This window comes from Pan troglodytes, chromosome 6 (genome assembly GCF_028858775.2).
Source record: "Pan troglodytes isolate AG18354 chromosome 6, NHGRI_mPanTro3-v2.0_pri, whole genome shotgun sequence".
Lineage (NCBI taxonomy): Eukaryota > Metazoa > Chordata > Mammalia > Primates > Hominidae > Pan > Pan troglodytes.
In genome coordinates, this window is record NC_072404.2 from 44,416,530 (window position 1) to 45,569,962 (window position 1,153,433).

General features: G+C 40.7%; 10 protein-coding genes, 3 long non-coding RNA genes, 1 other non-coding gene and 2 pseudogenes across 40 annotated transcripts; 8 read left to right on the forward strand and 8 right to left on the reverse strand.

The window, feature by feature from the left end:
- The first annotated feature begins 21,943 nt into the window (after positions 1–21,943).
- On the forward strand, positions 21,944–23,353 carry LOC100610911 (keratin, type II cytoskeletal 8-like; annotated as a pseudogene).
- Positions 23,354–52,077: 28,724 nt separating this feature from the next.
- On the reverse strand, positions 52,078–52,882 carry LOC747868 (protein CFAP144P1). Its single transcript, XM_001170697.5, has one exon. It carries the CDS (start codon positions 52,738–52,740, stop codon positions 52,333–52,335), a length of 408 nt encoding a protein of 135 aa, XP_001170697.1. The 5' UTR covers positions 52,741–52,882; the 3' UTR covers positions 52,078–52,332.
- A 39,045-nt stretch (positions 52,883–91,927) lies between these two features.
- VPS41 (VPS41 subunit of HOPS complex) lies at positions 91,928–273,590 on the reverse strand. 3 transcript variants are annotated; one of them, XM_063815336.1, is made up of 30 exons: positions 273,510–273,561; positions 272,228–272,294; positions 262,444–262,482; positions 233,491–233,598; positions 226,889–226,966; positions 194,680–194,754; positions 185,606–185,668; positions 182,221–182,286; positions 161,147–161,266; positions 159,870–160,016; positions 154,212–154,278; positions 141,093–141,190; positions 138,525–138,654; positions 136,932–137,047; positions 135,607–135,663; positions 131,939–132,000; positions 129,973–130,054; positions 127,854–127,946; positions 122,768–122,895; positions 121,265–121,409; positions 119,330–119,371; positions 119,137–119,187; positions 116,614–116,751; positions 110,023–110,077; positions 107,863–108,003; positions 106,446–106,582; positions 95,065–95,164; positions 94,915–94,959; positions 93,281–93,360; positions 91,928–92,698 (listed from the first exon to the last, which is right to left on the reverse strand). In XM_063815336.1, exons 4-30 carry the CDS (start codon positions 233,506–233,508, stop codon positions 92,618–92,620), a joined length of 2,415 nt encoding a protein of 804 aa, XP_063671406.1. In that variant the 5' UTR covers positions 233,509–233,598; positions 262,444–262,482; positions 272,228–272,294; positions 273,510–273,561; the 3' UTR covers positions 91,928–92,617. The 3 variants fall into 3 exon arrangements, with proteins under 3 accessions (XP_063671406.1, XP_519057.3, XP_009451196.1); XM_519057.8 differs by lacking the exon at positions 272,228–272,294 and having other exon boundaries at positions 273,510–273,590; XM_009452921.5 differs by lacking the exons at positions 262,444–262,482; positions 272,228–272,294 and having other exon boundaries at positions 273,510–273,566.
- A 69,850-nt stretch (positions 273,591–343,440) lies between these two features.
- POU6F2 (POU class 6 homeobox 2) lies at positions 343,441–834,847 on the forward strand. 9 transcript variants are annotated; one of them, XM_016957297.4, is made up of 11 exons: positions 344,291–344,376; positions 451,726–451,897; positions 569,921–570,012; positions 573,090–573,318; positions 705,321–705,691; positions 772,754–772,894; positions 798,967–799,173; positions 809,437–809,586; positions 817,776–817,944; positions 826,784–826,952; positions 830,417–833,728. In XM_016957297.4, the coding sequence occupies exons 2-11, from the start codon at positions 451,732–451,734 to the stop codon at positions 830,919–830,921; spliced, it is 2,199 nt and encodes a 732-aa protein (XP_016812786.1). In that variant the 5' UTR covers positions 344,291–344,376; positions 451,726–451,731; the 3' UTR covers positions 830,922–833,728. The 9 variants fall into 9 exon arrangements, with proteins under 9 accessions (XP_054543464.1, XP_016812786.1, XP_016812789.1 ...); XM_054687486.2 differs by lacking the exon at positions 344,291–344,376 and adding an exon at positions 372,535–372,628; XM_016957298.4 differs by lacking the exon at positions 344,291–344,376 and adding an exon at positions 372,535–372,628 and having other exon boundaries at positions 830,525–833,728.
- On the reverse strand, positions 658,463–658,926 carry LOC107975770 (uncharacterized). Its single transcript, XR_001719206.3, has 2 exons — positions 658,696–658,926; positions 658,463–658,586 (listed from the first exon to the last, which is right to left on the reverse strand). It is a non-coding gene; the product is annotated as an uncharacterized LOC107975770 (long non-coding RNA).
- Positions 694,671–694,802, reverse strand: LOC112209907 (small nucleolar RNA SNORA20). Its single transcript, XR_002944896.1, has one exon. It is a non-coding gene; the product is annotated as a small nucleolar RNA SNORA20 (small nucleolar RNA).
- LOC104005023 (uncharacterized) lies at positions 770,758–771,164 on the reverse strand. Its single transcript, XR_678161.2, has 2 exons — positions 771,086–771,164; positions 770,758–770,943 (listed from the first exon to the last, which is right to left on the reverse strand). It is a non-coding gene; the product is annotated as an uncharacterized LOC104005023 (long non-coding RNA).
- A 105,928-nt stretch (positions 834,848–940,775) lies between the features above and the next one.
- Positions 940,776–942,080, forward strand: LOC112207421 (akirin-1-like; annotated as a pseudogene).
- Positions 942,081–950,005: 7,925 nt separating this feature from the next.
- Positions 950,006–990,238, forward strand: LOC129144550 (DNA-directed RNA polymerase II subunit RPB11-a-like). 2 transcript variants are annotated; one of them, XM_063814171.1, is made up of 6 exons: positions 950,006–955,574; positions 968,013–968,134; positions 982,379–982,468; positions 984,119–984,293; positions 985,244–985,290; positions 990,058–990,238. In XM_063814171.1, exons 2-6 carry the CDS (start codon positions 968,061–968,063, stop codon positions 990,101–990,103), a joined length of 432 nt encoding a protein of 143 aa, XP_063670241.1. In that variant the 5' UTR covers positions 950,006–955,574; positions 968,013–968,060; the 3' UTR covers positions 990,104–990,238. The 2 variants fall into 2 exon arrangements, with proteins under 2 accessions (XP_063670241.1, XP_054543467.1); XM_054687492.2 differs by lacking the exons at positions 950,006–955,574; positions 968,013–968,134; positions 985,244–985,290; positions 990,058–990,238 and adding an exon at positions 979,028–979,840 and having other exon boundaries at positions 984,119–984,677.
- Positions 968,142–970,032, forward strand: LOC134810423 (uncharacterized). The gene is made up of 2 exons (XR_010158434.1): positions 968,142–969,349; positions 969,461–970,032. It is a non-coding gene; the product is annotated as an uncharacterized LOC134810423 (long non-coding RNA).
- Positions 990,173–1,000,211, reverse strand: LOC735664 (putative speedy protein E21). Of its 2 annotated transcripts, XM_054687498.2 has the most exons (8): positions 998,843–1,000,211; positions 997,664–997,882; positions 996,104–996,334; positions 995,012–995,070; positions 993,703–993,788; positions 991,342–991,660; positions 991,115–991,219; positions 990,173–990,260 (listed from the first exon to the last, which is right to left on the reverse strand). In XM_054687498.2, the coding sequence occupies exons 1-7, from the start codon at positions 999,000–999,002 to the stop codon at positions 991,160–991,162; spliced, it is 1,134 nt and encodes a 377-aa protein (XP_054543473.1). In that variant the 5' UTR covers positions 999,003–1,000,211; the 3' UTR covers positions 990,173–990,260; positions 991,115–991,159. The 2 variants fall into 2 exon arrangements, with proteins under 2 accessions (XP_054543473.1, XP_063670240.1); XM_063814170.1 differs by lacking the exon at positions 990,173–990,260 and having other exon boundaries at positions 991,120–991,660.
- An 8,102-nt stretch (positions 1,000,212–1,008,313) lies between these two features.
- LOC107975771 (ras GTPase-activating protein 4-like) lies at positions 1,008,314–1,040,507 on the forward strand. Of its 4 annotated transcripts, none has more exons than XR_002944615.3 (7): positions 1,008,314–1,008,453; positions 1,015,001–1,015,132; positions 1,015,435–1,015,529; positions 1,019,315–1,019,432; positions 1,019,660–1,019,810; positions 1,035,081–1,035,271; positions 1,036,453–1,040,507. XR_002944615.3 is itself a non-coding variant. In XM_063814172.1 (7 exons), exons 2-6 carry the CDS (start codon positions 1,015,067–1,015,069, stop codon positions 1,035,101–1,035,103), a joined length of 453 nt encoding a protein of 150 aa, XP_063670242.1. In that variant the 5' UTR covers positions 1,008,314–1,008,453; positions 1,015,001–1,015,066; the 3' UTR covers positions 1,035,104–1,035,130; positions 1,036,453–1,040,507. The 4 variants fall into 4 exon arrangements, 2 of the variants coding, with proteins under 2 accessions (XP_063670242.1, XP_063670243.1); XM_063814172.1 differs by having other exon boundaries at positions 1,035,081–1,035,130; XR_002944616.3 differs by having other exon boundaries at positions 1,008,354–1,008,453; positions 1,014,854–1,015,132.
- Positions 1,027,824–1,054,934, reverse strand: UBE2D4 (ubiquitin conjugating enzyme E2 D4 (putative)). Of its 5 annotated transcripts, none has more exons than XM_016957309.4 (8): positions 1,054,808–1,054,934; positions 1,042,919–1,042,982; positions 1,038,544–1,038,575; positions 1,038,370–1,038,447; positions 1,032,665–1,032,770; positions 1,030,710–1,030,803; positions 1,028,706–1,028,747; positions 1,027,824–1,028,292 (listed from the first exon to the last, which is right to left on the reverse strand). In XM_016957309.4, exons 1-8 carry the CDS (start codon positions 1,054,829–1,054,831, stop codon positions 1,028,217–1,028,219), a joined length of 516 nt encoding a protein of 171 aa, XP_016812798.1. In that variant the 5' UTR covers positions 1,054,832–1,054,934; the 3' UTR covers positions 1,027,824–1,028,216. The 5 variants fall into 5 exon arrangements, with proteins under 5 accessions (XP_016812798.1, XP_054543469.1, XP_016812799.1 ...); XM_054687494.2 differs by lacking the exon at positions 1,054,808–1,054,934 and adding an exon at positions 1,054,289–1,054,309; XM_016957310.4 differs by lacking the exon at positions 1,028,706–1,028,747.
- Positions 1,054,935–1,054,955: 21 nt separating this feature from the next.
- Positions 1,054,956–1,105,469, forward strand: URGCP (upregulator of cell proliferation). 8 transcript variants are annotated; one of them, XM_063814168.1, is made up of 7 exons: positions 1,054,989–1,055,224; positions 1,070,531–1,070,648; positions 1,093,566–1,093,592; positions 1,093,897–1,093,967; positions 1,099,417–1,099,467; positions 1,099,677–1,099,715; positions 1,102,120–1,105,469. In XM_063814168.1, the coding sequence occupies exons 5-7, from the start codon at positions 1,099,434–1,099,436 to the stop codon at positions 1,104,711–1,104,713; spliced, it is 2,667 nt and encodes an 888-aa protein (XP_063670238.1). In that variant the 5' UTR covers positions 1,054,989–1,055,224; positions 1,070,531–1,070,648; positions 1,093,566–1,093,592; positions 1,093,897–1,093,967; positions 1,099,417–1,099,433; the 3' UTR covers positions 1,104,714–1,105,469. The 8 variants fall into 8 exon arrangements, with proteins under 8 accessions (XP_016812793.1, XP_016812796.1, XP_063670238.1 ...); XM_063814167.1 differs by lacking the exons at positions 1,054,989–1,055,224; positions 1,070,531–1,070,648 and adding exons at positions 1,074,776–1,074,804; positions 1,076,981–1,077,239; XM_016957304.4 differs by lacking the exon at positions 1,070,531–1,070,648 and having other exon boundaries at positions 1,054,956–1,055,224.
- On the reverse strand, positions 1,061,118–1,062,671 carry LOC472356 (tubulin gamma-1 chain-like). The gene is given in 2 exon segments (XM_054687490.2): positions 1,061,118–1,062,650; positions 1,062,653–1,062,671. Coding segments are annotated over 2 exon segments (1,356 nt in total). The 3' UTR covers positions 1,061,118–1,061,313.
- A 6,376-nt stretch (positions 1,105,470–1,111,845) lies between the features above and the next one.
- MRPS24 (mitochondrial ribosomal protein S24) lies at positions 1,111,846–1,114,830 on the forward strand. Its single transcript, XM_001135905.6, has 4 exons — positions 1,111,846–1,111,952; positions 1,112,033–1,112,101; positions 1,112,327–1,112,438; positions 1,114,406–1,114,830. Exons 1-4 carry the CDS (start codon positions 1,111,914–1,111,916, stop codon positions 1,114,687–1,114,689), a joined length of 504 nt encoding a protein of 167 aa, XP_001135905.1. The 5' UTR covers positions 1,111,846–1,111,913; the 3' UTR covers positions 1,114,690–1,114,830.
- Positions 1,114,831–1,153,433: the final 38,603 nt, after the last annotated feature.

Consider the following 1,153,433-nt stretch of genomic DNA (forward strand, 5'->3'; position numbering starts at 1 on the left):
ATAGCACTCCAAGTAAACAGAGGTTTATTTCAGAGAGATTAAAAAAAAATCCACCACTTGGTCAACATTCAATGAAAAAGGCTATGCTCAGAAACCAGGAATTTGAGTCACCTCCCTCAAACAGGGGCCTTTGGGGCTGTAATGGTTATACTGAGTGTCAACTTGATTGAATTGAAGGATACAAAGTATTGATCCTGGGTATGTCTATGAGGGTGTTGCCGAAGGAGATTAACATTTGAGTCAGTGGGCTTAGAAAGGCAGACCCACCCTTAATCTGGGTGGGCACCATCTAATCAGCTGCCAGCGTGCCTAGAATATAACCAGGCAGAAAAATGTGAAAAGAGAGACTGGCCTGGCCTCCCAGCCTACATCTTTCTCCCGTGCTAGATGCTTCCTGCCCTCGAACATCAGACTTGAATTTCTTGAGTTTTGGAGTTTTGGAACTCGGACTGGCTCTCCTTGCTTCTCAGCCTGCAGACAGCCTATCGTGGGACCTTGTAATCGTGTGAGTTAATACTTAAAAACACACACATATATATGTGTTCCATCAGTTCTGTCCTTCTAGAGAACACTGACTAATACAGGGTTCAGAATCTCAGCTCTACCTTGGGATCTTGACTATGAGGATACAAGTCTCAGAATGCTGGAATACACCAGAAGTGTTCTAGAGAATATCAATCCATAGTCACTCTTGCACTGTGAGCCCCAGAGCCACCTACACTGGTTTTAGATACAGCTCCCTCTGCAGACATCACTGCCCTCCCTCTGTCAGGCAAGGGACAGGAGTTCCAAGTACCAGATTTACTTTTTCTCTGCTTCCTTAGAGCTCAAGCCCTCAGTCCCCAAAGTACCAGCTTCTGTCTGTCCCGTAATTATTCCCACCCCACCCAACCACATTTTTGGAACTCAATAAATATATTTTAAAATAAAATTGCAAATTATTAATTTTTCTTATTATTCAGATGCCCAAATCTAGTTCTGTAACGTAGGTGGAAAAGGGAGCCTTGTCATTTCTTAATAATTCTATTTGGAGTACATGCTGAGCATATTAAAAAGTTGTTACATGCAAACTGTTATCAAAACATTTCACTCCAACAGAAAGGTAAATCGGTGTCCACTTTCAGGTTGCCAGGTGGCTCATTCTAGCCATTCTGGAATATTGACTAAGCACTTTAGCTGGTATTTAGTAGCTGTTCTGTAAATATTTGTTGGAAAATGCATGTATGCATGAGACTAGCTCATGAGCATCCATCATGCAAGATACGATGATGCCTGGCATGCTAGAGGGGGGAGGTACCCACTCCTTAAGAACCCTGAGCTAGGATTCATGAATTCTTCCCCAATGTATCTTTAGAAACCTAAACCTGGTATGTTGGATTTGCACAGATGCTCACAGAGTGGATGAATCTAGTTTGCCAAACCTGATAATGCAGGTAAAAGAGACCCCTGAAACATGTGCCAATGTGTAGCTTTGTAGATCTTTATTTATTTCCATTCTTTAACAATGTTGCTGCAACAGAGGTTGTGGGGGAGTGAAGGTCCCAACTACAATGACTTTAAACATTGTTATTCCATACAGCAGAGTTTTTCTTCACACAAAATGTTATGTAAAACCCAAATATATTAATCAGATGGGCCTCTCTGGTTGCAGAAAGTGTTGGGTTCCCAGAGCCCCACCCATTAGGCCACTGTTTACTCCCCACGCTCTCTAAGGGCCCTCTGCAGAACTGCAACACTACGCTGCCAAAGGAGGGGGGTCTACAGGACAAGATGATCTCAGCAGGATCATTCAACTCCAAAGTGGTAGGGCCATGCTTTCATGCATACTTCCTTCATTCTCCAACCATAGGACATGTCCACAATTTCTTGATAGCTTGTACCTCTTCCTAGTATTGGCTATCCATTTTTCTCCCCCTTCAGTCAAGGAAAAATACGATCCATCCAATCCCTATAGATTTACTGTTAATGAAAAGTAACCACAATTCTTTCTAATTTCTGGGACATGCTTAGACATCAAATTATATTCAATCTTTATTTAGGTAGGCTTCACAAAAAGTATCACAACACCAACTCCAGATTTTCATCCATACAAGGCAGAATTCCTGAGTCAATTTTCACTTCTGATTCACCTTCCTTCCAAGTTGCACTTCAAATTGGCTGATAAGTCAAAATGTGCAAAATGTGAATTATGACAGATATTGATAATGGATGGAATAGCCCCAAAATTACCACTGTATTATCACAGAACTCATTTTCCACATGTTTTAATGGCACAGAAGTTTATCTCTCTTATCTTTAAATCTTGGCAGTCCTATTTAGAGCCTTAGAGAATTCTAGGACTTTGCTAACACTCATAAGAATTATAATATAACACCATATATAATGTGATTTATATGCTAAAACATATTCCAATTAGCTACAAGTTTTTTCTAATTATTGGTTTCTTTGTGTCATTATATAGATAATTGAAGAGACATTCCATTTAAACATTTGCAGGACCTAATTGAAATTGGGGTCTCAATCAAATTATGACTACTTGCTATACTTAGCTTTTTGTTCAAAGAATCAAATAACTTTTATTTTCTCTCACAAATGTCACTTGAAAATGGTAGTGTAAGTAGGATGTTTTTCAAAAATATATATTGACTGAGTATCTTCTGCATTTCAGGTGAAAACCATCAAATATAGACTCAGTCATGCTTCAAATTAGGCCAAGTACATACATTTTAGCTCCACATATATTTTTAGTAAATTGTGCCTGCATGAATACCCTCTTTCTTTCCCAATTTTACCAAATAGGTTTGTTTGTCTAAAAATAACAACTTCCTAATACATTAATAATGCATCACTAATGTATCCTGAAATGCTAAATAGGAAGCAAGAGCTTTGTTTTACACAGAGTCATTGGCCACTAAAGAAAACAATGACACTGTCTTAAATTGCCTAATAACTTTAACATATTTGAATACCATCTTTGATGCTTTTATGCAAAGTAGATGCAAAACGACTCCTATACCCCAAACAAATTGCTTGTGCATCACTTAATAGCTTACAAGCCAATTGAGAGGTCAGGGAGCAAAATAAAACAGAAATTCTAATTAGCCACAACTCTTTCTGAAGAAAGAGACAAGTTCCTGCAAATATTTGATGCTATTTTCCATCCACAAATAAGCTATAAAAATTCCATGTACAATGCGAGAATCAGCACATTTGTGCTACTGAGAGCACCTTTGTAATTGCTTTTATAGCTCCAGCTTGGACAAACCCCAGCTTTGTAACAGTGAGCTACTTCAAAACCTTTTAACAAATGCTTAACTTTATCATATATTGGCAGAGACTTCTTTGGTTCAGGGAACCTATTTTTAGTTAACTTGATCCACATTTATAGTTTTGTATGAATATGGCTTTCTAGATGTGTCCACCTTTGCATGGCAGCACCTGTGCCCTCACCCGGCTGTTTTCTGCCTCCCGCCCTCCTTGAACACAAGGACTCTCCCAAAGCTGCTCCTGGAGCTGTGGCCACCAGCACAGTAGAGGGATTACCTTGCACCATGGGATCCCCCACTACAATGTGCCACCACTCAGAGCCCTTACTTCAGCAAAAGCCCCTGGGTAATGGCGAAGCCAACTCACTGCTCACCCTCATCGGGATTATGGGTATGACTCCATATGCAGGAAGCCTGGATTAATTATGGTGCTCTCCCTTGTGGTAAACAGATCCCAACTTGCTTGCAGTAGAGCCTCTTCCCTCTCCAGAGGCCACACAACCTTCTGGCTGGTCTTACATTGACACTTTCCTCACTTTCTTTACTTCTTTTCTCTAAAGGCCCCGAACACGCTGCTGCTGGGAGCCGCCTCCAGGGAGATCAGGGAATTAGGTAGTGACGGAGGTAGGAGTTCCTATTTCTGTTACTTTCAGTGTAACTGCTACAGTTCAGCATTAAAGCTCAGGCCTAAAGAGGCTTCAGTGGGCTAATCTAGGAGGAAATCTGTTGTGGATGGAATCGCGTCCCTTAAAAAGATATGTTGAAGTCCTAACCCCAGGTACCCGTGAATATGACCTTATTTGGAAACACGGTCTTTACAAATACAAGACGTAAGTTAAGAGGAAGCCATACTGGAGTAGGGTAGTCCCTTAATCCAATACGATTGATGTCCTTAGAAGAGAAGAAACATGGATACAGACACACAGAGCAGAGAACACCATGTGTAGACAGACATAGCAGGAAGGAGGCCATGGGATGACAGAAGCAGAGATTGGCATTATAAAGTTGCTCGCCAAGGAACACCACGGATTGCCGTCAGCCATAGGAGCGAGGAAAAAGGGCATGGCAGTGCTGACTCTTTGATCTTGGACTTCTGGCCTCCAGAGCTGTGAATAAATAAATGTCTGTTGTTTCAAGCCAACCATTTTGTTACAGCAGGCCTGTATTAGAGAACTAATATGGAATCCAACCTGTTTCTTCTCAAAACAGGGCATCTCGGAAAATTCATCCCCCAATCCAAATGACTGACACAGATCTCCAAAAACAAGATCTTCATTAGTTGGAACAGCCTGTGTTCATCTCTTGCTCTCTTTTGAAACAATGTATTTTTTAAGTGTATTATTTGTCCATATTTTCCTTCTTAATTTAGTGGAGAAATCAGTAGCTTTCCAATAAGCCTGTTTCCAGTTGGATTCTTGGGAAGCAGAGGCTGAGATGGAGTTTGGGTACACATTGATTACAGATCAACGAGCCTGTGACAGGAAGTGGGGGAAGCAGGACTGGCAGAGGAAGAAGTCCAGTCCAGCAAGGGCTCCATCCTGAGCATTGCCAAGAGTGTCCCCATCTGGCTGATGTGGCTGAGCCTTTACACCCTGCCCACCAATCACCCCAATGCATGTGGCCCAAGGAGAAGCGTGAGCACAGCTGCTGGAGCCAACCCGGAAGGCGCAGGCAGGTGGAGGTGGAGGCTGCTGCTGGCTGTTGAAGTGGCATCAGGGCAGCGGGCTAGTCCCCTACTCTCTGTGGATCCAGTGTAGAGCTCTGAGCCCATAGTAGGCATGTGTTCCTCAGTTCTCCTCCCCAAAATAGCATCTTCTGTTTCTTCGCCCTCCCATATTTTCATGCCTTGTACCTACACTGAGGTGTTTCTGAAGATATCTTAATACTGACTCAGCCATACTCTCAAAGCCCAGACTTTTACATTTGAATATGGGCCATTTGCCTCTAACTGATGAAGTTAATTATAGACACCTGTATTGTCAAGCTTCTCCACTCTACAGCTGCCTGCTTCCCAATTATAAAAAATAAGAAAGAAACTTGTAAGGAGATACTTTGAGACTATGCCAATATCTTGTCTCTTGTCACACTCTCCCTCTCCCACTTGAGCATGCATCATGATTCTTGCCTAAATCTCTTTTCACTATGATGGCTTATAATCGGCGATTTTCTAAATCCATCATTGCTACTGTATTGATTAGTCAGCATTCTACTCTATGAAGAGCATTCCCCTTCTTGTCATTCATTTATAAACTTATTATTTATTATCTGGACTCACAGATTCTTATTTTATTGTTGTCTATTATTTATTTACCTTGATATTCCAATTATCCCAGATTTGGCCAGTGAAATCCCCTTAAATTTTTTTTATATATCTTCATCATTTTTGAATACTTTCTTATTTTCTTCTGGTACAATGAGATGTTCCAGGTACATCTTGTATTTTCTCTGCCCCAGCCCTTGAATAAGCACTCTTTCATGGACCCCTGGTTCCTTTGAGTAGTGAATGGTATTTAGAAACCAAGATCTGGTCTCTCAGTTTGCTTATTGCTACAGTGTGTCATTGTTTCTAGGTTTTTCAGTGGACAACATATATATATACAAATGTGTGTATGTGTAAGTGTGTGTAAAATATGTTTATACTGATGCCTCTACTTTGAATTTGTCCAAGGTTGTTGTTTACCTTCCCCCATTATGTATTTATTTCTATCTCCCATCTTCTGTGTTGCTCTGGCCCCAACAACCTCACTATATTCACTCATTCGCTCAGTTCTACAATACCCACAAAATAGTTTCAGAATATTCATACCACTACAACAAACAAGCCTGTTAATAGTTCAAGATTTGATTACAGGTATTTCTTCAGACCAAAGCCAAAGTACTGTGCTCTAAACTTATTTGGAATATTGGCATAAAATCAGACATATAAACCAATGGAATAGAATAAAGACCCCAGAAATAAACCTTTATATATATGGTCAATTGATTTTCCACAAAAGTGCCAAGATCATTCAATGGGGAAAGGACAATCTTTTCAACAAACAGTGTTGGTAAAATGATATATCCACAAGCAAATAAATGAAGTTGGGCACTTATGTTATTCCATATTCAAAAATTAACTCAAAATAGATCAGAGTCCTAAACATAAGACCAAAAACTATAAAAGTCTTAGAAGAAAATGTACGGGAAGAGCCTCATGACATTGGATTTGGCAATTATTCCTTGGATATGACACTAAAAGCACAGACAAAAGAAAAAATAGATAAATTGTACAACATCAAATTTAAATACTTTTGTGCACCAAAGGACACTATCAACAGAATGAAAATGCAAACCATGTAATCAGAAAAAATATTTGCTTATCACATATCTGATAAAGGATTAATGTCCAGAATATTTTTCAAAAAAACCCTTACAATTCAGCAACAAAAAAACCAACAACCCATTTAAAAAATGGACAAAGGACTTGAATAGACATTTCTCCAAGGAAGATATGCAAATGGCCAATAAGCACATGTAAAGATGCTCAACATCACTAATCTTTAGAAAATACAGACCAAAACCTCAGTGAGATATCTCCTCACATCCATTAGGATGGCTACTATTAAAAAAAAAAAAAAAAGAAATATAGCAAGCATTGATGAAGATATGGAGAAAGTAGAATCCTTGTTCACTGTTGGTGGGACTATAACATGGTGCAGCTGCTATAGAAAACAGTATGGCAGTTCCTCAAAATATTAAAAATAGAATTACCATATGATCCAGTAGTTTCACTTCTGAGTATATACCCAAAAGAATTTACAGTAGGGTCTCAAAGTGATATTTGTACACCCATTTTCATAGCAGCATTATTCACAATACCCAAAAGGTGGAAGCAACTCTAGTGTCCATAAACTAATGAATGGGTAAACAAAATGCATAATATACATGCAATGTATTTGTGTCCCCTTTACAAAGGAATGACATTCAGGTACATGCTACAATATGGATGAACCTTGAAGATATTGTGCTAAGTGAAATAAGCCTCTCATAAAAGGACAGATGCTGTATGATTCCACCCATCTAAGGTGCCTAGAATAGTCAAATTCATAGAGATAGAAAGTAGAATGGTGGTTGCCAGGTGCTGGAAGCAATGAGGAGTTGTTGTTTAATGGGTGTAGAGTTTCAGTTTTGCGAGATGAAAAGTATTTCAGACATGGATAGTTGTGATGGCCTCAGAACAATGTGGATGTACTTAGTGCCACAGCACTGTACACTTAAAAATGGTTAAAATAGATGAGCCAGGCATGGTGGTGCACACCTGTAGCCCCAGCTTCTCAGGAGGATTGCTTGAGTCCAGGAGTTTGAGACTACCCTGGATGACATAGTGAGTCCCTGTCTCTTAAAAAAGAAAAATATTTTAATAGATACAGATTTAAAATGGTTACAATGATAAGTTTTATGTTATGCATATTTTACCACAATAAAAAGAATTTTTAACTTCATCAGGGAAGTTCCTTTACTAATTGAAAGCCATTAAGTTCACTTGTTACTGTTTGCATTTAGTTTGGGTTTTCCCCCACCATTGAAATTTTATTTCATTTTATTGGATATGTAAAGCATGAACATACAATTAAAAGTCAAAATTGTATAGAAAGTTATACTCAGAGAAACATCATTTCTTCCCCTCCCCTGCAACCCTACCTGCTCATCTCCTTCCCTAATTAGTAACCAGTTTCATTCATTTTTGTATTATCAGTCTTCTGTATCTTTTTACAAAATTATACAGATATGTGTATATTTTCTTGTTTTCTGTTCTTTTTTTTTCACAAAAGATAGCATATTGCATATGTTCTCTTTTTTCATTTTTAAATAAATTCTGGAAACTTCTCCCTTTCAGTTCATGGAGATGTTTCTCATTTTTTAAAACAGTTAATAGTACCCCATAGTATGCATGTACCATAGTTTATTCAACCAACTATTATTTTTCTTATCTACCTTAATGCTTAAATTATCTCAGACCTGGCCAGTAAAAACAATCTTCTTTATTCTATACTTTAGGTGGTTTACAGTATTTTACAATGACAATACTGCAATGAATAGCTTTTGCATATGCTTTTTCACATTGTTAAACATGTGTCTTCAGGGTATGTTCTTAGATGTGAAATCCACAGGTCAAAAAAAAATACATGCATTCGTAGTTTAGCTCAGTATTGCCAAATTCTCCTCCATGGGTTAATAGCATTTTATATTTCAACCAGCGATATATGAAAGTGCCTGTTTCCCTACAATCTTGCCAATTTTGTCAAGATTTTGGATTTTTTGTCAGTATGATACGGAAAAAAAACTGAGGGAATTACAAGCTTCAAATAAATAAGAGATTATTCCCTAAATATCTAAGTTAAGAAAAGAGACTCTGAAAGTTCATGACTTAATTTCAAAGTCTGTGTCATCTGCATCTGTAGGTCTGCTGCTATGAATGCTTTTTTAAACTAAATTACGAATAACATTTTCCTGCTTCTTCACATATTTTATACTTTTTAAATTTTATGATACATATATCATGGACAAAAGAGAAGAGACTGAATCAAATAACATTTTTCCCAAAAACAGTACACCTTTTTTTGTCAGATAGCTAAAGTAAAGGGATGATCTCTTCTATCTCACTAAGAGTTAAGCTGGGTAGGGGATCAGTAGCAGTTTTGGCTAGTTCCAGCTCAGAAATTGTTATCTTGAGAGTGAGGTCAGGCCCATTCCTCCATCAGGGCTCTGCAAATGTTTCACCAGGATACTAAAGACTATAAGATTTCTTTCTCCTTTCCAGGTTCTCCAGGAGTTCATCTCTTTGATCTCTTCAGGATGTCATCTGGGTGGCATCTGGGGTTCTGATTTAATTAATTTGAGTTATCTTTCAGTTTCAAGTGTTTTGGAGGTGATGTCTTACTTCCCCAGACCATGATGCAGGCACAGTGAGACTAAGGGATAGCTCTAGCCACCACTAACTCAGAAAAAGTAGGAAAGAATTGTTGAATCTGGAGGGGCTAGCTTTACATATGGGGCTACAGTAGTTCAGACATTTTCCCTCAGTTGGCAGAGGGAAGTGAGGAGGTGTAGGCCATCATTTTGTCCATGCTTCTAGGAGTCCTTGCAGGGTAGTAAATTCTATATCTTGGAAGAGTGCAAATATATTATAGACTCTCCCTTACCCAGTCTTATGCTCAGAGCTCCCCTTGTCAAGCACTCAGAATCCAGCCCCACACATGCGCCCCTGGCTCCTGCCAGAAGTTCTGTCTGGGAATGGCAATCCTTTGTGGTATAGGCGTTTTCCTCGATTTTCAGGCCTTATATTGTCTGCATTTTCAGGCTGAGACATCCTGTGACCTCTCCCTAGTGACAGGCCTAATGACAAGGGAGGAGGGAGGGAGCAGATCCTGAGTCACATCCCCACCTCACAAGGGAGAGGCCTTTGGATTGTCTTCAAGGGTCTCTTGATGGGGAAGGATGGACTCCTGAAGGCTCAGAACTTTCAGGGAAATGTATATATTTAAGGTTTTCAGGGTTCAGGGATTTCAATGTAGATGTCTCATCCCACGTGTCAGTGTCTCTTTCTTCTGACCTTGGCATTGCAGGCCTGCATAGCTAGAAGTTTAACCTTAGGTGCTCTGCTTCTCTGATGATTAAGTCCTGGGCCCCATCTTCAGCTTTCTCTGCACTTTCACTGCAGGCCACTGCAGAGCCTCCTTGCTTCCTACAATGAAAAAATATCCTGATGTTTACATGGATCTTTCAATTGCCAGTTAACTGCTTTTAGTCTTTCCTTATCTTTTTCTAAAGTGTCAAATGAGTTTAGCAACAGGCATCTAATCCTACTGTCTTTTTTTTTTTTAAGACGGAGTTTCACTCTTGTTGCCTAGGCTGGAGTGCAGTGGGGTGATCTCAGCTCACTGCAACATCCACCTCCTGGGTTCAAGCCATTCTCTTGCCTCAGCCTCCCGAGTAGCTGGGATAACAGGTGCCCACCACTATGCCTGGCTAATTTTTTTTTTTTTTGGTGGTATTTTTAGTAGAGACGGGGTTTCACCATGTTGGCCAGGCTGGTCTCGAACTCCTGACCACAGGTGATCCACCCACCTCGGCCTCCCAACCATTGTCTTTTTAGTTACTATTTCTCTAGGACTTCAAAGGCTGGCTGATGCGTTTCACCAGCTAGGACTTCCCCTTCTGTGTGTACCATCAGCATTTATCACTAGTGAAAGTTTTCACAACTGGACTGTCACCTTGTGCCACAAGTTACGTGGCACTTATCACCAAGGATATAGGGTCCTCACTGCCAGCTGGGAAGAAGGCAATTGAGCTCCAAAACCCGACTTGAATATTCGCTTTGTTGGACACGCCAGGCATTAACTGCCATGGGTGAAGTTCCCCAGGCAGCAATCTCTGAGACAGAGTCTAATGGATGGAAAGCTTATTAGAAACCAACATCCGTGGAAGGGAGAGGGAAAAAGCAGATTTAGGCAGAAAGGGAAGTCAACCTGCAATGCAGACCCAATAGCCTCAACCAACCCCACAAAGAGTTCTAGAATAAAATGGCCAGTCACAATTTTCCTGGGTTGGGCCAAAATGCCTCAGTCATTGGACATGGACTGCCCCAAGAAAAGCATGACTTTGGGTGAGTTGGCTTTCTGCAGCTGAAGCAACCCCTGAAAGGATTAATAGCCCAAATCTGTCATCTGACAGCATTCCCAACCGCTGCACTAACAGGTCTTCCTTCAAGGGTTTTTTGAGGGGCACATGCATGCCAGCAGACAAGACAACTACTCCCTCACATGGAAATGGCTGCTGGGCATTCCTCACTCGGAAAGAGCTTGCCCTTCTCTGCAACGTCGATCATTTAGACCTCAATGTGTTCACAGCCCTTCAATGTCATTAAAGAAGAGGAATTTTTAGTTTATCTAACATCATTGTTTGGGCAGAAACAATGATGTTTCACAATTTCAACAGCCTAATCGGTAGTGAAACTCCTTCAGCCTATGAATTTTTAATTTCAGTTTTTCTATCTTTCTGTTCTATAATCCCATTTAATTCTTCTTTTTTAAGTTTATTTTTCCGTGAGTTACTAGGGTACAGGTGGCATTTGGTTACAGGAGTAAGTTCCTTAGTGAAGATTTGTGAGATCCTGGTGCACCCATCACCCAAGCAGTATACACTGCACCATATTTGTTGTCTTTTATCCCTCACCCTCCTCCCACTCTCCCCCTCAAGTCCCCAAAGTCCATTGTATCATTCTTATGCCTTTGCGTCCTCATATCTCAGCTCCCACATATCAGTGAGAACATACGATGTTTGGTTTTCCATTCCTAAGTTACTTCACTTAGAATAATAGTCTCTAATCTCATCAGGGTCATTACAAATGCTGTTAACTCATTCCTTTTTATGGCTGAGTAGTATATCATCATATAGATATGCCACAGTTTCTTTATCCACTCGTTGATTGATGGGCATTTGGGTTGGTTCCACAATTTTGCAACTGTGAATTGTGCTGCTACAAACATGTGTGTGTATCTTTTTCGAATAATGACTTCTTCTCCTCTGGGTAGAACTTCCAGTCTGTGCTGATAGTCACCATTTTGTCATTTAATTTCTTGATTGCTTTAATCATTATTTTAACATTCTTGTCTGATCACTCTAATATTTGGATTTCCCATGCAAATATTTTCTTGTCTTTTTCCTCTTCTTTTTCCTCTTCCTTTTCTTCTCCTTTTCTTTCCTTTCCCTCCCTCCCTCCTTTTCTTCCTTTTACCCTTTTTTCTTTTCTTCCTTCCTTTTTTCTCTTTTTTTTGCATGCCAGGTTATTTTGGATTGAATATCAGACATTGCATGCAATATATTGTCAAGATGAATTGAAGCTCTAAACAATGATGTCTTACTCTGATTAAGATTTAGTGAGCAGATAGAGGAATAAAGATCTTCTTAATCCCAATAGAGATTGAGCTCATTCAAACTTTTTTTATTTTTATTTTTGTAAAGGCTGGGCAATTTATGATTTATCATCACTTAGAGTATCTATGCTTTTGGTGATCCCAGCTGAATGCTCAAGGTGTTTCTTACCAGGTTTCTTCCTCTTCTGCGGGTCTGAAGTTTGATTGTTATATCCCAGCCCCATGAGACTTACAGAAGTTCTGCTTAGCCTTTTTCTCCCTAAGCTTTAGATTTATCCTCAACTTCCTAGCCTTGCCATCACCTCTTAACCAAAAAGCTTGGAGGGGAAATAATGGTGCCAAATGTCAGCCTCAGCTACCTCTCTTCTCTGCCTTCTCAAGTACTCACTGCCTTGGTAGCTCTCTGATGCCTTTGGATGGGTGTGTGTGTGTGCTTGTGTGTGTGTGTGTGTGTATGCATGCATGTTAATCTGCTCTGCTAGTCTACACATTCTCAGCAGGAGAATTGGTCTACTACAAAATAGTCCATCATTGCCAGAAGCATGATTCCAAACTCTTGTTTTATTGAATTCATGTTTTTAATAACTTGTTTTACAGCAAGAAGAAGCTCTGAGGAATTTCCTTCTGTTCTCTGAGTTATATTTTTATCTATATGGTGTTCTGTTTGTCTTTTGCATGAACAATTTCTTACATTAACTTATTTTTTCTCGGTATGTTTACAGGTTACTGTTCTGTTTCTTTTCATCTTAATTATGCTTCCCTGGTCCCACCCTGGCATTCTCTTTTTTCTGATATAATGTAAGTGATTTCTTGACTTTCTTCCCTTTGTATCTAGGACTAAGCTTGTTTTCTTTCCCCCAAGTCCAATTTGAGGACCGAGCAATTCATGTTCTGCCTGCTTTTTTTAATGCTGGAAAAGTGGCAGAGGGTGGGAGAAAGTTTAGGGGAGGCTCCGTGCAGTCTTCGTTTAAATGCCTCCACTTTTCACTTATTCATTCAACAAATATTTTTTCAGTGTCTACTATGTACCAGGCACTTATCTAAGTACTTGAGATCCATCGAGGAACAAAACACATGAAATCCTGGTATTTGTGCCTTATATTCTAGTGAAGGAAACAGACAATACGTACGAAAACATTAGAAAAGTGCCTTTGAAGGCGATGAGTGCTATAGATGCATCACAGAGAATAAAAAGGATGAAAAGTGCGGGGGAAGGAGACACTGGCAGTGGCCATTTTAATTGGATAGATAGTGTGAGTCTCACTCAAAGGTGAAATTTGACCACAGATTTGAAGGAGGAGCCACACGGATAAATAGAGGGAAAATATTCTAAGCAGTGGGAATGGTCACCACAAAAGCCCTCAATCGGGGGATGCCTGGTGTGCTCCAGGCAGAGCATGGTGGCCTCTGGGGCTTGAGTGGAGCAACCAAGAGAGAGAATAGGACAGGGATGAATCAAGGAAACAGGGCACTTCACATAGGCTGCTAGGCCATGGTGAGAACTGTGACTTTTACTATGAATGAGATGAGAAGCCCGCCTTTTCCCTCTCCTCTCTCCTCTCCTCTCCTCTCCCCTCCCTCCCCTCCTTTCTCTCTTTCTCACTTTGTTTCTCTTTCTTTGTTTCTTGCTTTTTACATTGAGGTATAACATTCATACAGTAAAGTCCACAGATCTTAAGTGTATACAGCTCAATGGATATTACTGATGTCAACAAATATATAGTCACCACACAAAAGTTATTGAGTGTCAGCAGCACCCCAGGAGTCTCCTCATTGTTTCCTCCTGGTCAATACCTTCCCAAAGGAAATGGCTCTTCTGACTATCATGTTCAAAGATTAGATTTCTTTCTTCTGTTTTTGAACTTAATATAAATGGGACCATTCAGTATGGATTCCTTTGTGCTTCTTCCACTGAGCATCATGGCTGTGAAATGCATAATGTTTTGTGGAGCAATAGTTCTTTTTTATTAGATGAATAGCTATTCCAGAGGCTGAGACACGAGAATCGCTTGAACCCAGGAGGTGGAGGTTGCAGTGAGCTGAGCTCACACCATTGCACTCCAGCCTGGGTAAGGGCAAAACTGTCTCAATAAAATAAAATAATAAAAATTTAAAAATGAATATTGTATGAATATATAATAATTTATCTCATCTGTTGATGAACATTTAGACTTGTTTGGAGTTGGGGCTATTAAGAATAAAAGCTGCCAGTGACACTTATATGTGTCTTTTGGCACACACGTGTGCCCACTTATGTTGGATATCTGCCAGGAGTGGAATCAAAGCTTTTCTTGAACAGAGTAGTGACATTATCTGATTTAATTTTAAAGGGATCATTTTGTTGAGCATAGACTGTAGGTAGCAAGAGTGTAAACCGGGAAGCCAATTAGGCGTCATGATAGTGATGCAGGTGGCATGATAGTGATGATGGTGGCTTGGGCCAGGTGGCAGCACCAGGGGGTTACAAGTGAGGTCTTGGGCAAAAGTGAAAAGAAAGCAAAGATAAGGCTATTCACTCAGGCTGCTTCTCTCTGGGTGGAGAACATTAGTTAAAATCCACATGGTTTTGTTGATTTACCAATATGAATTTTGTGTATGGGGACAGAGGTGGAAGTAAGAGCTCAGCCTGGTGTGCTCAAGAATTTTTTGTTTCTTTCTTTGGACATTAATTTTTGAAATTTATTGAATTAGCTTATAGTCCTTTCCTGGTTTGATTACAATTGGCATTGTTTTTCTGGTTTTAACTATTTTTGCACACTCTCTTAGATATTGAGAGAAAAGAAAATGTTTAGACAAGTTTCAATTCACCATTTAAGGCTAGAACTCATCTTTTTGTTTTTTTTTTTTGTTTGTTTTTTAAAAAAGAATATTTTTACATCCATTAAGATGGCTATAATTTAAAAGTCAGATTACAAGTATTGGCAAGAATGTGGAAAAATTAGAACCCTCATATACTGCCAGTGGGAATGTAAAATGCTGCAGCCACTTTGGAAAAGAGTCTGGCAGTTTCTCAAAGAGTTCAACACAGATTTACCATACGGCCCAGTAATTACACTTCTAGGTACATACCCAAGAGAAATGAAAACATATGACCACATGAAGACTTGGGCAGAAATAATCATAACAGCCTTATTCATAATAGCATAAATGTGGAAATAATCCAAATATTCATCAACTGATTATTGGATAAAAAAAATATGGCATATCTATGAAATGGAACATTATTCTGCCATAAAAAGGAATCAAGTACCGATTCATGCTACAACATGGATGAAGCTTGAAAGCATTAGCTAAGTGAAAGGAGCCAGACATGAAAGGCCACATATTGTATGAATCCATTGATGTGAAATGTCCACAATAGATAAAGTTAAAGAAACAAAGATTAGTGGTTGCTTAGGACTGGGGAAGCCACGAAGGGATAAGTGGAAGATAGCTAAGAGCCTTTCGGAGGGGATGAAAGTATCCTAAAATTCATGACGGTCATAGTTACACAACTTTGTGAATATACCAGTGATTTCTACACTTTAAATGGGTAAGCTGTATGGTGTGTAAATTATATCTCACTAAAGCTGTTAACAAAAGCAAAAAAAAAAAACATTTGTGACATATTTAATAAAGAGAAATAAAAATATAAAATGGCCTATAATCTTATCATCCATAGTTCTTTATGACATTTTAAAAAATGAAATAATAAATATACAATCATGTCATCTGCAAACAGAGACAATTTGGCTTCCTCTCTTCCTATTTGAATACCCCATATTTCTTTTTCTTGCCTGATTGTCCTGGCCAGAACTTCCAATACTTGTTGAATAGGAGTGGTGAGAGAGGGCATCCCTGTCTTGTGCCGGATATCAAAGGGAATGCTTCCAGCTTTTGCCAATTCAGTATGATATTGGCTGTGGGTTTGTCATAAATAGCTCTTATTATTTTGAGGTATGTCCCATCAATACCTAGTTTATTGAGAGTTTTTAGCATGAAGGGGGGTTGAATTTTATCAAAGGCCTTTTTTGCATCTACTGCAATAATCATATGGTTTTTGTCCTTCGTTCCATTTACGTGATGGATTACGTTTATTGATTTGCATATGTTGAACCAGCCTTGCATCCCAGGGATGAAGGCAAACAGAGAGCCAAACCATGAATGAACTCCCATTCACAATTACTACAAAGAGAATAAAATACCTAGGACTACAACTTACAAGGGATGTGAAGGACCTCCTCAAGGAGAACTACAAACCACTGCTCAAGGAAATAAGAGAGGACACAAACAGATGGAAAAACATTCCATGCTCATGGATAAGAAGAATTGATATTGTGAAAATGGCCTTACTTCCCAAAGTAATTTATGATTCAATGCTAACCCCATCAAGCTACTATTGACTTTCTTCACAGAACTAGAAAAAACTACTTTAAATTTCATATGGAACCAAAAAAGAGCCAGTATAGCCAAGACAATCCTAAGCAAAAAGGTCAAAGCTGGAGGCATCATGCTACCTAACTTTAAACTATACTACAAGACTACAATAACCAAAACAGCATGGTACTGGTACCAAAACAGATATATAGACCAATGGAACAGAACAGAGGCCCCAGAAATAATGCCACACATCTAAGACCATCAGATCTTGGACAAACCTGACAGAAACAAGAAATGGGGAAAGGATTCCCTATTTAATAAATGGTGTTGGGAAAACTGGCTAGCCATATGCAGAAAGCTGAAACTGGACCCCTTCCTTACACCTTATACAAAAAGTAACTCAAGATGGATCAAAGAGTTAAATGTAAAACTTAAAACTTAAAACCGTAAAAACCCTAGAAGAAAACCTAGGCAATACCATTCAGGACACAGGCATGGGCAAAGACTTCATAACTAAAACACCAAAAGCAATGAAACAAAAATCAAAATTGACAAATGGGATCTAATTAAACTAAAGAGCTTCAGCACAGCAAAAGAAACTACCATCAGAGTGAACAAGCAACCTGCAGAATGGGAGGCTTTTTTTGCAATCTATCCATCTGACAAAGGGCTAATATCCAGAATCTACAAGGTACTTAAACAAATTTACAAGAAAAAAACAAACAACCCAATCAAAAAGTGGACAAAAGATATGAACAAATATTTGTCAAAAGAAGACATCTATGTGGCCAAAAAAATATGAAGAAAAAGCTCATCATCACTGGTCATTAAGAAATGCAAATCAAAACCACAGTGAGATACCATCCCATGCCAGTTAGAATGGTGATCATTAAAAAGTCAGGAAACAACAGATGCTGGAGGGGATGTGGAGAAATGGGAATGCTTTTACACTGTTGGTGGGAATGTAAATTAGTTCAACCATTGTGGAAGACAGTGTGATGATTCCTCAAGGATCTAGAACCAGAAATATCATTTGACCCAGCAATCTCACTACTGGGTATATACCCAAAGGATAATAAATCATTCTACTATAAAGACACATGCACACATATATTTATTGCAGCACAGTTCACAATAGCAAAGACTTGGAATCAACCCAAATGCCCATCAATGATATAGACTGGATAAAGAAAATGTGGCACACATATACCGTGGAATACTATGCAGCCATAAAAAAGGATACGTTCATGTCCTTTCCAGGGACATGGATGAAGCTGGAAACCATTATTCTCAGCCAACTAACACAGGAACAGAAAACCAAGCACCACATATTCTCACTCATAAGTGGGAGTTGAACAATGAGAACGCACGGATACAGGGAGGGGAACATCACACACTCAGGCCTGTCAGGGGGGTGGGGGGCTAGGGGAGAGATAACATTAGGAGAAATACCTAATGTAGATGATGGGTTGATGGGTGCAGTAAATCACCATGGCACGTGTATATGTATGTAACAAACCTGCACATTCTGCACATGTATCCCAGAACTTAAAGTATAATAACAAATTAATAAATAAAAATTTAAAAAGAAATTAAAAAATGAAATAATGTATTTATGTAATTAGAACAGTCCACAAATAGAGAAAGCCACAATATAGTGAGAACTTTATATTCCTTTCCTCTCCCCTCAAAGTCTTTAGAAGTAACTACTACTAAGATCTGTTTTACTTTTCTTTCAGAAGGCATTTTATATGTATGCCAGCATATACCCAGTGCACATCACCTTCATCTTCATTTACACAAAGGCTCATACTATCCACATGGCTTTGCACCCGACATGTGCCAGTTATTATTCTTTAGAGACCTTTCCATAGAGGTCCACATGCAGCTTTCTCTTTTTTTCCCTTCCCACCTTCCCAGCTGGCCTCCCTCCCTCTCTTCTATCCTTTCTTATTTTCCTCCCAGAAAGAAAACTTCTGGGTTTTTACTCTTACTTTATAGAAAGTTAAGGGGAAAAGTTTTGTTTTTAATTGTATGCTTTTTTAAATCAGAAAATTCTACTAAAACAATACCCAAGTCTGTTTCTTTAAAGTCATTTACATTTTTTGTTTTTCTTTTCTTTTCTTGTTTTTTTTTTTTGTCCGTGTTTGTGTTTTTTTTTGGTTTGTTTTTTGTTTTTGTTTTTGAGACGGAGTTTCACTCTTTTCCCCAGGCTGGAGTGAAGTGGCGTGATCTCAGCTCACTGCAACCTCCACCCACCCGGGGTTCAAGTGATTCTTGCCTCAGCCTCCCAAGTAGCTGGGATTATAGGCACCCACCACCACAGCCGGCTAATTTTTGTATTTTTAGTAGAGACGGGGTTTCGCTATTTTGACCAGGCTGGTCTCGAACTCCTGACCTCAGGTGATCCACCCTCCTGGGCCTCCCAAAGTGCTGGGATTACAGTCGTGAGCCACCATGCCTGGCATTTTTTGTTTTTTCTGATTATATAAATAATACCTTCTGGTTACAGCAAAATTAAGCAATGTGTGAACATTTAATTAACAAAGACTTATACAGTACTTACTGTGTGCCAGGCCCTCATCTAGGTCCTTTAAATATTGACTCATTTAATTAAATACTCATAACAAGCCTATGAGTTAGGTCTTATAAATTTGTTTTACTAGTGGGGAAACTGAGACATGAAGAGATTAAGTAAATTTCATAGTTAAAAGGCAGCTGAGTTAGACTTCAATTCCAGCCTATCTGACTCCAGAGCTCACTCTGCTCCATGGCCTGTCTCCAGACTCAAAAGACACTAGAGACACAGAAAACTCATGTCCTGCAGTAACCACCATTGACTTTATGGTGACAATTCTTTCATAATATTTTTGTGTATATTTATGAACAAACACATATTTTTATAAAATTAAAACATACAGCTATACAACATACATACACACATATATGTAAAACCAAGGGGCTTTTTTTGGTCATAAATTTCACAAAAATGAGATTATCTTATATATACGTACTCCTCTGCATCTTGCATTTCTAGTTTAACAGTTTCATAAAATTCCTCCAAGTCAATTAGTGTAGCTCTAGTGATGGTCTAGTACCTGCATGATATTCCTTGGTCCAATATACCTCAATTTCTTTAACCATTTCCCTGCTAATGTGTACTTACCTTGTTTCCAGGATTTGGGGGTACCACAATTACGCTGAAATAAACATCTGAGTGCATACTTCTTTTTGTATTGGTAATTTTATATCTAGGGATTAGATTTCCAGGTGTTAGTTTCCTTTTTAAAAAAAAACAGATTTTGCCAGATTGCCTTCAAAAAAATTGAACAATTCACATATTCATCAACAGTGAATGAGGATCCCATTTTCCTGACAGTCTTACCAGCAATAGGTGAAAGTCCTTTGTAATTTTTGCTGATATCATTGGTGCACAGTGGCAATTCATTGTTAGTTTAATGTATTTTCTCCCTGACTACTAGGAAGCTGAAAGACTTGTTGTTGTTGTTGTTCTGCCAGGACATTTGGATTTGCTGTTCTGTGCTTGCCTGCTTATATCTCTGCGCATTTTTCTATTAATCATCTTTTTTCAGTTATAATTAATATAGTTCTTTGTACTTAATATATCCTTCAGCTATTAGATCCATTACACACTTTCCCCAATCCATTATTTGTACTTTACTTTTGTATGTCTTATATTTCACCTTTTAAAATGTCTTAATATTTATAAAAATCAAATCTGACTAATTTTTATAATAGCTTATAGGTTTCCTGCTTCATCAATCTCCAACTTGTACTTATGGTCTCCTACATTTTCTTCTAAAGTTCCATCCTTTTATTCTTTACCTTTAAGATTTTGATCCACCTGAAGTTTATTTGTGTGTAAAATGAGAGGCAGGAACCAAAATTATTCTTTCCCAATACGTAGCTGATTTTGCCTATATTATTTATTAAATAAACCACTGTTCTGTGATAAATTAATATATATTTATTATCTATTAAATTCTCAAAGGCTGCAGAATCTATTTTTGGGACCTGTATTCTATACAGTTCCACTTATCTTTTTGCTTACTTCTATGATAATATTATGCTGTTTTTATTACAGAGACTTCACTTCATTTTAATGTTTTCTAAGGTCCTTTTTTTCACATTTTCTTGACTATTCTTGAACATTTACTCTTCCATGTGAACTTTAAGTCTATTTAATCCAATTTAAGCACACACGTCAGTGTCCTCATTTAGATAGCATTCAATTTTTACTTAATGGGAAAATTCATATTTTCATAATATTAAATTTTCTCATTCAGGAATGTAGTGTATCTTTCTGTTTATGCATGGTTTATTTTATGTCCTCATATAGAACTGACCTCCATACACCCTTATCTGGAGCCATGAAGGGTAGGCTTGCCAGAACTTTTTCACCTAAGTCAACTCTGCAATAGGAGGACATCTCAGAGCACCTTTTGCATCTCCACGTGTTGCCCCTAATGGTAACTTGATCTTATCCCACACTTTCTTGCCTCTTAGAAGACACTTTTATCTATTCTCATCTTTCATTGTTTCTTTGATCATGTCTGCCTTTCTTGCACCAGCTCTTAATCTTCAGAATTCACTCAAATCTCTTCTTTTCATAAGGTCACCACCTTCCACTCCTCCCCAGCTCTCTCCAGTGTGTGCTGCAAGACCTGTGTGCTGCAGTTGCTCACACATCCAACTCTCCCTGGGGAGTGAATCAGCAGCCCAAGCATTGTCCTAGTGAACTGCTTCCAATGGTCCCTGACCTAGAATCACAAGAGGCTTGGGGAGTGGGGTGGCTCCGACACTGCAGGCCTCCAGAAGGACCCCTCACCGACACGTTGTTCCTGCCACTGTCCTCCAGTGTTCTCATGTGGGGTTCTAATGTGGGTCTCTGGGCCGCTGTTTCCTGGGCTGCCCTAGAGCCTTACAGCTGCCATTTACTGCTTTCAGGATCTTGAACATTTGTCTCCCAACTTTTCTGACACTAAGTGCATCTTCTGAGTATATTCCTATTGTCACTAACATTCAGAACTTTGGCTCTTGTCAAATTGCTTCAATTTTGGATATCTGTGTTACTGGAGAAGTGAATCAAGCTAAATGAAGAATGCCCTTATTTTTTCTTCTGTGTTCTCTCTCTGCAAAGAGGAGAATGATCTTCCCCAGTATTGTGCTTTCTGAGACACACCTAGTGGATGATCCAAATGGTCCTTGATTCCAAGTAAAATGGCACAGATCCACATGTAGCTGGATCCCACCTGTGATCACAATCTTTCTACGCTCTCAGATTCCACCTTACCTCAATGTTTGAAAAGAAAAAATTTCAGACCAAGAAGCAGCTTCTCCACTCCTGGAATCTCTGCCTTGTTCAGCCTGTCTGCCTCCACCATGTCCATCAGGGTGACCCAGAAGTCCTACAAGGTGTCCATCTCTGGCCTCCGGGCCTTCAGCAGCTGCTCTCACATGAGTGGGCCCGGTGCCCACATCAGCTCCTTGAGCTTCTCCCGAGTGGGCAGCACCAGCTTCCGGGCTGGCCTGGGCAGAGGCTATGGTGGGGCCAGCAGCATGGGAGGCATCACTGCTGTCATGGTCAACCAGAACCTGCTGAGCCCCCTGAACCTGGAGGTGGACCCCAACATCCAGGCCATGCGCACCCAGGAGAAGGAGCAGATCAAGACCCTCAACAACAAGTTTCCCTCCTTCATTGACAAGGTACAGTTCCTGGAGCAGCAGAACAAGATGCTGGAGACCAAGGGGAGCCTCCTGCAGCAGCAGAAGATGGCTTGGAGCAACATGGACATGTTCGAGAGCTACATCAACAACTTTGTGCAGCAGCTGCAGACTCTGAGCCAGGAGAAGCCGAAGCTGGAGGCAGAGCTCGGCAACATGCAGAGGCTGGTGGAGGACTTCAAGAAAAAATATGAGGATGAAATCAATAAGCGTACAGAGATGGAGAATGAATTTCTCCTCAGATGTGGGTGAAGCTTACATGAACAAGGTAGAGCTGGAGTCTCGCCTGGAAGGGCTGACTGAAGAGATCAACTTCCTCAGGCAGCTGTATGAAGAAGAGATCCAGGAGCTGCAGTCCTAGATCTCGGACACGTCTGTGGTGCTGTCCATGGACAACAGCTGCTCCCTGGACACGGACAGCATCATCGCTGAGGTCAAGGCTCAGTACAAGGTGATCGCCAACCGCAGCCTGACTGAGGCTGAGAGCACGGACCAGATGAAGTATGAGGAACTGCAGATGCTGGCTGGGAAGCGCTGGGATGACCTGGGGCGTACAAAGACTGAGATCTCCGAGATGAACCGGAACATCAGCTGGCTCCAGGCTGAGATTGAGGGCCTCAAAGGCCAGAGGGCTTCCCTAGAGGCCGCCGTCACAGACGCAGAGCAGCCCGGGGAGCTGGCCGTGAAGGGTGCCAAAGCCAAGCTGTCTGAGCTGGAGGCTGCCCTGCAGCTAGCCAAGCAGGACATGGCGCAGCAGCTGCGTGAGTACCAGGAGCTGGCCCTGGACGCCTACAGGAAGCTGCTGGAGGGCGAGGAGAGCTGGCTGGAGTCTGGGATGCAGAACATGAGTATCCATACGAAGACCACCTGTGGCTATGCAGGTGGTCTGAGCTCTCCTACCGGCGCCTCACAAGCCCCGGCCTCAGCTACGGCCTGGGCTCCAGCTTTGGCTCTGGCGCGGGCTCCAGCTCCTTCAGCCACACCAGCTCCACCAGGGCCGTGGCTGTGAAGATCAAGACCCGCGATGGGAAACTGGCGTCCGAGTCCTCTGACATTCTGCCCAAGTGAACAGCTGCGACAGCCCCTCCCAGCCTGCCCCTCCTGTGGCTGCCCCAGAGCCGGAGAGGGAGGCCGCTGTGCAGGGGAGCAAAGGGAACAGGAGACCCACCTGAGGCTCACCCCTAGCTCTCAGCCCACCCACAGGGGAGTTTACTGCCTGGGGACACCCCTTGCCCATGCCTCCAGCTACAAAACAATTCAATTGCTTTTTTTTTTTTTTTTTTTTTGTCCAAAATAAAACCTCAGCTAGCTCTTTCAAAAAAAAAAAAAAATCAGTCCCACAAGGTCCCATCAGTCTCATTCTGCAGGCCAATGAGGATTTTCTTCATATTTTCAATGTGTTGAGAAGAATCTGCAGAATGTTAGGACATATATAGACAGATGAAAATACTCACACAAGGAGTAAGAAAACCTTCAGAGGAGGCAAATTTGCAAAGCAAGAACTGTGCCCCTCCCCAGTTCTAAGTCAACAACCACCCCATTAAGAGTCTATCTTAATTCTGGGGCTGTCAGCAGGTTTCCTTTCGCCTGCTCTTGTTTGTTCATTTTATGGAACACAGTAGTCTGCCTTTTTTTTCATGTCTAAACTCATTTCCTGTTGAGAAAGTTCATAACCATGGCACAAGAGTAATCATCTTGCATAAGTTACTCCAGCTCCTTTCTGCTCTTGTTTCCTCATCTCCAAAATAAGAATAAAAATAGTACTTCTTTTATAAGGTTGTGTTGAGGATCAAAAATAGCTAATATATGTTAAACCCTTGGAATAGTTCCCGGACTATAATCACTGCTATATAAATGTTTGCCATCATCCTTCTTGGATGGTTTCAGTGCCCCTCGGTTACCTTTGCCATGACTCTTATTTATTTATTTATTTTTTTTTTTGAGATGGAGTCTTGCTCTGTTGCCAGGCTGGAGTGCAGTGGTGGGATCTCAGCTCACTGCAACCTCCGCCTCCCGGGTTCAAGCAATTCCCCTGCCTCAGCCTCCCGAGTAGCTGGGACTACAGGCATGTGCCACCACACCCAGCTAATTTTTTGTATTTTAGTAGAGATGGGTTTTCACCATGTTGGCCAGGATGGTCTCAATCTCCTGACCTCATGATCTGCCCACCTTCTGCTCCCAAAGTACTGGAATTACAGGCGTGAGACAGTGCACCCAGCCCCCAGGACTCATATTCTCTAAATCCTATTAGAACATCTTTTTCTTTTTTTTAAAGTCAGGATCTCACTCTGTCATCCAGGCTGGAGGGTGGTAGCACAATCATAGCTCACTGTCACCTGCAACTCCTGGGCTCTAGTGATCCTCCCACCTCAGCCCCACTGAGTAGCTGAGACTACAGGTGCATGCCACTACATGGGGCTAATGTATTAATTTTTTTTTGTAGAGATGGAATCTTGCTATGTTGCCCAGGCTGGTCTTGAACTCCTGGCTTCAAGAGATCATCCCATATCAGCCTCCCAAAGTGTTGGGATTTCAGGTGTGAGCCACTGCACCAGCCCTATTAGAACAAATTTCTAAATTATATGGGAATGTACAAAAACAAAAGATAAATCTGCCTGTAGAACCTTAAAACAGTTTCATGGTCCTCATAAGGTTCTTCATATTCAGGAGAGCGGGCATTGCAACATGTAAAGCCTATCTCGAAGAAAGAGACTTTTGCCCAAAGTCTATATAGACTAAGCCTCTGTCTACATTATGTCTTCTTCTCAAATCACCTCCTTGACTTCACATTACCATAATAATCCACATCCCATTACAAACTTTTAGCTTTTAGCCAGATAGGCTGTTTTGCAAAAGAGGAAGGCAATGGGGGGCTTTTGATGTTCCTTTTCAGGAATAGTTTTCCTTACCTTCTTCCTGTTGGGCCTCTGGGATCTTATCTGCCTTTAAGTGTTATAATAATTCCAGGTGCATTAGAGTATCCAATATGCCACTGAAATCTACATCTCCCCTGATATTAACCATACACCAAATAAAAGCAGCACATAATAAAATCATCCACATCCCAAAATAGAAAAAGCACCCAAATTGTTTAAATTTTACATAGGGAGTAAGTTGTATCACACTCTATGCTAACCATGTTTATAACCATTTATGCTTGCACATATGTAATTTAAACAGCTATTATTGAGCATCCGCTCCACGTATGTCGGGCACTAGACTGGGCACTGGCAACATACTGGAACAATAACAGGGGTGGTTCTGTTGGGGAGGCAGCTAAGACAGACCAAAGAGTGGGAGCCCCAGAGGTTTACTCAATAATCATGCTAATTAATACAAGCAAACCTTCCAACTGAGTTCAGTGTTCCAGGTAAAAAGGAATGTAATACAAAAAGCTGACCTGGGCTTGTGGGTCATGGAAAATTTCTCTGAGGAAGAGACATATGACAAATAAAGAATTGTGAAGTTACCCAAGGTGAGAGAAGAAAGAACATATCATGAAGCTAGATCAGGAAGTACAAAGGCCCTATGGTGGGAAAGAAGATGGCCAGTAAAAGATGCGTGAGTCATTCATGAGACAGGAACCACTGGCAGAAGACAGGATTTGTGGGGGAAGATCCTCAGTTCAGTCTGGGACATGAGGTGTCTGAAATACCTTTGAGACATATCAAGGGAAAATATGAAATAGGTGGTTGGATATATACATCTGGAACTCAAAGGAAATGTCTGAGCCAAAGACATAACTAGATATAAATAGCTTACAGATAGTAGTTAAAATTAATGATCTTGGATACAGTTGCCTGGAAAGAAAGCATATAATGAAAAAAGACCGCCTTGACAGACTTCACTTTTAATGGCTGAGTAGCAGATAAGCCCACCAACTAGGTTAAGAAGGAGCATCAGAGAGGTAGAACGGACACCAGGAGAATGTGGTAGCACCCAAGGCAAGGGGAGGAAGAGCTGCAAGAAGGTGGAAGTTGTTAATAGTATTTAAGAACATTGCTGAATCATGTAGTAAAATAAGGTCTGAACATCATTGGATGTATTTGAGGACAGGGAGATCACTGTTGACTTTATCAGAGCTGGTTCAGGGCAGTGATTGTGGGAATGGGAGAGTGATGGGCCATGACATTCAGCCTTAAATAGGTTGAGGAAAGATTGGGAGTTAAGAAAGTGGAGACAAAAATTTTAGGCATCTCTTTCAAGAAATCTGGTTGTGAAGGAGAAAAGAGATATGCAGTGGTGGGATAAAAAGTGATTTGAGTAGCTGTTTGCCTGGATTGGCAACCTGAGCTGCCCCACCCTTCCCGTGCAGCGATCTGGGTGCAGAGGGGCCCTCTCCACTCCATGCCAGACAGATCTCCAGGCATTCAGACACCTGCTCACTGGAACAGCAGTCTGAGTTACCCCAATCTTCCTGTGTGGAGATCCTGGTGCAGGAGGCCCTCTCCACTCTACACCCAGGCAGAATCTCCATGCGTCTGAAGCACCTACCCTCCTGGGTTAGAAGTTTAGGCTGCCCCCAATCTCCAGGCAGAGAACTCAGGGCTGAGGAGGTCTTGCAGCTCCATGCCGAGGCACACCTCTGGGTGCGAGGTGGCCATCCACTGGATTCTCCCTCAGTGCAGGTACTTGTGCCTGCCATCAGGGGACCTACAGGTGGACCTGCCTGGTCTGGCCCTGCCCATCTTGCTTCCTCCCCTCCACTGGGGCTGAGGAGGGAGCTCAGACCACCGTGCACTCCATGAATCAACCCATTTCCTGAGGCAAGCGAGAGCCTCTTCCAGTAAAAAAAAAAAAAAATGTTATGTGGATGGGATCACATATATTCCCATCCACATAGCATTTTTTTTGAGACAGGTTTTCACTCTGTCACCCTGAGTGTAGTGGTGTGATCATGGCTTACTGCAGCCTTGACCTCCCGGGCTCAAGCAATCATCCCACCTCACTGTCCCAAGTAGCTGGGACCCACAGGCACATGCCACCATGACCAGCAATTTTTTTCATTTTTTGTAGAGACAGGGTCTCGCTATGTTGCCCAGGCTGTTCTTGAACTCCTGGACTGAAGGGATCCTACTTCCTCTGGCTCCCAAAATGCTGAGATTACAGACACGAGCCACCATGCCAGGCCACACAGCCAGCTCTTACCCATAAGCGCCATCTATTGGCTTGTAGGTCAAATTGCACAGCCCAATATAAAACCTGGTGACAGAAGAGCATAGGGCTACGCAAGCAAAGCCAAAAGACCCTACCCAGCATTCTCTACAGTCACACACCCTGGGGTGGGAAGGAAGGAAAGGGAAAGAAGAAAAAAAAATAATATTATTGGAAAAAAAAGAAAGAAAAAGAAAAAATTCTACCTGCATGAAAATAGTTACTAAAATTAGAAGGGCAAGCATCTCTAGATGAAAAGGAACTAGTGCAAGAAACCTGGCAAAATCTGAATGTAGTGACAGTACCAAACGATCACACTAGCTCCCCAGCAATAGTCCCTAACTAAAATGGAAACTCAGAAATGATAGCTAGATAGATAAATAATTCAAGGCATGGATTGCAAGTAAGCAGCAATGAGATCCAAGACAAGGTTGAAAATCAACAAAAAGACATTTCTAAAGCAATCCAGGAAAGGAAGGAATAGATAAACATCTTCAAAAGAAATCAACCAGAACTTCTGGAATTGAAAAACTCACCTAAGGAATTTCAAACTACAATTGAAATCTTTATGAACAGACTGCACCAAGCAGAAGAAAGAATTTCAAAGCTTGAAGACTGATTTTTTGAACTACCCAGTTAGATAAAAATAAAGAGATGAGAATTTTAAAAAATGAACACAGTTTTCAAGAAATATTGGATTATGTGAAGTGACCAAAATTATGAATTACTGGACATTAACAATAGATACAGAAGAGAAGAAAACAACCATGAAAACATTTGAGGCAATAATTCAAGAAAAGTTCCTAATCTTGCTAGAGAGATAGATATCCAGATACAAGAAATCTAGAGAACACATGTGAGATAGTGTACAAACTAAACATCATCAATGCATATAGTCACCAGACTGCCCAAAGTCAGTGCTAAAGAAAAAAATCTTAAAGGCAGCAAAAGAAAAAGGTCAGATCACATACAAAAAGAACCCATCAGGCTAACAGTAGACTTCTCAGAAGAAACCTTAGAAGCTAGGAGAGATTGGAGGCCTATTTTCAGTATTCTTAAAGAAAAGAAATTCCAACCAAGAATTTCATATCCTGCCAAACTAAGCTCTATAAGCAAAGGAGAAATAAAATCTTTTCCAGACAAGCAAGTACTAACGGAATTCATTACCACTAGACCTTCCTTACAAGAGATCCTTCAGGGATTTCTCAACATGAGAACAAAATAATGATACCTACTACCACAAAAACACACATAGCCCACAGACCCTATAAAGCACCACACTATAGAAACTACAAGGCCACCAGTTAACAACTTCATAACAAGATCAAAACTTCACATATCAATATTAATCTTGAATGTAAATGGTCTCAATGCCCCACTTAAAAGGCACAGAGTGGCAAACTGGATTTAAAAAAATAAGACCCATTCATCTTCTGTTTTCAAGAGGCCTATCTCACATGAAATGACGCTCATAGGCTCAAAGTAAAGAGTTGGAGAAAAAAATCTGTCATGCAAATGGAACACAGAAAAGAGCAGGGGTCGCTATTCTTATATCAAATAAAACAGATTTTAAACCAACAACAGTAAAAAATGAGAAAGAAGGACATTGCATAATGATAAAAGATTCAATTTACAGAGGACTTAACTATCCTTAATATATATGCACCCAATATTGGAGCACGCAGATTCACAAAACAAGTACTTCTAGACCTATAAAAAGACTTGGACAGTCACACAACAATAGTGGGGGACTATCAACACCCCACTGACAGCATTGACAGACTATCAAGGCAGAAAACCAACAAAGAAACTCTGGACTTAAATTCAACACTTGACTGATTGGATCTAATAGACATCCACAGAAAACTCCACCCAACAACCTCGGAATATATATTCTTTTTATTTGCACATGGAACATACTCCAAAATCAACCACATGGTAGGTCATAAAGCAAGTCCTAATAAATTCAAATAAATCAAAATAATTCCAAATGTCCTCTCTGATCACAGTGGAATAAAACCAGAAATTAATACCAAGAAGTCTTTCAAAACCACGCAATTACATGGAAATTAAACAATTTGCTCCTAAATGACTTTGGGATAAACAAATAAAGCAGAAATAAAAAATTCTTTGAAATAAATGAAAACAGAGACACAACATACCAAAATCTCTGGGACACAACAAAATCAGCATTAAGACAAAAGTTTATAGTGCTAAAGACCTACCTCAAAAAGTTAGAAAGATCTCAAATTAACACTCTAACATTACACCCAAAGGAACTAGAAAAACAAGGACAAACTAACCCTTACGCAAGCAGAAGAAAAGACATAACTAAAACCAGAACAGAAGTGAACAACATTGAGACCCCGAAATCCATGCACATAATCACATAACCAAATGTTTGTTCATTGAAAGGATAGATAAGATCAGTTGCTGCTAGCTAGATTAGTGTAGAAATAGAGAGACGATCCAAATAAGCACAATCAGAAAGACAAAGGTGGCATACAACCAATCCCACAGAAATATAAAAGATCCTCAGAGACTATTATGAACCTGGAGAAAATGGATAAATTCCTGGAAACACACAGTCTGCCAATATTGAATCAGGAAGAAATTGAAACCCTGAATAAACCAATATTGAGTTCCAAAATTGAATCAGTAATTAAAAAAAAAAAACAAAACAAAACCTACCTACCCAAAAAGCCCTGGATCAGGTGGATTCACAGCCGAATTCTATCAGACATTCAAAGAGGAGTTAGTACCAATCCTACTGAAAGTATTTCAAAAAATCAAGGCGGAGAGACTTCTCCCTAACTCCTTCTATGAAGCCAGCATCACTCTGATACTAAAACCTGGCAAAGACACAACAAGAAAAGAAAACTACAGGTCAATATCCCTGATGAACATAGATGGAAAAAATCCTCAAAAAATTACTAGCAAAGCAAATCTAGCAACACATCAAAAAATTAATTCTCTATGATCAAGTAGGCTTCATTCCTGAGATGCAAAGTTGGTGCAACATATACAAATCAATAAATGTGATTCATCACATAAACAGAACTAAAAACAAAAACCATATGATCATCACAATGTGGAAAATGTTTTTTAATAAAATTCAACATCTCTCCATGATTAAAACCCTCAAGAAACTATGCTTAGAAGCAACATATGTCAAACTAATAAGAGCTGTCTATGCAAACCCACAGCCAACATCATACTGAATGAGCAAAAACTCAGACCATTTCCCCTGAGAACCAGACAAGGATGCCCCCTCTCACCACTCTTATTCAACATAGTACTAGAAGTCCTTGCCAGAGCAATGAGGCAAGAGAAAAAAATAAAAGGCATCCAAATAGGAAAAAAGTCAAACTACCTCTCTTTTCTGATGATATGGTTATATACCTGGAAAACCCTAAAGACTCTACCAAAAGTCTCCTGGAACTGATAAATGACTTAGTAAAGTTTCAGGATACAAAATCAGTGTACAAAAATCAATAGCATTTCTACATATCAATAACCTTTAAGCTGAGAGCCAAATCGGGAATGCAATCCCATTTACAATAGCTGCCGAGAGAAGGAAGGGAAGGGAAAAGAAGGGCAGGGCAGGGCAGGGCAGGGCAGGGCAGGGCCTAGGAATACATCTAACCAAGGAGATGAACTACAAGTTCTACAAGGAGAACTACAAAACACTGCTGAAAGAATCATAGATGACACAAACGAATGGAAAAACTTTCCCTGCTCATGGTTTGGGAGAATCAATATGATTAAAATGGCCATGCTGCCCAAAGCAATCTACAGATTCAATATTACTGCTATCAAGCTACCAATGTCATTTTTCACGGAGCTGGAAAAAACTATTCTAAAATTCATATGGAACCAAAAAAGAGCCAAAATAGACAAAGCAACCCTAAGCGAAAAGAACAAAGCAGTAGACATTACATTACTTGACTTCAAACTACACTGTAAGTTAACAATCATCAAAACAGCATGGTACTTGTACGAAGACAGAAAGATAGGCCAATGGAACAGAATAGAGAACCCAGAAATAAAGCCACATACCTACAGCCATCTGATCCTTGACAAAGTCGACAAAAATAAGTAATGGGGAAAGCACTCCCTATTCAATAAATAGTGCTGGGATAGCTGGCTAGCCTTATGCAAAAGAAAGAAACTGCCCCCCTCTCTTTCACCAAATACAAAAACGAATTCAAGATTATTTAAAGACTTAAATGTAAGACTTCAAACTATAAGAATCCTAGAACAAAACCTAGGAAACACCTTTCTGGACATTGGTCTTGGAAAAGAATTTATAACTAGGTCCTCAAAACGACAACAAAACCAAAAATTAACAAGTAGGACGTAATTAAACTAAAGAGCTTCTAGACAGCAAAACAATCAATACAGTAAACAGACAACATATAGAATGGGAGAAAATATTCACAAGCTCTGCGTGTGACAAAGGTCTAATATCCAGAATCTATAAAGAACTTACGCAATCGAACAAGCAAAACCAAATAACCCTATTTAAAATGGACAAAAGACATGAACAGATATTCTCAAAAGAAAAAAAAAAAAAAAAGCAGCCGGCTGGGCATGGTGGCTCACGCCTGTAATCCCAGGACTTTGAGAGGCCGAGGTGGGCGGATCACCTGAGGTCGGGAGTTTGAGACAAGCCTGACCAACACGGGGAAACCCTGTCTCTACTAAAAATACAAAATTAGCTGGATGTAGTGGCGTATGCCTGTAATCCCAGCTGCTTGGGAGGCTGAGGCAGCAGAATCGCTTGAACCTGGAAGGCGGAGGTTGCAGCGAGCGGAGATCACGCCATTGCACTCCAGCCTGGGCAACAAGAGCGAAACTCCATCCAAAAAAAAAAAAAAGAAAGAAAGAAAACAGAAAAAAAGGAAAGAAAAGCAGCCAACAAACATGAAAAAATTCTCTTCACTACTCTTCAGGGAGCTGCAAATCAATACCACAACACACCAGTCAGAATGGCTATTACTAAAAAGTTAAAAAAAACAATAGATGCTGGCAAGACTGTGGAGAAAACAGAATACTTACACACTGTTGGTGGGAATGTACAATTAGTTCAGCCACAGTGTAAAGCATTGTGGGGATTTCTCAAAGAAAAAAGAACTACCATTCAACCCAGCAATCCCATTGCTGTGTATATAGCTGAGAGAAAAGAAATCATTCAACCAAAAAGACACATTCACTTCTATGTTCATCACAGCAATCTTCGCAATAGCAAAGTCATGGAGTCAACCTAGGTGCCCATCAACAGTGGATTGGTTAAAGCCAATATGGTGCATATACGCCGTGGAATACTATGCAGCCATAAAAAGGAATGAAATCACTTCCTTTGCAGAAATATGTATGCAGCTGGAAGCCATTATCCTAAGTGAATTAACATAGGAACAGAAAACCCAGTGTTGCATGTTCTCACTTATAAGTGGGAGCTAAAAAATGGGTACTCATGGACACAAAGCACAGAATAATAGACACTGGGGACTACTATAGGGGACGGGGAGGGAGTGGGGCAAGGGCTGAAAAAAAACTACCTGCTGGACACTGCTCAGTACCTGGGTGATGGGATCAATTGTACCCCAAACCTCAGCATTATGCAGTATGTCCAGCTTGCACATGTAACGCCTTAATTTAAAATGTGAGTTGAAATTATTTTTAAAAACTAATTTGAGATTGAGAGAAGGCTTTGTTTTACCTTTTTAATTATGAAAATAATTATATATGAAATAGCATATACAATATGTATATATATGTATGTGTATAGATAGGTGTGTGTGTGTGTGCAGTTTAAAGAATAAAAATAAATATCCATGGCTTCACATTCACCTTCAGGAAAAGGACATTACCAGAACTTTAGAATTTCTTGTGGTCCCTCGCTAATCGTATCAAGCTGAAGGGAAATTATTTTTAAGATAAAAGAGATTCGAGCACATTTATATGGTAATGGGAAGCATCTAGTTGAGAAGAACTGGCTGAATATGCAGTAGATTAAAGAAAAGGATATTTGATAGTGAGGCATTATTGCAATAGCAAGAGTGAATAGGCTCTAAGGCACAGTAGGAGGTGTGACCATGTATTAGAAGAGGTGCAGCTCTGATGAGGGGAAATTAGATAGGTTTGGTGTTAGAAAGTTCAGGAAGTTCCTTTTTGATGCTTCACAACTCTCAGTAAAATAGGAAATGGGCTCATCTGCTGAAAACAAAAAATCTTCAAGGAAAGATGGGGCGTGATTTGAAGTAGTCATTGTTGAGAGTTGGAGGATGAGTTGCTCAGAGAAGTTTAATAGTTCTGCTGACCAGTGTTGAGGGCCTATTTGAGGCTGATCATGTATTTTTTTTTATTATACTTTAAGTTCTAGGATACATGTGCACAACGTGCAGGTTTGTTACATAGGTATACATGTGCCATGTTGGTTGTTGGTTTGCTGCACCCATCAACTAGTCATTTACATTAGGTATTTCTCCTAATGCTGTCCCTCCCCCAGCCCCCCACCCCCCAACAGGCCAGGGTGTGTGATGCTCCCTGCCCTGTTTTGGTTACTGTTTTGGTTACTGTAGTCTTGTAGTCAGGTAGCGTGATGCCTCCAGCTTTGTTCTTTTGGCTTAGGATTGTCTTGGCTATACTGGCTCTTTTTTGGTTCTATACGAACTTTAAAGTAGTTTTTTCCAATTCTGTGAAGAAAGTCATTGGTAGCTTGATGGGGATGGCATTGAATCTATAAATTACCTTGGGCAGTATGGCCATTTTCACGATATTGATTCTTCCTATCCATGAGCATGGAATGTTCTTACATTTGTTTGTATCCTCTTTTATTTTGTTGAGCACTGGTTTGTAGTTCTTCTTAAAGAGGTCCTTCACATCCCTTGTAAGTTGGATTCCTAGGTATTCTGCTCTCTTTGTAGCAATTGTGAATGGGAGTTCACTCATGATTTGGCTCCCTGTTTGTCTGTCCTTGGTGTATAGGAGTGCTTGTGATTTTTGCTCACTGATTTTGTATCCTGAGACTTTGCTGAAGTTGCTTATCAGCTTAAGGAGATTTTGGGTTGAGACAATGGGGCTTTCTAAATATACAATCATGTCATCTGCCAACAGGGACAATTTGACTTCCTCTTTTCCTAATTGAATACCCTTTATTTCTTTCTCTTTCCTGATTGCCCTGGCCAGAACTTCCAACACTATGTTGAATAGGAGTGGTGAGAGAGGGCATTCTTGTCTTGTGCCAGTTTTCAAAGGGAATGCTTCCAGTTTTTGCCCATTCAGTATGATATTGGCTGTGGGTTTGTCATAAATAGCTCTTATTATTTTGATATACATCCCTTCAATACCAAATTTATTGAGAGTTTTTAGCATGAAGGGCTGTTGAATTTTGTTGAAGGCCTTTCCTGCATCTATTGATATAATCATGTGGTTTTTGTTGTTGGTTTTGTTTATGTGATGGATTACGTTTATTGATTTGCGTATGTTAAACCAACCTTGCATCCCAGGGGTGAAGCTGACTTGATCATGGTGGATAAGCTTTTTGATGTGCTGCTGGATTCAGTTTGCCGGTATTTTATTGAGGATTTTTGCATCAATGTTCATCAGGGATATTGGTCTAAAATTCTCTTTTTTTGTTGTGTCTCTGCCAGGCTTTGGTATCAGGATGATGCTGGCCTAATAAATGAGTTAGGGAGGATTCCTTCTTTTTCTTTTGATTGGAATAGTTTCAGAAGGAATGGTACCAGCTCCTCTTTGTACCTCTGGTAGAATTCGGCTGTGAATCCATCTGGTCCTGGACTTTTTTTGGTTGTTAGGCTATTAATTATTGCCTCCATTTCAGAGCCTGTTATTGGTCTATTCAGAGATTCAACTTCTTCCTGGTTTAGTTTTTGTCCAGGAATTTATCCATCTTCTTCTAGATTTTCTAGTTTATTTGCATAGAGGTGTTTATAGTATTCTCTGATGGTAGTGTGTATTTCTGTGGGATCGATGGTGATATCCCCTTTATCATTTTTTATTGCACCTATTTGATTCTTCTCTCTTTTATTCTTTATTAGTCTTGCTAGCGGTCTATCAATTTTGTTGATCTTTTCAAAAAACCAGCCCCTGGATTCATTGATTTTTTGAAGGGTGTTTTGTGTCTCTATCTCCTTTAGTTCTGTATTTTAAGTGACATCAATCTGCTCTGTTGTGTGTCTTTCTCTTTCTTTCTCCAGGAATATTTGGTGATATGGTTTGGCTGTGTCCCCACCCAAATATCATCTTGAATTATAGTTCCTATAATCCCCATGTGTCATGGGAGGGACCCGGTGGGAGGTTATTGAATTATAGGGGCAGGTACCCTCTTGCTGCTGTTCTTGTAATAGTGAGTGAGTTCTCACGAGATTTTCTCCCCTTTTTGCTCGGCACTTCTTCTTCCTGCCATCAAGTAAAGAAGGATGTGTTTGTTTCCCCTTCAGCCATGATCATAATTTTCCTGAGGCCTCCCCAGCCATGTGGAACTGTGAGTCAATAAAACCTCTTTCCTTTATAAATTACCCAGTCTTTGGCAGTCCTTTATAGCAGCGTGAGAACAGACTGATACATTTGGCCCTTTAAATGTAAGTGTAGAAAAAAGGAAACTTGGAGAGTTGCAGTTCTGCTGGACACATGAAGAAAATACTGAGGATCAAAGTAGTAGAGAATATTAGCAAGAGCTTAAAAAGAAATCCACATTATGATAGAAGGGAGAGGAACAAAAGAGAGTCACAAGACCAGAATTTCCAGTGAGGATGGAGGGTGGTCAGCCAGGAGTAGGAGGCTTGAATGAATGATTTGGAGGTAACAGAAGTTTGGATGATAGCACAGCCCAAGCTGCAGTGGGAAGGATCACTCATCCTCCACTCCTGGCACTGCCTTTATTTGGAGTGGTTCTCTTTGTCCTTCATTCACCTCTACTCTGTGAAATGAAGAGCTTCTCTGATTGGTAAGCTAAGAGAAGAAGTTATTCATGAGTACCCAGTTATGTTCTCCCTTGCACTGCCCCAAGGAACGCATTCTGATCTGCTTTGCTGACTTTCTCCTGGAGAAGCCTGTACCCATTCAGCCAGGCAAATGCATTTAATTCTAGGGCCCACTATCGGGAATCTTATTGTTGGCTGCATGGCTAATTCAGCATCTGTAATAATGATGAGAAATTCATTTCCATCTATCTTGCTCTTTCTTTATCTTATAATTCGTTCAGAACTTAATTAGAAAAGAGGAGTGTAATTATTTATGGCCCATCTTCAATCCAACACCATAATTTTTAGAGATGGAAGCTTGGGAACTGTGGAGGGGAAGGCCATTAGAAACGGAGTGATCAAAGAACAGAGAGACTGAAGTGTTAGATGAGTTGTTCCAATAGATGTTGGAGTCACTCAGGATGTGGGACTTGGGACAGAGAGGAGGGTTAGCAACCAGGTTTCACAATATTTAATCAATGGGGAGGACTGAGCATGAGATCAGGTCAAGGGTATGGTGTGAGCCAACAAAGAGCTGAATTTTGTTTTGTTTTATTTTTTAAAACTGCCCATGTCTAATGTTTGGAAATGGCAATGGGAACAAACAGGAAACCAGCTCCATGACCTATAAATGGGTCAACAGCAAAGTCATGTGGAGCATGACAGAGATGATGGCATAGTGAGATTAACAGCCACGGGAACTCAGGCTTTGGAACTGAAGGAACAACAGCAGGGCTTCCAGGCAGGGATGATTTAGTCTAAACAGTCTGAGTAGTCAGGAGTTCGCTTCCTCAGCCTGGAAACAGAAGATGAAAGGACTGATTCCCAGCAATTGCAGTCCCTACTCACATGGACCAGGATGGGGACCAACCCAAAAGCTGATAGTTTTTGTGTTCATGCACAGCTGACCCTAGAGGTTTCAGGCCTCATTCATGTGACTTAGGGAGTTGGTCCCACAGCCTAGTGGATTGAGGTGAGCCCTGTGGCTGAAAGCTCACGACGCAGGCTATAGGCACCCCCTCCACCGCTACAGCCATCCTTACCTGTGTACCCATGCACCTAGCTAAAACAGAGTGCTGAACACCTCCAGATGCACTCTCCTTTACTAGGAAATTAAAAGAAACTTGTGGACAAGAAGACTTACCCATAAATCTTCTTAGTACCCATTACTTTTTGGTGCGCTTTCGAGAAGGCTTTGCAGCCCACCACAACAGGGCTTCTATCATAAGGACTTCTAACTGAAGTTACAAAGGGAGCTGAGGAAGGCAGGCCGGTTGCAAGGTTAGTATCTTCTACCCTTTAAACAGAGAGTGAGAGTAGTATCAGGTGTGTGACAAAACAGATGTATGCAAATAAATAAAATGAATTTTTAAAAGCAAATCTTGTTTCCCTTTATGCATACCCATTCCTTCTCAGCCATGGATAACTGGATATTGATCTTGTCTTTTTCTGCTATTCTATTCTCTCCTGTTTTAAAACTTCATCTCATTGAGGTAAATATTCCATTGAAGTGAACTATTACCTCCGTGGAAGCTCCTAGCTTCCTCACTGAAACTCCTTCCCATCCTAAGGTCTTCGCTCACCTCTTATTGACCCCACTTCTATTTCCACAGGCACTGGTGTTCCAATCTTTGGGCAGCATCAGGGAGAAGTGCCTGCTTCCATGCACTGACACACTTGGGTGGAAATGTGAGGGAGTCACACACATCTCCATTTCCATCCACATCGGCTTGGCCTTGGCACTCAACTGCAGCAGTTTCCCTCAGCTCCTTCACCCTAAATGTGCCCAGCGTTGTTTTTTTTGTGTGTGGCAGTTAGACTACTTTCAGGTACCTAGGTGGGCCCTCCTCCAGCCTCATCATTGGGTGACCCTCTGGAAACATAACCACTTCCTCCTGCATTCCAGCGCCTGGTGCACCCTACAGCTTGAGATCACTTTGTCCGAGCAGCACGGGCTGCTGCAGATTCCATCTCTCACAAAACAAACCCCATCAAGAAGCAAATCCTCGATTGTCTTCAGACAGATTCCTCAAAAGAACACTCGGAGATGAAGAATTGGGTGCACATGATTTATTAAGAAAATGCTTTCAGAAATAAAAAGGAAATAAACCAGTAGGGGAGTGAGGGTGGGGAATGGGAGGCAAAGGGGAAGAAGGCAAGCCAGGGTGAGCTTTCGGGCAGATTCGTGGGGAGGATGGCTGCAGCCTGACCCCTCAGGTGAACTCTGGAGTATAAATGAGCCTCAGAGATGCCTGGACCTGAGGCAGGGAGCAGGCAGTCTTCTTCCCAACTCCACACCCACACCCACTAGTCATTGGTAAAGGGCCATCAGGTGGGGGCACCAGCTCCCAGCCACCTGGAACTCTGAGCTCCTGCAGAGAAGGCAACTCTGAGAGCATGGGGAAGTCCCCTGCAAGACGTGCAGGTGCAGACCTTTGAAAGCAGAAGAATCCTTCCAACAATCCCAGGGGACCGACAGGGGACAGGGCAAGGGGGCAGGGCATGATGCTCTTCCCTGCCTCCAAAATCCTGTTCCCCAAACATTTCCTCATCTTCCAACTCTTCCAGCATAGCCCCATATCTTTACCTTGACGGGCCAGCCAGCAGCTCTTCTGGTGCGTTTACCCTCCCCAGGTCCTTTCATCTCAAAACCAACCTGCTCACCATTGCCAGCTTTGTCATGTTTGTCACGTCAGTCCTTGGTTTTGTGTGTCTCGTGTGTGTCCAGGTGTGGCCATGTGCACACACGTATATGTATGAAAGCATTAGTCACAGGGGAAGAGAAAGCAGAACTCACCATTTTTTGTTTCAAATTATCAGCAATTCACATCTTCCCACAAAGCAGGAGCATTGCCTTTTTTGAAGCCCATCTATCACTCCCACTTCTTCATTGGGTGCCAGCTCATCTTAACCCACGTTGCTGGGCAGGGCCTCAGATAGAACTCACACACTCCCTTTAGGCTGCTCAAGCTTTTCTTCTGCTGTCTGCGCATCCTATCACGCCTACCACAAACTGTCCCGAACAGTTCTCAGTTTATTCCAGCCACACCCTGGATCTCCCTAGTGATGTGCTCATTTCTTTGAAAGTTGCCTTTAAGACACACCCATCACCCTGCTCACCCCTCGAATCCTGTCATTGGTTGAGGTTGATTCAATTGCAGTCGTGCACTGCAAAACAACATTTCAGTCAACAATGGACTGCATCTAGGACAGTGGTCCCATAAGATTATAATGGAGCTGAAAACTTCCTGTTACCTAGTGATGTATTGATCCTCACCCTGGGTAGGCCTAGGCTAATGTGTGTGGACCTTCATACTTAATTTTAAAAGTTTACAAGGTAAAAATATTTTAATAGAAAAAAGCTTAAAGAATAGTTATAAAGAAAATATTTTTGTAGAGCTTTACAATGTGTTTGTGTTTTAAGCTACATGTTATTACAAGAGTCAAGAATCAAAAAGTTAAAGTTGGCCTGGTGCGGTGGCTCACCCTGTAATCCCAGCACTTCGGGAGGCTGACGCGGGTGGATCACGAGGTCAAGAGATTGAGACCAACCTGGCCAACATGGTGAAACCCCCTCTCTACTAAAAATATCAAAATTAGCTGGGCATGGTGGCAGGTGCCTGTATCCCAGCTACTGGGGAGGCTGAGGTAGCAGAATCACTTGAACCCGGGAGGCAGAGGTTGCAGTGAGCCGAGATTGCACCACTGCACTCCAGCCTAGTGACAGAGCGAGACTCCATCTCAAAAAAAAAATAAATAAATAAAGTTTATAAAGTAAGAAAGTTACAGTAAGTTAAGGTTAATTTATTAGTGAAGAAAGATAAATATATTTTTATCAATTTAGTGTAGCCTAAATGCACAGTGTTTACAATTTGCAATTATAAATTGCAGTAATGTCCTAGGCCTTCACATGCTCTCACCACTCACTCACTGACTCCCCAGAGCAACTTCCAGTCCTGCAAGCTCCATTCGTGGTAAGTGCCCTATACAGGCGTACCATTTTTATCCTTTGTGCTTAATTTTTACTGCACTTTTTCTATGTTTAGATATGCTTAGATACACAAATGCTATTGTGTTAACAGTTGCCTACGATATTCAGTACAGTAATATATTGTGCAGGTTTGTAGCCTAGGAGCAATAGGCCATACCATGTACCCAGGTGTGTAGTAGGTTACACCATCTAGGTCTGTGTAAGTGCACTCTAGGATGCTTGCACAATGACCAAAATTGCCTAACAACACATTTCTCAGAACGTATTCCTGTTGTTCAGCAACACGTGACTGCAAATGTCCATTCTGAGTTAAAGGATCAGCCATAGGATTTCCCAAATCTGCCCTATTAGTCACATCCTCTCTTTCCCTATACAAACACCATGTGCCAAAATCATATCCACAAGGGAGAGTAGCAGAACAGAAATTGAAGTGCCACTTTTGCTAATAGAGATGAGGAGGGCCAGTGTCATAAAGCATCAGCTAAAGTGTTTCTTGTGTTTCCCTTTACTCCTTATCCTTACCCATTTGGGCCACACTGAGACCTCCATTACTCCAGGGGGAGTCCTGATGTCAGAAACAGCAAAACAAGGCATCAGATTCTTAAATAATTCTAATTTTGGAATATCTTGTGTGCCTTCTGCAGCAGGAGAAAGCTGTCTTTCTGACAACTCCTTTCTTATGATATTGGGATGTGTTTCTAGAGCCCAGATTCCTTCTGTTGTTTCTTGCTCTCTTCAAGCAGTCCCAGCTGAGTTTAAAAATTGGCCAGCTTGTCAGCTGGTCCTACTTTCTTTCTAGCAAATGTAAGGCTAACACTGGATACTGGACCAGACTGCTCTCTACTTCTTTTATTTTTGCTTTTGGAATTAAACATTTCTTTTCTTAACATAATCATCCATAATTTACCTTCTGGGGTTCTCCCCAGTATGAAATATACACGTAGAACAAGTTCTCAGTCCATTTGAGAACATCTATTTCACAAACAAATTCTAACCACTTCTGCACTTCTTCATATCTAAATGAGGTAATTTTATCTAGGAAACATCTTCCCATTACCCCATCATCTGACCCAGGCTGGGACTACATTGTTGTGCTTCACCCTGGCTTGACTTTAATTGTGCTTTTTCTCCTCTTCCCTGCCTCTCTGAGCAGCCCTGATTCCCATAAGCAAAGTGTCCAGGCACACCTACATTTTGCTTCTAGACTTTGAGTTTATAATAATTACACATGAGTCAGGATAGGCTAAGCTACACAGCACATCTTAGGGACTTGCAAGATAAAGGTTATTTTTCACTCACATTGTATGTCTTTTGTGAGTTGCTTCTGTTGCATGCCATCTTCATTTTTGAACCAGCTAGTGAAGCAGCCTCTACCTGAAATATTGCCAGTTGCTGGGGCAGAGAGAAATGAGACATGGAGAATCACGTGCTGACTCTGAAAGCTCCTCTGCGAGTAACATGCATTGCATCTGCCCTTATTTCATTGGTTAGTGAAAGTCACAGGACCACTTCTGAGTTCAACTGTGTAAGACTACAACGCTCCCACAGAAGCACCTAAGGACGAAAGTTAAAATATTTAACCTACGAGAATACAATTGATCAGAATGCACCTTGACTCAGAATGACATAGTCCTTGTATAATAAGTCCCTAGGCACCTTCATCTATTTCTTGATAAAATAAATTCCATCACCCATGGTGACTGAAACCACAGTTTGAGTCATGAAATTTTGAACACACTAAAGGGTTAAATAATCAGCAACCCCAAGTCAAGTGGATACATGAAGAGAAGGAGGAGGTAAATCCAAGACTGCACAAGCCAAATGAAGCCAAGAAGTGAGTCTCCCCACGGCTCCTTTCTTGGCTCTGCAGACACAATCTGGGGATACAGATCCAGGGCCACCTGCCTCTGTGCAACACTAATGAGCCGAAAGCCCTGAATGTCACACACTTGAGCTCCAAGGCGGATGTGTATTGTAGCTGCTTTTTGTAGTTTAATGTCCCTGTGTGCTCTCCTGGCTGAGAAACAGATTAAAGGGGAAAACAAGCTGTGATAGCAAAACAACATTCTCCCCACGGCCGCCTGAAGGCCTGTTGGAAGCTCTGCCTTGTTTTGAAGGCATTCTTAAGTGGAACTAAGAGAATCTCATTTCCCAATAATCTCATCACAGCCGCAGCCACCCATCAGCCTCCACCACTCACTGCACAGTGAGAAGTGGGCCTCCCCTGAAGTATGCTGATCCTCAAGTGCTGGTTTTTGCCGGTGTCCTCACTTGGCCAGGCACCATCAAGGCAGAATTCACAACCCACTCCTCATCCTTTCTTTCTCCAGCATTCCCTCTGGAGGGGCCAAGGATCAATAACCAAACAAGGAGCATGCCAATGTCATAAACAGCTAAGCCTATCATTTATCATCTAAACAAGAATGCTTTTGAGACCAAAGAAGTTTGCTAAATTAAATGGGGTATATAAATTGAAATATTCACTGACCCTCAAATAGTTTTATGATGATAAGTTTATAAAATAGTTCTCTGAAACCTATTTTTAAAAATAAATTAATTTCTAACAAATAAAAATAACATAGTCTCATGTACATGAAATAAAATTTTTTGAAAACTTTTATATTGTTTGAGCATTTAAAATAATGTAAGCAAAATGATGATTGTTAGTACATATTCACTTACTGTAATCTGCTTCTCAGCCACATCTGTTCTCTGCCACTGATATTTTTCTAAAAAACTTATCCTTTAAAATGATTTGATTTTTTTCCAAAACTTGTTTAAGTGTGCCTTTTATGGTTAGTAAATTTAAAATTCTTCATGTGTTCACTTGACTCTTCTCTGTACACCATGATGTATATTTAAATTGAGAAAATGCTGTCTTTATAGGCACTAAAGTGCATCATTTAATGTGCTTATTGGACATTTGTATGTCTTTTGAAGAAATGTCTACTCAATTTGCCCCATTTTTCAATTGAGTTTTTGTTGTGATTGTTGTTGAATTGTAGAAGTTCTTTATGTATTCTGGATATTAACCCCTAATTGGAAATATAATTTGTGAATATTTTCTCCCATTCTGTGGGTTGCCTTTTTACTCTGTTGTGTCCTTTGATGCATAAAGATTCTTAAATTTGATGTAGTTTAATTTAGTTTTTCCTTTTGTTATCTGTTAAAATTAATTTTAAAAGATAAACTCTTTAAATAATATGTATCTATGATTCTTTTAAAAGAAATTCAAATTTAGATGATATAAAATTAGTAGATTTTACCTACAAAGAAAGGTATTGCAAAATATAATAATAGAATTTCAAAATGAAATGTTACACTCCTTTTGAGCTCCCATTGTTTAGTTTTTTCAGTTTCTCTATTGCTTTATTAAGGAAACATTTCAACAGTTTTTTGTCTGCAAATATTGTTTTCAAACTGCAGTTTTTTAAAAAAAACTTCAAATGCTGAGATTTGGGGGGGCTACATTTGTTAAATATTTGGAACAAAATGCAGACAGATTTTAGATTACTTAATCACACAAACGTTCAATACCATTTGCAAGACACTACTTAATTTGATGTACAAAGTAATTCTTCAAAGGCCCAAACATTTCTAAACTTCAGTTGATGATGGGCAGCAAAGGAAAAAAATCCATATTGCCTTTTCATTAGTGTTTTTAGTTTTCACTCTCAGCTTACATACACACATACAATGCAGTTCAATTGTACTGGTATATACAAACATTTTCATAAGTAGAGATGTTATTTTGATTGCAACATGTTTGAATGCAATTGTGAATTACGTTTTTCTTAATTTAGTAAGAATTTTTTTTTACCATGAGTGCACTGCATAAAAATTTGCATTTATATTAGTATAGCAAAAGACAAATAACTTATCCCTTTCTTAGTTGAATTTCCTTGAGAAACAGACACCGAGGCTAGGATTGAGTGCACATAGTTCATTCAGAGGTTCAGGAAACCATCAGGAGAGTGGGAAGATGACATTAGAAGTGAAGGCAGCCAGTAACAGGCTGTTCCTAACCTAGCTAATATGGTGGGCTTAGCCTTGTAGGAAGCTCTGGGTATCCCTGTAAAACACACTATCCCAGGCAAGGGGCCAGGGAGCTGGGGCATTGATACCCCTCTTTCCTTTTAATTATTGGCTAAGAAATGCTCCTGAGGGTAGTGCCCTAACTACTGCTGGCCTTATAAGTGTGGCAAAGTGAGTTAGAACAGCTGTGAATAGCAGTCTACTGACAAATACACATGTACCAGCTAGCACATAAACTGAAAAGGTTTGAGCAGGGCATTCACCGACCAATTCTGCTTCAATTTTTGTTGTTGAATTTGTATCAGTCTAGATCAATCAGGAAGCAAAAAACACCCAGTAGCTTAAATAAAAGGAGTTTTATACAAGGGTCAGCAAACTGTCCACAGGCCAAAATTGGACCTGCTTTTATAAATAAAGTGTGATTGCAACACAGCCACACCCATTCATTTGCATATTGTCTATGGCTGTTTTTGTGTTACAACAGCAGCGGTGAGTAGTCATGACACAGATGTATGGCCCATGGAGTCCAAAATATTTACTATTTGGCCCTTTACAGAAAAAGTTTGCCTACTCATAATTTAATACAAAGAATGAATAAGCTATGGTAGGACAATAACTATGAAGATTCAAAGAGAAATCTAAAGTGCAGAGGGAAATATATAAAAAAGAACAACTTTGGGGGGCCCCTCCCCAACGGTAGGTTCAGAATTCATTGAAGAGGGTGTGGACAGTGGAGAGGTTGCTAGGTTGCCCAGGCCAGAGCTGGCCCACAGTGGCCAGGCAAGCAAGAACAAACGTTTATGTGCAGATGAGCCAAGGCTGGTGGGCCAGTGGGCAGAGTCTGGGTGCCACCACAGGAGCGAGGCCTGGGGCATGTCGTGTTTCAATGTGGGGGGCGCACAGAGTCAACCCTCCGGGCCAAAGGTGAGCCAAGGCTGATGGGGGGCACACAGAGGGAATCAGGCACCCTGAGGGAAGCAGGGCACTGCTGAAGTTGCTGCTGGAACTGGGAGCTGAAGTGACCACCTTGTGTGGGAATCTACTGCACTATGTGTAAGGCTTGAGTTGGGCTCCATGGCTGGCTGGATGGGATAAAGGTCAGGCAGGCAGCTCACTAGATGACCATCCCCATGTGACCACACATGTGCACATGGTTGGGGCTTAGGAAGGAGTGCAGGGAGCAGCGAGCTGGGTAGGCCACACTCTCAGTGGCTCCTGACTGCAGTGCCACTGCTTGAATTGAGGGTTGCAGAAAGCTCCTGGCAAATGCAAGAGAAAGCTGTACCTGTAGGAACCTAGCAGTGAAGAAACAGAAAAAAAAGTGCCCCATCCAGAAGTGGGTGAGTCACACTGGAACCAGGAAGGAAACCCCTTCCTCCTGCAATGTCTCTCCAGTGGTCTTTACTTACAAAGCTTAACATTGTGCCAGCCAGCAAAGGAAAACATATACAAGGCCCAGATCTATTATCAGTGAGCAGGCAAAAATATGAATCTGGAGCTTAGAGGCAAGAAATTGACAAGAAGCAAAAAGTTGACTCTTCTTCAGTAGCTGAAAATTTAGTACTTAATTTTTCATTAAATATGTACCTTCAATATTTTAAGCAACTGATACAAATGTTTTAAATTAAACAAATATTATTAAATAATAAAATAAAAATAAAATCACTGTGCCAAAACCACACAGACTTTATTCTATGTGTTCTCTAGCAAGACAACTCAACCTCTATTTCCTCTGCATATGTTCCACATCGCCTATTTATTTTGATGACTAGTCACCTGGAAGCCTTTGTGCATTCTGTACCCCAAAACGTGGGCCAAGGCACAGCCCACTGGCACACGGACATCCACATAAAATACTTCTCCACCACTGCAGAGAGGGGAGGAGGAAGTTGTCATTGGCTGCTTGTAGCTGAGAACACTTTGTTTTATCTGAAAGCAGTATGTGTCGTCATGAAAAAGGAGATGTAAATAATGTTGTGTCTGTATACATATGGGGAAAGAGTAGTAAGTTATCTCTGATTATTTTCACTTGTTAATATGAAAACTATGCTCACTGCACAGGCAAATCACCCATGCCTAGCTGAGATCATGGCAGCAGACAGAAATACAAAGTGCAGGTCTACCAAACCCATCCCAGCTTATTTTAATGTAACTACTAATAGCAAGACTTTAAAACAGATATATTTAGGACAAAAGATAGCCTGGTCATGTTTTAGCCAGGTCTTTCCCAGGCAAATTTGGATGAAAAGTTACCCTACTGATTCCACACTTCAAATGCTGAACAGCTGACATGGAGATTGTAGTTTAGACCTGGATGACCACACAAGACCTCATCCACCTGTTCTCCTCCCTTGAATCTCAGAGACCCTTTTATCCAGTCCACAGAGAAAAGGGCAGGTCTGTGTTATTCACCCAGGCACAGTGTATCAGAGAAGATGCGGCAGAGCTGCAGCGCTGTTCAATGCAAGAACCTAACCCAGTAGTGAAGCTTGGTCCAAAGAGTGGCTGCTTAGGTCTGATTAGATGAGATCAGCCACTCTTTCTTCCATGAGGATGAGTGAGTGGAGGGATGGAGAGAGATGCAGAATTATGGGACAAAATATCCTGACATGGCACCACCTACCTCCACTCATTCACGTCTGCCTCATCCTCCTTCAGCACCCACATGCCTTACTACACATCTGGCGACAGTGCTATCTCTCCTTCCTCAAAAACGTACCTAGACTCTATTCCCATTCTTTCCATCTCTTTCCAACTGCTGTGGTTTTGCCTTTCATTTTCTCCAGCCTGAACTCCTACAACAGTTTCCTCACTTGCCACCACACTGACCACATCTGCATCCCTCTACAGATGTGGTCAGCTCCCTCTGATGACCTTGTGTTGTGGATGAGATGAAGCTCAAACTCCTTAGCCTGAAAGATAGTGGTTCCCGAAGCTGCATGTACATCCCAGTTATCTGGAGGTTGTCTTTAAAACTAAAACATGGTGGTCTCCATCTCAGGCTTCCTGAATCCCTGGAGGTACAGGAATTTAATAATGCTGTCCCTACAAGGCCCTTCACAACACAGCACCAATCTCCTTTCATCACCTCCTGCAACCCTCCATACCCTGAAGCCACATAGATTATTTTCCATTTTCCTACTGTGACATGTACTTTCATGCAGTGAGTTTTCCTATTCTTTTCTGGAGTATTTTTTTTTTGCCCTCGTTGCCTTTATACTTCCAGATGCTTCAACATTTAGCCCCAATAACATCCGCTCTGTGAGGTCCTTACTCATCCACTGTGAAGAGGTGGGCTCTCCTTAGTGTCTTACAGCGCCTATACTTAGCACAAATTGTATTTTTTCTTGGAGTTTTAAGGGGCCCAGAAAGTAACGTCACTCTTCCTTGCTTAGTTCAAAGAGAGACACATTACTGAATTCCTGTACCTCCAGAGATTCAGTGAGCCTGAGGTGAAGACCACTATTTGTTAGTTTTAAAGATAATTCCAGATAACTTGAATGTACATTCAGCGACATCAGATGGAAATGAAAATATCAGCTTCATTACTGATAGACTGCACTCTGGAAGGTCAGATTTGTGTGTGGGCATGGGGGCTTAGTACCACACTTTTCTGTCTGAATTACACTCCCTTTAGACGGGCAGAACCTGCCTTGCTATGCTGCTTACCTGGAAGTAGAGTAGCAGAGAGCTTAACAGTAGGAATGGAGTGAGGGGAGAGAAAGAGAGGCAAAGAAGCAAGTCCATTTTTCTCTTCCAAACTCTTCATCAGATAATCCACTGTGACTGACCCCCAGTGAAGGACTGAGGAGAGGAGAGAGGTGGAGAAAAGCCTAGCGTGGTCTGGTGGAAGTCCCTCATGGAAACATAAGAATTTTAGAATAAATGCCCCCTAAGAGTACTGTAATTATTTTTATATGATCATCTTACTCTATTTTCTAGACTTCTAGAATCCCAAAGATGGGATTTTTTCATTTCTTCTGCCTGGTACTAAATTCAATACATGTTTGTTAAATGAATGCTTAATCCTGAAGTGTTATTTAACACATTAGATTTTAAAGACAGTGATACCTCAAATTTTAAAATCAAACAGCTTCTAGTCATTTCAAATTCCCAGCAGTCTCTCTAATGTAATTACATGGTTTATTGGTTATGTTTGGACATTGTCTACAAGTGTTATTTGTGGTAGACTTTATCCCCCAGATAGCTGAGTCTTCCATCTATTTTTAGTTGCTTTCTTAATTTAAATTCAAATAGGACAAAAGCCAGGACCTGATGTCCTGCTGCTGTGTACATAGCTTAAGAATGATTTCTAAATATTTGCTACCTTTTGTAAGAGAAACAGACCTTGTGAGGCATCACATATCTAGATGGATTGGAACCAGATGAGAAGCATATGGTCCTTATTTCCAAAATCCTTGTTTGCATTGGAGAGGGGTTGGCAGTTGAAAGCTGAAACCTCTCCTTCTGAATAACCAGATAAAGTGTCTGCCTACTCAAGTTGTGGAATAGCTTGGAAATCAGTAATGAAGAGAGGCCAAAACAGACCTCGGCTATTGGAGAGTAAAGTGGACAGAAAAAAGGCATTGAAACCAGAGACCTTTGGCTTGGAATGTCAGCAGGTCACTTACATCTCAGTACCACTTTCTTCATCTTGAAGGGGAGTTAATATCACTTTTGCAAAGTTGGCTGTGATAACTGAGTGAGGCCAGGTGTGGTACCTGGCCTAGCAGACACCAGTCTCTCTGTCACTTATCCATTGGACTAATAGCACACCAGCATCATGGACTTGCTTCTCTGTCAATGTTTGTGGAGACAGGGGTGGAGATGTTTTCTGAGCAAATTTATTTTTCAAGAACTCCTTCAGAGGCATTGCCCATATGTCCTATGGTTGATATTTTTTCATTTGTGAAAATGTAAACACACGCTTGGGCACTTTCACCATGTTACCATTGCTATACTGTTTACCTTTTTTACTTGAATGCAAGCTGTGAGTTTCAATGCTCATCTGGTCTACTTGGCTAGGATGACATTTATGCTACTTAGGAATGGTTGACATTTAGATCTTAGCAGTAACTGTTGGAACACTTCCAGGTTAATCTTGGATAATTGGTTTAAATCCAATTCTTTTTGTTTTTCCCTGAGAGGAATGATAAGAAACTATTAACAGTGATTCCTTTTGGGTGAAAGACCCATGGCGGGAGAGGAGGCAGCCTCTAAGATGGCCCCCAAAGACCCCCACCTCCTAGTGTTCACCTCATTGTGCAATCCCCTCGTATCCAGTGTAGACTGGACTTACTAACTTGCCTCTAATGAACAGAATTCAGCAGAAGCAATGGATGTCACTTCCAAGATGAGGTTTTAGAAAGACTGTGACTTCCAACTTGGGTGTTTTTTTTCTTGCCTTTTCTCTCCTCTGCTCACTCAGAGGGCCTCTGATTCCCGTATTGTGAGCTACCCTATGCAAGACTCCTGTGGCAAGGAACCGGGGGAGGCCTGCAGGAAACCGTCTATGAGCAACCCAGGCCCTTAATCCATTGCCTGTGATGGACTAAATTCTGCCAAAAACCAAATGAGTGAGCTTGAAAGAAGACCTTCCCTTAGTCAAGCGTTTAGGTGAGACTGAAGCTCCAGTCAACAGCTTGACTGAAACCTCTGAGAGACCTCGTGCCAGAGACAACCAACTAAGCAGCAGCTAGACTTCTGACCCCGAGAACTGTGACACAATGGTGCTTTGTTATATTAAGCTGCTAAATTTGGGGGTAATTTATTGCACAGCAATAGATAACTAATAAAGGAAGAGATGATGAAAAGGGTAATAAAAAGCAGCTTTTACCTTTTATTTTATGCATGTTTTACTGTATAAATTTTCTCATTTTATATATGTACAATATTTACTTTTTAAAATATTGTCAACAGGTGTTATTTAGGCCAGCAGATTATGGAAAATCCTGCAAATTGGCTCACTCAGTGCAAACTCCAACAGCTTCTATTGCCTTCCCGTACTACAGAAGCTAGCAAACTAACAAACAAACAAACAAACAAACAAACAAAAAACCCTGCATTTCCTAGACTCTCTTGAAACTGAGAACCCATATGTGACCTAGTTTTTATCAAGCAAACATACTGCTTAGGTAAAACTTAGAAAAAAATTAGCACTTAGGGATGATGGGATGTTCTAGCCAATCTGTGGGTAGAGCTATTCTGCAGTAACTGTAGTGGAGGTTCTATGGTCTAGGTATAAACTAGACTGTAGTCCTCAAAATCAAAAGTGTCAAGGGATAGTGTGAAGTGGCCATGGAGTTTCCATAAGAGCAGTTTCATAGAACTGTGTTCTATGGGGTGCCATTGTTCCTGTTTGGGCAACATCCAAGATAAGAACTTAACTCACTTAACACTTCTCCCTCCTGCTTTTCTCCTCCTTCCCAAATTTTATTTTATTTATTTTTTTGAGAGAGTCTCACTCTGTTGCCCAGGCTGGAGGGCAGTGGCATGATCTCAGCTCACTGCAACCTCCACCTCCCGGGTTCAAGCGATTCTCCTGCCTCAGCCTCCTGAGTAGCTCGGATTACAGGTGCACGCCACCACGCCCGGCTAATTTTTGTATTTTTAGTAGAGGCAGGGTTTCACCATGTTGGCCAGGCTGGTCTCCAACTCCTGACCTCACGATCCGCCCACCTCAGCCTCCCAAAGTGCTGGGGTCACAGGCGTGAGCCACTGCGCCTGGCCCCCACATTTTAAATAATTAGCATTAATTATTTATATTACTTATTATATAATTATTATAATAATTAGCATTAATTATTTAAAATGTTAAGTTAAATTTCTTTTGGTGGCTTCAAAACCGACAGTATAATGGTTACTATTTTTGTTCAACTAACTTTATCTTAACTTTCCTTAACTTCCTGTAAAACTCTACCCTTTCCTCCAACTTTCTTCAGCCTTGCTTCCACCAAGACTTTTGAGAGTGAAAGAAGGCACTATTTGTAATTACACTGGGACAAGAGGCATAATCAAATCTTATATGTTCATGCCATATAAGTAGGATCATATTCCTGTCAGTTCTCTCCACCTGTCTGAAAATACATGCTTACAATCTTTTATTAATCAAAACGTAAGATCAATAAGTTCAAATATACAGAAAAATATAGAAGTATGCAAAAATGTCGGCATATTTAGATTCACCATATAAGTGAGATCATGTGGTATTTGTCTTTCTGTGCCTGGCTTATTTCACTTAACATAATGTCCTTCAAGTTCATCCATGTTGCTGTAAATGATGGGATTTCTTTCTTTTTTAAGGCTGAATTGTATTCCATTAAGTAAATATACCACATTTTCTAAATCTAAAAAAGTCGAACTCATAGAAGTAGAGATTAGAATGGTGATTACCAGGGGTTAGGGGTAGGAATTGGGGCGATGTTGGCTAAAGGATACAAAATTTCAGTTAGGAGGAATAAGTTCAAGAGAGCTGTCATACACTGTAGTGACTACAGTTAATAACAATGTATTGTATTCTTGAAAATCGCTAAGAGAATAGATTTTAAGTCCTCTCACCACAAAATAAGTATGTGAGATACTCGATTTAACCATTCCACAATGTATACGTATTTCAAAACATCACATTGTACACAATAAATATATGCAATTTATTATTAATTTTAAAAACAAATGGTTTAAAATGCTAACATTAGTCACTTCCATATGGTGAGATAATGGGCAATTTTTATTTCCTTCTTCCGCATATTTTTTATGCTTCCTAATTTTTGCCACTATCCATGAATTATGGACAGGGGACGGGGGGTTAAAATAATGTTTAGTCTTCTAGGCAGTGGATATTTAGGGCATTAAATCCAGGGCCTGACTCCACAGCTGAGATGCTACTTGTGGCGATCATCTTCTCCCAAGCTCCACATTTTAGCTTTGTACAGAGTGATGTCATTGTAGACCCTGAAGTGGTTCATCCTGTGGTCACGGCGTTCTGGGTCGACCAAGGCTTCTGAGTCCCACCCAATTTCCTGGTTTTCAGTCTGTGCCTCTGGGTACTTCTTCGTTGGCCCCTGGGCAGCATGGTGAATGAGATTCAGAAACCTGGCGTCTGCGGGTTCCTCCAGGTTATCATGCCAAGACATAGGCTTCCTCGTAATCCTGTGAACCTTGCGCAGGGGATTCACGTGGTACTGCGTGTAGAGTTTCTGGGTTCGTAACTCTTTGAGGTACAGCTCCCGCAAGATCTGGTTCTGATGGACCTCATCTGTGACCACCCTCTCTTTCGGGTGTCCCGCCATAGCCTTGGGGCTGCTCCGTGGGTCCAGGGCTCTCTCGGCGTCCTCTTACCACTCGCTTGGCTGCGGGCCTTCTGCAGTCTCTAGGCAACGGCACCCCACTCCGTCTCCAGGCAACAGCGTTCGTATGATACCGCTCTGGCCTCTCGGAATCCAGCCTCTTTACTAGAACCGCCTCTGGATACTGCCAGGAAAAAGGCTTGCCATCAACTGGCAAACCCAGGAGATAATGAACATAAAACTAGACCTCACGTTGTCCAACCACCTCCCTCCTTGAGAACAGATTCGATGCTTTTCACTCCCCTACCTTCTCTGCCCCTGGTCCTGCAGTTTGCCCCGTGGTTACAAACCAAGTTCCACGGAGAAGCCAGTTCAAATGCAGAGGCTTGTGCAGTCTGGCTGCCCAGGCAGGAGAGGAAAGGCGCAGGCCAGGCCGAATGTTCGCTTGCCATGGTCTTGGATTCCCCGTGTCTGCCAGGTCGCTGCTGGGAATCCACAGTCCTGGCAATTCTGGACCGCCTGGGAACTGCCCCAGTAGGAGGGAAACCATTTCTCCAGGGTGAGATTTGCAAGCCGTCAGGTCTGGTTGGGGGTGGCTGGATAGGGAGTGGGGACTAGAGTACAGGGGACTAGAAAGAAGGGCTATGAGGAGGGTGAGGGGGTAAGATAGGGGGGCACCGGGAAAGGGGTGCCTGACGAACAGGGCGGCGGCACACGGACGCCCTGGTAGTAACAGAGGAAGGGCCGGGCAGGAAGTTCCTTGAGGTAGGGCACTGGGAAGGGGCGACATTAGTCAGCTTGGGCAAACGGGTAGGGCAGAAAATCGAACAACTTGGACGGCTCTGGAGAGGAGGCTGAGGGCAGGAAGTTTGAGGAGTAACGGGGGGAAGGAGGGCTGGAAGACGAGAGCGGGAAGGAACAGAAAGAAAATGAGGCTGGGGTTGAGGCCGAGAAATTGGAGGTAGCTTTCTAGTCATTTTTCCAAATCAGCGCTGTAGTAACTCACTTGTCCAAAAGAGTCAAAATGAGTAACTGAGATGTGCTGAGACCGACTCCAGCTTTTATCCCCTCAGGACATTCCATTACAGAATGCCTATTATGAAATGTACATTTTTCTCCTTAGGTCATTTCATCACAGAATCCCTATTATGAAACGTACATTCTCCCCTTTGTTCTAGTGAGGAGGCCCCACCAATCAGAGAAAAGATCTGTTTCTTGATTTAAGAGTGATCATGGGAAATAGCAAAGAAAAGAAATGGGACTGTAATATTAGTCCCTGTTCTTGGGATATTACGTAGTTTTGCCCCTGGACAGGCAAAGATTGATCAAGGGGCTAACAGAGGTAGGGGCTTGGGGCCTAGGAGAGCAGTTCTGAAGCAAGAATTGGGAAAATGGGAAGTCAGTATCCTAGTCTCTTTCCCTTACTACATTGTTCAAAGCCCTTTCACATTATCTACCTCACTGCGTGAATATGCATGATTAGAGATGTTATGTTCATTTTACCAGTGAGGACACTAAAGACCAGAGAGGGAAGGACCATAGGCAGGCAGTGGGTGGGTAAGCAGGCGGGACAAGAACTTGGGCCAAAAAGAGGGGGCAGGTAGGAGAGGCCACAAAATGGCACAAAGCGCTGACCAGCACCATTGCCTCCTCCTGTGTCTCTGGACAGGATCTTGGAGGGGATGTCTCAGAGAAGAGCTGTAGTTTTTGTAGCTTACCTCTTGGTCCCTGTGCTCCCTTGGTTTGATGACTTAATCTTCACTGGAAACAGACACACAGGGTCCAAGCTGGCAGGATGACTGCCCACTCCTGAGCACCTAGTGACTAGATTTGGACTTCCTTGCTCACTACCTGAGATGCCTAACTCCATCAGATGATGAAGGAAGCTGCTGCCCTCCCCTCTCTTTTGTCTGAAGTAGCAACCCTCTCTGCTGAACATTCCTGGTTTCTTTGAATGCCATTCAAATCATAGTCTCCGTTGGTCACCTATTCTCTCCTGTGCTTGTATCATCACAAGATTCTGAATTTTCTCCCTTGGCCCAACACCCTTTTCCTCCCATGCTGCATAAAACTTCCAGTTATGCTTTGGAAGTCCAGCTACATGATTTTTAGCAAACTTCCCTTTTTCCATAGACTGCTTCTTTATTGACAGTTCCTTGCCTCTCCTTGCTTTAATTGTAACTTGGATTTCTCTTAAGGACATTGCTTCCTTTTTATCTCAAGTAGAAACTACTTATTCTCTCAAACTGTAAAGTACTTCAGAGTAAGAATGTGGTTTATAGAGTCTCCTCGCTCCTTCCGACTCCTTGAAAACTGCTCTGCATTATTCCTGTCTTCATACTGGAAAATCTCTTGCTCCTTATGAGTTATCTTTAAACTAGGAAAGAAAACTTACTGGGAAATAAAAAAGTAACACCTTCCTTATAATGACCTAAATGAACAAAAATGTTAATTCATAGTTCAGAAAACTTTGTCTATTCAGAAAACAAGTATGTTCTCTATTCTCTGTTCTCATGCCGCTAATAAAGATATACCTGAGACTGCGTAATTTACAAAGAAAAAGAGGTTTAACAAACTCACAGTTCCATGTGGCTGGAGAGGCCTCATAATCATGGCAAAAGGCAAAGGAGGAGCAAAGGCACATCTTACATGGTGGCAGGCAAGAGTGCATTTGCAGGGGAACTCCCCTTTATAAAACTATCAGATCTTATGAGACTTACTACCATGAGAACAGCAAAGGAAAGACCCACCCCCATGATTCAATTACCTCCCACCAGGTCCCTCCCATGACATGTGGGAATTGTGGGAGCTACAATTTAAGATAAGATTTGGGTGGGACACAGCCAAACCATATCACACTGATTGTAAACAACAGCCAATAGATTGTTTACTTTTGACCAGGTTGAAGGAAGAGTCAACATATAGTTCCATAGAGCATGTTGCAGGCAGTGAGGGAAGAGAAAGCACAGGAATTTTTGAAGATCTTTCTAAGATCCCTTCAATTTGGAGGATAGCACTTAAGAATCTGGGAAAGCCAAGAAAAGAAAGGAGCTCAGTTCCTCACCACAGAATGACACTGGTGGCAGGATCAAGAAATAGCAGGTGCCTACATGGACTTTCCATTATGGAGACCCAGGTCCTGCAAGCAGCCTGACCCATGGCTGGCTGAGTTACTTTCCACTAAGTAGACCACAGATCTGAAAGAAATATATGTGAGGATAAAGTTACCAGAGTGCCTAGTTTTCTTCCCAATCCATCAATTATTTGAAGAACTGGGCTCAGCAGGGCTTCTCCCAAGGTGCATGAAACCTGGGAGAACCACCATGCAGGGAGCCACAGTAGAGGCCAACATGTGGATAGTTTGGTGGCTCTGCCTCAAACAGAGGACAGAACAAATGAAACAGAAACAAATATATTCTTAAAAATATTTTAGAAGAAATTTTCTCTAAAATGAAGGAAGGTAGCGATCATCTGATCAAGAAGAAAATTTACAATGGCTGGCTAATGCCACAACATTCTGGAAAATTTGCTGAACTACCAGGTTAAAGTTAGCCTTATGAATGCTCCTGTCACCTGTTAAGCTTAAAAACTGAGGCTGAACTCACACATCTTCTAAGTAGCATTAAATGCTGGCAGATAATGGAGCAAGTTTCAGAGGAATGCCACTTGGATGTGGTCTGCAGGCTGGCAGCTTCAGCATCACTTGGGATCTTGTTAGAATGCCAAATCCTGGACCACTATCCCGGACATACTAATTTGAATTCTCTGGAGGTGGAACTCAGAAATCAGTGTCTTAATATGCCCTCCAGGTGATTCAGATGCATGGCTAACGTATGAGAGGCACTGCTCCAAACTTTAGTAAAACAAACACACGCAGCTCATGAATTTTACATCATGCTAGGTTGTCATTTGCATATGAAGGTAACAGACAGCCATCTCTTCTTTGTATAAAATCAGGAAGTATATTTCTCATGAGTATTTGAAACAGGAGGAAGTGAATAAAGGAATTCAGTTTCACTGTTGATGTAAGAGCTAAGATAACAAATGACATTAAGACACTTTAAGATTAGCCCAACAGCCAGTCCCTGGGCTGTCTGGACAAAGGAGTCAGGCCAGGGGCCAGAGTTGCCTGAAGGAATCTGGAATCCTGGCAGGCCTGTCCAGTGGGGATGGAGATAGTGCTTTAGACAACGGGGAGCTGGTGCCTGAGATGCTGACTGAGATGGATTGGGAGAAAAAGACTCTGCTTCACCTTCCTCCATCCTTCCAGTTTCTTGCAGACATTCCTGTTGGCGAAATCTAGCTGAAAAATCAGCTGAGTCAAGAACCTATGGCTCAGGGCACAGCAGGGGAAGGGCAAGGAAGGACTCTGAGGGCCAGCAGGGCAGGGACTGGTGCAAAGTCTATACCCAGTCTACCAAATGATAAATCAAACTAAGTCACAAATGGGGAAGGGCGTGAAAAGACTGGCAGCAGTGCCGTCTTCCCAGGCTTAGGATGTGGTTGTAGAGGGCCTTGTGCTGAAACAGGCCTCAAGTGGCTTAATGCTCAGCTGTTGTCATCTGAAAATTCTTAATAATTTTTGAGGAAAGTCTCTACATTTTCATTTTGAACTGGGCCTTAAAAATTCGGTGGCCACCCCTGACTGAGACTAAACAGTAAATTATTTAAAAATAGAAAAATAATGTTCATAGTACAGAATGTAGATGTTATACCTATTTATCGAAAAGCTACATAATGTTAAAAATAACAATAACAGACAAATAAAAATCCTAATATGTTCTGACACAATCTTAAAGCTTATAGAAGGAAGTCTAAGTGGGTGAGCGCTGTCATCTTCCACAGGGAGAAGTAGATTTTATTTTGCTTTATGAGGTTGAATGAAGATGACTTGGAATGTTCACTTTTAAGTATGTTACTTAAAGTTGAAACAAGATCAGTCTTAATAATTTTCAAATTACCACAGGGAGAAGAGTGAGATGACCTAAAAAAAAATATATAGGCCATGTAGCAAAGATACAAACTAAGAAAGCACACTTAAACAAAATGAGAATGAAACTGTCTCTGGTAATACCTGCAAATGGTATTTACTCATGTATTGAATCACAAAATTAAACCCAATGAGTTAATGTCTGTATGAGATACAATTAAAACAGTGCATCTTGTCGACACTAATATTAGTGTCGACAAGATATACTCCTAAAGCAAGTGCAATCGAAATTTTAAATAAACAGATGGGCAAAATATGACAGGGGAAACTTGCCAAAGAGTGTTACTTTGTTGATGAAAAGTGTCAAACTCTGTAAAATATTTGAAAAGATTTACTCTGAGCCAAATATGAGTAACCATAGCCTGTGACACAGCCCTCAGGAGATTCTGAGAACGTGTGCCCAAGGTGGTTGAGGTGGAGCTTGGTTTTATATATTTTAGGGAGGCATGACACATCAACCAAATACATTTAAGATATGCATTGGTTCGGTCCAGAAAGGTATAACAACTTGAAGGCAGTGTCATTAGGGGCGTCGAATATCCAAATACAGACAGTGAATCCATACAGGTCTGCAGTAACCTTAATTCTTGCCTCCTCAGAAGAAAGAATTTGACTGACAGCTTAAGGCAGAAAAAGAGACAGAGGCAAGTTTCAGAGCAGGAGTGGAAGGGGTTTTTTGTTTGTTTGTTTGTTTGCTTTTTGAGACGAGTCTCGCTCTTTCGTCCAGGCTGTTGTGAAGTGGTGCGATCTCGGCTCACTGCAACCTCCGCCCGCCCTGGGTTGAAGTGATTCTCCTGCCTCAGCCTCCTGAGTAGCTGGGATTACAGGTGCCCACCACCAAGCCCTGCTAATTTTTGTATTTTTAGTAGAGACAGGGTTTTGCCATGTTGGCCAGGCTGGTCTTGAACTCCTGATCTCAGGTGATCCACCAGCCTCAGCCTCCCAAAGTTCTGGGATTAGAGACGTGAGCCACCATGCCCAGCCTGGAAGTTTATTAAAAAGATGTAGAGCACGAAAGAAAGCAAAGTACACTTAGAAGGACAAGTGAGGCATTTGACCTTTGGACTTGGGGTTTTACATGCCGGCATATTTCCCGAGTCTTGTGTCCCTTTTCCCATGATTCTTCCCTTAGGGTGGGCCACCACATGTGCGGTGCCCTCCTTGTGCTCGGGAGGTGAGCACGCACAGTGTGTTTAAGAAGCTGTACAAATGCCTGCCTGAGGCTTTCTTCCCTTTTCCGGTGGAATGCCCCTGGAAGGTCATATTCCACCTTTTGTCTCTTAATTTGCACGCCCCAGCTGACTCGCCCAACTCCTGAAAGCTGCCGATTACCAGTCACAGGTGTTTCCTATCAACATAGGGAGATTGCCTTTCCCTGGTGCTGGCTGCGACCAATTACTATTTTCCAGTGACAGTTAACAACCACCTGACCATCACCTGATGGTCACCTGACTTTCCTGGTAGGGGTGTGGGGGAAGCCCTCTCCTGCCCGACCCATGCCTGGCTAGCTATCTCCTGTAACGAGGGGCTTCCAGGTTATACAGGTAGATTTTAAATTTTTCTGATTGGCGGCCGGGCGCGGTGGCTCACGCCTGTAATCCCAGCACTTTGGGAGGCCGAGATGGGCGGATCACGAGGTCAGGAGATCGAGACCATCCTGGCTAACACGGTGAAACCCCGTCTCAGTATACTAAAAACAAAAAAAAATTAGCCGGACGTGGTGGCGGGCGCCTGTAGTCCCAGCTACTCGGGAGGCTGAGGCAGGAGAATGGCGTGAACCCAGGAGGCGGAGCTTGCAGTGAGCCGAAATCCTGTCACTGCACTCCAGCCTGGGCAACAAAGCGAGATTCCATCTCAAAAAAAAAAAAAAAAAAGTCTGATTGGCAATTGCTTGAAAGCGTTATTATCCATAGAAAGGAATGTCTGGCTTATGATAAGAGGTGGAGATCAAAATTGTATCATGTAGATGAGGCCTCCACGTAGCAGGCTTCACAGACAGTGGATTGTAAATGTTTCTTATCAGACTTAGGATGTGTGTTACTGTTAATGCTGGAAGGTATAACGAGGCATGACCAACCCCAACTTCCCATCACGGCCTGAACCAATCCTTCAGGTTAACTTGTAGACTGCCCTGGCCTAGAAGGAAGTCCATTCAAATGGTTGGGGGCCCTTAGAATTTTATTTTTGGTTTACAACTTTATGTGGTTGAAGAGTCAAGTTCATAAGAGATTCCTAATTGTCATGAAGCCATAGCATCAGAACATCATGTGAGCAATTCTTTTCATTTATAAGCTATCCTTGAAAAAGTTTATGAAAATGTAATATGCCAAAGCTGATAAACCCTTTAAGTTACAAAGTGAATTTCATTCCAAGAGAGCTACTGTGTGGCAATATTTCTAACTACACCTTAACCTTCTGGGTCTGCACCCTCCATTACAACAGCTGCTGGCCATACTTGAGCACTGCAGAGTGTCTGAGAGCATGGCCTGTCTGAAGTGAGACACGCTGTAAACGTAAAATAAGTACCAGCTTTTTAAGGCTTAATATGAAAAAAATGTAAATTGCCTTATTAGTAATTTTTTATACCTATTTTATGCTGAAATGATAATGTTTCTGGATACATTGTATTAAATAAAATATATCGCAAATTTAATTTCATGTGTGTCTTTTTAATTTTTTCTTTTTTTTTTTTTTTGAGATGGAGTCTCGCTCTGCCACCCAGGCTGGAGTGCAGTGGTGTGATCTCGGCTCACTGCAGCCTCCGCCTCCCAGGTTCAAGCGATTCTCCTGCCTCAGCCTCCTGAGTAGCTGGGATTACAGGCATGTGCCACCACACCTGGCCAATTTTTGTACTTTTAGTAGAGACAGGGTTTCACCATATTGCCCAGGCTGGTCTTGAACCCCTGACCTCGTGATCTGCCTGCCTCGGTCTCCCAAAGTGCTGGGATTACAGGCGTGAACCACTGTGCCCAACCATCTTTTTAATATTTTAATGTGGCCTCTGGAAAATTTAAAATTACCTGTGTGGCTTGTATTATATTCCACCAGACACTGATGTTCCAGTGTCTGGAACTATATTTATTAATATAGTTTCAATGTAGTTCATGTAGTTTCATTAATTTTGCTTTACTTTCATAATAAATGCCTGAAGGAAACTGAGGATTTGCTACTTGGTTACCTCTGATAAATTCCATCTTTATTGCATTAGAATTAATCTTATGAAAAAGCTACAATTCTTACCATCAGCATCAACCCCTTTATGTTTAGAGGTTATGATCATTTTTATAAAATAATAAAGGTGAGATCAAATTAATATTCAGATAATTTCATAAGACAAGAGAGTAATAGTATCAGAAATGAACTCTTAGCCAGGCATGGTGGCTCACATCTGTAATCTCAGCACTTTGGGAGGCAAAGGCAGGAAGACTGCTTGAGGCCAGGAGTTTGAGACCAGCCTGGGCAACACGGCGAAACCATCTCTGCTGAAAGGAAAAAAAAAAAAAGGAAGTGGACCATTGGCTGGCTGATAGGCACCCCCACCATGAAAAACAACTCAGAGAGTTTTGAGGTCAGTTCGTGTAGGAAAGTCTGAATTCAGCACATCAGAGCTGATGTAGAGGAATCAAAAGTCATTTAACAAAGTTTAACTTTTATGAAAATCAGATGTAAAGAAGTCAAGGATTATCTATAAGAATCCTGCTGAAAATATAGAATGTGACAATAATACAAGCATAGTAACATAAATCTCTTCCAGTCATTGACAGATTACACAGTAAAAAATTGTTACAGCTGAATAATGCTATATTATATATACTTACATATATAGTATTATTCATATATGTATAAATAGATACAGATAAATAGATATAAACCTATAAACATCCTATCCCTTTCTTTGAAAATATACCTCCTTTAAGAAAAATATAAACATATCTTCTGATTGGGCCCAAAGATTCAATAATGTGGAGGTGTTCCATTGTATTAGACCATTTTCACACTGCTGATAAAGACATACCCAAAACTGGGTAATTTATAAAGAAAAAGAAGGTTAATGGACTCACAGTTCCATGTGTCTGGGGAGGCTTCACAATCATGGCAGAAGGCAAAAGGCATGTCTTACATGGTGGCAGGCAAAGAGAGAATCAGAGCCAAGTGAAAGGGGTTTCCTCTTATAAAACCATCAGATCTCATGAGACTTATTCACTAAGATGAGAACAGTATCAGGGAAACCGCCCCCATGATTCAATTACATCCCACTGGGTCCCTCCCACGACACATAGGAATTATGGGAGCTACAATTCAAGATGAGATTTGGGTGGGGACACAGCCAAGCCATATTACCCATCTCCTCAAATCTACAAACAAATTAAATGCAGTTGCAAACAAAAATACGTACTTTTGTGATTTGATCAAATAGTTTAAAAGGTCATGTAAAATAATGTATAACTGAGAAGTGCCAGAAGACATTCTAAAAATAAAAAATAATGAGATAGGTTTGTCCTTTGCACATAGAAACACATGAAATCATAGCAATTAAAATAGTACAGGGAAAGGATTAGACAATGAATGAATCACAGAAAATTGGTATATGATAAAGGATCACTTAGAATAGGTGTGGGAATTCAGTCAATAGCAAACTACTTCAGAAAAATAACGGTTAATTCCTATCTCACTTCTTAAATCCAACAAAAATACAAAATGGATCAAAGTTTGTAACATAAAAAAGAAAATCATATATATATTCATCTACATTACCTTGGCTTACTACTACGGTTTGCATTTTGTGGCTTGTTTACGCTTATGAGTTTAATCCATCTAGTGATATCTATTTTTGTTCTTCTAGTTCTAAAATGCTTTTAATTTCTGCTATTCTCATTACTGTCTTTTTCAAACATTTCTCAACATTCTCACAGGTTTTCTTTCTAATCACTCACAGGTTTATTCTCATATATTGACTTAGAACTTGTAGAAAGCTGAAACTGGATCCCTTCCTTACACCTTATACAAAAATCAATTCAAGATGGATTAAAGACTTAAACGTTAGACCTAAAACCATAAAAACCCTAGAAGAAAACCTAGGCATTACCATTCAGGACATAGGCATGGGCAAGGACTTCATGTCTAAAACACCAAAAGCAATGGCAACAAAAGCCAAAATTGACAAATGGGATCTAATTAAACTAAAGAGCTTCTGCACAGAAAAAGAAACTACCATCAGAGTGAACAGGCAACCCACAAAATGGGAGAAAATTTTCACAACCTACTCATCTGACAAAGGGCTAATATCCAGAATCTACAATGAACTCAAACAAATTTACAAGAAAAAAAACAAACAACCCCATCAAAAAGTGGGTGAAGGACATGAACAGACACTTCTCAAAAGAAGACATTTATGCAGCCAAAAAACACATGAAAAAATGCTCACCATCACTCGCCATCAGAGAAATGCAAATCAAAACCACAATGAGATACCATCTCACACCAGTTAGAATGGCAATCATTAAAAAGTCAGGAAATAACAGGTGCTGGAGAGGATGTGGAGAAACAGGAACACTTTTACACTGTTGGTGGGACTGTAAACTAGTTCAACCATCGTGGAAGTCAGTGTGGTGATTCCTCAGGGATCTAGAACTAGAAATACCATTTGACCCAGCCATCCCATTACTGGGTATATACCCAAAGAATTATAAATCATGCTGCTATAAAGACACATACACACGTACGTTTATTGCGGCATCACTCACAATAGCAAAGACTTGGAACATTTATTGCGGCATTATTCACAATAGCAAAGACTTGGAACCAACCCAAATGTCCAACAATGATAGACTAGATTAAGAAAATGTGGCACATATACACCATGGAATACTATGCAGCCATAAAAAATGATGAGTTCATGTCCTTTGCAGGGACATGGATGAAATTGGAAATCATCATTCTCAGTAAACTACTGCAAGAACAAAAAACCAAACACCGCATATTCTCACTCATAGGTGGGAATTGAGCAATGAGAACACATGGACACAGGAAAGGGAACATCACACTCTGGGGACTGTTGTGGGGTGGGGGCAGGGGGGAGGGATAGCATTGGGAGATATACCTAATGCTAGATGACGAGTTAGTGGGTGCAGCGCACCAGCATGGCACATGTATACATATGTAACTAACCTGCACATTGTGCACATGTACCCTAAAACTTAAAGTATAATAATAATAAAAAATAAAAATTAAAATTAAAAAAAGAACTTGTTTTTATTATGTTTTAAAAGCAGTCTTTAGGGATTTTGATTGGAGTTGTGTAAAATACACAGATGAATGTGGGAAAAATTGGTACCTTTATAATTTGTCTTTCCAACCAGAAATCAGAAATATCGCTTAATTTCATTGATTCAATTATACAAGTATCTCCGTAACTTTAGTTGTTTTCTTCAATATTCGCCTTTCACATTTCTTTTTCTTTTCTTTTCTTTTTTTTTTTTTTTTTTTTTGAGACATTGTCTTACTCTGTCACCCAGGCTGAAATGTAGTGGTGCATTCATATCTCAATTTTTTAGAGATGGGGGCTTGATATGTTACCTAGGCTGGTCTGGAATTCCCGGCCTCAAGCAATCCTCCCGCCTCAACCACCCAAAGTGCTGGGATTTAGAGGCATGAGCCATCACACCCAGCCTCTCATTTCTTTTTTAATTCGCTTCTAGGTGTCTTACAATATAGGTTTCTATCATATTTTCTTTCTTCCTTGGAGTTTGCTTGCAAAGTTTCGACTTAATCGTGCTCCTCAGTTTTATGGTCGGATGGCTTGTCATTTTTGTGGGTTTGTCTATCCATTAGTTATTAGTTGTTGTGCCATTGGGGGTGCGTACGTAGGCAGTGATCTCTTGAATGGCTGCATCAGTCTTAGTCTTCCTGGTTTCTCACTTGCAACATGCACCTTCAGGTACTCTCAAATGTCTCAGTGGTGAATTCCATGCAGACTAGGGAACTCCTTCCTCTGCAAATTCCCCTCACTTCAGGAACTTGGCTCCTTAATTCCTAGCTGCCTTTGTAGCCCTGAACAATTTGGGCCTGCCTAAGCTGGTGAGACCGTATCAGCCTCTGGTTCATTTTGGACTCTGTTGGGCCTCTATGCCTGCAGTGTGGATTGGCAAATGCTCTGCAGGTACAAAGCTTTGGAGGAGGCCCAGCTCACCTCTGTGTTTCCTTTCTCTCTCCTAAGCCCTGACTACCTTGCTTGCCCTCTGATATCTCCAAACAGTTTTGTTTTGTTTTTTCATGGGAGTCCTGGAGGTGGCATTTTTTTTCCAGCTTTTAGAGTTGAGTAAGTCAGATTATCAGCCACTCTGTCAAAGCCAAACACAAGCCCATCCGACCAGCTTCTAATTGGTTAAACTACACTGCATCCGTTCACTTCAGTTCTCAACTGTGATCACATTTTTATCAAGCGGGAAATGAAAGTTAAGGAAATAAATGGTTCTAAACAGGAAACTTGGATAATGTAGTGAAGATCACATGACAAGGCAGACATCTGTTTTCAGAATTTAAGGTTTTGAAGAATATTTCCTAATTGAAAATCTAGCTTGGTAAGGTGAGTCTCTGCCCTCATGTCCCCACCAAATCCACTTTGTTCCATGATCCTGCAGGTACCAAGACTAGGATAACAGAAAGGGGCCTCTGATAGTGAAGAAAGGGACAATCACTCTATCACATGGTAGCACACAGAAGATATGCCTAAGGCTGGTTGCAGGTGTGAAGGACCTCTGTCTATTGGGTAACCAGCTCCCTTCACTTCTCTGGATCATTCTGACTGAACCAAGTGGAGCTGACAGAAGCTGTCCTCGAGTCCCCGGGGCATGGGTGGCAGCCGGTGGGCTCCAATGAGGCCATTTGGGGGAGAGGAAGAAAGAATTGGAATGGGTTTCCCTGCTGAGTGTGATGGGGAGGCCATGTGTGATTGAAGGGATTAGTTTTATTTGGAGCTTTAGCTATTATACCTGACTGGCTTTGAGTGTGACCAGGTGGCTTCAAATAGGAACACCCTGTGTTCCGAATCAAGCCAACTCATGGGTGCATCTGATTGGCAGGCTATAATTTCCTTGAAGTCTATCTCAGAAAGGTAGGCTTTCCACAGTGGGGAACTAGTCAAACGTAGAAAGGGCATTCAAAAGATTTGGAGCACTTGTGAATGATAGGACTCCCCAAGAGATAGAGATCCCAGGGACAGAAAGCATCAAAAAATGACTGTTTCTGATTAAAATACAAAGGAAGACAAAGAAATCTTAAACACTTCCAGAAACAGATGAGGCAATGACGTTTATGACTCATTAAGGGATTATTCTGGGCCAAGCTGTTTAAATCCTTACCACAAGTCTTGGAGGCAGGCATTGTTATCCCCATTTTATAGGGAGAAACTGAGGTGTCGAGGTGAAGTGAACCGTCCCAGACCCCACAGGTTATACATGACAGGGCCAGTATAACACAAATGTCTCCGTCTGAAACCTGAGCCACTCACTGCCACTCCATACTGTCTCTCCCTTTGGGGTAGATCTCAGTGGTGGGAGAGTCTCTCTGTTCAACGTTGGTGTTGACAATCACAACAAAGTTAAGTGAGGTTTGGCAAGTGGATGTCCCGTATGTAGAAAGATTTCACTGGACATACTCTTTTTTAAAATTTTTATGACTCCAAGGGAAAATACAAATTACTTTTTAAAAGTTCAGGTATGTGGATAACTTCATTTTTGTGACAAGTGAAAGAATGCCCTGAAATTGTATATGAATGCAAATCAGTGTGGTATTTTATATCAATTACATGACAGACATGACTCACATAAATATGGAAGAAGGAGTGACCATTTAGTAGCATCCTTGGAAAATAGAAAGCGGTGTCCCTTGAACAAAATTTCATTTTACCTGGACTGCGTTTAACTAACAGCCAGCATAGCAATCACCTGGCAACGAGCCTGGGCTCTTGAGATCGCAGCACTGGAACGACAGGAAGTTTCTGAAGCTCTGTGGAAAAATCTGCCTGGTAAGAGCTAAAAACGTCCCATTGGTCCAATTTTAGAACTTTCCCTCTGAGTCTTTTAGAAGTAACAGAAACCCAGAGGGGAAAGCAGGGAGAAATGGAAAGAGCTGTGACCCAGAAGTGGAGAGGGGCTCCGTCAAGCCTGGGTCTGGTACTCCTTAGCTTCAGCAAGTCACGTCACCTTTCCAGCCTGTTTCCCTCTTCTGTAAAATACAAGTTAATATGACAATATAATTAATATATTAAAATATATAAAATCCCAGATTTTAATAATATGCTATTCAAATATACTAATATGCTTTTTAAATATACTAATATGCTTGTAGTGTTTCTCAAGTTCATCTCACCACATGTCCCTTGTTTTCTGAGCTTGCTGGGGGATTGATGCTCCACGGAGCGCTGCTGGGAAACGCTGGACCAGAGCCAGTTCCAAAGACTTCCTTCTGAAAATCCTAGGTTTGTTCTGCAGGTGTGGCCTAACAGCGCCGTCTTTTTGTGTTCAGAAACATTCATCCTGTGCTATCACATGCGGCATCGCCTCAGGTAAGACAAGCAGAACAGGGAGCAAAGGAAAACTTTCATTCATTAACTCAACACACATTGAGTGCCCACTAGGGTCAAGTATGAGGCCCCATCTTGGCAATGGATTTTAGAGACGACAGACAAGCAAGGGTCTGTGGAGAAGTCTTTCCATCTGCAGTTTCCAAGGAGTCCTGAGACTTGGAATCCACTGCTGTGTTTGAAGGGTTTGCGCTGGGTTGAGGAGGAGAGTTTACCTGGACTATGCTTGTACGGAGGTGTATGGCAACAACATAATATCGAGACAAAAGAAGAGCCAGAATTGCTAACCACAGGCCAAGAAAACCAATGACATATCTAGGGGAAACTGGAAATATTTACTCCAAAGTATTAACAGCGATTACCATGAAGTGTTGTAATTAGGAGCAGCTTTAAATTTTTTTTTTTTTTTTACTTTTTTTTTTGGTGACAGAGTCTCGCCCTGTCATGCAGGCGGGAGTGCAATGGCGTGATCTCGGCCCACTGCAACCTCCGCCTCCCGGGTTCAAATGATCCTCTTGCCTCAGCCTCCCGAGTAGCTGGGATTACAGGCACGTGCCACCACGCCAGCTATTTTTTGTGTGTTTTTAGTAGCGACGGGGTTTCACCATGTTGGCCAGGCTGGTCTGGAACTCCTGACCTTGTGATCCATCTGCCTCAGCCTCCCAAAGTGCTGGGATTACAGACGTGAGCCACCACGCCCGGCCACTTAATTTTTTTTTTTAATGAACATGTGTAGCTTTTGTGATCAGAGGAAGATAAAACAGCTATGTTTTATCAGTACCTCTATGCTTATTAAATACCTCAATGTTCGATTTTTTTAAAAATGATGGTCAAGACACTGGTCTAAGTGACAAAATCATTTCAGCCTCAGGAAGCTTCCAGGGAAAATAGGAAATAGACAAATGATTTGATATTTAGTTTTTAAATAGTATAAAAAGAGACTACAGATGAAAGATTTGGAGCTCTCACCTGAAATCCTACGGGAGTGATTATACATGGCGATGCCAAAGGGCAGGCTGCCACGGTGGACACTTAAAATGGTTTTCTCTCCAACACTGGGCATGTGCCCTAACGCGACACACGAGCTTATAAATATCTACGTTTGCATTTACAAGCTAGACAACTTTAATTACTTTTTTCAGTTATAGCTCTTTCTGTGAAGTCTTACTTCAGTTGACAGCTGAAGTCACCTCAAGTGGGAGGTGTGGCCTCATGTGCCCACTCATGGGCCACACATGCTTGGCCTTCTGACTCCGCACTAGTGTAAACCATCTACACCCTTACATTGGATCCAAGAGCCAACACTGCTCTGTTAACAGCCCACCTCTCCCAGTCTTTGGCCAATAAGCACCAGAGAGAAAGTCACAGTCTCAGAGATGGACGGGCACTGACTTGTTCTCTGACCTCATCAGGCTCCTCACACAGCCTTGCATGACAGCTTATCCTCCATTCCTTGGCAGCAGCCTGAAACCCTCAAACTTGAATACAGCGCCCAGCTCTCCTTTTCCTACTCTGTTTTTAACAAACCGCATCTTCTTCTTTTTCTCGAAGAAACGAGCAGTCTTTGGGCAGAACTCACTCACCTTCCTGCATCCCCCTCTATCAATTGGTCTGTGTCCCCCCACTCTCCCCACCGGGGAAAGGACGTCTCAGCACCTCCTGTGCCTGTCCCCTGGGCCACTCCCTCTCACTCCCATCTCTGCAGGCCCTCACTGCATCTCTTCGCTCTGTGTCTCCAGCCACTCCCTCTACTTGCCTCTTTCCTGCAAGCATTAAAGGTGCTCAAGCCTCCTCCATCTGAAACAAACTCTCCTTCAAGTCCGTGTCCTCCCCTGGTCCTTTCTTCCTTTGCCCTATTCTTTCTGTTTGAGACCTGGTGAGTTTGAAGTGACTGGGAAGGGTCACAGTGGATATATCTAGTAGGATTTGGATATGCGAGTCTGAAGTTTTGGAAGGCTACCTGGGCTAACGGCATGGAATTAGGCGTGGAATTAGGGCATGGAATTAACTAGCAAACAAAAGATGATCATCAAAAATGCAAGAGTGAAGGTGATGGCCCAGGGATGCGGTTTAGAGACCAGAGGTCTAAGGTAGTGAAACCCCTCAGGTGCCACAACTTTATGAAGCTTGAAGCCACCTACACCAGAACTTTCTTAAATCTTTAAAAATTATAACAACATATATTGAGCAATAAATATGTACCAGTCATTGTTCTAAATGCTTCATTATTTTCACAAACAACAGGTATATATTATCAATGACTTCACTTTACTGAAGAGGAAAATGTGGCTCATAAACGTTGTGTAACTTTGGAAGAGTTGCAGCTAAGCAAATAATGAAACCTGGCCAGGCATGGTGGCTCATGCCTGTAATCCCAGCACTTTCGGAGGCTAAGGCGGGCAGATCACTTGAGCTTAGGAGTTAGAGACCATCCTGGGCAACATGGTGAAATCCTGTCTCTACAAAAAAAAGCAAAAAACAAAAATTAGCCAGGCGTGGTGGTGTGTGCCTGTAGTCCTAGCTACCTGGGACTATAGGCGCCTCCCTGAGCCTGGGAGGCGGAGGTTGCAGTGAGCCGAGCCACGGCACTCCAGCCTGGGTGACACAGTGTCAAAATAATATTAATAATAATAATAATGTCTCAAAATAATAATAATAATGAAACCCATGTCATGGCATTCTAAAATCGGCTTGTGTTCCATATTCTATAAAATAACTTCTTGACAGGGAGCAGATTAGATGATATGAGAGATCAAGAGAGTTTTTACTTAATTTGTGTGTACACATACAGAGTTAATGATAAAAAATGCTTTATAAATAATTGCTTATAAGGATTAATTTGCCCAAGAACTTCATCAATATACAAACTATAAAGGATCATGAAATTATTTTAAAAATTATTTACAAATTTATTTAGCAACTATTTATTTAGTGTTTTCATAAGTCAGGTCTGATGCTGAATAGCACAAATATAAAGATGGGCTAGAGGCAGCCCCAGATCTCTGGGGGCTCCCTGTCTTGTGAGGGATACAGCTGTGCACATACTGACTGCAATGAGGAAAAAGCCACGAAAGAAGTCACTAGAAGACAAGCAGCCTCGTGCTTGGGCTCCAGAGTCAGGCGGATTGAGCCTTTGTTGTTTTATTCCAACAGAAAAGGAACACTAAGTCTCATTGCATTGTTGCAGAGATTACAGGGGATGGTATGCACAGACTCCCAAAGGCAATCCATGAATGGCAGTGGACGCTTTAGGATGATCATGAAAATAATGGTTAGTATTATTAAGTCAGTGTAAACACAATTGTGGTTTTTGCCATTGAAAGTAATGGCAAAAACCACAATTACGTTTGCACCAACCTAATATTTACCAACTCTTCCTAGAGAGAGAGTTAAGTAAGCCTTCTTGGAAAAGGTAATGTTTAGATTGAGGCTAAAAAGTTAGAAGGAAGTTTGCCAAGCAAACTAGGAGGCTAGTTCATCCCAGACAGCAAAGACAAAATGTACAGGATGGCAAAAATGAGAAAGAACATTCCACGTACAGGGACCTCAGGCAGTCCAACTTGCTCAGAGTGCAGGGAGTTGCAGAGGGGTTGGGGAAATGGACTGACCATGAAGAAAATTGCTTAGGAATTTGGATTTTTATCCTTTAAATCAGTGAACTTCAAAGTAAAGTGCATGCCCTCCTAAAAGTTAACAAAATGATTCACTGGTTTACTGAAAGTAAGATTAGAACTTCTGTGAGTACTTTAACAAATTTTTACCTTTTTAATGTTTACATTTTGCCTGTTTTAAGATGAACACACTGATTTTGCATAGCAGTACATTTATGCAATTTATAAATAAATATGCATATTTTGGGGTGAATTCTAAAAACTTTTATGCAGATAAGGGTGTGTGAACAAAAATGTAGAAAGCCACTGAGGAGTTCCAAGTGGGAAAATGATGTGAACAGTTTTGGGCTCATGGTGAATCTCTCTGAGAGTAGGGAGGAACACAGACAGAATGTGGCAGAAAACAAAGGCAAGGCCAGCCAGGAAGTGGCTGCAATAGGCCAAGCAGTGTTTCCAAATTCCCAATAGATTAGTCTTTGGGATTTGTGAACAAAACTGGAACTCCCTGGAATTGTCATGAATTCCTCAAATCACAAGCTATTCTGTCATTTTCAAAACATTTTATTTACCTGTTTTTAAATAATAATGAGTAAGCATAATAATATAGGTAAATTATTTTTTCTGGGATGGGTTATACACTAAGTATTTTAATTTTCTGCTAAAAACAGATATAATAATAAACAGCTTTAAAAATTGGACCAATATATTGTGACAAGATTATATATTTCAATAATATGTAAAAATGTTCTCTATCTGATAATAAAACATTATAAGCTGAGAATATTAACATGCAACAAATCGCTGTTAAAATCACCTAAAATTTTTAAAATACTGGCTGGGCGCAGTGGCTCATAATCCCAGTACTTTGGGAGGCTGAGGCGGCTGGATTACCTGAGGTCAGGAGTTTGAAACCACCCTGGCAAACACGGTGAAACCCGTCTCTACTAAAAAAATACAAAAATTAGCCAGGCATGGTGGCGCACACCTGTAATCCCAGCTACTCAGGAGGCTGAGGCAGGAGAATCGCTTGAACCTGGGAGGTGGAGATTGCAGTGAGCCGAGATCATGCCACTGCACTCCAACCTGAGCAACAGAGTAAGACTCCATATCCCCACCAAAAAAAAATTTTTAAATACCATATTTAATATTTAAGTTATTAATTCTTAAAATGGAAATGTTAAATATACCAAACACCAATTGTCCTACTTAATAGCCTCAGTTTTTTTTTTCATGACAAACATTCCAAATGTAGAAAAAATTTCTTTCATTTCACATTGACATTGGTTAATTAAGAATGCACCAAACAGCATCTTGAAGTTGGATATTAGGGCAGTTGCTGCTTCATTTAAGTTTAATCTTTTTTAATCCAACAAAAGGATTTTTTTCATTGCAATGAAAATATTTTGTTTACTTGCCCTGATTTTGGTTTTGTTATTGAAATTTATAATTTATATTGCTTTGCTAATTCAGATTTTTTATCCATTTCTAATTTCCCAATGAAGCATTCCAAAACAATATTCATAGCTTCTTTTCTTCGCATTTCTTCTGTTAAAGTATTTATAAACAACTATAGCTTACAGCAAACGTTCAAACACTGGAAAACATCAGGAAATACAAGTGAGTAGTATTCAAATAACCTAACATTTGGATCTCCTAGCAAGGTTAACACTACTAGACAGAATCAAGTTTCAAAATTGCCAATTTAAAGACTTATTCTACATTCATAATGTATTATTTCTTGGAATCCCCCTCACAAGGTTTATGTAAAATGAACCATAGGTATACATTTCTTAATATTTCTTATGATTTGCAAGAATCCTTGCTTGCAGCAGATAGGACCATAGTACACTCTTGGAACACAGCAACTGCTACGAGCCAGACTGTTGGATTAGATGAGGATGACGTCCCTCCTCCACACTCCCATTCCCATTTCCCAAAATGTTGACCTTAACCTTTGACTCTCTTGTAGGTGTTTCCTGCTCTTAATGTCAATGGATTCCCTTGAAACAGTAATGATCTCTTTGTTGATTGTTAAGCTTCAATCATCACAGAATTATAATACTTTTTTCCATTGTCTCAATTTCTTCACTGATTTTTCTCAAGATTTGCAAAAACCAATTTTGCAGTCAATCCTGAGAAAGAATTACTTCATGGGTATACTAAATCCAAGTGTAAAGTCACAAAGAACTAAGCTAGAGCAGCAGTAGTGGGTTACAGAGGAGGGGTGGATTGGGGTGTTCTTCTGAAAGTAGAGACAAGAGCCTGTAGTATCTCCTAAGGGATGTGAAGAGTGAGAGACAGAGGAGATTGTTCTAGAATGACTAAAAAAAAAAAAAAAGATTTCTGGCTGGGTGTGGTGGCTCACACCTGTAATCCAGCACTTTGGGAGGCCGAGACGGGTGGATCACTTGAGGCCAGGAGTTTGAGACCAGCCTGGCCAACATGGCAAAACCCTGTCTCTATTAAAAATACAAAAATTAGTTGGGAGTGGTGGTGTATGCCTGTAATCCCAGCTACTTGGGAGGCTGAGGCATAAGAATCACTTTAGCCTGGGAGACGGAGGTTGCAGTAAGCCAAGACAGTGGCACTGCACTCCAGCCTGGGTGACAGGGCGAGACTCTGTCTCTAAATAAATAAATAAATAAACAATTTCTGTACAGACAGGCCTGTCTATCGTAGGCAGTGCTAAAGGGAAATGTGATTAATTCATGTTCAGGTTTTCTATTGGCTAGGTAACCAACCATCCAAAAACTTAGTGTCTTTCATTAGGAAAATGCAAATCAAAACCACAGTGAAATACCAAATGATACCCGTTAGGATTGCTATTTATAAAACAAAACAAAAAAAAAACCAAAAACACCCTCAGACAATAACAAGTGTTGACAAGGATGTGGAGCAATTGGAACACTTATGCATTGCTATGAGAATGTAAAATGGTGCAGGCAATTCCTCAAAAATTTCAAAGTAGAATTACTATAGGATGCAGTAATTCTGCTCCGGGATATACCCAAAAGAATCTAAAGCAGAGTCTTGAACAGATATTTATACACTAATGTTCACAGCAGCATTATTTATAACAGCCTAAAGATGGAAGCAACCATCAATAAATGAACGGTAAGCCAGTCACAAAAGGACAAATATTGTATGATTCCACGTACATGAGATACCTGGAGTAATCAAATTCACAGAAAGTAGAATGGTGGTTGCCAGGGACTGGAGGGAGGAGGGAATGGGGAGTTAGTGTTTAATGAGTACAGTTTCTCAATTTAGGATGAGGAAAGGGGTCGAGATGGATGATGGTGATAATTGCACAACAGTGCAAATGAACTCAAGGCGACAGAATTGTACACTTAAAAATAGTTTTGCCCACGATGATCCTGAGTGATGAGCAGGAATTTAACGATGCTGCTTCTGTTCCCAGTATAGAGTCTTCCCAGAGTGACAGCAGGAATGCCAAGCATGGGTCTTGTCCAGGTCTGTCCTGCTCTGGCTATGCAAGGTGGGCGAGCCACTTCCCCACTCTGGCCTTAGTTTCCTCTTCTGGTGAACAAAGGGAGAAGAGTGGAGGGTTCCCCAGGTTCCCTCAGCACTCATTTTTCTGCCTTTCCATGGGACAGGCTACTATGAGGCTCCTGACTCACCTGGATTTGAACCCCAGACCTGCTGGCTCCCAGCTGGTGATTTTGGGAGTCACTCTCATGTGTGGTGGTTGATGCTGGCTGTCTGCTAGGGTCTTTGCTGGGGCTGTCATCTGCTCCACCTATGCAGAGCCTCCTTGGATGCAGGACCTGGGCTGTCTTAGAGCTTGAGCATCCTGGTAGAACAAGATGGAAGTGCATGATGCTTTTATGACCTAGCCTTGGTCACCTCTGCCATGTTCCAGTGGTCAAGGCAGTTATATTGTAAGAAAAACATGTGGGATATATTCTAGTAGGCCATTTACAAGTCATTCTTTTCTCTTCTATTTTCTTTAAGTTCTGTTATCCATGAAGGGCTTGAAGAAGTCAGAGAGAATCTGAGTCTTTCCCAGATCATAAGTTATCACAAGTGTAACACTGGAGACCATTCCTATTTTGTATGTATTTCAGTGTGCCTGTTTTATTTAAACAGCTGCTGCTGGTGGTAACATGTACATAAGACTGAAACACAGCAAAAGGACAAAGCAGCTTAGAACTTCCACAGTTGGAACAGACAAAAGACATTTGACACATCCACATCATTCCATATGCTGAGACCCAAGACCTGCTGTCAGTAATCTCAAAATCATTGCAAAATGCTCTCTCATCCTACACCCATATCTGTGATCAGGATTCTGGAATGGACATTTTCTCCTCCCTCTTTTATTTTTATCTAACCATTTTTATAGATCTTCAGTAAATTTCCTTCAGGAAAATAAGATCACTGTTAAAATCATGATTTTGGCTGGCTGATGAAATTTTCCAGATTATCTTCTTTAAAAGACTACAGAAACATGATTTTACTTTCTCTTTTCATTTAGCTTAAAATTAAAAGTCAATTTTTTAAAATCATCGATCCTAACTACTTTTCCAGCATCCTAACACTGGTCACAAGATGCACAGATTGAGAAAATAAAATCACGCCTTCCAAAAGAAAGCCAGCCAAGTTTTGCCGCCTTCTTTAAAAAAGTACATCACCCACGAGCCTGATGAGATGGCAAATGCACAGCTTGAGTTGGTTCTAAGAAAAATGCCTCAGAAGATTCGTTCTAAAAGTGTACTCTGACCTTACTAAGCAAGACTACAAAGTCACAGTGATACCTAAAGACATCAAAATAGTAGCTGATATGAATATCTTCCTTTGATGTAATTAAGAAATACACCAACCAGTGACACTCAACACAGAGTTCTTTCCAGGTTAGGGTGAACTTGGAATTAAACTGTTGTTAGAAGAACTGTCAAGACAGTTTCATTTCTTACTCAAGTAAAACACTGAGGGAACAACTACAAATTAGAAGATACAAAGCCGTAAGGAATATTTGCTTCCAAGGAGAGAGTCAAAGAGATACAATCTCCTTACTAACAGAAGGAAACTGATAACTGCAACTATAAACTATAACTGCTGATGATCCTTTTAACACTTCTTATACATTTTTTTAGTCATTCAAGTAATGTATAAATATATTCTTATAAAAAAGTATTAGTTGAGCCCAGAGGTTCAAGACCAGCATGGGCATCATGATGAGACTTTGTCTCTACAAAAACTTAAAAAATTAGCCAGGTATGGTTGCACACACCTATAGTCCCAGCTACTTGAGAGGCTGAGGTGGGAGGATCACTTGAGCCCAGGAGGCTGAAGTTGCAGTGAACCACGATTGTACCACTGCACGATCACCCTGGGCTACAGAGTGAGACCCTGACTTACAAACAAACAAACAAACAAAGTATAAAGCCAAAGAAAACCTCTCTTTCCCGGTTCTTCCATCAATGCTCACCCCACTCCAGGTAACTTACTGCTGTTATTTCTACGCATTGTACACACATACCTATGCATTTACTTGATTGTATACATACCTAAAGAACATGATTGCTTTGTTTTATTGTCCATAAGTGGAACCAGCTTGCTTCCTTACACTTTACAATGTCTTGGTCCATTTTAGTACTTGCTAGAATTTCATAGCATGAATCATAGTTTATGTGGGCCTTACTGACTGATATTTACAGTATCATTGGTCATGGTTTTTTGTTTTTGTTTTTTGTTTTTGAGATGGCGTCTAGCTCCATCACCCAGTCTGGAGTGCAGTGACACGATCACGTCTCACTGCTGCCTCAACCTCCCGGGCTCAAGTGATCCTCCCATCTCAGCCTCCTGAGTAGCTGGGACTACAGGTGCATGTCACCATGCCTGGCTATTTTTTTTTTTAATTTTTGTAGAGATAGGGTCTGTGTTGTCCAGGCTGGTCTTGAACTCCTGGGTTCAAGTGATCCACCTGCCTCAGCCTCTCAAGGTGCTGGGATTACAGGTGTGAGCCACTGTGCCCGGCTGTCATGCTTTTTGTGTACAAGTGTGAGAACTTCTCTAGGATACATAGTTACAAGTTGAATTACTGGAATGAGGCTATCTATATTTTTAATTTTAATTAATGTTGTCAAGTTACCTTCCAAAAAAAAAACTGTGATCAATTTACACCTCCAACCTACAGTATAGAAATGTATCTGTTCCCTGTCCCCCTGCCAACAGCCTGGCAGATTTTACATTTCCCTAAGTATTAGTGAGGTTGAGCTTTTTCTATCTCTTGTTTTGCCATTTGTTTTTGCTGTACAGTGAATCGCTTCTTCCTATCTTTTGCTGATTTCTTACTTGGGTTATTTGACCCTTCTTTTCATTTTAAAAATTGATCCTAGTTGCTCAAGATATTTAGAGGAATTTCTAAAATTCTGGAAGGCAGGAAATCATATCTTCATCCTTTTGTATTCCTTTGGACTTACAACTGTGCTAACTTATTTTTGTAACATTTACAAAATTAAAGATGGGTTTTGCTTAAGCCACAACTACATACAAGATTGCAAAGTGGCAAATACACACAAAATAGGCATAGTAACTACACTAAAAGTTGATGTCTTGCAAGGACTAGTCTAGCAATGTGTAGAAATATCTGGTCAGGGAATAAAAAAGATTTGGATACATTTTTATTAAGAAATTGGCATATCCTTTTTCATTAGAAATTCAAGCAGGAACAAGAAAAAAAAAACTGAAAGAATCTGTGTTCAAGGACAGACTCACAGATTGATTTGCACCATCAGGAAGCTCCTGGGTGAATGGACTTGAGCCCACTGGAAGGGTTTTAATTCTTGGTTGTCAAGACAACTCTATTCCAACAGACTGTGTCAGCAGAATTCTTCAACAATCCTCACCTTCCCGCTGCTTACAAAGGTCTGTTAATGTCTCCTTACTCAATAGACCAAGCTTTTGCATTGCCGTCTGATTAGGAGGCGAGAAACAGGACTCTGTTCTGAGAACAACCCCTCCATCTCCCAGAGTCACCTTCCTGCACTCCTGACGTGCCTCACTCAGCCTCCCTTCCTGCTCATTGCCCCCAATGCCCTCTTCCTCCTGCTCTGGCATCTCTACATTCCAAAAGCCTTCCTTGACCTTTCCAACCCAATCAATTTTCTATTCCAGCCCCACTAATCATTGAAGATTATGTTCATGCTCTGAAGCACTGCTGGCGAGAGGACCGATTGGTAGAGTCGTTCTGGAAGGCATGTCCCCTTCTCCGGAGTAATTTGGCAAAATGTTTCAAAACTCTTATGGGTATATCATTTGAGCTGTGAAGTTACTGTAAGGACATAATGCACTAAGATATATATAACCAAAAAGAGAATATGGGAAAAGGGGGTGGGGTAAGACGACAACGAGAGGTCTCGCCACAAGATGGTGTCTTAGTTTTTCTCTGTTTAACTTTTACCTTGAACCAGGGCAGGAAGGAAATAATACCAAAATGTTGATAATCTTGGATATTGGGATTTGGGGTGATTTTTAGAACAATTACACTGTGCATTTTCATGTTTTCCAAATTTTCTTCAATGAAAATATAAAAATATAAATTGCTTTATGATCAGAAAACATATTAAAAACCACCAACAAATAAATTCAAACAGGAAAAAAAGAGGAGGAGGAAACGTATAGATGAAAAGAGAGTTAAGAAATATATCAACGTGACTTACTTGGCTCCAGACTTGAACAAATTAACTATAGAAAACACTTGTAAGATAATTAGGTTAATGTGACCATTGACTGGATACTTGATGACATGAAGAAATTATTGTTTAGTTATGATAATCAGATTATAGTTTTAATATTAAAAAAGAGTTCTTATCCTTTCATGACATATACCTAAATATTTGCAAATGAAATAATACTATGTGTAAGATTTGCTTCAAAATGATCTGGTGGCGTAGGGGGAGGTAGGTGAGTATAGAGGAAACAAGATTGACTACTCAAGTAGGATGGTGAGTACATGAGGATTCATGATAATATTCTATTTTTGTATATGTTGGAAATTTTCAGTAACAAAACGTTTTAAAAGATAGTAACAGTGAATAGCATACAGCCCCATGAAGCATAGCAGGAATAGGTAAGGGTGGCATTGAGGCAGGAGGCTGCGCTTGGAAATTAATTCCCCAAAAGTCAATTTATTCATATATTTCTTTGCCTCTGGCTTCTGACTGTCACTCTCCAACTTCTGGTGCCTCTCATGCTTTGCACCTCAAATTTGAAGCAATTTCATCCCCTGATTCTCAACCCTCTTGCTTCTGTCAAAGGCTTATAAATGATTTTTCTGTCTTGGCTAAGAGCCCCTTGGCTTGATGATCTGGAAAAATATTCCCCTTGGCAGGGCCTGGGGATCCCCATCCTCCCATCCTTCTCTAACTTCAGAAGAAACCCTTTCTAGACATAGTCAAGACCCACAGGATCTGCTCCCTCAGTGCTAAAAGGGTGAAATCAATGTCTCTTGTCCAGGACTTCTGGCAGTGGAATGTTTGTCCCAGCGGCTTCTCAATTCTCTTGCTATGTTGGTGTTATGGTTAATACATATCTGTGTTACCATCCAAAGGAGAATGTCCACCTTTTAAAGGTAGGTGTTAGTTCTTCAAATATAAATATTGTGTCCAGGAATTCTTGGGCTTACCCGATGGTCTTAGTACAAGCGTAGCCATACACTGGGTACATGTTGTTCCATCATCCAGCCTAAATGACCCAAAGTTCTCATATTAATTTGCACTGATAACAGAAGTAAGCAATATGTTTCCCTTATATACATTTTTTTTAGTGTTTCATTCCTTTAAAAAATAATTACAAATCACAGATGGGATAGGAGTGAGAGCAAGATCTTTGCATCTCACTTCCTGGGCTTTGATAAATATGCTATATTACCAGCAATGTTAATCTTTAAATTGTTCATAAAGACCCATGTTTCTTGCTAAATATATTGAATTCTCCATTTATAAATATTTTTACGTGTGACTTTTTCAAAATATCTGCAGTATCAGTTTGAGTTGGACTATAGTTCTACACGTGGAGCCAAACTCCTATGGAAGATGGGCGGCCTCTTCCACAGGGCACTGTGATCAACACCAGGAAGGTCCAGGTCCCAAGGGCCTGTCTCATGCCTGGATTACCACTGACTTCATGGTCAGTGGTCTAGTCCCTCCTAAAATATTTTCCGCAGTAGCAGCCCGAATGATCTCTGCAGAATATAGGGGTTGGTAAACAGGTCTATACCGGTTAAGTGTATTAAAAAATATATTCACCGTAACTTTTCCTCCTATTCCCAGCCTCCTCTCCCCTCTCAATCTATATAGTTTGGATAGGACTGACTCCCATTTAGTGGCTTCAAGTGTCCACATGCAAACCAAGCTGGGCCAATCACAGTTAATAGAGAAAATTTTCTGGGACCATTGGAAAAGGGGCTCTTTTTCTTGTGAACTGTGCCTCAGATGGACTGTAAATGCAGTTTTAGGAAAAATCTTAGCTCAAGTCTCTTAAGGCCAATATGTCTTTTCCATTCAGGAACCTCACTATTTGTTACTGGAAAAAAATGAGATTTCCATTATTTTTGTGGCCACAAAGAAAAATTATAATCATAAAATTTCAGCTGTGGCTACTGCCAGTGACCAGGCTGCTGAGGTTATTAAAGCCATTTTTCTATCTTAAATGAATACAAGAAATTGTAGGCAGTTTGGGAAGAAAACTACAATCTAATATGTTTCCAGGGATCTTGAAGGAGCATCCTAACTATGTATTAAGGATGCACAGCCTTGAATACAGGGTCATCTAAAGGTTATGTGGCAGGGAACAAAGATATTTCAGACAGGACTGAGGTTGCTACTGAGGTGCAAGGAGGAACATAAGCTAAAAAAGCAAGCAACAATTTAGTTTCTCTGTTGGTCTTCCATACTGGGCATCAAACAAAATGGTACCCCTTGGGAAACTGCCAATTTCATGAACACTTTTTGGATGACCATGAGGCCGAATCATTCTTCACTGTCTGGCTCTGCTTCTGGATTTGGTTAGCAAAATGATAAGATTAGAATGGGCCAGCCCTTACTTAGCAAAGTTGTGTCATCTCCCTTTGGGAGCATTTCAATCAAGAGATACATATTGATAACCCACTGTGTGCAAAGTACTTTGTTTTCCTGCTGCTTCTTTCTCCCTCTTTCCCTGTCTGCTCCCTCTTCCTCCTCCTCCACCTCCTTCTTTTTTAATATCCTTATAGCATAGGAAGGATCATGCCAGACTCTTGGGACCACCTCAGAGCCACAATGGTGACAGCACTATTCTTGGCACTTGAACAGAGAAGGGAGACTGAATGCAAATTGATTCCAAATTAGGCTTCTGTAGTGACTAAATATACTTCTCTGTCTTAGGTACTAGATTTGGGTCTGAGTTGCCTGGGGCTGATGCAGTTAACTCCACTGTTATCCTGCTAGTCAGTTGTCCTATTCTGTTTTGTGCTTCTATAACAGAATATCTGAAGCTGGGTAACTTATTTTAAAAGGAGGTTTATTTGGCTCACAATTCTGGTGGCTGGGAAGTTCAAGATAGGGGCAGCTGCAGCTGGTGAGGGCCTCAGGCTGCTTCAACTCATGGCAGAAAGTGGAAAGGGAGCTGGCATGTGCAAAGTAATCACATGGGGAGAGAGGAAGCAAAAGAGAGAAACTGAGGGAGCCAGACTCTTGTTAACAATCCATTCTCAAGGGAACTAATCACTTACCCATGTCGGGGGGCATTTATCTATTCATGAGGGATCTGCTCCCATCACCCAAACACCTCACACTAGGCCCCAACTCCCAACATTACCACCTGGGGGATCAAATTTCAACATGAGTTTGGGTGGGGACAAACCATATCCAAACCAATCCACAACATCAGTGAACAGATATTTGAGTGTCTTTTACATATATCCAACCCCAGACACTTAACAGAGGCACTGGGGATAGACAAATAATGGCACTCCTTACTCTTTAGGAAATAATAGTCTAATGGGAACAAAATGAATCATTAAATTATTCCAAGGGCTCAAATATCTTTGGATAACTCCAGGTTGCTATGGAGGCACTTAACAGGGAAGGTAGCCTTATCTGGAAAGGCAAAGAAGGCAATTCTGGGGAAGCAATGTTTAAACTGAAGGATGTGTAGGAATTAGCCAGAAGGCATCTAGCGGAGTGCCCTCCTTTCTTACTTGCCATCACTTTCTCCCCTAATATTAAGTTAATACCCTGTCCCTATTTATTGACGAGTATGGCCCTGACTCTAGCTGACACTATTCACAATGGAGAAGCAATATGTGAGAATGCAGCTCAAAGTCCTGGCTTAAATACTGACAAACTGCCCATCCTTGTGGTAAAACTCCTCTGGGCAACCAGTGGTTCTCCGAGGCTCCTCAGTTTGTTTATCTGGATTGTGCATGGATGGCAGGTTGTGGGTGACAACTCAACTCCAGTAAGTCAATCTTGCTTCCTCAGGCTGCATAAGGATCTCCTTTGCAGATCAAGCCCTGGCATCACCAGAGTTCAGGAGGCCCAGGCACAACTCCATCCTTCTTGCAATTCCACTTTGACCAAATTTAGTTTGAGTTGTGTTTCTGTCGCTTGCAACCAAGAGTCCTAATGCAATCATGTTACTGAAAGTTTGTATATCCAATATATATATATTTTGTAGAGTATATGTTTTGAATCTAAATTTTAGGCTGTTTTTTAATTGAAATAAAAATAAATCTTAAAGAAGCTACCTACGTAAAAATGAACTTCCAATCATGGTAATATCATTTACAAATATTTTATTAAAGCTCTTAAGAGCAGCTTTTCTAAATTTTTGGAATTAGAAATGTATGTTCTTGAGCCTTTTCACATTGTTTATAAGTAGGCAATTCTCAGTTATACATTTTGGTGCAGCCTGGCATCAAAGCATAGGAGAGAAAGCGTGGAAAGTCATACCTGGAGAAATGATAAAGACACATGGCATTTTTGGATAGAGATCCAATGTGTGAGTGGGCTCAGGTGGGCCCCCTTGTGTTTATCAGAAGTTCAGGCAGTAGCCCTTAGGACGGAAGTGGAATTCTGTTCCTATTGCGGAGACAGAGGCCAACAGCAGAATAAGGAATTATGTTGTATTAGTTTGCTAGGGCTGCCCTAAGAGAAGACCACAGACTGGGTCGTTTAAACAACCGAAATGTATATTCTTAGAGTTCTGGAGGCCAGAAGTCCAAGATCCAGGTTTGGGCAGGTTTGGCTTCTTCTGAGGGCTGTCTCCTTGGCTTGTAGAGGGCCATCTTCTTGCTGTGTTCTCACATGGTCTTTCCTTTGTGAATGTGCATGTCTGTGTCCAAATTTCCTTTTCTTTTTTTTTTTTTTTTTTTATTTTATGGAGATGGAGTCTCGCTCTGTCTCCCAGGCTGGAGTGCAGTGGCCTGATCTTGGCTCACTGCAACCTCCGCCTCCTGGGTTCAAGCAATTCTCCTACCTTAGCCTCCCGAGTAGCTGGGACTACAGGTGCACGCTGCCACGCCTGGCTAATTTTTTGTATTTTTAGTAGAGACGGGTTTTCACCATGTTGCCCAGGCTGGTCTGGAACTCCTGAGCTCAGGCAATCCACCCACCTCGGCCTCCCAAGGTACTAGGATTACAAGCATGAGCCATCACGCCCGGCCAAATTTCCTTTTCTTATAAGGGCACTAATCATGTTGGATTAGGGCCTACTCATATGACCTCATTTTACCATACTTACCTCTTTACAGGTCCTATCTCTAAATAGTCATCTTCTAAGGTAATGGAGTTAGGACTTCAAAATATGAATTTGGGGAGGGCATAATTCAGCCCATAACACTTGTGGTAACATACTCTTATTAATTTTCCTTTTAGAAAAGAACTAGCTTGTGAGACTAGTAATATTATCGTTGAAGAATGCATTATCAAGCAAAATAGAGAAGAAAGCTGCAAAATAGATGGGAGACACAAGTCGATCCTGCCTTGCGGGGAGGATAGAAGAAAGGACCCTGTAGTGACACTGAATTAATAAGCTAGCCAAAGATGTGGGTATTCAGACACACAACAGATGGGCATAGGATCTGCGCATAAAAATAACAGAGTGTGAGAGTAACTGATAAACCTGCTGTTTCTAGGGGGATTTAGATATGCTTACAGTGGAAAGAGGCCTTAGAGAACAACTTGGCAGCTCAGAGTTCTGTCTGCAGCAACCTGACACATGGTCACCAGCCTTGGCTCAGAGCAGGGCTCCAGGGGGCACACCCATCTGTAGATGGACATCTCCAAATGTTAGAAAGTTTTTTTTTTCTGAGATGGACTTTTGCTTTGTCACCCAGGCTGGAGTGCAGTGGCTCAATCATGACTCACTGCAACCTCTGCCTCCCAGGTTCAAGTGATTCTCCTGCCTCAACCTCCTGAGTAGGTGGGATTACAGGCACATGCCACCATGCCCAGCTAATTTTTTGTATTTTTAGTAGAGACGGAGTTTCACCATGTTGGCCAGGCTGGTTTCGAACTCCTGACCTCAGGTGATCTGCCCGCCTCAGCCTCCCAAAGCACTGGGATTACAGGCATGAGCCTCTGCACCTGGCTGATTTTAGGAAGTTGTTTTATGTTAAACCTTTGTTGCTACAACTTTCACTGATTAACCTCAGCAACTGGACTTCTGAAACTATGTGAAAAAATGCTATCTTCACTTTCCCCTTTGCATGCGACAAACTTCTAACCCTTGCACATTTAATGTCCTCAGTTTTCATGTTTTTGAAATCATGTACTATCCAATTCCTCCACTAGTTTCTTAAATTTTAAGATTTCAAATTCGATCACTCTCCTAACGACTCCTGTCTGCTTTGTCAAAATCCTTGTTTTAAAAAAATGCCCTAAGCAAAGTGTTCTCAGATGCAGAATGGAGAATGCTACTTTCTGTGAATAGGACGAATAGCCCATTAAAATGCTGCATTCAATTTTCATTTTTAGGAATCACTGACGGTCCATATTTGTAGTCAAGTAACAGAAACCAGGCTGATTATTAATGGATTGCTGTATTAGTTACCTACTGCTGCATAACAAATTGTGCCCCCCAACTCCCAAATTTAGCAACTTCAAACATTTATCTCACACAGTTCAGAAGAAGATCAGAAATCCAGGAATGGAGTAGGTGGGTGGTTCTAGCTCACAGCCTATCATGAGGTTATAGTCAAGGTTTTGGCTGGGATTCCTGACTCTGAGGATTTGACTGTAACAGGAGGATCACTTCCAGGTTCACTCATATGGCTCTTGGCAGGGTGCTTCCATTCTTCACCAAATGGGTCTCTTCATTCACAACATGGCTTCTTTCAGACGGCATGATATCAAGCTGCTGTCTCATTAACTAATCTTGGAAGGGATGTTCTGTCCATTCTGCCATATTCTTTTGGTCACACAAACCAACCCTGGTAGAGGTGGGGATCAGGGGACCATCTTGGATGCTGACATTTGTGAAGCATTTGCTATGTGCTAGTTACTCTTCCTGTGCTAGCACTAGCTAAGCATTTTACACGCATCATCTCACCTAATGCTGTTAACATCCTCCCAAGTAGATGTTATTATCATCACCCCATTTTACATGAGGCAAGCAAAGCTTAGAAATGTTAAGTAAATTGTTGTTTAGTAAGTGATAGAGCAGAGATTAAAACTTAGATCTAACTTCAGAGGAAAATGCTCCAGTTTTCTTACCCAAGGCCTCTTTTCATTTGGACTACTAACCGAGTCTCTCCTGACTCATCCTTGTATGAATAATTTTTTGAGTATAATTGCAGAATTTTGCATTTCATCTCTATTAATTGTGCCATAATTATTAAAAAATTACACGGTAATTTTCATTCTTGAGTCTGTCATTTGTGAGTTCCTTTCACCCTTATTTGTCTCATCTACAAAGTCTCTTATTTTCACACAGAACACGATGTAAATGGATCATAAAGAAACCAGGAGGCATAGATGTGTCTATAAAACCCAATACACACTAAGATTAGAATAAAATCCTAGTGACAAAATGTATGCAGTTTCTAAACTGAAATGATTTGCCCTCTTTAGCCAAATTTTGTCAATAGAGATAGAAATGTGTAATTTGATGTAGCTGAGTTCACTCAGTCTTTTGAATCCATCTAAAACGGGCTCAATGCCTTTCTCCACTGGTCTTTGGGAAGACTAGTCTCTTGACATTTCTGCAAATTTTAGGGTTTTTACATTCTTCTTGTCTCTTGTGGGCCTAAATTCCTGTTTCCATTTGACTCCAGATCCTGCCTCCTGCTGTTCACTTCTTTCTACTCCTCAGGGTCCCAGATGTGGGACACAGCTAATCAGTTTTCCCTAAAAACTACTCAGAGATGACATTGTTTTTATACCAAACTTTACTGAACATTTGGGGAAGATAGAAGGGTTTAGCAGCAATGCAACATAAAATGGAATATTAGCCTTTCCTTTCTTAAAATGCCCTTTGATTGCTCAGGTTGCTTGATTGACTCTTTCCCTAAAACCCTCACCTCTCAATTCTCCTCACTTTAGAAAGCTTCACTCTTAATCCTCTATGGAACTCTAGGCTAATTCCTGCCTATCTAAAGATTCAATAATTTGCTCTGCTTAGGAGCAAGGAATTTGAGGAGGCTTTGAGGTTTTAGTGTTTCCTCTTCCTCTTCAGCCTCCATTCTGTTGAGCCACCAGTCTTTATAAGTGGAAGTGTGTAGTATAAATATTTCTTTTTTCCTCTGATATGACTTACATAATTTCCCCGAGAAGGCAGAACCAGTTTGGCTTTAAGTAACATTATTTTCCTCATTCTGTTACATGCAGTATTGCATCAATAGAACTACGCAGTGGAGACTAGATGAGATACTTCTTAGGTTGCCAGGAACAGTCATGGTTTCACTAGTTTGCTTGGAGTCATTTATTTTTATTTTATATATATATATACATATATATATACACACATATATATACATATATATATACACACATATATATACATATATATATACATATATATATACACACATATATATACATATATATATATATATATATATACACATTTAAACAGAGATGGGGTTTCTCCATGTTGCCCAAGCTGGTTTCAAACTCCTGAGTTCAAGCAATCCTCTCACCCCAGCCTCCCAAAGTGCTGGGACTACAGGCATGAGCCATCGCACCAGGCCTGGAGTCATTTTTAATAATGCCCTTTATACTCTCAAAGTACTCTGATTTGGATCACAAATTATATAATCACTCTAGTCAAAGAGGAGTTGATGGAATTTTGAAAATACGTCACTGACATGTCAACATCAAAGCAAAAAAGATTGAGGCTATCTGGAATAATTGGGGCAAAAAGATTAATTTTGGAAAAAAGTGTTTTAACTTGTATTAGTCCATTCTCACACGGCTGATAAAAACATACCCAAGACCGGGCAATTTACAAAAAAAAAAAAAAAGAGGTTTAATGGACTCTTGGGCATGGTGAGGAAGCAATAAAGATCAACTTGCGTGGCAAAGTCTGCATTTTCCACCATCAGAGCCATGAGGTAGTTCATCAAGTTTTCCCAGCCCAGACAGAGGTGTGGCAGGGGCTTGTCAGAAGCAGCAGGGTTACCGCAAGGACTGATGACCACAGCCGGCTGGGACTGAAGACATCCTAGAAATGATGGCAGCAGATGAAGATGCTGGCAAAGGCCGGTGGGATGATGGCATTCCAGCCAATGCCGGCCTGGACAGAGCTCCACTGAGGACCACCTGCCTCCTTCTAATTGATTCTGGGGCACAAGGAGACCATTCCTGCCACAACACCCAAACTTCAAGGCAACCTAGAAGAGAAGAGGGTGCCTAAACTAATCAAGAAAAGTCTCATTTAGCTGAGTTTACTATGAACTAAATTAAGTTTATGCCACTAGGTAGAATGTGAACTCAAGAGAAAACTTAAAAACCTATTCATTTGTAGACCTGAGTTTGTGGACTAAGATTATACTTGCTTCACAGACAACTGCAATGCAGTGTGACGAGGCAGATTGGTCCCTAGGTACTATATGAGGACAAGTGAGAGGTCTCCTACCCAGTCTGAGGATGTCAGGGTGAGCAAGGAGTCCCGTCTGAGCAGAGTATTGGAGGATGAAGGATAGCTGCAGTACAGGGGTGAAGGGAACCACAAGTATACTCACAATGGCCAGAGTTCAGGGAGAGAAAAAGGGAGGCTGCGAAGTTAAATGCAATGGGTTGCTTAAGCCAAGCCAAAGACTGCAAGCCCTTTCACACACGGGGCACAAAGACTCCCATGGGACTGGAGAAGGGGAATGGCATGACTTTGTTTTCATTAAGAACCACGATTCTGGGTAAACGTAAAGAAAGGTCTGGAGAGTGGCCAACTCTGGAGACCTGCTTTTGCAGGCTGAGTTTCTCATTCTCGCTCCTGTCTTACTTATCTTTACTATGAATGTTGCATTGATCCTAATGACTCCAAAACCTGTGCTGCATGAGAAAAGAAGGAACTTCATTCCAGATTTCATAAATCAGCATTTAGCTAAGAGCGCCAGGAATGGGTTACAGTTTAGTACCAAAATTGGTGGTTTTAGTAGCCTGTGTCCTGATAATAGAAACCAGAATGAACCGATGTAGTATTTAGCACATAGAAATGTCTCCCACACACATATGTATACACACAATTTAATGTTACTGAGAAAGGGCTTTAGGAGAAACTGAGTAACGTGTACACTTTTATTTACCAATGTTTACTTAAAAGTGACAACTGACACTGCTATGTGCAGCCCATGATCTGATGGTGGTGGGGCAGTGATTCCCTGGGCAGCCCAGTTCTGTGGGGTGGCTTTGTGAATTGCTTGAAAGCTCCCTTATTGTTTCTTTGATTCCCATCAATGATTTTGTAAGCCATTTAACACTTTGTAATAAATCCCTTTCTATTCTAAGAGTGGATTTTGCTTTCTATCCACTGACCAAAACAGCTCAAATAAGTATGTTTTAACAACAAAAAAATCAAATACGCACCAGTTAAGATCAGGCACTCTGAAGGCAACTGCATGGGTTTGAATTTCAGCTAGGTGTTCCACTATCAGCTACCTGACCCTGGACAAGTTACTTAACCTTTATGTGCTTCAGTTTCTTCATCCATAAAATGACGATGATGGTAATAACACCAATTTCATAGGGATACATTAATATAATTAAATAGTATAAGCAAAGTGCTTCTAATAATTCCTAACACATAGTAATTACTCAATGCATGTTTGGTTTTTAATATTAAAATACAGTAGAACCTTGAACAATGTGGGGGATGAGGTGCTGACACCCCATGCAGTCAAAAATCCACGTATAATTCCCCCAAAACCTAACTACTAATAGACTACTGTGGACTGGAAGCCTTACTGGTGACATAAATAGACCATTAACGCATATTTTATATTTATATTATATGCTATATTCTTATAATAAAGCAAGCTAAAGAAAATAGTAAGAAAATCATAAGGAAAAGAAAATATATTTACTGCTCATTAAGTAGAAGTGGATCATCATAAGTGTTTCATCTCTGTCGTCTTCATACTGAGTAGGCTGAGAAGGAGGAGGAAGGGGAGGGCCTGGTCTTGCTGTCTCAAGGGTGGCAGAGGCAGAAGAAAATCCATGTATAAGTGGATCCCTGCAGTTCCAACCTGTGTTGTTCAAGGGTCAACTATATATAGCTTTACATTGTAACAACAGCAAAATGAACTACAAATCTGTTGGAAACTTCTCAAAAATTCTCAAGGATGAACATAATTAAACCAGTATGAAATCCCTTTGGCTAAAAACAAAAGCAAACTAAAGTACTCCAAAATAATTTTGAACCTGGCTGTTTTACACTTCAAGAATAGCTTTCTTGGCCGGGCGTGGTGACTCACGCCTCTAATCCTAACACTTCGGAAGGCCGTGGTGGGCGGATTACCTGAGCTCAGGAGTTCGAGACCAGCTTGGGCAACATGGTGAAACCTCATCTCTACCAAAGTACAAAAAATTAGCTGGGCATGGTGGTGCGTGCCTGTACTCCCACCTACTCCGGAAGCTGAGACGGGAGAATCACTTGAACCTGGGAGGCGGAGGTTGCAGTGAGCCAAGATCATGCCACTGCACTCCAGCCAAGGCAACAGAACGAGACTCCATCTCAAAAAAAAAAAAAAAAAAAAAAGAATAGCTTATGAAGTGTGTACTTTGCAACTATGTTCTTCCCCAAAACGAGGGGAATGGGTTTCCTTTTTACCTATATTTTAAATTGGGCTAGTCACACATGAAAAATAATTGACTAACACTTGGATTATTTTGCCATATTTAAGCCCTTATAGGTTGATGAAAAGTAAAAAGGATTGAATATCCTTTAATAAATCACCCAATATTGTTTATTCAAAAGAAAAGTCATTCTAAGGAAGGAAAGCTAGTGTTTTTTATTAACGATAAAATCTATATTGTTCAGGAATTTTCCAGTGTGTTACAGCAATTTCTGAAATGATAAACGAACATATTTTATTATTTTCCTTTTAAATCAGTTACTTAAAAATGAAGACTGTCTAATTATTTTCTCCTTTTCTATAAGTAGGATTTTCTTTATGTCCAAATGGGACTTGGTAACTAGGATAATTTACCCCTGAAGCAAAATGACTTCACTGAAATTAGCAAATCCTATTGATGATCTTAAAGTAAACTTTTCTGGAAATGAGCTTGCTCAAATCATAAGTGGGGATTAATGTAAATGTAATAAACTGAATCTTTAAATTGGTAATGTTGAAAAGAAAAAACAATTGGGTAAGAACAAAACTCAAAACTGAAAACTAGAAGTGTAGCAGAAAGCACACTAGTCTTGGGATAAGGAAATGCTGAGAAGGCTGAGGGGTACATTCAATAATAACAAAGAGCCTTCCAGTTCTAAGTATTTGTGACTAACAACAACAAAAAAATCTGTTGTTTGCTAGAGAATTCTTAACTCTAATGTGAAGATACGTTCTGTGCATTTCCTTTGAACTTGGCCCTATGATTTCTTTTCTTTTCTTTTTTTTTCTTTTGAGACGGAGTTTTGCTCTGTTGCCCAGGCTGGAGTGCAATGGCGCGATCTCAGCTCACCACAACCTACGTCTCCTGGGTTCAAGTGATTCTCCTGCCTCAGCCTCCTGAGTAGCTGGGATTAGAGGCATGTGCCACCATGCCTGGCTAATTTGTGTTTTTAGTAGAGATGGGGTTTCTCCATGTTGGTCAGGCTGGTCTCGAACGTGCGATCTCAGGTGATCCACCTGCCAAGGCCTCCCAAAGCCCTGGGATTACGGACGTGAGCCACCATGCCCGGCTGGCCCTGTAATTTCTTAAAGGGATCAGGAGCCCTGCTCTGAAGTTAGGCAGTCACCTCTGTGACCTCAACAACATCTCTACATTTTGCTTTCTTCATCTGTAAACCTAGGTGTATCAGATCTTCTTCCTGGCGACGCTGTGACAATTAAATGAACTGCTGCTCATGGGAATGGCTGGGTGACTTTGGTAGCTGGCATGCTGTCAGTACTCACTAGCACCCTGTCCTTTCCCCAAAAAGAAAGAAGCAGAAAGCTGTATTTGTTCCCATTTATGGGACTAAGAGATCAAGAACAATAAGGATTTTTTTTACGCACTTTTACACTCATTAGAGGATGACCATATATCCCAAGGAAGATGAAGCCAATAACTGTAAGACACAATTACAAGTTTGACTTTTCTCCCTCTATGATATGCTGTTCCATGAGGGCAATGGAGGCACCAGAGAAGGCAAGAGGACATCATTAGTCCGTCCTTCAGCATCAGGTGGTCCCACTGCTCCTGAGGCACCCTCAGTTTTCAGGGTCACTGGTTTCCTCCCTCCTAGCAAACCCTAGCCACAAGCGCTCAGACTCGAAGGTGTTGAGCTCTCTTTTCTTCCTTACAAGGGTGCCAGAATTCTTAACGGCATTTGTTTATCCCAGTAAAAGTGAGTCCTTCACAATGAGAAGAGCTAACATTTATTCAATCAACAAATGCTGAGTGTCCGCCATGGCCAGATACTCTGACAGTCGTCACAGCACACAGAACATGTGATTAGTAAACATAATGGTGCAGGACATCAGCCTGCTAATGTTATGCCCAGATGTCATCAAATGAGTGACAATTTGCACAATCTTTCATTAAATGCCTATTTAGAGGATAACCATAGTTGATGACACAGAAAAAAGCCAAACCCAGAATGCAAGAATGGTAGCCAGCAGAGCACGTGGAAACAACGTCCAAGTTGCAGGTAGCAGCTTGCAGGATAACCACAGTTGGCGACGCTTTCAGGCAGCTGTGAGAATTCTCAGTTGTCCATTTTATGGTTAAACGGTTTTACTAAGGTCTAAAAAATTCATTTCTAACTCCTAGACTTATGTTTCTATTACTATATAAAGAATGAGCCAAACAAATAAATAACAAAATATTCACTATGGACCCCAAAATTTCAAGGCATGAAGAGAGCCCCAAATTCTCTGTGAACTGCAAAGAGAAACCATTAGTACAGGAATAGATGAAGAAATTGTTTTTGAGTATAATATAAACATAAACAAATCTCTTAACAGCACGAGTGTCAACAAATGCTTTTGTTGTTGCAAAAACAGTCTCAAAAAGAGTGGTGACAAGGAGACTGACAAGGAGAAATGAGCTATTTTTTCATCTCCAAAATGGCACTTCCTGGTCCACGGTTCTTAGCACTGCAGATGTTGCAGAACTGTGCAGCAGAGTTCTAAAAATGCAATTTAAAAACACAGATTTAAAAAATGATCTTCTTTTTCTACTCTCATATTCAGAAACACTAAGGTAGCATTAGTCAGGGGGTGGAGAGGAAGTAATAGGATGTCACTCCTTTCTCTGGAGTTTATTTCTGGTTAACATAGGATTTAGTCTAGATCAGCTGTTACTCTGTGACTCAAAGGACACCCAACAGCAGAATGCGTCTAATGTGACCTGGAGGAATATGACACTAAAAAAATGATAGCATCATGGAACACAAATCAGGCTGAGAAACACATAAGATACACAATGGCTCTCTACTGTTGTTGCTCATCTCTACAGCACGACAGCTGTCAACTGGGCCTGAATGAATTCCTTCAAATGGGTATGCTTTTATGTTTACTATAGTACATAGAACATTTCTAAATATTTTTACATTTGAAAACTAGATTAATTTTTGTTATGTGATATAAATCCACATTGTAATTTTTTTTTAACCCATACAGCCATAAGGATGAAGGGTTACAGTTTAAAGCACATTCCTCTAAGTGTGTTAATTTCCCTCTAGTTGATAGATGCCAAGCTGCCAACTCACCATGCTGGGCATGGGCAGACACTCCTTGTGGAACATGTGCCGGCAATGGAAGACCACCACGCTGAAGGGCTTAGCTGCATCTGGCGAGGAGGGCAGAGAAAGGAGGAGAACTTAATGCAACAAGCAAGATCATTTTAAACCAATCCCGACTGAAAGTCGAGTTACGGTTTAATTTTCAGCAATAAGATGCCTTTAGAGAATGGCTTATTTACAAAAGCATTCCTGAGGGGTGGTATGATCAGACACAAAACAGGTATTATAATCATGTTGCTATGCGATTCACAGGTTACTTGCTTAGCCTCTGTGTCACTTACCCAGACTACATTGAGGACAACTGTAGGAAAACCAGCATGTGTATGTGCCAGTGTGCCCCTAACCCCTATAATCATTATACACCACAGCTGAAGTTGAGTCTGTGGCTTCATAAAAATGCTTTGCCAGTCCACCTGCTACCTTTGCCAAGACCACACACTGACTCAGAGGCGGACCTGGGTTACAAGCCCAGGCTGTGGTGACCTTGCATTTTACTGCACTTGTGCTTGGGCAGATCCCCTCATCTGTTCCTGCTCTGTGTGGCCAGCTTATTTTTGGTAAGATTTAGTGTCATCAGCAGAGTAAATTTGGAGTTAAATCTAACTGTAGAGTGGGAATGTATGTGGTTCCTTTTTGCTGCAACACTGTCTGAAATGCTATGGAAGCTCACTTCTTCACCTGAGCCCATGCAGTTTTCAACAGAAGCACTTAAACATCCAAATCTAATTCCTCTAGAAAAGAACCTAAGTAGAACAACTTCTCATGCACTGCCCCATGAAATAATCCTTTAATCCTAAGTAAACATGAGGTCAACTAGGTCTTTTAGTACTTTGCTATGCTGAACTTATATTTGAAAAGCATTTGTTAGCATCCTAATGATGCTTTGTTAGTTTCCGCTTTTGAATTATGCAAATTTCTTCTGTCATAATGAACCTTAAGAAGGTGCTTTTCATTACAGATGAAGACATATATATATCTGCCAAGAACTAGAAATAAACAAATGCTTATGTCTTTTAAAGACTCACAGTTCCAATTAGATGGCAGGTATTATGTATGTTTCCACTGAAATGTGAGATGACTTGGGCATGTAGAACCATATATCAGAGAAAAATACTAAAGAAAAGGGAATGCTACCTATAAATTTTTTTTTCCCAGACATGTATATGGTTCTTCTACCTTGAAATTTAAATGCTGATGGTTAGTTTTCATTTTGTTTTTACCCTAGACTAGCAGTTCTAAAAGAAGGGCCCCTGAACAAGTGGCATCAACATTACCTGGGAACTTGTTAGAAATATACATTCTCAGTTCCTGCCCTGGAAGTTTGGAACCAGAGACTCTAGGGAGTCTGACTGGGCCAGCGATCTGGGTTCCAACAAGCCTGCCAGGTGACGAGGACTCGCCCTAGAGCTTGAGAACCTCAGCTCTAAGCAATGGCAGCACCAGCATTCCACTGAGCAGGATGCAAGCCACAACACTTCTCTCCAGTGGGTTATTCTGAAAGTTATATAGTTTTATAAACGGTAGTTGGCTAATTCCAAAATTTCGATTCCACTCATCATTAAAATACATGTTTGGGATTTTTTTGGGGAAAACCTTCTTACCTGATGGAAGAATAGGGGAAAGGCACGACTCACAGATGTTCTCCTCTGTAAGAAAACACACATACTTTGGATTATGCCCTGTTTATACCTGCTTGGCCATTTCTGAAAGCAGGGCACGTGGTTCCATATGATTATTTCAATTTTACCCACCATCAACAAGAACACCTTTCATTTGAGTTCGGTGCATTTTCTTCAGTAAGGACAAAGAGTCAGCTACGAGAATCTTCTTGCAGCCTTCACGAAGCAGAATCTAATGCATACATTTTAAAAGAAAAGCCATCTTAAGTAGACTCAAATCTGAGGGATGAAGGGACACTGTACTGGGGATTCCAAAAGCTGGCATGCTTGAAATACTCAAAAGGGGCACTCACTGATTCTCTTGCCCTCAGTACCCTCTTCCTGCCAAACCACTGCCAGGCTGACCTGGCCAGCCAGGATCCACTCATTACTCTGTGCATCATTTCATCATTTCTTCCAACCATACACTGGCTCCTGTAGCATTTGTATAATCAAACATAAATTCCAAAGTCTGGCAAAGAAGGCCCTATATTAACTAACCCTATTGTTACTTTAGAGGGCTTCCTTATACAGATTCTCTTGGGCAGACTTTGGCTCCTACATCATGTGTTCATTCCATTCTTCAGATCTTTACCCAGAATGAAAACCTGCTATTCCAAAATCATCAATTTATTTCATAAATTCATCTATTTACTGCACAAATAAGTACTGGGTCCCTATCACGTACAGGGTACTGGGTATAGATAATAAACTAAACAGATACAATCTCGGTCTTAAATCCCCTCGAGGCTGCAACCTATCTTTTTCTTTCCAAATCCAATCCAAACCATTCAGCATAGTGCTATGAATGTGGTGTGTGTGTGTGTGTGTGTGGTATTAACTGACTATAATAACCTTCAAATTTGGTGACTCCTGGGAGGGGGTGACAATTGAAAAATGACCATGAATACAAATATTCTGTCATAAGAGTCCTTTTCTTTATTCTTCATCCCAGCATTATAGCTTTTGTTTCTTTACACATTTTTCTTATTCCCCTGCAGGCTTTTTACTATTTCCTCCCTTCCTGCCTGGAGAATGACAAGAGACATCACAATGCTTTGGCAGCCTCAGAAGTCAGAAGCACACAGTGGAGGATGATGCCCATTTCTGGCTGGTACCAATGTTGTATTTCAGAACTGGAGGCACGATGGGGTCCAAGATCCTCCCCTGCTTTTAGGTGGGGACACAGCAGGGACAGGCGACACTTTACCTTTCATGTCCATTCTGTGGGGCACAGTGTGAGCTCCCACTCTTTGCTGGGTTTTCTTAGGTATTAGTAGGAAACTGAGAGGCTCCAGGAGGTGCGCATAAGCCAGATGTCATTTCATTTATTATTATTATTATTTTTTAACCAGAACTTGTTGCTGCTTTTTCAGAGGGAGAAACTCAAGGCCTGAAGGACAGAGATGCTCTGGGGCTATGCCTGTGGCTTCTCCCTTTGGGCCCTATGTGTCTTATCATACGTAGTTATGTGCAGTTACACATGTCACATCATAGAAGTTCACATTAACAGACAGCGCTGTCTCACCACAGCCCAGCTCTGAGGCTGAGAAGCATGTGTCTTTCACGGGCAAGTGCCTCTGTTTAGAGGGGGCACTTTGGCTTTCTTCATACTGAAGTCACTCTCGACTTGACAAGCTAGATGGGCATTTTGCTTTCATAAGTTTTAAATTCATGCCACTGGGGAAGAAAAGTAAGGGAGCAGCCAACTGCAGCCCTCTATCCTCAGTGGTCCACGTGTTCCTCTGAAAATCCCAAAGAGCACTGGCTTTGGGTGAATCCAGCCAAAAGCCTTTTTCCCCTAATTATACAAAGACAAATTAATATTCAGGAAAACAGAACTAATGTCTAGATTAAAATTCTATGCCTGCCATTTCTACTATTGATGAACAGGAAATTACATGATTTTAGTATTCCTACATTAATTGAGAAACTGCCTATGAAGTTTTATTCTTTAAAATTCTACCAGGAATCAATTTTTTTGGATTTTTTAAAAAATACATTAAAATTTTAACAGACTGCATTAAAACATACAGGTAGAAGAGAAAAATAACAAATACAGTAAGAAAGATAGCTAAGAAATATTGATGTCAGGAAACTTTAAATAAATTTAAAAGCAAACATATAAAGCTGCTTAGCCTCCAAGACAAAAATAAAAAACTTAAGAGTAATGGTTTCAACCACAACATCTCAGATAAAACAATTAAAAAAAATGGCTCTGACTCTCGTGGGTGCTCCAGGCCCATGGCATGAATTATATAAGAGAAAGGCAGGGCCAGCAGTCTAGACAGAGGCCACTGTGTCTACAAGCTAAAAAAGACAACAGCAAAATATGCAAACCAGGAAGGAACCATATCCTCAGCAGGATTACATTTTTCTAAACAGGTACAATCTGTCCGCCTGCAGAAAGCATTTTCTAGGAAAATTCATTATTCAGAGGCAAACAGCCAGGAGAGGGGAAAGTACACAAATACAGCTTACTGCTATTTCCTACTTCATTTGGTCAAAATTCAAGGCTCCCAATCAGAAAAACAGGAAAACGTTTTAAGTTTCATTTATATGATCCCAGGCAGGTATTTCAAAATATGAGACTATCCTCTATAGAATGTAATCATTTATTCTATAACATCTGTAATAATTTGTAGGCAATTAAAGGTGATAAGTGAAGGAAGACAGTACAAGATTATAATGTACTACAATCTACAGGTATTGCTTTCAACATCAGACGTATGACAAGGCATTATGTTGACTATGGATTCCTAGTAGCAACTCCATCAGTGACTCATGAAAAATGTGCTGTTGTTGACATTCATTTCACCCTCAAAAATTCGTATTTGGAATTTCCCATGAGTGTCTTTTTTATAAAGACACTGATGGCCAAAAGTCAGATGCCACAGCAGTTGGCGTAAGCAGGTCATCCTCACCTCTTTTTGACCTTCACACTCATGATTTTGGATGACTGCTATGTTTCAAGGTCATCTTACCCAACCTATCTTCGCAACCACAGACTATCATCACCTTCCCCATCTCCCTTCTAACTTGCAAATGTGATGTTCTTTACATACTTAGGGCACATGCACACTCTTCTGTTACTCAGGTTTCGATGACCAGAATGGCACTGATCACTGCTGCTCTTGATCTGAGCACTATCTTTCATTACTTTGTGCTATTTTTCTTTTTAAAATATGAAATATTAAAAAAAAACTGAAAACAAAAAAAGACCCAGTCCCTACCACCTAGATTTAACAAATCTGTTAATATTTTCCCACGTGCTTCAGATCTCATTCCAGAAAATAAAGTATTACAGACACAGCTGACACCTTCTTGCCCTCTATCATTCCTGCTCCTTCTTTTCAAACACAACTCCAATTTCATTTAGTGTGTGTCCAGCTGAAATATACAGCTGGCTGGGGCTCATGTAACATAGATCTGGTCAACAAGATAAACATCAAGCCTGGGAAAGCAGCCCTTTCAAATCAAAAAGCAAAGCCTCATTAGGAAAAAACCCCTTGCTTCCTGCATGTGCCATATGAAGTGTGGATGTAAAGCCTAGTGATACGGCATCTACTTTGTCACCAAGAGGCAACAACCCTGAGGTACACTCTCCTGTTAATGCATGCTGAGGTTATGTCCAGTTTAGGGCTACTAAGGAAATCCAAAGGACATTCTTGTACAGATCTTTTTATGGAACTGATTTTCATCTCTTGAGTAAATACCTAGGAGTGAAATTCCTGGGTCATGGAGTAGGTGTATGTTTAATTTTTCAAGTAAATGACAAACAGTTTTCCAAAGTGGTTATATACCATTTTATACTCCCACATATTAAGTTGGATATCTAATAAAAATATCTTCCCTCTTGAATAATAATCTTACTCTTAATTTTTATGTTAACAGTTAGGACCAGCTTATTAATTTCCATGAAAAATTCTTTGGAAATTTTGATTAAAATTTTATTGAACATACAGATGATTATTTTAGGGAGAACTAATAACATTTATGATATGGATGTACTTTTAACAATTAAATAAATGGTCAAGTTCAATTTGCTATTGATTTATGTATTATTTTTGCATTTGTGTTTTTAAAAAAAAGATAGGGCTATAATTTTCTCATACTGCCCTCACGTAATGCTGGTATTAGGGTTAAACTAGCATTCCATAAGGAACTGAGGAACTTTTCCACTCAATTATCTGGAAAAGTAAATGTAAAACAGAAGCTGCTTTTTATTTAGTTTTATTATTTTTAATTAATTTTTTTTTACAAGGTCTTGCTCTGCCACCCAGGCTGGAGTACAGTAGCATGATCAGAACTCACTGCAGCCTTGACCTCCTGCACTTAAGTGATCCTCCTGCCTCAGCCTCCCATGTAGCTGGGACCACAGGCATGAGCCATCACGCCCAGCTAATTTATGTATTTTTAGTACAGACAGGTTTTCACCATGTTTCTCAGGCTTATCTCAAACTGCTGAGCTCAAGCCATCCGTTCACCTCAGCCTCCCAAAGTGACGAGATTACAGGCATGAACCACCGTATCCAGCCAGCTATTTTTTAAAAGGATAAAACTTGTCTCTAAAACTGTCTATGGAATAAGTGCCTTTATTGTAGCTATACATTTTGACTACTAATGTAATTTAGTTAATGATTATAGGTCTATTCTATTTGCTTGAGTAAACTTTTACAACTTATTATTTTCCTAGAAAATTGTACAGTTCTTCTGAGTTTTCGAAGATATTGATATAAACTCGTATTCTTTGTTTATTTCAGGTGTTGAAAACTTAGTCTGCAAAGACTTTGTTTTTTACGGTTATGCTGGTTGTTTCCCCGTGGCTTTTTCTCAAACTTTATGGAATTTGCAAATACGTTTTGTGATGTTTCCTGAATGTTTATAGACTACAGAAGCTTATAAGCAGGCAGTTTTGAAGATGATGTCCTCCCTCACACCAAAAGTAGTTTTTGTTTTCCAAAGTATGTCTAACTGGCCTTTCAAAGATCAATCATTTTTAACCCACTAAAAACTTTCTCACCTGTTTCCTCCTGTTTTACCCTGGCTTCTTATTCTCTGTGTTGGACAGCCTCTGATATCACTTTCAGAACTTAAAACTAGTTTGAAACATCTTCTCTATGAAATATCTCTACTTGGTAAGTTAAACAGCACCATTATTAACCTTTGCTTTGTAACCTATGTCTCTTATTAGAGTATCACTGACAATCGGATGGTTGTGGTAGCTCACACTTATAATCCCAGCACTTTGAGAGGCTGTGATAGGAGGATCTCTTGAGCCCAGGAGTTCAAGCCCAGCCTGGGCAACATAGTGAGACCCTGTCTCAACAAAGAATTAAAATAAAAAAAATTAGCCAGGCATAGTGGCGCATGCCTGTAGTTCCAACTACTCCAGAGGCTGAAGTGAAAGGATCGCTTGAGCCCGGGAGGTCAAGGCTACAGTGAGCTGTGACTGCACCACTGCCATGCTCCAGCCTGGGCAACAAAGTAAGGCCCTGTCTCAAAACAAAACAAAAAGAATTTCACTGAGGATAAACCAGTCTTTTCTTTCCTCAACTTCATAATGGTATTAATTTTCATCTCAAGAAATACTTGTAGGCATAGCTTAGAAAGTACAATATTATCTTTCAGAGATTTATTTTCCTTACAGGACTTTCCTATATTTTTCCAAGATTATTCAAATCTAGGGGTCAATTTCTTCTTACATCCTACTCCAGGATTCTTGTTTTCTTGATATTACTTTGTTTCCTTCCATAGTTCTAAGTTTTTCTAAATTACATATTTTATCAACGTGACCTTTACTCTTCCCTTTTCGTCATTTTGAAGTCAACCAGCTATGGCTTCTATAAACAATCTGTTACATATTATATTTTGTGCTACTGTAAATTTAAATAAGAATGAATTTACAATACGACCGTTGAAAATCAACATGAGAACTTAGATTTGCCTTATCTTCCCCTTCTCCTTATTTCTCTGCAGTTCATCATCATTGATAATAATCCCAACCAAAAGCAAAACACCAGACCCATAGAGATTTTATAAAGCAATAAAAGAACTGTATATTAGCAAAGTTATTATGGTTCATTAGAAACAGCAGCCATGGGAAAAATGCCATCCAAAGTTGCCAAGTTTCTGAAATTTTTATTTTAAAAGATTCTTCGAACACTAAACATTTTGCTGACATTGCCTTGTTCATACTGCAATGCTTATCATTAGAACTGCAAATGACAGACAGCTACCTGGTTTTAAAAGCCCCCAATATGACACAGGGTAGACTGAGAAACTTTTCCCCTCATTTCTAATCCTTCCTTTAGGTCACAATGCTATGGGACTTGAATTCTTCTTGAAAAAGCTTTGCTTTCGGCTGGGATTCTTATAAAAATGATGAACTGCAGAGAAACACGAAGGGAAAGAGATCCTAAGGTCTTATGTTGGAGTTCAGAAACAATCTTATAAACACAATTGTATTTAAATTTCTAATAGCACAAAGTATGGATGTACCAAATTAATTTTAAAAGCTACAGCTGGTTGTCACAGGCCACCTATATCACCTAAAAGCTGTGATAAGGCAAAACTGAAATAATTTCAAAAGGAAAACAACAAATCTCATTTGGTCTTAAAAGTTTATTTCATGAACATATAAATTCAAAAACTCTCTCTTAGAAGAAAATTAGGAACTTATATACTGAGAGTCAAAAAGAAACCCATGTAGGCCCAAAAAAAGGTTAGTAAGAAAGAAGCCATTATTTCCTCTTATCCCATTTGGATTGCAAAATAGAGATATGGGAAATAAAGGACTATGGGGACTGCAGCAAATGCAAATTTGGGAAAATAACTTTGGAAGGCATGGAGATGTCTGAAATCAGTTTACCAGTTTGGATGAGGTATGTGTGTGTACATGTGTGTGTCTCTGTGTGTGTACATGTGTATATGTGTATGTGTGTGTGTCTGTGTGTATGGTGTGCGTAGTTTAACAAAATGGAAGTGTTAAGGCATTTTACTTCTCCCAGAAACATCAATTTAGATCATGAGCTGCATGAACAAAGGGCTGTGTCTCGCTCATCCCCAGGTCTATGAGACCAAATGGAGGCCCTGTTAGCACAGAACATACTGTCTGACACAGGAGGTACTCATATATTTGAATAAATGTGTTTATAAGTCATCAAGTATATGGCACTTTGAAAACAACTATTCCATGAGACATTAAGGCCTCTGACAGCCCCTCTGTTAAGAAGACACCCATCAGTGTTGCTGACTTCATCTGAGAAGGGCTGTCCTGCTACCTAGCCCCAGCCAGGGTTCAATCCAAGGGGCAGTTGGGAGGAACAGGGCAGGGGAGGGAAGGGAGTCAAGGGATGGACAATTTGTCATTTTTTTTCTTTAAATAAATGTCATTTTTGAGGCAAAAGAAAAAACCGTGAAAAATAAACCCCAATTATACCTAAAAATCTAAGCTGCTTTATTAGATCCCAAAATAAATATTAAGGCTTACATTAAAATATTAAGTTAACATTAAATATGCAGCTGTATTCAATATGTAAAGAGATATTTATAAAACGCCTCTGTTAAGAACTTTAGAAACAAAAGATATTTTAGAGATCATCTAATCTCAAGGTTCTCAAATTTCAATACATAGACTAGTGCCAGACTAGGTGTGTAAGAAATATCAAGGTGGTTTAAGGACATGCTCCCTAGTCCTTCCCAAGAGAGTCTCATTCAGCAGATCTGGGCTGGGTGCCTGAAACTATGTAACGTATACAAGAATCCAGATGATACTGGTGTGCAGCCAGACTTCACAAACACTGGCTTAATCTAACTGGGAAACCAAGCTCCAGAAAGCTGAAGTGCCTTACCAAAGTCTCAATAGGCTTGTTAATGGCAAAGCCAGAACAGGAGCCCACGTCTGCAAATACCATGTCCACCGCTCTTTAAAAGACAACAGTTGCCTATTTGTCTTCCATGCCAATTCTGTATGTGACTCTGGTATAAACTGCCAGTACAATGAATGCATCTCCAGAGACCAAATGGGCCCAGCAGTGAGAGATACACAGGATATGATGTGGAAGACCACACAACAGCACTATGTAGATAGTCCCTTTTTATCCAGAGATAACATAAATGAAGTACCTCAAGGCACTTCACAGACACTGCTAGAATAGAAAGGAGGATGAGAATCATAATTGTAAAACTGAAAGCATGAGCACCAAAAAGTTTTGGCACATATTTGTCTTATAAATGGATTAAAAACAGAAGCATTCACAAATAGTTAAACCTAATTATAGGGAGTGGCAAATCTCATCTACAAAGCTTCTATCTCAAGAAAAAGAACAGTACAGGGTGGATTTTCCCTCCCTCATCAGGTGAGTTGACCTTATTTTCAATATGCAGAGATTCCACATTCGCACCACTTTTGAAAGTTGGTGGAAAAGGAAGTTGGGCAACGCCTCCCTAAAAGCAACTAAAAGCAGAAGAGTTACTCATTTCAAGTTTTTCCCACAACATTCTCTAATCCGCTTTTCCAATTAACAACTGGCTAATGAATGATCTCCCAAAGCAGTGCCCAAGTTTTAAATGCTGTATACTCTATTGTCAATCTCCCTTTAGAGATTCCCAATGCATACCAGCAAGGAAAGGTGCTGAGAAGCCCTGTGAGAACATTTCCCCAACATCTGACCATAGATCCCTACATTACTGAATGGTTCTTGATAGCCCCTGGGGTTACTGTCCCACCCAGCCCCATCACACACACAGTCACTTCCAGATTCCTGGAAATTGATGAACATGCAAAATTTCTCCCAAATTTTCAGATTGAATAGGGTTGCTAATTTTTTACTTTGCTAGGTGAGAGTATGTGAAAAACAACATAGTTTTATAAAATACAAAATAAAAAAAGAATAAAATAAAAACATGCAAGTGAAATCCTTCTGGAAATTGCAAAATGCTCTCTGGATAGATTTATTTTTACAGTGAACCCTAATAGGTTGCTTAGAGAAAGGAAACACATTAAGCGGTCATTAATACATTACGTAAAAAGAGCAGAAAAATATTTTAAACTCTTTATCTATGAGTGAAAAATAACGCCTGGAATTCTTTGAACCACCTGCCCCCGGAGAGCATTTTCTGTCTGCATTCTCCAACAAGATGCCTGAGCTCCAGTAGGGACTCCAGATGCAACAGTTTCCACAGGCTCTGCTGCCTTCCCTGTTCATCTCTCCCTCACCCTCTGAGAAGCCACTCCTTGGTTGGGGGATTCACAGGCAACCACAGCTTTTTGCACCCACTGGCTAAATAATTCTGAACCTCCTTAACACATTACCGAACTACATACTTACATATCTTAAGGAAAAGCTCTAATTAAGAAAAAATATTTAGTAGCTTCTTTAGTAGATATTTTTATGTTAGACATTCATTTTGCATCTAATAATAATTTCATTTTTATTACCAGCTGACTCAGAATGATGCAAATTTATTTATTAAAAATGAATGAACACTGAGATCACAGTGGTGCCCATGAGCTTGGTTCTCTGGAAGAATGACCTAGTCATAGTGATGCACTATGTGGTTTTGCAGTCATTGCGGAGGCTGGCGAAAAAGAAAGGCACAACTTTTAACCTAGTGCAAGCTTCTTGCACTACAGCTGAAAGGCAGAGGGATAATTATTTACTACTTCCCTCGGGGGAGGGTTGTTCAGAGACACCTAAATGACTTCTCATCAAATGTGGATTTGAAACCTAGAGCATATCCTGGCATGCCTGGGGTTGGTAAGGGTCAATGAAGTAAAGGTCATTATCAAGCTCACTCACACTCAGAGGCTTATGAGTTCTGACACTGAAAACACTTTCACCAAAGCCCAATTCTGACCTTCAAAATTAGTGACTTCCCCAGGCAGGGACGTCACCTTTCTGGATTCCTAGGGCGCGGCGTGAAAGGCCAGCTCCTCACCTCACCTCTCTTTGCCTATTAACCCATTCCCATATTTTTATTTCCTTCTTGACTTTCTCATTCTCCTTCCAATAACCTTTCTCCTGGGTCATCTGCAAACCTCCAAATCCCACTGGAAATATATGCCTGTATATCGTTAAGCTTTTTGCGGAACAGGTAATCTACTTCTTTGGCTTAACGAATACCAATTTCTCTCCCATGAACCCAATTTCCCACAAAGCTCTCCGGAGTGAAGGCTGCATGATCTCTCACACCCCCACCCCCATCTTTAGACTTCTTCACTTTTAAAGTCGTGTTGTCCAGTTAATACCACTGTCCCCTGTGGAGAAGCTGGAGCCTGGCTTAGAGCACCTTGTTTCTTCCTCCTGGCCTTCATGTCCATTAGGATGACTCAGAAAGGCTGTGGCCTCAGTTTCTCTACTAATTCTACACAAATGACCTTTACCATCATCCCACTTTTTGAACACGTATACACCATGACTCCGCTTCAGAAACATTAATGACATCACACTCTCTGGCACAACCTCTTGTCCCTGGAGCTCTGCCATCCCTTTCATCTCTTACATCTGTTTTTGAAGCCACCAATGTTCCTGCAATATCTTCTCCTTTCCACCCTGCCTCTTACCTAAGGCTGTCACCCTGAGTGCAGGCAGGCCTCTACTTTGCAACCTGCATGGTGAATCCTGGCCCACTGGATCTCACATCATAGTGCTCCTCAGCTAATAGCCTTTTCTTTTGGCTTTACCTGCAAAAATTGTTTCTAGGAAAGTAATTTCATCCATTATTAACAAAACCTCATTTTCAAGTGAATTAGAGGAAGAACAACAGTCTGAATTTTTAAGGAAATGTTTTAATTCAAGTTCTATAGAAGCTACCAGCATCCTGAAAAATAGTAATTGCTAGAGTCTTTTTAAGGAAAAGATTAAGATGCTTTGTAATTAGTATAATAATTTATATGAAAATAATGAGTTCCACTGTTCTTATGACAAATTCTGATTTAACAAGGATAATAAAGTTGCACTATTCTAGAAAACAGACAAAAGGTTAAATAAAATCCTATATTTTAACAGCTTTCAGGCAACAGACTACTGAATGGCTTCAAGAAAAATTATTACCTTACTGAAAAACATTTTTGTTAATTCCCTCAAACGGATACAATACTTATTCTCCCTAAAAATGTTGGGGTGGCCCGATCTAATGGCCACTATAACTGCTTTCATACTCGCCTCAATTCCATGTTATATTAACCATACAAATGTAAGAATGTCTGCTCAAAAACAAGTGAAAATTGGAGATGGCTAAAGAATCAAATAGCCTTCTTAAGGCCTTTAAGGTATTACTGGACAACACAATTTTAAAGGTGATGTTTCTAATTACTCTATTTGAACAGTTTTCTAAATATCTGGGCCTAAATAAAATGTAACCATAAAATCGAAAGTTTTTAACTGATACCTAACATAAACCCTAGAAATATTTATCCAGTACTAAGTCAACTAATTCAGATGCTCATTTGTCCAAGAAAGGATACTTACTTGCAAATTGTAGTCTTGCAGAATTTTAACCAAGGAATCTCTCAAATTGGGGATCTCCATTCCTTCCTTAATACGGTGAATCAGTAGAATTGGGTCAACATGTGTGCCAATGTTGTTTAACAAGCCAGTAATAAATGCTACAAAATACCACATAAAACAATGAACATATAAGCAACATTATAATGCAATTTTATTTGCACATAATTTGCATATAATGCAATTTTAGATCAAAAGTAACTCAAAGAAAAAATTATTTCCTTCAAAGTAAGTGTTAAAACCATTTGAATTTCTAAACTCTTAAGAATTAATCTTCTAAACTTCCAAGAACTAACGCTCCTTAAGACATGAAGGAGAAAGTAAGTAAGAACTGTTTTAAAACAGTTGAACAAATGATTACTTGCCTTCAAAATACAGTTTTTAGCATCAAATGGGTGCAAATAATATTTATTGACAACTGACTATGGCTCAGGTATTATATACACTTTCCTCAAATACTGTGCAAGGTAGGAATGCTGTGTCCCCATTTTACAGACAAGGGAAATGGAGTGTTTAATTTTTCCAGGGTCACACGGCTAATAAGCAATGTGCCCAAATTCACTCAGGCCAGCCTCAAGTTTATGATATGTTCTGCCACATCACTTTGCCTCTTGAGATCCTTAAACTATTACTTTATCTTGCTAGTTACAAGTGAGATTCCTTATATTGTCAAGAGGATAGTTATTAAAGTCAATTTCAGATTAAGGTAGTTACATGAACACATAGACTTCCTACAAAACTTAAAAAAAAAAAAAAAGGAAAGAGGAAATTTCAAATCACTACTGCTAGTTATTTTCAAAAGAGTTGGGTTTCTGTTAGGTGACTGTTTTTGTTTTTTCCTTTCCAAAATGGGAGACCCAATGCAAACAGTCAAGCTGAGGACCAGCAAATACAAACTCTGGGTGCTGTACTGATAAAAATAGTGCAGGAAAAAGGCTAAATACTACAACACAAACATCCAAATATCATCAATGTCCAGAACAGTTACATGTTTCCAAAAAAGACTGGTAAGGTCTATACACTTAAACTATAAACACTCCCGTATACAAGCTAAAAACAAAAAAAAAAACACCAACACAACCCAGATGACATTTATTCAATTTGCTTGCAGCAGGTAAAAATATGCCTCATGGGGACACAATTAATAAACTGTGTAGCCACCTGTTCTTCATCACATGCAGGTAATGCAAAGTGATGAGGCTCCAGGTTTTCCAGCACAGGAGGAGTATTGGAAATCATTACAACACACCTGGCCTATTTTTATTGTAGGTACGCTGCCATTTTTTTAACCCAATGTATCTTGAAATAGTTTTTAATCTAGACATAACTGGTTACACTGAGAGAAAAAAAAGTTATAAGCACAGATGGCTTTTATGCTTACGTGGTTTGTCAATGGAATATAAAATCAAATCTTCCCACAGCTCTCCATCATCTTGCTCCTTGGCAAATTCGATTGCTTTATCAACATCATGTAATTCCTCCATAATCATCTTCAGGGCACTTCGGCTATTACCCATTCGGCCTTGGTGGGGTGAAGACAGGAGAAAGAGTTCATTTAAGGTATTTTAATAATTTTTTAAAAGAAATTGCATATCTCTTAATTTGTTTACATAGTTGGAAAGCTAAGACAAGGCTATTTTCTCATGTGACACCAACATTTACTGTCTATAACATAGCAAAAGAAGTATCTCCTATTTACTGGATATTTACTCTGTGCTGAGTACTCATTTAAGTGCATCATATAAATGACATAATTTAACCATCACTACAACCCTATGAGGCATGTTCTACTAATATTCCTCTTTTATAGAAGAGGAAATAGAAATGTTAGTAGCTTGCTAAGATCATACAGCTACTAAATAGTACACCGTGAATTTGAAGCCAGGTCTGTCATACTCTGACTTACTTTTGATAGACTTATATATATTCTGGAGGTCAATACCTTCACATGCAGATACACTTAAGATGTTTAAAGGCCCTAAAGTCATTCTGCCTCATGAGGTAGCTGTGCATACTGCTTTTCTGATACACTTTGTGCCAATTGCAAACTCAATTATCAGAGGGCTTCCTCATTTTCTTCTCTCCCACGTTCAGGGGAAGGCCTTTCAATAACCCTCATGAGATGAAAGTATTTATCAACCATGCCTTCTATTGGCTAATTGTCTTTACATACTTTGCTCATTGATCTATGGCATTTTAATAGTTTCAAATTTTCCATGAGTTTTTAATATAGTACATGTAAGAAAGCCTTACTCAGTGGAGGGACAACAACTGCCTGGTTGTAGGTTGTCACCCTTACCACTGTCTCTGGGCTTGCAGGAACTAGTAAAGGATCTTGAATCCTTCCCCCTGCACACGGCCATTATCAACTGATAAAAGCTGGCTTGTGAATGAAATGATATCCTATTTGATACCCCTTCCACAGCATTTTGTGTTTCTTACAAATATTATTTCCACAGTTTATGTCTCTAAAAATGGTTAGTTATTTAAAATGTTTACAGGATTATCAAGTTTTTATAAAATCAGACTATATGTCCCTGTAAGTCCTCTACTGCTTCTAAGACAATATGACAAAAATTTATTCCACCAAAATATTTCTTGGGGAGAACACTGTTTGGAATTAGTGAATTGATGAGCTACTTAAAATTGTGATTAGAACCCCAGGAACATGCTGAAGTAACAAAATGCAGCCCCAAAAGCACTTCTCCTAAGAAGGGCAGGTGCTATAACTGGACAGTTCTGGGTTTGTGGCTGAGCACCCATGAATCTACATACACATAGAAGGGAATAGAGGATTTGGATTATTTTTCAACAGAGGCAAAGAGGCCAATGAGAGTGAGTGCTGTATAAGGGAAAGGCGTAAAGCGGAAAAACCCTACTGAGGTCAGCAGGGAAGTGACAATGGAGAAACACCAAATATGAATGTTATGTTATATGCTACATTATGCAATCCTCAGTACAACCCACATTGTTGTCATGCACGTGGCTCATTTTGGAAGAATGTGAAAAGATGACAAGTTTTGTTTCTTGGTATGCATGGTACAAAAATTGTGACTCATGTGGAGGTAGGAGCCAGAAGACCAGGAACACTGACACCTAGATTATATTAAAAAGCTCTCCTCTTTCTCCAAAACTACGGTATTCAATTGCATTTCCTCTAGTTATTTAGGGTGTGATTTCTAAAAGTGATTATTTATTTTCTACCAATATGATGGTAATATAAGCTGATTATAATTTTTTAAAAAATGAAAAAACTTGTCAACTCATCTACAATTTATTTTAATCTATGTTGTGAGGTATAAACTGATAAATTTTTATATGTTGATTATACATTGCCAATATGTTATTTCAACATTTATGAAACAACTCTTCCTTCTTTACTGTGCTGTGAAGTCTGTTTCATATATTAAATTATTGTAAAAATAGGCTCATATTCTGTGTTACATTGGTCTAAAACCTATGTCCTTTCTTACACAATTTACTTCATGTTGTCATCCCATTTCTTAGTTTATGGGGACCAAAATGAATAAAAGCTACTTACTCAGAAGATAAACTGTCTCTTCTACAAAGTTTCTCTGTTGACAGATCTCAAGAGCCTTCAATTAAAGCAGGGTAAAAATGTTACTATAGGCGACCAAATAAGAACAAATAGTAATAAAGTCATTTAAACTTACACTTGAAAGAATTTTTCCACAGCTTCTTTAAAAATAAAACAAAGCAAACAAATAAAGAACACATCTCCCTAGACTGGCTGCACTCAGTTACCTCTCAGAGGTACTGGACTCTACACAATTCAATTTAAAACATATTTGAAGCTACTCAGAACATTTCATGAGCAAGAGTAGAAAACAAGACACCACATAAAAAGAAAGGGCCTTTCCCACTAAGCTTTCTCTCTTTACACTACTTCAGGTTTCTTTACAGCACTGCTTCCTTCCAAATCTGTAGTCATTTGTTTAAGCTCTGTTTCCCTCCATTAAGATGTAAGGAATGTTGCTCATGGTTGAACTTTTCCTAGTATTGTGCATACCATAAGCTCAGGAAATATGAATTCATGCTGCATGAATGAACGAATGAACGATTGAATTTACTAGGAATATTTGTACTGCCAGATCACAGGGGCTGAAAGAGAACTCTGCTCAAGGATCTGTCAAAGGTGAGAAGGAAAAAACACTTTTGATGATCAAGAAGGATCCAAAAAGGAGCAACTATGCAGATGAGAGCATTTCCATTAGTCTTAAAAAAAAAAAAAAGACCTACTATATATTGATAAATTACTTACTAATTCTAAATTAATCAGGATACATTTACTATATGCTCTGTGCTGGGTGCTAGAGGGTCAGGTTAGATAGAGATGCAAAGATGACAATAATAAAAATGTTAGTGATGATTATAGGTAAGAGGAAAACAAAGAAGAGAATAATGGAGGAGGCTTAGTAGGAGCATTAGCAGCATGAGTCCACCCCCGGGAGCTCAGGGTCCAGGAAGTGACAGAGATGTGACAACGCATTATTCCACGATTAGAGTAACATGAACAAAGGGCCATGTGTACAGAGGAGGGACACTGAAACTGTGTGGTCCTCTTGTGAGAAGCTTCAAGGGGAAGTGGCATCTGAACCGGGTGCAGTATGATGAATGAGTGCACCTGGGAAACCTTATCTCATACCCTGCCTACAAAACTTTCTATTGCATTGCTCCACTCAGACTTAAAGCTGAGACTCTCTACCACGACTTACAAGGCATCCACAACCTAGCCCTTAATTTCTGTGCAGCTTCACCTGCCTCTGCTCCCCTCTCCATTGTGTCCCCTTGCCTGAAACGCTTCCCTTACCCTGACTCTCCACTACTGGATGGCACTACCTTATGTCATGAGGTCAAGGTCACCCAAGGTGGATGAACAAGAGGAAGGAGCCCTGGTCTCTGACCCCGCGGCATGGTGCTCTCAGCAGGGCCACTCCACCAACACTTCCACGTGACAGAAAAAGAAACTGTTGCTCTGTTAAGCCACAATTATTTTGGGATTTTTATCACTCACAGTTGAATCTAATCCTAGCTAATACCGAGAAAATCTTCCTTTGTTTTGATTAAAAATATGGTTTACCTATTCCTATATGGTCTTGCCTGTCAATCACCATTGTAAATGATGAAACTTTCTTACCAACTCTTCACTCTCCTGCAGTGATACTACTGCAGAGACAAAAAACATAAGTAAGAAGTTAAATAATAAAGCAAAATAGTGCAAATAAATCAGAGGACATGGGATTCAAACAAAAAATCACTGAGAAGCCAACTGAGTGCCTAGATTTGTTCTGGGTGTTAAGATACAGATAGTTTATAGTTGAGTGGGACTGCCATTCACAGATAAACAGAACACTGTAATACAACTGAATAAGGAGAATGTTTAGAGAAAGATAGTCTGACTAATGATAAGCATTTATGCTGCTTAAAATAATTTATTATTAAAAGGTATCCATGAATCAATTCTGTACTTGGAAATTCACTTACACACTTTAAAATACCATTCAAGATTTCAAACAGAACCATTACCCATTTTCTTCTGCACATGAGAATGCTTAAGAACATGCTAGTCTCAAACCACAAAAGAGTTTGCAGTTTGAAGCCTCATCTGAGTTATCCAAGACAGCAGCCACTTGCTCTATGTGTCTATTTAAGTTTAAATTGATTAAAATTAAATTAAATTGAAATTCAGTTCCTTGGTAGCAATAGCCAGATTTCAAATACTCAATTGTGACATGTGGTTGGTGGCTACTATGTTGGACAGAGTAGATTATAAAACATTTCCATTGCTGTAGAATATGCCATAGAATAGCAAGGCTATAAGATCCTGTATATACTTTCAAAAAGGAAGCCATGTGGGAAGAAATGTCTGAAGGCAAGCTGAAGTTAGGAATGACACGGAATGCAAGCAGATGAGTATCACCAAGTTCAAAGATAATTTGAGTCTCTGAAATTTCAATTTCACATAATTTTAGATGTTTCATGATGAGTTTCTAACAGTATCTTAAATTATCCTCTTCTCACAAATGAGAAAATGGACTTTAGAAATCTCTAGAAATTTTGAGTAAAGTATAAAAAGAAAGGATTTAGATTCTTGAATGTTCCTGGACCATGGTGCTCCCTCTAGAGGAAAGAGCAGGGAAACTAAGATTTTTAAAGTAGACACACAACACATGCGCGCGGACAATGCAGTGAAAATAGAAGTGAAAAATCAGAATAATAATAGAACTTGAGTAAAAAATGATGCAAAAATAATGTTTTAATTCTCCTCTTTCTGATTTAGTATGAAGGTAAAGAATGAAGTTAGAAAACTGAGGGTAACTAATAAGAACCTTATCAAATGTAAATTAAATAATTATTTCTACCTATCCTTGATCTCGTCATCTTTTATCCAATCTTCTCTTTAAATTTCTTTAATGAAAATCTGCAAACTTGGCATCTCTCAGCTTTATTCTTCCGAATTCAGAAATACTGCCACCTTGTGAATACTATTAGATATGAGAGCGATCACAAATTCCGGTATAAATCTGCCGAACTATAAAACTGATGATCTGCTCTTAACCACTCTAGGCACAAGCAAATCAGATTTGCAAAATGAAAACCAGTGCCTGATGACCACATCTGTAAATTACAGGACAGTTTAACAGTTAAAAAAAAAAATCTTTCATGATTCTTGCAATACTAGGAAATATCTTATTTCCATTAACTTTTTAAACCTGAAAATGATTCCCCAACATAGTGGAAAAAATACAGAGCCTAAAATTAAGTCATCCAGGTTCTAAGTCTTGGTCCCTCAACTTATTAGCTGTAGACTTTAGGCTTTTTTCCAGCTCCCTAAGACTTGGCTTGTCATGTATAAAATGACTCTATCCACCTAACTGCACTTTTGTAGAGATTAAATAAAACAATATACATGAAAGCACAGCATACATTATAAAGCACAAAAGAAATACAAATAATTTTTATTATCTTTAAAAATTGCTGTAGATGTTATAAATTCCCACAAACTCTGTATTTCCTTTAGAACAAACAATTTCATAAAAGTTTATGATTAATTTTTGAATTTCAGAGTCATGGTGATTTTAAATCCTGAACTCTGGCCTTTGATAACTATAACTAGGGCTTTTGATGTGATGTCAGGATCTTTCCAAAGTTTTGGGCCAAATACTATTGATTGTGGGATTTCAATTAATTCAAAATAAGGTTAACCTAGATTCTTGAAGATTTCAATCAGTTGCCAATCTGAAATCACCTCCTCTCAACAATTAGCCAATTGTTGGCAAAGGAAGACAACCAAAGGAAAGACAACCAAAATTAGAAAGATATAGTGTCTTCCCAGCAAAGGAAGACAACCAAAATTAGAAAGATATAGTGTTCTGCCAGAGGTAAATTATAAACAACAGTGGATCAATGGGTTCTGAATATGCCTTTGAAAGCTTAAACACTTCTCATTTAAAGTAGAAACAAAGAACAAAAAATCCTCTTGTACCAATAGGACTCAACAATCTCTAAATTCTAAGGAAGCAGACAGAAATTTCTTTGGGGAAAGGGAGGCATTATAATTTCAAAGTTCTCAATTTCATATTCAGGAGAAAAAGAGATCACATTTTCTATGAGTCGCTCTTTACACAAAACAGGCAGACAGGTATTCCGTGCCCTTTACTAGCAAGCTTGGGATGCGTTTAATTGGAGAAATCCACTTTGTCATTCGCATATTGGTACATACCATAGCTTTTCATGTCACATGTAAACATAAAAGGGATTTGTTTCTAAGATGACTGAGTATATACAGAATTCTTTCTTATTATTCTTATTTATTTAAAGAGAGTTTTGCTTTCTCGCCTAGGCCGGAGTGCACTGGTGCAATCATAGCTTACTGTAACCTCAAACTCTTGGGCCCAAGACATCCTCCTCCCTCAGCTTCCTGAGTAGCTATGAATACTGACTGGCATGTACCACTACACTGGACTAATGTTTTTATTTTTGTAGAGACAGAGTCTTGCTATGTTCACCAGGCTGGTCTCAAACTCCTGGCCCAAAACTATTTTCCCACCCTCAGCTTCCCAAAGTGCTGGGATTAGAGATGTGGGCTACCACACCCAACCAGAACTTATTTTAAGGAAAAAGGAGTAAGAATCTTGAGTTAGTAATACTGTCACGAACCTCTCCTTTAAGACAGCTTTGGGTACCTGATAGGGTAGAGTGCTATGTTTTCTACAAATATACAGATTTCCCACAATAGATCCTGACAAACAGATAATCTCTTATGAAGAAGTCTCAATAACCTGAAACACGAAAACCCATTTAGGGAGTCCTAAAAATATGGATTACTACTTGATTATCTTATAATGGTCTGTTTCCACCATTACCACCTCTAATCCATGCTCAAAATTCTCTTTCAGTGGGACACATGAGATAAATTTTTAAAAATAACTGTGTCTAAAACATAATTGGTTTTACTATGCTTGTGCTGAGTTCTTTTACATTCAATATGTTGTTTCCAGTGGACCAGAGAGAAAAATTCTACAAGGTCTACACAAATGCTCTAAGCAAGCCATATGTGTAGGAAGCATCACATGCAGGTCTGCAACATTCTGCTGCTCCCTACTGGGTGAAGCAGGGTGTCTTCCACTGAGTACTACTAGACCCGAAAACTTTAAACCAGGTGGGCATAAAGTGTGTGAGAGATATAGAGATACTGGAACCTGGGTGGCGCCTCTGCATCTTGTGCTTAGGGAATGGGAAGGGCTGTTAATCACCCACATGTGACCTCTCTGTCTCAGAGGTCAATGGGAGACTTCAGGAGACTGCCACATCCTCTCTGAAATATACAATGTTTTCTGGAAAAGTGAGAAACAAATGAAGGAGCACTGTTCAAAGAATAAGATTCTCACTCTATTGCCAGGTTATAAAGTCCTATGGTGAGAGAAGAGGGTAGTATCTGTTTTTACTTTTAGAGTAAGATAATGAATTTCCAAATTAAGTCCTCAGAAAATGTCTAAGGCCCCAAATATAAAATGCTAATGTTGTTTTATAAGTTAACAGGCAGGCAAGATTTTTTTCAATAATTGTGGACTTTAAAAATCCATTGAGCTAAATTGGTTCACAGTACTCCAATGCATTTAATAATCGTGGGCTAAGGAAGCATACATGGAAGTTGTAAGTGTACATAAACTGTGTTATCATCCAGCTTCTTTGCACATATCTCTAATGGGTCAAATATGTTTTTTATTTTGTTCGTCCACACAGCTGACTTTCAAAAGTATCTGGCCATCCAAATTTAGTCAGACATTTGTAGATGTTAGTGGTAGATGGTATTGAGAACTGTAGGACATAATACTGTTGGCTTTTAGGTTGCCCAGTTGTTAGCACATATATAGTTAAGTACTTCAGTTTATTTTGAAACAGCAGTCTCATAAAACTTACTAGTCCTTATTTAGCCCGAACTAGGACCTTGCATGTATATAATTTATTCATTCATTCTCTCACTCATGATGCAACACACATTTAGTAAATGTCTAATGTGTGGTGGGTACTAGATTTACCAAAATGAGTAAGACAAATTCCTTGTCTTTGAAGAATTTCCAGGAGACAGAGACTAGTAAGCAGATAATTATAGTGGAATGTAGGATGTAGGAGAAACAAAGAAAAACTAGGGTAGACACTTAAAGAAGATAGGATGCAGGACCTAAGCTATGACCTTGGTTTATCAAACCTGATTCCTGACTGGAGCAACTGCTTCTGGCTTAGGACAGTCTGTGTCTCCCTCCCAGGCTCTGACTCTGAGGTGTCACTCTGATCCTGGGAGATGGATTGAGACTTCTAATATATCATTTTTGCCTGATGGTTGATTAAGTCCTAGACCCTGGATTAAGCTGTTCTTCCAATTAAACCTGTCACAGAAATGCTTCAGCTCTTCACCAAAGTCTAATCCAATGAGATCTCCTTTTCTTGACAGAATGTCCCAGCCAAAAACCTACTTCTTTGAGAGCAACAGTCTTCCCCCTGGAAAGGGACAGATGAACAGAGACAGGAAGAGAAGAAAGACAAACAACTTACCATCAATGACAACCTCTTCATCCAAAGTGTACAAGTTGGGGAGTCTGTGCCTTACCTTTTCAAGTGGGCAATGGGTACTGTCTCGGAGAAAGGGAAGTAAGTTTGGTCGATCATATTCAGCATAAAGACTGATCTGTTTTTCATGGTAACGCTGCCCCTTATGGTGGTCTCGCTTGAAAAGCTTATGCAAATACTAAAAGGAACAAAAGATAAGCCGTGACCCATTAAAATAAGAAAAGCAATACCTGGCTAACATTGCTATTTTTAGCTCTAAACACCTCCCATGGACAGGTTAGGGGAGAAGCAGTCTTCAGGGAAAACCTCTAGGTGATGGAGAAGTGGAAAGGAAAACCCTTTGGGAGAGCAAAGGATTCCGATACTTTCTCTAGAAGGGCCCCAAAACCTGACTCTGCCACGTACCAACTGTGACCTTAGGCAAGTCACTAATCTCTCTGAGACTCAGTTTATCTACAAAAATTTTATTGAGTTACTGTGACAATTAAACGAGTTGCCATTACGAAATCACTCAGAACCAATGAACTTAGCATACACTAAGAACTACAGAAATGTTAATGACAGTAGTTGTCAATATCATCATTGGTATCTGCTTTGGATCAGAAATAAAAAGATGAGTGGTCTTCCCAGATCATAAAAATTATTTTACACAAAAGAGGGCAGAGTCCTGGGACAAGCACATATTCTTAAAAACTCAAGTAGCGGGCACTAAACTCATTTCCATACATTCTGCATCTCCTCTTTGTTGACTCTTCAAATGAAATGCTGCCTAAACTGGTAACATCAAAAACAAAAATACAAAGTAAAAATCAAGAAGAATGCAGGTGTTCTGGAACAGTTTTCAAAACTGATTCCTTACCTTAGCTGTCTGAAAAAAAGTTAATCAACTTCACAGGAAATCAGTAATTCACTTTCTCCTCACAGGCAAGATTAAGTCTATCAATATAGTACTCAGAAGTCAGAAAACAATTCAATGTTTAGTTAATATTAAATGTAAACAAAAACCCCACAATCTACTGAAGACAGGAAGACTTAATCACCAATCCCACAAGCATTAACATCTTGGGTGGCTGTTTCCAAGTGGATTGGTTTATAACAGACATAGAGCACCATCCGCCCTGCAGCTGAGACTGTAAATGCGCTGATGTTTGTTATTGCTGTTGAATCTAGTCACAATGACGCCTAACCATGGACACATGCACCTTAAGAAACCAATCTTCAGGCTTCCTGTTCACTTCTTCCTAAGGCAAAACGGAGCAGTACAAGCAGTAGACTGAACTCATGTGCCAGGCAGAGGTCTGATGAACACCACCGCCAGTCCACTGGGACTGGGGTCAGTGTGTTAGTGGGGTGCTGTTTCCCAGAGTGCAAAAAGGACAGGGAGGCCCTGTCACATGAATGCTGAGTCAAATTTATATATATAGAAACAAGACATTGCCTGGCAGGGAAGATGAGCCATGTTAGTGTGGGCTGTGCCACCACTTCACCATTGCACTGATTACGTTGTCGCACAGACAGCTACTGCCCATAATCCTGTCTCGTGGCTTAAGTAGGTCAGAAATCACTGCTTTATAAATGAATTCCTAAGGTGGTTAGCAATGTGGAGCCTTGCTTGGGAAGCAGATAATCTTGAGATTTCCAATCATGAACAATGCAGCAGTAGCATCTGAGCAAAAGAGAAAAAAAGGTGCCTCTCATTCCCTTCCTGCAGTCTTCAAAAGCTTCAAAGCAGAAAACTGACTTTTGAAAAAAATGCTCTATTCCCTAAGCCTCCTCCTAGGGTGCAATGAGATGGGCAAAGATACAAGTGCACTTATTGTATCTGATACCCATAGTCCTACTGATATAATCCCTATGTGTGCTGAAGTTTTCTCTTGTATAAGTTTTAAAGGACATAGAAAACAACTATTCCTGCTTTACTATCATGATGATGCAATGCAGAGAACTGAAGTAGCCCCCCAAAGAAATCTAGAATAACAGGCCTTAATTACACAACCACCAATAGCACACAAGAAATATGGAATTAGCTATTGTCATGGTGAGGGACAAAAGAAATGAGACTCTGCCCTTTTATCGCTCTATGGTCTGGATATGGAATGGTTGTCTGACATTTCCTTAGCAGGAGAACTTGGTACAGTATCTGCAGTGCCATATTGGCCTTTACTGTGATGTATGTCATGGTTATATTTAATGGCAACTACAGAGGGAGAGTGCTTATTCCTAGACACAACGTAACACAAAAACATTCATTATAGTTAAATATATAGTTATGTTACATATATTTATATTATAGTAATATAATAGATAGATCGGTAACTTTTTTCCATCACAATTCAATTGTGGGTCAAAATTCAACTGCCTGATCTACAATTAATCCCTGACCTTGAATTCACAGCATATGCTGCATTTTGGTAATTACAGAACATTGTTTGTGGTGAAACCTCCAACTGGAATATTAACCTCCTTGAAGAATTCACTCCAGTATCCTCCTCGCACCAATACTGAAAGGTGATTCACCCACTGGTCAATCAAAAGGGCAAAAGGAGGAGACTGCCATGCTCACCACATGCTGCAGCTCTGGTCTGTCTTCCAATTCTTCCACTACCTTTTTAATCTAGATAAAAAAGAAAAGTTTCAAGGTGGAGTCATGAGGACAGAAAGACAGCTGCAAAATTATCTGATAAATTCTCTTCTTCACAGCTATAGGAGTCCCAGGCGTTCATCTGGTAACACATATAAAAACAAATGACACTCACTGAAATTTTATCTTCATTGTCCAAAAGCATGTCAACAGCTTTCTGAAACATATAAAAAAAAAGCCACAGTCAATGAAATCCATTATTTAAGAAGAGAAGACTAAACACAATGCAGTGTACCTACCACAGTTCACAGGTGGAAGGCTTATTTTGTATACTTAAGGAGGCCCTTAGCTTTACAATGGCTCTTATGGAAAATGATATTTGTGAAGAACTGCATTTTCAAATGCATCTCAATCTGAAGCCGATGTGTTTTGCATACTACTAAAATGGTGCTTTGCTATAACTTACCAAATACAAAACATCTTGACTGCCCATATCCTAGCCCCCCGCCCCCCGATGTCTCGGATACCTTCACACCTTCTCATAAGACTCTCAGTAGTTATGGAGAGCATCTCTTTACCAGTATATCAAGAAAATGAGCTTTTCTTCCGGCTACTTCAACCTTGACCTAGTCTCCCTATGAGACTCCACAGACAGAAGGAGCTGGTTTTATGAGGAGAAGCGAATAAGAGTCAGAAAGAGAATGAGATACCTGAAGTTTCATAATGACATAAAGCTTTTGGACTTTCAGAATTTACTTTAGCCACTTTTATCATTCGGGAAACACAAACTAGACAGTTTATGTCAAGAGGAAGAGGGAAAGCAGCACACCAGACTGAGCCTCACACGGAACACCTGGGGGCCCTGTTCTAGACTCTGCTACGACCTAGCTGTCTGCTCCAAATGTTACTTTTCTCCTCTGAAATACGAGGGTGTTGGAGTAGATTATCCCTAAGGTCTCTTCTAACCAGAAGACTCTGATTCCTTACACCTGGATCACATTCTAGAATAGCAATTAGTTTCAGCTCATTCATCTTTTTTCCACAGGAACATATGCAAAACGAGGCTCTGGAGAACAATGGAAGGGGGTGCATGAGGTGAGACTAGATATGAGGAAAATGTAATTAATTTTTACATAAGCATCTCATCCTCTGCCAGACAAGCAGAGCCTCTCTACCTGAACTTCCTTGGAGCTACATAATTCTTCGTAAATCTGTAGTCCCTAAAGACTTGACTCAGTATTTTAAAAAGGGCTAAAGCATCTTTGAGAAAAAGAGGTAGCTCTAGCTCCTATCTAAATTAAGTTTAAGTTGGTGGAGATTAATATAGCACACAATATCTCTAAATACATTACAATATAATTGAAAAATGCATTAATCCTTTTGGAGCCTTTAGGGTTCTACTTTTAGGTTTATCTAAAATTTCAATTTTTTGAATAAGAACACTGTTTTATAAACCTCATTATTTCTGTCATGAGCACTTGTAATTAGATTTCTTTTACACACACACACACACACACACGCAGCTTGCATCACTTTGCAAGAGCCAATGTGAGCTGTGGCTGGGTCCACTCATTAGGGTGCTTAAATTTATTATTAGGTTATTCAAATTTGTCACACAATAAAATAACATATTCCACATGTCCTGGACATGAGCATCACCTCAAACCAGGGGAAACCCCACATGCTGGATACGTGAACACCAAGAAATAAAATAGTAATAAGTCGGTCAAGATGGAAGTTCACTTAATTTTAAAATTCTGGAAAACAGGTTAGGAGGGATAAATGAGTCAAAGTATATATGTGGTTTGTTTCTATAAATTATATGAATTGTTTTAGCAAGAAATTACTTTATATGCACACACACACAACTTTAAAAGTTCTCTATCAAATTGAATTGCTTTCACAGAATAACTACATTATGAAAAGGATTCCTGAATGCCAAACAACTAAAATAACAACATCTAGCGAGGGTCAGAGTGTTCTAAAAATTGTCGGCATACAGTCAAGTTATGTGATTCATTCACCAATCCAGCATTTGGATAGATATCTAAGTATTAAATATTTGGAATAGTAAAAATAACTGACAGTACTAAAATAAAAAGCACATTACCTCTGAATCAAAATCCATTAATAAAACAATTTTATCCTTGATAGAACTGAAAAGATTATGCTTGTGGATCAACTGAAAAACGTCTTTATGTCTTAATGTTAAGTATATTTCCAGAGCGTTGCCATAGTTCTTGTCATAGGTGTACCTGGTAATACAAATTTTTTACATTCATCAACAGTTCTAATTAAAACACACACAGAGAGATCATGGTTCACAATATTAAAAATGGAAACACTCCTTTAGAGAGAAAAGTTAACTTTATTTCAAAAAATATTCCTTGGGATTTAACTATACATGACCAATAAGTATTTCTTTCTCAGAACTTTGCCTCTCATGTTGCCAAAATTTAAGAAAATTCACAATATTCAAGTAATAAAAATGGTCTTTATTGGGGGTCTCAGTCTCAAAAGTTTTACAAACATCCATACAGCAAAGAAACTAGGATCCAGGATGAAGTTCTCATTTTAGTAACAGAAACATCCGTTCCAATTCTTACAAGCAGTATTCAGCTGACAAATGGCTAATATTCCAAAAGCTGATTTTAAGGGGGCTGTGTCTAACTGAAATGTGTTTTTCCATTGAAACAATGTTTTTCACATTAAGTCCCTAAGTCAGCTCTTGAGAGCTCACTGAACTGAAGCTGTACTGTTGGTCCATTACGAACAGTGCTGCAGACTCTAAGGGGCATCTAACAGGACAACGTTTCCAAGAGAAAATGATTAGCATTTCAACTTAGAATGCCATAAACACAACCTCCTCTTGTGGAAAATCCAACACGTCCAGAGTTCTAGGTCATTTTGGTATACCTTTTTTGGTTTTGGGCAAAAGAAGAAAAAACAAGGGAGAGGAGTGGCCTGAGGTGATGGGGGCACTGAGGAGAGGTGGATGCAGGGATGGTCGTCTTGGCTAGACCTGCAGTATACTTCTTGTTTCCCTAGATCGAAGGTACTTGAGAGCATATCTTATCTATCTCTGTATCATAAGCGTCTCGCACAAAGCCTGCATCACTGAATGTGCCCAAGAAATATGAAAAATATTAACCAAGCTGCCATTTTCTGAGCCCTGACTCAGGGTCAGGGAGTCCTCTATTATGACATCTCTTTTAAAGTTTAAAATTATCCCATAAGGAATTGACATTTGAGAGATTAAATTAACTGACTTGAAGACCCTAGAAGAACAGAATCCAGAGCCTTGCTCATTGGGAAACTGTTATGCTTGAGTGATCTAAAACTTGGCACCCTTTTGTTTCCTAACCACTGCCTCTCCCAAGCGCTGTGCATTAGGGTTTCTCTTCTCTGGGAAACAGATTACATTGCAATTGTACAGTTTCACACATGTCCTTATCGCCTACTCATTTGAGGTTTATGAAAGGTTTTTACTAAGAAGGAATGTAGGAAAATGGTATAAAATACATCTTCTCCACTTGGCGTTTGCCAAATCTAAAGTATGAAAAACTTTTCAACACAGACTGATATGGAAAAAGAAACACTTAAGTATACTCACAATTCTGCCAGGGTTTTAAGTAAAGTCTTGTTCTGACTATCTTTCTTCAAATGATCCCGAACTGCTTGAACTATGACTGAATTATTATACAGATCTCCAGGCCATTCTCGGATCAATGTGGCAAAACCCTAACCAAAGGTGAAAAACAGAAAAAGAACACTCATTCAACAGAATAATAGTGATATTGTGAAATATACATTTGGTCCTCCTTCTGTTTCCTGGCATATAACTCTCAAAATCCTTAGACTCTCTAAAATGATGTGTCTTCTTGTATGCTAATGAGCTGACTGGTGGCTAGCAGCCCCTAGGTAACTTAAGGATGGGGTTGGGCACAGGATAGACTGAGACAGGATTAAAGGGTTGGAACTTTTCAGCCCTACCCCCACCCCTGCCCCACAACCTCCAAGGAGGGGAGAGGGGCTGAAGGTTACACCGATCACCAATGGCCCAGTGTTTAAATCAATCATGTCTAAGTAATGAAGCTTTCATTAAAACCCAAAAGGAGTGGCTTTGGAGGGCTCCCCAAGAGCTGAACACCTGGAGGTTCCTGGAGGGTGGTGCACCCAAAGAGGGCCTGGAAGCTTCATGCCTCTTCCCACATACCTTGCCCTCTGCATCTAATCCATTTGGCTGTTCATCTGTATCCTTTGCAATATTCTTTATAATAAACCAGTAAATGTAAGTAAAGTGTTCCCCTGAGTTCTATGAGCTGCTCTAGCAAATGAGTCAAATCTAAGGAGGTGGTAGTGGGAATTCCAGTTTATAGTTGACCAGTCGGAAGTACAGGTGACAGCCTATAACTTGTGATTGGTATGTCTGAAGTGGGGGCAGTCTTGTGGGCCTGAGCCCTCAGCCTGCAGGATCTGATGCTATCTTCATGTAGACAGTGTCAGAATGAACTGAAATAGTGGACACCCAGCTGGTGTCCACTGCAGAACTAATTGCTTTCTTGGTGTGTAGCGGAAAAACCCAGATATTTGGTCACAGAAGTGTTGTGTTGTGAGAGTATAGCATGAGAAACTGAGTTTGGTTTCTCCTAAATTCTCAAAACAAACCAAACAATTTAAACCATCCCTAAAAGTATTCACTTTTAGTCACATAACAGACCAAACAATTATATGATTAAAAGTTTGTTCAATAAATATTTCATCAATTTTCAGACTACGGGTCTGGGTGTGGTTAAGAGTTGCAGGGAATATTATTGTACAATAAATCTCCATTTAGCATTCCTGGGAGGCAGGTCGTGCCATCTACTTCTGTCCTTAGTTTTACGAAATGTACAACTAAGAAAGCTATCTTGTTCCTTCTATAAAGTGCACGGACAAGAGTTTAGGTTGGACTTGCTCCATCCCCATTCTGGACTAACTGTAACATTTGGATGACAGCTTTAACATCTTACAGATATTACCCAAGTCAGCTACTTTCCCCACCACCAAGAGTCCTCTAATGCACTTAGGCCTGGGCTGCTGGGTGCAACTGGTTATGCAGTTGTGCACTGTATAGCCAGCACAACTGACCGTGGCAGTCTGCTTGGGACAGGGCTGCTCCCACAGTGAAACTGTCCAGCATTCTATATCTTTAACAAGTCACCATCTTGGTCCTCCTTCCACTTTGGCTTCTAATGCCAGTTTTATGTTGGAATTTGAGACTTTGGCTCAAGTCTTATCCCCTGGCTCTTATCCTGGCTATCTCTAGATCTCAAATTTTGTGGTTCCCTGATTTGATCCTGGTTCCGTCCCACAGCTGATTCTGGGCCAGTATCTTGCTCAGTCTCTACTCCCTGATTCCCGACTTTAGACTTCATGTTTTATAACTCAAAGTATGATAGAGCAGTTTACTTACTGATCCTTGACAATGTTTAGAACAAAAACATGTTCATAAGACAGTAAAGAGAATTAAAAACATCCACGTTATTAAATGTGAAAGGAAAATAAATTCTCAGGACCTCCAATTCACTAGGCCAAAGGGAAAGTTAAGGGAACTGAGTCATGCAAAAATTGCCTTCCTTTTGTTCCCAAACAGAGAGCTGTCATTTCACATGCTTCCTTTAGCTCATGTCAAAGCTAGATCTACTGAGCAAGAGATAAATGCATAATTGACTTTTTCCCCACTTCTCTCTTTTTACATGTAAAACGTAGATTTCCTGAGCTAGTCAGAGCATCACTGGAATGTGACCAAGTGCCTCATTGCTTACTCTTCCCCTACTTATTTATTTATTTATTTTTAAAATTTGCTCCTTTGCCTCCTGCTTGCTCTTTCCCCTTTAAATTTTGAAGTCCTCAACAATCTCTTTGGAAAAAGCACAGGACACAGACCCTGTTTCTTTTCCCCAAGTATGTCCCTAACCTTGGCAAAATAAACCTTTAAGTCGATTGAGATCTGTCTCAGTCACTTTTTGGTTTATATAAAAAATAGTACATTATTACTATTAAATAACTCCATTAATACTTTAATGAACTACTGTGAATTTGTTTAAATAATACTTAGAAATGAAAACAATGTGATAGAAGCTGCTTCTGTAATGCACCAGGATTTGGTAAGAAAAGCGCAAAAGAATCAGTAATATAGTTTTCATTAAAGTTCCACCCGATTTCTACCAAAGTAGCCCCTGGAAGGATGGCAAGAGACCAGAACAAAAGACCACATATTTTCCATTTAGATTACAAACTTCTTATATATTAATATGATTGAAATTTTACTTCAGAAATTTGGGAATGGATTCAATCAGAACATTAAAATGTTTGTAGAACCAAAATAATATTTCAGATCAAGTTTCTTTCTTTTCTTCCTTCCCTGTTTCCCTTTCCTTGTCTTTCCTTCCTTGTCCTTCCTTTCTTCCCTCCCTCCCTTCCTTTTCTTTCTCTCTCTCTCCCTCTTTCTTTGTTTTTCTCTCTCTCTCTCTTCCTCTCTCTCTTTTTTTTTTTTTTTTTTTTTCAGGTGGTGTTTCGCTCTGTCGCCCAGGCTGGAGTTCAGTGGCACTATCTTGGCTCACTGCAACCTCCGCCTCCTAGGCTCAAGCAAGTCTCTCGCTTCAGCCTCCCAAATAGCTGGGACTACAGGTGCATGCCACCATGGCTGGCTAATTTTTGTATTTTTTTTTTTTTAGTAGAGACGGGGTTTAACCATGTTGGCCAGGATGGTCTCCATCTCCTGACCTTGTGATCCGCCCGCCTCAGTCTCCCACAGCCTCCCAAAGTGCTGGGATTACAGGGGTGAGCCACCACACACAGCCTCTTTCTTTCTTTTTGTGAGAAAGGGTCCCACTCCGTCACCTAAGCTGGAGTGCAGTAGCATGATCACAGCTCACTGCAGCCTCAGCCTCTAGGCTCAAGTGATCCTCCCACCTCAGCCTCCTGAATAGCTGAGAGTACAGGCATATGTCACAGCACTCAGCTAATTTTTAGTTTTTTTATAGACAGGTCTCACTATGTTACCCAGGCTGGTTTTGAACTCCTGGGCTCAAGCAATCCTTCCACCTTGGCCTCTCAAAGTGCTGGGATTACAGATGTGAGCCACTGTGACGGCCCTGTTTTCTTAAGACTATATAAGATAAAATAGTCTGTAAAGATTTCTACCCCAATACCAGCAGCTCACAGTAGCCCCTAGACCATTAATAATAATGCTCAGGGAAAGAAGAAAGTTTGGCCTCATTTTTTTCTTTTCCCTATCATGCAACAGCCTCATGGTACTGCCAACTTCGAACACAAAATAAAGACAAAATAACCAGTCATCTTGTATGATAAAAGCATGATGACCCCACCATAAACTGAAATAAACATCCATAATATTTCATGTTAGGTTTCTCTCTGTTCAGCTGGCTTTGTGTACCCTTGAATAAATGTGCTACCCAAGAAATATTTATAAAATCTATCTGTGGCCATTATTACTAATTAGAGGACACAGGAACAAGGGACCTGTTATGATTGAATGAGCAAAGTTATAGAAAACCTCAGTACCTATCATAATAAGTAAAAGTCTAGAAAGTACTCATGAAATGAAATGCCACAGAAATCATCCAATTTTTAACATGCTTATATGTTTGTCGTTAATATTAAACAAAGCTTAACTGTTTAACTCTGCTGGGTCATAAATTAATAGGCAAAGCTACAGGCATATGACTAGAAACCCCATACAAAGAGGTCATGAAGCATCTTTACCTCCAATATTACTTCATATCTTTTTAGGGAGAAAAAAATTGACAAGTCAATATTCCAGAGAAGTACAGTTTGTTTTTTGTAATCTGACCTTCAGTGCTCTGTTTAGCAACACAAAATGTCTCTCCACATAATATGTGATCAAAAGTGTTGTTAGGGAACACACCTATTTGACTGATTATGTGACAATTTAATTCAAAATTAAATAATTAAGCTGAGAATAAGGGAAGGTAAAACATGAACTATTTATAAGAGCTTATGAAAATAAAAACAAATTATTTACAACCTCCTTAACAGTACTGACCAGACATCCTAAAACATTCAGGAGAAAACATCTACAATCTCTAAGGTTAAGTCATGCTTCTTTCCATCTCAGTAAGAAGTGTTCCAGATATGAAATCAACAGGGTAACTTTGATGATAAAGGATTTTTAAAAGTTTCATGAAAAAATAAGAGTTCAATCATGTGCAATAACTGTAACAGAATCATAAAAACAATAAATTTTTTAAATGCTTAAATTACATTACTTTAAAAATAGGAAAATTATACTTCAGCATTTGTAAAGGAAGTTTGTACTCTTCTCCATCATTTTCACAGAACGCTCATAATTCTCTTTCTTCTGGGATGATATCAAAGATGGAATAGCAGCTGCTATTGTATTTATGAAATCTACAAAATAGCACTTAGCTCTTTTTCTTTAGTTCTAGAAAGAAGGTAACTTTAAGGAATTCCTTAAAATGCACACGGACTAAGTGTTTTCACTGTCTACATAAACATGAGTTATACTGGAGTTTCTCTAGCTCAGTTTCACCTGCCACATGCAAACTACAAATCTGTTTCCTTTACAGGCATTGCTCCATTGTATTCCTTTCTAGATTTCCTAACACCTCCCATCGAGAACAAGTAAATATGACCACATCAGAACACCATACCTCATAATCACTCTCCAAAAATTCATGTAAGATCATTTCATAGATGAGTGGTTTCAGAACTGGATCACCTCTTGGCAAATAAGGACTAATAGCCTAGGTAAGGAAAAGGAAAAAAAAAGTCCATTAAAAAATGAAAAAACAAAACTGCATTCCAATTATGCAGAAAACATAAAGTATATTTTTACTTTAAAAATGTGAGGCAATACAGTACTCTGAAAAAAATGTTTTGAACAGGATTTAAATGAAAACTACTTTCTAACAATAAATTATATTTTCAAAAGTATATACATGTATGAATGAATTTAAAAATTGCCTAGGTTAATCTTTATCTCTCTGTTCTTCCTGATGAGTTAATAGAAATCTAAATAATAGGAGGGAGAAAGTCACAGAGATGAAAAAAGTCGACTTCTTAAGTAATCGAGGAGTACAGGTAATCCATTCATCTTTCCTTCCTTCAACTGGAGTTTACCAACCTTCACCAACTCATAATCATCTTTTGAAATTAGGAAAAACACATCTTGTGTTCTTCAGATATTTTCAGTACTGTGTTAAAAGTCAAATTTACAAATACTGTTCAATGACCCTATAATGCCCTACAATCCAATCACCACACTTTTTACTGGGGACAGACAGAGAAGGTCACCATCCCCAAGGAGCTCACAAGTCCTAGAAGAAAGATATGCAGACAATTAAACAGATAATAACTGTATTGTGTGGTAAGTGTTATAACAGAGGGGTCAGCACAGTGCTGCAGCAGCAGAGGAGAACCATGCCTACTAAAGCCCTGGGTTTCTCAGGAAAAAATAAGAGAGGGGCAGGACATCTGGCAGGGGGAATAGCATGAGCAAAGGCGTGGAGCCATGAACATGCATCTGTGTGCAGGGAGGTCAGAGGAGCCCAGAGATGCGAGATGGTGTCACTGAAGGGAGGTGAGGCTGGAGAGGAAGGGGAGGTGGGGTCTTGAGAGGAATTCTGATTTTATTCTATAGGCAGGAGGGAAGCAACAGGTATTAGGGAAGTGAGAGTCCAGACTTATTTTTTATGCAGATAACTCTGGGCTAGGGCTGCCCACAGATCTATCAGAAGGCATTTGCTATGGCTCAGGCAAAAGTTAAGGCAATGGTACCACAGGGGAAGAGAAGAGCCCCGATTGGTATTGACATGAAAAAAATGACAAGAAGTGGAGATTAAACAGAATGAGGAGGGGTGTAACATGTTCTAATCAAGAACAGTGGCTTTGAGCTAATACACTCTGGGGAATGGGTATATTGTGTATCACAAACACAGACTCAATGGAAAAGGACTGAATTTGGGAAGGAATGGATCTATATTAACTTGAATTATCATCATCAGCAGTATATACAAGGAGAAACGGCCATCACATGATATTCAAAAAAAAGGTCCAAGTTACACAGCCATTAAAGTAAACAGGGAGGCACGACTGGATAAAATTCTCCAGAAACCATCCAATAAACCCAATGAGAAGTGTAACATTTACAGGGCAGACAGGAGGAGTCACACGGTTGACAAGATGAGTAACTGGGAATTTTTAAAGCATATTTATAACTCGAAGAGAGCATTCAAAAGGTCCACAAATACTGAAAAAATTTTAAATGTTTAAAACAAATATAGGAATACTTTATTGATTGATTAGGATGTTGTGCACTAAGTTGAAAGATTTAAAAAAAGAAACATCAAAATTATTCATTAGAGCTAGGTGGTCAATTTTTTCCATCTGTCTTTCAGCAGGTAAAATATTACTTGAAAAATACAATATTATTCAGTAAATCTAAAAAAAGTCTCATGCTTTATAACCTACTGGATGAGATTACACCTATTTTCAAAAGTCATTAAAAAGAGCATGAAAACTTCATCTAAACACAGAGAGAATTGGAAAGAGATAAGTGAACACATTGTATATGTAATAAATATATAATCTTATATATTTTTTTTACACGAGGCTTATATTTTGAAACTGTCTCTAAAAGTTTGATTTTTCTTTCCATCTGAGATAATAATCACGTCCTAAAAAAGAGCTGAGTACTATTATCTTTGTTTCCACTGCAATATTAATATACTACTTGCAGAAACTGAGAGTTAAAAATAAGGCTTTGCTTACCTTAAGCTGTCCAATTTCTTTAAATTTATAAACTTCATATTCCCAGAGTGCTGCATTTTTCCCAAGAATTTTCTGGCATTTGCTGGCAGTAAAAACATCCCAGGCAGAAGGAAAGTATAAATTAAAAAAACAAAAAACAAACAGAGACAGAATAAGTAGACATTTTCCCCAGAGGTTTAGAGAAATCTCTCTTCTCAGAGTTTTGATGAATTTCTATCTCAAGTACCAACGAACATAAAGATATTACTGTTACTCATTTGGTTGCATACATAAATTAACACAACTTATAAAAGTTAATATAAAATGATTATAAATAAAGATGAATCACTTCAGAAGACTACAACTAGGGGCTTTCCCAACTATCTGCCTGTTCTAAGTTTCCCATTTACCCAGAGGAGCACTGCTGGTTTCGGGAGACCTTTCTTGCCTTGAAGAAAACTCGTCATACCCCAAAGTGCCAGATCCTTTCTAAATGGCTTTAAATTATGCACTACAAAATCAGACTTCAGAAAACTAGAATCCTATCCTACTATATAACCTGGAGGACTGCTTATGTATGAATGAAACCTTACTTTACACATCAAAGAAACACATTTTCTTAAATAACCTCAGGAGACGAGAAGCAGGTTTGAGGGCACTCTTCCAGGACTGCCATGCAGTCATGCAGCGGGCACTGCCCAGTTCCAGTGGGAACCCCTCACACAGACTTGCACACCACTACATAACATTTATGTGTTCTGCCCACCACAGACCTCTGCAACCCAGGATCCTGGGGTCTAGTCACTTCTATTTAACTGCCATCCTTAGGTTGGGAAAATTCTCTTTGAATCATAAGCAGAGGCACTTTCTTCTGGACTATCTTCCAAGGATGCTTATAAAGCAAACAGCTCTAGAAATGAGATGACACAAATAGTGTCTCCCTCCTGAGGAAAGGGAAGGTTTCTTACTGCCCAGTACAATAAAGGTAAAATGACGCCTTTAGGACAAAAGGCGGACAAAAGGCAGACAAGGTGATAGGGTTTGGCTGTGTCCCCACCCAAATCTCATCTTGAATTGTAGTTAACATTAATCCCCACATCATGGGAGTGACCAGGTGGAGATAATTGAATCATGGGGATGGTTTCCCTCAACCTGTTTTCATGATAGTGAGTTAGTTCTCACGAGCTCTGATGGTATTATGAGGAGCTTCCCCCTTCATTGGGCTCTTGTTCTCCTTCCTGCCTGCCTTGTGAAGAACGACACGTTTGCTTCCCCTTCTGCCATGACTGTAAGTTTTCTGAGGCCTCCTCAGCCATGCTGAACTGTGAGTCAACTAAACCTCTTTCCTTTATAAATTATCCAGTATCGAGTACATCTTTATTAGCAGTGTGAGAATGGACTAATACATGGGGTTCTTGGTCACTAGAAAAGATTTAGATACCCTAAGCTCAGGGGTCCTCTTCCGTATCACAACCCACTGCATGGGCAGGATCTCCATGCCCACCCTCTGTTGCATTGTGGGAATTGAGGTTTGGGGATCAGGGCAAATGTTGACACTCTAGTTGACTACTATTGTTGTAGCAGTACCTTGGCTGGTACTATTGCTCAGAGAGTCCTTTAGCTCTGACCTGGGAGTCTCTTGTCTTCTGCCAGCAACCAGGGAAATGACAGGCTAACTTGTTAGACTGTAAATAGGTAAAGTCTGAGATCCTTCATGGTTCTTGATACCTTTCTCATTAATAATGAGAAAAACAATTCTCCTTCGGTAAAAATGAAATAGTTGGGAAAATAATAAACATTAAACTGATTCTGTGCTTGGAATCATTAATATTCAAAAATTATAATTTAAAAATAACATTCAAAAATTACCCTCGTTAGAAAGATGTACAAAAATAAAATGTCAACTGCAAAGAATGGCTTATTTTTACTGTTAGCAATGCTCAATTCTATTTATATTAACAAATAATTGTGAAAATGTCATCATTACCGTGCTGCTATGTCATAGTCTCCTCTCTCCACCAGGTGATTTATATATGCCAAGCCAATATCCTAGAGAAAGCCAAATGAAGAAATGTCAAAATTTAACTGAAACAACTGAAAAGTTGAGTCTCGGTTTCTGCACAGGGCATAACATTAGGGTCCTATTAGCTCTACTGACTATAACCTGTTTATACTCTTAGCTTGCTTTATGTAATTACACTTGCTTCTTAAGCATATTCATATTTAAATGTATTTATATTTTCATACATTTTAGAATTCACAGGTCAGGTCATTAAAAAAAGTAAATAATGTTAGTATTTTAAAGGCTCCTAATCTGCCCCCTTTAAGACATTTTTTCATAAAGGAGGTATTCGATATTAGAAACATGATCGAACAATTCCACACTGTTAATGTATATAAAATTGTTTCCTGTGCCTTCATCTGTAGAATGCAAGGTACCTACTTCTTCTACCCCAAGTCTGAAGAGAAGTTATAAGAAAAATGAAATAATGACTATCACACTAAAGGAAATAGGGAATATTAAAGTTGATATGAGCTCAGAAAAACCTGTGATTCAAACTCATCAGTTTACAGAAGAAATTGGGCTGAAAGCAGGGAAGTGACTGGCTTCAGAGTATTCATGTTTATTCGCTTATTCTACCTGGGTTCTGAAAGGATTTGGGGTGGCCAACATCACCAGAGGCATGGGAGGACAACTCTTGCTTGATCTCCCCATGACTCATCTTCTCATATACTATTTGCACCTAAAAGTATTTTCACCAGAAGCTTAAGCTTGATATATATAAGAAAAGTTGGGTGTTAATTTCTACTTTATGTACAAAAAGGTGCATAAGAAATACCTTCTTGGATGGCAAAAAAAAAAAAATGGCAGGAGCCCATTTCTTCTCTGCATGTTTGGTATGAAATTACATCATGCTAAGAGAAAAAAAATCTATTCATAACTAATGTATAGGACTAATGTACAGGACATGCCCATTTCAAGAGTGAAGCAAAATACCCATCATTTTTAGTATATTAAATTTTTACTTTAATAACTACTATGTGAGAAATCATATTTCAAGTCTATAGGAACAGAAGTGAAGAAAGAGTGTCTAACTTCCTTATTTTTCTGGAAACAGATCACACGTAACATTTCTACACAGGTTCTTTCCATCAAGGTTCAGAGAAAGAATGTCTCCTTTTCAGAGTCAATCCTTCCAACCTTTCTCCTCACGTCCATGCTTCTCCACTGTGGAGCTTATCCTGCACTCCTCCTCTTCCTTTTATATCACCCTTTTATGTCAACTCTATTTTACCTCTTTTCCCTCAGCATAAGCATGTTTAAGTGCCTCTCTTACACAAAATACCCAAAAACTACCATCATCCCAGGATGCCATAGCCCCAGCTACAGCCTCAGCTACAGCCTTCACTCTCTTCCCCTTCACAGCTAACCTGATAGTCTATACTCAGAACCGTACTTTATAATCTCCTGTTCACTTTTCACTCCCTACAACATGTTCAGAATAAATAATACACATACAGAAAATTCACTACTTTCATATCACCAAATCCAGTGTACAACTGACCAGCTGACCTCGTCTTACCCTTCTGACCTGCTTACCTCCACTACTCAAGCATTTAATTCTCTTTACCCTGGAATTCTCTCTCTCAGCTCCCATGAAATGACCTTGCTCTGGCTGTTCCAAATCTACTATGTATGCATCATCCCTTGAATGACAGCATTCCTGATGGTTCCATTCATGGTCCTCTGTTCATGACACTCACTCTAAAATGTATGAAAATATAACTACATTTAAATATGAATATGCTTAAGAAGCAAGCATAATTACATAAAGCAAACTAAGAGTATAAACAGGTTACAGTCAGTAGTGCTAATAGGACCCTAATGTGTCCTGTGCAGAAACTGAGACTCAACTTTTCAGTCCAAATTTCTTTCCTGGGCTCCAGTATGATGTCCCACAGATTCCTAAAACTAATGTGTTTAAAATAGGATTCATCATTTCTCCCAATCCTGCTCCTCCTTCCACAGGGTATCTCTATCAATCAGTAAATGGCAGCACCAAACCAGAGGCCCAAGCCCAAAGCCTGGGAGTCAGCCTAGATTTTTACTCTTATTCTTTCATCCACACAGAGTCAGTTACCACATCCCAAAGATTAAAAGTTTACTGTATCTTCCACCTATCTTCACCTCTCCAATCCTACTGATTCTGTGTAAGTCTCATGACTTTCCACCTGGATTAGGAAGCCTCCTGATTGATCTCCATCTCAGCTGGCCCTCCTCTGGCCCCATCTCCATCAGAGAATCTTTCTAACAGGGAAATCTGATGTCTGAAAGCTTAAATTGACTTCTAGATGTTCCAAGAGAGAACCAAGCTCTTAATTACGAACGGCACTTCAGGATCTGGCCTTTGCTAGCTGTGTAGTAAACCCCTCAACTGCTTTGTGCAGTGGCTCATGTCTATAATAGCAGCACTTTGGGAGGCCGAGGCGAGCAGATCACCTGAGGTCGGGAGTTCAAGACCAGCCTGACCAACATGGAGAAACCCCGTCTCTACTAAAAATACAAAATTAGCCAGGTGTGGTGGTGCATGCCTGTAGTCCCAGCTACTCGGGAGGCTGAGGCAGGAGAATCGCTTGAACCCAGGAGGCAGAGGTTGCGGTGAACCAAGATTGTGCCATTGCACTCCAGCCTGGGCAACGAGAGCGAAACTCCGTCTCAAAAAAAAAAAAAAAAAAAGCCTTCAACTGCCCACATAACCAAGCAGGCCAAGCTGTGGCACCTCTCTGCATCTTCACATATGTTAACTACTCTAAGGGCCGGAATGCATTCTCTTCCATTTCTAGAGAATCCTTGCTTATTCTCCACAATTTTGGCTGGATTTTTTTTTTTTTTTTTTAAAGATGCTCTGGTTTTCTATTCTCCTGTTATTCCTAAATTATTTTGCTTCTGCACTCTTTGACAATTCAGGCTTTCATGTGGAGTTTTACAGAGAAATTTACGGTAGGGAAAATGTAGGCAGAAAGAATTTGTACTGAAACCCAAATAGGCATAAAAGACTGAGCTTCCAGTTTTCACCTGTAAAAAAGGGAACTAGGCTAGATGGTCTCCAAGGACCCTTCACATGTGCAGGATATGAGTTCCTCTGCTCTCCATCTGCACATTCACTGTCACAGTTAGCAAAGAAAGGGGCTTTCAGTCATTCTATTTTTCCTGAGTCCAAAATGTAATAAAAATGTATTTGATGCTCTAGATTAGTTTCCATAACAAAATCAATTGAGTCTGTTATTATGGAAACACCAAAGCAATGCAGTTTTAGGAAACCTCTCTTTTTTTGATAAATTTTGTGATAATGTGATTTTTACCTACGATTTAGGGAAACTTTCGTACACATAACTAGAAAGCTCTGTATTTAAAGTGTTTTCCACAGATACAGTTTCCAAATTACCTAAAACTGCCTCCTAGCAGGTGTTCAAGTCTCTTGTTTACAAGCAGAAACTGATTTGATAAAATATTTTGATCTCATAGGTTAGGGAATTAGTTTAAAATAAATTCTCAAAAGACAGGAAAAACCTGTTCTTTTCAAATTATTTTCAGTCTCACTATAACTTATTGAAAGATAAAATTATGTTTCAAATAACAAATTGCACACTTACCAGAATCTTATGTCTTTTAATATTTTTTTGGCTAATTTCAGCTGCCATCAATGCTTCCTTTATTCCAAACATAAGGATGATTTAAAAAAAAAAAAAAAAAGCAGAAAAGGAGGGAGGGAAAATGGGAGAAGGTGGGAGAGAAAGATATTGAGGTTATAAACACTATAGTTATTATGGTTTAGCATTCTGCACTACACGAATAAAGCTCCATTTTCCCATGGCTTTTGCTTGAAGCATTGGAATTGTTAATGCTATGGTTGAATGAACCTCACTGAATTCAAACTCAAAGGCAGTCAACCAAAATGAAGACTTCTCCCACTTCCATTTGAATTCATTTCCTCATTAGGACAATGGAATCACATTTCAGACACAAATCAAAATACAACAAAGTCTCCTAGTCTCCATACAAAAAAAGGCAGCTGTCTTCTAAATCTTTATGACATATTGATAAAGGAGCATTTTCCCTTATGTTTCAATAAAAAAGTGAACTATACGCATGTTTATGTATATCTAAAATTAAGTCTTTGAAAAATCTCTGATTTTGTTTTTATTTTGGAAAGTTTACAAATACTACTTTAACATAAATATTTAAAACATACAATTATTTCTTTGAGAAACTACTGGATTTAAAGTAACATGGTAATTACTGGGTTATGAACTAGGTACTGATACCTGGACTTTAAATAGTTTATAAATGAAAAAAAAATTTTTTTTCCAAATCCTTTCAGATGGTGACAAACTTAGTACAACAAATACGTAGACTATTTGTTGTGGATGTTGTTTTAAATTAGTATATAAGCCCATCTACAGAACGTAACTTTGTAGCCATTAAAGTTGAAAAATGGTTTTTTTCTTTTTTTTTAAGCGATATTGGGCATTATCTATTCAAATTAATCTAAGCCAAACCTCAATGAAGTGGACAACATCATTCTATCCAAACTGATAGTTCAAACCATCCTAAGTGAGTACAAATGTGATAAGTATAAAATAAACGATTTCATTAAATCTAAATAGACACTTCTGAAATACTATCTCTAATTTCTTTGAACAAAATCAAAAAAATGAAACTTCCAACAGTCTAGATCTAACTCACCTCCTCCCTCCACTCCCAACTCCTCCCCCACTTAACAGGAAAGCCAGTCAATCCATTGCAATCTTTTGGTTCCCTAATTTCTGAAGGGGGTACTAGAAAGTTATTAACTTCCTACATATTTTTGGCTTGGGAAACTCTACTTTGACTACATAAAAGATTTATTACAAAAACATTTTATCCTCTCTATGCTGTAGATGAGTCAATAGTTTCAAAGAAGTAAAATCAAGGGTACTTCATATTTCTTCTTTTCAAGGAGCCAGTCAATGTGATCATCTTGGTCTCGTTCCTTGGCCACTACGACATCTCTCGGACTCACGATGTAAAAAAGTGATTCCCCTTCAGAGTATTCTGTAGGTGAGAAAAGAGAGGAACGACTTGGTGACTGAACAGCAGAAAACTTGGCAACGGTTTCAGAGGACCTGGTTAGGTTACCCAACCCAAGAGCGAACAGAAAATGTGTCTATCTTTGTTGTGTGTTTGGCTCTGCTGGAAGGTAAGTGTGGGAGACAGGGTAAAGAATGACAGAAGCGTATTTCAGTGCTTTTAAAAATATTTAAGTGTAAAAATACTTGACAAAAAAGCAAGAGAGGGAAGGAGAAGGACAGAAAGGGAGGGAATGACATACTAAAAAACTTGAAAAAAAAATAAGGTGAGTTTAAAATTCTACGTTTAATACATCAACACTCTGACTTCAGCTGAAAAAGTGTTAAAAATTCTCTATGTCTATTGCATATTAGAATTCATCTACTGTATATAAATTTTATTTATGGCCATTTACAGCATTGTTCTACTTTTACAGAACAATTACACCCCATGGTCAGCGATAAATGTTTCCTCCTCATCAAGGTCAAGGCCACCTAAGGCATAAATGACAGATGCCCAAGCCCTAGGGACATAATCTATCATTTCAGCATGTTGTGCACAATGCCAATCTGAGGGTTTCCTGCAGAATTCAATTATAAAACCTGTTCTGAAGGGTTTCTAAGTGTGCAGGAGAGTTTGCTCTGAGCCAAATACCTAGATTGGACACTTTCAGTTGTGAATCACAGTTGCTTTTTGCCAAGTCTAGAATATACTCTTACGTTTTTCAATGGATTAGGGTCTTCATATAAGAAAGTTTAAACATATATAGAATATTTCTTCATTTCCTTTGGCCACAATGAGAACTGAAAATATTCTCAACAAACGTCAATTGTGTTTAAAGTAGTACAGCATTCCTACAAAGCTGAACTGTTCTATTTTCATTAATATATTTTACAAGGGTATGATAACAGCCAAACACAGATGTCTCTGGTATGACTAAATATTAATGGTTCTCCCTGTATTTATGAGCAGTGACTAAGTGTATTTCTCTGTCCACTCAACAAATATTCACTGAACACCTAGAATGTGCCAGAAGTCTTTCAGGCTCTGAGCACTCAGTTACAAATAAGAAAGACAACTTCTCTGCCACCCCAGAGTGAACTTTCCTGACACATAAAATGGGAGTGATATGACAACCACGGAGCCATGCAGCCTGACATTAAATTATGTGTCACATTAAATAGTTAGGATAATAGAAAAAATACAAGAACAAAAAACAAGGAGCCCAATCCTCCCCCGGGTCCTGGTCTGAACTCTAGCCTTCCCTTTTACTATAGGAGCTTATGCAAGTTTTGCAACATCTCTGCATCCACATGTCCTTGTTTTCAGCATACACGGTCTACCCAGGTATTCTCTTAAGATTCTTTCAGCACCTTAATTTAAATTCCATTTATTGCAAGTAGGAAGGGGGAAAAAAAAAACATAAAAAAAGCATATCAGCCAGATCTTTCATATCTCTTACCTAAATGATAATCTCTACATTCATTCTCCTGAAAGCCTCTGACTGTCAAAGCATCAGAAGAGATCTCTTCACAAGTCTCAGAAAGTGGCTGGATGATGTCCAGTCTAGGCCTGGCACAGTATTCTCTTTCCTAGTGGGGGAAAAGAGAGAAACATTAATTTAAATTACATTTCTATATATCATACAAATTAATTCTAGTTAGCCATACATATTAGTTTCTTCTCACACTCCTATGAAGAAATACCCAAGACTGGGTAATTTATAAAGGAAAGAGGTTTAACTGACTCACAGTTCTGCATGGTGGGAAAGGCCTCAGGAAACTTACAATCAGAAAACATTCCAAAAATAAAATAGCAACTATAAAAGATCAACTAGTGAAGAAAAATCTATCAGATCTGTGGAGAAATTACAAATTGCTAAACTTTGAAACAACTGAAAAAAAATGGAGAAAACTGAAATATATTTAAAAATTGACCACTGTAACAATAAAAATATCAAAATCAGAATAGCAAAATAAAAAAATATTTTGAACAAAATAAAAAGAAAGTCGCTTCACTAGACCATAGAAAAGGCTCTTTTATATGTATAAGAAAAGCATCAGCAATGTGAATCTCATTTTATACTTTCATTCCCTGGCCAAACAGCCCTTGCCTGTGAACTCCCTAAGAGCAGAAATCTGGTTTTGTTGATCTTGGATCTCCAGTGCCCAGCACAATTTCTAACACACATGTGCTTTATCAATGAATGAAAGAAAAGTAAAATACTAGGAGAACACCTTAATAAATTAAAGTGTACCAAGCAGATGGAATAGTACACAACCACTAAACACAATGATGGTGGAGAGTACACAGACTTACGCAGGGAAAATGGAATAATGCCCATGGAAACAGGGCAATGCAGAGTAGCATGTGACTATCCCTGCAACTATGTGAAAACATGCATGTACGTGAAAGGTATCACGTGGATATCTGGGGGCTATTTGGGGGATAATACTGAATGATATAAAACAAATTGTATTCAATGTCACTAAACCACCTTTTCAGTATGAAAAAATAAAGGGGGAAGGGAGCTTACCTCTTTGTTCCTTTTGCCTTAATTTTATGAGTTTATTCTGTGTTTAAGGATTTAAGGTGTACTTTAATGTTCTATAAAATGAGTATCTACATACACTGGCACAAACATGTTCCAGTCATCTCCAAAACCCTCGCTTCTTCTTCTGGAAAAAGTCCATTTTCTACGTGCTCTATGAGGTTGGCCTATCTTTGGCATTTATTCCCTTCAAATACTCTTTTATTAACAAAGGTTTCCTTTCTTTCTTTGCTCAGTTGTTTATTAGGCTTCTCCTTTTTCGTTTTACTGCTTCTTTATTTCTTCCAATCACATTCTCAATCTTTCCTGCATTCCTCCTCAAAAAGCATTCTATTTACTCCCCCAGGAGCCACTGCTTTTCTTTATTTTCAAAAAATAAATAAAATAATAGCAAACTGATGTCCTGCAATAGGGCTAGAAGCCAACCCTATTGATTTTAGTAGGTCTGAGTGTTCACTTAAGTCTATAGCATTTCATTGCCTAGCAACATGGGCACCCAGAGCTTCAGGTTACTATAGTGATGGCTTCCTAATGCAAGTGCTTGCTCAAAGAAACGCTCAAGAGCAGCTACCACTTCAAAACCAGGGCTCCCAGGGTTTTTCTCCCCCATTTTATTTCTTGCCATTTAAAAAAAAAAAAAAGGATACAAACAAGGATAGCCCACTTGCCTACTTACTGTAAAGGACTAGAGAATCAATTACAATTTCTTCTATATAAAGATCCAAAAGAAAATCCTTTACAGTATGCTTTCCTTGTTTATGCCTTGAAGCCACCCCTATTCTTGTGCTGGCAGGACCCCTGGACTCTCATAATAAAGACAAGCTGGGAATGGGGCCGTCCTCAGCTTCAAAGGGAGACTGGGTGTGGATACCCATCCACTGGGCAATATATAAGCTTCTTCCAAAGACACACACAACAAAATTTAGATCATCTGCTGCTTTTTATTAGCCACAGATTTTGATGTACCATTATTTGCATTGATAACTGAGATTTCACAACAATCCATTTCAAAGCCATAATCAAGCTACTTAGAATCACCAGCCCACTAGGAAGTAAACAAATATGTCTGGACCAAAGAAAATAATGAAATGCCCTTTCTGTAATTCCCTCTGACCACAGGGACCCCTGTTGTTGCTGCCGATCAACTTCATTGCTGTCATTTCTGCTAATGCACAGTGTCAGCTTAGTTTCTTCCCCTTTCAGCAAGAGGAATCCTTCATTCCTTTTGACTAATATACCAAGAGAGGTCGAAAAAAAAGACTCTTTTTTGGCTCAGCAATAGGAACAAAGGCAGGCAATGAGTAGAGTTTCCGGAAAGTAAATATGTCAGGTCTAAAGGGTAATCTCTGCCAACCTTATTTTATAGGTCAGAAAGTTCTGCTCAGATTATAGCGTATGCTACTGATGAACAACCTGATCTGGGTGTAATGCTAAAAGTGAACCCCCACATGCCTTTGTATCTGGGGAGAAAATAATTACCGTTTTTTCTGAAATCTCCTTTACATACGAAAGTACAACAAGCTGATCACAGAGAGGTGCAAGTCCACTGATGTAGAATTCAGTTTCAAACTGAGACACTGCAAACAAAAGGGATACAGGAGTCATCATTAACAGGGGCAAACAGCAGCACACATCTGGAGGGACACAATGACTGTGAATGCTAGTGGACCCCTTTTTAAAAGCTAACATAAAGGGGACACCATTGAACATACTTTCATAACTCAGCACTGCAAGTGCTTCACAATGATCAATCCTGGAAACGAATATGTGGGAAAGTAGACTTGCAAATTCCCATCACAAACAAAAATGAATCCAACAATAATAGCAGCATGAATGATCAAGGGTGACACTGTGCTTAGGTAGTTTAAAATGACATAGACTACATGAAGATGCTTTGAAACCCATAAAAAGAAATGTAAACCATTATTAGTAACAGCAATAATTTTTTAAATTCCTGAGTTCGTTTTTCTCAATTGGGGCATTATAGTAGTACAAAGGTCACAAAGAATGTTATCTGTAATTATGAAACACTATTTTGGAGAAGAGGGATATTATTTAAAGAACTTGAAGTTAAAAAAAGATGCATAAATACAGATTACTTTATGATGAAACATCAGTATTTCTTAAGTGAAATAAAGGCTAGAGAAAAATAATAAATTTCTCTTTCCTTTAAAAAAAAATCCATTTAAAATCGAGAAGACATATTGCATCACTTAAGAAGTATGTGACTTTAATTGCACTGGACCCCAAAGATCTGACAGAAAGCTCAGAAGTACACATATTATTATTATATGATTCTAATTATTAGCTGCTATAAAATATAAAAGATCATTGTTTTAAGAGACTGAGATTGGGAGTGGCTTGTTTCAGAGCAGAAGCTAACTGATACAGTAGTGGTATTACAGAGATCCTTCCAGAAATCATACTCTACACTTCACAGATTCATTTGGGAGTAAACTCTTGTTCTGACCCACCACATTTTCTAAGTTTCTTCATTCAGATCATCTCCACGGTTCTGTGGTATTAGCTGCAGATTTAGTTAACTTCCACACTCTTTTCCCAATGAGGGGACCTCAATGTATCATACTGGAACCAAAACTGAATGCTGAGTAAGGAAATTTGGGTTATAACTTCCACTAAATTGAACTTGAACAAGTCATTTTAACATTTCCCAACTATAAGAGAAAGCAATGACAGTAGAAATAAAATTCATAATACAGATGAAATACTGAATTTTCCTTTGTCCCCCTCTTTCTTTCCCTTGCAGATTACTTAGTGTTCCTTGTCTTTGCTGACCTTTAATGATCCTCCTTACGCAGCTGTTATCACAATTTAATTTTCGCACCAAAATAAAATTGTGGATGACCAAAAAGATGTAATAGTTAGCAACATAAACTTATAAAAAGATAATATTTCATCTGCTTTGTCCTCAATTAAAGTACCATACAATGGAAGTCCAAGGGCAAGTGCTCTGGTCCCAGTTCTGCCAGGAACACATTTTTTCCTTAATCTCTGTGGGCTTGAACCAAACGTGTTTATCCAGATACTTAAGAATAGTTTTGGTAAAGTGGTAATTGTGATAAATGTTCACAAAAGAGCTTATATGGAGAACCACCTCAACCTCCACCACATGTGCAGAGACAGTGTTTCTAGCGTAACCAGGCTGTGGAAGGTTCTAGAGAAGCTCACAGTGCTGTGCATGCACGTGGGCGGTGAAGCAGGGAGCAGGGGAGAGCCGGAATGTACAGATGATATTAAACAGTATGGGGCCACAAAGGACCCAGTGATGAAAGAGATGGCAGTTTCACATTTTAGAAGACATATTAACAAGAGGTTTTGGTTGTCATCACTCCTGAGGTTACTAATCTCTGATTGGTAGAAATGGACTTGCATTCTGTTTTACTAAATCACATTCCATTTTTGAAATGCTACACATACAGTTCCCTTACCAGCAACTTGGGTGAAGAGCAGAGAATCAGAGATTCTCACAGAAATCACAGGCTTTGCTGTGCTTGTCTGCCACAGACACCTAAGGGAAAACGTCTCCTAATCACAAAAGAAGGGGTGGGAGAAGGAGGTATTCTCCCCACTTGGGATGCCAAACAGGCTGCCTAGTCTCACTGACAGACACTGTCAGCGTTTCTCCTAAAGGTAACCAAATATACATCAAAGGCCTTGGTTTTTGAGAATGAGCTCCAAGATACAGAACAGAGAAACTACGAAATAATCCTACCCAAATCTTTCCTCCTCTACATGCCAACTCCCCAGTCCACAATAGCTTGTATGAATAAGACAGAAAATTTCCTGTTCTCTAATTAAGAACATGATAGAAACTCCAATGTGTTCTAAAACAAAACAAAGAAAAATTGCAGGTGCACATATCTATTTCACTTCTCAATTCCAGATGTTGTAATAAACACTTACTTGTTAAGTACTAAATCTTGCCAAATTTTGCTAATTGAGAATTAATAATTTGGACACGGACTATATGCAGTGGCTAAATCACAAGCTGACAAAAATGTTATTCATAAAGAAAAGATGTGGTACATGAAAATAATATTGTCAAGACTTCCAGACGCACAGGTAAGCAAGTAATCAACATTTGGATAAAATTGAAACTAAATTATATCTTTCTTTTTGTTAAAGTAATTCCCTTATACCAACAAAAATCTCTTATAGAAAACAAAATTGCAATTATAGTAATACTCAGCATGATTCTCAAATTAAGAATTCCAAAATAATGGCCATTTATCTGGTTTCGAGTACTCTCCCACTCAGCAATTCGTCTCCATTAATACCCACTGGTAATGATATCATGCAAAAAAGAACTCACTTCTAATGTGAGTTGCTGATTTAGGGAAGTGTCTGCAGCCATTCTGCCACAAAGTAAGACATTTTAGAATAAATGGTGGTGTCTTGTTTTTCCATTAGTCTTTACTAATGCAGCGAAACATAATTGCTTTTAGATTTAACAAGATTCTGTTTATCTTTTATATCAATGCTGAGTCCCAGAAGGGCTGGCTGCAGACAGTGGTGTCAAAATGAACATGAAGGTATAAGGAATATTCTTCATATAGATTTAGAGAAAGAAATGTTGAATGACAATATATATTCTTGTAAAAAATGCACATAAAATATATAAAAGCTTATGGACTGACTTTGTAAAATATATTCAAGTAATTACAGACTTTATATTTCAAATTTTCAGTGGACGAATGGAAGTTTCAGTTTATTTACTTTCACTAAAATTCTATTCTATTCCACATAAAAATGACTCTATTAATTTAAATAAAATATTTTGTTCTCCTAAAGGAGACACAGTTTGAATACAGGTGGCTGTCAGTTCTAATACTACAGAAGCTCATTTTCAACCTGATTATCTGGAAAAGATAAATCACAAAGAAAATAAACATAAATTCTGCTAGAGAGGAAATACATGAAAACAGGGAGCAAAAGCTGGACAGGGTGTTTTTTTTTTGGTTTTTGTTTTTTTTTTTTTTTGAGTGAAAAATGCAGGCAGAGTTCCTAAAGGTAGCCATAAAAGACAGTGGCTTTACTTCAGATCAAGGTCATCTAGAAAGCCAGCTGAGGCTCAGGTCGCGGGCCCTGCAGGGAGTGTGCTATGTTCACCTAGATGATGGCCTTATACTATGGTGGGCATTACAGCTGAGGCACAGCCTTCCTCCTCCTGATGGAGGTGGAAGGACTTCTGCATTCTGCTTTATTCAGGAGGATAAAGCATTCCTAGACATGCTAGAAATAACTCAAGAAAAAAGACAGAGATTCTAGCAGAGTAAGAAAGAGAGGTTCAAAAGGACTATATTCACAGGAAAATTCTATTCAGCAAGGTCTTCTAGATCCAGAATGAGGACGAGATGAATACGATTCTGTACACGGTCCTCATCCAAAAGGGAGGCTAGAGGCCCCTTGATTAGCTGCCCCATGGAAATATAATGTGGGCCAAAACACAAATGACATATGTAATTTAAAATTTCCCAGTAGCCACGTGCTATAGCTTGGATGTGTGGCCCTGCCCAAATCTCATGTTGAACTGTAATCCCCAGTGTTGGAGGAGGGGCCTGGTGGGAAATGATTAGATCATGGGAACGGATTTCTCATGAATGGTCATTTCTCATGACTGTTTTAGCACAATCCTCTTGGTACTGTCCTCACGACAGTGAGTTCTCACAAGATCTGGTGGTTTAGAAGTGTGTGGCATCTACCCCTGCCTCTTGCTCCTGCCCTGGCCATGTGAGGTGCCTTCTCCCACTTCGTCTTCCACCATGATTTAAGTTTCCTGAGGCCTCCCCAGAAGTCAAGCAGATGCCAGCATCATGCTTACTGTATAGCCTGCAGGACCGTGAGAATTAAACCTCTTTTCTTTATAAATTATCCAGTCTCAGGAATTTCTTTATAGGAATGCAAGAATGGACTACACCACGATAAAGAGTTCAAAAAAAGAGGTGAAATTTTAATAATACATAACATACCTAAAATATTATTTCAACATGTAATAATATAAAAAGTGATTAATGAGATATTTTACCTTTTATTTCTAGACTGTCTTTGGAATTCTGTATGTAGCACAAATCCACACTAGCCATACCACAAAGACTTAACAGCTACAGTGGCTAATGGTTACCACGTTTGACAGTGCAGGTCTAGATGCCCAAGTTTTTCGCTTTGTATTTAAAGTCCAGTAATTTCATTAGAACATATCTTGGTGTTGCTCATTATGGGTCACTATTTTCAGATACACAGTGTGCTATTTTAATTTATAATTTCAACTTCTGTTTCTCTGCATTTTCATGAAATTTTTCTTGACATTGTCTATAGTATTTGTCCCATTCTCTAGTTTTATTTTTTCCTCAGGGACTCTTTATTGGTAGACTGAATTATCTTTGCCTGTCTTCAGTATTTATCACTTAACCTTAATCTTTTTGTTCTTATTGCTTTGTGATTTTTACAATTTTCCTCCTGCTCCCCTTCTATTCCTCTTACCAACATTATCTTTGCATCTATTTGTTCTTGTCTTCCTTCAGGTTCAGTCTTCAATTCTGAAATGAGCTTTTATTTATTAATTCTTCCTGAAGCCTGTCACCTAATTTGAGATTTTCAAATTCTGATTTCTTACATCACTTTTTAAAGATGTCTTATAGCTCCTCTGAAACTGGAAATTACAGTTGTAATCTATTGCGTAGGTGTGTCTTTCTGGTATGTCTGCTTCTTACTCACTTTTTCTTAAAACTTATTATGGATTTAACGTTGTTTGCTTTTTAGGTGAAATGACCATTATTGAACTCTTAGAGCTCCCTCTTCTGCTGTTTCCATTTGATATGAAAAATATGGCAGCTTGCTTTCTGAGATTTCCTGGCTCAGCTCCTCCCTGGTGTTATCTGGACCTGTTTCTTTTGTTTCTGTTGTCCCTGTCTCATTCAGGCTTTCTTCTGCTCCCAGCAGTGTCTCCTCAGTGGAGAGAGGAGGCCTGGCTGCTCCACAGTGTGAGTTGCCAGGGGTAGCTGGGCTGCCCAGCCTCTCACACCTAACTGCAGGTCCTGGGCCCAGTTCTCAGAGCAGCCTGTTGGCCTTTCCAGTGAATGCCAACCGGCTATCTTGGAGTTCCCCTGGCCTCAAGTCTGCTAGATGACCACTTGCTCCCCTCTGCTTTCTCTCACACAGATGCTGATATCACCCTGCGGCGATCAGTGTTTTATTTTCCCATTAATTTGTGTCTTGGGGCTCTTAGGACTACCTTTGTCACTAAGTTTTGTTGTAAATGTTGTCTGGGTTTTTGGTTTTGTGACCTAGTTGTTCTGCTTTTATGGGAGGACTAGGTAGGTTGAAAAATTATGCTGCCACTGCCACTACATTCCCAGAATCTTCTAACCACAAAATTTTCACATATTGCTGTTATACATGTTTTATACATCAACCTTACATTGCCCAGGGCAATGGGGTCAGGGTTAGAGTCACAAATAGATCAACAGTGTCTGGCCCTCGATAGCATACACACCATCAGTTTCATAATGAATGCCATATGATTGGTATAAAAATTAACAAGAAAGAACTTTCTCATACCTTGGGTCTCATAATCTCTGAGGGTTACGACTTAATTCAATGAAGAGTGACTGAGGCTGGGTGCGGTGGCTCACGCCTTTAATCACAGCAATTTGGGAGGCCGAGGTGGACGGATCACTTGAGGTCAGGAGTTCGAGACCAGCCTGGCCACCATGGTAAAACCCCGCCTCTATTAAACATATAAAAATTAGCTGGCAGTGGTGACAACGTGCCTGTAGCCCCAGCTACTTGGGAGGCTGAGGCAGGAGAATCGCTTGAACCCGCGAGCACCCAGGAGGCAGAGGCTGTAGTAAGCTGAGATCCTGCCACTGCACACCAGCCTGGGTGACAGAGCGAGACTCTGCCTCAAAAAAAAAGAAAAAAGAGTAACTGAGTATCAATTACACGAGACAGTCTTCTAGATGCATCAAGATGACTAAGACCTGACCCTAACTTAAAGGAGATTGTGAGTCTGCATATTTAAAGAAATAATTAGGCCAGGTGTGGTGGCTCACGCTTGTAATCCCAGCACTTTGGGAGGCCAAGGCAGGTGGATCACGAGGTCGGAGCTCAAGACCAGCCTGGCCAAGAAGGTGAAACCCCATCTCTACTAAAAATACGAAAATTAGCCAAGCGTGGTGGCAGGCGCCTGTAATCCCAGCTACTTGGGAGGCTGAGGCAGAGAATTGCTTGAACCTGGGAGGCAGCGATTACAGTGAGCCGAGATTGTGCCACTGTACTCCAGCCTAGGCAACAGAGCTAAACTCTGTCTCAAAAAAAAAAAAGAGATAATTAAAATACCACATATGTGCAAAAACAGGAACAGGTGTAAAACAAAAAATAGCACAGCGCAAGAAAATTTAGCTTCTGAGGACGTACAGATGAGGGTGGAAACAGCAGCAATAATCATGACCATAAGCCCCTTAAGCCAGAAATGGTGTGGATAACATGAGAGAAAACAACCTCTTCGTTTCATTAAAAAAAAAACCTGTTTAAAACCCTAATGGATATTAGATTACAAAGGATAAAAATCAAAATTTGTTTAAAGTAAAAAACCATCCTCCAATAATTCCCAACTAGGTTATCTCACTTCTTATCTGTGTATTCAGACCTATGAGACAACATTAAATCAATATTTTTATTACTTGTACCTCTGTCATATATGTTTATAGATACATTTTATTGAGAAATGCAATTATAAAACGTTATCAATCTCCTCGGAATCATTCAGTAAGCCCTTATTTATATCTTCCCCAAATTTTCTTTAAATTACAAATTTTATAAAACACAATTTTCAGGTCTTCTGATTTTAAAAGAAACCACTATTTTTCTCTCTCACTGTAACTAAATATAATACTAATATTAATAATAGCTCCCATTTAATGAACATTACTATGCTGTGAGGCAGTATGCTAAATATTTACATACAATATTGCTTTTCACCACAACCACCCTATGGTTATTTTAGAGAGGGAAGGAGGCTCAGAGGGGTTAAGTAACTTGACTAAAGTCACTTAAGTGGAAGATAAGAGAAGTAGGAATCTGAAGTCCTATTTTTCCCAACCATAAGTCACTCTAGAAAATGTAAGTCAGGGCCGGGTATGGTGGCTCACGCCTGTAATCCCAGCATGTTGGGAGGCCAAGGTGGGAGGATTTCTTGAGCCCAGTTTGATACCAGCCTGGGCAACAAAGGGAGACCATATCTTTACAAAAAATTAAAAAATTAGCCAGGCGTGGTGGTGCACGCCTGTAGTCCCAGCTACTTAGAAGGCTGAGGTGGGAGGATCGCTTTGGCCCAGGAGGCTGAGGTTGCAGTAAGGTGTGATTATGCCACTGCACTAAAGCCTGGGCAAAGAGCAAGACCCTGTATCAAAAGAAGGAGGCGGGGAGTTAGGGGGAAGGAGGAGGGGAAGGGGAAGAATATAAGAATACAGAGATGCTTAGATTCAAAGCACACTGCAGTTGGCAAGAACAGAAGTGAGGGCTCTCTGGTGATTCTGCTGCACGCAGTCAGGGTGCCCCAGCCCCTCTCTTGAATTTGCAGTGCTACTGCAAGGACTAAAGCGCTGCAGTACACAGAACTTGCACTGCCTTTTTTCCCCCATTTCTTATTCCCTTATTGGTCCCCAAATGTCCATTAGCTAAATGCTACCCAGATTTCTTTATTGAAGTTAAAGAAGGTGACATCCCATAGATCTTAGCTTCTATGATTCTTAAAGAAACAAACAAAAATGTGTGTCAAGCAATTTACAAATAAGAACAATTACCCTTCATTGTCTTATATTCATTTATGAAAATGCATTGAGGGCCCTTTATGATAGATAGTGTCTTATTCTCAAGAGATTCTGGCCCCTTAGTCACCAGATATTAGTATTTTATAATCAACTGGGTGTAATGCCCACAGACTTTTCAATAAGTTTAGACATTCTGTCAGCATGACCACTTATCACTGAAAATACATTTGGAAATAACAGCACTTCAACAGCTTCAGGCTGCGCTAAGAAGCAGACACATTAAAGTAAAACTGACTTCACAATGCTTTACATCAGCAAATTATGGAAAGATCTGATACATGAAGTGAAATTGAAAAGAATGGCTAATGGACAAAATAACAAAAACATTCAAATCAGACAGGAGCCGAACAGTACACACAGATAAAAAACTGCTGAAAACAAATTTAGTTTGCAATTTAATTCCGTATTTTATAATCAATATTCAGCAAACTATTGTCAATTAAATGACAACACTAAGCTGATAGGATTATCTCATCTACCAAATTTTAGCCTCCTGAAACAGCACTGATGAGGAATATTTAGTGAGTATATTACAGCACATTGCTTAGACAAAAGAAAAGGAAAGGCATTGCCAATGACCTGCTAATCACAAGGTTCAAACCAAACGTTACACTTTATTTTATAAATATAAAACTACCTTGTTGCATCAACTAAACTTAAGCTAAACACTAAAAAATAGCAAACAAGGGCTTTTCTTCTTTTTAAAAGGGCTGAAAGAAGCATAATCTAAGTTTGGTTCCCTTTCCTTAGAAACAATTCCAAAGGTCACCCAAGGCAATCAGGTTCTATAAATTATCTAAAAATGTGGAGGAGAAGCAATGAAGAAAAGCTCTCAATCTCAGGATAAAGCAAGTGAAAATATAACTTCTAAGTCTCCAAATGAGATATTTCTCTGAACCAAAATAAAAAAACAAATCTACTGCATTTCCATTTCATCTGGCAGTTCCTAGAAAAGGTGAGCAGCTATCATCACTGATATAGAAAAAGGGTCTTCAGATTCTAGAGCATTTCTGCAGTGGTCTGTATCTGAATGTCTGGAACAAGACTCTGTAAACAAAGGCCAGGGGCTGGGTAGAGGAAACATGGGAAGCACTGTGTGACACCATGATTACAAGCAACAACTTTATGGCTAGGCACACCTAAGTGCAAAAACTGCCTTCTTTGTTTATGAATAATCTTGAGCAGGTTACCTAACCCTTCTGAACATCAGCTTCTTCACTTACACCATGGGGATAGTAGCCGCTACCCACTTGCATACTGGGAAGATTAGATGACCTTCTGTTTGCAATGTATTCAGCACTGTGCTTGGTGGTGGTTGTTATATAAGGAACAATATATATTTGTTACTTCAGGTGCTTCAGATTTCTTACCATTACTTATTATGGAGAAACTTCATTAATTCCACTCCTAACAACAAAAACCTGAGTCTACAGTACTGAGCGGGGAAAGAGTTGTTACATCCCTCCCAAAAGGAGGAATGAATAGATGAACAGATACGTAATAAAGCAAATATAGTAAAATCTTAACTGCAGAATCTTGGAGGTTCTATTCACTACAAAGTTCTTTTCTTTAATGAAAATTTCATAACAAAATGTTAGAAAAAAAATTCAATGCAGAACAGATTATTACAGAAATTTATACTGAACTATCTATAACAGAACAGAAAACCATACATACCTAGATCCTCAAGTAAAAACACCTTGAAGAATGCCAGCTGTCATCATTTCTATTGAGACTCAGACTAAGAGATGAAACCACATCACTCCTGGGCACACACACACAAAGATCCCACTACTGTAACCCATATAGCTGAATCAAAATGGTAACAGGTGGATAAAGAGAGATACTTAGATCTAGGAAAGAATTATCTCACAACTCTCCTCCACTATGAAAACAGATCACCAATTTTCAGGTCACTGTTTTTTCAGTCAATTAAAAGACTGAAAAAAGAATGATGTGCTAAATTCTAAGACCACAGTATATGATCAATGAAGATACAGACAATACTGAAAGTAAAAAAGATTTCCCTTCTTTTCTCTTCCCTTTCTTCCTGACTTGTCATTCTATATAGATTCTCATATAGTTGTTTAATCTCAATTAAACAAAATTCCATATGAAATTAAGACCAAGAAGTCAATCATTAATTCCTTGCATGTAAGTCAACTACCCCTGGCAGAAAACTCCCAGAAAATGACACACAAACATTGGTTTCATTTCCCAACATCATGATGTCAGCTCTCCAACTACCATACCACAGAGATCATGGAAGACTTTGGTGAAAAGTACCAGAGGCTCAGGGAGTCCTGTGAGAATACAAGAGATGCAAGTGAAGTTAAAACATGGATGCTAGGCACAAACCATAATCTATTTTTAACAATGCAATTTGAAAGAAAACATGATGTCCCAAAAGCCCTATGTATAGAGAATCTCTTCATGTGTTGGTGATTGGCCAAGAAGCTTAATCTTCATTATATTATTATTATTTTTCTTTTAACAGAATAAATCAACAGCCTATGTGATAGGAACAACTTTTGTGCTATTTTTGAGAGTCTGAGTTGTAACAGAAAGAGTTATAAACAATTGGCTTCTAAGAAATGTACAGCCATACGTATTTCATTAATCTTAATGCCATTTTCACCTCATTTACCAAAGAACAGTGGCTCACACTATTTAGGGCTAAAGGAAATTGTAATCCAGACCTCCTAATATTTCCCTTTCTGTTATCCTACTTAAGGACTCTTATCCAAACTATTTTGCCTCCTGCTGTGGAAATGGCTTATATTCTTAAAGGTTTACTCTTAAGAGGGGAAAAAATGGTACTTAACCATTAACCATAGTAGTAAAATGTCAGTAATGTGATACTGTTAGTATCCACATATGGTCTATTTCACGTAAATTACAGTACAGATGAACCACACTGCAATAATGTGATCCCAGGGTTCTAGGCTAATAGGGCCACCACTGAGCCAGCTATCAGAAGTCACAGAGTTGGGATGAAAGTCTGCATAGTGATAATAACCATCATGGTTTAGTGAGCATCTACTGTGTGCCAAGTACCATGTTAGGCACATTTCTTATGCCATGTCTAATTCCCACACCCATCCTAAAAGATAGATATTATCACCTCCATTTAACAGGTGAGAAAAGGATAGTCAAGAAGGTTAAGTAACCTCATCAAGATCACACACTTCAGCAAACTTCCTTGCCTCCCTGGAAGCTTTCTGGTGGTTCTGTAGAGTTAGATTCTATCCATTTTTAACGCTATAGTAGTAAGATCCTGGACAAGTCATTTACCTCCTAAGCCTCAATTTCTTCATCTATAGAATAAAAAGCAAACTACCTGCACTTAAAGAGTTCCTGTGAGGATAAAGTGAGTTACTGCAGTTTATGTAAGCAGCACAATGCCCTCCACCTAGTACATGATCAATAAGTATCAGCTAAGGAAAGAAGATGACAATTGCTACATTTTTATACCTCTCTGGCAATTAAAAATATCCAAATACTAATCTCTCAGGACACTGCATTGAGATGTTGAGAGGCTTTTGTTTTTCTTTTTATTTTCTAGTAGGCAAGGAAAGAAGAAAAAGATATTGAAACAATTATCTATATAATCTAGTCATAAATCTTGTCTCTTATCTTGGTCCTCAGTTTTTCTCAGCACTGCTACATTCTTCATATACCTACTGTCCATACACTAAGCAATCTGAACTATGTAGTTATCCTCCTAAAGTTAAAAAAAAAGATTAAAACTCTACCACCAACTTCTGACTTCAAGTACAAAATATCCCAGATTTAAATGTTATAACCATATTAGCCATGTGGGTAATGTATGTCTTTCTATTTACAGAAATACAGTCATGTGCAAATAATTTATTTCAACTTCACCTTGGCAGAATAACCCATCAAATTGATATTACCCATCCACCAAGCAAATGGGCAAATGAACTTTTCAGCTGACTCATAATATGGCAATTTTTTTTCTCAGAATAATTTTTTCAAACTAAATTATAAAAGTCATGGTACATCATCCAGGGCATACTTCTCCTGAACAGCTGTTTCCCAGAGTCACTGATTCATTCAACTCAATATTAAGCACCTTCTATGTGCAAGTATTGTGCCAGGTCCTCAAGATACAAATGGTGAGCAAAAACAGACCCTGTGTGTGCTCAAAAGGAGGTGACAGTCAGGTAGAAAAGACAGAAATGCATCAAATAATCACAGGATCACTGGAACCCGTGACAAGTGCTAGAAAGGGGAGGAGGCCTGCAGTGTTGTAGTGCCTAAAATGGGAAGACCTGACTCAGTCAGGGAGGTCCAGTGGCTTTCCCAGTGCTTTCCCTGGAAAGCAACACTCTAGCCAAATACTGTCCTAGACAAGGGGAAAGAGAGGCATGGACAGGTAAAAGGTCAGTGTGGCTGCAGCACAGAGACCAAGGAGAAGCTTGGCATAAGCTACAGCTGGAGAGGTGGGTAGGGGCCAACACAGATCCCCGTGATCCACTGAGGAGTTCCATCTGCACTCTGAGAACGATGTGGAGGAACTGAAGGATGATGACAAGATCTGATCTGTATTTTGACAGCAATGGGGACAGTAGATGAGAGTAATTCACAGTGGAAGAAGATAAACCAGTTAGGAGGCTGCTGCAGGGATCCAGGCAAAAGACTATGGCAGTCTGGGTGAGATTAATGAAGATGAAAATTTTGAATGAAGTTTCACATCCACAGAAGGCAAGTGTTGGAGCCATACCTATTTCAACATATCGACTTGGCAAATCCCTCATTTCACTGGCATGCCGTTCCTTCACTGAGCATACCTGGAAAATAAGTTCGCAGGTTATTTTATTCATTTGATGGAAAATTCTTCATAACATTTTATTCAGTACATGGTATCTTTGTTAAATTAACCTTGTAGCACTGCAGATGGAGTACAATCTACCTTATGACTTAAATGACAGAAATTAATGTAAATGACATATAGCAATCACTATTTATATTCACCAACATTATTCCTCAATAAAGCCTGATTCACATAAGTTCAGCTTTCCTGGTGAGACTGAACCTGAAGTCAAGTACTAATCCAAGTACAACTTCTGTCAGTGATCAGGGATTTTTCCTTTTTCTTTTACATAGTGTTCTTTTATAGCTGCTACCATTAACTGTAACTATGGTATGGAAAATTCTAAAATATAGAAAAACTCAAAGGGGAAAACAAGCATTAGTCATTGTTCCAGCACAAAGAGAACACCATTAATAATCTTCTTTTTTATGAAAGCTACTTTTATTAACCTAACAATTTAATACAAGTAATTCAATATGTTATTTAAAGATTCTTCTACAACATAATTCTGTAAAGTTGTTATAATACAGTGAGCCCTCCATATCCATGGGTTTTGCATCCATGAATTCTACATTCATGGATTTAACCAAACAAGGATCAGAAATATTCAGGAAAAAAAAAATTCGACAAAATTCCAAAAAGCAAAACTTGACCTTGCTGTACACCAACTACTTCATTAAGTCTATGCAAATGCAGTGATGTGTAGGCATTGTATCAGGTGTTATAAGTAATCTACAGATGATTTAAAGTATACAGGAGGATGTGCATAGGTTATATGCAAATACCGCATCATTTTATATATGCAAATGTTACATCATTTATATAAGCATCAGAGGAGCCCAGGATCCACAGGGGTCCTGGAACCAATTCCCCACAGGCACTGAGGGATGACTGCCTTTTATTACATGAATGTACTATACTTAACCCCCTTTGGGGGCATATTTTTTTGTTTTTATATCTATTGTAAGCAATAGTGCAATCAACATACTTATATATAAAACTTTAGGACTTTTGTTTACTTAGGATAAATTCCTAGAAGTAGAATTGATACCAATGGGTACATAAACTTTTGTAAGGTTTTGTTTTTCAATATATGTAGTATACTGAGTTGCTGCCCAGCAACACTGCAGCGACTCAGTGAATGCAGAGTGCCCACTTTCCCTCATGCGGGGCTTGAACCCATGGCTGCAGAGGTAGAAGCCTCCACATAGAAGTGACCAGCTGTCTTCTTCCTTGATTGCTTTTTGCCATTTGTCTCTTGTCCGTTTCATATAACTGCCTGTCCACTTCTCCAATTTCCTTCCCTTCTGGTAGACTTTTGAGCTTATAAGTTATCCACTCTTCTTCCCACACTTACTAGGGAAACTACTAAATCATCTAATGGCACATTCCACAATGCCAAATGGACAACTGTTTTAATGTGCTGATATAAGTACATGAGGAACAGTCTTTCAAATGGTTTGAAGTATAATAAAAAAGCAAATGTAACGGCAATATTAGTGAACACTTTTTTGGGCAGTTACTGGCACTGCTCCTGAGTTAAGGCCTTTGTGAAATAGATATCATTATTTTCTTAAGATTATGGTGCAGTGGGGGAGACACAAAAATAAGGCACTTTACTGAAGTGCGACAGGGAAGTACAGAGCAGGGGCATCTCCTGCTAGGGCAGGAAGACTTCCTGGAAGAAGTGACATGTAAGTTGAAGCAGGAGAGACAACACAGGAGAACACGGTGATATGACAGCATAGGGCCTTCAACTGGAAGCTCAATCGGACAGAAATGAAGGGCATGGGGGAAGAAGGGGACAGAGTTGAGGCTGGAGAGTAACGGAGAGGCAGATTACAAAGAACCTTGGAAGTCATGTTTATGATCAGTTATCCTATGGGCAAGGAGGGGACTGACCTCATCTGACCTGCACTTAGATTATTCTAGCTATACTGTTTAGGATAGGTTTAGGGGGGGTAAAACCAGCACCAAAAAGACTTGACAGGAAGATGAAGTGCAGAGATTTGAGAGACATTGACAGAACTTGAGGGCTGACAGTCTTCCAACACTCAGACACCCCTGAAAGACAATGTTATTATGTTTAATCCAGAGATGAGGACACTGAAGCTCTGTGAGTGATGCCGGACTGCCTGACCAGAGCTGGAATTCACACCAAGGCCTGACTGGTATCTCGCTGGTCATGCCACAGCTTGAGAACAAGGATGCATTGCACTACTGGTAGCTGGGCATGGCTCTACTGCACTCCTCAGCTCTGTGGTCTGGGCTCACCCAGCACCTGTCTCATAGGTAGGAAGTGGCAGGTAAAGGTGGGTGAATAGGTAAGTGCTACCCTAAGCTCATGTCTTGCATAAGCACAAATTAATGACTGTAAGAGCCCTTTACCACTGATAGGTGGGTTCTTGCCCATGAACTCTAATCTGCTTCCTCCACTTCTCCACATGGGTGGATAACAGGCATCTCTCAAGTAGACACACCTAAAACCAACTCTTGCCTTTTTCACTCTAAACATGCTTTATCAACAGTCTTTCCCATTTCAGCAAAAGGTAGTTTCACCTTCCAGTATGTTAGGTGACTGTGATCTTACACCCCACATCCAACTGTCAACAAATACTGCAGAGTCTACCATCAAAATATATCCAGGATCTGGTCATTTCTCACCAGCTGCATTACACTGACCTGAGACAACCTTATTTTTTATGGAGATGACTGCAGTAGCCTAATTGGTCTCCCCTCTTGACTGCCCCTTTGCCGTTTAGCTCCACACAGCAACCAGAGATCCTTCCAAAATACAAGTTAGATCACTTAACTGACTCCACAACAGCTCAAAGCCCTGTGCTGGCTTCCTACCTCACTCAAATTAAGAGCCAAAGACTTCTCAAGGGCCCCTGGGCTCCAACATCATCTGCTCCTCCACCACACCCTCCCCAACCCCCACTTACATCTCTCTCCTCCACATCTGCTCCACTCACTCTGACACAAACAGCTTCGTTGCTGTTCCTCAAAAGCACACCAATCACACTCCTGCTTCAAGAATTTTTGCACTCCTGCTCCTTCTGCTAACACCTCCTACCCCAGGCCCCCATAGAGCTGCATAACTTTTCTCTCCAGATCTCTGACCAAACAACATATTAGTTATTGGACAGGCCATCCCTGGACCACCCTATATTAAATGGTACCTACCCCAATCCCTTTTCCTATTATCCTGTTAAAATGTTCTCCTTTTTATTTGCCACCTTCAACATGCTATACTTACTTGTTTTTGTCCACCTTCCTCACTAGAACATAAATTTCCCAAGGGAAGGAACTCATTCATTTGTATATTTGTGTTCTGCAACACTAGAACACTGCCTGGCACACTGCAGGCACCTGGTAAACGTTTGTTGGGCAAATGAATGAATGAAGTAAATGGTAAGGTCCAATTGCACACTTTATTTTACTGTTTCTGGTTGCTTCTCCCCAACAAGATTGCTGTCTCTCTGAAGAAAGACCACGTCCTTATCTCCTCTTCCTTCAACAGAACTCACTGAGAGTCTACACTGAGAAGTGCTCAACATATAGAACTGAGTTTGAAGAAAAGGAACCTCCAATAAAATAAAATATTTGACATAAAAATTGTATAGAAGCTGGATCTTAACTTGGGCATAAAGAAAGGGTATATGTTTCCCATGGCTGCTATAACAGACTGCCACACTTGGTGGTTTAAAACAACAGAGATGTTGTTTTAAACATCTCTTACAGTTCCGCAGGCTACAAGTCTGAAATTGGGTTCACTGGGCTAAAATCAAGGTGTTGGCAGGGCTGTACTTCCTCTGGAGGCTCTAGGGGACAATCTGCTGTCTCCTCCAGCTTTCTGGTGGCTGCCACCATTCACTGACCACCTCACTCCAATTTCTGCCTCCACAGTGGTACTGCCTTCTCCTCCTCTCTTCCATGTTAGCATCTCCCTCTGCCTCCCTCTCATAAAGATAAACGTGATTGCATTTAGGGCCCACCCAGATAATGTAGGTTAATCCCCCATCTCAAGATCCTTAACTTAATCATATCTTTTGCTAAATAAAGTAATATTTACCTTTTTGTCATATAAAGAAACATTTATAGGTTCTAGGAATTAGGGCTTGCTATCCTTGGGGCCATTATTCAGCATACCAGAGAAAGAATTTCTGGGAGTAATGAGTAAACTTGTTACATATTTCTACAGGCTAATTTTCCTTGTCTTTCACCATAAGAAAAGAAAATCAGAACTTTAAAACTAACAAGCAACCTGGTCCATTTAAGGGATTTTTAAAATACTAAGAATATAAATTTATTGGATGAGTAACCACACACGTGGGACAGGGAGCCCAGGGAATCCCTTTTTCCATCCTACGATATAGGCACAGTTTCCTTCCTGTTACCCTAAATATAAATCAGGTTGTGTTCATGTAACACATGAAGAAAAAAGAACCTGAATGATAACAACATGAGGGCTGGGAGGGCCTGAAGTGTAACAATGTTTGTTTTGCTAATAACAATCATTACATTAATAATTTTCCACTTTCCCTTTCCAGAGAAGAGTACATTTTAAATAGCCACATCCCCTTCATGACATTGCTAGAACTTTATATAATAATGACAGCTAACATTTATTAAGCAATTACATCAGATTCTATGCAAAACTCTTTACATGCATTGGCTCATTTATTTCTCCCCAAAACTTGTGATGTGAGAACAATTAGCACTACCACTTTGCAGATGAGGACAGTAAGGCTCACAGAGGATCCCAAAGGAAAATGGAGAAGCTGGACTTGATCCCAGGTCTGTCTGGCCTCAAAGCCTGAGTTCTTCCATGAGACTACTGCTGGGATACTCTCTCATGCCATTTTTATACTTCCACTAATTTTTAGTTTATTTTGTTCAAATTAAGCTATTTTTTAAAGGGAAACAACTTTTGGCTCTGAAGTATCTAATATAACAGCAGCACTAGTAGGCATAAAATAAATGTGAATGAGCCTTAGGCCCCCTTTCATAGAACAGCTAAATTTCATTTACCCAGGCGCATAAGGGTCAGATAATTAAACTTCAGAAAATATGCCCAAATCTTATTATTGATGATAAGTCTGGGTCTCTACTCCATCAAATTATTACCAAGCAGCAGGATGATTTAATTTTAACCTTCTCTCTCCACTATCAATAACTCTAATGAAGAAGTGAAGGGTCAAAGCTAAGGGAAAATGAAAAGAATAATAAAGAGAAGAAAACCTGACTAAACAACAAAACTAACCCCATGTTCTGTAAATAGCTAAGGCCAGCTGGGATGTGAGAAATTAAAAGAAGATTGAAAAAGACAGCACCATTCTCAACATGAAAAAGTTCACAAATAGTTTTACATGCCATGGAAAAGAAAGAATATATCTTAAAACTTATGCACAGGAAATAATTTGAGCATTAAATGGTAATCACGTCACAATAACATCCAGGTGAAAAGATTTGGGTCCTAGGAGCCAATCAAGACTCACAGTCCTTTGGACCACCCTCAATGGATCTATAACAACACGGACTTATTATAAAGACAAGCAAAACCACCTTGACAGAAGTCCCCCAGCCAATAATCAGTGTCACATTGTCCTTCCAGCAGAGGCTGCAGGGATACATGTCTGGGCGAAGACTTATATCATCCCGGGGCACATTGGTGATTCTTTGCTTTGAGATGATGTCAAAAATCTTCACACCCTGGAAAATAATACAGCAGTAAGCATCCTCTACTCAGGAGGAAAGTAACAGAAAACTTATTAACAGCCCCTGCTACATACTACCAATAACCAGCACGGAGAAATATTAGCAGTGTTTACTGAGCATGCAAGGAAAATGCTCCTGCTCCACACAAACCCTGTGGGAACTAAAACCACAAGGAAACCTCCACCCTTCTTTCTGGACAAAGGAGATTTTCTTAGATGGCATGGGTGACTCAAACCCAACAGAAACATGAAATGTACAAACATCAATAGCTGCATTTCCAAACTGACAGTCAAGTAACATTTCTAATTTTATCATTCCACCACGAAAAATGAAGTTTGTTTTTTAGAAAGGCTTTGAGTCTGAAAAGCCACCTATATAAAGAAAACTACATCTGACATTTTAAAGTTCTCAAATGAAAACATCAGGCAAGCAGCTAACTAAAAATGAACCAAGAGACCACAGCTTTGTTTTACCTTCATTGTGACCCAGAAGTAAGAAAAGTCCAGAATAAAAAGGTAGAGTCTAGGCAGATTTCTACCATTTAAAACTGAATAGAACCGATTTACTAAATTATATCTTGATGTTTCAAAAGATATGCCAGATGTCAAAAAGACCATTTTTAAAACTTCCTACTAGCCCCAATTCATAGCAAGTAAACTTTAAGTTAAAATGCAGCACTGAAAATTACGATCCACTTTCTTGCAGGCAGGTCTATACTTCTGCCTATGATTATACTGGGAGTAAAAGAGAAATCAGCAATATTCTGCACTTGTTTCATATCAACTCTTACTTGCCTTTGGCCAACAGGCAAATGATATTTTCAAGACCCATTCCCAATGCAGTCCTTCAATTATTAAGATAGCTTTTCATTTTCTTGGCTACTCTCCATGCCTCAGGTTTCTTACTCTAAAATAGATTCCAGAATATGTTGGGAATTACTATATTATGAAAGCCAAAAGCAATCTAATTTCTTTAACCTCCTAGGTATGATACCAATCGTCCTTTCACCCTTTAGAAATCACCACCACAGCAAGTGGCATCTTTTCCCTTCATTACAGCCCTATCAAGTTGGCCATTCTTCTGCCACTGAACAAGCATTAGGAAGACAGAGGCGTATTTTTTACCATATTATTGGCCCAAGCAATCAGATGGCCTCTCCACTTCACACTCCTTATGTTCCCTTCCCCTTCATGCAGAACAGCAGACTTCCATCTGTTCATCCAAGACCGTTCAAACAGTAGCAGCTAGGGACAAAAAGCATAAACAAAGAATCTTAGAAACTGAAAATAATGTATCAGGTTCTTTACTTACTAGTTTTACCTATCCTCGTGACCAAACAACAAACAAGTCACTCTCGACGTCTTTAATGTAGACTTACAGTAGTATGTTATTTGTACCTTGGAAAGAATTCCTAGCACATCATATTCTCCCCAGGAAGTTGTTTAAAATGGATGAGTGTTGAAGTTACTACAAGGCCAAGCCACAAGGTGGCACCAAAACACCAAGATTCATGGAAAATAATGCACATTAGTTAATCAAAAGATTTGTATCGCAAAACTTCTTCAAATGATTGTCCGGGAACTAATTTATTTTGTAAATTGGGAAATCAAAACCTCTTTTAAGTTTTTCACTGAAAATAAGATATTAGTCACAGATTAAACTGTAATAGAAGCAGTCTATGTTTTTCATTTGACTCAAATAATTGAACAATGACTTTTGAACAGTAATTCATGCCACAAAATAAAAAAAATTGGAATTAAGCTTCTTTAGAAATTTCATAGTATCTAGGGTCTTTATTTTAACGGGAAGATTCTATCATTCAAAAAACCTGCTGGATAAATTTTAACATAAAATATAACTGGTCAAAAACCTCTACGATTAATAAAGATGTAATTCTAGGAAGTCATACATTATTAAGAACACAATAAATATTTTTCTTGATATATTCCATTTAAATCCTTTAAGAAAAGACATTTATACAGTATGTAACTTAAGGTATGCAATCCTGAAACACATGTTTATCCTTTCAAAGCAAATGCTGACAACAGATTCCATAACAGAATTACTAAAATTCCTACCACTACAAGCAATTTCAGTCTACCTTAGTATATTTTATGTCCTCTACCCACCCCAAAAGAGGCAGGGGAAACAGGTTAACAGGGGAAAGAGAGTAAATTCACATTTTATTTGTATTTCCTGTATATCTTTCTCAATAGACTAATACAGGCAGAGGAAGCACAAAATAAAATCCCTAAAATTAAATATGATGTCCATCATCACAAGTAAGCAAAGTACAGTTACTTTAAAATGCTATGACAGTTTGAAGTTGTGTGACTTCACAACTTCCACAGGGAGACTGGAGGCAGGGATTCTTCTGACCATACTTAGCCCCATCTTCCCATCAGATATATTCTCAGAGACCTTCTAACCCACCCTGTCCTCTCCTATCCCAGGTTCCAATTCAGAAGTCACTACTACCATGCCTTCCTACCCCCACAGTTAGAGGCCTTCGGGAGTGTCCCCAGACTGTGATTCAGCCTCTTCCTCCCATTTGCAGAAAACAGAGAACAGACCCCAGAAATGTAGGAAAGGGGGAGAAAGGCTGAGCATACAGTTCGTGCTACAGAGAAGATTATGCCCCACTAAAGATAGGCAGCTAAAAACAATTATTTTTATTTATTTATTTTTGAGATGGAGTCTCACTCTGTTACCCAGGCTGGAGTGCAGTGGCACCATCTCAGCTCACTGCAACCTCCACCTCCTGGGTTCTAGTGATTCTCCTGCTTCAGCCTCCCAAGTAGCTGGGATTACAGGCATGCACCACCATGTCTGGCTAATTTTTGTACTTTTAGTAGAGATGGGGTTTCACCATGTTGGCCAGACTGGTCTCGAACTCCTGACCTCAGGTGATCCACCGGTCTTGGCCTCCCGAAGTGCTGGGATTACAGGTGTGAGCAACCATGCCTGGCCACAACAATTAAACATGATGAATTGATAAGATCAAAATGTCTATCTTCTATCTGTGGCCTGGATCTGATGGAGGTGATCGTACGAAATGGGTGAAGCACAGTGAGTGCTCAATAATCACCTGCTGGAATGAAGGGTTGGCTGGATGGCCGGGAGAACAGCAGGGTGGGACACAGCATCGAATTCCTTTCCCTCACCAATTCCCACCTAGAAATGACCAATGTAGTACTAAGAGGAGAACAGTCTGCACCTGTGTTGAAAAAGTTAAATATGCTCCAAATTTTAAGCTAAAAATTATGTAAAATATGCTAATAATAAGACTCCAGTGAAGGCCATGATTTAACTCATTCCCCCAGAAAAAGCCTGCCTGGGAAGTCAGGCAGGTACTAGAATGCCACAACACCCCCTACACTCAGTGTAATGGGGCAGGAACGAAGGGGAGTGGCCAGTCTTACTCTGAAACACAAAGGGTTGGGTCCCCAAGCATGTAGCCAGCACTGTAGCTGTCCCAGGTAGGAAGGAAAGCAGGCACTCTGACAAAAGGCAGGCACCTATGGAAAAATCCTGCATTTAAAAGAATACAAATTATCCAGGGAGTAATCCCCAACTTGTGACTCCATATGAATACCAAGACATTCAAAAAAAACAAAAGAACTTAAAAGTAAAATCTAATTCTTATCATCATAATTCTCATGTAACAACAAAATTAAGAAATTAATAACAAAGAATGAGAGAAAGAACAATACAAAACAAAAATGATACAAAAAACATTCTCAATCTTTGGGTAAAAGAGGAATTCATATGGTAACCAGAGTACTTTGAAAATGAGAAAATACTATAAACCTAAACTTTATGGGATACAATCAAAGTTGTAAAAAAAAGGAAAATCTAGATTTAAAAGTTAATAATGAACATGACATGTCGCTACACAACAAAACAAAAACATTTCATTGAGGGATACGAAAGGAGAACTCAATAAACAGAAAGGCACATTATTCATGGATAGTAAGACTCCAATTCTCACTAAAGAGCTTAAGTCTCATTAAATTAACCTATAATTTTAATGCAAGTCCAAAAAAATCCCAAAGGGATTATTTCTAGAAATTCAAAAAATGCTAAAAATTCATTTTAAAAAATGAGAGAATAACAGGAATTTTTAAAAAATTAAGTAATTTAGGGGGAGGAATGGATTCATCCAGACAGATAGTAAAACATTTTATAAAATCAACACTCAACACAATACAGCAATGTTTCTAGAATTGATAGATGAAGGAAAAAGAATGAACTGATAAAGATGAATCAAAATGATATGATCAGGCATGGGTATGTGGGGTGGGGGGTACAGTGGAGTATGTGCAGAGAAAGAGGTATCTTCAAACTACTGAACTGCGGTCTTGGACACCATCTTTCTGGAGGATCATTTGGCATCATGGACTCAAAGCTTTTAAAAAAAATGACACCAGGAAGTTGCTACCTAGAAACTTACGCTAAGAAATGATCAGACAAGTTAGTAAAGATGCATGTAAAGCTATTTATAACAGCCAGAAATGGACTAACAACTGAGGAATGACGGAGCATAATACGATGGAGCACACACAATGAGTATGTATCCATTATTATTTTATGCATGTATCTTCATTAACAGAAAAAGCTATGAGGGCATATTAAATAAAAAAGCAGATGACAAAATAGTATTCAATACAATGTCCCTAAAATAAAATGTGAATGTGTATTCACATATATTATAAAATCTAAAAGATACATGACAAAGTAATCCTAATTCGATAAATGAGTGCTGAAATTTTATATTATTTTTATTTTATAATTATCCTGCACTAAATATATGAATTTTTTATGTTGATACATTAATGGGAATGAAAATCCATTCTCTTATTTTTACAATCAGGAAAACTTAGGGGAATAGTTAAAATGAAACAACAAAGTAATATCAAAAATTCACTGGAGATTGGGTGCAGCGGCTCATGCCTGTAATCCCAGCACTTTGGGAGGCCGAGGTGGGTGGATCACCTGAGGTCGGGAGTTTGAGACCAGCCTGGCCAACACGGTGAAACCCCGTCTCTACTAAAAATACAAAAAAATTAGCCAAGCATGGTGGCCGGCACCTGTAATCCCAGCTACTCCGGGGGGTGAGGCAGGAGAATCGCTTGAACCTAGGAGGAGGAGTTTGCAGTGAGCCAAGATTGTGCCATTGCACTCCAGCCTGGGCAACAAGAGCAAAACTCTGTCTCAAAATAAATAAATAAATAAATAAAAATTCACTGGAACTTAAAGAAGTAATGTTTGAGGCATATTGAACATGTATTAGAATGAATTTACATAAACTGTATATACTTTTCAAATAAAACATTAACTTCTTCAGAAAACTGTTAATTAAATCTTGTTGCAGTTCCTACCAAAATGCAAGCTCACTCCAATGGACCCTTTCTGTTACACTCGGTGTGCTCCGAGCTATGGGAGGAAGCAGAGGTGGCAGAACTCTGGCCTCCTTTTGCCTCCTACTCTACCTCCCAAAACAAGAAACTAAAAACTTCCAGCAGAGGGGAGGAGGCAAAGGAAGGACAGACGAATTCTGAATCCAGGCCATCTCAGGATTGAGTCCCAAAAACCTTGCGGACCCTGCTCTGACATGTAATTAAAAGAGCAAAGAAGCTTCTCCCAATGACATTTCTACAATGCAGACAGGCACATGCCATTCTATGCAACTGATGTGTGCTCAAAAATGGAGGGGGGCTAAAAATTAACCTCTGTAAATGAAACAAATTTTAACTAATTAATATTACAAGTTTTGACAGGATTCACGTTATTTTCTTTGTTTTTCAAATAGCCTAAGTCCCTATCACTTTATATTTTGTGGATGAAAAATAAGAAAATATCTGTAAATAAAGTAGGTCATCATAAACATACTAAGGAAAGTCATCATTTAAGAGAATTCTTTTGTAAGTCAAATAATTTTCCCCCAATTTATTGGTTCTGTATATGTTTTATGGTCACACTGGTTTTCTCACTGCACAACTAACTATTAAATCTTGTTCACTGAGATTGGTGTGTTTACCTTGCATTTCCCCAACCAGTGCATTGGGGAAAAGGATCATATCTTATACTTTGCTAGACACATAGGCATAATAAATATTAAATACTAAGTAGGCTATCCGAGTCTACTAGTCTTAATTCTTTCCTTCTCTGACCATACACACAAGGCGTTTGCTACAGGAGGAGCTACACGATTTCCCAAAACGTTTCAGTTACTCAGCCTATCTTTACAGTTAGTAATACTCCTAAAATATTTTGAACACAATGGAATCTACTCCAATCTCAAAAATTTAAAGAACCCAATGACTAATTCACACAATCAACACAGCCTTGCTTTTAGAAAGGGTTCACTTCTATGGATCCCATATCCAGGCATGTAATGTCAGTCTATTTCCCTTTGCTGAAGGCCAGCAGATAGAATTTGTGCACAACTTGCCAAAAATTTGAAAGCTGCTTTTAAGGTTAGCCTTCCTCTATTAGGTTTAAGTAATTGCAGCTCTTTTATTTCAGAGACACGAACTGGCCACACGTTTGGCCTGAACGGTAATTTCTGAAATGTGTCTGCAGGCCTGCAGAAGGCTCTCTGGATTGCCACAGCACCTACTTCTCCAGGCTCTCTCGCATCTGGCCTGCTTCTCTCCTTGATGTTACCTGCCTGGCCCCGTCGAACATTTATTTTTGCCTTTCCTCTCCACCCTACTTTATTCTTCACTCATGAGTCCACTTTTCCTATCCTACATAGTATAAAACCTTAAATGCCTGCTAGTAATTATGGAGTCATTTCTATATCTCTGAAACTCTCATGCAGGATTTGCTTTGATTTGACATAGAGTTTCATACAGAAGGGAGAATGGCCAAATGATCCACTCTCCATTGGCTTTTTTTTCCTAATCTCTGTGAATTTCAAGCAGAAACATATTTTCTGACAAGAATGCCAAGGAAAGCTTTGCTTTGGTGATTTAAGAAAACATGAATTCCTTTTCTTACAAACATTCTATACTAATTTAACTACCTCAAAACTACCTGCCTGTACTTCACTGACATTTAATAATATCCATTTTTTCCTTCCAGTCATAAAACTGCCCACAGACCTACTGAGCACGAATGTTCTACAAAGCATTTTATGGAGTAAGCCATTGAAAAAAACTACGCTTAAAAGCAGCTGGTTAATTTATTTGGTTCATCTTCCATACCCTGTAATATTGAATTGTCATTATCACAATACTAAGAGCAATTTAAGCTCAATGGGAGCTAAGTACATAGAGAGGAAAAGCTGTTTCCAAGAGGTCTATTTTTTTGTTGGAAAAAGTATTTTAGGGCTTTATTTCCCATAAATCCACATTCTGGCAGTCAGCACTCTCAATACTTATATTTCAATATGAGCCCTCACATCCTCAGCAATATACTTTATTCTCCTCTGTTTTGTGCTGATAAATCTATCTAGTGCTTTCCTACTCTACAGAGTGGTATAAGGACACGGAGCCCAGGATCTCCCACATGTGTGGCAAGATTCCTATCAGGCTGTAATGAAGTCCCCAATTCTGGTCACCTAATGCCCATCATTACTTGTCACTCACTCTTCCCTGATGGAGTTGAAAAGAGTATCATTGGCCCTGTTTTAATCACCTTGTGATCTTTCAAGTTGATAAATCACTTGGCTCCTTCAAGCTTCCTAAATAACTGACCACACTGCTAGCTTTGAGGCAGACAAGAAAGTGGGCAAGATTCAGCAGGGGCTTCAGCCGAGGGTCAAGGCTTAGATACCATGTGTGTTCCCACGGGGAGAACCAAGGGGCTTGAAGAAAACAAATATTTCACAAAGGAGGACCTGTGCTACGTCAGGAAGGTGCAGAAGATCCAGGTAATAAAATAGAGAAATAGAGAAAAGTAAAACCCAGCAAATAAAACTGTCTCAATAAAAATAAACAAAGGGGATAACAATGGGAAAGTCTTGTTACAAAAGGATTTAAATATTCAAGATTAGAAAAGATCACGAGCAAAATTTTAAAAGTCAAGAAGGCAAGTGAGAAAAATATGAGTGAGTGTGGAGAAGACCTAGGATGGTGGCTGGCTACTGACGGCAAATGGGGTCTTGAATCCTGAAGGAGGCAGGAATGACCAGGAACCCATATGGAGCAGGTAAGTGTCTTTGTTTTGCTTCGTGCTTAGGCTTAGTGCCAAAGTTTCAAACACGCAGCTTTTCTAAACACCACCAACAGCTCTACTGTGTCCATCAAGATAGAATATAAACATGTGGGAAGAAAAAGAGAACTTCCCAAATATATTATTTCCTTAAATTCAGTGGTTATTTTCTGAACAAGTTATAATGCTTCAATCTCCTTTATCTGAATTTAACATGTTTAAAACCAGTTCAGTATAGACAAAATGTTGGTACCATGGAAAACCTCTGTGCACAAGGGTTCCTAGAGCCCACTCAAATGCCACTTGCTTACAAACAATATTTTAGTAAACACCATTCCTATGCAACACAGACTTTTTTTTTTTAACTTGTATTTTAATTTCAGGGGTTTATGTGCAGGTTTGTTATGTAGGTAAACTCGTGCCACAGGGGTTTGTTGTACAGATTATTTTGTCACCCAGGTATTAAGCCTACTATCCATTAGTTATTTTTTCTGATCCTCTCCCTTCTCCCATCCTCCATCCTCCAATAGGCCCCAGTGTGTGTTGTTCCCCTCTATGTATCCATGTGTTCTCATCATTTAGCTCCCACTTACAAATGAGAACATGTGGTATTTGGTTTTCCGTTCCTGCATTAGCAACACAGACTTTGGACAGGCCCTTGCAGTTAATTCTGCGAAACCTATATAGACAGACCAATGCTTTGAAATTTAAAAAACACTGTATCAACATAAGGTAACGATCAATTCAGCAACCAAGAAATCCAAGCAAAGCTTCCATGAAAACAAAATAAGTTAAACAACGGATGTGCCATTTAGGAGCAGCTTTCTTTGCATTAAAAAACTAGAGATGACAGCTAGATAAAGATCTACCTACCCACCTATGCAGTATCTACCTACACACCTATGTGGGCTTGGCAATCAAGCCAGCATGTGAGGTAGTCCCCTATTTAGACTACTAATCTGCAGTTGCTGCAAATGCAAGCACATAATTACAAGTGCGATTTCAGAAATGACTAGGACACTTTCTAAGTAATTTTACCACTTTAAAAAAATCTTCCATATGGATCCCACAGATTTAATAGAGCTGGCTGTTCATACCAAACACGTTGAGTCTGTTTTTCAGTTTGCAGCTATATGAGGATACATTTTCCGGGCTGGGCCCAAGGTCAAACACCCTCAGCATCAGGGTAGAGATAACAGAAAAGTCATCCACTGGGTGATTAAACTTGAATTAATGTTCTCTGCAATGAACAAATATCTCTAACTTTAACTACATATAATCTCAATCACTGATGACTGGTGAAAATCCTTGCACAGTGAGTATATCAAAAAGAAATGCAAAATTGCTAAGTCTTGAATAATGCAGACAGTTACCTGAAAACACGGGTTTATGTATTTGAACAAGCCCTTCACACAATTCAAAGTAAAACAGGCCAGGCGCAGTGGCTCACGCCTGTAATCCCAGCACTTCAGGAGGCCGAGGTGGGTGGATCACAAGGTCAAGAAATGGAGATCATCCTGGCCAACATGGTCAAGCTCCGTCTCTACTAAAAATACAAAAATTAGCTGGGCGTGGTGGTGCACGCCTGTAGTCCCAGCTACTCGGGAGGCTGAGGCAGAAGAATCACTTGAACCTGGGAAGCAGAGATTGCAGTGAGCCGAGATCGCGCCACTGCACTCCAGCCTGGCAACAGAGTGAGAGTCTGTCCCAAAAAAACAAAAACAAAAACAAAGTAAAGCCCAAAAGTTGAAAAAAAAAAAAAATCAGGAGACTATCTGCAGAAGAAAATGAGTCAAATGAACCCAATTTCAAGCATTATAATCCACTTTCTTACCATCTCTATGAAAAACTGGCATTAACTGGACACACTGGTCAGCATTGATAGCTTTCATGGAAGTGGCAGAACTGATGGTTTTGGGGCAGACTCACATCTACACGGTAACATATGTTCATCCTCTCTACACACTTCAGGGTCTACTCTAAAGCCTCATTTAGACTCCTATATAATGCCTCCCTGGGAACAACAATAATTATTCCAGATTTGGCCAAAATTGGAGAAAAGGCTGCAGGCTATTCAGTAAGCAGCAATAATTTGTGCTCAAACTGACAGTAAATATCAAGTGGACAGCCTTCATTGTCCTGGCTTCTATGGTAATATTAAAAGCTGCCCTGAGCAAGGAATACAATCAGACAAATCACAAAAGAAGCTACAGAACTAGCTAATAAATAAAAATGTTCAAAATCACTAAAAATTCAAATATACTATAAAATAGAAAAATGGAGTATCTTTATATATCAGATTGGCAATGAGCATGTGGTAAAATAGGTACTCACACATAGCTGATGTAAACTGGTGTAAGTTTTCTGGAATACAATTTTACTTGGCAACACATATTAAATGCCTAAAAAATTATCATAACCTTTGATTCAGTAATTCCAATCCTAAGAATCAATGGTAGGAAAACATTCAGAGGAATAGATGAAAGGCCAAAGATTTCAAGCTTCACCACATCATGATTTATGACAGCCAAACACTGGATATAACCTAAAGGTCCAAAGACAGAAGAATGGTTAAGAAAATCAAATAGATCCATAAGATAGAATATTATGCAACTATTCAATAACACTGAGCTAAGAATAGACATCAATAATGTAGGGAATTTCATATGATGTACAGTGATAAGTTAAAACAAGATCTAAAATAATTGAGATTACTCTAAACATTCCTTTACTTTTTATTATTATAAAAATAATGCATGCTTACTACAAAAAAGTAAATAAAAGCCAATGAAGGTCAGAAAGAACATTCATAATCCGGCCCAGACACAAATATTGTTAATAATTTGGTGTACAGCCTTCCATGAATACATCTACATACATAATTTTATTTCTACAGAAAAGGATAATCAGACCATACATATATTTTAGAAAAGTACCTCAACAGAAGCAATCTATCAAATGTTGAGAATTTTATTTATTCCAACTGAGAAAGAGAAAAGCTGACAACCAGAAGCTAGCCTGGCACCCACAGCAGGGCTCTGATGTTCTCTTGATGAATATAAACAATTTCACAGAAAACCAACATCAGCCGAGGCCACTCCATGACCATGAAGGACCAGGACAGAAGCAAGACCACTCCATAATCATGTCTGAATGCAAACAAGACATGAACATTTTCCAAGTCGTGGCAATGACCAAATACCTCCCACTTTGGCTAAAATGACAGACTGCTGCTTCTTTACCAGTTATGACTTTGGCTTTGGCTTAGGCTTTTCTCCTTCTAGATAAGATTTATCAAAATGCCCAGCTGTAGAATTACTCATGCTTCATGACAGCATCCAATCTAGAGCAAAGCCCTGATGCCTTAAACCTCCCCGAAATCACCTCACACCAGCCTAAATCCTACAATTCTTCTAACATCTTCCTAAAACCATATGGGGTACTCCTGGTGATCTTTGGTCGCAGGGCACTGACACAGCTAATTCACTATTGTTAGACAGCTTGTACCAATTTACACTGTTACAAATATCAAGAAAATTGGCTGAAATTGAGCTAGAAAATTAAAAGGAAAACAAACAAACCATACAGGTCGAGGGGGATCCAAAAGGCTTAAAGACAAGTAAAGGACTGTAAATTTACCCCATAGTGTTGTATGTGAATATACAAATACACTCATTTTCCTGTCAAGTCACTATTCTGACTAATGGTCTTATTAACTATATTCTACCTACACCATCCTATCTATATGCTTTTGGAAGCCTACCACCATTTCTGAAATCAAGATCCTGTGTACACACAGCACCTAACATGAAGCATGACACAAAGTTGTATTCAGGAAGCAGATTCAAACCACATACTCCTGTGAAATGACTGTGATTTAGTTTGTACCACGACACCAACTAACAATGACTGCAATTGTGACCCCTTGCTTTATACAGCCTTCTCTTAAAGCAAAAGAGAGAAAGAGAACCTCTGTGTTAATGAATCAGCTGACGTTAAATCCCACAAGAATATCTAATGAACACCTCTGAACTGGCAATGACACTTGCGGTCCTTGCTCAAAATACTTAAGAATAAGCACAGGACTCTCCATATGCAAAAGAAGATATTATCAGCAAGGAGCAAAAGATGGTTATAAGGAAGAGAGATGGTAGTTTTAACAACAGAGTTCAGGGGAAAGCTACAATCAGTATGGAAGTGTATGAAAAAGTTAGCTGAACTCATTAAAGAAAAAAGTATATTGTTTAACAGGCATTTGATGGATATGAGACAATGGGAATCATAAAGGAAAATGAAGTTGCTATGGACCCAACTCTCCCACCCCGACCGCTGTAGATACCATTCAAATACTCTGGGAGTCCTACATATTGACATCAAAAAAGCAATCAGCAATGAAGAACACCTGTTTTTCCGACTGAAAATGATTTTTATTTAAGCATTATATTTCTATTTTTAGCCTCAGATAGCTTAGTATACACAGGAAAACTCACCGAAAAATACTTTAAACAGTAGAGCTATTTTATTGCTTGGTTTTTCATATCTAAAAAAAATGCTTGTGAAGGTTACATTTGTGTTTTACTTCCTACTAATCAATGGTTTTTAATCAATTTTGGTACATTGATGACAGCATGAAATACATTTCTAGGAATGAGACCACAATTTACAACACAGTACCTAGAATAAATAAAGGTATGTATTTACAATGCCTCAACGTGCAACCGTTAGATTGGTGGCTGCCTGTGGTGTAACTGTGAATTAACTAGGGAGCCTTAATTTTAATTATTAAAAATGTTCAGACGATTCACTTGAAAACTACAATGGTAAGTAATGTGGGAAGAAGTTTCAGGTAGAAGGCTACAATCAAGCATCTGAAAACTTGCGGAAATACTATCCTAGAGATCCAAACACTGGACAGGAGACAGAGAGGAACTGCTAATGTCAAAACCCTTCTAGCCACCAAAACCCCAGCTCCAATCTGACCCAAAGATGAACAAACACACGAGGAAGCACTCCTACACTTCATGTTTAGGGATGGCAGTGGTAAGAAAAGGCTCACCGGATTATCTAGATTCTAAAAAGATTTGTAGCCAGGGGACTGGGAGCTATGGGCAGATGCTGGCCAAAAGGGCACAGACTTTCAGTTCTAAGATGAATAAATTCGGGGATCTAATGTACGCTATGGTTACTATATTTAATAATGCCATATTAAATACTTAAAATTTACCAATGGATTTTAAGTATTCTCATCCCCAAAAAAATGGTAACTATGTGAGGCAACTGATAATGTTAATTAGCTTGAACGTGGCAATCACTTCACAATAAATACTAAATACATTTGGTATATATCAAATTATCATTGTATAACTTAAATATGTATAATTTGGCTGGGCATGGTGGCTGACGCCTGTAATCCTAGCTCTTTGGGAGGCCGAGGCAGGCGGATCACGAGGTCAGGAGTTTGAGACCAGCCTGGCCAACATAGTGAAACCCCGTCTCTACTAAAAATACAAAAATATATATATATATATTTTATATATATATAAAATATAAAATTTTAATTTGTCAATTATACCTCAATAAAGCTAGAAAAAAATAAAAATGATGTTGATAACATGGGCAAAAGAAATAAAATTTAAAAACAATCTTAATAATAATTTTTAAAATATTTACAGTTTTATAAAAAGCTTCCCATATTGAATCCTCCTTCAAAAAGGATTCAAAATCCAATTTATTATTTGCAGACCACTGCTGGAAGCTTATAGAAGCTGGTTGACACTACCATCTCTGTCCTTCAGGTAAAATTTGCCATTTCAAATTTTCCTCATTTCATTCACTCCAGTCCTTTCCTTGTTTGCTGACTGACATTTTCCAGCTTACAAAGCAACTTGCCCCTGCGGCCAGGTCCCCTCATTCTATCCCACCGTAACGCCAAACAGCTGACTATCTGATTTCTAAAAATGAACTCCACTGCAAACAGCATCGCGACAATTTAATGATTTGTCAAAGTAGTAGAACCAGTTATTATAAAGTGTATTTCAGTGTTCAAAGGTAAAGGTCCTATGAAGCTAAAGCTTACCTGCTGACAGGGAAAGCTGGACAATTAAAAAAAAAAATCCAGACAAGATTCACTTATTTCTAAAATAGAAACTTCATTTGCCATGCTCCTGTATTAAAATTCTTGCTACACAAGAAGGTTACACTTACAAAAAAAATTCATTGGTTCACGTGTTTGAAAGCTCTCTCCAATGGCACTTTTAAGAGATGTGCTTTCTCTTTTCTTTTTTTTTTTCAAGATGGAAACAAAACAGAATATGGAATAAGCTTTTTATGCTCATGTGTCAAGCACTGGAGTCCATAAATCCAGCTACGGCATTCAACTACTAAGAAGATACCTTGAAAACCTAAAATAAAAGTTTATGCCAGACAGAACTATAGCCTCCTAGTCCTAGTCCCTGGTGGATAAAGAGCTATCTCTGAACACCTAAGAAGCCAGAACTTTAAAAAGGAAATAGCTGTCACACTACAGTTTCAGGGTTTCTTCTGCTACATTGCTATGTTCTGCAATGTATGTTGCATACTTTGAAAAGTATGTTCTAATTACTTTAATAATTTTTATAGGAATCAAAAATTGTAATAAGATTAAACAACTATTAAATATTAATAGACATCTCTCTCAAATTTTCTTATGACTTCACGAATATCTCATAGTGGTCCTCTACTTTTCTACTTAGTTCCTCTAGTCTCTGTTCCACTTTAACCCATTGTTTGTAGAAGGTGGCATATAATTCCAACGATTTATTTGGCTGTCAGTCTAGAGATCACTGTTCTTAAGGGTTAAGAACGTCTTTATTCCACATTACACCTTCATTTGGCTAGTCTTTGCTCCAATTTTTTGAAGATTAAATTATTTCTTAAAGGCGGAAAGTCATAACCTCTCAGTTATCTGACATATGTCTTTATTCTCTTTTCCCCCATGTGATCTGCCACCTGTTCTCAACAGAGGAGGGATCTTGATATCTATAACATGATTATTGCAAGGTTATAACCATTTGCTAAATGTTGGGCTTTTCAAAATTGTTCTGCCTAGTTTATGCTGCTAGTTTAAAATTGCAGCTGAAAGGATTGAAGTAGCTACTGAGCCAATGTAGTTATCTCATTTTTCAAAGATATAAACCTCTATAACTCAGTTACAAAAAGAGCAGCTCCTCCTAAAAATTTGCGAACACTTTCAAAATGAAAGTGATCATTTCACAATAGTCCTCCTTTCTTAATATAACCTTCTAAATGCCTTTAGTTTTTAACATCAGATATATTTCTTAATGAAATTAGAAAAATACATCCTAAAATACCTCAACTAAATAAATCTATTTCAAAACAAACAAAACACGCTAATGTCAAAAACATGAAGCATAAATAATCTTTACAAGTACATACCACACAACATGTAGAAAAAGGAAATTCTCTGGAGATCTCTGCAAACCACACCAAGCTGATACACATTTTGAAAATCTCCATTTAACCATATGCAAACAGATCATTATAGTTTATCAAGAAAATGGTACTTCTTAGTACTTAGTAAATACATATTTACATGATAAAATTTAATGGATCCAAATAAATCAAAGTTTGTATGCTACAAGTCATTAAATTGTGGACACAGTTACATGTTTCTAAAGCCTTTAACATAAGTAAAATAAATTATAATGGCTTTTTTTAATAAATTATTCTAAATCACAAACTATTATCACACTTTTAAAAGACTTGTTTTGTCATACACACACACACACACACACACCCCTCCATATATACAGATAGATAGATATATCTCATTCATATATATATATATATATATATATATATATATATATATATCTTCTTTAGTAAGTGGAAATAATTTGCTTGTATTACCCTAGGGTGCTTTGATTGTACTGGGAATAAAAACAGGTTTTCCTTAAAGAATGATGATATATAATGGCTTTTTAAAGGGAAAGAACCCCAAACCAAAGTGTTAAGAGTAGATAGTCTTTGACTTATGATTATTTGACTTAATGATTTTTCAACTTTATGATGGTACCTATACAATGATTAAATTTTTCACTTTCAGTCTTCAATAAATTACATTATATATTCAATGCTTTATTATAAAATAGGCTTTGTGTTAAATGATTTTGCCTAACTGTAGAGTTCTGACTACAATTAAGGTAGGCCAGGCTAAGATGTGATGTTCAGTAGGTTAAGTATATTAAATGCATTTTTGACTTAACAATATTTTTAACTTACAATAGGTTTATCAGGACAACCTCAACTGTAAATTGAGGAGCATTTGTAGTTCATCTGCCATCCCATAACTAATTACAGAAAAATTAGTGGCTTTGAAACCTAAAAGGGGTACTGGCATAAAGATAGCTATATAGATTGGTAGAATTCAGAATCCAGAAATAAACCCTAACATTTATGGTTAACCAATTTTCCACAAAGGGCCCACACAATGGGAAAGGAATAGTCTTTGCAACAGTGATGCTGGGCCAACTGGATATTCACATGCAAAAGAATAAATTTGGACTCCTGTCTTACATCATACACAACGAACTCAAAATATATTGTACACCTAATTTAAGAGTAAAAAATACAAAAGTCTTAAAAGAAACAAGCATTAATCTTCATGACCTTGGAAGAGGCAACAGGCAGTGATCTCTTAGATACAACACCAATAGCACAAGTATCAAAAAAATTAAGATAAATGTGACTTTATTAAAGTTACAAACTTCTGTGCCTCAAAGGATACCATCAATAAAGTGAAAAGACAACTCATAGGCTGGGAAAAAATATTCGCGAATCATGTATCTGATAAGGAATATCTACCCAGAATTTATTTTTGAAGTTTATAACTCTGTAATTTAAAAAACCCAATTAAAAAATAGGCGAAGAATCTGAATAAACATTTCTCCAAAGAAGATATGCAAATGGCCAATAAGCACAGGAAAACATGGTCAACATCATCAGTCATTAGAAGAAAGTCAAAACCACAATGAGATATCACTTAACACATACCAGAGTGATTATAATCAAAAAGAGAAAATAAAATGAACATTGGTGAGAATGTAGACAATTAAAACCCTCATATATTTCTGATGAGAATGTAAAATGGAACAATCACTTTGGGAAACGGTTTGGCAATTCTTCAAAATGTCCAACATAGAGTTACTATATGATTCAACAATTCCATACTCAAGAGAAATGAAAACACACAGCCACAAAAAGCTGTACAAAAATGTTCATAGCAGCATTATTCATAATAGCCAAAAAGTAGAAACAATCCAAATGTCAATCAAGCGACAAACGGATGAATAAAACATGATAGATCTATACAATGAAATATTATTTGGACATAAAAAGGAATGAAATATGGATACATGCCACAACATTGATGTACCTAGAAAAATAAGGAAAGAAGTTAGACACAAAGGCCATATATTACATGATTCCATTTATATGAAATATCCAGAATAGGAAAACTTATAGAGAAAGAAAATAGATTAGTGGTTGCCTAGGGATGAGAGAAGGGGAGGAAGGAAGATGGGGAGTGACTGCTAATAGGTACAAGGTTTCTTTTTGGGGTGATGGAAGTGTTCTAAAATTAGCTTATATTGATGGTTACACAGCACTGTAAATACATTAAAAACCACTAAACAGCACACTATCATCTGGTGAACCTCATGGTATGCAAATTATGTATCAATAAAACTATTTTAAAACAGCTAAAAAAATAATGACTTAATACCAATTACTTACACTGACATGGGTAATCACGGGATTCCTCACTTTAAAATATCATACACGTGCTTTTCTCATGCCCCATATACTAAGCCTTACATGCAATACACTAAGCTCTTCAGTGTATGTTTTCTTTTAAATTATTTTAGTCCCAAATGTCTAAGTTAATAATAAAATCATTTTTAATTCAATTTTTCACCAGATGACCTCAACTGTTTTTATTTTACTCTCATGTTATATACATATAAACTTTTTTTCTGTATGCTTGGAACGAGATGTCAACAGATGCATTTTTGGAGAACTGAATAGGAAAAAAAAAATTACTCTCTCATAGAAGACTGAACATAGAACAGCTTGTCAAGTAGTCAGTGACAACCAAAGAGACAAACCAAACCCCTGATGTTCTGCCTGTTCAGCATTTTTTAAATTCTACTTATCTTATTGCTTATCACAATGTCCAACTTTCTATAAATTCCAAGCTCTTCCCATGTTATCTTACCAACAATTAGATGCTAGATTACTCTGTTGTTCCTGCACTGCTCATGGATCTACTCAATGGACTCTGACCCAGACTGCTGCATGCACACTGTCCTTTCTATGGATGTCTGCAAATGATATCAAATGCTAAGTAAAAGGATGAAGAATATGTTACTGACAGTTAACCCAGACATCCTACAGGGAGACAAGACACTCATGCAGCAGAATTAATGTGGCAAACTTGATAAGACTACAGGTATCTCTTGCAGCAGAAAAGCAATTATTAAACTTCACGAATACACTGATTATTAAAGAACACAGGCCGGGCGTGGTGGCTCACGCCTGTAAGCCCAGCACTTTGGAAGGCCGAGCGGATGGATCACAAGGTCAGGAGATCAAGACCATCCTGGCTAACACAGTGAAACCCCGTCTCTACTAAAAATACAAAAAATTAGCCAGGCATGGTGGCAGGCGCCTGTAGTCCCAGCTACTCGGGAGGCTGAGGGAGGAGAATGGCGTGAACCCGGCAGGCAGAGCTTGCAGTGAGCCGAGATCGCACCACTGCACTCTAGCCTGGGCGACAGAGCAAAACTCTGTCTCAAAAAAAACAAAAACAAAAACAAAAACATAAACCAACACAGCAAAATCTCTCCTCCAAATCTTCAGTCCTACCACATGGACATCAACACTCATATTATCTCTGGTATGTTCTTTTATTCTAATACCTTCAAGAAATAGGGGACAACTGTAAAATCTCTAACTCTTGAAATTGGAAATTGAAAATCAAAACTGCATCCATTACATGCTAGGGAAATATTTAAACCAAAATGATTTATCAATATTTTAAGTGTATAGCAGATTATTAAGAAGGCAGCAGACATCTTAGAACCTGACCTTCCAGCCCCGGTCAAGCAGCTCCAACCAATATCCCAATTGTACCCTCATGAGCAACCTTCAGCCAGGGCCTAACAGCTAAGCCACTCTTGAATTTTCTAAGTATGAGATAATAAATGTTTGTTGTTTTAAGTCATTTAAAACAAAAAGCAGTGACCATTCCCAGTGAGAATTAAATAAAATGTAATTCTTTATTCAGCCAGGCATGGTGGCTCATGCCTGTAATACCAACACTGGGAGGCCAAGGTGGGCTGATCACCTAAAGTCAGGAGTTTGAGACCAGCCTGGCCAACATGGTAAAACCCCATCTCTACTAACAATACAAAAATCAGCTGGGTAGGGTGGTGGGCATCTGTAGTCCCAGCTACTCAGGAGGCTGAGGCAGGAGAATTCCTTGAACTCGGGAGGTGGAGGTTGCAGTGAGCCGAGATCATGCCACTGCACCCCAACTTGGGCAACAGAGCAAGACTGTCTCAAAAAAGAAAAAAAAGAAAAATTATTTATTCTTACTGAGTTTTTAATAAGAACACCTGGGTTTAAATTTCAGCTATGTGAACTTATGCTATTATCACTGTGATGGTTAATAACAAGTGTCAACTTGATTGGATTAAAGGATGCAGAGTGTTGCTCCTGGGTGTGTCTGAGGGTGCTGCCCAAAGGAGATTAACATTTGAGTTGGTGGACTGGGAGAGGCAGACCCACCCTCAATCTGCATGGGCACAATCTAATCTAATCAGCTAATCTGGCCAGGATGGCCAGAATAAAAGCAGGCAGAAGAACGTGAAAAGACTAGACTGGCTTAGCCTCCCAGCCTACATCTTTCTCTCTTGCTGGATGTTTCCTGCCCTTGAACATCAGACTCCAAGTTCTTCAGCTTAGGACTCAGACTGGCTTCCTTGCTTCTCCGCTTGCAGAGATGGCCTATTGCGGGACCTCATTTTGTGATCTTGTGAGTTAATACTCCCCAATAAACTACTATGTCTATGTATATATATATATATATATATATATATATATACACACACACACACATACACACATCTATCCTATTAATTCTCTCCCTCTAGAGAACCCTAATACAATCATACACAAAATTTCTTAACCCAAAAAGTGTTTAGTGAAGAAATACGAGAGGAATGTTAATGCTACTCTTTCCTGAGGCTGACAAAGACAAAGACAAGTAAGGTAGTTATTTTTTCAGGAGTGGATCAGCTGCAGACCTAAGCTAGAGAATGTGAGATTAGGTCTGTAATTCCCACTAATTAGTCCCCTGGACATTTTAACATAAGGTGAATGCAACTACAGCCTAAGAATAACAATGGGCTGTGAGATGGGGGAAGAAGGGGCTCTCTAACAGAAATCAGAACTGGCGTGATCTTGGCTTTATGTTGTGGAATGGAATCAGGATCTACCAGCCTGCCACTCATTACAACGAGTCATGTAATGACCAGAAGGTTTTCCCGCCCTATCATTCTATTAACTATTGAACCAAGGGAAAATGACAGATAAGTATCATAAAACATTTAAAAGCATTCAGTAGCTGGGCCTCAAAGCAGCCATTCCATAGCTCTATACTACTACAGAAATAGCTACAGACTACTTCCTTTTCACTGGCTCCAAACCGAATAGTAAATAATATTCGGAGTTCCAGTATGGTGATAGCATTTAGTATAAAAATAGTCTTTAAAATATCTCTAAGTAATAAAAACAGAAAAAAAACTAATTTGACTTATTCTATAAGCAGACAGATTCTTTAATTTGAGAATTTACTACATCTATAAACAGAAAAATGTTAATATATGAAAGTTGTTCTCTCTTATCTCTCTTTACATTTTTTAAGAGACAGGGTCTTGCTCTTTCACCCAGGCTGGAGTGCAATGGCACAATTATAGCTCACTGCAACCTCAAACTCCTAGGTTCAAGTGATCCTCCCACCTCAGCCTCTTCATTAGCTAGGACTAGAGGCATACCACCACACGCAGCTAATTTCTTCATTTTTTTGTAGAGTCGGTCTCACTCGTTGCCCAGGCTGGTTTCAAACTCCCAGCCTCAAGTGATCCTCCCACCTTGGCCTCCCAAAGTGTTGGAATCATAGGAGTGAGCCACCATTATGCCCAGTCCAATCTCTTATTTTTTAAATAGCACTGAGATAATAAAATGTGCCATGAACATGTCAGCGAAGAGTAGCCATAACTGCTCTAAAAGTTTATCAAGGCCCGCAAGAGATTTTCTACAAGGAAAAAAAAAATCGGAAAAAAAAAAATCAGTAGTTTAAGTGTGCTTTTGTTATTTTTAAATGCTGCCTCTTTTTTGTGGGAGGGGCAATGTTTCAAAGCTCTAGATGTAACAGCTCTCTTATTTTCTTGTCCTATATCTACTTCAAAGAAATGTAGCAAGAGGCTGGGCGCAGTGGCTCACGCCTGTCATCCCACGGCTTTGGGAGGCCGAGGAGAGCAGATCACCTGAGGTCAAGAGTTCGAGACCAGCCAGGCCATGTCTTTAGTAGAGACATGGCAAAACCCCAACTCTACTAAAAATACAAAAATTAGCCAGGCATGATAGGGGGCATCCGTAATCCCAGCTACTCGTGAGGCTGATGCAGGAGAACCACTTGAACTCAGGAGGCGGAGGCTGCAGTGAGCCAAGATCACGCCACTGCACTCCATCCTGGGCGACAGAGCGAGACTCCGTCTCAACAAAAAAAGCAATGTAGTGAGAAACACTGAAGCCACAACTCCCCCAAGAGATGATGATCATCAGATTTCATTACATTTGTCTTTCTCGAATTTCTCCTAATGAATAGCCAGACATTAAAACATTAAGGATAAATTACAGAGTAAACACACAACACCCCTCAAGGCTACATATCAAGGTACAGACACACAGCACTTACCTTCTTCCCTCCGGTCACAAACTGCTTGCAACTGGATCTCACGAAATGTGGGTGCACAGCAATAATCTACAAGAGAAACAGAACCCAACTCTGGTTTAGGAGTCTTGGCCAATGCACAGAATGAAAACCCCTGACACAGTTCAAGCAGTATGATCTAAAAATTATCCTGAAACCTTGGTAGGAAGTAATATATTCAAATCATATTTTACAACAACTGATGACATCTGAGTTTTCTTTTTACGTGAAAAGATTTCTTCTCTGAAGCCAGGTCAAAGCTCAAAGAGTAGGATAAGTCAGTTCTAGTTTCTGGCTGAGGACCCCTATAAGTGGATGTCCCCTGTATAGAGGCAGCAAGGGAGGTCAAGGGAGGTTGGTCAAGGCAGCAAGATGTCACAACTGTTTCTAACTGGATACAATTTACAGAAAACAAAACAAAACAAAAAAAACAGAAAGAAGCCAACTAACTCCTTGTCCAAGATGACTCTCAGTGATAGATGGCACCAAGTGGCAACGCAGCCTCCCAGACGTTTAGCCCACTTACACCAAGACCCCATCAATGGAGAGAGAACAGAGCTACAGGCCCAAAGAGCTAACCGTTCAGGACTTAGCTTTTTACATACAACCTGTTCCCCTGATTCTCATCTGCTTCCCACTCATCCAATCTTTCTCCAGCCCCTTGCTACCCAGGTTTCTCTTAAGGTTGCTCCACCAGCCTTGTTACTGTTTCCTTCATTTGCAAGGGCTTTATGATTACATAACATCATTAACATCTTGGGGAGGGGATGAAAACAAAAGCCCTCGCGGCTCCACTCAGTGCACCTCCATCTTTGGAGCTCATCTGTTGTGGCTGTAAGCTTGCATAGACTCCACCTCCTTCTCTCTTTATCCCCAAACCACCCATGAAATCACCAACTTAACTAATTTTGTGTTTTTCTAATTTAACATAGAGAATTTTTTTTAGGTAAACACACACACAAAATCTCACACAATTATACTTCTATATACCTTCAATTAAACATATTTTATACTTGTATTAATTGACACATTTCCCTCCTACAATGGAATAGATTCCTCTTCCTACAATGTCATTTTTAAGGATTAGCATATGATCCTTCATTGCTCGAAACACTCCTACCTCCCAGGTTAGCCCTTCTTCCCTTCAACACTTTCCTAATCCATCCTCAATACCAGTACTGAAGAATTCACACATTCTATTGTTTCACATTCTTAAACTCTCCCCCTAGCTCTCTCGTAATGCATAACTGTAGATCAGTGACTGATTCCAAACATCTCCACTGCTCCTCAAACACATTATGTTACCCTTTTCTTCCCTTCAGATGTAAGAAAATAAAGCCAACAGGGTCATTGCCCACAAGTGCTCCTCCTTCACTGTCTAACTTGCAATAGCTAGGCTCAGTCCACTTCCTTCATGCCTGTTTCACAGGCAGAGGGTCTAGGACTCTTCCAAGATTATCTTCCCTACCTAAGCTGTTGATCTCATTGCTTAGTGCTGCTCCAAGAAGCATTCTCTTTTATTTTTAATCTTTTCCTCTTTACTGGTTTTTGCCATGAACCAAAACATGGTAGGCAAAAACCTTCCCAGGACACGGCCCCTCTCTCTACCAGATGATCTCTCTTCTTTATTACCAAATTTCTTTAAAGAAGAGTCTCTGCTGATTGTTTCTACTTCCTCATCTCCAATTTATTCCTTCATGTATAGTGACCCTCCTGCTCTAAAAAGAGTCCTCAGCAAGATCACCAGTAACTTCAAAATCACCACATAGAATGCCCTTGTTTCAGTCCTTCCCCCTATTTAATCTCCACACTGCATTCGACACTGCTGACCACTTCCTCCTTGTAGAAACCCTCTCTCCCCTGGCTTCTCTGACACCACTCTTCGGGATTCCTTACGGTCCCTCCAACTGCTTCTTCTTAGACTCCTTTGCTGTTTTTTCTTCCACAGCCGAGTATTCAAGTTAGAGTGTTCCAGAATTTCACCATCAGTCTTCTCTTCTCACTCTACAGCTCTAAATTGGATAATATCTTTAAAAATAGCTTCACCTTATTCAACCATGGTTATCACGTTTGTGTTTAAGGGCCAATCTCCATCCTGAGGCCCATATTCATGTTTCTAAAACCTCCGTAACATCCCCACCTGATGTACTACACTTATCTAAACTCAGGACCAAACTAGCCATGTCCTTACTCAAACATACCCTACTGCAACTGATGGCATCCCACACCCCATCCCCAAAGCGAGAACCTGAACTGACCCCGAGCTCTTCCGTCTTTCATCACCCTCATCCAAGCCATCACTAAGGCTCGCTAAGTCTATTTAGCACAGGCTGTCCAAATAAATTTCATCCTTTCCATCTTGAACACTCACTATCATTCTTTTCATTGAGATCCTGTAATGCCCTGCCTAGAGTATTATACTAGACTTCTAAATTGTCTTTTGTCCCCAGTCACTCTCCTGTTTAAATCACCCTCCACTCTGGCAAATTCAACTTTTTAAAACATACATCAGACCCTATCTCTCCTTTACCTGCTGGTCAATAAATGTTTGAATAAACAGGTGAAAAAAATAAATGACCTCTTCCTTCAACAACTATAATAGACACCTCAACTACCATAATTTTTATCTAAAACTAGTCCTCTTGACTCTTATCTGTCCTTCAATCAATACTGTATACAGTCACCATATTAATTTTCTTAAAGCTTAGCTCAGTTTATTTACTTTGTTCTTAAATATTCAGTAATTTCTAGTTATCTACCAAATGGAGTCCAAATTCTTCAGCCTGAATGTAAAGCCAGCCCAATCTTCCTCCACATTCTCTTGTGAAATCAGTCTTTTATGTACCAAATAAATTGGACAATTTGCCATTTCCTGAACACAAGGTGAACTTTCTAGCCTCTCCATTTCTATTATGTTGTTCTTCCACATGGAAAGCCAGCTTCTCTCATCAGTCCTTCTCCATTTATTAAAGCCAAGTTAAACATCACTCCACCAATGAAGCCATCACTGACAAGAACAGCTAAAAGTGATTCCTTTCAGCTTTGGAACGCTTAATATTATTCCTACCTCTTTGAGTCTTTTATCACAGATCGTGTGTGTGTGTGCGTGTGCTTGTGTGTGTGTGTGTGTGAGTGTGAGTGATCTCACTCACTATAATAAAATACCCCTGAAGACAGACTGAGATCACAGTCACAAAATACACATTCTGTCTTCTTTCACAGCATCTAAATAGTATCCAGTACATCTGAAGTGTTGAACAGACACTTACTGACAAAATTAATACAGAAGTGGTAATGTTCAAATTACTGTAATCCATATTGCCTTACTTGAGAAAACCCTTAGAAAAAGTAAAACTTGCTGAATACTTACCTTAATGGGACAGTCAAAAGTCTCGTGAAATTCTTCTCCAGAATACAGTCCAAATACCTGCACCTACAAAGAAAATGGATTGTATCAGCTCACCATGACAGCAATAGAGAAGGCTGCTGAGTCAGTATGAACACATACTATCAATAAGAAAAGTAGAATATTTAATAATTTTAAGGCCCCATGACCTCTATTAAATATCTAATGAAAACAATCCCATCAGCCAGGTACGGTGGCTCACGCCTGTAATCCCAGCACTTTGAGAGGCAGAGGCCGAGGTGGGTGGATCACCTAAGGTCAGGAGTTCAAGACCACCCTGACCAATATGGTGAAACCCCATCTCTACTAAAAATATGAAAATTAGCCAGGCATGGTGGCGTGCATCTGTAGTCCCAGCTACTCAGGAGGATGACAGGAGAATTGCTTGAACCTGGGAGGCAGAGGTTGCAGAGAGCCGAGATTGCGCCACTGCACTCCAGCATCGGTGACAGAGTGAGACTCCGTCTCAAAAAAAAAAAAAAAAAAAGAAAAAGAAAAAGAAAAAAGAAAAAAGAAAATCCCATCAGGTTGAGGGTACTTTGCTGCAATTAAGCTTTCATAAGCATTCCATGGATAGAGTTCCCTTCAATCACCACAAATTGTATTAAATGCATGCCATTAAAACAATGAAACAGATTTGAACAAGTTATTACTATTCTTTTATAAACTTCCATAAGCTGTCCCTAAAGGAACTATTTTTTCATCCCTTAAAGGAAAGGGGAGATTTTTTTTTAGTGTCTCTCATATATATAAAATAAACCAACCATGTAGATCAGTGTGGTAAGAGATTAGGTGAACCACACTTCACTCACAACTTATGCTAAATCTACTGAGAATACAGAAATGAAAGATTTAAGTTCCTGCTTATCAGTGTCTCCCTTAAAGTTGTTCCAGGCTACTTTATTCATACTTAGTATATTTTCTGAGTGCTTTACTTAACAACAACAAAACAAAAACAAAACTGAAATATAAAACACATGCTATAAAAAATACAAATCATAAATTTATAGTTTGATGAATTTTTATGACACGAACATATCCCTGTAACCATCACTCTGATCAAGAAATAGAAGCCAATAAGCTCCTTTGTTTCCCTTTCCAGTAAATAACACCCTCCAACTAATCACTACCCTCAAAGCTAGTGGCATGGATAAGTTGTGCTGGTGTTAGAATTTTGTAAGTAAGGAATCATATTCTATTTCACTGATTTATTTCATTCATTATTTAACATTTTCTTTGTGAGATTTAGCCACACTGTTGCATAAAGTAGAGGTTGGTTCTTTGCCACTGCTGGGTATTATTTCATGTATGAATATATCACAATTCACATATCCATCTTCCATTGATGACCACTTAGGTTGTTTCCAGATTGGGGCTATCATGAATACTGCTGCTAAGAACATGCTTTGCAAATCTTTTGGTGGACTTATATACATATTTATGAAGGGTGTATAACTTGGAATGGAATTGCTGAGTCATAGGTTATGTGCATGTTCACATTTAATAGGCAAACCATTTCACAAAGTGGTTTCAAATTAATTATGCTCTCACCATGAGAAAGTTTGAATGTTTGTGTTCCCCCAAATTCATTACGTTGAAACCTAACCTCCAATGTGATGGTTATTTATACTCTCAGCATGAGAATTCCATGAGATCTCAAATGCTTGGAGCTAACAAATAGTACTAGAGCCAATGAGAACTATTTCCCAACATTGGAATGTGTTCACTGTCTTTCTAGTCTCTTGTATAGTGGTATTATTCTTCTTTAACTTTTGTAGGAATTCACTGGTGAAGCCATCTAGGTCTCATGGCTTTGCTATGGTCTGAATGTATGTGTTCTCCCCAAATTCACTGTGTTGAAACCTAACCTCCAAGGTGATGGTATTAAGAAGTAGGGCCTTTAGTGAGTGATTAAATTATGAAGGTGGAGCCCTCATAGGTGAGATTGGTGCCCTTATAAGAAAGCTTGGGGTAACTAGCTATAGCTTGAGGTAACTAGCTAGCCCTTTTGCTCTTCTGCCTTCTGCCACACAGGGACACATAATTCATCCCTTCTGCCATGTGAAGTTACAATAACAAGGCGCCATCTTGGAAGCAAGGAGAGCAGCCCTCACCAGATGCCAAATGCTGGCACCTTGAAATTAGACTTCCCAGCCTTCAGAACTGTGAGAAATAAATTTCTGTTATTTATAAACTACCCAGTCTAAGGTATTTTGTTATGGCAACACAAATGGACTAAGATAGTTTCTTTGTGAAAAGGTTTCCAATTATAAATTCTATTTGAAAAATAAATATAGGACTACTTAAACTTTCAATTTCTTCTTATTTTAATCTTGGTAAGTTCTGAGTGGTTCATTCTTTCAAGCCCCAAGCAGGAAATTCACTTATGTTATAATTTTGGGAAATAGATTCATGCATTAAAAGTTAAAGTTTTGGGGACCATCCACTCATTTTGTAACTACTGTTTTCATATACTTGTGCCAAGTTTGTTATTTGGGTTCTACAAACAGGAGATAATATAATGTAAAACAGAAGGAATTTCATTTTTCCTGAGGCTGGCCTTGAAATGTATTCTTCACATGGCAAATACACATATGTCCCCCCCATCACCTGCTTCTCATTGTTCAGAGGGTATAAAGTCATTACTTTTATGGAAATATATAGGCATAGGATAATATAACAAACATCTTATAAAATAATGGCTAAAAAGCAGAAAAGGAAAGCACTGCATTCAGGGTTTCACTTTACCTGGGGAAGTTTAACTTGATGGACCCCAACAAATCTAAGAAAATCAGGTGAAAAGAAAGAGGTTCCTGAATCATGGGAATCTTAATGGAGTGAATCAACGAATGGCCACCTTGATGAAGCTACCTCAGTATGAATACCTGCTCAACTAGCAAGCTGAACTTCTCCTAACTTAATCTATTTCTTTTCAGTACAATAAGGTCATGTACTGCATGGTCTTGTGCTAAATCTCATACTACTGCTACTAACTCACATCCCTAAATGTGTCAACATGCTTTACCTTAGTGGTTCTCAAACACACCTGTACAGTTAAAATTCCTGGAAACTAATGGCCAAATCCCACCCTGAACAAACAAACTCAAACTTTCTGGTGAGGCGAAATGATATTTTTGAAGTCTGCACAATTGGCAATGTTTTGCTGTTCCTCATTTGGTCCTCATAGCAAAACTGCTAGGTCTAAGAGCAAATACCATTATGTCTGTTGAACTGATGATTCTATAGAAAAATGACTTGCCTAAGGTCATAAAAATCACAAGCAGAAGAGTTAGAACCAGAACCCGGATTTTCTAAATCCTATTCTTCTACATGCTATCTTTATATAGGATAAACTGAAATTTGCAAAAAAGAAAGATATCTTTTTACCTAAAGTGTAAGAAGAGTAGAATGGAACAACAACAAAAAAACATTCAAAAGCCTTAAATATGTGCCAAACTGAAAAGAACATGAATATCAGACTTTGAATTAAGGGCACTCTATGACAGAAATTGAAATTAAATGAAGCTGATTATTCATTCAAATGGATAAACTTCCTTCTGCCTTATAGATGGAATAAAGAAATTTTAGAAAAAAAGTGATTTCTATTATGCAGAAAAGTATATGAGATGTAAACAAATGATGCATAAGCCTGTAGAAAAAGACTGACAGATCAGTAAATGTGTGGATAAATACTGGGACTGTGGATGTAATGCTAAAAATTAAATTAGGAATTGCTGAGGATAAATGTCCCTTTAAAAATTAAAAATGCATATTGAAGGCATAAGAGTATAGTGATAAAGAGGAATAAACAAAAAAGAGAACAAAATCAAACAAGTTCATAGTAAACAGGCACCGATACACATCACTATCCTTAAGAATTCGCCAGAAGCAAAAATGTCACTGTCATACCCACAGTAGGGGCTGGAGGAGTAACTGCTGAAGGTGGCAAATCAAGAATAGAACTCTCGGGTCAGTTTCTATTACTATGTTTAACTGAGCAACATTTTCCTCAACTGTTCTTATATTCTATTTCAATATAAAAAACATATAACTTCACGAGACAAATCTCATAAGCTTTGTCAGTATCAGCACAAGGGTGATTTGTAAAATCTTCAATGTTTTGGTTCATTTCACTACTATGACATGCCAAACTAGCTGCTCACACGTTATACTACTAAAGCTAATAAAATCCAAAACAATTCTCATTTATTTCCCCTCTCTCTCCCTCTTTATTTATTTTCCCATTTTGTCCGTGAAAATCACACTTATCTGTAAAGGGAATCCCTCGGCTTTTGGGAAGAGCTCATCTGAGATAAGAATCACATAATTAAAGGTTACGAGAGAGGACCCTTTTGAAAATGGTATCTCCTGTAGTAGCCCTAACAACTACCCTGAACCTGCTAAAAAAAATACCTAATGAAGAAAAAGAGAAAATTCCTAACAATGAGCCATAGAACCAAGCTCCCGCAAAGTCCTGGGGGAATTCTCATTAGCTACAAACCAGAGAGCCATGTGAGTACCTTAGAAGTATGTGGTACATGTTTTGTTACCCGAAATAGAGGAAACCTACCCTCATGAAACAGTAAGGGATGTAATCATTCTCCACTTTAGCATGAAACTCTATGTATTTGCCAACCAGAACACTGGGCAACAGCCCTGATGCAGAGAAATGAGGACGGAGGTGGCCAGAGTACTATATGACCTTCCCAGTTAGACTTCCCTTGTAACAGCCTCTCTCAAACTTCTGCTTCCAAACAACACATTAAAAATCAGAATAAGGTGGACATGTGAACTGTCATTATACCTCCAGTGGTAGCTAAAGGGACTCTGGCAGTCAAGATTGCTGGTTTTCATACTCTCCACCCAGGTTGACTATCAGAGACCAGAGAGTGATGACAAAAGCCTCTAGCTCCCCCCAGGGAGCTGCCTTCATTTAGTTACGGGAAACTGAGCTCATTTTAGGGTCCTTGTTGCTGAACTAAGGGGATTCTAAAATACCCAAAACAGTAACAAGGGCAAGTTAGACATTGAATCTGTTTGCTAACCCAGGTTGAGGAAGAGATCTGCCTGTTCTGGAATGGATAAACAAATCAAACAAAAACATAGCCAAGGTCTATTAAAAAAGTCCTGCAGAACATTCCAAAGATTCAAAGGGAGAAAAACCATGCTTTAAGAAATATCTTAATATTAACCAGAAACCAAAGAAAAAACTAGAAAACTGTTTGGCAACCACAACAAGAAGATCAGACCTCTAAGAACCTGGAGCAGAAAAACAGGAAGATGACGACAATGATTATAATAATAGCTCACAATTACTAAGTGATTTTTCTGTTCTAGGTTCTATTCCAAGTAATTTACATATATTAACTCATTTAATCCTCCTAATAATTAAGTAGGTACTGTTATTATCCCCATTTTACAGGGGAGGAAATGGGCTGAGGTAGAGAGAGGTATAAATAACTTAGCAGACATCACACAGCTAAGAAGTGACAGGATAATTCCACTGCTAACCACTAGACAACACCCATCTGACACTCTATGGCATATAAAAAGTAGTAATTTTTGTTTATTTATTTATTTATATTTTTATTTTCTTTTTTTGAGATGGAGTCTCACTCTGTCACCCAGGCTGGAGTGCAGTGGCGTGATCTCGGCTCACTGCAAGCTCTGCCTCCCGGATTCACACCATTCTCCTGCCTCAGCCTCCCAAGTAGCTGGGACTACAGGCGCCCGCTGCCACACCCGGCTAATTTTTTGTATTTTTAGTAGAGATGGGGTTTCACCGTGTTAGTCAGGATGCTCTCGATTTCCTGACCCCGTGATCTGCCCGCTTCGGCCTCCCAAAGTGCTGGGATTACAGGCGTGAGCCACTGCACTGGCCAAAAAGTTCTAATTTTTAAAAAATTAAATATATATCAGGCTGATATGAAAACAGAATTGGGAAAGATTTCAGACAAATTAAAAATACAAAATGCAATAAAAATCTACTCCAGGAAGCAGTAAGACACAAAACTGACTTTGGAAGAAAAGTGAATCAGCGAAGGGAATAAACAAGTAGAGGAACTCTCCCTGACTACACAGAAATAAAAGGCTAAAAATGAGAAAGCAAAGTATATGTGTGAGACGTCACACAATATGAATGAACAATTTTCTATACAACCTATGTATTGCCAAAAGGAGGAGAAGGGTAAATAGTGCTTAATCATTCACCCTCTTGCCTTGAAAAGTTCAGGTACAAGAATGGGAGACAGGAAGAGGCCAGACTGCAATGGATTAAAAATGAATGGTTAGCAATAAAAACAATTAATACATAACTGACAGCTTACCATATCCCCTGCACCTCACAACACTCCTCAGGGGCCTCCCACTGCCAAGATGAGGAGAGGGAGGCACTGCCAGGCCCAGCAACATGCCCAACTTCACACACCAAGTGGGAATGCCAGCCCAGGCAGCTGGAATACAGAGCTATGCTCCTAGCCTCTAAGCGATATTGCCTTCAGCTTTATATTACTGAATTTCTTTGAAGAAATGAAAACAAATGCAACTGAGGCAACCATCAAAATTATAACCGAACTAAACTTTTCTGAAATGAAAACAATACTTCAGTGTATGGATCAAAAGGACTGACAGTGCTCCAGAAAAAATTAATGAAAAGAGACCAGAACTAGACATAACTTAGCAAACTGAATTACACAGACCATTTATTACTGTTGTTGTTCTTGTCGTAATTATTATTATTAGTCCAAGTTCCAAGGCAGGACCAAAAAAAAAATTGTAAAGGTTTTAGAAAAGAACAAAAGTAGGCTGGTTTCAGACATGTCTACACAAATAAATGTCAGAAAAAAGGGAGCAACATCTCCAAAATTTTGAGAGAAAATATTCCAACCCAGAATTTTATACTATAGTTTACATATGAAAGCAACATATGCAAGAAATCCCAAAATAAACCTTGTATGTACTTATCCTAAAAGTTTTCTAGAAACATATGCCAGTAAACTGAAACTGAACACACACACACAGACACACACACACACACACACACACGCACACATACGATATGTGTGTCTCAAAATGTAGAACTGCAGAAAAGTCATGACAAAAAAAGATTGAAAATGAGCACCAGCTGAATAAACGGTGTAAATTTTAAACAACTGCTGGAATTATGACTTGAAAACTGAATGCAAATATCAAAGGTTATCCTTGAAATAACCTAATAAATAATTATTTATCTAGGAACCTTAACACACTGAAGAAAGGAAAAAATACCCACAAAACCTATTTAAAGATGCATTAGATTTAGATATCTGGAATGTGTTTGTGTAATGTCTTTATATTTTTATCATCACCAACCACTTTACCAGATCATTCTATACTAGCTTCTCAATTTTCACAATACTGACTAACCCATGGTAAGGGGGTAGCTTACATGTAATTATGTGTACTAAAAGATTTATTTTCAATTCTATCAATGTTAATAAAAATACGGGAAAATTATTTCCAAAAATATATCATGGTTCCACACTAAAATAGGCAGCTATAAATTTTACCAAAATAGGAAACCAAAGGTGTTTGACAAGAAGGGTACCATGAGATAATCTGAGGTTCATCTTATCCACCAGATGGAGTAGCTAACATATTCCACTTTGGTGCATTAAATAACAATTCTTCAACATTTAAAGCTCTGAAAATTCCTAGATGAAGTATTTAGTAAAAATTCATTTCCAATTTTTAATAAAAATGAGTACTATCTTTCAACAAATTAGTTCGGTTAAATTGATTACAGCCCAAAAAGGAATTTCTCACCTTTAAGAAAACAAAATGAAGATTATCTTTCTTTACAAATACATGAACACAAAAAATGTTTCAGCGGTGTGGATAATTCTTCTCCATTTCTGCACAAACCAACTCCTCCTTCATCTTTCTCTGATAATCATGACAATCTCAGAATTTCTGAAAGTACTGTAAAATTTGACAGTGCTTTTTGAAAAGCACTAGTGTTCCAATTACTGTTTCAAAAGACTCTTTGGGCAACATTAGGCTTAGATATATAAAATGCATTCTTGTATGTCAAGAGACTTCATGTTGCTTTTTGTTAACAGATTAAATGGGTATATCTCTTTTACACTGGGTATACTGTTTTTAATTTACCCATCTTAATGGCCCACTGAATTTAGGGCACATAAAAAATACAAAATTAGATTAGGAAATCTGCTTTACTCAGTAAGGAATATGTAAAGATCTATAATGATTCTTAATGCACTCTCTCAAACTGTTATTTTAGAAAAGTAGCTTAAATACACTGTGCATTAGGATTTTATCATTGCAAACCAACATTAGAAAAGATTTCCATCGACTTAAAAACAAAAAAGACATTCTTATAAGTGGAAAATCAATCACCACAACCATTAAATGTCACAGCTCAACATCAGCAAGAAGCACTGATAATTGTTAGTTATACACTGCACAAATGATGTATGTCCTTGGTCGAGGAAGTAGGCGCCAGGTTTTTAGAAAACTGTACATATATTGATTTTACATTTATTTAATGTGGCCATTGTAAGACACTTTATTCTTCTGATAAACTATGATTGCTTATCAAAAGATTCTATAATTCAAGAGAAACATTCATAACTTGTGTGTGAAAATGAAAACCACTGGCCCACAGAAATCATGCCCACAAAATCCAATTTTGTGGATTTATGGCAGAAAGACATTAAACTACTGTCTTGCAGGAACTGCAGACTAGTCACTGAAGTAGAAGTGGCACGGTAGTAATGATTAAGGTGACACGTCACCCTGCCACAGCTGTTAATCAGCTTAATACTAGTTACATTATTGACATTCTTGTAATTACTTTTCCTAAGGCACATTTGTGCAAAATATATTTTACTTTAATTATGACCAATCAGAAGCAAGTTCAATACTCAGAAAGAATAATCAAGATTGTCTTAATGCAGGTATATAGTAAGCAAGGTGCTGTTCCGATCACCTGGGGCTGGCGCCACAGAACTCTCCGCATGACCACATCTTTGCCATACCTTGCCATCCTCTGAACACACACCCATGTGCTCTCCACTTTCATCCAAGCTAATCTGATTTATCTTCACAGGACTCTAAAAAGAAAAAGACAAAAAGATGTGTTAAACTTCAGGAAAATATATATCAACAATCAAATGTCTTTGTCTTTGTAAAATAGTAAGCTCTTTGTTTTCTTCTTAAATAACGACAGTTTCCAACTATCTTACACAAAGCGCAGTAGAAACTATGAGAAGAAAAGTAAGCCTACAGCAGCTACAACATGAGCTTGCAGAGTAGTTTTTAAAAAATATTTAGCCTTAAAATGGTTTGGCTTGATGATAAAATAAATGGAAATATGCGAAGTTGAATGTGGGATCTTCAACTGAAAAATATCTCAGATCAAGTAGGCAAAGGTCAGGGCAGACCAAGGCTCCCAGACCTCAAAAAGGCCACCCACTGATTGATGCTATGGAAAGACATTTCGACGTGGAGGATGAGACTCCTGGCTACAAAATCCTTTCTCATCTTCATCCCTAAATCACCACACGAGCGACACCCCTGAAATGCAGTCCTTGAAAAATCAGCTAGCTCCTTAAAGTTCCTTGAATGTTAGAAGAGTAAAGGTTTCTTGAAGATAGATATTTGATCCATTTTGTAGAAGAATAAACTGAAGCTCATAGCAGGGAATCAAAACAGAGAAAAGAGAGGAGCCAGGGCTACAACCTGGGAGGAGTGAAGAATACTGCACTGGCAGCAAGGAATCTACAAAGAAAGCAAAAGCTGATCTGGGAAAGCACCTAGGCCAGCATGTCTGGACTTCCGGCTGAGAAGTCTAAATGTTCAACTTCTATAGTCTTTGAATAAATTCCTTCCTCAAATTGAATATCTTCTGTTAATAGTTTACTTATTCAGATCTTGAGTTCATCAAACTACATTTTTTTAAATATCGATTTTAGTCTTGGCAAATATAAACTGCACCTACCTCTGATTGTAATTTCTTTGGCATCTGGTTGTAAGCTGCCTCAAATTATAATTTAGTAAGTGTGTGCAGCCTAGGTTTCCTGTCCAATATGGTACTGTCCACATGCAGCCTTTAAAACTGAAAGTTAAATTAAAATTCGATAAATCAGATCCTCTGCTGCACTAACACATGCCAAGTGTTCAACAACTACATGTGACTAGTACTGGAAAGCATACAGATCACAGAACATCATCACTGCAGTAAGTTCTACTGGACAGCGTTGTTCTGTGCTCAGAAAACTGAGATCCAATAATGAAAGTAACTAAGACATCAAGCCTTCTTTACAAAGCTCTTCTTTACTGCAAGTTACACTTAGTAGATTTTCCTTCTATATACACGTTTATGTAATTTGTTCTTGGACTCTGGTATTGAAAAGCTCATGGCCTATCCTAATATTCTGTAAATCACATTATATCATTTGCAAAGACCTGGCATACACAAGATCTGTTATTCAACCCCAGAGGAAAGCAGTCAGCTAAGGCTGGTTATCTCCATCTCACAATGAGGAAAATGAGGCTTCAAGAATTTATGTGAGTGGTCTAAAGCCACAGTGCTACTAAGGGCTATGTATGCCACACAATAGCATTCCAAGTGCAAATAAACAAAGTTTCCATTACAACATGTTTCTCACTGAATGGAAACCATTTGTGCCATCACATTAGCAACATTATGGGGGGAAAAAATCATACCTCTAAGGTAAGAGAATCCTTTTTCCCACGTACCTCTATTAGCAATAGAAGGGTTTTTTTTCACTTTTTTTTCTGCCAACAATCAATATTCATTGATTCATTTCCCTGACTACTAATAAACTTAACCATTTTTCTTAAGTCTATTGACCAATTAATTTGATCTTCTGTAAACTGCTTGTTCACTTCTCTTACTCATTTTTTTCTATTAACATGTTTGTTGTTTTGTCAATCTATAAGAGCTCTTTTCTATTTTTAGGGTATGAGGTATATTTATCCAGACATTGTATATACAGTCTCCTATTTTTTTGCATGATGGTTATTACTTTATTTCTTATATTTAAGTCTTTTACATTTCAGAATTCATTTTCTTTCTTTCTTTTTTTTTTTTTTTGAGACAGATTCTAGCTCTGTCACCAGGCTACAGTGCAGCGGCACGATCTCAGCTCACTGCAACCTCTGCCTCCCGGGTTCAAGTGATTTTCCTGCCTCAGCCTCCCGAGTAGCTGGGATTACAGGCACGTGCCACCACGTCCAGCTAATTTTCACATAACATTCTGAGTTTTCAGTTGTGGTCTCTTTGTCCATTTCTGTATCAATTCAGCATTGATTTAATTATAGAGGGTGTACATAGTATGTTCTGATATCTAGTAAGTCTCAGTCACAACTTTTCACATTTTCTTTGGCTTTTCTCAAGTATTTATTCTTGTAAATTTTGAGATCAAATGACCCCAATGTTGCTAAACATAATGGTCCTTGTTCAATCCTAACTTACTTCACCTAATTGGAGCACGTAGCACCACTGGTAATTCCTGACTTCCATATCTCATGGTTCAGTCCTTGCACCTCTTCTTTTTTACATCTATACTCAAAACATAGTATTTTCTCCAGGCCATGGAATGACTCCTACATTTTTATCTCCAGGCAGGGCCTCTCCCTATTGCAGACCAGTATCTAAGATGGTTTCTTTTATATCTGTACTTGGATGCCTAATATGCACCTCATCTAAAACATATCCAAAACCAAGATCCCAATATTCCCTCTGGAAAGGGCTCTTCCTGATGGTTTCCCCACCTCAGTTAATGCCTTCTGCTTACCTTTTTCTAGTTGATCTGGGTAAAAACTTTCAAGCTACTTTTGATTCCTGTCTTTATGTCCACTCTATATCTAATCTTTCACAACTCCTATCACCTCTTCTGATGAAATTTATTCAGACTCGGACCACATTTCACCACCCCTACAGCTGCTATCCTGGTCCATCATTCTCATATGGATTACCCTAATGGTCTCCTAACTAGGTGACTTTCTCCTGCCCTAACTCTACTAGAAATCTATTCTCAGCAAGCCTGCACAGTGACACTATGTTAACAGGTTGATAAGACACATTCCTTTGCTTAAAACCCTCCAATGGCCTCCTATCTCAAGAAATAAGCCAAAATTCTTACTACGACCTGACAGTCCTAAATTATCTGGCCTTTGCCCTCCCTCCAACTTCTGACCTCATCCCCTCTTCCCCTGGTTCTCTCTACTCCAGTCCTGATGACCTTTTGCTGCTTTTCCAGCCTTAAGGCCTTTGCATTTGTCCACCCTGTACCTGGAATGCTTTTCTGCCTACTCTGTGCTGGTAATCATCTTCTCAGTGAGATCTGGCCAACCAATCTAAAAAGTCAACATTTTACCCAAACATTTCATAACTCCTCATTGCTTTTGTTTTGTCTCCTTAGCACTTGCCACTATCTTAGTATATCTTTTACTTATCTATTTTCAAACTCACTCACTAGAATATTAACTTCATGAGAGAATGTTCAAAGAATAAAAAATTCCAATTCAACATAAATTCTTGCAGAGAAAAAAAATAAAAAGGAAATGCTCCTCAACCCATTTTACCAGACCAGGATAACCTTATAATAATAAAACTCAGTAAGAATATTAGGAGAAAGAAAAAGTACAAGTAAATCTTACCCACAAACATAAATGAAAAAATCCTAAAGAAACAATTAACAAAGCCAGCCTATAGAGAAAATCCAAGTTTATTCCAAAAATACAAAGCTGATTTAACCTATAAACGCTAATTTTCTATATTGATAAAAGAGAAAAATCATAGAATTATCTCAAGGGCTACAAAAAGTTTTTGATGAAACTCAACATCCATTCATGGTATTTAAAAAAAAAAAAAACTTTTTTAGCACACAAGGAGAAAAATTCCTCAGTCTCTTAAAGAATATCTTCTGAATGGTTAGGAAAATATTGCACTTAATGGTAAGATGTTGAGAGCTCTCCCTTTGTTATCTTTGTAATATTGAATCTTTTAATCTGCAAACATGGAACATTTCTCCATTTATTTAGGTCTTCTTCAGTATCTCTAAATAAAGTTTTATATGTTTCCCCTGAGAGGTCTTAATATTCCTTTGACAGTTTTATTCAAGGAGCAGCAATCACAGAAAGCATCCTTTCCTCATTCCTGACAAGTATTGTGTGATTCCATTTACACAACACACAAAAATAGGCAAAACCAGAGTGTGTAGGGGGAGCACACACAGGTTGTAAAATAAAACGGAGAAGTCAGAGAGTTATTACTATAAAGTTCAGTATAGTGGTTACCTCTGAGGGGAAGAGAGAACACTGTGATCAGGAAGAGTCACATGGTTTACTCTCAACAGAGTGGTAGTTTTGTGACTGTTAGCATGGTGATGATCTGTTTTACTACACGTTTTATGTAAAGTTACATTTCACAAATAAACATTAAAAATTTAAGAAGATCAAAAAGAACTGGCCCAGGAAAATGTCTGAGATCGACATCTTTAATGGGTTATTTCTTAAATTTTGAGATTTTTTTTTCATTTTTTTTCCACTTTAATTGTCAAGCTACTCAAATGTTCTCATTCTAATCTGGTCATTCATATTTTCCAAGAAAAAAAAATAGCACATTTTAAATTCATCAGTGATGAAAATATCTTTTATTTTACTTTTTGTTCTTTAACTGTTTTAATAATACTGATGATATTAATACTACTAAGAATAAATAGTAAAACTATTACTACTAAGTTAATATTTACTATACGGTCATTATACATCAGGCTCTATTCTATGAGTTTTATACATACATCATTTAATACATCAATTCTATAAGGTAGGTACTATTACTTTTCCTATTTCATATTTGCAAATATACAGATATCTTACAGGTATAAGTACTTGTGTTTCCTTTTTTTCTTTGATTATCATTATCAGGTGTTTATCAGCTGTACTAGCCTCTTTGCAGAAACTCATCAATTCGCTTTATTTTAAAATTTTTCTATTTTATTAATTTCTTACTATTATTCCTTAATTTTTTCCCTTTTTACTTTAGAACAATTTTGTTCACCATCTTGTAATTTCCAGACATTAATATACTGCCTAATAATTATAATGACTCATTTGTCAGTCATATAATAAAATGCTTTTGATTTATCATTGGTCAAAAACCAAAGGACAAAAGTTAATGTGTAATTACAGTAATTATTTCCTTTTTGAGAAAAGTAACATTTTGTTTCATTTCCAAGGATGGTGATGTTGTATTTGCCCACTAATCTAGTTATTAATAAAGTCTAGTGTGGATGCATTGTGGTCTGAGAATGTGGTTTGTATAATATCTATTTTTAGAAATTTAATAATTTGTCTTTGTAAACCTAAGACATAATTTCAAAATAATTCATATTCTCTATTTTAGGCTCAAAATATGTATTTTAAAATCATGCTATTTAATTTCTCTATATATTTACTGTTTTCTTTTTCATCTATCAAAGACTGATTAAAAACAAGTTTTAAAAACTTCATACTCCAATTGTAGTTTTGTTCATTTATCCTTGAATTTCAAATGAATTTTGGTCCAGATACTAGATGCCCTATAATTTGGCATATCAAAGGGTATAATGATTATACTCAATCTTCCTTTTAACTTGTAAATGTAATCAATATACTATGCCTTCTGCTGGTTAATGATCTTTTGCCCTAAATTCTAGTTTTTATCACATTTCTACTGCCAACACGCTTGATTTCTGTTTGGCTTTTTACTGTGTATTTTGCTCACATTTTTATTTTTCACTTTCATCATTTTGTAAAATATGTGTCCTTCAAAGCTAAGGTTATTTTTCTTTAATCAATATAACAATATCTGATCCATTTAGCATTGGCTTAGTTACATTATTTTATAGTTTTTATGTTTCCCTATTTCATTTTTTATTATTTGCTATATTACTCAAATTCTTTTTCTTTTCTATCCAAGAATTAGATGCTGTTGATCTACTTTTATCTTATTCGCAATTACCTTTAAATTATTATAAATTATACTTGATTTATGCCTCCCCCAAATCAATGCAATCACATTATTTAGTACTTAATTATTTACTACAGTCTTCCCTTCTCTGTTTCAAAGTGAAAGTATAAATATTTCCCATTTCTTGGGTCACTTTAAAGAGAATTGGAGAGAAAAGCTAGTTAATACATCAGTAAAAACTGCAGTCTTAAGCTATATTAGTTCTAAGAATGAATCCAGGAGCAGAAACTATTTTACTTTTGAGATGTCCATAATTTTTAAACTGATTTATAAGAAGTAATTATAAGTTAAGGATATTTACCCCATGTCATGCAGACTGCAAACATCTTTGTACCTTATTACACATTTTAAATTTTTATTTGGAGTGATTTTTGAAGAAATTTGAATTTTTTAGTCACCAAAATCAAACCAAGTAAACAGTCAATGTGCATAAATTGTAGGTAAACAAGAACAAGAGTCAATTTAACAAAATAAAATGAAAACCAAAACAATAACATATTTTACCTTTGGAAACAGCAAACTTTTTAAAATAGTAGTTTTGGCAAAGAAGCACAAAAAAGGATACTCTACTCATCTTACACTGCTGATAATAATTCAAATTTGGAAAATGTTTCTGAAGGGTATTTGAAAATGTGTATCAAAATTACTTAAAATATACATTATCTATTATGACCAAAGAGAAGCAAAAAGATTACTATTTCACAAAGGTCTTTTCACAACAAGTTTCTTTTGTAAGATAATAAGAAATAGAAATTATCTAAATTTCTAAAAGCAAAGCATCTAAATGATAATTCTTAAAAATTAACTTAACAAAAAGGTATTATGTAGTAAGGTATTTGGCTTTGTCCAGTGAGAAGTCCAGCCCTTGCCCTTGGCTTCTGTGTAATAGACAGGAACATCTTAGGTTAAAGGCAGGGGGCTGGCCAGACCAGACATTAGGGTAGGCCTGCCATACCCAATTGTATTAGCATGGGAGCTGGACAAAGCAAAAAGACCAATCATTTAGTGGGTGGGGGCTTTGGGTCAGAGTGGTATTAGTCAACCTGGCAGCTGAGATTAACCACATGAATAACCCTCAGTTGATCATGCCTGTGTAATAGAGTCTACATAAAAATCCTGAACACTGAGGCTCAGGTGAGCTTCTCTGGTTAGCACACATCTATACCAGGAGGGTAGCACATCCTGAGGACAATGAAAGCTTTACATTTGAAACCATCCCATGCTGTAGCCTGTATGTTCTCTCTTCCTTTGGCTGATTTTTGACCTGTATCCTTTCCCTGTAATAAAGCACCATGAATATAACAGCTTTCAGTGAGTTCTGTGAGTCTCCTACCCATCAAACATGAGGGTGGTTTTGGGAATCCCCACAACTTGCAGTGTATGTCAGAAGTCTTGGGTAGATTTGGCTGTCGGGAGAACTGTGCTCTCAAATCTTGAAGTTTGGTTAACTCCAGGTTAGCCGAATATTACTATACTTACAGTATTTGTATATCACCTATGTGACTGGAAGCAGATACTCCCAAATATTAGCATTGGTTATATCTGAGTGCTAAGTTATTAATGTTTGGGTTACTCCTTTCTATGCTTTACTAGATTTCTACAAAAAAAATATTTATTTTGTTTCTAATCAGAAGATAGTTTTAATATATGGCAAGGTAGGAAATTCATTAATCTAAAAACAAAAAGAAACCAGATATCAAATATAATATTTAAAACCATGATTGCAGGAACTTACATGCATATTTTTGAGTGATAACTGAGTATCATCACTATGCACATTCCATTTCCATAACAGTTCCATAACATTTAATAAAGAACAAATAAACAAGAGGATTTCAATATTACAACTGTCAATGTTGCATGCAACTAGCCTGGCATCCATAATCCTATAAAAGAAACAAATGCCTTATGTACATCTACCATTTCTATACACTGAAAACAAAGAAACAAACAGCAACAACAGGAAAAAAAACAAACAAAAAAAAAAATGGAAAGAGAGAAAGGTCAGGATATTCCCAAACATAGAGGGAAACCTTCTAGTACAGGATTCTGCATAGCTAAAATGACTGATTTTCCTAAACCTTTTACCATAACAGCAATGAGCAGAAACCATCACATCTAAACATAAAATTTGGGGTGTGTGTTTGCAAAGATGTAATACTGGCATAAATGTGGGAAAGTGAAAGAGATGAGAGAAAAGAAGACCAGAGAAAAATGGCCTCAGCTGTATTTTCCATTAGCTACAATTTTATTACTAATGGAGACATGTTTGGAATTCTGGACAATATAAGTGAGTTTGTTCAAAAATCAATAATGTCAAGCTGACACTATAGAACATACAAAAATGTTTCCTTAATGGAATAAAAAAAGAAGTCCGAGTAAGCAGGAGGGGGCAAGGACCAGCACATACCTTCTAAATCTAAGTCCACTACAGGTGGTCTCAAGTTCTTAAATTTAAAGAAAAGGTAAAATTACCAACATGTACACCTCATGTGATAATCAATTACCTAATGTAAGATGCTTGAAATAAATACACTTAGTATGGATTATGTCAGCTCTTCAATTAGGAATAAATTCACGGTCATTTCGAAAGCTGCTTTTAATGGTGTTCTTTGTGGCAACTTCTTTTCCCCTGATACTCCTCATCATCCCACCTTAAGCTATCAGTCCCCCAACAGTGAACCCAAGAAATCAATCTCCTAATGTATAATTTGTAAGGCTCCTCTGACTAACAAATGGATAATTGATTCCTTCAAAAATGCTGCATCCCCACGGACACAGAGAGGAATGAATAAGAAATAGAAGCCAGGATTTCATTTTTGTTCTCTCAGAGACCCACTAGTTAGCAATCTCAACATCCACATGGTTGCCTATGCAACTTCATGCTCTTTAGTCACAGTTAGCAAGTACGCCACACTTACACTCCATGTGTGAAGAGCAAACGTCTGTTCTTTCATACTTGGGAAAAGCTCATTTTACTGCTTATTTTACTCTCCACTGATGATACACCCAGGAGGGAAGCAAGACCTCCATCTGGACTTAAGAAGCCTATGAAAAACACACCTAATCACAGGTTTTCTATACATCTACAAAACAAAACAAAACAAAAACAAGTACAAATACTTGTTTTCTCACTGACTTATTTTAAAACCAGAACAGTATATTCTTTTTTTCTTTGAAACAGAGTCTCGCTCTGTCGCACAGGCTGGAGTGCAGTGGTGTGATCTCGGCTCACTGCAACCTCTGCCTGCTAACCAGCAGAAGAAGGGATTCTTCTGCCTCAGCCTCCTGAGTAGCTGGGACTACAGGCATGCACCACCACGTCCAGCTAATTTTTTTGTATTTTTAGTAGAGATGGGGTTTCACCATGTTAGCCAGGCTGGTCTGGAACTCCTGACCTCACGTGATCCTCCTGCCTCGGCCTCCCAAAGTGCTGGGATTACAGGTGTGAGCCACTGTACAGGTGTGAGCCACCGTTCTGCCTGGCCAGAACAGTATATTCTTTAACTATAAACTCTCCAATCTTTTCAGTTGCTCTAAGATTTCCTCTCCAGCACTAAACCCTTCTTTGATTCAAGATGGAGAATATATTAATCAAACAAGCAATCCTGAAGTTGGAGAACTTTCATGAAGCTCTCTTGAAAGTCTCACAATACAGGTTCAGTAAACGCAAAAGGGAAGATGGAAGGGCTCTAGCCAGTTCCCCAGGACAGCCATTCACTCAGTGCTCCGGGGCCTCCCATCACTGTCACTCCTGAGTACCATGGCAGCTGGCTGCTGTCCACCCTTCCATCGCCAACTGCTCTCCCTAAGGTTGCCAAGAACTTCAGAGGCTGAAGCAAACGGGGAATTCTTTCAGCCTTCCCATCCTTGACTGCTTTGTGACAACTGACGCTGCTGACCACTGCTTCCTTCCAACTTTCTTTTCCCTCAGCATTGACAACAACGAGCTATATAAACACTGTTGAGTAAAAAAAAGTAAACTATTGTTATGTTTTTATTTTTTGTTATATTTTTGTTATTTATGGGCCCAACGACAAAAGCGAAATCCATCATTCTTACCTAGCACATCAGTACTCCTTCCCACCAAAAAATAGGCTATAAAAACATGAACCCATTGAACACTGTTTATGGGGAAATTATTTAATGACAGTTACTACAATATGCTTCCCCTTAGGAAAATGGGGGAGAAGACTGTAGCTCTCAAGTGAACAATCATCGCAAATATTAGGAAAGAGACTGAACAAAAATCCTACAAGAAAAAATAATGAATACACGCCTAGTCTGACTTCACAGCAATATTAAATTCTGGATATGTTATAAATGTTAAGTAAATGAAGATTTTTAAATGTTCAACATAAAAAACAGAAACAATGATTACTAAACATATAATGAAAAACTAGTTCAGAATTAAAACAAAGTAATGCAAAATAAACATTAAATGTAAAATAAAAGAAACAAAAATTAAGACGCTGAAAATTTCAGTCCCCATTAGCAAATGGAAATATCATATTAATTACCAGACAGGCTGCTGGCTTTTGCTTAAAAGTGAGAAGAGAGGACTTCCTTCATTGAAACAGTAAAACCATTTAATGTTTTCATACCGGGAACAGATAGTGAAAAGGACCAGACCCACCCACTCTCTAGTCCAGTTCACCACTCCTGTACTTGAAGTACACAAGTTTCTCAGCTAGCTCTCCTGCCCCAGAACAGCTGAGAGTTGCCACTGTGTTGGCAGCAACTCATCTTCCTTCCCCCTTTTGTTCTCATTTAAAACCAAGTTAAAATATTTACAGTTTGAGGGTTGTAGATTTTTTAATAACTACACATAGAATTGAGTAAGTACCTAGGAAGAATCCAGAACCAGACTACAAAATAAAAAAGAAAGAATTTTTGGGTTACAAATACCATTTAAACTGCATCACAGTCATTCAACCAACAAAGAAGCCTGGCTGGCCAGCCTCAGATGTACTTCATTCCTCACAAGCGTGGATGTGGAAAATATATATACACATGACTCACTATTCTCTTGCTCAAGTTACCATTCTTGCCAATTGATGAGAAAAGATACTTCCAAGGAACCAATCATCCAAGGTATACAAAGGAATGGCTGCCTATTTCCTTTCATTCCCTATGTCCATTTACTAGTAGACAAGAAATGGGTCTTCTACCTGAATGACACCACCAAAATGGCTGGGGGAAGGGTCACCAAAGCTTTCTTAGCTTCAAAGTCAGTGGATGCCCTTCAGTCCCCATGGCTTTCTGGCACCTGAAACTCTACTCCACTGGCTTCCATTACACCCACTTCTCTTCATTTCCTTCCTGCCTTTTTACTCACAACTTTTGTTGTTGTTGTTGTTGTTTTGCTCTTGTTGCCCAGGCTGGAGTGCAATGGCGCAATCTTGGCCTACTGCAACCTCAATCTCCTGTGTTCAAGCAATTCTCCTGCCTCAGCCTCCCAAGTAGCTGGGATTAGAGGCATGCGCCACCACACCCAGCTAATTGTTGTATTTTTAGTAGAGATAGGGTTTCACCATGTTGGTCAGGCTGGTCTCAAACTCGTAACCTCAGGTGATCCACCCACCTTGGCCTCCCAAAGTGCTGGGATTACAGGCGTGAGCCACTGCACCCAGCCTCTACTCACTCACAACTTCTCAGTCACCCTTTCAGGTTGTAGATCCTCAGCCTGCCTCTTAAACAGCGGTATTTTCAATCCAGCTCAGGCCTCTCTTTAGAGCTGCATATTCACATTCAACAACTACTCTACAGCTCTGTGTCAAATTGTCAATTCCAGAACCAGTGCCTTCTTCTGTATTCTCAATTTCACCTAATGACTCTCAGTCCACTTAGCTATCTAAGCCAGAGTACTAAGAGTCATCCCAGAGAAATTTTTCTCCCTCATACCCCACACAAGCAATCAAAAGTCACTAAGTCCTATCCTTCTATCTCTCTTAATACCTCTCAAATCCATCCTTTTCCCACTGCTGTAGCAAATGATCTCTTAATTGACACCACTTCCCCAAACAAGCCGCACAAGCACATCCCCCGACACACGCTCGTCTTCTCCAACACCCCATTTTCCACACTGCTAATCCCAAAGTCAGTCTTCTAAAAGCAAATTACACATGTTGCTACCCTGTTTAAAGTAAATTCCTTAATATGGCTTTTAAACAGAACAACCATACATCCCAGTTTGCCCTTGTGTCTATCACTGCTGTCCAGGTATAATTATTAAGAGCTGCCCTTTCATCCTCATTCGAATAGTAAAATATATAGTCGTCCTACTGATAAAGCCATTTTTCACTGCGTGGCTCCACCTATCTCTTCAGGCTCATTTCCAGCCAGACCCAAAAGATTCACAAGATTCTAAACATCCTGGTTTTTTGAAATGTTTTCTTTAACTCTATATATTTGGCTTAGTATAGGCCATGCATAGCCTCTGTCGCCCACCACTTGGCAAATTCCAGCTCTTTCTAAAAGATTCAATGCAAGCATCACCTCCTATGGGAAGGCCCCTAACTTCCTTTCTGCAGGATGGCATACCCCTCTTGTGTGTTCCCACATCAGTCTCTATCCAAGCATTCCTGTTTCAGAACAATAACTCACTTTGCTGCCTGTCTCTGGCACTTAATTGTGAGCCCATGAGAGCAGAAATCTACTTTAAACTCAGCATTTGGCATAGAAAAGCTCGATGAAGCTCCCAAGGGAACAAGAACCACAATCATTCAGAGTCTGAAGCACATCTCATGCAATGAGAAAACAGGTAAATACATAAATAAACAAAAGCTCTATAAAAAGACAACTAAAGAGCAGAATAAAAACAGAGGTAGAGTTTTGTTAAAATGTTATTTTCTTAAAAATAAGAAAAAATTTAAAGGATGATAAAGCCTCAATTAAGTTCAACGGAAAGAGTTAACTTCTGACATGCCCCTGTTCTTTTGGGACCCAAGGTTTTCAATACTCAACTGAAAAGATTTGATCAGATTCGAGTAGCTGATGAAGAGCTGACAGTCCAGATGCGGCAATCATGTCCCCGTGACACTAATTATATTTCAGAATTAACATGAGTATGCAAAAAATGTCTTCTTATGACGTTTTAAAGATGACTCTATGCCTTTAAAACTGAATGACTGGCCGGGCGCGGTGGCTCATGCCTGTAATCCCAGCACTTTGGGAGGCCGAAGCAGGCGGATCACGAGGTCAGAAGATCGAGACCATCTTGGCTAACATGGTGAAACCCTGTTTCTACTAAAAATACAAAAAATTAGGCGGGCGCTGTGCGGGGCGCCTGTAATCCCGGCTACTCAGGAGGCTGAGGCAGGAGAATGGCACGAACCCGGGAGGCGGAGCTTTTAGTGAGCCAAGATAGCACCACTGCAGTCCGGCCTGGGTGAAAGAGTGAGACTCCGTCTCAAAAAAAAAAAAAAAAAAACTGAATGACTATATTAAATTGAAGCTCTTTCAAGACAATCCAGATCTTTACAGAAGCTGCTGTTTCTACAGATAAGAAAATAATTGCCTTATCAGTAACAATTCATTCCAACTTGAGAAATAATTAGGAAATTCAAAAGGCAGCGATTTATAAGCAGAAGGGGTAAGTGATAAAAAGTGGCATGGCCGGGTTATGTTACATTTAATATACTGCATGAAAATGTGGTTGAAATATCCTTTTATTCCAAAAACAACTACTGATTATCTACTATATATTTATACTTTTAAAAGTTCACCTCTATTTATATGTATAAGCAATGCTGCTTTCTAAGCGAAAGGTATTTATTTAAGTTACATAGTAGCTAAAAATTAGTCATACCAATATTGCTATTTTAATAATATAAAACAATTACATGTCTACTATTTGAGATGATGACTGTTATACTCCTAATACAAGAGTGCACAAATGCTCCCCAAATATCACAGTCTATTGAACTGCAGATGATTCCTTCCCAGTGATTTCAAACTAGCTGCAGTGCTTCAAGTAGCTTTATGGTTCATCAGGGCTGTGCCCTGATGCTACAAAATTAAAGTGAATAATATAAAATCATTACTTTAAGATATACAGACTGCATCATTTATATGTATCTCCGTAGAGCCCTAATATTCTCTAACTTCTAACATAGACTGAAAAAACTAAATTTGTTAGGAAACTTGTTAGGAAACTTTAGCCACTTAAACTTCCATTTTAATGACCTAAAAACAAATTACTCTATTAGAATATAAACGTCCTTGATTAAACTTTAACATCTTGGAAATAATCTAAAAAAAATAAAAATCATCTGAGATTGTGAAGAACGGAAAGAAATTTTGAGGAAGAGTCATCTTGTTTGGAAAGAAAATAATTTTGCCCATCCATGTCATCCCTGTTTAACAATGGAGCTTAAATTTTCTGTATTTATGAGAATGCTTAGAAATCAGTCTCTGCTTATTCATTAAAATATCCCTTCTTTTTTCCTTAACTTTTCCTCTAATCAAGAGTTTTTAACCATCTCCCCCATAAGAGCATTTATATGCTGTAAACTTATGAGACCATAGGCAATGACCATTTGCAACTTCATTTGACCCCTAAAACCCTAGGCTGCTGTGCCTACTCTGTGCCTGAGACCAACAGCCCCGTGTGCATGGCTGACAGGTAAAAGGCTCAGATATTCACCCCGCTGTTGCACCCACCAGGACGGTAGAACCTCAACAGAGGCAGGGGCACGGAACGGCCTTTCCGCCTACAGAAGACTTATTAGATAGATGTTGGTTTTCTAAATCCTAACAACCTTTAAAAGCACAGGGAGGATTTGAAGGGTTTGCCTCCTAAGAGGCTGGCATACTGCTGATTCCTTGAGCTGTTTTCCTTTTGTTAAACTTCATCTTCTGCCTGTGCCTGCCACAAGCCCACGGACAATGGTAGAAGCCTGGCTCACACACAGCACCAGACAGTGACTATGTACTCAAGACAGTTATTCACAATCTGGGAAATGTTCAAAACATTACTTCAATACTTTTATTCTCATGCCAGAGACTGTGCTGGATAGCAGATACACAGTGGTACACAAAACAAATGTGATCCTTGCACTTATTGAGCTTACAAATCACTGAAATACCGTTCAAGTTTAAGATAGTCACCTTCCGGGATGCTACAAATCCTGCAGTTGTCCTGTAGGGTGAGGTGGATGAACAGCAAATCTAGAGTTGGAGCTCATTTTCCCCAGAGCTTGCAATGCCCACATCCTACTGCCACTAAGAGAAAGTTAAATTTCTCTTAACAGTTCAGATCAACACCTTGGACAAGTTGCACTGTGGTCTCCCCAAGATGTCTTGAATGGTTGTTTACAATACTAAATTTGGCAGGTAAGACAGAAAACTAATGGGACCTTTTATATAAATCAAAACCAGTCTGAGCAATGGCATAAGGAGCCAACAAAGTTTCTCTTTCTAGTATTCACACTATCAATGAAGAATTGCCAAGCACCTGCTATACACCAAACACTGCATTTGGTTCTGATACCCCTGTGAAACAATCCACTTTACTGGAATACCATTGTTAAAGAGAATAAACTTTTCTTTCTGTATATAAGTAATCTGAAATGAAAGACAACTAAATGTTCAAAATGGTGACATATAATGTGTGAAATATGATTTAAAAATTATTTGTTCTTATACCAAGTAAATATTTTCCTTGCTTATACATATATCCAACAAAGATACAAAAGAAAGAGTGATAGAGAAAGAAAAGCAGAATGACCAAGTCACTGGATTATTGCAAGGGAATAATGCAGAACAATTCAATAACTGCACTTAACAAAAAAGAAACTAATAGTACCACACACCCAACATGATATAAAGAGAATTAAAAAAAATGGCCTGAATACAAGGTGTTTGTGTAGAGTCTGTGACCCCAGTACTTTGAACACAACTCTATTTTATACTTCAACACATTACATTACAAACCATTGTTTATATGGCAAGTTCCACAAGTGACTTGACTTAAGAGCAGGGTCTGTATTTCATTAATGTAATATCCCTAGCACATCCTTTGAGATTGTTTGCTGAAGGAGTAAGAAGCAATTACTAAATGAATACCAAACACATACTCTTCTGCATGGAGTCATCAAGGGCCATGTCACAGAGAAGATGACACCGATAATTTGCGTACACAAAGACAAGAAAGTGCATTCCAACGAGAGCCAAAGAATGAAGTCTGGATACAGTGTAGGCGCAATGCAGGGGACCACTGTTACGACAGAAAGCAGAAGTCCTGAGTGCTGCCTAGAAGAGCTGTTTTATTCCACAGGCATCAAGGAGTCAGTCGAGTGTTTTCAGGGAGGGGGATAACAAAATCCTAGCACTGCTTTGGGAAGATTACTTGGGCAGCTGTGTGAAAAAGGGATTAGGGGAGACACAAGGCAGGGAGATCAGTTGGGTTTTACTGCAATAACCCAGGTGAGATTCAATAAAGACATGAATAAGGATGATGGCAATATAAAGAACCAGCAAAGGAAAGAACGAGCTAAAAGAAGCATCAAGAGGATATACGGGGAATAATGGAGGCAGATGATGGAGGATAAAACGTCACAGAGATGGAAGAAAACACTGAGGGTAGAAGAGAACAGGCCTTCTGAAGAGATAATATTCATCAGGAGTCTGGAAACACAGTCTTTGCAACTAGGCAAAGTATGACTTTTTCTTGGGCCCAATATTTAGATTAAAAAAGAGTAGGAGACTTCACCGTGTCTGGCCCAGTAGACCACACCAAAAAAGAAACAAGGACTTAAAAAGATAAGCTGTCAAATAATCAAAAGGGCTGTCCCACTGGCAGGACTTGGCTGGGAACAGTTCAGTGCTGTCTGTGGAGCCAGAACTCTGTGGAGAAGGGACAATCCCTTCCATTCACAAAACAGACATTTTCAAACATCATACAACCAAAATGATCTGAACTATTTTAAATGATAATTTAGCCTAGAAATAAACACTGATGTTTTAGTATCCAAATGGGTTTGGTAAAAAAAAATACAGCATCCTCTAGTAGTTGGCCATACCCTTAAGATTCCTAGTCCACAGGGCATCTATCACTACAGTTCCAGAAAACAAAATTCTTCCTTTTTTCCCAGAGAACATTCCCTAGAGAGTGTAATGAATTTTTTTTCTCTAACAGTAAGGCAACAGAAATGGGGTTGTCATCACTGAGACTATATAACTAAAAAGGAAATTATAAGTATGTTAATATTCTGTAAAATTAAGTCTTAGATCCTTAGGCTCAGATCCTTAGGCTACCCTAATCCTAAGGATCTGCTATGCCACACCTTTGAGGACAAACTCCACTAATAAAAGCAGCGAAAGAAAGCCAAACATAGAGCAGAACCATGAAGGCTGCAGAGCTTTTTGAACATCTCAGCAGGGCCCATAAATATCCCTGTTTAAGTTCTCAATATACAAGTAAATGATACCATCAATGATAAAGGAAAAATCTGTTAGGAGTAAAGGTGTGTTCTTATTTTTCTCACTTTTATTTTTGATTTAATGATAGCTGCAGCAATGCTAATGCATTCTATTTATCTAAAATCTAAACCTTTGAGAGAGTAAAGCCCTTGTTTTCCACATTAGTAAAGTCACTTACCTAAAAAGGGTGGGTAGTACAAATAATTTAAATAACTGAGACCAAGTTATTAACCAAAGAGAAAATGCCTAATTTATTTTTCCAACATATGATGAAGAAAGACTACTTAACACTGCACAAATTTGACTCTACTTCCACCACAGAAATTATTGTTATAATGCTCTCCAGTGTAAAAACACTGCTTTATCAATCCCCATTAAATCATTTTCCAAGCAGTCTCTCAAAACTTTTCAAAAGAAGCATCTTACAAGCCATGTTGCAATGTTGCTATGTCGAAAAGACATTTCTGAAGTCAACTCACTAGACCTGCACTGGGATCGACTTCACACACCTAATTACTCAAGCTTAATAATGTTCTTAAAATACTATTTGTGTAATGTGATAAAAGATACCCACTCCTCCCAAATAAACACAGGAGCTGAGGGATAGGGAGGCAGCAAAATGGGTGTAAGAATGGGTGTGTCGCAGAAGCTTCTCTTTTTTTCCCCTTCGTTTTTCTTTCTTTCTTCCCTACCTCCCTTTCAGTTTGCCTACCCCATATACAATTGAACATTATTAAAGCCAAACATATGAATAAATTCAAAAATAATAGTTCTTCAGGAAGTGTAGTAAACATGTTCAGTTGGACTCTTAGCTTGATCCACCTTCTGATAAAGACTAATGTTTACTAAGCCTTATGTTACATATTTTACATGTATTCGTTCATATAATTCTCAAAACCATCATCGAAATCAGGTGTGATTATGATCCACACTTTACAGATGAAGAAAGTGTGGTAACACACCAAACTAATGAACGTGTGGCAGGGCTGGCTGGCTGGCGTCTGACCCCAAGCCTGGCCTGCGTGCAGTGCTGCCACCTCCAGAACCCGTCAACCATCCTTCTGCTGGACATTACCGCCCCGCCAGAGTTTCTTCTCTAATCATTACATCACCACTGCTCTTTCTATATCCAATCTGGGATAGTAGATTCCACTAATGCAACGGGGTCAAGGGCTGGACAGGAGCTAAGGAAAGAAAATGGGAAATCAGTAGGTTCAAGGGACTCATTTTCATGTAATTTTTTTTCTGGCAAGGTAAGAACTTCAGTATCTGTCACAATATCAAGGAATAAATTCTTCTCACAGTCCAGTGAGAATTTTTTTTTCTTGAGGAAAAGTGAAGACAATGTAAAAAGCAAAACTTTAAAACTTTAGAAGGACATACAAAGAATATTGAAACAGGAAAAGTTCCCTCATCTCCTTCACAGGGCATGTGATGGGAGTGTGGCTCACTTCTTCGGTGCCCCGCTGCTCAAACCCCTAGGAGGAACATGCAGATGGGCGGGCTGTGGTGCTCCTGACCCCACGGCAGCATCTAGGGGTGAATGTTTAAGCTTCTGAAGCCCCAGTGGGGGTGTGTTACAGGATGCTCTTTTAGTTTAGCCTTCTGTAGGTGGCTTGTGTTAGTCAGCTCAATCAGACCCCCTGCTTTACAGCAAGGACAAAGGGCTTTCTGTATCCTAGGGTTTCTTGCCTTGAATCAGATCACACCTGGGCTTGGAGAATTACTGCAAGGTTTTATTGAGTGGTAGCTCTCAGCAGATGGGGGAGCCCGAAAGGAGACAGTTTTCCCCTGAAGTCTGGCCGCTCAGTAGCCCGGCCTCTCCTCCAACCTCCCAGGCCAAACTCTGTGTTGTTCTACCAGTTGATGGCCTACCAGCATGCCGGTGTCTGCCGGTGCCTGTTGGCATGCTCTTCAACCAATGTGCTCCTCTCAACATCCCGCTTGTGTGTTCTTCTGCTGATGTGCTCCTCTGGACGTCCAGCTGCTTGTGTCTCTGCCCACTAGGGCCTCAGGGGTTTTATAGGCACAGGATGGGGTGTGGCAGGACAGGGTGGTCTTGGGAAATGCAACATTTGGGCAGTAAAACAGGAATTCCTGTCCTCACCTGGGTCCTTGGGTATAGGCCCAGGGGTGGAGCCCTAGCCAGAGACACACCCTTCCCTTCCCAGCACTTCCTTGCCCCCCTTCCATATCATATCTTTACAACTTTGTAGGAGCAAAATACAATTTTCCCTTAGAAGACACAAAACACACAAACTGTAAATGAGAAGACTGATACATATTTACTGCATTAAAATAAAAAATTTCTGAACCTAAAACACCATAAATGGGAAACTGAAAGATAAGCCCACAGACTAGCAGACATTTGTCACTCTTCAAATAAGAAGTTGTGTCCAAACTTTCTATGCCTTCCACCCTGGAGGACAGCTCCCTATTCCCTGTCCCAGCACCAGGATCTGGTATTGATCAGACTTTTAAATGCTTTGCCAACTTGATGGTTATAAAATGGTACCATATTGTCTTACTTCACATTTCCCTTATTATTCTGTGTTACTAAAGAAATCAAGGGTCTTTTCACATGGCTACTGGGCATTTGATGTTCTTCTGAGAAGCACCTGTTCATGTCATTTGCCCAATTTCATTCTGAGTTGTTTGGGTTTTCCTTATGGATCTGTAAGAGTTCCTTATGTAGGTAACATTTTAATAAAAATATATATACTCTTAAAACTTGGTACAAACACCTTCTAATTAAGCTTTTAAATAACTTAAAGATCAAAACGAGTGCACAAGCAAATGAAAAAAATTTCAGATTTAAAATATTAATTGAGTGTGAAAGTGAATGTCTCCCTAAAAGCAAATCGTAGTATTTCATTTAATAATAGGAAGACTGGTAAGTGTTAAATTTGACTTGGTAGCGACTTAATTCTTCTGATTTTGAGCCATCACATGAGCCACCCCTGATCAATGTTATTTCTGCTTGTAAACAATGAATTTTTTAATTACAAATCAATTTAGAACTTTACACATATACTGGCAAAGTATATAAACTAACAATTCTCAAGAGTAAACAGCCTCATTAGTAACCAGAAAAATACAAACTAAATTGATAAATTCCCATTTTCTAGAAATCTAAGTGGCAATGAATTTTCAAATAACAACAGCCAACATTGGTGATGCGATATAATGATAAACTCTCAGACTGCTGGCAGGAACATATTTTGGTATAACCTAACTGCAGGGAAATGTAGCAATCTGCAATAGAACCCTAAAAATGTTTACAGCATCTGTCCAGGTGATTTCACCTCATAGAACTTATTCAAAGGACAGAGTCAGTAACAAGATCCCCACCCCACCCAAAGATTTCACATCACTCACTATGTGTACACGACACTGAAAAGTTGGTTCCTGGGCAACTTAAAGCAGTAACAAACCTGCTATTTTCTGTAAGAAACTCCTTCTATATAATTAGGGTAGAACTCACACACATGTCTGCCACTGAGCAATGAAAAGTGCCCTGAGTAATATATTAATTTTTTTCCACATCAGTAAAGTGAAATCAGATTTTTAGATTACCCCATAGGGCATTTAATTCTTTTCCTCTGAGATGAAACTCCAGGCAACCACTGATCTGCTTTCTTTGACTACAGATTTGTTTGCATTTTCTAGAATGTTATATAAATGCAAATGTTATAATATGTAGCCTTTTGAATCTGCCTTCTTTTACTTAACACAATAGAGCTGAGATTCATCCATGCTTAGCACAGATCAATAGTTCATTCCTTTTTATTTTGAGTTGAATGACCATTGTTTAGATATACCACATTTTGTCTCTCCATTCACCTGCAAATGGACGTATAGATTGTTTCCAGTTTGGGACTATTACAAATAAAACTGATATGCATATTCATGTAGAAATCTTTGTAGGAGTATATTTTTTCATTCTCTAAGTTTAGAAAGGCTGGACTGTATGATAGGTGTATGTTTCATGTTTTAAAATTTTGCCAAACTGTTTTCCAAAGTTGTTATACTATCATACATCCACCAGCAGTGTATGAGAGTTCTAGTTCCTCCACATCCTAACCAATACTTGGTATGATTAGTCTTTGTAATTTTAGCCATTCTAAAGGTCTATTTAGTGGTATGCATTATTCCATTTTAATTAGTTTTAATATGATTTTTTCCTTGCTATAAATTAAACTTAAAAAAAGCTAAAGTGTTAACATTTAATAGCTGCCCATGGAAATAATGAAATTCATCTTAATAGAAGTATAAAATAAAGACTGGGCAACCAAATGACAAGAATGTTGTGGAAGTATAGCCACACCAGAACAACATGGTTCAACTTCTGGGTGACAAAGTTGTGCGTTTTCAGTTGCCATGGACCCTCAGCTCATGTAACCTGAGCATGCGCAGATGAACCAAGCATGCAACCACAGGGGGAATCTAAGAGCAGGATGAATTAAGAAGCGAACACCACCTAACAGGATCCAGGATCCAATCAGATGGAGCTCTAGCATCACCCTAAGTCAGGATCCAGTAAGATCAGACCTCCCAGCATCACCTCATTGCAAGATCCAGTCAGATCACACCTCATTATCATATGCTTATAAAACCTGACCCAGTCCCCAGCTCCGGGAGACACTGCTTTGAGAACTATCCCTGGTGTTCTCCCTACTTGTTACAAGCAATAAAATCCCTTTACTAAATACTAAATCTTACTAAATCTCCTTGGTTGTGGTCATTGGGTTGATACCTAGCCCAACAATCAAACCAACCTCTTGTGTGGGTAACAAGAAGTTCATGTCTTGAGTGGATAGATGAAAAATATCCATTAAGTATTCAACTATCCTAATATATCATGATCCTATTAAATGAAAAACATTAGAAATTATAGCCAAATAAATAAGTTCTAGAGCAGGTGAATAAAACAAAGCTACTCAAACAGAAAAACAGAGCTTGTTTAACAAAGAAGTATACACTACCATTTTGAAGTATACCCTGTCATGGTTCCCAGAGACTAAGAAGTCTATTATTAACAAAACAAACTCAAGCTTAAAATTATTTATTGTTAAACCATATGCACAGACACTCATACCTTATCCACATATCTGGTCCATGACATCCGATTTACCATCATCCTTCTGGTTCATTTAGTTCCCTAAATACTCTGAACTCCAAAGTCAGTCACCACAAAGACACTCCCTTGAAAACACTCCATTCTTTTTCCTTTGGTCCTTTGGCTAAACCTGCCAAATAATTTGCTCCTATTGCATCTCACCATCCATTCTTTCCTCTCCACTCCCCTATTCCCAAGATACTACTAGATAATTAACACAATATACATGAAGACAAGAAGTCCATGGTAAATGTTCCTCACCCTTTGGTGATTCCCTGTTTCATAAGAAGAATGTGGCCGGGTGCGGTGGCTCACGCCTGTAATCCCAGCACTTTGGGAAGCCGAGATGGGTGGATCACAAGATCAGGAGATCGAGACCATCCTGGCTAACACAGTGACACCCCGTCTCTACTAAAAATACAAAAAATTAGCTGGGCATGGTGGCTGGCACCTGTAGTCCCAGCTACTTGGGAGGCTGAGGCAAGAGAACGGCATCAACCTGGGAGGCGGAGCTTGCAGTGAGCTGAGATTGCGCCACTGCACTCCAGCCTGGGTGACAGAGCGAGACTCCGTTTCAAAAAAAAAAGAAGAAAAAAAAAGTATCACTGTCTTAACTCCACTCTAACAACCTGGAAAATACACATTCACCTTTCCAGATTCACCTCAAATTTCACTTTCTACAGGTTCCCTGTCTCCCAACTGCAAAGGTGGAGATTCCTCCCCTAGGTCTACACCTTATTCATAATCCTTTTAAAGCTCTTACTTTGCAATAATGGCCTTGAACCCCAAAGAAAGAACCACCAGAACTGAGAGTACCCTGTACTGAAGAATGAAATCCAAAGGCTTCAGACAACTAAGCCCCAGTCTACTACCCAATTCAGAGTCATGTTCCACAAAGTTAAAATTACTTCAACCCTGACTTTGAAATATGTGAAATACCAGGGTAATTTCATTCAGTGAAGGAATATTTTCAGTTTTGGCTATTTAAGGGATATTTGCCTAAATGTAGTTACCACTAAAGGGTCAGATGTTAAAACATTCAGTAAGTATGACACTTTACTCTAAAAGAGAGAAGCATCCTTAATTCTGACCATGTTTTCTTAGCCACTTTGGTGCGTAGAAGCCATCAAAATTATCAAGTTATCTATAAATACTTAACCCACAAACTTGAGATTATTTTTTAATGCAGACAACTGGAAATATGACTTGCCTTGGCATCATTTATCAGAAGTTAGAATGATTTCCATTTAAGTGATTTTCAATTCCTTTGACACATCTCTTATCACTCAAAATACGGAGTTCAAATATAGAAAACAAGTTCTTTAAACACACAAGAATCTGAGACCTGTCAATCAGTCTTAAACAAGTATTACAGGCACTGGCACACTTGAACCAACAATGAACCACTTTGATCATATCAAAAAGATACATGCCCTGCTTGCCAATTAATGATGCCACATCTAGAACAGCATACTACAGATGGTATTTGCTTCAGGTCGATAAGTGAGTACCATTAGACCAAGAGTAGAGCAGGGTTCTTTGTTCAAGGATACATAGCTTAAGTTTATAGATCTGCTCCAAAGATTCTTTCAATGAACAGTCACCCAACATCACACTGGCCACATTATGAATAAGCCCAAAAGAGTTAGGCTGTTTAGGCGAATAATGAATGTATGGCATCTGTATTAACTGTCAAAGAGATGGTCATGGCCATACAATTTCCTATAATGTACACACAATAATCCTGATATGGGAGAGGAAGGTATGAAAAAAACCTTGATTATCTGGAAAATAGTCTAAATATGTGAAACTGCAGATTTGGAACTATGGATTAGTTCAGCGAACTTCTATCAATTTCTTATTTCTATCAGTTCACCAGCTTTTATGTTGAGCACTGATGATGCAGAGATAAATTACACGAACTGTCCTCAGGAAATTAGCATTCTATGGGGAAAATGACATTGAGGCATATAATTGTGACAAAAGTACCGTACGTTCAAGAAGTGGAAGAAAAAAAAAAAAGCAAAGTGGAGGTAACACAAAGAAGGAGATGGTTAAGCCATGTAAAGGATAAAAAAAAAAGTGGGCCAGGCGTGGTGGCTCACACCTGTAATCCCAGCACTTTGGCAGGCCGAGGTGGGCGGATCATGAGGTCAAGAGATCGAGACCATCCTAGCCAACATGATGAAACCCTGTCTCTACTAAAAATATGAAAACTAGCTGGGCATAGTGGCACATGCCTGTAGTCCCAGCTACTTGGGAAGGCTGAAACAGGAGAATCACTTGAACCTGGGCGGCGGAGGTTGCAGTGAGCTGAGATTGCGCCACTGCACTCCAGCCTGCTGACAGAGTGAGACTCCGTCTCAGAAAAAAAAAAAAAAAAGGTGTTTGTGAATACTAAAAATGAAATTTAAGCAGCTTAAAGGAACACTGAATCTTCACGAAGATACTGTCAAAGAGAGAGGAGAGAAGGAAAATGATCATTTCTTTTGCTGAAACATGAAAAAAGAGATGGGTGATCCTCCAGACACTCATACATCAATCCAAAGCAAAGAGAAAAGAGGAGCTGATTTATATTAGAAATAAATTCTTCGCAGCCAAAGAAAGCAACAAAAGGTCAGCAATACAGTCCAAAAGATGGTCGAGTCCCAAAGTCCAGGGAGAAAAATGAAACCATCATCACTCACAGATGAGGAACCAGTCACAAAAACATGTTTTGAAACTCAGGTTAGGGAAGTGCCCTAATAAGAATGTTTCGCTACATAAGGGAGGTCTTGAATGTACAAGGAGATAAGGGTGGAAGAGTAGTGGGCATGGAATACATAACCAGAACAGCTTGAGCCCAATTTACCACACTCCCTTCCCTGATACTTTTTGCATCTGGAATGATTTTTAAAGTCTCTTTAGCTTCTAAACTTTGATGACTTTATACATTACCCATAGCAACTAGAAAATGTATGAGTATATATTAAAAACTTAAATACTGCTGAACATAAGGGTTACTTTCCAAAAGTAAGATTTAAGACTCTGATCTTATATTAGTCAGCTTGAACTGCCATAACAAAATATCATACAGTGGCTTAAACAACAGAAATTCTCCTAGTTTTGAAGACTGGATGTCCTCAATCTGGCAGTATGGTCACATTCTGGTGAGGGTTCTCTTCCTGGTTTGCAGACAGCCTTCCAGCTGTGTCCTTACATGGCCGGCAGGAAGGGAAGGTCTCTCCTGTCTCTTCTTATGTGGGCACTAATCTCATCTTGAGGACTCTACCCTCATGACCTCACCTAAATTGTTTTTAACTTGTTTTTGTTTTTAAGAGACACGGTCTTGCTCTGTCAACCAGGCTAGAGAGTGCAGTGGTGCAATTATAACTCACTGCAGCCTGGAACTCCTGGGCTCAAGTGATCCTCCTGCCGTAGCCTCCTGAGTTTACACCATGCCTGGCCCTCATCTAAATTTAATTACCCCCCAAGTCCCCAATTCTAAATACCATCACATTGAGGGTTAGGACCTCAACATATGAATTAGGAGGTGGGGAAGAATTCAGTCTATAGTAGCTCTCAGTATAAAATTTCTAATTATACATCCAATGGACAAGTGAAGGTAGAATAATACACAGGAGAACAGAGAACCAGCTCCCAGAGGCCTCCTGAAAGGTAGTAACAGAAAATCACCAGTTCCATGGTTATGTTTCAAAACAATATTATCAGCCAATATATACTTACTGGATACCAAACGGCAGCAGAGAAAAGAAAAAGGGTGGGGAAGAGGAGAGAAGTATACCAGGAGACATGGCAACTATCCTCCAAGACGTTAAATAGGAATGTGAGGCTGGTACTGACACTATGAGGGGCCACACTACAAGTGAAATAGTAATAATATAGGAGTTTACAGGAAGGAAACACCTCAGGGCTACAATCCAGGGGAAGTACCTTGCACAAAGAATGGAGATTCACAGAAGTGTATTCTAGAGAGAAAAGAAGTCATCAAAAGCTTAGAAACAGGCAAGCCCATGGCAATATTTAGAAGGTAGTGAGCAGATAAAAATTACTAGAGAGGGAAGAAATTAAAACTAAGATTAGAAAGGTGGGTTTCACCAAATGATCAGGGTCTGGAATGCTTAGCTAGATAGTTAGGACTTGATGTGGGAAGTAACAAAGAACTATGAAATGTTCTCAGAGACACAATGGTTAGATGGACAGAGGTCTGGGTTTTTATCAGCACATGAACACGAAAGGTATCAGCAACTAAGGAATACAGTCCATTAGTTTAATCTCAAATCAAAAACAGGAATAGAAATACCAATAGATTCTGCTACCTGACAAGGAGAATCATCAACCCACCTCTGCCTCAAGAGTTTAATTTCAAAAATTTGATGTTTATCTTAACACAAAATGGCCACTAAGCTCCTGTTTTGTTTTAATCTCCTTTTTTTGTAATCATCCATTTTATAAATATTTATATAATGTCTCTTACTATAGTGCCTTACAGCAAAACCTCATCATTTTCTATTTCTAGCAAAGAAAGAAAAACACATAAAGGTGAACAGTAGAAATTTATGTTTGATCAGCAAGTTCTTTGCTCTCTCACTAGCACACTTAAAGGAATAAATATTTAAAACACATGACATAATGCTCCTAAATATTTAACAGAGACATGGCACAATAATTTGATCACTGCTTCAACATAAGTACCCTTAATTAACAAGTTTTAAATTAAAATGCTTAAATAAATTGGAGGCTATTAAAGAAAAAGTAACTACAGTCATGCACTACATAACAACATTTTGGTCAACAAGAGACCACGTATACCCACTGTTGACTAAAAAGCCAAATTGTAAAATACTCGAAGAGATTTATTCTGAGCCAAATGTAAGGACCATGACCCATGACAAAGCCTCAAGGGGTCCTCAGAACATGTGCCCAAGGTGGTTGGGTTACAGCTTGATTTTACGTTTTAGGGTGACATAAGACATCAATCAATACATGTGAGGTATATATTGGTTTGGTCCAGAAAGGTGGGACAACTCAAAGAGGAGATGAGAGGAAAGAGGGATGGTTTACAGGTCATAGGTAGATTCAAAGATTTTCTGACTGGCAACTGGTTGAAAGAGTTAAGTTATCAGCAGAAAGAATCAGCAGAAAGGAGTACCTGGGTTACGATAAGGAGTTGTGAAGACCAAGGTTCTTACTATGTAGAAGAAGTCTTATAGGTGGCACCCTTAGAGGTAATATATGGCAAACGTTTCCTATTCAGACCTTTAAGCTACTCTCTTCAGGATCAGAAAAAGACCTGAAAAGGGAAGGGGATTCTCTACAGAATGTAAATTTTCCCCAAAAGAGACAGCTTTGCACAGCTATTTCAAAATATGTCAAAGAAATATATATTAGGGTAAAATACTTTGACTTCTTTCAGGGCTTGCTATCTGTCATGTGATGCTATATTAGAGTCAGTTTGGAATCTGGTATCTTATTTCCTTTCACACTACAAAGAGTCTGTTTTGTCAGTCTTAAGATCTGTATCTTAATGTTAATGCCGGTCAGTTGTGCCTGAATTCCAAAAAGAAGAGAATATAATGAGGCATGTCTGACTCCCCCTTCCCGTCATGGCCTGAACTAGTTTTTCACGAATCCTAAGAGGAGTCCATTCAGTAGACTGAGGAGCTCAGAACTTTATTTTTGGTTTATACCATAGACTACAGTGGTCCTATAAGACTGTAATGCTTTACAAGCTATCTTTTTCTAAACATTTAAATAAAAAAAGATTATAATGGAGCTGGAAAATTCCTAACACTCTGTGTCACTGCAGCCTAGTAACAGCACAGCACAACATGTTACTCACGTGTCTGTGATGATGCTAGTGTAAACAAACCTAGTCAGCTGCCACTCATATAAAGTCTAGCACACACAATTATGTACTACATAATACGTGATAATGACAATAAATGACTATGTTGCTGGCTTATGTATTTACTATACTATATTTCTTATTGGTATTTAGAATATATTCCTCCTACTTATAAAAAAAGAAGTTACCCATAAAACAGCCTCAGGCAGGTCCTTCTGGAGGTATCAAGAAGAAGGCATTGTTATCACAGGAGATGACAGCTCCATGTGCGTTACTACCCCTGAAGGCCTTCCAGCAGGACAAAATGTGGAGGTGGAAGACAGTGATATTGATGATCCTGGCCCTGGGTAGGCCTAGGCTAATGTGTGTGTTTGTATCTTCATTTTTAACAAAAAGTTTTAGAAGTAAAAAAGAAAAAAAAAACTAAACAGAAAAGAGCTTATAGAATAAATACATAAAGAAATATTTTGTACATCTGTACAATGTGCTTGCTTTAAGGTGTGCTATTATAAAGTCAAAAGTTTTAAAATTAAAAAGTTTATAAAGTAAAAAAGTTACAGTAAGCTAAGGCTAATATATTAGTGGAGAAAGAAAATGTTTAAATAAATTGAGTTTAGCCTAAGTGTACAGGGTTTATAATGTCTACAGTAGTGTACACTACTGTCCTAAGCCTTCACATTCACTCACTGCTCATTCACTGACCCACCCAGAACAACTTCCAGTCCTGTAAGTTCCATTCATGATAAGTCTCCTGTACAGATGTATCATTTGTCATCTTTTATACCATATTTTTATGGTATCATTTCTATATTTAGGTATGTTTAAATGCACAAATACTTGCCATTGTGTTCCAATTGCCTATGGTATTCAGGACAATAATATGCTGTACAGGTTTGTAGTCTAGAAGCAACAGGCTATACCATACAGCCTAAGTGTACAGTAGGCTGTACCACCTAGGTCTGTGTAAGTAGAGGCTATGATGTCTGCACAATGACAAAATTGCCTAACGCCACATTTCTCAGAATGCATCCCACTGTTAAACGACGCATGATTATACTATGATTAATGTGGTTATATGGGCATAAATATCGTGGGAATTTAAAAGGAATCTAAGATTTTATAAGAATTCTGAAGTCACGTTATTTTACTCTGAGTTAAGTAAAATTGCTTTAGCAATTAAGTTTTGAGTTAACATAAAGCTATATCTAGAAATAATCTCAAAAAACCATTTATGGTCAAAGTATTTGAATTAACATATGCTGAATATTCTTTCAAATATTCTGAAATCTGAGTATTAATATACATAATAAAGTATCACTCTAGCAGTTGTCATTCTTCAGCAACAAAAGATGGCCGTATAAAACAGAATCCTGTCAACCTTCTTATGTAACTGTAGAATATACAGCCATGGGAATAACCTCAGTGTCACGATTCATTTACAAAATGATCTCTGAACAGGATGTCAACCTAGGCAATTAGGTATTATTCAATATTGAGTAGCAGAAAGGGGTTGCTTCAACAAACAAGGAAAATTTGAGCACTGCTCAAGCTCAACCAAAGACATGTACACATGTATAGGTGCTTGTGCAAGTATGTGTGTGTTACTGAGGTACAACTTATATAGAATAAAGTACAAAGATCTCAAATGATAGCTTAGTGATTTTTACATATGTAGATCATGAGAAAACCACCAAGACAGTATTTTCAGCACTCCAGAAGACTCTTCTGTGCTCCCTCCCAGGTCAAACCATTATTTGAACTCTATTGCTATAGTTTAGTTTTGCTTTTTCTTGACCACCATATAGAAGCTATCAAACAACATGAACACATTTGGGTCTGGCTTCTTTGGCTCAACATTAAGTCTATAAAATTAATCTATCAATAGCCTGTTCTTTTTAATTTGCTAAGAATGCACCACAATTATCCATTCTACTATTGACGGACATTTGAGTTAGAGGCTATTACGAATTAAGCTATTATTAACAATCTGTTTGTGTGTGTGTGTGTGTGTGTGGACATACGCATCGCAAGCATTTTTGTTGAATATGTACTTAGGAGTGCAAACTGCCAGGTCGTTAGGCAGACATACGCTTGGCTTCAGTAGATTCTGCCAATGATCACGAAAAAGCCATGGCCTAAAGAGAACTTTCAAAAACAGACTATCAACTTCTTGAGTAAGGTAAACAAACACACAAAAATAGCACCAAACTATCTTCCTCCCTTGCCAAAAAAAGGTGCAAAGCTATAGAGAGCTTAATTTTCAAAGATGTCATATAGTCAGGACTGAAAAAAGAACTGAAGAAAGATTTAGACAAATTTATGGATGATACTATAAATTACCTGAAAGAGGATGGATGTAGGATATACTCGACATAAAACAGACATGAAAGAAGATATAACTGAAGGTTTATACTGAATAGATACAAGGACTGACTTTTGGCAATGGAACCAATGGTATATGTCCATGAACCTTAGCAAGCAAACACTGCAATTTCTATTCAATATCAAAAAGACAGAAGCAGAGTGTCAGGGACTCATTTAATGGGAGTAGGAAATGTAAGAAACCACACAGCCAATCTTTTTTAAAGGTGAGGGGGCACGCACAACACCACAAAAACGACACCTGGCCCAGTACCACGTACACATTTTAATGGATGGCAACTGAAATACCAAATGTTTTGGTCATCAAGATGCATGTCCAGTGTCCAGTGGGTAGAAGAGGGAAGGTCAAAAGTATATTCCTCTTGCCTCAAAGGGATTTGCCTGATGCATGAGTATGATTAGAGCACATAATTCCCTGTCTGTGATGCTCCAAAGATTGTCCTCGTTCCAGGGTTCCATTTCTTTTCAGCAAAACAAGGCATCCCTTTTTCTTTCCCATACAACGTGTCAGCTTTAGAAACTGTAATCTCCTTTCTAAACTATATCAATAGATGGATATTTTGACAAGTGCTGATGCTTTCTTCAAAAAAGTAGTATTTGTCCCCTGAAATGATCACCTTTTTCATACCAAGTGGTTGTGTCATATTTACACAACCATGGAAGTTCTTGACACCTTTAAGGTACACCTTACACACCAAAATCAAGCTTCAAATTCAATAGTACCTTCATCCTCAATGATTCCAAATCACAATTAAAAAAGAAAGCCTGGTTCTTTGCTTTCAATCAATATAATCCCCTAACAGTCCAAGCAGCAAAACAGTCACATAAAATATTTTAGCTTTGTATATTTAGAAGAGATAAACTGATCCAGCAAGGTGATCAATCAATTTTCAATTACATTTGGCATCTCAACAAGAAGACAGGGCATGTACTTACAACTGAAATTAGTCACTAAATGAGGGAGTTCATACTTAAAGGATTCCACAAACTTCCAGAGTATGTAAATTTGCACTATTATTCACTAAGAAAGCAGCATTTTTTTCTTTTAACTACAATTCACCTAGACATTCTACATTGTCACAATTTTAAAAGAATACAGGAGTATTCTAAATGCCCGAAATTAAAGCCAAATAGATGACTATAATTAAGTAAAGAATTTGCAATTAAATAGATGTATAGATTTTTACATGGAGTTTGCATATAAAAGATACCCAGTCAAAATATATAATGCATGTATCTAGACCCCTTTCTTTATAAGTTCACCTTTAAGTTTTCAGAATATATTATAAAGTTCAAATTTATACTTTTAGCACTCTGATTGAATTAATAAAGATCCTCTTTATGCTATTAAAACAAACTGGTAAACCAATATTCTAAAACACAAATACTTAACATGAAGTTTAGCTCATACATTATTTTATACAGAATACTTACTACATCAAACTTCTGAGTGATGTTCCCTTGGACATCAAGTAAATAAACCTTGCCATAATGTGTGCCCAATGCCAAAAACTGTAAGAAGAACAAAGAGGCCAGTTAATTAATTAATAATACTATTAATACACAAGTAGTAACAAAACCATTTTTAAAGACAAGATGCTTAATGCATAAATGATCTGCAACGTCTCAAAAGATATGCATGCCTTGGAGAAGGCTTGTTTCCAGCTTCTGGGAAATAACAGAACAGGGCCTATTTTATTGTGATAGTGCAAGCCAGCTGTCAGAATGACTCATGAGGACCCTCATCTACTGACAACTAATGGTGTGTATGCAGTCTATACACAATGCCTGATGGACTGAGGCAGTAAATTAAATGCAGCGGTGAAAACACGACCAACCTACAGTTGAACTCAAAGTGAGAAAAGAATGATTCAGAAACTCCCCCTAATTTATGGCAAATGTGTAAATCAGTGCTATCGCTTAAGCTGCACACATACACAAACAACAAATTATTTTTTCGAATGGAAAATCCATGCCATATTGAGAGACCGAAAATCTCAGGTGTACTTATACCATCAGTTAGCTTTAGGATGCTTCTATAAAAGTTAATATATAATGTTGAGTGTTAATGTTTATATTATCATGCAAAATAAAAACCCTTTTGTGTCATAAAATAACTGTCAAAAAATACTCATTTTATGTCGTAACTCCTACTGTTTCTTTAATTCTCTGAACTAACCTTAAATAAACCAGAAGAAACTTTAGGACTCCCTGAAATATGACATGAGAGTTTTCTTCCTTTTTATTTATTTCAGCGTTACTCAAATAGTCCAAAATTCTCTGTATTTCATTGCATGTGAGCATGCTTCATTGCAACCCATAATGAAATGCTCAAATTTACAGGCACTACTAAGTGTTTCAGTCAAGCAGCACAATCTTTAAAAAATAACCTTACAGAAAGTCAAGATTTAAAAGGATTTATCAAAATGGAATTGCTTAAAATGAAATTTCAGTTCAGGCACTTAAAATATGAAGCTACATTAAAGAGGAGTCACAAAAAGGGAAAGAAGGAGTTCATTAGAAATTCATCCCCTGCAATGCCTTTCACTCCTGCAAGGTTGCCTTTTTTCAGGAAGAAAAAAGTCCCCAGGGTAAAAAAAATCAATACTGGTTAATAAAACATCAGGTGTGCAGACATAACTAGGTATGATGATTCCGCTGCACAGGCCTGCCTGAATGCACCAGGTGCCATGACGATTAGTCATCCAGGGCAGACAGCAAGCCTGGTGAAAACACAATGCTTGGGCGCTGGAAGGGAAAGGGGAAACAGGTAATTCTGGGGGGAAATTAGTCTGAATAGTTAAACCAAACAGGAATGTTTCCTCCAAAGCAAAAGAATGTTCTAATCAGAAACAGAGAACTCAAATGATTGTAATTTTACCTCTACAGTGACACTGACAATATTTAAATAGAAAAACACCACATACGATAAGAATTGAAAACAAACAATACTCCATTCTGAGGCTATCTGTGGTAAAAGAATGGGTCTTAAAAGCTCACTGCAACCCAAGTATTTCACAATATTGATTCTCCTCATAAATACCGTATTTAGTTTGTTACGAAACTAAGGGAGAAGGGAGCTTGGATCTTTAAAACACTTTAATGCTGCCATTCTCTGACACCTCTGTAAAGGCCACTTTTGAACTTCTAATTACATTTTATTTTATGGAAGTCAGAAGTTTTATGTAATTTACCCAAGTTTTAATTCCTTCCCTTCTTTTGTCTAAATTTCTCATTTCATTCATTTAATCTTTAAAATAGAAAGAAAACATAAAATAATTATTTTGACTTTACAGTCTCATCCTAAAACTAAAACTATGTTAGAACATTTTGGAAAAAAAAGATTCAGTGATTTTTATGACAAGCTATCTTGTGTTTAGGAAAACATTTCATTATCAGATTAGATAAATTAGTGTTATCCACTTTTAGAAATATATACTCTTCAAAAAAAGTTTACTAAGCCAATTATAGTTATTTAACTACCAATATTATGGATGAGTCATATTTTCATCATTTGCTAATACTTTCCACTACTTAAAATATAACAAAAAATGCAAAATGGCCACAAATGTGACAACATAAATACAAATTCTCAAATTTTACCCACCTTCCAGCCATTAAAAGCCTTGAACTTTTGTAATTATTGAGTTTTGTTTCTTTTTTTTTTTCACCTGAATGTACTTAAAATTCAAGATGGGCAAAGAATAAATATAATTTCACTAGACTCTTTCATGTTTAATTACAGAAACTTGACTCATTTTCTATACTACCAGATTGGGCATCATCCACTAAGCACAACTGCTTTTACCTTAAACTTTATGTAAGTAACTTAAGTAACTGATAAAAGTACATCCATAAAGATTGGACTTTATGTAAGGAAACAAGCAGAAAAGGTGATAAGCAGTCCTTTGGACAATGCAAAGGAAACAAGAGTAGTCCATTTTAAATCTGGTCAACTGTCTAATATCATCTACCTTCACATAGTGTTTTATAGTATTCAAAGCATTACAGCAGGGAGTGCCTTCAATTACACATGAGGAAATAAGTTCAGAAAGTTGATGAGACTTCCCTGGAAACAGTCGATGAGTAGCAGAATTAGGATCAGAATTAAAAGCTAAAACACTCAACTGGATCAGAATCCTCTTAAATAGAAACATGGACTTCAGATAAAGAGTGCATGTTCTAAAAGTTAGCATTGATTACAGTTCCCAAACATCAGGCTCTTTGGCAAAGTTGGTTTACGTACAATGTTAATAAAGTTTGACCTCTAGGCAGGCAAACTTTGTTCTCCATTTCATTCATTCACTGGTTCATTCAACAAACACACAAAAAAAAACACTCTATAATACGCTTAGACAATGACCAAGTGTGACTTAAAAGGGTTATGGTATAATGAGGGAAACAGACATAAAAATGGATTAATTACAATTAAATTTAAAGAGAATGCTTAAAATGGAAGTATCTCTAAGACCCTATGAAACATAGTAGATGACAGCTGTGCTGAACTTTAAAAAAGAAATTAGAAAATAGACACCAAGGCAGACAGGGTAGGCTTGTAGTAAAAACCATTTTAGGCAGAGTGGATACAACTTGCTCAAAGGCACAGAGACACACAAAATGCAGGACAAAGTCAAGAAATTATGGATGACACATCTAATTCATGCCCAGGGGAAGAGACAGGTGATAAGGTTGGAAAGGTCAGCTAATAAGAGGCATTCAAATATTTATGGAGCGATGAAAGGCAGGAAAGTAGAGGAAATCAGGGTGGGAAGGCCCAAATCATTAAGTCATCAAGAAGCCAATAAAGAATTCTAAGAAGGAGGATTACATGACCAGGTTGAGGTTTCTGGAAGATTACTTTAGTAGAATGTTATGAACAGACTAGAGTGAAAGCAAATCTGAAGGAAAATAGACAAGTTCACAGTATGTGCATTAGTTCCCAGGAAAAATAAAGAATACCTGAACAAAGAAAAGAGCTCCAGATGTGTGTGGATCAAGCAGAATGTGGTGTTGTGAATAGAAACAGCCAAGTATTGTGGCCAGAGCACCACACTTATGGCAGAAAGTGGTTAAGACAGAAGCCAATAATAGACAGGGAGCAAGATCTTAGAGAGCCTTAGATACAACATTAACGAGCTCAGGTCTTACTTCGTAGTTGATGAAAAATCATACAAGAGTTTTAATATCTGTATTTTCAGCAGATTATTCTGGCAACCAGGTGGCAGATGGGTTTAAAGTAGAAAAATTAGAGGCACAAGAGATTCTTTTATTTACTCTGTGGAGGCAGTAGAAGATAAGAGCCTAAGCCAGAGCAAGAGTAGTAAGAAAATCACCAGGACTTAGGAAATGGCTGGGTGAAAGCAGAGGATTCATCCGTGGCTTAGGTGACAAAGGAGGTGGTGATGCCACCAAATGGGATAAAGAACAAAGATAGATCCAAGTTTAGAGGGAAATGAAAATGAACTCATTATGGACATGCTGAGGTTCAGGTAAAAAGACAACAGCAGATAAAGATGTTTAAGAGGCAACTAAGTAAATATGCATGCTATTCCAGTGAAGGTCAGTGTGCAGGTGGTCACAGAAATCCTGAGATTTAAAACCAAGATAAAGTATAAATTAAAAAGAAATGTGGATAATGGACCAAATCCTAGGAAAGCCAACACGTAAAGGAAAAGTGGAGGCAAACAAAGGAAAGTGAAAGAAACAGAAAGGAATGTCACAAATGATCAACAGGAAAAGAATGGTGTCACGATAAAGAAGTTTTGAGAAGAAAGGTGAGATCCAGAATTTAGAATCAGCAAAATGTCCATCAGCTGATGAATGGATAGACAAAACATGGCATACCTATACAATGGAATACTGTTCAGCAAAAAAAAGGAATGAAGTACTGATACATGCTACATCATGAATGAACCTCAAAATCATTACATTAAGTGAAAGAAACCAAACACAAGAGATCAAATAATGTTGACTGCATTTACATGAAATACACCAAAATAGGCAAATCTATATAGATACAAGGTAGATTTCTGGTTACTTGGAGGTAGCATTAGGTATGTTCCAATATATAGTATGAATCTCTGGGAAACAAGGGAGGAAATGTGATGAAGTGAAGAGCAAAAGATTCATGAATAGGAGAAAGAAAATCTGTGGGTGGCCAGGTGTGGTGGCTCACGCCTGTAATCTCAGCACTTTGGGAGGCTGAGGCGGGTGGATCACCTGAGGTCAGAAGTTAGAGACCAGCCTGGCCAATAGGTGAAACCCTGTCTCTACTAAAAATATAAAAATTTGCCAGTTGTGGTGGCAGGTGTCTGTAATCCCAGCTACTTAGGAGGCTGAGTCAGGAGAATTGCTTGAACCTGGGAGGTGGAGGTTGCAGTGAGCCGAGATTGCGCCATTGCACTCCAGCCTGGGCAACAAGAGTGAGACTCCATCTCAAAAAAAATAAATAAATAAATAAAAGAAAGAAAGAAAATCTCCTGTGGGTAAGAATGGGTGTGAAAAAGAGGTCAGGAATTGAGGCTGTTCATACCTGACAATTTCAATCTTCTTACATAGAAACGACATCATCCTCTAAGAAAGAAGGGACAGTGGTTCAGAAGAGGGACTGAGGACTAAAGAAACTGACAAAGGACAAATAATGCAGAACAATTTTTAGTGACAACTTTACCTAGGTGTGTGAGTCTATACCAGCACATGGCTGCACTTGTCATGAAAGCACTAATTCAGGGTTGAGAGTATGGCTGAGGGGCACAACGGGAAGACAGGGATGTATGAGAACTGAAGATGTTGGTAAGATAGAGTTAGGATAATCAATCATTTCATAGACACAGAAAAATAAAAGAAAAAGAATGAAAGGATTAGAGATCAGGACTCCATAAAGTCATATAGCTTGTGGGAAAATGAGCATGAAAGCTTGAAGTATAACAAGGGTCAACAGAGAGTGTCAGAGGCTAAGATCCTCAAGTTCCAGTGCTGACACCATTCAAAGTGTGGCCTTATCAATGGGGAGATGAAACAGAGAAGAGGTAAGGGTCACTGGAATGAAATTTGGTTGAAGAACTACAAGGCCAATATTCAATGAGTGAAGAAAAGGGACCAGAAGTTGGAGAATGGCAGCAATGAAAAGGGGTCGATGGCATTGCAGCCAAATGGCTGGCACCTCAAAGGAGAAGGTTGCTGGTAAAACATGAGAAAGAAGGCATACATTCTAATAAAGTGTTGGGGGTACAGGACTCTATTTACAATGTAACAAAATTTGAAGTAAAAAGGAACTGGGTGGGAAGCAAGCGGGAGGATGAGGCCACACTGCTAGTAACATAGGATAAAGCCAGGAGATGGATCAGACAAGAGCAGTTTGCTTTTTGTGGAAGGAGTAAAACTTACAAGGTCACAGGGAAGAAGAGAGCAATGGGTGAAGCTCCCTGCCCCCCAATATTCTGACTATGACACAAACTGTTTTGGTCCAAGAATAGGCTAACGGTGCTATCTAGTACTTACCCTGGACTCAGAAAGTTGGTGAGAGCTTTGTTACAGCAAGGACCCAGATGTGGAATAAATTCATTCATTCATATAAGTAATAATTTGGGGCATTTCTACTATTCATAACACCGACAATGTAATCCCTTATACTTTCCAATAATAACTTAATAAAAGAATAACTTAATAAAAGAATAACTTAAAAGCACTGAGCTTCCCATTATTTCTAATCTTAACAGGTTCCTAATTGAATCCTTATAATTTGAGGAATTAAGTGAGCGACAGAGTTGCCAAAACCCGTTTCATATAAACCTTTGACTTTGATCACTGTCTACATTCTACTTAATACAGTCTTGGAGTGTGTTGTATGTATGTGAATGGGTGCGTACACACATATAAAATATTTGGGGTTTTTTGTTGGCAAGGAGGAAGAGAGTAGTGGCAAGGAGACAGAATCACTGTAAAAAGCCACCACCAAAAACATCAGGACTCCAAAGCACAAGCAAATTTACAATGGAAACAATTTACAGAAGAATCCTCTGAAAGTGCTACCTTACCTTGTCATGGACTGTCATGCAGCTAGCTGCATCCTTCTGAAGTATTTCAGTTACCCCATTGGAAAGCCTTTCATACTTCAGCTTGGGTTCCTCTTCGCTCTCTTCTTCCTGCACAAACGGCAAAGAAAAATGACACCCGTCAGAGATTTATTTGTTTTGAAAACCTCAAAACACACTTCTTACGAGAGAACCAGAGATGGTTCCTTCAATGATGTTAATAATTCCAACTACAGCTAAAGGTTAAAATCTTCATATTTCATCTTGCCTAGGTATATCAATTGCTATAACTTCACTGGTAAAATAAATTCAAAAGTTGAAAACAAGAGTATACAGACTTGGTGTTATATTGTCACTAACTTTACATGTTCAACCTTACTATTTGGTACGGCTTCATAAACTATTCTTAATCCTCACAGTTATGGAATAAAGTTAGTAATCAATATTTACTATAATGGCCTTGAATTAATAAATCAAGGAGAGTTGTAAAAATTATTATAATAATGATTCAGAGTAAGATTTTATTTTACTTCAATAAGTAATAAGAAACAAAAAGTTTACATATGGAGAACTGTGATGGCATAAAGCTAGCCAAAACAGAAGTTCATAAAAATAATCTACTCATTGACATTAGCTAGAGGGTGAAGACTATGGAATTACCGTGGTTTGTAGAGTCAAAAAACCATTCAAACCACCATAATTGCATAGTCTTCACCCTCCAGCTAATATTAGAGTAGCTTGAGGACATCAGTGCTCCCACCACAAATAACCAGAAAGTCTTGATGGGATATATAACAACATCTATCCAAGGCATCAAAGGGCTGCTGAGGCAACCTCAACTAGAAGGATCAAGATTCCAGGGCAGCAGAGAATTGAGCTGGCATTCTACAGCCACTTTCTTCCTGGAGGCATTTACTAATTCTGGGTGTAGGACAAGAGGCTGAGAACCCAAGCTCTGCCTGGGAAGACAGCCACTGCCGGGGGTAGGGAAAGCAGCACACCTTCTGGCACTTGCGGGGATGGAGTGACAAAACCGGAGAGAGACCTGCGGGGCTAAGATATCACTGGAAAAGAGGCAGAGACATGAGCTTGTTACACAGCTACTTTTCCCTGTAAGACAACTGTCAATTTCTAAAGCTGCAAAGGATGAAGCTAAAAAGCTGAACAGAAAGAAAAATGCAAACCAGCTGCCTTGATGTGTTAAAAAGATAAGAATAAGAGTTCAAGAGGCATCGGGAAATTGGATCCTGGTGAATATCACAGTCTTAGTTGGAACCCCTGGTCCCCAGAGGACACAAAAACTTAACTCCCTTAGAGTTCTGACTCAGCTCAATCTTTGATTGGAGTAAGGTATATAATCCCCAACATAACTGTCTAGTGAAGGAAAGGGTGACTCCTCTTCGGAGAAAGAAAACTACTGGGGCCTCTACAATTTTTCATGTACAGTACTAAGGATTCAATAAAATATTACCAGGTATGCCATAAGACGGGACCAAATGACCAAAAATCAGGATGAAAAAAGACCATAAAAATAAACAAATGGGTGACCTAGACATTGAAGTTAGCAGGGCTTTAAAATAACTATGACTACATGTTCAAAAAAAAAAAAAAAAAAAACAGAAAAAGACAGAAAGCTGATGAAAAGATAGAAATTTTCAACAGAATTCTAATCTGTAAAAAAAAAAAATCAAATGAAATTTTTTACACTGAAAATGTTAACTGAATTAAGAAGTCAATAGATGGTTTAATATAAGATTAGCAAAACAGAAGACAAAATAAGTGAAATGAGTAAAAAAAAATATCCAAAGGGAACTCCAGAGAAGAATAAATGGAAGGAAAATATGTAAAGGAATCTATGAGGCATGTAGAACACAGTGAAAAGCTCTAACATACTTTTCATTACAGTCCCAGAAGGATAAGGAAAAATGGAAAGGAACAAGAGCAACATTTAAAGAGATAACAATAGAATTTTCCAAAACTGATAAGACATCAACCTACAAACTCAAGAAGCTCTGCAATAAGCAGGATAAATATAAAGTCACACCTAAGGTGCATCATAGTAAAAAGAAAATTAGGCAAAAGAAAAACGACTTGTAGAGTAATAAGTGCTCTGCCTATGGAAGATTATAAGACTGATGAGACACACTAGGCAGAGACTGCAAACTCAAATTCTTACAGAAGTCTTCACCTGTGGGGCAAGGGATTGCATCTTCACATGGAAAGGGGTTAATCTGTGGATTAATGGAAATGATGGAGTACATCAAGCATCATGCTAGAGACTTAATATCAGATATCTCATTTCATCCTGACTTAAAAGAAAAAACAAACCCTACTGAGAGTTAAGTATAATTATCCTGTTTTACAGATTTTCAGCAAAAACCGATGATCAGAGATTTTAAGTAATTTCCTCAAGACATACAGTGGGTAGAGGAGAAGCTAAAGTTCAAATTCAGCTATGAGTGCTCTAAAGTCAATACCTTCTATAACACACTCCAAAATCTCCAAAGAAAATGATGCTACAAATCACAACAGAAGCCTATTCTAAACCTAGAAATAATTATAAACTCTGTGATCATTAGAAAATGTTTTAAAATATGTTTATTTAACAGGTGCATTAGCTAGCTATTGTTGTGTAACAAATTATGCCAACACTTGCTGATTTACTTACTTTATTATTATTTTCTATAAAGATAGAGACTCATTATGTTGCCCAGGCTGGACTCAAACTCATAGGTTCAAGAAATCTTCTCGCCTCAGCCTTCCAAGTAGCTAAGACTACAAGCATGTGTCACACTCCTGGCCACCAAAATGTACTGATTTAAAACAACAATAAATATGTATTCGTTTACAGTTTCTAAGGGTAGGCAATTCAGAAGTGGCTTAGCTGAGTGGTTCACTGAGGACTTCTCACGGCGTTGCAGACAAGATGTCAGCTAGGGCTGTAACTATCAGAAGGCCTGACTGGGTTTAGAGGATCTGCTTCCAAGATGGCTCAATCAAATGGCTGGCAAGTTGGTCCTCACTGTTGGCAGAAGTTGCCAACACTCTTGGATCACTCACTCCGGAGGAAGCCACTTGCCATGTTCTGATCAAGCAGCCCTGTGGAGGGGTCCATGAAGCAAGAGTGATCCAAGAGGAAACAAAGTGGAAGCCCCATCCATGTTTCATATGGCCTCAGATGGAACACTGTCATTTCTACAATATCCTTTCAGTCATACGGGTCAGTCATGATTCAGTGTGGGAGGTGCAGGCACAGAGCATGAATAATAGGAGGTAAGGATCACTGGAGGCCATCATGCAGGCTATTTCGTGTCTACTGATAAGCTGTCTTAAATTTAATTCCCTTGTTATACATAAGCTATTAGCTGTTTATTTCGGATGCAAGTATTAAAAACAAAGATGATATACCTATTATTAACTTTCCAAGAATAACTTTAAGAACTAATAGCAACAAAATGGAAGTATATGCACAGTTATCCATAGGGCCTACACATTTCTATGAAAAGGTAGTGATAATCTACCCAACCCAAGGAGCTGTTACACCTCAAAACTGACCTGTTTTTAACAGAAAATATAAAATAGCTAATTAGCCAAGTCTAAAAAATGTGAAAAAAGAAAACTGCAAAAAACAACAGACACTTCTACTTATGTATCTACAAGCAAGAAAGAGAAATCATTACAAAGTTAATATTAAATGTAGCACAGATGATGTGTGCATTCTGAAGTAAACATGTTAAATACAAATTGAATCCTGAGTGTTAGTCTTTATAATAAGATGCCACATGTTGCTCAAGTCTGGACATCAAATGTGCATCCAATGTGAAAAGTTAATTCTAGCCTCTTGACTATTTTGCATAAAAGCACTCATCCACGGACCATTAGATAAAGTTACTGTAAATAAGGTTTTCCTGTCTTACTTATAAGTGAAAACTAAATAATTTCTCACACATAAATATACAAAAATAAATGTTTTCACAACACAGCTCAGTGAAGCATCCTTACTGGGTTTCAAAAACCATAAATAAAATGAAAACTCCAATATTAGGCATTTGATGTATCATTTCACGCTTTTCTGACAGGTATCTTTTATGTTAAGTTAAAAGCAGGGTAAAGGTGAATTTTTTAAGGTTTTTTTTTTCCTTCTTGCTGTAAACAAAGAAAATAGAAAGTGATTCAAAAATACGATTCATGGAGGTTATTCTGCTGCTGCTGACTCTATATCACACTTTAAATAAAAAACATTTAAAAATCTAGTAGATTATAGAGTTTCTCTTTAACTAAAAAAATAATAATAATAGAAAAAAGGTTTTCATGCAGTTTGGACTTCCATGGTAAACAACCCAGCGTTAATAAAAAGCAAATCAATAATTTTTGTTAAATTTTAATAATCCTACAAACCTACAAATAAAACCATCAACAGTCTGAGTTGAGATGACAGTTAACTGCGTTTCTATGACAACCTAGTGGAATAGTACAAGTCCTGACTTGCAGCTAAGCGAAGATATGAACAGAGTGACATTTACCCATACAAGAAAAATGTGCGGCTTTCTTTTAAAAAGAATCAATTCCTCAACTCACATAGATTTTTACTAAGTGTAGAGCACTTTTAATTAAAGACAAGTCCTTTATACCATCCTACAGAATTCTAAACACTATCTGAAAATAAATGTCACATCATGGTCAATCTTACTGAGTTTTGGACTTAGGAGGAGGGAAATTACTTTTAAGGATAACAAATCAAAGCATTTAAAGACTTCTCCCTGAAAAACTGTTTAGTGATGTTGTTACAGTGTTACCATGGGGTAAATTTTCATGGAGGAAGTCCTGTTTACCTAACTTGGTCTTGTATACCAAGAAGAATATTTTACATTTCTTTTCACCTAATAATTTAAAATTTGTATACAAGAAATTGATTTTTTCAGTGTTTACAACCAAAAATAATTGTGCAGAATGGGTTCTACATTTTTCATCTTGTTTAAACATATCTTTCACATATATTGGTACATTTTATATGGCATCACTGTTACAGGCCAAATGAAGACTTGAATTTTATGTGTGTCACATGAATTCTAGGGGTTAAGAGAAAGATCATTACATTTTCTACTGTTACTACTTATACAGAACTTAAAATGTCACCTCTGGATACCATTTCTTTATTAAAATCCGTTTTGTTTTGTTTTTACAAAATAAAATGATACTCAGTATACTGATTGGGGAAAGGTGAGATATCTTATAAAGCCCAAATTAGGCTGGTAGAAACCACCACCAGTGGAGCACTCCTCAACTATTCACATCTCACTCTGTGGAGATGACCTTCATCCTCTCCAGCTTCACCTGAGAAAGACCTCAGCTGAACCTCCAGGAATTTTAATAAGATGAATGGTTTAGTTGGTTTCATGTCATCAACTACATCTGACTAGGGGCAAATCCTTTTAATAAATATCCAATGTTTTAAAGCTAGATACAATAGGGAAACACTAATATCCTCAAAAGAAATTCACACACAAACACACACAAAAAAAACCTTTCATGCAGTTTGAACTTCCACAGTAAAAAACCAACTATTAATAAAAAGAAAATCGATAACCAACCCTGGGGATGAAGCTATAAAATACAGGTTTTCTTCCTCTAGAACATTCTTTCTAGAACTCTAATTACCTATGGGGAATTGAAATATCCAAAATTAGTAGTGGACCTTACAAGCTTAACATATAAAAAACAGCTATCAAAATCCTGTATCAGAACATTTGAATTTTAGGAAATTTGCATTTTAAAAAATTCTCTCTTTACAAATAATTCAATTTGTAGAAGCCCTATGACTAAAATATTTCTTTGCTATTACTATTAAGAGGAGAGAATAGAAAGATAAAACACAGTTGGTACCAAATACAAATAAATTTTTAAGAGCATAATTAAAATTAATACAATCAATCAAAACACATCTTGAGTTTCAAAAACATATAACAATATTTTAAGGAATAGTTCCAGTCACTATCACAGGATATTAACATATTAACAACACGCACAAAAGGCAACATACACAGGAGCTACATATTATTGGATATTCACATTTATTTGAAACTATAACATTATCACTAAAAGTACATGAATAATATAGAACATCTCCAAATTTGTCACATTCGTATTAAAGTTTTCCATAAAGTGTAGAAAAGATCCAAGATGAGAAAAAAGAATGTCTAAAAAAGAACCTGAAGGTAAAGTTCAAAATGAATCAAAAAGTCTTCAATCAGCTTTGTATCGCCCACCGCACCTCATCCCAAGAAAGAATGCTACTTCCTTAAAAAGACAACTGTAACTATTAATACTGTATGCTATAGTTCTATTAAAGAAAGATCATTTTATTTACACACAAAGATGACTATCTGGTAGGAAAGATGGCTTTATAGATCCTTCTAAAGTGTCAAAACGTATCAAGAAAACTACATAAACAAGCTGAAAGAGTAACTTCTGGTTTCCATTAATAACACAAGGTATTATAGCTGCCTCAATGACCAAACTTTTTAAGAAAGTGACATGAAGATAATGGAATTCATCTACAATAAAACAACTGTGGTCAAAGCTCCCAGCATGCCTTTCCATCAGACTGCTGAGAGATAGGCAATTACATTCTTATATGAATGCAAAAAATGTTGTTAAATTTTCAACTTACAAGCAATATTGCTATTAAGGAAAAAATATATTAATTTTTAAAGTAGCTGAAATTAGGAGCTGATAAATGTAATCTGGATGGCATGGGTCTACTTTTTCAAACAGAAAATTCAGCATGAGTTTACTATACCCACATATTATTATTTAAAGCATAAAATACATACGGTTAAATGAGTAGTTCTCAGCCAGAGGTGATTTTTGTCCCCCAGGGACATTTATTTGGCAATGTCTAGAGTCATTTTCGTTGTCACAGTTGGGTGGGGGAAAGGTGCTACTGACATCTAGCAGGTAGAGGCCAGGGATTATGCTAAACAATTTACAATGCACAAGACACTCTCCCAGAACAAAAAATTATCCAGCCCAAAGTGCCAGTAGCCCCAAGGTTGAAAAATTCTGGATTAAATAAATTTCACAAGATAAAATATTGCATTTACATTAAAATCTTTTTTCAAAGACAATTTAATAACAAAAAGAAACGTTCTCACAATGTCTTTCTAAGTGAAAGAATAGGTCATAAAACCTGCTTTGTATGATCCAAATTTTATTTAAGAAATGTATATGCATATATGGGGGGAAGATGAGAAGAATAAACACCAATATAGTAATTTCCCTAAGGTCGGTTTCTTCCTCTGTAGAATGGGGATGATAATAGAAATCACATCACCGGGTTGCTGTAACTATTAAAGATAGCAAATGAAAAAAATCACTGTTGTGAGCTATTGCCAATATTTTGTAAATTTTCTAAAACAAACATATTTATTATAAAAATGGTTCAACATCCTCTTCAACACTTTGTATCTACTGAGCTAAGATTTTTATCTCTCAAAGCTGCTTTCCTTTACCGTAACACACTAACCAGAAAACTGAGAAGAAGTTGAGCCCCTAATAATTGACGAGCTCTACTTAAGATTCACAAGATATGCAGTCTTCATAAACCCTGGTCTCTCCTGTGCCCTGTAGTATTAGAATTTCATGTTCAATTCAAGGAGGAAAAAATAAGGTGAAGGTTCCCATGCCCTAAGCCACATACCATAAACAGGATCAACTCCCATCATTTAGTTTATATTGGGAAAGCGATAAGAATATATAGAAGAGGGGAAAAAATGAGAAAAGCAAATAAGCTTTTCATTTCCTTCTAGCCATATGGAATAACCTCACCAATCTTCAAGCTATGCCATTCAGGTGGACAATTTCCGCCACTAAAGCCAACATAACCCTCTTTTCCTTTCTTGCCAATATCCCTTGGTGATCACAAGATCCTCAGAAGCAGAGTTTATGCCTTTTCATTGTTCTGAACGTCACCTAACAGAACTGTGGGTACCTAATAAAGACCAGTGAAAACAAACGTATGTAGTAACAGCAGACCAGGTTTGGTAAGCAGCTTTTCTAAGACATTCTCATTTAGATTTCCACACAGGAAAATCCAAATCATAGAATATTAACCAAAGGAACCTCAGAGATCATCTAAACTATGTGTTACTTCGCAGACACAGAGAAGGAGGGGTAAAAGGGGGAGCAGGGAGGTAGAGGCACCAAACAGAAGGAAAGGGCTGGCAATTTTGAAATACTGTAAACTAGAATTATAGATAAATTTATAGAAGTGGAACTATATCATCTTCTAGCAGTAGAAGCAAATAGAGGTCCTGCAAACTCAGTTGTCAGAAAAACTTACATTTATTTCTAATAAATCTATGTTGTTATACGAAAAAGGAAAATGCTGAAGCTCTTCAAATTATTTTGTTTGAGAGGAGATTAAATGCCTCTCGAGCATTTCCAATTGCACATTCCATAAGCCAAGTGCAAAGAAGCAACTTGCTAACCACCCCCACCAAAGCCTCTACCAGTTTCTCAATAATTTCCAAGAAAAATTAGATAAAGATAAAAACTCACTATAGCAGTAAGCATTAAAATGATTACCAAAATCAAGGAGAAACTGACACATTTGTTGAATCTAAATTCCTGACATATTCTGATTTGTTTCAAGAAACATAACCCACCTGAACAAAAGGTATTCAGATGATTTCTAGCTCTCCCACCAACCCTCTGTGCCCAAGACTGGGGCTGAGCTTGCCCCAGCCTCACAGAGCCAACCCCTGCCCTACCCCTTAGCTACTCTTTTCCAGAAGGAGAACTATGCTTGCAGCCTCTGCCCACTGTATCTCCAATCCTCACACATTTTAGCCCTGACCACCATCTTTCTACATCTTTCTTCCACAGGCTGAGACTCTAAACCTCTATCACCTGGGCAGTGCCCTCCATGGTCTGGGAGTCCAGCCTTAAGCAGTGCAGGACCAAAGGACCTCTAATAGCAGGAAGGTGGGCACTGCAGGGACCAGAGAAAACTAACAAAAGTAAAGCTAAAATGAATTAATAAACCAGAAAAAAAAATAGTAAGTCCAAGCATTAATACCTTTTACAGACAAATTGAATATGAGACACACAAAAAAACAGTGAGAAAATAAAAGCCATTAAAGTACTATCTATCTCATGCAGAAAGGTACATGGCTCAGGCTGTTTTAGTGGCAAGTTCTATTAAAAACCTTCAAAGAATGGAAAATTCCCAACTTATTTAAGCTGCCCCATAAGAGGCAAATATAAAAACTTCCAAATTCATTTTGATAACCACGATATCAAAACTCCCAAACAGTACACCAAAAACAACAAAAAATATACATAAAATTCTGTCATCTCATGTAGAAATTTAAATGTAGAAAGTCTAAATATCATAAATCAAACCCAGCATATATTAAGAAAAAACATGTAAGATCAAATATTGCAAAAACACAAAGACTGAGTATTAGGAAATCTGACGTCATTTGATAAGTCAGAGGAAAAAGAAAATGCAGGGCCATCTTGACAGACACTGCAGACAGCATTTATAAAGTTCAACACTTGTTTCTGATCTTAAAAAAGCTTTCAGTAAATAAAAAGGTTTCTTTACCGAAGAGCTAAGAATGAAGAGCCACGAATGACCATTTGAAATCAGAAGTCAACATGATATGGAGCAATGAAATAAGAGAAACATTCCCATCATCAGCAGGAAACAACACACAGGTGCCAACAATCACTTCTGCTTTTTTCAAAACCAACTTAGAAGTTTTAGCCAAGGCAAAAGACAAGAAAATGGAAAACGTAATAAATTGATCCTAGTTGGTATGGTCTTATTTGAAGACAGTATGACTAGAAAGAACAAAACATGGCTTCTGCCAAGACAGAGAGCTGACCTGTGCTGCTGGCCTTCTACCCCCAACTCAGCCCTGAAGACATGCTAAAAATGAGAGGAAAGAGGGATTCCAGAAATTAACATGCCCAAGTAAGAAACTATGGAGGCACTGAAACGACCCACAGTGGGGAGCCAGGGGCAACAGTAAGGATGACGGTCAAGGAAAGCTGGTAGATCCAGCGTTGACCTCTCCCCCGGGTGCCTCGTTTTGCTTCCCCATTCACTACAGAAATGGGCAGCAACAGCCCAGCCTCACAGGGGTGAGGACTGGCCGGCTGCATTCACTCCTCCATTTTCTCCCTTCCTCCTAACAAGTAGAGATGCTTGTTAGGGGCTGCTTCCTCTGTGGATTAACTCAAAGTGCACTTCATGAAGGCTCAGAAGAGTCACCTCACAAATTCCCACACTGAATCGTATTTTTGGAGGAAGTATTCAAATAACAGGAAAAAAAAAATCCAGAAGCTGCTGTAAGACAGTGGTCCCCAACCTTTTTGGCACCAGGGACTGGTTTTGTGGAAGACAATTTTTCCACCAGGGTGAGGGTGGTGGTGATGGTCTCGGTTTGGGGATGAAATTGTTCCACCTCAGATCATCAGGCATTAGATCCTCATAAGGAGTGCAACCTAGATCCTTCGCATGCACAGATCACAGTAGGGTTCATGCTTGTATGAGAATCTAATGCTGTGGCTGATCTAACAGGAGGTGGACCGCAGGCGGTAATGCTCACTCCCCCACTGCGCACACGGACCGGTGGGTTGGAGACCCCTGCTGAAATAGGTATGAGATGTAAGGACAATCAAGTATCTTAATAAAGGTCACTAATGTCATTTCTTTAAAAAAAAAAAAAAAAGAAAGAAAGAAAATTATCCAAAATCCTACTGAAATTCACAATCAAGAGCCAGTCACAAAACAAACTAAAATTTTTCTTTTGCCATTTCTACCATATGCAGCGCGTATACACTGTACTAGTTACTTAAAACCTTGGTTACCTTGCCTTTTGTGAAAAGGAAATGATAACCTGCACCTCAGAGGATTTTTGTAAGAATTAAATGCAATAAATGTACGTAAAGCACAAAGCTTAGTATCTGGTAATACCCAGTGAATGTCAAATACTAAAAATACAGCCATGATGTGTATTACAACCCCAACTTCACACTGCAGAACTCATGGCCTCCCTTCTAAGTTACTTCCTATCACATGACCAGACCATAAAACCAAATAGTAACACTTCTTATCTAATTACCTCATTGTTTTAAGCTATTAAAAGATGCAGATACATTACTTTTTATTTTACCACATCATTTAAAAAAATTTTTTTTCACACACATTTAAGTGTGAATCTTGTTATTAGGAATGTAAAAGGAAATGCTACCCTCTCCTATTTTAGCCAAGAACCTCTCCTGGATGCCTGTAAAGACTAAAAGTAGCCCATGACAGCCCAAATCCCTCACAACTGCCCAATCACTGGTGATGGAAATGATGACAACAGACTAAACCCTTAAGCTCTCTCAGAGGTTTCCCCACTCCCATCCCTCCCTGATGCGATTCTGAGAGACGTATTTAATCTACTCAGGTCTTTGGGGAAAACAGTCATATTCTAAAGTAAAGAACTGTGATGACATGGATGCCTGTGAATCTCTGTATTTAAAAACGGCTGCACTGAAACTGCAATAGCTCATGGATGAAAGAAACCTTTGTGCTATTTAGATTTGTTATAGCATTTCTTGAGCCTGCAGAGACAGGAATGCCTTAAAGCCTTGACAGCATAGAATCAGGCCCTAATTGTCAAGTGAAATGATCGTTTAAACACACTCTTGAACAATCATCAGAAAAGACACATTTTTATAAATACAGCTCCCCACAGTATTAGCAGTTTTGTCACAATCATTTTCTGTATGTTTTCCTTGCTGGATGTATTTGACTTCCAAAACTCTGAAATGCAGCCTAATGAAAAGTGTTAAGGAGACAAGGTCATTCAATCAAATTATTTACTGTATTAGTTTCCTATAACTGCTGTAAAAAAAATGTGACAAACTTAGTAGTGTGAAGCAACACAAATTTGTTGTCGTACAGTGCTGTAGATTAGAAGTCCGACACAGATCTCACTGGGCTAAAATCAGGGTGTCAGTAGTGCTGCCCTCCCCTGGAAGCTGGGGGGAGAATCCCTTTCCTCTCCTTTTCCAGCTTCTGAAAGCGCCGGCATTCCTTGGCTGTGGGCCCTTCTTCCCTCTTCAAAGCTAGCAAAGGCAGGTTGAATTGTTCCCACATCACAGCCTTTTCTCCTGCCTCCCTCTTCCATTTACAAAGACCCTTAGGATTATACTGGCCCTGTCCAGATAATCTCACTCTCCTACTGTCAGCTGATTAGCAACCTTAATTTTCCCTTGCTGTGTAACATGACATATTCACAGGTTCCAGGGATTAGGATGTAGACATCTTTGGGGAACCATTATTCTGCCTGCTACAGAGAATAATATAAGGATCAGAGAGGATAAAAATGATGGTGAGCAAAAGAGTTGGAAGCTCTGAGCCGAACTCAAAGCTAAATAAAAAAACTTCTCATTTGTTTGCTCCTAAATTAAATATTGATCCCTGTGAGGACACGGCATGGGATAAAACAATTCTCCGGTTGAGTCAGGAGGCGAGGAGTGGTCCTTGTTTCTGTTTGACAAAGGCCTCCTCAAAGCCCTAGTTTCACCATTTCCAAAATGAGGACACAACACCAGCTTGACATAATTGTTGAGACGATTAATAAAATCAATTCATTCATTCACTGACGAGCAGCTCTACTAGATACTGGGGCCAGGGTGCCTATCCTCACGAAAGTGCCTTGCATACATATGGACAAAAAATAATAAAATAGCAGCAGCAGCATGCTTTCTGAATACCTTTTAATGCCAGGCAAGGTGCCAAACACACATTATCTTCTTTAACAGTCACTCAACAAAAGTGTCCCATACAAGCATTCTAGATTGCACCATTTTGTAATACACAGTACAAGAATTTCTCAGGGCATCTCAAAGATATTTTGCCAACTCAATCTCTCCTGAGCTCCTTCCAGTCAAGCCCCACCACCACAAGTCACCACAAGTCACCACAAGTGCTCTTAGAATCACCGGTGGCCTCACTTTTGCAGATCCAAGAGTGAATCCCTAGACCTCATCTCATTCCTCCTCTCAGCAGCATTTGACACAATGATGGTGTCCTTCATCCAGAGATGGGATCCTCCCTTGGTTTCTGGGGCACCACTCTCTCCTGGTTCTTTTCCTACCTCACTGGTTACCCTTTCTCTGTTTCCTTTGCTGATTTCCCTTCATCTACCAGATCTCTAAAATGTGGTAGCACCCCTCAGGGTCCAGGAATCAGGCCTCTTTATCTGTCCTCATGCCCTAAATGATCTCATCCAGTTTCATGGTTTTGAACACCATCTAAATGCTGAGTCACAAATTCTTACCTCCAGTCCAGACTTGAACTACTCTTCTTCAGGTCTACTAGACAATTCCACTTGGATGTCTAATTGACATCTCCAACTTAAAATATGCAAAGTAGAACTTCCAACCTACCCACCACCACTATTTTCACCCTGAGCACCAAAACTAACTCTAGCCAGAGTCCTCCCCTACCTTAGTTACAGCAACCCCATCATTCCAGTTGCTCATCCTTGACTGTTCCCTTTCACTTACATGCCCACATTTTAGTCAGGAAATCTGTTGGCTATACTTTAAAAAACAAAAAGCAACTACAGCCTTCATCGCCTCTAGCCCAGAGTTTTAACAAAGCCTCCCCACTGGTCTCCCCTATTCCTACTTATCCTCCTTAGACATTTTTTAAAACAGCATCCAGAGTGATTCTACTAAAACAAAGACTCTCCAATGCTTTCCAGCTTACAGTAAAAAATAAAGACAAGGGCCAGGCACAGTGGCTCATGCCTATAATCCCAGCACTTTGGGAGGCCGAGGCAGATGGATTACTTGAGGTCAGGAGTTTGAGACCAGCCTGGCCAACATGGTGAAACTCCATCTCTACTAAAAATACAAACATTAGCTGGGCATGGTGGCATGCACCTGTACTCCTAGCTATTCGAGAGGCTGAGGCAGGAGAATCACTTGAACCCGGGAGGCGGAGGTTGCAGTGAGCCGAGATCGGCCGCTGCGCTCCAGCCTGGGTGACAGAGTGAGACTCCTCAAAAACAAACAAAAAACAAAAAATAAAACAACAAAGACAAGAAATTGACCTGTAGGGTCAACATTCTTAGCTGCCCATTACTTCTTGGACACCATTTCCCACCACTCTGCTCCAGCCACACTCACATCCTAGAAGACATCCAGCATGACCCTACCTCTGGGCACAGTGTTTGCTCTTCCTTTTACCTATGAGACTTTTTCCTCAAATATTTACTCAAATGTCACCTGAACAGACAGGCCTTCCCTAACCACCCAGGATAAAACAGCAACTCCTCAGACCACTCCATAGTCCCCTTAACTAGTGTTATTTCACTTGGTTTATTATATATTTAAGTTTTTTTGTTTACTGTCTCCCTCATGAAATACTTGTGTATCCTAGCATCTAGGATATAAAAGTCATCAATAAATATTTTTTGAATGAATAAAATGATCAACCAGTCAATCTTGGACTGCCTAAAATAATTTTTCTTCTAGGTAGTGAAATTATAAATTCTGCTCAAATATATATCATACCAGGGGAGTTGTTTTCATCTCTTCAATCTCTAAGAAAGGGGCGTAATAGAGATTCAAAAATCTTGCCCCCAGAAAGTTTCTACTAAGTTTCCAAACATATAATTTTTATAATATATGCTTCAAAGGGAATGTTTATCCATGCCTGAATGATGCAATAATCAGCAGAACCTGTTAATATTAATAGCTCATTAAATGAAAGAGCAAGTTTGTAAGCCAAGTGCTATGTGGAAGCTATGTGGACACTATAACCCTATGCTCCATTTTTCTCAGCAATCAATCTCATAACAGGGCACATTACCATTTTTGTTATTAGTTGCCATAAATATGTTTATTAAAATTAATACATGTAAAGAATCAATTTAATTTTCAATAAATGATTCATAATGTTCTACCCACCAAGTGAGATAAATAAATGACTTTTGTGTGATGCATTTCCTGATTTAAAAAGCTATCTCCTGATTTCTCACAATGACTGGTTTTTATTTTAACAAAACTGAAAAAGAACTCTCTTTGTGGCTGATGCACCTAGAAATTGCATTTCATTTTAAAATTAATTTCTCATTCAACTAAATAGCATACAGGTTTATTTTAAATAATTTCAAGTATTTGTCAGTCCACTTGGTTTTATTAAAATTTACACATCTAACATATTTAAGAACTCCTAACTGGTATTTGGAAGAACTAAACCAGAACTAAATGCACATCTGTTTAGGAGGCATGCTTATTTAATAATGGTAACAAAAATTGTAAAGACAGAGGTAACACAATTTTTTTTTATTTGCTTTTTTTGTAGAGAGGAAGGATCACTATGTTACCCAGGCTGGTCTTGAACTCGTGACCTCAAGCAATCCTCCCACCTCGGCTTCCCAATGTGCTGTGATTACAAGTGTGAGCCACTGCGCCTGGCCTACACCAATTAACTGTTCTGTAACTACCTGCCTTGGCCTGGGCTCTGAGTAATACAATGCGCACACAGTCTTTGCTTCAACGGAACAAACTATAGGCAGAATAAGCCTAGTTCAGCTATTTAGTTGCGTTCACAAATCAAAGGTCTCTGGAACCCTCATCTGGTACAAAGCAGACCTCAAAACACTTCACTTGCTATTTGGTGCTCTTCTCTTTCCTTAACACTCCTCTTTAGCCTGTTTTTTCCCTTCTTATTATTCTCTCTGCTGTTCAACTGTAATCTTGAAATGTTAGGCTAATAATTTGATGCTTATATTGCAAAGTTCTTTGTACTATCCTCTAAACTCTTCTGAGAAAGGTGGGATATACTTCTAAATATATAATACACCAAGAACCTATTCAGAGCGCAGGATTTTATTTTTTATTTATTTATTTTTTTGAGACGGAGTCTCACTCTGTCACCCAGGCTGGAGTGCAGTGGCACAATCTCGGCTCACGGCAGCCTCCACCTCCCAGGTTCAGGCAATTCCCCTGCCTCAGCCTCCCAAGTAGCTGGAATTACAGGCACATGCCACTATGCCCGGCTAATTTTTTGTATTTTTAGTAGAGACGGGGTTTCACCGTATTAGCCAGGACCGTCTCGATCTCCCCACCTCATAATCCACTGAGATGCAGGATTTTTTTTTAAAAATACTTATCTCCATGAAGCAGAGCTGCTTTAGTCTCCAGTTCTATCACCAATGTATTCCATAGCACATTGTTTATGTTCCATAAATAGAAAAAACCCTACAGAAAATGATCACATTTCTGTATTATTAATCGCTTAATTTCCTCTTCCTGCACTACTAATTCTACTCAGAAATAAATGTTGTGTTAAGATACTACAATTTTGGAACTGTTTGTTACTTCAGCATAACCAGCCTCTCCCACCAAATATACTACCTGATAGGACTGTGGTCCATATTAAATGAGATAATCCACATAAAGGACTCAGCATAACATGAGGCATATAGGAAATATTGAAGCAATTGATTCTTCATGATTTAAATATTGTCTTGCATTAAAATGTTTATCGTGAGATGAATCCAGTGTTGGAAATATCAAAGTAGCCATTAGAAAAATGTTTCAACAAGTAACTATAAATTCTCTTGAAGCAAGTGAAACAATAGGACATCTCAGAAAATAAACAGAATTTTTTTAAAAAAAGGAAAATTTTAGAACTAGAAAATACAATAACCAAAAGACATAACTCACTGGATGGGCTCAATAACAGTGTGGAGATGACACAAGACAGAACCACTGAATCTGAGGATAGATCAAGAGAATGTATACCCTCTGAATGAGAGAGAGAAAACCAGCTTTTTAAAATGAAGAGTCGTCACTTCCAAGATGGCCAAACAGGAATAGCTCCGGTCTACAGCTCCCAGAGAGATTGATGCAGAAGATGGGTGATTTCTGCATTTCCAACTGAGGTACCTGGTTCATCTCATTGGGACTGGTTGGACAGTGGGTGTAGCCCAAGGAGGGCAAGCAGAAGCAGGGCAGAGCATCACCTCACCCTCACAAAAGGGGTTGGGGGATTTCCCTTTCCTAGTCAATGGAAGCCATAAGTGACTGTACCTGGAGGAACGGTATACTCCTGCCCAAATACTGTGCTTTTCCCACGGTCTTTGCAACCAGCAGACCAGGAGATCCTCTCCCGTGCCTGGCTCGGCAGGTACCATGCCCATGGAGCCTTACTCGCTGCTAACGCAGCAGTCTAAGATTGACCTGGGATGCCGGAGCTTGGCGGGGGGGGGGAGGTGTCTGCCGTTACTGAGGCTTGAGTAGGCGGTTCAATGCTCACAGTGTAAACAAAGTGGCAGGGAAGCTCAAACTGGGCAGAGCCCACCACAGTTCAGCAAGGCCTACTGCCTTTCTAGGTTCCACCTCTGGGGGCAAGGTATATCTGAACAAAAGGCAGCAGACAGCTTCTCCAGACTTAAATGTCCCTGCCTCACAGCTCTGAAGGGAGCAGTGGTTCTCCCAGCATGGCATTCGAGCTCCAATAACGGACAGACTGCCTCCTCAAGTGGGTCACTGACCCCTGGGTAGCCTGACTGGGAGACACCTTCCAGTAGGGGCCAACAGACACCTCATACGGGCAGGTGCCCCTCTGGGACGAAGCTTCCAGAGGAAGGATCAGGCAGCAATATTTGCTGTTCTGCAGCCTCCGCTGGTGACACCTAGGCAAACAGCATCTGGAATGGACCTCTAGCAAACTGCAACAGACCTGCAGCTGAGGGGCCTGTCTGTTAGAAGGAAAACTAACAAACAGAAAAGAATAGCATCAACATAAACAAAAAGGACATCAACACCAAAATCCCATACATAGGTCACCAACATCAAAGACCAAAGGTGGATAAAACCACAAAGATGGGGAGAAACCAGAGCAGAAAGGCAGAAAATTCTAAAAACCAAAACACCTCTTCTCCTCCAAAGGAACACAACTCCTCGCCAGCAAGGGAACAAAACTGGATGGATAACGAGTTTGACAAGTTGACCGAAGTAGGCTTCAAAGGCCGGTAATAACAAACTTCTCCAAACTAAAGCAGCACGTTCTAACCCACCACGAGGAAGCTAAAAACCTTGAAAAAAGGTTAGACGAATGGCTAACTAGAATAAACAGTGTAGAGAAGAGCTTAAATGACCTAATGGAGCTGAAAACCACAATACAAGAACTTCATAAAGCATACACAAGCTTCAATAGCCAATTCGATCAGCTGGAAGAAAGGATATCAGTGATTGAAGATCGAATTAGTGAAACAAAGCAAGAAGACAAGATTAGAGAAAAAAGAGTGAAAAGAAACAAACAACACCTCCAAGAAATATGGGACTATGTGAAAAGACCAAATCTACGTCTGATTGGTGTACCTGAAAGTGGCGGGGATAATGGAACCAAGTTGGAAAACACTCTTCAGGGTATTATCCAGGAGAACTTCCCCAACCTAGCAAGACAGGCCAACATTCACATTCAGGAAATACAGAGAACACCACAAAGATACTCCTTGAGAAGAGCAACCCCAAGACACATAATTGTCAGATTCACCAAGGTTGAAATGAAGGAAAAAATGTTAAGGGCAGCCAGAGGGAAAGGTCAGGTCACCCACAAAGGGAGGCCCATCAGACTGACAGCAGGTCTCTCTGCAGAAACCCTACAAGCCAGAAGAGAGTGGGGGCCAATATTCAACATTCTTAAAGAAAAGAATTTTCAACCCAGAATTTCATATCCAGTCAAACTAAGCTTCATAAGTAAAGGAGAAATAAAATTCTTTACAGACAAGAAAATGCTGAGAGATTTCGTCACCATCAGGCCTGCGTTACAAGAGCTCCTGAAGGAAGCACTAGACGTGGATAGGAACAACTGGTACCAGCCACTGCAAAAACATGCCAAATTGTAAAGACCATCGATGCTATGAAAAAACTGTATCAATTAACGGGGGAAATAACCAGCTAGCATCATCATGACAGGATCAAATTCACACATAACAATATTAACCTTAAATGTAAATGGGCTAAATGCCCCAATTAAAAGACACAGACGCAAACTGGATAGAGTCAAGACCCATTGGTGTGCAGTATTCAGGAGACCTATCTCATGTGCAAAGACACACATAGGCTCAAAATAAAGGGATGGTGGAAGATGTAGAAAGCAAATGAAAAGTGAAAAAAAAGCAGGGGTTGCAATCCTGGACTCTGATAAAACAGACTTTAAACCAACAAAGATCAAAAGAGACAAAGCAGGGTATTACATAATGGTAAAGGTATCAATTCAACAAGAAGAGCTAACTATCCTAAATATACATGTACCCAATACAGGAGCACCCAGATTCATAAAGCAAGTTCTTAGAGACCTACAAAGAGACTTAGACTCCCACACAGTAATAATGGGAGACTTTAACACCCCACTGTTAATATCAGACACATCAACAAGACAGAAAATTAACAAGGATATCCAGGACTTGAACTCAGCTCTGGAGCAAGCAGACCTAATAGACATCTACAGAACTCCCCACCCCAAATCAACAGAATATACATTCTTCTCAGCACCACATTGCACTTATTCTAAAATTGACCACATAAGTGGAAATAAAACACTCCTCAGCAAATGTAAAAGAACAGAAATCACAACAAACTCTCTCAGACCACAAAGCAATCAAATTAGAACTCAGGATTAAGAACCTCACTCAAAACCACACAACTACATGGAAACTGAACAACCTGTTCCTGAATGACTACTGGGGAACATCACACACTGGGGCCTGTGGGGGGTGGGGGGCTAGGGGAGGGAAATCATTAGGAGAAATACCTAATGTAGGTGACAGGTTGATGGGTGCAGAAAACCACCATGGCACTTGTATACCTATGTAACAAAATTGCATGTTCTGCACATGTAACCCAGAACTTAAAGTATAATTTAAAAAAAAAAAATGAAGAGTCTCAGGGACCTGTGAAAAAAATAATAAAAGGGCCAACATTCATGTTATTACAGTTCCACAGGGAAAGAGAGTGGGATTGAAAAAGTATTTGGAGAAAAAATGGTTGAAAACTTTCACAATTTGGTGAAAGGCATAAACCTACAGATCCCAGAAGCTGAGCAAACCCCAAATAAGATAAATAAAAGAAATTCATGCCCAAAGACCTTATAATTAAACTTGTAAACACTAAAGTTAAAAAAAAAAAATCTTGAAAACAGCTAGGGAAACAGCACATTTCTTACCGGAAGCACCAATTCAAATGAAAATGGGTTTCTCATATGAAATGATAGAAGCCAGAGGGAAGTGACACAATATATCTTATGTCCTCAAAGAAAAGAATTGCCAACCACAAATGCTGTATCTGGTTAAAAAAACAAAACAAAACAAAACAAAAAACACCTTAAAACTGAAGGGAAGATAAAGATACTCTCATATTAAAAAATTTTTAAATGTAAAATAACTAAGAATTTGTCACTTGCAAGCCTATCCTTAAAGAGTGGCTAATAGGAGTTCTCCATACAGAAAGGAACAGTAGAAGATAGAAGATAACAGAAAAAAAGGCTTAGAACTTCAAAAAGGAGAAGAGAACACAGAGATGAGTGAAAACAGGGGTAAATATAATAGATTATTCTTATCATGAGTTTCTTAAATGACATTTGATAGTTGAAGCCAAAAAATACAATACCAACTGATGTGGTGCTCAAAGTACATAAAGTAAATATTTAAACAATTGCACTTAAAAAGCAAGATATTTAAACAATTGCACTTAAAAAGCAAGGAGGGTAAAGGAACTAAATGGAAGTAAGGTTTCTACACTTCACTAGAAGTGGCAAACTGTTGTGGACACCAGTAAACTGTGATAAGTTATGTATATATATTTCAATACCTAGAGCAACCACTAGGAAATTATACAAAGGAACTAAAAAATATTATAAATTAAGATGGAATCCTAAAACATGTTCAAGTAACGCACAGGAAAGAAAGGAAAGAGAAACAAGAGAAATGAAAAACAGAGGACACAAACAGAAAACCAAAAAATGGCAGACTTAAGCCTTAACATATCATTACTTTAAATGTGAGTGGTCTACCTACAACTAGTTAAAAGACTGGCAGAGCACCAAAAAAAGCCCATTTCCAAATGTTACGCTCTATATGGTTCTATGCATATAGTATGTATAAAATGACAAAATTATACAGATGGAGAACAGATTAGTAGTTGCCAGGAGTTGGATGTGCGGCAAGGAGTGGCTGTGACCAAAAAAAGATAGCACAGGGAACCTTGTGATGAAACTGTCCTGTATTTTCACTGCAGTGGAGTGGTGGTTACATGAATCTTCACATGATAAAACTGCACAGAACTAAGTACACACAAACTCATGCACACACAGAAATGAATGCATGTAATATGGGTGAAATCCAAATAAGGTCTGTGCCTTGTATCAATATCAATTTCCTGGCGTGATATTGTACTAGAGTTACGTAAGATGTTACCCTTTGGAAAGCGGGTGAAGGATATTCAGAATATCTTTGCGTTTTTCCTCTTTTTTTTTCTTTTAGAGATAGGGTCTTGCTCTGCTGTCCAGTCTGGAGTGCAGTGGCATAATCATGGCTCAATGCAGCCTCAACCTCCTGGGCTGAAGTGATCCTCCCACCTCAGCCTCCCAAGTAACCATGTCTACAGGCAAGCTCCATCATGCCTAGTCAATTTTTAAATTTTTTGTAGAGACGGGGTCTCACTGTGTTGCCCCAGCTGGTCTCAAACTCCTGGCCTCAAGTGATCCTCCCGCCTTGACCTCCCACCTCTGTGTTATTTCTTAACTACATGTGAATATACGGTTATTTCAAAATGACCTTTTTTAAAATTTAATATCTCAAGGAAAAAAAGTGTAGTAGAATAAAAAACAATTTTGGCTTTATATTAACAGAAAATCTTGAATACAATAAAATTGGCTAAGAAATAAACCAAATCTTTCCCCTAACTCCCTTGTTAGAGAGTTTGAGATGGGGAAGGAAAGACATACCATTTCATTCTGGGTTCCATAGCTCTGCAACCCAAACATCAATACAGAAGACACCTATAATATGTATAAAGATGAATATGTTTTGCTAAAAAAAAGTTATTTTGCTAAGTATATAAGTTATGCATATTATAGAAAATTTAGAAAATGAAGGCAGATAATGATAGTAAATAAAATTAAAAAGCACATGTCCCAGTGATAATATGGCCTTGTATGCTTTTCCTTTGTTTATATATGGATTTTGTGGGGTAGAGAGAAACCAGTATATATCCTAAATCGGGAATCAGCAAACTACAACCTGCAGACCAAATCCAGCCAGGCATCTGTTTTTGTACAGCCCATAAACTAAGCATGATGTTTACACTTTTACACAGTTACATACATGGCAGATACACACATAATATCTGCCATATTGCCTCTGTCTGCAAAGCTTTTAAATATTTACTACCTAGAACTTTACAGAAAACGCCTGTCGACTCCTCTTAATGGCATTTTTATAAAAAGCTTTTTAAATATAAAGATAACATGAAAAAGGACATATGAATATTTTCTTTACTTAAAAATTAATGCCATTAATCAAGTTAGTGGCAGAATAACAATCCATTATATGGGTTATATGACTAAACCTTTATTAATCAATTCATTTCTGGATATTTAGCCTGTTTCCAAATTTTTGTATTATACAAAGCAAATGAATGCTCTCATAGCTAAATTTCTAAATATAGAAATGAGTATTTTTAAGGAGGTCTCATAGCTAACATTATTTCATAAATATTTTTATAATTGTTTTGTAAATAAACAGCATTATATATTTTGAGGTATAACAGGAACTTTATTAAACAATTAATATTATATATAAATTAACTATTCTCTATTCTCTAGAATAGAAAGCAATTCTGAAATTGGTATATTTTCCTACAAGTTGAACAAATCGAAATCTGTAATATTACCCAAAAATCTCATTATTATACATAGAGAAAATTCCAAAGATTTTTTTTTTTAATCCTGTCAAATTCTATAAAGGTACATAGAGGAAGAGTTTGGCCTAAAATCAGAGAGTCACAAGGAAGTTAAAGGCAGTATAACTAGAGGTTGGAGCCTCGGAGTCAAACTACGGGATCCAAATGCATTTACCAACTGGGTAGCCTTGCAAAGTTACCGAAAACTTGAAGTCTGTGTTTTTATCTGTAAACCGGAAGTGATCATCATGGCCAAGTCACAGGGCAGATTAAGATACCTAAAGAGCATACCAAAGTGCCCAGCACTGTTTTCTATACTAAATAACTGTTCATTTTTGTAATGATCATCATTATCAGGGTAGACTTCTCACACGATACTTGTTCCATTACATCTTTGCTCCAAAGGGGGCTCAGACCTGCCTCTAACAAGCAGTAACTTGTAGGACTTAAAAAATAAAATTCCAGAAATTAATTTGATTATTTGCTTTTGTTTGAAAATATATTTAATACGGAAGCATATTATTTGTTTCAGCTTGAACAAGGCCATATAAAAGAGGTCACCAATGGATTACAAAGTACCACTTTAAAGAAAAGAATAATCTAAACATAAAAAATCAATCTTTAGGTTCAGAATTCAGGATTAGAACATCTTTTTCCTCTCACTGTTTATACTGGACTCATTTTACTGTAACAAAGTTGAACTAGACACTGGAATCTTCCTGACTCCCCATCTGGCTCGTCTCTTCCACACTATCCTATATTTCCTATTGACTGGACTCAAGAAGCATTTCCTTGGAGTCAGTTCCTCTTTGTCTTCCGCTACTGCCTTGCCCAGGCCTCTACACTCCTCCTATCTCTTATGGGGACTTCCATGAGAACCACGCAAATGGTCTTCCTGCTATCCTCTCTCCTTCCAGTTCATCTGTCACCAACCCCTTCCCTACTCTCAACAATCAAACTTTTGGGTGGCTCCCCGATGGCCGCAGAATCAAGTCCACACTTCCTGGTTTAATACATTAGGAGCTTCACAACCGCACCAATTTCCTTCACCAGCCTCACTGCCCCACCCTTCTACACTACAGCCACATTGAGTGCCTCATGGGTGGCTAAACACACATACATACTCTTGCATGACTCAGTCTCTGCACATACATTCCCTCCTTCCCAAAGACTCCCAGCTTCGCTGCCCAGACTCACCTCCCAAGATTCTAGGCAGACTCACTCTTGAAGACTCCAACTGAAGCCATTCCTGACCATTCATCCACTCCTCTGTGCTCCCACCTCACTCTGCTACCATTTACACAAGAGCAATCATCCCTAAGTATTGAAAAGATCTTAGTGCTTCAAAATACGAGTGAAATCCTTTTGAAGATAATGTACTTCTTTGTTATGCTCTTCAAAAATAAAACACCATCTAAGAAGTAGTCTGGCTCATAATATCAAGATGAAATAAACAGTACACTGCATATTTTTCAAAACATCCAAGCTGGAAGGACCAGTTTAGTTAGTCTCAAAATTTTGCCACAACCAATTATTACTGTAAATGCAGGACCCTTAACTATGTAGCCTATTAAATGACATACTTAACTATCTTGGTTGTAACATGATTTTGCATTTCTACTTTAACTGCAAAATATATTAAAATTCTTAAAGTTTTAAATATTGACATGTACACCACTTTCCTTTACATTAATAATACTAACTGAACAATTTCATTTCATTTGGTTGTAGTTTTCAAGAGTAATGAAAAACATATGGCCAGTTTTTGGTAGACAATATTCTTTTCCCAAACATATATTAAAATAAGACCTTCAGATAAATTTAAAAGTCTTACTGATATAATATAAAAGCACAGTTTACATGAAATGCAACATTTCATAAAATGATATATAAATTGTTATATGGTTGAAAACACTACACATTATTCTTTATGGAAATGGAAATTATCCTAGCACTTGAATAAGGAAAAGGTAGAAATATATAAGGAAAATGCCTGTCCTTCAAAAAAAGTTTAACAGTTACAAAACACGAGAAGAGATGATAGAGAACAAAGAGAAATGGATGAAGGAGGAATCTCTGGCGGACTGAGTGGTGTCTCAAAATATCGCTCCTGGAACTGGAAAGTGATTCAAACTGAGTAAAAAAACTCCAAAGTCTTCAAAGGCTCAACTGCAAATAGGCTTACTATACTTACAAGGCCTAAACCTGGTCTATCAACATCCTGACTACTTTGCTGGTCCATAAACTCAGTAGAATCAGTAATATCTAGCAGAGTAACTGTTTTCATAGAGCTAGAGGCGGTGGGGGGCACGGAGGCCAGGGTTGGGGGGAAGTGGGGGAGGAATCTCTCTAAGCCCTCAGGTTGAAGCACCAAGCTGGCAAATGAGCCACCATGACAATATCTAAAATATAAACTGAAGGTCATTAATATTTAGCAAGTGCTTCCCATGTGCTAGGCTCTATACAAGATGCTTTATGAACATTAATCGTATCTAATCTTCACAGCAACCATACAAGGCAAGCAACAAGACCCATTTTTCACAAAAGGAAACTGAAGAATACAGGAGGTAAGTGCTATGCCCAGGTCATACAAAAAGCACAAGGTATGGCCATGATACAAATGAGGGTCCACCTCCAGTTCTTTAGCACTATCCCAAGCAGTAGGCACTGGAGGCTAGACAGCAAGAAAATGGAAAGAGCCCAGAGTTGGAACCCCTTTCTCCTACTCATCAGCTGTAGGACATTAGACAATCAAGCCACATTTGGGTCTCACTTTCCTCAATCTTAAAATAACTACCTTTTCCTTCCATTTCTCTCCTCAGTTTGGCCAAGTCTCATTCCCTAACTTCCTAGTTTCTTTGTCCATTTCTAATATAGTTTTTAAATATCTGATTTAAGGTACTTTACTGTGGCCAGGCACGGTGGCTCACGCCTATAATCCCAACACTTTGGGAGGCTGAGGCAGGCAGATCACTTGAGGCCAGGAGTTTGACACCTGCTTGGCCAACATGGCAAAACCCCGTCTCTACTAAAAATACAAAAGTGAACTGGGCGTGTTGGTGCACACCTGTAAGCACAGCTACTCAGGAGCCTGAAGCATGAGAATCGCTTGAACCTGGGAGGTGGAGGTTGCAGTGAGCCGAGATCGTGCCACTGCACTCCAGCCTGGGTGACAAAGCAAGACTTTGTCTAAAAAAAAATAAAAATAAAAAAATAAAAAAAAACAAACCACGTTAAGGTAGTTTATTGTATCTGCAAATGCTTGTTTATAGACATTCAACTCATGATGGAGTGTTATGTTATTGTTTTCTGCTACTGAAACCTCTGATTCTGACTTTCTATTTTCTTCCTATAGTAGCTTTTTATGGATGTTACTTGTCATTTCAATTCATTTTTAAATGTCTTGGATTTTCCTGGATAGCAGTAATAGATGCTACTAGGGAAGAAGGGGTGAAGCATCTGTGTGGTTTACCAGGTTTCTGCATTTTCTTTTCTAGGAGGCATCTTTTTTTGGTGAGTAGGTAAGTCTCCTGATCTGATGATGTTCTTTGTTTCTGGGCACCCTTAATTTCCTCTGCTTTGTCCTTTTCTTTCACTGCCAAGCCGCTAAGGACGCCTCCCCCATCTCTGCCAAAAGCAGCACCATCCAACTCTTGTCACCTAAAGCCCTACATACTTTCAAGCTCCTTTCTTTAAATTCTCGAAATCCACCAAGTCTCACATCTGTTCTCAGATTTCCCCACTAAGAATGGGGCCCCCTTCTCACTAAGATGATTTTTATGTGCATTCTGCCTCGGCTGGGTCTCAGCTGTACTCTCTTTATTTCTACCCAGTCTCCATCTGATGACTGTCAGCTCCAGCGTCAACTCCAGAGCCGACTCTGCTGGCTTTGGATGTTTATTTTCCCACTTGCACTGAAGTTTGTATTACTCCCCATTTGCTAATTATACTAGAGGCCTAGATTGTGTGTGCTTTTATTTACTCTTTGTTGAGCTGTTTAGTATTTGGAGCATGTGTGGAAAGATTTAGATTTAGGTGGCTGCCAACACCCTCCTCACCTGTAAAATGAAATTCCTGAACAGAGTTCCAGCACTGTCTGATTCTGTACCAATGATTCTAAGAACACTGGAATCTTAGTTAACTAGAGATTTCCAAAATAAGGTAACCTAAAATGCTTTTCAATACTGTATGAGAAATTAACAAATATACCCTATCTATAAGCAAACTCAGAAATGCCTTACCAGAAGCCCCACAGTAATGGAAATCCTTATTAATGAAAATGTTAGAAACCATGACTACACAATGACATAATACATAACAAGCTTGTCCAACCCATGGCCCGCAGGCCACATATGGCCTAGGATGGCTTTGAATGCAGCCCAACACAAATTCATAAACTTTCTTAAAACACTGTTTGATTTTCTGCTGCAATTTTTTTTAGCTCATCAGCTATTGTTAGTGTATTTTATGTGTGGCCCAAGACAATTCTTCTTCCAATGTGACCCGGGGAGCCAAAAGATTGGACATCCCTGATATATAAGCTGTTCTCTAGAGAAATATGCATAAGTCCAACTTTTCCCTGGAAAAGCAACAAAATTCACATAAGCTTATGCAGTATCAACCCAAATGTAATAGATTATCATGGCTAGAGTCATATCAGTGTGTATTTCCAGCAGGTTATCACAGATACATTTTCATTCCTCTGAGCGAAATGAAATATTAAAAGGAAAAATGTACTTCTTATGAGTCCATCTATAAAACTGATAAGCCAATTACATTATGCTTAGGCCGGGTGCAGTGACTCATGCCTATAATCCCAGCACTTTGGGAGGCCAAGGCAGGCGGATCACCTGAGGTCAAGAGTTTGAGAGCAGCCTGGCCAACATGGTGAAACCCTGTCTCTACTAAAAGTACAAAAATTATCTGGGCGTGGTGGTGGGTGCCTGTAATCCCAGCTACTCGGGAGGCTGAGGCTGGAGAATCACTTGAACCCAGGAGATAGAGGTTATAGTGAGCCCAGATTGCACCATTGCACTCTAGCCTAGGTGACAAGAGTGAAACTCTGTCTCAAAAAAAAAAAAAATTTATATTATGCTTAAACATTTCTTATGCAGACTTGAAAATAAATTTTTTAAAAACTCCTTCCTTATATATTATTCTCCTTAAGAAACTATCTTTATCACAATACCCTAACAACTTTTAAGGTAGCTCCCTTTTTAAGAAGAAAACTCCAGGCCAGGCGCAGTGGCTCACGCCTGTAATCCCAGCACTTTGGGAGGCAGAGGCGGGTGGATCACAAGGTCAGGAGATCAAGACCATCCTGGCTAACACGGTGAAACCCTGCCTCTACTAAAAATACAAAAAATTAGCCGGGCGTGGTGGCGGGCGCCTGCAGTCCCAGCTACTCAGGAGGCTGAGGCAGGAGAATGGTGTGAACCTGGGAGGCGGAGCCTGCAGTGAGCCGAGATGGAGCTACTACACTCCAGCCTGGGCAACAGAGCGAGACTCTGTCTCAAAAAAAAAAAAAAAAAAGCAGCAGCAAACTCCAATTTCAATGATTCAAAAATTATACCAATAAACATGTCACATTCATTAAAAGAACAAATAAAGAATAAACATCATAAAACCTACAGTGGCTATTTTTAAAAAGCAGGTGAGGGGGATGTTAAAGTGTTGAGATAAATTTCTAAAACTTTGTATCAATTTTCCAACTGCCAACATGTTTCAAGTTAAAATATTGTTTCAGATGAAAACTTTTTGTTCCTTTTCTTGTTTATTTTTTAAGCTAATCCATTTAATCTTTTTTAAGATATCTGGCATATTAAAAGCTCTTCCCCAAGGCCTAGTTACCTATCGCCCTGCTTTACACCCTCAGCCCCTGGGAATGTTGCATTTAGCAAAGAAGCGCAACTCAAGAGAACAACGTGGTGAGCTACAAATCCGAGGGCTCCTGAGTCACCACCTTACCTCAGACTCATCTGTAGATTCTTCAAGGGACCCAGTTTCCTATAAAGCATACAAAAAGAAAATGGTCAGAAGAGATGATAAAAGAATAATCATTTGCAAGGGGAAAGAGTCCTCATGTTCCTACCACCACACATCTGCCCTTTTTGGAAGAGAATCTACAACTATACTTTAGAGGACCACATGCTCTGACTTTCACATGTCTCCTGCAACTTCTCCACACCCTGGCAGGCAGATCCTGCTGCTCTCCCTCAAAGAGTTAACAGGTAAACAAATTACCCCAGGAACTTGTCATCTGAGGGCCTGGAAGACTCTCTCCCTTGTTAATAATGGAAACCCATCTGGCAAAGCAGCCCACTAATCTCGGAAGGGAAGAGGAAACTGCCATCTCATGTTATCTACAAGCCAATTTTTATACTGAAAAGTTCTTGTGCTATTAATTATCATGCTATTAATCTGGTTGAGTTAAAATGACTGTCTTGCTAAAATAGCTTTTTAAAAGAATCTCCTACAGTGGTACCTATCAGACCCTGTGTAAACAAGCTGTATAATTTACATGCACTCTTTAAACCATTACCACTAAGACAAATTCTGCCATTTAACACAGTTTCCCTCTCGCTAGACAATGAATCTTGCTGCTCTGAAGGAAACAAAGCAAAAAGGGAAAAATTGACTTGATCCTGCTAATCTCTCACCTGTCCAGTGAAAGAGAGAATCTGCTGATGCCATGCATCCTCAAAGAGGTCAGCAAAATGAAGATTTACTTAACGTACTTATAGATATCAATAGCAATAAAAGGTTACAACTAATATGCTGACACTGAATGTAAGCACTTTACAACAATCCATGAGATAAACAAAGAACAAGAAAAAATGGGGCAAGGACATTTTAGATATAACTAATATATTTTCAAGAAAAAAATGAACATTTTAAGGAAGATCAATGCATATATTACTCAATACAAGTTGGACAGCAGGATAAATGTAAATCTAGTGTTTAAAATCATTTTAATTTCATTCATCAAAAATTAGCAAGAGCCTGACAGGTGGCAGGCACCTTCCAAAGTACAGCCTGGAGGACAACACAGTCCTTGCCTTCAAAGGCCATGGGTAAAATGGGGATATGTTCCTTGTAATTAAGAATTTTATTATACTTGTATCATTAACCACAATGAATATTAGAATCTCCTCTGTAACTCAATGCAGCCTGTTTAGCTTAATGTCAATCCAAGTCTCATAAAGTTCTTATTCATTTGAAGCTACAATAATCCACAGTAACATTTTTGTTCTTAGCACTACATAAAAAAACCAATTATTCCACTACATGATAGCTGTCCAGAGAGTTAATGACATGTATCATGTTCCATCTTCTAAAATGTTTCTCCTCTGTACTCACCATCACAGTTCCTGGTTTTAGTCCTCTTACTGTACTGATCCTTCTCTTGTGGACATAGTCCACTTTAACATTAACAATCACTATTCTGACTTCTTTACTGAACATCTATTATAAACTGCTCATTATGTTCCATTCACCACCCACAACATTATAAACTTTCCTAACACCACTGGGGTTGGAAGAGTGAGGCTTGGAGGTTGAGTTTAATGACTTCTAACATCCTTTCCATCTCTGTGAGTCGCTGAATATTATGTTATTAGCATCAGCAATACAAGGCTTTGGTAACTATGCCAATAAACCACACTTAAGATTCCTATTTCCTGTAGGTACAATTCTAAAAAGACACTTGAGTACTCTCTCAGGAAAATCACATTAAACCTAAGGAAATTTTTTTTCCTCATATAGAATCCACTCAAGTATGCACATGAGGTAAATGGGTGAATACCCCATTTATGTTCTTCATTAAAACAAAAACATTTGGGCTGGGCACAGTGGCTCACGCCCGTAATCCCAGCATTTTGGGAGGCCGAGGCAGGTGGATCACCTGAGGTAAGGAGTTCAAGACCAGACTGGCCAACATGGTGAAACCTCATCTCTAGAAAAAATGAAAAGAAAATTAGCTAGGTGTGGTGGCATGACCTGTAGTCCCAGCTACTTGGGAGGACCACTTGAACCGGGAAGAATCACTTGAGCCCAGCAGGTCAAGGCTGCAGTGAGCTGTGATCGCGTCACTGCGTTCCAGCCGGAGGAACAGAGTAAGACACTGTCTCGATTAAAACAAAACAAAACAAAACAAAACAAAACAAAATTATCTTAAGTGAAACAACTCAGAAACAGTCAAATATGCATGTTCTTACTTATAAGTAGAAGCTAAATAATGTGTACACGTGGACAAAGAGTAGAGAATGGCAGACCACGGAGACTGGGAAGGGTAGATGATGAGAAAATTATTTAATGGATACAATATATATTATTCAGGTCATAGTGACACTAAAATCCCAGAGTTCACCACTATGCAATATATGTAACAAAATTGCACCTGTACCCCTTAAATGTATGTAAATTAAAAAAGAAAAAACAGAAGTCTCCAACCAGCAATTTCAATCCAAAAACTCAAAATCAAATTACACTCTTTCTCCACACCAGAAAGCATGCAGTGCCAGAATTTGACACCGTGAGGCAGGAAGATCTGAGACCTGAATCTTCAGGGAAAACTGGGCTCTGAGAGTAGCTTCTTTGGCTATGGAATTGATGGAGAACATTTACTCTAGGAAACTCTGAGACTTGCCTTCAGCACCACTACGAACATCTCACACAGACAGATCTCAAAAAAAACTTGTTTCCACAATCCTACCAAAGCAATGCATAAGTGATGTCAAGACTTAGGCTGGTCTGTTATTTCTTAGCTTCATTCATTCATCAAGCCCTCTAATTAATATGCTAGAGAGAGAAAGGCAAAGAAGACATAAAGTAAATGTCCTCATTAAGAAATCCAAGAAGGCTGAACTTTGAGAAAGGTAACAATTTGAGAATGAGTCAGTGGTTTTCAAACTTTTTTTTAGCTTCACACTCTCATTTAAAGAATCTAACTTCAAATCCTGAAATGTAAGTTATAAATTATGCTGTTTTCAAAGTGAAATAAGCAAGACACAAAAGGACAAATATTGCACGATTCCACTTATATAACACAGAAGTAAAACAGAGGTTACCAAAGGCAGAGGGAGGATGTAGTGGCGAGTTACTGTTAAATGGGTACAGAGTTTCAGTTTGTGATGATTAAAAGTTCTAGAGAGGCACAGTGGTTGTCTTAGTACATTTGTGTTGCTCTAAAGGAATACCTAACTAAGGCTGGTTAATTTATAAAGAAAAGAGCGTTATTTGGCTCACGGTTCTGCAGTCTGTACCAGAAGCACGGCACCAGCATCTGCTTCTGATGAGGGCCTCAGGCTGCTTCTACTCATGGCAGTAGGTTGAAGGGTAGCTGGCATATGCAGAGATCACATGGCAAGACAGGAAGCAAAAGAGGGCAATGGGGAGGTGCCAGGCTCTTTTTAACAACCAGCTCTCGTGGGAACTAATAGAAAGAGAACTCACTATTTCAAGGATGGGACCAAGCCATCGTGAGAAATCTGCCCCCATGACCCAAACACCTCCCACCTCTAATACTGGGGGACATGAGATTTTAGGTGGACAAACATCACAACTACAGCAGTGGTGATGGTTGCACAACAATGTGAGTGTATTTAATGCCACTGAATCATACACTTAAAAATGGTTAAGGTGGGGGTGGCTCACACCTGTAATCCCAGCACTTTGGGAGGCTAAGGCAAGAGGATTGCTTAAGGCCAGGGAATTTGAGACCAGTGTGGGCAACACAGAAAGATCCTGTCTCTACAAAAAAAAATGTTTTCAACTTTTTTAATGGTTAAAATTGTAATTTTATGCTATGTGTATTTTACTATAATAAAGTGCTGTTGATCAAAGCAAAAGTGATAGGCTGGAAGATACCCAGTGACACAAATGTCTATCTGAGCCAATTCTGGGTAACGGATTGACAGCTAAACTCAGAAACATTTCATTTTACCTTTCTTTTGCAAACCAATCCCTTAAGCCCAATCACCTACCCAAACAGCTTTACTGTGTGATTTCTGTGCCTTGACATGTGGCCTCTCTAATATACTCATCACCTGCCATCAGGATTATCTTCCCAAAGCACAGACCAGACGGCCACTGCCCTCCTCAAACAACTCTCAGTAGTGCCCCAGCCTGAAGAATAGCTTTCAGATTCCCCAGCAAAGTAGTCAAAGTCCTTCCCAGTCTGGCCCCCAACAGACCTTTAGCCTCACTCCCCACTCTCTCCACAAACCTGTGACCCTCCAGCCACACTGGAGGACCCCTCGCCGAGATATTGCTTCTATCTCTGTGCCACAAGTGGCAAATCAGTGGCCTGGGGTCTGGATATGGCCTGCAGGTGTTTTGTTTGGCCTAGGTGGTGTTTTTAAAAAAGCTTCCATATAAAAACCTGTACTCCTGACTGTATGTCTACATAAGATCCACACTTCCACATACCATCAGTTGCAGCTGAGCGGTTACACCCAGGACAGAATGTACTCCACCACCCCTACCACTCCCAATTTCTGACACCAAGGCACGCCTGCTCATGTGCACCACCCCCTGCCTGCCTGAGTTCGTGCTGCCTGCTCTGCACTTTCCTCATGTCACTCCCTCCATTTAGAAGGCCCCTGGCCCCATCCTGCACTCATCCTGATGGAATGCTCTACAGGCTCAGTGGGTCTCTCAGGGATACCCCAGGGAGAGGTTGCCAGGCACTCAGCCTGAGGACTTTCACTCTCTCTTCAATATCAGAGCTTGGTTTTTACGTTTCTTCCCATACCCCTCAGCTAGCACCTAATATTAACTGCCTTGTCCTACAAGTTCTCATTTTAAATATGCTGTGGATAAACCCAAAGGCTTTGCCTTCTTTGTCTCCCAGTATCCTACTGGAAAAACATGTTGCTGGTGATGATGATGAGACAAGCTGCCAATCTAAAACAAGATTCTTCCTCCTCCATATGTTGCCTTTCCCTTATGAGCAATACCAAGCATATTTTCTCCAGACTCATGTCTGAATTATTAGCTTATGAACTGTAGGACAGTTACAGAAAGGGAACTGCAGGAAGGTAGCACCTTCCAACAAATGCAGCAATTCCAACAATTCCCTGGGCTCCTAGAAGACTTCTCTCATACAGGCTTTCAACCAGCCCCCATCCCTAATCCTCCCATCAGCACAGAACCCTATGACAATGGCCTGGGAGAAGGCTGGGCCCAGCTGGCCTCAGAGGTCAGGAGTGGTGAAAAGGAAGACTGTCAGCCCAGGACAGAGAGGATCCAGGACTTGCCTGGGTTGTGAAGTCCTCAGAATTGTAAGTGCCCACATACTGTTGGGGAAGAAAAACAGAATTTGGGGGAGAAATGGTAGCCTGGGGCCTAAGGAAGGCCACTCCAAACTTTGCAGGAGGGCTCACCTGGCTCTGTGTTGCAGGAAAAAAAAGAGCAGAGACCAGGCTCCAAGAAATCATCTATCTCCATCTATGCCTGGAGGTACATGTGAACACTCACTGAGGTACTGCCACCTTCTCTGTCTTCCCAACAAACTATGCGCCCTAGCTGAGCATAATGAGAAAGAGAGTTCTGATATAGGCACTGTCTGATATAGGCACAGGAAGGAGGAAATATTTTGTGTGGTATGTATGTGATATCCCTGTTGTCACAGAGCTTCAATTTCAAAAACCTCAAAGGAGTTGTGGCCAGCTTTAGACACTCAGGGACTAGGCTGGTTGAGTAGTAAAGATGAGGACTCAGGTTACCAAGCCCATTCAGCCTACTGGGCTCGGCTACTGCACTCATCTTATTCTGCAAATGAAGAAAAATCTTGACGTGTGCCCCAGCGTGGAAAAGAGGGCAAACTTGGTAACCCGGTGACCCAGTCCCAAATCTGCCTTTGCATGAGAATCATCAAAACTCAGTTTGGGGAATTAGCTAATACCCACTAACACACTCCATCTGCACAGATTCTGATTCAGTAGGTTTAAAATAAGAGCCTGGAATCACAAGCGGTTTTTAACAAAAACAAAAACAAAAAAACCATAAGGAGGCCCAGGCATCAAGAAGAAACAAAGGCAACAGGGGACTGCACAGCCATGAATGGGAAGTAGCATGAGACACAGAAGCCCCTGATCTGATGAGTGTCCTCTCTCCAAGGTGTTAATGTGGGCGCGGCGGAGGCTACTAATAATCAGCTAGTGAAGTGGCCTCTAGCCGACCAATTCAGGTGAAGATAAGTGGAAAAACTAACAAAGCAATCCGCTAGTCCAGCAAAACTAATTTGTGACTACATTTTAGTTACATGATGGGAAAGAGTGCACCCTCTAAAATCTGTCTGATTCTATACTTTTAAAACTTCTTGTTTGGGTTTTGTTTTTCCTTTAGTTAGTAGTAACGCTGCCTTTAAAATATCTATCTTAGCCAAACTGTAAGAAGAGAGAATTGTGCATACGTAAGCCAAGTCCAGGTTTCGATGATTAACCTCTGTCTTATTTATACGACCATTTCAACCTAGCCACTTTAACATACTTTATATTCACAAAAGTTTTAACATACTTCATACTCACTAAAGTTTTAGAGAGTAAAATTCCCAGTTATAGGCAGGAAAATCGAAGCACTCAAATTTGTATTGATTTGATTTTTATTGTAACATAATCACATGGGGATATACATGACAAATATGACATCTAATAATCCGTAAGTGATCTACAATAAGGACAGAATTCCCCTAATTTCTAAAATGCAGAAGGAGAATTCAAAGTAGAAACTCTCCTACTTGATTAAGAAATAGATGGTCTAATCATGGAAATACTTTAATGGTCCAGGGTCCAGGTTGGTTGACTAGGAAGATCAAAGGGTACCTGGGGAGCAGGCAAGAGTAAAGAAAGTATAGAATGTAACCTACATTATAGTATAGATGTAATCCACATTACATTTGAATTAATAACTTAAAAAAGGTGCAAGTAAAATAATTTCACGCAAATCCTACTAGTTTACAATTTGACAATTTGAAATGCTATTTTCCCCCTAATAAATTCATTTAAACACTTTACTAAACACTTAGTACCTATAAAGCACTAGTCCTGTGGAAGATACAGACATGAGTAAGTTCTTGTTCTTATTCTTGAGGACTCAGCAATCTCTAGGAGAGATAAGACAAATATACAAACAACCAGACTTCAAGCAGAATGTTATTCATAAGAAAGATATGGACAAATACTCTTGGGCATCTGTGAATATGAAGGTCAACTATAAATCGTTTTGGAGCTAAGCAAAACTGCTGGTTAGAAGATTTCCAGGCAGAATGCAGGGTATTCGTTTTTTCTGTAAACTATAAAATATATATGTAGTTACTTTTGACAACTACCTTTACCATATTAGGCAAAAGCAAGAATTTCCCAATGACTTATAAAAAAATTTTCATTCATACCTAAAAAGTGGTTTTAGTTTCAGATCCTCTGAGCTGTTTTATACCACAATAACTCAGTGCAGATGTCACTATTTTGGTTCTTCTGAAAATAAATGGGGAGGGGAGCAATCACCAAAGAAACAACACTCACGAAAGATAACGTGGAGACGTTTAGTTTTGTGTTGCTAATCCTGGAGATTACTGGCATTTATGATACATGATATCAAGAAAAAAATGTATGCCAAGTTTTCTAAAAAGTTCAATAGAACAGTTATTTTATCCATTTTTGGGGTTTTTTTTGTTGTTGTTGTTTGTTTTTGAGATGGAGTCTCCCTCTTGTCACCCAGGCTGGAGTGCAATGGCACAATCTCGGCTCACTGCAACCTCTGCCTCCTGGGTTCAAGTGATTCTCCTGCCTCAGCCTCCCGAGTAGCTGGGATTACAGGCGCCCACCACCATGCCTGACTAATTTTTTTGTATTTTTAGTAGTGACGGGGTTTCACCATGTTGGCCCGTCTGGTCTCGAACTCCTGACCTCAGGTGATCCACCCGCCTCAGCCTCCCGAAGTGCTGGGATTACAGGCATGAGCCACCGCACGCAGCCCTATTTTCTCCATTTTTATACACTTTTAGCTTTAAAAAAATGGTATAATAAAGCCCTACTACCGTCATCAGATTTCAATGGCTTCCTACTGTGAAATGCAAAAACCAATCAGAGAAAAGCCTAACCATTTTTAATCTATAAAGGATAAGATTAGGTACAATTACTTACTTTCTTTTAAAAAAAAGAACTGAACAATTTGTGAATGTTTGTGTCTTTCAGCCATTTACAACAGACTGCTGGGGTTTTTTTGTTTGTTTTTCATTTTTTTTTTAAACAGGGTCTTGCTCTGTTGCCCAGACTGAAGTGCAGTGGCACAATCATGGCTCACTGCTGCCCCGACCCTCTTGACTCAAGCAATCCTCCCACCTCAGCCTCCCGAGTAGCTGGGACTACACACCACCATGCCTGGCTAATTTTTGTAATTTTTGTAGAGATAGGGTTTTGCTATGTTGCCCAGGCTCGTCTCGAACTCCTGGGCTCAAACAATCGCCCCACCTTGGCCTCCCAAAGTGCTGGGATTACAGGTATGGGCCATTGTGCCTGGTCCACGACTAGTCTTTTTAAGATACTGACACCATTGGACAGGAGAATGCTCACTCCAACTACATATTGGCTGTTAAAGCATCAAAGTGGAATGGTGGCTTGAGGGAAAATCATTAAAATGAAAAGGGCTAATTCTACTTCATAAAGTAAAAAAACTATTTAGATTTAGGTTCTTACATATATTTTTAAAAGGTAGGGTATTCTAGTGAAAAGTCATGAGCTACGGAGACAGAGGACTGGAGATTTATTATATTATAGATATAAGCCTGAGCACGTTACTCAAGTTGCCTGAATTTCAATTTGTTTATCAGTAAAAGTCAATCATTTAACACAAATTTATTAAGTAACGAGCAATATTCTAGGTATTGGACATACAGCAGTGAACAAATCCTTGTCATGATGTTCCAAGCTCTGTGGTAAGAGGTACACAGAAATACACAGGGAAAAAAAAACAAATTTTATAATACAGTATGTCAAACAGTGATGCACATTATAGAAAAAAATAATGCAGGAAGGTTTCAAAGCATGGTCAGGGAAGGTCACAATGAAAAAGAACACTTGGACAAAGACATGAAGGAAATGAGGAAGCCTGTAAATATCAGGGTTCCTCAAAAAGGAACAGCATGAGCAAAGAGGCCCTGAGATAGGAACCTGCCTGGCTTTTTGAAGACTAAGAGAGTCAGTACAGCTGATGCAGAGTCACAGAAGGGAAGGAGAGTAGTTGGAAAAACGAGGTCAAGAAAAGGTGGCTAAGGGCAGCTGGGTCAAGGTCCTGTGGGACAACCAGGCTACCGTAATGGCTGTGGCTTTTCCTCTGAATAAGATTAGAAGCCCCTGGAAAGTCTAGAATATCAGAGGTGTTTCACCCATGTATGAGAGTAAACATTTACCTCACAGAATTCTTTTGGGAAGACCAAATGCAATATGGAAGGGTTTTTTAAACTAGAAAATAATGTACAAATGTGAAACATTATTATATCCCTAATTTTGTATGTGTCATTTTTATATCAGACAACTTTGTCAAATTCTTCTTCTGCACTAAACAGTGGTAAATATTTCATAGGTTTTTTTCAAGGGGAGGAAAAACAATGGTTTTTCTAGGAGCAACTCTCTCCATTTCTATTCCACTATATCTAAGAACATATGAAACTCAGTTTTTTGCTTTCAAATCAAACCATAAAACAAACATTTCAACATGAAATAAAGATGCACAATGTGAAAAACAATCTCACCCTTATTCAAAGGAGCGATGGCAGTCATGAAATGATATGTTCTTAATGAGTGTTTTCCTTTGAACTGCTGGAATGGAAATGGGAGGCTCTAGTGTTAGATAAGAGACTTTGTTATCTTGTTATCACAAGGACCAGCCAAACCAAATGTCTACCTAGTCAAACGTCTCAATTATTGGCATATATAAAATATATACAGAACAAATTTTCACTATGAAGTAAAAACAAATGAAGTATGTTGAAAATAGTAAAAATTATTGAACTAGGTAAATGTCTCTTACGATACTAAACAGCCCATGATCAAGTCACTGTTTAGAGACAATGACTGCAACTGACAGCCCTGTTAACTTGTGAGGAAAAACAGTATCCAACTGAAATAACACTGGAAATGGAAACTTAAGTTATCTCCCCCAAGTTCTAGCCTCTTTTTTGGTCTGCTTCTCTTTTTTGTCTTTTTTATTTTACTTCGTCATTTCATAAAATGTGTGATTACCACTACTGCTATATGAAAATAATTCATATTCCCATCACTAATTTCTACCCTAAACTTCAGTGCCACGTTGCCAGTTGTTGACTGGATACTACCAGCAACAAATAATCCCATTTAATTTTTACTAAGCCCAACAGTTTTAAGCACTCTAACTTTGTGTATAAACTCCTCTCTCCATCTTAAACCACCCTCTGAGGACGGCCTTATTATTACCCCCATCTCACACTGGAAAGTTAAATAAGTAGCTCAAAGTAGCACATTGAGTAAGAAAAGGAACCAGCACTTGGACCCCAGGCATTTTTGCTCCAGAACGGATGCATTTAATCCCTGCTGCACCGCAACAGTGCTCCAGTTCTGTACCTAACTCCAATAGATACAAAACAAAACTCATCGTCTACTCTCTCCTAGTTCTTATTGTCCTACTTCAAGTGGAAAGCAACTTAAATTTCAGTCACCCGGCCTCTCTTCCTCCTCCCACAGGCAGTCAGTCCCTGGGGTAGCCGGGCCTGCCTTCATGCCAAAATTTCCCTGGGCAAAGGCCACAGGGATGGGGCCCGAGGAAAGGCAGCCCGAACGCGGGGGTGTGTCAGAGCGCTTTCCCTAGGTGCCCTCCCGGGGCTGGCATCCTCTCTGCTCTCCGAAACCAACTTTCGCCATCCCACCCCGCCCTGCCGCGGACCTGCCTTGCGCTCTTCCAGCAGCTCCGCACCTCCACCCACTCCACTCCACCCTCCCCAAACAGCCCACCCTAGTCTCTATATCCCTGTGCCCTCAACTACCAACTGCACCCTTTACCTGCTCCTCTGCTTCCGCCATGGCGCCACGGGAGAGTCACCTGACAGACCCGGAAATGAGAGGAAACCACACACTTGGCCCAGGGCCTTCTGGGAAATGTAGTTTTAGCTTCATCTGAGCCTGGAAATCTCTTCTAGGGGACGGACCTGCTAGGGTTCATTTCTGCTGCCAATTCTCCAAACTCAATGGAATTCTGCTTTGAAGGATGTGAACATAACCATTGCTAATACTATAGCTTATTTTATTGTTGTTCTTGTTTCTCTAGTTATTCTAGTGTTTATTAAGCACTTACTATTTCATGCCCTGGGTTTATAGCTTTGCGTAAATTATCTCATTTAATCCTCACAGCAATTCCTACTATCATCCCCATTTATAGGGGAGAATACCGTAGCTCAGAGGTCATGCAGCTAGTAAGAGGCAGAACTAGTAATAGAATTCAGCCCTGCCTGATGCCAAAGTCTCTGTGATTGCCAAATGCTGCTTACTCTAAAAGTGTTCTTTTCCTTTTTTCTCTCTCTTTTTTAAGTATATTCAGTGAATATAAAGCAGTCTTTGCAGTGGAGAGTCAGAGGAAATTTATACGCCAACAAATAATATCATTATTTTTGCTTGCTACTTTGTCTTCTCCTGTCATATGAACATTGATTTTTAAAAAATCTCTGTTGTTTAATAAATTAATTGTTAAACTTTTGTTGAGGATATTCAATAGGTAAATGTTCAAGTGAAGACACAATATGAAGTTGTCCTTGGTCAAAATCTGCACAACTACTGTATTACTTCCAGCCTTCAGAATGACTGATTCCTTCTCCATGTTTCTGAACATTATGAATTCTGTTTCCTAATCCTCAGGAATCTGCAGCACCTTGTCCAAAGACAGACATTTTAAAATTTCCATTCACTGGAGTAGCTGGTGACCAGCAGAGGGCATCGCAAATGGCAGCATGTGGTGATTGCCTCAGTACCTTTTTTGACTCCCTGTGCCTCATTGACTCTGACCCAGTAGGAAGTCATGGACTCAGTACTCTGTCTGTAGCTTGCTCAACTCATGATTCCTCAATGGCCCAGAAGCCAAGGTGACATCATCTCTGAGACACCTGTCTTCTCCCCAGGGCCTAAACAGCCTTACCTCCATCTTCTTCCTCCAAGCCTTGCTGGGGTTCCTCTTCCAGTGGGCTAATCACTCAGCCGACAGGATAGACCACCCTGAGGCATTTAAATGTCTATAAGCAGCCAGGTGCAGTGGCTTTCACCTGTAATCCCAGCACTTTGGGAGGCCAAGGCAGTCAGATTTCATGAGCTCAAGAGTTTGAGACCATCCTGGACAACATGGCAAAACCCTGTCTCTACAAAAAGTACCAAAAATTGGCTGGGCATAATGGTGTGCGCCTGTAGTTCCAGCTACTCAGGAGGCTGAGGTGGGGGTTAAGGCTGCAGTGAGCATTGATGGTGCCACTGCACTCCAGCCTGGGCAACAGAGTGAGACCCTATCTGAAAAAAAAGAAAAAAGAAAAAAGAAATCCATAAGCAAGCACCCAATGCCCTAAGTATAAACCTAGGGCAAGTATAAACCTAACCCAAGAGTTTCTAAAATCTCTTGCAAAGCAGCCCAGGGCCAAACATTGCTCATGATGAACTCCAGATCCCAGAAAAACTTTAATACAGACCAAAGAGACTGTGGAAGCCCTCAGTCGAGTATCCACGGGAAAGAGAAATAAAATGAGCTCTTCTACTTTTCTGACTTTCCTCACAAACTCCAATTTTCTCTTTTCCGTTATGAGTGACAGCCACCCATAAACCTCTAGGACTACAGCCTCTCCAACTGGGCAATCTCCTCTTCTATGCTGAATGGATAAGATTGGGATGAAGGAGGAAAATAAGGGATTATTACTACTGTCTTAACCACAAGGTCATTTTTGTTTTATGGTTCCATTTTATTTTGGTGAGAAGTCAAGCAGCCCAAGCAAGCAAAGCTGAAGGCCATCCACTCTGGGCCTTCCTGGCCTTTCTACTTTTCTGGAATGAGAATGTTTATTCTCTTTCTCAAGAAGGGTGTTATGGGTCTTATTAAAGATATAGCCAGACTTTATAGATTTTTCTCTGCTCATTTAACCGTAGAAACTCTAAATTCCCCAAGTTTGTTCCGCATTCAGTATACTCTCTTGATTACAATAAAGTATTATGAGCCTCTTTCCTTGTGGAGAGACTGGAAAAGTGAAGAGACACAGGTATGGAAAGGTGAATTAGAGGAAGAAACCTACTATGAACTAGCAGGTTCGTGCTGGGACAGTGGACAGGATGAAATTCACATGTGACCTCCAAATCCCATTTGCTCATGTGAAGTGAGAGTTTGAGGCTCTCTTATCTAGGTGGTCTTGTATTCTCCAACTACTCTAAGTGTAGTCCAGAGACTACCTGGGAGCTTGTTAAAAATGAAGAATTTGGGGCCCTTTGAGAGATGTATTTAACCACAATCTGGATTTTAATAGTATCCCTCAGTCATATGCATATACTTTAAAGTTTGAGGAGTAGTCAGCCTAACAGTCACTGATTCTGTGTCAAATCACCTGCTTTTTTTCTTGCACATGATCAGTCCACCCTCTCCCAACTTCAAGATACGGAGGTAAAGGGCTGGGCGCAGTGACTCATGCCTGTAATCCCAGCACTTTGGGAGGCCAAGGCGGGCGGATCCCCTGAGGTCAAGAGATCGAGACCATCCTGGTCAACATAGTGAAGCCCCGTCTCTACTAAAAATACAAAAATTAGCCAGGCATGGTGGTGTGCACCTGTAATCCCAGCTACTCGGGAGGCTGAGGCAGGAGAATCGCTTGAACTCAGGAGGCAGAGGTTGCAGTGAGCCAAGATCACAACACTACACTCCAGCCTGGTGACAGAACAAGACTCTGTCTCAAAAAACAAAAACAAAAACTAAAACTAAAACTAAAACAAAAATGCATATGGAGGTAAAGGTAAGATTCAGCTTCTCATTCTCAGTCTATAGGACCTAAAATTGTTAATAGACTTCAGAAAACAGACCTAAGACCGTATATTTGTAGAGTGGCTCACTGGTTTCAAGGATCTGTCTCATACGTTTGTTTCGTAGGTCTGAAACAGTTTACTAACTCAAATTATAGCCATTTTATTCATGACAATAGCATTATTTCATTGCTTAAACAATATGAATGGCTTTAATATTTTCCATTATTAAATAGCATTTATAAATTCAGGAAACTTGAAAAATCAGCAAAGTGGAAAGACAAAGTTAAAATAATTCACTCTTATGCCCTTGCTAATTAGGGGATGTGTTGTAGATTCTTTTCCCAATCTTCAGCTTCCATTCCTTCTTAGATTGCTACCTTTCTCAATCTACAGGTGTGACAGCTAATGACAAGCAAATTTACACCACATTACACTACTAACTCCAAGCTACTATCTTAGCCTTTATTTAATTAACTGTAAAAAATAGCTAAAAGAATATTGATGTTATCTTTAGCAAATCTGGCCAGCCTCAGCTTATTTTGCAGTTTAGTTTTTCCAAAACTGTACCCACTGAAACCTGTTACCTTCTAGTATTCTAAATGTCATTTTAAGATATAACTTATTGGAAATTTCTCTGAGCAACCACATTAGATTTTCTTAATAACATTTTTCTAATTACAAAAGTACTATGTGTTCATAATAGATAACTGGAAAAATACAATAAATTATAAAATAAAATTCTAAAACCACTCATGATTTCTCCACTTAGATTATGATTGTTGGATATATGCCTTTCTTTTTTCTTCTCTTTTTCCTCTCTCTCTTCCTCCTTTCCCCTCTCTGTCTCTCTGTATTTATTTAAAAACTTGTCCAACAAAGATCATATTACCAAGTTTTGTCATTTTTTTTTACTTAGTCATATTTCAAGATTGTTTCCCAATAACATTGTAAAATATTCTTCTAAAACATGATTTTAATAAAACATGATTTCACATTATAATTCCATCGTATGAAAAGTAATGTATATAATCATTCTATTTTGTTGTATACTTTAAGTACATCTAATTAACATCCCTGTGCATAATTTTGGAAAATGCTGTAATGCAAGGTGGTATCAACTGTAGGAATAAAGATCATCCAAATGAGAAATGCCATTGAGGAGTTATTCAGAGCTTGCTCTAGAAAGGGAGTCAGCCACCAGCACTTGCGCTGTGGCAGAGACTCAAACACAGGCACAAGAGTGGGAAGGTGGGAAAAGGGAAGGCTTCAGGTAGGCCCTGGTTGGAGGCTGCTGGCATGAGAAAGCTGCAGGTGGGGTAACCAGAAGTGGGGCAACCTGTGTGATTGGTTAGGGGTGGATATTTGGTTTTCTCTGGTTGGTCTTAGTTGGAAGTAGGAGTAAAACTTAAGGAAGTTGTCAACTACAAATAAAGTCCTGGTCATTTTAGGCTGATTGTTTCAGAGGTTATAGTTAAGGTTCCTGGATTGTTACTAGAGATGGCAGTTTTGACTGTCAGGCTAGATTCCTGGGTTTTCTATTGTGGACAATGGCTTGGTTTCCTGGGCAATTGCTGCAGCTTGCTTCAGACTGTGGGTCAGAGTTCTATTTTAATATCTGGTCTGGCCATTGCCCCTGTATATATTCAATCTCTCACAATTTATTCTACTGTGAGCTATATATGAGAGCTCTAAACCCTCCTAGCATCAAACATTAGATATTATCATTTTTTACACATTTCGTTAATTTAGCTTGGGGAAAATAGTATTAATATTTTAATTTTTGTTTTAACTTGTATGTCTTTGATTTCTGATGAGGGGATGTTTTTCATAAATTTACTGGCCATTTTCAACTTTGTTCTGTCCTTTCTACTCTTGCTCTTTACCCATCTTTTGTGGGAAAGTTGATCTTTTCCCTATTTGGCTTGTAAAAGAAATGTTCAGTAGATATTTGGTTATTTGGTTTGAAGCTAAGAGGAGTCTGGTGCTGGAGGTAAATAATCTGAGGTCTTCAACATATATTAGGTTGGTGCAAAAGTAATTGCACTTTTTGCCATTACTTTTAATTGATATTTGAGGTATAGTATTGTGTAGTATTACAACCTAAGAGAGAATCTTTGGAAATATATAGATTTGAGGGAACTTTGAAGGGGTAAAGTTTAGACTCACTGTGGTGGTTCTCTTGCTAGATTCTTGTGAAATTAGTGTGCCTTGATTTGCACCAAGGGGTTTTATTGGTAAAATCAAATAGTCACTTTATTTTCTCAATTCACAGAAAGAAATCAATTGATTAATGGGTAAAATATTTTATTTAGGGTTTTCACATATGCTTTCTTGAAATCTTTGATTTTTTGCTATTGCTTAGCTATAAACAAGCACTGAGACATAAAAATACATAAAAATAGTAAATAAATCCCAACCAAAAAAATCAGAAAGAAACTATAAAGCTTGCTTTGACAACTTCTTACTTTTAAACATGTACCAGGCACCTAGCACAGTGTATGTGCATAATAGGGTCACTATAAATATTTGTTGACTGAATCAATTAATTAATTGAACATCTTTCCATTCATGGTGCTTTCTCAAACTAGACTATTTGGTGCCCTGCCACCTGAGTACGTTTCAGACCTGTTCTATGAGAAAATAAAAAGATATTGAAGATTTAGAGCAGTGAAATGACACAAAGAAAGTGGTATCTGGAACGTTTAAGTCAGCCATTGTGTGAGAGTTTGAAGGTGGGAGTGATCAAATCAGTTGGGAAGATCAGACCTGACTTCAAGCAGCACATCAAGTGTTCCTTAAAGGATAGGTAAGAGGCTGATGGTAAGAGGAAAGGGAAAATATTCCAGGTAAAGGGAACAGTATAAGAAGAGACATAAAGATAGGCCAGGGGCAGTGGCTCACGCCTGTAATCCCAACACTTTGGGAGGCCGAGGCGGGCAGATCACGAGGTCAGGAGATGGAGACCATCGTGGCTAACACGGTGAAACCCCGTCTCTACTACAAAAATACAAAAAATTAGCTGGGCGTGGTGGCGGGTGCCTGTAGCCCCAGCTACTCCGGAGGCTGAGGCAGAATGGCATGAGCCTGGGAGGTGGAGCTTGCAATGAGCCAAGATGGCTGCCACTGCACTCCAGCCTGGGTGACAGAGCAAGACTCCGTCTCAGAAAAAAAAAAAAAAAAAAGGAAGAGACATAAAGATGTGGAATAGCATCCAAAGAGTCAGATACAATACCAATTAGGTAGGATGGTGCTAGAGTCTGTCAATATAAATTTGTGTATAATTCCACAGGCAGTTGTAGCAGAGACTGCTAAATGCCTGCCTAATATCCATTCACTTCTACTTTATTGGTAAAAGAACTCCTAAAATATTAGGGGCAGCAATATGTTTAAATAAAAGACATTTCCTGGTCTCCATCACAGTTAGGCATGGCTAGGTAATTAAGTTCTGGTCAATGACATACAAGTGGAAATGTTATGTGTGCCTTTCAGGGAAGTCTATTAAAGGGGAACAGACATCTGGGGATACCTCTTTCACCATTTCTGCCATTAGATTCTCCAGCAACCACACAGGTCCCACAAGTGACCTTGAGGATGAAAACCAAATTCTAAGGATGAAGCAGAAAGATAGGAGAAGCCTGGGTCCCTGATGACTGAAGCCAATGCACTCCTCTAAACTGCCTGCCTCCAAACTAATGTTTTGTTTTTTTTCAAACAGGGTTTTACTCTTGTCACCAGGGCTGGAGTCCAGTGGCAGGATCTTGGCTCACTGCAACCTCCGCCTACCCGCTCAAGTGATTCTCCTGCCTTAGCCTCCTGAGTAGCTGGGACTACAGGTGTACACCACCACACCTGGCTAATTTTTGTATTTTTAGCAGAGACGGGGTTTCACCATGTTGCTCAGGCTGGTCTCGAACTCCTGAGCTCAGGTGATCCACCCACCTCGGCCTCCCAGAATGCTGAGATTACAGGCGTGAGCCACTAAGCCCAGCCTCCAAACTCATTTTGAATAAAATAATAATCCCTTGTGTTATTGTAGCTTGCCTATCACAAGCAGACAGACTTAATACTAACTGATACAGTGGTAGGGAGCCATTGAGGAGTTTTGAGAATAGAAATGACTCAGCCAAAAGACATCACCTACTGCACCTGAGGAAATTATTATTCTTCTACTTGCCCACCTGACACAGGAGAAAGGGAGCAATCACACGCTCGTGTGTGAGAAGAACAAATTTTCAGATTATAAAAGTTTTGGAATCTTGGGACATAGGACAAGAACATTACTGCCAGGGTACCAATTTGCATTTTTTTTTGCAGTTCATTGTGATATTTAAGAGCTTGAGAATCAGATCAGGATTCAAATTTTGTGTGTGCCATTTATAATAAATCTAGGACAAGTTAACTTTTCCAAAGTCCAGTATTCTTAGCTGTTAAATGGGCTAAAAGTACCTTCCAATCAGGGTTGTTGCAAAAAACAAATGAGAAAATGTAGGTCAAGTTCCTTGCCAAAGGCTGGGGCCTAGTTGTATTTATCACTGTTGTACTGCTATTTTGTTTCCTGCACTTCAGTATACACATAACGAACACTGCAGTCTCCTCTTCAGGTTCCATTTTTCATGATCCTCATTTAGAGGCACAGGACCACTCTCAAGACTTACTTGTTTTCATAAAAAGAAGAAAAGAAATTTGGGGGAATGTGCAGAGTCGCCCTTTACTCAGTCTCTCAAAAGAGACTGTGCGGTGATTATCAGAAATCTCTTATACATAAAGAAAGAGTATGGCCCAAAAGTGTTAGTTTCTGTACAATTACAGAGAACGTGGAGCTGTATCTTACTCATAGTGAGGTTAGAAAATGCTACCAGTTACCCTTTTCTATGCAATTTCCCATAAGTGATCGTCCTTCTAGATATGTGTGCTATCATAAGCAATATATTTGGTCTTTATCTCTGGTTCCTGGCACAGAGCACTTAAAACCTTTAGAATTTCCCAAGTGATAGGAGTATATTTTGTTATTGAATCCCTTTTTATTACACTTGAGTTTATACTAATGAGATGACTTAGGGTGGGGCTCCTATATAGCAGCAAGATGGGACTGGTCACCAGAAAGATCAATTGATTATAGGGCTGGAACTTTCAGCCACCCAGGGAGGGGCGGGGAAGACTGGAGATTAAGTTCTATAAAAACTCTTGAAATGAGATTTGATGAGTTTCCAATTTGGTGAACACGTCCACGCAGTGGGAGCATGGAGTACCCCATGGGGACGGAAGCTGCTGTGCTCCGTACCTTTCCAGACCTTGCCCTGTGTACCTCTTCATCTGGATGTTCATTTGTATCCTTTATAATAAACTGGTAAATGTAAGTAAAGTGTCTTCCTGAGTTCTGTGAGTCATTCTAACAAGTTATGGAACCTTAGAAGGGGTTCATAGGAAGCTCCTATTTATATCTGGTTGGCCAGAAGCACAGGAGGCCCAGGACTTGCAACTGACATTTGAAGTGGGGGGCAGTTTTGTGGGACTGAGCTCTTAAGCTATAGGGTCTGTGCTAACCCCGGGTGGTTAGTATCAGAATTGAGTTAAGTTGTTGAACACCCAGCTGGTGTCCAGTGAGTCCAAGAGTTGATTGTAGGTATTGGAAAACACTCCAGAGTATGTTAATACTTCACATTTATGGATGTCTAGATGGGAAGTATTAGAAATTAATGGAGAAGGTTAATGTCTTTTTAAAAAGAAAAAGGCAATGTATAAATGGTCTGTCTGATATCACTCAGTAATGAACAAGAGTGAGAAGAGACCCTAGGAGGAATTTTGTCTTTATATTCATTGCAGTATTTTGAGGGATATTTTTCCAGATTTTTTTTCCCACAGATATGTATACAAGGGCTTCCTTTATGTGTTTTAAACATAATTTGAATCACACTCTAGAGTTCTGTGGCATTTTTTAAAAACTTATTGCCTGGGCGCGGTGGCTCACACCTGTAATCCCAGCACTTTGGAAGGCTGAGGTGGGTGGATGACGAGGTCAGGAGATTGAGACCATCCTGGCTAGCATGGTGAAACCCCATCTCTACTAAAAATACAAAAAAACTAGCCGGGTGCGGTGGTGGGCGCCTGTAGTCCCAGCTACTTGGCAGGCTGAGGTAGGAAAATGGCATGAACCCGGGAGACGGAGCTTGTAGTGAGCTGAGATCGCGCCACTGCACTCCAGCCTGGGTGACAGAGCGAGACTCCATCTCAAAAAAAAAAAACCAACCAACCGAACAAATAAAAAAAACTTATTAATACATCAACAATGTAATTTCACATAATATAGAGCTACATAAGTACTTACGTTTATATAGTCTTCCATGGAGTTGATTTCTGTGATTTATGTAACCAATCCTCCTCCACTTTTCAATATTTAGGTTGCTTTCAAGTTTTCACTATTATAAACTATACTGTGATGAACAGTGCATCTTGTGCATATCTCCAAATTATAAATATTTTCTTGGAAAAATGTATAGAAATGGAATAGCTTGGTCACTGAAACATTTGAAGTTCTCTTAAAAATTCTTTAAAAATATCAGGAAATACGTTAAAAAAAAAAAAAAAACCTTCAGGGCTGGGCGTGGTGGCTCACGCCTATAATCCCAGCACTTGGGAAGGCAGAAGTGGGTGGATCCCCCGAGCTCAGGAGTTCGAGACCAAGGCAACATGATGAAACCCCATCTCTACTACAATACAAAAAATTAGCCAGGCATGGTGGTGCGCACCTGTAATCCCAGCTACTTGGGAGGCTGAGGCAGGAGAATCGCTTGAACCCAGGAGGCAGAGATTGCAGTAAGCTGAGATTGCCCCACTGCACTCCAGCCTAGGCGACAGAGTGAGCCCCTATCTCAAAAACAAAAACAAAAACATAAAACTTCTTTAATACTCGAATGTGGTGATTTTGAATAATGTGGGAAATATTTTATTCATCCTTTGGATTCCTATTATATGTTTACTAAAAGAATATTTCAAAGACCATCTGTTTGAGTTTTCCCCAGACATAGAATGCTTATGTGCAATCCACTTACTGAACTTCTTTCATATTTTTGACAGAAAAGCACAAAACTAATTTTTAACTTAAAGCATGAATTCAGTCTACTCAGAATCCAGATGTTTAGCTGTGCCAGAAAAATGTATTATTTCATAGAAAATCTTTCATTTTCAATCAAAATTTTGAAACAAAATACTTAAACACATCCTGCCATTGGATCCAAATATCATTTGTGAAACAAGGTCCATTTTTCAGCAAGAGTCCAATTTCAAAGTACGTTTGTGGCGTTAAGAGCCTTCTTCTAACATAAAGACATGAAAAAATTGAAAAAGAAGAAGAGCAGAAGAAAAGAGGAAGAAGAGGAAGGGTTTGCTGCACTAAGTGAAAGCAATGGCAGTCACCAATTGTGTTCCAAAATTTAACACAACCAGTATGTTAATTGATTAAATCTTAATACTTAATTTTTTACAGAAACAGTAAATTGCACCTTATTTCTGAGCCAGAAAGCTTTTACATCTATAATACAGTTGAATCTATACACGATATGGAAAATAGTACAAACTATTGCCATTGCAGTACCAGTAATAAAATAAAATATATACCCTACAATGACCATTTCATAGTTTTGTACTTACCTGAACATTAGTTAATCACCAAACTTAATCACCATAGAGTTTTATGTTTTATATTTTATTGTGTTTCTCCTGTACTGCATTCATTTATATAAGCTAGGTTGGAATGTGACAACCTGGGGGCTTATCCACCATTGATGGCATTATTATCATAGAAAAACAACCTTAGTTACGAGCCCCTGACCCAGAAATTACGTTTTGGCTTTTTTGTGTGTGTGTGCCTAGAACTGCATGCAATGCCAAGGTTATGGCCTTTTGATTGTTGCCTTAAAGAGAAAATGGCTTTAATCATTAATAGGGAAGACTTTTCCCCCTAAGAAGGGAGCATACCCAGAAGAACCCAAGAAAGAAGAGCATCATTGTTAGACTCCTGGGTAATATTTCTAACTGGTTTGACAACTGCTGGAGAAAAATACTTACGTGGCAGTACCAGAACCCAAGGCCTAACATCTCCAGCTGATGTATCATGAACTTCTTCTCTGACACATAAACGACTGGAAATTACTGGAGAAACTCCCCCCACCTTTACCCCAATGCCCACTCCCTCCCAAGGCCATCAGAAATGCTCTTCCTTTGATTTCTTTCCCTCACATTGCTTCCTGTAGATCCTGTGTTCTACTCCTGCTGTTCTCACAAGCTCATTCCTACTCCTTCTCCATTACCCCGCTCTAAAGACACCCTCCCACCTTTTCATTGTGCTTCAGTGCCTGTCATTCTGTGCAGATAAGTGAAAAGAAGGATGGGGAAAGGCCTTTTTGATAGGATTGGGCATGGAGTAACAAAACCGTGGGCTTTCATCAGCTGATATAAATGATGGACCTCTCTTTTCTCCTGTTTTTCTCCATCCTGGGTCTGTTTATTGCAGCTGAGAAGGCCTACTAGTGCAGAAGGCCTGTTCTAATCATTTATGACACATTGTAATGACCGTCTATTGGATTGTCTGCACAGCACCCATTTTTTAGGACTTGTCTCCCTACCACCCTATGCCCCCAGCCCACCACATACAAGGTACCTGCAAAGTCTTTCCACTTCCTAGATACAGTTTATTGATCTTCATCCCTTCTCTGAGATTTTTGGAATTAAGACTGAAAAAGATCAAACTGTTTCCTGATGCTTGGACTCTATAAGCTATCCCAGGAAACTTTTTGTTCAAACAAGTTCAGATTCGTTTTCTGATGCTGTCAGAGCCTTAACTGACGTGTTCACACACACATACACATGCACACACATACAAGTTGGCTTTCTTCTCCAAGCAATTTTTATATCGTCTCTTCCCTGCCCTTTGCTTTAGTTAAGTGGGCTTCAGTAACCAGGGAAACAGTCTTGGTTTCCAGCCCTCAGAGATTAAGGAAAGGTGTCTTAGAAAAGACAGAAACAGGCTGGGTGCGGTGGCTCATGACTGTAATCCTAGCACCTTGGGAGACTGAGACAGGCAGATCACTTGCGCTCAGGAGTTTGAGACTAGCCTGAGCACCATGGTGAAACTGAATCTCTACAAAAAATAAAAAACAAAATTAGCTGGGTGTGGTGGTGCATGCCTGTAGTCCCAGCTACTTGTTGGGGGAAGCTGAGGCAGGAGGATCAATTACTTGAATCCAGGAGGTCGAGGCTGCAGTGAGTTGAGAGCATGCCATTGCCCTCCAACCTGGGTGACAAAGTGAGACTGTGTCTTAAAAAAAAAAAAAAAAAAAAAACAGACAGCAGCAGGGCTGAATTCCTTGCTCATTGGATGATGCGTAGAATTGCCACTCCCATCTTCCCTTGCCACATTTCTTCAGTTGCATGTGGCACTGACAAAGGCTAGGACTTTGCCATTCTTCCAATGCTAGCTGAATTCCAGCCAGCAACTGACTTTACAATGCCTTCTTTGCAAGATTTGGATGGGCAATCACAGATCAGCCAGATTCAGGGTCAGGAGCCATTTTGAAGTTCAGTTTCAAGTTAGGAAAAACTGTAATACTGAACCCCTCAAAGATACTGGCTCAAGTATCTAGTTTAAGGAGTAGGTCAGTAGAGGACTGGCCTTGGGTTCCCACTCCTTGTTGGAGGTGGGATCACTATGAAGCGGAGAGTGTTGAGAAAAACCCTGAGGCCAACCAGCCAGCCAACAAAAACCCTACCTGCAATACCCTGGGAGTATTCCTAATATAATAAGTATTATTCGAGTTAAAAGTAATACATCTCCCCATGTTTAAGTGGCATGTGGTTGGAAGATAAGGTTCTTGCTTTTTAATAGAAAGGAATAAAACACTGAAAAACCAAGACTTGAAGATGACTTTTTGCAATACAACCTTTCCGAAATAAGGCACAGTCTATTCTCAGAGCATTAAATTTCTTCTTCCTTTGAGTTCCCATTTTGTAATGGTTGGTCCTTTTCTACTAACAAACAAATGCATTACAGACTTTTCTCTTTCTAGTGATCTAAAATGTTGCTAAGTTTGCACTGTGGTCCACAATTTACAAATACTATGTAAGACTCTTATGCTAAACTGCAGGATTGAAGAAAATACTCAGACTTAAATAGTGATACTCTTTGCAGACTTAAATAGTGATACTCTTTGCAGACTTGGTGTAATTTCAGTGTAATTTTATATCTGGGAAAGGATTTATTGGTAACAAGTTACAAGCTGTGCTCCAAATGCCACATTGCTGGAAATGGCTGGAAGATCAATGCCTTTAGAGCATCTACAAACCCAAAAAGTCTTTTCATCCTACAATAATGGCTCTTTTCTGTGTTTGCACACACTAAATTCTACGAATTAAGCTAGCCTCATCGAACCTCTTAGAAATCATGTCAGAGGCTGAGCGTGGTGGCTCATGCCTGTAATCCTAGCACTTTGGGAGGTCAAGGCGGGCGGATCACAAGGTCAAGAGATTGAGACCAGCCTGGCCAACACGGTGAATCCCTGTCTCTAATAAAAATACAAAAATTAGCTGGGTGTGGTGATGCACGCCTGTAGTCCCAGCTACTCGGGAGGCTGAGGCAGGAGAACCCAGGAGGCGGAGGTTGCAATGAGCAGAGATCATGCCACTGCACTCCAGCCTGGCAATAGAGTGAGTCAATAAAAAAAAATTATGTCAGAGTGACTCCCAATTCCACTGTCAAGATCTTTGCTATCTTGTGGATATCATGTATTTCAACCAGAAAGTCTTCTCTCAACTTTAAATAGGATGAGGATTCTTTGCAAAGCAAAGAATCTTTGGCTCCCTGCTTGACATTGCCCCCACTTAGGTGTCAGGAAGCTATCCTTTACTCTGAGCATTCATGTGTACTAAAGCTGGAGGCATGTAGTTAATATTGCCATTATAAAGTCCGTTTAAATGTTTTTTCTTACTGGCTATAGCAGGAAGGCTTCTGGGAAGACTTATTTCACCTATGCAAAAGATTATCTGGGGCAGCTATTTTTCCTGGAGGTTCCATGATTTAATTTTTGGGCCCTTTACTGGATTCTTTCATCTATGAAATGTGTCCAACATCCTAATTTACCTTTCAGAAATACTAATAATACATTATTACTATGCAATTTATTTTGAAGATTTTTCAAAAGGCATGTTTTCTCCTACTCATTTACACAGATGGTATTCATTTATTTAACAATTAGCATCTACTAAGAGTAAACACATGAATGCAAAGATTGAGAGACAGTTCAACTAAACATACAGTGTAAGAATACTCACTAAATTCACAGAGACTCAAATTGATTGCTGCCATTGATTATTGTATATTTTTCTCTTTTATTCTCTCCTTTTTGAGGATAGATCCCAAACTGAATTAATTATCCATTCTTTAAAATCTTCTCTTGAGTTTCTTTTCTTCTTGATTGGCAGCACCTACATGCCCAAGTCAGAAAGCTGGGCGTCTTCTCAGATTTGTCTCCTTCATATATACTCCCAAATCCCAACATGTCCCCAAGTTCTGTTAATTTCACCTGTTAACTTCTTGCTCTGTACCCTTCCCTCCATTCTCACATCTTTCCTAGTTCAATGCACTATCGACCCTCATCTAGACTATTATAACAACCTCTTAACTGGTCTCTCCATCCCCATGCCTCTCCCTTGTTTATTCATGCTGCATCTAGAATGATATTTTAGAAAAGATATTTGATTGCAAACTTCTCTGCCTACAATCTTTCATTGATTCTTCATTGCTCTTAGGTTAAAATACAATTGATTTATATTCACTACCTCTCCAGCCCCATATGCCACCACACTTTCTGCCACTCTCTTCTCCAGCCACACAGAATCACTTGGCCTGCCCTAAAGGTCCAACTATCTCTAATATCTGAGGGTTTGCTTTATCTAAAAGAATCTCACTCTCCCCTCTCTGCCATCCCACTCCATACTTGATTGATAAAGCCTCAGGCTTCAGAACTGTCATCCATTATTGCCTTAACAATGGCAATAAAAATTACCTATTAAACCAAAACAAAAAGAGACAAATGAAACTACATCAAACTAAAAAGTTCCTGCATGACAAAGGAAACAGTCAACAGCTTGAAGATATAACCTGCAGAATGGGAGAAAATATTTGCAAACTATTCATCTGATAAGGGATTAATATCTAGAATATACAAGGAACTAAAATCACTCAACAGTAAAATAAATAATCCCACTAAAAAGTGGGCTAAGGACATGAATAGATACTTCTCTAAAGAAGACATATAAATGGGCAACAGGTATATGAAAAAATGCTCAATATTGCTAATCATCAGGAAAATGCAAATCAAAACTACAATGCAGTATTATCTCACCCCAGTTACAAATACTATTATCAAAAAGACAAAAAGTAAATGCTGGCAAGAATGCAGAGAAAATGGAACTCATACATTGTTGGTGGGAATGTAAATTAGTATAGCCATTATGGAAAACAGAATGGAAGTTTTTCAAAAAGCTGAAACTAGAACTACCATACAATTCAGCAACTCCACTACTGGATATTTATCCAAAGGAAAGAAAGTCAGTAATCAAAGGGATACCTGCACTCCCATGCAGCACTGTTCATAATTGCCAAGATAGGGAATCATTCACAGTTTGTGTATCTAAGTGTCCATTAATGGATGAATGGGTAATAAAATGTGATAGATATACTCAATGAAATGCCATTCAGTCATAAAAAATAAAATTCTGTCATTTGCAGCAACATGGATGGAACTGGAGGACATTATGTTAAGTGAAATAAGCCAGGCACAGAAAGACAAATGTCACAGGTTCTTACTCATGTGTGGGCACTAAAAAAGTTGATCTGATGAAGGTAGAGAGTAGAAATGATGGTTCTCAGAGTCTGGGATGAGTGTATGGTGGGGATGAAAAGAGTTTGCTTAATGGAGACAAACATACAGTTATATAGAAGGAGTAAGTTCCAGTGTTCAACAGCATAGTAGATGACTAGTTAACAATGATTTATTGTATTTTTCGAAAGAGCTAGAAGAGAAGAGTTGAAATGTTTCCAGTGCAAAGAAATGATAAATATTTGAGGTGATGGATATCCTAAATATCCTGATTTGAACACTACACATTGTATGCATGTATCAAAATATCACATGTACCTTACGAACATGTACAATTATTATGCATCAATAACGAATTGCCCATGAATCTCTTCTAAAGGAACTTTTCACTTTTGGTTTGTATTTGTAGTAAATTCCCTAAGATTTTAGGCAGTTCAAGCTGCCAGTGTATCTATACCTGGTGACAGTGAGACTATAACCTTTTTTTTGCAAACATAGGATGGTCCTTCTGTCTTTGGAAAGGAATCAGGACCCTGAGAAGCTAGAGCTCTTTTAAGCCACTGGGGTATTATTCCACAGACATGTGATGATTTAACTCTGAGTTAAGCCAGTTTCTTTCTGTGATTAATATTGCCTATAACAACTTTTCCTGCTTCCAGGCTATCATTTGACGATGAAAACAACTTAATATTTTACTATATATCTTCCATAAGTAAGTTGTAAGATAACTTAAAAAAATACAAGACAATTCTGACTCTTGGAACTAGTTTTCTTGAATCTTTGCAAATTGTTGACCTGCTTTGTGAAAGACATTCAACTCTGATGCTGCTTTCCCTACAGTTATTTTAAAGGGTTTTGTTGTTGTTGTTGTTGTTGTTTTTAGAGACAGGGTCTCACTATGTTGTCCAAGCTGGAGTCTAGTGGTGTGATCATAGCTCACTGCAGCCTTGAACTCCTGGGCTCAAGCCATCCTCCAGCATCAGCCTCCTAAGTAGCTATGACTATAGGCAGGCACCACTCTGCTCAGATTCTTACAGTCATTTGACAGAGTATGCTGCTTACATTGTTCTACAACCACTTATATGAACTGCCTTTGAGGTTCTATTTTCTGAATGGACAGTGCCAATCTCAGAACATTCAAACTATAGGCACTTATTGTTAGGTCCCTAGGACTTTTTGTTTTATTGTTTTCATGGCCAAACTCTTTACAAAACAAATTGGCAAAAAATCATTAAATATGCAGAGCAAATTTGGATTCTTAACAGAAAAGGTTAATCACTCCAAGTGCTAAGTAGAATCAATTTTATCCTCCAAAGAATTAAAAGTACTTGAAAGTCTTACTGATAGGTAGATCATCTCAGTGTATCTGAAAGGTTTTTGTTTGTTTGTTTTGTTTTTACTTACTGCACCCCACAGTAAGAAATTTGCTCTATATCATAACCTAGATATTGATATGTATATTGAAAGAGTATACACACACACACAGAGAGACATAATTGAAACAAAATATCCATGAAATAATACTTACCTTTAGTATAAGTGATGCAAACTGACATTGCTAATTTTTTTTATTCTATTCTATTCTATACTATACTACCCTACAACATTCTAGTCATTATTCATTAAGTTGATTTCATAATCTGCAATTGGGGAACAATCTGCAATTTGAAAAGCACTGGATCATGTTTTTTTAAAAAAAATACAAAAATAAGGCAAGAGAAGTAGAGTGGAGTAATTAGTTTTTTACTTTCTGGAACATTTTCATGACGTTGTAGCCTTTAATTTCTAGGTGTTGCTGGTTGGGCTCAATCACCAGGACTTCCTACCTTCAAGGTGAGCATGTGAGCAAGTTGAACCAATTATAATACATTTCCTTTGGACACAGTAATTCTTCTAAGGACTTTTTTCTTTTCTTTTCTTTTCTTTTTTGAGATGGATTCTCACTCTGTCACCCAGGCTGGAGTGCAATTGTGTGATTTCAGCTCACTGCAACCTCTGCCTCCCGGGTTCAAGCGATTCTCCTGCCTCAGCCTCCCGAGTAGCTGGGATTACAGGTGCATGCCACCAGGCCCAGCTAATTTTTGTATTTTTACTAGAGACGGGGTTTCACCATGTTGGTCAGGCTGGTCTCGAACTCCTGACCTCGTGATCCACCCACCTCAGCCTCCCAAAGTGCTCGGATTACAGGCATGAGCCACCGCGCCTGGCCCTAGGTAAGGACTTTTAACTCAAGGTGTGCTGATCAAAACTTCATCGCTGAAATGAGCATGGAAGAGAACCTCTTTCTTCTGGGCTCACCAACCTGAAAGAATGTGAGTCTGCGCTGTTTGCCGCCACCTTCATCTTGCTTTTGTGGGGAAAGCCTGACTGAATAATGAAGCCAATCGGGACTGCTCTGCTAAGGACTGGCAAGGGAGAGAGAGAGCCCTGGGATAAATGCTTGAGCAACTGGACCAAACTGAAAAGATTTCTAAATTCATCTTGTATTTACCAGGTACATGAGACGATCTAATTTTCTTTTCTTTTCTTTTCTTTTTATTTTATTTTATTTTATTTTTTGACAATGTCTTGCTCTGTCGCCTAGGCTAGAGTGCAATGGCTGGATCTCGGCTCACCGCAACCTCCACCTCCCAGGTTCAAGCAATTCTCCTGCCTCAGCCTCCGGAGTAGCTGGGGTTACAGGCATGCGCCACTGCGTCTGACTAATTTCAGTTTTCTCGCTTGCCAAGTGTAAGGGTCCTGATAATATGGTAACAGAGACGGACACAGAGGGCTTGATATTTGTGATGTAAGTGAGAAGACCACATAACTGTGTCTGTATTGAAAATATTAATAAAGACTATCTTCTGTCTCTCTTCTATCATCCCTGAGTAAATGGGCTGTTTAGTGACTTATACGACAGGATAGTATATTTTTAAAAATGTAAGTATTAATTTATATGTTCTTCCCTCCTCCTGCACCAGTTCTTTTACCCCTTGTCTTCTCCCGTGTTGTCAGCTTGGCATTCTTTACTCATTTCCTCAGGAAAGGAATGATACGGCAGAAATGCAAAGTCTTGTATTTTCATTTTCAATTGTGCAGGCGTCAGGAGAACATGAAAGAGATTTGATGAATAAAAATCTTTGTAACTCTAAGACCAGAAAGGAATCCCTAGGTTGAGGAGTATGAAGAATGGAGGGAACATGAAGTGGGAGAAAGCTGGGAGAAGCCAGAGGCAAAGCTTTCCTGTTCTGCTCCAGCTCCCGGTCCCATGAACAGAGTCCAATGCTAATGCCTAGGGACTTCCTGGCTCCATTCAGGTGAGGACCATACATCCCCTGTGCCGAGGAATTTTGTTAATTGTTTTTGCATTGAGGCTCAGTAAGAATTTTCTTGCAACAGCAGCTAGCACATCACTTGCTGAGTGTCTGGTGTCCCAGTATCTCCTCTAACCCTGGGTAGACAGCACCCACCAGGATGCACAAAAGCCCCTGGAAGTACAGTGTGAGGCCTTTGACGCACAGGAAGACATTAAAGTCCACTGCATACAGACTTAGATGAAACAAGCTATTACCAGCCAGAAATCGCTCTAGGCTACGTAGTCATAAAAAAACCCTACCTGACTTCTAACCCCATTCCCACCCCCAACACACACCATGACCACCACCACCACCTTTACTTGATTACTATACATTTTTCTAAATAGGGATTCAGTCCATTAGTACTACACTATTTTATACATTTTTGTTTCATGGCTTCTCAACAAACGTCAAACCAGTATTACTTAAGCCCAATGCTAAGCACCGATAATATAAAGGAGAAAGCCCAAGATTCCCTGTCCTCATGTGACTCTCACCATGCGTCAGGTGGTGCAGAAATGCATGTAGTTCATCCCATTATATATGGTAAGTACTGTCAGGTTCAAAGGGCTGATGGAATAGGGTTGGGCTAGGTGGCCTCCCAAGGCCCCTTCAATCATTGGATAATTTTTATTTGTTGTTTAATAACTATTACCCTGCATTATCATAACTTTCATTCTGGTTTAGCCATAAACGTTCAACCTGCAGAGTTCAGTGGAGTTTTCCTATACTGTTTTCTGAAGGGTAAAATTTGGCATTAATTACAGATAAAAACCAGGTGCAGTGGCTCACACCTGTAGTCCTAGCTACTGGGAAGACTGAGGTGGGAGGATTACTTGAGCCCAGGAATTCAAGGCTGCAGTGAGCTGTGATGGTGCCACTGCACTCCAGCCTGAGTAACAGAGCAAGACCCTGTTTCAAAAACAAAACAAAACAAACCCCTAGAGTGAATGATGCACGTAAGAGCCTCTGAAAGAGCACTCCCTTAAACCTCCCCCCGTCCCCATTGACAAAATCCAACAGAAGTGTGGCGCGGGTCCCATCTGCTGCAGGTGCTCTTCACGGGATCTGACCCCTTCAATCATGGCCTTGCCAACCAGATAGCCACTTCCTTCATTACAGTTTCCACTCCAGTGCTGGTATCAATCCTCTCCTTTTCATAGAAATAGGCTGCCCTTCCTATTTCCTCCCTTTCTCCCCAAACTCCTTCAATAATTGGCACTAACCCAGAGACCCGAGGCCCCATACTCACCCTTGGACAGCCCTTGATTATGGAGCTACAGAGTGACTACGTCAGACGTCAAATCCTAATCTCTTCAGTTCAGCTCCACGCCACTAAGTGGTGCTTGAAAGAGACTGTTTAAGTACATGGCTTTGTGGTGTTTTTTTTTTTCCCCTACTTCTTCTCAGTGAATCTTTCTAAAGAAATGCATTTTGAGCTAAGAGCCTCTTCCAAAGTGAAGGGTATATTTGTAGATTTCAAGGAATTAAAAACCAGGCCGCCACCTGCCAGGGTAGTTAAAATGGAGCCGAACAGCACTCCTGGGGGAGGGGCCTGTCCTGATTAGGGAAGTGACTCAGCTTCCTAATTCATTGGAGAAATGAATTTTTCAGAAAGGAAGACATACTATTTTGAAAAGATTATGTAACATTCCAAAGACATACACTTTGAAGTAGAGAATTCTAGTTGGGTGACTGCATTACAAAATGTTAATAATTGAAATGACCACATCTTAATAACAAGCAAAGCATTTCCCTGAACAATAGTTTTTCTACATTCTTTTCATTCTGTGGACTCAGAGAGGTCTTTTGATGGATCATAAGCCTTTTATAAACCCATGACCCAGATTTAGAAAAGCTGTAATCACCGCATGCTGACCTTTCATGATAAGCATGCTCTATCCTTCCACGCCCCCAGCCCCAGAATGAACTCTAAAGCAGAAAATTTAGATATCAGGAACTACATGCACTAGAATTTATAACCAAAGTTTCACATAACCCTGTTACATTTTGGCAATAAATTAACTGGTGAGATGCCATATTAAGTGGAACATATTCCTGTTGATTGTCAAGGACTAGATATTGAGCTTATTTGAGTGCCTTATTGATTTATATTTGCTTTATAGCAACACCGGATGGCTCCTCTCCTTTAAGACAACAAAATTAACCTTATTCTCTTCACATATCTGGCAGCAACTTTATCACCTTAATATGTTCCAAGGTTGGCACTGAAGAGAGAATATTTAAATGGGAAGGACTGGCTGTCCAGCCCTGCCTGCCTCCCTTGGCAGAGGCCATTTTTCCACATCAGTGTAGACAGTTGTCAAGCTTTCTTGGAATCCGGGTTAAAGGAAGAGATGAGTGAAAACAGGAAAGGCTGACCTGCAACCATTAATCAAGGCTCAGTTTCCAAGTTCTAATTTCCTATAGAGGAGTAGTCTTACTTTATTCCCATAGGACATTATATTAGAACACAAATGTCCAACATCAGAGTGAGAGATACAGTGTTTGGGTCTTTTCCCTGCATGATCACCGATGATAAATATAGCCATAAAAATTTCTACAAATGTATCACATTCACATATGGTTGCTTCTCAAATTCTCTTAACATCCTGTTGAGTTAGTCATGATCCTACCCCATTCCTACTTAAAATATTCTACTAACTCCCCTTCATCCACAAGATAAAATCTAAATTCTTTGGCATGTCATTGAGGTCCCTTCAAGAAGTACAATAAAAAAAATTCAGGAACCAAGTTGCTCAGTGCTGTAACTTTTCATTTGTGTTCATTTCCCTTCTAGAGGAGTGGTCCTTAAGGGCACGGTTGTAGTCCTGTCTTGTTTCTGCCATTTTTCATTCACATGACTTGGGAGAAACAACTCAATGTTTCCACATAAGGAAACCCAGTTTTAGAAACAATTAGTTTTCCAAGGTTACACAGATGGAAAAGAGCAGAGATGAGATTGAGGCCCAATCTGTTTGACACCAGAATCAAGCGCCTCTCTGTTCCTGAGTCAAGTCACTGAAATTTACAGAAATTAGGATCTAGCTTATTGTTAGTTTTATGAGTCCCTCTCCAAACACAGCCTCCAGAGTTAAGCATCTGTCAGTGCATTGCTACATAATTAGCATCCCCAAGTATCTTGATTAATGATCAAGTTAATGACTTTCATTTCTCAGATGAGAAAACTAAAATTCAGGGAAGTTACAAGGCCACACAGTTATAGGGATGAAATGCAGCAGAGCCAGGATTAGAACCCCAATCTTTTGATTCTTAGTCTAGTGTGCTGGCCATGCCATGCACTAATCATATACTTAAAATTTATAACTGGGGAGAGATATAATTGAGAATAAAAGCATGAATATTTAAATTTTCTAAAAGAAGTTGTTTTTGTTTTTTTTTTTTGAGACAGAATCTTGCTCTTATTGCTCTGGCTGGAGTGCAGTGGTGTGATCTCGGCTCACTGCAACCTCCACCTCCTGGGTTCAAGTGATTCTCATGCCTCAGCCTCCCAATTAGCTGGGATTCTTGTGCCTCAGCCTCCCAAGCAGCTGAAATTACAGGCACATGCCACCTCACCTGGCTAATTTTTGTAGTTTTAGCAGACATGGGGTTTCGCCATGATGACCAGGCTGGTCTCAAACTCCTGGCCTTAAGTGATCCACCCACCTCAGCCTCCCAAAGTGCTGGGATTACAGGCATGAGCCACCATGCCCTATCAGAGAAGAGATTTCTTGGAGAGAAATTCATCTTACTCCTCTATTGTCAGGATTGAAAAAATATCCATTATACTTTTAAACCCACTATCATACTTTTTAAACAGGATTTTTAAATAAAATCTATGCTTCCCTGTAGATTAGTAAAGCTAGATTTTAGCAGGTAAACTAGAAGGGGTTAGAATTTAAGACACTTAAGGTAAATATAAAGGAAATCTATGTTTATTGACTCAATCCTTAGGATATCAGAATGAAAATATATGTGTGTGCATGTTTGTGTATTATTCTCCTAGCCATTTTTCCTCCCTTCAATGCCCAGATCACCTACCTGAAAACATGGTGGAAAGTCCAGAATTTACAGTAGATTTCTTAGTGCTTGACTTAAGTAGAATAGAGGAAAGGCACAACCTAAAAAGCCAAGTGTGCCCTTAGCAAAAGCAAATGTATTTGTTTGGTTTTTCTGCCCACTATAATTTCAGGAACTCTTACTCATCTAACACTGAAAAAAAAAAATACAGCTTTAAGCTTAAAAAAAAAAAAAAGAAAGAAAGAGAAAAGAAAGAGAATTTTCTCCTCCCCAGTGCTTGTAATACCCCATTAAAAGCTTGGGAATAAAACTTCCTTCCCTATCAATGTTGTCCTTTTCCATTAAGCAAATATTGATTTCCTCTCCTTCCTTCGCCACCTCTACCCCCCTTAGATACGGGAGTCCAAATTACCATTGGCTCTTTTTGTTTACTTCTTTCTTTGTGTACTAACAAGGCTGAGTGTTTGTGTATTGCCTGCTGCTAGGCAGCCAACAGGGGGCGCTCACTTCATATTTTGATGAGGGGAAAAACGATTGGATTCAAAATAATCTTCAGTTTTCCTTGCACTTTCAATGCAAAAGTAAAGACTATAGTTCTCACACACAAAGGTTTTGCAAATGTGTTCAGAAGCAACGTGAGGAAATGTCTAGGTCAGGGAAGGAGGCCTTAGGGAGAGCCAGTATTTATACATGGAATGGGGATTTGAAGTTCCTAGGGACTTGGGTCCCTGAATGATTTGGGTCATTAATCATCAATTACACCTAAATTTTCTGGGCTATAATGACTAAATTTATTGGGCAATTTATCAACTTCTCACTTTGTGTACTTGGACACAGACTGAGTAGTCAGAAAATATGTTCTAATTTTGCTTTCCCCCCGTTACTCTGAAGCGTCTCTTAGCATTTAGTTTAGGCTGCTCCATGTATAGGATGCAGAATGGAATCCTGTATTCCCACCAACAGTTTCTCCTAAGAATAAACTTCTCGGTGTCAAAATGGCAAGCGAAAATAATAATGACACTTCGGGGTATATAAAATTTTAAGAACAGTCATACATTATAAGATCAAGGAAAAGCTGGGGAGGTGTTAGAATTTGAAAGTAACTCTTATCTACTTTGATTCAGATTCTATTTCAATTGAGAAAATTCCTAAAAATAAAACACCATGTAGCCTATTCAAATATTGTTTGATTTTCATGTTTAAAAGGTCAAGCTTTAAACTTGAAAGGAGTTTAAAAAGAAGTTGTTTGAGCTCCAAACAAATGCTAGCAGAAACAAGTTATTTTGAATTATTTGCTTCTAAAGACAGATAAAAAGAGATCAGACATAACAAGCTCTCATTAGAAGAAAATATAGTATATGGCAAGCCCTGTAAAATTTATCAGGATCTAACATTAAGAAATACCCAAATTCATGGGTATATATTGAGATTTTTAAAAATAGTTAATATTGCTTACTGTTGATCACACTAATAAATAAGGTTTCCTATAGAATTATTAAAGCCTTCCTTTTGATTTACACAGCAAAGACTTCAGTAACAGTGATGGCGTTGCTCATTATTCAACAAAAACCACAGGAAAAATGTGCATCTTAGAAACATATTTTGTTCTCTTTCTGAAGCCCAAACAACTTCCAGCTAAAAGACATATTTTGATTAAGATAATATTTTTCCCTAATCAATATTTTTTACCTCTGGGTTATTACTTCCTTGAAGGCTTCTCTGACTTTTTTTTTTCTTTCTAAATTAGTCCATGTAGTTTATGAGAAATCATCAGCACTGCCATACGCTGCCGTTTACATTAAATCTTTCCCTTCATATTTACTGCTGTGTGGCAGGGCTTGTCTCTAGCCTTTATGGTTTGGCATCAAATCTTGAAATGTGTATTTTATACTTAATTGGAGTGGGGATAGGAGCACAGGAGCAGAATTAACCATTAATGAAATAAGACTCCTCTCGACCAACATTCATGCTTCCAATTTGGTTGGCAACATGCCTGAACACTGCTTGGTGTGAAACCACAACCAGTGTGGCATGCTTGTTTCAAACATGGGCCTAGAATTGTGTGGTATTAGATCTGTGTCAAATTGCTGTAAAAGTGTCTAAAGGCTTACTCTGGATTTCTGTACTTATTGCCTTACATCCGGGTGGTAAGTACTTTGCAGACCAGCACTGGTCTGTGGACCACACTCGAGGAGCCCTGGAGTGCTCCAAAAGAGCAAAGGGAAAAGTGCTTGTCCTTTGGTTTTGTGGGTCCCGCCTACCCTGCAGTGTCCTTTGTTTCCCCAAACATTCAGTGGCGGCACATCTCTACACACCTCCACCTACCTCACCCCAGCACACGTGCACGCGTGCACACACACACACACACACGGTGGTGTAAAGACTAAAATTAAGGTTCAATGTTATGTACTGCCTTGATATCTGGTAAAACTGGAACAGCTTTGAATCACTTAACCGCAAGCTTCCCTCCCCACAGAGAAGATCCCCTATTTGCCAGTAAGGTGAATCAGATGCAATTACAACACACGCACACGCGCGTACACACACACACACACAGCTCCTGGAAGAAAGGGGTTTAACCTAATCCTGCATTCTTAGGACAATGCCTTCAATCACAGTCCTGTCCATGGACTCTTGCTCTATATATGGGTATTTGCACTTTAAAATGGATCTCCAGGTTTAGAATCAGAAGATCTCAGATGAAAAGGCATAGCACCAAAAACGCCCTGGCATATTGTTAGCCTTCAAATAAATGTGCATTCTTTCCTGTTCCTGCAGCAGTATCATTGTGTGATCCAACATGATTTTGGATGTGTGTATTTTTGTAAAATGTTATATGTATATTTTTTAAAGGGAGGGTGGTTCTTAAAATTATGGTTAGCTAACAGTGACTGATTCATTCTGCCTCATTTTCCCACTGAAGTATCCATGAAATTAAACCAAACCAAACCAAACCAAACCAAACCAAACCAAACCAAACCAAAAAAACCCGAAGCACTGCAATTGCACTGTACGCAGGGAAAGGTTGGTGTCCCGGCAGGAGCAGAAGCAGAGATACTACGGGTGAGAAGAATCAGGCACATCTCTCCTGCCCTTTCATTCTACCCACCCTCATTTGTCTTCCATATATCCAATTTAAAAAAAATTGTTTAATTGTAAAATTAACCATCTTAATCACTTTTAAGAATACAATTCTGGGTAGTACACTCACATTGTGTAATCAATCTCCAGAACTCTTTATCTTGCAAAATGGAAACTCTGTACCCATTAGACAATGACTCCCCCATCCCCTCATCCTCGCCCCTGGCAAACACCATTCTATTTTTTGTCTCTATGAATTACACTATTCTAGGTACCTCATGTAAGTGGAATTGTACAGTATTTGTGTTTTTTTTTTTTTGGCCTGGTGTAGCATAACACCTTTATGGTTCATCCATGTTGTAGAATGTGTCATAATTTATTACCTTTGTGTGTCATAATTTCTTTCCCATTGTGTGTATATACCACACTTCATTCATTTGCCAGTGGACACGTGGCTAGCTTCCACCTTTTGGCTACTATGAATAATAATGCTTCTGTGAACATCAGTGTACAAACATCTCTTCAGATCCTGCGATCCTGCTCTCAATTCTTTTTTTTTTTTTTTTTTTTTTGAGTGTTGCTCTGTCACCCAGGCTGGAGTGCAGTGGCACGATCTCTACTCACTGCAACCTCTGCCTCCTGGGTTCCAGCAATTCTCCTGCCTCAGACTACCAAGTAGCTGGGATTACAGAGGCGTGCCACCATGTCCAGGTAATTTTTTGTAATTTTAGTAGAGACAGGGTTTCACCATGTTGGCCAAGCTGGTCTCGAACTTTTGACCTCAGGTTATCCACCCATCTCGGCCTCCCAAACTACTGGGATTACAGGCATGAGCCACTGAACCCAGCTGGATCCTGCTCTCAATTCTTTTGGGTATGCACCCAGAAGTGAAATTGGTAATGCTATTTAAAATTTTGCGAGGAACTGCCATGCTGTTTTTCATTGTCACTGCAAAATTTTACACTCCCACTAACCGTGCACAAAGATTCCAATTTATCCACATCCTCACCAACACCTGTTATCTTCTGGGTTTGTGTGTGTGTGTGTGTGTGTGTGTGTGATGACGGTAGCCATTCTAATGGGCGTGCGGTGGTATCTCCTCGTGATTTGATTTGCATTTCCCTAATGATGATGTTGGGCATTTTTTCATGTGGTCATTAGCCATTCGTATATCTTCCTTGGAGAAGTGTCTATTCAAGTCATCTGTCTATTTATAAATTTGATTAGCTGTTATTTTTTGTTGTTGAGTTGTAGTTCTTTGTATATCCTGGATATTAATCCCTCATCAGATAGATGATTTGCAAATATTTTCTCCCATTCCATGAGTTGTCTTTTGACTCTGTTGATTGTATCCTTTGATGCATGAATAAGTTTTAAATTTTGATGCAGTTCAATTTATCTATTCTATTTTCTTTGCTTGTCCATGCTTCTGGTATTATATCCAAGAAATCACTGCCAAATCTGATGTCATGAAGCTTTTCTCCTATGTTTTTATCTGATAGTTTCCTTGTTTTAGCTCTATGTTTATGCCATTCATTCCTATTGAGTTAATTTTTTATATGGTATAAGATTAAGTCCATGTTGAGTACGTTAACTATTTGGAAAATGGAGAACAAAGATCTTTATCTCTTATCTAGTACAACAAAATACAATACATTACAAGTGGAGTTAAATGAAATTTTTAACATTAAAAAATTAAATGCAATACTGTACAGGTAAATGCAATTAATTAATCTTAGTATGGAGAAGGACTTTCTGATTATATATGCACATAAAAAGAGATATGATAGATTTGATAAAAAATAAAAATTATGTGCATCCAAAACTCTTTTTAAAAAATCCCAGAGATCTATCAGAAAGTGTTAATCTTTAAAAAGATCACTCACGAATTAGTAGGAAACCATTCCAAAGGAAAGGGGGAAATTCACAAAAGAGAACTTGAAATTGCCATATAAACCTACAGGAAAAAAAATGTAACATTTTGTATTCACAGAAATGTAAAGTTAAAATAACAATAAAATTGTTATATTTTGCTTGTCATGTAGGAAACGGATTTTTATCATGTGAACACCCAACACCAGAATGAATTCAGGGAAAACCCTCTTGGGTATGGCTGAGGATTAAATATTGTATAGACTTAGTTTATACTCCCAGTAGGGAAGATCAGTGGCGGAACTGCATTTTAGGTGAGGAAACAAGATAGTTAAGAGTTTGCAAACACCAGCAAGGAGCAGGGCAGTAGCAAAGAACAATGTCAGGGCATGCATGGCTGGCAGGACATGCCTCACAGTCAGGAGTCTCAAAGCAGAGAACTGCTAACTCCTCTTCATAAAACAAATCTATTATATAATTTATTTATCTCAAACATGTGTGAGTTAGTCATAGACTCGTGTCTCAGATTATAATGATATGAATACCTGTCCATATGAAAAATGTCAGTGGTACTTAAAAAAAGTGATAATTCTTTGATCATGGGATGAGATTATAGGTGTGGGTTTTTGTTGTTGATGTTACCTCTGCCAGTACAGGCAATTCTCTTTGTAAAGTGCCTTGCACAGCATTGGATTTAATTAGATGCTAAATACGCTTTTTAGTGAAGAGAAAATTAATGATTCTACTTAGAAAAATACATGTCTTTTTGACTAGAATATATACACAAAGGTTTCAGAAAACTTGTATATGGCAATTTCTGCATTGTGTACCAGCTGCTTTAGGACTAAAATGTAGTATCTCATGTCTTTTGAAGTCAATTTTAAGATCAGTGGAACAATTTTGTATCATCTCAAAATAAAAATCAAAAACTCTTCTGTTCAGAGACTAAAAATGACATTAAAACAACAGTAGAATTACAGCTATGCCAGTCCTCTAACCACTGATTTTCCTGTTTCCATGACATAACTGTGATTCTGGCCCATTTGTTTTGTATTTAAGACTTGGCATTGGCATCTTCCTGCCTCCCTAAATAGGCATGCCTGTGAGTATAACAAATGTGACTATTTAGGACTTATATAGCTCTAATTTGTCTACCCGTGCTCATTTACATTGTCTTTACAGAAGCCTATCAGACCAGGCTCAGTTTCTGTGACAGGTATTTCAAGATAAATTATGCAAGCAAAACACATTGGCCCAAGAGCCTGTGTTTCTTCTCCATCCAAGGCTGATTCCTCACAGAGTTGGGAATTGTGTGAGATGGAAGGGACTTTCTGAGGACAGAGAGCCTTTTGGGAAACATGTAGTAAGGTCACCTCTTTTGTTGTTGTTGTTGCTTCCATAATTATTTACTCAGTAGAGTTATCTGAATGCAGTACTTGCAAACTCAAATACCCATAGGGGTCAGGCAGTGGACAAAAGTGAATGGTCTGTCTGGAGTCAGTCACAGTGAGAACTGGAGAGGGCTGGCCTCACTGGAAGGAGCAGTTGGTGATCAGCTTTCATCCTCAGATGCCACCCCCGCTGGAATGCAGACCCTGTGTGGCCACACAGCATTCTTATGAGAAATGTTCTGTTATTTAGACGTGAACGACTACAAAAGTAAACAACAGAAACAAAAATTGTGGGTCTTTTGTCATTAAGATGTAGCTGGTGGCTTTCCAGTGTGTGACCCTTGCTTAAAGTCATGTCAGGGTCCCTTGGCCTGAAAAGGACACAGCAGTCTGCTTAACTGTTTTCGAGAAACGATAGTACTTGATTTCTAGAGTTTTGTTCTAGGATTTGTAGCTGCAGGGAGTTTGTGTGTGCACTTTAGTCTCCTCAGTAAAATGGGGATGTTAATACCTTCCTCCCAAATTTTTGTGAGACCTCATTCAATCCATAATGTACAGACCCGACCTGTTATTTCTCTTCTCTCTTGGTGAGTAACTTAGTCACTTAGCTTCTGCCTCACTAATTGATCACATGTTCTCATTCTCTTCACTCACTGTGGTCATTCTAATCCTCTACCTTTCCTCTTGCTGTACCCCTAGTCTAGAATGTTCACCCCATCTCTTTTACTCATTGTAAATATCCAACGAGATAGAATTCACTTCCCTTTTTGCACGAAATCTCCTTGCCATATTCCCATGCTGATTTCTATAAACTTATTTCAGCATATCCCATACTGATTTGTATAAACTTATTTCATTAATTTTCCTTTTGTAATTTCAGTTCTGGGGATAAAGTAGCATTTATCGTAGCATTCATTCGATGAATAAAGCTTTTAAGCTCAAAACTAGACCATCTACCAACTTGACTATCTCAGAGGAACTCTTCTCTAGGTGTGCTGTGTGTCTGAATCAAATTTTTCTAACTAAATTTAAGACTTCTTATGAGTAGGGCTACAGTTTTGGTTCTTCTTTCAAATAGTCCATAAAGCTTAATGTTATGTTTTCATAATAATGAGCACTAAAAAATGTGGATGGAATAATTTAGATGTTTATATCTAAGGAGGAAAGGTCACTTAGAGCAGACCATCATCTGATATTTCTTCAAGCTTTATCATTCAGATCATCATGATTATCAAAAGTGTATACAAAGTAAAGCAGGCTGTTTGTGAAGGATCTTGTAATGAGTGTTTCCCTCCTTTGACAATCAAGGGTGATGTTTATCTGCCATTGTACCAAGATTAGGGGGTGCCAAATATGTGCTAAGTTTAGTATATCCTTAGAGTATGTATAAAAAAGTAATGCAAAATTTACCCAAACTGACAATGGATCCAGGCTCACAAAATTCAATGGTAACAAGATTTAAGGTATAGCTAGGTGTGGTGGCTCACGCCTATAATCCCAGAACTTTGGGAGGCTGAGCGGGGAGGAACACGTGAGCCCAGGAATTCAAGATCAGCCTGGGCAACATAGTGAGACCTCATCTCTACAAAAAATTTTAAAAATTAGCTGGTTATGGCGGTGCATGCCTGTAGTCCCAGCTACTCTGGAGGCTGAAGTGGAAGATTGCTTGAGCCCAGGAGGTCGAGACTGTAGTGAGCTGTGATCACGCCACTGCACTCCAGCCTGGGTGACAGAGTGAGACCCCATCTCAGAAAACAAAAACAAAAAACCCAAAAAGAAACAAAAAAAAAGGAGGGGAGAGAGGGAGCCTGGCCACCAACTTTGTGCTCTATTGTCAATATTGCATCTCTAATGTAGAGATAAATAAGACAAAATCATATAATGTTTGTTAAACATTTGACTTACTAGCTCATTTGCTTAACACCCATGTTTACCAGGTAACTCTTATTTTGACTTATCTGTCCATTAACGTCTTTTTTAGAGCTTCTTTGGCCACATTGATGCTAGAATTTTGGCTCATGTTATTTTTATTTCTCATTATAACGCAACAAATTGACAGTTCTGGTGCTTACCTCAGTTTTCAAACACTTCAGTTTTGCAAAATAGTTTCTTGGGCCCGATCACCACTGCTTGCTGATAACAGTGTATAATTCAGGTACTCCTCTGTGAGGCCCTGTCCTGAAATAGTCAGCCTGGCTGATTTCACTTTCATTGTGTCCATATCCAAATTTCTACATGACGCACCAAAATGATGAAATGAACAAGGACAACGCATCTTCTTTTTCATTCTTATCTCCTCAGTAACCTAGTTAGATATATGATGTGCCCTAGTTATTCATTCATTCTACATTTATTAAGCATGCATTATATGTCTAAACATGTAAAATGCGCTGCAGGAGCAGATGGTGACCCTACCACAGTCGAGCTCTGGCTACAAGAGAGTTTGGAACTCATCTGAATCACTTTAGTCATGTGCAACTATGAGGTTCTTTTTGGTAGATATTAGTATTCACTGAAATCAAAGCTCCTACAGAGCTTTAGCTGTTCCTCCATGATCTGTTTTATTTTATTTTTATTTGTTTTTTTAGAGACGGGGTCTCGCTGTGCTGACCAAGTTGGTCTTGAACTTCTGGCCTGAAGCAATCCTCCTTCCTCAACTTCCCAAAGTGCTAGGATTATGTGCATTAGCCACTGTGCCCAATTGGATTTTTTTTTTTTTTCCTTGAGACGGAGTCTCACTCAGTCACCCAGGCTGGAGGCAGTGGTGCGATCTTGGCTCAATGCAGCCTCCTCTGCCTCTCAGGTTCAAGCAATTCTCCTGCCTCAGCCTCCTGAGTAGCTGGGACTACAGGCACCCGGCACCATGTCTGGCTAATTTTTGTATCTGTAGTAGAGATGGGGTTTCACCATATTGGCCAGGCTGATCTGATACTCCTGTCCTTGTGATCTGCCTGCCTCAGCCTCCCAAAAGTGCTGGGATTACAGGCATGAGCCATCATGCCCGGCCCTGGATATGTTTTTAAAGAAATCAAGGTCTAAGAACAAATTCTGTTATGTACAATACATCTATTAGACAAACATTTTTAGCAAGCAGGCACATAAACCATCACACAACTCATTCTGTGAGTTCCAGAAAGGCCTAGGTCTCAGTTCTTTTGTGCAGCCTGCAAACATCTTGAATGGAGGGTTCACTGGAAGCAAGTATAGCAATAGTCCAAAAACAGAATTTAGTTTACCTAGTAATTGGCAACAGACAACCATTAGCCTTTAAAATTGGGACTGGAGTCATGTCCCAGGTGCCATCTCAAAGGCTTGCAGGTGCATGCAAGTGTGGCCTATATATCTAAAGTAATTTACTCAATCCACATATCTCTAGTGCCACTTGTTCAATTAATCTAACCATTTCTAACATTCTTTAGGCTAATTATCAAGTCAGTAATTTCATAAACACAAAGCCATTTCAATACTCAATATGTAAATTAGCAAAGTTTCTAGTTTTGATTGAAGATAAACATATGTAGCCCCTGGATAGCTGTGGCCTTTCTGATTAAATGCTAGCTGATCTCTCTCTCAGTATAAATTTCTAACTAGGATAAGTAACAGCCCTGAAGGTGTAGATTAAAATTAATACACACATTTATTTACATCATGCTGTCTGTGCTAAAGTATTTTTAAATGAATTATAGACATTATAACACAGAGCTGCAAAAAATACACAGATTTGTGGGGTTTAAAAAATTTTTTCTTTTTGTTTTAAGGTCCGGGGTACATGTGCAGGATGTGCAGATTTGTGATGTGGGTAAATGAATATCTACACAGTTTTAGTAACATTTCCGTTTCTCCAAATAGTATTCACGCAAAAAAAACCTTCAGAAGAATAGAGTTTTGGCCCTTTCTCTGGAATGATCTGTGTTAAATATACTCCTTAATGACAACACTAGTGGGAATGAGAAAAATGTTCTTGTAAACCTACTTATTTATTTATTTTGTTTTTTATTTTCAGTTTAAGCTGTCAGACCTTGTGGAAAGTCCACATTCCTCTTAGGGTAAAATTTTTGGTTTTGTATGGCAAATAACCTATTTGGCACTAAAAGTCGGTAGGGCATGGCCTGAAAAGTTAAGATCAAGGCCAATGAAGTTAATTATGTTGCTTTTCAAAGTAACTGGAATTTTTTCCTCTGGGTAAAAAGAGTTTTTGGGAGAATCTAAGCTGACAGTGGAAGTGGGAGGCAGAAAGGGAGGGATGGAAAAGACGTGTCATGGATGAGGGAGGGGACCCAGGAAGATGGAAGCAAGTGAAGTTTGGAGGGAAGGACCCACAAAAAATGATCTGCAGTAGAGATGACCTTCGGATCTCAGCACAGTGATATCTAATTCTCAATTTTATGTGGTTGCCAATTCTAATCTCTCTGTATGTAATTCACTTCTGTTAGCCTAAGCCTTCAATAAAATGTCTGCTACACAGAACAGCTGTGGTTAGTGGTCCTTTGAGAAAAAGAGGGAAGAGAGGTGGGGTCGGGCATGGGGTAAGGAAGTTCAGAGAGAGGACAGCAGCCCAGGTATTGACCAATAAGTACAGTGATTGAGAATCCAGAAGGAGCATAAATCCAGAATGGGAGGTGTGCATGAACTGGTAAGGTCCCTCTGGAAATGCCCTAAAATCTTGGGGAAGGCTTGAACTTCCTGCTGTGCATGTCAGATAGACTGGTGCCATCTTATTTCACATACTAAAGGAAAGAGTGGCCCCAGGAGACTGGAAGACTTGGGGACTTCTAGACCCAGAAGCTGGTATTAAATAAAAGCAGATCCAAACCTAGAATGCATCTCTTGACATCTAGTTGATCTGTTTGTCACATTTTGTCTTAGACAACTAAGCAACTTGAACTTATAGCAGAATACTGGGAAAAGTTTCATCCAACATTGACTGTACCCAAATTCAGGAAGTTTATTCAAGGAATTTTTGTTTATTTAACCAGGAAAGTAAATTGCGTTCTTACACTGGAGGTTTACTTTTTAAAAACAGGAGCGAAATTCTTCCCATAATTAAAAATATGCTATTATTTAAAAATATTTTGATGCTAAATTACCTGATGTTTAAAGCAAGATCATAACACAAATCATAGCTGCTGAGTCTTAATGTTCTGTCCAGGACCATGGGTATGGCACTGTGTTAAAGATATACAGAGAAAAGACAGTTGCTGCCAGGACCTCTTGCTGGCAGGAAGGTAAGTACTACTGATTTTCATGGAATCTGATTAGTCTTTATTTAATATGGGCATCCTTCCAAAAGTTAGTAAGATGGTTTCGAGATCATAAAATACATCTCCCTCTAACACGTATCTCAATAAACTTCTTTGCGCCGTGGATATTCTGGTAAGGTCCAATCTTAGATTTCAATTCTGAGGAGGCCATGTTTGCCTTATAAACAAAAGTTTATTCATAACCAACCATTTTTAGGCATCTACTCCAAGGTGCTATGATTGTTCTGTAGGTCATTGATCATTTCGGACTTTCCATTGATCTTAGTTGGGTTTTAACATGTCAAAAAACACTGCACTGGGGCCGGGCATGGTGGCTCACACCTGTAATCCCAGCACTTTAGGAGGCCGAGGCAGGTGGCAGGCGAATCATTTGAGGTCAGAAGTTCGAGACGAGCCTGGCCACCATGGTGAGACCCCGTCTCTACTAAAAATACAAACATTAGCTGAGAGTGGTGGCATGCCCCTGCAATCCCAGCTACTGAGGCAGGAGGCTGAGGGAGGAGAATCACTTGAACTCTGGAGACGGAGGCTGCAGTGAGCCGAGATCATGCCACTGTACTCCAGCTTGGGCAACAAAGTGGGAATCCATCTCAAAACAAAAACAAAAACACTACGCTGACTGTATTTGCTTATTTGTTTGTTTATAAAATTTGATTGTTTTTATCTTATAGGTACACTCAAGATTTGCTCCTACAAATTCAGCACCCACACAACATGAAAAAGGAGGAAACTGGGCCAGGTGCGGCAGCTCGCGCCTGTTATCCCAGCACTTTGGGAGGCTGAGGTGGGTGGATCACGAGGTCAGGAGATCAAGACCACCCTGGCTAACATGGTGAAACCCTGTCTCTACTAAAAGTACAAAAAATTAGCCAGGCATGGTGGTGGGCGCCTGTGGTCCCAGCTACTCAGGAGGCTGAGGTAAGAGAATGGCATGAACCCAGGAGGCGGAGCTGGCAGTGAGCTGAGATTGGGTCACTGCACTCCAGCCTGGGTGACAGAGCAAGATTCCATCTCAAAAAAAAAAAAAAAAAAAAAAAAAGGGAGGAAACTGGAGGCTTGGTTGAGTTTCCAGGATGTGAATGATATAATCCAAATAATGCCAGGGAAAGTTATGTCCAGTGTTGGGGTGTGATGCATGGGATATGTGTCAGTTACAAGGTGTAGGACAATTTAATACACTAAATCTGAGTAAACATTTAGTGTTGTGGCTTTTAGAACAGAAGTGGGAAGACTGGAAATTTTGAAACGATATTTGTGGATGAATATTTGAGTGGGTATGTTGAGGCAGAGGATGCAGGGGAAGGTCTGCAAAGATTTCTGGGTAAAAGTGTGAAGTAGATGATTCATATTCTATTGTTCACTTATGGTTTGTTGTCTACACCATTCTTTGATGGTAATATTCTTTCTGCACCATCTGACCACCCTGGATGAATACCATTGTAGTAACAAGTGGGTTTAAGAGTCAGATTTCAGATTCAAGATCCACTGCTTCCTATGTCATCTTTGTGAAAAACATGTTACCTCTTTTAGCCTCAATTCTTTTATCAGTAAAATTATCATATCAAATTGAAAATTTTGGTCAGAATTACTCTGCTTCACAGACTCTCAGATATGATTGATTATAAGACACCCATTATTTTATGTACAACTAAGGAAAAAAAAAAACACTGCCAGTTGAACTATAACACCATCAACTGTAAGATATATCCTGATTTCAGAGATGCTAAAATGTAAAATGTTTGAGTCAATGAGACACAACAAGTGAAATATTTAATGTCACTGTCTTGTAAGCCTTAAAGTACTATAGAAACATATTACTTATTATTATTTATGCATTGAAATGTATAATAAATGAACTCGATGGATACACAGAAATGATTGACTTTTGTCTAATTCTGACATATGAGAATGAGGAGCTATCCTTAGAAACTTGAGAGGGCAGTGACTTTAGGAAACATCACATTAAAATTTGCCTCATAAAATTGAAAATAGATTCAAAAGATAAACCTATTCCTACTGAGCCATTATAGTCCACAATGAAAATTATGTATGTTTTAGAACATAAATATCTGAGTCCTATTACTTATAAGATCGGGTCATTCTTTTATATCTCTCCCCTAGAGGAAATGGGTGAGATTCAGAGTGCCAGATTTTGCTATCTTCACCTTGAAAGTTCATCCTGAAATAAATGGTGAAATTAGTTAGCTAGCACTCAATCTTCAGGAGTGCAAAGTAAAATTCTATGTTATTTTTCATGTCCTGGACTACTGATACAGCTTCCTGTGAGAAATATTCCACATCATTTGTTTTGCTAAGAGAAAGGGAAAACAAACTTTGGCATAGAACTAGAGAGTGTAAGTGGTAAGTGACTTTAGGGCCATTTAAGAACTTTTACTGGTGGTTAACTTTCATGTAAGGACTTTTCTTAGTCAAAATGTGGAGAGGAAAATAGCATACACAGAATTTTTAAGAAGAGGTATTTAGAAAACAGAATACTCACTAAAGAGTCCCCTGATCCCTTAAATTTATGAGTACACGGCTACTTCTTAAGTATTGGAGACATACTGATTCCATTGATAGAGTATCCAAATCTAGAATATATTTACTAACAGAGTGTAATAGAATGATACAAAGTGGTTTTTAATTTTAAAACCTCATGTACATATGCCTCTCACATATGTCAGCCAGGATATTTCTTTTATTATTATTATTAATTTTTATTTTTATTTTAAGTTCCAGGGTACGTGTGTAGGATGTGCAGGTTTGTTACATAGGTAAATGTGTGCCACAGTGGTTTGCTCCACCTATCAACTCATCACCTAGGTGTTAAGCCCAGCATGAATTAGCTATTTTTCCTAAAGCTCTCCTTCCCCTGACCCAACTGCCCTACAGGCCCCAGTGTGTATTGTTCCCCTCCCCGCGTCCATGTGTTCTCATTGTTCAGCTCCCACTTATAAGTAAGGACAAGCGGTGTTTGGTTTTCTGCTCCTGCGTTAGTTTGGTCAGCCGGGATATTTCACTGGGCCTGCACATCACCAACAGCTAAAGCGTGTTCTGAAAACCAGTCACCACAAGATTGAGGAATTCTCTAGTTTCTTTTCTCTGACTTTAACTACTACAAAGCTCCCCTTTACAACCTGGTTCATGGTGGAGGGCATAGAAAATGATCACTTTGAACATCAGACCAAGATACACAGCTCAGTCTCAAACTTTCCCTGGGGTAAAACTATGGCTTGAAGGTGGGAGCTTAAGAAAGCTTTTTTAAGCCTGGATTTTTTCATCAAAATGTTAATAGCATTAGATGTGCGATGGATAAGTGGAGGAGGGTGAAGGTAGACAGGCTTTGCTATTTTGCTCTGTATTTAAAAAAAAAAATTCTTTACATTGAGAAATTACTGTTTATACAATTTCTTTAAAAATTAATCATTCCATGATGAGTTAAGTATGGAGAAAATTAGAGAAAAAATATGTGTTGATATAACAATAGTGGATGTGTATATACTTAATGGAATTTTAAAACGCACAAGAAAAAAACTTACATCATTGACAAATTCACAATTACTGATGGTAATTTAATAACCTTTTCATAAAAGCATAAGTACGTGACCATTACTACAGGACTGAGTGAAGGGGGACAAATGCAGAAATGAAAACAAAGGAAAAAGGATTCGTTTTTAAAAAAGGGGTTGGGGGCTCCTTGTTTCTAGTGAGCAAAGGCAGCCCTGAGCTTCTACAGCCCTTTGTATTTATTGGGTAGAAAGAGCAGGGAGGAGGAGGTAAGGATTGGTCAGCTGCTTGATTGATCACAGGTTCACATGATTGCTAACAAGCTTCAATTGTGCCTGTAGATAATCACAAGAAACACTGCCCCTGGGGGTTGACTGCCCTCAGCATTCCTTCTGGGTGGCAGAGGCAGTTTGTCAGTTTGCCAACAGCCTGCATTCATGAGAACAGTTTGCTGTTTGCTCATATAGCCTCCAGTGGTATACTGAGTCGGTCACGACCCTCACTCTTTCGGCCTCCAACATAAGTAGACAAAAAATTTAGGAAAGATATAAAAGATTTGAATGATACTATCAACCAACTTAACCTAATTGACATTTAAAGAACACTACACTCAACAATTGAAGAATACAATTGACCCTTGAACAACAGCGGTTTGAACTACTTGGTCCACTTATACACGGATTTTTTCAAGAAGAGTTACACTGAGTGTGCCTGCCTCTTCTGTCTCCCCTTTCACCTCTGAAACAGCAATCCCTCCTCTTCTTCTTCCTCCTCAGCTTACTCAACATGAAGTCAATGAGGATAAAGACCTTTACAATGATCCACTTCCACTTAATGAATAGTAAATACATTTTCTCTTCTTTATGATTGTCTTAATAGCATTTTCTTTCTGCTAGCATGCTTTATTGTAAGAATACAGTGTATAATACACATAACATACAAAATATGTGTAAGTTGACTATTTTATTGATAAGGCTTCTGGTCAACAGTTGACTATTAGTAGTTAAGTTTTTGGAAAGTCAAAAGTTATACACAGATTTTCAACTGTGTGAGGGATCTATGTCCCTAACCTCTGAATTATTCAAAGGTCAACTGTGCATATTACTTTCAAGTGTACATGGAATGTGTAGCAAGGTAGACTATATGCTGGACTATGAAACAAGTCTGAATACATTAAAAGACTGACATCATACAAGATATGTTCTTTAACCACAACAGAATCAAATTAGAACAGAAAAACAACCAGATATCTGAAAAATCTTTAAATATTTCGGAGTTAGGTAACATACTCCAAATACTCAATGGGTCAAGGAAGAAATGCAAGGGAAATTAGAAAACATTTTGTATGAAATTGAAAACATCAAATTTTGTGAGACGTGCAAAAAGCAGTCCTTAGAAAGTTTTTATCTCTAAATGTTTATATTGGAAAAGAAAGAAGGTTAATATCAATGATCTAAATTTCCATTTATTGAAGTTTCAAAAGAAAAGTAAAATCCAAAATAAGCAGAAAATGTGAAATAATAAAGATGATAATAATAGAATTTTTAATTAAATGGAAAATGAATAAACAATAGAAAATCTGTGAAACCAAAAGTAGGTTCTTTGAAAGGATCAAAACCCAATACATTTCTAAATAGACTCATAAAGAAAAAAAAAAAGAAAACACAAATTATCAATATCAAGAATGAAATAGAGACATGGCTACAGATCCTATAGACATTAAAAGGATCATAAGGAAATAGCATGAACATGTCAGTAAATTGGATAATTTAAATAAGTCCTTTAAAGACACAGAATACCAAAACTGACACAGGATAAAATTAATGCCGATACATTCAGTCACTCGAGAGATACAAATACTGTACTCAATATAATACCTTTACTTATTCTGCAGAACTCAGCTTAAATATCTCCTCAAGAGGTCTTATTACTCCCACAATTTTAATAAAAATATTGAATGCATAAAACATTTATAAACATGTTCATGTTTATGTTAGTCTGCTCAGGCTACCATCACAAATACCACAGACTAGATGGCTTAAACAACAGACATTTATTTTTCTCAGTTCCGGAGGATAAAGGTCCATGATCAAGATTCCTGCAAATTCTATTTCTGGCAAGCACTTTCTCTCTGGCTTGTAGACAGCCAACTTCTCATTGTGTACTAACTTGGCTTTTCCTCTGTGCCTGTGCAGAGAGAGAAAGACAGAGGCAGAGAGAGAGAGAGAGAGAGAAGAGAGAGAAAGAGAGAGAGAGAGAGAAACACATGTTCTGATGTCCCCTCATCTTCTTATAAGGACACCAGTTCTACAGGATTAGAGCCCCATGCTTATGACTTCATTTAACCTTAATTACCTCCATAAAGGTCTTATCTCCAAATAAAGTGACACTGGGATTGGGGCTTCAACATACGAATTTTGTGAGGACACAATTCTGTTTATAACAATAGGATATAAAGAAAAATAATATAATGAGCACCTGGAAACCACCACCAAGTTTAAGGAGGAAAGCATTACCTACCTTAACTTGAAAAACCTGCCCCTACCCTTTCAGAATCTCTTCCCTTTGTATCCCCACTCAGAGCTAGCCATTATCTTGAATTTTGAATTTATCATTGTCTTCCTTCTATGTACAATACTACCACGTTTGTGCACCTAAATAATAAGATACTATAATAAATTTTATGCAAATGGAGCCATACTGTAATTTTTCTGAGACATTTCTATTGTTCAACATTATGCTCCTGAGATGCATCATTTTGTTATGTGAAACTCTAGTTAACTCATATATTTTTATTCTGTGTAACAATTTACTATTGATGGACATTTGGGTTGCTTCCAGTTTCTTGTTAAAAATAGCGTTGCCATAAATATTTTTGTAAATGTCTTCTGGTGGACAAATGCAAGAATTTCTCTAGATCAAAGGTTGGCAACCTTTTTCTGTTACAGGCCAAATAGTAAATATTTTTGGCTTGAGAGCCATATGGTCTGTGTTGCAACTACTTGACTCTGCCTGTATACTGTGAAAGCAGCCGTAGACACTACATAAACAAATGGACATGTATATATTGCAATATAACAAGACTTGGGCTAGATTGAGCCCTCAGGGCACAGCTCATTGGCCCTCAGTCCAGATTATAAACCTAGGAGTAAAATGCTGAGTCATGTTTAGTGTATATCTACTTTCTACTTGAATAAATCATGCCAAGGGGTTTTCCAAAGTTGTATCAATTTATACTCCCATCTGCTTTTCAGAAGAGTTCTAGGTACCCTACATCCTTGCAAGACTTGAAAATGTTAACATTTTTCCTTTTTGCTAATCTAAAGATGTGAAATGGCATCTGTGATTTAAAATACATTTCCTTGATTACTAATGATATTAAGCATCTTTTTGTAAGTTTTCTCTTTTGTGAATTATTTGTTGAAATAATATCCCCATTTTCTAGTGGGCTGTTTTTCTCACTGTCATTAATTTGAAAAAGTTATTTATATATTACAGATTTAAATTCTCTTCCAGTTGTAGTTCTGAAAATATATTTTCCCATTTTGTGGCTTGTCATTTTACTTTCTTACTGGTGAAGTTTGAGAAATGGAAGGTCACAATTTTGATATAGAATTTATCACTCATAACGATTGTTTTTTCTTCTTTGTGTTTAAACTGTCTAGTCTGATAATTAATGGAGACACCTCAGTTTTCTTTTGTTTATAATTTGCATAGGTTATGTTTGTCTGTGTTTTTATTTTCAAACTTATGTTTCTTATACATAACACAGAGCTGGAATTTGATCTTTTTAGCTAATCTGAAAATATTGTCTACTTTCCTGGATCATTTAGTCTGTTTTGCAGTAATTACAGTTATTTACATATATGGATATATTTCTATCATCGAATTTTATGCCTAATTTGATATCCTACCTTTTGGAGAAGAAATATTTAAGCTGAGACCCCAAGAACAGTAAGGAATTAGTCAGGCAAAGCTGAGGAGACAGCGTTCCAGGAAGAGGACGTAGTGTTTACAAAGCTCTTGCAGAAAAGGTCTTGCACATTTTAGTAATTGAGCGGAAGCCTATTCAACTGGAGATTAGTGAGCAAGAGGGAGAGCTACGAGGGAAGAGTTTTCAAAACTAGTCAGGGAAAGTTTTTGAGTAGTGAACCGTATCCTTATAAGAAAAGGAAATGAGGGTGCAGACACAGAAGGGAAGACTATATGGAGACACAGAAGACGGCCACATGCAGGCCCTGAGAAGAAACTAAACCTGCCCACATTTTGATCTTGGATTTCCAGCCTTCAGAACTATGAAAAATAAATGTCTCTACCTAGCCTGTGGTACTTTGTTATGGCAATCCTAGCAAACTAATACAGAGATGTGACAAATTGTGATTTACTTTTTAAAATTTAACTTTTATTACCTTCAGGTAATCATACCAAGATTCAAATGTGTGTCAAGTAAACTTTCCAGGAGCTACACCATGTGGAGAAGTCACTGGCAGACAGTCCAAAGTGGCTTTTTAATTCTCAAATAGAGGAGTACCAGATGAGAACATTTCCCTTTGCCCTTAATCATGGATGAGCTTGGTAGGAAAAATACACCTCTATAGCATTTAACCTCCTATGCTCTGGACTATCGGTTTAAAGTACATTTCATGAAGCAACAGTAGTTAGTAAAGTTACAGGATCAAGTGTTATATTAGGTAGCTAAGTTCTAGTTGATAACTGCGGGCTGGCTTCTGTCTACAGTATTGACTTGCTCTCATATTTAAAAAGGCATCTGTGCATCACATTCTCTCTTTTGGAGGAATGGGGCTGGGTGGCATCACAGATTTCCTTTAAATTTAATTTTAGAGGATTCTCCTGCTTCTTTTTTTGTTTGTTTGTTTTGTTTTGTTTTGTTTTGTTTTGTTTTGTTTTGAGATGGAGATTCGCTCTTGTCGCCCAAGCTGGAGTGCAATGGCGCGATCTCGGCTCACTGTAACATCCGCCTCCCAGGTTCAAGTGATTCTCCTGCCTCAGCCTCCCAAGTAACTAGGATTACAGGAGCACACCACCACGCCCAGCTCATTTTTTGTTTGTTTTTCTTTTTTTTTTTTTTGAGACAGAGTCTTGCTCTATCACCCAGGCTGGTGTGCAATGGCGTGATCTCAGCTCACTGCAAGCTCCGCCGCCTGGGTTCACGCCATTCTCCTGCCTCAGCCTCCGGAGTAGCTGGGACCACAGGCACCCGCCACCATGCCCTGCTAATTTGTTATATTTCTAGTAGAGAGGGGGTTTCACCGTGTTAGCCAGGATGGTCTCGATCTCCTGACCTCGTGATCCGCCCACCTCGGCCTCATGTAATTTTAGTACAGGTGGGGTTTCACCAGGTTGGTCAGGCTGGTCTTGAACTCCTGACCTCAGATGATCCACCTGCCTCGGCCTCCCAAAGTGTTGGGATTACAGGCATGAGCCACCACGCCCTGCCGATTCTCCTGCTTCTTAATTTACTTTTTTACCATGCCCAACATTAAGGCTAAAAGGATTTTTGAAATTGCAAATATAAGAAATATTAACCTTCAGATACTTATACATAGTTATAGACAAATGCTATTGTCCCAGTTAGCTGTTGCAAAACTAAGATTTCTTGACATCCAATTCACTGTGTTGAACTGTTAAAATAGTCCTTCTCTTTGATGTAGTTTCAGCCTGCTGTTCACTGAGACATAATTGTGCCCATAGAGGAAGGCGCATTGGAAGTACTCATAGCAGGATATACTTAAAGGAACTCAAGTTGAATGCAATTACATTATTCAAACTGAAAATCCAGTGATAAATTGGTTTCAGGGTTCTTTAATAAGTTGGATGTCTCATTTGGAGGAAAATGTTAATGATTTGCCATGTGTCATGAACTGTGCCTTTAATATCAATAATTGAGTAAAGTAGCAAGACAAGTCTTGGATCAGAATTTTTCAGAATAGCATCAGCAACTTCAAACACAATGTTAATCATTTGCTCTGGTTGAAACACAAGAAATAATAAAATATCAAAGGTTTTATTTTGATATATGGGTTCCCTCTAGGTACTGAGAAAGCAGTAGATATTCAGGGTTCAGAAGTAGAGAGTCAAGGGATAAAGTTAAGAACGGGTAAACAGCATGAGTTTTGGAGAGTTCAGAAGAGTGTAATATATCCAAAAGCTAAAGATTTACATATCTCAAAAAAGATCCTGGTCATAACAAGAACCAAAAACAAAAGCTAACCAGCAATAAACTTAACAAAAGTTGTGAGGAAGTTAAAATAAGAAAATTACAACATTTAAAGGAAACTTAAAAAAAAAAAAGAAGTGAATTGTGTGTGGATCTTAGTGACTGAAAATGTAATAAAGGTGTCAATTATTTGAAAATTAATGTGATTCTAACAGAAATATTAGTGACAGGATTCTGATTATTTCTATTCCCTTGGTTGCGCTTTTCAGGAGATAATACATTTTTTAAAGTGAGCCTGAAAAGGGGATTAGAATTCTAATATGTTTATTTTAAGTGCTGAAATACCTTTATATGCTGAATAGCAGGATACACCTTGCGATCTGGGAGTCCATTGTCTTTGTTGGAGATTCCAGGGCCACTGTGATACACACTTCTGGAGCTCCATTCTTACAGTTTTGCGACTAACGCTCTCTGGAGTTGGACAGTGCACAACTTAAGCAGGGTGCTAGTTGGGGTGACTCTGCAGATTGAGAAATTTTTGTTCTTTTTTTTGTTTCCCAACTCCAAGGGAAGTCTCCTGTTCTTTTTCAAAAAACATATTTGTTTTGAACAACTAATGCCTTACCTGAGAGGTCACAACATATTAAAACTTACCGAGAAGTCAAATAATCAAGATATAGAAAATTCACCAGACCAAAAACAGTGTTGCCTTAAAGCTCTGAAGGTATTTCAAAGCTCTCCACTGCATTAAAGCAAAAACAGCGCAAGAAGTCAGGACGTTTCTGAACCCCAGCCAAAACTCTGTCTAAAGGGGAATTTGAGGTTGGTGTTATTGGAAAACCAGTCATTAGCTGCCCATCACTCAGCTGACTAGGAGTAACAATGATGCCAATATTGATTACAGATTGTGCTATCCAAAGGACAGATTTCGGTTTTTAAGAAACTCACCAAACCATTGACTTTTGTGAATGAACACTCCTTTACAAGAATATACAAATAGGTAATAAAGTACAAAATATGTAACATAAGATGTGTCTAAGTCTTTAGTATTGAAACATGTAAAGTGCAAAATATGTAATATTAAATATCTAAATATATAATTAATATGCAATAAAGTACAAAATTTTTGTTTTTATCTTATTAAGTTCTAAACAACATTTCATAATTCTTTCAAATAGCAACATCATTGCAACTCCTATCCACATTAAGCATACCACACAGAGTTCAATGGAGGACGGGCATGTTTTCTTTGATAGAATCAGAGTTTTAACTTAGTGAACACATTATTTCCTTGATTCTGCTGGAGGAACAGAAATGGTTAGGAAGCATGTATTACCCAGAAATATGTTTCAGTAATGTCATCATTAGAAAAATGAAAGCCTGAGTAAATGTTGTACATTAAAGGAAAAAAGAGATTTAAATCTCACATGTCAAACTTTCCTATCGAACATTTAGATTTTTAAAAAGATAAAATTATTTTTAAGAATAAGATGTTTTGGCTGATTAATTTACTAATGAAAATGATCAATTTTCAAATTATTTAAAAATCTGTATCACAAAAATATAAGTGTATAGTTAAACAGTCAATAGTAATGAGAAATAGCTCTTCCTTCCTGTCCTGCTCCCCAGAAGCAACAGATTTCAAACTCTTAGATTTTTCTCCTGCTATATCGCTTGTATTTTCTCTTACCATCCTAGAATAGTTACAAACCCTGATTTCTGGTTTAGCCAACCACAGAGTTTTATTATAATGACTGCATCGGTTAGGTTCCTCAGAAAAGCACCCACTTGGAGTATCTATGCACCCTGCCCCATGGAACAGCCACAGAGTCTTCTCGTTAGGTGGTCTATTCCAAGTAAGCAACTTTTCAGATCATCTAGTTAATGAGTTAGGGTAGCACATATCTAATACCTAAAGATGCCCATCAAGTATTTTGGCTCTTTTTATGAATAGGGGATGAAAGTGGCAGCAGTTTGTTCTTTACTTTGAAGGAAACATCTTGACATACCCCAGAATATTGAACACTCAAAAACTTCCGGTCACCTCTAAGATCATGTACTTCCTGAGATTTACCCACATGTGCCAGCATGCCTGTGCGTCACTGAGTCATCTAGGGTTCCTGATCCTTTCACCAACCCAAATCTTTTCAAAAAGATGTCATTAAGATAGTGGACCAGTCTGATGTCTTTGTGTGTGTGTGTATGCGTGTGTGAGAGAGAAAGAGAGAGGGTCTTGCTCCGTCACCCAGGCTGGAGTGCAGTGACACAATCATGCCTCACTGCATCCTCAACCCCCCAGGCTCAAGTGATCCTCCCAACTCAGCCTCCCAAGTAGTGGGACTACAAGCATGTGCTGCCACACCCAGTTAATTTTATTTATTTATTTATTTATTTTATTAATTTATTTATTTATTGTAGAGATGGGGCTCTTGCTATGTTGCCTAGGCTGGTCTCAAACTCCTGGGCTCAAGCAATCCTCAGTCTGATGCGTTGTCTTGCAGGATTAAACTTGTATTTCTCTATTAATGTGAAGCATGAAATAGCACCTATATACTGTGTAGGATGATACGTGTAATATGTTTTTACTTCTTCTAAGTCTGTTGTTTTTGTTAAAATAACCAAAACTTTAAAATCCATATTATGCTTATTTCTTATCTCGTAAGTAATTACTTTTGTCATCTGTATTAACAAGCTGCAATACCAGATGTCAACTGGGTTATCATTGTCCTTTAAGATTTTGTCAGAATCTCCTCTAATCTATAGAAACTCTACAGTTTTACCAAGATTTTAAAAAATCTTCAGCAGCGTGCATTCATCCAAATACCCATGGTTATGTCTTCTGCTGAATTTTCAAAATTCATTTTACATTTCTGTCCCAGTGTTTCCCAAACATACAAAAGACTGCTTCTCCTTAATTCACCCGGCCTTCAAAGTGCCACTCACTGAGGGAGGAGTAGGTGTCATGTTTCCCGAAGTCTTGGGAGTGTAAAATTGAAAGGTGGTGGTGGGGAGGTGGGAGGTAGTGTTGGGTCCATTTCAGTGTCATAGTGGAGAACTAAAAGCATGCGCTTAAATACATGTTCTTGTGACGCTTCAGTTCTACCAGCTCAGCTCCAACTTCTCAATGAGGTGCTCAGCCTTTTTTCTTCCCTTCCCTTCCCTCCTACTGCTCTGCTCCAGTCTTCATACTTAAATTTCTACTCACTGATAAATAACAATTGCTAATCATCATCAAGTACTAGCTATATGTTCACTTAGGGTTTTCACAACCTATGAGGTAGGTACTATTGACCCCATTTCACAAGTGAGAAAACAGAAGTAGAGAAACTGAGTAGGCCAGGCATAAAGGCTCATGCCTGTAATCCCAGCACTTTGAGAGTCTGGGGAGGGCAGATCACAAGGTCAGGAGTTCGAGACCAGCCTGAACAACATGGCGAAACCCCATCTTTACTAAAAATACAAAAATTAGTGCCCAGGCACAGTGACTCACGCCTGTAATCCCAGCACTTTGGGAGGCCAAGGTGGGCAGATCACAAGGTCAGGAGATCGAGACCATCCTGGCTAACACAGTGAAACCCCATCTCTACTAAAAATATAAAAAAGTAGCCAAGCGTAGTGGTGGGCACCTGTAGTCCCAGCTACTCGAGAGGCTGAGGCAGGAGAATGGCATGAACCCGGGAGGCTGAGCTGGCAGTGAGCAGAGATCGCGCCACTGCACTCCAGCCTGAGCGACAGAGGAAGACTCTGTCTCAAAAAAAAAAAAAAAATTATTAGCCAGTTGTGGTGGCATGTGCCTGTAGTCCTAGCTACTCAGGAGGATGAGGCAGGAGAATCACTTGAACCTGGGAGGCAGAGGCTGCAGTGAGCCGAGATCACACCACTGCACTCCAGCAGCCTGGGCGACAGAGTGCGACTCCGTCTCAAAATAAAAACAAAAGCAAAATAAAACACTGAGTAAATTGTCAAAAAAGATATGTTTTATAATTGTCTTTACTTTCCATCTGATACTGCTTATCAAAGCATTGTTCTAAACAAAAGTAGTTTCTACTTTAGGAGGACGTCTGGTGCTCGTTGGTAAAATATGACCGTTTAAATCATGCACCATGTCTATTTAGAAAGCTCCCATATTTAAGAGGTTCCACTGATCTCTACTTCTTCTTTCGCAGCTCTTGGTGCCAATGCTTGAATTTCCTATCTTGGTTACTTTCAGTGAGTTGTAGAACATTTCTTTGGGTCATTTTTTTTTTTTTTTAATTTATTTTTTTTATTATACTTTAAGTTTTAGGGTACATGTGCACATTGTGCAGGTTAGTTACATATGTATACATGTGCCATGCTGGTGCGCTGCACCCACTAACTCGTCATCTAGCATTAGGTATATCTCCCAATGCTATCCCTCCCCCCTCCCCCCTCCCCACCACAGTCCCCAGAGTATGGTATTCCCCTTCCTGTGTCCATGTGATCTCATTGTTCAATTCCCACCTATGAGTGAGAATATGCGGTGTTTGGTTTTTTGTTCTTGCGATAGTTTACTGAGAATGATGGTTTCCAATTTCATCCCTTCCTTACACCTTATACAAAAATCAATTCAAGATGGATTAAAGATTTAAACGTTAGACCTAAAACCATAAAAACCCTAGAAGAAAACCTAGGCATTACCATTCAGGACATAGGCGTGGGCAAGGACTTCATGTCCAAAACACCAAAAGCAATGGCAACAAAAGCCAAAATTGACAAATGGGATCTAATTAAACTCAAGAGCTTCTGTACAGCAAAAGAAACTACCATCAGAGTGAATAGGCAACCTACAACATGGGAGAAAATTTTCGCAACCTACTCATCTGACAAAGGGCTAATATCCAGAATCTACAGTGGACTCAAACAAATTTACAAGAAAAAAACAAACAAGCCCATCAAAAAGTGGGCGAAGGACATGAACAGGCACTTCTCAAAAGAAGACATTTATGCAGCCAAAAAACACATGAAAAAATGCTCATCATCACTGGCCATCAGAGAAATGCAAATCAAAACCACTATGAGATATCATCTCACACCAGTTAGAATGGCAATCATTCAAAAGTCAGGAAACAACAGGTGCTGGAGAGGATGTGGAGAAATAGGAACACTTTTACACTGTTGGTGGGACTGTAAACTAGTTCAACCATTGTGGAAGTCAGTGTGGCGATTCCTCAGGGATCTAGAACTAGAAATACCATTTGACCCAGCCATCCCATTACTGGGTATATACCCAAATGACTATAAATCATGCTGCTATAAAGACACATGCACACGTATGTTTATTGCGGCATTATTCACAATAGCAAAGACTTGGAACCAACCCAAATGTCCAACAATGATAGACTGGATTAAGAAAATGTGGCACATATACACCATGGAATACTATGCAGCCATAAAAAATGATGAGTTCATATCCTTTGTAGGGGTCATTTTTTTTTATCACGAATATAGTAATGAAATATATCCAGACACTTTACATGTCTGAGAATATCTCTCTGTTGTTCCCAGAGAAAAACACCATGTTGACTGAATGCAGAGATGCTGCAGGCATTACTCTAATATCTTTTTTCATTTTGAATAAAAATCCGATGCCAATCTGAATTTAAAATACTTCCAAATATCTCAAAATTACTAATAAAGAGATGGAAAAATGAGAAAGAAATCAGGTATGAAAAATTAAGGAAAGAAGTTACAAGTATCCTTGAGAAGAAAAGAAAGCAAATTGATAAGAATCAAAATGTATTAGGCTTATAAAAAAATTTAGATATAAAACTGACCTAAGATAAAAGATTAAGCACATAACCATATGCTTGGAAAAATTAGCTGGGGAGGAAAAGGAAACATCCAGCTTGGAGCCCATCATCTACCCAACTGTGGGAAAAGACCTAGAAGCCACACGCTATTTTTATTTTCAATTACTTGATGAACTTCCCAAGAGAATGGTGGCAGACTGAAGAGCTGGAGAAAAAGGAAACAGAAAGGCCACAATCGGTTTTATAGATACTGGATATAATCTCCTCAGCAAAGAAAACAACGCATTAAAGAAAAGGCTAAAATGCAGTAGATCAGAAATTCCACCTAGGGGGATTTGAGCTGTGGCTGTTTTAAGTCCCAATTCTCTCCCCATATAGCCACAAACAGGTAAGTGATTAAACTCAAACACCAATATCCAGCCCCCATACTACTTTTTTTTTTTTTTTTTTTTTGAGATGGAGACTCACTGTGTCACCCAGCCTGTAGTGCAATGCTGCAATCTTGGCTCACTGCAACCTCTGCATCCCGGGTTCAAGAGATTCTCCTGTCTCGGCCTCCTGAGAAGCTGGGATTATAGGTGCCCGCCACCATGCTCAGCTAATTTTTTTTTTTTTTGTATTTTTAGAGTAGAGATGGGGTATTTCACCATGTTGGTCAGTTTGGTCTCGAACTCCAGACCTCAGGTAATCCACCCATCTCGGCCTCCCAAAGTGCTGGGATTACATGCATGAGCCACCGCACCTGGCCCACACCACTCATTTTTAAAGGAAAAGATTCAATCGGTTTACAAGAAATGCAGTGTTAAAAGGGAAATTTATAGCACTAAACACACCATCAAAAAAATTAGAAAGATCAGAAATTAACAACCTAACATCACAATTTAAAAAACTAGAGAACCAAGAGCAAACCAACCCCAAAGGTAGCAGAAGACAAGAAATAACCAAAATCAGAGTGGAACTAAAGGAGATTGAGATACAAAAAACCACTAGAGCTGGAGCTCCTCCCCAATCATTTAACGAGGCCAGCATCATCCTGATAACAAAATCTGGCAGAGACACAATAAAAAAAAAGAAAACTTCAGGCCAATATCCTTGATGAACACTGATGCAAAATTCCTAAACAAAATACTTGCAAACTGAATCCAGCAGCAGTCTACAAAGCTAATCCACTATGACCAAGTAGATTTTATCCCTGGGATGCAAGGTTAGTTTGACACATGCAAATAAGTAAATGCGATTCATCACATAAGCAGAATTAAAGACAAAAATCATGTTATTATTTTAGTAGATGCAGAATAGGCTTTTGATAAAGTTCAACATGACTTCATGATAATCACTCTCAAAAAACTAGGTGTTGAAGGAATATACTTCAAAATAATAAAAGCCATCTATAACAAACCCACAGCCAACAATATACTGAATGGACAAAAGCTGGAAGCATTTCCCTTGAAAGCCAGCACAAGACAAGAATGCCCACTCTCACCACTTCTATTCAACATAGTATTGGAAGTCCTGGCCAGAGCAATCAGGCAAGAGAAAGAAATTAAGAGCATCCAAATAGGTAAAGAGGAAGTCAAACTATCCCTGTTTGTAGATGACATGAACCTATATTTTAAAAACCCCACAGTCTTGGCCCAAAAGCTCCTTTGGCTGATAAACAACTTCAGCAAAGTTTCAGGATACAAAAATAAACATACAAAAATCACTAGCATTCCTAGACACCAAAAACAGCCTAGCTGACAGCCAAATCAGGAATGCAGTCGCATTACAATTGCCGCAAAAAGAATAAAATACCTAGGAATACAGCTAATCAAGGAGGTGAAAGATTTCTATAATTAGAATAACAAAACACTGGTCAAAGAAATCAGAGATGGCAAAAACAAATGAAAAAACATTCCATGCTCATGGATAGGAAGAATCATTATCGTTAAAATGGCCATACTGCCCAAAGCAATTTACAGATTCTGTGCTATGCCTATCAAACTACCAATGACATTCTTCACAGAACTAGAAAAAAAAAACCTATCTTAAAATTCATATGGAACCAAAAAAGAGCCTGAATAGCCAAGGCAATCCTAAGCAAAAAGAACAAAGCTGGAGGCATCATGTTACCCGACTTCAAACTGTACTAAAGGGGTACAGTAACTAGAATAGCATGATACGGGTACAAAAAGACACATAGACCAATGGAACAGAATAGAGAACCCAGAAATAAGGCCACACATTACAACCATCTGATCTTCAACAAAGCTGACAAAAAGAAGCAATCGGAAAAGGACTCCCTATTCAATAAATGCTGCTGGGATAACTGGCTAACTATATGCAGAAGATTGAAGCTGGACCCATTCCTTATGTCATATACAAAAATCAACTCAGGATAGATAAAAGACCTAAATGTAAGCCCCCAGACTATAAAATCCCTGGAAGACAACCTAGGCAATACCATTCTGGATATAGGAACTGCAGAGATTTCAAGATGAAGACACCAAAAGCAATAGCAACCAAAGCAAAAATTGAGAAATGAATTCCAATTAAACTAAAGTGCTTCCGCACAGCAAAAGAAACTATCAACAGAGTATACAGGCAACCTACAAAATGGGGGAAAATTTTTGTAAACTATGCATCTGACAAAGGTCTAATATCAGCATCTATAAAAAACTTAAATTTACAAAAAATAACCCCATTAAGAAGTAGGCAAAGGACATGAACACTTTTCTAAAGAAGACATACATGTGACCAACAAACATATTAAAAAAGCTCAATATCACTGATCATTAGAGAAATACAAATCAAAACCACAGTGAAATAACATCTCACACCAGTCAGAATGGCTATTATTAAAAAGTGAAAAAATAACAGATGCTGGAGAGGTTGCAGAGGAAAGGGAATGCTTATGTATAAGCATTCTCATGCTGGTGGGAATGCAAATTACTTCAATCATTGTGGAAAGCAGAGTGGTGATTCCTTAAAGCGCTAGAAACAGGACTACCATTTAACCCAGCAATCCCATTACTGGGTGTACATCCAAAGGATTATAAGTCTTTCTACTGTAAAGACACATGCTCACATGTTTGTTGCAGAACTATTCACAATAGCAAACACATGGAATCAACCTAAATGCCCATCAGTGATAGACTTGATAAAGAAAATGTGATACATATATACCATGAAATACTATGCAGCATCAGTGGTAGACTTGATAAAGAAAATGTGGTACATATACACCATGAAATACTATGCAGCCAATAAAAAGAACAAGATCACATCCTTTGCAGAAACATGGATGGAGCTGGAGGCCATTATCCTTAGTAAACTAATGCAGGAACATAAAATCAAATACTTCATTTTTTCACTTAGAACACGTACACACAAAGAGGGGAACAACAGACACTGGGGCTTACTGGAGGGTGGATGGTGGGATGAGGGAGAGGATCAAAAAAAATCACTATTAGGTACTAGCCTTAGTACTTAGGTGATGTGATAATCTGTACAACAAACCCCTGTGAACTGAATTTACCTGTATAACAAGCCTGTGCATGTATCCTTGAACCTAAAATGAAAGTTAAAAAAAGAAAAATTTTTAAAAAAGAAATTAGAAAAGAGGCTGCAAAACATAGATTAAGAATATTTTTTGAAAAATAATTTTAGGCAGTACTAGTAACTTAAGGAATTTCAAAAGATATAAATTCCATGGAACAAAAATATCAAAGAATATGACAGAAAAGCAAGAAATGAAAATGGAACCATTAGACCTTTGAAAAATTGAAAAGAAAAATAAAATTCATTACATTTTTTGCTTCTAATGTATTTTGCACCAAAATAAATCGAACACTTTAAATACGGCTCAAACCACACCCATTCCTTTCCAATCCTTCCATACCCTAATATATCACACTATTTAATTTAATATATTTATTTTAATATATTTAATATATAATATAATATAAATTTTAATATATTTAATTTAATATATTTAATTTGATGTCATCAAATTAAATATATTTTGTTTATATTTTTAATATAATATATAAAAATATAACATATTATAATATATATAATAATATATAATAAATATATTTTGTTTATATTTTTATACAACAGCATTTTAAAGTTGTTTTCAAATTCACAGGCATAAGGTGTTATAAAGTGTTATGATTCTTGCATCTCTGACACTCTTCACATTTTTATCCCCGATATTATTTGTGCTTTCTCATTTTTTACATTATCATTATTGCCCAATATTGTCTATTTTATTAGTTTTGTCAAGACAACTAAGCAGCTCTTATATGCCAGGAGAGGGACATCTCTTCCTTAGAGAATAATTATAACTAATTATATATATAATAGTGATTATATTATATAATATTATATATAAAATAGTGATTATATTATATATAATATTAAAAGAATGATAGAAGAGAAAATTACTATTTGGCAAGCACCACAGTCATAAATTAAAGACAAGAATTAACTAATGCTAAAATCAAATGGATAAAAGTATAACAATAGAGTACTTGAATAGTCTTAGAGTCTCTCCCACAAGATAATTTTTAATTACAAGATAAAAATAGTAATTTTACATTAGAGAAACCTGGCAATTATCATTTTAACTGAGTAATTAAAATCAACATCACCAGTAATGAAATGTGTTGACATAATGTACTTGCCATTATGATCCCCTGAGAAAAGCATATTTTGTTTGTGGAATTTTTGCCAAAAATATATAACTAAACTGAGATATAAGAAATGTTAAATAAATTCAAATTGAGAAACATTTTACAATATAACCAATCAGTACTTTTCATAATTGTCAGGTTTATGAAAGACAAAGAATGACAAATGTTTCAGGTTGGAGAATGCCAAGGAAACGTAACAGTTAAATCAGATGTGGAATTCTGGGGCTAGAAATAAAAACAAGAATGAGACAATTGGCAAAGTTCCAATAATGCCTATAGGTAATAGTATTGTATCCATGTTAATTTCGAAGACAGACATGGTGGCCTGTACCTGTAATTCCAGCTACTTGGGAGGCTGAGGTGGGAGGATTGCTTTGGGGTGACTTTGAGATCAGCCTGAGCAACATAGTGCAACTGTCTCTAAAAAAATGATTTTTAAAAATCAGCTGGGCATGGTAGTGCATGCCTGTAGTCCCAGCAACTCAGGAGGCTGATGGGGGAGGATTGCTTGAACGCAGAAATTCCAGGCTGCAGTGAGCTATGATCACACCACTGTACTTTCAGCCTGGAGGACGGAATGAGACCCTGTCTCTAAATCTAAAAAAATAATAAATGAGATAAAAAGTTAGTTTTGTGGTTGCAATAATTATACTATAGTTATGTAAGATGTTAACATTAGGTGAAGCAGGTGAAGGATGCAGGGAAACTGTGATATTTTTGCAACCTTTCTGTGAGTCTGAAATTATTTCAAATAAAAACTTAAAAACACTCAAACCAAGTTATTTGATTTTGTTTCTCCCTTATGTCTGTCATTATCTTTATTATTTCCTTCCTTTTACTTTCTTTTGGTTTACTCTCTTCTTTCGTTTTCTTTTTGTTGTTGTTGTTGTTGTTTATAACTTCATCAGTTGGATATTTAGCTTATAATTTTTAATTATTTTGTTATTTCCTATAAATGCATTTGTGTTAGTTATCTATTGTTAGATAACAAATTACCCCAAACTTTATGGCTGAAAACGACATTTGGTAACCTCCCAGTTTCTGATTGTCAGGAATCTGGGCTCAGTTTAGCTGGTTTCTCAAGTTTTGTGGCTCTAAAAACCTGCAATCTGTGCCAGCCAGGGTTGCAGGCATCTCAAGTCTTGACAGGGGAAGGATCCACTTCTACACTCACTCATATGGTAATTGGGAGATTTCGGTTCTTCATGGGTTGTTGGAGTGAGGGCCTCAGCTTCTTGCTGGGTCTTTGTTGGAGGCTGTGCTCAATTCCTTACCACAGGGGCCTCTACATTGGGCAGCTCACCTCCTGGCAGCTTCAACAGAGTGGGCAAGGAAGAAGAGTTCGAGAGAGTACATGCAGGGTGGAAGTCAACATCTTTTATACCTTGGCCTCGGTGACATCTCATTATGTGCACCATATTCTATTAATTACAAAGAGGCCATCAGGTCCAGCTCACACTCAAGTGGAAGAGATTATGCAAGGACCCAAATATAAGGAGGTGGAATTCTGGGAAATCATTTTAGAAGTTGCTTACCATAATATTTAAGGTTATAAACGTTGACCTCTAAGCAATTTATATTAGTTGCATTTCACACATTGATCTTTCTCATGGTTAATGATCTCACTGTTAATTTTCAAACATTTTATAATTTCCAAAATAATTTTATCTTTGATTCATTCATACGTTATTTGATTTGTTTTAAATTTTCCAATATATGTTTATTTCTACTGTCAAACTTTCTGCTTTATGCTTACAATGCACTCCTTTCATTTTTTTTCCTTTCTTGCCTTCTATTAAATTATACTTTATTTCCTTTTATCTCTCTATTGACTCAAGAAGTTATACTATTTATTAGTGATTACCCATAAAAATGTAACATGCATACTAGATTTCTGGAGATTATTAATATTTAAACCTTCCTTCTGAATAATAAAAGACCTTTAAATATTTTAACCCCAATCTCCATCCCTCTCATTTTACAAATTGTTGTTATTTAGTTATTAATTCCACCTTAGTTTTATACCTCATTAATGATATCTTACTTTCTCCCTCCTCCAGCCCCTGCTTATTTAGATTTATAGACATATTTGTTAATAATATTGTTTCAGTTTAGGTTTTTAAAAATTGTTTTCTTTTGTTTTACTTATATTGGTTCTTGTATCCTTCAGTCTGGGTTCAACTTTCTTTTTCCTGAAGTACACCCTTTAGTAGCCCTTTCAGCAAGGCTTCTCATGTATTGGACATATGTTAGACCTCTTTTGCTATGCTCCATCTTTCTTAAACTCTTTATGTAATTTCCACCCCTCTGTCTCCTTGAGCTATTCTGGTTAAAGAGTCTGAGGCTTATCTTTCAGTTCACCCACCTCTCTGCACTTCACTTTCTTTGCATAAACCCTGCTATTTAGTGATACATTGAGTTTTTATTTTAGTTATATTTTTTATTACTAAAGGATCTATTTGATTCTTTGACATTGTTCTTTTTCACTGGCTTTCTTCTTTCTTTAAGGTTTAGTACCATTTTTCATTTGTTTAATTATCATTATTATCATACTCCTTTTACAATCTTTTTAAAATCTAAAAATGTGAAGATTCTGTTTATTGTTTCTGATGACTATTCTCGTTGGCAAATTATTTTATCATATTTTTTTAATTATAAGCTCTGAGAATTCCATAGGGCAAAAATTGCAATAGTTTGCATTTGCTTCTGTCAGATGCCCCAGTAAATCCTGAACTTGGATCAATTTTCATCATACAGTGTAATTGCAATGTAAACAAACAAAAAAGTAAATTCATACTTAAAACATATACTAGGAGTAGGTTTGGGTTCCAATCAATTGAGTATATGAGCAGTATAAAGGGACTTGATTCCAATTTATATCTATGAGGACCTGGAAGCCTCCATTCCTGTCTGTGCTGGGCATTAAAATCCCAGCCTCTCTTCATTACAGATTCCTAAAATCCCATCCCCAGTGTTTTTGTATTAACTTGAGTGCTTACTTTGTTGGCTTTTCTTTAAAAAAAAAAAAATTATGTTTCCCAAACATTCACCTTTCAAATCAGACCAGGTTTGCCTTTAATATGTATTGTCAAATAATGTTATATTCCATGTGATCATACTTTTCTATGGAGTTTGAAGTGGAAACCAGCTGTCAGAATTACCTATTCAATGAAAGACCCACACATTTGCTGGGACTGGTGCTTCTCCCTTTGGCAAAAGCAACTGCACAGGTACCCCCAAGTTTTTCAGATTCTGACACCTAACTGTATCTGTTAGGCACCAAAGCACCTTGTTTATCCTCAAACCCTATAAGATCATTTGTGTTTACATAAATAATAACCTTCACAATAGGAAAGAGCTCTGTCCTGAAACACAGCTCCATAAATTGTGGGCTGGACCAAATATGCAGAAAAGCATATAGAGGAAAAGGATTCATAGATTTAAAAGATTATATGGCCAGGCGCGGCATATCACGCCTGTAATCCTAGCACTTTGGGAGGCAGAAGCAGGCGGATTATGAGGTCAGGAGTTCGAGACCAGCCTGACCAATATGGTGAAACCCCGTCTCTACTGAAAATACAAAAACTAGACATGTGTGGTGGTGTGCACCTGTAATCCCAACTACTCAGGAGGCTGAGGCAGGAGAATCGCTTCAACCTGGGAGGCGGAAGTTGCAGTGAGCCGAGATGGTGCCATTGCACTCCAGCCTGAGAGACAGAGTGAGACTCTGTCTCGAAAAAAAAAAAAAGAAGAAAGAAAGAATGATTATATAATAGATGTTAAATATGTATAGAACAGAAAGAAGTTTCAAATAATACATATTTTAAATAAATGGAACAAAAAATACTCAAAGATGGAAAATGTAGCCTTCCAACAAATGAAACTTATCACAATGATTTTTATCTTGTTTTTGACTGATAAATAAGTAAAACCAAGAATGATGTTTCATTTTATGAACGATTAGATTTGTAATTCTAAGTTAAAACAAGCAAATAATCATATTAATTTTATCTTGAAATTAATTATTAATCATAGGAGAAAAGAGATACCAGAGATAGAAGTACAAAATAAAGAAGTCAAGGAAAATCTGTACTCTTACATTTTGAATTGGAAATATCAGTGTGAACTTGTGGTTTTTCCTTCCTTAAAATTTTTTTTTCTGGCTTTGACCACTGAAATGACATATTATCAGTGGTTCTAAATACCATTTTTCTCTAAAAAGAACCTAGGACTGGTATAGGAAATGAGCAGAAAGATTCTGGAACATCTTGTTGGCACAAAGAGCAAGGAAGTTATCAGAGGCTAATGGGATCATGTCAAAGTACACAAGCCAGCTTGATGGGCTCCCGTGGCAAAAGATGTGACAATCTGAGCATCAATGAGAATAATGATTGCAATTGTTTAAAACTCACTGAAAATATAAAAATCTATGAGTTATTAGTGATATTAAAAAAAGAATAAAAAAGAAATAAGACATAACTCATTGTTACAATATTGGAGGTTGCTAGGGCACAAACTCATTACTGTGAAAATTGATAATGAAAGGAAAAGAACTGAGCATTTATTCTGCCTTTGCAAGCACAAACTGTGTTTCACAGGAACAAATATCCTTAGTGAGTGGGTTTTCCTGTACAAAAATCGCTAATAAATGCAGAAGGAATTATGAAAAGTCACCATTTTGTAACTTATAAAAAAAATCACTTCAGACAGTGGTCATCAATGGGCTGTAAAACTATTAGATGAAATGTCAAGGGAAATGTTTGCAATGAAGAAACAGGTTGTCAGCGCCTGAACCCCGAACATTCTTACCTCTGTAAGTGAGAACACCAGGCTTCATGTGCTTCCTAAAGTAATGCAGTGGGAAAGTAAGGCATTACTTGAGATGAAATTTAAGCAAGCCTCTAGATCTAACTTCCAGTCTACAGAAATACAGGAGACAGAGAAACAAGTTAAATCGTACTAAGAGAAAACCATCAGCAAAAGTCAGAACACGGAGTGAACTTAGTCTCTTCAATATTTAAAGCATAAAAAACTAAATGAAGTGGGGATTTTTAATATTACTTTATAAGAAACAAGAGATATAGCCTGGGCATAGTGGCTCATGCCTGTAATCCCAGCACTCTGGGAGGCCAAGGTGAGAGGATCACTTGAGCCAGGAGTTCGAGACCAGCCTGGCCAACATGGTGAAACTTCGTCCCTATTAAAAAATAAATACAAAAATTAGCCGGGCATGATGGTAGGCACCTGTAGTCCTAGCTACTCAGGAGGCTGAGCTGGGAGGATTGCTTGAACCCAGGAGGTGGAGGCTGCACTGAGCCAAGATCGTGTCACTGTGCCGAGATTGTGCAACTGCACTCCAGCCTGGGGGACAGAGTGAGACCCTGTCAACAAAACAAAACAAAACAAAACACACACACACAAACAAGAAACAAAAGGTATAAGAAAATATAAACAATGAACCTTATTTAAATCTTAATTCAACCAAACAAACAGAAAAAGACATTTTGGATAATATATCAACTTTGAGAGTTTTAATGTGGAATGAATATTATGATACTGAATATTTGATGATATTAAAATTATTAAATGATTGCTAATATTAAGTAATAATAATTATTAATTTTTATAATGGTCTGTGGTCATGTAAGAAAATGTCCTTTATGTTTTGAAATTCATATTGAAATGTTTAGTGGTAAAAGAACATGACATCTGAGATTTATTAAAGAACAGCAGCCAGGAAAGCTAGTGGGGGTAATAAAAAAACAAGTATGATAGTGTGAATGTGGTTGAGGTTGGATGGTAATTATGCAGAGGTTCATTATATTCTCTACTTTTGTGTGTTTTTGGAACACTTCCTAACAAAAAATAACAAGAGAATGATTTATCTCATGGTAAAGTCACCAAATTTCAAAAATAAAGACTAAAACTTTTCAGATATTTTAGCATGTGAAGCAGTTTACCTGCAAAAGACTTTTCCTCTGAAACATGAAATGGCAGGAGATCATGAAGAAATGGCAGGAGATCATGAAGAAATGTCCACAAAGTTGAAGGAAACCTCATGTAACCCCCAAATACTTTACATAATCAGGAATAGCTCTATAGGTAAGGCAACAGAGAACACACTTTTAAATATACAGTAATTCTGAAACTGTAATAGCCTTAAACTCTTATTTGAAAACATAATCCTGCCTAATTGAAGATTAATCAGAATCAGGAATCCATGAATGGGGAATTTATGTTATTGAACTGCACAAAAACTGCTAATAAATGCATGGACAGCCTGTGTCCATTTAACCCTAGAATAATTCTAAATAATTGTGCTAATAATTTTTATAAAACAAAACATAATTTTTAAAATGAATGATAGAAAAGGCTAATATTCTCTCATATCTCCCTATTTTCCTGTATAGTATTTATTACAACTAATAATTTATATATTTATTTGCAGGCTTATTTGTTTAAGATCTGATTCCATCATGAGACTACAAGCTTGTTGACAGCAGAGACCATGTTTTTAAAAATGTGCTTAATCTTCATCACAGAATGGACTCAACATTTAAAGCTGCATTTAGACTAACCCCTATTTGTTAAGTGTGATTTTTGTGTCTTAAGGTACATTCTTGTTATCATCAGATTAATCTTCCCCTTCACTATGGGCCCGGATGAATGCCAATCTTTTTCAGTCCTGTTATTGCACTCTCTCGTCAGCATCCCTTCTTCGGATGAATCCCACCATGTCTGGCTCCTTAGTGTCCCTACCAACAGCATCCATAAATTTGAATGCATTCACTAATGCTATAAGTGAAACAAAACAAGGACTCTTCAGTATTTTATTTCTGTTCTTATCATCTCTATTTGTCATGAGGGCTTCAAATTTGTATATGCTGAAGTACGCACAACTACATAGCCATGTCTCTACCAAGATGGCCACCCATTTTTAAATGTTGTTTTATAATTTATAATCTTCTTTCTAATTTAAGAACACCGTGCTTCAAAATTCGGCACTATTGTTTAAACTTCAAATTATATATATTATATTCTGGAGAAAAAAAGAAGGAAAGTAGAAGAAGAAGGGAATTATGATGTGTACGGATCTACTGTTATTTCATGCGCTGTAATCAGTATTCATGAACATTTTCTCTTAATACTCAAAACAACTACCAGGTCATCAACCACCAGGTCAACCTATCCTTTGAGATTTAGTTAAAACTAACTAAAAACTCTTTTATTGTGCCTCTTGCATGGATTTGCAAAATGTCTGTGAATTCTCAGGGGTTGTCGTAGTAGACTTTCTTTCCACCCAGCATTCATTCTCCCTTTCCTAAAAGCCCCTGAACACTGCTTGTAGATTCATGTATTTCCAAGGGTCCTGCATCTGCCTCCAGCTCCTGCAGTATATTACACCGTGGAAGCTAAGCCATCCAGTGTATTCTATCCCCTTGAACACAGACCGGGAGGGTTAGGGGTGTGACCTAATCTGGTCTAAACAAAGAGAATCTTTGGATTTTGTCTGGATATTTGAAATAAAGGGCTCTCTCCTGTTTTAGATGGTATGGGTTGTGGTATGGTATAAGGCCTGGAGTTGCTGCAGCCTTTCACTACCACGAGGGGAGCCAAAACCAATGGATAGATTGAAACAGAGCAAAGGGATTCATGGAGAGATGTAGCTAGAACTCTATTTACATTATTATTATTACCATTATTATTATTATTTAAAGAGACAGGGACTTGCTCTGTCATCCAGGCTGAGTGTAGTGGCACAATTGTAGCTCACTGCAGCCTCTAACTCCTGGGCTCAAGTGAAGTGATCTTCTTGTGTTAGCCTCCCAAGCAGCTAGGACTACAGGTGTGCACCACCATGCCTGGCTATTTTTATTTTTATTTTTTGATAGAGACAGCATTCATTAGATGTTAAAAAAACCTCTAGATCAAGCCAGACCTGAGGCCCACTAACCTCTGCACTTTTTAGTTTTGTGAGCCAGGAAATTCCCTTTGTTGTCCAAGTAAGGCTGAGTTTGGTTTTGCATTCCTTGCATGATAACAGATACTATTTTATATTGTGTCACTTCTTCAGACTTCGCCAAATATTTGAACACATTACATCTCATTTTCCATAACTCTTCTCTCAGTTTGTTACTGTTGACCCAGATGTGGGATTCAGCCTTCCTTTCCCCGAAAAAATGTCCCTCACACAAGAATTTACATGTGTAGCCGATTTTGCTGAAGGTTTGGGATTCAAAGGGTATGTACAATGCAGGGAAAAATAAACAACAGTAATATATTCAATTAACATTATATATTAGCTATTCCCAGTTGTGAGACTCTCACTGCCCTCATGGGACATGGTGGGGAATTTCTCATCCACTCCTGCACGCTCAGGCTCCAGCTGCCTGGTCTGTCTTGCTTTTCCTCCTCCTCCTCCTTCTTTGTTCTCCTTGACCCATAATTTTATTTCATCTAGCTACGTCGTTATTACTTTGTCTTCTTCTACCTTCCCTTTGGACCTGCCTGGCTAAGCTGTGTATCAGATATTTTCTTGAAGAAATAAAATTCCCTTTGCAAGATGATAATCTTGAATGCCATGGCTAGGTAATTAAACAATTAATATAAACTCTGTTCTCTTTAACGAATATCTTTTTTTTGCCTAGTGCTTCAACTATAGTTTTACAGTGAAATGAATGCTTAAAAATTATATATTTTAATCTTCTATGTTCTGTATAGATCTGTTTTCCAACTAACGTGGGGATTTGGTAATTACAAAATATTGTAACTGGAAGGGCATTAAAAATCCAACACCTTCATTCAGGTCCGATAGGAGTGGGTGGTAGAGATGGGAGTAGAACCAGACAGCCTTTAATTCATTTGCCTCTACTTTGTGGTATGTGATAGGGACATTTGATTTACTGGGACATAGGTTTGATGTTGATCATAGATGAGTATCCTTTAAAAAACCTTTAAAAACTTCAACAAAGTGATTTTTTTCCAACTTCCATCCAGGAGGTGTTGCATATCTCAGCTGACTCTCATATAAAATTATTGTTTTGGACATTCATCTCTAAGAACCTTTGCATTTATAATATTCAATATAATATTGCCCTCAGTGTCCTCATCTATAAAATCAGGATAAAGAACACATACTTTCTAGGGCCAGGGTGAGGATTAAATGTGTTAGTATAAGGGAAGTGCTTAGAACAGTTGCATGGCAAATTGTAAATACTCTAGGATGTCTGCAACTCTCGAACTTTTTAGTCTTAGAGTTTCTTTACACTATTACAGAATTATTTAAGACCTCAAAAAGCCTTTGTGTTGTGGGTTATGTTTACTAATATTTACTATATTAGAAATTAAAACCAATAAATTAAAAGTTTACTTACTGATTTATTTTAAATAGCTACATAACATAAATAATTTGTTTTACGAAAAAAATTATGTTTACCACAAACAAAATATCTAGTAAAAAGAGTGGCTTTGTTTTAGATTTTTGCAAATCTCTAGTAAGTGTCTGACTTACTAGAAGATGATTGGAGTCTCATGTCTGCTTCTGCATTCAATCTGCTATGAAATTACATATCATGAAGCTTTGGGAAACGCTACTGTATGCTCTTCAGAAAATGAGAGTGAAAAAGGAAAAAATCTCATTTTAGTGTTATTTTGAAAAAGTTTTGTCCTTCCAGACCCCCTGAAAGGGCCTCATGAACCCTCAAGAGTACTCAAACTACATCTTGGGATCCTCTTCTATGTTTTCCATAATTATTATTGCTGTTATTGTTATTGATGATGATGATGATTACAAAGAAATCCAGAATAGATGTAGATATGGGTTTTCCAATATAAGAGCTGCAAGTTTTGAAGTTCTCTTGATGAATTTGGTTCTGTACAGTCATCCATTTAAAAACGTTTGTCTTTAAAATGGTGGAACTAGGTCTATGTGTCGTGAATCTATCAATATAAGGAATAAAAGGACAGTGGTATTTAGCTTTTTCAGGCATGTGAAGCTATAACCATGAAATAGAAAAAGTCCTCTAGTGTACTGTGGCTGTAAGGAAACAGAATGTGTGTCTCCACCATTGTGGAGAATTTTCATGAGAAGTTACGTGTTAACATTTGGGCTCAGACACAGAAACTACCCAAAGTACAGTAAAACCCAGGAGCATTTCAATGCCTTTTTCCAAGCATATTCAAGCAGAAGAAATATATTCTAGAAGATCTAGAAATGCATAACTATAGCCAAAACATTTCATGAAGAGGGCAAATGGAAATTAAGGAACTGGCTCCATGTGTTGGCTTTTTCTATTTTTATCCTGGGTAAAGTCCCCTGGTAGAAAGGATAACGAAGTTGGAGGTCTGATAATGCATTAGTATATTCACAGGTCTTCCTTGCCCAGAGTCAACAGGCTCTTGAACTTCTCAGCTGCTCATTTTAAAGGCAATATCTTGTCACTGTTTCTCAGGGGAAAACCAGTGCTCCCAAATTATGTTGTAGAAGAAAACTGTAAATCATAGGTCATCACGACTAACGGTGCCTTGGCTCAGCAAAGTCAAGCCCCTCTCAACTCTGTAGTCCCTGGGCTTGATGTGTGAGGTTTCCTCCCTTCTCCCCTTCTCTTTTAAAAATAATCAATCTGTTTTGGGTATTTTTCCTGTCCTCAACTTCCCTAGAAATATGAAAATAACAACAACAAAAGACCCCAGGGTATAGATCAGTTACACTGGTCAATGTCCTGTGGAATTAAGAGACCCCTAATGTTGCTTAAGGAAACTGATGGTGATTAAAAAGACCATTCCAGAGAAATGCTCTACAAAACTTGAAAGTAGACAAAAATGTAGTGTTGTGGGGGTGAAAATAGAAAAAGCAATGGATCATTCCAGAGGCTGATGGCAGCATATGAAATTCTAGGAAAAACTGACTTTGAAAAGAAGGGCAGAAGCAAAGCTAACTGAAGAAGGGAAAGGGCAGTCAATGAGGAGTCTTCATTGGGTATGTTGATTCTTGTCCCCCCGTCATCTGATTCCCATGTCAGCCTCAAAAATCACATGATGACACAGCTATGTGGTGAGTCATGCTGTAGAGAGTGCTCTGCCATGATGCTTAATGTAGGAAGAAGACTGGAGTCTAGTAAACTAGGGGTGGGAGATTTAAAATGAAAAATAAAACGAGTCAGAGGAATGGTAAGTTAGTCTTTTAAAAACCAGGAAAGGTATGTACGCAAAAGCAAGAAGTAACAGAGAAATGAAAAAAAAAAAAAAAGAGTAAAACCGTAAACAAAAAAGCAAACAACTACAACAAAAAGAACAGGTCTCAACAGAGAGAAAGGCATGTCATATCGATTTGTATTACATCTACATGTTATGATAGCGTAAGTAGAAATATACTAAGTCTAGTAAGAGTGTCTTGATGACTTTTTGAACCATCTGTTCACTTTTTTTTTTTTTTTTTTTTGCTTTTGGTCCTTGGATTAAAGAAGCCTCCAGGTATGTTAGCTCTTCTTATCCCTAAACATTGCAAAACATTCATCAAAACAAACGAAGACAGAGATGACCAACTTCTGCACTTTATCTTGATTCCCAGTCCTCCATTTATCTATCAGTGTCCTTTGTGGTTTAAGCAATCAAGGACATCGCTATCCTGAGAAGCTAGGGACTGGGATTTTGGGCAATGGTGGGACCTCTTTTGGTTTGACTTACGGTGACCTTTTGCCATCACTGCTGCCTTGCCTACAAGAGCATCTTGGAAAAGGACATATCTAGCTGCTTTGCGATCCAGGAGGGGGCTTTAGAGGGCCAGAAAATGCACAATATTATGGAAATTTGATGGGAGGTAAGAAAACAGAGAGATGATGGTAATGGTGAACATTTCACTCAAGGAGTCTCCTTTCCTAAATGCTACTGTGGGAATGGGAATCAACATTAGTTGGCATACCCCCATTCTCTCCCATTTGTTTTCCGTTTATCAAACCTTAGAAGTGTCTGCCACCCACACTGATGGAGAAACAGATGGTTTGCTCATGCTGTTCCCCTTGCCCTGAACAGGATCTGCCCTCTGTTTATATCACAACCCAAATCTTTTCACCATCTGCATAGAGGCTTCCTCCCTTCCCCAGGAGAATTAATCTTTCCTGCCCTCCATAGACCTCCCATATGGGAAAATAACTAACACTTGCTGGGCACTTACACAGTATAGCTCAATAAGCTTTCACAAAACATTATCTCCCCAAATCCTTACACTACCCTTGAGGGATTATTATCACTGGTATAAGACACGAAATCCATGACTCAGAGAAATGGCACTTTCTCAAGGCCACACTCTCTGAGAGGTCAGGGAAGGAGTCCATCCCAACCCGAGCCCGTGCATTATGGTGCCTAAAAAGTGTCAGCATGTTCCACCAGCTAGCATCAAACAATTCCCCCAGATAAATCTTTTAACCATTTGGTTTATTTTTATTATGTTTCTAAAGCAATCTGTGCTGTTTTGCGCTAACACCAATACAGTACTTGGCACCTAGTACAGGTTCCATAAATATGTGTGGAAGAGTGGGTGCTTCATGTATGATAGTCACTATTGTGAATGTTACTTGACTCTGTGGTTTCATATGAAGGGGCTCCAGTTTTGGATTCAGAGCAGGTTCAAATCATATTCCTATTAATCATGAGTTGTTACCTTTTTTTTTTTTTGAGCCTCATCTGCAAAATGGGAATAACCATCTCTGCCTCACTGAGTTGTTATTTCACATGTAACGTACTGTGAAGTGTCTGACACAGTGCCTGGCTCAGCCTCCCATCAATGCTGGCTAGTAATAATTATAATTCATATAGGCCAGATGGTCATGTAAACAACTGGAATATAAGCAAAGAGTGTTGTCCCTACGCCAATCGGAACCACCATAATTTGTGGGACAGAGCTTCAAAGGAGGTCTTCGGCCTCATACTGCAGCTTGGCCAGCCTCTCCCACCCACCTCCACCCACACCCCCAGCCCCCAGCCCCATAGGAAGGCGCTTAAGAAGCTTAGATCCCAGGGGAAGTTGAGCCTCCGATCGGGTGGCAGCGCGTGGGGAACCCAGGCTGCACTACAGAGGACGCGGGACGCCAAAACCACCCCCGGGCTCACGCCATCCGCGCACCGGCTCTGCTGCCTAAGTCCGAGGACGCAGGCGGAGGGCGCGGGGCTCCCGGGCGCCCAGGAGGGCGGTGCCGCCGGGGTGCGCCCCAGGCTTGGCTGCAAGCCCCCCAAGAATTAGAAAGCGGGGGCGGCTGTTCAGCGGCTGCTGCGGCCTGGGACTGCAGCTCGCCCCTCCTCCGCAACTTCCCACTGGTCCCGTCACCTGGCTTTCTGTCTAGTGTCCGCCCAGGCGGGGTCCCAAGAAGGCGATGCCAGGAGCAGTCGCGCCCCCTGCCCTCTGTGAGCCCGCAGGTTTCGGGCAAGTTTGGCTCAGTCCTTGTCGATGCTCCAGGCTCGGCTTCCCTGGCCTCCCCTTCCCTGGCCAAAGGAGATGATGGGACGCCTGAGGTTCTGATCTGGGATAACTGCAGAAACCCCCGGGTAGGACTTCAGCGCAGACGGGACATTTAATGATGTTGAGAAGGGCCTTTCCTCAGTTAGCCCTCAGCTCCCAGGAGGGCTACCCAGTTGGTGCACGGTCTCATTTTATTTGGGGATGCTGATTTAACTGTGTGTGTGTCTGTGTCTGTGTGTGTGTGTTTGTGTGTGTGTGCGCGCGCGCGCGCTTCGGCCCTTCATTCTTTGCTCCTAAAGATTTCTTTAACAATGTTGAAAATTGTTTTGTTTTGTTTTTTTCTTACTTGAAGTTCCTTTTGATTAATTTTCAAGCAGTGGATATTATGCAATAATATACATAATAGTATATATTCTGTATTAAATATTTCTCATTGCTCCCCGACCTGTCATCAGTTTAGAGCCTTGAAAAAAATCTCCATTTTAATATTAACACAAGGTTTTCCCATAAATTTGTTTTGAAAAGTTAGGGAGAGTATACTAACTAATGAACTTCAGTTAAAAAGTGGGCAAATGCGAATGTTCTTCACTGCCACAAAGCCACCAAGTTAACGGATGGTGTTTATGGGTTTGGGTTTTTGGAGAGCAACTTTACAATACCTGTAGGATTGTCTTGAAAGTCAGGTTCCGATCTTTAGCCTAAGAAGGTTAAAAAGCTGGTAAGTTATATTCTTGTCACCCTTAACAATAACTGACCCATAATGCATTAGCAATCTGTCCCTAGATTGTGAGGAATCAGATAGTTAAAATTAAATTTAGAAAGTTAAAATACTTGTCATCACATTAAAAACATATTACATCAGTTTAGACGAGCTGCAAGTAAATCATCCCCTTACCTTTCAGAAGATAAAAAGTTTAGTGACTACTATTTACACACTTTGAATATTTTATATTAGAGTGGTCATCATCATTTACACGGATTATTTTCTATGTCCACTTCCAATTCACAAATATCAGGGTGTTTGTTATGTAGCAGTTAACATTTCAAGCTTCTCTGAAAAGGCGTCCTTATATAAAACAACAGAGATAACTGCATATTATCAAAAGGTCATTTAGAGATTTTAAAAATAAAATCATTAGGGACCCCTTAAGAAAAGTAGAGCAATGAACTGTAATTTTAAAAATGTATATAATAGCACGAAAATCAAAGTCTTAATGGACACTCATTTGAGATAGTTCATTTTGTTTTTGTTTTGTTTTAAACATAGATTTCTAGAGCATTAAAAACAATCCTCATAGGTTTGTTAAACCTTTAGCGGAAGATTACAGCCCATGTTTTTGTCTTTGGTGAATAGCTGTTTGTCTCACTTTATTTACTTGGTATTGGATATTTGTCAATGTCATTTCATATCTACAGAAAATTCTTACGCTCTGTGGAGGTAGTGAATGTGTGTGTGCGTGTCTGCCGGAGGTCACATGACGGTTTCATCCTATTTGGTGGAGCAGCTTGACTTTTTTTCCCCTTGCTTTTGGTGATGGTTGTGAGTGCAGAAGTTGATTGACAGATGCATGCCAGAAACCCCCATTCTCCTTTTCAAAGACAACATATGATGGATTGCGATCTCTCAGCGCAGCAGGACACGGGGACCATGCAAGCTGTAATTGGTCAGGTATGGAGTCAGCCATTTCTCAACTCCCCTTTTTTCCACAAGGGTCTCACCATATGATTCACATAATTCATATTTACAGTACCATCTTTCTATCTGTATCTTCAGCTACCTGCCAGTGTAGTGCTGAAAGTGCGAAAGGCAAAAGGCACCCATTAAATCTGACCAGGGAAACCTCGGCTTAAAACTTCAATGCGATCCTTTTAAACAAAAACTAAAACAACAACAAAAACACTGAAGAATAAATCTAATTTATAATTTGGTCTGAATGTTTCTTAAAAATCTATTTTAGAAATTTGCTTTCTTTTTGGATTTTGATCTCTGAAAGAAAGAAAGTGCGAGAAGAGAATCAAGTGTGGTTTCCTAGGTAGTAGTTAAAATTTTTCTAATGCTGTTCAATATTTTTATTTTGACTGTGTTCTCTCCTTCTCTCTTTCTCTCCCTCTCTCCCTTTCTCCATATGGGAAATATAAATATATAAATACATGTGCCTTGACTTCTAACCCAGATAATGTGTGATTGAGCCCGGTAAATGTAGTAGTAGTCTTGGCTGCTGCAGAGGGGCAGGCTGCAAATTAAACACTGTCACAATCTGAAAGGTCCAGGTGGTCTGCTCGCGCTTCCTAATGCAATCCAGCACAGCAGCTTTAATAAACAGCTCTATTTAGTGCCTCCTCCTTGTATCTTGGGAGGTGAGCTGGTCTGGGGCTGCTGTGATGAAATGCCAGAAGAATATCTCTCAGAGGCCTCACAAGCTGATTTTTAGAGCTTTCCTGCTCTGTCGTCTTTGTCTTCCAAATGGGTCAGTGAGTCTTGCTCTTTCTGTTTGGTGCTTTCTGTGAAGTCAGTAGTTTATGTTTGTGTTAAAATGTTTGCGTTGTAAGCTAAATCAGAAGACAAAAAGGATCACTGTATTTTCATTTGCCTTCAGATAACTAAAGTGGTGGAAGGAAGGATAGTACCCTGCTGCAAAGGGAGGGTGATTTTTCTGACTATGATGGGGGTGGGGTAAGGAAAAAGGAAATATACATGGTTTCTTTTCTTTTTTGTAATGTATTTTTGACTAAATTTTTCTAAGTTATCTATGTTTACTTATGGATTGTTAACTCATAAACCAGACTATGGTCACGAATATTTATAAACTCCTAAAAGTTTTTTTTTGTACACTCTCCAATCAAGACAAGCTGGCAAGGCAATGACATAAAATTTGTTTGCTTTATGTTAATAGCATGGTGGAAAATATATCATCTTATTCTGTTTTCAACAAAATTATAGAAAAGCACTTCAGGGTTCTGAAAGCACATGGTTTATTAATACCAGCATGCTTGCTTCATAATGTATTTTTAGATGGAAAATGTCAAATACATAATACCATGTTTTCACAGGCTCACACTGTTTTAAAAGAAGTAGATATTTGCTTCGACAGAGAAATATTTTTTAAAACTTTCAAGTTAATTTTTGTTCTATAGGCATATATAAAGTGAAGTCTCTAGGCAGGAGAAAATATATAAACTGATTTTATATACTCTTAATACCTGTTTCAATGTAAGTATTCACTGACGAGCAAATATATCAAATATAGCTAAAATAATTGTGGTGTAGGGAATGAAATAAATATCTGTTACAATAGATGACTTTTGCATATTGAAATAAAACTTGAGCCCCTGATCACTGCCTTGTCCTGTTTAATAAAACTTTTCTTAGGTTGCAGGTCCTGTCTTCTGTATGGCATAGTTATGGTTCTTAATACCGTGCAAAATTACTGTACTTCAATCTCTAATAAGAATAGGATTTCCTTTTTCTATATATTTCTGGTGAAAAATCAGGAAAGTCACTTGTAGTTTGTTATTCAGTATTGTTTATTGGAAATCAATTGTAAAGGCATATACTTTTTAAAGGCTCAGGTATATACTTAAAAAAATGAATCAGGACATATTTTTACAGATAGTAGGCTTAACTTCTAATTTGTCAGGATTTAAAATTAGTTATTATTACATAGCTCTGTATTTTGTATGTACTCTTTAGTATAAGTTTTAAAGGTTCCACATGTCTAAGAACTCTACAGGTTAATGACTTCTTATGAATACATTGTAAATAGTTGCATCAAAGTAGTCACATGCTTTCTGAAGGTGTTATTTCTCATAATTTGTTAAAAACGCCTCAAAATGCCAAGTCAGTAAATTACAAAAGCAATTGTGCTGAAGGTTGTAAACATTTCTGTGCTAAAATTTACAAACTAGAATGCTTATTTTTTATTTGAAATTGAAACAGTAAGTATTTAAAAGGAAAGAAGAATAGAATATTGTCCTATATGTATACCATAAAAGTCAGAAAGTCTATATTGAAACCATATCTAGAAATATAAAAAAGAAAGGTGGTATACATATTTGAAGTGGATTCATTTTAATAGTTACAGCACAGATAAGTGTATTTACTCAAATGATTACTTCTAACAATAGGGAAAAGAATGTGAAAATAATTTTTATTGCTCTGCTGTCACTCAAAACCAGAAAGGGCTGGTTTATTTTTTAGCTCTTGTCTTAAATATCATCTTATATCTACTCAGCAGGTGTGAACAAGCCCATTTAATAATGCAAATGTTTGTGTTTGTTTCTGCTCAAATACGTTTTGGAATAATTATTATTTTTGTCTTTTTTTTTTTCCTGTTCTGAGTGCTGTTCCTAGATGGCTTTGGGTTGGAGGAGCAAATAACCAGTTTTCAGTCAGAATATTGAAAGATTCCCATGAAGTATGAGCTTTAGGTTTTTTCATTCACTCCTAGGATGAAATATCCACAGTTGCTTCCACTGTAGGGAAGAGTAGACTTTTCTGTTTCTGGCCATGATCCAGCTCAGGACACAGCGCTGGCTTCACAGAGTAGAAATTGCTCATATATGCCTTTCCCCTAGGATTTCTCCTCCCCCAAGCAAGCAATTAAGCAGTCTAGTACTTGGAAGAACAAACTCCCTGCCTAGTATATCAAGATGAAGAAACTTGGTTCATTCACACAATTTTTGGAAATCAAATCAGATTTCTGATAGCAATTACCTGTAGTTAGCTTCCTAACCCCTTGAAGGTAGGATGGATTGTTATTCATGGGATGATTTTCAATTCAATTCAATTACACAGTTAATCAGTTTCTGATCGTTGGTTTGATTATCATTTAGAAATGAAGACTTGCATTTCCATCTCTTATGGCCATGTTTAGTACTTCGTTTCTTTTTTTTGCAGACCTGAGCTTGTGAGTGACAGATTAGTTCATCAGTACTGCGGACCTCCTGTTTTTGTTTTTTCTCATCTCATACAGTCGGGTCACTGTGTCCAATACTCCTTCTGGCACTGCTGTCCCCAGAGGACCTAGGCAGCCCACCATCCTGATGCACAGGCCTGAGGGTCCCTGTTGGCTTCACGTCTATAGACTGACTTTTGCAAATATTGCAGAACAGAGGATATTAAATTAGTTGTTAATAAAAACAACAGATGAACCAAATTAGATGAAAATATTTATCAAGTATATCTAAGAGTTTGCTGGGAGTGAGAGAGAGACAGCTGGATAAAGTGATCATGGATGCACTTCCAGTTGACATTGCTAAAGTACTAGTAGAAGAGAGAAGAGACCACACATTCTATATTTTAATAGCATTAGAAGTGCAATAAAAAGCTGTTTACAATTTCCCTTACTGGTACAATGGGTCTTTTATTTTTCAAAGTACATTTCAACCATGTGAAGTGTTGTAAAGTTGTACATCAGAAAACTAATGCAAATGTCTCAGACAGTGCTCAGTATGTGTGCATGCATTTGGCTTAACAGTATCTCCATGTATGTTTTCTTATATGGAGATTTTAAAACACACAAATATTTCACCGTTATAGCATCAAAACAATTAATTTTACATGGAGGTTTGTTTATACCATCCCTTGTTCCAAAAAGTATTTAATGTAGATTTAATAATAATTTGCTTACCTAAAATATGCTCAAATTGATGTGTGATGCAAGTGGTCTGGGGAGAGGGGACATTGGCTCTCATAACACACCTGAAGATTGCCCTCTGTCAATTTAGACTGATATTCGTGCCTTATATATAAAAATGAAACACTGGGGCTAACCTAACCCTGTTTTACTCATGTGAAGCATAATTCCCATATACTCTTAAAAAAAGTCATTTTTGTGGGTGTGAATGCCTGTATTTTTGAAACTGACAGATTGCTTCAACAAATTTATGTATTTTGGGAGTGTGAAATTATTACTGCTTTAATTTTATTGAGAATACTTTTTCCCCAAGGTATTATGGATGAATGGTATACTAGAAAAAACACAGATTAATTAAGGATTATTCTTTCTTATACATACTGGTGCTAGTATTCTTTTGGTAAGTTCCGGACTGACCAAAATTGAATTTGTACTATGTATTGTTTATTGACCTAAAAAACTTAATATTTCATTCATACTTATAGGAAAGTCTTATGTTAACATTTTACATTTTACCAGATGGACTTAATTTTTATTATGTTTAGAATTTTTAAAAATTAAAGCAGACATTTAAATGATAAAGTCAATTTTGTCCATTTAAGTAAAATTTATCAATATAGTAATACTACTATACAATAATGTTAATACTAAACAACAATTAGATGAACTTGGGTCTTGAAACTAAATTTTCTTTTCTATCTCTAAGGTCAATTAATGAAACTCTCTGTACCATTCAATTATCATTTTCAATGCTTAAGAACTTAAAATTTTTTTATTCTTACCTCTAACATATGCAGAGAGGTGGCTGCAACTTTTAGAATACAAATGCTTACAAAATAAATTTGCATGTAATAAGTTTCCTGCGTGTAAAATCTATAATATTTGTTTCAGAGGTCAGTGAAGGATGTTTCTTCATTGACCTTTTCTTTGCTATGTAAACTGCATATTACCAGTTTCAAGTATTTTTCTCTTTATTGCTTACAAAAATTGGAATATAATTAACATGTCTGCAAATACTGAAAAACTTCACTTTGCAATTGCATTGTGATATTGTACAAGCTGTTACTCTTTTCTAACGCTTGATTGAGTAGAAAATAAAGTTGTGACATAAAGCGCAAACATGAAAGGATCAGACTTGAAGAAACAATGTGCAAAAAGATAAATATTGACTTTAATTTGAACGCTAAAAGAAAATCCAAATTACACAACTTCTAAATTAATTTGTAATTTATGGCCAAATCTTTACTTGGGAGATAATAGCTGCTCTATATATAATCTCAAACCTGGATTTATGTTCTTTTTCCCTTCCCTCCCTCCCTACATCCCTTTCTTCCTTTCTGCTTTTGTTCCTGCCTCCCTCCTTTTTTTTCTGTAGGTGAAATGTGTATCCAATAAAGTAAATTACCAACTCAAGTTTGCTCTGTTAGCCTATGTAAATTGCTCTGTTGAGCCATATTGTCTTAAACTGATCCAAAATTGTAATCAACATTTGTACCAGTTTTGCTTTTTACACATTTCTTCTGCATCTCAATTTGAAGAAGCGGTTGTGAGTGAAACACTATCACTACATTTCAGTAAAGATTTATTTTTCTTTTTATTATTTTCTTGTTCTTCCCAGTTCCACAATGTGAGCCATTTATGGTGAATATTGCTTAATTTTTACTGGAAAAATTCCTTCCTGGTTTTCTGTATGCTTGTGTTATTTTTCCACACCCCACTTATAAATGATCATATTATTGTTATTTCAGGGATAGCACTTCTCATAAATGTAAAACCATTGTATGTAAGTAACAGCAAAATAATTGAAAACATCTTTGATTATTTACATTAAAGGAAATTCTCTAGGTTTTAAAACACTTGTTTTTCAGGTTGGCTGGTCTTCAGAAAATAGCTTTTTGTTTTATCAGTAGCTTTAAAACCCCCATGGTATGAAAGATTCTTTCTTCAAAAGACAGACATTAGCTGTTGATACTTGGCACTGATTCTAGGTGAAATGCAACCCTATTCCTTTCAACAGCACTTTTTTAATTATAAGACAAAAAAAATTGAAGATCAACTGAGTATTCTCACTTTCACCTATTTTCAGCCTTCCCCTGACCCAGAAGGTACATTTTTCCCATGGGAAAAAGTACCCACATAATTTCCAGCACTTCCCTAGTCCTAGGGTCAAAGATGCAAATAAACGTGTTGACACCTTTAATGAAAAGGATATAGTCGCTCAAAAGTATTGCTCTGACATTTTGTTCTCCTTCTTCACTGCCATTTCTCCATCAGCTTTTCTTCTCTTTTCCACTGTGAACCAGAGTCAGTTTGATGAGTAATAAGTGAAAAGCGAAATCTTTGTGGGCTTCCCAGGCAGGAAAGGGCACTGGAAAGAGAGACAAGACCTCGAGCAAAACAAAGCAAAAAGGCAGCAGAAAACTCACCAATATACTTCCTTCTTTAGTTTATATTTCTAAGTTATTTTGTAAGCTTACCTCATCTCACCTAGCAATTCAAATCACACACAAAAAATACAGTGAAATAATACGTTAGCACAGGAAAACTAGAATTAAAAAACAAAATCTAAGAAAAGGCCTCACAGTGCTTGTGCTGTACACAAATTTCAATATTAAGGAAAACTTTTATTTAAATCTTTAGAGCTTTTTACAAGAGGTTAGCCAGTGCTCCGATGCTGTGAAATAGTACTTATTATTTCTGGAGTTTAATATGATGTTGACCCTGCATATTTTATGACTTTGGTTTTTGATGAATAATTTAAAACTATTTTTAGAAGAAAATATTTATCTCTAACACCTAAAAACTTAGAGAAACAGGTATATTTTTAAAAGAATACATACATGTTAAATGGTGTTTTTAGCATTGATCAGAACTCAGGCAAATTCCTGTTCAAAAGAACAAAGTACAACATTTATAGGGAGCTTAGTTTTCAGTGCAGAATTCATATACAGATTTTTTTAAAGGAAGCAGGTTTTTGTTGAGAGTAAAAGGTAAATATTGTACCAAGACAGAAGCAAGGATACCAGAAGCCGTAATTGATACTGAGGAAATATGAGAAAAGTAGATATTTCTTAATTCTTCAGTTCTTTTCCTCCAAATTGGAAGGGCAGAATGGGCAAGAATGGAGCTGGACACACAATAGTAGGGACTATGGCATGCCAAACTTGCTTCAGACACAGCTAGTTAATTTTGTAAGTCTTAAATAATACTAGAAAACAAGCCTCTTTCAACCTTTTCTCCAAAAGGTTGAGAGTTAGGACAAATGTAAAATGCTGCTTAATGGGCACAAATAAAACAAGAACATCAAACTCATTTCACTTAGTGTCAGTCCTGATGATTCATCATTATGGTCAGGGCGAACTCTGGTCTTTGGGCCGAAACAATTTTATCCATTAAAAAAAAATCCAGAATGTTCCAGCTTGAATCTTATATCCTTAGGGTTACAATATTGAATTCCGAATCGGGAAACTTAATCTTGCAGCCAGATTTGACAAGATGCTGGTTGAATGGTGGGCAGAAGTGATGATTGTGGGATGAAATGCCCTAGGTCAGAATTTGAGAAAAATAAGAGATTTTGTGAAAGTTTGGCTGTGATATAAGAATGCCAAGTTTGAAAATTTCTCTCTGTTCATATCAGCAGATGGTGTTCCAGGGTCTTAAAAGTAAATCTCTGCTGTATTCATTTTCTCTGTTTCAATATTTCTTGAACAAAGTGAGTCTTTACACATTCTTAGGTGCATTTCTTGGTGTATTTCTAGAACTGCTAATACAAGAGGTGTTTGTAGTAATATTCAGAAGGTTTCTGGGAACAAAGGCTAATATGGCTCAAATCCCAAACAGTCCTACATTGTTCCTAGGTAATATATTAATCCTCAATTCAAGAACTAAAGTTGTGATTTCTTTTCTGAAAACTTTTTTCATTTGTAAACAAACCTATATCTAGATTTCTAGTGATGAAAGAATTTAGAGTAAAAATGAAAATGAGGCAGTCTAGCAATCTAATTCATTAACACACATGCACACTCACAGACATACTTTAAACATTTTGGGAATACTTGACTATTTAACCTCTAATAATCTAAAAATACTTTGTCTCTGTTTTCAATCTTAGTACCTGAAAAAATTATGACAGATGTTTACTTAAAATACTCCTCTCAACTTGGTTGAGAATGGAAAAATACTTTGCAACTTTTTTGTTTTTGTTTTGAGATGAGGTCTTGCCATGTTGCTGAGGCTGGCTGTGAACTCCTGGGCTCAAGAGACCCTCCCACCTCAGCCTCCTGAGTAGTACTTTGCAGCTGTTAAACATCAAGTTTGTGGTAAGAATTCGAGTACATAGTCGATCGGAAAACTGCAAACGTATGAATATTGCGGTTATTTCCTTCCAAAAACAGGGGGGCTCTTTGGTTTGCAATGTACTGCCATTTGTACTAGTGCTGAAACCTATCAACTGCAATTGCTTTCTCCCTTTCTACCTTTATTTATCAAATAGAATTTAAACAGCTAGTTCAGGCAGAGAGTGGAACATCTGAGTAAAAGTGACAGTACATGAACACAATTCTTATATGCACGTGATTGAAGTGAGTTAGTTACATGGTAGACTCCTATGAGTATTTTTGAATTTTTTACTAAAAAATTATAACAGTAATGTCTGCATATGGCAAACCATTGCAATAGCACAGAATAATATAAAGTGGAAAGTAAAGTATCCTGATTCCACTCGCCACAAATAACCACTGTTAACTATTTCTTATATATCCTTCCAGAGATTTTCTATGCATGTATATGCAATCCTTACACAACCCAAGTAGAACTATACTATACATAGAGTTCTGCAACTTACTTTTACATATAAAAAATATTTTGAACCTCTTCTCATGTGACTATGAATAGATCTGCATCCTTCTCTGTAGTACTCCCTTTTATGGATATACAGTGATTTATTTAACCAGTTCTCTCTTGATCTAGCTTTTAAAAATAAGTTAGTCTCTGCAATCAGTCTAACAAGTAGAGAAGTTTCATTTCTCTTAACATAAAAGATTTCAGAATTTTCCAAATAGGATTTGTTTGAGCAGAAGAACTCATAAATAGTGTCTCCTGAGAGAAGGTTAAGTGTAATGTTAAAAGTGAAGAGTAGCTTTATGCCACAGGAAAAGATACTTATCATCTATATATTGAATACTCAAACCAATTAAAATAGCAATAAAGATCACAATATTTTATTTAGTAACAAAGAGGTAAGAATGACAGAGAATGGCGTAAGGAGCTGGTTCTCAGTCAGAAACACTGTGACTTGAAAACCTTTACGTTTGCTCCAAGCCACCAAACTCAACTGAACAAAATGCTTGTTATTTTCTTTCATGAGCATCAATGCTGTTTATTAAGATAATTGACATAGATGTATGTTTCCAATGCATGATTCAGTTAGTGTATCTAGATTAGTGAAAAAGAGACCAGAAGAAATTCATGGTAATTAATGTCAGTTAAATTTCTGTTTTCTGTATTTCATATTGTCAGACCAATCCTTCAACCCTGATTCATAAGTTAAATAATGCAGTCACAAGCAGGGCTAAATAAAAACATGTAATGAGACTTAGCTCTTGAATTCTACTAATTTAGGGTTCTGAGAAGGTAGACAAAGTGTACATTATTGAAATATTCCAGAGAATGTAAAAAGTTATGTTTTACGTTTCTTTTAGGATATGTCTCTGCTCGTTCTCTTTAATTACGTCACCTCACATATACTAAGAAGACAGTAACGTAGGTGGTAATGAAATCTTATATTTGAATAAAAGATGGGAGTGTGAGCTGACCATGCCATCTTTCCCCACACAGACTTCCAGAATTGAGCCTATGGAACTGTCCACTGGGTAGGTGTGTTCTTTTTCCCTCTTGTTTCTTCCTTCCAGATGCTAAGACAAGTATGCTTCATCTGTAGATTTAAAGGTAGCTGGCTTCTTTGCCTGGAGCTTAAAACGGGCTTTTAAGAACAAATTGCAGAGTATGGCTTTAATATTAATGATCTTCTTTGAACCCCACAGCTTTAGAAGTAAGTACAGATCATCATCCCCATTTTATAGAAGTGGAAGCTGGCTCAGAGAGGTTATGTGTCTTATTTGTAGCCATATTGCTAATGAGTGGAAGAAATGAGACTTGAACTCATATCATTTTCTAAAGTTTCACTGTTTCCCTCTGCCTGCCTTTTAGAACCACCAGGGGCAACCTTTAAAAATCTACTGATGTGAAGGACTCATTCTCAGAAATTCTGGTTCTATTTATCTGGGTGGAGCTTGGGTATTAGTATTTTTAAAAAGCTTTACAGGTGATTCTAGTGCACTCTATACACCTATGAAAATTGAACCATATAACCCCTCCTGCCCCCCGCCAATCATAAATCAACAGCAGAAGAGGAATGGAGGGAATGTAGTCTGGTATTCATTTCATGTATCCCTGTGTGTCTGTGTGTGTTTCAGTGGGGCTGTTGTAAACTTTCTTGAATGTCTAATGTTTAATACTATTTTTCATCCAGAAAAGGGCTAAATATTTACCCATCCAAAAAACAACAGTAGTAATAATCTACCAATAAGTGAGCACTTACTAGGTGCCAGGCACTTTGCTGGTATAATTTAATCCTCATGCCAGGTCTGTAAGGTAGGTACTGTTGTTATTTCCATTTTAGCAAGTAGAAAGCTGAGGCTAAGGACGTGGCGCAAGGCCCTGCAAGACAGTAAGTGGCAAAGTTGGAATTGGTCCGGAGAATGCTGGAGACCAGGTATAAATCCTTAATCATATGCAAAATCACACAATTGAAACATGGCCGTAACATTACCTGTGGAAAGTGTCATCTCTTTATGAAAGCTGATTTCATTACAGCAACATCCCATTTACTCCCTCCCTGACTTCCTCCTTCCTTTCCTCTTTTTCCTCCTCCTACTGTTGCCATCAATAACTGTTGTACTTGGGCTCCAAATGGTGTCCTGGAAGATGATCCTTTTGTAAAATGTAAAATGGTAGACCCGTTGGGGAGTGGAAGGGTGGAGGAGCAAATCGGTGCTCTTTGATAGCTTTCGTCAAAGAGCTGCTCCTAACTTTGAGGCTAGGAGCCACACTAGCCTCAAATAGTTGATGTCCCAATCCTCCATGAGCTATGCCTTTAGATGTGTCCAACTTTAAATACAGTGTCCCAAGTTATTTTCACAAATAAGTTTGTAAGTACCCCATGTCACAGTCAGATGCCTTTAGACTTATAAAGTAATCTGAGTACAGAGATGTATAAATTCTCTGAATAAATTATTTTTTGTTAAATAATAATTATTTAATTGTTTGATAATTAAAACTATTCTTTTATTAAAATTATCACCTTTAGTAAATAGGGCAGCCATAAAACAAATAAGATCAAAAGCTAAGATGGTTTCATAAGTGACATAATAGAATAGATATTTGGGATTATAAAATAGCATTTGAGAGAAATCACACCTTTTCATGATCAGTTTTAATAATTTTTGCAATTTGCTTCACTTTGTTTCTCAAAGCTGGAAGAAATTTTTTAGGGATAAATTATTTGAGTGACTTTAAGAAGTGATTTGGAAATATCTGTTAAAAGTATTCTTTAACTCTCATTTCTGCATATGAGAGTTTACCTATTAACGCATATAGAGGTTATACAAATAAAATATATCCTGAGAAGTAAGATATATATATATATAGAAAGAGAGACAGAGAGAGAGTAGTAGGATATAGGCACTGTTCTGTGTGTGTTTGTGTGTGTGTGTGTGTGTGTGTGGAAAATTCCCATGCGTAATTTCAGGAAAGGCTTGAAAACAGGTTCATATCTTTAAAATGCTGATGGAGTCTGAACTATTTGAGATTCATAGCCTCAGGAACTCTTTTATCTTTTGATAAATTAACATTCTGTCAATCATCTATCATCTGTATATCTATCATCTTTTTTTTTTTTTTTTTTTTTTTTTTTGAGACGGAGTCTCGCTCTGTCGCCCAGGCTGGAGTGTAGTGGCGCGATCTCGGCTCACTGCAAGCTCCGCCTCCCGGGTTCACGCCATTCTCCTGCCTCAGCCTCCTGAGTAGCTGGGACTACAGGCGCCCGCTACCACGCCCGGCTAATTTTTTGTATTTTTAGTAGAGACGGGGTTTCACCGTGTTAGCCAGGATGGTCTCGATCTCCTGACCTCGTGATCCGCCCGCCTCGGCCTCCCAAAGTGCTGGGATTACAGGCGTGAGCCACCGCGCCCGGCCATCTATCATCTTTTAACTGATTAAGATTCTTGCCTAAATTTGAAATCAAATTCCACTTATTTGCAAGATAAGTTTGTTTTCTCCATCCATTCTTCACAAAAACTCAACAAAATTCTGGCCAAATATATGTTGGCACTTCTAAATTCATTTTTATGAAATAATTGTATTGTATCATTAAGGATTATGGTGATATGAAGTCAGAGGATTCTACCAAAAAAAGTATATCTTAACTCAAATTTTGGAAAACTTAAAAAAAATCCTGTGGTATTTCTCATATTTTGAATTCAATAAAGGGCATCTTTTATCTGGCTGTTTTCAACTAACCTTTTTCCTGTCAAATGGCATTTTAAACATTGTGGCCCTGGAGATGGAGTGGGGCTGAAAAAGAGAACTTTCTTTCTACTTAGTAGTTTGAAATGTTCACAAAATGTTATCTTATTTACATTTATGTGTTATGAGTGTAAGGCCAAATAGAGTGTACTCCTAAATATCTCCTTTCGCTTTTACAAATGATTCAGCCATGCCAGACCTCATGGATATATGGTTAGAAAACAAAATGCTGATTTGGTGAAATAAATCAACATGATCTTCAACAAAGCACTTACTGCCTTGGAACATCAGAAGGGAACATAATGCTTGGTAGAGACAGCGTTGTTCTTTTTCTTTTTTTGTCTGGAGCCTGTAATATAATATATCTTATATCTTGTACCGCCACCTCTCCACACCTGCATCCCTCCTTTCAGTGATCACTCTGAATCACAGGGAGGGGACATGGTCATTGTTCAAACAGATAAGCTGAGCCTTGATACCATCTCCTGCAAGAGCCCAGCAATGCGGGAAATTGGGTTGAATCTTTTGAGAGGGAGTAAAAGAGAGACGTGTGCTAGAATCCAACACAGTAGACAAGGATACGAGTTGGAGATTTTGTGCATTAAGATCTTGGTAGGTTTTCTCATCTATTCACATCTCCCTTCCTTCAATATTTCTTGGTGGTTTTCTTTCTTTCTAGTTGGACCAAATCTTTATAAGAAATAGAGATTTGAAGGAAATATTGAAGACAAGAGACTATGCTGCCCCCTGGTTATTTGCTTAAAGTCAGCACATTAACTTGATACCATAGCACAAATTATGGGCTCAAATTATTAATATGTTTATGAACAAATGAGCAGAAGAGTATGTCCCTAACTTAACCAATTATTATTTATGTTTAGGAAGAATTGCCATTATACATTAATAAAAAGATAAATACATGCCTCATGCACTCATTTTATTCTATTAGAGTTTCAAGGGACAATAAATAAGACCCTTTCTTTAATTTCTTAGTTTGTTTTCATTTAATACTTATAAATCTCATTGAAAACCGTGGCTTTAGACCTGCAACCAAATTGGTTTGCTAGCATCTTGTGCCCTGCATTTTGATCTTGGTACAGTCTACCAGCGGAAAGTTTGGGTCTGAGGAAGAGACCCATTTACCCAGGGTTTCTGCTTCCTACTGGGAGTGGGACAAAGAGGGAAAAGATCAAATTCACATATAGGACTAGAGGCCATGAATGTCATACTCTTGTCATGCACCAATGTAATACAGAATTGCTCCTCGCATGGGTGAAAAGTATGTTCACATGAAAACCTGAGCCCAGGGGAACAGAGTGCCTCCTCCCACCCTTCTTTATCTGGACAATTCCTTCCAGCCAATTTTTTTCAGGAAAGAGTGATATTGGTGTATTATTGAGGCCATTGCCAGACTGAAAATCCAAGCAAAGGGGCTTGAATAGAATAGAATTAACGGCTCTTTGTATTTTCAGTTTAGACTGGTGCAGAGATGTTTCTTTTCCTTTCACTTCTCTCTCTCTCTCTCCCTCTCTCTCACATCTCTATCTTTATCTGTCTTTAACTGTATAACATTTTCTCTTCTGTCTCCATACCCCCTCCTTCCCTTCTCTACAATGGAATTGGCCCATAATCATCTCAGAACAGGTGAAGAGTTGAAAGCATTGCTAGAGACCACACAGGTTGTTGTTTTCTCTTCATACTCAGCATCTTACTCCTTCCCCTTATCTCCTACTTCCCATACAACTCCTAAGTCTCTCTAGAGGTATGTCCTGGCCTGTAGCGGGAGCTCAGTGGGCACTATGGAATGACTGCTTCGTTACGACTATCACTCTCCTAATTTATACCTCAGTAGAATGCTCGTCTCAAGTGGTTTTGAAGCCTCAAGTTGCCTTTGCTCCATTTGTTCCCTCTCAACATTCCTTGTCTGGGAATTTGTTTTTTGCGCTCTGCTCCTAGCTTCATTTCAGAGTGTATAAATGAGGCTATCCTTGAAAACAGTCATTTTCTATTTTCATATGATGTCTAAAAGGAAAGGGCTTCTCAGCCATGGTTCCTTATTCAAACTGCATAACACGTTTAATTTAAGCAGCCACCACCATGGTATCCAGCAGATGCTTATTTTTAGGAAGTCATAATGTTGAATCTTAAAATGTGAAGAGGGGACACGAGGTTCTTTGTAACAGATCTTAAAAGACAAAGGGGAGTGGAGAATGAGGACACAGAGTTTGTGTTTCAGGAGTTTACACTGACTAGATTTTAAGTTACATGGGGACCAGATAAACAAGGCATGACCAAAGGAGCATGACTGAAAAACAGCTTATAAAGCCAATATCATTGTCTTCAGGGATTTCATGAAAATATTCTTCTATTTTTTTGCGGCAAAAACAAATCTGAACTAACGCTTTGCCACCTTTAAAACATAGTCTCTGAAATATTACTCCGGGTGGAAATATTGTGTTACTATTCACTTTAGCAATGTTTTATGCAGTACAAGTGACTGTGAATAATTTTCATTTTTCTACAGTCTGGAAAATGGATTATTCAAATCATGTTTTAAAACTTTTAATACAAAAGGCCACAGAAGAGTATGTTAATTGGCAGCTTCATGCGTACTTACAAATTGACAAAGTTAATGAATAATAAAATATAATGAATAAAGAGATTATTTTGGTAGTACTTGGAAACAGTGACTTGAGGTTAGGATCTACTCTAGTTGGTTCTTGAATAATATTTTCTCAAAATAATGTCTAAGTAAAGTTATGTTAATGGACTATTTTTTATTTCTGTGTATAAAGATAAGCAAATAGTAATATTTGATCACTTGACATTTAATTTTTTCTTGGTTTTTCAGCTCAGTTTTCAACATAGTAGTGAAGCTTATTTATACATATACATATATTCCTATATATATTCTTTTTAATGAAATAAGTATTGCTCTTCCGTATAAGAAATTAAGGAAAAAGGAATATAGGCAAAGATAAAAAGAAAATAAGATTTTAGACTAGATCAGTAAAAAATGCAGTGTTGATTGGTTTCATTTATTTGAATGAGTGTCATGCATAACGGTTATAATTTTCAAGTTTTAAATTAGGATTGTGTAACATTATAAAGTATAAAATGGTATCTTAAAATGTCAGAAATAATGTCTGAGACTGAAATCGGGATTTCTCAGGGGTTGCAGGTTTAAGTTTATGATTCCAGAAATAACCTAAGGGAAAATCTGTCTAGCACTTGAAGTGACACTGATCAACACTGATATTTGAATTGCAGGATTTTAAACACACACACACACACACACACCAGTGGTTCATATTTGTTTTTTTAATAGTATATGGAAACCTTTTTTTTGGTCTTTTCACAAGAAGTCAAAACTTGTGAAATGTGTAAAGTACTCCAAGTTTAATGCATCAACATAGCATTCCGTGGAAGAAGAACATGCCTGGTGTTCTGAGTGCGTATTTCGGAGCACTGGCCTCTTGCTGGTCCAAAGGAGTAACATGTTCTCAGGGGCTTGAGTTTCTCCCTTTGGAGGCAAAATTTAGCTCAGTCATTCCTTAGTACCTTTCACAGCTGTGGGTAATATTCATTTTCTTATCTCTCCTAGAAGTGATTTTTCCACTTGGTTGAAAAAACCTTTTGTCCACCTAGAATTCAAAAAGTCTGAGGCTGATAAAAAGGCGAACCCGTCAATTTTGTTAGTGCCAACTCTTCTTTGTTATTCTCAATTTTCCTATATTCATTGAGCTTTGGATAAATATCATGTCATCTCTTTCTAAAAAACATGGGAACTCCAAGCTGCAAGAGTGCTACATGATGTGCCCGAGTGAATAAACAACCTGGAAATTGGAAACAGACAGCAGAGTGGGATGGGATGGGTGTGAGGAGTCACTCAGTTGGTCAGGAAAGCCAGGCAGAGGTTTTGCAAAACAGTGTTGTGTCATGGTGGTATAATGACTGGTACTCGGTGGGTTTCAGAGGAGGTAAGAGGAATAGGAGGGAGGCGGGAGAAACAGGGAATTGATTCTGCAGGTCCCAGAGGAGGAAGGGAAGGATAATTCTGCATGGAAGAACTAGGAAAATCCATTTGCCAGGACAAAGGTGCAAATGAGGCTTTGGGCACAGAAAAAAAGTGTCTGCCAGTTTGTTGAACCCAGGGCATGGGGGCAGAGTAGGACTAGAGGCTGACATACATGAATGCTCCTCACCATGCCCGTGACAGGGTTGGTGAGCAGAGCTGGGGACAGGGTTGAGTCTGGAGGTGCTAATCAGTGACCCTCTGAATAAAGAAGGGTTGTGTGGTCAGAGAATCCAGCTGGCTCTGTTTTGTTTTCCCCAATTCCCAGTTTTCTTTACCACTACTCTTCCCCTCCCTGGTTCCCTGGTTCAGTCCCTCCTCACTTCAGAGCTCTACTTTGCTCTCCCCACTCCTTCAGTTCCCATTCCAATTCACAATGCCCTCAATTCCAGATAAAACCTAAAAACCTGCCATTTTGTATCTTGTCATTCTGCTCACCCACCCACTAATGTGGTGAATTTAAACTCTCTACAACCTGCTGCCATCTTACTTCCCCAGTCCTTAACTTCCAAGAATCCCCATTGACAGACTGATCAACTCAGATCTTCTTATTGAAAGCTTTTCAAACATTTCCCCAGAAGAAATCCCTGGAAAGCCATGTATTGCAGAAATCCCTGGAAAGCCATGCATATTCATTATATTGACCATAGAATTTGAAACCCAATGCTTAATTTCAGAGGTGTCTTCTTCATAGCTCAATGTTCCTCCATTACTTGTGTTTTAAAAAGGGATCAAAAGTACTAAGTTGCTTTCCAGAGATTCCTTGGGAATTCATGAACATCTATCCATTCTGTGTCTTGGAGAATGATTAGAATTATACAAATCAGGACAACTTAATTAGAAAAGATATTGTTAAAGAAGCTGTCTTCCAAGAATTTGACCTCTGAAACTTGTCCTTCTCACTGGCCCACTCTCTGGCATTTGTTTCTCCTGCATCTTCAAGGCAATATTGCTAAGTGGTTAAGAGAGGACTGAAAATGACACATGTATACATATGTAACAAATCTGCACGTTGTGCACATGTACCCTAAAACTTAAAGTATAATACAAAAAATAAATAAAATAAAATTCCCTTTGCGATTAAAAAAAAAAGAGAGGACTAAAATATTTGTTTGGCTACAGAGGGAGAAATTCCCTCAGTCCTTGTAGAATTATAAGGTCCCAATGAATAATTTTTCATTAGCTACTTGAGGCAGGGGCCATATTTTCCCACAGTCTCTAGCAAAATTCTTTATGAGCATTTGAATACCAGGCCCATCACCTTTTATAGCTTTTATACCTTGCACAACTTAGCTCCTCTGTGTTTCGGTTCTTGAACAGTGAAGCAAGAGTTATAAAAATCACCACCTCAGAGGGTGGCTGTGAGAATTACACATAAGATAATTCATGTAGAGAATGAAGCACAGTGCTTGACTCACAGAAAACACTACATGTACATGAGTTAATCTGATTATTGCCACCCATTTACTTCTTGTATCTATCCTCACATTCTTGCTTCTTCAGTACTTAAACTTTCCTTGTAGAAGAAATGGAAGCGCTCATCCATCTTTGCCTTTTGTGCGAGATATTGCTGGTCATGCTTCTTGAAGCTCCTTAGTAAGGGGCTTGGCTTTTTTTTTTTTTTTTTTTTTTTTTTTAGACAGAGTTTTGCTCTTGTTGCCCAGGCTGGAGTGGAATGGCGCGATCTCGGCTCACTGCAACCTCCACCTCCCTGGTTCAAGCGATTCTCCTGTCTCAGCCTCCTGAGTAGCTAGGATTACAGGCGGCCGCCACTATGCCTGGCTAATTTTTGGTATTTTTAGTAAAGATGGGGTTTCACCATGTTGGCCAGGCTGGTCTCAAACTCCCGACTTCAGGTGATCTGCCTGCCTCGGCCTCCCAAAGTGCTGGGATTACAGATGTGAGCCACTGCACCCAGCTGGGGCTTGGCTTTTTTGACCCTAACCTTCTACTCCCAGTTTTCTTACCTCTCTTCTATTTATTTAACTTGCTATTGCATCCTCCTTCTCTCCAGAAAGAGTCATTCCCAAGGTTTGCTCACAGGTTCTTCTCTTTCTTCAGTATTCCCATCAGCTTTAGTAACTCCAACTATTATTTCTATCTATTCTTTCATCCACTTGCAGCCTTGACCACTTTTTTAGAGCATTATCTACCTAGAAAACATCCATGACTTTCCCTTCACAAGCATCATGTTGGATGCTAAAGGCATCTTTCCTACAAATCCACTCCACCTGAAAGAATAACAGCACTTACTTTTTACTTTTACTGTGTGCCAGACTGTTCTAACAACTCTGCTTGTGTATCTATTTCAACATGAAAAAGTGGCAAAGTTGAGGTTCAAGTTCAAGCAGGCTTACTCTATGTTTATACCTCTTGACTTGCTTATATCCGCAAAGGCTGACAGCCTTCCATTCACTGAATCTTGGGCCCTCAGTCACCTTGACTCCCCCCACCTTTAATGAATGGACAGAGCACATGGAATCTACCTGGGTTGAAAAATCTCTTTATCCAGTCTTGCTCCACCCTCCCTTCCAGACTTTTGTTCCTCTTGCCTGAATTATTGACATAATTCCTCTCTAGTCTTCCTGTTCCTATGTTTTCTGTACATCAGTGACCTTCACACATTTCTTTTTTTCAAACAAATTTAACTTCAGAAGCCCCAAATGTAGAGCAGAGAAAGGCAGTGGGGCTCTCACTGAAACTGGGAGAAGAACCCAGATTTCCACCTGCTCCGTGTTGACTTTGTTCACTATTGAGCCAGATTCTGGATAATTTCCTTTAGACATGGCTTGGAATGCATTCTTCCCTATTCTGAAACACAAGGTCATGCAAAGCCCCATCCTGTCTTTTCCTGGTTTGCTTTTTTTTCTTTCACTCCTCCAATTCAGACTCTAAACTCTAGTCTAATTGAACTAGACTACTCACTTTTCTCAAACATCTGCAGTTTCTTTCTTCCTTATCTCTGAACTTCCACAACAATTTCTGTTTACTTAAATCTTGTCCATCCTTCTGAAGCAATATCTCCTGCAGCAATCTTCTACCTGTCTGCCTGAACCAGCCTGGCCTCATCTGAATCCTTAGAGCACATCGTGCCTCTTTTTGGCATCCACATTCTGTTTTCTTTTAGGGGTATTATAAGCCTGTGTTCTATTTCCCCTTGATGATGACCTCTAGGGGATTACCCCCTATGTAGATATGTGTTCAGCACACAGCCTTGAACCTAGACCCACCAAACACAAACATTTGCAGATGGTGAAAAAAATTCATTCACCCCACAAATGCTTACTGAGTATTTGTTAAGCAAATTTCTTAGCCCTCCAGATACAACAAGGTCCCAGCTGTTATGGACTGATGGCACGTATGGGTATATGTAAACAAATGTGATAAGTTGCTCCTTCCCTGAAGAAGGATGAATTTCATATAGTTTTAGAATTTTTAGAGGAAAGAGATTATCAAGTCCAACTGACCCAAGACCCTTGTTTTAATTCAAAGAGATTAACTGATTTGTTCAAAGGCAGTGGCCAAACCTGGAAGAGTCCTGAGTCCTGTTCTCTGGGCACTTACGTCACAACTCTCAAGCCACTTCTGACTGGTCTCTAAGCATAAGATCTTGTTGGTTTAGAAAAATGGGAAAAACAGAGAATATTCTTTGCAAAATTCTCTTTATATGTACATTTATTTTCTCTGAAGAATTTTTAAATGATCAAGTCTTTTATCTTTCCCTCCTCTATTTATCTCTCCTCAAGCCCCTTTTCAACAGTCATGTGAACAATATATGCACTTAATTATTGCTTTACTCCTCGTTGCAGTTAATAAATTACCTGTGACATCTCCTAGACCTTGCAAGTTCCCAAGATTGGGGTGGTGGAGGGAATCTTCTCCCATGTTCTTTATCAGGTACATTCTAGTTTCAGCTGTCCTATGTGATTAAAGTGTACTTGAGTGAATTTTAACAAGTCAGGAAGATAGGGTTGCAGTGCTCAGGTCCCAGTGAAAGGAGTTTCCCAATGAGAGAAGTTTACATCACATACAATATGATCTCATTTTTAAAAATCATACCTATATGTAGACATACAAATATTTTGATATTTATTGAGATGTCATGGGATACATAAATGCCATTAGGAGATCTGAACAAATTTAAATAAGTATTGACATGTTCTGTAAAGTATTTTCAATGCAAGGAGAATTTTAGGAAAATTTAAGCAGTAAAGATATTCTTGGTGTTAACCACATTTTTTTTTTTTTTTTGAGACAGTATCTCACTCTGTCACCCAGGATGGAGTGCAGTGGCATGATCTCGGCTCACTGCAAGCTCCGCCTCCGAGTTCAAACAATTCTCCTGCCTCAGCCTCCCAAGTAGCTGGGACTACAGGTGCCTGCCACCACACCCGGCTAATTTTTTTTGTGTGTGTGTGTGTGTTTTTTCAGTAGAGACCAGGTTTCACCATGTTAGCGAGGATGGTCTTGATCTCCTGACTTCATGATCCGCCTGCCTCGGCCTCACAAAGTGCTGGGATTACAGGCGTGAGCCACTGCACCCAGCTGTTGTTAATCACGTTAGTTGATATAAGGGTGAGTTGGAAGAGGGCAAGGGAAGAAAGAGTAGACCAACAATTATGCTTAATGACTCAACAGTGGAGAACATAGCAATGGGCTATGTTCTTCAGGAGTCAGATGCTGGAGTTAAGTAGAAGGCATTTTGGGATAGATCCTAATAGCATCTCCCCTATAGAGGCTTCTTTACATGACATTTGAAAAATGTGGAATATACTGTTTGGCTACAGAGGGAGAAATTCCCTCAGTCCTTGTAAAATTGTAAGGTCCCAGTGGATATTTTTTTATTAGCTACTGGACGCAGGGGCCATATTTTCCCACAGCCTGTAGCACAATTCTTTACACATAGTAGGCACTCAATAAAGATTTGTCAAGTGTATGAATGCACAGGGTTTTCATAAAGGCATGATCCAAGGCTGTTCAGGTACTCCATTTTTATCGCCATTCAGAACTTACAGCTCCCATAGCAACAATAACTTGTACCCCTCAAGCATATGTAGTATTTAGTATTTCTGTATGTGGTGTCAACTTTCATGTCATAATATACTATATGTGTAACTGGTTAAGTTACTGTTGTTGTGGGAACCATAGGCTTTTTCCCACCTAAAATAAGCCCTTGCTAGCCATCCTTGTCTATGCAGAGGTGACAACTGTACAATCTTTCCATGCCTAACTCGTCTCTCTGACCCTAGGCCTCCTGTTTGGTCGACACATCCAATGACAGGTTTACGTGCTTTTTATAATGACAATGCTGTGCTTAATAGTCTTTTTTGCTAGTAACGCTGTGACATTAATATTTTGAAAGCCCACTTTTAGATTTATTATTGCTTTGTTGGGGTGTACCATTTAATTACATGTACATTTTGAAAAGGGGATCAATTCAATAATCAGTCTGGTTATGAGATGTTCCTAGGCACGATGGCACAGAACTAATATGTTGTCTTATCCTGTCTCATGCCACCAAAGATGAAATGTACTTGCTTTTTTCCCTTAAAGTAGGTACTAAAACTTTTTATTTTCTGTTCATAATGAGAGATTTTTTAGAGGGAGCTTCTTGAAACCTGGAAAAAATTACCAGCCCTCATTTTAGTTCATTTTGTAATTCATCTTTGTGAATGGCAAGATAAGGAAAGTGGACAGTGGACAGTCAGGGGTCAGTTAGGGTAACTCAAGTGGAGTTAAATGCTTCTCCTCTGCAGGTGCCAGCAAGCATGTTTGGGGGGACATTGGAGCACACTGTTTAAGCAGATTGGCCTTGAGCCAGCAGATTTCTGTTTGTGTTACTTGAAGCTTATAGATATACTCTTGGGAAAATCCTCAGAATATGTGTGCTTTTCTAAATGGGAAGCCTCTTACCGTTTAACACTGATTCACTTATAAGGCTTTTACTTCCAGCGATCACTTGGACTGTCTAGTGAAGCAAGTACAATATTTTTACCAATGTTTATTACACAACAGCCACTAATATCAGACTGCTCTCCACTGTCTATCTTCTGCTAAATGTTCTCTTCATTTCTTCTACATCTCCACCCTCTCCATTTTCTCAACATACACACACACACACACACACACACACCCTCCCAACTTACAATGAGATATTAATCTCTCATATGCATTCATAGCCCTGGCCTCAAGACCAATTTTTGCTTCTCCCAATGCTATAAATTGGGTCACTCAAACATATTTGTTGAAATGGAACAAAAACACTCTGACATTTTGTTTATAGAGTATCTAGAAAAGATCAGGGTCAACAGAGACTTGTCTTCCCACTCCTGTCCTTTTCGTGTCTTCTCTGCCCCATGCACAGGGTCTCCTGTGCACTGTTGGTCCTTCCTTATCAATCACGTGGCCTTTCCTTTTCCTTAGATCTCCCAACACCTTGGTCCTTGGCAAGCAAAAAATGACCTGCCCAGTGTTGTTTGTTCAAATAATCTGTAACTGAATTCATACCTAGGTATTAATATGTGAGTAAACGTGCAGTATTTATCGTTTAAAATGAGTTTCATGGCATTACAGTATATTATCCTTAAAGATAAATTTAATGGTGGAAATTTCATATTGGGAAGATGAGAGAGATGTTTTTGAGTGAATAGTTCCTTACCTCTTAACCTGTGTGACCTATCAGGTTACTTTTCTACCTTGATGTTCTTGATTGTGCCTGCATAGTTGGTAAATAGTTTAAAATGACTTATGGGTATAGCAGCATTAAATTTCCATAATGAGATGAAATATACTAGAAAGATCATTCTTTGACACAGGCCACTTTGATTTTTTTTTTTTTTGCATTGGGTTAGAGTTTATAAACAAAGAGTTGATAATAGGTGATATATTATTTAATTCATGTGATTTTTATCGAGTACTTGTTATGGGTCAGGCATCTATCCTGGGGATAGAAGATTACTAAGATAACTGTGGTCCCTGTTCTCACCTAGCTTGCATTGTAGACAAGCAAACAGATGAGAAACAAGTAAAAAATCAAAGGAGAATCTCAATTTGTGGTATGCACCAGAAAGGAAATGAAAATTATTACTAAGCTAGTGAATTATGATTGAGGATGGGAAATCTACTTTAGTTGAGGATATGTGGGAAGACCATGTCTGAGCTCTCTCCTAAAGGTTGCATGGTCAACCTGTTGACCACGGCTGGTGCTGCCATGGGAGAAATGGTGATAATGGTGGTGGTGATGGTGATGGTGATATGATGTTGATGGTGATGTGATGATGATATAATGGTGATGGTAATGGTGATGGTGATGTTGGTGATGGTGGTTATGTGATGGTGATAGTGATGGTGATGTAATGATGATGGTGATGGTAGTGATGTGATGATAGTCATGGTAATGTGATGATAGTCATGGTGATGTGATGATGCTGCTGATGGTGATGGGGATGATGATGTGAATGGTGATGACGATGTTGGTGATAGTGAAGATGTGGTGGTGATAGTCATGGTGATGTGATTTGTTGGTGATGTTGATGGTAATGTTGATTATAAGCCACAATGGGGTTTAAAACTAACCTGTGGTAAAAATAACAGGGCTATGTCAAATGGAACTCCTTGACATATTATCAAAGAAGACCTAGAAATAACAGACAGGATGATATTAAATAAGTTGTTTAGTCTTACCTTTGGCTTTAAACAATTTACTCTGGAATGTACACTTTGTGGCAAAGGAGCAAGCAATACTTCTAGAGTTTACACATTTTCTTTGATAGGTAATGAATTCTAGGAGAAACAAAGTGATTACTATTACTCTGCTCTTCCTTAGGCAAAATCCAGAGATTTTGAAACCAGTTTGTTAATATAAGGTTGATTTTGCCTTGAGGTTAGTGATTTACAAGTTTTGTTGTTGTTGTTGTTGTTGTTGTTTTCGAGACAGGGTCTCACTCTGTTGCCCAAGCTGGAGTGCAGTGGCACAATCTCAGTTCACTGCAATCTTTGCCTCTAGGGTTCAAGCAATTCTCGTGCCTCAGCCTCCCAAGGGGCTGGTACTACAGGCATGTGCCACTATGCCTGGCTAATTTTTATATTTTTAGTAGAGATGGGTTTCACCATGTTGGCCAGGCTGGTCTTGAATCTGTGGCTTCATGTGACCCACCCACCTCAGCCTCCCAAAGTGCTGGGATTATGGGTGTGAGCCACCACACCCGGCCAGTGATTTACAAAGTATTAAGGAGAAAAAAAACATTTTAGAGCAATAAACTGATTACTGACTTACTGCTTTGGTAATTTATTGATTTGATCAGTTTCTTCAAGTGACTACAAGTTGTTTTTCCCCTCCGGGGAATTTTTGAATTTTTTCTGATGCATATCTTCTTCTCGGCCTTGCCCTTTCCTCTCTTCCTTTTCCTCCCTCTCCTGCCAAAATGTCCTCTGCATAGAAATATGAAGGTTTCCTTTATGATTTAGTATTAATGTTAGACTATGAAAAGAGCGTTTAAAATTTTGCTGAGTTGCTATTAGTTATACTAAGACTCATTCATAATCTGTGGGACAGCACTTGTGGAAAGCCAACACGGTTTAGTTATCTTCGTTTCCAAATCTGGAAGACTTTAATGACATGGAAAGAATCTCAGTTATTTAGTTAACCAGACAAAGCAGATTGTAGTACATTTGTACTACATGCTTCTGTTTTATAAATAATACAGAAAGATGAGATGCATATCTAAATATTTATGGATGTGTACAAAAAGCCATCAAGGACATACTAAAATGTTAATCTCTTACTTGTAGGCTATTTTGAAAACATTTTCTTTTTTTTTCCTTTTTCTAACTTCAAAATTTAAATTCTAAAGTTCAAAGGCAAAAAGACGATTTTTGAAATAAACCACAAAAATAGTAAGTTGTTTTCACCTTTGATCTAGTAATTCTACTTTTAGGAAATACTCAGCGACCTGGATAAAGAAATTATATTAGCACTCACACATGAAAAGGAAGCATCTGATGTCTTAAAAGAAGGAAGTGATTGGGCTGGTCACGGTGGCTCATGCCTGTAATCCCAGCACTTTGGGACGCCGAGGCAGGCGATCGCGAGGTCAGGAGATCGAGACCATCGGGTCTAACATGGTGAAACCCCGTCTCTACTAAAAAAAAAAAAAAAAAAAAAAATTAGCTGGGCGTGGTGGCAGGCACCTGTAGTCCCAGCTACTCGGGAGGCTGAGGCAGGAGAATGGTGTGAACCTGGGAGGCAGAGCTTGCAGTGAGCCAAGATCGCGCCACTGAACTCCAGCCTGGGCGACAGAAGGAGACTCCGTTTCAAAAAAAAAAAAAAAAGAAGGGAGTGATTAAGCATATTAAATCCATAAATCATGTGACGTTACAATTGTTTTCAAAGAAATTGACCTGGGTATGTGCTTATGATATAATGTGTAATGTTAAGTGAAAAAAATAGCTTATGTAGTATGGTTCTAATTATGTAAATTTTAAAAGTGTAGGAAAAAAGACCATAAAGAAATAACCAAACTTTCGGCAGTGATAATTTTTAGGTTTGGGGAATCATGTTTTTTTTTAACTTTTCAATGAATAGACATTCCGTTTAAAATGAGATATACATATAAACGTTTATATATATTTTTCAAAGAATCAGAATAAAATCTCTGATAACAATTCATCTTGATGTTTTGGTAATAATAATTGGGAAGGCCTAGAACATATTCCTTTTCACTGTGTTCACCCAGTGCCTTAAGGAAACAAATAACAAATAAGAGCCTCCAATTTCTTGGACACTTCTTATATGCTGTTTAAACTTCACAGAAATATTTTTAAAAATCTCAGGCTTTAGGGAGTTGGATTATAAAAGCAGCCATAGCTTGGACATATTATTGTCAATATGAGTATTAGGCACATTTGATTATCAATACAGTCAACTCTACTCAGTTGGTCAGAACTGTTCAATCAGATTGATAGACAATAGAAGATTTTCCTGTTTCCTTGCATTCTGGACATTTTGAATGAGAATTTGTTCCACTAAATTGGTGCCTCTGTTAAGCTCCAGGACAAGCCCAGTGAATGAGCTGACTCAATTGTTTAGGCATCTTTGGACCTCTGAGTTAGAGGAAGAAAACTGTGGACTAGCAGTGCCTGTGCAGAGGAGGCCCTCAATAAATAAATGATGGGCACCTAAGGCACATTTAGTCTTGTCCGCACTTCATCCCACAGTTTAACCTGGAAAGTTGGTACTTTATATATGTATATTATTTACATGAATGATACTTGTCTGGGACTAAAAAGTAAAATAGGAGAAGTAGTTGTATTAACAGTAATAAAAATATACTGAAAATCAGGGCTGCCAATTATTGGTCCACCTGCTGTGCTCCGGGCCCTGCAAGAGATCCTGGCATTTGTCTTCTCGTTAATGTGATGCCGCCCTGATTTGCTATAGGACTTGCCCTTTCCTGAGGATTCTAACATGTGAAAAGACACAATGGCCAGGCTCTCAGCACATATGATGTCTAATGCCCTTCAACCCTTTCTTGTTTTTGGTCTGTGCCCTGATGGTTTTCCATCTCATCTGTGGCAGATGAGATTCAAGGTGAGAGAAAGAACAAACCCTATAAGGTAATTCTGTCACTCACCTCATCTTCATAATCTTCCCTGAGCTTCCTCTGCTGCTCACCCTGGTATTGATCGTGTCACTGGCTATAGCAGACCAAGGCAGGGGGCTGCAAACCTTTCCTCACAACCCTCGCCAGTGCGCCTGTTTCAGCTCCAAGAAGAAAAGCCTGCTGTGAAAACAATCAGTGCATTTGCTTTAGATCTAAGTGATTCCAACTAGGTCGATGCTTCATGCTGATGTGTTGAAAACATTTAAAAAATTTCTCAGAGTTTGATTTCCACGGGAACATTGTGGCATGTGTCTCAGTGTCTGCAGTTGTTATTTTTCACGAATGCAGCTGACAACTGCTTCCTGCCACAGCACACAAAAGCAGTAGGAAAACGGAGGCTTTTGTCTGGATGGATATTTACTATAAATGCTTTCTGGGGAAAGGGAGAAACCTCTGTGTGTGTGTGTGTTTGTGTTGTGTGTTGTGTGTTTGCGTGCGTGCGTGCAGGCACGTGTGCACGTGTATGTAGGTTGGGTTGATAGCCGCACGCTATCTTGACCTGCCGTCAAAGAGGTTTTTGTTTTAGTTTTTGTTTTTTTTCACTCCTGAAGTGAGTAAGATCCAATGTTGATAGGGTATAAATGCAAGAGAATGGACTACTGTCTGGTTTGGGTTTGAGTTTTGAGATTTCCTTTGTTTTGGCACTGACTTTCCCAGACAAATAATTCATAATAATGCCAAGAGTTGCTTTATCTTCTAAAGGATCTAACAGATCTCTGCAAGTTTATGTTTATATCCAGAAACAATTGGACCTTTTCATCATATTGTGACATGCAGCAGTAAAATGGACATTATGAAAGGGAGCTATCCTCACACAAATTCATATGTATTTAATCTCTGACAGAGATCCAGGATAATATTTAATTGTAGAATCTAAGCTAACAAGTTTTCCACCTGAAAAGTAATCTCTCTAAAGAAAAGGAATGCTGTGCCAGCATGTATGTGGTGTATTGTGGTATTGGGGGGACATGATAAGGGGTAAGGGGCCCAGTCTAAAAGTGTTGGAGTCAGGGGCATGGACAAGCATCTTACACCTGATCACATTTTTAAATCCCCATTCTAGTTAATAATACAGTTGGGCCGGGCGCGGTGGCTCACACCTGTAATCCCAGCACTTTGGGAGGCCGAGGCAGGCAGATCACCTGAGGTCAGGAGTTCGAGGCCAGCCTGGCCAACATGGTGACACCCCATCTCTTCTAAAAATACAAAAATTAGCCAGGTGTGGTGGCACACACCTGTAATCCCAGCTACTCAGGAGGGTGAGGCAGGAGAATTGCTTGAACCTGGGAGGCGGAGGTTGCAGTGAGCTGAGATTGTGCCACTGCATTCCAGCCTGGGTGACAGAGCAAGACTCAGTCTCAAAAAAATAAAAAAAAAAAGTAGAGCCTAGAATTTGTTTTAAAAATATAGAACAATGTACCTACAAGCCACACCTTCAAAATTACTCCTTTATTTAGAGATAAAGTCAGAGAGCTGACATTAGGGCTTCTTATTTTCCCATGTAGCTCCACGGAAGATCTGTGGCTAAGTCAGAGTCAGAACCTAGTTGTTTAGTGTTCTGTCTGCCAAGTCCTGTAAAAAGCATGTGTGTCATTTCAGCTGAGTTTTCTTTGCAATGTCATCATTTAAATAAAATGTTGGGGTTTTCTTCTAGGCATGAACTCTCTTGGGTTGTGTTACCCTGTTTGCTGTTTACTGTCAAGATGCTGAAAGAATGTTCTTATAATGATCCAAGAGGAAGTGGCAAATGAGTGCTCTTCTTCAGGTATTTTGTTGATTTTTCAGAATGCCTACCAATAGGAAATTTCCACAAAATTATAATCTGTGAGTTTATTGTATAAAATCGGAGGGAAATAATTGTCATGTTTCCTTGAGTCAAATGAGTGAGATTCCCTTTTGCTCTGATGTGCTGCTTCTCCAAAAGGTTAGATTTATTTTATGCCAGAATTATTCCTTAATTAATAAGCTGTATCCATGGGTGGCATTACAGTTTGTTTTACTGAACACCTACATTGACTATATATCTCTTTCCTTACTGTTTACGTACTTGACCATTAGAGTTTATATTCTAAATACAAGCTGCACATAATCTTTTATGGAATTTTATTTGCTATTTTTATATTTCATTTTAAAAATAAGGTAGATGTGGCTTTTATGGGAAAAGATACTCTAGATTTTTGAGTATTACTTTACACTTCTATTTCGAGTTATCTGCAATTAGGAGGCTTAAAGTATTTTGGGGGGATGTTGGGTCAGTAATACCCACAGTTTCCTTATGAAGAAAGTGGGAAGAAAATTTCAGTGGAATGTATTCTGTCTTGAAGGAACAGAAAACTTGAAAGGAGACCTAGGTCACTGATGATGGGTCTAGGAACAGAATTTATCTCCAGTTTTCTAATTGCTTCTTTTAAATTAGATATGTACTTTTATTATTATTATTATACTTTAAGTTTTAGAGTACATGTGCACAATGTGCAGGTTAGTTACATATGTATACATGTGCCATGCTGGTGCGCTGCACCCACTAACTCATCATCTAGCATTAGGTATATACCCCAATGCTATCCCTCCCCACTCCCCCCACCCCACCACAGTCCCCAGAGTGTGATGTTCCCCTTCCTGTGTCCATGTGATCTCATTGTTCAGTTCCCACCTATGAGTGAGAATATGCGGTGTTTGGTTTTTTGTTCTTGCGATAGTTTACTGAGAATGATGTTTTCCAATTTCATCCATGTGCCTACAAAGGACATGAACTCATCATTTTTTATGGCTGTGTAGTATTCCATCGTGTATATGTGCCACATTTTCTTAATCCAGTCTATCATTGTTGGACATTTGGGTTGGTTCCAAGTCTTTGCTATTGTGAATAATGCCGCAATAAACATACGTGTGCATGTGTCTTTATAGCAGCATGATTTATAGTCCTTTGGGTATATACCCAGTAATGGGATGGCTGGGTCAAATGGTATTTCTAGTTCTAGATCCCTGAGGAATCGCCACACTGACTTCCACATGGTTGAACTAGTTTACAGTCCCACCAACAGTGTAAAAGTGTTCCTGTTTCTCCACATCGTCTCCAGCACCTGTTGTTTCCTGACTTTTTAATGATTGCCATTCTAACTGGTGTGAGATGGTATCTCATTGTGGTTTTGATTTGCATTTCTCTGATGGTCAGTGATGATGAGCATTTTTTCATGTGTTTTTTGGCTGCATAAATATCTTCTTTTGAGAAGTGTCTGTTCATGTCCTTCGCCCACTTTTTGATGGGGTTGTTTTTTTCTTGTAAATTTGTTTGAGTTCATTGTAGATTCTGGATATTAGCCCTTTGTCAGATGAGTAGGTTGCAAAAATTTTCTCCCATTTTGTAGGTTGCCTGTTCACTCTGATGGTAGTTTCTTTTACTGTGCAGAAGCTCTTTAGTTTAATTAGATCCCATTTGTCAATTTTGTCTTCTGTTGCCATTGCTTTTGGTGTTTTAGACATGAAGCCCTTGCCCATGCCTATGTCCTGAATGGTAATGCCTAGGTTTTCTTCTAGGGTTTTTGTGGTTTTAGGTCTAACGTTTAAGTCTTTAATCCATCTTGAATTCATTTTTGTATAAGGTGTAAGGAAGGGATCCAGTTTCAGCTTTCTACATATGGCTAGCCAGTTTTCCCAGCACCATTTATTAAATAGGGAATCCTTTCCCCATTGCTTGTTTTTCTCAGGTTTGTCAAAGATCAGATAGTTGTAGATATGCGGCATTATTTCTGAGGGCTCTGTTCTGTTCCATTGATCTATATCTCTGTTTTGGTACCAGTACCATGCTGTTTTGGTTACTGTAGCCTTGTAGTATAGTTTGAAGTCAGGTAGTGTGATGCCTCCAGCTTTGTTCTTTTGGCATAGGATTGCCTTGGCGATGCGGGCTCTTTTTTTGTTCCATATGAACTTTAAAGTAGTTTTTTCTAATTCTGTGAAGAAAGTCATTGGTAGCTTGATGGGGATGGCATTGAACCTGTAAATTACCTTGGGCAGTATGGCCATTTTCACGATATTGATTCTTCCTACCCATGAGCATGGAATGTTCTTCCATTTGTTTGTATCCTCTTTTATTTCCTTGAGCAGCGGTTTATAGTTCTCCTTGAAGAGGTCCTTCACATCCCTTGTAAGTTGGATTCCTAAGTATTTTATTCTCTTTGAAGCAATTGTGAATGGGAGTTCACTCATGATTTGGCTCTCTGTTTGTCTGTTGTTGGTGTATAAGAATGCTTGTGATTTTTGTACATTGATTTTGTATCCTGAGACTTTGCTGAAGTTGCTTATCAGCTGAAGGAGATTTTGGGCTGAGACAATGGGGTTTTCTAGATATACAATCATGTCATCTGCAAACAGGGACAATTTGACTTCCTCTTTTCCTAATTGAATACCCTTTATTTCCTTCTCCTGCCTAATTGCCCTGGCCAGAACTTCCAACACTATGTCGAATAGGAGTGGTGAGAGAGGGCATCCCTGTCTTGTGCCAGTTTTCAAAGGGAATGCTTCCAGTTTTTGCCCATTCAGTATGATATTGGCTGTGGGTTTGTCATAGACAGCTCTTATTATTTTGAAATACGTCCCATCAATACCTAATTTATTGAGAGTTTTTAGCATGAAGGGTTGTTGAATTTTGTCAAAGGCTTTTTCTGCATCTATTGAGATAATCATGTGGTTTTTGTCTTTGGCTCTGTTTATATGCTGGATTACATTTATTGATTTGCGTATATTGAACCAGCCTTGCATCCCAGGGATGAAGCCCACTTGACCATGGTGGATAAGCTTTTTGATGTGCTGCTGGATTCGGTTTGCCAGTATTTTATTGAGGATTTTTGCATCAATGTTCATCAAGGATATTAGTCTAAAATTCTCTTTTCTGGTTGTGTCTCTGCCCGGCTTTGGTATCAGAATGATGCTGGCCTCATAAAATGAGTTAGGGAGGATTCCCTCTTTTTCTATTGATTGGAATAGTTTCAGAAGGAATGGTACCAGTTCCTCCTTGTACCTCTGGTAGAATTCGGCTGTGCACCCATCTGGTCCTGGACTCTTTTTGGTTGGTAAGCTATTGATTATTGCCACAATTTCAGCTCCTGTTATTGGTCTATTCAGAGATTCAACTTCTTCCTGGTTTAGTCTTGGGAGGGTGTATGTGTTGAGGAATGTATCCATTTCTTCTAGATTTTCTAGTTTATTTGCGTAGAGGTGTTTGTAGTATTCTCTGATGGTAGTTTGTATTTCTGTGGGATCGGTGGTGATATCCCCTTTATCATTTTTTATTGCATCTATTTGATTCTTCTCTGTTTTTTTCTTTATTAGTCTTGCTAGCGGTCTATGAATTTTGTTGATCCTTTCAAAAAACCAGCTCCTGGATTCATTAATCTTTTGAAGGGTTTTTTGTGTCTCTCTTTCAGTTCTGCTCTGATTTTAGTTATTTCTTGCCTTCTGCTAGCTTTTGAATGTGTTTGCTCTTGCTTCTCTAGTTCTTTTAATTGTGATGTTAGGGTGTCAATTTTGGATCTTTCCTGCTTTCTCTTGTGGGCATTTAGTGCTATAAATTTCCCTCTACACACTGCTTTGAATGCGTCCCAGAGATTCTGGTATGTTGTGTCTTTGTTCTCATTGGTTTCAAAGAACATCTTTATTTTTGCCTTCATTTCGTTATGTACCCAGTAGTCATTCAGGAGCAGGTTGTTCAGTTTCCATGTAGTTGAGCGGTTTTGAGTGAGATTCTTAATCCTGAGTTCTAGTTTGATTGCACTGTGGTCTGAGAGATAGTTTGTTATAATCTCTGTTCTTTTACATTTGCTGAGGAGATCTTTACTTCCCAGTATGTGGTCAATTTTGGAATAGGTGTGGTGTGGTGCTGAAAAAAATGTATATTCTGTTGATTTGGGGTTGAGAGTTCTGTAGATGTCTATTAGGTCCACTTGGTGCAGAGCTGAGTTCAATTCCTGGGTATCCTTGTTGACTTTCTGTCTCGTTGATCTGTCTAATGTTGACAGTGGGGTGTTAAAGTCTCCCATTATTAATGTGTGGGAGTCTAAGTCTCTGTGTAGGTCACTCAGGACTTGCTTTATGAATCTGGGTGCTCCTGTATTGGGTGCATATATATTTAGGATAGTTAGCTCTTCTTGTTGAATTGATCCCTTTACCATTATGTAATGGCCTTCTTTGTCTCTTTTGATCTTTGTTGGTTTAAAGCCTGTTTTATCAGAGACTAGGTTTGCAACCCCTGCCTTTTTTTGTTTTCCATTGGCTTGGTAGATCTTCCTCCATCCTTTTATTTTGAGCCTATGTGTATCTCTGCACGTGAGATGGGTTTCCTGAATACAGCACACTGATGGGTCTTGACTCTTTATCCAATTTGCCAGTCTGTGTCTTTTAATTGGAGCATTTAGTCCATTTATATTTAAAGTTAATATTGTTATGTGTGAATTCGATCCTGTCATTATGATGTTAGCTGGTGATTTTGCTCGTTAGTTGATGCAGTTTCTTCCTAGTCTTGATGGTCTTTACATTTTGGCATGATTTTGCAGCGGTTGGTACCGGTTGTTCCTTTCCATGTTTAGCGCTTCCTTCAGGAGCTCTTGTAGGGCAGGCCTGGTGGTGACAAAATCTCTCAGCATTTGCTTGTGTGTTAAGGATTTTATTTCTCCTTCACTTATGAAGCTTAGTTTGGCTGGATATGAAATTCTGGGTTGAAAATTCTTTCCTTTAAGAATGTTGAATATTGGCCCCCACTCTCTTCTGGCTTGTAGGGTTTCTGCCGAGAGATCCGCTGTTCGTCTGATGGGCTTCCCTTTGAGGGTAACCCGACCTTTCTCTCTGGCTGCCCTTAACATTTTTTCCTTCATTTCAACTTTGGTGAAACTGACAATTATGTGTCTTGGAGTTGCTCTTCTCAAGGAGTATCTTTGTGGTGTTCTCTGTATTCCCTGAATCTGAACGTTGGCCTGCCTTGCTAGATTGGGGAAGTTCTCCTGGATAATATCCTGCAGAGTGTTTTCCAACTTGGTTCCATTCTCCCCATCACTTTCAGGTACACCAATCAGACGTAGATTTGGTCTTTTCACATAGTCCCATATTTCTTGGAGGCTTTGCTCATTTCTTTTTATTCTTTTTTCTCTAGACTTCTCTTCTCACTTCATTTCATTCATTTCATCTTCCATTGCTGATACCCTTTCTTCCAGTTGATCGCATCGGCTCCTGAGGCTTCTGCATTTTTCCCGTAGTTCTTGAGCCTTGGTTTTCAGCTCCATCAGCTCCTTTAAGCACTTCTCTGTATTGATTATTCTAGTTATACATTCTTCTAAATTTTTTTCAAAGTTTTCAACTTCTTTGCCTTTGGTTTGAATGTCCTCCCGTAGCTCAGAGTAATTTGATCGTCTGAAGCCTTCTTCTCTCAGCTCATCAAAGTCATTCTCCATCCAGCTTTGTTCCGTTGCTGGTGAGGAACTGCGTTCCTTTGGAGGAGGACAGGCGCTCTGCATTTTAGAGTTTCCAGTTTTTCTGTTCTGTTTTTTCCCCACCTTTGTGGTTTTATCTACTTTTGGTCTTTGATGATGATGATGTACAGATGGGTTTTTGGTGTGGATGTCCTTTCTGTTTGTTAGTTTTCCTTCTAACAGACAGGACCCTCAGCTGCAGGTCTGTTGGAATACCCTGCCGTGTGAGGTGTCAGTGTGCCCCTGCTGGGGAGTGCCTCCCAGTTAGGCTGCTCGGGGGTCAGGGGTCAGGGACCCACTTGAGGAGGCAGTCTGCCCGTTCTCAGATCTCCAGCTGCGTGCTGGGAGAACCACTGCTCTCTTCAAAGCTGTCAGACAGGGACATTTAAGTCTGCAGAGGTTACTACTGCTATCTTTTTGTTTGTCTGTGCCCTGCCCCCAGAGGTGGAGCCTACAGAGGCAGGCAGGACTCCTTGAGCTGTGGTGGGCTCCACCCAGTTCGAGCTTCCCGGCTGCTTTGTTTACCTCAGCAAGCCTGGGCAATGGCGGGCGCCCCTCCCCCAGCCTCGCTGCCGCCTTGCAGTTTGATCTCAGACTGCTGTGCTAGCAATCAGCGAGACTCCGTGGGCGTAGGACCCTCCGAGCCAGGTGCGGGACATAATCTCGTGGTGCAACGTTTTTTAAGCCGGTCCGAAAAGCGCAATATTCGGGTGGGAGTGACCCGATTTTCCAGGTGCGTCCGTCACCCCTTTCTTTGACTCGGAAAGGGAACTCCCTGACCCCTTGCGCTTCCCAAGTGAGGCAATGCCTCGTCCTGCTTCGGCTGGCGCACGGTGCGCGCACCCACTGACCTGCGCCCGCTGTCTGGCACTCCCTAGTGAGGTGAACCCGGTACCTCAGATGGAAATGCAGAAATCACCTGTCTTCTGCGTCGCTCACGCTGGGAGCTGTGGACCGGAGCTGTTCCTATTCGGCCATCTTGGCTCCTCCCTAGGTAGGTACTTTTTAAAAATGGGGTGACTATTCAGAATGTCTTGTTCTGTAGAGTTTTAGACTTTTAGAATGTTGGGGATAATATAATCAATTGATTCCGGCATGATAATGATATTTTGCAGTGTTCCATAGCATAAAGAAGGCAGCATTTATGTTAAACATGGTCCCTTCCTTTCTGTTAACGGCATTTGTCTATAAACACCAAGGGAGGGGAGCTGCTGTAAGTCAATGAGTGGAGGAAATAGTTGTAATATGTCATCTTTCCAACATCGTTTCATTCATTTTAAAAATGAACTCCTTGGGTGTGCTGTAGAAACACTATTTTACTTTAAATATACTAGCAAGAGCCCTATTCGTAAAGAATTTATGCACTTAATTTATGTACTCAGCTTGTCAGGTTACTTTGTTTCCAGATTTTTTCCCTTCAGAGGAATGAGAGAGTCCTCATGAGTTGCAGAAAGAAAAACCATAGGCTTATAATAAGCTTTTACTGGCTCATGTGTGAAGCTTAGCCTACTATAGATTTTCCAGAAAATCAAATATGGATGTGGCGGAAATATCTTTTCTGGCTAGGAGAAGCGACTCATTATGAAACAATTAACTGTACATCTCTTGGGAGTGTCTTTAAGTAGTTACTTAAAAGCCAATGTTTAGCAGCAGAACCTTCAGAGAGGCATAACCCAATGCTGGCAGTGTAGGAAAGCAGCTTTAAATGAACATTTTCCACAGGAGATTGTTTCAGACAGGGTGTGGAAATGGCAGGTGAATGAAGGTCTCTTCCAGCTAACTGGAAAAGCATGTTTTCAGCAGAGCAGATGCTATAACTATAAAAATGAAGGTGAACATACTGAAAAAGAAGGGGATAAAATTAATTTTACAGAAATGATAACATGTTAGATGTTGTTTAGCAATTTTTAATGTTAAATCTTTCTCCTACGCCTTGGGTAATACAAAGACAACATTGTTGAGTTAGTTTTAAGAACGTCTATGTGCAAGGCAAGTCTTAATTCACCTGATAAATCCTTGTGAAATATGTGTGGAATCTTATGGATTCAGAAAAAGCTGAATTTTTTTTCATTCTTTGTCAATTTATCTTTTTTCTTTTGTCACCTCCACATGTTGCTATAGCTTAGACAGCTTAGACCTGGAAAGAAAATTGCAAGATTTTTCTTTTCCTGTTTTCTCCCCACCAGACTTCCTCCTAACGTCAAAGGTCCTGCAGATCATTCTCTCACAAATAATGGAGAGCTCTTTTTCACAGTTGACTATACAAATACATCCTTGGTGTAATAAATGATGGAGCCTCCTACTTCTTAGTTTCCTTTTGGCAAAAGTGGAACCGTTTCCATGAAGCTGTGGCTTCCTTCTTGCTACTGCTGTTGACTATTCTATTAGTTGGAGACAAGAGCCTTTGGGCAGAAGGATGGTACACCATAAATGATCGTCTTCCTCCTCGTGGTCTCCATCCAGATGACCACTGAGAATATTTATCATCTTGCTTATGTATTTAAAAAAATTATGTCAGTAACTCTGTTAGAATATTCTGTTTTGTTCGGGAGCAGAATTTTAAAAATATATCAATTCCTAACAATTTCTTATTCTTAGAATTTATTTCCTTTTTTAAAAAAATGATGGCTATTAATGGTATGTGTAGGTCTGATTTTATGTATATATTATATATCTGTATTATATATATCCATATTATATCTAGAGATATGATATCTATTATATAGAGATATATCTATAAATATCTCTATATAATAATAGATATAATATATATTATTATACATAATAATAGGTATAATATATATTATTATATATAATAATAGATATGATATATATTATATATAATAATAGATATATGTTATATATAATTAGATACAATATCTATTATTAGATATAATAATATATAATCTAATATATATTAGATATAATATCTATTATATCTAATAATATATAATCTAATATATATTATTGTATCTAATAATATATAATCTAATATCTATTATTATATCTAATAATATATAATCTAATATCTATTATTATATCTAATAATATATAATCTAATATCTATTATTATATCTAATAATATATAATCTAATATCTATTATTATATCTAATAATATATAATCTAATATCTATTATTATATCTAATAATATATAATCTAATATCTATTATTATATCTAATAATATATAATCTAATATCTATTATTATATCTAATAATATATAATCTAATATATATTATATATAATAATATATAATCTATTATATATTATTATATATAGATATATTATATCTATGTTTTATATAGATCTACATTATATATAGATATATTATATCTATGTTATATATAGATATATATTATATCTAGATATATAACATATAGATATATTATATCTATGTTATATAGAGATATATAATATATTATATATAGATATATTATATATTATATATAGGTATGTTATATATAGATATATTATATAGGTATATATTATGTATTATATATAGATATATAATATATATTATATATAGATATATTATATCTATATTATACATTATATATCTATATTATATATTATATCTATATTATACATTATATCTATATTATATATAGATATAATGTATGTAGATACATAATATCTATATTATATATAGATATAATATATAGATACATTATATCTATATTATATATAGATATAATATATAGATACATTATATCTATATTATATATAAATGTATATAAGATTACCTATATATAATGCAATATATACTGATTATCTATATAGAAAATACAGTATATACTATATAATAACAAATATTTATTGAATTTCCACTGTGAGCCAAGTAGGGTTCTAGTAATTTGGGATATGATATAGTAATTCCAATTCATTGGTTTAATATGTATTTATTAAGTACAGCATCCATGTGTTTGATCACTAAACTAGGACATGGGACAGAAAGGAAGACACAGTTTCTGCTCCAAAAAGCTCATAGTCCCATTAGAGAGAAAAAACAAGATGGTAAGATAAAAGCTGTAAAATCATATAAGCACAGGAGCATTTTAAAAGGTTAAAAACAATATAGCTCCCCCCCGCTTACAGTTCAGTAGAAAAGACTCTAGCTAACCAAAGTCAAATATTTATATTTACATAAATATGAAACAGTAGTAAGTGTTACCATGGGGAGATGAATGGTATGAAAGCTCATCACACGAGACTTTGACCCTATCAGGGAAATCATCAGTGAGTATATCAGGGAGGTGAGATTGAAGGAGGAGCTGGAGTTGTGTAGGTCAAGACGGCGCTAAGCGTGCTCTCTGCAGATGGAACAGCGCATGCATAGTCCCTGCAGCTGAAAGGAATGTGGCACGTCCAGTTTAAGGGACTTGAAGAAGGCCGACAGCCACTGTGGCAGAGCACAGAGAGCAAGAGGAGTGTAAAGGTGGCAGTAAGCCAGACTGTGGAGACCTTGCCGAAAATTTGGTTTGATCCAAGGAGCTCTAGGGAACCCGTGAATGTCATAAATGCCTTTGGGAGGGGAAGGCTGGAGGTGTTGCCCTCAGATGCTCCTGTATGTATAAGGTTTTACAACTTTTATTTTACCATGTTGTTTTTTCTCCCTTATGTAACTACGAGTTCCTTGGGGCAAGAACTGTGTCCTCTTCCCTATCCCATGGCCTAGCTTAGTGCCTAATAGGTGGATGCTGTACTCAATAAATACATATTAGGTCAATGATTTTATATCATTTACTTATTCTTCTTGACTTTTCTTTAGCTATTAGTAAATACAGTTTTACATAACAATGAGCAAAATATGTGCACTGGGCTGCGTGTGAACATGTTATGTAGATTTGTTAGTGATTTATGTAATCTATCTGGGATCTGTTTACTTTGTACTGCTAAATCTAATTCTACTGCTAAATCACCATCTTTAGTCGCTGTTATTGTTATGTGTATTATCACAATATTCTTCTAACTGTTCTCCTTTGTTTGCCCATGACCTATTGTCAACCCGGCAGCCGTCTTATGATAACCTAAAGCAGATTACTGTATCCCTGGCTGGAAAGCATCAGGAGGTCCCCATATCACCCAGAGTAGGACTCACTCCGTAGAGCTGCTTCTAAGTGATCTTCCCCACCTCTCTGCCTCTCCTACCTCATCTACTACAAGCCCCATTATCCACCCTGGGGTAGCCATACCGGGCGTTCCTGCAGTTCCTCAAACATTCCAAGCATGCTGTCATCTCAGAGGCTTTGAATTTTGTTTTCTAACCCAATTATTTGCATGACTCCTTTATATAAAACATTCCAAAATGTTTATTAAGCTCATTCCCAGATCGTGCATGCATGCGTGTGTGTGTGTGTGTGTGTGTGTGTGTGTGTGTGTGTGTGTGATTTGAGTGGATTTTTTTCAGAATTATCCTATTAGTTTTCTTAATTTATTGATTCTTCTGCATTTTCATCATATTATCTCCAAATAATGTTAATTTGTATTCTTTTCCTATTAGTTATACCTCATTTCTTTTTCCGGCCTTGCTGTATTGGCTAACATCCTCAAGTAAAATGTAGCAAACTTACGGTGATAGCAGGTATCTTTGTTTTCTTCCTAGCCTATTGAAAAGTCCTTGGGATTTGTGTTAAATATAGAATTTGTCTGAACTCTTTTAGTTGCAAATGACAGAAAGCCAGATCAATCAATGGTAATGGCTCACAGAAGTCTAGGGATAGAACTGTCTGCAGGCAGAGGTGATTTTTGATGTTCAAAACTTCTATCAGGGCCATGCCTCTCTGTCTCCATCTCTCACCATTATTTTCCTTTGTATACAATCATTCTCAGAAATGCTCTCTCCATGAAGTAGGAAGTAGGGAATGATTCTGATTGGTTTGCAGAGCATACAAGCCCACCCTCTAGTTACTGTGTCAGGTGTGAAGATTGGTTGTGCCGGAAGCCATGACCTGAACTTATTTGGTGACAAAACCTCACCTGAACTGACATGAAGTAAACCATTTACACTTTTTTTTTTTTTTTGGTGCAGAAATGTTAATCAGCTTAATAGTCCAGAATGTGCTGGGAGTGTTAGTTAATATGTAATCTAAGTACTGCATTATCATTGTAAAATTTATAAAATTCTGAGTTCTCATTTATGTCTTGCTCCAGTGGAATCACATAGGGGATTGTGAGCCTGTATAATTAAATTTTCCATATGTATCTGTAAATTGAATCTAAAAATTTTAAAAATCCAATGTTTCAAATAATCACTATAAAACAAAATAGAGTAACTCATAGGTTAAGACATATAACCTTGTATCATGAAAACAGTGCCACTAAAAGTAGAAATACAATGAGTAAAACTTGAAAGTGGGAGGGAATGGAGCAGAGCATTTTTCACTTTACATATTTTAATACAGTTTACCCTTTTCATGAAGAAGGTTCAGTTCTTTTACCTAGAAACTTACTACCTAGAATTCATTTGCTTCTTGGAAACACTCCTTCTGATTTCCCTGCCTCCTTCTTGTATTGCAGCCTTGGTTTTCCAGGACGATTGCATGACCAGCTTCTTGGAATTTCCTTTCATTTTGTAGCCTTATTTGGTCCATGGTTTCTTAAACCTTATATTTTCCTCATTCCTACATCCCATTTTTGTTATTGTTGTTATTTGGTGGCATCCTCAAGTAATTCTTTAAGAAAAAATCTGTAGATGGTAAATTTTATAAGCCCCCACATGCCTGAAAATGACTTTATTTTGTCTCTACTCTTCATTGATAGCTAGAATTTTAAGTTCAAAATAATTATCACTCAGAACTTTTGAAGGCACTGCTCTGATGTTTTCTGGCATCCAACATCACTTATGAAATGTCTGAAACCAATTTGGTCCTTCTTCCTTTGAAGATAAACATTGTAATCTCTTTGGAAGCTTTTAGGACCTTCTTTAGAATCCTTGTGTTCCGAAATTTTATAAGAATGTTCTTAGATTTTTTTTCCTCCATTTTTTTCTGCTCAACGCCATATGGAATCTTTCAAAATGAAGACTTACAGTATTCCATTTGTAGGCTTGTTTAAGCTTTGGGAAATTTCATTCACTACTCCTTTGATAAATTGCTCACATTCCTTTTCTTAGCTACCTCTTTCTAGAGCTACTAGGAGACAGATGTTGGCCTTCCTGGATTGATTGTGCTGAAATCTTTTGCATTTTCTTTCTTTTCTTTTCTTTTTTTTTTTTTAAGATTCTGGAACGTTTCCTTGACTTTTCCATGTAGTGTTTCATCAATCTTTCAAATGTCAACAATTACATTTTGAATTTTCAAAAACCTTTGCTTCTTTTATCACTGCAACCTGTTCTTGTTTTGCGGATAAAATATTTTGTCAAATCTTCTTCACATCACCAATTAAAATTATTTTATGATTCCCTTCTCTTCCCTGAATTATTTCTGTTTTCTCCAGCATCAGAGAATCAATATATTCCTTTTGATTCTTTTGGGGTTTTGTTACAATTTTTCTCAGAATCTGGTAACTGTTGGTTGTCCATTTATATGCATGAATGAAGAAGTAAGATAATTATTAAATGCAGCCATCATGGATTTCCTTCGCAGCTTGCATATGTCAGGCTTCATTCTAGGAAGTGTGGAACCAGGAGCAAGTGAGCAGGTTGGGTGCACCCTCCTAGACCCCCCAAAAAAGCTAGCTCCCAATCTGGGGTCTTATCCTTCATTCTAGAAGCCAGTGCCTTTGTAGTGAGAAAGTGTTGACAAGGATCAAAGACTTCCTCAGGCAGGCCCTGATAAAATAATGTCATCTCTTTATAATGCTGCATGATGAGCTATTTAGAATGGTCCAGGAAGGGATAAATCATTTTTATCTACTCAAGATACTCAAATATCTACTTCAAGATATTGTTATACAATAATTGTATCATTCATATTGCGTTCTCAGTCCACCACTGATGTGATTTCTTTCCTTTCCAAAGTTCATGCAGAAGTATTTATTTCCAGAATTACAGCATTGAGGACAAAGTGTGGGCTAACTGGTATTTCTTCTTTGGGGGATTTTTTGAGATGGTCATTGCATTGCAGTCTCATCCATGAGTCCTTTTCATTACTTTATGTGGAAATTTGAAAAGAATATGAATTTTACATCTGTAAGATACAATGTTTCCTCTTTTACTCTTTCTCCTCAATAAATCAAACTCCTTAATTGTGTTATTCAGCTACTGTCTATTTTTTATCTACTTGATCTGTCACACTCTGAAAGAGGTGTTATTGCTCTTAAGATTGCAGTTTCTGCCAATTTCTCATCGTATTTCTAAAAGTTCTTTGCCTAATGTATTTCTAGGTTAGATTTTTTTTTTAATGTACAGAGTTTTTGACATATCTGTTTGGCAGAATGTACCTTTTATAAAAATGAAATATCCCATTTAATGCATTTTGCTTAAGCTATACTTTGATAGTAATATTGCCACCTGCTTTCCTTCTGTTTCCATTTGCCTATTGTATCTTCAAGCATTTTCAATTTTTCCTTATCATTTTTTAAAAAATGTTCTTTTAAACAGTCTCTGGCTGGGTTTTGTTTTTCTTCTCTTAACTCAATTTTGGATCCATTGTCTTTTAATGGAGAAATGTAATTCCTTCTGTTAATTATGTTAAATGATTTGCTTGCTCTTGGTTTTATTTTTACCATTAAAAATTATATTTTAATTGATGAATAAATATTATATATTTATGGGGTACACTGTAATGTTTGGTATATGCTTACATTGTGGAATGATTAAAACCTTATCTATTTCAATTTATATTATGTGGTTATTTTCTTTCCTTTGCTATCTTTCTTTGGAATGATCAGTTTTTATTCTTACTGCTTTGAAAGTTTTACATGTTATTTCTTTCCTACTAGCAGATAATATTAATTTTTGTAGCAAACATACTTGGCCAATTTTTTTTCTAATGGCAAGATCGAAACTCTATTTATAGCCTTACTCCATAACCCCGGACTAAGATAAGCATTTAGTATTTATTTACTCCACCCCATTTGCCATATTTTATTGAAAGTATCTGAAATGTTAGTTCCATAATGTATTAAAAAATAAAATTATCTATTTTTTCTTTCAAGAATTCTTTCTTTGTAATTGATCTAAGTTATAAAACCATATTGTTAACAATTTCTTGAGCTTAATATTCATTTTACTATTTTTTTCCCAAAATGTTTACTACAAATTCCCTCTATTCTATTATAGTTATGTTGATTCACATCTTTCTTAAATAATTTTTACAAAAGGCACATAGATATCATATTAATTCAATCCTTTCATTTTAAAATGTATAAAAAAATGATGATTTACATGGGAATAAAATTTCAGGGAATTAGTTCATCTTGCTTAAGATTTCTAGCATTTGTACTTCATTCCTTAATGTTTGTTTAGAAACTCTTGTCTTTTGTGTTGGTTCCTAAAATCTAATTCTGCTAGCCCACAGTTTTAGCATTTTTCTTTGAAGATAATATTTCCTTCTTTTTTACTACACATATTTAGAATTTTATCTTTATTCTTGGAATCCAGAAATTTGTCAGGATATGTCAAGGGACAGGCCTTAAGAAATAATCTTATCTGGCTCTTAGGAAGACTTTAGGATACAGAGACTTGTGACTTTCTTTGGCTCAGGGAAAATATCTTTCATTATATCTCTGATTAATGCTTTCCTTCTTCTTCTCTTTTCTTTTATGATATTCACTATTTATTACTTTCTGCATTCTTCTCTCTGGCCTAGTTAACTAGTTTGTCTTATTTCTCATTTGTCAATTGTTCATTTTTCATACTTGGCATCTCTTTTTTTGGATAAAATGCCTTCTCAAAATTCACTAAAATGAAACATATATATATATGTATGCTTATTTAATTTTCTTCAGTTTCCTATATTTACTTTTATCTGTAGGTGTTATTAATTCTGATTGCTCAACCTGATTATCCCCCACCCATCATTTTCTGCAATAAAACACACAGATGTGCGCTTCAGTCAGTTTTGACACTTGTGTGCACCTGTGTAACAGCTACTCTAGCCAAGACTTGGGACACTCCTATGGGCACAGAAAGCTCCCTAGTGCCTCGGAGGCAATGACTTTTTAAATTTTGTCATCATAATTTATATTTTCCTGTTCTAAAGCTTCTTGTAAGTGGAATCATGCAATATATATTCTTTTATGTCTTCATTCTTCACTCAGTGTAACATCTGTGAAATTCATTGTTTTTACATGTATTGGGACTTTTTCCCCCCTTTTTCCATCTTTTTTCTTTTTTGCTGGAGAGATAAGCCACCATGTACATCCATTCATCTCTTGTACATTTGAGTTATTTCCAGTTATGAGCTATTATGAATAGGCTGCTATGAACATTCTTTTGCATGGACATATGGTTTCATTTCTTTGGGGTAAATACCAAGAGCAGAGTTGCTAAGTGGTAGAGTAAGTATACGTCTGACATTATAAGAAACTGTCAGTTTTCCAAGCAGTTGTACCATTTTACACACTCAACAGCAGTGTATGAGAGTCTACTTGCTCCATATCTTCACCAGCACTTAGTATGGTCAGTCTTTTTACCTTTAATCATTCTCATAGGTGGGTAGTGGTATTTCATTGTGGCTTTATGTTGCATTTCCTTGATGACTAATGATGTTGAGCACTTTTTCATATATTCATTGATACTTTGTATATCTGTGTTTTAAAAGTATTATTCAAGTTTTTTGCCTAGTTTTAAGATTAGTTTTTTAAAAATAATTGTTTTGCAGGAATTTAAAAATATGTATACTAGCCTTTATTGGATATATGTGTTGTGGATATTTTTTGCCAGTCTTTAGCTTGCCTTTCCATTTTCTACACAAAGGCTTTTAAAAGAAGAAATTTTAATTTTGATAACATTCATATGCTATATTTTTCTTTTGTTGTTTGTGCTTTCAGTATCTTGGCTAAGATGCTTCCCCGTTCCCTCAGTGAACATGTGGCAATGTCTGCAACGTCTAGAGACATTTTTGTTTGCCACAACTTGGAGAGAGAAGACTAGGACCTAGCAGGTAGAGGCCAAGAATACATCTAAGCATCCTATAATGTACAGGACAGTCTCCCTACAATGTAGAATTATCCAGCCCCAAATGTCAACAGAGTCATGGTTGAGAAATCTTGGTTTAGAGTGATACACAAAAGTCCAAATACATTTTCCATTTTTCTTGTTGAAGTGTTCTTATCAGAAAAGCATTTCCATCTAATTTATACATTTGTAAAATCTAATGTCCTCCTATGTCACATTATAGCTACTGCTTATTGAACACGTAACTATGATACAGGTTCCATTTTATATATTTTCTATATTATTCCACTTAAGCCTGAGAAGTAGGCATTCTCTGCACTTTACAAATGGAGAAACTGAAGCCAGAAAGGAAAAAGGCCCAATGGTTGGTGAAAGAGCCAGGATTCCTGTTTAGGTCAGTGTGATAGTTTACTAACACTAAAACTTCTTTTGAGTTTATTTTAATATAAAACCTTTGCTTAGGATTGACTTGGAGATGTGGGCTCTTTTTTGGTTCCATATGAACTTTAAAGTCGTTTTTTCCAATTCTGTGAAGAAAGTCATTGGTAGCTTGATGGGGATGGCATTGAATCTATAAATTACCTTGGGCAGTATGGCCATTTCCACGATATTGATTCTTCCTACCCATGAGCATGGAATGTTCCTCCATTTGTTTGTATCCTCTTTTATTTCATTGAGCAGTGGTTTGTAGTTCTCCTTGAAGAGGTCCTTCATGTCCCTTGTAAGTTGGATTCCTAAGTATTTTATTCTCTTTGAAGCAATTGTGAATGGGAGTTCACTCATGATTTGGCTCTCTGTTTGTCTGTTATTGGTGTATAAGAATGCTTGTGATTTTTGTACATTGATTTTGTATGCTGAGACTTTGCTGAAGTTGCTTATCAGCTTAAGGAGATTTTGGGCTGAGACGATGGGGTTTTCTAGATATACAATCATGTCATCTGCAAACAGGGACAATTTGACTTCCTCTTTTCCTAATTGAATACCCTTTATTTCCTTCTCCTGCCTAATTGCCCTGGCCAGAACTTCCAACACTATGTCGAATAGGAGTGGTGAGAGAGGGCATCCCTGTCTTGTGCCAGTTTTCAAAGGGAATGCTTCCAGTTTTTGCCCATTCAGTATGATATTGGCTGTGGGTTTGTCATAGATAGCTCTTATTATTTTGAGATACATCCCATCAATACCTAATTTATTGAGAGTTTTTAGCATGAAGGGTTGTTGAATTTTGTCAAAGGCCTTTTCTGCATCTATTGAGATAATCATGTGGTTTTTGTCTTTGGTTCTGTTTATATGCTGGATTACATTTATTGATTTGCTTATATTGAACCAGCCTTGCATCCCAGGGATGAAGCCCACTTGATCATGGTGGATAAGCTTTTTGATGTGCTGCTGGATTCGTTTTGCCAGTATTTTATTGAGGATTTTTGCATCAATGTTTATCAAGGATATTAGTCTAAAATTCTCTTTTTTGGTTGTGTCTCTGTCCAGCTTTGGTATCAGGATGATGCTGGCCTCATAAAATGAGTTAGGGAGGATTCCCTCTTTTTCTATTGATTGGAATACTTTCAGAAGGAATGGTACCAGTTCCTCCTTGTACCTCTGGTAGAATTTGGCTGTGAATACATCTGGTCCTGGACTCTTTTTGGTTGGTAAGCTATTGATTATTGCCACAATTTCAGCTCCTGTTATTGGTCTATTCAGAGATTCAACTTCTTCCTGGTTTAGTCTTGGGAGAGTGTATGTGTTGAGGAATTTATCCATTTCTTCTAGATTTTCTAGTTTATTTGCGTCAATCCTAAGCCAAAAGGACAAAGCTGGAGGCATCACGCTACCTGACTTCAGACTACACTACAAGGCTATAGTAACCAAAACAGCATGGTACTGGTACCAAAACAGAGATATAGATCAATGGAACAGAACAGAGCCCTCAGAAATAAAGCTGCATATCTACAACTATCTGTCTTTGACAAACCTGAGAAAAACAAGCAATGGGGAAAGGATTCCCTATTTAATAAATGGTGCTGGGAAAACTGGCTAGCCACATGCAGAAAGCTGAAACTGGATCCCTTCCTTACACCTTGTACAAAAATTAGTTCAAGATCGATTAAAGACTTAAATGTTAGACCTAAAACCATAAAAACCCTAAAAGAAAACCTAGGCATTACCATTCAGGACATAGGCATGGGCAAGGACTTCATGTCTAAAACACCAAAAGCAATGGCAACAAAAGCCAAAATTGACAAATGGGATCTAATTAAACTAAAGAGCTTCTGCACAGCAAAAGAAACTACCATCAGAGTGAACAGGCAACCTACAAAATGGGAGAAAATTTTCGCAACCTACTCATCTGGCAAAGGGCAAATATCCAGAATCTACAATGAACTCAAACAAATTTACAAGAAAAAAACAAACAACCCCATCAAACAGTGGGCAAAGGATATGAACAGACACTTCTCAAAAGAAGATATTTATGCAGCCAAAAGACACATGAAACAATGCTCGTCATCATTGGCCATCAGAGAAATGCAAATCAAAACCACAATGAGATACCATCTCACGCCAGTTAGAATGGCAATCATTAAAAAGTCAGGAAACAACAGGTGCCAGAGAGGATATGGAGAAATAGGAACACTTTTACACTGTTGGTGGGACTGTAAACTAGTTCAACCATTGTGGAAGTCAGTGTGGCGATTCCTCAGGGATCTAGAACTAGAAATACCATTTGACCCAGCCATCCCATTACTGGGTATATACCCAAAGGACTATAAATCATGCTGCTATAAAGACACATGCACACATATGTTTATTGCGGCACTATTCACAATAGCAAAGACTTGGAACCAACCCAAATGTCTAACAATGATAGACTGGATTAAGAAAATGTGGCACATATACACCATGGAATACTATGCAGCCATAAAAAATGATGAGTTCATGTACTTTGTAGGGACATGGATGAAATTGGAAATCATCATTCTCAGTAAACTATGGCAAGGACAAAAAACCAAACACTGCATGTTCTCAGTCATAGATGGGAATTGAACAATGAGAACACATGGACACAGGAAGGGGAACAACACACTCTGGGGACTGTTGTGGGGTGGGAGGAGTGGGGAGGGATAGCATTAGGAGATATACCTAATGCTAAATGACGAGTTAATGGGTGCAGCACACCAGCATGGCACATGTATACATATGTAACTAACCTGCACATTGTGCACATGTACCCTAAAACTTAAAGTATAATAATTTTTAAAAAAACTTTGCATTATCACTTAAATTACTTAATTTTACTTTTAACATAAAAATATTGATAGTCCCAGAAAAGATAGGCTCCATTTGTACTATGATGATGGAGTAACCTAGATTGGAATGCAGGGCAGTAAGAAGATGGATATTTTCATCTCCTCTTTAGAAATTGCCAAACTACATAGCAGAAGTCAAGTGTCTCCTCTGTTACTCAGGGATGAATTTAGGCAATTGACTGGTTTTCCCTCTGTTTTTATTTTTGTTTTCTATTTGACCATCCAACTTTCTGATGATTGAAAGTGGTATCAAGTAGGTTTTGCTTAGGATTAGTAAAAGACATAAGCAATTTTTCCTGACAGCACAGAAAACAATATAAGTAAACTACTTATGAAGATTATAGTGTACTCCCAGGGTGTTTTGAGCAATCTGAATGAGTAATAGGAAATATATTTGTATGCTTGAGACCTTTGAAGCTTCTTTCAAATACATTGGGTACCTTTGATATTGCAACTGGATATCCTTCTGGAAACCCTCACCATTACTGTACATCAAGCAGGTGTTCTTTAAAAACACTCACTAGGCTTATGCCATCATCCAATCACACTGATGTTATGTGGTGCTTCTATAATGCAGATTAGGTTGTGGCACTGCAGTGCTCAAAACCCTATTGCCCACAAGGGCTTTTAAAAACCTGTGTCCAAGCATTAGGAGCACTGTGGTATGTCCTCAGGGATCTCCATGGAAAGGGAGGAAGGGCTGTTCCCTTTTGGTCCAAGGTCCTCCAATTCCAATCAGAGCAGCTCTGCTTTTCTGTCTTTTTATATTTTTGACTTTCAATTTCAAGGAGTTCCGTGATTAAGAATTCTTGAAATATTTTGGCATGTGGGGCAATGTATAAACTTCTTAACATTGCAAAAACAACCCACTGTGAGTTGGCAGTTTGCCAATGTTGCTAATCAAATCTCCTTCTCTTCCCCCATAAACATATACCTTGTGCTCCATCTAGAAAAATGTGCAGTTCTCTGAAATATTCTGCAGGTGCATTATTATATTATACCTCCATTGCTTTGTACATTCTGGATTTTTTTAAATTTGTTTTTGCATTCCATGACATTCTTTTCTACCTGGGGTACAAGTATGCTCAAATTTAAAAGAAAATGCCAACTTGTATTTCAATTGCATATACCAATTTATATTCCTACAAAGCAATATTTAGGAATCTCCATTGATCCATATACTTTCCAAGACTTGGTATAACCCAATTCTTAATTTTTCCAAAACTAAGTAATGTAAAATTGTATCTCATAGTTCTCTAATGGGATTTCCCTAATTATTGAGGTTAATCATTTTTTTCATATATTTATTTGACATTCCTATTTTATCTCTGTGAAAAGCCTGTTCATGTCATATTTTCTATTGTTTTTGCATATTACATATTCATTGTATATTCTGAACACCAGTCTTTTGTCAGTTATGTTCATTCTAAAAATATTCTCCCTACTCATGCTTTATGTTTTTACTTTCTTTATGGTGTCTGTTGCTGGGCGGACATTTTTTAATTTTGATGCAGATGAAGTTAATTTTAAAACTATTTCATGTTTATTTCTCTTACTATCTTGCTTATGAAATCTTAACCCATTTCAACATTTAAAAGACATACTCTTTTATATTTTTTAAACATTTTAAAATATTGCTTTGCTGTCTTAATTACTACTGCCTCATAAAGGTCCTGATATCTGGTAGGACAAGTAACCTAAAAATCTAGTTGAAATTTTGTTTTGAATGTCCTTATAACTTTTAAAAATTATTTATTTACTTATATTTGTTGATATATATTAGATGTACCTTTATATCTTTTTAATAAATTTGGGAAGAATTAACACCTGTATGCTATTAAGCGTTCTAATCCATAATCATGATATATCTTCTCATTTTTACAGGTTTTCTTTAATATCTTTCCAAAATAGTTTATACATATACATAGAAAATTTGTATAGTTCTCTTTGTACAGATATTTTTCAGGCTTATTCCTATGTAACTTGGAATATTGTAAATTTTTTTCTTTTTTTTGAAACAGGGTCTTACTCTGCCACCCAGGCTGTAGTGTACTGGCACAATCACAATTCAATGCAGCCTCAACTCCCAGGCTCAAGCAATCCTCCCACCTCAGCCTCCTGAGTAGGGATATAGGCACTATACCTATAGCTGGGACTATAGGCACAAGCCACCAGGCCTGGCTATTAATAAATAAATGTGTAGAGTCTCACTATGTTGCCCAGGCTGTTCTGGAACTCCTGGGCTCAAAGGGTCTGCCTGCCTCTGCTCCCCAAAGTGCTGGGATTATAGGTATGAGCCACTGCAACTGGCTAGATTTTCTTTTTAACACAAATTTTTCAACTTTTCGTATTATTATTAAAATAGTTTTAAAAATTATCGTTGCTAGTACATAGAATTGATTTTTATATATTGATCATATACCAGTCATCTTGCCAAACTTTCTAATATTTTGTTTTATATTCTTTTGGTTTTTCTATGAAGATAATTATGTGATCTGAAAAATAACATTTTTTATTTTTCTTTCCTACTGTTGGTACTTTTACTTTTGTTTCCTATTACAGTGACTCAGATATTGAATCCAATATTTAATAAAAATAGTGATAGTGAGGTTAAGCATATTTGACTTGTTCCTCATTTTAAAGGTACTTGTCATTTTTCATTATCAAAAATAACATTTCTGGGAGGGGGGTGGATGATGAGAAATTATATAATGGATCCAATACCTGTTATTTGGGTGATGGATACCCTAAAAGCCCTGACTTCACAACACCATGCATTCTACCCGTGTAACAAAATTATACTTGTATCCTATAAAATGTATACAAATAAAAAGAAAGAACAATTATGTTTTATGTAAGTTCGTTATAGAATTCCTTTAAAATGGTAAGGATATTCTATTCCTAGTTTGTTGAAAATTTTATCTTATATTTTATAATTGTCATGAAATTATTATCAAATGCTTTTTCTGTATACATTAAAATGATCACATAATTGTTCATCTTTAAATTTAATATATTAAATGGCATTTATAGATTTGAAAATATTAAGCCACTCTTGTATTTCTGGGTTAAAAGTGACTTGGTCATGATGCATTATCATTTTTATATACACTACTAGATTCTGCTTGCTAATAGGACCTTTTGCATCTTTGCTCATGAATGACATTAGCCTAGAAGTATCTTTTGTCCTATGTCGTAGTCTGGTTTGATATGAAGGTTTTACTGTCTTCATAGCTTAGGGGAAGTATTTCTTCTTTATTCTTTAAAAGGCTTTTTAAAAATTAAAATTACTTTTTGAAAGTTTCACTTGTAGAATTATCTGAGTCAATGTATGGTGTGTGTGTTTGTATGTGAAGTCCTAAAATCATGAATTAAATGTATATAATAATGAAGAAAGATGTTCATGCATTCTATCCCTTTCTCTGTTTTTTGGGAAAGTTTTATTTTCTAGGAAATTGCCCATTTTGATCAATATTTTGCACTCAGTAGCAAACATTTTTCATTGAATTCTTTTATCTTTTCAGTATCTGTTTTATTTGTAGTTATATTTCCATTTCAGTTTTTAATATAGTTTACTTGGGCATCCTCTCTTTTTGTCTAGATCACTCTTGCCTGAGATCTGATTATTTATTAGCTTTTTCAAAGGAACAGTTTTTGCTAATCTCCTGTACTGAACTTTCAAAAAATACTATATATATATATATACATATATATATATGTATATATATACACATACATATATTCCATTGCCCGGATGTGTAACAGTTTAGCCATTCACCTACTGAAGGACAATTTGATACTTCCAAGTTCTTGCAATTATGAATAAAGCTGCAATAAACATTAGTTTTTGTGCTGGTTGTGTGGACATATATTTTCAACTCTTTGGGGAAATGCCAAGGAGTGTGACTGCTGGATCATATGAGAAGATTATGCTTAATTTTTAAAGAAATGTCAAACTGTCTTCCCAAAGGGACTGTACCATGTTGCATTCCCACCAATACATGAGAGCACTGTTGCTTCATATCCTCCTGCCCCCCCCCAAAAAAAATTGAACTAAACTTTATTTTTTAAAAAATATTTATTTATTTATTTAGTTTTTGAGACAGAGTCCCGCTCTGTCACCAGGCTGGAGTGCAGTGGTGTGATCTCGGCTCACCGCAACCTCCGCCTCCCGGGTTCAAGCGATTCTCCTGCCTCAGCCTCATGAGTAGCTGGGATTACAGGTGCCCACCACCACGTCTGTCTAATTTTTGTATTTTTAGTAGAAACGGGGTTTCACCATCTTGGCCAGGCTGGTCTCGAAATCCTGACCTCGTGATCCGCCCTCCTCGGCCTCCCAAAGTGCTGGGATTACAGGCGTGAGCCACCGCGCCTGGTCAACTTTATTTTTATTAGCTCTTTCCTACTGTATTTTAGTTCATTCTGTTGTTTTTATACTAACTGTAAAGATGGATGTTTAGCTCATTAATATACTGTTATATTGATTTTAGGAAAATTATCTGTAAGCCATTTTGTTGGAAGTTTAGTACAGGACAATTATTAGGATCAGAAAAATAAATTTTTGATACTAATGCTTTTCAAATTTAGAATCCAAATTAAAACAATGTCAGTGAATACATTTCATTTTAAGGTTCCATGTGAATGTGAATATGTAACAAAACACCTACTCTATATTTCTATCCATCAGTATTTTATTTACCCACCAGCCTTCATTTCTCTTTTGAAATGTGGCTGACTTAATTCCCTCCTATCATTTAGCTTTCTTAGCATTGCACTTGCCAGCTGGGCACAGTGGCTCACACCTGTAATCCCAGCACTTTGGGAGGCCAAAGTGGGCATATTATTTGACAAGGAGTTCGAGAGCAGCCTGGTCAACATGGCAAAACCCCGTCTCTAATAAAAATAAAAAAATTTGCCAGGCATGGTGGTGCACATCTGTAGTCCCAGCTACTTGGGAGGCTGAGGTGGGAGGATATCATGAACCCGGGAGGTGGAGGCTGCAGTGAGCTGAGATCATGCCACTGTACTCCAGGCTGGGCAACAGAGGGAGACTGCCTCAAAAAAAAAATTGCACGTGCCTTATAATGGGTAAGACTCAGAACTCCATGAGATTTACAAGCTCTGACTTGGAGAAATTTGCATTTTTGTATGTCAATAGTTGCGTCCCACTGAATCCAACTTATGAATCAGGAAGGATGCTACTCATTATTTCTAGATCAATGGTCTCCTTTGGATGCTTAAAGGATGGCACCTTTCTGCAAAATGTTTACAGATGCCCAGAGGTCTTGTTTCATTTGATACGACATAGACTTTCCTGTTGCATTTTGTTTACCAGTGGGCATTGGATGTTGGACTTTTTGTAGAAATTTGACCTTATTTCTTAGGATTCTTAACATTTTCTGGTCAGAAAACATCACAAAAACCAAATGGTGGGAGGGACTATAACCATAGTGAGTCCTTCTTCATGCCAAAAGAAATTACAGCCCACTCTCTTTTGTACCTGAATGAGTCCATTATTAGCATTATTCAATTAAAAAGAGGGAAAGGAGGCATTTTATAAAATTGTTGGCATGCAGCCGCCATCCCTGATAAGATACTAGTGGATATAATTCCTATATATGTAGACATTCAGTTGAATGAGGTTTGCACACATTGATCACACCTGTTTGCTACAATTTGCCATGCCAGTTATCTTGTTTCCCTTTTTTGTCCGAGGATGTTGTACATGAAAGTAGCGCATCCTGTGGAAGAGCTTTTTCTAACCAAAGGAGCTATCCTATTGTTAATTCTGACATAAACCTGCATAAGTAGAGAGAAATGCAGATTTCAGCCTGCCATGCTGAGAATTTGCTTTGTTTGATCTGGGTATTGCAGGACACATGATGTTCAGCATGCTCTGAGGCCCCTGAAATACCTCGCTACCACACAGGCCATATTTTTTAATAACCACTTTAACACAGAGCAGGGGAAATCTCAGCCACACACAGCTCAGGATGCTATAACCAGAGAGCCTCCTGGGAGCAGTCGGTCCACTCCTAGGCTTGTTTTCTAGTGGCACACATCTTCTGTCTGAATTCTTTAGCGAGGATTCTCAGGCCTCAGCGTGGTGAGGAGTATGGACTCCCTAGCTGTGAAACAAATGGCGAATGTGTTAGTGGCCAGGGCTGGTAGTTACTCCCGTTCAGTGTCATCGAGTGTATGTGATAAAACCGGTGTCTAAAGATTTCCTTGGTCTCTGCCCAGGGGCAAAAAGAAACTTTCCTTCAAGGACTATTAACGTCACACGATTCAAAGCATATCACACCCCAGGTGTTTTTAGGCATCAAGAGAATATACACTATACATCAATGATCAGTTGCCTAAAAACAACACATGTATATTAGGCTGAGGAATACCAACAACACATCTTGTGGCTACCCGGCGAACTGATGTAGTTAGGAACATATATGTGCGTTGGGCTATAATGACATTTCCTTGTATCACATCTATCAGGTTACAAGCGATAATAATTTTCTTTTGCTAGTCACAGCCAAACATTATAATGGCACATACCATAAATCAACATCAACACGGAACATTGCTTAGCAAATATAAATGTATGTGCATTGCAGAATGATCTGAGATTACAAAAATATATCAGAAGTCAAAAGTAGCTGGTGGAGAAACGCTATGTCTTTAGTTTATTGAGATTGTTTGGAGGATCCTAATGTACTGTCACTGAAAGAATAATTTTTCCTTTACAATCTACTTAGCAAAGATTTATCGATCCTTTCCCCCTTCATAGAGAATTACTGATCCATTTTAGAAAATCAGATTTTCACACCTTTCATGAGAATGTGCCCAGCGCAGTTCTCAGGGGACTGCCCGGGAAGTTGACTTTGACGTGCAGTCCCTTGAAACTTACACACCACAGCCTAGTGTCTCATCGCTGATTTGTTGCACCAGGCAGTAAAATACTTTCATACATTTATAGATAAATGATTGTACTGCAAGGACTTATTTTTCCGCTCTAGTGGATGTATTCAGGGTACTGTTATTTGTGTAAACAGCATTTTTCAGATGTGGTGCTTTTTCTTACTCTTTTCTTCCCTGTCTTCTCAGCTGTAACGTTATGAACAGTAAGGTAAGATAAAAGTTGCTGAAAATCGTGCTGCAAAGCCATGGGATGCCGTAGAATTTTTCAGTGTGCGTAAATAACTTTCTTCAAGCCGTACATGTCTGCCCTGCTCTCATTATGGGAGTAACCTAGGTAGCTAAGCAGCCGACATGTTATATTGAAGTATGCATCATAATGAAGGTGATTTATTATAATTAAAACTGTGTGGAGAGGAGCTTTGTGTTAGACCTATTGTTTCACAGAAGAGCTTCATAAAGAGCATTATGATTAGTTATGGATTTGGGTGAGGGATGTTGTTTACTGGGAGTTACGTGAGTATTAGTCAAAGTCTGAAGTTGCTTTTTGAGTTCTTCTGAACTGGGAAGGAAGAAACGTTCAGTAAAGGAAGAATTTTTATACTGGTAGGAGGAGAGTGTGTATGTGTTTGCATGCAAGAGTAGGAGAGAGAGGGGGGAGGCAGATAGAGAAGAAAATGACGTGCACCTGAAGTGTTCTCGGCAGGAGCAGTTCTAGAATACTTTATTACATATCTGTGGAGACAATGGCATGGACTGTAAGTAGCTCCTGTCTCTTGATATAATAATGCACATAAAGTCGGGGTCAGATTGGGTTCGCTCTGGGCTTTTATGCTGCAGAAGGTCACTAGGGGAATCGATGGACCAAAATGAGTCCTGAGTTTCATGCAATCAATGTGATTTTTCTATTTAAAGTGGACACTGCTGGGTGTGAATCTTGAGCTTCAAATGCGGGTTGGCTCAGCTTTTCAGGTCAAGAGTAGATTGCATTGCAAATAGGTTGTTTATGATCATAATTGAGGTGATGTGGTGAATGCACAATAGGAGAGGCAGTTTGCAAATGCTGCTTTCAAGTTTGGCGCCCTGTTATTTTGGCAGCCACATTCATAGCCATTTGGTTGTGAGGGGATGCCTAGTTCTCTGTTTATTTTGCTATTTTTAATGAATCAAAAGTAAGGAAACTCTTTTAAAAATAGTTATTAAAAATAGAATATTTTAAAATATTTTCTATATTCTGTCTGTTCATCCATCTATCCATCTTCAGGTCTTTCTGACTGGAAGGTAGACAGAAGGATTCTCTAATGTGTGTTTATATGCACAGACACACACATATGTATTATATATGTGTGTATATATATTTTTAATATTTTTAAATAATTATATTTTTTAAAGTTTGCTCTTGTTGGAAAGTGAATGGAAGATTTTTTATTATTTGCAAAGCTAGAAGAGTTCAGATTTTGTGTTGATATCTCAAGCTCTTACTCTGCAGGGGCAAGAAGATCCCTGTTTACAAGGACAAATTATAAATGCAGTTTCCCCTCCAGAATAAAAGTTCTGGAGTTGCTGAAGGATCTTTTATGAGTTTTTATTCATCATGTCACATTGCCACTGAGATATGTTGTATGTCATTTAGGGAAACATTACAGAGGGAAGGCACTGGCGTTTTCTGTTTGGAGGAGAAGGCGAGTGAAAAAAATGGGATTTATAAAAATATTCTGGGGAAGTCTATGAAGGACTCTTCTTTTGCTGTATCCCACAGGGGAACTGGCAGCGACAAAGACAAAAGTAACTGGCAGATTCTGCATTTTACTTAGGGAAAAACTTCACTTCTTCCTGCGAATCAGGTTTCTAACCTACAGGGGAAAATAGCTGAATGGGATTCCCAGTTATTAAAGGGCCAGGAAGCTGGAGAAATTAAGGAATATTAACCTTCCATTAAGTTGAAACACATTTGCCACTGAATTGCTACTTGGTGCTTTTTTTTTTTCTCCACTCTAAAAGATAACATTGCTCCCTAGCTTTTAATTTAAACTTAATTTAATTTGAACTTCAAGGGTTTTAATTTATTAAAAGAAGATGAGAGGAAATAAGTTGAAATCACCAGTGACCCATGGCAGAAGGCCAAGTTCACACTGTCCACCACAGGTCCTGGCAGCCTTTTGCATTCAAATAAACATTTTTTTTTTAAACAAAGAGCTAATTGAGTATATTTGTAATAACATAAGTCACAAGTACAGTTGTACAGAGATCTAAATTTATTTGCCCAAACTGGAAAAATGCCGCCCAAAGAATATGAGGCATGCGGGAGAGGAGAGGCGTGCTGAGAACAGGTGGAGCCTTTGCCTACAGGATACAGCTCATTTGCAAGGAGTACAGGCTGTCTCTCTGTCTGTGATGAAGGGTCTTTTTATGTAGGGCCCAGATGTAGCACTTTGGTTCACATTACCATCCTTATCCCTGAGTCTTCTTTTAATCATCTCTAGACTTTTGTGCAGCAGGAATGATTAGAGTTCTTAGCCAAACCATTTTGTGTTTGTTTATTTAATTGTAACAGTCCCCAAACAACTCAGAAATAAGCTACCGAAAATAGTCTTTTAGAATATGCTTCCATTGGGTAGCACCTTCAATCTCAGGAATCAGAAATACTACGTAAACACCTGCAAAGTATGGAAAGAATGATTTAATTATAATTAATTGTCATGAATGATGCCATTTACATTTATTCTACATAATACTAAATACAAAATTTAACTTTTAAGGCAGGATGTTTTTTTCTTTGCTTTACCAGTGACTCTATAAGACATATGCCATTTAAAAATAAGAGGAAGGGGAAGTTTCAAGTTTTTAGTTATGATTCTTAGTTTTCAGAATAAGTTTGTTTGTGAAAGGAATAGAATGCTTAAGTTTTATCTGACATAGATTTAAAAAAAAAAATCTTATGTCTTATACTCCAAGAAGGAATACCCAGCAAATGGAAAAATACATTTTATGCATATGAATTTATATGTCATTTTATATTTGACAATATTTCACATGAAATTTGAGCCTCTTATATTTATTATTCCATTTAATTCACAGTGTCCTAGTATTTTAACTTGTAGGTCCATGGTGAAATGAAAGAGTACCTGTTGTTATTATTATTATTATTATTATTATTATTATTTTAAACCTTTATTTTAGGTTCAAGGGTACATGTGCAGGTTTGTTATATAGGTAAATTTCGTGTCATGGGGGTTTTGTTTACAGACTATTTCATCGCCCTGATACGAAGCATACTCTTACTGATTATGATTTTGAAATCTTTCTTACATAATCCTCATTTGAAAAATGAATTTGAGAGACTCAGTTGCTGTTTAAAGACCCTGAGGCCTTTTGGGGAGGGTGAATTAAGACTTCCAGTGAGATGCTTCTTCCTACAAAATCACTTTTCCCTCAGATGAGGATACTGAGGTAATGGAAAAACCCTTAATCTCCAAAGCATCCCTGAATGTGCCACCCTGAAAATTAACCTCATTCATCCCTTTCCCCCACCTTCATTTATTTTCTTTTTTGAGACCTCAGAAAAATTGAGCACATAAATTAAAGTGTCCCCTTAGCTGCTCTAACTTATGCAACCAGCATTTACTCAGCAGCACCCTGGGTCTCGGAGACCTTGGTAACATCACAGGGGTCATATTTTTACCCAGACAAACTGCTCATGAGCCATTTTTTCAACATCTTAGACCCAAACTGGCTTTTCTTTGATTTCAGAGATGAAGGTTGTCTTCTTTTTTGTCTTAATTTTTTTTGAAAAGGCATTTATTGTGGCTATTCTGAGAAAAATCTCACTTTCTAGTAACATTTGCTTTCTCCTTTGTGTCTCCAGCAACGTATTTGGCAAATAAAGAGATACAGGATCTTACTCTGTATTTATGTTTTCATTTTTTTATTTGGAGGCACCATGTCCACGTTTCCAGTACCACAGACCAAATCATGTTTGTTGATATTTTTCAAAAACAGGTCTAGTTCTGAAGAGAGGTTTTGGTTGATTTGCTCTTGGGAGAGGTTCTTTGTGCCATCGGCCTGATTGTTTAGCACTACCATCAGTGGAGGTTAGGATACCTTTCTAGTTTTCTGAAGGTCAAGGGTCAATAAAACATCCCCCGACCATTTACCGCCCCATATTAGTTTAAGCAAGCAAGAGACATGCAATAAGCTATTTTCCAAAAATCTCTCCAAATTCAAATATATAGCAGGTTTATTTTGATGGTCTTAAAGAAAGGAGTTCTCACTGGAAACAGGTAATCCACTCAAGGGACCAGTTGAATGAATGTGTGTTGGTCACAGACCTGTTCAAGCTGTAGCTTAACTGAGCATTCAAAAATTAAGGAATAAAATGGTTTGCCAACTCTGGAGTTTCTCTCTTTTGTCATAGGATTGTTTCTTCCACTTGTAAGAACTGTCTGGAGGACTGACTCTGTCCCACCAAGATGAGGATACAAGATCACATTTTTTTTGACATACCCTTTTCTTTGGTATACTATACTTTTCCATCATTTATGTCACCTAGTTTTCATTGTATATTAAAATTTGCATTTGTTTCAGGGGAAAATTAAGCTGACTATTTCTAAGGAGTTTAAACACTCCTATGAACATTTAAGGCCTCTATTTTTAATATAAAATGGTAAATTTATTTTGCCTAAAATAAATGTATTTGAATCCCAAAAGGTTTAAGTTAGTTTTAGGAAGATAACTGATAGCAAAGACCATTTCCCAAGCACCCGCCACAACACACATACAAACAGCACTCAGATCTCTGAAAATTTAGCCTTAAGGCAATTTGAATCTTGGGGAAATATCTCCTCATTTTTCATTCTGGCTTGACTTTATTATAACCTTGGAATTAAGTGCGGTGTTTATTCTTTCTTGTGTATCCCTTTAAAAACCTCTTTAGTAATGCTGTTAAACTGCTGAAACCCTTGCCTTATCATCCATACCCACTGTAGTTCTTGCTGATATCTTAATTAACTCCTACATTCCTCTATTTAAATCTTGGCTAGTGTAGAATACGTCCCATTGGAAGTAACAGTACCTGGGCTGACTTTAGTTGTTTCTTTGTGATTTGTCTCAGGCATATGAGAGAGCTTCTTCTTACCCCAGTATCTCCTTCTGTCGACAGGGAATATTAGGTCACCACAGAGACAAAAGAAGGGGAAACTGTGGGTGTTTAATAATGAGGGAAGACAAAACTGCTTATGAAGTGCTCTTAGTTCCCAGGGAATAGGTGATATATAAATACATGGATTTAGGGCATGGATTCAAGCCAGTTTGAATTCACATAAGTTTTGTTGGACAATTGTATCACAATATTGACTCAAGTCCAGATTAGGGCCTCTAGGGTGTCCCTTTCTCTACTAATTTGTAGTTTATTGGTTCCAAGATTCCATTACTCTCTATCTGATTTTCTCGACATTTCTCTTGCTATTTTACCATGGTCAAAAGTTCTGTTTGGGAATGGCAGATACAAGAGGTTATAGAATGCTGGCTTCACATTTAATTTCCTTCATTCTTGGAGACTCACTGTGTTCTCTGTAATTTATTAAAAGAAAATGAATCAATGGTAAAAAGGGCTTATTAGTCAATTTCCATTGCAATCTGACTTTTTTTGTCATCTACATCCTCAGATGTCTACATCTTTAATTTTATGAAGTACAGGTGAGCTCCTTTATGGACGCATCAACTAATTGCATTCACTTAAAGAAAAAAAGAGACTATATTTTTTCTTCACTCTCTCACTATAGACAATCTCCATAATCGCAAAAAGAAAAGAAAGGTAAATAATGATGCCAAGTAATTCTAATTATTTCAATGGATATTGGAACTCTATCAATTACTTAAATAACTTAGGAATGGAGGTATGTTGGATTAAGAACCATCAGCATGTGAGTTGATAGTCGCAAATAAAACAAATGGTTTGAGACACACATAATATCCGGGACTCTGGTCCTGAGATACTTCTGAATCTAGTATCCCATGAAAGGTATGTCTACAAATTTGGATTTTCAGTTTTTGAGTAATGGGCAAAGGTTAGGTGGAGAGTGCATTTGGAAATCATACTGTGAAACCAGAAGTTTGATTGGGGCTCAACTTGGTGCGATATCGGATTAGGTATAGAGCTTGATGCAATGACTTCAAATCTCTGGTGAATGCAGGTGTCTGGAATCCTGGGCTTAAGTGGGTTGTACTAAATTCCCTCACCTGCTTTTTATCAGCAGCTGTATTGACAAGATTTTCATTACTTCCTAAATGTCTGCACTGGCTTGCTTTATTTTTCCTTTTAAAGTTTATATATATATATATATATGTATATAATATATATATTATGTGTGTGTGTGTGTGTATATATATATGTGTGTGTGTATATATATATATATATATATATATATATAAAATCCCAGATTGACTGAGTTAATCCAGATAACTGCACTTTACTTCTATAGCAAGCTTTACAGGGCCAATAATTTTCTTGCATGTAAAATAATGCATAGGTAGTAAAATGTACAAAAAAAATTAATTTCTTTATTTCTACTGCCATAAAAATCTATCTATATATTTTTAGAAAATCTGAGACATAAAATTTCATTACATAGAATTAACCTGAATTACATTTAATATAATGTAGTTATCCTATCTTTAAGACATATTTTGTGATCTTACCTTCAGCCAGTAATTAATGCCACTTCTAAGATAATAAACAACATTATTTCCTAAGGAAATAGTCAGAAATTGAATGAAAATTTTCTGTACAGTTAACAAATTACCCATAAAATGTAAACTTGGTTTTGAAAAAACCCAAAGCTATGTTTTCCAGAAGAAAACAACTGGAAAAAAATGTAGAAAATAGTAATTGTGGTTATTCTGAAATAGAATTCTGGGTAATTTTAATTTTCTCCCCTGTTCTTTTTTATATTTTGTATTTTTCCTATAGTAATCGTTTATTATTTTTCAGTGATAAAATATGTAAATCATAATTTAAGAAAACTATTCAAGCAATAATCTTCAATGAAACAAATTCAAATATTCAAGTATGTAAATTACAACATGGTACTTTGCCTCTTGTCCCACTATGATTCTGTTCTAATTTCTGTTTACCCTTCCTGACATCTTTTCTGTGCCTCTAAACTCACACAAATGCATACACTTTCACATACTTACATACTCAAACACATACAGACTTTTTTAAAAATGAAAATATACTCATACAGTGGTCTGTAGAATTTTTCAAGCCAATTATTAAAGGGTTGGTGCTTGAATCGAGCCATGGTTAGTGTTCACCTCATGGACATCAGCAAACACTACTCAAGGCTTCCTCCTTCAATGAGAGATGGATCCCAACACACCAGTGGTGTGTACTGTATGTTTTATTCAGCAGCTTGCTTTTCACTTAGTAATGTACCACAGGCCTTGTTCCAAGTCAGTACATATAGCTTTATCTGATTTTTTTTATGGTTGCGTGATCTTCTGTTGCATCGATGGAACCATCTCTCTATGGATAAACTTTTGTGCATTTTCCAATTTTTCACTTCACAAGTTATCCTGTAAAGAAGTATGATGCTTATATAATTGAGGTATTTGTGCAAGTCTTTCTGAAGTTCAGATTCTTAGAAGTGGAGGTTCATTGGTCAAAAGACATGTAAATTTAAAGTTTGACTACTATTGGTAGATTGCTCTCCAAAATCATTGTTCCAGTTTATACATCAACCAATTCTCCATCTTCTGGTGATCTTTTGATTGAAATCAATCTTCTAAATTTTCTAATTTTATAGGCAAAATGATAAGTATACTTTAATTATCTGTAAGGTTAACCACATTTTTATGTTTATTGGTCATTTGAATGTCTTTTTGATTTATTTATAGGTACCCTTTATATTATGGATACTACATTTTTGTTACATGTGTTGTAAATATTTTCTTCCAATATATTCTTTTTTATTTCCATCTTATTGATGGTTTCTTTTGTCTTATAAGAGATAAAATTTTGCCTTATGATATCTAGCTTTCATGCCAGACTTATAAAGTCTTCTCTAATCTAAGACTAGGACATTATTAGATGATATCTTTTCTTCCACATGTTTTCATGGAAAAGGAGGCTTCCATTCCCACCCAAAGACCCAAGGAGTATTGAAATGATCTCATCTGCTTCTTTACTTTTCACCATGCGAGGAGGATTGGCTAATTTGACTGGTAAGAATCACAGGCATTTATTGGGCTGGATTTACAAACGTATGGTCAGAGTGTTGAAACTGATAGTTTCCTATGACACAGCCTCTTGTCTTCTTGGATACATACTCTGAAGAATGGGCAGGAGAGCGTGTGGGAGGAACAGAGGGAAAGTTGTTTTCCATGCCTACATTTTTATAGAGGTTCCATTTCAATGCCCACTGAGACTATGTAAGTAAGACATCAAAGGAATCAGAGGAAAATGATCAATTAAAAATGTGAGTGGCCAAGCTGTAAAATAGAAAGAGCAAATTAAATGAATGGTGACTCCTGCAATGCTACTCCCCATTGTGGCATACATACTAGTGTTTACAGCTTCCTGGTTCATGGGAGGATTGTACTTCTCTGCCCTTTAGAAGTTAAGAGGAACCACTGAATGAGTTCTGGCCACTGGACTGTGGTGGAAAAGTGATGTATGTCACTGTATAGCCAGGACATTCAATTGGGACGGTGAGACTTTCTGCTGCAGTGATCATGGAAGGATGTGCTGAGATCCATGCCTCTGTCAGCAGGGTCTCTGAGTGACGAGAGTGAACAGAGCCCTGCTGCCAACCCATGTTTGACATGTAGCATGAACAAGAAAAAAATGCTGTTTTAAGATGCTGAGATTTTGAAGTGAAGTTGTTTGTTACTGCAGCCTGACCTAGCCTATGCTGACTGTCACATTCATCAACAAACAGTGTAGACCTCACCCCAGGTTTATTCCCTTTAATGTCAGCCTCTTTAGAGGGGCTTACCTTGCACTGTCAATCTCCAAGTGGTAAACGGATCTTATCAGAGCCTGCTGGAGACCCATCGAGATGCCTGTTCGTACTTTGTTTCAGCTTTTCAGTTCTATATGGCTGGCTAAGTCGTGCCTTCAGTGCACACTGACCTGTTTTTAATTGGGGCAGGGAGAATAGAAATCTTCTCCTTTGTCTCAGGCTGTCTCTTACACTGCATCCTCCAATCAGAGGCCTTGCCTTTGGAAGATTTGGAAACACCTGCCAGGACATGAATAACATTGGCAATTTGATCCTCACTGGGCAAGTGATTCTGGAGTGTGTGTATGTTCTCTGTAAGTTGGATCCCAGAAAGGATAATGGGGGAGTGTTAGGCTTCCTAACATCCCACAAAAGACATCCTCCTTAATTTTATTCTGGTAGAAGTTTTATATTTATATCATAGGAGTACAGTTTTAACACGCTATATTTTGCACATTATTGTGTTTAACATGACACATTTAATTCAAGCATGCAATTCTCAATTCCACCACCTTTTTATGTAAAAATGGTAAGAAAATACACTGGGAAAAAGAATGGAACTCTTAGAAATTTCACTATCTGACCTAGGAATGGACACCAATACTATAAAGTAGCAAAGACTATTTATGAGAGCAATTTTTGTGACATTATTCTCTGTCTATAAATATGTCCTCAATGCAAGAAGACCAAGGAGGGGGAAACTCCCCTGTAATACTCATTTAGGGAAGTGAAGGACTGCTTTCCAAACCAAGGCAAGTGCTGTTGCAGTAATGGGGCATCAAACAGGCAAAATTGCATGTGTTGTCAATGGCTACAATGTAATTTTATTGATTTACAATGTTTAAAGTGAAGACATGATTTCTGGCTTATATAAGGTGTCACACTGGAGTAATTGCACACCAACTGGATTTTATGACCAGTAAAGAACATGTAATGCCCACACAGATTCCTCAGGCTGTCTAGCATTTACGGTTGTTCAGTAATCAAGGAGTTATTATTAGCCGTTGTCTTGCTTGAATAGTCACAGAAAGAACAGATGTTACCTGGCATGGACTTGGTTTTAGCATACTTATTTAAATCCTCCAAAGGAAAACATCCTCAAGTTGCTAGCTTGGTGTAGTCTTGATCCATTCTGCCCCCTTGGTCCTCCGTTGTCCAGGTTTTCAGGAATCCCATAATGCTCTCTGTTGCATGAAGGCTGCCATACCCCAGGCTCAAGTACAAAATTACTGGGAAATACATCTGTCTTTAAGCAATTCACCAGAGTCCTCAGAGGCAGTGATTCTCATGCCCCTTCATCAGAATCACCAGGTTTCCAGGCCCTATCTCAGATGCATTGAAGTAGAATCTCCTGGGCGTAGGGACTTGAAGAGTGCATTTTGAACAAACACCCTAGGGGATTCTTTACGCACAAGAGAGTCTAGGAACCTGGAAGTGAAGAAAGAATGTACTTAAGCTGTGACCCATTAGAAAATTTTAAAGAACGTATGGGGCCGATTTTCATTATCATTTTGTTTTCCATTTATGAAATACCTTTATTCAGAGAAACTAAAAAATCCAAGTTTACATCCTTTTTCCAAATGATTTTCATGATGCTTTAAGACACATTACATTCAAGATTTGTTGTGCATAAGAATACATGTCCAGATATTTCTACTTCTACAGGGATTATAGATATATTTTATGTAAAGATTCTTTCTGGAGCTTACCCATTCCATTTTTGACAATAAAATGTTTTGAGATATTTTGAGACAATTGTGTTTAATGAAGGAGCAGATACTGTAGCATTTTGATTTAAAATTAAAAGACGTTGTTTTTCTGAGACTGATAGATTTATAAAGCGATTTTCAAAATATTGCTACCTCCGTCATGAAATAATAAATGTTTTCTGAGACTGACCAATACTGTGATGGGATTAAATTAGAAATCCACTTCTGTTCTTACAGGTTGTTGTGGTTAGCACAGGATGTCGTTTCTCACAGGCTAAAAATTGCTGACAGAGCCCATGAATAAGTTGATAAATATGAGCATTTTTTTGCAGAAAAAATATGTTCAAGTTAGCATACAGAAAGAAGAAAAGATATTTTTCCATATGATGTTTTATAAGAAGGCTGTGATTTTTTTTGTAACTGGTGATTGGCTTAGCTGGGAAACATATTAAAAGGGCAATTATCAGTCCTCTTTGAAGGCACAAAAGGTGATTCCTATCTGTGGTCATTCCAGGGGCATGGTTTGGTCCCTTTCTGAACCCTCACCAGATGCAAATCTTATTTGATCAATTTTGCAATGCTTCTTGTAAAAACAGACTGGCATAAGGAGTCTGTGGCCTTCTAGGTAGTGACTTCTCTGGGTACACAGGTATCCATCTCATTACAGTAATGTTCCTTAAGATTCTTTAAGGCTGTAAACCCTGTAGTTATGATGTAGTACACTCCTCTATCAGTTTCCATTCCTCAGAGCAATAAGCATCGCGAATTTGCATCCTGTACCTATAGCTCGAACTGAGAAATCAGCACCTTAGTCAGCTTCAGGACCCACTGGGTGGGATTTTCATTCCTACCTTTACATGCCCCAAAGCATGAGAGCTTCCTATACACAAGCCTGTGGCTAACCCAGCTTCAGTCATTCCAGAGGTGTGAGGGGAGGGGTTTCCAGCAAGTTATAGCTCTTTATGCTCTCTCCCTGCCAAGATTCTAGGCACATTGCCATTCGTAGACTTTATGGGATTTTCCAGTATCTGTTTGCCATAAACCTTCTTGATCTCTCTGACTTCCCTTCTAGTATTATTTGTATTCTCACATTGGGATGAGGCTCTTTAGCTTGTTTTTTTTTTTAATCTTTATTGAGGCATAATTTACATGCTGTACATTCACTCATTCAAAATGTACAATGTAATGATTTTTGTTAAATTTGTGAAGTTTCACAACCATCACTACAACCAGTTTTAGAACTCTGTCTTCATTCCAAAATGTTTCCTTATTCCCCTCTACAGCCAGTCTCCACTCCTACCCCTACCCCAGGCAACCAAAGGTCTGCTTTCTGTCACTACAAATTGGCCTTTTCCAGACATTTTACTTATCCATTTTTATTTTCCATTTTACTTTAATTTTATCACATTTTATTTACCCATTCATAGTTGACAGACACTTGGATTGTTTCCTGTCTTTTCCTATTAAGAGTAATGTGGCTATGACCAGGCAGATACAAGTATTTGTGTGGACATGTTTTCACTTTTCTTGGGTAGATTCTTAGAAGTGGAATTTGTGGGTCATATTGATATGTTTATGGTTCACTTTTTAGAAAACTGTTAAACAGTTTTCCAAATGGCTGTACCATTTTACATTAGCATCAGCAGGATATAACAGCTCAGGTTTCTCCACCTTCTTGCCAAAAATTGATATTGTCTATATTTTTTATTATAACTATTGTAATGGATTTATTGTGGTATCTCATTGTGGTTTAATTTGCATTTCTCAGATTACTAAAGAAGTGAGCATCCTTTCCTGTGTCTTTTAGCTATTTGTATATCTCATTTGGTGAAAGTATATTTAAATTTTTTTCTCATTTTTAAATTGAGTTGTTTGTCTTATTGAGCTGAAGAGTTTGTTATATATTCTGGATACAAGCACTTTGTCAGAAATCTGATTTTCAAATATTTTCCCCCAGTCTGTGGCTTGTCTTTTTATTTTCTTAATAGTTTAATTTGAAGTGCAAGAGTTATTCATCTTAATAATCTTTTTAAAAAATGGGTTGTGCTTTTATTGTCACATTAAGAATTCCTTATATAACCCAAGTCACAGAGCTTTTCTTCTAGATCAGGATTTTGCAATAACAGCATTCTTGCTATTTTCTTCTCGATCAGGATTTTGCAATAGCAGCATTCTTGATATTTTGAGCCAGATAATTCTTTGTCATGGGAGCCTGTCTTGTTCATTCCAGAATACATAGCAGCATCCATGGCTTTTATGCACTAGATCCATTAGCACTTGCCTGACCCCTTCTCACTGGTTATGACAACTGAAAATGTCTCGAGACATTATCAAATGTCCCTTGGCAAGCAAATTCATCCTGATTGAGAACCACTGTTCCAGAAGTTTTATAGTTTAAACTACTAGCATTTAGGGTTATGGTCTATTTTGAGTTTATTTGTGCATGTGGTATGAGATAAAGATCTAAGTTCTTTTTTTCTTTTATATGAATATCCACTTGTCCCAGCACCATTTGTTAACAGACTGTCATTTCCCCCATTAAATTGTCTCCACATTTTTGTCAAAAATTAATTGACCAAAATTGTAAACATTTAATTCTGGAATTTCATTTTGCTCCATTAACCTATATACGTACACTTACAGCAATGCCTCACTGCCTTGATTACTGTAGCTTTATAGTAAGTTTTGAAACCAGGTAGTTAGTGCAAATCTTCCAATTTTGTTCTTCTTTTTGGAAATTATTCAGGTTATTCCAGGCTCTCTGCATTTATGTATAAATTTTATATATTGATCAATTTGTCATTTTTCACAAAAAAGCCTGTTGAAATTTTGATAGGAATTGCCATGAATCTGTATAAATAAAATTGAGGAGAATTGCCATTTTAACACTATTAAGTTTTCCAATCCATGAAAAGGGAATATGTCTCCACTTATTTCTTTACCTCCCTTTATTTATTTCACTCAGCACTTGTAGTTTTCATTGTATAAATCTTACACTTTGTTAGATTCATCATTAGTATTTTGTTTTATGTTACTATTGTGAATGGAATTGTATTCTTGATTTGATTTTCAGATTGTTCGTTACTAGTATTTGCAACGACAATAGATTTTTTGTATATTGATCTTCTATCACGCAACCTTGTAGAAGGCGTGTGGTGTGTATGTGTATATTTCTAGAACTTTCTCCATACAAGATTATGTCATCTGCAAACAAAAAAATTGTTTTTGACCATTCTTCTTTCCCAGTGTAGATGCACTTAATATTTTTTCTGTAGACATTGAGGAAATTCTGTTTGATTCCATTTAAAATTTTTTAAAAATCATGAATGCATGTGGAATTTTGTCAGCTGCCTTTTCTTTTTCTACATCTGTAAAATGGTCATGTAAGGTAATTTTTAGGTGTTAAATCAACTTTGCATTCTTAGGTAAATCCCACTTGGTTGTGGTATAAAATATGTTTAAACTGCTGATTGGTTTGGTTTGCTAATTTTTTAAAAGAATTTTTGCATCTATATTCTCAGGGACATTAATCTGCAATTTTATTTTTTTATGATGTCTTTGGCTGGCTTTGTTAAATAGGCCTCATAGAATGATTTGGAAAGACTTTACTCTTTCTCTGTTTTCTAAAAGAGCAATTGAAGGATTGGTATTTCAATAGTTGATAGAATTCATCAGTGAAGCTATCTAGAACTAGGAGTTTCTTTGTGGTAAGAGTTTTAAATTACGAATTCCATTGCTTTATTGGTTGTAGGTCTATACAAATTTTCTCTCTTTTTTAAAGCTTTTATCTTAGTTTCAGGGGTATGTGTGCAGTTTTGTTACATAGCTAAATTGTATGTTGTGGGGTTTGGTGTTCAGATTATTTCATCACCCAGGTAATAAGCATATTACCTGATAGGTAGTTTTTTTTTTATCTTCACCCACCTCTCACCCTGCACCCTCAAGTAGGCCCCAGTGTCTGTTGTTCCCCTCTTTGTGTCTATGTGTTCTAAGTGAGAAAATGCATTATTTGGTTTTCTGTTACTGTGTTAGTGTCCTAAGGATAATGGCCTCCAGCTCCATATTGCTGCAATGGACATGATCTCATTCTTTTTTATGGCTGCCTAATATTCCACGGTGTATATGTACCGCGTTTTCTTTATCCAGTCTACTGTTGATGGGCATCTAGGTTGATTCCATATCGTTGTTATTGTGAATAGTGCTGCAATGAACATACAAGTGCATGTCTTTTTGATAGAAAAATTTATATTCCTTTGTGTATATACCCAATAATGGGATTGCTGGGTTTCATGGTAGTTCTAAGTTCTTTGGGAAATTACCAAACGCTTTCCACAGTGGTTGAACTAATTTACATTCCCACCAGCAGTGTATGAGCAGTCCCTTTTTTCCGCAACTTCCCAGCATCTATTTTTTTGACTTTTTAATAATAGCCATTCTGACTGGTGTGAGATGGTATCTCATATCTATACAGATTTCCTATGTCTTCTTGAGTCAGTTTGCTCATTTCTGTCTTTCTAGAAATTTGTCATTTCATCTAATTTGTCAAATTTTGGGGAAAAAGTTGTTAATGTCCCTTTAGAATCCTTTTAATTTCTGTAGGGTTGGTACTGATGTTACCTCTTTTGCTCTTTATTTTGGCAATTTGTGCTTCTTTCTTTTTATTCTTAGTTTGGCTGAAGATTTACCAATTTTGTTGATCTTTTTAAATAATCACCTTTTGGTTTCGTTATTTTCTATGTTTTTTTCTATTTCCTTGATGTTCATGTAAATCCATATTATTTCCTTTTTCTTTTTGTTTTTGGGTTTAGGTTGCTCTTATTTTTCTAGTTAGCTAAAGAGGAAGCTTGAATTATTGACTGGAGACTATTTTTCTTTTTGTAAACTATAAACTTCCTTTTAAGCACTGTTTTAAATGCATTATATACATATTTTGATTTTTTTGTTTTTAATTAAGCTCAAAATATTTTGCAATTTTCTCTCACTCATGGGTGTTAGAAGTGTGTTGTTTAATTTCCAAATATTTGGGGATTCATCAGATCTCTTTCTTTCATTGATTTCTCACTTAATTCTGTTGTAGTCATAGAACACACTTTATATTATTTCAATCCTTTAAATTTATTGAGGCTTGCTTTATAGCCTAGCACAGAGATCAGCAAATGATAGCTTGTGGTTATGCATCTTAAGTAATTACAATTTACTTTATCATAATACCAACTTAATTCTGCTCTATTATATCTGGCAGTGTGCCCCTGAAGTAGAATTTTTATTTTAGTTATTGTACTTTTATCACCAGAATTTCCATTTGGATTTTAAAAATAATTTCTATATCTTTACTGAGGTCCTTTATTTTTTGGACTATTGTCATAATAATTTCCCTTAATTATTTACTGTTAATTTCCTCTAGTTCTTTGAACATATATATAAAACTGAGTTGAAGTTGTTATCTGCTAAATTTGGCATCTGAAGACACTCAGAGAAATGTCTATTCACTGCTATTTTCCTTCTTTAATATGAGTAACACTTTCCTGTTTCTTTGCATGTCTCATAATTTTTATTGAATGTGGACTATTTTAAGATGCCATATTATGGCAGCTCTTGATTCCAATTTTTTTTGTTCTGGAGGTTATTACCAATATTATTTTAAAAATGTGTTTATATCTTTGTTTAGTAACTTGTTTGGACTAAATTTTTGAAGTTTTTTTCATCTATAGTGTGTGGACACTACTCTCTGCTTAGCACCACTTTTCCCCCAACCCCCTTGCCACAACCTTGTTCATATTTTTAAGGCTGACTTCTTAGGAGTCCTATTTCTGCATAACCTAATGGTCAGCCAATGATTAGTGAGAGATTGGGCCCAAACACTTCAAGCCAGCAAAATCTCCCGCTGAATTGATGGGTCTCTATGTGGATTCAGGAAAAAATTTATAGTTCAGACAGTTTTTAGTTCAGGCTGTTTTGCAGTTTCTGGTATCTCCTCTGCAAAACACAGAGGTTCCTGGTAAGACAGGGATATGTGAACAGCTTGGACTTCTTCCAGTCTCCCCTGTGTGTACACATCACCTCCAGTCAACCAAGGGTATCAAGTGTCTCTATGACTGTCTCATTTCCCATATTTTCCTGCTAAACTTCTGGTTGGCCCATTAGGACCTCAACCAGGATTCAACCTCAGGTATCAAAATTTGTTGTCCTAATTCCCTTGTCTTTGATATTGTTGCTTATTGTTGACATCTCTGCTGGGGATGGGATTGTCCAACTACTGCTCCAAATCAAGTTATTTTCCTCCTACACTTAAGCTGCTATTCACCATGTGCCCTACCATCTAAGAATTACCATGAAGAAAAATCTGGGGGACAAGAAGGGGAGCAGCCCAGGCAAAAATGCCATGGATTTCCACAGTTCTCATGAAAATTCGATAGTTTTTCTTTAATAAGTGCTTATCAGTTTGCTGTAAGTGTTTGGTCAATTTCCAGGACACTGTAATGGTTGTTTCTGATACATTTGTCTAGTTTTATCATTACTGTTTGGAGAAAATATTTGGTGACTTGCTCATTCCACCAATTCATTCGCCTCTTTTTTTGTTTCCCCATAAGCTGCAGCATCTTGAATTATTCACTTAGATCCCACAGGCCACCATGCCTAGCCTATGCTGCAGGACACCTCATATAGCCTAGCCCAGTGCTCTGCAATGGGCCTTAGACATCTAGGAGAAGACAGAATTAAATATTTTTATTATTTTGTATTTTCATGCAAATGAACCTTAGATCATTGCTTAGAGTGAGTCTCTGATAGGCAGAAGTTCTACAGGCAAAGGACACCAAGGGGCAAAGCTGATCCACAACAGTGACATCACTGAACACAACCCATATTCCATTTTTTGCTTAAGAGCAAGTAGTAGAGCTGGCTAGTTTTCATGTGTCTTTTATTTTACAGTATATGTTTGAGTAGGTTTGGGTAGAAATTGCTGGTGAGGGCTAATGCTCGAAAATCTACTTGTTACTTTCTATGTACATAATATTCAGGGCACTGAGGTATGTGATAGGAAAACATCAGGACACTTGAGGAATGATTACATTTCCCTACTTAAGCTTTTCACATATACTCTACAGAAATATTAATCTTGAGTATGAAAAGCCAAAGCTCTAGGTGTAGGAATTGAACAATGTTTGAATAAGGCATTTAGTAATATTCTTTGAGACTTTTAGAGAAGATGTTTTTTACTCAGGTGTAGCTATTCCTTTTATTTTGATTGCCATCCTCTCCTGAAAAAGATAGATTATTCTGTTAAAACAGTTACTAGAGCATGTTCTCAGAAGTAATATGGATCTAGTGGGTGGAGAAGTGGACAGGAAGTTTATGAAAAAGTGTTTGACTCTAGATCCTTATTCAAACATAGTGTATCCATGAGTGTTTATTTTTCTAGAATCCATTTATTCTCTGCTTACTGAAGCTGAGGGTGTCCTTGTCATGCACAATACTGTGTGGTTGGGAGGCGTGTAAAGTAACTATACTTACCATTTGTGTGGCGATTCACCTGTCACATACTCATGAACACTGAACTGGCTAGGCCCTCTTCTACCGATCACTGGCAGGTGTTGGGGGCTGACTGCTGATTATTTGGGTGTCAGTGCTGAAACACCTTCCTATCACATAGCCTATGCAACTTTGGAGAGCCTTGGAACAACAGCAGAGAATAAGCATCACATAGTGTGTCTTTCCAGTGTGACAGGAGCCATACCTAGCCAGTTTAACAACCATTATTCTTAATCTTCAGAACAACTCCATAAAGTAGATACTGCGACTGCAATATAAATATGAGAAAAACTTGGGCCCAGAGAAATGAAATGATAGTAAAATGTCATAAGGCCAGTGTATTAGTCCGTTCTCACATGGCTATGAAGAAATACATGAGACTGGGTAATTTATTAAGAATTGAAATTTAATTGACTCACAGCTCTGCATGGCTGGAGAGGCCTCAGGAAGCTTATGATCATGGCAGAAGACACCTCTTCACAGGGCAGCAGAAAAGAGAATGAATGCAAACAGGGGAAATACCAGACACTTATAAAACCATCGGATCTCATGAGAACTCACTCACTATCACAAGAACAGCATGGGGGAAACAGCCCCCATGATCCAATTACCTTCACCTGGTCCCACCTTTGACACATGGGGATTATGGGGATTACAGATTAAGGTGATATTTGGATGGGGACACAGAGCCAAACCGTATCAGCCAGTAAGTGGAGAAGAAAGGTCTGAAATTTGATATATCTAATGGCAAAGCCTATGTTTTGATCACTATGGTGCTCTTCTTCCTTGGGCCATTCACGGAAGAATTCAGATAAAAACACTGTTATTTATTCATCCACTTGTTAATTCAGTATTTATGGGGTGCTCAGTGTGTGCCAGAACCACACTGGACCTTAGCTTTGTCCATTCTCCTAGCTCTTTCAAATCATGATTCTACTTCTAAGGTTTTCTGTTCTTTCTATTGGCTTTCAGAATTTCCTGAAGGTCAGGATCCCCAGATTAGCAGCATCAGCATCACTTGGGAACTTACTAGAAAGCACATTATCAGGCCTGCCACAGATCTACTGAATTAGAAACTTGGGCAGGGGTGTGGGGTATATTGAAGAAGTAGAATACATTCCATTTTTTCAAAGGCCTTAGTAGAGCTAATCTATGATGAAAACCCCTTTAAGATGATGGAAGAAGAAGAACTTAGTGCTCCCTTTTCAGAAATGGTCCCAAAATGAAGAAGGGAAATCCAAGAAATTTTTGCATCACAGCTTTATCACATGGGCCATTTATGTTTGTTCCAGAAAGTAAGCATTCACTAGGAAAGTTACAGTGTATTCACTGTCAAATTGCCTTTTCTCATTGGATCCCTGGTAATTTTGCCCAATAAGGTACTTTCTAAAAGAGAATCCTGATAATTCTTGTGTTTTTCCTTCCTCCGTTCTTCTGTCTCTCTTTCCTTTTTGTTATCTTCTCCCTACTTTTCTCTTTTGTCATACATATATTAAATATGTATACACATTTGCCAACACCACCAACTTTTTCCCCCCAGAAGATCCCTGAGGTAAAGAGTGAGTTACTTAAAATATAAAATGTTCTTTTTTTCTGAACATATGAAATGAATATTTCATCTGTGTGTTCACATGCACATTGGCATGTATAATCTGCAAGCATATGTTACAGATAATTGCCCATTTTTTTTCTATTCTTTATCATCAGTTTTACCACTTTTCTGGGGGTTTTAGAAACTTTTCCTCAGGCTGTCACGCTGTAAAAAATAGCTTTGAAGTACTAACATGTCTCTGGCCTAAGAGAAATCAGTACTGGCAAATAGAACAACAAAATGAAATTTAAAAAAAAAGACCAGCCACGGTGGCTTATGGATGTAATCCGAGCACTTTGGGAGGCAAAGGCGGGCAGATCACTTGAGGTCAGGAGTTAGCGACCAGGCTGGTCAACATAGTGAAACCCTGTCTCTACTAAAAATACAAAAATTAGCCAGGCGTGGTGGCACGCGCCTGTAGTACTAGCTACTAGGGAGGCTGAGGCAGGAGAATTGCTTGAACCTGGAGGTGGAGGTTGCAGTGAGCCGAGATCATGCCTCTACACTCTAGCCTGGGAAACAGAGCAAGACTCCATCTCCAAAAAAAAGAAAAAAAGAAAAAAGAAATTTAAAAAAATATCTAGACACTTTAAAATGTTTATATATTTTTTAGTATCAAAACTACCACAAGGTACTTTCTGTGTCTTACATTCAGATATATGATTAGACCAATAACACCTTTTGAGAATAATAATTATTATTATCCTATTAATTAGTACGATCCAGTTCTTTATAAAAGGTTACAACATTTCTTATCAACCCTGATCCTCAAAACAGTCACGGGCAGCATAATTGCTCCTATTTTATAGATGAGATGAATAAGCCACAGGAAATTTAAGCAACTTACTCAAACCTCCCATACTAGGGTGACATTAAATAAAATGAAATAAGTGAAATCTAAAGGGGTTTGGCTTATCCTTGATCTTTTATGCCTTTAAAATAACCATGTTTTATTTCATTTTCTGGAATTGAGGGATGGAAAGTAAATATGAATGAATACAGGTAATGGCCCTCTAAGCATGAATACAGAGTTCGAAGAGACAAATATTAAGAGGAAGGAGTTACAATGGCTCAGAAAAGGCTTCTTTGAGGAAGGTTGCTTAAACAGACACACAAAATTTGAGTAGGAGAGAGCTGCAGCTGCAGTGGGGGTGGGGGAAGAAGGAGGAATGCTCCTACCACAGCACAGGGAAAAGATCAGAGCTTTTTGGAGAAACTTAAAAAAAAAAAAAAAGAGCAAGCAAACAAACAAAAAACCATGTGCTCACACACTTATTCAATGAGTATGAATACGTGTGTGAGCACATGAAAAAAGCTGCAGAAGTTGAGGATAACAGGTGGAAAAGGCCAGATCATGTAATGATTACCCATTACCCTCAAGATAAGAAAAAGCCACTGAAGAGTCGTAAGCAGGGTTGGAGTCTCCGGTGGGGGAGATAATTACAGGATCATGTTTGCTATTTAAAAAGATCACTTTGGGTGCAGAGAGAATAGATTGGAAAGGGGCAAAAGCTACTATCTGAAGGTGAGTTGGATTAGAAGTAGTGGATTGTAGGGACGAAGTAGACGTCAAAGTCAGAAGATAGATAGTGAGGAAAATAAATTGATTAGCCTTGGAGATTAAGTGCAGGTGGTGAGCAAGGGGAACTGGTATGTCAGTGTGTGACTCTTGATAAAGTAATAAAAGAGCTAAGCAATGCTATGATTTGTATGTCATCTTTTACAACTTTCTCTTTGGATATGAGAAAAGATGCAATGGTGGGATTTCTTCTTTCAGGGCAAGTAATTTATTATTGTAATTTAAGATAGCTCATCATTGTATTCCAGCAATCCACTAGATTAAGAACACTGCCAGACTTGATCTTATAAGTCCTGTTTGCCTGAATACTAATGGGCAGATTCCGCACTTTAAAAAATCTGCTTTTATGAGTGAGAATATTAAACAAATAATGTTAATCAGGTTACTTTAACTTCCTGTTAAAGATGTTTATCCTTAAGCTCTCCAATTAGAAGCAAATAGGAATATTTTCTTCCTTCCAATCATGACTTCTTTGTTCTTTTCATTCTTTTTTTGTCTAGTTTTTTTTCATTTTGTGATCAGAGTCCGTATGTTTGAGCAAGAACAAAAGTACAAAGCAGGTAAGTAATGTTCTAGACATTGGTAAAAGAAAATACTGAAACTGAAAATAGTAGATTCCTTCTAGATACTTGCAAACACAGCACAGAGAGTTTTCTTTTTTTCATCTGATAACATGACTGTGTCTTGATGTTGAGCATTCTGTTTCAATTTTTTCTGGGATGGGGTGAGGCTTTGAAACTCTAGATTCAAGTCTTATTTCTAGAAAATGTTATTAAAGCATACTTTATTATTTCCTAATTTTTTGTTCTTTTCATGTTGAATCTTTTTATTTTGGTCTAGATGCCTCATCTATCAATATCTCTTTAATCTTTAAAAAAAAAGCCATTTGGTATTTGCTTTGTTTTATTTGCATTTAAGTTTGCTTGATTTTCCTCAATCCAGTTCTCAATATTTTCAGCAATTTTTATTTTCCCATATAAAATATGAATACAGGGCTGTCATCTGTATAAATTTTTATTTACTCTCTATTTCTCAATTCCAGAAAGTGAGATAAAACATGGTTATTGTGAAGGCATCAGAGAGCCAGGATAGATGTTGTATGCTGTTTCAATTTTGTTTTTATTTTTGTGACAATTTTTTTACTTTTTTCCCTCTGTCAACTCCTATTTTATCTCTCTGGTCTTACTGTCTTCCATGAGCTATTGAATCTTTGCTTTGTATTCTTGTTTTATAGAGGTTATTCTTTCTTTCATTAAGTTTAAAAATGTATAACAATATATTCGAACATAATGCTTTAAATTGCCTTATGGCAAACATTTTCTGGTGAATGTTCTTTTCTTGATGCATTTTCTTTTATTGTCTCCTTCTCCATCTTTTTTATAATTTTTGTATGGATAAAGTGTTGACTTCTTTATAAAAATTATTACTCTAAAAACTCAGGACTTCCCAGAATTCAGGATTAGAACTCAACAGAAGCTCTCTCCTTGTTTCTCTCTCTTTCTCTTTTTCTCTCTCTGTCTCTGTGTGTGTGTGTGTGTGTGTGTGTGTGTGTGTGTGTGTGTGTGTAGGTGGTGGGGATGGGGTTGCCAATGCTATGTTCTATGCCAGTAGGACATTTTTTAATAATAGAATTGTGCGTATGTGGGTATTTATTTAGACTTTGCCACTCCCAAGTCAACTGAGATCAGCACTTCCAGGTTGCTCACAAGCTGACAACACAGAATTATCTTCTTTACTCTGTCTTATCAGTGGAATGCTCCCTGAAAACATAACTTGTCTGTATGACCCTTTCTTTTCTTCTCATTGGAATCAAACGAGATTCAGAAAATATTCATTTCTCTATGAGCTGCTGCCCTCAGTTCCATTGTTAAAAAATAATGATTGTTGGTTTTGACTTGAGAATGAGCCCTTCATCTTGGAGAAGGGTGTGTTGGTAGCATTTTCTGAGCTCTGAGGTTGTGGCTTCCTCTCTCTTAAGTCTTTCCTTATCACATTAAACTTTCATTGCTTTTATGGTTCAGGGCTTCAGATATCTTCTTGTTTTGTTGAAGATGAAATTTGTGCTTCTGTTTCTCATTCTCCTTACTACTTTTGCATGCTTTTAAAAATGGTAACTGGGAAAGGCCATTTTTATACCACCATTCTAAACCAAATATAACAATTTTTTAAAAAATTATCTCTAAAATTTGAAAAGAAAAAATGGTAGATCATCATTTTTTTCTGTTTAATTTACATTTCCTTTAATGCTAGTCAGTTTAGTTTTGAAATCTTTTTCTATTTCTTTTTATGTGTTTTGTTTCTCATCTTCACACACTTTTATTGAGTCTTTTTCAATTTGCAAAGGACATTAAATCATTGTATGTCTAGTTTGTTGCAGTTATTAGTGTCAGCTTTTCATTTACCTCCTAATTGTTTAAAACGTTTTCAACATGTAAAAGTTCAATAGTTTTGTATTATTAATATTTTCCTTTTTTATTTCTTCCACTGCTGTATGCTTAAAAACTACATTCCTATTCCAAGACTAGTTAATTTTCACATTTTAATTCTATTTTTGTAGTTTTACTTTTTGTGTTTACCTCTTTATTCTGACTGGATATATTTTAGTGTTTAATGTGAGGTAAGGCTTTTCACTTGACAGTTCTCCAAGTAATCATTTTCTCCTAACATCATTAATTGGAAAATCTCTTCTGTTTCCAGTGATTTGTGATATTTCTATAGTAAGTGGTTTCTACTCGTCTATTCTTCACAGAGTGAGGCCTCACATTGGGTGTTGGTTTATTCCTCCAGAAGGAGTTCAATACTGTCTCCTGCTCTCTTTCTGTCCACCAGGCTCCTGGATGACCAGAAATGTTAACAAATAGAACCTGTCCACCTCTGGGGCCCTGCAGGTACCCAGTCTGTTAAGGTCTGATAAACTCAAATTAATGTCTCTCCTGCTCCAGCTCTTAGACTTTCTCACCATTCCATAAAGCTAGAAACAGCATCTAATTCCTCCCCCCTTGTTTAAATGTACTATCTGAAAGCAGCATATTTCAGCTTGTATCCTCTTCTCCAAGTTATCTGTAGTTCTGTCATTGACTCAGTCTCCTGGGGAACAACACACTAACATCCTGGTGAGTTCTGTACTAGGAGCCAGTCAATGCCCCCGGATGAATTTGGAGAGTGAGAGGAACCCTGATGAGGGTTGGGGATGAGATTAGGAGGGAAGAAGGGAAAGATTCCAAATGATGAACCCCTGTATATCAGAAGTAGAGTTAGGTAGAGGTATGAACCAATCAGTCTCCTGCACAGTGCAGAGGGTCCCATTTTGGGAACACATTTCGATAGTGATCCTAATTCATTACCAGTCACTGATACTGCAATTGTTATACATTTCCCCTAGAATTTGGGAAATCATCTTTTTCCCTTACTCTGCATTCTTGTCTCTAGTGTCTAGTCATTTTCAATCTCTTAATGGTTATTTTCACTAGACATTGGAGATGAAGAATCTATCACCATGGAAACATGGAATTACAAGTAATAAATTTAGAAGATCCTAATATTTGCAAAGTATTAGGAGAATAAATTATTCTTTACATGACTAGATATGTAAATGGGTTTATTTATTTATCAGTTTTGTATTGGAAATGTTCATTAACATTTTTATGTAATACAAATGATGGAGGGAACATCTACAAAATCTAAATTGTGGGTGATTTACACAGGGGCAGGGAGTTTTATTAATTTGCATACTCACAGCTGCTGACTACAAATCAACACCCAGAATCTTCATTTAAAAAATAATATTTATGAAAACAACCTGGATTGTATGAAAATCAAGTGTTTAATTTCTCAACAAGGTAAGAAATAGTCTCAAAGCCTTGGGAAAATAAAAATGTAAAAAATAAACACCTTTTAGAAAGATGCTGTCATAGCAAATAAAGGTTCTTGGAATGCTTTTATACAATATCTTTTTGGAAAGCTGACAAAACAGCATGGAAATAATGAATCAGTATAATCATTTTTATAATGACTCCTCAGAGGTGTGCCCTATCAGCTCACGTGTTCATGTAGGAACTCAGTCGTAAGCTTCAAAGAAGAGAATTTTAAAATATTATGTTTAGAGATAAGATAATTAGGAAAGGAAAGTAATGTTGAGATCTTTTAAATTAAGTTCTTAGATAAATGTATATATACTTCTAGGAGACTCAAGAGAACAAAGAAAAGAATCAAGGGGAAAGGATTGATTGAAAAGCTTTAGAAACTTGCATGTGATATTTAAAGTGAGTGACCGGATCTCATTCACAAATGTAATACTTAAAACATGCTCAGTTTCCCAAAACCACAACGAGATACCACTTCATACCCACTAAGATGTCTGTAATTAAAAAAAAAAAAAAAGGAAAATAACAAGTGCTAGCAAGGATGCGGAGAAATTGAAACCCTCATACACTGCTAGTGGGAATGTAAAATGTTGCAGCTACTGTGGAAAACAGTTTGACAGTTCCTCAACACGTTAAACCTATAGTTACCATATGATCAAGAAATGATACTCCTAAATCTATTTCTAAGAGAAGTGAAAACATAGGTTTGTATAAAAACTTGTATATAAATCTTCACAGAAGCATTATTCGTAATAGCCAAACATGGAACTAACCCAAATACCCATCTATTGATGAACAGATAAAGAAAATGCGATATAATCATACAATGAAATATTATTTAGTCATAGGAAAGAATGAAGTATTTATACATGCTACAACAGGGATGAACCTTGAAAACATTGTGCTAAGTTAAAGAAGCCAGATAGGGGCCAGGCGCGGTGGCTCAGACCTATAATCCCAACACTTTGGGAGGCCAAGGTGGTGGATCACGAGGTTAGGAGTTTGAGACCAGCCTGGCCAAGATGGTGAAACCCCGTCTCTACTAAAAATACAAAAATTAGCCGGGCGCGGTGGCGGGCGCCTGTAATCCCAGCTACTCGAGAGGCTGAGGCAGGAGAATCGCTTGAACCCAGGAGGTGGAGGTGGCAATGAGCCAAGATTGTGCCACTGCACTCTCGCCTGGGCAACAGAGCAAAACTCCGTCTCAAAAAAAAAAAAGAAGCCAAACAGATAAACTCATATATATTATATGATTCCATTCATATGAGATGTCCAGAATAGGTAAACCTGTAGAGACAGAAAATTAGTAGTTTCTTAGGGCTGGGGTATGAGAAGATAATGGAGTTATAACTCAAGGTATTTTTAAGGTGTTGAAATGTCGATTCTGGTGATGGCTGCACACATTGTGAATATACTAAAAACAACTGAATTATACACTTTAAAATGGTGAATTTTGTGACGTAGTTAAAAGAAAAAAGTTCTCAATTTGCACTACAAAATATGAAGTAACTAAATATATGAAAATCTACAAAATCCCCAGATAGGTCTAACAGTCCACCTGTGTATTGTCCGAGTATGAGAGAAACGTTCACTACCTTCAAGACAGATAAAATGTGGATGAAAAATGCAGCTGGTAGTCCAACAATGCTATGTAGCTAGACACAGAAAGTAGAAAGTTGTCCCTTTCTGTTGCTGGTTCAGAAACTCAAAAAACTCTGCACGAATAGAATGATGGTTCTCAAAGTGTTTGATCTCAGGATTCCATTACATTCTTCAAACTTATTGAAGACTGTTGGGTATGGTGCCGCATGCCTGTAGCCCCAGTTGCTTTGGAGGCTGAGGCAGGAGGATCACTTGAACACAGGAGTTCAAGGCTGTAGGGTGCTATGATTGTGCCTGTGAATAGCCACTCCATTCCAGCCTGGGCAAAATAGACACCATCACTAAGCTTAAAAAAAAAAAAAAACTTATTGAAGACTGCAAAGAGCTTTCATTTACATGGGTAATATCTATTGATATATATTAAATTATAAATACAAAGAAATCTTACCATATTTGTATATTAGTGCATGTTAAAATAATAAACTCATGTGTTAACATAAATATTTTTATTAAAAATTATATTTTCCAAATACAATAATTTAGAAGACTGGTATTATTTTACATTTGACATGTAAAATAGAATGACATTTTAATAGGATTTCACAGGAGACAGTTGTGGTCTTATGTCTACTTCTTTGTTTATTCTATTATGATATGTTCATTTGGTTGAGTTTTATGAAGAAAGCAAGAAACATGCAGATATGTAGTTGGAAAAGGAAGGAGTATTTTGATAGCCTCTTAGGATAATCGTGGCTAGTCTTTGATACAGTATCAAAATCTGACTAGTGATAGTTTTTTCAAGCTTAGTTTCAAAGTAGAATTAAAAACCCATGTTAATAAACTGTTTGAACTCATTTACAATAACATCCATTGACCTACTTTGCACTTTAAATGAATCTTTTACCAATTCATAATTTTGCAATATCATGCAACTGGTCATTTGGAAATTATTGGTTCACTGTGTTTTATAGCACTTCCAAGTGTTGACATATTTTATTACACAATTTAAAAAATCTTGTTTGTTAATATCACCACTTATTTTAACAGAAAAGTCTTTTTGTATTGGGAAGTTGTTAAACTTTTGGTGGTGAATATAAGTTTTCCAAAATTCTAATTTTTTTCTTTCTGAAAGCTTAAATTTTATCATCAGCAACAAATACTTTTAGTTGTTTTCTTTGAAGTGACAGGCTCGCTTCATTCATTTTTCCCCAAAAAAGTCTGCCTGTCAAATACCAAAGACTGAAAAACCAGCTTGTTGCTCTTTTCTAAAGAATGCAGCTTAAACAATTACAAGGTGCCTTGCTTTGAAACAATCATTATATTTCAGTATGCAGCTGAGGTGCTTTTGTGCACTTTCCAGTTCATCACACAAAATATTAAGAAAAAGTACACAAGGGGTGCAATTTAAAAATTTTTTATAAATTAATATTTTCACCATTACATCAAGGACTTTTTAAAGTGAAACTGGTCTTCTCTTCTTCTTTTTAATCTTAGTGTGAGTTCATGGATACTACACATGTAGCTTGAAGCCATTATTAGGATTTATACCTAGATACCAGCAATTTGGTCCACCATTGTTTTGCATCCTGAATACAAATGTCAACACAGTGAAAAGGCAAATAATGTGTCAGTATTGTTAAAAAAATACTTATTATAATAATATTATATTACCATGAAAATAATTTTTATCCTGCAGACCTCCTCAGAGTATCTCAGAGATCTTAGAGATTTGCAAAATCATGCTTTGAGAACTGTTGAATGAGAAAATATGATACTCATGGGGTATCATATTAGGCAGTTTGAACACGATCTACCTTCCACCCACTTCTTACCTTTTATATACAGTTAGACTTTGTTATTGCCAAAAGTGACTACATAGAAAGTAGAGAGTAGAAGGCAATTGCCCATTCCATCCTGAGCTAGGAAGGTTGCCACAACAGCACCTCGTGGGCCTGGCTGCAAGTAGAGCCCTGGAATGCACACTAGTGATTGTACTTTGTCATGTGCAACATCAGAGCGTCAGGAAGAGGGGAGGAGAAGATCCAGTTTTAGTCCAGCAAAGCCATACTAGATAAAACCTTAAAAGATATATAATCATTAGTGTGACAGTGGTCATTGGAGGGAAACACTCATAGAAGGGACAAAGAAAAAATATTAGAAGATACTGGGGGGCTGGGTTCATTGACTCATGCCTGTAATCCCAGCACTTTGGGAGGCCGAGGAAGGAGGATCGCTTGAGCCCAGGAGTTTTTTGTTTGTTTGTTTGTTTGTTTTTTACCAAAAAAGAGATGGTGGAGGAGTGGGGAGAATAAGATCAGGAATTATTTTTAACAAACTCCTGTTCACTGTGGATCTGAGAAAGAGACATGGCGATCAGCTTCAGTGAGCTTCTGGAATGGGGTCAAAGTCACTTATTAGCTAAGTAAATGATAGTCTGGATAGCTTTCTTCTGGTGGACAGATACACAGAAAAAAATAATATTGGACTCATATAAAGGTGCTACAAGACAAAAAGAAACATTATTATGAATGCTCTATAATAGCAAGCCTGTAAATATGATTTACGGTAAAAATCAGAAGGTTTTAGAAAATTCTTTGGCATCCTTAAATGTGTATATAAGAACTTAACGGATGTGGCAGCTCATGCCTGTAATCCCACCACTTGGGAGGCCAAGGCAGGAGGATTACTTGAGCCTGAGAGTTCGAGATCAGCTTGGGCAACAATTATAGCAGAAAATAGGGCTAAGAGGAAAGACAGCAGAGTGAGATGCAAAAAAGGAGTTCCTTGAGGAAAGAAAGCATTTCAGTGACAAATCGAAATTCACATTAGAAGATGAAAGTATAGGCTTCCACTGGCAAATTAAACCAATGTGTAATGAAACACGTAAAACTCTTGCAAAACAGAGACAAAGCCACAGGAGCTTAAACGGATGAGAGAGACAATGGATATGAAGGACAGAGAATGAAGAACAATGCAAGACTTCTGGAAGACTAGAAGAAAAGAATTTAAAGCAATGTTAAATGGAGGTGGGGAATCCCTGAGAAATCAAGATTGAGAGGGTTCTCTCAGTTCTAAGAAAATCAATGAAAAGAGACCCACCCTAGAGATATCTTGGTCATTTTTTTTAAATAACAAAAAGAAACAATAATTTTATAAACATGAAGCATGGAACAAAAATATTATTTGTAAAAGAACAATCAGCAGATTAGTTTCAAAACATCCCCATTTGGAAATAAATTTCAGTAGACACTTAAATAATCTCAATAGAATTTTGAGCCAAAAGTAGCAATATAACAAATTTAGTTAGTGAAGACGCCTTTAATGTGTGAAGGCAACAGAAATACATTATCAGATAAACAAGGATTCAGCTGATACACCACCCACATAATCTCTTAAAAAATTGCTAAAAGACAGATGAGATGAATCAAAATGAACTAAGGGAAAGGAACATCGTGAAGTAAATGGATTGCTGCTGAACTTTGAAGCCAATTAGATATGAAGCAGACTGAATAACTTAGAAATTTAGTTAAGAAATTGAATACAAATACAAAATAATATTGAAAGAAAACATTTTAGAGTATAAAATATTTTTATAATAGTAAATTTGATATAAAATTCTGTATTAAAGACTTAGAATGAGATGTGTGTTGGTGGTTGTATAAAGCTACAGAAACCCATTTTCTTAACACATATTTCATTGAGAAAGGGTGCTTCAATGATATCATTATATTCTCAACTACGAGAGTTAAAAATGAAAAGCTAGTAAGTGTATTTAAAATAGTAGTTACCAGTTGAAGAGCTAAAAGCAGAATATAAAACTTTCAAATTTTTGGCAAAGATTAATACAAACATGCACAAATGAAACAAAAAAACAAATGAGACGCATAAAGAAACAAAAACTCCAAATGACAAATGAAGCAGAATGACAGAAAATAAAAATAAAAATTAAACTGAAAATAATAATAAAACTACAAAAACAACTGAGGTAATCAAAATAAGATCAAATATATTAATTATGGCAATAAACATGAATGTTTTAAATTTCTCTGTAAGATATGAATAGCAACTTTGCATTAAAAATATGACAGCAGACATCTTAGTTATAAGAGACACACCTAAAATAAGACATAAAACTGGTAAAAATCAGAGAAGAAGCAAATATTTGTCAGTAAAACTCAAACAAACAAAAAAACCCAAAGTAGAATTCAGGACAAAAAGTACTAAATGATAAAAATTCCATTTCTATTGATGGGAAGATGCAATTGACATCTAATTGAAACATTACACATCAAATAACAAGACTTAAAAATACATAAAGCAGAAATTCTTAGAAAGTCAATGCGAAGTTGATTAAAAACCAGCATTGTGAGAAATATTAACTCATCGGTCAACTTTAGCTAGACCAAGGAGACACAAAGTAAATAATAACTTAAAGAATTAAAACCATAATTTTAAATGTTTAATTTATATATTAGGCTCCCTTATAAGCATAGAAGATACTTTGATCTTACGTATCTGTAGATCATTTAAAAGCTGACCATAAAACAAGCCTTAATAAATTCTCCCAAAAAAGAATTCAAAAACACAGTCTCTTCCATAATCGGTTACAATTAAAAATTAATAATAGAGAACAAATTTGTAAAAACCCTCCACTAAATTTAAAACATCTCCAAAATAACTGTTGGGTCAAAGAATAAAATAACATCACAGGATGGGCTATTTATTAATTTTAAAAGTATTAAAACATGAATATGATAATTCACAAGATAGAACAAACTCATAACCTTACATTCTCTCATTATTTTTTAAACGGATAAATAAATTCACAAAAGTGTGAAAATCAAGAAGCTTAAAGACATTGGGTAGAAAGATAATGAAAATAAAAGAAGAAATCAAATTCTTTAAGTTGATCATTGTAACAGTTAGGTCTTTGAAAAAGAAAGCCAATAAAATAAATATTTGCTAAATCTAAACAACATAAAATAGGGGAAAAAAAGCATGAGTGAGATAGAAGATTTAACAATGAATATGAAGGATGTTAAAGTGATAAAATAATATAACATACAATTCCATTCGGATATACTTGAAAATCTTGTATATAGATGAATTTATAAGAAAAGATGAATGATCCAAATTGACCAATAAATAAGTAGGGTACTACTATAGTAAAATTATAAAATTATTTAAAAATCCCTCCAAGAGGAAAAAGAAAGAAAATATGTGGCTGCTAGTACAGATAATTTTACTAGTAAATAATCTCAAATTTTCAAAAGACACATATTCTTATGCTTCATAAATTATTCCAGAGATAAAAAAATATTGAAAAGGACTGGAATAATTTTATAAGCCAATTGTCTTGATATTAACCCACAACAGAGCAATTGAAAAAACTTGTAAACTAGTTTTATTTATAAAGGTATCAATGCAAAATACTCAATAAAATATTCTGAAACCCAAATTCGGCTTGACAGTTAACTCAGAATATTCCTGGATCCGAAGATGCTTTACTATTAGGAAACTTATCTGCACGATACTTTAGGTTAACTCGAAAGAAAAAAAGAAAACAACTGATAAAATACAACAGCCATTTCTGATTTAATTTTTTTGGATGAATTGGAAGTTTCTTACCTGACAAAGCTAATCTCTCTTAAACCAACACCAAATATGCTTCAAATATCTTACTTCAGTGAAATGCAAGAAGCATTCCAATTAAAATCAAGGCTAAGACAAGAATGCCTTATATCACTATTGTTAAGTATTATTTTGCTTAGTGTTATGAGATATGAAATAGCCATAAATAGTGAAAAGGGGACATCTATTTTAATTTGATAAAAATAGGAATATATATGTGTACAGTCCTAAGAGAATCAACTGAAAACTCAATAGCTTTTCTATATAAGAGCAATGACCACATATAACTTGATTATAGAAAAAGAAATTGATTTCATTCACAATATAAACAACACATAAAATATTTGGAAATTTTAAAACAAAAATGTCTGTAGTAGGTATGGAGGAAATGACAACATCTTCCTGATAATAATAAAATAAAATTTAAATAAATAGAAGAAGCAAGTGTTGATGGTAACACTGAATATTATAAAGATGACATTTATTCCCCCCCTTTTTATTTTAGAATTTGACAAAATGATTCTAAAGTTCATCTGGGAAATAAAGAGCTGAGAATATCTAAGACGTTTTTGACAAAGAAGAATAGCATATAGATGATTTTTGCCCTATTATATAGGTTATATAATATATGTAGCATATTATGCATTATATATAGTGTATTATATAATATATAATATCATATTATTATAACATTAATATAACATAATAGAAATATACCATTAAAATATATGCATTATACATCATCATATATATGCATTGTATATAATTCATATATTAATATACTTATTTATAAATCATATTTAGAAATATAAAATGTATAATGTATATGGCATATATATACACTTAACGTATACACACATATATATGGCATTATATATCATCACACTATATATGGTTCAAAAATAGACCTGGAATTTCATTAGAACTTACTTTGACTAAAAAAAAAAAAAAAAGCAAGCATAATATGCCAGTGGATTATTCAACTAATTATGCTCTAAAATTTGATTATTTGGGAAGATGTGAGATTTGCATTTAATGCCATATACCCATTCAAATTCCAGAGACTATAGAATTATTTTTAAACTAAAATAATAGGAAATTTAAAAATGGGTGTATATGCATGTCTTTTTGTGGACAGGGAAGTGATTTCTTTTCATAAAAGTAATAAAATAAAACATAAATGTTAAATATGACTGGATAAAAATTTTAAAATCTTTTTAAAAAACTAACATTAATAAAAATCAAACGGAAATAAATTCTAGAAAAAATATTTGGGATGCATGCAATTTGGAATCAGAATTACAGCTAAATTACATTTTATTTTTCACTAATCTCAACGTCATCATCAATAAAATGGGGAAAATAACAATACCAGTCTTTGTTGTTGCAAGGTGTCAAAATCAAGTATGTATTTATAGCCCAGGCAGTGTGCAACACAATAAATATCAGTTATTACATTTTTATAATTATTGCTTTTATAAATCTATATAAAGTTCAATGAGAAAAATACTTAGACCCCCAGTGGAAAGACAGGTAAAGGATGTGAGTAATTTATAAAAGAAGAAACTTAATTAGCTAATAAACTTGAAAAATTTAACCTTGGTAATGAGATGCAAATTAAAACATTAATAAAATGCCACTTTCCATCTAATAGGTTAGAAAAAAATTTTAAGGATAATACAAAAGAGAGGCTTTCTCATACACTGAGAACATAAATTTTCCACCACCTGATCTTGAAGGCAATTTGGCAATGGTCCACGTTCTTTTAACCCGTAATTTCACTCCTGAGAATGTATTTAAAACTGTCAAAATTTTATTTTTTGTGTGACTAATTGGACACATCTTAAATCAAGAGATTGCCTGGTTTTTTGATAGCCCAGCCTTATCAATGAAAATAATTTTTACCATGCACTCTTAATATATTGATATTTATCTATGTAGTTCTTTTTATAGCATACATTTTTGCCACTAAAAAACACACACAAAATAAAATTACAAGAAGTGAAATAAGAGGAGAAATTCTAATACTTTCTCACTGTACATCAATGCCCTGTCTCGCAACATCCCCTAACGTGCACAGGCCTCATTTTAAAGACCACTGTCCAAGACCTAGTTGAAAGCACATGTTAGGCCCTTAATAAATATTTATTGAATGAAAAAGTGAATTATAAAAGCAGGATGCTAACTTGTACATGCAGTCTGATTCTAAAAACACTAAGAAAGATAACAGAGATTATATATACACCTAGTACATGCATATATATATATATATATAATTTTCATAAATGTCTACAGTAAGTTCCATAATCCTAAACTAAAACTCAGGGAAAATATGGCTTTAAAAAATAAATGTAGACTGTCAAGTTGAAGAGCAATTTTGAAAGGTTAAATGATAGAGTCTGAAATATAAAGAATATGAAATAAATAGCTCAAGACTCCAAATTTTATAGCCCAGAGGACAGAATAACAGGAACTCATGAAAAGTTTTCTTCTATTTAGAAGTTACTACAAAGCTGTGTATTGCTGTGGCCTGCTTTCTTTGGAAATGCTGGGAAACTTGATAACTCTTCTTTTCTGATTCCTCAGAATATATCTTTAGGATAGGGGTTCCCACTCTTTAGCATTCATAAAAATTTTCCAAGGAACGTATTAAAAGCATAGATTGCTGAGCCCTGCCCTGTGAGATTCTTATTTAGCAGTTTGAGGAAGGATCCAGAAATCTATATTTAACCCCCTGACTCCCCTGGGGTTCTGATCCACAGGACCTGCGGATCACACATAAAAATTGTGGAGAATGGACCAAGCACCTGCCTTCTGTACAGAATATAGAACCTCTGCGACATTGCCCACTGTGGGTTTGAGTGGCTTAGAATAGTTGACAATGGGTGGGGAGGATTGAAGTTGAGACTTAAAAAGCACAAGCTCCTTGCCAGTGTCACCACAGAGCTAAAAGCTGCATTGAGACAAGGGCTCTTAGAAGCAGCGGTCCCTAAACTGAGGTCAGTACAAACCATTAGCAGCTGAAAAGGGGCTTTTTATCATGTGAGACTAGGTCAAAAAGCCCAGAATGCCAGGGACTGAGTGTTAGAGAAGAGACCTGCTTGGGAAGGTGGAGCAGAGGGCTTTTCCGGGCTGATGCCCAGGCTGTGAGGAAGGGCTTTCATGCCCGGAGAGTCCCGCAGGTGATATTCATTTTCTGACGAGCTCAAGACCGTGCATGGTTTTTAAGTCCCACTGGGAAGTGACAGATTTTATTTTAGCTGAAGGAAATAAAATTGACCCTTGAGCAGCACAGGGGTTGGGGCATCAATCTCCTTGCAGTGCAAAATCCACATGCAACTTTTGACTCCCCAAAAACGTAACTGCCAATAGCCTACTGTTGACCAAAAGCCTTACCAATAACATAAACATTCGATTAACACTTATTTAGTATGTTATATGTATTATATACTGGATTATTACAATAAAGTAAGCTAGAAAAGAAAAGGTTATTAAGAAAATCTTAAGGAAAAGAAAATATATTTGCTATTTATTAAGTACAGGTGGATTATCATAAAGGTATTCATCTTTGTCCTCTTCACTTTGAGTAGGTTGAGGAGGAGGAGGAAGGGTAGAAGCCAGTTTTGCTGTTTCAGGGGTGGCAGATGCAGGAGAAAATTCACGTATCAGTGGACCCTTGTGGTGCAGACCTGTGTAATTCAAGGGTCAGCTGTATTCAGATAAGTTAAAGTGGCTTTTTTAAGACTGCGCTGGGAGCTAGTCCAGAGTCAGGAAGAACAGACTTCAGTGATGTTAGGGACTCACTCCCTTCCTCACTGGCCGCACGTGCCCAGGGAGCTTTGGTAATAATCCAATTAAGCCTGACAGGCAAGAAAGAAGCAGCCAGTACTGGTTCTGCAAAGGCAGCTAAAGCTGAGAGATGATTTATTTGATTCTCAAAAGGAATTTGGTTGATATAAAGACGGTTGTGGTAAGATAGTAAGAAAAAAATGACTTAAATTTGAATTTTCGTAAGATATGGGTTATTGAATTTTTTCCCTAGTTCTATGAGAATAACAGCTTTTTTATGGCCCAGTAAACCTTTTAAAATCTTTTATTTTTAATTCAAAATGTGTCTAGTGCTTAAACTACCAGGCATCTCCCTCCACACTTCTGCTTTTGCCTCCACACTTCTGCTTTTGCCTCCCCACAAAGCAGCCTTTTGGAAGGCACATCAGACCTTGTCATGCCTTGCCCAAAACCCTCAAGTGGTTTTCTCTCATGATTAGAATTAAATTCCACGTCCTTGCAATGGCCAAAAAATGGCCCACTAGATCTGGCCATGGGCCACTTCTCTAGCACCCATGCCCACCCACTTCTCATCCCCACCAGCCTCCTCACCCCAAGAGGGCACTAAACAGGCCTCCAGCGCAGGGCCTTTCCCTCCACATGGCCTTGTGATGCTCACACGCCCTTCCCCTCAGGCACTGTGGCTGTGCCCACGGGTCCCTTCACTGTGAGACCTCTCTGATCGCCTTATGTAAGTTACATACCCACACCCCTCCAGGTCACCCTATGCCCTGCTTTGTTTTTGTTCATAATACTCGTTACTACTCAACATCGTATTTACTTATTTCGCTTTTGCCTGTCTCTCCCACTGTAATTTTAGCTGCAAGAGGGCCCTGGACTTGATCTGTCTTGTTCAATGAGGTGTTCCCATCACCTAGAGGAGTGGATGGTATATAGCAGTGGTCCCCGTTTTTGGCACGAGGGACTGGTTTCATGGAAGACAATTTTTCCATAGACTGAGGACAGTTTCAGGATGATTCAAGCACATTACATATATTGTGCACTTTATTTCTTGTATTATTATTACGTTGTAATATATAATGAAATAATTATATAACTCACCATAATATAGAATCAGTGGGAGCCCTGAGCTTGTTTTCCTGCAACTAGAAGGTCCCATCTTGGGGTGATGGAAGACAGTGACAGATCATCAGGCATTAGATTCTCACAAGGAATGGGCTACCGAGATCCCTCACACATGCAGTTCAAATAGGGTTTGTGCTCCTACGAGAATCTAATGCCACCAGTGATCCGACAGGAGGCAGAGCTCAGGTGGTAATGCGAGCTATGGGGAGTGGCTATAAATACAGATGAAGTTTCACTTGCTTGCCCACCGCTCTCCTCCTGCTGTGTGGCCCAGTTCCTAACAGGCCACAGACTGGTCTGTGGCCCAAGGGTTGGGGACCCTTGGCATATAGTACTCACTCAATAAGCATGTTGGATAAATAAATAACATTAAAAACACTACCAAAGCCAGGTATGGTGACTGACACCTGTAATCCCAGCACTTTGGGAAGCTGAGGTGGGAGGATCACTTGAACCCAGGAGTTCAAGACCAGCCCAGGCAACATGGTGAAACCCCATCTCTAAAGAAACACACACACACACACACACACACACACACACACACACACACAATATCAAAGTTAAATGAGAAAAAATTTCTAACAGTCTTTGTGCAACAACAAATCAAAATGTTTTCCACTGGATTTTAAAAATGTATTCAGGGTTTAAAAGTCTATTGAGGTTGACTATTTTTATATCAAAATTTGGGAATTTATTTCCTCGTTTATCTTAACACTAATTCGGATTTTTCTGCTTATTTTAATTCAAAAGATGATTTCTTGCTGATTTACTTTAACGAAGTATTCAGCAGGCTTGATTAGAGTTTTGCTTGGCATACTAAGGAAATAAGTACTCACAAGATTGGAACGCCAAGGGCAAGACTTGCAGACAGAGCTCAAATCTCACAGGGCATCAGGACAGGAACCAGCTGCATGGAGAAAGGTAGATACATGGGCCCTTGTAGTTGAGGTATGAGAGAAAGTAGGAGAACCCAGCAATATTTCATCTCTCATTTGTGTTGTGGGGAAACAGAAAACTTTTCAGGCAAAGTGCATGCCCCTGTGGAGTTATAGTGCAGAAGCTCAGTGGAGTAGCGTGAAAGAGGATTGATTGTGTAATGAGGCTAAATTCCAGCCATGGAGGATCAAGCTTTCTTGGGGCAGAGGTACATCAGTGTCATAGGAACAGACCTCGCTTACATATTAAAATTTGGGTAATTCAGTCAGCATTGAGTTGTTGTCTTTCTTCAATCTATGATGCATTTGTCCCTTAAACAATTTGTCTAAGCAAATTAATGTTAGCAAGTGGATATGGGATAAGCCCCTAAACCCACTTAACAGAGCCAATTGTTTATGAAGACTTCAGCTCACCTGTTTTTACATGCTTTTATGAAGGTGTCTTACTGACTTGTTAAAATGGGTCTGATTTTCCCCTTGACAACACGTTAGCCATTCTAGGTGCTTGAGGATATTAAGTCAGCAATTCTTTACAAATACGCAGGGAGAAACAGCAACTCAGATGCTTCATCTGTTCCATCCAGCAGTGCCAATCTTGAATGGCTGTGTGGAAACCTCGTTTCACTGTGTGAGCTTCAGAGTGTGAGATGGTGGGTTGTCAGTTGCCGATTATCTCCCTAAAATGAGAAACAAAGCCTAGAAAACCAGTCAAAACTCCCTGCGTGGAGCGACATGTTTATTTATTAGCAACCATAATGAGGTCAAGACAGTGCTTCCAAGAGAGGGCGTTGTGTTTGTGTGTGCACATGCCTAATCTACATACATAGAACACATTGCTTAAACATGATCAGGGTGCTAAGAAAATGTTATTACTGTGAAAGTAGACAGGCACAAGGAAGATGCCAAATACAATTACTCTCTTCCCTTTGCTGATGTCTACTAGATGGTGACTTTTTTTATGGTAGCTAATGTTTCTAGATCTTTACATTTCTCATTGTCCCTAGCACAACACCTGGTACTGATGAACTGTCAATAAGTATTTGTTGAATTGCATCAGTTTTGTCTTAAGTAGGCTCTGATTCAGAGCCATCCCCAATCCATGCAAACTAAAGAGGATGTAAGTAAATATTAATAAAGGCTGGCCTGGTTTTTTAATTGCCCTCAATTTCAAAGGCTAGAGATTTAAAGAAATATTTACTTAAGCCTCTGTTTATAGTTTGCATTGGAAACAAATCTGCAAAATATTTTTAATAGGGGCTAATACAGATAGCTGACGGAATGGGGAGAACCTATTAAAAAAAAAAAAGAAAAAACCTTCTAGTTCATGTTTTCGTGAGCAGCCAAATCCCCAGGAATGAGAAGATTTAGCTAATCTTTCCAATCACATTCTTCCTTCCTCCCCACCCCCATCTCCTTGGAATTATGTTATCTCTGCTCGTCTTAAAAGCTCAGAAGCCTTTTGAATTGGAGTGGCATTCAAAGGACAGTCAAGGGTCACCCTTGGAATATTAAAGGAGAGTGGATTACAAGAGAGGGAGGGACGGAGCAGCTGGCGCTGGGCGCAGCCATGTACAGACCCAAGGCAGAGAACGAGAGGAAAACTCCATAGTATCTGGTGCTGGCCAAGAGAAAGCTGCCCAGACTGCTGGGAAGCACAGGAAGCAACGCTGGAGCAACCAAGCCACATTAGCAGTTCCCAGCGTGTGCTACTGCAGCTTGGGAACAGAGGGAAGGAAAACACTTATTGGTGAAATCAATTAGGCAGTGGCCTCTTGAACAGAAGTGGACGGGCTTATTTAGAGAATGTGGAGTTGTGAACCTTGTAGAATTAAAAGCCAGATACTGTTTTAATTCAGAGAGAAAATTCTACAGAATTTACAGCCTCCTGATAGTTACTTATTTCTTAAAATCATAAGATGTTAGGATTTATAGAGTTTCCTTCTCAAAAGACTTCTGAGTAATTTTATTTTTAAAAATCTAAATTGGCCGGGCATGGTGGCTTACGCCTGTAATCCTAGAACTTTAAGAGCCCATGACTGGCAGATTGCCTGAGCTCCAGAGTTCGAGACCAGCCACGGCAACACAGTGAAGCCCCATCTCTACTAAAATACAAAAAATTAGCTGGGCGTAATGGCTCACACCTGTAATCCCAGCACTTTGGGAGGCTGAGGCGGGTGGATCACCTGAGGTCAGGAGTTCGAGACCTGTCTGGCCAACATAGTGACATCCCATCTCTACTAAAATACAAAAAATTAGCTGGGTGTGGTGGCAGGCATAGTCCCAGCTACTTGGGAGGCTGAGGCAGGAGAATTGCTTGAACACGGAAGGCAGAGGTTGCAGTGAGCCGAGATCACACCACTGCACTCCAGCCTGGACGACAGAGTGAGACTTGTCCCCCCACCCCAAAAAAAAAATCTAAATTTAAAAAATGTCTTTCTTCTTTTATCTTTTATAGATATCAATTCTTATTTTTGTTTTTCAAATGAAAGCAATAGATATTAATGAGAGTTTATTATGTGCCCAGCACTGTCCTAATATTTGAAGTGTGTGGATATAAAGATAGTGTATCCTTTTTAGCAGTGGTTTCTTGTTGAATTTTTTTGGTGGGATGTGGGGTGGGGAGCAGATCAGGCAGCAGATCATGAATCCCTTTAAAATCTGATGAAGGCTAAGGAGCTTCTCCACAATAAACTACACAAACAGTCGCACTTTGTCGGAAGGGTCGCAGACAGCAGGGAGCAAGCAATATCAAAATTTCTTATTATTACTAAGCAGTCGGCCTGCTATGAGCACTGTTTGTGAATTATTTATTTAATCTGCTAACCCATCCATCCCATGAGGCATATACTGTTATTACCCCATTTTCCTCTCGGGAAAATGAAGGCTCAGAGAACTGTGCCCTTCAGTGAGTAGAAGGTGAACCCAACTACAGGCTCTTGGGCTCCAGTTCCCAAGCACCCACTCTGGCACCGTGGGACTGGGGTGTGGGGCTGTTCGAGGTCGCAGGTGAGGCTGGCCACAGACTGTCTGTTATAGGTCAAAAGGCATCTTTTTGGAGCTAGACCAGGAAGCACCTGGACACTTAATTGCCACATGACAGAAAATTGTCTTAGCAATTTTACCATCATTATAATGTGAACAACACATTCCCTGGTGTTGCAGTGCCCGGTCCAATGTCACAGCCCAAGAAAGCTAGACCAGGCTCCAAATGGGGAGGGCCTGGCACGGTGGGTTGGAGTTCTGGCCCAACTCAGAAACTACTCTGGAAACAGTCAAGTTTTGAGCTGGATTTTTAGGAATATTAGTCTGTCAGCAGGGGGCAGGATGGATTTTTGTATTTATTTATGGAAATCTGAAACCATAAAGAGCTGGATGTTTTTTGAAGAAAAAGTTTTTCTTCTCAACTTTGTCATCAGAACGGAAGGACAGGATTAGATGTATACACATATTTCATGTAATATTCATTTAAATAAATCTCTTCTTCTTCTAAGAAAAATCCTACCAAGAGAACACTAGTAGTAAAATCACGCTTCTAATACGCTGTGTGTGTTTGATGATACTGCTCCTGAAGGCCACAGGCAGGCTGGGACCACAGTTAGTGCTGTAGTGGCACTGGCAGTGGCCGGCTTCCCTCAGTGACATGAAGATGCTTCCAGCTGAACGAGGAGACAGAGCCCAAAGGCTGAGCCCTTGGGGCGTGGTCTCTGTGCACACCTGGGTTCCCCTGGGGCTCTACTGCCTTTGCTTTGTTGGACTAATCCCTGGACTAGCTTGGTAGTAGCTCTTCTCCCATTCAACTTCAGTCCTGGGGGAAAATGAGACTTTCCTTTTCCTTTCCAGTGTAGCTATGACATTCTTCCATCTTGTCCTATGTTACAAGTAATGCAGTCACACAAGCTGAACTCATTTCTGTTTCTGGAAGCAGCATATGGGTCAGTATGTATGTGTGTGCAGAGTCAGAGAGGTAAGATAGCTGGGTGAGGCCTCGGCTTCATATTATGTAGTTTCAGACACAGCTGAATGTATGCTAAAAATATCAACCAAAGCTAATCTTTGCTCTGAACTTCCCTTTTTCCTTTCCTTTCTCCCTTTTCTCCCTTCCCTTCCCTTCTCTTCCTTTCCTTTCCTCTCTCCTTCCTTCCATTCCTTCCTTTTCCTCCCTTCCATTCCCTCTCCCTTCCTTCCTTCCTTCCTATCAATCAATCAGTCAAACACACTTACTGAGAGCCTATTTTGTATCAGACATAGTGCCCAGTACTGGGAATTTCAACACATGTCTGCCTGCCAGGGACTCAAACATCTCAGCTGTAGGGTCTAACACCTAAGTGTTTTGGAAAAGTAAATCATTGATAGGTGCAGCAAACCCTCGTGACACACGTTTACCTATGTAACAAATCTGCACGTCCTGCACATGTATCCTGGAACTTAAAATAAAAATAAATTATATTTTTAAAAAGAAAAAGAAAATGGTTAGCTAACAGACAAAGTATCATGATTGTTATTGCATCTGTGATGCATTGCCAATATGCAATATGGGCAGATCTGTGGAACCCTTTCCTCAAGTACACTAAAGACTCCATGTAAAATAGATGGGAGGAGCCAATATGGTCTCAAAAACTGGGAGTGGGCACTTAGGTCTTCCCCTATCTCCCTTTGAGGTCCTGGAGGCACCTCTCTAAAACCCTCAGGGCTTCTCAGAGCACAGTTTTAAAATGCTGGGACTAGAGAACAGGTCTTTCCATTCTGGAAACTATCTCACTTTTGCAAAAGGTTGCAAATGTTGAGATACACACACACACACACACACACACACACACACATTAATTAACAGTCTCTGCTAGAGTTTTTAAGATGCTAGAAAGTAAGCTCTTTTTAGGACAGAGACCAGATGTTCTCTCTTTGTAACTCCCAAGCAACTCTACATTCAAATTGCTAAATGTAAATTCACTTTAATCTGAGTTGTATTCTGATTAAATCCTGATAGCTATTTGAAGCTGTCAGATTATGAAGAGTGTATGAATATAGGGTATGCGTATGCAATGTCAATACTGTTGTATAACCCCATTACCAAAAGACCAGATCTAGATGAGCCTGGATTGAACTCGTATTGATGCTTTTTCACAAAGGCAGCAGAAATTGAATTGATGGTGCTATTAGGTTGTCAATACCAGTGTCTCCCTTTCTTCCCAGATAAGTAAACATGAAGCATGGTTCATACAGTCATTTTAACCTCCTAGGGGCAAAGGAGCTGTAGAGGTTCAAGGTGAGGATTCCGAGGAGGTGTGTCCAACTGTGTGCTAGATACTTTGTAGAAGTCCAGAACTGGCAAACTCGTGTCTGATTGATTGTTATGTTGTTATTTCAATCTACAGGTTTGCATTGATGAGCGGTTTGGCTTATTTGCTTGTCTGTGTTTAAATACAGCTGTATCTGTTTTCATTATCAATTGGAGTAGGCTCTAGAGTATAAGCATAGTTAAGAGGACGTGGCATTCATGGTGGGACTTGGAGAGGGATAGAGACCCTATGTGGATACTGACAGGAGAGGAGGACACTTATCTGAGGTTCAACAAAAAGACAAGAGACCCTTAAACTGCCCATATGTGCACACTCATTGTTAGTAATGAAATAGCATCCTGTTACACCGAAGGAAATCCTATATTTGCTGCATTATTTTTTTTCTTTCAAGATGATTCTGGACATTCACCTTAACCAAATATTCCCTAGATAAAGTGTTGGGGATTAGTGGGAATAGCAAATAGTATAATTTGCCTAGGACATCCTTTTAACAGAAGCTCTAGACCTTATTTTACCGTGTAACTAGCTTGCTTGCCTCTAATGCAGTGTTCATCTGACTAGGGGTCATCACCCGGTGCAGTGGGTTGTGTTGCAGATGGCCTGGGGCAACACTTGTATGCACAACTATTAGGTTATTTTTGGTAGATAATGGTAGGCCACCAAAACTACCATTATGGTTAGAGATGAGTGAGGGTTTGCTACATCGTCCTCAAAGCCTTGCATTCTGGTTATGATGAAAACAAGCTCTCAGACCAAGAGCTGCCACACATTCAGATATTTATTAAACACACTTTTATTGCCAATTATTTCCAAATAGTTTACTTGACTTGTCTGAAAGCTTAATGAAGTCATAGTTCTCTGTCATTTTAGATGAATCTAGCATACCTTGCATGAAGGTTCATTAAGGTAGATATGGCAAAGTTCTAGGAGCAAGATCTATAAGCACAGGCAAAAACACTTGCTAGGCCATTAATATTCTCTGCTTGCATACAAAGGTGGGGAAGGTCTCCAAAATATTTTAGCCAATACACATATTTTGAATATGACTAATTTAACCAAATGAGAACCCATTTCTAACCTCCATTAATGCTGGTCAGTAAGGTACTAATTCTACCCAAATTAATATAAATGATACTAAGCAGCAAAATGCAGGGTGAAGGAGTGGTGGTCAGTGAACAGTGTTTGTAGTGGCCATGCCTGGAATGTGGCTTTTCTGATTGAACGCTAGTATTGGAGCATGAATATCAATTAAGGCAACTGATCAAACCCGGGGCGGAGCTCACGGGTCAGCAAACTTTTTCTGTAAAGAGGTAAATGGTAAATATTTCAGGCTTTGCAGGCCATAAAGCAAAATCCAGGCTGCCCCAGAGGAACAGATATGACCTTGAGAGAGGCAGCTCCTTTCAGGCAGGAGCAATTCCTGAGAAAGGACTCCTCTGCTGTGAGCCATTGAGGAGCAACATGCCTGGCTACTGGAAAATGAGTGCCTTGGTTCTAAAGGCGCCATTGCACTCCAGCCTGGCGACAGAGCAAGACTCCGTCTCAAAAAATAAAAAATAAAGGGAGGATCTGGGCAGTACCCCACAGCATCCCCTACAGCATCTATTTGAGTCTTCAACTTCAATAATTTGGTGACTCGTGCTCCAAACTGAGAGTGTGGAGAGAAAAGTAACTCCCAGTCAGTTAGATACCTTACTGTGGGAAGCGGTATTGTAGAAAATAGTCTATTTGTGTAATAGTTTTATATCTTTCAAAACATATTCATACACATTATCTGTACATTATCACACTTGAGTCTCATAATATCTTTTTTTTTTTTTTTTTTTTTTTTCCCGAGACGGAGTCTCACCCTGTCACCCAGGCTGGAGTGCAGTGGTGCGATCTCGGCTCACTGCAACCTCCGCCTCCCAAGTTCAAGCGATTCTCCTGCCTTAGCCTCCCGAGTAGCTGGGATTACAGGCGCCCGCAACCACGCCCCACTAATTTTTTGTATGTTTAGTTCCACCATGTTGGCCAGACTGGTCTCGCAGTCCTGACCTTCTGATCCGCCCGCCTCTGCCTCCCAAAGTGCTGGGATTACAGGCGTAAGCCACCGTGCCCGGCCAAGTCTCACAATATCCTTCACGGGATATAGAAAGCCACATTGGTATGGGAACCAAGATGGAAGAGACAGCAATTCATGGTCCTGCCAGTAATTAGCGCTAAAATAGGCAATATCCATGGGGTCCCCTCTTTAGTACGCCACTGTTAAACGCAGCATTTATTTTTAATTTTGAATGTCCTGCTTGATTTTCACAGAATACGTATCTTATATATTTTGGGATAGGATTAAAGAAAATTTCAGCCACACTAACTGCAAAATGGAGAGACACGGGGAAAGAGATAGCAGTTGGGAATGTTGAGTTGAGGAAGGAAGTGCATGCTGGGATCAATATTTGGCTGTGAAAATCTACTGTGGAGCAATCAAAGGTATGCATGTATAAGCTTTATAGTGAAGTGCATTATAATGGAAATTTTTGGCTGTTGAATATTTGCTAGAAATGTGGGATTTTCCACTTTTTTTCCAAAACAATTTTTGTTTGCAGCCCAAAAAGTGAAATTTAAAATAAAATAATCCGTTGTGGGTGAATTTATAATACTTTTAGCATCCTTCTTTGATCTTCCCAAATTTTCAAAATGTTCTACAATAAAGACGTATACTTACGTCAATAAAAAACACTTATAAAAATAAAATATGGTCTTATTTCAGAAAGTCAAGTAGAAGTTCTTATTTTAAAAAACTCCTGAAAAGGTAACGAAATACTGAATGATGAAAAATTAGAAATGTTTTATAACTTTTGGGAGAAATACTCTTATATTAAATATCATATCAAGAGCTAAACTAATTAATAATATTTGGTAATTAATAAAAGAAAGTTTGTTTTTCTTCACGACTAAGGTAATGATATTCACACTTGAAGTTACCCTTTCCCCAAACCTACCAGCGCCTTGTTTCTTCCTCTTAATTCTGTTTGATTTCAATTTTTACCTCTTCTCCGTGGGAAAAACTAAACACAAAATATGACAGTGTGTTTGCATCTTAAATTGGATGTAGGTAATTTGTTTCTATCCTTTCTCCGAAGTTGAAATGTAGCATTTTGAGAGGAGGGAAAATCCAATACATTTTTTTCTTTATAATGAATGTAATTTTTCTATTGAATTCTGGGAATAAATGTGTTGTGTATTGTATAACTTTACCATACTCGAGTGCTTCACAACCAAATGAATTGTTTCCCTGGATTTTTGAAGCCTGCCTGTGTTATTTGCATTTTCCTCAAAGCTGTTCTGATGGACTGTTTCATCATTAGTTTGCATGTACGTAAAAATATGCTGGACCTCTTTCAAGCTCAGTGTAGAGAGATGTGGGTATTTCCATCATGTGGCTGCCACTGGACACGGATGCTTTGCTGAGTTAATTATCTCGCTATCTTTAGTTTCTCCGACTATAAAATGAGAATGAATATGTTTATCAAAACTCTGTTGGTTAAATTATTGAAGGTCTTTAGCCAAATTACATATTTGTTTATGTGGTATTATTTTTAGCAGCGTGGTTAAAAAAAACACAAAGCCCAAGTTGAATTCTCCTTCTTAATACAGTACCCCGTATCTACTCTTTAAAGGCTTTATGATAGAAGTACACTGGGACATCTCTATTTAAAAATTATATGAAAGTACATCAGAAGTTAGCATATAATGACAGTATATATGGTTAGTATATAGTAAATCAGATATCATATATGCTAACTACACATAAATAAACTAAGAAACATTAATTAGGTAAAAGTTGTTAGAATGTGAGAAGCACTACACAAATATGTACTTGTAGAAGTGGTTGAGTTTAGTATTATAGAATTATTAAAAATTAGTGCAGTAATTTACAGATAATCGAACCTTGCCCATTCCAGATCTATTAGATAATATAAGAGTTATAAGGCAAAGACCTCCCATGGTCAGATAATCTTGGGAAAGTGCTAGAATAAGAAAGTTAGATCGACTTCTTTCCTGGTAGACTTCCCTGCTGAGTTTTCCACATGGGTATGACTGCAGAACTCTTTCATTGTAGAGTATCTTTTGGGGCAAGTGTTTTGTGGAATGTACTTTGGGAAATATTGTTTTATTATAGCCTTTTCACTTTCTAGACAAGAAAACCAAGGCCAAAGGTGGTTAAGTGGCTTGCCATGTTTATCTAGAGGGTGAAGCTGAATGCAAGCCTGGGTATTGAACACTATCTGATGTCCTGTCTACTATACCATATTGCCCCATAGATTTCATTCAAGCAATGTCAGTCAGAGAGCTGTTTTGTTCCTACATTCTGTAGGGAAGATAATACTACACACAGTATGTCTGGGACTAGGTTATCCAGGCTTTAACACCCTTCACAGCCACTGGCTCTGGCTCATCATCCAAAATCTGGGATACCCCATGAATTACTAATTCCATAAGCCTTGAATTTTTCACTCAATGCCTACTGGGTAAAAAAGGTGCTGACTTTTGGAGATGAATTGGCCAGGGTTGAAAATGCAGCTTTACCACTTAGCTGCGTGCCTTTGGGGCAAGAAACTTAGCCCACTGAGCCTCCGTCTCTTACCCATACAATGGGGCTAATACCTTGCATAGCTGGGGTAACATTAGATCCATCTGAGGAGACTGTCTGGTAAAGACATTCAATAAGTGGGACCTATATTTATTCCTTCATAATGCTTGAAGGAGACAGATAATTACTGTGTAGTTTCTGATGGTGATTGCAATCCTCTCTTTGTAGGACAGGGTGAAAATTTTTGTTGCGATTTTGCTAATAGAAACTACTTCTGCTTCTCCTTTTTCCACCATCTGGTTCTTGGGTCTCTGATGGCCCCGTGAGTGTCCTGTATTGGCACATGCCACATCCTATTGCACACATGCAATACTGTTCCATGGTGGACTAGTCACTTTCTTCTGTCAGGGTTGATAAATGAATTGCAAAGAAGTCTCAACATCTTCTATTGTGATAGTAACAATTTCAGAGTTTCAAGTAAGAAACTTCATCAGCTCTATTTTACTTCTCACCTGCACTAGCTACTTCTGTTCCTGTTTACCGCTGCAGAGATCCTTGTACAGGTTGAAGTTGCAGGTCTCTTACATTTCTACAAGCACCTACGTAGATGCATGTTGGAAAATCCTCTCTTCACTCTGACAGAAAGGATTTCACAGACTGCTATGGCTCTTGGCAGAGAGAGAATGACTTCCAAACCGAGTGCTACTTGAAAGAGGCACTCCCCCATCACTTATAAGTCTGTACTCACTGGTTACTGCTTGTGACACATTTTCAAATGGACCCCCCAGTGGCTGCAGCTGTGATTAAAAGCTGTCTGCTCTCTGCCTCACTAGGGGTTTGCTGTTTAACCATGTCATGCACACACACACACACACACACACAAATATATATATGGGCTAGAGCTGCATTATGGAAAATGTAAAGTGTTTTGTAAGACAAAAAAAAATTAAATGAGTACTTGAATGACACACTCTTGGATTTTCAAAGCTCAAGTCGGTGAGAGGTACTAGTTGGGAACCTAGCCATGTATGAGGTACATAAAAGTAATTTAAAGAAGAAGAGCTAATGGTCAGTGAACATATACCATCTGCCAGTGCATGTTTTGCACACATCAGCCAGACAGAACATCTTAAAGATTTAAGTACACTTGAACTCAGCAGCTGCATTTCAGCTCGTCAGTGTGATTCGGGTTTCAGTTTGACCCTTCACAAATAAAGCAAGAGTAGAATATTCTTTCTTAAGTTTACCCAGATATTCACTGGCACATTAATAATCATGTCTGATTTATCATAAGACTGCTATTCTCAACATAAGTTTATCATTAACATTATCTTAAAAAATGCTCAGATGAGCAGTACAGCGACAGAGACTGGGTGTCTCAAAGGTATAGGTCACACCCCTTCCTTTAGATTAGAGAGATTGAGGATTCAACCTTTTAAAAAGTAAAAAGAGTAGACTAGAATGTAAGCCTGGGATCTTGACATCACATGACGAGTATACTTAGGAATGCCACGAGGTCAACCAACGAGCGTTGTTCCCTTCCCTACCCACCCACCCACCAACTGAATCAGAACTCGAACATGCATGCTTTCTTAGATATTTAGGAAAGAGATCCAGAGAAATCTTGAGAATTGTGTGTCTCTTTTCCCTTCTGCCTGCCTCCCCCATCTCCCCCAAGTTTCAAGCGCTCCAAATCCCAGCAACAAGACCCAGTAAACAAAATGCAAATCTATCACTAGCAAATTCAAGCTGACAATACTGTGAATCGACCACATTGATTACATTGATTATATTTCAAATATTTACAATATGGTGAGACAAGTCTAATTTCTTTTCTAAAGAGTTCAAGGTAGGTATCGCCATTTCTGAGGGGGGAAAACAATGGAGAAATGTTTGTGGTTGCTATCTGCAATAATCTGGTGCTGACAGAGAGTAGTATTTTATTTAGTAATTAACAGTGTAAAGGGGAAAGGAGCTGTCATGTTGGTTCTTAAGCTGGGGAATGTGATGAAAGATGATATCTGCGATCTCATCCTTTCCACTTGTTTAGGATTGTCAGGATGAGAAATGTCAGCATTATGAAAGCTCGGCTCTGCTCTTGATATGATAAAACCCTTCAAAAGCCAGTCTTTCTCTCTCCCTCATCCCCCTCCTTTCTCGCTCTCTCTCTCTGCACTTGCTTTTTTATTTATCCTGTTTTGTTAGATGGCAGAAATATAATTCTTTTCTTTCTTCCTATTATAAGCCACCATTTTTGTTTTATTATATGTTTCACAACCCCTAATGCCCCACTGAAAATTACCTTGTTAAATGACAGTGTTTCAAAGCCATGAATCCTTTCCACCATTCCCTCAGAGGTTTGAAACAGTCAACAGACTGTAAAGAATAAATAATAAAAAAGTATTGATTATTTTGATGACTGTGAGATTCAATTAAGTATTAATTTTGCCCTCCAGTGGACCTATCAAGGTATTCAAAAGGGAGGATTCGGCTCAGCTAAATGCGTGCTGAGTGCTTCAGCCTTAAATAGGGAGAAAATGTGTTTACCTACAGTATTTGAAGAAGTGCATTGATGCACAGAGTCCAATATTTAAGTGCTGTGCAAATTAAGCCCTGGTGACAGTGACATTGTTTTCAATGGTATGAGTATTGACTAAAGAAGTGCATTTGATGACAGCTTAAACTATTTGTATTGATTAACATTTTCATAGATTATCATGTGTCATATCAAATTCACTTTTCAAGCATGAATACATTAAAAAAAAAAAAAAAACAGGCATACCGCAACCAATGCAATGGTGGGACCCGGGAGCATGCCGCCCCACCTGCTTCTGTGCTGGTCACCTGTTTCCTGCTCAGGAACCATTTAGGCATGAACTTGGCAATAAATAGCTCCCAGATCTCACAAAAAGGGCACTTCTTGCTCTCCTTTCCTTCTGCATCCGATATTGTGCCAAAACAATATTATGCATCTCAGTTTGCAAATGGAATAAAAGACTACACTTGGAAAATATTTCTGATCCTAAAATGCCCTCCTTAATGAACTGAAGATAAAGCAGATCTAAATAATTAGGGGGTAAAGTTTGTCTTTTCTGAAGGCGATTTTTGTTTTCTTTTTCTTTAATGCTCTGGGTGTACGATGCTCTAGGTATCCGAATTATTGAACACAGTTTGTAAGTATTTTCCCAATTCCTTAAAAAAAATTTAAATCAATTTTCGTGTATTGTGTTGTGTATTATTTGCTTTAAAATGTTCATTTGATTTGGGGTCAGCTCCGGTTCCCAATCTGGGACCAGTGAAGCCAACTTCTAAGGGTGCTTATAGAATTTACATAAGAAATATCTTTTATTCCATTGAAAGCCTTTCGAGGTCTCTTTTCTCCCTATCTTTTTTTCTCTGCTCTTGGGATAGGGTTTAATTGCTTCTCCCCCGGGGAGAAGGCTTCTTAAAATAGCCCGTGGTTCCTCCATAGGGTGCTCTTCCTTTTTAGTATATTGCTGAAGTACAAGCCCAGCACTTTCTTTTTTCTTACTGCATTAAAGACAGAACAAGGTGTAAAAACATTCGCACAAAAGCATATCCCACAATTAAAGCTGTGTTGGTTAGGTTGCTTTCAAAGAAGTTTTTTTTTTTTTTTTTCCTCGGAAGCCTCCTGAATCTCTCACATGCTAGTTGAGCTTTAATAGGGTGGGGAGTAATGGAGAACTCATCGGATCTGTAATAGCTCTTCACTTGACTGCAGCCAGCAATAACAGCGGGAGCAGCCAGAGATAAGAGAGAGAGGAGAGAGGGAGAGTGTGTGTGGAAGAGAGAGAGAGAAGAGAGAGGGAGAGGGAGAGAGAGGACACGCACTCTAAAGCTGCCACTTTTTTTTTCCTCCCCTTCACTCTTTTCGCCCATCCTAGGATCCAATGATAGCTGGACAAGTCAGTAAGCCCTTGCTGTCAGTGCGGAGTGAAATGAATGCGGAGTTGAGAGGTGAGGACAAGGCTGCTACTTCAGACAGCGAGCTGAATGAGCCCCTGCTTGCGCCTGTGGAATCAAATGACAGCGAGGACACTCCCAGCAAGCTCTTCGGTAAGTCTGTCTAGGTATTTCATTTCAGTACTACCATGTTGTCCGGAAGAGCAATCCAACCCCCCCAACCCCCCCTTTTTTTCTGTTGTTCATTCAGTTTTCCCGTTAAGTACTAAAAAGGAGCATCTTGGACATGCTAAGCCACTGAAGCTGATTCCAGCCGGCTAGGAGGATGTCCTCCAAACTTTTACCAACAAGGAACTTATTCGCTGCCCATTTTGACTTGTCAAATATTGCTAGAGTCCCCAGGCTGGAAATTATTTGGAAAAAAATAGAAAGTGGTAATAATAATCAGGAAATCGGTTCCATTGTGAGAATTGGTTAACATTTATTGAGTAAATATCGACTCAGTTTCAGGTTGCTTCGCAGCCTTTTGTTAAGGGGAAGGTGAGTAAAGACATTATCTGTCGTCTAAAGATGGGAGAGGAGAACTGAAAAATATCAATACAAGTCGTGCTATGCCAGGTAAACAAAGGTGGACACAGGAATTGCTCTGAGAAATAACATTGTGTCATCACAATCAGAATGAATATTTCTTCTTTTTTTAAAAAGGTGATGAGGAAAGAAAACAGGTTCTCTGATTCCCTCCTCTATCCCTCTCCTTTTCCACATTGTGTTTATAGCATCATAACTAAAAGTAGAGGCAGCCCAAGACCTTTTAGGAATCTTTGTTTCATAAACAAAACAAGAACAAGCAGAGTGCCACTCCAGCAAAGACATCTGTCATTCAAACAGATGACACTCTGTAAGCCAACTCATGCAACTGTGATCTCTAATCAGAAAGGGGAGCGGGTTGTTGAGGCGCGTGCCTGAGTGATAGATGTTAATGGATGCCTCTGCTGGAGAAGCACTTTAGGGTACAGAGTGACGTTAGGTTTTCAGAACAATTGCTCCTGAAACGTTTGCTTTTAATTATTTTCAAGTGCGTGTGTGTGCACACACACATAGACATATATATACATACTAACCTGACATATATATATCAGGCAGAGTACTGCTTGGTCTCAGGTAAGAAACAGTCAAGCACCTGAACTTCAAAAAAAAAAATCATTACATAGACTACTACTTTGTTAAGAAAGTCAGCAATTTGGCTTGAAACACAGGCTTTATTTATTAATTAATTAATTTATTTATTTATTTATTTTAACCGACAGAAAGCAAGCTGCCCTGAGAGTTTGGCAACTCTAGGCTAGCTTGCTTCAACAGACAAGCTTTTCCCTAATTTTAAATGCTTAATCAAACATTGGAGAGATGTCACAGAGAAACTCTGCTTTTCAGATCTTCTCTGGGTACAATACTGTTTTATGCTTAACAATATACTAGATTCCAATTTCAAGAAATTTTGGTAGCATCCCTTCTTTGAAAAGCAGCAATGCCACCTCTGACATGAATTTCCAAACCTGTACATTAGAGTTTTAGCATTTTCACCCTAAAGAAATTTTTTTATAGTGTAAGTTTTTATCCATATAGGAAGAATTATGTACTAAAACCTTCACTTCAATTTTAGGAGGGTAGTGAGAAAAGTCAGATAAAATGATAAATTACAGAAAGGTAAAAGCCATGCCCATGCCCCTCTAATGTTGAGTATGCTAAGTAAGCACTTTGACTTTTAAAAAGTAATCAATTTTGAGTTCAACAAGCTACAGATAATACCTTTTTGTTCCTAAACTTTGCATGCATTTAAAGTAAAAGTAAATGGATTTTGTAGACTTGAGCTTGGACCTCCAACTTGTTTTCTTTCAAGTAGTCCAGAAGAGGAGTGATTGATTTTTTTCATTTGTTTGGGGTTCCCAGTGTTGAACACTGTTATAGATTTGTTATGCTACGTCTTACTGATTTGCATGTGTAGAGAAAAAAGCTTCAAAATTCCAAGAGGGTCAAAGAGATTTGAATTAAAAGTTTAATGGCATTTACTAAGGATTCGTAGTTTAATGTTAAAATCATAATGGATTTTAGAAGGAATCCACTTTTCATTTTGAAATTCTCAACTTCTGAGTTTGTGTGAGAGAACACAGCAAAACCTACATCTTACATTCCTTTTGAATTCACTTAATTGTCTTTGGTCTCTAGACTGTTTTTCAAACACAATGTGAGTATTTCCCAGTTTCCAATTAGATCAAGAAGAAATCAGTAGATTAACAGTTTTGAGAACTTGAGAAAAAATTGGAGACAATATGAGAAAGAAAGAATAGAAAGGATCAGGAGGAAGACACTCTAATATTCTCATAAGGTTTCCTTTGCGGGGGCCTGTTTTGCTCTTACTCTTTAATATTACTGGGACTTGGCCTTAGCAATTCTAGTTTACGTAACTGACTAAAACTTTCCAGAATAATTCTGTCCCAGAATTTTTAGCAACTTTGGCAACACAATTTAGGGAACTATTATTTTCTTTGATATGCATATGTTCAAGTCTGTTTTTTGTTTTTAGATGTAGTCCTGATTGTACCCTTTACTTGATAATGAAGAATTGCATTCTTCCTGAATAGTTGACAGCATCTATGTTTTTATCTAAACAATAATTTTCTAATATACTCTCTTTCTCAAACTGTCATTCTTCTATATATATACCGTATTATTGAAAATTGGGCTTCTCTAATGAGATGGCCAGATTATGACAAATCATGTGCATCTTGATATGTTTAGTTTCATGGAGAGACATTAACCAACAACAGGAGACAAGCAGAGCTCAGGGTTTTTTTATTGTACCTGAAATTTCAGTATAAATGGATTTCGTTGAAGCCTCTTCCCCCATCTGTGTACTGTTCAAATTAGCAGTCCAGAGGACAAGTCTGTTTCCCTCACAGTATGGTACCTTCAGCCCAAAACTGCAGGAGAAAGGCTAATACTGATGCCCTCTATGGATAAACAAAGGAAATTCCAGGAACCATTGGGCCTTTTATGCCTCTCCTTAAATTGCACCTCTGCACTTAACAGCATCCAAAGGGAAACATACTGTGCAGAATGTTTCAGTGCTCTGAGCAGCTCAGAATACCAGAAGGAGAAAGGAGAAGCCATATGCCAGCCTAAGTAGAAAGTTCAGAAAAGGGCCCTTGTGTTTTATAAAGTAATTACATCAGTGGTAACGTTTTGCTTAACTTGAACAGCCATGGAAACTAAAGTACACTTAGGAGAGATGAATCCACATTTCATTGAGAAACATGTGGTTAGGTAGTTCTCTGTGATATCATTAAGTGATGCATTATTTATTCTTCTAAAGCCTGTAGGATAACTATCTCCTTTTTCAGTTCATGACTGTATTATGCTAAGCTCTGAGCTGTAAGAAACAGTATAGAGGAGAACAGGCTTGCATGTGGTTGGGGGTGGGGGATTATCAGAGAATCTGGCGCTGTGTCTCACAGGGCTTTAGCTGTGTGATCAGATGAGTGATGCTACATAGAGCCAGTCATTTAATATGTGACTAGTGATGTACATATTGGAAACCATTCTCAAAACTGGCCTTTGGCAAACAATCTTAAAGGGAAGAGGTTGCTGTGTTTCTCTAGTGACATTTATAGTACTCGTGTCAGTGTGGTGCTTCACTTTTAGTTATGCCCATCAAGAATTCAGTGTTCCACATTCAGTCAAGTTGGATGCTAAAATTCAAATGGTAGCATCAACAACTTGGTTGGGAAAATGACCGCGGAAAGGATAAAAGTAATATATATCCTTGGAAAAAATATGTGTGCTAAAGTTTTCCCATGCACTCTCAGCCGAAGAAGTGAAATCTCATAAAACATGCCCTAAATATTTTCTCCCATATATATTTGAGATTTGAAAGATGATTTATTAACAGTGTTTCTCCTGGGAAAATGTTTATTGTTTGAAGTTAAACCTCATGATTTCTTTCCTTTAAGTCCCAGCTATCTTGGGTGGCTGTGTTAGTCTCGGTGGCCGGCTTCTCAGTTGTACTACACTGTGCGTGAATTGGGCACACAGCTAAGAACCTTGAGCTGAGATGGAACTACAAAACCATGTATAAGCATTGCATCCAAAGTAAAAAATTTGTGGTTGATTTTCTCTTCTGATATTGTGCTTTCCTAGGATAAAAGAAATTGCATGCAATGATACTTGTAAGAGTGGGTATTTTCAATGCCATTTATCTGTGAGCTGTTGAAAAAGGCCTTAAAGTTGGCTCAGGGATTCCTCCATGCTATAGAATGTACTATATTGTGTATTTCTTTTCCTTTCTGTGATCTTTCTCACAGAAACATGCATTATAAGATTTTTTTCTTTCAAATTGCCATCCAGTTTGACTTGATTAGAATTTATGGCAGTGGAGTCGCTTTCAATGACAAAAGGATAAAGGACTAAATTGTCTGTCACCCCTTGAGACAGTGGTCTCTGCAGGTCAGCGTGGAGGTCATTGCAGGGCATTATGGGGACTGCATTTGGGGGTGAGGCTGCCTCATGCCCGTGCATCAGTGGAGGCCTTCATTATGGGATCACTGTCTTCATTACTTTATTTAAACGTCTCTCTCCAGGCTTCAGTACCTTGGGTATTTATAATATTCTGATTAACTATTCTGGAGCCAGTAATCAGTACCAAGAGCTTAAACCCAAGAGGCATTTAGCTTGGAGGTGATGAGGTAAATTCCCTAGAGAAATGTATTTATTTAAAATATGTATCATGCTTCTATATTTTTTAAAGTTTCTATATTATATCAATTGAAAATTTATACCCCTTTTCACCAAAGAAAGTTTTGCTAAAGAAATATTAAAAGTGTATTTTTTAAATCAACTAAATAATTTGGTAATAGATTTATGCAAAAACAGTTATTTAAAAGAAATCTGTAGAAACCTGTATTTGTGGAAGTAAGTGAGATACATAAGGTATTTGTCAAAAATCATTTATGGTTTAATAGTCAAACAAGCCCTTGTCATGCTGCTGACTACTTGAGTGAAAAAAAAATGCACATTTGGATACAGTTCTTCCATTTAAGAAAGTCTAATGCACTGGGGTATTTTTTAAAAAATCAGTGAGAGGCTGTGTGCATTTGGACAATTTTAGTTTAGTAGATTCCCCGCCCCGCCCCAGAAAAACCACTGTAATGCTGCATTGATAAATAAATCCACTTTAAATAACATTCATTTGTAAGCTTTGAAATAAAAATAAATCCATAGAGAGAGGCACTGGTGTTCAAACTTTTCACCATATTTGTTTGTGGAGCTGCTCATTTCTAAGTGCACTTCAGTGGGGGACAGTGCACAATATGTGTCAGAATCGTCAGTGGGGACCTTCCCTTGTGCCTGCCTTTGCTAGCTCTTTGCTATGCCTGGGGTGCTCAGGCCAGGCCTCTGTTTAAAGCAGGAAGTTCAATATTGCAGTGTCCAAGGATACTCCATGGTAGCATATTAGCAAGTCAAAATACTGATATGGTTTTACTTTTTTCTCCCCTTTTATTTTGATTACTGTAATTCTTATATTTTGTTGTTGTCATTAAATGGTCCTAAAAACAACAGGAAATAAGGTATTAGAAATGACATTAATCTGTACATCATCCCTCCTTCAAATGATCCCATTTTAGTCTCTTGAATGTCTTGGATGTTTCTGACTTAAAGGTTACATGGTATTACAGTGTTTTTGTAGTTCACCCAGCCCAGTTTATGTCATAATTAATAAATAGAGGTGCATTCCAGATTCAAGCTCCCAAGTCTCAGCCCTTAAGAAGATTGCTTTCGCTCTTAATTACCTGCTTTAATTATACAGCTAGCATTCCCCTTCTCAAGAATTGACCAAATACGTTTTTCTCCCACTTCAACGTTGAGATTTCACTTGACCATTTCAAGTGGACCTTGTTTGTTATGAGACAGCCAACAGTTAATTTGTGAGAGAACTGGCACTTTCTTTGATTGACGACCTTGCTGGTTTATATTTGGGGATTAATAATACATCAGACATTCACACATTAAAAAGAAAGTAAATGTGAAGAGGAAGGGTAGAAGGTTCAGTTCTGCTACTGGGCTGCCCTGATTATTCAGGCCTTCCCTGGGAATGCAGAGGCAATCAGAGAAGCAGGCACATTTGCCCAAATATGCACCTGGCTCCATTTAACATGTTTCTTGATTTTTTATCCTAAAGAAAAAGATAGCAAAGTGTTTATACCAAACTGGCACCCTGTCAGGGGGCAATCTGTATAAAGTTTCCCGCTGTCAGGTTAATAAATTTTTAAAAAATATCCAAAGGCAGAGGTAGCTAGAGAAAGCTCATAGTAACAGTTGCCATTCTCCAGCGGATGGGTTTCTCTTTAATATCCAGCCTGGCTCTGGAATTTTCTTGTTTGTTGTCTTCCTGGGTTCTGTACTTAGCTGGCGTTTTTGTTCAGCTTTTCTTTTATTCATGCCATTTCAGTCTTACTTTTTAAATGTTTATCTTTTTAAATTTCAAATGTCTTTTCTTTGAGAAACAAGTAAGCATAATTTGTTTTAATTTTTTATATGGTATTTTGTAGTTGAACATATACTTTGTCATGCTATGACTCTGAATGAGCTTCTAAATCTATCAACACTGGGCTTTTCTTTGGGAATACCTTCAAGTAATATTTATTCATAAAGGAGTATCTGTGCTTTGACAATATGCGGGCTTCTGATGAAGTCGATTATTAAACATGTTGATCTGATTCTTAATCTTTTCAATGTAAACTTTCACCTCCTGATTGTCAAAGTCAGATTTCATAAAAATGAAACAAGGGTGGACTTGTTTGGAGACATCTCCTACTCTGTGCTGTGACACTTTATGAGCTATCAAAAATGGATTAAGCCCTTTTAGTGTGAATGCAGAGGTCAGAAAGAATAACATTAGATCTCTTGAGGCTAAAGAAAGTTTGTCATTCGCAGAGAAATGGAAATTAACTTTGTTTTATAAGTATTTCAGGATAGTTTTTTAAAACTACCTAACCAAGATGCATACCCCCGAGATCGCTTCTTAATAATTAGCTTCCACTTTAAAAAATTTCCTAGTATGTTATATGAATGTCTATATTTTATTTGAGGATGGAAAAGAAAATCCATGCCCAAACTTCTCTTATAGTTTTTCCTTCTTAAGTGATTTTAAGGTCTTATATGTAACAAGAATATATTGTGATTTTTTTTAAATTAAAAAATTAGCTACCTGGAACAATATAACTAATAGTCAAAGCAAGTCACTATTATTGGAGGACCACACTGCCATTAAAACTATTTGAAAATATAAGGGAAAAATGATCAGATTATAATTAGAGAAACTAAGTAATATAATTATACATGAACTAAATGCTTCAGAGATTTGCTATACAAAAGACCATTTGAAAATGGGACTGTATAATGAAATCTGCATTCATTAAGATGGTTGAAAATGTTCTTAGTAAATAACCAAAATAAAACCTGTTAGTTTAGCTCACGAATGAAGTAGAATATGAAGGTATTTTTAGGATACTTATGATGTCCCAATGATAGCCAACATGAAACAGTTTCACAATTTAATGAATACGTGTATCCTGCCATATATTGTTTGGCATTAAGTAGTTTTCTTAGTGTTTCATCTTTTCCTGTAAAATAATTAGTGTTTCTTGGGATTGACTGATGTACCTTCCAAATATTTTGTATTTCTTTAATTTCATCCTATTAATGAGAAAAAAAGCATAATTATGACAGAAGTTTGTGAAAGCCAAGAAATTCATATTTAAAGACTGATATTAACACAGTGTTTTAAAATAGCAATGCTAATTTATCCATTTCCTTACCACTTCCATACTTTATTTTTGTTTCCCTATATTTTCTTTCTTAGGCACTGTGAGTGCACAGTGAAAAAAGTGTAATGCTATCTGTATAAAATATTTGTGTGTGTCTATGGTCTGCTTTTCTCCATATTTTCTTCATGCACATATAATGCTTCAAATTGTCTTACTGAATCTGTGGTATGTATGTATTTTCTCTATTATAAAACTAACAAAGACTTATTTATAATAATAAGCTTTCTTTTAGTTCATGCTATCCATCCATCACTCAAATGTACTTCTCCTGTATATTTAAAAAATAGTTCCCTGATAAATTTATCAAAATTAATAGCCTACCAAAAAAGGGAAACTAATTATACTGTAGTATTGCTTCAGCTATACTTGGGCTAGAATCCAAGTTCCAGTGTCTTCTTCGATGCTGCTATTTACTGAGCACGGGAGACAAGAAGATTCCTCAGGATTTGCGCAGTTTAATTCAGTAAAGAAATCTGGGGTTTTTGGACAACTTGACTTATAGAAAATATATGTATTTTTAAAGCATACCAACTTACCCAAGCTAGGGAAGACTCTTGGGATCTAAATATTGGGAATCTAAATATTTGTCTATTTCTGGGATAGACATATATCACAATATGAATATTTATCCTTTTCTTTTTTTAAGTCAAAGGCATTTTATTCAATAGTTATTAAGCACAATTTTTTGTTACACATTCCTGTAAGGATTCTATGCACCTATATATCAAGGTAGAGTGAGTGATTGGTGTACAATAAAGAAATCATATTTTAAACATTTACTATTAATGTGGTATTATTAATCTCCTTTTGCAGTTCTTCATGACCACATATGTGGTGATTTGTCTTTTAATACCAATATGGCAAGATTTATTTTTACAAATTAATGATTTGGGGTGACTTCCTGCAGGAGGGAATCATCACTGTCAAAGCAGAAGAGAAGCTAAGGGGTTAATATGATTTAAAAATGCAAATATTTGAAGCTGTTTTAAAAGCATGAAAAATTATTATTGCACATGACTTTTTGCTCAAATTGACCCAGGGTAAAGGAGAATAAAAAGTCAAATGGAAACCCACATGTTCCTGTATTTAAAAATGTATACACATGGAAGTCATGTGGGGAGTGAAATGCACTTCATCAAAACTGGCATTGTTTTCAATATACCTACTTCATTTCCCAAAATATTGCAAAATAGAAATGTGTCAGAAAGGACGCTTGCTATTTGCAAAAGGAGAAGCATGCAAAAAATATTGCATGAAACTCCTATTTCAACAGATCCATTTAATTAAATCCATACACTATTCTATAATCTATGAATGGGTAAATATCCAGAACAAGGATCCTCTCAATTATGAGGGAAAACTTTCACAAACTTTTGGGAGGAACATATGTCACTGTTTTAAGTGTTGATTGGCTCATTTTATTCTGATTCCTAAGATGAAGGCAGGTTTTAGTCTTAAGCCTTACCCAAGAAATTGCTCCAATTTTCAGGTAGCCTAGTTGATTTCTTTGCTGTAGTTTGAATATTTACTTCTCACATTAATTATATCCTGTACTCCTAGTAATTTTCTAACAAGCCAACTGGAATCTGCAGGCCATCAGAAAAGTGTTAAAAATTATGCCTCGTGTTCTAAAAGGAATTAATGTCTACAGCTGTCTGCTTACAAAAAAAGAGCTGGTCACATTGGAGATTGCTGATGGCATCGAGGTGGTTGCAGTAGCCTAGAATGGTGGCTACACGTCTTGTCATCTGTAGTGTATCAATATGTTTTTATAATGATACAATAACCTGAACCCTGTAACGGTTTATGGTCCTTTTGAGAATTCTTATGGATTCTTAGAGTGACGGAGGTCTGAGAAAAGATCTTGAAAGCTTTCACAAAATCTGGCTGGGTGACAGAAAACTAGCAGGACTGTGATTTAGCTGCTAAGAAATCCTGTTGACCAGGAACATCATTAAACTTTTAAGTTAAAACAAGAACCACAAAACAAATGGTAGATGCAAAGGGTAAGGGGTACCCAAAGTGGCAGCAAAAATTAAAACGTGCCGAAGATTCTTAGATAAAAGGCAAAATGCAGCAAGCCCATTGTTGATCTTGATCTCCTACTTAGAAATAAGCATTTTTTAATATACCATTCTGAATATTGCAATGTGTGTTGGAAATCTGTATTCATGCATTTCCTTTATGGAATCTGTCAGAACTGATTGTTGCTCTTTCATTTTCTCTGGCTATTTTTAGTCAATGATAAATAAAGAACTTGAATTTTGAATCTGGCACCAGTGAGATATAGAACCAGAAACAGCAGGAAATAACCACGATGAGTAACTTCACATCAGTATCTGCACGGAGAGCTCAGTCCTCTTAACATTTGTAATACTGCTAATTTCTATGGGCTTTTTAAAATACTTCCACATGAGCTCTCAAAACCCATAAAAGTGTGGCATGTAAAGTAAATTGTTTGTCACTTGCCGACGACCTGCCATATTTATTGTCAGGAGAAATGGACATTAGTTGGAAAAGCAGTTGTTAAAGGCCAAACAATTTTTAAAGATGGCAAAGATGCACGAGGGTTTTCCTTTTTCTAACAATGAGCCACCCCTTCAGACATCAGAAGACAAGATAATAAGACACTTCAAGCACAATTCAAGATTATATTCAACATCTAAAGGCTCATCTCTTGTCAGTTTGCATTTACTCTCCCAGGGATGTGATGCTTCTATCATCTTTCTGTCAAGAGGAGTCTGGCAGAAGAAGCGAGGGCTCTTATTTCACACACTTAGGGTTTTTTATCAAATAGCCCACACTCGTTCTGATTCAGCCAAAATGGGGGGATAATTTGAAGAAGGTCATGCACAAGTACAAAAATCTCATATTGATTTGTGTGATTAGAAGGCATTAAAATTGCACGTTTATGTTAGTTGCTGAGATGTTTTGTCAGTTTATCTGGTAATACACTTTTGCAGCCTAGAAAAAAAAATGACTTAAAATTTAAAAATAGATGGCTGAAAGCCAAAATGGTTTGTTTTAATGTGGCTGTGTTTGAACGTTTAGCAAGTGAACATAAAAATGATGTAAAGCTTTTAGTTTAACAATATTTGAAATTATCTTATAATGAAATACTTCATGCAACATAAAAGCAAAATAGCACAACTGTGCATATCAGGTGAAACAAATATATATGTGAAATTATTTTTTAAATACTTTAAAAATTGATTTCATATCTTTAATATATAGATAAAAAGTGATGACATTTTCAATATAAATTTAATTATGAAGCTGTTTTACAATGGTTATCAAGTTTTTAACATTTTGCACTCTTTGAAATTACAGTGTCATTATATTTGTCATTTTATGCCATTCTTAGTATATATGCCCTTTTCCAGAGAGGGTACTAAAGAATAAATAAAAGGGTTTTTATTATTATTATTATTCTCTGTCAAAATTCATCACATTTCCTTCTTTGCTCTCTGACAGTCACAAAGCCATACAAAGAAACATTCTATTTTGGTGGGGGCATGTTTATAGAAGTTAGAAGAACAATCTTTTCCTCTCAAAATAAAACAATTGATGAAAATAAAACCATGATATCCTGGGATCATTTCTATATTGAATCTTTGAAATTACTTTTCCTAGGAATTTTCATCAACTCTCTGTTGTCTCCACTTCTTATGTTTTTCTCCTTGCTGTGAAGTGTTTTGAAACTGGATTTCTTACTTTTGTGCCACTTTCAAAACAAAGGAGAGGTACATATATACTGTGTAGTTACAGTGTAGAATAGAAGTGAAAACCCATAATTTGCCCTATTTATTAAATGAGTTTTTTCTATTCAATACAGTTTATGTGTTCAACATGGAACAGTGAATTGATCCATTCAATAAATGTTTGTTGAGCACCTGCTCTGTGGCGGGGGCTGTGCTGTGTCCTGAGGACTCAGTAGAGAAGACACCACATAGAATTGATCACCTAGCTCACCCACTGTGAGGTATACTGAAGATGCAAAACTGAACAAGACATGGGGACCCCACCCTGAAATAGCCCACAATCAGCATCATACATTGACATTCTATTTTACTTGATCATTTCTGGTAGCTTTTTAGGCAATTTTAAGTCTTCAAAACCATGCTTTTCAAGAGTTGTTTGTTGGTTAGAAACCTCATTTGAGAAAAAAACTATTATCTCCAAAAAGTAGGGAAGAAGAAAGGAGTATTAAGCAGTTTGTGACAGATGACATTAGCAAAGTTTTCCTCACAGGGTTTGGTGCATATGCCGTGGAACACAATTGCTCTTCTTTAGGGATTGTCTCTTAATCATGTCCAAAGGGAGGATGAATTAGATTATTTCTTCCTGCCTGTCTTTTCTGCCTTCATTCTCCTCCCAAAATTGTTTGTCTTATATATTTTTTATTTTTTAATTTTTATTTACTTACGTTTTTACATGTGTTCTTTCAGCAGCCAATACATTTTATTTATTTATTCATTTATTTATTTATTTTATTTTTATTATTTTTTTGAGACAAGGTCTTGCTCTATCACCCAGGCTGGAGTACGGTGGTATGATCATGGCTGCAGCCTCAACCTCCTGGGCTCAAGCGATCCTCCCACCTCAGCCTCCTGAGTAGCTGGTACTACAGGCGTGTACCATCACACTCAGCTAATTTTTTTTTTTAATTTGCAAGAGATGGGGGGGGGGTCTCACTTTGTTGCTTAGGCTGGTCTTGAACTCCTGGCCTCAAGCTATCCTCCTACCTTGGTCTCTCAAACTGTTGGGATTACAGGCATGAGCCACTGCACCTGGCCATTGTCTTATACTATAAAGTAGTGCTTCAAGGCTCTGGAGTCAGGTTGTGTGGGCTTGAGTCCGGCTCTACCACTTTTTCACTGGCTGGGTAAGGTAATAACATGTTGAAGCTTCAGCTTCCCCATCTCTGCATGGAGGTATTGCTGGTACGCCACAGGGCAATCTTGAGCTTGAAGTGAAATGACACATGTAAAAGCCTATAGAGTACCTGGAATGTAACCAGAGCTCAATGAATATCACACGTTGTTAAGAGTTGAAAATGTACTTGCTATGTTTAGAAAGAATCTGATTAATTTTGGGCAGCAGATACCATAAAACCAACAAAAATTGTGGCCTTTGGAAGTAACCATGCTTCTCCATAAGGAAACATGAGCCCCCAAGGGTCCTCCTGATCAAAGAAAGGTTCTGGGGATCTTTGCTTCCTAATGGCAACACCCCTTCTTCAGTCTTTGCTTTCTCTTCAAGTCCATTCAGGAAAGAATTCAGACTCATAAATGGATTGTAAGCAGGTTCTAGAGGGGACAATAGTTCACTCTCTTCATCTTATGGAGAGTACATAAGTGAGGTGGTGAGCAAGGATGGAACAGGGCAGTTACACATCTCACTCTTCTCTAAATTTAAAATGTTGGAAGGTGTGATTCTTTCAAATAATAGCGATTTTAAAAATAATGTTGGCCTTGAGAAGTGCTATGAAGCCAGATGTCTGTGGGCGGCAGCAAATGCCTTTCTCCCTGGTGGTGTGGTCAGATACCCTGGGGGCAGCCTGCCTTTGGGTGGAGTTCCTCCCAGGGGCATCCGCTGTCCCTCCCTCCCTCCAAGGGAATTTGCCAGCTCCAGGCCAAGCACTTCTATCTCTCTGCCTTGACCACACTGTTGCCCATGTTGGGAACAGAGCATTTGTCTCTAGTTAAATGTCCAGAGATCTTTCATAGGATGCTTTTGTGACCTAATCAGGGTAAACTACAGAAAATTTCAGAGACAGAGAAACATTCCATTGAAGTGTTATGACGATTTTAGAAAAATGGTGCTGCAGAACGATGGTAACCTGGATTTGAATCACCACCCTTGACCTAGGCACAAGGCTATGAGCTTATGCCTCCGTTTCCTCTTCTGAAACATGAGTGTTAAAATACCTATCTGATGGGATGTTGAAGATTATGTAAAGGAAGGCAAATAAGATGCCTGCACATGATGGTGTTTAATAATGAAAGCCCCTTCCCCTCACTTCTTAGCCCAATGCGTATTTTTCCAAGGTCTGAGAAGTGACTTATTCTGATGGGGGTTCTCTTGGGAGCGTGGATCAGAGATTAATGATCAGCAGGGGCTCTGAACGTTAAGATCTGTTTTCTCAACGTAGCTTTCTCCGTAAAAGCCAAAACTCAAGCTAGATGTAGAGAGCATAACCTTTGCTCTGGAAGCAAGGGATTTGACTAGATTGTGGGTCTTCTCTGTCCTAGCAGAGAGCTCTTTTCTGCCCCTAAATGGAAGTGCTTCTCTCAAAAAGTTAGTTATGTGTTAGGCATGGGAACATGCCTTCAACTAGAAATTCATGGAGTCCTCATTCCTTAAGGAATTTTCATAGCCAATGTTTAATTGGAATTTTCAAATCTTCAAGAATGAACCCTTTTCATATATTTTTCAAAAGGAACAAACCAAAAATAAGATGGCAACCTCAAAAAAATCTATCAGTGCCACACTTCCAAGGGTTTGAACATGCTGTGAATATTTAAGTAGCTTAAATTGACATTTGGAGCCATCATTGGGAGGAAACATGTTATAACCTTTGTTGGGAATATTTACACATTTTGGTTGAGATCCGTAAAACCTAGTTCCTCTTATATACACCAAAGTCATCAGGATCAGTAAAAGAACATCTTTCTGTTGTTGTTGTTGTTGCCGTGGCAACCCCACACATTTTTAATTACATATTCATGCCCTATGCTCATTTCTTAGAAATCATTGGCACTTCTAAAACCACTCATTTAACATGTGTCGATCAATGTCAATAAATATATTGTGATATTGAAAAATATTAAATCATGGTTTCAGATTGAATTAATGTACATGTTTGTGTTAATGTTAAGTAGAAGAGACAAACTCTCTTTTAAGCCAGTGGCAATGACCATCCCCTTCATATAATGTGACAGTTTTGACTTTCCTCACTGAATTTATAGCTGTATCGCCCCTTAGATGTCCCAGATGTTATTACTGTTCCCTCTGTGGTTTTGTCATTGGGTAACCAAACTTAAATCTGTCTCCACTTGGCTGCACCCCTGAGCAGTGTCAGTGTGGAAAGAATGATGTTGGGAAAACAAATACAAGGTTGGGCTACATTGTACACAGGAATGAAAATCCACATCTTCATTCTATGGCATGAATTGGGTCTAGCCTTCTTTACTGAGCCTGTCACCCAGCTCTGACCCGCCTTTCCACACCATTCATTTCCAACCACCATCTAGACCTTCCAATTTTTCATATTTTTATAAAAGTTAAGTGTATTCTTTTTTTTTTTTTTTTGAGATAGAGTTTTGCTCCTGTCACCCAGGCTGGAGTGCAATGGCGCGACCTTGGTTCACTGCAGCCTCCAACTCCTGGGTTCAAGCAATTCTCCTGCCTCAGCCTCCTGAGTAGCTGGGATTACAGCCGCCTGCCACCAAACCCAGCTAATTTTTGTATTTTTAGTAGAGACGGGGTTTCGCCATGTTGGCCAGGCTGGTCTCAAACTCCTGACCTCAGGTGATCTGTCCGCCTCAGCCTTCCCAAAGTGCTGGGATCATAAGTGTGAGCCACCATGCCAGGCTGTGTATTCTTTTCGTAATCAGTCCTGACTAAAAGTCAGCACTTAAGAGAATTGCTTTTTCTAGGCAAGATTTTTTTTTTTTTTTTTTGGTACAGATTTCTCTTATATGTTCCATGGTTGTTCAAACATCTTCCTTCCTTGGGGTCCTTGAAATTTTTGCGGTCTTTGACATCCCTGAGAATTTGCAGGCTGTGGGATTAGGGTGGGGAAAGGGGAGATGTTGGTCAAAGGGTGGAAAGTTTCAGTTAGGAGGAATATGTTTCAGGGACTATAGTTAATAATAGCATGGTAACTATAGATAATAATCATGTGTTGTATATTTCAAAATTCTCAAAAGAGTATATTTTAAATGTTTGCACCACAAAGAAATAAGTATGTGGTATGATGGATGTGTTCATTTGCTTGATTTAATCATTCCACAGTGTATACATATAACAAAACATCACACTGTATTCCATAAATATATATGGTTATTATTAGTCAATTAAAAAATTTAAAACAAAATTGTAGCTTACCTTTTTAATTAAAAATATTAAAATAGGCTTCCTCACTCTAAGGCTTTCTTTACAACAATTTGCTCATGAGAATGGCAATACTTTTACACTATCTTTTGGAAGGACACCTTATTTTTTGGTCTTCTGATCCTCCAGAGATGTATTTCTTTTTTCCTAACAGCTATCAGCCTTTATGAAAAAATCTACAGAATCATCAGAGCAGTACATTGTTAGCTGATAACACTTCAGTTTCAATTAGGTGAAAGGGCCAGGTGCAAATAACCATTTAATATCTTGACGTGCTGTCTAAGTCGCTTATAATGAATTTATTGAGAGGTTAATTTATTCAAAAATTAACACCTATTAAGTGTGTCCCCAGTTGCTCTTCCCCCTTTCTTGTGGTCAAAATATTCTGGCTAAGCTTTTTGATTTCCAACATTACAATGACTCTTGCCTTCTGCTGCTTTCCAACTACTTTCTCATTTTTTACAGCCTCTTTTGCAGCCATTTCCACTGTTTGCCTAGTATTATCATGACTCGTGCATTTGTCTGCCTCCTTGCTGGGTAGCTAGCCCCTAGAGGACAGACAATAGATCTTGCATATATTAAGTGCCAGATAAATGTTTTTTGAATTGAACTGCTTCTGAATTCGATGTTTCTGGACATCATCCACACTTGGCCAATATTTACTGAATATTAAGGGAAAATAGACTCTACCCACAGGAGTCTACTATCCTATCTAGGGACAGAGGTAAATATATACATATGTTTATATATGTATGCATGTGCATATATATACACACACACATACATACAGTGATGTGTCACTTAATGACAAGAATACGTTTTGAGAAATGTGTTGTTAGGCAATTTCATCATTGTGTGAATGTCATAGAGTGTACTTACATAAATCTAGATGGTGGAGCCTACTACACACTTAGGTTTGTATGGTACAGCCTGTTGCTCCTAGGCTACAAACCTGTATAGCATGTTACTGTACAAATACTGTAGCCAATTGTAACATGTTGGTATTTGTGTGTTTAAGCATAGAAAACGTACAATACAAAATAAGATATAATCTTATGGGACCACCATGATATGTGCAGTCTGTTGTTGACCAAAACTTTGTTCTGTGGTGTAAACTGTATATATCAACAAATAATAACAAAACAAAGATAAAGTGCTTTTTCACATATCCAACAAATATTTATTGAGCACCTTTGTGCTAAGTATTGGACTAGGTGCTGAGACTATGGTGAGAAGTTAGACAGAATTGGTCCCTCCTCTCGTGGACTTCATAGGAAACTCAAATCTTAAGCAATGATTATCCAGAAATTTAATAATTTGTCATTGTGAGAAGTGTTCTAAAAGAGAAGTGACAGAAGCTAGAGGGGTGAATAATGAGAGCTCATGACTTTGTTGGTAGCATCGCCTGTTGTAGTGGACACTGGGTGGACAATATGTAGATGTGACTTTGGCAAATGACTCCTCTCCCATTGGAGGGAGACGGAGTCTTGGTGGGACGATCAATCAAGACACTCCATCTTCCTCTAGACAAAGAGATGTTACATGGCCCAAAGTAGACAATAAAGTGCTTTTTCCTGGGAAGCTAATTCTTGAACTGAGTGATCCAAAGACTGAAAAGCCATGAGGCTGTGTCTAGCTGGTGTTCCCCTAGAAAATGTCCACTGGTTTCTACCACCTTGACTCCTGGAAGAGGAGTTTCTCTTCAGAGAAAACTAGATCTTTAGCTTTTTCCTTGAATTCTGTGATCCATCCTAAACCCTTACCACAAATTCTTTTCTCTCTGTTTCTAGTTTTTGCTTTAGTAAGCCAGGGTAGTTTTGTGTTACTTGGAGCTGGAGAACCCCTGTACTGGCAAACCCCTGTACTGGCGAACCCCTGTACTGGTATGTTCATGACCTCCAGGCTTCACTTAGATAAGACATTTTTCTAAAAGTGATATTTCAAGGCTAGAACAGAGAAGGCATCCCAGGTAGGGCAAACATCATGGACAAATATACGGAGTGAAAAGAGTTATGTCCAGCTATAATTACCTAAAGGGAAGTAAAGAATTAGGGCTTCCTTATGGGAAAAGGGGTAGGACCAGGAAGAGTGTTAATGACAAATACTGAGATCTACCTTCTGAATGAGCAAAACTGGGAAAGCTAGAGCAAAACTAGATAGGCTCGAAATTCTGGAGCTGCCGCTCATTCCCCCTGCTTAGCCTGAGACACGGTGGGAGCACCTACCACCAGCTCTATGCTCCTCTGCTAATGTGTTATTTGAAGTACAGCTGATTCTTAAAGTGCAGGTGCTCTAGTTACAATTATAGGGTTGCTCCCATTATTTATTGCTGCACTAAAACCCACTCCAGAACACAGAGGTTTACATGATGACAACATTCATTTTGCTTACAAATCTTCAATTTTGGCAAGCCTGGTAGAGATAGTGCATTTCTGTCTGACTTAGTGTTAGCTGTGGCAGGTTTTGGGTGGAGGGCTAGAATCATTTGAAGTCTTGTTCTCACACGAGTCTTGTGATTGATCTGCCCGGTGGCTGGAACCTTAGCTGGGCTTGGTGGCCAGAGTAGCTGTATGTGCTTCCTCACAATGTACCTGGGATTCTTCACAATATGGTGGCTGGGTTCCCAGGGCAAGCATGGAGAGACAGGGGAGGGGGAAGGGAAGAGGCACTACATTGACTCTGGCTTTCATAAACTAGACTTTTCTAACCTAGCCTTGGAAGTCAACAGCATCATTTCCACCACTGTCTACTTATTAGAGAGTCAAGTCATTAAGGCTGTTCCATATTTGAGAAGAGGGGAATTAAACTCTACTTTTGATAAGTACCAACAAATTAATGGACAGGTTTTATAATCACCACAAAAGTAATATTACTTCTACATATTTATTTCTTTTCTGTCTCATAAACTTAAAAAAAAGCACTTTGGAGACCATGTCTTCTTATTAGTGAAGAGATATTTGAATGGATAAGATCTTGTTTGAAGCAGAGTTAAATGGGAGATAATGTCTGCAACATTTAGTGAGCATAGCTCAATGTCTTATAGATATGTGCATGTTTAGTTCTCCTGAAGGTTACCTTTTTTATCACTTTTATTTTCCTCACAGACATTAAGAGGTTTAGTTTAAATTTTGGAATCTGGGTTTTTACTCAATAAGCATATAAAACATGAAGTCTATCTTAGGGCATCAAGAGCAGAGGGCAGATGGAATCTAGAAGTCCACCATGTCACACTTATGATAGACCTTTGGTTATAGCAGATGAAAATAGATTTCCCAAACCTAACATATTAAGCTCAATACATTTCTCTTTGGTAATAACAGACAGAAATTTCTGTTATAATAAACCATTTCCAACTCTTTATGTATACCACTAGACATTCTAAAAAACGATAGGCTGAGAAAAACAAGTTGGTGTGTTTGAAGATATTTCATGTAATTGTTATTTATAAGAAGATCATCTAAGTCATAATTTTCTATAAATATTTTTAAATTAAATAAGTTCTATGTTTTAGAATTTTTTTTAACCTCAGGTTTTTTTTTTTTCCTGGTTTTATCTAAGAGACTCGCTCTTCAAGTGTCTTGAATTCTTGTAGAAGTTGATGCCACATTTCCCCATGTGTGATAATATCTATCAAGAAGTCTCAGCACAGGCAAGAATAAGTATTCTTGGTGCTTTAGATAGAAGGATATACAAATAATTTCTGGCTCTGTTGATTAAAGTGGGGGGTGGTGCAAAAGATCCCATTAAGACTCAGAATTATCTGTAGTTATTCTAAGTATGGACTTGGTAAACTAAAATGTGCTTAATTGCTATGTGTTTTTCAAATAGTGGCCAGACTAAGAAGTTTTTATTAACAGAAAAAGTCATGAACTTAGTACTGAATTCTTTTCACTATTCTAAGAATTCTAGCCTGGAATCTTGTTTTCCTGAATCAATATCCTCCAGCCCTCCAGTACCCAGGGGATACATGGAAAGCCAAGATGGAACCTAGTTGGATGCCAGCCTTCACACACAGTACAGCCAGGGATGTTCCCAAGTGGGGAGGTGGGTAGGGTACCAGAACATGTTAAGCTCAGTGCTTGTAACCACTCTCTGTAGATCATGGTGTGTGGTGCAAAGATGCAATATGAAATGCCAGTCTGCAGAACTTTTCACAAAAGCTCTTCCTTAAATCCCAATTGTAAGAATTTCATAATAAAATAGATATCCAAGTGCATCTACACACTCGGCTTTACTGTTTCCAGATGTTTATAGTGATGATGATAATGATTGCATAGACTAGCATTTTTGAAGTTTTGTCATTTACAGAAACTCCATGAGGCAGATATTTACCAGGATCTGGCTATTAGACCTAATATAGAGTTGATACCATTATGACCATTGTTGCTCTCTACTACTTGGAGACTTATGGTGGTTTCCTGTTGAACTCAGAATAAATTTCAAACACCCACAACATCCCCTCCATGTTCCAGATGATGTGTAATAATCTACAACCTAATGCTATAACTGTGCTGTAATAATCTATAGTCATGCAGTAATAAAATGGGTTTGTAGTTTGCTTTTTTCATATTTAGTTTGTTTTTATTAAAACTATAGTATTGGACATTTTTTCTATGCAGACATATTTTGTAGCAATAGCTTAAATGATGTGAAGTATTTTGCTCATATGGGCATGCTATCATTTATTAAATTAAACTCCTATTATTGGACAGTTAGATTGTTTCCAATGTTTAAAATTGAACACTTTTGTAGATAAAACTATTTTTTCATCTTTAATCATTTTCTTAGGATAAATTAATAGAATTACTAAATCAGTAGGTATTCACATTTTAAGGCCCTTCAGAAAGGATATGCAAATTTATACAACTATGAACAGTGTTTCAAGCCTGAACAGTATTTGAGACTGTCCGTTTTTTGATTCCTTCACCAAATCTGATTTTTATCAGTATTTTTGGTGTTGGAAAATTTGGTACAGGAGAAATAGTATTTCTTTTACTTTGCCTGTCTTTGATTACTAATTAGGCTTGAATGCTCTTTTTGTGATTTTTGACCATTGGTAATTCTTCTGTGAATTGCCTATTTTTCACTTCTTTTGCTGGGAAATCCACCTTTTTTCTTTCTTTCTTTTTTTTTTTTTTTCTTTTTTTTCAAACAAGGCCTACTCTGTTGCCCAGGCTGGAGTGTAGTGTTGTGATCACAGCTCACTGCAGCCTTGACCTTCTGGGCCCAAGTAATTCTCACACCTTAGCTTCCCAAGTAGCTGGGACCACAGGCATGTGCCACTGTGCTTGGCTAATTTTTTAAATTTTTGTAGAGACAGAATCGCCCTGCATTGTCTAGGCTGGTCTCCAACTCCTGGGCTCAAATGATCCTCCCACCTCAGCCTCCCAAAGTATTGGAATTACAAGCATTAGCCACTGTGCCCACCTTCTTATTGTTTCATATGAGCTCTTCATATTAAAAAAGACACCAGTATTATTTTTTCCCATGTTTTTTCAACTTTTGTAGACTGTTAGATAAGAGCAAATAAAACATATTAACAAAAGTATGCTGAGAAAAATATTTTCTTTTGAATTGGCTAGTTATCTAAAGACCAACAATTTGTTTATACGTGGCAGAATATTATAGTATTTTTGTAGTCAGGATTCTGGCAGGAAAGAGATGGCATACTTAAACTGGGTAAATGGAAGAAAGTTTAATAATGGTACTATTTACAAAATTTTCAGTAGAATGTAGGGTAACACAAGGGATAGTGGAACCACCCCCCGCCCCCTACAACACACAAGCATAAGTAATGCAGTGTCCTTATTGCCCTTGGGCTCTTGTCCTCTCTCTTTACCCGAAAGGGACCAGGGAGAAGCAGACACCCAAACCCAGAAGGAGAGAGTCAGATGAAAAAGTTCACCTCTATTGTGGGATGCAGCCATCCCCAAGAAGACTCCACCAGAAAAGAGACAAAGGAATAAATGTTCCAATTTTATTCTCTCTCCCCTTCCTTTGACAAAACCCAAGTGGAAACAGCAGAGCAAGAAAAGCCTTTGATAGAGTCCATAGAGATCGGCCTCCCAGAACACAGAGCAAGGTGGAAAGGGTAGAGTGTAAATCTGTAGGAACAGATGGTTTCAACACAATGGGCTATAACTGTGATTCTGAAATTGCTCTCAATTCTCCAGCCTGGACATTAAACTGTTATTTAACATGGGATCCTCATCTGTAACATGAGGGCGACCATAGTAACCGCCTCATTTGGTTATGCTGATAATCAAAAGAGTGAAGGGACTTGCATAGTCTTGGCATGGAGTGTCTAGATGCAGTTGTTGGGAGGAGGGAGTGTAAGGAAGTTGAAATGTTTCCCTTCAATTATTTATTTTTTTTGCTCTTTCCCTTTTTTTCTCTCCTTTAATGATCCCAATTTCTATCCTAGCCTGGGTGCTGGTTGAGATTTAACTAGGTACCAGCAGTGTAAATTACCAGGGGTCAACCCTCTTTCTTTCCTTCGACCTCAGCTGGACTGCTCATGGCAATGGCTCCCACACAGCATCCAGACAGACCTGTGTCTCTCCCTAGGGGTCTACACCTCTGATCAGTGGCCCAGGGGAGGCTCTGGGGTACCCTGTGCCACATCCCCAGAAACTTGATCATGTTCCCCCAGCCTAGGCTGGTTGTGTACACCCAGGGAATATTTCCTAGAGATATCTTCATTTGCCCAGAGAAATTATGAGATACAGTGAATGCATTCCCCAAGAGGAAGTTTTTTTTTGTTATTACACTAACCATATGAGATGAGTCTTTAGTATCTATCTACAGATTCTAGTTTTAATGTTCTCTTTCTAGATAAAGATAAAACAATCATTAACCAATGAAATAAATATGTGGAGAAGTTCGTGTATGGAGTATGCAATAACAAACAGATTTATATGCACTCTTGAGATGTTTTTAGGTTATAGTTTGCAACACAAAGTATATCTTTTTATGAAACATTAGTAGAAGAATTTCCCAATCAAAACTAGAGGAAAAAGGTTAAGTATACAATTGTAAGCAAACAACAATAACAACAACAAAAACTTATTGGGAGTCTTTAGTTGTCTGTAAATTGGGTGCCCCAATTTTGCTGTTAATTATTAGTTTTTGGTTTTGCTTTTGTGTTTACTTTTTGAGACAGGGTCTCACTCTGTCACACAGGTTGGAGTGCAGTGGTGTGATCATGACTCACTGCAGCCTCAAACTGCTGGGCTCAAGTAATCCTCCTGTCTCAGCCTCCTGAGTAGCTGGGACTACAGACATGTGCTGCCACTGCATCTGGCTAATTTTTTGTAGAGACTTTGCTATGTTGCCCAGGCTGGTCTTGAACTCCTGGGCTCAAGCAAACTTCCAACCTCAGCCTCCTGAAGTGCTGGGATTATAGGTGTGAGTCACCACACTCAACCAGTTATTAATTTTGAATGAAGGAAGAATAATTCCATATACGATTATTACCATTTTAATACTCATATGAAAGCACCACAGTTGTATGTGCTGGGTATTAATCCAAGACACTGATGTCTCACCTGAGTTGGTCTTTGGAAAGGAATAAATTCTGCCTGATGAGTGGTAGCATAATGTGACCCTGCATCCAATGAGGCATCCTTCCATTTGCTTGATGGAGATTTTAGCTTATTCTCTTAAGTTAGTCCTGGTGTATGAGCTTATAATATTTTTATAGGATTGGTAAAAAGTATTGTTTAGTTTGATAGTATAATTTATACTGTAATTTATTGGTGGAATAAATATTAGAGCTGTATGTCTGGTATACTTATTACACAGTGGAAAATGTAAATCGTATAGGTAGCATTACTGATGAAGTTATATTGGCTTTAAATTTAGAGTGATAGTTCTGATTTGAATCAATGATTCCAGAGCTCAGAGAGGCATCTGGTAGATCGAAGTAGCTCTTGAAAAATTATGTATCTCTCTAATTCTACCATGAATGGTGTCCTGGAGCCAGCTCATGCTGGCTTGTGAGAGATAATTGCTATATTTTTAGGAATTTTGTGAGCTAATTGTTAAATATAGCTGCTATTAAGAATTAAATTATATAATTGGCTGGGCGCGGAGGCTCACGCCTGTAATCCCAGCACTTTGGGAGGCCGAGGAGGGCGGATCACCTGAGGTCAGGAGTTTGAGACCATCCTGGCCAACATGGCGAAACCCCGTCTCTACTAAAAATACAAAAATTAGCTGGGTTTGGTGGCGGGCGGCTGTAATCCCAGCTACTCAGGAGGCTGAGGCAGGAGAATCACTTGAACCTGGGAGGTGGAGGTTGCAGTGAGCTGAGATCGCATCACTGCACTCCAGCCTGGGACAGAGCGAAACTCCGTCTCAAAAAAAAAAAAAATGAATTAAATTATATAATCTTATAATTATATGAATTATATTAAAAACAAAGCTAAAAATATGAAAACTGATCATGTTCTAAGTATTTTACTTTATTTTATTGGTTTCTATCCTCTTGAGGTTACTCACATTTATTGCATCTGCATGGTAGGAATACTACATAATGATGTGCTATTATATGTCTTTTCCCATTCCTACATTAAATTATGTCACGTTGGTAGCTTGAAATTGGCCAGGGAGAGAGTATTTACACTATGGAAATAGGCAAATGCCTTATTTATTGTTTGGTTGATTGTCTAAACTTGAGAAAAGTGACAGAGGAAATACTAATAATATAGATGAAAGTTAAAAGTGTGTTGTCTCTATAGGTATTATACTATTAATAGCACAAAGAAATTAGAAAATACTTTTACAGTAATCAAAAGATATTATATAATTCTTCAAGGAAATCACTTACATCATTGATAAATGAGTGAAGCTCTAATATATATCTTTGTTATTTCACTTTTATCTTGTTGACATAAATGAAAATAGCAATCAACATTCACACAGAATGTTTGTCAATGGAGTGAATGACTTCTTGCTAAATCAGATAGCAATCAAACATTTATTTGAAGTCTGATTTTATAACACTATCATTGGTGATAGAATTATAAAAACTGATAGTGGATTTTGTAAGAAATAGTATGTCACAGAATTATATGTGTAAAAAATTTTAAATAAATTGTATATTTTGTTATTTTTGTAAATTGTGTTATACATTCTGTGTATCAATTTTTGATAAATGTGTATATGTGTATATATGTATACTTTTGTCCCCAGGAGGCTAGCTGTTAAAAAATTACCACCACACAATTGGTTGGATATTATTAATTCTAAAAACAATTCTGGGAATGTCTGCTACTTTGCTCCCAACATATCAGTTTTAGGTTTGTGAGGCCCCACAAGGAGGTGAAGTTTTACTAATAATTTTTTGACCTCAGAAACATCATGAAGACATTTAGGCAGGATTATCATGGTAGCATCTTAGCTCCAACACCAATTTCTTTTTTTTCTTGAGAGAAGTTGTTTATGAATTATTCTTAGTATTTAGATTTCTGTGGATGGTAAAACGAAAGTGAAGAGTTTTACCTTTACTCAGATTAAGAAAAATGTGACCTTTTAGTTATATGACCAAAATATGACCAACCATTTTGGGTTTTGTTCTTTTTGCTGCTGTTGTTAATGGTTCTCTGCATAATTCATTCAACAAATATTAAAATAATGAATTTTCATATTTTATAGCTGCATCATAATTGTAGATACTTAAATACATTAGATATAGGTACAGATAAAAAATAGATATAGAGATATAGGCAGACAGACAAAATGACATTGCATGGTCTTCAGAGTGAAGAGCGTTCAGTTTGGACAGTGGAGAACTATAGTACATTCAGATGACCCTTGGAAGATAAAGGGTTTCACAATTATATCACGCAAGGACTGAACAATGAAACAGTCAACCTGCAGGAATGAACACTTAGAAAGCCATGGGAGGTATTTCCAATATCTGCAAATATTGGCAGATTTTTTTTTTAATGTTGGAGAAAGACTGGACTTATTCTGGGTGGTTTCAGAGGGCTTACCAAACCCCAATGGGTGGAAGCTTTAGGGAATTGAATTTGTCATGCTGTAAGAAGAATTATAAAATAGCTAAAATCGTTCAAAACTAAATGTGGCCTGTTGAGAAGGTGGTGATTTCTTCATCGTTAGAAGTCCTCAGGCAGGGATGATAGTTGCTATAGACGGGATTCAGATGACCTCTGTTCTTACCCTTCCAGTTCTATAGTTCTGTAAGTACCTGACTTCTTACCTGTGTATTAAACCCAAAGCAGTAGCCAGCCCTTGTCAATGTGTCTGCACAGTTGAAAACTGGCTGAACATGTTGGTTCAGAAATTTAAGGACTGAAATTAGTCTTTTAAATATGATACAGGTAACTTAAAAGTACTACTTTTAAGTGAGCGAATTCAGGTAAAATCTCATTGGAACAAATACCCTTACAAAGAAGTGCTCGCTATAACAAAATGTTTCTGTATACTGGAAATAGCACGTAGCACAAAAGCTTTATGATCTATTAACAGTACATAATATATTATTGCATGCTTATACTATTGGTACTATTGCTTGATCACAGATACCCTGTTGTCCATTCTTTTTTCAATATGCTTATAACCAAAAATAAAAGCAGGGCAGAGAAGTAACATTCAAAACTGCTGTTTAAACTGAGTTGCCACTGGCAAGCTATTTCAGTTAATATCCACATGAAATTGCTTACAGCATAAGAATTGAGTGTTTTTTTTTCTTCTACTTTTTAAAATACATCATCCCCTCTAGGGGCCAATTATAGCCCCCCAATCAGTGTTTTACTTGAGAAAGTTCATAGATCAAATGAATAAAAATGAAACTTGACTGGCACTCTGGAATATTAATTAGGCTTGGCTACGTAGCTATATAATAACTGTGTGCCGAAAGGATTTGTGTTGATTAGCAATGCTAATCAGATTTCTAAAGTTTCTGTTCCCCAGAGAAAAGATACTGCCATCTTAAGCTATTATGGATTAGATGTTTATATTTTAACCCCCTAATTAACTATTCTTGATTTTTATAAGACAGCTGAAATTTTTGAATTTTAATTGCATTTTTACAAAAAAAAATTATTTCCAGAGACCAGAAAACTCACACGAATATCTTGATTTTATCCTTGAGTCAGCTTAGAATATAAATTCCAAAGAAACACAGTATATAAAAAGAAACATGAGAAAAACTTTTGAAGTATATCATTGTCTTGAATTTAAATTCCAAAACTATGCTCAAGGAAGGGCCTCTTGGTACCCACTTTATGAGAATGTATCACCATTGCCTGTGAAAGTCCAGGAGAAAGTGCTCTGTTTTTTTCGTTTTGTTTTGTTTTATTTTTTAAGCAACAGGAAAAGAAAAGAGAAATACTCTAAGTTAAATGAATGGATAAAATTTGCTAGAACCTTAAAACACCACTGTCAGACAATCTCATCCTGGGGTCCGGGTTACTGGCTCAGAGGTTCATGGCTACAGTAATGGGACTACTACTTGGAGCAGCTCACCAAGGGAAAAACAAACTTCATGTTTTCTCCCCAAATCAAAATTAAAAGACAGAAGAATATGCAAGGAAATGACATAGTCAAGGAATTAGAACATTCTCCCTCAAGTTGCATAGACGAAACAGGAGCTAAAACAAACAGAGATAAAATCAGGGCTTCTAAAGATCTGGCCAGCAACCTAGTCAACTCGAAACAATCTGGAAATTTGAAGAAGTCGTTGTGATATTATTACATCTGTCTTCTTAGGTTTGTTTCTTTTTATTGCAAATTGGCTGTTTAGGGACTGGGCCTCAGAAATAGTTTATCTTTAGTTTCTGCAAACTAGGAAAATGTCTCATTTCCACAAAATCTACCCTGGACCAAAATAATTTGTGAACACATGGAGTTGCTTATAATGGAGATTCACGAGAGCACATTTGTTTCCAACGTGGTGCATTGCTCTTGGTCACAAGGGCTGATGGGAGGTGAGTAAGGGTGGAGAAAAGAGCAAAAAGACATGGCCATTATTTGGGGGAAAATTCAAGGAATACCCTTCTGGCTAGGTCCATAGCATACTTTTTTAATATTTAGAAGTCAGCAGAGTGTATCTCTTAAGAAATGGTTTAACTGAATGCTAATTTGGGGCGCAGCAGGATCCTAGGCTATACGGTTTATAAAAACAAACCAACCAACCATGAATCCATGCATGTACCTATAGGTAAACATCCTGAATATTGACATGGAATTGCATAGTACTGAGATTACACACATATAAATAAACATTACAAAGGAAGATAATGGGTGAATCCAAATTTCTTTGTCATTTTTATCATTGTTAACAGCTATGTGATGGTGATGGTAGTCATGATCATCACTTTTCAACTGATAGTAAAAATCTTATCCATCTCACAGTAATTTAAATAAGAGGGAAGCTCATTCATCTCTTCTGCAGGGTTAGAGTGAGTATTTGACTGTGGGAATTTAGCATTTACCCTTCATGGGTCAATGGATAGGTGAGTCTTAAAACCTCTTTAGGTGAAGATTATTTTAATAGGAACTTCCTCCAGCCCCCTGCTTTTCAAAGGCCCAAAGCAATATTCCATATTTCTTAGAAGAAAATAAGGTCACATGTGGGGAAAGTACTGATAAACAATATCATTCACATGGAAATCACCACCTGAAGTTAATAAAAAGGTGATTTTTTTTTTTCTGGGTAAAAAAGAGATGAAACTGATTTTTGATGGTATTAAAGACCAGCAATTTTATTTTAAAAATTGCCATTGGTCAGGTGCTAAATTACAGTTTTTATACCATAAAAATGAAGTTGTTAAACCTTGCATGAAAAGAAGAGTATCATCTTTTAATGTTTAATAATAATTTTTGTATTGTGAGCGCTTTGCTGCTAATTGGAGAAATCATCACATGTATCTTAGCTGAAGGAGACTTTTAAATTTTATAAAAGATGCATAACATTAGTTACTCACATACACATGTGAGTACACATGCAGACAGATAGGTGAGTAGATAGACATGTGTGTGTTTGCATTATATAGGCCTATATTCCTTTGATTTACATAGGTATAAATCATAGTGGTTTAGGGAGCTAAAATGCCTATTACTAGTTAAAATATATATAATTAGCAATTTATATTCTCAGTTGTGTAAAGACAAAAGTGATCTCTCCAATGTCAGGTGGGTGTGGAAAGCAAACCTTTGAGGGTTTTGGCTTTGCCTTTCATTCAGCAGATGAGAAATAGGAGATCCAGATGGATGCCCATGATCATACAGCCAGAGAAGAGAGCCAGGCCCAGCCAGGGTCTTCTGTCCTCATCTCTCTTCCAGTGATTGTGTGGAGAGATGTCAGAGATGGGACATGTAACCATATCTTTTTTCTTAACAAACTTCCATTTCTTTTCACTCTCCCATTAAATCTCAGCTTTCTTTAAAACCTTCAAAACTTATTTATTTATTTATTTATTTTAGGTACCTTCTATTTCCATTGCTTCCTACTCCTTCTCTGCTACTTCTTTTCTGGTACTTTGGGCTCCAAACAAGGTTGACTTCTCTCAGGAGTCCCTTCTTGCTGTCCTGCCACTGTTCCCTGGGCCCAGTAGAGCCTGCTGGTCTCCTTCACATGAAGTTCCTTATGGCTTTAAAGCCAGCCCAGGTCTTGCCTACTCCATAAAGACTTCTAGGATTACATGAAAATCTTAGAAGTGAGAACAGAAACTGTATTTACTGACATATTACTGAGAGCAAAGTCAAAGAAACCCCTAACTTGGGCCAGTGTGTTGGTTTTGGGGAAAAGATGAGAATTGATCAAGTCAAAGCTTCCGGAGTTCAGTATCAGGCCTGGTATGTTTGTTTTTTGGATGCCACCATTTGAAACAGGTAGAAGAAGTACAGCATTTGGCAAAAATTAAGTGAAATAAAAATTTTTTTTTTAAAGACATGCTCTGTTTGTATAGTATACTTATGTAGCTCTGGCAACAGCTTCTCTTTCCTGGATTACAGAAATATTTATTTGATTATAGACTGAATTCAAATTTGAGTACTTTACTCTCATTTGCAGATTATAAAGTAAGAGATTGTTCAGAGGTTAAGTAACTCATTCACTGTCCTACAGAGGATTTGGGCAAAACCTACTCAGCAGACTCGCCTCTCCATCTGGACATTATCTTTTTATTCTCCTGCACTCAGGGCAAGCTCCAGTTAAAATTATGAAGCGAGCCGGGATGGTGGCTCACATCTGTAATTCCAGCACTTTGGGAGGCCAAGGTGGAAGGATCGCTTGAGCCCAGGAGTTCAAGACCACCCTAGGCAACATAGTGAGACTCTGTCTCTACAAAAAATTTAAAAATTATCTGGGCATGGTGGCGTGCACCTGTAGTCCCAACTGCTCAGGAAACTGAGGTGGGAGGATCTCTTGAGCCTAGGAGGTCGAGGCTGCAGTAAGCCGTGATCATGCCACTGTACTCCAGCCTGAGTGACAGAGTGAGACTGTGTCTCAAAGGAAAAAAAAATCATGAAGCAAGTTATCATTATCACTCATATAATTAACTGGTGTTTATTGAATGTTTACAAGATGCCAGGTACTTTGCTAAGCATTTTTCATATGTAACCTCATTTAATCCCTTTGAAATAAATATTATCATTCCTGTTTTATAGATAAGAAAATAAACAGGGAGGCTGTTTAATATTATGCAGCCAATAAATGGAAGTGAGTTTTGAACTCAGGTCTCTCTGGCCCCCAAAGCCTTTCTCTTAACCACTAAACTATTTATCTGTGTAACCAGTTGGCTTGGGTGTTTGATGTCTTCTAATCTACCAACCTCCTTCCTCTTCTCTATGACATTTTTCTCTCTCCTCCCTCCAGTGTTAGATATCCTGATGACCTCCCTCCTTCCAAATAAAAATCTTCAGATTTTTTTTATTTACACCAAGATTTTTATGTCTTTACACTTCCCAAGAGTAAAATTGCACATCACTTTTAAGCAAAAGAAATTTTAAAACTAAATATAGAATTTTAATCAATAAGTCAGACAGGCACTAGGAGGTTCAGGGGTGTATTAGGAGCCTATCCTGATTTCTCTGAAATGACATTATGTAGTGGCACCTTCTTGTTTGTACGGTGAGTCTGAGAGAGCTCCTTTTTTGAGGTGAATTATAGCCAGAGGGACCACCTATGCAGTTGCATTTTGATCTCATACATTTTGAAAGATAGGTATGTTTCAAATGAATTCAGCAATGCATACCCAGAAAATTACTTAATAGCAAATGAATTATTGCTTCACTTGTTACATAGTAAATCATTATGATAATAAATCTTTAGTGTGGTTGCTGAAAGCTTCAGCTTGGGGTGTCGAGCAAGGGAAGAATAAACAACCGTGCCTCACAAGGCAGTACAAACTGGAGTTACAAAATTATACTTCCTAGGGAAATCAAACCATCTCCCATATTGATACTACTAGGGGCTAGACAAAACAAATTAAAACCAAAAATGTTAGAGTGGACTCAGAGTTAAACATGGGTGATTGAAAACATGCATTTTTTTTCACTGTCTTCTGAAACCCAATAAACATAACCATAAAGGGATCTAAAAAGACATAAACCTACGAGGACAAAGAGGAGCAGGAAAGAGATGACCCTGAACAAGACAGGTCAGCAAACTTTTGGAAGAAGGAAAATGGATGAGTAATAACTGACTGGGCTGAGTAGAGAAAGGTGAGCCCTTACTGCAGGCAGGAGGAGAAGCCAACAAGAGGGAACGAGTCCTCACAGCAGAGCCACTGGTCCCCTCAGGAACTGAGGCACCTAGTACCTCTGCACAGGAAGTGTTCAGGTACAGCTGAAAGTAAGAGGACTGGTTGAAAACCTATAAAAAGCAGTCAGAGCACGAAGATCTCTCCTGCTTCTCTCTTAGAAGGTGAGCAACTCTCCCCCACCTATCGGAGACATGAGCCTTACTGTCTGGGGAAACTGAAACAGAGAGGTTCCAGTCTCAGGGACACCCAGCCTAGCATAGGAAACCCAAAGGGCCAAAAACAAAGGCTCTGAGTGAGAACTGGACCCTCACTTGGAGGGTTGGAGTTGTTGAACTCCAATGGAGTTCACCAATGGAGAAGTTGAACCCTCAGTTTCCTTCCCCTGCTCACCTTGTAGAATGCTGATAGCCATCCTTAGACTCTTATAATACCACCTTTCCCATGTCTCCAATTAGCAGAAAATTACAGGGTTCTTCTCTGGAGAAATGAGCTGGTCCACTAGAAAAGGCCTCCAGATTTTGACATTGAGTGTTCTCCAGCAAAATGACTCCTTCTCAGCCTAATAGATCCTAAGTCAATAAATCTCACCTATGCATACAGAGCATCCAGTCAGCTTTTTAGTGTCCTTCTTTTAAACAACAACTGATAGCCAAAGATTACCAGGTATTTGAGGAAAGCCTTCAATATGAAAGATAAATAATAAAGAAACAGGAATGGAAGGAGGAACTCTGGAAAAATAGAAGCAATGTATACAGCAACATAAAACTTGGAGGAAAAAAATCCCCTCAACAACATAAGATACTACAATTGTGCAGCAGGAAAAGGATGCCACAGAGAAGAGACAAAGACCAAGAAAGAGCTCTTGGAAATTAAAAAATATGATGACTGAAATTAAAAAATCAACAGAAGGTTTAGAAGAGATAGTTGAAATCTACCAGTTGTTTTCAGGCAGTACACAGAGATCAAACAGGATAGAAAAAATTAATGAGAAAATTAGAGGTAGAACCAGAAAATTCATTCTCTGGTTAACAGGAGTAACAGAAGAAGAACAGACAAATGAGAAAGGGAGGAATTATCAAATAAATAATACAAAAATAATTTCTCATAAACAAAGGCTATGAACTGCCAGATCAAAAGGGCTAAGTAACCCACACACAACGAACATAAAAAGATCACACCAAAGTAAATGACCATGACATTTTAGAAGATTCTAATCATTTTCAGAAACAAAAAAAGTGGAGTGACATCAGTTTTCTCAATAATAACTCAACAAGTTAGAAAATGATCAAGCCATGTGTCCAGCCAATCTATGCAGCAAGTCATAGTTTTCATTCACTCATGTTCAACTTTAAAAAACTGCATCTCCTATGTACTGCTTCTTGGGAAGCTCCTGGAGGATTTGCTCCAGCAAAATGAGAGGATAAACCAAGAAAGAAGGCCTGAGAGCCATACAATGAGATGGGACCCAGGAAAGAGGTGGAGGGAATTCCCAGCCACACAGGGGAGGCAAGATCTGGACAGCAACCAATCCTGTTACAAATAGAACACTGGGATGCCCCTGGGAAAAGGGCACAATTAGATGCCTGACATGTTCAACAACGTTGAGGGCAATTGGCAAAGAGTTTGAAAGAAGAAATAATGATTTACAGATAGAAAATTACTAAATAGACAATTATTAATTACCAACAAACTGTCAGAAATAATTAAATATCACTGTACACTGTGTCTTAATTGTAAAAAATAAATACATAATGGTAATATAAACATCACAAATTGATTTATTCAAAGATGGTGATATAATTTGCTTTGGGAGAGAGTCAAATGGAAGGATGGTTGGAAGAGGGGAGGGGAAACGGGGTAGAGAGAATTCAGTTCTCACCCTCCAAAAGAGAAAGCTATAAATAGTGGCTAAAATATTTAATCAAGGAATAGCATGGCAAGCCTGTTATTTAGAAATACAGGCATGGAGGGGAACTAAAGAGTGAGGAAGGATTGGGCAAGATAAACAGTTTTCTCTTTAAGCATTTTACTATTTGATTTTAAAAATGTGTTGTATTACTTTTGTAAATATTAAAAATGAATTTTAAAAACCAGACCTAAAGAATAGGTATTCTCATTTATGACCCAAAATAAATTAATAGTGGGTTTGGTTCCTTTTGCTATTTCTCCAGGTCAATAAGAATATATGTCATACCTGGTTCAAACATGAGACAATGCGTTAAAACAAAGGGCTTGCAATTCACAGAATTAGAAGGCACATATGATGAATTGATGTTCTTGGGGTTGGGGAACACAAGGCTCTCATTTGATGCTGTTTGAAATGAAATAAAATAAAATCCAAGCCAAGTCAAAGTGCCACAGGTAGGAAGTGATTATAAACCAGCACTTGTCTGTAAGAGTTTCGCAAATATCACATCACTTAATGACCAGAAGCCTGTTAATTCTCTGGGTACCAGAGTATTGTATCAAATAAATTCAGTTCTATATTATACTTCATATATCTGATTTAAAAACATTTTTTAATAGAGGTAGGGTCTCACTATGCTGCTCAGGCTGGTCTCAAACTCCTGGGCTCAAGCAGTCCTCTTGCTTTGGCCTCTGAAAGTGCTGGGATTATAGGTGTGAGCCACCATGTCCAGCCTGTATATCTGATTATAATGCTGTATATAACTAAAATAAAAAATAATTATTTAAAGCACAGGAATAGGGCACTAACCAATGCAATGAACTATTACCTCTCTCTTTCATGAAAAGTCATACCTTTAATTAAAAGTAACCCAATACTACACATAATATATTTATTGGGAATATGTCAACCTGTTGAGCAATGAAACATACTGATTTTCATAGCTAGTCTATAATAAAACAGCTTAAGAGAAAACATAAATTTTATAATTTATTGACAACTCAACAAGGTGATCTTTGTATTAAACATGTTTCTATTCCATTCTTCTCTATTTCATGTTTAAAATCTTGATTTCCATCCAATGTCATGAAATCAATGTAGTAGGTTAATAACAGCATTTATTTTTTAAAATGAAATAAAATACAATATTTCAGAATATTCTGGAATGAATAGAATAGAGTAGTTGTGGCTGTAATTGGAAAAACACTGCACAATTCAATATTGCTTTCTTACTAGAAACCCTGTCCTTTATACTTTTCAAAAGCCTTGATCCTCATTGGAATCTGATACAGGAGTGCCAGGACTGGTGAGAATCACATAAACTGGAGAAATTGGTAAGCCAGCAGTATTCTTGGTGGCTCTTTCTAGTCAATTTGCAGGATTCTGCTAGGCCACTAAGCTAGTTTTTCAATACTTAAAAAATGCTTTCACTGTGACCCACGGTGAAAAAAATGTCAGCATATATCACATGTAAGTAAGGGTGATTACTGTTTTGTGAAACTTCTATTTTAGTTCTATATAACTGAGAGACAAATTGAGAGAGAGAGAGATGTTGGTATAAGAAAAGTTTAAAAAGTCACAAAAATATCTGTTAAGACCATAATTTTGACACATGAATCTTAGTTGCAACAGTTACAAGCTGTGTAAACTCTGAAAAGTTGCTTACTCTTAGAATCTCCATTTCCTCATCCATTAAGTGGGAATGATAATATCTTCCTCAGATGATTCTTGCCAAGATGAAATGCAATAATAATCCATGTTACATTTTTCCCAGCTCACAGTAGAGAAGGCCCTTAGTAGATGCTGGCTTTCATTACCAAATGTATTCTCCCATCCATACTTATCACTTGCCAGAATCCTTTGCCAGGTGGCACAATTAAGAATGGCAGTTTAGGAATGATTTTCCCAACTGGTTAGAAAAGATTGGTCAACATTCTCTGTCAAAGTACGTATTTCTCGTTATTATTTCTCACTCATTATCTTGTAGTAGGTACATACTATATTTGCTGTTTTCTTTTTTAATTTATTCTTTGGCCAGCATAACTTTTTTCAGAAATTTGTATATCTACCTAGGAGAAAAAGATTAATGTGTACCAACTTAGTGTATATGAGGCCATATAGAGATACTAATTATTATTTATTTATTTAGAGATGGAGTCTCACTTTGTCACCCAGGCTGGAGTGCAGTGGTGTGATCCTGGCTCACTGCAACCTCCACCTCCCGGGTTCAAGCGATTCTCCTGCCTCAGCCTCTCTAGTAGCTGAGACTAGAGGCATGTGCCATCATGCCCAGCAAACTTTTGTATTTTTAGTAGAGATGGAGTTTCACCATGCTGGCCAGGCTGGTCTCGAACTCTTGACATCAAATGATCTGCCCGCATTAGCCTACTAAAGTTCTGGGATTATAGGCATGAGCCACCACACCCAGCCTACAGATAGTATTTAATAATCAGGTGTAGGTGATGATGGTGACCATTGATAATATACCCAGAGCAAGGGATGTGATGCCATTTCCATTCTCACACCTAATTTGTAATGTAATCTTAAACCTATCTTTTGGCAAATAAGCCATTTTATGAAATGTGTATATGTATTTTACAGAAGGATTCTGTACTTCCTGAAAGATGGACTACAGATTACCTTTAAGTCGTGAGCTTAACTTGTGCATTTAGAACATGGCTAATGTGTGAAATTAGCACAATTCACACACACAGTAAGAGGAGCAGCATGACTGAGTGGAAACAGCACATGCTCTTGTGCAGCCAGGCCAGCTCTCAAAAGCTAGCTTCACCGCTCTCTGTGAAACTTGGACAAGTTAATCTCTAAAGAAACTCAATTTTCCCATCAGCTGAATGGGCATGTTCATAGGCCACTGGTGCCAAGTAGTGTGTAAAGTATTTAGCACACAGCCTTATGCAGAATAAGCAAACACAAGTATTTTAAAAGACAGCATGAAGTGTGCATATAACAGCAGAGGGGAGGCAATCTAAGGAAGAAGGAATATTGCTTTTCCCTGATGCTCCATTTTCTGTTTTGTCTTTATTTTAGATTGACTGCTATCTTAACCTGCTTACCTGCTTGCTTATTGGGGTCCAATTTAGAGTTAAACTGGGGAGGTCATAAATATGCATGCCTATTTTTTTTTTTTTTTTTTTTGGAGATGGAATCTTGCTCTGTGGTCCAGGCTGGAGTACAGTAGCGTGATCTCAGCTCTCTGCAACCTCTGCCTCCCAGGTTCAAGTGATTCTCCTGCCTCAGTCTCCCGAGTAGCTGAGATTACAGGTGCATGCCACCATGCCCAGCTAATTTTTGTATTTTTAGTAGAGACGGGGTTTTGCCATGTTGACCAGGCTGGTCTCAAACTCCTGACCTCAGCTTCCCAAAGTGCTGGGATTACAGGCATAAGCCACCGCACCTGGTGATATGGTTGCCTCTTAACATGCCACCAGTTACACACTGTGTGGTTTGGGCAAGTTATTTAACTTCTCTGAGCCTCAGTTTCCTCATATATAACTACTGAACCTAAACTGTGTTATTGAGCAGACTAGAGCTGATGTGTGCAAATCAGCTGTCATGATGATTGACAAATACAGTAGATCCTCAATCAATGCTAAATTTATGCAAATGAATTTTCGAGGCCATGGAAGCCATTGTTTCATTGCACTGTATGTAGTGTGCACTTGCTCTGCCTTGATTATCTTATGTTCCTATGGCAGTGAATACACATTCTCCATCCCCTAGGGAAAACTGAAAGGTTGGTTGCTTCTTCAGAGAAGTAGGACAATCCAAAACACAGACAGGAGTTAATAACCAAGGAATCAAACATTCAGAAAGTTGGTGAGAAATAGAACATGTGTTTGATTAGATACTTGTGAAAATTATATCTTCAATTTTCTTTGGTTTGTGCCTGAATTAAAACATCCTTTCCTAAAATATACTTCCTTACAGTCAAGCATGATTTTCCCAGATATTAGAGCATCAGTTGCTTGCTAATTTGGGGCATTTTAGAAACTATTCTGGAGCCATCTCTATTGTCCTTTATGGCTTGGCCAGGATTTAAAATACACTAACAGCACTTCTATTATCTCTTGCTCATTTTCAGGATGTCTTGGGTATTTTTAAGGCTTCTATTATGACTGCACTGCCTCACAGCAATGACTCCTCAGTTTCTTGGAGAGTTTTACCTTCCCTTGATCTGATCTTTTGGTTTTTTTATTCTTTATTTTATTTACAGTTATCTTTTCTGACATTTCAACAAATTCACATATGTTAAGAAGAAAAATCAAGTAACTAGTAGTAAAATCTGTAAATTCATGATAACAAAAGTATTTGTATACATATATAGAATATAAATTGCATAGATGCAATATAAATTGCATACCACTGTGACTATACATGACTAAGAAACCAAATACGTGCTTCATTCCTACATACCCTTGTTCTACCTTACTTTCCTAATCCATAGACTGGGACTTTTTTTTTTTTTTTTTTGAGACAGAGTCTTGCTCTGTCACCCCAGCTGGAGTGCAATGGCACGATCTTGGCTCACTGCAACCTCCACCTCCCGGGTTCAAGTGATTCTCCTGCCTCAACCTCCCGAGTAGCTGGGATTACAGGCGTGCACCACCACACCTGGCTAATTTTTGTATTTTTAGTAGAAACGGGGTTTCACCATGTTGGTCAAGCTGGTCTCGAACTCCTGATCTCGTGATCCACCCGCCTTGGCCTCCCAAAGTGCTGGGATTACAGGCATAAGCCACCGCACCCAGCTGGCAATTCTATTTATCTGTGCACATCTTCAGAGATGAAATTGTCCTATGAAAAGTTGTATTTGGTGATCAACAACTATATTTTTATGAAATAGCCAAATTGTATTTTGAAATAAATAAGAATAACTTCCCAGACGGTGTGAAGACTTGCTATTGTCATTATAGCTGTTTTCGCTTAGGTGACGAGTAGTTTCTGAGATGTATGGAAGTATTGAAGAGTTTAATTATATTATTCTCCTCCTACCGGGGGCTTAAACACTCATACTGAGCCCTCCTTTCATAGAAGCAGATTCAATAACAGCAGCAATAACAACAAGCAAAACCCACCGGTGAAGACTGAGTCTTGCCACAAAACAACCACGTTTCAGGGACACAAATTATGTGCCCCACAGAACAACCCTGTTAGTGGAAGAGGTGCATCTTACAGGTTTTCCTATCTCTGTACAGCCAGCTTTTTCAGAAGTTGAGTTTGCCTTCATTTTGATTAGGACAGTTAGTTGAAGCACAGATAGATCCTTAAGCCTTTATTTTTCTCTTCTTCCGTTTTTTATATTTTCTTTGTATGTGCGTTTGTGTGTGGAGGAAGGCCAAGTTTATATTGCCTATAGGAACATTGATAAATTTGCCAAAATATGAGGCCCTTAATGTTAGACGTCCTTTAATATGTCTATGTATTATATAATTTATATAAAATATAAAATTACTACTTGGCCTTGATATAAAAATACCTACCACAATCCTTTTTTTCTTTTCCTTTTTTTAAATTGCACTTTAACTTGTATAGAAAATACTTTGATTCAGTTTGCAAATGAAACAATACGACACTGTTTGGCCTGAGATCACGGACTAGCCTGGTACTTCTCTTGAAACTTTGAACTGTGTGTGTGTGAGGTAAGCATTTATGTATCTGTGGCAGTGTGTTAGCAGAAAGATTCCTATACAGCTGGAATTCAATGTTAGATGGTATTTTTAAAGCTGAAATTAGATTCTCTGCTTTGATTATTCCATTGTGGGTCCCCAGTTATATTTTAGTGTCCTTCACCCTTTCCTCCTTTATTATTTATAACCTGTACTCTTTGAGCAATGACCAGTACTAATCTGTAACCTTCTGTCCTTCTGCCTGATTCGCTGCCTTTTTTGAAACTCCAAGATTGAAGCATATATTCTCAGAGTTTCTGTTAAAAAATATATTACATTTTTTTCATATTTCTGAGCCTGAAATAAGAGTCAGTCCTGGATTTTCTAGTCTCATTCATTTTCAGTAGGCCAGCTTCAAAAAAGAGAGCAAGAAAGAGAGAGGAGGAAGCATAAAGAAAGCTCATTTTTGTATTTTTTGTATTTATTATCTTATAATATCTCTCACATGAACACACAAATATACTTTTGCATATACATTTGTTAAAAAAACATATTGATTTCTAGATTAATGCACTGGGTCTTTCTCTCTTCCCTTGCCTTGCCTTTTCAAACCTCCACCTTCCATCCACAGTAGCTGGACCTAAATAATAATCAAAACACAGAATAGCAATTCATTTGTTCTTGAGGTGCACTAAAAAGAAGTGGGGCATAAAGCAGCATTAGCAGCAAATTCCCTAAGGACCAAAGACTCCCAGTGGTTCCAGTCTCCTGAATGGTGCCTGTCTCTCCCACGCAGCTAATGACTGAAATGGGATCCATTGCCACCGGGAGCTTTTAATTTCTTTACATTGTTCAGGTCCCTGTGATGCAACGCAAAGTGACAGCTTCCATTCCAGTCTTGCTCATTATCAGCTCTTACACGAGACAGCAAGGACAGATGTCTTTATCTGCATGTTAGACCTAACCTTCGTCACCATGTAAGCTGAATTCAGCCTTGGCTAAGGTATAAGGTATACAGCACTGTGGGCATGCTTATAAATCATCTCATATCCAGGGGGATAGGGAAAGGAAAAGGAAAGCGGAGGCAAACTTTGGTTTGGTTAAAAGCCACCACTTGGAGGGCAGGGAACTTCTGAGGAAGGTCCAACTGTGAGAAGGGCATGCAAATTTCAGGTGTGGATCGGGAAGTGAATGAGATGTGCCTTGGTTTGTTCTGATGTCTACTCCTGACTGTCATATTTGGCCATGAGCACTCCATCATTAAGTAGGATGTTGAGTCAGTCCCTGCTAGTTAAGTACGTGTCGTGAGTTTCTTTTACTTCTTCTAGAAATGGCTGCATGAACTACAGCAAAATTTGTAGATTTCTGCCATATTCAGTCTATGTTTAGAAATGAAAATAATTAAGACTGGCCTAAGATTTTCCTAAGCAGGCCTCAGCCAACAAAGATGGTCCAAATTCTTGGTATATTGATGATTCAGATCTATCTCCTGAAAGCTAACACTCTCTAATGCTGCATGTGAGAAAGCTAAAACCAATTGCGTATGTAATTTGTCTTAAATGCATACGGAAATCAGAGATACACATAGATATTTACAATCCATACCAACACATGCTTATCTGCAAGGTGGCTTATTGGAATCAAATGTAAGTGGAATAATTTATTAGACCAGTGGGCTAAAGAAATAGATTAAAGACTTTAAAAGCAGTGAAATATGGTTTTGACCATCACAGCCCAGTAGAAATTAAATGCAAGCCAAGTATGTAATTTTAAACTTTCTAGTAGCCACATTAAAAAAAATAACTAAATACAAACAAGGAATTAATTTTAACAATATATTTTATTTAACCTCATATATAAAAATGCTATCATTTGAAGATGTAAATTAAATGTATTCATTAGATAAAAATGTAAAGATTATTAGTGAGATATTTTACATTCTCTTTTGTACTTGGTCTTTGAAATCCAGTATGTACTTTACAATGATAGCATATCACACTTGAATTTGAGACGTTTTAAGTGCTCAGTAGCCACATGTGGCTTGTGGCTGCGATAATAACACAGCATAAGACAGACATGGTGACTCATAAGAAGCCATGTTTCCTTACCAAAAACGTGTCTATTTTAGAAATGATGAAGAGGATCTTGGTAGTATCTTGGCTTAGGTAGGGAATATTTATTCATTCATTTAGTCATTCAAGCAATATTCAAAGTGTATCATGTACTAGGCACTGGAGTAAAGAATGGGGACCACGTATAGAAACGAAAAAGACGAGCAAGATCTTTTCTACCAATGAGCTGACATCCTACTGGGGGAGACAGGAAGAAAGATATAACTAATATATAATCCATCAGATGGAGACAAGGGCTATGAAGAAAAATAAAGCAGTGTGAAGAACTGGAGCGTGATGGGGGTACCATGCTAGATTAGCGGAGGCTGACAAGGTGTCACATAAGGGGACATTTGAGCTGAGCCCTGAATGAAGGGAGAGATTGAGTCACGTGGAGATGTGGGGAAAGTTTGTTTCGGGAAGCAGCTGGAAAGGCTGTGAGGCAGAAAGGTGCATTTTATATGATCCTGTAGGCCATGATTAGGATTTAAATTTACTCTAAGTAAGATGAAAAGCCAGTGGAATTTTTTTTTTTTTTTTTTTTGAGACGGAGTCTTGCTCTGTCGCCCAGGCTGGAGTGCAGTGGTGCGATCTCTGCTCACTGCAAACTCCGCCTCCCGGGTTCACGGCATTCTCCTGCCTCAGCCTCCCAAGTAGCTGGGACCACAGGCGCCCACCACCATGCCCGGCTAATTTTTTGTGTTTTAGTAGAGATGGAGTTTCACCATGTTAGCCAGGATGGTCTCGATCCCCTGACCTCGTGATCCGCCCACCTCGGCCTCCCAAAGTGCTAGGATTACAGGTGTGAGCCACTGTGCCCGGCTGCCAGTGGAAAGTTTTGAGCTAATATGTGACAAGATCTGGATGCTTCATGGAGAAGAAGCAGCTTAGAAAATATCATGTATATGTATATGCATACTTTTATTTTTTAAAAATTTATTTCCCTTTTAACTACATCATTTCTATAAGATTAAATTCAATATTCAATTCAGTCACATTTCTGAACTCTACTAAAACAATGCTATTATTAACCAAAAAATTAATGGTGAAATCTGCCTCCCAAATATACAGGAGCTGAATCCTAGACATAAATTGCATGTTAGGGTTGTGCAGAGCTAGGCAGCTAGCCTGAGCATTAGCAAAATTTGGCACATGTGGATTATTACATATAAATGGGTTACCATAGATGCATATCTTAATTTGATGATTATCTGTGGGAAATATTCCTGCATAAGGATGTTTGGACTTTTTGGTGTGTAAATGCAGAATTCTAGTCTACTGTCAGTCTTTACAGAAAAGTCTGATTATTATCAGTGACGAATGTGCACAGGATGAAATTGGTGGTATTTTATTCTTATTCAATGTGTTTATTGCTAGGAAACAAGAAAGAAAACCAAAGATATCCAGTTGCTTGGATCTATGATCGCCATGTGTTCTCAGGCAGTCTGGCAGCCAGATAGAAACCATTTCTTATCTCCTATTAGAATCACAAGTTATTCCTGGTCTCCGATTTAAGTTTTCTGTAGAGTGAAGAAAGTACATTTACCTCTGAAAAGGAATTCAACTGAAATTCAGTGGGAGTATATTAGACTCTAAGAACAAATCTCTTGCTAGCATCCTTATTTAGTAAAAGACTCTCTTAATGCAGTTAGGATGAAATTCAGGATCAGGATAAGAGTGGATATTGCTTTTGGAATATCATGGTGAAAATAAACATACCTGAAACAACATGAATGCCCCTCAGGAGTTCAGACTGAGTAAACGGTGCTGGCAAAGGATTCAAAAGGGAGATTCTTTATCTTAGTAATTGGTCATTTCTTAGTGTGTTCAGAAAAACTGTCTTTTGAGTTGTGTCTGGCCATCATTTCTCTGCTTTCTTAGGAGAATGGCTTTCTCCTTGGGAATCTCAAGGTTAGCAACTCCAAAGATGTGAGTTCGAGTCCCAAGCTTCATGAGAATAGAAATTCTGCCTATCTTGTTCACTATTGCATTCTTATTGCCTAGAAAGGTGCTTAGCATATAGTAGATGCTCTATGAATATCAGATAAAGGAAATTTGACCTAAACTGATTTAAATATACACTGTTATGTAGGAAAACCTTAAGAAGTACAACTGATTCCTCTCTTCTCACACCCTCCCAAAGCTTTGCCCTCAGCTTAACTGACAATGGACTTTTACAATTTAATTTTGAGATGATGGGCATTCTTTGGCATTTAACCCCAATGCCTGTTTGTTAATTGTGATATTATACTCAAACTGGTAACAATTTTTTTTCATGTGTCCAGGTGGCTGAGAGACAATAGATATATAGATAGATAGATAGATAGATAGATAGATAGACTGATGGCTCCATACACATCATTTTTTAACACAATTTGAAGGATTTATCTTTCACTAGGCAACAGTTCAAACTTCAAAGGGCATTATTATAATTATTTAAAAAAATTTTTTCGGCCAGGCGCTGTGGCTCACGCCTGGGATCCCAGCACTTTGGGAGGCCGAGGCGGGCAGACCAAGAGGTCAGGAGATCGAAACCATCCTGGCTAACATGGTGTGAAATCCCGACTCTACTAAAAAATACAAAAAAATTAGCCGGGCGTGGTGGCAGGTGCCTGTAGTCCCAGCCACTTGGGAGGCTGAGGCAGGAGAATGGCATGAACCCGGGAGGTGGAGCTTGCAGCGAGCCGAGATCGTGCCACTGCACTCTAGCCTGGGCGACAGAGCGAGACTCCATCTCAAAAAAAAAAAAAAAAAAAAAAAAAAAAAATTTCACAGCATGCACTTAAGTAAAATACCATTTTTTTAAAAGTGAAACAAAATGAATGAAGGTAATGAAATTCATATAATTACCCACCACCCGGAAGGCAGGAGAACACTGCAGTTACAGAATTAGAGACTTGCATTTTTCCTTAAGGATTTCAACTCTTTAAATACAGGATGCCTGATTTAGACGCACATGGGCCATCCAAATGACTTAGTTGACAGTACATGGAACAGCATCATAGCTGCAAAAAATTCACTTGAGAGAAGCTACGTAAGCACAAGCAACCTGCTGAGCTAAGTGTGCTCTGGCTTGGACTTTTATCTCCCTACACAAAAGGAAAATGAAACTACATACAGCAAATAAGGGAATCCTTCATAGATTGTGTTTTTCTTGAAAAAGAAGTTCTGCAAATATATGTGGAAAACTCACTGAATCATAATAGAGTTTATTACTCAGAAGAACAACTTTTAAAAATCAGGGTTTTTTTTTTTCAAACAGGAGGAAAATAATTTGTTTAAAAAACATCTCTTCTGGGCCATGTCCTCAAATGTGCCTGCATTTTTGGATGCTAAGTAGAGTCTGGGTGGAATTGTCAGTCACCCCAAATGAACAAGTGGTATCTGAAAAGTCACTGTTTAATGAAAAGGGTACACTTGGGATTTGGCCGCCTTGGCTGGAGGAGGAATCCGGCCTTTCGGCGTTCCCACCTGCTGCCACGGGCGCCGGGAGCCTAGTTGCTGCGTCTCACGGATGCAGGTGAACCCAGCGCTGAACCACTTTCACAGTCCAGAAAGCATGACATTCCTTGTTACCAGTGGGAGGAAAGGCTAATTGAGAAGTGTGTATAAAGGCTGTAATGAGTAGCATTTACATGTATTGATTAGAAGTAGGGCCACCGTTTCTCATTTATCACCACCAGCAGCTGTGAAATTTTCCCCACGTCGATTGGCACGGCTCAGATTCCCGCTCCTCCGGTCCTTTATTGCTTTTTTCCCCTTCCCCTCCTGAACCAGAGTGGTGATCCACCAGCTGGAATGGCCTGGTAATTACTCCAGCTCCTCCACCAGCTGCCACAATTGCCAAACTGCTGGAGTGAAAAATTCCATCCCGCATTTCCGATTTTTTACATTACCATTGCATAATCATATTTGACGAATAATTAACCTGGGTTAATACTTCAGGGAGCCATTTGCAAGTAAATTGATAAGCTGAGTGCTGTAACGGCTCACAAGGGCCGAGGACTTTGGCGGTGGCACGCTGCTGCTGGTCCTCGCTGCCATCGAGGGAGTGTTCTTTTTGACTGCCTGAACTGACCGAGGCGGCCACCCTTTAAGAAGAGCCCTTGATTCGGTCGAGTCGTAGGAGAAAAGACCCTAAATCTACGGCCATCCTGAGTGGCTGGAATCTCCTCCTTCTTAAAGAGCTAGACCCATTTTCTATATCCTGGCTGTGAAATGGGTATTTCAAGTGCCATAGCCCATGTTGAGAAATTCACTAAGTCAGGAGGTTGTGAGTTGGTATTCAGGAAATTACAACCTTTATTTTGTCTTCTGATCTTTCTCCTGCACAGTGGAGAGGCTCCTTTGACTGGCTAGAGAGTGATTTGCTTCCCTTCCGATGAGAGGCATCTATTTTGTTTTGTTTTTTTTTAATGTTTTTAAATTTTTTAATGTTGTGGGTACATAGTAGGTGTGTATCTTTATGGGGTGCATAAGATGTTTTGATGCAGGCACACAATGCGTAATAATCACATCATGGAAGATGGGGTATCCATCCCCTCAAGCACTTATCCTTTGTGTTACAAACAATCCAATTATACTTTTTAGTCATTTTAAAATGTACAATTAAATTATTATTGACTATAGTCACCCTGTTATGCTATCAAATACTAGGCCATATGAGAGGCATCCGTTTTGGAAGCAAAGGAAGTGTGTGCCAGACAGAGGGAATGAGTGAAAGTAACGGATAATGACCATAGTTCCAGATCAAATGTAATTTGTCTGGTCATTTTGGAAAACTGTAAGACTACAGCAACAGAAGAGCATCACAGTTTAACCATCTGAATTCAAATTTGCTCATAATTCCATTTGTTGTGGCCAGTCAGAACACTGAATTTTTTTTCAGTTGCTTAGTTCTCATACCTTCTAATTTTTTATCTCTTCATCCATTCATTTCAGGCCATACTCTTGTTCAAGGCTAATCAGAGAGGCAAATGATGACCCTGCAATTTCAGAAATAATGTTTGCATCATTTGTGGTTGAGCTTTGGCATGTGAGCGAGTGTTCCTAAAGTGGAACCAGTGTGTACCAGCCCAGCACAAAGTCAGCACTCAGCATTTGTCATCGTGTGAGGTATGGCAAGGAAGAGCAGCTCCTTTCAGACTCAACTGTAGCTCTAAGTGAAATCAATGGCCGAACAATCTAACACAATTGGTCACATATTGATAGAATTAAACACCGCTGTTAACGTGGCTTGTCATTGATCTGACAAAAATGGAGTTCAGAGTAAAAGTAGCCTGAAGCCTTTGGACTCTGTGTTTATGGAGAAGAGGTGTGGGGTGAGGAAGGGGAAGGGGAAAAGAACATGAGAATTATTTTGCTCCGTCTACTTAAGATGGATTTTTTTTTCTTCAATTACCGTACTTCACTCTGGAACACATTTTCAGGACTGCCTTTTTTCCCCCTCATTAGTGACATGGAAATGGAGACTAGTTTAAAGTTAAGCTATGATGTCGAACTAACATCTGTCTCTATCAAGAACATCTCCTTGATGGTGTATGAGATTACCTCTTTGACAAAAGTCCTGTAGATTCTTGTGGACAATGAAACAAGTCAATCCCGCTCATAAAACATCACATTCTACTATGTCAGATAGTAAGTACTGCCTACAAGCAAGGACCTGCCTATCAAATATAAATTCTGAAAGTGTTTTCTGTCATTTGCACGCAATCAGATAATATTGCAAACTACCTGGGCCAGGAGAGCCTGGCCGTGTCATTCCTTGTGATGTCTCTGAGTGTTGTAGTCAGCTGTTGCTGGGGCTTCATCTGCCACAGGCATGCATGTGACTAATACAAGAATGTCCCTTTGTCAGAGAGAGGCAGCTTCTGCATGTATGTAGCCTGTGTGTTGTGGTGTGAGTCAAAAGCACCAACATCAATAGCTGTGATTTCTAAAGTGCTGTGTAAAAGAGAACAGGGCTGTGTCAGTGTCTTATCTGCAATGAGTAGTCAAGAGAAGAGATGTGTTTCAAAAGTTGGGTCTCCTTCTTTACTAGATTTCAAAATGATTATGGGTTCGTTGGTGAATGTACTCAAGAATTGGATAAGAAATGTTTTTCTGTACGATGTTGCCTGTTTAGTTTCTTTAAAGCATTCTCACAATCTATAATTATCTTCTGCATTTGTTTACCAGTTTAATGTGTGTTGCTCCCAGTAGAATGTAAACTCCATGAATACAATAACATTGTCTTGTTCTCCTTAGTGTCAACCTAACACCTACCCAGGGGCACAGCCACAGCCTATGGCTTGGTAGACTGTGCACTGTACAATTCACTGTACTATGTGATATTCACATAGATCACAATGTACAGCCTGTGTAAGCTCTACATGGCAGCCCTGAGGGGCTGGAACATAGTAGAAACTCAATAAATACCTTAGAAATAAATGCATAAATTTTTTTCTTTCTGTTTTTTTAGACCGTCTAGCCCCATTGCTCAGGCTGGAGTACAGTGGCATGATCGTGGCTCACTACAGCCTTGACCTCTTGGTCTCAAGGGATCCTCCCACCTCAGCCTCCTGAGTAGCTGGGACTACAGGCGTGTACCACCATGCCCGGCTAATTTTTTATTTTTTGTAGAGATAGAGTTTCACTATATTGCTCTCAGGCTGGTTTCAAACTCCTGGGCTCTAGCAATCCTCCTGCCTTTGTCGTCCAAAATGCTGGTATTACAGGCATGAGCCACCAAGCCCAGCCAGATTTTTTCTGATGTTATTTTTCTTATGGTACAGTGGACAGAAACTATCACTTACTTTATTGCCAAATGATGAATAACTATAAGGCAGTGGTTTTTAGCATATATGAGAATCACCTGGTAGGCTTTTAAAAGCAGGACTAGTTGTGCCCCGCCCTCAGGGGTCCCTGATTCAGTAGGTCTGGAGTGGGACCAGCAACCTTCTTAGGGGATGCTGGTGCTGCTCTTCTGGAGCCACACTTTCAGAACCATTGCTGTAAGATCCACAGATCATGATAATGATAATGCTGATGAGAGATCATGCCAGTGACAGTCTTTCTCTTCCCTTCTTCATTCTGTCTTTACATTGGAGCTCAGTTACTGTCTTGAAAGTGTGGTCTAAACTTTAATCCTGCTGCCAACTTTTGATGACTCCTTGTATCTATAGCTCAAAGTCCAAATTCTTTCATGTGGTGCTTGAAGCCATCTTCCACCTTTGGAAGGCACTAGTCATTCTCCAATACCCCACTCCAAACTGTGCGCAAGCTCCAGGCAGGCTTAGACCCACGTACCCCAACTCTGGCTATATATCAGAATCACCCAAGGAGCTCTCAAAAAGTACAGATGGCTAGTCTCTGTTTCGGAGATTCTGATTTGATAGGTCCCAAATGAGTCCTGTATTTTTTAAAAGCTTCGCAAGTGCATTAAACTACCAACTTATGAGATGTGGGCAAGATACAGTCAAAGGCAAGTTCATAATTTTGTAATATTTCTTAATAAAAGAAGAATGAATAAAAATAAATGAAATAGGCAATAACCTTAAAAAGTTATGAAGAGAACAATAAAAGAAAATGTATAGACTGAAATAAAAATGAAGACAAGAGTAAAATTCAGTAACTTAGAGAACTAAAAACAAATAGAAGGAAAAATTCAATCCAGGAAGCAGCTCTTAAACTAACAAGACATGAGCTTCTGATAAATATGTGAACAAAAATGTATGCCAAGACATCTGAAAATCTGGATGAAATAGACAATTTATGTGAAAGCAGTTATGAGCATTGACTCAAAAACTTCAGAAATATCAGATATATTCTATTAACTCAAATATTTATCAAGTACTTACTATATATCAGGCACTGACCTAGGCAGAGGGTCCAGCACTGGACAAATTAGGCAAAAATCTCAGCCATTGTGGCGTTTACTTTCTGTGAACCTAAGTCTGACAGCCCACATACAGAGGGCAATAACCCAATCACATATATTGGGTTGGAAAAATGTAAGCACAAGACCAGGAAACTATATTCAAAAGTACCTTAGAATGACTACTCATCCACACTCATTCCAGGGTTATGATAGTTTAATATTTTTAACAATGCATTAATACATCAAGTCAATAAGCCTACTAATTTTAAAAATGTTGATCTCGGTGGATATTCAATAAAATTGAATATCTATTCCTGATAAAAAACCTCTTGGAACACTAATAGGAGGATACATTCTCAACCTGATAAAGAAAATAGAAACTAAGGTCAACATCACATTTCAATGTGAAGGTATTTCCATTTAAAGCAGAGAAAAGAAATGAATTCTCACTGTCACCATTGTTATTTAGTATTGTCTGAAAGTTCCAGTAAATACAATAAACCATGAAAATAAGAATAACTATAGAAAAGGGAAATAAAATTATGGTTCTGTGATGACAGCATGATTAGACATACCTTGGCAATCCAGGAACACAGCTAAATAATGTTTTGAATTAATAAGCAAGTTCATCAAAAGTACAATGGCTGCAGGATAAATATACAAGAACCAATGACATTTCTATATAACAGCAATAAACATTGTAGAATATATAGTAGCAACTACAACTATGAATTACCAAAGAATGTGTGACACCTATGTGAAGAAAACCACAAAATTTTATTGAGCAATATAAAAGAATATTTGACTAAATGGAAATGTATATTGCATTCTTGAATGGGAGTACTGTAAAATAATATGATGTTACTTTTGCCCAAATTAACAATTTTCACATAATTCCAAGCAAAATATATAGGGGACTATCTGGTTGGCTTGACAAAACCTAAATAAAAAAATAAAAAAATTAAATACTGTAAAAAATTTGAAAAGTAAATTATTAGGGTGGAGGTGGAATAGAACTTACCCTACCAGATACCAAAATGTATTGTGGTGCTATAAACACTGGAACTGCAAGGTACTGTCTCAAGAACTAAACGTCAAATCAAAGAACAGTTACAGACACTTCTGAGATAGATCCTAGGATATGTGAATGTTCCAGGCAGTGTTATTAAAATAGTATGCACCAACGTCCTGGGGTAGAAAACAGTGGGAATGTTAAAGAACTGAAGGCTGATGTGGCTGGGGTGTAAATAAGTTTAGTACACATTTGTACAGGCTTTTAAGAAAGCAATTTTAATATGCTTGTAAAATAGGCAATTTTAAATATATGATAAAGAGTGCTTTTTGTCTCAATGATTGTTCCTTAAATAATCTTAGAAGGATGTAATCCATAGTGCAGATCAGCTATTAAGAATGGAGGTAGCTGGGCATGGTAGCTCACACCTGTAATCCCAGCACTTTGGGAGGCTGAGACGGGAGGATCACTTGAGCCCAAGAGTTCAAGGTCAGCCTGAGCAACATAGCAAGACCCCATCTTAAAAAAAAAAAAAATAGCCAGGTGTGGTGGTGTACGACTGTAGTCCTAGCTACTCAGGAGGCTGAGATGGGTCCCAGCTATGCAGGAGGCTGAGATGGGAGGATCACTTGAGCCCAGGAGGTCAAGGCTGCAGTCAGCTGCGATTGTGCCACTGCCCTCCAGCCTGGGTGACAGAGCGAGACCCTGTCAAAAAAAAAAAAAAAAAAAAAAGTGGAGATGTTCCTTACAACATTGTTAACAGAAGCACTAAAACTCAAAATAACTTAAATGTTAACTATAATTTATTGTATATTATCAGAAAGCTAAAAGAGGATTTTAAATGTTCACCAAGCAAAGAAATGATTAATGTTTGAAATGGTGGATATGCTAATTACCCTGATTTGATAATTACACACTGTATCAAAATATCACTCTGTATTTTATAAATAAGTACAATTATTATGAGTCAACTGAAAAGAAAAAAGGAAAGTTAAGAAGCCAGGTACACACACCAAGAAATGACTTAAATGGTAAGCAACAAGGGACATGTCAAATAAATTACAGCACCTCCATACATTGGGATATTTTGAAATTATTTAAAAAGTATGATTTGAATGACCCAAACATATTGTTAAGTGAAAGGGCAGGATTCAAAACTATATTTACTATACAATTCCATCTTCCAATCAATATACACACATGAAATATCATAGAGAGAAATATAACACGTTGTTAACAGTGATTACTTAGAGGATGGTGGCCTTACAGATTCTTTTATAGTTAAAGAGCTTTCAACTTTTCAAAAATTTTAATTGGTTGTCACAAAAATAAGCTTTAACAAAGACAACATACAGAAAAATAAACATTAAACACTCCTGATGTCATTTCATGCCCAGCTCAACTATCACCTCTTCTCTAAATTCTTCAGAGATTCCCCAGTAGCATTACTCTTTAGAAACCCTATGTGCCTCTTTATAATCCCATACTTTACATTCCTGGATGAGTTACAGTTCAACCTGTGCATATTGATCTTCCCACTTACTTCCAAGCTTCTCGGGGATGCAGGCCTTAACCAGGAAGTCCCTGTGAGAAATATCACAAAACCCTGCAGAGAGATTCCTATAAGCCTACAGTCCTGTGAAGAGGCCTACACCTAACTTGAGGACTAAGTAATGTGAGCACAAATCTGGTGGGTGTCATCATGTGTATTACAGGAATTGGGGGTCTGTAAGATTTTGCTATTAAATTAGGCAACAGTACTTTTCTGCATGCTTTTTGAATAAAAAGAAACAGTATTAAGTAATAATTAGAAGAAAAGCATTCAGACATTAGACCTTAGAAAAATTAACCTTTATAAACCTCTGTTTCCTTATGAAACTATAAAATGAGAAGAGCAATATTACTTATAGGTGGATGTTGGTGAGAAATAAATTAGGTGATGCAAATTTGTAGGCGAAGTGCCTGGCCCACAGTCAGTCTGTTATATAATACATATATCACCAAGAGAATTCTATTATTTAAATAGGGGTCCCCAACCCCTGGATCATGGATCAGTACTGGTCAGTAGCCTGTTAGCAACCAGGCCTCACAGCAGGAGGTAAGCAGTGGACAAGCAAGTGAAGCTTCATCTGTATTTATAGCAACTCTTCATCACTCATATTACCACTTGAGCTCCGCCTCCTGTCAGATCAGCGGCAGCATTAGATTCTCATAGGAGCACAATCCCCATTGTGAACTGTGTGTGTGAGGGATCTAGGTTGTGCACTTCTTATAAGAATCTAATGCCTGATGATCTGTCACTGTCTCCCGTCATCCCCAGATGGGACCATCTAGTTGAAGGAAAACAAGCTCAGGGCTCCCACTGATTCTACATTACGGTGAGTTGTATAATTATTTCATTATATGTTACGATGTAATAATAATAGAAATAAAGTGCACAATAAATGTAATGTGCTTAAATCATCCCCAAACCATCCCTGCCCCCCAGGTCCATGGAAGAAATGGTCTTCCACCAAACTGGTCCCTGGGATTGCTGATTTACAGTGATCTGATTGGCACAGCTCATCTTTCCCTTTCACATCATGGAGTCATAATTTGACTCTCCCCTCCTTCACCTCCTCTTGCTTGAACCTAGTAAATTAGAATTTATCACCTGTTGGGAGAGAGAGCTATCATTCATTGCAGGGTCAGCTTCATGGGCAAGAAACCTGTGCAGTCGCTTGGCTTGTGCACAGAGGGACCTGTGTGTGGTTGAATGCTCTGTTGTCACCCTCTTGAGCTTTTTAAGAATTTTTCAACCAGGGGCCCTGCAGTTTCATTTTGCACTGGGCACTGCAAATTATGTAGCCACTTCTGTTAAGTAAGCTATCCCATCTTACTGATCCCTAGCAGTTGCTGAAAGGTATGCTCACTGATAGAAATGTAATAGTTTCTAGATTATTGAGGCATTAGAGGTGTTTGACTTGTCTAACTTTGCTCATGTATAATTTGAGAAAACAGCCTTTGCCCCAGAGAGGCAGCATCTAGGGAGACTGGGCTTAGGAGATCATTTCAGCGCTGATGGGCTGATGTTTGCTGTTGATTTTATGAGTCCCAGTTTAGATTTCTTCTGCTCTGCCTGCCCTGTCTGTTACCTGAGTTATTTATAGAAACAACCATCACTCTTGCTACAAAAGCAAACTACTATTTGTTTTATCTTAGTTTTCTAAATAAATTGCTAAAAGCCACATTGCTCCTGGTTTTGGTGGCTTTTGCTGTTTTCCAATCCTAATACTCTGGATGCTGTTTTGCAAGATTGGAACCAACTCCGGCCACGATTTGTGCTAGATTCTCCTTCTCAAGTGATGTCTATTTCAGAAGCCAGGCTGGGAAGGATTTTTGCAGCTCTTTAATGTGCAAACGGAAGAGGATTTCTTTGAATCAGGGCAGATTTCTGGGTGGTTCCACATGGCCTCTGAATCCAGACAGCGTGGACATGAGGGATGTGGCCCACCTTCCTGACTTGGTCTGACTTCTTAATTTGCAAATTGATCCTCCTGGAAAGGTATTTGAGTCTTGTTTGCACTTAACGGCTATTCTGGCTCTAGGAAAGACTCAAGAACAATCAGTAGTAGCTAGATGATTTGGACTAGGGTTGAAAAGTAGATGTCAATGGCATTTTTATAGCATTGAAGAGGCAGGAATTCACATTAGAGACAGTTAGGAGACTAATAGCTTCATTAACCAGCTACCGTGAGATCCACTCTCTGAGCCTCAGTTTTTGTCATACATAAAGAGTGATCTTGTTACTTATCCCTCCCCACATCATAGGGTTGTTGTAAGGATCAAATGGGATGGGAAAGAGCTCTTTATTAACCCTGCAAATGTATCAGAGCTGTACTCTGTGATGCCTACTTTTATAAATCTAAGCACAGAATTAAAGTTTTTTTCCATTTTCCACCCTGGTGTCCCTCCACCTCCCAATTTTAAGTGGACAGGAGTCTCTTGGCAGAGTGAATAGCATATGCTAAGGGGTGGAGGCTAAAGTGGCACCATCTGTTTAGTTCCAAAATGGCTAGGGCATAGGGGAGTGCATTAGTTTTATCTAAGGACCACCTCAAACTGGATGGTTGAAAATAACAGAAATTTATTCTTTCACAGTTTAGAGGCGAGAAGTAGAAATCAAAGTGTCAGCAGAGTTGATTCCCTCTAGGGACTCTAGGGGACAATCTGTTCCTCTTTCAGTTTCTGGTGGCTGCTGGCAGCCATTGGCTTGTGGCCACATCATCCCCGTCTCTTTTTCCATGACCTATTTCCTCATCCTTTGTGTGTGGTCAAATCTCCCTATGCCTCCCTCTTTTTAGGACCTACCTAGATAATCCAGGATAATCTTCCTATCTCAAGAGTCTTAACTTTATCACATCTGCAAAGACCCTTTTTTGCCACAACATTCAGAAGTTGCAAGGATTCAGAAGTGGCCATCTCTGTGGGGCGCTATTCTGCCTGCCATGGAGAGGGAGATGGAAAGATCTCGAAAGATCATTTAAGCCTTGCTCAGGTATTTGGAATGTATCCTGAGTGCAGTGAGGAGTCACCAGGGGTTTTAAGAGTCTGTGGAGGTGGGCTCGAGGGTCAGGAGCAGAGGCAGGATGTCTGGTTAGGACACCACTGCAGCACAGGGGCCCATGCCTACAAGTAGGAGGAAGCCTTGCGCTCCCTTTTGGGATTGTGGAGAGGCTGCAGCTTGTGGCCAGTCTTAACGTCAGAAGTTATTCCGAGCACTCCCTGAGCCTCCTGGTGCTTTGACTTAACTCACACTAGGGCCTTTAAACCTCAGTGTCAAACATTCAGGGGGTTGTGTTCTGGCAAGAGGTGCAACTGTTTTCGTGTTCTCTTCCTTTTGCTTGGAAAAGAATGAGAGCGCATAAAAGCTCTCATTATTGATAATTATTGATTATCAATGCAAAATCTCACCTTTTTCAGGAGTATTTCTGATTGAATGAGTAACATAGTCTTAGGAAAGCATCTTGGTTGGGATTTCAGATATAAGGAAGCAGTTGGAGGGAGTTTGGGGGAAATAGATTTTCCTGCCCTCTGTGGGCAAAGTCTACCCTGTTCTTTGGAGTTCTCCAAATCCCAGCTCACACCCAGACATCTGAACCTACTCAGTTTGATGAGGAAAGATGAAGAGGCCAGCCTAAAGCTCTGATTTATATTTATTCTGCAAGATATCAATGGCCTCATTTTACTAAAGTCGATTGCATTCTTTGTATGTCTTAAACACAGTTCCACAGAATTTTAATGCTTTCCACTTCAACCCTTAAAACTTATCTATAGTTCCAAAAGTGTATATCTTAATACTGCTAGGAAGGATGAAATATCATGGTCTTAAATTTCTTTTTTCAGTCTCAAAATAAACTATCAATAATAACCATAATGAATATTTGTATTATTTTTAAAAAAGATATTTACAGATGGAAATTTAGGAATGCCACGAAAGAAGACTGAAAAAATTATTAAAAATATTGTCACACCAGACCGGGCACAGTGGCTCACGCCTGTAATCCCAGCACTTCGGGAGGCCGAGGTGGGCGGATCATGAGGTCAGGAGATCAAGACCAGCCTGGTCAATATGGTGAAACCCCGTCTCTACCAAAAATATGAAAAATTAGCCAGGTGGGGTGGCCCACACCTGTAGTCCCACCTACTCAGGAGGCTGAGGCAGAATAATCACTTGAACTCAGGAGATGGAGATGGCAGTGAGCGGAGATCGTGCCACTGTACTCCAGCCTAGGTGACAGAGCAAGACTCGGTCTAAAGAAAAACAACAACCAAAAAAAAACAATATTGTCACACCAAACCAAGCCTTGCTCTTCTAATAAAACTCCAAAATGTCTTCTAATGTAAGGTCATCTCTTTAACTCTTTTGTGAAGAGCAAATGGTACATGCTGAAGCGTGGAGGCCTGGCTTGTGGCTGGCAGCTGCACTGTGCCTTTGCAGGAATCTCTTGGTTATTGGTCTGCTCATTGTTCTCAGAACATTATATCGTGAGCCGTAGAAAAGAATGTTCATGTGATTTGTTGTACCATTGTGTTTATATTTTCTGTAGGGCAGGAGAGGTGGGTAATGAACTGCTGAAAATTGTTTACAAGCTTGTAGATGTCCCTGTGCATTTAGCTGCAAATCTGTATTAAAGGAAGAGAAAGAATTCACTTTGGTAACTAATGAAAAAGAAAAGAAAGGTAAGAGCTGCTTTTTGGGAACAAATAAAAATATTACCTAATAAAGTTCAGCACACAATGAAATTAGGTTTTCCATGAAACTTCATAAACCTTTGATTTTCTTTCCTTATTGATATTTGTTTGTTGAATTGTAAATTCTCTTGGCTTTCAGAAATACGTTGAGTCCTGGCCATGAAAGAACTTAGTATTTGTTAAAATTCCTTCTTATTTGAGCTTCTCTTTTGCTTTAATACAGTATAAAAGAAAAAAAGTTATAGCACCCTTACACCTCCTTTCCTGTAATTCATTCCCCTGAGTTAATGAATGTTAGCAGTTTTGTGTGTAATCTTCCACATGTCGTATGCTTTTGAAACATTAAAAAACATGTAAATGTATATGGATCTATAAAATCATATGTACATTTATTTATCTAACAGACAGTTAAAGCAATAATTTGCTAACTAAACAGTTTTTTATGAAATTGTTGTATGTATCATCTCTGTTCTAGATGCTGGAGATACAGCATGGAACAAAACTAGTATAAACCCCTGCCTTCATTTGCATTCTAGTGGATTGTTTTTTTCTGAAGAAAATCTCAAAATCAGAAGTAGCTGTGGCATAGAGAAGTACATGCAATGAGGATATTATGAATCAAAACCACTTTAGGAAGTTCTCTCGCCTTTGGTGGTCTCCAAGCTGGTCCTCATAGTGATCAAGTTTAGCATCAGAAGAGGCTGCCAAAGGACCTAGTGAACGATAAAATGAAATGATTACCTCATGTGTTAAGCACTATTCTCTTTGTGGGCAAGGCAAGAAACCAAGTTCTGTATACAGAGCTCACCTTCACAGGGTTTGGCCTAATTGAGGAGATAAAATGTTTACTATGGTTTCCTGAGAACTGCTGAAGGAGCATGCAGAAGAGATTGGCTGAAGCCAGGTCTAGTTGATCAGTGAAGCTGTGTGGGAAGCTCTCTGCTCATTAGAAACTTCAAAGATGATAGAGAATTCTAAATGTATTAAATAGCATTCTATGCAAAAGAGACAGCAATGTTTACCCAAACAGTGTGTGCTTTATAAGCAAGATGGCTTGACTGACCAGAGATGGACATTTGGGGAATAAGAGGCACTTAAGGAGTGAGGGAGCTGAAGGAGTGAAGACTCCCAGAGCTGAGGTTTTTGTATTAGTCTTTGAACCTCCAGGACCAACCTAGGGCAAGTTTGGGCCCATTGCAGTCACCCAGATAATTTTTAAAATAAAATAAATGGGCTGGGGTGAGGGTAAAAGGAGGAACTTTATTGAGGATCTGGACAGTTAGATTGAAGAGTTTAAACATTTATTATTTTATTCTATGTAGAAGGATTATTGAACTACATCAATTATTGAAGAAACTGAATTCCTGAGAAATCTTCAAAAGATTTCAAAAGTTGAATCAAGGAACTATGGACAAGGGAGCAAAAGAGGCTGACATATTTAGGAAGTCTAAAGAGGAGGATCACCACCACAAGCCAAATAGCACATCCCATCAAAATAGGTCTTCCTTCTTATTTCTCTTCCTCCCTCCCTTCCTTCTCTCTTTCCTTCCTTCTTCAAATATTTATAAAGTACCTATGAGGTGTCAGGCACTGAGAATACGAAATTGAACACAACTTGGGCTCTGCCTTTTAAGAATTTGCCTTTTAAAAAGAAAACTACTGTATCTCCTTGCGTCTGAATAAAGCCACAAGATAAATAATATAAAAAGCTCACTTATGATAAGAAGTATTGAGATCTTATCATCATATATAAGAAATAAAACCATGTTGGACTGGAAGAGTCTGTTATTTTAAAAAGTTTCTCATATTGCATAATTGGTTCTGAATAACTATGGATAAACCTAATAATTTCAAGGTAGTGTCCTATTTCCTATGATATGCATTATAATTTCTTTGGAGCTATATCTTAATTGTTGATGGCCTTTCAGTATGCTATAGTTTCTATCAGTTTCTTTTAGGTTTATTCTATCACAATTTTCATTCTCTATTAATCCCCTAAGTGTCTCTATAAGTAAATAACTAGATTATTTGGAAAGTTGCTGTTTAAAGAACTACTTGTAAGTTCAAGTGGCCTTTGGAGTGTGAATAAGTACCCATAATTCATCTATGATCAGGCAACACCTTTGTGAGTTTCTCTTATGGTTTGAATGGTGTTTTCTGCTTTCTAGTACCTCCACGGGAATCATCAACTATCTTTCTAAATGCTTACTTTTTACGTGAAAGATCTCAGGCAAAACTGTTATTTGGTGTAATTATTATAGCAAATCCTTTAGAATTGTCCAAGAGTATATTCTTCTTCCAGGGCGTTAGACACACTGCAGGAACACAGCTCTGGAGATTTGAAGGGTCCTCCTTGCTCCTCCTGGAGGAGTATTTGATCTATGGTAGCCTCCTTTCTCCACTGGAGTTCAAGTGGCCCAGGTCATTATTGACTCATGCGGAATTTACAATTTACAGGCAAGACATTGATGGCTTCTGCAATGAATGCTTTCATTCCTTCACATAGCAGCACATTTGGTCACTTAGAGTGGACATTTCATGCCAATTTTTTAGTGGCACCTTCTTCAGATTTCTCTCTCCACTTAAATCTGATATTTCAAGAGAAAATAAAAAAGTAAACTATTTTTTGCCACTCTAGAGTATCTCTAGTGTCTTTTTACAAAAATTCACTCAATATCAAAACAAAGAGTTTATTTCCTCCATAAGTTAAGAATTAATAAGTTCATTGAGAAATCTGCAGTGAGACAAGGTACTATGCTTACAAAAAAGTCTACTTTGAAAACAACTACATTGCCATTTTAGAACATACTTGGAATTGGTGAGCATATGATGTTTATGAGAGAGAACCAGATCACACAGTTTTGACCAGTGTATGCCATTTATTATAAGTAATCAAATAAAACCTGCCTGAGCAGAGAGAAGTAACTCCTTGGCACATTTGTTGAGCCTATTTGCAAATGTGTAGTGTTGACTGACCTGCATTGTAACCTTCTTACTTCTAACCGGCAATGGTTTTAACAGGTCCTAATGTAACTGGAATGACTCTTAAAGGGTTTTCCAAATGTTTTTATTTGCTCCGAAATATTCTCACCCTTTGACTGCAGTTAGGTATTTGGGTCTGGGGCATTTTGAGTTCCTTGGGCAATTTGTAGGGAAAGAACAGCTCCAGTGGAAAGGTTGGTACCCCAGACTTCTCACCCCTTTCTCAGAAGCTGCTTTGTACCGTTTTAAGGGTGTGGGGTTGTGGATGATTCTTATTGTATTATGTTTTCTTTAAGAGAGAGAAAGAATAACATAACCCATCCTCTATTCATTTTTACTTATTTGCTTTTCTCATCCTGGATCCAGAAAGGGCATGAGGAAGCTTACCTGCACAGAGATCACACAAGGAAAACTGCAATTTAAAATAGGTAGAGGAGGAAATTACAAAGAGAAAATGCACTCATTTTTAAAACAAATATCTATTGAGTGCCTGCTGTGTGCACAGAATTGAGCTGAGCATTAAAGCTTCAGGATGAGCTGAACACTTCTCTTGCATGGAGCTTACAGTCTAAGGGAGAAACAAATGCTTATCAAATAACCACATGTGCTAAATGTTATGGGAGGAAGAGCACTGGAAATGATGATCTAATTTACTTCAAAGGAGGGAGGAGGCATATGATTAACTTTCCCTGAAGGCTGAATAAGGATGAACTGCTTTTGGAGGGTGGGCATGGTAGTGGTGGGAGAATGTTAATGTGGCTGTAATGGAACCATGGATGCCAAGGCCTAGGGGACACAGGACTTGATGCTTTTGAGGAACCAAAGGGTGCCTGAGGGCAGGAAGGCAGAGGGAGGCAGGGTGAGGAACTAGGCCGGAGGGTAGGTGAGGCAGCTCAGGAAACCTCTTTGTAAGAGCCATCATGGGCCATTGGAGGCAACAGCAGGAGAGTGATATGATTAGATTTGGTTTTACAACGAAAACAGGAAAGATAAAATGAAGTTCTGGGTAAGGTGAGCACACCCAAATCTAAACTGTATAGTTTGATAGCCACGTTTGATAGCCGGGATCACAGTTTAGAGAGAGAAAAGCAGGAAAGTGCTTAGCAGTGGATGGGAAGAGATGTAGCTCAGCCTGAGTTAGGAGGCCCCTTCAAGGCCCCAGGGAGGGCTGGGCTTCAAGTTGTGGGTTTCTTCAGTGAAGGTGATGGTGGTGAGTTGATAGAAATTATTTTATTTCTGATTCTCATCGAGGCACAGGAAACTGAGACTCAGGAGTAGAATGAGTTGCCCAAGGTCACACTACATATTCAGCGCACAGTGGACTCTTCATCCCCAGGCAAGGGGTCTTTCCACCAGGCTGCTTTCTATGCTCCAAATAATTAGTTCATGCCATTTAAGTAATTTTATAGAGAATTTAATGGCTTGAATATTTTTAAAAATATATAATATTATCTGGAAAAATTAGGCTATAAAAATATAGGTACAAAAAAGAGCTTAACTGCATAAATACATTTCCATATATTTCTATGTGAATTTGCATATACACATAGAAAAAGTCGTAGAAGAATGTATATTAAAACATTATATTATCTGAGTGGTGGGACTACAGACAGGGTTTATCAAATTCTTTATTTTCTTTTATACTTTCTAAATGTTCTACAATAACAATGTTATTATTTAAAAAATTCTTAGGTTGTATATTCGGTTGGTACAAAAGTAATTGGGGTGTTTGCCACACTTTTAATGCCAAAAACCACAATTACTTTCTTACAAACCTAATGGATATTTTCTGTCTGATAAAATTTCCAGGAAAACTAAGTATAACATAATCAAGTGAATCCTACTGCAAGTATAGGGCATATTTATGTGTATTTACTTGTAGGAGACGTGTGAGCTGTTTGGACATGAGTGTACAGAACAAAAAGATTCTGGAAAAATACAAATTTAACCTATATGGGAGTTGAGGTCGCTTGTAAACTAATAAAGAATGAACAAGGAAACAGGTTTTCATTTGTAAACATTGATTTTTATGAGACATACTTTGAAAGGGATGGAGAAAGTCCCAGGCCAGGGTAGGTTCTCTCCAATCTCTTTCCCTTTTTTGTCTTCCATTGTAAAAACACTCCAGTGTTTTTGCATTTCTGTTCTTCTTCCAACTCTTCACATGGCAACTTAGAGAAGTGGGAAGGGTTGGATTATTGGAGGAACATGGGATGCTCTGGAAATTTCAGAGGAAATCAACTTCTCTCAAACCAGAGTACAAACAGGTAACCTTGGGATATAGCTTGTCTTAGATTGCCTGATTTGTGTCCTATACTTCATTTCAGGGAGACCTCCCTGCTGCAGGAGCCCCACACACCTAGAAGAGATGGAAATCTGCAGCCCATACTCACTTTTATGCAGTCTATGACCATACACACTCATGCACACTCTCCAAATCTTCTAAAGTAGTTTTTAAATACTTCAAATGTTTTCCAAAGGAGGCATCACTTCTTTCCACCCCTAGGCACTGCCCACAACCATGCCCTATTTAATTACTTTCACCATACATGAATATGGCAGAAGCCCTCTCAGGACAAGAGAAACCTTTTAACAACTAGGATGGGCCCTTCTGCCCATCAGCAGAAAAGCTGGCACAGAACAGAAAGGAATTTTCATCTTACCTAGGATATGGTTGACCTTTTTGCCAGTGGGCACTTTTCTGTAGACTGGTGGCTTTACAAGTTCAGGTTGGACCTTCTTGAGAATTGACAGGATTTGACCAGGGGCCAAACCTGTGACATCTAGGTTCAGAAACTAGTTCGCCTTCTGATCATGTTCTGAACTCTGGTTGCCTCTTATTTTCTACCCGCTTCTTGGGTTCAGAGTCCCACATTTTTCTTCTGAGTTTTGATACAATAATTTCTAGTTATCTCTGGCATAACCATGTGCTTGTCCCAGCATCTATTCCTTGGGTTGACACTGATTTTGGATATCCTCCCCAGGAATAGAGGAATAGTGTTAACTATGATGATAATGATGTTGATGATGATAATGATAATGGTGATGATGATAATGATAATGATGGTGATGATGATGATGATAATGATGGTGATGATGATGATGATGATTACCACTTCATGAATGCTGTCCATGGATATTGCTAAATGAGCTGATGTTCATGGCAACTGTATTAGAGAATATTGTTATCCTCCCATTTGCAAAAGAGAAACAATGAAAGAGGTTAAGTGACTTGTCTAAATTAACCTAGCTAGTGAAACACAGATCTGCCATTCCAAACATGTGTCTTACTCCAGAGATACTGCATTATCAAAATGGTTGTGGGAAACCTTGAGTGGCAGGAGTTGTGTAGTGATCACGAGATGATGTGGATCCTGTGGATACTGACATGTAAAAATTGTGTCAGTAAAGTGTGGAAGGACGGGGAGTTTCCTGGGAAGGATGAGGGCATACTTTTTGATAGTAGAACCTTGAGCATATTTATTTGCTGAGGAGAAAGCACTGATAGAGAAGTTGAAGATCCAGGAGGGGGGGGAAGGGGATTGTTGATGAGGGAGGACTCTGAGGAAGCAGCAGAGAAGGGGTCAAGGGGTTATCAGACTTGCTGAGGCTCTCCTGAGTTCTGGATGATGTGGTGCCTTAGTCTCACTCCATTCCTCATTGTCTCCCTCGGTACCTCAGGCAAGTCACCCCATCTCTAGACAAGATGTGGACTTTGCAATCTATTGTTGATTACGAACCTCCATTAATTAGCTTATGCAGAGGTTCAGTCTATATCCAGCCATGTACTTACTTGCAGGGAATATTATGGCAAAATCTCATCAGAATACTTCTATTTTCAAGCATAGATATCCAGTGTTTTTATTTATTTGTTAATTTTTAAAATAAAGTTTATTGTGTATAATCGAAGTTTACAACTTGATGTTATGCGATACATAAAGATAGTGAAATGGCTGCTGTAGTGAAGCAGACTAACATATCTGTCATCTCACATAATTACAATTTTTGTGATAAGAGCAGCTAAAATCTATTTATTTCACAAAAATGTTTAATACAGGACAACTTTATTAACTTTAGTCCTCATGTTGTACATCAGGTCTCTGAACTTGTTCATCCTACTTATTTGCTATTTTGTATCCTTTGAACCACATCTCCCCATTTCCTCACCCTCTACCTCCTGCCGATCGTAACCACTGTTTCATTCTCTGTGTATTTGAGCCCTTTATATATGTGTGTGTGTATATATATATATATATATATATATATATATATATGAGATCAAGCAAAATATTCCCCATATAAATGAGATCAAGCAAAACTTTTATGTTTCTGGCTTATTTCGCTTAGCATAATGCCTTTCAGTTTCATCCATTTTGTGGCAAATGGCAAGATTTCCTTTTTTTTTTTTTTTTTCTTGAGACGGAGTCTCGCTCTGTCGCCCAGGCTGGAGTGCAGTGGCACAATCTCGGCTCACTGCAAGCCCCGCCTCCCGGGTTCACGCCATTCTCCTGCCTCAGCCTCCCGAGTAGCTGGGACTACAGGGGCCCGCAACCACGCCCAGCTAATTTTTTTTATTTTTAGTAGAGACGGGGTTTCACCCTGTTAGCCAAGATGGTCTCAATCTCGGTCTCCTGACCTCGTGATCCGCCTGCCTCGGCCTCTTAAAGTGCTGAGATTACAGGCGTAAGCCACCGGACCCAGCCGCAAGATTTCCTTTTTTAAGGCTGAGTAATATGTCTGTGTGTGTGTGTGTGTGTGTGTGTGTGTGTGTGTGTGTGTGTGTGTGTGTGTAGCATCTAGGTTGTTTTCACCTATTGGCTATTGTGACTAATGCTGCAATGAACATAGGAGTGTAGATATCTTTACAAGGTGGTGATTTCATCTCCTTTGGGTAAACACCCAGAAGAAGGATTGCCAGGTCATATGATAGTTTTACTTTTATTTTCTTTGGGAACCTCCACACTGTTTTGTATAACAGCTGTACCAAGCTACATTTTTTTTTTTTTTTTTTTTTTTTTTTTTTTTGAGACAGAGTCTCACTCTGTTTCCCAGGCTGGACTGCAGTTGTGTGATCTCGGCTCACTACAACCTCTGCCTCCCAGGTTCCAGTGATTCTCCTGCCTCAGCCTCCTGAGTAGCTGGGATTACAGGCGCCCACCACCATGCCTGGCTTATTTTTTGTATTTTTAGTAGAGATGGGGTTTCGTCATGTTGGCCAGGCTGGTCTCAAACTCCTGACCTTAGGTGATCTGCCTGCCTCAGCCTCCCAAAGTGCTGGGATTACAGGTGTGAGCCACTGCGCCCAGCCCAATCTACATTTCTATCAACAGTGTACTGGGGTTCTCTTTTCTCCATACTGTCGCAAACATCTGTAATCTTTTGACTTTTTGATAATGGCTATCCTTATGGGTATGAGATGATATCTCATAGTGGTATTAATTTGCATTTACCTGATGATGAGTGATGTTGAGCGCCTTTATATGAGGTTATTTATAGAATTGAAGAAAGATTCCTCATTCTGAAAAAAAAATTCTTCTGATAATGCAATTTATTCTTGGTGAACTATGTGGAATTGACTTTTTTCACTTTTTTTTTTTCCATAGAACTCTTTCAACCTATGGGAGGTAGGGACTTCTGCCCTCCAAGTTTTCATCGTGATTCCAAATGCACTACTGAAGTGGCATTGCTTTCTTTGCTATTAAACATGGGTTTTCTGCTTCTTCTAGAGAGTTCTTTTCCTAATGGAGGTCAGCAAACTGCAAGGCCTAGCAATGATTGATCCCAGTCCCATACAGCATTTTACACAGCCAAAGTAACAGCAGCCTGAGCCATGGCACAGTAAAAGTGGTTTTACATTTCCAATGCCTGTCCTAAAGTAGTTTTAGAGGTCAGCATTGATCAATAAATCATTCTGATCACATGTATCCTCTCTGGGGGCCCATTAGCTAGTGGTGATGACTTAGGCATCTCACCATCAGCTTCATTAGTCCAGAAGTTGCTGGGACCACAAGTTCAAATCCCTGTTGAGCTGATGTAGCTCTTGGTCTTCCTGAAGTAGATAAATTGAGCTTCACGTAGTTTGTCGTGCAGAGATTTCTATGACACATCATCTGCTCTCCAGTGGCAGTACAAGATCTATGACCCCTTTTTTTAAAAGGAGACAATGCCTGATCCTACCCTAGTAACTTCTCTTTTCATCTAACTCAAATAAGGCAGATATATGGCTTCTGAAATGATTAGATTCATTAAATTCCTTAACATGCCATGTCAGGGCAATGATGCCCCTTTGCCAATAATCCCATGCCCTTAACTGTGTGAACATTCTGTGAGGGCTTGGTAGAGGGAGGCTTTCAAATCCAGTTCTTCCAAGACTCCAGCAGAGGACTGGAGTCTGGAAAAAGTAAGGAAGGGGACCGCTGGTAACCCTTTTGAATGACAGTAACAAAATGTCTGTATTTTTTCTGTTTGTGCCTTGTGACTGGTAAGATTATCAGGATGAGAGTAACATCAGCGTGGCTTATCTTCTTTCTGTAGCCAAGAGGGCTCACGATAGAGAAAAAGGTGATCTGCAGGCCAAGGACATTGTTCACACTGCATATTTATGCTTGTATTCTCATGCAGTGTTGGAAAATGCAGTGAACTGTGAGTTTTAGTTGGGTAGGGCTTTGTCTGAAACTGGAGTCCAAAAGTATCATGAAGATTCTTATCATTGAGATGCTCAGGGTCCTGTAAAAACTCCTCAATAGTCAGTACCTGATTAATCCTCCTCCAAGAGTTCCTGACAAATCAACCAAGAGGCCAAATTATCTTCCAGGCTGTGGGTGGATAAGTGACCCCCCAGCTGGTTGTTAGGGACTGGCTGTGGCAGTTATTTATTTTACTGGGCTGGAAAAAACATGAGGACCTTTCTGTCCCCAAAGGTTCCTGCTTCTCCTCCTGGCCACTGGAGAGAGATACGAAGGAAGGCTGGTATTAAAGTTCTCTACCCGATCCAAACCTCTCCTCCCTCGTCCCTGTATTAAGAGGTTTCCCATACCTGTTGGCAGACCCCCATAAAAGGTGGCAAATGGGCAAAGCAGTGAGGGGTGCCAGCCCAAGAAGTCTGGTCTTCTCCCTGTGGCTGGATCGGCTGAGATTCCCAAGGTCATTCAGTGATTTGCTGCCAGAGTGGAAATCACTCCCTAGGTCCCCTGACTTGGCATCCAGCTCTCCATCCATTAGACCGTGCAGCCTCTCACCACCAGCGAGACACGCTCAGGACACTTTAATTTCAGAGTTTGATTCTATGTCTATTTTTCAGCTATTTGCTGCAACATTCTGGGAAAGTAAGGTTTAAATTTCCTACAATCCAAATCATTTTCTAGTTTACTTATAAGTGATTCTGAAACAGTTGGCCCTGGAAAGCTGACAACTTGATAAAATGTATCTTTCAAATCAACCTAGTGCTGCCTTTATATATAGTTAAATCATCCAAATCCAGGGTGCCGAGTTAAGAAACGGAGATCTTCTGTTCCCAGGCTGCCTGTCACTTTGGGTAAGAAAACACACAGAGTTATGCTCGCTTATGCTTACTCAAGTGAGGTCTCTTGGGAAAGAAATAAGCACTGGCTTTTGGCAGGTTTATCTGCTTTTAGCCAATAAGAAATGGTTTCTGCGGTGATGTGCATTGGACAAAGGTGGTATGGGGAGACTTAGTGTCAAAACTAGCAGCCAATATAATGTTGATGGAGAAAAGATTTTATATATATATATTATTATGAAGGTTGGAGGGTTGAAGAGCAATACTGAGCATTCAACACCAATGATGGCAGTTTCTATTGCTTTAAAAAAATAGATTGATCTGTATTTGAACTGATGTGGCATTTATTCATGACAACAAGCTGGGATTGATGTGACATGCCTTGCATCTCTCTACACCAACCCAGGATCTCAGACATGGTGGCTTCTCTGATTTTGCTACACACTATGATTGCATCCCACCCTTTGGGGGAAAAATGGGGTCAAGGGCATGAAAAAACTAGGGAGTCATTTCAAAACATCTACATTTATATCCAGAGATTCTAGATGTCAACAGAAGGGTTTTGATGCCTTTTTATTTCAGGGTAAATCAGTGAAATGAAATCATTATCCTCATACTACTATTGTAGTTGACAATTAATTAAAAGATTAATTAAAATAAATGAACAGATACACTGATTAAGCTGATTTTCTTTTTTATTTCAACAGCCCAGATAAAGTCGTGGTGCTACTTATTCAGTTTTTTCCCTTCATCTCTGTATGATGCTTGTTTTTCTAAAGAGTAGGAATGTAAAAATCAGTACTGTAGTTGAGTCCCTTAACATCCAGGCCAAAGAGTGCAGTACCATGAGCAGCTTTGCGGGCAAAGGGGACGCACTTGGAAAAACAGCCAGGTTGCTGGGAGGGTGAGAGATCAGATGGGTACCCTTGCCACTGGTGTAAACATGGATGACAGCTAATTTAATAAACTCTGCCACCTATAATGTTCACAAGTAAGTGGTAGGGACACATAAACATTAATAGTATCTGTTAGAAATCTGGCTGTTCACAGTGATAATTAGCTTTACAAATGGAAGATGATTTAGATTTTGAGAAATACTGTTGTAAACACAATGAATAGCATACATTACTCATAGGTTTGTTAGTCAAACATTTCAAAGTACAAACATTAGTCTGGTTAAGTCATTTAAAATCAAGTTAAAGGGATGTGTTTCCTACTTTCCCCAGTCATTCCCACACTCTGTTGTCTGTCTCCTTGGCCAAGTAGCTGTGCTGGGCATCTAAGACAGTAGTTGCAGCATGGGCTTTGGAGTAAGGTAGACCTGGGTTTGCTTCCTGCTTCCACTTTGCTTTAGCACCCCGGTATATAAGCTCTCTTGGCCCCAGCGTGATAATGCCTGTATAAGGCATTTATAGAATTAAATGAGCAAATATACATATAGCTCTTTGCTTAGTTACTAGCACAGCAAGTGCTCCCTTAACAGCACTGTTACTGTTATGTGCTCATGTGTCTGAGCATTATGTCTAAGTTCATTCACATCTAAGATCCCTAAAGGCAAGGCTTATGCCTTGGTCTTCTCTATAGTACTTCCCACATTGCTAATAGTTGATCCATTTTATTGAAATTAATTGGATTAGAAATTGCAACCGCAGGTAGAACCACTTTCTAGGGTTGATAACCCTGAATGAAACATGAATTCATGCTCTTCTTTTGTATATAGGCTGTGTGGGTGAGGGTGGGGCCTCCTAGCGAAGTTGAAAAAAAGATGACAACTGGGGAAGAAAATATCACTACTGCAATGAATGTACCGATGACTGCCCTGGCTCAAGGCATAGTAATCTTTCCCTTTGTTTACTGTGAATCTAGGCAGAACCCCAGCAAAATGGAGAAGCTGGCTGTGTTTCTGTAGTAATCCCATGGCCCGGAAATAGTAAAATAGTTCAACATGTGCTGTTCAACTGATACTATGTGCTGATTCATGCTTTCAGGTTGTAGGACAGTTGGAAATTGTTCAAGAGGGGTGGACCTGTGGAATAAAATGATCCCGGTACACAGGTTCTCCCCCTCTCATCCATAAAAGAACCACACCTGAAAGTGAAAGTTGAGTAGTGACTTTCCTCAGTGACCAGTGTGGTGGAATGAGGGATAAAGCAATCTCATATCCAAGCAGGCAAAACAAGATCAGATTAAAGAAAAAGCATTTGGGGGTTCTGAAAGGAACTGATTAACTTTTAAAAAGAAATAATTTCAAATGAATATTTCTCTTGCTATTACTGAGTTTTTTTGGGGGGTGGGGGTTGGGGGGGAGTTCACTCCTAAAGCTTTTTTTTCTTAGTAATGAGATAGAGCAACCTTATATGAGAGGAAGGAGATGAAGAGGGTGAGATGGAAAGGGTATTAAAAATCTTTTTCACTATAGCCAGGATGCCTTGCTTTCCAAACTTGTGTGAAAATTGTGAAAAGTGGTTTTATTTTTGGGAAAAGAGGGAGGAGAATAAGAGAATGATTTGTTGGAGACCAATCTGGAGGAGTATAATTCCCATTTAGAAAAACTCAACTTGCAAATGATAAGCTCTGAAGTTGCAAATACCTTTGAAAAACTTTGCTAGCAAATCTACATCAAATGTATCCTGTAGTATTTGTCTTAAACCAGGTTCATGTGTATTGAAATGTTTTACTCTCAAGACAACTACATGTTGTGTCAGAGGCTGCATAAATAAAAGGCAAACATCCAATTTTATAATTTATATTATAATTCAGTCGTCTTAATTTTTGTTCCCCAAGCTTTCTGAAAGGAAGATAGACTTGAAAGAGAGAAATTTATTTTTAAAGTTTATCTGTTATTTTAGCATGAAAGTTTTATGTATATATTTTTATATGAAATGTGTAAATAGCCATATGACAAACACTATTCAATTAGCCACCCATATTAAACAATGTAATACTACCTATTGTTGAAGCCCCTGAGGATTCCTTCTTGAGAAAATTCCCCTTCCTACTCCCAAAATGTAACTCCTATCCTGAATTTGATGGGTCACATTATTTTTCATATTAAATAGCTGTTAGTTTCCAAAAAATACATATTAAATACACATTTTGGCTGATAGAGACATAATGACCTAAGAAAATGTCTATATCTCTCTCTAAATGACCAGGTAAAATCCAGATTGTGAGTTTCTTGCCTAACACAGGAATGTAGCACCAACAATGAAGGAATGTTTATGCTGTGTCTAAGATTAGTGGATTACAGTATGATCGTAAACATGTATTTTACAAAAGACCATATTGACTACAGACCCCCATTAGATCATTTAAGTTAGCTGAATGATCATGAAAGAATTGGGCAAGTGTTCATTGACGTTTGAGGCTTTTCCATTATTCAGTAGATATTTTGCAATTTCACGTTTTTTTCCCTTTTAACCCTGTCTCTAGTCTTCATTTCAGCTATGTAGTTTATGTCAGTACTGTGCTTTAGATTAATTGAGTTAATATATAAAAAGAGTTTAGGAAACTATACAGCATGAAATGAATGCTGTTATAATTGCTCCGTTACTGAGAAAGCCAGAAATTTGAGAGACACTGCTTAAAGGGTAATGAAAAAAATCTCAGAGTGGGATTTGCAAACTAACTTTAATACATGGAGGACTTCCTTCTAGATTTTTCGAGTTTTATAGCTGGATGGAATCTTCTAGACAGTCATTCATCTTGTTTATTTAAAGATACAAAATTAAGGTACAGAGAAGTTAAACAACTCAAAAGCATGCAAGATCATTCAGGAAGATTCAAGACGAAAATCAGTGTTCCCAACCCCTTATTCATTGCTCTTCCCTTCCCTGCTTACCTCTTCAGGAAAAGGAAGCTGGGGAGGAATGTCTAGATTTCAACCATGCACCACGTACATGCACAAATCTTCACCTAGCATCAAAGTAATGCTTTTGTGTCACTTGGCCTGGCAGGACTGAACAGAATGGTTTTCTTCATGGTCAAAACTTTAAGGGGAGTTTTCTTTTGTTTCTACTGCAAACTAAATAGTCTCTCTTTTCCTAGTGCCACCAGATATGTCTTTAGAACTTCTTTGTATTTATTGTAATCTCTGAATATTGTGTTTTACAGCCTGTAAATTAGATATAGAATTGAATACCAAGGCAGAGCACAGGCTGTTAAAATGTTCAATTCCGGCGGGGGAACCAGTGAGCGGTTAAGGCCTGGTGCATATAATGTTAATATTACATTAAGTACTATGTTATTGCATGAGATGCTTATTGTTAGTGTCTGTGGGGAGGATCCGTTCCAAAGATTTCAATTTCAATAAACAGATTACGCAGTTCCACCATACACAATTAGGGAGGTGGTAATGAAATGGTTATAAAGTCCCTTGTGGATCTGTCATCTTTTTTTTTAATTTTGTAAATAACATCAGAAGCATTCTAGAGGGAAGTGCTTATGCATTTATTTATTATCGATTTTTTAAAAATACATTTAACATTACTGGTTATTGCAAATCCAGTCTCAGTGAGTTAAAGAAGATAAGCTGTTTCTAGATTATTAAATGCTGAGTGTATAGGGAATTGTGAAGTGGCATCCTTCATATAAATATATTAAACATTAATGAACAGTGATTGTAAGGAATTAATTTACAGCTACATTTACTTGGCAAATAAAACCGTATTAAGGTTTTGCCCTTTTGTTGCATGCAATGCATGTTTTAAAGAAACCCCTTTGGCTAATGGTTTGGATGACTGCAAGTGATTCTGTCCTACAGCTGAAATCATGCACAACTGCAGAGAATCAAGTCGGGTTAAACATACATTCTTTCAACAGGCAACGAATTGTTGGAGGTGCAACTTCAATAAACTGACAAAGTTTTGAGGGATCCCTAAATGGTTAACTGTTATTCCTTCTGGGACCTATAATAAAGCAGTAAAAATGAATGCTGGATGGTTAGCAGCCGAAATATCTCCTTGGAGTAAGATGTTTAATATAGCAGATAAAAATTCAGGATGCTAGCCGTTCATTCAGGAAGCCATGCTACAGGCTGAAGAGCAGGGATCTGAAGCAGGCTGTCTGGATTTTTTTTCCAACTTCAGCAATTCATGTAATTTCTCTGCGCTTTAGTTTCTTCATCTGTAAAATGTGGATAACTATGTTCCATTCTTCCTAGAATGTTGTGATGGAGATTAAAGGAAACATATACAGTAAGCACAAAACATAGTATGTTGCTCATAGTACTCAATAATTATTAGTAATTTTTAAAAAGCATTCGTCATTCACTCCTGAATTCAGTAAGTGATTATTAAATATTCTAATTGGCAGGATTGAGGATACAGTGTTGAATCGCAGTCCTCAAGTTTCACAGATTTTGCAAAATTTCTAGACATGATTGGGAAATGCCAAGGAATTTAGATACAGTATTAGGTTTTTCAGAGGGACATAACCAATAGGATATAGAGAGAGATAGACATATGCGGGTGGATTTATTAGGGGGCTTGGATCATATGATTATGGAGGCTGAGAAGTCTCATTATGGGCCATCTGCAAGCGGGATAACCAGGAAGGCCAGTGGCATCACTCTCGGTCTGAGGCTGAAGGCCTGAGAACTGGGAATCAGCATGTGGAAATCCCAGAGTCCAAAGGCCAGAGAACCTGAAGTTCTCATGTCCAAGGGCAAGAGAAGGGTGCTCCAACTCCAGGAGAGGAAATTCGCCTTTCCTCTGTCTTTTTGTTCTATTCAGGCCCCCACCAATTGGATGGTGCCCACCCACATTGGATGAGGATGGATCTTCCTTACTCAGTTCACTGATTGAAATGCCGTCTTTTCTGGAAACACCCTCACAGACATCCCCAGAAATAATGCTTTACCAGCTATCTGGGTATTCCTTAATCTAGCCAAGTTGACATCAAAAAATTAACCGTTGCAGGCTGGGTGCAGTGGCTAACACCTGTAATCCCAGCACTTTGGGAGGCCAAGGCAGGTGGATCACTTGAGCTCAGGAGTTTGAGACCAGCCTTGCCAACATAATGAAACCCCGTCTATACTAAAAATTAAAAAAAAAAAAATTAGCCAGGTGTGGTGGTGCGTGCCTGTAATCCCAGCTACTCAAGAGGCTGAGGCAGGAGAATTGCTTGAACCTGGGAGGCGGAGGTTGTAGTGAGCCGAGATGGTGCCACTTCACTCCAGCCTAGGTGACAGAGCAAGATTCTGTCTCAAAAAATAAAAAATAAAAAAATAACCATTTCAGATGCCCTCCTCCAGTGTCACATTATTGTTTTTCTATAGGATTATGTTCTTGTCTATGTTCTATGTCTTATCTTTCATTGGCAGTTTATAATTACACAAAGATATATAACCGCTTTTTCTTTCTCTGTTTCTTCCCCAATCCATTCTTCAACGCTCATCCAAGAAGAGGTATTAGACAAAAGCTCCCCTGCATCTAAGCACTGTGGAGCACCTGAATATATAATTAACCCAGTCAGAAGTTATTGTCCAAAGACTTACACTTTTATAGCTTTGACTACCACATTTAATTTCTATGTAGTCTTTTTAAAGTGTTGAAACGTACACGCATTTCTGCTGGGTAAACACATAAGCATATCTATCTCAATCCAGATAATTATTGCATACCTGCTCTGTGCAAAGCACTGCAGGAGAAAATGCATAGAACATATATTAAAATGGGCATTATACTAGGTACTGTGGTGGGAAGAGGTAACAAAAAGATGATAATAGATAGTAACAGAAGGGATGAAAAGAGGGTAGGAAGGAAAAGAAAGAAGGGAAGGAAGAAGTAAATAGGCAAACTGTGTTCTTGAACCTAAGAATTTGTCAATGAAAGAGAAGAGAAGAGGAAGAAAAGAAAAAAAGGAGAAGGGGAGTGAGGCCAGAGAAGAGAAAAATATCTACCTAAACCCGTCAGAAAGGAGAAGGTAGACCTGTGACTGTCAACAAGAAAGACACGCCTTCCCAGAATCTTTGGATGGCATGGGCAATTTAAATAAGCCAATCCTGAGATTCTGACATAACATGAGAGGGCCGCTATCTTGATTCAGTGTCTCTGATGGTGTGGACAGAAGTGGAATTAGCAAGGGAGACTGGGAAGTACGAGTTGAAGAACTATCAGCAAACATAGGAGAGGACAGCGTCCCAAGTTGAGAGAGGGTTTCTGAAGGAGGCTGTGGCCAATATGGAGCATATGTTATAGAGCTCCTAGCACACAGTGAACACTTACTGAATGCTAGTTATTAAAATAATTTATTAATTCTGTATGGAGCATCCAGTAGAGGAAGACTGAGAACAGCCAAATGGATTTTATAATTTCAGTAAACCAGTGGCGGAAGGCTTATTTCAGAGCTCTGGTAGGAGCAGTTTACAAGAAGGGTCCCTCCAGTCCGTCTTGTACTTTTCCGTCCCACAGACACTCTTCTGGTTTCTTCTACTTTAATGTCTCCAATTAGCCTTTCTGATTGGAGCCTCTGTCCCAGTCCGCACCTGTGATTCTCCTTGTTGCCACTCATCTATGACAAACACCTCAGCTATCAACAAGAGAGGGCCATTCTGTGTGTCATGAGACACTACTTCTTTATTTGTAGCTGATATTCATCTAAAACTGACCTCCTGCTTTCCTGCTTCTGGACTTTTGCTCCAGCCCATTCTCATCTCCCTTGGTAGAAACCCTGCCTCTACCATCAGCCCTATTTAAAAATCAGCTTATTTCATGAAGACTTTGTTGATTAATTCTTTCGGATTAACTTGCCTCAATATTCTTAGCACTTATAATATTATATCTTGTATGATAGTTGTGAACTTGTAAATCTCCTTGCTAGATTTAGGACTCTTAAAGGAGTGCCCACGTGTTATAATGTCCAGAGGATAATTTTTGTCAGTGACTTGCTAAGTGAGAGCATTACCTTTTTTTGGGTGCCTCTTTCAGTGCCAAACACAGTGTTTTGCACATAATAGTTACTTGTTAAATAGATGTTGAATTGAGTTCATGGCAGCCATTGATATCTTTCATTAGCCTTTTAGTTCACATTTTGTGCACAAAGTAGTAGTACATTCTGATGAAAGTTCTGGGTCAGACTATCAGAACTGTGAGAGCCCAGGAGAAGCAAATGCACAAGGGTAAAGTACCAGAGAGATTTCCTGTTTCTTAGTTATCTATTCTAATCATCACCCACTCCAGGTACCATCTATTCCTAACTACAATCTCTTGCCTTCTCTCTTTTCTCCTGTTTGCCCTTTCTTTCCTCTGCTGAGATTCATCTTCACAAATCTTTTTATAGGGAGATGGTTTAATACCTTCCACTTCATGTAGTACTTTGTCTTTTCAGAAAAACATTCACATGCATCTCATTGAAACTGATACGCTACTTGAGTCACTTCCGTCTGCCTGAAGTATATTTCTTTGTTCTAACTTAGTCTCATTTCTGCAAAGGTCAGTAGAATTGTAGTACTAGAATTTAGTATTTCTCCAGTTTTCAATCTTCCAAAGACAGCTGTATGACAGATATGTTGGTGTAGGTATTAACCCTGCCAGGCAGATCCAGGCTGGTATCTTTGTTTTATAGATGAGAAAATAGGAGCCCAGAGAGGTCAAGTGATTTGCTCAAGGTAGCTGACTTCGGAACGGCCCATGTAAACTGATGAGGCATCTTTCAAATCCTCAGACCAAAGCCATATGAGTATTGCTTGGCTCATGGCTCTATTGGTCAGTGACAGGCACCTTGTCTCCCCACAATTTTATGATACAAAAGCGGTACTGTGCAAATCAGGGAAGAACATCCGGAGACAGAATAATGAAGAATAAGGGAAAAGAAAAATAGATTATGCAAAACAGGAGGTAGACTGCCCTGCATCTGTTTAAGTACATTTTGCCATGACATTTAGGGACCAAGAATTGGGTGTCTTCTCATGTGTCGTCATCTTACGTGGTATACTGGCCATCTTCTCCAATGTTTATTTCACCTGCATGGTAGAGTAACGCTGTCCTTGGATCAGAAAATAAGGCACTTGACCCACCATTCATCATAACACGTGCTTTGGATGTATTTTTCTATTTGTGGGGATGCCTTTCTGCTGATCCATTTATACCCTCTCATGGAGTTTCCATGGTGACCAGGAGGCATTTTTATAGGACATGTGGTCAGGGGCTGTGGATAAGTCTGTGTCTGTAGAACACAGAGAGCCTAAGTGTATGTAGCAGGAGAGAAAAAGAAACTTGGTAAATGAAGCCATGTGATAGAAAAAGAGCTCCAGAGGGAAGATAAGAAGTGTGCAAATAAGACTTAGTGAGGAATATTTACAGTAGTTAGGATATTTTAATTTGCATTTTAATTTCTAACAACAGATGCTCTGTAGAAGAGTGGTACATGTTCAGTAAGCAGGCTTGGTTGCAATGCCAACTTGAGAAGGTTTAACTGGTAGACCTAGTTACTCTACGCCAATAAATACAACAAAGTTTTACATCTTCCAAAACGGTCTATAGTTTCAACGGAATAGGCCTTAACTTAAATTTCATTCACACAGTGACGTTTTGTTGTACCTGAATTTTGCTTTTTCCAAGATCAGATAGTCTCCATTTAGCAAGTCAGATAAATCTCCATGATGCAAGTTTGATGTGAGTCCAATGGAGCCATATTCCCCAAAGTGTGTTCCTTGGTGGACCACTTCACCAGGGTGCTCATAAGTAACATGCCAAACTATAGTTCTGTGGACAAAGAAGTTTAGTATAAACAAAGTTAAACACTCTGGCTTTCTCAGAGCCATGATGCCATTGTGCTGGTAAATGTCTAAGTGGGGATAGTACTCAGTATTTCCCAGACATTTTAATAAATAAAACATTTCCTCTACTACCTTAGTATCATTCAGAAAACTGAGTAATTACTTGGGTAAATGCTGTTATAGAGCCTGGGTTTTCTAGGCATCTGTAACATGGTTTGTCATATCATTCTAGGGACGACTGGGGCATGAACAAAGTTAGAACATCTTAGCTGTGTGTCTCTACTATTACCCCACACTCTGGAGAATCTCTATCATTCATAGAAGCACCTTGTTTTGCTTTCTGATGTCTGGCTTTAACTCATACCAATATGAATTTAACCCCTTTCTCTTAATCAAAGACAATTTTAAATGCAATGTGTCAAAGAGTATATGATCAACTAGAATCTGACAGAGAATATCAAGCCCTGATCTACCTAAGGAAGTTTTCTGGACAATTAATTAGATAATTTCTAAAAATCAAGAAATCATATCTCCCAAGAATCATATCTAAGCCATTAGTATTGACTCAGAAAATCTGCTTTAATTCTCATGTTTGAATCTCTAGTGGAGATAAGAAGCTATCTATTGTAGCTATGAAAATTGTGGAGAAGTTTCTAGAAGTAGTTTCATGGAAGGAGTAACACAGAGAACACAGCATTATCAAGCATTATCTGTAGTGGGAAGTGTTCTGGATGGAGATTCAGAGACTTGGGGGCCTACTCCCTGCTTTGACACTTATGAGGTGATTTTGACCAAATCCCTTAAAACCTCTTTTGGGACAGCACATTTGGCATCCTGTGGATCTGTCTCTTGCGTCAATAGTGTTTGGACAGAACAGATCCAGAGACTCTCTTTCTATTAAAATAAAAAATAAATAAACCTCTCTTGGTTTCAGTTTCATCTTTAAAATTTAATGGTTAAAGCAATTTCACTACTGGATATATTTCCAGAGGAAATGAAATCAGTATGTTGAAGAGATGTCTGCACTCCCATGTTCATTGTAGCACTATTTACAATAGATCAGAAATGGAAACAACTAGGTGTCCATCAGTGGATGAATGGATAAAGAAAATGTGGTACAGATACACAACGGAATACTATTCAGCCTTAAAAAAGCAGGAAATCTTGTCATTTGTAACAGCATGCATGAACCAGAGGGACAATATGTTAAAAGAAATAAGCCAGGTGCAGGTTACCAGAGACTGGGAGAGGGATGAAGTCTGGGGAGAAGGGGAGATGTTGTTCAAAGGATACAAAATTCCAGTTAGGCAGGAGAAGTAAGTTCAAGAGATCTACTATAAAACATGGTGACCATAGTTAATAATGATGGATTGTATACTTGAAAATTGCTAAGAGGGTAAATTTTTAAGAGCTCTTACCACAAAAAAGGTAACTATAATGTGTACATTCATTATCTTGAATTAGCCATTCCGCAATGTATACATATTTCAAAACATGTTGTATATATTTATGATATCATAAATTTTGTCAATTTAAAAATAAATAAGTTTCAAACATAGCAGTTAAACCATTTTTTTTTCACCGTCTTTTCCTTCCTACATCCATGCTTTTCAAATGAAATCATTTCTATAAAGTAGATAAAAGCACTCCATAGAGTCCTGCTGGAAGGTCACAGGGAGGGACAGGGTGGCAGGGTAGGTGGAACTCTGAGCCCACTTCCATCCCAGAGTTCCACCTACTCTGCCACCCTGTCCCTCCCTGTGACCTTCCAGCAGGACTCTATGGAGCAGGGTAGGAACCCATTGTTCTGGAAGGTCCCCATTAGCAATAAGGCTCTGGGTGTGCTAAGTCACAATTTGTGCTGGGTGCAGTGTCAGATGGGAAGGGATGCTGTGGAAGCATTTGCCATCCAGAGCTGCTGGTGGTCCTTAGGGTGTGCACTGAAGCAGGGTGGAGTTCACAAAAAGAGTTGTGGCCAGCATGGGGGAAGCCAGGGATAGGGCATGCTGGCCTCACACATGTGAGCAAAGGAAGGGAATGAAGATGAGAAGGAGAAGCTAAAGTCTAATACTCCTGTAGTTAAAGGTGAATATCTGTTAAGAATTTTGTGTCTGAAAGTTATTTCTTTACGGCAGGCTTTACAAGGAGATACTGATCCTCTCCAGTAAGCCAGATAAGTCTTTTTTGCCCTCATTCACTCCATTCCCAAGTCTGCATTAGGTACATTAGATATGGTCCCACTTTTCCTATTCATTAATATTAGCATGGTGCCACCCATTATTTTTATTTCTTTGAAGTCATCCTTGGCCTATTTATTTAAATTATGCAAAGGGTTTGTATTTCCTAAGATTACAACTCCACTAGGATCAATGATTATGTCATGCTTCCCCGGGGATTACAGCCTGCCCTGACTGGCGGCGCACTCAGTGTTTTCATAGGACTTTTCCATCCTGGTGATAATCTAATGCCCTTGATTAAAAGGCAGCTACACTCCCCCCAGCCCCTCATAAAGTGGTGTCTCAGGTGGGACTAACCCCTCCTTCATTTGTTAACCCTTTTAAGCCAGGCTGTGGCTACCCAACATCGCTTACTCTTTGTCCTCAGTCTCAACTGAAGACCATGAATTTATTTCCACTAAAATTTGAAACGTTGAAACTAGACCAACTATGAAACTAATTGTCTAAGACAGTGATGCCTTACATGAGTCCCTGGACCCCTAGAGATTCTGAAGCCAATAGTGGCAGTTTCGTTAACTATTTTTATTGTTTCAAAAGTCGTCAAATAAGAATTTACTCATGATAAAAAAATTAACAGATCAAATTTCTTTCATTAGGCTGAAGTTATATTATTTTTGTGGCTTAATAGGCTGATCTGTAACCCTGAAGGATAGTCATATATGTTTCGATAAATTAAAAATGAGATCAGAATATTATCACCTTTAAAGAAGTTCAGTTTATTTGACATAAAAGTTTCCCAAGATCAAGATGCTTAAGATAAAACAGTAGTCAAGCTCTTGATGGAGGAAAAAACCTGGAAACTTAAGAAAAAGAAGAGGGGGGAAACAGGAGAGTTTTCTAAATAGAGGATCAAGGTGAATAAAAATCCAGAGGCAAAAAGTAATAATTAGCCAATAAATACAATAAAAATTAGGAACTGACCAGCCACACATGAGTAAAACTTTCTCAATCCCAAACTTTCCAAATCCATGTAGTACATTGCAGCTCCTAGGTGATCATTCTTGCTTTGTGGTAAGCAAATCACATCCTTCGGAGAACCTTTTCCATTCATTCCTTCTCCCTACTCTAGGACGTTTAACGTCATCCCTGTCATTGCACCTCACTACTCAGCAGCACAAATATCTATTCGTGTTCATCTTTTCCACCAGACTGTATCCTATGTCTTGACATTTTCTGTGTCCAGCATAATGTCCAACACAAACAAGATATTTCACCAATAGTGGTTGAATTAATAAATAAATGAATGAGTCTTGCTGCCAAAACCTAAGACATTTTATCACTTTTAGGTCTGGTTTTTCAAACGGATTCCACAGACAGTGTGGAAAACTTGGTTGGTTCCACAATTAAAAATAACTTTGGAAAATGCTATATCCTATAATCCCTTCTCATATTCACAGTCCATTTTACATATTAACGGGAGTTAGACTTTCTCTCCAAGTTCAATTTGGCTTGACCTCTAGTATCTCCCAACCTTATTTGATCACGTAAACTTTCTTCGCCCGCTAAATTATGGATACCAGAGAAGTAATGTTCTCTAAGACACTGATTGGGAAACAGTTCTTTGGAGAAGGAGGGTGTGTTTAGGAAGAGGTACAATGGGCATCATTTTGACAAAGCCCAAGTGTCAGCCTGACTGTTATCTGTGAAAGCCGGAGCCTGTCACTAGCCCTTAGGAAAGTCACACTTCCAAGGGACTGAGGGCTTGTCCCTACCTCTCTAACCCCTGGGGCTCTCTGGAGCTTTTTTGTTACCACTGTGATCCTTGTTTATCCTGTTTACCTTAATGGATCCTGTCCAACTGCTGAGCCTACCTGTGGAAGGTAATGCTGGAATGTTCACCTCGCCCTAGTAAGGCAGAAAGCCTCTTTCCAAGCAGGTGCACTTCTTGGGGGATAAAAGACACGTTTCATGACCAGTAGTGTCCCAAATTTGAGTGGGGTTTTCCCGTAGACTAATGTTAGCTCTGTAAGTTTTCTATATGGAAATAGACGAACTACATTTTGGGAAATTTTTGTGGGTTTGGCTATTAACTCATTTCAAAATAATACATATTCTTTGTAGCATATTCAAATAATATAGACATCTTTCCTCACACCTCACACCCCATTCTCCAGCAAACATTTAGAATAGTTTGATTTAAATTCTTTAGTACTTTGTGTATATCCAAACAAATTTAATATGCATAAAGACAGACAGATAATATGTTGTATATATAATATCTATAAGGTATATTATATAAACTCATATACCTACACTCATATGTATATGAACATAATTTTATTTGGCTAAAAAACATACTTGTCTTAGGCATGTTATTAAAAACTTTTCTTTTGTACTGCATAAAACATCATTAATATCTGCCTATAGCAGTGCTCACTGTTTAACAGCCACATAGTATCCTACATAGTACTAGTATCCTAGTATCCCATGTTAGCAATTATTCATAATTTAGTTAGTTTTCTATTGATTAATTTACCTTTGGGTCATTTGTAAAATATTTACAAATATTAATTTACCTGTACAATATTTCTATGAACATTGTATGGACATCTTTGCGTCAGGGTGACTATTACTACCAGAAGGTCATCCAGAAATGGAATTCCTGGGTATCATGCATGAAAATCTTTCACTTAAGTCGGTACTTCAAATTTTCCCTTCCCCATGACTGTAGCATTTTATACACTTCTTTAATTACTAGTGATATTAAATATCTTTTTCTTTATTAGCTACTTGTATTTCTTTTATGAATTGTTTATTCATATCTTTTACCAATTTTTTGTTAGGTTATCTTTGTATTGTTGGTGTACAGGCAATGTTATATTTTATGAATGTTAATGCTCTAAATATTATATATATAGATATATTTTATACCAATTCTTCATTGTCTTCAAAGTTCATTTGTGCCTCAGATAAGTTACATATTTTATATAGTCACATATGTTATACTTATTTTTGGCTTTTAGGTTTTGGCTTTTGTGTTATGTTAAGTAAGGCCTTTTCTAATTCAGGCCTGTAAAACTATTGCCATATTTTTTTGATACTTTCTCAAATTTATTATTTTTAAAAATAGATATTTAATCCAGCTGGAATTTATTTTTTTGTGGCTGGCATATCTAAGAATTTTCAAATTGAGAAGGATACCACAGAAAACATATCTACAATGGTAATACAATTTATTAGATCTTATAAGAGATTTTTTTGTCTTGGAGAAAACAAAATTAGGAATTTTGACCAAGCATCAATAATAGCCTATTTTTATTTCTCAAGAGCCTTCAGATGACAAAATGCGCTTTGTATTTGTGTAGCACCTTAAAATTGTCCGAACATTTTTGTATCTGGGTTCTCTATTTACAGCATCATGACAACCATATGAGGTACATGGAGCAGGGAGTATAATCTGTTTTAAGTGACTTGTCTAAGGTCTCTAATTAATGGCTGTGTTGATTCTGGAAAACAGCTCTGTTTACATTCCAGTATTCTTTCTACTAATGTAACAATCATAACCTTTCTACCAGGCGTTATTCCACACGCAGAGAAATCCCAGGGCAGAAAGTCTTGACTGTAATCAAAGTGAGAGGCTTAAATAAGTTAAGCAATACAGATTTGTTAAAATCATTGGTCACGAGCCCTTTCTCCCCACCTCTGGCCTGACATAATGGTTGTGACTGAGTTGGAAGCCTGCCGGAAAGAGTCTGGGGTGGTTGTCCGATACAGGCTTAACTGGAGTGGTGCAAATTGTGCCAGTATAATTCCTAATACAAGACAGTGGAAAATTGCTAGCACAATTGAGAGTTGTTAACACAAAAGAAAGGACGCTAAAGAAAAACCTGATGTGTCTCTCCTGCATGTTTTTTTGTCCCCACTGCCATTTTCTGAGGGGATAAAATGAGATGACATTGGGAAGAAAACTACCACACCAGAGCCAGCAGTGATTGCTGCTTTGAATGCTGCACAGCTGCGCCCATGTGGCCAGATTGATCCATTTCAAAGCAATGGTCATTAGATTGCGTTTTACTCTGAAAATGCAGTGCCTTTCTGTTTCCCAAGTTGACTGTTGTGATGGATGGTGGGATGTCCTACCTCAGTACATTATTTTATGTTTAACAATCTTGCATTGTGGAATTAACTGAGTTGTACATTTCGATAGTATTCTATGACAAATTCTGGACTATGAAGAGAATGTGAATTATGGAAGATGAACTTTGTACAGTAGGAAAGTTTTATTTTGTTCAAACAACTGTACTTTAGATCTGATTAGATCCAGCATCTAACTTTAACACCTTTATTTTAATGCCTGCTGATTTTTAGTCACAGAAGAAAATTCTTATTCTTTTAAAAAGTTGACTTGAAACTCCCTTTAATTTCTCTCCTTTACTACTTCACTATTTTAAAGCCATTATGCTTTGAGAATGAAAGTCTTTGGGAGAAGAACTGTTATGCTTGTTAAGCCTGTGCGTGAACTGCAACACGCCCATGAAGTGTCTGGGCCCCTCCAAAACAACAAAAACCAACAACCAACAACGAAAACCTGTTCAAAGGGAATAGAGTTAACCTGTACACACTCATTGCAGTGAAAAAAATTCATCAAGTCATACAATGTTTAAAACTCTCAATTGTAAAAATGTAATTTCTGCATTCTTTTGGGGCCTAACGTAGACACATGATCAGACTTTAACTAAATATACCTAGAACATTCACTGTCAGATTGTGATTAAATACACCTGGAACTTCCACTACACCATTTGAAAACTGATCTGTAGTAGCCCATAGAACAACGTCCAGGATGGTACAACAATTATTGGTTGAATGATTGGATAAATTAATAAAATAAGGGTTAGTACTCAGGATAAAATATTTATACTTTTTGTAATAAAATTATTTTTCATAATGTTATGTCACATTATGTAATTATAATGTGATTTATAATCACATTTGTGATTATAAAATTGAATTAAAAGGTAAGGCTGGGCGCGGTGGCTCATGCCTGTAATCCCAGCACTTTGGGAGGCCAAGATGGGCAGATCACTTGAGGTCAGGAGTTCAAGACCAGCCTGGCCAACATGGCGAAACCCTGTTTCTACTAGCCGGGCGTTGTGGCAGGCACCTGTAATCCCAGCTACTCAGGAAGCTGAGAGGGGAGAATCGCTTGAACCTGGGAGGTGGAGGTTGCAGTGAATCGAGACCGTGCCACTGCACTCCAGCCTGGGCAACAGAGTGAGATTCTGTCTCAAAAAATAATAATAATAAAAAAAATTGTATTCGTTGCTTTTGTTTAGTCTTTACATATTTCTATTGCTTACTATACTTTCTTAACTTTGCAGATTGGGGAGTTAGATTGGTAAAAATGCATATTCTTACATTTTGTCTTTTTTAAAGAGAAAAATAAAGTAAAAAGTTAGAAAATACCCAGAATCCTTTGCAAACTACATGCTGTATATTGGTTGCAATAATAATTTTATTAAAACCATTAGGTCTAGGTCTGTAGATGTATTCATATGGCTAGGACAACTAAAAATTTCCCAATTTCCCAACTTTGAACAACATAACCATGCAATATTGCAATATCATTATATATATTTAATCATAAACTAGGAACAATAGAGATATAATAGATGAAGACTCACCTAATCCTCATTTAACTAATCAAAGAAGCTGCATAATCCTATAAAATTATTAACCATTTAAAATGACTTTTAAGCAAATCTGGAACAAAAATCAGAATTAATTTTATAGTACAGTGGTAAATTATAGTTAATAATAATTTATTATATATTTCAAAGTAGCTAAAGGAGAAGAATTGTAGTGTTCCCAACGCAAAGAAAAGATAAATGTTTGAGGTGACAGGTATCCCAATTACCCTGATGTGATCATTACACATTGTATACATGTATCAAAATATCACATGTGGCCGTTCTGCCTATGAAGTAGCCATTCTTTTATTCCTTTACTTTCTTAATAAACTTGCTTTCACTTTACAAAAAAAAATCACATGTAACCCAATAATATGTGCAACTATATCAATAAAAATTAAATAACAATTTTTAAAGAATTAGAATTTAAATGTAGTTCACATATATCTTTTTTTTTTTTTTTACTTTAAGTTCTGGGATACATGTGCAGAACGTGCAGGTTTGTTACATAGGCATACATATGCCATGGTGGTTTGCTGCACCTATAAACCCATCATCTAGGTTTTAAGCCCTGCATGCATTAGGTATTTGTCCTAATGTTCTCCCTCCCCTTTACCCCATCCCCCAACAGGCCCTGGTGTATGATGTTCCCGTCCCTGTGTCCATAACTTCACATATATCTTATGTGTATTTTATAATATATATTTATCCTATAAGTTCTGCTATAAAATACTGCTGCAAGTTCTGCTATAAAATTATTAATTAGAAATTAAACAATTTTCCTTAGTCAAAATGTTTTAGTAGTTATACTTAAAGGTGGAATATCCAATTTTTAAGTGTCAGAGCTCATTTTAATCAGGGAAACAATCTGTAAATGATAAGAGGTCTCTTATTTAGATTTAGATTTTTCTTAGACATTGTTAGCAAGCATCTCTCAGTATTGTCTATCTTCCCAAAATATTGAGTCAAAAAGAGAGAAACAGAAGTGGTTGGATTAAAAAGAAAAAAAGATGTTCACCTATAAAACAAAAATAATCCCTCAATTAGTTAATGGCCATCCCTGATAGACTTGTGCAAGAAATCCAAATTTCAGGGCATTTAGCCATAGGACACCCATCACTGCTCCTTTTCCTGCAGTCTCAGGTAGGAAGGGATGCTACAGTGTCCTTTGCCCTGTGTAGACAGCAGCACCATCCACTCAATCTGCTCTTTGAAAATCACTTTGGTCTTGTAACACATCTAAGTGTTAAAAAACTTTTCAAGTCAAGAGAGACCTCTGTATATTTAACTTACATCTTTCGTGCTCAACAGTTTCATGACTGTTAAGGAGTAGGGCCATCGGGCAATTTTTGTGAATTGCTTTTTTGTTTATTTGTTCTTATTGGAGTGGGGGAGGAGAACAGAGAGTCTGCAAAATGAAAAGTGGTTCGCTTTGCCAAAGCATCATTTTTACAAAAGGAACACTTGCTCCTTTTATAGAAATCAGAAAAGTGTAAAAAGATTTGTTTTTTAAAATCATCTCAAACCTCATCTTCCCCAAGAGATAGTCATTACTAATATTTGATGTACTGTCTTCCAGTTTTTCTTTGCACATTTGTGTTCACATATTTAAGATAATATTATATATTTAACATTAGATCACAAACATTTTTTAGTATCGTTGTAAACTCTTTAGTCTTTTTAACATTTTACTTAACATTCCAGCTCACTTATATCCCATAATTTACATAACCATTTCCTCCTATGAGACACTGAGGCTGTTGCATCATCCAGGTAACATCATTTTGGACCTGAACTTCTACAGAGTAATTCCTTGGTCACATAGTGGCTTATTCTATAGGATTTATTGAATTACCCTATAGAACTTAACATAGTGAAGGTGATTCTTCACTAGAATCTTGTTATTTTCAAGACATCTGTAACCCAGGAATTGTAGGAAAATTATACTTGAGAATCAGTTACTACCCACCCCACCCCCACCTTCGTGTTTTAGAAAATTGAAGACAGAAATTATCAGAATTATCAGAGGCCTGACTCTTCAGGTCCCCCTCCTTTTTTTTTTTTTTTTTTTTTTTTTTTGAGGCAAAGATTCATGCTGTTGCCCAGACTGGAGTGCAGTGGTGTGACCTTGACTCACTGCAACCTCGACCTCCCCAGCTCAAGTGATCTTCCCACCTTAGTTTCCCAAGTAGCTGGGACTACAGGCACGTGCCACCATGCCTGGCTAATTTTTGTATTATTTGTAGAGACGGGGTTTCTCCATGTTGCCCAGGCTGGTCTTGAACTCCTGGGCTCAAATGATCCACCCGCCTCGGCCTCCCAAAGTGCTAGGATTACAGGCATGTGCCATCGTGCCTGGCCTCCAGGTCCCTTTTTTTTTTTAATACTTTAGAGAAGTACTGTCCAATAGAAATATGATGTGAACCACAAATGCAACCCTCAGATGTTACTTTTAAATGTTCTAGTAGCCATATGTAAAAAGTAAAAGAGGAAACTAATTTTAATAATGAGCTGAATGCAATATACCCAAAAGATTATCATTTCAATCTGCAATGATATAAAAATTACTAATGAGATATCTTATAAATCTTCTTGTAAGTGTTAGAAATGGACCTACGCATTCTATATTTAACACATATCTGTTTTCAGTCTAGCTACATTTTAAGGCTCAGTAGCTGTATGTAGCCAGCTGCTGCTACTACTTGGGATAGCACAGCTGTAGAGAGCTAGCTTAAGCGGTAGATAAGGTGGATTCCATCTGGAGTTTCAACTAGCTCTGTGCTTATTAGCTAACCTCAGGCAAGTTACTTAACTTTTCTATGCTTCAGTTTGTCTGTCTGTAAAACAGGAATAGTCATAGTAACTATTGGGTAGAGTTGCTGTAGAGTTTGATGAGATAATCCACGGAGACAGTGCTCAATAAAAGTCCTGTAAAGAAATGTTGAAAAAGTGTAGCTAGTGATCTACTCTAACTTAACCAATGACTTTCAGCATCCTATCATCTTCCCCTTTCATCTTGTCACTGTTTTTGGTAAGAATGAATTATTTGGAAGCTAATCACTGCTCTCATGCTCTGGAGAAAGGGACTAACATTTCACCCATAGCCTAGATGCCCAAAGCAATGTGGAATCAGGTACCTCTTTGTAATGTTTAATCTATGTTGATGACGGGGCTTCTCCAGGGCTCCTTTTGGTCCTCCTCTAATAGAGGCCTACACTATTTCCTCCAAGCCTGTCAGATAATATGTTCTGATCTCTTCCAAGTGGTGGATGGGAATGTAGAGGGAACCACAGGTTCTTAGCATGGCTACATACTCTGTGGCTGTCATGGTAGTTTGCATGGGTTACTTAGTGGAAATTTAGGCCTATTCTACCTGTCTTCTCAACTTCTAATATTCCAGCCTCAGCATGGAGCTGAAACAGAAATAACTGAAAAGGGAGTTTGGCAGAGATTTCTGAGCCAGAAAACTTGCTTCTCATGCTGATCCAGGTGTATGTGCCTCAGTGGTTCTGCCATAGGACCGGAAAGATCTACCAAGTGGGGGTGTGATGGAGAAGGCTCCCTTCAGTTCACCCTGGAGGTGGGTTGGATTTCTTTAAGCAGGAAGACACCGGCTGGAATCCCAAGTCTTTTGTACTTAGAAAATGTGACCGAATCTCACAGATAATGCTGTATGAAATGCAAATGCTCTTGCTGCTGACCAACAGGCAGGCTGTCTTCAGGCACATCACAGTTAGAAAACATACCTGGAACCTCTTGTTGAATTCTTGTTGGTTGCCACTTCTCTGTATTGACTTTTGTGTCCTGATCATTGAGTGTTAGCGCACAATATTTTTATATTGTGGGTGTGATCAGGACTGTTCTTAAGGGTGACTATAATTAGAGAACAGCCATCTATACCTGATTTTCATTGTATTCATATATTACTGTGATCTCTTTATTTTCATTTAGTGCTGAAAACACCTGCAAACTTATCTGCAGTCACGTGTGTCTTTTCCTCCTGTTCCAAGAGGTATCCTATCACGGCCAAAGCCCTCAATCCCATTCCTGCCCACCTCCTCCTTCCTTCACCCCATGGCTTGTCCCCTCTCTCCTCAGTCTTCACCTGATCACTCACCTGATCTCCTCAGTCCCCTCTCTCCTCAGTCTTCACCTGATCACCTCTCTTCTCAGTCTTCACCTGATCACTTGGCTCCTTCACATCTGTTCTTACAACCACTCAAGTCCTTTCTGTCTTCCTGGACTCCACATCCTCTCCAGTTGCCTGATCTCTCTCTTCTCTGTCATAGCCTGATACTTGCAAGAACTGGTCTCACTTGTGACATCCCTGCCCTGATCCCCATGTACTCCTCAAGCCCCTGTGATCTGGATTCCACCCACCATCGCAATGGCACTGTTCTCCCCAGGTCAGCCATGTGCTCCTTGTACTCTTTATTTCTCTTCTCCTGTGACCTCTCTCCAGTGTTTGATGCTGTTGTCTATTCCCTCCATCATCAAATTACTTTTTCCCTTTGGTTATGGTGCCACACTATCAGTGTATGTGTATGTGTGTGTGTGTGTTCACCTACCTCTTTGGTTTACTAGGTTCTCCTCCTCTATCCATCCCTTGAATGGGTGCCCTTTTCTGTCCTCTATTTTTCTTATACCTTCACTCCTTTGGCTTTAATGATATTAAACACTGATAACTCCACTCCATACTTTAACTCCAAGTCTTTCTTCTGACTTCCAACCCATACTTCCAGCTTTCTACTAGACACTTTCATTCAGACATCCCAGTAGGCACCTCAAACTAAGCATGTCCAAAATTTCGTGCATCAGTATAGGGTGACCATATATTTTGTTGTCCAAACTAGGTCAACTTTTGAGTGTGAAAAAGAAGTACTACTAGTAATTATGCCACAACAATAGGCATAGACAGATACTGTTCCAGGAAAATCAAGACAGGTGTCTAGGGCCTACTTGTCCCTTAGGCACAGCAAGCACAGTGCCCAGGCTATGGTTATGATACTTTTAGGGGCCCCTGAAAACATTTTAATTTTGTTTAAAATCAGAAAAAAAATTAATATACTACTAATAAAGTAATAATGAATCCAGCTCTGTCTTTATATCAATGCAGTCATAAAGTATAATTTTGAATTTTTTTAATGAAGAAAGGGGCCCACAAAGGCCAGTGTGCCAGAGAAACCATGAAAATCATCATGTGGCCTCATGTATGGCCACCCTTAACACCCACTTCTCCAGATGTGCTTCCTTTCTTGATTTATCTCACAGACTAGCATCCTCACATTCACTCAAAAGACCCCACTCCAAAAACCTGGATATCATCCTTGAGTCCCCTCCACCCATCCCTTCAGCACCCACTCCACTGAGCAGAAGGATTACCTGTGACTCAACAGTTCCCTAAGCTTCTCCTTCCATCTAGGAAGACTGTCCCATGGCTGCCTTTATCTTAGGTCAATCAGCAAATCAAAGAAGCAGACTTTGGCCAAATGTTTTCTCATTTTTCTTTTTGTTTTCTTCCTTGAGTGTATTCCCCTCTTCTTCCTTTGTAACTTTCAGGTGCTTTTGTTGGCCAGCAACAAAGTGCTTAACTCCACCAAATAACCACCCCTGGCCTGCAGGCTCTTCTCCATGCAGGACCCAGTCTCCTCTACCACCTGCTGTGAATTTGTTCTTGGGCTGTGAGGAGCATCTCTCAGCATTTCAAGATTCAGGTGACGGTGCTTCTCTCTTTGTCAGAGAGAATGAGCATGACTTAACTGGCAAAGCAGCCTCATGTTTTTCTACATTATCCTTAATGCTTAAATTCGAGGAAAAATTTCATCTGATGAATTCCCATTTGCTCCACAGGTTGGACCAATGAGACAACACTAGGGGAGAAGCGTGTCTTTTCCAGAAAGATAGGGAAAGCCTTTTTCTTTCCAAAATATGCTTCCTGGATCATCGCTGCTCTACAGGTCTAACTGATCATAACTTTTACATCATGGCCTTCAAATGTTGTTTTATTCACAAATGAGTATAGAACCAAAGAAAGGTCAAAAAGAAAATGCATGCATACAAACACATACCCCATATCTTGTGTTAGCAAGAAATAACACATTTTCCAAATTCCAGAATGTTGAAGTTTTCCAAATACCGTGAAAACATCATGCTAGAAGAGTCCATAACATTAAGCATGAGAAATAAATCACAGTAGCCTTAGTCTGTTAAAAACTAGAAACACGTTGATGCCTACCAAAATAAAAGTCAATGGGCATAATGAAACCATTGGAAGGAATGGACCTTATTTAGAAACTTGCCCGTAGAAAGTCACAGAATTCCTTTGCAGCTACATCTCATGACTTACTCTTCAACCAGCCTATTCCTTCTATGCTATGGCTCACTCAGTTTAAAATCTTTTTTCCACTCTTCAAACACAATGCATAGTTAACTGCATTTTCTTATAAAATAGTTTATTTTTAGAATGAAAATCAGGTCACTATAGGAGGATCCACATGCAAAACCCAGTGTCCATCATTCAATGTATTTGTCCCTAGGACACTGGCCTTTTGTCCCCTCCCCTTGCCTCCACCCTCCTTTTAAGGATTCAGAAGCTACAAGAATTTCCTTGGGACTTCCTGAGTTCTGCCTTCACACAGAGTTCAGGGCAGGGATGGAAAATCTCTTTCAACCTCCGTGCCAACTGTGATCAAGTGGGGGCACCTGTGTTAGAGGAATTCTGATGGGGCATCAGGATTCACTCCCAGTGTCTGCCATTGGCCATATGGGGGAGTGGAAGCTCAAACGCACTAAATTGCCATCTCTGGGATAAGAACACCTAGATGAGACAATCCAAGGATTAGGAAAGAAGCGAAAGAAAAATGCCTTCTGAGATGTAAAGTTTAAAATCAACACTATTTGTGTTGCATTTCATCTACATTGCCTCCTGGCTTAATCTGAAGCTGGCAGTGTCCTTCTAAGCACTTCACATGGAAGGGGCTGGTGTGGCCTGTGAACTTGGCCTGAAAGGTCCTATAGTTCTGAATGAGCTTGGACTCAGAGAGACTGATGCCACCAAATATGAAATTCCCAGTTGTTCTAAGATTTGTAACATTCTCAAGTTAGGAGGTGTCTCATAATCAGTTCTACTTTTGATACAGCATTTTAATCTAAGAAGTTATTATATTGATGCTACATTTTAAAATTAATGATTTCCCTGAATAGGAAAAGCCCAATAGGTACTCTACTCCTCTTGCTATAAATTCACAAGCATAAGTTTATAACTGTAACTTGTATTACATATAATTATATCTGTATCAGTCTTTTTTAAGCTTTAAAACTTTCTTCAGCCGGGCGTGGTGGATCACGCCTGTAATCACAGCACTTTGGGAGGCCGAGGTGGGTGGATCACAAGGTCAGGAGTTGAAGACCAGCCTGGCCAAGACGGTGAACCACCGTCTCTACTAAAAATACAAAAATTAGCCAGGCCCGGTGACAGACACCTGTAATCCCAGCTACTCGGGAGGCTGAGGCAGGAGAATTGCTTGAACTCAGGTGGCAGAGGTTGCAGTGAGCTGAGATCATGCCACTGCACTCCAGCCTGGGCAACAGAGGGAGACTCCATCAAAAACAAAAAAAACAAAAACTTTCTTCAGATATAAACATTTTACTATTCCCCATTTTTATATGCCTCAATCTTCCCTGAATATCCCACAAGAGTTTCTCTTCTATATGCCCCTATTGAATATAGAAAGTATTCATTGAGTTTTACATTCTATAATTTGATTATAAAAGTAGTCTTTATTTTCTAAGTATTATAATATTTTATAAGTATAATACAAATTATATTAAGAGTAATAACATTAAATATGCTTTTAAAACTACCCATGCAGAAACTCTCTCAATTGGGAAGCATAGCCTACCCGGAGAGGCTGTATTATTTTTAAATTTAATTTAACAACTTGTCATTTTGGTGTCTACAAACCTTGTGATCTTCATAAAGTTGAGTCTTTTCATGAAAAATATCTCCACCCTATGAACCAAGAGAATCATAGTAATCAAGTTCAGAGACAGCAAAGCCAAAAAACAGATCTTGGATCATGGTGGCCTCATAAAAGACAGGACCACTGAGAGGGCTGCCTGGCTCTCGTGTCCTCTGTTGACTGCCAGTTTACCTTCTACTTGTTGGCTCTGGTGGAAGAAGGCTAGTCCTTTTCCAGATAGTTCCATCCCATCAGGGCATTCCTTTCCGTACCTGAGGCAAGCTGATCAAGTGTTTGTTTGGGTACAGGGCATTCTCAGCTGTGTTTTATTAGGTGAATAAAAGCTGCTTTTTTCCTCATTAAAGGGATGAGACGTGACGGTTTTTTTAATCAGCTATAGGTTCTGCTCTGGAGCTCTTCTGGAAGCCTGTGTTTCAAGGATGCTGGCCTCCAGATACCTGGAGTTTGGATTCCATAAAGATAACATGATTGTATTCCACCTTATTATAGCATTATCAGTCAGTGAAGAAAATTTAAGTCACTGCTACTGTATCAAGACGATTGTCTTAAGTGCCGTGGAATGATCCCAAAAGACCAGAGAGGATGCTCCTTCATTCTTCCGGTGAGGTGGAACAGCATAATCCTTAAGAATGTGCATGTTGGTGCCACACTGCCTGGGTTCAAATCCAATTCTCCGACTTTTAGTGGCTTAGGCAAAGTTACTTTACCTCCCAGGGCCTTGCTTTTGTTGTTTGTAACATGCAGGTTGTAGTGGTATCCTCCTCTCTCCTAGCTAGGGTTGCCGTGGGGGTTAACTGGGTTAGAATACGTCAAGCATTTAGAAGAGTCTGGCACTTGCTAAGCCCAATTGAATCTTTGCTATTATTATGCATGGGACTGAGACCGCACGCGCGCACATGCGCACACACACACACACGCACACAGTCTACAGAACTGATCTTTGATATACATAGAAACCACCTGGGGATCTTAAAATGCAGATCTTGATCCACTGGATCTGGGGTGGTCTGAGGCTCTGCAGTTGCCGCCGGCTCATAGACCATGCTTTGAGTAGGAGAGATGGAGAGCAGATGTGTTTACAGAAAATATTAGCAAGAGTGACAAATCAATGTGGCTCTGGTTATAATCACTCCTTGTCTACTGGAAAGTTCCCAGAGCTGGTGGGGAGCTGGGAGGATGCGGTTCTGGCCCTGACTAGCTGCACGTTATATCACTTAAGGCCCACCACTTAAGCACGTTGTATTTCATTTCTCCCATCTTCCAAATGGGGATAATAATACTTGCTCTACCTACTTCATGGGATTGTTGTAAGGGTCAAATGAGAAAATGTATGTGAAAGCTCTTTGAAAAATTAAAAGTGCTGCCCAATAGAAAAGGGATCAATAGTAGCAGAAGGAGGGGTGGACTGGGGGACATTTGACTGGGAGTGGAGAGCTCCCCAGAAGAGTAAATTCTGAGCTGAGGTTTGAAGGAGGCTGGAGAGGCAAATTGGCTGTTATTCCAATGTAGCAGTAACTGCTAATGGAGGAAACAGCACAGAGACAGAAGCAAATACGCCCAGGTGTGTATCCATGCATTCAGAGAGCCAAAGCAAACTAGCATGCTTTCTCAGCGGAGGGTCTATTCCGAAGATTTAATGAGATATTAGATTTTTTTTAAGTAGCCAGAGAAAAAGAGCATAAAAGGGAAGGTAGAATATTCTATCTGAAATCTCAACTGAAGCCTTTTGAGTGAATGCAAAGACAATAGAGGAATTATTTTACACAGTATTTTCAATGCCACTCAATCAGCAAATGTGTCCCCCACCACTTCTTGGGCACACAGCACAGAAGAAGCCTCCCAACACCTGGCCACTAATTACTGCCTCCACCAGTCTTTGATGCTCCCAGGGATTAGCTTGTGTCTGCGCCAAAGACTTTATTCCAAAATTGTATGGGAAACTCCAGCCTCGTGTCTCCGCTATTCCCAGTCATTTGCCTTTTTGGGTCATGGCTGGCTTCATGGCTGTGTGATTCATGCAGGCGCTTAGGACCCCAAGCTCAGACGGGCTCTGTGTTTAGTTCAATGCTCTGCTGTCACTGTCCTGAAATGCTTGATATTTTTGAACAAGGGACCCAGCACATTTGTTTTTGCACTGGGCCCCATTACTGGCTTCAGTTTCCCTCTTCTCCCTACCAGCTGCCCACTGCTGACCCTCCTGCCAACCTTTTCCCTTTGCCTTCCAGAGCACCTTTCCATAAGAACCCCTCCCACCCATGGTTCTCATTGACTAAGCATCAGTGTCAACTAAGGCACTTTAAATAATACTAACGTCTAAGTCCTACCCCAGACAATTAGAGCAGAATTGCTGGGGCTGTGTATTTCTGTGATGATGTGCATGTGATTCTAATGTGCCCCCATTCAGGGTAGAGAAAAATAGTCCTGTTTGCAGAAAGCATCTTCTCTTCCTGGCTTTAAGCAAAACTTTGCTGTTCTCTGTGAACATGGCTCTCTGCAGTCCTTTCAGGAAGAGACTGTTCACTCGTGTCCACCCTACACATGATGGCATCAGGAGGAGGTTGGGATTGTCACATCCCCCAGATGCCACTAACACACCATAACTCCTCCACTGCGGTCCTTTGAGAACCTTGCTCCTCTCTGATATGCCACATCTCTTGCCTCATTTCTGTCACTGAAGGCAATGTTCTTTGGCCACCTCAACTCTGGTGGCCTTCACCTTCTCTGTGGATACGTACTCTCATTTCTAACTCTGTTATTACCCAGCACTCTTTACTCCAGAGACCATATGTGGAGCCCAGGCTTATTCTGCATCATCTCTCAGTGCTATCTTTGTTCCTACCATATCTATTCTCCCACCCCAAATAAAGGAACATTCACTTGCTTTGGCGAATAGGGAACAGATATATCTTTTGGGAGGCAATCATTCAACTCATTACACAACTTGCACAACTTTGCAGATTGGAGCCACAGAAAATCCATGGTCTCCAACCTCTTCAACTAGTCCTGTTACTTGCTCACAAAGAGCTCCTGTTCCAACTCCTTTCAATGACTGTCTAAAAGTCACAACCACCCCTCTCCAACTCAAGCCATCCCCACCTCTCTCACAGCAGATGAGCTGGTGTCCTTCATTCCTCAGAAAATTAAAGTCATTAGGTTGCTTTTCCATCACCTCCCTCCATCCACACTCATTCTCTTTTCTTCCAGCCCCAAAGATGATGTTTCCTTCCTCTTGTTCAAAACCAACTTATCATGTGAGCTCTCAGTTCATTTCCCACCTCTTTCAGAAGCTTATTCCATCAGGAACTTCTTACATATATTTTTAACCTTTCTCTCTTAACTACCTCCTCAGATTACAATCTCTACTCCTTAAAAAAAGAAAACAGAAACAAAAACAAAATATTATACTCCATATTATCCTTTTCTGCTTTATAAATCAGAAGATTTCAATTTTTTTACTTCATCTTAAAGCACATAAGACGTTTCACATTGCTTATAATATTGACATTGTAAATGTCACATTTTAAATAATACGAATGACACATTGCAAATAACATTTATCCTTAATATGTGCTAAGCACTCAGTTATTTCTGATTTTATTCCACTTCATTCTATTATATATTTTACTATTCTATGTTTTGTAAATGCTGGTTGCCACTCACAAACCTTTTTTCACATTCCTCAAATGGACTACAACCTATAGTTTGAAAATCATTGATCTAACCTGTTTTGCCTGTTTAAACACATTGTATATATGTCTTCACTTCCTATGCATCTCAGCCCTCACTGAAATGCAGTCTCAATTCTCATTATTCCAATGGAACTGCCCATGCTAGGGCTTATTCATACAAATAATATTTTAAGTACTTAGTACTTGTTAACATATTAACAAATCTAGTAGGCATCTTTCTCTTCTTTTTCTTGATCCCTTTAAAGCATTTGGGATGACCAGCTGCACTGTCCTCTTGCAAAATCTGTGCACTGTTAACTCTCTGGATTCTTATCTCATCAAATTGAATGTTTCTCCTCGGTTTAACTCCTGGGCTCTTTTCTGCTGCAATTGTAAACCATTGTATTCCCCAGAATTGCATCCTTAAGTCATTGTTTTCTAACCCACTCTTCCTGAGAGCTCATCCATTCTGTGGTTGAAGTATCACCTGTTTGTTGATTGTCCCTGAGTCTGTCTCTTTCTTGAGCATCTTGTAGTATCAACATCACCATCAGAGTCCGATAGGCACTTTACACTTAGTATGCCCAAACCTGAAATTTTTATTCCAGCAAAAATGCAGCAAGGAAAATCATGTTTTCTGGGAACCTTGCTTGGCAACAATTGACATATCCTTTAGACTAGGTGTCCCCAACTCCCAAGCTGCAGACTGGGACCGGTTCATGGCCTGTTAGGAACTGGGCTGCACAGCAGGAGGTGAGAGGCAGGCAAGTGAGCATTACTGCTTGAGCTCCACCTCCTGTCAGATCAGCAGCTGCATTAGATTCTCATAGGAGCATGAACCCTATTGTGAACTGTGCATGCAAGGGATCTAGGCTGTGCACTCCTTATGAGAATCTAATGCCTGATGATCTGAGGTGGGAGAGTGTCATCCCGAAACCATCCCCCACCTGCTGTATTAGTCTGTTCTCACACTGCTATAAAGAACTACCTGATACTGGGTAATTTGTAAAGGAAAGAGGTTTAATTGACTCACAGTTCCACAGATTACAAAGGAAGCATGGCTGCGGAGGCCTGAGGAAACTTACAATGGTGGCAGGAGGCAAAAGGAGAGCAGACTGTTCTTACGTAACAGGAGAAGGAGGAAGAGAGAGAGAAGGGGGAGGTGCTACACACTTTTATAAACAACCAGATCTCTTGAGAACTCACTCACCATTACAAGAATAGCAAGGGGGAAACCTGCCCCCATGATCCAATCACCTCCCACCAGGTCCCTCTTCCACATTGGGGATTATAATTAGACATGAGATTTGGGCAGGGATGCAGATGCTAACCAGATCACCACCCTCTTTGGTCTGTGGAAAAATTGTCTTCCACAAAACTGGTCCCTGGTAGCAAAGAGTTTGGGAACTGCTGCTCTAGACCAATAATTCTCACATTTCTTAGCCCTAATAATGCCAAGAGTTCATACAAACCACCTTTTTCTATAGCTTCCATTGCCAAAGAGTGAATTTTAAGTTTATGCAACTATTCGTTATCCACAATAACAAATATAATTCCTCATTATTATAACACAAAACACACTATGCAAATCTAGATTATTATATCATGCTCCAAGCCAAAGTACAAACATTTTCATATTTCCAACATAAAATCCACTCAGAGTCCAACATTCCAACCACCTGATTAAGGTCCGTAAGTCCAGGCTGACACCTGCATTCCCATTAAGTCTTGCAAATGCCAGGAGCCTCCCTTCCTAAGAGGCCCAGTTCTGTTTTGATAGATACTAAAGAGGGGCAAATTCATGTGTTTAGTCTATGGGAAAGGACAAGCTGGTCCATGCAAATAGGCCAATAAATTATGGATTTATTTGCACAGCAATAGAATCATCATAAAGATTACAGTGACCCAATCTGTTAATTTTTCTTTTTCTCTATTTTGGTTATCTTTCCCCCTTCAGGTGCAGGAAAAATTGAATCAGTGCCAATTTGTTTAATTGGATTTTTAAAATAACCACAAAAAATATCAAGTAGTCCTGTTAAGCTTTTTGAGTGAGCTCAACAAGGGCCAAATCAATTAAGCAAATTGCTTTAAAAAATAATCTACTAACTCCAAACAAACCTCTTCCCTATTTCAGAGATGGTATATGCCTAAATTTATGCCCAGCACATTTTTCCGGCTGAATTACCAGCTTCTCAACACTAGGGATTTAAAAGGGAAATGCTGACACAGTCTCAGCCATGGTAGCAAAATGGTGCAGCTTTAATCCAGCAGGGCTCTTTGGACAGCAACTGTGCGTCAAGGCAACAGTTTGCTGAAGCTTACTAAGCCCGTGGCTGTCACCTGATTTGTTTGTGGCTTGGGTGGGGCACTCATGCTCAAAATATCTGCACTCTGACTTACAAGACATTTTTCTCTCCTCTTTGGTTTTCTTACATAAATATATGTGAAATATGAAACACACCAAATGGGTGGGAGATTTAATGGTTTTCTTTTTCCCTTTGTCTGCCACCTCCCCCCTCACCTACAGTTTAATAAACAGTAGCATAAGAGCTGTATTTTCTTTTGAGCAGTAATATGTAACCAGAACAAACAGAGGACATAGGAAAGGTAGAGAAAAGTTAGATATATAAGCAAGAAAAAGTGAGTTATTGATTTTATTGACTGGTCTGTTAACTTCTGACATTGCAATAAAGTCTTATTTATTTGTATGCGGAAGACTCAATTACATAGATACATATCATTTTAACAACTGGGTTATTTACAGGAGAATTGCAGCTTCATAAATAATATAGACCTGGAATTTCTCAAGCTGATGTTTATCCATTGTTACCTAAAGAAGTTATGATGGCTGCAAGTACAATTCAGTGTAAAGTCATTAGAACAGCATTACAATAGGATGGGTGGCGGGATGGGGGAGGGGGGTGAAGGACAATAGTGTACTAAGGACAAGAATGCTCAGTCCAGTGAAGATATACAGCAAATACTCCTGGGCTAATCAGATCCAGGACAGCGCCACTGGATTGTCCTCCCTCCCGCCATAACATGACAACCAGGAAAATTGTCAATGGAGACAGTTGGGTTCAAGCAACCAGGTTTTTAAACTTCTGTTTTAACTGTTTTTACAAACCCTGAAATATAATGCTAATGACTTAAAACCGAAGTTTATGAAGGATATGTCTAAAAACAAAGCCTATGTCTCAAAGAAGGTTTTATAAAAATAGAACCAGGTATTCCCAAACATCTTCTCTTGATGGGGCAACTGGTAGACATGTAGGGGAATATTCTAGTGCTGCCGTGCGTTCCCTGGAATTTCCTAGATCCTCTTTCAGGTGATCTCCTGAAATAATTCCTCATTTAACCATTAGTTTAATGGTAGCTTCACTGCCAGGTTGTAGGCCCCAGAGGCTCAGGGAGCATATCTGGCCATCATTCAGTAAATATTTTTGGGAATGAGTAAATTAATTAAGTAATGAGAAGTATGACAACTTGCTATACATATATATATGTATATGTATATATGTATATATTTATATGTATATGTATATGTATATGTATATGTATATATTTGAGATGGAGTTTTGCTCTGTTGCCCAGGGTGGAGTGCAGCGGCACGATCTTGGCTCACTGCAATTTCCACCTCCCAGGTTCAAGGGATTCTCCCACCTCAGCCTCCCGAGTAGCTGGGATTACAGGCACTCACTACCACGCGTGGCTGGTATATTTTTTATGTATCCCTAGCATGTTGCAAAATATGTTCCACCTGGCAAGAACTTAATAAATATCATGTTGAATGAACAAATGAACAATTTTCAGATGAGGTGGCTAGAGCTCATAGTCAGTAGTGAACTTGGAACTCAGACCAGGGTCTTAGAACTGGGAATCCCCAAGCATAGCTCTCCTGCGGGGCAAGGACTGAGAGCTACTGGGAATGGAGTGCAGATAGATAAATGACAGCTGCAAGAAAATACCAGCAGAATCCAGCCTGGGCTCTGAGCAAGCGTTTGCTACTTGGTTAAGCATGCAGGCTGTCACTACCTCCCTGGTGGCTGTCTCCCTGGTCTTTGTTTATTTATATGGCCCCTATCATTACAGCCCACCTATATCTACATGTGTGCTTATGCTCCACTTAGGACCTGAGTTATTTTGGGGATGCACATTCAGACACCATCTCAGCCTTTGTATAGATTCCTCAGCACCAACCGAGCCATTTTTGCCCAAAACCATCCCTGCCAGACATTGCCCTGAAAATCATATCTTCCGCACCGGAAATATAATTCCTTTCATTCTTCTTCCACTACCGCTCATACAGGACTGCGTGGATTTCTGTCCTGAGCTCTATGTCCCTTGTGTCTGAGCCCTGAGTAGTGCCTGTCATCTCCCCTCCAGCAGATTCTTTGCAAATCACTGGGGGAGGTGCTGTCAGGGTCTGCTCCTTCCCCAGCTCTGTTTCTTCCCCTCCTGACACACCTGTGGGCTCTACCCTGCCCCCAGACATTGACAATGCTTGAGGCTAATGCTCAGAATCTCAGTATCTTGTCAGATCAAACAGCTGTGACCCGGTTTCCCAGGCCTGCCGCCTGCTCTGTGTTCTGGAGCCCTGCTGGGTGACATGCCTACTAATGTGATCGCCAAGGTGGTCTCTTGTCTCCCTTCAAATATAAGGTAACAATAAGAAAGCTTACATTTATTGTGTGTTTACTATGTGCCAGAAACTGCGATTATGCAATTTATTTATTTAGCACACTTCATCCTCACTCTATGAAGGAGGTAGCATTTTTATTTCAATTTTACAGATGACAAAACTGAGACAAGAAAGATTAAGCAGCTTGCTGGAGGTCCCATGTCCATTAAGTGGTGGAGACAGGCAATCCGCCCTCAGAGCCTGTGCTCCTCGTCCTAAGGCTCTTGCTAGATCTTGCACCTGCCTGGGGCTGGTGCTTAACCACTGACAGGCGTCCTGATGGAGGCTGTGTCTTTGCCTGCCTGTTCCACCCCAAACCCCAAACCCTGAATGCTCAATCTCCTGACTCAGCTGTCTGAGAGTAAGCACCAAAGTTGCAGGCATTGGCTAGGCTTCACTCTGTGGTGGCATTGACAAGTCTTTACTGCCATCAGAGGGTAGGGTGGACAAGAGACAGGACAGAGCAGAGGCATGCAGCTATGCTTGTGGTCTGCACGTCACAGAGGGCCGCTGAAGGGGCCGGGGGACAGCTACCAGCAACAGTTAGCATGCAGCATTTTGGATTTGAGAGCCGCTACTTCTGGGGGTGAGGCAGAGAAACCAGGCAAAGGTAACTGAGAGATGGGCTTTTTGAGCATATGTGGATTAGAAAGATGAACATGAATGGAAATGTGAAATTAGGAGGAACCAGAGCTTTTGAGAAGAAAATGCCGAGTTTTTTTGGACCTGTGGGAGATTACGCTGTTTCGGAACACTGGATACAAGCTCAGAGGAGTTTTTAGATGTGGCCATTTCAATTTGAAACCCCCTTGTCCTCTGGTCTTCCTACCTTTTTTTCCATATGCCTGAATTAATTCTTACATATTGGCCATATGAGTCTTTGATTTTACAGATTCCACTAAAGTGTCCCCTTGTTAGAAGGCATCCTCTGTGGCCACAGTGATTTCTTCAATGCTTCCTTCTTTCCTTCTTTATCATGATCATTTGTGATTGAACAATTGTATGTCAATATCACTTGTAAAAATAATTGATAATGACAGCCAACATTTGTTGAGTATTTATTATGTTCCAGGCACAGAGCTGGGCTCTTTTTATTCAGTAATCTCTTTAACTCTCATAATTATGATGCAGGTGCTGTTATTACCTCCATTTTAGAGTTGAAGAAACTAAAGATCAGGGAGGTTAAATAACTTATCAAAAATCACACAGGCAGTGCATGTGAAGCAAAAAGGAAAGCACAAGTCAGTCAGATTCTACATGGTGGTCAGAATCTTTTAATTTTTTTTGAGACAGAGTCTCGCTCTGTTGCCCAGGCTGGAGTGCAGTGGCATAATCTTGGCTCACTACAACTTCCGCCTCCTGGGCTCAAATAAGTCTTATGCCTCAGCTTCCCAAGTAGCTGGGATTGCAGGTGCACACCACCACCCCTGGCTAATTTTTGCATTTTTAGTAGAAACAGGGTTTCGCCATGTTGCCCAAGCTGGTCACAAACTCCTGGCCTCAAGTAATCCACCCATCTTGGCCCCCCAAAGTGCTGGGAGTACAGGCATGAGCCACCATGCCGGGCCAGAATCTGATTTTTAGAGACTCTTTTTATCTTCTAAGGGTTCTGGTTACGGGATTATGTGAATGATCTTCCTGAATTTTTCAGAATCTAATTTTCTAAAGTCTAGGCACATCTGCCTCTGCCTCGCATTCCCTTTCTTGATAAACAACCCATCTGAGGATATTCAGTCACATTATCCTAAGGATCCTATTACAGCAACGTGGCCCAGTTGTTCAGAATTAAGTCTAGACTGTGCTCCCTGAACTCTCCAGAGAGATGAAACTGTCAAACAGGTCAACCAGAAATTTATCAGATATTCTGCTTTCAGCTGACATTTCCAAGAGAAGCTCTTCATTACCAAATGTATCTCCCTGTACAAAAATTTTATAATTAGCATTAGATAGCATTATCCATACCTCCCACATGGTTTGGGGTCCATCATATACTCTCAAAATGAACCTTGTACTCTTTAACTGAGAAAGAGAAGAGCAGCCCTTAACACCTAGGACCTGGCCTGGTGCTCACAACTGAGGTCTTGGTATTGTCCCGCTGAGCACAATTTCATAGAACATCAACATCAGACGAGGCCACAACATCAGACAAGGCCACTCTGACCAGGATGGACCATGGCAAAACCAGGTGCACTCCATTATCATGTCTGAAGACAGACAAAAAACCAACATTGTCCAAACCACAAAATGACCAAATAGTCACTCATTCTGACTAATATGAGTGCAAACTGTTCTTTTATCAAATACAGTTTGTTTTTGTGGTATTTTTTGTTTGTTTGTTTGTTTGTTTGTTTGAGACGGAGTCTCGCTCCGCCGCCAGGCTGGAGTGCAGTTGCATAGGCTGGAGTGCAGTTGCATAATCTCTGCTCACTGCAACCTCAGCCTCCCAAGTTCAAACTATTCTCCTGCCTCAGCCTCCCGAGTAGCTGGGACTACAGGCACGTGCCACCACGCCCAGCTAATTTTTAAAAATATTTTTAGTAGAGACAGGGTTTCACCATGTGGCCAGGATGGTCTTGATCTCCTGACCTCATGATCTGCCCTCCTTGGGCTCGCAAAGTGCTGGGATTACAGGTGTGAACCACCATGCCCGGCCAAATAGTTTTAAATTGGCTTCATTTTTCCTACCTCCTGCAGAATAATTATTATTCAGTCATAACATTGTCCCACTTTCAGAAAGCATCATCCAATCCAGAGTGAAGCTCCACTTCCGTGAACTCTTTCCAAAATCACTGAATGCAAGCCCCAATCCTATCAATCATTCCTTCTACCCCCTTCCTACTGAGATGCCCCCATGGTGTATGTATGTCGACAGGGCCTCACACCCTCACCCAGGCTGGAGTGCAGTGGCACGATCATAGCTCACCAAAGCCCCGACCGCCCAAGCTCAGGTGATTCTCCCACCCCAGCCTCCCGAGTAGCTGGGACTACAGGCATGTGCCACCATGCCTGACTAATTTTTTTGTGTTTTTTGTAGAGATGGGGTTTTGCCATGTTGTCCAGGCTGGTCTCAATCTCCTGAGCTCAAGCGATCCTCCTGCCTTGACCTTCCAAAGTGCTGGGATTACAGGTGTGAGCCACTGCGCCTGACCCTTCCTTTCAGTGAATCTATAAATCAGAATGTGCTCCACCACCTGGTGGTCTGTGACTAAAGTACATTGACATACCTAAATACTCCTCATGATACACATTGATAGACTTGAATATAATACATAGATTTGTGTACAATGCAGCTTGGGGTTGAAAGAGCACAAAAACTTGACCAGCCTCAGGTTTGAATCCCAACTCTTCCTTTTCCTCCTCCTCCTTTTCTTAAAAAAAAAAAAAAAAGGTTTGAGTCAGTTACTTGAATTTTCTAACCCTTAATTCTAATATTCTAATATCATAGGTTTGTTATGAAGATTAAATGAGATCACAGATGCAGAATTTTCTAGATAGAATATTGCCAGATTCTAGGCTGATGCTCAAGGACTGGGTGTTTCTTTCCCTGATTCCTTCTTGTTTGAGTCAACTTCTTTTTTTTTTTTTTTTCTGATGGAGTCTCGCTCTGTCACCCAGGCTGGAGTGTAATAGCATGATCTCGGCTCACTGCAACCTCCAACTCCTGGGTTTAAGTGATCTTCCTGCCTCAGCCTCCTGAGTAGCTGGGATTACAGGCATGCACCACCATGCCTGGCTAATTTTTGTATTTTTAGCAGAGACGAGGTTTCACCATGTTGGTCAGGCTGGTCTCGAACTCCTGACCTCGTGATCTGCCTGCCTCAGCTCCCAAAGTGCTGGGATTACAGGCGTGAACCACCACGCCCAGCTGAGTCAACTTCTCCTAATAAGGCATTTTATCCAACTGCCATACTCCAGAAAGACATTTTAACCCACCAAACCTTGAGGATCTTTAGAAATTGTACGTCAAAATCTCCAGTTTGTTTGACTTCCTATTTTCTGTGCCATAACTCACTGATATATAAAGCCCATTGAGTAATGAGTACCAATGTATTTTATTCATTCTAAGATATACGGCCTTTTAACCAACATTTTAATAAGGCATCTTAAAAGGAAGATTTGGGGATGCAAATTGGGATGTGCCTTATAATTAGCGGCATGTCATGGTTTAACTGGCAGCTTTGTTTCTTTCCTTGTGGAACAAAATATTCATGAATTTTACATCAATAACATCTTGGATTTAATAAAATATGACATCTATTTTTAAACTATTGGATACTTTTTTTATTATTTCACCTTTTCACCATTGTATTTAGGGTCATTGTCTGTGTCTTATTTCAATTCTGACCCTAAAGTTCTAAAATCAAATGTAAACTCAAGAAGTAAATTTTTTAAGAATTTGGACTGAAAACCTGTAAGTTATAATCAGAGTCCAAGTCATGGTTAGTAGGGATATTTATATAAGATGAGCTCTGACACAGACCCAATAATAAGTTGATATAACAAATGGAAATTGCTACACAGTTGATACTATCATGTAATGGTGTTAAAATAATGATAAAAATAATCTGAACAAGTTCTGTGGAGCTTTTGTTCTATTTGACTTTAAGTGGAACATAATCTTCAGAACAAGAGGACAACAAAATAATGCTTTGCTAAAAGGATAAAAGAATATGACCTAAGTCTATTAGTAATATAACACTCTATGAATGCACTCAAGTTAATAGCATCTTTTAGCAATAGATACTTTTTCAATTATAGTAATGTGAAGAAATAGACTAAGTGAGGGAAAATGGTCAGAGACACATGAATTGGACTAATTGTTTGGCTGGTTGGTTTTTTACAACCAACTCTTGGGAAGGAAAAAAGTCTCCAACAATCTCTTGATGAGACATTAATTTGAGTTTTCATATTCTAGATCTACTTAATCTTCGTAGGAATGCAATATTTTGTTACCCCATCTTTGAAGAAGGTTTGAAACTCTTGGTAATTTGCTTGTAGTGAGTTGTGCGACATCTTTCTCTTCCTGATCAATTTTGTGGTGTTGTCTGTTATAGAAGCTCTATTACCATAAGGGTTTGCTAACTAGGTGTGATGCTACAATTTCATGCAATGTAATTCCTCTGGGGGTAGGTATTTCCTTCCTGTCCTTTACTGAGTTCTAAATGACCCTCCTTTCACCGATTTTGAGTTGCACACAAGAGTGGATTGCAAATACTACCCTTTTGGAGTATCTGTGTAGAAATGCTGTTTTATTTCTGCTTTAAGGGATTTAAAATTTTCATTCCCCTTATTTAAAGTGGTGCTTTGGCTACTTTTGTAAAGAATGTGGTGTTCTGAGAGCAAATAACTGAAATGGATAGGCCAGACTCTTATCTTCATGGACCCTCACAAATGGAAAAGTAAAGATATGGATATGGAAGGAGAAAGTGGTCAGGAAAATTGCCATAAATAACAGAGCAATGATATTGGGCTACATTTGGCACCAGTTTTGTTGTGTTTTAAAAAGGATAAATATGGTTCCCTTTAAGAGAATATGGGAGCAGCTCTTCCTGCTGTGAACCTCTTCCTTGGGCATCCTCCCAGCAGGTTGCATGGGGTGAGAAGTGGCCCAGGTTATTACTGTGATTGAGAGCATTCCTCCAGCACATTTTCTTTCTCCACATTCTCACGCCTCCCCCTTGACTTTTGTGGGATAGGATTTAAGAGTCTACTGCAAATGTCTGATACAAGTTAGGAGTTGTTGGTGCATTCCTGCTTTTAGTACTGCCCAAATAAAAAAGAAAGGGAGGAAGAAGGAAGGAATGAAAAAGAGAGAAAGGAAACAAGAAAGGGAGAAGTGAAGGAGAAAAGGATGGAGGAAGGAAGAGAGGAAGGAAAAGGAGAAAGGGAAAGAATTATAAACTCAAACCCAGTGCTTCTTGCACTTTACCGTGGGCATTGTGCATCACCTAGGGGCTTTGTTATAATGTAGATTCTGATTTGGCGGGTCTGAGACCTGGCTGGACTGGGACCTGAGCATCTGCCTTTCTCACAAGGTCCCAGGGGATGCCAATGCTGCTGGCCCAGGGGTCACACTTGACTATGGAGACCCTAAACTAAGAATGCAGCTGCACTTAGCTCATTATTAACATTATTTTAAAGACGATTGCGGGGGGTGCTTATTTCTTAGGAATTTGGTCAAGTTTTCCTGGGGAAAAAAATGGGGCACAGGAAAAGGATATCTCTGGTGGGACCCACTCTTCCCCTTCCCCCACTTCTCTGCCATTTCCCCTCCTCCACCCACCATACTGGGAACGTAGAGTGCTCTGGGGCCAGGTTCCATTAGATGCAGAGGAAAATATCTGAAAAATGCAATTTGTATCATGATATTGGTGATTTATTGTGGTCTGTCTTTTTGAAATATTTGCATTTTATGTATAATGTAGTGTAGTCTTGAAGTCAAATGGAATTGCATTCAGATCCCAACTCTATCACTCACTAACCGTGACCACACGTGAATTAGTTAACCTGTCTAAACCTTAGTTTCCACATCTGCAAAATGGGAATGATGGTCCTGATTACACAGACCTTCTGTGAAGATTTAATGAGAAAACAGATATAAAATGCTGAGTATAGTGGCTGGTACATGGTAAGTACTGAGTCGATGGCAGCTATCGTAAAATGTTTGAGCAGTAGAGAAACCTAATTGGATAAAGAAGTGATCCTGCCATCAATGAGAAAGCCCAGATACACTCATCTCTCTGCCGCTTCCTCATTGTGCCGAATAGGCAGTGAGTTAATTTCTGTCTATTTATTTAGACAGTTTATACGGTTTTGTTTCCTGTATAAATGAATGGAATAATCATAAACACTTAATAGGGTTATTGTAAGAGTTGATGAAATAATATATACAAAGTCATTAGTGTATGACCTGGCACATAGAAATATGTATATATGAAGGAAATTATATTTTTGTCTCTTAAAAATAAGGATTGAGGGAAGAAAGGAATTCTTTATTCAAAATTCTTTTGAATAAAGAGGAGTGTTGGCCACACATTCCTATGCCTAGAAGAATAAAAGCAGTGAGCATGCTGTGATTCCTCAAATCCTACCTTGCTCACATGAAACACATGAAACTCCCAAACACTCCAAACAGACCAGGGTCCATCTAAGATGACACAGTCACTGGTCAAAAGGAAAGTGAAAAAGAAAGCACGATGCTGTGAGTTTTTCATTAGGCTGAAATTCTTCATTTTAAAGGATTGTCGAGATCGAGAACACATCCTTGGGGTGGGAGAAGGGCATTAAAAATGTCTTGTTTGATCATGATAGTGAGAGGTGAAGCCAGCTGGGCTTCTAGGTCAGGTGGGGACTTGGAGAACTTTTCTGTCTAGCTAAAGGATTGTAAATGCACCAATCAGCGCTCTGTATCTAGCTAAAGGTTTGTAAACACACCAATCAGCACTCCATAAAAACGGACCAATCAGCACTCTGTAAAGTGGACCAATCAGCGCTCTGTAAAATGGACCAATCAGCGCTCTGTAAAATGGACCAATCAGCGCTCTGTAAAATGGACCAATCAGCAGGATACGGGCTGGGCCAAAGAAAGGAATAAAAGCTGGCCACCTGCGCTAGCAGTGGTAACCCACTCCGGTCCCTTTTGACGCTGTGGCAGATTGGTTCTTTCGCTCTTCACAGTAACTTTTGCTGGTGCTCACTCTTTGCTTCCGCACTACGTTTATGAGCTGTAACAGTCACCGCGAAGGTCTGCAGCTTCACTCCTTAAGTCAGCGAGACCACGAACCCCCCGGGAGGAAGAAGATTCTGGACATGCCACCTTGAAGAGCTTAACACTGTGAAGGTCTGCAGTTTCACTCCTCAAGCCGGCGAGACCAAGAACCCACCAGAAGGAGAAACTCCGGACACATCTGAAGGAACAAACTCCGCACACACCGTCTTTAAGAACTGTAACACTCACCATGAGGGTCCGCGGTTTCCTTCTTGAAGTCAGCCAGATCAAGAACCCAGCGGAAGGAACCAATTCTGGACACAGTAGCACATGACAATTAAAATTTTTTTCTTGGAAAAATTAAATTTCAAGATTCATATTCCTATTGTCCCAATTATTAATGTTCTCATTTAATTTGACTACACTGTGAAATCTCACGATCTGGGCAGGTCCACAGTCTGTGATCATCTAATCACCTGCCCTTTGCAGACACAAATGCAGCTACTGCCCAGGAAGAACCACTGTCTTCTGTGTTGAAGGTCTCTGAGGTCTGGTACCATGCATCTTAGCAGAAGTGACTGCACCCAGAGGCCATCATTTTCAATTGAAATAATGGCTTATTCTGTTGTAACTCATGCTTAAATCATATTCTGCATGACAGATTAGTACCTTCCTTGCTGCTGAAGGGTTGTGCAGCGTTCAGACTTCTGGAAGGCATCTGGGGTCTTGGAGGAGAAGAGGGGAATGAGATATCACTGTCATTCACACGATAATTTTGGTCTGAGCCAAGCGTGCGGATTCATGTCACCACAACACAGGGATCTCTGTTCGGTCCCCATCTCCTCTTTAGGCTTCGGTTTCCAGTATCCATGTGGGGCCACTTGGTTAACAGTCTCGGTGAGTAAAAACAGTTGAAAATCTCGTAAGAAGGTGTCAGATGGGGAAGTCCTGTAGGTCTGTAAGGCTGCAAAGAGAGCCTTGCAGATATTAGAACACAAATCAGAATGTTTTAGAAGTGGGCTGAAGGATGGGATCTTGCAAAAAGAACTACAGCGTTCTCTGGCCTTGCCATTTCCACATCACAGTACTGTAATGCAGGTATCAGGTAAGAAAACATGGACTAGCTCTCCTCACTTCGCCCACATCTCCTCACCTCCAAAACGCTCTTCTCTCTCTCTCTCTCCTCACCTAAGCTAGTCCCACAATTTCAAAGATTATTTAACAGCTTTGGCCATTTTTCAAAGCACATTTAAAGCCAGCTCTTGGTAATTCTTGCCTGTTTTACTATAGGTAGGTAAACTGAAAACAATTTAAAACTAGGCCAATCACACTGCCTTGAAGAATCTAGATCTTGTCTCCTTGTCAAGCTCCGCAGTGATTCGGCGGCCAGCCAGGAGATAAAAATCTGTGGTGGTGGTAGTGAAAGCGAAACACTGTTACAAAGGTAGATCTACAGTTGAAGAAAGGCAGGTGACACCTTTTGAATGCTTCCTTTTTTGAAGAATTCATACCTTGTCTCTCTATTAACAGCATAGATAATGAGTTAGAAAACAAAATCGTATTTTATCAATTTCCCACCAAATGATATGTTTAGGAGGTCATTCATAATGACCTGTAATAGACATGTTGATGATTTGTAGATTTGATTTCTTATTGGGGAAAAAAAGCCATGTTTAAATTCCTCTGTAGATATAGGCATACTTAAGAATTTGCACTAATTTGGGCCGGGCGCAGTGGCTCACGCCTGTAATCCCAGCACTTTTGAGAGTCTGAGGCAGGCAGATCACCTGAGGTTAGGAGTTCCAGACCAGCCTGGCCAACATGGAAAAACCCTGTCTCTACTAAAAATACAAACATTAGCCAGGTGTGGTGGTGTGTGCCTGTAATTCCAGCTACTCAGGAGGCTGAGACAGGAGAATCGCTTGAACCCAGGAGATGGAAGTTGCAGTGAGCAGAGATCAAGCCACTACACCCTAGCCTGGGCCACAGAGCGAGACTCCATCTCAAGAAAAAAAAAAGAAAAAAGAATTTGCACTGATTTAGAAAAGCAACTTTCTTGAAGCAGTTTCAAGTGCAGGGACAATTTTCAAAATTTGAGGATCCTTTCTGAGGTTTCTTGAAGGAAAACTAGTAACCCAAAATTGTATGGAAACTGAGTCAGTGGAATCGGCAGCGAGGTATGGGGAGGGCCCGTTTCACGAGCAGGTGACGGCTGCAGTCTCACAGAGCCCGGCAGCCCCCAGAACCCCATGGCTGGGATTTAATGCCCTGAGGTCACCATCCTGAATTTCTTTAGAATTTGTCTGTGAATTTGTGTTTTATGAGTAAAGTCCAATGGGACATCTGAGCGTGTAGGAGGATGGAGGGGGCTTAGAGTTTCCTCCACCTCCCCAGGACAGGACGGGCTCTGGCTGCCCACTCTCTGCCCCTGCCTGCCGCTGGAAGCCTCAGTGTGGCTGTCACGTGCTCCACTCTGCCCTTCTCAGGGGGCTTGGGCTCAGGTGAGGGGAAGGTCATATGCTCAGCATGCAACTCCTCAAGGGTCTTCCTGTCCAACCCGATCCAGGTCTCCAACACATCCCAGCCGGAAGGTTACAATCCCTTGGGTTCGCCCATGTGCGATAGGTTGGGGTGGTGCCTTGGGGAAGGAGGGATTGATTTACCAGCCGCAGGCCAGGACCTGCGTTTGTATTTTGCACTGATCCCCACAAATTATTTAACCCCATTGGCACAGGGTTGAGCAAGGACGAAGCAAGAGGGAGGCTGCTTAGATGGGCATGAAAGCCCAGAACATGTGTGGCTGCACCATCTGTGGATTCCAGAGCCCAGCTATCAGTTGTAAGGAGACTGTCCAGGGATGGAGCGCAGTGTTCAGGGTGCCTCCTAGCAATGACCTTGTCAGAGCAAGTGTGCATTTCCTGGGAGAACTGTGTTGAAATGAGCAAGGCTTCTTAGACTTAAAAAGGCATTTTAAAAATCAGACAAACTATTTTTGAATGCTCTAAAATCTGTGTCTGACTTCGTTCTGCTGATTCTGACACACACCTCCATCATTTTAAGAATTTGAACTCACTGTGATGTACCTCAACACCACCATACACACATACATATAGAGATACGTACATATGTATATTCTTACATATGAAGGCCTGGAGCTGGCCTGTGGGAGATACAAAATGAGTTAGAGACTTTTCCCTGAAAGAACTTACACTCTTGTAGAGATAGCAGTACTCAAGGAATAATCTCTACTCCGAAAGTTCTCTAACTGCCTAAAGTATGTCATGGAATTTTGCTAAAATACATTTGATGACTATCTCCTTTTTTCGTGTCTCTCTGAGAAAAAGTATTTACAGAAAATGAGACCTTTATTGGGCTGGATATCACAGGAGTTTAGCTCTGCTTTTATTAGATAGATGTGAAAACAAATGATAAAAAAATTATTGGAGGAAGACTGAGGGATGTTTAGTAAATTTTGAAGAAAAAAGTCATTAAAGTCTTCTATAGCACAGACTAAATCTACATATAAAAAATGAAGCAATTATTGAGGAATTTTGGCAGAAAGTACAAAAATATCTTCAGTTCAAATAAGAGATTTGTAGAATTTCTTTTTGTAGTTTATCTAACTGTCCCAAATCTCCCTTTGGCTTTTCATGTGTAGATGCAGCCTTACAATAAAGATTTAGAACCACTTAGGACCTAGACCCCTCACCCAAAGAAAGCTGGACTTCCTTCTGCTGGAGCCAGATAAGTCACTCACTGTAAGAATAAAGAAATGCATTTTTCATATTAATGTAATCAGACAGTCTTGGTTCTCCAGGCCTCAATAGGTGAATTTACAAGTACCTGACAATGTAATTTGCAAAAACGTACAAACCGTTTTGTGGATTAATGAATGTTTGATTTCCAAGCATGGCTTGTAGAATTAGCCTTAGAGTCTCAGATTCTACTAAGGGTCTGTACAGTGTTCTGTACATAAATACCTGTGTGACCAGTATCATAAAGAAATTCTAACTGGCAATAAAAAGTGGCAAACAGTGGCAGTAGGTCAGCAGAGATTTTTATAGACACCTCCACTCCCTCCTTGGCATTTAGTAATCTTGAAAAAATTGAAAGGAAAAAAGTTTAATTTAGAGGGGACTTTTGCTCTGCTTAGCTGGGATTCTCACACCCAACATGAAATAATAATGCATCCAACTGTCCATCTTAGAATAAGTAACCTTTGTGTCACCTCCTTCACTGGTGGAAACTGCAAACAGTCGGTGAGAAAGGTATGAATACCAGAGAAAGCTGAGGGATCTCTGTGACCTTCATGTGATTATGTTTGTGCTAATGCAGAGAGCACAGAAACCCAAACTCTCTATCCAAAGAACCCAATTCATAAAAAATGCATTAGTCATTAACCAGGGAATCTTAAGCACTGTACTTTGGAGGGATCGCTGACGCATGGGAGGAAGTGGAGTTGTTTTGCTTGGGATGAGCAATTCGTATTTGCAGTTCTGTTCCTTTCTCAATCTGCCCTGGCCGTCATATCCTCTTTGCAAAGGGTAAGGCTCCAGAAAGGAGTATATACTCTCGGGATTAAAAAGAGTATATTTGTTTCTTAAAATGACTTACTTGGAAGAGTCAACTCCAAAAAGAGGGAACAATTCAAAACTCTGTGCAAGAGTGAACATCTATTTTACTTTTAGTGTAGCTGAGAGATGCTGAGACTGGTTTCCCTTGGTGAATGAAAATCTGTTGTACCAATTTTTTTTTTTAAAGAATTGGAAAACAAAAATGAACTTGCTATGAGGAGTGCGGTGACAGTTATTGGTGACGGTTCTTCAGGGACTCAGCTTGAGCTGGGTGGAGAGAATGGAGTGTGGGAGGCTTGGTCCTCAGGAGGGCACTGAAGAAAGGAGTGTCGTGCTCAGGTGGTCACCCCCTCACCTCTGTGGGTCACAGTCCCTTCAGGTCCTCAGGAGGGCACTGAAGAAAGGAGTGTCGTGCTCAGGTGGTCACCCCCTCACCTCTGTGGGTCACAGTCCCTTCAGAGCAGAGGGATCCGCAGGCACCCTGTGGGTTTCAGATGTGAGATCAACCCTGGGACCAATGGTGTTGAGTGAACAAATGCCCTCTTGACAACCAGGTCTTATAACAATTAATAATAAGTTGTATCCAAGTGTACCATCCAAACTCCTAATCAGTATTTTGATGTCTTCACCATTTATGACCTATCATTTCCATAATAGATTCAAAACAGGGTTTCTTGTATTTGCAGAGAATTAACTTCTATTATGTAGCTATTTTAAATTTTATATTATGATCCCTTTAAAATCAGTTATTATATTTTTAAAATTACCTGTGAACAAATCATAATTACAAAACAGATGTATCTGAGATGATTCCTCCCTTGCTAAGCTAGAAGTCAATCAGGATTATGATAAAAGAATGGTGCAGATAAAGAAGCTTGGAAGGCCAAGGGGATTACACTAGCTGCAGACCCATCTGCCATTTAGAAAACGGATTGCATATGGCAGTCTCAGCGCAAAGGAGATTCAGCCTTGCCTGGGTAACATCTAAGCCACTGCTGGCTCCCTGTGGTCTTCAGTCACAGGTAGAGTTTCATAAAACATTCACATGAGCTACGCTTTAGATGCTCTGTCAGTAGCCTCATGAGGGATATCAACCTCTGTGTTCAGGAAGCTCCACAAATGATTCACAGGCCTGGGTGAGAACCACTTCTATAAGCCATGGTCTGTGTAAAAATTTGGAAACTTTGCCACTATCTTTGTGCCATATTTCCTGATTATGCTACCATGGACTAAAGGAAGCAACTATATATGTAAACATCTTGCTTTGTAGGCTCTTCAGGACCCAACTATTTAGTTGAGTTCCAAACGTTCATCCAGTGGTGCCAAGGACAGAGTTAGAGTCAGTGCACAGTGGCCACCTTTAGCCAGTGTGCAAGAGAATGTGAACTCCACACAAAGGGACAGAGGGGCAGGAATATGAATTGAGTTGACTTGGGGCAGGTCACTATTATAGACAAATAATATTAAATATTATTAGATTAAATACAATCTAGGCTGGGCATTGTGGCTCATGCCTAAAATCCCAGCACTTTGGGAGGCTAATGTGGGAGGATCACTTGAGGCCAGGAGTTCAAGACCAGTATGGGCAATGGAGTGAGATGATTTCTGTACCAAAAAGAAAAAAAAAAAAAAAAAGAAAAAATTAGCTGGGTGTAGTGGCTCGCTCCTGTAGTCTCAGCTACTCAGAAGGCTGAAGCAGGAGGATGGCTTGAGCCCAGGAGATCAAGGTTGCAGTGAGCAATGGTCACACCACTGCACTCTAGCCGGAGCAACAGAGTGAGATACTATCTCTCTCGAAAAAAAATACAAATTAAATATCTTTATTAAATAATAATAATCAAGAGAAATAGCACTTATATGGCAAGCATGCACTGTTTCAAGAAAGTTACATACATATTAGTTCATTTAATCGTCACAACAGCAATGCTGTGAGAGGGGTACTATTGTTATCCCTGACTTTTACAAGGTGATGCATGAAGTTGGAAAACAAGCCAGAGTTCACATTCTCAGTTAAGTGGTAGTGCTAAATTTAAACCCAGGCAGAGTTTAAATTTTTTTAGAGTTCTTGGTTTTAACTCTTACACCAAACGGCTTTTAATATCTAAATTGGAATCGAGGTAGAATTTGCCAATAAGCTAATAATTTAAAGATATTTCAAAGGTTTATGTTAAACAACAGTGAGTAGTCACGTGGATGCCAGTACCTATCTTAAAGGAATTATATCACTGCTGAATTAAAAGCCAGACCCCTATTTCTATTGAAAAAGAAATGTGAATGAAATGACAACATAAAGTGATGAACCAGCAGCACAGCCCCTGTCCCATAGAGCTCATAGTTGCTGCCTCAAAAGCATAGGCTGCTAACTTCAGAACAGACTTCAGAGAGCTTTCCTGGAATTCCTTGGTCTCAGATGTAACATGTTTCCTAGGCTCCTGGTCAGGAGGAACCCACCCAACCCATTCAAGTTTGTGTTTTCATATCTGTGCCCATGAAAATATCCAACGTCAAATACTCTGCAAACGTTCAGCTAAGTGTTGCTTCAAATCTCTCTGAAACCCTTAGCCAACGCCATTTATTCATTCTGACTTCCTGATTCCCCCTCTGGCTCTGAGAAGGCCCCTGATTCCAGAGCCGCCTTCCAACCAGACGGATTAGTTTATGGTCCTGCAAGGTTATGCGTGATACATCTGTTTGGGGAAAATGGGGATGCACACTAAGAAGAAACATTACTTTTGGATCCAGGCAGGAGAGCATACATAATCTCCTCTAGAGCCTGTGAAAGACTTCATTTTACACATGAAATTGTGTGGAATTGCCCTGGACTACACTGAACGTGGTTTTTGAGAATTAACCAGCCTCAGAACAAGCTACTGAGCACCAGCTAGGCCTCAAAGCAACAAAGAATAAATGTAAGCAAATGTAATCTGTGTAAAGTTGAGGGGAACAAATGCACAATCTTGTTGACACGATGCCTGTGTGAGACCAATCCTAAACATTACAATGGCATGCATTAGAAACAGAGTCAAAAAGTGGGCTTGGTATGCATGAAAGAAAGAAGAGACAGAAGGGCTTGGCATGGTATGGAAATTTTTTAGAATGCAGGTATTCATTTTCTAATTGCTTAAAAGGACTTTTCTATTTTTCTGTGCATTGTAAAAACACTCTTTTCATAGTCTGGTATAAAAACCCATGCCTGGCAAGTATGGGAAAACAACCAAATTTTTAAAAAATTGTGCATTTTTAGCCATTTGAGAATTTGCCTAATCTGAATATTTGACCAAAACATCACTTTGAAACCTCATAAGCTCTTTGAAGTACATAAATTTCTGCTGAGAATTTTAGGGCAAAATTGGACTTGGGTATATAAGAAAGAACAGAGACTTGCAAGGTTTGCACTGCACAAGCCATCTTCCAGCTTAAAATGCCGTGCTTTTAAGCATAATAGGTAAATCGCATCTAAAAAATTTAGAAGAAAGGTCTTCTGCACATTATGAGGAAATGGTTGGCATCTTATGATGGGTCATCTTACCCTTGTTATTAAATGACAGCAATCATTAAAATGCCAAACATATTTTGACAGAATTCACTTTATAAAATGTCAGCACGTCTGTGTTTTTATTAGTTTGTTCCAAATCAATTTAGATATTTCAATAGAATGCTTGTAAGTATTCCCCAAGCAATGTCCATTCCTGACTTTCTGCACAAAAAATATTACAAATTAATCAGATTTTCAGATTTCTGCATAATGGCTTTGCACATTTATTGCTTAATCCTATTATAAAATGCTGTTACGATTGACACATTGTGGTAGAGATAGAAGTCAATTGAATAATATGTAGCAGTCAATTTTATTTGTAGCTTAATGTGCTGAAGTATTTTCCCCTGTTTCCATTATTTATAAGTCTGTCCCTTTGGAGAATATATAGGAGAATTTGTTTTAAATGAGCCAATAATACCTTCTTTAAAATTTATAAGTGTGACAGAGTCATATCTTTTTTTCTGGGTTGTCCATGGCATGCCGGTAAACAGGGTTTGAATTGTCTTCCACTTGTTATTCATAGGACAAACATCAGGAAAGAGGATCTTGTTAAGGTTTGCTTGGAATTGGATTTCAACCACCCATTAGAAAACTCCAAGGAAACAAAGCTACCAAGTAGAAATTCTCAAAAATTGCCACTGGTTTTATTTGTTTTGTTTGTTTGTTTGTGTATCTATTGTTTCTACCACTATCTTACCTGCTACAGTTTGTCCTGAAACAAAGCACAGAAACACACGTAGAGAAATGACCATGTTAAAAGGGTTTGAAGGATTTGCTCTTTGGTGGAATTTCATTTTTTCTGCTTTGCTGTCCAATAGGATTCTGGTAAGGGAAGCAAGTTGTGTTCTGTGCTTAGCATGGCGGAGCTCCCTGGAGCTATTGCGGGATTCCTACTGTTTCAATTAGCACCTGGGGCACTTGCTTAGGGAGAGCCATATTCTTTTTAGAACATTATATAAGGTGATATGGAAAAAGGCTTTGTTTTCAGGAAAGCGATGTCATAAGATTCAGTGTTCAAAGAGTACGGAAGAAGAACTTGGGAGTATGAAGGAGATGGGGAAAGCCATATTAGGGAATATGAAGGAGATGGGGAAAGCCATATTAGGGGAAATATTGATGGACTTGGTCATATCTGAGATCACATTTTGTTTAATTTTAGGAAACTAGATTAGCTGTGGCTTGCCTGTACTTAAAGGGTGCAGCTTCCCACACATACGACACACTGGCATACTCTATGCAAACTGACTGTGCTACATTCCCTGCTGTTCTATTCTTCTACCTCTTGATGAACTTGGCCATCCTGAATGTCTCTTATCATTATTTATGCAGTTGATAAGTGATTTGAGCACTGGAGATATTGATAAACCATTCTGTCGTATCATCTATGCCTTAACGTTATGTGACATCAGTTCCCAAGCTGGATCATATATTAAGGGAGTATTTCTCTTTTGAATTCCAGGGGCCAGAGGAAACCCGGCACTATCAGACCCAGGCACTCCTGACCAACACCAGGCCAGTCAGACCCACCCCCCATTTCCAGTTGGGCCACAGGTCAGTATCTCTCAGCTGCTTTCCACCTGGCTGCATTTAGGATGGTTTAACCATATAAATCACCAAATAAATAATAATGAGTTAAATCCAATTAATTCCAACAGAGCAAAGATGGTAATAAGTTTTCATATGAAAAGCTGTATGACTACATTATTTATTAAATACCACCAAGAAAATATGTGTTTGCAAAACTCTTCTCTCTTCTTAAAGGAAAGCTTGGCTTTAATCATGTGGAAACACTTTTTTTTTTTTTTTTTTTTAACTTAAAACCCACTACAATTGTGCTGTTGGTTACCATGCAGTTTCCTGGAAAGTAAAACTTTAATGACTGGAGTGTGAAGAAAATTAAGTTATTTCAACCTTACTATAGCCATTTTTGAAATACAAGATGTGATTTAATATAAAAAAGTTAATGCAATTTTAATGCAAGTTCAGCTTATTGGGTTTGACAATACTGTACATCACACATAGCTCTTGCATTAATAAAGAAATACAGTCATTATTTTTTAAAGTCCAATATTTGTTTTTTGCAGCCTGGTGTGGGCTATATGGAGATGGAGAACACAATTATAAAAGGCTGGGCTTTTTTTTTTTTTTTTTTTTTCCTTTTTACCTCTATCATTTAGTGTGAAGCTTTCAGAGTTCATCCTGCTTTTTGGAAAGAGAAGCTGAGACTTGGGCCTTTCTCTCCCTTTTATTGTCATTATTGCTCCTGGAAGTTAATGACTTTAAGCACATTGAGGGCTCACCCAAGCTTAGAGTGAGGGTTGGCCTTGACATTCTTATTCCACTCGCCACCAAGACTCCCTATGGCCTCAGATCCCGTAGTCCATCTCGGAGCACAGATCACTCCGTGCCTGTGGACAGAAAGCCTGGGAAAATGTCTGCTGGCTTATGGAAGCCTAGAGAGTTTTCCTGGGACTCTCAGGAACAGGATTTTTGGTGTCATACGCTTTATAATTTTATGCTTGTAACATCGTGTGTGTGTTCATGTAATTATGTGTGTCTGTGTGTGTGTATGTCTGCACACCTTCCTGTGAACATACTGGGGGTAACACACTCTAATGCCTTCAGGTTGGGTAGGCAGCCCCACAGGCCCAGGTCAGTGAGGAGTGGTGGCCCTTTGACAAACTGGAGAGTGCATGCCCTGCCCTGAGCCCACAAATCCTATTTTTAAAATGCTGCAGGCCAAAACCCCCAAATCTATGACCCATATATGGTCTGAGAGCTATGCATTTGCCTTCCCTCTTACCATAATATCACTATTGGCAGTGATGTAACACCTGGAATCTGAGGGCCGGCATATAATTTTGTATACATTCCCGAAGTATATTTATTTTGCTCATTAGAATAACTGTATTTTTTTAAAAAGGGAAGCACAGTTACTTGGTGTGAATTTAGCAAAGTGCACAAAAACATTAGGAGCAAGGCCTGTGGGGTCTAAAGCAGCAGTTCTAAACTCAGCTGTGCAGAATCCTAGGGCTCTGCAGAGTCTCCCCTAAAGGGTCCTGAAAGGAACACTGCAGGGAATGGCCAAAGTGTGGGCTTAGCCCTCTCCACACCTCCCCTCATTCTTCAGATAAAGCAGCCCCACTTCTCTAAATCTGTTCTTTGTATTGGAGGGGATACAAGAAAGGGGTAAACGTGGGCTCTGGAGCAGCCTTCCTGGGCTTGAACTTGAACCCCCTCTCAACTAGACATGGGACTTGGGCAAGTTACTAACCTCTCTGTATCTCATTGGTAGAATAACTACAGCATTAGAATAGTGCCTGGCTATTATACATTGAGCTTAGTAGTATGCCTGTATTTAATTTCCTACCCTTCACATAAGAATTTTGCATTGGTTCTTGTAGAAGAACAACAGATATAGGATTATTATGTTCCACATGGCTCCCACAAGGCTGCAATGAAAGTCCTGAATCAAGGACTCTAAGATCAAATGACTCTTGTGGTCATCTGCCTTGACCAGGGCAGGAATCCTTCCCATGTCATCCTGGTGAAGAGCCCACGTGCTGCACTCAAAACATGCCCAGCAGTTGCCTTTCCCTACCAGAGAAGGGCTGTTCCATCCATAGTGGATGTAAACATGTGTTTGTATAATATCATTTTAATTGGGCAAATGATGTTAGAGTAATAACAAAAGAATTATTTTCAAAGATTTTAAGTTTTATCCACATCAAATGTTTTTATGTCTTACATTCTGTTTTAGATCTTGTCATTGTACATACATAATTCTACCATTTTAACAATAATCATTCAAGTTTACTAAAGAGTTATCCAGCTTACTTTCTATTGTATTCTCATATTACAAACATTTTCTATTTTTCTAAAGAGGTGTCATAATGATCCATTTTAATGACTATGCAATATTTCATCTAGTTTAGTACTGTAATAAACTATTTTCAATATTTATGTATTTTGAAACAATACATGTTTTTATGCAGTTATCTTATTTCCTTTTGAATAATATCTTCAAGCTATATCGTAGGAGTATATTCTGAGTTAAAGGGGGATAAATATTTTTGCAGCTCTTGATAATCTATTTCTAAATTGCTTTCCAAAAGGATTATGCTAGTGTACATGTCCCCCAGCCACAGATCTGCATAATGGTGTCAATACAGACTTTCCAGCATTGAGTAAATTTTCTACATTATTTTTGTTAATTTAAAAGTCAAAAGTAGTATTTCGTTGCTCTTTTTGAATCAAAAAATCCCACTGATCCCAATGAGTTCTTTCTGGAACAACAGAGAATAAATTAGCTGAGAGCTTCAAATATATGAAGATAGGATCAAATGGAAATTCAATGGAAGAGTAGCATATAAACGTAAGTTATTACTTGTAAAGATATTTGAGTTCCTCAGAAGAAGTCCAAACCAAATGAAATTTTCCAAAGAAATCAATGAAATGCAACTTTGAAAATTTTTTTCTACCAATCATTTTTTTTTTATGAGATAGAGCATGTTTTTTGGTACTTCTTCGGGAACTTTCTGACCCTACTTAAATGGAAAGAAGATGTTTTTAAAACCCATGCCTTGGTTCCACAGGAAAGTGAGCTAGCTGTATCTGTTTCCTTGCAGCCACTTCTGACGGCACAGCAGTTAGCTTCTGCTGTGGCCGGCGTGATGCCGGGAGGCCCCCCAGCCCTCAACCAGCCAATCCTCATTCCCTTCAACATGGCGGGACAGCTAGGAGGCCAGCAAGGACTGGTTCTCACACTGCCAACAGCGAATCTCACCAACATCCAAGGGCTGGTGGCAGCAGCTGCAGCCGGAGGCATTATGACTCTGCCATTGCAAAATCTACAAGGTAATCCATAGTGTCCATGCGCCACGTAAGGCTCTACCCATTGGCCGGTATTCTCTGAAGTGGGCAAAAAAAAGTGCCTAGAATGGTGAATGTGGTTCAGAGTTGCTTCTGCCCTAAATGATATGGAAGGCTTCCATAGGAAGCAAAATTTTCAGTTGTCTGTGAATCCTGAGCCTGCACAAGCCATTGGTTTTATCAATCCTCATTTCCTAACATTGGTATCAAAACTTTTCAGGTCTCCTGGAATCATTTATGAGTCATCATTGCATGACATATCAGAAACTTAAAAGTAAAATTCCTGTGTTGTTATTTGAAGACCTGAGTTATCATCTCACCAATTCTTCAATTTAGCCATGAGTAAAGAAAAGTTAGAGGTTGCTTTTTTGTGTTTGAAGTGATTGGAACATCTCAAATACAAGATATTATTTGGAATAATTTATTAATGATTATTTTGCTCTACAAAGTATGTTTTAGTTATAGTTATTAAACAAAAATTGTGTTACTTGAGCTCATATTTTGCAATGAGAAAAATAGACTTGTATGTTGAGCCTTTATACTACAGGGACGTATAACAAGTCAGACTCTAATTTTACTTAGGAAGGGTAGTTGTCTTGATATTATGAAGGTTTTGACTTTTCTTTAAAAGATTTGGTAGCATTGACTGATAGATTGATTTACAAAAGATTCTGTCAGAGGAATAATTATTTTGGTGGAAAATGACCTGAATATAAATAGGATGCCTGCTAAAGAGAAAATGAATTTATTTTGGACTAGTCAAAGATGTTTGTTTTCTTCATATATATATAAACATTAACAATTAAATTTTTTGCAGAATGAGGGCTTGTCTGGGTAAGTTATCAGAATAGCAATTTAAAATACTTTTTTAGCTGGTCAAATGTTAGGGCTTCATATAATTTATCGGAGAATCAGTCCACAAGACTAAGAAACAGACCAAGTAAGAACTGTTAACTCTTGACCCAAACTTCTTTCCGTTCTCTATGTTCTGTTACCCCACCCATTGTTGCCACTTCTTGACTTCCATTTTAATGTTTAAAACGAAGTCTCTCTTTTACCATTAAATTGTGCCAAGAAACCTGCCATTCATAAATCATGCATGCCCAGGATACGCTAATGCACAAACTTTGCTTGTTTCAAATTTGAGAGTGCCTGGGAAGCCAGATCTCAAGATTAAGCAAATAAAGCAGGAATACACAAGGTGAAAGCCGAAGCAACAAAGTGTAGGGAGAGGTGTTTTAATGTAGGTGGATGATGAAATCTTAATGAAGAAATGGGCATTATCAAAATGCAGCCTTCCGTTTGGAACATTTGTGCTTATGGGAATATTGAATATTATAAATAAACATAAGCTCGAAGAGCTCCTAGGCCACGAATTAATCCTGCTTGGTTAAGATGGATGCCAAAAATCAGAGTTTAAAAAAAAAGTAGGCTTGTTATTTCTTGATCATGGTTTGATATTCTTAAGATATTAGTACCTGTTTTTTTAAGGGTTCAAAATTAATGATTGGTCCAATGTGGACTTCTTCCACCAAGATTTTCCCTTTTGTTTTTGTTTGTTGTAAATATCAAAGTTCATCATTAGCTTATAGTTTGGAGTTTGGTTCTTTGAGTCACCTCTGGTTTCAGAAAAGGAATCCCAAGCTTTGTAGCCTGATTAAGTAGGGGAAACAAAAGCACTTGCTTTTCTTATCCCTGGGCACTTCTGACACAATTTCCCTCTCAGCATCATCTTCAGAAGTGGGTTGGAGTTGACGCCCAAGCTCTTGTCTGCTACACAAGCACAAGTGAACATTTCCCCCTTTGTCTTCCTCTTTGAAATTTGACTGACGTTGGAGGGAAGGTGATGAGGTTGTTAGAATAAATCACCTCCCAGTTGCAAATCAGCTGGTTATAGGAAAAGCTTTCTAATTAGTATAAGTCTCAGGTAACCCAGAAAGAGGTGGTCATCCTAACGAGAAGTTCAAGGGCAATAAGGATGGTAATCAGGAAAGTCTCATGCCTCAAAAGTGCCCAAGATAAATGTCCACCACCTAAAGGGCAAAGCCAGTGGTCACCTTGTAATCAATCCACCAGCAGCCATCCCAAAGCTGATTTTCCCACCTTTAGGCGACCTATTGCACAGCCCTTGATAATCCCTAGGCAGAATCAATGGCTTGTGGAGCTTTCCAGGTTATGTTGCAGAAGCAGTGGGACTCGGGATGGTGAGTGAATGTCTGACAGGCTGAAAGGTCATCTGCAGGGGTTCTGAGACTGAGCTAGTCTTCAGGATGACCTCAAATCTCATCCTCTCTCAAAGGTGAGAGTTAAGGGTGAGAGTCTTGTAAATGGACTATCAGTACCTTAGAAGGAATCCTTACATGCATTCATGCAGTCAACAGCGAGGGGAGAAGGATGTTTCCTTTCCCCCATCTCTTTCCTGTACAATAAATACAGTATTTATCAACCCAAGGCTTTTCAGAGTCTTTAAAAACAACTCTTAAGTCTGCTCGTCTATAATAAACACCCCACTTCTCCAGTGATTTTATAAAACAGATTTGGTGGGTCATTGTGAGGGGCAGGTTGCATACCTAGTCTGCACACCTAGTCTGAAGCACTGCCTGTTACCATGTAACATGCTTGGTCATGAATAGTGCCCTTTTCCTCATTGTGAAGTGTTAAGCTTTTATTCATGAAACAGTTCGGCCGACTGGAATTATCTCCAGCCTTCCTACCCAGCCCTCTAGCCTGTCTATTCTTCTAGCTCAAAAGTCACAAATTTGCTAGGATGAAAGGAAAAAAAAAAGTTGCTGACATCAGTCTCTTAATGGTTTGGAATTCAGGGATAAGTTTTCAAATATTTTCCTTTTTACTGAAGTGATTGAGAGCGTGTTCATTTACATCCCCTATCAAGTCACACAGAATAGCTCTCAGAGCCTTGGAGGCCATGATTTACACATGTATTTTAATGAGCACTCATGACATGCTGTTACACTGAGAGCAGCTCTTCTCGACTCTGACAGCGGGGGTCATATCACAATCTCCTCTTTAAAACATGGTCCCCAGACCAGCGGCATCAATGTCTCCTGGGAGCTTGCTGGAAATACAGGATCTCAGGCTCTACCCGAGATACCCGAGACTCTCGGAACAGAATCTGCATTTTTAAAAGATCCCCAGATAATCCCCATGCACATTAAAGTTTAAGAAATGCTGATCTAGGGAGATTATTCAAAGTTCATTAGGCAACTCCCTGCCTTAGTCTGTTTGGGCTGCTATAACATAAAAACCATAGGTAGGGTGGTTTATAAACAACAGATTGTATTCCTCACAGTGCTGCAGCCTGGGAAGTCCAGGATCAAGGCACAGGCAGATTTGGTTCTGGTGAAGGCCCACTTCCTGGTTCATAGATGTCTGTCTTTTTACTGTGTCCTCCCACCACAGAAGGTATGAGAGAACTCTCAGGGTTCCTTTTATAAAGGCACTAATTTCGTCATGAGGGCTCCACCCTTATGACCTAATCAACTCCCAGAGGCCTCACCTGCTGATACCATCACCTTGGGGGTTAGGATTTCAACATAAGAACTTGGTGGGGTGGGAGGAACAAACACCCAGTCCATGGCATCCCCCAATATCACCAGCAGCCAGAATCAGAGACTCTTATGACAATGGATGACCCACATGAAGGCAGTGAATGTCCTTATTAATGCTCCTGCTCTCACTCACCACCCCAGGCCTCCAGATGAGAATGACAGAAAGGAATAATGTGTGGGAACATTTTTGCTTCTGTTAGGAGTTTCATATCCTCAAGACCAAGGAAAGTTCTCTTACATAGTGGAAGCCCTCTTGAAGTCCTTGCTCTGAGATTTTATCCAATGAAAGTTTTGCTTTGCTGATAAAAAGACCTTATAACTCAGCAGAAAACCTGTATGTGTGGCCTGGGGATTATTTTGTCTTTCTCTCAGATCCTTCCCAGCAAGAAAGAGATTGATTCCTGTCTCATCAGTGATGAGTTCTTATTGTAAGAAGATACACAGTTGTAAGGAGTTAGACATCTTGCAGGATCCTAGGAACAGCCCTGTAACCCAGCCTCATTGGAACCTGGAATGAATTTGGGCATTAGAGCATCCAGCAAACCACAAGGCTGCAGGCTGTATCATCCTCTCCTCTGCAGGAGGCAGGCATCTAATCCCCACACCCAGAATGACTAATGACCCATCTCCCTGTCTTCTCCTGCGCCCTCCAGGACGTTTCTCTACTGCATTGGATGGCTTTTGGCTGAACCATAATTCTGGTTCACTCATGTTCCATTTTGTCTCCTCTAAGGTCAGGCATCTTTCCAATTCATGTACCTGTCAGGAACTCTCCATTTTTCTCTGTCTCCATCATCTTTATCCTTATCTCCATGTCTGTCTAAAATTCTGACTATCCAAGAGAGAAATTACCATGAGGCTGAGCCTTTTAATTTAAGCTATCTCATGTCACTGGCCAGACTGGAGATTGACTGCCCCCAGATTGAGATGTTCGTTTCTGTCCTCTTGGCTATGATGTGGGTGGGAAGTGGGAAGCCAGAATGATGTGGTATGGAACATGGACAAGCGAGCTTAAGAAACAAGCTGAGCCTCTCTCATCAGCAGAAGGGGTGGCAGGTAAGGCAGGCTGGACATTGGCCTTTCTCTTGGGAACAGTAAAAGCCAGTAGGGCCTCTTATGAGCAAGGACTGAAACAAATTCTGAGCTCAGGAGATGCCAATGGTGAGGTTTAGGTTCTGAGTGTTTTGAACGAAGACCTTGGAAGCTCTGGGTGGGATTCAGAAATGCTCTACTCAGAGCATTCAGATGAGATCTAGAAATGACCTACTCCTCAAAGCCCTGTGTCCATATGTGAAATAAGTGAGTTCTGTGCCCTCTCGTACCTTGCCTTGAGTGCCCCTTTCCCCTTCCAAGTACCATCCATCATCAGCTACACTGGGTCTCTCCATCCCTGCGTCCTTTATCCCATGTTTATTGGGCTTTGGCCTCTGATGACTGTAAGCAAGCACACACCTGTGAAATAAGATGAATAATAGCCATAAACTCCAAAGAAAGAAGATAATTAAGCTTGCTCTGTCACATATTCCATAAGCTCCTTGAAAAGTCAGTGTCTTCCCTTTTACTTATTACTTTGGAACACAGATAGCTGTACTAAAGATGTGCAGTCCTAGGGTAAAAACAGAAGTTGTTAGTTGATGTAGCAAAATAAAATCCCCTTTATGGAGCTCATGCAAATGTGTTGGATCTTTTGCTTTTTTGAAACATAGGCAGGAAATGAAGATATATACAGCCTCGATGTGAGTGACAACAGGCAGCAAAAGGGTTAATGGAACGGTAGAGCTGAGTCTACTTCTGGGACAGATGGTTCAGGTTAGTGACTTGTTCTCACAGCACAGGCCAGAATGACCTACTAATCACTGTAGGCAACATAAATGGAGAATATAAATGTGCTACATAGGAGATTTATGTCAAAGTGTGAACATTCCAGTTAAGTCAAGCATAACATTTAAATTAATGACCAAAAATACATTAAAGAGTGCTGCTAAACCTGAACATGGAAAAGCAATTAGGTTCAAGGCCAGTTGAAAAATCAAGGCCAAGGATGGTTTTTCTTCCCTTCACTCTAGCAGGAAACCTGCCCCGGTTTTCTCTGACTCCCCAAATTAAAGCCTGTGGATGCTGAAGTACCTGGGAATAGTTTGGGGATTAGGGATTTCATGTGCAAGTTACATTATATTCCATTTTGTTTGTATGATTGTTGTTTTCACTGAGGTATCCTTTACATACAAGAAAATGCATGGACCTTACTTGCTTAGTTAAATGAGTTTTGATAATTGCATCCACCCATGCAGGCTCCATCAATACAGAAAACATTTAATTATCTCTAAAAGATTCCTCTGTGTCCGTTTGCAGTCAGTCCCCTCCATCCAACCAGGTAATCTGTTTTTTCCTGTTCTAGAACTTCACATAAATGGATTCATATCATATGTATTCTTTTGTGTCTGGCTTTTCTCATTCGGCATAATGTTTTTGAGGTTCATCCATGTTGTCATGTATACAACAGTATAGTAGTTCCTTTCTGTTAATTTCCAAGCAGTGTTTCATCATAAAAATATCCTGCATTTTGTTTATCTATGACCATTCCAACATCCCAGTGGGCAGACATCATGGAGGTTCCTTGATTGGGTGTCTCTAGGGAAGCACCTTTGGCCACTGTTCTCTTTGGCCCTTGGCCACACCCCTGGGAGATTCTTTCCTGTCCGTTATCTTCCTTGGCCACATCTGATGAGGAAGTTGAGGAATATACCTTTCTTCGGGGAGTTTCTCAGTCCCTGTATAGCTTATAGATGCTGGAGATCTAATGGGCTGCTTGATGTTTCCAACAGATAGGGATGTGTAGCTCCTTTGAAAATGCAGTCCCTCAGAAAAGGGAATGCTTCTTTTCTTTCTGCTTCCAGTCAGTTCCCTGTGCCAAAGTTTTTTCCAAGACAGACATCTTGAATCTAATTTATTTTGCTTTCTTGTTCCCTACACCCTTCTCTTTCAATTAAATCAGCCTTGATGTGAGGGCATTCTGGCCTCCTTGGTGTTCTTTGCACGTACTCCTAGCCCAGGGCCTTTTGCACAGGCTGGTCCCTCTGCCTGAAGCACTCTGTTCCCACCCAGAAAGCATCAAGCCTTCCTTCCTCCTCCTCCCCTGCCCCAGCACTCCTGTCTCCCTTACTCGCTTTCTGCATTTTCTTTTTCCCTAACACTTAGGACCTTTTACAAAATCTCAAAAATGTTTGGTTTTCTTTATTTGGCCTTTCTGAGCATTTTGGGTGATGCCTACTGTAGCCATCGAGGGCAAGGTCAGCAGCATTCTGATGCTTGGGCCTGCTGCTGTAGAGGAGAATCTCTGTGTATGATGTATTGCTAATGTGCATCATTTATGTCTGACTCTGCCCCTAGAATGGAAGCCCTGTGACAGGCATCTTTATTTGGTTCAATAAAGTGGCCCAAGAATAGAGAAAGTGCCTAGGTTACTTGTAAAAGGTGCTCAAGTGTGAATGAGGGATTTTTAAAGACTTAGAGTCCAGTAAAGAGAAGTAAAGAGAGCATTCAGTGTAGAGAAGAAGGCATGAGGAGACCAGAGTCTACAGGTTCTATCAATAGCTCTGTCTGTTCAATGAAAATTGGGAATCCAAGGTGGCAAGAAATCAGACTATAGGAGCGGGAAGAAGGCAACACTGAGGACCTTGTATGCCTTGCCTGTGTGTGAGCGTGGCCATCATAGAGCCTGAAATGTTAGAGATGAACATACTTAAAAACAATGCAGTTATGCTGTAATTTTTCATGGATATATGTTTGCATTTACTTACTTATGCCTGGGTAATCTCAAGAATTTGAAGCAGCTTGTAATGTAAGAAGCAGGAAAGAGGCCGAAAGTGGTAGCTCATGCCTGTAATCCCAGCACTTTGGGAGGCTGAGGCAGGCCAATTACCTGAGGTCACAAGTTCAAGACCAGCCTGGCCAACATGGCAAAACCCCATCTCTACTAAAAATACAAAATTTAGCAGGACATCATGGTGGGCACCTATAGTCCCAGCTATTCAGGAGGCTGAGGCATGAGAATCGCTTGTACTTGGGAGGCGGAAGTTGCAGTGAGCTGAGATCACGCCACTGGACTCCAGCCTGGGCAACAGAGTGAGACTCCATCTCAAAAATAAATAAATAAATAAAAACAAGAAGCGAGAAAGAGCAAAATCTTTTTAATAGAAAAAGAAAAAACCTAGAGTAAGTTTTGGAACTAGAAGACAAATCAGAACTATATATCGAGTTATATAGTTTTAATTATCTGACAGTAAAAGACCACACCAGTTTGATAAGAAACAGACCTATTTATTTTTGTTTTTCTATTAAGGCAACATTTATTCATTTGTTCAATGAATATTTACTGAACTTTCAAAGCATTAGAGGTAGTGATCTGGACTTAGGACATAGCAATAAACAAAGAGTTCCTTAATGCACATATACGCTACTGGGGGAGTGAAGTAGATGGAGGTGGGGAAGCGTGGCAGGGATGGGGATGTGATGCATTTTATGCAAGGTCTTAAGTTGTGGTCTCTGCACTGCACAGAGACCCAATGGATGAGAGGGATTAAGCTGTCCAATATCTGAAGAAAGAGTGTCCCAGGGAGAAGTCCTAAGTGCTAAGCACAAAATCTCAAAATCTCCAACAGGAAGGTGTGTTTCTTTGTTGATTTCATATTACATATGGGTCATAGGTGTGCAGTGACTCTGCTGCACATCCTTCACCTTCTAGGATCCAGGCAGAAGAAGCAGCCCCTGTCTGGGATATGTTTTTTTCATTACAAAGGGAGCAGGGAATGCCAGAACTGCAGTGGCTCTTAAAGCTTCAGCTCAGGAGCTGCTCACATCACTTCCACTCACACGCTGTTGGCCTGACAAGTCACCTGGTCAAGTCAGCTGCCAGTGGTGTGGAGGAGGAAAATAAATAACCCTAAAGGAAGAGAGGAGGAGCACAAAATTGGAAACTATATGACAAGGCGCTGTGTCCAACAGTCATTGCATTAACGATACACTACAGAAGTATTTGACTTAGGTGATTCTTTCCAACACTGAGATTCTAGAATTCTATTAGGTGAACCCATTAGATCACATGGTCTATTCATGTGGTTTTTCAGAACACACACATTAACAATTTCTAACTATAGAATTCAAATGATAAATGTAAAACTGGGTAACGAGTATATGGGCCAATTGGAGACGGTTTAAAATAGCAAATTAGGGCATATGAAAGAATGAATTCATTAATGTAACATTCAGGACAAGGCAAAAGTAGAGGGATGACAAGCAGATCAGTGGTTGCTGAAGTGGGGGACAGGTGAATTTAAAGGAGTACAAGGGAATTTGGGGGCTGATGCAACTGTTCTCTGTCTAGATCGTGGTTATGGTTCACTATTTGTGTTTGTCAAATTTGTACAAAAAGGAGGAATTTTATGGTATGCAAAATATGTTTCAGTTTTTCCCCAAAAGGAGAAAATATAAGTGAATGCTCTAGGGCTTCACAAAATACCAACTTTCTTTAAAACATAAAAAAAGTTTAAATACAAAACTGCTAATGAAATTGAAACTAGGAAAATCTTTATGGAAATGGGAGACTCAGGTTCCCCATTAAACAGTGTTGTTTGCTCAGTTTCTCAGATACAGAAGCTGACAGTAAAATAATCAAGACTTCAGATGCCTGTAATTTGATCCCAATTGTTTAAAGGAAGCCCCCTCCCCACCCACACACACACCCACAGAGAGAGGGAGGGAATGATAAAAGATAAATACTGTATATAACAAAGTATTACTGGTAGGTGCCAGACAATGAGAAATTCTTATATTAATAGGTTTTATTTTGAAATCCGAATACTTTCTATTCATTAAGGTGGAAGGCCATATCCACAACATAATTACTAGTGTTGCCAAGGTTAGGTTTATGGGTCTGCTGTCTTGACCTTCTAACCACCTTCTTTAAAAAAGCAACTCTCAACACAAAGTGCATTAATTCTCAGATTAAAAAGAATACAACCACAAAGCAATTCTATGCATTCATTATGTATGAACAGTATTTAATATTAATAAAATTGTCTTTAAATGTGCTTGATTTTGTTGATCGAAGGAGAAATTGCTGGCAGGGAGTGGGTGGGTGGGGATGGAAATATGTGCTAAACCTTCTGGTACCATTCTTGAGGAAGACAAGTAGGTGGCCAGATGCACCACTTTTTCTTGTGATTTAATTTTGTGCTATTCTAGTGATGACCACACTCAGAAAGTTGCATCTCCACTGACATCATGAACTTGACAGCAGAGATCCATTACCACTCACAGAAAAGGGCCATGCAGTACCTGCCACAAAAATTAGAAAAAAGGACTTTGGTTCTTAGTATGCAATGATACGTGGCTTGCTGTCACAAAGCTCAATATTAAAAATACCTAGTGCATAAATTCATATTCACAGTGTTATTCAGAAGAGCTCCACAAGACACACCATACAATAATACCAAATCCACCATAAAGAAGTTATGAAAAATAGTTGCAATGTGTCTTACTTTGGCAGTTTTTCAAACCTCTGTATCTCTGAGGCTTTAGACTTTTTATTTAAAATACCTGGAGAGCCTGTTCTGTAGTACATTATCCTTGAAGCGGGTGTCACTGAGGCACTGGGGCATGGATTAAACTGGAAGCACATGAATGAGGAGTATGACTAGTATACTGCGTATTTAAGAGATACTGTCAATGGAATAAAGCATTGTCAAAGGATAATGGTTTCCAGCTGCCACATAAATGTCAAAGCAAAGCCAAAGCATTTATTTTCAAAGCAAAATGCAGGAAAGTAATGTGATCCCCAGTTTGCACATAGTAAGGCTGTAAATCAGGGCTTCTGATGGCATCTAGCAATGATTCTACACTAGGATGTGCAAACTAGATTAGATTCCAAGCCAGCCATCCGAGTTGGCAAAAGTAAGTAGCTCTTTTCCAAGATGGCTGCCACTAGAATGTCACTGATGCCTAAAAAAGGAAAAGACTGTGTTTGAAATTCACAATCTCACTCCATTACCATGGATGGAAGGGAAGCGGGTTTACTTGCTCACTTCTCTTCTGGAACCAAAATTCAGAGAATTTCTCCATCTGAGGGAAGTGTGGGGACAGAGAGTGGGGGGATTATTGAAAATAAGAAAATCGGAGACAGTTCCCAATTATTCTTGGCCCACTGTTTAGAGAATGGAGAGCTAATACTCTCCAAGAAAACCGTATCTTCTCTTACGTGTGTAATTCTTGCAGGGTAGATTCCTAGTGAGAGGTCACAGCTATTATTTCTCAGCTCCCTCTTGGGAAAAGCTAAACCTCATTTCCTTCTATGAATTGTGCCCAAAGATTGGTTGATCGATTTCACAAATACTTACTAAGCATCTGCTATTTGCCAGGCACTATAGTAGGCACTCCAATCTAGTTAGGAAACCATTGCAGGAATCCAGGGAGAAGAGGTCCTGGTGGCAATGATGGAGAGCAGGGGACTGATTTAGGAGGCGTTAACAAGGTGGGTTTGATAAAACTTGGTGATGGGTTAAATGTAGAGGGATAAGAGGAAAGAGAGAGGAGATCCCTACTTTAAGCTGACCATGATTCGTTCAAATTTCCTGTAGAATATTGAGATGGAGATACCACTAGCCAGTTAGTAATACCTAGATCTAGAACTCAGAAAAAGATTTATACTAGAGAAAAACAGTGACTGAAGAAACCGTGACTGAAGCTAGGGAGGGAAGATATTTCTGGGGGAGAAGAGGTTAGGGAAGGAGCACCATTCTTCAAGCCCTGGAAAAGAGGAAGGGACAGGCACAATGGAGGCTAAGGAAGCGTTTTCAACTTGTCTAATCGTTGTGCACCAGGTTATGTGGGGCTCCTGTAGATACCTCTTGTGTTTGAATTCTCTTTCATGGACATAATCTCCGCATTAATGTGGGTCTTTTTGATTGTTGCTTACCCCTTATTTAGCCGGAATGCAACAAGAAGGAGCCCCCCAAAAAAGTATGTCAGTTTGCTTTTTAATCTTCTAAGGATTTGCCAGGTTTCCATGTATAAAGAAGCTATTTTAAGAGCGTCTACATAAAAGTTTCAACAGTGTTTGCTCTTTTGCTGAAAAGTAACTCAACTGAATTAAATCTATTATTTAAAAAACGTAGTTGTAGCCTTAAAATCTGAAAATGAAAATGTTTGAGTCCTTTTTTCCCTTCCTTTCTTCTTTTTAAAGAACCTTTGTGTCATGCCTGCTGTCCTCATGTAGGGCAGTGGAAACGGCACCATTATGTTTAGATCTGGTGCTATAGGGAAGGATATTTGTGCTTGTAAAAACTGTGGTTTAAATAACACAGTTTTAATTTTCTGAAACGATTTCCCTTGAAGACTATATTTTATTAATATTGTAAGCAAACGTAATCTCTGAAAAATACTTGGCTCCACGTTAACCTTTTACTTTGGTTTAGTGTTATCTCCTCCCAACTGTGCTTATCAAGTTTATAGCCAAAACTAAAAAAATAAAAAAGAACACAGTATGTTTGTCATTTGTCACTGGATTAGGATTAGCGCAAATATACAGGTCCATTAACACATTTTTATGCATCCCAGTTCCCTTGTGTGGCATTATTTTAGAAATTCTTAGCAGAACATATATATATATACAACATTTGACGTAAGATAATTTGATTTTGCTGTGCTTGGAAAATAACTCACACGGGAGAAAGTTGCATTAAATAAATAATAGAGATAAAATTTATACTTCCATATATTTCAAAGTTAATGCTGCTAACTTGCAATAGAATGGTAACATGAAGACACAGTGCTATAATTTGATTGATTTGTTTTGACAGCAGCCAAATAATTGAGAGTGAAAGGTGTCAGCACAGATGAAATATTGTATAAGCCACATTCAGAAGGCAACCCCAGCAGCAGCCGCGACTGGAGTTTTATTTCCTTTGATTTGGTTCTGTTACTCACTTCCAGTTTATTGTGAAACCATGAAAGGTGTGCCACTTCCCCAACTAGGGAGACTTTTACGGAAAGAATAGAAATAGGAGTTTGTCAAATAGCTGAACAATGGATATAGACAAAAGAATCTAAGATGGCAGTAGCATACTAAGCTAAATTATATCAGTCTCTCCCTTTCTTTTGCAACTTGATGCCCTAGTACATTTTGTCTCATTGTGAAGTGATTCTGAGTCAAAGTATTTTCCAGCCCCTTGACAAGAGATGGGGGAAAAAGAGGGATGTACTTGGCACCATCTCTGGGACCAGATAAGGCATTTATGCAACCGAAAACCCGAGCATCTGGTAAGAATAAGATCTGAGATGTTTAGTTAATACAGAAGCTACATGGTCAGGAGAGGATCGGTTAGGACAAAGACTCTGCACTCAGGCAAACATGGATCATGGTAATTAATAGAGTAGCCTGTGAATCACACTGACCAGATTTACTTCCAGCCCTTCTGCTTGCTGGCTATGTAGCCTAGACACGGCACTCTGATTTCTGAGATTTGCTTTGCTTGTCTATTTTTTAGGGTGGTTTTAAAAGTTAAATGTGATACTATATGGAACATACCTAGCATGGTGCCTGATACTTAGTAAGTGCACAATGAATGATGGCTACTTTTGTTATTTAGAGTTGCAAAATCCAATATGGTAGCCATGAGCCACACATGGCTATTGGGCATTTAAAATGTGGATAATTGAAACTGAGATATGCTGTAAGTGTAAAATTCACACAAATGCAAAATATCTCATGAATATTTATATGTTGATAATGTGTTGAAATGATATTTTGGATATATTGAGTTAAATACAATATCTTATTAAAAATAATTTCAGCTTTAAATTTTTTTAAAATATGGACACCAGAAAATTTTAACTTGCATGGGTGGCTCACATTAGCAGCTTACATTATGTTTCTCTTGGGCAACACAGGCCTGGAGGATCTGCCTATACATATGGTGCTGGTTAAAAGCTATGTTCATTAAAAATAAAAATAACAGTGTACATGTAAATTGTGGACCTTCAAGCAGAAAATCACAAAGGATCCATTTTGGTAACACAAATTAGAGACAACACATTTTGTAGGCTCTCTGCTATAGTATAGGAACTACTTGGGATGCAGTTTTATGCGCAATTTCCATTGATCAGAATCTAAAATTCTCTCTCTCTCTCTTTTTTTTTTTTTTTTTTTTTTTTTTTGAGGCAGTGTCTCGCTCTGTCCTCCAGACTGGAGTGCGGTGGCATGATCTCAGCTCACTGCAACCTCCACTGCCCAGGTTCAAGCGATTCTCCTGCCTTAGCCTCCCCAGTAGCTAGGATTACAGGTGTGTGCCACCACACCTAATTTTTGTATTTTTAGTAGAGACCGGGGTTTCACCATGTTGGCCAGGCTGGTCTCGAACTCCTAACCTCAGTGATCCACTCACCTCAGCCTTCCAAAGTGCTGGGATTACAAGTGTGAGCCATCGCACCTGGCCTAAAAATGATCTTGTCTTTCTAAAAATTAGTACACTTTTTACTGTGAAATATAGAGAAATTTTGTGCTTCAACTGTATTTGTAATATTTTACAAAAACAATATAAAACAAGAAGGACAAAATGTTAGAATTTGTGAGAACAGTGTGATGAGTACACAGGCCCTCTGTATGTTATTCACTATAGTTGTCTTTATGGTTTAAATATTTTAAAATAAAAAACATTAAAACGTTTTAAAATGCTCCTTAAGAATTATCCTTCTATATCCTTAATAAATTAACAAATAAGCTATATTTTTTTCTGGGATTAAAAAAATGTCTTAACTCATTTGCAATCTCTGTTAGTTACTTATTTTCACCACCAAAAGTTAGCTGAATAAAAGCCTAGGCATCCACACAGAATTTGGTTTGTTTAAAAAGAACCATAGGCAATGCTGTCACTAAAGAATGTTTCAGAGGGAATGCTAGACCACAACATCGGACATATTTGCAAGGGGCCTGTTGCTTTCTTTTGCTAAAAGCTTCCAATAATTCCACAAAGGGTATTTGCAGATTTCTGAAAGTTCCAGAAAAAAAATTAAATGAACTGCCAAATTCAGTTGAATGCTTGAAAATTTTAGGAGTTATCTATTTGCTAAGGATCCATTATTCAGTCTGGTCTAGTTAGAGAAGTTGACAAAAGGAAGAGAAGAGACTTTCCATGGCAAAATTGGAGTAAAATATACCTAACATAAAATTTATCATCTTAACCATTTTTAAGTGTACAGTTCTGTGGCACCAAGTACATTCACATTTCTGTGCAATCATCATCACCATCCATCTCTCTAGAACTTTTTCATCCTCCCCAGCTGAAACTCTGTACCCATTAAAACACAACTCCCCATCCCCCTCCCCCAGTCCCTGGCAACCACCATTCTACTTTCTGTCTCTATGAATTTGACCACTCTGGGTGCCTCATAGAAGTGGAATCATATAGTATTCGTCCTTTTGTAACTGGCTTGTTTTGCTTAGCATAATGTTTTCAAGGTTCATTCATGTTGTAGCATATGTCAGAATTGTCTTCTTTTTGAAGACTAAATAATATTCCATTGTATGTATAGCTACTCATCTGTGGATGGACACTTGTGTTGTTTCCACTATTTGACTATTGTGGATGATGCTGCTACAAACATGGGTGTAGAAATATCTATTTGTATCAGCTTTCAATTGTTTGGGGTATATACCCAGAAGAGGAATGCTAGATCATACGGTAATTCTACATCTAATCATTTGGCGAGTTGCCATACTATTTTCCATAGCAGCTGTGCCATTTTACATTCCCACCAACAGTGCACAAGGATGCCAGTTTCTCCACATCCTTAACAACATTTACAATTTTCTGAAGTTTTTTGGTTTGTTTTGGAGGCTTCTTGTTTTGTTTTGTTTTGTTTTATAGTAGCTATCCTGTTGGGTGTGAAGTGATACCTCATTATGGTTGAAGGAGCATTTTTGAGAGAACAGTTACTTACTGACTTCTCCTAATATGGCTTAATCACATTCAAGTATGATATCAAATATTAAAATAACCTAAGGAGAAGGCACGCTTCAGAAGTTGTGTTACTTCTGCTTTGTGCCCTTCAAATTGTAAATATCATCATTACGGTATTTATATAATTGCAGTTGGATTTACACTTTAGGTATATACAACTGTGTTATATATGCAGGTGGATACTCATGTGAAAGAACATTTCTTTTTACCATGAAAGAAATTCTTGCAATGCAAATCCTCTTTTTCTACTGAACTCCAATACAGTTAAAGGCTACACTGGACAACAAATAAAATACTTAGAGATTGGAGGAAATTTTTCCTTAAAGATTTTCAAGTTGTGACTTGCTCAGTAAAATCCTGACTGTTGGAATTCAACAGAGGACCTAAACAATCATCCTGTTTTTCTTTGCAGCATTTTTCCACAACCTTGAAATCTTCCCTACCTTTGAGAGCTATCTAAATCCCTTCCTGAATCACAAGAATTTCTTCCATGCCAGAGTATTGCCTTATTTTCTGCTTTGAATGTCAAGAACGTGTCTGCCATATTCATGCTTTAGCCTAGTGGGAGCTACTCTCTCATCAGTTTGAAGTATAATACTTACTTTTCTAGTAAATTTTCTATTCTAACTCTTGTTTTACTCTAGCCTTAATTTTTGTAGTTAAAGCCTTCAAGTTATAGTAACAAAATTAAGTTGGTTCTTCACTTGAGCACTTCTATCCAATCCTATATATTTATTAGACATTTTTGGTGTATTTTGTGTTTAGAGTTTTCACATACAATAGATGATTTTGTTTAAGTCAAGTGTGATGTGCAGTTAGTAGAGCTGCACTTCACCAGCAAGCTTTTGACATTTATATCATCTGTACAGGCTGCCCCATACTCTAGCCACAAATAGAATGCAGGATAAGGTAGCCAGGTCACCTCAAAAGAAAAGAATCGGTGTACAAAAGCCCCTCAAAATCATAAAGTCACTGGTGCTCATAAAATGATATTGCATACTTTTTCAGGAGATTAATGAATGGGTCATAAAATAACATTAATTTTTTGGCCAACTTCCAGCCAGAAAGTTGTGTGTTTCCTAGGTAGTACTTTTCCAACTGCGAAAGCCTGGCTCTGAGAATATTTGCATTTCAAATCATTAATGCTCTTGCATTTCTTCACTTAAAACCAAAAAAAAAAAAAAAAAAAAAGGAAATAAAGCTATTGAAACCCCAAACTGCTCCAGCATTTCTGCCCAGGTTATGTCTTGGGCAGTTATGTCTTCTTAGCTAAATTCTCCAAGTCTTTGGAAATGAGGATGAGGCAGTTGGAGCAGAATGCTACTGAGAGTTCAGTGGGTCCACGTTCAGGGGTTCCACTCCCCCAACACACATCTTAGAACCACCAATGACTGCTTTACTTTACGCCAATTAGCAAACTTGAAAATTTATTTATTGGTCAAAAGGGTGATAATATTATGAAATACAGGCAGAAAAAAAGCAAAAACAATCACTGCTACTAGAAGAAAAACAATTACCCCACACCAGTTGATCAGCCTCATGAATGTCTGTAATGACTGACAGCACATTCATTCACACAGTGGATACAGAAAAAGGACATGCCTATTTCCCACCACAGCTTTTCCAAAATTCTGGAGGGCCCCTCAGCAGATGTGACTGAGTCTGTAAGTGAAAGTTTCTCACTGAAACCTGGGACAACCTTGTCAGTGCTTGCCTCCTGAATGTTCCAGAATATCATATGACCATGTGATTTACTGATTTGCAGCCAGCTGCCAACTGTTTTTTAAGATGGAGAACTCCAACCACTTCTCACTTGAAATATTTCAATATTGTGTTCACATAGAAATACCATTTATGAATGAACTAAAAAACAAAAACCTCAAACCACTTTGAATTTCATAGACTCTTGGGAGAAATCAGGAATGTTATCAAACATAAACATCTATTTAATTCAAAATAGCATTAAAATAGTAAACTTTCTCTTTTTTTGAGACAGTGTCTCACTCTGTCAACCAGGCTGGAGTGCAGTGGTGCCATCTTGGCTCACTGCAACCTCTGCCTCCCGGGTTCAAGTGTAAAATAATAAGCTTTTAATTAAGGAGCTAAAACTCGAAAAGAGGGCTGTTTTATAATACATTTTTTTTGGTTCCTAACTGCCCAACTTTCCCCTAACTTAAAGTTGTTTTAATCAGGCTATGTTGAATTCTCATAACAAAAGCACAAGATTACCTTTTCTGTCTGAATATTTCTGAAAAATTCTCAATGTACTGGGGTTGAATTTCTTCATCCCCTACCAAGGGGAAACCTGGATTTCAAAGCATGTTACCTTTTCTGTCTGAATATTTCTGAAGAATTCTCAATGTACTGGGGTTGAATTTCTTCACCCCCCACCAAAGGGAAACATGGATTTCAAAGCATGTTCCCATGAAGGGAAAAATTCCACATCCACGACATTCATAGAATTATCAGGTATAAAAGAGACTTTGTCTAAAATTTGATCAATAATTTTCTCTTAAAAACTAAATGATATAGCCACATGCTGTGTATGTAATAGATGTATGTGAATGTGCGTGTGTTCTTCAGCAAAACTGTTGTACTTCATGCAGGTATAAAATGTTGCCATATTCGTTAATTTTGTCATAACAAATGTTTGACCCCATGTGATTTCATGCCGTAAAAACACACCCACATTTTTGGGGGAAAATAGAATGCTTCAGGTCTCATGCCAGGTTTTAATGTAGAATTAATTCCTTTTAAAAAAAAAACCAACATTTTTCTAATGTACATTAAGGATGTTGGAGAATTCACTGAAGCATATGCTCTGAGCTTTCAGGAGCAATCTGTAGTCAGGCATTTTAAATGAAAATTGATTTGTGATTTACATGGTCAGTGGAAAGAAAATTAACTTATGGAAGGTTGTAATGAAATATTAGACAAGTAAAAAAGTAGATGGTGATCTAGTGGAACTAAAAGTCCCATCTGGAAGAATTCTGTGACATTTTCACATTTATCTGTGTTCTGCATGAGTTGTAATGTTAGTGGTAATTTTATGGGACTGAACTGAAATGAAAAGGGTGTTATCACAGATTGCCTACAATATAGGATTGTGTTCAGTGGAGAGGCCTGTATCCTTTTCTCCATTTTCCTATAATATGACTCATTGCACTTTTTTCAGCTACTGTTGTTGAATGCATTCAGCCTTTTACTTGAGGTTATTAGAGAAGAACATCAAATGCTCACAAATACAATCTAACCGCACATTTAAAAGCAACACAGAAGCTTCTCCTTAGTTCTTCATTGTTTAGGTAATGTCTAAGAAAGACCCTTTAAAATGTACATGAAAGAAGCAAGTGCATTGAATGTAAAGCTTTCACTTTAAACCATTTTTTGTTTGTTTCAAAAGTATGATTAACACCTCACCAAAAACCTAGAACATGTTAGCAGTATGGTAAATTTATATCTTCCTGAAAGTAGGTCATTCAGAAGTTGCCCATTTTTCTCCCTTTTTATTCCAATTTTGTAAAAGTACTCATAATTGTTTCCGTGATCAGAGAAGAGCGTTCTAGGAAACAAAGGCCAAGACTCTTCCTTTTCTGTTTGATAAAAAATAAATACCTATCATATTTCAATAGTAATGAGCTGATGTGAATTTTGAACAGGGGAATGAGTTGCGGGCTTAATTTCACATGCTATTCTTCTTCCCTTTACATTGACTATTTTTGACAGATGGTCATGACTTTTTGAAATATATCGTTTCTAAATTATTGTGCCTTAAATATTTGATAAAATTTAAATACTTTGACCTTGTACTAAAGCATAAGCTGTGAAATTATTTGCCTTCAAATTTCAAAATCCATTTTCTGTCTCTTTTCTTTTCCCTGCTTTCATCTCTTCCTCCATGAACCACAGCTGAATATAGGTAGAACTTCTAAAAATTCTAAATATTAAGGTCTTTGGCTAAATTGTTACTTGTACTATATTTAAATAAATCCACTAAATGTGAGAAATCTTACTTTTAGGATAGATTGTTTAGAACGTCCTCTTTTATTTTCCTTTTTTTTCCATCGAGTTTTGTTCTTTTGTGACGTTTTCTCGTCTTTATTTTTCTATTTTCTCTAATAAGAAAAGTGCTAGTCATTTCAGGAAGTTAAAATTGTATCATGTTGATTTCAACCAGAGTGGCAGCTTCCTAGCTCTGTAACTACAGCGGTGCTTCTCACGTGGGGCTGCCCATGTAGCATCACCCGGGCTTTGTAAAAAAGAGCAACTGCTAGGCCCCTTCATGGAGTTCTGATGTAATGAATCTAGGGTACCTCGTGACATTGGTACCTTTTTTTTTTTTTTTTTTTTGAGACGGAGTCTCGCTCTGTCACCCAGGCTGGAGTGCAGTGGCGCGATCTCAGCTCACTGCAACCTCTGCCACCCGGGTTCACGCCATTCTCCTGCCTCAGCCTCCCAAGTGGCTGGGACTACAGACGCCCACCACCACGCCTGGCTAATTTTGTTTTGTATTTTTAGTAGATACGGGGTTTCACTGTGTTAGCGAGGATGGTCTCGATCTTCTGACCTCGTGATCCGCCTGCCTTGGCCTCCCAAAGTGCTGGAATTACAGGCGTGAGCCACCGCGCCCGGCAACATTGGTACCTTTAAAAAACTCCCTGGTTGAGTGTCCTGTGCAGCCAGGGTTGAGACCACAGCTCTGTAAGAGCAGGTGGTAGGGAAACCCTTTGTGAAGTTGCTCTATTTTAGGTGAGGAAGGGAAGGAGAGAGGACGGGGTTGGTGGGCCTGGATTCATCCCTGCCTTACCAGAAGACACAACTCTACTCTTCCTCTATGCAGCTTTTACATTCTAGGAATAGTTGTTTGACTCACAATATCTGGATTTGTGTCTTTGACCTAAATACACATACACAAATAGGTTATAGGAGAATTATGCATTATTTATTTAATTGCATTTTCAAATCACCGGCTCAAAATATACTTTCAGTCCATTGTTTTTGTGTAGGTTTGATGACTTGAATTGAGATTTCTATCCCAATTTAATATAAAATATTTTAAAACTTTTTCCTGAGAGCTGGCTAGAAATGTCTGTTTTTGTAGGCAGAGGATGGCCTATTGACGCCATCCTTTTGACTTGGTTTTTTGTTGTTTTCTTGAAGTAGAAAGCACATAGCCCTCCCACCAAAACGTCCTCTAATGTCAAAACCCAAGGCTGTAGCTGTGGGTGCTGACGTAGCATTTAAGCAACCATTTGACATCCATCCCTCCTGTCATTTCTGCCACACATTCGGTTCATAACATTTCTAGGGAAAAGGTCACGGATCTGTCACCAGCAGTGTTTGTGGCACTCAGAAAATAAAGCGGGGTGGTTAATGATAGCTGGGACAGCCCATGTAATCACAGGATGCCGCCGAGGTCAATATTCCTTATTGGCTTTCCGTCCTGTCCATCTGAAACAATATACTGGAGTAAATGTAATCAGTAAGTAGTCGCAAATGAATCTTTTGGAGACATCAGCATTACAGAAACAAGAGATTCAAGAAGAGATGCTAAGTGGAACCTTTTGGGTTGTAATTGCAGCCCCGGGAATAATTACCTTAATTAATAGCTGCTAAACCTGGGACCCTTGCTCCCAGGCTCATGGATGAGTTTGCAATTGCTGTTCTGGGAATGTCTTTCGGGCTCTGCAGAAAGTGTCAATGGGGTAAACACACTCTGGGGACCAGGCTTAGGCACTGAGAGCCTCCTGGCCCCATTTTTTCCTCACCACAAGTACATCCCTGCTGATCAGATAGCCATCTCCATAGACCACAAAGTAGTGAGCGATGGTTGTGGAATTGGATGAGGAGATCCATTTCAGCACCAAGTTCCTGTTTAGTCAAGAGAGCCTTAAATGCATGCTGTTTCCAGTGGATTGATGGCTCTGGTTAGAAAACAGCAGCCCTCTTGACATTTGCCTGTGAATACATAAAGAGCTCAAGAAAGAGAAAACAATAGGGCAGCATTTGTTTGCGCATCCTCCAGCCCCACTTCAGTAGGCTGTCTTTAAGAGCTGGCAAACTTGTCTGAAGGATCAACCACAGGCAAAATTGTGGTTTGTTTCCCGACCTCGGACTTTCCTTTGCCCTCATTAGCGATGCTCCCTCTCTCCCCTTCTCATCTGGCATCAACTGTCTGGGCCATTCTGCCTTCTCTCCTTGGTCCAAACCTCCTCTAGAGAAAAGTCCCAATGCACTTGCTCATCCCGAGGTTTAATTTCCCAACAATGATTCCAGAAACATGTACAGGAAAGCAGCAGCTTGGGCCAGCCATCAGGTAACTGGATTTGGGAATTATTTAGGAAAAGAGAAAAACCTCCTCCCCCTCATACCCTTATCCTATAGCCTATATGACTTCACTAGTAAGATACTAGTTTGTGAGACACTGATGTTAAAGTTTTCTCAGTAATGATCCAAATATTACCTACACAAAAGATTCCATTCACATGGAAAGTGTGTTAAAGAAACAGGCAGGTATCTCTTAACAGCAATAAGTCTCTCCATTTACTTTGCAATCTTTGCCCTAAACAATGTGTGTAATCCTGGACATTGGGATTGGGAGACAAGGGGAGATACTAACTGACGTTTTGAGGATCTCAATATTCGTGTACGGACTCACGTGCAGCTCACGTTTATTGAGCACATACTAAATTCTGAGCACTCTCAAAACTCATCTCACTTACTTGCCACAGGCACCCTGTCCAGGCATTATCCTCCTCATTGTTCGTGGCAGTCAACCAAGGCACAGATGCGATTAAGAGATTTTTTCCAAAATAATAAAACTAGGAAGCAGTGGAGTCCAAGTTTGAACTTGGGCTGTCTGGCAGAGATGCCCTGTCCCTTCCATTGCTCCAGTAACCGGGAATCAGGTTTACCTCCTACTGGTTTGGAACATTTAAAGTGGCTCCCACAAGATCTACAAGAAGTTTGAGGTAGGCCGGGCATGGTGGCTCATGCCTGTAATCCCAGCATTTTGGGAGGCTGAGACAGGAGGATTCCTCGAGGCCAGAGTCCAAGACCAACCTGAGCAACATAGTGAGACCCTGTCTCTACCAAAAATTAAAAAAAAAAAATTAGCTGGGTGTAGTGGTGCATGCCTATAGTCTCAGCTATTTTGGAGACTGAGGCAAAGGACCACATGAGCCCAGGAATTCGAGGCTGCAGTGAGCTATGATCACACCACTACACTCCAGCCTGGGTGACAGCATAAGACCCTGTTTAAAAAAAAAAAAAAAGAGTTCAAGACAGCATGGTTTGATTACAAAATTTTGGTATGCTGAGATAGTAATACTTGCTCAATCAAACCAGATGAATTGATTAACTGGAACAACCTCATGCCTCTACATACGTCTCCTTCCCATAGCAATAGAAGAATTTGCAAGTAAATCTAGAAAGGGGGAAAATCATAAAGGGCCCAACAGAAATATCAGAATTGATACAAATAGTTTCTGCCATTCTTAAAATGAATAAGTGAAGGGAGAATGCCAGTTAGTACTGGTCAATATACTCAATATATAGACACACACTTTTCTGTGTCTGATGAATGTCATTACTAAAATTTTAATTAGAATACAAGCCCCCCCAGTGCACCCCAAATAGATTTGTGTGCTAATGGGGTCAGAAGGTGCTAGACAAACAATAAGCACAGTAGTTTTCAACTGGGGGTGAGTCTTCCCCTACTCCCCCAGGGTCACTTGGCAATGTCTGGAAACACTTTTTGTTGTTGTAATTGGTGGTGGTGGTGCTACTGGCATCTAGAGGATAGAGACCAGCGATGCAGCTAAATACCCTGTGAGGCACAGGACAACATCAAAACAAAAAATTATCTAGCCCCAAATGTCAATTGTGCTGAGATTGAGAAACCTTGGATCAAAGAACTAATGTTGAGGGTGAAAAAATAACAAAGGGTAAAGAAGCCTGATTGACTTTACAATCTGAAAGTGTAAGTGTGTTCTGGCTAGAAATTGTGATAAGAAAAGCATCTTAATATTGTTAGCATGATTGAAAAATTATTTCAGTATTCTTCACAGTCTAATGGGATTGGCCTTATAATAAATTTTAAGCAGGGATGGAATTAACTTCCAGGAAAACAGCAATGATAATAGGTAGCAGTTTATGACCCCTACGGCATGCCAGGCATTTACTATATGCTTTATTGGCATCATATTTAATCATCCCAACTCTATGAAATATATATAATTATACCCTTTTATATATGATAAAAAATTGCTATAAGAGATTAAGTGGTATGGCAGAGATATTTCTGTTCTGATCACTTCATTTCCTTTTCCTCATTGACACATAGAACATATTTTCCATCCTTTCTTAGAGTTAAGCGGGTCTCTATGACTGATCCTGGCCAATAGAATGTGGGTACAATACGATATGTTCTTCCAGAACTGGCTCCTAAAAATTCCGTCTATTCAATCCCCTGCGTGTTCTCTCTTCCTTCGGATCCAGTGGTGGGCTCAGGGGTCCTAGGGAATAGCCTGGATCCCTGAATGACTGTGTGCACCCCACTGGCCCTCGCTAGGCATAGATGTGAAAGAAAAAAAAAATTATTGTATTTATCTACTAAAAGTTGGGGTTGTTTCTTGGAGCAGTTGATGTGCCCTAATTAATACATGGGGCTTTAAATAAGCTGGAATTTGAATCTATGTTTTTCTAATCCCAGAGCCCCTGTCCATGATGACTACATTGTGTTACGAATAAATGATTATAAGCCATTTCAAAACAAATTATTTTAAAGAAACAGTTGTAAAAAGATGTCTATAATTTTCCCTGCGTTTCTTCTAGATAGAAAAGTCAAAGTATAAAATTATCATTGAATTTTCTCATTATAGAGATATAAATTGATACAAATATGTCCCTGAAGTATATAAATATTCAACAATTTTAGAAGCAGATAAAAATGTGTGATGTTTATGATTACATGTGAATAGATGCTGTTCTTTACATGTTCTTCTGATATTAACTAGATGTTTGTTAGCTGTTCTTCTTTCCAAGCACAAAGGACAAGTAAATAGATTACAAAAGATTTTTAGGAAAAAAAAAATGGAGAGAAGGTAACCAAGTGCTGCTTACCTGTTTCTATTCCAAACCAAAATAAAACACTGACTCTTGATGAATGATCAAAGTTATCAACTAGAAAGACAATCATTTTACTTCCAAGGAGGAGAACAAAGGAGGTGTCTCTAAAAAGACTATCACTCATGGTCACTAGGTTGAGAACCCTTTAATAGAAAACATCCAATTTTTTAAGAATGTGTATAGCTCCCTCCAGCATATAGACGGTATTCAAATACTTACTAAATTAATCTGAATATTTATATTATTGCAGTTAGAAGATCTAACCAGAATGAACACATACTGAATTTGTTGGTAGGTTTCCTTTAACTTCTTGCTACCAATGATTTTATTGAACTCAACATATCAAGCAAATATTATTGCAGTGGCAATCATTTAATGTTGCCATGACATGCTAAGATCAGAAGTAGTTATGGCCCATGTCATTTGCCTGAAGTAATGCACATGCTAAAGGCAAGGAATCTTCTGATGTGGGATCAACTTCCATGGCATTAAACTAAGGACTTGCCCATGAAATGAAGTTTTGTGCTCTCTCAAGGACATCTACAGAATTTGACTCTGTGTGTAATATATTTCCATTCTCTCCAGGACTGTTCCTTGGTTTTTAAGCCTTTAAGCTTATTGTCAACAATATTTTAGCTTATTGTAGATCACATTGTAGCATATTATATATTTTAAATGTTTTCTGACAAATTACGTGCAATTTATTAATTAATTCATTTATTTATCAGGTGTTTTATTAACCACTTATCCTATGCTGTGCTCAGGGATACCAGTTGTCTGGAACCTCAGCCCACATTCTCAATATTATATTCTAGCGTGAGTAATACAGAGGTCATAGTTTAGTGAGGAAGGTAGACCTGAAAACAGGTGATATGCAAAATAATTTGATAGAATATTGTAAAATAAGAACTAAAGAAATAGTGGTATTGTCTGTTTTACCAAAAAAAAAAAAAAAAAAAATTCTGCTAAGTGGTATCCAGTCTGAATTTAGCATTTGGCTTTTCTCAACATTATCTCTAGCTGCCTTATTAATTAAGTAATTAAGGTGCCAAAAATTATCAATAATTTAATTAATAACTATTTTAGAAAGAAGATACTGCAAAGCTTCTTGCATTGCTACATTCTCATTCTCTGGGACTTGTAGGAAGGGTCCGTCCCGAGGCTGATCTACTTCCCTCCCTCCCAGCACATAGGAGGAATCCTGTCCGGAGGGCTAGAGGATGATGATTTGGGTTATGGCAAAGTGGAATTAGGATCTGGGTTTCTTCGTCTCTTCCCAGGCTCCCTCCACATGGCTGCACTACTAATGCCACTGGCCAGAGTCCTGTGATTGTTAGCGGACCCCCAGAGAAAGCCAGCATGTGAATGCCACCCCCCAACACACAATATGTACACATTACCGAACTTCCTGGTAACTCATTTTCTCCGGCATAGCAGAGTCTTTCAGAAAGTGTAAAACCCGATCACTTTAATTATATCAATCCATCTGCGTGGTTGTCCTCCCCTTGTGTTTTCCGGGCTTCTGGTTGTGAAATCAGAGCATGGGGATATTTCCTCTGAGACTTTTCATTAAATGGTATTCGGCGCAGAGAAAGGCATTGCTGAATCTTTAATGTTCTGCTACCAATAGTCATGTGGGCTTTCTATCCTGCTTGTTTTAACATAAATTTTATGGAAACTACATCTTTGGCACACATATGCTAAGCATACAGCACCATAAGAGCCCCATTTTGTAGACAATCAGCCCAGGATATTGTAATCCCTCTGTTAGATAAAATGCATGTTTCACTTTTAATGATAAATCAGTCTGTTCAAGTATTGAATAGGATGGTACCCTTGGGAGTCTTTATGATTAAAATTAGATTATTAAGGGAAAAAAAGGACTCTGAATGGAAATATTTTCTGGCCTCTGATTAGCACTTGGATGCTTTCAGTACTGCCTGGTTGAGCAGCTGTCACTGTATTCTTACAAAGTGACAGTCCCCTACTCTCCCTGACTCTGTCCCAGAGAACACGGTAGAAATGGTGCCTCCTGGTATTGTGCAGTGCTGAGGCCCTGAGTGCTCTTAAGCCTTAGACTCTATGAGTTTTGATGTGCAGAAGATTAATATCAATGAGTTATTGGATTTAGTGATTTTTTTTTTTCAGGTGAAGACAAAATGCAGCCATGTTGCTGTGTGTTTATCTCTGGGAAGGAGACAAAGTAAAGGAACAAGATCACAGTGTGATCCTTCTGGAAACTCACCTCTCTTTTGTGTTTTGTCTGTCTATTGGCTGCTTCATATGCAATCTATCTCTAGGTGCAAAAGCATCTTTTGTTCCAATGATTCCACTGACCCCCTCTTCATAGGAGCGAACTACTATTTTATAGGGACTGTTAGAAATTCATTTTCTACTAATGTCAATTTTCTTGCCAACACACTGAATTTCTCATGCATCAATAGTACCATTGTTCCATTTTTGTTACATTCTGCTATAATGTTATTCTAGAAGTAAAACTATCCAGATAGGGCATCAAAATAATTCTTTTGCCAGACTGCTAACTGAGTGAAATTCTCTTAGGCATTCCTCCCTAGGCGTGGCTTTCTCCCTATGTTCAGAAGCCATTTCTTTCACTCTAATGCAACAGAACAAGTGCCTTCCCACTTTCAGTTTATGCGTTTGTAGCGCCTTGTAGATTCTGTCTCTGCTGTCTTTAGGATGCTAAACTCTACACTACCAAGGTGCTTTGGGGTCAGCCCCTTATGTTCCGGGATTTGCTACTTTTATCTTCTTAATTCATATTACACCATCTTTTCCCTTCCTTGCTGTGTAACTACCTGCTGCTCACATGCTCATCTTCTTAGTAGCCTGCCTTTGTCTGACCCAGATCTACAGCCACTCATTTTTAGAAAAGGAAAAGGAGGCAACAAAGGCAGCATAATAGATGTATCTGGGCAGATCATAATAAAAATAGCTCCTGAATATCAAGTACTGTGGTCAGGATTTTTCATATTATTATCTCATTTATACACATAATGATTTTATGAGGTAGTTGTTATCATCTCCATTTCGCTTGTTCAAGGTCACACACCTGGTAACTGGTGGTGCTGAGATGAAAGCCAAGGTCTCCCTGCCTTCACCACCGGGCCACCCTGCCCCTTCTCCTGCCAGTCCACTGGGCTTTCTCCCCTGAGAGTCAAAGTTTCAGCCTGTTTCCCCTCCCCTCTGAGGTCCTTGGTGTTGACAAGACCTCAGTCTAGATCAGATTGCATTTTATCCCTTTACTCTCTGTGCATTGTATCCCCTGAGCTTTTTAACATACGGGGAGCCCTTCCTTAGAATGGCTGTCATCTAGGCGTATTGTAATTTATACCTATTGACACTATGCTGCAGATAATTCACCTTTGCAAACTGTCACTTTCCACTGTCACCAGAAGTAGCTAGCAAACGGAAATCATATGCATGGTGCCCATCAACAGAGGACCTTGGTGTCACTTGATGCAAACACATGTGGGGGAAAATGAGCCTGTACCTCCTGGATCACACAGATGTCTTCTTTCCAATCAAGAGCATCATTTGATGACTTTGAAGGAGCCAGAAGATGAGATAAATAACTCCTAAGATATGATCATTATTGAAATAGAATACTGAACAGGTGCGTCTGCATTTTCTGGAACGTCTCTGGAGTAGATCTTTTATTCTTTGGTTAAGTAGCAAAATGCAATTGCAACATTTTCCCAAGAAACTGTTAATATAATACATATTGAAAACCAAACTGCACTCACCACTTCCTTTGAGGACTCAAAGGTAAGACTCAGAGGACCACGGAATTTTCTTTAAATAGAACACACTTCAGAAATTATTTGTCCCCACCTTCTACGTCACAGCTAAAGAAATTGAGGTACGGAAATATTAATGGATGCATTCAAGGTTAAACACGGTGATGAGTACTCTGAGAATATAACTAAGTGCCTCTCAAATTAATATCGTAGCACTTATATACATTTCGGTACCCGTCATTTTTCTCTGCTTCCATGGTGTTGGTAATAATGGAAACGTATTCCTGCCTTCAGATTGTGTTTGCATTTTTTTTCTCATCTTTGTGGTTTGAAATAGTTAAAGCATCAGCCCCAACCAATATGCACTTGAATTTGAAATTTGCTGTATGATGCTGCTGCTTTTCATTTTTTACCATTTCACACCTTGTCCGCATCTTGAGCAAGTTTGTAAGTTTCCAGCGCATACATTTCTTGTGATGATATATTGTCCTGGTGGAAAATTTCATTTACTGGCTGTGCCCTTTGCTGAACCTGTTGCTAGTCAGGGAACATGATAAGCGTATAAGTAGCATGCTACTTCATTTATCATACATCGTTTTAGACACTCAAATATCTCATATACAATTCTGCATTCTGCACAAAGGGAAACTACCCAACTCACAGAAAAAAAAAGATCTTCAAGTAAATTGTCACTTTATGATACACAAATCTATCCTCTTAACAAAAATTAATCATAGTTTATACTAAAACTGTAAGTATCCTTTATTTTTTATAAAACTGCTAACCACATGCTATCCAACATGAATAGGAAGATCTTGGCTTTTGTGATTTGGTGTATAAGAGAATTGGAAGATATAAAGACGCTATTTTCAATAATTGGATCACATTGTGAAATAAATCAGGGTATTGGGAATCCCAGCAGTGTCTCAGGGGCTGTCTGGTGCTACACTCCTCACACACAGAAGCGCTTCAACATTTTCCTCCTTTTGCCTTGAGGGAAAACAGCCCTAAGTCAGAGCCAACACTTGTAGAAGCCTGAATGAGGCTGGAGAGAGAAGGCGCATCAGCAAATGGAAAACCAAGGAAAACAAAGCTCTAAGCGTGTGCTTGGAAAGTCTTCTTTTTAAAAGGGTTATTTTCCTAGGCTGCTCCAGGATGCTGGGCCTACCTAATTTCAGTAACTTTTCCTCTATTGATTTCTGCTTTTCCCCTGCCTGTCAATGCAATGTTTTACTAGCACCCATGTTTTATGTGTAGCATTAAAAAATCTACATTCTGTCAGAATGGGGCCCTTGAAATTTTGAAAGTGAAACTTGATTTACATTAAACACTGCTTAGACTAATTAGGACCTTTCTCGAAGGAATTGTGAACATGAAATACAGCTAACAATTACGTGTTCGCTGTCTCCCTTTCTTTATGGTCCAGGAAGTACTTTAGCTGAGTGGAACCCATAGACAGGTAGGAGCTATGGACACTTGCAGAAAGGTGTCCATAGATGAAGGCCTGGGCATTTTTATCCATATAGGACTACTGCCCCTCAGAAACAACAGTTAGTGTATTTCAACATGGTGCATTTCAGCAGCAACTCACTTCTATACCTGTAAATACGACTCAGCTAGACCCGGCCTTGCAGGGGGCACCCATACAAAAGGGAAGAGCCTCTCAAATGAAAACTCACTTTTAAAATTTTTTTTAATAAAAAAGAATGTCCCTTTCTGAAATGCGGGATTGGGATGCAGAATTTAAATGTAACATTACTTCTGGCCACTGTGAAAAAGCCCTTACTAAATATACAGCAACAAACCATTTGGTTTTCTCCATTTCTCGTGTTGATGGAACTCTCTCTAGGCCCTGGTTGGTCTTGCTCTTTGAATCGCAGTCTTTGAGATGTGAATGAAAGCTGTGGATCTTCCCTACAGAAAAAAGCGCACATCCCCTGAAAGACACAGATGTCTGCATGTAATTTCAGGGGGGTATAAATACTCTGAGGTTCGCTCACGGGTCCCTAAATGTGCATGGAAAGAGCACTGGATTCAAATCACCAGTTACAAACTGAGGCAGTTTATTAAGCCCCTCTAAACTCAGTTTGAGCATCTGTAAAATGAGCACAAAGATAGTACTCGCCAAGTGGGCTGCAGCGGAGATTAGAGACAATGAACATATAAGGACAAACGCCACCTGACACATGGTAGTTGCTTCCCAGTGTCTGTTTCCTCTCCCTTCTTAGACTAACTTACCAGAAAGCAAAGTCATCAACTAGAAAACAGGGCTTGGCAAACTTCAGTCTGCCGGCGGAATCTCATCTACCACCTGTTTTTCTAAATAAAGCTTTACTGGAATACAGCCACATCCATTTGTTTACGTATTGTTTGCGTCTGCTTTTGTGCTACAATGGCAGAGTTGAATAGTTGTAACAAAGATTATGTGGCTCGCAAAACCAAAAATATTTGCCATCTGGCCTTTTCCGGAAAAAGTTTGCCAATACTTGCTCTATAGCTCTTAATCCAAGTCAACAGCATTTGCAGGCAGTTCCCTTCCTCCTGATTGGAGGAATCTGTTTATTGCTATTGTGACCATGCCCTGTTTGGAGGTTGGATCTGAGGTAGATACAGACAGTTGTTGGCAGCAAGGTCTGATAGTGAAGATTCCAGCTCCAAATTGGAATCAATTCAAATGTCTATCAAGAGGAAAATGGTTGAATACATTGTGGTGTAGTATTTGTGCAGTCAAAGAGTACAGTAATAAAAAGAATGAGCTATTGCTACACACAGAAACGTGGGACCAGCAAAGAAAACTGAACATAGAAGGGTACATAATGTACGGTCACATTTATATGTTCTTAGAACATATAAAACTAACTCTTGGTGATGCAAGTCAGAGTAGGGAGGGAAACCTCTGGGCTGTTGAAGCATTCTATACCTCCATTACTTAGCACAAGATGGTAATTACATATGTAAACATTTTTGAGCTATATATTTAAAATTAATGTACTTTCTGCACTTGGGAGGTTGTATCTGAAGTGGAATAATATGAAAGACAGAGAGACAGAGAAGAGAATGCTCTGGGCTGAGGCTGTCAAGGGTCAGATCCTGATTTTCCACCACTGACTAGTGATAAGACTTGGGACAGCTGTCTTCATAGTGCCTCAGTTTCCTCAACTGTAGAATGGCCAAATGGTTGAGTAGGTTTAAATTTCCTTATCTACAATTCCAAAATCCAAAAAAATCTCTGAAAAGCAAAGGTGTTTTCATAACTGATTTAGCAGCACGACTGACCTTAACTTGTATCAGAATATTTATGGTTTTTATTTATCCCACTTAGTATGAAAAGTCATAGGTCTTGTTGCAGAAATATTAATGTGCTTCATTGTGGAATGCTGCTACAGATGATACTGGGAGTATTATTAATATGTGGTATATGTTTTCCATATTAATTTTCTAAAATATTAAAGATTCTGAATCCAAAATTTCTGGACCAAGATCATTAGGGAAGGGATCATGGACTTACATCTGCCTCATGGAGTTTATGAGGATTAAATAAAATTACAACTGAAGAGCACTTAGAACAATGCCTGTCTCATGCAAAGCACTTAACGAAGACTAATATTATTAATTGTGATTTCTGCTCCCACTCCAAGGAAGTGTATGACAACTGTTTTCCTTAGGGCCAGATGACACTAATTATGGAAACTATCAGGAGTCAAATTTCTAAAGACAGTAGCCTATAAACCTTCCCTTGAGCAAACTTCATGACAAAGAGGTGGAAAACTGTGACTTCATAAAGGGGGCAAAGTCCTGAATTATCATTCAGGATAACTTCACAAATGGGACTGTCTTATGAGAGGCTGTTTTCTGTCACATCTCCAAGTAGACACTTCCACTATGATGAGAAACTGCTAAGTATTCTTAAACAGAATATGAGGGTTTCTTTGAAGGACCAGAAAAGGAGTTTTATTTAGTGCTGATTCTGCCTGAGTTTTAAAAATACTCCATTTCCAGCATTCCTGCTGGGCTGTGTGTATTTGAAGCATTCTACTGAAAGGACTCCTCTGTCTCTGACATCTTTGTTTGTACCGGAATTAAGGTGGCCATGTGCAAGGAAATTACCCCAAATCAGGACAAGGAAAGGAAAAATTAATGGGAGAAGCAAGTCACATAAATGATCCTTCAAAAGGATGTTGTGTCTAAAAATAATCTAAAGAACTTTATGGAAAGGGCAGTGGCTCTGAGTACCAAATTCTGGTTCTTACATCTGCCACTACTTGCTGGGTGACCTTAGACAAACCACAGAATCCCTTTGTGCCTCAGTTTCCTCATTTGTAAATCGAAAGGGCCTTATAAATGGAAAGTTGATTTCTAATATGCCTCTCAATTCTGTGAATTCTAACTGCCCCAATTTTGTAAGGCCAGAAACCAGTTCCTACCAATCAACTCAAACTCCTGCATAAGACCGGAGGAATCTACAGAATGAGAAACTTTACAAAATGCTTATTGATTTAAAATACAACCTTGTTTTGTTTACTGTGGCATCCCCAGTATCTAAAATAGCAACTGGCACAAAGTAGGTACTAAAAAAGTATTGCTGCATGAAAGAATGACTATTTTAATAATAGATCTGTTACTGAGACAATAATAGTTTCTTTGATAAATAAATACTAATGAAGTTTTTGTTATTTAATGACTCTTGCGAGTAAAAGATATGATATTTTCAGCCATACAGAAAATCGCAGCTCAAAATTATTTACCAGGAAAATGTCTCATCTCATATGTTAAGAATTCAAAAGGGAGACAGCATCTTTATTGGCTCATTTATTGGCATTTTTATTGGCTCAACAGTGTCACTAAAGACCTAGGTTTCTTCCTTCCTCTGCCCACCATCTTGGGCATGTTAACTTTCTTGCAGCTGACTCACCTTGTGGTTGCCAAACAGCTGCTGCATTTGCAACATCATGTAACCTTCTCCCTTCCCCGCAAGACTTCAGCAGACTTCTCACTTCTTATTGGCTGGAATTAGGTCGCATGCCTACTCTTAACCTATTCCTGGCAAGAGGTCTGGGATATGTAATTGTCTTAGATAGTTTAGGAGAAATGGGTATGTTCCCTGAACAAAATCAAGGTTTTCTTAGAAAGAAGGAGGCAGAGGAATAGATTTACATAATCTATGGATAGTGATTGCTCCAGAATTAAATATCTGTTTAATAAATAGCTGTTCAATAAGTAAAAGAAAGAAAGAATGAATATAGAAACAAATGGCATCAAGATAAAAAGTCAGATGTTAAAATGCCAAATGGATGATCCAAAGATTAAGTGACAGAGGGATTTTCTGAAGATGTCACTGTGTGCTGGTGTGGTGAAGGTGTCACTCGGATAGTGGCACATGGCCTGAACTTGGATGGTCTGGATATGGGTGAAGAGCTGGTGAAGGCATTTCATTTGTGGGGAGAGTTTGATCCAATGAAGGGAAGTAGAAACATATATAACATGTATTCGTAGGAAGAGAGACACTGAATGAAGAGAGGAGAGGTCAATAGGGGACAGTTATTAAGGATCAGTTTGGAAAAATAAATTTTTATAACTTGGCTCTTTGATTAGGCCTTATTCTATTGGTAATGGGAAGTATTTTTTTAGTTAAATGTGTTGAGCTATACTTTACATAAAGCAAAATCCACTCTTTTCAGTATACAGTTCCATGAGTTTTGACAAACACACACAGTTGGTGTAACTGTGATACAAGATAGAGACAAATTCCTCAAATATTTTCTCATCCCCTTTGTAATTAACTCTTCCTTGACCACCAGCCTGAGTGACCACTGATCTGTTTTCTGTCTCTATAGTTTTGCCTTTTTCTGAACGTCATGTGTAGCCTTTTGAGTCTAGCTGCTTTCCCTTAAAATACATATTTGAGATTCATCTATGTTGTATGTAACAGGTTAGTTCCTTTTTCTGTGAGTAAGGTTTCACTGTGTGGATATACCACAGTTTATTTATCCATTTGCCAGTTGAAGGATATTTAGATGGTTTCCCTTTTATTTTGGCAATGATAAAGCCACTGTAAACGTTTGCATATAGGTTTTTCTGTGAACATAAATTTTTATTTATTTTGGGTAAATACTTAGGAGTGGAATTCCTGGGTTGTATGGTAAGTGTGTGTTAACTGCCAAACAGCTTTCAAAAGTGGTTGTGCTGCTTTGCAATCCCACCGGCAAGGTATGAGCATTCTAGTTCCTCCACATCCTGTCAGCACTTCACGTTGTCAGTTTTTGTTTTGCTTTTTTTTTTTTTTCTTGTCTTTAGTTTAGCCATTGCACTAAGCATCTATTGGCTTTAACTTTCATTTCTCTAATGACTAATAATGTTGACCATTTTTCTTGTACTTATTTGTCTACTCTGTATCTTTTTCAGTAAAGTGTCTAAAAAGAAAGGCTTTTTTGGGGGGGTCATGATATGGTAAAATCAAAGCTTTAGAAAGACAAACCTGGGCTGGAATTAGGGTCTTGTTATGAAAATCAGATAGGAAGCTAATGCATAAACCAAGTCTGAGGGGATGAGAAGGGTAGTATACCTATAATTACATACCATATTTGTTCTAACAAATAGACACTGAACATAGAAAACACCTTGCACTGTGCCTGCCAGTATACTGAAAATAATAATTACTGCCATGTATGATGTACCAGATACATGCAGGCACACGTATACACAGTCACAGGTATGAAGTAACTTAATCTTCACACCACCTCCATCAGGTTCTAGTTCTCTCCTCTACCCTTCATATGAGGAAACCGAAGTACAGAGAAGAAAATCACTCACTTAAGTTCATACAGCTATTAAGAGTAAGTGACATCTGGAGGATTGGAACTCTGTAACCACCACACAATACTGTCCTCATAGAAGTACCTCCATTAATGTTTGTTGAATTAAATGAATTTTAAAACTATAAGAAATCACCAAGCATACCTATTTCATAGTTCCGTTTCTTAGAATCAAAACTGGTTTGACAAACACACTAAATGAAACTCCTCTCAATAACACATAGCACATATTATATTATTTGAACAATAATAAAATGGCAGTATTCTTCCTTACTTACCAACTGGATCAAGAGTGGTGGCCCCCAAAAGTAGCAGACTATAGGGTTCATTATCCATTTCCTGTGGTTCTTTCTCAAAACTGTCCTCCCAGTGATGGAAAGGCAAGGACCACTAAATACAGGCTACTTTGGGGACATACCTCCACTGCACCCCCTGCACCCCTTAACCAGGGCATAATTGAGCCATTTCCTCACTCAGCTGGATGCAGGCTCTTTCCACTCCACTCACCAATGGAAGACCCAGCCTCATTGCTTGGGAACAATTATGCCCTGCCAGGGTATGAGAGCATCCACCTTTGAAACCACTTCTGCAGAGCCAGAAGGATGAGAGCAAACAAAGAAAAAATATAACAAAAAGCCCTTTAATCCTTATTTCTTGGCTCAGCTCTAGGAGAGTTATTTTACTGAGTTCTCCAAGAAGAGATAAGAGGTGCTAATTGTAGTATCAGTAATTTATTCTAGGAACCAAGACAGTTCATGCTACTAGATCAAAATAAACACATTTTTAGAGGTTTTATATTGTAAGGGTGTGAAAACCCAGCTCTGTTAGGATAGTACTCTAATCCCCAGAAACGAAGTCCCCAGAATCCATCTGATTTGTCTCTTGGTCAGTTGGAAAACTCAGAATTTGCCCATTTTTTAAAACTAAGTACCAACTTTGAAGTACAGCCTATTTTTAGTGCTGGAAAGTCCTACAGGTCATTGACAGTTCCAGACCTACAGTGTTGTCTTCAAGTTCTTAAAGCTTGTTGAGAAAGGAGACTTGAAGTTTTTGATCAAAAAGGTATTCATATTTGATAACTTTCCATTAATGGCAGTCTTTCCTTGGTAATGTCCATTATAAGATTAGAGACAGGTTCTCTCAAGGGAAAAATGTTGGTTTACTGTATTTCCAGAGGAAGTGGGACTACAAAATAGAAAAAGAGAAATTCAATTAAAACTTCATATAAAAAAAAACATTTTTGTCATGAGACAGAATAAATTTCAAGTACTGTCATTAACTTTAGATTGTGATGTCTTTCTGAGGCATAGGCATATTTTAAGGTGCTTCTAAAAGGAAGACAGAAAACAGCATTTTGCCCCCAAACCATGCCCACGCTGCAAAAACATCTCACAACTACAGTTGGGTTCACTGTGGAAACAGTCTGATTCTGTGGCAAGAGCTGAGCCTGAGTACCACTCGTTGCCTGTGTGACCATGATGAATTTCTTTCTCTGAAACTGAATTTCCTCTTCTATAAAGCAGGAATAAGAATATTTATGTTTAGAGTCATTGTGGGGATTGAATACATCAATGTATGAGAAATAGCTGGAACTGGTATTAACTTACTGGTGGTAGTTATTGGTAGCTCCTTTTCCCTAAAATTACAATATCATGAAATCCCAAGAAATTCCATCAACTAATCATTCATTTCTGTATGTACACTCACACACATGCATTTCATACAAGCAGTGTAATGTTAATATAGAAAAATCATAGCCTGTGGTCATCTATCCCATGAAGGTCCACATTCTGAGCCAGGTGTTAAAATCATGGTTCTCATTTATACTTACCATGAACAGAATCACCATCCCCAACTCAGAGGATCTAAGCTTACCATCAGTTCTTCCTTGGCATTAACTTCACAGCTGCCCCTTACCCAGAAATGATTCTTCCATTGAAAAGGATATCATTTATAAAAATTATACATTTTAATGAACCAGAAGAATTCAGTAACAGCCACGAATACTCCAAATGGCCTTTAATATTTCCAGAGGGATATGAGAAATCTCTGAACTTCACAGCAGCCCATGAAAAAAGCTATCCTGGAGATGTCCAAAGTCTATAACCTTATAGGTATTTCACAGAAATAATGTGGGGCTTAGATAATGAATTAGCGAAGTTAAGGATTTTGTTGAGTGAGTTACCATCAAGCAAAGCTAAAGCCTACTTTGGGTCTATAAATCACAGAAATGAGTATCTTTAAAGGTTAAACCTGCTTGGAGAAAATATCTGGCCCTGCATTAAGATCTTGAGTTGAAGATAATAACAAATTAACTTATTCAAAAGTGAGCAGACAGCTTTGTAAAACTTGACCCAAGTAGAATTTTCATGAGTACTGACTAGTTCTCCTCTAGTTCTGAATTCTGAAAAGTGAAAATGACATATGATTATCTACCTTTCACTTTTACACCTAGGCATTGGGGTCTCTTCATTCTGTTTATTATTTAGACCCACTGGGAAAATATTAGCTGAGCCATTGGCCCAAGAGGTTGTCTTGATAGCAATATCTACCAGTTAGAAAGAAAATCTTATTTTATGACTTGGTTTTTTATCAACTTTTTACCTTCTTCTTAAACTTATTAAGAAGAGGCTCCTGTCTGCGTCACATCATTCAGTTTGTTGGAAAGACTATTAGTTCTACCTGCTGGATTAGGACTGAACACTAATGCAAGTCTCTTTCCATCTAGGAGGAACTTAGTTTTTGCATGAAATCATGTTATCATCTGCAGTAAAACCTTAGAGGTCTCCAGTATATAATACATGGGACTGCACATAGTTCCAGCTAGATTCAATAGGAGCATCAGTGGGGAAAGAATCCTGAAAAAGTAGAAAGAAGACCATGTAATTTGACCAAGAAGATCATGGTTCTGATGCCTTTTGTTGCTGCCCTCACCACTATTTCCAACCCTTTTTCCACAAGCATAGTGATGGGAGCAAAGTCCAGATGGCATTTTGAGATAAGCACTAGATATATAGATGAGACACTGAAATATTATTCATGATTTAGCTACTTTGCTTTCCTCTCACTGACCATTTCAGGGAGCCGTATATCAGGGAGTCTTGGGATAAATGCTCAGAGAGAAAGAAACAAGACGTTAACCAAGTTGAAAGTGAACCCAAGGCTTTTCTGTCACCTGCTACTACCTTTTAAAATTCTCTCATTGGAGAAATGTTGGTCAACCTTTAGGAGTATAATCTGTGAAATCATGTTTGACTTCCACAAGCAAATATGTTCTGAGCCCCTCCTATGTGTCAGGCATGGTGATGGGCACTGGGACGACAGGAGGAGACCAAGGAAGGCTTGGTTTCTGAGGGGACATTCTGCTGGGAGGGCTGACATTTAGCTAAAGATGTGCACAGACAGCACATAATTGCAAATTGTGATTAGTACTACCAAAGGGGAAAACAGTGTCAGGACAGAGAAAATAGAGGACACAGTGTAGATTGAGATGGTTTAAGCTGACCCCCTACTGAAAGTGACTTTTAAGGAACATTAGTGGAAGATGTGACCAAGTGGTTAAGCCAAGCTGTCTGGCATCAGGTGTCAACCCCAGCCCTCCTTTGACCTTAGGCAAGTTATTTAACCTGTGTGAGCCTTGACTCCTGTATGTAAAATTGGGATAAAAGAACAACCTAACTATCCCATGAAATTGATGGGATGACTCTGAGAATGAGCTAATTCCTCTCAATGGTTTAATAAATATCAGCTATAACCACCATCCTCATCATCCATGGTGTAATTGTCAGCAGTAATAGCAGTTGTAAACTGGGGCCCTAAGAATCTCATTCATGAACCAGGACATTTTTTTTTTCACTCACTGTTTACTTAGCCAATTAGTCTATGCCTATTTCCAGCCAAAGAGAGAGAGAGATTGATAGTCTTCTCTCTGCTGTTTTGAGACACAATCCAGCTCACCCCAAATCCAGGGTGGCTTTTTTTTTTTTTTTTTTTTTTTTTTTGAGACAGAGTTTTGTTCTTGTTGCCCAAGCTTGAGTGCAATGGCGCGATCTCGGCTCACTGCAACCTCCACCTCCAGGGTGGCTTTGTTAGCCTGTAACCACTCTGACTGAGAAACAAATTGAAGAATGAACAAGTCTTCAGTGCTCCTGATGGTCCAAGCTCTGTGCGTGGGTGCTTCCTCCTTGAATATTACCATGTAATTTACAATGATTTGTGGTTAAGGATTATTATTTTCACTCTACAGATAAATAAATGGAGGCCAAGCATGGTGTATCATGCCTGTAATCCCAGCACTTTGGGAGGCTGAGGCAGGTGGACTGTTTGAGGCCAGGAGTTCAAGACCAGACTGGTCAACATGGCAAAACCTCATCTCTACTAAAAATACAAAAATTACATCTGTGATCCTAGCTACTCGGGAGGCTGAGACATGAGAATCGCCTAAGCCCAGTAGGCGGAGATTACAGTGAGCCAAGATCTCACCTCTGCACTCCAGCCTGGGAGACAGAGTGAGACTCTGTCTCAAAGAAAAAAGAAAGAAAGAGAGAAAGAAGAAAGAAAGAAAGAGACAAAGAGAAAGCAAGCAAGCAAACAAGTAAGCGGAGGCTCAAGAAGTTTTCTTAGTGTCATGTGGCTAATAAATGACAGAGGATTCAACCTGAGGACTCAGAACCTCAAATCCAATGCTCTTTCTGCTCTAACGTAGGCACTGAGGTATCAGCCCATTCATTGATATATGGGTACTCGTCAGCTACTATTTAATGACCAATCCCACTTTCATAAGAGACCATGAAGGAATTCCAGAAGTCACCCTATCCCCCAGGCTAGGACTTAATTCAAGCAAATCAAGAGGTCACAGACTTTTAAGTTAATGGTTAACTGTAACACAATATTCCAGGGCAGCTAATAGGTAGGACCCCTGTCAGAGCCTGGAAGTTTCTGCGGTTTTCTTAGCATCTCTACAATCTTTATTTTCCACTCTTCTTTCTGGGTAGAGGTAGGTCTTTCCTGACAATCTGGGATGGATCCTTTTCCTAAGAAATTATACAGTACATCTAATTTCTTAGTATGTATCCCAGGTGGATGCCTCAAAATACATCCAATATTAAAGACAGGATTTAGTGTGTTGATTTTGGTAGACTTCCCAGTAACTGTTCTCTTTTCCAGGAAAAAAAAAAAAAAGAAAGCACAGTGGCATTACTACTCTGGGAGAAGTGGACATATTGACTTGTTAAGAGATACTGTTGACATTTTAAGTGCCGTAAAGATATTTAACAGGATATGGGATTAAGATAGCATTTCTGACTAATGAGCTTACTCTCAGACTAAGCATCAACAAAGGGAAAGTTGCTAAAATGGCATCTTCCTGATTAAACAAAACAAAGCCAAACAAAACAGCTTGAGAAAGAATTCTGATCAGGGAGATAATAAAATCAAAATGATGAGATGTGTTCAAGGAAGGCCAGAGAATCATCCTTGCTGCCCCCATCACCTTTCCCCTCCTCAGCCCATCACAGAACTCCTGCATGAGGCTGCTACTGGGCGTGTCCAGATGTCTGTGCCTCTCCACTACAGCGAGCGCCCAGAGATCACGGAAATCCTTTCTGCATTGAATTCTTAATCCCCAAAGGATCTTCTCTGTGCATGCATGGATAAAATTCTTAGGTGGGTAATTTTCGTGAAATACACCTACAGTATGTGCCACATCCATATTTAAATCCTTATCATCAGAATAACCATTGTGCTTCCAGTAGTTTTGGGCAATTCTGTTGTTTACTGTTGGAGTGCAAACACAAAGCAACCTTAATACCATTAATTTAGAGACTAAACTACTTGCCCTGTTGTCCCAGAGTAGTTACGTGTCACGTGGGTGGTAGAGACAGGTTAGCCCAGTTAGTCCCTATCCCCACTGAGCCGGCTTTGCCCATCTTGCTCAGTGGTTTTCAGAGTCAGAAACAATAGCATTTCTCACACTGCCCCTGGGACATTAACACAGAAGCATGCTTTTTCATGGCTCACCCCCAAGGAGCTTTCTCAGGCCACAGTTTAACTGCCAGATCCCTGTGACAATGACTCATTTTAGCCCATGAATTTTTTCTTTCTACCTGGTATATATTTGTTCCCCATGCAGGTCTCCATATTCCACCCATCCATGCCTCCTGACATCTAGGCCCCAGCGTGGCTGTAAAATCTTCATTGCAACAGGGTTTGAAGACTAAGAGAAAATCTTATCTGCATTGTTGCTGACTCCTTAATGTGCTGTCACAACATATCTTTGAGTTCCTTTCAGAATGAATTAATTGTAAGGATTGTTTTTCTGCTTCATCATTAAATGCCAACTGTAAGCCTCCCTAACCCTCCACTTAACAGATGCTATTAGCATTTTAAACCTGGGTTCGGCCCTGGTCTCTCTCCTGAGCTCTGCAGCACCCCTGGAATGTGTGCCCTTCCGGGGAACCACAGACGCTGTAATGCATCTCTCTTAAAACGTACAGCCCACCACATTTCTGCTCTTTCTCAAATCATGTCTGGGGAAACTGAGAAGCTCCTTTTGAAGGATTACATTACGCCTTTGATTTTTATTTATAAAACATAAAGGACTAATATATATCAGTTAGGACATTTTGCTTGCAAAGTGCATTGTAGCAAAATAATTGGAAGCCAGTTGCGGTGTGAAATATATGACAGCTTTACAGGACATAAAAAGCAGCTTTTTCTTTGTAATAGTGTAATTGCCTTAAACCCTACAATCATAATTGTTATCAAAAAATAATCCCAAGGAAAGGCTAATATAAGGTGAGCAGACTATTATAAGAGCTCTAATACACTCAATTCCTTGAACAGCAAATGCAGCTCTCAATCTCCCGGTGCTTTTAGTGTCAGTCAGAGAGTACTCAGTCATTTCTGTGCATCAAGCCTGCAGTATTGATTTTTCCACTGACTGAAACAGCCATATAAGCATAAATTTTGCATGAGCCTTTCACTTTGTAGACTCTCCTTTGGTCAGATGACACATGATGTGAACATGAAGACTGTATAATAACAATGCATGGTCAACCTGCAGGCATTAAAGCGTGGGCTCGCAGCACTGAAGGACAAAAGCTGGATCGAGAGAGGGCCGCATCGGCAGTGCCAGAGAAAACAAATATCAGCTCCATCTTGGCAGCCCGCGTGCAATTTTATTTTCTACTTCTCTCCTGCATTTTCACGTGTCTTATTCAGAAAACCCCTGCAACCCACACACACCCACTCACTTGCACGCATCTTATCATCTGCACCCACTTCAGGTAAAACTCAGCTTTATGGAAAACAGTGACCGTGATCTTGACTGTGCAGCCCACCCAAACCCTCTCATTGCACCGCCTTTGGTTTTCTCCAGGTTGTTTTTGTGTGTGTTCTGTTGGGGATGTCATTTCTTTTGTGTCGCTGGCCCTAGAGACTAAATAGTGTGTAACAACATTGGATAAGATCTGGTATCCTGATGAGAAAGCCTTATCTAAAGATGTGGCTCATTGATACACAGGTACAAGGAAAACAAACCCTTCTTAATAGCCACCTTCCATTTAACCTACTTTGGCCCTGTTTGAGATCTCCTTATTCATTAATAGTTCTTTATCTCATCTCTTTATGATAGAAAATGTTCTGTTTGAAGTGCAATCATTCTGTTCCAAGATTTTGCCAGTGGAAACGAGAGAGGAGAATATAATCCTACCCCCATGGGGCTGATAGCACCTTAATCCCAGATGGCAGAATTGCTTAGCCACCGCTACTCTGCTCAGTCACATTCACCGCGGCCATTTCATGTAATTAATTCATATTATGATATGAAGGATCCTCGAGATTAAGTTGAATTGGCCTGAGGGAAAAATTATCTTTATATAAAAGAATAAATCCCTGTTGGCCAGATAGAGTCAACCAACATTTTCTTTTCAGTAAAAAATCACGGTGCCAAGCAGGAACTCGCTATCATGAATAACTGCAAATGCGTTCATGTTTTTGCTTTGCGTCTCCATTTGGAATAACAATAATAGCATTCACCTGGAGGCCTGCTAACCTGGAGGGAGAAAGATGCTAGGCTCAAAATTAAACACTTGAAACTTCTGCAGCATCTAATTAAGGGTCTAAACTTCACACATAGGCAACATTCATTTACGTAAATCTAAACACGATTTGGTTTATTTTTAAAGCTAAGTGGTCCCACATTCATCTGGAATCTCTCCATTGCTCAGAAAAGAGATATGGGCTCTATCATTTTTAATTCTTTTCATGTTTCCCCTCTCCAGAAGAGGCTGCCTGCTTTTTGTGATCAGCCTGGTCTGTGCTGCTTGCTGTTTGAAGAGAGTTTTGAGAATTATTCTTTTTATTTCCAGTTGATGGCATCACAGGAGATATTTCCACTTAAAACCCAAGTTATTATAGTGAGCAGTGTTCTCTGAAATGAGTTTTGGCCAAAGAGAATGAACAAAATGACACTTGTGAGCCTAAGCTTGGAGAAGAGCTGGGTCTCCAGGCCAGAGTGTGAAGGAGGAAGAGCTGGTTTGTTTGTTCTTTATAGGAAACTAAAAATTTGTGGAGAAAATGCAGTAAGCCTTCTTGTTAATGCTTTGATGGCCCCTACCTTTAAAATAGGCTCAAATGCTAACTGGTTAGCATAAGGATGCATGCGTGTTTAATGTTAAGTAGAAAGAAATAAAAATAAGAAGACATCTCCCCAGCCCAGCTGAGCTCCTGTTTCTGAGACTCCTCTCCTCATGTAGCAAATGCAGTCTGAATTCTAGCATCCTGGGAGATGTTGCACAAAGACACCAGGGCCTTGGACATGCACTAAGATTGCATGCTCTGGACACCACAGTCTGCCCACCAGACCCCCAGCATGGGCACAGACGTGTTGCAGGGAGAGTTCCTCCTTTTTCATTTCTTTCTTCCCTCCTTTGACCACCCTTACAACCCCTACCCTGAAGTTTGATCATAACCAGGGGAGAAAAGTAAAGGGACTCAAAATATATGAAAGGGCTAGTAGCAGAATCTTCAGTGGTTCACATCAGTGCCTGTTGCCTCTGATCCATCCCTGTGTCTAAAAATTGTTCCTGTCCACCCAATTTCTATCTGAAATGGGAGGGCCAGCTCTACATCCCGCGAGTGTGTGGCTATCCCTGTTGTTTCTCTCATGCTCCTCAGGTCTCTGTGGAAAGATCAGCACATCATGAGACAGAACACTAAAGGAGTTGACAGACAGGGTCTGTCCCTGCAGCTCCAGGAGGACCTCTCATCACTGGCGTCTGGCCTGTCCTCTATTTACCTGTCCTCTGTTTGAGTGTGGGTCCCCTTCCAACTGAGCCAAAGAGGACCCCGAAGATGTTGGGATAATCCTACAAACCAGTTACAAAGTTTAGATTGATAAGTTTTGCAGCCTCTCCAGAGTCACCACACACACACACATACAGACAGACACACACACACACACACACACACGGAATCCTGAGCAACACTAGAAAAATATCTGAAGAAAATCTAACTAACCAACAGCTTGAAATAGAGACATCTTTGCCACTGTGAAATGAAAAGCATTAACCCAAAGCATGTTTGAGGGTTCACGCAACTTTCTCTCCTATGGAGAGGGTCCTTAACATCAAGTTATAAATGAGCTTCCTGTTTGCAGAGGTTGAACATTTGTGTTTGGAGAAACCTAACAGCCTCTGCTTTTTTGCCACACATGTTCAGAGTCTTTGTGCTTGCTGTTCCTTCCCTTGGAATGCTTTTCCCTCAGATGGGCACATGGCTTGCTGGCTCAGTCCCTCCAGAGGTCCGCTCATGGCATCTTATCAGTGAGAACTCCTTGAACCACTATGTAGAAAACAGTACCCCCAAACTCCCACCCCACAGGCACACCTTATGCCCTGACCCTGCTTTATTTTAGCTATAGCTCTTAACACTATGTGATAGACCATGTATTTCCCTGAGTATTTGTCCATTTTCTGTACCACCTCCTAGCCCCCAAAGAATGTAAGCTCCAGCAGGGCCATGACTGTGTGTGGTCTCTGCTGGCTTCCCAGCTTCAGAGACACCTCTCTTAGTGGGCATTCCATGAACATTAGTGCAGGAAGGAATGCATCCATGGCTTGCTATTATCCCTTCTCCAGCACAGAGGAAAGAACCCATGCAGAGGCAGAAATATTTGTTAAATTCCTGAGCTGCTGCTCTGTGGTGTTGAGCTCAGCAGAACCGCTCCCAGGAGCTACATGGAAGGGTGGTTTGGAGGGTGGAGAATTTCCAAAAAGTTGCAGGAATTTAGATGTATCTCCTGCCTTCTTTGCCTCATGCTAGAATCTGGAATAGAGAGGACCTGTGTGCTCACAGAGGCAAGAAGCAGGGTAGTAGAAAGTTTGTTGAGTGAGGTGCTGGGGAGCACCTGGTTAACAGAGCCTCTACCCTATAAATGCACATGGTGGCTTGTGATAGACAAGCTTTATAAAATAACAGCAATAATAGCCTTTATTTAATTTTGGTATTTCTGTATTTTTTGTACATTGCCTTTGGGCAGTGTGCAGCTTTAATAAATAAACACACAGCTTCTAATGAGGGAATGAAATTACAGAATTGCTACCAATCCCAGAACAACAGCTGATCACTGCTGCCCATCGCCTAAATGAGAAGCATGTAATGTAGGTCACAATACTGAGAAGCTGAAGACCCCAGCGTCATGCAAAGTGGAGGGTCGGGTAGAGGAGGGCACAGAGCAGGGAGGAGATGAGGCGCAGTGATGCCTAGAGCAACTGCTGAAATTGGGGCACTGCAAAGAAACTTCTATTTTCTTTCTCGGCTAAGCTTCTGATGAAGTTATTTAACAGTTTGTTTCCTATTATGCTTCTTTACGATAGCCAAGCCATTATATTTTTCTCTTAGAGTTTAGTCATTATCAACATCCTGCCTCTTGGTATCTGGGCTAAACTTTATCTTGCCTAGAATGCGATACCTGACCAACTATAAGGAGTTGTCATAAGCCCATTTGAAAGTCAGGACACTCAAGGGCCATTGGAAAATCAGTACAAGTAAAGTGTCCATTGATCTCTGCTTCCTTCTGTCATTGCACATGCTACCTCATGTCATAATTTTCTCACTCTGTGAAACCTACCCAAACCCTCCCCAGAGCTCAGACAGCTCCAGAGATAGGCACTGGATTTGTGACCCTCAGCACAGATTCTTGCATATAAAAGGGCTCACAAATATTTGCAGAAAAGCTGGAAGACTGAGTAATTTGGAGGCCAATGACAGTGAGATTTGCCTCTTTCTTATTTTTTTGTTTAAACATTCGCAACAGCCTGATATCCATTAAAATACCGTCAGAAAAGAGGGCAGCTCTTGCAGTACCAAAAAGAAAATGGAAGAGTCAAGGTTTGTAGAATGGGCCCACTCCTATTTCCATGCTAGTCTGGATTTTAGTGTGAGAAGCAGAGGTTCACTTAAGCTGCTTCAAGAAAGAGGGTGTCCATTATAAATACTAATGAGGATCTCCTGGGAATCTAAAGATACTACAGAGCAATGGAGTCTCAGGGAACCAACCTTGAGAAGCCACCAGGAACCAATGTCACGCTTCCAGCATCCGCAAGCTCCTTATCACAGCATCTCATCCCTTGCCCTCCTTAGCAAACTGTAGGACTCTGACTCTTCATAATTTCTCCTATATTTTTGGCTTCCATACCATTTTGGCCATCCTCAATCTGTTTTCTGGCTCCTTCCCATAACTTCAGCTTTGGTGTCTGTTGCAAAAGATCTCTCGGTACCTAATTTCAAATTTTAGAGAGAAATATGATCTGCCCTGCTCATGCATTTCAGCCGCAACACATGTATCTTCTAAGAGAGGATTAATTTTGAGCTGAAGAAAGTGGGCCCAGTTTAGGGCTGCAGCAGCAGCAGCGTGTTTCCACAAGTGTTTCCAAATCTTGTTGTGATTCTACCGAACTCACCCGGGTCATTTGACAGCCCAAGAAAAACAATACAGATTAATCTAAGAGAATGTAAATAATGGGGTAGATTTGTAAAATGTCTAAACAACTTTTGAGTGTGAATATCCTTTTATATATATCTTTTATATATATCCTAGACAACTTTGAGTATGACTATATCCTTTTATTATAATTGAATGTACAAATAGAAAAGTTAGTTTGAAGCATTCCTAAAACAATGACACTTTGATTCTAAACAAATGATCACTTTAAAAAATCAATGTGGTTCCTCTAAATACAAGTGCCTTCTTAACGATAAACATTTACTGTTGTGAAAATTATTTGAATTGGAAATAATACGTGGTGAATCAGAAGCTCACAGCTATTATATTAGAGCTATTAAAAGATCAAAACAGGAAAATTAAAATTATGAAAGTATTCCTGCCCAGAGTAGATGAGAATATGCTCCACTAAATTCTTACATATGCCTCATGGAAAGAAGACACTTTATTCTTCGTGTTACAACTCAGGACAAAGAAGCATGCCTTTCTCATCTTTGTGTGTCTGGTGTCACATGAAGAAGCTGACATGTATTTGGTGGTCAATAAATGTTTGGGGTATTAATAATGACTGCAGTCTTAATATTTCGGGAAATGGAGCAGAATGCAAACTACTTTGGAAAGTATAAAGGTTTTAACTCAAGTTATTTAAAAATTAAGTGAGCTAAATGCCTGGTTTGGATTAATCGGTTGCCAAATAAGTCATCATAAGCCGTCTAACTTTAGAAGTGACAGTAACGACCCTGGGTGAGGAAAGGGATTTAGGGCAGTGTGTCTGAAGCTGAGGGCCTTCTGGCAGATTCCAGATGACTTCATTTTTAAAAGTCTGTGTATGTGAATTTGTCTTCTCAAATCCCCTTTAAAAGCAGTACTGCCCCTCTCAAATTTCCAGCCATGAGCTCCTCCAGGTGAGCAACTGTATCTTCTGCCTTTGTAGCCTCTAGCACCTCCCTAGAAGTTTGCTGAATTAATAGATTGCTCCACACAGAAGCTACATTAAAAAATCACCTAGTAGTAAAGAATAGGGTCTCAATGTACATTTACCAATAGATTGATGGATTCAAGAAGGTTACAAGCGTGAGAATGATTTCTGCCTTTCCCGGGTACATTCCTTGAATCCCCCAGATGTTTCTCTGTTCCACATTGAGATTGTCTGATGCACTGCTTTTTTTTTGAACCCTGCCGTTTTGCTGTTCCATAGCTTTCATTACTCTCACCTTGTTATATGTATGCATCTACTTCCTTTCATAAAGCATGTGACCTTGCACACAGCAGGCCCTCAACGAGTGCTTAGAACAAGAAGGGTGGAATCTGGTGGGGCAAAAGGACAACATGCCCATAGGCCAATAAGCATAGGAAGACCGGGGTATCAAAATCCCCAAGAGAGGATCCCATCAGGCTGGGGGAAAAAGAGGGACAGTACTAATTCTTTAGGGGGAAAGTGGTGAGCCGGGAAGATCAGAGTGGAATTAATTCCTCATTAAACTCCCTCTTCATGCAATAGGAAGAATAATGCTCCCTCACCAAAGATGTCCATATCCTAACCTCCAGAACCTGTGAATAGGTTGTTAAAAGGCAAATAAAAATTAAGGTTGTGAATGGAAATAAATCTGCTAATCTGCTCACCTTAAAGTAGAGAGATTATCCAGGATTATCGAGTGGACTCAATGTAATCACAAGGTCCTTTAAAGCAGAAGGAGGCAGAAAAAAAGTCCTAATTAAAGAAGGTGTGATGACGGCAGCAGATCAGAGTCAACCAGTGTAGAAAGACTGGCCCAGCCGCTGCTGGCTTTGAAGTTGGACGAATAGAGCCCCTTCCAAAGAACATGGGCAGTCTAGAAGCTGAAAAAGGCAAGGAAACAGATTCTCCTATAGAGCCTCCAGGAAGAAACATAGCCCAGCCGACACTTGATGTTAGCCCAGTAAAACCCATTAAAACCCATTTTGCATGTTTTACTTCCAGAAATGTAAGATCACAAATTTGTGTTGTTAATAGCAGCAAATAGCAAACTAATACCGCATAGGAGTCTATTATTAACTACATAGCACATGTATACCTAAAAGTTTACCAGCTCACTTATGAGGAACTCCCGTCAACCCTCTCAATGGAAGGTTTGTTGCATCTGTTTATTGCCACAAGCTAAGCTAAGCTCACAAGCCGCATACATTTATATTTTGGGAAACAGTGCAGATACAAAGGAGCATGGTACCCAAGGGAAGGAAAAGGTGGAGACTTTGAGACTTTCCACTTTCTAGGATCCTGACTAATATACTTCCTAATACTTTGGGGAAATACATGCACTTGGAGTTAGGAGTAACAACTTCTGAAAAACCTAGAAATTATTTAGTCATTGTAAAGCCTAGTTAGAATTTCAAATTATTTAATATGCCTTAGATAAAATTTTACATTTTTGAAGGGAAAAAAATATCTTCTTGTTACAGTGAACTTTTAAATTCCTATTCGTATTGGTTTTGCTTTTCCTGTTAGCACATCTGAAAATCATTGTGTGTTATCTAGAAACAAAAGCTTTAAGCCGCTTACATTGTGTCTCTGTAGGATTATACACCCACAAACCAGCTCAGGGTGGGTGTGAAAGGCACAAACTCGTGCTCCATATGTACCCACCCTGCTTTGTGAAGACACATGCTTGCAAAGAAAAAGTAAAACTAAGAAGGCAAGAGAACTAGGCTTAGAATGGAGCTTTCAACTACAACTCCAAGCCTAAAACATCTGAAATAAAAAGATAATACTTATGCATTTGAATCAAAATCACATACAGCATCACAAATTCCACCGAGAAAACCCACACTTCTGAAGTTTTGTGTGCCCATTGAGGCAGGGTACACACGGGGGAAATTTATACATGCATGGCACTGCCACACTTACTCTACTTTTTTCCCCGTAGACGTGTTTCATGTATATCAAAGCTTTCAGATATCTATAACTTTTATGCAGAGGGAACATAAAATTCTTAAAAGAAAGTACCAGTGCTTAATACTATTTACGTATACATTTTTGAAACTACATTGTTTGGGCCACCACTGTTTCCCCCCATTTCCTACTGATGCAAGATTACCTGGGGAGGAGAACGTGATATAAATTGAGGCTGAACATAGATTAAATACATCACAAATTCTTAGCTCTCATATCCTTGGGTAGTGGAATTAACTTTCAGATAATACCACGTAGATGACTTGGTTATGACTGTAACTCACAACAGAAACAGTAGTTACATATTTTTATTTTTTTATTGATTTGTCTCCCAAAATAAAAATAAATACCCAGAGGCAACAGCACTATACTGGACTCTGAGAGATTTGAAGGCGGCAGCTCTACCTTTTACTTTTTGAGAGCATTTACTGAGAAAAAGAGAAATATTAAAAACTGTGTTCTGGAGCCTGGGATTTTATCCAGACATTTTCACATACTGGTTTTAAAGTGTGTGTCACATTATTCTGTCCTCATTGGTAGCTGGTATAAGCCACAAGTTTCACATTTAAGAATCTTATGCCTAGACCCTGTATATGATAAATTAATCAACCCACCTTTTTCCTGGTTGCTTCATTCCATAGAGATCCTTCTATTGTGGTAACACAATTGTTGGTTGCTAATTTCTTTCTGGGCTCAAATTATGTTTAATAGCTTTTTTGACATTTCAGGTGTAAAATTCACCAATAGCCACAAATTGTTTTCTGTCTGCTTTTTGGATTTTTACTCTAGATTTAAAAAAAAAAAAAAAAAAAAGGAAGAAGAAGAAGGTGGTAGGGGCACTGCAGAATCTGTGATATTGTAAAATGGTCCAGGTGGGCAGAAAATCACAGTGGCAGCTACAAACCACCTTGCTCATTTCACGTGACAAAGAATGCAAAGGTAAATGGAAAGGAAGGAAGCTGAAAAGAAAGGAAGCGAATTGCAGGCCATTTGTAACTGTTAGGAATGGGTAAACATATTACACTTCTCCCAGTATAACGTAGTGTTCTGGGTGAATTGCACCTAATTTTTTTCTTATTATGCCATTTGAAGGACAAACTCATTCTTCACAGAAATTGCTTCAGGGCCTGAAGGCTCATGTAACTTGTTTAATCATGATTGTTATTTGATAGCATTACCTGGTAATCACTCTATCAAAAGTTGGATGATTATCTAGAAGCCACATTAAGCAAAGACATTTAAAGACTATAGATTGATAAGAGCCCAGTTCTGCCTCCATCACAATACATTTTATAAACTTAAGCGGCAGCTGATTTTTGTTTTCCAGTTTCAATGTTGTTCTCTATCGAGAAAAAAACAAAACAGCGGGCAGCTTTTTAAGCCAGCTGTTTACTCAGATGTAATCCTGGGTAAGTTATTCGGCCTGACTTTGTATTGAGAAGTTTCCGGCCTTTGGAAACAGATCATCCCCCTAAAACATGCACAAACGACATAACTTGTCCTTGAACAGAGAGAAAAACAAAATGGCCTGTTGGGCCCCGAGTAGGGAGATGACTGAGGAGTCCAAAGACTGTGGGAAGTCAAAAGGCAAGCGAGAAGCAGAGAGAGCAGGACACCCAGCCCTGAGCTCCAGGAGCCACATTCCTCCTTGAGCACATTCCAAGGGCCGTGTTGCCCTCCTGGAGTCAAAGGATGATCAGGCGGCACAGGGACACACAGGGAGCCTGGGCCTGTGCATTCCTAACTTTCCCGGGCGGTAAGAGCACGCTTGTGTATGCACTAAAACTTTTTATCTCAGCATCCTCCCTGGGCTGCTCCAGATTCTCTCTCTGCTGGCCTCCTCGTCCTCTCCAACAGCCTCCCCCGCTCCTTCGGGAAATCTGTGGGCTGCTCCTCACAGCCCATGAGCCTACCCCAGCTCTCAGCTTTCCTAGGCACCATGCAGACAGAGCCCAGAAGCCCCAGGGTCTGGCTTCTAAGTGTTGCTGCAGCCTCCGGCCTGTGGGACACTGGAGGGTGGGAGTCCTGTGTGTGTGCATGCCCTACATGTACATGCACCACACACACACATACACACACACAGTCACCACAAGCACACACCACACCATACCATGCTCACACAACACATACAATACCACATACACACTACATAATCCATACACATACGATACACACACCACACGCATTCTCCATACCATGCTCACACCACACACACAATAACACACACACCACACACTCTGTACACATACACACACCACACACTCTCCATACTGTGCTCACACTACACACACAATACCACACACACACCACACACTATACACATGCAATACACACACCACACCCCCGACACACACACTCCATACCATGCACACACCACACACACACTCCATACCATGTTCACACGACACACACAATACCATGCACACACCACACACTCTATACACATACAACACACACACCACACACACATTCCATACCATGCTCATACCACACACACAAACAACAGACACCACACACCAGAAACACACATATACACACGCCCCATACACATACATACCACACACATACACACCATACCACACACAAGCCACACACATATCATGCTTCACACACACCACACCACATTCCACACACATACCATGTTCCACACACATACCACATTCCACACACATACCACATTCCACACACATACCACATACCACACACACACCATACACACAATACAGACACCACACACCACACACACATCACATGCATACACATACCACACCATACACACCAGATACCACACATATACCACAAGCATACATACCACACACCACATATACTACACCACCCGCACACGACACACAGACACCATGCCACATACCACATATACCACACACAACACTTAAACACACATATATGACATACACACATCACATTACACATACCACAGACACACACAATGCACACACAGATACCACACCACATACCACAGACTCCACACACCATACACGCCACCTACAGATATATATCATATTATACACATCTCACACATACACACACCCTACATCCCATGCACACCACACCCACCACCATTCATATCACACACACATCACAGCACAGCACATGTATCACACATACACACTACACACATACCACACATCTGCATAACACATACACACATGCACACACACACACACCCCACGCCACAGATCTGTCTCCTGCTTCCTTTGGTCAACAATGAAAGCTGCCACAGAGACAAAGTTAGGCAAAGGTTCTGTGACCACTAATTCCACAACTGCCAGGGCTCAGCCAGGCCGCCTCTCCTGCTCCTGCAGGAACCTGCTCCACTGGGATGCTCTTCCTGCACTGCCAGCTCTTCTCCCGACACCCAGGCATTTCCCTGAATCCTCCTTCCTCCGTCACATCTTCTCTGTTAACTCCTTAGGTCACCTTATTAAAGTAGGTCATTCCAGTGGTTGCCTCTTAGAACATATCCAAGTCGTAATATGGATTTGTCTAGTTGCTTGAAACTGACTTTCCATTTTTGGCCATCATGAAGAATCAGCTTTTCTGGCTCTCACTTTTTATAAGGCATTGTTCTCATCCATTTATTTTAAGTATCTCATTGAATCTTCCCCACAATCCTCAGGTAGGAACCGTTATCAACCCTGTTTTACAGATGAGAAAACAGGCACAGAATGTTTACGTACCTTGTTCAAGGTCACACAGCCTGTAAGTGGCAGAGGCGGGATTTGAACTTGGACCTGACCACACTACACCATGCTGTCATTTCTCATCTAAGAATGGCAAAATGGACCTCATAATTTCTAGGGCCCTTTTCATCTCCGTAGTTCTGTGATTTGTTTTCTACTATGTTGTTCAGGTAAATGAGTTTTCATTTTTGTCATGTTTATGCAGATTGCATATTTTCTGGTTTAACTAGAAAATTCCCTAGTACTTATGTCTTTAAGACATCAGAGTAGATGTAAAGGAAATGAGCCAGTAAATCTAAAACACATTCAGTATTTTCTCTCATCGTGATTTTAGGCCTGTGGGAATCAGCTGGGAGGGAGAGCTTGAAATGTGTTTTCTGAGTTGGCTGCTGCAGGAAGCAATATGGAAGGGTGGAGAAACACTGGAAAAGGGGTCTGGGAACAACAAAAAAAAGTTGCTCAATGGTGCCAGTTTGGGGAGATCTGTAAAGGTTCAAAATCTTTCACCTTAGACCAGTTTATAGCCAAAGATAAGCTTCATATATTACATCATTATGCTGAAACAGTGGTTCATAAGGTTCCTGTTTGCAGTAGGAAAACAAGGTTGTTATGAGACCTTGGTGGGACATCAAGAGGAAGAGACCTAACTGGCAACTGTCAAACATGGGGAAAGGATGGCCTTACAAAACAGGAATGAGTGGTGGATCTGAACGGCTCCAGCGAGCTTGTGCCCATAGTCACAGCGGCTGGAGATCCTGACAAGCCCAAGTCCCAACAGATGCTTACTGGAACTCAGGTTTATATCCATTTTCTTTTTCTCAGAGCCTGATTTTGTAAAAGTCCAATGATGGCATCCTCATTGGATCACTGTTCAACTCTTCATTCTACAAATGCCAAACATGCAACAACTGCTATACAACTGTGTAGAGCAATTTTGTGCTCCTTCTTTTTATAAATGACTAGGGTTTTTTAATATTTAAGAAAAGCATAATAATATACTGATCAATATCACACTGGGGAAACTTTAAAGTTATTATCTTCAAAATGAGTAGAATTACCATATCAGAACATAAGCGTCTTTACTTTCAGGTCTTGTGGTATGCATTTTATTTATAGCATAGTTGTAGTTCGTTGTTGTTGTTGTTGTTTTTTCCAACCAACATGAATCACGGAGTCGGACTTTTTTTAAAAACATAAAATGCATTGGAACCTATAACATATACTTAACAAAATTACCCAGTGCATTTTCTGTGAATAGTACCCAGTTCCCTTTCCCTTCTTTTCTGACAACAAGAGTGCTATTGCTCAGAAAATCACCATTTCCCATCACTTTTATTTGACTGAAAACAGACGGGTTTCCTAAGGTACCATGTTCTGCTCGTCTGATATAAGATCACGTTAAAGATGATTGTGGCAATTTGTTTCCTCTTGTTGTGAAACCACATGCTGTCCCCAGAAATTCAGTCCACATTTTTAGAGACCTCTTTTGTGTGCTTTTTATTATTATAAAGACACATATGCACAATTTTAAAATTCAAAAATGTAAAAAAGTATTAAAAAGAAAACTAGAAACATCCCTAATTTGTCATAAGATTAAGGAAAATGTTACTTTCTTTTTTCTCTTTTCAGTATTAAAATAAAATATGTGTTTTGAAATCACCCAGAGTTTTATAACTCAGACTTATCTACTGATAATGTTTTGGTGTTCCTCCTTTCAATATTTTATCTAATCACACGTAGTGGACCCATGTTTTTAAAAGTTTAAATCACACCTTCGATAGCAGTCAAGGTTTTTTTCTTTTAGCGTCTTATTCTGAATGTATTCCTGAAGCTGTACCTTTGGTCTGAACTTCACTAGACCTTTTAAGATCAGAGGATTGTGTCTTTGTTTAATGAAGATACACACGGTTGTATAATTTGGGTATCTTTTGGATACAATGTACTGAACAAAGAAAAATAGAAAAAGTCAAGAGGATATTATAATTTGTATTGGCTTTTGAGTTGTGAAGCCTACTGGACATGCATACAATTACATGTGTGTGCATGCACGTTCACGCACACACACACGCACACACACACACAAGTCACATGCCCCACTTCACCTTTCTAATTACCCTTGTTGCAACCTGATAGAATGCAGAACAGCATTTTTTTATTGTCTATTTTCCCCCAGCCCCTATCACCATGGTCCGTGTCCAGATGTGACCTCCCTGAAGGCAGGGACTGTTTTTACTTCACTGTTGTCTCTCCAGAGCCTCTAACAGTGCCTGGCACTACAGAGGCAGCCCTTCAATAAGTGCTGATAGAATAAAGATGTGTGCATGGCCATTTCCTGTCCTGAATTCTCTCAGTTCTCCCAGCTCCTCAGTCTGACTTCCAATGTCAACTTGCTAATTTTCTGCTCAATGGCAGGAAGGACTGGCATTAGGAGGTACTTCTTGACGGTCTCAAGGCCCCTAAGACATCAAAATGGAAGTCCAGGCCTCTCAGCATGGTGGTGAGGACCATGGGCCCTAGAGCTGACTTCCAGCATCTGAGCCCAGCTTCCCCACTTCTACCTGGGCTGTGTGGGCAATTCACCCACCTCAGCTGTGGGAGCATTCAATGATTTAGTGTCCATAAAGCTCTTAGAATGAGGCCTGGCATACAGTAAGTGCTCTATTGGTGTTAGCTGTTAGTGAAGGAAACCAGGGAGCAAGGAAGTAAGAATGTGGACCCGTCATTCAAATGCACTTGGACGCCCAGCCATCCAACTGGGCCCTACTGAGTTATGGCCTGGTTAGATGATTCAATCCCTGTTATAATGAAGATTTGAGGAAACCATTCTGACTGCAAGAGTGGGATTGTGGCCCCAAGATTATTTCCTGAGTGTATCATTTGGGATGGTGAGAGTCCCAGCTGGTGTCTAAACTTTGTTCATCTCTATAATTCTGCCAAACCTGGCCACTCAGTCCTCTGACAGACTAAGATCTGGTGAGGTCATCAGTTATTTACCCATCTGGCTCCCCTCCTATGGTGTGAGCCTATACTCCTGGTGCCTAGCTTAGTACCTGCCACAGGCTAAGTAGTCAATAAATGTTGAATGAATCAGTAAATAAATAAGTACATTCCATATTTAATTTAGGTGTTCAGAGGATATATGTGCTAATATGCATAATATATGCATATATACATACATATATGTGTGTACAGATATATATACACATATGTATGTGTGTGTGGAGACGGCTAATATATATACTCCCTACATACCACAAAGAACTGTTCTAAAGAATAAATCCAAGAAAGTACCCAAAATTGGTTGGAAAAACTGCAAATGTCTACACATCAAAAAAGTATTTGCTCTTATTGTCAGGCATGGTCAGAGAAGGATTATTAAAGGAGGTTGTTAGGCCTTGAGCTGAACTTTGAAGGAAAGGTAAAATCTGGCCAGGCAGAGAAAAGCCAGCCTGGTGAAATAAACAGAAAAGGTCAGAATGTATACCTCAGGCAGTTCTCACTTTGCTGTTTTATAGAAAAAATAAAGATACTCTCCCCTACCCCCAACACATACACACCCTAGTAAAAATTCTGGGACCCTCTGGTTCTGAATTTGGGATAGGAAATCCAAGCCTGTGTGATCCCCCAGGTCTGGGGTGAAGGTGTTTAAACTGCTCGGCCATACCCCAAGCACAGGACTACCCACCCAGGCCAGCCTGCCTGACCAGAGCTTCTGGAGCCAGATGGGCTTTGAGGAAGTCTAACAAAAAGCATTACTGTCCCTCCACCCCAACTTCCCTCAGAGAGAAAACCAGAGTTTCCCAAATCTCACACCTAACCCACATTATTATTACTTATGTTTGGCTCATTTGAAAGTATGTACTTTTCTTAATACATTTAAACGTTTACATGTGCATTTCAAGAGGGGCATGTGGTTTCAAATAAGTTATCCATAGTTTTACCGTTGAAATACTCCACATTTTAGAATGTGCTATCAAAATTAAAATAATAATTTATTTCAATCGGCCATAGTTTTTTCCCCAACCTGGTACCGCCAGAGCTGGGTTTTATGCTGGAAGGTAGCATCTCAGGCTGCCAGAAGAGATTTCCATCTCGCTTTGACTCCATTAAAGTAAGCTTCTATAAACAGACATCAATTACAACCAGTTTTAAGGGTTTTAAAATGTAATCCTACAGTGCTGCTTAACTAAATGAATCCCAGGAATAGATCTCCAGTGAATTAATAGAGCGGTGTGCAGACGACTCACTATGAGTCTGAGTTAATGACTGAAGAAGATCAAATTAATTACAAGAGTCTCCAAGGAGTTTCCAGGATGAATTCTCCCTTATCAGTTAAAGTCTGTTTAACCCTTCATGTTCAAAGTCCGTACATTTTCTAATTGCTAAGATATCAATAATAACGGGAAGAGAAAGGCTGGTCTGCCTTCTCCTCGGAAGTGGAGGTTTTCAGATGTATCAAAGCGTCTCACCCACTGGGAGGGAAGCATCCCATGAACACACTGATTCACCAGGCCTTTTTCATGGATTGGAATCCAGCTGGGTTTCTGTCTGAACCATCAGGGAAGTTCCCTTGGCAAAGAGCCACAGGAGATTTTTAAAAAGTTTTTATGCTTAAAAAGTGTCCAAAAAAGATAACTTTATTGGAGGTGGAGGACATCCATGTGAACAGGATCAGATACACGTCTGCATTGACCAGGAAGAAGGGTCAGGGTCAACATCAACATCGTTTTGCACCACAAGGATGTAGTAGTTGATCAGCACAGAGCTCCTGAATGAGCCAATTTCCCCAGGAAATCACAGAAGGGCAAAATGCTCAGGCCCTCCTTGGCAGTGTTTACGTAGCCTTATGGAATCACCCTCAACCCAGCCCAGGGATTGGTCCCTTGCATCTCCCTGTGTGGTGATTTTATTTTCTTTCTTATTTCTTTCGCTTTTTAGGGGGAATGGGGACTTGCTGTGTTGCCTAAGCTGGGGCACAATGGTGTGATCATAGCTCACCAGAGCCTTGACCTCCTGGGCTCCAGCGATCCTCCTGCTTCAGCCTCTTGAGTTGATGAGATTACAGGCATGAGCCACCGCACCTGGCCTTTTTTTTTTTTTTTTTTTGAATTGACACATTGTAAATGCATATATTTATGGGGTAAATTTAACATTTTGATATATATCTATGTTGTATAATAGTCAAATCAGGGTAGTTAGCGTACTCATCACCTCATGCATTTATCATTTCTTTGTAGTGAGAATATTCAAAAGCCTGTCTTCTAGCTATTTTGTAATATACAATACTTTCCTGTTAACCATAGTCACCCTACTGGGCAATAGAACACCAGAACTTATTCCCCCTATGTAGTGGTAACTTTGTACCTGTTGACCAACCTCTTCCCCTGCGTAGTGATTTTGAAATGAAGATTCTATATTTTGTAAATAAGCTGCATTGCATTTTATCACTAACATGACCAAGAATTATTTTGGAGGGCTCCAGGGATGGTGTGCTTGTTTGAATAACGTAATTGGAGAAGAAAGCGGCAAAAATCTAGAAAACTAAAGAAGAGGCAAGTTAAAAATAAGGGGTGAATAGAACTACAGGAGGAGGCTGTGGAATAGGAAAGAGAACACACACACAGACGCCCATAAAATTATAGTGTAGGAAAAGCAAATGGGATTGGGCTCTTGGATTCTCTGCTCTTCAGATATACAAGTGTCATTTTCTGTAGTTTTCTTATCCTTTGAGCACCCCTTATTTTCAATCGTTCAGGAATTAATTCATTTATGTATTCAGTAAATGCTCATTGAGTGTATATTTCTAAGCCAGACATGTGCCAGGCCCTAGGGAGGCAGCACGGAGCCCCGCATCTGTTGCCTGTCACTGAATATCCTGGATAGGGCCAATTTGTGACAAACCTGACATAGGGAGAATCCCAGTGACATTTTATAATTTACATGATTCGGAATAGATATTCTTCTGCAAAGTAATACGATTAATGAATGAGTACTAGCTGTTAACTTTTCATACATTTAAAAATATTTTATTTATTTATTTTTTTAGAGGCAAGGTCTTGCTATGTTTCCCAGTCTGGCCTCAAACTCCTACGCTCAAGGGATCCTCCCACTTCAGCCTCCTGAATAGCTGGCAGTTCAGGTGTGCGCCATTGCACCTGACTAAAATTTCTGAAGTTTAACTGAGCACACACTGTTAACCCTAATTAGCTAGTCTGCTGACACTCTTCATTCCTCATGTCGGAATTTAATTTAATTTCAGTATTTAATTTATTCATACTATGAGGTTTACCCTCCCCAAGCCGTTTGTCTATCTGTCAGTCTTTTCCTAAGGTGGGTAACACACAGCTTGCTTGTGAGGAGAGTTTGACTGGAAGGGGTTACTCAGATTGATCCTGAAGGTGCACCCCACAGCAATCCCACAGACAAGCTTCTCCTTAAAATATACTAATTCCAGAGAAGCATTCGCTTTTGGTGACTTTGTCAATTTCAGCCCCTGAGATAATACACCATGTTTTTATGTGTTGTCTGCATAGGGAGATGTGGCAACAGAGTGTGAAAGTCACACAGTCACGTGCCCAGATTGACTGTGATTTTGTTGCTGCTGTAAAGTCCATCAAAGATAATGGAATGTAGATAAAATAAAATCACATTGCCCATTCTACACCCACCCAAGCTGGAATTTTGGTGCAGGGACACTAATTGGTGCCAGTTTAGATCTGCCTGATGTTATCTTTATGAGTGTCTGTACTTGTGGGACAATCATACAAAACATGTCAGGGTGATGGCTTACACCAGCAGAAGGATGGCAGTACATAAAGTACTGAGGCGGAAGGTGCTTGATGACTTTCAGTGGCTTTTTTTAAGCAGAGAGATAGAACTGCTGTTAAGTTGCTCAAGCAGAAGTGTCTATAGGGCACTCCAAATGGCAGTGTTTAAAAAGAGCTCCTTTGTCACTTTGTATTCCATGGAAAAATAGGTAAGGGAAAGAGAAGCTAACATGTGGCCAGCCTTGCATTTGAAGATGGATACAGCGTGGCTCTTGACTGTCCTGCCAGACACTCACGCTCATGGAAAAATCTTTCTATGATGATGTGAGCAGAGAACCTTAAGTCCACTTTATATATAAATCCAAACAATCTTTTTATACAGAATTAATACACATTACATTTTCCAGGAATGCAACCAACCTTGACATCAGGAGAGGGCTAAATTTTGTTTTATTCAGATTTGCCACCAGAGTGACTGAGAGTTTTTACCACTTTAAATAAGTCTCCACTTCAAGTGTTGCCGGGGGTATTTAAGTTGCTAATCCCATGCTCCTGGATCCCTCTGATTAATAGTTGTAATCCTCACAGGACTCTGTCTATAAGTACCAAAAGTCAGACTACTTCACTACATCTTTCAGTATAGCCATGCATGAGCATTTACAGATGGAAATACATGGTATTTTATTATAAATTAGCTTCCTTTTATTTCTTTTTTGTTATAGTTGAGGGGTTATATTGATTTTTTTAGGAAGTATGTGTGTAGATAGGTTATATTGTTTCAATTCAGGCTAGTAAGGGAGTGTTATGAAGTATGTGTTAAAAAGAAATGGTGTGGGTGTGATGTGGGTGAGAACCACTGACCCCAGGGGAGAGAAGGAAGGTTTCAGGCTGGCGCACACACAGCCTTCACCTTAAGCCAGGTGCAGCATCAGCCACTCCTGGCACATGGGTTGTCTCATTTCAGCGTGATGTTGACTCTTCCTGGACAGTTCCTCCTAGTAAAGGGGTCAGGAGAAAGGCCTTGATTCTCTTGAAATGCTGCCTGGGACCCTCCCCAGTCCTGTGACAGCCCCCCAACACCCCCGCCAGATACAGATGGTCGGCTGGGCGGCAGGGCTGGAAGCCTATCTTGGCCTCCACCAGCTGACAAGCTGGATAGTCGAGGGTAAGCTATTCCCTTTAATTTACCATGCGTCTTCTCATCCTATAAGTGGTTCTTTCTTCATCAGCTCCTATAGACTCAGGTCATAGAATCTGCCTTCCCAGGTGCCTCTTTTTTAGAGTTTGAGGCAGGACTGGGTTGCCTGGCAGGTCCTCTGCGAGCACCCCCTGAGCCTGTTGAAGTGAAGCCTGCTAGGGCTTTGTGTTCACTTCTTGGTGCAAGCCAGGAGCTTGGGAAACCCTCTTTTGTGTATTGCTTGCATGGAAAAATGTGGCATCACAGTGTGAGGGTCATATAATCATGGGCCATATTGACGTATGTGTGTTGCTATTGTGAAGACCATCCAAGATAAAGTAGACAAAATCACACCATCCCATTCCAGACTCATCAAGGAATTTCAGTGTCAGGACTAAGTCAAGACGAGCTCTCAATATTTTTCAATAATAGGAAGACGTTTTATCAGTAGTATAGTTAAAACAAAAATCATGAAGAAAGGACCCATAACTGTACAGAAGAGCACTTGAGGGTGTTTCCCTGTAGATCTCGTTTATTTCTCCCTGTCTTTGGGAGACAGGGCACCATCACAGTTACAGGAATGAGCAGACTTAGCTTCAAATTCCAGCGGGGGAGACCATTGACAAGTCACATGCCTAAGGCTTGGTATCCATACATGTGGCACGTGATTAATAATGCCTGTCTTTAAGAGTCATTCTGAGGATGACATGAGGGAGCAAACACATGAAGTAGCACCATGGGTGCTTTGTAGATACAGACTGAATCTTTAGAACAATTTTATTTTACAGATGAGGAAACTGAGGCACAGAGAGGTTAAAGGATTTGCCATAGGAAGTATGTGATAGGCAACTTGAATCCAGACAGTTTGATGTCAGAGATCATGCTTTTAACACATGTGCTATATTGCCTCGAGGAAATGGATTTAGTAAATGGCAGTTGTTATTATTGTTATTGCTATTTTTAGTCTCTTCGCTTCTCTTCTCCTGCAGAGTGGAAGGTAAGGGAGGGTGCACAAGTGTTTGCAGGTAATGAAGTGTACGTGGGGCTTTTATCACCTCCACAGCCTAATTGTCATGCTAGGAAATCAAGCTACAATGGAACATTGATTTTTGCTGGTCACTATGAGGCCCGGAGGGTCATGGGGTCCCCTGGTGCACTCAAACTTTATCTTTCTATCAATTAGCATACACATCTCTAGAATGTGGATGGATAGAAACCCTCCTAGATTACAGAATCAAACCACCAATATTCTGGCCCCAATTAGTGACATAACTTCAGTTCAGCTCAGTAACTTCGAGGCTCACTTTCTTCCCCTTGGTTTCAAAAGGCTGTTTCATTCCAGTGTTCTACAAGACCCCTTCCGCCTTGAGGATTCTAGGATTCTCTGTCAGAGTCCTGGCCCAGTTAGCTTTGCCCTCACACACCCCACAGAGCACAGAGCAGTCTCTTCTCTAGCCAGGGGCCAGCTGGGTAATGTATCCCTCAATGTAGATCAGTGGTGACCCAACCACGACCAGCAGCCCAAGATCCAGGTCCCCACCTATTATTGTATACCTGTGAGCTAAGAATGGTTTTTACATTTTTAAATGGTTGAAAAAATTCAAAAGGAGAAAAGCACTCATGAGACATGAAAACTATATGAAATTCACATTTCGGTGTCCTTGGATAAAGTTTTATTGGAACCCAGTCTTGCTCATTCATTTACATATTGTGTTTAGCTGTTTGTGGACTGTTGAATATAAGTAGCAACAGGGACCAGATAACTACAAAGCCTAAAACCTTTATGATGTGGGTGCCTTACAGAAAAAGTTTGCTGACATGGACCTAAAGGCATGGCAAGAGAAAAAGTTCTAGTTTGGCTTTGTTTTATTTTGTTTTGTTTTACAAAGGAAACCCAGGTACTGTCTTGTGCTCAATCAGTGAAAAAAAAAAAACAAAAAACCCTATGTCCAGGGAGCAGCTCCTACAGCCAAGGAATCAGAGTGCCCGGGCCTGGCCGTGTGCCAGCAGAAGTGGCTCTGGCAGCTGTGTGAGCCATGAGGAGCGGCAGATTATCCCAGCAGCGTGAGCTTTGCAAAATTCCCGTCTCGTGGCTGAGCAAACCTGCTCGATGTGCCACAACTTTCCGTCAGTAACATGCCTATATGCTCATTTTCAAACATTATCTCTGCCAGGAGGGATAATTTGCTGTAATATGAGGGTGAGACATCCAGGAGCCGTTCAAATAGTCATTCAACTTATTTTATTCTTTTTTTTTTAACTAAAAAAAAAATCCTGGAAATGGAAATGTTTCCAGCAAAATCAATTTGCTGCAGAAGAAAAACTTTACAGATTTTATTTCTGATCCAGCAAAAGGCTGGGTTCCATGGGATCCATACGGTTATGAAGAGGATGAGGAGTTGGGGTGTGTGTGTGTGTGTGGGTAGGGGGGAGGGGGTTGTTGTTAGATCAGATTACAGAAAAGCTAGTGCTTCGGAAAAACATTTAGATGGTAGATTTGGAGATAAATTCAAATATTATGATTGCTACATAGAAAACTTCATAAGGAAGTCCAGAAATAACCCAGGATCATAGGGAAGAAACCATTCAGTGGTTTTTAAGAAAACACAGCACTTAGTAGTTGCTCAGCTAGAGATAAGTCATAAATACCAAATAGAAATGTATTAAGAACTAGTCGATTCATCATCCTCCCACTACTGTAGAGAGATAGAGACTCCAGGCTAATCCCTCCTCCACTCCCATCACAGTTCAGCTGCTGGAGTCTTCCCAGTCAGCCTGATCTGGCCTCCTCCCTCTGGACCAGGGGGCCTTTCTGTCCTTCTTCCCTACCAACCAGGAAGCCCCTGGAGACCAGCATAATATTTTATTCCTCAGTGAATCCAAGGACTGCTTTCAGGGACAGAGCTGTAATAGGAGCCCAATAAATAAATGTTAGCTGAAAAAAACCAAAAACACCTATTTAGCTCAACTTTGGGAGTGGGGAGAAACCTTTTGTTGAGTTTGGAGCTCCCTGAAAATAAATATCCTAAGTATTATGGCACCAAACATTCTTGAAACTTAAATTTCCAAGATAGAGTTTCTCAAACATTGGCTAAATTCGTACCAACTGAGTCAATTTGCTAATGTGGGACTTTTGGATTCTTAAGTATATATTTTTAGGAAGACCTATTTTTAAGCAGAAAGAATAATAAAGGTGATTTATTTAGTGACAGTATAGCTCTTTTCCCAAATTATTTTCTTCTATAACAAGTAGGAGAGGACTTAGCACTTAGATTATATTTACTGAATAAATAGTCACTCAACTCTAGTAAAACAATGAGCAATGACAAAGTCAGAGCCACTGCCCTCCTTCCAGAATTCCTTGATAATGAGGATGAAAAGACAACTTTAAGCAAACTATAAACATTTTAGGGAATGAAAGAATGGGAGATGATGGGAGAAAGTATGAGAATATGATATTTTGCAGGATACTAGCCAAGAAATTCTGAAGCACTAACTTAGACAAGTCAAAGATAAGAAAAAATAAAATAAAAAAGAATTTCAGATCTTTCTTAAGGAAGAATTTCAAATAACATATAGAGATATTCCACACCCTCCAGGATGGGGAACATAATTCTGCTCTTTCCCTACCCTCCCCCTTGCCTCCAGGCTGGGCTAGACTCTGTGACTTGCTTCCAAAGAACAGAGTGTAAAAATGGAAAAATACTGTACAGTGAACAAACCTAGAAAACATGACTTAACCAAATGATGAAGGTTAACATTATCAGCGATGCCATGTGGATGTCATGTACCCTCTGATAGGATGTGATGAGACAGGCACTTTGCCTCTGTGGTGTTCTTTCCAAAAACTCATAACCCCGTCGAATCAAGATTAAAACATCAGGAAAACTTAGATGGAGGGGCATTCTACAGGTAACCTGGCTAGTACTCCTCAGAATTTTAAGGTCATGAAAAACATAGAAAGACTGAGAAACTATCACAGGCCAGAGGAGACTGGGGAGACCTGACAACTAAATATAACATGGTACCCTGCATTGGATCTTGAAGCACAAAGAGGATGTCAATGGACAACTGGAAAAAGCCTGTAAGACTAGAGGTTTCTTGGTTTGTTTTTTTTTTTTTAAAGAGTATCATCGGGGAACAGTGAGTACTAACTAGGTCCCTCCTCCCTTTACCTCAGTAGATTGCAATTTGTCACCTACTTTCTCAATGTAACACTTTAGTTGCTTCAGAAAAGTTAAAGGCACTGCCTTAGATAAGCCTATGTTGGCAACAAAATTATTGTGATAAAACCATGAAAAATGTAAATGAATAAAAGATTATACAGTTAGAATGCTTTTTGGAATAAACTATAAAGAGTAAAAAGAAAAATATTGAAAAAATATTTATAATAACTGCATGACTATGGCAACTTTGCTTATTTTTAACAAATTTAATTTATATAATGTAAACTAACAGTTGTATTCAAGAATTTGGTGACCTTCTCATTTCACCTTCAAACTACTTACCAAAATATTTATTCTTGTCCACTAACATTTAATTTGAATCAGTCGTATAAAAAATTCTCTTTCAAGACCGCTAGCAAGACTAATAAAGAAAAAAAGAGAGAAGAATCAAATAGACGCAATAAAAAATGATAAAGGGGATATCACCACTGATCCCACAGAAATACAAGCTACCATCAGAGAATACTACAAAAACCTCTATGCAAATAAATTAGAAAATCTAGAAGAAATGGATAAATTCCTCAACACATACACTCTCCCAAGACTAAACGAGGAAGAAGTTGAATCTCTGAATAGACCAATAACAGGATCTGAAATTGTGGCAATAATCAATAGCTTACCAACCAAAAAGAGTCCAGGACCAGATGGATTCACAGCCGAATTCTACCAGAGGTACAAGGAGGAACTGGTACCATTCCTTCTGAAAGTATTCCAATCAATAGAAAAAGAGGGAATCCTCCCTAACTCATTTTATGAGGCCAGCATCATCCTGATACCAAAGCCGGGCAGAGACACAACCAAAAAAGAGAATTTTAGACCAGTATCCTTGATGAACATTGATGCAAAAGTCCTCAATAAAATACTGGCAAACCGAATCCAGCAGCACATCAAAAAGCTTATCCACCATGATCCAGTGGGCTTCATCCCTGGGATGCAAGGCTGGTTCAATATATGCAAATCAATAAATGTAATCCAGCATATAAACAGAACCAAAGACAAAACCATATGATTATCTCAATAGATGCAGAAGAGGCCTTTGACAAAATTCAACAACCCTTCATGCTAAAAACTCTCAATAAATTAGGTATTGATGGGACGTATCTCAAAATAATAAGAGCTATCTATGACAAACCCACAGCCAATATCATACTGAATAGGCAAAAACTGGAAGCATTCCCTTTGAAAACTGGCACAAGACAGGGATGCCCTCTCTCACCACTCCTATTCAACATAGTGTTGGAAGTTCTGGCCAGGGCAATTAGGCAGGAGAAGGAAATAAAGGGTATTCAATTAGGAAAAGAGGAAGTCAGATTGTCCCTGTTTGCAGACGACATGATTGTATATCTAGAAAACCCCATTGTCTCAGCCCAAAATCTCCTTAAGCTCTTAAGCAACTTCAGCAAAGTCTCAGGATACAAAAATCAATGTACAAAAATCACAAGCATTCTTATACACCAATAACAGACAAACAGAGAGCCAAATCATGAGTGAACTCCCATTCACAATTTCTTCAAAGAGAATAAAATACTTAGGAATCCAACCTACAAGGGACGTGAAGGACCTCTTCAAGGAGAACTACAAACCACTGCTCAATGAAATAAAAGAGGATACAAACAAATGGAAGAACATTCCATGCTCATGGGTAGGAAGAATCAATATCGTGAAAATGGCCATACTGCCCAAGGTAATTTATAGATTCAATGTCATCCCCATCAAGCTACCAATGACTTTCTTCACTGAATTGGAAAAAACTACTTTAAAGTTCATATGGAAACAAAAAAGAGCCCACATTGCCAAGTCAATCCTAAGCCAAAAGAACAAAGCTGGAGGCATCACGCTACCTGACTTCAACTATACTACAAGGCTACAGTAACCAAAACAGCATGGTACCGGTACCAAAAGAGACATATAGATCAATGGAACAGAACAGAGCCCTCAGAAATAACGCCGCATATCTACAGCTATCTGATCTTTGACAAACCTGAGAAAAACAAGCAATGGGGAAAGGATTCCCTATTTAATAAATGGTGCTGGGAAAACTGGCTAGCCATATGTAGAAAGCTGAAACTGGATCCCTTCCTTACACCTTATACAAAAATTAATTCAAGATGGATTAAAGACTTAAACGTTAGACCTAAAACCATAAAAACCCTAGAAGAAAACCTAGGCATTACCATTCAGGACATAGGCATGGGCAAGAACTTCATGTCTAAAACACCAAAAGTAATGGCAACAAAAGCCAAAATTGACAAATCAGATCTAATTAAACTAAAGAGCTTCTGCACAGCAAAAGAAACTACCATCAGAGTGAACAGGCAACCAGAAAATGGGAGAAAATTTTCGCAACCTACTCATCTGACAAAGGGCTAATATCCAGAATCTACAATGAACTCAAACAAATTTACAAGAAAAAAACAAACAACCCCATCAAACAGTGGGCAAAGGATATGAACAGACACTTCTCAAAAGAAGACATTTATGCAGCCAAAAGACACATGAAAAAATGCTCACCATCACTGGCCATCAGAGAAATGCAAATCAAAACCACAATGAGATACCATCTCACACCAGTTAGAATGGCAATCATTAAAAAGTCAGGAAACAACAGGTGCTGGAGAGGATGTGGAGAAATAGGAACACTTTTACACTGTTGGTGGGACTGTAAACTAGTTCAACCATTGTGGAAGTCAGTGTGGCGATTCCTCAGGGATCTAGAACTAGAAATACCATTTGACCCAGCCATCCCATTACTGGGTATGTACCCAAAGGACTATAAATCATGCTGCTATAAAGACACATGCACACGTATGTTTATTGCGGCACTATTCACAATAGCAAAGACTTGGACCCAACCCAAATGTCCAACAATGATAGACTGGATTAAGAAAATGTGGCACATATACACCATGGAATACTATGCATCCATAAAAAATGATGAGTTCATGTCCTTTGTAGGGACATGGATGAAATTGGAAATCATCATTCTCAGTAAACTCTCGCAAGGACAAAAAACCAAACACCGCATGTTCTCAGTCATAGATGGGAATTGAACAATGAGAACACATGGACACAGGAAGGGGAACATCACACTCTGGGGACTGTTGTGGGGTGGGGGGAGGGGGAAGGGATAGCATTAGGAGATATACCTAATGCTAAATGACAAGTTAATGGGTGCAGCACACCAGCATGGCACATGTATACGTATGTAACTAACCTGTACATTGTGCACATGTACCCTAAAACTTAAAGTCTAATAATAATTTTAAAAAAAATTCTCTTTCAAAACATAACTCCCAGCATGTGCTTTGGGAGAAACTTTCAATTGTAAAAACAATAGCTAAGATTTAAGAAACAGTACAGTTTCAAGTAAATAAAGGTAGACAGGAAGTTCTCTGGCTCTTAAATCCTGTCACTAATAAATCAATATAATCAGAAAAACACATTTTTAAATTTAAATTTAAGTTTAAATTTTAGATTCAAGGGGTACATGTGCAGATTTGCTACATGGGTATATTGCGTGATGCTGAGGTTGGGCTTCTATTGATCCCAACATGAAGATAGTGAGCATAGTCCCCAGAGGGAAGTTTTCCAGCCCTTGCCCCCCTCCCTCCCTGCTTTCTTTTGGAGTCCCCAGCATCTATTGTTCCCATCTTTATGTCCACGTGTACCCAGGAGTTAACTCCCACTTATAAGTAAGAACATGCAATATTTGGTTTTCTATTTCCGCAAAAAGCAAGTATTATTGAGTCTCCAAGCACCAGTGCCTTGATTTCAGCCCTGGGGAAGTATGGAGTGTCTAGGATATCAGATCCTTTGTCATCATCAATTGAGCGGGGAAAGACCCAGGGAAAGGGAAAACATTGGTGCTTTGGTTAACTTTCCCTTAACAAACTTTCATGAGGGTGGGCCACCGAAGTGGTTAGGGGGAAATTTTCCTAAGGAAGCTGTTGGAGCCAAGCTGCCCTATAGAAAAAGGTGGGGGGCCAGGAGTGGTGGCTCACACCTGTAATCCCAGCACTTTGGGAGGCCAAGGCGGGCGAATCACAAGGTCAAGAGGTCGAGACCATCCTGGCCAACATGGTGAAACCACCTCTCTACTAAAAATACAAAAATTACCTGGGCGTGGTGGCACGCGCCTGTAGTCCCAGCTACTTGGGAGGCTGAGTCAGGAGAATCGCTTGAAGCTGGGAGGCAGAGGTTGCAGGGAGGCAGAGGTTGCAGTGAGCCGAGATCGGGCCACTGCACTCTAGCCTGGCGACAGAGTGAGACTCCGTTGAAAGAAAGCGAGAAAGAGAGGGAGGGAGGGAGGGAGGGAGGGAGGGAGGAAGGAAGGAAGGAAGGAAGGAAGGAAGGAAGGAAGGAAGGAAGGAAGGAAGGAAGGAATCAAAGAAGGAATCAAACGGTGGGGGATGTAGATGAGAAGCAGCTCCTCTAGACCCCACAGTGCAAGGAGAACTCTGAGGAAAAGCAGAGAAGGCGTTTCGGAAAAGCTCCTGAGATAGGATCCATGGGACACTTTGGCATCACTGTGATCAGAAACTGGAAGTAAGCTCTTTCCATAGATCCAGGCCCAGGAGACACAAACCAATGGCCTTGAGCCTGCTTATGGTCACCTTCTGCATGGTGTTGGGGGTAAGGGGAGTTGGCGCACCTGGTTTGGCTCATTCTCCGCATCGATCAGACAGAGTCCAAGTGGCCAATATTCTTCCACTCTGTTCTTCATGAAAAAAGCCCACCCTCTAATGAGGATGCCTGGCAACTTACCTTTTATAGAGGAATGCAGAGAACAAAGGGTGTTGAGTAGATTCTGAAACTGATTTCCAGACCTTCCTTGTAAGTAGAATGCAGGCAGGTGGCCCAATCTAGACACCCACCCGTGCTTGTCCCACCCCCGTGTAAGGGCTCTCCTTTCTGACAGCTGAGAAGTCCTTGGATTTCTCACCTCAAGAAAGCCCCTGTAGCCAGCAGCTCTGTGTCTGTGCCCACTCTTCACGCTGGCATACAGGGGGCTATACAGGCAGGAACAGTGGGATGTGTGCCTGTCACCAAGTCCAGCATGTAGCTCAGCTGAGAAGCATTTTTGTGCATGGCATCCTGCATATTGCAGTTCTTAGCCATCACCATCCACATGTTCCTCAGGCTGGAGAAGTGAAACTCAAACCTCCTTCTCCCTCATTAGCAACTACTTCCAACATTCTAGATTCTGTCTCCAAAACAGCACACAAACACACCTCCAGTTCCCTAACCTGACTTTTACAGCCTTAATCCCAACTCTTGTTTCTAATTGGAATTAGGACTGCCCAGTCTCCCAGGTGCGCCATGGCCCCAGTCTCTCCGGACTGCCTCGTGTGTCATGCACGGCCATTCAGAATCGGCTCCAGCCACTCTTGCCAATCTCACCTCATGCCCTTCTTTGCCACTCATCCTATACTCCAGTCACTCAGAACTTCTGATCCCCACAATCCTCTTCCTTCACCTCACCCTGGAGTGCACTCCCTTCTGCACCCAGCAGACATCTACTCGAGTTCCAAGCCCCAACACAGGTGCCACCTGCCAACCTTCCCAGGTGTCCTAAGCAGCATCTGCCTAGGGGTTGCCATGCTGCTCATATGACTTTTGATTCAGTCCTTACCTTTCTGAGCCTCAGTTTCTGCATCTGCGAAATAGGAGAAAATAATAACATCATCCCGTGGGGTGATTGTGGAAGTGAAATGAAATAATACATTGTTTTCCTAGGGCTGTCATAGCAGAGTTCCACAAACTGGGTGGCCTAAAGCAAAAGAAATTCATTGTCTCACAGTTCTGGAAGGTTGAAGTCTGAAATCAAGGTGTCAACAGGGCCACACTCCCTCTGAAACCTGTAAAGGAAGCCTCCCTTGCCTCTTCCTCACTTTCAGTGGTTTGCCAGCAATCTTTGGCATTTCCTGGCTTGTACATTGTATCACTCCAATGCTCCATCTTCATGTGGCTATCTTCCCTCTGTGTGTGTCTGTGTTTGTGTCCAAATTTTCCTTTTTATTTTATTTATTTATTTATTTTGAGATAGAGTTTCACTCTGTTGCCTGGGCTGGAATACAGTAGAGCGATCTCGGCTCACTGCAACCTCCACCTCCCGGGTTCAAGTGATTCTCCTGCCTCAGCCTCCTGAGTTGCTAGGATTACAGGCGCCTGCCACTACGCCCAGATAAGTTTTTACATTTTTAGTGAAATTGGGTTTCACTATGTTGGCCAGGCTGGTCTCGAACTCCTGACCTCATGATTAGCCTGCCTTGGCCTCCCAAAGTGCTGGGATTGTAGATGTGAGTCTCCGTGCCCAGCCGAAATTTTCCCTTTTATTAGGAAATCCGTTCATATTAGGTAAGGACCCCCTCATGACCTTATTTTAATGTGATTATCCCTGTAAAGACACTCTTTCCAAGTAAGGTCACACTCTGAGGTACTGACGTCAAGACTTCGACATATCTTTTTGGGAGTACTTAATTTAACCCGTGACATGTAATAAATGCAAAGTTTTCATATGTGCTAACCCCATGCTCCCCCAAGGTGTGTGCAGATGGCTTGCCCACTCCACTGTCAGGCACAACCCTGGCATCTATAACAGGTGACCCAAAGTGTGTGCTCAACCAAGGAAACACAGTCCATGCTGCTTCCTTTCCCTCCTTCTCTCCTGAGCATTCCCATCTGACCTTATAGGAATGCTAGAATCTTAAACTATGCCACTACATATAATACAAGTTCCAAGATTAAAGATTCAAACAGACCATGTCTCTGGAACCTACTCTCCTTTCCATTGCTTTTGAAAATTGCTGAAGAGGCAATTACAGCTGCATGTTGGTAATGGAAATAATTATGACTACTTTCTGAAATTAGTTATCTGATACATTTCTCATAGGTAATTTAAGGGGGGCAGTGAAGTGGGATAGGTGGGTTCTTTTACTGAAAGCTTCACACTCTATAATTGAACAGCATAATGGAGGAAGAAAACTAATGCAACCAAGATAATGCATAAGATAATGCAACCAAGAGAAAATAAGTTAACATAGCGATTGCTTTGGGATTTCACTAAACTGAAGCACTGGGAATAAAACATGAATGAAGACATCTTCTGCCTACAAAGTAATCATCAGATCCTATATTTGCAGTCCCTAAAAAGTGATGATGCTCACAAGTTGGCAGACACTAGCAAATTTCCAAACAGTTATGATCTTGCCAGAATCCGGAGCACCCTGGTGCAAAATCTCCTAGAGTAGCACCAAAGGACACTTTGCTAGATAAATGCATCTTTTAAAAGTTTTAGTATTTATGAATGGAAAATACCAGGGAAATAGAGAATACAAGACATATGAAAACAGGTTCATTTAGAAATCATGCCATTTTAATGTTTATTTTTTTATTTTGATAAAATGTACATAAAATTTGCCATTTCTTAATTTTGTTTTTGATTGATATATAATAACTGTATATACTTGTGGGGTATGGTGTGATGTCTTGATACATGTGTGCATTGCATCATGGTCAAATCAGGGTATTTAGCATACCTGTCGCCTCATACATTTATCATTTCTTTGTGGTAAAAACATTCAGAAGCCTCTCTTTTAGCTATTTTGAAATATACAATACAATATTGTTAACATAGTTACCCTACTGTGCAATAGAATATCAGGACTTACTCCTCCTATCTAACTGTAACTTTGTACCTGTTGGCCAATCTCTCTTATCCCTCCTCCTCCCTCCCCTTTCCAGCCTCTGGGAACCACTATTCTACTTTCTACTTCTATGAGATCAACTTTTTTAGATTCCCACATATGTGTGAGAACATGCTGTATTTGTTTTTCTGTGTCTGCTTATTTTACCTAACATAATGTCTTCCAGATTCATCCATGTTGCTGCAAATGACAGAATTTTATCCTTTTTTATGGCAGAATTAATATTCCATTGTGTGTGTATACCACATTTTCTTTATCCATTCATCAGTTGATGGACACTTAGGTTGATTCCATATCTTGACTGTTGTGAGTAGTGCTGCAGTAAACATGGTAGTACAGACATCTCTTCAACATAGTGATTGCATTTCCTTTGGCTATATACCCAGTACTTGGATTGCTGGATCATATGGTAGTGCTATTTTTAATTTTTTGAGAAAACCCCATAGTGTTTTCCAAAATGGCTATACTAATTTGCATTTACACCAACAGTGTATAAGAGTTCCCCTTTCTCCACATGATCATGAGCATTCATTATTTTTTGTAGCTATTCTAATTGGGGTGAAGTGGTATCTCATTTTGGTTTTGATTTGCATTTTCCTGATGATTAGTGATGTTGAGTATTTTTTCATATACAGGTTGGCCATTTGTATGTCTTCCAAGAAATGCCCATTTGGCATTTTATTCATTTTTAAAATCAGAGTATTTGTTGCTTTGCTATTGAGTTGTTCAAGTTGCTTATATATTCCGTATGTTAACTCCTTGTTGGATGCATAGTTTGCAAATATTTTCTCCTATTCCGTAGGTTGTCTCTTCACTCTGTTGATTATTTCCTTTTCTGTGCAGAAGCTCTTTAGGTTGGTATAGTCCTATCTATCTATTTATATATTTCTGTTGCCTGTACTTTTAAGATCTTATCCAAAAAACCCTTGCCTAGACCAGTGTCATGAATCATTTCCTCTATGTTTTGTTCTATCATTTGGCATTTTACATTTAAGTCTTTAATCCAGTTTGAATTGATTTTTGTATGTGATGAGAGATAGGGGGTCTAGTTTCATCTCTCTGCATGGGGATATCTAGTTTTGTGAGACCATTTATTGAAGAGAATGTCCTTTTCCCAATATGTGTTCTTGGCACCTTTATCAAAAATCAGTTCGCTGTAAGTGTATGGATTTATTTTTGTGTTCTCTATTTCATTCTGTTGGTCTTGGGGTCTGTTTTTCTAAAAGTACCATGCTGTTTTGGTTACTATAACCTTGTAGTATATTTTGGAGTCAGGTAATGTGATGCCTCCAGTTTTGTTCTTTTTGTGCAAAATTGCTTTGGCTGTTTGGGTTGTTTTGTGGTTCTATATGAATTTTAAGATTGTTTTTCTACTTTTGTAAAGAATGTCACTGGTATTTTAATAGGGATTGCATTGAATCTATAGATCACTTGGGTAGTATGAACATTTTAATAATAATAATTCTTTCAGCCCATGAACTCAGGATATCTTTCCATTTATGTGTATCCTCTTCAATTTTTTTCATCAGTGCTTAAATAGCTTTCATTGTAGAGCTCTTTCAACTCCTTGGTCAAATTTATTCTTAGGTAACTTCTTTTTTTGGAACTATTGTTAACAGGATTGCTTTCTTGACTTCTTTTTCAGATAGTTCACCATTGGCATTTAGAAATGCTACGATTTTTGAATGTTGATTTTGTGTGCTGCGACTTTACTGGATTCATTTATTAGTTTTAAAGGATTTTTGGTGGAGTCTTAAAGGTTTTTTTATATATAAGATTATGTCATCCATAAATACGGACAATTTAACTTCTTCCTTTCCAATTTGAATGCCCTTTATTTTTCTCTCTTTCCCAATTACTAAACATTTTTAAGTGTATATTTCAGTCGTACTAAGTACATTCACATTCGTAAGCAACCATCATTGCTATCCATCTCCAGAACTTTTTCATCATCCCAAACTCAAGCTCAGTACTCATTAAACAAAAACTCCCCATTCCCTCCACTCCCAAGCCCTTGACAACCACCATTCTACTTTCTGTCTCTATGAATTTGATTACTCTAGGTATCTCATGTAAATGGAATCATACAGTGTTTGTCCTTTGGTGACTGGCTTATTTCATTTAGGGTAATGTCTTCAAGTTTCATTCATGTTGTAGTATGTATCAGAATTTCCCTTTTAAGACTAATAATATTCCATTGTATGTATACACAGCATTTTCTATATCCATTCATCTGCTGATGAACACTTGGGTTGTTTCCACTTTTTGGCTATTGAGCAAATCATGACTTTTTAAGCTTACTTTATTTTAACTCGTTCCCAAGACCTGCTGATTTTACCAAATGAACATGTTAAAGAAACACTGCTTCTGGATAGCTCAGCCAAAAGACACTTAACTTATTTTCCTTTCTAACTTTTTAAAAATTTAGCACCTGTACTCTCTCAAAGTGTGACACATGCATTATTAAATTATTGCAGATAATACAAAAGGATACAGATAATACAAGAGGATGCAAACGCTTAAACCATTTAAGTGATTTGCTTAAGCACACATCTAGTAAATGACAAAACCAGGATGCAAATTTCACTCTCTGCCTCCAAGGCCAAACCTTTCCCCTACACCATGAACCAAGCCTCTCCGGTATTATCAAGATCCTATGGTCTAGAGAAGGCTGGAAATCCCTTTGCCAAAGAGATTTGGTAGTAAGATAAATTTTTCTGATGTACACATGATTAAGATAGATACTTAGTCTGTATATTGGAGATCTGACTGATTCCATTTAACACATCTCAGGCTGGGCTAGTGCAACTCTTTCTGTATAAGTGCATGTTTGTAGCCGAAAGTCTTCACAGTAGGGAGCAAATTTACAAGGAAGTCATATAATAAACTCCTGTGAGCTCTGGCTTTCTGTGGATTTTGTAGCTGTGGTAGTAGCTGTTCACAAGATAAAGGGATTTGGTGGGGTTTGAAAAGGCTGCCGTTCTTACTTGTATTTTCTCCAATGAATGTGCTGGAGGAAATTTCTCCTGACAGGTTATTATAACTACTTTAATGTACGTATGACCAGCTGTCTGGAAAACAGTTCAAATTTTGAATTGTTCATAAATATACTGACATACTTGGTGACAGCACATGAACATTTAATTTGATCTTTGTTCTTTAAAATAGTAATATTGCCTTCTGAGTGGGAGTAAGATACTATATCCTTTGGAGAAATACACATCTCTTTCTCTGTGCTAGCTTTCAAATACTTTCTGTTTGGTATTTCAATGTGTTTGCCATTAAAATCATAACAGGTTTGGGCTTTTCCATGCCACTCAAGAAATAAGAAACGGCTTTTCTTCCTAATTCAAGTTAAATTCAGTCAAGGTTGGTAAGAATATGATGTTATTTCAAGGTCTGTTTCCTCCTCCTCTGACCATATAAGATGCCCAAATATCTGTAGTCCGTAACAATAAAGATGGTCTGGGTGGGTCTAGGCATCATTGCTTCTCACAGGCAAGGTCCGTAGGATCCACAAGAAGGCTGGAGGCTTCACTCCCCCTGGACCTGGGTCAGCCATGGGGATCTCCATGAAGCTCTCAAGCCCACAGCGTGCATCCCTCACAGGGGATACCATCACATCTTACAGAGAAGGAAACCTAAGCTGTTCTAGTGGCTTGGCCAGAAAGCGACAAATCCTGGATTTTATCCCCAAGTCTTCAGACTCCTAATCAACAAATTTTTTTCTAATTTGTCACAACTGTATTTGTTGGACTTTTCCTCCTGCAAGGATTGGAACTCATCTTCTATCACCTGTAATATACCCCCTCACTGCAGATAGTTCCCACTGAAAACTCTGATGCCATGTTTGGTTCCATGCATGATGCACAGATTGACAAAGGGACAAGGTATTTTTCAAGACTGCCCATAAAACCTGTAGGATGTATGGCCACCATGCTCATCGTACATCATGTATTAGTCACTCATAGTTTTCTGCCCAACTCACCCACTAGCAAAAAGGCCCTTTGAATGTGTGGTTTGTTTCCATAGCCAGTAGCAATGGTTCAGGAATTCCCATTTGTGAATATAGGGAGAGTTGCCAGCTTGTTTTAAAACATATTTGTACTGGATCCAATTGCTACATGTTTCTAAAACTTGCATGGCAATGATATGGATTTCAACATTTTGTAAAACTAAAACACTCCCCAGGTAAGGACCAAAAACCTTATGTTTTAAATCATGTGAGTTAGATTTTGAAAAAATACATATTTCAATCAGCCATAGAGGAAAGAAATCTGAAAATTATATAAAATGTTGTAAAAAGACTGGCCCTTGACTTTACACAAGATGCTGAAGTTTCTCAGTAGCATCCCCAGCAACTCCGTGTTCCCCCATCTGTCAGCTCCTCTGCTTTCTTCCCACTCCTGGTGCCTTCCTCCCCATCCTCATATCTAAACCTGTTTTCAGGATTGCATATGATCTTAGCATTTATTCCCAGAAGGGAGGAAGCATGTAGCTCTATATTCCCAGCACAGGACACACATTGATTTGCAATAAATGCTGATTGATGGAGTGAATTCGTGAACAAAAGGGTGAATAGGAGTCCATGAGCTTCTCTTCCCACGAGCATCTGTACTTAAGCCTCATCTCTACTTGTTGACCAAACAGTTTTTTCTTTTAAACTTTAGCCCCAGAGAGCAAGTGAGAGAGTTAACCTGGGAAGTGGGAAGTGGGGAGGGAACCTCTGAAATAATGATTTATACCATCATACATCTATCCCACTTACCAACAAGATGGGGCTGGGGGCTACATTACATAGATTCAAAGACTCTAGAGCTGTTAACCAAGCCAAGGATCACAAAAGTGTTTCTGTAGCAGGATGGCGGGGTACACACAGTTTACAAGGAGGAAACATCCTGGCTCAGCAGTGAATCCAAAATAATTTAACTACCTACAGTACTTATATAACATTATTTCCTAATGTCATTGTTTTAGAAACCACAGCATGGTTTAATCTTACTGTCAAATTAAGGGGCAGAATTAACAGGACAATGTAAAACGTTTGAGTTACCCGTTCTGTAAATGGTGTGTCTTTCCAGATGTGCTCAGATTTCTCTCAAATACAGTTTTCTAGCCTCTCCTTGAACATTCCTGGTGATGGGGAGTTTATGTTGGACAGGTCAGATTGTTAGAAAAGTTCTTTATATTACTCTGGAATCTCATTCCCTGATGTGAAACTTTCGTTCCTTGGCCCTATTACGCCAGTTGACATCAGCATTTTCCAAAGTGTGTCCCAAGGATGCAAATTAGTTTCATAGAATGTTAAAAGGTATCATCATCATTGTCATCATCATCATCATTATTAGAGACAGGGTCTCGCTCTGTCTCCCAGACTGGAGTACAGTGGTATGATCCTGGCTCACTGCAGCCTCAAACTCCTGGCCTCAAGGGATCCTCCCACCTCGTCCTCCCAAAGTGCTGGGATTACAGGCATGAGCCACCATGCCCAGCTTTTTGAGGTATCTTTTTTTTTTTTCCATAAGGCAGAGAGGGAGTTTGTAGTGGAATAAGAATGAAATTCCTTACTTAAAAGATGTCAAGTGAGTCTGCTTCCCCAGGGACTTTTCAGAGCTTTTAATAGGCTAATGGATGCTGTGAGTCTCTATGAGGAACAGGCACAAAGCCTGCTTGTGCCCACAGCATCACTTTTTACCGACACAGCATCTCTCAAGATTAATAGCCCAACAAGCAATGTTTGCAAATAGTTACCTAAATAAACATAAAATAAACCTACTTCCTTCCTCAAACCAGCTCATCAAATAACTGAAGAAAATGATAAGGAAGATAAGTTCTAAATCCAGGCTAAATATCATAGTTCCCTCAAGGCTTGTGCGCGTGATATGGCTTTTAGACCTCAAAGTCCCGGTTCCCTCCCCTGGATTCTTCTCCCTGTATGTTACCCCTGCTCTAATGCACAACGCCTTAAAGCTAACATCCAGATTTCTAGTTACTATTAGCTATTATTCACCCTCCCAGGCCTTAGCTTCTCATCAAAAAATGGGGAAAGTCATAGTCTACCAACCTCACTGAGTCATTTTGAAAATTAAATGTGTTCATGTATGCAGAGTACTATGTAAGTGTTAGCTGTGTGTCATTCTATTCAGGGCCTATTCCCTCTTAACTGTGTTTGGTTTTGCCTTTCACATTCAGATTCCAGGAGACACACACAGAAAAAAACATTTGGGTCAATCATCTGATGATCTAAAGTCTTACCTGTCCAGGGTCATTCTTTGGTTCCCAGGTGCTTTGCTACTCCAAGATCACCTGGAAGCTGGTAAGAAATGAAGAATCCCAGACCCCAGCCAAGACCCACTAAATCAGAGCCTGCATTTTCTCAAGAATGTCAGGTGATTTCTGGGCACATGAATTGAAAACCACTGGCCTTGAGGGTATACGCAGCACCCAGCCCAGGGCTCTGTATATAACAGATGCTCAGGGGGGCTTTCTGGTATCTGTGTGTATTGACTGAACCTGTATACTGTCAGTAGGGGAGATTGCTGACTGGGAAATTCTGGAGTCAAAGGCATGTAAAAGGTAAATGGGAAGGGGCTTGGTTCGTAGCAATTAACACTATTTGCCTAAATAAGATCAAAGAGCAGGTACATTTTAAACACTAAAAAATAATTAAAGACCGAGCTTTTGAATTATGTTTTCTTTTTAATTGTTTAATCTTCTTTCAATTATAATCAAAGCTCTAGCTTTTATGAGAGATAATGTTAACAATTCAGGGGACTATTTATCCTCAGAGGCAATAAGCTGCAGTGTCAAGACCACCATCTTTGCAATAAGACAGACCTGAGTTCAAAGCCCACCTCTGCCCCTCTCAGCTATGTGACATGGCAAATAACCTCACCTCTGTGAGCTTCAACATCCTCAGCTGTCACAGGGGCATAATCATGCTCATCTCATAGGACAGAGAAGGATAAACTAATATAGAGCTTCTAGCGTAGTGACTCACAAGTAGCAGACATTCAGCAAACACTAGTTCCTTTCTTCTTCATCACATATCAGCCTTCTGTTCATGAACACCTTGGTGAAGTGAAAAATTGCAATGCTTTTTGGAGATACAACCACCTGGTCCATTGGCTTGCAATCCCATCATTTAAGCAGATTGTGCGTGAATCATCTGTCCTACAGTGCCCGTAGTCATCATAGTTTTCAACCCATTCCCTAATCGTGGTCAGTAGAGACCACATAATAAAAAAGCAGTGAATGAACATATCATGTAGATGCTGACAACACCACTAGGTACTTCATTGAATCAGAGTGTCTGGCACATAGAAGATGCTCAATCAATGTTGGCCACCGAAACTGATAGTGACATAGAGTTGTGGAGGACGTCTATGCCAAGCCCCCATGCAATTTCAGCATCCTTCCACACCAGGTGCTCTTCAGCCTCTGCCTATTCAGCCCCACCAAGAGGTATTCAAAGATTGTCAAGACAGCACATTCCATCCTTAGAATAAAAGATTAAACCCTTATTTCATTTTGAGCCCAAAACGGTGAGTTTTCTCCAACTTCCAAACATTGCTTCTGATCTTCCCCTAAACTGGAGCTACCTAACTATAATTCCTTCTTTTCAGGAGAACATCTTGAAATATGTTAGGGTAGCACTCACACCTCCCTTTCTGCTTATTTTCCCCCCATGAACCCCTCCTCATTGGTTCCTCCTCCCAGCTGCCTCTGGAAGGCATCACTGGCAGCTCTGCCTGGCCACAGGTCCTCCTGCCCCAGCATTACCCAACACAGGCCACACATACAGGGGGCCACTCCAGCCCCAGCACTGGAAACTAGACAGCAAGACCCAGAAGGGCTGGTCCAGCCTTGCTATGAACTCCGTTCTAGCTATGAAACCACCCACCACGTGACCATTTTATTTTCAAGTCAAACTGTTAGGTTATATAATTAAATAAAGTTTTTTGTTTGTGTCATAAGCCAAGTTTTGCTGATCTTGCAGCTATACAGTTTTGTTTTGTTTTACCTAAAAGCAGGACTTCATTTTTTTTTCAGTTGATGCCCACATTAAAAATTGTCAAGGTCTTTTAGTATTCTGATTCGATTGTGAAAAATATTAGCTATCAACTTTCACTAATAGGTCTGTCTGTGATTCAGTTCCGAATTGTTTGAAATTCTAGTGTAGTTGTTGATCATTCAACAACATCAAAATGATGTTTTAAAAGAAAATGTATACAGTCAGTTTTTAACAGTTTTCTCCAATAATCTGAATTTATGGTTCAAAATAGTTAGCCTTGGTTTTGGTAGTCGATTAAAACAAATACCCTAGCCCCACAGTATAGCACGCAGGTCATTTTCAGCCAGAGATGTTACATTTCCATTATTATTTGTAGTGTGGGGCAATCCTCATGGGGCTTGTCATGTCATCTCTGGACCGTGTTCCTCCTCACAGTTGCTGTCAGTAGTGTGAGCAGTGTTGCTGTTGGACCATCTCAGCTTAGTCAGACGGACTTGGGCCTCAGTTCTCACCACCCAGTGACATTTACAAAGAATAGGCATAAGACTCAGGATGATAAAATGTAAAATCATTTCTCTTTAATTAGAAATGATAAGATAAAGCACCATCCAAAGTTAGAAAAAAAATATGACTTAAGGAAAAGTATTTTTTAACGTGTTTATGTCAGCACCTTTCTTGTACACACAGATATACAAGTTTTAAAAATCCATTTCATATTTTGGGTTGGACAACATCCTCTTTCATATTAGTCCGTCTCCTGAATTGCTCTTCACAACTCCTTCCCCAGGGCTACTTGTCCCCACCCATCCCCATTCAGAATCCAGATCTCACCGGAAACATTCTTGTTGCCACAGCCTACCTCTCCCTTGCACCTTTCGCTTGAGTAGCTCCCTGGGACAGTGCTAAAAGCTTCAGGCTGCCTAGACAAGTCTCCCCACCAAGCCACTCCCTGTACAGAATTTGTTCTTGAGCTTTGTGCTCTGATATTCTCGATTCTAAACATGGGTAGGCTATATTCCTTTTAATCAAGTTCTTCAAGCTGAACCTGGTGAATGGCTTTGCGAGTGCCATTTTTCAGGGACTGAACATATCGTGCTACAAAATCAATAGATGTTATATTCAAAGTTAATTATCATTTCTAGGTAAATTTAAATTAACTGAGAATTTCCTTGAACGTTTTTGTTTGTTGTCATCCTTATTTTTTCCTCCTTAAGAAGCAGACCATGTGTCAATCTTACAAATCCAGCTATGCCCTCTCTTTGCAACCTCCTGAGATGCTCTGCAGGACTTTATGTGGTGACTACCTGTCCTCCTTCAGGGACTGCAGGCCTGTGATTATGAAATAGAAATAAAGCAAAATTCCCCAGCTCATAAAAGACTTCACTCACACCACGTGGCTGCCAACCAATAGGAGTAAGATGGGCTAGTGAAAATTGCAAGTACTTATGGAGAAGATTAGACGATTGATTCAAATAATGTCACTACTATAAAGAAAATTTTAATCTGGATTTATCAAGCCACTTTGGTCCAGGTCTCTGAACTAATATTTAGAGGCAAAGAGGACAGAAAAAAAAAAACAAAAAAAAAAGCACAAGTTTACAAAACAAGGAACTCAGCATCATTGCTTAAGGTTTAAACTTTAAGTTTTTATCTGGCTGTGGATATAAATTTGGGTTACCTCTTCTAGCTGATAACGTATAGCATTTGGCAAATCTGTGCTTAAAAATTCACAAATTAATTCCCATCTAATCACCACTGTCTTTCATTTTAGAATAATTAAACATGAGCTAATTAAATGAGTCTTTTGAAGGTGAGATTATTTGATAGCATTAACCTACATTTGACCTGCTGAGGATGGCACATTAGATGCCAATGCATTATTTTAGGTCTTGCATTATGTTGTTGTGACCTGCTATAATTATAAGGGGAAAATTTTTCTCTTTATGACACATAATTTTAAATGGCTTCCAGATATTACATCTCATCTTGTTTTCCTCTTTATGAGATGCAAAGATATTGCCACCATCCAATTACACTGGATCACAAGCTTTAGACCGGCTATGATTTAATTACATTTTTGTTCATTCAAACGTTTATACCTCGTGTGTGTTTTCAAATCATTCTCACTCTAGTGGCAATTTCCCAACGTGGCTGCAGGAGAAAATGGCCTTTGAAACAGTGCTCTCTCTGCAGTGCTTTAGAGAGAGAGGCAGCACATGAAGAAGAACCTCAGAAGATGAGGGCTAGGCTTGAAGCACGGTTTCATTAATACTGGATGGCAGAAAAGGAGCCAAGTCCCAGATAATGAGGAAGGAGTTGCAATTTTTTTTAAAGCTATCTGGTGACAGGGAAAACAAAAATGACATTCAGCTGACGAATGAGCGGAGTTTGACCTAGCCTTTTGACCCTTGACAATCAATCTTACCTGCTACTTCATAAAGAATTATAGCTCTGCCACTCACATTTGACTCTGTATTTTTACTATTCCCTTTACCTTTTTTTTTTTTGAATACATGGTCCAAGAAGATAAATGTTTATGTTGGATATAGCAGAGAGGAGGAAATATGGGATACTCAGAAGGGGGAAAAAAACTGAGAAGGAGAGGAGAGAGCAACAAGACCAACAGCCATAAAATGGTTTATACATGCAATTCAGAATTGTCAGGGATATTTTTTATGTGGCTGACCAAAATAGCAACTGGAAATAACTGATGACCCTACACACCTTCCACCTGGCGCCGGGCTAGATGTGAAACCTATAAGAGTGGGGGTGAGTCCCGAGCTCATCTTCCTGTCTGCCTCTCTGCTCCCCACCTCCACCCTCTCTAAAATGCATCCAGTGAATTTTGATGAATCCATTCCCTGTCCACAGGCTCTGATTACCATGTTCATTGTGAAAGGTTTTGGTGCCATCATTATGGGAAAGAAAGGGCAGGGCGTCCTGGCCACTGAGCTGTTTTCATTATCTGTTCAAGGCACCAATGCAAGCACTAAACAGTTTGTGCTCGGCCCACCTTTGTGTCCACCAACAGAGCGTAAATCAACAGGGGTGAAAAGTAGCTCACTGGGGAGCGAGAGGAAACACCTTAGGAATAAGAGATAAGGTCTTCGTTGGCATTTGGGATGCATTGTTTTTATATATAATTTGATGCAGTTTGTCTCAAGACACTAAAACTGAGGCTAGTCAGCAAGAGCAACTTTATGGAGCTTGCCCCGTACATAAGCTGACCATGGGGAGTTTTTCTCACCTTTATAGAGTCGAGAATCTTTTCATGACTGTACTGGAGACTTCAGCAAAAACTCAGTCTCATAGAAGCGGAATGCAATTTTTGACCATTTAATCCATCCTGGATCACTGGGAACGTAAAGCTGTTTTCCTCATCTAGCCTCAAAGAAGATAATTGGGTTGGGGGGCTGCAGGGATGGCTGGGGTCTTGCAGTGGCTCTCAAAAACAAAAAAGAAAACATCAGAGTAGGCTGTGCGCAAATGAGCCGTTTCGTACCTCCCTTCCAAACCCCGAATCTTGCTTGGGCTCTGGCCGCCTCTGTCTTACCAAAAAGAGAAAGCATCCAGGCAAATAAAAAGAACCTAGTGATTGCGTGAAAAGCCACCAATCTAGCTCTGACACCTTTCTCGGTAAGCAGGGATTAAACTTTGCTGTTAGCCGCTTCACAAACCCAGCTGTGCGCCTGCCTCTGCCCGGCCCCGACTGTGCCAGGCTCCTCTCTGCTGCGGGTCAGCTGGCTTCTGGGGTGCCACCCTCCCTCTCCTTGGCATGGAATTCGTTACTTCCAGAATTCCAAGGCTGACAAGCTGTTTATGAGGTGTTTCCGGGCTGTGTGTTCATAAAGAATCTCCCCTCAAAATAGGGCAAGCTCGTTAATGGAGGAAGTGAGGTCAGTGTGCTTCTGACAATCCTAACAAGATGACAGAATTTATGAAGCGCTGCGGTAGAAAGATGTAGTTATCTGCAGTCTATTCATATAATAAGGCCACTTGGGGCCCGTCGTTACTCCCCTTGAATTTGTTTTCCTTTCTTCATTCCTTTTTGTTGTCCGGCTCTTCCTTTGGCTTTCCTTTCGGATCTACCTAGAACCATTATCGCTTCAGACCACGTGATAGCTAAGGGAAGCAGGCCCACTTCCTCCTAAGGATGGGTGGCCCGTTCACTGGACTGTGTGTGAACCCCGGTAACAAGGGAGGGTGGAGTGGGCCAAGTCTTTGGGTCAGCTTTGTATAAAACCTAAATGTGGTACCAAATCAGCAGCACCTGAAGACCGAGTTCACATTTTAACTCAACCCAAAAAAGGAAACCCGTGACTGTTTTTAAAGTCCAACGTCTTTCTCATCCCAATGAACGAGGACATCTCTTTTTCTACAACCCTGTGAGGTGAGGTGAAATTGCACTGTCCCTGGGGAAACTGAGAGGCATGAAACCATCCTGGCCTGAGTGATCAGTGAAGACTGGATGGGGAGGTCCAGCTTGGTCTGCACAAGACTGGAGCAAAGGATGAAAAAATTTGAAAGGGAAAAAGGAAAAAAAGTAAGTTAAACCCTTTTGGTATTAAAATTGAGAGGCAATTTGTTAATAGCATTTATTAGTTGTAAAAACTAATAACCAGTTAAGTTGATTAGTAAAAGGAAATAAAGTAGTGCCTGTATTCAAACTATGAGAATCAGGTCTAGTGAGATCATTTCACTGTGGGAGAAAGGTCCCTTCAGAAACCTGAAACCATGATGGCAACAGCTGTCTCTATTTTTTACTCTGACTTGATATTTCTGGTTAGCCAGAGGAATTAGAAGTAGGTTTTTCCAGCCAATTTGTTAACAAGATGCATTCATTTGTCTAACAATAGTATTAGGTTGGCGCAAAAGTAATTGCAGTTTTTGCCATCAAAAAGTGATGACAAAAAGTGATGGCAAAAACCGCAATTACTTTTGCGCCAACCTAATACTACACAATCCACTGGGGAGAAGGAAAAATAAAAAGAGTTACTTTGGGTAAGCAAAACAAAAACATGCTACTGTTTCCTCTGCCTATCTAGACTGAAAGAGCTGTGAAGTAGCAAATGAGCCAAACTGTGTGTAAGTACAAAACAAAATTTATCTCAGTTAATGTTTTTATAAAACAGAGTCCATCTTACCTTTGAATTTTATGGACCAAAATGTTGTTTCACTAGTTGCTGTACCATTGAGGTCCACCAAATGCATCCTGATTCATTCTAGAGCTCAAGAAAGGGATGGGCCAGTCTTGGTTAAGCCAGATCACCAAGAGATGGCAGGACCTGTGCCACTCCCAGCAGGGGTGGCTAATGTTTATCCAGCCTGATGGGTGTAGGGCGGCTGGGCCATTCCACCTCCCACCTCAAGACTGACTTGTATTTGACCCCAGGGAAGACCTCTTATGGGATGCTTGCTGGACTGAGCCCACAACATGAGAACATTTCAGAGTCAGGCCTGGGACTTATGTTGAAAGACACTCTGCATTGAAATCAGGGGTGGGTCCTGGGGGAATGATCATTTCATTTGGCGAGTGAAACAGGAATTCCACAATACTTCATGGATTCAGAGAAACAGATTATGAATAGATTCTCATCTTTGGGTCATGCCATGAACTACTCTAGGGTCAAAAAATTATATTTCTTAGTTTGCATTCTGGTAGTCCTAAGCAAGATTGTTTTAAATGCTTGCTTGCTTGCTTGCTTTTTTTTTTCAAAATATTTAGTCCAAATTGTCTTTTCCACAGTTATCAGAGTCCTAAAATGAAAACCTAGGGGGTGTGCGTGATTGAGTTCTGTAAGCAACACACGAAAATCAGTCTCACTGCTTTCTTGGGACTCATGGGAGAATTGTGACGTGACAATAAGAAGTTGGATATGGGGAGGCCCGGTGCGGTGGCTCACGCCTGTAATCCCAGTACTTTGGTAGGCCGAGGTGGGCAGATCATTTGAGGTCAGGAGTTTGAGACCAGCCTGGCCAACATGGTGAAACCCAGTCTCTACTAAAAATACAAAAATTAGCCTGGCGTGGTGGCACATGCCTATAATCCCAGCTGCTGGGGAGGCTGAGGCAGGAGAATCGCTTGAACCTGGGAGGTGGAGGTTGCAGTGAGCCAAGATTGCCCCATTACACTCCAGCCTAGGAGAAGAAGTGAGACTCCGTCTCCAAAAAAGAAGTTGGATATGGGAAAGAAGAGTGGCAGCTCAAACCTAGTATTTAGATAGAGTAGTCCTGTGTGTTGTTATATCTTGATATCAAGAAGGCAATGCTACTTAAAATGATTTCTACAACCTTCATAGACAATTGTCTAAAATTCATCCACTAGAAATTTCTTCCAATATATGATTAAACATATTCTTTCAAAACACAAATAACTTGAGAGAATTAACCCAGTTTTATTTCATATCAACAACATGTACCAGACACTAGACTAGACCTGAGGAATCTTGGTACCTGCCTCTGTAAAGCTGCATTTCCCTGTTATCAGCCCTTCACACTTTAGCAGAAATTAATGAGGAGCTAGTGCTGTTATCAGACCTTTGCACCCTAATGGGAGTGCATTTATCACATAAATGTCATCTGTAATAGCTTTATGAGAGCAAAGTCACATCATAGATTTAAGGAAATTGAAACTTAGAGATATCTATTAAGCTTATAATGTTCTAGTTAATAATTTCAGAGTGGAGCCTAGTCTTCCTACATAGATTCCTGCTGTACATTCTCTGGGTTTTTATCTTTTGTGAGAACAAGAGAAAATAGAAGAGTTATTAGATGCTCATTAATTACAGAAACTCTAAAATTAATTATTTACAAGAACTCTAAAACTAATTAATCTGTTTTCCCTACCAAACAAATTTTAAATCTGAATTTTTGCCTTCCCTACTAAGTATCCTTGAGAACAAGATACAATATCTTAGTCTAACTGTAGCCCTAATACTCACATTTACCATGTATAGCATTTCAATAAGCTACCATCCCTTCTCCTCTTCCTCTCCTCACATCCAATCTGTTTTCCACACTGCAACCAGAGTGATCTTCTCAAAATGCAAACTTTAGCATTTTGTACCCTTGTAGCTCTTGGGATAAAAGCCAAAATCCCTAAACACAGCCTCAAGGCCTCCTTCCCCAGGTCTCCTGACTCCCTCCCACTGCACAGTCTGTGCTGGTGTTGTTCCCTCTGCCTGGAACCTCCTTCCTCCCCACCTCATTGGCATGAACTCATCCTCAGGGAAGCCACCCTCCTGCCAGTGCCACCCCAGAGGGGAACAGATGTAACTTTACACTCATATATGTGATTATTAGCTGAACGTGTTTTCCCCTCTTGACGCTTAGCTCTATGACAATAGGTTCTACACCTGGTTTTGTTCACTATGGTTTCTCCAGTGCCTGGCCCATGTCTCTCATTGAATGCATGAATGAACGAATCAATGAATGAATGAGTTTAACTGCTTTATAAAAGCTCAGTGCATTTATTTATTCAAAGCCACAGGAGTTTTTAACATTAACATGCTCTGTAACCCCAAGGTATCAGAACAATATGTACAGCCCAGAGAGCTTTTAATTCTAAAATATATTTGAAAGCCTAGGTCTGTTTGTGCCTATGAGACAAAAGAGTTAAATTAAGCAGTAATTAAGAAGAGTTGATGATTAGAGTAAAATCTCTAATAATAATGCTTTTTAAATTGTATTCTTTAGTGTTTATGCCTAATTATTTTAATAGGGGTGTTTACAAACACACATACACATACACACACACACACACATGAATTCACATATACATGCACATTTTTTTCCTGGACTGAATTCAGCATTCGTGTATGAAGTCTGAGACTTTGTACTATGATACCATCAGCATCACGGGTTTCCTATTGGGATTTACCTTCACTATAAGACAAAAATCACTTGAAACTCACATTTAACAAGTGATGACGTGGGCCACGTTATTATAATACAAGAAAAACTTGGTTAAGTGTATAGTTGCCTCAGACCAATCTCTTATCTGACTACTACTTGAACCAAAAAGTAGGGAAACCGGAAATCTATTGCTTTAACATATATAATCATGGCCTGAATTAGTTTGCAAGACCACTGTGACATATATTGCTCCCCTCTTAAGTCCAGTCTTAAATAAAAGTATGTGTCTTGATGGATATTTCTACAATACAGCTGCTAGGCTGCCATCTGTGAAATGTCCCTGACAGTATGGGATGGGATTCAGTGTAGTCAAATTAAACTATCCTCAACAAAGCTGCAGGTATCACACTACCTGACTTCAAACTATATTACAAGGCTACAGTAACCAAAACAGCATGGTACTGGTACCAAAGCAGACATGCAGATCAATGGAACAGAACAGAGACCTCAGAAATAACACCACACATCGACAACCATCTGATCTTTGACAAACTGACAAAAACAAGCAATGGAGAAAGGATCTCCTATTCAGTAAATGATGCTGGGAAAACTAGCTAGCCATATGCAGAAAACTGAAACTGGACCCCTTCCTTATACCTTATACAAAAATTATCTCAAGGTGGATTAAAGACTTAAATCCAAAATCCAAAAAAACCCAAAACCATAAAAACCCTAGAAGAAAACCTAGGCAATACCATTAAGGATGTAGGCATGAGCAAAGACTTCATGACAAAAACACAAAAAGCAATTGCAACAAAAGCCAAAAATGACAAATGGGATCTAACTAAACTAGAGAGCTTCTGTACAGCAAAAGAAACTAGCATCAAAGTGAACAGGCAACCCACAAAATGGGAGAAAATTTTTGCAATCTACCCATCTGACAAAGGTCTAATATCCAGAATTTACAAAGAACTTAAACAAATTTACAAGAAAAATATCAACCCCATCAAAATGTGGGCAAAGGATATGAACAGACACTTCTCAAAAGAAGACACTTACGTGGCCAACAAACATGAAAAAAAGCTCAACATCACTGATTATCAGAGAAATGCAAATCAAAACCACGAGGTACCATCTCATGCTAGTCAGAATGGCAATAAAAAAGGCAAGAAACAATAGAATGCTGGTGAGGCTGTGGAGAAATAGGAACACTTTTACACTGTTGGTGGGAATGTAAATTAGTTCAACCACTGTGGAAGACAGTGTGGCTATTCCTCAAGGATCTAGAACCAGAAATATCATTTTACCCAGCAATCCCATTACTGGGTATATACCCAAAGGAATATAAATTATTCTACTATAAAGACACATGCACATGTAAGTTTATTGCAGCACTATTTACAATAACAAAGACATGGAACCAACCCAAATGCCCATCAGTGATAGACTGGATAAAGAAAATGTGGTACATATACACCGTGGAATACTATGATGCCATAAAAAAAGAATGAGATCATGTCCTTTGCAGGGACATGGATGAAGCTGGAAGCCAACATCCTCAGCAAATTAACACAGGAGCAGAAAACCAAACACCACATGTTCTCACTTGTAAGTGGGAGTTGAACAATGAGAACACATGGACACAGGGAGGGGAACAACACACACCAGGGCCTGTTAGGGGGTGGGGAGTAAGGGGAGGGAGAGCATTAGGACAAATACCTAATGCATGTGGGACTTAAAACCTAGATGATGGGTTGATAGGTGCAGCAAACCACCATGGCACACGTAAACCTATGTAACAAACCTGCACGTTCTGCACATGTATCCTGGAACTTAAAGTAAAATAAAATAAAACAAAAATAAAAATTAAATTAAATTTTAAAAAATTTAAACTACCCTCACCTGCTTTTGAAGTTGGGCCAGGCAGATGCTTGCAGTTTTATTTTTCATCACTACTTCACATATTTTTCTTCATCTTTTTTGAATAACCAGACAGTCTTATCTGTTGACCCTTTTGGCTACTGCTGTGTATTTCATCTATTTCATAAAGATCTGTTTGGGTCCACTTAGAGAGGGAACTCAAATAATTAATAAGCCCAATTCCCTGAATTGTGCCTACAGCATTTGGTACTTCCGAAAGACACTGAAATAAACAAAACAGAAACCGCTAGAAGTGTGTCAATTTCACAGCAGGCCATGAAAAAATGCTCCCTGCCCAGCAGAAAACTACTTGTAAATAGGTAATGAGGGGCTTGAGTTGTTTCAAGTTTGATATGGGCTTCATTCATAATTGAATGTTGAAATCTAAAAATCGTGAGAACTAAATAAACCGGATTTAAGGAGCATTTGGTTAGAAACTAAACAACACTCCTAGATTACCCATTTCACTGGCATTTTTGCTGTTTCTGCACGTGGGTCTTCATTCAACTCCAAAAGGGCCTTTGCTGATGTCAAGGTCCCTCAGGCAGGAAAGGCTCGGGAGAATTCTCAGCCAGGGAAAAAGTGATGAGCCACAACTTGATTAACTTAGCACGCTGGCATGTGCCCCGAGGCAGCTTCCTTCAGGCCATGCTTTTTGCTGCCAAACAGCCACTGTTGTTTCATGCCCCCAGCCAGGAGGCAGAGACTCCTTCTCAGCATCCAGCCCACTGTTTTTGTTTCCAGCAGTCCCAGTTAGGCTGCCTGACTTCCCACTGCAGAGCCACATCTCTTCCCCTCCCAAAGGCAGGCCAAGCCCACGAGGACCCACCATATACTGTATTTTCCAGTGCCAATCACCTTCAGCCACTGATGAAATCCTGAAACCCAAGCATAGGAAACTGTGTCCTTCACAAAAATGTTACAAGAGAAAAAGGTAAACAAACGTGACTTTATAGAAGTTTAAAACTTCTACATGGCAAAACTAAACATTGTGATAAATAACTAGAACTAAAGTGGAAGCCAGAATTCAGTTGTGTGGAATGGAAACCATGCAGATAATCAAGGATGTATCCAGATCCCCGAAGACCAGGAAGCGAGGGAAAGTGGGCAGAGGAGTGATAGGGACCTTAGGAAGGTGTTTCAAAGTGCTGGGGAGGGACTTACAACTCTCAGGCCAGTCCTCACGGCAAGTGACAAATGCTGGAGCTGGCCAACAGCCACCCTCTTCAGCCCTCACTTAACTTCGGCATAGTTGGCTCGGGCTGCTGTAACAAAGTACCGCAGACTGGGTGGCTAACACAACAGAAATTTATTTTCTTACAGTTCTGGAGATGCAAAGTCTGCAATCGAGATGTCAGCAGGGGTGGCTCCTTCTGAGGGCCATGGAGGAAGCATCTGTCCCAGGCCTCTCTCCTTGCTTGCAGATGGCTGTCTTCTCCCTGAGAGGTCACATCACCTTCCCTCTGTCCACGTCCATGTCTAAATTTCCTCTTCTTATCAGGACACCAGTCACACCAGATTAGAGCCCACCCTAAGGACCTGATTTTAACCTAATGTCTGTCCTCTTTAAAGATCCTATCTCCGAACACAGTCATATTCTGAGAGTCCTGGGGGTTAGGACTTCAACAGAGAAACTTGGCAGGAGGAGACATAATTCAGCCTCTAACAACTTTACCGGGAAACTCACTACCACTTTTGCAAAGTTATTTTCCTTGAAATGCTGTCTTTCATTTTACAGGGAAAATTGTATCCCATTTGTGTTTTGAGGAAATGCCATAGAGTAACTTTGCCTTTCTTCTTCTCAGGATTTTTATATTTTGGTCCACTATGATGGCTATCCAGAAGGCTATCCAGATGCTCAAAAGTGGTTTTTCAGTGGCTATTTAATAGTTTTTCGACTCCTTTTCTTTGCTATCCTGTAAAGCTAGAATTGATGCATTTCTAGAAGTTTGGGTCATGTTTATTTCAGAGTCTTCCAGCATCAGGAAGAAATGATGAGATCTTCCCAGTGCCCTTGCAAATCATGGCATCCAGAACTGAACACAATATTCCCCTGTAAGATCTGTCAGTCCACCATGCAGAGGGGTTTTACAGCCTTTCCTCCAGGCACTGTTCCTTTATCAATCACATCAGCGCTGGCCAACAGCATCATTCTGTTGTTGAATCCATTGTAGCTCGTTGTCATCCACAACCTGTAAGGCTTTTTAACATGTGCTGCTGTTACCCGTAGATCACACACTAGCAATCTTGCAGAGGCACACGTGTGTGAGTGTGTGCGTGTGAAACCACCACAAAGATTGCCAACTGTGCCTTCATTAAACTTTATGTGGTCAGGTTTGTGTCATCATTCCACCCTGTCATGAATTTTTTGGACCCTTATTCCATCAGTCATTGCCCTGACAGTCTGTCCCTCTATGCCCTTATTCCAGTCACTAATGAAATGTTAAATAGAAAAGGGCTGAGGACAGATCTTTGAGGCAGTGCATCAGAGAGAGCTATCTGGGCTGACACTGCCCCATTAAAAAGTCCTCTAGACTTGCATGCTCAGTGATTTGTGGATTTTATGGAGCCACCAGTAGCCTATATTTTTCCAACTTAATCACACAGACATACTTTGTTGACTTTCTGCCTAAATCCACATAATGGTAGTAATTTGTCTATAGTTTCCTCCAAGTCTACAAAGCTAATGTTTCTCAGGGGAAAAAAAAAAAGAATTCTTCCTCTTTATTTGTTCATGGATAAGATGTGCCAGCTCTGTGCCATTGCCCCCTTTAAGCAGTTACAACCCACTTATTTAATACAGTTGCTGTGAGTTTTGCATGAGAATGAAGTCAATTTCTCCAGTCTATAGTTTTCAGAAACCATCTTATTCCATCTTTTGAAATTTTTTACATTTTCTCAATTTCACACCCCATTCTTCTATGCAAATTCAAAAGTTATGAGACAAGTTTTGTTCAAATAAGCTTTGAACTAAGGTAACATAAGGACTCTTAGAAAAGAGGGTAATGGACAACAGGGGGGATCTACCCCACCACAGGAATAAAGATCATAATAGATGGATCTAATACCAAAAATGCACTGTTGGGGGGTGACATTTATTTCCCTCACACTCTATGCACTTGTGAATTTTGTTCCAAAGATAAAATGTTTGGGTAAGAGTCATTTGAAGACTAATAGAGTGTAAAAGAAGAAACTCAATACTCCACATTGGTATCACTGAATTCAGTAGTTGAATCTATATTCTAACCTGGCACTGTTTATTCCCTGCATGTTTGATTGGTCTCAATGAAATTGTAAGATCCTTGAAGATAGAGGCTATGTCTTATCATTGCTTGGACTCTCTACAGTGGTTAGCACAGCACAAGACATACAGAATTTCAATAAGTACATTTGTCTTGACTTGAAAGAAACAATCAATGAGAGCCAGGAAACTAGAGTAAAATCAAAATTACTTCTTAGATAAGCAATATGCGTAACCACATCCTTTCTTCATCGCTTGAGCATCTATCATACAACCAGTTCCACTAGAGTACAATAAGTGTTTGTAGAACTGAGCACACAGTAGGCATACAACAATGACTGAGTGATGAGTGACTGAACGTCAGAGACCTAGATATGAGGTCTAATCCAGTCCAGTGGTTGTCAAATTTGAATGTGCATCAGAATCACTTGGAGGACTTTTTAAAACACAGATTCCTGGGTCCTACCCAGAGTATATCAGTTGCTCCAGGCTGGGGCCTGAAAATTTACATTTCTACTAAGTTCCAAAGTGATGCTGATGCTGTTGGCTGGGGATTCCACTTGGAGAATCATTGCTTTTGCATCTGCTTGAGAAGGCACTGGATATTGTAGCACAGACATAGCTGTCACTATAGTGTATTGCTTTATGTTTTTGTTTTTTGTTTTTTTGGGTTTTTTTTGAGACGGAGTCTCGCTCTGTCACCCAGGCTGGAGTGCAGTGGCACTCACTGCAAGCTCCGCCTCCCGGGCTCGTGCCATTCTCCTGCCTTAGCCTCCTGAGTAGCTGGGACTACAGGCACCCTCCACCGCGCCTGGCTAATTTTTTGTATTTTTAGTAGAGACGGGGTTTCACCATGTTATCCAGGATGGTCTCGATCTCCTGACCTCATGATCTGCCTGCCTCAGGCTCCCAAAGTGCTGGGATTACAGGCGTGAGACACCATGCCCAGCCCTGCTTTATGTTTTAATTCCTCTACTTGACTATTTTAATATGGATGTGTAGAAACACAACATTCTCATATTATAATTTTTATTGTCCTCTATTTTTCACAATATGCTTATTCCCTGGATCTGTTGGAAGATTAAAAAGAAGTGATCCTCTGGTTGGATGGGATGGAATGATGCTCTGGAGGCTAGGCTGACTTCCTTCCTTCAGTCAATGTGGGAGCAAAGCTTTAGTACCAACTATGACAGGTGATGATACACACAGCACATCTAGCAATGGCCTGCAGACTTAGGAATGGACATGCAATCTATATATTTATAGGAAAGGAAAGAAGAGAGGAAGAAGTTCAATAAATTCTAAGAAATTATCTTATTAATTCTTCTCAGAGGGAAAAAACAAAGTCAAGAAATATAATACATGAAATACCACCTACTTCAGAGCTTTATAATTTCTTAACAAAATTATTAACTTCAGCCTTCTCTGTCTTCCACATCAATCCACTTCAAACTATCCCAAATATGGTATCAGACTAATTCACTGAACCACAGTTCTGATAATGTCACCCCTTTGCACCAACACTTTCAGTGATTTTTATATCATTTCAAATGGGATTAGGTGTTTCTAGAACTAAAAGCAAAACAAATCCATAAAGGAAAATTTTCAATGATTTTATATGTAAAAATGTAAAAGAACTTTATATTAAAAGCCCACCGAAATGAAAAGATAAAAAACAAACTGAGAAAAAAAGCTGCAACACGTATGATAGACTGTGAAGTACCTTTAATATATAAAGAAATCACAATCTGTAACGAAGGGGCTGTTGCATCACAGGAAAACATGGGCAAAGACATGAGAGAGAAAACAAACTACAGAAACAGTCTCTGGAGAGCTTTTGAGAATTCAAATTGACATATCTTGAGCCAACATTTGGTATGTCTCTTGGATGTCTGAACAATTCGGTAACCTCAGACAGTTCACCATGACTAACTCCTATCAAACCTCTGCTCACTAATCTCTATAACAGAAGTATGTGTATCACAAGATCTCTCCAAAATCCTGACCCCAAATTAGAAGATTCTGTAAAACAAAGCCAATTTAAAGACAGGAGAAAAAAAAATCAAGAAATAATCTTAAATCAAGTTCCAGTGGAAACAACCCATAAATAGGGCTCGCTGGCAAAGTAAATGGAAACCATCAACTCTGGCTTAAACAGAAGTCCTCCATCCAAAGATTAAAATAAAAATAATGCCCCATGCAAGCTGAGAGTATGCACACACAGCATTCCTTTCTATTTGGAAAGCAAGTCCCTAAATTTTTTGGTATCTTGCAGAAAATGTCTAAATTCCTGGACAGTTTTACTGAATTAAGATACTTAGCTTAGGTAGTGGCTCCAAAAGTAAGCCTAAGGCTAAAAGTCCCTGAGCGATGATTAACCATAGCCACCAGAGTGTGGTAATAAATTCTAGAAAGTGGACTCATACAGAGCATGATTTAGTTGAAAGTCTTTCAGTTAAGTAAGGTATGTTAGAAGACGCAACACATACCTTCAGGCTAATGCCTGCCCAGCTAAATTCTTAGCCTGTTTTCAAACAAACAAACAACAAACTTTCTGCAATTATGTATACTATACAAATTCACAAGTTAACATGTGTGATGCTAAAATCCAATGTGTAACTTACAGGCTAAAATCGTCATCATTACCATTGTTGGACATCTAGTGCTGAGATAGGCTCTTTAGAAACATTATTTCATTTCATCTTCACAGGCACTTTACTTAAGAAGGTATCATTTCCTCATGTTACTCTTGAAGAAGCTAAGGCTTAATTAAATCAAGTAACTCGCCCAGGGGCATACAATTAGGAATAATAATGTCTCTAATTTTGCACTTCTTACTGTATAATCAATGACAATTCCTATCTTGTTGTTTTCTAAAATGTGATTAAATCAAAATGTATGTAACTCAAAAATGCCTTCTTATAACTCTTAAACAGTATTTTTTTAAAAAAGTCAGAATGGCCCTCCAGCTTTATATTGGGTTTATTATCACAAGACCAAGAGGAGTTAGCCTACTCACAAGCATTCATGCCGCAATCATGATGTGTAGACAGATGTGCAGCAAGTGTCTGCACATTTCCTGGTATTTGTGGTTATTTGCTGTTATAGTCCTCAGCGTTAAAATTCTGACGTTTCCAGGTATTATAATTGCATGGGAGGACTTCTGTAGAGGCTTTTCCCCTGCTGTGCAATTCCAATGAGAACATACAGTACGACCTGAAGGAAAACAGTTGGCTTAAATTGGCAATATTATATCTCTCTGAAAATGTAAGATGGTAAACAGGCCTTTGCTAATGTTCTTCAATGTGCAGAGAACATCCTGAAGCCTGATACTTTGAATTGTCATGTATGTGATTTCCACCGAATATTTGTAAAAGAAAAAGAGAAATGAACTAAATTTACTCTTAGAAAACTTCTAAGTTGGAGTAGAATAGTAAATCCTTTAACCACTCTGAAATATGACTCAATTTCTTTTCCTTCCAGAATAGCCCTTCTTACAATTTCCTTTTCTTTCCCTTTAAAAAAAAAAAAATCTATAGTTACTTAACTGTAGAGAGAAACATTCCATTTGCAAATTTAGTCTGTGAAATCCTATATCCATGAGCAATGTCTAAAATTTCCCAGCTTCTAATAAATAGAAACCAGGTTCACAAATCAAGAGAACCCAACACATTAAATCAAGAACTGCCAGCCTGTCAGTAGCCAATAAATTAGCATTGTTGAAAATAAAGTCACGCTTGCTTATAAAAGCAGCTATTATGGATGAGTCTAAGAATTTGACCTTCCAACAGCCGTGGTGGCATAAACTCACAAAGGAAATAATAGCTATCACTCATTGAATATCTTCTGGTATCCAGACACTTTACCCACAGCATTGCATTCATTCGTCCTAGCATTCTTGCAGGTGGGTATCATTAAGCTTGCTTTATGGATGAGGAAACCGAGGTTCAGGAGGTTAAGTAACATAGCCAGGGTCAGATTTAAACGTAGATCTCCAAAACCCATGCTCTCCCAGCTACGCCATCCTACCACTATTACATCACTAACAAGGTGCCAGTTGGGGCTCTTCTGCCTGGTTCTACTTTCTAGAATGTATTAACCACACTCTGTCATCATTGTAATTATTGCCTTCGAGTTTTTAGGTCTAGTCTCACTTTTGGGGTCACTACCTAATCTAGATACCTAGCTAAATTCAGAAAAAGTGGCCAGGAGTGTAGGATTTCTGCAGAACACCAAAAGCCTAAGGACTTTCTTTCCAAATAAAAGATATGCTATTTGCATATGCTTTCAGCATGTCTGGAGCATGATTTTATATACTAATCCTTGGATAGGAGACCTCTGGCCAAACTGGAGTTGTTGCTTTCCATTTACTCTGCCAGAGGACCCTGTTTCCATCCACGTTAGGATTAAGATTGTTTCTTGATTTCTTTGCTCCTGTTTGTAATGGGCTTTACTATTGCAATCTTTCAGCTCTGAATTAGGATCAGAATTTTGGAGGGATCCATTAGAAGGGGTGCGGGGGATGTCACTCCACTGAAGTGTTTGAGGACATTGGATTGTTCAGATGTCCAAGAGACCCACCAAATGATGGCTTGAGAAATGTTGATTTGAATTATAAAATGCCCTCAGAAGACTGTTTCTGCAGTGACTGTTACACATTTAAAATAATTGTTGGCCAGCCACCACCTCTTAAAACATCTTTTTGCTAGGTCAATATTTAATAGGTCAGAATATTCTTTCTACAATGGCAGCTTTGGGATTGTAGATCATGAAGCATGTATAATTTTCGGAACTCTCTTTAAGAAAAAGAGTACCAAATTAAGAATACAAAATTATGTATTAAAGTTAATATTTTTTAGAATAAGAAAAAAATCACAACAAATTACAAATGTAAAAGTTGGAAAGGCCATAAACATCACAAAATTCACAAATATAATCTATCATACTCGATAATATTTCCTAAGTTTTTTGGTTAATACCTTTTACTGCCTCTTCAGATGACAAAAATTGTGCAATCTCAATTTCCATAGAGATGGTTGAAGATAATTTTGTACTTCCTCTGTCATGATTAATCTTTTTTTGAAAAATTATTCATTCTTACAAAAGTTTCTTAGAGCTTCTTGTGTTATTGGTAAGTAAAGTTTTAGGATTATTGTCAAACAAAAAAAGTCCTCAATTAAGTTACTTTCATTATAAAAGTTATAAGATTTAGACCAGGCATGGTGGCTCCCACCTGTAATCCCAGCATTTTGGGAGGCCAAGGTAGGCGGGTCAGTAGTTCAAGACCAGCGTGGTCAACATGGCAAAACCCCGTCTCTACTAAAAATACAAAAATTAGGCATGTAGTCCCAGCTACTCAGAGAGGCTGAGGCAGGAGAATCCCTTGAACCCGGGAGATGGAGGTTGCAGTGAGCAGAGATCGTGCCACTGCAATCCAGCCTGGGTGACAGAGCAAGATTCCGTTTCAAAAAAAAAAAAAAAGAGTTGTAAGATTTAGAAGAATATTTCATAGATTAGCTTCTGGCTTTGCATATATCAACTGTTGCCTCCACTGTCCACCTACTTCCAGTGCCAGGTGCCACCGAACAAAGTCCTATGGCAGTGCATATCCATGTCCCAAAGGGGTAGAAGGACTTTCTACACCAAGATATTTCACAGTAACTCAGCTATTCATAGAAGGAACTGCAAACCATGTAAAGACATCTCAGTCTTGACAACTATTGCTGAATGTATCCCCAACTCAAGTTCCTCACAAATGCCCACAACCATTCCAAGTACCCCCAACCTAGGGCAGTGTTGGGGTGGGGGCAGGGATGGGGATCAATGTGGAAAAAGACAACAGAGGCTGCCACCTGCAGTTAAATATCTCAGTGAAACATGTGATCAGAAGGACATGGTGTGAGGGCCTCCCCCAGGTGCGTAAGCTTCCCATGAGGGGCCCTGGGATGTAAGCTTCATCAGCTTCATGGTAAAAAGGAGATTGTCAGCTCTGGCCCTACACACTTCCTAATCTAGAACCCACGGAAAGTTGGTCCTGGACTACAGATGTGAGTGAGAATTGAGCTTATGTCTCTAGGTAAAAATAACCTCAGAATTCCAACTGGAATATCAGAACATTATCCTCAGAAACAATAGGATTTAGGGTTTCCATTCTTCCTGTCCCCTCCCTCATACCAGGCAGAAGAAGCAGAACGTCATCCAGCTCAGACTGGAGGCCATTGCTCCTGGGGGCAGCCGAAAAAGGTGTATTCTGCTCCACCAAGCCAGGGCTGAGGCACGGCAGGAAGTGGACGCCCTGTGCCATGTACCCCACCCCATCCCAGGAAACATCATCTGACTGCCCATCACTAACTCACTTCCTTCCCCCTGCGGGTGCCAGGAATTGATCTGCCTACCTTCCTACCTACTTTTCACGTCAGCCCAGGGTTCTGATGGCCATTTTGGAAAGCAGCATCTCAGAACTTCTCCCTCAGTGTCCTGTGGCGCAGCCACACGCAGAGACACACGCCACCTTTATGAGGTTTTCTACTCAGATGTTACTGCTCGCAAGCGGCCATTCAAAGTCTTCTTCTGTGTCACCCACCCTCCTGTTTGTTTGCCCCCCATGTAGATAAAAATAAGGCACTCCTGGTTATAAATCAGAACGAGGGGGAGGGAGTGGGGCACAGAATATAGAGAGAACGAAAAGAGACTCAACTGCCTTTGAGGAAACTCAGGACTTGGAGAGGGTCCAAGGAATTTTCTTTAAGAAGCAACGCCGGAGCCTCCACAAGGGAGGAGGTGGTGCAAGGAATCCTACCTACCATTGTCACGCTGGGTGGACTGAAGTGGATGGAAAAACATTTGCTCTCTGTCCTCTCTCTTCCCTCTTCTACCTTCTAATCATTCAGTAGAGAAGAGGCAGGGTAGGATGGAAAAGAAACTTCCTGGAAGAAATGAAGGAGTAGAGATGGTGAAGGAAACCCTCAAATAATGGCAATGGCCCCTGGCTGGGACAGCCGATCCCCATGGCTGTCCATAAAGAAGACATGGTTAAGAAGGAGATTGCTAGCTCTAGAAACTCCACACCTTTAAAAAAATTTTTTTTTCCTCAGGTTCACAAACTGAAGGGCATTTAAAGAAAACTGAAGGGCTAGTATAATGTCAAGGTTAACATTTTAATTGCATAAAACATGGAGAAAGCCTACGCTTGTCATTTTTACAAGGTTACCTTTCCTGTACAATGGAGGCTTTTATCCAACAACTATATACGAGTTGGTGACATGACATAGAATGTGACTTACATAAATGGAAGAGCTCACACTCTTTTCTCTATAGCTCCTCCAGAAGGCACCAACAAGTAGCTAAATTGTGGCCTTTTAAACCTTTTCTCGCAGATAAGAAATGCACATATATGTGTCATTTTGTAGTTTTGAATGCACAGGGCCTAATTCTCCTATACTATGTCTGGCCCCTCAGTGCCCAGAGCTCCATCGACTTCAAAGAGGGTTTTGCAGGTGGAATGGCAGATAAGCGGTGGAGAATTTAGCTCTTTTGGATGATGTGATCACATAACAAAAGCCTGCTGTAACCCCGCAAGAAGGCAAAGTTAAGGTTACTATTGGAGCCTTAACTCTGAATTCCCTGAATCTAGGGCAATCCAGAGTATGTAGCCCCACAGTGCAACACTTCACAGTGCTTTACAATGAGCGGAAAAAGAGAAAGAAAAAAATCTTGTAAAGGATGGGAAGCCTTTCAGATCTGTGCATTGAATCTAATATTTTTTTGAAAAATAACTTTCCAAGGTTGAAAAGTAGCTGAAGTTTCAACACGTTATACACACTTAGGAAATAACAGCTTTATGTATAAGGCATGGAAGGGATAAGTGTCCTTATTGATTTATACACAAATATCTGTTTAAGTTTTCATTTTACGAGACTCAGGAACACAAAGGAGATTGTCCCCTAGAAGCACAGACTTTTTAATAAAAGACCCTCATTTTCCCAACCAGTGATAGATATCCAAATCCTCAAGTGTTGGTGAAAAACATTTGTCATTGGTTTCAGTATCAAAATGAAAATTTGATTCCCTTTAAACAGATTCTTCTTAAAATTAAGAAAACACCATTACGCATCAGTGTGTACTTTGTGAGGCTAACAAATAACCATTACATGATGTAAGTACAACATACTAGTTTTGTTCTCCTAGCCAGGAGGAAGGCAGAACTATTGTCATCACCTAGAACTAAAAGAAAGGATTTTGCAGAAGGAAAGGCAAGAGGGCACACCAGAGCCAAGAGCCACCAGGGGAGGCTGCGACCCAGCGACCGGGTGCTGGTGAAGTCCCCTGCCTTGCCTCAGAGCAGGGGCCCCACTGGCTGCCTGCCTTTCCCGATCCTGTGTCCAAGACAGAGGTGAAGAGCTGCTTGGGAAGGGAGGGAAGAGGCATGAAGCAGGACAATGGCGACCTCAAGCCGACTTCCTTTGTTTCCAGTGAAAGCGACTCATCCTGAATTGGGGGGACAGTTAGGAGGGTGATCCTCCAGGGAAGCAAGTCACATCCCGGTTGGATAGAGTCATCCTGGCATGCAGTTTTTAGCAATATTTCCGGAGAGCAGGGAGTGGGTTACCAAGTGGCTGTCTCCTCCTCCTCACTCTTTCAGTCAAAGAAAAGCCCCAGTCTTCAACAGAAACTCTGAGAGGCAAAGGATCCCTGATAAGGAAAAAAAAAGTTCAAGGAGAACCCATTCACACTATGCAAGGTGGTCATATTGGGTACATGTTATACAGGCAAAAAGCAGCCAGGTTCTAAAAAAAAAAAAAAAAAAAAAAAACACCAAGTCATATCACCCCTCTGCTCAAAACTCTCCTGTGGTGACCCACTGCACTTCTCATCACCCCCCCCCTTCACAGTCTTGCCCATCACACTGATCACCTTTTTACACATTACATAATGTACCTACTTATGAAGCTCATTATTTACTTTCTGTCTTCCTCCGCTAGAATGTAAGCTCCGCATTGGCAGGAATTTTTGTCTATTTTTATCGCTGATTTGTCTCAGTATCCAAAACAGTGCCCGGCCCTTACTAGGTAGTCAGTAAGTATTTGTTGAATTAATTAGTTAATTAGTGGATGGGTGGATAAATGATGTTATAGCATTAGACCAGGCAGAAATAATTCAATGATCTAGCTATGTAGGTGTAGGTATAAACATAGAGAGAGAGCAGTGGCTATAGCTATAGATAAAGCCACAGGCGAAGGCTGTGATAGATAGAGACACAAATGACAAGTTGTAAAATAAAGGGACAAAGTATGCAAATGGCAAATGAAGAATTTATCCTGAAAGTTTTTAAAAACATAAAAAATTCCTTACAAAAGAAATGAAAGAGAACATAAAATTAATTAAACAAGACCTCAAAGAGGTAATGGCAACATTGAATGAAACTTCTAAAGAAAGAATTAGGGGCTACAGAAACACATTATGAACCAGAATAACATGATTAGAGAATGGAATAATAAATTAGGAACATCAATGAACAGAATACACATAGCTGAAAACAGAATTAATAGCCCTATATTTCTATACAGTGAAAATAGAAGAAAAGGAATTGTAGATTAAAGCAACTCACAGAAGAAAAAGATACGGAGGATAGACATTGGTGATCCAACATAATATAAAGGAATTGATTTTCCAAAGAGAATGGAAGATGTAGTAGAAAAAAGAAAAAAAAAACACCTGGAAATGAAGAAAGGACTGAATCAGCGTGACAAAATAAGTTCTGGGAAAAATTAATAGTGAATCTTTGCTATAAGGCATGTATTGGTACTGTTAACTGAACTTAAAGGTTGGTTATTCAGGCATGCAGGTGTCAAAAGCAAGCTGTCTAGAAAGGACCCATAGTAAGCTGGTCTCCAGCTTTTTCACAGAAACATTCAGTGCCAGAAGACAGTGGTGCCAGCTCAATAAAGCTTCGAGAGAAAACGTGACCTAAGTATTTTGCACAAAGCCAAGCAGTCATCTAACCAGTAAAGCCACTACAGGAGTTCCCCCTTTATCTGTGGGGAACACATTCCAAGACCCCTAGCTGCCTGAAACTGCAAATAGCATCAAACCCTCTATGTACTATGTTTTCCCTTATTAAGTTGAGAACTTTCACCTTTTCACTTCAAGTGAGCACTTCACTGCTTCTCTTTGGCAAATGTGAATGGCCAGCATCACTACTCTTGCACTTCGAGGCCACTATTAAGTAAAGTAAGGGTTACTTGAACACAAGCACTGCGATACTGCAACAGTCAGTCTGACAACTAAGATTGCTGAGTGACTAACAGGTGGGGAGTGGGTACAATGTGGATCTGCTGGACAAAGGGTTGCTTCACGTCCTGCAGGGGACAGAGTGGGACAGTGTGAGATTTCATCACGCTACTCGGAATGGCATGCAATTTAAAGTTTGTAAATGGTTTATTTCTGGAATTTTCCATTTAATATTTTCTGACCACTGCTGACCACGGGTAATTGAAAGTGCAGATAAGGGGCGACTGTTGTACTATGTGAGAGCCCAGAGAACACAGCAATATTGAAAATCCACTCAGCAAACAGAGGAGTGGAGAATCCACCTCACTCAGAGAAAACCAAAAGTTCTTTCCATGGTTTACAAGTTTCTGCCCCTTCTGGTTTCCCTTATCTTTCCAGCCCCATCCCCGACTCCATTCCCTCTTGGCCCACACTCTCCAGCCTCACTTCCCTCCTTCTGATCCCCAGACCCATCAACCCAACCACACCTCAGGCCTTGCACCATTGCCTCTGCCTCAAGGGTTCTTCACCACTTGTCTTATTCCCTCACTTATTTAATGAGACCTTCCTTGCTGCCTTACCTAAAATTCCAATACCCCCAACACCCTCTTTTTCTCTTCTCTGCTTGATTTTTCTCCTTGGCAATTATTCCCATCTAGCTTACTCTATCTTCTCTACATATTTTGTTTCTTATCTGTCTCCCCCAGACTAAAATGTAAGTTCCCTGAGGTTGCAAATTATTATCTGTTTTCTTTTTCTTTATTCCTACAATAGTGCCTGGAACACAGTAGCCATTCGAGTATTTATTTAGTGAATAAATAAATCAGGGTCTAAGTCCATTCCTTCCCCATCCATCCCCTTAACATTTTTGAACCAGAGTGAACCTAGAGGGTAATAGCAGTTAAACGGAGGGGTCTGAAAACCAAATCTTATCAGGACAATCTGACGAATACCTAGCCTTTGTGTTAATTAACCCTAAATATATTAGAAGAAATGTCAACAATGACTTTTCAGATATTGCTACAGAAACAGAATTTGAACACTTACAGAAAGGTAAATTTTTCCGTTTTTCAAGAAAATTATCTTAGCGTCAGAGCTAATGATAAAATCAGCGTCTTCATAAATGCTGAGCTTCCCTGCCAATGGAGATTGTGAAAAAGATGCCGGATGTTTGCTGTCAGGGACCCTATGGGAGAATTCCCTACCATCTAAAGGACGTTTAGTCCAGAGAGCCCCCAACTTCTTCTGCTTTGAGATTCTGTGATGCTATGCACACATGAGATTCTGTGATGCTCTGCGTGCAGCTTCGATTGTTCTATTGTGTGTGACGATGATTTGCAGACATTTACATTTGGGAACTGTGACTGTACTTCTGCCTGCAGGTCAGGTCCCTGGCTTCCTCACCCAGTTCCTACTGGCTGCACTTTGAATCACAACACTCCCGGCGTGTGGGAGTCCAGCACAGTTGGTTGACTGGCCTTTCTTGAAGAGATTTACAATTCAGCAGTAATTCCAACAGGAGGAATTCATTTGCTGTAATTGAGCAAGCAGATCATCCCCTATTTCTTTTGAAAATTGTCATTAATATGATCTTCAGGCAACTCCTCCCAGCTAGGCATGGGCCTTGGTTGAAGCAAGCTTCAGTATTTCTTTGATGTAAGGGTAAAAGACCTTATGTGAATGAGCTAAAGATTCTAAAAAGCATTGAGTTGGTTTAGGGCATTTTGATGAGAGGGCATTTTTGCTGGGAGTGGTAAGGAAGAGCATGAAACAAACATTTGTATTTGTTTGCTTTTCTGTTTTGTCACTCTTATGTTCCTAATAATCATGTTTTGTAAGGCTATTGCTGTTTCTGAGTCCAGTTGGCAAGTTATAGAATTCATAAGAACATTCCATGCCACAGTAAAAACATAAAACATTTATTCTTACATTTACAAAAACTTATTTTTTGTTGGAACCGAAATTAATCACACTTTGATTCTAAAGGATACATGAAGTAAACTCTAGCAAAGGCATTAAAGAGATCTAAAGCTCTGAATAAAAAAAGAATTGTTCCTAGTTCTTTAGAAATGTACCTGCTTAAGCCCAACTGAGGTAATTACTCTTCTTTAAAGTAGATAACTTAAAAAAAAAAAAAACCTCTTAGTCATGGCACCGTGACAGTAAAGAACTTCTGAAAGATGGTCTTCAGGTGATCAAAATCAAAACATAGCAAAACTTCAACCTCTGTGGTCTTACCTGTAACACTGCACTGTTACACGTAACATTTCACAGCGTTTCCGTGACTTGAGATTTATGGTGCCGTCAGTTTTAGTATCATGTTTTATAGCATAGAAAGAAAAGTTTGTGCTTCCCATTTGTTGTTGAGTAAGGGATGGCTGCTATGTACAGCTATGTATAGGTTAGGATTTTTGAGAAAGGCTTGCTACTCTAATTCTATCAAACCTAGGAGAGAATCTTCTTTTCACTTTTAAACATTTCCTTAACATTTACAGTGTTAATTTTTCCAGGGAAGTATCCATACTCGAGGGTCACTGCAGGAAGGATTTTCCTGGCTTGGCTTGCAGCTGGTCATTAACACAAGTCCCTTAAGTCATATGTGCAAATGAAGCACCAGGGGTTTTTGCAAGGGTTAGAGGAGGTGTATTAAGTGTGACACATAATAGGTACTCAATGAATGATCCATAAACATTTTGATTGCATTAGTTTAGTTTGTGTTTTGGGGCCAGTAAATCTGTATTGTTAGAAAAATAAATGGCCACTGGTTTCTGGTCAGTTCCCACTCTCCTCCATCCTCCGGCAGGCAGCCTTACTATCTGAGTGGCCCCTCATCATAGCTACTAGAGCAGGGCAGCTCTGCTTTAATCTTCTTTATTCCATTCCCCTTTCTCCTGCAAACTCTCCCACTTATCCCATGGATCTCTCCCTTAAGTCCTGGTTGGAGTCTCCAGTAGCAAGAATGGCAGTAGGTTGGGGAGAAAGAAAAGGAAAGAATGAACACGTTCAGTGTTCCGACTTCATGGGTGACACGGACCTAGGACTTTACATGCACAACTTTACTTTGGCTTTATAACACCCATGTGGAGTGACGAATTTTTTCTAATTATATAGACAAAAGATCTAAGATTTAGTTACATAATTTGTCCCCAAATTAAATGGTTTATCTTTTTGATATACTTCTCCTGTGAGAAAAATTCTGCCAGTTAAGATGAGAGAAGTTGGTTGGGAGCAGCTTGAGGAGGCCCTTCCTTGAGTTTAAGTTCGATTTAGCACTGTGTCCTGGTAGTAATATTGGTAGCAGTAGGAGTAACAGCAATGAGAGTGGTCACAGTCAGACCAGGAATAAGAATAGTAACAGTAGTAATGACAGTAGAAATCTCAGAAATAGCATGCCTCAGTCTATTGACAGGGTTCAATATTCAACTTGCTATCTTTTCAGCATTCCTGTTTTAAATGCCCAAACCATACCATTTGGGTCACCGGGCTGACAGATTTGAATTTATTTTGCTTCCAGGGAGCCTCTGAACACTGGCAGGGACTTAGTGTTTTGATTTCCTTTTTTAACTCTAACACTAACAAAGTGTAATTGTGATCTTATTCAGAGTTTCATGTGACACTCGTCCCCAACATATCCAGGGACCCACATGCGAATACCTGACAGTAAAGGGTTTGGACCTCAGGCAGTGTGGCTGAGAAATATCCTAGGAACCTAGCTTGCCCCTGAGCCCCCTGAGTTTTCACCCAGTACCCACTGATTGCAGTGTGAGTGAGTCTCACCACCACAATGTGGGGTCAAGCAGCTCTGGGGATACCCAGCAGTCCCCATGCTTGCCAAGTTCTTTGTGCTATGTTCCATGTAAGACTTATGTCTTGGGAGCCCCTAAGTTGGTGTAGCTCACAGTCCTCTGTGTATTGTCTCCTGTGAAAGACTTTAGGTTTCCTAGTTCCCTTCCTAAATGGATCTTCAGACTTTTAAAGTATTTATTTGTAAGACAAGGCAACAGGCCACTTCATCCTATTGCTGCACTTTGCTGTTGCTGGAGGAAGATGAAATGTTACAATTATTAGTTTCAGAATAGAACTTGATTTTGTTAACCACCTAATAATAAAAGAGAAATAAACTCATGTGGAGGTGAGTCTTTTTGAATATCCATTCTCTTTCAAGTCTTTCACTTGAAAAGTGAGGGGCAAAATCAGAAACATAGCCTGAGATTAACAAAAGCTTCCCAGTGACATGGGATTGTCTCAGCCTGAGAGGGAAGACTCTGATGTTCTTCCCAAGGCAAGAATCAGGAGCTCACCTTCCTTCTCAAGATAAGCCAGGTGCTTTATTCCAGAGCAGGAATTTCTTTTTCTCAAATCCCACCCTCTCCGCAGTAAGTTATCCTTTATGCTACAAGGAAGTAAGTGTCGCTGAGCTGCTTAACCTGGCCTTGCCATTGGAGGGGCAGTATCTCTCAGAGAACACCCTAGCTCAGTGGCATGTAAAACTGACTCCCCAGTCAGCTAAGCCTGCACAGAGGCTGCCGACATGATTGGAACTCGCCGATGGCTTGTAAAAAGCCAGCACACACCCAGAGGGAGCTGTGTCCTTTCTAAAGTGGATCCCTCTTTCATAGTCCATGTTGGCTTGGAAGTCATCACCGGTTGCCTGGAACATAGTAGGCTCTCAATAAATACATGGTGCCTGAACAAATGAAGATGTATTCACAACTCAGTTTTTGTGCCAAAGATATTTTTCAGTTTTAATAATTTATGGTCAAAAGCTAAGACATAATACATTACCATGGGGGTTTCTTTTCACTTACTTGTTTTATTGTAGACAAAATGGTTATTTAAAAAGAAGTTTTTGGAGGCCTTTCTAATTATATTCCTCATTGAATCATATATTTACAGGGATTTTAACTATTAGGTACAGAACTTCCTCCAGAATTCTAAGCCAATAAATGACCCACCTTGGCATAAGTGATTATTGGTTCAACATATATTCAAAATGTATCAGATAAACAATCCTACCTTCTTCTCTGTGTGCACTTGAGCAAATCATTCAGGGTCTCTGGGTCTCATTTTCTTTATTTCTCAAGGGTAAAATTGGGTTTGATGAGTTCCAAGGACCCTGACATCTCTAATTCTCATACATTTGGCAGAATGCTGGCAAAGGAATCCTCAAATTACTAGTCACTCTTTCACTGTGGTGAGCCTCTTAAAGACTTCACCCTTCATTTTCCCTTTCTTCCCAGCCTGACTGTCTCACTAGTAGGAAACGTTTTTTGCTTGGCACTTACAAGGGTTTTTTTCTCTCTCTTCCCACACTAACCCTATTGCTGTCTCATGGTTTGTAAATACTTCCAAAGAAACACATGCTCAAACACGTTGATAATTTACAGGCCAGCTACATATGCCACCAAACTGTTAGATTTTTGAGGGTAAGAAATATGCCTGATTTCTTGTGATATTTAGGCACCCAGCACAGTGCCAGGAAACCAGTAGAGACCAGCACTACTCACGTATGGACCAAGGACCCCTGCACCAGAAGCTTGTTTAAAGGCTGCCAATTCCTCAGCCCACTACAGGGTATGTAATCAAAATCTGCATAGGTGGGGCCCTGGAATCAGCATTTTTACAAGCACCCTTGGTGATCCCTCTGTACCCTGAGGCTTGATAGCCTCTGCAGTGCACAGTCAATAAATATGTGCTGAATACTGAATGAACATTTCCAAAGAAAGAGAAACTTACCCCTCTCCTCAACAAAGGTCCTAGACTCACAAAGACAACACCAGAGAGAAAAGGAGGAAAGGCACAGAAGAAAATACAGTGCACTTAACCCAGTAGTTCTTATGTGTCTGCTGCAAAAGAACCCTTCTGCTCTCTTAGGAAAAAAACAAAGCAAGGCTCAGTTCCTCTGAGGTTAGTGCAATCACTACATGACTTGTTCAACTCACTGTGGCCTTCAACTTATTCATTAGGGCTGGTTCTTCCCTTACCCCCAAATGACAACTCAAGGAAGTCCTGTAACATCCCAGGCTACTGCTAGGTAATATAAACACTACTTTGCTTTAATAAGTAGAACGTACAAACCCAGGTAATAGTCAAAACTCCAACTTGGGGCCAGGCGCAATGGCTCACACCTGTAATCCCAGCACTTTGGAGGGCTGAGGCGGGAGGATGGCTTGAGCCCAGGAGTTTGAGACCACCCTGGGCAACATAGTGAGACTCCATCTCTAAGAAAATTAAAAAATTAGTTGGATGTGGTGGTGCATGCAGGTACTAGAGGAGCTGAGGCAGGAAAATCACTTGAGCTTGGGATTTTGAGGCTGGAGTGAGCCATGATCACACCACTGCACCTCAATCTGGTGACAAAGGGAGACCCTGCCTCATAAACACAAAACAAAACTCCAATTTGATTTGAGGTTTCAGACCCCTTCACCTCCCACGTCCTACATGTCAACCAAATTGTAAGCAGAAAGCCTGTAACTGGGAAAGGGAATCTCTCTTTGTTCGCCACCTACAGTTTCAGCTCCTCCTCCTCTATCTTTAGTTTCTGACTCTTTCAGAGGAAAAGAAGCAGGGATGGTTTCTACTGATGGTCACTAACTACTGTTGGCTGGCTTCACGCTCACTGGACTTGGAGATATTTACAGATAACTCTTTCTGGGGGATGGTATTGTGGTTTTTTGGAAACCTCCCAATCCTGGCCTCTCAAATACAGATCCTTTAATGTGGGTGATGCCCTACCTCTAAATTCTGCATGCTGAGATATATTCACCTCTGCACGGGACTCTCTCAGACACAATCTCAGTGGGCCATGCTAGGGTTTTGTCACTCATGTGACCCACATCCAGCCCCGAGGAAATTCTCATGCAAGCCTCAAGTGCCAGCCACCAGGGCCACAATCTCTCCATAGCCTCCCTGTTAGAGCAGCTAACCAGCCTGTCTTTTTACCTGTGGCATTTTCCAACAAGAGGCCAACACAGGTCTGATGTGACTCCCTACTGCAGGGACATAAACCAGCTCCATGGAAGCCCCCTTTTCTTGGTATAAAATGAAGGGGAAAGAGTCCCTACTCCTTCAGAGAGTGGGACTCACAGAACACCAGTAGCTCTTTCCAAAATTACTATTTAAAATCATATTTCTGTATAATATAAACAAAGCATGAAGAGATGTCTACCTAATTCTCAGACATCCTCTATGCATCTTGTTTCAGCAATGCACTATAGTGTCTGATCTGAAGGCCCATAACAGAATGAGACTAGGCTAGACTATTTAAACATGACTTTAAGCCGGCTCAGAGGGTAACCTCCCATCAGATAATATGGCTTGCACCTTTAGCTCACTCAGAATGAACCTCCATGGGGCAGAGAGGCTTTAACTCTTCTCACCTGGGAGGTCCAGAGGCTAGATAAGAATTCTTAAGACCTGACTGAAGAGAATAAAAACCAACAAGTGGCCAGAGTTCCCTCAACCACCTGTGGCCCACCTTCCAGATTCTGAATCTCCATCAGAAGACCTACCTCTCCCCATCAATGGATGCCAGGAAGGGCCATATGTTTCAGGGACAGATGCCCTTCACCCGGACCTGTAGCCTGGTCCCCCGCAGATGCTGTCAGTCATCAGGTGGGTAGGTGTCTCTGGATGAACTTTAGAGGGGCCTGAAATTCCCTGAGAAATTATGTTAAATTTATAAGTATAAACACATCTCTCGGTAAAGGGTACATTTTTTTTTATCAGATTCTCAAAGGGGTTCATAATCCAAAAAGTGTTTTTGCAGCCCTGGAGTTTCAGCATGGTCTGAACTAGGACAATAGTGTTCTAATGTTGGCTAACAACTATTAATATAAAAGACATACAGTAGTTGCTGCTTTTCTGAGGGGGCACATGTTCCAACACCCCCAGTGGTTACCTGAAGCTGCAGATAGTACTGAACCCTCTATATACTATGCTTTTTCCTATTTATACATACCTATAAAGTTTAACTTATAAATTAGGTATAGTAAGGGGTTAACGACAACAACAATTTTTGGCCGAGTGCAGTGGCCCATGCCTGTAATCCCAGGACTTTGGGAGGCTAAGGTGGGAAGATTGCTTGAGGCCAGGAGTTGGAGACCAGCCTGGCCAACATAGTGAGACCCCATCTCAACCAAAAATTTAAAAAATTAACCAGGCATGGTGGCATGCACCTGTAGTCCCAGCTACTTGGGAGGCTGAAGTGGGAGGATCGCTTGATCCCAGGAGGTCGAGGCTGCAGTGAGCCATGATCACACCACTGCACTCCAGCCTAGGCCACAGAGTGAGCCCTTGGTCTCAAAAATAAATAAATAACAATTCTTCTATAACATAGTACAATTATAACATAACAATATATTGTAATAAAAGTTATGTGAATGTGGTCTCTCACTCCCTCTCTCAAAATACTGTAATCTTTTCAGACCACAGGTTACTGAAACCGAGGAAAGAAAAACCACAAGATAAGGGGGCACTACTGTGTGTACCATAACCAGGGCATCACTTCATTATACCTACTTTGTGTAAATGGGAGCAGAAGAGGCTGCCCAGAAAGAAGAGCTGAGCTTTGAAAGAAGGGTAGGATCATGACAGAGGGAAATAGAAGGAGGGGGAGCTAAGGGGTCATTTCAGAAAGCAGAACAAATCATGAGCAAAAGCCAGGTGTGAGTGTGAAATGACGTGCAGTGGGCAGCTAGAGTGTGAGGTTACACCCAGAAGAATGTTGGGAGCTAAAACCTGAAAGTGGGCTTAGAGCAGAGTCGTGAAGGGCTTTGATGTGAAGGGAGAGGATGTGTACTCTCTGGAGATGTGGGGAGACAGTGAAAATTATTAACCAAGAAGAAATATTGACATATCACCTTGTGCTTGAGCATTTGCATGTCTGTTTTCCCAGATAGGATGTGAATGAAGTGCAGGAAGGCAGAATCACAGTTGAAGTTATGTTTATAAGTTCAATTGTCTGCACATTCCCCAGCATAATGCAGGTGCTTAATAAATTTTTAGAGTAAGGAGAGAAGATGCATTGGAAGGAAGGGAGGAAAATGGAGGAGGAAGAAAGGAAGGGAGAGGGAGAAAGAGAAGTAGGGGAGGAGGGAGCTGTACTTTAAGAATAAACATTGTATATATTTATATATATATAGAGAGAGAGAGAGACAGAGAGAGAGAGAGAAAACAGGAGACTATTACATGAGTCCAGACAAACAATGAGAGGCTTCATGAAGTAGGTACCTTATAGTTTTGAGTTGCTATCTTGCCGTAAAACTCAAATTCTCATCCTCCTCTAAATAGCTTTTCTATAAACTGTTTGAAATTAGTGTTAAATGTTCTCATTCATTGTGAGTAGAAGGGATCTGTGTGTTGCTTTACCTGTCCTATTAGCGAATCTGTGCTCACCCATCCTATACTTTTGCCTGGTTCCCCTTAGGGACAGAGCATGCAATTGCAGATGGCCAGGAGTGGAGCGTGACCAGGGGAAGAGAAGTGAGTAACTGACCCATGGGCCTCACTTGCACCTTATGCTTTGGCCCTTCCGCCGCCTGCTCACTCAACAGGGCAACGTGTTTGTTATGCCTGGCTGACTTTTACATCCTGCCAGCCCAGACATACTAAAAACCTGACCTTCAACTCAAACCCTCTTAATCCATGTGCTCTATTATGTTTCTCTCCAGATTGAGTGGAATTTGGGTCAGCCCTTGGTTAGGATGACACTTTTCGCTCTTCTAAGATTATGATTTAATCTGTCCATCTCAGACCTACCTGCAGTACTTTTCTGTTTATCCAGATAACCTTTCAGGGCTCTCCAAGCTTGTCATTTCCTCTTTAACCACATTTCATATACATATTTCCTATTGAATTCCTATAGCACACCTTCAAATCCTGGATTCTTAGGCGGTGTTCATTCACTTCCTTTAATAACTTGCTAGTTCATAAACAAAATTATTTTACAGAATTTTTAGGATATGGCTCCAGATGCATCCAGATGGCTGCCTTGGCCTGTACAGTTATATATTTTCAAGAAAGGAACACAAGAATTTGATTTTTTAGAAAAATAAATCTATACCATTCCCCCAAATTAACTGCAGCTCCATGCAGGCTCAGAGGTCACGTGATTTATAGGTAGTCTCCTAGAACCCTGAGCAGTGGATCTTGTGAACCTCAGAAATTCTCCAGTGGTATCTCTACTTTTGTGAACTTAACCAAAGCAAGCACATGATACATGTTAGGTAGGAAGAATAAGCTGAAGTCATCAAGTGGCCAATCAAATTACAGCTCCCTACAATTATAATTCCTAATTATTTAGTGAACATCTGCTATATGCAGGTTGCTGAGAGAGAAGACAGGAAGATTTAAAAAAAAAAAAAAAGTCCTGCATAAAAATGGTTACCTTCTTTAGGGAGCTAGTTGGTAAAAGAACCATCCAGGGACACATTAATTGTGGTGCAATGCACAACAGGATGTCCCCTCATAGAATTTCAGGAGAGGGGGCAGTTCATTCTGGCTGCCATGGATCCCAGCAAGAGGACAGCTGCACTCAGCTCCAGTCCCCATGCAGGGTCATGTTGCCAGACCTTCTGGATGTGGGGTTGTGTTTTGTTTTGTCTTTAAGAAAAATGGACAATACATATTTTATGGAGGCTCTCCTGATTTTTTAGTCTTGTCAACCAATTCAAACTTTTTTCAAGCCCTGTTTCCATGTGTGGAAGTGGGACATCCCCGTCTGCTGGCTGTGGATGGCCATGGACCATCAGCTTCTACCTCTGGACTAGAAGTGAGGTTCTCAGAAGAGGTCAGAGTGTCTCTAGAAAAGTGGGTTGAAGTCAAAGTGCCCTCCCTCATTCTCTAATATTGGGCTGAGCACTATGGTTTAATTCCTTGGGCTGAGAGATATCATATTCCCTTCTTTAAAAAAATTAATAGGATCATCTTGTCTGTGTTTTACAAAGATAATTCTGGTGGCAGATGGGCACTTGGCAAATGGCTTGATAACATTAGTTAATTTAATAAATGAGAGAGAGAGTGAGGAAGGCAAGAGATTAGAGGTCAGTTAAAAGGCCCTTGCACTGCCAGACAAGGTGGCTCACACCTGTAATCCTAGCACTTTGGGAGGCTGAGGCAGGTGATCACCTGAGGTCAAGAATTCAAGACCAGCCTGGCCAACATGGTGAAACCTCATCTCTACTAAAAATACAAAAATTAGCCAGGCCTGGTGGCAGGTGCCTGTAATCCCAGCTACTTGGGAGGCTGAGGCAGAAGAATTGCTTGGACCCTGGAGTTGGAGCTTGCAGTGAGCCAAGATAGCGCAACTGCACTCCAGCCTGGGGACAAGAGCAAAACTGCATCTCAAAAAAAAAGAAAAAGAAAAAAAAAAGGCTCTTGCAGTGATGCGGACAAGACAAAATGAGGTTAAACAAAGGGAAATGAAAATGGAAAGGAAGTGATAAATATGGAAACCATCTGAGGGGCAGAGTGAGACCTTTGTGGAGGTCACTAATGTAGTTCACCAAACTTCCCTGGCTCTCCCGCTCTCTGAGAGTTGACACTTTGGCACTTCCTGGTCTCCTTGCATTCAAGTGGTGCCACGTGACCAGTGCTGGCCAGTGAGTTTCAAGAGAAAGTGATGGGGGCTACTTCTGGCCCAGAGCATTCAATTCTCACTCTCAAAAGCTCTCTTTCCTTCTGGTAATGTTCAAGATAGTAGGTGCTCCACCAGCTTGGCCACCTAAGTGACTACAATGAGCTGAGCCCCCTGATGATTTAGGACATGTAAAGAAGTAAACTGTACTGGGATGCTGAGGTTGCTTGTTATCGCAGCATAACCTAGCCTATCCTGACTGATCCATTTCTATTTGCCCCTTTTGTCCACATTGCAGTAGACAAAGTAAAAATAATACTATTTTACTTCTCATAAGCAAGACCAACCATCCTGGCAGAAATCCATGAGACATTTGCAGAAAACATTTGTAATCATATAGATGATGCAACCATATTACATCCTAGCCCCATTAATAGTCCAGCATTGTATTGTTTTTTATGAATTTTCTTAGGATTCTATTTTTGATGACCCTTTTCTCGCAGCAGAGTGTAGAATTAATGTAATTATTTTGTTAAAACTGTCAGTTGCCTTCTTTTTAGCTTAGTACATATGAAAGCCTTTAAAATGAATGTGTGAATTGAATGACTAATTTGCACATCAATACAAAATAACCAAATTACTCACCCAGTATCTTCATAATCCTACTGAAGAATTCTATTGTAGAGATGAAAAGAGAAAATAAGAGTGAGAATAATAATAATATTTATGATATGAGTAACTTTTAGCATTAACATGAGTAACATTTTGCTATACAATTAAAATCATTTTATTGCAGGTTTCTTCTCAAAGAATCTGGAACAGAATTACAAATCTGGCAAAGGTATATTTTGAATCCTATATCTCAAAATATAAAAAGAGATGTAGCTTAAGAGACAGTATTATCATTTATTGTGTATCCCAAGCAAAGCTAGGATCCATGTGGTCCTAGAATCATGTCTTAGATTTCATCTGTAAAGTGAGGAAATATATGCTATCTCCTCTTCTTAAAAACTAAGCAAGAGCCAATGAAGTAAGATCTGGAAACCCTTTTTGGCAACCCTGAAATTGTTGTATATGAACAAAATTGAATTGCCTGTTTAGGAAGTTTAAACTTCAGCCTAGATAAGAAAGATTCATGGCGATATGAGGGAAATTAAAGAGAGAACATAGTCAGATCCTTAAAAAGAAGTCTCTTGCTATATACTCCAGCTTCCACAGCCTTCTAAAGGAATCAGCCACTGCATCTTTGTCACTTAACTTTTTTTAATCTGAACTGACAGATCACTGGAGAATAACTGTAGGGAATAATCCCCACACTGGCACAGGGGATGGATTAAATCAACCATGAAAATAAGCACTGGCCCATGTGTCTGAAAGAAATTTGAGTGAGCATAGTGCTGTGTTTAAACCAGGCACAGTAGCCATTGAATTGTCTGTAATATTTTCTCCTACAAATCTCCATTTGAAGGAAAAGTCAAACACTGATGCTTTGAAAGCCGGGGTGCATCTTGCTTTGCTGAATTTAAGGAATTATTTTATTAACACAGGAATATAAACTGAGCATACTTCTCCCTTACCCCATACCGGTAGCATAATTTTTAGTGAATATGGCTTATGGGTTCTCTTCTACCTTAATTTTTATAAAAGTAAAAATATCCCTGGAAAACCCATGCTCAATAAATGTTAGCTCTAATTTTAAACCTTTTAACCTCCAAGGTGGATTGGCCTTCTAAGAAGTCATCAAAGATGTAAATAGGTCTTTTTCACATTAATGGAGGAAAAATAATGGGATTGAATGTGAGCACTTTTGTGAGCTGCTTCCTATCTCACCCAAATGTATATTCTGTCCTTAAACTCATTTGGTTTCAAGAAGACAGTGAGGCATAGACAGTGAATCTCAGATTTCTAGAAAAACAACAACAACAACCACTTGGTTATCCATGTATTGGAGAATTTGCAAAGCACGAAGAACCGTTATCCAAGGAGAGTCCCATTGTTTCTGCCATGTTCTTCACCAATCCTCTGCCAAACTCTGTAAGGAAAGAATACTACTAGTTCTTGTGCGAGGGCAAGATTCTCTGATGGATAAATTTGGTCCCATCTGCTGAGCAAACAGATTTCAAATCAAGAATCAATGTTTCCATAAACAGTCTATGGATTCCTTGCAGGTTATCCAAACATCAATTAAGCAAAATCAAGGAACATGTAAAATCTATCCACCAGAATTAAGTCAAAATGCCCACTCAAACCCTAGGAGTTCTAATTTGCTATTGCATTAACACCTGGAAAATACTTGAAATTTGATGGGAAAAGGCAGAAGAGGGTTATTTAAATTTTTTGTCTTAAAGAAGATCTTGTTAAAATGTTTAGTATTGATAGAACTGCATTTTCTTCTTTAACTCATGCTGTAGGCTTATTCGAGGAGCAGAATTTTCATACCAAGCTCCTCACAGCTGAAAATCCATAACAATGATGCTTTCCCAGAGCCTGGGGAGAGTTCAGCTAAGCCCCAGGTTGTCCTAGTTGGTCAGAAAAGTCCCAGCTCCAGTTTCCCACCTTTGCACACTTTAAGACCCTATTTTGTATTTCTTTCTCCTTTCCTACCAGACTATCTGAAATACTTTGCCTTCATGAAAACTGCATTTATTAAGAAATTCAGGACAGGCATGGAGGCTCACACCTATAATCCCAGCATTTTAGGAGGCTGAGGTGGGCGTATCACAAGGTCAGGAGATTGAGACCATCCTGGCTAACACTGTGAAACCCCGTCTCTACTAAAAATACAAAAAATCAGCCTGGCGTGGTGGCGGGTGCCTGTAGTCCCAGCTACCTGGGAGGCTGAGGCAGGAGAATGGCGTGAACCCAGGAGGTGGAGCTTGCAGGGAGCTGAGATCACGCCACTGCACTCCAGCCTGGGTGACAGAGGGAGACTCTGTCTCAAAAAAAAAAAAAACAGAAATTCATATGCACATACCCACTTAACACATATTTATATTTTAACACCTTTATATTTTTTATCAATCAAGGATGTTTATTACCTTCAAAGTTTCTCTTCAGTGTGAATTCACCAGTTTCATCACACTGGATAAGCTTGACATATGGATTAACACATACAATCTTATTAGGGGTAAACAAGAATATCAATAGGCAAGGTAGGTATGGTGGTATATGCCTGTAGTCCCAGCTACTCTGAGAGGATTGCTTGAGTCCAGGAGATCAAGGCCAGGCTGGGCAACATAGTGAGACTCCCCACTCTAAAAAAGAAAAAGAATTTTGTTATGTTTATTTTATATTGAAAATAGTTCATCATGTTCTCCAGAGATCCTAATATAAAATATATAAATCATATATATATAAAATTCTGTGTACATATATATATAGACATATGTATAAAATTTCTTCATTTGTAAAACAGTCATGTCTGACAACAAAGACAGTGACACCTTCAGGTTATTTCTAAGTGGACCCCCCCCCAATAATATTAGTTCCATATATGTATGCATTAGTTTGTGTCAAAAAAAAAAAAAGATGGTGTTCCAAGGTCAAATGAGTTTGGTCAGTATTGGATAGAAAATGTTAATTGGGTTTCTTTTTTTTTTTTTTTTTGAGACAGAGTCTTGCTCTGTCGCCCAGGCTGGAGTGCAGTGGCATGATCTCGGCTCACTGCAACCTCCGTCTCCCAGGTTCAAGCAATTCTCCTGCCTCAGCCTTCCAGGTAGCTGGGACTACAGTCACGCACCACCACACCCAGCTAATTTTTGTATTTTTAGTAGAGATGGGGTTTCACCATGTTGGCCAGGATGGTCTCAATCTCCTGACCTCATGATCCACCCGCCTCGGCCTCCCAAAGTGCTGGGATTACAGGCGTGAGCCACCGCGCCCGGCCGAATCGGGTTTCTTTAATGCTGAAATTCTAGCCATTAATATTCTAATGCTCACTGGATTTCCAAAAATAGGATGAAACATGCAGGATCTCCCAAATAAATTTTTTGGCCATTGGACACTTGTTTTTCATGGAACATATGTGACACTAGCATCCTGTGGAATAGTCCTAGGGAATATTTCTTAATCTATCAGGAACAAATGTCTATTGTTGACTTTTCAAGAGAAGGTTCATGCCACAGTTGGTATCATCAGTGGAGCCAAAGATGAATTTGGTCCTGTATAGGGTCTAGATCTCAGCCTATGGCAAGAAACTCAATTTAATTAGTGTCCTAGGCTGGATCAGAATATCACAATGCTGACTCAAACTGAAGAAGATAGATTATAAAACCAGAATGCCCATTTTAATTTACAAAGAGAAATGTAATTGTCAAGTGGCGCTAATATTATTGCCCTTTGATCAACACCTTCTCTGCTTGTAAAGGACAATTCCATGAAAATCCTTATCTTGTCAGAAGGTTGCAAGATGAGTATAAATACAGGACTTGACATGTCAATTTATTCAGAGATATAATGGCCACATGTGTCTACACAGTGGGATATGCCTGCCAGCTGGACCAGATAGGGCATGGCCTCCGACCACCACTCCAACCTCAGAATTGGCTTCTGTGATGCCGTCTTTCTGTACTTCCCGTAATGACTAACCTTCATCTGATAGACACTTAGTTTCTGTCAATATGTTAAAACCTTCACCAGTTCAAGGATATTTAGATATACTAGACAGAAACAATGTCTAGTCCATGCAGAAGAGATGAAAACGATTACTTCATCTCAATTTACAGTGGCTCAATATTATTTTATCCCATGTGTATAATTGCTCATATCACAGTGAGACTATAAGCAGCAAATAAATGGGAAGCCATCTGTGTCTTTAACATGGCTTGGTGTAATATATATATTCTATATAACATTGTAAATCTGTATAAAATATAATTACATGGTATATATTATTGTAAATATATATAATTGTATAATATATAATAAATATAATAATATATTATTATTATATGTCTGTGTATATGAGACAGAAAGCAAGCCAAGAAGACCTGATACGATTGTGCTTTCACCAACCCATTATAAATTTGCTCCATGGAAATTCATAGCTTGCCTCTCTGAGGGCAATTTCTACTTTCTTAAGAGTACTTTAACATGGCCTGTTACATAGTGTAAACACCTCTGATAATAGTTTTAAAATATATACTTTGATTCTTAGAAGTCATTTGATTCTTAGGCACCGAAGTCACCGCCCCCTTACGGAAAGTCAAAATGTTTTGGAGTTTATGCCCCGTCCCCAGCTGGAATCAATGATTCACTGGTGTTGGGAGAAGTCAAGGGAATAGAGGGACTCTGTGAGGCAGGATAAACCTCAAGGTGTCATTTATGCTTCAGAGCTCCCTGGAATCAGGATGAGGCTGGGACTTGCCCTGAAATCCTGTCTTTGCTTGGCTTCTTGCCCTCCCATCCTGCTGTCCTCACTCCCCTCCTGGTTTTTCTTGGGAGCCCTTCTTTAAATCATTTGCACTCAAATCCTTAGATCAGAGTCTGCATCTGAGAGAGTCCAATTTAGGAGACTTACTTTATAAGGTTGTTGAGAAAACCGATGAAGAAATTAACGTCAAATACTTAAAACAGTGCCTAAAACATAGGAATTTGCTGTTATCATATAAAATGTAGCCATAGTTTTGAAACTAATTTTTGTTTAAATTTTTTATCAATGTAATACATGCATGTGGTTAAAAATCAATTCAATCCACAAGGCTTCTGAAAACATGCTAAGTTCTCAGCCATCCTCCTCTCCACCCTCAGGATTACTCCCCAGGAGAATCACATTTAACCATTTCTGGTTTTAGGCTTTATGAGTTTACCTCCGTATTTCCAAAGACTTCCAGTTTATCTCTGTCTTTTATTAACTTGATATATCATCTGTTCATTCCCTGCTATGGAGTATGAGGGTTTAGTTCACTTACAACATCTCTCACTCTCTTTTTCTCCCTGCTCCAAAGAGAAGCATAGCACTATTTTTAGTTAACTGTATAATTTTAAGTAACATGTTTAAGTCTCTATTTGTTCTGTCAACTGCAGAGCCATCTCTTTACTCTCCACGTAGTACCCCAGTCCTCCCTTCCCCTCCTCCCTCCCACCAAGCGTTCCCTTCCACATGGTCAAGGATGATAGCTTTTGTGTTCTCGTGAAATCTTTCATGCTTTGTTTATAGGTTGTTCCAAAAATTGCAAGTCAGTAAACACTCTTGACTTTAATATGGCTACCTTATTATTTCCTGCAGAGCCAAAAAAATACGCAGTGATCAAGTATTCCTCTCAGTGTGGATTTTAGTGCCACTCAAAGAAAACACCCAAGTGCATCATCCTTTCATACGCCACCAAATGCTCAAAATCACACCACGTTTTACTTTCAATTAAGTTATTTATTTTAATTGACATTGAAATTGTACATATTTATGGGTTACCATTTGATATTTCCATGCGTATCTATGTTGTATTCATTATTTCGTGCATTTATCATTTTCTCTTCTAGCTACTTTGTAATGTACAATACCTTACTGTTACCCAGTCACCCTACTGTGCAACAGAACACCAGAACTTACTCCTCCTATCTAATTTTAAGTCTGTACCCATTGACCAAGCTTTGCCTCTCCTCCCCTGACCCTTCCCCACTCTCTGGTAAACACTGTTCTACTCTCTGCTTCTATGGCTTTTCTTTTTTAGATGCCACATATGAGTGAGATCATGTGATATTTGTCTTTTTGTGTCTGGTTTATTTCACTTAACATAATGTCCTCGGGGTTCATTTATGTTGCTGCAAATGACAGAATTTCATTCATTTTATGGCTAAACAGTATTCTGTTATGGATATGTACCACATTTTCTTTATCCATTCACAGTTGCTGGACACTTAGGTTGATTCCATATCTTGGCTGTTGTGAATAGTGCTGCAGTAAACATGAGGGTACAGATGTCTCTTTGACTATATTGATTTGTCTTTGTATATACATCTAATAGTGGGATTGCTAGATCATATAGTAGTTCCATTTTAGACTTTTTGAGGAACCTCTATGCTGTTTTCCACAAAGGCTGTCTTAGTTTGTAATCCCACCAATAGTATGTAAGTATTCCCTCTTCACGTCCTCACCAACGCTTGTTTTCTGTCTTTTAGATAATAACCATTTTAACGGAGTGAGGTGGTATCTCACTCCAGTTTTGTTTTGTTTTGTTGTTGTTGTTGTTGTTGAAATGGAGTCTCGCTCTGTCACTCTGGCTGGAGTGCAGTGGTGTGATCTCGGCTCACTGCAACCTCCACCTCCTGGGTCCAAGCGATGCCTCAACCTCCCGAGTAGCTGGGACTACAGGCACACACCACCACGCCCAGCTAATTTTTGTATATTTTTTAGTAGAGACGGGGTTTCACCATGTTGGCCAGGCTGGTCTCGAACTCCTGACCTCAAGTGACCTGGCCGCCTCGGCCTCCCAGAGTGTTGGGATTACAGGCGTGAGCCACCGTGCCCGGCCTCGCTGTGGTTTTGAAAGGCATTTCCCTGATAAGTAGTACATCACATTTTATTGCACAATTGGTTTATGTTTGTTTCTCTTATTGTTTCTTATAAAACCATGCATTTGTTTCTTATGCTGTTTGTTTGTTTTGCCAGAAATTTCTTATTGCCCTTCCTTTTGAAATCATTATTATTAGTATTATTATAAAAAGAAATGTGTATCTTCTTTAGGAAGTGGCTAGCATCTTTTCACTTCTTACTTTTTCTTCAGCATTGAATCCAACAGTTTTTCTCCTGGAAGCTCAATGACTTCTTGTTCTAATTTGGAACAGCTGCTTCATATTTGGATTGTGACTTTCCCCAACAGCTTTGATTTTTCCTGAATTTTCTTGTTTCTTTTTTCACATTCTCAGATTCTTCCAAAATCTGAGATATTTTTTCATTACTATGGAATCCCCCTTTTTTCTGCAGATTTTTCCCCTTACAGCCTCTGCCCCTATGCTCTGCTGTGGACTGGCTGCTGTCTAGAACTGCTGTACAGCTGTCGCAGCGGGGCTCCCTTGTGTTGCTCTCTTGAGTGACTTCAACGCTGTTTCCTGGGTCCTTTGTCTTCCTCTTCCTTAGTTCATAACCTTATTTTGCTGAAGTACCTATTCAACTTTGTAAGAAAAAGTATGTAAGGATAAAGTTATGTAAAGAGAAGATGTCTAAGTCTTTGTAAGTTCCAAAATGGGCCTTCCTCTGTTCTGGCCCTGGCCAGACAGTTGAGCTAGCAATAGAATTCTTGGTGGGAGATAACTTTCTCTCAGAACTTTGAAGGCATTGGTCCTCTGATTTTAGCTATATAGTTTTGCTATTGAGAGGTATGATAGCAGTTTGATTTATGTTTCTTTGTATGTGGCCCTTCATTTTCTCTCCAAAATCTTTTTGGATTTTAAAAGATCTTTATCTTTGGTGTCCTGCAGTTTCATGGGGGAATAGTCTAGGTGTGGATTGTTTTTCTTTCATCTTGGTTGGCACTCAGTAGACAACTGGAAGGACTGGGAAAAGCAATGGAGAGCTCAGTGTTTTGGGGTGAGATTGTAGGCTGACTGGCTTTTTTAGGGTAAGTGAAAGGAGAAGCACTTTACTTTGGGGTACCCACATCCACATTAGAATGTTTTCCCAATTTCTTTCTCTTACTTTTTTGAGATTTTAGGCCCAGATGGGGTTATTCTGCAGGTAGAAATAGTGGGGAAGTCAGCTGTTCCATAAAGAGACCTCAGCAAGCACCCCCTGGGAACTCATGGGGGACTTGCCACCTCTGAGTGCTTAGCCCCCGCCCCCAACACTTTGCTGAGCAGGTGCAGCTCCCCTGGGGTAGTCCTGCATAGCTTCTACATTCTACTTTACATCCTTTGCTTTTTATCTTTCCTATTTAATGAGGTATCTAAAAGCTAATATTAGGTCTCAGACTTAACCTGTCCTAAAACATTCCAGTAAGGGTGTGCCCTAAAATGTCAACAAAGGCGGTAGTGGTTGGTGAATTCCCCTAATTTCCAAAACAAAAGGCACTAAAGAACACTGGGTGATTTCCAGATGTCTATTTCTTTTCTTTACAACCAATCATCTTGTTTCAATTTTTTTTTTTCTAATGGCAGAACAATTTGTTTAAAAGAAATAGTCTCATGCCGGGCGTGGTGGCTCACACCTATAATCCCAGCACTTTGGGAGGCTGAGGCAGGCAGATCATGAGGTCAGGAGATTGAGACCAGCCTGGCTAACATGGTGAAACCCCATCTCTACTAAAAATACAAAAAATTAGCCTGGCACAGTGGCACGCGCCTATAGTCCCAGCTACTCGGGAGGCTGAGGCAGGAGAATCGCTTGAACCCGGGAGGCAGAGGTTGCAGTGAGCCAAGATTGTGCCACTGCACTCCAGCCTGGGTGACAGAGTGAGACTTTGTCTCAAAAATAAATAAATAAATAAATAAATAAATAAAAATAAAAATAGTCTCAGTGTTGGGGAGCTGCATTTGCAAGCTGATCTGGTTGAAAGTCAAGGGAAAAGTCGCACTTCCCCACTTGCTGCAGCTCCCTGTAGGGCTGCTAGGAGCCCCAAGGGTAATGGTTCCCAATCCCCTGAGGTAGGTCTTTAGAATGCAGATTTTGCCCTACTCTCTGGAATCTAATTTCCTTACAAGCTCCCTTGGTGATTCTGGTCCACAATTTGAGATAGGCTGCTAGAGTTGGCAGAAACAATCAACCTAAGAAAGAAGCTTGGGTGGCTCAGACAATACAAGGAAATGTGTAGGGATGTTTTCATTGGAAGAATTTATCTCTTTATTTTCCCCTGACATCTCAAGAGACACTTAGATCTCTGCCTTAAATGCAAAAGAAGCAAAACGACAGATTAAGGACATGTGTTGCAATACTTCTGGAGCTGATAACACTGACCATATGCAAGATGGTCACACATCATAATCTCTGAGGCAGAATTGACTTTGCTTGTTTTTGACATTGTTGCCAAGAATAAAGGCAGAATTCTGGGTACACATGAACATAAAAATAGAAATAATAGACACTGAGGACTCCAAAACAGGGAGGATTGGAGGCATATGACAAATGAAAAATTACCTCTGGAGTACAATGTTCAATATTTGAGGAATGGGTACATTAGAAGCCAAATTACCACTATTATACACAATCGACTCACGTAACAAACATGCACATGTACTTCCTGAATCTAAAATTTGAAAAATTAAAAAAAAAAAAAAGAATAAAGGCAGACCCCCCAGCAAGTTTTCACCTTCTACACTTTTTCAAAATCCCCAGTCCGCAGCCATCTACCTTTTCCCATCGACTTTGCACAACTTCCATCTGCGGGTGCAGGCTAGGGATACCCTTACTGGGGACGCCAGAAGGGGGTTCTGATTTGCATCCTTGGTTCAGCTCCCTGAGATATTCTTACCTAATGGGCATGTGTGGATGTTCCATTTACTAACTCAGATTCCTCCTTTTGGGATGTTCAAGATTCCTGTTTTTTCTTCTTCTACAGATCTTAGTGGGGAGCAAAAGCACACAATAAATACAGAGTTAGGGAGGCAAAGGCTACATCAGGGAACACAGGTTTTTCCATGGGCCCATTGATTCTTTACAACCGGGGCTGATCTGGGAGTTGCTTCCCCCAGTTAGGGACAAATCCAGCTGGGGAAATCTTAGATGCCACCCCGGAGATACTCGAGACAATATGTCACAGAGTTCTGTGGACAAGGTAAACTGATGCCTATTTACTTTCCTTAAACTGGCACCAAGCCTGAGCACAGAGCTGCTGCTGCCCTATGTCTAAGCATGGAGGAGGCATTTTCTTACCATCAAGGTAAACTAGTGGTATGAATAACATGTACCATGGCCCTTCTCCACCTCCCTTCCATTCATACCTCTCACCTCCCTTCCTGCAACCACTCTGTTGCTTATAATAACAGCCATGTTTCTCGTTCCTTATAATAACTCGTGGCTCATACTCAAATTAGCATCTTTATCTTTGAAACACACATTTACATTTCTCATCAGCAGGCTTTAAACAAATGATTTGCCTGCAGTAGGGCTGAGGTACAACTGTACACTTTCCCAGGAGCTGAACAAGCAGACCCTTCAATTTAGGCTCAGTAATGAGATACCTGAGCCACCTCTTCTCACAAGCACAGCCATGGAGCGCATCTTTCTGCACGTGAGCAGTCTTCTGTGATCAAACCCTTAGGAGAAAATTGGTTGCCTCATCATTACAAATAATCCTGTCACGTAAGAGGTTTTGGGAAGTGCCCAGGGTATTCACTGGCTGTGTAAACTTGGGAAGGTCACTTAACCTTTCTGAGACTGAGTTCTATATGTATAACATGGCAGTAACACCATCTATCCATACAGTTGTCTTGAAAAGCTAATTCATCATATTAAATGAAGGTATCTTCAAACTGTGAAGCACTGACTTACTTTTAACCCAAATTTCCTTGGCTGTTCTGTGCCTGCTCAGTGTCCAGCTTCCAAGTCTTCCCCAGCATTTCTCGAAGCCACTGGGGTGGGGTCTTGTGTGCACCTGAAAATGAGTCCACAGTTCCCAACGCCCTGCCCTGCCAAACCTGTGCCTTTCCAGTGGGCACAATGTGTTTCTCCCTGTGCCGGCATCCTGGCCAAGGCTCTCCTGTGGCTCCAACAGGACAGCCCTTGCTGGTGGCTGCCCTGACCCCTCAGGACCATAAAGCCATGAAGAGCAAAGGAGAAGTATGCTCTTGCCCTTTGGCTTCCCAGGGCAATGTAACTTGGTCCCCAGTGTGTGAATATAGACAAACAGCTCTTTTCTTGTAGTATGATACACATAACATACAACTTGCCACTTTAACTATTTAACACTTTATTAAATCTATTTGAACTATTAACTAAATGTATGATTCAGTGACATTAAGTATATTTTCAGTGTTGTCCAACCATTTCCACTGTCTAGTTTCAGAACTATTTCTTCACCTTAAAAGGAAACTCACACCCACTGGCATCTCCTCCCCATCGCTTCCACCTTCAGAGCCTGGCATCCACTCCTCTGCCTTCTGTCTCTATGGACTCACTTATTCTGGACATTTCATATAAATGAAATGTGGCCAAGGCTGTCTGGCTTCTTTCGCTTAGTGTCATATTTTCAAGGTTACTCTTCTTGTTTTTCCTTGGTTTTCTTTCTCTCCTTAGGACCAGGCTTGCACCGGGGGGCTGGGATGAGGATGGGTTTGGATAAGCATTACCACAAGGCTTCTTTCCAGGATTCCTGGTCACTTTCAGTGATAAGCCCTGCTGCTTCCTTCCTCCTCAGCGTGGGTTTTTTGCCCTCTGTAAACATATCCAGATGAGTCTACTCCAGCTCCCAGACATACCCAGAGGTATGTGAACAGCAGTGAGTAATGGCTGTGCTCCTTCCTAATAGGCTTTCACACCCAATCCACCAGTTTGCCAGCCATGCCCACATTTGCCTGAGCCTGAGAAGTCCAAGTAAATGCTGAAGTGGAGATGCTGACTAGAGTGCTTATAATAGTATGATCTTATATTTTGGCATAAAGTAGGTTAGGATGTTGCTAGAAATCCTACTTTCTTTAGCATTTGAGCACCATTTTTCTTTCTGTACATTGCTAAGTATAGAACACATTTGTATTTTTCCAGAATCTTCCACAGACTTGCTTTTCAAGTGCTTTTGACTTTTCTTGTGTAAATCCCATCCGATATAATTCTGATACCTCTGATGATGTGGCTCCGTTTATGTGTAGGGGTTTACTGAGGAAACTTTTAACAAAGATTCAATATGAGAAATTGTTTACAATTTACAGCTAATATATAGAAACTGAACAAATTGAGAAATGCAGGATTCTTGGCTTCTTTGTCATATTAAATTATTTATTTGGGAAGTTTCAAGACACGGCTTTACCGTAACTCTCTCTTCTCTCTAGGAAATTTGGTTTGATGAAATTTTGTTTTGTGTTTTTTTTTCAAAAATTTAAAGTAAATTTTCAGAATGTATTTCTGTGTATCCCTTTTCCTTTCATAGCTGCTGTTTCTGCAGTTAAATTTTACATTTAACATTGGCCTATGTCGTGCATAGTAACAAGACAGAGAGGAAACCATCATAAAAGGGAATAAATACCAGGGAAGAAAGTAAAGTCTTTAACCTTCCCTGCTTAGGGTCAGAATTTTACCCCAACAAGCATCATTTTATCTGCAAACATTCTTTGTAGTTCAAATATTAATACATCCTTGAACCTTCCTAACTGTACTCATCTTATTTTCTCATTCTTCTCTGTCCTATTTCACTACGCTTTACACAATGAGCCACTTCGATGCACTATATTTTCACATTTTTTAACTCTCATTTTCATGTTAGTGTGTAGGTGGCTTTGGTGTTTTTCAGACCCAAGTTACGTTCATATATGCCCCTCCTGCTTTCCTTTGCATCTGGTATATACCTGAACATATTTAATTCTGTATTATTTTTTGCTTGCAGATGTCAAATTAGTCTATGTAACTCAAAGGCTTAGGTTTATGCCTTTCCAGTCAAGCTGCTGTTATGGAAAACAAATACCCAAGCAATATGAACTTAGGGATATGGAGGAAGGGAGACATATTTGGGACCAAGGCTCATTAGTAGGTTAGGGTCTGCTGCACCTACCCGTCTGCCAACATCTATCTGCCAATATTCCCAGACTTTCCTGTTTCTAAATGCTGATTTAGATAAATGCTTTTCTAACCAAAATGAAGCAGTATGGTATTTAAGTCAACCATGGAAATAAGCATTGACATATGTGCCCCCACCTGAAAGACATCAGGTTAGGTTTGATTTGAATCAGGCAGGAGGCCAGATGCAATCAAGTCCCTGAAGTCTGGAACTCCACCAGAAGAAGAGATCAGGCTCCCCTGCCCCAGGATCCTCCAGACTGCAGAAGATCTGGGGAGGTCAGAACTGAGCAGGGCTCCCAGATCTTTGATAAAATGTGATTTTGTAAACTAGAAGAAAGGGGGAAATGGCAAAAGCAGGCCTTTCTCTAAAAGGTCTAATAAACGGGATGATGCCGGGGTACTTTCCAGGCCTCCCTCATGCCATCTCTATCTCTACGATCACATCACAAGCCCCAGAGCACCCTGGCTCTACACGCAAGGCAGGCCACACACTGGACTGCTTGCATAGACCTAGAGCAGTTCAGTGGCTCAGTGAGGACTTGCTATCCCAACTGGACCAAGTTGGAAGCCCTACATGGTATGTGAGATCACGGAATTGGTATTTGATACCCCTGGAAATGGTTGCATCGTCATTTCACCAATACAGCTACACTTTCCTCTAAGGCCTGTGGGTTTGACATTGATCCTTATATATTTATTTGTTCGTGGGCTTGTTAGAAAGCTTTTAGATTGAGATTTAGGCAAAAAAGAAAGTGAACTTGGTTTTTAGCTGTAAATTTCTCTAGACCATTCTTAGGTCAAACTAACCAGCTTCCTGCTGCAGAAATTGTTCAGTGCTACATGGGCATGTGAGAACAAATTTTGCGTGCTCAGTGCTAAGACACTTTCTCCCACCAACTCTACCTTTCTCATAACAAGATCTTAAAAGATGATTTCATTCCCTCAGTCCTTAGGTGCTGTCCTGTCCTTAGGTGCTGATGTCTAATCACCACACTGTTTGGTTCAGTCACCTGCTATCATCCTTCCAGTTTAGGGGTTCTGTCTCTTTAATCAGCAGGCAAAAAATTCAGACTCAGGCTTTTGACCCTGCAAAATGGAGAAGCATGTACTGCTTTTGAATTAAAAAAAAAAAAAAAAAACAGTTAGAAATTTGACACTAAGACATCTAAGCAACTGGGTGGAGATCTGAAGTAGCAAGTGAAAATGATACCATTAATGATATTGATGATGGATGAAAAGGCAATTGCAAACAATTGGTTTTTTGTTCTTAACTCCAGTCAAACACTTACCAAAACAACTAAACTGGTTGGACTTCAACAATCTAAATGAAATCTTGAAGCATGAATGTATTTCCCATGCAGTATGGAAAGGAAGAGAGAGAGAAAGTAGTTAAAAAACAATCTCCATTCCTACCACACACCTTTGGCTTGCATTGTTCACCACCTTTTAAAGTAATGCCTGATGTGTTATATGCTGGTCCTCCAGAAATTCTAAACTTTCCCCAGAAGTGACCTTTGTTCTCCCAGTGCCTCACAACCCTCTTAAATACCAAAGAGCTTCAGGGGGCAAGGACAAGAATTTTCTAAAGGAAACCCTTCTCCGCTTGCACTGGACAGGCTGTCAAGACCCAGCAAGACACTTTGTCATGTTATCTCACTCCACATTCGCTTTCTCTCCTTGTAGCTACCTCATCCCTGAACTCCCAGCTCCAGCAGCTCCAGCTCCAGCTCCAGCAGCAGCAGCAGCAGCAGCAGCAGCCTCCCCCGTCAACCAACCAGCACCCGCAGCCAGCCCCACAGGCGCCCTCGCAGTCCCAGCAGCAGCCGCTGCAGCCCACCCCACCCCAGCAGCCACCACCCGCCTCTCAGCAGCCGCCAGCTCCTACATCTCAGCTGCAACAGGCGCCTCAGCCCCAGCAGCACCAACCCCACTCCCACTCCCAGAACCAGAACCAACCATCTCCAACCCAGCAGAGCTCCAGCCCCCCGCAGAAACCCAGTCAGTCTCCAGGACATGGCCTGCCTTCACCGCTCACGCCACCCAATCCTCTACAGGTATGCTCCCCGTGCTTCCCGTCTGCCCCTAGGAGCACCAAGGACCTTTCCATGGGGTGGTGCCATCCCCAAAGGCAGAGGGACCGCAAAACTTAGCATCCAGTTCTGCAGCATCTAATTCAAATTGATCTCTTAGACATAGGGAAGAAGAAGCAACTAGAAGGCAACTGGGGATGCATGTAAACGAAACAAATAGAAGCCCATTTCTGTTGCCCTCCAAAGGATAAATGTTATCTGTTTCCTTCTGTGAGAGGCCAGCACTATAAGTGCATTTGGAGCCTGTAATAATTCCATTTTATGATACTTTTTGAAGGCAGCAAAGATAGCATCCAATTAAAATTATTACTAGCACAGTTTTGTAGCCCCATGGAGAACTGCATCTACTGTCCATGAGGCATGGTGGTTATTTCTCTATATTATGAATACAACAGTGTCTCACCTTAAGTACTTTGTGCTCTTTTGTTTCTATTTTTCTAAAGACTCTCTGGGGTTAGGAGGGCAAAGAAATTTAGCCCCAGTCTTATGTCCCAGATTCCAACCATTACTCCACAGACTAACAAGTACTCTAAATTCATGCCAAGAGCCTCAACCAATATGCATCTTTATAAAGGAATAAAACTTCTATAGGTTTACTTTATTACTGTGAGGCTGAGAGCTTCATAAATAGATATTTCAGGCTAACCATGAGAGCTCATCTATAACCTACCTATTGAGAAGGAATGGATAGGTGCATTCATATATATATATATATATATATATATATATATATATATATATGACTTTAAACTTCAGAAAACCATTTTTAACTTAGGTGTCTTTAAAATAAATTAGCTTCAAAACATAATGACTGTGATGTCATCATATCAGATCCAGAAATTAATAACTCAGCCAAGCCATCCATTCTTTGACTTGCACAATGACATTTTTCCCTGTGAGATTTCAGACAATTTCGTGTATTTGTAGTACTGTGACAAAGTTAAACAGAGTGAGCAGCCTGTGGACCTGTTTCAAGTGCCATCTCATCCCCTTGCCATAGTGGTGGGTATGAACCTCAGTCAGTCCGGCTCTCCCCAGCCTGAGAATGACAGTAGCGATGGTATCCTTGGCTCCTAAATAGAAAAGTATACAAAATAAAGACAGGTTGGTACACGGACAGAAAGGCAGGTGGATTAGAGACTTGGTATTTTAGAACTTAGTTTGTTGTCCCATAGCTTTGTCTCTTCCAATTTGGATTCTCAGTGGTGTGGCCCAAAGCATTCCTAGAAATGAACACATTTGGGAGAGATGAGTCATTGTGTTTTTCTGGGCTCTTGGGCCAGGGCTACTTTCAATTTGAACATTTTCATGAGTGGAGTTTCAAGATGTATTTATACAATTCTTAGGATGGTGAGACAACGTAATACCTTTGACCTAGGACTAAAATGAACATGGGCCAAAAACATCTTCATTGTCCACTTGACACCTACTGAAAGAGCAGGTGTCATCAAATTTACAAAAGGCATGATTACAGCAACCTTAATGTTGGCAGCATTTGGGATTCAACTTTATTATTCCAAAAAATTAATTTAATGCTTTTTAAGAACACTTACATTAGATGTACCTATATACCATCTAATTTCTCTATTCCAGGCACCAAAATAGGTAAAATTACCAAAGAAAAATATTGCCCTTCCTTGAGGAGTGAAATTACTTAGGTGTGTCCCCAGTTGTCCTATATAGTCCAGTATTCCTTCCTATTCAGTGAAAGTTTTGAGCTCTGTGGACCTCAGCCTTCCCTGAACACTGTCAGTGTTTTATAAATTTCTGTTGGCCAGTGAGATCCCAGTGAAGACAAGCCCTGTTGAATGACTGTTGACAGGACTTTAGATGAAGTGACCACGCAGCCTCATGAAAATAAACTTAGGGGAATTTCCGAAAGTTCTCCTAACAGTTTCTCGTGGAAATCCCAGGGCTGTTTTGTTTTGTTTTTGCAACAAATGAAGGCTCAGAGCTACATTTCTTTCTTTGTAACACTGAGAGAATATTCTAATTTTTCATTTTTGAAGTTTTAACTTATAAACTTAATAAATATGTTTAGAGTACATTTAAATATAGAGGAGCTGTTACTCTAACTTCTGTGGATCTAACAGATGACCACCAAATGAGTAACTTGGTACAAATTTTTTTTAAAACATTACTGAGAAGATACAGAACTAATTTTGAACAAATCTGTGTCGGTAGGCATAAAAGGACTTTTTTCCTTTACTACAGGCATGTATAAAGGAAATAGAGAATATTTTGGTTTAAAAAAATTTTTTACACTAGCTGCAGGCTTTTTGAGTTTGTGGAACATGGAATGTTTGAACTTTTTAAAAAGAAAACTGTTTAAAAGGAATTGCAAAGATATTTAACTCTCCAAAGTAATGATCTTTATAAAGTGTTTTTGTTTGAAGATTATTAAGGGAATAAAGATCAACTAAATTCATGTATGATAGCCTAAATTTTATTTTACAATCCTTTATTTTCATATGGGCTTTATCTTTTTACATTATTCAAAAATCTGCTGGAGAGATATTAGTTTAGAACTATGCAATGTAGATTACCAGGGAAAGCCAGTCAATTAGGTTTTTTGCTTTAAAAACAAAACTTTGGAGGACAACAATTATTTCTAAAACTGTGCAGATGCTCCCATGTCTTTAGAAAAAAATAAATGTAAGTAGGTTGTGTGTTATATTTGGGTGAGGTCCTTTCCTGAGATGAAAAAAAATTAATAGTGTTGGTAGGTAGTAACACTCTAAACAAAAATTATCCAAATACCTCTTATCAGGCTTTTCTGCAATATTGCAGTGTAATTTTATTTTACTCTTTTACTGAATTCTGTGAAAAGGATTACATTTACAAAACCAAGTTGTTTTAAGATAGATAGGAGTCTAAAGTATTATCCTTTCAGAGACGCACAGGTAGGGGGATCACTTTGTTTATTAATTTTGATCACTCAGCATTATAGGAGGTCTGGTGGTCTAAAGCAGACTCTAGAAGCTGCCCCTGGAGATCTGTCTATAGATTCTCCATTGAGACTCAGGACCCACCCACCCATGGCTTCGTTCTTGCCCAGGAGGCTTGAGGAGAGAAGTTCTAGACAGGAAATGCAAGGGCAGAGGTCTTCAGGGCCTAGCAGTCCCTGTAAATAAGTAAAGTAATCTTGGTTTTAGAACCCAAAATCAAATTTATAAAAACAGTGTGTGGGACAAACAAGATGCACTGTGAGCTGAATTTAGTCCTTGGGTGCCAGGATGGAGAGCAGTCCATACTCCTTATTTTTGCTCAAACCCACAGTCCACAGGCTGTGCCTGAATCTAAAACTAAAAATATAGACTGTGTTTGATAGAAGCAGAAACATAAATGGAAGCAATCTTTTGGGGCAAAAAACATGATCTAGGTAAAAAAAAAAAAAAAAAAATTCAATACGTAATTTTAATCTGGATAGAGACCCCATAAGCATAAGAATGGTGAAATAAAAGCCTCCTTTCTATGACCTTTAAGAAGAATTTTCTTGAAAAGAAAACTCCTTGGGAGTTTTTATTTGCACTGGTAAAATTTCAGACATCTTATAAAAGCCCTATTGTGCACATATTCCCTCTTGAGTGGTCTGGAGATATGCTGGGCGTGGTTGGAGCCCAGTCATGGTGTAGGTGGAAGAGGGTAACCAGAGGGCTTGAGTCCCCCTTCTAGTTCTGACCCTGCCTCCAACTAACTCATAACTTTGGATAGGTCACTTTAGCTCTCTGGACTTCATTTCCCTCATCCGTGTGGTCTGAGGTCTTTTTCAGACCTATGAATCTATAATCTCAATGTTAGTAGGCCTCTGGAATTTTATTGGCTATTGAAAACTCGATGGTCCTGAAGATTCTCTGAGTATTCTTCAAGGTCAGGTTAATTTCTTCCCACTCAGCTGGGTGGCAGAGTGAAAAGAGAGTGGAGGACAAACATAAGTGGGATAATGATAGCAGAAGCAGATTTTATCTTAGCAAGAGAGTCCAAATTAAAGTCAAGTTTTTATCCTCAGAGAGTCACTGCTATAAGCTCTGGTCCCAGATTGCTTTTCCACACCTATACATTAGAGAAGCTTAAGAAACCAAATGCTGCATTTAACCTTGGCCTCCCGCGTACCATCTTGCATGGCAGGACGCAGGATAATCTTTTCCTTTTCTTGTTCTATTGCACATTTTAATAAATAACAGAGGGAGAGAGAGATCAGTAGGAATTGGACAGTGAAAGCTATCTGTGCTTATATGAGGAATGAGGGGCACGGTCACCTCCTCGGAGGTGAAGTTGCTTGAGAGCGTGAAATGTATTCTCAACCGTGTGCATTTGCTAATGGAAAGGTCTAGTTACCACTCAGGCACAGCAAAGTAAAACTACATCGGAATCCCACCTCTGTTGCGCAGTGGGCATTGCCTTCTGGTCTTCCCATTTGAGATATTTTCCCACTGGCAAACTTAGTACTAAGTTCCAAAGTGCATACATAATGGGAGAAGGTGGTACATTATCACTTTTTAAAATAAAGAGCCCAAAGCCTTGAGAAGGAGCTAGACCTATAGGACTTTCAAGTTCTCTAAAGCAAATGGTCTCCAATCACGGGTCTGCCCTATGGAAAAGACCCAGTGTCCTAGGCCAAACCCCCTCCCCGCCAGCAATTAGTCTTAATCAGTTTACCACAATATTACTCAAGGCTCTGTGGGACTAGGTTTGTTTTTTCATCTATAAAAGGGAGGGGGTAAAATTAAATACTTTCTAGAACTCCTTCAGTTCCATTGGAGTTTTATGTTACAAACCCCTAAAACTGTGTAGAGTTGGGTGACTATGTGGGTGTATTCATATAACTCCTTTGTGTGGCCACTGTAAATATAGAACTCAGACATCTCTGTACCTACACAGGGCTAAATCACTATGCAGAATTCTCCTAGCCAGGACTGAGATGATGGTGAGGCTTGGAAGCACTCATCTCAGATGCAGAATTTAAGGGTGTACTCAAAAATTCAGATAATGTTTGAATGAAATATTTTCAGAAATCAAAATGAACGCCAAAAGTCTATGAACAACAAAATTTCAAATTTTTAAATGCAGGATCAGTAACAGTATTGAGCCATATTGGAGTCTGAGGCAAAAGAAAAAATCAGTCATATGAACATTTAGTGATCATGAATTTTTGGCATTCATTCTTAAAATATTGTAGTAAGGTCTTATTCATCTTGATTACTACGTTTCTGGACTCACCTTTAAATGTGGTTCCTGAAATGAGTGCCTCATTCATCTCACCCTCATCCCTCTCAGCTTTGCTACTGGCTGTCTAAATGATTTAGTTAGCAAAAATCCGCCAAAGTCAATGACATTCTGTCCATTGTAAATTTCGGCCAGGTCTTTGATCTCACTTTCTAGTTGAACTTGAACATTGCACCAAATTTTGCACAGTAAAAAAACAAATGCATGTTGGATAACAAATTGGGGCAAGGAAGGGGCTAGAAATCCATCTTCCTCATTGCACAGATCTAATAAAGCAATTATTTTTTATTGAACTGAAATGTTATAACAATCAAATAACTCTTTTGGCTGACATTTTTCACTGAACTAATTTATGATTTTATGAAATTAAGTAAGTTTAGTAAAAATAATGGAAGTATCACTATGTAGACAACATTCTCTCAGAGCAATCCGAGTTCTGAGGACCTTTGGAAAACTAGAAGAGTCCACATGGGGTAGGCAAGGCTTCCTCTTGGCTAAAAAGCCAAAGAAAACTTTATTACTATGGAAAAGAAAATCCATCTAAGCTCAGAGAGTTATGAAAATCAAATATAACATACTGATGAGAATGCTTTTGTATGCTATAAATTTGTTAAGCAAATGTTGATTAGCCTAAAGATATAAAAGAGTATGAATTTATTTCTGTTTATACTACCTTCCAGAAAATTGAGGGCTTCATTCATGATTCACTCATTCAGTGAGAGATCGGGTGGGAAATGAGAATCCCTTTACCCAACTGTATTAAGTACTGAATAAAATAAACATAACATATTTACCCATATACTCTGCAAGGGACAATTTTTCCTTTTATGAAAGAAAGAAAATCTCCTTAAAAAAAACTCTCAGTTCAACATTACTGGCATTTCAAAGAATTTATTACACGCATTTGAGATCCAGGAGGAACAACAAAGTTTATATTGCTTTGAGAGTGGCAGGGAAAAAATTAATTTACCAAGAATCTACTTATATACTGTAGTGCTTCTTTGTCGTTGTCTAGATTTACCATTCCTGGGTACTGCTCCGTAGATTAGTCAAATCATGTAGAAAGGGGTTTAACAAAGCAGGAAGCATGTTCACACCACTGGCTATGGAAACTCACGTCAAGTAGCGATAGATGATGAGGGTGCCAGACTCAAAGGAGGATGGGAAGATTCTTGCAGTGTTTGAACATGGCAAGTGATCACTTCTCAAAGAAAAGAGAACCACTGTGATCCTGACAGTGGGGGTAGAGCAATGGTCTGTCTGCAGCAAGCTCAGCAAAGAGCCTAAAGCCACATACACTGTCCAGTCCCTTCACTGTTGGATGGTGGTTGATAAAACTAATCCCAAAGTCTAGCTCAGAATGCTTCTGAAACAGTTTTGCCTTCATGTGCATAGATGCAGGGTCTAGTGGCAATTTGAGATGCCCAAAATGTGCCGGCTGGCACTTTGCTCTGAACGAGCAGTGCTTGGCCAGTATTTATGTGAACTTAATACAATATTCTAGTGCTTTCATGATCACAAGTTATTTCTCATCTTGTAGCTTCAATTCATTTCCCACAAGTTTGGGGTAAATTTTCCACTGGTTTTTAAATTAACTTCCAAAGCATAGACTTGCAAGTGAATATTCTCCACGTTGTAAAGAAAGCACTTTTATCATGATTTGTAAATATTTATTGAGCACCTATGCTGTGCATTGTCCTGGAGAAGGTTTGCAGAACAGACAAGATGATGCCTCAGAGAAAGTGTGATCTTGAGAAGCAGATGGGCCTGGGTTTGAATGCTCACTCTGCTGGACATTTGAGTCAAGTCAGCACATCCTTCTGAGCCTCAGTTTCCTCACTGGTCAGACAGTTGTTGTGGGGATTAAATGCAATGGCTTATGTGAGGGTATCTAATTTGGTTCCTGATAGATATCTGGCACTCAAAAAATGTTAGTATCCTGCCTACTTTTTTTCCGTCCTCGACTATAGATATTATAACCTGTTGGGGAATATGAGACAAACACATGCACTCAAAGTTGAACAAAAAGCAAATAGTCACAGGAATGTAAAAATGCATGTGCACACAATAAAATGATGCCCTGCAAACTACACAAAAACCCATAGTAGCTAGAATGAGGCCAATAATTGCATGTCAGTTTCGTAGCGTCATCCTGAGTCAGAGAGGTACGGGGCATTTCTGAGGAAAGGGGTGAGGAGCACACACAGTACAGGGCAAACCTACACTAAAGGGCATCTCAGAGCTGTGGAGCTCCAAGGGGTTTAGAACAGAAAGAAAGGACTGTAGCCATGCACTCACATAATGCTAATATTGCCTAATCGTATAATCTTAAAGACTTCCAACTTAAACCTCAGTTTCCCCATCAATATTATTATTACTATTATTATTATTCTTATTATTTGAGACAGAATCTCACTGTCACCCAGGCTGGCATACAGTGGCACAAACACAGCTCACTGCAGCCTCGACCTCCCAGGCTCAAGCCATCCTCCTGCCTCAGCCTCCCGAGCATCTGGGACTACAGGCGTGTACCATCGCGCCTGGCTAATTTTTGTATTTTTTGTAGAGATGGGGTTTTGCCATGTTGCCCAGGCTGGTCTCGAACTCCTGGGCTCAAGTGATCCACCTGCCTCAGCCTTCCAAAGTGCTGGGATTATAGGTGTCAGCCACTGTGCCCAGCCCATCAATATTATTATTAAGAATGAAGAATTTTTTTATTATACTTGGTATATGATAAAGATGCCATCACAAATTAATAGGGAAATAACATATTGTGTAGTAGTCAATAGTTGGGAAAATTGGTGTACAGATATTAGGCTGGGAGAAGACAGTTGTTACATCTAAAACTTTCAATATATGAACTATACAATAAACTCTTGAGAAAACAACAAAAACAAACAAAAAAAGAACCAAGAATTATTTTTTCCTTGTAAATTCCCAAAGTTGTGGTTTTTAGTATTTGGGTAAAGAAGAAGAATCTTGATGATCTCACTTCTGCCAATAACTAGATCGCTAATTAGTGACCATGGGCAAGTCACCTAATCTCTTTAGGACTCAGTTGTGTCACTTATTACATGAAAAGTTTATATTAGATGATCTTTAAACCCTTCCTATCTCCACATTCTATTTCTGAAATAACACAAATAACGTGGTTTAAATTCTATGGAAAGAAAGAACGATATATGTACCACATCATAACATACATCACATATGCAGCACTCAAGAAATACTTCTGATTCTGTTTGGCTAATATTTGCCATCTGTTTTGAAATTTACAAAGTGCATTTTTATATACTTATTTCATGCATTGGCCTCATGAGTTCACAGTTCTAACTGGAGTAACCATGATCCTTTACCTATGTATCTTTTACTAAGTTCTTTGGTCTCTCTTTTTCTCATCACAACCCAGAAGAAGCTAAAATTGCCTTCATTCCAACCCAAAGAAACTAAGTCTCAGAAAGTTCAAGCAAATTTCTCAACATCACTAACAACGGCTGAATTGGGATTCCAGATCTAGTCTGTATGACTTCAAAGTGTCTCTATTTATATCTTACCACCTCTGCGATGTTCATTTTGGTTGTTAGTGAAATATATATTCTTATTTCCTTATTGGCTCCCAGCATTTTCCAAGTCAGCATTTCTCAAATTTTCTTCCACAAAACACTGATCCAAAGAAATTTTATTGAAAACAGATTCCATGGTGGGTAGGCAGGTAGAAAGATAGATGGGTAGATAGAAGTGCTGCATGCTATATGCTGTTCCTATATATTTTGCAAAGATTATTTGAATACTGAAGGCTAAAAGACATCCTGCAGTAGAGATGTCTAGTTAACACGATTTAACCAAGAAATTCTGAAACCTGTGAAACCTCTAGAGCCTTTTATTTCACATAATGCTAATTAATATCTCCTGTGAAAAATCCTTCAGGAACCACTGCTCTAAAGCCTCCTTAGTTGTGGGGTCAGCACAACTAAAATAACCTCCATTTCCTTATCCAGGACAGTATGTAGAAATCCATAGACTAGGTCCAATAGACTGGGCCATGGAGAAAACCAAGTATAGAAAGGTGAGAAAAGAGGGAAGGAAAAACTTAAAACTAAGGCAAGAGACGAGAAAGCTGAAACGGTATGGTTCTGATAATTGACAGTGAGGAAAATCACTTCATAAAATACCTGGCTGGGTTGCTTCTCGTGGCAGCTGAAGTCTTGGAGACCTTCTCTTCCAGATAGTCCTCCCTTCTTCCTTCCTTTTCTTCACTGCCCATTGTCTCTACTGCTCACACAACCAGAGTCCTGCCTCCCCATGCCACAGCATGAGAATCACGGCCAGGGTGCCCCTGACCACGTAGCCCCTGCAGACCCACGGGACCGACAGAACTGGGAGAGTGCATGCCTTCTCCCCTTCTCACTTGCACCCTCCTCATCTTTTGACTGAGGAATTTCCAATGGTCAGGAGATCCGCCAGCCCCTGGCACCCTCATTCTCCACCCCTGCATTTTAAGAGGGTCTGGATTCCAAACAACAGCTCACATCAGCCTGAAATCTGTATGGTAAGCCAGGACTAAGTCGTCTAGAGCACCAAGCAGTCAAAACTCCATGTCTGTGGGGCATTGTCTTAGTTACAAGGCTCCTATCCTGCTCTTTTTCTATTTCCTGTTTTTAAAAATAGACTCTCAGAATCACTGGTGTTTTCTTTCTCTTTTGTCTTCCACTGTTGAGAACTAAATTGGGCATTCTGGCTGGAAACACCAGTCCTGGGGCCCTGTGAGTGCAGAGCCAAGGCAGAGAAAGGCACCATGTTGAGGCATGCAGGACAGGTTCATGTGCCACTTGGAGTGGCTGTCTCCTGGATAGGGCAATTCTGTGTCCTTGGCCACTCAGTAGGGATGCCTTCATGGCCGCAGATGAATGCAGCAGTGGAGGGGTGCCCTGCGTTTGTATGCTGTCAGCTCTGTGCTCAGAACTAGTAGCTGTGTCTGAAGGCCCAGTTGGGCTCCGATCAATGCAACCCTTCCAGCCCGTTTTGTCTGAACTGCAGTTCGACAGGGCTCAGCCCAGCACCTCCACTTAGTTTTCTACACCAGGAGATATTTAACTGTCATAAAAAAGAAGTAAAGTTAGAGATTCCTTTTTTTTTTTTTCTCAGCTTGACTCCATATCCTCCCAGAGACTAGCTGCTCTTTCCAGACATGAGTTCTCTGTCCTTGTATTTTGATGTTGTGACTGTGGCGTTTAAAGAGAACAAAGCAACATTTAGGGGTCCGGGGAGAAGATTTAAGAGAAACCCTCTCACTTCCCCCAAGGAAAGCTCTCTGGAATCTGGTTGTCTTGGAAACTTGGTTTTTTGGGTTTTTTTTAATTAGATAAAATATAAATAATCTTGAACTCCTGTCTAAGGTTTAAAAAAGGAATATTCCTTAGAGCAATTCTCATCTCCAGTAGTCTGCACTCCATGGAAGGAATCTGACCAATCTAAGGCTAAAGCCAAGTGGTCTTTGGGACCAACCTGAGGCAGAAAGTTATGAAAGGCAGAAAGCAAAGATGGATGTTTTCCAAGCTCCCTGCATGCAATGATCACATTAAAGCCATTTGACACATCTTCAAGGCACAGCCTACATGTTATTTTCATTGCTAGTGAGCCTCTCAAGTGAAAAAGTGAGTATCTTCATACCAGAAAGGAAGACCTGCATGTAATCAAATATTTTCAGGGCCACTGGGCCTTACCTGGCAGGTGACTGTCTCTCCCTCTTCTTGTCTCACCCAAGCCACACCATCTTCAAACAGCTGAGACCACGCCTGCGCTCCTACAGCCATATTTTGTTCAATTCCTTTGTATTCTTTTCCAAGAGAAGATTTTCCAAGTTTACAGCAGTGGTTCCCAATGTTGGCTGTACGCTGGGAACACCTGAGGAGTTTGTTTGCTTGTTTGTCTGTTGTTTGAAGATACCAATGCCCTGGGGCCCACCCAAGGATTCTAATGGAACCGCGGTGGGCACCAGCATTTTTTAAACTTTCCAGGAGACTCCAGTGTGCAGCCAGCTTTGAGGACAACTATGTATGATCTTGTAAATAGGCTGCCAGTTATTCATTTATAAAGAACAAAATCCTACCCTTTGTTTATGCAAAATGCTTTTTGCCCTAAGTATTGATTGCATGAGTCAGCACTGACTTTATTTTATGATATAATAAGACTGGGTCTTCATTTCCAAAAAGGATGAGCCAGCATCATTTGTGCTCTACCCCTCCCCAGATTCACAGCCCATCAGGAAAGGAAAACAACCCTGTCTGTGCTTTGTCAGCCACCTGGGCCTCTCCCAGACTCTGGAGTTGAATTATTAGCCCGATATCTGCAGAAAAAGTTCAAACCTGGTGATTCCTCTTTGATATTTAAAATATAATAGGGAAAGTAAATAATCCTTTTCATAATCTTTAACATCTTCTCAAAACAAGAACAATTGCTACTGATTGAGAGCCCATTAGATGCCCCACTGCTGCTAGATGTTGTCTCATCTAGTTTATAGTAGGGCTTTTCAAACTTTTATTTGCATATGGATCCACCTGAAATGCTGGTAAATGTAGATTCTGATCCAGAGCCCACCCCAGATGCTGCATTTCTAACCAGCTCCAGGAATGCTGATGCAGCGGGTTGCTCACCTTGAATGGTAAAGCGCTACTCAATGGACCCACCACCCTCCTGCCCCAGTACCACCAGCTCCATTTCACACATGAGGACGTTAGGTGTGAGGACTTGTAAGAAGTGAGATTTAAACTCAGATCTATCTGATGTCAAAACCTCACCCACTGCGCAAATCTGCCTCTTGTTAGTCTTTTCTCATGGTGGGAGTTTCCTCCTTCTAAAGTGATGTTATTTAAATTACATGACTCCTGGAGTCATGGAGGTAGATAGCACTGTTGGAGGAAAGACTCTCATTTGCCCACCTCTCTGACCTTTCTTGTAGCTTACATCTTTCTCATAGCTCCTGATCTAAATCTTGATTGATTATTGCTCAGCAATCAGTAACTCTAAGCTTGGGGTTGAGGACAAGTCTGTTCTTTTTGTTTAGTAAATATACTAGTTTTGTTGAAGCCATTTCTACAAAATTGAAACACCAGTGCAGCGATTAAAGTGGTCTGTGGCCACTAACTAAATTAGAGCTGAGATAGCTAACAGAAACCCTGTGAGAAGTCAGAGGGTCTTATGCTAATTTGTAGGCCCCAAATCACCTTGCTATAGGACTGTGAAGATCACACATACCTGTCCCCACTGTCTTTCATGCAGCAATCACAGTGCATTTGAGATTGCCTGCCTCAGTGAGGGGAGGCGGCAGCTTCTCCTAACACCATAGCTTCAACACTCTTTTTCGAGAGCAAAACACAAGATACATGCAAAACAGTAACAAAATGATCCTTAAAATGTAGAGGCCATACACAGAATCAGACTGTGGTTCTTTTTACCTGATTTCAGATCCTGTAGTGGTGGTTCGGAGAAATTCCTTAACCTCTTAAGGGGGCAGGGGTGCAGGAGAACTGTGTACAAAATGACATTCATAGTAAGCATACTCCAGTGATATGTTTGTTTTCAGAAATAGTCACTCCTGTTTGAATGGGGAATTTACTTTATAATAATTGGAAGTGCTGCCATCATTGCAAGAAAATGGTTTCCTTTTTTTTCAATTTCCATTTTTATTTTATATTTGGGGGTACATGTGCAGGTTTGTTACAAAGGTATATCACAAGGTGCTGAGGTTTGGGCTTCTATTGCTTCCATCACCCAGGTAATGAACATAGTGCCCAAAAAAATGAAGTTTTGCAGCCCCTGCCCCTTCCTACCCACCCACCTTTGGAAGCCACTAGAGTCTCATATTCCCCCCATCTTTTATGTCCCTGTGTCCCCAAGATTTAGTTCCCACCTGTAAGTGAGAACATGGAATATAAAAACACGTTTTCTTGACAAAATGGAAGAAATGTCTTCAAAAACACCTGCCCTTTCAAAGGTCTTGGCCTGACTTTGCATTTCCTTCAAGGAGGCAAGTGGACCTAGGAACCCAGGCACAGCTGGACCTTTGTCCAATGTCTGCCTGCCCCAGATTGGACGGGCAGGTCCTGCTGATGGGCTTTGGGAAGAAATCTCATTCACACTTTCATCTTCAAAGAACAGAAACCTACCGGAACTTGTACAAATATCAGCCTAAGGATGCATACATGAATGCATGGGTTGACCTAAAAGAAAACAAATTGGGAAAATAAACTCTTATGTCCTGCCAACCCCCACCCAATATGTGTATAGTTGTCTCCTTGCACTAAAGGGTTAAACTATTATGTACATGTGAACGACAAATCCTCATAGTCGCATACATGTATTTTCAATATTTGTATGTATGCATACTTGCGTTTGCTTAATATATACGTATGCATGGATTTATTTAAAATGCTTTAAAATTTATTTAAAATCATCTAAGGGATTCTGTAAAGCATCCACTTATGGGGTGATCCATGTAGTTTGGGCAAATCAGTGGAATGGGGAAACATGACATTGTCTAGGGCTTTTCTTCCTTTCCTTTCCTGCCTGGGACGTTTTGAGAGAATGACTAAGCAGTGCTGGAGATTATGAATTTGCTTAAGTGTGAATGGCTGATTGCCGAGCAGGAGGCCCGGCCCTCCCCAAAGGTGATGGACTGGGGCTGCAGGTCTTCACACTTGATGCCTGGATTTGACTCGGAAAGTCTGCCAAGTCTTTTACTCGGAAATTTATCTTAATTAGATCTGAAAGACCTGCCACAGCAGAATAGTCACACCGATTAAAATGAAAAACAGGAGAAATTACTGATCAAATTAATCATAATGTCGGGTTACAGCTGTAGGTCTGATGTAATTTGCCACTCCAGTGAGTTACATCGGCCCAGGCCCGGGAAAGGAAGCTGGCTTTACGCTGATCCGTAACACCCGCCCGCTCCAGGCGGCCCGGCAGGAGGCTGATTCCATTCATTTTCCTGGCTTGCTCTGACCTCCCTGCTGCAACTGGAAACAAATCAGGCACCAAACAAATGGGAGGTGGGGGGAACAGGGAGGGTAAACAAGAAATATTTTCTTTTCCAAGAGACTGTACTATTGTACTATTTCAAAATGGTGAGCTTTTTAATCTCGGCCGGGCGGGCCTGGGGCCCTGTGCTTGTTTGGCTTTGTGCTTTTGTTTTTTCTGTTTAACCTCCTTTTAGTTTTATGTGTGGTGACCTGACATTGATTAGATGCAGAGTGGGAATCAAAAGGTCAGAGGACAAAACCTTTAGCTCTGAGCAATAGGAAAAAACCTTTAGAAAAATCTCCTTGCCAACATGGTTCTTCAACTAGGACATGGATTGAAATAATCTAAAGTGTCACAAGAGAGGAAGAAGAAACCTAGGCTGTGAGAGCTGATTGTTCCAACATAGATATGGTCCTGGTATTCTAATGTTTAGATAAACACCACTTTATACCATACCATGTGTTCAGGGTTGATGTGGACGGCGTATAGTATTTTTTAAAGAAAACACATCAGAGTCTAGATCCTTTTCATTGTATCTCCTTGAATCTGACTGTAGTTAATTCTTATCTCCCCATTAGAGATTCAAAGGAGACCCTAAAACACAAAGAAGGAGACCCAGTCTAGCCATTTCATTAGGAATTCTCAGGAGTTAGAATTTAGGAGGAATGTAAGACTTCTTGCTAACTGTTTCTGCTTTATCAGGAAACTAGATAAAGAGAGTTCAGCCTTTCCTGAAGGAAATCATCTTAAAACAGAGATTATTGGAAAGGAGCAGGGAGAGGAGGTGTTCTTCCCAATCAATAGTTATCAGTTGCCTTTGGAGCAGTAAGAGCTCTCTTCTTGATCATATGATAGGTTGCCTAAATCCCATTTATTCATCACTGGGCCAGATGTTTATACTCTCTGCCCCCAGTCTGAAAAGGCTCTCCCTCCCACCAGGAATGAATCTGGCACATTTTTAAAATGAGGATCCCTTGAACCAAGGAATAGGAAGACAGGCAGTCATGGAAACAGGCTGGCCCTGGCACTCACGAGGCTGTGCCTTGGACCTTTCTAGGGATCCTTGTGAAGGATTAGGTGGGACCATGTGCCCAGATTGGGGAAGGGCATGGTGTTTTTCATGACATTGTGAGTGATTGCTAAATCGGTTTAGTAGTTTGTAACTAGCATTTTTAAAAGAAAATAATAAAAAGGAGTAGAAAATGCCAGAGCACAGAAAGGCTACAAATTTTTTTAAAGACACTTTCCTTTAAGTGATATACAAATGAACATATATAGTTACATGTTGAGAGATAGATCTAATTGTACATATATATTTTGCATGTATATATGTGTTGGCTTGAGATGTAAAATGTGTTTCTTCTTATGAGACAAGATCAGAAGAATTTGAAAAACCCTAGCCTGAAAGACCCAGCTTTTCAGGTAGACAGAGATGGGATTTCTTAGGTGTATAACAGGCCAGGAAGCAGGTGTATCAGTATCCCAACATATTGCATGTGATATGAGCCCCTAAACACCAAACACCCTTCCCAACAGTCAAAAAGAACGAAAAAGAAATGCCCACCACCCAGCCCCCCAGCCTTCGCCCACACACACGTATCTTCCAGGGAACTTCAAGTTTCAACATTATACCACTGCCTATGTGGTTGAAAACACACAGCAGATTAGTGGTTTAACAAGCCTATTAAAATGAGAGACTAAGTAATATATTAAAAGCTGACAAGTAGTCCCACCAAAAATGAGTAGATAATTCTAAAGAGAAAGTGAAAGGGAAAGAGAAACAGTGGGAAGGAAGCACAGAACCCCACAGGGATTAATTGGCTAATTTAGGCCCCTGGAAGCTGTGTCCCTCAGGAAGGTACAAGTCGAAGGCCAGGTCCACAGGCCCCTGGTCAGAGAAGTCAGGGGCTGTCGAGCTTCACATCCAAAGTACCTGGAACTTTTCTCACTTTTCCCACCTAGTCTGGCCCCGAGGCAGAGCTATCACCATCTTCCCTACCTTGGTCTTCCTACTTCTGTTTTCTCTCTAATCCACTTTGCAAACCACTGTCAAGTTAATCTTCCTAAAAGAACATTTAGTTTATATCACCTCCATGCTCAAACCCTCTGCTGGCCTGTTTAGCCTGGACACTCTGGCCCTACTCATCACCCCATCCTCCAACTCCCTCTGCCACATTCACCCTGGCCTCCCACCATGCCCAGATGTGCCTGACACAATCCCTCCCTCGCTTTGCTGGTCCATGCCCCTTGCCTGGAATGTCCCGTCTTCTCATCACTGACCCCTCATGGCTCACTTCACTTCCTGCTCCTTCCATGAAGTGCCCACAGTGGCCCAGCCCTCAACAATCGCTTTCCTGAACTCATATATTGGGCACTTAGCATTTGCTCTTTAAGTCTTTTTCTTTTATTTTCATCTTTTTTATGGACAATTTATTATCTCATTTGAATTATAAGCCCCTTAAGAACAGACACAATGTCTCACACCTCTGTGTATCCCAGGGCTGTCAATAATTGTTGTACGTGACGATTTCTGATTTAACAATTATTCATGTCACAAATATGTAAGTGCCTGTGATCAGACTGTCTTAAATTTCTTTGCAAAATTTCTTGATGAAGATAACGATGACTAATGAAAGAAGAGCTATTTGTTGTTATAATTAGAACCATGCTTGGCACATCATAAGAACTATAAAAGCCTTAGATGCTACGATGACTTCTTTGAAATTGTTTCAACCCCATCCTTCTCTGCATTATCTTCACAGTGGGTTTTGGGAAATGTGGGCTTGATTTAAATGCCTTAAATCAGTTTATTTTATCTGGGAAGAAATGTACATCAAAGTAAGGACCATCATTTTCTAATTAATCTGTTTCCTTTTCCCTACTATCTCAATAACACGTGGTAGTTCTTGCTATTCAGAATATAATAGGCAAAGAAGCAGGTCTTGTTAATACTTTATAGATCTGATTGATCCGTGGGTTAAATCATGTTACCCAAAGCGTAAACATATTATAAAGAAGATAGGGAGACCCAAAGAAAATGAAAATGGATCTCCTACCTTGAGTGCACCTCACACCCCACTATTGGATGCCTGGGACTCTCACATGACACAGCCTGGCTGCTTCAAACCCCACTGCAAGAGCAGGCAAACACACATGGAATCTCCCAGTATGAAAACAAGGATCCAGTTTAAAAAACAAAAACACTGCTGGGCACTTAACATATGCCAGGCACTGTCCTAGGTGTTTTGGGTATGTTTTTCTACGAATGCCATGCAATTACTTATGAAAGCGAGGAAACTAGGGTTCAGAGGAAGCTGGTAACTCATCAAAAGTCCCACAGTTTGTAAGAGGTGGAGCTGGAGTTTGAGCCCCGGTCTGACCCCAAGGGATCTTCCCACCTCCTTTTAACCGGGGTAGTCTCTGTGCAAGTCTACCATCCAGGTAATCACTAACATTTCATTCTCAGGACTGTTCTGGCTTGGAGGATAAATTATTTGGCCTTTTACCCCAAGCCCATCACCATGCCACCTCCAACATTTTTCCAAACTGCCACCTGATTTCACTTGGCTCGATGCCACAAAAGCTAAGAAGTTTGGATGACTTCTAAATTTAATAAGAAGATGGAAAAAGTAATTCTTATAAATGTATCATGTTCTCTCTAGAGCCAAAAATGCCATGTTATGAAAAGGTTTGCAGGTGGCATGGAGGGGAAGGGGCAAAGGGTTTCATAAACAAGGGTGGGGGCTTCAGAGTACGAATTGCTCTAGCGCCCCTTCTGGTGGCCTCTGAGGGTGCTTCAGAGCAGTCATGATTCCCAGATAGGCCACATATCAAAACCACCTGCAGAGATTTCTTCTCAAATGAATTTTGAGAGAAAGAGAGAGTGAGCTAGGAGAATTGGACCTGTAGATCAAAAGACACAGCACCAATCTCATTATGTGAGCCGTATTTAGATTACAATTCAAGCAAACTGTAAAAAGGAAAAAGCATGACATTTATGAGACAATTGGAAGTATGACCACTGACTGGATATCTGATGATACGAAAGAATTATTTTTAATATTTTTTGGTGTGATGGTGATATGTAGTTTTTTTTTAACAGTAGCTTTTGAAGATACCTACAGAAATACAAATGAAATGATGGCATGCCCTAGGATTTTTTTCTAAAATGATATTGAAGGAAAAATAATAATGTGGGTGGACGTGTTTGGGTGGGGTACAGATGAAAGAATATTGGCCATGAGTTGATAATTATTGCAGCTGGCTGATGGGTCCATGTGACCAAATTATACTATTGTGTCTTATTTAGATGTATTTAAAATTCCTCATAAGAAAAAATTAAATAAAAAAGTTTTAATCAGATAGGGACTCTTTAATAACACAAATTCTCCTCACCCAACCCAGTAACTGCAAAATCAGAATGTCCTGGATGCAGCCAGTGATTTTGATGATCAGCAGGGTTTAAGAACTACTGCTCTATAAAGTTGTAAACAATTTATTAATAAAGAGATGTTATTTAAGGCTCAAGGGCAATACACAAAAAAATGGTTAATGGGTTGAGCTATAGCATTGTGAGAAACTGGGGTTTTTAACAGAAAGATTGAGTAACTGAAGATGATTGTTCATTAATATCAGTTAATATTTCCTCAGTGATTCTCTTGAAGAGTAGAGGAGTCGGATCAGGTGTGTTTTATGGTCCTGTCAGACTCTGAGATCCTCTGGCTAACCCTGAGAATAGGACAAAAGAAAGTGGAGCTGTACTTCTGTATTTAAAAAAAAAAAAAAAAAGAGTATGACAAGAAGATGCTTTTATTGTCCCATGAATTAAACTTTGGAACAGATAATAAAGAAAAGTTAAAATGTCTTCTTGGCAGCATGTTAAACACAGGCCAAAACCTTACTGCATAGATCTGTGAGTCTTATTCACTTCTGTTTCCTTCATGCCTAATATGGAACCTAGAACATGGTACATATTTAATGTGGCTATTGAGTGCTGTGACGTTCTCAAGTTAGTTTGCTTCTTAAGGTGATTCCCTTAAGAAAATGATTTTTTTTCTGGGTTTAGTATGAGAGCAGAAAGAAGGAAAGTAATACAGAAGAGGTACCTAACAACGTGTTAGACAGTATGTAAAGGATTTGCTCATCTGCACCAAGTTTGGTTTTGCAAAGAGAGGTACCACTTCTAAGCCTCATCGTTGTTTGATCATCTCATTGGCCCCAAGGATTAGGCATGGCCAGTAGAGAGAAACACCATATAACCCAACAAGATACTCATATATTTTAAACATCCTCTGGATTTATTATAGAAAAATATTTTATTATAAAAGTTTACAGTTTGGGGTTTTCTCTACTAGAACTGTAAACAGCCTTTGTATTAAAATATTTTTATGTAAAATATATGCTCTCCTTCCTAATTTATGGAAATAGGAAAATTGGTACATTGGAGGCTTTAATTAATTAAATTATCACATTTCTAGACCAAAGAGATAGGGAGACATAGCAAAAAGCTGGAGGAATGAAGTCTCGTTTTATTTTTTAGATTCCAGATGCTTTCTGTAACAGTTGATCAGGGAGCTGTCAAATGCACTGATGAGAGGTTTCCCAAAGTTAATTTTTCTCATAATACAATAACCAAATTTGCTTTAACACTTGAAAAGGCCCATCCATACTAAAAAGAATCAGTTGCTTAATCCTAAAATTAAAGGTTATTGCATGCAAGAGAAAATAATTACATGCTCAAAGTATGGAAAAAAGAAAACTTTTTTTAATATGTAGGTATTTGTATAATTAAAGACTAATCAAGCATGAAGGACTGCTGACTAAACCAGAAAATGAGATTGTTGGCAAGCAATATTGTAATGTAAATGCCATTTTTGTTTAACTACTAAGAAGCTGGAGAAATGATATCCTGAACAGATTAAAAGCAAACAGCATTGATAATAAATATTTATCAGATTTCAAATGCAACACAGAGAATTTTTATATTTTACATGCAAGATTTGTTTGCAGTGAAGTATTCAGGTACTTTTCAACAGGGTGGCTAACATCCTTATTTAGAATTGCATTTTCAGATAGTATCTTCCTACGGTTAAGGTACATGTGAAATATTAACCAAGGGAAAGTGCTCCTTTTGAGATATACTGCCCACAATGCAGTTACCTATTAATTATGATTTTGAGAATTAATTAGTACTAGTTAACTTGGTGTTAGGCAAATACTTTCCAATGAATATACTGAATGTACTTTTAGAGGGAGAGAGATGAGATACAAGCCATACACAGTTGTTAAAACAAAGAAAATAGAAACGTTAAATGTAAAATAAATGATTTATCTAAACTTCAAGAACATGATTTAAAGTAGAAAGAGTAGAAACCTTGAAGTTACACATAAACATTCTGAGGCTTTCTACCGCTTCCCTGTAAAATATCACATAGGGCACTCGTTTTGTTACCAGAAAGGGGTCCAGATCCAGACCCCAAGAGAGGGGTTCTTGGATCTTGTGCAGGAAAGAATTCAGGGTAAGTCCATACAATAAAGTGAAAGCAAGTTTATTAAGAAAGTAAAGAATGAAAGAATGGCTACTTCCATAGGCAGAGGAGCCCCGAGGGCTGCTGGTTGCCCATTTTTATGGCCATTTCTTGATGATATGCTAAACAAGGGGTGGATTATTTATGCCTCCCCTTTTAGACCATATAGAGTAACTTCCTGACATTGCCATGGCGTTTGTAAACTGTCATGGTGCTGGTGAGAGTGTAGCAGTGAGGACAACCAGAGGTCATTCTCATGGCAATCTTGGTTTTGGTGGGTTTTGGCTGGCTTCTTCACTGCAACCTGTTTTATCAGCAAATGACCTGTACCTTGTGCCAACCTCCTATCTCATCCTATGACTTAGAATGTCTAACCATCTAGGAATGCAGCCCAGGAGGTCCCAACCTTATTTTACCCAGTCCCTATTCAAGATGAAGTTGCTCTGGTTCAAATGCCTCTGATAATTTGTTGTGAGGATTAAATAATGTATGTGAAGCACCTTTCAGCACCTAGGACACAATAGTCACTCAATCGATCTTAGTTTTGCCCCCTTTCTCCCCGCTCATCTGCTGACAGAATTCAATCTGACCACTTGTGTGTTTCCTCATGGAGCCTGTGTTGCCTCTGGAGACACTGCTTCTGCATTGTGGATATGCACAGAGAGCCTCACCAGGTGTGAACCTTGGCCTTTCTGATGCAAGAGGGGTCTGCAGAGGTGGAGAGCCTGGCTGGACCTTGTACTTGGCCTGAGGGAACTCAGGAATTCAACAGGAAAGAAAGAACATACCCCAAACAGCCAAAAGGTTTTAATCTAATGAAGCCCTCACTGTCTATTTGTAGGCGGTGATTTCCCTGTACTCAACTGTGCTCAGCCTTGATTTCTCTTATAAATCAAGATTGGCTGCATAAATGTAGCTGTGAGCTCTGCAAAGTGGACTCCTTGACCCACTGATTAAAGTATGAATGAATTAATTTAAAGTAGCTTTTAAAACTCAGGTATTGTACTCAGCAAGTATGCTGTTTTTCTCCCACCACAAAGCATAATTAAAGATAAGTTTTCAGGAGAAGAGGCAAGGCTGTCATTTTTTTAACCTTCAGAAACACTAGAAGATTCACTTTTCAGTTTCTAAATTAGAATCCGTCAGTTTGACTGCCTCTGTTTCTTTTGGATGTAATGCCTATGATATGTGATCCAGAAAGCTGAAAGCATGCAGACCTACTAAAATGCATTTGGGGATTTTCAGAAACAGATTATTGAGTGACAATATGATAGCCTTCAGGCTTGCTGCTGGAAATTATTATTTAACTTATTTTCCTCCTAATGTGTTAGTAACATGTACCTATTTTCTGAAGACTGCCGAACACATCATCAAATGACAGTTCAAAAAACATTTTTAAGTTTATTATTTTTCTTTTTATGTAACATACTTTGAGAGCCAGGAAACAACATTAAAAGATGTGTTTCTCTCACCATTTCTCCTTACTCGTGCTGTTTGAAGAGGTCACAATGAAATTAAAAGTTCTTGAGTCTGAATAAAGAACACCTACAAATGTTTGAGCTCGGGTGTTTGAGAGAGTCCGAGGTTATTTGCAGAAGTGAGTGGGTTAGGCAAGGGGGAAGAGGCTACAGAGAGTGATTCTGTCTCATGGATGTAGCATGTCCTTCACAAGCGGCCAGCAGACAGGGCACCCAGCCACATAGGACAGTGCCAGGTCCCCTCTGGCTGCCATTATCTGGTGGTGATGTCTGAGAGTATACAGTGGTATTCAGTTTCCTCAGCCTCCAATGTCATGGTAGCCCTTGCTATCCCCTTGTTTAAAACTATGAAGCTGCTCTTTCAGTAAATCTAAACAAAATTATAATCTAGTCTTAAATTGCTCAAAAAGCATCTACTAAAATACATCTTGAAGTTTCTAGTCTGGACCAAAATTCAGATACTGTGCATTTAAGCAATGCCTTTTTATTTCCTCTTGAAAGCTATCAATGGCCAGAAAAAAAAAAAAAAGTGGGGAGGGGAAATGCAATTTTTTATTCTAGCACATATAAGGAGAATTGAGTAGCCCAAAAAGAACCTGGAGAATCCCCTTGTTAGGACCCTCCCTTCTGGTCAAGCTTGCTTACAGTACAAGCAAGGTCAGAAGGACTCATGGAATACTAAGATTTACAGAGGATTCTATGGCAAAATGACCCAGACCTCATCCTCTAGGGAACTTTTTTCAGTTTCCTGATACCATTTTAGTAAACTTCTGATCTACAGTTCTGGTATCATTTTAGTCTTATGAGTCATTTGTTCATTTATCAACTATGTATTAAGCACTTACAGATGCCAAGCACTATTCTAGGAGCTAGGGCAGGAATCAAACATGCATACAAATATAAAAAAAAGGCAAATAAACAAACACATAGTGTATCAAACACTGATAACTTACATGGGGGGAATAATAAATGGGGTCAAGGTGAAAGAAAGTGCTAGAGTAGGGGGTTACTCTTTGATGTAGGTTAATCAGAGACGACATCTCTCCTGGGACCAGCAGAAAGGGCACACTCCAGGGAAGGGAGCAGATGGAAAGCCCTAAGATAGGAGGATGTTTGGAAGGTTCCAGGAAGCACAAGAAAGGCCAGCAAGACTGGTACAAAGTGGGCAAGGGACAGAGAGGCAGGAGATGGGGCCACAGATGAAGCAGAGGCCAGATCACGCTGGGTCTTGCAGGCCACTGTAAGAACTGTAGCTAGTACTCGGAATAAAACACGAACACCAGTAGATGCTATAAAGAGGTCAGACTGCCGAGAGTCAGGAGCGAACACAGGAAGTCCAATTAAGAGACTACTGCAGCAATCCAGACAAAGACAATCATGGTTTGTACCATGTTGTACGTGGTGGAGATGGTGAGAAGTAATCAGACTCTGAATATATTTTAAGGAAGAGCTGATAGAATTTGCTGATGGATTGGCTTTGGAGTGTAAGGAAAACAGAGGAGTCAAGGATGTCTGCAACGATTTTGACCTAAGCAACTGGTAGTATGAAGTTCCCCATTGATCGAGGTAAGGAAGACAGTGAGAAGAGAAGGTTTGTGCACGTTTTGTTCTTAACATGTTAGTTTTAGACACATCATGTTTGCAAGATCACTAAATGTTTAACAGGAAATGTTGAGGAGGCAATTGGATAATCAGGTTTTGGAAAAAGGTCCGTGCTGGAGATATAAACTTGCAAGTTCATCAGTGTACTGCTGGTATGTAAAGCCAGAGGCCTGGATAAGATTACTTTGAGAGCGAGCCTGGATGAAACAGAGGTTCAAGTACTGGACCCTGGAGCACCCCAACTTTAAGGATTTCTGAGGAGGAAGAGAAATTGGCCTACGAGATTAAGAAGAGGGCTCAGTGAGGGAGGAAAAGGGGGCTCCTAGAAGAAAAAGTAAATCAAGTGTTTCAAGGAGAGAATGATTAACTGTGTCAACCAGTTTGGGTAGGTCAAGTAAAAAGAAATCTGAGAATTAACCATTGGAGTTTTCACCTGGAAATAAGTAGTGACCTTGACAAGAGCTTCAGTGGAGCGGGAGCGATGAATTGGAGTGATCAAAGTGGATTCAAAAAGAAATAAAAGAAGAATTGGAGACATCAAGAATAGACAATTCTTTTCTGGCATTTTTCTCTGAAAGGAAGCCAACAAATGGCATAATAGCTAGAGGGGAGGTTGGGTCGAGAGAGGTTTGTTTTTTAAGATGAAAACAGAAACTTCATATTTATATCTTAGCGGTAGAGATCCCGTAGAGGGAGGAAATTGATGAAACAAATCAGGGATGTTCTTGAATAGGCAAGAGGCATGGATGCACTGAAGCAGTGGGGTTTTTCTCTAGAGAGCAGCTCAGCATTCTTATCCACAGGAACAGAACACAGACATAGTTGCTGCAGGTGAGTATTGCAGCAATGAAAGGGCGTGGAAGTTTTCTTCTGGTGGATTCTCTATTCTCTCTCTTTTTTTTTTATTTCCATAGGTTATTGGGGAACAGGTGGTGTTTGGTTACATGAGTAAATTCTTTAGTGGTGATTTGTGAGATTTTGGTGCTCCCATCACCTAAGCAGTATACACTGCACCCAATTTGTGGTCTTTTATCCCTCACCCCTTTTCCACCCTTTCCTCCTGAGTCCCCACAGTCCATTGTATCATTCTTATGCCTATGGATCCTCATAGCTTAGCTTCCACTTATGAGCGAGAACATACAATGTTTGCTTTTCCATTCCTGAGTTACTTTACTTAGAATAATAGCCTCCAGTTTCATCCAGGTCACTGCAAATGCCATTAATTCTTTCCTTTTTATGGCTGAGTAGTATTCCATCATATATATATACCACAGTTTCTTTATCCACTCATTGATTGACGGGTATTTGGGGTGGTTCCATGTTTATGCAATCGCGAATTGTGCTACCATAAACATGCGTGTGCAAGTATCTTTTCCGTGTAATGACTTCTTTTCCTCTGGGTAGATACCCAGTAGTGGGACTGCTGGATCAAATGGTAGTTCTACTTTTAGTTCTTTAAGGAATCTCTACACTGTTTTCCATAGTGGTTGTACTGGTTTACATTCCTACCAGCAGTGTGGAAGTGTTCCCTGTTAACCACACCCATGCCAACATCTATTTTTTTTCTTATTTTTTGATTGTGGCCATTCTTGCAGGAGTAAGGTGGTATCACACTGTGGTTTTGATTTGCATTTCCTTGATCATTAATGATGTTGAGCATTTTTTCATATGTTTGTTGGCCATTTGTATATCTTCTTTTGAGAATTGTCTATTCATGCCCTTAGCCCAAATCTGGAGGCATCACATTACCTGATTTCAAACTCTACTATAAGGCCATCGTTGCCAAAACAGCATGATACTGGTATAAAAACAGGCACGTAGACCAATGGAACTGAATAGAGAACTTGGAAATAAACCCAAATACTTACAGCCAAGTGATCTTTGATAAAGCAAACAAAAACATAAAGTGGGGAAGGGTCCCCTATTCAACAAATAGTGCTGGGATAATTGGCTAGCCACATGCAGGAGAATGAAACTGGATCCTCATCTCTCACCTTATGCAAAAATCAACTCAAGATGGATTAAGGACTTAAATCTAATACCTAAAACTACAAAAATTCTAGTAGATAACATTGCAAAAATCCTTCTAGACTTAGGCAAGGATTTCATGACCAAGAACCCAAAAGCAAATGCAATAAAAACAAAGATAAATAGCTGGGACTTAATTAAACTAAAGAGTTTTGCATGGCAAAAGGAACAATCATCAGAGTAAACAGACAACCCAGAGAGTGGGAGAAAAATCTTCACAATCCATACATCTGACAAAAGACTAATATCCAGAATCTACGATGCACTCAAACAAATTAGCAAGAAAAAAACAATCCCATCAAAAAGTAGATTGTCTATTTTCAATGGAATAAGAAGCCAGGTCAATGGCTAAGAGTGAGAATGAGAAAGGAGGTGCTAGAGGTCTGAAGAGAAGCAAGAAGATGTGAAACAGTCCTTCTAGGTGTGTGGGTAAAATGTCCTAGGATTGCTGGGTGGTGTCAGGGTGTGTCTACTTGAGGTTAATGGTTATGTATCTGAAGTCAGGTTGATCAGCACAGTTAATATGTTTTTCTCCAGCCACATTCAGCTATGTAGGTGCAGGCACAGAGCAGGTGCAAAGTTGAACAATGAAATGTTAAGCTGGGTAAAGAAGGAAGAACTCTAGGGGATGGGATGCTTATGGGGCAATAGAAAGGTGGTGGGATTTAAGTGTTATAAATTCCAGTGGGGTTAAAGAATTGTTTAACCAGTAACAAACTCCAGTTGTTTCACCATTGGAGTTTGAAGTAGTCACAGGAATGAGCTGGAAACAGGCAGGAAAGGCCAGAGAGTGGAATACTTGTACCTGAGACAAGGGAAAGGGTGTGGTCATTGACAATACCAGAGCATGACCTTGGGAGATACGGCTGAGGTAGAGCAAAGGACATCCTCCCTGAGGAGAGAAGGGCAAAGAACTGGGAGTCCACAGTATTGGAAGGAGATAAATATCACAAACACACACACACAGACGCACACACACACTTCCCCCAGCAGTCATAATTCCACAAGTCATGACAGAGAGCCAGGAGCAAAGGCTTCAAGGAATGAGGTGGGGTGACAAGGACTTTAAGGGTAACAAAGGGTAGCAAGTGGTATAGTCCCTGGGTATGAGCTTCTAAACTGTGGTCTTCAAGGAGATGGGAGAATGGTCTGAGAGCAGCAACGACCAGCAAGCAAGATCCCCTCCTACCCAGGCCCAGAGACACTAGGAGCGGGTAGGGAACAGCCACCAGCTATGAGGTCTTTAGGAAAGCAGCGTCCTCAGGGGACAGCCAGACTTCTGCTGGGGCAAAAAGGTGTGGGGCATAGTCTGAGAAGATATTGAGGAGTTGGGCAACTTGGCTAGTGAAGGACCAGGAATTCCAGAGAGCCCAGAGGGAGGTCTCAGGAGTTGGGGAGGCAGGGGAGGAGATGGAGTGTACAGATGCCATATGGGAAAAGATGTGCGGATGGAGCTGGGATTCTTGGGCTTCTTGAGGTGACCAGCACAAACAGGGATACAAGATGTCAGGGCTTACTTCCGGTGGCCTCCAGGGTAGACTGTGGTGGCAGCTTTGAGAACCAGAGGAGAGAGGAGGGGTGAGTTTTTCAGGAATACAAAAAGTTTTGGGGCTCATCTTTACAAAGATAGAGGGGGAGACCTGAAGAGGGGCAATATTTTGAGAATCACAAGAAAGCTTTGGGGTCCTTTTCACCCATGGCAAACACTATTCACCACAAGTCATTTATCCAAAAAAATTGATGAATTAATCTTCATTAATTTAACCATTACCAGTAACAGTAGTTTGGGAATTATTTCCTTTCCTCGTCTCAGTCAAAATATTCATATATATTTAAATTTGAACCTTTAATTTTAAATTTAAACGTTCAAATATACAATGATCTTGGGAAGCCATTTGTCCGATAGCCACCACCCATGCTGTGAAAATAAACACAATTTTAAAATCTGTGAATAAACGTATTTCAAAAGACACAGAATGGAAGAATATCAGAATAGCACAGGAAAACCTTGGCTATCCATCACCCTCAAACAAGTAAGTTTCTCTTGATAGATGAGTTTTCCCAGAAGAGGTAAGGGTTAAACCTTTTAGTACTAGCACTATAAAAGGTGTAAAATGTAAATCTTTTAAAAGCATTTTGCTCCCATCCCCTGCCTTCTTAAACAGAGTATCATAGTAATAAAAATCTTCTATTTGTATCTTGCCTGTGGTTTATATGGTACTGTCACAAACATGATCTCATACAGGCATACCTCGTTGTATTGCACTTTGCTTTATTGCTCTTTGCAAGTAGGGCAGTTTTTACAAATTGAGGGTTTGTGGCAACCCTGCATCTAGCATGTCTATCGGCACCATTTATCCAACAGCACATGCTCACTTTGTGTCTCTGTGTCACATTTTGGTAATTCTTACAATATTACAAGTTTATTCATTATTATGAGATCTTCTATGGTGATCTGTGGGCAGTGATCTTTGATGTTACTATTGTAATTGTTTTGGGGTGCTACGTATCATACCCATAAAAGGTGGCAAATTTAATCGATAAATGTTGTGTGTATTCTGACTGCTCCACCAGCCAACCATTTCCCTGTCTCTCCCCTTCTCTTCAGGCCTCTCTATTCCCTGAGGCACTACAATGTTGAAATTAGACCAATTAATAACCCTACAATGACCTCCAAGTTTAAGTGAAAGGAAGAGTTGCATGTCTCTCACTTTTTAAATCGAAAGCTAGAAATGACTAAGTTTGGTGGGAAAGGCATTCAAAAATCAAGAAAGGCAGAAAACTAGGCCTCTTGTACCAGTTAGCCAAGTTGTGAATGCAAAGAAAAAGTTTTTGAAGGAAATTAAAAGTAAAGTGAAGCAGCCTTATTGCTGATATGGATAAAGTTTGAGTGGTCTGGATCGATCAAACCAGCCACAACACTCCCTTATGCCAAAGCTTAATCCAAACCAAGGCCCTCTCTTCAATTGTATGAAGGCTGAGAGAGATGAGGAAGCTGCAGAAGAAAAGTTGGAAGCTAGCAGAGGTTGGTTCATGAGACTTAAGGAAAGAAGCCATCTCCATAATGTAAAAGTCAAGGCGAAGCAGCAAGTGCTGATGTAGAAGCTGCAGCAAGTTTTTCAGAAAATCTAGCTAAGATCATTGATGAAGGTGGCTACACTAAACAGATTTTCAATGTAGATGAAACAGCTTTCTATTGGAAGAAGATACCATCTAAGGCTTTCATAGCTAGAAAATTCAATGCCTGACTTCAAGCTTCAAAAGACAGGCTGACTCTCCTATTAGGGGCTAATGAAGCTGATGACTTTTAAGTTAAAGCCAGTGCTCATTTACCATTCCTAGGGTAAAATCCTAGGGCCCTTAAGAATGATGCTAAATCAACTCTACCTGTGCTTTATAAATGAAACAACAAAGCCTGGATGACAGCTCATCTGGAATGAGGTGAAAATAACAACACTAAGGGGAGTTTGAAAGAAGTTGATTCCAACCTTCATGAATGACTTTGTGGGGTTCAAGACTTCAGTGAAGGAAGGAACTGAAGGTGGGGTGGAAATATAATAGCAAGAGAACTAGAATTAGAAGTGAAGCCTAAAGATGTGACAGAATCTCATGTGACTGCAATCTCATGAGAAAATTTTAAAGGATGAGGAGTTGTTTCTCAAGGATAAGTGAAGAAAGTGGTTCCTTGAGATGGAATCTACTCCTGGTGAACTACTGTGAACATTGCTGAAGTGACAACAAAGGATTTAGAATGCTACATAAACTGCTGGTTGCTAAGACAGCAGCAGAGTTTGAGAGAAGTTCTACTGTGGGTAAAATTAAAAATTTCCACAGCCAGCCCAACCTCCAGCAACCACCACCTCTGTCAGTCAGCAGCCATCAACATCGAGGCAAGACCCTCCATCAGCAAAAAGATAAACTCACTGAAGGCTCAGTGATTGTTAGCTTTTTTTTTTCTTTTTGGAGACAGAGTCTGGCTCTGTTGCCCAGGCTGGAGTGCAATGGTGTGATCTCGGCTCACTGTAACCTCGCCTCCTGGGTTTAAGGAATTCTCCCGCCTCAGCCTCCTGAGTAGCTGGGATTACAGGCACCCACAACCATGCCCAGCTAATTTTTTTTTGTATTTTTGTAGAGACAGGGTTTCACCATGTTGGCCGGGCTGGTCTTGAACTCCTGATCTCAGGGGATCTGCCCTCCTTGGCCTCCCAAAGTGCTGGGATTACAAGCATGAGCCACCATGCCCAGTCAATTGTTAGCATTTTTTAACAATAAAGTATTTTTTTCAGAGATGTGGTCTTGCTCTGTCATCCAGGCTGGGATGCAGTGGTGTGATCATAGTTCACTACAGCCTCGACCTCCCAGGCTCAAGTGATCCTCCCACCTCAACCTCCCAAGTAGCTAGGACTACAGACACACACCACCACTCGCAGCATTTTTTTTTTTTTTTTTTTGGTGGAGGTGGTTAGAGGCAGGGTCTCACTATGTTGCCCAGGCTGGCGTCAAACTCCTGGGCTCAAGCAATACTCCTGTCTCAGCATCCCAAAGTACTGCCACCGCACCCAGCCTAAAGTATTTTTATACATTAGACATAATGCTGTTGAACACTTCATAGACTGAGTGTAAACATAACTTTCATACTCACTAGTAAACCAAAAAACATGTGACTTGCTTTATTGCAATATTGACTTTATTGTGGTAGTCGGGAACCTAACCCATAATATCTCCGAGGTATGCCTGCATTATCCTCCAACAACCTGGTAAAGTAGACACTTCACAGATTTGACAGATTGATGAGATTTCCCAGTGTAAATGAAAGGAAACCTAAGTGCAACTTCCTGATGACTTGGGGTCATTTTTACTGATACAGATTATTAGGATGTTTCCAGAAGGCAAGACTAACGTGCAACATAAGAGAACATAGTAAAGGATCAACGGTGTAGGAAGACAGCAGTTGCTCTCAAAGACCCAAAGAGGAGCCAACTGAGAACTGAAAGTGTCCAAGAGGACTTCCTTGAGGTTGTGGAACTTGAGCAGGGCTCTGAAGCTCTAGTATAATTTAGAAGGACAGGAAGAGCCAGAGGAAGACATTGGTGTGTGTGCTCCTGGATGTCTGAATCAGTAGTAGTTATTCAATTGGATAATTTCTCTTTTGCTGCAAATGGGTACCACTGCTTTGGCCAACTATGCCCCCTCCCCACCTCTGCCTAAATTAATTCCTGCAATGGCTAATTTATGTGTCAACTTGATTGGGCCACGTTGCCCACATAGCTCAAGTGTTATTCTGGGTGTTTTGGATAAAATTAATATTTAAATTGGTGGACTGTGAGTAAAGTAGATTGCCTCATAGAACAGAAGACTGACCTTTCCCAAGCAAAAGGGAATCCTGCAGCAGATGACCTTTGAACTTGAACTTCAACATGGGCTCTTCCTGGGTCTCCACCCTGTAGGCTCAACCTGCAGATTTTGAATTGCCAGACTCCAAAATCTTGTGAGCCAATTCCTTAAAATAAATACATCTCCTTCTCAATATATAGGTAGACAGACAGACAGAGATATCTCCTATTAGTTCTGCTTCTCTGGAGAACCCTAACTAGTACCATCCCTTTCTCATAGATTATATGAATTTCCAGAAAGATGAAAGGAATACAGTTCTCTGCAGGGCATAGATCTGTGCAGTGGTGGAAGGAAGAATACTTATCTTTACAGTCAATGGAATCAAGGCTGTCTATGTGTTTCCAGGGAAAAAGAAGCCAGACTCGGAGAATGGTTGTTTTTTTTTTTTTTTTTTTTTTTTTTTTTTTGAGACAAGAGTCTCGCTCTGTCACCCAGGCTGGAGTGCAGTGGCATGATCTCGGCTCACTGCAACCTCCGCCTCCCGGGTTCAAGCAATTCTCCTGCCTCAGCTTCTTGAGTAGCTGGGACTACAGGCGCCCACCACCACACCCAGCTAATTTTTTTGTATTTTTAGTAGAGACAGATTTCACCATGTTGGTCAGGCTGGTCTCGAACTCTTGACCTCATGATCTGCCCACCTTGGCCTCCCAAAGTGCTGGGATTACAGGTGTGAGCCACCACGCCCAGCCAAGAATGGTTCTTAAAGTTCAGTCTGGGGGCCCGGAGCACTAACGGCCAGTCCTCTCTCCTCCTCCCTCCATCCTTTACCCCTGACTGCTCTAACAGTCACTGGCTATTGATCAAGTTCACTGGCTATTCTGTCACTTCTACAGATGTCCCCTTGAGCCAGCTCTGTGGCTTTCCCCAATACCACCCAAGAGGAGAGTCATGCTGGACACACTGTGGTTACCCTCTGTCATTTGACTCCACTGATAATTCTGCCCAACACCCACTCAAGGTAGACAATTAGTTAATCAAAGTAATTAACTAGTTTACATTGAACCACGGGCTCATTGCTATAGCGCAGGAGCCAGCAGACATATTATGTAAAGGACCAGATTGTATGTATCTTAGGCTTTGCAAGTTAAGGATATTCTTTTTGTTTGCCTGTTTGTTTTTTGTGTGTGTTTTGTTTTCTTCTTTTTCAAGACAGGATCTTGCTCTGTCGCCCAGGCTGGAGTGCAGTGATGCAATCATGGCTCACTTCAGCCTCCAAATTCTGGGCTCAAGCAATCCTCCTGCTTCAGCCTCCCTCCCAAGTAGCTAGGACTATAGGCACGCACTACCATGCCTGCTAATTTTTTAAAATTTTTTGTAGGAATGGGGTCTCCCTATGTTGCCCAACCTTGTCTCAATCTCCTGGTCTGAAGCAGTCCTCTGGCTTTAGCCTCCCAAAGTGCTAGAATTACAGGCTTGAGCCACTGCACCTGGCCAAGGATATTCTTTATGTACTTATATAAAGAGAGAAAACAAATTTCCACAAAATTTTTATTGATGAAACTCATAATAATAGGAATTGAGTAGAATTTTTATAATACAGATTTACTAATGAGAAGAATGGAATTCTTTTGGGGGACATGTATTAGTCAGCGTTCTCCAGAGAAAAAGGATCAATAGAATATATCTATCTATACAATTCCTTATAATGGAGGCTCTCAAGTCCAAAATCTGCAGAGCTGATATACCAGATAGAGTCTGAAGGTGAGCAGGCAGAAGAATTCCCTCTGGCTAGGGGGAAGGTCAGTCTTTTGTTCTGCACAAGCCTTCAACTGATTGGATGAGGCCCACCCACATACTGAAGAGTAATCAGCTTTATTCAGTCTACCAACTTAAATGTTCACCTCATCCAAGCATGGAAACACCCAGAATAATATTTGATCACACATCTAAGCACCCTGTGGCCCTGTCAAGTTGACACATAAAATTAACGATCACCAGGGGATAATGTATCACATCATTAGAGTACAAACTTAGTGCTTCTCATTATCAAATCAATTGTAAATGTTCATCGATAAAAATCATTCTTAGCTTATGGGCCATACCAAAACAGGCTATGGGCCAGATTCGGCCCATGAGCAGTAGTTTGCTTACCCTTGCTACTGAGTAATAGTAATGATAATAATAATAATAATGCCCCCTAAAAATAAAGATATTTAAAAAATTAAAATATAATAAGAGGCAAGATGTATAGTTAGGAGAGCAGACTGAAGCCTGACTGCTTGGGTTTGAATTCTGACTCTCGTTTAGTAGCTGTGTGATCTTAGGCAAGTTGCTTAGCCCTTTTATGCCTTCGTTTCCTTCTTTTAAAAATGCAGATTAAAGTGTCAGCGTCATAGATTTGCTATCAATCAGGATTAAATTAGTATTTGTAAAGTTCTTAGAACAATGCCTGACGCATAGTGAGTGCTATATAAGTACTAGATATGACCATAGTAGCAGTGACATTGATGACAGAAGGTGAAAGAAGAGAGGGGTACAAAGAAGATGGGAGATAAGTTCTGATAATATTGGGACACTGAGCGGTTTCCACAGATTGTAAGTGCTAGAAGATCGACTAATTGACCTGCGAGGCTGACCAATGCTATGAGCAACTCAAATATGATAATTAGTATGCCAAGAACCAACAGTCATGGTCCTGTTCTGTAGCCCAGCAATCAAGATCATAAGTGTTTCTTTTGCTCTGAAGATCCTGCACCCAAGGAGGAGTACGGACTAAGGGAAAAAGGTGGATGGAAGAATTTGGTACTTCCCTTCAGAAATGATTCAGAACCAAGCATACAGAAAGTGGAGAACTGCCTACCTAGTCTAGCTAACTGTATGCATTTACTGGAGAAGCAATAATTTTACAAAGAGGCTGGGAACTGGTCTCCTTATTGAATAAAGAATAAGCTCCCAGATTTACATTCGTTGATTTTCTACCCAGTTGCTATCTATGTTCATCATGTTGAATTTCTTCTCAGTATCCAAAAATCAAGGTGTTGAGAGAGCAAAGGTATCTGTATCTGTGTCCTCTATAATGCCCATACTCTTTGTAAATATAGGCAACTTTTCATAGATCTTAACTCTTAATTATATTCATTCCAAAAAGAAGTTTTTTTTAAAGAAATAATGGATTTTGAAAAATAAAAAGATCTGGCCTTATTGCTTTGATAAAGATTTGCCACCTGTGACCCTTTAAATATCGAACTTGGACTATAAAAATATCACTTCTTATTGATCACATGGTTATTAAAGTCAGTCAAATGCTGAACTTATATGTCAAACACTTGTAATATTTCCTGTAAATATTGGGGCAGAGGGAGAAGATGATAATGCCACTGTGAAAAGTCGCATTAGATTTGTTCAACTTTACGTCACTGAGAAATAATACAGCTGTCATCAAGAATTTCATTATACATGCCAAGCACTTGTCAAAAACTGCTGCACATCATTTATGCATGTATATGTGTCTGTGTATGAGCCCAGAGAACGTACACAAGCTTGTGGCATGGAGGAGAATGGAATAAAAAGCAATCTGTGTACCTAACCACCTGCACTGGACCTGTACAGTATAGCTTCTGACAGCAGCTGGGATTATGTGGGCAGCCCCTGCACACAAACACATTTGGGTTCGCCTTTTCTTGAACTCCAATCTACCGTGAGATACTGACAGCTTTCTGGGTCTGGAGGAAAGCCTGGGAACTCAAGTCAACAAATTCTAATTACAGGTTTAAGGCAGATTCTTAAAGCCCCCCAGATTCTTAAAATCCCCATCTAAAGTTATTCAAGAATGCTTTTAGGGAGAAGTCAGCATAGAGATCCAGAGATTTCTAGTTTCCCCACAAGACACCTTTCCATATAAGCAAATGTTTTCAAATGAGTAGCAGAAAGGAACCGTCAGTCAACCACGGGGGAGTCTTCACCAGGACTCTTGGATTGAATGGAGGAGTGGGGAGGCATTTCTAATGGCATTTTGATGTACATGCACAAAATTGATGTCGGAAGGATCATTGTAAAGTCCCAAACAGTGGAATATTGAGGACATTTTCAGGTGGCAGTCAGATTCTGGCTGGGTGAACCCAGTATATTTTCTCATGTCACAGTTGATTAGGTTCACAGGGAAGTGGAAAGAGTAAAAAATTCTCTTATTACTGCAGCAATGCCGTCTCAGCCTCTTTTCCCTTTGAATGCAACATTAGTTTTTGTCCAGAAGTCTAACTGCTTTCTACAGTTTGGGGAATTGTAAAGCAGAAACAATTTTCCCAGCCAGGCTGACCTTCACAGTAATGAGAAATGACTGGAATTTCTCTCTATTTCTCTAACATTTGGGGAGGTTTTGGGAGGGGGCTGGCGGGAAGATGAAGGAATATGCTTGTTTTACCTGATATTATGTTGTGGGCATCCATTTGGCACTTTGAGCCTAATTTTTTTCCATTCAGGGGATTACATGGACTGTTGCACCATATGACCCGGGAGCGAGACCACAAGTGTATTGAGAAACGACAGTAATGCACTTTAAACCTTTTGTTATCACAACACAGATGGCATTTTGTTTCAGCCATTAAATGAATAAATATTTTTCTCCTAGGGATGGCTATTTTCATTTACTGTCCAGCTCTTATTCAGGTGATGACCAGTGGGACTGGGAAATTCCACCTTCGTTCAGGCCATGCCGCCCAGTCCCTGAAGCCGTAGGAGTCCTCCCAGCCCCCCAACCTTCCACGGAGGCACCCCCAGAGCCAGCCATGCAGTCCTCTTTTGCGGTCCCTTCTTCCTGGCTTACTGCTCACCACTCACCTTTCCCTTTGCTGGGACACAGGGACTCGATGGCCAAGACCAATGCTTCCTCCTTGATTTTTTTTTTCCAAATATTTAAGATTCCTATTTAAAGCGGCAGCAGTGTGGAAACTCCTGGGAGGGGAGGCAGAAGATAAACTTTAACACAGTCCCCACAGGAGAAGCAGTTAGCCCTAAAGGAGACATTTAGCCCCAAGAGACATACCCAGAGCTGTCCTGTGACTAAGTGTTCAGGTTGGCAGTCAATAGCAGGAGATGCTTTGGCAGAAAGAGCAATTTGGGGGTGGAGTTTTTTTGTTGTTGTTGTTGTTTCTCTCTACTCCCAAACCCCATCCCTGCCCCTTTCAAGTAGGCAGTAGGGGATCATGACTATATTGAATTCAAATCCCACTCTGCCATTCACTAGCTGTGTGACCTTGGGCAAGCTACTTAAATTCTCAAAACCTCAGTTTCCTCATCTATCAAATGGGGCTATAATAGTACCTATTTCACTAACCTTTTCTTATTTGAAGGAAAAAAATCCCACTTAGCACAATGCTGTTGGGTGCTTTCAATAATTGTCCTCAACAATCTGTAGCTTATATTATTGACTTGATTCTGTTCATTTTCAATGTATTGCAAATTGGTGATTAATTTGCCTTATAGGGTCATACAAGACTCCACAGTTTTTCCATTCAGTGATCTATACTATAGAATAGCGCTGTTGGATGCTCACTTAAGGACAGCAAAGGAGATTTGTGGCTTGAGACTGAAACTTTATTTTTTTCTGGTCTGCTAAAATTAAGTATGAAAATAAACTGTGTTGGAGGAGTGAGTAGTCAGGAGGGGTATTCATAGGAGGAGAAGCAAAGGAGAAGAGCACTGAGGCTAGGAATTGTGGAGAATAAGGTCTCCAGAAGGGAATCTTAGTGCTGGCTCCATCACCAACTCAGTGCTGTGCTTGGTGCTGAAAAAGACTCGGTCCAGTCTGGAACTGACACCTGGATAACATTCTCATGCTCTCTCATTTCACAGATAAGGAAAGTAAGACCCAGAGTATTTGAGAAACATACCTAAGGCCACATATGCCCAGTAAGTAGATGATCTCCAGGGACTCCTACAACTGTAAATTTATTATCTACTTGAATATCATTTGCTATTAAAATAGTGGCAATCACAACACTGGAAAAGCCTCCAGTTCCTAGAATAGATGTCAAACTCAAAATGATACTTTAAATATATGAATATCTGTGATGCACATAGCTTTGTTGTTTATTTTTAGAATTATTTTTGATCTATTTTAATATTACTTTAGTATATTTTAATGTTAGTGTAGTTTAATATTTATTCAGTATTTTTATACTTATATATTTAATATTTATTTAGTATATTTTAAGTGCATATTTACATATTTCATTATAAAAATATATTTTACTTATATCGATCATATAAATATATTTGTTTAACTATATATTAAATATATAAAGTGAATTAAAATCAATTGTTTAATTTATATAATTATATTTAAATTAGGTATTAAATAACTTAAATATTAAATATATTTATAATTATATATATATATTTTTGAGATGGAGTCTCATTCTGTCACCCAGTCTGGAGTGCAGTGGTGTGATCTCGGCTCACTGCAGCCTCCGCCTCCCGGGTTCAAGCGATTCTCCTGCCTCAGCCTCCCAAGTGGCTGGGATTACAGGTGCACACCACCACACCTGGCTAACTTTTGTAGTTTTAGTCGAGACAGAGTTTTGCCATGTTGGCCAGGCTGGTCTTGAACTCCTGACCTCAGGTGATCCACCCACCTCAGCCTCCCAAAGTGCCGGGATTACAGGCATGAGCCACCATGCACGGCCTATAATTATATTTTAATTACATATAAAAGAAATCATTTCCTTAGTAAATGAAAATGTTTGCCATACTTAAGAGAATGATTCAAAGGTTGTCTTCCTGGGCCCACATCTCCAAGATTTGCCAAAGCATATAGGTGTTGACAGCTTTACAGGAAGAGCTTCCAGAGCTTCATTTAGTGTTCAGATGTCAGTAACTAGCTCCCTGCTCCCCACTCGCTGTGTCAACCTTGGGGCAGAAGAATTTAAATATACTTGTTTTGCCATGTGTGTTCCAAGATGGCTTTAAGACCTGAAACATGTGGATTTAACCCCAGAAATTCCCCCAAAGAACTAGGAGTAGACTAGGGAGGGGGAACTTGCAGAAAGGTAAAGAGTTGTAAAAAAGCAAGTGAAGATACAAAAACCATATTCACTTTAAAAATTAGTTACTTTTAAAAATAACCTGCATCAGAGCCACAAAAGGTAGGTACCTCTAAGAAGAGCTGGTTCAGGAGAGGAACTTTTCCTTCTCCTCAAACTTTTCCTTCTCCCTCTTGCTTGGAGTCAAATCTCTTGACTAAGTTTCTGCCAGTAATCTGCCCCTCAAGGTATCTGCATCCCTCAGAATATTTTGTGCCACTAATTGGTCCAATGATATAAGTGGGAGTACATAGCCCATCTCTTGACCCAGGTTTTGATGGCATCTGAAGAGTGACTTACTGACCACTACCTTGGAAGACAATCCATCTCTTATAATGATGAGAATATATTTCAAGAGACCATCTCCATCCCAGGAACATCCTTGAGCAAAAAGAGTAGTTTACGGGTGCAGTCATGTTCTCTTTCTCGAATTTATTCCCTTCTCTCTGTCCCCATTGCCACCATCCTGGGTTACCCTGCAGATGTCATAGCTCTTGAGGCTCCAGCACTGACCTCCTTCCCATCCTTCCTTATCCATGCTCCCCTTAATCCCCTCCAATCCCCTCTACAGACTAAGTCAACCTTCCTGAAACTTTGGTGAAACATGTTGGTTTCATGATGTGGCATATTGGTGGCATGATGTGGCATGAGGTGGTATGATGGAGCATAGTGTGGAATGGAAGAGCATGAACCAAGAGTCAGAAGACAGAGTTTAAGCAAGTCCTGACTCTGCCTCAAAGTCTATGCTCCGTCAATCTGTTGCTGTCACTGATTGCTACTTTCTGCTTCTGAAAAATGAGCCCATCTACAGATCTTCTGAAAAACCCCTTCTTTCTCCAACATTGTAATATTTATCCAAGGCTACATTGGTTATCATCCTTGCAACTTGGGTTCAAAAAGTGGCAGAAACTCTTCAGATTCCAGGAACACCAATGTGAAATCCTTATTAAATTGTTTCTGATCATGTGAAAGGTGAAATCAGCCATTCTTGGCAATTCATGTGCATATAGAAGTGTCTGATGTTCATATTATAACAGAATTATGTAGTTCTTTAAGCTCTCTTGATGCTCACGTTGTAACTGAATTATGTAGTTCTTTGAGATTTTCCCTTGTGGGGAAGATTGATTAAACATGAAAGATGCTAGAGGTGGATCAAGAATGACCTTGCAATAGTCCAAGGTCTAGTGGAAAAGAGGAGGACAAGCAGATGGATCCTCAAAGTCAAAATGGTAAGATAAGTCATTGATGGGACCTAGAAGTGAAGAGAGGAGCCAGGCCTGAATGACTCAGGAATCGGGTAGGAGGGCTCTGGGGGAAAGAAATTGAGTCCCTTTTGAACAAGCTGAGTTTTAGGTGCTGCGCATCATTCTCGTGGAAATACACAACAGACCTTTGGGATTTGTCTGGAGGTTAGGCCCAAGTTGGAGCTAGAACCACAGATTTTGGCATAGAATCATATGCATTAAAATCTCTTCTGGTGGAAAGATATTTTACTATATTACTCTTCCTCCAGCAATCAATCCGCTGCTTTGAGACGTACAGTCACTATTACATTTTGAAAGTCCATGTACTCAGCTAGCCACTTCCCCTTCTGTCTTCAAACCACCTCCTCTGCTCTTCACCCTGCACCCACCTGCCTGCAGAATCATTTCACCTCCCTTCCTCAAGCTCCAATCCTCCTAACTCAAATGTTAAGGGACAGGCACAAATTATTTCTTTTTCCTGTTTTGCATGACTCATTACTAAATGCCCTTTAGGTAAAATTCCACCCAGTTTTTGTGATCCTGCAGTAGAGCCAGACAGTCTACAAGCTCCGCCATTTTCCACGATGATTACTATCGTTCTCCTTTTTTCTTTTAAAAAAAAATTTTAAACACAAATCCAGGGCTGGTTTCTCCTCATCGTTTTCCCATCCTGCCTTGCCCTCCTATCACCAACACCAACTCCCCTGGTTTTCAGAGAGAACTGTTCGCTTGGGCCAGAGTGTGAGAGGATATTCCTTCTCAAAATGAAAGCCCTCGTCATTTTGAGGTAAAATGCCTTTCTAGACAGAGCTGTATGACTTTCTGAAAGAGGGCATTTATAGAACCTCAAATAGATGAATCGTTTTCTTTCAAGCAGGGAAATGTATTTTACTCTTCTTGCTTCAACTGGGATTGAGCCCATTCATTTCATTTTTTATGCTCTCCTGTTTTATTTAGAAATGATCTATTCATCCCAACCCAATTGAAGAAATATAGATAACTCAGGAAAAAAATTGCCATATTATTCACATGAGAAATATAGATGCTCCCACTGAATATTTTCATGGCTCCATTTAATTTGAGCTGTATAAACCTGGCCTAAAAAATTCTCTTTTATTTGTTATACTCTAAGAAGGCAGTGTCATCCCTGGAGTGAGTGAGACCCAGATTCTAATTGCAGCTACTCCCAGGCCTCTTGGACAAGGCATTTAACCTCAGTTTTTTCACCTGAGAATGGGAATAATAGAATCTATTTTTCAATGTGTTGTGGGATTAAGTGCGGTAATTTGTGTTGGGTATCTGGCACATACTATGTTACATGGTAAATATTATTACATGTATAAAAATCATCCTTTGCAGGAATCTTTTTGCATCTCTAATAATGTTGATGTAGGCCACTCTGCTAGCCTAGCAGAAGGATGCTCTGAAAACTCCTTATTTTCAGATTAGCACTGCTTCTATTACAAATTACAGGAGGTTTTTAAACTGTAACAAAATAAGGACAACATCAGTGTGAGAATACTAGATTCTAGCAAAAAAAAGTCACCTCATTATAAATTGAAATGTCTTTTACCTATTTTGTATTATTATATTAGCACATATCCATTTCTATGATAAATATCTGTACAGAGGCAAAGTATGAAAAGCTGCCGAAGTGCTGCTCCTGCCTTTTGGCTCCTAGAAGTCTTCCCTTCTTGGTTGTCTTCACGGTGATATTTAGTAATGACTTCACTGAGACAAGTTTCCTGACAGATCCCCAAGTCCCGCTTCCTCGTGTCGTGTGCACCAGAAATTCTACTCATGCTCACCCACTAGTTTCTCCAGTGGGCCCAGGTAGAAGCACTGTGTGGCATTCAGGAGACAGGTGGACTCAAAGTCCTTAGATTATCTCATCCCCTAAAAAAGGAGAAAACTGTGGGGCAGCCCACAGCATGGAGTGACAGGAAAATTGTGATCAACCATCCAGCCTTCTCAGCCTATTTTGGTTTTTGTTTTTGTTTTTGAGACAGAGTCTCACTCACTCTGTCGCCCAGGCTGCAGTGCAGTGGTGCGATCTTAGCCCACTACAACCTCTGCCCCGCACCGGGTTCCAGTGATTCTCCTGCCTCAGCCACCTGAGTAGCTGGGATTACAGGTGTGAGCCATCATGCCCAGCTAATTTTTGTTTCTGTTTTTGTTTTTCGAGATAGAGTCTCACTCTGTTGCCCCAGCTGGAGCGCAGTAGCACGATCTTGGCTCACTGCAACCTCTGCCTCCCGGGTTCAAGCTATTCTTGTGCTTCAGCTTCTTGAGTAGCTGGGACTACAGGCACGCGCCACCACACCCAGCTAATTTTTTGTATTTTTTTTAGTAGAGATGGGGTTTCACCACGTTGCCCAGGCTGGTGTCAAACTCCTACCTCAAATGATCTGCCCACCTCAGCCTCCCAAAGTGCTAGGATTGCAGGCATGAGCCTCCATGCCCAGCTTCATTTCTTTCCATTTTTAAAAACTTCTTTTTCCACCCCAGGCACAAGGCATTTCACCTTGGGTCACATTTCACCAACCCATCCAAAGCTACTTTCAAGAGAACCCCAATGAAGTCTTTTGCTATGAGTTGCAAAAGACTGATTTGTACATATAGGTGTTTCTCAACCTAAGGATATTTGCATGATTGCAGGGGACAATGCCCATGTTCCAATTTAAGCAGAAAAATGACCTAATTATGAAATGGATTCCTATAATCAGTTGATTAGATTCCTAGTTTCCACTTACTGACCCAGTTTCTGTCTGTAGTAAAGTTATACAAGCTCTTCTGGAACCTATTTATATCTTTAACAAATCCCTTGAGCTAATAGCTATGTAATTTCATGACAAAGTGTAAGAAAAAACATTTTTTTCACCCACAACTAGGGTAACAACTCCCCTATTAGAAATTCCTCTGTCCAGCAACTTAGCTCTTTGTAGCAGTTGAGAATCAACACACAAGCTAATAATAATAATAATAATATAAAAATGGTTAAATCTTTGTCAAAATGTCATGTACATTATTTAAAGGAGAGAAATCACTTAAGTTCTGACCCAGATCCAACCAGATTGGTTATCTGGTTGCAAAAGCATGGAAGATTGTAATTAACAAGTAACAAGAGAAAAAGGTGCTTTTAGAAGCAGACCCAAGGACACCTGAGACCCTGCCTATCAGAATGGGAAGATACAGAACAGAAACATACAACAGAGAGACAGAACAGAGGTTCAGAGAGACAGAACCTCTAGGCCTGGGAGCTTGAAGCAAAGGGTGGAGGTCATCCAATAGAAAGAGAGCACCAGCACAGAGACTCAGACCTGGGCCAGCAGAATGGGGGAAGACCTAGAAGAACCGAGGCAGGCGAGTGGACCAGGGTGAGGCAGGCAACTGGAATAGACCCCACCCCAGCCACGGATCTCAGGGAAAGAGACAGAGTGCTGGACCCAGGAATTCATGTGGTGGGCCCACTGGCCCTGGTATGCAGGATGAGGCAAGCCTTTAGGATAGAGCTGGCTGTCTTGGGAGGTTGGAAGATTAAAGGTTGGAGGAGGCTGTCAGACTGGAAGGAATTGTAGCTTGCAGGTTTTCAGGGAAAGAACTCAAGCAAGAGCAAATGTGATCATAACCCAGTTTGAAGAGGCTGGTTGCCACCTAGAGCCTTAGAATAGGGCACTAAATCAGAAAAGCTTGAATGTACTGTTTATCTGACGGGCAAAGCTCCTCAGGTGGAGATCCTCAAACACCCCAGAAACAGGACTGGGGGCAGAGAGCCAGGCAGGTCACACTATGACTAATTGATCTTCATAATAATACCCTGGAGTCATCAAGAAAATGAGGAATTTCATTAAGTATAGGAAGGCACAAAAAATTATTGGTGTGGAAAGGTAATGAATAATATATCATGTAGTTTTTAAAAAGTGAATTTAAAAATTACCTTTCCGCAAAAAGTACTTATACTGTGCTCCTATTGTTATTAATATGTGCATTGCCAAGGAGAACTGCAAGAGGACAGGTACCAAAATATTAGCATTGTAATCTCTGGGATTGATGTGGTTTTAATTTAAGTTTTATTTGCTTGTCTTTAAAATTTTCTACAACAAACTTGTACTTTGTGTGTAACAAACGTAATACATGTTAAAAGAAGGAAATGTAGTTGGCAATGCATTTGGTAATATTTCCATGCACAAGATTAAAATTGTTTTTAAAGCCTCTCAGCCATTCAAAAATCCTGGTGATCTGATGTGATTCATGCCTCTAGGAACCCCAGACAGCTATTTTTTTTGTCTATGACATAAGAACCTCAGTCTGAATCACCACTAACAGAAACTTTCTATGTTCCTATTTTCTGCAATATTTTAGTTTATTCTTATAAGGAAAATGTTAAATTTCCTTTATTCAGGAGATCTAAGACCCCCAATTAGATCAATCCAGTGGTGTAAACTCTTCAGCATGAAGAGCTACATCTTTGACCTCTTTCGTCTCCACCAACAGAGTATTAAAATCAGCACTGAGTTCATATCACTCAGAGATGCTTAACCATTGACCAAAACCCAAAAAGATTGCATGAAGGTGTCCACAATCACACAACAAACCAGTCATGTGATGCAGTGCTAGAGTGCTCGGGGTGTGCTTAGAGTGCTCGAACCAGACCTCTGAAGATGAATTACCATTTCTCTCTGTGAAAGCTACAGCCATTACCAAACCTACTGAGAAAGTACATCTTTTCCAAAGTCAGGAGTTTCTACACCTATAAGATCTGGGCAGCTTCTCTGAGCTTCTGTTTTTTCATCTCTCAATTGCCTATCTCTCAGCATTGCTGTTACATTAGATCTCATGGAAATGCTTCTTTAATTCTGCAAGGGCAGAATGATTTAACTGTATCATCTTCTCCCCAGAATGTTTAATTTGAATATGACAAATGGCAACCCAGATAGGGGTCTCAAAATATGTGGTAAACAAAACATTGAAATGTAAGGAACTCAAAGATATTTGATCCTGAAGCTGATTCAATAATCCAAAGCACTGCCCAGTTAGAGGTCAAGGAGGGGAGGATAAATCCAAACCAGCCCCAGTGGTTCTCATTTGTTCCACTAAAGTCTGGAGAAAGGAATTTTATTGGTCGTGGCTCATAAAATAATAGATACTCTGTCCTGAGAAATACTTGCAATTGGTTTGGATCAAATGCTCCAGGGCATGGACCAGACAACATGGCTGGGCTGTTTCCTTTTTGTAATAGCGGTGACAGATGACCTGTTAAAAACTATATAACGTTTTTAAAAGTTTTAACAAAATGCACCGCAACTCAAAGCACGCTCTTATCAATGATCATGTCTGAAGACTATAGAAATGTAGGGCAACAAATGAGTTAAGAACTAAAGAGTTAGTTGGAATCTGCAGTTGTTTTGTGTTTCTTTTTAACCAAAGTAAACAAATTTGCGACATGTATTGGCTATAAATTAAAATAATGAATATGCCAAAAATGACCAAAAAAAAGCCCTGCTTGTTTCTGCCTCAGGGTCTTTGCACTTGCTGCTCCCTCTCAGCACTGTTCTGCACCCAGATATTTCCATGGCTGGCTTCCTCTCATTTCTAAACTCTCAACTTCTCAGAGAGATCTCTCCTGACCACACAATTGAAAGTATCTTTTCTCTCTTCCGCAGTTAGTCCTTTTCTTTCTAGCACTTCCCACTACCTAGTATTGCCTTGTCTGTGGTTTACCCACTTGCTGTTTGTCTCTCCCACAGCTCCTCATACACACAGAATGGAAGCAAAATTATTGGGTTAAGTTGATTCAGAACACATTTGGAAGCTTTGTGTCCTCTAAATAAATCCTCATAAGTAGAGGGATAAATTTTGATCAAATAATAATATCCAAATGTTTTTGAAGCCAGGATTTAGAAAATGTTGTTTTTTGTATATATGTGATTTATAACCTGCCTGCACCCAAAAGGGATCTGAGAGAACTTATAATCAAAAACATATAATACTCATAAGCAGAGCCAGTAATACAAACACCAAAATCCATGCAGAGTGAAAAGAAAATAAGATACCAAATAGCTAGGCTTATATCATTTCTATAATTGCTAATTAAATTTAACCCTGAGCTTCCTGAGGGTTAAGTTAGAAAATGACACAATAAGTTCTGCAAATCTCAAATCTTTGCAATGGAAAGAGTATCTGTGTGTCACAAATGACTGCTTTTTCCCTCTTGTGTTTTTATTCATTCAACAAACACCCATTGCTTGCCTAACAAGGCATTGCGTTCAGCACCAGGGGCAGAGGGAGGAAGTAAAGTTGAATAAGACATGGTCTCTGCTCCTGAGTTGCACACGGTCCTGGGAAACCATCACCAGTGAGAGAGAAGTATGCTAGTCAGAGGCTTGGAGGTGTCAAAGAACATGTTGGGTTCTAGGAGCTGCCAAGTTGCTCAGAGTGGTCAGAGCATTAAGAACCCAATAATCACCCTTGTGCGACCTGCTGTGTGCCTGAGCATTGAACTTCATACCGATGTCCCAAGGTAAATGCTTTTTATCACTCCCCATTGAGACTGGAGGAACTTGAGGCTTAGAGAGGCTAGGTATGGGGATGCCGTAGTGCCCCAGGTCCCTCTTCAATGGAGAAGTGTTGCTCCAGCTGTCTGGGAGTGCTCTTGGCTCACAGCCACCTGCTGTCAGCAGCCCCTCTCAGAGGGTCTCAGCTGCAGAGTCTTCTCATCCAGAGCTTTGCCCAAGGCCATGCCCCTTTCTAGGGTGGCCTACATCCAATGACCTACTCACATGGAGCTTTAAATAACCAACTTAGGGCAGATCACAAGGTCAGGAGATCGAGACCATCCTGGCTAACACAGTGAAACCTCATCTCTACTAAAAAAAAAAAATACAAATAATTAACCAGGTGTGGTGGCGGGCGCCTGTAGTCCCAGCTACTCGAGAGGCTGAGGCAGGAGAATAGTGTGAACCTGGGAGGCAGAGCTTGCAGTGAGCTGAGATCACACCACTGCACTCCAGCCTGGGCAACAGAGCAAGACTCCGTCTCAAAAAAAAAAAGAACCAACTTAGGCCACTTTTACAGACCATTCTGGCTCCAAAGCTTCCCCGTGGGGCTGCCAGAGATGCCAGGCCTGCACCATAGCTTGATTTCTCTCTGCTCACTCCAGCTGCCACCTGCTCTGTTCTTCAGGGGTCAATCCCAAGGTCCCTCCTCCATTAACATCCTACACACTAAACTCACAGAGTCTGCTTCTGGGTAAACACACCTGGAACTCTATCTAGGTGACAGGGTGGCAGAGCCTCCAGTAGAACCCAGACAATATGACTCCAGAGCTCCACCGTTTCTATTATAGCTCCCTCACACTTGGTGCAGAGTGCAGATGAGGTTAGAACTGTACATTTGGGGCAGTCACAGTGAGATGAGAGATGAGTTGCTCCTCTGAGGACAAGGGAGAACCAGCAAAGATTTTTAACAAGAGGGTGATCTCAGCAAATGTTTCAGGATGGCTGCTCTGGCAACAGCACAGGGACTGGACTATGATGGGAAAGGTCACCTTATCTCCATAATATTAGGCCATGTTGAACTAGAGTCCCACTTTATTTTATTTATAATTCCTTCAATTGTCTGAAAATAATGCAAAAAAAGAGCAAGAAGAAGTTGGATCAAATAGCAGTGACATACAATTATTAGCACACTTATCCTGTGTATAAATCCCTAGATAGGTGGTTGCCTTCCAGTCTGTCTTCAATGCACACACAAAAACATCTTTAAATACACAGCCGGCAAGCCAGTTAGGAGATGATGGTAATAGTCAATGTCGTGCTCCCCTCTGCAGCTCCCCTTGTATTGGGCTCATGACATCAGCCCTGAAAGTGGGGCAGAAACAGTCTAAGCTGAAACAGCAAATGCTCAGAGAAGTTGTATCTCAGCTGGAAACACTAGCTGCCCAGGGCCATTGCAGCAGGGGACCCTGTGGTAGGTTGAACTGCCATGCGGCACCCCGTGCTGGGGGACAGGAAGACACTGGACCCAACCCGCTCATCCCCAGGAACCCAGGGTCACCCACTGGATGGTTCTGCTTGTCTCTCCACAGTGGTTGTCTCCATGACAAGACACACACAATCCTTATTTTATATTCCATCGTGCCATCTTTGAAATAGACACATATGGACACGCATGAACACACATGGCCGTGTTCCAAATCCCCACCTACCAGTACTAAGAACCATTTCATAGTTTTCCCCTCCTAAGAGTTTTTTGTCTAATACATGTGCATCCTTTCCATTGCAGTCCATCCCATTCAGACTTCTTCTTTTACAGACCACAATGGCAGAACCCAGGAAAACCTGACATTTGTTTCACAGTTTACGTAGCTGATTGAATGTACTCTCTACAGTTCCATTACGTCTCTAACAAATACACTAGTTTTTCCCTTTAGAGAATAGGGGATTATATTGGAATGTCAGGATCAAGTTAGTACGTCGGGGGCGCATTCCATCCACATGAACCTCCACAATTCGGTGGCTCCTGGCTCCACACAGCAGAACTGATATAACCATCCACATACAGTTATTCAGCTTTGTCCATTTGGATGCAGGACAATTTCTGCCAAAAGCAGTTGTTTTCATTTGCTACAGATGCTCTCGAGCTGCTGTCTTCATAGTCATGGAACATCATGCTTTAATCAATCATTGATGCAGTCCATTGGCTGTCAGGACTGAGCCTCAGGTAAAGTCACAGAATGAATCTAAGATCCAGCCATGGCCTTGAAAAGTGCACATCTAACATGTTCATGTGATTCCTGAGGCCGCTCCTAGTTCATGGAGGGAAAGCCAGACCTCCTGCCTCGAGCAGTCATCCAATCCATCAACAAGGCCACTTCATATCCTTTAATTGTAAAATAAAAATAAAGGGACACCAGCATCAGTTATATCTAGGAAATTATAAATCCTCAGGTTATGACCTTTCAAAGAAGGAGCAGAGTAAATGTTTTTCAATCTTTATAAAAAGAGAATGGAGAGGTTTTTTGGTGAAAGCAGAATTGACCATGTATCTGTTTTCATGGCCCAGTGTTTCACTGTCCTGCGACAGTGCTCACGTGGAAAACTTCACCATCACAGGAACAGAGAAGGGAACTTCAGTAGGCGTCATCACAGTCCCCATCAATCAAAATCATCTCCTTGCTTCCATTGTTTGAATGTCCTGTTGATATCCTTGTTTGATTATCAAAATGATTTTCTTTCTTTTTTTTTTTTTTTTTTGAGTCAGAGTCTCACTACTCTGTTGTCCAGGCTGGAGTGCAATGACACAATCTCAGCTCACTGCAACCTTTGCCTCCTGGATTCAAGTGATTCTCCTGCCTCAGCCTCCCAAGTAGCTGAGACTACAGGCTCCCGCCACCACTCCCAGCTGATTTTTGTAATTTTAGTAGAGACAGGGTTTCACCATGTTGGCCAGGCTGGTCTCGAACTCCTGACCTCAGGCGATCCACCCACCTCGGCCTCCCAAAGTGCTGGGATTACAGGCATGAGCCACTGCACCTGGCCCAAAATGATTTTCAAACAAAGAAAAGTTGGCTGTGGAATGATTCTCATAATGGTGAATTGAACTTCCTGGGCTTAGTCTTCTGAGAAAAACAAAAATCAAAAAGAGAGAGAAAAGTCTTTATTTTGCTGTCAAGTGCGTCTATCTATTCTGGTAAATTAACGGCTAGTACATAAACTCTATTTCATATTTGAAACCATTTCTACTTGAGATAACCTATTTTGTAATGTATTGCATGATTACTATTCGAATACTAGGTGACAAAGTTCATGAGAAAGAAACACATTAAAAATGTTTAGAAAATTATAGGATTGTTTCAAAAAGTTTTTGAAATGGAATGCAATTTTTTCTACATTTCTTGGGCTTATTTACCATAATTTTATTGTTTTATTTTGATATCTGTACACTTCAGTTTACTGGCTCCTCCTCAAGAAGATGTTTGTCACAGAGAAATATATCTGTATTGGTCATAGCGTTACTAGCAATGGCCATAAGAAACACAAGTAGTGTCATTCATTTTCAGAAATATACAGCAAGCCCCCGTGCCATTTTACTTTTCTAAACACATCAGTGAAAATTTAGGGGAAAGAGTGTAGCAACATGACTATATCATGTCTTGAATAAATGTATTTCCAAGAACAATAATTCTACATGTTTTAGTTTTATTCTGACATGCTTCAAAACAATTTTGTCACTGATGAATTCTAAAATATCAAAATGATTTATTTTAGAGCCAGGCTTTTAATTGTAATATTTTATTATAATTTATAATGACTATACTTTGGTTATATCCAAAGTTTCTCAGAAACTGGATATAAACTTCTTCAGTTCTGAAAAACTTTGGATATAACCAGACCAACAGTTGTGAGTAACTTGCCTTGACTGCAGTTGTGAAGGATAGCAACTGATCTGTAGGTGCAAATCAATCTCTCCACCAATATTTCTAAGGTTAAAAAAGAAGCTGTGGTTACAGAAGCTAAGGAAAATAGAGGACCAAATGTAAATTTGCTCCTTCACACAAAAATATTTTTTCCTAACTATAATATCCAATACATATAAAAATTTGTGTTTCTTGGTTTTATTTAATGTTGAGGTTTCAAAAACAAAATGAGATTCTTAGTGGCCATTTTTCCCCTGTGTTTAACAATTATATTAAGGCACAAATGAATAGAAAATAATGAAAAGTATTACTCCCAAGCCAGAATTGGGCAAGTCAGCCACAGATCCAGTTCAAACCCTATGACTTTTAAAATAGACACATATGGCCACAAATGAACACAGATGGCCCTACTCCAAATCCCCACCTACTGCTGAGAACCACTTTATAGTTTTTCCCTCTTAAGAGTTTTTTGTTTAATACATGTGCTTCCTTTCCATTGCATTCCATTCCATTCAGACCTCTTCTTTTTTTGGAATGTAAAAGATGCTACATCAGGTAGGTAGTGATAGTGAGGACACCATCAGATACGATCATGCTCACTTAGTGATATTTCACTTAATAGCTGGGTGCAGTGGCTCACTCCTGGAATCCCAGCACTTTGGGAGGCTGAGGCAGGTGGATCACTTGAAGTCAGGAGTTCGAGACCAGCCTGGAAAATGTGATGAAACCCCATCTCTACTAAAAATACCAAAATTAGCTGGGCATGGTGGTGTGTGCCCATAGTCCCAGCTACTTGGGAGGCTGAGGCAGAAGATTCGCTTGAAACCGGGAGGTGGAGGCTGCAGTGAGCCGAGATAGTGCCACTGCACTCCAGCCTGGGCGGCAAATCAAGGCTCTGATCATTCTGACAAAGCAGAAATATCACTGTGATGGTCCCTTAATGATAAGGCAAGGCAGATGTGTTCATGAATTCTTAAAGCTCATGCATCTCCATGATTCTTGTTAAATCAATAAATCTTAACCAATTTGCATGAACATTAACAAAAGCACCAAAAGGAATGCTTTCCAGACCTAGATGGTTTGAGAAGCATCTAGGTTTGGAAGATAGAGTCCTTCCTTTAGCTGTAGTTGATGAGAAAAGCCAAGGTGGATTACAAATTTCTTCCATTAGTGCATTCGTTAAATCGGCGGATAACAAAGTAATACATGACCCAGCTTTTCCCAGAGTGTATAACATAGAATATAAGTTCTAAGGGATGTTAGTGGCGTTACATGAGAAGTGGGTACTATCATCAAATAATGTTGGGCAACGCAGAGTTAAACAAGCTGAACAGGGTTTTTTAGTTTTTAGTTTTTTGTTTTTTTTTTTACCTGTGGACAACTTTCAGAACCATCAGTGTCCTGACATGCATTATAAATCACCAAGAGGTAGATGCTTCATGCAGTGTTCCCCAAACCTGTTTCATTCCCAAACCTTTCATTCCGGGCAAACCCTGGGACTAGGGTCCCACAAAACACACCTTGAGGATTGCTGTAATTGTCAAGTATTCTACCAAAATATCATTGCTTGCTAACATGTATAGCCACTAGCTAAAAAATACATTATTCTTAAAACATTATGAACTTCCATTTTATTTTGGTAAATTCTTGAAAAATCACATTTTCCTCTTGTTACTTGATGGCTTTTTTTCTTGAAACCTCTGATGACTATCTTGGTCAATTTGTCCAAGTTCTTAAAGCCAAAATCTTAGAAAAGTAAACATGTTTATATGTTGTGGTTTTTACTTCATTTTCTATTTTAATATTTCCTATATAATAATTATATGATCACCTCCTAAACTTGCTTATTTTCTTTTCCTCCTTTTTTTTACACTGAGCCATTTGCTTTATTTTTCCTTTAAGTATGGCAGTTGAGAAGTATAGAGGCATAATGAATAATAAGATGTGCTCTCATTTTTGAAAATGTACAAAATAAGAACTCAGTAGTGTACATGTTATTCTGAAAAAAATCAAAGTATGAGTAAAACTTTCTACCACCAGGCACAAGAATATATCCCCTCAAAACCTAAATTATTCCCAAGTTTCATACCAAAGTTATCGTGATGAAAATCCCCAGCAGCTGTGTCTCTGTCAACAGCAATGGCAACCCTCTCTTGCAAAGCGACAACCAACCCTTTCTCTTCCTCCCTTCTGCAGTACTGTTCTTCAGTACACAGGCAAAACTGCTATGCCAGTTCTAAGTCTTTGCTATAACCTTGAAAGCCTTTGTCTGGTCGACTTGCAGTTACTTATCTTTTAACATTAGGTAACTAGTTGTTATTTCAAATCTATTATAGATTTAAAGTTCCATTGTTTTCCCTAGGATAGAACACTGTGATAGCTCTGATCATGTTGGAAAGGCCACTAGTCCCATTCCCAGCCCAGAGGTGTTCACGTGCCTCTTGTTGCTGCCTGTGGGCTGCTGGAAGCCAACCTAGAAGTCAATGAACAGCCCAGTTGTTTTAGAAACTTGCTAAAGCCTTGACTCACTAAATATTTATTTTTAGCCATATGTTCCTACTTGCTGAAACAGACTTAGAAAATTTTACTTAGTTAATACATTTATTTAGTAATCCCTCTAGGAGCAGGACTCAAAAAATATAGCACTGTTCCAAATTTTATTCCATTTTAGCATATCGTAGACTTTTATCATTTGAAGAACCTTAAAAAATTATCTGATTCAGGGCTTCTCAGACTTTAGCATGAATTAGCATCACCTGAAGAGTTATTAAAACCCAGATTGCTGCTCCAGCCCCCAGAGTTTCTGAGTCAGCAGGTCTAGGGTAGATGCTGAGAATTTGCATTTTTAACAGTTCACAGGTGAAGCTGATGTGATTCATTCCAGGACCACACTCAATGCCACTGTGGGAGAAAGCCCTTTCTTCCAGGTCTGCTTCGGAGAAGCTGAGCATTCGTGGAACTAGCCTTAGACCCAACACCCCACAGAACTCTGGAAGGAGGGAGCAAATCTGGCTTTCTCCCATCCTTGGAGCAACACAAGGGATGATTGATGGGTGGACCTCAGTGTGTATCAGAGGTTTTCATCAGGGAAGGCTAACTCTGTAACACACATCCCTAAAAGTGCTGTGGCTTCTTTGCTGTCTGGGACTACATTTTGAGAACCACGGATGTAGTTCAACCTTCTTAATTTACAGACAGGAACATGGAGGCTCAGGCGGGGCAGGACGGCATGACCAGGGAGCTGCTGATGCAGGAAGAGAGCCCAGGTGCCCAGACTTTGAGCAATTTTACATTCTCTCCTGCACTACCAGTTACCTAGTTTCTGCTCATAAGTGCACAGCCAAACATTTCTCAATAGTCACAGGATTGCCAAAGCATTTTTTAAAATATTTTTCTCTTTGCTGATTGGGGAGATGGGTTTCTTCCATCAGTGATTCCCTGCTCTCTTCTTCCTAAATGTAGAAAATTCCCACACAGCCTTGCTTTTGCTCTTGGTGAGATTAAGCTTTATGTTTTTAAACCTATGTTCGGTTTTATTAATGGAAACTTCCCAAACAATCTATACAACAACTTTTTATATTTTCTTGGCTTACGGCTTCTACAGGTAGTGGTTCTTACTGTTAGCTTAATGTGTTTAGAACAAACTATAACCAATATATTTTGTGAGCAGAGAAGGATTTTATTTACCTCTGAGCATTCTAGTCATGTTTTCTGCTTTCCGTTTCATGTACTTATCTTCCCACTTCTACACAGTCGTATTTTCTCTAATAATTTAGACCATTTGTTTTTCCTAACGACGTAGTTCTCTTTGGGGCACTTAATGCTGCAGCACCTCTGGCACGGGTGTGGCAGGTGCTCCTGGAATGTTCAGCTGCTTTTCGAATCATCTGCCAAAAGGACCCCCTGGGCTCTTTACAATGAAGAAACCTTCATGGATGTGAACCCAGGGCTGCTTACAGACACCCACTTAAGATGGGTGTGACATGACCAGAAATGGCATTTTCTTCTCCCTATAGTTAAAATGATATATCTGACCCTTATTGTGAATTCAAGAGGGTAGATGTTCTAAGGTTCAGCGGCAGACCAACAACAAATGGCTTCATTTCTACTGGTCCCCTAAAAATATATATCGTATGGCCCAAATGTAGTATTTTTTGTGGGATGGCTAGCATATCTCTGGCTAGCTTCCTTCTACAACAGCTGTTCAGTGGATACATTTTATGAGGCAAGCAAGCCATTATACATAATAATAAAATTCAGTAACAGCTTAACAAGGCTCTCCATTTGCCCATGGACTGATAAAACAAAGATATTATGCATAACATTTGTTACAAGCATATTTTAATAACCAATGTGGTTATTGGGATGAAAGGAAGAGGAGGCATATGCTTTGTTCCTTATAAGTAATTAATTGAATTAGCTGGACTTAAGAAAAGTTTCTTGGGTTTCAGTGGTACAAATAGAATCTGTAGAAAAGACACAATATTCTGGAGTAAAATACATCAGAATGCTCCAGTACTTAGTCCCCAAATAATTAAAAGACTTCCAGCTATGCTGGGCAGATTCTCAGGAATCTGAGATCTCATAATAAACTAGTACAGCCGTTCTAATTAATTTTTAACATTATCCTTTATAAAATCACAGCTCAGTCTTAACACGTGCACCCAGCCATGGGGGTTCTTCATCATCTGTCTATGTAGTTTTTTGTAACAGAGAACATTCTGTATTTTTAAAGATGATGCCTTTGGTTTTATTATTCAAAGTTCAATTATTAATTTTTGGTCAGTCAGCAGTTTAGCGTTCCCTTTATATAAAATAAATGAAATTATTTTATAACTTGATGACTACCAATTGTTATTGTTTCCTGGGCTGCAAAGCTGTTAAAGCTAGCTCTTTAATGTTGCATGAGGATGTGAACATTGAGGTGTTTTCATAACAACAGCCTGCAGGGGAAACGCTCTGTGGGCACTCTATGCCATATGAACTCAAGCACACCACTCATACATGGGCTTCCTATTTTCCTTCTCCCACCTTCTTTCTCTGCCTTCAAAGCCCATTTCAGAAGGTTCCTGAGCTCCATCTCCTGTCTTAGGTGTGCTGTGGACATTCAGAGCATAGCCAGCTTTCTGACATCCCATAATCCCATAATTATTCTTTTTTCTATTCCAACTGTGTGTCTTTCCCATCTGCTCAGTTGGTCTGTGATTTATCCAGGATTGAGCTCCTATCAGTTCTTTTGTGAAGCATCCATGACACCCCTCCTCTTTCCCCCACTGAGCTAACCAGTTCCCCAGTATGTCCACGGCTCACTTAGCATACCCCTACACTGGCTTGTACCCATTGGCTCTTGTCTGTCTACTTATCTGTCTCTCCGATACTCTAGAAGCTTGCAGGGAGAGACCACACCACCATACCTGACACACAGTCGATGCTGTGTTTGATGAATGAATGAGTGGTGAACCATACCGTGCTTCTGTGTGCAGTTACCCCCAGCTGCACTCCCTCCCTCTGATTGCCCTATTGCTCCCAGCTACCTCCTGTTCTCCTCTGCCTCCAGTCTGACCCGTCTCCACCCAGTCCAACTCAGTCTCCAAGGTGATTATTCTAAAGTTCACATCTGATCATGTCCCTCCATCATTGCCTATGAACAAAGAGGACAAGTCCATAAAAAAAATACAAGGTCCTCCCTCTACAAGCACGTGCCTTACCCCATAATCTGCTGCTTTCCTCCTTCTGCTTCATGTTCCCCAAAATATCAGAAGTGCCAAACTAGCAGCTCTCTATACACAAAATCCTATTTCTCAACACCACACCTTTGACGATGCTATTCCCAGTGGGTGAGAAGCCTGTTCCTCTCACCTTCTCACTGCCCTCACAATCAACTCTGAGCCATCCTTTAAGACTCAGTTCCAAAGCTGTCCTCCCCAAGAAATCTCCCACACTCCCCACAGCCTGATGAGGATCCCTTGTCTGGACTCCCTCTGCCCTTCTCTTAAAGCATTGGCTACGTAGGGTAGACTATATGGGCAGTGCCTCAAGGCATGAGGCTCTTGTCTTGTCCATCTCTGTGTCCCTGGGGGCTGGCACAGAGCCTGCACCCTGGTTTATTAGAAAATATCTGATAAACAACACTGTGTTGAAGCTCCAGAAAGAACCTGTGTCTCAGCTTTCTTGGAGCCCCTCATCCTTCCTGGTCTTTTTTCTGCGCTCAATAGCACCTATTGTCCCTTGTAAGAACTCAGCAAGTATTGGGAACTAAAGTAAATTAGGCACAGGTGGGTAAAGAGTGTATTGTGCTTTTCTGTAGCTAGAAACTAGAGTAACACCCACTGCTATACCGTGGCAAAATTTATTTCTAAAAAAACTTTCATCACAAGAGTGCCCCCAATCACTTGTTTAAACTGGATGATAGAATATAAAAAAACAAAACCAGAAAGAGTAATTTTGAAATATCAACAAATTCACCTAACTAATGTGCCATGACAATAGGCAATTGGTAAGAGTAGCACTATTGTATGTAAGTAAGAAAATAGCATGAAACTCAATAAAAACATAGATTTTTCAGGTTATTAAATGGAGGACTAGACAGAAAAGGAAATGAGATGTGTAGGCTTGTAGTAATACAGTATTTGTCTACGTATAACTTGGATAAAATCTGATTTAGAGTTGGTGTGTTTCCATAATGCTGACCTCTCTACTTCAAAATCAAATCAATGTATTGGGTTAAGTTAAAAGCTAGTTTTTCCCTTCAACTCTGGGCTTGACTATTTTGTCAGTAAATTTAAAAATAAAAAGAAATGCATCCACTTGGAGAGCTTTCTAAGAGTTTGCCACCAGATCATTGTGTGTCAGCCAGACTCATTTATTTCCTTCCCCTCCCTCAAGTGCTCCCAAGCTCCCTAGGTGCAGAGCTCATCGATAACTCTGCACAACTTGGACCTGGGCCCCATGTAGGATATAGCTCTCTCTCCAGCGTACTTCTAGAATAACTCTTCAGCGTGTCCACAAGTGCTCATGAAGAGTCCCCTCTGTCCACCTGCAATGAAGTCCAGGCTTCGTGAAGCCGTCTGAGTAGAACCTCACTTTTCACTCTGCATCCAATGACCTCCAGGAGCCACAGACCATCTCAGTGCCCAAGTGGCCTGATACCCCCGGAAATCCCACCTCCTTAACTGATGTTACTTTCCAGCGCCTGGCCTCAAAACAGCAGCACTTGTGCCTAGGGGCACATAGAATCCATCCTTATCTGGGGAAGGCAGCCTCTTCAGCTTAGGCCCATGCTGCTGTCTATGGGGCTTTGGCCTAGTTCATGAGGCAGGGGTGGGGAGATGTAGCCTCCATAGCCGGACTCTGTCTCCACCACCATAACCAATCATTAAAAAAAAAAAAAGACTTGTTCACTGCCACTTTATCCTTCAGCTCCCAAATAACCTCAAACCAAGAGATTAAGCCCTCAGCCCAGCCCAGCCCCACCCAATTCCAGGCATAGAATTTCTAGGGACATCTGGGATGCAATTTCTTGGTCCAAAATGTCCAGAGAAGAGCTAGGTCTTCACCTTTGGCTGCTGAGTTTTTATGTCCTGGAATATTCCCAACTAGTATGAAAGACTGCTCAGTGCCAATTTTGACCTTTCAGGACTCTGCCTGTGCAACTAAGAGGAGGGCTGCATTTGTTGGTGCTAACTCACATGACAGATTGGAGCACAGGGGTTACACAGGAGCTCTCAGGACTGAGTCACCAGATGTGTGAGGCTCTGGCCAGTTGGTCCAATGTGGTGTGAGAGATAGTAAAGTATATATATTTTATATATACATATATATATATAATATATATACATATATAGACAAATATATATCTAGACATATATAGACAAATATATATATAGACATACATAGACAAATGCATATGTATTTATATATAAAATATAGACATATATATAGACATAGAGAGAGAGAGACATATATATATATATACACATTTTGGAGACAGAGTCTCGCTTTGTCACCAGGCTGGAGTACAATGGCGCAATCTGGACTTACTGCAACCTTCGCCTCCCAGGCTCAAGTAATTCTCCTGCCTCAGGCTCCCGAGTAGCTAGGATTACAGGCACACGCCACCGCACCCAGCTAAATTTTGTATTTTTAGTAGAAACGGGGTTTTACCATGTTGCCCAGGCTGGTCTTGAACTCCTGACCTCAGGTGATCCACCCGCCTGATCCACAAGCGTGAGCCACTGCAAGTAGCCTGTAAAGCATATATATAATATGTATTTTATATATTTTGTATATATATATATATATATATAGTAGAGACGGAGTCTTACTCTGTCACCAGGCTGGAGTGCAGTGGTGTGATCTCGGCTCACTGCAACCTCCGCCTCCCGGGTTCAAGCAATTCTCCTGCCTCAGCCTCCCAAGTAGCTGGGATTACAGGCATGTGCCACCATGCCCAGCTAATTTCTTTTGTATTTTAGCAGAGATAGAGTTTCAGCATGTTGAAGCACATATTTTTTTAAAAAAACATTCAGACAAGTTTGCCTCTAAAATTTCTACTCTTTTCTGTAAATATTAAAGAGTGAAGCTCCCACCACGTTCTCAGTCAGGTAGAGAGATTTTCAACTCACTCCTTCACTCGATAAACATTTATTGAGGGCCTACTGGATGCCTGGCACTGTTGAAAGAGTCAAAGATACAGCAGTGAACCAAAATGCACTTTTAGAGAGCGGGAGAAAGAGGATAAACAAGTAAGTGAATAATATAATATCAGACTCTAATAAGTTGTGAAATAAACAAGACTAGATGGAGAATTGAAGGGTTTCTTAAAAACTTTTATGATGGAAAATTGTGAGCATATATAAAAGTAAAAAAAAAAAAAGTCTAATGAGCCATATAGATCCACTATCCAGTTCCTACAGTGATCAAATCAAGACCTGTCTTCCATATCCCCACCCACCCTCCCACTTTGAACTATTTTGCACCAGATCCTAGACATCATATCATTTGCTTATAAATCTTTTGGCATGAATCTCTAAAAGAAAGGGAATGCTATGTAGATAAGGTAGTCAAGGAAGGTGGCTCTAAGGAGGTGATCTGGGAGAATGGGAAAAAGAGTTCCACTGGTGGAAACAGCAAAGCAAACAGCTGAGGTAGTTGAGGATCTGCAAAAAGGCCAGTCGGACTATCCCAGAGGGAATGAGGAGGAGAGAGGACTCAATCCTAAAACAGCAATATGACCAGAAGTTCCTAGAAGGAATACAATTATTACAGCAAAACTTATATGGGGCTTATTATATGGCAGGAGCTCTTCTAGTATTTTGCCTATATTAACTCATATATTCTTCACAACAACCCTACAATGTCATTACAACTATTATAATCCCATTTTACTACAACTAAAGAAACAAACACAGAGATGTGCAGCTAACTACGGGCAGCCTCAGAATTTGAACTGAGGCAATCTAGTTCCATATTTCAAGTTCTTAATCGTTTCACTGTGCTGCTTCCACTTTCAAGGTAGAATGGTGCATTAATTGCAAGACACATTTCTGAGCAACTCTGTGCTGCCTCTTCCAGATCTCTCTAAACCACCACCCCTTCTCCCACTGACCCCTAACCCCAGATTGCCGCCCCCTCCAGGTCTGGATACTGCTTCCTGGCCAGCTTATTTTTTCCTACTTCCCTTCTCTTCCCACTCAAATCTTTTTCCCTGTTAGCTATACTCCCTATGAGGGTGGAGAACATGTCAGTCTGTCATTCGCACTGTATCCCCTCACACAATGCCCAAAACATAGTGGGTACTGAATAAATGCTTGGTCCCACAAGACTGACACCCACTTCAGCTGCCTGTTGCAAGTAGGGGGTCCCCAGATTACCCACACTTCTGTCCAACTTGGCTACAAATTGGAGATTCCCACCATTCCTTCCTCATGCACAATAATTTGCTATAATGGGTCACAGAATAGAGGGAAACATGATTATCAGTTTATTATAAAGGATACAAATGAGTGACCAAATGAAGAGACACATAAAGCAAGGTCTGGGTTGGGCCCAGTGGCTCACACCTATAATCCCAGCGCTTTGGAAGGCTGAGGCAGGAGGATCACTGGAGCCCAGGAGTTTGAGACCAGACTGGGCAATGCAGCAAGACCCTATGGCTACAAAATCAGAAAAAGGCAGGAGAGGTGGCATGAACCTATAGTCCCACATACTTGGGAGGCTGAGGTGGGAGGATGGCTTCAGCCCCAGAGTTCGAGGCCGCAGTGAATTACGATTGGACCACAGGACTCCAGCCTGGGCAACACAGGGAGACCCTGTCTCAAGAATGTAACAAAAAAGAAAAAAAAAAGAAAGAAAGAAAGAAAGAAAAAGAAAAGAAAGGTCTCAAGGGGTCCAGAGTGCAGGAGCTTCTGTCGCCAGGGAGTTTGGGGTGTACCACCCTCCCAGCCCATGGATACATTCACCAAACAGAAACTCTCCAAATCTGTTGTATAGGGTTCCATTATGAAGGCATGATTGCTGAAATCATTGGCCACTGGTGATTAGCTCAGTCCCCAGCCTCTCTTCCCTCTCCTTCGTTCGGGAGTGGGGCTGCAAGTTCTATCCCCGTAGTCACAGGGTTTGGCTACTCTACCAGCCAGGTCGAATTCTTCTAGAGCCACCTCATTAGCATAAACTTGGGTGTGGTTGAAAGAGGGCTTCTTAAGAATAACAAAAGATGTTTTTCCTACCCCTATTACTCAGAAATTCCAAGGGTTTAGGAGTTCTGTGTCAGGAACCAAGGATGAAGACAAAATATATATTTCTTATTATGTCACAAAATGATATGTTCCACCCAGATCCCCTGGAATCCCTCTTTTTCCATGAGTTGCCCCCACACCTTGGGCTTTCAATGACCTGCATCTGAAGGCTTTCTTCCAAGGACTCCCTCAGGCTCCAGGATCCATTTGACCCCAAGAGCAAAGGGCCAGCAGTGCCTGAGCATTGCCAACCCTCATCTTCACCCCACGGGCTGTTAACCAAGGACTGTCAGGTATAGGGTATGACAGCCCAGCTTCCTTCCCATAGGGTGGGACAACGCTGAGACCCTACAAACACTCCAGAGCCTCGCGCTGGGTCAGGTTTCCTCCCTTCCCTTTTCTGTTTCTGGGAAAACTGACCAAAAACCTTAGGTTACCTTAAAAATTCCTCTGTTAGCCAATATGGCTGTATATTGGAACACTCATAGAAAGTTACTATACTTCCAATTTTACCATTAAGTGAAAATAAAATATAATTAATTCTGAAACTATACCAAAATCATGGGATTTTACATTGGTGAGTCAAAGTGTTGTAGGACTATCTCCTTAGTTCAGCTAAAGATGAGGTCCTTGTCATACAGCCACGAAAAATTAGGACCACAGACAATTTGAAGGGTGAGATAAACAGGATTTATTCGGCAAAAAGGGAAACAGGGACTCTCTGCAAAGCCAGAGTCCCTGCTGGTGCACTTCCTGATTGAATCCCAGCTTCCACCCAGGAAGAGGAGGGGCCAGGCTCCTCCCTGCTGCAAACAGCGTGGATTTCTGTGGCTCCACCCCAGTGCACATTCTTCCCAGTGCGCAGGCTGGTTGGTGTTTCTCTGGGGACCCCTTTCCACCTGGCTGTCTCAAAAGGTATTTTAGGATGTTGCAGTGCCTCAGAGGCATCTCTCAATCTCAAGCACCCCAGCCCCAAAAATCTCTCAGCAGTGGTCAATGGAGACGGTTGGCAGAGAGTGGGAAGGTCAGCATCTAGCACATTGCCACCACTACAGGGAAGGGTGGGCAGACAGTGAGCAGCAAATCCTGGCTCAATACTGGAACTCACAAAACAGGTTTTCTAACTGTTATGAGGGTATTGTTATAACACAACAATAATGATGAGACCCGGGGGAAAAATTTAGTAGGATAAAACACACATCAAGCACGTTGTTGAGATAAATATGGTCACTCTTCCAATATTTGTCTACTGATAATTTCTTGACTTTTTAAGAGAAGACTTGAGGGTAAGATGTGGAAGTACTGATTTGGTTAGAAGAATCCCAAGGAACCAAGAGACACTTTTTCATACACATAGGAAAAGTCAAGGTCCTAATGTATGTAAATGAACTCAAAAGCTGCATTTGCCCTGCTGTTTCTAGGCATCCACAGCCAAGTCATTTCAAACCTTAAATGAGGAGTGAATAGTGATGAATGCGTTTACGAATATCCTCATTTGAAAACAATGACACCGCAGTCCCAGGGTTCTAAATTGAAAAGTTAGTAGCAAAAAAGAGCTGCTCCAAAATCCATACTCTATAAAATCCACATAGCTCATGAGAATGATAGAACTATAGATCATGGGCAATTATGCTCCAAAGAAAGGTTTTGAGGCAGCTGCATTCATAAGTCCCTCTTAGAATGAAGACATAAACATAGGAATATAATATCATAGCTAAATTGCCTCATCATGCTGCCGTATTTTTGTACATGAGATTTATAATAATAGAATCATATAATCAGCCCATTTGCATGAAAAATATTATGACTACTAATGTTCAGATTTAAGGAAACTGAATTCTTTTCAGGATACAAACTATGCATCTTTCAGAGAAAGAGAATATGGGACATGACTTAGAGAAAACTTTTTTCCATCATGTGATACTATGTATGGTGACATCCATATGACATCATCTAAGGGTGCTCCCTAGGGAGACTTTATCAAAGCTTTTTTTCTCATCACCGTTTAGTGTACACAGACAGCAAGGAGATGCACAAAGTATATAGATTTGGAAATATGGATTTATTCTCATTATGAGATGAGCACCAAATATCCATATTGATATGTAGACATAGAAATAAATCACTGTAAATCCTAAAGGAATTTTTTTTGTTGTTGCAAATCTTTTTCCTGCATTCCCTCACTATCAAATCAGCAACTGTGAGATGGACTCATTCACAATATTTTGACGTGAGGCAGGAATTAGACTCCAAAATGGGTGCCCTTATGGAAACCTAACGAATGTTGCAAACTAAGGATGAGGAAAACATACTATAAATAAGATAATGTCTTCTCTTGCTGTCACCTGCTGACCCTGGCTTCAGACTCTAGGCACTACTTTCTCTACAGATGAGCTAATCCCATCAAATAGGACAGGCCCAAGACAAGCAGATGAAGCCCTGTTTTAAATACTTGTTGCTTATGCTCTCTACTCTAAAATACTTTTACACATTCTTCAAGCTGATCTTTTTTTTATAAGAAAAAAAAGTAAAATAAAATTGCTCTAAAAATAGGGAATAGTTACCCTTGTTCCTATTATTTCCAAAGAAAAAAGATATTTATGGAGGTGAGTTCTAATTCCAAGTTGATTAATTCAAAATCTTCATGCACAGTATAAACCATCAGAACATTAGCTACCATTTATTAAGAAAATAATGTATGTTAGGTATTATTCTAAAACTTTTGAGTGCATTATCTCATTTAATTCTCATCCTAACCCTGTGTGTGATATTCTTTTTATACCCATTTTACCCATAAGAAAATGAAGTGTGGTTTACTTAAAGTCACAAACCAAGGCAGTCTGTTTTCAGAGCTGATGCCCTCAGCTGCATTAATGGGTGAGCAGGGGAATGTGAGGCTTGGAGCCCTTCCTCACTGGCATAAAACTACTTTAAAAAATTATTCTGTTGTTGTATTCTCTAAAATTCCAGGGATGAGAAAACTGTCTTAAGATATCAATGCTTCTCTTAGTGGGATTTAGACTCCAGAAGTAGAACTTGATGTATTCAAGGCCCAGAATCCATTTGTGTATAACATAAGAACTCTAGCCCTCTGCAAATCCTTCCTTTAGAAAGCTTCCACATTTATCAACAAGCATACACCAGAATTCATCATGTTTTTTAAGCTAGTCTGTTGAAAACAAGACCATGTATTACAGTCAGACTTCATTTGGGCCATCCTTTGCTGGTTAGGTACATTGGCAGTGAAAGATCTGAAGGCATAAACTTGGCAGCAGCTTCAAAATATCCAGTTGGTCCCGGAACAATAACATGCTCATTATGTGCATTTATTGTTCCTGGGTTCCCCGCTGTCCAAATCTACCCAGAGTCTCCAATCAAGAAATATTGATAGGAGCAGTGCTAACATGATATGACTGGGGACAATACAGAGTGACATGACCCGAGGTGATGAGAAGAACACGTGTGGTTTCCTGACCACCCCCTCCACTTCACTCCCACATATTTTAATGCATATTACATCCCTGCCTTGGCAGTCACAGACAGAGAAGCCAAAAGATATGTATGTATAAAGTTACATCCATCAACACCACCAATGGTCCTCCTGGAATGCCATCAGCTTACAGATTGGCTTGCACCCACTGTCTGTGCACACCACACTCCGTGACTGTGGTTCTAGCTCTAGTTCTACAGAGACAGCAGGGCATCTCCCCAGAACCCAGACAACTTCCACAAAGACCTACTGGAATGACGGTAGGAAGTAAAAGAGTCATCTGAGTTGGCATTTGCTTCATTAAGAGGGAAAGGCAGCAAAAAGAGGACCAAATTAGATTTTAAGCTAGGACCAGAATACAGAGGAAATAAGCATTAAAAATAAGCCAAACCTATATATTTGTGGTTGCCAAGGCAGCCATCCAAAGCAGTTGAAATATACCCATTTCTGACCCCAAAACACAAAAGCTCAGAAGCCCACTTTTAAGTAGAGACTTTGTTTTGTATTCAGAATAATTGTTTATCCTTTATGCAATACCTGAATTTGCAGCAAACTGCATGGGACTATATCTGAACAACACACTAGTGTCCTAAATGTAGGAAATTCTCAATCTATGCTATTTGGTATCCAGAGAATAATTCTATAATTTCCTATATGAATTTTTGATCAACATAGATGTTAGGGAAATGCCTTGCAATTAATAAAAAATATTTTCATTTCATTAAATATAAATAATTGTCTATCTTTTTCGGAAAGCATTCTGTATGTAGATATTTAAATTGTTCACCCAAAATTCATGGACCAAATCCATAGTCAACACTAAGATCCAACTGAACATAATTTAATCATTTGTTGAGGATGAAGAAGCTTATTTTGAGATATTCCTGAAACTCAAGAATTTCATTATGATTTCAACTTGTATTGCATGAAAGAAATGCAAACGTGGCAATTGATAGATGACCTAAAAATATTGTACCAATGGGCAGTGTCTGTACCGGCAGTTCGGAGACAGTATTTCCCAAGCAGTCTTCTCACTTCAGAAGTTAAAAAAAAAAGAACACATTATGAACTCTTCTCACTTCAGGTAGTCTACAAACAAGGAGAGTTACTTCTGGATGCATAGTTACCCCATCTATCCTTTAAAGACATACTCCAAAAATCAAAATCAAGACCAACCTGAATTTTAAATCCCATGGTGGTAATCTGGGATAAGACAGGGTTTCTCTTTAGGCTGATGAGTGAGAATTTTTTTCTCCTTAAAAAGAAAATCATTATTGTCTTTTAGGAGAGAGATAAAGGCAAAAGACATAAAGTAATCAACTTAAAATGGATTCTCATTTTTTAAAAAAATGTGCTGGGTCAGCAGAATTACTGAAGAACAGTTATGTGAAATTTAGTTATAAATGAATAAAGAAACCGATAAGATAAAGATACCACATTAATGAAAATATAATTATTAAATTCCTGTCCTTTTTGATGTTTTCTCTGATAATTAATATTTCCTTCTTCATAAGATAGTATAATCTCTAGGCAAATTTCCAAAGAAATTAAGAAATAAAATATGATTTGAAGGGAAGAAGGAAAAGAGAGAGAGAAGAGAGACTGAGACAGAAAATGAAGAAAGGAAAGTTTTTAAAGTGGCATTTTTAGAAGAGCTTCCAAGACTTGAATTAGGTATGGCATTAATTTTTTTCCACCAAGTCTTAGTCATGGCAGGTTTCTGAAAAAATGCAGGAATTTCATGGATGTGGAAACTGGTGATGGAAAATGCATTCTTTCCAACACAACAATTGTTGTACTTGAGAGAAACTATATGGGAAAAAAAATCACCCTAGAATAAATACAAATGAAATTCATGTATCAAAACCAATACTGTGAAAATAGTTTAAATGTTTCTTGAATTTATATCTAGTCATTAACCTAAATGCAGATTTTAGTTGAAGCCACACTTCTGCCTCATGGTCAGAAGGCCTGAAAACCTGTGGCGTGGAAAATTGGCAGGAAGGAGAATATTGAATTGGTCTCCATGGAAAAACAGATTTTGGCAGCCATAACCTCCTCCCCGGCAGGTCTCTCTCCCACTCTCTCTTTCTTCCTCCCTGTTTCACTCTTGTCCCAGGAAAGAGGCTGAGGAAAGACCATATATCAGCTACAACAGCAAGCAGTTGTCAATCTGACCATTCATCGAACAACCTTTCTCATTGGCCTTGAATCCTGTGGTTTAGGTTAAAGCCCCAAAATTGTCGCAGCCCTAGACTCACCCTCTGAGAGCACAGAGGCCATAAATTCCATTTCTACTGGCTTTGATTTCCTTCTCCCCTCAAACAAGAAAGTGGGGTGGAACACCTGCCTCGCTCGATGTCCCTGAAAGAAACTGCAATTCACAAATGGAAATGATAAATTCATTCGCAGAAATCCTAAAAATCTATTCCTCTCTTTCCCCGATCCCCATCCTGTTTACTCTCCTATTCTGTCTGGTTACCTCAGGGAAAGAAGATATTTCCTGAGTTTTATTTAGTCTAGAGGGCTTCTGCGAAATCATTTCTCCACCCCAGGAGGTCCTAACAGCCCACCTCACCCCTGAAGTTCAGGCTCGTTCCCTCCTGGGCTAGCCCTAAACCCAGGCTCCATCAAGCTCCCCAACATTTTCCTTCCAGCCTCGTTTCCATCATCCCCCTACCCCAGAGCTTCCGGGGGAATGTTCGCCACGCCCCTCCGGTGGGTTCCAGGCCCTTTGCATGAGCGAATTGAGGCGAGAACTACCTCCCCAGAGTCAATGTTGTGTCCGTGTGCTGTGCCTGTGCCTCTCGGTGGTTTTCACGGTAATCTTTTCTCTCTTTGCAGCTGGTTAATAATCCACTAGCAAGTCAGGCTGCAGCGGCTGCAGCAGCCATGAGCTCCATAGCAAGCTCACAGGCCTTTGGCAATGCCCTCTCCAGTCTTCAGGGGGTCACAGGTCAACTAGTTACTAATGCACAAGGACAGGTGAGTGGGAGATGGGAACAAGAGTGCATTTTTATGGCAGATTGAACTCGGAAAGGAATTGAATTTCTTTTGCATGACAGTGATATGTAACCGCATCTATTCGAAGCAACTAAATAATGTTTACTAGCAATGTCAAGAATAGGAGAAGGGTTGGGAGGTGTTTCAATATTTTAGAAGCAAGATTTTTTTCCTACCTCTAGATTGTCAAAGTTTTATTTTGTTTTTATCTCTGTACTATGACTCATGTTATGACCTTATATGAAGAAGTTACTTTGCATTACAGGGGCATTCTTTCAAAAAGAAAAAAGTTACATCTTAAAAATAAAATGTCAGTTTTGCTTTTTTTTACTTTTCACTTAAGGAAAAACTTGGATAATGAGGGAAACTGATCAGTTTCCTTCCATAATTGCTGTGAGAGAGATATCAAAATTAGTCTTAACAAAGCCAATTTTTGAATATATGGGAAGGTGATGAAGAAGTCTTGTAAAAGCAACAAAGAAAAGGGGTGAGTTAGAATGAAGCCAATTGCAAGTCAGCCCCATGGCCCCTGGCCTCCTGCCAATTCCTACGGAAGCCAGGCAACCTCTGGCATGCTTGTTGATTTACTTCAGTATGTCAGGGGTAGTAAACTTTCCTCAGGTCATGAGAGAGGGTCTGTCCCCTCACGCTGCTAATGTGCCACGTAATGTTCATACTAGATCCTGGAAGAGCTTCAGACAACCCAATAAACCCAAAAGCTGCATAAAAAGCAAACAAGATGAAGCCGATGATGTCGGGGTACCCTCCATCTGAAGGCCTGTCTCAGAGCCCAGTGGTTAGGACACTTGGTTCTCCAGTGTGACTGATCATGAAATCCAAGGGAGAAGGAGCTAGCATTCTCACAAAGACTTTTCCCCCCAACCTTATCTATTTGCCCAGCAGTGTGTTTGCATACTCCCTGCTTGGCCTGTTCTGTGGAGAGCAGGCATTTCGATGTCTTGAACCCTGTTTTTATTTTACATAAAGAGTAAACAAAGATGCATTATAAGCTAAATCGTCTCTGTCTACATCCCAGGGAAAAAAAAGCTGACCTTGTTTTATTTCCTGGGCGGGTGCAGGATTGTCCCGTCAGAACCCCGAGGGCTGAACGATGGAGCTTGTCAAAGAGAGGCCCCATGTAATGAATCATCTTATCACAGGTGCACACCGCACATATTAAAGGAGGGTTGTATGAACACTGTGCCCTCTACAGTAACCTTTCAATGTCTGCTTTAACCCTTGTTCCAATCCCTTTTCATCAAAAGATCATTTTATGCAGCCAGCTCTAAATGGAGGCTCTCAAAAGCCTATTAAGATTTCTGGAGGGATGGGGTATTGGTGTAGAGGAAAAGTTGGTTTTAATGTCTATAACTCATACTCACATCAGGTCGCTGCTTCGTAGAGCTGTGCCCAGAAATAGGACACCCTGCCTCACTCCTGCCAGGGATCTGGCCCTTGAGATGTAAATTTTAGGAGTTCAAGATAGAAACCATATCCACTGACAGATATTTCCTTCTGATTTTTTTGTTCCTACATCTAAGTAAAATACACTGATATGCTCCATCACTTGAATATTTGTGATGCAGAAAATCCATTATTATTTAGAAGGAATTATTAGGAGTTTATTCTTCTGATGATTTAAGGGCTGATTACTTTGCCAATTAAATATTCTCAGGAGCTAGAGTTACTACACTTGCTTTTTTTGGCCTTTGCCAAACCCCAGGGATAGCTTTCCCAGCCCATAAGTATCCATTAGAAAATGATCTTCCAAGTAGAAGATTGATTGGTACTGTGCATACATTGAATAAGAGTTGACTTTAAAATATCTTATTTTAGAAACTGTGGTATGATCGTTTATTTGATGTGGTACACAAACCTCTTAAAGTGGAAAAAAATTACATTCACAGAAAAATCAATAATGCCTACTCATGAAATCTTAAGTTTTAACACATGTGCCCAGTGGGGTCATGTCTTCCACCTAGTGCAGAAAGAGTTCAAGAGTTAAAATACTCAGACTTCCAGTGGATAATTGGCCATATTCATGTAGTGATATGGTTGGTTTTGTTTGTTTTTTGTTTTTTTGATGTTCAGAATATAAACCCGGTTATCTTCCCAGGAAACGGTGCATGTCCTACAACTGTTGGCACAGAGATACTTGTGTGGCCCTATGAAGTGAGGTGAACAGCCTGTGGTCAAATTACACCAAAAGAGATAGGCAAAAATTTTGTGTTTTTTGTTTGTGTGTGTGCATATTCCTTTGGCTTATGTTAACGTGGCACAAAAGGTAGCAATACATTGGAACCAGATTCTTACAATTAGCCTTGCTCAAAATACCATGTAAAGTAGGATTACTCCACCCAGCCCATTTTCAATTTCTTAAAAATCTCCATAGCACTTTCCCAGAAAAGGTACAAAGAGAAAACTCTGAATATATTTAAAGATTCTTTCACTTGAGTTCTTGACATCAACTATTGTTTACATTTGGAAGTTCACCCAAGAGTAATCACATTAAAACCTAAACCTAAGTGTGGAAAGCATGTTTTACTCTACTAATAGTTTGGTGAGGTTAGGTCTGTTGAGAAGGGTGGGGTGAGATGGGGGTTCTCTTATCAGAAGTGTTCTGATCCTCCCCTTCCTCTAGATTCTTTTGGCTACCCGGAAACAAAAAGCAAGATTCAGTAGTTAAGACTTTGAATTCAGACCTACCTGGGATTGAGTTTAGGCTCCACCTCTTTCTGGTTTTATGATCTTGGAGCCATGACTTAACCTACCTAAGCCATAGTTTCATTCTTAATGTTCAAATTGAACCTACATGAGGCAGCCACGAGACATACCCAGTGTCTCACAGGGCCCACAGCCTATGCCAGTGGTGCACTTTTGCAGGGCAAGCAGTCCTAAGGCTGCCTCCTCGGCTGGGCAGATGTCCACCCCACGTGGGGAGACATGCCAGAATCTTCCGTCAGGGTCTTGGCCCTTAACTCTCAACAGAAAGAAATCCCCCCTCCTGGGACTTGGCAGTTTTGCTTCCCTATCTTGGCATCTGACTCTGTTTCTGTTAACTGGATATCAGTAAATTTAAAGAGATACGAAATCTCCATATATTGAAGAATTTTATTCCTGCTCCTTTTTTTCCCCAACCAGTAGTTATTTTGAGCAAACATGGAGGAAAAACTTCACTTGTTTTTATAACGTTCTAACTCCACCCATTCGTGTGTCATTAATTCAAAGAACAGGCACTATTCAATAGAGTTATGAATTTGAACAGAAATACTGCATTCTAAGGTCATAGAGTAGAAGCCAGGCATGGTGGCTCATGCCTATAATCCCAGCACTGTGGGAGGCCAAGGCAGGTGGATCGCTTGACTCCAGGAATTTGAGACCAGCCTGGACAACACGGCGAAACTCTGCCTCTACAAAAAAATTAGCTGGGTCTGGTGGCAGGCACCTGTAGTCCCAGCTACTTGGGAGGCGGAGGTTGCAGTGAGCCAAGATTGTGCCACTGCACTCCAGCCTGGGTGACAGAGTGAGACCCTGTCTCCAAAATAAATAAATAAAATCATAAAGTACATATCTTACCCAGGGATGTTAAAGGCTCTAAAGTTACATCGTACCCAACTCCACTCTGAGGTGGGAAGGTAGCATGTGTCCTCCTGACATTAGTAGTCATGAAATTGATCATGACTATGGCATTGCTGAGAAAAACATCCTAGTTCTCTTTGTTTACTGGATCTGGAAATCATGCAAGTGTGGCAGGTGGGCAATGGAACGGGTGCTAGCTGTGGACTTGTTTGAATTCCAGGTTGGCCCATAACTGGCTCTGTGACGTTGGGCAAATTACTTGAGCTCTCTGAGCCTCGGTTTTGCCAATTATAAAGTAAGGATAATAAAATCTAAGCTCCTAGGTTATGAAGATTAAATGAGATAATGTGTGGAGAAAGCCTACCACAGTGCCTGAGTACACAGGTATTCTCAATAAATGATTGCATAATTATCATCATCATCATTGTTAAGAGTTTTGACTCATAGTTTCTGGAAAGCTATATTTGATCTGGACATGCAGCAAGAGGCAGTACAGTGTACAAGCAAAAAGAAAGGGTTCTGGAGCCAGACTGCCATCCACCAGCTGTGAGACTGGGCAGTTTCCTTATTCTGTGCTTCAATTTCTTCATCTGAAAAATGGAGATGATAATAACACCAGGTCCTAGGACTAAAGTCCTGAGAATGGCATCAGGCACATAATCATCACTCAATAATGCTATCATCCAATAAATGCTACCTATTAATCAAGATGGTATGTGTTTTCAGTTCATAACTGTGCACAAAAACCCATGCTGAAGTCTGTGTATGTGTGAGGAGTTTGAGAATGTGAAAATCTTGGTAGTAGGACATTAAGTTATTTTAAGGAAATCTTACTCTTATCTTGGATAGTTCAGTAGGGAGGAGGGAAAATGTGAGTGTATATATGTGCTCTTAACACTTATTCAGTGGGTATGTTCAAGATTTGGCAAGTAGATTTACTATCGATTTGTTCAGCTATAGAATTGGCTTCCCTGGTGCCCCTGGCAATATCTCCTTATTGGCGTTATTGCAGAAAAGTAAAAGCAAATGAAATTTTATTATATACTGGTGCTAAAGAAAGCATTCTACATTTTAATTGAAGCTCAGAATGTTTCCTGATGAAATTAAGTCCTAGACCACTGTGAAATTTTCTTAAGTGGCAGCAAGTAAAGTCAAACGCGTTGGTCCTTAAAAAGCCAGTCAAGGGGGGGGAAGTCAACTAAAAATTATTATTTCAATGTATTAAAAAGAAGGAAAAGTAAAGAGACTTACCTAGTCAGGTTACTCAAGAACGCACATACTATTATATGACAGCTGAGCAGAGTTGGTTTGGTGAGATTTGGAAGGATTTTCTGGATCAGTGTAGGATAGGGGCTGCCTCCTAAAATGACGACAAGGCCATGACGAAAGAAAAGCAATCAAATGGTTCTAACAGTAGCCTATGCATTATGACTTAAAGGATATGCCTTTGATTGTACAAACCCATTGGTTGCCACTCAACTCTATTCAAAAGCTCTAGGCTGGAGAGGTGTGGATGGAGAGGCAGGAACACCACCAGCATCATAGATGGACACATCAACTGGAAGGCCATCCCAATGTCATCACTTTCAAACATGGTTAAAAATACGTATCTTAGAATTGAAGCAATGTGACGTTCAGATGGAGATGTTGCTCTGGGTTGTAATAAGACAAATAACATCTCCAGAGAGCAAGAGAGTAGCTAAAAGAATGGACTTTTATTGGAACCCAAACACTGTCACTTCTTAGTTGTGTGGACCTTGGATATGTTATAAAACCTTTTTCTGGGCCTCTGTTTCCTCACCAGTAAAACAGGAATGATAGGCTTCTCACATATATTTGTTGCGGGGTTAAATGTGGTAGAAAAAGTGCTTGGCACAGTGCCTGATATATGCCATAAGCATTTAATAAATCATGGCTATTCTCTTAGGATGAAAAACCAGCAATTAACCCTGAACTGTGGGTTGCTAAAGTAATTAGCCCATCATTTAAATACATGAGAATCTTTTAAAGCAAATCACTGCAAAATAAATGAAGATAAAGTTGTAGTAAATGCAAATCTCAGCCAAAGGATTGAGATATAATGAATTTATTCAGTGAGTGTTGAGTCCCTCTCTAGGTTTTATTAGATCTGCCAAAAAGAACTAACAAAGCCATAGCTTAACACATTTGTAAAATTATTTTCAAACCCCATGGAAAAGAAATATGTGTAATTCTGACTATGTGACTAAATAAATGAGGTGCATTAGAAATATCCTGCCAAAGCCAGTTGATCAGGAGTTTAGGGAGATTCACATATATTACTTTATTTCATTTTAAACAATGAAACATGTTAAATTTATAGAAAATAATTTTTGCAAAACAATACAAAAGGCACTCTTGTTTAACCACCTAGATATTAACAATTTTTTCCATATTAGCTTCAGTTTTCTTGCTTTTTTTTTTTTTTTTTTTTTTTTTGAGACGGAGTCTTGCTTCTTGCCCAGGCTGGAGTGCAGTGGTGTGATCTTGGCTCACTGCAAGCTCTGCCTCCCAGGTGCATGCCATTCTCCTGCCTCAGCCTCCCGAGTAGCTGGGACTACAGGTGCCTGCCACCACGCCTGGCTAATTTTTTTTTGTATTTTTTAGTAGAGACGGGGTTTCACCGTGTTAGCCAGGATGGTCTCGATCTCCTGACCTCGTGATCCGCCTGCCTTGGCCTCCCAAAGTGCTGGGATTACAGGCGTGAGCCACCGCGCCCGGCCTTCTTGCTTATTTTTAAAAGAAACAGAGGGGTAAGAGCCGCGGGAAGCAGCCACAAAAAAATAATTAATTAATTAATTTTAAAAATTTTTAAGAAAAAATAAGAAACAAAACATGACAGACACAGCTGAAACCGTAGCACCTTCTTCTCCCATTCCCAAGGTGATTACCATGATAAAATGAACACTTTCCATGCACGTTCTGCATTTTTACTCCAAAATATTCATTGAAGAAGCAAGATACGAAATAATATGTACAGAATAATACCATTTTTAAATACAAAAAAGGCAAAAGACTATATTGTTTCTATATTTTGAATAAATAAGAATCAGACATGTTTTGTTGAAAATTCAGAGTTGGTGTCTGTATGTTTTCTCACAAATATTATGAACAGAGCAATCTATTCATATCTCTTTGCTTAACTAATGGTTTTGGCCATCTTTTATAAGCCAAAAAAAAAATCTGAAAAAGCTTGTATTGTCTCATTTGCAATGTCATTGTAGGAAATTTTATTTTAAAAGGTGTAAAAATTAAGTCACGTTGTGTGAACTATATACTTCAAGTAGCATTTTTTTAAATCGAATAACATTTCTTAAATCAGCTCTTTCTAGAGACTGGGAAATATATATGTTCATGGGATTAGTAACATTATAGGAATATTACCCTGACTTCATCTGAGTTATAAAGATAAAACAATAAACAACCTCAATCTTTCTACTAACATACCAAATTTCCCCTTAGAGCCCAGTTGAGAGCTTTAGTTCCTCATTTCAGGAGAAACAGTTGCATTAATGCCGTTTTTCCCTAAATGTGCGCTTCGGGAAAATAACGAGCCCCTCAGATGCCCCACAAACAACGGTCCCCTGGTCCGAGGAGCCGGGCAGCGCCGCGCAGCCGTCTCGCGTGTGACCCACCCGCGGGCGGAGCCAGGCGGCAGGGCTGCCCCACCGAGCTTCACCCCAGCAACCCCTTTAACTTTCTTAACCCTGTTTTCCCCAACCGAACACTTCCCAGAGTTCACGCTGGCAGAGCCCACTTCAAAAAATGCTGCAGGAAGCCATTCACACTCATTCCTATCCACGTTTTTAAAAATGCGAAACAGTGATTTAAATCAGAACAGAACCTCTTCCAATGGGGGTTTCCTTTGCAACCGGGGCTTCGCGGTGATTTCTGTGCTGTTTTGAGGGCACACACCTACATAACACGTTTGCAGAGATAAGGGATCTCAAACTGTTCCCAAAAGTCCCAGGGACTCGTAATATGCAAACCGAGGGCAAATGAACGTGGGACGATCCGAGGCGCTCGCTGAAGGGGCTCTCCTGCAGTGCCCGGGCAGAGGGAGAGTGGAGGGGGCGGCTGTGGAGTGAAGGGCGGAAGTGCCCTCGCCGTCCTGAGGCCTGGGACCCTCTTGATGGTAAATGGCGCTGTTGAGCCCCGATGCGCAGGGACTCCGCGGGCGGCGGACTTGACAGGAAGCTTTGCTGCGGGGCGGCCCAGCTGCGGACACGCGGGACGTCAGAGCCCCAGCAGAAGCGCGGGGCTGTGCCTCCTTAAGACTGCGGGTGCGGACCCGCCCAAGGTCGTCCCGCCCTCCATCCTTCTACCCCGCCCCCCACCACCACATTTCTGAAATGAAAGAGTTATCAATCGCTTTAGGGTTAACTTAAAGAACTGAAAGGAAAGCCCTCTCTGAACTCTTTCTTTCCACCCTCCTTCCCCAGCAAAACTCAGCAGTGCAAGCTGCCATAAAATGGGTGTGCGGGAATGCACAGTGAGAAATCTAGTTTGCAGGATTCTCTCTGAAGATTGAGCTAGAGAGGACCAAGTTCTCTCTCACCTAAAGCAGAACTGGGATGCTGTCACTTTTCCCACTTCTGGCTGCTGCAGCGTTTTGTTTATCTTTTTAAATTTTTTGTCTGTTTTTGTTTTTTGAGACGGAGCTTCACTCTTGTTGCCTAGGCTGGAGTGCAATGGCATAATCTCGGCTCACTGCAACCTCCACCTCCTGGGTTCAAGCGATTCTCCTGCTTCAGCCTCCCGAGTAGCTGGGATTACAGGCGCACACCACCACGCCCAGCTAATTTTTGTATTTTTAGTAGAGACGGGTTTCACCATGTTGTCCAGGCTGGTCTAGAACTTCTGACCTCAGGCGATCCACCTGCCTCAGCCTCCCAAAATGCTGGGATTACAGGCGTGAGCCACCGCTCCTGCCCCATCTCTTTAATTTTTATCCATGAGTATTTCGTTTTCCTGGGAATTGGGAAACGTTTTCTTGTGGAGGCTCCTAAATCTAGTCTGTTGGCACATCCTGTCTGTCTAAAGGATAGGAGAGGACCAATTAACTAATGAAGCAACCTAAATAACAGCTATAATTCTAAACAGGTACTACGTAACAAGATGCCATTTACAAACAGCTCCCTCAGAGCTAGTCTGACATATTAGATCTTTCTTTCATGAGCATAGTTTACATTCCAATTAGTGCCCCCTTATGGCAAAATACTATAACGAATGTTCACATGACTTCTTACTGTGTGCAAAGCTCTTTAACTGGCTTAATTCTTAGAAGAGTGCTAGGCTTTAGATGAATGTTCCTTTGGGCCAAGTGACTTCCAGAAAAGAACAATGAAAATAATATCTCCCATGCATTAAGCCTTCACCCTGGGGCTGGTATAATCTATAATCCTAACAGAGCAGTTCATGGTAGGTTTGACTATCTCAGCTGCACAAATGAGCAAATTCTCAAGACATCAAGGGTTAAGTGACTCCCTGGGATAACATCTTCTGGAAGTGGCAGAACTGAGATTTGCGTTCCAAGTCCATTCCCATCTTTCCATATCACCCTGATTTTCTCGGGTTCAGAGTCCTGGTGCATTTCCTGGCTGTTCCACAGACATGTCACAAACTCCAGAACCTTCATTTCTCCATCTGCCAATGGCAATTGTAATTCTTGCTCTGTCAACCTCACAGATTTCTCTTGAAGGCATACACACACACACACACACACACACACACACACACACACACTAGAAAACTGTAAAGAGGTGTAAACCTTACCGAATAATTACAGGGTATTTTGACTGGTATTTTTACTATGATTATTTTTGCTAATCAAAGAAACCGGACAGGTAGTGTCAGGGAATTGTCTAAAGCAATGAGACATTCTTGAAAAGTCTGTATCAGATCTCCACTTCTTGCCAGAGAAAATCGCCTTAAGGTGTCCATAGGTGTCCTGCCTTCCAGTGAGGCAATGTAGCAATGAGGAAAGAAATGCATGGTGAGTGCTTCGTATGAGCACTCATCAAATGAGCCTTTCAGAGCTCGATAGAAAACCCTATCCCAGTGAATCTTCTGTTGGGCTGAAGATTGCAGCTGAAGATTTTGTTGTCCCACGCAGCACAGTGATGTTAGAATTGGTTGAGCTCCTAATGTGGCAAGACCCCACACATTTCTAGATCCACCCAGAATGAGGTAAACCCTTCCAAAGAAAAAGAGAAATATCGAATGCTGTATTTTAAGTCTTCTTACTCTGTGGGATTGATAGAGCAAGAATTACAAGAATTCTTTCGAGTCTAAGACACCACTGATTTTAAATTACACTTAAAGTCATACCAGTGATTTTTGGAGAGGAGGAAAGAAAATACCACATTTAACAAGTATATCAATTGTTAGAAGTAGCCTAATTTCAAAAATGTTAAAAATGCAAAAAAAAAAAAAAAAGAAGTGATCATTGAAATGTTATAATTGAGGGGGATACTATAATTGAGGAAATATGTTATTTATATCCTGAACCAATTCCAGTATCAATAAGACCATACAATGGGCTGTTGATGATGGCTCCTTTTTAGTATTTAACAAAAAGTCAGGGATGGGAGTGGAAGCCATTTATATCTCAGCTTTTCCAACTATAGAATGAAAATTAAACTTGATTTGAGGAGAAGGAGGGCGGACAAGAAAAGGAGGAAGTGCTGAATTTTGGTTTAGCGTCCTAGAACAACATCAGTTCCATCTGCAAACTATGTTTATAGTTAAGATGAGCATTATCAGAGAGGAGAAAACATTAAATTCACATGTGAGCGACATCAAACTTTCAAATAAACATTCAGTATATCATTTACCACACCATATGCCCAATAATGCACCCAACTTTCTTGTTGGTCTGTGAGCTGTTACATGATGAATACTCTTAAAGATGTCATCAACTCACAGAGCCAATAAGAAAGAAATGAGAAATAAATCAGAGTTAGGTAGGAATGGAAAAGTCACAACTCACAACAGTGAGAGGAGCCAGATTAAGTTCAAATGTAGGCCTTTGAATGACCCAATTGAATTTAGTGCACTAGCCATTACTCCAAATTGCCATTTATCTCATCAACTAAGCTTTCCTACCTGTATAACTAACAATATAAATAGATCCTGAGAAGATGTCATCAGGTGGAGGGTTCAGAATACTACAGTGAAGTCAAGATGTGATGCAGCTTTATATTTGTAAGTAAATGCTGTTAATCAAACAACACAAAGATACACAAACAGGAAAAAAATGTTGCACACTCCCTAGATGAGATACTTGCCAATAGATACAATAAACCAATCTCCTTAGAGTAACAGAGATGGACAGTGCAAATGTCCATGTACTCACATGAAAGGTGGCCCAGGATAAAGAACATGGACTTTCAAATCAGACAAATCTGAATCCTGACTTCATCTGCAAGCAGCTCTGCCCCCGCTGGCAAGATATTTAATCTTCCTCAGCTAAAGTTATCTCTTCCATGAAATGACACCAATATATTCCTCTCAAGTTTGTTAGGAGGATTAGTATTAATAGCAATAATAAATTAATATGTTGCTGCCACTAATTGAGCACTATTTATGTGCCAAGCAGCTATTTATGTGCCAAGCACTTGATATATTACTTGTCTTTACTACCACACACAATATGGTTTATTCCCATTATACAGATTAAGAAACTTCCAATATCACCCAACTAGAAATGGCTGGATTCAAACTCAGTTATGTCTAATAGAGATTGCTTTTAATCACTGTACTGTAATAATAATTCAAAGCATTTTGTTTTGTTCACTGCAGCTAGAACCAAGTGGCTGGAACGGCATCTGGCACATAAAGACCATAAATACAGTAATAAAATCTGTGGCCTGAATGGAGTATTTCATATATGCTAATATGCTATTCAATAAGCATTTTTGCATAAATTCATCATTTCATTTCATTCTCACAATGATTTTGCGCTATCATCTCTAATTTACAGCTGAGGAATTGAAGGCTCAGAAAAGTTAAACAGGTCAGGCACGGTGGCTCACGCCTGTAATCCCAGCATTTTGGGAGGCTGAGGCAGGCAGATCACTTCAGGTCAGGAATTCGAGACCAGCCTGGCCAACATTGTGAAACCGTGTCTCTACTAGAAACACAAAAGTTAGCCAGGTATAGAGGCAGGCACCTGTAGTCCCAGCTACTTGGGAAGCTGAGGCAAGAGAATCACTTGAACCCAGGAGGCGGAGGTTGCAGTGAGCTGAGATCGCACCATTGCACTCCAGCCTGGGTGACAGAGTGAGACTCTGTCTCAAAAAAAAAAAAAGAAAGAAAGAAAAAGAAAGAAAAGTTAACCAACTTTCCAGAGCCATACAGTAAATGATAGAGCCTGGATTTGAGCCCAGATCTGGCTGCTTTGAAGCCCAGCTTTCCTCTGAAGCAAAGCTGCTTTCAGCATAATGTGTGTAAGTGCCTAATACAGTGCCTACCATATAGTAGTCATTTCATAAATATAGTGCTCTCTTCATGTGTGTGTGTGTGTATATATATATATATATATATATATATTTTTTTTTTTTTTTTAACCCACTCAGGGTGGCTGATCTAAAGTAGAGTCTGTTTGGGTTTTTTGCTTGTTTTTTGGGACTGAATCTCACTCTGTCGCCCAGGTTGGAGTGCAGTGTCGCCATCTCTGCTCACTGCAACCTCTGCCTGCTAGGTTCAAGCAATTCTCCTGCCTCAGTCTCCTGAGTAGCTGGGATTACAGGCACGCACCATCACGGCCCACTAATTTTCGTATTTTTTAATAGAGATGGAGTTTCACCATGTTGGCTAGGCTGGTCCCAAACTCCTGACCTCAAGTGATCCGCCCACCTCAGCCTCTCAAAGTGCTGGGGTTACAGGAGTGAGCCACCGTGCCTGGCCTAAAGTAGGGTCTGTTTAATATATCGAAGTTTTATGTGGATATGCTTTTAAGTGGGTCATCCAGCATTACTGTATCTGATGAAAATGGCAATTGTTTATTTAGTTAACTCACTTCAATTGTTTTAACAGCTAACATTTTGGGGTTGTTGTAAAAAGTAAAAGTAACAAAGGATGTTAAATCCTTGGCACTCACATCTGTCTTGAAACCCATGGTCCCGCCAGCAGGCAGAGAAGACCAGTTTGATGATTTTGAGTCAGCTGCCCACACATTAGTGACCGGGTAAGCTGGACAATCTTGTTTTCTTCAGATTAGCAGCAGCAGCAGCAACAGGCTAGGTGATGCCTAGCTTGCCTCTATGACATGACTATGTGGCTGCTAGACATAATAGCATTCACTTTTCTCCATAACAAAATGTTGTAATTTATTTAATCAAAAGGCAGGGCCACAGAGATATTACCTGCTAGGCTCATTTAACAACTGTTGATTTCCTCTGATGGTCTAGAATGAAAACATTCCCATCTGCCTTCAGTAAATCTGCAAGTAATGTCAGCAAACTATCCTAGATAACCAAAAGGAAGGAGCAAATAACATGGACAAAACCAAAAATCTGTTTTAAATTCACATGGAATTTGAAGACTTTCTTGCAAGTTTAGAATGGAAGCCTTCTTAATATGAGGATCCTCTCAGTATTACTGGGTTATAAAAGAACTATTTAGGATTTTTAATACAAAGGGTAACATTACTGAAAGAAAGAATGTTTATGTTTAAAAGGTGATACACAAATTCCTTAAATGAACACAAAAGGAAATGACATAGTATGTGCTACTCCAGACTCTGAGAATTCATTTTGATTTCTGAGACTATAAAATCATACACATTTCTAAATATTTGAAAAGTAGAGTTTCTGCCCCTCTAGGCTCACATGGAGATAAGGCAGTAGAAATGGGAATAGTATCTATGGTTTTGCACATCTAGACTGGTTCCTGAAATCCAGAACCTAGGTGAATCAGAAAGTACTAAAAACTTACCTTCTCAGAAACCAAATATGGTACTACAAACATTGCTTAAAATGCTCCAATTTTTTTAGCAAAGTTAAATAGATTTTTTTAAATTCTGAGTTATGGATTAAGTTAATGGTTTTGTAGCTAAACATGTCAATGGATCTTTGATGTAAGTATCACTATTCCAGCTTTTCCATTACTTAATAATATATATGGCTAGTCTGTGAATGATATCATCTGGCAAGGCTGTGAGACATGTTCCTGACAAGGCTGTACTTCGAAACTAACTTTTGAGATTTAAAATGCCAAAATTCATGCTATCAGCATAAATTATAAATTATTGAGCTTAAAACAGGACAGTCAGAAAATCATTACATTTATCAATTGGTTTATTAGCAATAAGAAATCATATTTCACAAGGACCAAATTTGAAGTGCCTTGCAAATACTCTTTTTCTGAGGGACATTTAAAGTAGGAATTAGAAAACTATGAGAAACCACAATTGGAAGAGTATATCCAGCCCTCTTTGCATACATCTATCAAAAACTGCCTAATCATTAGGGATAAGGCTGCAGATTGGTCACCTATGAAAATGGGGATGCAATTTTACGAGAAAAACTCATCAGCATAATTCTTATGAGTTACAGTCTTTGTTGTGAGAAATGAGAAATTCTGTGGTCTCACCCTAAAGAACATTAAAAAAATTACTAACAGGAAATTGAAAAAGTAATATATGTTTGAGTGATGATGACAACTTTTTTCTGATTGAATAGATAGATAAATATTGCATGCAAGTATCAAAATACATTTAATTTTGCCACAACAATGGATATTCTCTTCACAGAAAGCATATGAATCATCTTGGACTCATGAAACTGAGTGGTGATGAACAGATGCATCTTTAATGGCACTTGGCATGCTTCGTTCCCCACCCTCTTTTTTTCTTAGAGGCTTGTTTTGTTGTTTATCCTAATTTAAATTCAGCTTTACAGCTTGTATGTGCTCACTGAGTATAAACACAGCACAAAGGGATGCTAAATTTGTACAGTATTTTCTTAAAGCAATTGCCAAACATTTTCTTCACCAATTCCTATTCCTCCAAAAAACTTGGAATATTGGAGATCACTGGTCCAAATTTAGGGTTTTGTTGTTGTTGTTTGTTTGTTTGTTTGTTTGCTACCACTGCTGTAGCTCTTTTTTTTCTCATTTGGGAAGAAAAGTAATATAAACATTTCATAGGTCCAGTGGTTTATTTAGGAATGTTTACTAAAGCTTCTAAGGACCAAAGCTGAGTGAAACTAACAGGTGTTCTCCCAAGCAATAAATAACTTTAATCTGATTTAGTCACTTAATCTGGCATCAACAGGCAGAAGCAGAAATACTTCTGCAAATTCTAGATATTTTTGCTGGTATTAAAACTTAAAGTTTTAGGCCAAGCCATATAAAGGCTCACGAAGTTGGTCTTTCTGCAAAATGATGGCTTCACCACAGTTGTGCTTCTCTTTTAAGGGGGAAAAAATGTTTTAGCAATTTGACAGTGTTGGCAGCTACCAAGAAAATGAAAAGAAACCATAGTTTAATTTGTAGTCACTGGGGAAAAAAGGAAAGAATGATGAAAAGAAATGTTTCCAGTTTATCCATAAAAATGTGTCTTTGTTTTCTAGTACCTGGAACATTCTTAAACTTTCTAGTGGACAAATATAATCAAACGTAAAACCACTAAGAAGAATTGGAAATTGAAGCATTAGATCATATTTACAAATATTTTCATTTCCTCCCACTGAATAAGTAATATTCAAATAAATAAATAAGTGAGGAAAAAAGAATAAGTAAGATGCTAGAAATGGAAACCAAGGTCACAGTGGCTTGAAGGAATTCATTTTTATGCGATATCTCATGTGCCCTTGTTATAAATAACTGTGGGTGGAAATGTCCATTCACTTTTATTCAAATCAGAATTCTACAGATAGGAAAATTAAAATATATCCACAGATGGGAACTTTTTGGGAGCATGGTGGAGCTGTGCCATTGTTTACAAGTAAGAAATGCATAGGATCCTTGTGATGGACTCAAGGTGTGCAGAGGTTATGACTGTGGTGTGGCCACTGAAGAGGAGAATTGTGCTATGCAAAGTTGAGGTCATTTTCCACCATGTGCCTGCCATGTCTGCTCTCCAGTGGGAAATCAGTGGCTTCAATTTATGTCCTTAGAGACCAGAAGTCCCAGTAGATCGACTTCCCACCTACCCCCCATAAAATAACTCAGTCCGGATTGTTACCTGACTTACATAGGCATTTTGGTCATTTTCCTTCCTACAGAGTGGCTTTAAAATGAAATTCAGAATAGTCAGATATTTCTCGGACTCTCAAGATCTAGAAAACTGCCTGACAGTGCCATCAACAATGGTGCAGCAACATCATCTTCCCAAAAAGTTCCCATCTATGGATATATTTTAATTTCCATATCTGTAGAATTCTAATTGGAATAAAAATGAGTAGACATTTCAATCCACAGAATAAGGTCATATTTCAACGAAGGGTGAACTCGGCTGTCCAGCAGCAAACACATCTGAGCAGGTAATTGGTCTTCAAAAGGAGAAACTTTAGGAGATCACCTAAAGTCATTGACAGTTGCAGCAGTTTCCAGGAGGAGAAAAGAACCTATTGAACTCTTGTCAACAGTGCAGGTTTCAGTTTTATGTAAATTGCTGCCATCTTGACTGTCCTGCCTACAGGGAGCCTAGATTTTCTTCTCCACTGGTGGGCTGCTGGTGCCTTAAGAGAGGATTTACAGAATACTCCTGCTAATCCAAAAGAGAGTGTTTACACAAATTCAGATGGCTGGGTAACATCCTGGTCTTCTATAGTGGGAACTAATACAATGTGGTATGCCCTGCCCCCATGCCAGGCACACAGGAGGCCCTCAGAAAGGATTTGCTGAGTGAGTGAGTGAGTGAGTGAGTGAGTGAGTGAGTGAGTGAGTGATGAATTTGTACATGAGCAAATGCATGAATAAAACAACCTCTTAGTTTTGAAGCCATCACAGAATAAAGCAGGGGATTCTGCCATTGAAAATGCTGCCACTGTCTATATTGGCATACATTTAATATGTAATTATTAATATTTGTACAAACATAACCAAGCTTATATACTTAAACCTTCGAGTATATGTTAACCATAAGCAATACATTTCCCAGGAGAAGACAGGCATGAAACAAAATGGCAAGTTCTCTATCCATTTCCAAAAAGTTGCCTGAAATTCCACTTCCCTTGCCCAAACAGAATTACATATGGTGCTGAGCATCTTGCTTATCTGGCCCTTTCTGGGAGAACTACTTTGTATCCCTAAGTATTTCCCCTTAGTTACAGAGAAGGCCAGTCAACGTTGATTCCAACATCATGCCTGTCTTGGTCTGTTCTGGCTGCTATAACAGAATATGGTAGACTGGATGGCTTACAAACAACAGAAATATATTTTTCATAGTTCTAGAGGCTGAGAAATTCAAGATCACAGTGCCAGCAGATTCAGTGTTCAGTGAGGACCCACTTCCTGGTCACAGACAGCTATCTTCTTGCTGTGTCCTTACATAGTGGTAGGGACCAGGGAACTCTCTGGGGTCTCTTTTATATGGACACCAATCCCATTTGACCTAATCACTTTCCAAAGGCCTCACTTCAAATACCATTACATTGGACGTGAGGTTTCAACATGTGAAGTTTGGGGGAACATAAATCTTCAGTCCATAGCAATGCCCAGCTGAACCTTGACAATAGCTGGAGATAACATTTTGCACAATTGACTCCCCCATCTCCTGTTTTCATCGTCCTACTTCCTAGTTGAGTAAAAAGTATTCAGAGCAGTAGAAGGAAAAAAGTACCGTAGAGAAATCAGTTAGCCTTAAGTAATCCAGAACTTTCCAGTATGCTTTTCATTATGCCGATATATAATTCAGATATAATTTTAAAACATGTGTTCGTGGCAGGCACCTACACTGTGTTCAAAAAAATGATACATTTCCTAGACACCGATTGCTGCCCACCAATCACTCCAGGAATAGACCGAGAAGGTGGTTACAATGACTCCTCACTTAATTCTCATCTCAATGTAATATGATCTTGTGTCAATTTAATTTACTCTTTTGATTATGTTCAGGATCAAATCCTTTTTCTATCAATGTTTCCTAAAGCTCGAGTGGAAACCCAGATAAAAGAGAACATGGCAAATCTCATAATTTGTAACCCCAGATACTATGCTGCATCTTAAAATTAAAAATTTGAGGAAAAACAAGCACACACACACACACAAAAAACACAACACCTGCCTCCAGAGTGTGGAGTGTGCTAGATTCAGTTGTAGTATTATTGTAGTAGGAACTGTCAACTGTTCAGAATGGGGCCGAGGCTGCTAACTTTATTTTGCCAAAGGACCCGAGAAATATTCAAGTCCGATAAGAATGATCACTGTATCCACTGAGTTGACTCCTACCTGGGAGACGTGTCAATTCCCTGAGATGTGGACTTTCTTCTACGAGGTTTGCTGCTCTTGGGCTGCATAACTAGGGTTCAGGCCATACTCTATACGCAAATTATTCCCATAAAGCACTTTTGGAATTGGCATTATTCATCCTGTCTTAACATCATTAAGATCTAATAGAATCTCTTCTCCCTGCTTCATCATTTGTAATTGGAAAACACAGGCAAACATACTAGATTTCTTCTTCCCCAATAACTACACAAACAAAAGACTGTTCAAGAGCATGTTTGGGAGTTTGGTGTTTAATTAAACATAATAGAGGAAATGAAGAGCCACAAAAGCACATCTTTGTTATATCTTGTAAATATTTATGGTTACTAATGGGAATAACCTTGCTAACCTAACTGTCAATGACCATGTCAAAACTTCTCCTGACTCTTCTGACCTTTTTTTAGATATCGTAACTATTGTCCCTGTTGGTAGGAATTGACTGTTCCTGTTATTAAGTTCAAGGATTCAAAATCTTCAGAGGAACTTCAGCAACTAATGCATTCGAGTAGTATACATGTTTAAGTCAGCTGAAACTTCAACAATCAGTATTATAAATAGCAGCCGCTACCTCTCAGAAATAAACCAAATTCATAGTTTATGGGAAAATATATTCTGCTCACAATTTAAAATGCCGTACCTCTGCTAGCTTCTTAAATTATCTCTTCTCTCTTTTCCCTTGTCTCCTTCTTGCCTTCATTTCTCCTCTGTTTTTCAAGCATTCTTAGTTGACAAAGTCCTGATGCTCATTATGACTCATAAAATGTCTTTTCTGTGTATTATTGGCCTTAATATTTGAGAGCAAGGCAGCCCCTTTCAGCCTTCTCAATGGTGATGTTCCTCTGCCCTGGAACGAAAGCTCAGTGGCTTCTTGCTTCTTGACTTCTCTGGGCATCTCAGGTAACACAATCTTGTATAGCCACTTTAAATTGCAAATAAGATGTCCAGTTCCCTGACAACAGTCCCAACTGCAACCCTAACTTAAAACGCCATTAGCAGCCCCAACTGGGGCCCCTTCCTGCTGCTTGCTGCTGTGGGAAAGGGTAGCCGGCCCCTCCTGCTCTCCCTGTTGGAATGGTTCCCGTCCTGCTCCAGCTTGCTAGTGATGCTCTCGACCAGTCAGGTTGAGATGAGGAAAGGAGAGACCAGCGGATAAGAATAGCAGAAGGCTTCCTGCTCTTCGGACCAGCCATTGGCTCAGGCCAACTCTTGGGGGCACTTTCATGAGTTCTTTTGAGGCCCAGCTGGGACCTTTCATTGATATGGGCACCATGTTTTCTTCCAGCTGCCCCTTTCCTGCTCAGAGCTTGGTTTTCTCCAGATCTACTCTTCAAAGCCCTCTCTGGTGTTGTCCCAGTGGCCATTCCCCAAGGGGTCCTCTGGGACAGGATTTTAAATCATTCAGACCCATGATATTGAGCCCAGAGAAACACTCACACATCCTTACTCCTGCTATCATGGGAGAGTAGCTAGGGTCAATGGCAGGCAGTGATCTTTCTCACTCTCTTTGTGTCTCCCTCCCTCCTCTTCCTCCCTCTTCTTCTTCTCTCTCCCTCTCTCTCACCCTCCCTTTTTCTCTCTCCTCCCTCCTCAGCTCAAAAGCCATAGGCTCTCACCTTTTCATTCCTCAAGAATATTTCCCCCAAATTTGAGAGCACAATATTTATTCAGCCACTTTCATTATCCTTGAGGTAAGGAGAAAGCTCCCCATGCTCCACCTCTGGAAGTGAGGAAGACACAGATTTTTCAAAAATTCTGTGTCTATCCTCTTTGTCAAGGTCTGAGTTCTGGAACTGTCTAGCTGGTTTTCAGTAACCTCCTCTGTAAATCCAGCACATAGTCTAGTCCCTCCCCTGGAATGCAGCACCAGTTGGGTCTTGGTGCCCCCATGGAAACTTCCAACGTAGCATTCTATTATAAAACAGGGAAGATTAAATTATATTTCATAATAAGTTATTATCTTCTATTCATCATGGTAAATAATTTCCACTTTAAAAAATATAACATTCAGAAGAATTCAAAAGAGCTTTTGCAATTTAGTGTAAATGCCCAGGAGTTACCACACAAGCATGTAAATAAAATTAAGCTACGAATGACCATTTATTATTGAACACTTATTTGGCTGGTAAACCACAGTGTTGAGTGCTTTGCATAGATTATCTTAGTTCTCACAGTAACCTTATGAAGTGGACATTACTATTCCTATTTTACAGGTGAGTAGACTGAGATCCTAAGAGGTAAAGTAATTCACCAATGATCTCCTACTAGTTAGTGGCAAAGCCTGGCCTTAAATCCAGCCAGTGGGGAATTTTTTTTTCCTTGGTACACATCTTAAACTCTATTAAGGAGAATTACCTTTAATGGCTTTTAAGAAGCTTTTAGGGGAGAGGATTGTTTTTATTATTGTTATTGCTGTTTAAATAACATCAGTTTTCACGCAAATTATTCCTCTCTTAGTGTGACAGAAAGTGCCATTTTAAGGATCCTGACACCTCCAAGTTCTTTACTCTTGTCTGTGAGTGTGTTTCTAAAGTTGATACCAAACAGTATCAAGAATGGACAGAATGATGCTAGCGTTAACAAAAATCTCTTGACCAAAATGTGCTGAGATTGTACAAATATTTGGGAAAGAATTGTCTCTGCTGATGGATTGAAAGACCTGAGGAAGTCACCGATTTACAGCTTTGATAGGTCTCCTTTTCTTACGTATATGGGCAACGAGATTACTTGTCAATTTGACGTCTGCAATCACATTCTCCATAACAGAGTTTAACAACATATCATTGGCTATAACAATATGTGGCCTATCAGATGACTTGTCTGAATGCCCTGGGCTTCTGTGACAGAACCCTCAGACTGCTGCTGATGACATGAACCCATCAGCAGTGAAAACATTCAGGACACTTTACCCACCATCAGTCATGATTCATCTCTATTGACTACCTCAACTAGACTGAGGCACATGAGGGCAATGTAAGGATAACCTCATGACCCAAAGGTGCTCCAGAGCCCTGAATTGCTGGGGTTTGCTACAACTGCAAGCTAATCTTCATTATGGCTTAAGTTATAATAGCTGCTGAATTAGTGATAGTCACATTTGGGCATAAGTCACTCAAGTTCTTATGGAAATGGGGATCTTTCAAATATGTGTGCTAGCAAACACTACTATTTGAATGATTTTTTTTAGTTGCTCTTATAATATGAACTTTATTCCTCTTTTGTGACTTATGCTCTTAACTCATTTAAGGAAAGAGATAGATGGACATTCACAGCAACAATCAAGTAAGTCCTGTTTCAGAGAAGCCAGAACTGTTTTAGGTCACAAATTATTATTACAATACTGGTATGGGCCTTGGCCTGGTTAAAGCATTTTTCAGAGATGAATCACCACTGGTGGAGAATCAGGGCAAAGACATAGAGGATCATTGCAAACAATGCCTGAGCTATTTGCTGTGAGATTTACAGGGCAATAACTTAACTGAAAAATTTCTAATGTTGCAACCTAGGCATAGAGTAGGCCATGCTTTTTTAATTGAAGCAAAAGTTAGTGAATCAAGCAAATCCTATGCCAAGGAGTCATTGAGGTATTTTGCTTCACACTTGGACACTACAGCAGCATCCTAGATCTACAACTGATTTCCAGATCTGTAGTTCCTCACCACTTGAGTCCATTCTGTCCACACAGTGACATTCACACGGAATAGCCCCATTTCAGCACTCCCCTACACTCCCGTCAAAACTCACTCATCAAGTTCATGTCCTTTGTAGGGATGTGGATGAAGCTGGAAACCATCATTCTGAGCAAAGTATCGCAAGGACAGAAAACCAAACACCGCATGTTCTCGTCATAGGTGGGAATTGAACAATGAGAACACTTACACACAGGGTGGGGAACATCACACACCAGGGCTTGTCGTAGGGTGGGGGGAGGGGGGAGGGATAGCATTAGGAGATATACCTAATGTAAATGATGAGTTAATGGGTGCAGCACACCAACATGGCAGATGTATACAATGTTAGAAACCTGCACATTGTGCACATGTACCCTAGAACTTAAAGTATAATAATAATAATAAAAAAACTCACTCATCGGAACCCCTTGGCTGGATGGAATTTGACCCTCCCAAGCTAACCTGTCTCAACCTTTTCTTGCATCCAACTCCCCATCCCCCATGTTTCTCACCTTTAGGCTGATCTCTTGTTTAGAATGGTTTCTCTGCCTTCCCCAAATCGTACCCAATCTCCAGACCCTGCTTGGCCCCCATTTCTTCTGTGAAGGCCTCTTGGACCATCCCCACCTTTCTTCCTCGGAAGTGACTCATTCATTCCCAATAGTCTTTTGCACAGTCACCACGTGGGTATAGAGATTTTTCTCAAAGAGTACTTGCTAACTCATTTGGTGCTCATCATTTCCACCCTTGGATTGTTGGAATCTCTGCATTCAAGGTACCTGTCTTATTTACCCCTCCCCTGCCCCAGTTACATCTTCTTGGCATCCTTCATGGCACCTGACACAGTGTTTATAGAGAGAAGCAGTATTAGGCTGCTCTGCAGGAATCCTCAGCATTTCAGGAGAACATAAATCTGTCTGGTACATTGAGTGGCTTGAACAGGAGTCACAGCCTAGTTGTCCGTGTGCTCAGTGGCAAATCCTTCCATCAGGACTTCTCCTAGCAGTAAATCTTAGCTTCTGGGAGCTGGGAAGTCAAACTCCAAAAGCATCCTCTTTCTACCTTTACTCTCAAATAAGAGATTCCCCTACAGCCTTGTCAAACCTCCATTTTCATTTCCTGATTTAGTTGAAACATATGTAGATGCAAATACTTCCCTTGAATATCAAAAGGCCTTTAACTTAAAATATGATTTCCACAGGTGAAATGGACAACTTCTCATGAGTACAGAGTCTCAGATCTTTGCCATCTCAGCTCCCCCGGTTCCATTCTTGCGACCTCTGTGAAGTCAAAGTCCATGGAGGAGTTCTGATTAGATCTGTGGCCGTGCTAAAAGGAATCAGAGCCAGCATAAGCGAAATAGGCACATCAGAGAATATTTAGATGACACAATGTGTGACCATCTTTACCCTTCAATGAATGGGAGCCAATTGAAACCAACATATTGTGATACATTCGGGAATATGACGAAATTCCCCATGATGCACTACTGAGTTTTTGACACGTTGAGATGGTGACCCCAATGCCCCTGAAAGGGGAACAAAAATAAGAAATGCATAGTGCCACCAAAGGCTTCCTGACTTTAGAACTGCTCCTGACCCCCCACCTCCACCTCCAAGGCAGACTCTCTTTGTTAAAGGCACCAATAGTCAGGTCATTACAGATTCCTCTGGCTCTGACACTACTGTTATCCTATCCTTGATAAGTGATGCTCAGGCCTAGAAAAGAAGAAAGGACAGGGTGGGGAGGAGCATAGGCAGCGCCATGTTTTAGTAATGTACTGGCACACAGTTGAAAGTGAGGTTGTGCTTAAGGAAGAGGCTGATGACTTGTTTGCATTTGCCTTTCTTCTTTCCACCCAGGAAGTAGGCAGAGTATTTCATTACTGCAGAGGCGAGCACAGGCTGGTGTCAATCTTCCCGGGACAGAATGCCTCTCTCTTCATCACAGTGTGTTCTGTAACTGTCATGTGCTGTGCTCACCCTGAACCATTCTCTCAGGCTACTTGCTCCCACTGGCTCTTAATCGCGCCGACACCCTGCCCCAAACAGGACCCACAGCCCTGCCCCGTAGATGCATCCAGCTTCCACAGGCTTTCAGCTCAGGCTGATAGGATGAAATGAGGCTGCAAAGGCCTAAGACACTGGGGAAGGCCAGAGTGGATGGGTCAGTGGCTGAGTTTTCATTGTGCATGTGTGGAAAGGGGAGTTATCCAACATAAGCTGAAGATGGGAGGCCTGTTCCCGGGCCTCTCTTACCTTGCCTGTGGGGTCACAGGAGCCAGCCTTTGAATCCTGGCTGTTTAATGCAAGACCACTCATCAACAAAGTACTTGCTATGATCTATTGATGTGGACGCCTCCTGACCTTGCCCACACTGATGGGACGTGCTCATTGCTGATGCTGCGGGCCAGGCATTGCGGGCTTGCTCAGTGAGACTGCAGCCCTGCCTCACTCCCTAGGGGACAGCTGACCACTCTCACAGTAATTACTTGACCTTTATTGGCCTCCATTGACAAATGCCATTGATACTTGACATCCGCACAGGTCCTCCATTAGTGCCATCCCACAGGGGCTTTTGTGGTGGAAGCAATGGCCTAGGGATGAGGAGGCTTTCTCCAGCACGATCTGTCACTGAATGGCATGGTCTTGCAATTCTCCTGTGGTTCCAGCTGCATCTGGAGTCCCAGTGACAGCTGAGTCTAGAAACCACTCAGTCAAAAAACATTTACTGAGAAACTATGTTCAAAGCACTGCTCAGGGTATTGTGCGGGTACAAAGCAGTATCACTTACAAACCCAGCCCACCAGCAGCCTGTCATCTAGTGGGAAATTGCAAACAAGACACACAGTGTGTTTTCTAAGAGCTGGCACCCTCCAAGGTCCTCCATCCTGTGGGAGCTAGGTGGAAGGATGGAAAAGCGAGCACTTGGGGTCAGCCAGACCTGGACTGTAGCCCCAGATTGTCACTTACAAATACTTCTGTGAAGAGACTCAGCTGAGTTGCTTGGCCTCCTTGTGCCCCTGTGTCTTGTCTAGTAAGCAGAGGCATGACAAATATTACTTCACAGAGGTGTTGTAAGAATATAGAATGCAGAGGAATCATATGTGTAAAAACACTTCCTGAGATCTTATTACTGTGTCCTGGTGGCCCCCAGGCCAGGTCACCAGATTTCACCTCTGAGAGCCGGAGCCCTTGAAGGCGACCGGAAAGCAGAGCTAGGTAACCATCCTACCGTGTGTGGAGGAGAAAAGCATCCACACGGCCAGTGCCACGTCGCTTCTCAGGAGATGCCACCACAGTTGGAAATAGAGATCATGTTTTAGGTTTTTACAGATTACATCTGTCACTAACAGTGTGTCCCTAACAATATGGTCTCTATGTCCAGATTCTATGGACACCCAGTCTGTCCATTTGCTGTTTCTATTCATGGTGCCTTTCTCCTTGGCACAGTAATTGGATCTGGCCAGGCCCCTCCTGCGGTCAGTCCCCACGGTCCCTCGTTGAAGCCAGAAGCCACTGGATGCAGAGAAGAGCCTCCCCTGCCACCTGCCACAGAAGCCCCAAGCCCCTCACCTTTAGGCCCTGGCTTTAAAACACATCATTTAAAAGGCACTTGCTTTCTGATTTCAGTCCTCAGTAGTCATTTCACCTCTATTTTAAGAGTTTCAAAAGCTTGTTTATAATCTCAATTCTCTCAAGCCTTCAGAAAGCTTAGGTCCCTTGACAAATGTGCCACAGTCAGTAAGTGGCACAGCTGGGAATGGAATCCTGTCACTCTGTCTCCAGAGCCCAGACTCTCCACCACTGTGAACACCAGGGTGTGTGAGGCCCCTAATCCTGCTGGGGGTATCGGGGAGCCCCTACCCCGACATTGAGAGAGGAGCTGGATGTCGGTGGAGGGAAGGAGGCAGAGGAAAGAATGTCAGAGGATACCCTGGTTCAGGAAGTGTGGAGCCCCCCGGGGTTGGGGGGTGGTGGGGATGCACTCTTCCCCAGTGGAAGAGGGCCTTGAGTGCTGTGAGAGCCCATCCTCCCTCTGGTTCTGAGAGAAAGCAGATGTCAGACCTGCCCTGGCAAAAACTGCATGTTTATACCTTAACAGATGCTTGATTTTATTTTTAAATAAGATGTTTCTCCCTTCCATCACATGAACTCAGTTCGTGTGTACTTATCTCTGCTTTAGATGCCTGCCCCTGCCACCTTCTTCCACCACGCCCCCCTCCAGAGCTGCTTGCAGATTCTGAGTCGGCTCCCAGGGAGCATCCTACAGAGACCAGGCACTGCATGGTCTTCAGTTGCATGCACAGACCCTTCTCGGAGCCAGCTCCTCACCTTTGGGCCTCTCTTGCAGATTATCGGGACCATTCCACTGATGCCTAATCCGGGGCCATCGAGCCAAGCAGCAAGCGGCACTCAGGGCTTGCAAGTGCAACCAATCACCCCCCAGCTCCTAACAAACGCCCAGGGCCAGATCATCGCCACAGTCATTGGGAACCAGATCCTGCCCGTGATCAACACCCAGGGCATCACGCTGTCACCCATCAAGCCCGGCCAGCAGGTAAATGTTCCAGGCCAAGGCAGCCATGGCACAGGACACTGTCCTTACCCAGCTTCTCCTGTTTGGTCTCAATCAATGAAAAGTAACTTTTACATTACAAAATATTTGATCTCACTCATCTGAACATATCGATACTTATAAAATGGCATGTAACTCTTTTTCATTCTTAATGAATATGGGTGATAACTAAATACTTCTTTAATATAAAAATAAGAATATATTAAATTAAAAACAGAGAGAGTGCCCTAAAATTCAATAGGGATGTATTCTTATTAATCTGTGCTCAAGATACTTAATTTTCAGATTTTCAAAATGAGGTCAAAAAGAAACGAAGAACACTCATGCCTTAATTGTGAATGAAAAAATTATTAAATATTAAGAGATCCCAAGGTGCTGCTGCGAAACCACTGCCTACAAATGAGGAAATGAAAAATAGGAAGTTCTGCTTGGTTGAATTTCACAAAACCATGATGATCCAGTTAATTTTTCCATTCAAATATCAATTGAGAGCTTCCTATGTGTTTGTGCTAGAGATTGGGTTCACAGCACAGAAAAAGGTGTGGTCCCTGACCTCATGGAGTGTCTGGTTAACTGGCTCCTTCAACAAACATTTTTTGATAACCTACTGTATAGCAGGCCCCTGATAAATGTGAAGAAACAGAAATAAAGGAGAGATGCTTTCTGATTTTAGGGAGCTCATCACCCTGTAGAGGACACAGATTTGTAAGCAGAATCTGTTGTGCAGTAGAGCAGAGACTATCCTGTGACAGGGCAGGTATCACCACAGAGTTGGAAGTGACCAACTCTGCTCAGAGAGTTTTTAGTCCTCCCAGAGATAATGGCTTGGGAATGGAGTCCGGACAGTTGGGTATGAGTTAACCAAGTAAACGAAGGGTTAACAGCATTCCAAGCAGAGGGAACAGCAGGCACAAAGGCAGGGAAATGGGAAAGAGGATGGAGTGTTGAGAAACAGGAGAAAGGCTCATGTGATTGGAGCAGAGAGGAGGCAGAGGACATTCACGGAAGGGCTCTATAAACAATCTAAAAAGGATGGACTTTTTCTCTGTGGGATCTTGAACACACTACATATCATCTTTGTGCCCCTGTTACCTCATTTGTAAAGTGGGGATACACCAGTAGCTATCTCACAGGGTGGTTATGAGGATTAAATGAGTTAATATATATATGAAGAGGTCAGAATAGTGCCTGGCATACAGTAAGCACTAACGTAGTTGTGATGATAGTGATGATGATGGTGATGGTGATGATGATTGTGATGGTGATGATGATGGTGATGATTTAATCTGCAGCCAAGCCCTGGAGATCTATGAGAGGTTTGTTTTTGGGTTTTTTTTCAGCTTCTTCTAAAAAAAAAAGCAAAAACAAAAAACACACAAAAAAATGAGATTCATGTGCAGAACGTGCAGGTTTGTTACATAGGTATATGTGTGCCATGGTGGTTGCTGCATTTATTGACCCATCCTCTAAGTTCCCTCCTCACATCCCACCCCCTAACAGGCCCTGCTGTGTGTTGTTCCCCTCTCTGTGTCCATCTGTTCTCAATGTTCAACTCCCCGTTATGAGTGAGAACATGAGGTGTTTGGTTTTCTTTTCCTGTGTTAGTTTGCTGAGGACGATGGCTTCCAGCTTCATCCATATCCCTGCAAAGGACATGACCTCATTCCTTTTTACGGCAGCATAGTATTCCATGGTGTATATGGAATACTTTTCCTTATCCAGTCTATCATTGATGGGCATTTGGGTTGGTTCCATGTCTTTGCTATTGTAAATAGTGCTGCAATAAATATACATTTGCATATGTGTTTACAGTAGAAAGATTTATATTCTTTTGGGTATATACCCAGTAATGGGATTGCAGGGTCAAATGATGTTCCAGGTTCTAGATTCTTGAGGAATTGCCATACTGTCTTCCACGATGGTTGAACTAATTTACATTCCCACCAACAGTGTAAACGTGTTCCTATTTCTCCACAGCCTTGTCAGCATCTATTGTTTCCTGACTTTTTAATAATCACCATTCTAATTGGCATGAGATGGTATCTCATTGTGGTTTTCATTTGCATTTCTCTGATGATCCGTGATGTTGAGCTTTTTTTCATATGTTTGTTGGCTGTGTAAATGTCTTCTTTTGAGAAGTCTGTTCATATCCTGTGCCCACTTTTTCATGGGATTGTTTTTTTCTTGTAAATTTGTTTAAGTTCCTGGTAAATTCTGGATATTAGAACTTTGTCAGATGGATAGATTGCAAAAATTTTCTCCCATTCTGTAGGTTGCCTGTTCACTCTGATGCTAGTTTCTTTTGCTGTGCAGAAGCTCTTTAGTTTAATTAGATCTCATTTGTCAATTTTGGCATTTCTTGCCATTGCTTTTGGCATTTTTGTCATGAAGTCTTTGCCCATGCCTATGTCCTGAATGGTATTGCCTAGGTTTTCTTCTAGGGTTTTTATGGTGTGGGGTTTTACATTTAAGTCTAATCCATCTTGAGTTAATTTTTATATAAGGTGTAAGGAAGGGGTCCAGTTTTAGTTTTCTGCATATGGCTAGCCACTTTTCCCAGCACCATTTATTAAATAGGGAATCCTTTCCCCTTTGTTTTGTCAGGTTTGTCCAAGATCAGATAGTTTTAGATGTGTGGTGTTATTTCTGAGGTCTCTATTGTGCTCCATTGGTCTATATATCTGTTTTGGTGCCAGTACCACGCTATTTTGGTTACTGTAGCCTTGTAGTATAGTTTGAAGTGAGGCGGAGTGATGCCTCCAGCTTTGTTCTTTTTGCTTAGGATTGTCTTGGCTATATGGGGTCTTCTTTGATTCCATATGAAATTTAAAATAGTTTTTTCTAATTCTGTGAAGAATGTCAGTGGTAGTTTGATGGGTATACCATTGAATCTATAAATTACTCTGGGCAGTATGGCCATTTTCACAATATTGATTCTTCCTATCCAAAAAGATGGAATGTTTTTCCATTTGTTTGTGTCCTCTCTTATTTCATTGAGCAGTGGTTTGTAGTTCTCCTTGAAAAGGTCCTTCATATCCCCTGTTAGCTGTATTCCTAGGTATTTTATTCTCTTTGTAGTGATTGTGAATGGGAGTTCATTCATGATTTGGCTCTCTGCTTGTCTATTGTTTGTGTAAAAGAATGCTTGTAATTTTGCACATTGATTTTGTATCCTGAGACTTTGCTCAACTTGCTTATCAGTTTAAGGAGTTTTGGGGCCGAGATGATGGAGTTTTCTAAATATAAAATCATGTCGTCTGCAAGCAGAGACAATTTGATTTCCTCTTTTCCCATTTGAATACCCTTTATTTTCCTCTCTCGCCTGATTGCCCTGGCCAGAACTTCCAATACTATGTTGAATAGGAGTGGTGAGAGAGGGCATCCTTGTCTTGTACCAGTTTTCAAAGGGAATGCTTCCAGTTTTTGCCCATTCAATATGATATTGTCTGTGGGTTTGTCATAAATAGCTCTTACTATTTTGAGATATGTTCCATCAATACCTAGTTTATTGAGAGCTTTTAACATGAAGGGATGTTGAATTTTATCAAAGGCTTTTTGTGCATCTGTTGAGATAATCATATGGTTTTTGTCTTTGATTCTCTTTATGCAATGGATTACGCTTATTCATTTGCATATGTTGAACCAGCCTTGCATCCCAGGGATGAAGCCGACTTGATCGTGGTGGATAAGTTTTGATCTGCTGCTGGATTTGGTTTGCCAGTATTTTATTGAGGATTTTTGCATCTGTGTTCATCAGGAATATTGGCCTGAAGTTTTCTTTTTGTGTTGTGTCTCTTCCCGGTTGTGGTATCAGGATGGTGCTGGCTTCATAAAATTAGTTAAGGAGGAGTCCCTCCTTTTCAACTGTTTGGAATAGTTCCAGAAGCAATGATACCAGCTCCTCTTTGTATTTCTGGTAGAATTCAGCTGTGACTCCATGTGGTCCTGGGCTTTTTTTTGTTGGTAGGCTATTAATTACTGCCTCAATTTCAGAACTTGTTATTGGTCTCTTCAGGGATTTGACTTCTTCCTGGTTTAGTCTTGGGAGGGTGTATGTGTCCAGGAATTTATTCATTTATTTTAGATTTTCTAGTTTATTTGTGTAGAGATGTTTATAGTGTTACCTGGTGGTAGTTTGTATTTCTGTGAGATCAGTGGTGATATCCCCTTTATCACTTTTTATTGTGTCTGTTTGATTCTTCTCTTTTTTCTTCTTTATTAATCTAGCTAGTGGTCTACCTATTTTGTTAATTTTTTTCAAAAAACCAGCTCCTGGATTCATTAATTTTTGAAAGGGTTTTTCTTGTCTCTATCTCCTTCAGTTCTTCTCTGATCTCAGTTATTTCTTGTCTTCTGCTAGCTTTTGGATTAGTTTCCTCTTGCCTCTCTAGTTCTTTTTTTTTTTTTTTTTTTTTTTTTTTTTTTGAGACGGAGTCTTGCTTCTTGCCCAGGCTGGAGTGCAGTGGCACAGTCTCGGCTCACTGCAAGCTCCGCCTCCCGGGTTCACGCCATTCTCCTGCCTCAGCCTCTCCGAGTAGCTGGGACTACAGGCGCCCGCCACCACGCCCGGCTATTTTTTTTGTATTTTTAGTAGAGACGGGGTTTCACCGTGGTCTCAATCTCCTGACCTCGTGATCCACCCGCCTCGGCCTCCCAAAGTGCTGGGATTACAAGCGTGAGCCACCGCGCCCGGCCGCCTCTCTAGTTCTTAATTGTGATGTTAGGGTGTCGATTTGAGAACTTTCTAGCTTTCTGATGTGAGCATTTAGTGGTATAAATTTCCTTCTTAACACTGCCTTAGCTGTGTCCCAGAGATTCTGGTACGTTGTGTCTTTGTTCTCATTAGTTTCAAAGAACTTCTTGATTTCTGCCTTAATTTCCTTATTTACCCAGGAGTCATCTAGGAGAAGGTTGTTCAATTTCCATGTAATCATGTGGTTTTGAGTGAGTTTCTTTTTTTTATTATTATTATACTTTAAGTTCTAGGGTACATGTGCACAACGTGCAGGTTTGTTCCATATGTATACATGTGCCATGTTGGTGTGCTACACCCATTAACTCGTCATTTACATTAGGTATATCTCCTAACGCTATCCCTCCCCCATCCCCCTACCCCACAATAGGCCCCTGTGTGTGTTGTTCCCCTTCCTGTGTCCAGGTGTTCTCATTGTTCAATTCCCACCTATGAGTAAGAACATGTGATGTTTGGTTTTTTTGTCCTTGTGATAGTTTGCTGAGAATGATGGTTTCCAGCTTCATCCATGTCCCTACAAAGGACATGAACTCATCCTTTTTTGTGGCTGCATAGTATTCCATGGTGCATATGTGCCACATTTTCTTAATCCAGTCTATCATTGATGGACATTTGGGTTGTTCCAAGTCTTTGCTGTTGTGAGTAGTGCCGCAATAAACATACATGTGCATGTGTCTTTATAGCAGCATGATTTATAATCATTTGGGTATATACCCAGTAATGGGATGGCTGGGCCGAAATGCAAATCAAAACCACAATGAGATACCATCTCACACCAGTTAGAATGGCGATCATTAAAAAGTCTGGAAACAACAGGTGCTGGAGAGGATGTGGAGAAATAGGAACACTTTTACACTGTTGGTGGGACTGTAAACTAGTTCAACCATTGTGGAAGACAGTGTGGTGATTCCTCAAGGATCTAGAACTAGAATGAGTTTCTTAATCCTGAGTTCTAATTTGATCACACTGTGGTCTGAGAGACTGTTATGATTTCAGTTCTTTCACATTTGATGAGGAGTGTTTTACTTCCAATTATGTGGTTGATTTTAGAATAAGTGCCATGTGGCACTGAGAAGAATGTATATTCTGTTGATTTGGGGTGGAGAGTTCTGTTAGGTCTATTAGGTCCACTTGATCCAGAGCTGAGTTCAAGTCCTGAATATCCTTGTTAATCTTCTGTCTCATTGATCTGTCTAATACTGACATTAGGGTGTTAAAGTCTCCCACTATTATTGTGTGGGAGTCTAAGTCTCTTTGGAGGTCTCTAAGAGCTTGTTTGATGAATCTGGGTGCTCCTGTATTGGGTACATATATGTTTAGAATAGTTAGCTCTTCTTGTTGAATTGTTCCCTTTACCATTACATAATCCCCTTCTTTGTCTTTTTTGATTTTTGCTGGTTTAAAGTCTATTTTATCAGAGACTAGGATTGCAACCCCTGGTTTTTGTTTTTGTTTTTGTTTTTGTTTTTGTTTTTTGCTTTCCATTTGCTTGGTAAATTTTCTTCCATCCCTTTATTTTGAGCCTACGTGTGTCTTTGCACATGAGATGAGTCTCCTGAATACAACACACCGATGGGTCTTGACTCTTTATCCAATCTGCCAGTCTGTGTCTTTTAATTGGGGCATTTACCCCACTTACATTTAAGGTTAGTATTGTTATGTATGAATTTGGTTCTGTCATCATGCTGCTATTTTGTTATTTTGCACACTAGTTGATGCAGTTTCTTCATAGTGTCATTGGTCTTTATATTTTGGTGTTTTTGGTTTTGGTTTTTGTTTTGTTTTCTTGAAACGGATTTTCGCTCTTGTCACCCAGGCTGGTGTGCAAAGGCACAATCTCAGCTCACTGCAACCTCTGCCTCCTGGGTTCAACTGATTCTCCTGCCTCAGCCTCCCGAGTAGCTGGGATTACAGGCATGCACCACCACACCTGGCTATTTTTTGTATTTTTAGTAGAGACAGGGTTTCGCCATGTTGGCCAGGCTGCTCTCAAACCCTGACCTTAGGTGATCCACCTGCCTCAGCCTCCCAAAGTGCTGGGATTACAGGTGTGAGCCACCACACCTGGGCTTTTTGGTGTGTTTTTGCAGTGGCTGGTACCAGTTTTTCCTTTCCATATTTAGTGCTTCTTTCAGGAGCTCTTGCAGGGCAGGTATGGTGGTAAAAAAAAATGCCTCAGCATTTGCTTGTCTGGAAATGATTTTATTTCTCCTTCGCTTATGAAGCTTAGTTTGGCTGGATATGAAATTCTAGATTGAAAATTCTTTTCTTTAAGATTGTTAAATATTGGCCCCCAATCTATTCTGGCTTGTAGAGTTTCTGCTGAGAGGTCTGCTGTTAGTGGGATGGGCTTCCCTTTGTAGGTGACCTGGCCTTTCTCTCTGGCTGCCCTTAACAGTTTTTCCTTCATTTTGCCCTTGGAGAATTTAATGATTATGTGTCTTGGGGTTGATCTTCTCATAAAATATCTTAATGGTATTCTCTGTATTTCCTGAATTTGCATGTTGGCCTTTCTTGCTAGGTTGGGGAAGTTCTCCTGGATAATATCCTGAAGTGTGTTTTCCAGCGTGTTTCCATTCTCCCTATCTCATTCTGGTACTCCAGTCAATCATAGGTTTGGTCTTTTGATGAAGTCCCGTATTTCTTGGAGTCTTTCTTCATTCCTTTTCTTTCTTTTTTTCTCTAGTCTTGTCTGCATTCCTTATTTCAGCAAGGTGGTCTTCAAACTCTGATATCCTTTCTTCCACTTGATCAATTTGGCTATTGACACTTGTGTATGCTTCACGAAGTTCTTGTGCAGTGTTTTTCAGTTCCATCTGGTCATTTATGTTCCTCTCTAAATTGGTTATGCTAGTTAGCAATTCCTCAAACCTTTTATCAAGGTTCTTAGCTTCTTTGCATTGGGTTAGAACATGCTCCTTTAGCTCATCATAGTTTTTATTACCTATCTTCTGATACTTCTGTCAATTAGTTCATCTGATCCTCCATCCAGTTCTGTGCCCTTGTTGGAGAGATGTTGTGATCATTTGGAGGAGAAGAGGCACTCTGGTCTTTTGGGTTTTCAGCATTTTTTCATTGATTCTTTCTCATCTTTGTGAGTTTGTCTAGTTTCAGTCTTTGAGGCTGCTGATCGTTGGAGGGTTTTCGTGGGGGCTTGTTGTTGTTGTTGTTGATGATGATGATGTTGTTGTTGTTGCTTTCTGCTTGTTTTCCTTTCAATGGTCAACTCCCTCTTCTGTAGGGCTGCTGCAGTTTGCTGGGAGGTTCACTTCAGGCCCTACTCATCCGATTCACTCCCGTGCCTGGATATGTCATTCAAGAAGTCTGGAGAACAGCAAAAATGGGTGCCTCCTCCTTCTTCTGGGACCTCTGACCTCAAGGGGCACCAACCTGATGCCAGTAGGATCACTGCTATATAGGGTGTCTGACAACCCCTGTTGGAGGGACTCACCCAGTTGGGTGGCATGGGGAACAGGACCTGTTAAACGTGTAAAAGGTATTTTAAAAGCTTAGCTTTTTTTTTTTTCAAGAAAATAACTCTGATAGCACTACAGAGGTTGAACTGAAGTAAACCATCTACTGTGAGCAAACCATTTAGGAGTCTATAGCAAAACACAAAGAAGAATTAATGAGAGCATGAACTTGGAGTTGAGTTGTGAGTACATGGGAGTCAAGTCATGAGTACATTTGTTGTAGCTGAAAACAAATGAGACACCAGAGAAAGCAAGAGGAGCAAGGGAAGAAAAAAAATCAGAAAAAATATGAGAAGCAAGGGAAGGAAGACCAAGAGTCCCTCTTGGGAAACATCAGCATTTAAGGAATGGAAGAGGAAAAATGAGAGAAGAAATGGTTGGGTAACTAAAAGAGAAACCCAGAGTGTGGTGATCTAGCATCCAAGTATTTCAAAAAAGTAGGAAGTAGACGAGCATCAAATGCTGCAGAAATAAAATTAGGTAAAGCAATGAAGAAACATCAATTCCTCTGTTTCTCTGTTACAACGTTTTAAAGTCTGGATTGTCCCTATTTGAAACATGTTGAAATGAGCTCCTTAACTGAGTGAGTTAAGAAGTAAGAGATGGGCAAGGCTAAGACCCAGAGTTAAAGGTGGAGTGTACACTAACAAAAGAAAGATGGTGGACAGGAATGATGAAGACTAAGAGTGAGTGTATGACCGAGCACATGGCTTTATGTGAAGTCAGAAAGCTGTATAATGTAAAGCAGTTAGCAAGGAAATAAAATATAAAGAGAAGGGAAGAAGAAAGTCCCAATATTATCATTTATCTACAACAATGCAGAAATATCCTTCCAGATACCTCAGCCATTGCCTCCATTTGGCTCCTGATCCAACCACGAAAACAAGCCCATTCTTGGTGGCTCTCAGAGACTATGCTTGGAAAATCCAGTTGCTTGTTCAATGAATACAAAAAAATCTATTTAATGGAAATATTTATTGACCACCTACCATGTGTCTGGCATTGGTACCAGGAAGCTAGGCTGTGTTGGTGGGCAAGACAGATGCCATGAGCTCTTCCTTCATGGAGCTTATGGGGTAGTGAGGAAGATGTACATTCACCAAAGACTTATACAAATATGTCACTAAGACAGCAGTACGTGCCATGAGGTAGAAGTGAAGGGATCTATTAGAGCGTTCAGCATTCAGCAAGGGAACTTCACCCAGCGAGGGAGCCAACACCAGGAGAATCCCAGCGAGGTCTGAATCTGTACACTTTCTGGAGACAGAGACTTTGTCTTCTCACTCAAAATCTAAATCTGTAGCCTGGGGAGCCACCTCTTCTTCCTCAGCTTTATCCCAAGCAGTCTCTGCCAATCTTATCATTAAGAACTTTTCTTCCCCCCGTCTCTCAGCTGGTTTATTTATTTCACTATTTGCTATTTACACTATTTCTGTTTGATTCTCTACCTTCTGAGTGGTTCCTCAAATAAGGCAAGGTTCTCTATCTTTCATTGGCCTTTTAAACCCTAGTTTCATCTGGTCCAACTATGTTCAAAATTATCTCTGGGGGAAAATATGGGGAAATTGGCCTCTTTTGCTACAATCTGCTAAAAACCTTTTCTGTCAGCAAAGCCAGTTGTAAATTGCCAAAAAGGTGATGAATTAGTTAGAAATCATTAACATTTAATATAAAGTAGCTCTCACTCTCACCTTGAATTTCAAAGGTGAGTGTGGGTGATAGACTACAGCTGTGACACAAAATTGCAGCTCTAGTTTGGGAGTAGTACAGTTTTGATCCAGGAGAAAGGCCTAACCAAGAAATGGCAAATAAGAGGCAGGAATGGTGCCACTCCTAACCCCTTGCTCACAGCAGATATCAGTAATCCATTTCCATAGTCTCTCTCACAGGCCCAGACACACCTCAGGAGCCTTCTCACGCAGCATCTGTCAGCCCCGGAATGAAACCTTGTTCCTACTGCAGCAACATATGGTCAGTCCTCTGCTAGTCTAACCACCACCACTGTCCTCTTCACTGCAGGATTGGAGATTAGCAACTGGAAAAAACAGCCAGCTTCTTGGGGATGTACCTTGCAAATCCAACAAAGTACACCCCAATCAACATGTCAGCTACAACCAGCATCCCAAAGAGCGGGCTCCCTTCACCAGTACACATATGTGCACCTCTCAGGTATGTGCACGCTGAGAGAACACGTGAGCACAGCGGAAAAGAGCAATGAGGGAACCATCTCAAATACCCAAGTCACGGCAGGCACCAATGGGTCTGTCCCTCTTGCTCAAGGCATGTGCCAGTGGTCTGTCCTAGTCCCAGGAATATCCAGAAAACTGATGGTGAACCTGGTCAGAAATACCAGGGAAATGGTAGAAATGAATGAATGATTTTATTTCTTGGCATTGGCTCCAGTTGAGACACCATGAGAACACGCAATCAAGCTAACAAGTTGGGCAAATTGACAGGAGATGCACAAGTGTGAGTCCCAGATGTAAAAGCTGTGATTCTGAGGCTCGCCAATCATAAAAACCCCTGAGTCAAAAAGTTAAAAGCTCAAAAGGTATAAGGATAGTGGTCTTCAATTTTTTTCTTTAAATATTACCCTTTACATTGAAGAAATATAATATGGACAACCACTGAAAAATAAAGGATTTCTGTCATACAGTAGAGAAGTTTCTCAATTTATTTTTTCATGTGATTTACGACAAATGTGTGATCTCACAAGAGCATAGTTCTGAAGGTAAAATATGTCATAAATTACAGGAACAGAGAGTTCCCTAACTCATACTCAGAAGGAAGTCCACTTTCATGAAGTAAAGTATAGGACTGTCAGACCAGATGACCTGGAATGATTTGTTTTAATTTAATAAAAGTAATGACATCTTTAATGAATTTTCACATCTGCCTACCATTAATTAAGAGCCTGAATGTAAGAATGTAGTATCCAACACACTGATGATGATTCTTTCCAATGATGAGAGAAGAACATGCAAAGTTATCATCTGAAATGTAAACAGTATTTTTTTTAAAAAACACCGGTATTTGACAGCCCTAAATATAGCTTCCACAGTATTACATCAGAAATCCTTGGTGAGCAATACCAGAAAACAAATTCAGAAAAAAACCAGATGAAGGCCGGGCGCAGTGGCTCGCGCCTGTAATCCCAGCACTTTGGGAGGCCGAGGCAGGCAGATCGCCTGAGCTCAGGAGTTCGAGACCACCCTCGGTAACATGGTGAAACCCCGTCTCTACTAAAATACAAAAAGTTAGCTGCGCATGGTGGTGCATGCCTGTAGTCCCAGCTACTTGGGAGGCTGAGGCACGAGAATCACTTGAGTCCGGGAGGCAGAGGTTGCGGTGACCCGAGATCGCACCACTGCACTCCAGCTTGGGCTACAGCGTGAGACACTGTCTCAAACAAACAAACAACCAGATGAAAGTAAGAGAGTGATGAGAATCTTTGTGTGCATGAAAGAAAAGTTACTTAATACAAAAATATTTAGTGGAGCTCAAAAGCAACCTTTTGCTTCCTCCAAGGGATTCTACAGCTGTTGTGGCATATGGTGAACACCTCCCAAAGTCAGGGTCTCTTCAGAGGCCCTGGTTTTCTTTCCCCTAATTGCCCCGTGCCTATGAATTAGTAGTTTCTTCATAAGCCACACAGACATTATTTTTGTGTAGATTTATTCTCCTTTTGACTAAATCCAGACAAAAGTTAACAGGACTTTTCAGTATCATTAAGGCGGGGAGAGAAAAATGAAAGGAAAAAAAATCTGCAACTTGCAAAATCAAAGCATTAAGATTTTTCAAAAATTAAATACCATAGCTATAATACTTGGAGACTACCATCCATGAAGGCACTCAATTTTTCCTCAAAAGGTAATCTTGGTACTAACAGAAAACCAATGAGAGACAGCTTATTCAAATTAGCTCTCTTAAAATGCCATGCAATTATCAACATCCATGCATTATTTTTCAAGTAAATACAAAAATGTATTCAGTTACTAATTTTCAAAAAAATCAATGTTCCTTCCTAGCCCTGGCCTGAATCACTGATTCTCAATTTTTTCTCAAGCCACCCAGAATGAGATAGAAATGAGGCATTCCCACCCACAAGGGATCTAAAATAGAGTAAGGGTTTGCCTAGATGGGTGAAATCTATATGGGTGGTCCCAATGCAGAGCAGTCCTTTGACCTTCCAGTCATGTATCTGGATAGCTAACTTCTCTGGTCTCAGCTTCTCACTCCCTGCCAAGTTCGGCTGATGCAGTTCATTCATACTTTCTGTGCATTCTGTGCCCCTGGCCTGGAACCTCTTCCCACCTTCCGTGTCTGGCAAGCTCCTGCTCCTCCATTCTTTGGGGTCTGGATCCACTCTCCCTCCTGTGTCCTAAATCCCTCCCTCCTCTGTAAAGCCTCTCTGAATGCCAAAAGGATAACTTCCGCCTCTTTTCAAATTTTCCACAAAGAGAGCTAAAATCTCTCTTGTATCATGTTCCAGGTCCTCCAAATGTTTTAAGGTAGCTCATCCTGATGTCAACTCTAAATCTCTCAGCAAATTTAATTTGTGCTCTTGTCCTGTCCGCAGTAGAATGAACTCCTCAGTAAGACTCAGGCATTCATTATACCCTCCTAGTTAATCAAAGTTCTTATTATGTCTGGGCTCTGGCTTCTTTTGTCTAGACATAACAGATCCACTTGCTCTAACTCTTTTTCCAAGAGGAGCTCCTTCCAAAATCTGTGTGGTCCTCCAACCCACAGTAGCAGCATCACCTGAAAACTTGTTAGATATGCAAATTCTTGAGCCCCAACCCAGGCTTACTAAATTAGAAAGTCAGGGTGGAGCCCAGTGATCTGTGCTCTAACAGCCCTCCAGGTGATTCTGATGCAACTAAATCTTGAGAACCACTGATTTAACTTCTCTTCAAGCTATTCCAAGGTACACATTACTCAGAAAAATGCCAACTAGGGCAGGCAGGGAGGGCAAGTAACGATGCCCTTCCCACATACTCTGGCTTCTGAGAGACCCCTCTGGGTTGTATTCATTGCCTCCATTGCAGCACAGGGAGGGTTCAGCCTGGGGTTCACTATGGCTCTCTGACATCTTTGTTGAAGGCCAGCCCTCCTTCATTTTGCCTTTGCAGATTTAGAGAGATTTTTCCTCCCCAAGTGAGTTTCTTTATATTTAATCCCATTTGAATTTTCTGTTCATATGCATTCACTTTTCCAACTTGCCTAGTACATTCTGCATTTTAGTCCATTTTCCAAGACACTTGCCACCCCACTTATTTTAATATCAATGACACATTTAATTAGAAGATGATTTATTCCAGAAACTAAAACATTATTAAGGATATACCGCATAACACATAGAAGATACCTGGGGATCAGTGGCACAGAAAACCAAGAAAGCCTTTACAGTGTGCTGTTATTTCAATCTATTTTTGGTGAATATATTAAACACCCTGGCAGTGCCAACCAGTAAAAACAAACCAAGAGAGCAAGCCTGTGAGAGCCAGTAGGACGTAGAAGGCTTCTCAGACACTGCATCCTGTGCTCCATTTGTCATTCTGTGTGTGGGATGGACATCCGGTCCTCCTCCTCTGGAAAATGCACAGCCACAGGCTCACATGAGCTGTTCCTTTTCTCTTCTTTCTTGCAGATTCTCCATGCTCTCAGCCTATTTACACCGGGATCACAGCTCAAAAAAGGGCAGGAAAGTCATTATGTAAACTCAGACGGAGAGAAACTCAAGCTCCTTTAGGCAGTCTACTAACAGTAGGGTGAATAAATAGAAAATACGATCATATAAACAGGATACAATACTGAGAAGAGTAAGTTTGGGGGTAGTACAGATAACCAGAATTAATTATATCAAGCAAAGAACAATCTGTAGGCAACTGCATTTGAGATGTGTCCCCAAACTGCACTAAAATCATAACATTATTTTTGGATAATCTTCTAGCCACCTGAGAGTACCATGTTTTCTTTCAAACATGGCATTTTAAATAGGGAACTGCAGACAATAATTCTTAAACCAGAAAAATATTTGAAATTTTATATTAGGGAAAAGAAACACATTGATAGATCATGATGATCTACACTATGGCTGATCAACTTGAAAGTGTAGCTCACCGTGATCTATCAGTTTGAACATACCTCATTTGTTCCCACAATTCCCAGCTCCCTGCTGTTTCCCTGACCTGTAACTGCTCATCTCCGATGATCGTGGAGTTGAGAGGCAGCGGGGCATAGTGGAAGGAGTGCTGGCTCTTGAGTCAGACTTACATGGATTGAAAGCTTACTTATACCAGCTATGTAATCCCAAGTAAGTCATTTCATCTTTTGAAGTCTCTGTTTCCTCTTCTGTAATGATATCACCAATACCTAAAAAGGAGGACTATTGCCAGGATTTTAAATAATATACACAAAAACAGGTAGGAAGCATCCAATAAACATTACTCACATATTTGGCCTTTCAAAAATTAAGACAATGTAATAAAACATCTGCCTTTATAGAAGCATCTAAGTTTCCCTTTCCCTCCAGGAAGGAAAGGAAAGAAACTTTTTCTTCTGCTTCTAATTATTCCCTAATTTCCTGCATTTTCTTTTGGTAAATTATTCCAATTTTTGTGTCCGGTTATGTTTTAATACTTAAATGTCTATTTCTTTTGCCAATGGTTATGAAATACAAGTATATGTGATTTTTACAGTTAATTCAGTGTCCAAAACAACAACATAATTAAATCAAATTAAGTAACATATTCCTAATGCTGCTTATTTAACATATATTAAATTTTTATATTGAACCCGAGAGCTGTTTCATAAAGTAGCTTAAATCTCTGCTTTGTCTTTTCTTATTTGATATATTTTACGCATAAAATTTCTAAAGATTAATACACCAAAAACATTAAACTAAGAATCCCAATGACGTAGTGCTATATTTCATAGTTTACCTGAAAGAATTACAGTTTTAGAGATGGAATTTCACAGAAGTGGTACTTCTGAAGACCTGTTTCTAAGGAAAGACGTTATGAAGGCGAGAGGTCAGTATCTGGACTGATTTTGACATGTACAGAAGGTTATTCTATCAGAGCTTGCAAATGATTCTAGAATTAACAGATACACATTTACACTGGCAATTGGAATGAAACCTATGGGCTCCATTGAGATGCCACTGCTTATATAATCTTCTTGATCCTTGACAAGTAAGAAATTTGAAGAATTTGTATTGGTTTTTCTGAACTGTTTGGTTGAACTCTAGAGGTAAGCAGAACCCCAGTGTCCTAAAATAAATGATTATTTACTTTGGAAGAAAAATATCTTTCTTAGATTCTTAGACATCTTAGATTCCTTTTGACTCTCTTTTGACTGTATGGACATGGAACAAGTTCTTAAAGTAATTATTTTATTTTCATCTGAAATTTCTTCTCTTGCCTAGAAGCCCTAGCTTGCTCTAGTGACTCTTAATTTAAGCAAGATTGCAGCCTAGTAATTTTTTCTTTATCGTGTTGTGTCTGAGGAAGAAATATTTAAATTGGTGTCTTTTCCCGTTCCTTGATGGTTCTTTACCACACCCAGGGCCAATAAAATATTGATGCAATGGTCAAACTGAAGACAATCTAATGATTCAGTTACTCAAAACTGTAAAAAGCTTTTGCCAAGTAACAGTATTTAGAAGGACAACTCAATACGTTATAGGGGGTAGATTGACATGCAAATATCCATCACACTTTATTAAGCAAATCAAAAATAGATTTAATCTTTAATATGTGTCCCTACAGTATAAAATTTACTGGATTCAATTGTTGATTATGTGCTCAGCAGTTTGGCTAATTACCTTTGGCAGATGCTTGATGCATATTAATTTGGGATCCCATGTCAATTGTAACTGTCTTTGGTTTGTAATCTAGCCTCTACTTCGCATAGCTGAGCAACAATATGGGTGTTCACTTGAAATGCAACCGCAGGCAATTCTGTAGGAGGCACAAGGTGGTTTCCTGGGAAGATCCCTGCACTATGGGGTGGGAGCCTGGATTCTCATGTTCAGCAGCCACATAGGCTGGTTATTTACATCACATAATCCTGCCAGGCACATCTGCTGCATAGGAATGCCATGTGAGTAGGGGAGCCATTATTAATTATTACCACAGGGGACCAGAAGGGGAATAGCTCCTTAAGCACATTTCTGGAGTAGCCCCTAACTAACAGTTGTTTGAAGGAAAAATATTAATTTGATAAAAACCCTTTAGGGAATTAAAAAGCATGATGATCCTAAATGTTAGCGAGATTGTGGAGCAACTGGAATTCTCATACATTGCTGGTGGGAACATAAAATGGTACAACCACTTTGGAAATCAGTTTGAGAGGTTCTAAGAAAGTTAAACATGCATTTATAGTATTATCCAATAGTTCCACTCCTAGGTATTTACATTAGAGAAACAAAAACACAAGTAGACACACAGCCTTATTCATAAATGTTTATATAAGACCTTTATTCATCATAGCCCCAAACTGGAAACAACCCAAACACCCACCAACAGATGAATTCATGAACAATATACCATATTCATATAAGATATGGAAGGGAATACTATTCAGCAATTTAAAAAAACTGAACTACCAAGGCATGCAACAAAATGAATGAATCTCAAAAACAGTATGCCAAGCAAAAGTAGCCAGATACAAGAAGAGTACATATTGTATGATTCCGTTTCTGGACTCAGACAAATGAATCCAGAGTGACAGAAATCAGGGTAGTGGCTGTCTAGGGCAGGAAGTTGAGGGGAAATTGATGACAAAGGAGAGGAGGGAACATTGTGGAATGATGAGAAGGTTCTATATCTTGATTATCATGGTGGTTCACATGTGTACACATTTGACAAAACTCATCAAACTCTGTGTTTAAAATGGGTTTATTTTATTATGTGTAAATTATATCTCAATAAAGTTGAATGAAAAAATGAACACACACACACTGGGAAAGCAGTGACAAATATGAAGTTGAAACACCCCAGGCTGGCTCTTAGGTGCTAACAAGGTGGTAGACCTTCTCAGACTGGTGCCTGTTTTGGGGGTAGCTCTCCCTCCCACCAAAGTTGAGGTCCTGACCTAATTCTACTCACAGGCTGATTCCTTTTCACAAAAGCCTTGCTACACCTCTGTGAGAATGACAATGGATATGAAAGCACTTTACAAACCAAAAAGTGCTACATCCAATCAACAAAGATGGCTAATGCTGAGGCTCCTTGTCTACCTGCTTGGGGTCCTGGCCTGCCCTTATGGCAGCTTTCCAGTAGAAGAAAAAAAAATGATGGAGAGACATCCCTCCTGGGCCTCCAAGTAGACCTAGAACCTGCAAGCATTTCCCTTCCCTCTCTCGTTTCTCTCCTCAGCTGAGCTCCTCTCACTTCTCAGAGCAACAGTCCTTTGATAACCTGTAGAGGAATCATGAATAAATGGATATAAAGACAGCCTTCCTTAACACACACACAATTTTTAAAATTAAATTAATTCTTCCTTGTGGCATCATAACTAAGAGCTCGGGTCCCAGGGTCAGACTTCGTGTGTCCAGAGACCAGCTCCTCCGCACTTGCTGGCTGAACCTAGAAAATCCTTTAGCTTCTCTGTGCCTCAGCTTCCCTGTTTGTGAGAGAGGGGTGGAAATAGTACCCACACCACAGGCTGATAGGAAAATTAGTCAATGTCCTTAATACAGTGGCCGGCCCAGAGTAAGAAAGTAACAACTGAGAGCTAGAAATCCTACGGGACATTTTTGTTCTGACTCCCCATCTTCTTTCTGAATTTTCCTTAGGATATCAGACAGCATTTTATCAACTCCACAGAAACCCATCCAGACTCTAGAGTCTGTAAGAGGAGGAAGTTCCCACACACACTCAGCCTACATTGGAACTTTTCTAAAAATACCAGTTACATAGGATAAAATGGTGGGGCACAGCCACATCTTTAAGTTTTAGTTTCCCAATCTGAGTTGATGGTGTTATATTTTATCTATACTTACTTGAGAAGCCTGTCAAGTGTGCTGTAACTGTATGAATAGATAGAAAGGTCCAGCCACATGCCAGGGTCGAGAAATGTAGAAAATTGGGTGCTCTAACAAGCCAAGTAGGGAATTAATAATATATTTAGAATTACTAATAAAATGCCTGTCAAGCAAGTGGCAATATGTGCTCTACAAAAAAAAAAAAAAAAAAATGCCTGCCTGCTGTGTAGGGTGCGCACCCTTCCTGAGAAGTATATATTCTTGGAAATAAAATGATTCACCCCCAGATGAAACTTCTGTTCCCTGGCATTTTTCCCCTAATTTTTCATTCATTTGTGTATTTTTTTTACATCCCCTCATGTAGCTCCACCAACCCTCCCAGACGTCAGTGGGTCAAGCAGCCTCCCAAGGCAACCTTCTGCACCTGGCTCACAGCCAAGCATCCATGTCTCAAAGTCCCGTCCGGCAGCCTTCCTCTTCTTCCTCCTCATCCTCCTCTTCTTCAGCTTTGAGCGTGGGCCAGTTAGTCAGCAGTAAGTATCCTTTCTGGCTCGGTTTAAATCGTGGTGGCCTTCTTGTTGCCTATTTGCAATGTCTTCCTTCTTGTCTCTCTCTCACTCTCTCTTGCTCTCTCTCTCAACCCTGCACAGGAATTTCCTGGTACTGCTAGGTCAATATTGAGATGAAGTCCGTCCCCAGGACCAGATGGTTCCTTAGGGAAGCAGGTCCCCAAAGCACACTCCCTGAATTAGTGGCTATCAAGGACCGGGTTCCATCTTAAGTAGTTGCTGATGTGCTGAGTCAGTCCTGCCACTTCAGAAGGTAGCAACTGATCAGCTTTCAGGGCATGAGCCACATAGCTCACAACTGAAATAACCAACAACAGGCACTCAGCTGGCAGGTCAAGCTGCTTTTCTGTGTGTTTGAAGTCCCCTGCCATTCTATTTGTAGGTGTCAGAGGAAATAAAAGAGAGCATGCCTGTGGGCGGGTGGGTGTGTGCGTACAATAAGCCACCTCAAGTGGCATGTGGGGGAAGCTGCATGGGCCAGAATCAGATGAGAAATCTCTGAACAACCATTCATAAAATAGGATAAGCCTGCAAGTCTGCCTCCCTAAATAGCCTATATATATGTATATATAGTTTTTAGAATGGTATTTGGCCCTAGGGATAGATAGTATATTTATCACATGCAAATAACAGCATGTTAAGATGGATGGGACAATGGTCTGATTTAATGTCAGTCACGTTTAATGCAGTTTTTACTTATATATAAAACTGCAGAACATGTGCATAGATTGCAATTCACCAGGGACCAAAAATCCAGTAGCTATGGGTGCCTGCATAGGCATCTGTGCCATAAAATGAGGACATGCGAGGATCTGTGTTTGGTCAAGTGTCATGAATGACCTGTTATATCAGGAACAGTAGGATCCTCACATATCATGGGGCAATTCTTAAAATAAAATGGATGGTTGCCATGACCTCCCCGACAAGTAATTCTCCTCAAAAAAGAAAAATAATTACATACATATATGTCTATATTCAATTATACTGATAATTAAGGCAAGAAAGATGCTTGTGGGTGAGGAAGAAAATGGAATGAGGCATTATGGAAAGATGTTAAAATGCCCAGGTAGGCCGGGCACAGTGGCTCATGCCTGTAATCCCAGCACTTTGGGAGGCCAAGGCGGGCAGATCACCTGAGGTCAGGAGTTCGAGACCAGCCTGACCAATATGATGAAAGCCGGTTTCTACTAAAATACAAAAATTAGCCGGGCGTGGTGGCATGTGCCTGTAATCCCAGCTACTCAGGGCGCTGAAACAGAAGAACCGCTTGAACCTGGGAGGCGGAGGTTGCAGTGAGCTGAGATCGCACCATTGCACTCCAGTCTGGGCAGCAAGAGCAAAACTCCATCTCAAAAAAAGAAAAAATGCCCAGGCACTTCACCAGACTAACCTGGATGCTGTTGATCTTAAAGATGGGTCAACACCAGAGTTTCAGGATACATATGCATTTTCCATCAACTGTATTTTAGGTTGTTTAGATATACAACCCTCTCCAGAAACTCTAGTCTGACTTGCATAAAGTTAAGGATAAAGTGAATTTAATTATAGCCAGATTTCCCCTAATTAAAAAAAAAAAAAACTTTTCCTCGGGAAGAGTCAAACTTTGTTACAATTCAATATTCTGTATAAGTTTCTGCAAAATACTCCATTTCTAAATGGCAGCAAGGTCATAAATTTAGGATAAACTGTTAAGCTTTGGTCCTGAAAGAAAAGGAACCAAAGTTAAGCATCTTACAGAGAAGAAATAAGTTAAATATGAAAAAGAAGTACAAACAACCTCCTACTAATACAGTGTTTCGCACAAGGTAAATAGTTAACATGTGTAAGATGGACAGAAAGATGAATGAGTGGATGGGCAGACAGCAGACAGTCAGATGGATGGAACTGGGTTCTCTCTAGTCACTTGTCACAGCTGGGCAGTGAAGGATTAGCCTTTTTCAGAAATCAATAACAGAGATACTTTAATGGGCCAGATAGAACTTTCATTGCACAGTAGCCAGTGGCACATATAAGTTCTAGGTTTATGATGAGTGAACCATATTACATATTCTCGGTATGAAATACATAGACTTGGGAAAGAGAGACTCTTTTACCACATGCAATTGAAGCCGGAAACTTCAAACCCATATGCAGAGACTGAATGACACCATGCTAGCTCCACAGTTGTCTCTGCAGGCCAGGAGAGTCTAACAGTACCACTAGGGGTCGCACTTTGCCCTAACCCCTTGCTGGACTTGAGTTGCCACAAATTTTGAGCATGTTGTTTAGTTAAATCCCTTCTGTCTCAAAAGCAACTACAGAATGAATAGTACATGAATCATATCACTCTGGTTCCATAATTTGCTATGATGGCTCACAGAACTCAGAGAAATACATCTACTTGTTTACTATAAAGGATATGATAAAGAATACAGATGAACAGCTAGATGAAGAGGTACGCAGGGCAAGGTCTGGAAGGATTCCAAATGCAGGAGTTTCTGTCCCTGTAGAGTTGGAGTGCACCACTCTCGGAATGTGGATGTTTTCACCAACTTGGAAGCTCTCCGAATTCCATACCTTAGTGATTTTTGTGGCAGCGGCATCATGTAGACATGATTGATTACTAACTCAATCTCCAGCCCCTCTTCTCTCCCTAAAGAATGGAGGTGGGGCTAAAAGCTTCAAGCTTCTAATCATAGCTTTGTCTTTCTGATGACCAGCCACTATCATGAAGCTATCCAGGAGCCCCTAAGAGTCACCTCGTTAGAACAAAAGATGTTCCTATCATCCAGGACATTCCAAAGGATTTAGGAACTCTGTGTCAGGAAGTGGGGTCAAAGACTAAATATTAGAACAGAAGATGCTCCTAGCACCCCTATTTGTTAGGAAATTATAAGAGTCTTATGAGCTCTGTGCCAGGAACCAAGGATGAAGACCAGGGATATATATATATATCATATATATGATATATATATGATATATATATGATATATAATATATAAAATAAGATATATAGATATATATATAATAAGATATATATATATATCTTACTACATCACAATATCACCAAAACATTGGTCAAAACCATGGCCAATGACTCCTCCATGTCGTTGTCAAAGACTGTCATCCTAGTGTTGGCTAACCTGCCGTATGCCAGATGAACTAGAATAGGTGGATCATACAAAAGTCTTGCCAACTACAAGCAAGAGAATGCTGGGTTAATACCTTAGTAATGATACAAGATGTTCATATGCAAAGAAAGCACGTCTGGGCTCAGAATTACCAAACATGCAGATTATTAGAAAATCTGCACAATACTTATTTATAGCACCTACACACCTTGCCTTGTGTTAAACCTTGCTCAGTCTCCATAATCATCAGAGGTGGATATGGTTTTTTATAAGCAGGGTTTTCAGAAAATCAGAAGAAAATTCAAACAAGTACTTGACAAATGTCCCAATTAGGTTTAAGATTTACAGTGCACTGTTTAGAAATAGGTAGGTTTAGGGTTTTGATCACTTGCTGGATTTTTTTCCAGTATACATTTTCTAAACACCTAAGCTCTATCCTTAGACAGCAAATGACTTATAGTTAGCTCCAGAAAAAAAACAAAACTATAAAGTGAACTTAAAGTTGCATGCTGATGGCATATAGCACAGTGAAACCCCTGTTTCACAATCCATGCCATTTTCTACATCCCAAAGAGGTCACCATATTGCAAAAATACTGTTCTCCCAAATTGCATTGCAAACTCCCAAATGGCTTCCTATTTCTCAGAAATATGTGGTAAATATGCCCATTATTTGCTGTGAGAATAGCACTAAAAAGCAGACAGCTATTTACATAGCATAGTTAATTAATTCATACCTTTGGAAGCTTCTTTAAAGGTGTATATTACTCTCATAACAATCCCACAAATCAGGAATCATAGAAAGATGATGTTGATGCATGGTGACTATCCAACCCATTTAGCAGCACCTTACACTGATGCCCGGGCTAAGAGTGGGAAGGAGCTAAATTTAAAAAACAAACAAACAGCAAAATAAAGCAAAACTCTGTCTGACTGATGCATCCTGAGCATTCAGTTCAGTATGTGCCCAGTGACCACGCAACCAGATTCTACAAAGCAGGTTTGTTGTCACACAGTTTGCATTTAGCACCCATAAAAATCTTTTTTACTTTCAGTCCATGCATCCCAGGCTTGATTTTGGAAACATCATCATTATATTTATGAGTCACTGCCAGTTTTCAATGCCATGTTAGCCTAAGTCCCCAGGCCAGTTAATTCCTCTATAAGTTGATCAAGTGTCAGACTCAGGGTGGACCCTGGCCATCATTGCTATTACTTTCTGGCCCTGTCTTTAATATATCAGGCTCATGTAATCTGGAGCAAACTTCTATAAAAGATGTCATTTCCTCCACCCTCCATAGAAACCCGAGATTGGGTTTCCCTAGAGCTGGTTAAAAGTGCTGGATCCACCTTGTGAGAGATCTGAGGATTTTACCTGAAGTTCCCATCAAGGTGGCCTTCAGATTCATCCTTAAAATGAACCCAACCTCCCCAGAGCCAGGAGAATAGATGACAGAAAGCCAGATTGACCTATCCCAGGACAGAATGTGAAATTCTGAGCTGAGGGAGCATTCCAGGAAGGACTCTATTTATCACAATCACCTCTTATTTCCCCTTTTCAAGCTGAAAAGTATATATTCCTTAAGGAAGGGAAACTATTCTCCCAGTGAAACAACCTCAAGAGTTTAAGACAGAAACTTTGGGATTAAAAAAAGAGCATTCGTCTTTTGATGAATTCAAAACATCTTACAGACAGCATCTAATGAATTCTCCCAAAGCGTGAAGACAAGTCCCACAGGTAGTAATCAGGGTAAAGCTAATGTTTATCTAGAAGTGGACTCCATTTTGAATGGGAAGACTTTTGTAGTCTCAGAACCCATGGAGCAAAACGATAACAATAACATTTTGCCATCTGAGTTTTCTGGATAAGAACACTAATATAAAGAAATCTGAGTGTTCACCTCTGGAAGTCAACAAATTTTGCAGAGAGATGCTACTTTGTCCAATAGACCATCACCCTGTTTAAATTTCATAAGAATTTCTATTTTATCATGGAGCTAAGTAGAACCAGGAGAAAATACAAGAGTGGAAACTGTCAGAGGAAGAAGAAGGAATTCAGTTTCCTGGTGGAATAACTGTTTCTTGGGGGCCTCATGGAAGATACTGGGCTCAGTAGCCCAGGCTCCCATCCCTCTGAGCTTTGAAGTGAAAGTTTGATAATCCACACAACAGCATCAATGCACACAGACTAAAAGTCCACAGCTTCCTTTTCAACTCTGGTTATTGTCAGTGATCTGACAAAAAGCAGCCTGCACGATCACACATATGGATTTAGTTGATAGTCTCAAGGAACTAGTAAGGACACATAAACAATAGAGACAGCAGAGGAAGGGAAGAAAGATTAGAGGACACATTTACATAAAATGTCAGCCCAAGTCATTGGGCTGCCCAATCCTGTGCCACTGTCTGGTGGCAACACAGGCCTTGGGACTGGAGTAGACCATGGAAACCCTTCCAGATTAAAGACCTGCCCCTCACATACTGGTTAATCCAACTGAATCTCACTGATCTAGAGATGGGGCTAACAAAGGTAAAAATTTTACTTTCCCAGCCCGCTGATTCCCAGATCTTGGCCACTTGCCATAAGTAGTGACAGTGGGGTAAGGAAAGGGCCAGGGTGGGATGCCTGCTCCGGAGCCCCTCCTCAACAGACCTGTCTGGCCCGTCAGTCCTATACAGGTGAGAGAGCAAGTTTTCTGTGTAGTGAAGCCTGCTGAATAATGGTAAAGGATCAGTAAAGACAATGGCACACAGAGGGCACCACACCCAGACTTGGTCAAGCCAGGGCCACAAAGAAAGATTTCTTTCTGTAGTTGTCAGCAGATCCCCGCATCAGAATCGCTTGTGTTACTTTTTAAAAATGCACATCCCTGGGCCCAAAGCAGTGACTCTTATACCTGCCAAATTAAGAAAATCACAGTCCTAAAAGTGATATTGTTACATGGAACGTCTCCGGCTTTCCATTTTTTCAGTTTCAAACCTCCATGCTCACATCCTTGCAAGACTAGCCAAACCCTCCTTCCCTCTCTCAGAGAGGCCAGACCCCTCTCTCACTGTACCATTCTGTACTCTCTGCTCTAAACCAGAGTTTCTCAGCTATTATTTCATTATCACCCCACTCCCCCTGCAAGCAGCATTTTTAGGTGTTTTGTTTTTATCTTAATTGCCCTCCTTCCTCCCCACCCCGCTCCCCCCATAACATTTTAATACCACAGATATATTGCACATCTGCCCTGTTGATGTACTATGGCCCTTTGGGGGACCACATCATTGTACTAAGACTTTTCCTGCCTCCCCCTCAGAACCAATATAGCCTCACTGGAAACGCATGCTTTAAACGCAGGGTCACAAAACGGGCTGAGCAGGGAGCAGGTTGGAGGCTGGGTGGTGTGAACATGAGGAGGAGCTGAAGGAGCAGCCAGATTCAGTTCCAGCCCACTGGACATTACCAAGTGCAAATGTACATCTGGGGCAGCCAAATCTTCTAACATTTCAGAAGAATTTGGGAAATGAAGATTTTCCTTTAGAAATAAATGTTTACATGTTAGCAAGTAATTTTTTTTATGTAAACACTAGGAAAGCCGGGTTTTATTTGCACACTGCTCATTTGCAACTTTTGCTCTAGGGATTTTTTTCACGGGGAAAGGAAAAAAGGGCTCGAGACTGCGACTGCCGAAGTGAGCTCCCACAATCCTTAGCGAGCCCGGAAGCAGCTCCAGGCTGATGTGCTCGTGGGGTTTGGAATCCAGAGCGCAGCCTCCACTAGGGACGACCCGAACAAATCTCATTAGCCAAGGGTTGCCTGCCTTCTGGGAGTAGTTTTGGGAGAAAAAAAACAGGATTTCCATTCATCTTAACAATCAAATCAGTTTTATAGTCACTGCCCACCCCTGCCCCGCCCGTGCTCATAGATTCTCAATGTGCTACACTGAAATATTCACTACTCCTAGCACGAACTCCTGCTTCACCCTACCAACCTTACAGGTCCCCACGGTGCCCTGCTCCTCCCTGCATTTCTGCCTGTGTGCACGCTGTCACCACTGACCAGACTATATGGCTCCTTCATTCTCTGAAAGCTGCCCATTGGGAAGACCTAGATGAATCCTCCCTCCTCTCCTCTCTCCTGTCTCTGCACACCCGGTGTGGATGTCATCCATTAGTTCTTGATTATACTCTGCCTGATACTTTTCTCTAATTGTTTCTAACGCATTAGCATTGGATGCCAACCCCCTATAGACTGTAAACTCCATAGAGGCTGGAACTGTTTCTGATATTGCCCCTCCCTCCTCTCCAGACTCCCAGAAGTTACTTTTCAAAAATATTTAGACTGATTGCAGTAGTTGTACCACTTTCCAATCTTTCTACAACAAAATTATGAGTAATGACATTCTACAGGACTTTTGTCGTTGTTGTTTTAATGTGAAGATAAAAGACAATCTATACCTGTTTTGCTGATTCTGTTGACAGAGTCCATTTTCCTTAGGCTGGAGAAGATCCCTCCCCAGTAATGAGAAAATCTGTACATGAAGCTCCAAGCTCCTCACAGATATTAACATCTTTATTTAGAAGTCCTTGAAAATGGGCATTTGGCGTGCAAATGTTCTGGTTTTGTGGGTTTTGTTTTGTTTTGTTTTGTTTTGTTTCACGACAACTAGAGTTTCCATAGTTCTCAGCCCAGAAGAGTAATATAGTCTGCCACAGTCCTTGGACAAGTACTCAAATTTACTGAAATTGATGGGCTATTGTGCAGAAAAAGGAAGAGAAAAACTTTTCACCTAAGTCCGAGGAATGAGGTGAAGAACAATAGAGTCAGCTCACAGGGAGAATGGCTTTGCTACAGGCAGGATTGAGTAGCACTTTGAAATCTTCCACCATCCCCAACCCATGCTGTCTCCAGCTTGGTGTACGCTTTCATTTATCCAGGGATCAGTAGCCAGGGGGGGAAAAGTTTCATTCTCCAGCTGTTGTGTCATTTCCCTTGATAAGTCCTAAATTGACCGCGTTATCAGGCACCAAAGGAGCTTTCCTGTGGTAGGCATTTTTTATTATGTGCCCTTTCAGGGGACAAAGGCGTCTGTGTCAGTAAACTGCTATGGGGGGAAAAAGACAATATCATTCTCGCAGTTTCATAAGTATGCTCTTCTGAGGGACTAATGTGAACGTAAGAAATTAAGCAACATTATCATCTGTTAGCCTAGCTGTTAGCCTGACTGCTTTGGCGATCAGGTGAAGGAAAAAATACAAAATACTATTTTCTTCAAGAGCAATTTTTAGCATTAAATATACTAATTAAAACATTTCAAATGGAAACCTTTCCCTTTTTATATTTTTGCACAATATTTGAACATACTTATGGGCAAAATGGAGTCGCATCCCCATAGCAAGTGCCTCCCAGTGCTGGCTGTTATTTGTTAAGCCCTAAGGAACATGCTCTGGCATTGGGGAAGTGGCAGTGTGAACAAGCTGTGGTTTTATCTGGGACAGAAACATCTCGAAGGATGATTTGTGGAGGTGTAATGAGTTGCGGATGGAGTGTTGGGTGTCTCACCTGGGAGACAAAGCGAACATTCTCTGAGGTTGGTTTCCTCGCTGCTCTGCTGTTAAAGAGAGCCACTTTCTTATAAACCTTAATAAACAGATATTGCTCGGCTGTGTGTTGACGTATTGATCCTATTTTTAAAAACATCTCCACAGATCCTCAAACGGCAGCGGGTGAGGTGGATGGGGTTAATCTGGAGGAGATCCGAGAATTTGCCAAAGCTTTTAAAATCCGGCGCCTGTCCCTCGGCCTGACCCAGACTCAGGTGGGACAGGCTCTCAGTGCTACAGAGGGCCCCGCGTACAGCCAGTCGGCCATCTGCAGGTAACGCGCGCCTGCATGCTGTCACCTCTTCTAGCCGGCCTGGGCCTCGTTTGTCCTCGCGGTTCAGCTTTTCTTCGTCGGGTGGGCAAAGCTGGAGGGGCAGAGAGTGGGAACAAAGTTTGGGGGCAGCTATATGTTGGGATTGGTGATCTTGATGCAAACGACGCTGCTGAAGCAAATTTGGGGGTCCTGGCTTGATAACTCCTGTCAACTCACAAAGAACTTCCAAGGCAGTCTCATTGGAAATACACTACCCCGGGGTCAGGGGCCTTCCTCCTGGGCCCACACTCCTATGCAGCTGAGAGCCACCGACTTTGTCTGCACGTAGGTATTCTGAGCAAATGTGGTAAAGCTGCCATTCCTAATTTGTGTTAACGCCTTTGCTATTTCTGCCCAGAGATGGCTATCAGGATTTTCCAAGAAAACACACATTAAAAAAAAAAATAAACTATCTGGTGACCTTGAAGGTTTTAACTTGCCTTCCCAGACACAGCTTTAAAAGCACATTTATAAGAAATAAAAAATAAAAGAAAAGAAGCGGTGGCTGCTTTAAATGGCTCAGAAAAGGGTAGTGAGAATCTGGCCTAACCTTGCTCATCTCCCCCAAATTAAATAAATGAATAACAGAATCCGGCCTTGGTTGTGTTCAAGTTGATCCGGGTTAAGTGGTCAGAAGCAGGCCCCGTGCATGCATGTGTGTGTTGCACTAATCCCATGTTTATGCATGAGGTAACAAAGGCACTTCGCTAAGAGCTTTTTCCTCTTGGGCAATACCTTATGAGTCCTCCTCCAACAGGAAAAGCCAAGAAACCAACTCCAAACTCATTTAAGTGGATTTTGTTCTTGGTGATCCATGAAATGCTGTCTTTTTATCTGCTCTTTATACTTTTAATGTATTCCCCAAAGGACGGAAGTGTACTTTTCCTGCAGTTTAAGACTAAGGTTATAAATAACATCAGTATGGGGTAGTAGCTTGCAGCTCACATTTTGCTCAATGATTTTCCATAAAACCCATTGATTGTTGTTAAATACAAAAAGCACCATAGGATCCTCTCACTTCTATGGCCTCCCCTACTGTTTTTTCTTATAAGATACCTCCCTGTAGAAAATAACCTTTATTCAGTCTATACAAGGATACTACTGCTGGGAAATTTGTTTCAAGGCTTGTATATGTTATTCCAAACAACATGTACAGAAGTGTCAACACTAACAAACAGCATCCATGTTATGAATACCATTGCTCCCTGTTGGGAAACATTAATTTTGTTTCATCTTGACAGACTTGGGATAAAGGCAGCCACAGGTTTTTAAGTTGTTGCCAATTTTCTATTGGTGCTAAATTCCTGTTTTGCTTATTTTTAGTCCGAAAACATGATTTTCTTTTATTGATATAAGTGCTGGCTAATGTTTAACTCATACACTTAGCACTTCTTGGGCATTCCCAATAAAGTATGTTGATTTCTAAAGTCTACCCCAGAGAGAGGTCAAAAAAGCTGTGGCTGAAATGTGGAGACTTTGGGAATTCCTAGTATAATAGAACATGTCTGATGCCTTGACTTTTGGGCCTTTCTCTAGCTTCCAGTATTTCAGTGAGATCGTTTTAGGAGCTATCTACCAAGAAAAGAAAGAAAGACCGAGATCTTATATTGGAACAATTTAAGTGAATTCAAAGGGTGGTGAGGAACCTGCTTTGGAGGCTGCACACTCAGGCATCGCTTGTCCCTCATTAGCTGCAGTGACTCCTAGGAGCTGCTTTAAATCCCTCCTTTTCAGAGGCACAGAGAAAAAAGCATTACCAATACACTGATCAGCCCTATCACAACCTCTGTCCCCTCGTGCCTTGACACTGTAAAGCCTGTTGTCACGCTATCAAATATTTAAGCTTTGGGGATTTTATGGCAAACAATGGCAAAATGTGGCATGTGGCAAATTAGCACAACAATGAGAGCTTTTGAGGAGCTTGCCATAAAGGACAAGTTCATTAAATAACATTAAATGATCAGTTCACTCTGTATTGAAAGCAAATGTACTCCTTCCCTCCTTGACCAGTACTGGAAGCTGGGTTTTTCAAAAATAAACAAATAACCCTTGAGTTCTACATGGAAGGGAATGCTATGGAAATTGCATTAAAATTTGGTTCTGTTTGTGCTGCTTATCACATTATAAGAGATCTAAAATGTGCTGCCAAAAATAAGATTGTGGCACATAAAGAAAGCCTATCCTTTTCTGTCCTTTTGCAAGCATCCTTACAAAACGTATTCTGAGTAACATGGGCTCAGTTTAGCTCTATGAGAACAGACCATTGAAATAAAATACACTCTGTAGTCAGAAGTTTTTCAACAGCATGGGACACTGTAAAAGGGAGAGGAGAATTCTGTGTATCCAAAGCTGTCATACTGGAGAGTTGTGAATTTGGATTTAGAATAAACAAACAAATGAATAAAAGGAATTCCTACTTTTTTTGTACTTCATTGAGAGTGAGTGTGAGTTTGGTACCAGGGCGACTTCTTAAAACACTCTATATAATTTTGTCCAAGACGCTTCATATTTTTTAAAGTCAATGTAGCAAAGAATTGCTGATGGCAGTTGATATATAGAAGACCTCATTTACAGAAAATGATATCATTCAAGTACAGTTTGCAGATATCACACATTAAACACAGCTTGGTGCCCTGGTGCAAAAGTACACCATTACGCCGGATGGTGTTTGGAAGGCAGGAGGTGGCCTTAGCACACCCAGAGGTGGGGTGTTTTATAGTAATTACAATGTGTCCAGCTGTTTGAGCCAGAACAGGAAAGTAGCAATGGGTAATGTTTTACCTGGAAAAAGGGCATATTGTTAACTTACATATGGTGAAAATTGTTTGTTCCCAGGGAGAGAAAAAGAGAGAAGTCAAAATGAGACACGAAAAGAGAGATAAAAAGAGAGCCATAAAAAAGTCCCAATGGCCATCAGTGACTATGATAATAGCAATAACATTTTTATAACCAAGTCAATGGGGGTAATTTAAAGAAAACCAAATGTAAAACACGTAAAGAATCATTTTAAATGAATGAATGTGACAACTGTCATCTTTGATGTCACTTCCTAGCGTTAATTTTTGCCTTCAGGAGTCTGAGGACTGAGAAATGGAGCTGGTACTATTCAAATAAACGCTTAGATCTCAGAGTTTATAGGGAAAAGGCCTGTGAGTTGTTTGCGTGCCTATGATATGTTATGATAGCTCATGCATCCTGCTGTCTCTGCTTCTCATCACCCCTGTCTGTGCGCCTGTGTGGTTTGCATGGTCTGGCATGGAGCACGCTGGGAGGGTGGGCGCTGGCTTGGGCAGGGCTGGCTACCTTGCAGCTGGCTATTAACCTGCAGTAAATTCGCCCTGCCAGGGAGTCAGGCAGGCAGGCAGGAGGCCCACCCTGGCAGAGGACTCAGTGTAAGACTTTTCTTTCTCAATTTTCCCCCCCAGACACACCATCCTGAGAAGCCACTTTTTCCTACCACAGGAAGCCCAAGAGAACACTATAGCTAGCAGTCTGACAGCCAAACTGAACCCTGGCCTTTTGTATCCTGCCAGGTTTGAAAAGCTGGACATCACCCCTAAAAGTGCCCAGAAGATCAAGCCGGTGCTTGAGCGGTGGATGGCTGAGGCTGAGGCCCGCCATCGAGCAGGTATGCAGAACCTGACCGAGTTTATCGGGAGTGAACCATCCAAAAAGCGCAAGCGGCGCACCTCCTTCACACCCCAGGCCCTTGAGATCCTCAATGCCCACTTTGAGAAGAATACACACCCTTCTGGGCAGGAAATGACCGAAATTGCTGAGAAGCTGAACTATGACCGAGAAGTAGTTAGAGTTTGGTTCTGCAATAAGAGGCAAGCCCTGAAGAACACAATTAAACGCTTAAAACAGCACGAGCCGGCCACGGCAGTCCCTTTGGAGCCCTTAACAGACTCTCTGGAAGAAAACTCCTAAAGAGATGCCCACCCATAATCAAGCAAAATTCACAGAAACTAAACTCCACCCTTGGGACTCCACAACAACAACAACAACAAAATTTAATTTAATTTAAAAATAGCCCCAGTCGTCATCACCCTTGTAAGTAAATGACTAAGAAAACTACCAAGTGGACAGAATGGTTTCTACATGTCCGTTGGTTTTCCAAAAAGGAAAGAAGAAAATTTTTAGAAAATTTTTAAACAAGGAATACACCACACTGAAGGTGTGTGTGGTAGGATAGTTCCCTTCCCCCACCTGTCTCCCCCAAAGCCAGTTTTTTAATGGACTTAAAGCAAACCAAATAACCACGTACTTTTTTCTGTATATTACGAAAATGTGAACACATTTTAAGGAAAAAGAAAAAAAAAACTAAACCAAAAACCAACAACGAAGGAATAAAAACTTTGATCTGTTCAAAGCGAATACAAGCCTGCCACCTGGAGGAAGGACTGCACCCCTTCAGGTACTAAGTGCTGATTCACTATGAAACCTATTAACCAAAGTCAGAAACATGGCATTGCAACGCGATCGTTCGTCTACGCTTCTCCGCGCGTAAAGTTGTGTTACGAATTTTTACATTTGTACTAACAGAACAATAGGAAGCCTGATTTCTCCCATCTTTCCCATCTGTTGTCTCCACCCATGGGGTGGGTACCATTGTTGAAGCCATTCTGTGAGGCTCACTATTGGGTTTTTTTGTGGGGGTGGTGGGGAGGGTGGTCTTTTTTCTTTGTCTTTCTTTTTGACGGGAGGGCATCCTGGATCGTGTGCCAAAGCATTTGTTGCTTTTTTCTCACTATGACTTGTGGGTTTGAGAAAAGAAAATGGAGCTCGCATTTCTCTCTTTTCCTCCATTTTTCCGTCTCCCTCGCGCGTGGCTCCTGGGGTCTGCTGAAAGGCCACAGAAGTGGGGAGAAGCAGTGTCTTTTCCACTCAGATCCTAGTGAAATGCAGGAGAGACTCCAAAATAACTAGGGCTTTGCTCGATGAACTGTCAACACTGGCATAAGCTGTAATTGTGCTCACTGTCCACACCAGAGCTTGGGATTTTTCTCAGTCTGTTGGCCACGTACATGGAGAGCTGACCAAAACTAATTTTGTAATATAAACATAAGCTGCACATTTGGTTCAATACTTACATCTATGTTATGCTTCTGTGCAAAGCAATTTCTCTCAGAAGTCTGATAGCCAAAGAAATGTCTCAAGATTTCAGTCAAATACACACATGGCATGCACACACCCATAAACACACACACAAAGAAACAGGCTAAAAAGGAAGTGATAGCAACTGGATCATTAAAGGCCATCGTGTATCCTGTTAATCTCATCTTTTCTGCTACTTCTTTCATTCTAATAGCGATGGCAGACTTTTTTCAGGGGGAATAATTACTCTTCGGGATATATAAATGGAGCAGAAAGGTGGCGGGCAAATTTAAACAACTGGAATTGGGGGCCAGGTTCTTCAGGGGAAAGGAAGTTTGAAGAAGCTTTCACCAAAAGAAAAAAATATAGAAGGGGCTTATCTAACACATCAGAATAGCCTACAATATGAGAACTAGAGGATTATTTCCTTTAAAAAAAAATAACTTAAAAGATCTGTGGGCCACAATAACCTAATATGCAAGGACATGTTGGGATGTGAGGACGGCTGTGCAGGTGAGCACTTGGCACCTGCCACTGGTGTTTTCACCCAGGTACAGGCAGACGGTGTTCCATTAAAGGAGCAGGCAAAAGAGAGCTGTCAATTTGCTTGCTGTTGAAATGTAAATATTTATGCATAATTTATAATCATGCTAATGTATTATCTGGAAGTAAGTTGTGAAAGAAAAAAGAGAAACCCAATCTCAAGTTGCCCAACTGATTAGAAATGCCATCTCCTTCCCCTAATACACTCCCTCTCCCCGGGGGGTTTGAGTTTCTTCTGTTGGCTCCTTTGCTGTTTGTGTAAATGCTACAGTATAATTGTCCCCTCCAATGATTCATGCAGCAATCAAGAGACTACCAGCAAGGAAACTCTAAAAGGAATCCTGGAAGTGGAACAAGTCACTCGTAAAGGTGTTTCCATTTTACCAGTCAATGCTAACTGGACCACAGCTAACTTGATCTTCAATGCCAACATCACAGAGCCCCTTTCGCCACCTCAAAAACCGCACAAACACGGACAACCCAGAAACCCAAAACTTTATTGATTAAAACAGATTTTGGATTCTCCTAGGACCTGCTCCAAATTCCATCAAGAAAAGCTCCCTGCGAAGAGAAGTTAACAAGATAACATATGATGGATGCTAAATATTTAAATATATGCCGGCAGCGGTTACATAAGGCCTGCTCAGTTCTGAGATCTATAATTGGGAGGGTCTAACTAGGACAGGGAAAATATAAAATAAAAGTAATCTTCCAGAGTGGAACAAAAAAGAAATATATTCATCCCACAGTCGTAACACCATTCATGTGCAGTGATTTTTTTATAGTTTTATAATTTTGTATTGTTTTATAAATTATTTATAAGGTGTTGTAATGCTTCTTATATTAATTTTTTAAAGATAAATTTTTTGCTACAAGGCATAAAAAGGTGCCTGAACCAATTCTTAGGAATATAAATTATACTGTGTAACTCATAAGTCTTTGGGACCACACCTAATGCTTAATTTTATGATGACATTTCTCATGTCTACTTGTAAACAACTTCATATGCCAATAGCGTTTAAGTGTCTTTTATGTTTCCATGAACTGAAGGTTAAGGTTGCCACCCACAAAAAATAAAAGCCACTTTGGGCATATGTGATTGTATTTCAAGCTTCAGTATTTTTCTCACATAATTTTTTATTATTGTTATCTGCATTTTCATTACTTCATGAAAAAATGACAGTGGATATTACATTTTACACTTGTTTATAGATTTTCTTTCTTTTTCAACCAAGAAAATATTTTGAACAATTGAAACTTTTAATTGCATTTGCAAGGTTTTGGCTTCTTTATGTTGTCATCACACAGATGCACACACACATACACATACAACACAAAAGAGAGAACAAAAAAGCAAAAGGAGCTAGGAAAAAAACAAAACAAAACAAGTAGAGGCGTATCAAAGAACTCAAGCTATAACCAAAAAGAAATCGTAAAATGCCTTTGCTCATTTCTCTACGCTGGACCAAAGCTCAATATTTGTAGGTATATGCACATTGTATAGATATGGCTAAATGTTGCTGACAATCTCGCAATACTAAACTGTTCCTATTTTAAGAAAAAAAAAAAGAAATACAAACTGTTCATCAATGTTTTACCTCAGCACTCTACTTGTACCCAGTTAATGACCAAGCTTAAAAAAAAATTGAGATAAAGGAAATTGATTTTCATTTCAATGTTTGACTGTAAAATCTGTTTGGATAACATTTTGTAATGAGCTTTTTGTCATGTGATTTGCTTGTCTTCAACTTGAAATTATGTGAGGCACATTTGTTTATTTGTTGTTAAGAAAGTGATTTTTTTTTTTTTTTTTTTTTTTTTTTGTCCTATGTGCTGTGATCTAGACTGGTCACCGGGGTCACTTATGAGGCACCACAAAGAGATCTGCTTCTCCGTGCCCGGAGCAGGCAGCAGGAGGGAGGGCAGGAAACAGGACTGGGTTGCTTTGGAAAAATCGTCATGACAAGAAGTTGACATGATAGACTTGTGACCAAGAAGCCAAACTGAATATTTAAAAGCTCCTTACTTGCTCTGACATTGAAACCAAAGCTGATTTTATCTGCACAGGTTGCTTAATGTTTAAAAAAAAAAAAACTGTACTTAATCTAGAGCAATATCTGTATGGTCAGTAAAGCTGCACTTTGTGTATTTCTTAACAGCTTCAGATCTGTCACTTTTAATTTGTACCATAAAAAATAAATAATTGTTTGACATGAGCTTCTAGGCTAAGTGTGTCTCACACTCAGATATGTCATTTAAGTTGTCAGCATTTTAAAAACTGTACGTTAAAACCCCAAATGTTAAGGAAAGGAAGGGGTTCAAGACAGATTGGTTAATATCATGATTATTTTAACTTTTCAAATGACATATTGCATTCATTGGGACTCTTTTGGTTGCAAGTTATAGGAATTCAACTGAAACTTGCCTACACATAAAGATACTGTGTTGTTTGACTTAATGGGAAGTTCCGTTGTGGACCTGAAGCACAGCTGGATTCAGTGGTTTCAAAGATGTCATCAGCCTGTCCTGCTTGGCTTCCTTCTCAGATGGATTCTCTAACCATTGACTCTAAGGCTTTGAATCATTGCGCCCTTCTCTAAACTAAGCACTGGTGCTGCGGGGTGGTGCACATAGATTCATGGTCACAGGCTCATTCCTGTCTGTGGGGGGAGGGCGGGGCCTCACTCTGACGACCCTGTGGGACCACAAGGATTGAAAGAGGAGTACACATAAGAACCGGAAGACAAAAAAATAGAGCCATGGTAATGAGCAGACAAAACCCAGAGCCACCACATTCTACGACTAACACCCAGCTGTGTGCCAGGTGTCGTAGAGAGTTCTGTTGGTGAAGAGTGATCTGCTAGTCTAAGTAATGTCTGTAATGGCATGTTCTGGAAAATTTGGACATTTGGCATATGTTCCTGCCTGAAGTTTAGTGTGGGTAGGAGGGAAGAGTGAATGTTGTTATATAATTCACTAATTCAAAAAATAGGATAATCTTGCTAAAATACCAGTAAAAAAAATTTAGAGTCATAATCGCCATACTTTCAGTGACCTTTAGCAAACATTTTTTATGCTACATGGAAATCTGTGTATCAACTTCATATTGTAATTGATAAGAAGTGCTTTGGAGTGAGCAACAAAACCAAAAATCCAAATGACCATGCATTATAAATGAGCCATGAAGGGGCCAGGGAGCTCCAAGCCTGACTTTAAAAGGGGCAAAAAAGAAAAAAAATTGCTGATACTTCTGCCTTGATGGGTGGGGAAAAAACAAAAAATAAAGTCATTTTCAATGGCTTTCTTTCCATATTTAATATTCTACAAATATTATTGGCAAAGGTCCTGCCTATGATTATGCCTATTATGAAATATGTTTGACCTAGGAAACTCTAAAATGTCTTCTTCAAAAAGGACAGCCATTATTTGCATTTAATCATTCCATATTCCACAAATATCTGCTAAGCATTTAATATGTGTCAGAAAATCCTGTGTGCTGAGGACTCAGAAATAAACAAAAAGAATCTTTGCCTTCAGTAAACTCATATTCATTGTGCAAAAACCAGTGATATTTCTCCAGAAAGTAAAATAATTCCATGTTTCTTATAGTATAATATTTCAAAAATGAATTTCAAAACTAAAATGATAGGAAGCAATTCTGAGGCTGACTTCAAAACTGAAAATGGATGGGTAGGAACAGCCTAAGCTTAGAATACAATCACAAGTATCTTTTAAATGATTCCAAAAGCTGTTCTGATAACAATTTTCTACTAAACCAACCATATGCATACAATATATTCAGTGTAGCAGGACAATGGGTGATGAGTTTAATAAAGAATCTATGCTTGGAAAGAGTTCAGAAGCAACATGTAACAAACACCTAACCAACACCTAACAAAGACAAGTCTGAGCTCCTCATCCATTGTTCTGCACTTCGAAAGGAGTCCAACCAAATGCACCCATTTGTCTTACCTACCAGACATTGAGGAAAGCCATGGTCAAGGGAAGAAGATGACATCTAAGGAGAACTTCAGTGCACTGCATGAAAACCTTTCTAAAACATGTGAAATATTTCCCTGTTTTCTTAAAACAATTATGAACATCACTTATCCTCTTCAGGGCCTTTCTCCTATTTGCTTTATCCTTGTTAATGGCTCTATCTATCAGCCACCCAAAGCAGAAGTCTAGAAGTCATCCCAACCCCTTTATACACACACACACACACACACACACACGCACACACACACCCTAAGTCACTAAAGTTCTGGCAATTCTGCCTCATGAATTCCTTTTGAATCTGTCTCCTAGTCTCCATCCCCCACTTCCACTACTTAGTTCAGACCCACCTGCCTCTCACCTGGATCACCATGATATGCTCCTCCTAGCCTCTACATCCATCATATGTTTACCCCAGAGTAGTCAAAAGGCCAGTATAAATAAATTTCTCTTTTGTTTAAAACCTTTCCTAGTTACCTTCAGAAAGAGAAACAGACTCCAGCACAGAACACAATACCTTTTGCAACCTGGTCCTTGCCTACTTCTTTAGCCTGATCTCTCATCAATTCCCAGTTCATAGAGTTATGTCCTTGCCACACCAAACTTCCTAAAATTTCTCCAATGCCCAAAGTACTTTTGATGCAATACCCTCTGCTTGGAATGTCCATCCACAGTATTGCTGACCTATCTAATTTTTACTCATTCTTTAAGGCTCAATTATGTTCAATTCCACAAATAGTTATGTGCCGGGCATTGTGCTTCCTTCATCAGAACATTTATCAAGTTTGCATGTTTATTAGCCACCTCTGAAATGTTAAAAAATGACTGCCATTGATCTCTGAGTGGCCTGTGGACTTGGCTTACGGGTAAGTGTAGTTGGCAACAAGTTCTTTTAACTAGTTGTCATTTGCATGTGACAGATCTTCCTTGTCTAATAAGAGTAACAGTCATATTTGTATCCTTTTCAAAGCTCTCTCGTATACATTATTTTATTCGCTCCTAACATAAACCCAAAGAAGTGTGGTGATTCCTGTTTTATACATGAGAACTAAGAATCATAAAAGTTAATAGTCTTCACCAAGATTCCAGAGTTCATAGATAGAGCTGGTTCTTCAATACACTAGGAACTAGAATATTCACCAAGGTGAGTATACATTGAAACACAGTAAACTCTGATACAGCCATGTCTTTGAAGTGTCAATGAAAACTACAGTATCTGATACATGGTAGCAGTTCAGGAAAGGCTTACTGCTGTGGATAATTACCAGTTATCTAATTAGCAAGTCCACTGTGATTTGGGTGAACTTAGTCTGAATGCTTACTGCTTGGCAGAAATAGTAAAGGACACATAAAGGGAAATTAGAAATGTCTATATACATTGTATCCTTTTATTATCACTGAGATTTAGGGTCTCCAGATAAGAAAACAATTCCAATGATTCCAAAGGCAAATGAGTTAAAACCAATTGAAAGTGAAAGAGAAAATCAGTGGGCCCTAGTCACTAATCCCACTAGCAAGTAAAGACCATATGATGCGTGTGGAAATAGGAAGCCGGCCTGGGACCTGGGCTGGAAGGTCCATTCCAGAACTTTCTTTGATACTCTCATGTCACTTTTAAGAGTTTTAGTTGGCTGGGAGTGGTAGCTCATGCCTGTAATCTCAGCACTTTGGGAGGCCAAGGCAGGTGGATCACCTGAGGTCAGGAGTTCGAGACCAGCCTGGCCAAAACAGTGAAACCCCGTCTCTACTAAAAATACAAAAATTAGCCAGGCGTGGTGGCGGGCTCCTGTAATCCCAGCTACTTGGGAGGCTGAGGCAGGGGAATCGCTTGAACCCCAAGAGGTAGAGGTTGCAGTGAGCCAAGATCGCGCCACTGAACTCCAGCCTGGGCAACAGAGCAAGACTCTGTCTCAAAAAAAAAAAAAAAAAAAAAAGAGTTTTAGCTGTGCTCCTGACCATTTGCCAGACCTGAGGGTCATTCGGAAATAAATCACACTCTTCCCATTGCCTTTTCTATATCACTGAAGTCTGGGATCTGTGTAAAAGGATCTGTATGGGTTAATGGGCTTTGTTACTGAGGTCACTGGGGCATCACCTCTAAAAGAGGGGACGTTTCCAGGGTGACTATTTGCACATATGCAATGGTAGGAGAGCCAATATAACAAAAACATCCAGAACTGAAGTAGTTCCAAACAACGAACTTCAGTCAAAGAGCAAGAAACTCATATGCAATAATAACACTCATGGTGAACTACAATATTGAACTCCTTTGCAGATGCTCTTATTAATATGCTAGATAAAAGAAGCAGAAAAGAGGCTGGCATTTCCTGGATACCTACCATATGTAGGTATTACTGTCCTCATTTTCAAATCCTGCACTATTATCTGAGATTTGAGGCCTGCTTAGATATACTTATGCTACTAATAAATGTTCTCATAAAGGAAGATTCACTAAGACTTACTTACATTTAGACTGACTAAACTCCTGAACTAATGCATCATTGAAGTGGATCACTGGACCTCAGACAATGGATTTTTGATCCATGGATCTGGTCACCACTTGGGCCACATCTGTGACTACAGATGAAGAAAAGAGATCATTTGGGAAACAGTTTTGCTTCTTTTACCTTCCAGTTTTTGTTATTGTTGAAATCTTTTATTATATAAGTAATCTATTTTTATTATAGAAAAATCAGAATATAAAAAGAAACAAGATATTTTCATCATAAATTATTATAATTCAGCTGTTTTTCTTTATATTGCTCTTTTAACATTCATGGGCTGCTTTAATTGTTTGTCTTGAACTTCAGAGACAGAGGGTAAATTAGAAAATCAAAAATAGAACTCACATATCTTGAAATCCCATTTCTGTGAAATGCCACAGCTATTTGGGTTGCCAAAACTCAGTCATTATTTACCCAGAATCTTAACTTGACCCACCATGCAGCTAATCCTGGAAGAAAACACAATAGCCCCTGGTTGTCTGTGGGGGAGACACAAGGCCCGAGATCATTTCCACACAGGCTTTGCTAACCAGTCAAGAGGTATGAGTGAAGAAAAGTGGATTTCAGTCATGGAAACATGCACCCCTAGGTACTGGCAGGCTCATACTGGCTGGCATGATGATCTCTTACTTAAAGTGAGACTCTCCACTTTACATTCAAAGAATGGTTTTATCTTCATATAAGTCCAAACCGTATCAAGGCCTTCAATAGCCAATACCATGCACACAGTGAGCATTGTACACATGTCCTTTTGGGGAGCCAGTCTGTGATACAAAGGCTTGGGGAAATGACTTAAACCCATCAAAATCATTCTCTGCCATCCAATTTGATAAAACACACCCTGACATACACACACATTGAACATTTTTATTGCTTCTTTCCAACAGCACAAGCTTCACTCTTACTTTTTAACACACTCCTACTGTGTCCTGAGTGTTCAAATTCTTACTTTTGGGTTTTTTGCCGCTTTGAATAGAGGGGAAGAGTCCACACAGGCTCTTGGTTCTGTTCCTGGGAGGTCACAATGCAACCAGTCCTTGAAAAACATAATGTGTGCTCAAGCACTTGCATGTGTATTCTTTATTTCTGCTTCTAGAACCATCAGACTCCCCAGGAGGAACAAAAATCAGAAAAATTAATGTATCTGCAGTCTCCCAAGAGTATAAGAGCCTGTTTCTCCATTTTTTCTCTTCAGAGGAAGCATTCAACTCTGAAGGGGTCCATTTAAACTTCCTGAAGAGAGCAAAATACTTGGGGACACATCAGTGCCACCTGCCCGTCCCTTGGCAAAGCAACTGCCCCATCCCTTATTCTCCTCCTCCAAGTCCTTTATTTTCTGCTTCTCTCCTTTAAACTTACTTTGCCCTTATTTTCCTCAAAACTGGAAGGGTGAGAAGCATCCTCAAGTTAGCCAGACAAGACCATTCAATATTTTGTGGGTGCACCCCCTCAACTTCCTCAGCCAGGAAACTCTACTTACATTTTGTGTTCTCTTGGCCTGTTGCTCCTCCCTTTCCTGACCTCCAAACTCCGATCAGCCTCCAAGATCCAGATGAAAGGCCTAAGACCTGAAAGCATAACAGTGAAACACTGTTTAGAGTTGAGGTCAGGATGAAGATCTATCACAGGGGCTGGCAAATAGTAAGTATTTCAGACTTTGAGGACCATACTCTGCTGTTGTAGCACAAAAACAGCCATAGGCAGCGTGTAAACAAATGGTAGTAGCTGCGTTCCAATAAAACTTTAATAACAAAAACTCACAGTTGGCTGAATTTGGCCCAGAGACTATAGTTTATAGACCCCTGCTCTATTGGGCTAAGCTGGTTTGGGGCCACACAGTCCCCATAAGTCTTCCATGGACTCTGGGCATGGGCCCACCTCCTAGCCGTCCATAGTGATGCTGTCAGGGCTCCACCCAGAACCCCTAGGATTCTTTCACCCCACTTCTGTGTACCCTGCCACCTGCTTCAAAAAGGTTTGGCCCCCACACATTTTGCACCTTCTGGAGGACTTCCTCCAGCTACCAAGTCACTTTGGTCTGCAAGAGCACAGAGCCCCAGGTGCCTGGAAGTTTATGTCCCCAAATCCCTACCCCCAGAGCTGAGAGGATGACTTCCCCGGCCCCCACAGCTCCTGGCCTGGGTACTTACTTCCAAGGCTCATGCATATTCCAGATGGAGGGACCAGGCTGCAGCCGCCCACCCTGGAAAATGACCTGGAATTGCTCCCTCACTTACCTTGCATCTCCACTCCCTTCCCAGGTTTTCCCAAAGTCCTTCCTTAATAAATCGCTTACACCCAAATCCTCATCTGTGGGGAAGCTGACCTCCGGCACCGTCTCAAAATGTTCTAAAAACCTCTTTCTTGCCTCCCTGAAGTGTTTGAAGATCCTGGAACAGATGCTCAAACACATCCCTAGATTTATCCGGGGCCCAGGAACCCTGTGGGAAAGACCTCAAACCCGGCCCTCAATTGAGGTTCAAACACTTGCAGAAGGTTGAGATTAGAGTTCCCCTCAGGGACACAGATTAGAGGGAGAGGGGCTTTTGAGGGAAGATGGCTCTGAGTAGGGGGATCAGCAGAGCCCTGAGCAGCCATGACTGGGAGATCCTGTGAGTGCTGAGAAGGGAAGAGGCAGGAGAGAGCTGGGGCATTCCAGATTAAATAGCTCAGCACCCTTTGAAGCAGGGCCAGGCCTGGGTGATGCAAGCAAGGCCCACAAGGGACAAAATTTTTTAAGGAGTCACTCAGATATGCATAAAATTTAAATATGACATCCTAGCACCTCTCCCTTGTCACGGCCCTTCTCCAGGGGCTGGTTCCAAAATGGGGAAGGAGACTTCCTCCTGGCCAGAGAAGAGCTCCAGAAGGTCAGCTGCCTGGCAGAAGTTGGCAGCTTGAAAGTAACAGCAAGGGCAGTGGCTCTTGGGAAAAGGCTGCTCATCTGGTTGTGCCCCTCATGGGATGCTAGTGGATTCAACCTCCTGGCTTTTCCTGGTGCCCTTCCTGGGTCATCAGCTTTTCTTGAACTGTATCCTTTGCCCAGAAAGTTCCTACTCCCTGGCCTTCTTGAAGTTTTTGCTCAAACCTCATCTTTTAAGTGGCTTACGAGGGCCACCTTAATTAATATTGCTATCTGCACCACCATCTCCTAGCACTTCCTAAACCTATAACCTACTCAACATTTTTATAGCACTTGTAATCATCTTATACGCTACGTAGTTTAACTATTTAATATATTTGTTGTTTATTATCTGCCTCTTCCTAATTAGAATATAACCCCCTCAAAGTCAGCAATCCTTGTTTGATTTATTTTTCATAAGCCCCAAAACAGTGCCTGGCCCAATAAACATTTGTTGCCTGAATGAATGAATGAATGAATGAATGCAGTTTTGGAACATACTGGTGTAGGGTTGCCAGATTTAGCAAATAAAAACACTGGACACCCAGCTGAATTTGAATTTCAGATGAATATTTCATGCAATATTTCAGGCATATTTATAATAAAAATGTTTCATTGTTCATCTGAAATTCAAATATAATTGGGACTCTTGTTTTTTACCTGGCAACCCTATGCTGGTTGCAACTACAACAATAATAGTTACCATTTGTTGACTGCACAATTGCAACAGGCCAGGCACTGTGTAAAGGGTATTGCCCACATTTAATCTATAAAACAACTCCAGAAGATACTAGCTTCTTTCTTTTGCAGAAAAGGCAACTGAAGCAGAGTGAGTGTAAGTTCCTAGCCCAAAGTCTCACAGCTAGCAAGAGGGTGAATGAAGATACAAGACCAGGTCTGTCTGGGCTGCAAGGCCTAAGAGCAGTTTCTCCTGGATCTAAGTGCCCGTGGCATTGCCCAGGCACTCCTCTTGTGACACTTCTCCCTCTTTCTGGGCCAGGTGCAGTGGCTCATGCCTGTAATCAATCCCAGGACTTTGGGAGGGACAGGTGGGCAGATCACCTGAGGTCAGGACTTCGAGACCAGCCTGGCCAACATGGTGAAACCCCATCTCTATTAAAAATACAAACATTAGCTGGGCGTGATGTTGCACATCTGTAGTCCCAGCTACTTGGGAGGCTGAGGCAGAAGAATCACTTGAACCTGTGAGGCAGAATTTTTTTTTTTTTTTTTTTTTTTTTTTTTTTTTTTTTTTTTTTTTTTTTACCATTGGCAGTAGCATTGGAATAAAGAGGCTATGGTGATGGATAGCTTGGTTTTGGTTTTTGTTGTTGTCTGTAAATGCTGATATATTCGTTTAGGAATCAGTCTTTTTACCTCACAGTCCCAAAATGTACCACATACAACAAACCATCCTTCATGTACAAAGACAAAATAACTGCTCCTAGACATGAACTTTTCTAAGAACAGCAACAGGTAACTTGGGGTAGGAAAGTGAGTAAAAGAAAGGTCTCTTTCACAGGGTAGTTATTGTGTTCAAATAGCTGAGTGTCCAAGCCAGCAAGAGAGAGTTTCAAGGAAAAACATCAGAATAAATAACATGGGCATGTATGCAATGAACCAAAAGGATCTACACAAAGAGGAAGACAAACTGGGCTTGCAAGACAAAATTTTAAGAAGAGACAACCATAGGCATAGGATGGCAAGGAGAGGAAAGAAATGGAGCAATCAAAATGAGTCAACACAAAATCTACAAAGAAAAGCAGAATTATAGATCTTACGGCTGAAAAAAACACAACCCCCTAGGGCCATAGAAAGCCCCTGGTGAAGGCGGTACTGCTCACTGCACTAAACCCTTCCATTTTTCATCTGCTTGGCTCTGAACACCCAGAAAAGGCCTCTATCTACAAACCTCTCCACACTCCCCAGTGTTAGAAGTTGGATCCTTAGAGCTGAAAAGTTTCCCTGGGTCTGACAAGGCCCATTATCCCTTGCTGTACTTTTAACCACAGTCAATAACGTGTCCCTTTCCCTTCCGTTATTATTCCTCAGTATTTATAGATGCATCAATGGTTTCTTTCCTTCAAAATGTGCATATTCAATTCCCTCGATCCCAGCTGCCTTCAAAATGTATGATTTTGAAAAGTGTGGGAAGGAGAGAGAAACAAAGGTTATCTTTATGAAACTTTGCATATCCCCAGCCATCAATGTCTCCTCAATAATGAGAAAGGCCAACCTGGACCAGGCATTTAGTCCCCTAAGTGGGCACATCTATCAGCCTTCCCTGCACATTGATTAGTTGATTGATTTTTAAGATTTATAGAAATGCACTCACTGCCAAGTTCTCTGGGCACCTCTACAACAGTAACATTAAGCAAGATAAAGAGGTGGACATTCCTTGTCCCAAAGGCTTCCTCTTACCCTTCAAGAGTTTTTTAAATGCACGTTAAAAGGTAGACTTTCTGCCATGCACCGAAGGTCATCCAAAAAAGGTTTGCTAAGGGATCAAAAGGAAAAAGTTTCCGATGTCATAACAAGCTTAGACAAAAAGCCCTCTCTCCAGCCTTCAGAAAATCAAAGAATCATGATCTTGGGAAAGACCTTAAAAACCATTACTGACAGTTCCCACTACACCCGTGGTGTAGTGACGGTTTTCACTGGTCCACATGAAGTTAGAAAACAGAAAAAAGCCAACATAGCAAGTTTTCTTAAAAGTTAACTCAATGTAAGGAATTAATTATTATTCTGAGATAATATCCTTCCTAATTTTGGTATTAAAATATATTTTATTGCATAAAATGATGGTGATAGTAGTTGGTAGTTATTTTAAATAATATCTTTACTTAACAAAGCAACAAATTGGCAAGATATCTATGTTAATTCCCAAAATTCCCTTTGAAATGTTATTGGTCAATGAAATTCAAACTCTAGAAACCGCTAGATTTTGTAGATAGGAAAACTGAAGCTCCAGAAGGCTGAGTGACCACGAAGGTCCCCAGCCCGTTAGTAAGACGGTGTGCATGAAGAGACAGACCTCCTAACTCCCACTACTCCGTGCTGCCTCTTCCAAAGCTCCAGGGCTCTGAAAAGTCCACCTCAGCCCTCAGTAGTGGATATTTGTCATTTCTTGACACTCCAATTCAGAAATTTTTCCTCTTTGAGGAATTTCTCCTCATTGTTTAGGTCTTGGTGGGAGGTAGATTCTGACACTTCCATCTAAACCTGACACGCTCAAGATACTGGACAACTGCAGTAAGAAAGAAAGAGCTGGCATAGGCACAATAATGCAAAGGATTATGGAAAATCTAAGAAATGTGTCTAGAAAGGAATCGTGGGTATAGCAACATGGAACTGACATAAATCAACATGTGAGAAATGGACATCTCTGTGTTGCAATAAAAACTTTATTTACAAAAATAAGTGTCGGCCTGGATTTGGCACACCCGCTGTAGTTTGCTGACTCCTGAACTAGATTTTTAAAAAGCCTAGTAAGCTTTGAGGGCACCGGTACAGCCAAGGAAACCACAGCCCAGACTAGAAACGTCTGTGACTAACAATTTGAGACATAAAGCAACTCTACCTGCACTGCTGCTCCACAGAGTTCTGCTCTCATTGTGTGTTCTCTCTCTGGTGAGCTTCATCAAAGCTCCTTTGGTTGCAAGAAACAGAACCCACTTGAGCTCGATTGGATGCAAAAAGGAAGAATTAATTACAAGGACACAGGGGAATGCCCCAGAGCTCAAGAGCTAAAGGGAGTTAGGATCTTCATACATTTCTCACTCCCTCTCCCCTGGCCCTATCTCTCCCTCCCCTTCTCTCTGCACATGCTGATTCAGTTCTGCCTCTATGCAACAGCTTTCTTTGCCCTTATGTGAATATTATGGACCATGATCCTTAGGTCTGATCAGCTGTGACTGGCAAAGCACAGTCAACATGACACGAACTTGGACTCTGGGCTCTACCCTTGATGGTGAGGCAGTTTCGTGGTGGCCAGCAGGGACTGAGCTGGGTAGAAAACTGTGAACATATCCTATAATACCCCATGGCCCTTCCTGACATAGCCTTTGCCAACCTGGCCAGCCCTCCTTCCCTGCTCCTCTGCAGTCCACTACACTCCAGTCACCCTAAGCTGGCCTTGCCATCCTTTCTCTCTTACCTCAAAGACTTTACCCAAGCTGGTCCTTCTGCCTGGGAGCACACTTGCTTCCCCCTTCCCCTGGCTAACTCCTTCTTGCCTCCCAGGTCCCCATGTAGGTGCTGTCTTGGAAAAGTCAGATGCTTGTTTCCAGAAGTCTTGGAAAACTCAGGTGCTTTTCCAAGATGCATTTCCTTCAGCAGTCTTGGAAAAGTCAGATGCTTCTCTTATCTACTTCTACAGCTCCCTAGACTATTGTAGCAGTTAGCACTCTATACTATGATTTACCTACCTCTCCAACCTGCCTGCAAACGTCTCAAAGACAGTTTTCCCAGAACCTATGCCTGTGCCTGCCCAGCACATTGTCAGTGATCAATAAATACTTGCTAAACAAATGACTCTCTCAACTCCCCCACCCTCCCCTTCCTTCTCTGCACCAGCCAGCTGAGCTTCAAAATCAATCATTCCAACAACAATGTTAGAAACTTTTTCAATCCCCTCACACTCTGTATTACTATGCCTTACCAGCCCTGCTCATCCTCATCCCTGATTCAATTCAAACCTCTCTTTTCTTCCTGGGCCGCCCAACACTGCTGGACAAATTGCACACAGATGCTGGACGGTACCATTCCAATCGAAGGGCTCCAGTCTCTAAGGAGCAATGAGTGGAGTTTAGCAATTTTATAACTTTCTCTAGTCTGGTACATTTTCCATCCCCTAAGCAGTTATTCTAAAACTTTCCTAGCATAGAGTTTAACTTAAGTCTTAGTTTGCTGCTGTCATGATCCCATCTGTCTGGAAATGTTGATAGAGCTATTAAGAAAGGGTCCTCTGAAATCTGCTGATATGGTGGCTTGAATTGTGTCCATAGCTGGGGTTTAGACTGCATAGTGAGGGGAATGAGGGAATCTGCAGATCCCTTCAAGAAGAATTATTGTAAGCCACAGCGATGTTGAGCTAATAACAGAGGCTTAATCATTGGAGCATTCTCAGGGATTCCAAGAATAGCAGGTGGCTATTATCCCTAAGCCAGTCTCTGGGTGCTTGTCTGTATATAAGAGAGAAAGATGCTATGAGTAAAAACTGAAGGAACAGTTTCTCTTCATATTGCAGCCCATCAAGGCCTGGGTAACACAGCATTGGACCATGCCAACACAGAAACTCAGAGGGGCCAGGTGGCTGCAGGCCAGAAGGAGCAGTGGGAAGGACTGTGGCCCAGAGGAGCTGAATAGCATCAGAGGAGTGACCTCTGTACCTGGTCATGCAGCAGCCACCCACGCAGGCCACTGGGAGAAACCCATGGTGGGTACCCAGTGGGCTTCATGGACGCCCTGACACCAGAGGCGGAAGGGGGTATGCATGTGTCTCTAAGCATGTAAAGACATTCTAGTAACCCCTGAAACACCTGTGGGGCTTTTTGAGGGGCTGATGAGCCTAGTGAAAAAGGAGATACTGAGCTAGAGTGACCTCTGTTACAGTTTACTACTTTTCTTAATCTTTGCACTGAATTTGCCTCCTACTTCACAGAGCAAATAAAGGCCATTAGATGTAGGCTTCTACAATTTCTTTTCTTTCTTTTTTTTTTTTTTTTTTTTTTTTGAGACAGAGTCTCACTCTGTTGTCCAGGTTGGAGTGCAGTGGTGTGATCTCGGCTCACTGCAATCTCCATATCCCAGGTTCAAGAAATTCTCCTGCCTCAGCCTCCCAAGTAGGTGGGATTATAGGCACCCACCACCATGCCCAGCTAATTTTTGTATTTTTAGTGGAGATGGGGTTTCACCATGTTGCCCAGGCTGGTCTCAAACTCCTGACCTCAGGTGATCCACCCGCCTTGGCCTCCCAAAGTGCTGGGATTACAGGGGTGAGCCACTGTGACGGGCCTACAATTTCTTATCTCCTCTCCAAATACCTAAGCCTAAATCCTTGCCTGCATCACTGTGACAGGAGTGATGACCATTAGGAGAGAGAGAAAGAGCACAGTGGAGCTCCCACAGGGGAGTGAGGGGCAATGCTGATGGGAAGAAGAAAAGTGTAGTGAACATGTCTGAGGCTAGGGCAGATGGTCTCAGGGAAATTCTAAAGAAAATCTAAACTTCGTTCTATAGCACCACTGAATCCGTTAAGAATAGTTCCTTCTTGAAAGGAGGAGACATGTCTTAGTAATCTTTGTATTGCCAGTGACAAATACAAGTTCTGGCACCTAGTAAAAGCAAGATGGATAAATGAATGAATAAGTAGAGGAATTAAGGAACCCCCTAACTAGGATGACTTGATGTTTCCTACAGAAAAGAAATTTAAGAATAATAGCTTTCATAGCTGCAACAATCTGAATGTCCCCCAAAATTCATGTGTTGAAACTTTATTACCAATGTGACAGTATTAAGAGGTAAAGCCTTTAGGAGATAATGAAATCATGAGGGCAGAGTTCTTGTGAATGAGACTAGTGACCTTATAAAAGAGGTGCAAGGAAGCATTTGCCCCTTCACCATCCAAGGCACTGTCTTGGAAGCAGAAAGCAGCCCTTACCAGCCTCCAAATTTGCTGGTGCCTTGATCTTGGACTTCTCGGTCTTTAGAACTGTGAGAAATACATTTCTATTATTTATGAATGACCTAGTCTCTGGTATTTGATTATAGCAGCACAAACAGAGTAAGACAATAGCTAAAATAATATTCACCCAGGGACTTCATTTAGTTCTATGAATATGAATACAAGAGATACAGCCTGGTCTTCAGTGCAGAACCCCAGACTCTTGGGAAGGAAGAAAAGCTCACTCAGATCTGGACTATGTCTACATCAATACTTCACAATATTTTAAAATCATATACCCACCAGGAAAAATCGTACTTGCCACAGTCCTCCGGCATAAGGGTTGAGGGTTGGGAGGGAACGGTCTGCCAAGGGGCGGTGGGCTGGGCTTTGAAAAGTTAGTGAAGGAAGAAGAAGGAACAAAGAAAATGGAAGAAACAGCAGGCTTCACAAACACAAAACCAAGCCACCATGGCAGCTTTAGTTTGGGAGGAGGCTGAAGTCTAACTCAGGAGGAAGAAGTGGTGCCACCCATTGTAATCTCGTCTGAATATCTTTGCCAGTGGACTGTTGCATCAAAATGCCCTCCCAGAGAATAACTTTCCCCGGCGTATAGGTAAGATGAACTAGAGTTCCTCTTATGTCACATCAAAAAAAAAAACTTAGATTGGTATGGAAAGGCAATAAACTTAAAAGCAGTATATCTGTTATGTTTTTCTCCCAAGATTGACATTTATCAATAAATATCAGCTTCTACCTGGTCCAGACATGTGATATTTAGTCATACATGTCACATTTGCAGTGAAAAAGTTCACTGACCAGAAAGATAAAATGAAATAAAGTAAATCATTTAAATTAAATATTTTCTTTATTAGATTTCATTTTCCAGCTGTTTTAACGTAATAGAATTTTTTTCCTTAATTTCAAACTACATAATGCTTTCTGACTGAACAGTGATTATCTTTCCAGCCCAATGGCCTTTTTCTGTCAATGGCAATTAAATCCACAAAGATGATTTCTTTCTAACATTTGAGATTCTTGCTTTCCCATTGTACAGCAGACGTTTAGCTCAAGTCAACCAGATTTTGTTAGGAAATTTTATTTGATAAGACAGGATCCAAAAGTCCCAAATTCAGATGCAAACATCTTAGGGGCGTGCCAATGGCAAGTGTTTTACTGTGTAATTACTACAGGTCTTTGCATATTGATAGAATGAAAACCAGATCTGCTGATATTGTATTATCTGTTTTGTTTTCTTTAAGTGTATTTTCTAGATTCCCATCTCTCTTTGTTTCAATAAAGACATCTGCAAAATTTCCTTAAATGTTATTTACTATTGTGGGGCTACATAGTTTTTTACATGAGAATTTAAATCTCATCTCAAATGATCATTGCCTACCACTTAGTGAGCATGGGTGCGTCTTTTAGAAAAAGGTGAAAGAAATAGACCTCAAAAACAAAAAAACTCTGCATCTTATTTTCAGACCATAAAAAAATAGCCAAGTCACAATACAATATTAAGCTTTAATTCTTCCTTTTTTCCCCTTCTCTAAACTATGCAAATCAATTCTAACATGTTGATGTGCTTTAAATGGTTTTTACAGTCTCACAACTGCAGCTAGAACCCTTCACTTATTCCTCTGACAATAGATGAAACTCATTGAAACAATCCAATTGATCCTATGCTTTCATCCAGAATGTCATTTTTTTCTACCTGGTTTTTATTCAGCAATCTAAATACAATTAGATTCTACCAACGACCAATGAGCAGTATTTGATGCAGGTGTTTGGAAAGAAAAAAAAAATTAAGAAAACTCTTCTAGAGTCAGATCTTTTTCCTAAATGCCCAGATAGGAAAGACAAATCAGCTCACATTTTATTAGGCCTACAGAAGGAACCTGACCAAGAGGATCTGAAGTGTTGTTTTTCCTCCTTTTCGCTTTAACTGAGGATTACACCTTAGGCAATCATATTTTTTTGTTTGGATTTTTATATTCTATTTGAGTATAACATTATTTTATCTGGGCCACTATAGACATTTGAGCAAAGCTATTTAGCTTTAATAAGAATAATAACTGCCACTTATTAAGCTTCCTGCCAGGAACTGAACTAATATCACCAAAAAAATTATGTGTGTATGTATACACATGCATTTGTATGTATGTAATTTTCACAACAACCCCATGAAGGAGATCTTATTACCTCCATTATAAAGATGAGGAAAATAAAGTTTAGAAAGCTTAAATAACTTACCCAAGAAAATATCAGAGGTAGAAATTAAAGCCATGCCTGTCTGATTAGAGTTCATGACCTGAATCTCTCTGCTAAAGGCCATATGGTATTCATTGTATATTCTTCATTCCTAAAATGCTTGTCATCCAAGAACATAGGCCTCTAATCCCAGAATCACTGGTGTAAGGTCTCTAATCCACTTGAAACCCAGAGCAAAACTTCTCCAAATTTTGAGCTTTCAGAAACTTCTAGCGTTTCCAAAAATGTAGATATGCATGGGCAATGAAGATGACATATCATATGTGTTCTCTGGCAATCACTCATACCTGGTAGTCAGGGGAAAAGAAATAAAATAATAATAACCTGTGTTTATCTCCCTGCAAACTTCTCCCACCCCGTAGGCTCAGAGGAATAATTAGCTGCTCTAGCTGTTTTGAAGAGTGGTTCCAAAAGTAGCTCAAATCACAAATATAACAAAATGTTACTATCTTTTGAGAATCAGAAAGTGGTTTCACTCAAATCTAAATATCTTGATGTGCAGTAGAATCACTGATATGTTTTTTAAAGGGAGAAAGTTTGAAATTTACAATCATGAAACCTGCTATTTACCTCCATGGTACTTGCATATAATAGAGCACTTTGTAATCGTGCACAGTGAAGATCATTAAAGCACTTCACTAATGTACAGATGCACTTTGATGGAAAAAAAGAAGAAAGGTGGCACTCTTTCAACTGAACAGAAGTTTTCTTTAATTTGTAAAGAAAAAAAGAGTTCATTCTAGAATGATATCCTGCATAAAGCTGTTGCAATACGCTATTTCAATCACTGTTTCAAACACAAGGGATTTTCTTTTCCTAACAGTTCCTCCTTTTTAAAAAAAAATTATTCTCACACCTGTAATCTCAGCTCTTTGGGAGGCCGAGGCGGGTGGATCACAAGGTCAAGAGATCAAGACCATCCTGGCTAACATGGTGAAACCCCATCTCTACTAAAAATACAAAAAATTAGCCAGGCTCCCAGCTACTCAGGAGGCGGAGGCAGGAGAACGGCTTGAACCCGGGTGGCGGAGCTTGCAGTAAGCCGAGATTGCACCACTGAACTCCAGCCTGGGTGACAGAGCAAGACTCCATCTCAAAAAAAAACACACACACACACACAAAATATATATTTTTTTTTCATTTTACTTTCAGTTCTGGGATACATGTGCAGAGCGTACAGGTTTGTTACATAGCTATACATGTGCCATGGTGGTTTGCTGCACCTATCAACCCATCATCTAGGTTTTGAGCCCCACATGCATTAGGTATTTGTCCTAATGCCCTTCCTCCCTTTGCCCGCCACAACAGGCCCTGGTGTGTGCTGTTTTCCTCCCTGAAACACAAGGGATTTTATATAGCCATTAGTTACAACTTATAGTTTAACTTTCTCAAAACCCATTCTATACTGTTCACTTGTTCAAATGACATTTGATCTGTGTTTTTAATTAAACATTTTGCTATTAAACTGAAATTTTAGAAAACAAGAGAATCAGGCATAATAATTGCAGCTTTCCCCTACGGGTGAAAAAGCCAGTCTCCCACCCTGAAGGCACTAAGACAGGAAGATGAAGATTTCCAAGAATTTTCGAAACAATAATTGATGTGTTTTGCCCATTTTTGAAAATCTGTAATTTCCAAAAAATTATTAAACATAAACTTGTATATTCATTGCTCATTTGTGGAAAATGTGGATAACTTCTTTATTTTGATGATAGAAGAAAGCAAAGAAAAAAATGAAAGTGAATTGTTAAAAAACAATCTCAATATTAGTGATGACTTTGTCCTCAACCATTTGGAGCTTTGGATTTCAAACAGGGCAAATAAACATGATCTGAAATAGCTTAAAACAAAGTCAGTTTTCATTTTTTAGCATCCACCAAAAGAGCTTTTTATATAATCACAAATGCATTCTGATTTAGTGATAAAAACCATAGATTGGTAATAATAATGTTACTGATGATTAAGAATCTACCAAAGGCCAATTACATACTAATTGTATTATAAAAATTATCTCATTTAATTTAATTCTCACTTTACATATGAAGAAACTAATGCTCATGGGGTCACAGCACCAGGCAGCAACCCAGTGTGTTGGTAAGGCCATCTTTTTGGCTTGGTTAAGATGTGTAGTTGGCCTAATGGAGTAATTTTGTGATTGTCCCCGACAATAACAACCTGATGCACGACCAATGCAGAGAAAGAAAAAAGGCTCAAATCTAAAGGGCAGGATGGCCACTCTTCAGAGTGCAGCACAGCCATGGCCAACCACATGTCATGTTTCATAAGAGCCCTTGGTCAACACGGAACGACTAATAAAGGAAAATGCTGGGAGAGTTTGCCACTCTTCCCTCCCTTAGATCTACTCCCTTCCCTTTGATGAGGACATTTGGGAATGCTTTTACAGAAACTCTTCATGAGTTTTCTTCATCAGCAACTCAGACCATTCAGCCCTTTGCTCACTTCAGTGGGATGACCTGTCTACCTCCTCTTTACCAGTCTCTTGCTCCCTCTGGGACCCAGCTCTCAGGTCTCAGAAAGCCTCCTCTGACCTGCCACTGCCCAAACTGATCACTCCTCAGTTGCCTTCTTTCCTTACTCTGTACAGTGCTTGCAATCTTCCTTCCCCGCCCACAAGTTCTTCAAGGGCCAAAATTCTACTCCCACTTCTCCTGTCTCTCCAAATGCCTACTAAATTAATGCATTAATATTAATTTTATTCTTCAACCTAATGGTTGAAGATTCAGAACCCAGAGGATATGATCTCTAAACCAAGCTAATCTGTTAGGGTGCCCATGACTCAGGGACTCACTCAGACTGCTTAATGCATTATTCAGCCAGAGTATTGATTCTGTTTTCCATCAGTAATAAATGTACATGCCCTGTTTCCAAACAATATCTCAGTAAGTATGAGATAATTCAACTTCAGTTAAAACCCGCCACTGGTTTCATGAGCTGCTTAAGCACTACTTTTTATGAGCTCAGTGCTCCTGGGTTCATCAAAATTCTTGTCTGTGAATGAGCCTTCTTAATTACATCTCTCTGGATTTTGGCGTCACTCCTCATTATGTAATCCTACCCATCTGTATTAGTTTGGCTAACCAATGCTGTGATATTAAGCAGGCCTAGATTTCTTAGGAGTTCTTTTTTGCTTTTTGTTTTTTGTTTTGAGACTGAGTTTTGCTCTTGTCACCCAGGCTGGAGTGCAATGGCACAATTTCGGCTCACTACAACCTCCGCTTCCCGGGTTCAAGCGATTCTCCTGCCTCAGCCTCCTCAGTAGCTGGGATTACAGATGCCCGCTACCGTGCCCAGCTAATTATTGTATTTTTAGTAGAGACAGGTTTAGTAGAGACAGGGTTTCTCCTGACCCCAGGTGATCTACCCACCTCAGCCTCCCAAACTGCTGGGATTACAGACACGAGCCACCACACACAGCCTTCTTAGGAGTTTTGTAGCACGAAAATTTGTTTAGCTTACGCAAAGTCCAGTTTGGACTTCGGAGAACAAGGTTGTCCTCCATCTAGTCACTGTGGCAGGGGAAGACAGCAGATGAAAGGACAACTGCTTCCACCTAAAAATGACTCCTATGTCTTCCATTCATAGTTCATCAATTGGCCAAAGCTGGTCACATGGTCCCAACCTGCTTGCAAGGGAAATTAGGAAATGCTCCCAGTTCTCACCACCCCACTGGCTCATGCCCATGTTTTCCGTTATCTATGTTCTGTCATAGATGGAATGTGCTTGTTTTATCCATACTTTCCTAACCCTACGTTCCTTGAAGTAGGGGCTTTGTCATATCCAGCACAGCTTAAGAATGCTTATTGGGTTCACAACAATCAGAATGGATCCAAAAGTGTCTCTGAGAAAACAGAAACAAGAAAAAGAACAACATTTATTGAAATTCAAAGGCAAAAGCCTCTCTTTAGAAAACGCTTCCCCATTTTCTCATGTTTGGTGGGTACAACAAGATGGCATCACTTGAAAACATTGGCCATAACTGAACAATATATTACAGATTTGTTTAATATTGGCAGTTCTTTAAAAATGTTCCTTTGAACAGAATCTCAGCAAAGCGAAGCTTTCCCTCCCAGCACTGCTTTAAAAGTTAGGAGGCAGCTTTCTGCCCATTCCAAATCACCAAAAGTAAAGTATCAAGTCATAAATGCCCCCCAGTGACTGACTGAGCTAGCCAGGCTGTTTTTTTCCCTTCTACTTCGCGGAAAGAAAAGACAGTAAAAGTTCCTTCAGCAAGCTGCCAAGGTGCTCCCAGGCCATTGTGCAGAATCATTGTCAGGTTAAATTAGGGAGTACAGACTCCATGAGTGTAAAAAAATCAATACTTGATGGAAGATTGCTCCCCGGAAAATCTGTTTTGATTCCAGGATTAATTCGCGACCAAAGGCTTCTGCAAAATGACATGCCATTAGTCAGAAAATGAACACATTCTATCCTTGAAATTGGATGGAAATATGTCAGCTGATTGACCCATTCTTTCTCTTCACTCTCTGGGCAGAAAGAGTGGGTGTGGTAGCTGTGTGAATTAGTGCCCCAAACCTGGTCCATTTTCAAAACAGGATAAAAAATATATTTTTTTAAAGTCCAATGTGAATTGTGAGTAGTCTCTAGGCCATTGTTGGAGAGCTATTGCAAATGTGTTTCGTCAAGGCAAATGCATTTGTCTGGAAGGCCCAACTCTCCTGAGTTTTCTATGCCTCAGAATCAACCCTGCTAAGAATCTTAAAATAAAACAAGGATTTTCCCCCTCAAAGCAGTGACCTGCAATATTAATGACAATGCAATTTCTTTGTCATATATACAGTAACACTCCTCACACTCCTTGTCTGTTAGGCTTCTTCAACTAAAAACTTTTTGGAAGAAGCAAGTTCCAGCTCTTCAGTTGGGCTAATGTCACAGGTCTTCAGGGCCTCTCCTTGTGCAGTGAGATGGGCAGCAGGGATGAATGTGAGTCCACAGACTTTAACACATGTAAAAGTCACTCTCTTTATCTCCTTTAAATCAAACTCAATCTGATTCTGAAGCTATCAGTCATCATTAGGAGTGTTTCTTCCTCCCCACAATGATGAAAAGGCCCCAGGAGCTTTGACAGAACAAATGGTTCAGGGACACCCTTCACCCTTCTCATTATTTACTTATTTATTTATTTTATTTATTTATTTTTTGAGACAGAGTCTCCCTCTGTCACCCAGGCTGGAGGGCAGTAGCACAATCTCAGCTCACTGCAACCTCCACCTCCTGGGTTCAAGCGATTCTCCTACCTCAGTCTCCTGAGTAGCTGGGACCAAAGGCACACACCACCATTCCCGGCTAATTTTTGTGTTTTTAGTAGACATGGGGTTTCACCATGTTGGCCAGGCTGGTCTCGAACTCCTGACCTCAAGCAATCTACCTGCCTCGGCCTCCCAAAGTGCTGGGATTACAGGCATGAGCCACTGCACCCGGCCACACACCTTCTCTTCTTCTGTCTATTCCAGTCACCACTGATGGCCTCGTGGTCCAAGCCTGCAGTCTCTTGAAGGCACGTGGTCCTACTATTTTACTCAGGCACAGAAAACCTTGTCAACCTTGGAGTTCTGGCACCTAGATTCAGACTTCTCTCTCCTCTCCACTTCCACACACCCACCAACTGCTCTAAAAGACACACATGTCTCTCTCCTGTTTCTCCTCCTCCAGTCTCCTCAATAAGCTCATCATTGCAAAAACTAACAGAAGAAAAAGAAGTTGTTTTCCAACACCAAGTTATCTGGCCTTTTTGCAAGTGAGCACAAATTCCTTGTTTGCTTTTTGGAATTTGGGAGGGGGAAATTAAAGGAAGACGAAACCCACTTAATATATTAATAATTCATATATCCACAGACACACCCTGAAAGGCGAGTTCTGCAGCATCTCCATCAAAGCTTCCCAGGCTGTCCCTGCCTCTGCCCACTGAGACACAGGCCTCATCTCCTGGGAGAAAAGGGCATTTTAATCTACTTGCTGATGTCCTCTGGGCCTGCACCATGGCTGCTAACAGTGTCAAACATGCTGAATGTGTGGAACCAGAGGGGGGTCACGACATCAGCTGTTTGTATTCATTTCGCTGGGAGAGAATTTGCCAAGGTGAAGCTCACCTCCTTCTCAGAGCCCTTTCCCTGCAAATACCAAAGACAAAGACAGAAATCACACAGCTAACAACCAGGTGGCAGAAACAGTCCCCTCAGGAGAGGACTTACGGGACTGAGCCTCATTACTCATGGTGACTTCATTAGAATCCTTCACTCGGAGTAAATGAAGATGGCAGGAGATTGTCTCAAAACCAGCATTTAAAAAAGAAAAGCTTCAGCATTACTGCAGAGGCACTGGTACTCCAGAGAACTCCCTGTTATCCCAGCTTAACAGTTGGCCCTCTGGACTATAGTCTGTGTTGACAATATTCCATGTTCAGGGGGGAAAACGAACCTTACAGAAGAAAACAGATGCCAACACCCAAAGATGGCGTATCAGCCAACATAAGGCATGTAATTTCAAGACTTCAATTTGCCAGACCAGCCTGAGCCTTTAGGCACCCGAATTAGTGGCCCCAGGGTGCAATTATAGTAGCATGAATCTTCACTCTTTTAAAATGTGTGAATTATTGTGAAATGAAATAAATAGTAAATGACTAAACAGTTCTATCAGAAGGTTTTCTCACAGTTGCTTGTAAATGGGAAGAAGAAAGTATCGAAGTCACATTAAACACCAATATGTTCTAGTAACACATAATAATCGTGTTTATTCTTTTGCATGGTTACTGATACGCTAGGATTATCATAAGCCAAAAATAAAACTTCTGAACAAATGGAAAGAAAACTGTCAATATCCAGTCCCCTCTAAACATGAAAAGATCAGTTTCAACTGGAATTAAGACCACATCTCTGAAACCTTTCCCAAGTAAATAGAGATTGAAGAAGTTGGCATTATAATTGACTACACCATAATATTTCCCCTTTCCCACAAGGATCTTAAATATTAATGCTCAGTTGCTGAAAATCTCTCTCTCTTATTTCTATTTTTGAACATCACAATCTCATACACTAGAAACACACCCAGCCTTTGCACAGCAGAACATAGGGACTGGAATGCCAGATAAGAAATCCAGAAACTTGGCTCCTTTGGCCAAGTCTTCCATGAGCTCAGAATTTTAGGATCTTCTACAAAGTACAAGACTTTCCTAAATCATAGACAATTGGAAAGATTTTCAGATCATGTTCTCAGAACTCCTGGTATTCTCTTTTGCACACACGTTGAAGAACACACACACGTGTGTGTGTGTGTGTGTGTGTGTGTACACACAAGTTGGGGATGTGGTAATTTATGCGTTGAGGAAGAAGCATTTGAAGTAAGTGCTGTGGTATCTCCAAATGTGTGAATGGTAAAATGATTACTGAAAATGATGATTAGGTCCCCTCTGATGCCAACTTGATGCCACAATGTTTGATTGACGAATAATGTTTCATGGCAGAGCTTAAATAACAGTGACTATGCGTATCCTTTGTTTATACTCAGATAAACCTGAACCAAACCAGCCTTGAAACTCTGTTGAAAGGGAAAGAAGATATTCGAGATGCAGCTGCAACTAATTCAAAAGAGTCTCCTTAGGCTGGGTTCAGTGGCTCACACCTGTTATAGCGCACTTTTGGAGGCCGACGTGGGCGGATCACCTGAGGTCAGGAGTTCAAGACCAGCCTGGCCAACATGGTGAAATCCCGTCTCTACTAAAATACAAAAATTAGCTGTGCTTGATGGCAGGCACCTGTAATCCCAGCTACTTGGGAGGCTGAGGCAGGAGAATCACTTGAACCTGGGAGGCAGAGGTTGCAGTGAGCCAAGATTGCGCCATTGCACTCCAGCCTGGGTGACAGAGCAAAACTCTGTCTCAGAAAAAAAAAAAAAGAGTCTCCTTAAACATTCTGAAAGCATAGAGCTCTTGGTTATTCTTCTCGCCAAACTATACAGTGAAAATGTGGAAGTTTTAGGACTGGAAGATGAAAAGATGGTTTCTAGAGAAAGGTCTTGCCCACTCTTAAGTAATATCCATATGTACCCTCTGAAAAATCACTGACTTATTTGAATCACTTGTATTCAATCTTTTGAATGACCAACTTCTGCCCAAATAACAGAATCCACAGGGAGGCAGTAAAACTTAGTAAGGCAGCCATAATCCACCAGGTGAGCCATTTTCTGGTCTGGAATGTTTTGTCCTTAGCATTGTTTAGTGAGGGGTTAAAGAGATGTAACCCCTAGAGGGTGAGCACAGGCAGAATTGCAGACGGCCCAGAGCTCCATGAGGGGAACCTGCTCTCCTGCCACCTTTTCTTTGTCCTCTGGCTTCCCGGTCACACTCAAAAGGCTGGGGGTCATGGAGGCCACTAGAGAGCTGTGAAGGGAGCTGCCACAGAGTCCACTCTAGGTGCACAAATCACTATACACACACACACACTCTCTCTCTCTCTCTCTCTCCCTCTCCTTCTGAGATGCTTTCTCGGCTATGGAAAGGATAGCCATGCCGTTGGCGTCAGAGCTCAGTTCAACCCCGGCTATATCGCTCCCGCCTCCACTTTGGCTCACACAGTTCTACTTTTCCTAATTAACTTGACTCAATGTCCTTTCCCTTCTTTCCACCTCAACAGCACTTACCAGGCACACAGACAAACATTGTTCCTTGACAATATTTTTTGGAGGTCTTTGCTGTAAGTTGAAGCATGAAGCATCTCAGGAGATATAAGATTTGACATCAGACTGAACCTGAATCAAGATCTGATTGGGAGACCCTTGGAAAAATTACTTAAACTTGCTCAGCTTAACTTAATGGCCCATTAGCCATCTGAGAGAGAGGCCTTTTTCCAAAGATGGTCTTTAGCACTGCTTCATAACAGGTGCTCAATGCATCTTAACCCTCCCCCTGCACTCTGCACCCTTCTCCATGTGCCTACTCCTTGTCTTTCCAACTATAGTGTGAGCAACTCCAATGGAGTGACCACTTCTGTTACCAGGCACTTCTAAGTGAGCACGGCATGGTTTGATGTTAAAGATAAATGGGTCCAGATTCCAGCTGCCATTCTCTGCCCTTCCTGTGAAAGTTGGAACGAGTTATTTGACCTCTTGAAGTACCAAATTCCTCATCAACTGGAGATGAAATAATCATCATTCAAAGGGTTGATGTGAACAATCCATGACATGAGTACCTAGCACATTAAGGGCACTGAGTAGGTGGCCCATAAAAGAATCATCTTTTTCCTAATAAATGTTCTTTCATTTTATAAACTGTATCTAAATAATGTTTCTGGGCCAGGTGTGGTGGCTCACACCAGTAATCTCAGCACTTTGAGAGTCTGAGGTGAGTGGATCACTTGAGGTCAGGAGTTCAAGACCAGCCTGATCAACATGGTAAAACCCCATCCACTAAAAATACAAAAGTTAGCCAGGCATGGTCATGGGTGCCTGTAGTCTCAGCTACTCAGGAGGCTGAGGCATGAGAATCGCTTGAACCTGGGAAGTGGAAGTTGCAGTGAGCCAAGATTGTGCCACTGCATTCCAGCCTCGGCAACAGAGTGAGAATCTGTCTCAAAAATGAAAGAGAGAGAGAGAGAGGGAAAGAAAGAAAAAAAGGAAGAGAAAAGAAAAGAAGAGAAAAGAAAGGAAGGAAAGAAAGAAAGAAGGAAAGGAAGGAAGGAAGGAGAGAGACGAAAGAAAGAAAGAAAGAAAGAAAGAAAGAAAGAAAGAAAGAAAGAAAGAAAGAAAGAGAAAGAAAGAAAGAGAAAAAGTTAATTTCTGGCAGCCCCTCAATACCAAGAAGGATGAAATTCACTTTTGAGTTTGTGATTAAAAGTTCTCCCAAAATATGATATCTCCCCATTCCTCGATCATTGCAGGTCCCTGGCCCAGAGAAGAGCAACTGGACGAAGCATACAGCAGTCTAAACCCAATTCATTGAATCAAAAGACGGCTATTTTTAGTATTTATCTTTCACTCCAATTTCTCCCTTTCTTTTCTCCCCAGAGTCATCTTTACGGATGTAGCAAGAAGTCAACCTTAAGAAAAAGTCCATTCAGTCATTCACTGTTCTAAGTGTTGAAAGGGATATACAGATGAATTACAAAAGCAAGAAAAGAAGATTGGCTGGATTATGAAATTCCATAAAGAAAAGCTTGAGTAAATCTCACCCCCAAACTACATTTCCTCTCCAAAGCCAGACCAATGAAACTTTGGATGATAATAAGATTTCAGCTTTGAAGTTCATTTAAGGCATTTTTTAAAAGAATTAGTTTGTGAGCTTTTCTACTTTGTCTTATAAAAGACAGTGAACTTTATGTGTGACTTTCCATCAGAGTTTGCAGATGTAGCTCGTGGGAGTTAATTACTTTTTCTCTTCAATTTCACCTAGCAAGATAAAACAGAGCTGCCCAAGAGTTTTCCTATAGCAGGGTGACTGGTCAATACCTTGCTACTTGCTCTGTCAATGCCATGAAAATATTGTTTCATAATTTAGGAACAACCATGTAATTTTCTTCCCTAGCAAGAGCAAATTAGGCACTTACTAAATAATTGACAAAAATACTTAATTCTAGGGATTTCTTGAGAATGTGCTATTATTCAAAAAGAATTTAAAATAAAATTTTCTTTCACCTATTCAACATGTTACTTTCATTTTCATGCTATTTTCATGCCTGATCATTATCTTGAAAGCTATATCCGAGTTTGTCCCCCCAGTCCTGATTTCCTTACACCAAGGTGGTCCACAAGTGAACATGTCAGGAATGCGTGTGCTGTCCTTGGTCAAGACCACTTGGAAAGGTGGCTGGGACTTAAGTGTGTTAGACAGACCCCCTCTCCTCCAGGCCTGTCCCCACCAGGGATGCAAACAGGTGCACCAAGAAGTTTGAGTCCTTAGAGTTTTAATCTCAAATCTCAAATGATGAGACATTCTCATCAGGGGTACTCAGACTTGGAACCCTTTGCCCTGGCCATCTGCCAAAGTGGCTGCTTACTCATCATCAGGCTCTTGGGCAGAGGTCTATCTGTTCAGTCAGGCATTCTAAATATCCCATTTGCGGACCTTCAGACAGTTTACTTGACACTTAACTACCAAAATGCCCTGGGTACGCTTACGATGCCTAGGGCAGCATATTAACCCATGACTCTTTACAAGTTAAAAGGTTGGGGAACGAGTAGTACCAGGTCTTTCTGCCCCTATTTCAACAAGCAGTCATTTTCTAGAATGTTCTCTTCTCACTGTATTCTCCCAAAAGATCAAGTCCAATAATAATACTTTATTCAAATAAGAGCCACCTCTCTCTCTCTCTCTCTCTCTTTCTCTCCCCCTCTCCCTGTCCCTCCCTCCCTCTCTTTCCCCCCCAGTATTTCCCCCATTGACCTACGATTGGGGGAGAGCCTCAATTTGCCTCCCCAGCACCATCTATACCATCTTCCTTCTGCCTGGCTCATGAACACTGCAGTCTCCCTAGGAGATAACATTTCTTCAGTTTTCATTATGTGCTGAGTACTCTCTAGCCCCACTGGCAGCAGAGTGAGGGGCTGTTCCAGAATCCTTAGTTATAGAGACCCAAAAGCAATTCTGTATTATTCTAGGGACTACCTTTATGGAGACTGATACACAAAACCAGAATTTCAGCAGAGGACGGTGTTCTAACAAGGCCTACCTCTTGGATTGTGAAATCCAGGCTACTTTTTACATAGGGCATCATGGTCATATATACACATTACTGCAATCAAAATAATTAAAGAGTACTTTCGTCTTTTCCTGAATCTCTCAAGGAACATAAACACACCCAATAGCACTTCTTTAAAAGTGTTGTTCTTTTCCCCTCTTATTGTCACACATCTTGTGGCCCTTCAGAAGTGTTTCCTCTACAAACCTACAAACCTCCCTTTCCTAATTCCATGCCTCAGGTGTTCTTGGCATCTGCCCTGTCCAGGCAGTTTTGGTTTTTGTTCCCCTCCCCTTTTCCTTCCCCATCTCCAATCCACCTACCCTATCACTAAAGCCTGCGAACATGGTTGACAATAAAAGCCTAGAGTGATAAATACGAAACTTGTGTTCTAGTGAAGGAACACAGACAATAAATACATAAGCAGTAAACCAGAATTATCAGATAGAATATGTTTTCTGATAGACATGGTGCCACAAAGAAAACAGAAGATGGTGAAACAAGAGAGCTGGGAGTGGGGGGACAAGGCCACTGCAGATTAGAAACAGGAAAGACATTTCTGAGGACGGGATTTGAAAGCTGACATCTACGTGACAGGAGAAGGCTAGTCTTGCAAATATCTGGGAGAAAAGTTCCCTAGGAAAAAGGAACAGCTAGGGTAATGTCCTTAAAGTAGAAATAAGCTTAGCATGATTATACTCACATAGCAGAAGAGGAGAGAGATGCCTGAAACAATTTGGTAGAACTGCCTTCTTCTTTTTTTTAGTCTTCTAAAGAGAACCTGGTTTAATATGATTAAATAAAAAAGGTGTTCAGACCTTTAGGTGAACAATTAGGACAGTCTATAATATAAGATATATTACTGGGTTTTTCCAGTTGAATGCGCTGCATGAAATGATAGGCTGGGAGCAGTGGCTCACACCTGTAATCTCAGCACTTTGGGAGACGAGGTGGGTGGATCACTTGAGGTCAGGAGTTCGAGACCAGCCTGACCTACATGGTGAAACCCTGCCTCTACTAAAAATACAAAAAAAATTAACCAAATGTGGTGGTGCACGCCTGTAGTCCCAGCTACTATGGAGGCTGAGGCAAGAGAATCACTTGAACCTGGGAGGCAAAGGTTGCAGTGAGCCAAGATCGTGCCATTGCACTCCAGCCTGGGCAACAAGAGCAAAACTCCTTCAGAAAGAAAGAAAAAGAGAAACAGAGAGAGAGAGAAGAGAGGAAGGAAGGGAGGAAGGGAGGGAGGGAAAGAGAGAGAAAGAGAGAGAGAAAGAAAGAAAAAGAAAGAAAGAAAGAAAGAGAAAGAAAAAGAAAAAAGGAAGGAAAGAAAGAGAGAAAAGAAAAGAGGAAAAAGAAAAGAAAGGAAAGGAAAAGAAAAATGAAAAGAGAAAGAAAGGGAGAAAGGAAGGGGGGGAGAGAAGGAAATGTGGTAGTGCTGTGTTCTTGGCTAAATTGTGGCCCCAAAAATTTACGTGTTGAAGTCCTAGCCCCCAGTAACCTCAGAATGTTACTGTATTTATAGATTTATAGATAGGGCCTTTAAAGGGGCAATTAAGGTAAAATGAGGTCATATGGGTAGGCCCTAATCCAATATGGCTGGTGTACTGGAGATTAGGACACAGACACACACAGAGGAAAGATCATGTAAGAACATAGCAAGATCGCCATCTGCAAACCAGGGCCACAGAAGAAACCAACCCTGCTGATGCCTTGATCTTGAACTTGCAGCTTCCAGAATTGTGAGAACATGAAGTTCTGTTGTTTAAGCCACCCAGTATGTGATATTTTGTTATGGCAGTCCTAGCAGACTAATAAGTGATGTTTAATGGAATCATTCGAATCATTTAAAAATCTCTGATGGTCACTTTTCCCCTTGACAGTCAGCCTAATTCATCAGGGAAAAAGAAACGGTTTAATGCATACAATTTGTTTTCTACTACAGTGTGCTGATGTGGTGGTGGTAAAAATGATTGAGTACCAAACATAACAAGCACAACTGTATTAGTTATCTATTACCACATAATAAATTCTCTCAAAACTTGCTGGCCTAAAACAGTAATACATGATTATTTCACAGTTACTGTGGCTTAGCTGAGTGGTTCTGGCTCAGAGCCTCTCGTGAAGTTACACTCATAGTGTTGGTTCATTCATCTCAAGGCTTGACAGACTTAATGAGGGCTGGAGGGTCCTCTTCCAGGATGGTGCTTTCACTTGGCTGTTGGCAGGAGGCCTCAGTTCCTCACCACGTGGACTCTTCCCAGGGCTGCATGAATGTTCTCATGACACGGCAGAAGTTGGCTGGCTTCCACCAGAGCAGGCAATTCAAGAGAGCAAGACAGAGTGCCTTGTATGACAGTTTTTGAAGCTAGGAGGTCCAAGGTCAAGGGGGCGCATCTGATGAGAGCCTCCTGGCTGGTAGGGACTCTCTGTGGTGTCCTGAGGAAGCAAAGGACACCACATGGTTAGAGGGCTGAGCATGCACCACTTCCCTCTTTCACCTCCTCCTGTCAATGCCCGGAAGCTGAGGTGGAGCCCACAAAGGAGGGGCTGGAGTAGACCTTACTACTCTTTACCAATGTTCTCTGCCGCACCCTACAGGGGGACTAAACTACCCACCCCACTCAACTCAGGTGCCACCATGTAACTTGTTAGGGCCAATGATGTGTAACATGTGTCACTTCCAGGCAAAAGTTTTACAGTCGAATTCTGCTTCCTCATGTTCTTTCTCTTTCCCCTCTGCCAGGTCACCAGCAATGTTCCAGAAAGTGACTGCTCTATTGGACTGGGTCCTGATGTGAAGAAGGGAATGAAGTGGAACAAAGCCCTTAGCCAACCCACCATGGAAGTAATGTGAACCAGAAATAAGCCTTTGTTGTTTTAACCACTGTGTTTGGGGGTTATTTGTTATTGTGACATAACTTCGCCCAACCTGATAATACAGAGTCCTTGAGCAATACCCTAAACTGATTTTAATTCTAAATAAAAGCATTTACCCCATTGGCCCCTCAGAACTCTCGCCCTCCAGCCACAATTATCTCTGAGAGGGAATATCACATGTCGCCCATCAAGAAGTCCTGTTATGAGGCAGTTACCACACCACCCCGAACTGCACCAATTCCCCCACCCCCCAGCCCCCTTGCCGTCTCTCTCACAGACTCCCTCTACCTTCTCTCTGAGGGATGCTGCCCTCCTCGTCAGCACTGCAGCTTCTGCAGCAACATCACTTCCCACCAGGCCCTGCACACCGGCGGCTGTTCAGGATTCTGGGACACAGGTAGGAAGAATACAGCATCTTTCTCTCTCTTTTTGTGTTGTCTCTATTAGAAAGAATATGAGGCCAGTCATGGTGGCTCACGCCTATAATCCCAGCAGTTTGGGAGGCAGACGTGGGCAGATCACCTGAGGTCAGGAGTTCGAGACCAGCCTGGCCAACATGGCGAAACCCTGTCTCTACTAAAAATACAAAAATCAGCCAGGCATGGTGGTGCACACCTGTAGTTCCAGGTATTCTACTCAGGAGGCGAGGCAGGAGCATTGCTTAAACCTGGGAGGCGGAGGTTGCAGTGAGCTGAGACTGTGCCACTGTGCTATGGCCTGAATGACAGAGTGAGACTCCATCTCAAAAAAAAGAAGAAGAATATGAAAATGCTGCTGCTTGTGTCTTCCAGGAATTTTAGATTAATCAGCTATTTTGTTTGTTACTTGTGGCTTTCTGGTCTCCTCGTTCCTCCCTGGGACTGGGCCAGGAGGCGGAGCTGAGAGCTAGGTAGGAAGCCCTACTCAGAACTGCTCCCCCATCACGAGTGTGTCTGTGTCTGGCTCATTGGGCCGGACCATCCCTTCCTTTGATGAGTTCTTCCTTAAGAGGCTCTTTAGTCCCTCCTACAAATAGTATTCTAGCAAGCCTGCTCCACTAGAAGAGTCACCCATTGGTGAAGACAACTCAGGCATCAGTTATACCTCACAGATCTTCATATAGGGAGCTTACTTAACCATAAGGACCCCAGCTGCTGTGCTCTGAAATCCTTCATGCCTTCAAGGCTATGGCCAATGTCATACTTCCTATGGGCTTGCTATAGCCAACAACTCCATGCAACAGAAATACTAAGGTAGGCCTGTTCCTGGGAGACATGGAGCTCCCCTAACAAACAACTTTGCCTCAAAGACACCCAAACAACTGTGCTGAACATTTTCACCCTCCCTTCCTCCTTTCCTTCCCTTCTTCACACAGGATCAGACTTGCTTTGTGGTCTGATGGTTCTCCCGGCTTTATTCAGAGCCTTCTGTTTTCCCTAACACAGGTGTTTCCTCCTGATAAGTCATTACACTTTTAGTGTTTACTTCGCATCTGCTTCTCAAAGCACCTTAAACTAACATGCCCTGCCACAGTACTGAATATTTAGTGACAAAAGTGGAACATCTATCAGTTGACAGAAGCATCACAATATCATTAATTTGAAATTCCCCAACTAATAAAAAATTAACCAGTAATCATTGTTTTAGAAAAACAAACACTATAAATAAGATTCATTGGATCTTATTTAATGGATGAAGCTGAAAACCATCATTCTCAGTAAACTATCACAAGGACAAAAAAACAAACATCGCGTGTTCTCACTCATAGGTGGGAACTGAACGATAAGAACACCTGGACACAGGAAGGGGGACATCACACACCGGGGCCTGTTGTGGGGGAGGGGGAGGGGGGAGGGATAGCGTTAGGAGATATACCTAATGTTAAATGACGAGTTAATGGGTGCAGCACACCAACATGGCACATGTATACATATGTAACAAACCTGCACGTTGTGCACATGTACCCTAGAATTTAAAGTATAATAATAAAAAGAAATTAAAAAAAAAAAAAAACATGAAAGGGCAAAGAGAGAACAGTGACTGCCACCGTTAATGTATTTGGCTCTTGCAAAAATGTAACATAGCTGTATTAGTCCATTTTCACACTGCTATAAAGAACTGAGACTGGGTTATTTAAAAAGAAAATGAGGTTTAATTGACTCACAGTTCCACATGACTGGGGAAGCCTCAGGAAACTTACAGTTGTGGTGGAAGATGAAGGAGAAAGAAAGCACATCTTACATGGTGGCAGGAGAGAGAGCGTGGGCAAAGGGGGAAGTACCACACTTTAAAACCACCAGATCTTGTGAAATCTTGTGAGTGAGTGGTCTCACTCACCATTACGGGAACAGCAAGGGGGAAATCTGCCCTGTGATCCAATCACTTCCCACCAGGCCCCTCCTTCGACACGTGGGGATAACAATTCAAGATAAGATTTGGATGGGGACACAGAGCCAAACCATATCAATAGCCTATGCTCCTATTATCACCAGACTCATCTAGAGACAAGGAGAAGTAAAACACAAGATTACAGGATGAGTCACCCATCGAACATCCATACATCTTCTTGGTATGCAGGCTAACTTAGAGCTAAAGGTATTTTCTTGGTCAACTTAGTGAAGTAAATGGTCAGTTAAGCAAAGTAATTAGATTTCTATTCAGAAGAATTTTGATTTCCAAACAGGAACATCATATAGAGAGTTTGTCAAGCTTACTTGATCTTGGAACAGTCTTAATAGCTTGAGAAACTCTAATGTTTGGCACAACACAATTCAGGAAACCTTGCCCTGGAGAGATTAAATTGAGATGTCGCTTCTCATACATAGTCTCTCCCTCACACCTATTCAATGCCAGCATGGGCTAAGAGCTGAAATCTCTGGCTGGTTTCATGAAGTTACATCTCCCTACCTGTTTCCAAGTTGTTTTCCTGGATGTAACCTTTCCTTTCCCCTTAGTTCCCAGCTGATTGGTCCAGCCTGGATCATCTCCATCCCTGCATAGGAGCCACTGAGCTGGCTTGTTTCGATCCATGTAGTCAAATACTCATTCAGAAGGAGCTCAGAAGTATTCTAGACAGTGCTGGTCTCCAGGCCGAACCACCGCCAAGCCACAGGCAGTCTCCTTATAGCAAAGCTCTTAAAGCTATTCCTGGATAAATGTTCCAAAATCATTTCACACTGGGCTGAAGGTTAAAAATAGAATGTGCCCATGGATAAACAGGCCATTTATAAGACTAATTAATGAATTCATTCCAAACCTCAGAGCTACACTCCAAAGGCAACTCACAACTCTGATATCCCACCCCAACCTTCTTCACCAGCCAATTCTATGTTTCCAGTGGCAACAACCTGGCAAGCCTGGAGCAGTGCTGACAAGAGAGATTATCAGAGAAGTCCCTCTAACAGAGAATGTGTCTCCATCCATTAGATGAGTTGGGCTTATCAGAACCCAAAACTTATCAGTAGAGCTTACAATCTCTATTAACCGCCATCTATAGACCTAACACTACTTGCCTTCAAAGCACCATTGTTGGCCAGCGCAGTGGTTCACACCTGTAATCCCAGCACTTTGGGGAGGCAGGTGGATCACTGGAGGTCAGGTGTTTGAGACCAGCCTGGCCAACATGGCAAAACCCCATCTCTACTAAAAATACAAAAATATATATATATATATAGCAGTTATGGTGGTGGGTGCCTGTAGTCCCAGCTACTCTGGAGGCTGAAGTACAAGAATTGCTTGAAACCAGGAGCTGGAGGTTGCAGTGAGCTGAGATTGCACCACTGCTCTCTAGCCTGGGTGACAGAGCAAGACTCTGTCTCAAAAAAAAAAAAAAAAAAAAAAAAAAAAAAAAAAACCACCACCACAACAACAAAAACCCAAAACACCATTGTTTAATAAATAAATTTCTTGGGACACAATATTTTCTTTTTTTTTCTTGAGAAGGAGTCTCCCTCTGTCACCCAGGCTGGAGTGCAGTGGCGTGATCTCCGCTCACTGCAACCTCTGCCTTCTGGGTTCAAGTGATTCTCCTGCCTCAGCCTCCTGAGTAGCTGGGATTACAGGTGCGTGCCACCATACCTGGCTAATGTTTGTATTTTTAGTAAAGACGGGTTTCACCATTTTGGTCAGGCTAGTCTCGAACTCCTGACCTCGCGATCTGCCCACCTCAGCCTCCCAAAGTGCTAGGATTACAGGCGTGAGCCACCGTGCCTGGCCGGGACACAATATTTTTAATTTTTGTTTTTGTTTGAGACAGGGTCTTGTTCTGTTGCCCAGGCTGGAGTGCAGTGGTGCAATCATAGCTCACTGCAACCTCCAACTCCACTCCAGCAGTCTTCTGGCCATGGCCTCCTAAAGTGCTGAGATTATAGGTGTGAGCCACTATACCTGGCCTATATTTTAAAATTTGAATATAGACTTTCCAGAAATATTTCACTGTGAAAGAGCATGACTATTAAGGGCCCACAATTGCTCCAGAGTGGAAATGCAATTCAGATTCTTAAGCCATAAATATTAGGGTAAGTCTTTCATCTAGTATGCTTATACTGACATTCACAAGGAAAAGCAGAAATACAGTATTTGGGTTATAATTTTGTCTAAGGTGGCTGCACAACTGAAGACTAGCAATGTAGACCAATGTCGTCATCACTAACCTGGGAAAATGACAAGCCTCTGTACCTCCATCTTCTAACCCACAAAACAGAGAGCATCACAAGCGCTCCAACCACCTTACAGGTTCTACACAGAAGAATCATACACAGGTCGGTCAAGTTTATCTGTGATTCCCCAGCCCCTAGGAGTTGTCCCAAACACAAAGTTTTTATCTGTTTGAAAGCTTTGCTAATGAGGCCAGGTACAGTGGCTCACACCTGTAATCCCAGCACTTTGGGAGGCCGAGCCGAGAGGATCACTTGGGGACAGAAGTTGGAGACCAACCTGGCCAACATAGCAAAACTCTGTCTGCTAAAAATACAAAAAATTAGCCTGTCGTGGGGTGTGTGCCTGTAATTCCAGCTACTCGGGAGGCTGAGGCATGAGAATCACTTGAACCTGGGAGGCAGAAGTGACAGTGAGCCGAGATCGCGCCACTCACTGCACTCCAGCCTGGGAAACAGTAAGACTCTGTCCCCACCCCCCCCACACAAAAAAAAAAAAAGAAGAAGAAAACAAAATAAAAAAAGTTTTGCTAATGAGGGAGAATAGTGAAAGTTAAAACGGAAGGAAATTATAAATAATAATAAATAATAAAATAATAAAAAACATCATACTTCTTATTTCCCTATCTTACCCAGAAGAATAAAATATTTAATTACTAATTTAACACCCAGACTGAGATATGTGGCTCTGAAAAGACCGCAGGCGCGTGCAAAGTCTCATTTGCTAATGAAACAGCATCTAGCAAGGGTGCCACCATGGAATTAAAGGTCCAGGGATGCTTACCTTCTGGCTGGTGTCTGAGCTGCAGAAAAGAATCTCTGCATCTCCAAAAAGAAAAAAAAAAGAGTTACAAAAATAAAGTCACCATTACAAGAGGGCTGAACAAATATCCTAGTCGGGTACCTGCCTCTGGCTCCGAATAAAAGAATGCAATATATATCCCAGCAGTAGAAACAACTCCACAGTGCTGGCTTGGGCCCTCTCTCCCATTGCAAGTGATTATGACTACCCTTCACTTCACAGCTGCCCCAGTCCCACCCACCACACTCACACTCACACTCACACTCATACTCACACTTTCTATTCCAAAAGACCTGAGCAGGGTAGTCATTAGACCAAGCAACATTCAGAAATAGCTTCAAAATCAAGTTTAATATCTTTTTCCTTGGATCCCCCTGGCATGGCTACATAAAATACCTTATACGGATATGGAGGTGCCTGGAGAGAGCAGAACTTTCATATTTGGGTGATGATAGGTACAGTATTAAATTCAAAAAAAACAACAATCCAGATGGTTCAGCTAATAGAGTCACAGCAGTAAGCCCATATCATACCAGAGGGGACTAAGATTACTAAGAGAGAAGTAAAATGCCTCAGGATTAAGCAAAGCTCTAGTTGTTTCGTTCTGCTAGGAAAATCTCAATGGAGCTGCATGTTTTAACTTCAAAAATTACTCAACAAAAACAAGTAAGGATGAAGGGAGAGAGAGTGGGGAGAGAGGGAGACAGACAGAATTTGATCACAAAAAGAGTTGGAAAAATTGTTGAAGATAGTTGCACAGAATTAGAGGCACAGGACCCATTTTTCTACCTACTAATGAAGTGCTGTTATTACCCATATATATTCAGCAATGCCAGAGCATTTGCCAATATTTTGGATAATCACAAAAGGGTGTCCCATCTTTCTCACTCTATCACGGTGGAAATTAGAAAGTTTATGTGGTATTCTAAATCATCACTTAATTTTTAATCAAGGTATGTTTACAATATAAAGTTTATTCATAAGCAGTATAAATGGGGTTTGATTCTCACGAAGAAAATGGCAATTAATCATTAAGTCTCTTTTGCTTACACAGGTGAGAACTAAGAGTGATTTTTGCATTTTGCATGCTAGCTTCACACCTCACTTTGTTATTTTCCTGTTCTCATTTTGTAAGCCCTGATTCCAATTGCTTTTTCTTTTTTTTTTTTTCGCACTTTTTCACAAGAAGTAGAGAGAGGATCTCACTGTGGTGCCCAGGCTGGTCTTGGACTCCTGGGCTCAAGCAATCCATCCACCTCAGCCTCCCAAAGTGCTAGGATTACAGGCATAAGCCACCAAGCCTGGCCTCTAATTGCTTTTTCTAATATTATATATTGTATTTAATTTTGTTCACCACATTTAAAATAATTTTTAAAGGCTTAAACCATATGGCTTATATTTAGCTGTGGCTTAAAACATATTGCTAAATCCCTTTTGGTTAACGTTTGTTACATTCCAGAATCATACAATGCATGTCCATTTATGATATCACAGATAAAATCAACTGCCAGGGGAAGTTAAACTATAATAGCGGTTCTCAAAGTGTGGCCCTGAACTAGCAGCTCAGCCTCACTTGAAGATTTATTACAAATGCAAATTCTAAGGTCCCACCCCAGACCTACTGCTTCAGTTTTTTATCTCTGCATAACAGGTTACCACGAAACACGCACATGCATTATCTCACAGTTTCCATGGATCAGGAGTCAGGACACAGTTACTGGATCCTCTACTTGGGATGTCCTCAGGCTGAAATCAAGGTAGGGCTGCAATCTCCCCAGAGGCTTCAGGTTCTATATTCCCTGGCCATGGGAAAAACTTAGCTCCTTGTGGTTATAGGACTGAGGTCCTCACTTTCTTGCTGACTGGCAGCCAGGGCCTATTCTCAGCTCCTAGCGGCCACCTGCCACTCCCTGTCACGTGGTCTTCTTCATAATCTGGCCATTTGCTCCTTCAAGGCCAGTAGGAAGTTTTTCCTGCTCTGAATCTCTCCACTCTGCTAAGATGGAGCCATAAAGTAATGTAACGTAACTTAACATAATGCTGATGCTCTTATCACCTTTGTCATATAACCTAATCAAGAAAGTGACGTCCCATCCCATTCCCAGGCCCGGCTCACCCTCAGGAGAGGAGACCACACTGGGTGTGCACACCAGGGGGTAGGAATCGTGGGGGCCATCTCAGAACTCGACCTGCCACACCTACTGAATTCGAGTGACCAATCAGAGATCGCAGATGATTTCCCCATTCTTCCCAACCCTTCAGCAGAGACTGAGAAACTGAGGGAGACAGAATCATTTAAAGATTCGGTCAAATGAATGCTCACTTAGTGCTTCCAAAGAAACTTCTCCCCCCAAAAATATTCAGCCACCTTGAGTTTATGGGTACATCCTGCTCTGTGTGGGAATTCAGCCCTCCCACCCTGACAGCTGAAAGACCAGATCAATCAAGGGGTTAATTATACAGATCATTTTCCTGGCTCCCACGGGCTTAAAGGTTATAGACGGCTGCATATTTATGCAGCTGCTGTTAAAAATTCAACCGCAGCATTTATTTCAATGAACTCCTTTGACTACATGTTCAACAGATGCACTGAGGGACTACATAAAACATTACCTCTATTAGTTCAACTTTTCTGACTCCTTAAAAGCTTCTGGTAACTGAAGGAAAAATGCATCTGTAATATGTCCCTTGCCATTACAAATACATTCATTAAAATACAAACAGCTTGACAATACTAAGTGAGCATTAAGCACGTGCGTGCATGTGCAAGCCTGCTCTCGCTCACACACATGCGCACACACACACAGACAACAGCTTGAATGTGGCAATTTTTAAATAGCACATTATGTTTAAGACTTTACAGTTATTAACAGAACCAGAGAATATATCTATCAAACTATCAAAATGCCATTTTAAATTGTAGTGATCCCTTTAATGTCTTCGATGTTTTCTAAGAACCCTTTAATCCCACATGGATGGTGCCACCTGTGCCATCCCCTGAGAACAGTAACTGCTTCCACTCTACAGGACTCTGTGCGGACAGAAGTGAGGCATGAGTTCCTGGGGGTCCTTGGGATGCCCCTGCCCAATTTCCAGCCCCACATCTCCTCCCAGATAGTGGTAGTCTATAGAACAATATTAATTCATATGGGTTGGTGCCACTCGAAATCTTTCCCAAAATCTACTCTGGGAGAAGTGCCCACAAAGATCAAGGCCCTTGTCAGAGGGGTTACTGACACAGAAGGAAGTTGCCTTTGAAAGGAGAATAAAAGACATTCCTTTCAACACTGTCTGCAGCAGCTTTGCCAAGACACGACACAAAGTCCAGATCACCTCACCTCTTCCGGAGTGCCTATGCTACCTCACCCTGGCTATTTAACCCAATAGACTTAGAGAGGGCAGCTGATCACAACCACTTCAGGACAACATACTCAGAGTGCTTTTCTGGACCTGCCGCCCTAGTGTGATGCTGTCTCTTTGTAACCATCTAATAGCAAGTTGCCTCAAAGGGAACCATTGTGCAAAAGTGTGAAGGGACTGGCTGCTAAAATAATAACCTGGCAGACACGACCACCATGAGGGAAACGGCTTCGCCTACGGTGCATTCACCGTGTGGTATGTGTACTTCTACTCATTGGAACTGAGCTGGTGTTGTCCAGTCATTCTGCTCCTCATAATAAACAAAGAGTGCCAGGGGCTCTCCAGACCCAAAGGGAAGAGCTTGCAAGCTCAGTTCCAATGAGTAGAAGTACACATACCACATGGTGAATGCAAAGTCCCCTGTCCATTAGAAAGGCTGGATCTGAGGACAGTAAGTAAGGGGCTGTCAATATAGGCAAGTGATCCCTCTTTCTCAGTGCTGACTAAGGTGGGGGCAACATCTGCCTTGCATTACATTCATTTTGCTGCTGAGAAACTGACACCCAAACCGTTTACACCACAGCACATCAGCGGCGACACCAAGACTCACGTTTGGTCTCCTAATACCATGTTCATTTTTCCATGTGATTTTCCCATCTTAAACCTATTTATACTTTAGTCTAGATGAGCCCATGTTTATAGAATCCTTTTGAGGGCTTGAATAAATGAGAACCTAGAAATGTGGAGTATGTTTTCCTGTAGAATCACTGGCTATCTGTGGGAAGAAGAGATATTCTTTAACACTTTTTTTTTTCCCTCAGACAGGGTCTCGCTTTGTCACTTAGGCCAGAGTGCAGTGACATGGTCATAGCTCACTGCAGCCTCAAACTCCTGGACTCAAGCGATTTTCCTGCCTCAACCTCCTGAGTAGCTAGGAATACAGGTGTGTGCCACCATGTCCAGATAATTTTTGCATATTTTTTCTTTCGAGAGACAGAGTCTCACTATGTTCGTTACTCCTGGCCTCAAGTGATTCTCCCACCTCAGCCTCCCAAAGCGCTGAGATTACAGGCATGAGCCATTACACCCAGCCTCATCACCACATTTCCAACCTTAGGATCAACTCTTGAAAAACTAATAATACCCCTTCTTTGATCTTACAGTTCTTACAGGCTGAATGAATTCCATTTAGCAGCAAAATGTCTTAATGGTTTCACATGAGAATGTTGAAATAAATGAAACAAACACAGAAGGCCTAGGAGGAGAAAGCCTCTCCCGGTTGGCCAAGGAACGACCTGATCTCCAGGTTACGTGAAGCAAAATGCTTAGAACTAAGCCAGAGACATTGGGACACTTAGCCATTCCCACTGCCTTCTTCTCTCCCTTGTCTCATGGAGGTCCTTGAAATAAGGAGGGAATGGAGTGGGGACAGAAGGGATAAATTGCTTCATTCTAAGCCCACAATGCAATTCCTGGTGCTACTGTACTTGGAATACTGCACTCAGGAGTTTCCATGATCAGCCTCCCTAAGACAGCAGAAAAATTCCATAAACAGGGAATGGCAGCAACATCTCGCTCTATGTGGATGCCTGGGTCAGACTGGGTTAGACTGGCTGGTGGATTGCTGACATAGGTGAATTACTTGGCCCAAACCTTGTATCACAAATGGCCCGTAGTGATGCGTATTGCAAGAGATTTATGTAAATTGAGCAAGATACTTAGCTATTGGTCTGGTTTTTTAGTAGACTTGACTTTCAGAAAAGAAAGAGCTGATGGTAGAAATTTCAGGCACTTTTTTAAACATCTTTTCTTTCTCAATCTACCTCCGAAAGTCGCTTTCCATAAAGCCTCCCTCTCAATGTCCCAGTAACTCTGCCCAAGGAAGCAGCCTCCCCTGTGCCTGACTCCTTGCAGTAACTGTTGCCATTCTTTAATTTGGCAGCTTCTGTTTCCCAGGCTCCCGGGGTTTTACGTTTACTTGCAGCGAGGCTTTTTACTTCACTTTCTGCTCTTTCTCCTGCTATCCCCTTAGAAAGCCGGTGGAAGGATTTTATTTTTATTGTTATATCTATGGTCTCCATTCTGAGATTTTATCCTCCTGGTAACAGCCAGAGAGAAAAACACTTACGAGCACATTGGAAATGTCTAGGAAAGGGGAAGTGCATTAAATAATAAACCCCAAACTGGTGGGAAGGATTTTGCACTGTCTACTCCCGAGGCAAGGAATTCTGGGAGATGTTTTCTCGTTTGGCTACCTTTGTCCAGTCTCCATTCCTGGATACCTACAAAGGTGAGAGCAAGACTAAACGCATTCCAAAAAGCAATTTCGTGTGATATTTGTTTTCACTTTTCTTTAGAAAAACCATGGGGTCTTTTGTTCACTTGAGACCACAGTAAGGTTACTGTGTCTACCTTTAGGGAGTTCAACTTTCCAGGGAGGGAAACTAGACAATGTGACAGGCGCAATCCTAGCATCTGTTCGTAACAGGGCATAGGAAGGCAAATGCTTGTCCTTCCTTCCTGTAACACAGCCATTAAACCAGGAGCATCGCCCTTCCCCGGCCCTCAGGTAAGAGGACCAAATACCGTAGCCGTTTCCAATTTCAGTCCTTTAGCGCCACCTGGTGCTAACTACTCTATCACGCTTTTATCCAATAACTACCTTTGTAAATTTCCTTTCAAAAGTTCTGGCCGGGCGCGGTGGCTCACGCTTGTAATCCCAGCACTTTGTGAGGGGTCAGGAGTTCGAGACCAGCTTGACCAACATGGTGAAACCCTGTCTCTACTAAAAATACAAAAATTAGCCGGGTGTGGTGGCGCGCGCCTGTAATCCCAGCTATTCAGGAGCCTGAGGCAGGAGGATTACTTGAACCCAGAAGGCAGAGGTTGCAGTGAGCCGAGATCATGCTGCTGCACTCCAGCCTGGGTGACAGAGCAAGACTTTGTCTCAAAAAAAAAAAAAAAAAAATCCTAACGACACAAATGTTTGATTTTAACACAGTGCCAAGTTCACATACGTAGGCAAAGTCCAGATTAAAGGACAATTTTAGCATTGAGTTCATTTAGTGAATCACAGGGCCTTGGCACACAGCAAACATGAGAGCAATCTTAGTTATTTCTATTGTCATGGCTGTTGTTACCAAAAGAATTCAAAAGAGGGGAATTTAGGAAAATTTATAGTGTTTAAGATATAGTAGCTTTTTCAAAATATCAATGAAGTGCCGTTTATGAGGCATAAGTAATATTTCCTTGAAAATCTAATAAATATAGTGTTACTTATTAAAGAGATTCTACCTTGAGTAATTAAACTGCTTGAAGAAAGGCAAGATTTCTCAACTTGAACTTTATCCATAACTCAGGGTTAACCAATATGCCCAGTTTGTTTCTTTTTATATTTTAGAATATTCCTGCCAGACATGGTGGCTCACGCCTGTAATCCCAGCACTTTGGGAGGCCAAGGCAGGTGGATCATGAGGTCAGGAGTTCGAGACCAGCCTGGCCAACATGGTGAAACCCCTTCTCTATTAAAAATACAAAAATTAGCCGGGCATGGTAGGGCGCGCCTGTAATCCCAGCTACTCTGGAGGCTGAAGCAGGAGAATCACTTGCACCCGGAGGCAGAGGTTGCAGTGAGCCAAGATCACGCCACTGCACTCTAGCCTAGGTGACAGAGGAAGACTCTGTCTCAAAAAAAAAAAAAAAGAATATTCCTATAAGACAGTCAATGCCCATCCTTCCCTGAGAAAACACAATAAATAATATAACTTTTTATTGTTTCGTAATTATCTAGGTGCCTTGAAGTTATCATTCTGAAAATAAAAGTATATAGTCTGAAGGGCTGCACCTATTTGAGATGTATTTGTTTTATCATTATACTTGTTCCTAAAATTAAATGAAGCGAAACGTTTCTAAATTAAAGCCAAACTATGCTACACAGGAATGGACTTTGTAAGTGAATCCATATTTGTAAATTCTCACACATAATCAGTCTCCAGGCCTGAGAGAAATTACTGAAGGCTCTGATCTGAGCTGACCACTGTGAAAATAGGAAAAACTCGAAAAATAGGTTCTAGAGTGGTGTATAGTTCCAAATGGAGCAGGAAAACTAAGAGAGGATTGGTTAAACAAATATGATTATAATCAAAATAACTTTTTAGGCACTTACTATTTGCCCAGCATTGTCCTCAATGATTCACATGTGTCACTTCGTTTAATCTTCACAACTTCATGAGGCTGTTACAATGCCTGATCCTTGTTGCAAATTAGCTCATACACGGTTAGTAAACAAGGGAGTGATGTTTATAACACATCTTGTAGTTCATATTTGATTCTTCCCAGTACATTAATGTTTTAAAATGATCTCATGGCCGGGCGCAGTGTCTCATGCCTGTAATCCCAGCATTTTGGGAGGTTGAGGCGGGTGGATCACCAGAGGTCAGGAGTTCAAGACCAGCCTGGCCAACATGGTGAAACCCTGTCTCTACTTAAAAAAAAAAAAATTAGCCAGGTGTGCTGGTGGACGCCTGTAATCCCAGCCACTTGAGAGGCTGAGGCAGGATGAGGCAGGAGAATCGCCGGAACCCAGGAGGCGGAGGTTGTAGTGAGCCAAGATTGCGCCACTGCACTCCAGCCTGGGCAACAAGAGCAAAACTCCATCTCAGAAAAAAAAAAGAAAAAAAAAATCTCACAAGTTTTCTCACAATGAAAGAAGAAGAGGCATGATAATAAATGAAGACTTAAAAAAAATTAAAAGTGCATCGAAGTACTTTTTCTTAGTGCAAGTGAAGGCTGGTTTAAAGACTTCAAGAACCACTAGGTCATGGCCAGGCATGGTGGCTCATGCCTGTAATCCCAGCATTGTGGGAGGCTGAGGCGGGCAGATCACTTGAGCCCAGGAGTTTGAGACCAGCCTGGCCAACATGGCAAGACCCTGTCTCTACTAAAAATACAAAAATTAGCTTGGGGTGGTGGTGCACACCTGTGGTCTTAGCTCTTCGGGAGGCTTAGGTGGGAGGATGGCTTGAGCCCAGCAGATCGAGGCTGCAGTGAACTCTGATGATGTCACTCCAGCCTAGGTGACAGTGAAACCCTGTTTCAAAAAAAAAGAAGGAAGGGAAGGGAGGGAAGGGAAGGGATGGGGAGGAAGAAAGAAAGAAAAGAAAAGAGAAAGAGGGGGGAGGGAGGGAGGGAGGGAGGCAGGAAGGAAAAGAGAACCACTGAGTTTTCTGTTATGTATATCCATTTGGCAAAGCTACAAGTGTTGATGAAAAAGCTGTGAAAAAGTTAGCTTCCTTATTAAAGTGGTAGATTAGTGATGATTAGAAGCATGCCCTCCAGCACCTTCAACTGGGGCACAAGCCCAGTGGTGAAGGCTGCAAACAGTTGATTGCCTGAGATTCCAGCTGCCAATTCCTGCATAGAACCGTGCAAGTACTTTCATTAGGAGTGTTACTGTTTCTGTGAGTACTCTGATTACACAGTTCCACAGGTTTCGTGTGGTTTTCCCAGCAGTATTTTTCCCATTGGTCCTGTTATTTTTAGTGCATGATGTTGCGTAACACATTTTTTAAAATTATACTTTAAGTTCTAGGGTACATGTGCACAACGTGCAGGTTTGTTACATAGGTATACATGTGCCATGTTAGTTTGCTGCACCCATTAACTCGTCATTTACATTGGGTATTTCTCCTAATGCTATCCCTCCCCCAGCCCCCCACCACATGACAGGCCCCGGTGTGTGATGTTCCCCTCCCTTGTGTCCAAGTGTTCTTGTTCAATTCCCACCAATGAGTGAGAACATGCAGTGTTTGGTTTTCTGTCCTCGTGATAGTTTGCTCAGAATGATGGTTTCCAGCTTCATCCGTGTCCCTGCAAAGGACATGAACTCATCCTTTTTTATGGCTGCATAGTATTCTATGGTGTATATGTGCCACATTTTCTTAATCCAGTCCATCATTGATGGGCATTTGGGTTGGTTCCAAGTCTTTGCTATTGTGAACAGTGCCGCAATAAACATATGTGTGCATGTGTCTTTATAGCAGCATGATTTATGATCTTTTGGGTATATACCCAGTAATGGGATCACTGGGTCAAATGATATTTCTAGTTCTAGATCCTTGAGGAATCGCCACACTGTCTTCCACAACAGTTGAACTAATTTACACTCCCACCAACAGTGTAAAAGCGTTCCTATTTCTCCACATCCTCTCCAGCATCTGTTGTTTCCTGACTTTTTAATGATTGTCATTCTAACTGGTGTGAGATGGGATCTCATTGTGGTTTTGATTTGCATTTCTCTGATGACCCATGATGATGAACATTTTTTCATGTGTCTTTTGGCTGTGTAAATGTTTTCTTTTGAGTAGTATCTGTTCATATCCTTTGCCCACTTTTTGATGGGGTTGTTTTTTTCTTGAAAACTTGTTTAAGGCAGAACACATTTTTTTCAGGGATGAATAGATGGTATATGATGTTATATATAACAGAAATGTATATCATCATCCCCATTTTACAGCTAAGAAAACAGGCACCAAGAATTAAGTGATCTTTCCAATGCTACACAGCAATTAAATAATGAAACCATAATTTTAATCCACTTTGCCTTCAGATTCTGCCTTCTAATGGACTAATATGATATTTTAAATGAATATTAACATATCTGGAAGTTTTTAAATGTGTCCACAAATGCTTTGACTCTTCTCCCTTCAAAAGGTAGATCTGCTTCCTAACATTGGCCTTAGCCATGATTTCCTGGATATGACCCCAAAAGCACAAGCAAGAAATGGAAAAATAGAACAAGTGGACTATATCAAATTTAAAAGCTTCTGCACAGCAAAGGAAACAATCAACAGAGTGAAAAGGCAACACACAGAATAAGAGAAAATATTGGCAATCCATGTTTTTGATAAAGTGTTAATATCTGAAATATATATATATGGGACTTCTTCAGCTCAAGAACAAAAAACAAATAACTCAATTTAAAAATGAGCAAAGGACTTCTATAGATATTTCCCCCCAAAGAACCCATATAAGTGGCCAACAGGTATGTGAAAAGATGCTCAACATCACGAATCATCAGAAAAATGCAAACCTAAACCACAATGAGATATTACTTTATAACTATTGGTATGGTTTGGCTGTGTCCCCACCTAAATCTCATCCTGAATTGTAATCTCCATAATCCCCAAGTGTTGAGGGAAGTACCAGGTAGAAAGTGATTGGATCAGGGGGATGGTTTCCTCCATGCTGTTCTCATGGTACTGAGTGAGTTGTCACAAGATCTGATGGTTTTATGAGGCACTTTCCCCTGCTCTTGCTCCCTTTCCTGCTACATGTGAAGAAGGTCTCTGCTTCCCCTTCGCTTTCCATCATGATTGTAAGTTTCCTGAGGCCTCCTGGCCATGCAGAATTATAAGTCAATTAAACCTCTTTTCTTTATAAATTACCCAGTCTCTAACAGTTCTTTATAGCAGTGTGAAAATGAACTAATATACCTGTTAAGATAGCCATTATTTAAAGAAAGAAAAAGAAAAAGAAAACAGAAAGTGTTGGTGAGGATGTGGAGAAATTGGAACCCTTGTACATTATGGGCAGAATATAAAATGACACAGCTCCTATAAAAAGCAGTATGCAGGGTCCTCAAAAAATTGAAAATGGAACTACCATATGATCCAGCGATCCCACTTCTGGGTATTCAGCCAAGAGAACTGAAAACAGGATCTTGAAGAGATATTTGCACTTCCACGCTCATTGCAGCACTATTCACAGTAGCCAAGAGGTAGAAACAACCCAAATGTCCATTGACAGATGAATGGGTAAGCCAAATGTGGTATACACATTCAACAGAATATTATTCAGCCCTTAAAAAGAAGGAAATCCTGCCATTTTTGACAACATGGATGAACCTTGAGGACATGATACTAAGTGAAATAAGCCAGTCACAGAAGGACACATACTGCAAGACCCCACTTAAATGAGGTATCCAAAGCAGTCAAACTCACAGAAGCAGAAAGGAGAATGGTGGTTGCCAGAAGCTGGAGGAAGGGAGAAATAGAGAGTTTCTGTTCAATGGGTACAGAGTTTCAATCACTCAAGATGAAAAAGTTCTAGAGATCAGCTGTACAACAATGCACATGTATGATAGTTAACAATAGTGTACTGTACAGCTTAAAAGTTTGTTAACAGGGTAGATTTCCTATTATGTGTTTTGTACTATAATTTTTTAAAAAAGCAAAAAGAAATAGAGCTTAATCCTCAGTACCCCCCTTGAGTGCACGCCAAATTTAATAACTCATTCTGACAAGTAGAATAGGTAAGGAGACTGTTCCGCAGCAACAAAGAAGACAGTGTGGCTTGGGCTACATCAAAATTAGAAACATTGTTCCTGCAAACAAGAAACTACCAAGAAAGTGTAAAGCCAACACACAAATGGAATAAAATACTTGTAAATCATATATATGATAAGGAACTTGTATCCAGAATACATGAAGAACTCATACAACTCAGTAATAAAAAGACAACCCAATTTTTTAATGGGCAAAGAATTAAATAAACATTTCTCAAAATATCTACAAGGGACCAGTAAGCACATTAAAAAGTTGCTCAACATCATTAGTCACTAGGGAAATGCAAATCAAAACCACAGTGAGATTCCACTTCACTAGGATGGCTATAATCAAAAAAACAGTTAACAAGTGTTGATAAAGATATGGAAAAATTGGAACCCTCATACACTACTAGTGGGAATGTAAAATGGCGCAACTCCTTTGGAAAACAGGCAGTTTCTCAAAATGTTAAACACAGAGTTACCTTACGACTGAGAAATTTTACTTTTATGTATATACCCAAGAGAAATGAAAACAAATGTCCACACAAAAACTTGTACATGAATGTTTATAAGCAGAATTATTCCTATTAGCCAAAAAGTGGAAACAACCCAAATGTCCATCAGCTGATGAATAGATAAGCAAAATGTGGTATATCCATACAATGAAATGCTGTTCAGCAACAAAAAATAAAATCAATATATGCTACAACATGGATGACCCTTGAAAACTTTAGGCTAAGTGAAAGAAGCCAGACACAAAAGGCCACATATGTGATTCCATTTATATGAAATGTCCAAAATAGGCAAATCTATAGGGACAGAAAGTAGCCAGGGGTGAAGGGAGGAGGGAATGAGGAGTGACTGCTTTGCATTTTGGAGTGACAAAAAAAATTATGGAACTATTAATAGACAGTAGTGATGGTTGTACAACCCTATGAATATACTTTAAAAAAAAAACACTAGATTGTATACTTTCAATGGGTGAACTGCATGTCCTATGAATCATATCTCAAAACCTGTCTGGAAAAAAAAGACAATGTGGTGTTTGCCTTGTTCCTCCTTTCTCCTGGATCACTTGCTCTGGGGGAAGCCAGCTGCCATGTTGGAATAAGTCCACATGGTGAGGAACTGAGGCCTCCAGGCAAAAGCCATGTCAGGGAACCATCTTGAAAACAGATCTGTCTTTGTCTATTTGTGTTGCTATAAAGAAATATCTGGGGAGGGAGAGCATTAGGACAAATACCTAATGCATACGGGGCTTAAAACCTAGACAATGGGTTGAGGTGCAGCAAACCACCATGGCACATGTATACCTATGCCATATATATGCACATTCTGCATATGTATTCCAGAACGTAAAGTAAAATTAAAAAAAAAAAAAAAGAAAGAAAGAAATACCTGTGGCTGGGTAATTCCTAAAGAGAAGAGGCTTATTTGGCTGATGGTTCTGCAGGCTGTCCAAGGACCATGGCATCTGCATCTGCTTCTGGTGAGGACCTTGAGCTGCATCCACTCATGGCAAAAGGCGAAGGGTAGCAGGCATCACATGGCAAGAGAGGAAAGAAAAAAGGGAAGGGAAGGAGGTGCCAGGTTCTTTTTAACAATCAGTTCTTAAGGCAACTAATAGAGCAGAATACTCGCTCATTACTGCAGGCAAGGTTCCAAGCCATTCATGAGATATCCGTTCCCATGACCCAAGCACCTCCCATCAGGCCCTACCTCCAACAATGGAGATCAAATTTCAACATGAGATTTGGAGGGAACGAATATCCAAACTACATCAAGATCCTTCCATCCCAGCCAACACTTCAGATGACTGCAGTCCCAGCCAACATCTTGACTATACTGCCATGAGAGACCCTAAGCCAGAACCACCAGCTAAGCTACTCCTCGGTATTCCTGACCTTCAGACAGTGTGAGATAATAAATGTTTGTTTCTCTAAATTGCTAAGATTCAGGGTAATTTGTTTTACCACAATAGACATATTCTTAAGTAAAAAAGCACGTAGCAAAACATTATGCGCACTGATTTCTTTTTTATTTCAAATATATCTGTGCCTATGTAGAAAAAAATCACAGATATTGCTATCTCTAGGTGAAGTAACTATTTGCTTTTTTTTAACTTTATTTTTCTAATTTTCTACAATGACTTTTTTGTTTCTGTATTAAAAAGCAATTCAAGTTACTTTTAATTTTTTATAGAATAAATATAGTACAAGGTAGGGAAAGGTTTTGACAATGACTCAGACATGAGATGAAGCCTAGCACCAGATGCAAGAACAGTGTGAAAAAAGAGAATATATGCAATGTTCTGAAAGAAGAGAAAAGAAGGAGGACTGATTGGTGACCTCATACAGGAGATGAAGAAACAGGAGGAAAAGCTGGGTCTACACAGTTCTCAGTGACTGCAGTTTAGTCACTCCATTCTGTGATTTAAAAGTGTGGATTCTTGGGAGGCTGAGGTGAGGGGATCGCAAGGTCAGGAGTTCAAAACCAGCCTGGCCAAGATGGTGAAACCTCTTCTCTACTAAAAATACAAAAATTAGCCGGGCGTGGTGGAAGTCACCTGTAATCCCAGCTACTCAGGAGGCTAAGGCAGATAATTGCTTGAAGCCAGGAGGTGGAGGTTGCAGTGAGCCAAGATCATACCACTGCACTCCAGCCTGGGCGACAGAGAGAGACTCTGTTTCAAAAAAATAAAATAAATAAAATAAAATAAAGCATGGATGCACCAGATGCAGTGGCTCACGCCTGTAACCCCAGCACTTTGGGAGGCCGAGGCAGGTGGATCACTTGAGGTCAGGAGTTTGAGACCAGCCTGGCCAACATGGTGAAACCCCATCTCTACTAAAAATACAAAAGTTACCCAGGTGAGGTGGCGCATGCCTGTAATCCCAGCTATTCAGGAGGCTGAGGCAGGAGAATTGCTTGAACCAGGGAGGCGGAGGTTGCAGTGAGCTGAGATCACTCCATTGCACTCCAGCCTGGGTGACAGAGCCAGAATCTGTCTCAAAATAAGAAAAGTGTGGATGCATGTGCCTACTATTCAGGCAAGAATGCCCACTCTCCACTACTAAGATGTTTATCCAACCACCCTCAGGACCATGAAGAGCCTCTTCAGCCACTAGGCCAAACCTCAAAAGAAAGTTCTCTCATTTCTTAAGAAGGATGAAAGAGTACCATCCTAGGAACACTTGCCTTAACTCCTATTATCATAGCCCAGGGCCAGATGGAGGCTTCAAATATATTCCATCTGTTGCATAGCCACAGTTTATTACACAGTTTCTAGGCATCAGCACTGAGCTCCATACCTAAGTATGTTACCTCAGTTATTCCTTACAACTTTTTGTGTAAGTGCTCCTTCCGTATTTTAGAGAAGATAAAACTGGTCTTTAGAGAGGCTACATTACTGGCCAGAAGTGTCACAACTAGTTAATAGCTAAGCTTGGCCCTGAACCTACTTCTGACAAAAGAAACAGAAGAACCCCTCTAGCAGCTGGCTATATGAGCACCTCTCCCAGGAAAGGGTAGGGATGTAGAAGGCAACATGACACCTGCTCCCTTCCTGAGAAGGTTTGGGGGGCTGGATCCCACCTTCAGTACTCCAGCTGCTCCTAGTGCCACGACCCTCTGGAAGGCTTTGTCTCACTGGCAGTAGCTATCATGGCATTAATCATTCAAAGCTATGAGCACTGACAGGCTGTAAATAATTTTAAAAGTATAAACCCTGTCTATCCTTACTACCGGAAACCAGTTGGACTCAAATTCCTCCTATATTCATTAAAATGAAGAAATGTGTTTATTATAAAGGCTAAGACACAGGAAAAAAGTAATACCTCAGGTGAACATTTCTTCAGTTTGAAAACCAAATTTGCACTGTGGCCAGTGAGGTTCGAACCCAGCAGCAGAGGGTGGTGGGTTGGTTGTGGGTTTGTCATTCTGGTTTTTTTCCCCCACTTTCACTAATGTGAAGGAGGTTGGCAACTGTTCGGTGATAAAAGAGGAGGAAATTGCAGCACCTCCAAACAGCAGGTGCCAAAGTTCTATCTGTGGGAATATCCCAGAGAAGAGGAGCCTCATTAAACCATAGAAAAAAATAAAAACATTAAATAAATAATGATTTCCAGAAAAAGGAAAGCTAGAAACAGATGTTTCTCAGTGCTCGCAGGGATGTTGTACTGGAATATGAGTAAAAGAGAAGTAGAAATGTGTTCTACCAAACATCCCTCAACTGGATGAAAAGCAAAGAACAAAGGGAGGGAAGGAGAGTAGTGAGGAGGACGGAGAAGGGATGGGCAGGGAGGGAGGGACGTGGCGGGTGGGTGGAGGAGGCTAGAGAAAGCAAGAACAAAGATCAAGGAGAAAGGAAGGAGAAGAGGTGGGGAGGAAAATGAGAGAGCCCTTGAGTTCTTGCTGGAACTCCTGGAGAGCCCCTTCACACTGGAAGAAAGAGGGCCTTTCTCAAAGAAGCCTTTACACTTTTTCTCTAATGTCTCATTTCTCGCAAGCGATTTCTGAGAGGGAAAAAATCTTCCAGTCTTCAATGAGCACCAAAAGTTTGAGAGGGACTCTCTTAATGAGTTTCTTAACCTCTGGAGTGAGCAGTGAGTTTTATGCTATAAGCAGCCCTCTCTCTGATCCTATACACACATATGTGCACACATGTGCCACCATGCATACACAGGTATGCACACCCACACCTGCATACGAACACATGCATATGCCCACTCACCCTCTACTTTGGGCAACCCTGGAACCCACCCCTTTAAGCACCCATGGCCCCCTGCTTTCCCTACAGTAGTCTGCCTGGAGCCTTGTCTTCCTCTGAAACTGCACCCAGTGCCTTGGAATTCCCATACCTTCCCATACCTGCCCCAGGAAAATATTTTTGTCCTGTATACTCCCCCTAGAAGAGCAGTTTAAGATTCCTACCAGAAAAAAAAAAAATCAAAATGATCAATCACTTTTCAAAAAATAAAAGGAAAGAAAGCAGCGGGAAGAGAGAGTAAAAAGGAGGGAGGGAGAGAAACACACAGCCCTCACAAAGAGCCTGCAATGGGCACCTGCTGTGCTCAGCGTTTCATGCAGGCCCTCTCATTTTTCCTCAAAACAATATAAGGAGGTGGATTTTATTATTCTCTTTTGAAAATAAGGAAACTGAGGCCCAGAATTGTTCAATAACTTGTCCCAAAGTTCACAGTTACATCAGAACCTGGATTTAAACCAGACAAACCTGCCTCTGAATATGGAGATAAGAGACTCGTGTGAGGGGAGAGGGGGCCCATAGGAGCAACTGAGTTAATTTTTTCTGAATGTAGAGATTGCTGCTGAACATGGCGCTCCCTGAAAGAAGTTAGACGGGTCTGGCCTCTCTGGCACCTCGTCAAAGGGTGGCAAATTCCCAAGTCCATCCTTGCTTGTGTTTGCCTCGTTGCTGACTCCGTTTTGATCCCCTCTTGTTTTCTTCTTTCCCATGTTCCTGTGCTGTCCAGCCAAATTCCAAGTGTTCTTTTAAGCCTCCATAAATCTCCAGTTTAAAAAGCCTCCTTAGAAAAGCTACATAGAGGCCAGGTGTGGCTCACGCCTGTAATCCCAACACTTTGGGAGGCTGAGGCGGGCAGATCACTTGAAGTCAGGAGTTCGAGACCAGCCTGGCCAACATGGTGAAACCCCATCTCTATTTTGTACTAAAATGCAAACATTACAGGCGTGGTGGTGCATGCCTGTAATCTCAGCTACTCGGGAGGCTGAGGCAGGAGAATCATTTGAACCCAGGAGGCAGACGTTACGGTGAGCCGAGATCATGCCCCTGCACTCCAGCCTGACAGCACAGCGAGACTCCATCCTCCCATCCCCCAACAAAAAAGAAAAAAAAAGCCACATATAAACAAGTTAGTTTTTTTTTAAATGTGCCAACACAATATAGATTCCAAATCACCTAGGACCAGGGTGACCCAACTATAACGACAGTTGATTGTGATTTGGGTCTGACCTGCGAGAGGGGTCTTGAGTTCGGCTCCATTTCTTCACATCAAACTTACTCTGCCATTGATTTTCTGAATGAGTGTGGTCAGTTGTTACTCTGTAAAGTGTGACAATGGGATTTTCCATGAGGTGTTTTAGAAAGGTTTTTGAAGTGCTTGGGTGAAGAGAACCACAATACGATCTTTTTTTTTTAATGTCAATACCTCACACCCACTTTTCAGTAACCTTTTAAGAGCAGCTGAAGCGTGCTATGCTCTGAAGCTGCTGATCGCAGAAAGAGAAATCGGTCACAGCAAGTACTTCAGGCTCTTTAAAATCAGCTAACAGAGCCCATCTAAGAGCTCTCTCCTGAGTCCCAGTGAGGCCCTCAAGGCCCCAAATTTTCCTTTGCAGGATAGATTATCCTCACCCCACAATAGAAGTTTGGCCCTCAGGTCACAAACAGGCCTCCAGCCTGTTTTGAAACCTGTGTTCAAATCCTGACTTCATCACTTACTAGCTACGTGATCTTGAGCAAATTATTTCACCACTCTAATCTCTATTCCCTTGTCTGTGAAATGGAGACAATAACAGTACTCACCCCAAATTTCATCATTGTATTAAACCAGATAATGGATGTAATGTGCCCAGCAAACGTGCACTGCAACTCTCCACATTATGAGCAGCAGCTGTGCGCTGCCCTTCGGTCGTGTGCTCATCTTCTCTCTTCCGCAAGACCCTTCTTAGGGCAGACACAACAGAAGATTGGATGAAGAGGGGGTTTATTTTGGACCTACAGAATGTGCTGGAAACTCAGTTTTACTGACAGAATAATGAAAGTCACCCCTTTTCACCTTTTCAAGTTACCCCTTTCCCTAGCCTCTGCCAGAGATTGGACATTATCTTCCTCAAAGCCACTACCAATTACCCTCAATACTCGTGAGGCATCCTCCATCTTCCTCCCTGTGGGGTTCAAGCAGGTCACTGTTGCATGTGGAAACCAAGAGCAAGGCTCCACTCAGCTGGAAAGTCAGGACTGTACCATCTACATCAAAGGCAGAGGAATTAAATACCCAGGACTTCCCCCTCTGCCTCTTGGTTCCTGCTCTTTATAGAATGTGAGTCCTTGTTATGGGGTTTGGGAGACCGCAGATTTAGAAGGAATTGTGGGGGAAGCAACTGCCATTTGCACAAGCGCTTGACCAGGGCTGCTCCTAGGGTGTGTGGGGCCCAGGCAAATATTTTTTTGCAAAGCCCTTATCTACATAAACAATTTGAGTCACCAAATCAGCATATCCACACCACCTGGTAGCCCAATTCCATGTGATCCTACAAAAGAAATACTAGCTGGCCAGCAGGAACTATCTGCTCTCCAGGCTGCCCCCCTGGAACTGGATTCCTAGTCCTAGTCCATGTCCGTGTCAAGACAACGTGATTGACACAAGCCTCAGTGGTCCTGGGCCATCTGGTTAACCCCAGATCCAATGGTAGAGAATGGGAGAATGCCCCAAAAGGGAGAAATGGGCACCAGGAATAACATGGGCCCTGAGACAGAGCCAAGGAATCCCACCTGGTTGGTTCTGCTAACTCCTGCCTGTCCCAGGCATTAAAGGGAAGTTATTTAATAGAAAAGTTCAAGGGAGTCACTCCAAAAAGTAGAGCCCCCTGAAGTGCAAGCCCATGCCAGGAGCCCAATTTATCCAGGTCTCAGGACAGAACTCTGATTCCAAAGCCCCCATGAAAGTGTGCCTCTCAGAGTCAGGCTAGAATTCTAAATTCTATGCCAGACAGTCTTTCTCTTCTTTTGTTACCCCAGCATCTCAAGGACTATAGCTATGGACTAAGAGGACAAGTGCTATCACTGTGAACTATTTGCTGTGAACTATTAGTGACCTGGCAGATAGAAGTAAAAGCAATTGGGGCTGAATCTAGCAAAAGCGCAAGCCAGCTCAATCTTATTAGGAACTATTTGCAAATCCAGTGTTTTTGCTTGAAAATTTCTAAGCTTGGACTCCCATTCAGGCCTACCCCTAACATTTACAGCCCTGGGGCAGTAATACAAATGGAGGCCCCTGGCCCACAACCCACCTCTCATGCCTTTCTCTCATGCCTCTTCTAGTTCTGCCCAGATCATAAAGACCTCTTCCATATACATGTGTACATCTCTGTCTCCCTGCAACCACGGTCCCTGCCAAACAACCACTTGTTGGCCACCCTCTAGGCACACAGATGGCACTATTAGCCCTCAAAAGGGCAAACCTTAGTGTTTGGGCAGGGAATCCCAATGTCCCTGACACTGAAGGATGGTCTAGAACAGCAGTGTCCAATCTTTTGGCTTCCCTGGGCCACACTGGAAGAAAAAGAACTGTCTTGAGCCACACATAAAATACACTAACACTAAAAATAGCTGATGAGCTAAAAAAAAAAAAAAATCAAAAAAATCTCATAATATTTTTAGAAAGTTTACAAATTTGTATTGGACCACATTAAAAGCCATTCTGGGCCGCCTGCGGCCCGCGGGTTGGTCAAGCTTTGTCTAGAAGTAGTGGGGGCATGGGCTCCAGGTGGGCATAATCCTGGTCTCCTGAACTTCTCATCCCATGGGGAAGGCACAGCCAGAGGAGAGCCAGAGCCGGGCTCTGGAAAGCACGGGCCCAGAGCAGAGGCCCCGCCAGCCTGGGTTTAAGGATGCCACACCTCACCCGATGATTTCCAAAACCAAGTCCTGCTTTTCGGTTTCTGCATCCTCAGCCCACTCCCCAGCTGCCCCTTTTCTCTCAAGTGTAAGAATTCCTACTTCCTGGTTTTGAGCCATCCTGAATCTGACCTTGAAGCTAGTGTTATACAAGAAAGGAGATAACATATCTTTTTTAAAAGTCTACGGAACCTGAATATTTATGATGTGACACATCAAGATGTCCTGGTAAAGAAATGTAATTCTTGTCACCTATGGCTACTGAAAAATGACTTTCTGGATACACTGGTAGCACTTTTTATCTTTCACAGGCTGACAGATAATGGGACTGCGGGTTTTAAGCCATAATCTCCTCATCTATTGTGGTTTCTGGAAACAACAATAACAAAAAAATGGCAATGTAGCTAAGCTCTGTAGTGGACAGAACAGACAGGCAAATAAAATAACACTCTATGGCAAGAAGCCTCAGTCCTGTAAGAGTTCTGAGGTATTTTGCACTCTTTCCAGGGGAATTGATTTTGCTCCATTTCATGGACTGAGGATACTGATAAAGAAGCAGAAGGGTAACTATGAGATTTGCCCCATAAGTCAAACCCAGTGTTGGCAGAGTCAAAGTTCTTTACCATCACAAGATATTGCAATATGAGGACTTAACAGATGGATGTGATCTTTCTTCTCTTTGAAGCCACATGACACTTCCATTGTAACTTCCTTATGGTGGTTGGGGTGTAATAAAGAAATAAGTATTTGATCTTTACTCCTGGTTCTTGGTACACAGCTCCTACAACCTTTGGAGTCTCCAGAGTGATGAGTGTCTTTTGTGTGCTAATGAGATGACTGGTAGCTGGGCACCCCAGATAGCTTTGGGATGTGGATTGGTTGCCAGAAAGATCAAGTCTTGATTAGAAGCTTAAAGCTTTCAGTCCTACTCCCAACCTCAAGAAAAGGGAGAGGGTTGGAGATTGAGTTAATCACCAAGGGCCAGTGATTTCATCAGTCATGCCTAGATAGTAGAACCTCCAGGGTTCAGAGAACTTCTGGATTGATAAATGCATCAATGTGCCAGGAGGGTGATGCACTCTAACTCCATGGGACAGAATTGAGTTATTGAACTCCTAGCTGGTATCCAGAGAATTGGTTATTGGTGTTGAAAAACACCCCAGAGTGGTTACCTGGCGTTGGCCTATAGTACGTTCTTTTTTATCCTTGTTTTTCCCCTCCCACCCTCCTATTGGTTGTATTTTCTTTGAGGGCAAGAACCAGGTTGTACTAATCTTTGTGTTTCTTATGGCACCCAGCACAGGGCCTGGCTTATAATAAATGAGTAGTAAATGTGGCTGAACAAGTTTGTGTCCTGTTTTGACTCCTCCTTGGGTCTTCTTTATGATGGTGCATGTTTAGGAAGGCTGGGCTGGGCTGGGCTCGGCTCGTAGTCATGAGGCAATTAAGAATCATGGCATTCACCAAGGATATGTCTCCCAAACTTCTCACACAGAACAAGGAAGAAAGAACAAAAAGGGCTTCTGTAAGACGTAGAGGCTAAGCACCAGCTGGTCTGGTCTGGTCACTACATAATGGACTCTCAGGCACAACTACTCAGCAATGTTGTGATTCAAATTCATGCCTTAGCAAAGTTATGCATCTTACCTTATAGAAGGGACTTCTAGTTCATGTTCAAGTGGCTGAAACTTTAAATGTTACAGTCATAAATGGCCAGAGTCTACTATGTGGGAAAATTACAGCACATCCCAATCAACTGAGAAAGTGTGACATACACTCAAGTAATGATGAGAAAACTCCCCAGGAACTCACTTATGAGTTCCCCTCAGCCTCTCAACTTGCCCAGGCCTCTGTGCTTGTCTCAGACCCAGTTCTGTAACTATATCAACAACTTGTCCCAGCTACAGCTTCAGAGACTGTCCCCGAATATATTTTTAGATCAATTGCCATTAATGAGGAGAAGAAAGAAGAATGAGCAGCAGCAGGCCTTCAACAGTTCACTCTGGAGTCTCAGAGCTGAACTTGAATGACAGATTTGGTCTGTCCTTAGGGAATTAAAACCTCCCTTCCCTCTACCACCATCAAATCCTTAACAATAGCTGTAAAACAGAGAAGACCCAGAACCCCCAGCACATCTCTGGGCATCCCAGAGCAGGAACAGGGAGGGGTTTTCCATAGCAACTCAGCAGGCTTTGCAGGGCCTGTCCACTTGTGCAATGGTTGGCAGCCCTCAGCAATTCCGTGTCTCATGTTGCCTGGTGGTCTTAAAGCCATATTCTCCTTCAAATGCCAAACCACGGTGCAGTGAGCAGCAGAGAGTAGGCACTGCAACAGGAAGACCAAGGTGACTCGTTCTCTTCCTGAGGATGGGAGAGGAGGGGGAGGGGAGAGGAGGGGGGAGATTGCACCATAAACCTGTAGAATTCTGTAAGACAGACGCTACATCTGATTAGCCTCTTAGCTGGCCAGGCCACGGGGATGCAGTCCCACCAAGGCTCATACTCTAAAGTACAATTCTTCAGTTCAGCTTGGGGAAATTCATAGTGGTTGTAGCAAAGGATTCAATAAAGCAATACCTGACTGGACTCCCAGAATCATAACCACAAAAGACCGTTTTGTGGTTTTTGTGGCTATTTTAGTTCACTCCCTGGACCAGAGTACATTTGACTCCCTGCAGGATAATCTCCAGTACATCATCCAATCTGTTCTCAAATGCCTCAAGTAGTGGGATTTTCACAGCTTCCCTTGGGAAGTTATTCTTAAAGCTGAATGGCCAGCATACTTTTCCTGATATTGAACATTCATCTTGCTTTTTCTTAGCTTCATCCCTGTTATCCTGCAGAATAAACTCCTGCCCTCAGCATTGTCTTTTTTTCTCAGTGTTTACTGATGGGTTTCCTATGCACACTTACTGTACCACTTCAGCATCCATGCACTGGAGCTGCAGAGATCAAGAAATATCTGAGAAACACAATGACAAATAAAGGCTCTGCCATCTGGCAGGCATAAACATAAATGAGATGTGAGCCCAAAATCTCAATAAAGAAGGGATCATCATCAATCCACCCTCCCCACAGAGCCCTACAACAACGGCGGAATTACTGTGCCGTGAGTGATACTCTGCCAATGGGACCCTGTTCTCACGTTGATTCATCTTCACAACCTAATGAGTTTTCCTGCCCCCAAAACGATTTTCTGAAACGCCAAATTTATTTTATCATATGTATCTTTAATTTCATTTACCCAACTTGTTGTATTTTGTATCTTATTGCGGTACTGTGCAGAAACGGGTGCCTGGTGTCTAAATTCTCATCGTACAACCTTTTAAGAGTTGAGAGCTTGGCCGGGCGCGGTGACTCACGCCTGTAATCCCAGCACTTTGGGAGGCCGAGGCAGGCGGATCACGAGATCAGGAGATCGAGACCATCCTGGCTAACACGGTGAAACCCCGTCTGTACTAAAAATACAAAAAATTAGCCGGGCGAGGTGGCGGGCGCCAGTAGTCCCAGCTACGCGGGAGGCTGAGGTAGGAGAATGGCGTGAACCCTGGGGGGCGGAGACTGCAGTGAGCCAAGATCGCGCCACTGCACTCCAGCCTGGGCGACAGCCAGACTCTGTCTCAAAAAAAAAAAAAAAAAAAAAAGAGCTGAGAGCTTGCCAGCTCCTAACTTTAGGGGGAGGATTCAAATGGGGCTCTGAGAGTGGTGCTGCCCAAAAGGCATTTGCTTTGTTTTTATACTGATGAATGTGGCAGATTCAGCTATCTTCTCCCTACACGTAGAACCTTCTTTCATGGCCCAGAAAAAGAAAAAAAAAAAAAAAACTCCACTAATGAAAAATTGTGGGCCAGGCATGGTGGCTCACACCTGTAATCTCAACACTTCAAGAGTCCAAGATGGGAGGATCACTTGGTCCCCACAGCTTAAGACCAGCCTGGGCAACATGGAAAAACCCCATCTTTACAAAATTAAAATTAAAAAATCAGCCATGCATGGTGGTGCACACCTGTAGTCCCAGCTACTTGGGAGGCTGAAGTGGGAGGATCGCTTGAGCCAGGAAAGTCGAGGCTCCAGTGTGCCATATCGCACCTCCACACTCAAGCCTGGGTGAAAGAATGAGACCCTGTCTCAAAAAATAATAATAATAATAAATAAATAAAAATTGCTATTGAACCAACTAGCTCCAGTCAAGCAATTCTCCCTTTGTCTACTGTCCACATGGCTCCAGCAACAACGCAGTCTGCTCACCCCACTCTCCTTCAGACCTCCTACTTAGACCTCTAAAATGCTCTTTCTACTCCAACAAACATGGCTTACAGAATTTTATAGTCTAGGCCGGGCACAGTGGCTCACACCTGTAATCCCAGCACTTTGGGAGGCCAAGGCAGGAGGATCACCTGAGGTCAGGAGTTCAAGACCAGCCTGACCAACATTGTGAAACCCCATCTCTACTAAAAATACAAATAAATTAGCAGGGCATTGTGATGGGTGCCTGTAATCCCAGCTACTCGGGAGGCTGAGGCAGGAGAACCACTTGAACCTGAGAGGCAGAGGTTGTGGTGAGCCAAGATCACCCCACTGTACTCCAGCTTGGGCGACAAAGCAAGATTCTGTCTCAAAAAAAAAAAAAAAAAAAGAGAATTTTATAGTCTACTTAATGGGGACTTTTTATTTGCCAGATGAGATAACTAGAGACCTAGAGAAAAAAGTTGGATCTGATATTTACTTCAAGGCATGTTTTTTCATTCTTTAAAAAGTACATTTATTGAACACCTATTATATGAAATGGAGATAAAAGATACAGTCTCCACTTTGGGAGGCCAAGATGGGTGGATCACTTGAGGTCAGGAGTTCAAGACCAGCCTGGCCAACATGATGAAACCCCAACTCTACTAAAAATACAAAAATTAGCCGGGCGTGGTGGCAGATGCCTGTAATCCCACCTACAGGGGAGGCTAAAGCAGGAGAATCGCTTGAACCCGGGAGGCAGAGGTTTCAGTGAGCCAAGATCATACCACTGCACTCCAGCCTGGGTGACAAAGCGAGGCTCCGTCTTAAAAAAAAAAAAGAAAAGAAGAGGCACAATCCCCACCCTCAGGGAGCTCTCAGACTGGGGAAGCAACAGACAAGTAAACAGAAAATTGCGACCATGATTAAAAGTGCTATGCTTAAATAAGCACCAGGTGCTTCAGGAATGTGTCAGGGAGACTCCTAAGACAGAATGAGGCACCATCATTTCTTTTCACTCTTGGCTTCCCTCCAAGACATTCTCCAAGTTGTAGCCAGAGTGGTGTTTTTAAAATGTGAAGGAAATCAAGTCATTCCTCTCCTCAGAAAGCTTCAGGGACTTCCTATGCATTCAAATAAAATCCAAACTTTGTATTGGGGCATACGCAGTCACACAGGAGCTAGCCTTCTGTCCTCTGCAGCTCCACTCTCTCCACAGCCCATCAATTCCAGCTCCACTAACCTGCATTCCGGTCCTACAATGCACCAGTGATTCTTCCCTGCTCAGGCCCTTTCTGTGTGCTCAGTCCCTTGGTTCCCTCTGTCCGAAATGCTCTCCCCAGCACCATCCTCTCTGCAACTTCCCACCGCATCACCTAGTTTACCTGACTAGCTATTGTCATTCTTCAGGTATCTGTTTAATTGTCACCTCCTCAGCCTCTTCCTTACAATAGACCCGTTTCCCACCCAATCCCCCATCACTACCCTTCAGCCGTTTTTGTTGTTCTCTGGTTTTTTCCTTCAAGGCACTTCCCACGATTTTTGCTATATATTTGTTTGGGTATTTTCATATCTAGTGTCTGCCCTTCCAAACATTAGCACTTACTACTAGACATAGGCTCCACAAAGACAAGGATTTTGTACGTTTTATACACAAAACACCTAGCTCACGGCCTGCAAAGTCTAGCTCAGCAAATACTTGTGGAAAGCCGGGCTTCCTGAGGAGGTGACCCTTGAGCTAAGTCCCAAGGGATAGGTAGGAGTTAACTAACAAAAGCAGAGGAGTGGCCATGATGCCATCTGGTGAAGCTTATGCAAACACCTGGAAGCATGACCATACGGGAGCCCTGAGTTCTTCCATATCGCTTGGACGTAACACACAAAAGGACGGATGGTGGGTGATGAGGCCAGAAATGCCTGTCAAAGAGTATGGACACTCTCCTGTAGAGGAATGGTTTTAAGGGAAGCAGCAATATAGTCCAATTTGTATACTCCAATTTGTATACTCCAATTTGATTTCGTGATCAATTAGATGTTGTGGGGAGTGGTGGAGAAAGAAGGAAGAATCCATGATAACACCTAGAGAAATTTCTGGCTTGGCCAGGCATGGTAGCTTACGCCTGTAATCCCAGCACTCTGGGAGGTCGAGGTGGGCAGATCACCTTAGGTCAGGAGTTCAGGCTGACCTTAGGTCAGCCTGGCCAACATGGTAAAACCCTGTCTTCACTTAAAAAAAAAAAAAAAAAATATATATATATATATATATATATACACACACACACACACACACACACGTATATATATACACATATATATGTGTATGTGTATATATATGTGTACATATATATATATGTATATATATATGCAAAAATTAGCCAGGAGTGGTGGCATGCGCCTGTAATCCCAGGTATTCGGGAGGCTGAGGCAGGAGAATCGCTTCAACCTCGGAGGTGAAGTTCACAGCGAGATCACTCCACTCTACTCCAGCCAGGGTGACAAAAAAGGCCTGTCTAAAAAAAAAAAAAAAAGATTTCTGGTTGAAGCCATAGGTGGAAGAGTTACCATGTTACCATTAATCAGAGGCCCAATCAAAGAAATAACTTGGTTCTGTTCTATTTTCTTCAAGGTCAAAACAAAGATTCACAGGTTTCCTCTTACAATGATTTTCTCCTGCTCTGAACTCCTTCAGCATTTCTTTATACAAACTACACAACACTCCCAGATAGGATGGAGCTCACTCACATCCATCAGGTCCCTGCAGGAAACAGATGGCACTCTCAAAAGGGTTGAGAAGAGTTTTTTGGGGGGACTATTTACAAAGGCGTGCACAGAGTTCAGGGAACTTGACAAGGACAGTGAAGCCCCACAGGGCTAGAGCTGGCAGGGAGTTGCTAACAACTACATCGGGTCTCCAACACACCCAGCCCATTCCTGCCTCATGGTCAGTGTATGTGCCGTTTTCTCTGCTTGAACTGTTCTTTCTCCAAATATCTCTATGGCTTACTCCTTCACCTCCTTCATTATTTAATAAAATATCACCTTGGCCTGACCTTATTTAAAAATTGTTAAAAAGCAAAATGAAACAAGACTTCTCCTCTCTCCCCTCCTTTGTCTCCTAAGCAGTTATCACTGACATATTATGAATTTTACATATTTACCTTACTGTCTGTATTCCCCTCTAGAGTGTAAGTTCCATGAAATTGAGGGATTTGATCTGTACACTGCTATATATCCCAGCACCTAGTACAATGCTCCACACACAGTAGGATGCTATTAAAGATTTGTTTAATGAACAGTTTCATTATGCCCACCTCAGAAGTAACTATGAAGTAGATTATATATTAACCTGATGCAAGGAATATTTTTTCAAAAGTCAAATTATAATACAAGCCAGAGACCAAAAAAACAGTCCATATTTGCTGTGTATAGCCTCATGAGTCTCTATCTACCTCCCTTGAGTTTCCATTAACTAGGTTAGCACTAGGTTGGCAAAGTTCTTGATTCTCCAATATAGTTCAAAGACCAGCAGGAGAGCTGGGTAATCCGTCAGGCTTCCATGTTCATGTGGAAATGTCATGTGAGCCCTCCAATGCCTTTACTCTGCCTCTGCACCCGTGGAACAACACTATGACCTGTAATTTCATTTTGCCCATTCATTTAAAGAATACATATTGGGCATCTACCATGTATCAAACAACCTAATGGCCAGTGACAGATATCCTCGGACAAAAAATATAAAGCTCCTACTCTCAATCCAAAAAAAAATTAATAAATCCAGTGTCTGGACATAATGAGTACTATGGAGAAAAATAAAGCAGGGTAAAATAATAGAAAGTGGTGAGAATCCTATATTACATATGACAAAAAAAAAAAGCCTTTCTGAGAAGACAGTATTTGGTGGAACCCACATCTGCCTCTCAGCCCATCCTGATGTCATGGGTGAGTTGCAGGAGGTCAACATAGAGCTGGCCACACACCTAGAGATCCAGCAGGAGCTTCAGGAGCTGCAGGTATGCCTAGCACAAATAAAGTGAGCTCACAGGACAGAGACAACTTGTACAAGCTGTCACAGCCCTGGTCCCTTGCACGCATCTTCAGAGAGAAAAGAAAAGCACAGCTGCTACCCCAATTCTACCATCCAAATGCTGGGTAATATGTCCCTTGTGGCCAATACAGACCTAGAATTACATAGGGAAGGGACCCACCTTCAGCCTAGCTAAGTTGACACAATACAAAACTACCAACAACATGTCAAGTATTTAAATGGCACTTACCATGTGCCACACACTGTTCTAAGCACTTTATATAGATGAAACTCATTTAATTCTAGCATCTGCTTTATGAAGTGCATACTATTATTGGCCCAAGGGAAGCTAACAAACTTGGCAAAGGTCACACAGCCAGTAAGTGACAAAGCTAGAATTTGATCCCAGGCAATCAGACTCCAGAGTCGTGTTCTTAACCACCACAAGAGTGTATTACACAGCTCCTGCACTCATGGAGAGACACACATAACATAACACACATGTCAATTTATGATAGAATATCAAGTAGCAGTAAGTGCTATGAAGAGAGCGGGAGATGGGGCTAGACGATGATGGGGAGGGGCACAGTTATTTGGTAGAGAATGTAAATGAAGCCTTCTCAGGTGAAGCGATCTTGAGCAGAAACCTGAATGAGATGAGAGGGAAGGGTGCTCTGAGCTTGGGGAACAGCACAAGCAAAGGCCCTGGGGTGAGAGTAGGTATCGTATGTTCTAAAAAGCAAGGAGGTCAGCATGGGTGGTGCTGAGCGAGTAAGGGGAAGACTCATAGAAGCTGGGTAGGTGGAGGCTGGGGTAGATCTGGCCAGGCATTGAAAGATGTTGGCTTTTACTCAGAACGATAACTCCTGGAAAGGTTGTGCGCATAGGACAATTTTACATCAGGGAACCCAGTTAAGTAAAAAGCATTTGCCAGAATCAGAGCGCACATGGTGAGAGCTCGCACAAGGGGTGTGACAAGAGGTCGGAGATGTTTTGAAGGTAGCATTGACGACATTTCCTAAGATTGGATGTAAAGACATCTCAGGTTTACGTAAATCACTAAGCAACAGGGGAGAGGTGTGTCTATTCTGTGTGTTTTCCCATCACCCGCCTCCAGAAGTACTCATGTATCCAGGTGTTCTGTTCTGCACCAGCGCTCTCCAGCAGAACTTTCTGCCGTGGTGGAAAAGTTCACATCTGTGCCATTCATTGTGATAGCCACTCACCACGTGTGGCTATCAAGCATTTGCAACATGGCCAATGCAAATGAAGAATTAAACTTCTAATGTCATTTAATTTTAATTAAGTTAAAGTTAAATGTCCACATGTGACTAGTGGGTACTATTTTGGACAGTGTAAATATATATAATATCAAATATCAAATTGTTCAATAATTGAATTAATGTTTTGAAGGTCTTTTTTGTTCTTACATAAAACCTTAAAAAATATATTTCTTTTTGCTTTCCCAAATGATCTGGGTGCTCAGATAGGATTTCTCTGGGAGACTGTTCCCGCTGAGATCTTTTCCATACTTATGCTATGACACCAACCGAACTAAAGAACTGAGATAAATACCTACCTGATTCAAAAGGGAGAAGAAAAAACTTTCAACAGAATAATAACGCAAAAGTTATGCCATGACCTAATGTATCAGTCAGGGCTCTCTAGAGGGACAGGACTAATAGGATAGATGAATATATGAAGGGGAGTTTATAAGGACTATTGATTCACAAGATCACAAGGTGAAGTCCCACAATAGACTGTCTACGAGCTGAGGAGCAAGGAAGCCAGTCCCAGTCCCAAAATCTCAAAAGTAAGGAAGCCAACAGTGCAAACTTTAGTCTGTGGCCTAAGGCCCAAGAGCCCCTGGCAAACCACTGGTGTAGGTCCAAAAGTCCAAAAGCTAAAGAACATGGAGTCTGATGTTCCAGGGCAGGAAGCATCCAGCATGGGAGAAAAATGGAGGCCAGAAGACTCAGCCAGTGTAGTCCTTCCATGTTCCCCTGCCTGCTTTTATCCTAGCTGTGCTGGCAGCTGATTAGGCAGTGCCCACCCAAATTAAGGGTGGGTCTGTCTCTGCCAGTCCACTGACTCAAATGTTAATCTCCTTGGCAACACTCTCACAGATACACCCAGGAACAATACTTTGCATCCTTTAATCCAATCGAGTTAACACTCAATATTAACCATCATACCTAAATTATAATCTTTTTCTTTTTCAGGTTCACAGAGCATTTTTACCCTTGCTATCTTGAAAGATCTTCCCAACAAGCCTATGAGGGGAGCAGATACTTCGGAGCAGATACTTCAGAGCAGAGAAAACTGGGGCAGAACTAAGGTGAGTGGGGTGCCCAAAGCAAATGATGATCAGATGAGTACCAAGACCTCAGCTGCTGCCTTCTGCCTCCAGGCCTCACCCTCCCTCCCCGATGACACGTGCTAGCCCTCACTTCTCTTAGCTTGTGCTAAGACCTTTCCAAATGAGTTCCTGTGTTCTTTCAAACCAACTTACTGGTTCAGTTTGAAAACTACACTTTCCTCAGCCTTTTTATTTGTTTAATTTATCGAAAGGTTATTTTTGATGAAACTTACATTTGGGAAGCTGTCAATTGGATTTTATGGGGTTCTATGCCTAGCTTCAGTGTGCCTTAACTAATAAAAGAGGGAAAATTAAACATTATTCCATAGGAAGTAAAGAATTGAAACATGAGCTGGATAATTTTAAATATCAAACTAAATTAAGTTTAAAAATAAATAAATAAAAGTGGTCTCAAAATCAGGAGCTCAATGGAGCACATCCCTTGCTAAAAATAGATTGTTCTGCACTTTCAGGAATTGATGATATCATTTCCATCGAAGGTTATTGTTCACACTTGGCAATATCTTCTTTAACCTTTCATCAGGATAAATGAACAAATTCATTCTAGATGATGAAAGGAAAGCATCTTTAGATCTTGAATGCATAATCTGGAAGAAAGGATTGGGGGTTAAGGTTAGAGATCCATACTTACACAAGCTCAACATCTAGTGAAGTGGGTCCCCTTCCAGTTCAAACTGGTTACAGCAAGTAGAGACATGGCCCACCTGTTGCCAATATTGGCCCACAGGTCTTCAATATTGTCTTCAATATTGGCCCATAGGTCTTCAATATTGAAATGTAAAGGCGAGGAAGTGAATGCAAAACCAGAAGGGACATTTAATTATTCATCAAAATAGTGAGGCATAATTCTCAAATTCCTTTTGAAAGCAAAATATAGCTATTTAATTTTGAAATTACTTGCCAGAACATTCTAAATAATTTAAAATAAGACCTACTTTTGTTACTTCTAAATTAAAAGTAAGCTTGTCTATCACATTTCCTCCTTTGGCAGACATCAATAATTCTGTGCCATCAGCCTCCTTTCTTTTTGCTTTGACTCTGAGCCTGACGTTGTCTCTGTTTGAAAGGATTCTTCACCAAAGTCATATATAAATAGGCTTTTTTTTTTTTTTTTTGAGACAAAGTCTCTCACTGTCACCTGGACTAGAGTGCAATGGCGCAATCTCGGCTCACTGCAACCTCCACCTCCCGGGTTCACACTATTCTCCTGCCTCAGCCACCTGAGTAGCTGGAATTACAGGTGCACACCACCACACCCGACTAATTTTTTGTATTTTTAGTAGAGACGGGGTTTCACTATGTTGGCCAGACTGGTCTCAAACTCCTGACCTCGTGATCTGCCCACCTCGGCCTCCCAAAGTGCTGGGATTACAGGCATGAGCCACAGTGCCCGGCCACAGATAGGCTTTTTAAAAGTACACTGAGGCCAGGCACTGTGGCTCATGCCTGTAATCCCAGTACTTTGGGAGACTGAGGCAGGTAGATATTTGAGGTCAGGAGTTTGAGACCAGACTGGCCAACACAGTGAAACCCCATCTCTACTAAAAATACAAAAAAATTAGCTGGGCATGGTGGTGCATCACTGTAGTCCCAGCTACTTGGGAGGCTGAGGCAGGAGAATCACTTGAACCTGGGGGACAGAGGTTGCAGTGAGCCGAGATCGTGCCACTATACTCCAGCCTGGGCGACAGAATGAGACTCTGTCTCAAAAAAAAAAAAAAAAATTACATTGAAAGAGTTCCCAGTCCAGTTACCTAACATTTGGCATCCATATACAACAGTTGAGATGGTGTTCTTACCACACTCCATAAATCAGCAAACTAAGGCAGGAAGAGATTAAATAACTACTGAATGACAAAATCAGAATCTGAGCCACGTCTCTCTGACTCCAACTTATGTGTGTCTGTGTTTTAAATCTCTTTGGGTATAAAAGCTGGTTTCAGCATTATTTTCCCTAACTTTAAAAATATTTCCAATGTCTCAATAATGTATAATTGCCAATAAAAATCCCCCTAAGTCTCTGTTGTTCTTTGTAGGTAATTTGATTTTTCTCTCTGGTGACTTTCAGGAGTTTCTCTTCATCCTTAATTCCCTGCCATCTCACCCTGCAGTTTCATTGTGATATGCCCTGTGGATTTTCAAATCCTACTCAGCACCCACAGGCCTTTTAAATACCTTTTTTTTCCCCTTTCTTGAAAACGCTCAGCTATTATATCTTTGAACAGTTCTTCTGCCATTCTCTTGACAATCTCACTCTGAAACTCCTATTAGACGTATATTGGAGCTTCTTATTCTATATGTTTTGCCTGTGAATTTGTCTTCCATGAAAATGTTGATCTGCAGAAGCTTTCTTCTTGAGTGCCTTAGACTGTAGAAGCCATGAGAGAGGCAGAAGGATTCTGAGTTTCCTCTGTCTGGGCCCTAGAGGATTTTTGAGACAAGATCTTGCTCTGTTACCCAGGCTAGAGTGCACTGACATGACCATGGCTCACTTCAGCCCTGACCTCCTAGACTCAATCAGTCCTCCCATCTCAGCCACCCATGTAGCTGGGACTACAAGCACACACCACCATGCCTGGCTAATTTTTGTATTTTTAGTAGAGACAGGGTTTCACCATGTTGCTCAGGCTGGTCTCAAACTCCTGGGCTCAAGCAACCTACCTGCCTCAGCCTCCCAATGTGCTGGGATTACAGGCATGAACCACTGGGCCTGGCCAGATTTGGTTTTTAATCTATCCTTCAGCTTGGGATTTCCACACTGCACCAGTGAGGACTCAGGGTTCCAATCTTTCAGATGACTTTTTCCATCCGTGTCTCAAGACAGACAGCAATCTTCTGGTCATAACTCAGTGCTGGTGGGCAGGATATTCAGATGCCTTTTCACAAAAGATAACACATTTCTGCCTCCTGGTTCCATTAGGGAAATCCACTTCTGCTCATTCTGTGCAGGCCCTATATCCTCTCTTTTGATCCTTGCCTTTGTGTTGAAACTTCAACCCCTGGGGCCTACATTTAGTCCAGGTCCCTGTGCACCTCACGGTTTCTTCTGCCATTTACTACTGTAGGCCCCTTACCCACCTCTGAAACCTAAAGACTTTCCATACTGCTTTTGCACTTCACTTTTTTTCTAGTATTTTCATTTTTTAAACATAACTCATTAACATACCTGGAATTTATTTTAGCATATAATAGGAACTCATGATCTGTATTGATTTTTTTCCACAGAGCTAAATTTCCCAAAACCATTAATTAATCTTTCTTAATGATATGTGATATTTCCTTTATCATATGTTAAGTTTTAAAGTTTGCTTCTAGGAAATATATTCCTTTCCATTGATCTATGGATCTATTCTTGAGCCACATTAACTAATTATTGTATTCTAAATATCCCATAGAATTGGCCCTTCTCCTTCCATTAATCTTCTCTTCATACTCTGCCCACTCTCTTTCCCATTTTTCTATTTTTGCAGGCAAGCTTTAGAACCAAAGGAGCAGTTCTCGACTTGCTGCCCTTTTGGGCTCTGCCTTAGTAGTAGTAGTAGTTATTTCCCCTTGACTGGAAATAAAGCCTAAACCAGGTAACCACTTGGTAGGAAGATGGGAGTGGAGAATCACTAAAAATAATTCTAAAGTTTCCTTCAATACTAGTTGTCTATTGACTCCAAGGTTCCTTCTAACTCTACAATTAGGTTCTTGGCCAGGCAAAGTGGCTCACCCCTGTAATCCCTACACTTTGGGAGGCCAAGGCAGGAGGATCACTTGAGCTCAGGAGTTCAAGACCACCCTGGCCAACACAGCAAAACTCTGTCTCTACTAAAAATACAAAAATTAGCTGGGCATGGTGGCTCATGCCTATCATCCCAGCACTTTGGGAGGCCGAGGTGCCAGATCACCTGAGGTCAGGAGTTCAAGACCAGCCTGGCCAACATAGTGAAACCCTGTCTTTACTAAAGATACAAAAATTAGCCAGGCATGGTGGCACAAGCCTGTAGTCCCAGCTACTCAGGAGGCTGAGGCAGGAGAATCACTTGAACCTGGGAGGTGAAGATTGCAGTGAACCGAGATCACGCCACTGCACTCCAGCCTGAGCAACAGAGTAAGACTCCATCTCAAAAAAAAAAAAAAAATACAAAAATTAGCCAGGCATGGTGGCTCATGCCTGTAATCCCAGATACTCAGGTGGCTGAGGCACCCAGAGATCGCTTGAACTCAGGAGGCAGAGGTTGCAGTGAGCTAAGATCGCACTGCTGCACTCCAGCCTGGGCGACAGAGTAAGTGAGACTCTGTCTCAAAAAAAAAAAAAAAAAAAAAAAAAAAAGTGGCTGCACAGGACGATCACTTGAACCCAGGAGTTTGAGGCTACAGTGGGCTATGATCATGCCATTGCATTCCAGTCTGGGCAACAGAGTGAGACTCTGTCTCAAAATAAAATAAATAAAAGCAGAGTTCCTTGAAACATTATTACCCGCAACTATTTTGTTCTGTACTAGAGAGAGCAGAGGTTAGTGGTCAGATAGACTAATACACTGACCAATTAGTCAAATGACCTTAAGGAAGTAGTTTGACTTTTATGAACCGTACCTTCCTTATCTATAAAATGGAGAGGGTAAAGCCAACCTCACAGGGCTGTCAGGAAAATTCAAAGAAATAATGGAGGTAAAGCACCCATGATGGGGCCCATACAGTGTTCTTGTTTTTTGTTTGTTTTGTTGTTTGTTTTTTTCTGAGACGGAATCTCGCTCCGTCACCCAGGCTGGAGTGCAGTTGCACGATCTCCGCTCGCTGCAACACCTACTTCCCAGGTTCAAGTGATTCTCCTGCCTCAGCCTCCCAAGTAGCTGGGATTACAGGCGCCCACCACCATACCCAGCTAATTTTCATATATTCAGTAGAGACAGGGTTTTGCCATGTTTGCCAGGCTGGTCTCAAACTCCTGACCTCAGGTGATCCACCTGCCTCGGCCTCCCAAAGCGCTGGGATTACAGGCTTGAGCCACCGCACCCAACTTGGTGTTCTTTAAATGTTATCACCCAAGCCTTTTCCCTTTCAGGCAGCTTTCAGTCCTGAACTGCATCTTTGAAGGCATTAGGGTATCTTTGCAAAATAGATTCTAAGGTTAATTCCTTGGGGCTTCAAGGGATGTCTCACTGACTGGCCTCTTTGTCCTCTGTAAGAGGAAAGGAAAAGGTTAACCTTTAGTTTTGTGGAGTCCTGAGTTGGCGTCTTTATTTGACTGTCGGGAGCATTCAGCTAAGTTTTTGCCTTCAAAGATTTCTCTGCCAGCAGCAAAGAGAAAAGTGTGAACATTTTAAATGATTCAAGCCAGCTTGTCAGCATATTCTTCAAATCTTCCTACACATATATTTACACTTTGACTGTTAACAAGATGGATCATCCTTGGCCAGGCAGAGAAAGCAATTACTCTAGATGATTATCCCAGAATTGACACTAGCTTGGACTTAGCATCACTCCAACAATAGAAATTATCTGTTAAAAAGAACAAGATAGATATATATGGTAAAGTGGTTTTCTCTCCTAACTTGCCTTCAGTTAAAGCCTAGACGCCTCTAAGCAGGGCCAACATTGTGAAGTAGTCTTCAACAAAGTCACATCAACCCTGCCCCACCTCACCATCCCTGGCCTAAGTCCTCATCCTGTGCCAAAACAGCCACCAACCCATTCAACCTTGACCCAGTGTGTTATCTGTGGCTACCTTACAGCTCCATGCCGCTCCCACCACCATCACCCATGCCTGTGCTCACTGCTGTCCTCCTTGGCAAAATTGTGAAGTAAATGGTGTCTGCCTCTGTGGTATAGTAAAACATAAATACAATTGACCTTCGAACTACATGGGTCTGACCTGTGCAGGTCCACTGATACACGGATTTTCTTCCACCTCTGCCAACCCTAAGATGCAAGACCAATAAACCCCCAACCCCCGCTTCCTCCTCTTCAGCCTACTCAATGTGAAGGGGATGAGGATGAAAACCTTTATGATGATCCACTTCCACTTAATGAAGAGTAAAGTCATTTCCTCTTCCTTATGATTTTCTTAGTAACATTTTCTTTCTCTAGCTGACTTTATTGTAAGAATGAAGCACATAATGTATTTAACATACAAAATATTGGCTGGGCGAGGTGGCTCACACCTGTAATCCCAGCACTTTGGGAGGCTGAGGCGGGTGGATCACCTGAGGTCAGGAGTCCGAGACCAGCCTGGCCAACATGGTGAAACCCTGTCTCTACTAAAAACACGAAAATTATCCAGGCGTGGTGGTGCGTGCCTGTAATTCCAGCTACTCAGGAGGCTGAGGCAGGAGAATCGTTTGAACCCAGGAGGCCGAGGTTGCAGTAAGCCGAGATCACACCACTGTACTCCAGCCTGAGTGACAGAGAGACACTCTGTCTCAGAAAGAAAGAAGGAAGGAAGGAAGGAAGGAGACAGAAAGAAAGAAAGAAAGAAAGAAAGAAAGAAAGAAAGAAAGAAAGAAAGAAAGAAGAAAGAAAGAGAGAGAAAGAAAGGAGAAGAAAAGAAAAGAAAGAAAGAAAAGAAAAGAAAACACACACACAAAAAATATGTTAATCAACTAATCAGGTTAATCAACCTGAAGGTCAATAGGCGCCTATTGGTGGTTAAGTTTTGGGGGAGTTAAATGTTATACTCAGATTTTTGACTGCACAAGGGGTCAGTGCTCCTAACCCTTGCATTGTTCAAGGATAAACTGTATTTGGTCTTTATACCCTGTTCCTGGCATAGAACTCCAAAATCCCTGAAATTTATTGTCTTTCATATACTCATGAGCTGACTCACTGAAAGCTGGTCACCAGAAAAACCAGCCACATGAATGGAGGGTTAGAAATTTCAGTCTCCCTCCCCCACCTCATTCTGGGGAGTGGAGGAAGGCTGGAGATTGAGTTCGATCACCCATGGCAAATGATTTAATCAATCATGCCTATGCATTGGCAATGAAACTTCCACAAAAACCACTAAATGACAAGATTTGAGGAGCTTCCAGGTTGGTGAGCACACAGGTGTGCTGGGAGGGTAGTACCTGGAGAGGATGTGGAAGCTCTGTACCCTCCAGCCCCAAACCTTGACTTAGGGATCTCTTCCACCTGGCCCTAAGTTGTATCCTTTATAATAAACTGTAATAGTAAGTAGAGTATTTTCTTGAGTTCATTCTAACAAATTATCTAGTTACCTTGGGCCACGCTAAGGCAAGGGTGAGGATCATAGGAATCCCCAACTTTGTTGTCAGTTAGACAGAAGTGTGGTTCGCTGGGGACCACACTGGTGGCTAGCAGCTGAAATAGGGGCAGTCTTTTGGGACTGAGCCCTTTAACTTGTGGGATCTGACACTAACTCCAGGTAGATAGTGTCAGAATTGAACTGAACTATTGGACACCCAGTTGGTGTCAGAGAATTGGTGTGAAAAATATTCGGTGTCAATAATAGACACACATTTGGTGTCAGAAGTGGTATCAGAAAACACTACACAGCCCCAGACTCCCTCCTCCTCCCCCTACCCCCTCCCCCCTGCCCCCAAAGTGCCATCTATCCTTATTGTGCTCCTTGGAGCCCCAAAAGTAGTTCATAAATCCCATAAGTCCTGGTTCCAAAATGGGCCTTAAACTACAGAATTGTCCCTTGCTCCTTCTCCCATCTCCTCCACCCACCACCACAAGAAATATAAACCTTCTTTGTCCACTGCTTTTTCATGTTTATGTCTTTGTCCACCTGGAAAGTGTTTGCCTTCTGTTCCTATAAAGTTAAAGTTAAGCTCAAATGCCTTCTCAAAGTCTTCTCTAATCTCTCCACCAAACCTCATTTATCCCTGTTTAGAACAGTTCATCTCTACTTCTCTTTATCTGTATGCTTTATGGCATTTCAGTTTCTATCCACATTTTACTCTCGTGTTCATAACGCATTTTCCCTACTAGACTCTAAACTCTTTGCTGGCAAGGAGGTCACAGTCAAATTAGAGAAATATGTTGTGATCCATGTTTGAATTATCTTTGTATTCACAACCTGGCATGGTATTTACAGAATGAATACATGAATGAATCAAGCAGTCCCGCTACAGTGCTATGTGAAACCTACCAACCTTAAGAGCAAAATTAATCCCTTAAGTGAACATGTGCAGAATCTGCTCAGTGAAGTAGAGCAGCTCCGTTCTTTTCTACACATGAGGTCATGGGGGAAATCGAACATATTTGACTGTGCTTACCACCCAATTTCTTGTTTTGCCCAGAATCCTCATTTCCAGGACCACAGCAACTTTTGAACTGGAATCAACCTACAAAGAATAAAAGAAATAGCTGGGGCCTTTCCTACTAATAAGATGAATATTGTTTAATACTGCTTTCCTGCCATTTGCTCCCAAACCTCAAAATCCTCAGGCTGCCAGGTGCAGTGGTTCATGCCTGTAATCCCAGTACTTTGGGATTCAGAGGTAGGAGGATTGCTTGAGCCCAGGAGTTCAAGACCAGCCTGGGCAACAAAGTGAGACCCTATTCTCTACAGAAAAAAAAAAAAAAAAAAACAATTAGCCGGGCATGGTGGCACATGCCTGTGGTCCCAGCTACACAGGAGGCTGAGGTGGGAAGATCACTTGGGCCTGGGAGGTAAAGGCTGCAGTGAAACGTGTTTGTTCCACTGCACTCCAGCCTGGGTGACAGAGCCAGACCCTGTCTCAAATAAATAAATACGTAAATAAATAAATAAATAAACAAACAGCTTCAGGCCATTCAGAATTCTGAGAGTAATCATGAAGTGTTTTCTTGTACCTGCAAACCACAAACCAACTTGTGCAATTTAACAGCTTCCATTATCCGATATCTAATGATTTGGTAAGAAATAAAAACTTTGCCTTGCCAATATTTTGTGATTTATTCTCTCCAAAAGAAGTTGAAAATAGAAAAATGTAGGTGCTTTCAAACAATAAAACTCTTGACAAGTTCTGCTCACACCTATCATTCTTGGAGATTGAAGATAACCACTCCCTTTCCCCACATGGAGAGCTGTTACAGCTCCAGGGAAATACTTTCCCCCAAACTCAACAGCTGATGAGAAACTAGAGATGAGAAACAAGAAAGGAACCAAAAGGAAGAATTGAGCACTGATCTCCATTAAGCTGACTCAACTAAATAAATGGCGAGGTTCCACTGTTACACTTCACTTCGCTATGCAGGCGGACGCTTCCATTTTATTGCCATAGTAAATTCAGACCAGAAAGTGGCAGAACATTGGCATTTCAATCAAGGCAGCTCCAGATAGGCACAAAGCACAGACGCAGGCTCAGGCAATCACACACTCACATACACTTTCCCTGCCCGGCCCACTCAGCTCTGTATGTTGAAAGCTTTATGAAAGAAAGACTGGAGGATATCCAGAGATTGCTGACAAGATTCAAAGGGACGGAATTTTACAAATCCTTATAAAAGAACCAGGGGCCCTTCCTTGCCAATGGGAATTTGAAATATGTCCCTCTGCTCCTCTGGCTGCACAGAAGGAAAAAAAATCACAAACAACTTGCTGAGAATATACATTTCCACAGAATACATCACCCTCAAGCTAAATGCTCACTGTCCTCCCTTCTTCTTTAAGAACTAAGAATCAGTGATGTTACTGGGGTAATAGCAAGCTGTCTGGCACCTTCAATCATTTGGCAAATTATAAAACAGGGCTATGTCACTTCAGCAACTGAAATAAGGAGGCAGACCAACATTATCAAATAAGCACGTGCAGTACAGGGTATAACAAACAGAGCAATATTTCAAGCACTCAGGAAATGACAAATTTTATGTTGAGCCACATCTACTGCAAAGCATCATATGATATTTCTTCAGGTACAGACATTGCACAAGGGTAACCTGTTCTGTGCATATTTGTAAAGTATTTATATTCCATCAGCTTTCTTGTCAGTAGAAAAATAATAGTGGTTCTTTGCACATATGCCAGATGAGTTTCATAATGGAAGCCATAGCTTGCTTCTAAGTAAATTATTAAATCATCAGCTCTTTAATGAAATGGAATTGTCTGCACTCATCTTTCAGATAAAAGATGCTCTTTTGTAGAAAATGACTGTCCCTAGAATAGAAAAAATAATTTAACCACAGGCTTCAGAAGATAGTGGAAAGGGAATGAAAGCAGCATTTATTGAGAAAAGCCCCAGAAACTGAGTAGGCACTTGTTATGTGATTTCACTAAATCCTAGTATTAACTCTACAAGAAAAGAACAATTATTCTCACATTAGAGATAAGCGCATTCAAAGAGGCTGGATCACTTGCCCAGCCACAAAATGCTAAGAAATGGTAAAAATAAGATTTGAAAATGTAGAGCTTACTAAAACCTGAGCTTACTTAAATATTGTATGCTAACTCTCAGTCTGGATAAAGTTGGCCTAGATAATCATGCCCTGGCTTTTCAAGCCAGAATTAAATATTCTGTTAATAAGTAAGCCAACTGGTCAACTAATATGTATTAAGATCTATATATGAGTACTTGTATGTCACTCAACTATATTTCATATATATAGACTATGTGTCCTAATATAATTGCTGTTAGCAAAAAGGATTCACTAATCCCAAGCTTAGTCAGAACAACTTTTTTAAAAGAGTTAAGTAGAGTGAAAACTAAGTCATCTAATCCGTCAATCCATTAATTCATTCAACAAATATTTATTTGAGTGCCTATGTCCCATGTATTGTTCTAGACATTGGGGATACAGCAATGAACGAAACACATAGCATCTCTACTCTCATAGATTTTACATCCTAATGATGAAGACAGACAATAAATAAGCAAATGGATAATATGTCATTAGTGCAATGATAAAAAAAAATAAGGCAGGATTGAAAAGGGAGAGTGATTGGGGGTTCTACTTTATATTAAAATAGGTAAAGGTCTCTCCAATAAGGCAACATTTGAACAGAGACCTGAAGGATGTGAGGGAGCAAGCCATGGGAGGAGGGAAAAATTGTTCCACAAAGAGAGAAGTACAAAGACCCTAGGGCAAGAGTGTGCTCAATATGTTCAAAGTCAGCAAGGAGGCAAGTGTAACCGGGGAGAAGGAAGTGAGGAGGAAAGACAATAGAATAAAAGAAACTAAAAAGACATGTCAGCTCCACATGTGTGGAGTGTTTAGGTTCTAATTCAAATAGAGGTAACTGTAACACTCACCGCGAGGGTCTGCAGCTTCATTCTTGAAGTCAGTGAGACCAAGAATCCACCAATTCCGGACACTACATCGTCATACACCAGGCTAAACAGTTACGTTAATATAATAGCATTTACCAGTCATTACAAATTTTACAATGAATAAGTTAATATTACAATATAGCAGAACTTTAAAAAATACAAAATTATGTTTTAGTATAGTTTCCGCTACTAAGAAAGGACAGAAAGAAACTACACAAAGGCAAAAACTAGGTGAAAACAAACCAAGATGTTAGTTTCTAGCAGGATCCCTGGTGCATAGTTCTAATAACAGTAAGGAGCTGGAGGAAAAAGAGAGGGGAAGTAATGGTTAACGCAGGCAGTGTTTACTATATATAGGCACTATATTCTAAAAGCTTTACATATATTAATTTCTTTAATCCTCATAATAGCCCTCTCCTGCAGAGCTGCTTTTATGCCCATCTTAGAGATGAGGAAATCGAGGCACCAAGAAGGCTAAGTAATGTGTCCAGTTCGTAGCTACTAAATGGCCCACTTGAGATTTAAACCAAGGCAAGCCTGGTTCCAGAGTGTGTACTCAGGGTGGATGCTTACTAAATAATAACATGGTAGCAGTGACTGTGTTTAGTAGGGGGACTGTGAGCTATGTGTTTACTTTGCTGTTAATTTCTATTTTTCTATGAGAGGCCGAGGTGGACAGGTCACTTGAGGTCAGGAGTTCGAGACCAGCCTGGCCAACATGGCAAAAACCCATCTCTACTAAAAATACAAAAATTAGTCTTGTGTGATGGCAGGCACCTGTAATCCCAGCTACTCAGGAGGCTGAGGCAGGAGAATCGCTTGAACCCAGGAGGTGGGGGTGCAGTGAGCTGAGATCACACCACTGCACTCCAGCCTGGACAACAGAGTGAGACTCTGTCTCAAAAAAAAAAAAAAATCCTGCTTTTCTGCATTTTTCAAGTCTTCCCCAGTCAGCAAGTATTATTTTTATTTTAAAAATGTATGTAATAGCCGAGCTATGTGTCTATAGCTCACACCTACAATCGCAGCACTTTGGGAGGCTGAGTTGGAAGGATCACTTGAGCCCAGGAGTTTGAGACCACACCAGCCTGGGCAACATGGCAAAAGCCTGTCGCTACCAAAATAATAATAGCCAGGCATGGTGGCATGCAACCTGTAGTCCCAGCCTCCTAGGAAGCTGAAGTGGGAGGATCACCTGAGCCCAGGAGCTTGAGGCTGCAGTGAGCTGTGATCGCACCACTGCACTCTAGCCTAGGCAACAGAGTGAGACCCTGTGTCTAAAAAAACAAAAAAAGTATAATAACCAACAGTTATAAGGAACAAAAAATTTACCAGATTTGTTTGCTATACATGTAGAAAAAGAGATGGTCCCTGCCTACTCGAGGGGAGAATATTATGTAGAAAGTGGTTTAGCACATATACTAAAGGAGAAACTAAATTCTCCTCGGACTTCTTAGACTTTCTATCCTCCAAACGGGAAGATAGTTTATGTCACTCATTTTGTGATGATGTGTCTAGCTTTTACATATTCCTATTCAACTGAAAGGAAGGGTGTTAGCTCACCACTCACATATGTGCATACTGCTGCAGATCTGCCAAAAAGAGCCAAGAGTCCTCAGTGTGTAACACTCCATTTTCTTGCCCTATAAATAGTCTGCTCTTTCCAAAAAGAAGATCAAAGTACTAATCAGAACTACCTACAGATTGAGTTCTGCGGAAGTTGAATCCTGGTGCTTTCATGCATGTGTATGCAACTCACCACTGAGAGAGGCCTTGGACCTTTGGATCCTCTTTCTTTCGAAGAAGCTGTTGAGTTAGTTCAAGGCCGCTAGGTGGTGCTCGTGCACCCTGATAAGTTAGCACGTGTTTCATTCCTTGGTAATGTGCCCTTTGCTTAGACCTCATAGTCACAAGTAAAAGAAGCTAGTGATTATCCCTAAAGCTATACCAGACAGATTGAGCCATTTGTGAAATTGGGTGGATGAGGAGGGCTTTTGGGGTATGTCGACAAATAAGAAATTAGGATCCTCCTGTTCTTGTTTAAATTCTAGGCCGAGAATTTTTCTAAATCAAAATAACTGATCATAAGAAAACCTGTTCAAAAGAAAAAAGCACCTTTTTTCCAAAGCTCTGAGGCCTAAAAGTAAACACCTAGAACCCAAAGCATGCAGCCTTCAATCAGAAGCGATGTAAAATTCTAACCTCACCTGCAGGAAGCATCTCTACTTGCCAAGCAGGACTGCACCTAAACTGTTTCAAACAACACTTGCAGTTCATCTCTTGATCTCACTCTCTCTTTTTCTCTCACACACACAAACACAACTTTTCAGGATGTAAACATAGGGAGAGACAACAACTTTGTTAACCTACTCAAATATATCACAACTCTTCTCTTTTTAGTCAACAAATCGACCACCAACTAGGTTTTCCTCTCATCAAATACAACTCTAGAATAGTTAAGCCTGTTTCCTTATTAATGACATAGTCATCGTTATCTATGTAACATGGCTTTGTTATTTATAAAAGAAGTATATGGTTCTAGATAGATTTTTAAATACAAAACAAATGAGTTGTCAAATTGCTTGTAATAATGAAATATGAGAGATTTGACAATAGTATAATGATACCTTTTGCCAATAAAGCAAAATGACTGAAATTGGGGTATAATGTAAATAACCTGAAAATAAAATATCTTCTTTTTCTTATTTGGAGGCATTGCAAAACACCTTTCTTCCAAAATCAGATTCTGAAATAACCAAAAACTCTCTAACCTGTAATTAAAAATTATACCATGGAACAGCAAATTATTATTAACAACTAACCACCCTGGCACTGTGGCTCATGCCTATAATCCCAGCACTTTGGGAAGCTGAGACAGGTGGATCACTTGAACCCAAGAGTTCAAGACCAGCCTGGGAAACATAGGGAGACCCCATCTCTACAAAAAATACAAAATCAACCGGGCATGGTAGTGCACACCTGTGGTCCCAACTACTTGGGAAGGCTGAAGCAGAAGGATGGCTTAAGCCCAGGAGTTCAAGGCTGCAATGAGCCGTGATCCTGCCACTGCACTTCAGCCTGGGTAACAGAGTGAGACCCAGTCTCAAAAAAAAAAAAAAAAAAAAACAAGAAAATAACCATAAAAATAGCTTTTTAAAAAGTAAAAGTTAATTTTTTTTTTTAAAGAGATGGAATCTCACTCTGTCACTAAGGTTGGAGTGCAGTGGTACAATTACAGCTCATGGCAGCCTCAATCTCCTGGGCTCAAGCAATCCTCCTGCCTCAGCCTCCCAAGTGGCTGGGACTACAGGCACTACACCAGCTTCTGAGAACAGTGTCTGTAGGTAGTTCTGATTAGTACTTTGGTGATATTCTTTCTGGAAAGATCAGACTATTGATAGGACTATACTATGCCGGGCTAATTTTGTTGTTGTCGTTTTTGTTGTTGTCGTTGTTGAGATAGGGCCTCACTATGTTGCCTGGGCTAGTCTAGAACTCCTGGGCTCAAGTGATCCTCCTCCCTCGGCCTCCCAAAGTGCTTGAATTCTAGGCATGAGCCACCATGCCCAGCCAAAAAAAAATTAATTAAAAATAGTTATTTTAACTAACCATATAATTTTAACCTATCAGCTGTTTAGAAATGGCTGCAATAGAATTGAATGTAGAAGGAAAACTCATTTAATTCATTTGTAGAAGCCAATTAAAAGTATTTTCATTTAAAATCACATTGTTTTGTCATTCAGGCTGCCAAACGATATATTATTAGTCTGTGATTTTTATCTTATAGGCCAATATGAGGTCTGTATGATGTCTGAAATCTGTCACAATGTTCACTTATGACCCACCCCATTTGTCAGCTTAGAGAGCGTTTTTATTTCTGTCAGTGTGCTGGAACAAAGGATGGCCTTCATGAAAGGTAGCAGAAGCACTGAGGTCAGAGATGGGATTTCACTCAGCTACTCATCAGAGACCTTGCCTCTTTAGTGTGAACATGATACTTCTGACCTCATCACAGGTTGCTTTTGTCTCCAAGGAAGTAACCAGGGACAACTTGAGAAAGTCAGGCAAAGTAAGTTGCCATTGACAGATGGTGTTCAGCTGATAGAAAGAATGAATGGAGAAGCTGACAGAGAAAGATGCCGAAGATTGGTATAGCTTTCCATTTGGTATAGCAGAAGATGTATCAAATCAAAGCCATTTATATACATTTACCTAGAAATCCCACTTCTAGGAATTTAGTTAAAGGAATTATAAAGGTGATTTAAAAAACTTGCAGCGCAAAGCTATTGGTTGCTGCATTCAATCTAGAGTAGAGAAAAATTAGAATAACCCAAATGATCAACAATTTTCAAAATTGAGTAAATTATTATAACATCCACTCAAAGAAATGTTTTGCACCCATTAAAAGTTATCATTATGAGAACTATAGAAACAAGAAATATGTTATATTTTTAAGTGAAAGTCATATAAAATGTATACATGTGGACATACTATACAAAAATGTATATTTTGCAGATAAAACTCTGGGAGTGCCTGCTCTTAACAAAATAAAGTTCTTTATTGCATTTGTCACAATATTGCTTCTGTTTTAAAAGAGAAAGACCAGTTTACAAAACAGGGGCAACTCTTAGCCCAAATGAGTTATTTTTCATTAACTCCAGGGGAAAATCAAAATCATACTCATAAGTCACTTCTCCACAATATCCAATAAGATACTCAGGCAGGACCTCAGAAAATTCTATGAGAAGTGACTGATCTTTAACTTAACATAGATTTGAAAGAGAATATGATATTTACAGAATTTATTTGGTTCTCCACATTGATTTGATTGTGGCAATAACTTTGGCCTTCTTTGCCATTATTTTGTACATGTTAATAACAGTGTGCCTATAAGTCATGTATTTCCCAGGAGATCTGAGCCTCCTACTTTCCAAATGTGTAAGATCTATAAAATGGAGGTAATGGTAGTGACATCATTGTTTCTGTGGGGATTACGTGCAATTATGTATGTAAAGCCCTTGTTTGGTGATTGCTTTGAAGCACAGCTTCATCGTTTACAGGTCAGTTCACTTTCCTGTGCCTGTTTCTTCATCTGTCAGACCTACCTCCTAGGGTTATTGTAAAGAATCTGCATATGTGGAGCACTTAGGACACTGCCTGCTACATGTTCACAACTCACTAGACATTAGCTATTATTATTGTATTTTCTCCTGAACATCATACCTGCAATTTGAATAAATTGTAAGAATTTGAATAAGCTGCAAGAGGTTTAACTATCTTTACGCAACCGCTATCATGAAACTCTGCCATGACTCAGACACAGCCAAGCTTCCCTCTGGCAGAACTAAAGGTAATTAGCATGATTTCTCCTCACCACTCCCCACCCCATTATTATTTTAAAAGAAAACTAAGGAAGGAGGAAAAATAAGAAAACCTTTTAAACATTTGCAAAGTTCATATAAAATTATACTTTAAAGTGGTGGTGATCAATAAGAAAGTTTTTGGAAACTCTCAGGGCATATTTTTTGTTTGTTCGCCAGAGTGATGGAAAGGGGGTACTACTAGCAATAGTTATGGGGAGGAGATGCTGTATGTCCTGCAATGTCCAGGTCAATAGTGCACAAAAAAGAATTGCCCTTCATCCTTCATGACTTTCAAATGCCCCAGGAGATGTTCATATAAATGAAAAATCTGTTCATAAGTATCAAAGCCTGTAATTAACTATATTTTAAATATAAACACAGTATTTTTCCCTTATTCTAATTTATTGCCTTTCTATATTATAAAACAATTAGGGTCTATTGTGTTGACCCCTATTGTTTCCTGTGGGGATGGCACTGTGTCCAAGAGGCCAAAGAAGAGACCTGGTGCCAGCAAACGAGATGTAGAGTTTATTGAGGACTTTTATACAGGGATGGTCCAGTGGCAGTGGGCTGGACAGGAAGACTGCTATCATTTGTAAAAAGCATGTAGTATGGTCAGGCATGGTGACTCTGGCCAGTAATCCCAGCACTATGGGAGGCCGGGTTGGGAGGATCGTTTGAGGCCAGGAGTTTGAGACCAGCATGGGCAACAAAGTAAGACCCCATCTCAACAACAACAACAAAAATCATGCAATTTATATAGCATTTTCACTTAGCACCCTCCACCTCATAACCTCCACTTAGCAGCCTCCACCTAGCAACCTCCATTTAACCCAAAACAAAGTGCCTCAGTTCCTTGCATGTCCTGCATTACAGGGAATGGCCCAGAGGTTCAAATGTCCTTCATAGATAAGGAGCGAGTCTCCAGGTTGGCCACTTGCAATTTCTTATGTGGAGATTCTGACCAACACATTGTTCTTAGACCATAGAGTCTCTCAGGCTGTGCTTCAGTTATTACTATCAGGTACATCTGCCATATGGGCTTCTAGTAAAATATTTAGATATTCAGAAACATTGTAGAAAATATTATTTAGGAAAAATGAATATTTCATAATCCCATATTTTATGGACTGAATTGTGTCCTCTCAAAATCCATGTTGAAGCCCCAGTCCTCAGTACCTCAGAAGGTGACTGTATTTGGAGATAGAAGTGTGCCCTAACCCAGTCTGACCAGTATCCTTATAAGAAGAGGAAATTTGGACACACAAAGAAATACCAGGGATGCTCATATATGGAGGAAAAAACCATGTGAGAACACAGGGAAGCGGCCATCTGCAAGCCAAGGAGAGGGGCCTCAGAAAAAAACAAACCAGCTGACACCTTGATCTTGGACTTCTCGCCTCCAGAACTGTGAGAAAATAAATGTCTGTTCAACCCACCCGTTCTGTGGTACCTCGTTATTGCAGCCCTGGCAAGCTCATACACTACTCCTCCAGATTCTTCCAGATTTTTTCTATGTGCAGACTAGCAAATGGCACAACTTCCTTTTATAGAAATGTATTTCTTCAACAGATATTTATTAAATACCTACTATCTTCAGGGAATAGATACATTGGTGAATAAAAAGTTCCTACTGAAATGAAATCATACCAAATGTACAAAAACTGCTTGCTCTTTTCACTTAAAAAATATATCTTGATGGGAGCGGTGGCTCATGCCTGTAATCCCAACACTTTGGGAGGCCAAGGCAGGTGGATCACTTGAGCTCAGAAGTTCGAGACCAGCCCGGGCAAGATGGCAAAACCTCATCTCTACAAAAAAATACAAAAATTAGGCATGGTGATGTGCACCTGTGGTCCCAGCCACTTGGGAAGCCGAGATGGAAGGATCACTGTAACTTTGGAGGTCAAGGCTGCTGTAAGCCGCGATCGCACCACCGCACTCCAGCCTGGGTGACAGAGCAAGACCCTATCTCAAAGAAATATATATATCCTAGGTATCAGTCTATGTCAGTAATGATAACTACCACCTCTTTTTCTTTTTTTTTTTTTCCTCTTTTTTTTTTTTTAGAGATGGAGTCTCACTCTGTCGCCCAGGCTGGAGTGCAGTGGTGCGAACTCTGCTCACTGCAACCTCCACCTCCCGGGTTCACGCCATTCTCCGGCCTCAGCCTCCCGAGTAGCTGGGACTACAGGCGCCTGCCACCATGCCCGGCTAATTTTTTGTATTTTTAGTAGAGACGGGGTTTCACTGTGTTAGTCAGGATGGTCTCAATCTCCTGACCTCGTGATCCGCCCGCCTCGGCCTCCCAAAGTGCTGGGATTACAGGGGTGAGCCACCGCGCCCGGCCAGTAATGATAACTATCATTTCTCTCTTTCTTTCTTTTTTTTTTTTTTTTTAAGAAGTCTTGCTCTGTCGCCCAGGCTGGAGTGCAGTGGCGCAGTCTCGGCTCACTGCAAGCTCCGCCTCCCAGGTTGATGCCATTCTGCTGCCTCAGCCTCCCAAGTAGCTGGGACTACAGGCGCCAGCCACCATGCTCAGCTATTTTTTTGTATTTTTAGTAGAGACGGGGTTTCACGGTGTTAGCCAGGATGGTCTCCATCTCCTGACCTCGTGATCCGCTCACCTCGGCCTCCCAAAGTGCTGGGATTACAGGCGTGAGCCACTGCAGTCGGCCAATAACTATGATTTCTTGAGGGCTTTGTATGTTCCAGGGACTGGGATAAACACTTTGCTTACGTTGCCTTGGAGTACTCATCTTATAGATGAGACGATAGACGTGCAAGCCCTGTGGGAACACTAAAACTCAAGTGAAATACAAAGGGGTTTCTCCCCACAGCTGCAGGTCATGGGTTCACCACCAGCCTAAAGCCTGTAAAGAGTCTTTCTTTTCTTTTCTTTCTCTTTCTTTCTTTTCTTTCTTTCTCTTTCTTTCTTTTTCAGATGGAATCCCACCCTGTGGCCCAGACTGGAGTGCAGTGGTGTGATCTTGGCTCACTGCAACCTCCGCCTCCCAGGTTGAAGTGATTCTCCCACCTCAGTGTCCCAAGCAGCTGTTATTACAGGCATGCACCATCACACCCAACTAATTTTTGTATTTTTAGTAGAAATGGGGTTTTGCCATGTTGCCCAGGCTGGTCTCGAATTCCTGACTTCAGGTGATCCACCCCTCTCAGCCTCCCAATGTGCTGGGATTACAGGCTGTTGCTCCAGCCTGGGCAACAGAGCGAGACTCTGGCTCAAAAAAAAAAAGAAAAAGAAAAAAAGAAATCAAGTGTCCTGACTTTCAGTTAATCTTTACCACCCTTGTACTATTACACCTATATATGTATATATAATTTTAGGTACAGTTTAATATACACTGAATTTTCCAGGGATATGACTAATGTCTAAAGAGAAGGAATGTTGCACCCTGTTGTACCATGTTGTATTTGGAATTTACCAACTGACAGCAGCACTGCTCTGGGTCCTGAGTCACCCATGCAACACATCTGCCACATCCCCTGCTTTGGGCTCCTTTATGATGCCTTAATGGAATTGTGTACAAACACTTATGTATCAAAATACATATTATTTTGCTGTTGAGTATCTTCCTTTTATTTATTTTCTATATTACAATCAAGGCCTTATAACTTTTTAAAAATCATGTGTGTAGGTAAGTTATATTGTCTATAAACTTCACTTCAAGGCAGTACAGGGAGCATTACAATATATTCGTTATGAAAAGGGGTGCTGTGTCTAAAAACCCTGCTTTAAAGATAACTTAGAATAAAATTTAGAAAACAAAAACTTTTGTATATATCCTTACTACTTTTTAGTTTTTTAAAATCACGATTTAATCTCATTTAGTTTTCTTGGCCAATTGGCTCCAATTCATTCTTAGTCTCTGCTGGTTTCTGGGACTTGTTAATAACAGTCGCTCCCAACCCCTATATAGTTGTCACTCTGAGGTGTTAAAATTTCTCCAGTCTTCCTTTTGCTCCAGCCTAAACTTTTAATTAACATATTTCTGTGGACTATTTAGTTCTGAAAAGCTAGTATTACTTAGTCCTTCTTTGTACATGTTGTAGGCTTGAAAGCTTGACAAAGTTTAGAAGAAGGAAAAATGGGCCGGACGTGGTGGCTCACGCCTGTAATCCCAACACTTTGGGAGGCTGAGGCGGGTGGATCACCTGAGGTCAGGAGTTCAAGAACAGCCTGGCCAACATGGTGAAACCCCGTTTCTACTAAAAATACAAAAATTAGCTGGGCGTGGTGGCGTGTGCCTGTAATCCCAGCTACTCAGGTGGCTGAGGCAGGAGATCACTTGTTGCAGTGAAACCAGATCTCATCATTCATCATTGTACTCCAGCGTGGGCAACAAGAGGGAGACTCCGTCTCAAAAAAAAAAAAAAAAAAAAGAATAACAAGAAGGAAAACATGGGAGCTACCCCCCACACACTGCGCAGCAGTCGCAGGAAAAGCCACAGTGTTTCTTTCCTAATAATGGAAGTTCAGTCTCAAAGGAGAAGACTTTGATACATGTATCAAGTCTGTGGATATTTGCTTAGTACTAACGTTGTTTACATCCACTTACTTGGTCTTATTAACAGATTAACCAAAGCTTCCTGTTTATTCCCTTGCCTGCTTCCTTCTGAGTTTTAAAGAAATCACACTTGATTTTAGAATTTACTTTAAAAATGTAAACAATATATAATTTTAGGGTTTTTTTTTTCTTTTTTTTTTGGAGACAGAGTCTTTATCTGTCGCCCAAGCTGGAGTGCAGTGGCATGATCTTGGCTCACTGCAACCTCCGTCTTCCGGGTTCAACAATTCTCCTGCCCCAGCCTCCTGAATAGCTTGGATTACAGGCATGCATTACCATACCCGGATTAATTTTGTATTTTTAGTAGAGACAGGTTTTGCCATGTTAGCCAGGCTGGTCTCCAACTCCTGGCCTCAAGCCATCCACCTGCCTTGGCCTCCCAAAGTGCTGGGATTACAGGTGTGAGCCACCACACCTGGCTAATTTTAGTTTCAATTTAAAACAAAGGCTTTTTATTATAAAATAAGTCACATACTAACTTTAGAAATTATTCATTTACCTTACAGATTGATGAAGTTTTGAAAAACAATGTTAACAAATAAAATTTTTTACTATGTAGTTTTCTGTATAGCTATTTCAGTGCCCTCATGAACACGTGTTTTAGAATATGAACTCTAAAGTTAAAGTTTAAAAAGCTTCATTGGCTGGGTATGGTGGCTCACACCTGTTATCCCAGCACTTTAGGAGGCCGAGGTGGGCAGATTGCTTGAGCTCAGGAGTTCGAGACCAGCCTGGGCAACATGGTGAAACCCTGTCTCTACAAACATTACAAAAATGAGCTGAGCATGGTGGTGTGTAACCGTAGTTCTAGCTACTCGAGAGGCTGAGATGGGAGGACCTCTTGAGCCAGGAGGTCGAGGCTGAAGCGAGCCATGGTTACACCACTGCACTCTGGCCTGGGTGACAGAGCAAGGAGACCTTGTCTCAAAAAAGAAAGGAAAAAGAAAAGGAAGCTTCATTGACTGCTTAGGCAGGATATTCTTTTTATTATCATTATTTTTCGTAGAGAGAAGATCTCACCATGTTGCCCAGGCTGGACTCGAATTCCTGTGCTTAACAGATCCTCCTGCCTTGGCCTCCCAAAGTGCTAGGATTACCAGCATGAGCTACCATGCCTGACAAACCTAGTTATTAACTGTGCAAGAAACCTTATTTTCTTCTCCATAGTTTTTAAGAATCAGCATGATCTGATTTTTCTCCCTTATCAGTACCGAACTTTTGAGGAATCCTGGTATAATCAAAGACCTCACTTTCCTACTACCTGGTTAGGCGATTGTTAGACTTCAATATTTAATAGGTAGATTTAATATTATTATAGTCTATTCCCTCTTAAAATCTTGTCAGTGATTTAGGTTATCTCCTGAATGCCACTAGGCAGACAGAAATCTAATGTCTAATAAGAGAGAAACATACCGAGTAGTTTGCTGATTGTTCAGATGGTTTTGAGAAAAAGGAGAATCCATGCAAAAATATTTGTTGGTGTATGTCCAATGCTGTCCTTCAAAACAGGTTTTCTTTAGCTAAACACTCACTCATGCTCAGGGCCTGCTATAAAATCCCACAGATTTGAACTTCTACTGACTTAATTCAGACTTTCATCAATTTTTGCCTGGCCTATTAGAATAACCCTCCTATCTTCCTTCCTTTACTTCCCATAGCTCCCCTGTCCTCCACAACATTGCCAGAAAGATTTTTCTGAAACATGAGTTTGATCATACTGTTCTTTTCCTTGTCTCTCCGTGGCTCTGAAACAACTAGTTCCAGCCTTCCTTTCCAATGTCATCTCCTGTCAGTACAACCAAACGGCCTCACACATCACTGATAGTAACACTTGCTGTTTCCTAAATACTCTATGTCCTTGTAAGTATTGGTTGCTGAGGCTTGAATGAATTTTTTCCACTATCTGTCCTTTACAGTTCAACTAAAATACCACCTTTAGGAAGCCATTACTCATTTTCCAGGTCACCACTTTCTCCTCTGTTTATCTAATATCTCCTGCATTCCCCCCCACCAATGTATTACAATGATTCCTCGGTGTTGCCCCGGCAGATTGTGAGCTATTTGAGGCTTTGAACTGATTTTATTCAAATCTGGATCCTCAGCACTTAGTACAGTGGTAGACACACAGTAAGTGCTCAACATGCATGTTTTAAATGAATGGCTTTCCACAGGATAATTCTTTCAGCTACTCTCCCATAGTCTACGTGAAGACCTCCTTAAATTCATCCAAGTCCCTTCTTTTTTTGTTTTTTTTTTCTGACAGTCGTGCTCTGTCACCCAGGCTGGAGTGCAATGGCATGATCTTGGCTCACTACAGCCTCCAACTCCTGGGTTCAAGTGATTCTCCTGCCTCAGCCTCTCTAGTAGCTGGGATTACAGGTGCATGCCACCACACATGGCTAATTTTTTGTATTTTTAGTAAAGACAGGGTTTCACCATGTTGGCCCGGCTGGTCTCAAAATCCTGGCCTCAAGTGATCTGCCCACTTCGGCCTCCCAAAGTGCAGGATTACAGACGTGAGCCACCATGCCCAGCCCCAAGTCCCTTTTTATCTGGATTATATGAGGATTTTATCTGGATTATATGAGGATTTTATCTGGATTATATGAGGATTTTGTATTAATGAATAAAGTGACATAAACAGTCCAAACTCCAAACTCTACCCCCTCTATGTTGGGCAGTAGCTGAAATCTTTGTTCCATTCTTTTAGCCATGTATGGGCTTCTCAGGTTCTGCCCTGCACAGGGATAGTGCAGGAATCAGCCAGATTTTCAAGTAGATTTTATATTCACAAACTGGGGCTCCTCGTCTGTGGCTTTCTCCTTTCTAGAATCTTCTCCCTCACATTCCAGCTGTGGTTGCTCCAAACTCTGACTCTTAATACATAACCTGTATGATTATGAGTCTGTGAGTATTAGCTACCCGGTGCAAGCCTTGCTGGAGCCCACCCTCAGGTAAAGAGTCATAAGAAATGGAAAAACTCACCCAATGCCTTTCTTTTCCTCTAAATTTGATTCCTTTCCATTTTCTGCCTACTTTGGTCCCTTCTCAATGCCTTCATTTTTTTTTAATGCTTTGTTCAGAGTTTATAAGTATTACTTGTGGAATGGTTGGTCTGATACATGCTACTCTCCCATTAATGGAAGTAGAACCTCATTTTTTTTTTTTTTTTTTTTGAGACAGTCTCACTCTTGTTGCCCAGGCTGGAGTACAATGGCGTGACCTTGGTTCACTGCAACCTCCTGGGTTCAAGCGATTCTCCCTCCTCAGCCTTCCAAGTAGCTAAGATTACATGTGCCCGCCACCATGCCTGGCTAATTTTTTGTATTTTTAGTAGAGATGGGCTTTTACCATGTGGGCCAGGCTGATCTCAAACTTCTGAGCTCAAGCAATCCACCTGCCTTGGCCTCCCAAAGTGCTGGGATTACAGGTGTCAGCCACCGTGCCCAGCCAGAACCTCGTTTTTTTAACCAAGAAAAATCTGCTCCGTATTTAGACATTTGTATCATATTTACATATTTAAATCAACCTGATTGCTCCAGGTTATGATGTTATGCTTTGGTTTGTTTTTGTTTTTAATCTTTTAGAGATAAACTTTTTGAAAGGAGGACTATGTTCCCCCTCATGTTGTGGTGTTCTTTTCTAACTTCTCCGCTGAAAAAAGTAACCAGGCAACCTCTTCTCCAGAACCTCCACACTAATAGGACTTCTGCTTGTTCTGATTTACCCTTCAATTCTATTTCTGTGGATAAGTGAGTAGAAACATTATAGACTAGGGATTTTTTTTCCCAAGGTTAAGGACATTGCTGGGAACATTTCCAAGCATCACATTCAATTATTCTGTTTTTATTGATGAGGATTTTGTCCAGCGTTTTTCTGGAGGTTTGAACAGTAAGTTTCTGAGTTAAGGGGATTTGAGTTCACATCCAGTGTCATAATCTGAAAGGAAAAAGGATTGTCGTTCTGGGACGTATGCCAGAAGAGCTGGTAAACACTGCAGAGAGACCCAAACAGGCCACACAGTCAACTCAGTCAAGAAGGCTTTATGTGCCAAACTATGCTGGCCTAGGGGAAAAGACATTAAAGTATACTACAAATGGCTTTTAAAAAACAATTTTATTAAGATATAATTTACATATCAAATTATGTATTTTCAACAATGAATAATATCTGAATGAATGAATAAAGAGCTCTGTAAACAACTCTCTCAGTAACTACTCAATTGCAGATAAAGAGGGAAATGGTGCCTTCATCTCCTCCTCCCAAGTACAATGACTGGAGATGCCCTTGTACATATTCAAACTCTGTGGTGGCATACAACATGGGTGAGTTTCAAGCCTAGAATGATGAGTTTAAAAATGAAAAGAATAGAGATTCAGCACTCAAGGAACTCATTTGGAAGCTGTCCTTCATCAAGCCTTCTTGAGATGAGAAGAAATCATCTCTGCTTTTTTTCTGGTCAAGTCTATATACAGCAGATATATACAGCAGTTATTTCTTTCTCTAACTCCAGCAGCTAAATTTCAGACCTAATCATTAATTTTCTCCATTGGCTATGCCTTTTTCTTGATATCTGGTCTTAACAATAGAGCTACAAGAGACAAAGGCAGTCACACATGGTTGAATTCTCCATCATCAAACTAATTTTATTTTAGAGTTTGCAAAAGAGAGGCATTTATCACGTGGAACAGTTGAAAAGTTACAAAATAAAATCTTACCAGATTTGGCAATCTGTAAGTCACTTATTTTTTTTTCTTTTTTTGGAGGCGGAGTCTCACTCTGTCGCTCAGGCTGGAGCACAGTGGCGTGATCTCGGCTCACTGCAACCTCCGCCTACCAATTGAACCAATTTGGTTCAAACAATTCTCCTGCCTCTGCCTCCCAATTCTCCTGCCTCAGCCTCCCAGCCTCCCAAGTAGCTGGGATTACAGGCGCCCGTCACCACACCCAGCTAATTTTTGTATTTTTAGTAGAGACGAAGTTTCACCATGTTGGCCAGGCTGGTCTTGAACTCCTAACCTCAGCCTCAGCCTCGCCTCAGCCTCCCAAAGTGCTGGGATTACAGGCATGAGCCACCATGCCCAGCTTTAAGTCACTTCCAATAATAATTATTCCTCATTATGTAGCTTAAATGTTTACTTCTCCTTAACAACTTTCCTAACCCTGTTTACCTCACTCCCTGACTCAGGCACCATTTTCTGTGCTCCCTGTGCATATTTACATTAAATTACTTATGACGTTACATGAAAAGTGCCTATTTACTTACCTCTCTTCCCCGTTAGACAATCTGCTCCTTGAGGATATGCTCTGTCTCTCACTTGACTTTGTATCTTGGCCCTTAGGTCAGTACCTAGAATAAAATAGATACTCAACACATGCTTGTTGAATAAATAAATGAATACAAGACACAACTAATATAGGAATAATAACTAACATGTTAAGTAAACAGGTCATGTCCACAAAAATTTCAAGGGAAAGATTTTAGAAGCAAATATGATTTGACATCTCTGAAACTGACTTTCTTTCTCTTGTAATTTGTGCTTGCAATTTACATTTGTACCTGGACTTTTAAAAGACATTTCTGTGATAAGTCATGATGACTATGGCATTTGCCATCATTTAACAGATTAGAAATACAAGGCTTGTCCCTTAAAGGAAATCATTTTTGAACTGTGGCTTCTTCATAGTAAAAAAAGATTCTACTAAAATCTTTAGAAATGTAAAAGAAAATATTTAGTCTAGTAACGCTTTCTCTCATTATTCATGATGTGCTACATAATCAACTCTATTCATTTCTCTCTCAGAATCTTGTCACTGATTAGAAAAGAGAGAGGTTGAGGCCAGGCACAGTGGCTCACACCTGTAATCCCAGCACTTTGGGAGGTGGAAGTGAGAGGACTGCTTGAGCCCAGGAGTTTGAGACCAGCCTGGGCAACATAGTGAGATTCCATCTCTATTAAAAAGATTTTTTTTAAAGAGGAGTTGGAATGTATGACTGGGAACCTGTTTAACTTACTATGAGGTTAATATTGGATACTTAGTTCTGATAATTCGCTGGTCTCAGTTATTACATCTCACTTTTCCTCACAGCAGTGCCATTCCTAAGTTATGTTTTGCTTTAGAGTCTGGGGAAAAATATACTTCTGATCATCTAGCAAACCTTTATCCACTGTCACCATGTCAATGTAAAACCAGTGTTAGCAGCAGGGCTGAGAAGCTGGGTTTTTAATAGTAGCGGTAGTGGTGGGGCCAATAGATACGGCCCGAAAGTAGGATTATTTTCCTTTCTGGAAAAAACTTAACCCCATCCTTTCACTTCCCAAAAGGTTTACATTTAAAAGTGAGATGCTGGTTTTTGTCCCAGAATACTAAGCCAACCACTTCCCACTCAATTTCCCAGCAGATAATTCTGTATTACCAGCATGTTCTGTGGAGGAAATTCAGTTTCTGGGTAGAAAGGGAAGTCCTCTAGGGAAATGGGGAGGAAAGAAGTGAGATAAGAAAAATTTTTCTTTTTTTTCTTTTTTCTTTTTTTTATTAAATAGGGACAGGGACTCACTATGTTGCCCAGACTGGTCTCAAACTCCTAGGCTCATGGGATCCTCCTTCCTTGGTGTCCTAAAGTCCTGGGATTACAGGCATGAGCCACCATGCCCTGCCAAGTTTGTTTGTTTGTTTGTTTGTGACAGAGCCTCACTCTGTCGCCCAGGCTGGAGTACAGTGGCACGATCTTAGCTCACTGCAACTTCCACCTCCCAGGTTCAAGCGATTCTCCTGCCTCAGCCTCCAGAGTAGCTGGAATTACATGTGCAAGCCACCATGCCAAGCTAATTTTTGTATTTTTAGTAGAGATGGGGTTTCACTATGTTGGCCAGGCTGGTGTCAAACTCCCGACCTCAAGTGATCCACCTGCCTCGCCTTCCAGAGTACTGGGATTACAGGCATGAGCCACCGCACCTGGGCCAAGTTTTTTTTTTTTTTTTTAAGGAAGTGTTGATGGAAGAAACAAATGAAGTTGTAAATATTGGCAAGTAAAAAAGAAAGCAACAGGCAAGGTGCAGTGGCTCACACCTATAATCCCAGCCCTTCGGTAGGCCAAGAAGGGTGGATCACTTGAGCTCAGGAGTGTGAAACCAGCCTGGGCAACATGGCAAAACTCTATCTCTACCAAAAATACAAAAATTAGCCGGGTGTGGTGGCTCATGCCTGTAGTCCCAGCTACTTGTGGGGCTAAGGCAGGAGGATCGCTTGAACCCAGGAGGTCAAGGCTGCAGTGAGCTATGACCATGCCACAGCACTCCAGCCTAGGTGACAAAGTGAGACCCTGAGGTCCTGTCTCAAAAAAAAAAAAAAAAGAAGAAGAAGAAAGCAACAAAGAGAAGGAGAAGAAATTAGACGATAGGTATTATGTTACATAAACTGTTTAAAGATAAAGGAAAGACTTGTTTTTTCAGTTCTCCCCACCATTAGAAGATGTATAACGTAGGGATTCTACAGCAATGGTATCTAGCTCAGGTGCCATCTTAGGTTTAAATTCTCACTCTGTTGGGAGGCCAAGGCAGGCAGTTCACTTGACAGGAGTTTGAGACCAGCCTGGCCAACATGGTGAAACCCCGTCTCTACTAAAAATACAAAAACTGGCGAGGCTTGGTGGTGCATGGCTATAATCCCAGCTCCTAGAGAGGCTGAGGCACGAAAATCACTTGAACCCGGGAGGCACAGGTTGCAGTGAGCCGAGATCATGCCATTACCCTCCAGCCTGGGTGACAGAGAGACATGGTCTCAAAAAAATAATAATAAATAAATAAATAAATAAATCCTCACTCTGCCACTTGCTAGGCTTCTCAGAGCCTCAGTTTCTTCATTCGTAAATGAGGTGATAATAGTAGTTTCTATGTTGAAGTGTTTTTTGGTTTTGTTTTTTTGGTTTTGTTTTTGTTTTTGTTTGAAATGGAGTCTCGCTCTGTTGCCCAGGCTGGAATTCAGTGGCGCAATCTCAGCTCACTGCAACCTCCGCCTCCCAAGTTCAAGAGATTCTCCTGCCTCAGCCTCTTGAGAGCTGGGACTATAGGCATGTGCCACCACGCCTGGCCAGTTTTTGTATTTTTAGTAGAGACGGGTTGCTCTTATATTAAGTTAGTAATTATAAGAAGTTATTACTTCTTATAATTATAGAATTATAGTAAGTTAATTAACTCTCATAGTAAGTTAGTAGAGACCAGTAGACACTGGTGTTTTTATTTATTTATTTTTTATTGTTTTTATTTATTTTATTTATTTTGTATTTATTTATTTATTTATTTTTGGGATGGAGTCTCCCTCTGTCGTCCAGGCTGGAGTGCATGTTGGCCAGGCTGGTCTTGAACTCCTGACCTCAGGTGATCCACCCACCTCGGCCTCCCAAAGTGCTGGGATTACAGGCGTCAGCCACCGTGCCCGGCCTGAAGTGTTGTTTTAAAGATTAAATGAGATAATTTACATGATGATATTTGCATAGTATTCAACAAATATTGGCCATTATTATTGTTTTTAGGTATTCTGCCATGTGGTCCTTAAACATTGATAGTCCCCTTTTTATTTCATTTCCTTGGAAGTGAAAAGATTGTAAAGGAAGAGGCACAAATCCATGAACTGAAGTTTCTCGAGAGTAAGGACCGTATCCAATTTATTATTGTATTTCCACTACCTAGCATAGTGCTTAGCAGACAGTAAATATTTGTTAAGGAAATAGAAGAACCACTAATATAAAACATAACTTTGATTAAAAGTGTTATGGTTGAATTGTGTCCCGTCAAATTCCCATGTTGAAGTTCTTGCCCCCAGTACTTCAGAATGTGACCTTGTTTGGAAATAGGGTTATTGATATAATTAAGGTAAGGTCATGCTAGAATGGGATGGGCCCCTAATCTAATATGACTGGTGTTTTTATTTATTTTATTTATTTTGTATTTATTTATTTATTTATTTTTGGGATGGAGTCTCCCTCTGTCGTCCAGGCTGGAGTGCAGTGGCACTATCTCAGCTCACCACAACCTCCACCTCACAGGTTCAAGCGATTCTCCTGCCTCAGCCTCCTAAGTAGCTGGGATTACAGGCGTGTGCTGCGACACCTGGCTAATTTTGTGTTTTTAGTAGAGACAGGGTTTCGCCATGTTGGTCAGGCTGGTCTCGAACTCCCGACCTCAGGTGATCCACCCGCCTTGGCCTCCCAAAATGTTGGGATTACAGGTGTGAGCCACCGCCCCTGGCCTGCTGTTTTTATTAAAAGGGGAAACTTGGGGACAAACATGCACACTAGGGAGAACGCCACGTGAAGATGGAGGCAGAAGGTAATGCATTTGCAAGCCAAGAAATGGGAAAGATTGTCAACAAAGCACAAGGAGCTAAGGGAGAGGCATGAAGCAAATTCTTTCTCACAGCTCTCAGAAGAAACAAACCCTGTCAATACCTTGATCTTGAACTTCTAGCCTCCAGAACTATGAGACAAACTATTTCTGTTGTTTAAGCCACCCAGTTTGTGATACTTTGTTATGGCAACCCTACCAAACTAAGACAACAAGTCAGTACTATCATCGTCTTCATATGCTGTGATTTTGACTGGTTTAAATCTAGTCTGAAAGAGAAGATTTTGTCTGTATTATTTTATGTAAGCAGGCATTATTCAAACCAAACAAAAGCAAGCACAAAGCGAAAATGCTCTTTGGTTAGGCACAATTCTAAAAAGATATCTAAGTAAGGTTTTTGGGGACCAGCATCATATTACTAAGTTCTGTGCCAGGAACATGCTTAATTCCTGACATAAATGCTAAATTGGTTGATACAGTAAGCAGACTGAGAACAACAGCAGAACAGTTTTCATTGTTTAATTTTACTCAAGTCAAAATTCTGTAACCACTTTTAATACTATTACAAAAACATTGTAAAAGGTTTACAGGGCAGCTAACACAAGTAAACAAAGCTTCTGATTATGGCAGTATTTCCTTTTAATTCTTAAGAATAACAGACTATAAATGTAACAATAGACTATAAAGGGCCGGGCACGGTGGTTCACACCTGTAATCCCAGCACTTTGGGAGGCCGAGGTGGGTGGATCACCTGAGGTCAGGAGTTCGAGATCAGCTTGGCCAACATGGTGAAACCCCATCTCTACTAAAAATACAAAAATTAGTCGGGCATGGTGGCGGGCGCCTGTAGTCCAGCTGCTCGGGAGGCTGAGGCAGGAGAATCACTTGAACCAGGAGGCAGATGTTTCAGTGAGCCGAGATGGAGCCACTGCACTCCAGCCTGGATGACAGAGCCAGACTACGTCTCAAAAAAAAAGAAAACTATAAAGAACAGTCCAACTTCTTTGACTTAATCCTTTTGTTGCATTGAATCGCATTTGAATTAAGCAGATGCTTGGGTAGAGCATTATATAGATTTGACATTGATATGAAATTAGAAAAGTTAAAGTATTTTCATGAATATTCTAACTTCAAGGGGCATAATGCTGAAGAGTGCCCAGCAAGTGGTTATCTATAGAAGACAGTCAATAGGTACTGAATGAATGCATGAAAAAAAAATGAATGGATTAAGAGAGCAGATTACTTTAGAAAAAATTGTGTTACCTAGGAGTAATTAACAGGAATTTTTGTGGAGTAATAATTGTCCTGGAATCATGTTTGTTATTTCCATCCTTTTTAGGGAAAACTAGAGGACTCAAAGAGACAGCCAGTCAGAAAGAACATAAGAAACTTAAGAGAACATCTGGTTAGAGATGCATTATTAAATTCAGCACTAATTCTATAGAGTCTATCATTGAAAAATCATCAAACTGTTAATGCTAGAAAGGTAGAATATTCCAGCCCAATGCAGCCGATAGACTGCTGAAACAAACACAGTAACACAATGTGGCTTCCTTAATATCTAAGAGACCTGCAGAGCTAGTTAGACAACAAGTTTCTGAGATTTAAAACAAGTCTTACCATGAACAGAAACTCATAATGAAATGATGGATTTCCGTGTTGTAGAACTCTTTAGCATCAGAAAAAGATTCAAAGTTTCTGAGAAGATTCACTTTGCAAATATTTTAGCACAATTACTCATTATATTAGCATTCTTGTCTATCATAGAAAAAAATGTGTTATTTAAAACCCAGAATGACTACAGCTGCTTCATTCTTCTAAGGTGGAGTGGCTGAATTCTATCAATGGGAAAATTCCTCTCTACGTTGTTTCTTTCCATTTGCAGAGGCAGGTAGAAGAAGAAGAAAACAGAGATTGAAATTTCAAAGTTTGGTTTTTTGTTTGTTTGTTTGTTTGTTTTGAGACAGAGTCTCACTGTGTCATCCAGGCTGGAGCGCCGTGGCGCAATCTCAGTTCACCGCAGCCTCTGCCTCCCATGTTCAAGCAATTCTCGTGCCTCGATCTCCCGAGTAGCTGGGATTACAGGCGTGCGCCACCACACCTGGCTAATTTTTGTATTTTTAATAGACATGAGGTTTCACGATGTTGGTCAAGCTGGTCTCAAGCTCCTGGCCTCAAATGATCTGCCTACCTTGGCCTTCCAAAGTGCTGGGATTACAGGCGTTAGCCACTGTGCCGGGTCTAAATTTCAAAGTTTCTGCCAATAATTCTGTGCCCCAGAAAAGTAAGACCCAAAGTAGATGGCCTTTAATTTAGCAGAGCATGTGATGAGTTTATTTGTTTGTTTGTTTGTTTTTGAGACGGAGTCTCGCTCTGTCACCCAGGCTGGAGTGCAGTGGCGCGATCTCGGCTCCACCTGCAGGGTTCACGCCATTCTCCTGCGTCAGCCTCCCGAGTAGCTGCGACTACAGGCGCCCACCACCACGCCGGGCTAATTTTTTGAATTTTTTAGTAGAGCCGGGTTTCACCGTGTTAGCCAGGATGGTCTCAATCTTCTGACCTCGTGATCCGCCTGCCTTGGCCTCCCAAAGTTCTGGGATTACAGGTGTGAGCCACCGCGCCCGGCTCATGTGATGAGTTTTGATGTGCAAAAGTAAACCAGAGTCCCTAAGTAGGTGGAAAACTAAATTAATTAGAAAATTAAGCTGTGGGAATTGTGATGAAGTGCTTTTTCCTGAAGATATTAGCCTGGAGAATGAAACCAGAGATTGCTGACCATGGAAGGTGACCAGTAAAAAATTCCAGTAGATGGAATTGCTGAGGATGTCAAAAACAAGAATATCTAATGATTCATTTTAAGATGTTTCACCAGAGTAATATAAAATCTATTCCCTCAGTCTGAATCTTCAATAAAATTTAACACACACAAAGTTTAGTGTGTATTATGGGAGTGGATTTTTTTTAATAAATTGAGATAAAGAAGTCATGTTCCACAGCTGGATCTGCACAGTGTTCAAGAGTTCTGTATCAGGAAGTTGGGTTTGGAGAAAGTCATTCTGAGGAAATTCAAAGAAATATCGAGAGGATATTAGATCTTCTGCCAACTGTGAGATGAGCGTTAACTCAGTTTTTGGTATGTTCAAGGGCAGAATCTATCAATTAAGATGACTTTGGTTGCAAGTAACAGAAAACCTTAATTCAACTTGACTTAAATAATAAGAGAGTTTAATATCTACATAACAGGAAGTATGGAGGAAGGGCAGGAAATATGGAGGAAGGGTTGATTGACATCAAGGACGCAGATTCTTTCAATATGTTCCTCTGACATTTCCAGCTGAGAGCAAAGTGGCTATAGCTGTGCCTGTCAACACATCCACACAGAACATCCAGAGGAAGGAAAGAGACAATTTATTAACATCTCCTTTCGAAAAATGTGGAAACCTTTTCAAGAAGCAACTCAACAGAGTTTCTTACACATCTAATTGGCCAGAGCTATATCACATGCCTGCCATTAAACCATTCTTTTGGCAAGAGGGATTGCTCCTATTCTGAAACACCTTAATTGTCTTAGACCAATCAGGATTTACTTCTTAGTGTCACCTTTACCTGAGTCACAAGGGGGATAAGTCGATACCTAACAAAATCAGGGTTTTAGGTATGTAGTGTGACCTCCACTGATATTTGAGTCTCAAGGAAAACAATACATTGCAGAATGATTGTGTTAATATATATGTGAAATATTGTGTATTTATCTTAGAGGAGTTTGGGAAACCATTTATGTAAACTACTTGGATTGGACAACTTGAAATAATATTAAACCTACTTTGATTAGTAGTTATATAGTCATAAATAATGGTTTCAGTGGTTTTTTCAACAGAAAACTTCTCTCTTTATATGAAAATAAGAGAAACAGAGCCTCAAAGTTGATTTTTCCCTAGTATAAAGGAGTTAGAACACATTTAAAATGTGTTCAGTTTAAGGTATCACATTTTATGAAAACTGACAAAACTAGAATGTGTCACAGAAATCATATACTATGAGGATTAGAAAAATAAGCTGGAAATGTTTAACTTGGGAAAAAAGTGTTTGAAAGAATATAACAGAATCTTCATTTGTTTGAAGAGTTGGTGTGTGAAATAGAATATAGACTTATTCTGAGTAGTTCCAAAGGTTAGAAGAAGAACAAATGTCTGGAAATTACAGTGAGATATTCTTCAGTTCAAAATAACAGAGACCTATCTAAAATAATTAAAGCTGCCCCTGAGCTTTCTCATAAAATATTGATTTCCCCATTGGAAATTTCCAAGAAGACCGTATATGACCATCTAGCAGCAATGTTGTTGAGAGATTCTTGCTTTGGGTGGGAAACCAGACCAGGTCAAAGTGACTTTGTAACCATGGTCTGCAACCTACTATGAGGTAGGTTGTGGTTAACCTATGAGCTGTGATGGTTAATTTTATGTGTCATCTTGGCTGAGCCATAAAGTGCCCAAATAGTTGGTTAATTATTATTCTGGGTGTGTCTGTGAGGTTGGTGCTGGATGACATTAACATTTGAATCAGAAGATTGAATAAAGCAAGTTGTCCTATCTACTATGGGTAGCCCTTGTCCAAACAGTTGAAGGCCTGAATAGAACAGAAGACTGACCCTCCCTCAAGTAAGAGGGAACTCCTGTCTGACTGCTTTGAACTGGGACATTAATCTTTCCCTCTTCCAGTCTTGAATTGAAACACTGGCTGTTTTGGGGTCTTGAGCCAGCTGTTTTTCAGACTGGAACTTACACCATCAGCTCTCCTGGTTCTCAGGCTCTCAGGCTCAGACAAACTATACATTGGCTCTCCTGGGTCTCCAGCTCATTGCCTGCAGATCTCGGGAATTCTCAGCCTCAATTATTGCGTGAGCCAATCTTTTTTTCTCTCTCTCTCTGTTGGTTCTGTTTCTCTGCAGAACCCTATGACATGGGCTGAGAACTTCTCCCAAAGCAAGTTCTTTCTTCAGTTCTTATAGGTAAACCGAGTATGTTCTCTAGATTATCGTTTTTACTTCCTGCTGGGCTTTGAGAATGACTAGAATTATGGTTCTACTTCAATTTTTATTGTTTCATTCATCATCAGAGTTCTTTTTTTTGTTTTGTTTTGTTTTGTTTTGTTTAGAAACACAGAGTTCTTTTTACTAGAAAATTGAAACAGGTAAGCTACAAGGTCTTTTGCCCTACCCCCAAGAATCATGGTAAACAATTTTTTTTTTTAGAAATTCTCTCCAGAAAACCACTTCAAAAGTCTCCTACGATTTTAAAATCTCATTATTACATTTGCTTATTGCTTCCAATTGTTTTTCTTCCTTTGTGACTTCTAGCTGTATTTTTTGTGCTCAAAAAAAATAAAAAAGCTTAAGCACAAAGAGTCAGAAGTAGAATAGAAGGAACAGAGTTACAGATTGTATTTTTAAACAACAATAAAATGGTTATTTTTAATAACCATTTCAAAAATACAGAGACATTTTGGATTTTGACTTCAAGTTTCATTTAATAAAATTTAGCAAATAGAAGAATGCTAGTGTATTAAACACCTACGTGTAGTTAAATTTTTAGTTTAACATTGAGAAACCTCATGTACATTCAAAAGGAACAGATAATTCCAATCTCATTCTCTTTGACAGTGATTAGTTTGTGGCTCATAGCAAGAACAAAGGAGAAAATGAAACTATTATTCTGTGCTGTATAAATCTACTCCACCCTGATGACTTCTGCTGAGCATGGAGGTGGAACCGGGTGAATGGTGGTACACAGATAACATTCCAGTTGCTATATTTGTGCACACACAAAAGGGTGTGCCCACAATTCTCTATCTAGGTTTAAGGGCAAATTAGAAGATTCCAGACTTAATACCAAAAAAGCACTAAAAAAAATCAAAATCCAAGATAGCATTATGCAGTACTTATGAGATGCCATACAGAATGAACTATTGAATAAGTTAAAATCCAAATTTCATCAAATTGTATAACTGCAGAATATAATCATTTTGTAAACTGTATTGAGCTTTAAAAATATATACTTTCTTGTTTCAGGGTGATTTGCATAGAGTTGCCTACTGTCATTATTTTGAGTCTTTCAGGAGAAAAATAAAATTTTTATTCCTTTCTAAAATGTTGGTCTTTATACCAGTGCAAATTGACTCTAGTGGTTTGCTTGCTATCAACAATTACGTGACATATCCAAGTTCTTCTCAGCCTCATACTCTATGAAAATGTCAAGTATTCACTACAACATGGGCTATACTGTCTTCAGTGCTTTTCTGTTATCTTCTTCATCTCCAAATCATGAGGTTTACTTAATGTCATAATTTTTCCCTTCTTTGGGATTGTCAGGATCCTCTCCTTTGTTCACTGTGGTCGATAGAATAATGTCTGTTGACCTCCCCAATGTTGTCTATGTCCTACTCCCTGGAACCTGAGACTATGTTAGATTATATAGGAAAGGAATGAATGTTGGAAATGGAATTAAGGTTGATAATCAGCTGGCTTTAAAATAGGAAGTTATCCTGGATTATCCTATAATCACAAGAACCCTTAAAAGCGGAAGAGGGAATTGGAGAACCAGAGAAACTGCAGCATGGGAAGGGCTTGGCCTGGTATTGCTGGATTTGAAAGTGAAGGAAGGAGGCCATGAGCCAAGGAAATCAGGCAGCCTCTAGGCTACACCCTGCTCACACTGATCTGAGCCCAGTAAGATCCATGTTGGACTTTTGAATTCAATAAAGAACTCTAAGATAATAAACTTTTTGTTGTTTTAAGCCATTAAGTTTGTGGTAATTGATCACAGCAGCAATAGAAAACTAATATATTTGGGTTTTGTTGTTACTGTTTGTTTGTTTTTTAAGATGTAGTCTCACCCTGTTTCCCAGGCTGGAGTGCAATGGCACAATCTTGGCTCACTGCCACCTCTGCCTCCCGGGTTCAAGCAATTCTCCTGCCTCAGCCTCCTGAGTAGCTGGGACTACAGGCGTGTGCCACCATGCCTGGCTAATTTTTGTATTTTTAGTAGAGACGGGGTTTTACCATGTTCACCAGGCTGGTCCCAAACTCCTGACCTCATGTGATCCACCTGCCTTGGCCTCCCAAAGTGTTGGGATTACAGGAGTGAGCCAGGGCGCCTGGCCGTAATATATTTGTTTGGTTTTTGGCCTTTCCTCTGCACTGATTCCTTTTCTGTTGAAATCCTTAATAGCCTTCAGGCCAAATCCAAGGATCATAGAACATGTTCACCCTCCCTTGACTCCTTTATTTCTGTCAAAAAAAGTAATTAAGGAAACTACTGAATAACCCTGAAATCAACAAAGGTGCCATTGTTATAAAGGTATAAAGGTATGCAACTTTTAAAAATTGACTTAGAAACAAGGACATAAGTGAAATGCCATTTGCCTATAGTTCTAAAGCCTTTCAATAATTAATTTAACGCCTATAAAATATTCAGCACAGCACCCTAGGGAAGTTAAAAATTGGGACAATACACATGGCAAAGTTCTTGGGAATACACAGAAGGCACCTGTGTTGATCAAGTGACTGCTGACAAGAGAAGACGTAGGGATTGAGAGAGACAGGAAGTGAAGAGCAGATAGAGTAGGAGATAGAGAAAGTTTAAGGGATGATTTCTGGGAAAGAAGAAAAAGAAAAGGGTAGAAAACAAAGAGAGGAAGAGAATGTGGCAAAGATAAGATCTCTCAGGAGATCTGCTCTCTTGACCATAATAAGCACCCAACAAGTATTTACAGAATGACTGATTTGAGGGACTCTGATTTCTTCCAAGAGGAAAGACAGGAAATAAGCTAATTCTATTCAACATACATTTTAGACATGATTACAGTCTAAACAAAATTTTACATTTTCTAGGATTTCATTCTACATTACAGAAGTTTATTAATTATGTATGAATTCTCAGTAACTACTAATAAGGGATCCACCAATGCTTTCCTTCAGAAAGCATTCAGATATGGAGTGTAAACAAATACTTTTAATTACTCTTTCAGTCATTACATAAAAGACTTTGGGCTTCTAACTGAAGAAGTTATATAATTAAAACAACCAATACTCATTCTGAGTATTACTTGATTGTCAGAAATACTGAGTCAGGGTTCATTTTATACCAAAGTCAAGCCTGACATCAGCTTAAATGATTAAGTCAGATTCAAAAATCCTTCCCATCACTGCAGAACATAAAGACAATTTCAGTCCAACATGTCAGAAATCTCACTTTCAGAAAAGTTGTCACCTTTTCTTTGCACTCCAGCCCGCCAGCCCCTTTAATGTGCTATCCAAGAAAGCAGTGAGGAAGAATCCCAGGATAACTGTGCTGTAGACGGGAAGAATAACCAGGCCAGAGATCAGGAGGACTGGAGGACCCCAGGGGAAGAGCTGCAGGAAAAGGGAGACCCCACAGATAATATGATGAAATATTTGGAAAGCATTAGGAACATCTGGATAGAAAATTAGATAAGTGAAACAATAAGGCAGATACCAAAGCCAAACAAAAATCTTTAAAAGGAAATGCAGTCATACTTCTCTATTAAGCTGTGCAGTGAATCATATTTACATCACCATCATGTGGGAACACTGGTTATTATTTTATCAGAAAGTAATGATGTTATCAAATTGGGAGAATGGGGAAAGTTGGGGGGTTGTAACAGAGACAAATCTTCCTTATAAGTTTATCAGAAAATGACGATGTTATCGAATTGGGAGAATGGGGAAAGTTGTGGGGACAGTGATAACAGAGCCAAATCTCTGTCTATCCAATTGTCTATCAAAACAGGAACTCAACGGATTGGAGCCTACTGGGCTTGAGAGCCCCGCTGAGGAGTCCGGAGGTTGGGACGCAACTACGGCCGCGTCCCCTCCCGGTCCCCGGCCACATGGCGAGCGGGGCGACACCGAAGCAGCCCACGGAGCTCGAGGCGACGCTGCTGAGCCTGGTTCCCCAAAGCGGCCGCGCCACTCCCCGCTTCCCCGCCCGGCTCCGGGCCCCAGGCCCTGGGACGCCGAGCCACCGCCGCCGTTTCAGACGCAAACCCCACCGCGACCCTGCAGCAGCCTGCCCCGCCTGGCCGCCAGAGGCACCTTCCAACTCCGAAACACATTTTTCAACACATAATAGAATCATTATCAGAGGTGGACACATTCAGAAGTTGTTCTTAATCAGAGGGCAGCTTGTGCTTAGGAAAGCCAGCCTCAGTCCTCAGCACCCAGCACCCAGTGCTGCAGGTTTCTCCTGGGTGAAGATGGACCAGCCCACCTTGGCCCTCCGGCAAGCTAGAACAATATGTACACGTCTCTCAAACTATGAAGAGAAGATTTGAGAGGAGTATGAGCAAATCCTCAATACCAAACTAGCAGAGCAATACGAGTCGTTTGTGAAATTCACACATGATCAGATTATGCGACCATGTGGGACAAGCCCAACAAACTATGTGTCTTGAAGCTTTTTGTTGCAGATCTCGGTACCAGGTTTGACCTCAAGGCATGGTTGCTATACATTTTTTGCAACTGTTTGATATCACATTTCAGTTCCAACTTTGCATCCTGAGAACATTCCAACGTTTCTGCAGGTCCATTTTATACGACTTGAAAGACCTTAAAACTTTCTGGTTGCCACAGGTATATCTTTCTTTTCTGTTCATCCAGTAAATAGTCATACCCTACTGTGACAGATTTTTCCAAACAAAAATACCTGGAGCAGCAGTGTAGCAAAATATGCCTTCAGTGGCACTCAACAAATGGAGTTTCCCCAAGCACGGTTCTGTAAGAAGTGTGTGTGAGAGTGTGTATGTGTCTGTACATGTACTTTAGATTATGGTTTGTATTGTGCAAATTTTTTTGATCTTGGGGATTCTGGCTGTGGATTTGATGCAGAAAATTATGGTTAAAAACTTATGGTCTACAGAGGATACTTAATGCTTTGTGACTATATAAATTGTAACAGTGGATTGTTTTATGTGTAGGTATTATTGTTAAATATGGGGACTGTTCACCAGGCACAAAATAGGAATCATAAATTAGGATGCAGGCTGGGTATGGTGGCTCATGCCTGTAATCCCAGCACTTTGGGAGGAGGCCGAGCTGGGCGGATCGCTTGAGGAGAGTTCGTGATCAGCCTGGCCAACGTGGAGAAACCCTGTCCCTACTAAAAATACAAAAATTAGGTGGACATGGTGGCAAGCACCTGTAATCCCAGCTTCTCGGGAGGCTGAGGCAGGAGAATCACTTGAACCAGGGAGGCAGAGGTTGCAGTGAGCCCAGATTGTGCCACTGCACTCTAGCCTCGGTGACAGAGTAAGATTCCATCTCAAAGAAAAAAAAAAAAAGTGAAGATGGCCATTGGCTGTGGTTATGACAATACAGTGAAAGTCTGTTGTCTTAGATATACAAATACATAGTGAGAAATTAGAACAAACTGGAGACTGGCCTTTGACACATGGACTCTGCCTAGCTGTGTTAGAAAAATATTTAACTCCAAGCCTTAAAATTCCCAAATGGAGTTGGTGCTTACCTCATTCACACAATCCAAGAGTTCACTGGGTCCTGAACCTCTAAAGGGAAAAGGTCTCCCCTGGAGCAGGAGCATCAGAGTTTGCTCGGGGGCATAAGGTAGGTGAGTGCTGGGCCGAGGCAGGCTCCCCTGGCACTGCTAATTGCAGGAGCACTTTACCTTTGTATCAGTTATTAAAAACAAAATTTGAATCCTTTGGTCAGGTTCCCCCAAATTATTTTGAGGTAGCCATGTTTAAGTGCTTGAGCTTTTGTGTTGGCAAACCCCTGCCCAAGGTTGCTAATAGGGTATTCTGCCCCTTGTTTCCACAGCTGAGGCACAGAAAGTAGCCTCTTTTGTGAGGAGTTGGGAGTTAAGTATACATTTATTTTTTTACCATGATTTGTTCAGGACCACATTTTACAAGATACCTTGTTTCCTTTATTATTGTTTCTGGAAAGTCCTATTCATATTATTTTATTTGAATATAGAATATAGTTTTTTAAAATGAGGGCTTATTTTGAAAAATTCTGAGCTTAATTCAAATTTATGCCAATACCTTCCCAAATAAGGTAATAGTCAAAGACAGATGTTCTGATCAAATGGCTTAGAGATAGTCCTGGAATATTCATATTCAAAGATTCCTTATTAATGAATGTCTTTAACTTAAATCTACCCAGTAATTGCAACATGGTTCTTTGTACATTTTCATTATATGGTGTTAACAAGCTTCACTGCAAACAAATAAATTACTTAAGTTATTTGTTTACCTTGTCTTCTTAAAAAAACAGAAAGTCAGCATACAATGTCTAAAATTGACAAAATAGGCTGGGTGCCACCGTGCATGCCTGCAGTCCCAGCGCTGTGGGAGGCCAAGGCAGGTGGATTGCTTGAACCCAGGAGTTTGAGACCAACCTGGGCAACATGGCTAAACTTCCTCTCTACAAAAAGTACAAAAAATTAGCCACATGTGGCGGTGTGTGCCCGTAGTTCCAGGTACTTGGAAGGCTAGGATGGGAGGACTGCTTGAGTCCAGGATGTGGAGGTTGCAGTGAGCCAAGATCACACCACTGTGCTCCATCCTGGGCAACGGAGTGAGACCGTCTCAAAAATAAAATAAAACTGGTAAAATAAGAAATGACCATGTAAGCCTATTATTGAGAACGATGAAGATAAATACTAGAAGAAACAGATACAAAAGCTAAAAATACTTGCCTTGGAGAGAGGGATTTTTCAATATTATTTGATTTTTTAATTTATGTGTATCAATTTGATAATAATTATTTATTACAATAGGCTGAACCATGAATACCCTCACCTAAAGATGTTTATGTCCTCAGCCCCAGAGCCTGTGAATATATTACTTTAAAGGCAAAAGGATTTGGCACATGTGATTAAGTTACGGATTTTGAGATGGGGAAATTCCCTTGGATCATTTGGTAAACCCTGTGTAATCACAAGAGACCTTCTATGAGGGAGGCAGGACAGTCAGAGTTGGAAAGGAGATATGATGATGGAAGCAGAAGACGGAGTGATGAGACTGCCGGCTTTGGAGATGGAAGAGGGCCACAAGTCGAGGACTGAGCAGCCTCTAGAAGCTGGAAGAAGCAAAGAATAGTATTCTCCCCTAGAGCAGTCGTCCCCAACCTTTTTGGCATCAGGAACTGGTTTTTTGGAAGAAAATTTTTCCATGGACAGGTGGCTAGCGGGGATAGTTTTCGGATGAAACTGTTCCACCTTAGATCATCAGGCATTAGTTAGATTCTCACAAGGAGTACACAACTTAGATCCCTCGCATGCCCAGTTCACGATAGGGTTTTGCTCCTATGAGAATCTAATGCCACTGCTAAAGTGATGGAAGGTGGAGCTCAGGTGGTAATACTGGCTAGCCCGCCGCTCACCTCCTGCTGTACCACCTGGTTCCTAACAAGCCATAGACTTGTACAAGTTCCTGGCCCGGGGGTTGGGGACCCCTGCCCTAGAGCCTTCAGAAGGAACACAGTCCTGCCAATCCATTTTAGACTTTGGCCTCTAGAGCTGTAAAATAAAACTTTTTTTTGTTAGTTTTAAACCACTAAATTTGCATTAATTTGCTATAGCAGCAATAGGTGACATAAATTTACTTAGAAAATAAAACCACCAGTTGTAGAATGTTAAATAAGAAAAATAAAACATGGTAAGACATGAATTATAGAAAACATGCCATCTGCTGACAGAGTAATTCAAAATGAAGGAATAATCTAAATCAGAAAGGGATGACAATTTCAATATATTTATCATGGTTTTGTGAATACTCACTATGCATTAGGACAAAGTTTTGTAACTTAAAGCTAGTCTTCTATGAGTCAATGCATAGCTACATTCTAATGTTATTTACCACATGTACTTTTTCTTATTCCCACCTCCCTTTTTTTCTTTCCCATTCCTCAGTGTATCATCTCTCTTCCTGTCACCGATACTCGGTTGGGGTAGCCACCTGGCTCGCATTACAATGATTCTGTCATATCCTGGAATTGTCTCTGTATCAGTCAGAGCTCTCCAGACACAGATACATAGATATATCTATAGCTGTCTAGATTTATTTTAATGAATTGGTTCACATAATTGTGGAGACTGGCAAATCCAAAATCCATAGATCCACAGGGCAGGCTGGAAGGTCTGCAGGAGTTGACACTGCAGTCTTGAGGCAGAGTTTCTTCTTCTCCAGGAAACCTCCGTTTTTGCTTATGAGGCCTTCAACTGATTGGATGAGGTTGACCTACACTATTGTGGGTATTCTCCTTTACTTAAAGTGAACTGATTGCAGGTGTTAACCACATATACAAAATGCCTTCACGTCCATACTTAGAGTTTGATTAAATAGCTGGTTACCACAGCCCATCCAAGTTGATGCATAAAATTAACCATCACAGGTCCCTTGAGGGGTGGGTGGCAGGCACCATGGTTGTGCCCCATGACTCTGTCTCCTGGCTCATAGATCACTAGTCTAATAGTGGACACATGACTCCCACCACACCATTCAGAGTCCCAACCCAGGATTTACTAAAGAAACTGGAAAAACAAAACCGAAAGACATCTAGCCCTCTCTAGTGTCGTGGCAGCCATGAGGTATGAGGATTGGGAGATATCAGTGGCCATATGGACAGTCAGTCATTCTGAAATGGAGGAGACTGAAGCAAACCTACAAAACAGAGACAAGATTTGGAGGAAGAGTCCTGGTTCCAGTTATCACTGAGGCCCAGATATACTCCTGCATTTTCAGTTGTTGAAGTTTTTCAGTTTATGATCTGCTGTCTTATGATTCCCCTCCCCACCCCCTTTTGATTAACAGACAGTGTCTTGCTCCATTGCCCAGGCTGGAGTGCTGTGGTGCAATCATAGCTCACTGTAACCTTAAACTCCTGAGCTCAACCAGTCCCTCATGCCTCAGCCTCCTGAGTAGCTGGGAGTACAGCTGCGGGCCCTCATGCTCGGCTAATTTTTTTTTTTTTTTTTTTTTTTTTTAATAAATGAAGCCAGGTACTGTGGCTCACACCTGTAATCCCATCACTTTAGGAGGCCAAGGTGGGAGGATCACTTGAGGTCAGGAGTTCGAGATCAGCCTGGCCAACATGATGACACCCCATCTCCACTAAAAATATGAAAATTACCTGGGCATGGTGGCGTGCGCCTGTGATCCCAGCTACTCAGGAGGCTGAGGCAGGAGAATTGTTTGAACCCAGGAGGCGGAGGTTGCAGTGAGCCCAGATCGCACCACTGCACTCCAGCCTGGGTGACAGAGTGAGACTCCATCTCAAAAACAAAAACAAAACAGCATTGTGCTAAGTTGCCTAGGCTGGTCTCAAACTCCTGGCCTCAAGCAATCCTCCCACCTCAGCCTCCCAAAGTGCTGGGATTATAGGCATGAGCCGCCACACTGGTCTTTCATTCCCTTTTTAAATTTGAAGGGATATTTTTCTCATCATCCCTTAGCTAGACTGAGCCGGTTTTATGTCATCTGCAAGCAAAAGAGTCTCAACTAAGAGGGTATGATATCATTGGGTTATATACAAATGTTTATGTTTCCCTTTCCTTTCAGATATATGGTTTGATTATCCACTTTGAATAGGCATGACATGTGGCTTGCTTTGTCAATGAATTATGAGTGCAAGTATGTCACTTTAACAGCCAGTGCAAGATTTGCCATGTTCTATGTACCTGGCAGTCACCTGCAGTGACTGTGAAAACACATGTCACTTGGTGCCTCCAACGGGTAGGTTCTTAGGTAACAGTGAAAAGGAGAGAATCCTAGCAAACTGTACATGTAGCATGAGCAAGCAATAAGCTTTTGTGATGGTAAGCCACTGAGATTTTGAAGTTTTCTGCTACTGCAATATAACCTAGCTTATCTTGATTAACACACAGGGCACTTTCCTTCATAATATTTTCCCATGATTCATCTTAAAAGAATCAATATTGAGCCAATCAATATGGGGGTGATAACAGTACATGAAACAGAGTTCTTGCCCTCCTAGTAAGAAAGACAAACAAGCCATTCCAGATCATCCTAAGATTAATGGAAGTATTAAAGTAGTTTAGGCAGAGAAGTTGTATTTGCCTCCCAGATCATGATGGCTGCACAGTGAAGACTGCGTTTAGAGCAGGAAAAGTCTGAACCCATTGAATCTATACTACAATAATAGTAAGGAGGTAATAATGGCTTGGATTAGGGACGTGGTGATAGAAGCAGAGTGAAATGAATGATTTTGAGATATAATGAGGAGGAAGATTTAGCATATCCTGGTAAATGAGTGGATGTGTAAGAAGTAGAGAGAAAATTCAAAGCGAACATATAGATTTCTGGCTTTGATCATTTGGCTATCATCAGTCAGTTTGGACATGCCTAGTTCGAGCTGGGTATCTACAAAACACTCAAAGAGATATCAGATAGGGAATTAAATATATAGGTTTCAAGCTTAGGAGTGAGCTCACAGCTAGAAGTCACCAATATACAGAAAGTAAAGCCATGGGTGTATAAAACCATGGGTGTAGATGAGATCATCCAAAAAGAATGTGGAGACTAGACTACATTGATAAGAGCCTTACAATTCCTTGGAGTGGCAATATTTAAGCAAAGACAGAGCATGCAAAGGACAATGAAACAGTTAGGCATGGTATCACAGAAGCCAAGAGAAAAGATTGTTTCAGAAAGGAAAAAATGGTCAATAGCTTCAAATACTATTGAAACATTAACAACTAAGATATATCTCATAATAGGAATGATGTTGGTAAGTTCATCAAGAGTAGTTTCACAGCAGTATTGGGGGTAAAAGTCTAATATATGGTTGAGGGTAACTTGGAGGTGAGGAATTGGTGATAAGCAAGCATAGACAATTTTCTCAAAAATTCTCCTTAGGGGAAAGGATAATTTGAGCAGAAGCTAGAAGGAGGATATGCATGAAGAAGACACTTTAACAAATGAGAATGCTAATGGCAAGAAACCAGTAAAGAGTGAGAGGCTGAAGACACAACAGAAAGAGAATAATTGATGGACCAAGGTCCCAACTAGACAGGAGTAGCCAAGACCTAGAATACACATTGAATGATGGCCTCTATTGTAAAAAGAATGGAGGAAGGAATGAGTATAGTTCAAAACTTGTTAATTTGATTATAAGTAGTAACTAACACACACTCATGTTATTATTAATTGAATTCTTATAATAAAGTATATAAGTGTAGAAATATAGAGTAATATAAATATCCTGTTTACTATCTTCTCTGACTCTCAAGACTCAAACTACCTAGATTCATGGGACCTAGCCAGCCATTTCTTGTTTTGGTAAGTGCCTTATACAATGTCTGAAATACTGCAAATATTTCACAAGTGGTAATTTAACCCCATTTCCTTGGCTGACTCTGGATTCAAATAGTTAGGGGCTTCATCACTGATGATATCTGATTCTTTTTCTAGCTTCTCCATTAGTCTGATCTACTCTACCTGCCAGATACCTCCTGAGGTTATAAATATCTTCTGTTCTGGTCTATCACTACTTCTACCTTTTTCCAGGATAAATCAATTCATTTATAATACAATAATTGTTTTTTGTTTTGTTTTGTTTTGTTTTGTTTTTGAGACGGAGTCTCGCTTTGTTGCCCAGGCTGGAGAGCAGTGGCGCGATCACGGCTCACTGCGAGCTCCGCCTCCCGGGTTCACGCCATTCTCCTACCTCAGCCTCCCAAGTAGTTGGGACTACAGGAGCACGCCACCATGCCCGGCTAATTTTTTGTATTTTTAGTAGGGACGGGGGTTTCACCGTGTTAGCCAGGATGGTCTTGATCCCCTGACCTCGTGATCCGTCCGCCTCAGCCTCCCAAAGTGCTGGGATTACAGGAGCCACTAGAAATTGATGCTGGGTATAGGGTAATCCCTCAAAAATAATATAACTTATAAAACTGAATAAAAACAAAAATGGATGTCAATTTTCATAGTGACAGGGACTGACCAAAGGCATATTTTCACAGACTTTGTCCAAATGTATCAAAGAGCATTTTAAAGTATTAAATTGGGTTCTTCCCTTACTAGTAATGAAAATGCATAATTTTATTTATAATTAACAAGTGTAAAAAGTTGTTCAAGATTGAAAAACTGAAAAACTTGCAGAGAAATAAGGGAATAAAATAGAGCCACGTATATCTATTACCTCGTTAAGGGGAAATATTTCATCTGGAAGATCAATCCAAATAATAACTTCTAAAAACTAAATGCTTAATTACATAGCAATAAGAATCAATTTTGGAGCTAGTTCAGTGATAGGAAGACAATGTAAAATACCTTATCTTATATGCTAAATTAGATAATATAAAAATACTACACAGCTATACATCCACAATTTTATTTAATAAGTATATCATTAACATTTTCTTAATATATCAGAAAAGATGAAAAGAAACAATATAGAAATATTTTCAGCTATACAAATTCAGGGCTTCCATGACAAATAAAGGCTAAAGATTCCACCTTTATTTACATACATTTTTTTCTTCATAGAAAAAGTCGATATCCAATAAAATGTTACCTAATGTAACCCCAGGCAAAGTGAATGCCATGACTGGACAATGGAGACTTATTTGTTGAACCGTTACACCTAATTACCATGTGCCAGATACTGTTCTAAGCACTCTATGGATGTTAGCTCATTTAATCTTAAAACCATGCCATAGAATATGGTAAAAAATAAAAATGAAAAAACTAAAATTGCTACTTTTCTCCCCACCTCTTCATCCTACCCCATCATATATTGTCAGTAAATGGACAGCAGGAGTCCAATGAAAATATATTTAACTTGGACTCAAAAGATTTGAGTTAGTTTCTGGCTCTATTTAGGGTTCTGTGTGACCTTGAACAAGTTATTGAAACCAGAACTTCCCAAACCTGACTGATCATTGGAATTCGAGGGAGAGTGTTATTACAGTTACAGATGCCTTGGACTTCACCCAGTATTTTCTAATCCTAAATCTAAATATTTTCTGTTTAGAGTGGGACTTGAGAATCTGAATTGCCTTTGAAACTACACAGGTGATTGTGATAAGCAGTCACATTTGGGAACCACTGATAGAGTAGTCTTATCCTCTAATCCCTTGACAGAAAAGTATAGAAATATGTGGTCCACAAGGGTCGTTGGCATGAAGGGGAGAATTATGAAGACCCAAACTCTCATAACCCCACTCTTTACACATTCTCATTAAAGCTGTGTTTAGATATTCTAGATGACCCTTTTGTTGTGGGTCATCCGGACTATCTAAGCCCAACAAACATATCCAGAGGCATATCATACAGGTGACTGTCATCTGCATCACCTACTTAAGCCTACCTCTCCAAGGCATGACGTCATTAAAAATGAAGTGGGAAATTGAGGCAATGGTTCCACCAATTTAAAGTACAAACCCAAATAAACTATCTTCACATGAATGTGCTGAAAATGTGTACGACCTCCTAAAAAAGTTTCGGAGGTGATTGTATCAGCTTTTTTCCCGCTAATTCAACTAAACATCACAATATACATTTTACTCATCCCCACAATATTTTCTGAGTACTTATTTTGGGCACCATGAAGGATACAAAAATGAATAAAACAAAGTACCTGTCTTCAAGCTGGTAAAGATACAGCCATAAACATAAGAATTGTAGTTTTCAGTTTTAAAAACGTTAAGTTTGGCTGAATTTTGGAGATGCTGCAGGCAATCAATGATAAGCCAGAAATGTCCATATTATAAATACATTCTGGACTGTCATATCAAGCTGGTGACCCTGGTATAAAGTACTAAAAGAAACAATATATTTGAGAATCTCAAAATGTGTGTTTGGGTATGTTACTTGACAGCTGTAGTGAATTTTTAAGTCTTTAAAAACTAGTCTCAGAGCGCTAGTCTTTCAGCACTCTGAGCCTATTTCTTTCAACAATTTGTATCTCACAAAATTGTGAAAACAAAATGAAATAGTACAAATGTCAAGATGTCACGGAATTTTTTTTTTCTTTTTTGAGACAGGGTTTCATTTTGTTGCCCAGGCTGCAGTACAGTGTAATGATCACAGGCACTGTAGCCTCGACCTCCTGGGTTCAAGGGATCCACCTCAGCCTACTGAGTAACTGGGACCACAGGTGAATGCCACTATGCCTGCCTAGTGTTGTTTTAATTTTTTTTTTAATAGAGATGAGGGCTCCCTATGCTGTCCAAGCTAGTCTTTAACTCCTGTATTCAAGCGATCCACATGCCTCGGCCTCCCAAAGTGCTGGGATTACAGGTGTGAGCCACCACACCCAGTCATGGTGTCATGAATCTTATAGATAATGCTCATAACTCTAATAAATAATAAAACATGACTTTGAGTTGATTTTTCACCAGTGGTGACAAATGGCTATTAACCAATTACTTTCTTATCTGGCCCTAAAACACAAAGAAGCCTTGTTTGTCATTGCTGTTCCCAGATGTATAGTTAATATACATTATATGATAATTTTATAAATTGGTATATAAGCAAGTGTATAAAAATAAATATGCACATTATGTAGTCATGAATACATTTAAATGTTTACATTATGCATACACCTCTCTAAAGGAAATACTGAAGTCACCAATTTAATGGAAAAAATTCTCATCTACTTTAGGGATAGACATTGGACAAAACTTCACAAGTCTATATATTTCATTACATGTTTGTGATTAAACAGTGATGAGAATGACAGAGTTTCACAGGAATGTTCAACTTAATTGTGTCAAACATGTAACTGTCTATAAATTCTATAGGGACTGCATTATTCTATGGGGACATGAATAATGTTTTTAATACAAAATTCCAGTTAACTGACTGGAGTAGACTAATCATTAATTCTAAAACATGCTTCTGGCAAATCCCTATCTACCCTGTATTTTCCCCCAAAGCATATATTAGCTATGAGTAGCATGAATATAAAAGTTGTGGTTACCAAAACTTCTTTTTACTTCCCTCTTTCATTAACTATATTTGTTAATACACGAGGTTTGATCATAAATAGTAAAGTCAATTCACAAGTTAAGAAAAAAGATCTAAGTGTATTTCAAAACAGGATCCTTCATGTTCTTTGAGTAATCCAGGCAGCAAAGTCAGGAATGCTCATGAGTGCTACTGGATATTAGTGCTAATTACTAATAATATGTACTTACAATTATGCCCTTTCATCCAAGTACCTCAAAGAGCTTTCATAGCATTAATTTGTTATTTCCTATAATATCCTTGAGAGGCGGCTGATAGAAAGTTATTATTATCTCTATTTTACAGTCAGAGAAACTAGGGCATAGAGAGGTTAAGTAACATTGCTAGGGTCATACGGTGAACAACTGACAAAAAAGGGACTCAAGCTAATTATTCTCATTTCCTGTTCAGTATATTATCCATTATATGGTTGTTCAATACACCTAAATGCTTTTTTATCCTAGACAAATTGAGAATACTGTATTTAAATAATCTAAGACGTAAGTGAACGCGTTTCTCTTTTTTCGTGTGTTCAAAAATGCTGCTCTACAGGGATATAGAGTTAAAAACTAATAATTAGTCTTTGGTTTGCAGCTGTAGCTATTATTTATAGGGCTTTTACTATTTGTGGTTTTCTGAAGCTCTGCTCAAAATGAAGTATTCTATTTCTCACTGCTTTATGCTAGGTTAGCATAGCTGTGAGCCACCAAAAAGCAGCTGAGACAGGCTGACTAATGAATTTGAGGTTGTCTTTCATTGCGTTCCTATTGCTCACTCTTCTTGAAGTCATCCTCCTTCTAGCTCTCCATTCAGCAGATATTTGTGCAACCCACCATCCTCAATCCTCAGCCTATGGCCAGCTTAACTGTTGTCAATGATTAAATTTAAAATATTTTTATTGGAATGGACCAATTCCTACAGAATAAAAAATTAAAATATTAAAATATAAACATAGATAATATTTCATTTTATGAGTTAATGATGCTATACTATTAATAGTTACCACTGTTACATCCAGTTTCTGCTAAACCTGACCTTTAAGGTCCTTAGAAGACCATTAAACATTAGAATATTGGTCTATGGATGGACACATATCATCGTATTGGGTTTTTTAATGCAGTATTTCAGTAATTTTCCCAAGTAAAGGCAGGGAGAAAGGAGAAGTGGTTTTGCAACTGTGCTCAATGACGTAAGACTGCAGTCAGCTTGGATATGGTAATGTAAACCTGTGGTGTTTCCAACTTCAGCCCAGCTCCTCCCTAGAGCTCTAGACCCATATAGCAACCACCATTAGACAGCACCACTCTTACTTCACTCATCAACTCCAAAACTGAACTCATTTTTTTTCTGCAAAAATGTCCCCTCCCAGAACTCATCCTAACTCTTCCTTATCTTATTTAGTAAAATACACCCTTATCCTGCCCCTCCCTCAAAGCAAAACAAGGCATCATCATTGCCTCTTCCATTCTCCTATCTGGCAGCTGCCCCTAGCAACCAATTACCAGTTGATATGGCCTCTTGAGTATTTTAGGAATCCATCTCCTTTGGATGCTCACTACCATTCACACAGGGTCCTTAAGTTTTCTCTTATTGGCTTCTGCAATGGCCCCCTTGTGGGCTCTCTGCTTATCCTTCTCTGCCCCCCCACCTCCACCCCTCAAGTTATCTGTTCTATACCAACAGAAGAATAGCTTAAATTGTAATCTGTCCACTCATTGCCTCACCAAGGCATAGACGATTCGTGATTTGGCTCCTGTTTTCTTCTCCAGCCTCATCTTTTTCAGCAACCTAAGTTTGAACTTCAAGACCTGTAATTATTACTTATTCTTCTCAACACATTATTTGTCCCCGTGCTGCATCTCCTTTCTGTTCAGATCCGGATTTGCCATCCCACCCCTATTTTTGTAGTAGAAAATGCCTATTTATCTTTAAAACTCTAACCTACAGTTAGTAAAGCTATCCATTCTTTACGCTGTATCATCTTGATAAACCATACTTCCAATAGCAATGATTTGCTTTCATGTATGTCTGCCCACTAGACTGGACATTCCTTGAATGGCTCATACCAGGAATATAGTTGGTACTCAATTTGTGGGGAGCAAAGAGAGATAAGCGAATAAATGTCAAGACATAAGAATCTGTAGCTGCTAACTTAAATTTATGGATTTAGTGAAACTACTTCTCACAAGCTACCAAATCACAGTGCCATGGGGCCGCAAGATGATCTCAGTGCCACACCGACACCTGCAGAGTCGCAGGGGGGTCCGACACCCCTCAGAAAGAACTCGCAGACCGTCCGAGAAAGCGAATTCTCCAGGGGGTCAGCAGTTAGATGAGGCCCAGGGCAGCCACGAGACCCTCCAGCCAGGGTAGGCGGCTGACCCGCCTCCTGGGATTTGGCCCGTGACAAGCCACGTCGCCAGCTCCGCTCTGAATACCCCCGGCCACGCCACACGAGCGGCCTCAACCCTGAGACGCCCAGGGAACATGAGCTGACCCTCTAGAAGCAAGATGGCGGCCTCCGCTCTCCCCTCCTTCCCCCAAGAACCCCCTCCTGGTCCCCAAAAGAAAGACAAGGACACCGCGGCAACGACGCCGAGATCCGGGAACCTCCGCGAGGCCCGCGGCCACTCCCGAGCCCCCGGGAGATGACTTCACCTCGCGGAGCTCAGAGAGCCGGGGGTGGGGCCGTCGGAAAGACAGCGCGGACAGCCCTCAGCTTGCAGGGGGCGGAGGCCGGGCAGCCTGCGCCCTCCGAGCCATTGTTCTGCGGCCCAGGCCCATGATCACCCTCCTCTCAGCCCACGGACAGGAAGTCGCTCCCCAGCTGCCCCGCCCCGCTCCCCAGCGCCCCGGAAGTGATCTGTGGCGGCTGCTGCAGAGCCGCCAGGAGGAGGGTGGATCTCCCCAGAGCAAAGCGTCGGAGTCCTCCTCCTCCTTCTCCTCCTCCTCCAGAGCCCAGGCTCCCCCGCCACCCGTCAGACTCCTCCTTCGACCGCTCCCGGTGCGGGGCCTTCCAGGCGACAAGGACTGAGTACCCTCCGGCCGGAGCCACGCAGCCGCGGCTTCTGGAGCCCTCGGGGCGGCGGACTGGCTCGCGGTGCAGGTGAGCGATGCCCGCTCGGGCCGCCCGGGGAGGGACTGGGGCCACCCGGGCGGCGGCGGGGGTGTGTCCGGGCGGCGGCGGGCCGAGGCCCTGACGCGGGTTCGGGCTGCCGAGATTGCACATCCCACGTTCTGCCCGGGGACGAGCTGTGAGATGAGCCCGGCTGGAATCCGGGGCACCGCGTTCGCCGCTGTGGGGCGAGTGAGCCCCCGAGAGTGGGCGGCTGCGGAGAGGTCCCCTCCGCCCGGCAGCCGGTCTCAGTTGGCCTCGTCCGAAGGTCACCCCGCACCTTTCGTCCAGGGCGCCCAAGTTCCCGCCCGGGCGGTGCCCGCGACCTGGGGCAACCCGCTGCCGCCGCAGTCCCCGCGCCTCACTCCACCCCTCTCCCCTCCTTCCCTTTCTTTCCACTCCTTGCCTGTGCTAGAGCCGCTGCTTTTTAAGCATCTCCGCCAGGGTTTTTTGTTTTGTTTGTTTGTGGTTTTTTTTTTTTTTTTTTTTTTGCCAGTTAAAGGAATGGTTTTTCAGACTTAAAGTCATTAGACTCTCCGCACTGAACTGAATACCTGGCCTTGGGCGCTTGCACAGCTTTAGCCCATTTTCAGGTAATCTAGCTTCTAATATGAGGAAGAGAATACATTTTGGGAGAGAGGTGTTTCCTCTGTGGTTCGTTTCTGAAAGATTTCCAGAAGTGGAAGATGTGATTGGCATGCTTTAGCCTGGATATATGTGTTTAAGTAGACGGGGGTGACGGCACACGGGTGGCAGTGTTGTTTCAGGATTTAGGGAGAATTAGGGAGTTAACTGGCCTGTGCTCGGAAACCTGAATGTCCAGACTTGTAAGAGCTCATCCAAGTGTGGCTGAGGTAGTGTGCGAAGTCCCGTGCCACGCCCTACGTGTCAAGCTGAAAAGCACCTAATTTACAAATTGTGTGGTGTGTGGGGGGAACAACCTTTATAAAACATGTATCATAAGTTAATTCTTTTCCAGAAAGTAAATTGCAACTTGAATCATATTCCAGAAATTGGATAACAGATTTCATTGGTAAACTCTTACAGTATGTTTATTAATGTATTTCAGTGTGTCTTATTAGCTCATGTTTTTCTGTCTCTCGTAATACAATATTATTCTAAACCGACTCCTGTATTAAAATAATACACTATTATTGTAAAGTATTATCTGACAACACCGTTTTTTGACCTTGGATTTCTTTAGGGCAGGAGCCATGTCCTACTTATGACTGTTTCTATGCAGTATGCCTTGAACATAGAAGCTGTTCACACATTTCTGCACTGAATGAATGAGTGTATAGGTTATCTCACAGTCACCATCCAGGAGTTGCTTATTTTTGTTGGGCTAGGCTGTTTGTTTTGTTTCAGGTTCTTGCCACTTACAGACTTTACTTCGTGTTTCATTCTTCAGCAGTCAGAGTTCTTTGCCTTCCAAAACTATCCTCCTCTGAAAGGTTAAAATTATATTAAAATTGTGCTGGGCATTATAACTTGTATTCTAGTGTTAAATGCTTACTACTTGAGCATATTCAGAGTTAGTAGGAAGAGATTGCCTGGTGATACACATCAAGTTTATGTTTGGGGTTGATAACTGTACCCTATCTTAATGAAAAAGAGGAAATTAGGAGTTACCATTGTTTGGATAACGTGGTGCTTCCCAGAATGCTTATAGTGGTTCATTCTTCCCATGAATACACGCAATCCTCTGAAATCCTGATGTGACCTTGGCATGATTTACCAATAGCCTCTTTTACATTTATTTTCCAAGATCCAGATGCTGTTCTCTAGTGTGTTTGCTGAGTGTGCAATAATATGGATCATTTATTTTGAAGCAGTACTTCATTACAACACTTTCTTCACAGGGCTTTCCAAAGGAAGAAAGGGCTAATTATAGAAAAGAATCTTGTCTACCATTTGTGAGGGAATATTTTTGTCTATAGATGGTTGGATTATTTTCACATTAGGGAGGTTCAAATAAGAAGAAAGTGCTGACGTTTTCTCTCCTCTCCAAGTATGTGGTGGTGGTCCTGCACTGTTTTTCCGAGCTTAGCTTCTACAGAACATAAATAAATGTACCAGTGTCAATTCTTGTAGATATGCATATCAGTGTAATATGCATTTGTATTCTTTAGTAGATGAGTGGCAAGGACAATTACTTTTAAAATACTGGAATAAGAGGCTGTGAATGTTAATGAGGAAAAAGACTATGATTTTGAAGGAGACAGTTTATGATTTTCATTGTTTTATAAAATATTTTAACTCTTAGACACTAAGGAGAGGGAAGCCAGCAATTTCTTACCTCAGTGACATTACCACTATACAGAGGTTAGATTTTCCTTCTTTAATTCAGCAACCCTCTTGGTAATAAGAGTTCTCATGTGTTGATTGCCTGCCGAGCACTGTGATAAGAGCTTTACTTAAATTATTTCTAATCTCCACAACACTTCTGCAAGACAGGTAGTTTTCCCATACTTTATTAAGGTAAATTGAAGTTATTTGCCAGAGGCTAGGCACCTAGCTTGTGTGTAGTAGAGCCTAGATTTGAAAGTAACAATTGCTGAGAGCACTGAGTATTATTGCAGTTAATCCTAAATGGCTGTGGAAAAGGCAGTTCTGACTGAGCTGGAACTGGAGCTTCAGGAAGGTGAAGATACTGATTCCTCTCTCTTGGACATCAAGTGTGGCCTGGGGTTGCCAGCAGTCCTGGCCAGGTGGCCTCAAGCAGCAGCCATTCTTCTCTTTTATCTTCAACGTGCCTACAAATACAGTGTTATCACCGTCCATGTGTGCCATGATGAAAAAATGGTTGGGCATTGTTCCCGTGGGTGTCCTGGTAAAGTATTTGGACTCAATTCTGGTGTTTGATTAGTGCTTTTTAAAGTAACAGAATCGTCCCTATTTGAGAGGAATACCATAAATCTATTTGTAGTGACCTTTCCTTGAAATCACATTTTTTTTAGTTCGTTCTTTCACTAATGGAAATGGGGGAGAAGCTATGGGGGACAGTAGAAAGAATTGTAAAAGAAGCAGAGATGTGCTTGGTCTGTTTTTAACCGTTTGAGACCATTAATCATTTTCTCTGGGTTTAAGATGGAGGCTTAAAAGTGGCAGAAGTCTTGTAAGGGTTTAGCTGCTATTCAGTGCTGGTAGAATTCTCTTCCCTCCTTCTAAGCCTGTGCACTTTTTAAAATGCACTTTTAAATAGGCTTAATTTGAAGAATGTGTCCATCTCTCTCTCTCTCTCTCTTTTTTTTTTTTAAAGATATACCCTTAAGTAAAAAACAGCTGATTGTCTGGCCCCCATAAGTAACAGCTATTCTGTTTTTTCTTTAAGACATCTTTCTTATTACCTTATTGCATTCATAAGGATTTGGGTTGCCGTATAGAAAAAAAGAAATTAAAGTTTTATGGGTTTCTAAAATATGTATGAGTAAATTTTAGGTGAGAATTTGCATCTTTGATTTAATTATACGTGAAGGTGATGACTTAGTTTCTCAAAGTCGGTAGTCTTTACAAGCCAAAAAAGGCATGCTTCCATAAAATGATACTATTCTTAAAGGCCTTCACAGCTAGGGTCCTATATTAGATGCCGTAGATGTAACACTGACATACATAGTCTCCTTAAAGTCTGGGATCCAATTTTATTGCTGAATTTACTTTTGAAACTAAATGTCAGGGTTTGGTAATGTTATTTTGGACAATAAGACATAGTTAGATTATAAAATGGCTTATACTCCCAGATTTATTGGGAAGGTGGGCAAAGATCCCCCAGTTTCCAAAAGATTATGATTATGGTCATCTAAGCCACAGGATCTGTTTTCTTACGTAGTTGAGAAGCTAACATAGTACTCCATTAAAAGTGGAGGTTGCCACACTGCGTGACCAAACACTGAGTTCAGCTGCCTTGTCTAGATATTCTGGATTACTACAGCAGCCTTCTAGCCTATGGTTGGAACCCATCTGATACTTTTCCCATTCTTGCTTAGAACAATGGTGATATTTCTCTGCTTAAAATCCTCTTGTGGCTCTTTTTTGCCCATTAATAAAATTCAAACTCCATTTATCCTTAATCTCATATACAAAACCTTCAAGATGTGCTCCTTACCTAACTCTCTTTTTTTCCCCTTTATCTTTCATATTTTTCATTTTTTTTCTTACCTAACCCTTTAGCCTTATCTCTCTTCTTGGATGATCTTTTGTTCTACCAATACCCAGCTTTTCTGGAATGCTAGTGTTTGTTTACTCAGTCCTCCATTTCCTCTTCCTGGAATTCTAGCCTCTCTTCCTTCCCCTAATCTAGTATACTCCTACTGGTCCTTCAGAACTCAGTTTAGGTTATAATTCTCCAAAAAATTACAATTAGGTTCTCTCTCTGGATCCCATCCCTCAAAAAAAAAAAAAAAAAAAAAAAACCTTTAAGACTGGGCTGGTTGCTTCTCTTATGTGCTGTCGTAATATCTGTTACAGCTCTTAACTACACTGGAGAGAATACTTTCATTAGCCTATTGTAAATTTTGTTGACAGCAGTCCACAGTAACCTCATAACTACACACACACACACACACACACACACACACACACACAGACACACACACATTCTTTCTCTCTCTTAAAGACCTTCTTCGTAGGCCTTTATCAGTCAAGTGCCCAAACTTTCTCAATTCATGGCACCCTTATTATCGCAGTAATTTTTTTCACAGCATACCTAGGTCAAAAGAACACCTAACAGTTTAATTTTTTTGTTTTTTGTTTTTTGAGACGGAGTCTCGCTCTTTCACCCATGCTGGAGTGCAGTGGCGCGATTTTGGCTCACTGCCGCCTCCACCTCCCAGGTTCAAGCAATTCTCCTGCCTCAGCCTCCCGAGTAGCTGGGATTACAGGCATGCGGCACCATGCCTGGCTAATTTTTTGTATTTTTAGTAGAGACGGGGTTTCACCATGCTGGCCAGGCTGGTCTCGAACTCCTGACCTCGTGAGCCATGTGCCTCAGCCTCCCAAAGTGCTGGGATTACAGGCGTCAGCAACCATGCCTGGCCAGTTTAATTTATTAAGTAATTAGGTCTGAACAACTTAATAAGTATGTATCTCCTAACAAGTCAGTAGCTGTGTGAAAAGATAAAATACACAAACTAAAATCAGTAACTTTCATTCTTAACTGCTATCGTGTATGTACCATAGTTTTCTCGACTAATGTCCTGTTTGAACATTTAAGTAATATCTAATATTTTGCAATTACAAATGATGTTACAGTGAAAAACTTTGTGTACATGTATCTTTGTATTGTTGGAGAGATACATCTTCAGGATAAATGCATATGTAGAGTTGTTAGGTACTGTCAAACTCCTCATCCTGTGGGGTTATACTATTTTGCATTCCTACCAGCAGTGTATGAGAGTAGAGTGCTTATTTCCTCACAGCCTCACCAGCAGTGTTTTGTCAGCTTTTGAATTTGTGCTGATCTAATAGGTAAGAAATTGTATCTCAGTGTATTTTCCATTTGTACTTCTATTACAAGTGAATTGAACATGTTTTCATATGTTTAAGGGTCATTTTAATATTTATTTTTATTGTTCATATTATTTGCTCACTTTCTTTTCTTTTTCCTTTTTGAAACGGAGTTTCACTCTGTCGCCCAGGCTGGAGTGCAGTGGCACGATCTCTGCTCACTGCAACCTCCGCCTCCCAGGTTCAAGCGATTCTCCTGCCTCAGCCTCCTGAGTAGCTGGGATTACAGGTGCACGCCACCACGCCTAGCTAATTTTTGTATGTGTGTATGTATTTATTTATATATTTTGAGATGGGGTCTCACTCTGCCAGGCTGGAGTGCAGTGGCGCCATCTCAGCTCACTGCAACCTCTGCCTGCTAGGTTCAAGCGATTTTCCTGCCTCAGCCTCCCGAGTAGCTAGGACTACAGGCGCGTGCCACCATGCCTGGCTAATTTTTTGTACTTTTAGTAGAGATGGGGTTTCACCGTGTTAGCCAGGATGGTCTCGATCTCCTGACCTCGTGATCCACCTGCTTCGGCCTCCAAAAGTGTTGGGATTACAGGCATGAGGCACCGTGCCTGGCCCTAATTTTGTATTTTTAGTAGAGATGGGGTTTCACCATGTTGGTCAGGCTGGTCTCAAACTCCTGACCTCGTGATCCGTCCACCTCAGCCTCCCCAAGTGCTAGGATTACAGGCGTGAGCCACCATGCCGAGCTTTCTTTTACTTTTTTTCTTTTTTTTGAGACAGAGTCTTGCTGGACCCTCCAGGCTGGAGTGCAGCGGTGCAATGGTACGATCACAGCTCACTGCAGCTTCAGCCTCCAAGACTCAAGTGATCTTCCCACCTCAGCCTCCTGAGTAGCTGGAATTATAGGTGCATGCCACCATGCCTTGCTAATTTTTTTTTTTTTTTTTGTCGAGATGGGGTTTTAACATGTTGCCCAGACTGGTCTTAAACTCCTGGGCTCAAGCAATCTGCCCACTTCAGCTTCCCAAAGTGCTGGAATTACAGGCATGAGCTATCGTGCCCGACCAATTTGCCCATTTTCTATATGACTTTCAGTCTTTTTTCCTCTCAGCTTTCAAAAGTTCTTTCTATTTAAGAATATTAACCGTTTAATTTTGACATATGTTGCAGATATTTTTGCTAGTCGTCTTTTGGCATAGCTTGTGGTGATTTTTTGCCATACAAAAGATTGTTTTTATATAGCCAAATATATAAATTTTAAATTTACTGCATCTGAAGTTTTAGTCATATTTAGGAAACTTCTTACCTTCAGGTTATAGAGAAATTCACACATGCTTTCTTCTGGTACTCATATAGTTTCATTTCTCACATTTAGTTCCATTCAGAGTTTATTTCTATGTATGATATAAGGAATGCATCTAATTTTATCCTTTTCCAAGTGGCTATCCAGTTGCCCCAATGACATTTATTTACAAAAGAAAAAAAAATTCTTGTTCCTTCTATATGCAGTTGGGTATATTTTTTTTCTATTGGATTATCTCACCATTCATGCACCAGTACCACATCATTTTAATCATAGAGGCTTTGTAGTATGCTTTAATGTTTGGTAGGGCTAGTCCCCCATTATAGCGCTTCCTCTTCATTGTTTTTCTTGCCTTCTTGTATGAATTTTAGCATCAATTTGTCTAAGTCTATGAAACAATTCATTGCTGGTTTTTTGTTTTTGTTTTTGTTTTTTTTTTGAGACAGAGTTTCACTGTGTCACCCAGGCTGGAGTGCAGTGGTGCAATCTCAGCTCACTGTACCCTCTGCCTCCCAGGTTCAAGCGATTCTCCTGCCTCAGCCTCCCATGTAGCTGGAACCACAGGCGTGTGCCACCATGCCCAGCTTATTTTTTTATTTTTAGTAGAGACAGGGTTTCACCATATTGGCCAGGCTGGTCTCAAACTCCTGGCCTCAAGTGATCCACCTGCCTCGGCCTTCCAAAGCACTGGGATTACAGGCGTGAGCCATGGTGCCCGGCCTCATTGCTGTTTTTATTGGGATCACATTGAACTTATACTAACTTATGAAGAACTGACATCTTTTTTTTGGAGAAAGGGTCTCCCTCTGTTGCCCAGGCTAGAGTGCAGTGGTGCCATCATAGCTCACTGCAGCCTTGAACTCCTGGGCTCAAGTGATCCTCCTGCCTCAGCCACCCAAGTAGATGATAGTACAGGTGTGTGCCACCATGCCCTGCTAGATAATTGACATCTTGATGGTACTGAGACATCTTAACCTAAAACAAACAATGTCTTTTTATTTTTTACATTCTACTTTTGTGTCTTTGAGGAATGGTTTATAGTTTTCTTCATACAGGTTTTCAACATTTCTTGCTTATTCCTAAGCTATTTTATCTTTTTTGTTGCTATTATAGTTTTCTTATCATTTATGTATTTTAACTGGTTATTGTCCATTTATACGAATATTGTTGATTTCTGCATATTTTCCTGCCACCTTGCCAAATTGTTACTAAGTTGACTATGTTAGCCTCTTTTGCATTGCTATGAAAGTATACCTATGACTGGGTAATTCATAAAGGAAAGAGATTTGTTTGGCTCACGGTTCTGCAGGCTGTACTGGCATGACACCAACATCTGCTTGGCGAGTTGAGGCCTCAGGAAGTTTTTACTCATGGAAGAAGGCGAAGGGTGAGCAGGTGTGACACATGGCAAAAGAAGAGTGAGAGAGAGGAGGAGGTTCTGGGCTCTTTTAAACAACCAGCTCTCATGTGAACTAATAGAGTAAGAACTTGCTCATTACTGTGAGGACAGCACCAAGCCATTCGTGAGGAATCTGCCCTATGACGGAAACATCCCCCGACTAGGCCCGCCTCCAACCTTGGGAATTCCATTTCAACATGAAACTTGGAAGAGACACACATCCAAATCATATCAATTACTTCCATCATTGCTTCTCTCAGATTTTCCAGATATACTATCGTGTCATCTGTAAATAGTTTTTTTTCCTTCTTTTCCAGTGTTTATGCCTTTAACTATTTATCTTATCTAATTGCACTGACTAATATCTCCAGAACAAGATTAAATAGCAGTGTAACAATGTCTTTAATAGAGGTACTGATTGCTTCATTGTATTATCTTCACCATGGATATACAAATGTGTACATTTCAACGTAGATAATAGTTTGGCTATGTATATACCTTACAAGGGTTGCACACAGTCCTTCGCTGTGTCTTTAAGAGATGCTTATGGAGATTGGCTGGGCGTGGTGGCTAAGGCCTGTAATCCCAGTACTTTGGGAGGCTGAGGCTAGCAGGTAGCTTGAGCTCATGAGTTTGAGACCAGGTCGAGTAAGATGGTGAAACCCTGTCTCTACAAAAAGTACAAAAATTAGCTGAGTATGGTGGCGTGTGCTTGTGGTCCCAGCTACTAGGGAGGCTGAGGTGGGAGGATCACTTGAGCCCAGGAGGGGAGGCTTCAATGAGCTGAGATCATGCCACTGCACTCCAGCCTGGGTGACAGAGTGAGACCCCATCTCAATTTTTAAAAAATTAAATTTTAACAAAAGATACTTAAGGAGATGGATGTGGTAAGAAGCAGGAAAAGTCAACTTTCCTAGTGCATGGTAGCAAAATACGGTGTTTAGCATGATAACTGCTCCATGGTTTCTCAGTTTATACAAGCAGCCCTGAGTTTTCTTGCTTCTCTACACAGTTTTCTGGATTTCATTTTGTTTTTTACCCAGCTAGTTATAGATGCCACAGGGTGACCTCCTTTTCCCTTCTAGGCTAAAGCTGTCATAGGTCTATGAAAATCTAGGGATTCCCTTCTAGGCTTCATAGTCTTAAGTGGTGTGCGTGCGTTGCAGATGAGCAAGGCTTGTTTTGCATTGATATATTGCTGCCTTGACTTCTTGGATTTCTAGATCATATAGCAAGGTAAATGTTAGTCTGTTCTCGCACTGCTGTAAAGACATACCTGAGAATGGGTAATTTATAAAGAGAAGAGGTTTAATTAACTCACAGTTCCACATGGCTGGGGTGGCCTCAGGAAACTTAAAATCATGGCAGAAGATGAAGCGGGCGTGTCTTACATGTCAGCAGAAAAGAGAGAGAAGGGGAGAGAGAGAATGAGAATGCATGAGAGTGAGCAAGAGTGAGCATGTGCACGCAAGAGCAGGAAAAACTGCTTTACAAAACCATCAGATCTCGTGAGAACTCACTCACTGTCAAGAGAACAGCATGGAGGAAACCGCTTCCATGATCCAGTCACCTCCCACCTAGTCCCTCCCTCAACAAGTGGGGTTATGGCGATTATAATTCAAGATGAGATTTTGGTGGAGACACAGCCAAACCCTATCAGCAGGTTTGTAATTAGATGAGTTTATCCACTGGGGGGTAATCCTAGAGTACATATCTGTGGGTGGTTCTTGACAAGTGTGTAAGGCCTGGGACATCTGGCTTTGAGGCAGTTCTTTCTCCAGGTTTTATTTATGCGAATCCACTCATCTGGCAGGAATGATTTGTTGGTGTGAAATCAGGTGTTGGCCCAGCATCCCTTCTCTTCCCCAAGGAGCTTCTTACAGAACAGGTGTTCTCAGGAACACATTCGAGGAGCCCCCTGCTAATGAGAGCCAGAGAGCCCCTGGGTTCGCACACTCCAATGCTGGCCATCTGAATCCGGAGCTGTGGGTGGGAGGGGACCCTGAGCCTTGGGCACTAGAGGGATGGCATAGAGGAGCTTCTAGAAGGACTCCATACTGTGTAGTACTTTAGGTTCTAGCACCTGTGGTTCTTGAGCACTTGAAATGTGGCTTGAGGAGCTGAGGGGTTTTTTTGGTTTAATTTTTTAAAACAGGGTCTTGCTCTGTTGCCCAGGCTGGAGTGCAGTGGCATGATCATAGCTCACTGCAGCCTCCAACTCCTGGGCTCAAGCAATCCTCCTGCCTCAGCCTCTGAGTAGGCTGGCACTACCGGCATGCATCACCACACCTGGCTCATTAAAAAAATTTTTTTTTAGAGGTGGGGTCTTGCTATGTTGTTCAGGCTGGTCTTGAATTCCCAGGCTCAAGCAATCCTCCTGCCTCAGCCTCCCAAAGTGCTGAGATTGTAGGAGTGAGCCACCACATCTGGCCTGAGTTTCACATTTTTAAAAACGTTGTTTTGGCCAGGTGTGGTGGCTCACGCCTGTAATCCTAGCACTTTGGGAGGCCAAGGTAGGCGGATTGCCTGAGCTCAGGAGTTAGAGACAAGCCTAGGCAACATGGTGAAACTCCATCTCTGCTAAAATACAAAAAAAAAATTAGCCAGGCATGGCGGCGTGGGCCTGTAGTCCCAGCCACTCAGGAGGCTGAGGCAGGAGAACTGCTTGAACCTGGGAGGCAGAGGTTGCAGTAAGCCAAGATGGTGCCACTGCACTCCAGCCTGGCGACAGAGTGAGACTCCATCTCAAAAAAAAAAAAAAAAAAAAACAGAAAAGAAACAAAAAATGTTGTTTTAATTTTAATTAACTCAAATAGCTTCATGTGGCTAGCTGCCGCCCTGTAGAGCAGCACAGTTCTAGAACTTTCGAGACCTTCTCCCTGTTATCCACACTTACTTTACAGAGTAGACTCAGCACTTCGAGTCCCCTGTCCTTCAGGCCAGGCCAAACCTTGGTCCCCAGAGCCCAGTGTGGCAGAGGCCATCGAAAACTGACCCACGCACTCTAGCCCAGCCCTGGATTTACAGCCAAGCACTGTATAGGGATGGGTGACTCTTTTGTTTTTGTTTTTGTTTTGAGTTGGGTCTCTCACTCTCTCACCCAGGCTGGAGTGCAGTGGCATAATCATAGCTCACTGTAGCCTTGACCTCCTGGGCTCAAGCCATCCTCCTGCCTCAGCCTCCTGCAGAACTGGGACTACAGGCACATGCCACCACACCCAGCTATTTTCTGTTTTATTTTTTTGTAGAGTCAGGGTCTCACTATGTTGCCCAGACTGGTCTTGAACTCCTGGCCTCAAGCTATCTTCCTGCCTCAGCCTCCCAAAGTGCTGGGATTACAGGTGTGAGCCACTGTGCCTGGCCTCTTGGTGACTCTTTGCAAGGGCATTGCTGGCTGGCTGATATGGCCTGCAGCCTCTGCCTGTAACCATCAGAGCGATACTCTCATTATCGGCAAGGTGGGACCCACCCTGGCCCAAGAGACAGGGCCTGTTATTCCACTGTATGGAGGAGAAGCTGAGGCTTAGGGAAGGCAGATGACTTGGCAAGGTCATAAAGACAGCAAGCTGCAGGACCAGCTCATTCTAAGGCATGAACCCCCTGTGGTGGCCCACCTCACCATGATGTTAACATTTCAGCCTGCTCCCTTCCAGGCAGACAGTCTTCCAGAAAGTTACCCGGCTCCCTGGCTGGGCGCGGTGGCTCACGCCTGTAATCTCAGCACTTTGGGAGGCCGAGACGGGCAAATCACGAGGTCAGGAGATCGAGACCATCCTGGCTAACACAGTGAAACCCCGTCTCTACTAAAAATATAAAAAATTAGCTGGGCGTGGTGGCGGGCATCTGCAGTCCCAGCTACTCAGGAGGCTGAAACAGGAGAATGGCGTGAACCTGGGAGGCAGAGCTCGCAGTGAGCCAAGATCGTGCCACTGCACTGCAGCCTGCGCGACAGAGCGAGACTCCGTCTCAAAAAAAACCAAAAGTTACCCAGCAACCCGAGTCATATCCTGATGATATCCATGCTCCTCAGTCACGCATCCCGTGGTGCAGGGGCTGACCCCAAGAGGAGCTGCTGCCCCCAGAGGGTGGGGAGCCGAGGCAGGGCCTGGGTTAGACTTACCAGGCTATGATCCCAGCCCAGCCCTCACCAGGGACCCCCGAGTGCATCTCTCTCCTCTCCAGGCCTCTGTTTCTCCATCTGTGCAACCACAGTGTTGGACATGGTAGTCCCAAGTGTCTGCTCGTAACTTTGCCCTCTCTGTGCCCCCAGGTCAGGGCTGCGATAAGACCCGGTCACGGGTGACCCTGCAGGAGTGGAATGATCCTCTTGACCATGACCTTTGAGGCCCAGCTCATCTACCGGCACCTGCTGGACGTGGAGGCCATGCTGTGGTGAGTCCCACCCAGGAGAGCCTGTGCAGCCTGGGGAACGTGCCAGGCTTGGGGCTGCTCCATGGTGGCTGGTCACCTCTCTTGTAATTGGCCACATCTGGGGAGGGCACCAGGAGTACCTCTCTGCAGCACGAGGCCAGCTCAGGTTAGGACAGAGGCCCCAAGGGTCAGGGCCATGCCTGCTTCATGCCATGTGCTGACTGAGCCCATCTTGCAACCTGCCCAGCTGTTCCCCTGGGCCCTTGGAGTACAGGCACAGCCTCAGCCAATTCCCTGAGTTCCTTGGCCATCTTGCTTCGTCCAGTGGTTCTCAGCCTTGGCAGAAGCTTAGAAAAAACAGGATGCTTTTAAAGATCAGCTTTAAAAAACAGGATGCCAAGGCCCCATCACTCAGGGTCTCTGGAGATGTGGCTGGTGCCAGGATACTTCAAGGTGATCCAGTGCTTCCCATGCGCTCAGCTTCCCCTGAGCCAACTGGAGCTGGAGCTCATTCATCTGTCACACCCCTACACTCTGCAAGGAGGAAGGGTGTGGTCCTCCCCATTCCTCATCGACTCTTCCAGGGTTTATCTCTGCCCTCAAAGCCCACGAAGGTGGGGTGCGGTGACTCATGCCTGTTATCCCAGCTCTTTGGGAGGTGGAGGCAGGCAGATTGTTGGAGATCAGGAGTTTGAAACCAGCCTGGCCAACATGGCGAAACCTCTTCTCTACTAAAAATACAAAAATTAACTGATGTGGTGGAGGGTGCCTGTAATCCCAGCTACTCAGGAGGCTGAGGCAGGAGAATTGCTTGAACCCAGGAGGTGGAAGTTGCAGTGAGCTTAGATTGCGCCACTGCACTCCAGCCTGGACCGCAGAACAAGACTCTGTCTTCAAAAACAAAACAAAACAAATGCAAAGGGCCTTCTGGTCAACCCACAGTGGGATGGGGAGGAGGAGGAGACACGGGGAGGGAGAAGGTGGAAGGTGCCCTGGTGGGCTTTGGCCCAGCCTCTTCATAGACTGAAAGAGTCAGCCCTGCCATCACCCCCAAAGCCACCTCTAGCCCAGGAGGCCCATGCTGGGCCACCCCCAGGCTTCCCACAAGGACACCAGAAGGTCTGGCAGGGAGAGTGGAGGCTGCTGGCCCCCACTCTGACCTCCCCCACAGGGAGAGGCACCGGGAGCTGAGCTGGGGCACAGAGGCAGGCACGGTGCCCACGAGCCCTGGCAAAGGTAGGTCTTGCCCACCTGGGACTTGCTCGTGGCCCGAGCCCCCTCCAGAGATGCACGGGTGGGGTCCTCGGGCTCACTCCCAGGGGCCCTCACGGCTGCCTCTGCCCACAGTCCCCGAGGACTCATTGGCCCGGCTGCTCCGGGTGCTGCAGGACCTCCGCGAGGCCCATAGCTCCAGCCCGGCCGGCTCCCCACCCTCAGAGCCCAACTGCCTCCTGGAGCTGCAGACGTGAGGCCCGCCCTACGCTCCCCTTGCTGAGTCCCCTGCCAAGCACTCGGAGCCCCCCCAGGACACTCTGCACCCCCTCACCCCGGTCCTCCTCATTAGGGTGCAGGGCCTAGGTCTCTTCCAAGTGGGGGAGGGGGGAGAGTCAGGAATAAGGGGATCCCCAGAAGTGCAGAGCTGAGCAGGCTTGGGCCTGTCATGGCTGGCCTGAAGTGTCCCCAGCTCCCTACAGCCGCTGTAGCCATCACTGCCTCTCCAGGGACCCTCCTCTCCTGCCTAGGACAGACCCAGCCAGAACCACTGCTAGGATGGGCCACACCCAGGGGTCTGGCCTCCAGGGACCTAGAGAATGGGAGGGAGAACGGGGCCCCAGGAGACCCGGCCGCCACCCCACCCGCTACCCTTGGGTGCCACAGGGCTGTGCTGTTGCCAACAGTAAACCTGCTGTTACTGTCCAGGCTCTGGGGTCTTGTGATGAGGGTCTGGGGAGAAAGTGGGCCCGGGGGGACCCCGGAGGCTGTCGGTGGATGTGCCGATGATGGGGCTGACAGTATGGGCTCTGGGCATCCCTGTTCCCCCCTCTTTCTTCCCCCCACTCTTCTGGGGTCGGGGGTTCCTTTCCCTTCCCAGTTGCTGTCCCTGGGTCCCCTCTTTCATGTCCCACAGGCCACAGAGCCCAGTGTGTCCAACCAGCTGTTCTCTCCTCAAAGCAGCCCCCAAGCAAGTCCCTTCTCTAGGGTGTCCCTGAGGACAGCACAGAGGCGGGACTCAGAGACCCCATTCCTCTTCACGCAGCCCTTACCCCAAGCCCTCTAGCTGTGTGGCTGGCAGTGTTGGCCACGTAGGGGCTCCCATCCCCCCACCATTGTGTCACATGGGCTGCCAGGCTCAGCTCCCAGCTGCGTCCACAGTGACCTGGATCAGGGTGGGGACAAGGACTGGACCCTCCTTCTCCAGAAGGCCTTCAGCTCTTGCCTTGCCATGCAGTCACCTCCTTCCCCCTCTGACCCCAGATCCCAAAGGTGCACCGTTGCCCCAGCCCCTTTCTGGCCCCATGGGGTTTCTCTGATGCCTTCATCATAGAGGCCCAGGGCTGGTCCGATGGTTGGCAAAACTTGACTCCGGCCCAGTCCCCACTCTTGGGGACTTAGAACCCCTGGTGTCCTGGGATCTGGCCTGCCTTTCTTTGGTCAGTCCCTGTGGTCCCCCACCAGCTCCCCCTCCCATAGGGCTGCCCACCAAGCCCTGCCCCCAGCCCAAGAGGAGCCCCCACTGCCTGCGGGGCAGTGATGTCTGGCCACCGGCTCACACCAATGACTTGGTCCTGGGGTGGCAGAAGCAGCAGGTGACAGGAGCAGGGCCCCTGTCCCTCTCTTCTGGCCCTGTGGTACCCAGGCCACACGTTGTGCCCGCTCTTGGGGCTGACCGGCTGCAGGGACCACCAGCCGCTGCTACTGTGGGCCGCCCCGGGGCAGGGTGGGCAGGGCCTTTGTGGGTTATGAGGACACAGAAGTCCCTGAGGCCCCCAGACCTGGCTCAGCCAACCTCTTTCCTCCCCCGGTTGCCCCCCACTCTAAAGCCTCCTCCCTCCCAGCGTCCACTGGCTCCAGGCTCCTCACAACAGCAGCTCATAGACACAGGGCGTCTCCAGGTGGTCCCAGCCCTCCAGATGTTTCTAGCTCTCCAGGTGGGCGCTGTTTTCACGTCTGCCTGCATCCATTCATTCCTTCATTCCTCACCTTTATCCTGTTATCTCTATTTTTTTAAGCTACCAGGAAGGAAAGGGAAGAAGAGATCACGAAACTGGGACCCCTAGAAGGGAGGAGTGGGCTTTGAACTTAGACATCTACCTCAGAGCTCAAATAGGTTGTTTAAAATCACATTCAATTTTCAGATGAAGGGGAACTTTATAGTTTTTTGTTTTTTTTTTTTGAGACAGAGTCTCACTCTGTTGCCCAGGCTGGAGTGCAAATGGCTTGATCTTGGTTCACTGCAACCTCTGCCTCCCAGGTTCAAGCAATTCTCTTGCCTCAGCCTCCTGAGTAGCTGGGACTACAGGCGTGTGCCACCACGCCCAGCTAATTCTTGTATTTTTAGTAGAGACGGAGTTTCTCCATGTTGGCCAGACTGGTCTCGAACTCCTGACCTCAGGTGATCTGACCGCCTTGGTCTCCGAAAGTGCTGAGATTACAGTTGCGAGCCACTGTGCATGGCCAGAACTTTATAATAATTAAAAGAGACTTGAAGCTGGGTGTGACGGTGCACACCTCTAGTCCCAGCTACTCGGGAGGCCAAGGCAGAAGGATCACCTTGAGGCCAGGAGTTTAAGGCCAGCCTGGGCAACATAGCAAAACCTAGTCCCTAAAATTAAAAAAAAAAAAAAAAAAAAGGAAAATAAAGGAGACTTGAAATTTTTGAACTAAATAGTGGTGATGGCTACACATTGTGAATGTAATTAACACCACTGAGTTAAACACTTAAAATGGTTAAAATGGCAAATTGTATGTTATACCTATTTTACTAGCATAAAAAGTATAAAAAAGAGGCAAGATATTTAGGTGACTTACAGCAACCAATTGCAACAAAACAAAATGTTAAGAAATGATCTTTTTATGAGGCAATTGGAAATTTGAACATTGATCAACTATAGGATGATTGGAATTATTAATTTTGTAAAGGTGTGATAAGATACTGCACTTGGCTGGGCACAGTGGCACATGCCTGTAATCCCAGCTACTTGGCAGGCTGAGGTGGGAGAATCGCTTGAGCTCAGGAGTTCGAGACCAGCCTGGGCAACGTGGCGAAATCCCCGTCTTTACAAAAACAAACAAACAAACAAAAAAGATATTGCAGTTGTGTTGTAAGCGTCCTTATCTTTCAGAGCTACATAGTGGAATGTTTATGGAATATTTAGGATAAATGATATAGGCATTTGGGATTTGCTGCAAAATGACCCAGAGTCAGGGGTCAGGGGGAGAGGTAGAGATGAGACAAGAGGTAGATGGGAGAGGTAGAGGTAGCCACGAGCTGATAATTACAGACAAGAGATGCGGAGTATGTGGGGGCTCATTATCCTGCATAGTCTATCTTTGTATATCTTTGAACTTTTCAAGAATAAAAAAGCTTAAAAAGTATACATGGCCTGGTCCTACCAGAGACTCACCCAATGCCAGCCTCCAGCCAGGGAGAGCCAAGTTTGCATTTTCACACGCATCTCACACTCCTCTGCACTCTCAACTTGGAGAGCTCCAAACAGGGAAACCCCAAGCCTTGCTGGCTTCTGCCAACCCCCTGAGCAGAAGCATGGGTCCCCCTGATCAACATCTCACCACCCTCATCCTGATCTCACTGTACACAGCAAACCCCAGTGTAATTAACAAGACTGAGGATACCTGTAATCCCGGCACTTTGGGAGGCTGAGGCCGGCAGATCACCTGAGTTCAGGAGTTCGAGACCAGCCTGGCAAACCATGGCCAACATGGCGAAGCCCAGTCTCTACTAAAAACACAGAAATTAGCCAGGTGCGGTGGTGCGCATCTGTAACCCCTACTACTTGGGAGAATCGGATTGAACCCGGGAGGCGGAGGTTGCAGTGAACTGAGATCGCACCACTGCACTCCAGCCTGGGTGACAGAGTGATTCTCCATCTCAAAAAAAAAAAAAAAAAAAAAAAACAAGACAGAGGAGAGGAGGGGCAGAGTCTTCCAGAACATCTTTTTTTTTTTTTTTTTTTTGAGACAGAGTCTTACTGTGTTGCCCAGGCTGGAGTGGAGTGGAGTGATCATAACTCACTGCGGCCTCCAACTCCTGAGTTCAAGTGATCCTCCTGCCTCAGCCTTCTGAGTAGCTGGGACTACACGTGTGCACCATCATGCCCAGCTAATTTTTTGTACTTTTGGTAGAGACAGGGTCTCACCATGTTGTCCAAGTTGGTCTCCAACTCCTGGGCTCAAGCCATCCTTCCACTTCAGCCTCCCAGAGTGCTGGGATTACAGGACCACCGCACCCAGCCACGAACACATTCTCAACGCTCATCCAAGCAAGCTCTGAGCCTCCCCTCTTTGTCCTTAGCCTAGGACAGCCCCCAGTGTCCCAGGGCTCTGACATGACCCCTGACCTGGCTGCCCAGCTAGGTTCTGGGGCAGGGCCAGTGGGGCATCCTGTATACCTTGGCTCTTCCAGGAATAGTAGGGAAAGGCAAAGAGGGCTGGGCACGGTGGCTCATGCCTGTAATCCCAGTACTTTGGGAGGCCAAGGTGGGTGGATCACCTGAGGTCAGGAGTTAGAGACCAGCCTGGTCAACATGGTGAAACCCTGTCTCTACTAAAAATACAAAAATTAGCTGGGCATGGTGGCAGGTGCCTGTAATCACTACTTGAGAGGCTGAGGCAGGAGAATTGCTTGAATTCAGGAGGTGGAGGTTGCAGTGAGCCGAGATCGGGCCACTCCGCTCCAGCCTGGGTGACAGAGAGACGCTGTCTCAAAAAAAAAAAAAAAAGGTCAAGGGGAAATTAAGATTCAAGGGGCCTGCCCTCTCCCTCTTCCCTATGGCTTTTGGGGCCATACCAACCTTTTCTCCTGGCTGTGGCCTTGGTGGATACCATTTCCCCCATAGGCAGCCCACCAGCCCGACCCCTTAGAGCTTCATAGCCTGCTGTGCTCTGCCGTCCTATGGGCTCCTAAGCCTTTTTGCTGGATTGGGTCCCTCCCCTCCCTTCCTGGCCCAAGGCCCTGGGTCCAGGGACAGCTGAGCCTGATGCGGCCCCTACCCCACCCCAAATCACCAGCACCTGGTTCTCTGGCTACTTCCTTAGGGGTACACAAAAATCCTCATGCCTGTTGGATCTCCTTGGGTTTCAAGGACCTACTCTCTAGGAAGTATGGCCTCCAGGGTCTCCTGAGCCTAAATGCAGGCAGTGAAAGGGAAGGAGCCGTGGACTTATTAGGGCTACAAGTGGAAACCTGGATCTTGAGTGCACACACACAGCCACCCTTCTGGCAGCATCCCCCATGCCTCTCCTCCCCTCCCCAGATCCTGACCACTGCAGCTGGAAGGGAAGTTAACATCAGTGCATGCCTGGCACTGCCCCCTGGTTCTCCTCTCAGGCCCTGAGCAGAGGTGCCCATAGCCCATCATGCCACATTGTTTCTGGAGGCCACCTGGAAAAGCAAGAGGAGCAGGAGAGGATATACCTTCCGTCTGTCCCACAAGTCTATACCACCCCCTCCCAGAGACTTCAAGCCCTGGCATTCAACTGGGGCCTGGGGCAGGTTCCCAGATGTTTTTTTTGTTTGTTTGTTTTTGTTTTTGTTTTTGTTTGAGACGGAATCTGGTTCTGTCACCCAGGCTGGAGGGCAGTGGTGTGATCTCAACTCACTGCAACCTCCATCTCCCAGGTTGAGGCGATTCTCCTGCCTCAGCCTCATGAGTAGCTGGGATTTACAGGCACACGCTACCACTCCCAGTTAATATTTTGTCTTTTTTTTTTTTTTGGTAGAGATGGGGTTTCATGGAGTTTCACCATATTGGCCATGCTGGTCTTGAACTCCTGACCTCAGATGATCCTTCTGCCTCAGCCTCCCAAAGTGCTGAGATTACAGGTGTAAGCCACCGCACCTGGCCTATTTTTTTTTTTTTTTTTTTTGAGACAGTCTCCCTCTGTTACCCAGGCTGGAGGATAGTGGAACATTCTTGGCTCACTGCAACCTCTGCCTTCCAAGTTCAAGTGATTATCCCACCTCAGCCTCCCGAATAGCTGGAATTACAGGTGCCCATCACCACGCCTGACTAATTTTTATATTTTTAGTAGAGATGGGGTTTCACCATGTTGGCCAGGCTGGTTTTGAACTCCTGAACTCAAGTGATCTGCCCACCTCATCCTCACAAAGTGCTGGGATTACAGGCATGAGCCACCATGCCCAGTCCCAGATGTCTTGAGGATCTGATTGGACCCCCAGGCAGATATCTGCAGCCCAGGGGGCTGGTGTTCACCACAGGGCAGGGCAGGCACCCTGGGAAGGCTTGAGTGGACCCAGCTCACCCGGTACCTGTTTCTCTCAACCTCTTAGGAAATCTGAACAGGTATGCAGCAACCACCTCTGGACAAGGCCTTTTCAAAGTATAATTTTCAAACATGTAAAAAAGATGACTCGTATATATCATGAACACATATCAAAGATCTACTACGCACCAATTCAGAAAAAGAGTGGGAACTCTGATTCATGGATCATTCTGAGAAGCTGGGTACATGTATTTCATGTATTTGTAAGCATTCTTTTGTTTTGTTTTGTTTTGTTTTTGAGACAGGGTCTCGCTCTGCCACCCAGGCTGGAATGCAGTGGTGCAGTCATAACTCACTGTAGCCTCTTCCTCCTGGGCTCAAGCAATCCTATTGCTTCAGCCTCCCAAGTAAATGGAACTACAGGCACACACTACTATGCCCTGCTGATTTTTTAAATTTTTAGTAGAGACAAGATCTTGCTATATTGCCCAGGCTAGTTTCAAACTCCTGGGCTCAGGCAATCCTCCCTCAGCCTCCCTAAGTGCTGGGACTACACATGTGAGTCACTGTGCCTGGCCCGTAAACACTTTAAGAGAAGAATGCTAGAATAAGATTGTGATATTACATACGAAAGTGGTTAATTAATGAAGTTTTCTTTTCTTTTCTTTTTTTTGTTTTTGTTTTTTGTTTTTTTTTTGAGACGGAGGCTCATTCTGTCGTCCAGGCTGGAGTACAGTGGTGCGATCTTGGCTCACTGCAACTTCTGCCTCCCAGGTTCAAGCAATTCTCCTGCCTCAGCCTCCCGAGTAGCTGGGATTACAGGTGCTCACTGCCACGCCCAGCTAATTTTTGTATTTTTAGTAGAGATGGGGTTTCACCATGTTGGCCAGGATGGTCTCCATCTCCTGACCTCGTGATCCGCCCACCTCGGCCTCCCAAAGTGCTGGGATTACAGGTGTGAGCCACTGCGCCCGGCCATGAAGTTTTCTTTTCTACGGGATAGAAACCCACAAGCTAATAAGTAACTTCAGTGTCTGGGCTGTAACCAAACAATAAATAGCAAAGTCAACACAGGCACAATCCCCAAGATTAGGATCAGCAAACGTTTTCTGTAAAGGACCAGACATGCAGCTCTCAGTCACAACCACCATGCCATGTAGCATGAAAGCAACCACAGCCAATGTGTAACAAATTAGCATGGTATGTGTGGCCAGGGGCAGGGCTCATGCCTATAATCCCAGCACTTTGAGAGGCCAAGGCGAGAAGATTGCTTGAGGTCAGGAGTTCGAGACCAGCCTAGGCAATAAAGTTGGACCCCATCGCTACAAAAAGTAAAAAGAAAAAAACGAGCAGGGTGCCGTGGTGCCTGCCTGTGGTCCCAGGTACTGGGGAGGCTGAGGCAGGAGGACTGCTTGAGCTCAGGAGCTTGAAGCTGCAGTGAGCTATGATCTCGCCACTGCACTCCAGCCTAGACAACAGAGCCGAGATCATGCCACTGCACTCCAGCCTGGGCGACACAGCGAGATGCTATCTCAAAAGAAATAAAAAAAAAAGTGATAAGGATAATAATTCCCTGAGGATATAACCTCCACACTTCTGGGTCACCCTGGAAAAGCTTGGGTCAAGGATGCTACCCTTGGCTAGGAACAGTGGCTCACGCCTGTAATCCCAGTACTTTGGGAGGCTGAGTGCAGTGGCGCAATCTCGGCTCACTGCAACCTCCGCCTCCCGGGTTCAAGCGATTCTCCTGCCTCTGCCTCCCAAGTAGCTGGGATTACAGGTGCCCACCACCACGCCCGACTAAGTTTTTGTATTTTTAGTAGAGATGAGGTTTCACCATGTTGGCCAGGCTGGTCTCGAACTCCTGACCTCAAGTGATCCGCCTGCCTCAGCCTCTCAAAGTGCCAAAGTGCTAGGATTACAGGCGTGAGTCACCGCACCCAGCCTACCCATATCACTTTCTGTTCCTCAGCAGTTAAAGAGGTGCCCACCCACTTTGCCTGGAAAGTCAGATTCTGTGTGGGGCTGTTGCAGAATGAGATTTCCTCCTGCCAGGGTGCAAGAACTCAAGTAGGAAATGGGCCTTCCCAGAAGGGGTAGATGCTCCAGATTTCCTCAGCACTGTAGCTGCTGCCCAGCCTTGGAGAAACAGCTGCCAAACTGTTAGGGCTCTGGTAGCTCCTCTGAGACCCCAGTCCCTGTTGCTTCAAACAGCTTAAGGAGGGCCTTTATGCTAAACTGTAGTCTGCAAAACAACCAAACCAAAAAGGGTAAGATACACTTATCCACCTGTAGGGTCCAGCCCCACAGGGTCGGTGGGTTTCTCTCCGTGTGCAGAGACGAGAGAGCGCAGAAATAAAGACACAAGACAGAGATAAAAGACAGCTGGGCTGGGGGGACCACTACCACCAAGATGCAGAGACCGGTAGTGGCCCTGAATGCCAGGCTGCGCTGATATTTATTGGATACAAGACAAAGGGGCAGGATAAGGAGAGTGAACCATCTCCAATGATACGTAAGGCCACATGGGTCACGTGTCCACTGGACAGGGTGCCCTTCCCTGCCTGGCAGCCGAGGCAGAGAGAGAGAGGAGAAAGAGAGAGAGAGACAGCTTACACCATTATTTCTGCTTATCAGAGACCTTTAGTACTTTCACTAATTTGCTACTGCTGTCTAGAAGGCAGAGCCAGGTGTACAGGATGGAACATGAAGGTGGACTAGGAGCGTGACCACTGAAGCACAGCATCACAGGGAGACGGTTAGGCCTCCGGGTAACTGTGGGCGGGCCTGTGGAGGAGCAGAGTCTTCTCTAAACTCCCCCGGGGAAAGGGAGACTCCCTTTCCCGGTCTACTAAGTAGCAGGTGTTTTTCCTTGACACTAACGCTACCGCTAGACCAAGGTCGGCTTGGCAACAGGTGTCTTCCCAGATGCTGGCGTTACTGCTAGACCAAGGAGCCCTCTGGTGGCCTTGTCCGGGCATAACAGAAAGCTCGCACTCTTGTCTTCTGGTCACTCCTCACTGTCCCCTCAGCTCCCATCTCTGTATGGCCTGGTTTTTCCTAGGTTATGATTGTAGAGCGAGGATTATTATCATATTGGAATAAAGAATAATTACTACAAACTAATGATTAATGATTCATATATAATCATATCTAAGATCTCTATCTAGTATAACTATTCTTATTTTGTATATTTTATTATACTGGAACAGCTTGTGCCCTCGGTCTCTTGCCTCGGCACCTGGGTGGCTTGCTGCCCACATCCACCAACTGCACTTTGGGAGGCTGAGGCTGAGGCTGGAGGACTGCTGGAGGCCAGTTCTATACCAGCCTGGGCAACATAGGGAGGCCCCCCCCCCCCCACCATCTCCAAAAAAAAAAAAAAAAAAAATAGCTAGGTGTGATGGCACATGCCTGCAGTCCTAACTATCGGGAGGCTGAGGCAGGAGGATCTCTGGAGCCCAGGAGTTGGAGGCTGCATGATGGCGCCACTGTACTTCAGCCTGGGCGACAGAGGGAGACACTGTCTCTAAATAATAATAATAATATATAAAAAGATATACGTAACCCTACGGGCTCCCCTCTCAGTGCTGTATACACCTGCCTCCTTCTGCATCCCTCACCCAATTGTCCCTCCCGGCTAACAAGCCAGCTGCACCCCCCAGGCAGAGGTCCTGCAGCAGTCGGTATAGCAGGGGGCTTATCGTAGATCTCCCTCTGGCCACGAGATCTTCTGCTCCCACTACGGCTGCTAGCCGCAGCTGTCCACTACCCCTTAGCTTTATTCTCTCTATTCAGGGGCCTCCTGCTGCGCACTCCAAGGGGGTGCACGTTTCCAAAGAGAGATCAAGGGACGTGGGGAAAGGAGAAAGGTACAGCTTGATGTTCCCGCTCAGCCAGGACTAGGAGGCCTCTGTAGGGGCAGAACAGCCCTCCCGGCGCTCTGAGCATGCGCCGAAAAGCGCCCACGGGGGAAAGCCATGCCGGGGTGCGGGTGGGGGCGGTGTGCTCGCCACTGACGCATGCGCAGAGGCACTGGCCTCTCGGGGTTTTCTCGCGCCTGCGCAAGATCCTCCAGCCCGACAGGGGGCGATGAGCCGATCCTTGCGCGGGTTTGCCCCGCCGGAGTAATCCGGAAGAGGCCTCTTATTAGGGCTCTGGTGGCGGCGGCGGCGGACACTTGGGGTCTGGACGCAACGGCAGCGGGAGCATGAACGCCCCTCCAGCCTTCGAGTCATTCTTGCTCTTCGAGGGCGAGAAGAAGTAAGTGACGCCGGCTGCAGCAGGCCGAGGTGCGCGGGCCTGCGGCTGTCGCATTCTGGGACGTCTCCTGCCCATCTCTTGCCCCGGGAGGGAAACAGCTTTTGCTTGATCGTCCGCTCGGCCTGTGTCAGCCAAATTTAAGGCCGTTCCGCGAGGCAGTCGCGAGTGTGTCCATTTTGCAGATGAGGACACTGAGGCTTGGAGGCGAGCAAGTTGCCCCGGACACAGGAAGTGGCGGCGCTTGTATTCTATCCCAGAGTGTCTGGTTCTCCATAGCCCTTTTCCTCTGGGATCTGGCAGCTTCCTCTTTTGTCTCTCGCCCTCCACCTCCATCCTTCATCCCCTCCAATCTGTCAGCGGCCTGCGTAAAAGCCGCGGTGGCTCCTCGCTGCCTGCGGGTTGAAGGAGTCCAGGGGAGAGAGCTTGGGCTCACTCTGTATCTGTGGGCGAGTGGCTTGATCTGTCGGAGGCCCTGTTTCCTCATCTGGAAAATGAGTTTATTACTGTACTTAAACGTGGGATTCAGGCCGGGTGCGGTGGCTGACACCTGTAATCCCAGCACTTTGGGAGCCCGAGGCGGGCGGATCACCTGAGGTCGGGAGTTCAAGACCCTCTTGACCAACATGGAGAAACCCTGTCTCTACTAAAAATACAAAATTAGCCGGGCGTGGTGGCAGATGCCTGTAATCCCAGCTACTCAGAAGGCTGAGGCAGGAGAATCACTTGAACCTGGGAAGTGGAGGTTGCGGTGAGCGGAGATCACGCCATTGCACTCCAGCCTGAGCAACAAGAGCGAAACTCCGTTTCAAAAAACAAAAAAAGGGATGTGGCCAGGTACGCTGGTTCACGCTTTTAATCCCGGCACTTTGGGAGACTCAGGTGGGAGGATTGCTTGAGCACAGGAGTTCCAGGCTGCAGTGAGCTTTGATCGCATCACTGCACTCCAGCCTGGGCGACTGAGCGCAATCCTGTCTCAAAAAGAATTGGATGAGGTAATTTGTGTAAAACTCTTGGTCCAAAGCTCAGCACCTGGAAAACCTCATAACCGTTGGCTCTTATTGTTCCCAGGTTGGCGTGCAGAGGTGTTGGTCTGGCCCTTGCCAGCCACTTCGGCCTCCTTTAGAGCAGACTCTCAACTGGGGACCATTTGGCCCCACAAGGGACATGTGGCAATAACTGAGAACATTATTGGTTGTCAAAGGGGGTTATGACTGGAATCTACTGGATAGAGGTCAGGGATGCTGCTGATGTCCTACAATGTCCACAAGACAGCACCCCACAGGAAAGAATGATGCACCCTAAAATGTGTGTGGTGTCAGCCTGGAGAAACCACCTTAGAAAAAAGGATATTCAACTTGATACTTCTCACCTGTGTGAGATTTTACTGTCAGCATAGTTGCCCTCAAATTGAGTGTGCATTAGAATCACCTGAAGGGCTTCTTAAACCGTAGATCCCTGCGCCCCACCTCCAGAGTTCTGGGTCCAGTAAGTGGGAGGTGGGAGACTCTAACAAGTTCCCAGGGGATTCTGATGCTGCTTATCTGGGAACTACACTCTGAAAACCCCTTGTCTTGGAAAATCCAGTGGAAGTTTCCTGTCTTTGTCCATCTAAGCATTCACTAAAATCATAGTAAATGCCAGAGCATGACTTGTTTTGGGGAATGGATGGAAGGACTGCACACTCCAGCCAGGGGGATGGTTGCTTTCGGAACTCACAGGGTCAGGACCAGCCTCACCGTGTAACTTCAGGGCCTCTCTTCTTCACCTTTTGGTTGCTTCATTATGTTGGCATAAGAAAAAAGGAACAGGCCAGGCATGATGACGTGCGCCTGTGGTCCCAGCTACTCAGGAGGCTAAGGCGGGAGGATCACTTTAGCCGAGGAGTTGGAGGCTGCAGTGAGCTATGATCACACCACTGCACTCCAGCCTGGGCAGCAGGAGAGGTCATTTGAGGCGAGGAGTTCAGGACCAGCGAGGACAACAAGGCAAAACCCCATCTCTACCGGAAAAAAAAAAAGGAAAAATTCAGAAAAGGCCAAGGTTCCATAGACCTGGGGTAGCAGGAAGTAGGGGACCGGGTTGGCGAGGCCTTTATGGGATGAAGAGATTGAGAAAGGCCTTCAGGAAGAGGCAGAGCTTATCTTTCCTTTTTATTTTTATATTTTTGATACAGAGTTCCACTGTTGCCCAGGCTGGAGTGCAGTGGCATGCTCTCAGCTCACTGCAACTCCACCTCCCAGGTTCAAGTGATTCTCCTGCCTCAGTCTCCCAAGTAGCTAGGACTACAGGCATGGATCACCACACTCAGCTAATTTTTTTTTTTTTTTTTTTTGTATTTTCAGTACAGACAGGGTTTTGCCATGTTGGGCAGGCTGGTCTTGAACTTCTGACCTCAGGTCATCCATCCACCTCAGCCTCCCAAAGTGTTGGGATTACAGACACGAGCCACCACACCTGGCCGCTAGGAGACAGGGTTTAGACTCAGGGTGGGAGGAGGGGAGCCCCTGCTCCTCATCTGTGGCCTCTGTGTCTTCCTAGGATCAGCATTAACAAGGACTTCAAGGTACCCAATGCCTGTTTATTCACCATCAACAAAGAAGACCACACACTGGGAAACATCATTAAATCGTAAGTTTCCCGTCACAGGCTCTCAGGGGCTGTGTTTAATGGGCCCCTCTGGGCAAAGCACAAGTTCCAAGTCTTCCTCAGTCTCTCTGAGCTACAGGAAGTCCTTCTCGGGGCTTGCTCTGGGCATTTTATAATCTTGGTACCTTTTTATCAAAATGACACCGACCTCCATGTCTTCACAGAAGCCACGCTTCTGTAGTGGCTTATTCTGTAGATGAACACGTGCATTTACATTCACTGTTTTTTTGTTTGTTTGTTTTTGAGATGGAATTTTCTCTCTTTGTTGCCCAGGCTGGAGTGCAATGGCACGATCTTGCTCACTGCAACCTCCGCCTCCCGGGTTCAAGTGATTCTCCTGCTTCAGCCTTCCTAGTAGCTGGGACTACAGGCCCACGCCACGATGCCTGGCTAATTTTTGTGTTTTTAGTAGAGACGGGGATTCACTGTGTTGGCCAGGCTGGTCTCGAACTCCTGACCTCAGGTGATCCACCTGCCGGCTTCCCAAAGTGCTGGGATTACAGACGTGAGCTACTGCGCCCGGCCTTACATTCACCATTAAGTGCACATTCTGTAAATGAACGAGCAGCAGATTCCAGCACAGTAGGCCTGTGTGTTATTCATGCTGAGGGACATTGAAAAGCAGTCAAGATTAGCTCCCCTCATGCCACCCGTTTGTGACCTCAGTGCCACCTGGGCCTCTAAGATGTATGTGGCAGAGACTAGAACTTCTATTTAACAAGAGAAAGAAGTAGGAGTTCTGTGGCTATCCAGTGCCCCTAATGGGCGCCCTGCATTGGTTGGTGGGTGCTTGTTTATACCAGTGAGGTCCTAGCCAGGTGGTTGGTCAGGGATGTGTCTGCCATTCTGGCCCAGGGACTTGTCATTTTACTGTAGACTTGGCTCTTCCCTCTGGTGCCACCAGTGAAGCCAGGCTTTTCCCCGTCTGTGAGTGGGGTCTGCCCAGTCTCCTGGTGTGGTCAGGCACGGGGATGGAGGACTCCTGCCCGGAGCCCAGCCAGTGGGGCACCCAAGCTCTCCTGGGGCCCTGCTGCTCCCCTGCTCTTGAGCTCAGTGTTGCCACCTATGCACGGGTCCCCCTTGTGGTGCTCACACCACTCTGAGCCGCTCTAGAGGAGACCCCTGCATGCCCAGGGCACAGTACGCGACGCAGCCCCATGGTACAAGGCCCAGTGTGCGTGGCCAGCCGCTGGCGGCTGTGCTGCTCAGAGGGCAGAGTTCCATTTGCATTCCACTCACTGCCGGGAGCTGGCCCTCCTTTCCTGCTGCCTTTATTTGCTGCGTGGAGGCTCTTTGTGGGCTTTTTGGGTGTGAGTCACTGAACACTGGCTGGACATTCACTGCCTGGGAGATCTCTTTGCCAGCACTGCGGTGCCCGGTGGGAAGAGGTTGCTGGAATCTGTTTCCAGCTCGGGTCCTTCAACCTCATGGATGCAGGGTGTGTGTGTGTGGCGGGGGTAGGGTGTCCCCACATGAGGTATCTTCCTAAAAGTGTTACTTTCCTTGAAGACTTTTGGGGAAAAAAGTTGGGGGGGATTTTTGGCTAGAAAGTCTGTTCTTCTGCTCTGAGCTGGCTGCTACCCAGCTTGGGCATGAGGCTAGACCCTCACACTGTCTGTCCCTGGACCTCAGACAACTCCTAAAGGACCCGCAAGTGCTATTTGCTGGCTACAAAGTCCCCCACCCCTTGGAGCGCAAGATCATCATCCGAGTGCAGACTACGCCGGACTACAGCCCCCAGGAAGCCTTTACCAACGCCATCGCCGACCTCATCAGTGAGCTGTCCCTGCTGGAGGAGCGCTTCCGGGTGAGGGCGGGGCCTGGAGGGGCAGACAGGGTGGGCTGGACACTGGCCCATGTGCCCAGGCCTGGGACAGCCCTGGCCTGTTTCTTCGGAGGTCCTGGGGGAGAGGCAGCGGTGATGGAAGAGCAGGGACTTCCACCACAGGCTCCAGGACATGTGGACTGAGGGGCTGTGGAGTCTGGGCCTGTGGCTCCCGTCTGCCCCATGGGACTTCTGTAGTGCTGCAGGGTCCCTTGGGTGCTGTGGGCCAGATTGGGTCAGGGACCTACTGTCCTTTGGGGGTGCTCTTCTACGTCCCTTGTCGGTGATTGGCAAGGCCTGGTCCTTCCAGGCCTCTGGGAGGCAGCTCACCCCAGGGTGGCCCACACCTGTTCCTGGCAGGGCGCCTGGGAATCTAGAACAGTTTAGAGGGGAAAGAGCCACAGCAAAGAAAAGCCGAGGCAGGGTGATCACGAGGTCAGGAGTTCAAGACCAGCCTGGCAAACATGGTGAAGCCCTGTCTCTACTAAAAATACAAAAATTAGCTAGGCATGGTGGCATGTGCTGTAGTCCCAGCTACTCGGGAAGCTGAGGCAGGAGAATCGCTTGAACCCGGGAGGCGGAGGTTGCAGTGAGCCGAGATTGTGCCACTGCACTCCAGCCTAGGTAACAGAGCAGGACTCCATCTCAGTCAATCTCAGCGGTTGAACTACCCTTGACATGGTGCAGCTCTGTATCCACACCCAAATCTCATGTCAAATTGTAATTCCCAGTGTTGTGGGAGGGACCTGGTGGGAGGTGATTGGCTCATGGGGGCCGACTTCCCCCTTGCTGTTCTCGTGATATTGAGTGAGCGCTTGTGGGATCTGGTTGTTTAAAAGCGTGCAGCCCTCCCACTTCACACTCTCTGTCTCTCCTGCTCCAACATGGCCAGACGTGCCTGCTTCCCCTTCGCCTTCTGCCGTGATTGTCAGTTTCCTGAGGCCTCCCCAGCCACGCTTCCTGTACAGCCTGCAGAACTGTGAGTCAGTTAAACCTCTTTTCTTCATAAATTACCCAGTTTCTCATAGTTCTTTATAGCAGTGTGAAAACAGACTAATGGACCCTTCTGGTTGAAGGAATGCAGCCATTCTGCTTGTTTGACTATGTCCTTTCTATTCATCTCTATTTCCTGGGAGGTGTTTATCCAAGTGCAATAGGAGGTATTGGTGACCGCACAGTCCCCTCACTGTTCTGCTAGTAAATAGTTGAAGGTTGATCATTGATCTCCTGCGTTTTCAGTCTGGCATGGAAAAGCCCCCGTGCAACTGGTAAAGATATCAATAAGCACCAGGAGGTATCTAAATCCACCAGGAGCCACAGGCATCACGTCGACGTCCATTTACCAGTCTTCCCTGGCAAGATTCTTCTGAATTGTGCTGCCTTGGCCAAAAGAGGTATGGGAGGGGCTGGGCGCAGTGGCTTGTGCCTGTAATCCCAACATTTTGGGAAACCAACTCAGGTGGATCATTAGAGGTCAGGGGTTCAAGACCATCCTGGCCAACATGGTGACATCCCATCTCTACTAAAAATATAATAAGTTAGCTGGGTTTGGTGTTGGGTGCCTGTAATCCCAGCTACTCGAGAGGCTGAGGCAGGATAATCGCTTGAACCTGGGAGGAGGAGGTGGCAGTGAGCTGAGATCGTGCCATCGCACTCCAGCGTGGGCAACAAGAGTGAAACGTCGTCTCAAAAAATAAAACAAAAGTCCGGGCGTGATGGCTCACACCTGTAATCCCAGCACTTTGGGAGGCCAAGACGGGTGGATCACGAGGTCAGGAGTTCAAGACCAGCCTGGCCTAGATGGTGAAACCCTGTCTCTACTAAAAATACAAATATTAGCTGGGCATGGTGGCATGCACCTGTAATCTCAGCTACTCAGAAGTCTGATGCAGGAGAATTGCCAAAACCCAGGAGGGAGAGGTTACATTGAGCCGAGATTGCACCACTGCACTCTAGCCTGGGCGACAGAGCAAGACTCCGTCTCGAAAGAAAGAAAGAAAGAACGGAAATTCCCCAGGGAAGTAGCTCGGCTGATTTCATAAACAGGTACCGAAGGAAGCAGAGGCATGTGGAGGACTTCCCCACCTCATGCAGCTATTTGGGCCGTGGCATCTGAAATTTATTATTTCAGAGTCACCCCTTTGATGACCTTAGCAGTGAACTGCAGTCATCTGTTTAGGCCTCTCCATGGCCCACGTCAATGCCGGTATTTCTGTCTGTTGCACATTTGATTTCCTTGTTGTTGGCATTTAGAAGGTCCCCCGTTTCCCAGATCACACCACGGGCATGGACCACAGAGATTGCATCTTGTGAGTCTGTAGAAATGGTCAAGGCCTTGTCCTCTCTTAGGTCCAGAGCTCAGGTTAATGCAGATTTTCCCGGCCATCTGTGCTGAAGTCCCTGTGGGGAGGCTCCTGGCTGGTTTCCTGTAGGTAGACAGCTACACGTCCTGCCCTTCATTGGCTTCTTTTCATGAAGCTCCTGCCATCTACAAAACATGTCTCCCTTCTTGAATCACATCTCTGTTATTGAAACTCTAGAAGTCGACCAGGCATGGTGGCTATGCCTATAATCCCAGCATTTTGGGATGCCAGGGCGGGTGGATCACCTGAGGTCAGGAGTTCAAGACCAGCCTGGCCAACATGGCGAAACCCCGTCTCTAATACAAATACAAAAATTAGCCAAGCATGGTGGCCACTGTACTCCAGCCTGGGCGACAGAGCAAGACTCCGTCTCAAAAAAAAAAAAAAAAAAAAAGAAAGTATCATGCTTTTCTGCATTCTGTGAATTGTTTTAGTGAGTTATCGAACTTGAGGACATGGTGGGAACCTCCAAATTTGCAGCCAGTTGGTGAGAAGTACATGTGGTCTGAGGACACCCAAGCCTGCAGGTGTGTCTAAAGCGAGGGCAGCCTAGTGGGGGCTGGTGGCCTTAACCTGTGGCATTTGAGGTAACATCAGGGAGTTGACATCAGAATTGCATCACATAGGCTGGGCGCGGTGGCTCACGCCTGTAATCCTAGCACTTTGGGAGGCCAAGGCGGGCAGATCACGAGGTCAGGAGATCGAGACCATCCTGGCTAACACAGTGAAACCCCGTCTCTACTAAAAATACAAAAAATTAGCCAGGCATGGTGGCGGGCGCCTGTAGTCCCAGCTACTCGGGAGGCTGAGGCAGGAGAATGGCGTGAACCCAGGAGGCGGAGCTTGCATTGAGCCAAGATCACGCCACCGCACTCCAGCCTGGGTGATAGAGCGAGACTCCATCCCCCACCCCCCAAAAAAAGACAAAAAACAGAATTGTGTCACACAGGCCAGATGCAGTGGCTCATGCTTATAATCCCAGCAATTTGAAAGGCAAGGTAAGAGGATCGCTTGAGCTTGAGTCTGAGGCCGCAGTGAGCTATGACCACACCACTGCACCTCAGTCTGGCTGACAGCGCAAGACCCCAACTCCAAAAAGAAAAGAGAAAAATCACAAAGAATTGCATGGCAGAGTGCCTGTCTTTCACAGCTTTAACTGCTGCAGGAACTTTCTTTTTTTTTTTTTTTTTTTTTTTGAGAGGGGGTGAGGAGACACAATCTCTGCTAGTGATTCTCCTGCCTCAGCCTCCCAAATAGCTGGGATTATAGGCGTGCACCAACACGCCTGCCTAATTTTTGTATTTTTAGTAGAGACAGGGTTTCACCATGTTGGCCAGGCTGGTCTCAAACTCCTGCTGGGATCATGGGCGTGAGCCACCATGCCCGGCCACCTTTAGAGTTTTCTTACCACCTGGTTTTCCTCTCTCAATATCTTTCTCTCATTTCCTGCCTTAAAACTCTAGCTTGGCATCTGGGCGCAGTAGCTCATGCCTGTAATCCCAGCACTTTGGGAGGCCGAGGTGGGTGGATCATTTGAAGTCAGGAGTTCGAGACCAGCCTGGCCAACATGGTGAAACCTTGTCTCTACTATTTTTACAAAAGTTAGTCGGACGTACAGACGGGTGCCTGTAGTCCCAGCTACTTGGGAGGCTGAGGCAGGAGAATTTGTTTGAACCCAGAGGTGAAAGTTGCAGGGAGCCGAGGTTGTGCCACTGCACTCCAGCCTGGGAGACAGAGCAAGACTCTGTCTCCAAAACAAACAAACAAAAAAACCCTGTAGCTTGGGATCAGCCTTCTCTTCTATTGTTTTTCTTTAAAAAATAAAAATTAAAAATAGATGTAGATGCTATGTTGCTGAGGCTGGCCTCAAACTCCTGGCCTCAGGTGATCCTCCCGCCATGACCTGCAAAACTGCAGGGATTGTAGGTGTGAGCACTGCACCCAGCCTTATGTTTTTTTCTACATAAAAAACGGCACAGGATTATCTTCCAGAGCTAATAAATATGTTCAAATAACCACAACCCCATTAAGGAAAAATATCACTGGGCAGCAAATAATCAATCCAGACCAATATGATCACAATTTCTGTGAAGCTGAGAAAAGTTCATTTTTATTATGTTTCCCCAAGAGACGCACTCTATTGTTCTCTTAAAAACACACAGCTCATGTCCTCCTTTAGAACACACATCCTCTTTAAAGTAACATACAAACATGCCAAAACAAGGTAAAAACTTACATCTGAATTCTCACATTTCAAACATATATGAAATACCAAATAAACATTTATTTTTACAAGAATTTAGGGGAACTACTACATAGCTATAAATGTAATATATATGTTAACTAAGTATCATAGATAAAAACCATGCTCCCTTCAGCAGCACGTGTAATAATAGATACAAAGATTGAAAGGTAAAAGATTTAGGATGAAAAGAATCCTCTCTTAAAAAGGAAAACAAAATTATATGTATGTGTATATAACAGTTATAACACCCATCACACAGCTTTATAGAAACAGCATCTATTCAAAAATACCAGTATTTCCAAAATATTTAAAATAATATTTAAAGTAATAATATTTAAATAAATAAATATATTTAATAAATATTTAAATAAATATATTTAATAAATATTTAAATAAATAAAATAATATTTAAATAATTCTATACCCATGTTTTTCAAAATAAACCAATAAAATAGATAGTATATATTAGACATGTTAGTATATATATCTGAGACGTGAAAAATCACAGCTGAATTCTCACAATTCAGTCACAAACCTAAACAGCAAATAAAAATTTCTATCACCAGAATTATGTTTTTTTCTGGTGGGGAACTACCAATAGCTATAAATAGAAGAGATTATTATGGAAGTATCATAGATAAAGAGAGTGCTCGCTTCAGGAGCACATATAATAATACAGAAACAAATTTAAAGATAATAAAATATTTAGGATAAAAAGAATTGTCTCTTAAACATGAAAAGAAAATTATCTTTATGTATATATAACAACTATAACTCTCATCAAAAAACTACAGGAACAGCATGTTTTCAAAAGTACAACAATTTCCAAACTATTTGAAATAAATCTATGAATAATTCAATGGCCGACATTTTCCAAACAAACCAATAAAATGCAGAGTGTGCATGAAGCTATCTGTTACAATCTGTGGCACTGATATTTCACAAAAGAATTCTGTGCCAATCTGAGCCCCTGCATTGTGCCTTCAAATGCTCCTGGTCTGTGGCAACCAAGTCCGTAAGAAAAAGGACCTCCAGGTTCCGCCCCGGGGAGGTTGGAATTCAGCAATATAAAAAGGGTGGTGGTGCCGCAGGAAAGGGTGGAACTGGAAACACTCCTGGTTTCTTACTTTTCTCCAAGGACTCCTAGAAGGACCCCACCCCCCTCCCCCCACCCCTGCTCCTAGGAGGACAACGTGATCACTGTATTCAGCTCCATCAAGAATGGTCCAGGTTCTTCTAGATGATCTGCACAAATGGTTCCTCTCCTCCTTCCTGGTGTCTGCCATTAGCATTGGAATAAAGTTCCTGCTGAAAATCCACATCTCCCCTGGGTCCGGTGTTCTGGAAGTGAGAGAGACAATGTCACACTTCAAGGAGGCAGCTCTCTAGACAGGAAGGTTATTCACGTCCCATGTCAAGTCTAGAGTTCAGAGCAATTGAGAAATGCAATTTTATCTGCTGCCTTTCATTCTATACCCTGCTTCTGAACCATCGTGTTCAACTGTGAAACTCACACTTTGGTGAACCACGACTCCAAAACTCACTTAATACACCCAAGGTCAGCCCCAGTGATCTGCTTCATAGCAAGGACTTTGGGTGGGTCTGCCCAGGGAGTAGGGCACCCTCAGAGAATGTGGCTTTGGACTTCATCACAGCTGGGGCCTTTTGTGTTACTTAAGATCTAAACTTGTAACCATGCTAGATGTGTTTCTAATGTGACAGCATCACGAACCACGAGTCCAGAAGCCTAATCCTTAATCCTACCTCCTCATGACGAAGTCTCATGCTCTGTGCTCAACGTGGTTAGCTGCACAAGATGTAAACCAAAGCTTCACTGAACCCTCGACCCAAATCGGTAACTCAAGTGCGTCAATCATAATGAACCTCCCCAAACTCAGTATTTATGATTATTTTTGAGGCAGGGTCTCACTCTGTCGCCCAGACTGGAGTGCAGTGGCAGGATCAGGGCTCCGTGCAGCCCCGACCTTCCAGGCTCCAGCGATCCTCCCGCCTCAGCCTCCTGAGTAGTTGGGAGTAGAGATGCGTCCCACATCGCCTGGCTAATTTTTGTATTTTTGTGGAGAGGGGATCTCGCCACGTTGCCCAGGCTTGAAGCTGGATCAAGCAATTGGGTTCTTCGGATTTCCGAAATAGACCCCAATATTCTGCCTTTACCCCGGAGGATGCAGATGTACCTTCTCTCAGGCCGATGACCTCAGGCCTCCACGGTCCCTGGAGCTCTAGGAAAGGCGAGCACGATCTCGCGCCCACACCCAGTGCTCTGGGTCATAAGCCTGGATCTGGAAAAACAAACGCCCTTTGAGAAGACGGGGACTCGCCAGGATACCCCTCTCTCCCCTCATCCAGCCTCCAGCCCACCCAATTCCTCCCCACCTCCTCCACCTCCCCAGGCCCCACTCACCTCCTCCAACTCCTCTGGGGAAACCCAAGCTCTGCCGCTCATGGAACAGAAGAAGTGGAACCGACGTTTCTGGAACAGGACTATCTGAGAGCGGCTCTTCCTGGCCCTCGGGTTCATGCAACGGCGTAACTGGAACCGACGCTTACGGAGCAAGGGTATGCGAGAGCGGTTCTTCCTGGCCCTCGGGTTCATGGAACGGCCTAACTGGAACCGACGCTTACGGAGCAAGGGTATGCGAGAGCGGTTCTTCCCATACAGGAAGTGGAAGATGTTTTGTTTGGAGTCCTCGTCGTCCTCCTCCATGTCATTGGCCAGGTAGCTGAGGACAGAAATCAGGTTGCTGCTCAGGGGCACCACCAGGAGAGGCCTCCGGCTGAGGTCAGCTTCCCAGAGAGGAAGGTAAGGGACCGTCCCTAGCTCAGGACTGGCACCCACCCTGCAGAGAGCCATGCCTTCCTCAGGAGGGCTCTGCTGGACAGAGACCTGATCAAGGGCGTCTCCCACTCCTTCAGGATGGAGACAAAAACCCAACTGGTGGCCGAGAGTGGTGGCTTACGCCTGGAATCCCAGCACATTGGGAGGCCAAAGCAGGAGGATCACTTGAGGCCAGGAGTTTGAGACGGGCCTGGGCAACATAGCAAGACCCTCGTCTCTATTAAAAATATAAGAAATATGCCAGACGCGGTGGCTCATGCCTGTAATCCCAGCACTTTAGAAGGCTGAAGCAGGTGGATCGCTTGAGACCAGGAGTTGGAGACCAGCCTGGTCAACACGGAGAAACCCCATCTCTACTAAAAATACAAAAATCAGCCTGGTGCGGTGGCACACCCGTTAGGCCTAGCTACTCAGGAGGCTGAAGCATAAGAATTGTGTGAAGCCAGGAGGCGGAGGTTGCAGTGAGTTGAGATTGGGCCACTCCATTCCAGCCTGAGAGGCAGAGCAAGACTCTGTCTCAATAAACAAACAAACAAACAAACTGTCCAGGTGTGGTGGCACAGCCCTGTAGTCGGAGCTAATAAAGAAGCTGAGGTGGGAGGATCGCTTGAGCCCAGGATATGGAGGCTGCGGTGAGCTATGATCTCACCACTGCACTCCAGCTTGGGGGACAGGGCAAGTCTGTCTCAAAAAAATAAAAGAAATTGAATACATTGATATTTTGCCAGGACCCTGCCTTCTACAGGCATCTAGTCTAATGGGACTGGGAGTAATCAAGGCAGATGACCTAATCCCAGTGTCCAGGATGTAACTAGAGAGCTACGGGCATGCAGAAGTTGGAAGATGAGGGAAGGCATCACAGAGGCTGTGGGGTGAACTGACTTCAAGGAATGGGTCCTTCCCTTCAGAGCCACATGTGTGCGGGACACCCAGACAGAAAACACAAACACAAAGTCGAGTGGAGGGCATTTGGAAGGAGCAGTGAAGCCGAGCCAGGAAATACCAAGATGGTGAGCCAGTGTGCTTGTAGAGATTGTAGAGAGGGTAGAATTGACACTGTGGACCCTGGCCTCGATAGAGAAAGGCATCAGCTAAGGAAGTTGTTCAGGTGGGCAGTGAGGTTGTCGTGCTTTGGAAAGATGTTCAGGCTGCACTAGGAAGCCCCCTGGCTTGGGGAGAGACTCCAGGAGACCCCAGCGGGGAGCATTTGACAGTGGATTCGAGTGATGCGAGGGGGACCTGAACTGTGGCCTCTGTCATGGGAACCCAGAGGAGGTCGATGGCGTTTGTGGTTGATGTGGGAAGGAGAGAGAGAGAAGAACCAGAAACGTCTGCTTGCTGGAGGAAGCGGCATGTCCGCTCCTCCACTCCTTTTCTTTTCCCCTTAGGAGCGGTTTATGGTTCCTTTTGTTTTATTCTTTTATTTGTACACTGGCATTGGAGTTTGTTTTTTTGGCTTTTTTTTTTTTTTTTTTTGAGAAAAAGTCTCACTCTGTCACCCAGGCTGGAGTGCGGTGGCTCGACCTTAGCTTACTGCAACCTCCACCTCCTGGGTTCAAAGGGTTCTCTTGCCTCAGCCTCCCGAGTAGCTGGGATTACAGATGCACACCACCACGCCCAGCTAATTTTTCTATCTTTAGTAGAGACAGGGTTTGGCCATGTTGGCCAGGCTGGTCTCGAACTGCTGACCTCAGGTGATCCGCCTGCCTCGGCCTCCCAAAGTGCTGGGATTACAGGCATATGCCACTGTGCCCAGCCTGAGTTTCTGTTTAGAAACAACAGTCTATGGTAGTATAATCCTCTCTCTTTTGTACACAGAGTAAAGAGGACAAATAGGTGAAAGAATAAATGAAAGGCTGGAATCCCACTTCCCCCGCTGTCCCAGGGCATTGGATATTGACGGATAGGAGGCAGCAAACCACTCACAGAGCCAGGAAGAAATGAATGCGTTGGTATAGCCAGGAGGGGAAGCCGGCCCGGCTGAAATACGCTATGACCATAGCCAGGAGATACTGATGGAGAGAAAGGAACACAGAGAGGGAGAGGTCACATCTTGGAAGAGGAAGATTGTGGAGAGGGGGAATGAGGGTCTGGGGAGGGGCTGCCCATCAGAGAAGGGACCTCAGTGTTGGGGTGACTGTACTCATTTGGAAATTGCGGGATGGAGGGGTATTCGAAGGTCGGATGCAAATCCGAGAAGCCAGAGGAAGGGTTTTGGGTGATGCTCCCAGGATGGTGGGCTCCGATGGGATCTTTGGAGGGGGTGTGTCTAGGTCGGCTGGTGTCAGGAGGGTCTTTTGTGTGCCAGGCAGAGAACTGTCCCGAAGAGCTGAGAGTAGAGGGGCCAGGAGCTTCAGGGCTGCGGCCAGACTGTGGCCCAGAGCTCAGATCCCGAAGGACCCATAGGAGAGGCAGGGGCCACTCATTCACTCTGCAAGAGACCAGCAGAATCCTGAGGGAGATGCTGACAAATCATAAAAAGACCAAGAATAGCCGGGAGTGGCGGCTCAAGCCTGTGATCCCAGTACTTTTTGAGAGGTGGAGACAGGAGGATCATGTGAGCCCAGCAGTTCGAGAACAACCTGGGCAACATAGTGAGACCCTGTTTCTACAAACATTTCAAAAATTAGTTGAGCATGGTGGCATGTGCCTAGTCCCAGCTCCTCAGGAGGCTGAGGAAAGAAGATTGCTTGAGCCTAGGAATTAGAGGCTGCAATGAGCTATGATCATGCCACTGCACTCCATCCTGGGGAGCAGAGCTAGACTGTCTCACAAAAAAAAAATTTGTGGGTGCCAAGACTCAAGACCATGGGAGCTGGTCGGGCACAGTGGCTGACGTCTATAATCTCAGCACTTTGGGAGGCCAAGGCGGGTGGATCGCCTGAGGTCAGGTGTTCAGGACCAACCTGGCCAACATGGCAAAACCCCGTTTCTACTAAAAACACAAAAATTAGCCAGGCGTGGTGGTTCATGTCTGTAATCCCAGCTGCTTGGAGGCTGAGGCAGGAGAATCGCTTGAACCCGGGAGGCATCGGCTGCAGTGAGTCAAGATCGAGACACTGCCCTCCAGCCTGGGCAACAGAGCAAGACTCTGTCTCACAAAAAAAAAAAAAAAAAAAAAGACTGTAGGAGCATCTGGTGGGAGGTGGTGGAGGGAGAACTGTGGGTTTGGAAGCTGCGCCCTCCCCCCAGCCATGCGTTGGAACAGGAACAGTTACATGGAGAACAACCTTACCTTGTCCGACACCCTCAGATCTTTGTCCCAGGCCAGGAATCTTTTAATGACAGGATCCTCTGTGATTAGAGAGCAGATGTCAGTGTGAGAAGCAGGACAGGGTTTCCGTGGGAGCAGCAGGGCAGCGAGGAGAAGTGTGCCTCCCGGGGGGAAGTCTCAGGATTGTGGCCGCGGGTGAGGTGGATGGGAGAGGGGAGAATGACTTTCACTGGGCAAGGGAGAGAGGCTCCTGCTCTGAGACTCCCCTGAGAAGAGGCCGAAGGAGGCCCTGGGTGTGAGAATCTACAGGATGTAGAGCTGGGAATCAGCCAGGACCCCCTCCAGCAGACACGGAGGGACCACTGCAGAGTCATAAAGGAATTCCCATCATTTCCTCATGAGACAGTCACATCAGGGTGTGACCATGGCCTTGGTATCTCCCACTATGGATGGAGACACTTAGGTTTAGAAAAGTCAGTAAGAGACATTAAGTTTCAGAGGGCACAGCTGAAACCACTTTCTTTGTTTATTGATTTTGTTTTTCTTTATTTGATTTTTATTTTTATTTATTTATTAATTTATTTTGAGACAGAGTCTTGCTCTGTGGGCCAGGCTAGAATGCAGTGGCCTGATCTTGGCTCACTGCAACCTCTGCCTCCCGGGTTTAAGCGATTCTCCTGTCTCAGCCTCCCGAGTAGCTGGGATTACATGCATGAGCTACTGTGCCCAGCGTTGGTTTTTCTTTTGAGACAGGGTTTTGCTCTGTCACCCAGGCTGGAGTGCAGTGGTGTAGTCATAGCTCACTGCAGCCTCAAAGTCCTGAGTTCAAGCAATCCTCTTGCCTCAGCCTCCCAACGTGCTGGGATCTCAGGCGGGAGCCACTGCGCCTGGCCCGAAACCAAGCTTTCTTATCCCAAGCGCTGACCTTTATCAAGTTGACCTAATCCTTTATCGTCTCCTAAGTGTCCCTCATGAGTGATCACTTCACATTCCTCCCACATGGAGAGCTCACCCACTGGGGCATATTTTTCCCATTGGAAAGGTGTGGTTATTGGAAGTTTCCTGTTTTTGGAAAGAACAGGATTGGAGGTGCTCTCTGGGGTGTCCTCCTACCAAGCAGCCTGTTGAAGGCCTTGTGGTGCTCAGGGAGCACGAGCGACACTCGCCGTCGCTTCAGCTTCATCTTGAGGCCACACAGCATCTCCGCCACCCAGATCTCCTCAGGCTCAGGGGCGAGCACCTTCCGTGGCTCCTCCTCCAACGAGTCCTCAGATTCATCCCACCACTCCATCTTCCTTTTCCAGCAAAAGGACCTATGCAGGGGGCTGGGATCTACCCCAGGGGCTGAGTAAAGAAACCAGACCACGGTGTAATGCTTCTGCAGTTGATCACACTAGAGCCCGACCCAAAACCCCAAACCACTCTCCATCCTCCCCAGCCTCGCAGACTGCTGGCTTCTCCAAGCCATCTTTCCTTCTGTCTGTCTCCTCTGCTGAGCTCCATGTGCCGCTCCTTCTCCTCCCCATTCTCCTGTTTCTCTGTCCTCGGAATACTTCCTCATATCCTTCCCTGGTCCCTGGCTCTCTGAGTCCCGTTTTTTTGTTGTTGTTGTTGTTGTTGAGAAACAGTCTTGCTTTGTGGCCTAGGCTGGAGTGTAGTGGTGCGATCTTGGCTCACTGCAACCTCCGCCTCCTGGGTTCCAGTGATTCTCCTGCCTAAGCCTCCCAAGTAGCTGGGATTACAGGTGCCCACCAGAACGCCCAGCTCATTTTTGTGCTTCTAGAAGAGACAGGGTTTCACCATGTTGGCCAGGCTGGTCTCCAACTCCTGGCCTCAAGTGATCTGCCTGCCTGGCCTCCCAAAGTGCTGGGATTACAGGTGTGAGCCACTGCACCCTGCCTCAGTACCTCCATTCTTCCCACACACCCTCCTCACGTGCTCCTTCCTGACTTCTGGGCCCTTCCTTCCTTGTTTTCTTTGCTTTTCTTTTTTTTTTTTTTTTTTTTTTTTTTTTGAGACAGCGTCTCACTCTCTCACCCAGAATGGAATGCAGTGGCGCTATCTTGGCTCAAAGCAACCTCTTCCACCTGGGTTCAAGCGATTATCCTGTCTCAGCCTCCCGAGTAGCTGGGATAACAGGCATGCCTGGCTAATTTTTGTATTGTTAGTATAAATGAGGTTTTGCTATATTGGTCTGGTTGGTCTCGAACAACTGACCTCAAGTGATCCGCCCATCTCAGCCTCCCAAAGTAATGGGATTACAGGCATGAGCTACCACACCCGGCCTTCGTTTTTCTTTTGACACAGGGTTTTGCTCTGTCACCCAGGCTGGAGTGCAGTGGTGCAGTCATACATAGCTCACTGCAGCCTCAAAGTCCTGAGTTCAAGCAATCCTCTTGCCTCAGCCTCCCAACGTGCTAGGATCTCAGGCGTGAGCCGCTGCACCTGGCCCGAAACCAAGCTTTCTCATCCCAAGCGCCAACCTTTATCAAGTCTAGCCTAGTCCTCTATCGTCTCCTAAGTGTCCCTCATGAGTGATCACTTCTGAGTCCTCCTGCGTGGAGAGCTCACCCACTGGGGGCGTATCTTTCCCATTGGAAAAGTGTGGTTATTGGAAGTTTCCTCTTTTTAGAAAGAACAGGATTGGAGGTGCTTTCTGGGGTGTCCTCCTACCAAGCTGACTGTTGAAGTCCTTGTGGTGCTCAGGGAGGATGGGTGACACTCGCTGTTGCTTCAGCTTCATCTTGAGCCCACACAGCGTCTCCACTCCACAGGTCTCCTCAGGCTCAGGGGTGAGCTCCTTCTCCGGCTCCTCCTCAGATTCATCTGACCACTCCTTCTTCCTTTTCCAGCCAAGGGACCTACATGGGGGGCTGGGATCTACCCCAGGGGCTGAGTAAAGAAACCAGGCCACTGTGTAATGCTTCTGCATCTGATCACCTTAGACCCCGACCCAAAACCCCAAACCACTCTCCATCCTCCCCAGACTCGCAGACTGCTGGTTTCTCTAAGCCATTTTTCTGATTTTCTCCTCTGCTCAACCCCATGTGCCGCTCCTTCCCCTCCCCATTCTCTCTCTCTGTCCTCCGAACACTGCTTCACGTCCTTCCCTGGTCCCTGGCTCTCTGAGTCCCTCCTTTTTTGTTTTGTTTTGTTTTGACACAGAATCTTGCTTTGTCACCCAGGCTGGAGTGTAGTGGTGCAATCTCAGCTCACTGCAACATCCATCTCCTGGATTCCATTTATTCTTCTGCCTCAGCCTCTCAGGTAGCTGGGATTACAGGTGCCTGCCATAATGCCCAGCTCAATTTTGTACTTTTAGTAGAGACAGGGTTTCACCATGTTGGCCAGGCTGGTCTCAAACTCCTGGCCTCAAGTGATCCGCCTGCCTTGGCCTCCCAAAGTTCTGGGATTACAGGTGTGAGCCACTGCACCCAGCCTGAATTTCTCCATTCTTCCCACACACCCTCCTCAGGTTCTCCTTCCTGACCGCTGACCCTTCTTTTTTTTTTCTTTTTCTTTTCTTTTTTTTTTTTTTTTTTTGGAGTGCAGTAGCGTGATCTCAGCTCACTGCAACCTCTTCCTCCCGGTCTCAAGTGATTCTCCTGTCTCAGCCTCCTGAGTAGCTGGGATTACAGGTGTGCACCACTACCACTTGGCTAATTTTTATACTTTTAGTAGAGATGTGGTTTCACCATATTGGCCAGGCTGGCCTTGAATTCCTGACCTCAGGTGATCCGCCCGCCTCGGCCTCCCAAAGTGCTGGGGTTACAGGCGTGAGCCACCACACCTGGCCCCCTTCCTTCGTCTTAGTCAATCCTATCCCACCTCTTCTTCCACCAGTCCCCTCACCTGATGGTCCCAACACTTCATCATCCACCACCTCCTGGAGGGGGTACCCCGAGGTGCTCCGCTGGGGACTCTGCTCATTCTGGGAGTGCAGTTGACGGCTGGTCGTGATCTTTCCCGTAATCTGTCCCCTCTTATGGAACCTAGTCTCCGTTCTGTCCATGGCCTTCTTCTGGACACTGTTAGGATCCAGAAGAGGATGTTATCAATTCTCAAGCCTAGGAGAAGTCAGGAGTGGAGAACAGCTCTGAGAAGATACTGTTGTCCAACTGATCTCCAGGCACCAGGGAGTCCGGTCCCTCCAATCAGGAAGGTCGGAATCTCTGATGTCATGGCTCATGCCAACCTGGCAACCAGTTTGAAAAAAAACACATGTAACTGCCATTCTGATCTCTTGTCCTGGAGATCCTGGGTGAATGGTATCTCCTGCCACTGTCCCAACCTCAGACCATTGTCCAAAAGCATCTTCAGGGACTCCACATCCCTCTGTTCCCTGTCCCAGCAGAGGCTGTGTCCTCTCCACTCAAAGCCTGAAGCATGTTGGGGTCTCTTCATCTCTGTACATGCCCATTTCAGAGTCCAGTCTGGTGGGAGAGGGAACAGAGTGGGAAAGAAAACTAGAGTAAGCAGAAACGATGAAACCTTATAAGAGTGAGATTATCATGTACAAGAGTGAGATTATCATGTACAAGAGATCCCAGGAATACTGACTTGATGAAAAAGTCACATGAGAGCACTCAGTTTGGCAGAGCTTTTCTGCCGAATGTTTACTCACATTCACTGTCCGAGATTCTATACTGGGGGTACACACGTCCTCTGCCCTAAGGCAATTTTGAGTCCAAGAGACATTTTGAGGCCTAAAAATCATAGGAAACTGCCCCTGAGCTCACACATATTTCCAGTGGTGTCCCCAATTTCAGGGAATCCATGGATTACCTAAGCCAGCCCCTCCAGTTCGGCTAAGAAACTCTAGTCTATATATCAAGTTTTGTATCATATGTATTGCTCTGAACTCAGAAATTTCCCTTCCATTTATGGATTCTATGAATAAAATATCACATGTACAAAAAGACTAAGTCAAAAATTTCAGCTGTGCACAGTGGCTCATGCTTGTAATCCCAGCACTTTGGGTGGCCAAGGGAGGCAGATTGCCTGAGGCCAGCAGTTCAAGACCAGAATAGGCAACATAGCAAGAGCCCATCTCTAAAAAAACCAAACCAAACCAAATTAGCCAGGTGTGGTGGCTGGCACCTGTGTTCCAACTACTTGGGAGACTCATGTGACAGGAAGATCACTTGAGCCCAGGAGTTAGAAGCTGCAGTGAGCCATGATCTTGCCACTGCACTCCAGTCTGGGCAACACAGCAAGATATTGTGTCAAAAAAAATTTTTTTAATAAAAAATAAAAGAGTTACATGACATTCAGAGACCATCCAAAAAACCTGTGGGTTCCCAGCTGGGCTCAGTGGCTCATGCCTGTAATCCCAGCACTTTGGGAGGCCAAAGTGGGTGGATCACTTGAGGTCAGGCGTTTGAGACCAGCCTGGACAACATGGTGAAACCCCATCTCTACTAAAAATACAAAAAATTAGCCAGGCATGGTGGTGGATGCCTGTAATCGCAGCTACTCAGGAGAGGGCGCTGGAGAATCACTTGAACTCATGGTGCGCAGGTTGCAGGGAGCCAAGATCGCACCATTGTGCTCCAGCCTGGGCAACAAGAGCAAAACTCCATCTCAAAAAAAAAATAAAGAACCCGCGAGTGATTTCCCACACGTTTTCCTAATGGGCTGCTGCTTTCCTAGGAGTCTCTCGCTCATAGAAAAGGCACAAACTGAAAGAGGAAGCAGATCCCATTGCTGTGGAAGTCCCAATGTTAGGAAGCTCTGCTTTTCTGGAGTTCAAATTCGGATTCGTGACGCTTTAAACCGTCAGAGCTGGGTGGGTCCTCCTACAACAAAATAGTTTGCTCTCTCTCTCCTAGTTAACAGGCTTTCAAATATTAGAAGATCAATGTTCTGACCCCATTAAAATTTCTCTTTTGTGGAATGAAAAGCTCTGATTTAACCCATCTTCAAGCCTGGTTTGCATATTCCTCTCTCTTCCGGCCACCTTGTCTAGACACACTACACTGAGGCCGTGCCCATCGTAAATGATGTTGATACGTTGTCAAAAAATTGGCAAACCAGGCGCGGTGGCTCATGCCTGTAATCCTACCACTTTAAGAAGCAGAGGCAGACAGATCACCAGAGGTCAGAAGTTCGAGACCAGCCTGTCCAACATGTTGAAATCCGTCTCTACTAAAAATACAGAAAAAATGAGCTGGGCGTGGGGGTGCACATCTGTAATCCCAGCTACTTGGGAGGCTGAGGCAGGAGAATCGCTTGAACCTGGAAGGCAGAGGTTGCAGTGAGCCGAGATTGCATCACTGCACTCCAGCCTGGGTGACAGAGCGAGACACCATCGCAAAAAAAAAAAAAAAATGGCTAAAATACTTTTGTTTTCTTTTTTTGGAGACAGAGTCTCACTCTGTCGCCCAGGCTGGCACGTTTATGGCTCACTGCAGCCTCAAACTCCTGTGCTCAAGTGATCCTCCCACTTCAGCCTCCCAAGTAGCTGGGAGTATAGTCATATGCCACAATGCCCAGCGGATTTTTTAATTTTTAGTAGAGACAGGTTTCTCTATGTTGCCCAGGCTGGTCTTGAACTGGGCTCAAGTGATCCTCTTCTTTAACCTCCCAGTGTTGGGATTATAGGCATGAGCCACCACGGCTGGCCTAGAATACTTTTCTAAAGATAAATTTCTATTCTCTATTTGTTTATGTAATTCATGCAGGAAAGACAGTTTCTAAAATATTGAGTAGGCTTTTAAGCAGGAGGGTATTTTGTTTTGTTACCATCATGAGCTCATGGGTTTAAGCAGATAGTGAATATTTCAGTACATAGAAGTTGTGATTCTTTTTGAAAATTAAGTGGTTCCATCTTTGGCCAGACGGAATCCCTTTAAGTTGGTTTCTGAGTCCTTTTGAAATATATTTGATATATATGATAGCAAATATATACATATAATATATGTTTTTAATAGCAAATATATACATATATATTTGATAGCATTATTTTCTATTTAGCATTTTATTTTGAAATCATTTCAGATTTTCAGAAAAATTGCAAGGATTTTACAAAGAAATCCCAGATACTTCCTTTTGTTCAGATACTTCATTCTTAACATTTTCCCACATTAATCATTTATATGCCTATATACGTATGTGTATATATATATTTATATATATATATATATTTTCTGAACTATTTGAGAGTGGGTGTAACGTGTCATGCCTCTTTACCCTATAAAGTTTTAGATTATAGCTCATAAAATCAAAATATTCTATTAAATACCCATAGCTCAGTAATTGAATTCAGGAAATTTATCATTGATTTAATACTTTTATCTAAACTATAGTTCATTTTCCAGTTTTGCCAATTTCCCAATAATTTCCTTTATAGCAATTTTTAATTTTTGGTAGAAGATTCAGTCTAGGACTGTTAATTGCCTTTAGTTTTCATGCTTTTTAAGTCTGTTTAATACGGATTTGTTCCGCCGTGCCATTATAACATTTGAAGAATACAGGCCAGTGATTTTATCGAAGTCTTTAAATTTAGGTTTCCCTGATCTTTCTTCATGATTAGATTTAGACTGTGAATTTTTGTCTGGAATGCTACATGGAACCTCTTAAATTTATGGCTCAGAACAGGATCTGTCTTGGGAAAATTCTGTGCATGCCTGAGAAGATGGCTTGTTCTGCTCTGGTTGGGTGGAGTGTTTGATAATGAGATCAAGTTGGTTGGTTGTGTTGTTCAGGTGTACTATATCCTTCTTGATTGTGTGCCCACTTGTATCAATTGTGGGGGAGAGGGGATTGAAATCTGCTGCAGTTGTGGTTCTGTTTCTCTTTGCAATTTTACCACTTTTTGCTTTATGTGTTATGTTAGATACATAAATGTTCAAGGTTATTACGTCCTGTTGATTAATTAACCACTTTGTAAAATGGCCTTCCTTATCCCTGCTAATATTCCAGGCTGTGAAATGTACTTTGTTATTTATGTAGCATTCTTTTGAGTAATACATGCATGGTATATCTTATTCCATCCTTTTACTTTTAACCTATTTGCATCTTTATATCTAAAGTATTATTTCTTACAGGCAGCAAAATTTGGATCTTGCTTGTATTCATCAGTCTATTTCTGTCTCATAATTGGGGATGTATAAACCGTTTACATGTAATGTGATTATTGATAAAACGAGTTAGGTTATAGTCCGTTGTCTTTGCTTTCCTTTAGTCTCATCTTCTTTGTTTCTTTTTAAAATGTCTCTGTTTGTCTTCCTTCCTTTTGATTAGTTGAGAATTTTTTATGATTCTACTTTATATCTTTTGTTGGGTTTTTAGCTATCACTGTTTTGTTATTTTAGTGAGTTAGAATTTATAGTATGCAACTTTAATTGTCATAGTTTATTCTTAAGTAATATCCATTTTTCTTAGAATAAGAGAAGCTTACAATAGGACACTTCATTTCTCTCCTCTTGGTCTTTACACCGTCGTTCATTTTATTTTTACAGGTGGTATCAGTGCCACACACTATTACGTTGTTGTTAATTAAACAGTATTTATTTATTTATTTATTTATTTTGAGACAGAGTCTCACTCTGTCCCCCAGGCTGGAGTGCAGGGGTGCTATCTTGGCCCACTGCAACCTCTGCCTCCCGGGTTCAAGTGATTCTCCTGCCTCAGCCTCCTGGGTAGCTGGGATTACAGACACCCACCATCACGCCCGGCTAATTTTTGTATTTTTAGTAGAGACGAGGTTTCGCCATGTTGGCGAGGCTGGTCTCGAACTCCTGACCTCAGGTCACCCATCTGCCTCAGCCGCCCAAAGTGCTGGGATTACAAGTGTGAGCCACCACACTTGGCCCAGGTATCTTTTAAAGAGATTTAAGTAATGAGAGAAAATACACAGTTACCATTTCTGGTACTCTTCATTCCTTTGTGTAAATCTAAATTTTTATTTGCTGTCATTTTACTTCTGCCTGAAGGACTTTCTTTAACATTTCTTCTAGTTGATGATGAATTATTATATGTCCGCAAATGTCTTCATTGTGTCTTTGCTTTTAAAGGTGTTTTTGCTGGATTTTTCTCCACAGTGCTTTAAATATGTTTCTCCGTTGTCTTCCTGCTTATACTTTTTTCTAAGAGAAATCTGATCTCATACTCATGTTTGTTCCCCTATATATAACATGTCTTTTTTTCTTCCCCCCTTATTGTTTTAAACTTTTTATCACTAGTTTTGGACAATTTGATTGCAATATGTCATGGTATCATTTTTTTCATGTTTCTGTTTTGGGGATCATTGAACTTCTTGGATCTTGGGTTTATGGTGTCATCACTTGGGGAACATTTTTATCATTATCTCTTCAAGTACCCGCCACCTCCCCTCCATTGATTCTTGTTGCCTGTATATTAGGCCACTTGAAATTTTCCCACAACACATTGTTGCTCTTTATTTGCTTTTAATTCTTTTTTCTCTGTTTCATTTTATGTAACTTCTGTTGCTGTCTTTATATTCACTAATCTCTTTTTTTCCACGATGCTGTTCATCTTTTCCAGTATAATTTTCATCTCAGATATTGTACTATCTGTAGAAGGTTAGCGTGGGTCTTTTTTACATCTTGCGTGTCTTGATTTTTTTGAACATTTGGAATAGAACGATGAACTCTCTCAGTGCCCTGTGCCGGTTGTGAACTCTGTGTCAATTCTGGGCCAGTTTTGATGGACTGATTCTTTTCTTCCTTATGGGTTGTAATTTCCTGCCCATTTTCCCATCCCACAACTCTTTCTCTTCACATCTGCCTCGGTTCTTCTTCCCTGCTCCATGGCCTGGAAACGCTCAAGGCAGAAGTTGATTGGTTCACCTTGTTTATTTCCCATCACTCATAGATAACTCTACTGCCTGACAATCAGTGCCTTGAAAACCGTTGCTTCAGCCCAGGCGTGGTGGCTCATACCTGTAATCACAGCAACAACAACAACAAGGCTAAGGCGGGCGGATCATGAGGTCAGTAGTTCAAGACCAGCCTGGCCAACATGGTGAAACCCCATCTCTACTAAAAATATAAAAATTAGCCGGGCATGCTGGTGCACGCCTGTAATCCCAGCTACTCGGGAGGCTGAGGCAGAAGAATTGCTGGAACCCGGGAGACAGAGGTTGCAGTGAGCCGAGATTGTGCCATTGCACTCCAGCCTGGAAGACAAGAGCGAGACTTCATCTCAAGAAACAAAAAACAAAAAAACAAATCATTGCTTCGTATATGTTCTTGTTTTATTTTTCTTTCTGTTTTTGATTTTGTTGTTCTTTGGTGTGTGCTGTTTCAGGTTGGAGGGTATATCCAGTACTTGTTAATTTATCACACCTGAGGGCAGAAGTCCTCATGTCTCTGTCTATATGTTTTTTCTAATATATATATTTTTTTCTTTGTAGAGACAGGGTCTTGCTATGTTGCCAAGGCTGGTCTCAAGCTCCTGGCCTCAAGCAATCCTTCTGCCTCAGCTTTCCAGAGTGCTGGGATTACAGGCATGAGCCACCACACCTGGCCTGGATCCAGTTTTATCCATGTCCAAATGTTTTTTTTCCCTGAGCTGTTTTTGATTTTCTTCCACCTCATATGAACTGTAGTGTCAGCTTATCTAGTTCCAGGAAAAAGCTTTTTGGTATTTTTATTGGGATTGCATATTTATAAAGTAATTTAGGGAAACTGGTATCTCTGTATTATTAAGTTGACCTTAATAATACAACTAATTTTGTTGTTGTTTTTGGATTTTTAGTAGAGATGGGGTTTCACCATGTTGACCAGGCTGGTCTTGAACTCCTGACCTCAGGTGATCTGCCCGCCTCGGCCTTCCAAAGTGTTGGGATTACAGGCGTGAGCCACCGTGCCCAAGCACTTTTACTTTTTCTTAGTTATATTCCTCTAATTGTTTTCTCTTCTCTAATTGTAGATAATGAGCATTTTATTAATACCTTGTTCTTGATCTTAGTGGGAAGATATGTAGTTTTTCCCTGTTAAGTAAAATCCTGACTTTCGGACCGAGAAGACTGAGGCATAAGAGTGTGTGTGTGTGTGTGTGTGTGTGTGTGTGTGTATGTGTGTATATACACGCAAACTGTATATATGTGCTTGTGTGTAATTGAAATACATATGTCACATATCATACGTACTATGGCATATTAGGGTGTAATATTTATATTTGTGTATATAATATTGATGTTAATGAAGTATCCATCAGTTTCTATTTTCTTTAGTTTGTTTTTTTAAATCAGCTTTTTCTGTCAAGCTTTTTCTAGTATCTTCATGGATACAAGATTTTTCTTCTTTGCTGTGTTACAGTGGCTTATCATATTAATAGATTTCCAAATATTAAACTAGTCTATATTATTGGAATAAGTCCTATTTGTCTGTTGTATATTACGTTTTTAATCTGGTACTGGATTTTGTTTGGTTATGTTTCATTTTGGATATTTGTATTGATGTAAGTGGTATTGACATGTAATTTTATGTTATTTATTGGTCGATCAGTCTTCTAACCCCTACCACCTCCTTGCCTTCTGGACTAACTTAACCCAGAAAGTTATTACTCTCTCTCGGTGATTTTATCAGCTCCTGTGGCCTGCCTGTGGATAAGCTTGGATGTTCTGCTTTAGTTTCTCAGCCCACCAGCCTAGCGGCTCTGCCTCTGCTATCTCTTGGGATCTACATGGTCCTAGCTGTATCACTGGGTTTGAACCCCTTGTTGATATGTTCTTTATAAATAACAGGATAATGCAACATGCTTACTGGGCACTTCCTTTTTCTAAACTGCAAGTTTGGGCGGGGCATGCTGGCTCAAGCCTGTAATCCCAATACTTTGGGAGGCCAAGGCAGGTGGATTGCTGGAGCCCAGGAGCTTTGCATTTTTCTTTTTTTTTTTTTTTTTTGAGACAAGGTCTCGCTCTGTTGCCTAGGCTGGAGTGCAGTGTTGCATTCACAGCTCACTGTAGCCTTGACCTCCCAGGCTCAAGCCATCCTCCTGCCTTAGCCTCCCAAGTAACTGGAACTACAGGCATGTGCCATGATGCCCAGCCAATTTTTTTAAAAATTTTTATTTTTAGCAGAGATAAGGTTCTTACTATGTTGCCCAACCTGGTCTCGAACTCCTGAGCTCAAACGATCTTCCCATCTCGGCCTCCCAAAGTGCTAGGATTATAGGCATGAGCCACCATGCCCAGCCCCAACCTCTTAAAAATTGAAGCTGCTTCATGTTTGCCATTGGTACTTTTACACCTCATCATATTCTTCCTCCCCTTCATCCCATAGAATACACAATTCATCTTTAAGGACTTCAAGTTAACTGAGTCTGTGAAGCCTAATCTGATGGCATAAAGTTAAAATAATTTGATCCTCTTTTGTTAAATCATTCTGCACCTTGTCTGCATTATTCTAATAACAGCTTTGGGCATTCATTCATTTAACGAATATTTATTGCTGTGAGATTGAGATGTTTGAGATAAAATCAGTCATGCAGATAGCCAGAGGCCACTGGCTATGAGAATGAAAGAGCCAAAAGAACAAGGAGCTGAAACTAGGTGAGAGCCCCAGAGCAGTGAGTTAGGAAGAAGAAGACCAGGAACTGAGTGGTGGGCACTCCAACATGAAGAGGTCCCGGAGAAGGGGAGGGAGGGCCTGGCAGCAAAGAAGACTAAAAGAAGTGACAAGGAGTAAAATGCTTGTGTTTGTTTACATGTTTATCTCCTTATTAGGTTGTCTGCTTTCTGAGAGCAGGCATGGTGTTTCACTCATCTCATATCCCCAAAACTCAGTTCAGTTGCAAAATAGGAGCTCAGTTGTGTTTTGGGTTTTTATTTTTGTATATACATAAAGGACCCCAAAGGATATGTGTTTCCAATATGATTTCCCTTCCATAATCTGTAACATAAAATAAGGTATACAATGTTCATGGTTAAGTTCACCAGTGAGCTTTGTAAAATGTTATCCCCCTATCCCTTTTCCATATCTCCCAATTCTGATCATGTTGCCATTACAGGGGCCAGTGTCATTCAAAGATGTGGCTGTGGATTTCACCCAGGAGGAGTGGCAGCAACTGGACCCTGATGAGAAGATAACATACGGGGATGTGATGTTGGAGAACTACAGCCATCTAGTTTCCTTGGGTGAGGATAGCTTGCTTTCTGAATGCTCTCAGTTGAATGGGGTTTTATGCTTGAGTTTGAAGAAATAAGCGACAACACCATTTAATTCCTTGTGGGCACTAGCTGCAGTGTTTATATTATTCTTCATTGAAAGGTTCTAACTTTGATAAGGTAAAAAATGGAGCATTTCTGTTATGCAGCTTATGAGGTGGCAACATCTTGTACTTCGGAGATTCTGAAGCCGAGCAACTTGCCCAAGTCCTTCTTCTTTTCCCATTAACAAGATATGATATCACCAAGCCAAACGTCATCATTAAGTTGGAGCAGGGAGAGGCGCTGTGGATAACGGGAGGTGAATTTCCATGTCAACATAGTCCAGGTAAGTTAGGAGAGTATCAAATGTTAAAAAATGCTCATCCCAGACCTTTGGGAGTGACTAAAGAGTTGTTTATATGTATTCGGTACCCTCAGTAACACCTCCCAACCCCCAAATATCACTTTCCTTCCCGCACACATACATGAACTCTTTTGTTTGTTTTATATTTGATTTACATTGGTAGGGATTTTTTCATTCTAACCTATACTGGGGACCCATTCATTTCCTCTTCCTCCAGCATTATCGGTCACTTATTTACTCCCTCGCCATTAGAGAATTGTTGTGGGCTGTTTGTTTGTTTTTTTGTTTGTTTTTTGGAGACAGAGTCTTGTTCTGTCACCCAGGCTGGTGTGCACTGGTATGATCTCAGCTCACTGCAACCATCACCTCCCAGGTTCAAACGATTCTCCTTCCTCAGCCTCCTGAGTAGCTGGGATTTCAGGCACATGCCACCAAGCCTGGCTAATTTTTGTATTTTTAGTAGAGACAGGGTTTCACCATGTTGGCCATGCTGGTCTTGAACTCCTGGCCTCAAGTGATCCACCCACCTCAGCCTCCCCAAGTGCTGAGATTACAGTCCTGAGCCACTGCTCTCGGCCTTACAGAATTGTTTCATTTTGGGGCATTCAGAAGTCTGACATAAAAATTAACTTGAGACTTTTATGTTCATTCTTTTTATCTTCCATTTTCTTTCCTTCCTTGCTTTAAAAATACCTTGGACTTATTTTCTGCCCTCGATTTTATTTATTTATTTAGGCATTCAGATACCAAAACCTTGTCCTCCACCTGTGCTTGTGAATTGAGTCACAGCTTGTGGTGTACCTTATTTCCCCAAGTCCATGCTCAGTTGATGTGATGATGTAGCGCTCCCTCAGCTTTCCCCTCTTTCCCCAATGCTCATTTATGACCTGCCTGTGTGTTCATTTCCCCTTCCCCATAACTGGAATCATGCTCTGTCCATAGTAGACATTCAGGAAGTGTGAATTTCATAAGTGAATGTCGGTTCCTTTTCTTGCCTTTTCAGGAGTGTCCTCTTAGAACCCATTTTCCACTTTTTTGGTTTTCTTTGTATCCCGTAAAAGAGTTTATCTAATCTCAACTTCTAAGACCTTTTTTCCTGTGTATTTTTGCAGCTTGCCTCCAAATTGATATGTCTGACACTTTTAACCTAGTTGAATATTTTACTTGACAATATAGCAGTACCAGTGAGATAGTTCACTTCCTTCTTTCTCAGAATGTCTGATGGTAAACTGTGCACATTCCAAAATCATGAATTCTGTCTACCTTCCTCACCTCCCACTATTTGATTGTGCTAGTCTTCTCTCCGTGGTTTGTGTTCTTTGTCTTCTGTGCAATGCCTTGCAGATCGTCAGCACATTCTGTTTCTTTTGACATTAGTGTTCAGTATTCTCCCATACCTGGATTACAGTGGATCCATCTTCCATTCAAATGATCATTGTCCTTTTCCTTCATCTGCATTTTACTTGCTGAGATAATACATATTTTCCTTTCCTTTCTTCCTCTCTTCCCTCCCTCCCTTCCTCCCTCCCTCCCTTCCTTCCTTCCTTCCATTTTGAGATAGTGTCTCGCTCTTGTCGCCCAGGCTGGAGTGCAATGGCATGATCTCGGCTCACTGCAGCCTCCCCCTCCCAGGTTCAAGCGATTCTCCTGCCTCAGCCTCCCAAAGTAGCTGGGATTACAGGTGCACACCACCATGCCTGGCTAATTTTTATATTTTTAGTAGAGACGGGGTTTCACCATATTGGTCAGGCTGGTCTCTAACTCCTGACCTTGTGATCCACCTGCCTCGGCCTCTCAAAGTGCTAGGATTACAGGCCTGAGCCACTGTGCCCAGCCTACTTATTTATTGAGACAGAGTCTCACTCTGTCACTGAGGCTGGAGTGCAGTGGCACAATCTTGGCTCACGATAACCTCTGCCTCCCAGGTTCAAGTGATTCTTGTGCCTCAGCCTCCCGAATAGCTGAGATTACAGGCATGCACCATCATACCCGGCCTATTTTTGTATTTTTAGTAGAGACGGGGTTTCAGTCTGTTGGCCAGGAGTTCTCTGTTGAACTCTTGGCCTTGTGATCTGCCCACCTCAGCTTCCCAAAGTGCTGGGATTACAGGCGTGAGCCACTGCACCCAGCCCCCTTCATTTAATTTTAAATTGTGGTTAAAAAAACACGTAACATGGCCAGGCACGGTGGCTCATGCCTGTAATCCCAGCACTTTGGGAGGCCGAGGCGGGCGGATCACGAGGTCAGGAGATCGAGACCATCCTGGCAAACACGGTGAAACCCCGTCTCTACTAAAAATACAAAAAAATTAGCCGGGCGTGGTGGCAGGCGCCTGCAGTCCCAGCTACTTGGGAGGCTGAGGCAAGAGAATGGCCTGAACCCGGGAGGCAGAGCTTGCAGTGAGCGGAGATCACACCGCTGCACTCCAGCCTGGGCGACAGAGCCAGACTCCATCTCAAAAAACAAAAACGTAACATACAATTTACTGTCTTAACCATTTTTAAGTGTACGGTAATGTTAACTGTATTTGCATTGTTGAGCAATAAACTTTAGCGTTGTGCGTTGTGTGTCGGGTTTTGTCAAGCACGTGACAGCGCGTAGTAGGTGTGGAGTGTGGCTCGTCAGCAAGCGCTCTGGCAGGTCGTGCTTTCGCCATCTTCATCCCTACTTGCTGTGCTCCCGCTCCCTTGGGTCCCAGGATCCCACTCCTTCGATGAAACTCAGTCTTCTGTCTCTGCCTGGTGCTTCTGCCCTGGTTTCTGCTCAACTCGGCGCCGTGTCTCTGTTCCCCAAAGTTCTGTTTCTGTTCTGTGCTGCCCCCTCCCCCTGCCCCCGTTTTGTCTTTTTTAAGAGACAAGGTCTCGGCCGGGCATGGTGGCTCACACCTGTAATCCCAGCACTTGGGGAGGCTGAGGCGGGTGGATCACTGGAGGTCAGGAGTTCCAGACCAACCTGGCCAACAGAATGAGACTACTAAAAATACAAAAATTACCTGGGCGTGGTGACACGCGCCTGTAGTCCCAGATACTTGGAGGCTGAGGCACAAGAATTGCTTGAACCCGGGAGGCGGCAGCTGTGGTGAGGAGAGAACGCACCACTGCACTCTGGTGCAGAGCCTGGGCGACAGAGCGAGACTCTGTCTTAAAGAAATAAATAAATAAAGACTCTTTCGAGGCCAGGCATGGTGGCTCATGCCTGTAATCCCGGCACTTTGGGAGACCGAGGTGGGTGGATCACCTGAGGTCAGAAGTTCAAGACCAGCCTGGTCAACATGGTGAAACCCCGTCTCTACTAAATATACAAAAACTAGCTGGGCATGGTGGCAGGCGCCTGTAATCCCAGCTAGTCAGGAGGCTGAGGCAGGAGAACCGCTTGAACCTGGGAGGCGGAGGTTGCAGTGAGCTGAGATCGTGCCATTGCACTCCAGCCTGGGCAACAAGAGTGAAACTTCATTCAAAAAAAAAAAAAAAAAAACTCTTTCTAGAGAGAGAAAGAGATGAGAGAGAGAGAGAGAGAGAGAAAGAGAGAGAGAGAGACAGAGAGATCGAGATCGAGATCTCCGTCCCTGTCGCCCAGGCTGGGAGTGCGGAGGTGCTATCATGGCTTACTGCAGCCTCCAACTCCTGGACTCAAGAGATCCTCCACCCCGCCTTCCAAGTAGCTGGCACTACAGGTGCGCACAGCTGACCATGCCTGGCTAATTTTAAAAGTTTTAGGTAAAAATAGGGTGTCCCTATGTTGCCCAGGCTGGAGTGCTGTGGCGTGATCATAGCTCATGGCAGCTTTGAACTCCTGGGCTCGAGCAACCCTCCCACCTCAGCTTCCACATAGCTGGGACTACAGGCCTGCCCACCACGCCCAGCTAATTTTTAAAAATTTTCTATAGAAATGGAGTCTTGCTGTGTTGCTCAGGCTGGTCTCCAACTCCAGACCTCAAGCCGTCCTCCCACCTCTACCTTCCAAAGTGTTGGGATGACAGGCATGAGCCACAGCACCCGGCCTGTCTGTTCTGGACACACTTGGAGCACTTCTTGCTCTTCCACACCATCTCAATGACCAGGGTTGTCCAGATGGCTCCTAAAGGCTCCCAACAGGGCATATCATGTGAGGACTGCATTTCATCTGTTTGTAGGACAGTTGTATGTACCTTTTTCATACCTCAGACCCTGTCTAAATCTGAAGTGGTGGTATTTGCTTCCTCTCCCAGCCTTTCACCTCCTGTGCATTCACTAAATTCACCAGTCACTAAGGCATGAAACTGACAGATTTTACTCTGAACGTCTTATTCCTTCTGGGAGGTGCCAGGTCCTAGACAGCTGTCTCCATTTTTCTGTTCTTTGCATTCTCACTGGTCTCCCCTGGCCCCTCCTTCTGTACTTTAAGTATTAGCTTGCTTATTGCAGCAGTCTTCTCTTTGATCTTCCTGATTGCCATCTCCTTCTGTCATCGTTCAGTCTACCCATTCTCTTGAGACTAATCTTCCTAAAGCATGGATCTAAATATATAATTTAGGCCGGGCGCAGTGGCTCACACCTGTAATCCCAGCACTGTGGGAGGTGGAGGCAGGTGGATTACCTGAGGTCAGGAGTTCGAGACCACCCTGGCCAACCCGTCTCTACTAAATATAGAAAAATTAGCCAGGCGTGGTGGTGCACGCCTGTAATCCCAGCTACTCCAGAGGCTGAGGCAGGAGAATCACTTGAACCCAGGAGGCAGAGGCTGCAGTGAGCTGAGATCACGCCACTATACTCCAGCCTGGGTGACAGAGCAAGACTGTCTCAAAATGAATAAATAAATCAATCTATCATTTACCTGCTCAAAAACTTTCAGTGGCTCCCAACTGTGGTCGGTTTAGATGCTTAGCTCATTAGAATGCCATCCAAGCTCTAGATCTGTGGCTTTCAAGCTGGGCTTTGAGACGCATCATGAGTTCAAAGGGGAGAGTGAGGGGAAGAAGCTGAATTGGGGATTTCTGGTTTTCTAGCCCGTTGTCAATCTTTGGGTTTTATTCCTTTTTCAGATTGTGCTTCCATTTAAAAAAATGAGTTCCAGTTTTAAAATATATACATATGCTGGACTGGGCATGGTGGCTTATGCCTGTAATCCCAGCACTTTGAGTGGTTGAGGTGGGCAGATCACTTGAGCCCAGGAGTTCGAGATCAGCCTGGGCAACATAGGCAGACCCCATTTCTACAAAAAAATTTAAAAATTAGCCAGAAGTGGTGGCATGCACTTGTAGTCCCAGCTATTCAGGAGGCTGAGGTGGGAGGATTGCTTGAGCCCAGGAGGTCAAGGCTGCAGCGGTCTGTGATAGTGCCACTGCACTCCAGCCTGGGTGACAGGGTGAGACCCTTTCTCAAAAAAAAGAAAAAAAGTTAAATTAGCTGGGCATGGTGGCACGCACCTGTAGTCCCAGCTACTTGGGAATGTTGAGGTAAAAGAGGATTGCTTGAGCTCAGAGTTCTCAGGTTGCAGTGAGCTATGATTGTGCCACTGCACTCCAGCCTGGGCAAGAGTGATACCCTGATTCTGTAAAAAAAGAAAGAAAGAGAAGTGCTTGAAAACCATTGCAGTAAATGATCCATTCTAAACTATTTTTGGCCATGACTCCCACTGTTTACCCATCCCACGAAGTGTTCATTTCCTACTTCTATTAGAACATGTCACATTCATTCACAAAATATGTACTGATCATTAACTATTTGCCTGCCACTGTTAAGCACTGGGAATAAGACGGTGAACTGAACACGTTACCCTAATAATTATACACTTTATTGCAGGAAAAGATGGACACTAAAATATATGTGTCAAGGCCGGGCGTGGTGGCTCATGCCTGTAACCCTAGCACTTTGGGAGGCCGAGGTCAGGAGTTCGAGACCAGCCTGGGTAACATGGCGAAACCCCGTCTCTACTAAAAATACAAAAATTAGCCAGAAATTGCTTGAACCTGGGAGGCTAAGGTTGCAGTGAGCCGAGATCGTGCCACTGTCCTCCATCCTGGGCAACAGAGCAAGACACTGTCTCAAAAAGTAACAATAATAAACAAAATAAAATATATTTGTCAAATGGTGACAATTACTGTGAGGGGAAAAAAGTTCCTTGGGAGTGGGAAGTGATTACTTTTTATAAGGTGATTGAGAAAGGACTCACTGATAAGATACTTAGAGAGCTGAAGGAGGTGGAGAGAGAGCCATGCTTACCTCCAAAGGAACAGCATTCCAGAGAGGAATATGCATGGCATGTTGAGAACAGCAGAAAAAGCCAATGAGGCTGGAGCGAAGTTCAGCAAAGGCAAAGGTGGAGAGAGTTGAGATCCAAGAGGGAGTAGGGAGTCATGTCACGCCTTGGTGAGGATCATAAGGATTGTCTTTTACTCTGGCAGGACATTTTAACCTCTGCTGTGGCAGAACCTCCAAGGCGAGGAGGCTGTGGGGAACCCAGGGGAGGTGTCTAGGGCAGCTCTGCCTTTTGCCCAGCCTGGGGAGTCCAGTGGCATCAGCCTAAGCCCCTCCCACCCTCCTCTGGGCAGATCGTGAAGAAGTCATGCTACCCACGCTGGAATGAGACGTTTGAATTTGAGCTGCAGGAGGGGGCCATGGAGGCGCTGTGCGTGGAGGCCTGGGACTGGGACCTTGTCAGCCAAAACGACTTCCTGGGCAAAGTGAGCACCACCGCCCCGCTCCCCCTCCTCCCCCGGCAGGCTGCACCTGCTGTCCCCCAGCACCTGGCTCCATTGCAGCCATCCCATCCTCAGGGACCTCCCTCCGGCTTCCCCAAAGAGGGACACTCAGGAAGCCTGGGACTACCCCCCCACCTCCACCATCTGCCAGAACCAGCAACTTCCCCCCACCACCACTGGCACTCAGGGACCCTTGGAAGGGGCCCCTCCCCACTAAGAACAGTAGTTGGCAAGGAGGAGACCCAGGTCTCCCAGCTCCAGGAAAACTGCCACTATGTCCCCAGGTGGTGATCGATGTCCAGAGACTGCGGGTGGCGCAGCAGGAGGAGGGCTGGTTCCGGCTGCAGCCCGACCAGTCCAAGAGCCGGCGGCATGACGAGTAAGTGCATGGAGCTGGGCAGCCGGCCTCAAGGGGTGGGGTGGGGGCTGACATTTGGGAATTGGCTACAGGCGGGCAGGGCAGGGCAGGGGGGCTGCTCAGGGGTGAGAGGTCAGGAGACACAGCTCCAGGGTCCCCTCAGCCCCTGCCCACCTAGCCAGTATCCTTCTCATCCCGGCTGGGCTCCACCTCCCCTTTATTTATTTATTATTTATTTATTTATTTATTTATTTATTTATTTATTTATTTTGAGATGGAGTCTCACTCTGTCCCCAGGCTGGAGTGCAATGGCGTGATCTCGACTCACTGCAGGCTCCGCCTCCCGGGTTCACGCCATTCTCCTGCCTCAGCCTCCCAAGTAGCTGGGACTACAGGCACCCGCCACCGCGCCTGGCTAATTTTTTGCCTTTTTAGTAGAGACAGGGTTTCACCATGTTAGCCAGGATGGTCTCGATCTCCTGACCTTGTGATCCACCCGCCTCGGCCTCCCCAAGTACTGGGATTACAGGCATGAGCCACCGCGCCCGGCCCCTCCCCTTTATTTTTCCCCACAGTTCTGCATTCAGCTCTGCTCTGTCTTCTTTTTTTTTTTTTTTTTTTTTTTTTTTTTGAGATGGAGCCTTGCTCTGTCACCCAGGCTGGAGTGCAGCGGCACAATCTTGGCTCACTGCAACCTCCACCTCCTGGGTTCCAGTGATTCTCCTGCCTCAACCTCCTAATTAGCTGGGATTACAACTGTGTGCCACCATGCTCGGCTAATTTTTGTATTTTTAGTAGAGACAGGGTTTCACCATGTTGGCCAAGTTGGTCTCGAACACCTGACCTCAAGTGATCTACCCGCCTCAGCCTGCCAAAGTGCTAGGATTACAGGCATGGGCCACCGCAGCCGGCCAGGTCTGTCTTCTTAGCTCACAGGTTGTACAGGTCTCCTGCTTTCTGCCTCTGGAAGTTTCTGAAACAAGTACTCAGACATTTTCCCTTTGAAAATTTCCCTGCAGACCTCAGACCAGGGTTCAAGTCTCCAAGGTCAGTGTCCCTGAGCCATAGCTCCAACTCCCTATGCCAGATTCTCCAGGAATAGGGTTGTGAGATAAGATAGGACACCGTTGGCCAGGAGCGGTGGCTCATGCCTGTAATCCCAGCTCTTTGGGAGGCCAAGGTGGGAGGATCACTTGGGGCAAGGAGTTTGAGACCAGCCTGGGCAAGAAAGTGAGACTCTGTCTCTACAAAGAAATAAAAATTAGGCCAGGCGCGGTAGCTCACGCCTGTAATCCCAGCACTTTGGGAGGTCGAGGTGGGCGGATCACCTGAGGTCAGGAGTTTGAGACCAGCCTGGCCAGATGGCAGGCGCCTGTAATCCCAGCTACTCGGGAGGCTGAGGCAGGCAGAATTGCTTGAACCCCGGAGGCAGAGGTTGTAGTGAGCCAAGATTGCGCCATTGCACTCTAGCCTGGGTGACAAAGCTAGACTCTGTCTCAAAAAAAAAAAAAAAGAACACCCAGTTAAAACTTAATTTCAGATAAACAGTGAATAATTTTTTTTTTCTTTTTTTTTGAGCAGAATCTCACTCTGTCACCTAGGCTGGATGGAGTGCAGTGGCACGGTCTTGGCTCACTGCAACCTCCGCCTCCCAGGTTCAAGCAATTCTCATGCCTCAGCCTCCCGAGTAGCTGGGATTGCAGGCATGCACCTGTACCACCAGTGCAGTGGTGATCATAGCTCACTGTAGCCTCCACCTCCTGGGTGCAAGCAATCCTCCCACCTCAACGTTCCAGGTAGCTAGGACCACCTCACCTGGCTAATTTTTTGTAGTTTTAGTAGAGATGGGGTTTCACCGTGATGGCCGGGCTTGATGTTGAACTCCTGACCTGTGCCCGGCTGTGAATACTTTTTTAGTATAAGAATAACCGCTGGGCGTGGTGACTCACACCTGTAATCCCAACACTTTGGGAGTTTGAGGCAGGTGGATCACTTGAGGTCAAGAGTTGGAGACCAGCCTGGCCAACATGGTGAAACACCGTCTCTACTAAAAGTACAAAAGATGGTGGTGGGCACCTGTAATCCAAGCTACTTGGGAGGCTGAAGCAGGATAATTGCTTGAACCCAGGAGACGGAGGTTGCAGTGAGCCGAGATCCCACCACTGCACTCCAGCCTCGGTGACAAGAACGAAACTCCGTCTCAGGAAAACAGCCGGGTGCGGTGGCTCATGCCTGTAATCTCAGCACTTTGGGTGGCCGAGGCGGGTGGATCATGAGATCAGGAGTTCAAGACCAGCCTGGCCAACATGGTGAAATCCCGTCTCTACTAAAAATACAAAAATTACCCGGATGTGGTGGCGGGCACCTCTAATCTCAGCTACTTGGGAGGCTGAGGATGGAGAATTGCTTGAACCTGGGAGGTGGAGGTTGCAGTGAGCCGAGATCGTGCCACTGCACTCCAGCCTGGGTGACAGAGCAGGACTCCATCTCGGCAAAAAAAAATAAATAAATAAAGAAGAAGAATGACCATGCATTATTTGAGACATACCTATACTAAAAATATTCAAATTTAGGCTGGGTATGGTGGCGCATGCCTGTAATCTCAGTACTTTCGGAGGCCAAGGCAGGAGGATCACTTGAGCCCAAGAGTTCAAGACCAGCCTGGGCAACATAGCAAGACCCCATCTCTAAAAAAAATAGTTAATAAGTAAATAAAATATTCACATTTAACTGGGTGTCTTGGGTCGTTTTGCTAAATCTGGCAGCCTGTCTAGGAAGCCCTCTGGCTTGTTTGCTGTGGCCCACAGCCCTCAATGGTTCAGCTTTGTGTCTCTGTGGAAGGCCCCAGACCCCCATTCCCCCAGTTCCCATCCTTAACAGGGTAGCAGCAGGTGGACGGCTGTGTGTCCAGCACAAGGTGTTTCCATAGAACCAGCCAAGGCCCATCTTGCCATCTTATTTTTTATTTATTTATTTTTTTTGAGACAGAGTCAGGCTGGAGTGCAGTGGTGCAATCCTGGCTCACTGCAACCTCTGCTTCCTGGGTTGAAGCGCTTCTCCTGCCTCAGTCTCCCGAGTAGCTGCGATTACAGGCACCTGCCAGAATGCCTGGCTAATTTTTACATATATATTTTAATAGAGATGGGGTTTTGCCGTGTCAGCCAGGCTGGTCTTGAACTCATGACCTCAAGTGATCTGCCTGCCTTGGCCTCCCAAAGTGCTGGGATTACAGGCATGAGCCACTGCGCCAGGCCCAGGGGCCCAACTTAACACTGCTCTGTGCATGAGACTCGTGCTGAGCAGGGGCAGTGGGAGCCTTAGAAGCTCCCACTTGGTCCACACCCTCCTCTGTTCTGAACTTCCCTATCAGAACAGGGAAGCTGGGAAGCTCAATCTAATGTGGCAAGTTGCTGAACTGGCTCGGGTCTCAGTTTCCCTATTAGGTTGTTATGAGGGTTGGGGATTTGCTTCTGCTGTAAAGTGTACCCATGATGGTGCCATTATCTGGGAGTTGATAGATTCAAGGCTGGCAGCTCCACATACCCAAGCTTGGAGGTGGCAGGGAGCCACACCTCGAAGACAGATTGAGGTGCCTTGAGTGCAGAGACAGGAAGGGCTTTCCAAAAACAGAAAATAAATAGCCCGGGCAGAGCCTGGGAGGCAGAGCTGTGCAGGGCACCCGGATGGAGGGCATGAGCAGAGAGATGGGAGGCTGGCCCCAAGGGAAAAAACTGGAGGCCATGGGAGCGGTGTGGTCCAGGGTGGCCTGAGTCCCTGGTGGAGAGGTCACAGACTGCCCATTCCAGGGGCAACCTGGGCTCCTTGCAGCTGGAGGTGTGGCTGCGGGATGAGACGGTGCTGCCCTCCAGCTACTACCAGCCACTGGTGCACCTGCTGTGCCACGAGGTCAAGCTGGGCATGCAGGTGAGGGGACCTGGGCAGGGTGGTAGGGTCCAGTGGCAGTAGGCCTGTGCGCCTGTCCTTCTAAACCCATTCTGCAGAGCAGAAACCTGAGGTCTGGGGATGTGAGGAGCTGGCCAGTGTCCAGGGCCCCATCCCCAGCCACCCCTTGGGAAAATGTCCTCTTTCCCTGGGATGCTCTGAGGTCCTCAGAGGGAAAGGTTCGGGATCCCCCGTGCCTCTCCCTGCAGGGCCCAGGGCCGCTGATCCCACTCATCGAGGAGACAACCAGCACCGAGTGTCGCCAGGACGTGGCCACGAACCTGCTCAAGCTCTTCCTGGGGCAGGGGCTGGCCAAGGACTTCCTGGACCTGCTCTTCCAGCTGGAGCTGAGTCGCACCAGTGAGGCCTGGGAAGGAGCTGGGCCCAGAACACTGGGAGGTGTTTGGGGGTGGGTGGGCTCCTCCTGTAGGAGGCAGATGGGGTCAGACAGGAGGGAGGCAAGGAACAGAGCCAAGGGCAGAGGTGGGACAGTGAGCTGGGAGGTGGCGAGGAGGCCCTTTATTGAGGGGCCAGCTTAGATCCCCCAGCCCCAAGGTCCTCTGTCCTCCCCCTCCCCCAAAAGCTTTGTCCCAGCCCCCTACCCACTTGGACCTCTGTTTGTAGTTAGAGTTTGTTTGGCTACTTCCTTTGCAACCCCCACCCCCAACCTTTTTCTGCATGGTAGATGAAAAATTGAAAGTACCTCTGATTGGTCCCTTTCCACAACCAATCAGGCTGGTCATGGGCCAAGTCTTCATTTGCATAGGAGTATAACTTTGTAACTTCACTTCAGCCTTTTCCCAATCAATCAGAGATTTGCATAGGGTGTAACTTTGAAACTTGCTTCAGCCTCTGATAGGTCCCTTCCCTCAACCAATCAGACTGATTGTGGGCACTACTTCATTTACAAGGGTGTACACCAAGTAACCAATGGAAAACCTCTAGAGGATATTTAACCCCCAAAAAATTCAGTAACCAGGCTCTTGAACCACTTGCTCAAGCCACTCCCACCCTGTGAAGTGTACCTTCATTTTCAATAAATCTCTGCTTTTGTTGCCTCATTCTTTCCTTGCTTTCTTTGTGCATTTTGTCCAATTCTTTGTTCATGACACCAAGAACCTGGACACCCTTCTCGGGTAACCCACTTCCAAAATAATGGCATTAATCCATTCATGAGAGCCTCAGCACCTCCCACCTCCCACCACTCAACACCATCACACTGGAGATCAAGCCTCTAAGATATGAACTTTGGTGGATACATTTGAACCACTGCCTTGTCTTACAGGCAGAAGCTCTGACATTTCTGAGAGGAAAACAGTTACTTCATCCTGACCTGGAGAAGTCTCAAGTTCTGGCAAAATATCTCTTCTCCTCAGCAGTCCAGTCTGCAGTCTTCACCCCTCCTTTGAATTCGTCCTGGATCTTCTTTTCAATCTTTTCTCTTTTCCACAGTGCAGGTCTCCCTACTTCTCTACTTTGACTTCACTACTGTTTACATTAGAAAAAGTGAATTTACATAAATAGAGGCTCTCCAGATCTCCTAATTTTCAGTCTTTTCCCCCCTTACTTCAGTAACATCTCTGCTTGTTTTTCCTTCAGACCAGACCCTCAGGTGACTTTCTGCCCCCTCATCCCTCTGCCCCCAGTCTCCATATTCTAGAGGAGTTTGGCCATCAGTCTTATGGTACTTATACTGTCTTCTCTTTGGTGAACATATCTTTTTTTCTCTTCTTTGTCTGGGAATACTCCTATTTAATCACCTTCTAGTTGTCAGGTTCCTTCACCCATTTGGCCACCAGTCCCAGGTGGAAGCCCTAGGAGGTCTAGGAACACTTTTCAAATTTTAGTCTACCTGAGGAGAAGCTACCCTTACCTGAAACCAGGTTGTGCAGGCCAAAGAAGCAGGTCTCTGTGTTCTGGAATTAGATCAGCTCAGTGAGGTGACCAAGCTCCATGTAGAGAAGACTATAAGGAGGAGTCTCTAGTGGTGAGAAGTTTGAGGGAGCATGATACTGCTTCCTGTTGCAGTGTATGGAAACCTGTTTCAGCTTGATAGGCCAGGGAAAGCCTTAGAGGAGGTAACTAACCCTGGAGCAGAGACTGGGTTCTGAGGTAGGAGCCAGCTTAATTGGTCTGAGAAGTGGGACACAGGGAGAAGGAGAGGCCAAGGGAAGGGCTTTGGGTTTTATTCTATGTGTAATGGAAACCCTGATGGGTTTTAAAGAGGAGAGGATGTGGCCTGCCCTATGTAGACCCCCTCGCCCTTATCCCTCTCATGCTCCCATTTTTCTTGTTTAAGTTTCCTGTTGGCTGTCCTGTAACCACTCAATGGGTTCTTCTTTCCTGTTGCTCAGATACAGCTGATCTATCAAGATCAGAGAAAGAGTATAATACACATAGAGCCAGCCAAATGGGAGACTAGAGTTTTATTATTACTCAAATCAGCCTCCCCGAAAATTTGGAGGCGAAGATTTTTAAAGAATAGTTTGGCAGGCAGGGGGCTAGGGAATGGGTGCTGCTAATTGGTTTGGGGTGCAGTCATAGGGCTGTGGAAAATGGTCTTCATGTGCTGTCTGCTTCTGGGTGGGGCCACAGGAGTCTAACTGGGGCCATCCAGTTATCAGAGATGCAAAAGCCTGAAAAGACATCTCAAAAGGCCAATCTTAGGTTCCACAATAGTGATGTTATTTACAGGAGTTATTGGGGGAAGTTGTAAATCTTGTGACCTTTGGAATAATGGCAGTAATCATTTAACTACAAATTCAGGCCCCTCTCATCCTTCTAACCTGGTGGCCTTTCATTAGTGTTACAGAGGCAGTTTAGGTTTGTGTGTTTTTTTTGTTTTTTGTTTTTTTTGAGATGGAGTTTTGCTCTGGTTGCCCAGGCTGGAGTGCAATGGCACAATCTTGGCTCACTGCAGCCTCCGCCTTCTGGGTTCAAGTGATTCTCCTGCCTCAGCCTCCTGAGTAGCTGGGATTACAGGCATGCGCCACCACACCTGACTAATTTTGTATTTTTAGTGGAGATGGGGTTTCTCTATGTTGATCAGCTGGTCTCGAACTCCTGAACTTGTGATCCGCCTGCCTTGACCTTCCAAAGTGCTGGGATTACAGGCGTGAGCCACCGCGCCCGGCACTAATTTTTTTTTTTTTTTTTTTTTTTTTTTGAGACAGAGTCTCATTCTGTCACCCAGGCTGGAATGCAGTGGCACAATTTTGGCTCTGCCCCCCCAAGTTCAAGCGATTCTCCTACCTCAGCCTCCCGAGTAGCTGGGATTACAGGCGCACACCACCACACCCAGCTAATTTTTGTATCTTTTTCGTTTTTTTTTTGTTTGTTTTTTTTTGAGCCAGAGTCTTGCTCTGTTGCCCAGGCTGGAGTGCAGCGGTGCAATCTTGGCTCACTGCAACCTCCGCCTCCCAGATTCAAGAGAGTCTCCTGCCTCAGCCTCCCGAGTAGCTAGGACTACAGGCACACACCACCACACCCAGCTAAATTTTTGTATTTTTAGTAGAGATGGGGTTTCAGTGTGTTGCCCAGGCTGGTGTCGAACACCTGAGCTCAGGTGATCCGCCCACTGTGGCCTCCCAAAGTGCTGGGATGACAGGTGTGAGCCACCATGCCTGGCCCGTTAATTTTTGTATTTTTAGTAGAGATGGGGGTGTTGCTATGTTGGCCAGGCTGGTCTTGAACTCATGACCTCAAGTGATCTGCCCGCCTTGGCCTCCTGAAGTGCTGGGATTACAGGTGTGAGCCACCTCACTCAGCCTCTTCTTAATTTCTTCACTGTCCCCTTGATCTTTCAGGATGGTGTTGTTTAATTTTCATGTATTTGTACAGTTTCCAGAGTTCCTTGTGTTACTTACTTCTAGTGCTTTTTGTTTTTTTAATTTAGAAAGAACAGAAATTTGTTTCTCACAGTTCTGGAGGCTGCAACATACTGCTTTTTATTCCATTGTGGTCTAATAAGATACTTGATAGGATTTTGATTCTTAAATATTTGTTGAGATTTATTTTGTGGCCTAACATATGGGCTATCCTGGAGAATGTTCCATGTGCTGATGAGAATATGTATTCTGCAGCTGTTGAATGAAATAGTCTGTAAATGTCTCTTAGATTCATTTGGTCTATAGCGTTATTTTAAGTCTCATGCCTCTATGTTGATTTTCTAGACCATAATCTGTCCAATGCTGAAAGTAGGTGCTGAAGTCCCCAACTTATTGTAGTGGGGTCTATCTCTCTCTTTATCTCTAGTAATATTTATTTTATGTATCTGGGTGCTCCAGTGTTGAGTGCATATATATTTACAATTGTTATATCCTCTAGCTGAATTGATCCCTTTATCATTATATAATGACCTTTTCTCTTGTTTTTTGACTTAAAGTCTATTTTGTCTGATACAAGTATAGCTAGTCCTGCATGCTTTTAGTTTACATTTGAGTGGAATATCTTTTTTCATCCCTTCACTTAGTCTATATGCATCTTTTTAGTGAGTTCCTTATAGGCAGCATATAGCTGGATCTTGTTTTTGTTAAATTCATTTTACAAAATTTATTTTAGAGAGAAGGTCTTGTTTTGTCACACAGGTTGTAGTGCAGTGGCAATCATAACTCAGCTGCAGCCTTCAACTCCTGAACTCAAACAACCCTCATGTCTTAGCCTCCCGAGTAGCTGGGACTACAGGCACATGCCACAAGGCCCAGCTAATTTTTTTTTTTTTTTTTTTTTTTTTTTAGAGCTAGTGGTCTTGCTCTGTTGCCCAGGCTGGTATTGAACTCAAGCGACATCCTCCTGCCTCAGCTTCCCAAAGCATGGGGATTACAGTTGTGAGTCACCATGCCTCGCCTGGATCTTGTTTTTCTAACCCACTCAGCAAGGGTATATGTGTGTGTGTATATATATTTTTTTAATTGTATTTTTTTGGAGATAGTCTCACTCTGTCACCCAAGCTGGAGTGCAGTGGCATGATCTCGGCTCACTGCAACCTCCACCTCCCGGGTTCAAGTGATTCTCCTGCCTCAGCCTCCTTAGTAGCTGAGATTACAGGCATGTGGCACCATGCCCGGCTAAACAAGGCTATATATTTTAATTGGGAAGTTTGAACTCTTTACATTCAAGGTTGTTATTGATGAGTGAGGACTTATTCCTGTCATTTTGTTAATTGGTTTCTGATGTTTTATATGTCCTTTGTTACTTTCTTCCTCTGGAAAAAAAATTTTCCTTTCCTTTTTTTAATAAGAGACAGGGTCTCACTAAGTTGCCTTGGCTGGTCTCAAACTCTTGACCTTAGGCAGTTCTCCCACCTCAGCCTTCCAAAGTGCTGGGATTACAGGGATGAGCCACCATGCCTGATCCCTTTCTTATCTTTTGCGATTTGGTGGTTTTCTGTGATGATAATGCTTGATTTGTTTCTCATTCGTGTATCTAGTTTATCAGTGACTTTTATACTTTCACATGGTTTCTGTCTATAATTCCCTTTTCCTCCTACCATGTCTTGCATACCGTAAGTGCTAATCAACGCTCTGATGCCACTTAACATAACTGGAAAGTGACTGTGATGATTGGCTAGCAGCAAGTCTTTCTCAGAAGACAAGCCTTTTGAGCCATTGTGGGTGGGCTGGGGGACAGCAGGGTTGAAAGACCGGCTATAAGTGGCAGCTCTGCTGTTGCCCTCCAACGTGGAGCCCAGCTGTGCACCTGCCTTCAAGGGGAGCTCTGATGCAGGCAGCTGGATGCCTGCAAGCACACCTGTCTGGGGCAAGGGAGAAGATAAGAAGGACAGGAAGGAAGTAGATGTATTTTTAAGGAAATCGTTGACTTCTGATAGGGTGTTTTGCAGACTTTTTATAGCTTTTTTTTTTTTTTTTTTTTTTTTAGAAAGTTTCTCTGTCATCAGGCAAAGACCAGGGTGGGAACAGGAAAACTAGAAAACTGGTCAAGGGAGAACAAGTCCCTTTTCCTCTCACCAGTGAACAGCAGGTGAGGAAACAGACTCTGGGAGGAACGCTGTTCAGGATGGCTTGCTGCCTGCATGGCATGAGGCTGCTGTCTTGTGGGTGCTGGCAGCCACAATCTCCATTTTTCTGAAGACCACCATTTATGGCTAGATCCAGTAGAGGTCCAGAACTTTCCCAACACTGCTGGAGAGGAAGTGTGTGTCACAGTCAGAGGAGAGGGCCATAGGGAATGGAAGCACGAGAAGAAGGGGTGGTGAGGGGAGGAGAGATGAGTGGCTCTATGCTAATCTTAGGGTTCCTTCTCTGCCCTTTTGGGTACCAGAGACAGACCCTAGGAAAGGAATTCTGCAGACAGTCTTGGAAGCACCTTCTCTGGCACTTAAGGCTTTTTCCCAAATTTCAGAGACGGAAACATACCCATCCTTGAGCAACTGCAGTGAGGCAGTGTGGAATTCTAGGGTGTTGATAGCTGTGAGCTACCAGGCCTGTTGGACATTTGCATTCTGGCATTTTAATTCCTTGTCCTAAGATTTTTGACTCTTTGCCATGTTCTTGGAACTCCTGGATCTTTCTGGAGTCTGATAGCGGATCAAAATCTCAGCTCCATTCAGCAAACACAGCCGCTTCTAGGGGAGAGCTAATGGTCATTTTTTCATTATGGATCAATTGTTCAAGATCAAGCACCTTTCTGATCTCTCTTGTCCACAGAGAAAAAAACACATTACTCCACAGTTGGCTTCTCAGATTTGATGTCTAGTTGTCAACCTGAGACCTTCCTTGGAAGCATGGCTTCTGCACAAGTGGGTTACATTGACTGTACCACAGTGGCTCTTAAAACAAGGTTTTTGACCTAAGGAGCCTGTTCTCCAGGCTTACCTGAACCCCTCAAAGACATGGCAAGCAGGTGACATTTCTGCCCAGGGGATTTGCTGAGAGATCTGGAAGGTACAAAGCCACCTTAGGCTTCAATGGGTGAGTGAATTTTTACCACAAACCCCAAAGGGCTGATTTGACTTTCTCTATTATGTATATCCAACAGAGAGAGCAGGCTTGGGGAAATTTTGTCTGGACTCAGAAAATTCATCAGTTTCTTGGGAATCATCAGCTACTACACTTGAAAGACCAGAGTATGGTTATTCCCCAACACCAAGTTGGGCCTTAATTTTCCCATCTGACCTGTCTCTAACATGTGAATCAGTCCCACCTTCCCTGACCACATGAGTGAAGTGTTTCTGTGATGCTTGGCTGTAGATGCAGTGTGACAACTGCCTGAAGCACATGATCTCAGGCACCAGATGGCACTGCTGCTCAGTAGAGCCATATGCTAACAGCCTTCCTAGAGGACACTGGTAACAGCATTCTCCCCAACTATTAAGCTTTATTGTTTTGTTTAAGCAAAGACCAAAGAAGCAACGAAGATACAAGAATTAAAACAGCAATCCTTGCTGGGCGCGGGGGCTCACGCCTGTAATCCCAGCACTTTGGGAGGCCAATGTGGGCGGGTCACTTGAGGCCAGGAGTTCAAGACCAGCCTGGCCAACATGGTGAAACACCGTCTCCACTAAAAATACAAAAATTAGCCCAGCATGGTGGCACATGCCTGTAATTCCGGCTACTCGGGAGGCTGAGGCAGGAGAATTGCTTGAACCTGGGAGGCAGAGGTTGCAGTGAGCCAAGATCGCACCACTGCACTCCAGCCTGGGAGACAGAGCAAGGCTCTGTGTTGGGAAAAAAAAAAAAAAAAAAGGCAATCCTCAACATGGTGAGATGCAGCCACACCCAAAGGACCCCAAAAGGGGCCTTATGGTAGCAGGAGATCCTAAATGTGGACCCTCACAAAGGGAATGCAGCCCAAGTTAAAAGTGCTTCTTCCTTTGTTAAGGAAGTGATTATGTGAATAACCTCAGTATTCTCAGTGGGAAAATATCTGGCAATAAATTTGTAGCCACAACTTGGAAGTTTCTGGAAGAAATCAACCTCCCACAGCCACCTTTGGCTGACTGCTTATGTTAGGTCTGTAGACTTCCTTTCAATCAGCCGGCAAAAGCCCCATCTGGCCACTTGGTCACAGTTTTACTGCTTCTTCACCTTTTGTTCCTATTCACCTACACATCACTTCCTGGAAGTGGACCAGCTTTATAACCAACCTAGAAAGATCAGGTTGAATTTGGCTTTAGAGATCTGAAGCTCCTCAATTTTCTTCCCTCTGTGGAAGTTTTATTAGAATAATCTCTTCCCTTTGTTGTCCTCTTCCTAACTAACCTAATCTCAAGGCTCAAAGCTTTAGAGGCAAATCTTAAAATGTGCTGCATCAGAAAGCCGATCACCTAACAGGCTATTGTAATTTAAGGCTTCAAATAACTGTTAATAGTGTGTATCTTCTGTTTTGCCTAAAAGAAAGAGGCTGAAATGTCAATTATCATTTAGAGTTGTGAGTGAATTGCATTTTTATTTACATTTAAGAGTCTCTCTCCCTCCTTGTGTTCTAGTCTGTGAATGGCTCACACTTGGACTTAGTGTAGGCTCCTATGGGAGGAGCGGGCGGTAGTGAGAATCCTCATCAAATGGAGTAACATGACCCAAATCTCTAGAGGTTTCATAATTTTGCTCTTGCTTCTAAAAACATAATCATCTCTTATGGGGTGTTATGTGCTTTGTATCCTGAAATTTTCCACTTGCTGCTTCTTGGTGTGAGGCGAGAAATGCCAGCACGTGGCACTGCAGGAGGAGACTGGTGGAAGCCGCAGGTCTAGGCCTTCACTTCCCAGTGACACTGTTCCCAATTCCCTCCAGGATAAGCTGAGACTCCTCAGGATGTGGTTCTGCAGCAGATGAGGTGCGAACAAAGCCTGCTCTTCCCTGGGCACCCAGGATGGCACTGAGTTCTAAAAGGCAAAGGGTATGTGGTGAGGGGCCAGGCTGAGGCCCTGGTGTGGTACCATCATGGGCAGCAGCACCATTTGAGGCCGGGTAGGAGAGACGTGCAGGGCCTGGCCCCCCAAGAGACCAGCAGACAAACTGAGGCGGCAGAGAGAGAGATTCCAGTGTCACCAGGAAGACTGCAGATCATAACAACAGTGGTTGCTGATTTGGCATCAAAGAGGTGGCACTGTCAAAGCCACAATTGCTGAAAATGGCACCAACATGCTGCAGCTGGAGAGAGTGGGTGACCAACATTTGTTTGAAGAACAGATGATACTCTTTGAATGGCTCAGCCAACAGCCCAAAGTTTTAAGGGAAGACCTCTCTGCCAGCTTCTCTTGGACAGTGTCTCATGTAAAACCTCCAAGGCACTTACATAGCATATTTTTGTGTCCACTCTCTTGCTAGTCTGTTGTACCTGGAATAAAAAAGCAGAGGAAGTGACACCCTCACTTGAAATGGTCACTTCCCTTCAATGTGCTGCAGAGAACAGGACTGATGTGGGGAATGCTGCTGCTGCTGCTGCTTGTCAAACATCTACGGCTGATGGGTGAGTGGAATAAAGGCTTTCCCTGGAGCAGGAGCACATCAGACATGGCTGTAAACCCCCAGCTGGGTGAACCCCTCATGTGTAAACCCCAAACTGTTGATTCTCCGTAACTATCTGCTGTGGAAGATTTAATAATGCAACAGACTTCCTCCCTTTCTTTCTCCTGTCCTACAATATGGATGCAGGGAGGACAGAGAAGAGACACACAAAGGTCAGTTTGTACTAGTTACAGGCTGTCCAGCACACAAACTCCAGAACAAGTGCTTGGGAATCTGCCTACTGGGGTGTGCATCAGTACGGTCCTCAGCAGCTGTTCCGCCCCTCTGTGCCCTGGCTTTTTTGATTGCCTGCCATGGGGAAAGTATCTGCCTTGTGTGCTTGTGGGGAAACTAGAGAAGTCTGTATGTAAAGCACGTGGAGCAGGCCAGGCATCCATTGAAGACTATGCAGGTGTGTGCACTTACTCTCATCATTGTAATGAGACTTGATGCTATGAGACTATAAATTAGAGAGATTTATAGTTAAAAGAGGCACTGAAAAAAAAATCACTTTTGGTATGTCTAAAATATCTTGTAAAAAGTGTTAAAATAAACAAACCCAGTCAATTAAAAATTTTGACTGTTATTGAGAAAACTCCAATGAGGGAAATAATAAGATCTATAAAGGTCTTAAGAAAAATATAATTTGAAAAAAACATGTGGCTGAGTGTGGTGGCTCACGCCTATAATCCCAGCACTTTGGGTGGCCTAGGTGGGCAGATTGCTCGAGTCCAGGAGTTTAAGACCAGCCTGGGCAACATGGCAAAACCCTGTCTCTACAAAAAATTAGCCAGGTGTGGTGGGACACGCCTGTAGTCCCAGCTACTCAGGAGGCTGAGGCAGGAGGATAGGTTGAGCCTGGAAGATCGAGGCTGCAGTAAGCTGTGATCACACCCCTGCACTTCAGACTGGGCAACAGAATGAGACCTTTTCTCAAAAAAAAAACGGGAAAAACATACTCTATTCTAATCTCTTCAGACAGAAAAGAAGTAATGAGTAACGAACTGAAGAATGCACTCACTGAAGATGTCTTTTAAAAGGGCTAGCAATACCTTCCCTGAAGGTCCACAACTGAGATTCACACCACTCACTGGACTGCGGCCCCTGCCACACCTGGGCCTCTCTCACAGTGCTGTCAGCACTCAGAGACTAACACTTGGCGATGACTCCTTGTGCCTGCCCCACCAACTACAGACACCCTCATGCTACAGTGCATGTGGTTGTGCCTGGCCTAGGGGGTCGGAATTTTACAATTCTGGGTCTGTTAATTGGTGTTTAAACAGAGAGCTGGCAATGAAGGTCTAACACACTGCTGACTTCTGAGCTGAGCCAGCGAACTGACCACAGCAGTGTTTCCCACTTTGACTGCCCTCAGCCTCACCTTCGGTATAGCCAAGCAGACATCCCCTTGTCTTAGGCTATAAACCCTAGAATTTAAATCAGAATTTTTCTTGTTGTCAGATTCTTCTGAGTCTGTTCTTGGCTGACCACTGATTTTGCTGGTCTTGAGGGCAGGGCTTGGCAATGTTTTCATATACAGTAGCAGCAGCTAATGAGTTATCCAGGAGGGGAACTGCTTTTATCTCCTTTTCCCTCCTTAGACTCAAAGGACATATTAGTGAGAGATTCAGGAGTCCAAGCCCAGGGCACACCCGCTGTGCACATGGCTCAGCATGGGCAGGAAGATGTCTGTGGGAACCTGTAGCCCAGAAGCACCAGCTCAGAGCACAGGTACTGCATGGAGCTGCCTGGGGCAGCCATGGTGCAAAGGCAACCCAAAGAGGACACGTACTTCTCTCTGTCGGCCTTGTAGGTGTGGGCTATCTCTGGCACCAGGGGGTCATCGGGGTTGGGGTCGCAGAGCAGTGAGCAGATGGACAAGAGAACTAGGAAGAAAAGAAAAGGTTGGTCAGCTGTAGCCACGAAGCTGCTGGGTCACCCCTGGGTAAACTTCCCTGAACTTGCACTCTGTATTTTGACCAAGCAGTTGTCTTCCCTTCAACAGCCCAATCTAAATTGCTTGATGCACCACTTGCCCCGTCCCATGTATCAGCCGAGGTGGTCCTCACTGTGTGGCCTGAGGCATGCTGTGCTAGGATACTTCCCTCCTGGGTGCATCCTGGTTCTCATTCCCCTTCTCCACTGAAGCACCCCATCTTAGTCTCCAACTGCCCTCCCATCCTTGTCTGCACCCTACATCATGAACCTCTGGCATTTAGTCCTAGGAGTCCTGTTTACTGTTAAGGAAACAAGAATTCAGAGCATTCAAGTAACTTGTCCAAGGTCACAGACTTGGAACACCCAATAAATGGATAAAAATGAGATTCTGGACCAGGTGTGGTGGCTCATGCCTGTAATCCCAGCACTTTGGGAGGCTGAGGCAGGCAGACCACCTGAGATCAGGAGTTCAAGACCAGCCTGACCAACATGGAGAAACCCTGTCTCTACTAAAAAAATACAAAATTAGCCAGGCATAGTGGTGCATGCTTGTAATCCCAGCTACTCAGGAGGCTGAGGCAGGAGAATCTCTTGAACCTGGGAGGTGGAGGTTGCAGTGAGCCGAGATCGCGCCATTGCACTCCACCCTGGGCAACAAGAGCAAAACTCGATCTCAAAAAAAAAATAAAGAAATTCTGAACCAGGTCCTTCTAACTGCAAAGCAGATGCATCCTCCTCTGTGCCAGCACCGTCTCTAAGATGTGCACTCAGTGTGGCTCTCAGCAACCCTAGGGGAAGGGAATCACCCACTAGGGCTGTGGTGAGGAGCAGAAGGAATTGTGGTGCCTGGATTCTTGGGGTCCCAGAGAGAAATGCACACTTTCATTCCTGGCTTTGCTTTCGACTCACCATATGATTCCAAACAAACTGGATTCAGTGAGTCCATCAAAGTTCTGACCACAGGTCCCCACACATAAAGCTACAAATGACAGGGGCAGGTTTGCCTTTCTTAAGATACTTGGCTGGGCACAGTGGCTCACGCCTATAATCCCAGTGCTTTGGGAGGCCACAATGGGAGGACTGCTTGAGGCCAGGAGTTTGAGAATGGCCTGGGCAACAAAGTGAGACCCTGTCTCCTCTACAGAAAAATTTAAAATTTAGGCCAGGCTCTGTTTCTCTTGGGTTGATTTTTCACCATCCTCCCACGCTCCACCTGCCAGGATACTGCACCATCTACATTCAGGTCTCTCGTGCATACATAGCCCATGCACAGCCCATCTTAGTTCAGAAGGAATATCTGCATTTCTAAGCTCAGTTTAGACTGGTTTCTTCAACTTCAACCAAAGACATGTGCTCAACATCATTTATTTTGGGAAGGGAGGATTTCTCCACCAACTTCGAGGCCCCCGGGGGCATGCCCTGTATCTTCCTTCAGGGCTGACTCACAGTCTGTTTTGTGCTTATTAGATGAATAAATGAGGGAACAGAGAAGGTAATGTAATATTTGCCTTTCTTATTTTTGGATAAAAAAATATAAGTAGAATCAGTATTTTCTTCTTGCACCCATGTGACAGTCTTGAGCACACCAGGGCAATTGACTGCTGAGAAGCGCCAGGGAGCGGGGCACAAAGTTCTGCTGGTGCTGCCTCATAGGCGTGTAAGGATATCCACTTAAGGGCACAGCAGTGGACAGGGCTATGTGACCTGGGAAAGGTGACTGCTCTCTCTGAGCTTCCATTTCCACTCAGTCAGTGCTGGGGTAAAAACATGTGTAAAAGAGCACACAGAGCATGCCATCAGCATCTCTACCTTTTGACACAGTCAACGCTGGAGACCACTGAGACCGCAGGATATCGAGGCAGATGCTGCCATTGCTGTTGATATTAGGGTGATAAATTTTGGTTGTGAAAGCAACCTGCAAAGACAAGAGATCCCCAATCAGACAAACCACAGGGACGTCTGGGAAATGAACCAAGTAAAGCAGAAGCAGCTGCTGCTGGGCTGTACCTGGGGTGTGCTGCATACCTGGCCCCACAGTGCAGGCTAAGCCAGACCCCCACTCCCAAACTCTAATGGGATATGGGAGTGAGTGATCACCCAGAAGTTCCCTGACCCATTACCTGCTGGATTCTCATTCTGAACATAGGGGGATTGATACCATCTCCCTGAAAGCAGTATGCTCTGAGGAATAACAAGGGTGGTGGAAAGGACTCAAAAGCCCAGGAAGTTTTATGCAAAAAGCAGTGATGTTTTGTTGATGTATCAGCAGAAAAGCTCAGGCCCAAAGACTTCATGACTAAAACACCAAAAGCAATGGCAACGAAAGCCAAAATAGACAAATGGGATCTAACTAAACTAAAGAGCTTCTGCACAGCAAAAGAAACTATCATCAGAGTGAACAGGCAACCGACGGAATGGGAGAAAAATTTTGCAATCTACCCATCTGACAAAGGGCTAATATCCAGAATCTACAAAGAACTTAAACATATTTGTAAGAAAAAATCAAACAACCCCATCAAAAAGTGGGCAAAGGATATGAACAGACACTTCTCAAAAGAAGACATTTATGCAGCCAACAGACACATAAAAAATGCTCATCATCACTGGTCATCAGAGAAATGCAAATCAAAACCACAATGAGATACTATCTCACAGCAGTTAGAATGGCGATCATTAAAAATCAGGAAACAACAGATGCTGGAGAGGATGTGGAGAAATAGGAATGCTTTTACACTGGTGGTGGGAGTGTAAATTAGTTCAACCATTGTGGAAGACAGTGTGGCGATTCCTCAAGGTATTCCTCTAGTACTAGAAATGCCATTTGATTCAGTAGTGATCCCATTACTGGGTACATACCCAAAGGATTATAAATCATGCTACTATAAAGACACATGCACACGTATGTTTATTGCGGTACTATTCACAATAGCAAAGACTTGGAACCAACCCAAATGTCCATCAATGATACATTGGATTAAGAAAATGTGGCATATATACACCATGGAATACTATGCAGCCATAAAAAAGGATAAGTTCACATCCTTTGCAGAGACATGGATGAAACTGGAAACCATCATTCTCAGCAAACTATCACAAGGACAGAAAACCAAACACTGGGCCAGGCATGGTGGCTCACACCTGTAATCCCAGCACTTTGGGAGGCTGAGACAGGCGGATCACCTGAGGTCAGCAGTTCGAGACCAGCCTCAACATGGAGAAACCCTGTCTCTATTAAAAATACAAAATTAGCCGGGCATGGTGGTGCAGGCCTGTAATCCCAGCTACTCGGGAGGCTGAGGCAGGAGAATTGCTTGAACCTGGGAGGTGGATGTTGTGGTGAGCCGAGATCACGCCATTGCACTCCATCCTGGGCAACAAGAGCGAAACTCTGTCTCAAAAAAAAAAAAAAAAGAAAACCAAACACTGCATGTTCTCACTCATAGATGGGAATTGAACAATGAGAACACAGGGACACAGGGTGGGGAACATCACATACCAGGGCCTGTCGGGGGGTGGGGGCTGAGGCAGGGATAGCATTAGGAGAAATATGTAATGTAAATGATGAGTTGATGGGTGCAGCAAACCAACATGGCACATGTATACCTATGTAACAAACCTGCACGTTGTGCACATGTACCCTAGAACTTAAAGTATAATAATAAAAAAAAAAGAAAAAGAAAAGCTCAGGCCGTGGACCCTCTGCCAGGCCACAAACCCTCCCCACCTTTCTATTTCACCCTTTCTAAGACCCCCCCTTCTCAGAATTTAGCCCTAAAATACCCTTGTGCACTTCAAATATGTAAGGATAACCACTGTAACAAAAGATGTAAAACCTAAATGTCTTCAGATTGATTACTGGTTAAATTAATGTTATATATAAGCAACAGAATATTACACCTGTTTAAAAAGAATGAGGTGAATTTTTAAAACATGAATGTGATCATATGGAACAATTTCCAAGATATATTGCTATGGGAAAAGCAAGATGCAGATTCATGGAAAGGTCTGTTCCATTCATGGGAAAAACAAGGAAGCACAAACAAGTGCTTATCCAGGTTGAGATTACTCTTGGAAGAGAAATGAAGAGACAAGTAGGACTCAATGCCTTGTGGAAAAAAAAGGCGGGGGGGCCAGGCGTGGCTAGAGAGACAAAGTTTAAAGAAGGTCCTATTTTCTACTGTATACTCTCCTACATTTGACTTTTTTTTTCTTTTTTAAACCACAGCCACACATTACTTCTTCAAATGACCTTGGACCTCAGAGCCTTCACTATAAGTAGGTACATGGTACCTCTCCCAGGGATGTTGTGGGACCCATGAAGAGTCCGCTGTCTGTGATGTGCAAGGTGCTCTGAGTCAGGTGCAGCTTGTACTGCTATAGGAGCCTAAGAATCTGCCTCACCTACACTCCCTCTGGGTGAGCAGTGACCCCAACGCAGGGGCTGGGGCAAAGGAACATAGGATTTTGCCGGCCGGGCACAGTGGTCACACCTATAATCCCAGCACTTTGGGAGGTTGAGGTGGGTGGATCACAAGGTCAGGAGTTCGAGACCAGCCTGGCCAATATGGTGAAACCTCGTCTCTACTAAAAATACAAAAAAATTAGCCGGGCATGTGGCACATGCCTGTAATCCCAGCTACTTGGGAGGCTGAGGCAGGAGAATTGCTTGAATCCAGGAGGCAGAGGTTGCAGTGAGCCGAGATCACGCCACTGCACTCCAGCCTGGGTGACAGAGCGAGATTCCGTCTCAAAAAAAAAAAAAAAAAAAGGGATTTTGCCTCCTCCGCTAGCTTTGAGAACTCACTGGTACTTCTTAGTCTAGATGGAGGATGCACAAACATCCTTTATATCATTATCTACAATTTTTTGCATGTTTGATATAGTTTTTAATAGTTTTTTTTAAACTTACTTTCAAATATGAGAAGAGAGTTGTGTGCATGTGAGCTTGAACATCTATAATTTTTCCCAGGAAGGGTCAAACTTCAAAATCATCGCAGACATTAAGTATCTGCCTCAATATCTCCAATAAAGATCATGCAATCTTGCCAGATTCCTCCTATTGTCAGAAAATTTGTGCCAAAACATAAATCGTTGCTCCTGTTCCCCTGTGGAAGGAGATTTTTAAAAGACAGAAGCACTTTCTTCTCTCATAGAGTGTCACTGTCACCTTTCAGCTCACATCTCTCCTTGTTAAAATAATCCCAACTCACCCACAGAGCTTACTTCTTAGTTTTTTAATAATAACCACTGTTGGCTGGGCACGGTGGCTCACGCCTGTAATCCCAGCACTTTGAGAGGCCGTGGTGGGCGGATCACCTGAGGTCAGGAGTTTGAGACCAGCCTGCCCAACATGGCAAAACCCCATCTTTACTAAAAATACAAAAAATTAGCCGGCGTGGTGGCGGGTGCATGTAATCTCAGCTACTTAGGAGGCTGAGGCAGAAGAATCGCTTGAACCCGAGAGGCGGAGGTTGCAGTGAGCTGAGATTGTGCCACTGTACTCCATCCTGGGAGACAAGAGTGAAACCGTGTCTCAAAAATAATAATAATAATTTAAAAAAAAATAATAATAATCACTGTTTCTCCTTTGTCCTTAGGCAATTAGGTATCCTGAAAATGCCCAACAGACATTCAGGACTACATTGGTATCTGTTTAAGGAAAATCCTCAGCTGCTCACACAGTAATGAAAGAGACAAGCTAGAAAATTACTACTTGATAAGACTCTGCCACAGTCTCTCCAGAGGGGAAGGGAGAAGGGGTGGATCACAGCACCATGAAGCATGCTTATGATTTTTCAACCAAACTCCCTTGAACAGCAGTTGTACTCCAATGTGGTGAAGCTATTTTAGCATCTGTCATTGCCCTGCTCAGCACACCCCACTCCCTTGCCAAAAGCTTAAAAGGTCTCTGGGATCCTAAGCATATTTAACAAAGATTTAAAATGCTCAGGCACCAGGTAGCCTCTGGTGGCGATGTCTGGACAGAGCTGCAGCTGGTGAGCACAGAAGGGGCTTCTTCACATTGACTCAGATAAACAACATGCAAAACAGCAGCTAAGCCTCTGACTCAAATTGAGGCATCAAGGCCAAGTCAAGGTAGTAAGACACAGCAATATCACAACCCCTCAGCTAAGGGGTCTGATGCAGATGCAGGACTTTCGAGTAAGTCTTGACAAAATGCACAACCTGGCCAAGCGTGGTGGCTCACACTTGGAATCCCAGCACTTTGGGAGGCGGAGGTGGGTGGATCACCTAAGGCCAGGAGTTCGAGACCAGCTTGGCCAACATTGTGAAACCCTGTCTCTACTAAAAATAACACAAAAATTAGCCACGTGTGGTGGCGAGTGCCTGTAGTCCCAGCTACTCAGGAGGCTGAAGCAGGAGAATCACTTGAACCCCAGCCTCTTCTCCACAAGGCAGCAGAGTGATTGTGTCGGTGTGGCGATCCCCACAACGGCGTGCAGACCCTACTCCTGGGGCCATCCGTACCCCTCTGGCCTCCTTCCCAACTCCTCACAGGCTCACTCCCCTGGGGCAGTTTCCTGGGGACCTGTCCGCCCTCTTGCTGAGCTCCTGCAGTTCCCCTTTCTCAGGGCAATCTCTCCACCACCCTGGCTCCTGCTGCCAACCACTGCTTGTGCTCCTTCCCAGTGCTGAGTAGCTCACATGCTAAATGCCCTGTCTCCTCCACAGGACTATGAGCCTCAGGGCAGGCTCGGCCACCCATGCAGAGCCCAGGTGAGAAGGAGTATGAGGTCCAAGGGTCCAGGGAGTGAGACGACCTGCGGTGCACAAGACATGCTAGGGCAGGGTGGTCGAGGCAGCTCCCTGGGCTTCTCCTTCCCTTTGGTGGCACTGCCCTCTAAAGCTCCACTGATGGGATGGTGTGTGCATGAAGGGCAAAGGAGGCTTGCTATTCTTTTAACTTAATAAAGAAAAGTGAAGGTGTGACTCACCAGTCCTAAACCAGGGTGTGTCCACCTTGGCACTATTGACACTTGGGGCTGATCATTATCTGTCATGGGAAGGGTGGCTCTCCTGTGCACTGCAGGGAATCCCTGGAATACCCTGGCCTTTGCCGACTAGATACCAGTAGTACTCCCTCACCACAGTTTTGATAACCCAAAATATCCTAAGATGTTGCTCAAATGTCCCTGGGGCAGTAGCAAAATCACCCCAGCTGAGAACCCCTGTCCTAACTCTAAGGGACTGCAGAGAAGGGAGCCAGAGCCTGAAGACATGACCAGACTCAGCTACAGTCACAAGGAGAAGCATTCAAACTGTGGCCTCAGTAAGGCCAGCACCAGCTCACCCCACTGACCCTTGATCACAACAGGTGCTAATTCTCAAAGTCCAGTAATTAAAGTCCTGGGAAACTGTCACCACAGGGTGGAGCAGTGGGCCCTCAGAGAAACCCCACGTACAGCTCTTTTTACCTATACCTGACTTGAAGGGCCCCTTGTCACATGCTGTCCTTCATCCAAACATCAGGGGAGTTGGGAGAGGGACCTCACCTTTGGGGGCTTGAACGGGTAATCTGTAGGAAAGTGGATGGTCAGGAAGAAAACACCTCCTTGGTAAGGACTGTCATTCTGGAAGGATGAGACACAGAAAGAGATCAGTGCATGTGCTAAGCCCAAAGTGCAAGAAGCAAAACTGGAGTGGTGCACTCAGCAGCTACTACCTACCGGGCCCATGATGGTGGCCTGCCAGTGGAACACTACAAAACAAAAGAGAGACGGGCATGTAAGAGACCCCCCAAGAAACATGTCTATTCTACTGAAAACGCACTGCTAAATTACAGCGCACTGTCTACACGAGATGCACTCACTTCTGACACCAACTGCAAGACTGGGGTTCCCCAAACCACCCAAGATGCAATAACTGCCTAGGACTCCCAGAGCTCACTGAAAGTGGTTGTGCTTAAGATTGCTGGTTATCACAGGGAAACAGCATAGGTTAACATCAGGAGGGTCCAAACGCAGAGTTTCCATTCTTCTCTCTCCGTGGAGTCAGGATGTGTTACTCTCCTGGCATTGCTGTATGGCAACACACACAGAACACCCAATCAGGAATGCTCACCGGAGCCTCCGTATTCAGAATTCTCATTGGAGCTCCACCCTGAGAGCATGACTGACTTATTTGAATGCCCATAGGACTGATCTCAGGCTCCAGTCTCCAGCTCCTCCAGGCATGATCCAAGCCCCCACCTTATTTTATTTTTTAGTTTTTTGAGATGGTCTCACTCTGCCACCCAGGCTGGTGGGCAGTGGCATGATTATAGCTCACTGCAGTCTCAAACTCCTGGGCTCAAGCTATCCTTCTGCCTCAACCTCCTGAGGAGCTGGGACAACAGGTGTGTGCCACCACATCTGGCTAATTTTTTTACTTTTATTTTTTCATTTTTGTAGAGATGGGGTCTTGCTATGTTGCCCGGGCTAGGCTCTCACCTGAAATCACATGGCTGGTCTACTTGGTATGGCCATTCCTCACCCTAAATCACATTGTTGGTGTGCATTAAAGCTTCCAGCCAAACAAAGACATTCCCATCAGGTATGGTATCTTACAGATCGCCCCCTACGTGTTAAGGATGAAGGCCAGATCTTTTGGGGACAAGATTAAATTCTTTTTGTTGTTATTATTTTGTAGAGATGGGGTTTTACCATGTTGCCCAGGCTGGGCTCAAGAAATCTGCTAGCCTCAGCCTCCCAAAGTGCTGGGATTACAGGCGTGAGACACTGTGCTTAGCCAAGATTAAATTCTGTACTACACAAATGCCAGTAACTACAATTCAGTCAGTTCTTTGCACAGAATTAAGCCTTGGCTAGGCTTCAGCCATTTTCCTTATTGCTCTTTATAAACCCTTCTATTCCTTGGTTCTTCTCCTGATTCATTGTGAAGCCCTCTTCAAAGAGTGTCTCTCAGGAGCCAACTGCCCGTGGCCCTGGAGCCTCAAGGGTGCTGCCTTCATCTGAGTCCTCTCCTGCCCAACCCCTGGGCAGTGCCCTGTGCTCTAGGCACTCAGTAACAAGGTCACGATGAGCCCCTCTCATGCTTCCCTTCCAGGTCACCACCATTTGGCGAGAGTTTAGAGCCCCCTCTTGCTGCACATCACACCCTCTCCAGCATCTCAGGTGACTTTCACTGCTCTACCCATTCCCAGAAAAGCTCCTGTGTATCAGCAAGGCTAGCCCAGTATGGCCCAAACACTCACATTCAAGGCTCCCAAGTCATACAAATGGTCCCAGGGATATTGACTCTAGGGCCTTGGCAGAAAATGCCTACTCGCCCACAGGAGTGGGTTGCTGGGATCATCTGAAGGGCCTGTTATTACCAAGAGAATTCTGTCTCATATGGATTCATAGTGGATATGGAATTAGCCCAGAGTTTCAGACCTGGTCCTGTCCTGGGTTTCCTGTCACCTGTTTAAGTACCCCACAGGCTCTACACAGCAGGAGACCTAGGAAAGCACCAAGGTTTGGGGTGGGAGCACAAGTGCAGGGACTAAAGCAGAAGTTTCCCAAGCCCCTAGAGGTGTTCAAAAGTAGTCAAGGTGGCCCATGAGCCCTTTTCAATATTTCAAAGAAATGGTGCTGAAAAGAACACCTTTACCTGTAATAAGCCTGCCTGAGTTAATAAAAATATCACTTTTCTTTTGCTTTTGACTGTTTTTATTCCAATTCATGCTCATCGTTAGTTGAAAGTAGACATATTTTGCCTAACATTAATGTGAATGGAATTCTTTATTAAATAAAAGTGTTTTGACAGTATATTTCAGAACGGAAGGTTAGAATCCTCTGGTCTTGTTCACTTTAACCCTGAGGGCTGCTGGGACACTAAGCAGTGCTTGAGAGCAGAGTCACAGGAGAAGGCCCCAAAAGCAAGAGGACGAGAAAGGATATACAGGAGGGATGCTGGAAATGGCTGTGAGCCCATGAGGCGGGTGTGAAATGGCCCCAAAGGCTAGCTTCCAGTGCTGTCCGAACCTCATCCACTGAGGTCTGACTGTGGTGGCTAGCCTTGATGCTAGCCTCTCTTAGCACTGGGCTCTGGTGCAAGGTAAATTTGAGCTGAGCTGAGCATCAAGGAGCTGCCTCTAGACAGGTAAGGCTAAACAAGAACTAGTTCAAGCTTACAGCGACCCCAGTTTAATCTGATATTATCTTAAGTGACAGGTAAGAGGGGAAGCATGCTATGGAGACCTGGGGTGCTTGTGAGGATGACATGAGGTAAACACTGATTAGTGGGGAGCAGAGTGACGAGCAGGTACCAGGAGACAGTGGAGCAGAGTCATTCTTGTTTCTTACACTCTGCATAGGCAGCTGGGAAACATTTCTGCTCTGCTCCAGAAATGAGATTTAAACTCCCACATAAAGCCTTTAGAGTCCTCCATTTTCAGTGGCTCCATCTGCCTACAGCTGGCTCCTCTAAGCTCAGTCCCCTCCCAGGACATGCAGGCACACATATGATGCCATGCCCTCCTTTTTTCCAGCTTTGTGAAATTTCTTTTTTTTTTATTGTAGTTAAAAATATATAATAAAATATGCAATTTAAACAACTTTAAAGTGTACAATTCTATGGCATGAAATGCCTTCACAATGCTGTAGAACCATCCCCCCATCCATTTCTAAAGCTTTCCATCACCCCCAACAAATTCTGTATCCATGAAACAATATTTCTCCTATTTCCACCCCCCATCAGCCTCAGGTAATCGCTCATCTACCGTCTGTCTCTATGAATTTGCCTAGTCTAGATATTTTATGTAAGTGGAATCATATATTCATTCTTTTCTTTCCGGCTTATTTCACTTGGGATGCTTTCATGTTGTAATGTGTATCAGAACCATCTTTTGTTTATCTGTCATCCACTGATGGGCACTTGGGTTGTTACCAGCTTCTGAAAATCATGAGTAATGGTGCCGTGAACATTGGCATACACATTCTGTCTCACTCTGTTTTTGATTCTTTGGTATATGTACCTCTGACACCACTCTCCTTGAACACATAGTATCTCCCCTCCCCACCTATTTTCCTATGGCTGCAGTTACTGAAGCCTCACAGGGAAGGATTGGTGTCCCAGAGCCCAAGAAGCCCACAAAGTGGAGGCAAGGTGAGTGGGCAGAGGACAGACCTGAAAACCCTAGTGCTGGGCAGCTCAGCCTCGGCCAGCACCTGTGAGGGACAGCAGAGGCCTGGAACAGGCAGTGCTGCTTCTCCCTCTCTCTCCCAAGAAGCTGCCCAGAGCTGCTTCTTCAGTCTCCGCCAGGGAAGAGTGGAAGTGGGAGAAAATAATAGGGACTGCCCTTCCCCTTGGCAGAGGCAAGTGGCCACTGCCCTACCCTGCCCTGCCCCTCCTCCACTGTCCTGCTCTGCTCCCAGGAGCTGCAGCAGCACCAGGTCCTCTAGACCAACTCCAACAATATTTACACCAGCACCCAAGTTTGACTTGGTCAAGGGCACTTTCCAGCAGCTGATGTGACTCCTCAGGCCAAGCTGGCTTTCTCATGCGCCAGAAGAGGGAAGCGGTGACTATGGGACATGAGAGGCAATGCAGGTTCTACTTTGAGTATAAGCTGACCAGCCAAGCTGCTGTGAACTCATGGCCTAGACCTCAAATGAAAAAGCCATTCAAGAGAAAATGAAGGGAAAAGAATTGATTGGTTTTCTTAAATACTGCTTGGCTGATAATTTGGTTGTTTGGTTTTGTCTGTGTTTGTTTGTTTGTTTTTCAGACAGAGTCTGTTGCCCAGGCTGGAGTGCAGTGGCACGATCTCGGCTCACTGCAACCTCTGCCTCCTGGGTTCAAGCGATTCTCCTGCCTCAGCCTCCCAAGTAGCTGGGATTACAGGCATGTGCCAGCATGCCCGGCTAATTTTTGTACTTTTAGTAGAGACGGGGTTTCGCCATGTTAGCCAGGCTAGTTTCAAACTCCTGACCTCAGGTGATCCACCCACCTTGGCTTCCCAAAGTGCTGGGATTACAGGCGTGAGCCACCGCACCTGGCCTAAATTGGGGGGTCTTAATTAAAATGCTCCTACAACTTGAAGCCCCCCAAAATACTTACAGTCATCACCGACAGGTCCTGCAGAACACTGGGCAGGAGGATCCCTCTGCAAGTCGGTTAATTCCTAGAACATGAGAGAGTGGGTCAGAGCTGCTGTATGCTGGAGATGCTGCCTCTACATACCAATCTTGGTAGCTGGAAGGAATTCTCCTGTTGGGAGGAGGCTCCTAGGCCTCAGGAGGGGGTTAGAGACACGGTGGGTCATAGGACTCTACTCCCTGCTACAAAGATACCAGAGAAGTAGGTATGATCATTTCCATTTTATACATTAGGAAATTGAATTGTAAAGTGATGAAGTTACCTACTCAAGGTACAGAGCTGGAAGAGGGCAGGGCAAGAAGTCAGTCACATGTAGCTCTGCCTTACCCCCAAGCCTAGCCTCCTACCTCCTCAGGTAGAGGACATCCCCAGGCCCCCAGGTGCTGAAGATATGGAAGAAAAGCAGCCCAGGAGAGAGTTCTGGGAGAAGGATAGGTGCCAGGTTTTACTGCTAGGCTAATGAATTAATGCATGGAAGCAGCACCAAGGAAGTGCTAATCTCTCTACTTTACCTCCCCAACCACCATCCCAATCACCCTAGTCACCACTGGTTATGTGGCAAGTCCTAGGGCTCTGAATGTGGAGACTTTGGCACGTGAGCCAAAGTTTAACACTGCACCAGTGGGGATCAGGGATTATACCATGACTAGATTCCCTTTATGGGACATCAACCCTGAACTAAGCCAAACACTGTCCTGTCTACACAAACTCTCCTGATTTCACCATATGTCTCTGGACATGCTGATCATTTCAGTAACCACATCTCTGGCCATCCTGCATTTATCCCCTTCACTTCAAATTTAATCAGCCAAGATGGAAGTATTAACATCACAGAAGCCAGCAAATGCTACAAATCAGGGCCATGTTTTCTCCCCGAGGGTTGATCTTTAAACATCTACCAGTATACCACTGGCCAATTCTTGATTAGTATCTAATATATCTGAACCCATTTCCTCAGAAGTAAAATGAATTATACTTGGCAAGCACTCAGGAAGCAGCATTAGGAGTGGCCAAAAGAGAATTTAACTTGGGGAACAACTGAGGTCATACAAGGGGACCAAGGACAGGCTCAGAAATGCAAGAGCTACAGAAATCTCTGTGGAACAGTTCCTTTTAGCTTACCTCTCTGCTATGTGCCCCTCAGCACCTCCACTATCACTGTGCAGGAGAATTGTTTATATTCATTGCTACACTGCATGGATAAATTAGCCCTATGACAGAACTGCTAAGGCAAATCCTGAAGAGGTTATATGAACAGCCAGGGGCAGGAAAAGCCAGCAGTACAGACCAATTCCCCTCCACCTCACAAGGTTTTCCCACACCTCTATGCTTTTCCACTGCCTATATGCAGAATCCATGTTCCCCCTTTAGAGGTGTGATGAACAGTTACACCAGCACTTAATGATCCCTGAAAGGCCACGTGTGGATCCCTATTGTTAGACTCCAACCAGCACCCAGGAGTTTCGAATACTAACTGGCATTTCAAGGAAGAATGGTGTGACTTGAAAGAAACTAGTCCACTCACACATCAAATTCCTGTGCTCACCTCAGGGTTAGAAGACTCAGGTCTGAGTCCAAGCTCCGTCACTGAGGAAATCACTTTCACCTCTTTGGGCCTCAGTGTAATTACCTGTTAAGTTGTAATCATACTTGCCTGCCAACTTGCCGGTACTATTGTGTGGCTACAAATTTTGCATGTAAGTTTTTAATGTATATAATGTAAGCAAGAGCACCCAGTAAATATCAAGACAATAGTGGTATAGAGAATGCTACAATTAGTATTATAAAAAGGGAGAGGAATAAGTAGAATATATATCTTTCTAGAAGAATACTTCGACACTGGTTGCCCACCCAGGAGGGGAACTGGATGGCTAGGGACAGTCTTGGGTGGGAGACTTTTCCCTGTATATCCTGTGCACATTTTGAACCATGGGAATTTATTACCAAATCATTAAATATATAAATATTTTATTAATTGTAAAGGATTAAGTAGATTAAGTTTATATAGTAATTACTATTACAAGTAACAATGATAAAAGTGAGAAGTTCCGAAAAAGAGAAAGTAAGTTAAAGCATTGAATAGTAGTAGAGAAGAGTTAAGCAAACCATGGTACACACTCAGTTATTCCTTTATGGTGTTTCGTCAACTCCAAGACTCCATCCTTTGTAAGACACAATTTTACTTTACATACAATTAGGGAAAAAAAAAACATGCTGGCAAATAAACTAACACAAATGCTTTCTTTGCACATAAACTTTAATTGTATTTAAAAATTACTTTTATCAGGCTGTGTACAGTGGTTCATGCCAGTAATCCCAGCACTTTGGGAGGCCGAGGTAGGCAGATCGCTTGATGTCAGGAGTTCGAGACCAGTTTGGCCAACATGGTGAAACCCTGTCTCTACTACAAATACAAAACTTAGCTGGGCTTGGTGGCATGTGCCTATAACCAGCTATTCAGGAGGCTGAGGCACAAGAATCGCTTTAGAGGGTGATGCCATGGGCAGGGCAGAGCATCTGGGGTCTTTTGGGAGCCTCCAATCCCCAACAGTTTCGCAGAACACTGATATCTATGGACTCTAAAATGGGCTTCATTTAAAGAAACCCACAGACCATTAATGGACAAAAACATGAATCTATATGTATTGTGACATTCCAGTCCTGGCACTGTGGGAGAGCATCAAGTACCACGTTTTTGAAGACCATGGCCTATCATCATTATACGTTCAAGATCTGAGTTTGAATAACCTCATCAAGACTTAGATCTTCTTCAAAAGCTTCAAGTCTCATCTGCATTAAAGCTCTCCATTGAACCCTCTCACAAAAGTGCAAACTTAAAGGGACTAAAATCCATTAACACATTCCATTTGATATCCCTTCTTCTGACTTCTCTTCAATTTCCTTGGCCTCTGGGGCCTTTTATATTGCTTATGTTCCTTTAGGGCCAAAGTGACAGTGCTTTCCAAAAAAAAAAAAATGTATTCTGTGGCCATAAGTTTACAGAGAAGCATAAATTTAGCATGATGAATTTAGAATTAGGTCTTTTATGGTATTCTGTAAAAAGTTGAATTAATAATAAGAAAATGAGGATGAAGCAGTAAAAATATTTTGGGTTAGAATATACTCTCCAAAGCTATGTGGTTTAGAGAAAAGGGCCCCCAACCTAAAAGTTAATAGTTCTTATTCTGTCTCTGCCTTTTACTAGGTAACTGAGAAAGTCACTTAACCTCTCTGAACCTTAACTTCATTATCTATAAAGCGTAGCTTATATTTTCCCCTCCCTACCTCACAGGGTTGTTGTGAGGAACAAGTGAAACAATGTACATAAAAAGACATATAAAATGTATAATACAGACAAAGGGTCCTGTTACATAGTTGGAAGTCATTCCCTCAGATCTTGGGCCTAGGAAGGTAGGTGATTTAAGCTCACTGAAAGCATGTACCATGTCCAGGCTGAATACATGGTAACAAGGCTATGTTACATTTTTTTTTTCCCTGAGTTGAGTACCTAAAATACCACACGGGCTAATTCTAAGAAGGAGCACCACTGTATATTTCCCTAAAATTATAGCTTAGCATTGTTAATGCTCTAGAGCAGTTATGCATTGTAACATATTAGTGATTTGTGAAAGATTTTTACTAAAACGTGACCAGCATTTTTCTTTAAATGAAAGAATGTAGAATATTTCACAATGCATCCCATGTGATGAGAAAAAAAATTTTTTTTAGTTATATGTACATATGCGTGTGTGTGAATGTGTGTGTGTACTTGGTCATCAAATAAAATGTACTTTTTCTTCTTGTGGGAAAAAAAAAAAAGAATTGCTTTAGCCCAGGAGGTGGAGGTTGCAGTGAGCCAAGACTGCGCCTGTGTGACAGAGTGAGATTCTGTTTCAAAAAATTAAAAAATTAAAATTACTTTTATCAAAAGAATTATTTTAGGCTTAAACATAGCTTTGTGTGTTTCTTGTTAAGTATCATTCATGAATACAAAAAAAAAAAAAAAGGAAAAACAAGTGAAATAAATAAACTGGTTTGTTCAGGTATTCCTAAAGTTTCTTCCCATTCAGAGCCCAACACTGAGTCATTGATGTCTACACAATATCATCCTCTGTGTCTTCCAAAACAATGGTAATGTGGCAATTCTTAGAGTCCTCTACTACTCTTTCTGGAGTTTTCTTTCAAGCCATGAATACTTATTCTGCAAAGGCCCATGATACACAATCTATTTGCACGTATTCCAGAAAAAAAAAAAAATGACCCAGTCTCACCAACTTGAGGGTAGGTGGTACCTTCCTTTCTGTGGCTATGAAGAATTTGGTTGCTTGACATGGAATTAGGAAATTCCAGTCCTTCCTCCAACAACAAATATTTGCTCCATTATTATGAAATTTACTCGTCATTGTCCTGTTTCTGTGCCTGTGTTCACAAAAGCTTTTCTTTTCAGTGCTAAATCACACTATCTTTTTGAAAATATTTTTAAAACAATTAAACTCAACAAATATAGTACCAGAAATGCACTTACCTCATAATGAACTGCCATGATCCAGTTTACTCATACAGATAGTGACATCTAAGTGAAGGTAACCTGGCTGACAGCTATTGTAAGAAGCATCCCAATTTCAGAGACGTGAACATTTGAAAAAATATTCATCTTGAAGTAGATGAATATGGTATTATCTTACTTCCAAGTTCTCTTTATTTTTTATTTTTATTTTTAGAGACAGGGTCTCACTGTGTTGCCCAGACTGGAGTACACTGGCACCATCTCGGCTCACTGCAACCTCTGCCTACCGGGTTCAAGCAATTCTGGTGTCTCACCCTCCAGAGTAGCTGGGATTGATTACAGGAACGCACCACCATGCCCAGCTAATTTTTGTATTTGTAGTAGAGATGAGTTTCACCATGTTGGCCAGGCTGGTCTCAAACTCCTGACCTCAAGCGATCCTCCTGCCTCAGCCTCCCAAAGTGCTGGGATTACAGGCCTGAGCCACCACGCCCAGCCCCAAGTTTCTTTAAAGAACAATTACTACCTTTATAACCAGAAGTTAACTAAACTTTTTTTTGAGAAACTAAACCAAGTATTATGCAGCCACTGAAAATTAGTTTTTAAAGACTACAGAATAACAGGAGAAAATGTCATGATACAACATTAGAGGAAAAGGGCAAGAAAAAAGCAGAGTATAAAATTTGATGCACTACATGACAACAATCTGAAACACATACACATCAAAGGCACTGAAAAGAAATCCACAAAAATGTTAACTACAATTACATGAATAGGTAGAATATATATATATATACACCCACACATATATATGTACGTATATGTATATACACATATATAAGTATATATGTTATATATATATACACACATACATATGTGTATATATATGTGTGTGTGTATATATATATATATATATATATATATACTTTAACATTTGTTGCCCCCAGGAGGGGAACTGGATGGCACACATTCCAGCAAGAAAAAGTGACCCACTTTAGATGACTAGAGATGAGTTTTTTAAAAACTGAATTTTGGGGGCATTTTCCAAATTTTCTTTAATTTTCTTTTTTTCTATTATTATTATTTTTATTATGTATTTTATTTTTATTATTGTTTTGAGACAGGATTTCGCTCTGTCACCCAGGCTGGAGTGCAGTGGCACCATCTTGGTTCACTGCAACCTCCATCTCCTGGGTTCAAGCGATTCTTATGCCTCAGCCTCCCGAGTAGCTGGGATTACAGGCACCTACTAATATGCCTGGCTAATGTTTGTATATTTAGGAGAGACAGGGTTTTGCCATGTTGGCCAGGCTTGTCTCAAACTCCTGGCCTCAAGTGATCCATCCGCCTCGGCCTCCCAAAGTGCTGAGATTACAGGCGTGAGCCACCCTGCTTAGCCAGGTATTTTCCAAATTTTCTTTAAAGTACATGTATTGCAAAATATATGTGTTAAATATGTATTGATATAGTTTGGATCTGTGTTCCCACACAAAACTCTTGTCAAATTGTAATCTCCAACGTTGAGGGTGGGGCCTGGTGGGAAGTGATTGGTTTAGTACAATCCACTTGGTATTATCCTCTTCTCACAAGATCTGGTTGTTTCAAAGTATGTCATGGGCCAGGCACAGTGGCTCACTTTGTGCCTGTAATCCCAGCACTTTGGGAGGCCAAGGCGGGTGGATCACGAGGTCAGGAGATCGAGACCATCCTGGCTAACATGGTGAAACTCCGTCTCTCCTAAAAATACAAAAAATTAGCTGGGTGTGGTGGCAGGTGCCTGTAGTCCCAGCTACTCGGGGAGGTTGAGGCTGGAGAATGGTGTGAACCTGGGAGGCAGAGCTTGCAGTGAGCCGAGATCGTGCCACTGCACTCCAGCCTGGGCGACAGAGCAAGACTCTGTCTCAAAAAAAAAAGTGTGTCATGGCCAGGCACAGTGGCTCATGCCTGTAATCCCAGCACTTTGGGAGGCCCAAGTGGGTGGATCGCTTGAGCTCAGGAGTTCAAGACCAGCCTGGCAACATGGCAAAACCCCGTCTCTACTAAAAATACAAAAAAAAAGTAGCCAGGCATGGTGGCACACACTACTCCAGAGGCTGACACAGGAGAATCAGTTGAACCAGAGAGACGGAGGCTGCAGTGATCAGAAATTGCACCACTGCACTCCAGCCTGGGTGACAGAGACCCTGTCTCAAAAATAAATAAATAAATAAATAAAAGTGTGGAGCACCTCCCCTTGTTCTCTCTCTTGCTCCTGTTCTGGCCATGTGACATGCCTGCTCTGCCCCCCCCCGCCCCCCCACCCCGGTTTGCCTTCCACAGTGAGTGTGAGTTTCCCCTCCTCTGAAGCAGAGCAGACACTAGTGCCATACTTCCTGTACAGCCTGCGGAACTGTGAGCCAATTAAAACTCTTCTTCCTAAATTACCTCATCTCAGGTTTTCTGTTTTGTTTGTTTGTTTGTTTTTTAAGTACGGTCTTACTCTGTCACCCAGGTTGGAGTGCAGTGGCACGATATCGGCTCACTGCAACCTCCACCTCTGTCTGGCTCAAGCGATCCTTCCACCTCAGCCACCTGAGTAGCTGGGACCATAGGCACATGCCAAGAACCATGCCTGTCTAATTTTTTCTATTTTTGGTAGAGCTGGGGTTTTGCCATGTTGCCCAGGCTGGTCTTGAACTCCTGAGCTCAGGCCATCCACCTGCCTTAGCCTCCCAAAGTGCTAGGATTACAGGCATGGGCCACCTCATCCAGCCTTCAGGTATTTCTTTTTTTCTTTTTTTTTTTTTTTGAGACAGAGTCTCACTCTATCACCCAGGCTGGAGTGCAGTGGCATGATCGCTCACTGAAACCTCTGCCTCCCGGGTTCAAGCAAGTCTCCTGCCTCAGCCTTCCAAGTAGCCAGGATTACAGGCACATGCCACCATACCCAGCTAATTTTTGTATTTTTAGTGGATATGGGGTTTCACCATGTTGACCAGGACCTAACCTCAGATGATCTGCCCGCCTCAGCCTCCCAAAATGCTGGGATTACAGACATGAGCCACTGTGCCTGGCCAGGTATTTCCTAACAGCAATGCAAGAATGGACTAATACACGTTATCAAAGAGAAAAAAAAACCATTAAAAAATTGAAATGCTGCCACATATAACCCTGTCCTGGTTGAGAACAGTGGCTCACACCTGTAATCCCAGCACTTTAGGAGGCTGAGGTGGGAGGATTACATGAGCCTAGGAGTTTGAGACCAGCCTGGGCAACATGGTGAAATCCACTGTCTACAAAAATTTTTAAATTAGCCAGATGTGGTGGCAGGCACCTGTAATCCCAGCTACTGGGAAAGCTAAGTGGGAGGACTGCTTGAGCCCAGGAGGTCAAGGCTGCAGTGAGCTATGATTGAGCCACTGCACTACAGCCTAGGTAACAGAGCAAGACCCTGTCTCAAAAAACTAACTAACTAACTAAAAAGTGCATCTAAAAACATTCAATTTGAAACATTCATTTGAAAATATTTTTTAAAAGGGTTGAAGTTGGTTAGAAAGGGCTGTGGATTGGAAACTAAGGGGGCAGCTAGTAGACACCACACACCTGGCTCAGGCTTGCATTACTGCTGGCTACCTGCTCAGCACCCATCCGCCTTCCTCCTTTCTGAAGGACTGCTGTTCAGTTCTGGTCAACTCACTGTCAGCTCCAGGTCTAAGAGTAACCAGACTCCTTGCCACTCATTGGTTTCGGAATGAGCATGAGACATAATTCATAACAAGGCAAAGGGAAAAAAAGATCTGCTGGGCTTTCTGAGAACATTCTTATCAGTTCTTCTGGAAGCAGTTGTCTCTATTACTCCCAGATGTCCAGCAGGCTGTGTGTTCCAGAGCCATTCAGCCCAGAGTGACACAGGAACAGACCAGGAGAGGGGGACTGAGTTGCTCCCAAAGTCCTGCCACAGGACCTCCAATTCCATGCACAAGGGCAGCTCAGCCTCTGTCACTTGCAGCCAAGACATCCTAACTAGTGGTGGCCCAATGGTGCCATCTCACCACGGCAGGCTTGACACACTTTTAAAGTTGTATTTCCTACAATTCTGTTGTTTCTCCCCAGGACTTGCTACAGAATTTGCAGGGCCTTGTGAATGTGAAAATGTAGGGTCTCAAGTTCGATAATTATTAAGAATTTCCTGATAGTGACAGCAGAGCATAAAACCAAAGGCAGAGCCCATCCAAGCCTGGGGCCCTGTGAGAGTGAATGCGTCACACACACATGAAGCCAGCCCTGACCTTGATTCTTGTTTTGCTTTTGTTTTAAGACAGGGTCTCACTCTGGTTGCCCAGGCTGGAGTGCAGTGGTGAGGCTCACTGCAGCCTTGACCTCCTGGGCTCAGGTGATTCTCCCACCTTAGCCTCCTAAGTAGCTGGGATTACAGGTGTGTGTCACCACGCTTGGCTAATTTTTTTTAAAATTTTTATTTACTTTTTTTTTTTTTTTTTAGACAGAGTCTCGCTCTGTCACCCAGGCTGGAGTGCAGTGGCACAATCTCAGCTCACTGCAACCTCCACTCCTGGGTTCAAGCAATTCTCCTGCCTCAGCCTCCCAAGTAGCTGGAATTACAGGCATGCACCACCATGCCCAGCTAATTTTTTTGTATTTTTATTACAGAAGAGGTTTCAGTAAGTTGGCCAGGCTGGTCTCAAACTCCTGACCTTAAATGATACACCCGCCTTGGCCTCCCAAAATGCTGTGATTACAGGCATGAGCCATCTCACCCGGCCATTTTTTTATTTTTAGTAGAGATGGAATTTTGCTGTGTTGGCCAGTTGGTCTCCAACTCCTGGACTCAAGCAATCCACCTGCCTCGGCCTCCCAGAGTGCTGGGATATAGGCATGAGCCACTGCACCCAGCCTGTCCTTGATTCTTATCAAGGAAAAGTTCTCCCTGGCCTTATGATTTCAATTACCTTGGATCTATAGTTGACATTTCATGCTCAAGGCCCAAACTTGTTTTTCCAAACGCTCCCTTTTATAAATCTTATCAGCCTACACATTTGAATATGTAGGCTCAAACCTTTATTCCTTAATCTCTCCTACCCTCCTCCCTGCCTTCAAAACTTCTGATTCCCCATCCTAGACATTGACACCACCATCCACTAAGTGACCCATTTTGTACACCTCCTTGTTTCACTTTCACCACATCCTCTCCTCGAGTCCTGTCAATTCCACTTCTGCAATGTGGTCCAGGCACTGCTCTGGCCTAGCATCCATTCCATGGTCATTAATTTGGACAAAGCCTCTACTGAACCTTCACAACAGCCTCTAGTCTCCCTCTGTCCTACTTCAGGCCACACTGCTGCCAGAAAGATCTTTTTAGAACACAGATCTCAGCATGTCATTCACCTGCTTCAAAGTCCTAGGATGACAGATGACCCCTTTCAGAGAATAACTCATCAGAATTATCTCTCTTTTGGACAGCTATTTATTTAAAAAAAAAAAAGAGTCATACTCTCAGAGATCCTGTAATTCCACCTCTGGCAATCAAACCCAGTAATGTGAATTAAGGAAAAGGCTCATTGTACAATGATGGTTGATCTGGTTTGGATATTTGTCCCCCCTAAATCTCATGCTGAAATGTGATCGCCAGTGTTGGAGGTGGGGCCTAGTAGGAGGTATCTGGGTCTTGGGGGCGGATTCCTCATGAATGGCTTGGTGGCCCCCCCACAATAATAAGTGAGTGCTCACTCTATTAGTTCATGTGAGATCTGGGTGTTTAAAAGAGCTGGCATCTCTCTTGCTCCCTCTCTTACCAGGTGACACGCCTGCTTCTCCTTTGCTTTCTGCCATGATTGTAAGCTTCCTGAGGCCTCACCAGAAGCAGATGCTGGCACCATGCTTCTTGTACAGCCTGCAGAACTGAGAGCCAAATAAACCTCTTTTCTTTATTAATTACCCAGCCTCAGATATTCCTTTATAGCAACACAAAACAGACTAATACAAAGTTCGTAACAGCAAATACTTAGTGAAGAATTTTGAACAATAACAGCAGCTAACTCGTATTGAGTGTTTGGTATACAGCAAGCATGTGCTAAACACATTTCATAGCATTTAATTCTCAAAACAACTCTGTAAACATGTAGGACTGGGAGGCTAGGAATGATAAAGTGCCCTGCCCAAGGTCCCACTATAAGTGACCTCACATTCTCTAACCCAGGTCTGTCTGACACCCAAGTCCATACTTTTACCTACTACAGGTTAATGACTAAATAAGTTACTAGTCATGTACTTGTGGAAAGTTAATGTTAAAAATTAGTTATAGGACTGGGCATGGTGTCTCACGTTGTAATCCCGCCACTTTAGGAGGCAGAGGCAAGAGGACCGCTTAAGCCCAGGAGTATGAGACCAGCCTGGGCAACATAGCGAGACACTGTCTCTACAAAAAATAAACAATTGGCTGGCATGGTGGCATGTAGTCCCAGCTACCCAGGAAGCTGAGGAGGGAGGATCACTTGAACCTAGAAGGTTGAGGCTGCAGTGAGCCATGATTGTGCCACTGTACTCCAGCCTGGGCGATACTCCAGCCTGGGCGACAGAGCAAGACCTCAAAAAAAAAAAAAAAGTTATAAATACTACTTCACAACATGCTTACATTTACTATTATGTGAATAAGTGGAATACAAAATGCAGTATAATTGTTTTAAATATAGAAAAAAAAAACTGAAGGTAGGTATGCTAAAATGTTAACAAATAGTAAAGTGATAGAATTAGAAATACTTCTTTCTTCTACTGTTGTGCGTTTTCCAAATTCTAGTGAATGCATTAAACCCTCATGGACTCCCTCTTACCTGCAGGATAAAAACCAGTTACTTCAGCACTGCTCCTAAGGACCACCCGAGTCCACACCATCTGCCCTTCAGCTTCCCCGCTACCCTGTCAGTCCTCCAAGCCTCGTGGTCTCCCCGTTGCAGGGAAAGCCTTTTTCCCTTTTCCCCACCTGCCGAGTTCCTACTCATCCCTTAGGACCCAGCTTCTTCCTGGATACCCTTCTGGATACCCACCCAGCCCTTCTGGATACCCTACAGGGGGAACCCGCTGTCCAGAAGCCTGCAGGTGGCCCCACGGCGCCCCGCCCGCGTGACGCAGCCCTCGTGGCCACGGCCCGGCCCCGCCCCGCGCTCGCGCAATCCCTTTCTCAGGCTGCGTTCGCTTTTCAGGCTGCGCGGGAGGCTGTTCTGCCTCCTTCCCAGGCAGGTGTATCCGCGACTCGCGGAGCCTCCGTCACCTTTCACTTCACGGCAGCGGCGCCCCGCCCACACCTCGACGCTTCGGACACCCAAAGAGTTGGAGGGTGGGAAAGTGCGTACCTTCTGGATCCGCTTTAGCGCCATCCTACCCCGCTGCCGGGGACCCGGGCGGCCCGGCCGGGGCTGCCTGAGGCGGCCCGCTGCCGGCTCAGCCGCCACCAAGCTGCACGCCGGGAGCCGCAGCCTGCGCTTGCGCGCGCGGGGCACTGTGGGGCCGTCGTCGCCGCGTGCCGAGCGTCCTGGCGCGGCCGAGGGGAAGCAGCGGGGCTGCCCGGATTACGCTGGCTACCCGCCTGTGGCTTCGACCACTAGTCAGCAAGGCCCCGGAGAGGCCAGCGAAGAGGAGGGGCTCGTTGGCTTTACGGAGACGCGCGGAGCACCCTCAAGGTGCCACACGCTCGCCTGCTCCCTGTTCCTACATCCTGGGCGTCTTCCCAGGCTGTCATATAACTCCTGAGAATAGTGGTTCTTAACTCTGTAAGTATATATACCCTCGTACGCCTTATGGCTGGATGCGTTACAGCCATTTCCATGTAGATGTCTGTGCATACGTGCACACGCAAAACTCTCCGCAGTTTTGGAGATCTCCGTGTTCAGTCGTACCTCACGTGATCTTGCACTGCCAACGTTGAGAACCCTGGCCTTAGACTATGCATCTCCCAAACTTAATTATCTGTCTCCTTCCTATTTTCCCAAGACTTGGCAGGCGTCTAGGTCAGAGTTGTTCAAACTGAGGGTTATGAACTAGTGTGTCACGAAATCAATTTAATAGGTTGCAACCAACATTTTTTTGAAAAAAAAAAAAAAAGCCAGACGAGGTGGCTCACGCCTATAATCCCAGCACTTTGGGAGGCCGAGGCAGGCGGATCACTTGAGGTCAGGAGTTCGAGACCAGCCTGGCCAACATGCTGAAACCCCGTCTCTACTAAAAATACAGAAATTAGCTGGGCGTAGTGACGTATGCCTGTAATCCCAGCTACTTGAGAGGCTGAGGCACGAGAATCACTTGAACCTAGGAGGCAGAGGTTGCAGTGAGCTGAGATCACACTGTTGCACTCCAGCCTGGGTGACAGAGCGAGACTCTGTCTCAAAAATAATAAAAAATAAAAATAAAAAAACAATAAAATATCAGTGCATTTCACATAGTAAAGGTAAGAATTGTGGAAGTTTTGTTGGTGTGTGTATGTAGATGATATTTAATCTTCAGACTGAGACATGTTTGAGCATGAAAGTGGCTGTTAATATAATTACTCTGGGACCAACGCTGTAATCTAGAATTGTCTCCAGCCAGCCAAGACACATGGTCACCTCTATGTTTGTACTCAGTCAGCATATAAAATGTATTATAGACATTTCAATGGTTGCCCAGCTTTGTCCCTGGCTTTCACGCTCCCATTCCCCCAATCTGTCCTCCACACAACTTCATGAACTGTCTGAAATATAAAGCTTACCACACTGCATCCTTACCCAGAACTCTTCAAGGAAGCCCCGTGGCCTACAGCATCACATTCACTGTCATCCAGGGGCCTTCAAAATCCAGGATCCTCGGCCGGGCACAGTTACTCATGCCTGTAATCCCAGCACTTTGGGAGGTTGAGGTGGGTGGATCCCTTAGTCCAGGAGTTCTCGACCATCCTGGGCAACATGGTGAAACCCTGTCTCTACAAAAATTACAAAACTTAGCTGGGCATGGTGGTGTGCACCTGTAGTCCCAGCTACTTGGGAGGCTCACTTGAGCCCAGGAGATCAAAGTTGCAGTGAGTTGTGATGGCCCCACTGCACTCCAAGCTGGGAGACAAAGCAAGACCCTGTCTCAAAAAAACAAAAACTCAAAATAAAGTATCCTCCAGCTTTACCTTCTCCTTCCTACCTCCAGCCCACCTGACTATCAAGTGTTTCCATCACCACAGCATCTACATTCCTTGACTAGAGCATTCACCTTCCAAAGCCAGCTCAAGCATCACCCATTGAACAGCCCAAGTCAAGCACTTCCCCTTGGTGTCAAACATTGACAACAGAAATTTTTGTTAGTCCATGGGCCATCCATCCTCCTACATTATTGACATGGCCTTCCCTCCCCATAAAACAAGTGATTCTAGATTTTATAAATGTTGATATATTTGTGTAAGAATATATAAATGGTTATTTATGTGCTAATAATATATATGGTGGTTTTGAAGTCTCAAATCTCAAAAATATTACTTTTGGATGGTAGGTTTACTAATGTGTTAATCTCTAAAATTTCTACAGAGAATTTGCATCATTTATATAATTCAGGAAAAAAACATAGAATAGAAAATGAAAAATTCTGTTTCTATTCCTTGTTGGTAGTTTAGTGCATAGTTTTCTAAACTTTTTATCATGCTTATATGTAATGTTTCATTTTTAACATTGAAATAATTTTAGATGTACAGAAATGTTGCAAGAATAATACACAATTGGTCAGGTGCAGTGGCTTATGCCTGTAATCACAGCACTTTGGGAGGTCAAGGCAGGTGGATTGCTTGAGGCCAGGAGTTTGAGCTCAGCCTGGCCAACATGGTGAGACCCCATCTCTACAAAAAATACAAAATTTAGCCAGGTGTGGTGGCATGCACCTGTAGTCCCAGCTACTTGGGAGGCTCAGGCTCAATAATTGTTTGAACCCAGGAGGCAGAGATTGCAGTGAGCTGAGATTGCACCACTGCCCTTCAACCTGGGCAACAGCGAGACTGTGTCTCAAAAAAAATAATAATAATAATACACAAAAGATTTTTAAATGGATAAATTTGACTACATGAAAGTTTAAAACTTTTGTGCTTCAAGCAATACCAACTAGAAAACAAAAAGACAACACACAGAATGCGAGAAAATGTTTGAAATAATAATATCTCAGTACAGTCTAAGATGCAGAGTATATTAAGAACATTTAGAACTCAATAAAAAAGACAAATAACCCAATTAAAAACTGGGCAAAAGATGTGAATAGAAATTTCTTCAAAGAAGATACTCAACTGGACAATAAGCACATTTTTAAAAAATCAGGCTGGGTGTGGTGGCTCAGGCCTGTAATCTCAACACTTTGGGAAGCTGAGGTTGGAGGATTGCTTGAGGCCAGGAGTTTGAGACCAGATTGGGCAACATAGCGAACCCCTGATTCTACAGAAAAATTTAAAAGTTAGCCGGATGTGGTGGTGTGCATCTGAGGGCACAGCTATTCGGGAGGTTGAGGTATGATTATTGCTTGATTCCAGGAATTTGAGGCTGCAGGGAGCTATGATTGAGCCACTGTACTCCAGCCCAGGAGACAGAGCAAGACCTTGTCTCTTTGGGAAAAAAAAAAAAAAAAAATGCTGGGCACAGTGGCTCACGCCTGTAATTCCAGCACTTTGGGAGGCCGAAGAGGGCGGATCATGAGGTCAGGAGTTTGAGACCAACCTGGCCAATATGGTGAAACCCCATCTCTACTAAAAATACAAAAATCAGCTGGGCATGGTGGTGCATGCCTGTAATCTCAGCCAGTTGGGAGGCTGAAGCAGGAGAATCGCTTGAACCTGGGAGACAGAGGTTGCAATGAGCCGAGATTGTACCACTGCACTCCAGCAGCCTGGGCAACAGAGCGAGACTCCTTCTGAAAGAAAGAAAGAAAGTAAGAGAGAGAGAGAGGAGAAAGAGAGAGAAAGAGAGAAGGAAAGAAGGAAAGAAAGATGGAAAGAAAGAGAAAGAAAGAAAGAAAGAGAAAAAAAAATGCCTGGTGTGGTGGCTTACATCTATAATCCCAGCAGTTTGGGTGACTGTGGTGGGAGGATCACCCAATCCAGGAGTTCAGGACCAGCTTGGGCAACATGGCAAGACCCCATCTCTACAAGAAAAAAAAATTTTTTTCTTCACCAAAAGCAGATACTTGAAAAAATTTTAAGAATTAGTAGAGCACGGTGGCACATGCCTGTAGTCCCAGCTATGATTGCTTGGGCCTAGGAGGTTGAGGTTGCTGTGAGCCCCATTCACGCTACTGCATTCCAGCCTGGGAAACAGAGCAAGACCCTGTCTCAAGAAAATAATAATCATGAGTTATAAGGGACATGCAAATCAAAGCCATAATGAGATACCACTTCACACCCTCTAGGATGGCTGTAATTAAAGGGACAGACAACAAGTGTTGACAAAGATGTGGAGAAGTTGGAACCCTCACACATTCTGGTGTGACTATAAAATGGTGCAGTCATTTTTGGAAAAGAGTTTAGCAGTTCCTCAGAAAGTTAAGTGATACCAAGTATGGTGGCTCACACCTGTAATCCTAGCACTTTGGGAGGCCAAGGCAGGTGGATCACCTGAGGTCAGGAGTTCGAGACCAGCCTGGCCAACATGGTGAAACCCTGTCTCTACTAAAAATACAAAAATTATCCAAGTGTGATGGTGCACACCTGCAATCCCAGGTATTCGGGAGGCTGAGGCAGAATCACTTGAACCCAGGAGGTCGAGGTTGCCAGGAGCCAAGATCGCGCCACTGCACTCCAGCCTGGGTGACAGTGCGAGACCCCCTCTCAAACAAACAAACAAACAAACAAAAACGGAAATTAACTGGGCATGGTGGCCTGCACCTGTAATCCCAGCTACTTAGGAATCGAAGGCAGGAGAATAGCTTGAACCTGGGAGGTAGAGGTTGCAGTGAGCCAAGATCGTGCCACTGCATTCCAACCTGGGCGACAGAGCGAGACTCCATCTCAAAAAAAAAAAAAGAAAAAGAAAACCTCGTGCTTGTATTTCAATGCTCAATTATTTACAGAAAAACATAATACCCTTTTGAATTTAGTGTTCACACACAGAATTTCTTTTGCAAGAAACCTTCCACAACTTGTTTAAACCTTTAGCTTTATCTTATCTAATTTAAAATAATCCTTTAACCCTAGACAAAAATTTCCATGTCCATTCCTTCTTAGAACATTTTACTGAGATTATATGATTAATGATTATTTGCTAAGATTAAGAGACTTACCGAGTCCCTTGCCAAGTCCTGGGCCTTGCCAAGTTGTAAAGTAGGCAAGTTGAACAGTTCTCAAAGTCCAAAGAAGAAGTTTATAACTGTAAAACATTTAGCAAACCTAATATTTGTCCCGTATAATTTAGACCACCTGTTCACAACATTTGCATTTTACCAGTAATCTTTAAGACTGTTTTTATTTCTCAAGGATTAAAGTCACATGAACTAAAAGGTATTACAGCTTTTATTTTCCCTTCAAAAATATCTGATCAAAGCACTTATTTTCCTTTAGGCCAGTTAATTAGACCTCTCTCTCTTTTTTTTTTTTTTTTTTTTTTTTGAGACGGAGTCTCGCTATTTCGCCCAGGCTGGAGTGCAGTGGCGTGATCTCAGTTCACTGCAAGCTCTGCCTCCTGGGTTCATGCCATTCTCCTGCCTCAGCCTCCTGAGTAGCTGGGACTACAGGTGCCCACCACCACGCCCGGCTAATTTTTTTGTATATTTAATAGAGACAGGGTTTCACCGTGTTAGCCAGATGGTCTCGATCTCCTGACCTCGTGATCCACCCGCCTCGGTTTTGCAAAGTGCTGGGATTACAGGTGTGGGCCACCGTGCCCGGCCTAGAGCTCTCTTTTTTATAGACATCACACACAACACATATAACTGCACAGACAAACAGAAGCAGATCCAGTAGTTACAAGATTTTCTGTTCGCCAATCTCCTAATTGGACTATTGGCCTCGAGTGGGGCCCTTTAAGAGCAGGGCTAGAAAAGCATGCAGTTTTCGGGGCCGAATACATGGTGATAGCTGGAAGACAAAAACAGATTTTGAGGGGGACCTATCTGCTTTTAATTGCTGGGTTTTCATGAGAAAAACAGAGGTTTTTCCCAAAATGGCATGCATGGCACCTTTTCTGTTCTTCTCAAGAAGTCCCAGGCCATCAGAAATTATTTTAGGGCCTCGTGCATGCATTAAGGGTAGCAAGACAAAATGGAGAAAAGGAATTCAGTCAACTGAGAAAAAAATCTTTTTCCAGAAAAACAAGATCCAAAAAGAGAAAAACATAAAGGTTTTTAAAATATCCGCTTTTTTTGTTGTTTTTGAGACAGAGTCTCGCTCTGTTGCCCAGGCCGTTGTGCAATGGTGCGATCTTGGCTCACTGCAACCTCCGCCTCCCAGGTTCAAGCAATTCACCTGCTTCAGCCTACTGAGTAGCTAGGACTACAGGCAAGTGCCACCACACCCAGCTAATTTTTTTTGTATTTTTAGAAGAGACAGGGTTTCACCATGTTGGCCAGGCTAGTCTTGAACTCATGACCTCAGGTGATCTGCCCACCTTAGCCTCCCAAAGCGCTGGGATTGCCAGTGTGTCACTGCACTCCCCCCAGATATCCACTTTTTAAAAAAAATTTATTTATATCCACTGCTTTATTAAAGATAAATAGTCTCATAAGAGGAGAAGTAATGTGTTCGCAGGCTAACAGAAAATGCATGTATATGAGAAAGAGATGTGTGAGGTCCCTGATCTGTGCTCTAAGTGAGTGGTCAGTCAGGCAGGGCCTTGGTCAACCAGTAAGGCAGATGAGGGTCCCTGTCCTGGAGGACTCACTGCTCCTGGGTGCCCCAGGAGATGTAGTCTGGCCATGTGGCCATGTGGTACTCATCCATGAGCTGCTGCACAATCTCCCTAGATGTGTCCATCTCATCAAAGTTGTCCTTGAACATGTCCTCCTTGCGGAACGGCTCCAGGAAGGCCTCCCACTTCCGCAGCTTGTCATATTGGCGACAGGTTCTCTCGAAGAGTGAGGAGATGCTGGTGTGGTTGGCCATCATGAGCCCACTGACCCGGTGGGCCAAGGGCAGGTAAGGAGACTTCCTCGACAGGGCCACCTGGATGCTGGTGGGGCCCAACAGGATGAAGTTGGCCAACTTCCGTTCCCGGATCCTCTGCAGGCTCTTGTGGACCTGGGTGGGGTCCACCTCTCCCTGGATGGTGTTGAGGATGGTGATGTAGGAGTGGTTGGTCTGGCGGTCTCGGCCTGTGGATACCATCACGTTCTTGGGCTGCAGCAGCCACCTCATGACATCCAGGACCATGGTCTTCCTCACGCTGGCCACTGATTGGTCCATAGTCAGCGGGGTGTAGCCAGTCATGAGAAAGTGGAGCCATGGGGTGGGAATGAGTGAGGCGATGAGGCCTATGAGGTCATTGTTCATGTAGCTGGGGTAGCGCAGGGTGATGGTGCTGGCCGAGATGATGGTGGACACCAGCTGGTTGGTCTGAGAGAAGGATGGGTTCTGGATGTGCAGGATCTGGTCTGTGGCAATCTGGTTCAGGGCTGTGTTGTGCAGCACCACCACACAGTCTCCGTTCTGCATCAGCCTCTTGAGTGTGAGGAGTGAATTATAAAGCTGGACCGCCACGTTGCTCATCTTGTCCTGGTTGGGAAACACTGAGTATGTCTGCACCAGCTTCTTAGGATACCTGTCATTCAGCCATTGTAAGAGGTAGGAGCCCAGGCCAGAGCCTGTCCCCCCAGCAATGAACCGACACAGCACAAAGCCATCTAGATTGTCACTACCATCTGCCTCCTGGTCTGTGATGTTAAAAATGTCCTCATGGATCTTCTCCCTCTGGGAGAATCTGCTGGCCCAGTTGTTGCCAGCTCTTCCTCCATGCTCCGACAGGTAGATGTTCTCTGGGTTGTAGAGCTTGGCACAGGGGGAGTTGAGGATGGAGTGGATCACCTGGGGCTCCAGGTCCAGCAGCACAGCCCGGGGGATGTAGTGCTCATTGTCTGCCTGGTAGAAAAAGATGTCCTTGTGGTCAGTGCCCTCAGTGGCGAACTCCTCCATGGTGCCCTTGGGGCTGATACCATGCTCAGTGCACAGCTGTTTCCAGAACTCGAACCCAATCTGATTGCTGCACTGGCCCAATTGTGGGTGATGATTTCTCTTGGCATCGCTCCTCAGGCACCAGAGTTGCAGCCGCTCCCACCCGCAACGCTGCCGCGTGCCAGCCCCCCAGATATCCACTTTTAATTAAGCTGAGCGCTCTTTAAGAAAATCCTATTTTGGGGTCTGGGTGTGGTGACTCATGTCTGTAATCCTAGCACTTTGGGAGGCCGAAGTGGGCGGATCACTTGAGGTCAGGAGTTCAAGACCAGCCTGGCCAACATGGTGAAACCCCATCTCTACTAAAAATACAAAAATTAGCTGGAAATCACTTGAACCCAGGAGGCGGAGGTTGCAGTGAGGCAAGATCATGTCACTGCACTGCAGCCTGGGCAACACAGCAAGACTCCATCTAAAAAAGAAAAGAAAGGAAAGGGAAAGGAGAAGGAAAAGGAAAGGGAAAGGAAATCCTTTTTTTCTTTCTTTCTTTCTTTTTTTTTTTTGAGCTCTATTGCCCAGGCTGGAGTGCAGCAGTGTGATCTCCACTCACTGAAACCTCTGCTTTTTGGGTTCAAGTGATTCTCCTGCATCAGCCTCCTGAGTAGCTGGGATTACAGGCACCCACCACCATGCCCAACTAATTTTTGTATTTTTAGTAGAGACAGGGTTTCGCCGTGTTGCCCAGGATGGTCTAGAACTCCTGACCTCAAGTGATCCACTTGCCTCAGCCTCCCAAAGTGCTGGGATTACAGGCGTGAACCACTATGCCCAGCTGTGTTTTTTGTTTTGTTTTGTTTTGTTTTGTTTTTTGAGACGGTCTTGCTCTGTCACCCAGGCTGGAATACAGGGCACAATCATGGCTCACTGCAGCCTCAACCTCCTGGATTCAAGCAACCCTCCCTCCTCAGCTTCCTGGGTAGCTGGGACTACATGCCACCATGCCCAGCCAATTTTTTATTTTTTATAGAGACAGGGTCTCACTATGTTGCTGGAATATAGGCATGAGCCACCACACCTGGCCAAGAAAATCCTTTTAAATCCTTTATTACCCAACATTAGCCATGCCAAGCAGCCAATATTTCTGGCTTTTGAACATTACCAAAGGTAACCTCCCAGGTGTTCAGAGAAAGGAAAATTTAAGGTGGTTCATGAAGGGGAAGAGAATCAACAAATGATAAAGGTCACAAAGATATCAAGCCAGAAAGGACTCATTCCCTAAGCCAGGATTGAACCCGGGCTGCCACTGTAAAATGGCAGAAGCTAAAACAAAGCACTGCCATGTGGTTACAGGTCACGCTTCCAAGGACGTAAAACCAGATGGAGGCCTGCAGCAAAGTTTGCCACTGGCCAGTTTGCTGGGCTTGCTTCAACAGCAGGCCTATGGAGCCCTAGACCCACATCCCATCCCAAGGTACCCCTCTTTCTGACAGAACTATACGGAGAGACATGCAGAGCACACCAGCTTGGCTACAGCTTAAGACCAACCTCACAAATCCTTTTTTATTAATTAAAACTTTACAGATAATATAAACAGTGATCCTTATCATTCCCTTTCTGGTTTGTTTAGGGAGACAGAGGTCAAAATCCTGACTGGTTAAAACAAAAAACAAAAAACAAAAAAACTCCTACCCTTTTGCTGACACGTCAGGCTTCTGAGTTCCCTCCCTGCTGAGCTCAATCCCAAACCAACCAGTTTAAGGTTTAGGAAATTAACTTCTCCCAGTTTGGAGGATACATCCCAGGAGAGCATCCCACAGCATGGGGACACAATCACCCATCTGTAAAGAGAGGACAGAGGAGGAGAAAGGAATAAGAAGGCATTTATTTAAAGGAGCCCCAGGACTCAGGATGCATTTGAAAGATGTATGCCTACTCATCTAGAAAGAGGGGAGCAAGGCGTCCCTGGTTCCCTTCTCTTCCTAGCAAATACCCGAGGTACATGAGGGAGAGAAAGCAAGGCGTCCCTCTTTCTTTTGTCCTTGTATCCCTGAGTCCCGGCAACCATGACAGGATGCCTCCCATGGGTGTCAAAGTGGCTTTCACCCATGTTATGTGGGGGTGGGTGGGTAGGGAGTGGGATTATCTGCTCTTACCCATATATGCCTTATCTTCTCTGTTGTCAATAGCCTTTGCATTCCCTAGACCTCATTTATGCCATGGATACTAGCATGACCTTTATCCATGAAATGAGGCTTGGCTTAATCCGCAGAAATTAGTCATGCTTACCTGTGCTGTACCTTTTCACTTCTGTTGTCGTCTGCCTCTGGATCCCTCAGATCCAGTTTTCTTTCCTAGGGCTTCGATCCAAAGCTTGGAATTGAGTTTGGGTCAAAATAACTGCCTCAGGATGTTGCATGGACTCCTTATCAAGCTGAATGCTAAGGTCAAGCTGTGGAATTGAGTCCTTCTCCAACAAGGGAGAGAAAAGGGGTGTCTTCTGAGTTGGGATCCTGGCTGAGTAAAACGTCTTCTAAAAGGAAAAAAGCCTGTAGCGTAGAGAAGCCCCCTCTACTTGCAGGGCCATGTTATTGGGTTGGTGCAAAAACAGTCACAGTCCTCGCCGTTCTAAGTAATAGCAAAAACTGCAACTACTTTTGCGCCAACCTATTCCTGGCCTGGTGGAGAAAAGGAAAAGAAAAACAGCTTAAATGCAGGGCTTTGTTAACTGCTGACAGGATGGAGAAAAGAAAAAGATGCCCGGAGAACAAACCTTTTATTCTTATGCAAATGAGTTTCTCCAACAGGGAGAGAAACTTTTTTTTTTTAAGATGGAGTTTCACTGTTGTTGCCCAGGCTGCAGTGCAGTGGCACAATCTTGGCTCACTCCAGCCTCCACCTCCCAGGTTCAAGTGATTCTCCTGCCTCAGCCTCCCGAGTAGCTGAGATTACAGGTGCATGCCACCATGCCCGGCTAATTTTTGTATTTTTAGTAGAGACGGGGTTTCACCATGTTGGCCAGGCTAGTCTCAAACTCCTGACCTCAGGTGATCTGCCCGCCTCAGCCTCCCAAAGTGCTGGGATTACAGGCATGAGCCATTGCGCCTGGCCAAGAAACTTTTAATTGCTGTTTCTACCCTGGGGTTTGGACTGAGCTGGACCCCTCAGCAGGAGGAGGAGAAGACTCCATGGTATGTGGTGTGGAACACTGGACAGACAGCTACATGGGGCCCTTGGGCCATGAGCCCCAGCCCCAGCTGGGAGGGGCAGGGAGCCACCACTTGCCTGTCCGTACCACGCATGCATCTGCAGCCATTGGGGTGGGGGTGGAATACCCCCAATATTGTAAAAGATAAGTGCCATTACAGTCCTGCAAAAAGAAGGAAAATGCCATAGAAAAGGCTGAGTTGGACCAAGGCTGACATTCCCAGTCCCTGAGAGCAGTGGGGTGAGGGGGTGCAGTTTCCTCTATCCTCAGAAGAAGGCTGAGGAAAAGAAAGCTCAAAAAGGAAAGGGAAACAGATTTTTTTGGTGTGCATTTTACTCATCCCTCCTCATGTCCCTGTATGGGCCACCAAAATGATGCAGGATTTTTTGCTCCTTAGCTCCACTAAAATCTGGGTTCTTGTCTCACAACTAGGAAAAATTAGGCACACAGACACCTGTGAAAGGTGAGGAGAGCAGAATTTATTAAAAGAAAGCTCTCATCTCAGCAAAAAAGAGAGGGTCCTGCCAACAGGCTCCCACCTCACAGATTGAATACCAGGCCAACACACATGAGCTGAAGAGGCCAGGCTCCTCTCCCAGCATAAGGCGTGAATTCCTGGTGGCTCCACCCCCATTCTTCAGTGCGCATGCGGGCCGTTAGTCTGAGCCGCTCCACATTGATTTCTCTTACTGCATATGTGTTAAGGGACAGAATTTTTCACCATGGGCATGTTTAGGGAAGTACCCTGTGCACCATGACCTGTGCGGCATATGGCCGTCTCCTATCTCTATCAGTAGTATCAGTAAAGAGATAGAAAACCTACAAAGAAACCGAAAAATAATTCTGGAGCTGAAAAGTATAATAACAAATAAAAAATGCACTGGAGGGATTCAAAACAAATTTGAACAGAGAAAAGAATCTGTGAACTTGGAGATAGAACAATGGAAATTACCAAATCTGAGGAACAAAACCATCTGGGGATGCAGTCCAGTAGGTCTCAGCCTTATTTTACTCAGCCCCTATTCAAGATGGAGTTGCGGTGATTCAAATGCCTCTAACACAAGTGAGATGAACTCAGAGAGGAGACCCACACTGACACATAATTAAACTCTTATTTTTTATTTTTTTGAGACACTCTCATCCTGCCACCCAGGCTGGAGTACAGTGGTATGATCTTGGCTCACTGCAACCTCCATCTCCCAGGCTCAAGAGATGCTCTCACCTCAGGCACCCAAGTAGTTAGGACTACAGGCATGCATTAGCATACCCGGCTAAATTTTTTTTGAGGGTGGTTAGAGATGGGGTTTTACCATGTTGCCCAGGCTGGTCTCAAGCTCCTGGGCTCAAGCAATCCACCCCACCTCAGCCTCCCAAAGTGCTGGGATTACAGGTGTGAGCCACCACACCCAGCCATAATTAAACTTTCAAAAGCCACCCTGGCAAAACCTGTCTCTACAAAACATACAAAAATTAGCCAGGTGTAGGTGGCAAGCACCTGTAGTACCAGCTACTTAGGGAGCTGAGGCCAAAGGATTGCTTGAGCCCAAGAAATCAGCTTGAGCTAATATCACGCCACTGCACTCCAGCCTGAGTGACAGAGCAAGATAGTCTCTATAAAAAACAAATAAAATAGGCCAGGTGCAGTGGCTCACACCTATAATACCAGGACTTTGGTAGGCCAAGGCAGGTGGATCACTTGAGGGTAGGAGTTCAAGACCAGCCTGGCCAACATGTTAAAAACCTGTTTCTACTAAAAATACAAAAATTAGCTGGGCGTGGTGATGTACACCTGTAGTCCCAGCTACTTGGAAGGCTGAGGCAGGAGAATCACTTGAACTAGGGAGGCGGAGGTTGCAGTGAGCCAAGATCATGCCACTGCACTCCAGCCTGGGCAACAGAGTGAGATTCCATCTCAAAAATAAATAAATAAATGAAATAAAATAAAACTTTCAAAAGCCAAAAACAGAGAATCTTGAAAGTGTGAAGAGAGAAGTGATTCATCATATTTAAGGGCTCTTTAATAAGATTATCAGCAGATTTCTCATGAGAAACTTTTAAGGCTAGCAGGCAGTGGGGTGATATATTTAAAGTGCTTAAAGAAAATAACTGTCAGGGCCAGGTGCAGTGGTTCACGCCTGTAATCCCAGCACTTTGGGAGGCCGAGGCAGGCAGATCACAAGATCAGGAGATGAAGACCATCCTGGCTAACACGGTGAAACCCCGTCTCTACTAAAAATACAAAAAAAAAAAAAAAATAGCCGGGAGTGGTGGCAGGCGCCTGTAGTCCCAGCTACTCAGGAGGCTGAGGCAGGAGAATGGTGTGAACCCAGGAGGCGGAGCTTGCAGTGAGCCGAGTTCACGCCACTGCACTCCAGCCTGGACCACAGAGCGAGACTCCGTCTCAAAAAACAAACAAAAAAAAAACTGTCAACCAAGAATCTTATATCTGGCAAATTGTCCTTCAAAAGTATGGGAGAGGCTGGGCAGGATGGCTCATACCTGTAATCCCAGCACTTAGGGAGGCCAAGGTGGGTGGATCACTTGAGGTCAGGAGTTGGAGACCAGTCTGGCCAACATGGTGAAACCCTGTCTCTATTAAAAATATAAAAATTAGCTGGGCATGGTGGCGCATGGCTGTAATCCCAGCTACATGGGAGGCTGAGGCAGGAGAATCTCTTGAACCCGGGAGGTGGAGGTTGCAGTGAGCTGAGATCATGCCACTACATTCCAGCCTGGGCAACAGAGTGAGACTCTGTCTCAAAAAGAAAAAAAGAAATTGAAGGAGAAATTAAGACATTCACGGAAAAACAAAAGCTGAGGGAATTCATTACCAATAGACTGGTCCTGCAAGAAATGCTGAAGGGAGTCATACAAATTGCTACAAAATATTAAAGAATAAATACATAAAAGGAAAGACATCCTATGTTGATGAGTTGAATTGGAAGACAGTATTGTTAAGATGTCACTATTACCCCAAGTGATCTGCAGATACAATGTAATCCCTATCAAAATCTCAATGATGGTTTTGCAGAAATAGAAAAACCCATCCTAAAGTTCATATGGAATCTGAAGGGATCCTGAACAGCCAAAACAGTTTTAAAAAGAACAAAGCTGGAGGACTTACACTTCCTGATTTCGGAGTCTTGCTCTGTTGCCCAGGCTGGAATGCAGTGGTGCAATCTCAGCTTACTGCAACCTCCATCTCCTGGGTTCAAGCGATTCTCCTGCCTTAGCCTCCCGAGTAGCTGGGACTACAGGCGTGCACCACCACGCCTGGCTAATTTTTTGTATTTTTAGTAGAGACAGGGTTTCACCATGTTGGCCAGGCTGGTCTGGAACTCCTGACCTCAGGTAATCCAACAGCCTCGGCCTCCCAAAGTGCTGGGATTACAGGCATGAGCAACCACACCTGGCCTATATTACTTTAATTTTTATTATTTCCCTCCTTTTGCTAGCTTTGGATATAGTTTGCTCTTCATTTTCTTTTTCTTTAAGGTATAGAGCTAAGTTATTGAGTTGAGATCTTTCTTTGTTTTAAATATAGGCATTAAAGTATAAATTGCCCTCTTAGAACTGACTGCACTGCATCCCATAAGTTTTGGTATATTTTATTTTTTTTCAAGGTATTTTCTAATTTCCTGTGTTTTTTTTCTTTTGGTCCATTGGTTGCTTAAGGGTGTTCTTTAATTTCCACACATTTGTCAATTTTCTAGTTTTCTTCCTGTTGTGAGGTCTAGTTTCTAGTTTCATTCCATTATGATCAAAAAAGATACTTTATATGATTTTATTATTTTATGATGTATTAAGGCTTGTTTTGTGACCTAACATATGGTCTATCTTGGAGAGTGTTCCATGTGCATTTGAGAAGAACATGTATTTTGCTGTTGTTCAGTAGTGCTGTGCATATGTCTGTTAGGTCCTATTTATTTATTTGAGACAGAGTTTCACTCTTGTTGCCCAGGATGGAGTGCAATGATGCGATCTTGGCTAACTACAACCTCCACCTCCCAGGTTCAAGCAATTTTCCTGCCTCAGCCTCCCAAGTAGCTGGGATTACAGACATCCACCGCCATGCCTGGCTAATTTTTTGTATTTTTAGTAGAGACGGGGTTTCACCATATTGGCCAGGCTGGTCTTGAACTCCTGACCTCAGGTGATCCACCCTCCTCAGCCTCCCAAAGTGCTGGGATTACAGGCGTGAGCCACCGCGCCTGGCCCTATTTATTTATTTGAGATGGAGTCTCGCTCTGTCACCCAGGCTGGAATCAGTGGCATGATCTCAGCTCTCTGCAACCTCCACCTCCTTGGTTCACACAATACTCCTGCCTCAGCTTCCCGAGTAGCTGGGATTATAGGTGTGCGCTACCACACCCAGCTAATTTTTGTATTTTTAGTAGAGACGAGGTTTTACCATGTTGGCCATACTGGTCTCGAACTCCTGACCTCAAGTGATCCACCTGCCTTGGCTTCACAAAGTGCTGGGATTACAGGTGTGAGCTACCGCGACTGGCTGGTCCAGTTTATTTATAGTGCTGTTCAGGCTGTCTATTTTCTTATGGTTCTCCTGTCTGATTGTACTATTATTGAAAGTGGGGTATTGAAGTTTCCAACTTTTATTGTAGAAGTCTGTATTTTTTCTCTTTAATTCTGTCAATGTTAGCTTCATATTTTGGGGGGATCTTTTGTTTGGTGCATACATGTTTATCATTGTTATGTCTTCTTAGTGAATTGACTCTTATCAATATGTAATGTTCTTTTTATTTATTTATTTTTATGAGAAAGAGTCTTGCTGTGTCACCCAGGCTGGAGTGCAGTGGTGAAATCTTGGCTCACTGTGGCTTCAGCCTCCCAGGCTCAAGAGATCCTCCCATCTCAGCCTCCTGAGTAGCTGGGACTACAGGTATGCACTACCACACCTGGCTAATTGTGTTTATTATTTGTAAAGACAAGGTCTTACTATGTTTCCCAGGCTGATCTCAAACTCCTGGGCTCAAGTGATCCTCCCGCCTCAGCCTCTAAAAGTGCTGAGATTAAAGGTGTGAGCCACCATGTCAGGACTTTTTGAAAAAAAATTTTAGTGTAAATTTTTAATAAAAAGATGGGACCAGGCATGGTGGCTCACATCTGTAATACCAGCACTATGGGAGGCTGAGGCAGGTTATTGCTTCAGCCCAGAAGTTTGAGACCAGCCTGGACAACATGGGGAAATCCTGTCTCTACAAAAAAAAAAAAAAAAAAAAATTAGCCAGACATGGTGGCACATGCCTGTAGTCCCAGCTACTTAGGAGTTTGAGATGGGAGAATCACTTTGAGCTGGGAAGTTGAGGCTGCAGTGGGCCATGACTGCATCACTGCACTTCAGCCTGGGCAACAGGGTGAGACCGTGCCTCATAAATAAATAAATAAACAAATAAATAGATCAGTTCTCACCATGTTGCCCAGGCTGGTCTTGAACTCCTGGCCTCAAGTGATCTTTCTGCCTTGGCCTCCCAAAGTGCTGAGATTATAGGTGTGAGCCACAATGCCCAGCCTACAATTTTCTTATATGTTTCTTGTAACAGGGTGTCTTTTATTTTTTTTGAGATAGAGTTTGGCTCTTGTTGCCCAGGCTGGAGTGCAATGGCACAATCTTGGCTCACCACAACCTCTGCCTCCCGGGTTCAAGCAATTCTCCTGCCTCAGCTTCCCGAGTAGTTGGTATTATAGGCATGCGCCACCACGCCCGGCTAATTTTGTATTTTTAGTAGAGAACAGGGTTTCTCCATGTTGGCCAGGCTGGTCTTGAACTCCTGGCCTCAAGTGATCCACCCATCTCAGCCTCCCAAAGTGCTGGGATTACAGGCATGAGGCACAGCACTGGCCAATTTTATTATTATTTTTTTAAAATTATTTTTTATTTTTATTTTTGAGACAGTCTGTCACCCAGGCTAGAGTGCAGTGGCTGCAGTCACTGCAGCCTCCACCTCCTGGGTTCAAGCGATTCTCCTGCCTCAGCCTCCTTAGTAGCTGGGACTACAGGCACACGCCACCACACCCAGCTAATTTTTGTATTTTTAGTAGAGATGGAGTTTCACCATGTTGGCCAGGCTGTCTCAAACTTCTGACCTCAAGTGATCCACCCGCCTCGGCCTCCCAAAGTGCTGGGATTACAGGCATGAGCCACCGTACCTGGTCTAAAATACTGGTTTTTAACCTATGAAGTTGGCAATGATTTTGAAAAATTGTAAAAGTTATACAGTGTTTTGGAAAACTAGGAATATCAGGTGATTGTGCTGGGAAGGCAATCTGTATATATGTGTGTATATGTTGTGTATGTGTATATTTGTGTGTCTGTATATATGTGTGTAGGTATATGTATACATATGTGTGTATGTGTATTATGTAAGTATATGTATATTAGTGTGTTTGTGTATGTGTGTAGGTATACACATACACATACACAGAGTATGTTTCAGAAGAGCCTTAAAATACTGATATCCTATTGATCTAGAAATTCAACTCTTCAAAATTTGGCATAAGGAAATAATCATTGATGTTTATGGGATGTTTTGGCTATAAGGATATTTATTACTCACATTCCTTATAATAATGAAATACTGGTAGCAATATTTATGTCCAACAGTAGGGGTTGGTTAAACATGATGGTCTAACCATATAGTGGGATACTAAAATTCATGTTAAGTGTACGGGCCACGGGAAAGTTTCTCCTTGCCCTCTGAAGATTTACTGAAAAATCAACTCACAAAAAGCAGATTAATTGAAGAAAAGGCATACAAATTTTATGAATGTGTGCACAGGGAGAATTACAGAATGATTTCCCACCACCCAACAAGGTTCAGAAGCTTGTAGACCATCTTGGCAAAACAACTTACAGGAGGGGAGAAAGAGGAATTCTTTCAAGGGGCAATAAAGGATTACTAGGGAGAAGGAATGGATCAGGGCACAGAGATTAACTTGTACGCTATCCTATGAAAGGGTCTTTTCAGGAGTGGTTACATTCTTGGTCTTACAGGGAGGGCAAGAAAAACAGTTGTTCTCCTTGGAGGGTCTGGACTTTAGGCAGATAAAGACATTTTGTGTTTTGGGAGAAACCAGTGGGGAGGGAGATCAGAGAGACCTTGAGGCTTCTTCAGTTCAGCTTGTTAAAGTGCCATATTTTGGGGTTATTGGTTTCTGAACCAGATTTTATGTCAGTAAACATGTATCCTTATGTTTAAAAGAATGCTTATTTAGGCCAGGCATGGTGGCTCACGCCTGTAACCCCAGCACTTTGGGAGGCTGAGGCAGGCAGATCACCTGAGGTTGGGAGTTTGAGACCAGCCTGACCAACATGGGGAAACCCTGTCCCTACTAAAAATAGAAGAATTAGCCAGGTGTGGTAGTGGGCGCCTGTAGTCCCAGCTACTGGGAGGCTGAGGCAGAATTGCTTGAACCCGGGAAGTGGAGGTTGCAGTGAGCCAAGATCTCGCCATTGCACTCTGGCCTGGGTGACAGGGCAAGACCCTGTCTCAGACAAAGAAAGAAAGAAAAAATTCTTTTAGTTTGATCTCCTTCATTTCATTACTCCCTTGAATCAGGCATTTAGGATTTAGGATTTCCCATTCCTCAAACTCTTCCTAACTCTGGTCCTCCTGGATTTGTCCTTATTTTGGGTGTCACAAGTTCCTGTGGCTTTACCTATCAGCTCCCATTTACAGAGCATTAATGATCTTCTGAACTCAAGGTAGCAGTTATGAATTTCTTTACCGAAGAGGACAAGGAGGCTCAGAAACATTGACTGGATTCTCCCAGGAGGAAAAGAGACCATGCATCACGCAATGTTTACTAACATTTAAAAATAGTTACAAATGTTTACAAATATTAATTCATTTAATCTTCACAGAGAGGAAGGGACTTATTTTTAGCCTTATTTTTCAAATAAGGAACTGTGGCCCTGGAAAGGTTCTATCTTGCAGGGGCTCCTGGGGCTGGTAATTGGTGGAGCCCAGATTCCAACACAGGTATTCTGGCTTCAGAGCTAAGGTTTTAATCACTGCTTTGCTGTCTTGTATTCTTAATAGTAGTAAACATTTTTAAATAGTGGTTGTTAATGATATTTTACTTTTAACTTTAATTTTATTTTTAAAAATGAAACAGGGGCGGGGCAGGCAGGGGGTCATCTCAATATGTTGCCCAGGCTGATCTCAAACTCCTGGGCTCAATCGATCCTCCTGCCTCAGCCTCCCAAAGTGGTGGGATTACAGACGTGAGCCACTGCGTTCGGCCAGTGATATTTAATATAATACTAAAAATGTTATCAACAATGGTTTACATTGTCCAGAGCTTTTTATTAAGCATTTTCACTTAGATCATTTTTGGAAACTCATTTTGCAGAGAGAAGAACTGAAGCTGAAAAATCTACCTGCCTAAGGACTCATAACTTGTAAGAATAGTTGTGAAACCTCACTGGAGGAACTGCAGATTCATTATTTTTACTTAATAACACACTATAAAGAATAATAAAAGTGCTTCGCATTGCCTAGAGCTTCACAAGGCCACTTTATACACATTTTACAATGGGTACCGTCTCAGAGAGGCCAGCAACTCGTCCAACACGCACTGCAAGTTAAGAAGTAGGAAAGTTATTGTTTTGCTTAATAATAAGGCCTTACGCTTCAGGGCTAAAGAAAAGGCTTTTCTTAACAGAAATTAAACTCCAATTACAGAAAGGTGTGAAGTTCAGTGAGGCCCTGGGGCAGGTTATCCTGCAGCTTTTGGCACCGCAGGCACCGCCCGGCGAGTTCCGGCCTCCAGGCACCTGGGCAGGTGGGCGTTGGGCGGGCTGCGGGCTGACCTGGGCCGCCCCGCCCCCACCCCGCCCCAGCCGTCCCCGGGCTGCTCCGAGAGGACCCCGGGCCCACTTTACCCCACCTCACCCCACCTCCACCCCTGGAGCGCGTCCCGGAGCGGGCGGGCGGCCGGCGGGCCAGGCCCCTCCCCGGCGCCGAGCCGCGGCCGCGCGGAGGAAGCGGAGGAGGCGGGAGCGGAGACCTCGCTGCGCTCATGGCGTCGCCCGGGTGAGTGCCGCCTCGCAGGCCCTGCGCCCCCGCGGCTGCCGGCAGGAACGGGAGCGGGACCCGGAGCGGCTCTGGCCTGCGGGCTCTGGTCTGGGATGCGGCCCGGACCCGGCCAGGGGCGCCCCCGCCCGCCAGGCCCACCAGGCCCACGGCCCGCTCGCGCCGACCTTGGGCGGCCGCGGCCGCGCGGGCGTGGGGGGCGGGCGGGGGCGCCGGCGGAGGACAGCGGCCCCCCGGGATGCGGGGGTCCGGGTACGCGGGCCTAGGGGATCCGGGGAGGGCGCGAGGCCCGGAGGTGCCCGGGGCGCGGCGGGAGCGAGGGCCCGGCGAGCGGCTGGGGAACCGGGGTGCGGGTCCTCGCCGCGGCCCGGGGCAACCCGCGGAGGCCTGGAAATGCTTCACTCCGGCGCCTGGTATCGATGTTCCTGGGTTTTAAACTTGCTCGCGTTGGGAGTGGACGCTTGTTTGCCGCGTCGTTGAGACGTACCCAGAATGTCAGGATCCGGGCAGATGCAGACCCTTTGCTGACAGCCGGAGAGCCGCTCCGGGATCTCCTTGGTCGGGGCCATTGCCTACCGGCCTGCCTTGGGGTGGCTGCGCTTATTTTGATATTACCTCTTTTCAACTTTTTTGATTTAAATGTTATTCCTTTTAGGAAATGATGGCGACACATATAGTTTGTAATTTTTGAGAAAAAATTCTCACTTGGCAAACTAAAACCTCAGTAATTCATTATTTTTTTGTTTTTTGTTTTGATAATTTTACTAGTACTGAAATTTGGGAATGACAGTCCAACACTTTCATTTTACAAAGAAAGAAATTAGGCTCAAGGTCATCGCTTTAGTTGTTAAAATTCTTCTTTGACTGTTACCCATCATTCAGAGGGTCTTGGATCTAGTGGCTGTGATAGCCATTCAGAACAGTTCCCAAAGAGCTTTCCAGGTGTGTGTTCAGTGGTGGGGGTGGGGAGGGGACGGTGCTAAGGGGCCGGGATCATGGATTTCGTGCCTCCTCCAGATGAGGCCTGAGCCATGCCCTGGGGTGATTTGGCTCAGTACAGTGGGCCTGAATGAAGCAAGCTGAATTTGAACCCCGCCTGCTGTCTTTCTAGGCTTTGGGGCAGTGGTCATTTCCGGGACCAGGCCTTTTCATTGCCAGCTGACTACCCAGCACTTTGAGCTCATGAATAGAGTAAGCAGGGAACCATCCCTGGGAAGGCCAGGCTGATTGACCTAGGGGTTCAAGGTCCTGCAGCATTCCTTTCCCCCTTATCAGGAAAGGGTGGGGCAGAGCCTCCTGGAGGCAATGTTGAGGGTGGCTGAACCTGTGTGGGGCTGCCCTGAACGAAGCTTTAAAAAAAAAAAATAGTGGTGCATTTGGTGCCCAAGTACACTACTTTGTAGACATGGGTCAGAGGTGGACTTAATGCTTCACTGGTGTTTCTGTGAGCCAGTAGGGCTTAAACTGTGTCCCTGTAGTTGGTGACATTTGGTATTTGCGGTTGTGATTATTTGTGTGACCCCCATGAGTCTGCAGTTTGTAATCTATAATTTTCTGCGGGATATCCATTGCAAAAGCTGAGGTCTCAAAACCTTTAGTATACAAGTCATGCACCACAAAATGACAGCGGAGGACCACGTTATATGACAGTGGTCCCATGCACAAATACTTATCATTGTGTTAGTTGCCTACAGTATTCATACTGTAACATGCTGTACAGGTTTGTAGCCTAAGAGCAACAGGCTGTACCATATTGCCTAGGTGCATAGTACACCTTACGATGTAGGTTTGTGTGAGTTTGCCCTATGATGCTCACACAAGGACCAAATTGCCAAATGACACATTTCTCAGAATGTATCCCTGTTGTTAAGTGACTCATGACTGTTGCTTTATTTCATTTTGTGGGGTAAGCTATGCACATATTATGTACACTGGCAAACATAGCTCCTAAGTGTCCACTTCTACAGGCTTCCCTGGTAGATCAGAGTCTAGCTAGGAAGACAGTGCTTCCTGAGACCCTCAGGGCTATCTCAGTCAGCCAGCTAGCAAACATTTAAGCTACTGCACTAGGTATCTTAGGGAGCAAGTCCACAGATAAAGGGCAGGGATGGGAAGGGACTGGTGATCTGGACTGGGCTAGTCATAGAGGAGTCTCCAAATTGATGTTTTTATTAAGTGACAATCTCCGTGAGTTGGGAAGGAAAGAAGAAACGCTGACTATTTTTGAGGACCTTATGAATATGCCAGGCATTGTGCTAAATAAAGGAAATGGCAATCAAAGGAAATGAAGGCATCAAAGGAAAAGATGTGTTTGAGAAATGCCCCATGGCCCAGTGTGTTTGGAGCTAAGTGGAGACAAGTCCAGAGGATGAGACTGGGACCAGATGATGGGACCTGGTCCCGTTTGTGGACTCACTGCCCACCACTCGCTGAAGGTAAATGACACTATTTGCATTGGTGGAGCTCTCAGAGAATCAATGTGACAGCAGTATAGAGACGGCAGAGAGGGCAGAAGACAGGGAGCAGTTCATGCTGCCATCTCCCCTCTTTCGAACAGGCCTCACTGAACAGCTCATCTCTTGTCTTTGCCCCTTGCTTGGCTGTCTCACAACTGCCCAGATCTTCCTTGTCTGCCAGCTCCTCTGCCTGCTCTTTCACTGTTGGGGTTTCCATGGGCTCTATAATCCATCTCCGCTAGTCCCAACACATGTTCTCTGCATGGTCACATCTGTTTTAGTGGCTTTAACTGTTGTCTGAATCAGAGGTTCTTAACTTAGGCTCCATGATTCATGGATGGGCTTCTGGGGGTCCCTTTGTTCTCTGAAATTGTATGCAGCATTGGGAGTAGTGTGTAATTTTCCTGGGCGCAAGGTCTGTAGCTTTCAACAGATTTTCAAAGGGGCTCTTATCCTTAACAATGTTACAACTATTCATCCTAAATTTCCAGATTTTCATTTCCAACTACACTACATACAGCTCCTCAAGTTTCTTTAACCTGGGTTGCCTGTGTGAAGTCTATATTTTTCAGATTGTTACTGATGGATAATTTGAAAAACAGTAAATAAAGATCAAGTGTAATTGGCTTTACATAGACCACCGATCTTAAAATCTTAAAAAGATTTTAAATAGTCACTTATTCTTATCAGAGTGACAGCTTTACAGAAACAACTAGCATCCCTCCTCCCTCCCATCTGAGTTTGGGGGGGTACCCTGACAGATGTTTTCCTTTGCATTTACATACTAAGTTTGTTCCTTGCTCTGTTTTTACATAAATGCTATCATACTGTTCTGCAGCTTGCTTTATTTGCCCAACAATATGCCTTGAAATTCTTTCCATGCCAGAACAAGGAACAGATCCACATACATTTGTTTTTTGTTTTTGATTTACCTACATTTTTTTTCTCTTTCTCTCTCTCTCTCTCTTTTTTTTTTTTAATAGCAATGGGGGTCTCATTATGTTGCCTATGTTGATCTTGAACTCCTGGGCTCAAGCCATCCTCCTGTCTCGGCCTCCCAAATTGCTGGAATTATAAGCACATTACACAGTGCCCAGTCTACCTACATTTTGACAGACATATAATATTCCATGGCATGGTTACATTATTCAGTTAAGAATGTTCCCGGTTTTCTCTAAGATAATGCTGCCCATCTGTGTCTCACTCTGGACATGTAGAGTACATGCAAAGACTTGGACTGCTTGAGCAGAGGGCCTGCTTTTGTTTTTTGTTCTTCCTGCCTGTTGTAACTTGATGCTGCCAAATGATCCTCTTAAATGATTGTACCACCTTCCCTGCCACCACCAGATTTTAAGGATTCTCTGTACCTCCCAACACATGATGACATCATACATGAAAAGTTTTGCCTGCCTGATGGAATAATGGAGTCAAGAAATAGGATGCTAATGGCATCTTCGCTTACCCGGTCTTTAAAGATAGAAACTTCATCCCTGACCTCTGTATTCCCTTAGAAAGATTCCGCTTTTTTCTTTGATCCAGTGGGTAACAGCAAGTGAGTAAGTTGATCTCCATAAGTAACTCTCACTCCTCAGCGCTTTGTTTCAGAAAATATGGTCCCTTTCTGGCCAGGAGAAATGGAGTAAGACCTGCCCTAGAAGGGAGGAGCTCGGACACAGAATGGGTGGAAGGACCTGTGGGGTCCGAGTGGGGCTGTGGAGAATGCTTAGCTGTATAGAGGTGGGACTCATGGTAGTGGATGAGGTGACTGAGTGATTGAAACCCAGGAATGTGTGGCTAATTGGGGTAGAGGAGAAGCCATCACTGGACGACAAACCCAAGGCCAGTTGTTCCTCTGTGGACTGAGTCCTTGCCTGAGGAAGGAGGGCACACGCACCTTGGCACCTGCCCCTCTTCTTCCCCCCTCCTCCTCCCTCTCCACCATCTTCTCCTCCCCCTTCCCTTCCCCTCCTCCTCCCTCTCCTCCTCCCTTCTCTGTTCTGTCTCCGTTCCTCCCCTCCACTCCTTTTCTTTCCTCTCGCCTGCTCCTCTCTCCTCCCCTGTGACCTCCTCAGGTCCTTTCCCCAGCCCACTGTTCCTTTAAACATTCAGCTGGAGACCTCATCCACCCTCCTGGCTGCTCCTCTCAGGAACATCTCGGCTCCTGGGAATTCTCAAGGACTCATCTACCTTGGAAGCTGAAAGCACCCCCATTAACATCCATTGGCTGTCAAAAGTACCTGACTTGACTTTTAACCTTTTGTCTTTGCTGTCCAGGAAGATTCTCTCCCACCACTGTCATTTTGTGGGAAGGGAAAGGCTCAGCTTTCCCACTGGAGGCCCGGCCTGGTCTGAATGGGCCAGGCCACAGCCCTAGAGCTCACAGGCCCTCTACACTGGGTGAAAGATGGGTCCTCTGGCCACACTGGGGGAAGGGGAAAGGGGGCCCCGTAAACCACGCTGAGAAGGAAGCATTAAGAACTCAAACAAGATGTATCTTTGCTCTTGGGAGAAGTCCAGCAGGACCCTTATCTTGCTCAGTAGCTGCTGTGACTTCTGCAGAAGGGACCTAGCTTTGCCAGCAGGACTGAGACTTTGTATTGGCTCTCTGCTCACGGATGTGGGATTGCCCAAAAAGCCAGCAGCCACCCAGAGTGTTCCCTACGCTGGACGTACGGGAGAACTAGCAGGGATAGAAAAGTCCAGAAGTGTCCCTGGTTCTTTAGGACAGCTCTCCAAACTTCACTCACCTGCCCATGGGTGGCAGAGTGCACCAGGACTTCATGGGATGCAACAGCCATGCCGTTGACCTCTCCATGGGGATGGACTGAAGAGCCCACCCCAGCTCAGGGGAGAGCCTCTCATCCGGAACCACGAGTGACGGGGACTTTCCAGTCCTAGGGAATGTTCTTTTAAATTTAGATCCTGCCCACCCCCAACAAGTGTGCTGTCAGGCCCTATTCTAAATGCTGTTGCGTATATTAAGTTATTTAATCTTCACAGCAACCTATTCAATAAGTACTGTTATTTCTAGTATAGAGAGGAGGGCTCCTAGGCCTGGCTAAGCAGTTTAAGATAAAATGCAAAATGACCCAATTCAGGATGATTACAGTTGGTTTAAATTTGGTTGCTGAGGCACAAACAAAAGTGTTGGATTCTGTAGTTTTTGTTGTGATTACAGAACACATGCAGTATCTTCCAGAACCCTTTGATAAAGCTGAAGTAAGGATGGGCTCACATGGCCCACATGAGTAAGAAGCTGTGTTGACAGAGTGGACGATACCTTCAATTATGGCTTAACAAAAAATGCCTGAAAATGGAATAACTTAGAAGGAGCTCTTCCTTTAAAGGATTTAATGGCGGGTGCAGTGGCTTACGCCTGTAATCCCAGCACTTTGGGAGCCTGAGGCAGAAGATGGCTTGAGCCCAGGAGTTTGAGGCAGCAGTGAGCCATAATCATACCACTGCACTTAAGCCTGGGCAACACAATGAGACCCTGTCTCCTGTCTTTAAAAAAAAGAGACAGAGACCTACCTGTATGCTAGGAGCATCCTTCTCACTGTAGGTCAGATGTGGTGGTTCTGTTTTAAATTCGCTGAATTGTGACTTTTTTTCTTTTTCTTTTTCTTTTTCTTTTTTTTTTTTTGTTTTGGTTTTTTTTGAGGCAGGGTCTCACTCTGTCGCCCAGGCTGGAGTGCAGTGGTGCGATCTCGGCTCACTTCAACCTCCACCTCCTGGGTTCAAGCGATTCTCCTGCCTCAGCCTCCTGAGTAGCTGGGATTACAGGCGTGCACCACCATGCCTGGCTAATTTTTGTATTTTTAGTAGAGATGGGGTTTCACGATGTTGCCCAGGTTGGTCTCGAACCGCTGACCTTAAGCGATCCGCCTGCCTTGGCCTCCCCAAGGTGCTGGAATTACAGGCATGAGCCACCGCGCCCGGCTGACTTTTTTTTTTTCTTTCTTTCTTTTTGAGACAGAGTTTTGCTCAGTCTCCCAGGCTGGAGTGCAATGGCAACAACATGGCTTGCTGCAGCCTCAATCTGCTGTGCTCAGGTATTCCTCCTGCCTCAGCCTCCTGAGTAGCTGGGACTACAGACGCATGCCACCACACCTGGCTATTGTGGATTTTAAGAAATTTTTTTTGTAGAGACAGGGTCTTACTATGTTGCCCAGGTTGTTCTTGAACTCTTGGGCTCCAGAGAGCCTCCCATCTCAGCCTCCCAAAGTGCTGAGATTATAGGCGTGAGCCACCACACTTAGCCTATTGTGACTTTTTAGAGTCTCTAATACTTTCTTTTAGGGCACTAAAAACTTAATCTTAGATCCAGTTGGTATTCATTTGGGTGAATGAAGTGGTAGGGACCTACCTTAATTTTTTTTCCAGGTTTTTGTGATTGACTAAGTTCCAGATACTCAAAGCGACCTAGATCAGTGATGAAATTTTTGACTGCATTTGGACCTATTTCTGGGATCTCCTTTTACTGATTTCTCTGTATATTCATGAGCAACCTTAAATTATTTTAGACTATTTAATTATTATGTTCTATTTTCTGGAAAGTTTTGTCCTTCACTGTTCTTTTTCAAAATTTTCCTGATTGTTATTTCATAAATATTTTTTCACAGAATCAACTGGTTTTGAACCTCAATTTACTTATAGGTTAATTTAGAGAGAATTGACTTTTAAAATTATATTAAAGGCCAGGCATGGTAGCTCATGCTTATAATCCTGGCATTTTGGGGGGCTGAGGCAGATGGATCACATGATCCCAGGATTTGAGACTGGCCTGGGCAACATAGTGAGATCTCATCTCTTAAAAAAAAAAAATTAAGCCTTTCTGCCTAAGATAGAATACTCCTTTAAAAATTTTTTATTATATATAAATATAAATATTTATATTTGTATTATAATAAGGCATATATTATATATATTTATATAAAAATTTTATATAAATATATATATATACAAAAATTTTATATAAATATATATATATACTTTTTGAGATGGAGCCTCACTCTGTTGCCCAGGCTGGAGTGCAGTGGTGTAGTCTTGGCTCACTGCAACCTCCGCCTCCCGGGTTCAAGCAATTGTCCTGCCTCAGCCTCCCGAGTAGCTGGGATTACAGGCATGCGCCACCATGCCTGGCTAATTTTCGTACTTTTAGTGGAAACGGTTTCACCACGTTGGCCAGGCTAGTCTCGAACTCCTGACTTCAGGTAATCTGCCTGCCTTGGCCTCCCAAGAGCTGGGATTACAGGCATGAGCCACCACACCCAGCCTTTTTTTTTTTTTTTTTTTAACTCTTTCCTCTCTGAAAATCCAGAAATAGATTTCTTTTAAATTAAAATAAATGTATTTATTTATTTATTTATTTTTGAGACAGGGTCGTCTTGCTCTGTCACCCAGGCTGCTGTGTACTGCAGCCTCAAACTCCTGGGCTCAAGCGATCCACCTCAGCCTCCTGAATAACTGGACTTAAGGCACATGCTCCTGGACCCAGTTAATTTTTAAATTTTCTGTAGAGTGGGGTTTCACTGTGTTGCTCAGGCTGGTCTTGAACTTCTGGCTTGGAACTCCTGACCTCAAGTGATACTCTCACCTTGGCCTCCCAAAGTCCTGGGATTATTGGCATGAGCCACTGTGCCCAGCCCATTTCAGTTCTTCAAGTCTTAATCAGATTCAGTATTTTAAAATTCTTCTCAAATAGGTGTTGCACATTTGTAACATATTATTTTTCTTGTTGCTACTACAAATCGGAGCTCTCTCCTTCCATTGTTTCTAAACTATTTGTATAATAGGAAGGCAGTTATTGATTTTAACTTTGTATGTCCCCAGCTTACTGAACTCTCTCATTGTTTATGATAGTTTTCAGGTTGATCTCTTGGGTTTTCCAGGTCTACCTGCACCATCATTTCTTTGCATTATGGAGAAAATGCAAGTTGATTCTGTCTTTGTTGTGAGTACACTGTGGTGTCAGGTGGAGGTTGTAGAGCATGTATCTTTAGGGAAGTTGCCGACAGTGGTCTCTCCTATACGCGTTGAAGGATTGCCTTTATTAGCTCTCCAAACCCCTTCCAGCTCATGTGCCGGCTTAGCATATCCAAGGGTAGGGGTCTCCGGCCAGTCTGTCAGTGCCAATTTGCTCACGATCCCCTCAAGTCTTGCTTTACCCACAGACCTCCCTATCTGAGACAGGAGCAACTGATTGAACCTGGAAAACTTGAACTTATTTTGGCTTGTGTCTGTAGACACTTTGTGCAGTCTGTTGCAGTTCTTCACAGATGCTTTTGAGAGTCCAGCCACATGCCATTGCTGCTGGTACTATTGCCCAGGTCTGAGCCTTTGTTGTTGTTTTCCTGAATATAAGGCTAGATAATTGAGCGTTTGTGATCCCTTGTCTATTCTCAGCCTGGCAGCCGGTAACATAGACAGGCCTGTCACCCTGCACCCAGGGCCCTTTCATGGCTACCCCATCCTCTAGAATAAGAACAGCCAGAACCTTTTTTTAAAAAATCTTTTTTATTTTTATTCTCTTCCTCTTCCTCCCCAAAGCCTTAGTTTTTTGTGGCCTATAAAGTTCAGTCTTCTCTAGCTTCTCCTGCTGCCTTCTCCTACTCACTGATCACTCTCTTGCTCAAGCCACTCGGGCCTCCCTGTTGGTCCCTGGGTACGTTAGGGCCTTTGCCCTGGCTATGCCTGCGGCAGTCTTCCCCTGGTAGTCATATAGCTCCTGCTTCACCTCCTTCCAAACCAGTACTAACACGGCCCTTTCTCCAGCCAACCTGCTCTGCCCTCCCCACCACCATTCTCAGCACACCTGACCTTGGCCTGTGCCTTGTTTTCTCTGTAGCACTTAACATCTTCTAGCATAGCCTTTTAAATTTTTATTTATTTATTTATTTAGTTATTTTGAGACAGAGTCTCATTCTGTTGCCCAGGTTGGAGTTCAGTGACAGGATCACGGCTCACTGCAGCCTCAACCTCCTGTGCTCAAGTGATCCTCCCACCTCAGCCTCCCCAGTAGCTGGGGCTACAAGTCCTACACTTCTTAAATATAGGGGATATTGTTGATTACCAATATCCCCTTGCCTCGTTGAACTGTAAACCAAGAGCAGAACCTTTGTGTCCTCATTAATGTATCCTAAATTCCTAGAAAGGTTCCTAGCAATAAATATGTGGATAAATCCAAGAGAACAATAAATATGTGGATAAATCTACGATAAATAATAAATAATAATAAGTCCACAATAAATATGTAGATAAATCCAAGAGAACTTTGCTTAAGATGTATGTAAGTCTCTTTGGATCCTTGTAGCACATCTGAGGCATGTGTGTCAGGGATGATCAGCCTCATTTTATAGGTTAGTATATGTGTGTTTGTAGTGTTTTTTGTTTGTTTACTGTTTGTGCAGTGAGTGTTCCCCTCTCTCTCCAACTTAATGGTAATGTAAACTCTTGGAGGATTAAGGCTGTGTTTTAAAGCCCTATTTTCCATTGTATGGGGAAACTTACACAGTACTAACTTTTTTATCTTCTAGTTCTCTGACACTAAGTATGTAATAAATTGTAGTTAACCATATTCACCCTACAGAATTACAGAGCACCAGATCCCATTCTCCTACCTAACTGTAATTTTGTATCTTTTTTTTTTTTTTTTTTTTGAGACAGAGTCTCTCTCTGTCGCCCAGGCTGGAGTGTCGTGGCGCAATCTCGGCTCACTGCAATCTCCGCCTCCCGAGTCAAGCAATTCTCCTACCTCAGCCTCCTAAGTAGCTGGGATTACAGGCGTGTGCCACCACGCCCAGCTAATTTTTGTATTTTTAGCAGAGACAGGGTTTCACCACATTGGTCAGGCTGGTCTCAAGCTCCTGACCACGTGAGCCACCGCGCCTGGTGTAATTTTGTATCTTAACCAACCTCTCCCTATCCTCCCCTCTCCCATGCATTCCAGTCTCTAATAACCACAATTCTACTCTATACTTCCATTCACTCAATTTTTTTCTTAGCGCCCACATGTGAATGAGAACATGCAATATTTGTCTTTTTGTTCCTGACTTAAGGTTCTCCAGGCTCATCTGTGTTGCCACACAGGATATGATTCCATTCTTTTTTATGGCTAAATAGTATTCCTATACATGTATACCACATGTTCTTTATCAGTTTGTATGTTGATAGACAGTTACATTGATTCCCTATCTTGGCTATTGTGAATAGTGCTATATTAAACATGGGTGCAGATATTCCTTTGACACACACATTTCCTTTCTTTTGGACAAATAGTAGTGGGATTGCTGAATCACATGCTAGTTTTATTTTTAGTTTTTGAGAAACCTCCATAAAGGTTTTCCATAAAGGCTGTACTAACTTACATTCCCACAGTGTATAAGAATTTCCTTTACTCCACATCCTTACCAGCATTGGTTTTTGTTTGTTTGTTTTTTGAGACAGAGTCTCACCGTGTCATCCAGGCTGGAGCATAGTGCCATGATCTCACCTCACTGCAACCTCTGCCTCCTGGGTTCAAGTGATTCTCATGCCTCAGCCTCCTGAGTAGCTGGGACTACAGGTGTGTGCCACCACGTCCAGCTAATTTTTATATTTTTATAGAGACAGGGTTTTGCCATGCTGGCAAGGCTGGTCTTGAACTCCTGGACTCAAACAATCCATCCACCTTGGCCTCCAGAAGTACTGAGATTACAGGTGTGAGCCACTGAGCCTGGCCTGGTTTTTTGATAATAGCCACTCTAACTGGGATATCATATCTTTTTTTATGATTTTGATTTGCATTTCCATGATGATTAGGGATGTTGAGCATTTTTTCGTTTATTTCTTGGCCATATATATGTCTTTTGAGAGATGCCTGTTTGATCCTTTGCCTACTTTTCAGTCAAATTATTATTATTTTTTGCTATTGAGTTGAGTTCCTTGTATACTCTAGATATCAGTTCTTATTGGATGAATAATGTACAAATATTTTCCCCCATTCTACAGGTTGTGTCTTTACTCTGTTGGCTGTTTCGTTTGCTGTGCAGAAGCCTTTTAGTTTGACATAGTCCCTTTGTCTATGTTTTTTTTGTTTAAATTTGAGACAGAGTCTTTCTCTGTCACCCAGGCTGGAGTGCAGTGGTGTGATCACAGCTTACTCAGCTTCAACCTCCCGGCCTCAAGCAATTTCCCCACCTCAGCCTCTCAAGTAGCTGGGACCACAGGCGTGAGCCACCATGGTTAGCTGATTTTTCCAATTTTTTGTAGAGATGAAGTCTCCTTCTGTTGCCTAGGCTTGTTCTCAAACTCCTAGCTCAAGCGATCCTCCTGCCTCAGCCTTCCAAAGTGCCATAATTACATTCATGAGCCACAAAGCCTGGCCTCAAGAGTTCTCATTATTGATTTCTAGTTTTATTCCCTTGTGATCTAAGAAGACACTTGATATGATTTTGATTTTTAAAAAGTTTTTTGGCCAGGCACAGTGGCTCACGCCTGTAATTACAGCACTTTGGGAGACCAAGACAGGTAGATTGCTTGAGTCCAGGAGTTTGACATCAGCCGGGCAACATAGCAAAACCCCATCTCTAAAAATAATAAAAAATAATAATTAGCTGGGCATGGTGGCATGCACCTGTAGTTAGTTTCAGCTACTTGGGAGGCTGAGGTGGGAGGATTGCTTGAGCCCTGGTGGTGGAGGTTACAGTGAGCTCAGATGGTACTACTGCACATCAGCCTGGGCAACAGAACGAGAGTGTCTCAAAAAATTAAATTAAAATTTAAAAAATTTGTTAATTTATTTTGTGCCACTACATGGATCTATCCTGGAGAGTGTTCTGTGTGCTGGTGAGAAGAATGTATATTTTGAAGCTTTTGGATAAAATGTTCTGTAAATGTCTGGGTCTATTTGGTCTATAGTGCAGTTAAGTCTGATGTTGCTTTGTTGATTTTCTGCCTAGGTGATTTGCGGTGCTGAAAATGGGTATTGAATTCTCCAACTATTATCGTATTGGCATTTATCTCTTTAGCTCTAATATTTGTTTTATATATCTGGGTGCTACAGTATTAGATGCATATATATTTACAATTGTTATATCCTCTTGCTGAATTGATCCCTTTATCATTATATAATGACCTTCTTTGTCTTTGTTTTTTCATGTAAAGTCTATTTTGTCTAAGTATAGCTACTCCTGCATACTTTTGGTTTCCATTTGCATGGAATATTTTTTTTTCGTCCCTTTACTTTCTTTTCTTTTTGTGTGAGATGGAGTCTCACTGTCACCCAGGCTGGAGTGCAGTGGTGCGATCTCAGCTTAGTGCAACCTCCGTCTCCCGGGTTCAAGCAATTCTCCTGCCTCGGCCTCCCAAGTAGCTGGGATTACAGGCATGTGCCATCACACCCGTCTAATTTTTGTATTTTTAGTAGAGATGGGGTTTCACCATGTTGGCCAGGCTGGTCTTGAACTCCTGACCTCAAGTGATCCTCCCACCTTGGCCTCCCAAAGTGCTGGGATTATAGGCGTGAGCCACTGCACCCAGCCTTTTTGTCCTTTTACTTTCAGTCTGTATGTCTCTCTATAGGTGAAGTGAGTTTCTTGTAGACAACATAGAGTTGGGTCTCATTTTAATCCATTTAGTTGGAGCACAATGGTACAGTCACTGCCTACTGTAGCCTGGATGTCCCAGGCTAAAGCAATCCTCCTACCTCAGCCTCCTGAGTAGCTGGGACTACAGGTGCATGCACCATGCCCAGCTAATTTTTTTATTTTATTTTACTTTAAAAAAATACATATTTTTTTTGAGACAGAATCATTCTCTATCTCCTAGGCTCAAGTGCAACAGTGCAGTCATGGTTCACTGCAGCCTTGACCTTCCAGGGCTCAGGTGATCCTCTCACCTCAGCCTCCTGAGTAGCTGGGACTACAGCCTGCCACCACACCTGGCTTTTTTATTATTATTATTTTTGGAGAGATGACATCTTGCTATGTTGTCCAGGCCACTCTCAAACTCCTGGAATAAAGGGATCCTCCCACATTGGCCTCCCAAAGTGCTGGGATTATAGGTAGGTGTGAACCATCATACCCAGCTTTATTTTATTTTTTTGTAGAGATAGGGGTCTCGTTCACTTGCCCAGGCTGGAATGTCCGGTTTTACTTTCCTGTTTTTTCTTGGTGGCAGATACCATTTGTTTGCTTTCAGATATAACATTCCCCTAAGCACTTCTTGTAGGCCGAGTCTAGTGGTGATGCATTCCCTCAGTTTTTACTTGTCTGGGAAACACTTTATTTCTCCTTTTCTTCTTCAGGGAGTTTTAATTTTTCTTAAACATGTGGTCACTCTCTAGAGGTGGGACACCCCCACCCCATTTTTGGCTTAGATCTTCTCGTGTGTTGACTTGTGTCCCCCTAGAAGGAGTGTTGAAGTCCTAACCCACAGTACCTGTGATTGTGATCTTTTTTGGAGATAGGGTGTGATTTCTAAAAAATTATATGTGATTAGTTAAAATGAGTTCACAGTGGATTAGGGTGGGTTCACATATAATAAGACTGATATTCTTACAAGAAGTGGAGAAGAGACCCAGAGGGGAGAAAGCCATGTGAAGACAGAGGTGGAAGCTGGTGTAGCTGTCAAGCCACACATACACTGTATTAGTTTCCTGTGGTTCCTGTCAAAGGTACCACAAACTGGTGAGTTAAAAAAAAAAAAAAAAAATTGGGGCTGTTCGCGGTGGCTCATGCCTGTAATCCCAGTACTTTGGGAGGCCGAGGTGGGCAGATCATGAGGTCAGGTGGCTGAGGCAGGAGAATCACTTGAACCTGGGAGGCAGAGGTTGCAGTGAGCCGAGATTGCACCACTGCACTCCAGCCTAGGCAACAGAGTGAGACTCCGTCTCAAAAAAAAAAAAAAAAAAAAAAAATTGGCTGGGCGCAGTGGCTCACACCTGTATTCCCCACACTTTGGGAAGCCAAGGCAGGAGGATTGCATCAGCCCAGGAGTTTGAGACCAGCCTGGGCTACATAGCGAAACCCTGTCTCTATAAAAAATACAAAAAATAGGCAGGGCATAGTGGCTCATACCTGTAATCCCAGCACTTTGGGAGGCCAAGGCAGGCCTGATCATGAGGTCAGGAGTTTGAGACCAGCCTGGCCAACATGGTGAAACCGCATCTCTACTAAAAATACAAAAATTAGCTGGGCATGGTGGCACATGGCTGTAATCTCAGCTACTCAGGAGGCTGAGGCAGGAGAATTGCTTGAACCTGGGGGCGTAGGTTACAGTGAGCCGAGATCGCGCCACTGCACTCCAGCCTGGGAGACAGAGCAAGACTCTGTCTCGGGGGGAAAAAAATACAAAAAGTAGCCAGGTGTGGTAGCGCATGCTGTAATCCCAGCTACTTGGATGGCTGAGGCATAAGAATCACAAGTATGAAATTGCGTTGCAAGAAAGCAGTGGGCAAGTCAGAAAGAAGGGAGCTGACTGTGAGGAGACAAAGGCTTGCTGTGGATTTTATAGGATGGTGTTCGTGCTGTTTTCTGGAGAGAGCTATGTGCAGTACTGATAATGCCAAGGTTGCAGTGAGCTAATTTGCATTTTTCTATCAGCCGAGGGTCTGATGATAGCTGGGCGCAGGAAGATTGTGACTTATTTATGCAGGAGGATTATGTGTCCTGGACCATGAAGAAAGGCAGACTTACAGCTTATGTGCTTTCTCTTTGCTTTTCCTTGGTCCCACCAGCCTGACTCCTTTTCCCTAATTAGGACTCCACATTTAAAAATATATTGTTGATTATAATACAGTGAGTAATTGTACCTGTATTTGTCTGGTGCTCACCTTGTTCAGAATTGTTTTCCTATGCCATCTTGTTTTATGGGCACCATCCAGCAGAGGAACCAGTTTTGTTGCTAGAAATTAGTGATTGATCTGGAGCAAAACTTGGGTTCTGCCCACGAGGTTTGCCCTATCTATTCTAGGCATGGATGGACTGTCCAGGGAGTGCCATATTCTGAGGTAGGTCAGCAGAAAAACAAAGGTGTGACTTCCCCTAGTCGGTAATTACTTATGTGCTGAACACTCAGGTCTGCTAAATCAGAATCTCCAGGTTTTAGCAGAAAAGCTCCTAAGATAATTCTGCTGGGAAGTTAGAAAAAAAAGAAGGAAATGAAAAAGGAAAAGTGAGAAGACAAGGAAAGTTAACCCTGCACTGTCTTCTGTGGCTAGATGGTCAGCAAGACAGATGGCCTCCAGAATGAGCAATGGGCCATCAGCAGACCTGCCGGAAGTAGGGTTCAGCCACATGCCATTTATGGCATGGCTGCCCTGGTGTTGGTCAGGGGCTTGATTCTTTCTGCCAGACAACAAACCAGCCCGTCCACTGGCTAACTTAGTGAGTAGGAGCTGTGGACACCCTGGACCCTGAGGGTGGCGATCAGGTCACCCCTGCCCTGGAGAGATGTCTATGTGGGGAAGTGCCCAGAGGAGGGAAGGTGAGCAGCTGCTGCAGGTGGCCCCTAGGCAGTGTCAGACACCACACCCTGGGAGCTTAAGGACCTTGGCTATTTCCTGTGTTCTGACTGTATTCTGAATACCAAGAGAATATTTACCTTTTAAAAACTGCTTCCATGGCTGGGCGCGGTGGTTCACGCCTGTAATCCCAGCACTTTGGGAGGCTGAGGCGGGTGGATCACGAGGTCAGGAGATCGAGACCATCCTGGCTAACATGGTGAAACCCCGTCTCTACTAAAGAATACAAAAAAATTAGCCGGGCGTGGTGGTGGGCGCCTGTAGTCCCAGCTACTCGGGAGGCTGAAGCAGGAGAATGGCGTGAACCCAGGAGGCAGAGCTTGCAGTGAGTCGAGATCACGCCACTGCACTCCAGCCTGGGCAACAGAGCGAGACTCTGTCTCAAAAAAAAAAAAAAAAAAAAAAGTTTCCAGTGGCCGGGCGTGGTGGCTCACACCTGTAATCCCAGCACTTTGGGAGGCTGAGGTGGGTGGATCACTTGAGGTCAGGAGTTCAAGACCAGCCTGACCAATATGGTGAAACCCTGTCTCTACTAAAAATACAAAAATTAGCCAGGCGTGGTGGCGCATGCCTGTAATCCCAGCTACTTGGGAGGCTGAGGCAGGAGAATTGCATGAACCCAGGAGACGGAGGTTGCAGTGAGCCAAGATCACACCACTGCACTCCAACCTGGGTGACAAAGCAAGACTCCATCTCAAAAAAAAAAAAAAATTGCTTCCAGTAATAAAAGTAGAATGTTTTTCAGCATTGTGAAGGATATGGGGAAAGGGTCATGATTATAAGTTAATAGTGAAGTAGGGTGTGTAAGTAAATATGCTAATTAAGGGCCAGGGTGGGCCCCAGAAGAAGATGAAACTAAACAGCCATTCGTCATCAGGGAGCAAATTGGGGCGTGCGAAAGCACTACTCTTCTATCTGTTAACAGAATGGGCTAGAGCAATGGGAGTAGATTAAGAGGAGGAGAGGACAGATTAACATAGGGTATAATTTTCAAACATATGACAGGAAAGCATTTTTATGATACTTTCTTGTATTTTACATGTATCTTATTTTTGGAATCAGAAAAACATATATAGTGATATTAGTAATTTTCAAAAACTGCACTGCAGAGAGCTCCCTTGCCCCTGAGTAGGGCCGTTGGAAGTGCTGTTCTCTGCCGTCTTGGTCCGACTCCGCCTGATACACAGACAGGAAACTTAGCAAGGCTTAGAAGTGGGATGGAGCCCGAGTTGACAGATTGGCTGGTGTTATAATTTTTAAAGTTACTGGCTATAGGGTACAGTGGCTCATTATTTTTTGTTGAGATGAGGTTTTGCCATGTTGCCCAGGCTAGTCTTGAACTCCTGGGCTCAAGTGATCCCCTTGCTTTGGCCTCCCAGATGCTGGAATTACAGGCATGAGTCACTGCACCCTGCTCTAAAATGATACTATTCTGACTGCAGCATCCCCCTCCACATTTCATGTTCTGATGTGAGCAAGAGAGCCTTCTCTTTCTGCCCATGTATTTATTATCCATGTGGACTCACTAATTGCTGGTTTTCAATGGTTTTAAATCAGTTACTGTGTTTATGTTTGTGCTCACATTGTCCTAGATTTGACCAGTGAGAGTTCCTCAGGCTGGCTCCTGTGCCCATCATGTTTTCGAGCATTTCCTTACTTTCTGAAATAAGATGCTCAGGCTCCTCCTGTTCTTTCCTTGCCCCAGCCATCATTCAGGATCTCCAAGGAGTCCGTTTCTTTTAGCGTGGAAGGTATTAAAGGGTGCTAGGCATGCCCATTGCCACAACAGTGTCTTTGCTTCTTGGCCCTTTCCATGGACAGTTAGGAAATAGATGCACGTGTACACTCGTATACACACAGAGATATGTGTGCACATCTACATCTACACACTTAAACACATATGCACATAAGCATGCATATAGAAATCACAGTTCACATGAGTGCCTCCAGTTCCATTGCGCCTCTGCAAGTTCTGCTGTAACTCTCCATTCTATGTTTGTATGTCCTTTCTTCAGCAGTTAGTTAGCACCCTGGCTCCTGGCAGAATCAATACATTTACTCATTTGCTCACTCTATGATACATCTAAAATAGTTTATTCTTTTTTTTTTTTTTTTTTTTGAGATGGAGTTTTGTTCTTGTCACCCAGGCTGGAGTGCAGTGGTGCGATCTCGGCTCATTGCAACTCTGCCTCCTGTGTTCAAGTGATTCTCCTGCCTTAGCCTCCGAAGTAGCTGGGATTACAGGCGCCTGCCACCACGCCTGGCTAATTTTTATATTTTTAGTAGAGACAGGGTTTCACCATGTTGGCCAGGCTGGTCTCGAACTCCTGACCTCAAGTAATCCGCCCACCTCAGCCTTCCAAAGTGCTGGAATTGCAGGCGTGAGCCACCACACCAGGCCTAAAATAGTTTGTTCTTAATTAGACTACACTTATCATAGCTACTTAAAATAATTCAGGATCACCCCTTCCAGACCACAGTGTTAACTTCAGATGAACATCCTTCTAGAGTTCTGTATATATACCTATAGATAAACATACACAATTTTATTAAATTGTAATCATACTGTGTATACTTTTCTGTAGCCTGACTTTCCCCCGACTAATTAATATAACAGCTTTCCCTAATATCTTATCCAGCATCTTTTTGTCCACAAAAGAAATCCATAGCGTATTTTTTAATGGCTGCAGAATTCGACCATAATTCCGTTATTGCACTTTGATTTTAAAAGGCATCAGTTTTTCGCTATTATATATAAAGCTGGCATCAACATCTTTGTAACTAAATCTTAATTATTTCCTTAGGATAGAAGTGGAATTACTGGGCAAAGGGTATGTATATTTTTCTGTCTTTCTGAATGACTGTATTTGTGCTCTGGCCAGCAGTTTTGGAGAGTGCTGGTTTTCTAGACCAGTGTTTCTCAACTGTGGGTGCATATCAGAATCATTGAGGGTACTTTTAAAAGCAGTGATACCCAGGACCAGCTCCCAGAGATTCTGGTTTCATGGATCTGGGGTGTGACCCAGGGTTTATAGTTTTTAAAAGCTCTCCAAGAGATTTTATATGCGGCCAGTTTGATAGGTGAAAGTGGTATTCCATTTTTTTAATTATAATTTTCTTCTGAAATTGTTTCAGGCATTCAGATTTGGGAGAAGTAGCCCCAGAAATAAAAGCATCAGAGAGACGAACAGCTGTGGCCATTGCAGGTAAAGTTGGATGAATTGGATGTGGGCCCACTCTGGAGCTGAAGTACTTCTCCTGTCCCCTTTGGATTCTGGGTTCCAGCCCCTCCTGGACTTGGGATTGTGCATCTCAAAAATAAATAAGTTTAAGGCTTTTATTTTTCCTTTTACAAGAAGATTCCATCTAAGGGTCTTTTAAGCATTCCTCATATATTCAAAATAGTGTTTTTTGTTTTTTGTTTTTTTATGGGCAACACTTTATTCTAGAAAATGGAGTAAGTGTTCCCAGGATTCAGTTAAACAGGTGATTATGACACAATTTAACAGAAACACATTACCCCAATTTTAGCATAACTGCCATTGTAGGTCATAGTTAAGGTGACTGTATAGTTTATCTTCAAAAGTGGGCACTTCTGAGAGTGAAAGGGATGTAATGTTGGGAAAACAGGTATAAATTGGGATTGTCCCAGAGCACACTGGGGCTTGTAGTCTTCCTGGTTATGGTCCATACAGGCTGGTTTTTCTTTCTCTGAGGATTTGGGGGTGGGGCTGTAACGCCACCCTTTGTAAATTCACCTTTAAGGTATGGTGGCCACACTCCAGATATCTTTAGCTCTCTTACTAACTCATTTTGTTTTATATTTTCTTTTCTTTTATTATTTTATTTGATATTTTATTTTATTTTTTGAGACCAAGTTTCGCCTTTATTGCCCAGGCTGGAATGCAGTGGCGCGATCTCAGCTCACTGCAGCTTCCACCTCCTGGGTTCAAGTGATTCTGCTGCCTCAGCCTCCCAAGTAGCTGAGATTACAGGCATGCGCCACCATGCACGGCTAATTTTTTGTATTTTTAGTAGAGATGAGTTTCACCATGTTGGCCAGGCTGATCTCGAACTCCTGACCTCAGGTGATCCACCCGCGTCAGCCTCCCAAAGTATTGGGATTACAGGCGTGAGCCACCATGCCCAGCCAGTAACTCATTTTAGATATATCTTTCATAAATTAGGTTCTTCTTAAAATGAATGTGCTAAAAAAATAAACTATGTTTTAACTGCCAAAAAAAGTGTTCTATTAGATATTAATAGAGTTATGCAAAAACAAAAATCCATAAAAATATGCAAATAAGTTTTGGTTAATAAAGTTTTATTTTAGGCTGGATACAGTGGCTCACACCTGTAATCCCAGTACTTTGGGAGGCCAAGGCAAGAGGTTCGCTTGAACCCAGGAGTTTGAGACCAACCTGCGCAACATAGTGAGACACCGTCTCTATGGAAAAAATCACTATTTTATTCATTCAAACAAATATTTTTTGAGTACTTACCATGCACTAACATTGTTGTAACCATTGCGATATTGTAAACAATAGTAAATGAAAGGCTCAAAGCCCTTCATGGAACTTAAATTCTGGAAGGTAGGCACCATGGGGATTATTGGCCAGTTGGTCAAGGCTTGTAGCAGAATTGGGATCAGGCAGTAATTGCCCAAAGCCCTTTAGTTTCTCCACATCTAGAATTATGCTATTCAACACAGTAGCCACTAGGCACATTGTTTAAAATTAAACAGAATTAAAACTTCACCTCCTAAGTACTCTAGCTATATTTGCTCAGCAGCCTGCATGGTGAGTGGCTGCAGCTTGGACATTGCAGATGGAGAACTTCAGCTTGGGAGGTTCCCTTGGAGAGCGTTGTTCTAGACAAATGAGAAAGAAAGCATGGGGATGGGGCGAGGAGAGGGAATGGCCTTATTGGATGCTTATTGTGAGCTAGGTTGTCTTAATTACTTTTAACAATGACCTCTAAGATACTTATCAATCCCTGTTTCATTTGAGGAAACCAAGGCACAGAGACACCCTGGTTCTTCCCCGAACTTTGATCTCTGTGTCTCTCTCTACTGAATAAACCTCCAGTGGTTATTCTTTATAGTTCTTCTTCATGAGTTATGTGAGTTCCTCTTGAGCATATGCTTCATTTTAAAGACTTAAAGCAAGGTTTTAAGCCTATAGGATTAAAAACAAGTTGTATTAAAGTATACTATACAGGCCAGGTGCAGTGGCTCATGCCTGTTATCCCAGCACTTTGGGAGGCCGAGACAGGCAGATCACTTGAGGCCAGGAGTTTGAGACCAGCCTGACCAATGTGATGAAACCCCGTCTCTACTAAAAATACAAAAATTAGCTGGGAGGGATGGTGGGCGCCTGTAGTCTTAGCTACTCGGGAGGTTGAGGCAGGAGAATCGCTCAAACCTGGGAGGTGGAGGTTTCTGTGAGCCGGGATCGTACCACTGCACTCCAGCCTGGGCGACAGAGCAAGACTGTCTTTAAAAAAAAAAAAAATTTTATACTATACATTCAGAAAAGTACTCTAATTAATAGCTTGAGAAATATTCACAAACATGAACTTACCTATGTAAGCCAGAAACCAGATCGAGAAGCCGAAGAAAACCCATGCCCCCAAAGGTCCCTTCCAGTTACTTCACCTCTCATCTGTCATTATCTGGACTTCTAAAAGGATAGATTAGCTTTGCCTGGTTTATACTTTATGTAGTCACACGATATAATTTATTTATCTTACTCAATTCTGAAGATTGTACTTCATAGCTCATTCTATTTTTGTCTCACTCCATCACTCAAGCTGGAGTACAGTGGTGGCCATTGTAGCTCACTGCAGCCTTGACCTCCTGGCCTCAAGGGATTCTCCTGTCTCAGCCTCCCAAGTAGCTAGGACTACAGGTGTGAGCCGCTGCACCCGACTAATTTTTTAAAAAACTTTTTGTAGAGACAGGGGTCTTGCTATTGTGCCCAGGCTGGTCTCGAACTCCTGAACTCAAGTGATCCTCCTGCGTTTTCCTCCCAAATTGCTGTGGTTACAGATATGAACCACCCCACCTGGCTTGAAAATGGTTTTAATGGCCTTACTTGGAGTTCTCCAACAATGGGCTCATAACAGTTATTCCTGGGCTCACCATGGTGGTAGGGCCTGGCCTATCCTCTGTCCCTGTGTTCCGTGTGAGCCCAGTACTCCCAGAGTCAGAGCTTATCTCATCCTTAGGTCGCTTCCTGCCCAATGTGAAGTATAGTGGAGACGTTGGCTCATGGAGCTGAGCCCTCAGTGGCCCCCCATGTTTGCTGTTTTGTGTCTTTGCCTGGAGCCCTGCTGCTTCCTCTTCCACCTGCCCCACAATCTGCTGATGGCTGCAGAACATCAGGCTCTCTCCGAACCCTAGTCAGTGGTTTCCTTAGTTTGGTAACCCTCAGTCTTTGGCTACTTTGTGCATCCTTGACCTCATCCACCTATTAAATCCACATCAGAGCTATTTCCCACCCCTAACCAAGCAAGGCCCTATTTTCTCTGGGTCTGGAGGTTACTCCTGACTCCAGCTTAAAACTACTCTCAGAACCACCCTAACCCTATCTCTGGCATCTTTAGACTTTCCCATTCTTTTCTCTAACCATTTTCTCTCCTCACAGGGCATTTTGGGTTCCTTGGAAAATTTGTTCTGATGGCTTTTCCTCACTTGAATAATGTAATCTTTGGACTGCTTGGCATTGTGGTTGATGTGTGTGGATCTTGTGCCTTCTCTGATCTTCTCATACTTCCTGGACCCCATTTTCTTTTTCTCTTTCCTGCTTTTCACATGTCCATCTCCCAGAGATATCATCAAAGAAGACGGTTTGAAATGTTAGGTTTATCTACCTGATTACATGGAAATCATGAGAAAACATAAATCTGAAAATATCCGAATCTTGATTCATAAGCTCTTAAAAATATAAATTTTGGGGCCAGGCACGGTGGCTCATGCCTGTAATCCCAGCGCTCTGTGAGGCCAAGGCAGGTGGATCACAAGGTCAGGAGATCGAGACCATCCTGGCTAACACGGTGAAACCCTGTCTCTACTAAAAATACAAAAAAATTAGCTGGGTGTGGTGGCGGGCGCCTGTAGTCCCAGCTACTCAGGAGGCTGAGGCAGGAGAATGGTGTGAATCCGGGAGGCAGAGCTTGCACTGAGCTGAGATCGCGCCACTGTGCTCCAGTCTGGGCAACACAGCAAGACTCCATCTCAAAAAAAAAAAAAAAAAAAAAAATATATATATATATATATATATATATATTTATATATATAAATTTTGGAACCTAGGTGTTACTTTTTCTCGGATCAAAGTCAAAATAGTCAAAACATGCACTGAGAAGTCTTGCTCCCTCCTTCCTAAGCCTCCTGTTCGCTCCTTTATATTGTGTGCTTGCAAGCAAATCTAGAGTTTTAGGTCTTTGTTCATACATAAATATCTGACTAGCACTACATTAAACACATTTTGTAATTAAGATGTTAATGTTGATGGACATTTCGTGATGTTTGGAGACTTTGGACAAATAACAGTTCACTTGTAAGTCACAACTCTTCCCCACTGTCTCTCCCCCCGCACCTCACCTCTGTGTATTTGTGCTCTGATGTACATTTCAATTTAAGTGATTACAAAAATTCTTTATGCTGGAATAAAAATAACATTGACAGGTGCTGAATTTTTAAATAGTCAAGGAATTTCTGTCAACTTACATTTTAAATAGTTTCTAAAATCAAAGGTTAATCTATGTAAGTTTTATGGTTATTCATGTTTTATTTTCCAAAAGTTTAGAAAATTCTATAAAGATATATCCTAGAGCAAATCTGTGTCTTGTGTGTAGCTATTACTACCTTGTGATGTATTTTTTGCTGGCAAAACATTACATTTACATAGGAAAAACTGAAACCAATAATAGCACTAAAACATCAGCCACCATATTGTCACTTGACGTTTTTTGTTGTTGTTTGGTGTTTTTTTTTTTTTTTGAGACAGGGTCTTGCTCTGATGCCCACGCTGGAATGCAGTGGTGCAATCACAGCTCACTGCAGCCTTGACCTCCCCGGCTCAAGTAATCCTCCTGCCTCAGCTGGGACCACAGGCTCGTGGCATCGTGCCCAGCTAATTTTTGTTTGTTCGTTTGTTTTTGAGATAGCCTCACTCTGTCGCCCAGGCTGGAGTGCAGTGGCATGATCTCAGCTCACTGCAACCCCCGCCTCCTGGGTTCAAGCAATTATTTTGTCTCAGCCTCCCAAGTAATTCCAAGCTGGAATTACAGGCATGCGCCACCACGCCCAGCTAATTTTTGTATTTTTAATAGAGATGGTTTTTCGCCATGTTGGCCAGGCTGGCTGGTCTCAAATTCCTGACCTCAAGTGATTTTCCTGCCTTGGGCTCCCAAAGTGCTGAGATTATAGGCATGAGCCACCATGCCTGGCCTAATTTTTTTAAAAAAGTCTTTGTAGACACAGGGTCTTGCTTTGTTGCCCAGGCTGGTCTCAAACTCCTGGACTCAAGCACTCCTCTTGTTCAGCCTCCTAAAGTGCTGGGGTTACAGGCATGAGCACTTGAAATTTTTGACAGAAAGGTTCTAACTTGCTGATGAAACTAAATGCATTTGGTTTCTTTTTTCTTCTAGATTTGGAATGGAGAGAAATGGAAGGAGATGATTGCGAGTTCCGTTATGGAGGTAGAAACTATAGGATTTGGCAACAGATTGGACTGGGGAGAGGGGGAGTGGGTAAAGTGACAGATAACCGGGATTTTATATTTAGAACAATTGGGAGAAGTTGCCATCTTGGTGAGAAAGAAGGGTTCTAGGTTTAGCTTCAATTAATTTGTGTCAGCCAAGGGTGCATTATTTGATTGACACTTCATTTTCCATTGCTTTTTCCATAGATGGTACAAATGAGGCTCAGGACAATGATTTTCCAACAGGTAAGCATTTTCTCTGCCTTTTCTCTCTGTTCTATGAAAGGGGGTTATCATCTAGGCCAGCAGTTCCCACACCTGACTGTATCAAATCACCTGGGGAGGCAGAGCACTCAGGTTTAGGATGCCCTACTTCATTAACCCTTTATACATTGTTAACCATATTGCTAAAAAAAAAAAAAAAAAAAAGAAACCCTGGGAAGCTTGCTAACCACATAGAGTAACCAGCCCCCCCGCCCACCACCCAACATACTCACTGCCTGTAATAAGTTAGCACGTTTGGAGGTGAAACCCAGAGATGTTTCATTTTTTAACAAGTTCCTGAAGTGATTGATTCTAATGTACAGCCCGGTTTGGAAATGATTTATCTGGTCCAACACCTTCATTTGCAGATCAGGATACTGGGCCCAGAGCTTCCAAACAACCTGCCAAGGGCCACACACTGGGCAGGAGTGTTTTCTTTGTCTTTTTCCCATTGCCTTTTACTACCATGCTACTTAAAAAATAAAAAGTTATTCCATGTCTGGACAAGAAAAACAATGTTCCTAGTTTCATTCAGGCAAAGCTAGGAAACCTGAGTAACACCTATTTTGGCACAATGTGACTCTTCCCATATAGTACTTTTGTTTTTGTAACAAGTTCATAGGTCCCCTAATGTTCTGTGGGGCAGTCCTGTGGCCACAATGCCTGTGGAACTCTCTGAGCAGAGTGTCCAGCACTGTGAGTCCTGCTGGTCGTATGGAAAGTGGTCTTGAATCCATCACTTGACCTTCTTGGGAAACAGGCAGAGGGCTGGGTCACCCAGTGTTTCCTTTCATGGTTTATCTAAGCATCAAAGCAGCATCATACACGTTGCTTCCTCTCTCGAGAAAGGAACTGGAAAAAAGGCTGCAGGGCAGTGGAATTTGTATTTATTTCATGCATTAACATTTAAAGTGACTCAGCACGGTGCCTCACACCCAGCACTTTGGGAGGCTGAGGCAGGCAGATCATTTGAGCCAGAGAGTTCAAGACCAGCCTGAGCAATATGGCAAAATCCCGTCTCTACAAAACATACAAAAACTAGCCAAGTGTCTTGTGCACCTGTAGTCCCAGCTCCTCAGAAGCTGAGATGAGTGGATCTCTTGAGCCTAGGAGATCAAGGCTGCAATAAGCTGTGATCACACCACTGCCTTCCAGCCTGGGTGACAGAGTGAGACACTGCTTCAAACAACAACAACAAATTTTAAGACAACTAATTAATATGCAGCATGAACATTAGTAAGGTGCTGGGCCAAGACCTGGATGGTGAATGGAATCTTCAGAGGTAGCAATACTGTTTCAAGCATCTAGCTTATAAGATTTTATATTGTATAGGGTGATATTTGAGTATCTGCGCAAGTAAGTGCTCACTTACTAACAGTCTGCACTGAATATTTTAATACATTTAAAATTTAAAACTGCATTAAAGCCAGGCACCATGGCTCACACCTGTAATCCCAGCACTTTGAGAGGGCTAGACAGGTGGATTGCTTGAGTCTGGGTTCGAGACCAGCCTGGGCAACATGGCAAAAACTCATCTCTACAAAAAAATACAAGGATGAGCTGGGTGTGGTGGCACACACCAGTAGTTCCAGCTACTTGGGAGGCAGAGGTGGGAGGATCTCTTGAGCCCAGGAGGTTGAGGCTACAGTGAACTGAAATCATGCCACTGCACTACAGCCTGGGTAACAGAGTAAGACCCTGTCTAAAAAAAAAAGAAAGGGGAGAGGAAAAAAAAAAAAAAAAAAAGAAAACCTGCATTATTGATTTCAGGTTTGCAAAATGGTTGTTTAGCTATAATTGCTGACTCTTTATGCTTAGTGATTTCTTTCTAGTTCCTTTAAAATATTCTCTTATTTCTAGAGAGGAAAAAAAAACAAAAAAACATTAACTAGAAAGCCAGAGAGTGATTCAGTGATTATGACTCCTGTGGGAACTTCCCAGTGACTCTGAGTAGCCCACCGAAGCGACACAGTGGGGAGATGAGGCCTGCATTCAGCTTGTAGGAGTCATGTGCTGCTCACTGTAGCCAATTAATTTTGAGCTCAGTGTTAGATCTTACAGGTTTCTAGAAAGACCAGAAATATGGCTTTTGCAAGAACTCTTCCAGTTGTTAAATGTAGCTTCTTTATTTCTGTTCTTTCTTTTGTTTAATGTCACATATATCTGTGGTTAGGTTGGTACCTATTGTACCTTGATGTCAGGGTTCCAGCCCTGCCTTGATCTCAGGTCAGCCTTGAGCACACCCTGAGCCTCCTGTGCCTGCACTCTGCTCTCTGAAGGGGGTCGTCACTCTCCCCATCCTGCTGGGCTCTCCTTCACCAGCTCTTCCCTGGCCCCTAGCTCAGAAACACAGGGTGAGCACTTATGTCTTCATTTCTTTCCACAGTGGAGAGAAGCAGGCTTCAAGAAATGCTGTCACTTTTGGGCCTAGAGACGTACCAGGTCCAGAAACTCAGCCTCCAGGACTCTCTGCAGATCAGTTTTGACAGTATGAAGAACTGGGCCCCTCAGGTTCCCAAAGACTTGCCCTGGAATTTCCTCAGGAAGTTGCAGGCCCTCAATGCTGATGCCAGGAATACCACTATGGTGCTGGACGTGCTCCCAGACGCCAGGCCTGTGGAGAAGGAGAGCCAGATGGAAGAGGAGATCATCTACTGGGACCCAGCTGATGACCTTGCTGCCGACATTTATTCCTTTTCTGAGCTGCCCACCCCTGATACGCCAGTGAACCCCTTAGACCTTCTCTGTGCCCTGCTGCTCTCCTCAGACAGTTTCCTGCAACAAGAAATAGCGTTGAAAATGGCCCTCTGCCAGTTTGCACTCCCACTCGTGTTGCCTGACTCGGAGAACCACTACCATACATTTCTGCTGTGGGCCATGCGGGGCATTGTGAGGACATGGTGGTCCCAGCCCCCAAGGGGCATGGGGAGCTTCCGGGAAGACAGCGTGGTCTTGTCCAGGGCGCCCGCCTTCGCCTTCGTGCGCATGGACGTCAGTAGCAACTCCAAGTCCCAGCTTCTCAACGCCGTCCTCAGCCCGGGCCACAGGCAGTGGGACTGCTTCTGGCATCGGGACCTCAACTTGGGCACCAATGCCCGGGAGATTTCGGATGGGTTGGTAGAAATTTCCTGGTTTTTTCCCAGCGGAAGGGAGGACTTGGACATTTTCCCAGAACCTGTGGCCTTTCTGAACCTGAGAGGTGACATCGGGTCTCACTGGCTGCAGTTTAAGCTCTTGACAGAAATCTCCTCCGCTGTGTTTATATTGACTGACAATATCAGTAAGAAGGAATACAAATTGCTGTACTCCATGAAGGAGTCAACCACAAAATACTACTTCATCCTGAGTCCCTACCGTGGGAAGCGCAACACAAACCTGAGATTTCTGAATAAGTTAATTCCTGTGCTGAAAATAGACCACTCGCATGTCCTGGTAAAGGTCAGCAGCACTGACAGCGACAGCTTCGTGAAGAGGATCCGGGCCATCGTTGGGAATGTGCTGCGGGCACCCTGCAGGCGGGTATCTGTGGAGGACATGGCGCACGCAGCCCGCAAACTGGGCCTAAAGGTCGACGAGGACTGTGAGGAGTGTCAGAAAGCGAAAGACCGGATGGAGAGGATTACCAGGAAAATCAAAGACTCGGATGCCTACAGAAGGGACGAGCTGAGGCTGCAGGGGGACCCCTGGAGAAAGGCAGCCCAAGTGGAGAAGGAGTTCTGCCAGCTCCAGTGGGCCGTGGACCCCCCTGAGAAGCACAGGGCTGAGCTGAGGCGGCGGCTGCTAGAACTTCGAATGCAGCAGAACGGCCATGATCCCTCCTCGGGGGTGCAGGAGTTCATCTCGGGGATCAGCAGCCCCTCCTTGAGTGAGAAGCAGTACTTCCTGAGGTGGATGGAGTGGGGCCTGGCACGGGTGGCCCAGCCGCGACTGAGACAGCCTCCGGAGACGCTTCTAACCCTGAGACCAAAGCACGGGGGCACCACAGACGTGGGGGAGCCGCTCTGGCCTGAGCCCCTAGGGGTGGAACACTTCTTGCGGGAGATGGGACAGTTTTATGAGGCTGAGAGCTGTCTTGTGGAGGCAGGGAGGCTGCCGGCAGGCCAGAGGCGTTTTGCCCACTTCCCAGGCTTGGCCTCGGAGCTGCTGCTGACAGGGCTGCCTCTGGAGCTAATCGATGGGAGCACGCTGAGCATGCCCGTCCGCTGGGTCACAGGGCTCCTGAAGGAGCTGCACGTCCGACTGGAGAGACGGTCAAGGCTGGTGGTTCTGTCAACCGTCGGGGTGCCAGGCACGGGCAAGTCCACACTCCTCAACACCATGTTTGGGCTGCGGTTTGCCACAGGGAAGAGCTGCGGTCCTCGAGGGGCCTTCATGCAGCTCATCACAGTGGCTGAGGGCTTCAGCCAGGACCTGGGCTGTGACCACATCCTGGTGATAGACTCCGGGGGCTTGATAGGTGGGGCCTTGACGTCAGCTGGGGACAGGTTTGAGCTGGAGGCTTCCTTGGCCACTCTGCTCATGGGACTGAGCAATGTCACCGTGATCAGTCTAGCTGAAACCAAGGACATTCCAGCAGCTATTCTGCATGCATTTCTGAGGTTAGAAAAAACGGGGCACATGCCCAACTACCAGTTTGTATACCAGAACCTTCATGATGTATCTGTTCCCGGCCCTAGGCCCAGAGACAAGAGACAGCTCCTGGATCCACCTGGTGACCTGAGCAGGGCTGCAGCCCAGATGGAGAAACAGGGCGACGGCTTCCGGGCACTGGCAGGCCTGGCCTTCTGCGACCCTGAGAAGCAGCACATCTGGCACATCCCAGGCCTGTGGCACGGAGCACCTCCCATGGCCGCAGTGAGCTTGGCCTACAGTGAAGCCATATTTGAATTGAAGAGATGCCTACTTGAAAACATCAGGAACGGCTTGTCGAACCAAAACAAAAACATCCAGCAGCTCATTGAGCTGGTGAGACGGCTGTGAGTGTGCAGAGAAACCCAGTTCAGGTGTAGGAGGCTGCTGTGGGCAGCCCTGTCTGATGGGGCACCCGTGTGGGGCTGTGCTCTGGTGCCTGAGAATGGCTGGTGCCCAATCGACGTGAGAAGACGAGCAAAAGACAGAGGGTTTGGAGTCTCCTCAACAGTGTTAAAAGAGGAAGTGACCTCACAGACCAGCTCAGAGATGTTACCAGGAATATCACAGCCCCCAGGGTAGGGAGACAAGCAGCAGTTTGTTCTGTCTCAGCTCCTGTCAAGGATCCTGCGGGGTGGGCCCTCTGTATAGCTGCTCTCTGTCACTGGCCCCTGGAGTGGGAGCAGTGTCCTTAGTCACTGCAGGCCCAGGCGGGCAGGTGGTCCCAGGACAGAGGTGGGGAAGTTGTCCTGAGGAAGCAGAAGTAGGCCTTGCTCCCGCCCAACCCAAGGGCCTCCAGTGGACCAGCATTCGAGATGTGAGTGCCCGTGGTGTGCAAGGCACTCCCATGGCACCGTATTTATTGACTGATCTGTGAAGGCTTCCCTGACCCCTGCCCAGGAAGAGTTCACTGGTCGCTCTGTTGTGCCCCACAGCACTTTGTTATACCTCTGCCACACACTTCACGCAGCGTGTTGTAACTCATGTGTTTACATGTCTGTCCCCCCAGGCTGTGAGCTCCTTGAGGGCAGGGACTGTACATTCTCCAGCTCTGTGTCCCCAGGGCCTGGCACATTGTAGACGCTTAATAAATGTCTGTTAAATGAATGAGTGCACAAGTGATGGTAATGGGCAGGTTCTGCCTCTCTGTGCCTTAATTCTCCTGTTTCTCAAAGAGGATAGCAGCATCTGTCTGAGGAGGGTGTACGGTACAGGCAGTATCTGGAATGGTAGATAGCACAGAGATGTACCACTTAAAAAAGCCATCCTGTTCCCTCTCTTTAAGGCAGGAGCCATTCTTCAGGCTGTTACTGGGGATTAAAACTAAATACCTTCACAGTAACTCTGAGGTCTTTCCACTGTCACCCCATTTCACAGTTGAGGAAAAGGAAGCCTAGAGCAGGTAATCCCCTGCCCCAGAGCTCACACCTGGGTGGGCAGAGCTGGAGCGGATGAAGGGTGGTGCTGTCACGCCCAGCCCTGCATCTCTTCCTCTCATCCTCTCCAGACTCCCATGGCTTCTGGGCTCACCCCTGGGCAGCCATGTCAGTGCCAGTGCCTCCTCTTACATCCTCCCCGACCTCATCCACAGCCCACTTGCCACCATTCGAACCAGAGGCTTGGCCAAGGACTTGGTAGTTCTGCCCTGTCAGTTTTCCCGCTGGAGTCCTTGCCTGCGCTGGCCCTTCCCAGAGGCCAGTGTCACCTCACTGGGCCTCAGAACCCCACCTGAGCCCTTTCACCAGCTCTAGGAAGCTCTGCTTGATCCTCTGGGCCTTGCTTAGACCTTGGAGCCTCTTTCTCTTCGTGTTTCTTGACTTCAGAGAAACCAGGCCCTTCCCCAAGAGCTCCTACCATGTTTCTTGTCCTCCTTTCACTAGACACAGCAAGGGAGCCTTTAGCTCTCGGGAGCTCACCAGCCTTCTAGACTGGAATCCTTTCTTGAACAAAAGGCATCCTGGTCCCTCTTCTGGAGATGCCTGGCAGCCTGCCTGCTGTGGATTTCTGGATTCCCCAGATGCTCCACCTGCTGCTCCCGGTACATCCAAACTGTTGCCTCCTGCGTTCCAGGAGCCTGGTTCTCTGCAAACCTGGTCTCTTGGTAATAAGTTTAGGAAAACCTTTCCCTTTTTCATTTTCCTGCTCTGTTGCCTGGGCTGGAATGCAGTGGCGCGATCTCACTGCAACCTCCACCTCCTGGGTTCCAGTGATTCTCAGCCTCCCAAGTAGCTGGGACTACAGGCGCCCACCATCACAAAAATACAAATAATTTTTGTATTTTTAGTACAGACAGGGTTTCACCACGTTGGCCAGGCTGGTCTCGAACTTCTGGCCTCAAGTGATCCGCCTGCCTCAGCCTCCCAAAGTGCTGGGATTACAGGAGTGAGCCACCGTACCCAGCCTCCTCCCACCCTTTTTGAAGGGTTGATGTTTCAAGTCTGTGAACTGTGGATGGGCCTTGCCTTTAGCCCTCCAGTCAGTGCTGCTCTTAGGATTCCAATGAACACAACACCCAGGACTTGCCTTTCATATCTGGAGCTCAAAATGCTCACCTTCAGGTCCGAGAAGCCCCAGAACTTGCCATGGGGCTACTGGACGGTCATGTCCTTGGAGCCAAGCTGAGTAGAGAGAGAGCCACCCAGAAAGGTGGACAGGGCGGCAGGCTGCTCACCAGAGCATGGCCGTGTGCTCACAAGGGGTCCTGTTTGATGAAAGTGTCAAACCAAGCAAGTACCATCTTGGAGGAAATGGGCCTGAAGAGTGCTTGGGACAAGGAACAAGCGTGTCTTCGCCTCTCTTGTGAGATGAGGTGTAGCTTGCTTCAGCACATTGGATGTCCGGCCTGGTTTTGAACCTCAGCCTTACTTCCTACTAATTATATGACCCTTTAGCAAAGTTACTTGGCTTCTCCAAGCCTTAGTTCCCCCTACTAGGGCCTGTGTAGGAATGGAAGGTGCTTACACAGTGCCTGCCCTGTGGTGGAAAAGCCAGTCTGTGCATGAGGTAAGTGAGGCATCCATCTCTGTGTCTACACCATTCTGCACACCCATGAGGTTTGTGGAGAGGAAACTGCCTTCTGCATCAGCCTCAAACATTTTAACATGTCAGATCAGGATTCATCTTTTAATCAATCAATGGTACCTTAAGATAATTTGCAGCCAGTTTTCCTTCTTAATGGTATGTAAAACAGCATCTTCTCATCGATATTATCTTAATTTACTGAAACAGCACCTAGCAGAACTGGTGGTGGTGTGCAGTTTATACAATATAAACCTGATCTGGTAGCTACCCCAACTCCTCAGGTGTGGTGTATTAGCCCAGTAAAAGGGAAAATCCTCTTTCTGAGTCACTAATAAAATAATTTGGCCATAAACCTATCCTGATTTCTTCTAAGACTCCAACAAAATTTCACCAGAGTGCAGCTTTATGAGCACTGATGAGTCAGGGCTGTACAAGAGCCAAGATGACCTTGGTCCTGGTCTCCTGTCATTTCCTCAACCACACCCTCGCCCCGCCACATACACACTTTGGAGGCCATGGTTTCTTCCATGCTGCTGTCTGCCTGTGGGCCCCTTCTGCCTGTCTCTGGCCCTGGTTGACTGGCAGGCACATCTCTCAGAACAGCCTCTGGTGCCAGTCGCACCTCCATTCGTGCCCACCCAAGGGTTCAGAGGCCTTTCTGTGCCCTTCTTGGTCCTTAGCACATTTTCATTGTCTCCTCATCTGAGCCCATTATATCTAGATCTAGCAGTTTCTGGGAGCCAGGGAGTGGCAGTCTCAGGGGCTGGAGCTCATGAGCCCATCCCTCGGTCTTCTCTTTCTTGAGTCCGCACCCCCTCTATCCTAAGCACCAGTTTGGCTTCTTCAGGTTCTGACTTTTAGCCCAGGGTTCTGGTGTGGCACTGGGCATTTCTAATTGCCCACAGCTCTGATAACAGGGGAGTGGATTCCTTGGGACCGCAAAGCTGATGTCAGTAATTATAGCTGGGGACCTCACCCACCAAACCCAGCCCTTGTGCCTCAACAGAAGGAGAACAGAGGTGGGGGGATGGAGCAGGAGCTCACAGGGAAAACGGCTGAGCTGTCTTGGCAATCTGGTTTGACACGCCTCTCTGCTTTACTCATAGGGTTTCAGTTGTTTGACCTATTTCTCAGAATAGAGCTGAGAGCCTCTGGGATTTTTCCTAGTGAACGAGTTATTAGGAAAAAAAGAATCACAAGGAATAATGTAAAAACCATAGGTTTACAAAGTGTAAAGTGTCAGCAGTTCTGAGTTAGGATAAGTCAGCTGTAAAGAGAACCACCATGAGTGGAGTGATATCGGCTCACCCTGCAGCCAACAGGAAGGGAGATGTCACCCCACTGCCCCCAGGCTGGATTCTGAAACTCTTCAGGCTCTGGAAGTACAAGGGGGCTGACAGCTCCCTTTTACACAGTGTCTCTCCATGGCCCAGCCAGTGCTGTATCCCCTGAGCACTCTGGGTGAGCCCATGGTGGCTGTGCTGCACCCAACTGGACAGATCATCTCAAAGAAGTCCTGACCTCCCAGCAGACCCCTCCTCCCTTCTTCTGCCCTTGTGACCAAGAGTGGTGGGCGTGGACTATGGCTATGTTCCTTAGAGAGCTGCCATAATCTTCCAGGAGCATCCAACAGCACTCTCCCCGAAAGGGGGCTCTGCAAATACACATTTTGGGAGTCTCCCAAATAAACTGAGTGAGTTCAGGACACTGGTTCTCAGCCCCGACTGCAAATTGAAATCATTTAAGGGGCATTTTAAAAGTGTGAGTGCCTGCCCTCTCCCCACAGAGGTGGTGTGGAACCCAGGGGGCTCTGTCATGCAATTGCGAATCACTGCTTTGAGAGCATAGGAGCAACTTCTGGTTCTTGGTTATTATGTACAGAACAAAGGCTCATGTCAGAGAAAAAGCAGTTTTACATCCCTGTCTCTGCATTAGGCTCCAGGAAGGGTGCAGATGGGTCTTTCACATGGGGTCGTATGCTCCTGGCCTTTCCATGTCCAGGCAGTCCTTGAGGGCCACTTGGGAGCTGTCTGCAGCAAGCCACAGAAACCCAGGCCATTCCCTGATCCTAACATGGTCTGAACCCTCACCCCCAGGAAGTGATACTGAAAGAGCACATGCTTTGGAGCAAAAAGGCCTGCTACCATTTACTACTTCTGTAACCTCAGGTGAGTCTGTGAGCCTCCATCTTCTGCTCTGTGAAGCCTGGAAATACTGCCTCCTTTATGGAATTAATAGGAGAAGGAAAGTGCATCAAAACAACAACAAATGGAAGTTACAGAAAAATAAAACATCCCCAGTCAGATTTTTCTGCTGATTATTTAAAACAATATAACATTCATACTGATGTATAAAAGTCATTTTAAGTAATTTTAATCATGTAAAGACCGACACGACCCCTTTCCCCCAATCACAGTATAAACAAAGCTAATAAAGGATAGATAACAAGATATTTGAACTCCAGAAATGTCTGCAACTGAAATGGCCATTGTGATGCTTGGAAAGATCTAGATCAGTTTGGAATTCCAGAGAGAGATCTCAGGCATAAGGGAGAATGGCTTGAACAGAGGAAAGCATAAATTTGATCATTTGATTGCCTACTGCTTTATGGGCTAAACTTGATTCCCAACCACAGCCTTCGTGATGCGGCCCCTGCCCACCTTAGGCCCCAATAGGTGTTGTGCCATTGCCACCTCTGCCTCTGATCAGCCCAAGGATCTTGTTTCCCTTTCTCCTTCCCCTTTCCTCTGATTAGGGTGGTGTTGCTATGAGTTCTCACAGAACCCTCAATAGCTGGCTCATCTCCCTAACGGGATATGTGGCTATCAGGGACTCGTTAAAAACAACAACAAAACCCACAACTGCTCTCTCCCTCTGCCAGGCACATCATACTGTACTTTTCACAACCACCATTATTGTCCCCAGTTTACAGATGAGAGAAACCGAGGCTCAGAAGGTTCAGTCACTTGTCCAAATTACACAGCCAGGAAGCATTGGGTGCAGGATTTGGACTCAGGCAATTCAGATGACACATCCCATGTTCCTCACCACCTTGGAGCAAATTAATGAAACTTAACAATTATAAAATTATTGAACATTATGAAAACTTTAAAAAATAATTGTCAGTTGAAAAGGATTTCTTAGGAAATGTTGAAAGTTCTTACATTTGCAAAGTATGCATTGGAGGGCACCTCATCCCTGTTCTGTCCCTTTATTCAATATGCATAACAGTTGGGGGCCGCAGTTTCTAAAAAGTAAGAATAAAACATTTCTGGTGAAGTGGACATGGAAGACCTTATCCTTTTATTACGGGTTTTTTGAGAACCCACCTTCATGTAATCAGAGGAATCTTGGTCATGGGAAATGGGCTGGACTGAAGTCAAGAGACTTGTGTCTTGGTCCCTCTTTCCCTCTTCTCAGTGTGGTCATGGGCAACTCATTTCCACCGTTCTTCCATTTCCCCTTCCCATGGATCATAATCCAGTCCTCCCCCTGACAGGAAACCGCAGCAGTATGCAAGTACTGTACCATTAAGGGGAATGATGTAGACCCAGAACGGCCAAAATATTGGCAATTTCACATCACTCAACCAAACACAACCCATCATTGATTAAATATTCTCTTGATCCTAATAGCTTTATAAGGTAGTACCATTATTAAGGCCCATTTTATAGATAATAGAACTGAGTCTTAACTGTACGAAGATTGTTATACATGGGTCTGACTCCAGAGCCCGTGTTTTTTCCATGACCGTGGTGACTTCTAAAATAAAATATCCCGCGTTGCTATTTTTCCGTTTGACATTAATAATTACTGGATACCAATAATAGTGGCGACGCGCTGGTTTCAGCATTACAGGCCCTGCGATATTCTCACGAATCTCCTTGCCCTCCGGCCCCTTCCCCGTACTTAAACTTTTCCTTCCTCAGGGGCCAGTCACCACTGTGGTCACATGTGGCAAACCCATTCTTGCATAACTGCGTAAGTCATCCTTGAAGAATTGGGTGACGTTTTAACCAAAATATGTTTCTTCTTTATTTGTGGATAAAAGTCTGGAGGGTTTTTCTGTTTTGTTTTTCTACGAATATTATTTGGAGGCATAACTAGGACCTGGGGAAACGCTTGGCTCCTCTTCGAGCCCCGAGGATGCACGTTGGGCAGGGCGGGCTCCGGTGGGCCGCACACCCATCACCCGTACTAGCGTGAGGTTGTCGAAGAGAAAATCTCACGTTTCGCATCCTCAAATTTCCGGATCTGAAACCCTATGCAAGCAGCAACCGCGGGAGAGCGAACAGCGGCGGGATGAGCATTCACAAGGCTGAGCATTCACAGGGCTGCGGGGAAGGCGGGAGTAACAGCTGGCAGCATACCGCGGCCCCGCCCCGCAGAGGCCCTGCCGCGGCCCCGCCCCGCAGAGGCCCTGCCCCGCCCCCGCCAGAGTACAGAGTACGAGCTCCGACTTGGTCTCGTCCGCGGTCGTCCCCACCCCTCAGCGCGCTGTGGTACGTCCCACGCTCCGCTTGGCCCAAGATGGCGGCCTCCGTGTGCAGCGGGTTGCTGGGGCCACGGGTGAGTGGGGCGACTCGGCAGGTCCCTGCGAGTCGGAGGTGGGGTCCCTAGTTTCCGCCTCACGCGCCCTCCCTCCACAGGTGCTGTCCTGGAGCCGAGAGCTGCCTTGCGCTTGGCGCGCCCTGCACACCTCCCCGGTCTGCGCCAAGGTGAGCACCGCCGGGGCGGGGGCCTGGGGGCCTGGGGGCCGGGGGCCGGGGAAGCCGTGCGGGCTGAAGGGGGCGTGTCGCTGGGGTCCGAGGCCGGGCTAGGGTCGGGGCTTAGGGATCAGGGGATTGGGGCCGGGGAACAGTGCCAGCTGACTGGGGGGACATGGCGCGAGGTAGGGGTCTGGATCGGGGATCTCGTGGAGTCACGGCCCCTTTTGCTCCTAGAACCGGGCGGCCCGAGTACGCGTAAGCAAGGGGGACAAGGCGGTGACCTACGAGGAGGCACACGCGCCGCACTACATCGCCCACCGTAAAGGCTGGCTGTCGCTGCACACAGGTGAGCGGACCCCAGGCCTCCAAAAGGAGCACTCAATCCGACTGTCATGTAAACAAAATGAACACGTGTCACAGGTTTTCTTTAACTCAGGAAATAATGCTAGGGTCAGAAATCTATGAAACCAACTCAAGGGAGACATAAAAAAGCAGAGATATATATAGATCAGGATGTTGAAACAAATTTGAAGATGGATGCAAAACTGACTTTTTCCATGGCAGGCAGGGACTCAATTGATCCTCCACTGAACAGAAATTATTTGCATGTCTACAGACAAGAATTATTTTGCATTCCTGTCAGTTATCTGTAACTTACAGAGCTGTAAAATAGCTCAGAGTCAAGGAAAGGAGTGAAACCGTTGCAGAATCTGATAACCCTGAACAGTGTGCTCTAAGGAATGCAGTTTTCCACTAAAGCACAAATTTTTCTCTGTAAATATATACAGACAACCCTCGTTATTCATGAATTCCATATTTTCAGATTCTTCTACTGACTAAAATTTATTTGTAAGCCCCAAATCAACACTCTGGGCACTCTCAAGGTCACTCTGAGATGTGGGTAGAGCTGCCACCCCAGGTGCATGTCCTGAGCTGAGGTCGACAAGGCTCTGCCTAGTTTCAGCTCTCATACTGTAAAAGGTGTCCTTTTTATGGTCTAGAATCTTTTTTTTTTTAATTTGCATTTTCATGCTTTTTGTTAGTGATTTTGCTGTTTAAAATGGCCTTGCAATGCTGAAGTGCTATCTAGTGTTCCTAAGCGGGAGAAGGCTGTGACGTGCCTTAGGGAGAACATACATGTATTAGAGAATCTTTCTTCAGTCATGAGTTGCTCTTGGCCCTGAATTCAATGTTAGTGAATCTACCATATATATTAAACAAGGTGTCTTTAAACAGAAACACAAAGGAAACTAGGTTATGTATTGATTTGTTAACAAAAATACGGTGCCCAGAGGCTGAAAGGAATCTAACCCTGTATTTCCCCTAGGAGCAATGGTTCAGTATTCACTAAGTCAGTGTTGGCAGTGACTTTATAGAATATAACTATTGTGAACAATTGATAACCAACTGTGCTTTGTTTAGTACAGGGGTTCTTGGATGTTTGAGATGCATCTAGAGAACTTACTTAAAATACAGATGCTTGCCTGGCACGGTGGCTCACGTCTGTCATCCCAGCACTTTGGGAGGCCGAGGAGGGTGGATCCTGAGGTCAGGAGTTCAATACCAACCTGGCCAAGATGGTGAAACCCCATCTCTACTAAAAATACAAAAAAATTAGCTGGGCGTAGTGGCGGGCGCCCGCAATCCCAGCTATTCAGGAGGCTGAGGCAGACAATTGTTTGAACCCAAGAGGCGGAGGTTGCAGTGAGCCGAGATCACGCCACTGCACTCCAGCCTGGGCGACAGAGTGAGACTCCATCTCAAAAAAAAAAAAAAAAAGAGAGATGCTTGTCTCCCACTCTTTCAGGTTCTGGTCTGAGGTTTGGATGTAGGTGTGCAGACTCTTAGTGGACATTGTAAGGGCTGCAGGGGATCCAGGGTTCACACTGAGGAACCCACTGGTGGAAGCCCTGGGCCTAGCTCATGTCCCTAATCTCAAAAATAGCTGGTAGCCTCATCTTTCTGGCCCATGGGATGACCAGTGTTTTTATAAGGCAGCCAAGAAAGCAGGAAAGGGGCTAGATGTGGTGGCATCATCTTGAGTTTTGTACCCTGACTCAGGCCTCCATCTTCCTTTTTGTAAAATAAGGATAATGATAATACCTACTAAACTGAATTGGCTTGGGAATTAATGACATAACATACTTTGAACTTTAAAGTGTTATTTTTCTTATTCCATTAGCAGAAGAAAAGAGAAGAGGCTGGGGGTGAAGGGTGGGATTGTGCTCAGCGCTTTTGGATGTTGACTCTGGAGTTATGGCAGGGCCCTGGGGCAGTGAGGCTGATTCTTCTGTTATGCCCTTCCCTCTTCAGGTAACCTGGATGGAGAGGACCATGCCGCAGAGCGAACGGTGGAGGATGTTTTCCTTCGCAAGTTCATGTGGGGTACCTTCCCAGGCTGCCTGGCTGACCAGCTGGTTTTAAAGCGCCGGGGTAACCAGTTGGAGATCTGTGCCCTGGTCCTGAGGCAGTTGTCTCCACACAAGTACTACTTCCTCGTGGGCTACAGTGAAACTTTGCTGTCCTACTTTTACAAATGTCCTGTGCGACTCCATCTCCAAACTGTGCCCTCAAAGGTTGTGTATAAGTACCTCTAGAACAATCCCCTTTTTTCCATCAAGCTGTAGCCTGCAGAGAATGGAAACGTGGGAAAGGAATGGTATGTGGGGGAAATGCATCCCCTCAGAGGACTGAGGCATAGTCTCTCAGCTGCTATTGAATAAAGACCTTCTATCTTGTCTTGCCTCTCTGTTTTTACTCTTGGATGAGGGAACTAGAGTAGTGTTTCTTTGACGATGCTCCAGGGTTTGCAGGAAGGCTGACGCCAGTTGTTTGAAGTTTAATTCATAGCTACAGTTTGGTGAGTACCTGTGCCAATCAATCACTCTGTCAAGCACTTTGCCTAAAGTTCTTTGTTTTTTCTCAAGATGGAAAGACCCATTCAGTGTTACTTTTTAAGAATCAAAACAGGCTGGGCGCAGTGGCTCACGCCTGTAATCCCAGCACTTTGGGAGGCCGAGATGGGCAGATCACGAGGTTAGGAGATTGAGACCATCCTGGCTAACAAGGTGAAACCCCGTCTCTATTAAAAATACAAAAAATTAGCTGGGCATGGTGGCGGGCGTCTGTAGTCCCAGCTATTCGGGAGGCTGAGGCAGGAGAATGGTGCGAACTCGAGAGGCGGAGCTTGCAGTGAGCTGAGATCGCCACTGCACTCCAGCCTGGGTGACAGAGCAAGACTCCATCTCAAAAAAAAAGAAAAAACAATATGAACATATATCAAATTGACCATGAAGCTTTGTTATAATTCCACTCCAGAGAGAACTACTATGAACAGCTTTTATATTTTATTCCCAGATGTACTTTTTTCAAGGAATACTTTTATGCACACTCATCGATACTAAACTCTTATCGAGTGCCTCCTCCGGCCCAAGCACTCTTCTAACTGCCTGGGACCCATTAGTGAGCAAAACATTTCATTTCAAGATCACTGTCTTTGTGACACTCACATCCTAGTGAAAGGGCAGGGAGCGTGAGGCAGCATTAAATGGTCCAAGCACGTGAAGGAGGAAGACATGCAGATAAATGGAGGAAGAGCATTTCAGAAAGTTGCATTCACAAAAGCCAGCACCTGGTGCTAGGAAGTAGGGCAGAGGTTGCTGATCCTGACCTTGACTCTCATCTTGATCATGTCTCTGATATCTTTAACCTGACCCTGAGCCTCAGCCCAACACACCCTTACCCTGACCTTGATAATGGCCCTAACTCTAACCGTGACCCTGTTGCTGACCTTTACCCTGACCTTGACACACAGGCTGACCTTCACCCTCACTCTCACCTAGACCCTTCCTGGTCATGTGTCTCACTCTGAGTCTGACCCTGACCTTGACTCTGATGGTCACTTTGAACTTCACTCTGAACCTGACCCTGACTCAGAACATACTAACACTACCCTGACTCTTACCATGACCGTGTTAGTCCATTTTCACACTGCTGATAAAGACATACCTGAGACTGAGGTTTAATGGACTTAGAGTTCCACATGGCTGGGGAGGCCTCATAATCATGGTGGAAGGCAAAACGCATGTCTTACATAGCAGCAGGCAAGAGAGAATAATAACCAAGCCAAAGGGTTTTCCCCTTATAAAACCATCAGCTCTCATGTGACTTACTCACTACCACGAGAACAGTATGAGGGAAACTGCCCCCATGATTCAGTTATCTCCCACTGGGTCCCTCCCACAACATGTGGGAATTATGGGAGCTACAATTCAAGATGAGATTTGGGTGGGGACACGGCCAAACCATATTCTGTTGGGAATAGGCCCCCAAATCTGGCCATAAACTGGCCCCCAAACTGGCCATAAACAAAATCTCTGCAGCACCGTGACATGCTCATGATGGCTATGACACCCACACTGAAGGTTGTAGGTTTACCGGAATGAGGACGAGGAACACCTGGCCCACACAGGGCGGAAAACCGCTTAAGGCATTCCTAAGCCACAAATAATAGCATGAGCGATCTGTGCCTTAGGGACATGTTCCTGCTGGAGATAACCAGCCAGAGCCCATCCCTTTGTTTCCCGTTTTATTTAATCTATAATCTATAGAAACAATGCTTATCACTGGCTTGCTGTCAATAAATACTTTTTATTTATTGTGGGTAAAACTCTGTTCGTGGCTATCAGCTCTGAAGGCTGCCAGTCCCCTGATTTCCCACTCCACACTCTATATTTCTGTGTGTGTGTCTTTAATTCCTCTAACACCACTGAGTTAGGGTCTCCATGACCGAGCTGGTCTCAGCAAGTGGTGCCCATGTGTGGGGCTCGAAACCCGTGTTGGAGGGTCGCTGGAGCGACGGTTGGAGAACGTGGAACTAAGCTGGAGGACACTTGAATACTCTTAAGCAATCCCTGTGATGAGTAAGAAGGGGAGCTCAGAAGCATCAGGGTAACAATGGGACAGGTGTGGGCTCTGGTTCATTCCACCTTGGAACCTTTTCACACTGATGATGAAGAGGAAGTAGAGTACAACGAAGTAACAGAAGAGGTGACAGAGCAGGTTTGTTTGCCAGCTAAAGTTAAAGTGGCAAAGGAGGAAGAGGTTCATCCCTACCCTTCTCCACCCCCTCATAATTTTGAAGAAAAAGAGTGGCCTGACCCTCCAGATCTTTCTTTTCCAGAGGACACTGGGTGAAAAGTAGTTGCCCCAGTGACTGTTCAAACAGCGCCTCGAGCGACCGCTCTCAGTTCTATTCAGGCAGGAATTCAGCAAGCTAGACAAGAGGGTGATATAGATGCTTGGAAGTTCCCTGTTAGAATACACCCACCTAATCAACAGGGAAATATTACACCTACGTTTGAGTCTTTTCCTTTTAAATTACTCAAAGAGTTTAAACAAGCTATCAATCAGTATGAACCAGGTCTATGCCCGAAGTGTAAAAAAGGGAAGCATTGGGCCAATCAGCGTCATTCTAAATTTGAGAAGGATGGAAACGTGATTTCGGGAAATGCCATGAGGGGCCCATCCCGAGACCCATTGCAAACCGGGGCATTTCCGGCTCAGGCCATCCCTTCACCCATGTACAATGTCTGTCCCCCGCCACAGCTGGTAGTGCTGTGGTAGATTTATGCTGCACAAAATCTGTCAGTCTTCTGCCTGGGGAACCCCTGCAAAAAGTTCCAACAGGGGTCTGTGGACCCTTGCCAGCGGGGATGATAGGATTACTTCTAGGTAGATCTAGTTTAAATATAAAAGGAGTGCAAGTACATACAGGAGTCATTGATTCAGATTACAATGGAGAAATTCAAATTGTTATATCTACTTCTGTTCCCTGGAAAGCAGAGCCAGGAGGGTGCGTAGCACAGCTCCTGATTGTGCCGTATGTGAAAATGGGGAAAAGTAAAATTAAACAAACAGGAGGATTTGGAAGCAAAAATAAACAAGGCAAAGCAGCTTATTGGGTGAATCAAATTGTGATAAACGTCCTACCTGTGGAATAACTATTCAGGGAAAGAAATTTAAAGGTTTGGTAGATACAGGAGTGGACATTTCCATCATTTCTCTACAGCACTGGCCATCCGCATGGTCAATTCAAGCCACTCAATTTAATATAGTTGGAGTTGGTAAAGCCCCTGAAGTATATCAAAATAGTTATATTTTGCATTGTGAAGGGCCCGATGGACAACCTGGGACTATTCAACCAATTATAACTTCTGCACCTATAAATTTATGGGGGAGAGATTTATTACAACAATGGGGAGCACAAGTTCTAATTCCAGAGCAATTATACAGCCCTCAAAGTCAACATATGATGCATGAAATGGGGTATGTCCCTGATATGGGACTAGGAAAAAATTTGCAAGGTTTGAAGGAACTGCTTCAAGTGGAAAGGCAAAGTTCCTGCCAAGGTTTGGGATAAGATTTTTGATGGAGGCCATTGTTAAGCCTCCAGAACCTATACCTTAAAAATGGTTAACAAATAAGCCAATTTGGATAGAACAATGGCCACTAAGTAAAGAGAAACTGGAGGCTTTAGAGGACTTAGTTAATGAACAATTGGAAAAAGGACACATAGCTTCAACATTTTCCCCTTGGAATTCTCCAGTTTTCATAAGTAAGAAAAAATCAGGTAAATGGAGAATGTTAACTGACTTTAGAGCCATTAATTCAGTTATACAACCTATGGGGATATTGCAGCCAGCACTGCCTTCTCCTACTATGATTCCAAAAAATTGGCCTTTAATAGTCATAGATTTAAAAGACTGTTTCTTTGCTATTCCCTTAGCTGAGCAAGACTGTGAATAGTTTGCATTTACAATTCCTGTGTACACAACCTACAGTCTGCTAAGCGTTTTCATTGGAAAGTGTTGCCACAGGGCGTGTTAAACAGTCCAACAATTTGCCAGATGTATGTAGGGCAAGCAATTGAACCTACTTGTAAAAAATTTTCACAGTGTTACATTATTCATTATATGGGTGATATACTTTGTGCTGCCCCCACTCGAGAAATATTACTCCAATGTTATGATCACTTGCAAAATGTGATTTCTCATGCTGGTTTAATTATAGCTCCTGACAAAATTTAGACTACTACTCCTTACTCCTACTTCAGGACCTTAGTAAATGACACTACAATAGTGCCACAGAAAGTAACCATACATAGGGCTCAATTGAAAACATTAAATGACTTTCAAAAATTACTGTGGGGCATTAATTGGATGCAACCTGCTCTAGGCATTCCTACCTATGCCATGAGTAATCTATTTTCTATCCAGTGATGCCCAACTTGCCAAATGGTGCATTCCTCATCGTTTACAGGAGGAGTTAATCCTTGAGGATTGGAACCTAATTCTTTTTGGCAAATGGATGTCACACATGTTCTCTCATTCAGGAGACTAGCTTAGGTGCATGTATGTGTGGACACCTTTTCTCACTTTGTCTGGGCTACATGCCAATCAGGAGAGTCTTCTGCCTGTGTTAAACGTCACCTTTTGCAGTGGTTTGCAGTGATGGGCATTCCAGCTTCTACTAAAACAGATAATGCCCCAGGCTATACTAGCCAAGTTCTAGCTACATTTCTCTCTGTATGGAATATTAAACACATTATTGGTGTCCCATATAATTCTCAAAGACAAGCCATAGTCTTTGAAACATAGTCCCTGAAACAGCAGTTGCAAAAGCAAAAGGGGGAAAACAGGGACTACGGGACACCTCATATACAATTGAATCTAGCATTATTGACTTTAAATTTTTTGAGCCTGCCTAAAGGCCAGGTGCTATCAGCAGCTGAACAGCATCTACAGAAACCAGCTGCAAAGACAGAAGCAGAACAACTGGTTTAATGGAGAGATCTGATGACAAAAAGTTGGGAAATAGGTAAAATAATAACTTGGCATAGAGGTTATGCTTGTGTTTCTCCAGGACTGAATCAACAGCCAATTTGGATACTATCAAGACAGCTGAAACCTTATCATGAGCCAGATGCTGAGGAAGAGATTCCAAGAGGATCCCGAGGACTCCCCAGTTGCAGCCATGTCAAGACTGATGCTAAGGAGGACCCCAACTGTCACAAGCAACACCCATTGAACACAGCCACCAACCAGAGGACAGATCAAGAAACTGTCACAGATGGTGGAAGAAAACCTGAGGAAAGTGGGACAACCAGTCACAATGAGTAATTTAATGGTAGCTATGATAGCAGTGATCACCATTGCCATGAGTATTGCTTCAACAAGGGCTGACACAGAGAACAATTATACTTATTAGGCATATTTATCAATCTTGGCTAGCAATAATGCCTGGATGTAATCACTCTATAACACATTTACACATGCTTTCTAGTCTCAGTATTTACCATAATGAATCTGCTCCTATAATTCAGGCATACCACCCTCAAAAATCTATTTGTAAACAGAATTGGACCTGGCCAGAAATAATGAACATACTTATTTAGGAAGACTGCATTGCAGAACAGGCAGAGGTGCTGCGCAGCAATTCCTATGGAATCATTATTGATTGGTCCCCTAAGGAGATGTTTAGCTTGAATTACACCTCTTAGTCTGCGTGCCATGGCCACACTATGTTCAGCTGGTCTAAACAAAACAGTCAGATGGTAGAAATGGTAAGAAATATGGCAAGAGTTCCTATTGTCTGGAAACATGGCGGTATAGTGGCACCTCAACCTCAAATGATACGGCCCGCTCTAGAAGCTAAACATAAGGATTTGTGGAAACTACTAATGGCTCTTAATAAGATCAAAATTTAAGAAAGAATTAAAAAGCATCTAGAAGGATACTCTACAAACTTCTCTTTGGATATTGCAAAATTAAAAGTACAAATATTTAAAGCATCCCAGGCACACCTGACCTTAACGCCAGGAACTGGAGTACTTGAAGGAACTGCAGACGGATTAGCAGCTATTAACCCATTAAAATGGATAAAAACACTTGGAGACTCTATGATTTCAATAATGTTCAATAATGATTTCAATAAAGCCTGTGCTATTAATCTGTGTTGTTTGTCTTTGTATAGTCTGCAAATGCAGATCCTGACTCCTGTGAGAAGTGGCTCATCATGATAAAGCCGCCTTTGCTTTTGTCATTTTGCAAAAACCAAAAGGGGGAACATGTTGGGAACAGGCCCCCAAATCTGGCCATAAACTGGCCCCAAAACTGGCCATATACAAAATCTCTGCAGCACTGTGACATGCTCATGATGGCTATGATGCCCATGCTGAAGGTTGTGGGTTTACTGAAATGAGGACAAGGAACACCTGGCCCACCCAGGACAGAAAACCACTTAAGGCGTTCCTAAACCACAAACAATAGCATGAGTTATCTGTGCCTTAAGGACATGTTTCTGCTGCAGATAACTAGCCAGAGCCCATCCCTTTGTTTCGGCCCATCCCTTTGTTTCCCATTTTAATCTATAATCTATAGAAACAATGCTTATCATTGGCTTGCTGTCAATAAATATGTGGGTAAAACTCTGTTCATGGTTCTCAGCTCTGAAGGCTGCCAGCCCCCTGATTTCCCACTCCACACTCTATATTTCTGTGTGTGTGTCTTTAATTCCTCTAGTGCCGCTGAGTTAGGGCCTCCACGACTGAGCTGGTCTCGGCATCATTCCACCCCCAACCCCTCCCAAATCTCATGTCCTCACATTTCAAAACCAATCATGCCTTCCCAAAAGTCCCCCAAAGTCTTATTTCAGCATTAACTCAAAAGTCCACAGTCCAAATTCTCAACTGAGACAAGGCAAGTCCCTTCCATCTATAAGCCTGTAAAATAAAAAGCAAGTTAGTTACTTCCTAGAATGTACCCCATACAATGAGGGTACAGACATTGGATAAATACAGCCATTCCAAATGGGAGAAATTGGCCAAAACACAGGGGCTAAAGACCTCATGCAAGTCCGAAATCCAGTGGGACAGTCAAATATTAAAGCTCCAGAATGATCATTGAATGCAGCTTTTCCAAGCACACAGTGCAAGATGTTGGTGCATCTACCATTCTGGGGTCTGGAGGATGGTGGCCCTCTACTCACAGCTCCACTAGGCAGTCCCAGTGGGGACTCTGTGTGGGGGCTCCAATCCATTTCCAATCCACACTGCCCTAGCAGAGGCTCTCCATGAAGGCACCACCCCTGTAGCCAACTTCTGCCTGGACATCCAGTCATTTCCATATGTCCTCTGAAATCTAGGCACAGGTTCCTAAACCTCAATTCTTGACTTCTGTGTACATGCAGGCTCAATACCACATGAAAGCTGCCAAGGTTTGGAGCTTGCATGCTTTGAAGCCATGGCCCAAGATGTACCTCGGTCCCTTTTAGCCATAGCTAGAGCAGCTGGGATGCAGGGCACCAAGTCCCTATGCTGCATATAGCAGGGGGGTCCTGGGCCCAGCCCACAAAATCATTTTTTTCCCCTAGGCCTCTGGGCCTGTGATGGAAGGGGCTGCTGCAATGGTCTCTGACATGCCCTGGGGACATTTTCCCCATTGTCTTGGCAATGAACATTTAGCTCCTAGTTACTTATGCAAATTTCTGCAGCTGGTTTGAATTTCTCCTCAGAAAATGGGTTTTTCAGCTGGGCATGGTGTCTCACCCCTGTACTTTTCAGCTGGGTGTGGTGGCTCACTCCCAGCACTTTGGGAGGCCAAGGCAGGTGGATCACCTGAGGTCAGGAGTTCAAGACCAGCCTGGCCAACATGATGAAAACCCATCTGTACTAAAAATATAAAAATTAACTAGGCATGGTGGCAGGCGCCTATAATCCCAGCTACTTGGGAGGATGAGGCAGGAGAATTGGTTGAGCCTGGGAGGCAGTGTTTGCAGTCAGCCAAGATCGCACCATTGCACTCCAGCCTGGGTGACAAGAGAGAAACTCCGCCTCAAAAAAAAAAAAAAGAAAAAAAGAAAAAAAGGCCAGGCATGGTGGCTCATGCCTGTAATCCCAGCACTTTGGGAGGCTGAGGCAGGCAGATCACTTGAGGGCAGAGGTTCGGGACCGGCCTGGCCAACATGGTGAAACCCCATCTCTACTAAAAATACAAAAATTAGCTGTGTGTGGTGGCAGGCACTTGTAATTCCAGCTACTCGGGAGGCTGAGGCAGGAGAATTAATTGAACCTGGGAGGCGGAGGTTGCAATGAGCCGAGATGGTGCCACTGCACTTCATCCTGGGTGACAGAGCAAGACTCTGTCTCAAAAAAAAAAGGTGGGGGGTTATTTTCTATCCTATTACATTGTCCGGCCTCAAATTTTCTCAATTTTTATGCTCTGTTTCTCTTTTAAAATTGAATGCTTATAACAGCACCTGAGTCACATTTGAATGCTTTGCTGCTTAGAAATTTCTTCCGCTGGGTACCCTAAATTATCTCCCTCAAGTTCAAAGTTCCACAAATCTCTAGGACAGGGACAAAATGCCTCCAGTCTCTTTGCTAAAACATAGCAAGAGTCACCTTTACTCCAGCTCCCAACAAGTTCCTCATCTCCATCTGAGACCACCTCAGCCTGGATTTCATTGTCCATATCATTATCAGCATTTTGGTCAAAGCCATTCAACAAGTCTCTATGAAGTTCCAAACTTTCTCACTTTTTCCTTTGTCTGAGTCCTCCAAACTGTTCCAACCTGTTCCTGTTACCTGGTTCCAAAGTCGTTTCCACATTTTCGGGTATCTTTACAGCAGCACTCCACTGTACTGGTACCAATGTACTATATGAGTCTGTCTTCACACTGCTGATGAAGACATACCCAAGACTGGGTAATTTATAAAGAAAAAGAGGTTTAATGGACTTACAGTTCCACGTGGCTGGGGAGGCCTCACAATCATGGTGGAAGGCAAAAGGCACGTCTTACACAGCAACAGGCAAGAGAGAATAATAACGAAGCGAAAGGGATTTCCCTTTATAAACCCATCAGATCTCGTGAGACTTATTCACTACCACGAGAACAGTATGGAGGAAACTGCCCCCATGATTCAATTATCTCCCCTGGTCCCTCCCACAACATGTGGGAATTGTGGGAGCTACAATTCAAGATGAGATTTGGCTGGGGACACAGCCAAACCATATCAATGACTAACCCTGACCTCATCCTAACTCTAGTACTGATACTCACTTTGACTCTGACCATGACTCTCACCCAGATGCCTATTATGACATTGACCATAAACCTGGAAGTCATGTAAATCTGACTCCCACTCATCCCTAACCCAGATTCTGGCCCTGATCTTGGCCCTATCTCTCACGCTGATCTAACCCTGCCCTTGACCTGATTCTCACACTCAGCAATGCTGACACTGGTTGTCATTCAGGCCCTAGGACTCCCCCTGGACCCTGACCCTGGCCTGAACAAGATTCTCAACCTGACCATAATCCATGTGTAGATCATGACTGATTTTGACTCTCAACCAGATCCTGAACTCAGCTTGACCCTGAACTCATCTCACCTTTTTCCTCACTCTCAGCTTCTGCTTAATCAGACCCTAACCTTCATGCTGACCCCAACCCTACGCACGAGTTGGTCATTAGCCTGACCCTTCTAATCTTCATCCTGACATGAATGTGTTCTGACCCTTACCCTCACTCTGACCTTGACTGTGAGCTCCACTCTATCACTGATACTGAACCTCATTAGAACTTGATCATGACCCTGACCCTCACCATGCCCCTGACTCTGATCTTGACTTTTACCTTGAACCTGATGATTTTCCTCACTCTGAATAGGACCCTTACTCTGACCCTCACTTTCTCTCCTCTCACCCTGAGCCTGACCCTCGCAATAATTCTGACCTCGATGTCAAACTGACATAATTTGACACTGACTTTGACCCTGAGCCTGACACTCACCTGGTTTTTACTTTCATACTGACCTTGACTCTCTCACATAGACACTGACCATGAACCTGAACCTGACATCAAATCGCACACCCATTCTCACCCTCTGACCCTCAACTTGAGCTTGACCCTTACCCTCACCCTGTACCTAACCTTAACCTGATTCTAACCCTAACTCTTACCCTCACCCAAATTTGTTCCTGCACTTGAAATGTGAGTTTTGCGGTTCAGAAGTCAGCCATGGGCTTCACTGGACTAAAATCAAGGGGTTGGCAGGGATGCATTCCTTTCTAGAGGCTCTAGGGGATCATCGGTTTCCTCACCATTTCCAGCTTCTAGCGGCTGCCTACATTCTTTGGTCTGTGGCCCCGGCCTCCATTTTCAAAGCCAGCAGTAGCAGGTCAAATCCTCACTTTATATCACTCTGAAGATTCTTTTCTGGCTTTTCTCTACCACTTTTAAGGATCTGGGATTTTTTTTTTTTTTTTTGATAGCTTTGCTCTGTTGCCCAGGCTGGAGTGCAGTGGCATGATTTTGGCTTACTGCGTCCTCTGCCTCTTGGGTTCAAACAATTCTCCTGCCTCAGCCTTCCAAGTAGCTGGGATTACAGATGCACACAACCACATCTGGCTAATTTTTGTATTTTTAGTAGGTATGGGGTTTCGCCATGTTGGCTAGGCTGGTCTTGAATTCCTGAGCTCAAGCAATTCTGCCCACCTCAGCCATCCAAAATGCTGGGATTACAGGTGTAAGCCACCATGCGTGGCCAGGATTTGGGATTATTTTGGGTCCACCTGGATAATCCAGGGCTTCTTTCTACCTCAAGGTAAAACGATTAGCAACTTAATCATTTTTGCTATGTAATGGGATGTTCACAGGTCCCAGGGATTAAGGCATAGGCATCTTTGGGGGCCATTATTCTGCCCACCACAACTCTAACTGTACCCTTGCTTTCATCTGACCTACATTCTGACACTGACCCTGACCATGAAGATCAACATGACCCTTTCTCTGATCCTAACACTGAATTTGACTGTCACCTTGTCCCTGGCTGGCACCATGAACCTAACTGAAGGTGTGACCTGACCCTCACCCTGACTTTGACCTTGACCTTGACAAGGAATAGACCTTCACCCTGACAGTCACCATGACCCTGTGCTGACCTTGATGGTGACTCTCACTGACTCTGGCCCTCATGCTGACCCTGACCCTATTCTCAACTTTACCTTTATTCTGACCCTTATCCTCACCATGACCCTGACCCTAAACCTCATCTTGACTGTGGTTGGCTGAGTAATAGCTCCCACAGATGTGCATGTTCCAATTCCCAGACCTGTGAATATGGTACTTTGCCAATATGATTAAGAGTCTTAATACAAAAAATTAGCCTGGTGTGGGCCAGGCATGGTGGCTCATGCCTGTAATCCCAACACTTTGGGAAGCCGAGGCAGGCAGATCACAAGGTCAGGAGTTTGAGATCAGCCTGGCCAATATGGTGAAACCCCGTCTCTATTAAAAATACAAAAATTAGCCAGGCGTGGTGGCAAGCGCCTGTAGTCCCAGCTACTCAGCAGGCTGAGGCAGGAGAATCGCTTGGACCCGGGAGGCGGAGGTTGCAGTGAGCCGAGATCTCGCTGCTGCACTCCAGCCTGGGTGACAGAGCAAGACTCCATCTCAAACAACAACAACAAAAAATTAGCCTGTTGTCATGGCGTGCACCTGTAGTCCCAGCTACTCAGGAGGCTGAGGTGGGAGGATTGCTTGCTTGAGCCTGGGAGGTTGAGGTTGCAGTGAGTTGCAGTGAACTGCACCCCATCCTGGGCAACAGAGTGAGACTTAATTAGGCCGGGCATGGTGGCTCACGCCTGTAATACCAGCATTTTGAGAGGCCGAGGGGGATGGATCACTTGAGCCCAGGAGTTTGAGATCAGCCTGGCCAACATGGTGAAACCCCGTCTCTACTAAAAATACAAAAATTAGCTGGGCATGGTGGTGCATGTTTGTAATCCCAGCTACTTGGGAGGCCAAGGAAGGAGGATCACTTGAACCTGGGAAGTGGAGGTTGCAGTGAGCCGAGATTGCACCACTGCACTCCAGCCTGGGTGACAGAGTGAGACTCCATCTCAAAAAAATATTTTTTAATTAAAAAATTTTTAATTAAAAAAAATTTTTTAAAAAAAGAAACAGGGTCTCATTATGTTGCCCAGGCTGGTCTTGAACTCTTGAGCTCAAGTGATCCTCTTGCCCCTGCCTTGCTAGGATTACAGGCATGAGCCACCACTCCCAGCCCAAAAGAAGAGTCTTGAGATAGGGAGATTGTTCTGGATTATCTGGGTGAGCTCACTATAATCACAAGGGCCCTATATTAGTCGGGGTTCTACAGAGAATAAAAAACAAGAGGATGTGTATCTATGTACAGACTTGGAGATATACTTTAAGAAATTTGGTTAGGCTGGGTGTGGTGGCTCACCCTTGTAATCCCAGCACTTTGGGAGGCCAAGGTGGGTGGATCACCTGATGTCAGGAGTTCTTGAACAGCCTGGCCAACATGGTGAAACCCCATCTCTACTAAAAATACAAAAATTAGCCAGGTGTGGTGGCAGGTGCCTGTAATCCCAGTTACTTGGGAGGCTGAGGTAGGAGAATTGCTCAAACTCAGGAGGTGGAGGTTGCTATGAGCCAAGACCGCACCATTGCACTTCAGCCTGGGCAACAAGAGTGAAAACTGTTAAAGAAAAGAAAAGAAAAGAAAAGAAAAGAAAAGAAATTTGCTTACATGATTGTGGAGACTTTGTGCTTCTAAAATCTGACAGGGTAGGCTGGGGACCCAGGGAAGAGCTGCAGTTTGAGTCCAGAAACAGGCTGCCAGCGGAATTCCTTCTAGGTAGAGGAAGGTTGGTCAGTCTTTTTTATGTTCAGGCCTTCAACTGCTCACCTGAATTATGGGAAACAATTTCCTTTACTCAGAGTTCACTGATTGAATGTTATTCTAATAAAAAAAATACTTTCACAAGAAATATCCAAAATAATGTTTCTTTTTTTTCTTTCTTTCTTTCTTTTTTTTTTGATAGAATCTTGCTCTGTCACCAGGCTGGAGTGCAATAGTTAGTGTGATCTCCACTCACTGCAACCTCTGCCTCCCAGGTTCAAGCAATTCTCATGCCTCAGCCTCCCCAGTGGCTGGGAGTACAGGTGTGCACCACCATGCCCAGCTAATTTTTGTGTTTTTAGTAGAGACAGGGTTTCACCATGTTGGCCAGGCTGGTTTTGAACTCTTAGCCTCAAGTGATTTGCTCACTTTGGCCTCCCAAAGTGCTGGGATTGCAGGCGTGAGCCACCATGCCTGGCCAGAATAACGTTTCATGAAATATCTGGGCCCAATGGCCCAGCTAAGTTGACACATAAATATTAATCACCACAAGTCCTAAGGGAAAGAGGAGTAAGGATGATCAGAGTTAGAGAAGATGTGACTAGGATAAAAATAGTGATAAAGAGAGAGGGAGGGAATGGATGGAGGAGGAGAGAGAGGAATTTGAAGATGCTTCCCTGCTGGCATTGAAGATGGAGTAAGGGAGATGAGCCATGAAATGCAAGAGGCTTTTAGAAGCTGGAAAAGGCAAGGAAAGAAATTCTCTCCTAGGGCCTCTAGAAGGAATACAGCCCTGCTGATCCATTTTAGACCTATTTTGGGTAGTAACTATCTAGGGCTGGTGGTGCAGGAGGTAAAGGAATTTACCAGGACTGTTGTAGATAAAGACAGATTTATTAGAGAAGGTATGAAAATACTTGCAAGATTGCAACGGGCAGTACAGCAGAGAAGGGGCTGCCCGCAAAGAGGCTGGGGCTGCAAGCAAGTTTTTTTTTTTTTTTTTTTTTGAGATGGAGTCTCACTCTGTTGCTCAGGCTGGAGAGCAGTGGCATTATCTCAGCTCACTGAAACCTCCACCTCCTGGGTTCAAGCAATTCTCCTGTGTCAGCCTCCCAAGAAGCTGGGATTACAGGCGCCTGCCACCATACGTGGCTAATTTTTGTATTTTTAGTAGAGACATGGTTTCTGTATATTGGTAAGCCCGGTCTTGAACTCCTGACCTCAGGTGATCCACCCTCCTCAGCCACCCAAAATGCTGGGATTACAAGCATGAGCCACTGTGCGGGCCTTGGAAGGAAGTTTTATAGGGTTGTACTGGAGGGGGCTACATGCAGAATGAGGTCATTGTGCCCTGGGGACAAGGTCATTGTGCCCATGGAATGAGGTAGAGGTCATTGTAATTAGCCATCTCTCAGAGCAATTGTTTCTTGTTCTTGCCCACCTAGACCCCTGCCCAACCCAGGGCCCCTTCCTCCTGGTTGCTTACTTACCTTCTCAGGACTCCACACTTCTGATCTCCACAGCTGTAAGATAATAAATGTGTGTTGTTTAGGCCATCAAGTTTTTCACTCCTGTAGTTCAGCAAGCAGGAGGGAGTGGCACCCAGTGGCCTCTTCACTTCTGTAGCTCAGCGAGCAGAAAGGAGTGGCATCCAGCGGCCTCTTCACTTCCATAGCTCAGTGAGTGGGAGGGAATGTTACAGCTCTTTTACTCCTGCCACCCATAGCTAGGTGAGCAAGAGCATTACAGCCCTTTAGCGCCTGTGGTTCAGCAAGTTCCGGGTTCTTGTCCTGCAACCAAGAGGAATAAGGTACGGGGACACCGGAGAGTGAGTAAGGCAGAGTAGAGTTTTACTGAGCAACAGAAAGAAAGCTCTCAGCAGTGAGAGGGTACCCAAAATCAGGTTGCTGTCTGTGAGGCTGAATCTGGGGGTTTTATGAGCTTAGAATGGGAGAACGCATGCTGATTGGTCCATGGGTAGGCTTGGAAGATGAACCATTCATTTGGCTAAAAGTCATCATTAAGAAGGAACCAATCAAGAGAGAATGGGTAAGATGGAGATAGAAGCTTTCACTCTGGTTGTGGACTCTACCCAGAACTGGCAGCTCAGTTTTCAGGCTTCAGACAGTCCTTGGCCTGAAGGTTGAGTTTCACCAGGGACCTGTCCCTGTCTGCCTAGGAATTTGTCTGTCTCCTGTCACTATCAGTAATGTGCTACAGCAGCAATAGGAAAGTAATATACTACTCAACCTTTAGATGTCAACTTAAAAATCATTTCTGTTTAAATTTGTAAAACAAATGTTAACTGAGTCCCACTCAGTAACACCCACTGGGCTTATAGCAACCATGTTCTGAGATGGATCTGCATTGTCTCTGACTCCCTCCTGTGATTTCTTTGTAGCACTAATCACAAGTGCTAATGGAAGAGTGATCTGATGGCTTTCTGTTTAATATCTGTATCCCTGTGCTCCTAGACAGTAGGCTCTTTGAAGACAGTCACCGTAGTCCAACTTTCCAGGAGACCTGAAGGAAGGGGCTAAATGTGGGGCTTTGGGTCCTGGGTCAGCACAAGAAAGGTGGTGGGTGAGGACTCACTTGGATTCTCATTTGTCCAGGCTCTGTCCTGGAGGGAGCAGAAGGGAAGGAGCAAGGGAAAACCTGCCCAGGCCACTAGCCCCGCTGGGCCTACGAAGTCAGTGTGGGTGTCAGTGTGTAACAACTGGCTCTCCAGGATGGGGGCAGGGAACCCATCTGCCAATTTCTGTGGTGTAAATGCTCCTGACATGGCTGATTTCCAGACACCAGTGATGTTCCTGAAAGTGGAGTTGGGAAGTTTAGAGTGTGTTCTCTGATACCAACCAATTCTTCAGATTCTCTGATACCAACTGGGTGTCCAACAATTTAAGAAATAAAAATGAAATCCTAAACTCCCCAGCCAACTGAAGGAACTCCCTCTTGGCCAAGGAGACCCCAGAGAAACCTTGAAAACAGTTCCAGGCCATGACAGGGTGGAAGGTTGGACACATCTTGTTATACTCCTCCCTAACCACAATTAGGCTTTTTCCCCTAAGGGCTAAACAGAACAATCAACCAATTGCCTGCTGCTAACCCTTGTTTTGTGGTTTTGGCACAACCACCACCAATCATGAAGTGGTTTCGGCCAGTCTACAGAGGATGTGTAGTAAGGGTTTTTATGTCCTCTGCTTCACTTTTTTATGTCAGAGCGCTGAAAAACTCAACCTTCAGATCATGCTAACACCACCATTTTTGAACATCGGTTTCTTATAAAGGCATGAAGCTCAACTGCACGTGTGCATGGTTCTACGTTCATAAATATTCATGACTCCGTCTATAGCTTATTGAATATGTATATTTGGCCACACTATTCAGCATAAATCCCTATCTCACTCTTCTACCTTCGAAGTGTCTGTTTCTGGCTTCTGGACCGATGCTATGCTCCCCAGCCTCTCAGAATGGCTACCCTGGAGGCTGCAAACCTTTGTGAGAAATAAAGCTCTCCTTTCCACATTTATCAATCTCATTATTCTTCTTTGGTTGACAAATTCATTTCAATTCTGACACTAATCACCCAGATTAGCATTAGACCCCACAAGTTAAATGGCTCAGTCCCACAAAACTGCCTCCACTTCAGACACCCAGGCCATGCATATCTCTGTCTGGCTGACTACAAATTAGGGGTTCCTACAACACCCTCATTATATTTGATAATTTTCTAAAATGGCTCACAGAACTCAGGAAAACACTTTTACTTACATTTACTGGTTTAGTATATTTAAAGAGTTTTTTTTTTTTTAGAGATTGGGTGTCAGGATATTGCCCAGGCTGGTCTCAAACTCCTGGCCTCAAACGATCCTCCCACCTCAGCCTCCCAAATGTTGGGATTATAGGCATGAGCCACTGTGCCTGGCCTACAAGTTTATTATAAAGGACAGCAGTTGGTTTTGTTTTGTTTTGTTTTGTTTTTTTAGTCCCGCTGTGTGATGTTACCCAGACTGGAGTGCAATGGTGCAATCATGGCTCACTGCAGCCTCAACCTCCTGAGCACAAGTGATCCTTCCAGCTTAGCCTCCCAAGTAGCTGGGACTACAGCCACATGCCACTACACCTGGCTATTTTTTTTTTTTTTTTTTGTATTTTTTGTAGAGATGGGGGTCTCACCATGTTGGCCAGGCTGGTCTTGAACTCCTGGGGTCAACAGATCCTCCCATCTCAGCCTCCCAAAATGTTGTGATTACAGGCATGAACCACTGCACCCTGCCTACTAGTTTATTATAAAGGATACAACTTGGGAACAGACAAATGGAAAGCATGCATAGGGAAAGCTATGTGGGGAGGGGTATGAAGCTTCCATGCCCTGGAGGCACCACCCTCGTATCCTCAGTGTGTTTGCCAATCCAGGAGCTCTTGGAGTCTCATTGTTCAAGAGCTTTTACAGAACTCAATCTCTAGCTCCCCCTCCTCCTTCCCAGCTGTCAGTGGGTACAGCCGAAAGTTCCCACCCTCTAATCACTTGGTCTTTCTGGTGACCAGCCCCCTCCTGAGGCTATAAGTGGGGCTCATCTCATTAGCATAAACTCAGGTTATCAAAAAGGACTCATTATAAATAACAAAAGACACTCTATCACTCAGGAAATTCTAAGTGTTTTAGGAGCTCTGTGCTAGTGTACAAAGACCAAATGTATATATATTTTTGTATTACACCATAGGAAAAGATATGCTGCAGCACGTTACTGCACTATGCATGAATAAATATCCCTCAAGAAGATAGTCACATTCAAATTAAATTAAAATAATTATGGAAACTGACCAGGTGGTTGAAATGAAAAAAAATTAAATGTGATTGGTATTATTTTATTTTATTTTCTGAGACAGGGTCTCACTCTGTTGCCCAGGCTGGAGTGCAGTGGTGTGATCTCTTACTGCAACCTCCGCCACGTGGGCTCAAGCAATCCTCCCATCTCAGCCTCCCAAGTAGCTGCAACTATAGGCATCGCCATCACGCCCAGCTAACTTTTATATTTTTTATAGAGATGGGGTTTCACCATGTTGCCCAGGCTGGAGATGTGATTGGTTTTAAATAGATATTACTTTTGTTTTAAAAATAATTTAATTGCAAGTTTTACAATTTAATTGTTAATAATAGGTTAACTGCAAGAAATAAAAATAAAATTCTAAGCCCCCAACTGACTGAATGGATCCTCTCTTGCCCATGGGAACCCCAGAGAAACCTTGGAAGACAGAATTAATGGCCACAATGGGAAGGGAGATCAGAAATACCTCATTATACCCTCTCCCTTACTAATAGCTATTAGGTTTTATTCTGTAAGGACTAAACAGAAACCATCTCTTTCAAATACTACTAGCTTATCTTCCCAGGTACATAACAAAGACAAGATAAAAGTAATTCTTCATTCCTCCCCGAGCCCCCCTGCTTCATCTGTTCCCTTTAGCTTCAAATGTTCACCTTATCTTATGTAAAATGTAGATTTATTGGGTATTAACAAAAGCCTCACAAACATGTAATTATTTGTCTCACTGCTGCCTCCCCAGCCTTTTTTTTTTGTTTTCTGAGGCAAGGTCTCACTCTGTTACCCAGGTTGTAGTGCAGTGGCTCACTGAAACCTCTGCCCCTGCAGGCTCAAGCTATTCTCCCACCTCAGCCTCCCAAGTAGCTGGTGACCACAGGTGTCCACTACCACGCCCAGCTAAGTTTCTTTCTTTTTTTTTTTTTTGTAGAGATGGAGTTCTGCTACGTTGCCTAGGCTGGTCTTGAACTCTTGGGCTCAAGTGATCAGTCCATCTCAGCCTCCTTAAGTGCTGGGATTACAGGCATGAGCCACCACTCCTGGTGCACCCCCCCAACCTTTTTAAAGGAAAATGTATAAATAATAAACCTCTTTGGGAAAATACAGTCACAGAAGCTTCTGTGACTCCTGTTTTCCCAGGCATACCCTCTACTTGGCTGAATAAACTTTGATGATTCACGACTTAGGTCTAAATCACTCATTTTGGTGGTCAACTGTCAGCTCACAACAGTCCTTAAAACTTAACAATTTCCTCTTGTGAGCCGGTATAAGCTAGCCTCAGCACTCCACTCCACAAAATTATTTACTTTCATCATTTGTCCATATGACAAGCAATGAAATGTCTGGCAAAGATTTCCAAATATAAGCAAACATTTTATATGTATATATATATTTTAAAAGTATATTTTAATATACATTTATATATTTATATACTATAATATATAAGTATTATAAATATATGTATTTATATAAATAGAATATATAATATGATATTTATATTATAAATATATATATATATTTTTTTTCTTTTTGAAATGGAGTCTTGCTCTGTCACCCAGGCTGGAGTGCAGTGGTACAATCTCTGCTCACTGGAACCTCCACCTCCCGGGTTCAAGCGATTCTCCTGCCTCAGTCTCCTGAGTAGCTGGGATTACAGACATTCACCACCACGCCCAGCTAATTTTTTGTATTTTTAGTAGAGACAGAGTTTCACCATGTTGGCCAGGCTGGTCTCCAACTCCTGGGCTCAAGTGATCTGCCTGCCTCGGCCTTCCAAAGTGCTGGGATTACAGGTGTGAGACACTGCGCCTGACCACAAACACATATTTACTTTATTTTATTTATTTATTTTTTTGAGATGACTCTGTTGCCCAGGCTGGAGTGCAGTGGCACTATCTCAGCAACCCCTGCCTCCCAAGCCCAAGTGATCCTCCCACCTCAGCCTCCCAAGTAGCTGGGACTACAGTCACACATCACTGGGCCTGGCTAATTTTTGTATTTTGTGTAGAGACAGGGTTTCACCATGTTGCCCAGGATGGTCTCAAATTTCTGGACTCAAGCAATCAGCCCACATTGGCCTCCCAAAGTGTTGGGATCACAGACACAAGCCACCGTGCCCAGCCTGCAAATATATATTTAAATAGATTCTAGGCTTGTGTTTGAAAAGAGGAGTAAGAGCAGACCTCACCAGCCCATCTGGCCTCTTGTTTCCAGTGGTCAGCATCTGAGAAGTGAGCAGAGGCCTTTCTCTCATGCCTCCTCCTGGATGTCCCATGGGCACCACCTCCACATGCTAGTTTCAAGCACAGGCTACCCTGGTGAACAGACCACATTTGGAAATGCATATGTTTCTGTTTGTTTTCTGGCCCAGAGCCCATTCGGTAAGCTGAGTTTTTAGTGTCCCCATTAAGGACAGTGACAACAGTGACAGAAGCTCATTCACTGTCAGTGGCAGCCTTGACTTTAGGGCCCCAGGGGCTGTCCTCCCTTTATCCTGCCTGGCTCAGAAGATGCCCACAATGGTTTATCAGTGAGTCCAAAAGCATGGCCCCAGCCCCCAGGTGGGCTGCCTGGATCCTGCTTTGGGTCATGGGCCTATATCTTCCTACCCTCAATCTGCTGTCTTTTCACCCAGAGCACAGTTGCCAGAGCCCCAGAGGGTGTGCATGGCTCAGAGATTGGCATCCCCAGCAGGCAATGGGGTCAGGGTGGGGGCTGGCTGGTTTTGAGACAGTGGAAAGAGTTTCCAAGTCAGACTGATCTGGACGGGGGTCACTGGCCCACCAAGTCACTTTCCTTCTACAAACTATTGTGAAGATGATAATGTTATAGCTCAATGGGTTCTTCTTACCTGCTGCACAGATAAAGCCAATGCATTGAGATAGTGGCATTGGAGCAGAGAAAGAGTTTGATTATCACAAGGCAGCTGAGTGGAAAGACAGAAGGTATTTCTCAAATTGGTCTCCCTGAGAATTTGGAGGCTAGGGTTTTTAAGGACTTCTTTCACGGGCAGGGGGCCAGAGAGTGAGAAATCCTGATTGGCTGGGTCGGGGATAAAATCATAGGCACTTAATTCCTGGTGGGGGGTCAGTGGTCTTAGTGGCATCAGTTGTTCCACCGGAATGCAAAGCCTGAAAAATATCTCAAACACCAGTCTTAGGTTTTACAATAGCAATGTTATCAATAGGGGCAATTAGGTACATTACAAATTATAAATCTTGTGACCACTGGCTACATGACTCCTGAGCAGTAAGCCAGTTACAAAACATGACTAGTTGTCATTTATTTAATTTAATTTTTTTTTGTTTTGAGACAGGGTTTCACTCTGTTGCCCAGGCAAGAGTGCAATGGCACAATCATAGTTCACTGAAGCCTCGACCTTCTGGGCTCAAGCAATCCTCCCACCCCAGCCTTCTGGGTAGATGGGACTACGGGTGCATGCCACCACACCTATCTAATTTTTTGTATTTTCTGTAGAGATATGGTCTAGGCTGGTCTCAAACTCCTAGGGTCAAGCGATCCACCTGCCTTGGCCTCCCAAAGTGTTGGGATTACAGGCATACCCACCTTGCCTGGCTTGCCTAGTTATCATTTATCTATGCATAGGTCTTAGCAGAATTAAGACCCCTCCTATAATTCTAACTTTGTGGTCTTTTATTAGTTTTACAAAGGCGACATCCATCCCCAGACAAGTAGGGGGGTAGTTTTGGGAAGGGACCATTGCTATTGCTTTAAGGTTAAACTGCACACTAAATTCCTTCCATGGCAAGCTTGGCCTACACCCAGGAATGAGCAAAGACAATCAGCTTGTGAGGTTAGAAGCAAGATGGAATCAGTTACGTCTTTCACTGTCATAATTTTTGCAAGAACAATTTCAGTAAGGCCTATTCAGAGCACTTAGCTATTGGCAGCCACTCTGGTGGTGGAAACGGTGACAGTGACAGTGACAATGATGATGATGATGATGGTAGTGATGATGACAATAATGACTACAATGATGAATCGCCCCCATCCCACTGGGCAGCACTGCACTGGTGAGGGATGTCCCTCCGTCCCCACCTTTATATACAGAACCTTGTCTTTTACAACCCTCCCAACTCCAGGACAGTCTTCCTGTGGGTGAGCCTGGAGGTCATCACTGTTTCAAAGGGAAACCTTTGAGCAGAATGAGATGCAAACAGTGATGACTTCCAGGCTCACCCACAGGAAGACTGTCTTGGAGTATTATAAGGATGAATGAGTAGTAGCAGAATGAGGATGTTTCTAAGCTCTCTCCAGTCCCTGAACAAATTATTCCAGTTAGGTTGCATTGTCACTGATATCATTTGCTGTAACAGAACTTGTAGTCACAGTGTCTCCGGTATATGACTCAGTGTAGTGGCACAGAGCGGATCCAGGAGAGTCCCATCAAGCTCATTGCTCACTCAATGGATGACTCTTCACTGAGAACTTATGATGTGCCATGATCTAGCTGGTGTTCTGAGGACATTGAGAGGATCCCTCTCAGGGATGGTTACAATAAAGCTCCTGGTCTCTGGAAGAAACAGACACACATTCAAACAATTACAATGCCATGCTATGGGCAGGGACCAGCCTGGCACCAAGAGAAGAGTGGCAACTCCACCTGGAGGAGTGAGCCATCATGCCTGGCTTGTGTAGTAAATTTCTATTCAACTCCATTGGCTTATCCATTTACTTATAAACATACAGACATCCAGATAGTAACTTTAAGCTCCAATACTGCAGTCTTTTGTTTCTCAGGAATTCAGGCCTACTTTGGTGACTGGGGGCTCTTTCTATTGGCTCTTTTTTTTTTTTTTTTTCATTTTGTGACAGAGTTTTGCTCTTGTTGTCCAGGCTGGAGTACAACGGCGCGGTCTTGGCTCACTGCAACCTCCACCTCCCAGGTTCAAGTGATTTTCCTGCCTCAGCCTCCTGAGTAGCTGAGATTACAGGTTCATGCCACCACACCCTGCTAATCTTTGAGTTTTTAGGAGAGATGGGGTTTCGCCCTGTTGGTCAGGCTGGTCTCAAACTCCTGATCTCAGGTGATCCACCCACCTTGGCCTCCCAAAGCGCTGGGATTACAGGTATGAGCCACCACGTCCAGCCACTGGCTCCTGTTTTACTTTGACTTAATGAAGCGACATTGTTCGTTTGGGGTAATACTTGAGGTTCATTGCCTCATGCTGAGGAAATCAAGGATGCGGACATATGTGGAGTGAGGTTAAGAGCAGAGGTTTAATAGGCGAAAGAAAGAGACTGGCTTGAGGAGGCGGTGTCTGATTTACATTAGGGCCCAAAGATCAGTTGGACCAGGGGTGACATTTACATAGTGCATGAAGAAGCTGGCTACCCCACCCTAATCTTCTTATTATGCAAATGGATGTTCTATTCAGCCAGCGCCATGTTGTCTGCTCCTTACTGTACATGTGGTTGGCAAGGCAAAGGGAAGATGGAGCCCCCATGTTGAACATGCTTGGTCCCCAGGTAGCCTTTTCCTATTGGCACAGCTGCCAGCATTCACCTGTGCAAGTTTCCAGCTTGCTTATCTATGTCTGCAGCTCGATTTTACAGGCTGCTATTTGTTAGAAAATAAATGATTTTGGGGCTGCTTTTCATTAAAAGGGAAACCTTACTGAGGACTTCCTTACCCTCACTATCTGCCTAAATAATTTCTTTTTAACTCCAATATCATTAATTTCATCTTTTTTTTTTCCTGAACACTTTTAAACTTTTTTTGTTTGTTATTTTTCATCCTTTTTTTAATGTCTGAAGACCACACTTTTTGATAGTTCAAGATTATCCTAGCTCATATATTTACTGTCCCAGCCCTAGTACCAGCCATTTCTTCAAACAGCCCTGATTCCTTTTATTAAAGAATGATGGCCAGGCGTGGTGGCTCATGCCTGTAATCCCAGCACTTTGGGAGGCCGAGGTGGGTAGATCACGAGGACAGGAGTTCAAGGCCAGCCAGGCCAAGATGGTGAAACCCCGTCTCTACTAAAAATACAAAAATCAGCTGGGCACAGTGGCAGGTGTCTGTAATCCCAGCTACTCGGGAGGCTGGGGCAGGAGAATCGCTTGAACCAGGGAGGCAGAGGTTGCAGTGAGCCAAGAATGTGCCACTGCACTCTAGCCTGGGCGACAGAGCAAGACTCTTTCTCAAAAAAAAAAAAAAAAAAAAAAGAATGATATTAGCTGGACGTAGCAGCTCATACCTGTAATCCCTGCTGAGGCAGGAGAATCACTTAAGCCCAGGAGTTCGAGACCAGCCTGGGCAATGTAGTGAGACCCTGTCTCTACAAAAACTAAAAAAAAAAAAAAAAAATTAGCTGAATGTGGTTGCACACACCTGTAGTACCAGCTGCTTAGAAAGCAGGAGGATTTCTTAAGCCCAGGAGTTTGAGGTTGCAGTGAGTCATGATCACACCATTGCACTTCAGTCTGGGCAACAGAGTGAGACCCTGTCTCAATAATAATAATAACAAATCTGGCTTTCCAGATTTTCTTTTTCTTTTCTTTTTTAAAAAATTAATTAGATAGAGATGGGGTCTCACTATGTTGCCCAGGCTGGTCTCAAACTCTTGGACTCAAGCAACCCTGCTTCAGCCTCCCAAAGTGTTGGGATTACAGGTGTGAGCCACCATGCCTAGCCTAATTTGTTTCTTTATATTGCTGATTAGTATTCTATTACATGAATATATCCCAATTTGCCCATGCATTTTTGAGAGCAAAACTTGCCTCTTCTAACTTTGTTCCAGTGGTTGAAGATCTGTAAGTTAACTGACAATAGACACATTAGCAGGGGACAATACTTGGCTTCTTTTCCTGCAAGTATCTTTGTAGGACATAATGCACCAAATGGCAGGATCCAGTTTTCAAAGAGGTGAAAATAGCTCAAAGACAATGAACAGGATTAGAATCTGATCCTGTGAGATTCTAAAATCTCAAGAGTGAGTTATCGTTTTCCATTGAAACATAAAATTTTTTGTACAGTCACCCTTATTTTTGATGAAATATAATCAAAGTAGAATTATTCTTGTTTACAAAATAAGTCTAGATTAGACTTAGAGTTTGCCTGATTATTTACATAAGTTCAGTAAGAATGGTAACCATATAGGTCTTTTTAAGTTGGCTTTCCTGGAACTTTTCATAAGGAATGTTAGGTTGAGGCTGGGCATGGTGTCTCATACCTGTAATCCCAGCACTTTGGGAGGCCAAGGTCAGGGGATCTCTTGAGCCTGGGAGTTCGACCAGCCTGGCCACATAGCAAAACCTGTCTCAATTTAAAAAAAAAAAAAAAAAAAGGACTATCAGGTTGGACTTTTAAAAGCCCTCTTGAGGCTAGGAAGCCAAGCCAAGGATCTACCACCAGACTTCACCTGCAGTAACTATAGATTTGGGTGAATTCTCCTCTTCTTGACCCCAAAATATCCTGTTTTCTGGTCTTTTCAGGAAGTGACCATCTCTACTTACTTGTTAGGTTTGGAACTCTGTAATTCAGGTATCAGGCTCCCTGTCACACAGAGGGTTTTGTAACCTAGAGGTTTTGGTGAACATTGGTTCTGTAAAGTCAACCTTAGTTCCTTAAAATTGTCTGGTCATATCTGATCCTATGTACATCATTCTCAAATGGGACATTACAGTCAATGCATTTGTGACATTACCAATTTTCTCAATTATGTCCTGTTATAAGGTAAAGAGATTCTTACTGAATTTATGCAAATAACTATATTGCCATGAAACTAAAAATATTCAATAAGAGTTTCTAAATTCTGGAGGGATCAGGCAGGGAGAAAAAGATAAATATTTCATTTCTGTTTATAAAAGTATAGTCTCCTAAATTGTTATAAGATAAAGTTAGCATAAGAGAAAAAGTTTCTTTAAATCCAGAAAATAGAACATTAAAGAACCAGCAATAGTCGGGTGTGGTGGCGTATAATCCCAGATACTCAGGCAGCTGAGGTGGAAGGATGCTTCAACCCAAGAGTTTGAAACCAGTGTGGACAACATAGTGAGGCTCCATCTCTAATCCATCAAAAAAGAAGAAAAAAAAAAAAAAGCCTGGCGTGGTGGCATATGCCTGTATTTCTAGCTACTTGGGAGGCTGAGGTGGGAGGATTGCCTGAGCCCCAAAATTCCAGGCTGCAGTGAGCTATGATGATGCCACTGTACTACAGCCTGGGACACAGAGCAAGATGCTGTCTCTAAAAATAATAATAATAGGCCAGGTGCAGTGGCTCACGCTTGTAATCCCAGCACTTTGGGAGGCCCAGGTGGGCTTGCTTGAGATCAGGAGTTTGAGACCAGCCTGGCCAACATGGTGAAACCCCGTCTCTACTAAAAATACAAAAATTAGCCAGGCGTGGTGGCAGGCTCCTGTAGTCCCAGCTACTGGGGAGGCTGAGGCAGGAGAATCGCTTGAACCCAAGGGTTGGAGGTTGCAGTGAGCCCAGATTGTGCCACGGCACTCCAGCAGCCTGGGTGACAGAGTGAGGCTCCGTCTCAAAAAAAAAAAAAAAAAAAAAAAAAAAAAGATATAAATTGGCTATGGTTAAGATCTAATGAAAGTTCATTACAATGCAAGGAAATTTGGTTGTTTCTGTGGCATACAACATTTAAAATACTAACTGAAATTATGACTTATAACATTACATTGGGACATATCTTGGATAGGGAGGACATTGACAAATTTCCAGGGACTTGACACAATTTCTGAAACAATAACATTTTACCCATACAAATATAACCTAGAGAAGGTTAGTATCTCTTTCTCTCTCTCTCTTTTTTGAGAGAAGGTCTCTTCCACCAAGGTGGGAGTGCAGTGGCCTAATCATGGCTTACTGCAGCCTTGACCTCCTGGGCTCAGGCGATCCTCCCACTTCAGCCTCCCTAGTAGCTGGGACTATAAGTGTGTGCCATCACACCCGGCTATGGTGTGTGTGTGTGTGTGTGTGTGTGTGTGTGAAAGCAAGTTTATTAGAGAAGTAAAGAAACAAAAGAATGGCTACTCCACAGGCAGAGCAACCTAATTTTTGTATTTTTTGTAGAGATGGGTAGGTTGCAGGGTGCAGGGGTGTCCAGGCTGGTCTCAAACTCCTGGGCTCAAGCGGTTCTCCCACCTCAGCCGCCCAAGGTGCTGGGATTAAGGTGTGAACCACTGTGCCTGGCTAAGTAGTTCTCATTTGACATTGCTTTCCATGTGATTTAATGTAACTTTAGAATTTTTATAGCTTGTATTATTATTTTTTTGAGACGGAATTTCGCTCTTGTTGCTCAGGCTGGAGTGCAATGGCGCGATCTCGGCTCACAGCAACCTCCACCTCCCAGGTTCAAGCGATTCTCCTGCCTCAGCCTCCCGAGTAGCTGGGATTACAGGCATGCGTCACCACGCCCGGCTAATTTTGTATTTTTAGTAGAGACGAGGTTTCTCCATGTTGGTCAGGCTGGTCTCGAACTCCCGACCTCAGGTGATCCGCTCGCCTCAGCCTCCCAAAGTGCTGGGATTACAGGCGTGAGCCACCGCGCCCGGCCAGCTTTGTATTTTAAATTTAAGTCAATGGACTATTTTGAATGAATTTTTGTGACACTTGTAAAGTTTGGATCTACATTTATTTCGTTCCGATTAATTATTTCTTTAACATTTTTGAGAAAGACACAGGATAGTGGGCCCCATTTTATTTTGAACGTCCGTAATCATGGCATTGAACAATCTGAATTTAATTAATTCAACCAGACAGCCAGGAGGGGGCACGCGGCCACCGCTAAACAGTGAGCGAGCGCCGAGGGCCCCGCGCTGCCCCAGATGACCAGCAGGGGGCGTGCGAGCCGCCTTGTCGGACCCCTGAGAAGCCCCCACCGCCTCCGTGCTCCTACTGCGGCCGCCAGCGCCGGGCCCGCAGTGAGGAGGAGAACCTCATTTTCCTCAGCACAGATCTAAGGGGACACCGCCTCACTTTGAGACAACTTGAGGCTGCGTCAATGGTGAGTAAAATCCTTCCTGTCACAGTCCTGACTACTGAGGAGCAGTTGGTCTTCAGAGCCCCCAGTAGAGGAAGGGCTTCATGTGGAATTTTGGAAATAAAAAACCCCGGTTTCCACCACACAGGAGGTCCTTCTCAACAGCTAAGACACAGTGGCTGCTAGTATAATACCACGCAGCAGCCTTTTAATACTAACATCACATTCAGAGGCTTACCAGGGAGACTGGTTTCCTAGCTTTGGCTGAACTGGATTTGGGTCAGGCTTAGCCTCTGGAATGAAGTTTGGTGTCACCTCTGCTTTACTGACGCGGTATTGACGTGGTTGATTGATTGATTGATTGATTTTTTTTTTTCTAGAGACAGAGCTCCCTATGTTGCCCAGGCTCCAAATCGTGACCTCAAGTGATCCGCCCGCCTCAGCCTTCCAAAGTGCTGGGATTACAGGCCTGAACCACCATGCCTTAGCCTTATTTTTCATTTTTGAGACAGAGTCTCAATCTGTCACTCAGGCTGGAGTGCAGTGGCACGATCATAGCTCACTGCAGCCTTGAACGTCTGGGCTGAAGGATCCTCCCGTTTCATCCTCCTGAGTAGCTGGAACTACAGGCATGCACCACCAAGCCTGGCTAATTTTTAATTTTATTGTAGAGAAGATGTCTATGTTGCCCAGGCTTGTCTTCAGCTCCTGGATGCAAGCGTTCCTCACGCAAGCGAACCCAGCCCACATGGTTATTTTAAAAAGTAATTACTGAGGTCAGGAGTTCAAGACCAGCCTGGCCAACATGGTAAAACCCCGTCTCTACTAAAAATACAAAAATTAGCCGAGTGTAGGGGCAGGTGCCTGTAATCCCAGCTACTCCGGAGGCTGAGGCAGGAGAATCGCTTAAACCCAGGAGGCGGAAGTTGCAGTGAGCTGAGATTGAGCCACTGCACTCCAGCCTGGGCGACAGAACAAGACTCCGTCTCAAAAAAAAAAAAGTAATTACTTTTTGAGGCTGGGCGTGGTGGCTCACGCCTGTAATCCCAGCACTTTGAGAGGCCCAGGCAGGAGGATCACTTGAACCCAGGAGTTCGAGATCAGCCTAGCCAACATGGTGAAACCCCCTCTCTACCAAAAAATACAAAAATAGCAGGGCATGGTGATGTGTACCTATAATCCCAGCTACTCGGGAGGCGGAGGCAAGAGAATCTCATGAACTTGAGAGGTGGAGGTTGCAGTGAGATTGCACATTTGCACTGCAGCCTGGGCGACAGAGGGAGACTGTCTTAAATAAATAAATAAATAAATAAATAAAAGTAATTACTTTTTGATAATTTCATTCTTATGGAAAACTTGCAATAGCAATACAAATCCCTGTCCTTTCTATCAAAGTCTCCAGTGGTTATTGCTGTACCAGATTTGTAATTTCACACAAAATACTTGTTTTTTTACCCAAAGCAGGGACACTCTCCCAGGTAACAATCACTCACCCCCTTATCAGGAAATCGACAAGAATTACAAAAATTACCTGGGCGTGGTGGCACACGCCTGTGATCCCAGCTACTCAGGAGGCTGAGGCAGGAGAATCACTGGAAACTGGGAGGTGGAGGTTGCAGTGAGCAGAGATGGACCCAGTGCACTTTAGCCTGGGGGACAGAGTGAGACTCAGTCTCAGAAAAAAAAAAAAAAAAGAAAGAAAAAGAAAAGAAAAAGAAATTAACACAGTGTCCACATGACAATCCAGTCCTCAGACCTACTTTGCTTCACCACCTGCTCCAGTGTGGGTGGGAAAAAGATTATCTGCATTTAAAAATTTTTTTTCTAACTCCTTGAGTGGCAGATAAAGCAATTGTTATGCCAGACACTGATACTTACATTATGGCTCTGAGCTCAAGATTTTAACCTGTCTGATCTGAGAGCCTAACTTTTCTAAACATTTATGTAATTCTTCTAGACTATTAGTCTTTCAATTACCTGTTTTGTCACCATACACAATTGTTAGGCAGGCAAACCTAAATTTACATTTCCGAAAGGGACAGTTCAGGTGTCTAGGTTGTTTATCATGGAGCTGTTGTTATTTGTAAAGTCATTAATTTGAAATGGCTTTAAGTCTTTCTTTTAAAAATCTTGGCTCAAATGTCATAAGCAGTGATTTTTATCTCAACACCAGCAGAAAAGTCAGCAGATTGAAAGTAGGCAGGAAAAAAATAAAATAGAGAGATAGAGAACTTCGAAGATTTTGCTTCTTAACCGCATAGTTGGTTGTAGTTTTCTTAGTGACCATCTGAGCTCTGAACTTTCCTTGATAGAATTTGCCCATCTGTTTCAAAATGTGCATGAGAATGAGCCATAATATAGTCAGCTGGAATCCTCAAAGGAAGGTTGTTTTGGCATGGCTTTAGAGTTTAGGATCTCATTCCATTTCTTTTTCTTTATTTTTATTTTTTTGTTTTTGTTTTTTTGAGACACAGTCTCACTCTGTTGCCCAGGCTGGAGTGCAGTGGTTTGACCTTGGCTCACTGCAACATCTTCTGGCTGGATTCAGGCAATTCTCCTTTCTCAGCCTCCTGAGTAGCTGGGAGTACAGGCGCCTGCCACCACGCCTGGCTAATTTTTGTATCTTTAGCAGAGATGGGATTTCACCATGTTGGCCAGGCTGGTCTTGAACTCCTGACCTCAAATGATCTGCCTACCTCAGCCTCCCAAAGTGCTGGGATTGCAGGCATGAGCCACTGTGCCCGGCTTCATTCCATTTCTTATTAATCTCTTGAGAGCAAAGAAATTCCCATAAATCTTTTCAGGGAATGTCAGGAGTTTGGACCAATATTTTACATCAATTTCAGTATGGTAACCACGTTCCTTCACCAAAGTAATACTTTTCACAACACACTGCATAAGTAACATTTGTGGAAACGTCTTTTTAAAATAGTATATAAATAACATTTCAGAAGCCTGTTTAACATGACTACAAACACTTCACTACATTCATTACTTCCTTACATGGAAGTTACACGGTTCACAACAAACTTTGTAAGTAGCATTTAAAAATTTTCTTCTACTTCTTTCCTATCTGGATGTCTGTCATGCTTTTTCTTGCTTGATTGTTGTGGCTAGGACTTCCAGTACTATATTGAATAGACATGGTGAGAGTTGGCATCTTTGTCTTGTTCCTGATCTTAGAGGAAAAAATATTTTCACAGTTAAATATAATGTTAGCTGTGGGCTTGTCAGAGATAGTCTTTGTCGTGCTGAGAAACATTACTCTTTTTTCAACATTCCTCTTTTGTTTTGGAGACAGGGTCTTGCTCTGTCACCCAGGCTGGAGTGCAGTGGTGCGATCTTGGCTCACTGCAACTTCTGCCTCCTCGGTTCAAGTGATTCTCCTGCCTCAGCCTCCCAAGTAGCTGGGATTACAAGTGTGTGCCACTGCACCCGGCTAATTTTTGTATTTTTAGTAGAAATGGGGTTTCACCATGTTGGCCATGTTTTACCATGTTGGCCATCTTGAACTCCTGACCTCAGGTGACCCGCCCACCTGGGCCTCCCAAACTGCTGGGATTACAGGCATGAGTCACTGTGCCCGGCCTCAATAGATTTTTAAATTTCTTCTTTGAGGCTGGGCACAGTGGCACACACCGGTAATCCCAGCACTTTGGGAGGCGAAGGCAGGCAGATTGCTTAAGCCCAGAAGTTTGAGACCAGCCTGGGCAACATGGTGAAACCCCTTCTCTACAAAAAATACAAAAAGCCAGACGTGGTGGTATGTGCCTGTAGTCCCAAGCTACTGGGGAGGCTGAGGTGGGGGGATCACTTGGACCCAGGAGGTTGAGGTTGTGGTGAGCTATTGAGGGACTAAGTGGCTAAGTTGGCTGGACTTCCTGGGTCAATAGGGACTTCCCTAAGGGGACTTTTCCCTAAGCCAAAATGAGTCATAGCTGCAAGCTAAGGGATTGAAACTTCAACCAGTCAAAGGGGACTTTCCCCTAAGCCAAAATGAGTCATAGCTGCAAGCTAAGGGAAACTTCAACCAATCGAAGGGGACTTTCTCCTAAGCCAAAATGAGTCATAGCTGCAAGCTAAGGGATTGAAACTTCAACCAATCATATAGGGAGTTTAAGCTCTAGCTGCAGCATGATGTTTTTAACCAATCAGGCCCACCAACCCACAAGCGGATAGAAAATAAGCTAATCCTATAGGACAGGAAAAGGAAAAGGGAAGGAGTCATAAGGGCATATAAGCATAAGACACTCAAGCCAGGGCAACCCTTCCAGGTCCCCTTCCACCACGTGGAAGCTTTACTTTCACTTTTGCTTTACATTCACTTTCGCTTTAATAAATCTTGCTGCCACACACTCTTTGGGTCCACACTTTTCTCTAATTGAGCTGTAACACTTGCCACTGTGGTCCACGGCTTCATTCCTTGAAGCCCATGAGACCACAAACTCTTCGATCAAGAAAAACCTTTGATTGGAAGAAGACTTCTCATCTCACTATCATGTCACTGCACTCCAGTATGAGTGACAGAGTGAGACCCCATCTCAAAAAAAAAATAATTCTTTGACCCATTGGTTGTATAGGAGCATGTTGTTTAAATTCTACATATTTGTGAATTTTCTGAAATTACTCCTATTATTGATTTCTAGTTTTATACCATTGTGATCAGAAAAGATACTCGTTATGATTTCAGTTTTCTTAATTTGTTATGACTTATTTTGTGACCTGATATATACTCTATCTTGGAGAATGTTCCATGTGCACTTGAGAAGATTGTGTATTCTGAATGACATGGTTTGCAGCTGTCTATAAGATCTGAAACATTATTTAAACATGTGTCTTCAGACGCTTCACTACATGCATTACTTCCATTCACTAAAATAACACTGTTCATAACATATTGTAGCTCTGTCACCCAGGCTGGAGTGTAGTGGTATGATCACAGCTCACTGCAGCCTAGAACTGCTGGACTCAAGTGATCCTTCCACTTCAGCCTCCCAGAGTTCTGGAACTATGCCACCACACTCTGCTAATTTTAAATTTTTTGTAGAGACAGAGTATCGTTATGTTGCCTAGGCTGGTCTTGAACTCCTGGACTCAAGCAATTCTCCTGCCTCGGCCTCCCAAAGTGCTGGGATTACAGGCATGAGCCACCATGCTTGACCACTAAGTAGCTTTCAAAGAAGCATCTTTCAAACAAGTATGTTTGCCATTTATTATATGCATGAGTGTGGCAAACCACTTTCATCCACTGAGTTAACACTGTTAACAACATAGTGTGTAAGTTACATTCTTTAGAAACATCTTTTATTTTTAATTAATTAGTTAATTAATTAATTTTGTAGAGTCTCATTATGTTGTCCAGGCTGGTCTGGAACAAAAATTAGCATAGTGGCATGCACCTGTAATCCCAGCTACACGGGAGGCTGAGGCAGGAGAATTGCTTGAACCCAGGAGATGGAGGTTGCAGTGAGCCAAGATTGTGCCATCGCACTCCAGCCTGGGCGATAGAGTGAGACTCTGTCTCAAAAAAAAAAAAAAGTTGATTCAGGTCACAGTTAATGCAAATGTTTCAAAACTGGGTTTCTGATATTTGTAAATGTCTTTGTTTATTACATAAGAGTGTATTACCATTAAAGTTGGTATTGTATTGCTTTCAAAATGAGAAGGTAGGCTGGGCACAATGCCTCACACCTGTGATCCCAGCACATTGGTAAACCAAGACAGGAGGATCACCTGAACCCAGGAGTTAAAGACCAGCCTGGGCAACATAATGAGACCCTGTCTCTACCAAAAAAAAAAAAAAAAAAATGGTGTGGTGGCATATGCCTGTAGTCTCAGCTACTCAGGAGGCTGAGATGGGAGGACTGCTCGTGCCTGGATGGTTGAGGCCGCAGTGAGCCACACGCCACTACCCTCCAGCCTGGGCAAAAGAAGTGAGACTGTCTCAACTGTCTCAGAAAAAAAAAAGAAAAAAAAGATATATGGTCTGTAAAACTCTTAGCACCTTGCCTGGAACATAAAGCTTGCTTAATAAATGGTAGTTAATATAATTTCTAGAAGTCAGCAAAAGAGACTGTAACTGCCCAAGGGGTTCACCTTACCCACTGCCTAGACAAGAGCCAATTCATCAAGACAGGGAATTATAATAGAGAAAGAATAATTCACACAGGCCCGGCCATGGGGGAGACTGGAGTTTTATTATTACTCAAATCAGTCTCCCCCAGCATTCGCCCACCTTGGCCTCCCAAAGTGCTGGGATTACAGGCGTGAGCCACTGCACCTGGCCTGGGGAGCAGAGTTTTTAAGGATAACTTGGTGGGTGGGGGGAAGCCAGCGAGCCAGGAGTGCTGATTGGTCAGGGATGAAATCATAGGGAGTCAAAGCTGTCTGCTTGTGATGAGTCAGTTCCTGGGTGGGGGCCACAAGATCAGGTGAGCCAGTTTATTGATCTGAGTGATGCCAGCTGATCCATCAAGTACAGGGTCTGCAAAATATCTCAAGCCCTGATCTTAGGAGCAGTTTAGGGAGGGTCAGAATTTTGTAGCCTACAGCTTCATGACTCCTAAACCATAATTTCTAATCTTGTGGCTAATGTTAGTCCTACGAAGGCAATCTAGTCCCCAGGCAAGAAGGAGGTCTGCTTTGGGAAAGGGCTGTTACCATCTTTGTTTAAACTATAAACTAAGTTTCTCCCAAAGTTAGTTCAGCCTATGCCCAGGAATGAACAAGGACAACTTGGAGGTTAGAAGCAAGATGGAGTCAGTTAAGTTAGATCCCTTTCACTGTCTCAGCCATACTTTTGCAAAGGTAGTTTCAATCCCTCCCTTTGGGTTTTATAACACCTCAATCTTAAGGTGTAGGCTATGAAGATGGGAAAAGGCTGTTGATCACTTTGGCTTCTTCCTGCTGAAAGGGGACATAGTGGGAATGAGAGTGAACCCCAAGGTGGGAAGAGTGGAACTGCTTTGCAATTGTCTGAGCATACTCATGCAGGCATGGTTGAGCTTCCAAGGCTTGCAAGGTAAAAACATTAGTATTCTCATCTATAGTTTTAGTACAGTATTTATGTGAACAGCATACTATAAGGTAAATAATGAGTCCTAGGATGAGGAGTACAATTGCCAAGTTTAAAAGCAAAGATTTGAAAGCATTAGTTTGGAGACTTCTAACCCATAAAGAATTTAGAATTTAGTCTAAACTGCAGAAAAAACCTCAAGAACAGCTAACAACAGTGTACTATAGTTTTTCTTTTGAAGCACAATTTTTCTCTCTCCAGTGCCCATTTTTATTAAAAACAAGCATGATAGAACTGATTTGCTTACAAAATAAACTTCAGTCTTAACTATACTTGGCCTGATTATTTGCATAAGGTGCAGCAAGAATAATTATTTTTCAATTAGGCTTTCAAAATTGGCTTTGATAGAACTCTCTTCCATGAAGAATCTCAGATAAGACTTTTTAAAGGCCAACCCCAGCCATGGATTTGTACCCTCAAATACCTATGAGTTGGGTGAATTCCTCTCCTTTTGAGGTCCCAAGATAACTTGGCGTTCCTGGGCCTGTTAGAAAATGACATTCTTTACTTACCACAGATCAGAAACCTTGTACAGGCACCCTGTGTGGACAAGGTATAAGGCCAGATGCCCCAATGGGCTTTAATTGGCTCTAAAAGTCCACTTTGATTCTTTAAAGGAAGCATGCCATTCAAGTCAAAGCCTTGGTAAAATAACCAATTTCTCCAGTTGTGTCCTGTTACAAAAGAAAACAGATTCTTATTGCACTTATGCAATTAACTATACCTCTGTAAGTTGAGAATACTCACAAATAGTTTCCAAATTCTGGAGAAATCAGGCAGAGAGGAACAAATATGCTCCAAGTTTTGTTCACAGGAGTATATTTTACTCACTTGTTAAAAGTTGCAAATAGCTCTAAAGAAATAAGTTATCTTGACTGAACACAAAAGGTTTAGCAATGTTTAACACATTAGCTCTCCATGAGAGTCCTAGAAGTTTGGTTTTTTTCCTCTATTCCAATAGCACATTTTTTTTTTTCTGAGACGGAGTCTTGCTCTGTCACCCAGGCTAGAAGTGCAGTGGCATGATCTTGGCTCACTGCAACCTCCACCTCCCAGGTTCAAGCAATTCCCCTGCTTCAGCCTCCTGAGTAGCTGGGATTACAGGTGTGTGCCACCACGCCCAACTAATTTTCATATTTTTAGTAGAGACGGGGTTTCACCATGTTGGCCAGGCTGGTCTTGAACTCCTGACCTCAAGTGATCTGCCTGTCTTGGCCTTCCAAAGTGTTGGGATTACAGGCATAAGCCACCACACCTGACCAATAGCACAGTTTTTAAAGTTATCTGAGACCTGAACTCAGAGTCCTGTATCTGATTATAAACTACCTTTTGAAAAGGACTAAAGCAAGACAAAATGTCTGTGGATGACAAAAGTCTATAGCTACAATTGACTAGGAATTTTGGTTACTTCTGTGGCATACAACAATTTTACATAAAAATTATAATTATTGAGAAAGTACACTAAATTATATCAACATTATAGAAGTTTCTCATAATTTTGGAACACATACCAATAACATATTTATACAAATACAGTCCAAAGAAAACCAAACACTATTCACTCTTCTATTTGAAAGTTTTTTTTTCTATTCTAATGTCACAATCTCCTAGTTATTAATCAGAAAACTGGATTTAAGAGCACCTGTTAGGCCGGGCGCTATGGCTCACGCCTGTTATCCCAGCACTTTGGGAGGCCAAGGTAGGTGGATCACCTGAGGTCAGGAGTTCGAGACCAGGCTGGCCAACATGGCAAAACCCCGTCTCTCCTAAAAATACAAAAATTAGCCAGGTGTGGTGGCAGGTGTCTGTAATCCCAGCTACTTGGGAGGCTGAGGCAAGAGAATTGCTTGAACCCAGAAGGCGGAGGTTGCAGTGAGCCAAGATTGTGCCATCGCACTCCAGCCTAGCGGACAAGAGCGAGTGAGATGTTGTCTCCAAAAAAAAAAAAAAAAAAAGAGCACCTGTTAAATTTTGTAGCTGATTATAAAATTACCTTTTAAAGAGGAGCAAAGTGAGACAACAATTATCAGCGGATGACAAAAACATTTTAGGGCAGCCACAGTTAAAGGCACAATTGACAAGGAAATTTACCTCTGTGGCACACAGTCATTTTTGGACTTTAGAGGACCTAATATCTAAAATATTAGGTTAGGAAGAGACATAATTTATAATTTGATTTTGGAAAAATTTGTCAAATATCAAAGGTTTAAAACACTGGATGTCACAAAATAGATTCTTGAACTCCTGACCTCGTGATCTGCCCACCTCAGGCTCCGAAAGCGCTGAGATTACAGATGTGAGCCACTGCGCTCGGCCGGGCACTTATTTTTCTAAGCCAAGTAATCAGAGCTCTTTTATATGTAAACACACACACATGCAACACACATACATACAGACAGACAGAAGATTCAGCACTTGTAAGATTTTTCATTTGCCAGTTTCTTAATTGGATTACTGGCTTCAGGCTGGAGCAGTTGGAGGAACAGGACCAGGAAAGCATCCATTTCTAGGGCCAAATAAGCAGCAAATAAGCAGCTGAAGGCAAAGACAGAGCCCCAGAATTAAGGGTGCCATTTTATACTGGATCCCCAAAAGGAGAAGACAGTGCAGTGCTTCTGCTCTGCATTTCACTGCAGGTAACCCAAAGCTAATCAGCCCATTTTGTAATTAGCCCATCCTTCATGGGAGTTTCATCTCCCAATGTGGGGTGGGGATATTCCCTTATCTTACAGGTGGCCAACAGCATGCTTCCCTGATCCAAGTGTGCAAAGAGTCAAGTATCCCTCCATAAGTACTATTAGCCATCCCTTAAAGTGTATTTCCTACCTAGTGGTTACACACCAAAGCTCTCTCATAATGCAAAGTAATTTCTGATACCCCCAAAACTCAAAACCGTCAGATAACACAATGTAAAACAGAACAGAGCCTTTGATTTTGAGAGGGAGCTATCCACTTTTAATTCCTGGGGTTTTATAAGGAAAACAGAGGTTTTTCCCCAAAACGGGGTCTGTGGTACTTCCTCTGTTTTTCCCAATGAGTCCCAGGCTACCAGAAGTTATCTCAGAGCCTCTCATGTGTGCATGAAGAGTGGCAAGACAAAAAAAAAAAAAAAAAATCGGAGGAAAATAATTCAGTCAACTGAGAAGAAAAAAACCTTTTTCCAGAAAAACAAGGTCCAAGAAGAGAAAAAGTTAAAGGACTTTAAAATATATCTATAGCTTGTTTATCCACTTTTAATTAAGCTGAATTTTAACCATAGTGCTCTTTAAAAAAGAAATCCGTTCAGATCTCTTATTACCCAACTTTAGCCATGCCAAGCAGCCAATATTTCTAGTTTCTGAGCTTTACCGGAGGTAAACTCCTAGGTGCTTCAAAGACATGGTAGGCAGTTTCTTTTTTATAAGATTTAGAATCTCCACAAAGTAGCTCAGAGAAAGGAAAATTCAAGAGAGGAAATTAGAAGCTATCAATCGGCGGGGGTGGGGGAACCTCAATAAATGGCAAAGTTACAGAAATAACAAACCAGAAAGGAATCATTGCAGACGCCAACAATTGAACCCAGGCCACCACTGTCAAAAGATAATGCCTTAGCTACTGAGCTATCCAGCATTGAGCAGTTTCTAGCTTTCCCCAGAAGGAGCCTAAAAAGCCAATTTCAAATTTGCAAGACTTTTAACTGTTCAAGAAAAATTTTTAGGACTATGATATGAACCCCAAAATTCCTGTCTTCTGGATGGTGGAAACCAAAAGAAAGTATCTCCACATTGTC

Coding starts and splice junctions, on each gene's coding strand:
- LOC747868 (XM_001170697.5), bottom strand. CDS start 52,740: ATGGCGGGACACCCGAAAGAGAGGGTGGTCACAGATGAGGTCCATCAG.
- VPS41 (XM_519057.8), bottom strand. CDS start 273,530: ATGGCGGAAGCAGAGGAGCAG. Junction 154,279..159,869: donor GCTGGGGGACTTCTGTCAAG/GTGGTTTTGCTT, acceptor CTTATTTTCCAG/GTATGCTCAGTGAAGGAACG. Junction 132,001..135,606: donor TTAAAAGACATAAGATTCTG/GTAAGTGTGCAA, acceptor GGCTTTCTCTAG/GATATTGGCTTGGCATATAT.
- POU6F2 (XM_054687486.2), top strand. Junction 451,898..569,920: donor CACTCCCAGCAAGCTCTTCG/GTAAGTCTGTCT, acceptor TTTGAATTCCAG/GGGCCAGAGGAAACCCGGCA. Junction 570,013..573,089: donor CATTTCCAGTTGGGCCACAG/GTCAGTATCTCT, acceptor GTTTCCTTGCAG/CCACTTCTGACGGCACAGCA.
- LOC129144550 (XM_054687492.2), top strand. CDS start 979,788: ATGAACGCCCCTCCAGCCTTCGAGTCATTCTTGCTCTTCGAGGGCGAG. Junction 979,841..982,378: donor CTCTTCGAGGGCGAGAAGAA/GTAAGTGACGCC, acceptor GTGTCTTCCTAG/GATCAGCATTAACAAGGACT. Junction 982,469..984,118: donor CTGGGAAACATCATTAAATC/GTAAGTTTCCCG, acceptor CCTGGACCTCAG/ACAACTCCTAAAGGACCCGC.
- LOC735664 (XM_063814170.1), bottom strand. CDS start 999,002: ATGGACAGAACGGAGACTAGGTTCCATAAGAGGGGACAGATTACGGGA. Junction 997,883..998,842: donor TGAAGTGTTGGGACCATCAG/GTGAGGGGACTG, acceptor TTCTTTACTCAG/CCCCTGGGGTAGATCCCAGC. Junction 993,789..995,011: donor ATCTGAGGGTGTCGGACAAG/GTAAGGTTGTTC, acceptor TCTCTCCATCAG/TATCTCCTGGCTATGGTCAT.
- LOC107975771 (XM_063814172.1), top strand. CDS start 1,015,067: ATGGAGGCGCTGTGCGTGGAGGCCTGGGACTGGGACCTTGTCAGCCAA. Junction 1,015,530..1,019,314: donor AAGAGCCGGCGGCATGACGA/GTAAGTGCATGG, acceptor TGCCCATTCCAG/GGGCAACCTGGGCTCCTTGC. Junction 1,019,811..1,035,080: donor GCTGGAGCTGAGTCGCACCA/GTGAGGCCTGGG, acceptor TTTAAACCACAG/CCACACATTACTTCTTCAAA.
- UBE2D4 (XM_016957309.4), bottom strand. CDS start 1,054,831: ATGGCGCTAAAGCGGATCCAGAAG. Junction 1,042,983..1,054,807: donor CGCTAAAGCGGATCCAGAAG/GTACGCACTTTC, acceptor CTCATGTTCTAG/GAATTAACCGACTTGCAGAG. Junction 1,038,448..1,038,543: donor AGGCCACCATCATGGGCCCG/GTAGGTAGTAGC, acceptor TCATCCTTCCAG/AATGACAGTCCTTACCAAGG.
- URGCP (XM_016957302.4), top strand. Junction 1,093,593..1,093,896: donor GTGGAATTACTGGGCAAAGG/GTATGTATATTT, acceptor AAATTGTTTCAG/GCATTCAGATTTGGGAGAAG. Junction 1,093,968..1,099,416: donor AACAGCTGTGGCCATTGCAG/GTAAAGTTGGAT, acceptor TTTTTCTTCTAG/ATTTGGAATGGAGAGAAATG.
- MRPS24 (XM_001135905.6), top strand. CDS start 1,111,914: ATGGCGGCCTCCGTGTGCAGCGGGTTGCTGGGGCCACGG. Junction 1,112,102..1,112,326: donor CCTCCCCGGTCTGCGCCAAG/GTGAGCACCGCC, acceptor TTTTGCTCCTAG/AACCGGGCGGCCCGAGTACG. Junction 1,112,439..1,114,405: donor CTGGCTGTCGCTGCACACAG/GTGAGCGGACCC, acceptor TTCCCTCTTCAG/GTAACCTGGATGGAGAGGAC.